The sequence below is a fragment of the Lissotriton helveticus genome, chromosome 10, assembly GCF_964261635.1.
Source record: "Lissotriton helveticus chromosome 10, aLisHel1.1, whole genome shotgun sequence".
Classification (NCBI taxonomy): domain Eukaryota; kingdom Metazoa; phylum Chordata; class Amphibia; order Caudata; family Salamandridae; genus Lissotriton; species Lissotriton helveticus.
This window is the reverse complement of record NC_136071.1, coordinates 572362592-573516024: the sequence shown is the minus strand read 5'-3', so window position 1 is coordinate 573516024 and position 1153433 is coordinate 572362592.

Here is a 1153433-nt window from a genome sequence, read left to right as displayed (position 1 = left end):
CGCGTCCCCCACCCGCACGGAGTCGGCCCCCACCGGAACCGCGCTCGGACACGGAACGTCTACTGGGTGACATACAAGCATCGAGAGAAGATATACAGGCGTCCCGCACAGCACTGGAAGTCAAAATCGGGGAAGTGGGATCAGAAGTCACGTTGCTACGTCAAGACTTTCGTAATCTGACCGAAAGGGTGACCACGGTGGAAAACAGAGTGAGTGAGACTGAGGACTCCCTCTCCACCCTCAAAAGAGACATGACAGACCTGCAAGCCTCCCACCATCAACTGCAATGGAAGGTGGATGATGCTGAGAATAGGGCCCGGCGGAACAATCTACGCTTCGTGGGCTTTAGGGAAGGAATCAAAAAGGACGACATGGTGGCGTTTCTATACTCATGGATAAAAACAACCATCCCGACGGCACGATTTTCAACCTGTTTCCTGATTGAAAGAGCCCACCGCGCACTGCTGGCGAAACCACCGGGGGGGCAAGACCGCGTCCAGTTATTGCAAGATTCTTGAACTTTGCTGACCGAAACTTGCTTCTGAGAGAGGCTAGAAGGCTAGGGGACATACGGCTCGAGAATACACATATAATGGTATTCCCGGACTACAGTCAAGAGGTACAAAAACAGAGGCGCTCGTTTGACCCTGTGAAGGCCAAGCTGTGAGAACTTCATCTTCAATATATGCTGCTCTTCCCGGTGAAACTCAAGGTACTATACAAGGAAAAGGCACATTTTTTTACTCACCCGGACGATGCATGGCAGTGGTTAGAAGAACGCCCTGCGCCCCCGGAGAGCAGAGGGTGAAACGCGTGAGGTGGTTACCTCGCCTCCTGCTGGCGGATCCCAGTGGGGCCAGCCCAAGACTCAAAGGCGGAGAGGCCTGAAACGTGGAAGAAACATACAGTCGACGCCTTACCCTCCTCGGGAAACGACGAGCAGGCAAAAAAAAGACTCGGTATCGATGGATAGAGCAGGTGTCGAGGGGTCCAGATTTCGCTGCTTAGAGAGGACGACGAGATCCGAGGGAGAAGAAGAACTGGAGGGCCAAACCTCTGGGGATGAAGCAACGGATGCTCCATCCCTACATCCCTTGGTAGTAGCAATCCACAAGATGGAGCAGGACAGTGCCCAGCGGCCTGGGAGCACACAGGGTGATACCCAGGACTCCCACTCCTGACCTGGGATAACAACGGTGACGAAGATTCCAGCTCATACTCGGACTGCACGCGAGTTACAAGCAACCTCCGTTTTTCACTGTTAAATTAGGGGGACAGTTGTGTTCTATGCTTCATTCCTAGGTTGTTGAAGAGCTTTATAGGGGGGGTAGTAGCGGGTGGGCGACAGACCTTCCTCCTCCAGGAAGTCCTAGGGGCAGATCGGGTAGCTGATGGAACTGAACAGGGAGGGCGGTGGGGTGGGGGGAAGTTGGGGACCTGATCTCGTTTATTGGGGGGGAGGGGGGATGGGGAAGGGAAGTTTGCTTTCTCATGTCATGTCGAGCATACACGCACACTTCACAGCACCACTCACCATTTCACCACGAGAAATAAGATGCCACCAGATGTTCTCTAGCATGCCAGGATGGGAGTTCACGCGCATCACAAGACGGGCACCAGCACTAGATGCTAGAGGTGCTCCACTTGCATTCCAACACTATGATTATGGGGGACCCTGACAGAAAAATGGTACATAGTGGGGGCATTAAGTTGCTGACCTGGAATGTCAATGGCCTAGGCTGTAAGATTAAACGAGGCTTGGTCAACAATTACATCAAAAGGTCCGGGCGGACGTGATACTCCTTCAGGAAACGCACCTGCAGGGCACTAAATGCACCTTCCTGGCAAGGGGTCAGTATAAAGTCCTAGCTCACGCGGGGTTTACATCGGGCTCCAGAGGGGTTGCGATACTAATTAAAAAACACCCACCCATGAGAGTGGCGCAGGTATGGACTGACCAACAGGGCACCTACGTGGGAGTGCGTGGGTTGTGGGGGAGGAGGGAATACACGTTCATCTCAGCTTACGCCCCACCCAAATTGCAGGCTGGTACACTGCAGGGAGTGTCGGACATCATCCTTAACACATCAGACACGATTCAAATCCTTGGGGGGGATTTTAACGATGTGATGAACCCCACGGTTGACAGGACAGGCGAACGGAATAGACCCCAGGCCATGATCCCACTAGCCAAATCTATGGCTGCACTAGGCCTCCTGGATATATGGAGATGGCTACATCCGGATGCTGAGACATTTTCCTTTTTTTCCGGGACGCACAAGGTCTACTCCTGTCTGGATTATATTTTCATGGCGCGCCAGGCATTACAAATGTTGGATACGGCAGAATACGGTGCCAGGGGTGTGTCTGACCACTCGCCGTTGTTGCTAGAGGTAGGTAGGAAGAGGAGGGAAGGACCCAAAGTCCTTAGACTCTCAGGCTGGGATCTACAAAACCCGGAAATCCTGAAGGGACTACGAGCTGACGTTAGGGTATACCTGGTAGAAAACGTGGAGTCAATGGACTCTAAGGTAGTTCCCTGGGAAGAGCTTAAAGTGGTACTCCGACATAGGGCACACTGTAGACTTGCGGAAGCTAGGAAAAAGGGCCAGGCGGAGATCCAGGCCTTGGAGACACAGATATTACGGCAGGAACATGAACACCTTCGTACCAAAGACCCAGGGACGCAAAGGCGCATCGCTGATATGCAAGCCCAGTATAGACAATTAGTGACGGGGGAGGCGAGGACACAGGCGCTGGCTACTCTACACCGCATCTATGACGTAGGTGACAAATCTGGAAAGCTCTTGGCATGGCTTACCAGGAAAGAGAGAGATGAGAGGTGGGTGGAAAGAGTCAGGGTTGGTCATGATGATTGGGCCTGTACGGACGACAGGATAGCTGACACATTTACCGACTGCTATGAGACTTTTTACAAGGCCCGGGACCTGGGATCCAAAGAGGAGGCGCTGCAATATATGGCGACCATTACTCTCCCGAAACTCAAAGAGGCTGACCGAACGGATCGTCACCGAGGAAGAAGTTAGGGTGGCACTCACCAAACTCCGTGTGGGAAAGGCCCCAGGCCCAAATGGATTCCCCGCGGAGTTCTTCATGAAGATGGCAGATCTTTTGACTCGTCACCTACTAGGCCTCTTCCGGGAATCGGAGGAGGAGGGACAGTTCCCTCTGGACCTCAGACAGGCCATGATTGTTCCAATATACAAGTCAGGGAAGCCGGCGGAGGACTGCGCGTCCTACCGTCCAATCTCTTTACTGAATGTGGAAGCAAAGCTGTACGCAACAATACTGGCTCTCCGTTTGCGGCGGGTCATACCGGGCCTGATTCATATGGACCAGACAGGGTTCATGCCGGAAAGGGCAACTAGGTATAATCTACGAAGGGCACATAACTGGCACCGAGAGGTGGAAAGTAGAACGGAGCCCCATTGGTTCCTGTCCCTAGACGCAGAAAAGGCGTTCGATGCTGTCCACTGGCCCTTCCTGGAGGGAGTCCTAGAACACATGGGATTTGGACCCATGTACAGACGCAAAATTAGTCTACTTTATACTGGCCCTAGTGCGCGAGTTAGAGTTAACGGGGCAATGTCGAGGGCTTTGCCTATACAACGGGGAACCCGACAGGGTTGCCCCCTGTCACTCCTGCTGTTTGCCTTATCCATCGAGGTAATGGCCTGCGCGGTTAGACAAAATGAACGAATAACGGGGTTTCGGGTGGGACAAGCAGAGGTGCAGGAAGAGAAATTGTCCTTATATGCGGATGACGTACTGCTCTATGTAACACAACCCGAAATCACGATACCGGCGCTGTTTTATGAACTGGACCGCTACGGCACCAAGTCAGGGTACCAGATCAACTGGCACAAGTCGACCTTATATGACCCGCGAGGACGGAATGATTGGTCCCAGCTGCCAGAGAGACTACAGACGACTGGAGAGGGATTTCTGTATTTAGGAATTGGAAAGACACGTCATGGCCACACACACCTATCTACACTACCTATACGAGGGGAAGGGACAGCCCAGACTATTGCAGGCTACTAAAATCACACTGGGGGCATGGAAAAGGGCAACGAAAGCTACAGGGTGGGTCCACAGACCTACGAAGCAGACACCGTTATGGGATTGCTCCTGGTTGAAGGAACTCGGCAAGTTGAGAGGGTTTAAGGGTTGGGACGCAAAGGCATCTCTACTTTAGGTGATGTAGCCAAGGGCCGGACACTTAAGCCGTTTCCTTCACTACAGACTGAATTTGTGCTACTCCGCTCCCAGTTTTTTAAATACATACAACTGAGGAATGCATGGCGGGCAGAGGGGGCATTGCACGAGGCACTCCCCGAATACGCCCCGCTGGAGGGTCGATTGCTACAGGAAAGGATCCTCGCAAAGGCCGTATCCCTGACATATAAAACTATTATGAATAATAAGCCAAACGGACTGGAGGGCCTTCGGGCCACATGGCAACAAGACGTAGGGGAGATGGATGACGTAGATTGGGGTGTGGTACTGATGCACCCTAGAGAAGTGGCCATTAAATCCCGTCTTCGTCTCATACAGTTTAAGGTCCTGCACAGGGCATACTTTGATAGAGTGCGGTTCTTTAAAATGGGGAGAGTGCCCGACCCTAGCTGCTTACGCTGCGGACACGACAGCGGAGGCTTCTTGCACATAATATGAACATGCCCACACATTCAGACTTACTGGGGTGAGGTTGTTGTTGAACTTGGTAAGGTACTGGAGATCGACATTCCATCAGACCCGAAACTCATCCTCTTGGGAATGACCAACGATGTGGACCTAGCTCATCCGTTGCTGATATTACTTGTTTTAGCCCTGGTAGTGGCCAAAAGGGACATAGCTAGGAAATGGGGGGCACCAGATGTACCTCAAATAAGGGAATGGAGAAGGGGTATGGACATCTACATGGCGGCCGAAAGGGTCACGTACAAAGCGATAGGGTGCGCGAAGAAGTTCCGTAGAGTGTGGGGTAAGTGGAGACATTATCATGGTCTAGATGGCGGACTCTAAGGATACCCAGACATGGACAGGGTTGCATGCCATGGAAGGGAATGTTGTCTGGGATAGATGGAATGTACCTAAAAGAGTTGGCGAATCACGATGGATGAGCATCTAAACTATGACATTGGGGTACTGGGCTTCGAAGGAATTGGGGGGTATGCGGGGTGGGGGGGTGCGGGGTTATTGCTTGACAGTGACATGCTTGTTACGTGTTTTTTCCTTGCTGCAAAACAATAAAAATGTTTTTAAAAAAACAAAAAAAAACGTTGCGATGTATTCAGGTACGGGTTCCAAGAAAACAATGTATATTTTCATTGACAATACAAAGTTGGAAAGAACACCTACTTATCCATATTTGGGGATTTTAATAGATAATAAGGCCTCATGGAAGCAGGCGATTGAGGCTAGAAAATTACTGATTCTTAGGGCGACAACTGCCCTGATTGCTTTTGCGCAAAGGTTGGGCAAAAGGTCAGCTTCTGAATTGATTAAAATATTTAAAGCCAAATGCATCAGCGTAGCCTTTTATGGAGCAGGGGTTTGGGGGCATGGGACGGTTGATGCTCTCCAGAAAATCGAGAATAGCTTTTTGAGATACTTGTTAGCATTACCGAAGAGCTCCTCGTCCTATTGCTGCCACGTAGAACTGGGCATGGCATATATTTCGGACATCATCAAACTCCAACCGATTCTTTTGTGGCATCGGGTTTGGACTTCCGAAAAAAGCAAACTATCCCGAAACCTTCTCCGTGACTGTCTACTACTAGAAAATAGGCACAAAATCAGCTGGCTTGTTTATATAAACAACTTCTTTCGCGACTTGCGTCTGGAGAAATACTATCTATCTCCATTGACCATTTCTGAAATATCAAAAAGCTCCCTAAAAAAGATCTTTATGTCCCACCTGGTAAGTCTCAGATTAACCACACAGGTCGCAAAAAGCTCAGTGCAGCATATTTTAACTATTCAGACCTCATTTGGCATACAGCCGTACCTCACATTTAAGATGAGCAACTTTGAGAGACTGTTGTTGATTCGTTTTAGGCTCAATATTTTTCACAGAATGGTATCATTTCCTCACGTTAACGACTGGACTAAGAGTCTCTCGTGTGTCCTTGCGATGACGTTTCTTTCCAGTCTATGATACACATTATCTTGTTTTGTAAATTTTATACTGAGCCTAGGAAAATATGGATAATTCCAATTCTAAAAAAGATGGGCTTACACACTTGTCGCCCTTTTTTTTTTTAGCCCTTCAATTCTTGGAAGAGGAGTTATACACAAAAAAGATTGCCTGTTTTCTTAAATTTTGCATTAGGCATAGAGCAAATCTTAGTTAAACTCTATCTCGTCTTTTAAAATTGTTTTAATGAATTCATTCTAAATTTGGGAAAACATAACTGTGGTAATGAATTTTATTGGATTTTTTATAGTATTATACACTGTTTTAGCACACTGTTTTTCTTATTATTTCGATGTCTTTTATCTATTTTGTTACATTTGTATTGATGAAGTTTTATGGTTTTCTGAATCTGAAACCGAATAAAGGACTTTGAACTATTCGCCACCGAAGAGAACGCGCAATGTCATCAGTTCTGCTCGTTGGAATTTCCAAGACTTTGTAACCCAAAGGAGTTAGGTCCTTATTGGACGTGGACAAGGCTGGACCATTTATAATTGCAAAAACACACACAAATGCCTAGACCACTCTTTTGTTAAAAAGAACAAAAACAATTAATGACGGTCAAGAATACTCTTTATTGAATTCTGACCTGGTAGTTATATTTTATACCTTTGACTTCTTTTTTTACTTTCAAAGTTTTTTTTACATATATATTCATTAGCAAAGATAGGACAAACTGTACATATATTTACAATACTATACAAACCAATTCATAAACCAAACATGTCACAATATATCTACACAAACTCAAAAAAACATCATCACAACAAAAACACATTTAAATTGATGTGTACTTGATCTCAATAAATGAGAGACAAAATCAAAAGGAGGAAAAGAAAGGCAGGAAGGAAGGAGAGCATAAGGACTGGAGTCAAATTAATGATACTCTTTCATGATGTTAAAACTAACAAATAGTTCTTGTAAGTAAATTATTCCTTCAAATGTGCCTCCAAGTATGCCTGTGCCTCCAAGTATGCCGACGCGTTTCGATTACAGGAAACCAGTTCCTGGAATCTCATCAGGGCCTTTTTTCTTTTGTCTGTATGATGTAGACAACAAAACAATAAAGTTTTGTGTTTAAAAATCTCATTGTTCATCTCCATTCCAGTTACACAAATAGCCAATGCAATATCTCTGACTTAAGACTACATACCAGATTTTGGCAGTGGACTGTGAAAGATTGTCTTGTTGTACTCGGAAATTTTTCTTTCTTTGAACCCCAACGTTTTAGAAGTGTAAGGAGCGGGGGGCTGTTAAGAAAATGCGCAGTGTAAATTATTCGAACCTGGAGCCTATCTAGCCTCATGTAAAAGCTGTTATGTGGCCTACCTTTGTATTCGTTGTTGGCAGATTCCCTTCTGATTCTTCGCGTTATATGTGGAGTTTACTCAACACATGTACACTTTCAAACACTCCATGTCGTAAAACTACAGAGCTGCAAAACATTAAAAAACATTTCAATGCTGCTGTCCTGCCTCTCAAACAATTCTAACTTATTAGAGGGCTCCATAGGAGCAATCTGGCCCTTACCTGATCATCTAGAGTGATTTAAACGGCATTTTTCTGCCACACATGATCGAGTACTGTAAGAAACAAAAGGGGAACATTGTGACCCCTTTGGGTAGCGCGCTAGTCAAGCTGGTTATGCCAAAATTCTAGCAAAGCGCTTACCTGTTTCTCGAGTAACTCTGGATGTAACACACGTCCCGGTCGATCTCAACAAAGATGGCCGCTCGTTTTGTGGGCGTGCTTTATGTCATGCTCAGACTCGAGGATTGTAGTACTTGTAGTGAAATCTATTTTTTCAATGAAAATCCCCGATAACAGTGTGGGAAATGGATCAAAGGTGTGTGTGGCTGGAGAAATGTCGCAGGCTAGTCGTGTAGTTATTCATAAAGCCCAAGGACATGTTGTGTTTGCGCCTGCCGTGTAGGCCTACCACTTAAATTGCAGTGTGTAAATTGGAGGGAGTCCTGTGCGTGGTGGCTAGTGCCTTAATCCGCGCAGCCCCATGGTCACCGTTATTCATTAAGGAAGAGGGCTCAAACCCAAAAATTGAAAGCTGAAGGTCAGTGGTTACTAACTACCAACTCGGTCCAAATGAAGACGAAATTTCATAGTCTTGCAACTTCAGATAGGTTATTGAACCCTGTCTGAGTGCTATTGAATTTAAGAATAAGGTACGCTTCCCTCTGCAAAAGGACTCTTTCCAAATCAAGACAGCGATTGGTTTGCTTGGCCGTGAACAGAATAGACCATTTGAAGTCATGTTCATCGTGGCCTTTCTCGACAAAGTGCTCTACCATGGTTGCGGTCATGACTTTCTTCTTGATGCGTGAGCGATGTTGGCTGATTCGCATATTTACCTGTTGGCTTGTTTTGCCAATGTAAATCATCATGCAAGGGCACTGTATCACATAGATTACATGCTTAGTTCTGCAATTTGAGAAATCCAGATGTTTCCATTGTATTCCTGAATGGCAAAATTCTTTCCCTTTCGATGGTATTGGGACATGCTACACAATTACCACATTTATGATGGCCCTCGATAGGTTTCATGTTCCACTGAGTTAGCAAGTCATTTTTGGGTTTTGGCACTGTGATATCAGCCCTGATTAATTGTTGCCCTATGCTCTGGGTTTTCTTGTAAGCAAATATTGGTTTCGGAAAGGGACAATCTAGATCTTTCAACAAGTGCCAATTCTTCAATACAGCCTGTCTCATTTTGTGTGTATCTGGACAAAAAGTTGTTACACACACTAATTTGTCAAGTGCTGCTTGCTTTTTTACTTGGAGGAGGCATTCACGGGGCGTAAAGCGTGCTCTTTTAAAAGAATGTTTAAGCAATTTTTTGGGGTAACCGCACTGTTTCATATCCATACAAAGATTTTGGGCATGGACATCAAACTGGCACAAATCTGAGCAATTCCTCCTTATTCGCAACAGTTGGCCATAAGGCAAATTTGCCTTAAGATTTCTAGGATGTGCACTTCTATGGTGTAAGATGGTGTTCCTATCTGTTGACTTTTTGTATAGAGATGTCTGTAATTGTCCCTGGAAACATGTCAGTTCCACATCCAGAAATGTCATTTTAGTGGTGCTGAAATCTATGGAAAATTGTATGTCTGTATGACGAGCATTTAACAACTCATGGAATGCCACTAGATCTGCCTGGCTCCCCTGCCACAGGAGCCAGACATCATCTATATAGCGGTACCACTGTGTGATGTTTTGTTTGTACGGATTGTTAGTTTCTACAAATTTGTCTTCATACTGTGCCATGAAGAGGACTGCCATCTCAGGGGCATAAGGACAACCCATGGCAGTCCCCTTCACTTGCATGAAAAACTCACCATTGAAGGTGAAATAATTATTTCTCAGTGCGATTTCAGCAAGCTTCAAAATAAAACAAGTGGGCACCCTGTGGGGTCTTTCTCTTTTGTCCAAATAGAGTTCCATCACCTCCAACGCTTCTTCATGCGGGATTTGCGTATAGAGGGATGTGACGTCCATCGTTACCATAATCTGTAGCTCGGGGTCAAAGTGAGTACCTTCCACTTTCAATAGGAAGTCAGTAGTGTCTCTAAGGTATGATTTTACCTCACTAAGAAATGGCCTTAGAAAAAAATCAACATATTTTGCAATAGGTTCTAGACAAGAGTCACATCCCGAAACTATCGGGCGGCCTGGGGGATCTTTAAGATTTTTATGTATCTTCGGTAGAAGATATAGGACGGGAGTCCTAGGGAATTTTTTAACAAGGAAATCATATTCCTTGTTTCCCAAAAAGCCTTTCTCTTTGCCAAGTTCTAATATTTGGACAATCTGTCCTTGAATTTGTTTAACCGAATCTTCAGATAGTTTGCGGTACCAAGTAGTATTAGACACTTGTTTTGAACCTTCTGAAAGATACTTCTCGCAAGGCCAGATGACTACGGCCCCGCTCTTGTCTGCCTGCTTTATGACAATCGATGGATCCTCTTTCAAAGATTTTATACAAGCTCGTTGTTTTTGGCTCATGTTCTGATAGGTGTTACTTTTACCTCTCTCTAGTTTGTTGATGGATGATAACAATACCTGCTCAAAAGCCAATACTTGTTTGGGAATATTGTTGAAGGGAACAAAGGTAGATTTATTTCTGAGGCCTGTTTTTTCTGTATTCTCAATTGCTGGTACACTAGCAAAAAATGCGTTCAATCTCACTTTTCTACAAAGTTCGATAGCTTCGAGTTTAAGCTTTGTGAAGTCTGTTTTTTTACTGGGCACAAATTTAAGACCCAGATTCAAAACTGACTCTTCTTCGGCAGATAAAACTCTTGTTGACAGATTAACAACAGTACTTGGACCACCTACGATTTGTAGAACCGGTTCCTCGTCCTCATTTCCCATGGTACCTTGTACCGCGGCTTGGGTTGTTGGCCTTGGTCTAAAAAAGTAACCCCTTTCTTTTTAATATTTCTATTGTCCGATCCAGATGAATCTGATGAGGACGTGTCAGAGAAGGTTGTAAATCTATTTCTAGACCGACCTTGGTAGTTCGTGAGTGCCCTACATGAATCAGGCTGAGTATAATAATCGTCTTTCAAGAACGGGTAGAAGCTTTGATGTCTTTTTTGTATTTTGCACTCTTGTCGTTGATTGTGTTGTCTCTAAAGACCTGGATGTCTTTTTCAATCTTCTCAAGGAGCGACTTGGCGTCGGTGACCACCTGGCTTCTTTCCGGCACAGTCTTTGAGCAGTATCAATCGTATGGACCATAAGGTCACGACTGCATTTGGTGTTGATATAACTAAAGCCTTTTCTGTAGTCACTATCTTCAGTGAAAATCACAGGAACATTCTTCACCTGAAGACTCCAAGGGATTGTGCCTCCCTTTAGATGCTTCAGGAGAAAATGTCCATGTAACTCAAGGCCATGATGAACATGACTTCAAATGGTCTATTCTGTTCACGGCCAAGCAAACCAATCACTGTCTTGATGTGGAAAGAGTCCTTTTACAAAGGGAAGCGTACCTTATTCTTAAATTCAATAGCACTCAGACAGGGTTGAATAACCTATCTGAAGTTGCAAGACTATGAAATTTCGTCTTCATTTGGACCGAGTTGGTAGTTAGTAACCACTGACCTTCAGCTTTCAATTTTTGGGTTTGAGCCCTCTTCCTTAATGAATAACGGTGACCATGGGGCTGCGCGGATTAAGGCATTAGCCACCACGCACAGGACTCCTTCCAATTTACACACTGCAATTTAAGTGGTAGGCCTACACGGCAGGCGCAAACACAACATGTCCTTGGGCTTTGTGAATAACTACACGACTAGCCTGCAACATTTCTCCAGCCACACACACCTTTGATCCATTTCCCACACTGTTATCGGGGATTTTCATTGAAAAAAACAGATTTTACTACAAGTACCACAATCCTCGTGTCTGAGCATGACATAAAGCACACCCACAAAACGAGCGGCCATCTTTGTTGAGATCAACCGGGACGTGTGTTACATCCAGAGTTACTCGAGAAACAGGTAAGCGCTTTGCAAGAATTTTGGCATAACCAGCTTGACTAGCGCGCTACCCAAAGGGGTCACAATGTTCCCCTTTTGTTTCTTACAGTACTTGATCATGTGTGGCAGAAAAATGCCGTTTAAATCACTCTAGAGGATCAGGTAAGGGCCAGATTGCTCCTATGGAGCCCTCTAATAAGTTAGAATTGTTTGAGAGGCAGGACAGCAGCATTGAAACGTTTTAAAATGTTTTCCAGCTCTGTAGTTTTACGACATGGAGGGTTTGAATGTGTACATGTGTTGAGTAAACTCCACATATAACGCGAAGAATCAGAAGGGAATCTGCCAACAACGAATACAAGGGTAGGCCACATAACGGCTTTTACATGAGGCTAGATAGGCTCCAGGTTTGAATAATTTACACTGCGCATTTTCTTAACAGCCCCCCGCTCCTTACACGTCTAAAACGTTGGGGTTCAAAGAAAGAAACATTTCCGAGTACAACAAGACAATCTTTCACAGTCCACCGCCAAAATCTGGTATGTAGTCTTAAGTCAGAGATATTGCATTGGCTATTTGTGTAACTGGAATGGAGATGAACAATGAGATTTTTAAACACAAAACTTTATTGTTTTGTTGTCTACATCATACAGACAAAAGAAAAAAGGCCCTGATGAGATTCCAGGAACTGGTTTCCTGTAATCGAAACGCGTCGGCATACTTGGAGGCACATTTGAAGGAATTATTTACTTACAAGAACTATTTGTTAGCTTTAACATCATGAAAGAGTATCATTAATTTGACTCCAGTCCTTATGCTCTCCTTCCTTCCTGCCTTTCTTTTCCTCCTTTTGATTTTGTCTCTCATTTATTGAGATCAAGTACACATCAATTTAATGTGTTTTTTGTTGTGATGATGTTTTTTTGAGTTTGTGTAGATATATTGTGACATGTTTGGTTTATGAATTGGTTTGTATAGTATTGTAAATATATGTACAGTTTGTCCTATCTTTGCTAATGAATATATATGTAAAAAAAAACGTTGAAAGTAAAAAAAGAAGTCAAAGGTATAAAATATAACTACCAGGTCAGAATTCAATAAAGAGTATTCTTGACCGTCATTAATTGTTTTTGTTCTTTTTAAAAAAAGAGTGGTCTAGGCATTTGTGTGTGTGCACAAATTTAAGACCCAGATTCAAAACTGACTCTTCTTCGGCAGATAAAACTCTTGTTGACAGATTAACAACAGTACTTGGACCACCTACGATTTGTAGAACCGGTTCCTCGTCCTCATTTCCCATGGTACCTTGTACCGCGGCTTGGGTTGTTGGCCTTGGTCTAAAAAAGTAACCCCTTTCTTTTTAATATTTCTATTGTCCGATCCAGATGAATCTGATGAGGACGTGTCAGAGAAGGTTGTAAATCTATTTCTAGACCGACCTTGGTAGTTCGTGAGTGCCCTACATGAATCAGGCTGAGTATAATAATCGTCTTTCAAGAACGGGTAGAAGCTTTGATGTCTTTTTTGTATTTTGCACTCTTGTCGTTGATTGTGTTGTCTCTAAAGACCTGGATGTCTTTTTCAATCTTCTCAAGGAGCGACTTGGCGTCGGTGACCACCTGGCTTCTTTCCGGCACAGTCTTTGAGCAGTATCAATCGTATGGACCATAAGGTCACGACTGCATTTGGTGTTGATATAACTAAAGCCTTTTCTGTAGTCACTATCTTCAGTGAAAATCACAGGAACATTCTTCACCTGAAGACTCCAAGGGATTGTGCCTCCCTTTAGATGCTTCAGGAGAAAATGTCCATGTAACTCAAGGCCATGATGAACATGACTTCAAATGGTCTATTCTGTTCACGGCCAAGCAAACCAATCACTGTCTTGATGTGGAAAGAGTCCTTTTACAAAGGGAAGCGTACCTTATTCTTAAATTCAATAGCACTCAGACAGGGTTGAATAACCTATCTGAAGTTGCAAGACTATGAAATTTCGTCTTCATTTGGACCGAGTTGGTAGTTAGTAACCACTGACCTTCAGCTTTCAATTTTTGGGTTTGAGCCCTCTTCCTTAATGAATAACGGTGACCATGGGGCTGCGCGGATTAAGGCATTAGCCACCACGCACAGGACTCCTTCCAATTTACACACTGCAATTTAAGTGGTAGGCCTACACGGCAGGCGCAAACACAACATGTCCTTGGGCTTTGTGAATAACTACACGACTAGCCTGCAACATTTCTCCAGCCACACACACCTTTGATCCATTTCCCACACTGTTATCGGGGATTTTCATTGAAAAAACCAGATTTTACTACAAGTACCACAATCCTCGTGTCTGAGCATGACATAAAGCACACCCACAAAACGAGCGGCCATCTTTGTTGAGATCAACCGGGACGTGTGTTACATCCAGAGTTACTCGAGAAACAGGTAAGCGCTTTGCAAGAATTTTGGCATAACCAGCTTGACTAGCGCGCTACCCAAAGGGGTCACAATGTTCCCCTTTTGTTTCTTACAGTACTTGATCATGTGTGGCAGAAAAATGCCGTTTAAATCACTCTAGAGGATCAGGTAAGGGCCAGATTGCTCCTATGGAGCCCTCTAATAAGTTAGAATTGTTTGAGAGGCAGGACAGCAGCATTGAAACGTTTTTAAATGTTTTCCAGCTCTGTAGTTTTACGACATGGAGGGTTTGAATGTGTACATGTGTTGAGTAAACTCCACATATAACGCGAAGAATCAGAAGGGAATCTGCCAACAACGAATACAAGGGTAGGCCACATAACGGCTTTTACATGAGGCTAGATAGGCTCCAGGTTTGAATAATTTACACTGCGCATTTTCTTAACAGCCCCCCGCTCCTTACACGTCTAAAACGTTGGGGTTCAAAGAAAGAAACATTTCCGAGTACAACAAGACAATCTTTCACAGTCCACCGCCAAAATCTGGTATGTAGTCTTAAGTCAGAGATATTGCATTGGCTATTTGTGTAACTGGAATGGAGATGAACAATGAGATTTTTAAACACAAAACTTTATTGTTTTGTTGTCTACATCATACAGACAAAAGAAAAAAGGCCCTGATGAGATTCCAGGAACTGGTTTCCTGTAATCGAAACGCGTCGGCATACTTGGAGGCACATTTGAAGGAATTATTTACTTACAAGAACTATTTGTTAGCTTTAACATCATGAAAGAGTATCATTAATTTGACTCCAGTCCTTATGCTCTCCTTCCTTCCTGCCTTTCTTTTCCTCCTTTTGATTTTGTCTCTCATTTATTGAGATCAAGTACACATCAATTTAATGTGTTTTTTGTTGTGATGATGTTTTTTTGAGTTTGTGTAGATATATTGTGACATGTTTGGTTTATGAATTGGTTTGTATAGTATTGTAAATATATGTACAGTTTGTCCTATCTTTGCTAATGAATATATATGTAAAAAAAAACGTTGAAAGTAAAAAAAGAAGTCAAAGGTATAAAATATAACTACCAGGTCAGAATTCAATAAAGAGTATTCTTGACCGTCATTAATTGTTTTTGTTCTTTTTAAAAAAAGAGTGGTCTAGGCATTTGTGTGTTTTTTGGAATTTCCAAGAAGGCACTCTCTCGGAGGCGCTTTTCGTCGTGAGTGGAGCTGTGGTCTGTTGTACGCCTTTCCGCCTATACCACTTCTGCCCAGAGTGCTGATGAAGATCAGGCGCGACCGGGCCCAAGTCATCCTTGTGGCGCCGGACTGGGCACAAAGATACTGGTATCCCGAGCTACCCAGCATGTCAGTCGATCCTCCGATTCGTCTGCCTCTTCAGGAGGACCTTCTGTCGCAGCAGCAGGGGACGGTCCTCCACCCGAACCTGTCCAGCCTCTCCCTCCATGCGTGGAGATTGAGCGGCGGCAGTTGAGGTCATTTGACTTGCCACCTGAAGTATGTGATGCGATTCTGGCAGCCAAGTGTCTCCCAACAAAATCGGTATACGCCTGCAGGTGGAACAAATTTGTGGCATGGAGAACAGCAAAGGCTGTGGATCCTCTCTCTGCCCCCCTTTCAGAGGTTCTCCTCTTCCTTCTTTCTCTTGCCCAGCAGGGCTTTGCTCTGGGCACTCTTAAGGGCTACCTCTCTGCCATTTCTGCCTTCTTGAGACTTCCTGATCAGCCTTCTTTTTTCAAGTCCCCTATTGTTAATAGATTCTTGAAGGGCATCACGCACATGTTCCCTCCTGTTCCTTTCGTGATGCCTCAGTGGGACTTTAACCTTATTCTTACATTTCTGATGTGCGCTCCTTCTGAGCCACTTCACAATTGCCCTCTTCGTCTTCTTATTCTTAAGACTACATTCCTGGTAGCCATCACCTCTGCCAGGAGAGTGAGTGAGCTCCAGGCTCTTTCTTCTAAGCCTCCTTTCCTTTTTGTCCATCCGGACAAAGTTGTGTTAAAAACACGTCCTTCTTTCCAGCCCAAGGTGGTTACAGCCTTTCACATCGGGCGGTCCATCACCTTGCCCACCTTCTTTCCGCATCCTTCCAAGGAGGAAGAGAGGCTCCACCGTCTGGACCCAAAACGTGCCTCTCCTTCTACCTTGATCGCACATGCCAGTTCCGGGTGGACAACCAGCTCTTTGTTGGTTACGTGGGCTTAAAGAAGGGATGGGCGATGCACAAATGGACCATCTTTCCTTGGCTAAAAAGGAGCCCCCTGTTGGGCTGAGGGCCCATTCCACTCGGGCCACGTGGCTACTACTGCCCTGGGTTGGGGAGTCCCCTTGCAGGACATCTGTCAGGCAGCTACGTGGGCCTCGCTGCACACTTTTGCTAGACACTACTGTCTGGACAGCCAAGTCCGGAGAGATGGCTTTTTTGGCCGTTCCGTTCTCCAGGACTTTCTGGTGTGATCTTGGTCTGCAGACCCACCACCGGAGTTGGTATTGCTGGGGTATCTATTCTAAGGTAAGGAATCTAACGCTAACCTGTTTCTTTCAGATGCACAAGTTACTTACCTTCGGTAACAATAGATCTGTAAGAAACAGTAGTTAGTGTTAGATTCCTTACCACCTCACCCATCCTCCCCGTTCTGCGGACCGATATCTAGGGTTAAGGTATTTCGCTTTGAGGGCCCTCATTTTATGGCACCAGTGTCGGTCTCTGGCATGGCTCTGCGTGCGTTCCTGGTGCAGAAAGCTATGTACAAGAGCTGACGTCAGCGCACAAGGGCAGTGTCTAAGTACTTTGACGGCATCATCCCGGCGACCACGACGCCGACGACGGACGCGGAGCCGCAGACGACGCCTATCGACGCGCAGGGTTACTGCTACGCAAAACTTTCCGGATCCAGTCTGACGCCTGGGGATATTCTAAGGTAAGGAATCTAACTAACTACTGTTTCGTACAGATATATCGTTACCGAACGTAAGTAACTTGTGCTTTACCCGGTTAAAGTTAAACAGAGCCTCAGCTTCACACAATGGATGCTGCTGCCACAGACACGAGCCTGACCTCCTGTTGCTGGATGAAACTCTGGCAGGGGAGGCCTGGACAATAGGTTTCCTGTCCAAGGAGGTGCTGGCACCTCCCCAGACAGGTTTTTGTGTATTGGGGCAGGGAGGGTTGCATTCAGTGAATGCTTTCCAGACACTTGCTGGGGCACACTAGGTGCTCCATGCATTTCCCAGTTCAAACCGGTTGCTGGGGCACTCTGCCCCAGCTCTGGCGCGAAACTGGACAAAGGGAAAGGGGTGTAACCACCCCCTTTCCAGGTCCACCCATAGGAGGGACCTTAAGGGTAGTCCAGCCCCTAAACTCAGTATAAGTAAAGGAGCCCAGTCACTAGGACTTTAGATTACCCTGGATGAAACTTTGAAACTTAAATCTTGGAACTTCGACATTCCATTTCGACTGGAAGACGGAAGACATCTCCTGTGTGGTCAAGGAGTGACCACCCTGTTCAAACAGGCACCAACAGCATCTTTGCTGGTCTGCATTTTTGAGGCTCCCGAAGAATCTGCAACACAGGACATCAACTTTCAGACATCTCTGACCCTGACCTTCGCTCACAGCAAAGCTGAGACCCGTGGCAGACACGAGAGACGTGGGACCGGAACTTCTGGACATCCTGCATTTTCCAAGCTGCACTCACTTCACGAGGTAACTTGAAGCTGTGCATTGGAATACTTGTAGCCGCAGACCCGAGCACCATTTGCATTGAAGCTCAGTGGCCCCCACACCACAAGTGACCTGTGGAACCCGCTTTTGCATTTCAGCTCGACGCGTCTTCCCGGTTCCTAGTCCGTTGTCTAGTGAGCCCCTGGAAGACTCCATTTTGAATCTAACTTGCTTTCCTGGTTGCTTCAGGCTTGCTACAACTTTCCTACAAAGGAGAAGTTCCTCAGACCTTGCTGGTCTGCTCCGAAGCCAATCTTGACATCCTGCGTGGGTTGCATTTGCCAAGGTTTGTTGGGTCCAGTCCAGATACCGACACCGCAGTCAACTAGATCCTTTGTGGTACAGCTCGAATCCAGCTCCTGGTCAACATCGACACCTCCTGGTCTTTGTGGCTGAAGAGACAAACTTCACATCCTCACCTGAAATCACCTGACATCTAGTGGCATCTTCCTATCACCGCCCTGGTCACTGGCAAGTGATCCAGACTCTGTCCCTTCTGCTTTCAGGTTCTACAGATCTTCGATCCACCCTTGGATTCACCGGGACACTTTTCCTCTGGTCGCCTGCAGCACTTCTTTGCAGCTCTCTATTGAAAACGATGACAAAACCCGACACGAAAAGACACGTATGCACCCGGCTTCCCTGGGTGAGGTAACACGAGTACTCTGGTGCTCCTGTTGGTCTTGACTCTCGAAGTGTCCTAGTTTAAGAGGGCTCCATCGTATTCCATCTGGAAGTGTCCTTAAATTATATATTTGTAACTTCTTTATTTCCCATAGAAAGCCAATGGTAACCTGCGGCTGTGTTTAGACACTGCACGCGTCTCCCGTGGGCCTCCTACTTCCTAACCTTTGGTTGTTTAGAGTAGCCCCAGCGATTCCACAGGCCCCAGGCCTGCTTTCTAATTCTCTCGTGGTCTCTTTACCACTATTTTATTATATGGTTTGTGAGGCCCCTAGGGCATAATGTATACTGTGCAACTTATCGTATAGTAATTGAGTAACTTGTATTGTACTTTTACCTCTGACCTCATAAAGCGTGCAGAGGGATTGTGTTTAGAATAAATACATATATATTTGATATATACCTTGTGTGGTGTCCTTTCATTTGGTACTCAAGGGATTATAAATGGTAAAACAACTTGCTCTCTGAAGTCTTAGCCTGATGACTGCTGGTCCATGCTACCACTAGGACATCATTTGCCAGGCTAACTTCTCACACTCTGCATGCCTGGGGACGGCGACATCTGGCTCCATGATGACTTCGACTCTGGTCATGTCAGTGGAGCCATATAAGTCTCCTCCAACACGCAAATGTAAATTTTCTCTTTTCTGTTCAAACACAGATCTGGAGAAGCGGTTCCTAGGTTCTATTTTTGACCTACTTCGACACTTTGTGTCAGTGGAAGGGTGTGCCTTGGTCTAATGTCTTCAGGTTTCAAACCTTGTTGGTCTTGTAGCTGACATATGTCGGCGATGGATCTGTATACAATTTGTATGTCGTGTTTAGGCAAGCACCACAATGCTGAGGATTGTGGCTCCTGCCAAAAACTAAAGCCGAAGTCGTTAAAGGAGTGGCGTTTGAAGTTGATGGCACATGTCGCGATCCTCTGATGCTTCCCGGCCTTGGACTTCATTGTCTCGGGAAGAGCATTTGGGGGGTCGATCTAGGAGCCAAAGCCGTTCTGGAGGAGATCATTCTCAAGGGAAGTCAAAAGGTAAGCAGGTGAAGTTGCAGTATTCTTGGACTTCGCCGGGAGGGGACTTCATCTCCAAAGGCTCCTCCTGTTCAATGGTTAAGGAGGCCGTATGCGACTCCGCACTGCGTCTTCCTCAGTTTCCGTGAGCCGGGTCATCGAATGCTCGGATGAGGGAATATTATAATTCCTTGCACCTCATCTTTGGTACCCCATCTCCCCTTGGAGTGCCTTTAGGTCCCAAGGAGGTAAGCGTGGCACCTTCATAGGGTTTGCCCTCGATGAGGGTTGAACCGTTGGAATAGAGCGGTCAGTGCTGGGTGACGTCGGCTGGATCTTCTTTGGAACAGGTCCACAGTTCTATCGGGATCTCAACGTATGACGCTGGACTTTGATCAGCCGACTCCGACACTGACGTCGGCAGCATTTGTCAGAGTTGCTTCTGCTCCTCTGTATAGGTGTTATACGACTTTCAATGCGGAGTAGACTATTCAGACTGAAGGGAATATGCAGGTTTTGATTCTTTCTCAGGGAGAGGTTGTAGAAAGACAGCATTTGTTGATAGAGGCAAGGCCCTTTCAGCCTGTTTTGGACATTAATTCATAGTTTGTCGTAAAACTCCAGTGGATAAGGAGTCTAGGAGTCTTGATGCATGCGGTAAACACATTTTTGCTTTGGAAAGCTCAGCCTTGAGATCCATAAATACATCTTGTGTGCTGAAGCAATATTCCCATGCTTTATGGGAATCTCTACAGAATTTGTTAACATATATTCCGGATAATCTCAGCTCGGAGAGTGATGATTTGATTAAAGATGGTCAGCAGGCTGCTAGGCTTACTATAAGGTGTGGTATGGACACTTTGGACTCTGTAGGTCATGCTATGGCTGTGGCATTAAGGCGACCGGCTTGGTTGGCAACTTCGGGTTTCTCAGAAGCTGTCCAGTCGACTTTGGTCGACTTGCTATTTGATGGTGTCCATCTTTTTGGGTGTCAAGCTGATGCAACGTTAAGACACTTCCGTTAAAGTCCGAGGTCTTCAGAGGGTTGTATGACGTTACAACGCATGCTTTTACCACGCATGCTGTTACAACGCGGTTTTTACAACGCAAACCTTTACAACTCATAGCGCTTTGGGGGGCTGGATAGTGAATAGTTTAATTTACTATTCCAACTCCAGTCCCCGTGGACACTAGGGAAGGTGTTGGATAGTAAATTAAATCTATTCCCTATCCTAGAGCGCCCCCCAGGGCAATGCGTTGTAATGGTTTTCGTTGTAAAATCTGCATTGTAAAAGCACTGTGTTGTAAAAGTTTTGTTGTAAAGGATGTTTCCCCTTCAGAGTCATAGCTTTCCGTGGTTTGTTACTGGTGTAACTTGTCTTTATACGTGAGATGAAGGCTATTTCTTTATATGCGAGTTAGCTTTGTTAGGGCATTTTAGATGTCTGTTGTTGGTTTGATCACTTGGTGTCCTCCGAGAGCACATGTTTTACTCTCAGTACCATTTTTTGCCTGGTATTGATTTAGTTGACCGAGGGAGGTTTCCCTTTGTCCCTTAGCCTCTGAGGATGAGCTTTGTTGGCGTAGATAATGACGTTGTGGTACCGATATAGGCACCACCCAGACGCACGGCCCTCAGTTCTTTTCTGAGTCAGTTAAGTGCCGATCCGGGAAGAGTTACTCCTCTGTCACTTTCTGACAAGCTTTTTGTCAACTTCCAGATTTTTTCCATCTTGTGCCAAAATGTCTATGAGAAACAGGGTTTAAGCCGTGCGAGGCCTGTCCTCGCACGATGTCAGTAACCGCCCCCCACCTTTTCTGCCTCTGGAGTGTTGAGCGCGACCACGATCCAACGTCATGCTCGGACCGTCAGGCCATGGCTCCTAGGACCTTAAGGGAGCTGGCTTTGAAGCTCCTTGCTGCCCGACAGCCGACACTGCCAAGTGAGACTCCACGGAGGTAGCGGGACCCCTCTCGGAGCCCAAATTCCTCTTTGTCCCACTCAGGGTCATAAGGGCACTCGGGAAAGAGGCACAAAAAGAAATAGAGCTCCAAGCAGACTTTATCTTCGCCTGGACTGTAAACCGTCGACGAAGGAGCTTAGGAGCTCTGACGCTCTAGGCACGGTTCTACGGAGCCGGAGCCAGGAACGATTTCACGCCTTCCAACTTTTCCAGGAGCTGGAGCGACTCCCGCCCTGATTCTACAAGGCCATGCGCAGTGTATTTGAGCAGTCTGATCCCTGTGGTGAGCCTTCAGGCCCCACTGGGTCGGAAGAGGCCCCGTCGGATTCAACGTCTTCAGTTCCAGCCACTGTGCCGCTGGGACCTTGGAGATCCGATCTCAGATCTGGGCCGACGCTGGTCGACCACTGCAACCTCCCCCAGCATCAGACCCGAAGTCGCTGCCTTAGGCGCTGCTGGTGCCCATCGGCGGTGCGAGCCCCATCCTTATCCTAAACGACACAGACTTGAAGCGACATCTCTCAACGCTGATTCATATGTCGATTGAACAAAAGGAGTTCTATGTTGTTGCCTGAACACTTTGTGGATGTGTTGGGCTTGGGAGAGATATGGGAGGGGTCTTTGGACCCTCTGGAACACCAGGATGACTCTTCAGAGCAGTTGGACTGGTATGAGGAACGTAGGGAAGCTAGTGGGCTGGATACTTCTCCAGATACTGACATGCTCTCTATCAACTGTGGCTACAGAGGAGGAGGCGGCATCTTATGCCATGGTGGTCAAGAGGGCAGCCGAGGTCCTTGGACTGGAGCTACCCTCAGTGGAGGTCAGGACCAATCTCCTGACTGAGGTGCTTTCAGCCTAGGGCTACGACTTCAGAACTCCTTTTGCCCTTTAATGAAGCACTAACCGATGTCTTTCTTGGCACTTGGTCCAAACCTAGCACTTTGGCTTCTGTGAATAGGACAATTGCACGCTGCCATCGCCCAGCTCCGGTCAGCCCAAAGTTCCTCAGCCAACACCCCACCCCAGAAAGTTTGGTGGTGCAGGCCTCTACATTACAGGGTGCTTTCCCTTTGCCCCTCCGGATAGGGGTCCAAGAGACTGGACTCATTTGGATAGATGTTTTCTTCCCCCAGTCTGGCATTGTGGTCGGTGAATACCACATGCTTATTGGGCCGTTTCTCCCATTCTCTTTGGGAGACTGTTGCGCAGGTGCTGCCACAAGTCCCAGAGGAGGCCCGGGCTGTGCTCTCCCAAGCTGTCCAGGACAGGAGAAAAGCAGCAAAATTCACCATTCGGTGTGTATTTGATACAACCGATTCGCTGGGCAGGTCGATTACAATGACGGTGACCTTGAGGCGCCGCGCCTGACTTCTCCAGGTATGTCCAAGCCAAATTAATGAATGTGCCCTTTAATGGAACCTGCCTTTTTGGGAAAACGCAGACTCTGCCCTTGTCGGGTTCAAGGACTCTTGAGCTACGGCCAGATCCTTTGGCCTCTCCTCCACTCCTCATTGTAAGTCTTCCTTTTGCCCCTTTGTGGCAACAGAAGGGGTTTCCAGCTGTGTCATCCCTATCCTAGCCACCGTCCAGCTCAGACTACCTAAGCCCTGCGTGGATGTGGACGCGGTACATTCTGTCCTCGGAATGGAGGCCGGAAGTCATCTACCACACTGCCCCTAGCTGCCGCAGCCTCCAAGCACTCCTAGGCTGATTTTGCAAGACCACACTACTACAGTGGGTGGGAGAATTGATCATCATCTCCCCCACTGAAGATCTATAACAGACAAGTGGGACCTGCAGATTTTCCAGGAGGACTATTCGCTTCCTTTCCATTCTTTTCCGCCAACTCTGTAACGGCTGGCAGAGGATAATTTAAAGTTGCTCCAAGAGGAAGTTACAGCTCTTTTGGCCAAAGGAGCTATGGAAAGGGTCCCAGCTTCAGAAGTAGGCAGTGGCTGTTATTCCCGCTACAACTGAAAGACAGTTAATTATGGATTCTTCACTTTAGAATTACCCGCAGGCATCAGACTGGATTCTGAGTATTTTTCTTCAACAGTATCCCTGCCCGTCGATAGGTGGCATCGGTCAACTCCGCAATCGTCGTTGGTGGCGTTGTTGCTGGAATGAGGTTGCAGTATCTACTTAGATGCCGCCCTCGCGCACTGATGTCGGTTTTCTTTTTCATCGCCAGCCAGCGCAGATCTGGAGAGAGCGGTACCTAGTCTACTCTATTTTATGTGACTTTTGTCAACACCCCTTTTTTTTTAAGTCGAGCGACTCCTGGAGCAAGGACGGTTGTCACGTCTGACCAGCTTCAAGGCTTGTGGCTCCTGTCAGAAACTGATGTCGGTCACGGACCCACACCTCGTGTGCCTTTGGTGCCAGGACCACGACCCGAAGTTGTGCTGTGACTGCTGGACCATGAATCCAAAGTCTTTGCAGGAGCGTTCCCGAAAGCTTCTCGAGGCCCGTCAGTCCAGTCCAGTCCAGTCCTGTCGAGAGGGAGGTTGCGGGACCAGTCACAGAGCACCACCACCACTCATCATTGAAGTCTTCGGGTAAGTCGAAGCGGAAGAATAAGGCGAAGAAGCATTGTCGCACTTCACGTTCTACCAGTCTGTCGGCCGACGGGATGTGGAAGGGGGTCTGCCGCCTCCGCCCGCGGAGCCTGTTGGGTCGACTCCGACCTTCCCTCCCTTGGGCCCCGTGGACTTGGTTGGGGGCTCTAAGCCTTCGATGTTGGCAGCTCCGGTGCCACAGGGTCCCCAAGTATCCAGGCCTGGATCCGGATCGGAGCCGGTTGACCTCATTACACCTCCTGAACCGAATCCAGTGCCGACCCCCCGCCACCTCTGACACAGGTTGTGATCCCAGCTGACGTCGACCCCGGGCTCCCCTTCGGGACTGGCTCTGACAGGTACTTTTGTACCCTTGTTCTCTCCGGATGTTTCCTACCACACTGAGTGTCTCACAGGAGAGGGTGAGGAGGACTGGGAGGGGTCTGTGGACCCTCTTGCAGACCAGTTGGAGGAACCAGACTGGAGAGAGGAGTTGGGTAAGGCCAGTGGTCTGAACACCTCCCCAGATCTCGGCATCCTATCTCCCCCTACCGTGGCTACATAGGAGGGTGCATCATACGCAGTGGTGTTGTTTAGGGCAGTCAAGGCCCTAAACCTCAAGCTTCCTACGGTGACGGTGAGGACTAACCTCCTGACAGAGGTACTTAAACCGGCAGCGGCCTCCTCGGAGCCCCTACTGCTTTTCAATGAGGCCCTTACGGACATCCTTCTGTGCACCTGGTCCAAGCCCAACAAAGGAGCTCCTGTGGACAGGATGATTGCCCGCAACTACAGCCTGGCCGCGCTTGACCCATTTTCCTCTCTTTTCATCCTACCCCTGAGAGGTTTTTAGTCCAAGCCTCAACGTCAAAATGGGCATTCCCTAACGCTCCTCCTGATAGAGAATCCAAGAAGCTGGAACACCTTGGGAAGATGTTTTCTTCCTCCAGCTTATGGCTGTGGTCGATGCACACTGCATGCCTATTGGACCATTACTCCCACTCTGTGTGGGACATGGTTGCGCAGGTGCTGCCACAGTGTGTGGAGGAGGCCCTGGCCGTGCTCTCCTGTACTGTTGCCTAAGGGAGAGACGCAGCAAATTTGACCATCCGGTGTGGGTTGGACACTGCCGACTCACTGGGCAGGACGATTTCCACATCAGTAGCACTGAGACACTACACCTGGTTGTGGTCAACTGTTTTTTTACTGGATGTCCAAGCAATGCTTTTGGACATGCCCTTTGATGGCCGTCACCTGTGTGACAACAAGGCAGACAGCGCTTAAGGATACCAGGACTACGGCCCATTCCTTGGGCCTCACTTCCACCTCCGCCCGGCGCAGTCTGCTTTTCCCCTTCCTTTCATGGCTACGGAAGAGGTGCCCCACCCGTTCCGTCAGAGCCACAGGCCTGCACAAGCTATCCAACCTCTGCGCGGCCGAGGACGTGGATCCTACCGCCGTGGGTCAGGTGGGCCATCGGGCGGGCCAGTCTACCAGCCCCCTCTGCAGCAGCCTCCAAACTCTCCTTGTCCAACCTTTCAGGCCCATCATTCGCCAGTGAGCGGCAGGATTCACCATTACCTCCCCCACTGGCTCAACATCACATTGGACAGGTTGGTTTTGCAGATAGTCCAAAGGGGCTACTCCCTCCCCTTCAAGACTACCCCTTCATCCATAACACCTCAGTTCCATTGCATGTCTGAGGATCACCTGGCCCTTCTCCAACAGGAAGTTACGGCTCTCTTGGCAAAGGAAGCCATTGAGTGCGTTCATGTCCAAGAAGTAGGTTGTGGTTGTTATTCCCACTACTTTCTAGTGCTAAAGAAGGACAAGGGCCTGCATCCTATCTTGGATCTCCGGTACGTCAACCACTTCCTCCGGAAGGAGAAGTTCAAGATGTTGACTCTGACTCAGGTTCTGTCTGCTCTCGACCCTGGAGACTGGATGGTAGCGTTGGACTTGCAGGACGCCTATTTTCACATCCCTGTCCTGCCGGCCAACTGGCGTTACCTGCGGTTCACGGTAGACCACAAGCACTTTCAGTTTACTGTGCTAACCTTTGGCATTAGCAGCGCCCCTCGGGTGTTCACGAAAGTGATGGCGGTGGTAGCAGCTCATCTGCTCAGATCAGGGTTCCAGTCTTCTCCTATCTCGATGACTGGCTGTTGAAGGCGGGCTCACCCCAGGCAGTCGTCGCCCACCTCCAGACTACTGCGGACCTCCTGCATTGGCTGGGGTTCACTATCAACGTGCCAAAGTCACACCTGACTCCCTCTCAGAAGCTCCTTTTCATCAGAGCCCTTCTGGACACAATGCAGTTTCGGGTTTATCCTCCTGAGCAGGGAGTCTGGGATATTCAGGCCATGATTCAGATATTCAGCCTCTAACCCGGGTTTTGGTCAGAATGACCCTGAGACTGCTGGGCCTCATAGCCTCCTGCATCCTGCTGGTGGATCATGTCAAGTGGCATATGCGGGCTCTGCAGTGGGACCTGAAGTTCCAGTGGGCACAGCATCAGGGGATCTGTTCGATTGCGTCCAGATCTCGGAGGGCACTGCTCAACAATTGCAGCAGTGGCTCACAAACCAGGATTAAGTCAATGGCCGATCCCTCTCCCTTCCCCTACCAGGGTTTACAGTGGTGACGGATGCATTTCTTCTGGGGTGGGGCGGCTACATGGGAGAGGCAGAGATCAGAGGCCTCTGGTCTCTGGCGGAGTCTGGGCTCAACATCAACCTTCTGGACCTTTGGGCGATTTGTCTTGCACTAAAGGCATTCCTTCCCTCTGTCCGGGTAATGTCACCAACATGTGGTACTGCAACAAATAGGGTGGGGTGGGGTCGTGGACCCTATGTCAAGAGTCTCTACTCCTTTGGACATGGCTGGAACATCAGGGCATATCCCTGATGGTTCAACACCTGGCAGGTTCTCTGAATGCCAAAGCGGACAAACTCAGCCGCAGGTGCATGATGTATCACGAATGGCGTCTTCACTCGAAGGTGGTGCAAGGTCTCTTTCAGCAATGGAGAGAGCCTTGGTTAGATCTATTCGCCACTGAAAAGAATGCAATGTCAGCAGTTATGCACGTTGGAATGTCCAAAGCGGCACTCGCTAGGCGACGCTTTTCATCGCAAGTGGAGTTGCGATCTTCTATACGCCTATCTGTCTATACCACTGCTGCCCTCAGTGCTGAAGAAGATCAACGCGACCGGGCCTAAGTCATTCTTGTGGCTCTGGATTGGGCATGAAAAGTCTGGTATCCCAAATTGTTTAACATGGCCATCGATCCTCCAATCAGACTGCCTCTTCGGGAGGATCTTCTGTCGCAGCAGAGGGGACAGTCCTACACACAAACCTGTGCAGCCTCCACCTTCTTGCGTGGAGATTGAGCAGCGGCAGTTGATGTCATTTGACCGGCCTCCCAAAGTCTCCCTGAACTGGTTCCAACTGGAGTATGCCAGAAGGGCACCAAATGTGCTCTTCAAAGCAGTCTGGTCGCACTGGCAAGAGCCCCCACCCCAGCCCAAAACACTAAGGGCCAGATGTAGGTAATTCCGATTTACCTACTCTTAAATACCAAATCATACCGATTCGGTATTTAAGAGTAGGTAAATTGGAAGTAGTCAGATGTAGGTAATTTTTATTTTTCAATGACCGAATCTGTAAGATTCGGTATTTACCGATTCTGTAAATACCGAATCGGTATTTCCCATTGATTCCTATGGGCCTTGAAGCCCATAGGAATCAATGGAAAATACCGATTCGGTATTTAAAGAATCGGTAAATACTGAATCCTGGCAGGGGGAACGGGGTGTCACTTTGACACCCTGTAGCACCCCAATTGCAGGCATGTGTGCCATGTGGCACACATACATGCCCTAAGGGCATGTCTGTGTGTCACATGGCACAGGTGTACATGCACAGATGTGCATGTACACTGGAATTCGGTATTTTACCACCCAATAGGATTGGGTGGTAAAATAAGAAATCCTAAGGGCCTGTAGCACTGCAAACTGTGCCACCTACATATGGATTTACAGAATCGGTATATTTACCGATTTGGAAAAATACCGAAGTGGTAAATTTACCGAATCGGTAAATATACTGATTCTGTAAATTCCGAGCCACCTACATGTCAAAAGCCAAATACCGGTCGGTAACGGCCGAAATCAGCCGTTACCGACCGGTATTTGGCTACCTACATCTGGCCCTATGTCCTGTTAGGGAGGTTGTTACACATCCCTGTGACAGGAAACCTATTGTTCTACCTTCCCCTGATTGAGCCTGGCTCAGCAGCAGGATGGAAGAATCATATTTGTGGTCAGCAGCAGCACTAGCTTGCTGTTAGACCATAAAAGGCTGGTACTGGGAATACAAAAGGGATCCCTAAGGGAGCCCCCTGTACATGGGATCCTACATCCAACACTGGACTCAGTGTTGGGGTAGGATTCCAACATGTTTGATACCAAACATGACCAGTTTCAGTGAGCCAATATATAGTTAGCCATCTTGTAATTTACTTGATATCCACTATATGCCTAAAATGGTTAACCGCACTTACAAAGCTGGGATAATTGACTCCTATGTTTTTAGTAGGTGTCCTGCTCATGCAGGGCACCGTCACACTTATAACCAAGCACTCTGCCTTCAGGACTGAAAGGCCTACGTAAGGGGTGACTTAAAGGTTTTAAGAACAGTAACCTCAGATTTAAGGATACATATTAGTTGTGAGTGATGCTAGGACCAGCTTACACAGTTTGCAACGGCAGGCCTGAAGTCACAATTTGAGTGGCCTCTCATGGGTGGCACAATACATGCTGCAGCCCATGGGAGCCCCTTGGTGTGCCTATGCCCTGGGTACCTTAGTACCATATAGTAGGGACTTAGAAGGGTACACCAGTAGCCAATTAGGAAGGTAGCAAAAGTACTTACCAAGCCCAATTTAGGGAGCAAGCACAGTGACTGCGGTCCTGAATAGTAGGATCCCAGTCAGACTAGTCAAAAAAATGAATGACGCTAGCAAACAGTAGGGGTGGCCATAAAAGTGGATCCTACTTTCCTACACAACCTCCCCCCCTTCAATGTAAGGAGATAAGACTAACCTTGCCCAGCTGATTCTTCATTTTCTAAGTGGAATTACCTGGAGTGTCCATCTCCTTTGGCATGGTTACTCCCAGGCCTGTGTTGCACTGAAAAGTCCATCCCCTGTAGGGATATGGACCACCTCAAAAGTTTGGGATTTTCACCTTTCATTCACTTAAGCCATAAGAGGGGCTTATGGTCTGTCTAAACAAGGAAGTGAGTATTAAACAGGTATGGCCTCAACCCAGACCAAAGCAAAGACCTCCCTTTCTAAAGCTGACCAAAGTTTCTCCCTGGGGGTCAACCCTCTGCTTCTGAAAGCTACTGGTTGGCCCTGGTCCTCTGCATTAACTTGTGATGACACAGCTCCTACCTCTGTCTCACAGAAACATCTGTCTGGACAATGAAGGTTTTGGAGTATGTGAGAAGTTAGCCTAGCATATGATGCCCACTATTCTAGTGGGCACCTTGCACCAGTCTAAACGACCCTTATTGATGGTGGTTGTAAAGTCAACCTTATAGACAAGCTATCCTAGTGGTAGCATGGACCAGCAGTCTTAGGCTAAAACTTCAGAGAGCATGTGAAGCCAGCTGTTTTACCATATATAATCCCTTGCATACCAAATGAAAGGACACCACACAAGGTATATATCAAATATATATGTATTTATTACTAACGCAACCCCTCTGCACTCCCTATGAGGTCAGAGTTCGAGATACGTTACAAGTTACTCATTAAGCATACTATAAGTTGCACCAATACAATTCTGCCCTAGGGGCCTCACGAACCATATACTAAGTAAGTGGTATAAGGACCACTTCAGGAATAGGGAATAGGCCTAGGGAATCGCTGGGGCTACACTACAGAACCAAAGGTTAGGAAGTAGGAGACCCACGGGAGACGCGTACAGTGTGGGAACACAGTCGCGAGTTACCATAGAGTTAAAAGGGGAACGTAAAAGTTACAAAGTAGTTGATTAAGGACACTTCCGGATGGACTACGGTAAAACCCTTCTAAACTAGGACACTTCGAGAGTCAACACCCACGGGAGCATTGGAGTACTCAAGTTACCTCACCCAGGGAAGCCGGGTGCATAGGTGTCTTTCTGTGTCGGGTTTCGTCGCTGTGTCCCATTGAGAGCTGCAAAGAAGTGCTGCAGGCGACCAGGAGAAAAGTGTCCGGGTGAAGCCAAGGGTGGATCGAAGATGAGAAGAACCTGAAAGCAGAGGGGACAGAGTCTGGGTCACTAGCCAGTGACCAGGAAGGGATCAGGCGATGTCTAGTGTTTCAGGTGAAGAAGGTGAAGCTTGTCTCTGCAGCCACGAGGGCCAGGAGGCGTCGAAGATGACCAGGAGTTGGATTCAAGCTGTCCCACAAAGGTGACTGCGGTGTCGGTATCCGGATTGGACCCAACAAGCCCTGGCAAACACAATCCACGCAGGAAGGGAAGATGGGCTTCAGTTCAGACCAGCAAGGTCTGGGGATATTCTCCTTCACAGGGAAGCTGGAGCAAGCCTGGAGCAACCAGGAAAGTGGTGTAGTTTTAAAAGGAAGTATTCGGGGGGCTAACTAGCCAACGGGCTAGCAACCAGGAAGACGTGTCAAGCTGAAATGCAGGAGCAGGCCCTGCGCGGCACTCGTGGAGTGTGGAGGGATGAGCTTCAGTGCAAATGGCGCTCGGGTCTGGGGCTTCTCAAACCTCAATGCACAACTGCGACGGTGCCTTGGTAGTTGCACTTTTAGCAAAGTGCAGGTAGTCCAGGGTGTCCGGTCCCACGTCTCTCGTGTCCGCCACGGGTCTCAGCTTTGCTGTGAATGTGGGTCGGAGTCGGAGAAGTCTGAAAGTCCAGTTCCTGAGTCGCTGAGTCTTCGGGTTCTGGCAGGAGCATCGACAAAGCAAACTGGCAAGTTACTGGTGGTATCGATCACCAGGTAGGGAGGAGGAATAGCTGTCCATTCTGTTCCCCATAGATAATCCAAATAATCAGTAAGAGAATGGACACTTGTAACTGCGTTACAATGGTTCTCTTAGACAACCCTCATAAACGCTATGTTGATCTCGGTTGCGGTTTATATCGTTTCTCTGCCCCACATATGCTTTATGGCATTATCATCTGGATTATACCACTTGAAAATTCTTTTTTATTTTTTTATTTTCAAGTTGTATAATCAGACCAAGTAACTCGATCTGTGTCTATACCCGACTGTTTTACTAATAAACCTCATCCTTCGGCGAATAAAACACTTCCTATGATGTAGGTTTGTTTTTTAGATACTTTTTGTGGGCCTATATATATCTCTGGACACTACTGCGCTACACCAGAGGTTGCCTCAGGCTTGAGGCTGGCATACAGCACAAATTTAGAGAACCCGATGATAATGCCATAACGCATATGTGGGGCGGAGAAACGATATAAACCGCAACCGAGATCAACATAGCGTTTATGAGGGTTGTCTAAGAGAACCATTGTAACGCAGTTACAAGTGTCCACTCTCTTACTGATTATTAAGTTACTGGTGGTGCCTGTTTGCACAGGGTGGTCACTCCTTGACCACAAGGGAGATGCCGTCAGTCTTCTAGTCGGTATAGAACGTCGAAGGTCCAAGAGTTTCATTTCAGAGTTTCCGTCCAGGATAATCTAATGTCTCTAGACACATCTCCTATCTTTATACAGATTTTAGGGGCTGAATTACCTGCTAGGTCCCTCCTATGGGTGGACCCTGAGAAGGGGGTGGTTACACCCCTTTCTCTTTGTCCAGTTTCGCGCCAGAGCGGGGCTGGAGTGCCCCAGCAACTGGTTTGAACCAGGTTATTCATGGAGCACCTTGTGTGCCCCAGGCAGTGTCTGGAAAAGCATCTTTCCATTCAACCCACCCTGCCCCAATACACTAAAGGCTGTCTGGGAAGGTGCTAGCACCTCCCTCGACAGGAAACCTATTGTCCAGGCCTCCCTTGCCGGAGTTTCGTCCAGCTGCAGGAGGTCAGACTTGTGTCTGTGGCAGCAGCATCCATTTTGTGATGCTGAGCCTCTGTTTAACTTTAACTTGGTAAAGCAGGAACTACATGTCTTCTCCCTCTAGAAGGGTGGAATGCTACCCCCGCCGCCAGAACTGGCGGGGGTTAGTATTCCAAAGTGTTTGACACCTTACATGACATGTTTTGATAAAGCCAGACCAAAGTTAGCATTAACCGCGAGGATTATAATGCACTTAAGTGTATATAGTATGGCTATATCATAGAACAGCTATAAGGACATGGTTCCGAAAGCTGCAGAGGGGCTCGCTCATGCTAGGGCACCCTCTCACATAAAACCAAGCACTCTGCCTCCAGGATTGTCGAGGCCTACCATAGGAGTGACTTATAGGTGCATATGTGTCTATATATAAGGTAGATATAGATATACTATATCTAAGAAATGGGTGATTACACCACCTTACCCAAGCTGAGTGATCAGCCTGTGGTGTCAGTTTGGATGGCCAGGCAGGGGTGGCATAATACATGCTGCAGCCCCTGGTAGGCCTTGGATGCACCTATGCCCTGGGTACCTATGGTACACTATACAGGGGCTCACAGAGGTGACCCAATTCGCAATTAGGTATTTACCTAAAGTACATGGGGTCCATTTTATAGGGAGAGCAGATAGCCTGGGGCCCTGAATAGTAGGATCCCAGGCCAACTAAGTCAAAAACCAGCTAAACACTAGGCAAAAAGTTGGGGTAACCATATAGTCAGATATCCACCTTCCTACACCCCCCCCCCAAACAAAAGGAGATAAGGCTATCCTTGACCAGGTATGCCTATATTGCCTAAGTGGCCATATAAGGAAGTATCTGCACTAGCATGGTTACCCCCTGTCTCATGGTCCACTAAGCAATCCCGCACCCTAAGGGTATCAGAGGGTCTCCACCATAGAGGATCTCTACCTGTGGTGTGTTTTGGCAAAGTAAAAGGCTGGTGCTGAGATGGAGTACTGAAGTGAGGCTCCACTAATGTAGGGCTCAGCTTCCTCCAATCACTATCCACCATGTATGCCTTTCTTTCCATGACTGAGTTGCACTGTGCTCTCAGGGTCAACCTCTGGCTACCTACAGCTGGAGGCTGGGTCCTTTTTGTTGGACCCCTGGAGGGACAGGTCAGGTTTGGGGCCACTAGGTCCCAGGTTTGCCTTTGCCCAACAGAGTCCATCTGGAGGAGGTTCCTACCTAAGGGTAAGGGAGATCCCTCAGAAGTTTTAGGAATTTTCACCTGGCTAGGGCTGCTAGACTGGGTGCCCCTAATCTGCTGATGCGGGGGTTCCTTTGGACAGGGGGCCCTTTGGGGTCCACTGGCCTCCCTGACCTCTGCAGCCCTGGGCTGACTGAGGAAGGGTAGAGAGGGGCAGGTTACCTGCTCTAGACTGGGTCCCACCTTGAAAGGGTTCACCGACACCAAGGGTTCTGCCAGGCCTGACTACCTCTGGGACAGTCCCTTCACAAGGGGTTGGGTCAGTTCCTTGAGGAGGCTGACCCTCACCTAATGTCTGGTGGGAGGGAGACTTTTCTTCCTCCCCAATACCCTCGGTCTGAGTGGAGTGATCCATAGTTTCAGGCTTCACAACACAAAAATCTGTTTGAGTTTGGGCTGGGACCATCACAGCACTACCAACCTTTTCAGGAAGGCCTACCGTCTTGGAATGGATTTCTTTTTCTGTCCCAGCCCAGGCTGAGATCTCTAGATCATTGCCCAGTAAGCAATCTACAGGCAAGTTTGTAGACACTGCCACTCTCTTTGGGCCAGTGACACCTCCCCAGCTGAGATTTACTACTGCCACGGCATGATCTTTTTGCACTCCATCAATATTGATCACCTGATATGTGAACCCAGGTAAAAGCTGTTTTGAGGGGACTAGTCTCTCAGTCACCATAGTGATGCTAGCCCATGTGTCCCTATAGGCCTCAGCTTTCTGACCATTGATGAGGGGCTCCTGTCTGTACTTGCACAAGGTATTGGGACACGCAGTGAAGTTGGCAAACCCCATGTCATTCTTACAGACTAGAGTTTCTGTAGTAGGGGACCTGTTTAGGCCAGAGTCCACCTGAGTTCCCCAAGTATACCCAGCCACAGTTTTGGGGGCACTCCCACCACCTGGGGGATTACTAGTAGTAACAGGAGGTTTTGGAGTATTACTTGGAGGAATATTTTCCTTATTGTTGGCTTTTTGGCAGCTGCTGTCAGTTTTCCAATTGCCAGGATGCTTACATATATGACAATAAGGTTTCTTAACATTAGAGGAAGGAGTTTGGGACCCCTCAGAGGAGTTTTGGGGCCCTGTAGTGGATGTGTCCTTAGATTCATCCCCACCTATCTCTTGAGGTTTGGTAGAATCTTTCTTCTGGTCACCACCCTGATTTTTAGGCCTAATCCTGGTTCTGACCCATTTGTCCACCTTCTTACCCAACTCTTGGGGAGAGGTCAGATCAGAGTCCACCAGGTGCTGGTGTAGAAGCTGGTTTTGACAATTATTAAGGATCTGCTCCCTCATAATCAAATTATACAATCCTGTATAGTCATGTACTTTGCTGCCCAGTAACCAGCCCTCTAGAGCCTTAGTAGCACTGTCTACAAAAGCAGTCCAGTCCTGAGTCTGAGTCTTCTGGGTGTCTCTGAACAGCAACCTATACTGCTCAGTGGTTAAGCCAAACCCATCTATTAAAGCACTCTTCAGGACAGTGTAGTTATCAGCATCCTTATCACTAACTGTGAGGAGCTTATCTTTGCCTTTATCTGAAAAGGAAAGCCATCGTATAGCTGCCCACTGACTCTGGGGTACCTGTTGTACTTTGCAAACCCTCTCCAAAGCAGTTATCCACTTGTGGATGCCATCCCCACTCTTGTAGGGAGGGACAATCTTACTTAGGTTTCTATGGTCATATGACCTTTCACTATCTCTAGGAATATTGCTGCCACCAGTGGACTCTAGTCCACACAATTTCTTCTCTCTCTCAAGAGCCAGGGTCTCTTTTGCAAGGGCAATTTCTTGCCTCTTGATTCTAAGCTTGGATACCCTCATCCTAGCTTTATGCTCTCTTCTCTCAGGGGAAGTCATTCTCCCTAGAGCTGAGGCATGGGACCCTATTGAGTCCTCAGAATGGTTGGAACCACTGGAAAGTGATCTTCTCCTTCTGGGCTCAGTGTTAGGCCTACTTAGGTGTCTGGATTGGATCCTTCCTTCTCCAGTCCAAGGTACTCCCAGGTTAACCTGGTTCAGTTCTCCAACTTGCACCTGGTTAGTATCCACTTCAGCATCAGCAGCCCTCTGGTCTTCACCAGTGGAATCATCTGTTGAGGGATGGCCCCCTCTACACTACCTGTTTGATTTGGGTGTGATGCTTTTTCCACATCATATTCCACTAGTATCTCTATCAGGTGCTTACGAGTGGGGTTTGATCCTTCTCTCAGCCTTCTGGCTGTACATAAACTTCTCAGCTCATGAAAAGTTAATGTGTCATATCTAGAAGGTGCCCTGGGAGGGTCAACTTCTGTGGGGAGAGGCACACTAGGCTCTCCTCCTAAGGACATTTTCTAGTGAGGTGTGGTGTGTGCACCTACCTACACTAATTGTTATCTACAAGAACCTCCTTAGGAGTTGTAGTCAGGGTGTGCTAAGCCCTTTGCTCTACAACAACTAAGTTCAGTAAAACTTAAGTATTATAAGAACTTGATTTATATGTACCTTCAAGTACCTTAATGTGATCTTTCAAATGACATCTTAAGATTATATGGTAAAACAACAGCAAGCTCTTATCCCATCCGCTGCACACCAATGTGAGAAGTTAGCCTGGCATATGATGTCCACTATTCTAGTGGGCACCTTGCATCAGTCCAAACGACCCTTATTGATGGTGGTTGTGAGAAGTTGGCCTGGTATATCATGTTGCACCAGTCCAAACAACCCTTATGGTGATGGTTGTAAGTCAACCTTATAGACCAGCTATCCTAGTGGTAGCGTGGACAGAACAGTCTTAGGCTAAAAGACTCTTGATGGTGTGTAAAGCCAGCTGTTTAACCATATGTAACCCCTTGAATATCAAACGAAAGGACACCACACAGGATATATATAATATATATATATATATATATGTATTTATTTACTAACACACTCCTCTGAACTCTTTATGAGGTCAGAGGCAAAAGCACATAACAAGGTACATCCCCTGAAATACTTTAAATAGCACAATTTACAGTTAGGCCCTAGGGGCGCGTAAAACCATATACTAAGTAAGTGGTATAAGAACCACGACTGGAGAAAAGGAAAGGTCTAGGGCCTAGAGAATCGCTGGGGCTACACTATCTGACCCTTAGGTTAGGAGTGGGAGGCCCACAGGCGGCGCGTGCAGTGTCAGTACACTCACGCGAGAGTCAATAGAAAGTCAATAGGAACTTCAAAAGGTAAGTAACGAAGATTTAGGACACTTCCGGTCTAACTAGGAAGATACAACTAGCAAAACTAGACACTAGGATAGTCAATCCCTACAGGAGCACCAAAGTACTCGCGTTACCTCACCCACGGGCTGCGGGTGCGTAGGTGTCAAAGTGTGTCGGGTTTTCTCGTTGATTCCTATGGAGACTTGGAAGAAGATGCTGCAGGCGACCAGGAGGAAGATGTCCGGGTGGATCCAAGGGTGGATCGGAGTTGAAGAGGACCTGAAAGCAGAGGGGACAGAGTCTAGGTCACTAGCCAGTGACCGGGTGGAACCAGGAAGGAACCAGACGTCGTCGAGGAGCAATCAGGTGCTGTCGTGAAGCTTGTCTTTGCAGCCACGCAGACCAGGAGGCGTCGAGGATGACCAGGTGCTGGAGAGGAGCTGTCCCACAAAGGTTCTCGCAGATGGAGGGGTCGACTTCAAGATCGGAGCCAACAAGCCTAAGAAAATGCAACCCACGCAGGATACACAAAAGGCTTCTGGTGCAGACCAGGAGAGTCTGAGGTACTTCACCTTTTCAGGGAAGCAAGTGCCAGTCTGGAGCAACCAGACCAGCGATGGATTTTCAAAAGGATCGTCATCACAGGGCTACTAGCCAATTGGCCAGCAACCGGGACAACGCGTCGAGCAGAACACAAGCAGAAGGGCCCCACGCAGATCTCGTGGAGTGTGGAGGGCTGGTCTTCGGTGCAGGGGGAGCTCGGTGTCGGGGTGTCTCAGTTCCCAGGGCACAGCTTCGAGGATGCTTCAGGAGCTGCGCTGTTAGCAAGTTAAAGACTTTCCAAGTTGCCTGGTTCCACTGGTTCCGACGCCTTCCATGGGGCTCAGCTGTGCTTGAGTCGTGCAGTTGGGTCAGAGAGGTCCAGGAGTCGAAGTCTTGTCAGGCTCTGTGCTCGGGTTCTGGCGGGAACGGGGACAAAGCAAGCCGTCGAGTTGCTGGATGGTGCCTGGTTGCCCAGGGTGGTCACTCCTCGGCCACAAGGGAGATTCTTCAGTCTTCAGCTCAGGTGAATGTCGAAGGGTCCAGAGTTTCGTTTCAAGTCGATTCCAGGATTAATCTAAAGTCCTGGGGTTCAGCTCCTACCTTTATACAACTAAAAGGGGCTGGATTACTTTCTAGGTCCCTCCTATGGGTGGGACCAGGAAGGGGGGTGGTTACACCCCCTTTCCTTTGTCCAGTTTCGCGCCAGAGCTGGGGCTGGAGTGCCCCAGCACCGGTTTGAACTGGACTATGCATGGAGCACCTAGTGTACCCCAGGCAGTGTCTCATTCTATTCAGCCCTCCCTGTCCCAATACACAAAGTCCTGTCTGGGGTGGTGCTCGCACCTCTCCAGGCAGGAAACCTATTGTCCAACCTCCGTGACTGGAAGGACTCCCAGCAGCAGGAGGTCAGACTTGTGTCTGTGGCAGCAGCGTCCATTTTGTGACGCTGGGGCTCTGGTTAACTTTAACTGGGATAGTCAGCAACAACATGTCTTCTCCCTCTAAAAGGGTGGAAGGCTACCCCCGTCGCCAGAATTGGCGAGAGGGTAGTATTCCAAAGCGTATGACACCTTACACGACATGTTTAGATAAAGCCAAACCAAAGTTAGCATTCAACCGCGAGGATTATAATGCACTTAAGAGTATATGGTATGGCGATATCATAGAACAGCTATAAGGACATGGTTCCGAAAGCTGCAGACAGGCCCAGCTCATGCTAGAGCACTATCTTACACATAACGAAGCACTCTGCCTCCAGGATTGTTAAGGCCTGCCATAGGAGTGACTTATAGGTTACTGTGTGTCTATATAAAAGGGTAGATATAGGAATACTATACGTAAGTAAGGGTGATTACACAACCTTGCCCCAGCTGAGTGATCAGCCAGTTGTGTCAGTTTGAGTGGCCAGCCAGGGGTGGCATAATACATGCTGCAGCCCCTGGTAGGCCTTGGTTACCCCTATGCCCTGAGTACCTAGGGTACACTTTTACAGGGGCTGACAAGGTGAACCAATTCCCAATTTGGTATGTTCCTACAGTACATGGAGTCCATTTTACAGAGAGAGCAGATAGCCTGGGGTCCTGAATAGCAGGATCCCAGGCCAACTAAGTCAAAAACCAGCTAAACACTAGGCAAAAAGTTGGGGGTAACCATAGTCAGGTATCCACCTTCCTACAGTGATTGTAAAGTCAACCTTATAGACAAGCTATCCTAGTGGTAGCAATTTTTGATTTAACTCCCATTGGTTTGCAGCGTCGTCTGGATGTTTTGATTAAATATGTGGAGGACCACTGTTTAAAAATCAATATTGTAAGAGCAAAATTTTAGTCTTTCGCAAGAAGGGTTTTCCAATAAAGAAAGGGTATAAGTGGCTGTTGGGGTACGAAGAACTTGAATTGGTCAATACGTATCTGTATCTGGGGAAGGTTTTCTCAAAAAACGGGCGTGACTCAGAGCACATCAAAAGGTGTGTTGGCAAGGCCGCCTCCCAGGCCGGAGCTCTAAATAGATTTTATAAGACCTGTGGGAGACGTCATTTTAATCATGTTCTGACAGTATTTAAGGTTAAAATCCCTCCGACATTAACTTATGCTGCAGAAGTTTTGGATAGGAATTACTGGCTCTCTTTTGATAAGGCTGAAGGCCGGTTTTTCTGTCAAATCTGTAATTTAAATTCCTTGGCTGCCCCACATGTTCTTCGTCTGGAATTCCATTTAGCTTCTTCTTATATTTCGTCTTTGGCAGCGGTTCTGAGGTGGGGGTACTCCCTCTTCTGGGGGGATGAGGACACCCTAAGGGCCGGCCTGAAGTTGGAAATTTTTGCAAAATTAAAAGATAAATCAGCTTTTTTTAGATCTTTTGCCAATGCAAACCATTCATTTGGGCTTAATTTAAACTGTGATTTACCCATGCCAAAGCCTGTATTGAAGTTATTTCTAAAGAAGTCAATAAGCACGATTAGTACGGCAAGAGATATAGCTTTAAGTCACCTTAAAGTCCGTAACGGGGTGATCTGTGCGAGTGCGATGGGGAGCAGACCCCAGCCCTATCTTTCATGCAAAATCCCACACGGAATCAGAAGGCTAATACTACTTTTAAGAACTAACTTGCTGCCCCTGAGAGAAGTAACGGGCATTTGCGAAAATACTCCTAGAGAGGAGAGAATCTGTGAACTTTGTTGTTCCCAAATACAAGATCTTAATCATGTGTTATTTGTATGCCCAGAACTTCTACGGGCAAGGCGAATGTTTTTGAGACCCTTATTTATTAAATGTAATATTCGTTCTGCTCAGGAGGCACGATCTTTTGTGTTGTCCCCTCCAAATGAAATGACTTGTTATAGAATATTTCAATTTTTTAAAACATTCCTGGATATTTATTAGAATTGTATTTGTTACAAAGTATGTCTTTTTTATTGTATTGGTGTATTTTTGTGGACCTCCGTTGGAGTTCCGTAAAAAATAAACTAATTGAATAGTGGTAGCATGGACCAGCAGTCTTAGGCTAAAACTTCAGAGAGCATGTGAAGCCAGCTGTTTTACCATATATAATCCCTTGGATACCAAATGAAAGGCACACAAGGTATATATCAAATATATATGTATTTATTACTAACACAACCCCTCTGCACTCTTTATGAGGTCAAAGTTTGAGATACGTTACAAGTTACTCATTAAGCATACTATAAGTTGCACAAATACAATTCTGCTCTGGGGCCTCACGAACCATATACTAAGTAAGTGATATAAGGACCACTTCAGGTATAGTGAATAGGCCTAGGGCCTAAGGAATTTCTGGGGCTACACTACAGAACCAAAGGTTAGGAAGTAGGAGACCCACGGGAGATGCGTGCATTGTGGGAACACAGTCACGAGTTACCATAGAGTTATAATGAGAACGTAAAAGTTACACAGTAGTTGATTAAGGACACTTCCAGATGGACTATGGTAAAACCCTTTAAACTAGGACACTTCGAGAGTCAACACCCACGGGAGCACCGGAGTACTTGAATTACCTCACCCAGGGAAGCTGGGTGCATAGGTGTCTTTCCGTGTCTGGTTTCGTCGCTGTTTCCTATGGAGAGCTGCAAAGAAGTGCTGCAGGCGACCAGGAGAAAAGTGTCCGGGTGGATCCAAGATCGAAGATGAGAAGCACCTGAAAGCTGAGGGGACAGAGTCTGGGTCACTAGCCAGTGACCAGGAAGGAACCAGGAAGGAACCAGGCGATGTCGAGTGTTTCAGGTGAAGAAGGTGAAGCTTGTCTCTGCACCCACGAGGATCAGGAGGTGTCAACGACAACCAGGAGCTGAATTCTAGCTGTCCCACAAAGGATCTAGTTGACTGCGGTGTCGGTATCCGGATTGGACCCAACAAGCCTTGGCAAACACAATCCACGCTGGAAGGGAAGATGGGCTTCAGTTCAGACCAGCAAGGTCTGGGGAGCTTCTCCTTCACAGGAAAGCTGGAGCAAACCTGGAGCAACCAGGAAAGTGGTGTAGTTTCAAAAGGAAGTCTTTGTAGCCCTAACTAGCCAATGGGCTAACAACCAGTGACCAGGAAGGGATCAGGTGACGTCTAGTGTTTCAGGTGAAGAAGGTGAAGCTTGTCTCTGCAGCCACGAGGGCCAGGAGGCATCAAAGATGACCAGGAGTTGGATTCAAGCTGTCCCACAAAGGTGACTGCGGTGTCGGTATCCGGATTGGACCCAACAAGCCCTGGCAAACACAATCCACGCAGGAAGGGAAGATGGGCTTCAGTTCAGACCAGCAAGGTCTGGGGATATTCTCCTTCACAGGGAAGCTGGAGCAAGCCTGGAGCAACCAGGAAAGTGGTGTAGTTTTAAAAGGAAGTCTTCGGGGGGCTAACTAGCCAACGGGCTAGCAACCAGGAAGACGTGTCAAGCTGAAATGCAGGAGCAGGTCATGCGCGGCACTCGTGGAGTGTGGAGGGATGAGCTTCAGTGCAAATGGCGCTTGGGTCTGGGGCTTCTCAAACCCCAATGCACAACTGCGAGGGTGCCTTGGTAGTTGCACTTTTAGCAAAGTGCAGGTAGTCCAGGGTGTCCGGTCCCACATCTCTCGTGTCCGCCACGGGTCTCAGCTTTGCTGTGGATGTGTGTTGGACTTGGAGAAGTCTGGAAATCCAGTTCCTGAGTTGCTGAGTCTTCGGGTTCCGGCAGGAGCGTCGACAAAGCAAACCGGCAAGTTACTGGTGGTGCCTGTTTGCACAGGGTGGTCACTCCTTGACCACAAGGGAGTTGTCTTCAGTCTTCTAGTCGGTATAGAACATCGAAGGTCCAAGAGTTTCATTTCAGAGTTTCAGTCCAGGATAATCGAATGTCTCTAGACACAGCTCCTATCTTTATACTGATTTTAGGGGCTGGATTACCTGCTAGGTCCCTCCTATGGGTGGACCCTGAGAAGGGGGTGGTTACACCCCTTTCTCTTTGTCCAGTTTTGCGCCAGAGTGGGGCTGGAGTGCCCCAGCAACTGTTTTGAACCAGGCTATTCATGGAGCACCTTGTGTCTGGAAAAGCATCTTTCCATTCAACCCACCTTGCCCCAATACACTACAGGCTGTCTGGGGAGGTGCTAGCACCTCCCTTGACAGGAAACCTATTGTCCAGGCCTCCCTTGCCGGAGTTTCATCCAGCTGCAGGAGGTCAGACTCGTGTCTGTGGCAGCAGCATCCATTTAGTGATGCTGAGGCTCTGTTTAACTTTAACCGGGTAAAGCAGTAACTACATGTCGTCCCCCTCTTGAAGGGTGGAATGCTACCCCGCCGCCAGAACTGGTGGGGAGGTAGTATTCCAAAGTGTTTGACACCTTACACGACATGTTTTGATAAAGCCAGACCAAAGTTAGCATTAACAGCGAGGATTATAATGCACTTAAGAGTATATGGTATGGCTATATCATAGAACAGCTATAAGGACATGATTCCAAAATCTGCAGAGGGGCTCAGCTCATGCTAGGGCACCCTCTCACATAAACCAAGCACTCTGCCTCCAGGATTGTCGAGGCCTACCATAGGAGTGACTTATAGGTGCATATGTGTCTATATATAAGGTAGATATAGATATACTATATCTAAGTAAGGGATGATTACACCACCTTACCCAAGTTGAGTGATCAGCCTGTGGTGTCAGTTTGGATGGCCAGCCAGGGGTGGCATAATACATGTTGTAGCCCCTGGTAGGCCTTGGATGCACATATGCCCTGGGTACCTATGGTACACTATACAGGGGCTCACAGAGGTGACCCAATTACCAATTAGGTATGTACCTAAAGTACATGGAGTCCATTTTATAGGGAGAGCAGATAGCCTGGGGCCCTGAATAGCAGGATCCCAGGCCAACTAAGTCAAAAAACAGCTAAACACTAGGCAAAAAGTTGGGGTAACCATATAGTCAGATATCCACCGTCCTACAGAGTAATCAGGACTTTTCAGAATGGGAGCAGTGCACATGGCCTGCTTCAGGTCATCAAATGCCTTTGACAGCTAACTGTCCACTGACATTTCTTTGGCATTCTTTTGGAGGTGAGATCATTAAGGAGAGTCACAATGACCCATATCCCTTAACAAACCTCCTGTAGTACCCATTCTGATGGATACATCTGCCTGTGGATTCCTCACCTTTTGAATTACCCCATGCGCAGCATTTCACTGAACCTTTTCTCCATAACTCCACATCGACGAGGAAGCCACAATGGAACGGCTCCGCACGTGACTCCGCATGATGCAACCGGGTCCACCAACGCCAATGTTCTTGACACCGGTGCAGTCCCTAAAGGTAAGAGTGCCATTGGACCGATCTCTATGATGCTATCTGGCTCCGGTCCGGGGCTCTCACAACCTTGTCCGGTCTCTTCTACTGTCCAGTGGAGCTTCCATCGACGCCGGTCTCAAAGTCATCGACGCCACATCTGGCACCACCAACGCCGGTCCCAAGCATGAGATTTGGCAGGGTGGGAGGAGGAAAAGAAAGGAAAGGCAGAAAATAGCCCTCCTGAATGATCTGCTAGACCCACTTATCCGATGTTATGCACCTCAAGTGGGAGAGATGAGGATGGATTCTCCCACCAACTGGAGTCAGAGTCAGACTAGGAGTGCTTGCAGGCTGCCGAAGGCAGGGTGGCTGACGACTTCTGGCTTCCATTCCTAAGCTAGAATGAACTGCATCCACATCCCCGCATGGCTTGGGAAGCATGTGCAGGGCGGTGGCTTGGATAGGTCTGATGTGGCTGGAAACCCCTCCCCTTTCCATGAAAGGGGCAAAAGGTAGACTTGCCACATGGAGTAGAAGGGAGGCCCAAGGATTTGACCGTAGCTCGAGAGTCCTTGAACCACACTAGGGCTGAATCTGCCTTTTCCCCAAAAAGGCGGGTTCAATCAAATGGCAAATCAAAGGGTATGTACATCAAATTAGCCTGGACATCACACAAGAAGTCAGTTGTCCTAAGCCAGGCATATCGCCTCGAGGCCACTGTCGCGGAAATCAATCTGATCAGCGAATCTGTTGTATCAAGGCCACACCTAATATTGAATTTTGCTGCATCTCGTCGGTCCTTACCTGCCAGAGAGAGACACTTCTGACTTCCTCCGTGACTTGTGGCAGCACTTGCCCAACCGTTTCACAAAGGGAATGGGAGAAACGGCCCAACAAGCATGCATTAGTCATCAACCACAATGCCAGGCTGGAGGAAGAAAACATTTTCATACCAAATGAATCCAACCTCTTGGATTCCCTATCTGATGGGGAGGAAGGAACGCGCCCTGTGATGTGGAGGCCTGCACCACCAAACTTTCTGGGGTGGGGTGTTGGCCGGAGATGGGCAAAGGAGGCGTGCAATTGTCCTATTTACAGGAGCCCCTGTGCTAGTCTTGGACCACTTGCCTAGACGAACATCGGTAAGTGCATCATAAAAGAGCAAAAGGGGTTCTGAGGTGGAAGCCCCAGGCTGAAGCACTTCAGTCAGGAGATTAGTCTTGACCTCCACGGAGGGCAACTCCAGTCCAAGGACCTCAGCTGCCCTCTTGACCACCATGGCATAAGATGCCCCCTTCTCCATAGCCACAGTTGTCGGAGAGCGCATGCCAGTATCTGGAGAAGTATCCAGTCCACTGTCCTCCCCAAGTTCCCCATACCAGTCCAACTGCTCTGCAGAGTCCTCCTGGTGTCCCAAAGGGTCCATAGACCCCTTCCACTCCTCTCCAGAGTCTAATACATCCTCAAAGTGTTCAGGCTACAACATAGAATCTCTGGGTTCAATCGGCACTTGAATCGACGTCAGTCAACATTGTTCTGACTCCATTTCATCGGGGATAAGGATGGTGCTGATACCGCTGATGGGTGCCTGTGGCACTGAAGGCACCGACTTCTGGTCTGATTCTGGGGAGTTTGTGGTGGCACAACTGGTATCGACCCAGATCCGTGATCGGATCTTTGAGGTCCCACCGGCACAGTGGCCGGAGCTGATGGCGTTGAATCCAATTGGGCCCCTTCCGACCCCGCGGGTCCCGATGGCTCACCACAGGGGTTGGCTCGCTCAAAAAACTGGCGCATGGGCTCGTAGAATTCTTTGGTTTGAGCGTGGGTTGCCCCGGCTCCAGGAAAGAGAGGGAGGCACGAGGTTGACTCTGGCTCCGCTGAACCGTGTCTAGAGCGCTGGTGCTCCTTACCTCCTTCGTTGATGGACGACATTCGATGTAAAGATGAAGTCCGTTTGAACTTCTTGTTCTTCTTGTTCCTCTTGCATAAGTGTCGCAACGTCTTTGAGTGGGACTATAATGACTTTGGGCTCCGGCAGTGGTCCAGCGACCTACTCTTCTTCGATCAGGACCTCTGCAGAGTCTCGGACCATGTTGACTGCCGGGCTGCAAGGAGCTTCAATGCCTGCTCCGGCAAGGTCTTCTGAGACATAGCCAGACAGTCCAAGCACGACTTTAGATCAAAGTCGCAATCAAGACACCAAAGGCAGACAAGGTGTTGATCGGTAACAGACATCATGCAGGGACAAGCCTTGCATGGCTTGAACCCTGTCTTCTTCTAAGACAACCTCGCACTTCATGGCCAAAATTTAGAATTCGACAAAAAGTCAAGAAAAGGCCTGTCAAAAAGCAATAGAGGGGCAGCTCTTCCTAGATAAGTGCGTAAGTGGCACAAAATAAAAAGAACTGACGTCCGCCCGCCTGGGTGGCGCCTATTTAGGTATCGCAGTGTCATTCCCGAAGCTACCAATGCTGCCGACATCACGTGGAGCTCAATAGAGCCACTGGATGGCGTGCCCAAGGGGTATTGCTCAGCAAAAGTTTCCAGATCTAGCCTGACACCTGGGAATTTCAAAGGTAACGAATCTGCAGCTAGAAGTCTCTATCAAATCTTCATTTTGGGCATGGCGATATGAACCTTCTGCTAGACCTAAACCATCCTTTTTGATACTTATAAGTCATTGCTCAGGTAAACCTCAAAAACAGCTGTATGGCAGGGTGTAGGTTTTTAAAAAGTAGGACATGTACATTTAATGTTTTACTTGTACTAGCATTGAAACACCTCCAAATGAATTTTTCACTGGTGCAAGGCTAGCTCTCCTAGAGAACAATACTAGATTACATTATTATCTTTAATAAGTGCTACAAGCAGTTTGGGAATAGCGAGGAAAATGGTGCAAGGGCTCACTTTAATAGTACGTCAAAGTTTCACTTAATGGTCAAGTAAGATATTATGTTCTTATTTCGGAAATTAAACTTTTAGAAAGTTGTCATTTTCCTTTCTAAAAGCAAAAGGCTTTCCTGACAGTCTCCAGCCGCCACCTCACCCCTGATGGCTCCCCTGTGGTGAGATGTATGTTGCTCCCAGAGAGTGACAAGGGATTCTGGGTGTTAGGAGGGGGACTCCTTCCTTGACAGAAAGGCATCTGAGGCTGTGCCCAGCCCCTTCCTGAGCGTCAAATGATTCTTACCTTGTCACTGGTAGATTTTCACACCTAGGCCTGCCTCCCCTTTGTCTCTCTATTCAGGCTGGCACCAAATCCAGTAGAAGTACAGGAACTTACCAGAACCAGGTTAGAGGATGGGCAAAGACTTGCCTGCCACCCACAGGCTGGCACTGGGCATAGAAGTGGACCCCACAAACCTCTCATCAGAGCATTCCTGGACCTGTGAAGAATCAGAAGAAGGACCACCCTGCTGTGTGAAACCTGAAGAAAGACTGGACCTGCTTCCACTCAAACCAGGACCTCAGAAGTGACTCCATGGGTCAAGTTTGCTGACCACTACTATGATCTACAGGGACACTGCAAGCTTCCAGAGGCCTGTTTCCCTGCAATTGCCCATCTGACCAATTCCAGCTGGACCTCCCCAGGACCCTGCTGCTGGCTTCTGTTGAAGTGAGTCCTAATCCCCAATGGTGACTTACACATCCCGTACCCTGGGCTGGTGTTAGAATGTACTCCTCTGGTGCGCAAACTGCAAGGTGTGGGACTCAGAAGTTTTTGCCAACTTTTTGTCTTCAGAAGTGTTGGAGATCAGGGCTGCTGTTGAAGTCACAAGCGTCAACATTGACTCACCGGTCAGCTTCAGCTTGCTGGTTTGCCCTGCTGAAGGAGATCTGAAGTCCAGCACATAAAGTTCTAAGTTTGAACATAAAAGGCTTAATCGAACTGTCTCTGAGCAGCATCCATTCAGCATTGACGCCTTCCCGGGCACGGACTTTGGACTTTGCCTGCTCTGAGCATTACCACATTTGTTGAGGAAGAGGTGTGGCGCCGCGGCCAGGGCGACTGACTCTGGAATCTGGGGATCACGGTTCGATCCCCGGCACCGGCGGCAGATTAGCCCAGCACCATGTGACTCTGGGCAATAGCTTGCTTAATCTTCCTGACGGCCCCCAGTGCCTAGAGACCCTAACCGGTGATTGTGCGCTTTACAAATGTGGATATTATTGATGACCGTACTGGGAGCTGCTCTTTTGCAACCTGTCATCGCCAAGCCCCACTTTGGATCCAGCTTGCAGATTGAACCAATTTTTCTCCATAAAAGTTTCTGAGTTAGAAGGTAAACTTAATACTGGGACAAACCTGATCCCTGCAACTCATCTGTGTTCCATCATAGTCAGGCTTCACTTTTGACTTTACCCTGTCTAGCATGACCAGATAATAATGTTTGGTGCTTGGTGGCACTATAATTAATTCAAACTTTGCAAACTCATACCTTTAGTTCTGCTTGTTGCATTTTGGTGCCATTTTATTATGAAAGTATTCCATATTTTTCTACATTGCTTAGATATTTTTCTTGTGTGGTGTTTTTACTTTGTTACTGTTTGAGTACTGCATCAATACTTTATACGTTGCCTCAGAGTTAAGCTGACTGTTTTGTGCCAAGCTACCATAGAGTTAAGGACAGGCTTATTTAGTGACTTTTGTGGTTCACCTTGAAAAGAATTGTCTAGATGCAGGGTGTCTATGAGTCAGGGGCTAGTGCAACAGGGAGGAGGTTTTCAGAAACAGGGAACAGGAAGAGGTGGTCCCATTAGATCCTAAGACTGGAAATGATATTGCCACTTTGAAACCTACTAACACATGTCATTATAACAACAGGGTGGGGCATTTGGAAGCGAGAATGGCGCTTGAATCCCGCTAATCTGATTGAGACTACTATCCGCAGATTCCTTAACATAGAATTTTCCTCAGGCTTGAGATTGGATCCAGAAAATTTTCTTTGCCACAGTATCTCTGCGCGCCGGGGCGGTACCATGTGATTCCGTCCTGACGTTCGCGGGCGTGATGTCAGCGAGGTCACATAAGCCCCACCCCAGCGTGCCGACATCAGTTTTTTCCTTTTCCGCGGATCCGGCTCATGCTCCGGGCCTGTTTTGGCCTTTCTCTTTCGCTATTGCATGTGTTTGTGGGAACAGTGTGCGGATGCCTTCGGCCTTTAAGACGTGCTCGTCTTGTGGATGCCTGATGTCGGCGACGGACCCTCACCTCATTTGTATGTGGTACTTGGGGGAACATCACGACTCCACTGATTGCGAGGCGTGCCAGCAGTTGAAGCCGAAGTCGCGGTGGGAGCGCCGGATGAAACTCCTCTCGGCTCGCATGTCCAGATCGACTTCCTCACCTCGGTCAAATTCTGTGAAAGGTTTTCGAAGCTGCCGTCTTCGTCCTTGTCCCTATCCTACGCCGCAAGAGCATCGCTCGCCTGTCGGTAAGTATTGCAGTTTGTCCCCGTGGGCTGGTTTCTGGCCTGTTGGAGGCGTGGGTTCTCAGCGGGTGATGCGGCCCCACGTATCGTCTCCCTCTCCACCGTTTTCTGGTGAGGGGGGGTCGAGAGCCCAGATGGAGACATATGCGGCGGCTTTGCAGGCCTCGCTGGCTTCTCCTCCTCCTTCCCATCCTGGGACATCGGCGGATCCCTTGCATTGTGCGGCGCCCTCCGCGGCATCGCCAGCGGCTCCGGCACCGACTGGCTCGGCTCCAGGCATGGAGGATATGGTGCCGTTGGGGTGTGGCCCTTCGGCGGTCTCTCCTTCGGACCACGGCACCCCTGTTTTGCCCCAAACTCCTGCGGGAGTCCCTGTGGTATTGCAGGAGGTTGCCGAGGCTCGGGTCACATCCCCGAGCCCCTCTCGGCCCTATGAACAGGCGGCAATCTTGTCTGAGGCTGAGGTGACACCGCTTCGGCGCCAGCAGCTGCATGGCCCTGGCGGTGCCACAGGGGACGGCGGACCACCCTCGTCCCATCAGGAGTCAAGGCTGGTGGGGGACCCATTGTCCTTCCCCGGGCCACTCTCATCCATCCATGCAGGCGGCTGCCTCATTGAAGGTCGAGTCGGCCTAGGTGGCGCCTAAGGGGTCGGCGGGCCCCTCTCGTCCCCTCATGGGTTGAGGCTGGAGGGGTACTCCTTGTCACTTCCCGGGTCCCTCTCGTCCCTCCACGTAGGCGGCTGCCTCGTCGGAGGTCGAGTTGGCGCTGGTCCCTTAGCTGCTTCGGCTCCGGCCCAGCCCCAGTCTCCTGCGCCGTGTGGTGAGGCGGAGGCCTGTCCGGCGTCTCCTTTGGCGCTGGACAACGATGACGTCCTGCCTCAAGTTGCAGACTCTACGGCACCGGACAGGCATCGGGTCGTGGACTATTCTTCGGATGCCTCCTCTTACCCGGAGGTTGGGCGTCTGCTGGTGTCGTCCTCACCAGAGACGGGCCACCGCGTCGTGGCTTTTGCCCGACGTATTCAAAGGACGGCTCCTCGCCGTTGCCGCAGCCACGGTTTTCGCCAGAGGAGCCACAGGTCCCCCACTCCTCGGCCCCCCTTTATCCTTTCTGGACCTAGCCCTTCCCCACTCCGTTTGGCTTAGTGGATGGCCGCCTTAGCTTGCAGCCGTCGCCTACGGAGGAGCTGCTTTCCCCACCGTGGGGCCCTACAGAGGCGGGTGTGGCCTGTACTCATGCTGTTTCCACGGCTGTGGGGATTTTGCGCATGGGTGATCCAGCTGCGTATTTCCCTGCGGATCATCTTCTGGAAGTTCTCCACCAGGGCTCTGGTAGGAGGGAGCAGCTGTTTCCCTTTGATGGTTCGCTCCATTCTTCTCTGATGGGGGCGCCCCGCCACTGGGGAACCGGTGCCCCAACACCTTCTGCACCAGCTCCTTACAGCACTGCGTGACCCGGTGTGTCTTTCCCTCCACCCCTTTGCCAGAAACCCTCTTTTGCAGACTGCCTTCCCCTCCCTGCCGCTGCTGTTGTCTCCGCCATCAGGGAAGGCCCGCTGGCTTGACTCTTGGGGGCGCAATATGTTCACTTCCACCAGTGCGGCTCTGCGGGCCCTTAACACTTTGTGTGTTGGCTAGGGCCACTTCTTGCGTGTGGGACTCGGCAGGAGTCCCTTGGATCTACCGCTTCTCAGGAGGGTGCTGGGGTTGATTTGCAGCACCATGCGTTAGATGGCCGGGAGCTGGTGGCGATTATTCTTCACTCCGCTCTGGACATCTCGAAGGTGCTTGGTCGTGCCATGGCTTCTTTGGTTGCCGTTCGCCGCCATGCTTGGCTTCGGGACAGTGTGTTCCCGGAAAATGTTCGGGAATGGCTGGTAGATCTTCCCTTTGATGGCACTCTCTTGTTCTACGCCCCGGCAGACTCAGCCATCCAGAGGTTCTTGGCGGGGCATTGGCCTACTCCTCCTCTTCCTTATTTACCCCCTCGGTGACTTGCGAGTTGATCTGGTTTTTGGGAGCTGTTCTTTCGTTGGGGCAGATCGCCCCTGTTGTGTGATCTGTGTGCTTCATGTGGATTCAAGTCCTCTTTGTTGAGACTGTGGTTCTGTTGGCTGCTGGCCAGCCCTTCTGGACTGTGTGTTTTTGTTTTGAGTTATATACACCAGGTTGGCCCTGAGATTAGGCCTTCTGCTTTTTCTTTGGCTGCTTGACAAGCCTTCTGTGTTTTTTTTTCCTGCGAATCTTTCTGTTGTCCTCTGCTGTGGAAGTTTCTTCCTAAGAGGGTTCACATCTCTTGGGACTTAACATACCCTATGTGGGGTAGTGATAGCTATTGTATAGCTTGTTCTGTGCTTGGGAGTTGTGGACGCCTTCGGGCCTCTGCTCTCCCTGGCGTTTAAGTACGTTGCAGGTGCACTTCTCTTCTGGTTTGGAATGCCTTTGGTGGCGCCCTGCGTTATCCTTCTCCGCGGTCAATGCGCTGTTAGCCTGGTCTGACCTGTTGTCTGAGGCCTGGTGTCATGGCTCTGGTTCCATGTCTTTTTGTGTCGTGTGTGTGTGGACCCCTCCCTGAGGTGTGTCCTAACCCTTCTTCGCCTTCCTGCTCTCTGTCCTGGGGGCTGAGATGGATTTCTGTTCCTCCCTCTTTCAGGCGCACCCTGCCTGGTCTTCCTGGGTGCCCCCGGGCTACTCTTGCTGCTTCCGCCTGCTTTATTGCTGTCGGCCTTTTTCTGTCTGGTCTATTGACTTCTGGGTGTGGTAGGTTCAGCTGCCCTCTTCGCGGGGTGTGTTCCCGGTGGAGGGGCTTGCCTTCTTTCGGCCTTGTCTCCTACGTTAATCTTCTTCCTCTTCCTTGCCTTGCCTTGGATGGAGGTTTTGTGGCCTGATATGGGTGTCGCGTTCTTCGGCCTCCTCTTGCCTTGCCCCTGTTTCCTCTGCTGAGTGTGAACGGGCTTTCTCTTCTTTTCTTCTTCCCGCATCCCCCCTGGGGATCGGTGGTGTTCTGACTGTAGGGGTTCCCTTTGCCTGGGGGGGACAGGGCTCCTCGCCCTGTCCATTGGACTCGTCCCCTGTGGGACCCTCTGTTATGTCCAGGCTGGTGGGATCCTCTCACAGACCCTCCTTCCCCGTGGGTATGGCTAGGGTATCTATTCTACGTTAAGGAATCTGCGGCTAGTAGTCTCTATCAGATGTACAAGTTACTTACCTTTGGTAACGATGTATCTGGTAGAGACGATTTTAGCCGCAGATTCCTTCACGACCCGCCCTTCTTCCCCGTTCTGTGAGGACCCTTAGCTTGGTCTTCCGCACTCGCCTGCCTCTGGGTGCTTTGTCTTCTGCGAGTGCCCTCTTTCACTCCTCCCTAGCGGGATGCTTTGTTCGGTGTGTTTGCATCCACTCCTTCCTTTCTGGTACTTGATTGGTAGGTTCATTACTACTCCTGCATCCCTACTGTGAGAAATTGGCCTGGTATATGATGCTCACTATTCTAGTGAACACCTTGCACCAGTCCAAACAACCCTTATGGTGATGGTTGTAAGTCAACCTTATAGACCAGCTATTCTAGTGGTATCTTGGACAGAACAGTCGTAGGCTAAAAGACTCTTGAGGGAGTGTAAAGCCAGCTGTTTTACCATATGTAACCCCTTGAATATCAAATGAAAGGACACCACACAGGATATATATAAAATATATATGTTTGCATTTACTAACACACTCCTCTGAACTCTTTATGAGATCAGAGGCCAACGCACATAACAAGTTACTCAGTCAGAATACGTTAAGTCGCACAATTTACAGTTAGGCCCTAGGGGCAAAGCAAACCATATATTAAGAAAGTCACGAGAAAAGGGAAGGCCTAGGGCCTAGGGAATCGCTGGGGCTACACTATCTGAACCTTAGTTTAGAAGTAGGAGGCCCACAGGCGGCGCGTGCAGTGTCTTTACACACACGCGTGAGTCAATGGGAACTTAGAAGTTAGATTTAGAAGGATTTAGGACACTTCCGGTTTAGCTAGGAGGAAACAACTAAAAACCTAGACACTTGGATAGTCAATACCCTTGGGAGCACCGAAGTACTCACGCAACCTCACCCACGGACGGCGGGTGCATAGGTGTGAAGATGTGTCGGGTTTCGCCGTTGAAGTCTTTGGAGTCTGTGAAGAAAGATGCTGCAGGCGACCAGGAGGAAGATGTCCGGGTGGATCAAGGATGAAGAAGTCCTGAAAGCAGAGGGGACAGAGTCTGGGTCACTAGCCAGTGACCGGGTGGAACCAGGAAGGAACCAGACGACGTAGAGGAGCAATCAGGTGCTGTCTTGAAGCTTTCCTTTACAGCCACGCGGACCAGGAGGTGTCGAGGATGACCAGGTGCTGGAGAGGAGCTGTCCCACAAAGGTTCTCGAAGATGGAGGGGTCGACTGCCGGATTGGAGTTAACAAGCCTTGGCAAAGGCAACCCACGCAGGATTCAAAGAAGGCTTCTGGTGCAGACCAGCAAGGTCTGAGGTGCTTCTCCTTTACAGGGAAACAAGGGCCAGTCTGGATAACCAGACCAGTGATGTAGATCAAAAGGATTGTCGTCACAGAGGCTACTATCCAACGGGCCAGCAACCGGACAACGCGTCGAGCAGAACACAAGCAGAAGGGCCCCACGCAGAACTCGTGGAGTGTGGAGGGCTGATCTTCGGCGCAGGTAGAGCTCGGGTTCGGGGTTTCTCAGTCCCCAGTGCACAGCTTCGAGAATGCCTCAGGGGCTGCACAGTTAGCAAGTTGCAGGCTTTTCAAGGGGTCCGGTCCCACGTGTCTCGTCGCCTCCACGGATCTCAGCTATGCTGCAGTCGTGAAGAGAAGATCAGAGAGGTCTGGAAGTCTGGGTCTTGTCAGGCTCTGTGCTCGGGTCCCGGCGGGAGCGTCGACAAAGCAAGCCATTGATTTGCTGGATTGTGCCTGGTTGCCCAGGGTGGTCAGTCCTTGGCCACAAGGGAGATTCTTCAGTCTTCAGCTTCAGCAGAATGTCGAAGGTCCAGAGTTTTGTGTCAAGTTTCGATTTCAGGATTAATCTAAAGTCTCAGGACTCAGCTCCTACCTTTATACAACTAAAAGGGGCTGGATTATAAACTTAAAGAGAAGTGGGTGGAGGAGATAGGCGACTTAGATGAATCGGAATGGAATGCAGCACTTGCCTCCCCAAAGGAAGTAGGTATTTCGGCAAAATTTAGATTAGTGCAACTTAAAATTCTGCACCGCTCTTACTACACTAGAACACTACTTCACAGGATACAAAGGGCAACACATCCCTTCTGCCTGAGGGGTTGCGGGGAGGAGGGAACGCTATTCCACACACTTTGGGACTGCCCAAAGATCCAAGAATTCTGGAAGCAGGTTATGCGCACTGTCTCCCAAACCCTCAAGATCTCCATCCTACCTGAACCCCGTAAGTGTCTGTTGAATATCTGGGACCCCAATTACCTGGATAGGTACGGATTGATATGGGCCACACTGGCAGTAACAGTGGCTAAGCGAGTCATTGCACAAAAATGGGGGGCTCCGGATTTGCCTACGGCAGCTAGATGGACTAGAAATATGGACCTGCTGATGGTGGTGGAAAGGGCGGTGTATGTACTCAGGGCTTGCCCCCGTAAGTGGAACAAGGTCTGGACCCCTTGGAATGTCTACAGGGGGGAAATCTGCGAACCCTTGCCAGAAGAAGAGGACTTAGATTTCGAAGAGGAAGATGAGTAGGGGATGGGCGGTGGGGTACTGGATGTTGGTCTCCGACAAACTGCTAGGCAGTTCTGGCCTTGCTAAGGCCAGGAAAGCGGCCTTGAAAGGTGCTGTTGGTCAACTATGGACATATGTGACAAACTGGAAAATGATGACATGGGTTAAGTTTATTTCTAATTGTTATTGAATTGTATTATTCGCATATTACTATTTGTGTTAGGAGGGTACGGGGGATATACCTCATATACTGTGAAACAATATACTGAGCTTCAATACTTGTACGAAGACAACTAGTAGGTACCAACCAGGTCTTGATAGGACAACACTCACCTACGTCTGATTGTACATTGAATAAGATGATTTAACATAATGTACTTACATTGGAAAAGTTATTATTTATGAACTGCAATAATGTGTATGCACCTTATGCCTTCATGTTAATAAAGATTTATAATAAAAAAATTTTTTTAAAAAAAGGGGCTGGATTACTTTCTAGGTCCCTCCGATAGGTGGGACCAGGAAAGGGGGGTGGTTACACCCCCTCTCCTTTGTCCAGTTTCGTGCCAGAGCTGGGGCTGGAGTGCCCCAGCAACCGGTTTGAACCGGGGTATGCATGGAGCACCTAGGGTGCTCCAGGCAGTGTCTCAATCTATTCAGCCCTCCCTGTCCCAATACACAAAGTCCTGTCTGGGGTGGTGCTCGCACCTCTCTAGGCAGGAAACCTATTGTCCAAACCTCCGTGACTGGAAGGACTCCCAGCAGCAGGAGGTCAGACTTGTGTCTGTGGCAGCAGCGTCCATTTTGTGACGCTGGGGCTCCGGTTAACTTTAACCGGGATAGTCAGTAATAACATGTTTCCTCCCTCTAGAAGGGTGGAATGCTACCCCCGTCGCCAGAATTGGCAAGGGGGTAGTATTCCAAAGCATATGACACCTTACACAACATGTTTGGATAAAGCCAAACCAAAGTTAGCATTTAACCGCGAGGTTCATAATGCACTTAAGAGTATATGGTATGGCAATATCATAGAACAGCTATGAGGACATGGTTCCGAAAGCTGCAGACAGGCTCAGCTCATGCTAGAGCACCATCTCACACATAACCAAGCACTCTGCCTCCAGGATTGTTAAGGCCTGCCATAGGAGTGACTTATAGGTTACTATGTGTCTATATGTAAGGTAGTTATAGGGATACTATACCTAAGCAAGGGGTAATTACACGACCTTGCCCCAGCTGAGTGATCAGCCAGTTGTGTCAATTTAGGTGGCCAGCCAGGGGTGACATAATATATGCTGCAGCCCCTGGTAGGCCTTAGTTACACCTATGCCCTTGTCAAAACTACTACAGGGGTTGACAAGGTGAACCAATTCCCGATTGTGTATGTACCTAGAGTACAAGGTTAAAATTTAGAGAGAGTGCATCTGGGCTGTGGGTTTGATTAGCCGGCCCACAGCCACATCTAAGTCGAAAACCAGTAAAGCAAAAGCAAAAAGTGGGGATGACCATAGGAAGCAGACCCTACTCTCCTACACCTACATCCTGGTGTTTCCAGTGTGGGGCCTTCTCATACTTCCCCTTTTTCCTTGCTTGGAGTTTCTGACTCATGTGCAGTACCATGAGCTGGGGTCTCTTGGCTGGGCCTCAGCCTTAGCTCCTTTCAGAGGACACGACTCTCCTTGATGGTGTTGTCTTGGGGTTACTCTTCTGTTCTTGACTCTTTGTCCTTCACTGTTAATGGACTCTGGTTGCAGGTTTTTTTCATCTGCGGCACAGTTTTTCACATGTTTTTTTCTGTCTCTAGGGAGAATGTTGTATTGTATGTTGCTTTGCTTGGGCTGTGCTCTGCTCTTCCCTTCTATGAATTTCGGTGCCACAGTACCTGGCACTCCCCGAATGGGTCTGTACCCCTCCATTTGCTTCTTTCCTTTCTGTTTCTCTGCTATTTCGCACACTGTTCCCATATTCTCATAGTTTTTGTTTGTGATGGCTCCTCGTTGTGGCGTAGAAAAGTTCTCTGAGGAAAACTGATGTAGGCGCGCCGGGGTGGGGTTTATGTGACCTCGCTGACATCAAGCCCGCAGACGACGTCAGGACAGAATCACGTGGTACCGCCCACGACGCGCAGAGATGCTGTGGCAAGGAAAATTTTCCGGATCCAGTCTCACGCCTGGGGATAATTCTACGGAATCTGCGGCTAGAATCGTCTCTACATCGTTACTGAAGGTAAGTAACTCGTATATCAGGAACAGAATAGGAGTATAGCCCAGTCTCAGGAAAACGTTGTGCAGTAATGTGCCCAGACCGAGATCTCAACATTTTTCGGGTTCACAAGGTCCTGTGATGCAAGTACTGCAACCTCCGATGCCACAACAAGATGGAGGAAATCATAGATTTAATTCAAACATGGACATGAATGCAAATTAGAACGTGTGTCAGAGTTACCTAGTGTTTGAGACTCCCAACGTTTACGGTTCAGACCAGTCCTTTTAGTGGTGCCTTGGGGGCGGAGGAAGACTGTTCACTTGACGCAGTCTTCGAGTTAGACGAGAGTGGAGCATATGTTGATACTGATGTAGATGGCCACAATGTCACTTTCTTGATAGACACTGGTGCTACCCGCAAAGGTCACAAACCTACCCCTTTTGGGAAAAACTATCCAAGTTGTAGGAGATGCGAATAAGAAATTAGCAAGCCCTCTGTCTGAAGAAGTGCCTGTTAAGGTAGGGACATTTGAAGAAAATCATCAATTTGTAATATGTTTCTCGAATCCTGTGTGCCTTTTAGGACATGACTTTCTCATCTGATAGACTACTAGCCGCAGATTCCTTCACGTAGAATTATCCCCAGGCGTGAGACTGGATCCGTAAAACTTTTTGCCACAGCATCCCTGCGCGCCGGGGGGACGGCATCACGCAACTCCGCCCAAGCGTCATCCGCGTATGTGACGTCAGCGAGGTCACACAAATCCCACCCCGGTGCGCCTACGGCAGTTTTAAACTTTTCCGCGTGCAACGTAGATCCGGCCTCTGTTCGGGCCTGTTTGGTCCCCCTGCTTTTATTTCATCATTGTGTTATATTTTGGTGGAACAGTGTGCGAATGCCTTCGGGCTTCAAAACTTTCACGTCGTGTGGGCGTCTTATGTCGGCGACGGACCCTCACCTCATTTGCATGTGGTGTTTAGGGGAAGATCACAGCACCACTGACTGTGAGGCGTGCCAACAGCTAAAGCCGAAGTCGCGGCTGGAGCGCCGGATGAAACTGCTCGGCGTGTCTTTAAAGGTCGGCTTCATCCCCTCGATCAGCCTCGGCAGGCGGTTTCAGAAGCGGCTGTCGTCGGCGTCTTCATCCCTCTCCAATATCGCGAGAGCGGCGCTCCATGGTGGGTAAGTGTAGCAGCTTGTCCCGGGGGGCTGGTGTTCGGCCTGCCGGGGGTGTGGGCTCTCCGCGGGTGATGCGGGCGTGTCGCCCTCCTATCCACTGTTTCCCAGTGAAAGGGCGTTGAAAGTCCAAATGAAGACATATGCGGTGGCTTTACAGGCGTCGCTGGCATCTCCTCCTCCTCCTTCCCCTCCTGGGGTGTTAGCGGATCCCTTCCATTGCGCGGGGCCCTCCGCAGCGTTGCCGGCGGCTCCAGGCTTGGAGGCTGTGGTGCTGTTGACGTGCGGCCCTTTGGGGGTCCCTCCTTCAGAGCATGGCACCTCTGTCTCTCAGCAAACTCCTGTGGGAGTCCCTGTGGTGTTGTGGGAGGTCGGGGCTGGGGTCACATCCCTGAGCCCTGCTCGGCCCTCTGGACAGGCAGCGGCCTCATCCACGGCCGAGCTGAAGCCGCCACGGCGCCGGCACCTGCTGGACCGGGTGGCACCACAGGGGTCGGTGGACCCTCCTCCTCCCGCTCTGGGTCGAGGCTGGACTGGGACCCCCCATCATCCTCCGGGACTAGCTCGTCCCCCTGCGCAGGCGGCTACCTCGTCGGAGGGCGAGTCGGAGGTTGAATCAGCCCTGGCAGCACTGCATGGGTCGGCGGGTCACCTCCGTCACATTCTGGGCCGAGGCTGGCGCAGGGCTTTGTGTCACTCCCCTGGTCCCTCTCGTTCCTCCAAGCAAGAGGCTTCCTCATCGGAAGTCAAGTCGGCGCGGTTCCGGCACCGCCCCTTTGCCACTTCGGCTCCGCGCCAGTCCCCGGCGCAGTGTGGCTTGAAGGAGCCCTGTCTGGCGTCTCCTTCAGCGTCGGATGGTGATGACGTCCTACCTCGGGCGGCAGACTCTACGGCACCAGACAGGCACCGAGTTGCGGATTCGTATTCGGATGCTCCCTCTTCTCCGGAGGTTGGGTGCCTACTATGTCATCCTCCCCGGAAACAGGCTGCCGCGTGGTGGCCTTTTCACCGGCGTCATCAAAGGGCGGCTCCCCGCCATTCCCGAGGCCAAGGTGTTCGCCGAAGGAGCCATAGGTCCCCCATTCTTCGGTTCCTTCTAACTTCCAGGTCTGGCCTTTGCCTGCCCCGCTCTTCTTCGGGGACGGCTGCCTCAGTTTACAGCCGTCACCCACGGAGGAGCTGCTTTCTCCACCGCAGGGCCCTACGGAGGCGGGTGCAGCCTTCGCTCACGCAGTGTCCACGGTTGTGGGTATTCTGCACATGGGTGACTTGGCTGCTCATTTTCCGACAGACCATCTTTTGGAGGTTCTCCACCAGGGCTCTGGTGGGAGGGAGCTATTGCTTCCCTTTGAGGGTTCGCTCCTTTCTTCCCTGATGAGGGCCTGGAGGCACCCCACCTCCGGGGATCCAGTGCCTCAACACCTTCTGCGCCGGCACCTTTTTGCGCCGCGTGACCCGGCGTGTCTTTCCCTCCACCCCTCTGCCTCCAGTCCACTTTTGCGGACTGCTTTTTCCTCCCTGCTGCCACTGTTGTCCCTACCATCCTGGAAGGCCCGCTGGCTGCACTCTTGGGGGTGCAACATGTTTGCCTCGACCACTTAACACCTTATGTGTGTTGGCTAGGGCCTCCTCTTGTGTGTGGGACTCGACTGAGTCCTTGGGATCCGCCGCTTCATAGGAGACTGTTAAGGTTGACTTACGACATCATGCGCTGGATGGCCGGGAGCTTGCGGCGTTTATTCTCCGCTTTGCTCTGGACATCTCGGAGGTGCTGGGCCGGGCCAACGCTTCCACAGTCGCCCTCTGCCGCCATGCTTGGCTTCGGGACGGCGTGTTCCCTGAAAATGTTTGGGAGCTGCTGATTGATCTTCCATTTGATGGTACCCTGTTATTTTATACACCAGCAGCCTCTGCCATCCAGAGGTTCTCCTTCTTCTTACCATCCTCAATGACTGCTGAGTTGATCTGGTTCTGGAACTTCTTCTGGGCCTGTTGCCCTTGCTCTGGGTGTGTTTTATGGCCACTTGAGTCCTCCTGGCTGGGACTGTGGTGTGGTTGGCTGCTGGACAGCCCTTTGTTGACTGTTTGTTTTTGCTAGAGTTATCTGCACAGACTTTGCACTAAGATAAGGCCTTCTGTTTTTCTCTTGGGCTGCTTGATAAGCCTTCCGTGTTTTTTTTTCCCGTAGTTCTTTGGTTTTTTCCTCTGCTGTGGAAGTTTCTTCTAAAGAGGGTTCCCATGTCTTGGGTCTTAACTTACCCTATGTGGGGTAGTGGTAGCTGTTATATAGCTTGCGCTCTGCTAGGAAGATCTGAAAGAGACACTGTGAGAAGTTGGCCTGGTATATGATGTTCACTATTCTAGTGAACACCTTGCACCAGTCCAAACAACCCTTATGGTGATGGTTGTAAGTCATCCTTATAGACCAGCTATCCTAGTGGTAGCGTGAACAGAACAGTCTTAGGCTAAAAGACTCTTGAGGGCATGTAAAGCCAGCTGTTTTACCATATGTAACCCCTTGAGTACCAAATGAAAGGACACCACACAGGATATATATAAAATATATATATATTTATTTACTAACACACTCCTCTGAACTCTTTATGAGATCAGAGGCAAAAGCACCTAACAAGTTATTCTTAGAAATACTTTAAATAGCACAATTTACAGTCAGGCCCTAGGGGCGCGTAAAACCATATACTAAGTAAGTGGTATAAGAACCACGACTTGAGAAAAGGAAAGGCCTAGGGCCTAGAGAATCGCTGGGGGTACACTATCTGACCCTTAGGTTAGGAGTAGGAGGCCCACAGGCGGCGCATGCAGTGTCTTTACACACACGCGAGAGTCAATGTTAAGTCAATGGGAACTTAGAGTTTAGAAAAAGAAGGATTTAGGACGCTTCCGGTCTAGCTAGAAAGAAACTACTAAAAACCTAGACACTTGGATAGTCAATACCCGTGGGAGCACCGAAGTACTTGCGTTACCTCACCCACAGGAAGCGGGTGCATAGGTGTAAAGATGTGTCGGGTTTCGCTGTTGAAGTCGCCGCCTGGATGGAAGCAAGCCGGCTGAAACTGAACACGGACAAGACGGAGATCCTCATCCTGGGTCCCAACCCCTCGGCGTGGGACAACTCCTGGTGGCCCTCCTCCCTGGAAGCCCCCCGACACCGACCAACCACGCACGCAACCTAGGAATCATCCTCGACTCTACGCTCAGCATGACCAACCAAGTCAATGCCAACTCCTCCTCATACTTCCACACCCTCCATATGCTCCGCAAGATCTACAGATGGATCCCGACAAACACTCGGAAAACAGTCTCCCACACCCTCATCAGCAGCCGACTCGACTACGGAAATGCCCTCTACGTCGGAGCCCCAAACAAACTCATCAACAGACTCCAGAGAATCCAAAACGCCTCCGCTCGCCTGATCCACGACGTCCCCCGCAGAAACCACATCACCCCCCACCTGAGAGATTTACACTGGCTCCCTGTTAACAAAAGAATCACCTTCAAACTCATGATCCACGCACACAAAGCACTACACAAGACCGGCCCCGCCTACCTCAACAGCAGACTATCTTTCTACGTACCCAACAGGAATCTCCGCTCTGCCAACCTGTCCCTGGCCACCGTCCCACGCATCCACACGCATCCACAGAACCACCTCAGGAGGCAGATCCTTCTCCCGCCGCGCCGCCAAGACCTGGAACGCCCTCCCCCTCCACCTACGCCAGACTGCTGGCCTCCCGGCATTCAGAAGACTGCTCAAGACCTGGCTCTTCGACCACTAGCTGTTTCTCTCCCCCCCCCAGTGCCTTGAGACCCTAGCGGGTGTGTAGCGCGCTCTACAAATTTCCTGATTATTGATTGATGGAGCCTGTGAAGAAAGATACTGCAGGCGACCAGGAGGAAGATGTCCGTGTGGATCCAAGGGTGGATCAAGGATGAAGAAGACAATGAGGAGGAGCTACGCTGCGAAGCAAGATGGCCGCATAAGCTCCCGGCTCCACTGACCTCCGCCGTCAGCTCGGATATCCTGCTTTCTATCCTTTCCTCACGCCGGACTCCCGTGCACATGAAGTGCTCCTGACTCCTGCGGTGCAATCCCGGAATTTCCAACTTACCGGGTGACGAAGATATGTCGTGTTTGTCTTCTTGGCCTACTTCAGGGCTGAAGCCGGGGCCTCGATTTCTAACCCATCCGGGATAGAGTTGATCAACATCGGCTGTGAGACCAGGGTTGCGTCCGGTCTTCCGAACTCGGATCATACTTGCATTTACGATTGGCTACTCAGTAACCGGCTTACGCTAAGGACACGGTACAGTGACGCAAGTGCACATCGGTAGCCGCGGTCGGGGGTCCGACGCCCGGAGACCCTGCTGGGGGGCCGGGGTTGACGGGCTTGGGCCCGCGAGCGGCGAAGGTGTCGATATTGCCAGTTTTGAGAGCGCCCACTGTTGTCATCGGCTCCGTGTGTGCCTGGTGCCTCGGAGTTGTTCCTCTCCGGGGTTCGAGTCCTGCTTCGTCGCTTCGCGGGAGTTGATGGAGGGGACGGACGGCACACCAACATTGAGGTCCGTAATGGCCGCCATTGGGGCGCTCCACTCTCAAATCACCGGCATGTACCATCAGTGGTCTGTAACGCTGGGCAACGTCTGTCTGAGACCGGACGACGACACTCCGACATGCTATCAGCAAACTGTGGTTCCCGTGGAGTACTCTGCCTACCATTTTGAGGTCCCCGTGCGGAAGCCTGATTCAGCCCGCTTTGATGACTCTGGCTTCATAGATAGCGCACCTATGATCATCGTCAGTTTTCCCTGCTCGGACCCTGCTCGGCGGAACATCGTTGCTAAAGGTCTTGATCGCCACAAACAGTTCTTCAGTGACTATCGGAGAGGTTTGCCATTCTTCTTCACTCTTCCTTGCCGGTTTTGTGGATGTCGCGAACTTATATCCTGTCTTCGATCCGATTTCATTGACTTGGACTTTTATGAACGCTTCAATTTCCTCATGGTGACTGTGGCCTGGGCGACAAGGGCTCTCATAAAGAACCGTACTGGCCAGGGTTGACTTTGCATTTTAGGGTTTGCTAATTTCCGTGAGATGTGCCGGGATTGTACCTTATAGTGTAACGGGAGTCGGGTGGTTTTGTTGATGTCCTCCCCAGGCTGGGGTTTAATACTTTGCTTCAAACAGTGGACAATACGTCTTGGGGAGGTCGCTGATGGCGGGGGTATGGGAACCCGGGAGTGTGTTTTTTGTTCTTCTCCTCCGCTTTTCTTTTCCTTCCTTTAGGGTGAGTTCTGGGGTGACAGGCACGCTGTTAGTGGGGTAGGCCGTAGCCATTACAGGGGTGCAGGGTGGGGGGATACGGGGGGGTTTTGGTATTTTAGTTTGTTTTGTTCTAGGGTCCCTTTCTTTTCCTTTCTTTCTTCTCAGGGTGGTTGGCTGTTTATCCTTCAGTTACTTCTTACTCTATTGGGCGTCTATACTAGCTTTTACTTTACTGTCTCCTAAGAGTGGGTTTTCTGGATGGTACTCGCACTAGATCGCTCGCTAATAGATTATCCTTACTCCTTGTCTGCCTCTGCTAGGCGTTGCGTTACTACGGCTATATTATTCGTTATCTTCTATTGACTGCAGTGCGAGGTACATCCCCCATCTCTAATTGCTCCTTCTTATATGGTGTGACGCCTCTTATAGTAATGCCACTACTGCTTCTTCAAAAAAGAAAAACAAACCCTCTGTATTATCCTGTTTGTTGATATCGCATTCTACCATATGCTGTGCCTTGCATCACAGCTGGTGCCAGGGCTGTTGACTGATAAGTAAATTCCCTATTTGATTTGCTGAGTTTACGGCCGGCCCCTGTGGTTGTAGGCCTATGCTTGTAATACGTTTGAATGCTTCAATAAAGGTTTAAAAAAAAAAAAAAAAAAGGATGAAGAAGACCTGAAAGCAGAGGGGACAGAGTCTGGGTCACTAGCCACTGACCGGGTAGAACCAGGAAGGAACCAGACGACGTCGAGGAGCAATCAGGTGCTGTCGTGAAGCTTGTCTCTTCAGCCACGCGGACCAGGACGCGTCGAGGACAACCAGATGCTGGAGAGGAGCTGTCCCTCGAAGGTTCTCGCAGATGGAGGGGTTGACTGCCGGATTGGAGTCAACAAGCCTTGGCAAAGGCAACCCACGCAGGATTCAAAGAAGGCTTCTGATGCAGACCAGCAAGGTCTGAGGTGCCTCACCTTTGCAGGAAGGCAAGGGCCAGTCTGAAGCAACCAGACCAGCGAGGTGATTTGAAAGAATTGTCGTCACAGAGGCTACTAGCCAAAGGGCCAGCATCCGGACAACGCGTCGAGTAGAACACAAGCAGAAGGGCCCCACGCAGAACTCGTGGAGTGTGGAGTGCTGATCTTCGGTGCAGGAGGAGCTCGGATTCGGGGCTTCTCAATCCCCAGTGCACAGCTTCGAGGATACCTCAGGAGCTGCACAGTTAGCAAGGAATGGACTTTTCAAGATGTCCGGTCCCACATGTCTCGTCGCCTCCACGGATCTCAGCTATGCTGCAGACATGAAGAGAGGGTCGGAGAGGTCTGGAAGTCTGGGTCTTGTCAGGCTCTGTGCTCGGGTCCCGGTGGGAGCGTCGACAAAGCAAGCTGTTGATTTGCTGGATGGTGCCTGGTTGCCCAGGGTGGTCACTCCTTGGCCACAAGGGAGATTCTTCAGTCTTCAGCTTCAGCAGAATGTCGAAAGTCCAGAGTTTTGTTCAAGTTTCAGTTCAGGATCAAATCTAAAGTCTAAGGACACAGCTCCTACCTTTATACAGCTAAAAGGGGCTGGATTCATTCCTAGGTCCCTCCTATGGGTGGGAACAGGAAGGGGGGTGGTTGGACCCCCCTTTCCTTTGCCCAATTTTGCGCCAGAGCTGGGGCTGGAGTGCCCCAGCAACCGGTTTGAACTGGAGTATGCATGAAGCACCTAGTGTGCCTCAGGCAGTGTATCAATCTACTCAGCCATCCCTGTCCCAATACACAAAGTCCTGTCTGGGGTGGTGCTCGCACCTCTCCAGGCAGGAAACCTATTGTTCAAACCTCCGTGACTGGAAGGACTCCCAGCAGCAGGAGGTCAGACTTGTGTCTGTGGCAGCAGCGTCCATTTTGTGACGCTGGGGCTCTGGTTAACTTTAACCGGGATAGTCAGCAGCAACATGTCTTCTCCCTCTAGAAGGGTGGAATGCTACCCCAGTCGCCAGAATTGGCGAGGGGGTAGTATTCCAAAGCGTATGACACCTTACACGACATGTTTAGATAAAGCCAAACCAAAGTTAGCATTCAACCGCGAGGATTATAATGCACTTAAGAGTATATGGTATGGCGATATCATAGAACAGCTATAAGGACATGGTTCCGCAAGCTGCAGACAGGCTCAGCTCCTGCTAGAGCACCATCTCACACATAACCAAGCACTCTGCCTCCAGGATTGTTAAGGCCTGCCATAGGAGTGACTTATAGGTTACTATGTGTCTATATATAAGTATAGATATAGGAATACTATACCTAAGCAAAGGGTGATTACACGACCTTGCCCCAGCTGAGTGATCAGCCAGTTGTGTCAGTTTGAGTGGCCAGCCAGGGGTGGCATAATACATGCTTCAGCCCCTGGTAGGCCTTGGTTACACCTATGCCCAGAGTAGCTAGGGTACACTTCTACAGGGTCTGACAAGGTGAACCGATTCCCAATTGTGGATGTACCTAGAGTAAATGGTGTGAATTTAGAGAGAGTGCATCTGGGCTGTGGGTCTGATTAGCAGGCCCACAGCCACATCTAAGTCGAAATCCAGTAAAGCAAAAGCAAAAAGTGGGGATGACCATAGGAAGCAGACCCTACCCTCCTACACAACCCCCCAAACTTAGGGACATTAAACTAACCTTGGCCAGTTGAGTCTTCATGTTCTAAGTGGAAATATCTGGAGAGTCCATCTGCATTGGCATGGCCAGTCCCAGGTCTATGTTCCACTGTAAAGTCCATCCCCTCTAGGGAAATGGACCACCTAAGAAGTTTGGGATTTTCACCCTTCATCTGATTTAACCATATGAGGGGCTTGTGGTCTGTCTGAATCTTGAAGTGAGTGATAAACAAGTATGGCCTCAGCTTCTTCAGGGCCCAAACCACAGCAAAAGCCTCCCTCTCTATAGCTGACCAACGTTTCTCTCTAGGGGTCAGCCTTCTGCTTATGAAAGCAATGGGCTGGTCTTGACCATCTATATTCAGTTGTGAAAGTACAGCTCCCACACCCAACTCAGAAGCATCTGTTTGGACTATGAACTCTTTAGAGTAATCTGGACTTTTCAGAATAGGTGCAGTACACATGGCCTGCTTCAGGTCATCAAATGCCTTTTGACAGCTAGCTGTCCACTGAACTTTCTTTGGCATCTTTTTGGAAGTTAAATCATTCAGTGGTGTCACAATGGACCCACAGTTTTTCACAAACTTCCTGTAGTACCCAGACAGGCCCAAGAAAGCTCTGACCTGTGTCTGGGTGATTGGAGGAGTCCAGTCTCTGATGGTCTGGATCTTGCTCTCCAGTGGTTGAACATGACCCCCACCTACCAGGTGGCCCAGGTACACAACCTTGCTCTGACCTATCTGGCACTTTGTAGCCTTGATAGTGAGGCCTGCCTTTTGCAGAGCCTCTAAAACATTCCTCAGGTGGACCAGGTGATCCTCCCAGGTGGAGCTAAAGACAGCATTATCATCTAGATAAGCTGCACAATAGTCATCCAGTCCTGAGAGAACTTGATTCCCCAACCTTTGGAAAGTGGCAGCTGCATTCTTCAAACCAAAGGGCATCACCACAAATTGATAATGTCCTCCTGGGGTCGAAAATGCTGTCTTGGCTTTTGCATGCTCAGCTAATCTGATTTGCCAGTAGCCTGCTGTCAGGTCAAATGTGCTCAAGAACTTGACAGAAGCCAATCTATCAATGAGCTCATCTGCCCTGGGGATGAAGTGGGCATCTGTCCTAGTGACAGCATTGAGACCTCTGTAGTCCACACAAAACCTCATCTCTCTCTTACCATCTTGGGTGTGAAGTTGTGGCACCAGGACTACTGGACTGGCCCAAGGGCTCTCCGAGGGCTCAATAACTCCCAGCTCCAACATCTTTTGGACCTCTGTCCTAATGCAGTCCCTGACATGGTCAGGTTGCCTGTAGATTTTACTCTTGACAAGCAGATTGTCACCAGTGTCCACCTCATGGGTGCACCAGCTTGTCTGACTTGGGGTCAGAGAAAACAGATGTCTGAAGGACTAAGGAACTTGTCTGCAGTCCTGTTGCTGATGTTCAGAGAGGCTATCTGCAAAGACTACACCATCTACTGACCCATCATCACGGTTCTGAGTAAGCAGGTCTGGGAGAGGGCCACTTTCTTCCTCCTGCCCCTCATCTGTAGCCATGAGCAAGCCCATGTCTGCCCTGTCGACAAATGCTTTTAGTCTGTTGACATGAAGCACCCTGTGGGGGCTTCTGGGAGTCCCAAGGTCCACCAAGTAGGTGAAATCTCCCTTCTGTTAAACTATTGTATGGGGTCCAGACCATTTGTCCTGGAGTGCTGCTGGGGCCACTGGCTCCAACACCCACACTTTCTGTCCTGGCTGGTACACAGTCAGCACAGCCTTTTGGTCATGCCAAGCTTTCTGAAGTTCTTGGCTGGCCTCAAGGTTTTTGGAAGCTTTCTCCATATACTCAGCCATCCTGGAGCGGAGACCAAGTACATAGTCCACTATGTCCTGCTTAGACTTTTTGAGAGGTAACTCCCATCCTTCCTTCACAATACATAGGGGTCCCCTTACAGGATGCCCAAACAAAAGCTCAAAAGGGCTGTAGCCAACCCCCTTTTGTGGAACCTCTCTGTAAGCAAACAGAAGGCAGGATAAAATGATGTCCCATCTTCGCCTCAGCTTTTCAGGTAACCCTTTTATCATCCCTTTGAGGGTCTTGTTGAATCTCTCCACAAGCCCATTGCACTGTGGGTGATAGGGGTGGTGAACTTATAGTTGACCCCACACTCCTTCCACATTGCAGTTAAATATCCTGACATGAAGTTGGCACCTCTGTCAGAGACAACCTCCTTTGGAAACCCCACTCTGGAGAAAACTCTAAGTAGGGCCCTAGCCACAACAGGAGCTGTTGTGGGCCTCAGGGGAATAGCTTCTGGATACCTGGTGGCATGATCCACTACCACCAGTATAAATCTGTGCCCAGATGCTGTTTGGGGGTCCATTGGTCCTACGATGTCTATCCCCACTCTTTCAAAGGGTACCCTTACCACAGATAGCGGTATGAGGGCGGCCTTTGTTGTGCTACCTGATTTGCCACTGGCTTGGCAGGTAACACAGGAGTGACAAAACTCCTTTGTATCTTCTGACATATGGGGCCAGTGAAAGTGAGGGACAAGCCTGTCCCAAGTATTGTTCTGGCCCAAGTGTCCTGCTCAGGGAATATCATGGGCCAAGGTAAGAAGGAAGCCCCTAAATTGTAGAGGTATAACAAACCTCCTGGAAGCACCAGGCTTGGGGTCTCTAGCCTCTGAATAAAGGAGCCCATCATCCCAATACACTTTATGGGTACCTTGAGCATTCTCAGCAGCCTCAGCAGCAGCCTGCTGTGTAAGGGTTTCAAGAGAGGAACAATCTAATTGTGCCTGCCTCAGATCTGCCCTTGAGGGTCCCCCTGTCCCAAGAAACTCAACCTGATCAGGCTCAAGCTCTTCTAGGACAGTTCCCTCTGGGATTTCAGGATCATCCTCCTGGGAGGGCTGATCCTCAACCTGAGGTAGGGGGGAAGGCACTGCCTTAACCCTCTTGCTCTTTCTCTTTGGTAGTGTCTGGTCTATTGTTCCAAGATCCAGCACTTGTTCAGGTAAGCACTTTTTGACCTGTGACCTGGTCACAGCAAGGACACGTGCTGAAATTCCCAGCATTTCTGCATGGGTCCTATACTCCACCTCAGACCAAACTGAGGTTTCAAGATCATTACCTAACATACACTCTACTGGAAGGTCTGAACTCACAACAACTCTTTTGAGGCCAGTTACCCCTCCCCAGGAGAAGTTAACAACTGCCATACTATGGGAGGTAGTGGCATTGCTAGCGTTGGTCCCTTGGTAGGTCTCACCTAGTATGATCTATTCAGGGTCCACAACGTTAGGTGTCACCAAGGTGACACTGGCACAAGTGTCCCTGTAGGCCTGAGCCATCTTATTATTAATAAAAGGTGTCTGTCTGTACTTGCTCAGATTACTGGGACTTACAGTAGAGGACATTGCTATGTCCCCATCACAGACAAGAACAGCCTGAGTTGGTACTCTGACTAGGCCAGAGTCCACCTCAGTTCCCAGGGTCGATTCGATTCAAAATCTTTATTCGGATTACAAGAAAATCCATAAAAGCACAATTTAAAATGCAATTCAACAAATTTAAAATTACAGTTACACTAAATGTAATAGATGTTTGTAAAGTGCATATTAGTACAATAACAGTCACATATTTCCATTATCTAGAGTACAAAGGAGGTCAATAATCATAGGGAGTACAAATAGATGAAGGGCATTCCATACTTCTACGAACATTAAAAATAACTTTTAGAAAAGTGCTTGTGCGGAATATAAGTTCGTCGTCCTCTAATTTTAGGAGCATGAGATAGGACTGATTCAGAGAGAGAGGTCTGTGTTTTTTAAAATATGGGGCTAAAAACCATTTATTATATTTCATTTAAAACTTACACATAAAAAAGAAATGTAAATCACTTTGTTTACTAATTCCGTCACAAGGGCACGGAATATTTCCATATGGACTGTGTCCCAATGGAAAACAGAGTGAAAACTTTATCGTTCCTGCTCTCATTCTGAAGAGTAGCGATCTTTCCCAATTACACATTGGTAATATCAAATACAATGGTAGTTGTTGAATTGGTAAGTCATTATTAATATAGGACACAACAGTTTGTTTTCGCATCTCTTCTGACAATCTATTTCCATTATAGATGGTATATAGTTCAGATTGGACTTCCTTTTTATCGGTCCTCTTAATGTGAGATGGATTATCAAAGAGGTCACCTCTATCTATGCTAGACAAACTTTCTTGTATACCCCGGAGCCATGGGATCCTATTCCATTTGTCACATGCTAAACATTCCCTTAGGATGTCCTGTGTTAGGCTAGCATAGTCATTTACCCAAATTGCCAGCCAAAATAGTACGGGTCTGGCAGCAATAAAATCACTAATATAAGGTATATTCAGCTCTGAGTGGCAAATGTACCCTGATGATGAAATGGGAACCCCCAGTAGTTTCCTACAGAGCCGATTCTCTTCTCTTTGTAATATGGGGGTTTTTACTAAACCCCAAATTTCGGCGCCGTAGGTTGCCACTGGTGTACATTGAAGCCTATATATCTTTAAGATGGCTTTAGTTGCTCCAATTTTCCTTGGTCTAGGAAGGGATCAAATTGAATTTATAGCCTTTGAGAACTTGCCTGTGGCGTGGGCAATATGCCCACTCCACAGGCCGTTCGCAGCGAAGACTATACCTAAGTAAGGGAAAATTTTAGTTGAGAGCAACTTATCAGCTCCTATCGTAATAGAGTTTAGTTGCCTAGCACCCGGCCCACAAGACATAATGAATGATTTTTTAAAATTTACTTTAAGATCCAAATTCCCCATATAAAATGAAAAGTCCCTGACTAGTGCACGTAGGGCATTAGGTGTTAATCCCATGAGCACGGCGTCATCCGCATACAAAAGACAAGGTAATGGGCCTCCTTTAATTTTGGGAACATCTGAGGTAACCTTCTTGAGAGAGTTGCTCAGGCCATTTATATAGATAATGAATAACAGGGGCACCCCTGTCTCACACCTCTTTCTACATTAATTGGCCCAGAAACTGTGCCCTCCATGTCAATCCGTACTTGCTCCTTTGTATCTTTGTGCAGGTATGCGAGGAAATGTACCAGAGGGGGGTCCAGGCCGTACGACAAAAGAATCGACCACAATTTTGACCTATTTACTAGGTCAAATGCGGACGATAAATCCATAAATGCAAGATAAATGGGTGATGCCTTAGCTATATTATATTTACTGATTAAAAGATTTAAATTTAGGCATTGTTCAATGGTCCCAACCTTGCATCTAAAACCCATTTGACAACGGTCTAGTACCCCCATTTCCTCAGCCCAGTCATTGACTCTGTTGTACAGTACCCTGCCCAAGATCTTCAGTGTATTGTCCAGGAGTGAAATAGGCCTGTAATTTACAGGATCAGATCTTTCGCCCTTTTTATAAATGGGCACTATTATGCTTGTGGACCAGGATGCAGGTATTGGGACAAACGGTAAACTATTAAAAAGGTTTACAAAATTTTTCCCCCAGAGTTCCTGCTTATACTTGATTATGTCTATTGGGAAGCCATCGGGCCCAGGTGCCTTGTTACCAAGGCTCTGGTTAATGGCCACGGTGACTTCCCCCACGGTGATTTCTAAGGATTCCAGTATTCCTTGAGCATAGTCTTCTGTGTCAGCTCCAGGGCTAGCATATATTTTGGAAAAATGCAATTCCCATTGCTCACTTGCTATGGTACAACTAATTGGGGTTAATTGCTTACCCATATCCCGCATCTTTTTAACAGCAGGCCAGAAAGTCGTACTGCTCCCTAATGCAGCAGCAGTTGTTAGGGCCTCCTATTGCTCAGCTAGTAAACCAGCCTTCCTTAAGCCTATGACTGTTTTATAATTTTGTCTGGCGGCCCTGACAATCCTTATACTTCTGGGTTTGCAGTTTAAAGCTCTACGGAGAGCTTTATTTGCTGCTGAGCAATGGCAATCAAACCACCTTGGCTCGGGGATAGTCAATTTAATAGGGACACTTAGAAGAGATTTTATAGTGTTACAAAGTTTAGAGAAATCTTTTACTATTCTATGGTGGTTCTCATCATCCAAGGAGCAGGATTCAATTAACAGACCATGGTTACTTATAATTGTGTTTGTTAGTTGGCCACTGTCTACCCCTCGCCATTTTAGTCTTAGATTATTAGTTGAGACCACAATATCCCTAGCTCCCAGGAAGCGAACAGAGGCACTAGGGGGACCTAAGCCAATGTTAACCTCCAGGGCATTGTGGTCCCCGAAGGCAGTTTCAAGGACACCAGCCTTCTTGACTCTATCTATTAGGTCAGAAGACATAAAGATATAGTCCACTGTACTAGAGAATTCTCGTCCTCTAAAAGTTGGAATATAGGTAAGTGGCTCATTTTTATTAACATCCATTATGTCTATTAGGATATGTTCGTTAAGGAAGCGTTCTAACTCTTCGCCCCGTTTATAGGCCCTATCTATTTGTACATTATCCGTTTTGGATGTTGTAAACTTTGCATTAAAATCTCCTGCTAGAATTATCCTGGTGCTCACCTGATTATGGGATTTTTCCGCTATTTTAGATAAATCTCCGAAAAGATCTATGTAATTCTTATTCGGAGTTGAACTAAAATCATTGTTATAAAAGTTGATTAAGTAGTATGGAAGCCTACAAGTATACTCAATTATCTGAATATTTGGATTTTTTGAGGGGATCAATTTTATGGACCCCCCTATATTTATCTTAAACCCTATTAATAAACCTCCCATCGGGCGGCCAAAAACAGGCCTTTCGGCCTTAATACAGTAGCAATGGAAACCTTCTATGTGTACAGCTGCTATCGCCCAGGTTTCCTGCAATAATATTATGTCCTTATCTGAAATGACCTTTAGCCATTCCAAATCAGAGACCCTTTGCTTGAGTCCTGCAACATTCCAACTTATAATCTTAAGTTCCTTATTTTGCACCCTTAAATATCCACTACCACTGTTTGACTTAACATCCCGAGTGCTAATATAGCAACCCGGCTCTTGGATCCTCTGTTCCCCCAACTCATAGGGGGTGGCATGTTCTTCCTTTTCTTGACTACAATCATTAAAGGGTAACTGAGGATAATATGGGGCTGAAATATATTCCATGGTAGATCTTAGTAGGTCCTCCCCAGCTATTTTTTAAACCCGTTGGTCCCTGGGCAGGGTTAATGAATCAGTTTGGTCCATAGTACAGCCCCTCCTCGGGTGCCCATCATGGGACTCTTTCATTTTGTATGTCACATTAAGTCATTCATTCTCATCCATTCGGGAGAAAGGATTGAATAAATTAGACAGAGGTATATGCCAAGTATCCTTGGGATCATAAATCTGGGAATGCTCCCTCGGATTGTTGGCAAAGAAGTTGTAATTATAAGCCTGTAGATGGTTTGGATATAACGATGGGGGGCAGAAGTCAGAATTCCTATTATAAAAATCATGGGCCACCGGGTTCATAAAGGAATCTGGCCTATATAGTGCTTTGGGTCTATTGCTCTTAGGAGGGTAGGGAGTGGGCATGGGTTGGGGGAAGGGGGGATCATTTCCATTATGATACCTTTGAGCTTGGTTCACCATTAGAGTAGATCTAAGTGAACCTTCTGGTCTCCAGTTGTTTAGGATACTATGATTTTTATTCCTCCTTGGTGGATTACGATTGGGTGGAGGCTTCATAAGGGCTTCCGGATAGAAATAGCTCAGGTTATGCGTAGCAATTCCCCCCTCCCCATCCCCAGGATACCAGTCACTGATATATGTGACCAGTCTGTGATCTTTAAAATTAACAATAATCACGTCTCCTTCAATGTCCTTTGGTCTAGAACCCACCCACTTACATCGCCTGACCGACACTATGTCACCATTTAGGTGTGATGGTAATGGTCTATTTTTCCTTAGCCAATAAATGACCTTATTTTTCAAACTTAAGTAATGTTCATGACTATCATTTAAGATAGGCGGAACTCCTGTAAGGACGATAACAAAATTTAGGGAATCCGGGGGTAAATCAGCTACATTTCTTGTTCTCATTGTGGTTGCAGGGATCGGGCCATTTAAAGATTCTTTTGTAATGTGACTTCTTTTTTGTGTCCCTGTGTTAGGATGAGAAATGTCCTTATTTATCTTATCGGATGTTGTAGAAGATTTGTTAGATGGTTTAGTACCTATCATTGAATTGGATCTCCCCACAGCAGGCATATTAATTACTGTAGGAGGACCGGTTTGTTGCTTAACTAATTCAGTGGGAGGTAGTTTAGCTGTTTGGTTCCTATTTTTTTGTTCGTCAATTTTACGATAGGGAGCTACCTTTTGCCCATCAAGAATCTGATCCATTTTTTCCACTAGTGTTTTAACCCTTTCGGTGAGTGGGAGTATCAGAGCCTTGATGAGACTGTCAATATCATTAAGTAGGCCTTCATAGCTTGGAACAGGTATCGATTTGACAGACGCGTTCCCTCCTAGGTCAATTTTTTCCACCTCTTTCCGCAGAGGGAACATAAAGGGGCCATTTCCCTTTTTAAGTGCACCCTTCCTTCTTCTCTTTCTCGGGGGTGAGCCCGAGACTCTGTTAAGACCCTTATTACTTTCCTTGATAGAAGATTTCTTTGGTTTTTCGAGATTACAAGGTAAATGGGGAGGCTCGTCTGCTCCCAAGGGTGTGAATAAAGGGGAAGGTACATTTATATCATGGAGAGGGGCTAGACCATTAGATAAGGGAGTGCTTAGATCAATTATCTGAGTGTCAATAGACTCTGAAATAGTAGGATCGGGAATGACTATAATGTCATTTTGCAATGTGAATATCAAGGGCCCCCTGCTTTAGAATAGATAGTTCTTAGGGCAGGGACATAAATTGTGTGAAGATCGCAACCCAATATTGACAACTATAAATGAAAGGGAAAAGTACATTCATGGAAGAAACAACACATTTTGAAGAGATCTGATTCATTTAATAAAAATCGTATTAAAAAGCAGCCATAACCTGTCCTGCTTGCATATACATAAAAATAGTAATTAATGAAAAAAGACAGATAAAACAATTACAATGTACGACATTCATATAAATTGACAAAAAATATAAAAATTAGGTGGCAGTGATTATAATTCGACGCGCGTTTCGGCGTTACAGAAAACGCCTTCTTCAGGAGGCATAATTTCCGTCTAAAAAAATGAAAAATATACAGATAATCAACATTTAATATACTCATAAATTCTTTTAAAAAAACTTATATCACAATACTAACAAATGAACATCAAAACAATTCATTCATAATACAAATTCCTGAAAGTTCTTTCCCTATGTCGTTAAGGCAGTCTAATTATTGCCTGACATGATACAGACTAATATTTATATATTTGAGCAGTTGTGAATCAATTGTATCAAGCCCATCGGACCAATTGGTTCGATGGGCTAGGGCCAATTGATAAATTTCTAAAATTCGCTGGTAAGGCAATAGACACTATTCCATTGTGACCATGCATTACGAGTCGAGTGCCCACTTGAAAGCACTTATGTTTATTTTACTGATTGAATTACTTTCCACTAAGACAACATAATTTGTCCTGAACTCATGGACTTGTCAAAAAAGGCCTCTATAAAGATGTAGACTATTTATTATCTACAGGTCCAGATATACATTGTGTACATCATTAGTTATCCTCCAAATGTAATATGTAAAAAGACACAAATTGCGCTATCATTAAGAATAAACAATAATAATAAAACCTCACTTATTCCTAATTGTCTAGGTCTCAATATATCGATACACGTAAAGGACTATAGGGTTATTCTTACCCGATGGATATTTGTAGGCTGGTTATAACTGCGTTCCGGTGCTTCAATGGCCGGGTTCCAACTACCCTTTGCAGCTAATAATCCATTCAAAGAGATCCTTATTCTATGGCAAGAAATACGTGAGATATGTATTTAAGAATGCTAGAGGTTCTAAATTACTCAAAACATTTCTGCAACTGCCGCCGCACTATTCTTACCGATAAAATAAATGGTACTGCGTCTGTGTTCGGCTAAGCGATGCAGACGATAGCGGCTTACGTCCTACAGTCACTTGGGTAGATACCGCCTGCTCCTGATGCGAGCTAGTTTCTCTATGCGGGACCAAGAGAGTGTAAATTTAGCCTGTAACAATCACTACTGCAGAACTTTCAGTAGTTAAATTATTTACACGTGTTCTACTAAAATACGTCACTTTAATACCTAGTGACACATATTAAACTGTTTTAAAATAAAAGTAATGCGGTTTATTTAAATTTACAACGAGAAGCCCTTTGAATGTTATTAAAGAAGGACAAGGGCCACAAAATATTGATGAAGTTTATATCGCGTTCTTACCCGTTTTAATCGTTAACTTTGTCTGCTGCGGTATTCTAACGGTTCAATGACCGATTCCCAGGTTCCCTTCGTGGTTAAAAAAGCGGAATCCGCTTCGATCGGAATCTGTATGCGGGGCAACAGACATACATACAAGCAATTACCCATATAGTTCAGAGCTGCTTATAATTCCTAACATGGCTCAATGATACAAAGTATCAGGGTTCTATTTACCGATTGATCCAGTCGGGTAATGCGGGAATGTTCATCCGGGTCTACATCTTTATAGAGGCCTTTTTTGACAAGTCCATGAGTTCAGGACAAATTATGTTGTCTTAGTGGAAAGTAATTCAATCAGTAAAATAAACATAAGTGCTTTCAGGTGGGCACTCGACTCGTAATGCATGGTCACAATGGAATAGTGTCTATTGCCTTACCAGCGAATTTTAGAAATTTATCAATTGGCCCTAGCCCATCGAACCAATTGGTCCGATGGGCTTGATACAATTGATACACAACTGCTCAAATATATAAATATTAGTCTGTATCATGTCAGGCAATAATTAGACTGCCTTAACGACATAGGGAAAGAACTTTCAGGAATTTGTATTATGAATGAATTGTTTTGATGTTCATTTGTTAGTATTGTGATATAAGTTTTTTTAAAAGAATTTATGAGTATATTAAATGTTGATTATCTGTATGTTTTTCATTTTTTTAGACGGAAATTGTGGCTCCTGAAGAAGGCGTTTTCTGTAACGCCGAAACGCGCGTCGAATTATAATCACTGCCACCTAATTTTTATATTTTTTGTCAATTTATATGAATGTAGTACATTGTAATTGTTTTATCTGTCTTTTTTCATTAATTACTATTTTTATGTATATGCAAGCAGGACAGGTTATGGCTGCTTTTTAATACGATTTTTATTAAATGAATCAGATCTCTTCAAAATGTGTTGTTTCTTCCATGAATGTACTTTTCCCTTTCATTTATAGTTGTCAATATTGGGTTGCGATCTTCACACAGTTTATGTCCCTACCCTAAGAACTATCTATTCTAAAGCAGGGGGCCCTTGATATTCACATTGTATTTCCCACAGCTTGTCTGTGTAGGGCCTTTCTTCCTTTTACCATTGTGTCTTTTATAACATTGTCAAATATTTGAGCAGTTGAATCTTTAGGTAACCAATTTCTTATTTCTTCTTTATCCTTCCTGTCCAGCTAGCCATGGCCAATATGAAAACATTTGGCTTCTCCGATGAGGAGTTTGCTACTTTGGTTGGCATCTCGGCCACGTCTAGCAATATAAATTCTGACACCAGAGGGAATGACGAAGGTAGGAAACTTATAGAATTAAAGAAAAAACTCATCCGTATGGAAGCCCACGGTGAGTTTGTTATCCTACTTGAAGACAGGCATCATCCCCACCGGATTAAGAGTACGGAATATACCCGGTCTCTTTGTACACCACAGACCATTTTCAGAGAGATGGAACCTGATAGCCAATAGATGCTCCCGCGATCTGATGATCTTGATCGTCGAGACATCTAAGGAGCTAGCAGCAGCCATAAAGAGTGAAATTGATGATTTAGAAGAAAAGCTTAAGCAACTGAATGGGGTGGATGAAGCTCGGAAAAAAATAGAAGAATATAATAAAGAAATAGAATCCTTCAGTAGTTATCTAAATAAACGGAAAACTGATAAACTTAATAAAGATAAGAGATTCTATACCGAAGAAGTAGCTTACCCTTTTTTACATAAAGATTTTTATCAGCAGAATCACTATATAGATGAGTCCAGGAATACCCAACAGAGAGTTAACAACTTTACAGACACATCAGACTCTGAAGGGGAGGGTTCTAATAGTAACTACTATGAATCGGATGGAGGATTTAATTCCTATGCAGGTTCACGAGCACAACGGCGGCCTTTTTTATCCAACAGGGGGCCTCGACGGGGTCGCCCCAGAGTAAGATTCCAAGGCCAGGGGCAGACCAGGGGGAACTTTCTCATGAACCAGCATCAACATCAGGCACAACACCAACAGCATCCACAACAACACCAACAACAAGAACCCCAATTTATACGGGAGACCCGGAACAGACAATATTGGGGTCAAGGAATGTAATTCCTATCTTCAATTTGTCATCTTTTGAATTGGATCATTATAGTGAAGCCCTACTGTCCAAAGGTCTTTCTTTCGTACCACATGCAACTGCTAACACCTTTGAATTATATAAAGACATTATATCATTCTTTAGAAAGATTAGACTTAGAAAGTTCTTCCAGGATAAAGAAAATATAGATCAAGATTCGTTGAGACAGAGAGAGATATCATTACCCTCCACCTTTAGTCCAGGGCTGGATCAACTAGGCCCTGAAGTGGCCGCTTTTGAATTAGTGGTCCTTCAGAAATTGGAAAGAACTTTAGGATTCATCCCCAAACCATTATATAATCTAAATAAGGAAGAGTCACTAGCCCTAAAGAGACTTTCTGAGAATAAAAAATTAACTATAAAAGGATGTGACAAAGGAGGAGGCATTGTTGTCCTCAATTCTAATGATTATGAACGAAATATGATCTCCAAAAATGATAGTTCTACTTACCTTAGGATTAATTCCAACCCTGTTGAGAGTGTTATAAAAAAGATACACCTCTTAACCGATGAAGCCTTGTCAAATGGTGACATTAATACCAAGGAATTTGAATTTTTGAATAGCCACAAGAATAAAACGGCATGTATCTATGGTCTTCCAAAGATACACAAAGATATTAGCAACCCCCCATATAGACCGATTGTGTCTACCATCGGCACACCAACTGAACCTTTATCCAAATTTGTGGACCACTATTTAAGACCTTGTATACCAATGATTAAGTCATATGTGAAGGACACAAGCCATATGATCAACATAGTGGAAAACCTTGAATTTGTACCTGATAGGGATATAATGGTCACAATGGACATTGAGTCCTTATACATTAATATCCCACTTGATGATGCCATTAGGGCTACGGACTGGTTCATTGATAAACATGGGATAGCCTGCCCCAAGAAGTTTCTGATCGATTGCTTGTTCATCGTTTTAACCGAGAAAATTTTTGAATTTGGTGATCTGTTATATCGCCAATTAAAGGGAGTAAGCATGGGGGCTTCTGTTGCCCCCTCGGTTGCAAATATCTACATGTCCTTATTTGAAGAAAAATTCATCGATAATGAAGTGGCTCCCTTTTTCGAATCTATTTCCCATTGGTCCAGATATATAGATGACATCTTCTTTATCTGGACCAATGGGAAAGAGTCCCTTCTGAAATTCCTTGAATGGATCAACCTAACAGATGACAATCTAAATTTTACCGCTCAATATAGTACAGAACAGGTTGAATTTCTAGATTTGTCGATACGAGAAAACAACAATAAATTAGAGGTAGATTTATTCGTGAAACCCACGGCCCGTAATACACTACTGCACTACAGTAGTTTTCATCCGAAAAGTCAGCGTGAGAGTATCCCTTTCTCTCAATTCCTCAGAGTTCGCAGAAACTGTACGAATTTAGCAGATTTCGACAGACAGGCGTCTCTAAAGAGGAAAAAGTTTCTTGAACGTGGATACCCACATAGGCTCATAAGAAATTCCTATAAAAGAGCGCGTTTCTTTGATCGCGACGCTTTATTAATTCCAAAAGAACAAACAATGACAGATCAGCTTGTATGTGTAACGACGCACTCCACAATGAATGAACGTGTAAGACAAATTATCAATGCCAATTGGCATATCCTTAACTGTAATCCAACCTCCAATGTGGCATTGATGAAACCATTGTTTGCACATAGGAGGAACAGAAATCTAAAGGATAAAATTGTACACTCGAGATTTGGTAATAACCAGTCTGGTACATGTCTGAAACAGAGATCCTTATTGGGCAATTGTCCAGTATATGGAACAGTTCCATGCTCGTCATGTAAATCATGCAAAAACATCCTTGGTGGTGTAGAACTGTCCCATAATGGTTTTGTGGCCAAGGCAAATGAGTTGTGGAATTGTAAAACCACAAATGTGGTCTACTTCCTTCAGTGCCCTTGTGGCTTGGGCTATGTCGGTGAAACTTGTAGAGCTATCCAAGTACGACTGACCGAACATAGATCCGCAATAAGAACGAGTAAATTGATAGCGCCCTTAGTTAAACATTTTTTAGAACAAAACCACAAACCTGATGACTTCAGTTGGCGAATCTTGGAGAGAATAAGGACACCCGATAGCAAAGGTGGCCATGCCATCAGGAAGAAAAGAGAAGTGTATTGGGTGTTTGTTCTTAACACTTTTAAAAAAGGATTGAACAACGAAATCCCGTGGGAGAACGCTATTTTATAAATCTCTGTAATATCTTTAGTAAATCTGGATCTGTTCTTGATCTTTCTTCTGAGCCCTTTATATGGGAAATCTTCCAGTGGAAGACCTTTAATTAAACATTGTGAACCTTTTCACAATGGTTGAAATCTGTATCACTATAGACTAGTTAGCAGTACGACATATTAGGTTATGGGTGCTGTTCTTAAAAAATAGTAAAATAATTTTTATTAATTCTTATTTTTTAATTACAATTTTAAATGCTAAATGGGTGTTTGCAACGCACACATGAATGTTATCGCGTTTAGTACACACAAATTGGCATTATAAACTGTCCGTTTTTTCTACCATATAAATAAATACTCAGTCTGAAGAAACGACAAAAGTTTGAAGTACCGCTAATATGCCCTTTAAATCGGTACCCCTTTAAGATCTCAAAGGAACGTAAGACGTGAGTTGGAGAAGTCACGTACACCTCACGTATATAGGCGTATCTGCATTTAGAGCAGGTGATAATATCTTAACCGTCGGCGGGTCGCGAGCAGCCATCTTTTGCAGCACCCGGATGAACATTCCCGCATTACCCGACTGGATCAATCGGTAAATAGAACCCTGCTACTTTGTATCATTGAGCCATGTTAGGAATTATAAGCAGCTCTGAACTATATGGGTAATTGCTTGTATGTATGTCTGTTGCCCCGCATACAGATTCCGATCGAAGCGGATTCCGCTTTTTTAACCACGAAGGGAACCTGGGAATCGGTCATTGAACCGTTAGAATACCGCAGCAGACAAAGTTAACGATTAAAACGGGTAAGAACGCGATATAAACTTCATCAATATTTTGTGGCCCTTGTCCTTCTTTAATAACATTCAAAGGGCTTCTCGTTGTAAATTTAAATAAACCGCATTACTTTTATTTTAAAACAGTTTAATATGTGTCACTAGGTATTAAAGTGACGTATTTTAGTAGAACACGTGTAAATAATTTAACTACTGAAAGTTCTGCAGTAGTGATTGTTACAGGCTAAATTTACACTCTCTTGGTCCCGCATAGAGAAACTAGCTCGCATCAGGAGCAGGCGGTATCTACCCAAGTGACTGTAGGACGTAACCCGCTATCGTCTGCATCGCTTAGCCGAACACAGACGCAGTACCATTTATTTTATCGGTAAGAATAGTGCGGCGGCAGTTGCAGAAATGTTTTGAGTAATTTAGAACCTCTAGCATTCTTAAATACATATCTCACGTATTTCTTGCCATAGAATAAGAATCTCTTTGAATGGATTATTAGCTGCAAAGGGTAGTTGGAACCCGGCCATTGAAGCACCGGAACGCAGTTATAACCAGCCTACAAATATCCATCGGGTAAGAATAACCCTATAGTCCTTTACGTGTATCGATATATTGAGACCTAGACAATTAGGAATAAGTGAGTTTTTTTTATTATTATTGTTTATTCTTAATGATAGCGCAATTTGTGTCTTTTTACATATTACATTTGGAGGATAACTAATGATGTACACAATGTATATCTGGACCTGTAGATAATAAATAGTCTACATCTTTATAGAGGCCTTTTTTGACAAGTCCATGAGTTCAGGACAAATTATGTTGTCTTAGTGGAAAGTAATTCAATCAGTAAAATAAACATAAGTGCTTTCAAGTGAGCACTCGACTCGTAATGCATGGTCACAATGGAATAGTGTCTATTGCCTTACCAGCGAATTTTAGAAATTTATCAATTGGCCCTAGCCCATCGAACCAATTGGTCCGATGGGCTTGATACAATTGATTCACAACTGCTCAAATATATAAATATTAGTCTGTATCATGTCAGGCAATAATTAGACTGCCTTAACGACATAGGGAAAGAACTTTCAGGAATTTGTATTATGAATGAATTGTTTTGATGTTCATTTGTTAGTATTGTGATATAAGTTTTTTAAAAAGAATTTATGAGTATATTAAATGTTGATTATCTGTATATTTTTCATTTTTTTAGACGGAAATTGTGGCTCCTGAAGAAGGCGTTTTCTGTAACGCCGAAACGCGCGTCGAATTATAATCACTGCCACCTAATTTTTATATTTTTTGTCAATTTATATGAATGTAGTACATTGTAATTGTTTTATCTGTCTTTTTTCATTAATTACTATTTTTATGTATATGCAAGCAGGACAGGTTATGGCTGCTTTTTAATACGATTTTTATTAAATGAATCAGATCTCTTCAAAATGTGTTGTTTCTTCCATGAATGTACTTTTCCCTTTCATTTATAGTTGTCAATATTGGGTTGCGATCTTCACACAGTATAATGTCATTTTGGACAGTGTGATTAGTCTGAAATATAAGTGGGATACCCTCTGTACTAAGAGTCTCACTGTCAGAGTCATTACATTTGGTGAAATCTGTAGGGCTAACTGAATAAACATTCTCAGCAAGGAGTGGTCTTAGTTTTAGCAACTCAATGGATAGACGTCGCCCCGCTCGCTTCTCAGCGAGCGTGAGCTCCCTGTCGGTATCACTCTTTATTTTGGCAAAGAATTTATCTAATGGACCCAAGATGAGAGGTCCAGCCGGACCCGACCGTGTGGTCACTTCGGGTGAAGACATATCAAACTTACATCAAAAATCTAACTGACACTATAAACAATATAAACGGAGCCTAAAAATTCTAAGACCAGAAAACTCTACTTAGACACCAAAATATATGTGGCAGTAAGCATAGAATCTATAATCGAAATCGATAGTCAACAGAGAATGTCAATACCATAAGCCTGCTTTCACAGTGTAATGGGGGTGGCCCAACCCGGCCTCCAGCGGCCCCGGACGGCCACAGACGGTCCCGCCCTTGTCCCGGGCTTCTCCCGCGGTGCTCCCGCAACGCTCCCGCGCAGCGGTGGACGTATCCAACTAATAAAGGGGAGGAAACAATAGGCGGGGGGCGGGGCAGGCAGGGAGAGCGGCCCAGGTGTAAGGGCTCAGAGGGACTCCTGGGAAATGGAGTCACTGTACACGCTCGCAGCCCTGCCTCCGCGACTCACTCCTCACCAGGCGAACAAACAGTCCCAGGCACAGCTCCCGCTGGTGTAGCACTGCGGCGAGCTGTCGATAGAGAAGCAGCACACAGTCCCGAGGGAGAAGGCAAAAACGGCAGCAGCACACAATCCCAGGGCAGAGTGACAGCACAGAACTCCCCGTCTAAACGGTCAGTGTCCCAGGGAGGCGATCACAGGTGGCAGCTTTTGCTCCTTCGGCGGGGGGCGGGGCAGGCAGGGAGAGCGGCCCAGGTGTAAGGGCTCACAGGGACTCCTGGGAAATGGAGTCCCTGTACACGCTCGCAGCCCTGCCTCCGCGACTCACTCCTCACCAGGCGAACAAACAGTCCCAGGCACAGCTCCCGCTGGTGTAGCACTGCGGCGAGCTGTCGATAGAGAAGCAGCACACAGTCCCGAGGGAGAAGGCAAAAACGGCAGCAGCACACAATTCCAGGTCAGAGTGACAGCACAGAACTCCCCGTCTAAACGGTCAGTGTCCCAGGGAGGCGATCACAGGTGGCAGCTTTTGCTCCTTCGGCGGGGGGCGGGGCAGGCAGGGAGAGCGGCCCAGGTGTAAGGGCTCACAGGGACTCCTGGGAAATGGAGTCCCTGTACACGCTCGCAGCCCTGCCTCCGCGACTCACTCCTCACCAGGCGAACAAACAGTCCCAGGCACAGCTCCCGCTGGTGTAGCACTGCGGCGAGCTGTCGATAGAGAAGCAGCACACAGTCCCGAGGGAGAAGGCAAAAACGGCAGCGGCACACAATCCCAGGGCAGAGTGACAGCACAGAACTCCCCGTCTAAACGGTCAGTGTTCCCAGGGTCAACCCTACTACACCCTTTTAGCTGGGAACCACCACTAACGACAGGACTAGGGGGAACAGTTGCCTTAGGGGCAATGGTGGTTGGTGCTGTGCCCTTCTTGGTGCACTCACTAAACCAGTGAGAGACTGATTTACAGTATCCACACCAGGGCTTCTTTGGACCTTCTTGTTTCTGTTTGTTCTTTTTGGAGCCACCCTCCCCTGTGCCTTTTGGGGGCCTGGTGAAGACTTCTGGTCTTTTTGTTTCTGCTCATTACCCTTCTGGTCTGCCTTTTTCTGATCACCCCCCTGGTTCTGGTTTCTCGCCTTAATCCTGGTTCTGACCCATTTGTCTGCCTTCTTTCCCAATTCTTGGGGAGAGGTCAGATCAGAGTCAATCAGGAACTGATGCAATAGCTGGTTTTGACAGTTGCTAAGGATTTCCTCTCTCATGATCAAATTATACAATCCTGTATAGTCCCTAACTTGACTTCCCAATAACCAGCCTTCCAGAGCCTTAGTGGCACAATCAACAAAATCAGTCCAGTCCTGAGTCTGTGTCTTCTGGGTATCTCTGAACATCAACCCATACTGTTCAGTGGTTAGGCCAAACCCATCAATCAGAGCACTCTTCAGGACAGAGTAGTTGTTGCATCCCCATCACTAACTGTGAGGAGCTTATCTCTACCTTTTTCAGAAAAGGAGAGCCATAAGATTGCTGCCCAGTGACTTTGTGGTAATGAGTTACAACGGGGTGAACCCTAAGAACTCTCTGACCTGGGTCAGTCAATCAGGTACATATGGAAGTGGTCGGAGTCTATTGCTTTCCTAAGTCACAAATGTCACAGAAATCACACTTCTGGAAGCAGTAATTAGAATCATATATGGTCCATGAATGTCACTTAAAACATAGGCAGTCCATAAATCCAGTGCATATTTTATTTTAACACATCTTAAAAGGAATACTCAGTATCAATTAAACAATTGAGTGTCAGATTTGGACAATCTGAATTGAAAACATCGCAATTACTTCATTGGGAACGAAATTCAATTAGAAGAGGACACATTAAAATGGAACAGATACATTTTGATATATCAACGCGCTCACGGTGCACAGAAATGGAAGTAGTTAGAAGGGATGGGTGTGTTGGGATGGAAGTGGGGACCGGGTAAAGGTGTTGTGACTTTGTTAGAATCACAGTGAGGATCAGATGCAGCCTTTACAGTCTGTTTACAGATCAAAAGTTCCAAAGGACTCTTAAGCACAGGATCTGTAGTAATCCCTTGTTTGCTCCTATGCTTAGAGGAATACAGTGGGCTGGTTGTCAACGTTTCGACCCCCGGATAGAAGGGTAGTTCATAACCTCAAGCTGGGGTCTTCATCAGGACACGGAAATAGAAACTGGAGCGCCTATAAGCAATATAATAACAATGAATGTATCTATCACTGCCGAGCAATATTAGTGCACTGGGACTCAATTAGAAATGAAGTTACATACTTTACGTGGGGCCAGTTGAATGGCCGTGAGATTGGGACCTTCCTGGGTTCCTATGGTATAGAATTTTGCCTGTAATTGTGTAAAAGAATCACGATTACAACGGAATGTCCAAGGAGAAACCTGGTCTCCATTGTGAACAGTCGTAGTATGGGGGGAGCACTTACTGGGAAGTTGAAGCTTTCCAAATGGGTATTGTTGAGGTCTGTGGCCAGCTGAAAGTGCCGGTGCGTGGAAAAATCCGATGGTTTCTAGAATGAGGTAATAAAGCGGGTCAGTCTAGTTACTGGATTTTTTAAGAAAGAAATCAAGTAAATATCGCGCCCATGGCGCAGTGCATGTTCGCGGAGGCAGACTGCTCTAGAATACAATATACGGGTTGTAACAGGTCACCGGATAAGAGCCGTATGCACATTAGTAACTGGCTTAGCCAATAAGTCAAGAGAAAATGAGGATTGTTTTACGTGGGGCACATCTCTTGGGATATAAAATAGGTCCGGACTGCGTATTAGTGCCGGCCGGTTCTAAGACATGAAGAAATAACGCTAAGTAGATCGTACATTAAATGAAGTCGGATACAACGGTAATCGCTATATAGGGAGAGCTCTACGTGGTAAACATTAAGGGCAAGTGACATGGGAAAAGGCATCCATGTCTTACCTAATCTTCATCAGGACGCGCATAAATCATCTCCTTCCTACGGCTGCCGGTGAAAGTCTGGGCCGCCTCGAGGTGCAGACGCTGAGTACTACTCGGGGGCTCGACAGTGCGCAGGCAATCAGTGAAGGGTTGTCTTAGGGAGCATGGTAAAAAGTGTTGTATGTTAGCCCTTGTGCCAGGGGAATGTACAAAACTATAACAAACGCCTAAGAGAATGTTAGTACGTATGACTTAACTCTGCAATCGCGCCTAGACTTATAAGATGAATGAAGGAAATTGTCTCATTGTCACTCCAGTGCAACATTATAAATAACGTCGCGTTCTGGGAGTTGGTGATGACTCTCTGTTTGGGGAGCAAATAAGGTCTCATATTTTACAATCATTGCAAAGGGGTATAAACATGGAAGTGTTCCTATACACATGACAGCTACTGGTTCACTGCGTTGGAATTAGACATTGGTTTAAAACACATGTACAAATCGTCTCAGTGTCATGATTATAGAATCTAATTGTAGACAATGGTACAGGTAAATCATTGAACCTAAGATCGTGTATATACATATATAACAACAGGTGGTCGCCATGCAAGGATGGTATGATCTAAATAAACAGTGACCTGTGTGTCTGGCCTGACAATTTGTTGCTAAAGATTTAGACTTCTGATGCAGAGACTATCGTTATGAGTCACTCTGAATCTACCTGCACCAACACGGCAAGGGTAGCCTACAGTTCATTTAGGCCAGGCTAAGCTATGGATTTGCACTTAGAGTATGATACAAGTCAATCAGGATCTAACAACGCCATCTGGGTAAACGTGGCTTCCAGTTCATTTAAGCCATGCTGAACAGAGTTAAAGGACTGCATCCATTTACATTCCCTTAGATTCAAGATAGAGTTTAGGTTGCCTCCACGTGGGCCTAATGTAATTTTTTCAATGACCACCCACTTCAAAGATTCTGGTGTGTGGGTGTGAGCTAAAAAATGTTCTACCAAGGGGGCCCCTGGTGTTTGGCATCTTATCCTGCTGCAATGTTGCAGCACCCGGTTCTTAATTTTCTGCTTGGTTTGACCTATATAGATGAATCCGCAAGGGCAAAAGATTGCATAAATGACTCCATGACTATTACAGTTCGTAAAGGACTTCAGAGTAACAGTCAAATTGTTATGTGTTATTGTTTTTGTTTCTAAGCACAAAGCACATGCTTTACAGTTGCCGCATTTGTAGTGTCCGAGTGTGATGGGTAGGTTCCACATTGTTTGAATGGTGGGAGCCGCTGGGCTGTCCAGCAAGGAACACACTACATAGTCTCTGACACTCTTTGCTTTTTTAAAGGCGTGCATGGGCAGATGGGGCATTTCGATTGCATCTGACACTACATTCCAGTGTTTATTCACAATCTTGCGTATTTCATTGCTCTTGCTGCAGTACGTGGTGACACAGATCATCCTATCTTCCGAGGGCTGTCGATCTTTTGGTACAAGCAAGGATTCTCTGTTGCTGAACCATGCCCTCTTGCGTGCTCTCTTTACAAGTCTTTTGAGATATCCTCTTTCTAAGAGTCGGGAAATGAGTTCATCTGATTCAAGAAAGTAATCATCCTTCAGGGTACAATTCCTTCGGATCCTGAGGAACTGACCAAAGGGTAAGTTATCCCGTAGAGCCCGTGTGTGATGGCTAGAGTACTGTAGCAGCGTATTTCTTTCGGTTGGTTTTCTGTATAGAGTGGTATATAACAGCCCTTCATTTTCTTTGATGCTGATATCCAGAAAATCGATTGCTTCATTGCTGCAATTGCTGGTGAATTGGATGTCACATGATTGGGTATTGAGCCACTGAGTAAATGCTTCCAGTTCTTGTTTGTGTCCTGTCCATATGATGAGGATATTGTCTATATAGCGACGGTATTCTGAGATGTTGTCAAAGTACGGATTCACAGGAGAGAGAATGCGATGTTGCTTGTACTCATTCATATAAAGGATAGCTAGATCCGGGGCGAAGGCTGCCCCCATAGCTACTCCTTTCATCTGCATGAAGAAGTTATCTTGAAATATGAAAAAGTTCTTCGTCATCGCGATCTCCAGTAGGTCAATTAGAAATTCCGTCGGGACTTCAGCTGGTTGTGGTCGTGATTCCAAGGCTCTTCGTATTGTTACCAGTGCCGGTTCTTGAGGAATACTTGTGTACAGTGACACGATGTCCATGGTTACCAGCAGTTGATTGTCTTTGTCAAACGGACGTTGGTCTACGAGGTTGATCACCTGCATAGTGTCCCTCAGGTAGGTGGGAGTTGCTTCAGCCAGCGGTTTCAAGAAGTCATCAATATACTTGCAAAGGGGCTCCAGAAGGGACCCACAGCCCGATATGATCGGTCGTCTAGGAGGTTTGGTGGGATTCTTGTGAACCTTGGGTAGGACATAAATCGTAGGGGTGCGTGGTTGATTCACATTTAGATATAGGTATTCTTTTTCAGTGAGAAACCCGGCTTCTTTCCCTTTTTCCGTGATTGCAAGAATCTGACGTCTGATCTCATTTGTCGGATTGGTTGCTATCGGCCGATAGCTCACGTTATCTCTCAACTGCGAATTAAGGGCCCGATGTAGGTAAAACGCATTTACCGATTTTAAAATACCGATCCGTACCGAATCGGTATTTCAAAATCGGAAAATGATATGTAGGAAATAATCATCGGAAAAATACCGAATCGGTAGCATTCGGTATCGAGAGTCGATACGTACCGAATCGCCAACTACCGATTCGGTATAGGCCGGGTCGGACAAGTCCGAATCGGAAAAAAAAAAATGCGGAACCAACCGAATCGGTAAACGCCGAATCGGAATAATGAATACGCCTCATGGGCCGAAAGGCCAATAGGAAGACATTATACATTCCGAATCGGTATTTACCGAACACATTCGGAAAATACCGATTCGGAAAATACCGATTCGGAGAATGCCGTTTTGCCGAGCTGGTTGAGTGACACTGAAGACATCAGCCAATGAGCTGTAAGCACCCTCCCCCACAGGGTGTGGCAACCCAGGCAGGTGCAACTCATCAGAACTTTCTGGACAGCTGCCTGAGCTGAGCAAACACAGAGAGAGCAGCATTGTGAGCAGGATCCCTGAGAGACATGGACACCAGCACAGAGAGCCAGAAGGCAGGGCGTAAGCGCAATCCTAAATTCAGCACCATGGAGCTACAAACTTTGGTGGAGGAGGTGGTGAGGGTGCACACCCAGCTATATGGCAGGCAGTCCCTGACTGTCCCGGAGAGCACCAAGAGGAGGCTGTGGATCGACATCGGGGAGAAAGTGAATGCAGTTGGTGTCACCCACAGGAGCCTAGACGACCTCAAGAAGAGGTTTTATGACATCCGTGGCGTGACCAAGCGCAAACTGGCCGACCTGCACAAGCAGGCTGGACTCACTGGAGGAGGAACAAACCGTGCGCCACCCCTCACTCAGCTGGAGGAACTAGTGGGGACCACCATCGAGAGGGCCAGTGTCGTGGGAATTGGGGACCTGGATAGCTCATCCCGAGCTACAGCTACAGGTAAGAAGCATGCGCAACTTGACACACCATACCAGACACCTCCCCTACAGACCCAATGCACAACCAAACCCCAGGCCAGTACTGCTAGCAACAGACATGAGCAATGCATCTAGCTAAATGTACTCAGCAAAAGTTACCAAAAATGCCACAGCAGGAGCATGAGATAAATAACTGTAATACAGCATCAACGTGTTTGTAATGAGACGTGCAATGCTTTAATAGTTGTGACTGGAACACATTAGCACCCACTTGACAAATGCTTCTTTGTACCTAGGGGCACCATCAGGCGGGGGAGCAGCATCAGCTCCAGCACCAGCTCCAGCACCAACAGCCAGTGCGGCGGTGGCAAGCACCAGTGCAGCAGCACAGGAGGAGGAGGACAACAGCTGTGCCCTGGTAAATGAGGAGGACACAGGACATTCCCTCACAACTCCACACTCCCCCCGACTGTCTCAGTCTCAGTCGCCCTCATTGGTATTCTCCCCGGACAACACACCACCACAGAGCCACCCTGCACCTGCCACTTCCCCGGCCCGGAGGAGAATAGTGGCTCCATTAGTCATCATGGAGGGGGCAGCGGGTCAGGCTCCTGCACAAGACCCCGTGACACCAGCGACACCAGAGCACACACAGCAGGGCAGCAGGATTCCACGTAGGCCACGTGCTACCAGCAGCCCAATACCAGCACCGGGAGGCAGCGTCTTCGCAGGGCTGGAGACCAGCATGGTCACAATACAGAGGATGCAGGCGAAATCCATCCTGGCCTGCCATCGCCAGTTGCGCCTGCACAACCTGCAGATGGGTGAGATGACACAGGGCTTCAAGACCTTCGTTGACAGCAACAAGGACATAGCAACATCAATTGGCCGAATGACCACTGCCATCACCCAGCTCTGCACCAGGTTGGATGACCATGAGCTGAGTCGTCGCAGGGATGCAAGAGTCACGAACAGGTCACTCAACCGCCTTGCGGCTGCGACTGCCCAGCTATGCCAACGTGGGGCAAACATGGAGGCCAGCCTCACACAGAACATGTCCGAGGTCACTAGGGGCATGGGCCGTATAACAACAGCCATGGAGACACTACTCATCTCCAACACCGCAGTGAATCCCGTCCTGGGCGAGGCTGGGGACAGCAGCAGCCGCAGCAGCCCGGCCAGCGCTGCGTCAGAGCCGCGCCGGAGCACCAGGCGCTCAGCTGAGGCTGCAGGGCATTCTGAAGAGGGTGAGGTTCATCCCAGTGGGCCTGCTAAGCGCAGCAAAAAATAGGACTGCCACTGCGGGTGAGGCAACCCGGACATTGGACATTCCTACCCCTTGTTGTTTAACTTTTCTTTTGTTGCACATCAGTGCAGTAACGTTGATGCAACATTATTAAATTTAATTTCTGAACACATACATTGACCTGTTTGTGCATCTGTACTCACTCAGAAATAGTTGTCTGTGATCTCCTGACGCCTGTATCTGCCGTCAGATGGTGCAGAGACTCCAGCAGGTAGTGGTAGTGGGACAGCATTGTCATCGTCAGGGTCCTCGTAGTCGGATAACTCTACCTCAGTGCCTTTCCTGACTGCAAGGTTGTGCAACATTGCACAGACAGCAATAATCTTGCAGCAGGTGATGGGGGTATATTGCCTTGCACCTCCGCTCTTGTGCAGACATCTGAACCTGCTCTTCCAGATGCCAAAGGTCCTTTCCACTACGTTCCTCGTGCTTTTGTGTGCACGGTTGTACCTCCTTTGGCTGGGTGTTGAGGGGTTGAGGTAAGGTGTGAGAATGAACGAGCGTAGGGCATATGCACTGTCGCCTGGAAGGAGAAGGGGTAACATTACTCACATGCATACATGTATTTCACACTGCAATTTTGGTAATGGGGGTCTGACACTGTGTCTTACCTAGGAGGTATCCTTCGCCAAATTCCCCTGCCATCAGCCGTGCATAAATCCCGCTACTCTGGAAGATATAGGAGTCATGGGTACTCCCCGGAAACTTTGCAACCAGGTCAGTGATCACACACTTGGCATTGCATATCACTTGCACATTTATGGTGTGCCGTGACTTCCGATTGCGGTATACGTATTCGGTGTCAGCAGGGGGGCAAATCGGTATGTGTGTGCCATCTATGCAGCCAATGATGTGGGGGAATCTTGCCATCTGATAGAATTCAGCTTTTGTCTGTGCCAGTTCTGCATGGGTGGAAGGGAAGGAAATGTAGTGGGCCATCCTCTGGATCATGGCATCAAGGAACTTGTGGAAGAACCTTGACAGGCTGCTCTGGGTCACCCCTCCTGCCACAGCAACTACACTTTGATAGCTGCCAGACGCCAGCAGGTGTAGGCAGCATAGCACCTGCACCTGCACAGGGATTGCATGCGCCCTTGGGGTGGGGTGCTGCAACAGGGGTTGGAGGTCCCTGATGAGGTCTCTGATGGTGTCTGCCTCCAGCCTGTACCTCTGTAGGATCTCTGGATCTGTCAGCATGCACAGGGTCACCCTCTGCCTGTACACCTGCTCCTCTCTCTGCCATTCCCTCTCTCCTTCCTGCTGTAGCCGTAGCCGTCTAGCTATGACATAGAAAGCTGCCATGTTGCAAGTAGAACTGCATTTTGGGTCCTTTTTTATAGGTTGCACCTGGTTACCACCTGATTCCAATCCATGGTAATTTCCGACTCAGAAATACCGATTTTTGAGCAAAATCGGTATTTCTGTGCTTACCTACATCTCAATCTTAGGGTTTTCGCATGGAATCGGATTTTCACCGAATCGGAATATATACCAATTCGGCGATTTTACCGAATCGGAAAGTCACCGAGTCGGTCGGATTCCGAATCGGAAAAATGTAGGAATCGGAAAAATCTCCGAATAGGTAATCTACCGATTCGGAGATTTTTTCCGATTACTACTTTTTTCCGATTCGGAATCCGACCGACTCGGTGACTTTCCGATTCGGTAAAATCGCCGATTTCGCTGGATTTCGGCCTCCTACATCCCGTTGTCTGTATTCCGATCGGTAACGGCCGAAAATACCGATTTTCGGCCGTTACCGACCGACCTACATCGGGCCCATATCTCTTGTTTGTAGTCGTCAGCCTCCATGATTACTATAGCTCCCCCTTTGTCCGCTGGCTTGATGACCAGCGATTTGTTGTTCTTCAAACCATCCAGGGCACCACGTTCATTCTTCGAGATGTTGTGTCTCACATACGGGCGTTTTTTCCACATCGTGTGTACATCGTTCAATACGAGACTCTCATAGGTTAGGATTCGATGGTTGATCATGGCAGTGTATGGTGTGAAGGTGGACGGTGGTCGTAGGCTGGTGAATGCTCTAGACGTGGTGAAGGGTTTATGTAGGAAGTAATTCTTCAGACGGATCTTGCGGAAAAATTTCGCCAATTCGGTTTTGATGTTGAACAAATTGCCATGTGAAGTCGGGACAAACGAGAGGCCCTTACTCAGGACTCCTATCTCATCTGGGGATAGTGTCTGGTTGGATAGATTCATGATAGGGCTTCCTCTGGTTACCAGCGATATGTTTTCCTCCGTGTGCTGATTTCCCCGTGGTTGTCCTGCTGGAATCTCACTTGTTTGCTGTTGTAGCCTTGCTGCCTCGAGTCGTCCCAGTTCTGGGGGTTGTTGTGGCCTCTGGTCGGCCGTTTGTTCCATCCGCCGCCTCTCCCCCGAGGGGGTCTCCATGTGCTGTCCTCTAAAAAAGGCTGTTGTTGTCTGTTTGGAGGGTCCTGTGGAGGTTGGTACCATTGTTCTTGATTTTGGTAATTACTTGGTCCAGCTCCTTCGTTGTCACTACCTCCGCTGTATGAGGAGTCCGAAAAATTCGTGTACCTTCTTCCACCTCGTTGGGCGCCCCTGTATCCCCCTCTGCCTCTGTAGAAAAAACGGCCCTGGTTATCTTGTTTAAAATAGTCCTCAGCCAAATACGGGTAGGTTTTTTTCTTGTTATAATATTGGATATCTTTCGCTAGTTTCTCCAGTTTTTTGTTTTGTGTTTCAACATCAAAGTCTTTTAGTGTTTTGTTTAGACGTTCAAGGGTGTCTTTTGCACTTGCAAAGGCTGAGTGGCTGGCAATTTCCGCCTTCAGTTCCTCTATTTCCTTGCTTAGCTGTTCAACCTGGTCTCGTGCGGTCTTCACCCCAAGGACCATCCAATGACGGGAACAGTTATTTGCCACGAAGCTGAAGCCCTCCTTGAATTTGGGGCTGTCCACGAATATGGCCGGCTCGTTACAGACCTGCAGTCCTGTTGGTATGATGTTGGCCTTGAGATAGCCTGTTAAGAGATGGCCATGTAGTTTAGTGCGTACTAATTTCTTTTCAAGTCGCTCTAATTTGTTGATCTTCTCATTGAGCGAGAAATCAACAGTGGTGATGTTGGTTGAGAGGAAAGCTGTCCCTGTATCTCCCCCAATCAGCTCTCTAATATGATCCTCAGTGTAAGAGAGGGTTTCAGACTGAAACATGATAATGCCCTCAATCAAGTTCTATTGCATAAATGCAGATCTATTGGTGAAAAAAACCCTCGCAAGACAGCTCTTGCACATAGAGTAATGAGTTACAACGGGGTGAACCCTAAGAACTCTCTGACCTGGGTCAGTCAATCAGGTACATATGGAAGTGGTCGGAGTCTATTGCTTTCCTAAGTCACAAATCTCACAGAAATCACACTTCTAGAAGCAGTAATTAGAATCATATATGGTCCATGAATGTCACCTAAAACATAGGCAGTCCATAAATCCAGTGCATATTTTATTTTAACACATCTTAAAAGGAATACTCAGTATCAATTAATCAATTGAGTGTCAGATTTGGACAATCTGAATTGAAAACATCGCAATTACTTCATTGGGAACGAAATTCAATTAGAAGAGGACACATTAAAACGGAACAGATACATTTTGATATATCAACGCGCTCACGGTGCACAGAAATGGAAGTAGTTAGAAGGGATGGGTGTGTTGGGATGAAAGTGGGGACCGGGTAAAGGTGTTGTGACTTTGTTACAATCACCGTGAGGATCAGATGCAGCCTTTACAGTCTGTTTACAGATCAAAAGTTCCAAAGGACTCTTAAGCACAGGATCTGTAGTAATCCCTTGTTTGCTCCTATGCTTAGAGGAATACAGTGGGCTGGTTGTCAACGTTTCGACCCCCGGATAGAAGGGTAGTTCATAACCTCAAGCTGGGGTCTTCATCAGGACACGGAAATAGAAACTGGAGCGCCTATAAGCAATATAATAACAATGAATGTATCTATCACTGCCGAGCAATATTAGTGCACTGGGACTCAATTAGAAATGAAGTTACATACTTTACGTGGGGCCAGTTGAATGGCCGTGAGATTGGGACCTTCCTGGGTTCCTATGGTATAGAATTTTGCCTGTAATTGTGTAAAAGAATCACGATTACAACGGAATGTCCAAGGAGAAACCTGGTCTCCATTGTGAACAGTCGTAGTATGGGGGGAGCACTTACTGGGAAGTTGAAGCTTTCCAAATGGGTATTGTTGAGGTCTGTGGCCAGCTGAAAGTGCCGGTGCGTGGAAAAATCCGATGGTTTCTAGAATGAGGTAATAAAGCGGGTCAGTCTAGTTACTGGATTTTTTAAGAAAGAAATCAAGTAAATATCGCGCCCATGGCGCAGTGCATGTCCGCGGAGGCAGACTGCTCTAGAATACAATATACGGGTTGTAACAGGTCACCGGATAAGACCGGTATGCACATTAGTAACTGGCTTAGCCAATAAGTCAAGAGAAAATGAGGATTGTATTACGTGGGGCACATCTCTTGGGATATAAAATAGGTCCGGACTGCGTATTAGTGCTGGCCGGTTCTAAGACATGAAGAAATAACGCTAAGTAGATCGTACATTAAATGAAGTCGGATACAACGGTAATCGCTATATAGGGAGAGCTCTACGTGGTAAACATTAAGGGCAAGTGACATGGGAAAAGGCATCCATGTCTTACCTAATCTTCATCAGGACGCGCATAAATCATCTCCTTCCTACGGCTGCCGGTGAAAGTCTGGGCCGCCTCGAGGTGCAGACGCTGAGTACTACTCGGGGGCTCGACAGTGCGCAGCCAATCAGTGAAGGGTTGTCTTAGGGAGCATGGTAAAAAGTGTCGTATGTTAGCCCTTGTGCCAGGGGAACGTACAAAACTATAACAAACGCCTAAGAGAATGTTAGTACGTCTGACTTAACTCTGCAATCGCGCCTAGACTTATAAGATGAATGAAGGAAATTGTCTCATTGTCACTCCAGTGCAACATTATAAATAACGTCGCGTTCTGGGAGTTGGTGATGACTCTCTGTATGGGGAGCAAATAAGGTCTCATATTTTACAATCATTGCAAAGGGGTATAAACATGGAAGTGTTCCTATACACATGACAGCTACTGGTTCACTGCGTTGGAATTAGACATTGGTTTAAAACACATGTACAAATCATCTCAGTGTCATGATTATAGAATCTAATTGTAGACAATGGTACAGGTAAATCATTGAACCTAAGATCGTGTATATACATATATAACAACAGGTGGTCGCCATGCAAGGATGGTATGATCTAAATAAACAGTGACCTGTGTGTCTGGCCTGACAATTTGTTGCTAAAGATTTAGACTTCTGATGCAGAGACTATCGTTATGAGTCACTCTGAATCTACCTGCACCAACACGGCAAGGGTAGCCTACAGTTCATTTAGGCCAGGCTAAGCTATGGATTTGCACTTAGAGTATGATACAAGTCAATCAGGATCTAACAACGCCATCTGGGTAAACGTGGCTTCCAGTTCATTTAAGCCATGCTGAACAGAGTTAAAGGACTGCATCCATTTACATTCCCTTAGATTCAAGATAGAGTTTAGGTTGCCTCCACGTGGGCCTAATGTAATTTTTTCAATGACCACCCACTTCAAAGATTCTGGTGTGTGGGTGTGAGCTAAAAAATGTTCTACCAAGGGGGCCCCTGGTGTTTGGCATCTTATCCTGCTGCAATGTTGCAGCACCCGGTTCTTAATTTTCTGCTTGGTTTGACCTATATAGATGAATCCGCAAGGGCAAAAGATTGCATAAATGACTCCATGACTATTACAGTTCGTAAAGGACTTCAGAGTAACAGTCAAATTGTTATGTGTTATTGTTTTTGTTTCTAAGCACAAAGCACATGCTTTACAGTTGCCGCATTTGTAGTGTCCGAGTGTGATGGGTAGGTTCCACATTGTTTGAATGGTGGGAGCCGCTGGGCTGTCCAGCAAGGAACACACTACATAGTCTCTGACACTCTTTGCTTTTTTAAAGGCGTGCATGGGCAGATGGGGCATTTCGATTGCATCTAACACTACATTCCAGTGTTTATTCACAATCTTGCGTATTTCATTGCTCTTGCTGCAGTACGTGGTGACACAGATCATCCTATCTTCCGAGGGCTGTCGATCTTTTGGTACAAGCAAGGATTCTCTGTTGCTGAACCATGCCCTCTTGCGTGCTCTCTTTACAAGTCTTTTGGGATATCCTCTTTCTAAGAGTCGGGAAATGAGTTCATCTGATTCAAGAAAGTAATCATCCTTCAGGGTACAATTCCTTCGGATCCTGAGGAACTGACCAAAGGGTAAGTTATCCCGTAGAGCCCGTGTGTGATGGCTAGAGTACTGTAGCAGCGTATTTCTTTCGGTTGGTTTTCTGTATAGAGTGGTATATAACAGCCCTTCATTTTCTTTGATGCTGATATCCAGAAAATCGATTGCTTCATTGCTGCAATTGCTGGTGAATTGGATGTCACATGATTGGGTATTGAGCCACTGAGTAAATGCTTCCAGTTCTTGTTTGTGTCCTGTCCATATGATGAGAATATCGTCTATATAGCGACGGTATTCTGAGATGTTGTCAAAGTACGGATTCACAGGAGAGAGAATGCGATGTTGCTCGTACTCATTCATATAAAGGATAGCTAGATCCGGGGCGAAGGCTGCCCCCATAGCTACTCCTTTCATCTGCATGAAGAAGTTATCTTGAAATATGAAAAAGTTCTTCGTCATCGCGATCTCCAGTAGGTCAATTAGAAATTCCGTCGGGACTTCAGCTGGTTGTGGTCGTGATTCCAAGGCTCTTCGTATTGTTACCAGTGCCGGTTCTTGAGGAATACTTGTGACCAATGACACGATGTCCATGGTTACCAGCAGTTGATTGTCTTTGTCAAACGGACGTTGGTCTACGAGGTTGATCACCTGCATAGTGTCCCTCAGGTAGGTGGGAGTTGCTTCAGCCAGCGGTTTCAAGAAGACATCAATATACTTGCAAAGGGGCTCCAGAAGGGACCCACAGCCCGATATGATCGGTCGTCCAGGAGGTTTGGTGGGATTCTTGTGAACCTTGGGTAGGACATAAATCGTAGGGGTGCGTGGTTGATTCACATTTAGATATAGGTATTCTTTTTCAGTGAGAAACCCGGCTTCTTTCCCTTTTTCCGTGATTGCAAGAATCTGACGTCTGATCTCATTTGTCGGATTGGTTGCTATCGGCCGATAGCTCACGTTATCTCTCAACTGTGAATATATCTCTTGTTTGTAGTCGTCAGCCTCCATGATTACTATAGCTCCCCCTTTGTCCACTGGCTTGATGACCAGCGATTTGTTGTTCTTCAAACCATCCAGGGCAGCACGTTCATTCTTCGAGATGTTGTGTCTCACATACGGGCGTTTTTTCCACATCTTGTGTACATCGTTCAATACGAGACTCTCATAGGTTAGGATTCGATGGTTGATCATGGCAGTGTATGGTGTGAAGGTGGACTGTGGTCGTAGGCTGGTGAATGCTCTAGACGTGGTGAAGGGTTTATGTAGGAAGTAATTCTTCAGACGGATCTTGCGGAAAAATTTCGCCAATTCGGTTTTGATGTTGAACAAATTGCCATGGGAAGTCGGGACAAACGAGAGGCCCTTACTCAGGACTCCGATCTCATCTGGGGATAGTGTCTGGTTGGATAGATTCATGATAGGGCTTCCTCTGGTTACCAGCGATATGTTTTCCTCCGTGTGCTGATTTCCCCGTGGTTGTCCTGCTGGAATCTCACTTGTTTGCTGTTGTAGCCTTGCTGCCTCGAGTCGTCCCAGTTCTGGGGGTTGTTGTGGCCTCTGGTCGGCCGTCTGTTCCATCCGCCGCCTCTCCCCCGAGGGGGTCTCCATGTGCTGTCCTCTAAAAAAGGCTGTTGTTGTCTGTTTGGAGGGTCCTGTGGAGGTTGGTACCATTGTTCTTGATTTTGGTAATTACTTGGTCCAGCTCCTTCGTTGTCACTACCTCCGCTGTATGAGGAGTCCGAAAAATTCGTGTACCTTCTTCCACCTCGTTGGGCGCCCCTGTATCCCCCTCTGCCTCTGTAGAAAAAACGGCCCTGGTTATCTTGTTTAAAATAGTCCTCAGCCAAATACGGGTAGGTTTTTTTCTCGTTATAATATTGGATATCTTTCGCTAGTTTCTCCAGTTTTTTGTTTTGTGTTTCAACATCAAAGTCTTTTAGTGTTTTGTTTAGACGTTCAAGGGTGTCTTTTGCACTTGCAAAGGCTGAGTGGCTGGCAATTTCCGCCTTCAGTTCCTCTATTTCCTTGCTTAGCTGTTCAACCTGGTCTCGTGCGGTCTCCACCCCAGGGACCATCCAATGACGGGAACAGTTATTTGCCACGAAGCTGAAGCCCTCCTTGAATTTGGGGCTGTCCACGAATATGGCCGGCTCGTTACGGACCTGCAGTCCTGTTGGTATGATGTTGGCCTTGAGATAGTAGCCTGTTAAGAGATGTCCATGTAGTTTAGTGCGTACTAATTTCTTTTCAAGTCGCTCTAATTTGTCGATCTTCTCATTGAGCGAGAAATCAATAGTGGTGATGTTGGTTGAGAGGAAAGCTGTCCCTGTATCTCCCCCAATCAGCTCTCTAATATGATCCTCAGTGTAAGAGAGAGTTTCAGACTGAAACATGATAATGCCCTCAATCAAGTTCTATTGCATAAATGCAGATCTATTGGTGAAAAAAACCCTCGCAAGACAGCTCTTGCACATAGAGTAATGAGTTACAACGGGATGAACCCTAAGAACTCTCTGACCTGGGTCAGTCAATCAGGTACATATGGAAGTGGTCGGAGTCTATTGCTTTCCTAAGTCACAAATGTCACAGAAATCACACTTCTAGAAGCAGTAATTAGAATCATATATGGTCCATGAATGTCACTTAAAACATAGGCAGTCCATAAATCCAGTGCATATTTTATTTTAACACATCTTAAAAGGAATACTCAGTATCAATTAATCAATTGAGTGTCAGATTTGGACAATCTGAATTGAAAACATCGCAATTACTTCATTGGGAACGAAATTCAATTAGAAGAGGACACATTAAAACGGAACAGATACATTTTGATATATCAACGCGCTCACGGTGCACAGAAATGGAAGTAGTTAGAAGGGATGGGTGTGTTGGGATGGAAGTGGGGACCGGGTAAAGGTGTTGAGAGTTTGTTACAATCACAGTGAGGATCAGATGCAGCCTTTACAGTCTGTTTACAGATCAAAAGTTCCAAAGGACTCTTAAGCACAGGATCTGTAGTAATCCCTTGTTTGCTCCTATGCTTAGAGGAATACAGTGGGCTGGTTGTCAACGTTTCGACCCCCGGATAGAAGGGTAGTTCATAACCTCAAGCTGGGGTCTTCATCAGGACACGGAAATAGAAACTGGAGCGCCTATAAGCAATATAATAACAATGAATGTATCTATCACTGCCGAGCAATATTAGTGCACTGGGACTCAATTAGAAATGAAGTTACATACTTTACGTGGGGCCAGTTGAATGGCCGTGAGATTGGGACCTTCCTGGGTTCCTATGGTATAGAATTTTGCCTGTAATTGTGTAAAAGAATCACGATTACAACGGAATGTCCAAGGAGAAACCTGGTCTCCATTGTGAACAGTCGTAGTATGGGGGGAGCACTTACTGGGAAGTTGAAGCTTTCCAAATGGGTATTGTTGAGGTCTGTGGCCAGCTGAAAGTGCCGGTGCGTGGAAAAATCCGATGGTTTCTAGAATGAGGTAATAAAGCGGGTCAGTCTAGTTACTGGATTTTTTAAGAAAGAAATCAAGTAAATATCGCGCCCATGGCGCAGTGCATGTCCGCGGAGGCAGACTGCTCTAGAATACAATATACGGGTTGTAACAGGTCACCGGATAAGACCGGTATGCACATTAGTAACTGGCTTAGCCAATAAGTCAAGAGAAAATGAGGATTGTATTACGTGGGGCACATCTCTTGGGATATAAAATAGGTCCGGACTGCGTATTAGTGCTGGCCGGTTCTAAGACATGAAGAAATAACGCTAAGTAGATCGTACATTAAATGAAGTCGGATACAACGGTAATCGCTATATAGGGAGAGCTCTACGTGGTAAACATTAAGGGCAAGTGACATGGGAAAAGGCATCCATGTCTTACCTAATCTTCATCAGGACGCGCATAAATCATCTCCTTCCTACGGCTGCCGGTGAAAGTCTGGGCCGCCTCGAGGTGCAGACGCTGAGTACTACTCGGGGGCTCGACAGTGCGCAGGCAATCAGTGAAGGGTTGTCTTAGGGAGCATGGTAAAAAGTGTCGTATGTTAGCCCTTGTGCCAGGGGAACGTACAAAACTATAACAAACGCCTAAGAGAATGTTAGTACGTCTGACTTAACTCTGCAATCGCGCCTAGACTTATAAGATGAATGAAGGAAATTGTCTCATTGTCACTCCAGTGCAACATTATAAATAACGTCGCGTTCTGGGAGTTGGTGATGACTCTCTGTATGGGGAGCAAATAAGGTCTCATATTTTACAATCATTGCAAAGGGGTATAAACATGGAAGTGTTCCTATACACATGACAGCTACTGGTTCACTGCGTTGGAATTAGACATTGGTTTAAAACACATGTACAAATCATCTCAGTGTCATGATTATAGAATCTAATTGTAGACAATGGTACAGGTAAATCATTGAACCTAAGATCGTGTATATACATATATAACAACAGGTGGTCGCCATGCAAGGATGGTATGATCTAAATAAACAGTGACCTGTGTGTCTGGCCTGACAATTTGTTGCTAAAGATTTAGACTTCTGATGCAGAGACTATCGTTATGAGTCACTCTGAATCTACCTGCACCAACACGGCAAGGGTAGCCTACAGTTCATTTAGGCCAGGCTAAGCTATGGATTTGCACTTAGAGTATGATACAAGTCAATCAGGATCTAACAACGCCATCTGGGTAAACGTGGCTTCCAGTTCATTTAAGCCATGCTGAACAGAGTTAAAGGACTGCATCCATTTACATTCCCTTAGATTCAAGATAGAGTTTAGGTTGCCTCCACGTGGGCCTAATGTAATTTTTTCAATGACCACCCACTTCAAAGATTCTGGTGTGTGGGTGTGAGCTAAAAAATGTTCTACCAAGGGGGCCCCTGGTGTTTGGCATCTTATCCTGCTGCAATGTTGCAGCACCCGGTTCTTAATTTTCTGCTTGGTTTGACCTATATAGATGAATCCGCAAGGGCAAAAGATTGCATAAATGACTCCATGACTATTACAGTTCGTAAAGGACTTCAGAGTAACAGTCAAATTGTTATGTGTTATTGTTTTTGTTTCTAAGCACAAAGCACATGCTTTACAGTTGCCGCATTTGTAGTGTCCGAGTGTGATGGGTAGGTTCCACATTGTTTGAATGGTGGGAGCCGCTGGGCTGTCCAGCAAGGAACACACTACATAGTCTCTGACACTCTTTGCTTTTTTAAAGGCGTGCATGGGCAGATGGGGCATTTCGATTGCATCTAACACTACATTCCAGTGTTTATTCACAATCTTGCGTATTTCATTGCTCTTGCTGCAGTACGTGGTGACACAGATCATCCTATCTTCCGAGGGCTGTCGATCTTTTGGTACAAGCAAGGATTCTCTGTTGCTGAACCATGCCCTCTTGCGTGCTCTCTTTACAAGTCTTTTGGGATATCCTCTTTCTAAGAGTCGGGAAATGAGTTCATCTGATTCAAGAAAGTAATCATCCTTCAGGGTACAATTCCTTCGGATCCTGAGGAACTGACCAAAGGGTAAGTTATCCCGTAGAGCCCGTGTGTGATGGCTAGAGTACTGTAGCAGCGTATTTCTTTCGGTTGGTTTTCTGTATAGAGTGGTATATAACAGCCCTTCATTTTCTTTGATGCTGATATCCAGAAAATCGATTGCTTCATTGCTGCAATTGCTGGTGAATTGGATGTCACATGATTGGGTATTGAGCCACTGAGTAAATGCTTCCAGTTCTTGTTTGTGTCCTGTCCATATGATGAGAATATCGTCTATATAGCGACGGTATTCTGAGATGTTGTCAAAGTACGGATTCACAGGAGAGAGAATGCGATGTTGCTCGTACTCATTCATATAAAGGATAGCTAGATCCGGGGCGAAGGCTGCCCCCATAGCTACTCCTTTCATCTGCATGAAGAAGTTATCTTGAAATATGAAAAAGTTCTTCGTCATCGCGATCTCCAGTAGGTCAATTAGAAATTCCGTCGGGACTTCAGCTGGTTGTGGTCGTGATTCCAAGGCTCTTCGTATTGTTACCAGTGCCGGTTCTTGAGGAATACTTGTGTACAGTGACACGATGTCCATGGTTACCAGCAGTTGATTGTCTTTGTCAAACGGACGTTGGTCTACGAGGTTGATCACCTGCATAGTGTCCCTCAGGTAGGTGGGAGTTGCTTCAGCCAGCGGTTTCAAGAAGACATCAATATACTTGCAAAGGGGCTCCAGAAGGGACCCACAGCCCGATATGATCGGTCGTCCAGGAGGTTTGGTGGGATTCTTGTGATTACCGTTGTATCCGACTTCATTTAATGTACGATCTACTTAGCGTTATTTCTTCATGTCTTAGAACCGGCCGGCACTAATATGCAGTCCGGACCTATTTTATATCCCAAGAGATGTGCCCCACGTAATACAATCCTCATTTTCTCTTGACTTATTGGCTAAGCCAGTTACTAATGTGCATACCGGTCTTATCCGGTGACCTGTTACAACCCGTATATTGTATTCTAGAGCAGTCTGCCTCCGCGGACATGCACTGCGCCATGGGCGCGATATTTACTTGATTTCTTTCTTAAAAAATCCAGTAACTAGACTGACCCGCTTTATTACCTCATTCTAGAAACCATCGGATTTTTCCACGCACCGGCACTTTCAGCTGGCCACAGACCTCAACAATACCCATTTGGAAAGCTTCAACTTCCCAGTAAGTGCTCCCCCCATACTACGACTGTTCACAATGGAGACCAGGTTTCTCCTTGGACATTCCGTTGTAATCGTGATTCTTTTACACAATTACAGGCAAAATTCTATACCATAGGAACCCAGGAAGGTCCCAATCTCACGGCCATTCAACTGGCCCCACGTAAAGTATGTAACTTCATTTCTAATTGAGTCCCAGTGCACTAATATTGCTCGGCAGTGATAGATACATTCATTGTTATTATATTGCTTATAGGCGCTCCAGTTTCTATTTCCGTGTCCTGATGAAGACCCCAGCTTGAGGTTATGAACTACCCTTCTATCCGGGGGTCGAAATGTTGACAACCAGCCCACTGTATTCCTCTAAGCATAGGAGCAAACAAGGGATTACTACAGATCCTGTGCTTAAGAGTCCTTTGGAACTTTTGATCTGTAAACGGACTGTAAAGGCTGCATCTGATCCTCACTGTGATTGTAACAAAGTCACAACACCTTTACCCGGTCCCCACTTCCATCCCAACACACCCATCCCTTCTAACTACTTCCATTTCTGTGCACCGTGAGCGCGTTGATATATCAAAATGTATCTGTTCCGTTTTAATGTGTCCTCTTCTAATTGAATTTCGTTCCCAATGAAGTAATTGCGATGTTTTCAATTCAGATTGTCCAAATCTGACACTCAATTGATTAATTGATACTGAGTATTCCTTTTAAGATGTGTTAAAATAAAATATGCACTGGATTTATGGACTGGCTATGTTTTAAGTGACATTCATGGACCATATATGATTCTAATTACTGCTTCTAGAAGTGTGATTTCTGTGACATTTGTGACTTAGGAAAGCAATAGACTCCGACCACTTCCATATGTACCTCACTGTCTTTGGGGTACCTGCTGCACTTTGCAGGCCCTCTCCAAAGCAGTAATCCATTTGTGGATGTCATCCCCTTCTTTATAGGGGGGCACAATCTTGCTTAGGTATCTATTTTCATAGGACCTATCTTTATCCTTAGGGATATTGCTGCCACCAGTGGGTTCTAACCCACTCCCTCTATGCTCTCTAGCACAAGCAAGCTTCTCTTTGGCCAGGGCAACCTCAAGTTCCTGCCTCTCAATCATAAGAGCACCTTCTCTCGTCTTTGCCTCGTGCTCCTTTCTCTGAGGGGAAGTCATCCCTCTTTGAGCAAGGCCATGAGAGCTATTTGAAGCTTGAGATAGGAGAGATTCCCTGGAGTGGAATCTTCATCTTCTCTGCCTCTGGTTAACCCCACTTGGGGGTCTGTATGAGGGCTGCCCATAGTGATTCCCATGTATGCTTAAGTTAGCCTGACTAAGTCTTCTGACTAGGACCTGGCTGTTTGTCTCAAGATAAGAATCATCTCCTTCTACCCCCTCTTCTTCTTCCTCTTCTGGTACTGGAGTATCAGCATTATCATCTGAGGAGGGGAGGACTTCATCTGCACTACCTGTGTTACCTGTCTTAGGTGGCTGTTGAGCATCATACTCTTCTAAGAGCTCAACCAGGAACTTGATGGTAGGGTGTGAAACCTGTTTTAGCCTTCTAGAAGTACACAATTGTCTCAATTCTTGGAAGGCTAAGGCTTCATATTTCGAAGCAGTCCTCAAGGGATCTACCTCTGCAGGCAAGGAACCACTGGGGTTCACTGTCTGAGACATGTTTTCTAGTGAGATGTGGTGTTGCACCTACCTACACTATTTGTTTTCCTACAGAACCTTTCTAGGAGTTGTAGTCAGGGTTTGCTAGGCCCAGGCTCTACAACAGCTAAGTTCAGTAGAACTTAAGTATACTAAGACTTGTTTTTATATGTACCTATAGGTACCTATGTGATCTTTCAAACGATATCTCAAGATTACAAGTGGTAAAACAACAGCAAGCTCTAATCCCAACCGCTGCACACCAATGTGAGAAGTTGGCCTAGTATATGATGTTCACTATTCTAGTGAATACCTTGCACCAGCCAAACAACCCTTATGGTGATGGTTGTAAGTCAACCTTATAGACCAGCTATCCTAGTGGTAGCGTGGACAGAACAGTCTTAGGCTAAAAGACTCTTGAGGGTGTGTAAAGCCAGCTGTTTTACCATAAGTAACCCCTTGAATATCAAATGAAAGGACACCACACAGGATATATATAAAATATATATGTATTTATTTACTAACACACTCCTCTGAACTCTTTATGAGATCAGAGGCAACAGCACATAACAAGTTACTTAGCCAGAATACATTAAGTTGCACAAAATACAGTTAGGCCCTAGGGGCGAAGCAAACCATATACTAAGAAAGTACCACGTCACGAGAAAAAGAAAGGCCTAGGGCCTAGAGAATCGCTGGGGCTACACTATCTGACCCTTAGGTTAGGAGTAGGAGGCCCACAGGCGGCGCATGCAGTGTCTTTACACACACGCGAGAGTCAATGTTAAGTCATGGGGAACTTAGAGTTTAGAAAAAGAAGGATTCAGGACACTTTCGGTCTAGCTAGAAGGAAACGACTAAAAACCTAGACACTTGGATAGTCAATACCCTTGGGAGCACCGAAGTACTCGCGTTACTTCACCCACAGGAAGCGGGTGCATAGGTGTGAAGATGTGTCGGGGTTCGCCGTTGAAGTCTTTGGAGCCTGTGAAGAAAGATGCTGCAGGCGACCAGGAGGAAGATGTCCGGGTGGATCCAAGGGTGGATCGAGGATGAAGAAGTCCTGAAAGCAGAGGGGACAGAGTCTGGGTCACTAGCCAGTGACCGGGAGAATCCAGGAAGGAACCAGATGACGTCGAGGAGCACTCAGGTGCTGTCGTGAAGCTTGTCTCTTCAGCCACGCGGACCAGGGGGCGTAGAGGATGACCAGATGCTGGAGAGGAGCTGTCCCACGAAGGTTCTCGCAGATGGAGGGGTCGACTGCCGGATTAGAGTCAACAAGCCTTGGCAAAGGCAGCCCACGCAGGATTCAAAGAAGGCCTCTGATGCAGACCAGCAAGGTCTGAGGTGCCTCACCTTTGCAGCGAGGCAAGGGCCAGTCTGGAGCAACCAGACCAGTGAGTTGTTTCAAAAGGATTGTCGTCACAGAGGCTACTAGCCAACGGGCCAGCAACCGGACAACGCGTCGAGCAGAACACAAGCAGAAGGGCTCCATGCAGAACTCGTGGAGTGTGGGGGGCTGATCTTCGTTGCAGGTGGAGCTCGGATTCGGGGCTTCTCAATCCCCTGTGCACAGCTTCGAGGATTCCTCAGGAGCTGCACAGTTAGCAAGTCGTGGACGTTTCAAGATGTCCGGTCCCACGTGTCTCATCGCCTCCACGGATCTCAGCTATGCTGCAGTTGTGAAGAGAGGGTCAGAGAGGTCTGGAAGTCTGGGTCTTGTCAGGCTCTGTGCTCGGGTCCTGGCGGGAGTGTCGATAAAGCAAGCCGTTGATTTTGCTGGATGGTGCTTGGTTGCCCAGGGTGGTCACTCCTTGGCCACAAGGGAGATTCTTCAGTCTTCAGCTTCAGCAGAACATCGAAGGTCCAGAGTTTCGTTTCAAGTTTCAGTTCAGGATCAAATCTAAAGTCCCGGGGCTCAGCTCCTGCCTTTATACAACTAAAAGGGGCTGGATTACTGTCTAGGTCCCTCCTATGGGTGGGACCAGGAAGGGGGGTGGTTACACCTCCTTTCCTTTGTCCAGTTTCGCGCCAGAGCTGGGGCTGAAGTGCCCCAGCAGCAGGTTTGAACTGGGGTATTCATGGAGCACCTATGGTGCCCCAGGCAGTGTCTCATTCTATTCAGCCCTCCCTGTCCCAATACACAAAGTCCTGTCTGGGGTGGTGGGGCAGGAAACCTATTGTCCAAACCTCCGTGACTGGAAGGACTCCCAGCAGCAGGAGGCCAGACTTGTGTCAGTGGCAGCAGCGTCCATTTTGTGACCCTGGGGCTCTGGTTAACTTTAACCGGGATAGTCAGAACTAACATGTCTTCTCCCTCTAGAAGGGTGGAATTCTACCCCCGTCGCCAGAATTGGCGAGGAGGTAGTATTCGAAAGCTTATGACATCTTACACAACATGTTTAGATAAAGCCAAACCAAAATTAGCATTCAACCGCGAGGATTATAATGCACTTAAGAGTATATGGTATGGCGATATCATAGAACAGCTATAAGGACATGGATCCGCAAGCTGCAGACACGCTCAGCTCATTCTAGAGCACCTTCTCACACATAACCAAGCACTCTGCCTCCAAGATTGTTAAGGCCTGCCATAGGAGTGACTTATAGGTTACTGTGTGTCTATATATAAGGGTAGATATAGGAATACTATACCTAACCAAGGGGTGATTACACGACCCTGCCCCAGCTGAGAGATCAGCCAGTTGTGTCAGTTTGAGTGGCTAGCCAGGGGTGGCATAGTACATGCTGCAGCCCCTGGTAGGCCTTGGTTACACCTATGCCCTGAGTACCTAGGGTACACTTCTACAGGGGCTGACAAGGTGAACCAATTCCCAATTGTGTATGTACCTAGAGTACATGGTTTGAATTTAGAGAGAGTACATCTGGGCTGTGGGTCTGATTAGCAGGCCCACAGCCACATCTAAGTCGAAAACCAGTAAAGCAAAAGCAAAAAGTGGGGGTGAGCATAGGAAGCAGACAACTACTGCCTGGACAGCCAAGTCCGGAGGGATGGCTTCTTTGGCCGTTCCGTCCTCCAGGACTTTCTGGTGTGTTCGCAGACCCACCACCGGGGTTGGTATTGCTGGGGTACCTATTCTAAGGTAAGGAATCTATCACTTACGTGTCTCTTTCAGATGCACAAGTTACTACTTGTGTAATGATATATCTGTAAGAGAAATTAGTTAGTGATAGATTCCTTACCACCCTACTCATCCTCCCCGTTCTGCGAACCGATATCTAGGGTTAAGGTCATCCCCTTTCAGGTCCCTAGTTTCATGGCACCAGTGTTGGTTTTTATCATGGCTCTGCGTTTCTGCCGCGGAAAAGCTATGTATAAGAGCTGACGTCAGCGCGCGAGGGCGGCATCTAAGTACTCCGGCAACGTCATCCCGGCGCCAACGACGCCTACGATGGATGCGGAGCTGCAGACGACACCTACCGACGCGCAAGGGTACTGCTACGCAAAAGTTTCCGGATCCGATGCCTGGGGATATTCTAAGGTAAGGAATCTATCACTAACTAATGTCTCTTACAGATATATCGTTACACAAGTAGTAACTTGTGCTTATGTTCGCCTTCGAGCCCCTGCTCTCCATGGCGTTTATGTATGTTGCCGAAGCTTCTTTAGGGTGTGTGCCCGGACACCTCGTAGTAGTGTGTCCGGGCACTTCGTGCTCCTGTCCTGGAGGCTGGGATGATTTTGTGTTTCTCCCTTTGTCAGGCGTCCACTGCCCGGCCGTCCTGGGCTCCGGGCTGTTCTTCCTGCTTCTGGCGGTTTATTACTGCTGGTGCAGCTCTGTCTGGTCTGTCGCCTTCCGTCTGTGGTTGGCTAGCCTTTTTTCCCCTCGTTTCCTTGGGCCCTCTAGGCTTTTCTTCTTCCTCTTCCTTGTCCTGGCATTGGCTGGAAGCTCTGTTGCCTGGTAGGGGCGTGGGGTGCTTCCGGGCCTCCCTGCCCTTGTCCTTGGTTCCTCTGTTGTGAGTGAATGGGTTTCTTCAAATCCTTTCTTCTTCCCACATCCCTCTTGGGGTCGGTGGTGTTCTGCTTGTGTTTTTTTTCCCCCTTGCCCGGGAGGACGGGGCTCTTCGCCCTGTCCATTGGACTAGTTCCTTGTGGGTCTCCCTGTTATGGTCAGGCTGGTGGGGTCCATATGCAGGCCCTCCTTCCCCGTGGGTATGGCTAGGGTATCTGTTCTACGTGAAGGAATCTGCGGCTAGTAGTCTCTTTCAGATGTACGAGTTACTTACCTCCGGTAACGATGTATCTGGTAGAGACTATTCTTGCTGCAGATTCCTTCACGCCCCGCCCTTCCTACCTGTTCTGCGAGGACCATTTGGCTTGTCCTTCTGCACTCGCCTCCCGGTGAATGACTTGCGTGTGTGTATTATTTCGCTCTTGAAGAGCCATTATCTTGCTTTGTGTTCCTTCCTCTGCTTGGCAGAGTTGAGGCTGGATCTATAGGTACTCCTGGGCTCCTCTGCTCTAGTTGCTCCAGGATTGAGGCTGGCCTTTCTTTATCCCTCCCTTTCCCACCCTATTGTTTCTGAAGGTCCTGGCTCCTCTACTACCCTCTGGGCTTGGGTCATTTGGCTGTGCCCTGCCCTGGCTCCCTTGGGGGGTGGTCACACTCTGTGCTGGGGTTGCCTTGGAGGTCTGTCGTTCCCTGTTTGTCTTGGAGCTGGTTTCCCTTCATCGGTCTTGGTTGGGGTTGTAGTCCCGCTGCATGTTGTCATGACATTTTGCATATGTTCCTTGTCTTAAGGGGGGTACTGTTTTCATGACTGGCAGGGTGGCTGCTCAGAGCTGTGCTCTGTTCTTTCTCCTTTCCCTGCTTGGGTACTGCCGTGTTCGCACTGCTCCTTATGGTGTTCTTCATCACCATTCCTTTTCCTTTTTTGCACACTGTTCCCATGCTTCCACAGTTTCTATGCTGGCTCCGCATTGTGGCGCAGAAGAGTTCTTCGAAGAAAACTGACATTGCCGCGCCGGGGTGGGACTTATGTGACCTCGCTGACGTCACGTATGCGGACAACGCTTGGGCGGGGTCGCGTGATGCCGTCCCCCGGCGCGCAGGGATGCTGTGGCAAAACGTTTTCAGGATCCAGTCGCACGCCTGGGGATAATTCTACGTGAAGGAATCTGCGGCTAGAATCGTCTCTACCAGATTCATCATTACCCGAGATAAGTAACTCGTACTTCAAGTTACATTGTACCATCTATTGTATGCAAAAAGGAATAGAACTCCAGAAAAACGATTATGACATTGCCTTTAAGTCAGCTAACCAGAACTTTAAGCATCTCACTGTTCCCCATGTTGACAGTGGAAGACTTTCCATTGGACCTCAGAGATACGGTGAAAGACCTAATTTGGCATTTTTCTGGAAAGGACATCAGACTAATCTGAGGGATTGAGCCAAGCGGTATCCAAGTTATGTCACATCGCATGCAGAATATCTGAGAACACCACAGTATAATTTGATGCTCGAAACAGTTGCTGGAATTACACCTGTGATTGAAGCAATGATTGAACAAGGCATTTTGAAGGAGATCCTGGGGAGTCCATGTAACTCACCCATTATGGGCTTCCAGAACCAGAGCGGCAAGTACTGCATTTTACAGGATCTTTGAAAAATTACCTGACTGTGATGTGAATAAAGCTTAAGTAAAACATGACTGTCTCGATGTCACCACACCCCGTCCCAACATTTCTGATGAGCAATTACCTGAATTTGATTACACCCTGTTTGTGGATGGCTCTTGTCTCTGGGACAATGATGGAAACCTGAGAGCTTCACATGCTGTCTGTACTGTTACCGGAGTGGTGGAAGCTGCCTGGCTTCAAGGAGTCTTCTCAGCGCAGGTGGCAGAGTTGATTGCCCTTACTAGAGCATGCTGCTTTTCAGATCAGCTAAAAGTGACAATATTCACCAATAGCCAGTATGGGTTCAGTGTGGTTCACGATTACGAACAGTTATGGTCTCAGAGGGGTTTCATGACATCATCAGGGTCTCCCACCTACAATAAAGAAAGCACGAGAGAACTGTTAGAGGCCCTCCAAATGCTTGATAATTTGCTGTTAAGTGTCCTGCTCATTTAAAGGAAATGATTTTTTGACAGTTGGCAATCGCTAAGCCAACAAAGTCACATGTTACAGTGCACTGAATGTCTGTACTTTTAATGGTGAATACACAAATGAGTGAACAGATTAAACTGATTTCAACCTTTTGATGAAAATTGCTGATACATGGGATGAAGTGAAGCGATTGCAAGAGGAGGTTACCGAGGAAGGGCAACAAAGTTGGATAAGAGCATGATGCCATTTGTGTTTTTCAGGAGATGGGAGACCAGTATGGCCTAATAGTTTTCTGTCCCCAATGACTAGTTATCACGATGATGCAGATAGGATTAAACCAAGTCTGCCTAAACAACCTTCCTAAGTTTCGAGCCATGACTGAGGCATTGTGTTACCGGTGTGTAATTTGTCAAATGAATGAGGGAAAACAAACTGCTGTCACACTGAGTCATACAGGGAGATCAGGAGGCCCTTTCAACAGGATGCAATTGGACTTTTTTGAGATGCCAGTGTGAAATGGATTGAGGTACTTTTTAGTGGTGGAGGAAACCTATCTGCCTAGGAGATGTGATAGTCTCACTGTAACTAAGCTGTTATTGAGGGAACTCATTCCAAGATCTAGATTTCCAACCTCTTAAGAATTAGACCCAGGAACTCATTTTAATAATGAGGTCTTGAGAATGCTATGTGCAGCATTGCAACTGGAGGAAAGATTGCATTGCAGTTATCGGCCAGAGGCTTCAGGTATTGTAGAGCCAGTCAATGGCACTTTGAAATCTAGAATTGCTAAAGAATGTGCTTCAACATCTTTGAAGTGGGTGGATGGTTTGCCTCTTGTGCTCATGAGTCTTCCCAGTGTCCCACATCAGAGAATAGGACTCTCACCTCATGAAATCATCATGGGGAGGGCTACGAGACTGCCTGCTGTGCCCAGTAATATGTTAGTAAACATCACAGACGAGGTGGTGCTTGATTACTGTATAGGACTGGCTGACATAGTTTGTTCTGTATCTCATCAAGCTGAAGCAGCTACCGCACCGCCACATAAGGAGCAGTGCTATGACCTTGATCTGGAGACTGAGTCCTGATGAATAAACACGTGAGGAAAAGCTGTCTTGAGCCTTGTTGGCATGGTCCGTACCAGGTGATCTTGGTCACTCCAACACCTATGAAGTATGGTGGTCCTCCAAACTGGGTGCATGCATCCCACACGCATTGAGCGAGAAAAAGCACCACTTCTAGAAGAGACACCAGCAGTAGTCTAAAGACTGCAGGAAGATGCAAGTCAAGCTGTAGGGGACCAGCTAAAGTTGGAAACAGCACATGGACAATTTGAAGGGGGTTTCGACGAGTCTGCAGCTGAGTCTGAATTCTAACCAGTGGATGTTGTGCTGGAGAATGAAAAAGATTCTGACCTCAATGAAGAAGCTAGTGCTGGAGCACCACGAGTGGTGGAAGAAAGCTGGCCAAAAGATAAGGAGAGGAGACGACTGATGTTGTCGTCGGAAAGAGCTCTTTCACCTATATCAAAAGCCTCTGGTGAATTGAAGTGGCGTGAAGATGAAGGTGAAGGGTCAAATCTTTGCTAATCCAAAAGACTGAAGGTGCCTTGTCAGAGGTACGCTTCTCCTGAGTGGACCTATATGGTTACTAATGACAACGAGGGAGAGGAATGAGCATTCCGGACCTGCCGAGGATTCTGGAGACAAGCTTGAACATTTTTCTTACATTTTCCCTTCCGTACCCGACAAAACTGAGTCGTTAGAGACTGCTAATATTAAATGAAATAGGATTTCCTCATCTGAATTCGGAGGAGTTTCCAGAGAAAGTTGCGGAACTGAGAGAAATGTTATTGGAGATGCTCATTAATGAACTTGGTCCGCACATTATCAGAGATGATGAATGAACTTTGTGTTGTTGTCTAAAGAGGAAAACCTAGGTCTGAGTGGAAAAAGAATAAAATTAGGGATTACCTTTAAAAGAACATGGAGTAGGGTTAGGGAAGCGTTATGAAGATTGTACATAGTATGAATAAAGTTGAAATCAAAGAGACTGATCGAAAAATTAAAGAATGTTTTGAAATTTGCACAAGTAGAGACCAACAGAGAACATTATGTTGCTGTTATTACTCTGCCCATTTGGTCTGAATCTAAACAGTATGGAATTGAATAATAATAGTTGTAGACGTAATTACATAAAAGTTGCATTATTATTAACATTAGTGATAGGTCTTATAGCACTAACTGTAGGGATATGCTTGAGTCCAACTAAGGTTAAAGAAGAGACACACACAGTTGTACGGTAGGCAAAACATAAACAAGGTGGAGGGTTGTATTCATTAGAGGGATGACATTTACATCCTGATTCATCGAGAGGAGATAATACTTTAAATGCATAAACTAATTTTCTTTATGAATACATTAAGATTAAGGAAGTCGGAGATTGTGAAGTTGCATGCAGTTGCCTTCTTCAGTGGCTGAGGGCATTACCTATCATCACATACCGTTGATGTAAGGCATTACTTGTAGTCTGTTTTTTGTAGCCAGGGTCATTTCCAGGACTATAATTCAAACTATGATTTGGCCTTTTCAGAAATCCCTCTATTTAAACACTGAACAAACATTCCTATGCTCAGAATGCAGAAACAGTTAGCGGATATTTTTCGCAGATTCAAAACACTAAATACAGCTTATGCACACAGAGATAATTTGACTTGTGTTCTTATTGATATCGAAAAGTAATTCCTGGAAAAAGTAGAAGATAGATATAGAGCAGTAAAGGCAAAGACAGCTATAGAAATTAAGATTGTCTGCTGGTCACAAGAAAAGTGGAACACAAGACAGCAGGAAACACAGGAGCATTGACATTAGATTGGCAACACCAAGAGAAATTGTGTATACATAATGATAAGAATACTTGTGGTACTGTTCCTGTAGAATAAAGTGAATGTGATCATACCTTTGAGGTTAAAGAATCTTGGAAATTATTTTTGGATGGTACAGACCCTGCGATTCCTGAAGTTTATTTTGTTTGTGGAACGATTGCCTTGGTTAAATTGCAGAACAATTGGTATGGCACATGTTATGTAGGAGTAGTTTTTCCAAAGATCTATCACGTAGAGAATTTTGATCATCCTGTGTGGGAGGAAAAGTCTAGATCTAAATGAGGTGCTTTTCCTGGAGAGATACTAGGAGATATTTTGAGAGATATAATTCTAAGTGTAGGTGTGATCTTAAATAGTATCAAGATTAGAACACTTTCCACTGTTGTTGATAGGTTGTCTAGTAACACTGCTGTGTCTTTATTGCTTGTAAATGCTGAGATGGTTGCTATTAGAGCTATGGTTTTGCAAAATTAGGATTGCCTTAGACATATTACTCACAAAAGAAGGCTGAGTCTGCCGATGTTAAAAGTCCAACAGTGTTATGTCCCAGATAAAAGTAAGGATTTGCAGAAGTTTATAAAGATTACGGACATGCATAACAAAGTGAATGGATTGGCAGAAGAGGGTGTTTGGGACAAAGTTGGAAGTAGATTTAGGAAGATGGGTAGCAGGTTTAGGAAGTGGTGTAGTGGGATCCATCTTGAGACCATTGCTGATTATTGCTCTTTGTGCAGTATTCCTGATTATGGGAGTGAAGGTATATAGAAATATAGGAAAATAAAGATGGATTTCTAGGAAAAAAGAGGATTTGAAACCTGAAAGGCAAACAGCATGATTATTATGTTAAAATAAAATGTTTCAAGGAGTTCAAGAAAACAGCAATTGCCACAGTAAGGGTTTAACTTGGTTACTCTGATACGATCAGGAGATAAGAGATTTCATGATGGGTTAATCAATAGGACATAAAAGGAAATCGCGCCAACTAGCTAGGAGAAGAGTTCACCGGGGTGAGGAGAGGAATGATCAAATATGCATCCCACACATTTCTAAAACTGTTTTGTTCTGTGCTGAGAAGTACTGTGAAGAATTAAAGCATTCCTACCCTGTAGCTGCAAAAGAGCCCAAAATGAAGTTGTGCGCGCAAAATGGAGTCAATGGTCACCATTGTACGAACTGTATTACATTCCACCCTTTGACCATAGACTGTCATAACAGACAGGTCTAAAATAGAGTGTTCTAGGTTGAAACATAGATATAAGAGGAGGCACACACTGGGCAAAGCAACACAGTAAAATCCTAAGACATAACTATGATTATCCCACCTAAAATAGAAACAAAGCTTGTCAGGTAACTACCCAAATATCCAAATAAGGAGTGTGGCTGGGTTAGAGTCTGCGCAGACCCATTAAAGCAATTGAAACCCCTAAATTCCTCTGGATGCTCAAAGGATGAAGGGGAAATGGACACCCACGTTCCCAAATATGTCTATGGAATAAGAAGTCCCAAAATCATAAATCACAGTCAATCTTTATCCTGAGAAAATAACAATAATGTCAAAGGGTTAGAAGACTAAAATGGTTCAAGAATCTTCTTCTTTATTTTCAAATGTTCATTCCATATATCTTGTCAGTTAAGTCCAACAGTATAGTCGTTTCACTCTCGTTAGTACAATGGATGTTATAGTCACAACCTGATGATATACGTAGCCGTAGCCAACAAGTTTAGTCATTGGGTCATCACTCTTCAACTTCCTCAGGGCTGTAATATCTAATAACGTCTATAAGGGAGAGTTCCAAAAGCAAAATATTCAATATTCTATTATCCAACCTATATCCTCTAGCGGTCCTTGTAGGAGAGTTATGTAGGAGAGTAGGGTCTGCAATCCTATGGTCACCCCAGATTTTTGCTTTTTGCTTCACTGGTTTACGACTTTCCCTGGCTGTGGGCCTGCTAATCAGACCCACAGCCTAGTTGTTCTCTCTCTAAATTGACACTTATGTACTTTAGGTGCATTTACCAATTGGTATTGGGTCACCTTATCAACCCCTGTACAGTGTACCTTAGGTACCCAGGGCATAGGTGCACCCAAGGCCTACCAGGGGCTGCAGCATGTATTATGCCACCCCTGGTAGGCCATCCAAACAGACACGACTGGCTGATAACACAGCTGGGGCAAGGTGGTGTAATCACCCTTTGCTGTAGATATAGTATACCTATATCTAACCACAAAATGGACACATAGATTCCTATAAGTCACCCCTATGGCAGGCCTTATCAATCCTGAAGGCAGAGTGCTTGGAATTATGTGAGATGGTGCTCTAGCATGAGCTGAGCCTGTCTGCAGCTTTCGGAACCAAGTCCTAATAGCTGTTCCATGATAACGCTATACCATATACTCTTAAGTGCATTATAATCCTCGCGGTTATTGCTAACTTTGGTATAGCATTATCAAAACATGTCGTGTAAGATGTCATACGCTTTGGAATACTACCCCCTCGCCAATTCTGGCGACGGGGGTAGCATTCCACCCTTCTAGAGAGTAAAGACATGTATGTAACTAGAACCCCGGTTAAAGTTAATCCGAGCCTTGGCATCACAAAATGGATGTTGCCACCACAGACACGAGTCTGACCTCCTACTGCTGGGAGTCCTTCCAGCAACGGAGGCCTGGACAAAGGGGTTCCTGCCTGGGGAGGTGCTAGCACCACCCCAGACAGGACTTTGTGTATTCAGATAGACAGGGCTGAAAGGAATGAGACATGCCTGGGGCACACAAGGTGTCCTTGTGCATACCCCGGTTCAAACCAGTTGCCGGGGCACTCCAGTCCCAGCTCTGGCACGAAACCGGACAAAGGATAGGGGGTGTAACCACCTCCTTTCCTGGTCCCACCCATGGGAGGGACCTAGTCACTAGTACAGCCCCCTTTAGTAGAATAAAGGTAGGAGCTGGTCCCATTCCAAATTAGATTATCCTGAACAACTTTACAAGAAGAAACTCTGGACTTCGACGTTCTGCTCCACAGAAGACTGAAGAAATCTCCCTTGTGGCCAAGGAGTGACCACCCTGCAACGGCAGGCCCCATCGAGCGTCCTAGCAGTTCACTTTGTCGTCCTTCCTGCCGGAACCAGACCTCAGAGTTAGACGAGACCCAGACTCCCAGACCTCTTCGACCTCTACCCACATCTGCAGCACAGCTGAGACCCGTGGGTGCGACGAGACACGTGGGACCGGCCATCTTTGAAGAACTGCACTTCGCTTCCAGCACGACCTCTGAGGTACCCTCGAGTGAGTGCTTTGGGGATTGAGGAGCCCCAGCCCCGAGCAGCTCCTGCACCGAAGACCAGCCCTCCAGCCTCCACGAGATCTGCGTGGGGCCCTTCTGCCTGGTTGCTGCTCTACGCGTTGTCTGGTCCCTTGCCGGCTGGCTTGTGGCCTCCTAGATGACGAACCTTGAAATCTACACTGCTGGTCTGGTTGCTCCAGGCGGGCCCTTGCTTTCTTCCAAAAGAGAAGTACCCCGGACCCTCCTGGTCTGCACCAGACGCCATCTTCACTCACCGTGTGGGTTGCCTTTGCCAAGGCCTGTTGACTCCGATCCCAGAACAGACACCGCCGACAGCGAGAGCCTGTGTGGGACAACTCGTGCCTCCATCCTGGTTGTCGAAGACACCTCCTGGTCCGCGTGGCTGCAGAGACAAGCGTCACCTCTTCCCCTGATTGCGACAACAGCATCTGGTTCCTTCCTGGTTCCACACCGGTCACTGGCTAGTGACTTTGAACACTGTCCCCTCTGCTTTCAGGTCGCGATCTTTATCGATCCACCCTTCAATCCCTGCGGACATCTCCTTCCTGGTCGCCTGCAGCATCTTTTCTTCCAGGCTCCATTGACTTCAACGCGGAAACCCGACGCACTTTCACACCTATGCACCCGCAGCCCGTGGGTGAGGTAACGAGAGCATTTCGGTGCTCATAGGTAGATTGACTCTCCTAGTGTCCAGGTATCCTGTAGTTGTAGTCTCAACCAGTCGGAACTGTCCTTACTTGCCTATTTCGTAATTTGTTCATGCCCATTGACTTTGCATTGAAACCCGCGTGTGTGTTCTAACACTGCACACGCGTCCCGTGGGCCTCCTGCTCCTTACCTAAGGTTAGGGTAGTTTTGCCCCAGCGATTCTCCAGCCTCTGGGCATCCTCATTTCTCCTATCGTTCTACTTAACCCATTTACTTAATATATGGTTTGTCGTGCCCCTAGGGCACCATTGTAATTTGTGCGACTTCTTGTATTTTTCTGAAGAGTATTGTTATGTGCTTAGCCCTCTGATCTCATAAAGAGTTCAGAGTTGTTTGTTAGTAATAAATATATTGTTTATTTTCATAACAACCTGTGTGGTGTCCTTTCATCTGGTATTCAAAGGGTTATATGTGGTAAAACAGCTGGCTTTGCATGCCAAAAGAGTTTAGCCTAAGACTGCTCTGTCCATGCTACCATTAGGATAGCTGGTCTATAAGGTTGACTTACAACCAATCACCTTAAGGGTTGTTTGGACTGATACAAGGGGATCACTAGAACTAGTGAGCATCATATATCAGGCCAACTTCTCACATTGGTGTGCAGCTGTTGGGATTTGAGCTTGCTGTTGTTTTTACCAAATATAATCTTGAGATATCATTTGAAAAATCACATAAGGTACCATAGGTACATATAGCAAGCTTAGAAATACTCTGAGTTCTACTGAACCAGCTGTTGTAGTAGAAAGGGCCTAGCACACCCCAACTACAACTCTTAGCAAGGGATCAGTAGGAAAACCCATAGTGTAGGTAGGTGCACACACCACCCCTAAACTAGAAAGCATGTCTATCACAGGAGAGGCCACAGTGACTCCCCTTGTGATTAGTGACCCTCCGAAGGTCCTTTCCAGATATGCAGCACTTAGTTTCCAGGAGATGAGACAATTGTGTACCTCCAGGAAACTAAAACAGGGTTCCAACCCTACCCTTCCTTTTCTGTTAGGACTCTTAGAGAGCTATGATACCAGATGGGCCTCTAATCCAGGCCCCTCAGACCCAGCAGATGGAAGCATACCCCCCTTAGAAGATAACTCAGACTCTAACCTCCCTGAGACAGAAAATGTAGATGGTAGGGAAGATGGAGACTCATCTGATGAAGAGGTAGACAATGGCCAAGCTTTAGTCAGCAGACTTACAAGGGCCAACTTAAGCCTACATGGAGATGGGTCTGGGGGACCCACAGACCTAACCACAAGCAGGCCTAACCTTGGGAATAGAAGAAGTAGATCTCAGTCCAGAGACTCTAACAAATCTATTCACTCCCATGTCTCTAATGTATCTGCTCAGAGGGGGATGACTTCCCCTCAGAGGAGAGAACACGAGGCAAAGATGAAGGAAGTTAATCTGAGAATCCAAAGGGAAGAACTTGCCCTTGCCAAGGAGAAACTTGCTTTTGCCAGAGAGCAGAAATTGAGTGGGGTAGAACCCACTGGTGGCAGAATTATCCCAAGGGATAAAGACAGGAGTTTTGATAATAGACACCTGAGTAAAATAGTGCCCTCCTATAAGACAGGAGATGACATTCACGAATGGATGACTGCTCTGGAGAGGGCCTGCAAAGTACAGCAGGTACCCCAGAGTCAGTGGGCAGCTATCTTGTGGCTCTCCTTTGAAAGTAAAGGTAGAGATAAGCTCCTCACTGTTAGAGATGAGGATGCTAATGACTATCAAGTCCTGAAAAATGCACTGATTGATGGGTTTGGCCTAACGACTGAACAGTACAGGTTGATGTTCAGAGACACCCAGAAAACTCAGGCTCAGGATTGGACTGACTTTGTTTTTTTTTTTTTTTTTTTTATAGAACCTTTATTTCCATTTGCATTAAATTACAAGCCACATACAGGATACAGCAGAGAATAAAAATAATACGTGAGAACAAGGATTAGAAACGGTTCATTTTAAAATAACCAAAAATTAAATCAAAAATCGAATATCGCATTGTCATTCCGGCTCCCAACACAGTCAGTTAAAACACATTATCACTCCGATGAGGAACATAGATTGAGTGGGAAAGGAGAAGAGTACCAAAGTCAGGATAAATGCAATAGTAACGTGCCAAGCACGGCATGCGAGCCCCACCCCTAAAGGGAATGTACTATGGAAGACATGAAGACAACGACATTGAAAAAGGAAAGGGCCATAGAAACAAAAAAGGAGCAGAATACAAACCCATCCCCCAACCCCCCACCCTGCACCCCTGCAAAAGGCTACGGCCTACCCCCCCAGCAGCGTGCCTGTCGACCTAAATAAGAAACCCGAAATATAGAAAAGAAAAGAGAAAAAGAAGAGAAAATGTGAGGAGAAGGGCCTGTGATTCGGTTGCCCAGTCCCTCCCATCCCCGCATACTAAAATCGTATGAATAGAAGCAATGGAAAAGTACAAATATCAGCAGACACAGAAAACGCAATCAATTACAGCCCCACAAAACGTGCCCTTGAATCACCATTAATCAGCAAGAAGTCCCTCCGGGTCCCAAGCGAGATCACCCCTGGCCCCTTCTGTCAATAGTAGCAATGTTAAACAGCCTTGTAGTCGGGAAACAATTCGATGCAAAAGGTTCAATCATTCCAGGCAAACCCAGTAGCGCCGCCGCCCAACATGGCCCTAGCCACCGAGAGACAACTGGCGATGCGTGGCGGAGGCCGGAATGCAACAATACCCAGACCACCAACAGTTCCAAGTCCAAGAACAGGTCTGCCAAGCACGGAAAGGAAATCAGAGGATGTGGAAAGCACCGCAGCACAGTCCGGGCCTCATGTACCATGAATCGATGTAGCTTTTCCACTTGCCGGTCAAAAAAAGGCCCCGATGTGACAACCACTTGCGGAACAGATGGGACGACAATAAGCTCAGGAACCAAATCTATTCGCGCCTCCAAAACTGAAGACTCATCCGGGGAACATGACACTGCGGCAGAGGGAGACGCATCAGCACCGACTCGGAAGCGAACCATTCCGCTACAAAATGGCGGGTCAGCAATGGCGGCGATCCTTCCTTCCAAGTCCCGGGCTCCCCGGAGCAGAGCAGTCCGCAAGGTTGTCTGTGCAGCCATTACGTGGCTACGCGGAAACGTTTCCCCACGTAGCTGAACTCCGGGGGTCTGAAGTTCAGCGGTTTCTCTATCCCTGGGAGGCATGCACTCCGAGTCGCCATCCGCCATTTCAGCCATCTTGGTCTCCTTCACTTCCCCTCCACCTCCGAGTCCGGTCCGACCACTAGAGTCAGTAGGTCCCACGGCTGGACCGCGACAGTCGGCGCTTGCTGCAGAAAGGAGAGTCACCAAAAGGCCGGACGTGCTCCCCGCAGCTCGCCGGGCGCCACCCACTGGTTCCCGGACGGGACTATTAACATGGCCGGGCGTCTCACCCAAGGGGAACCGGGCAACATGGGCTCTCTCCGGCTCGGCAATATCTCTGGTTCACGGGGCAGCCCACAATGGGGAGTGGGTTGGCACCAACTCTCCCGGCTCGCGGCTCTCAGGCTCCCACTGACCGGCTTCTCATCCCGACCAAGGCCGCCAACACTACGATCACTGCCGGGCAACGTCTGCACTCGAGGCCCCGGCTTCAGCGCCACGAAGGCCGGCAAGCAGACGGGGGACAGTTCTTCGGATCTACTGCACGGTGGAGCTCCAGAAACAGACGGTAAGTAGTCGCTTCCCTTCAACAACTTAGATCAGCAAACCTCGGCCAGGATTATCTTCAGGATAGACATGCGGGGAGGAAGGGCCCTCGGAGCCGAGCGTTTATGCGACTGTTCCCATCACCATCTTGGCTCCTCCCCCCCTGGACTGACTTTGTTGATTGTGCCACTAAGGCTTTGGAAGGCTGGTTACTGGGAAGTAAAGTTACTGATTACACAGGATTGTACAATCTTATAATGAGAGAACAAATCTTAAATAATTGTCAGAACCAGTTGTTGCATCAGTACCTGATTGACTCAGATCTGACCTCTCCCCAAGAATTGGGAAAGAAGGCTGACAGATGGGTCAGAACCAGGGTTAAGCAGCAGAACCAGAACCAGGGAGGTGGCCAGAAGAAAGCAGACCAAAAGGGTAGTAATCAGAATCAACAAAATGACCAGAAGTCTTCAACAGGGCCCCAACAATCTAAGGAGGGTGGGTCCCAGAATCCCCCAAAGAAGAAGAATGATGTTGACAAGAAACCATGGTGCCAATACTGTAAAAGTAAGACTCACTGGTTTAGTGAGTGCGCCAAGAAAGGCTCAGCTCCTGCCACTACTGCCCCTAAGGCAACTGCACCCCCTAGTACAGTTAGTAGTGGTAGTGTACCCCCCAAGGCTATAGTTGGGTTAACCCTGGAAACTGAGGTGGGTTCTGACTTAGTCAGAATACCTACCCAGGCTGTTCTTGTTTGTAGTGGGGACATGGATATGACCCCTACTGTCAGTCCCAGTACTCTGGGCAAATACAGGCAAACGCCTTTGATCAATGGAAAAATGGCTCAGGCCTACAGGGACACATGTGCCAGTGTCACTATGGTGACACCAGCCTTTGTGGACCCTGATCAGATCATACTAGGTTCAGACTACCTAGTGACCAATGCTAGCAACGTCACTACGAATCACAGTATGGCAGTTGTTAACTTCTCCTGGGGAGGGGTAACTGGTCTCAAAAGGGTTGTAGTTAGTTCAGACCTCCCAGTGGAATGTCTTTTGGGCAATGATTTGGAGTCCTCCTTATGGTCAGAAGTGGAGTATAGGTCTCATGTGGAAATGTCAGGTTTGTCAGCACATGTCCTTGCTGTGACCAGGTCACAGGCCAGAAAATGCCCAGTTGAACAAGTGCTGGATCCTGGAACAATGGACCAGACACTACCCAATAGGGTTAAGTCAGTGCCTTCCCCCCTGCCTCAAGTTGAGGACCAGCCCTCTCAGGAGGCTGACCCAAAGACCCCAGAAGGAACTGTCCTAGAAGAACTTGAACCTGAACAGGTTGAGTTTCTTGGGACAGGGGGACCTTCCAGGGCAGACTTGAGGCAGGCACAGTTAGACTGTTCCTCCCTTGAACCCCTAAGACAGCAAGCTGCTGCTGAGGCTGCAGGGAGTGCTATAGGTACCCACAAAGTGTACTGGGATGAAGGACTCCTATACTCTGAGGCAAAAGACCCCAAGCCTGGTGCTACCCGGAGGGTGGTCATCCCCTTGTCTCTTAGAGGTTTCCTTCTTACCTTAGCCCACGAGATTCCCCTTGCAGGACACTTAGGCCAGAACAAGACTTGGGACAGGCTTGTCCCTCACTTTCACTGGCCACACATGTCTGAGGACACAAAAGAGTTTTGTCGCTCATGTGTCACCTGTCAAGCCAGTAGCAAATCAGGTGGCACAACAAAGGCCCCCCTTATACCACTACCTGTGGTGGGGGTACCCTTTGAAAGAGTAGTGATTGACATTGTTGCACCAATGGACCTCCAACAGCATCTGGGCACAGATTTATACTGGTGGTAGTGGATCATGCCACCAGGTATCCAGAAGCTATTCCCCTTAGGACCACTACAGCTTCTGTTGTGGCCAGGGCCCTACTTGGAGTTTTCTCCAGAGTGGGGTTTCCTAAGGAGGTTGTCTCTGACAGAGGTGCAAACTTCATGTCAGGATACTTGACTGCAATGTGGAAGGAGTGTGGTGTAAATTATAAATTTACCACCCTATCACCCACAGTGCAATGGGCTTGTGGAGAGATTCAACAACACCCTAAAAGGGATGATAAAAGGGTTACCTGAAAAGCTTAGGCGAAGATGGAACATCCTTTTACCCTGCCTACTGTTTGCTTACAGAGAGGTCCCACAGAAGGGGGTTGGCTACAGCCCTTTTGAGCTTCTGTTTGGGCATCCTGTAAGAGGACCCCTATGTCTTGTAAAGGAAGGATGGGAGTTACCTCTTAAAAAACCTAAGATTTTTATAGTGGACTATGTACTTGGTCTCCGCACCAGGATGGCAGAGTACATGGAGAAGGCAACCAAAAACCTTGAGGCCAGCCAAGAACTTCAAAAAGCTTGGCATGACCAAAAGGCTGTCCTCACTGTTTATCAGCCAGGACAGAAGGTGTGTGTGTTGGAGCCAGTGGCCCCAGCAGCTCTCCAAGACAAATGGTCTGGACCCCACACCATCATTGAGCAAAAGGGAGAGGTCACCTACCTGGTGGACCTTGGAACTCCCAGGAGCCCCCACAGGGTGCTTCATGTTAACAGGCTCAAGGCATATGTTGACAGGGCGGACATGGGCTTGCTCATGGCCACAGATGAGGGACAGGAGGAAGAGAGGGACCCTCTCCCAGACCTGCTCACTCAGAACCCTGATGATGGGTCAGTAGATGGTGTGGTCTTTTCTGACAGCCTCTCTGAACATCAACAGAAGGATTGCAAACAGGTTCTTCAATCCTTCAGACATATGTTCTCACTGACACAGGGTCAGACTGATTTGCATATAGCCATGTCTGAACTGGGGTGGCAGAGTGGGCTAAATGGATCAAACCCAGATATTTTGACTGGGTGTGAGTGTTTGATTGGTTCGGATGCTCCGTCCATCACCACCCCCTTTTGTACCATTCAATACCTAGGGTAGATGAACTCATAGATAAATTGGCTTCTGCCAAATTCTTGAGTACATGTGACCTGACAGCTGGTTATTGGCAAATCAGGTTAGCTGAGGAGGCCAAGGCCAAAACAGCATTTTCGACCCCAGGAGGTCATTACCAATTTGTGGGGATGCCCTTTGGTTTGAAAAATGCACCTGCCACTTTTCAAAGGTTGGTGAACCAAGTTCTCTCTGGGTTGGATGACTTTTGTGCAGCATATCTAGATGATATTGCTGTCTTCAGCTCCACCTGGGAGGATCACCTGATCCACCTGAGGAAAGTTTTGGAGGCCCTGCAGAAGGCAGGCCTCACTATCAAGGCCACCAAGTGCCAGATAGGGCAGAGTCAGGTTGTGTACCTGGGCCGCCTTGTAGGTGGAGGCCAGGTTCAACCATTGGAGAGCAAAATACAGGCCATAAAGGACTGGGCTCCTCCAACCACCCAGACACAAGTCAGAGCTTTCTTGGGCCTGTCTGGGTACTATAGGAAGTTTGTCAAAAATTATGGGTCCATTGTGACACCACTTAATGACTTGACAAGCAAGAAAATGCCAAAGAAAGTTCAGTGGACAGTTAGATGTCAAAAGGCATTCGATGACCTGAAGCAGGCCATGTGTACTGCACCTATTCTCAAGAGTCCTGACTACTCTAAAACCTTCATTGTCCAAACAGATGCTTCTGAGTTGGGTGTGGGAGCTGTTCTATCTCAACTGAATATTGATGGTCATGACCAGCATATTGCTTTTATAAGTGGAAGGCTGACTCCTAGAGAGAAACGTTGGTCAGCTATTGAGAGGGAGGCCTTTGCTGTGGTTTGGGCCCTGAAGAAGTTGAGGCCATACTTGTTTGGAACTCACTTCAAGATTCAGACCGACCATAAGCCCCTCTTGTGGCTAAATCAAATGAAGGGTGAAACCCCCAAACTTCTTAGGTGGTCCATTTCCCTACAGGGGATGGACTTTACAGTGGAACACAGACCTGGTACTGACCATGGCAATGCAGATGGGCTCTCCAGGTATTTCCACTTAGAACAGGAAGACTCACCTGGTCAAGGTTAGTTTAATGTCCCTAAGTTTGGGGGGTTATGTAGGAGAGTAGGGTCTGCAATCCTATGGTCACCCCAGATTTTTGCTTTTTGCTTCACTGGTTTACGACTTTCCCTGGCTGTGGGCCTGCTAATCAGACCCACAGCCTAGCTGTTCTCTCTCTAAATTGACACTCATGTACTTTAGGTGCATTTACCAATTGGTATTGGGTCACCTTATCAGCCCCCCGTACAGTGTACCTTAGGTACCCAGGGCATAGGTGCACCCAAGGCCTACCAGGGGCTGCAACATGTATTATGCCACCCCTGGCTGGCCATCCAAACAGACACAACTGGCTGATAACACAGCTGGGGCAAGGCGGTGTAATCACTCTTTGCTGTAGATATAGTATACCTATATCTAACCAAAAAATGGACACATAGATTCCTATAAGTCACTCCTATGGCAGGCCTTATCAATCCTGAAGGCAGAGTGCTTGACATTATGTGAGATGGTGCTCTAGCATGAGCTGAGCCTGTCTGCAGCTTTCGGAACCAAGTCCTTATAGCTGTTCCATGATAACGCTATACCATATACTCTTAAATGCATTATAATCCTCGCGGTTATTGCTAACTTTGGTATAGCATTATCAAAACATGTCGTGTAAGGTGTCATACGCTTTGGAATGCTACCCCCTCGCCAATTCTGGTAACGGGGGTAGCATTCCACCCTTCTAGAGGGATAAGACATGTATGTAACTAGAACCCCGGTTAAAGTTAACCCGAGCCTAAGCATCACAAAATGGATGCTGCCACCACAGACACGAGTCTGACCTCCTGCTGCTGGGAGTCCTTCCAGCAACGGAGGCCTGGACAAAGGGTTTCCTGCCTGGGGAGGTGCTAGCACCACCTCAGACAGGACTTTGTGTATCCAGATAGGCAGGGCTGAAAGGAATGAGACATGCCTGGGGCACACAAGGTGTCCTTGTGCATACCCCGGTTCAAACCAGTTGCTGGGGCACTCCAGCCCCAGCTCTGGTGCGAAACTGGACAAAGGATAGGGGGTGTAACCACCCCCCTTCCTGGTCCCACCCGTGGGAGGGACCTAGTCACTAGTACAGCCCCCTTTAGCAGAATAAAGGTAGGAGCTGGTCCCATTCCAAATTAGATTATCCTGAACAACTTTACAAGAAGAAACTCTGGACTTCGACGTTCTGCTCCACAGAAGACTGAAGAAATCTCCCTTGTGGCCAAGGAGTGACCACCCTGCAACTGCAGGCACCATTAAGCGTCTTAGCTGTTCACTTTGTCGTCCTTCCTGCCAGAACCAGACCTCAGAGCTCGACGAGACCTGGACTCCCAGACCTCTCCGACCTCTACCCACATCTGCAGCACAGCTGAGACCCGTGGGTGCGACGAGACACATGGGACCGGCCATCTTTGAAGAACTGCACTTCACTTCCAGCACGACCTCTGAGGTACCCTCGAGTGAGTGCTTTGGGGATTAAGAAGCCCCAGGCCCGAGCAGCTCCTGCACCGAAGACCAGCCCTCCAGCCTCCACGAGATCTGCGTGGGGCCCTTCTGCCTGGTTGCTGCTTGACGCGTTGTCTGGTCACTTGCCTCCTGGATTGTGGCCTCCTAGGCGACGAACCTTGAAATCTACACCACTGGTCTGGTTGCTCCAGACTGGCCCTTGCTTCCTTCCAAAAGAAAAGTACCCCTGACCATCCTGGTCCGCACCAGATGCCATCTTCACTCACCGTGTGGGTTGCCTTTGCGAAGGCCTGTTGACTCCAATCCCAGAACAGACACCGCCGACAGCGAGAGCCTGCGAGGGACAGCTCGTGCCTCCATCCTGGTTGTCGAAGACACCTCGTGGTCCGTGTGGCTGCAGAGACAAGCGTCACCTCTTCCCCTGATCGCGACAACAGCATCTGGTTCCTTCCTGGTTCCACACCGGTCACTGGCTAGTGACTTTGAACACTGTCCCCTCTGCTTTCAGGTCGCGATCTTCATCGATCCACCCTTGGATCCCTCCGGACATCTCCCTCCTGGTCGCCTGCAGCATCTTTTCTTCCAGGCTCCATTGACTTCAACGCGGAAACCTGGCGCACTTTCACACCTATGCACCCGCAGCCTGTGGGTGAGGTAACGAGAGCGTTTCGGTGCTCATAGGTAAATTGACTCTCCTAGTGTCCAGGTATCCTGTAGTTTTAGTCTCAACCAGTCGGAACTGTCCTTACTTGCCTATTTCGTAATTTGTTCATGCCCATTGACTTTGCATTGAAACCTGCGTGTGTGTTCTAACACTGCACACGCGTCCCGTGAGCCTCCTGCTCCTTTCCTAAGGTTAGGGTAGTGTAGCCCCAGCGATTCTACAGCCTCTGGGTATCCTCATTTCTCCTATCGTTCTACTTAACACATTTACTTAGTATATGGTTTGTCGTGCCCCTAGGGCACCATTGTAATTTGTGCGACTTATTGTATTTTTCTGAAGAGTATTATTATGTGCTTAGCCCTCTGATCTCATAAAGAGTTCAGAGGTGTTTGTTAGTAATAAATATATTGTTTATTTTCATAACAACCTGTGTGGTGTCCTTTCATCTGGTATTCAAGGGGTTATATGTGGTAAAACAGCTGGCTTCACATGCCAAAAGAGTTTAGCCTAAGACTGCTCTGTCCATGCTACCATTAGGATAGCTGGTCTATAAGGTTGACTTACAACCAATCACCATAAGGGTTGTTTGGACTGATACAAGGTGATCACTAGAACTAGTGAGCATCATATATCAGGCCAACTTCTCACAGTCCTTAGTAAAATATATTTGTATTGTGAATCTTATCGCAGACAACCGCTGGATACTGTTTGGGAGCACGCTCAAATGTCTGCGGAGAGACCAAATCTAATTTCCGCTTTCCACACCCTTGATATGTTTGGTAATATTCTTTTCCATATTTGTTATCCCAACTACGCACGGGTCACCGACTACTGTGCACACACACACACACACCACCATTCTTAGCCAAAATAAAGTCCACTGCATATTGAGTCTGTTCGGAATAAATCTGCATACTTTCTAACTGAGTGGTAATATCACCACAGTTGTGTTGGATAAAATTTGTAACTTATACCCAAAGTATTCTCGAGCCTTTTCACCTCTTGCCATGGCAGTTCGACCTAATGTAAAGATAGAAGACATAATATATCCAAAGGTAATACCATTACTGTAATTATTTATCTCAATATCTGTGACTCCCTCACAAAACTCCTTCATCAACGTTCTTTTCACCTTAGGTCTTGCACTTTTACAGGGCACGCCCAAGGGCAACACCATCCCAAGGGCCACATCTTTTGTCCTGTTATGAACATTAGAGTATGTCCCATTAGACAAGAAGAAAACCCTGGATGTACATAAATGGGGCTATCAGAATCCACTGCAGAATATTGAGTATTTATTCCAGCAGTACTTGGATCATCTGCTCTTACCAAAGGGATTGTCCCTTTATACAGCACTAATCCAGAACAACTTATGTACAACTACGTGTCAGTACTGTTGATAATAGGACAACAAGCAGGATAATGACCAGCTTGCCGGGGTATTGTCAATTTTTGTAATGCCAACCTACTAATGTTATATTTTGTTCTTCCATATATATTATCACAATAGGTGTTATCACAGCCAAGATAACCCTCCCAGATGGTACAAGCATGGTCCTGAATAACCAGATCCAACACTCCTTTTATCTGTACAAAGTCAGGGGGTTCAGTATATGTATAATTCAGTAAAGATAATGGATTTGCAGTCCATAAACTAGTAAAACAATCAGTGGGTTAGCATGCAGTTCCATTACCGAAGAATCTCTTATGCGTCCCCAGGAATATATTACTTGAAGCTTCTCTATTATTTCTTTTTGAAGAAATACCTTTACCTTCACTGTGTTAAGGTACGCTATAAGCATTTTCAAAAACACACAATTCCCTACATAATATTGTAATCAACAAAACTGCAGGCAACACATCAATCAATTTTCTTTTAGGGGTCCACACCCCATTATGTTGAGCAACAAGAACCATCGGCTGCTCTTCCTCGGCAATCAACCTACCAAAAGGATGCATAACGAATGATAGAATGGGGCGATAAAATGCAAAGGAAATATAGAAGTTCCCATTGTCTGTCAGAGCCTCACTGGTATTGGCTCCTATTGTCCATCAATGCGTTGGCACTCTTAAACACCGGTGGTGGAGCTTGCTCTGTCCAAAGCTCGTATCCCAAGTCTATTACGGTGGTACACCTTCATGGTATACTTCGATCTATCCGGTCCAATGTTCAAACAGTGCACATAGCTCCCATCAACCTGAACTAACTCCATTGGTACTATAACAAAGTACATCCTAACTTACACAGTTCATCCCTAACTAATCTTTCTATTGTTTTGGTGCACCGTCTCTAAGCCGAGGGCGCAAGTTGTGCGTGGTTGCCCCGGGCACAGAATGATCAACGAATAATGGCTCCTGGATAGCTCGTATTCTCAGAGGAACAGCTGCATTCAACACGTCATCATGTTCCTTATCTGTTTGTGTACACATCAATCTGAAAGAAACAGGTTAGTATTAGATTCCTTACCTTAGAATATCCCCAGGTGTCAGACTGGATCCGGAAACTTTTGCGTAGCAGTACCCTTGCGCGTCGGTAGGCGTCGTCTGCAGCTCCACGTCCGTCGTCGTTGGCGCCGGGATGACATCACCGGAGTACTTAGACGCCGCCCTCGCCCGCTGACGTCAGTTCCTATTTTTTCCGCGCCAGCAAGCGCCGATCTGGAAAAAGTGGTACCCTTAATCAATTTTTGACTAAACTTTTTCGACTATTTTTATCTTTTTTTTTAAGTCGAACGACTCGGACGGTGCCGGTAGGGATGCCCGGGTTCAAGCCCTGCGTCGACTGCAACCGACTGATGTCGGTTACCGACCCCCATCGCCGGTGTTCATTGCCTGGGGCCCGACCACGATGACAAGTCGTGCCCTGAATGCCAAGCCTTGATGTCGAAGGATAGGTGGGAGCGGTCCCGCAAGCGCCTCGAGCTCCAGCAGTCGGCCCTGCGCCGATCGAGGTCCCGGTCCGGAAGGAGGTTGAGGGATCGGTCGCGAGGCAGGAGTCATCACGGCTCGGAGGATCGTCACCACTCCTCGAGCTCCAAGTCCTCAGGTAAGAGGCACAAGAAGTCGAAGAAGCGACATCGCTCTTCCTACTCCCCCCGACGCTCGTGCGACGCAGCCAGGGGTTCAGGCGACACCACCCACGCGGCTCAGCCGGAGCCGCGGGTGTCTCGTCCTGCTCCATACCTGCCGGTCCCTGAGCAGAACGCAACGCCGGAGGAGATCGACGCCTTCCTCACGGCCATGAGGTCGCTCATTCCTCCGTCAGGTTCTGCGGCGCCTTCGGGCCAAGCAACCCCGACTGGGAGCCCAAGCGGGCCGGGTGCTTCGGCCCCGGCTCCGTCGGCGACTTCATTCCCGGCGCCGCAGGGCCCTGCTGGATCCAGATCCGGGTCGTCGCCGGTCGACCTTACGACCTCGCCGGCGCCGGCCCCTAGGGTGTCGCCTCCGGCACCGTCCACGTACGACGTCATCTCCGGTCCTCCCCTCGACCCGGTTCCGACGCCGGAGTGGCGTCGCTCGATGCCGCATTTGACGCCGATGGGAGATTTTTTCTTCTATGATCCGGCCCCATCATTTGACCCTGAGTACCAGGAGAAAGGTGGCGAGGTGGATTGGGAGGAGTCTGAGGACCCTCTGGCACATGAGTGCCAGTCTTATCAGGACTGGGCAGGTGAGCTAGGGGATGCCAGTGGTTTGGACACTTCGCCAGACACTGGTTTTGTCTCCCCTCCTACCGTGGCTACGGCGGAGGGGGCTGCCTATAGTGTGGTGTTGATGCGGGCGGCCAAGGCCTTATCCCTTGAACTCCCCGTCGCGGCCGTGAGGATTAACCTCCTCACTGAGGTCATTAAACCGCAAGCAAGCTCTTCGGAGCCTCTGTTGCCGTTTAATGAGGCCTTGTCTGACGTTCTTCTGGGCACCTGGTCCAGGCCCGCTACAGGTCCTCCTGTAGATAGGAACGTGGCCAGATGCCACCGCCCGGCTCCAGACGACCCTTGCTTCCTGTCCACCTACCCCACTCCCGAGAGCCTGGTCATACAGGCCTCTAACTCTCAGACCGCATTCCCGACGGCTCCCCCGATCAGGAATCCAATAGGTACGAACAGTATGGCAAAAAGATGTTCTCCTCACTGAGTTTGGGGTTGCGGTTTGTTAACACTGCGTGCCTCTTGGGCCGTTATACCCACTCTCTGTGGGACACGGTCGCAGACGTGCTGCCACAATGTCCGGATGAGGCCCGGACTAAACTCTCCCAGGCCCGTGCGGAGGGTCGAGATGCGGCACGGTACTCCATCCTGTTGTGTCCTGTTGGACACAGTTGAATGCTTTGCTAGCCTCTCCCTCGGGGGCTGGCCCACACAATCACCTACACCCATCCAACACAGGTGCTACCAATTAGGGGCCCTGCTAATAAAGAAGCCCGAGTGCACGTACTCGTGGCCATTGCCAGTAACTACGATCACGGTGTTGGTGTCTGCTCATTTCCTCAGCATGTGGGCCTAGAGCCCACGGATATCACACATCCGATGTGAGCTGGATACAACGGACTCACTGGGTAGAGCAATGGCAACGACGGTGGCAATTCGTCGCCACGCCTGGCTGAGGTCCGCCAACTTTTCGGCTGATGTCCAAAACACCCTTATGGACATGCCGTTTGATGGCCGTTGCCTCTTTGGCGACAAGGCAGACAGTGCGCTTGAGCGCTTTAAGGACTCCAGGGCTACGGTCAAATCTGCTGCCTTTAGCCCCTTTCGTGGCCAAGGAAGGGGCGCCCCACACGTCCTGCCAGCCACGGGCCGCAGACTAACATCTAGCACGGTGGCGGACGTGGTAACCGCCGTGGCGGTGCCCGGTGAATAGGGCGAGGCCAGTCCACATCTACCCTTGCAGCAGCCGTCTCAAAGCCCTCCTAGTCCGAGCTTTCAGGCCCACGTGACGCAAGTGGGGGGCAGGGTTCGCCATCACCTCCTCCACTGGCGTAACATCACATCGGGCAGGGGGGTGCTACAAATCGTCCGAAGTGGCTACTCCCTCCCCTTCGAGGTGACCCCTCCAGCCATGCCACCGCAGTACCACCGCGTGTCGTGAGATCACTTGAATCTTTTGCGAGAGGAAGTTGCAACCCTCTTGGCCAAGGGGGCCATCAAGCGCGTTCCTGGGCCAGAAGTAGGGTGTGGTTGTTATTCCCACTACTTTCTGGTTCCCAAGAAGGGCAAAGTGGCCTACGCCCTATCTTGGACCTGCGGAACGTCAACGGCTTCCTCCGGATGGAGAGGTTCAAGATGCTGACACTGGCTGAGGTCTTAGCTGCCCTGGACCCGGGAGACTGGATGGTAGCGTTGGACTTGCAGGACGCTTATTTCCACATCCCCGTCCTGCCGGCCCACCGGCGCTACCTGCGGTTCACGGTAGGCCACGAGCACTTTCAGTTTACCGTGCTTCCCTTCGGCCTTACCAGCACACCACGGGTGTTCACGAAAGTGATGGCGGTGGTCGCAGCTCATCCTCGCAGGTTAGGGGTTTCAGTCTTCCCCTACCTCGATGACTGGTTGTTGAAGGCGGGCTCGCCCCAGACAGTCGTCAGCCACCTCCAGACTATGGCCGACCTCCTGCACCTGCTGGGGTTCTCCATCAATGTGCCGAAGTCGCACCTGTGTCCCTCTCAGAAGCTCCTCTGCATCGGAGCGGTTCTAGACTCGGCGCAGTTTCGGGTTTATCCTCCCGAACATCGGGTTCAGGATATTCAGGGTCTGATTCTGATCTTTCAGCCTTTATCCCGAGTCTCGGTCAGGTTGACGCTGCGGCTTCAGTGGCTGATGGCCTCCTGCATCCTTCTGGTGCATCACGCCCGGTGGCGGATGCGGGCTCTGCAGTGGGACTTGAAGTTTCAGTGGGCCTAGCATCATGGCAACTTGTCCGACCATGTCTTGATCTCAGAGGGCACTGCAAGACAGTGGCAGTGGTGGCTCACGGACCGGGATTGGGTCAGCGGCAGACCCCTCTCCCTAACACGTAGTTGTGACGGACGCGTCCCTCCAGGGCTGGGGAGGCCACATGGGAGAGGAGGATTTCAGAGGCCTCTGGTCTCCGGCGGAGTCCCAGCTCAACCTTCTGGAGCTGCGGGCGATCCGGCTTGCACTGAAGGTATTCCTCCCCTCTGTCCGGGGGAGTGTAGTGCAGGTGTTCACGGACAACACCACTGCCATGTGGTACTGCAACAAACAGGGCGGGGTGGGGTCGTGGACCCTATGCCAGGAGGCTCTGCACCTCTGGCAGTGGCTGGAACATCAGGGCGTGACCCTGGTGGTTCAACACCTCGCAGGTTCCCTGAACGCCAGGGCGGACAAACTCAGACGTCGGTGCATGATGGATCACGAATGGCGTCTGAACTCGGATGTGGTGCAAGGCCTCTTTCAGCAGTGGGGAGAGCCTTGGTTAGATCTATTTGCCACAGAAGAGAACGTGCAATGTCATCAGTTCAGCACGTTGGAATTTCCAAGGCGGCACTCGCTCGGAGACGCTTTTTGTCACGAGTGGAGTTGCGGTCAGTTGTACGCCTTTCCGCCTATACCACTTCTGCCCAGAGTGCTGAAGAAGATCAGGAGCGACCTGGCCCAAGTCATCCTTGTGGCTCCGGACTGGGCTCAAAGGTTTTGGTATCCCAAGCTACTCAGCATTCTGTCGTAGCAGCAGAGGACGGTCCTCCACCCGAACCTGTCCAGTCTCCACTTACATGCGTGGAGATTGACCGGCGGCAGTTGAGGCCATTTGGCTTGCCTCCTGAAGTCTGTAATGTCATTCTGGCAACCAGGCGTCCCTCCTCAAAATCGGTATAGGCCTGCAGGTGGAACACATTTGTGGCATGGTGCACAGCAAAGGCTGTGGATCCTCTTTCTGCCCCTCTTTCAGAGGTTCTCCTCTTTCTTCTTTCTCTTGCCCAGCAGGGCTCTGCTCTGGGCACTCTGAAGGGCTACCTCTTGGCCATTTCCGCCTTCTTAAGGCTACCTGATCAGCCCTCTTTGTTCAAGTCCCCAGTTGTAAATAGGTTTTTGAAGGGCATCACTCATATGTTTCCTCCAGTTCATCTCGTGATGCCTCAGTGGGACTTGAACCTTGTTCTAACTTTTCTGATGTACGCTCCCTTTGAGCCACTTCATAACTGTCCTCTTCGCCTCCTTACACTGAAGACCGCTTTCCTGGTTGCCATCACCTCTGCCAGGAGAGTGAGTGAGCCCCAGGCCCTTTCTTTTAAGCCTCCTTTCATTTCAGTCCATCCGGACAAAGTTGTGTTGCGGACGCGACCCTCTTTCCTGCCCAAGGTAGTCACCGCCTTCCACATCGGGCAGTCCATCACGTTGCCTACCTTCTTTCCGCCGCCGCATCCCTCGAAAGAGGAAGAGAGGCTCCACCGTCTGGACCCAAAACGTGCGCTCTCATTCTATTTGGATCGCACACGCCAGTTCCGGGTGGATGACCAGCTCTTTGTTGGTTCCGTGGGCGCCAAGAAGGAACGGGTGGTGCACAAACTAACCATTTCTCGATGGGTCGTCTTGTGCATCAAGGCTTGTTACTCTTTGGCTCAAAAGGAGCCTCCTGTGGGGCTTCGTGCCCATTCCACACGAGCCACGGCAGCTACTGCTGCCCTGGGCCGGGGAGTCCCCTTACAGGACATCTGTCAGGCGGCTACGTGGCCCTCGCTGCACATGCTTGCAAGACACTACTGCCTGGACAGCCACGTCCGGAGAGAAAGCTTTTTCGGCCATTCCGTTCTCCAGGACTTTCTGGTGTAATCATTGGTTCGCAGACCCACCACCGGGGTTGGTATTGCTGGGGTATCTATTCTAAGGTAAGGAATCTAATACTAACCTGTTTCTTTCAGATGCACAAGTTACTTACCTTCGGTAACAGTATATCTGTAAGAAACAGTAGTTAGTATTGGATTCCTTACAGCCCCACCTATCCTCCCCGTTCTACGAACCGATATCTAGGGTTAAGGTCATCCCCTTTCAGGGCCCTAGTTTCATGGCACCAGTGTTGGTTTTTATCATGGCTCTGCGTTTCTGGCACGGAAAAGCTGTGTTTAAGAACTGACGTCAGCGCGCGAGGGCGGCGTCTAAGTACGCCGATGACGGATGCAGAGCCGCAGACGATGCCTACCGACACGCAAGGGTACTGCTACGCAAACGTTTCCGGATCCACTCTGACACCTGGGGATATTCTAAGGTAAGGAATCTAATACTAACTACTGTTTCTTACAGATATATCGTTACCGAAGGTAAGTAACTTGTGCGTTGGGCATCGCTGAACGGGACAAACCGAGGCACCGTCTCGCACTCGGAGTCCCCAATGCCGTCTTTTACTCACTGGTCTTAAGGCAAAGGCAGAGTGACCCGGCGAAAATGGGTTGCATGATCCAGTTCTTACGGCCAGCGACTTTCACTGTGGTGCGCATTACTTAAAGCACTTGCTCTGGCCCCTTCCACTGCGGCTCCAAACTCTTCCCGCGCGGAAAATTCTTAATCGATATGAAGTCTCCAGGCAGAATATCATGGCTGGGTCCCTCTGGGGTGGAAGGCAGGGAATCCCTGACCTGTTGGTGAATAATATGTAACCTTTCTTTTACCTGGCCAAGATAATCCAACAACACAGGGTACTCAATATCAGAGAACCAACGAGGTCGCAGGACGTCCCAGACATTTACTGGGCGTCCAAACATGACCTCATACAGTGACAATCCTGTTCTAAAATGAGCTGTTCTTGTTGACAAAAGTGCTAACGGTAAAGCATTTGGCCATTGTAACCCTGTCGTCTCCTGAATTCTTGCCAATTTGAGCTTAAGAGTGCTATTCTACTGCTCAACCAAACCCGCCTACTGTGGATGATTGGCAGCATGAAATGTTTGCTTTATGTGCAGACCTCCACAAATCAATTGAATCACTTTTGCATGAAAATGACTTCCGCTATCACTCGGGGCAAGCCAAAATGAGGAAAAAACTTCTTCAGGAGCACTTTTGAAGTCGTAATGGCCATAATTTTTTGGTGGGGTAACCCTCGACCCATTTACTGAATGCACATACAATCACCAAAACATACTTCAAATTATTGCATCGCTCCAATACTATATAGTCCATTTGAAGGACCTCAAAAGGAAAAGCGGGTGCTGCAAAGTTACCAGGTGGCGTAGGGATACCTTTCCCAGGATTATGCATCATGCATACCATGCAGTACTTCACTAAGTGTGCAGCTGTCTTAGAGATATTGTCATTCTGTCATACGGTATCTAACAATTTACAAATGCCTTTAGCACTAATATGGGCTGGACCATGGGCCATATTAACCACAGGAAGAACATATGCATCTGGCAACATCCATCTCTGTTTCCCTGATTTATCAATCCAAAATCCTTCATCATTCAATTGTGCTTTACTTTCCTGTCACACCGCTTATTCTTCTATTGTGGCTTCACTTTGTATCTCCTTTACACTTTCAAAAGTTTCTTCAAATATAACAACCTCAGGAACCCACCTAGCTGGACCTGCTACAAACATTCCTTTCATTTTTGTCTGGGACGTGTCCTTAGCTGTCTGATCAGCAAAAGCACTTCCCCTCCATTCACCATTGGTGATCTTCCTGTGAGCACTACATTTTACTATTGCCAATTTCTTAGGGAGTGTCAAAGCAGACAAAAGCCTCAATATAAGGTGTCCATGTTGGATTTTTGTGCCAAGGGAAGTAAGAAACCCTCTCGCAGCCCAGAGTTGCACAAAATTATGCACGACCCTAAAGGCATACTGGCTGTCAGTATAAATATTGACAACCAGTCCCTGACTCAATTCACATGCTTGAATGAGGCCAGCAAGCTCAGCAGCTTGAGCCGACTGATAAGGGACCTGTGATGTCTCAACTACTGTACTCAGGGGCCGATTAGGATGGCAACGGACTTGCGTCCGTCGCCACCCCAGAGGTGGAGGGACTGTCCGCAGGGGCAGCGGCGGTCCCTCCGTGCTAATTAGGATGTGACCGCCACCCTGGCGGTCACATCCTGTATGTTTTAACGTTGCGGCGGGTGCTGCTTGAAGCAGCACCCGCCGCAATGTTAAAACTGCATGTGTTACATTTACATGCACAAAGCGGCAGGCACCGCGCGGTGCCTGCCGCTTTGTGCATGTAAATGTTGGGGGGAACCATAGGTACCCCCATGTGCACCCCCCACCCCCGACACCCTGGGGGCCCGCAATGGGCCCCCAAAAGCCAAATTCCCCATGCTTTTCCACGGCGGAAAAGCATGTGTTCGTGCAAATCCTAATTTGGCTGACGGTGTCTTGCAGACACCGTCACCAAATTGCCCTCCTCACACCGCGGATCAGCGGCGGACGGACCTGCCATCTGCCGCTGGTCCAACCGCACTCCCACCGCCATCCTGATCTGGCAGTGGGTCTTCTATTGCACTGCGGCGGATAATCCGCATACTCCGGGCCGGCGGTGGCTTCCGCCGGCCCGGAGTATGCGGATTATCTGCAATCATAATGAGGCCCTCAGTGTGGTAATAGCATAAGCTGCAGTTGTGGTGCCATATGGCAATTTAAAACAAGACTCATCGATATATAGTTCCCCCTTGTGGGTCAGATAAGGGAACATTAGTCAGGTCCTTTCGTCTCTTCTTCAGTCCGGAAGATACAGTCATGTTTATTGACTTCCTCACTCTCTGAAGGGAGGGGTAGCAATGTGGCTGGATTCAGAGTATGGGTTTAATCAATCAAAAGGGGGGGGAGGAATGACTGTCCATCCAGTTCCCTGTTGCAAGGTACCAAAAAATCAAAAAAGTGGGATGGACACTGGTAACCGCGTTACCTTGGTTTCTTACTTAAAAAACCCTCCTAAACACGGTGAGATCGATCTTATGGGCGGTATATCTTTTTCTCCGCCCTACACTCGTGTTACGGCATAGTCATAGGGTTTGATAAGTTGTAATGTATGCCCACTTCAAACCTGAGGTAACCTCTGGTCCAGCGCGGTAGCGTCCAGAGATAAATTCGGTGCCCACAAAAAACAAAAATTAAAAATTAAAAAACAAGCTTGCATCTGTAAAGAACTTTAATAAATCAGATGGTGCCTGTCACTAAAAAGAGTCGGGTATAACACAGGAACCGTGCTACTGTATCCTGTTATATCTCTTTAATAAATGTCAACATGTTTCTGCTCTCCTTCGCCCAGTCGGGTCTGTAGAGCATTCATCAGGACGTTTAAAATAAAGCAATAGTTACACTATTTGTGTAGTATTTTTCTGTGGGTATTTTGTTCACCACAGATTCATTTGTTGAGGTTACGCTTGTACCTGTAACACAAAAACATATGCATGTAGGCAATATGGACATACACTCATTCATTATAATATGAACAAAAAATTATTATTCCCTCATTTTAGGGAGCTATCATCTTAAAAAATTGCGTCACTGCGCCATAACTAGACTGGTTAGGTGGGGGCATGGTGAACTCATTAGGTCTATGCTAGGTGGAAAAACGATTTCTAATATTGTAATATCTTATCTATTGTGTGGGGAGGCAATGAGGGTAATTGCACTCCAGACACAGTTCATTTCCAATTTCAAGTACATGGCGCCTCCACTGAGGCAGGGGTAAGTCTCTCAATGCTGACTATTCATTTGTCCAAAAGTCTGTTACGGGAAGACCGGGTATAGCTGCATGTATCAAATTGACGTGCTTAAGAAAACGAATGGAGTTTATACCCATTACAGTGCGGTACACATTTTTTTAAAAACACCCCTTCCCGGCGTAACTGCTCTTATCTTGCTAATGTAACAAAGGGTACAATTACCTCTTTTTACTTTGATGAGGTATCAACGGGTCACAGGCTGTAAAGATAAAGTATGTGCAGCGTTGAGAATAAAGCCAAAGAACGCTAAAATCTAGACATGTGTTACGAAGTTTAAAGTATACTCACCCGCGTTCGGACTTGCTCCATCGTTAGTGCTGGCTCTGCCCCCGGAAACGGAAACTCCGTTCCGAAGGGCCTTTTAACTATTCTTGTCAGCAAAGATAGAGATAGAGAGAGGAAACTCTCAGCGCTCTATCGTAACTACCACTAACTTTATAGGTCTCACATCTTTGTAACACTGCTTTTAGAGACACTGCACTTCATTTCACATGATACTATCCTATCGGATGTCTCAAAAAATAAAGTATAGTAAGCTGCAAAGGTTTACTGTCGTGTTATTCATATTTCTATGTGTGAGTAATTTTTCAATGAATTGCACCTTCGTGCCTCTGGCAGTCTTAAGTAGTATGTTAATGGAGATAAAAGTACTTTACCACCAACTCACTTCTCTAGGGCCAGATATTATGCCAACAAAGTCTAATTTTCACAGTCATATGGTATTATCTTGCTACATTTGGGTATGTGGTTATGTAAATTCTAGTCCAAGCATACATGTCTCCATTACTGGAAACCCTCATCAGTAGTTCCTTAATTGAGAGAAGTACGTTAAGTTCTTATATTTACATGCACAATTATTATCATTGTTCACATTATTGTATGTTCACACAAGTGTTCACACTGCATCATTGTTCAGGTTCCCCATACTTCATCATTATGCTAACTAAACTGGTGCCACGGTACATTATCGTTCAGTCCATTTATACACGTACCCAGACGGTCAACCCATCTTTGTTCTCTCTCAAAGAGGATGGCATCAGAGTTGTGCCCTTTATTCGTGAGCATCTCAATCACTGTCCATCGGAGATCCTCAGGGTCATGATTCTGTTCCAGGAAATGGGAGCATAATTTAGTTGTATTTTTCTTTGCTCTTATGTTGCTCTTATGTTCCCCAATCCGAATCTTAACTTTTCTCGTCGTCATACCGATATATTGTTTTTCACACGGACATGTCACTAAATATATCACGTGTGTCGAATTGCAGTTAGTGTGTTGTCTTTGTGTCCACTTACACGTCTCACTCAGTTGTAACGTTTTGCTAGCTTTCGTTAGTTTGCAAACCAGACACATACCGCACGGATAGTGGCCAGATACTGGCATCATATCCAGGTTCCTTTTTGTAGTTGCCGTCCGGCGTTGTTGAGGTCGAGTATGTACCAGCATATCTCTTATGTTGCTAGTTCTTCTGTTAGCAAACCGAGGTCTTGGCCAATCAAATTTTCCAGTCGTCAAGATGCGGCAGTTCTTTTTTATGATTTTTTGGACTGTGTATGTTACTGGACTGAACATTGTAACACACGTCATTAAATCTGGATTGATGTCTTTTCTTGTGGTTTCCAATAAACAGTCCCTCGGTTGATTTTTTGCCCTCTTACTGCATTTTGAAATTGTCTTTCTAGGGTAGTTTCTCTTCAACAGCTTCATACTTAGTTCTTTTGCTTGGGCGATGTAGGTGTTATTTTGACTACAATTACGTCTTAGTCTCAGGAACTGACTGTATGGCAAATTGTCACGCAGTGGTTTAGGATGAAAGCTTTGGTATGATAAAAGACTATTCTTAGATGTTGGTTTGGAATAGGTTTTCGTTTCAAGCTTCCCTTTATCCACAAAGATGGTGATGTCTAGAAAATCTAGAGATTTGTCACTTGCAGTGAAGGTGAACTTGAGACATTGATCTTGTCGATTGAGCCAATGAATAAATAAATTCAGGTCCTGATCGTTCCTCCACAACATTATGACATCATCTATGTAACGCCTCTAGAACAATATGTTCGAGGCGAAAGGGTTAGTGTTGTTCAAGACGTATTTAGACTCAAATTCACTCACATAAAGCCCTGCCACTGAAGTTCCATGGCACTGAATAAATAGTGTTCAGTTGTATTCAAAATAATTTTCTGTGAGTTCAAGCCGACAGCAATTGAGTACAAAATGTCTTGGTGTATGGTAATTCCAGTCAGTCATAAATAGGATATTCTCTAATGTTTGGAGAGTTTCTTTTTGTGGCAAGCTGGTATAAAGGGATTCCACATCAAGTCCCACCAGTAATGTGGTACCTTCTTCAAAGTCCAATCCTTTTAAGCAGTTAAGTAAATCGCGAGTATCCTTTAAGTACGTTGGGGTCTTTTGAACTATTGGCTTCAGGAATTGATCAGCGAATCTCGACAGGGGTTCTAATACAGAACCTATGCCCGAAACAATTGGGCGTCCAGGTGGTGGGAATCTGTTCTTATGGGTTTTGGGTAATGAATAGAAGAAGGGGGTTCGTGGTTCCTTAGCCATGAGGAAATCTGTTTCCTTTTGTGATATCCAAGAATTGGTTTCTGCTTCATGGATCATCATCTTGATTGTATTTTGTAATCGTGATGTTGGATCAGTTAATATCTTCCTGTAGAATTTTTTGTCATTTAGAAGGGAGAGACATTGTTGATCGTAACCATCTTTCTCGAGGATAACGATCCCTCCCCCCTTGTCCGCAGGTTTGATTATTATGTGGCCACCGAATTTATCTCTGGACGCTACCGCCCTGGACCAGAGGTTACCTCAGGTTTGAGGTGGGCATACATTACAACTTATCAAACCCTATGACTATGCCGTAACACGAGTGTAGGGCGGAGAAAAAGATATACCGCCCATAAGATCGAACTCACCGTGTTTAGGAGGGTTTTTTAAGTAAGAAACCAAGGTAACGCGGTTACCAGTGTCCATCCCACTTTTGATTTTTTGGTACCTTGCAACGGGGAACTGGATAGACAGTCATTCCTCCCCCCCTTTCTATTGATTAAACCTATTATTAAGCAGCGTGCAGCTGCGGGGGATAACCTTTTAAGGTTCAAACCCAATGTGGTTTTGAACCTATCTATACAACTAACGACTGGTGAACTAAGGGCATGGAGGACAATTGTGGACTGAGCTTCACGGAGAACGATATTAATGAAATTCTACAGGCACAACCATTGATACAAAATTCGGAATTAACGCAAGTTCTTGCACATACAGATAATTGGGAGGACGTAACAGAGAAAAAAAGAGAACAAATTTGGACAGTTATCCATAGGATCATGATGACGGAGTACTTACGCTCAAAATCGTCTCCAAGGCGTCTATGGGTGAACAACGCTCCTCGGATCTTCCTACATGATCTTGTATTTAGACGAGATTGGTCTTCCATCTCGTGGGAATGCACTTTAGGTTACTTAGTCCTGATAGTAAAAACGGCAAAACGACTCTCAGATGAACTACTAGTACAGATACAAGTCTGTGAAAATGATCTTAAGAAATCTGTTCATATTTCATCCTTCAAAAAGAAACTGGAGGAAATCAACAAAGAGATTAACGAGTCACAGGACTAATGCAGAACAAATTGCAAAAATTAGGTAAAGATCTGAAACGTTTTTGCCAGGAACGTATGCATCCTTACACTAAGGAACACTATTCAGCACCGGAACAAAACTCCGACAATGAATCAAATGGATGGAACTCATCGGAAAGCTCAGACGGGGGTCAGGATGATCAACCCTCAAGAAGAGCTAGGGGATTCTATAGATACCAACGGCCCCGCCGAGGCAATAGATGGCCCAGGACAAACTACATGGGACATCAGGTACCATATTTTCAGCCCTTCATGCAACAATTCCCTGGATGGATGAATCCATACAATACGGGGATGGCACCGATGCCCCATATGATGGGACAACACATGATAGGACCTGAAAATTCTCCTCAACAACAACCTTTTTTAGAGAGAGGCTGTTCCCAACAGAGAGGACAAAGAAAAAACCTTGCATGGCAGAATCAACAACGAAATGTCCAGACCAGGAGTATGTCAACCGAGAAGCCGAACACCAGCAAGGCGACTCATCAGTTGTGAACCTGACAAACCTGACACTTACTGAGTATCAAGAAAACGCCTTGAATAGAGGCTTGGGATTTGTCCCAACACCGACATTAGACACTTTCAAGTTAAAGAGTGAACTTGCGGAGTTCTGCAGAACCTTAAAATTGAAAGCTTTTTTCATGGGGAAAGAACCAAAAGAGAATGATGGTGATACCAATCTAAGGAATAAATCAACATTCAATCCACCGAACAGTATGATACCTGTGGAAATATAAACTTTCGAACAGGCACTCCTGAAAGGGGTGGATGACTTGAAACATCAGACAATGACTACGTTCCCAAACTTACCTAAGAAAGAGAAGAAGGCCCTTGAGGAATTACGATCTAATGATCAAATAATAATCAAACCTGCGGACAAGGGGGGAGGGATTGTTATCCTCGAGAAAGATGGTTACGATCAACAATGTCTCTCCCTTCTAAATGACAAAAAATTCTACAGGAAGATATTAACTGATCCAACATCACGATTACAAAATACAATCAAGATGATGATCGATGAAGCAGAAACCAATTCTTGGATATCACAAAAGGAAGCAGATTTCCTCATGGCTAAGTAACCATGAACCCCCTTCTTCTATTCATTACCCAAAACCCATAAGAACAGATTCCCACCACCTGGACGCCCAATTGTTTCGGGCATAGGTTCTGTATTAGAACCCGTGTCGAGATTCGCTGATCAATTCCTGAAGCCAATAGTTCAAAAGACCCCAACGTACTTAAAGGATACTCGTGATTTACTTAACTGCTTAAAAGGATTGGACTTTGAAGAAGGTACCACATTACTGGTGGGACTTGATGTGGAATCCCTTTATACCAGCTTGCCACAAAAAGAAACTCTCCAAACATTAGAGAATATCCTATTTATGACTGACTGGAATTACCATACACCAAGACATTTTGTACTCAATTGCTGTCGGCTTGAACTCACAGAAAATTATTTTGAATACAACTGAACACTATTTATTCAGTGCCATGGAACTTCAGTGGCAGGGCTTTATGTGAGTGAATTTGAGTCTAAATACGTCTTGAACAACACTAACCCTTTCGCCTCGAACATATTGTTCTAGAGGCGTTACATAGATGATGTCATAATGTTGTGGAGGAACGATCAGGACCTGAATTTATTTATTCATTGGCTCAATCGACAAGATCAATGTCTCAAGTTCACCTTCACTGCAAGTGACAAATCTCTAGATTTTCTAGACATCACCATCTTTGTGGATAAAGGGAAGCTCGAAACGAAAACCTATTCCAAACCAACATCTCAGAATAGTCTTTTATCATACCAAAGCTTTCATCCTAAACCACTGCGTGACAATTTGCTATACAGTCAGTTCCTGAGACTAAGACGTAATTGTAGTCAAAATAACACCTACATCGACCAAGCAAAAGAACTAAGTATGAAGCTGTTGAAGAGAAACTACCCTAGAAAGACAATTTCAAAATGCAGTAAGAGGGCAAAAAATCAACCGAGGGACTGTTTATTGGAAACCACAAGAAAAGACATCAATCCAGATTTAATGATGTGTGTTACAACGTTCAGTCCAGTAACATATACAGTCCAAAAAATCGTAAAAAAGAACTGGCGCATCTTGACGACTGGAAAATTTGATTGGCCAAGACCTTGGTTTGCTAACAGAAGAACTAGCAACATAAGAGATATGCTGGTACGTACTCGACCTCAACAACGCCGGACGGCAACTACAAAAAGGAACCTGGATATGATGCCAGTATCTGGCCACTATCCGTGCGGTATGTGTCTGGTTTGCAAACTAACGAAAGCTAGCAAAACGTTACAACTGAGTGAGACGTGTAAGTGGACACAAGACTACACACTAACTGCAATTCGACACACGTGATATATTTAGTGACATGTCCGTGTGAAAAACAATATATCGGTATGAAGACGAGAAAAGTTAAGATTTGGATTGGGGAACATAAGAGCAACATAAGAACAAAGAAAAATACAACTAAATTATGCTCATATTTCCTGGAACAGAATCATGACCCTGAGGATCTCCGATGGACAGTGATTGAGATGCTCACAAATAAAGGGCACAACTCTGATGCCATCCTCTTTGAGAGAGAACAAAGATGGGTTGACCATCTGGGTACGTGTATAAATGGACTGAATGATAATCTACCTTGGCACCAGTTTAGTTAGCATAATGATGAAGTATGGGGAAACTGAACAATGATGCAGTGTGAACACTTGTGTGGACATACAATAATATGAACAATGATAATAATTGTGCATGTAAATATAAGAACTTAACGTACTTCTCTCAACTAAGGAACTACTGATGAGGGTTTCCAGTAATGGAGACATGTATGCTTGGACTAGAATGTACATAACCATATACCCAAATGTAGCAAGCTAATACCATATGACTGTGAAAGTTATACTTTGTTGGCATAATATCTGGCCCTAGAGAAGTGAGTTGGTGGTAAAGTACTTTTATCTCCATTAACATACTACTTAAGACTGCCAGAGGCACGAAGGTGCAATTCATTGAAAAATTACTCACACATAGAAATATGAATAACACGACAGTAAACCTTTGCAGCTTACTATACTTTATTTTTTGAGACATCCGATAGGATAGTATCATGTGAAATGAAGTGCAGTGTCTCTAAAAGCAGTGTTACAAAGATGCGAGACCTATAAAGTTAGTTGTAGTTACGATAGAGCGCAGAGAGTTTCCTCTCTCTATCTCTATCTTTGCTGACAAGAATAGTTAAAAGGCCCTCCGGAACGGAGTTTCCGTTTCCGGGGGCAGAGCCAGCACTAACGCTGGAGCAAGTCCGGACGCGGGTGAGTTTATTTTAAACTTCGTAACACATGTCTAGATTTTAGCGTTCTTTGGCTTTATTCTCAACGCTGCACATACTTTATCTTTACAGCCTGTGACCCGTTGATACCTCATCAAAGTAAAAAGAGGTAATTGTACCCTTTGTTACATTAACAAGATAAGAGCAGTTACGCCGGGAAGGGGTGTTTTAAAAAAAATGTGTACCGCATTTTTAAAAAATATGTGTACCGCACTGTAATGGGTATAAACTCCATTCAGTTTCTTAAACACGTCAATTTGATACATGCAGCTATACCCGGTCTTCATGTAACAGACTTTTGGACAAATGAATAGTCAGCATTGAGAGACTTACCCCTGCCTCAGTGGAGGCGTCATGTACTTGAAATTGGAAATGAACTGTGTCCGGAGTGCAATTACCCTTGTTGCCTCCCCACACAACAGATAAGATATTACAATATTAGAAATCGTTTTTCCACCTAGCATAGACCTAATGAGTTTACCATGCCCCCACCTAACCAGTCTAGTTATGGCGCAGTGACGCAATTTTTTAAGATGATAGCTCCCTAAAATGAGGGAATAGTAATTTTTTGTTAATATTATAATGAATGAGTGTATGTCCATATTGCCTACATGCATATGTTTTTGTGTTACAGGTACAAGCGTAACCTCAACAAATGAATCTGTGGTGAACAAAATACCCAAAGAAATATACTACATGTTAGACTTGGGCCTTAGGGCAGGTTCACCCCTAATCTTTTTGCCTTTATTTGTGACCCTGTGTAGTGATTTTTGGGTCTTGGCGCACTTTTTCCCTGTGTCCCAGAGTGAAAGTGCGTGCGTGTAGTATGGCTGGCCTGCTCTCCCATAGGAATGCATGGGGAATGTGTGTGCCCTGTTAGTTCCTGATGTGTGGGGAGTGCAGGCTCGAGTTTAGTATGTATGAACTCGTGAGAATGAATGCTGCGCAATGGTATGTGCGGCTTGTATGTGTCTAGAAGGGAAGTGCTACTTCTGGACATTGATGTATGTGTGCAGTGAGGATACTGGAGCGTGATTGGCTGGAGCTGTCTGGCATGCCAGGCTCCAGGAAGTCTGGATGGGTCTGCCCGGTGGTGAGTGAGAGATCAGCATGAGTGATGTGTGGGAGGAGTAGATCTGTGTCCTGGATGGGCTGGGTTTTTCCCCACACAATGCTGGCTCCGCCCCCCTGTGGTTTGTCTAATGACCCTAGCCTCCCCAGTGAATGAAAGGGGTGGTTGGGCCATCAAGGGTACTCCCAAGCCAGCTGCAACTGGTTTCCCCCCACCCTGCACCTCCTAACAAAGGAATTCTCTGTATAAATATGGGGCTGTGTCCCCACAGAAATTGTTCTACTTGTGGATCCTTGCCAGAGGGGGCTGTTGCTGCTGCTGGGGCCAGGAGGACCGCCACTTGGCTTGTCTCCCTGCCTGGAGACCCAGTGTGCTGGCTCTGGCCCTGCCTTGCCCCCCTGTCTGCCTCCAGACCTTGCTGGAGCTTTGCTGTGCTGGGGGAGCGCTCTCCCTTGTCCCCAGCGCGGGGAGCGCTTCGTTTTGCTTTTAGCGCTGAGAGCGCTTTATTTTCCCCCTAAGCGCTGGGTGCGCTTTATTTTGCTTCTAGCGCTTTGGAGCGCTTTGCCAGGACCGAGCGAGTGCCTACCTCGCTTTACCTTTATTTTCGGAGAGCCGGTGCCACCCGGCATTGCCCCGTTATATTTATTTTGAAGAGCGGCTGCCCACGCCGCATTGCCCCGTGATCACCGCCGCAGTCCCGGGCCGAGCAGAAGCAGCCGCCAGCGTCATAGCCCGGCCGCGCTGGGATTGGCCCAGGCGGTCGAGCCTCCCGCCGCGTCATCGGGGGAGGAGAGCGGAAGCAGGAAGCGGCTGGCGCGTCGTCCCGAGGCTCCCGATCGAGAAGAGAGCCCCGGAGTGGCAGAGGAGCCCCGAGCCGCCCAGCGACCCAGCCGGTGAGTGAGGCGGGAGAGTAGAGGAAGGGAGGAGGGCGTCGGGGCACGTTGTCGGTGCCCGCCCCTCCCCTTCTGTGTGCGGGCCGAGTGAGGCCCTAGCTGTCGAGTGAGCCCCGAGGCTCTTGGGGGGCATTTGTGTGGTTCTCGAGTCCCCCGTGAGGGACTCCAACGTGGTCAATCGTGAGATTGGAGCCCCGAGGCTCCTGGGTGCCATTTGTTAATTGAGAGCCCGGCGAGGCTCATTGCCACAGTTAAGCCACGAGCCCAGCGAGGCTCATCGCCCACATCGTAGTTAGAGCCCTGAGAGAGGCTCTGGGGGCATTTTATTGATTTAGAGCGCTGAAGCTCTACCTTGCCTATTTTTACTTTGCGAGCCACAGAGGCTCTAGGGGGACACAGGCAGCTAGTTGGCTGCAGCCCCGAGGCTCCCAGGCTGTGTCTCCCCACCATTGTTCTTGAGCCCACCTGGCTCCAACGTCTGCCTACCTGCTATTCACAACTGTCCAGCACTTAGTGGACAGTTGCTACGTTTAGGCTTTTGTGTCTGTGCTGCCTGCGCAGACCTCCCTGACACAGAGACTAGGGTGGCGTAGGAGGTGATAGGTTTTCCTTTCATAGGTTTCCTTCTCCCTGCGTGATTTCCCTACAGAGACTAGGGTGGCGTAGTAGGTGATAGGTTTTCCTTCCATAGGTCCTAGCTCCCTGCGTGATTTCCCTACAGAGACTAGGGTGGCGTAGGAGGTATTTTCTCTTTACCAGTAGTTACTGGTTGTATGCTACATTTTCTATTTCTGTGTTACAGTCATTATATGTTGATGTGCTAAAGTGTTATACCTACAAGTATTATTTCTAACAAGTGCATACCCCTGACAGTGGTCCAGGTGGCCCTGTCCTGTACATAATCCCTTGTAAATCTTGCCCGTGCCTGTTGGCACATTGTAAAGTGTGTGTGTTATCTAATGTGTTTTTATTATTATAATACAAAGGCTATTTTTGATATAACCTTGTGTGGAGTTTCCTTTGTGGTGGGCCTTTGGTTGTTGTCGCTGGGGTGCGCGCGCAAACGCTTTACACATCGCCTCTGAGATTAGCCTTGCTGCTCGCGCCACGTTACCTAGAGGGTGAGCGGGGGTTATCTTGGTGTGTGACTCCCTAGCCCTGACCTTGGAAATGGTGATCCCTGACTGACCTCGACGCGAGTCTTGGCCGGCCAGAGGTCCCGTTTCTAACATTGGTGGCTAGCGGTGCGGATTGGACTTGCGTTTGCGTTGTACCACAGTGGCGACAGGCCACACTTCAAAGCTCTGCAATTTTAGATAACCACATTTTGGGATTATTGTTTTTTAGGGAAGTTCAGTTTTGCTTCTCCTGAAAGGTGTCATTTGTATTTTGTCCAGTACCTTGTTCCCCGCCCTGCTCCCAGAGTTTGGTACCTGTGTCGCTAGTGGTCAGGTTGAGATAATCAGGGGTGGTAGAAACTGCCTTACCAGTCCGAGGGGAGGGTTGTGTGTGAATGAGTGTGTGTTACGCTGGACAGTGGAGTGCAAGTTCTGAGATTGGAATCTTGCTGAATTGTGTAATTGTGTACTCCTGTGTAAGCTCAGACCCCCAGGTTCCCTGTGTCAAACTCTTCTTGAGAACGTCCGCCAAAATGGAGCCTGTTTTTGATCTCTGTTGTCTTTTTAGGTACAGTAGATCAGAGCTGGTCAGATTCTGTGAAGAGGGAGGCATGGAGGTGAGTGTGTTGGATACTCAGTCCCAGCTTAGGGACAGCCTGATCCAATGGCAAAAGGGTCAGTGGGATCTTGAGTACAGTGAGAGAGAGAGGGCCCGGGCCGCACGTCATGAGGATGGTGAGTCTGTTGGGAGCCCTGAAGATTCTGATGAAGAATGTGAGTTGTATGAGGATGACAGTGGATGGATGTCAGCAGATGGTGAGGACCCCATAGGTAGGGAGTCCCTTGCTGGGTCCAGTGTCAGCGCCCCATCCCTTGCCCTGTCCCCAGAGGAGTGGTTGGATAGGAAGGAAGAGAGGGCCTTGTTCAGGGAGAGTAGGTTATCCCCTGAGTGTAATTGTAATTGTCTGGATTCCCCAGGGAGGGTGGAGTCCAGTGGTGGCAGCTTTTTAAATATTTGTGTAGACAGTCCCACTCCCCCGAGTATGGTACCTGTTTCCCTAGAAGAGGAGTATAGGTTGCAGTTCAGGGACAGTAGGAAACTGTCTCACCAGTCTTGGGAGGAGTTTACAGAGGACTGTCAGTGTGCACTGATTGAGTGGTTAGAGGTTCCCACGGAACATGATTTTGACAAACTGTTTTGTCTTATACTCAAGGAAAAGGTGCTCAGTTGTTGTGTGCCAGAGTTGCGCCAGCACCTGTTGAAGTTTGGATCGTTTATTGCATGTGAGCTTGCAGCGGAAGCAGACCGTTGGGACAGTGCGAAAGGTTCTTTTGAGTCACTAGTGAGTGATTCCAACAATAGTGGGTCAGGTGTCTTCCAGCCCAGTGGGGTGGAGGAGGGTGAGAGGAGCCCAGCTAGGTCCTTGGTTAGTGAGAAGGGTGTAGGGGCTGACTGCCTGTCTCAGTGGAGCGGGAGTGAGTGTGTGACCGAGAGTCCCCAGATGCCCGAAGCCCTGTCACAGAGCCTGGATGGTTTCTTTAGGGAACACCAGGAAAGGAACCTAGACTTGCCTGTTAGTTCACTTGAGGGAGATCTCCTAGTGTGTAGAGAACCTGGAGCATCTGTAAGCGGAGCTTCTATGGTCCTAGAAGCTGGCAGTACCGCTCCAGGAGGGAGAGTACAGAAGTCCAGTGAAAGGAGTGATTGGGGGATAGGATGTGAGTCCCCAGAAGTCCTGGAGTGCCAGGCATTGGTTCCACCAAAGGTTGTAGACCGGAGGTTGGAAGGCCAGGTTCAGGATCAGCCTGACCTGAAGGGTGGGACTACTGTAATCAGTGTCCTAACCAGTTCTTTCTCCAGAGGTACCGCCCCGGTTGGGAGGGAGCAGGACTCTGGAAGGGGGTGCAGAGGGTGGGAGAGCCCACCTCTGACCCCGGTACCACCTGAGGGGTTAAACCCTAGGTTGGGAGAATGTTGTTTAGAGGGGACCCCTCGCAGGAGGAGGAGGAACCCTAGGAGAAGAGGTAAGGGGAGGAGAGCCTTCCCTGAGACTCCTTGTCCGCCTGAGGTTGTAGACCCTAGGCTGGAGAACCAGTGGCAGTCTAGCCCTGTCTTGCAGACAGGAAGAGTGGAGAGTGGCTGTTATGTGCCAGGGGTTACTACCCCCCACTTTGTGAGTAGGCAGGATCCAGTGGTACCTGGATGGCCTAGGGCCTGGTCCTGGCCGAGGGCAGCTGGAGAGTATCAGTGGGGTACCCCAGTTAGTCCCTACAGTAGTTTTAGAAGGAACCCTAGGGGTTCACCGTGGCGTAAAACAGGAGGGTGCCCCTGCAGTTGTGGGCCCGCGTCCTTGTTTTATCGCCCCAAGCAGGGAAGCCCATCACGGTGGTGATCGGTCTGCCCTGCGTTTTGGCTGGAAGGGGGTCGTGTTAGACTTGGGCCTTAGGGCAGGTTCACCCCTAATCTTTTTGCCTTTATTTGTGACCCTGTGTAGTGATTTTTGGGTCTTGGCGCACTTTTTCCCTGTGTCCCAGAGTGAAAGTGCGTGCGTGTAGTATGGCTGGCCTGCTCTCCCATAGGAATGCATGGGGAATGTGTGTGCCCTGTTAGTTCCTGATGTGTGGGGAGTGCAGGCTCGAGTTTAGTATGTATGAACTCGTGAGAATGAATGCTGCGCAATGGTATGTGCGGCTTGTATGTGTCTAGAAGGGAAGTGCTACTTCTGGACATTGATGTATGTGTGCAGTGAGGATACTGGAGCGTGATTGGCTGGAGCTGTCTGGCATGCCAGGCTCCAGGAAGTCTGGATGGGTCTGCCCGGTGGTGAGTGAGAGATCAGCATGAGTGATGTGTGGGAGGAGTAGATCTGTGTCCTGGATGGGCTGGGTTTTTCCCCACACAATGCTGGCTCCGCCCCCCTGTGGTTTGTCTAATGACCCTAGCCTCCCCAGTGAATGAAAGGGGTGGTTGGGCCATCAAGGGTACTCCCAAGCCAGCTGCAACTGGTTTCCCCCCACCCTGCACCTCCTAACAAAGGAATTCTCTGTATAAATATGGGGCTGTGTCCCCACAGAAATTGTTCTACTTGTGGATCCTTGCCAGAGGGGGCTGTTGCTGCTGCTGGGGCCAGGAGGACCGCCACTTGGCTTGTCTCCCTGCCTGGAGACCCAGTGTGCTGGCTCTGGCCCTGCCTTGCCCGCCTGTCTGCCTCCAGACCTTGCTGGAGCTTTGCTGTGCTGGGGGAGCGCTCTCCCTTGTCCCCAGCGCGGGGAGCGCTTCGTTTTGCTTTTAGCGCTGAGAGCGCTTTATTTTCCCCCTAAGCGCTGGGTGCGCTTTATTTTGCTTCTAGCGCTTTGGAGCGCTTTGCCAGGACCGAGCGAGTGCCTACCTCGCTTTACCTTTATTTTCGGAGAGCCGGTGCCACCCGGCATTGCCCCGTTATATTTATTTTGAAGAGCGGCTGCCCACGCCGCATTGCCCCGTGATCACCGCCGCAGTCCCGGGCCGAGCAGAAGCAGCCGCCAGCGGCATAGCCCGGCCGCGCTGGGATTGGCCCAGGCGGTCGAGCCTCCCGCCGCGTCATTGGGGGAGGAGAGCGGAAGCAGGAAGCGGCCGGCGCGTCGTCCCGAGGCTCCCGATCGAGAAGAGAGCCCCGGAGTGGCAGAGGAGCCCCGAGCCGCCCAGCGACCCAGCCGGTGAGTGAGGCGGGAGAGTAGAGGAAGGGAGGAGGGCGTCGGGGCACGTTGTCGGTGCCCGCCCCTCCCCTTCTGTGTGCGGGCCGAGTGAGGCCCTAGCTGTCGAGTGAGCCCCGAGGCTCTTGGGGGGCATTTGTGTGGTTCTCGAGTCCCCCGTGAGGGACTCCAACGTGGTCAATCGTGAGATTGGAGCCCCGAGGCTCCTGGGTGCCATTTGTTCATTGAGAGCCCGGCGAGGCTCATTGCCACAGTTAAGCCACGAGCCCAGCGAGGCTCATCGCCCACATCGTAGTTAGAGCCCTGAGAGAGGCTCTGGGGGCATTTTATTGATTTAGAGCGCTGAAGCTCTACCTTGCCTATTTTTACTTTGCGAGCCACAGAGGCTCTAGGGGGACACAGGCAGCTAGTTGGCTGCAGCCCCGAGGCTCCCAGGCTGTGTCTCCCCACCATTGTTCTTGAGCCCACCTGGCTCCAACGTCTGCCTACCTGCTATTCACAACTGTCCAGCACTTAGTGGACAGTTGCTACGTTTAGGCTTTTGTGTCTGTGCTGCCTGCGCAGACCTCCCTGACACAGAGACTAGGGTGGCGTAGGAGGTGATAGGTTTTCCTTCCATAGGTTTCCTTCTCCCTGCGTGATTTCCCTACAGAGACTAGGGTGGCGTAGTAGGTGATAGGTTTTCCTTCCATAGGTCCTAGCTCCCTGCGTGATTTCCCTACAGAGACTAGGGTGGCGTAGGAGGTATTTTCTCTTTACCAGTAGTTACTGGTTGTATGCTACATTTTCTATTTCTGTGTTACAGTCATTATATGTTGATGTGCTAAAGTGTTATACCTACAAGTATTATTTCTAACAAGTGCATACCCCTGACAGTGGTCCAGGTGGCCCTGTCCTGTACATAATCCCTTGTAAATCTTGCCCGTGCCTGTTGGCACATTGTAAAGTGTGTGTGTTATCTAATGTGTTTTTATTATTATAATACAAAGGCTATTTTTGATATAACCTTGTGTGGAGTTTCCTTTGTGGTGGGCCTTTGGTTGTTGTCGCTGGGGTGCGCGCGCAAACGCTTTACACATCGCCTCTGAGATTAGCCTTGCTGCTCGCGCCACGTTACCTAGAGGGTGAGCGGGGGTTATCTTGGTGTGTGACTCCCTAGCCCTGACCTTGGAAATGGTGATCCCTGACTGACCTCGACGCGAGTCTTGGCCGGCCAGAGGTCCCGTTTCTAACACTACACAAATGGTGTAAGTATTGCTTTATTTTAAACGTCTTGATGAATGCTCTACAGACCCGGCTGGGCGAAGGAGAGCAGAAACATGTTGACATTTATTAAAGAGATATAACAGGATCCAGTAGCACGGTCCGTGTGTTATACCCGACTCTTTTTAGTGACAGGCACCATCTGATTTATTAAAGTTCTTTACAGATGCAAGCTTGTTGTTTAATTTTTAATTTTTGTTTTTTGTGGGCACCGAATTTAACTCTGGACGCTACCGCGCTGGACCAGAGGTTACCTCAGGTTTGAGGTGGGCATACATTACAACTTATCAAACCCTATGACTATGCCGTAACACAAGTGTAGGGCGGAGAAAAAGATATACCGCCCATAAGATCGAACTCACCGTGTTTAGGAGGGTTTTTTAAGTAAGAAACCAAGGTAACGCGGTTACCAGTGTCCATCCCACTTTTTAGATTTTTTGGATTCAGAGTATCACATCTTTTAATCATATGTTTAGCAAAAAATGTCAATTCATAGCCAGTAAGACTTGCACTGGTAAGGTGCTGTGTCTTTGTCTTATTCAAAAGTGTATCCACAGCATGGTGTACCATGACTGTGAGATCAATATCCGGTACTGGTCCAGCCGGTTGTCTGATCAAAGTGGCCATGGCCGCAACCACTCTTAGACAACTTGGAAGGGCTCTCACAACTGAATCAAGGACATCTGAGAAATAAGCACACACTTGTTGCTTATCCCTCAATTTTTGTGTTAGAACAGAAAGCGCACCACCAGCCATATCATGGACATACAACACAAACAATTTGCCATAATTAGGTGTGCCGGTTACTGGAGTCGAACAAAGTGCAGTTTTCAATTTCTCAAAATACTGCTGACATTCAGGCGTCCAAGGCAAAGGCTCATGCACTTCTTTTGTTGTTAGTGCACGCAAAGGCTTAATTAGCAAAGAATAGTTAGGTATCCATTGGCCACAGTAAGAAGTGATACCTATTAAAGCGCGTACATCTTTTAGTTTGTGGAATGGGCATTTTAACAATGGTACTGATGAGCTCAGGGGTCAACCTCTTACCCTCCTTCGACAGTAGGTGACCTAAATATGTGACCTCCTGTAGACAATACTGAAATTTAGAAAGTGAAACCTTGGGGGGTGTGACCGAGCCGGCGACCAAGATGGCCGCCTGGCTCTGGAGCCGATGCCCGTACAAATCGGCCCACCGCACTTCCAGAGGTGACTGAGGAGCTCAAAAATGCAGGAGGTGACTGGTGCCCACTCGAAGTCTCTAATACTCTAATACCCACAAGTGACTGTACATGTTAAAGAGGGCACATATGGCTGGGGGTGCCTGGAGACTCAAATAGATTGGAACTGGGCTGCAACACACCCTTGCTAGCAAGAGGCCATGTCTGGTCCTCAGCAGTGTCCGCTTGTTCCAATGCGGGAGGAAGGGCATCACGATGACTGCAGCAACAAGCACATATATCACGCACACTGAGAGCCCCCGGTGCATTCCTTCTTTTAAATACCCGACGATATTAATAGGCCCCTCTGCACTGAGCAGCTAAGTGACATATCTATGACGTGTGCTACCCCCCTGGGCGAGTAGACGGTGGTGCGCACCCTGGAAGAGGCTGATCTGTTGGTACACACAGTGATTGCACCAACAAAATATACAAACACACTTTACTATGAAGCACTCTCGGCTCTCTATTCAACACGCCCGGCTACGTGGGCCATACACAATGAGGCGAACGGACCCCAAGCAGCACATGCTGAATTTTGAGGCTGAGAAGTCTCTCAGATGAAAGGAGACCGAGGGCATTGCTTGCTCCATTTTCTGGCCAAGGAGGTGGTGACAGATGAAGAGGGCAGGTATGTTTTAGTGTCTGGCACGCTGGGTAGAGAACCACTCCTATTAATTAATATATATGCATCAAACTTTTACAGCAGACTTCTCCCCTAAGATTGCAATATACATCGCACAATTAAACCACAACAAAATACTTATGGGGGGGCTTTATTCTTACTCTACATCCCATGACAGATACAACAGGACCAGGACATATCCTGAAGCCACATGCAATGCAGGGCCTCACCTCGCTACTAAACTCCGCACTGTTGACAGATCCCTGGCTTGCACGAAACCCAACTGACCGAAACTACTCCTTCTATTCAGGGTCACATGGGTCCTGGTCGCAAATAGGCCATTGGTACCGTACACCTCGATTCCTACTGGAGGGCCAGACAAATTTTTTATTTACCTCGCACACTATCAGACCACCCTCCGGTTCGTCTCACGATGGAATTGTCCACAATACTGCAACCAACATAAACTGTGGAGGTTCCCGCTGAAGCCCTGCCCAACTTGGTTTTTCATGCTGAAGTAAGGGAGGCCATTAGGGAATTCTTTCAGTTACATGAGAGTACAGTGACTCTATAGTCCACACTGTGGGACGTCTTTAAGGCTTATATAAGGGGGTTGTGTATATCCAAACATGCCGAGAGGCTACATTTCATACAAAGGGACTTAGAGGTTGTGGAAGGGAAGATTAGAGATATAGATACAACTGTGCAGGTGGCCGTTTCCCCCGTACACTACATGACCGAGCGACATTGCTGACCGAGTTCACTGATCTAGCGACCAACAAAGTAAAATATTTGGGCAGATACGCTAGGGCTCAAATATATGGTAAGGGGGAAAGACCCGGCAGAGCACTCGCTAGTTTATATTGCCCTCAATATCAATTGGCATATATCACTCACCAAGTAATGGACAACGACATCACGTTGACACAGGGGAACAAAATCACTGCTGCCTATCTCTCTTACTACACTCTCTTACATACAACGTGTGATCCCTCTGTGGGACAGGCTCTTGTAGATTATCTACAGAAAGTGGCCATGGTATGGATAGAGAAGGGGCAACACAACTGTTTGGCTGCCCCAATAGATGAGGACAAAATCAAACAAGCGATCAAAGACCTAGCCAGAAATCGTGCCCCAGGCTCTGATGGCCTAACAGGAGAATTTTACAAAGCCTATCAACATTACTAGCCCCCCATTTGCTGGAAGTATATGATGAGGCCCTGCAGAGGGGATCCCTCTCCCCCATGATGCGGGAAGCCATAGTAACACTCCTGCTCAAGCCTGGTAAAAAACCCGCAGCTGCACATCGTACGAACCACTCTCCCTACATAACCATGATTACAAACTCTTGGCCAAGATTCTAGCTACCCGCCCATCATTATTAATTGACATAATCATATGCCCCTTTCAGTTGAGCTTTGTCCCCAGCCGCTCCACTACAGTCAATCTACGTGCCATATTTGCTGCTATGAATCATCCAGAGCCCACCCTTCCAGCAGCAGCGGTCCTACTCAATGCTAAGAGAGTATATGACTCTTTGGAATGGCCTTTTCTATAAGCTGTATTACAGAAGCTGGGAATTCCAGTTGGGTTTCTCAATTTGATTCGACTTCTATATGCAGCTACAGTTGCCTGTCTGAAACTGAATGGTGAGATAACCTCTCAGTTTCCCCTGACACATGGCACCAGACAGAGGTGCCCCCTCTCGCCCCCTAATATTTAATATAGCTATGGAACCCTAGCAAGACATATCCAGGAAAGGTATCTCCGTCGTGGACTACAGCTCCATAGGGCCCTCTTGTGGCCTCACTCTATGCGAATGACGTGATGCTGTTTGCGGGAGCCAGCCACTAACCGGTCCCCATTGCTACGCGAGCTAGTCCGCTTCAGAGTATACTCAGGACTAGTTATCAACTGGGCCAAATCAGAGGTCTTCCCACTGACTCAGGCCATCACCCTAGTTGATGTTGAATTCCCGCTAAAATGGTGCATTGACTCCCTAAAATGTCTTTGTATTTTTCTGCACTGTAGCGCACCGGAGATGATTTGCCTCAATTATGAGTTGGCGATTGACAATCTAACATTGCAAGATGAACAGTGGATTAAACTCCCTTTCTCCATGGCAGATAGAAACGTCATCATGAAAATTGTGTTACTTCCATGTTTTTTATATCTTTTTTTAAACGTTCCCATTGCACTCACCACAACATTTTTCGATACACTACGTACTTTACTTATTCGACTTAAATAGCGTGCAAACAGCCACATATAGGCTGGGATACCCACATCATGCCAAATGAGTGAGGGGGATTTGGAGTCCCCGATTTCTATTTATATTATCTAGTCTCGCAAATCCACTTCACATATTATTGGTGTCACCCAGATGCCCGGCTCCGGTATTTTAAACCAGAACGTTCCCTGATATACCCAAATCTATTATCGGCCAAATTGCCACAGGGCCTAGCTCGATGCCCCACTGAAATTCAGTCATTATCCACAGTGTACTTGGCATGGTCAAAACTACAACGAAATCTACAAGCAGAGGTCCTGTATTCTTCACATATACCACTGGCTGATAACCCATGGCTACCCCCCACAACGGAAACCCTTACTAAGCACACGCTGGGCAGAGTCGAGTTACAAGAAGTGGGAGATTTATTTAAGGATTCGAGACTGCGCACTACGGGGGAACTCACCCCCATGGAGATATATCCTAAATGGACATACTCCTCCTGCACATGGTCCGCTGCTCCCTGGTAGGGGCACTTCCAGATGCGGCGATGGAACCAGTGGATGTTCCACAACTTACATTAGACATAACTGCACCGGATGAGGAATATTTGGTATCCCGATTATATCATTAATCTCTGGCTCCTTGTCCTGCAGTCAGAGCAAAAGCACTTATACTCACAAAACATAATGGAATCCGTAGAACTTAAAAAAGCTACTAAGAATCTACCTCTAGAGCCAAGTGTAGAGGTACTAGCAACTCACTGTGATGTTAAATATACGGTAGAGCAAGAAAAGCAAAGAAAGAACAGTGAGATTATACTCTGAACCAACCAAGGATAATAGGTATCCCATCAATACACAATCATGTACCCAGTGTCATCTTCTGGGGTCCCAACCAACCCTCTCCTGACCCTCTTGCTTATCAGAGGAAAAAGGGAGAAAGAGTTGTATCCTTCTGTGAAATTCTTACAAAAGGAGAAAATCAGATGGGATTTACTTATAGAGTAGGTGATTGAAATAATCTCTAATGTGCAGTGCAAACAAAACTGTGAAAAAATGTGACTAAAAAGGATAAACCACTGAGATGGTATACTACCCTTTCTGATGCTAATGCTAACAATCTCTCATGTGTTTTCCTATTTAAAATCAGTGTGGAAGTGAGAAAAGGTACGAAACACTTGGAAATTAATCACTGTTTCAGCGGTCAACATATTTCAGCCACTAGGATTACTCTCCCTGGCTTTCTTCAGGACCTATAACAACCTTTGTCACTGCAATCACAAAAAAAGAAGTCATACATACAGTATTAATGCTGTTGTATTCGTATTCTAATCCTTGATGTAAGCATGATGTCTGGACTGCATCTAGGACAAATAATAAATAAACATAACATCTCTCTGTGTATCATCGCTTTCCAATGTCATCATACCTCAATTTAACTTTTATTTAAAAGTTTCTTCGAAAACTTTATTGACAAAGGCTTACCATTACTTCTCAAGGGGTAAGCCTCACCTCTCTCTGCACCAGTTCAAGTTGTGTTAGAGGCCCCGCTCTAAAAAGAAGAATCCAACAACACTAGTTTGTGGAAACAGCATTGATATACCTGATTATCACTGTGTATTTATATATCCATAACAAAACCGGGCAAACTGTTAAAAAGTACTCGCTACCTTCACGAACAAAGTGAGGACCTAGCTATCATGTATCTGATACCTAATGGAGGAGTTTTGTCCCAAATTAGTTTTTCAATTATGGTTCTATTCAGCCTATCCTGGATAGAAAAGGAACAACCAGAACCCTTGATGTGTCTTTTTATATGGGAATTTTGACAGATAAATGTGTCATTATCTGCAATGTTGAATAGTATTAGCCTGTAAAAGTAATAGCCTATGAAAGTAAGCCTGCTATTCATTTGTATAGGATTAGTACAGAATAAGAAAAATAAATAAACACACTGTTCATGTAATGAACATCGTGTATAAGTCACACGGCGAAAAACAGAGAACATTAATCTTTCCGTTGTGCATACAGAAATATACATTCCCGGAAGGCAAACTTCCAATTAGGGTGTGGTTTGAAGTTCGCATGTGCTGTTCGCAATGCTAAAACATTATTAGTCCGTAGTCAGTAAAAACGGACACCATATCAACAAGAGGCCAAATTAAGAAAAATGACAAAACAGAATGACTTTCTGTCTTGCTGAAAACATTCCGAAAGCCGGTAGCAATGTGTTTTAAACCGGGAAGCTGTATTCAACTGGGGCCTCAAACAGAACCTTCCTGGCGATAAAAGCCAATACGGTCCATTCAAAATCATCTGGCTTGTGATTTAAAAAAAAAAAAGAAAAAGTCTACTAGACAATCCAAGTCAGTTGACATAGGAAGTGCGAAACCTTGGGAACAGAGGTTCTTCATAAATTGCAACAGTGAAAACCTTGTTTATTTAATTACGTGCCCATGTAACAACAAATATGTAGGCATGACTACAAGAAAAGTGAAGCTCCGGATGATGGAACATAAGAGCACCTTTAGGTGCAAGAAAACAGTGACCAAACTTACTAGACATTTTTTTGAAAAAAGTCACAAGCCAAATGATTTTGAATTGACCATATTGGAGAAACTCTTCATTCCACCACATATTAGTGATGTCTCAAATTTGCTATTCCAATGTGAACAACGGTGGGTCTTTAAACTGACTGACAGAACCTAAAGCACCTACCAGCTAGGGTGAGCTCAAACAAGTATCTACTATCTGGATGAATCGGAATACTGAAGAACGCGTTTTTAAAATCAATGACAGAAAATAATTGAGTGGTCGAAGGAATCATTGTCAAAAGTGTGGTAATATCTGAAACCACTGGAAACTGGGGAACCACTAGTTTATTAACTTCGGGCAATTCAATCACAAAATGGTAAACATTCCCGTGATCATCAGAGGAACCTGAGGGTGTCCGTTTAAGAATAGGAAGAATGGGACAATTACAAATATTGGCAGACGTCTCTTTAACTACTCTTTTGCATATCAAATCCTGAATAATTTGTTGACGGGCCTGTTCTCCGCCTGGGATATTTTATATTTAGGAATACGAGGCTAAGCAGCATTATCTTTAACCTGAATCAAAACCGGTGGTATATGCAGCAGCCACACATCCGTATCACCCGTCGCGTGGATTGTATATCAGCAAATTCAACAGGAAGAGGATGAGACAGACACTGTTTAGTACTCAAATTTGGGCCCATTGTCATATAAACACCTTCAGGAGAACAATAAATAGTAGCATGCAATTTCTTCAACAAGTCCAAACCCATCAAATTCTCACCACAATTGGATGTCAATAAAAGTGGAGCATCCACAGTAAGAGGACCAATAGTCAATGCAAGGGGTCGTGAAATGGGGCTTACAACCGATACACCTGAAAAGCCTATCAAAACATTATTATGGACAGACAGAGCTGCCCCAGGGACCAAATAACAAGAAACAGAGCTCTTCATTGCAATTGTATCCACCGGAAATGTCTTAGTTGAGTCATGCAAATCTGTGGTGACATAAGGACCACGTTAATTTACAGATATCGGCACTAGTCCCTCACTCTGTCCTTGGCTGTCCTAGCTGTAAGATATCCCTGTCAACTGATCCGTATTGCAATCATCATGATAATACTATCCATCACGAGGGTCATCAAAGTAATTGGTATCAGAACGACTCTGCCAAACCGCAGCACAATGAGCTCTATCAGTCCAACGACCTTTTCCACGAGGACCTCGTCCTCTAGTGACTGCCACCTTTTGCAAAAGAACTGGACACTCACTACCCCAATGGCCCTCCTCCTTACAATATGAACACTGATTCGGCCCCAAAGGTGTCCTGGTGGGCTGCTTACTAGTGCGAGGAAGCTGTCTAGCAAGACCACCTCATCTTCTACCATTTCTTCTAAATGCTTGCTGCAACAGCACCTTTGTCCTTATTCATTTTATCTATCTGTTCTTATTCTTCCTGATCACAATGCTCATAATATTGGACCATATTCAAAATAGCAGAGGGGGACGAGGATGTCCAGGTACTCTCAGATGCCTTCAAACGAGTCACAATTTCATAAGTAAGTTAGAAACAAACCTGTAGACAAACAAACGAACACCCCCCTAAATAGACATATTCTGTCCACTATAATCAACTTGTCCCAGCTTACTTTCTTCGGCAGAATAACAGAATGCATGTATGTAATAATACGGCCTGGCAAAGCAAGTATCTCGGCTCAGGGCTTATCACCTGGCATTCTTTCCTGATCCCAACCTTTGATCACATCCCATGTATCAACCAGCCCCGCAACATGGTATGAACCTGTCTCCAAATGTCAACCAGAACAAGAAGACCAAAGAAGAGTTCAATGTCAGCAAGAGTCATTACAGTAGAAGTGGCAGCTTCAGTCAGTTCTTTATAATAAGCAGTCAGTTTTTCCTAGGGTCGGGCAAATGAGCTTAAAAGGATAAAACCCACTCCTCTTCCACAGAGTATATACCCATTGGTCCCGAAAACGGGCTGCTACACCCGATCTGGTAACATTTCTGTTTAGGTCTGTTAACTGTGTATTTCTAGGTGATATATTGGATGAACCTCTCGCATCGGAAACTGAGATACCGGGGTGGGATTCTTCTCATGCAACCTACCCCTATTAGCAATTAACATCGTGATATTACCAAAAACTTGACCAGGCTTCATACCTCTAGCATATACGCGATCTCTAATATCAAATAGAATTTGTGGTACATCACCCCCAAAATGTTGCTGCCAGAGATTAATTAACATAGCAGACTTATGCTTAAGGGTGTGCTGCTGTAGAAAGGGCTCATAATCTTTCATCACACTCCAAACGTCATCCACACTGTAAAGGGGATAACAACCCCATTGCACAGCCTGATTGGCTACTACTTTCTTCTCTTCATCCCCCACCTCAGATCGAAAAAATTGAGCCATATGCTCCTTAAATTTGTCAAATCTCTAGCCTGAATTCCACAAACTGGCGTTTCACTACTGAAAGATGTCGGGGAGTGGTAAACCAGTGAAGGAGAAGTGACATAAGTAACAGTTACAATCGTCGCTGGCGCTTGTACCGGAGGGGGGAGAGCAGAAGAGGACACATCGTTTGTTTGCTGCCAAGCGCCCTGCTGGACTTGCGCTCACCTCTTGTTTCCTGCTCTGCAGCTCGCCGCACCCGCTCCGCGGGTGCCGCTTCGTCGAGGGTCAGTGTGCTGGTGCTGACTCTGCCTGCTTCCAGTGGGGGTAATTCTGTTGAACTCAGGGACTTCAGGGCTGCGAGCGTGCAGGGACTACCTGATCCAGGTGTCCTTGCGAGACCGTGGTCAGCTTCCGGTCCGCTCTCCCTGGAGCTCCGCCCCCGCCCCTTCTAATCACTATAAACTCTGTCTGCTCTCCCGCAGCGCGGGACGCAGCTCGGGGCAAAGACCGGGCTAAGAGCGGGCCGTTTGAGGCCGTTCGAGGTCGGAGAGGTCTGGGCTGGGCCATATCCCTTGGGTTTCTATATAAACTTGTTTTTATTGGCGTTAATCTCCTTGTGCTCTGTTCCCTGTTGTTTTCATAATGTGTTCACGGGGCAGTCGTAGTAAAACTGCCATGGGCCTTAAAAAACCCAGTGGGACCCTGGATGACTTCCTCACGAAGACCAATTTGGCTATTGATGCAGAAATTAATAAAATGCAGCACAGGGTTTCCCTAGAACTAGACGCTGCGCGTAAATTGTCTCTAGATATTGTTTCTTCCAAGAAATCATCCTTAGGAAAGTTGGCCTTAGCGCTAACCCCCGAGCGTACATCTGGTCCTTGTCCCTTGCTTGCAGTGGCTGATATACACCACCCGCCACCTACATTTCCTCCCAAGCATGCTAAGGAATCTATCCTAACCCCTATGGAGGAGCCCGCACCACCTCCTTATGTGGCTGGGATAAGCTCTCCAGTAAAAATTGTCATGCCCAAAATTGCAGTTAACGCTAGAAAGGTTGCCCTACAGCGGAAAAAAAGTCTGGCTAGGTCTATCCTTGCTCGTAAAAAGGCAAAAATTGCGCGATCCCAGTTTTTTAACAGTCGACGACCATTGGGCATACCTGGGTTCGGGGAAGCAAAAGATAAAACCACCACAGCTTTACTAGGCAGTGACATCAGCCTTGTTACAAGTGGTGTTGAGTTTGATCCTTCAGTGGCAAATTCCCAAGACAAGAATAATGAAGGGTCAAATGAGGGTAGATTGAGTGTGGTAGAGGGGGATAGGAGGGGGGACGAGGAATTCTTACAAACTGTTTGGGACACACTTAAAAAGTTACTTGCCCCCCTGGAACTTAGACTTTCCCGAATGGAAAACCATTTGCTTGAAATGGACAGGACTATAGTTACACTGGCTAGCTTTAGTCTCAAGCAAATGGAAGCTAGGCTTTCACAGGATGAGGGTTCTATTTCCCAGCCATTAGAGCCAGATCTCCCGGCCCCCCTACCCCCAAGATCCAAACCTGTACCAAAACCTCGCACAATAGTTGGGGATAGCGCTATTATTATTACTTCTAATCCTAGTGTCTGTCTCCCACCCCAGGATCCAATACCACCCAAACCCAGACAACAAGCTTGCCCAGCCATAAGTACAACACTATCTAATGCTAGGGCTCAAATTAGCTCTCAACAAAACGTAGCACGTTCTAAACCCAGGCCACAACCTGTTGTACAACAGCCTAACCAATTGACTAATAAGAACTTGCCATCCCTAGAATCTAGCCGACCTAATTTTCGTGGTGGTTATATCGATCTACCACCAGAGGCCAGTCCATACGTCATCGTCCTAGCTGGTGTACCCACTCTTGACCCCCAAACAAAAGAGAACCTCTGGTCTCTTAAAAATAAGGTCATTCATTGGCTTAACAAGAATAGACAGCTACCTAGTCACCTAAGAAGTCAGGTCCTAATGGTGCGAAGAGTACCATGGGTTGGACCCACTCACAAATCCATTACTGGTGACTGTATAGTGGTGTCATTTGCTGACCCCCATACAGCACAGCATCTTTGTTCATGGGCTCCTTATGAAGACGACCTTTCAGTCGTTGTTAGACCTCTCACTTTTTTCTATCCTCCTCGTCGGCAGCTTGGAATGGGAGGGTCTTGGACGACAATCCAAAAGCCCAGGCACAGAGGATTTGGGAATGGTGGGCCTACCCAGAGAACTAGGTGGCAAGGCGTTTCTACATCAAATATGTTTGGCTGCTTGGATGAGGTCGATTGACTTGGGGGGGTGGATGCTTTAAAACACCCAGTAGATCTCTTTCCGCCCCCCCAGGCACTACCCGGTTTGGTTTGTTCCATGTCGCCTTTAGGCCCACGAGTAACACTGGATATTGCTCACGATTCAATTTCGGCTGAGTTAGGAGTTCAGGGTCAATCTGAGTCTCCTAGCCCTAGTAATCCAGTTAATAAAATTAAAATGGCCTCTTGGAACATAGCAGGTTTAAGGGGTCGCCTGGATAACGATGATTGGGTTGATTACATCACTACTCATGATATCATCGCTTTCCAGGAAACCTGGTCAGTCGATCCCCTGTATAGAGTAGGCTTCTTAAATTTTTATAAACCTGCATTGCAGGGCCCCAGGGGTAGGGCTTCGGGTGGTTTAACCATATGGATAAAAAACTTACTTGGTTTCAACGTTAGGGAAATCCTGGTGAAGAACCCTGATCTCCTTTGTTTATCCTTAAGCAAGGAGAATTGTAAGGATATTGTTCTAATTAATATCTATGCCCGAGGTTGTCAGGGTGGTAAAAAGCAACCCATCCTCAACGACTTGGAAGTCCTTCTAAATGAGCACAAAAGAGACCAGCTCGTTTTAGTGGCCGGCGACCTGAACTGTTCATTCGAACCCATCCTGAATTTTGTTGAGGACGTAGGGATGGATGATGATATTGTCTGGAATATTCCCCCGCTGGCAATAACCAAGGGAGTCAGGGGTACGGAGGCTGCTCTCCACTGGCTTGGACTCTGCCTGGAATGGGGGTTCCGGGTGGTGAACGGCCGTAGCCTATCTGACAAGGCGGGTAAACCTACGTTTAATAATGGGTCTAGTGCGAGTCGCATTGACTACATATTGGTCAATATTGACTCCTGGGATACTGTAGTGGATATGTCAATAGAAACAAGGCCAGAGAGCGACCATAACCCACTTTCACTTATACTTAAGGTCCCGGGTCTAGGGCTCCCCTTGGCAGAAACAGCCTGTATTACATCAGACCTAGTCTTGAGTGACAACAGAAGACGGGTCAAATGGTCAAGGGTCATAGCTGATCAGGAGCTTGTCTGTCAAATAGAAGAATTGGTCCTTGAAACCAGAGATAAGATGAGTGCATTATCACCTAACGACAGGGCAAAGCCCATTATTGTTGATCTCCATGAGGCATGTTTTGTGGCTATTAAAGAATTGCTCACTAGGCCATGTAGAAAACTGAAAGTGAAGCAACCCAAAGGTTGGTATAACAAAAACTGTAGAGAAGCCCACAGCATCTTAATTGCTACTGTTAAATCTAGAAACACTGCAGACATTAGGATAGCGAGACAGGCATACAAACATATCATTTGGGAAGCTAAAAGGGAATGGGATGATTCGTACTGGCTTGAACTCCTTAAAGCCTGTGAGTCGTCCAACCAAATAAAGTTTTGGGAATTAGTCAGATGGGGCAGGGGCTCTGATTCACTCACACCTGAAAATCATGTTTCAGCCGCTGATTGGGTGGAATTTTTTTCCACTCAATTTAAAGATCCTAATATCATTCAACTGGCAGGTGAGCCCGTAGTGGGGAGTATACCTGTAATCTATGGGGATAGGCTTACCTTTTGTACTTCGGATACCGAACATGCCTTAGGCTTAATCCAGTCTGGGAAAGCCCCAGGTATAGATGCAGTACCAGCAGACCTTTTTAAATTGAATTTAGAACTGTGGGTCCCTTGCATAACAACTTTAGCAAATTCTATTGCAGCTGGGGCAAGGGTACCACAATCCTGGAAAGGGGCTGAAATACTTCCTGTCCACAAGAAAGGGGATCGATCTTCACCGAAAAACTATCGCCCCATTAGCCTGATTGATACCATTCAGAAAGTGGTATCAAGAATGGCCCTAGCTAGAATACAGGGGTGGATTGAGCAGAACAATATACTCTCCCCCATGCAAGCAGGGTTCAGATCAGGCACCAGCACCCTAGATCAGGTGTTTCGTCTAACCATGCTGTATTGGAAGGTGGTCTTTTTGGGCGGCGGTGTCATCTACGCCGCCTTTGTCGATCTCAGGTCGGCTTTTGACTTGGTTCCCAGGGCCAAACTTTGGGATGCCCTTAGACTCATGGGCCTTCCACCTGAACTATTAGAGTTGGTTAGGCGCCTACATGAGGACAACTTTGCCCGGGTAAGATGGGGGAAACAGGGTCAGGTGACCGCTAGCTTCCCTGTCGAACGCGGGGTCCGGCAGGGTTGCGTGCTGGCCCCCACCCTGTTTCTCCTGTTTATTAATCGGGTGGTTGCATTCTTTAGTGAAACACAAACAGATGCTCCCGCCCTGGGGGGATCAAAGTACCCCATGTTAATATTCGCCGATGATACCCTGCTCCTCTCCAAGACTCGGAGTGGCTTACAAGCAGCTCTAAATAGATTTGCAGAATTTTGCACAGAAAATGACCTTCAGATTAACACTGAAAAAACTAAATTTATGGTTTTTAACAAAAATAAACAAATCAAAAGTTCATTTTTATTAGGAGGTGTCCCAATTGAACAGGTCAAAGTCATGACCTATTTGGGCGTGACCCTTGACCATCAACTTACTTGGAAACCCCAGTTGGAGGTTTTAATTCTGAAATTTGTTCGCCTCACAGGATGCTTGCTGAAGGAACAGAAAAAAACCTTGACCAAACGCATTACACCTGCGTTAAAAATCTACGAGGCCAAGGTTAATGCAGCTACCTTGTATGGCGCGGACATATGGGGCTACAAAGGCTTGTCAGCACTAACCATAGCACAGAACAGGTTCTTCCGGAATTTAGTGGGGCTTCCCCAATCGACACCTATAAAACCATTGCTCTTGGACTTAGGCTGCAGACCCCTGGATGAGATGGCACAGTATCGTCTTGCTGCTCTTTGGCGACGCCTTTGGACGACCCAAGAGCTTAGTCTTTTTGCTCACGAATTGGGTGAAATTAGATCATTGTGGGGTGCCCAGAAAATTCCTTGGTTGCGGGAGGTCAAACAAATTTTGCACTCAATGGGCCTCCCCGAATTATGGCTACATCCCGAATGTTCTAGGTTCCCTTCTAAAGCGGAATTTAAAGAGTTATTTTGGGCTGCAAAGAAATCTGCACTGGTCTCCCTTTCATCAGAAAATAGCTTAACGGGACAGTTTTTAACACACAAGATAATACCGTCCCTTGAGCCCTATTGGGATTTGATATGCAAAACCCTCGACCGTAAGCTGTATCATCAGTTTCGGGTGGGCACTTTGCCGATCAATTCCTTTACTGCAAAGTGGGTTAAGAACTCAAGTACAAAATGCCCTTTTTGTCCTGACCAGGTTGAAAGTATTGGTCATCTGTTTTTTGCTTGTCCAGCATATCGATTGCCCCGACTAAAATGGCTTAAACCAATTTGTAAAACCTTAAATTGTGAGGGGAATCGTACAGCCCTGTTGAAATTACGTGACATGCGTACTGAAAAATTTGTGATCTGTGTTGCTAAATTTTTGGGGTGGATGTGGCTGATCCGCGCAAAGAACTTGTAACCCTGTTTTGATTAACTTGCTTTTTTAATGTTTGTATGTTGCCTGATGGCAAATTCTTTTTAAACCTGGGGTTCCATTGTAAAATGTAAAAATGTTGATACTTTGAAAATGTTTTTATTTCTGTGGTCTTTTATGAATTTTATTCGAAATAAAGACTAAATGAACTGAACTGAGTCGAAATAGCAGGTGGGCTAACAACCACAGTTGTTTAAGATGGCGAAGACAAAGAAGAAGTGGAAGGTGCTGTGGCCAAAGCCATTGAAGCGACAACTGTAGATACAGGAACAGTTTGAACAGATGTGGCAGGCTGTGGTGACTGTGAGGGAACAGCGGGATATATTCTCTATGGGGCAAACAGAGGTGGGGGTTGAGTATCTAGCAATTCTTCCACAAAAGTATTATTTTCTTCTTGGGACAAATAAGATCTGTCAATTTGCAACTGACATCTCCTATCTGCACATTCAACCCTGTCTCCTGTTTTTCTTTATCATATGCTACAGCTTTCTGAATCAATGTCTGCATCCTCCCTTTCCGTTCATTTGTTTCCATCTTCAACTGCCTCTGTCTAGCTACTTTCTGCCATGTTCTGAGGGAATCAAACATAGACTGTCTACTTCGTCTTTTAAATAACTGTTCCTGTAAGAACCCAATCTTTTGTTCATCAAAAGTGCCCGTCAGCGGCCACTGTAACTCTGCATTGTCCCTCGTATATTTGTGCCACAATGTACTAAACATATTAGGGCCAAGGCCATGCTTCACATACATATAAAAATTTGGAGTGCCTCTCAAGGCGCTGGCTGTGCTTTTTGTAATCAAGCATCTGTAGAACAACAGCGACAACACAACGAGAAAATCTTACTAATGCCAGGCATTTTCAAAAGGAAAACAAGTGCACTATTTATGCCTGACAAAGCAATTGCAAATGATTTCCCCCAAAATGGTCTTCAGACCATACCAAATTCAAACAACAATGGTCCATATCCACAAAGAACCAAAACAAACTCATCTGATATGAGTAGATCAAACAAACCAATTCTCCACTGCCAACTCTCCAGACCAAATAATCAGATCCAAGGGTTTTGCTGTTCAGGACTCCAGTCGGGATGACCACTGGGTGAGGAACACTCCGGTGGCACAGAAGGGGCAGCTGCGAGTATCAGTAACTTTTTGTGCAGGGATCCCTGATCCGTCAGTCCGACACGACGATAGCCTCAACCTCTCCCCCTGTCCGGGGGAAGGAGATGGGTCACTCACCCGAAGGAGTGCCTGTTCGGGCGCCAACTGAAGGAAGTGGCTCGATTAGGGTCTGTAGAGGTGGGCCTCAGCCAGGCCTACCAATGCTAGGGGTTCGCCCTTCTCTGCACGCAAGTCCTCTGACAAGTAAATAGAAGTTGGCACGGAAACTGAAAGGTTAAAGGAAAGATTTATTAAACCTCATGAGGTGGAACTACATTCACACAGCACCCTTCGGTAGTGTATGAAGTAACACAAGGAGTAGAAGAACCATGGGTCTTTTATACCCACACAGGAGCTCAAAGGAAGGCGGTACAAACATACATAGGAGAGTTACATATATAAATAGTCATACAGAAATGCACGGTCAACAGTAAGGGAGGAGCTAGCAGTTGCTGACTCTGGTAAAATCACCCTGACAGTTACAGACTAAAGCATGTGTATGACTATGAATAGTTACAGATTCCTCTGCGCATGTGCAGAGTGGCAGAGTCTAAGTATAGCTATTCCTCTAAGCAGAGCACAGGGGTAAACGACAGGGAAGAAGGAAAAAGCACATTCCGAGCACATGGCAGACAAAATGGCTGTTGAAAACAAGATGGCTTCAGCTAAATGCTAACACTGATCGCTGCCAATTTTCTAAAGACAACCCTTTTAGCATTAGCTGAAGAAATTTATGATCTAAGACAGTCCTTGTATACATCTTGTATATCAATTTGCATTAAATTATTAATTTCTTTATCTAATATTTTCTGGGCATTCATTTGTGCAACATTTCGTTTAGCAGGATTACAGGCAGTAATACAAGCAGAGCAAAGCATTGGACAACATTGTATACAGAAGCAACATGTCAGTAGAAGAGAGAATAATATTCATAAGATAGTAACTACTTTCCAACCCCAAGTTACAATTAACCCCTAAAACCAGCTGGCAAAAGTCCATATGCCAGTATCAGGGTGGATTTCAGAAGCAATCTTATGTAGTTTAGAGATTGCATCAAAAACTGAGGGGGCATTGTCAGGTATATAGACGCAACAGCTACTGCCAATGATACGGCATGCACCACCTCGGTCAGCCATGACTACATCTAGGACCATACGGTTTTGGAGCGCAACAATCCTTGCAATTTGCAGTTCCTCTGTAATGTTCCCAAGTGCCATAGCTGTCTGGTTGGTCACCGCTTCCACTACACAAGTCAAACGTCTGATCTTGCTACTGTTTAAGGCAGCACCAACAAAGAAGAATAGCCCCAGATTGAAATCAACATATTGCTGTAGTGCAGTGTCAGTCTGGTCCACCTCATCATTACTTATTGTCCTCTTGTATCTGTTCTTAGTGATATCATTAAACAATCGATAGTCCTTATGATATGATGCAGGTGCTAGAAACACAGGTGGTAACAAAAAGGACACACAGCAGATTCCGGACCATCCTACAGGTAGATGGTAGTATCCCTTGTTACCGCAGACAAAGTAGGTGTTATGCGGAGACATGAAACTACTATTATTGACACCTTCAATGGTCAAAACTAGAGTACATTCGCTTCTTCCTACTGGGATTCTCCCAATACTGCTTATAAACAAGTCTGCTCGGGCTCTAGTAACAGATATTACAAATGGTCCATTACCCTTGGCAGTTCGCATATTTGGGAAAACATTAGGCGTCAAAATATTTCCAGGTCGGTACTCCTCTCACTCTCATTTAGTTCCTTCAGCCTGTGGATTGCCATCTTATTCTGGATAACACACTTTATTGAGATGATAGTTTATTCCCCCTACAGCCATACCAGTAATGTTAGCTCTTTCAGAAGCGATTAGAAGTGCAAACCAGGCTTGACAAGAACCATTATGGGAGCAGGGAAGGGGAATGTAAGGTGTTCCTCCCTTCTTCTGGTGAGCAGGTATCATCCCACATACTCAACAGTCAGTAGTGTTCATAGCATTGGGAATATGGTGTAACATCTGGATGAACGTGTTGTTCAAATAAGATTGTCTATGCTTTTGCTCATGGTATGGGAGAGTAAAATAGTGGTGCTTAATTTGTACTGGAGTAGTGGCAGTCAGCAATTGTCAAGCAGGAGCCACTTCCTCTACATCCCAAGTTATCACTGCCATAGCAACCACAGTGACAACAAATCCAGTAATGCACATAGTTTTCCTGTCACAAATTCTTGCAGCATTTGACATTCTCTCCTTCGGCATATCCATCCTGCTGGTTGAAATAACAAAAATCGTTGGAGCTCTAAAGTCCTAGGCAGCTGTTGGTTTCTTTGCTGAGGGTCAAGACGGGTGTCACTATGCAGAACCTATCCCCCTTGCCACAGCAGCTCCTTTACACTAACCCAGGACGGTAGCTCAACCAGTCTTTTTCAACAATGAAGGTTCTTTCCGGGGTCTCAGTTGATATCGGGATACACCAGAGATCGTGTGGTTCGGGAAGACTTCTGCAGGTTCTCCAGGTAATACAACTTGGCCTTTCTCCGTATCCAAAATCTCTCGACGGTCGATCAGGGCAGCAAGTTCCACCAGGGTAGATGGCACACGATTACAATGCGTTGAGTGAATCCAGTTCTTCTTGTTCATCACTCGAACTGCAGTTCAAGTCGCGAGGAGCACCTGCTCCGGTCCTTGCCACCTGGGCTCCAAGCTGCTCGACCTCTGAAATACTCTGACCATCACATAATCACTGGGCCGGAGTCCATGGGCCTCATCTGTGGACCTGTCAGGAAGAGCTTCTCGAACCTGTCCATGATTAGAAATCAAACTGTCAGTCAACTGTGATAGGTAGTCACTCATCAATACACATGGTACATCATGTATGAGACGTGGCTTAGAAATTCCCCAAATATTCATAGGCCTTCCAAATACCACCTCATATGGCGTAAGTCTAGATCAGGAGTGTGACACTGATCTGATGGACAACAATGCCAAAGGTAGTGCATCTGGCCATTTCAAGGATGTAGAAGCCTGTATTTTCGCTAGCTTCAATTTTAAAGTAGCATTATATCTCTCCACTAGCCCTGATGATTATGAATGAATAACTACATGAAACTACTGCTTGATCCCTAATCCTTTCAGGACATATTCAACAACTTGCCCAACAAAATGGGGTCCGTTATCACTCCACAAAAGTTTGTAAACACCGAATCTGGGGAAGATTTCTTTCAGAAGCACCATTGCTGTGGTCAGAGCTGTATTATCTTTTGTATGGTACGCCTCTATCCACTTACTGAAGGCACGTACCACTACTAAGACATATTTTAGATTATTGCAGCGTTCAAGCGGAATATAATCCATTTGAAAAACTTCAAAAGGTGCAGTTGGTATAGCAAACCCTCCTGTAGGAGTTTGTGTCCCTTTACCATAATTATACTGGAGATTAATCAAGCAGGACTGTACTGTCTTTTTAGCTGTATCGTCAATCTTTGAATGCTCCCATACTTGTATAAGCAATTTTGTTATTGAGGAAGCACCTACATGTGCCGGCCCATGTGCCATGTGAATCATAGGTTGTAATTAGGCTGTGGGCAGTTTCCACTTGGTCATCTCTTTATTCCTCCAGCAGCCCTCATCATTCAATGTTCCTTCCTTAGACCATTGCTCTAGTTCTTCAGCGGAAGCAGATCTCTGCATCTCTAGCACTTCTTGCCATCATGCCATTGTTCGGCCTGTGACTTTACTACATACATAGATGTAGTACTTCGCTGCATTGCAGTCTCATGAGCTGTGTGATCCGCAAAGGCATTGCCTTGTCCCATTTTATCAGTCACTTTCTTGTGTGCACTATATTTAACAATTGCTATTCTCTTTGGGTATGTCAAGGCAATCAAAACATTATGCATCAATTCTCTATGCATTATTTGCATAACGTGGGATGTAAGAAATCCTCTTTTCTTCCAGAGTAACCCAAATTCATGAACCACTCCAAAAGCATAGCGGCTATCTGTATAAATGTTCACAGACATGTCAGTACTGAGTTCACATGCTCGTGTCAAAGCTATTAACTCAGCTGCCTAAGCTGACTTCTGTGGGATACAAGTTGTCTCAACAACCATCTGAAGTATTGTAATCGCATATGCTGCTGATGTCGTGCCATCTTATATCTTCTAACAAAACCCATCAACCCACAATTCCCCATCAAGATTTGAGAGGGGCGTGTCTTGCAAATTGACACAACCCTTTGTCTGTTCCTCAGTAAGAAATATACAATCATGAGACTCCTGTGACTGAGACCGAGTCGCTGGATATGGCAACAAAGTAGCTGGATTCAGGGTTGAACATCTTTTCAAGGTGATATTGGGAGCCAAAAGTGTCTATTCATATCCTGTCAAACGAGTACTAGTTAAGTGCTGCGTTTTAGTTTTGGTTCAGAAGGGCATCATCTGCATGGGGTACTAACACCAATAATATGTGTGACAAAACTATCCCTTCACTCTGACGTATAGACACAGCTGCCGCTGTAACAGAGCGGAAGCACACAGGCAATGCATGGGCAACTGGATCAAGCACAGCTGAAAAATATGCACAAAGACGTTGCTTGTCACCATGTGTCTGTACTAAAACTGACAATGCACACCCATCTCTCTCATGTAAATAGAGTGTAAAAGTCTTAGTGTAATCTGGAGTGCCTAATACTGGTGCAGAACAAAGAGCTTGACGCAATTGATGAAAAGTATTCTGACATTCAGTCGTCCATGGAAGGGGCATTGGAGTGTCTTTAGTCAGAAGAGCCAACAAGGGTTTAACAATGTATGAAAAGCCTAAAATTCATTGCCCACAAAAAGAGGTAAGACCAATGAATGCACGGACATCTTTCTGAGTACGGGGCACTGGTGTGTCTAAAATAGCTTGAATGCGATCTGGTGTAAGTGCACGTCCCTCCTTAGACAGAAGGTGACCCAAATAAGTCACCTTCACTCTACAATACTGCAATTTCTTTCGTGAAACTTTGTGACAGTGAGATGGAATGAATGAAAGCAAAGACAGTGAACCTTTTTCACACTGTTCGGGCGTATCAGCTGCCAACAAAATGTCATCGACATATTTTATGAGAGCCACCCCCATAGGTAAAGGGAAACAATCAAGCTGTCTTTTCAGTGCTTGGCTGTAAATACTAGGACTCTCTGTATACCCCTGAGGAACTCTACAGAATCTATAGGATCGATTATTCAAAGTGAAGCCAAACAAATACTGGCTGTCATGATGAATAGGAATTGAAAAGAAGGCATTCTTCAAATCAATTACGGTAAAGGTAGTAGCCGTCGGCGGAACCAAAGTAAGAAGTGTGGTGATGTCAGAAACTACTGGGTATTGTGGTACTACAATCTTGTTAACCTCACGCAAATCAATGATAAACCTGCAGATTTTAGTATCAGTGTCTTTCTTCAAATTAGGCAGAATAGGGCTATTGCAAACATTATAAGGGACTTCTTCCACAACCCCCACTTCAATCAGAACATGAACAATGCAGACGAGTGCCTCTTCACCTTCTCGAGAAATTTTGTATTGAGGCAATCGTGTCAATGAAGCTCCCTCCTTGACACTTATATGCACTGGTGGAATAACCATTTGCCCTACATCACTGTCTGAAGTGGCCCACAAAATACTAGGGAGAGGAGCCAATGCAATATGTTCCCTAAGAAGACAGGACTTCTCAACCACTGGATAGTTATCATTCAAAATAACACGTACACCTTCCGGGGAATAACATATCGTAGCCCTGAAATACTTAAGCATATCAAGACCCACAATATTGTCAGGTGTGGTAGGGGAATGCAGAAATGGGCACGGAGCAGTACATTTATCAACATTGAATGCAAGTGGTTGTGACAGTGGGCTAAGGAAAGGTGTCCCAACGAAACCTACCGATGTAATGGTTAAGCCAGACAGGGAAGCCCTTGGAACCAATTGTTTAGACAAGGCGCTACGAATAGCTCCTGTATCAACCAGAAACCGATCAGTAGAACCCAAAACACGTGCTTGGACATAGTGACCCTTCTGATCGACTGGAACTTCAACTGATTCCTTACCCCATCCTAGGCATTCCTATGCATTAGCAGAGACTGTCAAATCCGAAGTCAAATAGTCATATATTTGATTTTGATTACGCCTATCAAACGTATTCGAAGAATTTGGAGGATGCCCCAAAGTCTCAGATCTAGCACGATCATCTATACCTCCCCTATGCGCTGGGGTCCCTGGGCGACCTCTCATTTGTCCCTGACCACGCTGGTACTGCAGAGGGCGCAAACGAGGACATTCATAAGCCCAATGTCCGATCTCCCTGCAGTAAGCGCACTAATAATTAGACAAAGTAGCTCAGGAAAAAGAGGGCGCACCAGAACGATACATTGCACGTCCACCTTGACTATTATTTCCATAAGAGGGACCGTAAACCTGAGCAATCATGACCTTTGTTTTCAACTCCTTATTCTTCTTATCCTCATTTCCCTTAGCTTCTAATTCCTGTCGTTCATAATACTGAAGAACAAGAGAAACAGAAGGACCGCTGCACTCCGTGGTAATCAAAATTAAACAAATGGTGGTATGGGGTAAACAGGTATGGGAATGATCTTAACTTTACACTGCGTAAGGTTTTCTATTGGTTCATAATACTGAGCCGTAGTCAAAAGAGAGACTGGGGAAGACGTAGTCCATGAATTCTCGCTGGCCTTTAGGCAATTAGCTTTTCCTGGCAACATGTTTGTGACAAATTTATCGACAAACAGAGGCCTGCCTGTGTCATCTTTCAATGACTGGCCACTAACGTTGTGGAATGCTTCCTGAAAACGTATAAAGAAATCTAAAACGGATTCATCTGAAAGAAACAGGTTAGTATTAGATTCCTTACCTTAGAATATCCCCAGGCGTCAGACTGGATCTGGAAACTTTTGCGTAGCAGTACCCTTGCGCGTCGGTAGGCGTCATCTGCGGCTCCACGTCCGTCGTCGGCGTCGTTGGCGCCGGGATGATGTCGCAAAAGTACTTAGACGCCGCCCTCGCACGCTGACGTCAGTTCCTATTTTTTTCGCCCCAGCAAGCGCCGATCTGGAAAAAGTGGTACCAATATTTGACTAAACTTTTTCGATCATTTTTGATCTTTCTTCGAAGTCGAACTACTCCGACAGTGCCGGTAGGGATGCCCGGGTTCAAGCCCTGTGTCGACTGCAACCGACTGATGTTGGTTACCGGCCCCCATCGCTGGTGTCTTCATTGCCTGGGGCCCGACCACGATGATAAGTCGTGCCCCGACTACCGGGCCTTGATGTCGAAGGCTAGGCGGGAGCGGTCCTGCAAGCGCTTCGAGCTCCGGCAGTCGGCCCCGCGCCGTTCGAGGCCCGGTCCGGAAGGAGGTCGAGGGACCGGTCGCGGGGCCGGAGTCATCATGGCTCGGAGGATCGTCACCACTCCTCGAGCTCCAAGTCCTCAGGTAAGAGGCACAAGAAGTTGAAGAAGCGACATCGCTCTTCCAACTCCCCCCGACGCTCACGTGACACGGCCGGGGGTTCGGGCGTTGCGGCCTGCTCCATACCCACTGGTCCCTGGGCAGAACGCGATGCCGGAGGAGATCGACGCCTTCCTCACGGCCATGAGGTCGCTCACTCCTCCGTCGGGTTCCGCGGCGCCTTCGGGCCAAGCGGCCCAACTGGGAGCCCAAGCGGGGCGGGTGCTTCGGCCCCGGCGCCGTCGGCAACTTCGGTCCCGGCACCGCAGGGCCCCACTGGATCCGGTTCCGGATCCGGGTTGTCGCCGGTCGACCTCACGGCCCCGCCGGCACCGGCCCCTAGGGTGTCGCCTACATCCCCAGTCCCCCCCTCGGTCCGGTTTCGCATTCGACGCCGATGGGAGATTTTTTCTTCTATGATCCGGCCCCATCATTTGACCCTGAGTACTAGGAGCTGGATAGCGAGGTGGATTGGGAAGGATCTGAGGACCCTCTGGCACGTGACTGCCAGTCTTATCAGGACTGGGCAGGTGAGCTAGGGGATGCCAGTGGTTTGGATACTTCGCCAGACACTGGTTTTGTCTCCCCTGCTACCGTGGCTTCGGAGGAGGGGGCTGCCTATAGTGTGGTGGTGACGTGGGCAGCCAAGGCCTTATCCCTTGAACTCCCCGTCACGGCCGTGAGGACTAACCTCCTCACTGCGGTCCTTAAACCGCAAGCAAGCTCTTCGAAGCCTCTGTTGCCGTTTAATGAGGTCTTGTCTGACGTTCTTCTGGGCACCTGGTCCAGGCCCGCTACAGGTCACCCTGTAGATAGGAACGTGGCCAGATGCCACTGCCCTGCTCCGGGCGACCCTTGCTTGCTGTCCACCCACCCCACTCCCGAGAGCCTGGTCATACAGGCCTCTAACTCCCAGACCGCATTCCCGACGGCTCCCCCGATCGGGAATCCAAGAGGTATGAACAGTATAGCAAAAAGATGTTCTCCTCACTGTGTTTTGGGTTGCGGTCCGTTAACACAGCGTACCTCTTGGTCCGTTATACCCACTCTCTGTGGGACACGGTCGCGGACGTGCTGCCACAATGTCCGGAGGAGGCCCGGACTAAACTTGCCCAAGCCCTAGCGGAGGGTCGAGATGCTGCACAGTACTCCATCCGATGTGGGCTGGATACAACGGACTCGTTGGGTAGAGCGTTGGCAACGACGGTGGCGATTCATCGCCAGGCCTGGCTGAGGTCCGCCAACTTTTCGGCTGATGTCCAAAACACCCTTATGGACATGCCGTTTGATGGCCGTTGCCTCTTTGGCGACAAGGCAGACAGTGCGCTTGAGCACTTTAAGGACTCCAGAGCTACGGCCAAGTCCTTGGGCCTTTCGGCCCCGCGTCAGCAATCTGCTGCCTTTCGCCCCTTTCGTGGCCAAGGAAGGGGCGCCCCCACACGTCCTGCCAGCCACGGGCCGCAGACTAACATCCAGCGCGGTGGCGGACGTGGTAACCGCCGTGGCGGTGCCCGGGGACAAAGGCAAGGCCTGTCCGCATCTACCCCTGCAGCATCTGCCTCAAAGGCCACCTAGTCCGAGCTTTCAGGCCCACGTGACGCCAGTGGGGGGCAGGGTTCGCCATCACCTCCTCCACTTTCGCAACATCACATCGGACAGGTGGGTGCTGCAAATCGTCATAAGGGGCTACACCCTCCCCTTCGAGGCGACCCCTCCAGCCATGCCACCGCAGTACCACCGCGTGTCGGGGATCACTTGAATCTTCTACGAGAGGAAGTTGCGGCCCTCTTGGCCAAAGGGGTCATCAAGCGCGTTCCTGGGCCAGAAGTAGGGTGTGGTTGTTACTCCCACTACTTTCTGGTTTCCAAGAAGGGCAAAGGGGACCTACGCCCTATCTTGGACCTGCGGAACGTCAACAGCTTCTTCCGGAAGGAGAGGTTCAAGATGTTGACACTGGCTCAGGTCTTAGCTGTCCTGGACCCGGGGGACTGGATGGTAGCGTTGGACTTGCAGGTCGCCTATTTCCACTTTCCCGTTCACGGTAGGCCACGAGCACTTTCAGTTTACCGTGCTCCCCTTCGGCCTTACCAGCGCCCCACGGGTGTTCACAAAAGTGATGGCAGTGGTCGCAGCTCATCTGCGCAGGTTAGGGGTTTCAGTCTTCCCCTACCTCGACGACTGGTTGTTGAAGGCGGGCTCGCCCCAGACAGTCGTCAGCCACCTCCAGACTACAGCCGACCTCCTGCACCTGATGGGGTTCTCCATCAATGTGCCGAAGTCACACCTGTGTCCCTCTCAGAAGCTCCTCTTCATCGGAGCGGTTCTAGACTCGGCGCTGTTTCGGGTTTATCCTCCCCAACAGCGGGTTCGGGATATTCAGGCTCTGATTCCGATCTTTCAGCCTTTATCCCGAGTCTCGGTCAGGTTGACGCTGCGGCTTCTGGGGCTGATGGCCTCCTGCATCCTTCTGGTGCATCACGCCCGGTGGCGGATGCGGGCTCTGCAATGGGACCTGAAGTTTCAGGGGGCCCAGCATCAGGGCAACTTGTCCGACCATGTATTGATCTAGGAGGGCACTGCAAGACAGTTGCAGTGGTGGCTCACGGACCGCGATTGGGTCAGTGGCAGATCCCTCTCCCTACCCCAACCGGAGCATGTAGTTGTGACGGACTCGTCCCTCCAGGGCTGGGGAGGCCATATGGGAGAGGCGGAGATCAGAGGCCTCTTGTCTCCGGCGGAGTCCCAGCTCCATATCAACCTTCTGGAGCTGCGGGCGTTCCGGCTTGCACTGAAGGCATTCCTCCCCTCTGCACTTGCTCGGTGACGCTTTTCATCGCGAGTGGAGTTGCGGTCTGTTGTACGCCTTTCCGCCTATTCCACTTCTGCCCAGAGTGCTGAAGAAGACCAGGCGCGAACGGGCCCAGGTCATCCTTGTGGCTCCGGACTGGGCACGGAGGTTCTGGTATCACGAGCTACTCAGCATGTCTGTCGATCCCCCGATTCGTCTGCCCCTTCAGGAGGACCTTCTGTCGCAGCAGCAGGGGACGGTCCTCCACCCGAACCTGTCCAGTCTCCACTTTCATGCGTGGAGATTGAGCGGCGGCAGTTGAGGCCATATGACTTGCCTCCTGAAGTCTGTAATGTCATTCTGGCAGCCAAGTGTCCCTCCACAAAATAGGTATACGCCTGCAGGTGGAACAAATTTGTGGCATGGTGCACAGCAAAGGCTGTGGATCCCCTTTCTGCCCCTCTTTCAGAGGTTCTCCTCTTTCTTCTTTCTCTTGCCCAGCAGGGCTCTGCTTTGGGCACTCTGAAGGGCTACCTCTCGGCCATTTCTGCCTTCTTAAGACTACCTGATCAGCCCTCTTTGTTCAAGTTTCCGGTTGTAAATAGGTTTTTGAAGGGCATCACTCATATGTTTCCTCCAGTTCCTTTCGTGATGCCTCAGTGAGACTTGAACCTTGTTCTAACTTTTCTGATGTGCGCTCACTTTGAGCCACTTCATAACTGTCCTCTTCGCCTCCTTACTCTGAAGACCGCTTTACTGGTTGCCATCACCTCTGCCAGGAGAGTGAGTGAGCTCCAGGCCCTTTCTTCTAAGCCTCCTTTCCTTTCAGTCCATCCGGACAAAGTTGTGTTGCGGACGCGACCCTCTTTCCTACCTAAGGTAGTCACAGCCTTCCACATCGGGCAGTCCATTACTTTGCCCACCTTCTTTCCGCCTCCGCATCTCTCAAAAGAGGAAGAGAGGCTCCACCGTCTGGACCCAAAACGTGCACTCTCATTCTATTTGGATCGCACACGCCAGTTCCGGGTGGATGACCAACTCTTTGTTGGTTACGTGGGCGCTAAGAAGGGACGGGTGGTGCGCAAATGAACCATTTCTCGATGGGTCGTCTTGTGCATCAAGGCTTGTTAATCTTTGGCTCAAAAGGAGCCTCCTGTGGGGCTTCTTGCCCATTCCACACGGGCCACGGCGGCTACTACTGCCCTGGGCCGGGGAGTCCCCTTGCAGGACATCTGTCAGGCGGCTACATGGGCCTCGCTGCACACGTTTGCAAGACACTACTGCCTGGACAGCCAAATCCGGAGAGATGGCTTTTTTTCGGCCGTTCCGTTCTCCAGGATTTTCTGGTGTGATCATTGGTTCGCAGACCCACCACTGGGGTTGGTATTGCTGGGGTATCCATTCTAAGGTAAGGAATCTAATACTAACCTGTTTCTTTCAGATGCACAAGTTAGTTACCCTTGGTAATGATATATCTGTAAGAAACATTAGTTAGTATTAGATTCCTTACCGCCCCACCCATCCTCCCGTTCTGCGAACCGATATCTAGGGTTAAGGTCATCCCCTTTCAGGGCACTAGTTTCATGGCACCAGTAGTGTTGGTTTTTATCATGGCTCTGCGTTTTTGGCGCGGAAAAGCTGTGTATAAGAACTGATGTCAGCGCGCGTGGGTGGCGTCTAAGTACTCCGGCGACGTCATCCCGACGCCAACGACGCCGACGATGGATGCGGAGCCGCAGACGACGCCTACCGAAGCGCAAGGGTACTGCTACGCAAACGTTTCCGGATCCAGTCTGACGCCTGGGGATATTCTAAGGTAAGGAATCTAATACTAACTACTGTTTCTTACAGATATATCTTTACCGAAGGTAAGTAACTTGTGCATCAGGCGGTACAAACATGCATAGGAGAGTTACATACATAAATGGTCATATAGAAATGCACAGTCAACAGTAAGGGAGGAGCTAGCAGTTGCTGACTCCAGTAAAATCACCCTGACAGTTACAGACTAAAGCATGTGTATGAACAGTTACAGATTCCTCTGCGCATGTGCAGAGTGGCAGAGTCTAAGTATAGCTAGTCCTCTAAGCAGCGCATAAGGGTAAACAACAGAGAAGAAGGAAAAAGCACATGGTGATCACATGGCGGACAAAATGGCTGCTGAAAACAAGATGGCTTCAGCTAAATGCTGATCGCTGTCAATTTTCTACAGGGTCACCCGGGTCACTATGAACACCTCTTAGCCTTTTATACCAAATGAAGAGTCGGTCAGACAGTAGAAAATACAAACCAATATCTGTTTATTCAGGTACAGTCAGAGTGGAGCCCAGTCTGCCCAGTCGCTAAGAGTGCTGCAGAGGAACTGACAACAACAAGCATAGAGATACATTATGTAAATTTCAGGACCAATGTTGGGTATCTGGTAATCTGCGTTTGTTTTCCTAGAAACAGCTTCCCCTTTAACATCGTATCCTGCTGACTATGCCAAAAGTGTGTTACTTTAGACTTAAAACAATAGGACACACGTAGAAAAAGGAACTCAGCACTCCCAAAATGAGAAAAATGTATTTATCAACACACTTTCTAAATGAAGCATATACCTTTACTACTGCAGCAGTTTTAAGTGAAAGACAAAATATATATTTATTACTGCACTTTCTCAGATGTCAAATGAAAATAAACAAACGTAGCACCACCAGCTTGCACCACAAATAACAATGTGCAGTGCGGACTCTGGTGTTAAAATAAGCTATTGAGCAATAAAGAAAAATAAGCACCAAAGAACGAACTTGGATGATCTAATTTGGTGCATTCTGGGACCTGGAGCAGGTTGCTGCAGGTCATGTGACCACTTGGATTTAAATACACTGGATTTAAATACACTCACCAGTGATCAAGGCATCAATACCGAAACACATAAGGACTGAAGGGGTGAATCTGCTGCCACTGACATGATGTACAAATAAATGGCACGATGTAAGTCGTAATCGGGCCTCTACATTTTCTTTTTGCAGTGCATGCTTTCAACAGGATTCTCAGTTCCTGATAACAGAGGCCGCTCTGCAGGGTTGGTGGCCCCCAGTAAAATGGAGCTCTTGTTTGTGAATATTATTGAGGGGGTATGACCTGCTTGCTCACATACCAGACATTGGATTTCCGTGTTATTCTGGTTTTGCGAGTGAGATAGAGAGATGAGGGAGATGTTTCTCTCTGGAGATTCTGCATTCAGTGTGAGTAAGTTGAGTGGCAGCAACAATATGCACTTGTCAATTTTAAATAACAACTTGCAAAACAAACAACAACGTGCAATTCAGACTCTGGTGTTAAAATAAGCTATTGAGTAATAAAGAAAAATAAGCCCCACAGAACGAACTTGGATGATCTAATTTGGTGCATTCTGGGACCTGGAGTAGGTTGCTGATGGTTATGTAACCACTTGGATTTAAATACACTCACCTGTGATCAAGGCATCAATGCTGAAATGCGTAAGGACTGAAGGGGTGAATCTGCTGCCATTCACTCGATGTAAACATAAATGGTACGATGTTAGTTGGAATTGGGTCTCTGCAATCTCTTTTTGCAGTGGATGCTTTCAACGGGATTGTCCTTTCCTGATGGTAGAGGCCGCTCTGCAGGGTTGGTGGTCCCCAGTAAAATGAAGCTCTTGTTTGTGGATATTATTGAGGGGGCATGACCAGCTTGCTGGCATACCAGACATTGGACATCTGTTGTATTCTGGTTTGAGTGAGATAGAGAGATGAGGGGGTGTTTCTCTCTTTGGAGATTCCACATTCAGTGCAAGTACTCATTCCGGCACTACAAGAACCAGAAGGCCAGGGGAATGGCCACGCCCACTGGGGGAGGTACTTGGAACTATAAGTGCGCTGAAATGCTGCCCGACAGTAGCAAGATATGCCATTGAGAAAGGGAATGGTTTCCCGAAAAGCTTCTGGCCTGGCTGATCGAAGCTGATGACTGTTTCCATGACGGTGCCTGTTTGCAAGCTGCCATCACTCAATAAATGAAATATTATCAACCTGACGCCTTCTTCCATTGGGGCTACCCTTTGTTTGGATTTTGAGCGGCTGAGCCCGCCCGTGATGGCGCCAGGTGGCGTAATTTGAGTAACGATGGGAGGCAGTGTTCAGATGACAGTAGGGTGACCAACTGGCATTGGTGCAAATTCAGGACGGTGAGTGTAAAAATTCAGGACATAGGGTCAAAATTCAGGACACAAATTCAGGACAGGAGGTCAAAATTCAGGACAAAACTTCAGGACAATTGGATAAGTTTTACAGACACATGAGAGGTCGCGCAATAGTATATAAGTAAGCCCAGCCATATCCAAACATATTCAACCATTTGCAAACCTATCCATCAAGTATCCTTCCATCTATCATTTCACTCATCCATCCCTTCATTCATCCTTTCACTCATCCATCCATTATCCATCCAACCCCCCTTTAACCCTATCCATCTGTACACTCATCCATCCACTCTTCTACCCATCCATCCATTCATTCACTCATCCATTCAGCCATTTACCCTTTCACCCATTCAGCCATCCTTTCACTTACTATCCATCCACCCAGTCACTCATCCTTCCACCCTTTCAGTCATCCATCCTCCCTTTCTCTCTCCATTAACCCTTTCACTTAGCAATCCTTCCTTCCATCCATGCACCCACCCACCCATCTACTCATCCACTCATGAATCCATCCATTGTCCCTATCACTCATCCATCCTTTCTCTAATCCATTTATCCTTTCACTCCTTCACTCATCTATTCATCCTTTTGGCCATCTACCTTCCTTTTCACTCACTCACTCATCCATCCTTACATACACCCTTTCGCTCATCTGTCCATCCATTCACCCTTGCACTTATCAGTTCATTAATCCATCCATCATTTCACTCGTGCATCCACCCACTCACTCATTCATCATCCACCGTTTCACTCATCCATCCACCCGTTTATCCATCCAGCTACCCTTCCACCCATACATCCAGCTATTTACCTTTTCTCTCTCTCTTCCTTCCTTCCACTCACTCATCTATCCTCTCATTATCCATGTATTCAATCTTTCATTCATCCATTCACCCTTTCACTAATACATCCAGCCATCCAGCCATCCCTTCACTTGCTCACTCGTCCACCTTTTCATATTAATTTTGAGCTGAGCCTTTTTGAGAAGAGGCCCATCAAGAACTTCACCCTCGCTGCAGGAGCCATTCCAGGACTGGGACAGAAGCCACCCAGGGAAGAGACAGGATCCAACACATGGGGGGACAGGAGCCATCACAGGCCGGGGGTGGGGATAGGAGCCACCACTGGGGGGGCAGGAGCATCACAGGATGGGGAACAGAATCCACCAGTGTGGGCACAGGGGTGGGCATGCAGTATTCTAGTATCATCTTGGTCTCTTCCAGGGTGGGGTATGGCTCCTCACCCCCTCCTGGACAAGACAACGAGAAGACAGGCTCTCTATCCAAAATGTTAGTTTTGCTGCCCCCCCCCCACACTGATGTACAGTACTTAAAGGAGATACTCCAAGAGAACTGTTTTAACTGAATTTCCTCCATACTTTGTTAATCAGTGTGGGTGCGATTGTCCAATTTCTTTATTTTCTTACATTATAGACTGCATGTTTGTAGAACCGAGGTTTGCTTACAATCTAGTGACAGTAATTACGCTCTGTGAAGAGAATCACGTGCTGCCTCGGTGTAATCAGGGCCGGTTCTAGGATGTTTGGGGCCCTGGGCAGAAATGGAATGTGTGAAGCCCCTCTAAATTGCGGAGACATGGCGCATTCAGGGCTGTTTGCATCTGAATAGATGCCCCTGCTCCTGAAGCTGCCGCCCCCCCTCAGTCACCTTCAAGCAAGCACCTCTTAATACTTCATCAAGGGCTGGAGGTGTGAGGGTTGCCACCCCGCTGTGCCTCTCCAATTCTGCTGGGTATGTGAGCTTTTGTACTGCCTCGGAGTCTGTTACACCCGACCTCAGCATCGGAGTCGAGAAGGGAGGTGGGTGGAAGCTGCGCCGGCTTCAGGGAGTTGCGACCGATGCCACCAGTTAAAATTATGGAGAAATGGCATCCGTTAAAACAGAGGTCTTCAAACTTTTTGATGCCGAGACCCCCTTGTAAAACCTTTTTAGGCGTAAGGACCCCCTCACGACAAAAGATTCTAGAAACTGGTACTCCTCATCATCAACAACTATCGACAACCATAAATGCGCCTGTTAGACCTCATCACATCCATCCATCCATCATTCATCCACCCACACATTCACACATCCATCCATCCTTCATCCATCCACCCTTTCATCCTTCCATCCATACGTCCATCCTTTACCTATCCACCCATCTATTCATCCACCCACCTTTTCACACATCCATCCATCATTCATCCATGCAACCTTTTACCCATCCATCCATACATCCATCCTTCATCCATCCACCCTTTCATCCTTCATCCATACATCCATCCACCATTTCACCTATCCATCCTTCATCCATCCACCCTTTCATTATTCCATCCATACATCCATCCACCCTTTCATCCATACATCCATCCTTCATCCACCCACCCTTTCATCCATCCATCCACCCATCATTCATCCCCCCACCTTTTCACACATCCATCCATGCATCCATCATTCATCCATGCAACCTTTTATCCACCCATACATCCATCCTTCATCCATCTACCTTTTTGTCCTTCCATCCATACATACATCCTTCATCCATCCACCCTTTCATCCATCCATCCTTCATCCATCCATCCACCTACCCTTTCATCCATCCACCCATGATTCATCCCCCACCTTTTCACACATCCATCCATACATCCATCCTTCATCCAGCCACCCTTTCATCCACCCACCTTTTCACACATCCATCATTCATCCATACAACCTTTTTATCCATCCATACATCCATCCTTCATCCATCTACCTTTTTGTCCTTCCATCCATACATACATCCTTCATCCATCCACCCTTTCATCCATCCATCCTTCATCCATCCACCCACCCTTTCATCCATCCATCCATCCATCATTCATCCATGCAACCTTGTATCCATCCATACATCCATCCTTCATCCATCTACCCATTTGTCCATCCATCCATACATACATCCTTCATCCATCCACCCTTTCATCCATCCATCCACCCACCTTTTCACACATCCATCCATCCTTCATCCATCCATCCACCCTTTCATCTTTACATCCATCCACTCATCATTCATCCACCCACCTTTTCACACATCCATCCATTCATCCTTCATCCATCCATCCACACTTTCATCTTTACATCCATCCACTCATCATTCATCCACCCACCTGTTCACACATCCATCTATTCATCCTTACATCCACCCATCCATCCTTCATCCTTCCTTCCATCCATCCATCCACCCACCCTTCATCCTTCCATCCACACATACATTCATCCTTCATCCACCCACCTTTTCTGTGCCTCTCTCATGGGGGTGGGGTCAGTATCTCTCAGCGTCTTCTTCCTTCTTCTTCCTCTCTCATGGGAGGGCATCTCTGTGCTTCCCTGCTTGGGGGTGGGGGGGGAGCAGACAGGCTGTATAAACACCTCACCGTGAAGAACAGTCTCAGGCACATTTCTCCTGCACAGGCGCCAGGTATGAGGGCTCGTGGGACTTGAACCAATGACTGTAATGTCCTTCTGCTGTTTACTATGTGTGTTTGAAAAGCGCTCTGATACCTACGGGTTAAGCTAGCGCTATATAAAACGTTAAAAAAACAAATAAACCCCACAGTTAAGTCCATTGATTGAACTCAAAGGGCTACAGCCTCCTCCCCCAGACAACCCCCCCCCCCCACTCCCCAGCACGTGTAAGTGAGCCCGGCTGAAACAGCTTCGGGACACACAGAAAGGCACACCCGAGTACTTCACAGGTCTTCAGAAGACCTTTACTTGTTAATGAGGCGTGAATTAGGCCTCCGCCGTGATCACCCGGCCTCAATCAGCCTGACGCCAGGAACTGCTGCACGCTCCAACAGAATCTGCGACCCCCTTCCCTGGACTCCACGACCCCCCTGGGGGTCGCGACCCACAGATTGAAGACCTCTGCGTTAAAAGATCCTTCACGGACAATGGACAGATGACCGAAATTACGGACTGTCCGTGAAATTTACGGACGGTTGGTCACCCTAGATGACAGCTGGAAAGCGGTGCAGGCACTCGTATTGGGACAGAGCATCAACCCACATGTAACAACAACTATGCCATTTACTGCTGCCACTGTTGTTTTTAGACGGACTCACTCGAGATTACTCATTCCGGCACTACAAGAACCATAAGACCAGGGGAGTGGCCATGCCCACTGGGGCAGGTACTTGGAACTATAAGTGCGCGAAAATGCTGCCCGACAGTAGCAAGATATGCCATTGAGAAAGGGAATGGTTTCCCGAAACGCGTCTGGCTGGCTGACCAAAGCTGATGACTGTTTCCATGCCGGTGTCTGTTTGCAAGCTGCCATCACTCCATTAATGAAATATTATCATCCTGATCACTTCTTCCATTGGGGCTACCCTTTGTTTGGAGATATATGCACCACCCCGGTACCCTGGGGGTCAGTAAAGTGAAGCAGCAGTCGTACTTGGAATCGAGGACGGGCCCACTTGTGGAGTCCATCAAATGCGGAACGGGTACCTGCCCTATGGATTTGGACAGAAAGGCCTAGGAGAGGTCCAATGTATTAATATAGAAACACCTAAGCCCAGGCAAATTACACCACAAATACAGATTTATTCGTTTTATATCAAAATTTATTTTTCATGAGTAAATTTATTTTAAAGACTGCCTTTCATTGCAGATACATAAATATGATTTATGGGTTGACCTGCACCATAATAAATAGACACAAATGATAAAAATAAATATAAACAGTGGTTCAGATTCCGCTCTAACATATCATCTACATTCATACAACATTCATTCTCAAATCATACAACACCAAGCGATGATGGTTGTGAATAACAGAGGGACCGATGGTTCGGGGTCCGGGTTGGTTCTGAGGGTTCCTGGGTGGGAACAAGCGCCTACGCGCGTTTCGGTGTATAGCCCCGTCCGGGGCTACACCTTCATCAGGGCACAGTGAGAGAACGGAAGGGGAACCACAATCAGGTAGAGTTTCTGGTTTATCACAGGAGGTGCCGTCTATCTTGAGGGGGCACAGTTACTATCAGCTTGCATTAGGAATATGTAGAAATTCACCGGGATGTTTCTGATAGGCAGGGCAAAGGGACTGCCCCCGGGGGCATGCACGGGCAAGGCAAGGCTGATAGGGTCCTAGGACAGGTTCAAGGCACGGTGACCCAGTGATAGCAGGTGATGCTCTCCTCAATGGATTCTCGGGGAAGGGGGGGCGCGCCGCCGACCGGTACAGGATTAAATAGGCACCCGAATGGTGTCAAAAAGTGTGAAGCGACCCATCTGCTGTTAGGCAATTTAAGTCCGTCCTGGCATTTTCCTGGCTACGGAGATCAGCAACGACGTTAAGGTTGGATCAAGTCGTGTGTTCCGGTCGGCGGTCTCCACGGGTGATGAAAAGGCTGGTCAAGGAGCCCATACAGGACTTGATTGTGTGCTTCCCGGACCACACTTCCCAGAATGCACAGTCTCATTTGAGCCTCCCATCGGTGGGTGTGCTATATATAAAATGGGGAAGTGGGTCAGCGGTTGTGCACACCGCTTCCGTTAAAGCCCCTGAAGAGAAGCATATGGAGCTTCGAAACGCGTCGGGGAGATCCCGTACGGAGCGGCGTCTACGAGTGCATCCCCGTCCTCACCTATACATAAACCGAGCTGCTGTTCGCGTGCTACTCAAAAACGTGGACACCTTCGAGCATTGATTTATACGCGGCCGTCCAGCCGCGGAGTATGCACCACCCGGTACCCTGGGGGTCACTAAAGTGAAGCAGCAGTAGTACTTGGAATCGAGGACGGGCCCACTTGTGGAGTCCATACAGGACTTGATTGTGTGCTTCCCGGACCACACTTCCCAGAATGCACAGTCTCATTTGAGCCTCCCATCGATGGGTGTGCTATATACAAAATGGGGAAGTGGGTCAGCGGTTGTGCACACCGCTACCAGTAAAGCCCCTGAAGAGAAGCATATGGAGCTTCGAAACGCGTCGGGCAGATCCCGTACGGAGCGGCGTCTACGAGTGGATCCCCGTCCTCACCTATACATAAACCAAGCTGCTGTTCGCGTGCTACTCAAAAAGGTGGACACCTTCGAGCATTGATTTATACGCGGCCATCCAGCCGCGGAGTATGCACCACCCCGGTACCCTGGGGGTCACTAAAGTGAAGCAGCAGTCGTACTTGGAATCGAGGACGGGCCCACTTGTGGAGTCCATACAGGACTTGATTGTGTGCTTCCCGGACCACACTTCCCAGAATGCACAGTCTCATTTGAGCCTCCCATCGGTGGGTGTGCTATATATAAAATGGGGAAGTGGGTCTGCGGTTGTGCACACCGCTTCCGTTAAAGCCCCTGAAGAGAAGCATATGGAGCTTTGAAACGCGTCGGGCAGATCCCGTACGGAGCGGCATCTACGAGTGGATCCCCGTCCTCACCTATACATAAACCAAGCTGCTGTTCGCGTGCTACTCAAAAAGGTGGACACCTTCGAGCATTGATTTATACGCGGCCGTCCAGCTGCGGAGTATGCACCACCCCGGTACCCTGGGGGTCACTAAAGTGAAGCAGCAGTCGTACTTGGAATCGAGGACGGGCCCATTTGTGGAGTCCATACAGGACTTGATTGTGTGCTTCCCGGACCACACTTCCCAGAATGCACAGTCTCATTTGAGCCTCCCAACGGTGGGTGTGCTATATATAAAATGGGGAAGTGGGTCAGCGGTTGTGCACACCGCTTCCTTTAAAGCCCCTGAAGAGAAGCATATGGAGCTTCGAAACGCGTCGGGCAGATCCCGTACGGAGCGGCGTCTACGAGTGGATCCCCGTCCTCACCTATACATAAACCAAGCTGCTGTTCGCGTGCTACTCAAAAAGGTGGACACCTTCGAGCATTGATTTATACGCGGCCGTCCAGCCGCGGAGTATGCACCACCCCGGTACCCTGGGGGTCAGTAAAGTGAAGCAGCAGTCGTACTTGGAATCGAGGACGGGCCCACTTGTGGAGTCCATACAGGACTTGATTGTGTGCTTCCCGGACCACACTTCCCAGAATGCACAGTCTCATTTGAGCCTCCCATCGGTGGGTGTGCTATATATAAAATGGGGAAGTGGGTCAGCGGTTGTGCACACCGCTTCCGTTAAAGCCCCTGAAGAGAAGCATATGGAGCTTCGAAACGCGTCGGGCAGATCCCGTACGGAGCGGCGTCTACGAGTGGATCCCCGTTCTCACCTATACATAAACCAAGCTGCTGTTCGCGTGCTACTCAAAAAGGTGGACACCTTCGAGCATTGATATATATATATATATATATATATATATATATATATATATATATATATATATATATATATGTATTTCCTCTCAAATGCCCTGAGCTTTACAGAGGTCACACGATGCAGCTCCTACCATCCGGTCTGAAAGCTCGAGGCTGCTTGCAGTTTTTTGCATCCATTTCATTAAGGATTCCCTTCTCTGTTCCCGACGTGTTTCGAGGCCATCGCCTCTTCTTCATGGGGTGCTACACAGGGGAAATGACTGACTCACCAGTGTTGTCTCTTTAGTTGCTTTATTGAGAACGCCACCCACTTTGGGCGTTACACACAAGAGTTGCACAATAGCATGCTGGTTCATGTAGTCTCTAAGGTGAGTCGAAAAGTTCATTGTCTCTGTGTAATTATTAAAGGCTTGTTTTAGTCCTTGAGTAGGTTTGGTTGCCAAACTGCAGGCTTCGTTTTGCCAAGGGGCTGCATGCTTACACGGAGAGAAAAAGTTCCTTTCCAAGCCTTCCCTTTCAATTGTAGGAAATGGTGCTCCTCTGCCACGGCCAAGGCTGCCGTGTATTTAACATTTCCTCTCAAATGCCCTGAGCTTTACAGAGGTCACACGATGCAGCTCCTGCCATCCGGTCTGAAAGCTCGAGGCTGCTTGCAGTTTTTTGCATCCATTTCATTAAGGATTCCCTTCTCTGTTCCCGACGCGTTTCGAGGCCATTGCCTCTTCTTCATGGGGTGCTACACAGGAGAAATGACTGACTCACCAGTGTTGTCTCTTTAGTTGCTTTATTGAGAACACCACCCACTTTGGGCGTTACACACAAGAGTTGCACAATAGCATGCTGCTTCATGTAGTCTCTAAGGTGAGTCGAAAAGTTCATTGTCTCTGTGTAATTATTAAAGGCTTGTTTTAGTCCTTGAGTAGGTTTGGTTGCCAAACTGCAGGCTTCGTTTTGCCAAGGGGCTGCATGCTTACACGGAGAGAAAAAGTTCCTTTCCAAGCCTTCCCTTTCAATTGTAGGAAATGGTGCTCCTCTGCCACGGCCAAGGCTGCCGTGTATTTAACATTTCCTCTCAAATGACCTGAGCTTTACAGAGGTCACACGATGCAGCTCCTACCATCCGGTCTGAAAGCTCGAGGCTGCTTGCAGTTTTTTGCATCCATTTCATTAAGGTTTCCCTTCTCTGTTCCCGACGCGTTTCGAGGCCATCCCCTCTTCTACATGGGGGTCTACACAGGGGAAATGACTGACTCACCAGTGTTGTCTCTTTAGTTGCTTTATTGAGAACACCACCCACTTTGGGCGTTACACACAAGAGTTGCACAATAGCATGCTGGTTCATGTAGTCTCTAAGGAGAGTCGAAAAGTTCATTGTCTCTGTGTAATTATTAAAGGCTTGTTTTAGTCCTTGAGTAGGTTTGGTTGCCAAACTGCAGGCTTCGTTTTGCCAAGGGGCTGCATGCTTACACGGAGAGAAAAAGTTCATTTCCAAGCCTTCCCTTTCAATTGTAGGAAATGGTGCTCCTCTGCCACGGCCATGGCTGCCGTGTATTTAACATTTCCTCTCAAATGCCCTGAGCTTTACAGAGGTCACACAATGCAGCTCCTACCATCCGGTCTGAAAGCTCGAGGCTGCTTGCAGTTTTTTGCATCCATTTCATTAAGGATTCCCTTCTCTGTTCCTGACGCGTTTCGAGGCCATCGCCTCTTCTTCATGGGGCAGCCTCAGCGTTCAGACCGGATGGTAGGAGCTGCATCGTGTGACCTCTGTAAAGCTCAGGGCATTTGAGAGGAAATATATATATATTACCTACTGGCGGTCGCCAGTAGGTATATATAGTTAGGATTTTTTCTCTATGGGTTTTTTGAAAATTCTATGTCTAATAACTTTGGCGTTTGTGGACGGAATTGGCTGAAATTTTCAGGAAAATGGCACATTTTGTTTCTGAGCAGCTCCTGAAAATTTTGGGGGGGTTCGTCAAGGGGGGGCCGAGAAAAAAGGGGGGTCCCAAAACACGTTTTTCCCATGTTAATTTCCATAGGGCGGTTGGCCTCACTTTTAGCCCGAACGGCTGAATGGATTTGCACGAAACTTGGCAAAATTGTAGGGACTGGTAGCCCGATGTGCCTTTTGTAGGTCTCAATATATGTGCTGCAGTGGATTTTGAGAAATTAACGTTTAAAAAAGATATATATCTGTAACAGCGGACTGGGCAGCGGCCCAGGACGCGGACTTTTCGCGCAACGGAGCTTTGTGAAGCGAAGCTGATTGGTTCTCCGGCGTCTGTCAACATTCCAAACAGTCCGTAGCGGCCGCCATCTTGTCTCTCGGTAGGATCGAGAGACAAGAGGAGGTCAAAACAAAGGGGGAAATAACTATAAGGGGGCATAGTAGATCCTCGCTGACCCCCTAGGTTTGATGTGGAGGTTTTAAAAGGGCCCCGCGGGGCAAAAAAAAATAATAATAATAATAATCGAACGGCTGAATGGATTTGCACGAAACTTGGCAAAATATTAGGGACTGGTAGCCCGATGTGCCTTTGCTAGGTCTCAATATATGTGCTCCAGTGGATTTTGAGAAATTAACGTTCAAAAAAAGATATATATCTGTAACAGCGCTCCGCTTCGCGTAACGGAGGTTTGCGAAGCTGATTGGTCATTCTGTCACTGGGCTATAGTTGGGCTACATCTGGCTGATATTTGGGCTACATTTGTTTTTTTGTGTGTCTGGCGGCCATCTTTGGGCTACATTGGGCTACATTGGGCTTCATTGGGCTACATTCGGCTACATTCGGCTAATTAGCAAATAGCTCATCGCAAACTAGGAATGGTAAAGAATCGCTATTTATTCCTTAAAGTTCGCTATTTAGGAAATGCAAAAAACTTTGATGATACATATGGCGGTTCATCTCTAACAAGATAAGAAGCATAGGGATACATTTATGATGACTGGCGCATCACCAGGGATGTGTTAGTCATTCTGTGCCGCTGTTCCGTCACCTATGGTGTGCTGCATTTACAATGCGGCGCATCATGGGGCAAAAACAGCACAGATGCGTGATGTATCTGTGCCGTAAAGGTGGCGCATTGCTGGAGTTGTATCGCAAGTGTGATGAAGCTCCAGCAAGGGTCGGGGGTGCCCCTGTCGCAGGGTTTCTGTTCTCACACAGAACTGTGGGCAGAGGATTGGAACCTCGGCGAATGCATTGCTGGAGTTGTATCGCAAGTGTGATGAAGCTCCAGCAAGGGTCGGGGGTGCCCCTGTCGCAGGGTTTCTGTTCTCACACAGAACTGTGGACAGAGGATTGGAACCTCGGCGAATTAGGGTGTCCCAAAACTCACGTTAGTAATCAAAAACTCCTTAGCAAGCTAGGTACAGTGTCACATTGGATATAACAAACTCTCAATGTTTAGACAATCCAGAATATGAACTTATAGTACCTCAGGATACGTGGAACTCATGAACAGTCGGTCGTTATAGATTTCTTAGAAACCAGAACATGGAGTTAAGAAGAACAGATGTGTATTTGAAATGTTTATTTACTAATGCCGTCTTCTCAGGCGTAGTACCTTAGATAATAAAAGTACACATATTATCAGTAGCAAAATTACCAGCATAGTTACTAGTACATAAAAAGTGAATGGTGATAGTATGTTAACATGCTGTAAATGAATAAGAGTTAGCAACACTTATAAGCAGCCGCGGGCCGTGGAGGGAGTTACGGTGAGGCAGGGAGGCGGGGAGGGGGAGAAGCAGGGTGGAGAATACAAGTACACATATTATCAGTAGCAAAATTACCAGCATAGTTACTAGTACATAAAAAGCGAATGGTGACAGTATGTTAACATGCTGTAAATGAATAAGAGTTAGCAACACTTATAAGCAGCCGCGGGCCGTGGAGGGAGTTACGGTGGGGCAGGGAGGCGGGGAGGCGGGGAGGGGGAGGGGGAGGGGCAAGGTAGAGAGGGCTCCACCCTGCTTCTCCCCCTCCCCGCCTCCCTGCCCCATCGTAACTCCCTCCACGGCCCGCGGCTGCTTATATCTCACCCTCCCTAATACACATATTATATTATTTGCTAAGAAGGTCTCTTTGTGTTGGTTTAGGGCGTGCCCATACTTTAGTGTCTTAGATTTGAAGGAATCACATCAGCATACACCAGCTCTCTCTTCATGTGAACCGCATCAACTGTTGTGTATGTGTGTTCGGCAAAGCAATATAAAACCCGCCTCATGCCCAGAATTGGCAGAAGTTGCACTTATGTTATGAGTATGAAGTCGTGGAGATCAGACCTCATAACAATTCTGTATCGTGTTGTTCTTGAAACTTTAGCACTCGCTGTACAGATATAGTTTAACAAGTAAAGCAGATAGTAGACCAATAACATATTATTCTCATGTAAACCACGATGAACTACTAGGTGGAAAGCTAAAGCAACAACTAAGTGTCTTGTGCAGAAGTTGCAAAAAAGGAAAAATGGCGTTTAAACCGGTAATGAGCCCATGCTAACTTAACACGGTGTAAAGATATCCAGGACCTAGATGACACCTCCCCATGATCCGGAAACGAACTGAATAAGATAATAGAAGTGCCATCTCATGAGAGCAGATTGCAAGTTTATATGTGGACGGTCCGCAAGGTAAAGCATTAAAAACTAGGAAAATTTAATGCTAAAGAAAAATAAAACAGCCAAGTACTTTATCGAGTCTTAAGCCAATAGGCAAGGTAAATAATAAAAACTTGACAAATAAGTCAATGAATTGTCAATGAAATGCTAGTACTCAGCATATCAAACATGAAAAAGGTCTATGACATAACTGTGTATGCAAAATAAGCTGCAACAGCCTCCAATAGGAAGTCACCGTCTTCATCCGAAAACAGTTCAGCCATCCAATTTAAAAGCGGAAAAGAACATACGTGCTCTCCCAGCACCGGATCCTCTATCACCATCAGAGGACAGCTCGGTGGGTTTTCAAGAAAGCTCTGTTCCAAGAAAGACTGTGCTGCCGCCAGTAAATTCCAGGGACCAAGTAGTCCATGCATCAATGCCACAGCCATAATCCTTTCGCCAGGACAAACCAACTCGTGAGTAATGATAGGAGTCATCAGCTGATTAAAGTCGACGTCAGGAGAAACCGGTCCGCAGAGACACAAATCAATGGCCCAATCGAAATCACAGGTCAGGCAGTGAAATACAGGCTGGACACAGGTGAAGTAGGAGAATCGAAAAGATAATCCATATGCCGTGCTTAATATCGCCAACGGCATTGTGCCATAATATTCTAGCATGCGATTGCGGAACAGTGTCAGCAGCTGCAGGGTGTGAGGTTGCATAGGAGGGACATCCATATTTAAAAATGTAAAAAAGCACAAGAGCGTCCGCTGGTAATGCAAGTAAAAATGCCAATCCACGAACCAGAGTGGAGAAAATGGAATGAAAGGAAGCAGGGATGACTCCAAAGATTTTCTCAAATGAAGTCACGAGACCACTGGTAACAACTTTAAAAAAGTGCGCCAGGGACTTTGTGGAGGATGCGTTAAAGATAGTCGGAAACATGTTGCTGAAATTGAAAGGCAAATCTTAATTTAAAAGGGTGTGCACCTCTGTACGGGTGTTCGCTATGTGAAGTACGAAAGTTTCACGGGCCGAACTCAAGGCCACCTCTCTCTGAGACAAAAGAGCTCTTATTCTTGCCATGCCGTTGAAACGTGTCCCACGGTTGGTATTTGTGGCCAGATTGAAAACTCCCTATGTTCATGTGTGGGAGGAAATAGAACATTTCTGCAGCAAATAACCCGTTCACTTACTGTTACGATAAAAGGAATACTTTTAATTAACTCAGAACAATCTTCATTATTGAGCATCAAATAACTACCATTTTCCAACAACTTGAACGTGGGGATGATAGCAGGAACTGGCGTGCCTTGCAACACGCAAGCCATATTTGGTCGGTGTTTGTTGCATGAACCGTGTAACTGTATGTGCCTACACATTAGTGAATGATCTGGCGTCTCAGTGCATTCCTCTCCATTCAGATAAACTTCTTGATCATCTTTGAAACATCTGTATGTGTATGGAAGCGACCAGACCTCATGAAGAAAAGCACTACCTAAAGAATACATTTTACAGCTACAGATATTAGCTGTTAAAAAACCAATGAAATTCACAGAAAAAACCATAGGTTATAGACCATATATAGTTAGGAATTAGCATTTACAAAACCTTGAAAATTCACTGAAAAAACCATAGGTTATAGACCATATATAGTTAGGAATTAGCATTTAGAAAACCTTATTTTACTCACACAAAACCATTGAAATTCCATATATAGTTAGTTGCACTAACTATATATCGCGCACCCGCAATCCACTGCTGATGATGTCACATATTACATCATTCATGACATGGTCAGTGACATCACTGATGACATCACTGATGACATCTCAAATGACATCACTGATGACATCATCTAGTGTCTGTGTGTTTTTGTAAAGTTTAAATACGTTTTACATATTGAAGAATGAGTGGATGTATGGAAGACTGAGTGTGTGTGTGGCTGGCTGGGAGGTGTGTGACTCTGTGCATATCAATGTGTACTTGTATCAGTGATTGTATAAGAGAGTAAGTATGTGTTAGTATATGTGTGAAAAGTATGGTGTTCTGTGTTTAACTATAGATGAGGAAATCGAAGTGTGATTGATTCTTCACAGGACTGACTAGGTGTATGAGTGCATATGATAGTGTTCTAATAATAACTGACTGTATGTATGAGTAATTGTATGGGTGAATGAGTGAATGTGTGTGTAGACGTACGAATCAGTGAGTGCGTATGTAGTAACTGGTATTGGTGTGTCATGATGTCATCAGTGATGTCATTTGAGATGTCATCAGTGATGTCATTTGAGATGTCATCAGTGATGTCATCAGTGATGTCACTGAAGTATGGTGTTCTGTGTTTAACTGTATAGATGAAGAAATGGAATTGTGATTGATTCTTTACAGGACTGACTTGGTGTGTGAGTAACTCCATGGATGAGTGGCAGTGTGTGACTGTCTGCATAGGTGTATGATTGCATATGATAGTGTTGTAATAATGAGTGACTGTATGTATGAGTGATTGTATGGGTGAATGAGTGAATGTGTGTGTAGACGTAGGAATCAGTGAGTGCGTATGTAGTAACTGGTATTGGTGTGTCATGATGTCATCAGTGATGTCATTTGAGATGTCATCAGTGATGTCATCAGTGATGTCACTGACCATGTCATGAATGATGTAATATGTGACATCATCAGCAGTGGATTGCGGGTGCGCGATATATAGTTAGTGCAACTAACTATATATGGAATTTCAATGGTTTTGTGTGAGTAAAATAAGGTTTTCTAAATGCTAATTCCTAACTATATATGGTCTATAACCTATGGTTTTTTCAGTGAATTTTCAAGGTTTTGTAAATGCTAATTCCTAACTATATATGGTCTATAACCTATGGTTTTTTCTGTGAATATATATATATATATATATATATATTCACTGAAAAAACCATAGGTTATAGACCATATATAGTTAGGAATTAGCATTTACAAAACCTTGAAAATTCACTGAAAAAACCATAGGTTATAGACCATATATAGTTAGGAATTAGCATTTATAAAACCTTATTTTACTCACACAAAACCATTGAAATTTGCATATATAGTTAGTTGCACTAACTATATATTTCGCGCACCCGCAATCCACTGCTGATGATGTCACATATTACATCATTCATGACATGGTCAGTGACATCACTGATGACATCACTGATGACATCTCAAATGACATCACTGATGACATAGCTGATAACAACATCCAGTGTCTGTATGTTTCTGTAAACTTTAAATATGTCTTACATATTGAAGAATGAGTGGATGTATAAGTGTCTGGATGAAGGATTTAGTAGGTGCATGACTGACTGTATGAGTGAGTGATTAAGTGTGTCTCACTGAGTGCATGGGTTAGTGACTAAACTGTCTTAATTTGTGCATCATTATGTCTATTGTTCTGTAAACTGCTGCATGTATTGATCAGTAGCTAAATGAGTAACTATATGGGTTATTGATTGGTTGCCCAAGTATTTGTATGGGAGACTGAGTGTGTGTGTTGGTGGTTGAGAGGTGTATGACTCTGTGCATAGATGTGTGAGCAGTTGATTCACTAGAAGTATGGGTTCAAAAGTGCATGTGGAAACAGCTGTATGGGTGGTTGACTGTGTTAATGAGTGTATTGGTGAGTGAATGGATATCTCAGTGCTACATGTCAAAGTAAAGACATATGTAAAACACAGTATATGTGAGTGTTGACATATATAAATAACTGTGCATAAGAGCCAGTGAATGTGTGAGTGGCTGTATGGATCATTATGAAATTGTATCAGGGATTGTATAAGAGAGTAAATATGTGTTAGTATCTGTTTGAATAAGTAAGGTGTGTATAACTGTATAGTTGAGGAAATGGAGGTGTGATTGATTCTTTGCATGACTGACTAGGTGTGTGAGTAACTCCATGGATGAGTGACAGTCTGTGAGTGTCTGTTTACACTGAGTGTATATAAGGTTATATTAGAGTCTGAAGAAGTTCATCGTATTATCACATGAATGATGTCATCAGTCATGTCAAATGAGATGTCATCCGGGATGTCATCAGTGATGTCATTTGAGATGTCATCAGTGATGTCATCAGTGATGTCACTGACCATGTCATGAATGATGTAATATGTGACATCATCAGCAGTGGATTGCGGGTGCGCGAAATATATAGTTAGTGCAGTAAAATAAGGTTTTATAAATGCTAATTCCTAACTATATATGGTCTATAACCTATGGTTTTTTCAGTCAATTTTCAAGGTTTTGTAAATGCTAATTCCTAACTATATATGGTCTATAACCTATGGTTTTTTCAGTGAATTTCAATGGTTTTTTAATAGCAAATATTAAAAGCTGTTAAATGTATTCTTCTTTTAAAGGTAAAATATATTTTATATGTATTTAATATAATTTTTTTAATGTATATATATATATATATTTTTTTTAGTTTTGCTACCGGTCCGCGCACCGGGTAGCTTCCCGTTAGCTCATTTTTATGCCGCGACCTGGTCCGCGTACCGGGAAACATACCGTTTGCACAACTGCCGCGTTCGAAAACAACATCGTGACGCGTCGCGTAAGCGCGACGTATCGCGTTGCCGCGTAATGCGTCTTATGACGCGCGCGTTCGCGCACTCGGAAGTGCTCCGGTGCGCAAACGAGGCGCGAAGCGCAGCACACCAGAAGCGCTCTGGGCGCGGAGCGGGACGCGTAACGTAAGCGTAACAGGTCATGTGACCTGTAAATAACACTTTTCATTGGTTTAGAACTTTTTTTTTCCCAAATGATGAAAACCCCTCCTTCTTTCCTCACTCTGACTTTCATCTTTGTGAGAGGAAGACCTTAGTTATGGCATCTGTAGTAGCTGCAGCTGGTGGACCCCCACCACCACCACAACCACCTAGGAAGGAAGGACCACCTCCACAGTTCCTTCCCAACCCAGAAGAAGAGGAAGAAGACGTAGAGCCGAGGCAGTTCTTACGTGAAGAGCCCCGGAAATCCCACCACAAAGACAGTTTTATTTGGCAATTTTATTCATACCCTCAAGGCCAAAAAAAGGTCAATGCCCGACATGTGACATGCCTCATTTGTAAATCTGTTTTGTCTAGAGGTACAGACAAAAAGTATAGTTATGGTAACTATACTATACACCACCATATGCAGAGGTGGCATCCACTCAATTACAGCGTTGCAGAGATGCGTCACCTCCAAGATAACCCACCAACTCCTGTGGCCAGTACATTGGCACAGGTAACTCTATCGGGACCAGAGGCGAGGGAGACGGTCCCAAATATCCAACAGAATTTTGTGCACATGAAGATAGTGTGCCTTTATTGTGGTGACCTAATTTCATGTGCGAATATGAGTATCATTTTGATTAATAGAGCATTTGAAAACCACAAGTGCTCAAAACGCCCCAAGAAATAAAAAAATTTTTTTGCTCCTGTTGAGCCCTTTCTAATGCCTGTTTTTCGTTGTTCCCCCCCAAAAAACCCCCAAAAACATAAAATTGTTCAAAAATACAAAAAAAAATGTTCAGAAAAATACAAAAAACATATAAAACAACAAAAACATTAAAAAAAAGTTCTTTTCAGAACTACCTCCCATTTAAAAAAAATTACTAAAATGTTTAGCACTCTTGACTTCATTTTTCTCATGGGAGCGCTTCCCGGTACGCGCACCGGTGCGCGTACCGTCAGCGCATTAAAAAAAAAACAAGAAAAAAAAACAAGAGAAGGAGAGCATAAGAGAAAGAGAAAGAGAGAGTAATGTTAAGAGACAGACAGCAAGAGAGAGCAACACAGATGTACTGTGTAATACATAGTAAAACAGTGTAAAAGATATAACAAAGTGTAAGAGAGAAAATGAAAAAAATATAAGGCTGTGAAACAAAGAAAGAGAGAAGAAGAATACTAAAGCAGAGGCACATGAAGAATGTGAGTGGCTGTAAAGAGTAAAAGGAAACAGAAAAAATGATGTACAAATAAAAGGTAATAACGGAACCAGATTTAAATAACACTGGTAAGGGAGAGAGAGAAAAAAGTAGTGTGCATAACTAAAGAGGGATGAAATAAGATGGATAACATCGAATAAAGTTAAAACATGTGGATTGACAGAGAGAAAAAACTATAAGAAGAAAAGAAGAAGTAACAGAAAGGGAATAATTGAAGCAGCAAAGAAATGTAAATAACATAGTGTGCTTGAACTTCAGGGAGAAAGCATAATGAACAAGTAGTGAAAGAGTGAAGAGACAGAGACAATTACAGTAAGATAGACGGACTGAGTGAACGGGAATGAAGAACTGTGAGAACAGAGGTACTGAGAAAAGGAGTGGAAGGAGTGCAGTAAGTAAATCACCCACACAACACAACAGCTACCCTACCTCAAAGCACTCTAAAATATTATTTTACTGTTTCTCTTTGTTTTCCCCTTGTTACACTCCCCGGTGCGCTACCCATAGTAAAAGTCAAGAGGGGTGATAGAGGGAGAAATATTGAATTAGGATAACACATGGTGAGTGACAAAGAGAGAGGACAAAGAGAGTAAAGGAAACAGTACCTGAATGCGCTTGAGTACAACAGAAAAAAAAGATAAGTAATGCAGTGTGTGTGACTTACAGGGAGTTAGTGGGTGTAGGTCGGAGTGTGGGTGTGTAAGGTGTGTCTGTGGGTGTGGTTGTGTGGAGTGTTTTGGTGTGGGTAGAGATGAGGGTGTGTGAAATATGTGTGAGAAGTGTATGAGTGTGGGGTGTATATGTGTTCGATGTATGTGTGTGTATGGAATGTGTGTGTGTTTTTGAAGAGTGTGTGTGGGAGTTTGTTTTTTGTGTGTATGAGGTGTAGGTGTGGTGTGTGTGTGGGGTGTATGTTACGGGTGTGTGTATGTGTTGGGAGGGGGATGAGGTATATGTGTAGGAGTAAGGTAAATAATTAAGAAAAAGAGAATGAGTAAAGAAGCAAAGGAAGGGAACAGAGGGTAAGTGAAGTAAAGAATAGGGATCAAAAGAAGTTGAATATGAGAGGGTAAATAATGAAAGGGGAGTAAACATGGAGAATAAGAATAAGTGAGAGAAGCAGAGTAAAAACACAGGAGTGAGGTAGATTGAGAAAATGTTAGTGACCTTAAAGCAAAGGATAATAACAAACTACATTTTTTTAGTCATACTTACCATATAATAAATGTAACTATAATTTTTTTTACTACAGTTGGTATCTGTGAAAGAGAGAAAAAAAATAAGTTATAATTAGTAAAATATGTATTTTAAATTAAAAGATACAAATGAAGAGCTAAAAACATCATAACACTCTATTTAGAAATAAAGTTAGATTGAAGAACACAGAAAGGGAAATAAACTAAGGTAGAAGGACAAAAAGAAGGAAAAAGAAATAGAAGGAGAACAAATTACAAAGAGTAAGGCATATAGATTCACTAAGAAAAAGAGAGAGAAGAACAGAGAAATGAACTGAAGGTAAGAAAGATATTAAAACAATGTGAGTTAGCAAAACTAAATCAGGAAACACAAGTAAGTAAAAAGATAATGACTGAGACAGAAACAGTCTAATTAATGATGCATTTAGAAGAATGAGGAATAGAAGATAACTGAGAGTAAGTGAAGAACAGTCATAGAGTGAAAGGATGAAGGGAGACAGAATAATATACACCAATTGAAGGAAATGGACTGAGGAAGTTATAAGGTAGACACACTAAGAGAAAAACGGAGTGAGGTGGAGTACAATGAGTGAGAAAAGAAAAAAAGTAAGTGAGCAAAAAAAGGAAAGAGAGGAGAACACGACTAAAACAGTGCTACTGAGAAAAAATAATTTGGTGATGAAAGTAAAGAGAAGGACATTGAAAGAAAGGAAATGATGGATAGTAACGGAACCAGAGTAAAAGAAATGGGATGAAGAACGACGAGACAGGAGCAGTGAAGTTGTTGTAAAAGAAGTGATAGAAGGTAGATAAACACAAGTGAAAATAACACAAGTAGAGTGAGGCACTGAGCACAGAGAAGTAGTGAACGAAAAATAGAGAGAAGAGGTCAAAAGTAAGAAGCAAACAAAGATAAGCGAGGGAGAGTGGATGTCAGAGAATGGGAGTACAATTTAATTTACACAATCCAAAGTATAGAATAATTTCTACAACATGTTACATAGTTTATTTTTGCGGTTCTCAGAATATATTGAATTTCACTTAAAGCAGTGAGTTCAAATTATTCATCATATGACAGCGGGAAAAAAAAACACAATCTAAAAGATTGTGTTTTAAAAAAACCCTTACATACTAAATGACAAATGTACGCTAATCTTTGATTGACTTACTTTTCCTTGAGGCCAAATAGTATATCATGGAGGTCCTTTTCTCGTTACATAGTATTTTGCTGTTCACTTAGAAATCCATTTCATCGACTTTCTACAAGAAAAGCTCCAAGAACATCTGAAATATTTTCAAAATTTTAATATACTCCTTTTTTTCAGTCATGACTCTTTACTCATTCTTGCACCTTTCCATTTGGCCAAATAGTGTCAGATGTATGAGTATATATGAGTCCTCCTCCCGTCTTCATAGGCCAATTAACTTTACCTAAATTTTGGCTGTAAAAACACTAGATATGAATTTATAAAGCCAAAAGACAAACGTTGTTTGAAAGTCAATTGATTGTTGTTACATTGGGTCCAACCTTTAGAAGTTTTTAAATAGCATGTGTAATGCCCTGATGTTGTAGAAGGACCTTCATGAAAAATAATAGCTACAGTTGCAAAGGTTCTTCCTGATATCGATAACTGAGAAGCCACGAAATTTTTAATAGAAGTTGTCAATTTAGTTCCATCAGGTCTACATCGTTGGAACATTAAAATAACATAGTGACCATAATTTTGTAGAAATAATGTGGACAGCATTGCAGACTTACATTGGGTAAACACCATATTGTGATCCGCTGCTTTAACTAGATTATTGAAAGACACTGATTTGCAGTCTGGTAAAGTTAAATATATAAATCTTTCAGGGTCTATTCTAGTAGTACTTGATGAAGCACAGTTATCACAGTCATGTTGCCATTGATAAGAAAGGCCAAATAGATTTTTTATATCTACTCCTTCATCTTGTAATACATCAAACATATACATTAAAAATTCCTGACAATCCTGCTGAATATTCTGTGAAAATTGATTTTGACCTGAACATATATCTAGAAGATTTCTAATTTCTGAAACACTTTCTATTTTAGCTCTATCACTACTACATTTGTCTAACACAGAATTCAATAAACAGCACAATGTTTGTTCCCGATTTTCAACAATCTGTCTTTGTAAATTTTGAAGAAAAAAAACAACATTAACTACTACATTATCATAGCAGTTGACACCAGAACTGTTTTCAAACTGAAATCCAACAACATCTTCAACAGAATCCTTTTTGTTTCTCTTTACAATTACACTTTTATCTACTTTATGCCTTTTTGCTGATACCTCACTGCAATTACTCCCATTTCTTCTTTTTCGGCCTACCACATGTTTTTCAATCAGAGGATATTGAGGCAAATGTGGAGCATACTCTCTTCTTAACCTATTGTATTCTTTTACACAATCTAAATCTGCACAAATCTTTGTTTCATCACACTCAATCAAGTACAATCCTGCTAAAGTTCTGACTCGTGATAATGCCACATATGCCATACCCTCTTTAAACACAGAACTTACAATGTTCACCAAAGCGATATCTACACTTAAACCTTGAGACTTATGAATTGTCACCGCAAATGCCAAACAAATAGGAAACTGTTTTCGGCGAACATATAAGTCTTTCACGAGCAAAAATCTAGCTGAACAACGAGAAATTTGTTCTATTTCATCAATGTCATCAAATTAAATTTTTAAAATTTCAATTCCATCTCTATTTTTGTAATTCACAAAACCAACAACATAACCCATTGCTCCATTTACCAGACCTCTTTCAACATTTAAATTCCTTCTTAAAATGACACGACAATTCAAACACACATTCAGAGTCTTTTCAAAACCAGCAGTTTTAGATATAGTCTTCTCTAATGAATCCAATTTTGATTTCAAATTTTCAGACAAAATAATTGTTGCTCCCATATGCTCTATTTTATCAATAGCTTCCAGTTTCACTATCTCTTCATTTTCTAACTGTAACATTTTGTTGTTGAACATGGAACATTCTTTCAGAGTTGGCAACAAACATATGCCAGATTTCTTCTCGTTTATTTTCTTAAATATGTTCTCTGGAAGAATGTTTTCATTTGGGTACAAATTTGAAATTAATCGTGCATGTAAAGCTTCTTTCCCTTGCTGACTTACTTTTCCGATCCTTACATCTTGTAGAATATTTTTATAATCTTTATCCTTTGCCTGCCGCATATTTTGAAGCAGTTCTGCATATTTAAAGTTTAACCATATATTAACGTTTCCGATGCTCCCTAAGCACTTCCTGGTATCTTCATGAGTGAGTATTTTGAACACAGGTTGTCCTTTTACTGGAGTCAACTGCAGAAGATCTCCAAAAACAATAATATGTTTTCCTCCAAATAAGACATCATAGTCTGTTCTAAGAATTTCTTGCATCCTCAAATGCACAAAAGCAAGCATTATATTTGACACCATGCTTACTTCATCAATGATAAGAGGTTTCATTTTCTTCAGGACTCTCGAAACTTCGGAACACGCATCTCCTGATAGCTTGTGATACTCCAATTTGTTATCATGCTCCACTGGTAGCATCAGTAAACGATGTAAAGTAATCCCTTTAATGTTATGTGCTGCCAGCCCAGTTGGAGCAGTAACAACACAAGACAGCGGTGATTCAGTCCTTTTCTGCAGATAAGTTGCAATGGCTTTAATCAGAAAACTTTTTCCAGTCCCGCTTCTCCACTCACGTACAGTTGGACAGGCTTAAATGATGTACATGAGCACTCTTTTTTCTCATGACTGAATCCATGTTCAATCTGTTCTGTGACTTCGTCATATATCTGTTTCTGCTCAAGGTTTAGTTGTTTCACCAAATCTTCTAAGTTAACTTCATCATATTGACCTTGTTCCATAGCTCTTTCCACCTCATCCATGGCAGTAGCAGCTTCATTTTGGATAATTGGTTCTCCTAGTGGATCCTGACTCAATGAAGCAGAACTCTGACTGCCTTGAGAACTGTCTCTCACAATCTCTGCAGCAATAGTGGCTTCTTGCTCTATTTCTTCATTCAACATTTGCAGATAATTTGAAAAAACAGGACATTCTATGGTATCCTTCGTTGCATTAAAGGAGTCTTCATAACAGAGAAAATCTCCAAGAAGTTCCTCTTCTTCACGCCATGGTTTAAACAGTTGCAAAAGAGCCAAATAATAAAATTCTCTTTTATCTGGATTATCACAACTCAATTTGCGATGAGTAATCAAATGACCTTTTTTCTGTTTCACTAGACATCCTTCACATCCAATGACTCCATATATTCCATTATTGATATCTTCTCTGATGTTCCTCTTATAAATATATCTCTGCAGAACTTCATAGAGACAAGCGTTCTCAAGGTGATGACTTCTATTTGGATAGTATGTATCCAACATGTTTGTCTTCAAAATATCTGTACTTTCTGGTTCTTTCTCCGCCAAATACTCTATCTCTTGTACAGATTTCAAAACTCGATTTCGTGTTGCAGCAAGACCTAGACTCACCCAAATGATGGTTCTAGATTTGGCATAGAGACTTGCTGACGACAATCGATCAGAACATTCATACGCTCCAATTTCTCGATGCGACAACATCTTCAGACTGTAACTGTATAATTTCTTGCTTAGACTCTTTTCATGTGAAATGTCCTCCCACATTTCCTTTAGTTCTGTCTTTTCTTTTTTTGTGATGTAAGACGTCACATATCGAGCCACAGCAATAGAGTTGTCAGCAACGAATTGAATATCCATGTTAGCATTCCACATGGACAAATTCACTGGGTTGTAGTCGTTGATGTACTTGGACTCTTCGTCTCTTTTTAAATTGTATGTATTTTTGGGTGATTTCCTCGTCACAGTATGTCGCAGAGAAGACATCACATTATTTACTCTTCCTTTAGAAATCACTGGTCGTGGAAAGCTGAAACGACATTTTGTGTAGAACTTGTCCTTGTTTCCGAATTTTCGACGACAGTACTTTCCACAACGATGGGATTGAAAGCGTAAAACTTGTTGCCTTAAACTGTTTTCTTCCGTAGTTTTCGGAACAGCACATGTTGAATACTCTTCAATGAAACTCATCACTGTCTCATCCGAATCTGTTCCAAATTTGGGTGCATCTTTAATCCACAACAACATATGTATGTGAGGAGCACCTCTCGCTTGATACTCCTTTCTCCAAAAGAAATCCAAAACCTCTCCAAGGGGAGGATTTTTTTGTTGGTAATAAAAGACATCATAGCTTCAAATCTATGATTAAAATATCTGCATACATTCACTGGATCCAAAGAACACAGTTCTCCAGGTGTTTTGAATTCTATATTTTGTATATTAGCATTGGCCTCTCGTAGAAATTGAAGTAAGTCCTCCCATGCATACTCGGCACAGCTAAGAGTGGGGAACCATGTAGGAGTTTCTAAGTTTCTTAGCATACATTTCAATTCCCCATGGCGACGGTACCAATACTCATTTGTACCACGCTGACATGCCATGAGATTGATTAGATGAGATTCTAAAATATTATCTTGCAGATTCACTTTCTCCATAAAGTCCCTCGCTGAAACATTTTGTAGATGTGCTCCACTTTTCCGAATATGGTTTACTGCATAAGAAAGCCCAGACAAGTCACTTTCATACAGTAGATGAAACAAATAGGGAATGCATTGACGAAACCTTGCATCTTCAGCATATAATCTTACAGTTCGATATTCAGATGCAGGAATTTGAAGTGGTCGATCGTCATATCGTCCACCTCGACCTGTTGGAAATAGCTGTGGAAAACAACGAGCTTCCAAACTTTCTTCCCATACACTAATGGGACTTCCTTTTGCTGTTTTCATTTGAAACAATTCAATTGCATTCCCCATTACTTCTTTGGAATGCAAAGGATGAACAGTATAATGTTCATATATTTCTTCACTTCTAGACACATCAACTTTTTCAATTTGGCCGCCTGAACAATCACTGTCTTCATCTGTAGCTGTTTCCTCTGCTGCAACACATACATCTTTGTAGTACTCATTGTTTTTGACTAAATACAACGTTGCCTTTTTGACTTTCCTAACATCCACTACATCTTGCCAGATTTGTTTACTCTTTGTTGGAACCCCATTAACTAGAATAACTAAAGGTTCCTCTTCTACTTTTTCTATACCAATTGTATCAATATTTTTTTCAAATCTATGGGCAAATAAACAACTCTTCCCTTTAATCCTCTCTGCAAATCTGTAGGAGGCAATTTCCCTATCTTAGGCTCCATGCGAACAATTGCCTGAAAAGGATGGACACATTGAATCAAAATAGACTCATATGTATTTAAATCCATCAATTCACGGGGAATGTCTATCAACTCCAGATTATTATGAACAGCTCTAGCAGGCATTCTGTTTTGATTTAATTTGTCATAACAATATTTACAAATACGCTGATCAGAACTCAAATCAAAAGAATTCTCCACCCACAAATAAGTTGCTAAATCTTTCCACTCATAATTATCCATCTTTTCACTTTTTGCATATAAATCAACTAACCTAGTCTGAATCTTATAATGAGTCCGTTGACAACAAACACAAGTAAAATTCGGCCTTTCGCTTGATTTCACCTTAAACCTGGTAATTTCCTTCTCAAACTTTTCTGTATTTAAAATCTGTACATTGTCTTCCACATTACCTTGAATTGCTGTCTCAATTTCTACACTGTCCTCTTGCTCACGAAAATAACAAATCTCAATTTCTTCACAAATCTTCTTCTCATCTAATTCTGTTCCATGCAAAAGAGCACTGTTTAATTGTTTAAGCTTAAGTGCTGGACTTTTTGCATAATACAACATTCTCACTAATTTCCTCATTTTGGTATGATGCACTGCTAACATCCTAAAATGAGGAAAAACACTCTGACAAACTTTTCTAGAAAGACAAGCCAGTGAATGGCATTGCAAACCTGTGATTCCTCTCACTCTGCAAGGATCTAAGTCTTGCAACAACTTCACTTTCTGCTTTATACTTTTTTTACTATATGTACGTAAGAAATTACAAAACAAATCAATTGATTCCTGTCGCACACTACAAATACTACTACACTTCCAAGTGTACACTGGACCCTTAGTACGTCTCCCTAAAACTCCATCAGATAACACCTCTTCTGGTTCTCTAGGCACAAGTTTCTCTTTTTCAATCGGACAACCGTCTTTCACTTCATACGCTCGACCACTGGTGTCAACTGCATGCACTAAATCATTCTCCTGGAAGTAACTCTCCTCATTAAAAAATGGCTCACAACTTGAACTGTGCATCCATTCTCCAGAAAAAACTTTACAAAAATTAGTCCGATTAATTACTCTTTTCCATCTACTGTTTGATTTGAAAACATCAATTGTCTTGTTAAGTGTCCTAATTCTATTGATTATTAAAATAAATAATTTTTTCTTAACTTCAAAAGCCGGATCAACAATCTTCTCTACACTTTTCTTTTTCTTATAAAAAGCAGCTCTCTGTTTACCTTTCCTAATGTTTTTTAACAAATTTAAAACCACTCTATTGCGAAACATTCGTCTACGAATGTCTCTAAAATGATTCTGCCTTCTATTCCTATACATATTATTCTCTCCTGCTCCAGTTTTAGGATTCTTTGAAGTTCTCTCCTTCCTTTTCAATTTTACTCTCTCATTTTCTTTTTCTACATGGTGTCCATCATTTTTTCTGGATGTACATATGTTGCGTAAAAAAGACTTAGTTGTCTTACCAGGAGCTTTGTTCCTGTTTTTTGAAGTATCTGTTGTGGAAGAATGCTGTAATTCCGTTGCTGGTTTTGATTTTTCCTGGTTACGTTGTTTCTTTGTCCTTTCCTTTTTGGGCATCCTTGCTTTTTCTTCAAATAACGATTTCAATCTGTGTTAAAGAAAAACAGTAGCACATTATAGACCACTATTACCAAACAACAAAGCAATGACAAAAAGCAAACAATCAATACAGGGTTTCAGATCAGGTGAGGATTCTCCAGTGGTGCACAAAAGGTGAGGCCTGTATTGAAAAATATAGTGGAAGACAGCTCTGTCCACAACTACAAAGAAGATCAGACCTATGTCTAACTCCACTGCACTCTTATACACAGGCTTCACCACCTATGCTTCCCAAGAAAATATGGAGTTACATAGTTATATAGAATTGTATTTTATAAAATTGTGAAGCTCCATGAGAAAGCGTTTGCCTCAGTCTTATTCCTGTTGTGAGGCAGGTGCAAGATTTTACCTCAGTCTTATCCCTGCTGTGAGGCAGGTGATTGTAAATAGGATCTGTGCTGTGTTTCCTAAATGTGATGTCAAAAACGATTTTGGAGAAAATGATTGGTTTTTACATTTTTGACTATAATGTGGCGCAGAGGTTTAAAAAGTGACGCATCTACCTACATGCATCATTTTTTAAATATGGAGCAAAAAGGTACTTGTTTGGGTTTTCCTGGGGAGCATAGTTGGTGAAGCTTGTGTCTAAGAGTGCAGTGGACTAGGCTTCATGAAGCATATACCTGTCTGCATTTTTAGACGCAGATGTCAATTTGACTCTTTACAATGATGTTAGCTGTGTTTTAAATCAGTGTAGGAAGCATATTGAGTTTGTTTGCATAGAGGAATTGTAATTTGTAAAATTGTGAAACTTCATGTGAAAGCTTTTGCCTTAGTCTTATCCCTGCTGTGAGGCAGATGGTTGTACATAGGATCTGTGCTGTGTTTCCTAAATGTAATGTCAAAAACGATTTTGGGGAAATTAAATGGTTTTTACATTTTTGAGTATAATGTGGCGCAAAGGTTTAAAAAGTGACGCATACATGCGTCACTTTTTAAATATGGGGAAAAAAGTACATGTTTGGGCTTTCCTGGGGAGCCTAGGTGGTGTATCTAAGTGTGCAGTGGACTAGGCTTCATGAAGCATATCCCTGTCTGCATTCTTAGACACAGGTGTCAATTTGACTCTTTACAATGATGTTAGCTGTGTTTTAAATCAGTGTAGGAAGCATATTGAGTTTGTTTGCATAGAGGAATTGTATTTTGTAAAATTGTGAAGCTCCATGAGACTCCATGTACACTTAGATACAATCCTAACCACCAGGAAAGCCCACACATGTACCTTTTTTCCCCATATTTAAAAATTGACGCATGTATGCGTCATTTTTTAAACCTTTGCGCCACATTATACTCAAAAATGTAAAATCCATTTATTTTCCCCAAAATCGTTTTTGACATCACATTTAGGAAACACAGCACAGATCATATTTACAACCATCTGCCTCACAGCAGGGATAAGACTGAGGCAAAATCTTGCACATGAAGCTTCACAATTTTACAAAATACAATTCCTCTATGCAAACAAACTCAATATGTTTCCTACACTGAGTTAACACAGCTAACATCATTGTAAAGAGTCAAATGTATTTCTATTAAACATGCAAACATTCTTTATTCCTTTTAAAAAATGTAAAAACTATTTTTATGCTTCATGAAGCCTAGTCCACTGCACACTTAGATACAATCCTCACCACCTAGGCTCCCCAGGAAAGCCCAAACATGTACCTTTTTTCCCCATATTTAAAAAGTGACGCATGTATGCGTCATTTTTTAAACCTTTGCGCCACATTATACTCAAATATGTAAAATCCATTTTTTTCCCCAAAATCGTTTTTGACATCACATTTAGGAAACACAGCACAGATCATATTTACAACCATCTGCCTCACAGCAGGGATAATACTGAGGCAAAATCTTGCACATGAAGCTTCACAATTTTACAAAATACAATTCCTCTATGCAAACAAACTCAATATGCTTCCTACACTGAGTTAACACAGGTAACATCATTGTAAAGAGTCAAATGTATTTCTATTAAACATGCACACATTCTTTATTCCTTTTAAAAAATGTAAAAACTATTTTTTCCCCCAAAATCGTTTTTTACATCACATTTACAAAACACAGCACAGGTCCTACGTAGAAGCATTCCATGTCACGACTAACAATTCACAATTTTACAAAATACAATTACTCTATGCAGTAAAAACTTTTTACCAAGCATTATCAAAAAGCATGACACAAAGCAACATGTAAAGACCACAATTTCCTTCCAAATCTTCTCCATAGAGTATACAAGTCTCTATGTATATTAAATGAACCATAACTCACCTTTACAAATATTTTAGGAGATTCAGAACAGTGTCAGATACACACACCAATATTTCTTTAGCAGAGCAAAAGATATGTTCTCCAGACACTGCAAACCATAAAGGCACAGAAAACCTCTAATTCTACACAGATATCCCTTTTTGTTAACCAATCAAATCTCTTCCCTCTCTATTTTCAAACCAACACCCTTCCCCCCCTCAGCCCTTTCTACCTGTTACCATAGCAACTCCCTCCTCACTGAGCTCCCAGGGTTAAAAGTTTATTTTACAATGTTGCAAATCACCTCAGCAAGGATGTTTGACCTGCGAATATACCAGCTTATCTGGTTCAATGTTTCTTTAAATGACTTTTTTTTAACCATTCAAATTACTTTTTACACAGAACACAACCATGCACCCTTACTTTCAGTTTTCAACTATCTCATTCTACCAATCATTGCTTGTGATTCAATAGCACTGAAACTCCACAGGTTTTGTTTTGCAAACTTCTATTGTTCAAACTGCCATTTCTTTTCCACACTTCATCTAACTGCACCAGAATCTCCTCTGACCATGTATTCTGTCTGGATTATTGGACATAGCTATATCCACTGGGCTCAAAGGTATGCAGCTACCAGAAATTTACAAAACCTTGATTTATCAAACGTGAACATAAAATGGATTGGCCACAGAGGATTAAAATGTCACCAATTGATTCCATTGGTGAAAACCTTTTTGCATTTGCCACACCCTGACCTGTTAATTGTGCACTGTGGAGGAAATGACTTGGGCACTTTGACTGGGGTAGGTCTGGAAATGCTTTTAAAGGACACCTTTGATCATTTGATGGGACTTTTTCCACAAACTGCCTTGGTATATTCCAATATATGCCGAAGACAGAAATGGAAGTGGTCCAATCAATTTTGTCCACAATTTGAGAAAGCACGGAAACATGTGAATAAATCTGTTTCTGCTTACATGAGAGACTATGGAATGGGTTCAATATACAATAATAAATTACGTTACATCATGGAACATATCTACAGGGGAGATGGTGTGCACTTTTCTGATGAGGGGAATAGAATATTCCTCCTGAATTTAAGACTGTGCATTGGTACCTACTTGTAGGTACCTAAATCAGCCACAGAACCCAAAAGCCCTTTTCAGGGCTACCCTATCTCTGATCACTCCAAATGATTATCCTTTTTTCATTATTTTTCACCATAGTACGCTCCCCGGTACGCTCCCCTCGCGAAAATCGTAAAAAATAATAATTTTGTTTTGTCCCACGGGACCCTTTTATGGCCCCCACATCAAACCTAGGGGGTCAGGGGGTGTCTACCGTGCCCCCTTATACCCATTCCCAACGTTTTTTATCCTCCATCTTGTGTCTGAATTCTACCAAAACACAAAATGGAGGACTCCCGTTGCGCTTCCGGTACGCGTACCGGGACGCGCACCGGGAAGCGCTCCCCAAAAAATTTAAAACTTAATTTACATAAAAACCTCTGTAGAGAAGTTCACCAAATAGAGAATAGGCAATACTACATACCAGTCCCTACCATTTTCCCAAGTTTGGTGGAATTCCATTGAGCCATTTGGCCTGTAGCCCTGTCTAAATATCCTGAGGGAAATTACATAACAAAAACACATCTGAAGTGTTAGAATTGACAACCAATTAAAATGTTATTTTCATTTTCTATTTTTTTTCCTGACATTTGATTGGTTATGTACATGAATATAAATGAAAAATGAGAGGGAAACACGGCCATTTTGACTACAACTACCTGAGGTACATCTTGGAGGGATTTTCGCATTTTGTCTTCTTCACCTCTCTCTAAAGTAAGTTGATAATTTGTAAGGGGCACTTGAAGTTATTTTTTGAAAACATTTTCTGATAGTTATTTACTGTCCCTCTGCTATAGTTATAGATAGAGATAGGCTCCTCTGTTATATTTATAGATTGACTTAGGCTTCTCTGCTATAATTATGAATTTACTTACGCTTCTTCACAGGCACTTTTTAATATTTCTACTTCCTGCCTGTTACCATACATTGCCCAAAGTTAACTTCACTATTAAAAAATCAAAACTACCTGTCTGAACTTAAACCCAACAGTGCCATATTTCTACTGATTTTTTTTAATGCAAATTTCAGCACAAAAATGGAAGGACAACAGAACGTTTCCTTTGAAATTATCCTAGAGATGAACAATGAGGAAATCATTGAACCCATTGACTTGGAATTCATGGATGAATCACGGGACCATGAACTTCTACAATGTGTAGAATCTGTGGATTTGTTAATTCAATATGAGAACGTTTCTGACAGTCAAATGTTGGAAGTTATGTTCAGTCAAAAAGAGGACGTTTCTGACAGTCAAATGATAGACATTATGTTTAATTTAGAAAAAGAATCTGAAAAATAAATTTATATTTAATAATCAAAAATTGTTCGAGACATTATTCATTATTATATGTAATTCATAAACTATTACCAAAATGATTATAATATAAAGTCAGACTTATAGTATACTGTGCAACGTATTTCTGTTACATAATAATTTTGCTCATAGTTACTTCCTTTCTCCCACTATATTATCTCCAATGTGTATTTGACATCTCTTTTTCATCTCCTGCCTCCATGTTGTTTCTGCTTCCCTGACAGACTATGGTATAGATTCCATATACCACAATAACTTCTGTAACAACATGCAAATTATCTACAGAGGAGATGGTGTACATTGACTTTAAGACTCAGCATTGGTACCTACATGTTGGTACTTAAAACACCCAAACAACACAACAACTCTATTCAGAGATACCCTACCTCTAAGCACTTTAAATTATTATTTTAGTGTTTCACTTAGTTTTCCCCATGTGTAGATGTGGGGGAGGTGTGTGTGGGGGATGTGCGGGGGTGTCTGTGAGGTGTGTATGTGTGTGTGTGTGTGTCTAGGGGGATGAGGTGTAAAGGTGTGTGGGGTATATGGATGTGGGTGGGGATATGGGTATGTAAGTTGTGTGTGTGGGTGTGAGTGTGTGGGGTGTTTGATTGTAGGTGGGAGTGTGGGTGTGTGAGGTGTGTGTGGGGTGTGTGTGGGTGTGGGAGGTATGTGTGTAGGATGTGTATGTATGTGTGAGATGTGTGGATGTGTCTGTGAGTTGTCTGTGTGTGTGTGGGGGGGAGATGTGTGTGTGGGATGTGTGGGGTGTGTCTGTGAGATATTTGTGTGTATGTGCATGTGTGTGTGGTGGAAGGGGGGTGAGGTGTGTGTTTGAGTGTGGGTGTGTGGGATGTGGGTGTGGATGTGTAAGTTGTCGATGTGGGGGTGTGGGGTGTTTGAGTGTGGGTGGAAGTGTGCGTGTGTGGAGTGTGTGTGGGTGTGTGGGTGTGGGGTTGTGTGCATGTGGGTGTGTATGGGACACACTTGTAGGTACCTAAAACAGCCACAGAACCCAAAAGCTCTTTTCAGAGCTACCCTGCCTGTAATCACTCAAAATGATTATTTTACACTATTATTTTCACTATTTTTCACCTAAGTACGCTCCCTGGTACGCTCCCCGGTGCGCGTACCGGGCGCTCCCCCCGCGAAAATTGAAATTTTTTTTTTGTCCCACGGGACCCTTTTATGGCCCCCACATCAAACCTAGGGGGTCAGGGAGGGTGTACCCTGCCCTCTTTTGCTCATTTTCCCCTTTGATTTTTGCCACCTCTTGTATCTCAATCCTACCGAGACACAAGATGGCGGCCGCTGCTGACTGTTTTGAATGTTTACAGACACCCGAGAACCAATCAGCTTGCCGTGCACAAGTCGCGTGGCGTGCCCGGATTTCTCCCCGGTACGCGTACCGGGGCGCGGTTCTAGATATATACATTTTTTTTAACCTAAATTACTCAAAATACTCTGGAGCACATATCTTGAGACATAGCAAAGGGACATCGGGCTACCAGTCCCTACAATTTTGCCAAGTTTGGTGAAAATCCATTCAGCCGTTCGAGCTAAAAGTGCGACCGACCGCCCTATGGAAATTAACATGGGGAAAACATGTTTTGGGACCCCCCTTTTATCTCGGCCCCCGCTTGACGAATCCCCCCCAAACTTTCCGGGAAGGAGCGGAGAGCCGCGAGGCAAAGTTGCTGAAAAATTCAGGCTGATTCCTCAACCGGCGCCAAAGTTATTCCAAATAGAATGTTGGGATTTCCCTATGGAAATCGATCCTAACTATATATACCTACTGGCGACTGCCAGTAGGTAATATATATATATATATATATATTCACTGAAAAAACCATAGGTTATAGACCATATATAGTTAGGAACTAGCATTTAAAAAACCTTATTTTACTCACACAAAACCATTGAAATTCCATATATAGTTAGTTGCACTAACTATATATCGCGCACCCGCAATCCACTGCTGATCATGTCACATATTACATCATTCATGACATGGTCAGTGACATCACTGATGACATCACTGATGACATCTCAAATGACATCACTGATGAGATCACTGATGACATCATCCAGTGACTGTGTGTTTCTGTAAAGTTTAAATATGTTTTACATATTGAAGAATGAGTAGATGTATAAGTGTCTGGACGAAGGATTTAGTAGGTGCATGACTGAATGTATGAGTGAGTGATTAAATGTGTCTCACTGAGTGCATGGGTTAGTGACTAAACTGTCTTAATTTGTGCATCATTATGTCTGTTGTTCTGTAAACTGCTGCATGTGTTGATCAGTAGCTATATGATTAACTATATGGGTTATTGATTGATTGTCCAAGTATTTGTATAGGAGACTGAGTGTGTGTGTGGCTGGCTGGGAGGTGTGTGACTCTGTGCAGATCAATGTGTACTTGTATCAATGATTGTATAAGAAAGTAAGTATGTGTTAGTATATGTTTGAAAATGTAAGGTGCTCTATGTTTAACTGTATAGACAAGAAAATGGAAGTGTGATTGATTCTTTACAGGACTGACTAGGTGTGTGAGTAACTCCATGGATGAGTGGCAGAGTGTAAGTGTCTGTATAGGTGTATGAGTGCATATGATAGTGTTGTAAAGATGAGTGATTGTATGTATGAATGATTGTATGGGTGAATGAGTGAATGTGTGTGTAGACGTAGGAATCAGTGAGTACGTATGTAGTAACTAGTATTGGTGTGTCAATGGTTTCAAAAATTATACTCTGTATTTAACACTGGGTGAAACAGAGGTTATATTAAAACGTGAGGAGATGCATTGTATTGTCACATGAATGATATCATCAGTGATGTGGTCATTGATGTCAAATGAGATGTCATCAGTGATGTCATCAGTGATGTCACTGACCATGTCATGAATGATGTAATATGTGACATGATCAGCAGTGGATTGCGGGTGCGCGATATATAGTTAGTGCAACTAACTATATATGGAATTTCAATGGTTTTGTGTGAGTAAAATAAGGTTTTTTAAATGCTAGTTCCTAACTATATATGGTCTATAACCTATGGTTTTTTCAGTGAATTTTCAAGGTTTTGTAAATGCTAATTCCTAACTATATATGGTCTATAACCTATGGTTTTTTCAGTGAATTTCATTGGTTTTTTAACAGCTAATATCTGTAGCTGTAAAATGTATTCTTCTTTAAATCCAAAAATATATTTTATATGTTTATGAATAATTTTTTTTTTAAATATTTTTTTTTCTTCGTTCCCGCTTCGCGAATCGGGAAGCTTCCCGTTAGCTGACCTTGATGCCGCGAAATAGACCGCGAGCCGGTAAACGTTTCTTTACCGCAACTGCCGCGTTAGAAAACAACATCGTGACGCCTCCCGTCCGCATGACGTTTCGCGTTGTCGCGTGATACGTCATATGACGTGCTACGTTAGCGAACTCGTACGCTTACCGAGTCGCAAAGCACAGGTTTCTGGAAGCAAACCGGGAGGCCCTGCAAAGCGCGTAACGTAAACACAGCAGGTCATGTGACTTGGTAATAACACTTTTCATTGGTTCATTTCACTTTCGGTTTCCTAATGATGTAAGACTAGGTCATATGATCTAAAATGAACACTTTTCATTGGTTGAGAACTATTTTTTTTCCCAAATGGTGAAAATCCCTCCTTCTTTCCTCACTCTGACTTTCATCATTGTGAGAGAAAGACCCTTTGTTACCAGTGAGCAATGGCTTCTTTACTAGCTTCAGCTGGTGCTTCCCCACCACCTCCACCACATCCAAGGAAGAGTGGACCACCTGCTAAAGTTATAATTCAGCAAGAAGAGGAAGAAGAGGAACAGGACGACCTAGATAATCTCCCTATTATGGCCAGAAGATCTGTTGTACCGGAAGTAACGGGACCAGAGGGCAGGGAGATGGTGCCAAATATACAAACGAGATTTCGTGAAGTAAAACAAGTCTGCGTACATTGCAGTGGAATCATTTGCTACGCAGAAAGTAGCATCACTCTGATCAACAGAGCTATTAACAATCATGCTCATGTTTGTCCGAAACTCCCCAAACAATAAATTCTTTTTTTTGTTTTCTTCCTCCTGTTGAGCCCTTTACAATGAATCGTTTTCGTTGCCCCCTCCGAAAAAAAAACAAAAAAAATATAAAACTGTTCAGAAAAATTCAAAAAAAGTAAAAAAATGTTCAGAAAAATAATAAAAAAAATATAAAACAACAAAAACAATTTAAAAAAAAGTTCTTTTCAGAACTACCTCCCCGTTATAAAAAAATTGGTACAATATTTGCAACTGTGCCAACCTCTATTTCTCTTAGTTCGCTTCCCAGTTCGCTCCCCGGTACGCGAACCGGAAGCGAACCCAAAATTTTTTTTTTTTTAAAAAGAACAGTAAGTATAAGGGAAGGAAACAGACAGTTATGTTAAAAGAAAGACAGCTATAGGGGAGTAAACTAGAGATACTATTACCCGTAATCCACTGCTGATGATGTCACATATTACATCATTCATGACATGCTCAGTGACATCATCAGCAGAGGATTGCGGGTAACAGTATCCCTAGTTTATTCCCTATAGCTGTGTTTCTTTTAACATAACTGTCTGTTTCCTTCCCTTATACTTACTGTTCTTTTAAAAAAAATTTTTTTAGATCTGTCAGAAACAGTGAAAGTAATGAAATATAAAAGACTACGTAGAATATGAGTACTGTATGCAACAACTTTGACACTGACAGAAGCCTCACCTTCTCCATGCCTCCTACACAGTTCTACATGTACATCATAAATGCAAACAGAACAGAATTAATTATACATGTTAAATGGTTTATTTTTGCTGTTCTCAGAATGTATCAAATTTCACTAAAACAGTGACTTGAAGGTATTCATCATATAACAGCGGGGAAAAAAAAACACAATCAAAATGATTGTGTTTAAAAAACCCATACATTACAAATCAGAATTCAGAACTCCTTAAAGTTAACTTACTTTCCATGACGGCCAAGGATGTCCTATGAACAGCTTACACTCTGTTGTGCTGTTATTACTTTCAACCCGCCACTTTCTGAAAGAAAACCTCCATCGTTTTCAAAAACATGTTACATACAATAAATGACTTCTCGCTCTCTACCACACGATTCCACAAGGCCAAATCGTGTCAGAGCCATGTATAACTCTTGGATTTCTTGTAAGCCAATCCCGTCTTTTCGCATTTCCGCAACTTTCAGAATTAAAATGTTGAAGATCATTTACACAATCCTGGACTAGTAATATCTTCCCCTTCTTGCTCAATCATGTTCTACATTTCCTATCACACTGATACTGCTTACTATGAAGCAGACTTACACTACCTTTATGACTAGTACAATTATTTAATTCTCTACATCACTTTTAATCACAAAGCAATGTAAAACAGTAGACAGCATTGCAGACTTACATTCCCTCTACTCCATGTTTTGATTCGCTGCTTCAATTAGCTTATAAAAAGAAATAGTTTTTCTGAACTCATTCAAAGTGCACGTATTTCTCAATAACGTCCAGTGTTATGGTAAAAAGTTATGTCTCTGTACTACACTTATCGTCAAGGCCAAATAGTGTAGGAGCCATGAGAACTTCTTGAAATTCCTCAGAGCACATCCCGAGATTCTTTCCCTAAAATTTTGGTTTTAAAAACACCAGGTAAGAGTTTTTAAGGTCATATGGCAATTTTTTTTTGAAAATTAAAACAGAATCATTGCAGAATGACCAGCCATTTCTACACTTTAAATAAGCTGTATAATGTCCTGATGTTATTGAAGGACCATCATGATATATAATTGCTACAGTTACAAAAGTCCTTCCTGATATTGACAACTGTGAAGCCACAAACTTTTTAATTAAAGTTGTCAATTTTGTTCCATCAGGCCTACATCGTTGGAACATTAAAATGACATACTGGCCATATGTTCGTATAAATAATGTGGACATCATTTCAGATTTACATTGGCTACACTCCATGTTGTGATCAGCTGCTTTTACTAGCTTATTAAAAGAGACTGATTTACTGTCTGGCAAAGTTAAATATATAAATCTTTCTGAGTCTACACTAGTAGTAGCTGATACCCTACAGTTCTCGCAGTCATGCTGCCATTGATAAGAAAGCCCAAACAGGTGATCTACATCTACACCTTCATCATGCAATACATCAAGCATATACATTAAAAACTCCTGACAATCTTGCTGACTATTTTGAGAGAATTGTGTTTGGCCTGAACATCTGTCTAACAGATTTCGAATTTCAGACACACTTTCTATGTTTGTTCTATCAGTGCTACATTTCTCTAACACAGAATTTAACAAACTGCAAAATCTTTGATCCGAATTGACCACAATCTGTTCTTTTAAAGTTTCTAGAGAAAAGACAACATTAACCACTACATTAGCATAGCAGTTGACACCAGAACTGTTTTCAAATTGAAAACCAACAACATCTTCAACAGAATCCTTTTTGTTTCTGCTTATAATTTCAGGTTCATCAACTTTTCGTCTTTTTGCTACAACCTCCCCAGTATTGGTCACATTTCTTCGTTTCCGGCCTACCACACGTTTCTCAAACAAAGGATACTGAGGCAAATGTGGCGCATACTCTCTTCTCAACCTATTGTATTCCTTAACACAATCTAGATCCGCACAAATGTTTGTGACATCACACTCAATCAAGTACAATCCCGATAAAGTCCTAACTCGTGACAATGCCACATATGCCATACCCTCCTTGAACACAGAACTGCCAATATTCACCAATGCACAGTCTACACTTAAACCTTGCGATTTATGGATTGTCACCGCATATGCCAAGCAAACAGGAAACTGCTTACGACGAACATATAAGTCTTTTACAAGCAAAAATCTAGCAGAACAACGAGCAATTAGCTGTACTTCCTCAATGCCATCAAATTTAATTTTTAAAAATTCAATTCCATCTCTATTTCTGTATTTCACAAAATCAACAACATTACCCATTGATCCATTTACCAGACCTCTTTCAACATGTAAATTCCTTCTTAAAATTATACGGCAGTTCAAGCACACATTCAGAGTCTTTTCAAAACCCGCAGTTTTAGATATACTCTTCTCTAATGAATCCAATTTTGTTTTCAGATTCTCAGACAAAATAATTGTTGATCCCATATGCTCTACTCTGTCAATAGCTTCCAATTTCACAATCTCTTGCTTTTCTAAATGCAACATTTTGTTGTTGAATTTGGCACATTCTGCAAGAGTTGGCATCAAACATATTCCAGATTTTTTCTCAGTAACTTTCTGAAAAATATTCTCAGGCACAACATCTTCGTCTGGATATAAATTTGTCAGTAATCGTGCATGTAAAGCTTCTTTCCCATGCTCGGTCACTTTTCCAATTCTAACATCTTGTAGAATAGTCTTGTAAACTTCATCCTTTGCCTGACGCATATTTTCATGCAGTTCAGCATAATTGAAGTTTAACCATATATTGACGTTGCCAATACTCCCTAAGCACTTCCTGGTATCTTCATGCGTGAGCATTTTGAACACAGGTTGCCCTTTCACTGGTGTCAGCTGCAGAAGATCTCCAAAAACAATGATGTGTTTGCCACCAAATAACACATCATACTCTGTTTTGAGAACTTCTTGCATTCTCAAATGCACAAAGGCAAGCATGACATTGGAAACCATGCTTACTTCGTCAATGATAAGAAGTTTCATTTTCCTCAAGACTCTTGAAACTTCAAAACAAGCATCTCCAGATAGCTTGTGATATTCTAATTTGTTGTCATGCTCCACTGGCAGCATCAGTAAACGATGTAAAGTAATCCCTTTAATGTTATGTGCTGCCAGTCCAGTTGGAGCGGTGACAACACAAGACAGCGATGACTCTGTCCTTTCCTGCAAATAACATGAAATTGCTTTAATAAGGAAACTTTTTCCAGTTCCCGCTTCTCCACTCACGTACAGTCGGACAGGCTTCAACGACGTACATGAGCACTCTTTCTTGTCATGACTTAATCCATGATCAATTTGCATGGTAAGTTCGTCATATATTTTCCTCTGCTCAACGTTGAGTTGTCTTTCCAACTCTTCTAAGTTAACCGCATCCTCCTGAGCATGTGCCATGGCTCTTTCCACTTCATTCATAGCAGTGGCAGCTTCATTTTCGATAAGAGGTCCTCCTAGTGGATCCTGACTCAATGAAGCAGAACTCTGACTGTCCTGAGAACTGTCTCTGGCAATCTCGGCTGCAATCGTTGCTTCCTGCTCAATTTCCACATTCAACATTTCTACATATTTGGGAAAAGCAGGACATTCTATGGTCTCCTTGGCAGCATTGAAAGAGTCTTCGTAATAGAGGAAATCTCCAAGCAGTTCCTCTTCTGCACGCCAAGGCTTAAAAAGTTGCAAAAGTGCTAAATAGAAAAACTCCTTTTTTTCAGGAGATTCGCCACTCAATTTTCGATGGTTTATCAAGTGGCATTTTCTTTGCTTGACCAGACATCCCTCACTTCCTATTACAGCATACACTCCTTTCTCAGTATCTTCTTTGATGTTCCTCTTGAATATGTAATTTTGCAGAACCTCATACAGACAAACATTCTCGAGGTGACTGCTTCGATTTGGATAATATGTATCCAACATGTTGCTCTTCAAAATGTCGGTACTGTTTGGCTCCTTTTCCGCCAAATACTCAATTTCCCGCACAGGTTTCAGAACTCGATTACGCGTTGCAGCAAGACCAACACTCGCCCAAACGATACTCCTGGACTTGGCATAGAGACTTGCTGAAGACAACCGGTCAGAACATTCGTAAGCTCCGATTTCTCGATGCGACAACATCTTCAGACTGAAACTGTACAACTTCTTGCTGAGGCTCTTTTCATGGGAAATGTCCTCCCACATATCCTTCAATTCTGTCTTCTCTTTTTTGGTGATGTAAGATGTCACATACCTAGCCACAGCCATACAGTTATCAGCCACAAACTGTATATCCATGTTAGCATTCCACATGGACAAAATCACCGGGTTGTAGTCGTTGATGTACTTAGACTCTTCGTTCCTCTTCAAATTGTATGTGTTTTTAGGTGATTTCTTTATCACATTATGTCGCAGCGAAGACATCAAACTGTTCACTCTTCCTTTAGAAATCACCGATCGTGGAAAGCCGAAACGACATTTGGTGTAGAACTTGTCTTTGTTCCGGAATTTACGACGACAGTACTTTCCACATCGATGGCTTTGGAAACGTAGAACTTTTTCTCTTAGGCTTTTTTTCTCCTTTGCGTTTGGAACAGCACACGTAGAATACTGTTCTATGAAACTCATCACTGAGTCGTCTGCATCCGTTCCAAATTTAGGTGCATCCTTGATCCACAGCAACATATGTATATGAGGAGCACCTCTTGCTTGGTACTCCTTCCTCCAGAAGAAATCCAACACCTCTCCAAGAGGTGGATTCTTCTTATTCATGATGAAAGACATCATACCTTCAAATCTATGATTGAAGTACCTACATACATTGACTGGATCCAAAGAGCACAGTTCTCCGGGTGTCTTGAATTCGATGTTTTCTACGTTAGCATTTGCCTCTCGTAGAAATTCAAGTAAGTCTTCCCAGCCATACTCAGCACAGCTCAAAGTGAGGAACCATGTGGGAGTTCCTAAGTTCCTCAGCATACATTTTAAATCACCATGACGACGGTACCAGTACTCATTAGTACCACGCTGACACGCCATGAGATTAATCAGGTGAGAATCCAAAATACTGTCTTGGACATTGACTTTATCCATAAAGTCACTTGCCGAGATGTTTTGCATGTGTATACCACTTTTCAAGATGTGGTTCACTGCATATGACAGTCCAGACAGGTCGCTTTCAAACAGGAGATGAAACAAATAAGGAATGCATTGTCGAAACCTAGGATCTCCTGCATACAATCGCAAAGTCCGGTATTCAGAAGCAGGAATTTGATGAGGTCGCTCATCATATCTTCCTCCCTGACCTGTTGGAAAAAGCTGTGGGAAACACCGAGCTTCCAAACTTTCCTCCCAAACACTAATGGGACTCCCTTTCGCTTGTTTCATTTGAAACAACTCAATAGCATTCCCCATGACTTCCTTGGAATGCAAAGGATGAACACTATAATGTTCATATATTTCTTCACTAGTAGAGGGTTCTACTTTCTCAATTTGACCACCACACAAATCGCTATCCTCTTCCTCACTTACTTCCTCTTCTGCAACATATACATTTTTATAGTATTTATTATATTTTTTCAAATACAATGTTGCCCTTTTGACTTTCCTAACATCTACTAAATCTTGCCATATTTTCTTATTCTTTGTCGGAACCCCATTAACTAAGATAACCAGAGGTTCCTCTTCCACTTTTTCTACTCCAATTGTGTTAATGTTTTTCTTCAAATCTAGAGGCAAATAAACAACTCTTCCCTTTAATCCTCTCTGTAAATCTGATGGAGGCAATTTCCCTGTCTTTGGCTCCATTCTTACAATAGCCTGAAAGGGATGGATACTTTGAATCAAAATAGATTCATAAGTATTTAAATCCTTCAATTCAGAAGGAATTTCAACCAATTCCAGATTATTATGAACTGCTCTAGCAGGCATTCTGTTTTGATTTAATTTGTCATAACAATATTTACAAATACGCTGATCAGAACTCAAATCAAAAGAATTCTCCACCCACAAATAAGTTGCTAAATCTTTCCACTCATAATTATCCATCTTTTCACTTTTTGCATATAAATCAACTAACCTAGTCTGATTCTTATAATAAGTGCGTCGACAACACACACAAGTGAAATTTGGCCTCTCACTTGATTTCACCTCAAACGTCGCAATTTCCCTCTGGAAATTATCTGTACTGGAAACCTGTACACTATCTTCCACATTACTCTCTTCTTCTTGGTCAATTTCAACATTCTCCTCTTTACTTCCAAAGTAACAAAACTCAATTTCTTCACATATATTCTTCACATCTATTTCAGAACCATGCAAAAGAGCAGCGCATAATTGTTTAAGCATAATTGCTGGACTCTTAGCATAATACAACATTCTAACTAATTTCCTCACTTTATTATGATGCACTGCTAGCATCCTGAAATGATGAAAAACACTCTGGCATACTCTCCTGGAAAGACAAGCCAGTGAATGACCATGCAAACCTATCACTTCTCTCACTCTGCAAGGATCTAATTCTTGCAACAACTTCATTTTCTGCTTCAAACTTTTCTTACTAAATGACCGTATAAAATCACAAAGCAAATTGATGGAATCCTGTCGTACACTGCAAATACTACTACACTTCCAGGTGTACACAGGACCCTTAGGACGTCTCCCTAAAACCTCATTACCTAACACCTCTTCTATCTCTGTTCTCACAAGTTTTTCTTTTTCAACTGGACAACCATCTTTCACTTCATAAGCTCGACCACTGGTGTCAACTGCATGCACCAAATCATTATCCTGGAAATAACTCTCCTCATTAAAAAATGCCTCAGAGCTTGAACTATGCATCCATTCTCCAGAAAAAACTTCACAAAAATTACTACGATTAACTATTCTCTTCCATCTACTATTTCTTTTGAAATCATAAATTACCTTGTTTAGCTTCCTAATTCTATTGATTGTCAAAATAAATAACTTACGTTTAATTTCAAATGCCTGATCAATAACTTTCTCAACTATTTTTTTCTCTTATAAAAAACCACTTTCTGCTGACCTTTCTTAATATTTTTTAACAAATTCCCAATTATCCTGTTGCGGAACATTCGTTTACGAATATCCCTAAACTGTTGTTTCCTTCTACTTTCATGCATAGAGTTATCTCTTACTCTAGCAGTAACATTTCTCATTGGCCTTTCCTTACCATTTGAATTCATTCTCCTTTTCTGGAGTGAAACATTTTCTGTAGTAATATTTTTTTTACTACACATATTTCTTATGACTGTTTTTCGACTCTTACCCGGTGCTTTCTTGGTGACTTGACAAATCTTTTTGTTAGAGGACTGCTGCAATATTCCATGCTCCTGCTGTCTTTGACGTTTTCCAGCCTTTCTTACTCTTTCTTTGCTAGGCATCCTAAAATCTTGAAATAATCTGCAGTTGAATCTGTGGTAAAATATAATAAAAAATGTTATTAACCACTATTACCCAACAGTAAATTAATAACAGTCATCAAAAACTTAACACACTACTTAAGTATATAATATACTGAAGCCTATCTCCAATTTTTCACTGAACAGGACTCATCTCTTCTTAACCTTGGATAAACCTCACCTACTCTGTGTCCCCTGCACATAATTAAATGTAAAGGGGCAGATTTATATTAACTAGCACATCCCCAGGGATGCACCAGTTAACGTGCACCGCTGCTCTGCCACCCACGGTGTGCCGCATTTACAATCAGATAGGACAAAGCTACATCAAAACCCTGCGCCTGCTTGAAGCAGGCATAGATCTTGACGCAGGTAGGCTGAAAGCTAAAGCAACAACTAAGTGTCGTGTGCAGAAGTTACAAAAAAGGAAAAATGGCGTTTAAACCAGTAATGAGACCATGCTAACGTAATACAGAGTAAAAATATCCAGGATCTACATCAGTTTGGGGTTCACGAACCTGGCAGGTACAAGGCACTGAGGCTTTCCACCGTGCATGTCTCATCCCAAAACATATGTTGTTTGTGAATGAAACAATTTCCCAGACCAAATGCTTTGGATTGGCTTCTTCTAAAAAATTAAACACCCCTACTATCCCGGAGTTAGAGGAATACGATGGTTGGAGTAATTTTACTCGTTGTCTATTAAAGATTTACAGGCCCTACTCCGTAATTCTTCCTTTAACATTTCCAGTATAAATCCAAAAGGTTGACTGCTTTGGCAACGTGCCTTATCCACGGTTTAATAACGCTGCCTTTTGCTTTATATAAGTTTTCAAATTGTATGAAATATATACCAATAGGTCGTTATTAACCTTTAGGTAGTGGTTTTCTTCATCAAGTCTGGTCGCTTCCATACACATACAGATTTTCAAAGATGATCAAGAACTTTATCTGAATGGAGAGGAATGCACTGAGACGCCAGATCATTCACTAATGTGTAGGCACATACAGTTACACGGTTCATGCAACAAACACCGACCAAATATGGCTTGCGTGTTGCAAGGCACACCAGTTCCTGCTATCATCCCCACGTTCAAGTTCTTGGAAAATGGTAGTTATTTGATGCTCAATAATGAAGATTGTTCTGGGTTAATTAAAAGTATTCATTTTATCGTAACAGTAAATGAACGGGTTATTTGCTGCAGAAATGTTCTATTTCCTCCCACACATGAACATAGGGAGTTTTCAATCTGGCCACAAATACCAACCTTGGCAGCACATTTCAACGGCATGGCAAGAATAAGAGCTATTTTGTCTCAGAGAGAGGTGGCCTTGAGTTCGGCCCGTGAAACTTTCGTCCTTCACACAGCGAACACCCGTACAGAGCTGCAGACCCTTTTAAATACAAATTCGCCTTTCCATTTCAGCAAGATGGTTCGGACTATCTCTAACGCATCCTCCACAAAGAGCCTGGCGCACTTTTTTAAAGTTGTTACCAGTGGTCTCGTGACTTCATTTGAGAAAATCTTTGGAGTCATCCCTGCTTTCTTACATTCTATTTTTTCCACTCTGCTTCGTGGATTCCCATTTTTACTTGCATTACCAGCGGACGCTCTTGTGCTTTTTTACATTTTTAAATATGGATGTCCCTCCTGTGCAAGCTCCCGCCCTGCAGCTGCTGACACTGTTCCGCAATCGCATGCTAGAATATTATGGCACAATGCCGTTGGCGATATTAAGCACGGCATATGGATTATCTTTTCTATGCTGATGTGATTCCTTCAAATCTAAGACACTAAAGTATCGGCACGCCCTAAACCAACACAAAGAGACCTTCTTAGCAAATAATATATTATGTGTATTAGGGAGGGTGAGATATAAGCAGCCGCGGGCCGTGGAGGGAGTTACGGTGGGGCAGGGAGGCGGGGAGGGGGAGGGGCAGGGTGAAGCCCTCTCCACCCTGCCCCTCCCCCTCCCCGCCTCCCTGCCCACCGTAACTCCCTCCACGGCCCGCGGCTGCTTATAAGTGTTGCTAACTCTTATTCATTTACAGCATGTTAACATACTGTCACCATTCGCTTTTTATGTACTATTAACTATGCTGGTAATTTTGCTACTGATAATATGTGTACTTGTATAATCTAAGATACTACGCCTGAGAAGACGGCATTAGTAAATAAACATTTCAAATACACATGTGTTCTTCTTAACTCCATGTTCTCGTTTCTAAGAAATATATAACGACCGACTGTTCATGAGTTCCACGTATCCTGAGGTACTATAAGTTCATATTCTGGATTGTCTAAACATTGAGAGTTTGTTATATCCAATGTGTCACTGTACCTAGCTTGCTAAGGGGTTTTGATTACTAAGGTGAGTTTTGGGACACCCTAATTCGCCGAGGTTCCAATCCTCTGTCCACAGTTCTGTGTCAGAACAGAAACCCTGCGACAGGGGCACCCCTCAACCTTACTGGAGCTTCATCACACTTGCGATACAACTCCAGCAATGCGCCAACTTTACGGCACAAATACGTCACGCATCTGTGCTGTTTTTGCCCCATGATGCGCCGCATTGTAAATGCAGCACACCATAGGTGACGGAACAGCGGCACAGAATGACTAACACATCCCTAATGATGCGCCAGTCATCATAAATCTATCCCTATGCTTCTTATCTTGTTAGAGATAAACCGCCATATGTATCATCAAAGTTTTTTGCATTTCCTAAATAGCGAACTTTAAGAAATAAATAGCGATTCTTTACCATTCCTAGTTTGCGATGACCTATTTGCTAATTACAAATTACCCATTCATTTCCATGCAGCAGGAGGCCCATAGGAATGAAGGTACAATTTGCGATTAGCAATTACCTCATCGCAAATTACGAATTTTTCCGACGGTGCAGGGGTGTCTCAAGAACACCCTGCTGCACCCCTGAAAAAGAAATTTGGGGTCATATGGCGCACATAAATTTTGAAAACATTCCTTTACCTCAAAAACGATTTTCAACTCATAATTTGAAAACACTGCACATGGGGAAATGACTTAAAATGTCCTTAAAACACATAAAAGCATTTTTTGATTGCCTTTGCAGCATTTTCCGTCACCTTTAACATGTAACGGAAACATTCAAAATCTAAATTTGCCATGCACAGGTGGGAGCATATTTACAAGCAATTTGCTCCACAGACAAACTTCTTACATTGAAATGGGAAAAATAACATCACAGACTCTCAATTACCTTATAAAGAAGCAGACACCATTATGTCCTTCTCATCAATATTAAAACCATTGCTTTTTCTCAAAAACGATTTACAAGTCATAATTTGAAAACACTCCACAGCTCCTATGCACATAAAAGCCCTGTCAGTACTAATACTTCACATTTTCTCCAATTACAATTTCTCAAAGAAACAAAATCTATTTGTGAAACACTTGAGACAAAGCAACATTTGAAAAACACAACTTTCTTCATAATTTTCTCCTTAAAGCACACTATTTTCTATCTAAATTAAAGAAATCTTTTCTCACCTTAGCAAATACTTTGAGTTTCAAAACAGTCTCAGAAACACACCAATTTGTCTTCAGCAGAGCAAAAGGTATTCACTCCAGAGTCTGCAGCTATCAAAAGCACAGAAATGCTGTAATTCCTCACACATATCTCTCATGTCACCCAATCAAAACTCTTCCCTCACTTTTTTTCAAAGCAAAACCCTTCCCCCCTCTGCCCCCTCTCTGCTTTTTCTGCATAGCAACCACCTCTTGCAAGACCTCTCACACAACAATGTTGCAATTGAACTCTGAACTCTCAGTGCACCTGCATATCCAGAGCATTCTTTCATTTAATGATTTTTTCTTCGCCACTCAAAATACATCTTTCAACGAACTCATCCATTCACACTAACTTTCTGTTTTCAGCAATCAAAATCCACCAATCACTCTTACTGCTTCATTAACACAGAAACTCCTCAGTTTTTTTCATTTTACACTCTCATTTTTTCAACTGCCATTTCATTGCCACACTTCATCTGACTGCAGCAGCACCTTCTCTCGCCATGTTTTCTGTCTGGATTGTTGGACATAGTTACATATATTGGGCTCAAAGGTACGCTGAAAACAGGAATTTACCTAACCTCAATTTACAAGATGTGGAAATTAAGTGGTTTGGCCACAGAGGATTAAAATGTCACCAATTGATACCATTGGTGAAAACCTTTATGCATTTGCCCAAACCTGACCTGTTAATTGTGCACTGTGGAGGTAATGATTTGGGCACTTTGACTGGGGTAGGTCTGGAAATGCTTTTAAAGGACACCTTTGAGCAATTGATGGCACTTTTTCCTCAGACTGCCTTGGTATATTCAAATATATGCCAAAGACAGAAATGGAGGTGGTCAAACCAATTTTGTCCACAAATTGAGAAGTCGAGGAAGCATGTAAACAAATCTGTTTCAGCTTACATGAGAGACCATGGAATGGGCTCCCTCTACAACAATAACTTGCGTTACTACATGCAAGATATCTACAGAGGAGATGGAGTTCACTTCTCAGATGAGGGCAACAGAGTTTTCACTCTGAATTTAAGAATGTGCATTGGTACCTACTTATAAGTACCTAAATGTACCATAAACCCAAAAGCTCTTCTCAGAGCTACCCTACATCTGATCACTCACAATTATTATTGTACTCTAACTTTTTTCACTAATTTTCAAGAAAGTACGCTCCCCAGAACGCTTCCCGGTTCGCGAACCGAGCGCACTCCACGCAAAAAAACTAAAAAAACGGTATATATTTTTTTGCCCTGCGAGAACCTTTCAAAGCCTCCACATCAAACCTAGGGGGTCAGGGACGATCTACTATGCCCCCTTATGGTCATTTGCCCCTTCGCTTTGGCCTCCTCTTGTCTCTCGATCCTACCGAGAGACAAGATGGCGGCCGCTACGGACTGTTTGGAATGTTTACAGACGCCGAAAAACCAATCAGCTTCGCAAACCTCCGTAACGCGAAAAGTACGCGAAGCGGAGCGCTGTTACAGATATATATCTTTTTTTGAACGTTAATTTCTCAAAATCCACTGGAGCACATATATTGAGACCTAGCAAAGGCACATCGGGCTACCAGTTCCTACAATTTTGCCAAGTTTCGTGCAAATCCATTCAGCCGTTCGATTATTATTATTATTTTTTTTTTTGCCCCGCGGGGCCCTTTTAAAACCTCCACATCAAACCTAGGGGGTCAGCGAGGATCTACTATTCCCCCTTATGGTCATTTGCCCCTTCGCTTTCGCCTCCTCTTGTCTCTCGATCCTACCGAGAGACAAGATGGCGGCCGCTACGGACTGTTTGGAATGTTGACAGACGCCGGAGAACCAATCAGCTTCGCTTCACAAAGCTCCGTTGCGCGAAAAGTACGCGTCCTGGGCCGCTGCCCGGTCCGCTGTTACAGATATATATCTTTTTTTAAACGTTAATTTCTCAAAATCCACTGGAGCACATATATTGAGACCTACAAAAGGCACATCGGGCTACCAGTCCCTACAATTTTGCCAAGTTTCGTGCAAATCCATTCAGCCGTTCGGGCTAAAAGTGAGGCCAACCGCCCTATGGAAATTAACATGGGAAAAACGCGTTTTGGGACCCCCCTTTTTTCTCGGCCCCCCCTTGACGAACCCCCCCCAAATTTTCAGAGGCTGCTCAGAAACAAAATGTGCCATTTTCCTGAAAATTTCAGCCAATTCCGTCCACAAACGGCAAAGTTATTAGACATAGAATTTTCAAAAAACCCATAGAGAAAAAATCCTAACTATATATACCTACTGGCGACCGCCAGTAGGTAATATATATATATATATATATATATATATATATATATATATATATATATATATCTGTCCACTTGTCCAGTGAGTTTACATTAGTATTGTATTGACAACAGCACCAAGTCTTCAGACACCTTGAGGAGTAGAGAGGAGGCGGCCCTAGACTTGTTTGATGATTCCCCGGCCGGGGGGTCTACAACAAACATACAAACAGTGACTGCACCCGATGGGAGTCCTAACCTACGTGACATGTTTAAGCGGCTGGAGAAATTAATGAAAGCCGAACAGGCTAAATGGTGGGAGCATCGGTGCCTGAGTAGATACCTGGAGGTGGGGCGCATCCCTCATGGACTTAGGATCATGCTGGCGCCCAGCTACGAGCAACCAGAACCCAACATGCTCAATGAATGGGCCGAGTGTAATTTAGAGTCTTCATGCAAGCTGGTAACTATTTTAGTGAAATATGCAGAAAGCGACCGCGCTGCCCTGCAGGAGAAGATTGACAAACTTATTAGAGAGATTAATGCCATGGAAACCCATGTGGATTGTGCCAAGTGCAGAGATGAAATGCACATTAGATTACGCAGGATCTAATAATATATTATCTAATATGAGGACATCATAACAAAGAGGAAGGCATACAAATTTCAGTGAGACCAGACAAACTATCAACAGGGCCGCATCTTTAGTTTCGCGAAGAAATTTGATGCCAGTAAAGCCTCTAAATATTCCACTGTGCAATCCTCTACTGAAGCCAGCACTAGCGCTACCCAAATTCCCCAACCAGCGTCCTCAATATCCGACCTCAGCTCGATACCTGATAGTGAGCCTGACACTGAGCATAACACAAATTGTCACAAGATTAGGGGTTTACCAAATATTCCCTAGCGCAACAGGTGGACTGCTTGCGACAGGATAGTCGAGAAACGCTATGACCCAGTAGGCCAAATCTGAGCAGCACAAAAGAAACAACCAAAAGCGCAGACAACGCCGAAAAGCAGGTTTCAAATGGCAAACCCAAAAGAAAAAACAACACCAACAGAAGATGGAACAGAAAATGTATGTGTTCCAAAATGACAAAGACCAAACTGGATCTGGTTCATCAGTTCTCAATCTCACCAACATCCATATGAGTCAAGCAGAGTTAAAAGTCCTTTCTCTTGGTCTCACCTATAGCCCAGCTAGCAATTTGAATTATGCGCGGACCCGGATTGATCTCTATAAGTACACATGCAAACTCAAACTCCAGAAGTATTTCATGTCTAAGAAGACAAACCCTAAGCCAAATTTGACACAACCACAGAGATGACACAAGGATTGTGGGCTAATGACTTAGATTTGCTTCAAGATCTACAGCAGTTACACAATGAAGTTTCCAGCTCTGGCACTACGGAAGAACATCTGGTCTTAAACACCCCTGGCAACACTAAATTCAAACCAAAATCTACTTTTACTCCTTTAATGTTGCACGATAACATTTACATCTTCCACAAACTATCTATCTCAGGAATTAAAAAACTATATTCTGCGACATTGCGTGAAAGGCACAAGTACACAGCACATAACAGCTGCTACACCCAGCTTATCAAGAAATTACAGGCCAACAACAACATCATAGTCTGCCAATCGGACAAAGGGGGAAACGTGGTGTTGTGGCCCCGATCACTCTATTTGGATGAAGCCTACAACCAGTTGAATGATCCTCACTGCTACAAACGCTGTAATGTAGTCATCGTGAAAAAAGCACAAACGGAATTCTACTCTCAACTGTTGGCTTGGAGAAGTTCAGGATTACTTAGTCATGACAAACTTAAATTCTTCAAAAATGAGCACCCAGTAATTCCTGTAATTTACTTAATTCCCAAAGTCCATAAATGTGCTGATAAGCCGCCGGGCAGACCCTTCATTTCGGCGCTCAATGGCCTACTAGAAAACACGTCTGTGTACATTGATGCTTTTTTGCAGGAACATATCAAGGCTTTGCCTTCCTATGTACAAGACACAGGTGATTTTTTGAGGAAGCTTGATGGATTGTCATGGTACCGTGAGTACTGGTTGATAACATTGGATGTTACATCCCTCTGCACCAGTACTCACCACCTTGATGGTTTGAAAGTGGTGCAACATTATCTGGGGAGGAGGCCTATTCAGATGTTTGACCACAACAAAATGTTGCTTGTCATGATCTCCATCTGTTTGAACAACAACTTTTTCATGTTCTTTATTCAGTATTTTCAGCAGGTTAGGGGTGTTGCTACGGGGGCCTGTTTTTCTCTCAGCTATACCTGTTTGCATATGGGCTGCTGGGAGGAGCAGGTCCTCTATGGCGAACACCACGACACCTTCACTGAACATGTAATTCAATGGTATTGGTATATCAATGATATATTTTTGGTATGGCATGGTACTAGACAACAGGCACTGGATTTCATTGATTTGATCAATGTTAACACACAACCTCAATTTCACGTCTAATATAAGTCAGGATCATGTTTTTTCCTTAGACGTAGAGGTTGTTGTCAGTAACAACAAGTTGAAGACACGGCTCTTCAGAAAGCCCACTGCAGGCAGTACTGTGTTGCACGCCATGAGTCACCATTCGGCGCACCTGATACGCAGCATCCCTTATGGGGAAATGCTGCGCATCAGGTGCATATGCAGCGCCGATTCCGAGTGTTATTTGGCACAGGAAGCCAGCAAAGCAAGATTTCATCTAGGGGGTATGCTACTCCCGTGATTGACAGGGTGATCACTAAGGCAAATCAGATTCCTAGGAATGAGGTCTTACTGTACAAAACATCGAAAGTAGCAACAGAAAAAAACAAACAGCCAGTCAGACTAATTTTTACTTACAATCGCCAGCACCAAGCACTCCAGAGAATTTTAAATAAAAATTGGAGCTTGGTACGCAATGACCCTGTCATTGGGGACCTAATGGCAGTCAGTCCTGAAATCACTTTCAGGAAGCTCGATCTATGAGCGATTCACTAGTCAAATCCAGTCCAGAAATTGGTACCAGTAAATCATGGCTGCAAGCTAGTAAAGGTTTCAGGAAGTGTTACAATTGCAAAGCTTGCAGGCAAGGTGTCAGTAAGACCGAGTTCAGAATTCCCTTCTGTGATACCCCATGGCCCATGACTAGACAGCTCACCTGAAAGACCGATTTCGCCGTGTATGTGCTGGAGTGTCCGTGTGTCCTGCAATATGTTGTTAGTACCAAGTTGCAGGTCCACAAACGGATACTCCAGCATATCAGGGCAATCAATGTCAGTGATGCCTCCTATCCAGTCGCACGCCACTTTAAAGAACGGCATGACAATAAGAGCAAGCTCCTTAAGTATTTTGTCATTGACTCGGTTCTCCCCTCAGATGAGGAGGAAACCGGGAGGCACTCTTACGTGCCCTGGAAATCAAATACATCATGGAGCTTGTTACGAAGACTCCGCAGGGCTTGAACTCCAGCAAAGATTTCTACACATGCCTATAGGTTGGTCCCCATATATTTTACCATCATGTATTTTACACATTCACTCTTTTGGCCAAACCTCCTGAATTCATTGTATTTTAATATTTTTGCACAATTTTTTTATCACTTTTTGCACTTTTGCATGCTATTTTTGCACTGACAATTCTAGTTGGACACAGACTCATAGATGTCCCTTTGGACTGTTGATTAATAGCTGGACAGGCTGTCTAAGTGAATCATCACCCACTGGGGTTATATTCTCATTTTGCTCAGCTTGCACAACTGCGTATATCTTGCACATGCATGGGATGAATTGAAATGTCTATATTATTTTCAATTCTCCTTTTTATTTAGCTCATACATTTAATAAGCAGTAACTACACTTATAATGTGTTTTTATATTCTTAAAGTATTTAAAGCTATTCATAATGTTGCTGGTTATGTTCCGGATTTTATTGCCATGTGGTTTTAAAATTTTTTTTTTTTTTTATTAAAAGATTTTCCCAAGTGATACAACACAGCACAATACATATCATAACAAAAGATAATACCAAGAAGAATCTCAAATCAAAACTATAGTTGCTTAAGGGCAATTCTTTTGCACATATAAAAATAAAGTCAGATCAGAAGCTATATATTATTATTGCATATATCCAGCCCTCCGACATACCCTCCTTCCATCTCTGAACTGGTTCCCAGATTTTCTTTCTGAGCAGCCTCGCCCTTCTGCCCTTCCTAGCGTAGATGCCCTTTTCTAAATTATAAACAGCCAAAAGGTTTGCAAGCCATTGTTGTATTGTAGGAGGTGTTTTATCCAGCCAGGCCCTGGCTATGGAAAGTCTCAAAACTGCCATGGCCACGAATAAAAACTCCCCATGAGTGCCGTCCAAACCTGGCATAACCCCGAGCAGAATCAAGGATTGGGTGAGAGTGCTAACAATCCCCAATGACCGGGCAAGAAAAAGTTCGATATCTCTAATAAGTGTATGCAGTTGCGGACAGGTGGCGAATATGTGAATTATATCTGCCTCTGGTACATCACAGTATGAACAAGTGGTCCCTGAGGTACCTCCCCACTGAGCTAGCTATTCTTGCCGGGTGAAGTAGAGGGAGTATAGTGTCTTGTAATGCTGGGCCTGGAGTGCAGCTGAACATAGTATCGAGCGACCTAAGTCTAATGAAACTTGAAAATAGCTTATCTCGATACCCAATTTCCCAGCCCATTTGGTTCCATGCTTCTCCAGATCATCTGGTTTGGCCACCGCAAGAACTGCATAGAAGCTGCGGATTGTACAATCCCGCCCCTTTCTACACTATCCAAAATCCCATTGTTGTTAAACCCTGCAGCCCCTCCATGTTTATTACTCAAAAAACTCCGGACCTGTAAGTATTTGAAGAAGCTTTTCCTATCTATGTGAAATTTAGTCTCTAAATCCTTGAACTGCAAAACCCCGCCTGGTCCAACCACATCACCTATCTTCACAATCCCTTTTTCTGCCCAATCTGCCATTACCGAGTCTGCAAAGATCGTCGCTGGTAATGACCTATTTTTAAACAAACAAGTATATCTATTGAACTGTCCCATCCCAAATTTTTTCAGGAAGGCAGCCCAAATTTTGTGGGCGGCCCAAACTGTCTTAAACCTTGTTCTTTTATAGTAAGAAGAATCAGTACAGTTAAGGAAACAATTCTCCGTCTCTGCCCCCAAGATAGTTGCATAAACATCAGTGGAAGTGGAAGTGATTTTAGGATCCAACCCTCCACCCCCAATCAGCCCTTGCATATACTGCAGGGCCGCGGCCCAATAGTACATCCTGAAATCCGGGGCCCCCATCCTCCTCTAGCCCTAGGGAGGGTAATAAACCTGTATGCCCTCCTTGTTTTGCCATGGGCCCAAATAAACCTGTTCAGGACTGACTCTAATCCAGAAAACAATTTAGCTTAAAAAAATAACGGTATTGCCCTATAAAAATACAAAATTTAGGTAGAATTATCATTTTGATAACATTTGTGCGGCCTACTAAGGATAAATGGAGATTGTGCATTCTCTCTAGATCTGATCTTACTTTAGCCATTAGGGGTACCATGTTCCGTTCCACTACCCCGTCCAGATCTGCAGAGATCTCGACCCCTAGATAAACTGCCGAACTTACTACCAGATTATCATTGCAGACTGTGTGGGTGCTTTTAACTATCTGGGTCTTGGCCTTGTTAAGCCTATAGCCTGAAACCTGACCAAATTGCTGAGCTTCCAGTTCAACCTCGCCAATTGCAAGGGCAGAATTCGGTGTGACAATAGCCACATCATCCGCGTAGGCCAGCGCCTTAAATTTCTTTGCCGTTTATCCTTAAAGAGGGAATCCTTTTGTTTGCTTCTTAGCCTACGCAGTAGAGGATCCAAATATAACGCGAACAACAGTGGTGAGGAAGGGCAACCCTGCCTAGTCCCCCTATTTATCTGCACCGAGGCAGTATATCCTCTGTTAATACTAATACGGGCTGTGGGTTCTTCATACAGCACCTGGATGGCCCGGATATAGCCTTCCTCTAGGCCATACCATCTCATTACCAACCACAAGTAATCCCAAGAGACCCTATCGAACGCCTTTTCCGCGTCTAGAAATAAAGCTGCAATAGGGTCCCGCGAAACTCCCGTGGCATAAAACAGAGTAATTACCTGTCTAACGTGTTGAGTAGTGCCTTTCCCTGGTATGAACCCATGCTGTGAAGGGCTAACCATACCCTCAATTACCCTAGCTAGTCTTTTAGCAAGTATTTTAGAGAAGATCTTGGCATCGGAATTCATCAAAGTGACAGGCGTATAAGACCCCGGTGCTACAGGTGATGTTCCTTTCTTTAAAATTACTATAACATCAGCCCCCCCCAGAACTTTGGAATTGACTTGCCTTGCTGAGCCTGTAGTACAGTGTTTAGAATATCGGGGATGAGCGCTTTTTGAAAGACTTTATAAATTTCGACCGGGATAGGATCCGGGACGGCTGCCTTTCCCGGGGGAAGATTCTCCAGTGCTGAGGCAATCTCCTCTAAATTGATCGGGGATTCTAAGGCTATCTTCTCCTCTTCCGGAAGGGTCGGGCTGGATTATGTTCAAGGTATTCCTGTATATCTGCAACCCCACCGCCAGCTTCTACCCCATATAGATCTGTGTAAAATTGCCGGAAGATTTCCCTTACCCCCTCAGGCTCGGACACAATATTGCCTTGGCTATCTGAAATCTCCTTAATTTCTCCTGCTGATACTTTCTGCCTGGTGCGTATTGCTAGTATTTGTCCAACCCTTTCACTCAACTCATACGATCTTTCTTTCTTGGCTAGGTAGTTATCTGCAGTTTTACTAGTGATGCCCTCTACTGCTTCAGCATTAATCAAGATAATTTTAAGTAGTTGTGGCTCCTAAGGCATTTTTCACTGAATTACCAAGTTCAGTTCCTCCTCTGCCTTGGCTAGTTTTTGAACTATTTTTTCCACTCTGGCCTTCTCACATTTCTGTTTGTGTTTCGTATAGCTCAACGTCTCCCCCGGGCTCCTGCTTTGAATGCATACCATACTATGCCTGAAGATGCACTCCCTCTATTAATCTCCCAAAATCCCCTTATCCAGTTATTCATGTAGTTAATGTATCCGTCGTCCTTAAGTAGGGCTCTCTCAAACGTCCAGGTGTTTTCCCTGCTGTCTACCCTATCTAATTTAATAGTTGTAATCAATGAATTATGGTCCGATACTATTTGGGGGTGTTTTTCTATTTAGGACCTGCTGAGTAGGGAGTTAGATATCCAGAAATAATCCACTCTTACCTGGATTTTATGGGGCACTGAGAAAAATGTACTGCCATCATTTTGGGGGTGCAATCTAGCCCAGAGATCAATTAGTGAGTTATGATGTGCCATAGCGGCTATTGCTCGATACGTTTTTTTCTTTCGGCCAGTATATCCCCGTCCTGCTTGTGTATCACGACCGTTAATGTTAAAATCCCCGCAGCATATAATGGGTTCAGACCAACGGGCTAATTCCGAGTCTAAGATTTAGAAAATATCAGGGTCGACTTCCGTAGAGCCACATACTGAGACCAGTGTGAACTTTTCCGCCATAACCCATCTACCCCACTGGTCCTCTTTTTTTTAAAATTACCGAGGTGTCCCTCCCTTTGCCCAAAATAGCCACGCCTCTGGTCTTGGAACCTTGCTTTGTGTGAGCTAGCAATGAAAACCCCAGCTGCTCCAACAAAAACCCCTTTGCCCCCTCAATGTGAGTTTACTGCAGACAATCAAGATCCAACCGCATTTTTTTAAGAAGTGCAGAAACACGCATCCTTTTATGAACATCGTTCAGCCCACAGACATTAATTGAGGCAATTCGACAAGTCATTAGAATACATCAAAAAGTTGTTTTGCCTTATCTACTGTTTTTTTGTTGAAACAGAGCCCAATGTGCTGTGTTGTATGTGCGGAGTGTGCCCCCCCTTCCCCTCCCCTCCCCCTCCCGGGGAAGGTTGTTGGTGGGGGTCGGGAGGGGGAGGGGAAGGGGGGCACAATCCACACATACAACACAGCCATGCCGATTTTAAAGAGATTCTTAAACTAAGATGTATTTTGTCTATGTCTACAAATCTCTTTGTCATGCAACCAATCGTGTAACAGGTTAGTTTGCACCTTGCACTTTAAATGCGGCATTGTTACTCACAAGGCGTCATGTGATCAAGGCCTCTGGTAGACTGAAACGCGTCATGCAGGCAGGCATGCTGTGATTTAAATAAAATTACTCACCTGCACCTTCAACTGGGTCTGTTCCTGTGTGGTTCTGGATGATTGGGGGATTGCAGGAGTTCCCCTGGCAAAATTCCCGACATATATATATATATATATATATATATACTAGCAGCCCGCCCCAACGTTGTTCGGGGGCAATAAGGCTTCAGGGCCCCCGCCCGACTCGCCGTTGTCCGTGTGTCCCCCGGAGCCTTCCTCCATATATTGCAGTATTATACCTCTATGTTTACTTTCTACGCTTTTGTAACCTGCACACGTAACTTTTTCCTCCTGTAATGCACCGTGTGGCTCACTTTTTTAATGCTCCGTTTGCTTCCTCTTGCTACCTGCACACGTCACTTTTTCCTCCTATACCTCTATGTTTACTTTCTACGCTTTTGTAACCTGCACACGTAACCTTTTCCTCCAGTAATGCACCGTTTGGCTCATGCTCCGTTTGTTTCCTCTATGTTTACTTTCTACGCTTTTGTAACCTGCACACGTAACTTTTTCCTCCAGTAATGCACCGTTTGGCTCATGCTCAGTTTGTTTCCTATTGCACACGATTTTCATTTTTGCTTCATTTTTCCGCCGCTCACCGCTCCTAAATAAATAAATAAATAACCTACCTCATCCGCCGCTCACTGCTCCTCCCCGCCTGTCCGCCGCTCCTCACCGCCTGTCCGCCGCTCCTCACCGTTCATCCCCGTGCCATGTCCGCCGCTTCTTCCCGCACTCCTCACGTCGGGCACGTACGTCGCGGCCGGCGCTTCTTACAAGGGACTACTTTTTTTCGGTAAATTTTTTTAATAACGTATATTTATTACGTTTATATAGCCTATGTCCATCTGCACACCCTGACGATTACAACGATGTATCGGGTGTGTGGATTGGCGCTGTGGTTTCCGAGTTTACCCGCCTCAAAGGTTCAAAGTTCTTCCTTTATAATAGTAGTATAGATATATATATATCTTTTTTGTTGTTGAAAAAACACAGGTTTCAGGGACATTATAGTTATGCTGACATTTCACTCACACAAAAACAGAGAAATTCGTCCGTTATAGTTAGCTGAGCTAACTATAACTCGCACCACGCAATGCACTGCTGATGATGTCACATAATACATCACTCATGACATTGTCTGTGACATCACTGATGACATCTCAAATGACATCTCAAATGACATCACTGATGACATCATCCAGTGACGGAGTGCTTTTAAAAAGTTTACGAATTTTATATATATATCTACACCTAGGTGTATTGAGAATGAGTGGGTGTATGAGTGGCTTAATGGATTATTTAGGGGGTGAGTGACTGGCTGTATAAGTGAGTGATTAAACGTGCCTTAGTAATTGCATGGGTAAATGACTAAACTGTGTGAATGTCTGTATCAGTCTGTCAGTAGGTATGTAAGTGGCTGCCTGAGTTGGTGAGTAGCTACATGAGTGTCTATAAGGGATAATGATTGGTTGTCTGAGTACCTGTATGCGTGCCTGACTGCCTGGGTGAGTTACTGGATGTATGGGTTCATGAGTGCATCTGCAAGATGCTGTATCGGTGAGTGAGTATGCGTATGGCTGTGTTGGTGAGTGAATGGGTGTCTCAGTTGTATATGTGTAAGTAACTACATATGTGAAAGGCAGTATATGTGAGTGTAAGAGTATATGAGTGACTATATGTGAGAGTGAATGATTGTGAGAGTGTCTGTATGGATGACTGTGTACTTATGTCAGTGATTGTAGAAGAGAGTAAGTATGTGTTACTATCTGTATGAATAAGTAAGGTGGTATGTGTGTATAACTGTATAGGTGAGTAAATGGCAGTGTGATTAATTCTTTGGATGACTGACTGTTTGAGTAACTCTGTGGGTGAGGGGCGGTGTGTGAGGGTCTGTATGGATGTATGAGTGCATATATCAGTGGCTGTATTGATGAGTGACTGCATGTATGAGTGACTGTGAGTTAGTGAGTAGATGTGTGTGTATACCTATGAATCAGTGAGCAGGTATGTACTAAAGGTAGTATTAGTGTGTCTATGGTTTCGAGAATGATAGTCTGTATTTTAGAGTGGGTGTATCAAAGGTTACATTAGGGTGTGAGGAAGTACATCAGATATTAAGTGGATGATGTCATCCGTGATGTCATCAGTGATGTCACTGACCATGCCATGAATGATGTAATATGTGATGTCATCAGCAGTGCATTGCGGGGGAGCAAGTTATAGTTAGCTCAGCTAACTATAACAGAAGAATTTCTCTGTTTTTGTATGAGTGAAATACCAGACTAACTATAACGTCCCTGAAACCTGTGGTTTTTTCAATGAATTTCTAAGATTTTTTAAATGCTAATCCCTAACGATAACATCTCTGAAACTGCTGTTTTTTTCTGTGAATTTCTAAGGTGTTTTAAATGCTAATCCCTAACTATAACGTCCCTGAAACGTGTGTTTTTTTCAGTGAATTTCTAAGGTTTTTTAAATGCATATTCTAACCATGCCTACATAGGTAGAACATGTACAGAAAGAGGAAACAAGGCAAAGATAGAAGCAAGAGAAGTGCAGAAAGAGGAAAAAGAGATGCAGAAAGAGGAAAAGGGTGTAGAAAGAAGCAAAAAAATGCAGAAAGAGGCAACAGAAGTCCATAAAGAGGAAGAAAGGTAGAGAAAGAAGCAAGAGAAGTGCAGAAAGAAGCAACAGAGGTGCAGAAAGAGGCCTACTTTGACTACTTTTCCACAGACTCAAACAAAGTAGCCTAATCACTAATCCTTTTTACAAGCTGTCTTAAAACTCACTTTTCTCTTGAAGGTTCACTATTCATCGACTTCTCAGAATGTTAGTGTTTTTAGAGCTTGACGACCCCACCGCGATTGAAATAACTTTTCAGGAAGTTGAAGATGCTGTTAATCAAAGTCTGAGTAATAAAGCCCCAGGTCCTGATGGGCTGCCTATTGATCTGATTAAATTTAAACCTGAGTTCTGGGCGCCCCATTTATTAAACGATTTTAATAATCTAATCAATGCCCCACTCCCAAGTACCTGGTTGACAAGCATTATTGTGCCTGTTTTTAAAAAGGGTGATTGATCGCAACCCAACTGTTACAGGCCAATCTTCCTAATAGACAATACAATGAAAAATGTATAGAGTATTCTGTAAAAAAGAATAAGGACTTGGGCTGTGGATGATTATATTTTACAATCGTGCCAACTGGGATTTTGAAGCAAAGTAGGGACTATCGAACAATGTTTGAATCTCAAATTAATCATTGGGAAATATACTGTAGCCAAACAAACTCCTCTATATCTGGCTTTTATGGACCTCACCTCGTCCTTTGATTTTGTTAATAGGTCCCGTAAATGGGCTATCCTTTTGGAGAATGGCTTAGATGAGGTTTTAGTCAGTTTTTTAGCATAATTGCATAGAGACCTACGCGCTCGTGTAAGGATCAACACTAGTGGGGAAGTTTCAGGGGACATCAGAATTGATAGAGGTGTAAGGCAGGGGTATAATTTGGCCCCCCTGCTTTTTATTTTATATATTAACAACTTGCACAAATCCCTTATTGTACTTTCTGATGAAAATTAACAGCAACTTAGTACCCACCTTATTGTATGCCGACGATGCTGTTTTAATGGGACGGATACCGAATGCCTTACGAATTTTAGTTTGGGTTTTTGTAGATTTTATGGGTAGTTTAGATTTGTGTACTAATTTAAAAAAATCATTTATTATGTCTTGTGGCCCAAAAAAGCATCTTTTACATTCTATTACTGTAGATGACCAAACACTTTATTGCACTAGCACTTTCCCTTACCTTGGGTTTGTCTTCTCTGCCAATGGTTTATGGATTGACCATGTGGCACATAGCAGGAAGTTTTCAAAAGTTAGTAACCCAATCATTAGTCTACCGCAGCCTAAAAAGACAGGGATAATACTAGCACTTTTGAAAGTTTACAAAACACAGTGCATTCCAACTGCGACATTTGGCGCAGAGATATGGGGACACACAAAAGGCAATAGTATTCAACTTGAAGAAAATAGATTTTGTAGGAAAATACTGGGAGCTCCGATTTCTACCTCACAGTTTATTTGCCATGCAGAACTAAAATTACACTATGTTGAAGACCTTGTAAAGGCCCGACCCGTTCTCTTTTGGCTTGCGATTTGGAAGAATCCTACAACGTCTCTGACTAGAGAGATCATTAGAGATTCCCTCAAATGTGATAAGGGGAAAGATATACCATGGCTCTGCTTTTTCTGAATCAACATGTAGATGCTTGTTTAGGCCCCATATGAATTTGATGGAATCGGTTTTTATAAAGATAATGAGTTTAGAATATTAATTGATTCATGAGATTTTCTGTATATATTTGTTTTATGTTAAATCAATGTTAATACTGATCTTGTTTGTATCGGGTTCTTGATAATGGACTGCTATATTTACCCTTTTATTATGATTGATCTGTGCTTTTATGGATAAAATATATCCGAATAAAGATTTTGAAATGAAATGAATGAAATGTTAGGGGCACCAAATTCAAAACAGCAATCCTAACCATATCACTGTTGTAAGTCTCACCAAGTTTGTGAAGGTATGAATGCATGTGTGCTTTTACCTAGTGAAATGTAACAAAAAATTTGAATTCCTGTGTTTCAGACCACATACTTTGTAAATTTGTGTAACAAAAGGAGTATGTATTTTTTTCTGCTCATAATACAGGGTACATGGGAGTTTGATATTCTATTTGAGGGGCTCTATAAAACCCATATACATAAAACATGTCTGCCTGTGCAATCGAATGATAGAGCAGAACTAAGAAGATTCAACCATTTATAAGAGAAGCTACCCGCTTTTCAAGCTACCGTCTTCAGATGCATAACGTGAGAATACATGTACAAGTAGACATAAAGCTGAGTCACCAGAGCACGCAGACATTTAAACTTGATAGCCTGTTCTTCCCATTTGAATATAGAAACAGACAAGATAAGTACAGAAAGAAGCAAGAGAATTGCAGAAACAAACAAGGGAGGTGCTGAAAGAGTAAGAAATGTGCAGAAAGAGGCAAGAGAAGTGTAGAAAGAGGCAAGAGAAGTGCGGCAAGAGAGGTAAAGCGAGAGGCAAGGTGTAGAAAGATGGAAGAGGGGTGCAGAAAGAAGCAAGAGAGACAGAAAGAAGCAAGAGAAGTACAAAATAAAGCAACAGGGGTACTGAAAGAGGCAAGAGGGGTACAGAAAGAGGCAAGAGTAGTTCAGAAAGAAGCAACAGAGGTGAAGAAGGAGGCAAGAGAGATGCATAAAAAGACAAGAAAGTTGCAGAAATAGGCAAATGAGGTGCCGGAAGATGGATATAGAAAGAGGCAAGAGGGGTGTAGAAATTTGCAAGAGAGGTGCAGAAAGAAGCATGAGCATTGCAGAAAGAACCAGCAGAGGTACAGAAAGAGGCAAGAGGGGTGCAGAAACAGGCAAGAACCTTGCAGAAAGAAGCATAAGAGGTGCAGAAAAAGGCAAGTGAACTGCAGAAAGAGGCAAGAGAGGTATACAAAGTGGGAAGAAGGGTACAGAAAGAGGCAAGGGAGGTGCAGAAAGAGGCAAGAGGGGTACAGAAAGTGCCAAGAGTAGTGCAGAAAGAAGCAAGAGTAGTGAAGAAAGAAGCAACAGAGGTGAAGAAGGAGGCAAGAGAGCTGCAGAAAGAGACAAGAAAATTGCAGAAACAGGCAAATGAGGTGCAGGAAGCGGGTTATAGAAAGGGGCAAGAGGGGTGTAGAAATTTACAAGAGAGGTACAGAAAGAAGCAAGAGGGGTAGAGAAAGAGCTAAGAGACGTGCAGAAAGAAGCAAAAGAGGGAGGTGCAGAAAGAGACAAGAGAACTGCTTAATGAGGCAAGAGAAGTGCAGAAAGAGGCACGAGAGGTACACAAAGAGGGGAAAAGGGTGCAGAAGGGGCAAGAGGGGTACAGGAAGAAGAAAGAGAGTAGCAGTAAGAAGCAAAGGAAGTGCAGAAAGAAGCAACAGAGGTGCATAAAGAGGCAAGAGAGGTGCCGAAACTGTCAGGAGAGGTGCAGAAAGAGGGAAAGGGATGCAGAAAGAGGCAAGAGAGGTACAGAAAGAGGGATGAGAATGCAGAAAGAGTCAAGAGGGGTACAGAAAGATGCAAGAGAGGTAAAGAAAGAAGCAAGAGAAGTACAGAAAGAAGCAATAGAGGTATAGAAAGAGGCAGGAGAAGTGCAGAAAGTGCCCATAGAGGTGCAGAAAGTGGGAACAGGGGTACAGAAAGAGGCAAGATAGGTGCAGAAAGAGGAACCAGGGGTGCAGAAAGAAGCAAAAGATGTACAGAAAGAAACAAGAGAGGTACAGAAAGAGGCAAGAGAAGTGCAGAAACTGTCAGGAGAGGTACAGAAATAGGCAAGAGAGGTACAGAAGGAGGGACGAGAATGCAGAAAGAGTCAAGAGGGATGCAGAAAGATGAAAGAAAGGTACAGAAAGAAGCAAGAGAAGTACAGAAAGAAGCAATAGAGGTACAGAAAGAGGCAGGATAAGTGCAGAAAGAGGCGACAGAGGTGCAGAAACAGGCAGTACTGGTGCAGAAAGTGGGAACAGGGGTACAGAAAGAGGCAAAAGAGGTGCAGAAAGAGGAATCAGGGGTGCAGAAAGAGGCAAGAGAAGTGCAGAAAGAGGGAACTGGTGCAGAAAGAAGCAAAAGATGTACAGAAAGAAACAAGAGAGGTACAGAAAGAGGCAAGAGAAGTGCAGAAACTGTCAGGAGAGGTGCAGAAAGAGGGAACAGGGGTTCTGAAAGAGGCAATAGAGGTACAGAAGGAGGGACGAGAATGCAGAAAGAGTCAAGAGGGATGCAGAAAGATGAAAGAGAGGTACAGAAAGAAGCAAGAGAAGTACAGAAAGAAGCAATAGAGGTACAGAAAGAGTCAGGAGAAGTGCAGAAAGAGGCAACATAAGTGCAGAAACAGGCAGTAGTGGTGCAGAAAGTGGGAACAGGGGTACAGAAAGAGGCAAAAGAGGTACAGAAAGAGGAATCAGGGGTGCAGAAAGAGTCAAGAGTAGTGCAGAAAGAGGGAACTGGTGCAGAAAGAGGCAGGAGGGGTGCAGAAAGAAGCAAGAGATGTACAGAAAGAAGCAATAGAGGTACATAAAGAGGCAAGAGAACTGCAGAAACTGTCAAGAGAGGTGCAGAAAGAGGGAACAGGGGTTCTGAAAGAGGCAATAGAGGTACAGAAGGAGGGACGAGAATGCAGACAGAGTCAAGAGGGATGCAGAAAGATGAAAGAGAGGTACAGAAAGAAGCAAGAGAAGTACAGAAAGAAGCAATAGAGGTACAGAAAGAGTCAGGAGAAGTGCAGAAAGAGGCAACATAGGTGCAGAAACAGGCAGTAGTGGTGCAGAAAGTGGGAACAGGGGTACAGAAAGAGGCAAAAGAGGTACAGAAAGAGGAATCAGGGGTGCAGAAAGAGTCAAGAGAAGTGCAGAAAGAGGGAACTGGTGCAGAAAGAGGCAGGAGGGGTGCAGAAAGAAGCAAGAGATGTACAGAAAGAAGCAAGAGAGGTACATAAAGAGGCAAGAGAAGTGCAGAAAGAAGCAAGATAAGTACAGAAAGAGGTAAGGGAGGTACCGAAAGAGGGAACACGGGTACAGAAAGAGGCAAGAAAGGTACATAAAGAGGAAAGAGGGGTACCGAAAGAAGCAAGTGAGGTGCAGAAAGATGCAAGTACGGTGCAGGAAGGGGCAAAAGAAGTGCAGAAAGAAGCAACAGAGGTGCAGAAGGAGCCAGGAAAACTGCAGAAAGAGGCAAGAGAGTTGCAGAAACTGGCAAGAGAGGTGCAGAAAGTGGGAAGAGGGGTGCAGAAAGAGGCAAGAGGGGTGCAGAAGAGGCAAGATAAGTACAGAAAGAGGCAAGAGAGGTACATAAACAGGCAACAGAGGTACATAAATAGTGCAGAAAGAGGGAAGTTGGTGTAGAAAGAAGCAAGAGAAGTGCAAAAAGAAGCAACAGAGGTGGAGAAAGAGGCAAAAGAAGCAGCAGAAGAGCATAAAGAAGCATTTGACCTGCTGAAACAGGCAAGAGATGTGCAGAAAGAGACAAAATGGGTGCAGAAAGAGGCAAGAGAGGTTTGTGCACCATTAGTACCAATGAAACACCCACATTTAGCAATAATTACCAGGTGACCATTTCAGCTTTGCAAAGGGCCTTCGACCAAGCTGTAATTATGGTCTCTGCATTTTTGGTAACGTTTGAACCGTTTGAGCTGGAAACAACTTTTTTTTGTTCATATCTGCAGAATATGCGGCGGATAATGGATTACGTGGCAAATGCGGAAAATGTATATCACATAATTACTCTCCATAACCCATAATCCCACTCTACATAATCTCTATACACTAAATACCGCATACTTTCCATCCACATAATTTCACTGCACAACATACCACATAATTCCACTACACGCAACTTACTTCCACTCCACTCCAAAAAACATTAGTACAAAACATTTACAATGCCAATAGCCCTAACTTCCACAAATGTGAGACCTATTACATTGCAAATGCTTCTTTAACTAGTATTCGCGTTTGCAGAGTGGTGGAGAAAGAGGGCTGGGCCTCCAACCAGCGCTCAGGAATTCCACTGAGTTGGACTTACAGGAGGAACTAGGAGGAATTCTTGGCCCCCAAAGTCCCTCAGGAGTAAAGTGGACCTCATCCCCCAACCCGTAGTTTGTTAGGAGTTGTGTTTGCAGGGTGGTGAAAAAAGGGGATGTGGCCTCCAAAGACCTCTTAGCAGTCCCACTGTGTGGGACTTACTGGAGGTTAAAACAGGGCACTTGGCCCCCAAGGAAATCCATTGGGACAACTACCCCTCCTATTACCTCCACTAAGTCTCACACAGCAGGATTTCTATGTTCTGATAGCAGGCCACGCCCCCTTTGCCCACCACTCTGAAAATGCACTCCCTGGCACGCTCTGGGTTGGGGGGTGAAGTTCACTTGCCTCTTGAGGGTCCCTGGGGGCCAACTAGCCCTCCGTTACCTCCAGTGAGCCCCACTCAGTGGGATTTCTCAGAGGTGGTCACAGGCCATGCCCCCTTTCTCTACCACAGTACAAACACACTTCCTGGTGCACTCTTGGTTGAGTGAGGAAATCCCCTTGCCTCCTGAGGGGGATGTGTGCCACCCTTCTCCTAATATTTTTTGGGCCCTGGGGACCCCCAGTGACTGAGCCATTTTTACAATAATTTTTTTATAAAAGACAGGAAGGGTGCCACGCGGCCCACCTTCCGAGGCTGATTTCGGCCCAGGGACCCCATCCCCTGGGGCTTTGCCTCTTTTTTCCTTTTTTTTAAGTTCATGGGAGGGGGCAGCGTGGCCCCCTTGCCATGGCCACTTTTGGCCCCAGGGACCCTATCCTCCGGGGCCTGGTCTCACTGTGGGGACCGCGGGGGAGCTTCAATGCCCCTACGATCACTGCTGGCTCCCCACCTCCTGCAGGAGCCGGCACTGCTTTTGGACAAAGGGACCTGCAAACATGCAGCTCCTTTTGCCCAAAAGCAAATCTGCTTCGCTTCATGAAAGCAAGAGCAGTTTTTCTGCTCTCGCTTCCATGAAGCTCCTGTTCTGCCATTGCAAACTGCAATGTCCCGGGGGTGGGCACCCCGGGACATTGCTGGAACCAGCCCTGGGGGGGGGTGGCAGTCTCCAGGGCCAAGGAGGGCTCCTGGAGGGGGGCCCAACTTGCACAGAGCCCCGGGGAAGTGGTGGTTCCAGAGGCCGGTGGGTTGCAACCGACCCCATATTAGAATAAAGTGAGCCCCGGGGAGGTGGTGGTCCCCAGGGCAGTATGGGGGCTTGAGCCCCCCCACACATAATTTTTAAGTCCAGCCCAGAGGTGGTGGCAGTTCCAGGGGCTGCAGGGGGTGAGGCCCTACTGCACTTAAACACTGAAGCATTGAAGCCCTGGGGAGGTGGTAGTCCGTAGGGCCTGGGGGGCCCACGAGGCCCCCCACCCATTTTCTTGCAATGCCCCAGGGAGGTGTTGGTCCCCAGGGCAGCTTGGGGGGCAGGAGCCCCGCTCACGCTTTCTAGAATAAAAATGCCCTGGGGCGGTAGCCATCCCTGGAGCTGCAGGGGCCCGCACGACCCTGCATATATTTTCCACCTTGCCCCCGGAACCTGGCCCACCCGGGGGCTTATTAAAATGAAGCGCGGGACACCGCGCTTCATTTATTCTTTTTTTCGGCAGGATTTGCATAGGGTAAGCGAATCCCGCCCCCCCCAAACAAAATATATGCTTTTTTGGGACCCCCTGAGCAGGCCTAGGGGGTCAGGGTGTTTCTACCCTGCTCCTTTTTATCCATTTATAACCTTTTTTCTTGTAACTAGGTTCAACGGAGTCACAACTGTCCAACACTTTCTGGTTTGAAGTGTTGGCAGACAATCATAGTTAAGCTTGTGATCGGGAGGGTTCGCGGATCCACAGCAGTCACCAGCTATTGATATTTTTTATTTTTTTTATTTCTCAGGAACTACTGAATGTATTTACACCATTTAAAAAAAAAGGACGCTTTCTGAACAAAGAGCTAAGGTTTTGCCAAATTTGGTGTAATTCCGTTCAGCAGTTTGGGCAGTAGTATTGTCCAAAGTTTCCTACGGAAATTAACATGAAGAGAGCAGGTTTTGGGACCCCCTTTTTCCTTGGCTCCCAATTGGCAAATCACCCAGAAACTTTAAGACAGTAGCTGACCAGAGAGCCCCATTTGTTTTGAAAATTTCACAAAGATTCATCAAACGGTGCCAAAGATATTGACAAATCCATAAAATACACTTCATATATATATATACTAATACTACATCATAGATTGTGTACCCTTTAATAAAAGAGGTGGAGACAGAGAGGGTGCCCTGAGAAATCTGGAAACCAGATATATTTTAGAACTTGATTCAAAACATCCAAATGGCCTCAACATTACAGAGGATCTATATACATGTTTATAAATCTTAAAAAAAAGATATTAGAATCAATGAATCCATTGAGGTCAGCTAAGGTTAGAGCTTCGTATTTAAGGACAATCGGGCATTAGAAAAATTTGAAACATGAGTTAAAAGATTTTCAGAAAATATGTCCATAGGCGGGGCATTAAGTGTTGTTGTTTTTAATTGGATGATTTTATGGATTTAATTCACATTTATTAAATTCTTTTTTCACATATTGCACTTTATAGAGGACGGAGGCTTCTGTTGCTCTAAAAAAAAGGAAAATATTTTATATGCATGAATGGTGGACCATGAGTATAGTAGAAGTAGAATACCTATGATATATATAGCCAGGATTTAAATTAAGTTAAAGAGATGTAAATGGTTATATTTTGGATAGTATTTTATGGAAAGGCTTTTTAAGAAATATATTGGTATTTATCTATTTATTGGCTAATTTATCCCTATATTTATATATTAAGATAGTTATTTATTTATATATATATATGTGTATGTCTATTTTTGCATCTGTGTATATATATATATATATGAAATTACATCATACTGCATATAGCACTTTACAAAATAAGGGTGTTAAATTGCACAAATGGATTTGATGGAATCATAAAAGTTGAACGAATATGGTAGTCATACCGCGATCTTCGAAAAAATACTCAGGTGAAAAGTGAAAGACAATTGTAAATACACTGTTCATGCAACTTCACGGAACTTATTGTGTGCACTGTCACTTTAATGGGTGTGATTACAAAGCAAGAAAATGCGTACAAAAGCAGTCAGGTGATGCATGTCCGTGTCATGTGATCAAGACAATTTTGGTGTTGAAACGCGTAATGGCCGACTGAGCGCAATCTAATAAAGGATTCTGTGCACTTAATGGTGGTCCGTGCTCCTGTTTCTTGTGGAATTGCAAACGCCGGCTGGCAGAGGAGTTTGTTGCAATATATATATATATATATATATATATATATATATTTATATACACAAACACACACACACATACACACGCACACACACACACACACACACACACAAATCAAGAAATCAAAACTCACTATACCTCACCGATGGAGTGTCCTGAACATTCTGGCCAGCACAACGGAGGAGCCCTCACAGTCAGGCAGAAGTCTCGATCAGGATTGGAAAAAGTCCCTGGGCAACGAGTCCGTTCCACAGGCAAGCTCCAGTCTGAGAGCCAAAAGTTCCAGTTTTTTATACCTTTACTCAACTCAAGGAGAGATTTCTAGAAACCTTCCCTCCTTCCTTTTGTTATGCAATCAAGGTTGGCAGGTCGTACCAGTTTGAGGTGTGGCCCCTCACAGGAGCTGGCCAGGCTCTAGTATTTGCTCCAAAGCAGAGCAGTACATTCCTCTCTCACTCTTGTGAACGGTATGAAATACATATCCCACACTACATGTTTCAGAAACTGTTTTGCTCTGTGGTGAGAAGTGCTGTGAAGAATGAAAACATTCCCACCCTGCAGCTGCAAGAAAACACGGAATGAACTAGTGCATACAAAATTGAGTCAATGGTCACCACTATTCTAATTTCATTACATATTTGAATACATATTGGCATAACATTCGTAAAAAAGGTGTTTAATTCCCTCTGCCTTTTCCATACACTGCCTGATGTGAGTGTCCCTCATAATGGTGATCAAATGATGATACACCATCACTGTGTTCCTCCAAGCTAAGAAACGATCTATCAACTACGCATCTTTGTAGAGTTGTTATAGAAAGGTGTGATTATTGACCAATGCTTTTGATAGGAAAAAATCTCTTATTTTTTCTTTTCCAATTATCCACCTATCGAATGCAATGTGTTGCCCTAGAGCTTGATAAGCTGTATCAACTTCTGTCTGCAGGAAGGCTAGTTCTTCCCTCTTTTTCTTTACGGTGAATGCTTATATTGATATAAGGGTATGGTAAAAGCCTCCCAAATCGTAGATAAATCTGTTGAAACCTTGTTGATCATAAAGAAGCTAATGATCTGTAATATTATCAGATCTATCAACTCCTCCTCCAAAATAATAGTTTTATCCATCAACCACCTCTTAACATGGCTTGGCACATGGTTAGTACATTTCAGAAAGAGCGTAGGTCGACGTTTCGGTCTCTATAAATAAAATGCCGAGACCATCTTCAGGACAGAAAGGATATACAAGAAGACCCCTGTACAGTATGTAGCGGTTGGTTGTCCAAATAATGAGACAGGTGTCTAACAGGTCAGGCAAGAAAAGCATTCATAACGGTTACAATGAAGTTGTTTGATGTCTAATATATGCACTTCTTGTATTCCTGTTGATATACTTTCAGTACCCTATTTATGATTTACAATACGTATAAAATACAACTTTTTCCATACAGCCGTGTTCTTCTTTTTCTATTTTCTATGTTTGGATCACATAGTGTGACTATTTCAAATTAATTCATTAACAAAAACTGTTGAATTTATTTACAGACTGCCATTTATGTGGGTCTTAGATTAAAATCATCAAAAATATCTAAACTCTATAATCAGAATCCTTGAAGGTATTTCTACCCTTTTATCTCCTTGCCCAAACCCTCATGGGTATATTGGGTTGCTCATTGTGTTAGATATATAAGAAAGGCAACAGAAATGATCCTGTATGCTATCGGCCTATATCCCTAATTGATTAAACATGTAAAGTGCTGGGAGGGTAATATTTGCCCGTCTGGAAACCTGGGCTAATGACTCTGGTCTTATATCTCAATCACAATATGATTTCCGGAAGGGAATGGGAACGAATGAACAATGTCTCAACCTGTCCCTAGTTATGGGTAAGTACATGAAGGCCAATCCACTTGGCCTTCTTGGACTTATCTAGTGCCTTCAACACAGTCAATAGAGGGAAGTTGTGGACATTAATGGAAAGAATGGACTTTGAGGAAGCAATCATTACTTTGTTGCATAGATTGCATTCAACAACCTCTGTCTCTATACGCTATGTACCAGGGGGCGAAAAAACTAGGCCTATTGCGTCTACTGAGGGTGTCAGACAGGGATGCATATTGGCCCCCTTTTTATTCCTTTTATATACAAAAGGGGTGGAGAAATTTTTATTAGATCAGCAGTTGCTTGGGAAGTATTTGGAGAAGGGGCAAGATGGCGGACGTAGCAGCGTCCGAGTGAGCAGCATTGAGACTGGTCTCGCGGAGCTCACGTTTCTTTCTGATATCTGGCGGAAAAGCACCCTGAGAAATGCCGAAATTGCAGAAGATTAAAGGAGAGATTTCTTTGTCCTACCTGGAATGAGGCTTGACCTTTGGTGGAGCTTTCGCCGGTCCTTGCAGCTGGCGTGGCGGTACACGCCGGCATCTAACACACCAGGCTTGCATTAGAAGGCGGAGCGGCGACTCACAGTAGATCGGAAAGACGCAGACCGGACCGACTCGGCAAATCCAGCAGTGCCTCACTGCTTGGTTACCAGGAGCGGGCGCTCCCAATCTTGGTCCCGAAGGAAGAGAAACTATCTAGGCGGGATGGCTCCAAAAAATCCGGCTTCTGGTATGGTACCGAAGACACAGAAGCCGAAAACCAGAGCGGTAACGGCAGCAGCACAGGACTCACCGCAGGACTCGGGCCAGAACGGAGGTAGTGTTAATTCCTTGACAACTGATGTTCTGATCACTCAAATTGGTCGAGAAGGTATGTCGCTGCCTGAATCGCAAGGAATTTCTGTATCGGTTGACTCTGCTGGTTCTGGTCCTGCTCAGGCATTACAGGAGGATTCTGGGACTTGTAGGCTTGGTGCTATACCTAAAATCCCAGGCATGTTTTCAAAAAAGGTTCCAAACTATGATAAAATTGTAAAGCCTTCCAGCAATAACCCTACTACCGGTGATAATACAAAGGTACCACAAACTGTTGTAGATACTCAGCCCTCTCCGCGGCATGTATTGAGAGCTGGTGTGGGGAAAACTCCGGTCATTGCAAAGGACAGATCGAAAATTGCCTTTGGGAAAACCACTCTAGAGCCGGCCATTGCTTTAACTTCTCGAAAATCTCCATCTCCAATTATGCAAATGCACTCAGAGTCGCTAAACTCTGCAGCTAATCTGCAAGAGGTAGTGTAGATACCTATATCATTGGAAGATACAGAGTCAATTGACTCTGCTGGGAACTTTTACTCCATGTCGGATCTTTCCAATGCTTTAGACTTAGAAAGCCTTGATGGAGAATGGAGAGACGACTTAAGCGGCATAAGTCTAACTAACTCAGCACAAGGTTCTGCGGGTGAAGAAGAGGGTGAGGAGGAGGAAGGGTCACCGAGTAGACCAGACTGGGGGGCTGAGGAGAATACAGTTCTCACTATACAAGGGGATACTGCCGGTGTCTCCCCAACTGCCCCCACACTTAGCCTAGACGAGCCTGAGACTCCTGAGGTTACGCTGGATACACTATATAAGGTCATGATTCAACATCGGGAAGAAACAAGGGTAGAAAATCTTTGTACACAAGGCGCAGTCCATAGGCTGCAAAACAATCTAAGGCGAGTGATTAAATCCTGCAATGAGACGTCCACCAGAGTTACAGAGGCCGAAGGAAGAATTTCGACGATTGAAGATGTTATGGCCCAGCAACAATCACAACTATCCGCAATGGGAGGACTAAAAGAGGAGGTTAACTGGAAACTTGTGGACCTGGAAAATAGATCACGACAAAATAACTTACGTATTCTGGGCATTCCCGAGGAGAATGTTAGGCAATTTGTCATTGATCTCTTTTCGGAAGCCTTTCCTGATCTTATCCAGTGGAAATGGGATATGGAATTACAGAGGGCCCATAGATTTCCGTTTAAAAAAAATGTCAGACAAGACTCAAATATTAAACCAAGAGCAATTTTGATTAGCTTAAATAATTTTTTGGCTAGGGAGGCCCTTTATGATTTGGCTAGGCCGGATCGGAAACGTCGGGGGAAAGGCTTGGAGTTTTTTGTGCGCCCTGACTATTGCCATACTACAGTACAACAGCGCTGGCAATTTCGCCAGCTAATTCCATCCTTCCAGGCCAAGGGCACCCAGGCTTTTCTACTTAACCCTGCAAAACTGAAAGTAATATTCAAGGAGAGATCATACTTTCTAACCTCTGAAGGGGCGGCAAAAGAGTTATTAGCCTCATTCTGAGCATTATGGGTATTTGAGTATATTTACATATTTTGAATTTTTTTTTTCCCTTTCTTTTTTTTTAGGATTTCTGATAGGTTAGTAGTGCTGCTTTGATGTTTTTCCTTCAAATTAGAATTTCTTCTCTGGGAATGTATTACACCTTTTCGTGTGCTGGTTTACTTTTGCTTGTAATTATAGTTTTTGTATGGTGGTCTATGACAAGAGGGCGACACGGTCAGAAGTGAGCCACGAGATACAAATGTTTCTCACACCATCAATGTTAGGGACTATTAAGTCCCTTCGCCCCATGTGGGTTTGGGTCAAGGGGAAAGAGGGGGGTGGTAATCGGGGGGGGGTCAGGGTGGCTGGGGAGGGGAAAGGGGGTACAAACAAGGTCAGAGAATACGGAAATGAGAGTGAATCATATTTTAATTTGACTGCTAAACTGAACGTAATTCTGTCTAGGAAACAGTATATGAATAGAACATTTTCTTTTTGTTCTTTTTTTAAAGGGAGAGGACACTTAATTATGGATTGGATTAGGAGGAGCTTAGATGCTATGATTGAATAAATGATTAAGATAGGCAAACTACGAATTTGCTCGTGGAACATATGTGGGATTAATAATAGAAAAAAAAAGGGGCGTTAGTGCACAAATTGTTCAGAGTATGAACTTAGATATATTGTGTCTTCAGGAGACGCATCTCACTTGGAGTGACAGGCATTTATTTAAAGATCTGGGTATGAATTTATTGGGATGCACACGTCAAGGTACTACTACGAAGGGAGTGGCAATTTTCATGAGAAGAGGATTGGGATGTCTTAAACGTAGTAAAGTTGATCAGTACGGGAGATGGGTGATTATTGAGATTAATATTGATAACAAACTCTGGACAATTTGCTCAATCTATGCCCCAAATTTGGACGACCCGAATGTTTTGAACTATTTAAATGTTGAATTAGCCGATTGGCCTTCCCATCTAATTATACGTGGACATTTAAATATTCATTTAGAAGCTGGAGTGGATATACGCAGTGACTCACCATATATTGGCCTTAAAAAAAAGACATACAGGGCATTAAGAAGTATAGTACTCGATTTTGGACTGTGTGATGTAGGATATGTTAAGAATCCTTTATCACCTGGGTATACCTTTTTCTCTGCCCCGCATCAGAAGTTTGTGCGATTTGACTATTTCTTAGTAAACGTGGGGCTTATAAACCATACTGGATATGAGATACTTCCCCGAATAATCTCAGATCACAACCCGGTACTGATAGAAATTAAAAGTGAATCTGGCCGCACAACACAAGCAAGATCTTGGTCATTTGATCGAAAATTATTGGCAGACCCCACATATATAGAATTTATGGGGAAATGGATTAGGGAATTCTTCGAATTTAATAGAGGAAGTGCCTCCACTCCAGTTGTTTGGGATGCTTTCAAAGCGGGGGTACGTGGGGAGACATTAGCCTACTCGATTAAGAAACAAAAAATTATCCTGAATAAAATGGATTTAAACTGCAAAGTGGTACGGGAATGGGAAGAGAAATTGGTTATGGCTATTGCTCTCTCTCAAGAGACAGAACATATTAAAACAAACTTAGCAATATACAAGGCAAGGCTCTACGAAATATTTGCGATCAAACTGGCAAAGCAGTTGGCAACCTTCAAAGCACAGATATATGAAATGGGGGAAAACTCCGGTAGGATTCTTGCAAAAAAAGTTAGGCAAAAAGAAATCCTGAACACTATTAATTCAATACAGGATGAAGCAGGACAGATTCATAATAACCCTGAAGCAATTCTTGAGGTTTTCCGCTAGTTTTACTCCAAACTATATGAGCAGGATATTAAGGTTTATTCTACTGATTTGGTTCTGAATGTTACCCCTATGGATAATACTCCTAAATTATCTATCACTCAGGCACAGATGCTGGATAATGATATTACTTGGGAAGAAATCGAGACAGCCATGCTTTCCCTGGCAGTAGGCAAAGCTATGGGCCCGACGGTATTCCCCTGGAGTTTTTCAGGTTATTTAGGAATGCATTAAAACAAGACCTCTTGAATACTTTTCTGGAGGCACAGAGAGGGGCACCACCGCCCTCATGGAGTCAATCTACAATTATGGCATTTCTTAAGAAAGACAAATCCCCTCTTAATCCGGCATCATACAGGCCGATATCGTTATTTAACGCTGATAGTAAGGTTTTTTCAAAAATACTAGCCTCTCGAATTTCCGGCGTAATTTCTTCTATAGTTTCACGGTGGCAGCATGGGTTTATTCCCAGCAGGGATACTGCGGATCATGTCCGGAGGGTTATTGCCCTGATGGACTGCTCACAAAGCACTAATATACCTATAGGGGTCACCCTGTTAGATTCCGAGAAGGCATTTGACGTGGTGGCCTGGCCATATCTTTGGGATCTTTTGGCCTTGAAAGAGTTTGGATCACGGATGATTGTGGCAACTACCGTCGTCTTGCGTCAAATTTGGGGCTAATAAATCTACCTAGTTTTTCATTTATCGCGGTACTAGACAAGGATGCCCGTCTTCTCCGCTCCTCTTCGCTATATACATAGACATCTTTCTTAACGAACTGAATCGAGCGGAGGATATAATACCAGTGGATGTTGCGGGCACCAAGTATAGAGCATTGGCCTACGCAGACGATGTGGTAGTGGTCACTACTGACATTGCCAGGGCATTTCCAAAGATTGAGTAGCTCGCCACTCTTTTTGGTGCCTTTTCAGGGTATAAATTGAATCTATCTAAGACCCAAACATTATATGTCGGTCAGAATCCTCCGGCGTATCTCAATATAGTATCTGTTGCAACATATCTGGGAATCAAGATTACAACTCCAGTATCTGACATTCCTAGACTTAACTTTAATCTAATTTTGAGGAAGGCTAATTCTACACTGGAACGTATGGATCATTTACACTTATCTTTATTTGGAAGAAATAATGTACTAAAAATTTTAATTTTGCCCAGATTCTTATATTTATTTAGAACCGTCCCTCTTGAATTTCCTTTAGACTTTTTCAAACAACTTGAAAGAATGGCCAGAAGATTCTTATGGGGTTTTAAACGCCAGCGCAGAGCCTTTAAAAAAATGTCCTTACCGAAAGCTAGAGGGGGATGGGGCATACCACATTTTTTGTATTATTATTTGGCATCGGTATTACAGTTTATCTCTCCTCTAATAATAGGTGCTAAAGCTCCGATGTTAGAAGCACACTCCCCCTCCATATACGAATTTGCTTTAGGGGTTGACGCTCGTGGATGTCTGTTAAAAAACGTAGAACCCAGCTACTATAAAAAAACGAAATTTAAGATTCTGATTGCAGCATATCGGGCATGGAACATAATTAAGCGGCATGTTGGGATTTCAAAAATTTTGAGATATACTTCTCTAACGTCTCAAAAAATCTTTCCTTCTATTTTTAGAGACTACACTATGACAAAGTGGCGTAATCATGGTATTAACTATCTTGGTGATTTATGGCAGGACAATGATGTGGTCTCTTTTTCGGAGCTTCAAATCAAGTTTAATCTTACAACTCAGGATTACTTTAAATATCTTCAATTGCATAGCTTTTTAAGAACATTAATACCTTATAACCGCTCGGGTCTTCAGAAGATCCATTTGATTGACAGCCTGTATAGCAAAAGAAGGATAGGCTTTTTTTACAATTTATTGATATCAATGTATTCAGATGATTTATTATCTGTCGAAGAAAAATGGGCTGAGAAGCTGGGTGTTGAAAATGTTCTAATTGAGGATTCTATAGCTTTTGCCAATTCTATCTTGTTAACGGGCAGATCTCGTACGCAGCACTACATGGCTCTTTTCGATCTTTATTACACCCCCGCAAACGTCTCTAAATGGGGAGCAACAGCGGGCACAATGTATAATAGATGTACACTGACTGCGGCGGACGCAGCTCACATGTTTTTCTTATGCCCACAGCTAACTCCATTACTTTCTGGAATTCAAACCTTTTTTTCAATATCATTGGGATTTCAGCAACTTTAACGGTGGAGTTAGTACTGATAGGAGTCTCTTCTGATACAGTGGAAGATGAAAAGAGCAAGTTGATATTTATTGCCATGTCAGTGCTGCGTGCTTGCATTACTCAAGAGTGGATTAGTCCAAACCCACCATCATTCTCTATGCGGAGAGCTCGGTTGCTAGCTATGTATAATTTAGAGTGTGCCATTTATGCAACAAAAGGCCGGAAAAAGAGACAGTTGGGAGAAAAAATATGGACCCCTGTTCGGCAGTGGATTCAGGGGGAACTGGGGTAGTTTCATTCTTTATATTTTGTTTCCTATGTTTAAATTGATTCTGTGATCATAATTATGCTACGAATTGTATGATTTCCTGATTTATACTGAATGTATGAGAAGTGTATTCAATCTGACCTGCTTGTAATAAAACAATAAAATATAAAAAATAAAAAAAGGATCAGCAGTTGGACTATCTGAGCATTGGAGGAAAGCGGGTTCCCCTTTTGTCACATGCGGATGATACAGTACTGATGAGTTTAACTGCTAATAGCCTACAAAAAGCTTTAATGTCTTTTACTGACTTTATGATGGCATTGGATCTTAAAGTAAGTTTTAGTAAGTCTTTTATTATGGTGTGTGGCCCAAAACAAACAAAAGCGAGGTAATTTGTGGTAAAGGAATATACTGTAGACAAAGCACCTAACTTCACATATCTGGGGAATGTCTTCAATAATAAACTGAATTGGGATCATCTGATCACAGTGAGGGCTCAACATACTAGTAGAATCATAGAGGGCGTGTTCCGCTTTGCATGTTAGTTGGGTCATAAGCTGGTCGCGGAAATACTTACCTTATATAAATCAAAATGCCGGTCAGTTACAACATATGGGGCAGGATATGGGGCTATCAAAAATGGAGTGAAGGGAAGAGAGATGACCCCACTAGTTCCAGGGAACAGGGTACTAAGACATATAAAGCCAGAAAGGGAAATCCCTCGAAACCTACTGTATCTATTCTCACATCACCCTCTCATTCTTTCATACCACACTCTTGTAAAGCCAACTTCTGTCCCCAATATATTTTCAGACTGAAATGTAGCGCTTACTGTGTTTTTTTATTACAAAAACTTCTTTCTCTGCTTATTTAAAATTTCGGAGATATTTCTGAAAACATACACATAAACAATAAGTTAAAACAAATTTTCTAAATACAGTTTATACATTACATGTCATCATAAAAAATACTTCTAAAAGAAAACAATACATAGCACATAATCATAGGTCACTCTAGTTACCCCTCTCACTAAGCAAATCTAATGCTCTTCCTAAACTTTAATCTGATCCAATAGCCCTCTATATTTTGCGTAGGGCACTCAGTACCGGAGTTCCCATATATCTGAGGCTTCCCAGGCTTTATTTGGATTCTTTGTCAAAAATAGGCGTTGACGCGTTTCGGTGGTTTGGACCATTAGATGTGGGACCACCTTCTTTAGGACGGTGTTTCTTGTGGGGTCACTTCTCTGAACTGTTTTGATTATTTCTGTATGTGCAAAAGATGAAATAAACATTGGATTGAAAGAGCAGTCAGCTGAATGACATTTTGCATCTTAATATCCCTCCAATTCTACTTTGGTATTTAAAAAGTCAATCGACCGTTTCATTAAAAAACAGCATTTTTTTAATATTATGCTATATAGAACCCTATCATGTGCTTAATGGTCTTATATTGATATTGGCCGCCTTATAGCGCACCTTCTATGAGTGCCCTCGTTATCTATGGTACCTGCTTTTCGAGAAACCATTGCATGCAATCCACATCAACAGAGCACCGTTTTGCAAATTATTGGTTACCCTCATTTCCATATAACATATCCCAGAAAACAACCTTTCATTGAGTTTCAAGTACATGCTTTACATTGCGCATTTCCCATGTAGAAAACATCAGTAAGACACCAGTTTGCTAGTTATTAATTCCAGTGAATAACATCTGATTGAGTTTCAAGCATAGGCTTTACATTGCGCATTTCACTAGAGGGTACGGTATGGTTCCCTTGTTCGTATTGCACCAAGCCACCCCTGAGTGAATTTTAACATATGCTTTACAATATGCGTCTCATTTTAGTCTCGAAACACGGTAGATGCTGATGTTTCATCTCATTCATACCTCACACTTTCATACTTCCTTCTCATTTTGGTACTAACCTATAGAATGTAAAAGGTTTTCTTTCACGGTGTGAAGTTCTATTAGGATCTTGTATTCGGGACGATATTCCACAAATACATTTTATATACCTAGTACGGAGGAGACATGATATTTCCCGTTATCATCCTTCTCATAATTTACGCATATCTATTTGTATTTTATTTCTTTTTTTACTTTTCTCAAAAGAAGACGATGGTGCCTTTATACTTTCTTCCTTCAAAGGAGTGGCTGTTTACCGCGGAGTGGAGTATTTTATCCCCATCCACCCACCTCTATGCAGGAGATATAATCAGGGATATTTGCGTAAATCACTATCCCCACATCTTAACCCATTTAGTATATCTTGCTCTCGCTTACCTCTTGTTATTATACATATATTTTCAAAATTTAATATTGCGGAGCAGGGGGTCGCTGTGATGTCTTGTGGATTTAACTGTTTCGTTTTTCTTTGCCCAGTTGTTCCAGTCATTTTTTTAATTCTGTGGGTAGATTTAAAAGCGGGATTCAGTGTTTTCTTCTGTTGATCTATCTCTCTGTCTCCATATTACCCGACTATTCTTTGCAATTATTGGCATTTCTGATCCCTTCCTTATAAATGCTAGCTTTGACAAATATATCTTGCCCCCTCCCTCTCTTTTTTTGGGTAGGTGACGACTTCTCATTAAAATCCAGGGTACCCCTTAATGCCTACCCCAGGTTATATTTCTCACCTTCATGTGATCGACTGCCTCGCTCTGCTCCTCGTTTTTCTGTGTGTGAGAGCGGTTTCTGGAGCGTCCGATTTATACTCTGGCTAATTGATCTTAATTAGTTCCTCGTTTTGGCTAATGATACATGGTTTACTCCTAGCTCGACTCGTAACTAAGCTGCGCATGACTGGGGCCATATTGGAGAAGGTCTTTGTTCGTGAACTATGAAGTTCAGTTCATTCTGCGTTCCCAAATCTTTTGCTTCACTTTCAAGCTCTAAACTTTTAAGGTCTATTTAGTACTATCCCCTTAGGAGCAATATAATTGGTGTATATTATTTTTCCTTCATCGTTATGTGAGCATTCTATTTATGTGCATGTCTGGTGGCCATATTGGATCGGATTGCTCTATATTTGTATGGCGGCCATGTATATCGAGCTATTAAAGTTTATTTCGATATGTAAATAGATGTTAAATTCAATCTTGCTCCTCCGAGTTATGTATCAATGTTACCATATAGCTAAGGATAATACACAACATAAGTTTGCATATTATATTACTGTATATCCTCACTTCATCTTTTGTTTGAAGGGTAATTACACTTTTTCTGTTTCCACCTACTCTGCGGCCCAATATAAAATATTAGTCGCATTCTTCCTGTAAGTAAGTCACCTTAGCTTGCTTAGAATGTATATTTGATCCCTTTATGACCCCCACTGGGGATATATATATGATTACATGCGATTAAAAGATTTTTCTTAATATTGACAGTTTAAAATAAGGTTTCCCAATCCTCCCTCGAATTTAATCCACTTCTAATTGTGTTGAATTTTACCATGAACCACTGTTCTTGTTGCTTTCTTCGTTTGGTACTATTACCCATTCTCTTTTGTATCTTGATTTTTTCCAAAATCACCCATTCAATCTCTTTTACGTTATGTTTTTTTTCCCTCCAATGGTTCACAAGTGGGGCATTCTCTTTGTTTGTATTAATGGCTGATTTATGTTTGCATATTCTATGTCTCAGTTCACTCCCCGTCTCCCCAATATATCCCTGTCCACAAGGACATATGATGAGGTAGACGACGTTTTTACTTCTGCAGTTGTTTAGGGTGGTAATTACATGTTTAGCAGAATTTAACACAACCTCTTTGGTGACTAAACAGAGGTCACGTATGCTACAAGTTCCACATTTGTGGTTCACCACCGCTTTGTTGCCTGTTATGGTTTTTTGTGTCTCTGTTGAATCATCTCTATAAGTATGGACTAAACTCGAGCAGAGGTTCTTATTCTTTCTATAAGCGTGCATTGGTCTTGGAAGACATATTTGTGCTCCATCATTTAAAATTTTCCAGCTATGATTTATTATGTTTTTGACTTTGTTGGCTACACTTGAGAACTGACTGACCATTACTATTTTGTCTATAGAAGATTTTCTCTCTCAAGGAGGCTGTCCCTATCGTAATATCTGGCTCTTTTCAAAGAGTGATTAATCAATTTTTTGGGGTATCCTCTATCTCTGAATTTCATTTTGGTTTCTTCTGCGTGTTTATAGAAATCATCTATAGAGGTACAATTTCTTCTTAAACGAAGATATTCCCCAAATGGTATGCTGTCTTTCTGACTTTTGGGGTGGAAACTATTATAGTGTAGAAGGGTATTGCGGTCTGCTTCTTTTTTGAAAAGTTCCACCTCTAAATGCTCCTCCTCACTTTTAATACTAATATCTAAAAAATCAACCTTTTTGTTGCTATATGTTGCTGTGAACTTTAGATTTTCATTCCCTAGATAATACAATCAAGGAATTCTCGTAATTCATCTTCCAGCCCTGTCCATATGAAAAAATATCATCTATAAATCGCACCCATTTGCGAATGTTTTCATAGAAAGGACTGACTTCATTATATATATGTTTTTCCTCAAACATGTGAACATATATGCACGCCAGACTCGGCGCACATGTAGCGCCCATACTGGTGCCCTTACGTTGAATATATAGATCTTGTTTAAATAAAAAGATATTGTTAAGGAGCACCATAGAGACACATTTTAGTATGAACTCCTTATTCGCGCCCACTATCTCAGTTGTCTCTAAAAGAGTCCTGTTCACTTCTATTGTGTCTGTTTGCGGTATATTTCTATATAGTGACTCTACATCTGAATCACCATATATTCCCTATCACTATCAAAGGTTGTTCCCTCAATCTTTGATATCATGTTTGAGGTGTCCTTAATATAGGATTTTTGTTTTTGTACTATGGGTTTTAAAAATGTATCTGCATACTTACTTTATGGTTCTAACGGTGAATCGGTGGAGGCCACTATTGGTCTAAGTGTTTTTTTTAAGTCTTTGTGGACTTTAGGTAGTCCATAAAATGCAGGGGTTTTTGGGTTGCTTGTATGCAAAAATGTATATTCTTCCTCACTTATTTCTTCATTCTCTTTTGCTCTCTGAAGTATCACTTCCACTTTTCTTTTTAAAGCATCTAATCTTGTTTGTGGCACCCTCATGTAATGAAGTTCATTGGCTAAAAGTGCCAATGCTCTATGTTCATAGTCTTCAGAGTCAAACACTACTACCCCTCCCCCCTTGTCTGCCGGCTTTATAGTAATGGAGGTGTTTTTTGACAGAGAGTCAATGGCGTCTCTCTGTGCCTTAGCTGTATTATATGTCTGATACTGTCTTTCATTTAACAGGTCTCCTATTTCCATTTTTACCACCGTTTCAAATGTATCACCATTTTTATTTAACATACCTAAACTTGGGGTAAAAGTTGATTTTGCTCTAAGTCCTGAGTCCCTTGGGGCCTCCCTCTCGGGTCTATTTTCGAAAAAACGGAGTAGCCGTATTTTCCTGAAAAATGCTCTAAGATCTTTCTCCATTTGGAATTTATTAATCCCTGTAGTGGGAACAAAGTTAAAACCCATCCCTAGCACTTCCTCTTCTACTTTGGTTAGTTGTCTATTTGAGAGGTTTATTATGGGGTTTTTCTTTATCTCACGTATTTTTTGTTCCTCGTTCTTATGTTTTCCTGAGGTGTCTGGTTCCTTTGGTATCCTGTTCCAGTTCCCTCCCACCTTGTTGTCTCGTATAGGACCCCCTTTCCCTGTTTGAGAATCCCCTTTGGGGTCTTTGATGGCGTTGTCCTAAAAAATCCTCATATTCTCTATTGGGGTTTTGATGAGGTCCTTCCTCTCTTATCGTGTTTTCCTCCTCCCCACTACTTTCAGATGTATCTTAGAACTTCATGTGTTTAGGTCGTCTTGGTTGGAATCTCACTCTGGGAGTCCTTTCCCATGTTTGCTCTGGTTTCTCTGTATAATAATCCTTCTTTAAAAAAGGATATACTATCTCCTGGCTAAATCTATTAATATCTTTTCTGAGCTTCTGAGTTTTTCTATTGGTTAAGTATTCACCTTACCCAAACATGTCCTGATTAATCTCATCTATTTTCTTTTTTGCGTCCTCTAGGGCGTTATTTTCACTAAGCAATTTCTCTAACTCCTCAATCTCTCTCTTTTCTATGAGGATAGTCTCTTGCGCTGTTTCAATGATGAGAAGCATCCAATCTCTGCAACAGCGATTAGAAATGAACGTCCAGGTCTCTAAGTACTTGGTGTTATTTACAAAGAGGCCTGGTTCGTTCCCTATTTGTAAGCCTATAGGTATAGTGCCTGCTCTCACATATTGCGTCATAAAGTCCGCATGTAATTCCGAGCAAATTATTTTCTTTTTTAGGTTGATTAATTGATTCCATTTTTCTCCCCCATTTGGGATTACTGTTATACTATTTCCATTTTTATTGGAGCTCAATATTTTATTAAGTTGCTCCTCACTGAAGCCAAAGGTCCTCAATGCATCCATTCTATGATTGGATGAAGTCCACCAGTTTTTCAGGGAAAACTTGTTGGAAAAACCTGTCTTTCCAGCCAAAAGGCTGTACAATCAAGTAAATGTAAGAGAGATGACCCCACTAGTTCTAGGGAACAGGGTACTCCAGACATATAAAGCCAGAAAGGGAAATCCCTGGAAACCAACTGTATCTATTCTCACATCACCCTCTCATTCTTTCATACCACATTCTTGTAAGCCAACTTCTGTCCTCAATATATTTTCAGACTGAAATGTAGCGCTTACTGTGTTTTTTTATTAAAAAACTTCTTTATCTGGTTATTTAAAATTTCGGAGATATTTCCGAAAATATACACATAAACAATGTTTTCTAAATACAGTTTATACATTACATGTCATCATAAAAAATACTTCTAAAAGAAAACAATACATAGCACATAATCATAGGTCACTCTAGTTACCCCCCTCACTAAGCAAATCTAATGCTCTTCCTAAACCTTAATCTGATCCAATAGCCCTCTATATTTTGTGCGGGGCACTCAGTACATAGGTACCCATATATCTAAGGCTTCCCAGGCTTTATTTGGATTCTTTGTCAAAAATAGGCGTTGACGCGTTTCGGTGGTTTGGACCATTAGATGTGGGACCGCCTTCTTCAGATGATAACGGGAAATATCATGTCTCCTCCGTACTAGGTATATAAAATGTATTCGTGGAATATCGTCCCGAATACAATATCCTAATAGAACTTCACACCGTGAAAGAAAACCTTTTACATTCTATAGGTTAGTACTAAAATGAGAAGGAAGTATGAAAGTGTGAGGTATGAATGAGATGAGACATCAGCATCTACTGTGTTTCAAGACTAAAATGAGACGCATATTGTAAAGCATATGTTAAAATTCACTCACGGGTGGCTTGTTGTAATACGAACAAGGGAACCATACCGTACCCTCTAGTGAAATGCGCAATATAAAGCCTATGCTTGAAACTCAATCAGATGTTATTCACTGGAATTAATAACTTGCAAACTGGTGTCTTACTGATGTTTTCTACATGGGAAATGCGCAATGTAAAGTCTGCACTTGAAACTCAATGAAATGTTGTTTTCTGGGATATGTTATATGGAAATGATGGTAACCAATAATTTGCAAAATTGATCGCCATTCGTGAAACCGCGGCGCTGGAGGCTTGGAGTACGTTGAAGGATCGGTGGGCGTTTCTCTGGAGGCAGGCCATCCGACACACCTGGAGCGCGGTATCCCGCGCTGCACAGAGTCACAGCGGCGTACGAGACGCTCCACCGCGGCGGCAACAGAATACAGCGTTTTGGAGGATGTGGCCGAAGGGGCGAAGAGGCCGTGCGCAGGGAGCCACCGCCGAAACAACTGAAGGATTGGATGGCTCGAAGGAGACACCCTCGGCAAGTAAGGCGACCGAGCATGGGACAGAGAAGGTTGCTGCAGTGCGGCCCAAAGAGGGTGAGGCTGTCAGGAAGAAAATACCGGAGATGTTCTCTGTTATTAAAACTAAAGAAGTTGATAAACTGCAGTATATTAGGCAGACTGAGACTCTTCCAATGACTTCTGGAGCTCAGGAGGTAGGGGTGGAGGGCATACAGAAGACTGTTTCTATCCCCGCTGTCACTGCTGTAACACCCCCTGCACCCGTATTTGAAATGAATGGCGATAGTGTGAACGCTGGGGAGAGTCTGAGTAATCCAAGCATCGCCCCTTCGCAGGTCTTGACACCTTCTGGGTTAGATACTAACGCCTTATTGACAACCTTGGAGGAAAGCAAATTGCCAACTGAAGGTAACTTGGTTACAATAGTGAATTTGCCAAACAATTATGGAACAATGCCAGCTGTTAGTGGCGATACGGATTCAGACGATTTTTACTCTTTATCTGACCGATCAATGTCATCTTCTGAGGATTTAGCTGAATTATATGCTAATCGTATGAGTATGGAGGATGGATGAAGGTAGTGATCATAGCAGCATGAACACTGACTTATTGGAGATAGAGGGCCCAGAGCCTGGTACTGTACGCAAGCTACGATTGGGTGCAAAAGATAAGGATAACGGTGCTCAAGATGAAATTGAAGGCTCCAATGGTGCAGCAGATGCTCTTGACTCAGAGTGGGAGGATATATCATTGGGTCTGATTTATCAGACAATGATGCAACATAGAGATGAGACACGAGAGGATAGTTTGAGAGTACAGAACTCATGTAAGAAGTTACACAATTCTGTAAGACGCTTGGTGAAGTCACACTCTGAGTTTTTGGCGAGGGCAACGGAGGCAGAATCGCGTATTTCATCTCTAGAAGATGAGGTAGCTCAACAAAAAAAGACTATTGACTTGCATATGGCCACTAAGGAGGACATTAATTGGAAACTTGTGGACATAGAGAATCGCTCTCTCAGAAACAATTTGAGATTTTTGCAGATCCCTGAAGGGAAAGAGGAGTCCGATACACGAGGGTTTATTGTCACGCTTTTAAAAAAAGCAATGCCAGATGCTATCAAATGGGATTGGGATCGGGAGGTGGAGCGGGCCCATAGATTCCCATTTAAAGTTAACCAGCGTGATCAAAAGCCAAGAGCCATTCTAGTGGCTTTTAACAGTTTTCAAGCCCATGAGGAGATATTCATGAAGGCTCGACCGGATAAAAAATGTTGTGCTTTAGACTGTGACTTTTTTGTGAGACCTGATCTGTGTAAACAATCTGTTGAAACACGATGGCAGCTCCGGCAGCTAATACCACAATTTCAAGTTAAAGGGGTACAGGTGTATTTGATGTTCTCAGCTAAATTGAAGGTTATTCATAAAGAACGCACGAGATTTTTCACAACTGCCAGTGCTGCCAAAGAATTTTTGGGGTCATTGTAAGTTGCGAGAGTTATTGTAACTTGCGAGAGTTATAACTAGTGAATGTCAATAGAATGTTGATAGCAAAGAGTCAGCAGTATCTGTATATTACTTTCTGTTACTTTTTAGTTTTGGGTCATCACCGGGGAGCAGTGGGACTGAGCATGGTGTAAGATTTGATGGATGACACTCCGAGGGGGACGACAGGGGGATGGGGGCAAGCTCACATCACAGGACTATAAATCCTAAAGCCTCTGTAAAGGGAAGGGAATGGAGGGGGGGGAAGGGGGAGGGTGATTGGGGGGTCAGGGGGTTGTTGGTGGAGGGGGGCACTGGGGTTAAAGGGGAAAAAATCCACATTGGGGTCAAATGACTATATAGAACTGACAAAAAGTCACAGATTTATTATCAGAGTACTAGTCGGGGGTAGGATGGGATATACCAAAGTAATAATAAATCATGTCAGTGGAGAAGGCAAAGATGGTGGGAAACAACTGTGATGGCTAGGAATATTAAAATTTGTTCTTTCAACGTTTCGGGTCTCAATAATATAAATAAAAGGAAGAGGATTGCCTTTGAAATTCGTTATTTGAAACCGGATATTTTGTGTCTGCAGGAGACTCATCTCCCTTGGGAGAAAAGGGGATTAGCTGCTGATTTAGGGTATACAGTGTTGGCAGCATCTCAGCAAACTAGCTTGATTAGAGGGGTAATGATTTTGATCAGACCGCGTTTAGGTACGCTTGTACGCAGTCTAACGGATAGATGGGGTAGATGGGTGATAGTGACATTAAATATAGGAGGTACACACATAACGATATGTTCAATTTATGGATCTAATTCGGACGAGGGGGAAGTATTTGAGTATTTAAACTCTGAGTTGGCTAATTGGAGTTCTCCCCTGATTGTGGGTGGTGACCTGAACATTAATTTGGCGGCTGGTGAGTTAGATGCTGGAGCAGAGAATTATAAAGGGCGAAAACCTCGTGTTTTAAACAAATTATATAACTTAGTTAAGGACTACGCGTTGGTTGATATCTGGTGTAAAAACTATCCAACATTATCAGGGTATACTTACTATTCCTCACCACACAGGAAATTGTCCGCCTGGATTATTTTTTTACGTCAACTAGCATTCAATTTAATACAAAGATTCAGCTATACCCTAGGGTAACATCGGACCATTCCCCACTGATAATTGAGATTGCCCATGTCGGAGAAAAGAAACAAAGTCAGAGTTTTTCGTTAGATCGGAAACTTAGCTTGGATGAACAATATAGAGAAAATATGGGTAAATAGATTGTAGAATTTATACAGAACAATATGAACTCCGCTAATATTGAAATAATATGGGATACTTGGAAAGCTTGTTTTAGAGGGGAAGCGGTGAGTTATGGACTTTATAATCAAAGTCAGCAACGGGAAAAAATGCGGGATTTGAATGACCAGAGGGTAAAGCTGAAGAATATCTGATTAAAGAAATAGAGAAGGGGGATAATGCGACTAAAACCCAGGAGTGCGAGGAGTTAATTGCTAAATGCCGTGCTAATATCACAGGAGTTTGGTGTGAGGAGATAGCTCGGAAATATTTAACGAATAGAAGGTATATTCATGAGTATGGGGAGGCTATAGGAAGGGCTCTGGCCCTAAAATTAAGAATGAAGGAGTCTGCTCGCCAAATTACGAAAATGCAAGATAAAAATGGGGTTATGTTTGAAGATCCAGAGAAAATATTAGAAATATTCTACCAGTTTTACACTGAGTTATATACCCATCAATCTAACTTATCTCCCTGTGCTTTTTTGCATGAGGTCATTTTTAGCAAACTAACAGCTCTTGAGAAAGAGGCATTAGATCAGCCTTTTTTAATGGAAGAACTGGAAAGAGCAGTCAAAACTATTCCGAATGGGAAGGCAGCCGGCCCTGATTTTATTCCAGGGGAGGTGTACAAATGCTTTTTTGAACCTTTAAAAACTCTTATGTTGGAGACTTTTAGAATGGCACGATTGGGGAGAGCTCCACAGTCATGGGATGATGCATCAATTGTTGTTTTTGCTAAAAAAGGGAAACCCCCAGAGCAGCCTGCCTCATATAGGCCCATATCTTTACTAAATTGCGATAGCAAGATTTATTCAAAGATGCTTGCAAACCGCATGGCTAAGGTTTTAACACCTTTAGTTTCACTGATGCAGCATGGGTTTATCCCAAATAGAGGAACCGTGGCACATGTTAATAAGGTGATCACCTTGATAGATATAGCATAAATCGAGAGAAGAGACTTGGCATTGATATTGCTCGACGCTGAGAAAGCGTTCGATCGCGTAGAGTGGGCATATCTGTGGACAGTAATGAACAGAATGGGATTTGGTAAAAACTTCCTGAGAGCTATTAAGGTATTGTATAGCTCTCCTAACGCGAGAGTAGTAGTTATGGGCCGAAAGTCGGAAAGGATAGTTATCACAAGAGGTACACGCCAGGGGTGTCCCTGCTCCCCACTTCTCTTCGCGTTATTTATTAATCCATTTTTAACTAAACTGCTAGAGTCACCACATATTAAACCATTCATTGCTTCAAGCATACCTCATTCAGTATTCGCATATGCGGATGACATAGCTATCATCAACACTGATCCTGGGCTGGCAATGACAGAGATTGAACGCTTGGCCACTGATTTTGGAAATAGCTCTGGCTATAAGTAAGCATGGGCGGATTTTGCGAATTGGCAATCTGCGAAATTGCGTATTTACGGATTTGCAATCCGCAAAATCCGTGAACTCTCGCGAATTTTGCGGATTCCTTTTTTTTTGTGTTCGCAAGTGTTTCTGCCATTTCGCGAGGGTTTTTTACCAGTTCGCAAACGCGAACTTACTTGTCGGGTAGCAACGGTCGCGACCATGTTGTTTCTACGACTGGTTCATCACAGCACCCTCTGTTTCACCACTGCCACCCTCTGTTTCACCACTTCCACCCTCTGGCTCACCCATACCACCCTCTGGCTCACCCATGCCACCCTCTAGTTCATCACTGTAGATTATGGGGGGAAAAGCACACCTGCCCTGCCTCAACTGACATGAATGAATTAGGGGCTGATTAATGTGTCACTGAATTTGAACTTCCAGGCTGGCAGGTGCTTCCTTATTTGTAATTGCTTTCTGTTGCAGTGTAATTTTTTTTAACAGGACCTTTGTTGTATACTTGTAGCTATTCTCTGAGCCTGCTGTGAGGGTCAGAGCAGGGTCATAGAATAGTTGCAAGTAGGCAACTGAACTCTGAAGGGGCCCCTCAGGAAGCACTACAGGGAATGGTTACTAATGATAAGATTGAACTTTTGCACCTGCTGAGTGCTTTCAGTTTTGCAAAAATCCAAATATCCAGCAGCATCCACAAAAAGTAATCCTTCCAGGTCAAGATCCACATCAAAGTGACCAGCAAAGAAAGCACTGGGAGGAGCCTGCTGGACAGGAACAGGAAGTTGGAGACTGTGGGGCACTTCCTTCCTCCCACCCCCCCCCCAAATGGACTCCTTGCAAAAGAAAGTGCAGGCAAATGTCAACCTGAGGAGTTATTCTGATAAAAATCATAATTTTCAAGGTTTCTGCTGCCTGCTGGTGGATTTCTTGTGCGAAATTGCAAATTTTGCAATCTCGCAATTGCGAGATTGTCGCTGCCCGCCACATCTATGTGTTCGCGAGTGTTTACTCCCGCGAAATTGTATAGTATTCTAGTTGGCAAGTGCGACCAAGCAAAAAATCCGCTTCGCACGGATTTACGAATTTTCGGTAGTTCGCGAGAGTTCGCGGATTGCGAATTTGCCGAAAATCCGCAAAATCCGCGAGCGGAACAGATTTTACGCCCATGCTTAGCTATAAGCTAAATGCCGCAAAAACGCAGGTGCTACGTACAGACAGTGTTCAATTTAACGATTATAGGGTTACTCCCGAAGTGACATATTTAGGAATTATAATCAAATCTCATCACAGCTCAAACGACATTCCTGGTGTGAGTGTACTCCGCTCGTTAACGCTGTGGGGACGTGTGTCTCAGGGAGAAAATCCTGACGTGTTGTATTGCGATTGTTCTCCCCTTGGAGATGTGTATTTTGTTCATGGTCTGTTTTTAACAACGCTGATTTTTTACCAACTGCACTTTGTTTTTAATAAATATTGCACAGCGGTGACTACGACCGCTCACTGTCTCACCTCTCTTTGGGTGCCTCTGCTGTGTCCCCGGTCCGCCGCGGCTTGTGCCGATTGAGCGGAGGGAAAGGAAGCAGCAGAGCACCAGAAAACGTCAGCATAGTGGCCCCGCCCTCCTGTCTACTTAATTCCACCCCCAGCGCAGACGCGCGCAGCTCAAACGACATTCCTGGTGTGAGTGTACTCCGCTCGCTGACGCTGTGGGGACGTGTGTCTCAGGGAGAAAATCCTGACGTGTTGTATTGCGATTGTTCTCCCCTTGGAGATGTGTATTTTGTTCATAATCTGTTTTTACCAACACCGATTTTTTACCAACTGCACTTTGTTTTTAATAAATATTGCACAGCGGTGACTATGACCGCTCACTGTCTCACCTCTCTTTGGGTGCCTCTGCTGTGTCCCCAGTCCGCCACGGCTTGTGCCGATTGAGCGGAGGGACAGGAAGCAGCAGAGCACCAGAAAACGTCAGCATAGTGGCCCCGCCCTCCTGTCTACTTAATTCCACCCCCAGCGCGGACGCGCGCAGCGGTGCGCCAAAGGCAAGCCCGTCTGCGCCCGTCCGCGCCAGGACGCCGCCCGCCGCCCAAACCCCAGGACGAATCTCGGCCGCAAACGGTGAGTGGATCACTACAGTTGTAGAAATGATTCGCTATTCCAGGCAGGAACTTATATCTCTTAAGCCAAAGAGTGCAACTATTATTATTCATCCCCAACTCTTGCCTTGCACCCGTGTTAATAACTCCGATACTATTGCCGTTTCACTAGCATCTGTGCCCACCTTTGCGACCTCCACATCTGTTAGAAACCCAGGAAAAATAATCAGATCCACCATCAACGAAGGCTCTAAATCTTTCTCTGCCCTTTATATTAATACTAGGTCCATCCCCAAGCATGCTTTGGAATTATGGAGTCTACTTGACAATGACCGGCCTGATATATGTTTCCTTACTGAAACATGGCTTCACAGTCAAGCATCGCCTGATGTGGCCACTGCGTTTCCATCTGAATACCATGTTATCAGACAAGACAGAGAGGGGAGGAGAGGAGGCGGAGTTGCAGTGGCAGCAAAGGCCCCGCTTGGTATCTCCTTGTTGGAATCTTTTTCTAACCCCCTGTTTGAAATTTTAATAATTAATCTTTTGTATTTTAAAACGACGATAGGAAGAGTTGCATTGGTCTATAGGCGTCCTGGCGATAAATCCAAATTTGTTAATGCTCTCCTGGATACTATCGCCTCACATGTATTAGCCACGGATCACTTTATTTTAATAGGAGATTTTAATTATCACATGGAACTTATTCTTGACACCGATTCCTGTCATTTAAAGACCAGTATGGAAACCTTATCATTAACACAAAGGGTTCTAGGACCTACTCATCAGGCAGGGCACACTCTGAATCTAATTTTCACTAATATGTCCAGCTTTAACTGCGAACCCCCTCTGCCCATGACCTGGATGGACCATTTTATAGTGAAATTTAGTTTTCCTAGTCCCAATAAGCACAGGATCTCTAAGTGCGCAGACTCAATGCTCATACGGCCCTGGCATAAACTTACACTGGAGGCCTTTGAGATTCACTTCAATCCTCCCGGTGACATACCTAACAACATTGACCTCATGGCCAACCAGCTGGAAGAGTGTGTGAAGACTGCACTGGACAAGGTCATTCCTGAAATGAGAGTTAAAGTAAAATCTATTGCCTCCCCTTGGTTCACAGAGGAACTGAAAATAGAGAAAACTGCTAGTAGAGTAGCAGAAAGGTTGTGGAGAAAAACAAAAACTAGTGAAGATCGTAAAAACTATAAACTGATTCATTTTATTTACTTGGAAAAAATAAAGGAAGCTAAATCTAGCTATCTTACACAAAGTATTAATAAAGCCTCTCACTCCTCCAAATAATTATTTAAAATATTAAATGAGTTCACCGCTCCCCAGGTGGAACAATCGTCTTTCACCCCCACCTTGGAGTGGGTTAATGCATTGGCCGTGCATTTCCATGATAAAATCAAGTCCCTCTACTCCACGTTTACAACCCCCGGATCTAATGACACCTTGACTGGTGAGGTATCATCCTGTAACTCCTTGACTCCTCACCATACAGAGGGCTCTTTGCTAATGGAATTTGAGTCCACCACGGCTGCAGAAGTGTTAGTTGCACTGGAGAAAGTGAAATTGGGTTCTCCCACTGATTCGCAACCCCCTCGTAAGTGCAATGAAATATTTCCACGCTTGGCCTGCTCTCTTTCTAAAATCTATAATACCTCCTTTGAGCTGGCATCTATGCCTAGCAGCTGGAAGGTGGCCCAGGTAAAACCTATTCTTAAAAAGCCCACTAGCGACCCCACCATTGCCTCTAATTACAGGCCCATATCTTTATTACCCTATTTTGGAAAGGTACAGGAACATCTTGTTAACAAACGTGTCTCCAGTTTTGTAGAAACACATTCACTTTTAGATCTGTCGCAATCAGGCTTCCGTGCTGCCCATGGCACTGAAACGGCAGTGATGGAAGTGGTGGATAACATTCGTCTCACACTGGACAAAGGTGATTCCGCATTTTTGATCTTATTAGAGCTCTCAGTAGCCTTTGACACCATCTCCCACAGCATCCTTCATCAACGGCTGTGGGAGATTGGTGTCAGAGGCAAGGCTCTGGCCTGGTTCAAGAGTTTCCTTGCCGACCGGCATACTTACATCAGGATTAACTCTTTGGAGTCCAGTAGGACGCCTCTTTCTGTGGGGGTACCTCAAGGGTCCATTTTGAGCCCTATGTTATTTAACATTTATCTCACTCCTCTAGCCAGAATCATAAAATCTTACGGTTTCACCACAGTGTCCTACGCGGACGATACGCAGATTCTTATTACCTGTAGTCCGGACGTTTTTGACACCTGCACCAGATTTAAGAGATGTATGATCCATATCAGCGAATGGATGAATGATAATAAACTCCAGCTTAATTTCAGTAAAACTGAAATTATGCTATTTGGCAGGGCGAAGACACAGTGGTCACATGACTGGTGGTCTACAGAATTGGGACCATGTCCGGAGCCCAAAGAGGCGGTTCGTGACCTGGGAATAATGCTTGAATGTGCCCTTTCTATGAAGGCTCAGATTACCCAAGTATCTGGTATCTGTTATGGTATACTACGAAAATTGCGGAAGATTTTCAGGTGGCTACCCATCGAATCCAGGAAACCTTTGGTCCAAGGATTGGTTGTTAGCCGCCTGGATTATGGTAACACAATGTATACCTCCATCAATGAGGGCCTGTTAACTAAGCTACAAACCCTTCAAAATGCTGCTGCACGCTTGGTGCTAGGTCTGCCCCCCAGGTCCCCCTCCTTGCCCTGTCTTAGACAATTGCACTGGCTCCCAGTGCGACAAAGAAGCCAGTTTAAGATCCTCAGTCTCACGCATAAACTTTTACATGGGACAGGACCTTCTTATCTTGTCGAGAAAGTGGCCAGGTATAAACCCTCCAGAGCCTTAAGGTCAAGTACTAAAATCCTTCTGGTACAGCCTAGGGCTAGAACGTCGAGAATGGGCTGTAGAGCCTTTTCTTACCTAGCCCCTCAATTATGGAATAAACTACCCACACATCTGCAGTCTCTTTCCAATCATCAGGCTTTTCGTAAGGGCTTAAAAACCTGGCTCTTTCCCATTTAATCTCCTTTCCTCTGCCCCCTTTTATACTTGGTTGTCGTTTGTTGCTAAGCGCCTTGAGACTTTTGTGAAATGTGCGCTATACAAGAGACTATGACTATGACTATGACTACACAAGAAATAATGGACGTTAATTGGGGTAAGACAATGCAACAATTCAAGCAATCTTTAGATAGATGGGGAGACTCCAACTGTCCATAATTGGGAGAGGCAACATTATCAAGATGAATGTACTAACCAAGATATTATATTTATATCGTAGTATTCCCTTAGAGATACCCTTAAATCATATTCATCAGCTGCAAACCTTATGTATAAGATTTTTTTGGGCACCCGGAAAAACTAGACGAGCATGAGAATTTTGTTGACCGGAGAACAAATTGAGGATCTGGCAGAATCCCCGTCGATATTTTACCTATTATTGGGTGAGCATGCAAAGGGATGTTTGTTAAAAGAGTTAGAGGGGAACTACTACAAACACATCCGTTTTAAGGTGGTAGAGGCGGCATATAAAGTTTGGAGAAAGGTTGCGAGGATCATGAAGCTAGAGAGAATTTCGTATTACACTCCTCTATCAGCGGAGAAAATACTTCCATCGATATTTTGGGACAATGTAGCGAAGGAATGGAGCAAGAAAGGGGTGGTCAGAATTGGAGATTTATATGAGGCGGACGGAATATTCAGATCTTTTTTAAATATGGGTAGTAAATATCAGTTATCTCATTGTTTCTTTTTTAAATATCTTCAAGTCAGAGATTTTTGTTTTAAGAAACTAACTAGACCCACTCCTAATAAACTAATAGAGGCAATACAATAATAAAAAAGGATTGGTATGATATATCAGTTGTTGATGGAATATAAATCTGACGATTTGAATAAATATAATGTATACTGGCAGAACCAGCTGGAGGAAACCGATATAAATATTGTAGATACTATTTTGATGGCAATGGATATGTGTTTGTCAGCCAATCTGAAAACCCAGGTATATAAGACTATATTTAGATTATATTATACTCCCAAATGAATGGCAACATGGGGGCCCATGTATGATGGAAAATGTTTTCGGTGTGGAGGGGAAGATGCAGATATTGTTCATGTCTTTTACAACTGCCCCAAACTATCGTCTTTCATCTCTAATATAGAAAGGTTTATATCTTTAGTCATTCATTATCCGATTAAAATATCCCCTGCACTTATGTTAATAGGGGTGGGGCAAAGTGTCAATGAAAATGTGAATTTGTGTAAATGCAAGAATTTATTATTTGTGGCAATGACCATAGCCCGGTAATGCATAGCCACAGAATGGCTACAACCTGAAGCACCGATGTTTGAATTTTGGAGAAGGAAATTGTTTAATGTATATGAATTAGAATGGAATCTCTATGCTTTAAAGGGTGCTAGGAAAAACGTATAGGTATATCGATTTGGGGGGTACTTAAAGAGTATTTAGAGGAATAGTTTATGGATTTTGTATTTTATATATGAATTTGGTAATCTTGTCCTCCCCGTCCGTACCAGACAATCTTGTAAAAAAAGATCGTGGATATATATATTTTGATGCTGTAAATGTATTATTCTTCAAATGACCCAACTGTGGCAATAATTTTTTTTTTTTTTAAAACATAGAAGGTGCGCTATAAGGCGGCCAATATCAATATAAGACCATTAAGCACATGATAGGGTCCTATATAGCATAATATAAAAAAAATGCTGTTTTTTAATGAAATGGTCGATTGATTTTTCAAATCACAAAGTAGAATTGGAGGGATATTAAGATGCAAAATGTCATTCAGCTGACTGCTTGTTGGACAGGCCCCATGAAGGGCTCGCTCCCTCCCCGCATGACAGAGCCCTGGTACCGGCCTTCCAGGCACTACCCGCAGAAGCAACCCCCAACCCGTCCCCCATGAGACGTCTACTCCTGGGAATCCCTGTGTCCCTGGCCTGGGCCACCGTCAGCACCCTTGCCCGGGCCAGCCGCCATCTTGGACACTGCGCCACGAGGCCGCGTGGCCTCAGCTCGACCCCAACCCCGGGCCTGGCCAGGTCCCGACATCCCGGCACCACCATCCACCCAGGAGGTGAACGGACCACTTGGCAGGTCAATGGGAGTAGGAGGGTCGATGGCTCTCTCCCGCCAGGTGCCGATCACCCCCAGCCTCCCCGGGCGCTAGCTCCACCCCCCTGCTGGGTGTCTGGACTCCCTCATCCCGGACCTCCCGACCTCCAAGAGCGAGGGTCCGGACATCAAAGAGCGCCAGACCTATAACTAAGGCAGCCCCAGAACAGGAAGGCAGTTGTATCCTGGAGTCGAGAGACACCGCGACGAACTCATCCTTGACGGACTGCTGGCGCTGCCGCAGCCCTGCCTTGTGAACTATTGTCCTGCCTGCTGGCGCTGCCGCGGCCTTCTGCAACCTTCATCTTCGTGGGACCTGCTGGCGCTGCCGCGGCCCGTTGTACCTTTCATCTTCGTGGGACCTGCTGGCGCTGCCGCGGCCCGTTGTAACTTCCATCTTCGTGGGACCTGCTGGCGCTGCCGCGGCCCGTTGTAACTTCCATCTTCGTGGGACCTGCTGGCGCTGCCGCGGCCCGTTGTAACATTCATCCTCGTTGGGACCTGCTGGCGCTGCCGCGGCCCGTTGCCACCTACGACCTCTTCGGGACCTGCTGGCGCTGCCGCGGTCCGACCCGTCCGAACACCGAGCTCGAGGATTGTGAGCTATCACCGTTCCACCGCCGTACCTACGGGTACCAAGACTGTCCCGCTACCCCCTTTTTCCTACTAGAGACTAGAGCTGAGAGGACCACCGTGTCCTGATCTCCTTGTATCATACTGCCTCATTTCAAGAACTGCCCATAAAAGGTATTAATCTGATCTTCGTGTGGTGTCCATCTGTGGGGGGGAAGTTACCTGTCTGTGCGATCGCTGGAGACGGTCCTCACTGGAGGCCTCTCCCCTTGTGCTCGGCCGACCCTCCAGGTCCCCGTCTAACATTGGTGGCCAGCGGCGCGATCCGAACCAACGCGTACCATACAGACAGTAACTCACCCTACGACTAAAACCACAATGACGACCAAAGAGAACGGATCTGCAGAGAAGTTCCAGATGGAAAAGCTGGAAGAATACAACCACCGAGAGCTCAAACAATTTTGCATGGACTTAGGCATTGCTACCACCGGGCTAAGCACGAAAGAAGACTTCAAAAACGCCCTAGAGGCCTGGACAGAGACGAATACCGCCACCCCCCGGGACCCCGAAGCCCCGGAAGTCAACACCACCCTGACGGAAGAACGGAGAACAGGCCCCTCCCGAGAAGAGATCCAGGAGCGGAAAAAAAATAGACTACACGAGTTAGACTTGGCACGGCTCAAATTAGACGGAGAATTGAAGCTGGCGGAACAAAAAATAAACTTAGAACACTTACGGCTCAGAGAAGAGCGAGAGGAAAAACAGAGACAGAGGGATCTCGAAGAAAAAAGACTGGCGTACGAACACGAGTGCAAACTAGCAGAGATAGAAATACGCGAACTGAACAAAAACCTAGGGGTGCCCGAGTCACCGCGCTCCCCGGGTACTACCGAGCAGAAGGTCCACATCCCCAAGGATGTGGTCCGAGAATACCACCGAAACGACGACATAAAGCAGTGGTTCAAGGCCTATGAGATCGCCATGACTGCCCACCGGGTCGCTCGAAGTGACTGGGGAGCCGGGTTATGGGGGAGATTCGTCAATGAGGGCCGTGATGCCCTGCTGCAGCTTCCGGACCATCAAATGACGTCCTATGACCACATGAAGGCCGCCCTCCTCAGTCGATATGGGCTTACGCCCGAAATGTACCGCCAGAGGTTCCGCAACTGCACCCGGATCCCAGGCACAACTTGGTTGGAATACGTGAACTATTTCAGCCGGGCCTTCGAGGGATGGATCAAGGGTAACAACGTAAGCACTTACGAACAACTCTTCAATCTCATTGTGTGGGAGCACCTCTCCAACCACTGTTTCGTCGAGCTCAGGCAGCACCTCCTCGACAGTAAATTGACTGAACCACGGCAGCTCGCCACCGAGGCGGATCGGTGGGAGAGCACCCGAGTGGCCCGGAGTGGGCCGAACGAGCAGAACAGAACCAACCAAGGTCATCACCGTCCCCGGGGAGGAGGAGGAGGACAGGGCCGGGGCAGAGACGCTGTCCCAGTCGCTCCCGCTAACACCACCCCGCCCCCAGCAGGCCGGGGAAACCCCCCGATGCGCCCGGGGTTCCGAGCCAACGTTACGTGTCATCGATGCCAGCGAGTCGGCCACTATGCCAGTGACCCGACCTGCCCGAAGAACCAGGTTCCCGGGCCCCGCAAGGTGGCGGCCGCTGCCCTAGGAGAAGAACAGGTCTCCGAAGACTCTGAAGCATACGAGTCGGAGCAGTTCGAGTGGGAACCCGCCGCCATGACCCTGGCCTGCCTAGGAGGAAGAGACATGGTCCCGCGGACTCCCCTGCCCGCCAACACTCGGAAGTACAGCCAATGGGTGAGCATAAATGGGCGCAAGGCCGAGGCACTGCGTGACACCGGGGCCAGTGTGACGGCCGTCCGTTGTCACCTGGTGACCCCAGAACAAATCCTGCCAAACGTGCTTTGCCCCGTCCGATCGGCAGACAACTCGGAGAGCCTGTGTCGGATGGCCTGCGTCCCCTTCAAATGGGGAGGAGTGTCCGGCATGCTGAAAGTAACTGTCCGCGACGATGCCCCCGTGGACTGCCTCCTGGGGAACGATCTCGAGAGCTCCCCGTGGGCAGCTGTTGAAAGAAGAGAGCATCTGGGGATGTTGGGTCTCCCGGACTGGGCGTGCGTGACCACCCGGTCCATGGCCACCCGCACCATCCCGAGACCAGAAGAACCGGAATGGTCAGCACCTCCGCCCTCGATCGCTCCAGAAGAAGACTTCATCCATACCGACCACCCGGAACCCACCACAGAGGGGTCCGCACAGCCCCCCGAACTTCCCGACCTGGCTCAGTGGCGTCAAGAAGGGGGGCCCACCCAAGAACAATTCCGGCAGGAGCAAAAGACCTGTCCCTCCCTCGAGGGACTGCGACAGCAAGCGCTCGCCCAGGGCCAAGGCGACACCACCGGGGCCCACTGGGTTTATTGGGACAATGATCTCTTGTACAGCGAGCAGAGAATCGCAGAGCTGGGGGCCGGTCGAGTGCTGGTGGTGCCCCTCCCCTTCAGAGACTTCCTGTTGAACTTGGCCCATGATGTCCCCCTGGCTGGGCACCTGGGGCAAGACAAGACCTACCACCGCCTGGTGACTCACTTTTTTTGGCCCAAAATGAGAAATGACGTCTCCAACCACTGCCGGTCCTGCCCGACCTGCCAGGCCAGCGGGAAGAGCGGCCGCAAACTCAAGGCACCCCTACAACCATTCCCCGTGGTGACCACCCCGTTTGAGAGGGTGGGAATAGACATTGTGGGGCCCCTGGACCCCCGAACAGCACAAGGGCATCGCTTCATCCTGGTCCTGGTGGACCACGCCACCCGCTATCCTGAGGCGGTCCCCCTTCGTACTATAACAGCCCCAGTAGTGGGTCGAGCCTTAATGGGGATCTTCTCTCGAGTGGGCTTCCCCCGGGAAGTCGTCAGCGACAGGGGTACGAACTTTATTTCAAAGTATATGAAATCCCTCTGGCAGCAGTGCGGGGTCACTTACCGATTCACAACGCCCTATCACCCCCAGGGAAACGGACTGGTCGAGCGGTTCAACCGCACTCTCAAGGGGATGATCTTGGGGCTAGAAGAACCCCTACGCCGCCAGTGGGACGTGCTACTACCGTGCCTCCTCTTCGCCTACCGAGAAGTCCCCCAGAAGTCCTTCGGCTTCAGCCCCTTCGAACTCCTGTACGGACACCCCGTTCGCGGGCCTCTCAGCCTAGTGAAGGAGGAATGGGAAATGGCCCCCCTAAAAACCCCTCCAGACGTCTACAAGTACCTCCTGACCCTCCGCAATCAGACCCAGAAGTTCAGGGAGATCGCCAAAGCCAATCTTGAGGCCAGCCAAGAGGACATGAAGAAGTGGTACGATCAACATGCCTCCTCCATAGAGTTCGAACCGGGTCAGCAGGTATGGGTGATGTCCCCCATCGAACCGTGTGCCTTGCAGGACAAATGGACGGGGCCCTTCAAGGTGATCGAGCGCAAGAGTCCCGTCACCTATCTCATCGACCTGGAGTCCCCCCGGAACCCCCTCCGGGTTCTCCACGCCAACAGACTCAAACCCCACTTCGTGCGCTCAGAGCTCAGCCTGCTGATGGCTACCGACAGTGGCGCAGAAGGAGACTCCGAGCCCCTCCCTGACCTACTGAGGACCCGTGAAAGAGATGGTTCGGTGGACGGGGTCCGACTCTCCGAGGCCCTGACCCCAGAGCAGCGTCAAGATTGTCGGGCACTCCTGCTGCCATTCGCAGACCTGTTCTCCCTCGCACCCGGAGTCACCTCCTGGTGCCTGCACGACGTGGACACTGGGGACAGTCCTCCTGTCCGACACCGGGCGTACCGAGTACCGGATCGGGTACGTACATGCATCCAAGAAGAAGTCTCCAAGATGCTCGCCCTCGGGGTCATCGAACCTTCGGACAGTCCCTGGGCCAGCCCGGTCGTCCTGGTCCCCAAGGCCGCGGCCCCGGGCACCACACCGGAGCTCCGATTCTGCATCGACTATCGGGGTCTGAACGCGGTCACCCGAACCGACGCTCACCCTATCCCCCGAGCAGATGAACTAGTCGACCGCATGGGGGCAGCCCGCTACCTAAGCATCTTCGACCTGACAGCGGGCTACTGGCAGATCGGCCTCACCCCCAGGGCCCAAGAACGTTCCGCTTTCTCCACCCCGGATGGGCACTACCATTTCAGAGTGATGCCCTTCGGCATGAAGAACGCTCCAGCCACTTTTCAAAGACTGGTGAACCAGGTATTGGCGGGCCTCGAGGAATTCAGCGCCGCCTACCTGGACGACATCGCGGTATACAGCCGCCACTGGACAGACCACCTCCACCACCTCCGAGAGGTCCTGCAGGCCCTCCAACAGGCCGGCCTCACCATAAAGGCCAGCAAGTGCCAAATCGGCCAGGGGTCCGTGACCTACCTCGGACACCAAGTGGGGAGCGGTCTGGTGGCCCCCCTCCAACTCAAGGTAGCTGCCATTCAGTCCTGGCAACCCCCCGAAACACAAACCGAGGTCCGAGCCTTCCTGGGGCTCACCGGATACTACCGGCGGTTCGTGAAGGGCTATGGCAGCATTGTGGGGCCCCTCACGGAACTCACGTCGAAGAACCACCCAAAAAGAGTCAACTGGACTCCCGACTGTCAAGAGGCCTTCGAGAAGCTGAAGGCCGCCATGTGCACCGCCCCTGTACTCCAGGCCCCCGACTACAGCCGCGAGTTCATCGTGCAGACCGATGCCTCTGACCATGGTATTGGGGCCGTCCTCTCCCAACTGAACCCCGAAGGAGTCGACCAACCAGTGGCCTTCTCGGGGCGCCTACTGCCCCGAGAACAGCGCTGGAGCACCATTGAGCGAGAGGCCTTCGCAGTAGTATGGGCCCTCAAGAAGCTCCGGCCTTACCTCTTCGGAACCCACTTCCGGGTACAAACAGATCATCGGCCCCTGCAATGGCTCATGCAAATGCGGGGGGAGAACCCCAAACTATTGCGATGGTCCATCTCCCTGCAGGGGATGGACTTCACCGTAGAGCATCGCCCTGGTCAAGACCACGCCAACGCGGACGGCCTGTCCCGCTTTTTCCGCCTCGACGAGGAAAATCCCCAAGAGGATGGGTGACTCTCCCCGCCTTCAGCTGGGGGGACGCATGTTGGACAGGCCCCATGAAGGGCTCGCTCCCTCCCCGCATGACAGGGCCCTGGTACCGGCCTTCCAGGCACTACCCGCAGAAGCAACCCCCAACCCGTCCCCCATGAGACGTCTACTCCTGGGAATCCCTGTGTCCCTGGCCTGGGCCACCGTCAGCACCCTTGCCCGGGCCAGCCACCATCTTGGACACTGCGCCACGAGGCCGCGTGGCCTCAGCTCGACCCCAACCCCGGGCCTGGCCAGGTCCCGACATCCCGGCACCACCATCCACCCAGGAGGTGAACGGACCACTTGGCAGGTCAATGGGAGTAGGAGGGTCGATGGCTCTCTCCCGCCAGGTGCCGATCACCCCCAGCCTCCCCGGGCGCTGGCTCCACCCCCCTGCTGGGTGTCTGGACTCCCTCATCCCGGACCTCCCGACCTCCAAGAGCGAGGGTCCGGACATCAAAGAGCGCCAGACCTATAACTAAGGCAGCCCCAGAACAGGAAGGCAGTTGTATCCTGGAGTCGAGAGACACCGCGACGAACTCATCCTTGACGGACTGCTGGCGCTGCCGCAGCCCTGCCTTGTGAACTATTGTCCTGCCTGCTGGCGCTGCCGCGGCCTTCTGCAACCTTCATCTTCGTGGGACCTGCTGGCGCTGCCGCGGCCCGTTGTAACTTTCATCTTCGTGGGACCTGCTGGCGCTGCCGCGGCCCGTTGTAACTTCCATCTTCGTGGGACCTGCTGGCGCTGCCGCGGCCCGTTGTAACTTCCATCTTCGTGGGACCTGCTGGCGCTGCCGCGGCCCGTTGTAACATTCATCCTCGTTGGGACCTGCTGGCGCTGCCGCGGCCCGTTGCCACCTACGACCTCTTCGGGACCTGCTGGCGCTGCCGCGGTCCGACCCGTCCGAACACCGAGCTCGAGGATTGTGAGCTATCACCGTTCCACCGCCGTACCTACGGGTACCAAGACTGTCCCGCTACCCCCTTTTTCCTACTAGAGACTAGAGCTGAGAGGACCACCGTGTCCTGATCTCCTTGTATCATACTGCCTCATTTCAAGAACTGCCCATAAAAGGTATTAATCTGATCTTCGTGTGGTGTCCATCTGTGGGGGGGAAGTTACCTGTCTGTGCGATCGCTGGAGACGGTCCTCACTGGAGGCCTCTCCCCTTGTGCTCGGCCGACCCTCCAGGTCCCCGTCTAACACTGCTCTTTCAATCCAATGTTTATTTCATCTTTTGCACATACAGAAATAATCAAAACAGTTCAGAGAAGTGACTCCACAAGAAACACTGTCCTGAAGAAGGTGGTCCCACATCTAATGGTCCAAACCACCGAAACGCGTCGACGCCTATTTTTGACAAATAATCCAAATAAACCCTGGGAAGTCTCAGATATATGGGAACTCCTGTACTGAGTGCCCCGCACAAAATATAGAGGGCTATTGGATCAGATTAAGGTATAGGAAGACCATTAGATTTGCTTAGTGAGGGGGGTAAATAGAGTGACCTATGATTATGTGCTATGTATTGTTTTCTTTTAGAAGTATTTGTATGATGACATGTAATGTATAAACTGTATTTAGAAAATGTGTTTTAACTTATTGTTTATGTGTATGTTTTCGGAAATATCTCTGAAATTTTAAATAAGCAGATAAAGAAGTTTTTTTAATAAAAAACACAGTAAGCGCTACATTTCAGTCTGAAAATATATTGGGGACAGAAGTTGGCTTTACAAGAGTGTGGTATGAAAGAATGAGAGGGTGATGTGAGAATAGATACAGTCGTTTATCCAGGGATTTCCCTTTCTGGCTTTATGTAGCTATCAAAAATGGAGCATGATACAAATTCTGGAAAACAATTTTTTAAAATGACTATTGATTGTCCCTATTAGTTCTCCTACACAATTCTGTCACTCCAAATTGGGAGTGGATTATGTTGAAGACCGAATCAAAATTGCCCCATTAATTTTATGGGGGGAAAGTGTGGTCATTTACTAGAGAGATCATTAAGGGATGTATGAGCCTGGAAAAGGTATTGTCAATCCTTGGCTCCGTTATGTCAAAAATGCATTCAATAAGATTGGTCTGGGAAATTATTATGACAATCCCGGAAAAACACACCAGCTAATATAAAACCAATCATAAAAAATGCTTATTACAAAGAATTAGGAATGCTTGACTCGGTTGAAGAGCTTTTAGTTTATATGCATTTTGTCTATTTTTTAGCACATATACACAATCACGCTTCCTCTGACTAGGTTTCGTTTCTGCACAGTGCACTTTCTTCTGGTTTTTCCCAACCTGGTGAGCTGGTGTGAGAGACTGACTCCCTATCCTTGTAATAATTTAGCTCAACAAAGCACAATGCACTTTATGTTGTTTTGCACATTATATAAGGATATAAGGGCCTGTTTTATTAGGCCACTTTTGAAGGAAATTTGTCCTTGTACGCATCAAGAGGGTTTTAATTATTTATTATCTTTGTCAGTTCAGTTCAAGAAGTCTTTATTCGATTAGTTCATCATAAAAGACATAAAATACAATATATACATATAAAACAGTTAAAACAGATATTAAATCATTGACAAGCTAATCAGCTTCTTGTACAAATATACAGAACTTTACAGAGGGACTCGTGTACAACCATAGGTCAACAGATTACAGGATACTAGGCAGTCACCATTTGGTTATTTTTGATGAGCCTGCTTCTAAGCACCCAGGCCCACCCAAAGAATTTAGCAACCCCCACAACAATAAGGGGATCCAGATTGGTTTTTAACAATCTAGTTGCTTCCACAGCCGATCTGGTGCCTAGATGTCTACATACCGGTCTTAGCCATTTGGCTCTGGGGGCAGAGTATAGTGGGCACACATACAAAAAGTGATTCAGGCTTTCCCCAATGCCTTGACACTTAGGACAAAACCCCGACCTTTCTGTTCCCCACTTTTTAGTGAACTCCCCAATGGGAACTGAACCGCATCTAAATTGGAAAAATAGTTTGCGGTCCAAGGGTTTAGTTATAGTATCCCAGTACCCTTCTAACTTGGGCGTGTCCTTATGTACAATGAACAGTCCAGTGAGACTGCTCGAACTCGTTTTCAAATACATGTTGTGAGTCACCCAATCCCAATAACATTTTTTAAGTTCCTTTTTAGAGGGGAAATTGGCTGACTCAGGCGAGGACCACAGGTCGCCATAACCCAAAACTAATAAGGTTGCCTTAAGGTCTCTAAACCATCTAATATTTGTGGCACCAGGACTATTTTTAACCTCCAAGCAGGCTTCTGCATAATGATGGAGTTCTGGCGTTGTCCACAGACGGCGCCAGAATGTTAATGGACGGAGTCTTGCTTGGTCCTCCACCGAGTGGCACCCTAAGTCGTAAAGAAGGGGGGTTAGTGGAGTCGACTGTGGCAGACCTGTGGTCATTCTTAAGAATTTATTTTGGGCATGTTTTAGCGGATCCAAATTACTACCACCCCATAGTTCCGCACCATACAGGACTGCTGATAGAACCTTACCACCGTAGATCTTAATAAGCGGGGACATTGGCCTCGTAAGTGACCCTTTATGTTCCTTGATCAGTGCCCCGCCCAGCTGTTGGTGTTTCATGGTCATAAGCTCGATCTGATGGGTCCAACTCAAAGTATCACTGAAGGTAACTCCCAGGTAGGTGAAATGCTTTGTTTGCTCCAGGGGGGTGTCCCCCATGGAAACCCTGGCGTTTATTTGTTTGTGCCCCCTTAAAACCATAAATTTGGTTTTGGACACGTTCACCTCCAGCTCATGTTCGCTACAGAAACTCTCGAACCTTGACAGTGCGTTCTGCAGACCCTGTCTGGTTCGTGAAATCAGGAGAGTATCGTCAGCGAACATGAGCAGGGGGATTCTCATACCAGCCAAACTTGGAGCATCCGTGGAAAAGTTGTCATAGTACTTAGTAACTCTATTGATATATAGAGAAAACAAGGTAGGTGCCAAAACACAACCTTGCCTGACACCCTTAGCCACTGGAAAATTCTCCGTCACTTCACCCGGTTTACCCCATCGTACAAAATGCAAATGTCTGTGCATGAAGGTTCACTATAAGACTTACCAAAATGGGAGGCATGCCCATGTCTAATAGGCAATTCCAAAGCCCGGCCCTCGGGACAAGGTCAAATGCAGACCGTAAGTTCACGAAGGCCGCATATAGGTTGCCTTTGCCCATGGTAACCGTCTTCCAATGCAGAAGCATGAAACGAAATGCCTGATCCAGGGTGCTCACATGAGGTCTGAACCCAGCTTGGAGAGGAGTAAGAATGTTATATTCCTCTATCCAAGTCTGAACCCTTGACAAAACAAGACGGGTTATGATCTTCTGGACTGCGTCAATTAAGCTGATCGGCCGGTAGTTCGATGGAACCGACCGGTCACCCTTCTTAAAGATAGGCAATATTTCAGCGCCTGCCCAAGAGTCAGGAACCCTGGCACCCATAGCCAGCGCATTAACCAGTCGCACTAGGTACGGTACCCATAGATCTTGGTCCTGTCGAAATATGTCCGCTGGGATACAATCCGGACCGGGCGCTTTACCCCTAGGGATGGCATTCAGGACTGTTTCAACTTCTTTGGCCGAGAACACAAGTGTATCAAAAGTTATTGGCCAACTAATGGGATCTTGCGTGGTGCTATGGCATCTAAATTGTTCCTCGAAGTGGGACACCCATTTCTGTTGTTCAACGGATGCGGGGCTTGGGCGGTTGTCCTGTGACTGACCCCACCTAAGAAGGTGCCAGAACTGCTGTAGGTTCCTGGAGCCACAGGCCTCGGCTAATGAGCTCCAGCGCTCGTCATCCCATGCGGCTTTAGCCCGACGTTTGGCTTCATTATACGCCTTCCTACTAGTTTTAATTAGGGCTGGGTTCTTTAATTTTAAAGCCTTAAACAAAAACGAATGGGACTCTCGACATGCTTCGTTGTACCAGTTTGCGGGTTTCTTAACCTTCCCCCTACCCTTGTTGGCAACAAATTTAACAAACATTGATTTTAAGGACAGAAACAGGCTAGCATGAATATCTGTGATATTTGAGATCGTCATTTCCTGGTTTTCACACTTATCAATTTCCATTAAGGAATTTGAAACCAGGGTTCTGATCTTTACACATGCTTCCACATCTACATAAACCTTTGGCCAGCGCACTCTCCTCATATCATTTGTTAGTACCACGGCCTCCTGTACAGGGTTAGGCTGTCGTTCAATCGGCCCTGCAAAGCTAAAGTCCTTCAGTTCCGCTATGAGTGGTTCATGGTCGCTTTCTGGTCGTGGCTTAACTATCATCTCCAAAACTATAGGCCACATTTTGATGTCAACTAGGATGTAATCAATGCGACTGCTATGTCTGCCATTGAAAAATGTGTAATTACCCATCCTATCAGAGCTTACGCGTCCGTTTAGGGCACGCAACCCCCAGTTCAGGCAGAGACCTTTGATGAATGTGGCTGCTTGGGACCACTTAGTGATCGGGGGTAACTCAAGTTGTGGAATCCCCCAGGTCAGATCCTCTGCCTCAGTTAATAACCCATCCTCTTTGCTTAAGGGTTCAAAACAGGTATTAAGATCACCCATAACAACCACATGACCTGTTAAATGAGTAGAACCCAAGAAATCATCCAAGCAAGTGAGGGTGGTTGAAACTCGGCCACCCGCAATACCTCTAGCGTATACATTAATCAGCAGTATGTTCAGCCCACTATTTGTTTTCATACTAATTATCAAAATATCGGGGCAGTCAATAAAAATTTCCTTAACAGATACACCTGCAACCTTGACGAACCCAAATAGTGAGGCCACCCTTGGCCCTACCTCTTTGGCCTCTAACTGCTAGTTTATTAAAATTCAAGAAGCCTGGAAAGTACACTGATTGGGTTGCCCAGGTCTCTTGAAAAGACCAAACATCACCTTGTCGAATGAAATCAGCCCAATCAGGAATGCATATACAGGATTCAATTCCTGCGACGTTCCAACATCCCATGGTAGTGCCCTTTTCACATACTTGGTCACACATTTTTGTTACGGCTATTGGGTAGGGTTTGTCGGACTGGATAGAGGATTCTACAAGCCCAAATACATCTGAAGCCAAACCTTCCATTGACAAACACATTGACCCAGCCTGGGTAGTTGACCCAGGGTTTGCGCCTACACTGATAGCATCATTGGGAAACATGGAGGTGGGTACAAAAGCTGGTATATCTGGCTCTCCTGAATAAACAATACAACCCTCCACAATTTGATGAGGTTGGTCTTCAAGACTATCAAAAATACTTGATAGGATACTCAGGTCATCTCCCACACTCAAACACTCAGAGTTAGGTTCATCAACCCTTGTCGAAAGTGCTGGTCAATCATTAGTCGACAGCCATGATAGTGGGTCATATAGGTTTCTCAGTGGAATATTCCAAGACTCTTTAGGCTGGGTAAACCTATTGGAATAAAGGTGTGCTGGGTAGAGACTTGGGGGCTGTTGTATCTGTGTAAAGGCAGGTGTTGTGGGAACCATTGGATACAGGGACTTATTGGGGAATGGCAGATCCAATAAGACCGGAGGACCTCTGGGCTGGGTATTGATCTTAGCCCAACCCGGCGTTTGTACGGGACAATTGTAGCTCGATTGAATATAGGAGCGATACTGCGCCTCAGGGTTAAATTGGGGTCCATGAAAACTAGGTGTAAAATTGGACCATTTGAGGAGGCTTTTGGTGTTTTTATTGTTATTAGCAGGAGGTTGATCTGTTGGATTGATCAGGGTCTCGGGATAAAAATAACTAAGGTTCCTCGTAGAGATCCCTCCCTCATTACTTCCCACATACCAATCGGTGAGATGGGATACTACTCTATGGTCCCTAAAATTAATAATCACTATATCCCCCTCTATATCCTTAGGGCGAACCCCTACCCACTGACATCTTCTGACCGTAACAATATCCCCATTAAGATGAGAAGGAAGGGGTCTACTGACATCTTCTGACCGTAACAATATCCCCATTAAGATGAGAAGGAAGGGGTCTTCAGTTGCTATTTGTAGTGTTGTGCTTAACTTTATCAGAACTGCATTATCAATTAGGACACGTTATGAATTGTGTTAGGAAAACCGGAAAATACGAATGAAGGGTTTAAATCCATCCTGTTATTTTCCGATAGTGATAGAATACGCTGAAAGATTAAGATCATGTTTAAAATTTTATATTGTGAAATCTATATATTTATCCACCCCAAATGTTGTATTTGAAAATGTTAAAGATGTTTTATGTCTGATGCTTACTTTTATGATTCAATGAATCGAATAAAGTTTATTTGATGATGATGAAATATTCAATCTTCGCACTCATATTCCCCAGCTCAATCTCTATATGCTGAGTCATCTGTGGCTGATTAGTAAGTACATCCTCCAAACTTGATACTCTCCTCTCTACGTCTGTCTGGTGAACATTCAAATCCAAACTTTTAGTCTCTATTGCCTTCAATTTTTTCTACTTTATTGACCATGGCAGATTGTGCTGCTTTGATTTTTTGAACATCTATTAGGAGGAGCTGAAAGAGGGATATAATTTTCCCCCATACTGCCCATGTCCTACACTGTGGTATTTGATGCAGTAGGTGTGTATTGTTCTGTAGAATGTCCTACCAACGTTTTTACTTGCGCTATAGTAGTCTCTAAGTAAATTGGCAAAATGTTAGTAAGATCCCCACCCTCCACCTCCCAGGAGCTGGGTTGGTCACCGAAACATTGTTGGGGAGGGGGCATATGGATCTGCTGCCCAATGCGATGTTGTAGTGTGGAGGACGCCTACACTATGTGTAGTGTACAATCTACACTACACATACACTACAACACTACCCTAACTACACTGCCCCACTTACCTCTCTCTCCTCGTGGTCCCTCTCTTCACCTTCAACCATAAATAATTTTACATCTTTAACATTATTTTAAAAAAAACGAAAAACGAAGTAAAATAACGCGTAGTAAACAAAATTTCGAAGTAAGGCATGCTAATTAAAAGCATGCGAAGTAAAAGATGCGAAGTAAAGATTGCTTCCCGGTCTCCCTTCCCTAGGAGGATTCCCTCCAGGCGAATGACAAGTGGCAGGTAGCTTAGCACATCTACCACTCTTTTAATTAGATAGAATTTTTTCACTCATTGTTTTCTAGCACAGTCTTGAAGAATCGCCACTGTTCCAATTCGGACAATCATTAGGCGAGAAACATGTCAACCATCTTGGAGTAGAGTATTAATTCTGCCACATAGTTAACAGAACTTATTACCCCTCCCACAGTATTTTATTTAGGTAAGGTACCCAACAGAATAAAGTCTTCCAGAGGAATCCTTAACCTATTTTACATCACACCATACTCATCTACATCTGGCTAGGCCCCCCACCCGCACTGCACCCTTATGGCGAGGAACAGAAGATCTCCGACAAAGAGGCCCTTTAAGGGTGCCCGTTGGGCATTGCAGCGCCGGCCCAACGAGGAGCAGGCTCAAATGATGAAGCATGACACTTAGCTTGCTGGGTGTGTGAGAGCCCTAGTTCCGAGAGGAGGAATTCTCCTCCTCCTCTACTTTTTTTTTACCCCTGTTTTGTTACATTTTATTTACCTAGCCAGATATCCCAGTCTTGGCCCCATGGGGTGAATAATATTTCACCTAGGAACTGCGTACTTTCTTTGTTTAACTGAAAAGCTTGTATGCCCATTAATCTTCATCCAAAACTCCCTCTAGGACCTGCTGTTCGCTATGTTGTGGTGTATCCTAGTTCAAGACCATCCCCGGGGATGATCTTGGACGCCGCAGAGACTTGGTAGCGGTGAAAGGGCCCTTTGGCAGTCACTAAGCGGGTACGCGATCAGCTGATGCATGGCTTTCGCTTTTTAAGGTTGCAGGTATGCAGTCTAGATACAACCAAACGGTTTGATGTGAACCTCCCATGGAATTCTAAATTGGAACCCCACTAGCCCTGAAGAAGTTGCTTTAAATTTGTTATAGCAATGAAACATGTTGGCTAATAATGATTGACTATGGCTCTATAAGAGCCATTTTTAATTTGGAAGACCTTATAGCACTGAATAAAAGTTATCATAAGCAAGTAAGCTTTACCAATTTTTAATGGTGAGGATTATCTGTGTGTATTCTCACGGGGTCCATAAGTTATGCATTTTTATAGCATGCGTAGGAAGTATATTCGCATTTAGGTTTCCTCTATTTTTGTTTGATTTCATTGGGTTCAGGTTTACTTTATAAGAGCACACACATTTCTTTTCTGGAAAGAAAGCAACCTATGATGATAAGCGGGCTTGCTGTTGAGTACCAGTCAGCATCCCCCTTGGTGTTGTAACCGTGAGGTGCTTTCTCTCCTTCCCACACTTTTTTCAGTTTATGGGTGGGTCTTTGATGGTAGTTGATTTGATTATATTTGAACTAGGATACACCACAGCATAGCGACCTGCAGGTCCTAGAGGGAGTTTTGGATGAAGTTATGATACCCCCCTCATGCTGGAATTAGGATTCCTGGTGCATCTATCCAGTGACAGTCCTTTTGATTGATTTTGAGTACAGTGAGTGGGGGGCGGGCTGTCCTTTTGTTCCCCCTTCAGCTCCTATTGCATTGATGCCCATTAATCTTGACAGGATGGGGTTTTGACTTTCAATGTACGACAAACAGGAGGATGCTCAGGTCTTGCTATGGGGGTTCACTTGGGGTTTTAGACTGAAGTACCAGAGTCCAAGGGTGAGACGATGGGTGGACAATTTGAAATGTGTACACAAGCACAGACAGGTAGTGAGGCACAAGCTGGAGAAAGAGATCAAGGAGGGTAGGATGGCAGGCCCATTTGACGAATGGCCGATGGAAGCTTTGACCGTCTCCCCCATTGGGGTGGTTCCTAAAAAGGATCCTGGGCAATTTTGCCTAATTCAGCATCTATCATGCCCGGAGGGCCAGTCAGTTAACAACTTCATTACTGAGGAGCAAGTGTCAGTTACGTATTCATCGGTTGACATTTCCTTAGCACTGGTGATAAGAGTGAGATTGAGGCGCTGATGGTGAAGAGTGACATTAAGTTGGCCTTTCGTTTGTTGCTGTGACACCCCACTAACTTTCAATTGTTGGGCATACAGATTGAAGGAAAATGGTACGTGGATAAAGCACTACCCATGAGCTGCTCTATATCATGCACCCAGTTTGAATGCTCCAGCACCTTCCTGCAATGGCTGTTTACCAAAGCTACTGGCAATGCCAATGTAACTCATTACCTAGACAACTTCTTTTTTGTTGGGAGTCCCACGGGCGCGACCTGTCAGCAACCGCTGACAAGGTTCCAGGTGCTCATTGGGGACCTGGGTGTGCCATTGGCACATGACAAAATGTTGGGGCCCAAAACAGTGATATCATTTCTGGGGATTGAAATTGACTCTGTGGCGATAGAAGCCAGGCTGCCAGAGGATAAGAAACGGGCCATGCAGCAACTGCTAGGCTCGATGCTGGATAAAAGGAAAGTGACAGTTAAGGAGGTGTTGTTGGCTCATTTGAATTTCGGTTGCAGGGTGGTAAGAACAGGGAGTACTTTTTGTAGGAGGTTGAGCCTGGCCCTTTCAGGGTTACCATTGCCACATTATCACGTACGTCTAGCAGAAGGGGTGAAAAAAGACCATAGGATGTGGGAACTTTTTCTGCACTCTTTTAATGGGATTCCCTTGGCGTCTTTGACAGACTTTGAATGGGACGCACACGTTTTCTCTGACTCGTCAGGAGGCATTGGGTTTGGCCTTTATTGGTAGGACATTGGTACACGGAGGAATGACCACAGGCATGGAAACAGGGTGGGTGCAGTATTGCCTTTTTGGAACTATCTCAACTGCTGGTGGCATTGGAACTCCGGCGACGACCAGTTTCAGCACAAGAAAGTGCTGTTCCGAGTGGATAAAAGGTCAGTGGTGTATGTCATTACCAGGCAGTGTGCAAGGGACATGCAGGTGTTGAAGTTGCTGCGGGTATTTGTGTTGAAGTGCTTACATCTTGATGTGATATCTACAGCAAGACATGTGCCAGGAGTGAACAATGACATTGAAGATGCTTTGTCTCTTTCATAGTGCAGGAGATTCAATGGACTGGCCACGGGCGCTGACAGGATCAGGACAAGAATGCCGCAGTACTTATGGTCTGTAGAAGAAACAGGATGCTTCAATTGGCAGCAGGGTCGCTAGCTTTGTCTACAAGGGCACAATATTCACACGGGTGGGGTGATTGCTTAGCAGGAGGGGCGAGGCGAAGATTTGAGGAATGGCCTGGGGTAGAGGATGCAGTACAATTCATAATGAGATTGATAGGAAAAAGCCAGTCCAGGGTGACAATGCCGGGTAAATTAGGGGCCATTGCATTTATAAGCAAGCTATATTGAGGGCATGTGCCATCAGCAGGCGAGCTAGGGAGTTGGATTCTGGAAGGTTGGTCAAGGGAGCAGGATCGGTTGGGGAGTAAGAGAAAACCTCTTATGCTGGATATATTGGTCAAAGTCTTGGCAGAGTTGTTGGGCATTTGCAGCTCAATTGATGAGACAATACTGTTTTCCACTCTAATGTCATGGATGTTTTTGGCGCATATCGTGTCTCTGAGATTCTGGGAGGGAGGGAGAGACAAGGGATACTTTGGGTGAAGTGTCTGCAGTTGGAGTGGGGTTAAGGGTGTGGCTGTACAAGACCAAGATAAATCACAGAGGTCGAGGCAAGAGTGTTCTTTTACCAGCTTATCCTGAGGCAGAATTTTGCCTTGTGCGCTGGGGTATAATGCTGAAGTGGCAGTCCATCCCTGTGGGTGGGTTAGTGTCTCTGCATCGGGGTGGGAAACCAGTTTCTGCTTTTTAGCTGTTGGCAATCTTGCGCAAAGCGTTGGCGCGGGTGGGACTGGACTCACAGGGCTTTGGAACCCACTCCTTTAGAATCGGGTTAGCTATAGAAACGAGCAGACAAGGGTGGAGCAGTGACAGAATCATGGGCTTGGGGTGCTGGTCAACCAACTGATTCCATCGATATGTGTGCGAGGCATGTACAGGTTGTCATGTTGTGTTTTTGTTTCTCAGTTTCGGTTCTTGGGCTGTTTTAGATCCATTTTCATATGTGAATTGTGGGACACTCTTTCATTAATTGGGCAGAGCAGCAGGCCAAGTCTGGCACGCAAGGGTAAACTTGAGGTTCAAAGATGGAATGCATTCAATCTTTTGGCATGGGAAAGAGGGAATGCGTTGGAGCGAGTTGTTGCCTTGTTTGAACAGGTTATTAATGGGTTGAAAGTGCTCAGATATATTGCTCATCCATTTAGGTGAAAATGACCTGGTGGTGAAGAAAGGGCTGGCTTTAGTGAAAGATATGAAAGAGGAATTGAAGGAGGTGGGCAGGCGTTGGTGAGGGTGTCATGTGCTTTGGGACGGAGTTCATCTGAGGAGGATTTGGTGAGGGGCCCTTCACCCAGGGCCGATAGATAAAGCAAGGAAGGGGATCAATAAGGAGATGCATGCATTTTGTAAGGAAGCAGGCATCAGCAGGGTGGTGGATTCAGATTTACGATGTGAGGAAAGGAGTTTTGCAGAAAGGACGAGGTTCACTTGTCTTTTATGGGCATAGAATTGAATCTTGTGCAGTTGAAATTGGTGTTAGCCAAGGTTTTGAACATACGCTATGCAGGGGGGTGAGAAACAGGTGGTGGGGTCAATTGCCCCCCACTGTTTTATTTGGGTGGCAGTTGGCAGAGAAGTTGCCATCATTTAACAAAGTGTATTCTTGTTTACAGCGCCAATTCAGGCTTAAAGGGAAGGCCTAGATTAGTTCACGCCTGGATGTCACAGGAAGTTCAAGGTTATGTAGAAAGTGTACTTGAGTAGAGGTTAATAGTTGTAGTAAAGGGTTGGGGAGTTTAAAGTTACAGTTATACAGATCTGGAGCGGGTACATTATAACTGTATTAAGTTGTTGTGGGGAGAGAGAATTTGAGATGAGGGGGGAAGCTTAATATATGTGAGATAATTGCATAGTGAGGTTTTAGTTTTGTGAGGCAAAGGTCTAGGTTGTCTTGTGAGCTGCACCTGTTGCAATAATGAAGCCTTTTTCACACAATCCTGGTGTCAGTGGTCCCTGCTGCTCCCCACTTCCCCAATCCGGACTTTAAAAAGAAAGAGTCTTGTCTGGGGGACATCTAGAAGTTGAGGCATTCACTGGGCTATGGCCTAAGCATGTAGCTGAATTTGAAAGCGTGGGAGTGAGTATATGGCAGCAGTGAGTTCAAGGTTTCAATGGTAAAACGAAACCCCACCATCAATTAGCTGCCCCTGTACACGCTGGGTGGAACTCCACTACCTCCGACGGGGTTCAGTCCATCTAAATAAAGCAGTGGTGGCACTAGAACAACCCCCACCGTCCTCCTACTTCATTCAGTTCTGAGGCTCATTGGTCAATCCCGCTTCTCCGTCTCTGCTGCTCACCCGGACTCTCAGCTTGAGCACCAGACTGCACCTCCACCAGCTGCCAGGAAGACTCTCCCGTCATCTCAGCAGTGGCCTTACTGATGGCAAAACATCATGTGGCTATGGGATGGGGCCCAATACCTGTCAGGGACAACTGGAAAAGTGACCTTGAATATTGTTATGGGCAACTGAAACACTATGCAAAATGTTTACCCAGTGCCTCACAACTGAAAGTCATTTGGCAACAATTTATCTTAAACCGCGAAGAGATCCTGAAATATACTGCAATGTCCCAGGGAAGCCAGGACTAGTCCAATACACAAACTAGCTTTGTTCAAACTCCACTCACACACCAACAAAGACGCATACAAGAAGGGGCCAGCCTGCCTCAACAACCGCATCACATTCCACAAACCCACCAGACATCTCTACTCTGTCAGACTCCTATTCATACACATTCCATATGTATGTGGAACCAAAGCCGTTGGTCAGGCTTTCTCTTATATTGCTCCCAAAGCCTGGAAACAACTGTCTGTGCATCAGAGCCATCTCTACAGTGTCTGACTTCCACAGGAAGCTGAAAATGAGGCCTTTCTAGTAGGGCTCAATACCTAGCACTCAGCCAGGCCAGACTGCTCTTACTTTCAGCTCCAGTATTCTCCACCCCCGACCTCCCTCTTAACGGGTGATAATTTGCTTTACCTATACACATAATTTAACGTAACTGATTTTAGAAGATTTTAGAAGATGGAAGTTGTCATCCAACCACCTTGCTACTGCATAAGTGCATGCCATAGGCTACATGTGATATTGATGTATGAGACATGAGAGAAGTTATAATTTCTTAATACAATGGACGTATGATAGTGATGCCACTGACGATACTGCCTTTGTGGTATGCTTCTTTGTGTGTTTTTTGCGTTTGTGTTTATAATAAAATAACACAAAAACACCAGGAGAAAGTTGTGAGATGGGACCAAGGGGTGACAAAAGAGCCAAACATGGTTGTAGACAGAAAGAGAAAAGATGAAATTTTCAGCAAAAATGTGAGAGGCAAATGGAGTGAAAGTGTGAAAGAAGGGGAAAATGAATGAAAAGAATGAAAGATGGAAAGAAAAGAGAAAGCAGGAGAGAAAGAAGGTTGTAAGGTCAGTCAGTCAGAGGTAAGTTTATTTTGACCATTTGGCCTTTAAACTATAAAAAACATTTTATCACAGAATAAAAAATACAATTATTAAAATTCATAGAAGCCTAAAAACCAAGTTCATAATATTCTCATAACATATGTTTGTAATAACACATTCTAAATCACGGTAAAATACATTAAAAAATTGCAATATAAAAGGATTTTTAAAAAAAACAATTCTATCAATTTGTCACCCCTTGGACCACCCAATTTTAAATCATTGTTCCAACAGATATCTTTTGGCTGCTTGTAAAAATTTTGCCAAGGCGATTGCACTCTCTAAGGTCTGAATATCCGTAAGTAGCTCAACTGCTTGCAGCCTTGTTCTTATTCTATATTTTAAAAAGAGTGGTCTTAATATCAAGCACCATGCTGATATCAATTTTGGACAATCCATTACGAAATGAAGACTAGTACATTTTAAATTTAAGCCACAAGTACAATTACCAAAGTTGTCCATTAGCATGTTTTTTACTTTCTCAATTTTACGGGCGGGATTGATGCTTATTCTCACTTTTAATAATTCGAATCTCATCCTGTGGTCCGGGACAGTATCTAAGTATGGATATGAATTGTCAACCAGGTTTTTTTTTTTTTTTTTTTTTTTTTTTTTTAAAAACCTTTATTTGAGTATGCAGTGAAATACAAGGATGGGCCTACAACCACACGGGCCAGCCGCTAAAGAGGAGAAAATACACAATACACACTTTCGTAGCGGTAGCGATCAATCGTCAATGCAATACTCCATATAATATACAGGACAAAAACAGATTTTGTTTTATAAAAAAGAACAGACACACAAAAGGCGAAAGTGTATTACTGAAGGTCAGCCCAAAGGACGGGAGGGGACAGCAACAAAAATGGAATCAAAACTATAAGCTCCAAAGAGCCCGGATGGGGGGGGGGACGGGGCACGAAGGAGAAAAAGAAGGGGGGGGGAGCCGGAAAACCAGCATACCCCCTATATGCAAGGTTCCAAGAACGCTCGCCTAAGGAGACCGGGAAAGCTCAATATCAACCAAAAGGGGAGGAGTACAGATGGTACCACGATATTCATTCCATTGACCCCACACCTTAGTCCATGCCCTGGGTCTGCCCCTAGCCGCGTAGACAGTCTTCTCACGGAACATAGACCAATCCATGTTATCTTCCCATTTCGACAGTTCAGGGGGCTTGGAGGCCCCCCAAAGTTGAGCAATATCTCGCTTCGCAACCATATAACCCAGGGTGGCCCACCTAGTCTGGGCCACCGAGCAGTCAGTGGGCTCCCAAACATTCAAAAGACAACGACGAGGTTCCGGACACAAGGACACCCCTGTCACCTCAGCCATAACCTCAAGCACAGCCGTCCAGTAAGCAACCACCATCGGGCATTCCCAAAGAATATGCAGGAAAGTCGCACTCAAACCACATCCACGCTTACACAACCCATCGGAAGAAAAACCCATCACAAGCAAACGAGGTCCTGTAACATACACCCGATGAAGTATCTTCAATTGGACCAAACGGAGACGAGCCGGGATAGCCACCTCTTTAGGAGAAGAGAGGGCCGACTGCCAATCCTCGTCATCAAGCTCCAAACCATCACGAACCCACGCCTCCCGGAGTCGGACCAACAGATCAGTCCGATTATTAATCAGTTTCTTATAGATCAGGGAGATAGTGCTGTCAGGAAGATGTCCGTCAAGGACACGGTCCTCAAGGGGGGAAGAATCAGGCGGAATCTCACCAGGAGTAAAGACAGCGGTCAAGGCGTGCCTAACCTGTAGATAACGAAAGAATTCCAGACCACTCAAGCCATATTCAGCCTGGAGGGCCTGAAATGTGCGCACAGAGCCCTTAGAATACACATCTCCCACTTTAGAAATTCCAATCATGTCCCAGCGATCGAAACCCTTGGTAGACCAAAGACCGCCCAGACGTTCGGAAGCATAAAGCGGCGTGGCTAACGTCAAGCGCTCCTCCCAGCCCAGGCTCCGAGTCGCGGCCCGCCACACCGCCAAAGCAATCGACGTAGGACCCACAAGATGGCGCCCAGCAGGGCGAGAGTAAAGCACTCTGTTAAAGTCACCTCCCGGAAGCTGAAGTCTATCCATCTCAAACGCCGGATTACTACCCGGCGAGAACATGATGTGGTTGATAGCGGACAGGTGTGAGGCCCAATAATACCTCTTAATATCGGGGAGTGCAATGCCACCGTCATACCAAGGAATGGAAAGCTTAGCAAGAGCAATACGCGGGCGTCCATCCCAGACAAGTTGTCTCTGAAGGGTCTCAATCTCCCGAAAATAGGACTGAGGGACAGGACCATAATAATTCTGGAGAGCGTAAAGAAACCTCGGTAACGACATCATTTTAAACAGGGCTGCCCGACCAAGGGGAGACAAGGGAAGCCTGCGCCAACGAGCAACGTCCAAACGCAGGCGAAGCAACGGAGGAAGGAGATTACGATCAAAGCGAAGCGACGAGTCCAGAGTAATGAAAACTCCCAAGTATTTGAAACCATCCCGGGCCACCTGAAGAGGGAGCCTGCTCGGTAACGGAGGCAAGACACCAGACAAAACATACACACAGGATTTGGTCCAATTGATCACGAGGCCCGAGTTAGCACCAAAGGACACAAGAACGTCAAATAGAACGGATAAAGACTTACGAGGGGAGGTAAGATATAAGAGGATATCGTCCGCATAGAGCGAGACTCGGTCCTCGAAGTCCGGGGCCCAGTGGATCCCCTTCAGGGACGGTTCCCAGCGGAGCCAGGCCGCCAACGGCTCAAGGGCGAGCGCAAACAGTAGCGGGGACAAGGGGCAACCCTGGCGGGTGCCCCTGCCCAGGGGGAAGGGAGCTGACACCCTACCATTCACAACCACCTGCGCCAAAGGGTCCGCATACAATAACTTAATCCAGCCAATAAACTCGCACCCGAAACCAAATTTCTCAAGAGCCGCCCATAAATAAGGCCACTCCACAGTATCAAAGGCCATGGAGGCATCCAAGGACGCCAAAATGGCCGGTTCAGTCAGTAGCCCCGCCCTCGCTATCACGCCGTGAAGACGACGTAGATTCAAAGCAGTGTTGCGATGCGGGATAAAACCAGATTGATCCGGATGAACTAAGTCCCCAAGAACCGAGAGGAGCCGGGTCGCCAAAAGTTTCGCCAGAACCTTGGGTTCAACATTTAACAGGGAGATGGGTCTATATGAGGAACAAAGGTCGCGAGGTTTACCGTCCTTAGGGATGACGACTATCGTAGCCAAACGCTGATCGTAGGGAAGGAGGTTACGTTCACGTGATTCCAAAAACATATCGCGGAGATATGGCGCCATTTTATCGGGTCGCAACTTGTACAACTCAATAGGCAAACCATTTGGACCCAACGCCTTGCCCGAACGGAGCGAACGGATGGCAGTATCTATTTCATCAACCGTAAAGGGGGAGTCCAAAGCGATACGGTCCAAATCAGAGACACAGGGTAATGCAATATCACGCAAAAGGAGGCGAGAGTCAGCCACATCCCTCACAGACACAGGAGCATACACAACACGGAAATGTTCCGCAAAACGATCCACAATGGCGATCGGATCAATCACATTCTCACCACTCGCAGACTGAATCACAGGCACCACACGATTAGCTCTTTCTTTCTTGTCCAACCACGCTAGGAGTTTACCCGCCTTATCACCAACATCATACACTCTGCCTTGTTGCTCACGAAACATCACTTTTGCAGCGTCAGTAACTAGGGATTTATATGCAAACTGTTTCAGACCCAGGGCATGAAGCTTCTCAGGCGTGACACCAGATCCCAATTCGGTCTCCAAGGCAGAAATCTCACCCTCGAGGTCCACTACCTCCCTCTTCCCGGCTTTCTTAGCTTCAACAATCAAAGAAAGGGCCTGTCCACGAATCACAGTTTTGAAGGCTTCCCAAAGGGACACCGCCGAAGGGACCGACCCCTCGTTTTCCAGGAAATAAGCATCTATGGACTTGACCAAGAGGGCACGAGTCTCAGGGGAGGAGAGATACCACGGGTTAATGGGAGCCACTCGGCCCACTGCCTCTATCCCAACCTCAAAACGAAGCCAGAGCGGCGAGTGGTCAGAGATGCCCCTTGGCAAATGTAGAATCTCACGGACCGCCGACGACTGGGCAGCGGGCATCAGGAAATAATCTAGCCGAGATAGGCTACCATGGGCACCAGAGTGAAAAGTGTATTGGAGCTGAGTAGGATGTAACAATCGCCAGCAGTCCACCAGGCCAAAAGTATCCAAAAACCCACCCAACCAACGCTGGGCATGCGGGGTATCCCTGGGGGGATGGCGATCGTGAAGGCCAGAAAGCACTGAATTAAAGTCACCGGCAAGAAAGAGTACACTATCAGGAAGGTCCAACAAGACACGGCCTAAATCAGTAAAAGTAGCAGTTTGCAAGCCTGGGGGGACATAAGCATTAAAGAGGGACAGGGTACGGCCCTCATATCTACCCACCAGAACAATATATCTCCCACGATCATCCCGAATCACCTCATCTATCGCCAGAGGGAGGGAGTTACGAACAAGGATACCCACACCCCTGGATCCTGAAGTAAACCCCGAGTGTGCCACAAGGCTATAGCCCCATCTATTCATTGCATTACATACATTCCCAATCAAATGGGTCTCTTGCAGGAAAACAATGTCCGGTGACAAACGTCTTATATATTTCAACACCACACTGCGCTTGATGCGATCTCCCAGGCCATTAACGTTCCAGGAAATAAATTTCAACCCCCTACCCCCCATCCCACCCACCCGAGCCAGGACCCCTAATCCAAGAGCTAGACATCAGAAACAGCAGTAAAGACAGAAGCAATTCGCCTTGAAAACCACACACAAAAAAATAAGAACTTCCCATCCCCCCTCCCCCAAGCTGAAAGGAAACACCCCCCACCCTGCACCCCTGCAAAAAGCTAAAGAGCCACCCCAACCTGCAGTGTGCCTGTCGCCCCATAACCCCTAGTCTACACAAAGACCCCGGAGGAGGAAAGGTCTCTGGTCCACCCGCCCCCAAACTACAGTAAGAGCAAGAAACAACACACTAAAATAGATAATCACATTGCAGAGGTACGCCGGCCACCACTCCTGGGAACATATTCAAAACGTGACATCAGAGTCAAACAATCAGATCTCCACACCACCTTCGGCACCGCCAGGGTGAGCGGCAGACTCAGTATCAGGAGGACGGTCAGGCAAGGAGTCCAGCCAGTCATTAACAACATCCGGTCTATCAAAGAACAGAGTACGCTCATTATACTCGACACGAAGTCTGGTGGGGAAAAGCATAGCATAGCGTAGACCCCGATCTCGAAGACGTTTCTTAGCACCACGAAACTCCATCCGTTGTCTTTGAACCTGTTGGGAGAAGTCCGGGTAGAAGTTCACTGTGGCATTCTCGAAGGCCACCGGGCCCTTCACCCGTGAGGCCTGCAGGATAGCGTCCCGATCCCTATAATGAAACAGTTTAGCCACAATAGGCCTTGGCGGAGCACCCGGCTTAACTTTGCCCCCCGGGACACGATGTGCGCGTTCAACCGTGAAAAATTTTGTAAGCCCGGAGGGGGCAAGATGGTTTAAAATCAGACCCTCAACCAGGAGATCAACAGAGTGGGGTTCAGGGTTTTCCGGTACACCAACCAGGCGAACATTGCAGCGACGTGCCCTGTTTTCAAAATCCTCCAGGCGTCGGGTCATGAAGTCGTTCACCCGACGAAGATTCCCAACCTCTGTCTGGAGCTCCGAGACGTCCTTCGTGAGGCTAGATGATTTAATATCCAATGACTGGACCCTCTCATTCGTCTTGCCGAGATCAGCACGAATCAGGTTCACCTCAATGGCCACGGTGTCAAGTTTGTGGGCCAAGGCCTCGTATTGAAGGCCGGTGGATTCCCTCACTCCCGAGATGGCGCCCATGATATCCTGTAGGGAAGGCTCCGCCGACTCTTCCAAAATTCGTTCAGACGCCGTACTGTGGCCAGGTAGGGCAGCTCCGGGGGACCCCTTAGATTGAGTATAACGGTCCATGACGTTCGTCTGAACCGGCGCTCCGCGCAGAGGTGTTTTCGTCTTGCGCGTTTCTCTGTCCCCTCTGCCCGCCATTTTGAAGATGCGTCACGGGACAAGCCACCAGGGTCGACGGGCCAAACACCCAAAACTCAGGATCAAAAGTACCCCAAAAAAGGGGTTCAACTCGGGAGGAGGCCACCAAACCAGCAAATAGACAAGAGGAAAGTCCCGTGTCCGAATCGTCTCCAAGTCTCAGCCAAGCGCGATACGCACACTCGTGGCACAGGTCGAGACAGAATCGAAACCGAAACTCAGGAAGGGGGTCTCACAAGGCCAGATCTCCTGCCGTTGTTGTTCAATTCCAGGACGGCTACAGACCTGCTCCCCGTCCCGGGCGCACCCCAAGGGCGGAGCCCAAAAGTTCAGACCACCGTAGCTCAGGAGTACAATATCCAAATCAAATTCCGGAAAGTGCCAGGGTAATCAGCCAAACGACCTCTACTTGAATTCTTACAAGAAATCAGGATCTAGTCAGGATAAATCGCCGGGAGCGGCGAGGGTCCGGAGAGCGCTGTGCTCAAGCGGCCATCACGGATGCCCGCCAAGCTCCTCCTGTCAACCAGGTTTTGATCATATATTGCACAGACTTTTTTTGCTTCAGATACTCCATATCGATCTGTCTGGATTTTTCATTTCCCAGGTTTTTTAAGGCACTCTTCCCTTCATCAATGCACAATGATTCTTGGTCAATTTTTGCTTCCAGGGTTTCACAAATGGAGTATAGTTTATTTCTAGGAGCTATTGCCCACTTCAATTCACTTTGTTGGATCTCCCTCCGACACCAGCTCAACACTTTCTCCTCTTCTCCTGCTCCCATCCTTTTCCAAAATCTGCACAGATTTACCTGTGCTTGTATATTCCATGCTGGCCAGTCCAGTTCTAGTCTAATGGCCTGTATCATTGAGGAGCAAGGCAATGAGAGAAGAGATTTTAAACACTTTCCTTCCTCATTCTCCCAGGCAAATTTCCCCCCAAGCACAGAATTTCCGCCCCATACTGTACCTGCAGGGGATCATGGCCTTAACTGCCTTCAACACGGGTCTATGAGATATATCACCATAGATACCGTTACATTTTGTCAACCCACAAGTACCAGCAAAACCTTTTGTTTTTTGGGCCTGAAGGTGCGTATTCCAATTTAATGCTCCGTCGAACCATACACCTACGTATTTGTATTCATTTACAACTTCTAATTTTGTATGGCCCAAAGCCCAGTTGTAACCTTTGTGTTTCTTTCTAAAGGACAGTATTTTAGTTTTATCCATATTTACCTTTAAATTTTTGGATACGCAATAGTTCTCAAAGACATTTAATTTTCTTTGCAACCCTATTTCCGTTTGATCTAGAATAACTAAATCGTCTGCATATAGCAGGCAGGTCAGATGCTTTCCATCTACCTTAGGGCTTGCAGATCTTTCAGTTATTAAAAAGTTTCGGCAGATCAGCGAGAAAGATAGAAAACAAAAGTGGAGCCAAGACACATCCCTGTCTTAGCCCATTTTTTATTTCTGTCTCTTGGGTTGTGGGATTTAATGAAAAATGCACCACAGAGGGCATCTTGGAGATGCCCCCTGAAACCTAACCACAATCCACTTCTGGACTGAGAGTCTGCCTAGGCTGCCTAACAGCAGACATGTTGCTGGACCCCCAGGTGGAGAGTCCCCTCCTCTCCTGGGCCTGCAACAATGCACATCCTGGGCGAGGTGCTAGGTCTCCTCCCCCAGGATGGGCAGGGGGAAGCTTCAAAGGCCTGTCGCCTCTGTGAGCTTCTCCAGACCATTTACTGTACCCAGCATCTGGCCCCCACCAGTCCTGACCCCCACTCTGACGGGAAGACTGGCGGGAAAAACTACATCAGGAAGGGGGGGTGCCAGCCTGTGCCAACCCTACCCCTCGAGTGGGGGAGACGAGGTGAAGCAAGACCCCGGGCTCTGGCCATCTTGAAGATGGGGAGCCTTGCCCAATCACAGCTAGGCTCCTGCCCCCCTCCCACAGGAGAGGAGCAGGCTAGGGAGTTACCCACCCCAGGACAGGGACCTGTTGGTCCCTGCCCTTGCCCTACCTGTAACGCCCCTAAATTCAGTATTTAGGGGCTCCCCGAGCCTTCCTTCCTCAGACCCCGGTAAGAAAAGAAGAAAGAAGATCATGAAGAAGAAGACCCGCCGTGCAGCTGCTAACCATAGGACGACACCAACTGACTTGGCTCCAGCCCTACCACCCTGGCGATCCTGGAACCTGCCCCTGCCTAATCCCGGCGACTCCTACGGACATCATCCTTGGGACATCCGGAGGACCTGCCTGCCTTGACCCTCTTAAAGACTGGGACTCCCTTAAGCAGAGGGTCTGCTCAACAATTATACCCCTGGTGACAGCCAGGAAGCTCCTGACCAACCCACTCTGCACCCACCGAGCCCGGCTCGTGCCCGAGTGATCCAAGACCACAAGGACGTACCCCCGGCAACTGGGACCCAAAGTCCAGTGCCCAAAGACTTTCCTCGACAACCCCGACGACACCTGCAGCCTCAGGGCAAAGGACCCCTCCGACCACGACCAGCAGGGGGTAAGATTTCCCAACCTCAAAAGACACCCCTGCACTCGGCTCCCCACGGCCCCCTGTGCCCAACTCCTGGGTGCCTACCTATGCTCCAAGATCCCAACTTACCCCTCGAAGTGTTGATCGCTCCAGATGGTCCTCCATCCTTGAGCCTGCAGGCTTTGTTCCCTTTTCAAGATCGTCATTGAATAACATTGAGCGCCCGACGGCTCAAGAAGCACCCTGCACCCAGCCGCCTGAGTGACCCTGGCAGTGCAACATGTACCCTATCATACTTCCTCATTTACCCTGAGCAAGTGACCAGGAGCCCAGCTCCCACAGCTGTGTGGCCTGCTAGCCAGCAGCCACCAACCGAAGGCCCCCTGCCTCTCATTGGATGACATTGGGCCTAACTACCTCTGCACCCAGCCTCCCCTGTGCCGCTGCGTGTGTACCAACTGCACCTACCTGACCCTGGGGGACCCCTGAGTCCCCCAGGGTCTATAGGTGATAGTAAAGATCTGTAACCAGTGTCTTCTCAAAATCAGTACTTATGTGGTATCTGACAATCAACAATTGTGATCAGTCTATCTGAAATGGACATAATTGTTTTGTCTAATGCAACATCACTTAGATATATTGTATTAGATCAACTGTGACTGCTTTTGTTTACTAGCTGAAGACATTTGTACCTCAAAGGTATACCATACCTTATGATAACTTGTGGTTTAAATGTATACAGAGAAAGATTTAGGATGTGCATTTTAGGGAAATGATCATTGATTACATGTATGTATGTTTTTTATAATATTTGAAATAATTTATAAGAAGAAAAAAAGAAGTAAAATAAAAAAGATATATTTTTGTATCATAGTAGTATTGGTTGCATAATTTGATCAAAGATCTATGGTCTAACTGCTACACAGTTTATTATTGTGCACTATGCCCGGTGCAAATTTGTTTTCCAAATAAGTTGTTTCCTTGTTAGGGTATTATCCTTTTCACAGGGGGTCCGTGTGTTTTTTCAAAGTCAGAACCTTAACTTCACCAGTCGAGTACTCACCTGAAAACCGATAACTCACTTTCCTACCATAGGATAACATTGACTGGTTTGACTCGAAAAATCTTCTAAGTGTGAAGTTTTGAAACTCTAAAATATTCCTGTAAAATCAGCCAAGTAACGAATTTTGAAATACTCACCTGGAATCAGGGGAGGAGCCAGTACTGTACCTCTCAGCCCAGTACTGACCCGCAAAAGTAATTTTAACCGGATTTACCCATAACTGAATTTTCTTCCATAGGAAACCATTGACTGTTTTGCTCTGAAAATTCTTCTGTCTACTTTTGAAAGTTAGAAATATTCCTTAAAAATCGTACCAACTACTGAAACGTAATTGCTTACCTGTCTTAGATAGAGTTCCCAGTGCTGGACCTAGGAGCCCAGTACTGGATTACAAAAGTAACGAGAACGTACTTTACCTGTGACTTGAATTTCCTGCCATAGGATAACATTGCCAGTTTTTCATTGAAAAGTTTCCAAGTGTCAACTTTTAAAATACATTTGTATTCCTTAAAAATCATTGAAATAACCAGAACAATTGTAATAAACTGTTTTCAGCTTAGATCCCATGACTGAGTCTAGGATCCAGTCCTGGGATTACAAAAGTAATCTATACAGTAATCAACTGCATTTATGTAGAAAAACCCATTGAGCTCAATGTTAAATTGTGTTTAGAACTGTGTTGCCTACTGCAACCCCTATACCTATTGTGTTTCCAAAGTCTATTGCCTTTCTGCAAGGTATTCATCTGAGATCACTCATATTGAGAAAAGTATATTTTGATACCTGTTGGTTCTAAAAATAAAACAACTATATCTTTTGATATAAAAACAATTGGCCTGGAGTTCAGTCCTTGAGTGTTTGAAACCTTTTGCTGACTGAGTGTGCACAACAAATGCTTTACAGTGTCCTCTGGTACTGCATTACCGCTCGACCAAGCTTCCACTTTAGAGGGTAAGGTCACACCGGGCTTTAACCTCTGTTATACCTCTGGGGTTTGTGGACTCTATATACACTGTACCTTATTCTGGTCCACTATATATAGAGCCACTTTCTTACACATGTCCTAGGCTACATGTGATATTGATATATGAGACATGAGAGAAGTTATAATTTGTTAACACAATGGAGGTATGATAGTGATGCCACTAATGATCCTGCCTTTGTGGTATGCTTCTTTGTGTGTTTTTTGCGTTTGTGTTTATAATAAAATAACACAAAAATACCAGGAGAAAGTTGTGAGATGGGACCAAGAGGTGACAAAAGAGCCAAACATGGTTATAGACAGAAAGAGGAAATGTGAAATTTGCAACAAAAATGTGAGAGGCAAATGGAGTGAAAGTGTGAAAGAAGGGGAAAATGAATGCAAAGAATGAAAGATGGAAAGAAAAGAGAAAGCAGGAGAGAAAGAAGGTTGTAAGGAAAAAACAAAAATTAAAGGAGGAAATAAAAATGAAAAGGGAAGGCAATAAGGAAGAAAGGAAACTTTCATTGGGGAAGCAATTCCTAAGCATCTTCTTTGAAAGGGTTGCATCGGAAGGTTTCGTTAACTCGCCATGTAATTCAAAGTGTATGATGTTTATTTTTGTGTGCAGAGTTTCATAACTATTTTTGGTGTACATTTATCATGTGTGGAAGATCATTTACTATTTGCAAATCTCCTGTCTGCACCCCAATAGGGTATATAACACTGGCACAAAGCTCGAAGGCAAATAGCACCAATCTGAGTTAGGGCACCTTGGAATGGGGAAATGGGAGATATTGAAAAAGAAATTTGGGGAATGTATTTCCCCCATTGACTTCTATTGAAGGAGAGACAATTTTAGGTTGGAGACACCTAAAAAGAAAGGTGTTTTTTTGCTTCAGAAATCTGGAGTCTCCTTCCTGAGTTTGGTCCTTTGCCATGTAAGCACACCTGCTTAAAGGTGTGCCGTGGCGCAAAAAGGTACAGTGAGTCCATTATATAATAAGTGCCCCAGTAAAAATATAAAACTTACAATTTTTGTATTTACTGAGTACACAGTTCATACTAGGACATTAAATGAGGGCCCTAGTTGATCTTTTATATAGGAATGAGAGTGAACCACCTCACATCCCCCTACCCCCCATTTTAGCTTGGTAATGACTGGAAATTGCCACATTGGACATTTGCCATCACACCATTAACATTTTGTAAGTTGATTTCTAAAGAAAGGCTGCACTTCCCGGAACCACATCTATGACTGTCGTTCTACTTTGACATGGTGGGCCAGCTGCCATGAGTACAACTTCAGGCAGCTGCCACCATGTATGTGGGGATCTCTTTGGGGGGATAAAATACCAGTTGCTTTGGCAACCCTCGCTGAATCTGGTGGCCTGGTGGCAGCGGTGTGGGAGACAGGCTACCAAATGATGCCCTAAGTGCCTTATACAGAGTTGAGTGGTAATAGAAATTCTGATGATTTTTGCGATGAAGAGGTAAATCCATACGGAAATACCTGGTGGAATTCCATTACCGTAGGGATGGTATGCTGTGGGACATTTCAACCACAAAATCGACTCTTGGTGAAGGAGAAAAACCCTATCTAAATAACCACATTTTCCAGTTTTTCCAAACACCACCTCCGTCTTTGCCTGTCCAAGTTATGGAAGTGAATTGAATAGCTTGGATGCTAGAAAACTAAAGGAACTGCCCCCAATGCGTACTTTCTTTACAGTGGTGACATGAACCAGCAAGGCTCTGGAAGACCTGAGATGCCTCACAGGGGAGGATGGCTTTATAATGCTCTTGAGTGATCCCAAGATCCCAAAGCATTTACCTGCCAAGGCCGTAATCTGGCTATTGAAAGAAGGTTTCCATCAAACCAAATGCCTAGGTTTTTGATCTTTGGCTTTGGCAAAGGAGACTTGAACGAGTCTGGCCCCCAGGCAGAAGACCAAATTGAAGGTTGTTGGCCCAGGATTAGGACCTCAGTTCTTAACTGGATTTAGTTTCAGGCAGCTGAGGTCCATCCATTGGACAACCTCCGACAAGCAGGCCCTCAGAGAAACTAGCTGAATTCTGTGACAGTGTGACAATCAGCTGAGTATCATCAGCATACAATATGATCTTAAAACTGTAGGCATGCCCTGCTGTAATGGAAGTACCTGGGATTTAAAGGGTTTCTGCAGCACCTGAAAGGTGCTACCCTGTACAAAGGAGGCCAACCATTTCAAGGCCTTACATCTGACACCGCCCCTCCACAGCTTCTCTAATAAGAGGCTGTGGGATACGGTGTTGAAGGCCGCACTCAGGTCCAACATCAGCAGTGCAGTGGTATTGTCCCCGTCCAGAATGCGCCAGATGGACTCCTAGGTAAGCAGCAGAGCTGATTCTGTGCTATAATGTGGCTATAAGCTCGACTGCATCCAATGAATATGTTCCTTGGCTTCAGAAAATATTGAAAGCTGGAGGTTGACGTATTTTTCGTCAAATTTAGATGAAAACGGGAGCAATGGTATTGGCCTGTTATTCTCAGGTTTAGTTGGATCAAGTGATTGCTGTTTCAAAAGGGAACTACTGATGTGTGCTTCCAACTCAGAGGCATCTGCGCTGTTGCAAGAGAACTATTGATCAGTACCCCAAGAACAGTTACGATCACTTCCGCTCCAGAATTGCCGGAGAAGCAGAGTAGAGTTTAGAACCAGATTTAACAAATGACATACGAAGGCGTTAACTTATCTTGTTCAGTCAGTTGGAACTAAAGTAGCTTTGAAGGATCTGAAGAGGGTTCAAACCAAACATTAAATGGAGAGCATTTTTTACATCCTCTGGAAAAGATAAGTAAACGGATGCTACCTTTTCGGCTTAGACCTTCGCCAGCTTGTTACAACTATCCTGTGCGGATGGAGTGAGGGATGAAACTGGTCTAGCACGGATAAAGATTTGACAACCCAGACCATTTCTTGAGATGAATTTTGCACCACCTCAATTTTACCGACATAGAAGTTGCAGCGAACATGCCTGATGAGACTATGATATACCTTCAGAGCTGACTGATAGATGGCCTTGGTATGCGTGTCAAATGTTCTACACCAGGTACGTTCTAAACACTTACACTTTTTTTTAGATTGAGTAATTACTCATTAAAGCATTTGGCCGCAGGTTTAGTTCTACTTACCAGTCTGTCTGCCAGTGGTGCAATCTGTTCCAGTGCCCCAGATAGCCAGTTATCTACCTGCATATTTGCTGAATTAACATGGCCGTCAAGACTGGGGCGACTGACGGTCAAGGCCCGAATCAAACTGGCAGAGGTTACCTTGGTGCATTTCTGTGTCCTGGCCACCTGTCTGGAGACTGGCGCAGGTGAAGATTTGAAAAACTCAAAAAGGAACGGCCTGATGATCATACCATGGAAGTGATGACAGAGAGTCAACCATTACATTAGTTACATTGGAAACAAGCATTTGAAATGCAATCAATCTCGCCTTTGGGACCTTATATGTATTAAGCTATGCAGCACATTAGCCTGGGTGCTGAAACATCTACTGTTCTTTAACATGGAGAGATAGTAAGCACCAAACTGCGTATCACGCCAAGTGTGAGAAAACATGGAGAGAAATATTGCCTTTCAGCGGAAAATGGTATAGTCCAAAACTCTGTTTTTAATATAAAATCAGGGCCTTGAGTGGTGATATCACTGAAAATCCAAGATTTGAAAAAAAGATTATTGTCTACGGGTGCTTGTGGAAGACAATTTCTATGTACCGGAATCTAGAGAAGGTTAAAGTTATTCTGGTATTTTACTTAACTCTGCTGGTCGTTTTCTATCAAGAAAGTTAAATAGAGGCAGTTGCCAGAAAAATTAAAAAAAATAAGTTCCTCAGCAGAAAACAATTCTGGTATTTTACTGACCTCTACTGGACGTTTTCTATCAAGACAGTTAAAAAGAGGCAGTTGAACAGAAAAAAAAGTCCCTAAGCGGAAGCAGAAAAGTCCTAGGGTTGACCTCCAGAGCCCACAAAGTACATACACATATAAGTATATACTAAAGTATATACAAGAGGTCTCAAATGCTCGACCCAAAAATGGGATCAAGCATATGTCCACATCTGTGAGTAGGAGCGGAAACTAATTGAGGCAGCTGAAGAGCTTCCAAATCCACAATTAAAGCAGCTGCCATGGGGCACTTGGTGTCCTCAAAATGCATGTTGAAGTCTCCAATGACTGTGAAATTGGAATAACGCAGAACAAGTGGACACGAAACATCGGCTAGTGATGTAATAAAGCTAATAGCCAGGCCCAGAGGGCAATAAATTATTATTCCAGACATAGAGAAGTTACTTGACAAAACAAGCTAGGAAAAGGCTGCCTAACACACCCTATGATAGTTGGCAGCATAAACGCCCCCTTTTTGAGCCTGTCTGTCCAAATTTGCTATTGCATACGATTTGGTGACCGCCGAAAGAATATTCTGCGCAGCATTTTTAGTAAACCACGTTTCCGTGACAAACACCACTCTTGGGGCATGATCAGTAAGAAAATCAAACATTTCAAGCTTATACTTGATTAACGAGCGGCAATTTAAACATGGACGCCATTTAGGAGTCGTTGCTGCGGCCCCTGGCATGCTCCTTGTGACCCCTGGCACTGCCTTTGTGACACCTAGCATCAGTAGCAGTAAAATCAGTGGCAGGAACAGAAACAGCTCGTCCTTATGGACGTTGGTGGGAGCTTCACTCATCTCGTTTTTGTAAAAAAAAAAATATTATACTAATACTGAATAATATTACATTATTCGATATTAGTTTCATAAAAAAAATAGAGTACAAATAGCTGGATTATGACTTTCCCTGGCTGCTGAGGTATGGAAAATAAATGTTTTTAAATTAATGCATGCTGTGTGTGTGTGTGTGTTTGCAGTTTTGAGCGTGTCTATGTAAGAGTGTGTATGTGCGTTCATGTGCAGGCAGAGAGTGTGTGTGTGTGTGTCTGTGTGTGAATGTTGTATATGTGTGAATGCTATGTATGTATAAGCATATGTATGTGCGAGTGAAAGTGAATGTCAAGGGGCATGTGAAATTACTCCTGCTACCGCTGGCATTTTAGTGAATTGACGTCCATGAATTTAAAGAGTAAAACAGGGCCATGTACAGGACCTGTGAAAGCCCCCTCACCTTCACGGTGGACGTCAGTGCGGTCAAAGGCATTTACATAGTCAGTGGTTATTCTGAAAATCTTGCATGAATTCAGCCCTGGTGGACAACCATTGGTCACGATGGTTCATGGACTCGCGTTAGCCTGGGAAAGGAGCTGAGTGGATGGACGGGATTGGTTCATATTTTCCTTTAATATGTCCGTATCACATTCTTGCCCTAAATCAGGCAATGTGTAGATGTAAACAGTGCTTTAAATGGGCCGGTACTCACAGGTACTGAGTACCGGCACTTCTTATTTATTTACTTATTTATTTTTTACTGTTTTTATTGTTTTTTGACAAATGAAACATACAATTGAAAAAAGGCACTTCTTATTTTTAACCCTCTGAGTACCGGCACTTCTCTACTGCTGTGGAGAGTTTTGGTACTCATGAAAGGGTAGGCTCATTGGCCTCTAGTGGTGGTAGCCTGTCTGTCTCTTTGACAGCCAAAGCACTTCTGTAGCTGAACCCCCCTGAACTATTCAGCCTGGGCTCATTTGCATGATATCCGGGTGTTCACCATCATGCTGTGTTGCAAGGAATTGAGGTAGCCCAGTGAGAGCGCAATGAAGAAAGCCATGGGACATAAGCAGGTTCAAACGGCTTTAATCCCACCTGATTCTTTTGTGTGGGTATCTGCTTAAGTTTGTCTATTTGCCTGCATGAGTTTTTGTGTGAGAAAAAAGCAAGAGAAATATTACAAAACAAGGAAATGTTATAATATCACTGATTCTTATTCGTTTTGTATAACGAGTTAACCTGTTTTGTCTATAGAAACACATTTCTCATGTGTTGTGGTCTGTGCTGCAACTAGTATAGAAGTCAATAAGCACCGGCCTGTCTTTCCTTTAGCCCCGCCCCTAGACCCGCCCACTCGCTACATTTAAATGAGTACCTGCACTATTTGTTTCCCATTTAAAGCACTGGATGTTAAGGACTTTTGGATTGAATGGGCAGCTCTCGTGCCATTCCACTGGTGCCAATTTACAAATAAGATGCTCTCTAGTTTTTCACTCTGTGGCATACTTTCACTTAACTAAAAATCGTTTGCTTCAATGTGTGTTAAAGTAAAAACGCCTCACTTCTGTACCTACATTATCTTTTTTTAGAATTATGTTTAGGCATTGTAGATGTGCTCGTATTCAATACTGTATGGGCTTTGCTCTTTTCAGCACGTTTGAACAGTCTTCCTGAATTAGTACACCTGGTCTATGGGAGCATTATTTTGTGGAGTGCCTCATGCCATCTAAGCAGTATTTACTATTTGCCCCTTGACTATTTCACACAAATCATAGAAATAACTTTAAAACGCGTACTGCAGACAATCGTCGAATTCTCATCGAAACCAAAAGGGGGCAGTAATGTTCCACCAACGTGGGATTTTTAAAACATTTTTTTTTTTTGCTATGTTGTCATTGCCGACTGAGTAATATCCAGCGGAGGCTTTGTGTGAATCTAAAAAGCAGTACCGGTGCAGATCAAAAAGATGAACGAGTGTTAAATTCCTTCATAAGCAACCCGAGGAATCATTGGATTCCTGTACTCGCTTCCCGAAGCTAATAGCGCAATATCCATCAACCTTCCGGGGTGTCAGCAGGCCACACAAAGGGTCAGGGCTCTCATTTTGAATGCTTTCTCGTACAGCGAGATTTTCGGAAAGGGTCGCGGTTATCAGAGCTTTAGCAATCTGCTTGAGGTGTCTGCATTGGACATCTGAAGATGGGTTTTCAAAATGGTTCTTCTCATTGAATCGAGGGATCGCGTCCGCTCCGCTCGCCGTCGGCCGGCTGTGCTGATTTATAACATGGCTGCAGCTCCGATAATCCGTCACCGTCACAGCTGTCGAGCGGCCTCCTCTCGAGTGAAGCTTGCTCGTCGGAATGCGGGTGTCACGTGTTTTATCTGTGGCTGAGAACCATCTACAAATTGCTACTCACCAAACCTGGACGAATCCCCTCTGGCAGAGACCGTACTATTTGATTCACACATTTTAAATCCTGTTCAACTTAATATCGGAATCTGCGCCTTAGAATACTCTGCATATGCTCCGTGCCAAGAGACACACTTCTTGTAGGTTGTATTACAACATTTTAATCACAGAAATATCGCTGCAAAAATACTGAACACAAAAAAAACTCAATAGTTACATTATAAAGTACACAAACACAGTAGTCATCGCACAATAATCCACGACCCACAACTTCTTTATTTAGCTAAAAAGGCCACTTTATTAAGACAGGTGCATAATATCTTATTTTCTCAAAACATCTTACAGGTAAATCATGAATCAATCCCCAAACTTATTTTGACATATCTTCAAATCATAACCCCCAAAATTGATGACCCAAGCCAACCCAGAACTGACTCCTGTTGAGAGATCCCACTCATTTCATTTTCCTTCCTCCGTGAACTGTATACCCCACCTCCCTCCTTTGAGGATGGACAATCCAGCTCAAGACTGCCCACCCCCCCAGAAAAATTCTGCCTAAAAGCCTAACTGACTAAAGTGAGCCTGTCTTAACGTGGCAAAAAGGGAGGGGGTGAGTTTGGACGTCTTGGCATTAACTAAGGCTGAAAACTGAAAAAACCTGGAAAAAACAAAATCATAAAGGGAAGGGTGAGTGGGACAAACAAACTTGCCTCTCCTGCCGCCACCCTAAGGCACAGAGAATTCCCGCCCGCCTCACTTCTATATATAGATTTCCCTGCGCGCCCACTGACTCCTGATTGCCCCTTACTGCACCTGGGTGGCCGTTCCCATTGTGCTTACCAGCCCAGGGGGATACCGGCTCGTGCCCAGCTCCCCCTGGGTCCCCCTTGCACAATAATCCACGACCCACAACTTCTTTATTTAGCAAAAAAGGCCACTTTATTAAGACAGGTGCATAATATCTTATTTTCTCAAAACATCTTACAGGTAAATCATGAATCAATCCCCAAACTTATTTTGACATATCTTCAAATCATAACCCCCAAAATTGATGACCCAAGCCAACCCAGAACAACTGACTGCTGTTGAGAGATCCCCCTCATTTCATTTTCCTTGCCCCGTGAACTGTATACCCCACCTCCCCCCTTTGAGGATGGACAATCCCGCTAAAGACTGCCCACCCCCCCAGAAAAATTCAGCCATCCAGGAAAAACCGTAAAGTGTTTTCCTGCCCCACCCCAAAAAGAAAATCATGACACTCTGCTGGAGCACCAGATATATTCCTTCCATAGTTGTGCGAGCAAGTCCCGTAACTCCAGTAAATAAAATGCTTGGCCCATCTGAGACAAATGCACCGCATCCTCATGAAACAGATGCCCCTCAGTACTTTTTATGTTACTGTGAGATAGAACCGTTATTCCTTTTTCCCCACTGAACAATCGCATGGCTTTATTAAGTTTACGTCGTGCCTTCTCCAATGCCGCATGGCATCTTGCTCCTCTCCAATGCAGCCGTGTTATGAATTCGGTCCAAATCACCATGGTGTCCCCCCAATTATGCTTTATAACTGCCAGATTCAGTGGCTTTCATTTTGTTAAAGTTAGGCCCGATAAGTCCACCAGGTCATTTTCCCCTAAGTGAATAACAAGTAAATCAGGAGGGCCCCCCCCAGGACACATCAAAGACAATGTGGGAAACAAACTCCCCCAACGCATTCCCCCTTTCCCTTGCCAAACCACTTTGTGACTAATACTGGTAAGTCCAAGCGATCTCCCGTAAATCTGTTGCTCAGCATAAACAGCAGCCCTCCTTATGAAAAAGTGTCCCACTATCCAAGTTGTCTATTTCACATTGACAAGCACTCAAATATTACCTAGGTTGAAAAACAAACATTAACCAGAGAAAAAGAGGCTGCATTAAGTCAATTCCTAATGTATTTTTCACAACATTTGGACTTCCACCTCCCAATCCTACGAATGTCTGCCCAAGACCACCCCAATCTCACAGCCTCTTCTGCTGCCCCAATCCGGAAGGAGTGTGTGCCAAAAAGTAAAGAATCCTCACCTAACGCAATGAGCACCTTCCTCATTACTGCTAACAGCTGGGCAATAGAAATAGGACGTCGTAGTACATGGCAAAATATGTTTCCTGGTGTAAAAAATGTTGAAGCTTTGAAAAACTCCCATTCCCTTACAGGACAGCAACCCCTCACCCCACTCCTATTCAAGAAAACCCATTTTCCCCTACCCAATTGATCCGTCTTGGAAGCCCTCAACCAAATTCTCAACCTCTGTTGTTCTACAAAAACTTACTTGCTGCGTAAACCTGTCCTATTACGCAAACCTAGTAACTCAGATGACCGAAATGCCCCAAAAACAACCAAACAAAACATAAACGAAATTTGCAGCTCTCAAAGTCATCATAACAACAAGAGGGCAGCTGCATTAACATCCTCTGCAACAATTCAAGTGTCACTGGCTGGCGTAACGTCTTGGTACCCGCCTGATCCCTACCTAAACCTCTCAGAACCTTTTTAACCAAAAAACCTGCCACCGGATCCCTCCCCCACCTTACTGCCCATAAAAAGAAATTCCTGTCATTTTGCCAGAAATAGTAGCATGTGAAAAACCTCTATCAATCAAATGTAAAACAAAACCTAATACCAACTGCTCATCAGTAACCATCCTCCCCTGAGTAGGAAACTTGTTACTATAACTTAAGAACTTGGTCCATGCCTGACGATAGCTTCTTCTCGTAGAGGCTGCCACAGATTTCTCTACCAGTTCGACAATTCTCATTCCCCCCAGCCCCAGACACTCTGCGGGATCTGAGTCTTGTCTCATAAGGCCCCAGGAGCCAAACTGCGAAATTTCGTCCACTTAAAAGGAGACAGAGCGTCTGCTATACAATTATTGACTCCTGGAATATGTCTCGCTTTAAAAACAATGTTAAGCTGGAGACACTTAAGCATGATTGCACGTAACAACTTCAGGACTCTTAAATCCTTGGCCTTTTGCTTAATAATCAACTCTACCACAGCTAAATTGTCTACATTGAAAAGGACTGGTCTATTCTGTAATTCCTCGCCCCATACATAAAATGCTACAAGTAAAGGGAATAACTCCAAAAATGGCGATACTGCAACCTTGTTGCAGCCAATGGACCGGCCAGCTCTCTGAACACCAACCCCCCTCCCAGAATATACCAAAGCCTTTACCACCGGACGCATCTGAACAAATCTGAATGTGCCAAATCATATCTTCGTCTGAAAAAAACAAAGATACACCATTAAAGTCTGCCAGAAAAGTCAACCAAATGTACAGATCAGCCCTAATGGCTGCTGACATACGCACTCTGTGGTGAGGAAGATAGGCCCCTGACATGGACATTCCCAGCCTCCTACAGAATGTTCTCCCAGCCCTGACCACTCTGCACGCAAAGTTCAGATAGCCCAACAATTTCTGCACCTTCCGCAGTTCAAGTTTACATTCCTCAATCACAGATCGCAAAAAGGTAGAGATCTTCTGCACCTTCTCCGCTGGCAGCCTAGCTACCATGGCCATGGTGTCAATTTCTATTCCCAAAAATGTTAATACAGTACGTGGGCCTTCCGTTTTGTCTGGTGCCAACGGCACACCAAGTTCCAGGGCTATAACCTGAAAAGTGTCTAAAGCTTTCTGGCATTGTCCCGTGTTCCTAGTACCAATGAAAAGAAAATCGTCCAAGCAGTGACAAATGAGATCGTGGCCAGTAACATAACGCCACTGTAAAAAAGTGCTGAAGGTTTCAAATAGCGCCCATGACACCGAACACCCCATGGGAAGCACTTTGTCAACGTAGAATGCCCCTTGAAAATGCATACCCAAAAGTTCAAAGTCAGAAGGGTGTGTGGGTAATAGCAGAAAAGACGACTGTGTCACTCTTTGCCAGTTGTGCAGCCCTCCCAGCCGACCTGACCAACCTCAGAGCATCATCCACCAAAGCGTAAGACATGCTAGAATCCACCTGAGATATGAAGTCATTGACAGAGGAGCCCTCGGGCCATGACAGGTGATGTATTAAGCGGAACTCTCCAGCTTTCATTTTAGGTACCACCCCCAAGAGTGAAACAATCAAATTGGGCAGTGGGCAACTTTCAAAAGGACCAGCAACCCGTCCTGCCTCTACCTCAGCCCATAACTTCCGCTGAAAAACCTGAGGAAACTACTTTGCTGATATTAAATTATCAGACCACCGACTCGGACGAGGACCCTGGTAACCTATCTTAAACCCTTCTGCGAAGCCCCAAAACAATCTGGATGCAGCATTCGTGTCAGGAGGATAGGCCACCAGTCACGTAGCCAAAATATCCAGCTTAATTGGAGTATGCGCCTTTTGGTACAACAGGGAATGCCTGGCCTCTTCCCCTCTGCTCCCTTCCTTGATCACCAAATCTCTGTCCAGCAAAACATTGCGTGAGGGGATGTTTGCCCCCACATTGCGAACACTCATGTTTGTACCTGCAGAATTGCCTATTGCAGAAACATCTGTTGAAATTTCAACAGGCACCGAAAACCGTTGGCTGACCCCTGCCACTAAACCCCGCCCCAGCTTGGGCGTCGGGACGCTACTGAAAGGGCCAATATGAGACTGGCAAACCACTTGCAGTATATGTGGTAGCAGGAGACTGAGAAGACGCCATCCACTGTAACCACAACTCAGAGTCCACATCACCCCAGGGACTGTCATTAAAAACACTCATGCGAACCCTAAACTCCTCATCATATGACAGAAAAGCATATCCACCAAAGTAAATCTGCGCCTTCCTTATGATATCCATATACTTGAACATCGCCACTACTCTATCCTGATGTTTCTCACAGTAGATACTGGCATAGATAAGAAAAGCAGATGTCCAGTTCTCAATTGTTTTGGGGATCCTAGGTCTTCGTGCCAATTCCCATTCCTCCTCCTTTGATCCTTCTCTGGCCTGAATAGCTAGATGTAACAACTTAAAAACATCTACAAATTCATGACCCCAAATCCTGCTTTTGGTCTTTTCAGATAAATGGGAACCTAATGGCATACCAATCCACATGTAAGGAAGTTTTTTGTGAAAGTTCTTATCTTCCTCTAACGTATCTTTAACATCCTCCGCCACATCCTTGGCCCCTTGAACTCACTTGGCAGAGACATCTCCCACCAATACCTCCTCCTGTAAAGCACCAGAATGCCCAGTCCCAGGAAGAACTCTTCCCGAAACGCCTCCTCCCACTCCAATGGATCTGGTTGTTTTCTGTGACTGTCCCCCTTGTTGCTAAACTGTCCACCAGTCCGCCTTACCTCTGGGTAACTGTGACACACGCTTGCGAAAATCCTGAGGGTCATCATGACGTTGACCGGTGCTCACAGCTCCTTCTCCGCTTGCTCGATCCGCACTTGACGTCTGCAAAGGACTAAGAACACTGGTCTGCCCCGATACACCCCTCTTTTTCCCCATGGAATTTTTCAACATCATCCCACTGTGTCCACAATTCCCTTCTCTCAGTTCCCCTTCTTCGAGATCACTGTCAGCATCAAATTACAAAGTGTCTTCACAACCACCAAAATGTTGCACACTGCCCCTGGCATCTCGCCATCACCAACCCCTCTATCATAACACTTCCAATTCAATTTTCCCCCCACTTTTGATGTGTCAGTGTAAGAAGGAAAAAACTCTCCAGAATTTCCTCTCTCTGAAAGCCACATTGACTGAGCCCCAGCGTGCTCTGTCCGCAAACTCCTCTTGCCAGCCGCATTTCCCAATGCTGAGACTGGCACCTTGCCCTTCAAGCTGCTCTGACCTGACTGTTCCTGAACCTTGGATGTGCCCTCCATGCCTACCGAAGGGACACCTTGTACATCTCCTGTCGTGCCATCGCTATCTACCCACACCCACACCCACCGCCCACCCCGACTCATGAGCATCCTCTGCCGCGGCCGCCCTGCAGTCAAGCCCTGTTGCCCCAACAAAAGGGGGAGCTGTCTATCTGTCGTGCCTCTCCCTAGGGAACCAGTACTCCGGAGCCTTCAATTCTCTGTGATCCATTTGGAAGCCGCAATGACTCTGAACCAACCAGCATACCAGGCTGCGGCAGAACATCCCCACCCGAAGCCTGCTGTGGAAAAACCCCAGTTTGAAAAGCATAACAAACCTCCTGGGGCACACCCCCCACTGGGCCTGCAGAGTGAACATTCCTATGCCCAAACTGTGTATAAGCACATGAAAGAGAGGGGGCCGGGCTGAGTAAATAAGGCTGCCCGTGTAAATTCACAAAAGTAGCTCCCCCGGGTAATGGCAGGTCATAGTGGGCTGTGGGGAAAGGGTTAACTGGCTCCTGAACACAACACCGGCTATCTGCTGCTGCTGCAGCACTTTTAGCCCGCTTCCCTTTAAGGCAGAGGTCTTCAAACCTTTGGATGCCGAGACCCCCCTGTCAACGTTTACAGGCGTAAGGGCCCCCTCCTGACAAAAATTTCTAAACCTCTAGGCAGGGCTACTGGAATTATGAGGCAGGTGAGGACCAAATTACGCGACAGGCTTGACTAAATTGTGTGAGTAGGAAATTTAAATAATTTTCTGTGATGCTGGGTATTTTGGGATAGCATTGCTTTATTATTTTGAAAATTTCTATACACAGTAACACTGACGAAAAATTTCACCCCATCAGTACCAGTTTATAACCAGAATACAGCAATTAACATCAGAAATATGTCTAGTCAACCTTTGTGAAGGGCCTCCCACTCCGCAGGAATAAGCGCTGCCACATTAGAAGCTCACCTGGCCATGGCCGGGAGCAGCAAGGGTCCCTTCAAACCCTGGCGGTCTTGTGCAGAGTTAAGCAGTTTACCCATGCCCCTTTCCTCTCACCCCTTCCTTCCATCCCTCTCTTCTCTCCTCTCCCAACCCCGGATCCATCTCTCACATTGCAGGCACATGGTTATTAGCCCTAGGACACGTTTTGGTAACAGTAGCGCACTACACATGTAAATAATAATAGGCAGAAGCAGGGGATCTACTAGAGCCGAACTTCGCGGGGGTTTAACACTCCCAGCCAGAGCACTGGTCGCACACGGTGCAACAGTCTTTCCACCTTCTCCATGAATTCCTTCACTACCACTCACCAACAATAGACCTCATCTCTCTATTGCACCTGTCTGAAAAAATACTCATAGTTTACTCACACTCAGTTCTGTGATGTGAATGGTACATCTTCTTTGTACCAGGTACTTTAACCTTCTGCACTGTGTGGGTGAAAGAGTGCCCATGTGACTGCACGGTAAGCAATGCAACTGAGTGAGAGTAGGGTTAAAGGAGTGACTACAGGGTGAGTGAAGTGACCATATGAATTTGGATTTGGCTGTAAGTGCAGAGTGGGACGAATTAGTGCATGGTTAGTGATGGCCCTAGCACTGGTCGCACACGGTGCAACAGTCTTTCCACCTTTTCCATGAATTCCCTCACTACCACTCACCAACAATACACCTCATCTATCTATAGCACCTGTCTGACAAAATACTCATAGTTTACTCACACTCAGTTCTGTGATGTGAATGGTACATCTTCTGTGTACCAGGTACTTTAACCTTCTGCACTGTGTGGGTGACAAGAGTGCCCATGTGACTGCACTGAGAGCAATGCAACAGTATGAGAGTAGGGTAAAAGGAGTGACTACAGGTTGAGTGAGGTGACCATATGAATTTGGGTTCGGCTGTAAGTGCAGAGTGGGACGAATTAGTGCATGGTTAGTGATGGCCTTGTTTGAGTGAGCTACAGATTGAGCAGTGAAGGGGGGGACAGGTGAGTGAAGTGTCACATGAGTGCAGGATGAGAACCGTGCCCGTGTGACTGCAGGGTGAGGTACAGAGTGAACAATGCAAGCACATTTTTAGTGCAGAGTGATCACTGTGAGAGCAGGGTGAGCGGGTGAATGTTGTGAGTGCATGGTGATCAGTGTTAGTGCATTGTGATCCGTCTGAGTGCATTGTGATCACTGTGAGTGGCGGGTGAATGGTGTGAGTGCATTGTGATCAGTGTGAGTGCATTGTGATCGCTGTGAGTGCAGGGTGAGCGGGTGAATGTTGGGAGTGCATTGTGATCAGTGTGAGTGCATTGTGATCACTGTAAGTGCAGGGTGAGCGGGTGAATGGTGTGAGTGCATGGTGATTGGTGTGAGTGCATGGTGATCGGTGTGAGTGCATGGTGATCGGTGTGAGTGCATGGTGATCGGTGTGAGTGCATTGTGATCGGTGTGAGTGCATTGTGATCACGGTGAGTGCATGGCGATCGCTGTGAGTGCATGGTGATCAGTGTGAGTGCATTGTGATCGCTGCGAGTGCAGGGTGAGCGTGAAAGTGAAGGCGAGAATGAGAAGTGAGTTGTCTGAAAGCAGGGTGCATTCCCAGAAACTTGAAGTGTAGGGTTTCAGATATAAGTTAAACTAATGGCATTAATCAGGGATTGAGGGTGGAGGAAATACATAATGTGCTGATCCTGCAACAAACTTCCAGTCTTATGATTAGGGTTACCAGCTCATTATTTTGATGGCCCAGAAATACGCAGTCACCTAAAGCTGTATTTTTAGCACTTATCTGTGAATACTTAGAACAGCAAATATAAATAGAAAACACTTTTAATTGTGTCACTTTTAATTGTGTTCTAGGGCTGCCTCAATGATCCATGACTGAAAATTAAAGAGAACAAAGACAGAAAAGTCACATAACTAATTAATATATACTTTTTTATTTATAACTCTATTTAGTGTCAAGAACAGGCATTTTTCTTTTAGCAACCCAACTTTATATTCCTTTTCATTAAATGCATTCTCACACTACAGCAGTAAGTGTAAAAATACAAATTTAAGGAATAGGCAGAGTGGGGGCCCTGGGGGTACTGGAACCATAAAAAACATTAAGCCTTTGTAACCAGTTTACAAAGGCATGTAAATATGCTATTGGTCTTTAAAGACCTGTGAAAAACTCGGGCGTGCCGGAGATAAGACCCCAGACACTGCTCATCTGAGCCCCCAGCAGCTAGAGTTTCACTGCAGCAGCCCCAGCTGAGACACAGGACAGGTGAAGAGGGGGGTTGAAGTCCTGGAGGCCAGGGCAGAAGTGTGACTGTGAATGCGCAACACCCTTCACACTACTCCACGGCCCCCCTGGGGGTCGGGTCCCACAGTTTGAAGACCCCTGCTTTAAGGGTTAATTGTCCCTTGGAAGCGAGTCTGCCTGCGGCGCCTCCCCTTAACCTCCCAGCCCTCCCCACAGATTGCCCCCGTCTCCCGCCCACCGCCGCGCGCACAACAAGGGAGGCACACGCTGAGGGACATAGCAGGGGCCAATACCGGGGACGCCGCCGGGGAAATGAGCGGCTCCTCCTACGCCAAAGCCTCGTCCTCCATCACAACCGGGGGCTGGTCTTCAGCAGTCACGTCGACCTGCACAACAGGTGGTGATATACAGGCCGCTACATCGCTGGAGACCCCAAGCGCCGCCTTCCTCCGAGAAAAAGCAAGCCCGACCCACGCCTCACTCGGGACCCCGGGCTGCAATAAATCTTCCCTGCCTGCTGTGCAAAGCACCCGGATGGCTGCCCGCACCTCCTCAGAGTTGGCCATCGCAGCAGGGGACTCCTACATGGTGAGTGACGCAGCTAATGACAGCGAAAATCCACAAACAGACTTGCCTCTCCTCCCGCCACCCTAAGGCACAGAGAATTCCCGCCCAAACCTCATATCTATATGTAGATTTCCGAGCGGGCCCACTGATTCCTGATTGCCCCTTACCGCACCTGGGTGGCCGTTCCCATTGAGCGAACCAGCCCAGGGGGAGACCTGCTCGCGCCCAGCTCCCCCTGGGTCCCCCCAAAATATTGTGAGCCAAAATGTCCACATTACAAGGCCAGTAACCCCTTGCTGTACACTTTCAAAGCCCACGCACTGCGGGGAGTTGGCCACATGCATCAGGGAAGGGCTGGACGCATTCGTCAGGTAGGCAGGCCACAAGCAGGAGAGGTGTTGGTTGCAGGACTGTGCACAGCACGTGGTTGGCTGTCCCCAGGTGATGACCACTTAATGACTATGTGACCCCATCTGCGCTATGGGCCCATTTACTCTTACCTCCTGGGCCCCCACAAGGTATTTCTCTACCACTGCTAATCCACCAGAACTGTACTGCTTTTTAGTCCCCTGTTACTACAGCCCCCCCTACATTCCCTCTATTCCTCTATTGGAGACTTGCTCCTTCTGTGTTTGACTATGCAACTGTAACGATTGTAACCTTGTTTTTCCCTGACCGCCAAGACCTGAGCAACATGGCCGATGCCCGGTGGAGCTGCTAGACAGCTATAGAGAAGATCCACCGTGGCTCACACCTCGGCTGTCACCTACCCAGCTGGACATTGGGCACTGTTCTCCTCATCTCGTCGATGCAGCCGTAACCAATGTAACCTAGTTTTCCCTGACCGCTGAGACCTGAGCTACATGGCCGATGCCCGGTGGAGCTGCTAGACAGCTATAGAGGAGATCTACCCTGGCTCACCATTTTGGCCGTCACCTACCCAGCCGGACATTGAGCACTGCTCTCCCCGTCTCCCTGCCCTGTCTCCTTCCTCCCCTCCCTTCGCCGAATTACTGTAACATTGTTGTTTTGCCTATGTTTCACTATGCTCTGGTAACGGATGTCATTTGTAACTTGTAATGCTACGATTCCTCATGTAAAGCGCTCTGATACCTCCGGGTCTAGCTAGCAGTGTATACAACTCTTCAAATAAACAAATAAATAAATAAAGCTGTGGTTGGGCGCAGGGCTTGATGGAAATTAGAACTGGAGGCAGGCTAATAACCAGCGCTTACTTCCTTGCCTAGGAAACTGGTGTACAGTAATGGTGGTGAGGGTTCATTGTTGTGAACATTCTCTGCCATTTGCCATGCGCTTTTCAATTAAAGTAGAATTGCAATGTAAAGGTGTGTTCAACTAGATAATGATTGTTTAATTTGGAAAATAAAAGGAAGGTTATGGAATGAGTGAAAAAAGTTTGTGAAAATGTAACAACAGTGTGAGGAAGAGAACAGACTGAAACACAACAAGCATTTACAATGCAATAGGTCCCCCATTTACACGAGTCTGAGCTATTGGCATTGTAACTGACAATGCCTTTTATTTATGTTTTGGTTTTTGAAGCATAAATAAAATGCATTGTCATTTACGTCAATATAGCTTAAACTCGCGTCAGTGCGAGACCTTATTGCATTGCTAATGCTTGCTTGTTTTTTTCTACAAATTTAACTCTGCAAACTCCACTAAATTTTGAACCAGTTAAAGGGTTATCATGGAACAGATATTCCTTGTAGTAAGAGTTGATGCCAAGCTCTGTGGTTTTACAGTGCATTGCGTCGATCAAGCTGGACTGTCCATTATGCTCTATGATGTGATAAACCATGCAAACAACATTTGTACATACCTGAGTAGGCTCCATTAGCACATTAAAGCCAGACCCACTGGGCTTGTTGAATTAATATGTGTCAAAATGTAAAAATAGCTAGATATTAATCTGCTGTGTGTTCTGCCTATACTCTCACAATATAGTTTAAGGGACCTTTGGTTTTGCGCATAATTTAGTCAACACTGCTGCATGATTTTATCTCCACTGACCTCATGATACTCATGCCCTGAGTATTTTATTTCGTCCATCTCCTTGGAGAATCACAGTCTCGAAGTGTCCGGCCGGAAGACGCTCCCTCAGTACAGCAAAGAGCCAGATATGCAGTTTAAAATTTTCGAAGCTTTCTAAGAGTCCTGATAATAGCTGCCTAGTTGTGACCTCTGCCCTCTCGCGTGTTCCTATCGGTGCACAGACATAATATCGACTCCAAAATATCGTCTGGACAGAATATCGAGTTTTAAATATCGTTTGGAGAAAATATCGACTAGACAGAATATCGACAGCCAAAATATCGTTTTTAAGGTAAGTGAAGTAATATCGACTGTAAATAATATAGACAGTGAAAATATCCAAGTATATAATCTAGATAGTAAAAAATATAGTTTTTTAAATAATATTTAATTATTTATAGTGTGTTTATGTTATAATATGTGTGAAAAGTGTCAATTTATTTTATTATTTTTTTTAATTAATTATTTTTTTAATTATTGTGTAATTTAATTCTGTAGCGGGTTGTGGGTTTATAGGGGAATAGGGTGGGAAGTAATTTAATTATAATTAATTAAATATGTAAATTTATTAATTGGTAGTAATAATTAATTAATTGGTAATTAAATAATATATGTTAATTATTTAAAATTTAATTGGTAATTAATTTTATTTAATTGATTAATTGCTAATTATGTCAATTAAAATAATTTATTTTCTCTAGCGGGTTGTGGGTTTATAGGGGAATAGGGTGGGAAGTAATTTAATTATAATTAATTAAATATGTACATTTATTAATTGGTAGTAATAATTAATTAATTGGTAATTAAATAATATATGTTAATTATTTAAAATTTAATTGGTAATTAATTTTATTTAATTGATTAATTGCTAATTATGTCAATTAAAATAATGTATTTTCTCTAGCGGGTTGTGGGTTTATAGGGGAATAGGGTGGGAAGTAATTTAATTATAATTAATTAAATATGTTAATTTAATAATTGGTAGTAATATTTAATTAATTGTTAATTAAAAAATGTTTGTTAATTAATTAAAATGTAATTGGTAATTAATTTTATTTAATTGATTAATTGCTAAATATGTTAAATGAAAGGGGTATTTTTAGGGTTCAGGGTCAGTTTTTAGTTTTTGGGTAAAGGGGTATTTTTAGGGTTCAGGGTCAGTTTTCAGTTTTTGGGTAAAGGGGTATTTTTAGGGTTCAGGGTCAGTTTTCAGTTTTTGGGTAAAGGGGTATTTTTAGGGTTCAGGGTCAGTTTTTAGTTTTTGGGTAAAGGGGTATTTTTAGGGTTCAGGGTCAGTTTTCAGTTTTTGGGTAAAGGGGTATTTTTAGGGTTCAGGGTCAGTTTTCAGTTTTTGGGTAAAGGGGTATTTTTTGGGTTCAGGGTCAGTTTTTAGTTTTTGGGTAAAGGGGTATTTTTAGGGTTCAGGGTCAGTTTTCAGTTTTTGGGTAAAGGGGTATTTTTAGGGTTCAGGGTCAGTTTTCAGTTTTTGGGTAAAGGGGTATTTTTAGGGTTCAGGGTCAGTTTTCAGTTTTTGGGTCAAGGGGTATTTTTAGGGTTCAGGGTCAGTTTTCAGTTTTTGGGTAAAGGGGTATTTTTAGGGTTCAGGGTCAGTTTTCAGTTTTTGGGTAAAGGGGTATTTTTAGGGTTCAGGGTCAGTTTTCAGTTTTTGGGTAAAGGGGTATTTTTAGGGTTCAGGGTCAGTTTTCAGTTTTTGGGTAAAGGGTTATTTTTAGGGTTCAGGGTCAGTTTTTAGTTTTTGGGTAAAGGGGTATTTTTAGGGTTCAGGGTCAGTTTTGGGTTTTTGGGGTACATATACAATATTGCCTATTATTTAATTAAATGTTGTTACTATATATATATGTTTTAAGAAATATGATTAAAAATATATATTTTTTTTACTTTCATTAAATATTTAATTATTAAAAGTTATTTTAAGTATTGTTAATTATATTTTAGTAATTAATTTTTTATATTAATGTAATTAAACATTGTTTTTAGTAAAGTCGATATTTTTTACAACGATATTTTTGTAAACGATATTTTGTAGTCGATATTTTTGTACTTACCTGTTTGTACATACAAACTCGATATTTTTGTAGTAGATATTTTCACCTCGATATTTTGGGTACTCGATATTGTGGTAGTCGATATTCTTTCAGTGATCCGTTCCTATCCACTGGGGTTCCATGTGCATGACTCAGGCACTCCGGGGGAGTGAGCGACAGCGAAGATGGATGGGCCCCAAAGCAAAACGGTTTATGTGCGCATGAGGGGTGGACAGTGGGCCTCAATTACTGGTACAGACCCTCGCAGAGTAAATCACAACCTCAGGGGGGACCAGATGTTGCGCTTTTTGCAAAGTCCAGGAAGGAATCTCACATAAACGTGTTTACATTAGCGGGGAGAAGCGGCACCTAAAATACTATCCAGAAACTAAAGCATGTGTTTACTTCTTTCATCGCCGGGACCAGATAGATAATTGTGCAAGTAAAAAAGTACACAGGATTTTGTACATTCCTTCTAAATGAAATCCCACCAGCATCAAGGTAACAGGTATCAGATGACGAACACACCTGCACCGACAATAATTAATGTAATGTTGCCCTTGCCACGCTGAAACGTTCATTTAGCGACTGGCTTCGAGGAACTTTTTAAACAAGTGGTCGCACACGCACGTCACACCGAGACATTTGTTTCCTATTATCACGCACGCCTATGTGCACGATAATTACAAACAGATGTCGGGCCTGCTGGTAACCAACACCGGCCAATTGCGTGCTGTCTTTGTTAAAAAGAGTCACACAAAGGCCAATAGTGGGGCCAAAACAAAAAGCACACGCACGGGCCTGTGCGATTCTTAGGTTAGTTTTTAAACCCCCTACTTGAAGTCTTCACCAAAACAGCGCATGCGCGCTGTTACAGGCTCATCCTAAAAAGCACACATACATAGTGAGGTGCAGGGAACCACAAGAGGGTATATATGGTGTTATATTGTTCTATTTGTTGATAGGACAAAAAAGTGCAACACAAGTGTTTTTTAACGATGTTGTACTGGTTCAATGTAGATGGGTAGATGTGGGATAGTGGAGTGTTATGTGGTGTGGGGGTACACCTCACCATGCAATACTATCACAATACCCCAAAGATGCTCCTTTGATTCACACTAATAAATCCTTAGCTCAGTCCTGGTAGTGTGGCAAAGAGCAGTCAGGCTTTACGAGAGGAATGTGTTATGCATTTCAGAGTACCAACAGGGATGATAAGTAATTGACACGACTCAAGAAAAATCCGAGACCACTTTATAAAAATAGAGTCCATTTTATCTTAATTTAGACACCAAAATGAACAGAATAGCATACATATACCCAAAGTTAAAGTTTTGTGAAGCAATTTTAAGGCAGTGTAAAATAATACATGAAAAAGAACACATTGCGGTCAATGGGAAAAACTACTAGTGACAATAGGTCACTTGCAGGTTGAGTTATGTGGAATGCTTACAGGGTTAAGGTCATGCAGAACCCTGGGCTAGGCCACGACAGTCAGATCAGTTTTTCCTAGCCTGTGGAGTTTAGGTGCAGGTGTCCTGGTTGTTCTTGGTGCTGAATGTGAGCCGCAGGGATGCTGGGTTTACACAGTGCTGCAAGAAACAGAATACAAAAATACAACAGATACACAGCGGCTGATGTTGTATGAAGGTTGTGCGGTGTTTCCTGTAGAAGCAGAATCGAGTGCGAGGGTTAATTGCGGGATTGGCAACCAACAAGCCTTGGCAGCGGTAACCACAGCAAAAAGGTACTGAAACTTCACTTTGTCCCTGGTAGTAAGGTAGCGGCCTGAAAGTTTGTGGCAGGCGAGACTATAACTCTAGCAATGCACCTGTTTTAGACTGGGCCTTTTGGCTTGGTTTCTTCTGACTGTTTGCCTCTACCTCTGTATTTTTTATGCTGCGCTGGATTTCGTTTTTGCTGTCCTAGATGCTTTGGGCACTTTTCCACTGCTGGTCACGAAGCCACAACAAGTGGAAGATTTCCTCAAACAGCTCAAAAAATCGAACAGAACAGGGGGGAGAAGAAGAGGGCCTTCCAGACTCCCCGCGTGCGGCAGCAGATGAAGAGGAGGAATGAACATTCCCGGCAATATTGACATTGCCAATCTGGTGGCTTTCCTCGTGAGTATTGATGTATATGATTGGGGGAAATGACCTTTCCTGGACAGTGACTAAACATGTCCCCCCCGAAGTGCCTGATACTAGATCGCTGGGCACCCCTCTTCCCACACCTACAGGGGTTGCTGCCTTGATGGTTTTGGCTCGGGGTGTGAGGGGTTGATGTGCCGCCACTTAGACATGGCCCCCAGCGGGAAATACCCTCGGGCTCTTTGCCCTTTCCTCAGGATCGGGGCAATAGCAAATCCCTGGTTGGGGAATTGTTCAGGGGGGGTGGGGTGGGAGTTTGATACTGGCAGGTTGGGGTTGCTTCAGTGGGGGGGAGGGAAGTGCAGGGATGTTTGGGGATTGAATGTTTTGACCTTGGTAGGCATATGCGGCCATGTGGCAGGAAAATGCACATTACTAGTGGGAGTTGTAGTAATATTGGTTGCACAGCGATTCGAGGTAAACATGACATGCACTGTGATGGTATGGCGAAAAGCGATGAAATTGGTATTTCTTTTCTTTTTTCTGTGGCGACCGAATGGCTCGAGATCATAGGACACAGCTGAATATTATCACGTGGAATGTTAGGGGGTTAGGAGATCCTCGGAAGAAGCGCCAGGTGCTCGCATATTTAGATAGACACAACACGCACATGGCAATGTTGCAAGAAACCCATTTTCTACCCCAACAGTCTAATATATTTGCTTCCAGATAGGCTACACACAGAGTATTCCCCTCCTATTCCAGCTACGCTAGGGGCACTGCCATATTGATTAAAAAACAAGTACCCTTTTCTCTGGTGGGCTCAATGAGTGATGATATGGGCAGATATTGCATAGTATGGGGGCGCTTAGGCATGGAATCAGTTACACTGGTGTGTTGCTATGGACCCAATGTGGACGACCCGGACTTTTACTTCTCCTTATGGGAAGCGGTGAGAACTATTGGGTCGAATCACATAGTCTGGGGTGGAGATTTCAACGTTACTTATGCCCCGTCTATTGATAGATTGCATCCCGCTCCACATCATCACACCAAGGCGGGTGCACTGCTCAGAGATATCATTGCAGAACACCACCTTCGTGACGCATGGAGGCACATACATCCCTCGAAACGTGAAGGCACACATTTTACAGCTCACTCAGCCACTTGGGCGAGGCTAGATTATTGGTTAGTTTCTTGAGGACTGGGGCCTGCCATCTGCACAGCACAGCACTTAGCCCGAACATACTCTGATCATGCACCTGTCAGATTAGCACTGTCCTCGGCGGATTTCAGCCCGCCGCGCAGTGCGTGGCGATTGAACCCCAAAATGTTGATGGAGACTGTCTTCCAGGAGGAACTGCGCAAAGAGATACTGGATTTCTTTGAATGAAACAAAGGCTCGGTGCAGAACGTAGAGACCATTTGGGAGGCCTTTAAGGTTACACTGAGGGGATATTGCATCTCCAAAGGGGCGGGGGTATTCCGAGATAATACTAACACACTAGGCAAGATAGAGTGAGACCTAAAGAGTTTGGAAGAAACATTACAGCATACTCCAGATCAAGAAACGCTGGAGAAATTCAGGGCCAAACTCACAGAATACACAGAAGAGGCGCAGAGGGAGGTGCATTTCAGGGGCAAACACTGGCAGGCTCGCAGATACTGAGAGGGGGAGCGACCGGGCAAAACACTGGCGGATATCGTCCGTATACCACGTTACTCCAACTATGTTGTGGAACTGGAAAAAACTGATAGGACGCGCTGCTGCGATACGGCTAGTATACTAACAGAGTTTACCAGTCACTACGAAGGATTATATACCACCTCAGGGACCCCGAGTGTGCAGCTGGATGATTACTTAGGAGATGTAGCTCTTGGTTGGCTCAGTGATGTGCATCACAAATTTTTGTGCGCACCGTTTGAACTGGACGAAGTGCGTGAGGCCATAATGGAATTACAATCCGGTAGGGCCACAGGGATGGATGGTATCCCTGTCGAATTTTATAAAACTTACATTGACATAATGGCCCCTGTCCTTCGAGAAGTCTATGAAGAGTCCTTGGAAGTGGGTTATCTCCCCCCGTCAATGAGATATGCCCTCATCATATCCCTGCTAAAACCAGACAAACCAGCCCACCTAAGCGGGTCTTACCGGCCGCTATCTTTGCTCAACTGTGATGCAAAAATTCTGGCGAAATTGAAGCTAAACGATTGACTTTGCTGTTGGAACATCTTATTCTCCCGGATCAATCCGGGTTTGTCCCCGGAAGAGCCACTTCCCATAACTTGCGGACTCTTTTTACTATCATGAATAACGTTGCCTCTGAATTGCCATGGCAGCGATTTTCTTTGACGCGACAAAAGCCTTCGACCCTACTTGGTTTGGACTCACTTCCGGCTTCAGATACACCACATGCCCCTGAGATTGTTGATGCAAATGAGGGGTGAGAATCCAAAACTGTTGAGGTGGTTCATCTCCCTACAGGGAATGGACTTTACGTTGGAACACTGTACTGGTACAGAACACACCAATGCGGATGGTGTGTCTAGATTCTTTCACCTTAGTGATGAGAACTCCCAAGAGGGTGGGTAGTTCTCCTCACCTTTCAGCTGGAGGTGACATGTGTTAGACTTGGCATCTTTGGCGTGGTTTCCCCAGTATTTTTGCCTCTACCTTCTGTATTTTTGATGCTGTGCTGGATTTCGTTTTAGCTGGCTTAGATGCTTTGGACACTTTGCCACTGCTGATCAGTGTCAAAGTGTAAGTGCTCCCTGGGTAAATTGTGATTACACTTGGTTCTCCCTGATTGGCATATTTCACTTACTGGTATGTCCCTAGTAAAGTGTACTGAGTGTGCCAGGGCCTATAAATCGAATGCCACTAGTGGTCCTACAGCACTTATTGTGCCACCCACAGGAGTAGCCCTGAAAAGGTATCTCAGACCTGCCACTGCAGATTCTGCGCAGTTTAAAAATGCCATGTCAACCTGGCAAGTGTAAGACTTTATGGGTTGGACTATGACTAGTTTTGTCAGTTGGCACCTTGTTGGTGTGTTCATGAAGCCCTCACCCACCCACCTGGTTGGTGGCATGCTTCATCATCGGGCCCACCCAGTAACACCTAATGTGTCTTGGGTGTGCTACAACGCCTGATTACAGCGGAGCTGGTATATTACTGAGAGTGCAGTGTTGGGGTTTAGTGACGTGACAATTAAAACGGCTTGGCAGGGGTCCCAGTACCCGAGGGTAAATGAAATTTTAATAACTGGGCCACCGTCAGCAGTTAAAAATAAGGCAAGAGGATGTTTGGTGGTGAGTTACGACCTCCTACATCCATTATCGGTCGACATGTTTCAGCCAGTGCCTTAGGATTAATCTGGCTTTCCTCAGGACCTAAAAAAAGTGCTGGTGCAAGTTAAAAAGGGTGGTTGGTGTAATACAGACTATGTGTTACACTCACTAAGGTGTTTTTCTAGGTGTGAGAGGGGGATTCCCTTCTCATGCATACCTTCACATACAACAAATAAGACATAGACAAAACTTATAGGTAAAAAGAGTCACTTGGCAAGTTGCTTAAAGTCATACACACGAAAAATGGCCGAAACCAAAGTGCAAGGTGGGTAGACTAAAGTCGACCAAAGTGTAACGGTGCTGGTGGTACCGTTAGGGTGATTATCGCCATCTAATTAGGCGTAGTGAAACTAGAACAAGGGAATCACACACAAAGATATACAGTGTGATATGCAAGGCGTAAGGTAACTGTTCTTACGCTGAGAATTAGCAGCCAATACTTCCTGGAGTGAAGCGACAAGGGGATGACCCTGTGGGGAGAAATAGTTGGCCACTGGGGGTTAGGAGACCTGTAGGGAGGAAAAGTGCCTACCCAAGGTTTCTGTCCAGGGATCGTCAGACTCACAGTCTTTATGATCAGAGCCTGCCGTGTACCTGTGGCGCCGTCTTTACACTCCGGTGATCTGGGCGTTGGTTGTCTGCCTGTTTATATTGGCGCGTTAATGATTGTCACCTGGATGGGGGAGTAAGGGTAGAAAGACTTCCCCGGGCGTGGAACGCGTAGTAGGCGCATGCACGGTAGCAGACGCTATGGATTCTGTTTAGCGCATGCGCGGTTGGAGTATACTCGCGCATGTGCTAAGAGGTTGTCTGTGCATGCGTGACAGGCGCATGCGCGGTTGGAGATATAATGAACACCAATGAGCGCAGATCGCACATGTGCATGGGGGTTGGGGTCCACGAGGGGTAACTAAAGTCGGGGGAATTACGCATTCAAGCATTATTAGCCTGTGATGGAGTTCCAAGAAATTGCATCGTTTAACCCTTCATTTTGTCCACCGCATTTTCCGGCAACTGCTCAATTGCAGTCCAAGTTAGATCATTTGGGGTGTGATGGTGAGTGATGAAGTGATTGGTCAGTTTGCTAATATTCTTTTTGCACCTGATGGTGCTTCTGTGTTCCGTTACTCTAGTGCATATTTTGCGTGTGGTCATGCCTATGTAGCGGAGACCACAGGTTCATGTGAGGAGATATACCACTTTACGTGAATTGCAGTTAGCGTGACTGCGTTGGGTCCAGACTTTGTTGGGTTCAAGTTCTAAGGTTTTAGTGTGTTTAGTGAGATAACACACACTGCAGTCATAGCACGGATAGTGGCCGGTGACTTTAGGGAGACCCCAAGTGCTCAGAATAGTGTTGGGTTCTGGTCTGATCTGTGTTCTCGGGCGGGTGGACACTAGTTGGTCCTTTAGGTTGTGGGACCGTTCGTAGGCAAACCTCGGGGAGTCCCACTGTCTTTGGCCTGAGTTTATGATCTTCCAGGTTTTGCGGATCAGCTTGGCCACCTCGTTAGAAGCTGTATTGTGCGTTGTTACACAGGTGATTGGCTGTTCCTGGCGTTCCTTTTCTGTGGTTTCAAGGAGGGCATCTCTATTCTGGTTCCGAGCTCTTTTCTTGGTTTTGGAAATGATGGCTTTTGGGTAGCCGCGTTCCTCGAGTTTTTTGGCCAGGTCGGAGGATTGTTTTTTTTAGTCTGCGTTATGGCTACAGTTTCTGCGTATACGCAAAAAGTGTCCGTAGGGGAGGTTTTCCCTGAGTGGGCGGGGATGGAAACTCGTGAAGTGGAGTACAGAGTTCCTGGCAGTTGGTTTATAGTACGTGGTGGTGACGAACGCTCCTTCTTTGACCGTAATGTCTAGGTCTAGAAAGGCGAGTTGGTTAGCGCTAGAGGTGCTTGTGAATTTCAGGTAAGGGTCCCTGCTGTTCAGCCATGTGAGGAATTTCTCCAGGGTTGATTGAGACCCCTGCCAGATCATGAGGATGCCGTCTATATATCAACGCCATTTGAGGATGTGGTTCGCAAAGGGGTTGGTGTTGGCTGCAATATGTGTTTGTTCAAAATGATGGACGTACAACCCCGCAACGCTGGGGGCAAAAGCGCTGCCCATGGATGTTCCATTGGTCTGGAGGTAGAAAGCTCCTTCGTATTCGAAATAATTCTCTTTAAGTGCGAGCGTTGCACATTGTAGAACAAATACCTGGGAGTGTGATATGGCCAGGATGTCTGCGTAAGGATGTCCCCGAGTACCTGCAGAGTTGTGTCCGGGGGGAGACTGGTATATAAGCTTTCAATGTCTAATCCAACCAATAGTTGGGTGTTGAGGTCAAACGGTGTGTTGTTGATCACACGAAGAAGGTGCTTGGTATCCTTAATGTAGGTGGGAGTTTGTTGCACTAAAGGATTGAGGAAGTAGTCGCAGTATCGTGAAAGGGGCTCAAGAAGGGAATTGATGCCAGACACTATGGGTCTGCCAGGTGGGGGGGGGTTATGCCTTTGTGTACCTTGGGTACCGTGTAGAAGTATGGGATTTTTACCTTTTGTGGGCACAGGTATTCTGCTTCCTGTTTGGAGATGTGTTCTGCTTCACTACCTCTCTTTACCTGTGCTTGGATGGTTGTTTGTAGTGTATTGGTGGGGTCCTGTTCCAGTCTTTTGTAATTTCTTGTATCGCTCAGCAATCTGCGACATTGCGTGTCGTAATCTTTCTTGTCCATGAGTACAATGCCTCCCCCCTTGTCAGCACTGGGCCTATAATTGACATCCAGGCTACTGAGAGCCACTTCAATACGACAATAACCGCATACAAAAAGAAACTTGAAGACCAAAACAAGGAGATGAATGAATATAAAGAGTACCTCACACAAGCCAAGATCAAAAATTTGATAAGGACTTGAAAATATTTAGCTATTCAAAAATATACCCCTACTCCGAGGATGATTACACGCCACAACCCAAGACCTCCAACACCACTGACTCATCAGCTGATGACAGCTCTGCCTCGAGTGACTCCAGCACCGGTTCCTACAAACGAGGCGGCAGAGGTTGGCGCCGCCAACGATGGCCCAACACATGGCAGGGACCCCAACACGGGCACCAGACGGAAAAACAACAAATCGTGTATCCACAAGCACTCGAATAAATAAATAGAATTAAAACACCATTCATCCGATCGCCATGAAACTTGGGGAAGTTGTTGAGTACACTCCCGCAAAGGTTTCTGGCATAAAAATGTTTTAAATATCGCCCCCCCAGGACCCTCATAATCTTTCGAATACTGATGTACGCACAAGACGGAAAAACAAAAAATCGTGTATCCACAAGCACTCGAATAAATAAATAGAATTAAAACAGCATTCATCCGATCGCCAGGAAACTTTGGAAAGTTGATGAGTACACTCCCGTGAAGGTTTCTGGCATAAAAGTTTTTTAAATATCGGCCCCCCAGGGCCCTCATAATCTTTCGAATACTGATGTACGCACCAGACGAAAAAACAAAAAATCGTGTATCTACAAGCACTCGAATAAATAAATAGAATTAAAACGACACTTTGAAATGTTTTCCATATTAAAATGAATACGTTTCAATAAAAATGACACAATGTAAATTGAACGTCATCATAACGAGTTTCCTTGAATTTCCTTTCTTCGGAGATCGCAGCAACGCATGACGGGTAAGCTAGTAATATATATTCACTGAAAAAACCATAAGTTTCAGCCACGTTATAGTTAGGAATTAGCATTTAAAAAACCTTAGAAATTCACTGAAAAAAACATAGGTTTCACACATGTTATATATATATATATATATAAAATATATAAAATCTATCATGTTTTTAGATTTAGAACTTTTTATCTGTGACAACAAGATACAGTCTAAAACATATAGAAAACCTACGTCAGGAAACACCATACTGCACGCTAACAGCTTCCACCCCACCAGCCTCATCAATAGCATCCCTTACGCGGAATGCTTAAGAATGAAGCGTAACTGCAGTACACAAAACAGCTTTGCAGAATCAAAACAGGAATTATTCAAAAGACTGCGCACTAGGGGTTACAAACAGCAGACTCTCATCAAGGCTGAGCAGAAATGTGAAACAAAGAGCCGGGAAAGCCTTATTTTTAAAACCCCAGACAATCCACCACCATCAAAATCACCAGGTACACCAAGACTAATCACAGGGTACAATGCATACCTCAACCAGCTGCGCAAAATCCTTTACAAACATTGGCCACTTGTAAGAACTGATCCAACAATTGGGACATTCTGTGCCAAACGTCCTCAACTAACCTTCAGAAGGGTGAAATCCATGAAGGAATAGTTAGTACACAACATACCACAAAAAAAGAAAGACACAATTTGGCTAAAAAGTGCGAAAGGCTTCTATAAGTGCACAAAGTGCAAAGCCTGTAGATACGGTGTGAACACAAGCAAAGTTGAGCTCCCTCTAAGAAAAACACTACTAGAGATACGGAACAACTACACATGCAAAACAGACTTTGCGATATATGTTTTACAGTGCACCTGCCGCAAGAGATACGTAGGCAGCAAAATACATCCTGTCCATCTAAGGATACTCCAACACCTACGGGCAATCAATAATGATGATCCGGCCTACCCTGTAGCAAGGCACATCAACACACACCACAAAGACAGAGCTGAGGATCTACAATATTTTGTGATCGATAATGTTCCAAAAAATACTAGAGGAGGAAACAGATTACTCGCACTCAGGAGATTAGAGTCAAGATATATCATCCTACTTGAATCTAAGACCCCTAACGGTCTGAACTCAGATGAAGCCATGAGTGTCCACCTTTGAAGTGAATTCCCCTAACATGTCAATGCGAACTTCCCACATTCCTGACCCAAGTCCTCATGTTACATTTTGAACACATTAGTAGGACAAACTTATATCACAGTAACCCACACAATCACAAATAAACAAAGGCTTAGTGGCACATAAGCACTTAGTAATCATCATCCTTACTTTAATATTTTCTTGCCCTCCATATCTAGTCCAGGTGTCACCACAAACATGCACTTGCTGAGCCGACCACCCCATCAAGATTGGTCCCAGACCCAAGGAACGGATAATGTTAGCCCACAGGGGCTGAACCAATCTACTGCACAATGGGCACTGGCCCACTATGCAACCAGAACCACACCAGATCATGAGTTACACAAACAAACTTTACGACCCTAAGGGAGACATAATGATTAAATAGCGATATTATTTCCAATCAAGGGCAGGAATACAATAAAGTATAAATAGCACTTTTTGTAAATAACTCACACACTGCACAACTGTAAATATTGTAATTGCCAGAATGTCTGAACTTCCCCAAACTTCATTTGTACCAGTGGTATTATTATTATTTTTATTTTACTTTTTATAAGTTTCCTTGATCCTTTACATATGCCAATTTTGCAATTGTAATGTGGAAATGAATCTATACCATAAAACGCATTTAGAGTGTTTTTTGTAAAAATGGGAAAAAAAAGAAAGACTTAAGGATCATGATTTGACATTTTGTTATGTAGCATACCTTTTTCATGACTGTTAAGTAGGGACGTTTCCATGGCAACACACTCACGCCACAGGCAAGCCAATCACCTAAGCACACAAGTATAAATCACTTACTCACTCAGTGTCAAAATGTTGTGAGCAAGGCGGTTCGAAATGCGTCAAGCTGATCGTTTTGAAATAAAAGCAACTTTTCTTTGATCGTGATCCCATGGTGTCAGCGCCTTATTCCGTACGGAAGGAACCAGGATTGGAAATTATATATATATAAATATATATATATATATATTCACAGAAAAAACCATAGGTTATAGACCATATATAGTTAGGAATTAGCATTTACAAAACCTTGAAAATTCACTGAAAAAACCATAGGTTATAGACCATATATAGTTAGGAATTAGCATTTAAAAAACCTTATTTTACTCACACAAAACCATTGAAATTCCATATATAGTTAGTTGCACTAACTATATATCGCGCACCCGCAATCCACTGCTGATGATGTCACATATTACATCATTCATGACATGGTCAGTGACATCACTGATGACATCACTGATGACATCTCAAATGACATCACTGATGACATCACTGATGACATCTCATTTGACATCATTCTTGTGCTAATACGATAAACCTCTTCAGACTCTAATATAACCTTAGATACACTCAGTGTATACAGACACTCACACACTGTCACTCATCCATGGAGTTACTCACACACCTAGTCAGTCATGCAAAGAAACAATCTCACCTCCATTTCCTCAACTATACAGTTATACACACCTTACTTATTCAAACATATACTAACATATTTACTCTCTTATACAATCCCTGATACAAGTTCCCAATGATCCATACAGCCACTCACACATTCAGTGGCTCTCATGCACAGTTATTTATATATGCCAACTCTCACATGTACTGTGTTTTACATATGTACTTACTATGACATGTAGCATTGAGATATCCTTTCACTCATCAATACACTCATGCACACAGTCAACTGCCCATGTAGCTGTTTCCACATGCACTCTTGAACTCATACACCTAGTGAATCAACTGCTCACACATCTATGCACAGAGTCACACAACTCCCAGCCACCCCCACACAAACTCAATCTCCCATACAAATACTTGGGCAACCAATCAATAACACATATAGCCTCTCGTATAGCTAATGATCAACACATGCAGCAGTTTACATCACAACAGACATACTGATGCACACATTCAGACAGTTTAGTCACTAACCCATGCATTTAGTACGACACATTTATTCACTCACTCATACAGTCAGTCACGCACCTACTAAATCCTTCATCCAGACACTTATACATCCACTCATTCTTCAATATATCAAACATATTTAAACTTTACAGAAACACACAGTCACTGGATGATGTCATCAGTGATGTCATCAGTGATGTCATTTGAGATGTCATCAGTGATGTCATCAGTGATGTCACTGACCATGTCATGAATGATGTAATATGTGACATCATCAGCAGTGGATTGCGGGTGCGCGATATATAGTTAGTGCAACTAACTATATATGGAATTTCAATGGTTTTGTGTGAGTAAAATAAGGTTTTTTAAATGCTAATTCCTAACTATATATGGTCTATAACCTATGGTTTTTTCAGTGAATTTTCAAGGTTTTGTAAATGCTAATTCCTAACTATATATGGTCTATAACCTATGGTTTTTTCTGTGAATTTCATTGGTTTTTTAACAGCTAATATCTGTAGCTGTAAAATGTATTCTTCTTTAAATCCAAAAATATATTTTATATGTTTATGAATAATTTTTTTTAAAAATATTTTTTTTTCTTCGTTCCCGCTTCGCGAATCGGGAAGCTTCCCGTTAGCTGACCTTGATGCCGCGAAATAGACCGCGAGCCGGTAAACGTTTCTTTACCGCAAGTGCCGCGTTAGAAAACAACATCGTGACGCCTCCCGTCCGCATGACGTTCCACGTTGTCGCTTGATACGTCATATGACGTGCTACGTTAGCAAACTGGTACGCGAAGCGAGTGCCAAAGCGCAGGTTTCTGGAAGCAAACCGGGAGGCCCTGCAAAGCGCTTAACGTAAACACAGCAAGTCATGTGACTTGGTAATAACACTTTTCATTGGTTCATTTCACTTTTGGTTTCCTAATGATGTAAGACTAGGTCATATAATCTAAAATGAACACTTTTGATTGGTTGAGAACTCTTGTTTTTCCCAAATGATGAAAATCCCTCCTTCTTTCCTCACTCTGACTTTCATCATTGTGAGAGAAAGACCCTTTGTGATCACTGAGCAATGGCTTCTTTAGTAGCTTCAGCTGGTGCTTCCCCACCACCTCCACCACATCCAAGGAAGAGTGGACCACCTGCTCAAGTTGTAATTCAACAAGAAGAAGAAGAAGAGGAACAGGAGGACGAGCACGAAGAGAGGCAGTTTTTGCCTGAGCAGCCCAAGACGTCTCACCGGAAAGAAAACTTCATTTGGCAATTTTTTAAAATTCCCAAAGGTCAGAAAAAAGTAAATGCAAGATACGTAACTTGCCTTATATGTCAAGATAGACTGTCCAGAGGGACCGACAAAAAATACAGTTTCGGAAACTACACAATGCATCGCCATATGACTAGGTGGCATCCTAACAACTACAGTGCTGCACAGTTTCGGAACGACCTAGATAATCTCCCTATTATGGCCAGAAGATCTGTTGTACCGGAAGTAACAGGACCAGAGGGCAGGGAGATGGTGCCAAATATACAAATGAGATTTGGTGAAGTAAAACACACCTGCGTATTTTGCGATGGATTCATTTCCTACGGAGAAAGAAGCATCACTCTGATCAACAGAGCTATTGACTATCATATGCAAGTTTGTCCGAAACGCCCAAAATAATAAATACTTCTTTTTTTTGTTTTGTTGCTCCTGTTGAGCCCTTTACAATGAATCGTTTTCATTGCCCCCTCCAAGAAAAACCCAAAAAAATATAAAACTGTTCCGAAAAATTCAAAAACAGTAAAAAAATGTTCAGAAAAATAAAAAAAAAAGTTCTTTTCAGAACTACCTCCCCGTTATTAAAAAATTGGTACAATATTTGGAACTGTGCCAACCTCTATTTCTCTTAGTTCGCTTCCTAGTTCGCTCGCTGGTACGCGAACTGGAAGCGAACCAAAAACAGTAAGTATAAGGGAAGGAAACACACACTTATGTTAAAAGAAAGACAGCTATAGGGGAGTAAACTAGAGATACTATTACCCATAATCCACTACTGATGATGTCACATATTACATCATTCATGACATGCTCAGTGACATCATCAGCAGAGGATTGCGGGTTTTTTGGCAACATGCCTTATCCACGGTTTAATAACGCTGCCTTTTGCTTTATATAAGTTTTCAAATTGTATGAAATATATACCAATAGGTCTTTATGAACCTTTAGGTAGTGCTTTTGTTCATGAGGTCTGGTCGCTTCCATACACATACAGATGTTTCAAAGATGATCAAGAAGTTTATCTGAATGGAGAGGAATGCACTGAGACGCCAGATCATTCACTAATGTGTAGGCACATACAGTTACACGATTCATGCAACAAACACCGACCAAATATGGCTTGCGTGTTGCAAGGCACGCCAGTTCCTGCTATCATCCCCACGTTCAAGTTGTTGGAAAATGGTAGTTATTTGATGCTCAATAATGAAGATTGTTCTGAGTTAATTAAAAAGTATTCCTTTTATCGTAACAGTAAGTGAACGGGTTATTTGCTGCAGAAATGTTCTATTTCCTCCCACACATGAACATAGGGAGTTTTCAATCTGGCCACAAATACCAACCTTGGGACACGTTTCAACGGCATGACAAGAATAAGAGCTCTTTTGTCTCAGAGAGAGGTGGCCTTGAGTTCGGCCCGTGAAACTTTCGTACTTCACATAGCGAACACCCGTACACAGGTTTGCCTTTCAATTTCAGCAACATGTTTCCGACTATCTTTAACGCATCCTACACAAAATCCCTGGCACACTTTTTTAAAGTTGTTACCAGTGGTCTCGTGACTTCATTTGAGAAAATCTTTGGAGTCATCCCTGCTCCCTTTCATTCCATTTTCTCCACTCTGCTTCGTGGATTGCATTTTTACTTGCATTACCAGCGGACGCTCTTGTGCTTTTTTACATTTTTAAATATGGATGTCCCTCCTATGCAACCTCCGACCCTGCAGCTGCTGACACTGTTCCGCAATCGCATGCTAGAATATTATGGCACAATGCCGTTGGCGATATTAAGCACGGCATATGGATTATCTTTTCGGTTCTCCTACTTCACCTGTGTCCAGCCTGTATTTCACTGCCTGACCTGTGATTTCGATTGGGCCATTGATTTGTGTCTCTGCGGACCGGTTTCTCCTGACGTCGACTTTAATCAGCTGATGACTCCTATCATTACTCACGAGTTGATTTGTCCTGGCGAAAGGATTATGGCTGTGGCATTGATGCATGGACTACTTGGTCCCTGGAATTTACTGGCGGCAGCACAGTCTTTCTTGGAACACAGCTTTCTTGAAAACCCACCGAGCTGTCCTCTGATGGTGATAGAGGATCCGGTGCTGGGAGAGCACGTATGTTCTTTTCCGCTTTTAAATTGGATGGCTGAACTGTTTTCGGATGAAGACGGTGACTTCCTATTGGAGGCTGTTGCAGCTTATTTTGCATACACAGTTATGTCATAGACCTTTTTCATGTTTGATATGCTGAGTACTAGCATTTCATTGACAATTCATTGACCTATTTGTCAATTTTTTATTATTTACCTTGCCTATTGGCTTAAGACTCGATAAAGTACTTGGCTGTTTTATTTTTCTTTAGCATTGAATTTTCCTAGTTTTTAATGCTTTACCTTGCGGACCGTCCACATATAAACTTGCAATCTGCTCTCATGAGATGGCACTTCTATTATCTTATTCAGTTCGTTTCCGGATCATGAGGAGGTGTCATCTAGGTCCTGGATATCTTTACACCGTGTTAAGTTAGCATGGGCTTTAAACGCCATTTTTCCTTTTTTGCAACTTCTGCACACGACACTTAGTTGTTGCTTTAGCTTTCCACCTAGTAGTTCATCGTGGTTTACATGAGAATAATATGTTATTGGTCTACTATCTGCTTTACTTGTTAAACTATATCTGTACAGCGAGTGCTAAAGTTTCAAGAACAACACGATACAGAATTGTTATGAGGTCTGATCTCCACGACTTCATACTCATAACATAAGTGCAACTTCTGCCAATTCTGGGCATGAGGCGGGTTTTATATTGCTTTGCCGAACACACATACACAACAGTTGATGCGGTTCACATGAAGAGAGAGCTGGTGTATGCTGATGTGATTCCTTCAAATGTAAGACACTAAAGTATGGGCACGCCCTAAACCAACACAAAGAGACCTTCTTAGCAAATAATATAATATGTGTATTAGGGAGGGTGAGATATAAGCAGCCGCGGGCCGTGGAGGGAGTTACGATGGGGCAGGGAGGCGGGGAGGGGGAGAAGCAGGGTGGAGCCCTCTCTACCTTGCCCCTCCCCCTCCCCGCCTCCCTGCCCCACCGTAACTCCCTCCACGGCCCGCGGCTGCTTATAAGTGTTGCTAACTCTTATTCATTTACAGCATGTTAACATACTGTCACCATTCGCTTTTTATGTACTAGTAACTATGCTGGTAATTTTGCTACTGATAATATGTGTACTTGTATTCTCCACCCTGCTTCTCCCCCTCCCCGCCTCCCTGCCTCACCGTAACTCCCTCCACGGCCCGCGGCTGCTTATAAGTGTTGCTAACTCTTATTCATTTACAGCATGTTAACATACTATCACCATTCACTTTTTATGTACTAGTAACTATGCTGGTAATTTTGCTACTGATAATATGTGTACTTTTATTATCTAAGGTACTACGCCTGAGAAGACGGCATTAGTAAATAAACATTTCAAATACACATGTGTTCTTCTTAACTCCATGTTCTGGTTTCTAAGAAATATATAACGACCGACTGTTCATGAGTTCCACGTATCCTGAGGTACTATAAGTTCATATTCTGGATTGTCTAAACATTGAGAGTTTGTTATATCCAATGTGACACTGTACCTAGCTTGCTAAATAGTTTTTGATTACTAACGTGAGTTTTGGGACACCCTAATTCGCCGAGGTTCCAATCCTCTGTCCACAGTTCTGTGTGAGAACAGAAACCCTGCGACAGGGGCACCCCCGACCCTTGCTGGAGCTTCATCACACTTGCGATACAACTCCAGCAATGCGCCACCTTTACGGCACAGATACATCACGCATCTGTGCTGTTTTTGCCCCATGATGCGCCGCATTGTAAATGCAGCACACCATAGGTGACGGAACAGCGGCACAGAATGACTAACACATCCCTGGTGATGCGCCAGTCATCATAAATCTATCCCTATGCTTCTTATCTTGTTAGAGATGAACCGCCATATGTATCATAAAAGTTATTTGCATTTCCTAAATAGCGAACTTTAAGGAATAAATAGCGATTCTTTACCATTCCTAGTTTGCGATGAGCTATTTGCTAATTAGCCGAATGTAGCCCAATGAAGCCCAATGTAGCCCAATGTAGCCCAAAGATGGCCGCCAGACACACAAAAAAACAAATGTAGCCCAAATATCAGCCAGATGTAGCCCAACTATAGCCCAGTGACAGAATGACCAATCAGCTTCGCAAACCTCCGTTACGCGAAGCGGAGCGCTGTTACAGATATATATCTTTTTTTGAACGTTAATTTCTCAAAATCCACTGGAGCACATATATTGAGACCTAGCAAAGGCACATCGGGCTACCAGTCCCTAATATTTTGCCAAGTTTCGTGCAAATCCATTCAGCCGTTCAATTATTATTTTTATTATTTTTTTTTGCCCCGCGGGGCCCTTTTAAAACCTCCACATCAAACCTAGGGGGTCAGCGAGGATCTACTATGCCCCCTTATAGTTATTTCCCCCTTTGTTTTGACCTCCTCTTGTCTCTCGATCCTACCGAGAGACAAGATGGCGGCCGCTACGGACTGTTTGGAATGTTGACAGACGCCGGAGAACCAATCAGCTTCGCTTCACAAAGCTCCGTTGCGCGAAAAGTCCGCGAACCAGAGCGCTAACCGGTCCGCTGTTACAGATATATATCTTTTTTTAAACGTTAATTTCTCAAAATCCACTGGAGCACATATATTGAGACCTACAAAAGGCACATCGGGCTACCAGTCCCTACAATTTTGCCAAGTTTCGTGCAAATCCATTCAGCCGTTCGGGCTAAAAGTGAGGCCAACCGCCCTATGGAAAACTCAATGTTAAAAACACGTTTTGGGACCCCCCTTTTTTCTCGGCCCCCACTGGACGAACCCCCCCCAAATTTTCAAGGGCTGCTCAGAAACAAAATGTGCCATTTTCCTGAAAATTTCAGCCGATTCCGTCCACAAACGCCAAAGTTATTAGACATAGAATTTTCAAAAAACCCATAGAGAAAAAATCCTAACTATATATACCTACTGGCGACCGCCAGTAGGTAATATATATATATATATATATATATATATATATATATATATATATATTCCTCCCAAGAGCCCCTGAGCTCAGAGACGCCACTCCACAGAGGAACAGGAAACTCCTTTTATTAATTGCAACCGGCTCACTTTCCAAATAATTCATTTGTCCCTTACGCATTTCAATGCACCTGCATCTTAATCATAGGGCGGGGAAAGTCACAAACACGGAAAACGGACTACAAGAGGGCTCTTGGGAGGAATATATTTATATATATAAACGAATGTATGTCTGTCTGTCTGTCTGTCTGTCTGTTTGTCCTTTATGCATTACTACACCATTCATCCGATCACCATGAAACTTTGGGAAGTTGTTGAGTACACGCCCGCGAAGGTTTCTGGCATAATTAAAAAAAAAAATATTGGCCCCCCAGGGCCCACATAATCTTCCGAATATTGAACATTTCCATTTATTTATTTTCAGCAAATTTGAAACGCGTCAAGGTGATCGTTTTGAAATAAAAGCAACTTTTCTTTGATCGTGATCCCATGGTGTCAGCGCCTTGTTCCGTACGGAAGGAACCAGCATTGGAAATCACATATATATGTATATATATATATATATATATATATATATATATGTATATATATATATATATATATATATATATATATATATATATAAAAAAAATGAATGTCTGTCTGTCTGTCTGTCTGTTTGTCCTTTATGCATTACTACACCATTCATCCGATCACCATGAAACTTTGGGAAGTTGTTGAGTACACGCCCGCGAAGGTTTCTGGCATAATTTCTTTTTAAAATATTGGCCCCCCAGGGCCCACATAATCTTCCGAATAATGAACATTTCCATTTATTTATTTTCAGCAAATTTGCGAGCTTCGTCAACAGTTATGCCCCCAAAAGGAAATCGATTGGTCGATCTACATCTGAAGCACGAAAGAAAAAGGCATTACGAGCTTCAGAAACAGATGAGCAACGGCAAGCAAGATTAGAAGCTCAATCAATCAATCAATCAATACATTTGTAGAGCGCGCTACTCACCCGTGAGGGTCTCAAGGCTCTGTAGGGAGAGGGGGGTGCCGCTATTGCTCGAATAACCACGTCTTGAGGTGTTTCCTGAAGGTGAGATGTTCCTGGGTCAGTCGTAGGTGTGCGGGGAGGGAGTTCCATGTCTTGGCTACCAGGTAGGAGAACGATCTTCCTCCGGTGGTGTTTCTGCAAATCCGTGGGATGGTGGTGAGGGCGATGCTGGTGGAGCAGAGCTGGCGGGTGGAGGTGTAGAACAAGAGGCGGTTGTTGAGGTATTCGGGCCCATGTTGTGGAGCGCTTTGTGTGAGTGGTTGAGCAGGCTGAACGTGATGCTCTTGCTGACGGAGAGCCAGTGCAGGTTTCTTAGGTGGGCGGATATGTGGCTGTGGTGAGGGAAGGCGAGGATGTGTCATGCGGGGGCGTTCTGTATGCGCTGAAGGCGTTTCTGAAGTTTAGCTGTGGTTCCTGCGTATAGGGCGGTTCCGTAGTCCAGTCGTCTGGTGACGAGGGCCTGGGTGACCGTCTTTCTGGTTTTGGTGGGGATCCACCGGAAGATCTTTCGAAGCATGCGCAAGGTGTTGAAACATGAGGACAAGACTGGGTTGACTTGCTTGGTCATCGTGAGGGAGGAGTCCAGGATGAATCCCAGGTTGCGTGCGTGGTCCGTGGGTGTCGGTGCGGGGCCCAGCGTCGTGGGCCACCAGGAGTCGTCCCAGGCGGATGGGGATTGTCCGAGGATGAGAACCTCCGTCTTGTCCGAGTTGAGCTTCAGACGGCTGTGCTTCATCCATTCTGAGACCTCTTTCATTCCGTCCTCGAAGTTGGTTTTGGCGGTGCATGGGTCTTTGGTGAGGGAGAGTATCAGTTGGGTGTTGTCGGCGTAGGAGATGATGTTTATGTTGTGTTTGCGTGCGATGGTGGCGAGGGGGCTCATGTAGATATTGAAGAGGGTTGGGCTGAGTGAGGAGCCTTGGGGTAGGCCGCAGATAATCTTGGTGGCCTCGGAGCGGAAGGGAGGGAGGCGTACTCTCTGGGTTCTGTCGGAGAGGAACGATGTGATCCAGTCCAGGGCCTTTCCTTGGATCCCAGTGTTGTAGAGGCGGGTTGTTAGGGTGCGGTGACAGACGGTATCAAAGGCTGCCGAGAGGTCCAGGAGGATGAGAGCGGCCGTCTCTCCGTTGTCCATCAGGGTCCTGATGTCATCGGTGGCTGCGATGAGGGCGGTCTCGGTGCTGTGGTTGGCTCCAAATCCAGACTGGGATGGGTCGAGCGGGTTGTTTGCTTCAAGGAAAGCAGTCAGCTGTTTATTGACGGTCTTCTTGATGACTTTAGCCGGGAAGGGGAGAAGAGAGATGGGGCGGACGTTCTTGAGGTCTTTAGGGTCCGCTGTTGGTTTCTTTAGGAGGGCGTTGATTTCTGCGTGTTTCCAGCTTTCAGGGAAGGTGGCTGACGTGAAGGAGCTGTTGATGACGTTCCGGAGGTTGGGTGCGATGATGGTGTCGGCTTTGTTGAAGATATGATGAGGGCAGGGGTCGGAGGAGGAGCCAGAGTGGATGGTGTTCATGATGTGGGTGGTGTCTTCAGTGCTGATGGGGGTCCATGCGCTGAGGCTGGTGGTGGGGGTCGTTGGTTTGGTGGCTGGAGGCGGAGTCTGGGGTCCGAAGCTGTCGTGTATATCTGTGATCTTGCGGTGGAAGAAGCTGTTCGAATACAAACCGCTCAAGCCCGTTCTTCTCAAACGAACGAGCAACGAGAATCAAGATTGGAAGCCAATCGAATACGCACTGCTCAAGCCCGTTCTTCTCAAACGAATGAGCAACGAGAATCAAGATTGGAAAGACATCGATTACGCTCTGCTCAAGCCCGCTCGAATGAAACAGGAGAGCAACGAGAATCAAGATTGGAAACCGATCGATTACGCACTGCTCCAGCCCGCTCGAATGAAACAGGAGAGCAATGAGAATCAACAAAGCACAAGGACAATCGCTGCAAGTGTGTGGACTCCATTTGGAGAATCTGTGCTTCTCACATGTACAAATGTATGTGGCCAGCTCACACGTCGGAAAACCTTCTGATTTATTCGTGTACGCACCAGACGGAAAAACAAAAAATATCGTGTATCCACAAGCACTCGAATAAATAAATAGAATTCAAACGACACTTTGAAATGTTTTCCATATTAAAATGAATACGTTTCAATAAAGATGACAAAAAGTAAATTGAATGTTAACATAACAAGTTTCCTTGAATATCCTTTCTTATGAGATCGCAGCAACGCGCGACGGGTAAGCTAATATATATATATATATATATATAGAAAACGCTCCAACTTGCCTAACAAGACGGGATGCACTCGGCAGCAGTGTACATCCGAAATCCATCCATCACATCTCGAGCTGCCTGATGCGTTTCGGATAAATTTTCCTTTTTCAAAGGCTCAGTAACACAGAGATCACAGCGTTATATGCAATTGCGCCTTTATTCGATGAAATGGCTCCTGATAGGCTACTCTAATGAGTCTCTGGCATTCTGGGATACGAAGTCCCCAATGGGTGCTGTAGTCTCTGGGTGCCCTTTCAAACCCTCCATTGGGCCCCAAGATGTGGCTGATGTTAATACACAGTGCTGTTGCCCCATAATGAACTGGACAAGATTCCCAGCTCCATGGCCCGCTGTAATTCAAAGCGGTGGTGCATTCCCCACGGCTAGGCTGCCATGTGATACATGATGCTCCAACTTGCCTACAAGATGGGATGCACTTGGGCAGCAGTGTACATCCGAAAGCCATCCGTCACATCTCAAGCTGCATGACACGTTTCGGATAAATCTTCCTTTTTCAAAGGCTCAGTAACACAGAGATCACAGCTTTATATGCAATTGCGCCTTTATTCAATGGAATGCCTCCTGATAGGCTGCTCTAATGAGTCTCTGGAATTCTTGGATATGAAGTCCCCAATGGGTGCTTTGGTCTCTTGGTACCCTTTCAAACACTCAGCCTATCAGGAAGTATTTAATTGAATAAAGGCGCAATTGCATATAATGCTATGATCTCTGTGTTACTGAGCCTTGAAAAAATATGTCTACCTGGGTCCGCATTGTTTAGTGGCTCCCCTCCCTGAGCCATTAAAGGTCCGAGGAGGCCACCTCCGGAGCCCAATACCATAGGGGGAGGGTAAGTGGGGCTTGCATCCCCCCTCACTGAACCTCACAGCCCCCTCCCCGACCATTTGAAAGGCCCTTGGGACTCCAATCCCCAGGGCCACTGCTATTAAGAAAAAAACAAATGTTAAAGTAGTATTATAGTTAGGTTTAATTAACATTTGTGTTTTTGATTAAACGAAAACTTAAAAATTCACTGAAAAAAGGTTAAAGTAACATTATAGTTAGATTAATTTCTCAGTGCTCTGATTGGCTACCATCAACATGAGCAAAATGCTGCTAGCAGCCATTACAGGACTCAGGACTTAGTCACCTGTCCTGAAGATATATATATATATATAAAAAAAGATATATGTGGGCAGGGTGATAATACCCCGACCCCCTAGGCCCCATGAGAGCAAAAAAGCTTTGCCGTTCCATCTCTGCAGTTTGAGTCGTAAGGTCCTCCTCCCATTTTTCACGCAGTTCAACAAGGGGCCAGATAATATCAGCCCTCAACACCTGAAATAGGCATGTAACTGCCTTGATAAGGCCAGACAAGGTGCAGACAATTTTGCAGCATTGGTGAACTGGGGGCTCAGCCGTGCCAGTACTCCAGTGAATGCGTATTGTCACCACCACTGCTCGATGCAGCAGAAAGTATCCCCTGAACATCTCAAAGGTCTATGAGAAGTCATCAAATGTCAATAGTTCCCCATCCCTGTAGAGGTCACCAACATGGGTCACCCCATATGTTGACCACTTCACCAGGCCCCTTAATGCCCCGCCTCTGGCTACAGGCTCCAACCCCAATAATGGAAGAGCTTGTGAGTAAGGCAGGTGGATGCAGGTATGCAGGAGGCAATGCTGCTAGCAACAACGAATAACTTACAAGTCCAGAGAACCCTCGCAAAGTGGCAGCCTGGGGTTCAGTAATATCTGAAACAGTTTCCTGAGGCTCGGAACCAAACCATAGGTGCCCCCCACTTTCGAGAGAAAGTCCACTAATTGAAACACTGGAGTTGTCCATTACAGGGCATTGTAATTTGGACACTGCTAACCTGCATCTGCCTGTCCCCCTAATAGGTTCTATCATGAATTAAATCAGGTCCTGGAATATTCAGCGGGGAATAAACATTGGCAGTGTGGAAAGTGAATACAGTAGTCGAGGGAGTGCCACCAATCCATCAATCAATCAAATGATCAGGGTTCTTATATAGCATGACTACTCACCCGTTAGGGTCTCAAGGCACTGGGGAGGGGGATTCTGCAGTTCAGTCATAGAGCCAAGTCTTAAGGTCCTCCCTTAATTGAGGCAGTGATGGTGACTGCCTGATGTGCAGAGGTAGGGAGTTCCAGGTCTTCACAGCGAGGTAGGAGAAGGATATTCCTCCAACCGAGGTCTTGTGGATCTGTGGGATAGTAGCCAGCACCAAATGGGCAGTGCGGAGATGTCTGGTCGGTGTGTAGAAGGAGAGGCAGTTGTGGAGGTATTCGGTTCCAGTGTTGTGGAGGGCTTTGCAGGCATGCTTGAGGAGCTTGAAGGTGATTCTTTTGTTCATTGGGAGCCAGTGGAGGTCTCTTAGGTGACCAGAGATGTGGCTTCGGCGGGGAATGTCCAGGATAAGGCTAGAAGAGGCGTTCTGGACGCGCTGCAATTTCTTTAGGAGTTTTTGGTCGTGCCGGCATAGAGTGCAATGCCGTAGTCAAGCTTGCTGCAGACGAGCACCTCGGTGACCGTTCTTCTGGACTCAGTGGGGATTCATTTGAAGATCTTTCTGAGCAGGCGGAGTGTGTGGAAGCAGGAGGATGATACGGCATTGATTTGCTGTTTGATAGAGAGTGAGGAGACAAGGATGATGCTGAGGTTGCATGTGTGGTCCGTGGGTGTGGGGGGTTTCTGAGTGCTGCTGGCCACCATGAACCTCCCAAGCAGAAAAGTGGAGACCAGGATGAGGACTTCAGTTTTGTTGGAGTTGAGTGTAAGGCAGCTTTCCTTCATCCAGGTGGCTACTGCCTTCATCCCATCATTGAAGTTGCTCTTAGTGGCTGTAGGTTCAACGAACGACGAGGGAGAGAATCAGCTGTGTGTCATTGGAGTAGGAGTCTGTGGTGTCTGATTATGGCTCCAAGCCATCTTCACCACTTCGATCCATCCTGCTACAGAGAGGGGCAGCAACTTTCGAAAGTCCACCCTGTCCTACAGCGCTCTGATGTCTGCGACAATGTTACCTTCTAGTCGATCGTGAGGGTCGTTGTATATCTTAGCATCTAGGTATTTCAGGAAGGTGCCTTCCCAGGCAAGTTCACGCAAATCTCGAGGTTGAGGCACGTTGCTACAGAGCAGGAATAAGTGAGATTTCTGCCAATTGATGTAAAGGCCAGACGCATTACCAAATCGCTCCAGGAGCGAGATCGCCTTTGGCAGGTCCTCAACTATATCATGCTGCTGGACTTGAGTGCCGCCTTTGATACCGTGAACAACAACATCCTAATCTCCCGCTTAATAAATCTGGGAGTGACAGGAAATGCCATCACGTGGCTAAGGTCCTCCACGAAGGACCGCACATTTCAGGTAGTGGAGGGGGTCACACACTCTAAAATCTGGCCCCTCAATCAGGGCGTGCCCCAGGGTTCCTCCTTGAGCCCCACATTATTTAATGTGTACATGGAACCCCTGGCAGGAATTGTGCGCCCGTTTGGGTTTGAAATCATAACTTATGCCGACGACACCCAATTAGTGGTAGCCCTGAATCAGCCAGGCAGTACTCCCCACAATCTGAGTTGCTGTCTAGAAGCGATAACAAAATTGATGGCCTTGTCCCACCTGAAGTTAAATGGGGACAAAACAGAGCTAATGTTTCTGGGGAATACAACAGTACCAAGACCTACCATCGACTGGCCGATCTGCATGGGTATTCCACCAGAACCAAAAGATCGGGTTAAAAGTCTAGGTGTATGGCTAGATGACACCTTAAGTTTCAATCAACAGCCACAATACTCTCCGCCACATGCTTTGGCCTGTTGAGGATGCTGAGGAAAGTCCTGCCTTTCCTCCCTTTTCAAGCCCGAAGAATAATGGTCCAGGCCATTGTTCTGTCCCGTCTTGATTATGGGAATGCCCTCTACTTGGGCGCACCGTCCAGCACAATAAAAAGACTCCAAGTAACCCAGAATGCGGCAGCCCGCCTTCTTCTTGGACTGCCCCGAAGACATTCGGGAGCCACCGCCTTGAGGAAACTACACTGGCTGCCTATTCAGGCCAGAGGAAAATAAAAGACGATGTGCATAATGCACAAAGCCATGTGGAATAAAGCCCCCGCAATGATCTGCTCCCTAGCTACTCCCTACCATCCGCCGAGATCACTATGCTCAAGCACAGCTTTTTTGGCCTCAACTAAGAAAATCAAACGGGCTAGGTGGGGCGGGCGCTCCTTCTCATGGAACGCGGCCTCAGTCTGGAATTCCCTGCCACCCACACTGCGCAGCGAACCTGATCTACAAAAGTTTAGGAAAAGCCTGAAAACCCTTCTCTTCCATTAAAGTCAGATAGCAGCCTCCCAACCCTACAGTCCCACAGAGCTACGAGGCCTCCGGGTAGTAACGCGCTTTACAAAACCCAATTTCATTTCATTTCATTTCATATCTTGCAAAAACAAGAGCGTGTTGTCCATATATATAGTTGTGTAGTGCAAAATGCTCTGTAGGTCTATCCCCGATCGAACTCACCAGAGATGAGCTACTAGCCCAGGGTTCGACTACTATGGCAAACAGTAACAGAGAGAGCAGACACACTTGTCTCAACCCTCGCCCCGTGATCTAGGAGCCAGAAATAGACATGCTGGTCTGAACTTGAGCGTTAGTCACCAAGTGAGGTAGCTTAGTCCATTGAATGAAACCAGGCCCCAACAACATCTTCGACATCACCCAATAGGGGAAATTCCAGCCTAAGTGTTAATGACGTTTTCAATGTCAATTGATACTATGGCTGTTCTGTGCTTATTCAAGATGTCAGCTTCTAGGATCAAGAGGAGCCTACGTATATTGAGCATTGTGTAGGGCCCCAGAATTAACCTAGCTGAGTCAGCATAGATTAGCGTAGGCATGGGAGGTAAGAGGCGAGTGGTCAACATCCTGCTAAGGATCTTATAATCCATACTAACATCGATAATGGGCAATATGTTCTAACATCCTCAGCAGGTTTAAGAAGTGGGACTACTAACACTTCACTGGTAGAGACTGGCAGGCGACCTACTGCCCGGGCCTCAGCATAAAAGGCAACCAATCTTGGTGCTAAGTCATCGACATACTTTGCATAAAACTCTATTGGCAGGCCATCTGTTCCTGGGACTTTGCCCCATGCCATAGCTTTGATTGCGATTTTCGTCGGCCCGGCTTGCTTGAATCCTGATGGTGCAATGAGCAAGGGACTCACGTCTGAGCATACCCTCCCACACAGGTTCTGAACTGGGATGGTGCAGTGAGCTAAAAAACGGTGATGGATCAAGCCCTGATCTGTTGACTGGGTAGGAGTGTTCTGATTAACTCAGATACTCTGTCCATCACCACCCCCTTTTTGAAATTATTTTGGCCACCACAAGTGTGGAAGGGTATGCTCAGACGTGAGTCCCTTGCTCACTGCACCATCAGGATTCAAGCAAGCCGGGCCGAAGACGGCTGTAATGCCAGAAACCGGTCCCCGGAAGCTTGTTTCCTTTCCAGTGAAGAATTGGCTTGGTAGTTTGGTCTGCCCTGTTCCCATGATGCACTGGGCCAGGGACAGACTAATTTGCATATAGCCAGGTTCTGAACTGGGATGGTGCAGTGAGCTAAAAAACGGTGATGGATCAAGCCCTGATCTGTTGACTGGGTAGGATTGTTCTGAATAACTCAGATACTCTGTCCATCACCACCCCCTTTTTGAAATTATTTTGGCCACAACAAGTGTGGAAGGGTATGCTCAGACGTGAGTCCCTTGCTCACTGCACCATCAGGATTCAAGCAAGCCGGGCCGAAGACGGCTGTAATGCCAGAAACCGGTCCCCGGAAGCTTGTTTCCTTTCCAGTGAAGAATTGGCTTGGTAGTTTGGTCTGCCCTGTTCCCATGATGCACTGGGCCAGGGACAGACTAATTTGCATATAGCCAGGTTCTGAACTGGGATGGTGCAGTGAGCTAAAAAACAGTGATGGATCAAGCCCTGATCTGTTGACTGGGTAGGAGTGTTCTGATTAACTCAGATACTCTGTCCATCACCACCCCCTTTTTGAAATTATAGCTTTGATTGCAGCTTCCACTTCTTGGAAAGTGATAGCGCCACCTAGATGATCCACTTCGACTCACCCGAGCATTGGGAGTTCTACCTGAACCAAAAAACCATCAAGATCCTGGTGGGTACAACTGGAGGAGGGGCATGTAAAGTTGTATTGTACTGCACAAATCTTTTGTTTACACTCTCTTGGTGGTATAGGCGCTCACCTTCCTCCGATTCCACCTCCAAGATTGAGGAACCCCTGGACGTAGGGTTAATGAGCCACACAAGCAGCGACCCTGCTTCATTGTGCTCTGCATAAACACAAACCATGTGTGGTAATTGAGGTAGCGGAGGTTCTCAGTATAAGCTGACAGTAGTTCCTCAGCGTTCAAGAGCTGCTGCTTTCAGATCTGAGCTCTGTGGCCCGGCGACTTCTAGGTCTTTTACAGCTCTCTCCTGGGTCTCAACCTCCCCCGCAAGGGTGCACAATACGCCTGCCATCTCAGTGATTCATCGCCCCCTAATGACATTTTTGAAGGCTTCCCACTCAACTAGGGGTAAAGTGGCAGTAGCTGCATTGTCTGCAAAGTAGTTCCAAATGACTTCACCAGCAGATTGGCGAAACACAGGGTCCTCTAATGTTTCTACCTGCAGGTGTCAGTCTTGTATGCAAGGATGCCTCATATGCCAATCTAGGGAGAGCAGCACCGGGTTGTAGTCAGAGACTGTTCAACAGAAATATTTGACGTTGCGGACTGCCCCATGCACCCCAGGTGAGCAGAGAACAGCATTGAGACACACTTGTAGTTCGTGCATACTTAAGAAGAAGGAGTCATCCCTGACCCCAGGATGCAGGGTCTATGAAGAATATAGTAAGCCCACTGCTATTGCCAGTCACAAAACACCAGCGCAAGACGAAAAACTGGGAAATTACTCAACAGTGGGTGGGATCGGTCAAGGATCGGATGAACAATACTGGGATAGCCTCCACCCAACAGAATACTCTGAGTCTGATATGGCGAAGGACTCTGAACATTTCTGCAAAGAATCCACCCTGATCCATGTTAGGGGTATAAATCCCAACTATAGCCAGGTTTCGGCTGGCAGGCGATCCAATACCACCACATATCACCCATTAGCATCTAGTAGTTCGCTAGTTTATTTGAAAGGGCACCCGGTCGGATCCACAGCAGTACTCCCCTGGAGATGTCTGAATGTGATGTGGCATATATCTGTCCCTGCCACCCATGGAGCACTCATGGAACTACTTCCCAGGGTAGAGTAATGCAACACAACGATTTGTGCCGCGCAGTGTTACTCAAGATTTTTGGAGCCAAGCAAAGTGGCTTTGCGTGGCTTCAAAAATCAAATCTGACTTAGAGGTGTGCTTCATTTGCATTGCCGGTTGCAAACGTGAGGTAACCCTCTCATAAATATGCCCACAAGTGTCTGTTTAAGGATTTTGCAGAACATCTGCGAAATTTCTGGAGTACAGGAGACACCAACTTTGTTGGATCAGCTGCAGCTAGATTGCCAAATTGAGATTTGCAAGATACACTCTCGGCAGCCTTTTGTCCGTCTCCATGTCAAGGCCACTTTAACAAAAAAGAAAGTGATGGCCAGTCCACCATGCCATAGTGAGACATGGTGGATTGATCAGCACTTTTTGCATTTTATGAAGATCCCCCGAAAGCATCTGCTTTCGGAAAGTCTGAAACTAATAATCTTGTTGCACTAGAAATTGTGTGCCAGTTCAAGGCGGCCATGTTTTACAATATCCCGTCTTTTACTGCCATGATGTACCGTACAGGAAAAAAAACTGATGGACAAGGTGTGCGAAGGCATGAGATAAATAGTAAGGGCCTATGAAACCTGGCTGCTGGTGTTTGCTCCACCAAGAGTTTTTTTTCCTGCTGACTGCTGTTGGGAAAACTGCAGTCAGAAGGTGGCCGCCAATTTTTGGCAGGTGTCCCATTACTGCCCAATTCCAAATGACACAATAATCATAGCAACAAATATTAAAGAACTATCTTAAATGCCAAGACACAACCGTCATATGCAGGGTCAGAGCCATCATTTGCCCAGGCAATTCCAAATGCTTAACACATCCTGAGGTAAACACTCATATTCCAAGGCACAGCCTAAAATGACTCTATTTCATGTTTCAGTTCTGAACTGAGGGTGCATAGAATTACAAGCACATAGTCCTATGTTTTAGATGTAAATGTAGAGGTGCAAATGGGTGTGGCTGGAAAATGGGGAACACTTACTACAAAGTGAGAGGAAGAAAGGGAAATTTAAGGATGGGTAATGGGAAAAACATGCAAATTCAAAAACACACCTACAAATAGATAAGTCAGTTGCACGTCACAAAAGTTACACCCACATCTCCTCAAATAGTACTACAGCCAACCAGGCTCAATATTATCCAGTCAAGCCTTTTATAAATCCCACACCACACGTGGCTATACATAGGTGCTTGAAAGAAATCACATAGGAATCAAAGGAAGCAGGGACTCCTACTATCAGCACAAAGACCAACACAACAAGCATTTCCAATGCAAATGTCTCGCCTTTGCAAATGTTAGAGCTATTGGCATTGCAAATGACAAACTTTTTATTTATGTGCTGGTTTCGAAAACAGATAAATAAATGGCATTGTCATTTACAATGCCAATAGCTTAATTTCTCGCAAATGCGAGACCTATTGTATTTGCACACACACACACACACAGACAGCCACACACACACATGCACACAGAGCCACACACACAGAGCCACACACACAGCCACACACACAGAGCCACACACACAGCCACACAAAAGAGCCACACACGCACACACACAGCCACACACACAGCCACACATACACACACCCAATGTGTTTGTGCCCAGAGGCTCAAAGCACGTCGTGCCTGCCCCAGCCATCAATTCACCCAGCAGCAGAGTCAGATCACCCACGCAGCCATGTTTGCCTGGTGTATCATGGCGGTGATTCACAACCAAGCAGGGTTATGCCGCTCTGCAACGCTATATATGCTCCAGCGCAGGCCGCTAGTTAATACCTTCTAAACAGCCCGCACCAGCAGCCACCATGTGAGGCGGGCAATGGCTAATCACGTGCATTGAGATGGAAGCACAATCTATCCCTGCTTCACGTGCCACACAGCGCCAGGCACAGCATTAGGCTCTATGGTGAGGGTTAGCCCGGAACACTCAAAGTCGGCGAGATGTTTCCAGTGATGCTCGTTGTGGCCCCAGTGTAGTGCCCGTTTAGTATCCGATAAGGATAAGGGTGCTGCAGATGTGTGTTCTCATGCCAGCGGTATCTATGGTCCAGCACCGCTGCACTCTGCAGCAGACTATAAAGTCCTTACAGGGCGCCACAGGATAGCATCATTCTGCCCAGTGCTGCTAGAGCTGTCCTCCTCAGCCAGCACACGTTCAGCCGCCCGCCACTCTCCCAACTCACAGTTGCGGGCCGCTCACAGCACCCACTACCAGAGCGTGGTGCTTCTGTCCCCCAGGGGTCGCAGCAGCGCTGACTCGAGTAGGATGGCCGCCACAGCCTTGCCTCCGCAGGCGGGCAGATCGTCTGTTAATGTAGATAGCACAGGCCGCTAGCCCCTCTGGCGCTGCTCATACCTGGACTTCCACACGTGCTCACTAAGCAGATGTTCCGCTCCGGCGCCATCAGGGAGAGGCAGCCCAGTCCGCAGCGGCTCCGCCAGGCACACCCGGACAGTCGAAACGCCGGCTGGACCGTACCCACTGCAACGCCAGGTGCCCGCCGGCTTCAGATGTGTCCCCACCGCTGCCGATGATGTCCCCATGGCACACATGAGTCTCAGGAGCACGAGAGGGCTTTGTTGGGTGCTGTACAGCAGGTTGCACTCCGAGCGCGCGCGACAGACACTCGCCAGCTTCCCCTGTAGGGCTCCGTCTCGGCCTCAGCATGGATGATCCGCCATGTTGCGTCCGCCGCGAACCTTGCGGAAACCGGTGATAACACGCACCAAAGCCCTCGCTGGTTATACAAATGAAATCCACGTGTGCTGGTGAATCGAATATGTAGCAGTTTTCCGCTGGATGGAGAGCAAGAAAAGACAAGCGCAGCTAGGGAACACGCGACCGATCAGACAACGCCATGCACACCACCATGTTTCTCCAAGGCGAAGCAGAAATGCCTCGGAGAAACGCAGTCTCATTTTGGGATTCGGGGGCGTGTTTTTCTTTCTCTCCTTTACCCATTGGCTTGAAGGTAAAATTCCAGCCAATGGGAAGAGGAGAGGAAGAAAAGAGAAAGAAAGTAAAAAACACACCCCCGAATCCCAAAAAGACGGGGCTTGAACGGAGTGACACCACTCTCCTCCAATGGCTGGTCTCCGTTTAGGAAGCCAGCCAATGGAGAAGAGGGGCGGGTTCAAACCCACACTGTCAACATAAGATCTCTCCCTGTGAGACTGCGCAAGCGCAGCCTACGCAGGTCTCGACATAAAAACCTACAGAGTAAATTAAAGAAAAAAATGATCTTTTAACTTTAGGCATTGTAGACATCCACTCAAATCACATTGTAGAAATGTTCAACAAATTACAAAATAACAAAATGGTTGTAGAACTTTAGGCTAGATGCCCTTATTCCAATGGCAGTTCCAAGGTATCAGAACTAATGCATGAAATCTACAAACAGTATCTTTTAAAAACTTTATGAAATTACAGAAACCCACAGAAATCAAATTTTAGAAAATTAAAAGAAAAACAGAATGTAAAAAGAAATTTAAAAAATGGTGCGATAACTTGACTGATTAAAATCCATGGATGTCATTTAGGGATAGGGTTGCAGCTGCAACCCCCGGCTTGCCCTTTCTGACCCCTGGCACTGCCTTTGCAGCCCCTGACCTCAGAGTGACAAAATCAGTGCTAAGAACACAGGAGCAACTCTGTATTCTTTATTTTCTGTCAGTTTTTCATTATACTAATAGAGAACAACATGATGTTACTCACTATTAGTGTAATAAACAAATAAGGCACAAGCATATGAAACAGAACCTTTACTGGAAGCAATTGTGAGTAAAAAAGGTTTTAAATGTATGTTATATGTATGCTTGCGGGGAGAGTATGTTTAAGTGAGAGACTGTGTGAGCAAGTGTGTCTGCATGTGCACGCATGTGTGTGTGAGTGAAAGTGAGTGAGAGACAGTGTCAGGTAGGTGAGTGAGATTGTATGAGACTGAGGCCCATATTTACTATTTTTTGACACAAAGCAGTCCCGCGCAGTTGCTGTGCTGCCTTGCTTTAAAATACGAAAAACAGTGTGCCATATCTAATATGATATGGTGCATTTTTCCTTTCCCCATGTGCTTGTGCACCTTTTTGCCTGACTCACCAACACACACATCATTGTGTAATAGTGCAAGGTGTGTGCATTCTCTGCAGCATAGGTTTTGTACTGGAAGTGGTCCTTCCTTCACAAAAACTATACTTTAAGGCTTTTCCTGCTTTGTTTGAGTGCTGTACAATGCAACACACCTGCACAGCTGGAAAACTGGGAGAAATGAAAACAGTTCTACTCGTTATGCCTGCTTCGAAGATACGTAAGATTTTGGAGCAAAATCCTGTCTACCAATGTTTGTAGACAGGGATTTGCAGGAAAACCCATGGGTGGTTGCATGTGAAGGCCCATGCACTACCCATGGAGTGTCACTCTGACACAAAATAATGCAAAACAGCAGGTAGCACAACTTTTTGTTACTTTGTATTACTATCCAACTCAAATCCTAATTTGTATTCGATTGTAAATCCCACCCTAACACTTTGCGCTTTGTTTGCGTCACAAAAGTGAAGCAAACCCAGTGCAAAGCATTAGTAAACCTGGGCCTGAGTGTCAGTAAGTATGAGTGAATGAGAATAAGTGGATGAAGAGTATGTGAAAGTGCATGCAAGTGAGTGAGTGAGAATGAATAAGACTGAGTTTAATGGGTGTAACAGAATATGAGTGAGAACGGATGAGTGAGAGAATGTAAGTGTAAGCATGAATGTGATGTGGCAAAATACTCGCACTGGCACACTAGGGGTAATTTTTGGCATACAGGGTATCAATGTTAAAATACTGGTACTGGCATACTAGAGGTCATTCATGGCAAATAGGGCACCCTTTGGAAAATTCTGCTATACTTGAGGAAATTCTTGGCACGTGGACACCAGTGGCAGAATGTTGGTACTAGCACAATGGAGATAATTCTTGGTATAAGGGTAGACAACCTGGCATATGAGATGGTGTCAACCATGACAATTTGCTGGCTCTGACACGCTAAGGTATTTTTTGATATAATAGTCCCTATGGTATAGGTACGTCATAAATTGCAAAATTCTGGCACTGGGATATTTTGTGTTATTTCTTTATCTAAATTGGCACCCATAGAATATAGGAACACTCACAGCAATATTCTGGCCTTGATACAATGGAGTTAATATTTTACATATAGGTGCACCCATATCACATTTTGAAAAAAATTTGGTCAAGTCCTGGGGGCGTCTGATTTCATTGGCTTGGCACACCATGAAAAGATTTGAAGATGTAATGAGTGCCCTTTCCACGCAGTGCGAACAGCAAAACCCCATGAGACTGACTTGCATATGGCCATGTCTGAACTGGGGTGGCAGAGTGAGCTAAAGAATGATGATGGATTAAACCCAGATCAGTTGACTGGGGGTGAGTGGTTGCAATGTTCAACTCTCCGTCCATCATCCCCTTTGGTTTTGCTTTCCACGCCCATGGCATTTTACTAAGTTTTGGTGAAAAATGTCTTTTAAAATGTACGATTTACCACCATTTGTTTCACTTTTTTCTTGGGGGTGATAAACCCCCTAGAAGAGGTCCTGCTTACTCACTTTGCTCGCTCACTACAATTCAGGTCAAGTATTATGCTCTAGAACTTTAAAAAGATCAAGTCAGCACCATAATATAGGTGATATCTAAAAAAGGCATTTGTCAGTTATTGTGATGATATGGTCATGTGACATGCCTTCCTGGAAAAAAACCAGGGTCAATGGACTTATTATGTCCCATTCCTGCTCTGTCATTAAGGTTAAAGGGTATGTGATGTCACTTCCACTACCCACAACATTTTTGTGAATCAAAGTAAAAAACTGTAAGCAAAACAAATGTTTCTGAGCACTAGTCAAATGTCCAATCCAGGGGTCGTATATTATCTGCCCACTTTAATCCGATCTATCAATTCAAGCCATAGGAAAACTTGCTGTACATCCAATTCATACAGCAGTGATACACTATAAACAGCCAGCCAACATGTGTTTCGTCATATGGCTAATTTGTCTTGACTTCTTCAGGGCTGTAAACAGTAAATAAATCAAAAATACAGTCACCAAATATTTCTAAATACAGTCACCGAGTTGGAAACCCCTGCACCCAGTGTGTTTCCAGTTCGTCTTCGAAGGTTCTAAGCTTCTAAGCAGCTAGAGCAGTGCAATTTACACTCCACCCTTAAACATCACAGGAATGCAATTATATTCTCACATTTTAAATTATATCCATTGTGTGCCTTGATTTCATTAATGTGTGTGAAACATTTAAAAGTGTTAATGAAATGTATTCACTTTAGAGACGAGAGATCTATATATACGTGTGCACTAATGTTCAGTGTAAACAGGTAAGCATGTATTCCTTATTTACGTTTTACACATACACTTCAAGCTATATTTGCATATGTAATCCTGTTTTCTATTACTCACCTTTTGCATTTATTCTTCAAGGTATACATGCCCATGTATTCGAAATGCATATTAAATGCTTAATTTAACTTAGCCTGACTACAGGCCTCAGTTGAAATGCATTTTTGTTTTACCAGCATGTTCTTTCTTTTCTTTGTAGGGGAATTCTCATGATTTTTGTAAGTTAGAGAAAGGCTTATTGTTTGTATTAGAATGCTGATAGAGAGGCCAGAGGGAAAACTTGGCAGTGAACATCGTATATGAATGTTCATCATGTACCAGGATGGCAAGATGTTCAAGGTTGAGAGCCACAGTCTCAGTTCGATGCACTGGGAGAATGAGCTATGCTGCAGATGCACTTGAGCAATGTTTTGATTGGTTCATGGTGATGTGAAAGAAGATAAAGATGTTTCTGAATCTCCTGTTACTTTTAAAATGGTGTTTCCCCAGGTAAAGTAAGCAGAGATTCCCGTTAGACTTCGAGAGGCAAAGACCTCTCTGATTTGCCTTATTTTTAGAAATGTGAAGCTTTACGCTAAACACTTATTTTCTTTTCAATGAATTCTACTGAAGTCTGATCATGCTGACATCTTCTATGTTCCAAAATTAGAGACCTTTAACAGATGACCCTATCCTGAACTATGTTTTAAACAGAGAAGGGAAATTTCTTTATGGAACACCTTTTTGCTTTAATCTGTTTCTTTATTGTTGTGACTATCACACTCCTGTATCTCATACTGCTGTGTCTCCGCATACTGAGTACTTCCAGTTTACCTATTGCAATTATATACTTATTGAACTTACTTTTAACTTGCATATATATGAGATTGATTGGTAATCCAAATAAACCCCTTTAACCATGTTCAGTGATTATTTGTTCTTATTGTGGTTACATTGGCTTCGCATTATTGAAATATCTTGTTGCTGTCTTCTTCCTTTCAATACTTCGAGTCAACTTTCAAAGGTCCATATGACCAATGGGAAGAAATCTTTAACAACTTGACTAAGAGATTACGTTGTAAGTTCCAGTACTCTTTCACAGCCGATGTTCACTAAGGGGTGTGAAAACACCCCAGGACATTAGAGGCAGCCTCAGCAAGCTTTCTTTTTAAGTAGAGCCTGGGCAGCGCATGCGCTGTTCTGCGAGGCATGCTGTATTTGAGTATGGACTTGAAGCCCTGCCCCCTCTCCACCCATATTTGTTATTGGCTTGTGTCATTGTCCTTCGTAAATGCTGGCTTCTGATTCGTTAATAGGCTTGTTAGTCCCTCCTTAGTACTGCCTTGTCTTCATTTGTAACCTCCCATGAGGACTGGCCCTTTTACTTCAGTTGTTACACTGTATGTCTCATTCAGTCTGTAAGCACTATTTTCATTAATGAGTTTCTCCTACTACAGGCACGACATGCTTTCCTGAAACGTTCAGCGCCCCATGCGCGGTTTCACTTTCCGAGCAGCCCGGGACAATAGCGGCCGCTTCTATGAAATATAATAGGTCTCGCATTTACAAGAGCTTGAACTATTGGCATTTTAATTGACACTGCCTTTTATTTATGTGTTAATTATTAAAACAGAGAAATAAAAGACATTGTCATTTACAATGCCAACAACTTTAACGTGCGCAAATGCGAGACCTATTGCATTGCAAATGCTTGTTTTTTTTTCTTTGGAAGGGACATGTTGGTAGGGGCAGAAGCAGAAGCGCCTCTCAGAAGTTCTGTGCATGAAGCCCCGCCCCCTCCAAAGCTCTCGCCTCTTAACACATTGAAACAGTTTTGGAAGTTGGAAGGTTTGTGAATTCATTGAAAGGGCATGTCGCGTCATTGGTGGATGGCTGGGTATATTTCATGAAGAGAACCAAGCAAGGAAGGAATGTTAGTTTTGATTGTGAGCAAACAGCCCATCTGTTCTTCTCAACACATCGAAAATTACCCTGTATCTGAAGTCAGACGGGGCGGAACCGAACACAGCCCGGGCCAAGCAGATAAGAAAAGAGTCATGTCTCAGCTGTGTAAACATGAAAGAACTGGCCTCATCATAATTGCACACAGCAAAGGCTGTTTGTTTTTCGTCCAATAAGGCCTGGCAGAGACTGCAGTGCTGTCACCCTGACTATCGATTATTTGTCAGGAGGGCAGGAGAGACCATTCGTGAGGATAGAATGTGTGTGACAAGCAGGCCCAGCTGGGAGACGAGCGCGTGCAGCTTTGATTGCGATGATTAGAACAGAACGGGGCCTTTAGCTGGATGTAATGTTCAGTACTGAGTACTGCACTGACAGCGCAGACACGACTAAGCATGGCATTGTATATTTCATCCCGTGTGATGCTTAACGCGCATATCATTAAAACATTAATTTCATGAATGGCTACAACATGGGCCTCTACTGATTTCAACGCTTTTTTATAGGGGGGACCCAGGGAGAGCCAGGCGCGAGCCGGTCTCTCCCTGGGCAGGTTCGCGCGAGGAACATCAACAGGTGGGGGCTGATTAGCAGAGGGATGAAAAGGGGAAGTCAGGCGGGGATTAGTAACTGCGTGGCGGGAGGCGTGAAGGGAGGTTGTTTTGCGGCGTGTATTGGTCGTACCTTGGTTTTCTCTGACCACATGGAGGACGTGGAGGAGGTCAGGAGGGCCGTGCGGTTCATCTGCGATGCCGGGCGCGAGGACCTGCTGCGGCCGGGTGTCCCAGCGGAGGCGTGGGTCGGACTGGCCCGCCCACCTCGCAAGGCTTCCGAGGGCGTTTCCAGGGCCGTGGACGCTTGTTTAACCCCGGGCCCGGAGGAGGAGGAGGACGGCGAGGCGGCCATGCCTGCGGACGGGCACATGCTAGTTTTGCCGGTCGCTGCAGTGGAGCCCCCGCCGGGTGACCCGGGCGCCCCCCAGCAGGTATGTGAATTCCAGTTCCTTGGTGCTGGTTCCCGCGGGGCGCCCGGGGGGAGGCGGGGGCGTTCTGCGGGCCGTCAAGCTCCGCGTTCAGGCGGCTTGGTCTCGGGGAAGACGGGGAGGCTGCAGGCGGGCCCCAAACCGAAGCGGGGGCGGAGCCTGGACTCCCTTGGGCACGCGCCGACCCCTCCCCCTGCCGGTATGCCTGTAGTCCCTGCCATTACGGTGCCCCCTTCTCCGGGGGGGGTTTCCCCACTCCTGTGGCTTAATGGCCAGTGCTTTATGCTCTCTCCTGCCATGCTGGGGCCTGGCCCTGCCCCCCCCCCGCGATGTTGGCTCCCCGCACACGGGTGACGCCGGTGCTGGGCCACTCACTGCTGCATTGCCGGCTCCAACCCCTCCTGTGGTCCCCACTCCTGCCCCTGCTGTGGTGCCAATGGGCACTGTCTCTAGATTGCTGCCCCCCCCGGCCACTGAGGCTGTGGCAGCCGGTTTGACTGGCCCTCGGGCTGCCATCCCCACGCCCCCGGCTCCTGGTGAGAGGGGTTTGTTCAACAAGGGGGCGCCCCAGTACCCGGGGCAAGCCTTGTTCCCGGTCCCCAGGGGGCGGCCAAGTGGCCACATGGGGGGTCAATCGACTGGGTCGGGAGGTGTCCATGGTCTGGCGTCGGTGGGCCGTCCCTTGGGGGGAAATTGCGGTTCAGCTTTCAGGGACCATGTTGTCGCGCACCCTTCATCGTCTGGCTTGAGCGGCCGCAGTTTTCAATCTGCGCCTTCGGCTGGGCGGCTGTTGGCAGTTTCTACGGGCCCGGGAATTGTCCCCACGGCTGTTTCCAGTGGTGGGCTTTCAGGGGGGTTATCTGGAGCGGATAACTCTTCTACAGTTTTCTGTCCACAAAGCTTTCAGACCATTGATTGGCAGTTTTATGATGGGGGTATTGGTGATGGGGCTATGCCCAGTGGAAGTAATCAAGTTGAATTTTCTGATGCAGCTTTCGGTGGGAGTTTTCATGATGATGAGTTGGAAGAGGGGGAATTGAGAGACAAAGATGTTGGGCTTTTGGCAGCACGGGTCCAGGGGGGTGGGTTGGGGCAACCCACTGTTTCTCGTGTTTTGCAGGAGTCTCGAGCGGACCATGCAGGTGTACGAGGGGCAGTATGGTCTGGACCTTCTCAGCGGGATCGTGGGGCCGTCGCCCAGCAGTCGGAGCAGTTACCAAGAGGTAAGGATGGGTGGTGGTCAGTGTGGCAACCTAGGGAGAGTCTCCCGGTTAAGAGTACAAGATCTGTTGGTACGGGTGATGGGGTTGTGGTTGAGCGAGTCGCTCTGGCACCGAGGCTTGAGCGGCCCGTACTTTCAAATGTGCAACCTAGGGAGAGTCTCCCGGTTAAGAGTACAAGATCCTGTGGTACGGGTGATGGGGTTGTGGTTGAGCGAGTCGCTCTGGCACCGAGGCTTGAGCGGCCCGTAATTTCAAATGTTTCTACTGTGCAAGTTGCAAAAGAAGTTTCTATATCGGGGGATGGCGGGGTGGATGCCACTCGGGTAACGGAGGATAGTATCCTACCGAAAAAGTTGCCTTATTCTGGGGTGGGGATGCCCTTGGGGTCCCATTTATCTGAAAAAACAAAGAATCTGATCTGGTCTGGGGCTTTTGTAGATGTTTTTCGACTTCTCCACAGGGATGTCCAGGCAAAAGAAGGGTCGAAAGAGGAGGAATTGGAATTGGCTCGGAGGCCTCGTGTTCCGAAGTCCATAGAGAATTGGACTTCGGCCTTTCTCATTTATGCCAGCGTTTATTGTCAACGTCATCCTGAGAAAGCGATAGACATGTTTAAATATGCAGATGTCATCCGCAAGGCTCACAGTTATTTTGGAGGCTTTGCTTGGTTGTCCTACGATGACGAATTTAGGGCGCGCATGGCCGCTTTTCCTGAGCGTTCGTGGGGTGCGGTTGACTCTGAGTTATGGTTGCAATGGATGGCATCGGCAAACCCTCCTGCTACGACCCACACAGCTAGCGGGCAACCTGTTTTTTATCGGCCCTTTTCAGCTCGCCCCGCTCAGTCTGGGGCGGGGGTTTGGGGCAGAGGTCAATCAGCCGCTTCTGGCACTTGCTGGCATTTTAACAGAGGTTCCTGTAACAGACCCGCTTGCAGGTATAAACATGAGTGTTCACAGTGTGGAGGGAAGCACGCCCTCACCCAGTGTTTTCCCGGCCAGAGATGGGGTGATCAGGGACGGGGTTCTGGGGGCAGGGGGCAGCACCATCAGTCTGTTTACAAGGGCCCCTACTCCTATTAGGCAGGAGGTTCTTGATCTCTGGCTGGTGGATTATCCGGATTTTGAGGCCGCTAAGATTTTGTCTTGGGGTTTCAAAATTGGGTTTCGGATTGGGTATCAGGGACCCAGGGTGGGCAGGTGGTCGGATAATTTGAAGTCTGCGAAGGAGAGTCCACATGTGGTGCGGAAGAAACTGGATGCAGAGCTTGCGGCTGGTAGGATTGCTGGTCCTTTTGTGCATTGTCCCCTGCCTGACTTGATTGTATCACCCCTGGGTGTGGTGCCCAAGAAGGCGGAAGGGGAGTTTCGTCTTATCCATCACCTGTCCTGGCCCGAGGGTTCCTCAATCAATGACTTTATTGATCCAGCTGACTCAACTGTCACTTATGCTTCGGTGGACGATGCCTTACGGCTCGTGCGCACGGCTGGTGTTGGGGCTTTGCTGGCGAAGAGCGACATTCAGTCGGCTTTCCGGCTATTGCCCATTCATCCTTGGGATTTCAGTCTGTTGGGAATGCATTTTGATGGTAGTTTCTACGTGGATCGGGTGTTGCCCATGGGCTGTTCAGTGTCATGCTCCCTGTTTGAAACCTTCAGTACCTTCCTGCAGTGGCGATTCACTTTTGTCAGTGGCCACGCATTGGTCTGTCATTACCTTGATGATTTTCTTTTCATTGGGGAGGGTTGCTCTGGGCAGTGTCAGTCGGCTTTGAACATCTTTCAGGCTCTAGCGGAGGAATTGGGTGTCCCCTTGGCGCCGGACAAGACAGAGGGTCCCTGTACGTCCCTGACTTTTTTGGGGATCGAAATTGATACTCTGTCTATGGTGGCGAGACTGCCTGTGGCTAAAGTGAAGGAAATGTCTGCTTTCATACATCTGGTGTTGGGGGAGCGGAAAGTGGTTTTGAAAACTGTTCAGAAGTTGTTGGGTTATCTCAATTTTGCTTGCCGGGTTGTTCGGGCGGGCAGGACGTTCTGCAGACGTCTGGGTCTGTCCATGTCCGGAGCAAGCCTTCCCCATCATAGGGTGCGCATTACCACCGCTGTGCGTGCTGATTTGACTGTCTGGCTTCGTTTTCTGCAAGACTTTAATGGCGTGTCCTTGTTTTTTGCGGATGAGGACATGGTGTGGCAAGTACAGTTGTTCACTGATGCGTCAGGGGCTCACGGATTCGGAATATTTTGGGAAGGTCGATGGTGCGCGGCCGGCTGGCCGGCGCACTGGAAGGATCAGGGTCGCAGCATTGCGTTTCTGGAGCTCTTCCCGCTGCTGGTTGCTTTGCACCTATGGGGGGATGAGTTTCAGAATCGTTCCGTCTTGTTTCACGTGGACAATTTGGCTGTAGTACACCTTGTCAATCACCAAAAGGCTCGCGATTTGCGGGTTTTGCGGCTCCTGCGCGCATTCATGCTGCGGTGTCTGCAACTGAATATTGTCTTTAAAGCGCGGCATGTTCCTGGTACTTCTAATTGCATCGCTGACTCTTTGTCTCGCTTTCAGTGGTCCGAGTTCCGCAAGTTAGCTCCTGGGGCGGACCTGGCACCAACACCGATCCCACAGTACGTATGGGACCTGGGGGATTGAGGGTTCACCACTTGGTGGAAAATTCTGTGGCTGAATCCACCAGGCGGGGTTATGTGAAAGCCTGGTCTGAGTTTCTGCAGTTTTGCAAGGTTTCGATGGGGCCGTTCAGGGCTGGTTGGTCTGATGAACAATGCATCTTGCAGTTTGTTTTACATCTGGCGGACAAAGGCCTGTCGCCCACTACCATTTCGGGTAAATTGGCTGGGGTTTCTTTTTATGGACAGCTTTGGTGGGGGAGGGATCCGGTTGGGGGGGTGTTGGTTCGTAAATTGTTGAAAGGTTTGGCCAGGCTCCGGGCTGGGGGTCAGCAGCTCCGGCAGCCCGTGACGTTTGAATTGCTCCAGTTGATGTTGCCGGAACTGGAGGTGTGTTGTCATGATGCTTTTGAGTGTGCCAAATTTCGTTTGTGTTTTGTGTGGTTGTTCTTTGGGGCATTTCGGGCATCAGAGTTGATGGGGTTGCGGGGCAGGGTAGGTATGACCAGCGGTGAGGTGGTGTTGGAAAGTGACAGAGTGCGACTTTGGCTGCGGGCATCCAAAACCGACCAGATGGGGAGGGGTAAGTGGGTGTTCCTTGGTAGGAGTGGGGTCTCTGCATGTTGCCCGGTTGGGGAATGGGAAGGGTTTGTGTCCTCTCCGCATTTTCTCCAGGGGTCCATATTTTGTCATGCGGATGGTAGTCCCATAGTTGCATCTCAATTGTTGGCTGTATTACGCAAGGTCTTGTTGCGTTTGGGGAAGGACCCTGTTCAGTTTGGTACCCATTCCTTCAGAATTGGTGCGGCAACGGAGGCCGCCCGCCTGGGGTGGGACTGGTCCCAGATCCGACGCATTGGTCGTTGGCGTTCCAAGTGTTGTGAAAAGTATGTGAGGAAATAGTGCATTTTTGGCTGGTCTAACATTTCTTTCTCTCCTAGGTCCCTGGCTATCAGTCGCCGGATGCAAAAGAAGGGTGTGGATACTGGGGCACTCTTTTATTAAACGAGCAGCTTTAGCCGCTGCCAGCCAGCTTTGTGGGAGATCACTTGGCCTGAACAGTATGACACATGAAGTCTCATGGCATGGAACAGGGGGAATGCGCTGGGGTGGGCTTTTTCCCGCCTTGGCTGCTTTGGTTTCGCAGTGTTTGGGGGGCCCTCCGGATCTCCTGGTGCTACATTTGGGAGAGAATGACTTGGTTTCTCTCTCTGGGCTGACCTTGTTAAAATTAATGAAGCAGGACCTGGAAATCATCCGAACCACATGGGAGAGCACCCTGCTCATATGGACTGAGTTTGTGCCCCGTTTGCACTGGCGTGGGGCACGGACCCATTCTGCCCTGGAAAAGGCTAGACGGAAAGTGAACAGGACAATGCGCCTTTTTTGTCAACATTGGGGGATATACAGTTTGAACCATTATCATTTACAAGTATCTGAACATCATTTATTTTGTGAGGACGGTGTGCATCTCTCAGCTTTGGGCCTCTCTTTTTACCTCCTTGAACTCAGGGACTTGATTAGCAAGGTTCTTCAAGTACAGTTGTGGTGTGCTCCTTCCTTTCCTTTAGGTGGGGCAGGAAAACGCTAAAGGTTTTCCTGGGTGGCGGGTTTTTGTTAGTGGGGGTGGGCAGCCTGGAGCGGGTTGGCCATCCTGAAGGGTAGCGTTGGGTAGGCTAGGGTTAGTAGGCAGGAGTTTGCTCAGGGTTTTGGGATTTAGGTTTCGTAGGCTCACTGTAGAGTTGAATTATGTAAATAATAAATAAATAATGAATATGTTTATGATATTGATGATGCACCTGTCCTAAAATAAAAGTGGCCTTTCTTGCTCCTAAAAGAAGGTGTGGACAATGTTTTCTTGCGCGAGGGGGGACCCAGGGAGAGCCAGGCGCGAGCCGGTCTCTCCCTGGGCAGGTTCGCGCGAGGAACATCAACAGGTGGGGGCTGATTAGCAGAGGGATGAAAAGGGGAAGTCAGGCGGGGATTAGTAACTGCGTGGCGGGAGGCGTGAAGGGAGGTTGTTTTGCCCCACCCACCCTCCCTCTTTTTTCTTTTTCTTTCTTTATTTCTGGGTTTGTTATTTGCGGTGCTCTAGGCACTGTTTAGTTTAGGTAGGTTTGCCACTGTTAGGATGGGTGCCTTTGTTCTTTTGTAGGCGGGTTTTTGTTAGTGGGGGTGGGCAGCCTGGAGCGGGTTGGCCATCCTGAAGGGTAGCGTTGGGTAGGCTAGGGTTAGTAGGCAGGAGTTTGTTCAGGGTTTTGGGATTTAGGTTTCGTAGGCTCACTGTAGAGTTGAATTATGTAAATAATAAATAAATAATGAATTTGTTTATGATATTGATGATGCACCTGTCCTAAAATAAAAGTGGCCTTTCTTGCTCCTAAAAGAAGGTGTGGACAATGTTTTCTTGCGCGATAGATATTGGCTCAATGGCGTTGGAGATGTTTACACAACCACCAGACTACATTACACAAGGTCGATGGTTCGGAGCTAGGACACTTTCCGGAGTATTTGTTGCGCTTTAGAAATCTTATAACATAACAAAACATTACAACATAACATGTTGAGCTGACGCCTGGATTCAACCTCCTTGCCAAGTGAGCAATGTTGGCACCTCTGACTGTTAGGCCACATATCTTTTTCCCTTTTATAACGCAATGGTGGCCCAGGCTTTTAGACATAGAGGGCTAGATTCACAAACATTTTACACTGGGTTTGCATCACAAAAGTGATGCAAATCAACACAAAGTGTTTTTTTAAAAATTTACTTTCCAGCGCAGTGGAAAGTAGAGTAAAAGTAATGCAAAGCAGCATGAAGCTCTGCTTTTTGTTACTTAGCATCAAGGGGGCGTTACATCGGTCTTACATGGGATTTCCTAGGCAACCACCCATGCTTTTTGGCGCAAAACTCTATCAACTGGCAATAGTAGACAGGGTTTGGCGCCAAAAATTAACGCCATTTGAAAGGAGGCGTTAAAAGGAGAATTTTTAAATTTCTAATTTATTTTCCAACTTTGCATGTGTACTGCAATGTACAGCACACATACAAAGCAGGAAAAACTTTAAATTAAGCCTGAGCATAGTATTTTGTACTGGAAGAGAACCCTTCCAGTACAACACATATGCTAGACTCACGCGCACGCCATTACACTATGGCGCAAACTTGTGTGCGTGGCACTTAGCAGCAAAATTTGGTGCCAGCGCTAGGGAGAGGGGTTGAGAGTGCCATATCCCTATAGATTTCTCTCCCTGTAACGCAACGTAGCACAGCATTTTTTAGCTGCTGTGCTGCGTGACAGGTTTATAAATCTGGGCCAGAGGCTATGGCATCAAATAAGAGAACATTAGAGAAGATTCACAAAAGCTTTCATGTCTATGGGAAATAGTACTATGGGAACACACTTTTAAATACTCTAACATGCCTTTGTGAAAGGGCCTCAAAATGTCCAACTCCCTATTACTAAAAGTGCAAAGAGGGCACAGTCCTTTCTATTTGTACTAATTCTGTATGACTGTGACAGAGTATTCCCATTTTAATTCTATTTTAGATGTTCTGGGAACGAATCACAAAGGCATGCAAGAGTACTCCTGTGGTTGGTACAGGTCAGGGTCGTGGAGATTCCAGACTCATTGCAGACGGGTGATGCATGGGATAAAGAAGGACTAAAAACGGCAGAGGAAATGCGTTCGGATATAGACTACTAATTCGTTGTGGCACTTTTACTCAATAGTTAGAAATCTGAATTCAAATATTTGTTTAGGCAAGTAAAATAGATACATTTTTCCTGAGGAGAAGCAGTTTAACAAAATTATCGAGGCACAAAAAACATGATTAAGAATTCCATTGGGCGATGATGAAATAGACAAATCATGCATATAATTGCAATATAATATGTTTTGTTTGTTTAGTATTCGTAAAGTAGTAGCACTGACTGTGAAATCTGAACACCACGATGAAGGAAGTGACCCACCTGGGGCCACCCAGGTCTCTAATGACCACCACTCAGCCTTCTGTACCGAATGAAGAGTCGGTGAGACAGTAGAGAATACAAACCAATAACTGTTTATTCATAATGCACTTAGAGTGGAGCCCCAAATGTACAGTCGCTAGGAGTGCTACAGAGGGAACTGAAATCAACAAGCATAGAGATACATTATGTATGTTTCATAGCCGGGCAAAAACACGCCCACAGTGGAATTTTCCAAGCAAATGCGGGTGGGCAGTGAAATAAAAAAAAAAAGGTTTCAGCGCTCGTACCTTACACAAACTTGCATACTCCAAGGTACTTCCATCCTGGGCCCACTACCAGACAAGTAGGAGAGGACCTCTATCTAGTGAGAAAGCTATGAGCTGATATGAACAGTATACTTATTACTGAAACAAAACCTAATGTTGCAAAAACGAAACTCAGGAGAGGGCATTTCTCAGAATTGAACAAAATCAGTTTCAAACAGCCTAAAATGGCGCCTGAAAAGAAAATGGTGCAGCTTACTTACATAGGGCACTGCGTGAGCGCAAACGGGTCCATTCTAACTACCCTCCTTTTAGCATGAGCCAAACATTTTCTACTGTAGCAAAGGAAAACAAACTGCAAGCAATAAGAAAATAACACATTAGGGTACAGTTATGAGCACTCCATACTTTCAGCATCAGAAAGTGAAACAGCAAGGAGGGATGAATACTCAAATATGCTCTCATCAATATTCATCAAATCATCAACATCCTTATTAAGCATTATAGCAGCATTGGTATCATAGATTGATATCTTCTTTTTGGGTGTGAGACTACTGGTACAATAGGAGCTGCAAAAAGGAATGCACTGGACAAGAACACAGCAAAGCACCAATACCACAATCAAATAAATTGCTTTCTCAAGAATCCAGCCCCAGCTACCAAAAAGGGACCAACTCCAATTCCCACTTTCATACCTTTGACATTTTCAAGAATATCTAAAATGTGTTTGGTGATATTCTTTTCCATATTTTAATCCTGACTACACACTGATCGCCAACTACTGAGCATACACCACCACTCTTAGCTAGAATAAAATCCACTGCATATCTAGTCTGTTAGGAATATATCCGCATACTTTCCAACTAAGTGGTGATGTCGCGCAAATCTGCTTCTGTAGTAGTAGAGAGGATTTGCAGCTTGCAGCCAAAATGTTCTCTAGCTTTCTCACCCCTGGTCATGGAAGTACCACCCAATGTGAAAATAGATGAAAGAATGTATCCACAAGTGATACCATTACTGTAGTGATTGACTTCTATATCAGTCACTCCCTAACAGAATTCTTTCGTTCGTTTCCTTTTAATCTATCATATGTTAGGCCTGGCATATTTACAGGGCACACCCAAAGGCAATACTATTCCAAGAGCTACGTCGTCTGTACCATTATGCACATTAGAATATGTCCCATTAAACATGAAGAAAAAACCTGGGTGTGCATAAATCAGCCCCTCATAATCCACTGTTGCATACCTAGAGTTAATTCTGAGAGTACTTGGATCCATTTCATTCACTAAGGGAATCGTATTTTTGTACAACACTATTCCTGAGCAATTGATATACAATGAAGTATCAGTGCTATTCACAATGGAGCAACAAGCAGGGTAATAACCGACCTCTTGGGGGACTATCAATTCCTTATAACGCCAACCCACCAATGTGACATAGAAATTGTCACAATATGTACTGTTCTCACTCCCTGGATAACCCACCCCCACCGGCTTTCTATAGACTGGCCCCGGATGACCAAAACCAAACACTCCTTTCACTTCTGTAAACTGAGGTGGTTGAGTATAAGTATAATTTACAAGTGACAGTGGATATGCAGTCCACAAACTAGTGACAAATTGGGTGGGTTAACAAGCAGTCGCCTTTCCTACGAACCTCTTATGTATTTCCAAAAATACATTACTCAGGGCTGTTCTTTTATTTCGTCTCGGAAAAAAAACCTTACCCTTGCTGTGTAAAGGCACACTTTGATCATTTTCCAAAACCCATGGCACCTCACACAGTATGATTATCACCAGAATCAAAAGAACAACACATATTAATTTCCTTTTCTGTGTCCACGTCATATTATGCTGTGCAACAAGAACCATTGGCTACTCCACCTCTACAACCTTTCTGCCAAAAGGATGCATAGTGAATTCAAAGAAAGAAAATGCAAGAAAATATACCAGTTCCCAGTGTCCGTCAGAGCCTCACTGGTACAGGCTCCTATTGTCCATCAATAGGTTGGCGCTTGTTGTACTTGGCCCTCTTGGCAGGGTCATCCCTGAACTTTTTGCCTTCCTCCAATATTTTCTCTGACCTGTTTTTGTTGGTTTAATGACTCTGGGCACTTTACCACTGCTGACCAGTGCTAAAGTGCATATGCTCTCCCTGTGCAAAGTGTACCTATAAGTGATGTCCATGATTGGTTCATTGGATTTACTATCAGTCCCCAGTAAAGTGCACCAGGAGTGCCAGGGCTAGTGAATGCCAATACTGCTAGTAGGCCTGCAACGCTGGTTGCGCCACCCACGGAAGCAGCCTTTTAAAATGTGTCTAGGTCTGCCATTGCAGAACCTGCGTGCAGTCAGGGACTGTCATGCTGGCTGGGCAAGTGCACACACTTGCCAGCCTCCAAACCTTCCCTTGACTTCATGTGAGTCACCCCTATGGTAGGCCCTAGGGCAGGGTGCATTGTAAGTATAAGGTAGGACAAGCCCATTGTGTGTGGCATGTCCTAATGGTGAATTACAGCCATTTTCGTTTTTCACTATTGTAAGGCTACCTGTTCTCATAGGCCAGAATGGGCTGTTGGAATTATTACACTCTATAATCCCAGCAGGCTCAGGGAACATGGTAGAAAAATAAGTTTAGTATGCCTGATCTCAGAATAATAAAATACTTTTTTTAGTAAAGTTTATTTTAATATCCTGTATTTGCAAACACTACTTATTAAAAGTTAGTGTTTGCTTGCCTAACCATTTCAGTCCGCCTCTGCTGTGTGTGTGTATCTGCTGTCTGGGTTGTGTGATTGACAGGACTGGGGATGACAGGTGGTGAATGGAGGGATTACACCAGAATGGGTGGTGGGAGTGCCCCTTGACTCTGAATAGGGCTGTGCTCTGCCACCACAATGCTGGCTCTGCCCCCTGGGGAGCGACTGATGACTCAGCCCGACACCTGGCCCAGGAAAGGGGGAAGCCTGTCAACAAAGTACTTCTGGCTGCCCCTGTCCACACAATGCTGGCTCCACCTCCTGCGGAGCGTCTGATGTCCCTGCCCCTCACACTGAAAAGCAAAGCCAGGAACAGCACAACAGAGTGCTTCAAAACTTTAATGGATTATGCAGAGGCCCCCCTGGCAAGAAAAGACAAAAGAAACTGAGTATAAATATAGGAGACCTGCTCCTAACAAACTAGATCTGCTTGAAGCCAAAAAGAAGCTCTGCCTGAGGAGGAGGCACCGGGAAAGCTGTAAGGAGGAAGACTGTCCCTCTCCTGGGGACTGGCCTGCAGTGGTGACCTTGCTGCCAAAGGAGAGCAGCGAGGAACCTTTAAAAAGACTTGCTGCATTTTTTATCTGCAAAGAACTTGTGCTTATCAACTATCTCCAAGGGCCTGGAAGAAGAGCTTGCCCCCTGACCTGAGCCACAGGACCATCTGGCTCAACCTGCTCCCTGCTCGTCTGCAGGTAACTGTGAGGATTTCTGCCCCGCCGGTGCTGTGACCCTGGTGCCCCCCAGCCCCTCCTTGAGGCCGTGACGGCTGCTGTTTGGCCGTTCCCACCGAGGAAGAGCCCCGCTCCGCTGAGCCGCTCTTCCCCCGCTGTGTCAGGCCGCCCTGTCACCTCGCCACTGGAGGCTCGCTGGTGTGCCCCCCACGCTCCCGCTTGAAGCCCCCACCGGACCCAAAGATCCAGAGAGCAGACCCCACCAAGATCGGACGCCCCGGACGCCGGCCTCGCCCTGCCTCGAGCCGCCGTGCGCCCCGCATCCGCCTTCGCTGGGATCATCTAGAGAAAACAAGGTACAGTGCGCACCGGACTCGGGGTCCGCAACGTCTGCCTTCCCCGTACTTCAGCATGTAAATCACTGCCTGTGCGCTTCGTGAAAACTGAAGGTACCTGTGCACCGCGTACCTCTGGTTAAAGGGAATGGGACTGGCCGCATTCAGAAGTCCGCCGCGCACCCCTGATAAAGAATTGAACGGTGCGCTTAATATTGCTTTTGGAACTGTGTGCATCGTAGGGCCTGGTGAACTGTTTGCGTCGCACTCTGCCTTTGAACTGTACGCTTCGCCCATTCAAGAAGTGAACTGTAATGTATGCTTCCCATCTTTAGAATTGAACTGTACTTCGCACCGCTGTGCGCATCGTATTGCCTGAGCTAGCCTGTACGCTTTGTTCTCCATTGCAAAGCTGTACGCCGCGTACACGGCTCACGCGTGATGCGTGAGCATTGGTAGGGTTTGGGGCTTTCTCCTGTTCAGAGCGCACAGAAGCGCGACCAACCGCCCAGCTGGTCCAAGACTTGCCTGAAGTCACCAAAAACCCTAGAAGAAGCATTTTATAAGGACCAAGACCACTGCTACGAGACTGAACCTGTTTGAACTGCGCTAAAGAACTCTTTATTATTTTATAAGTATTGTGGCCCACTTGAACAACGTTACTTGGTCTTGTGATAAGTCTGCTTGAGAATATATATATATATAAATACTATTTTTATATACAAACCTGGTTGGTGTCCCTTTGTGGTGCAGTTGATGTGTTTACTGTGTGTATCTACAAATGCTTAACCTATGACGCCTGAAGTTTAGCCTTGTCTGCTCGCGCCACGCACCTAGAGGGTGAGCAGGGGTAATTCTAAAGGGGTCATCCTTCGTCCTGACTTGGAAGAGAGGGTCCCTGCTTGTCGCAAGTGAATACTTGCGCCAACCAGAGACCCCCAATTCTAACAGCGCTCTTGAGCACCCGCCCTGGAGCTTGCTCTGTCCTAAGCTCTTCTAATCTATCCCACACCGATACAGGTGGTATACCTTCAAAGTATACCTTCGTTTTCCCTAACTAATGTCCAAACAACAAAGGCAAAGTAAGCACATCATTTCCACTCATTTCAATTATTGCGTTGGTACTGTCACTCAGTACTACCTGTCTTGTACAGTCCATCCCTAATCTTTCTTCTCCTTGGACTCAACAGCCCCCAGCTGAGGGTGTAAATTGTACCTGGCAGCCTCAGGCACTGTGTGATCAATGAACAGAGGCTCCTGGATAGCTTGTATTTCTGGAGGAACAGCCTCGTTCAAAACATTGTTGTTCTCCTTCACTGTCTATGTCCAGGTCAACTTGGCATCACTAAAGGGAACAAACCTGGGAACTTGCTCACATTCGGTGTCACCAACACTGTCTTTGACCAACTGGTTGTACAGCAACAGTAAAGGAATCCTCTGGCAGTGAGTGGTATGCACCCAGTTCTTTCGACCAGCAACCTTTACTGCTGTCCGTGTCACCAACAGAACCTGCTCAGTACCCATCCAGCGCGGCTCCAGACTTTTCTTCCTCTGGAAATTCCGCACCAGGAGAAATTCCCCAGGCTGAATATCATGGCCGGGCCCCTCTGGTATGGAAGGTAGGGACTTCTGCACCTGTTGGTGAATAGAAAGTAAACTTTCTGGCAAAGATAATCAAGCAACACATGAGATTCAATATCGGAATATTTACGACGACGGGGGACGCCCCAGACATTTGCCAGGCGTCCAAAGACGACCTCAGAAGGTGACAATCCTGTTCTAGAATGGGCTGTAGTTCTTGTTGACAAGAGAGCTCAAGGTAGAGCATCTGGCCATTTCAACCATGTTGTCTCATGAATTTTGCCAGTTTCAGCTTGAGAGTACCATTGTACTTCTCAACCAAACCCGCTGACTGTAGATGATTGGCAGTACCTAGAAACAGAGGTCCCAGTAAACAGATATTTGCACGTAAAAACTAAATTATATACAGTTAGGCAAAAGATGAGAGAACCATAACATTCTTGAATCGCACTGAACAACCAGTAATTTATAGCATTTGTTAACACATTTTCAAATCCGTGCCCTACGAGGAAAGGGTGAGGGTATGGTGAATGAAGTGAGGTTAAGGAAGTGAGTGAAAATAACGTACAATTCGCCAGATAAATTGTTTTAGAACACAAAGAAAAAGGGCTCGTACATAGAGCCAAGTTATTCACATTAGATCCAAACATTAGATAGCCATAGTTTAAAACAGGAACACAGTGATAAATCACTGTTGGTCAAACTGGCTAGTGTGATGGATGGTGACATTTTGACCCCTTGAGAATAGTAGGTAAGTTAGTCCCCCCTCGACGGACCAAGACGTTTCACCTGTTAGCGGCCCAGCGGCCTCCTCCTGGGCGCCGCCTCTGTTGTCTTTTCTCCTTCGCCCACCAGCGATCCTGCATGAGAGGCGACGAGAGCCGGTGCTGGAGATGGAGCTCCTGATGCGGGTCTGCTTTTTTGCCTGCACCTGTGGGGGAGCCCTGCGGCCGCTCCCGGCTCCCCTGTGGCCCTCCTGCTATTTCAGCCATCATTTCGGGCGGTGTGGGCCGGAAAGTGCCGGCGGCCGGATCTTGGTTGACCTAGGGTGGCCTGTGAGCCCGGGGACTCGCGCCTGGAGGGCCTGCGAGCTGGTGAGTCCCGACGGCGGAGGGGGCCTGTGTCGGCTGAGGAGGGGTTCCCTTGCACACGTGGGCGGTCAGCTGGGGAGTGGGACTGGGCCCTGTAGCCCTTGGACTGGCCTCCTGGGCCCTGGCACAGTGGCATACTGGGGACAGAGGCTGTCACTCTCCGCACGCCGAGGGGAGCCGCTGACAATCTCATGGCAGTGGAGTGGTGAGGAGCAGATTGAGTACATCCCGGCGGCAGCGGGCCCTCCCATGACCCAGCCCCCTCAGGTGGAGCGGCCGCGGGACCGGCTATCATATCGGGCTGCAGGGGCAGAGGATACAGACTGTGGGTTCCAGTGTGCTTTGGGTGCCTGAAAGCCCTGAGATCGAGGTGTAGTGAGCGGCGGAGCGGAGGAGTCCTGGCGATGGTGGGGGTCCAGGGACAGTTGTTTGGGGAGCCCCTATGCATGTGGGAGACCGGCTGCAGTGGAAGCCCATCCCTGAGTGGCCCTGTTCGCCATCCGGCCCGGCCGGATCTCCCCTCCTCCTACTGGGTCACACACTGCCTGAGCTGGCTCCCCCTGAGCCCTGTGGATGCCTTAAGAAGGTGCTGCGGGTCGCGTGGCAGTCCCTGGGCTGGGACTAGCCCTGTGCTGATCCTCGGCTGCATAAATCGAGCAGCAGGAGACCCGTGCCTGAGCCCCTTCCCTGCCGTCTTGGCCACCGGGCGGCCACCCTTGGCCTGGTGTCTGCGCTGGATTGAAACAAAGGAGGGCTAAACCTGTTGGTGCTTCACATCCTAGCTCCCCTCTGCTCACATCAATAACTGAGGATCCGCTGCTGGGGGCTTTCGGCCACGCGCATCGAGCGGTTCCTGCCTGCGTGTGAGGGCCTCCACTGGGGGCCCGCCCTGAGGCACCATTGTCCCCGAGTTCCTCACGTTGGGCTGTGGTTCTGGAGAGCCCAGCCCCACCTGTGACACTGCGCTCTGGAGTTGCGGTCTCCGGGGTGAGGTTGCCTGCTGCCTCTCCTACTGCCGCCTGGGCTGTGTGCTTCGTGGCTCTGGCGGATGGGGCCTACCCGCGGCCTAGACTTTGGACTCTCTCCTTCCCTACCCCTCTCTCCATCCTTCCCTCGCTCCTGAAGGACCGTTTTGTCTGGGGTGACGGAGTCGGCTGCGCATATCAGGCGGCGGCGTATTGACCTGGGCCACATTCTTGTGCTGGCTGCTTCTCCTGTCCGTCTTTAACCTACCCATAGGGGTCTGTTGATCCTCCACTGTGAGGTCCGTCTGGTGGGGGTCCGGGCTCTGCGGCTCCTCTGGGTGCCATCATGGGCAGAACGGACAAATCGGCAAAGACTCCCGCCACTGAAACCAAAATGGACCGTTTCACCACCTCTGAGGTGGGCGCGACCGAGGTTGCCGCGGAGCAGGAGCCGTCGCCATCTGCAGACTTGTCTGCTATCTTGCAAGCCATCCATGCCTCACAGACCTCGGTGGAAGACAAGATCGCGGAGGTGCGAGTGGACTTGACTCTCATCTGACAGGACCTCCAAAATGCCATGGCCCGGATCAAGGAGGCTGAAACCCGAATCTCCACCTTGGAGAATGACATACAACAACTTAAAGGACAGGTGGCCCGTCTCCAGTTGCATATCCAGGAGCTGCACCGCCAGGCCGAGGATGCAGAAAACAGGTCCCGGCGCAACAAACTCCGCCTGGTGGGCTTCCCGGAGGGGGCGACACAGGGCAGCATGGTGGACGTTCTGGAAAAAAGGCTATGATCCTGGGTCCCCAAGGGCTCTCTCTCTCCGTGGTTCGCAATTGAGCGGGCCCACCGGTCCTTGGCCCACAAGCCGCTGCCAGGCGTGGCCCACTGACCAGTCATAATGCGGGTCCTCAACTTCAAGGACTGGGACGCCATCCTGACTGAAGCCCGCAAACAGCAGCGGCTCCACTCCGAAAACCGCACAATCATGATTTTCCCGGATTACACCCGCGAGGTCCAGAGTCAATGTCGCTCATTTGGTGAAGTTAAACAAAAACTGAGGGCGCTCAACATCCAATACAGGCTCCTTTTCCCGGCGCGCCTGCGAGTGGTGTTCACTAACAAGACTCTGTTCTTTGACACTCCTTCAGAGGCCTAGACTTGGGCGACGGAGGAGCATCCCCTGTGTATTGATGTCCGAACTTCATTCCCGGAGGGGGTGGAGGGTGGACCCGTTCGCCTCACATCTTTCGCTCCCCAGCCTCAGCGCAACCACTCCCGCAGGCGCCGCGTTCCCGACAGCCAAGACTGCTCTCTGATGAACCCTCTGCCCGGAGGCGCTCAGGCTCAACCGACCACCTCTTTGCATTATTTCCCAGACACAGACCTCTCATGCAGCCCGGTGCTTCTGAAAGACCCTGCCTGAACTTGTCTCTGCCTGCCGGGCTTGGCTACGCGGCCAGAGGCCGTGCTTGGTCTCATAGTTTTTCCTTTTTCCTCCCGATGGACTTGTTAGTCCCTGCTTCAACTGGTCTCTGCCCGCCGGGCCCTGGCTCCGCGGCCAGAGACTGTGCCTTAGCTCAAAACATTTCTTTCCTTCCCGATGGACTCAAACACACATCCAGACATGAGGAGGGGTCCTCCACACTTCCCAGTTCCCAAGCGTTTTACTTTAGTTGTTTACTAATTGGTTCATTATTAGGGCGACAGATGCTTCTGTGTAGAGTGGAGGGTGGGAGAGGAGTTGGGGGGTGGGACCGTTGTCCCGTGTTTCGAATTTATTTTTGGTTGTTCTAATTTCTAGTTTCACTGCACCAGCTTTCACACGACACCCTTGTTTGCATCTCGAGAGACACGCAGATCTCCCTTTAGACACCTTGATGATCCTGCCGATATCCAGCTGGGGTGCGGGACCCACGATCACAATGTCGTATTTACCAATATGCCTGACACATCCCGCAGGGCACTTCTCTGCATTCTAACAATATCCATATCGTGCCCGACTCTCCTTTGGAGGATACACCACACCCTCACAAGCCCCCTTTTGATATAGGGCCCGCTTCTGGGACCCAACCGTCATGCCATTCCACCATGTCGCCATGCCAGATATACCCCTAATTAGGCACTTCTCTAAGCATCCTGTCTTGGAACGTTATTGGCCTCCTGGACTGATTCAAGGGATGGCTGTCCTGCGCTACGCACACCGCTTTGGGGTGGACATATTACTGTTCCAGGAGACGCATTTGCTGGGTAAACACTGCTCCTTCCTAGCGCGCTATGGAAATGATAGGGCGTTGCACTCAGGGTTCACTCGGGGATCCCGAGGGGTGGCGATTCTGGTGATGCGCTCTCTTCCCTGGTCATTGCGCAGACAACCCTCGACGCTCAGGGTACATTTGTGGCCATTAGCGGTAAATTACATGTGAACCCCATTAACCTTGTATCGCTCTATTCTTCTCCTTCAATGCTGGAGATGACATTAGCTAAATCTACGGATCTCATGCCATCCTTGCCACTGGGCCCCACTTATCTCGGGGGGATTTTAACGCGGTCTCCTCACCTGACCTTGATATGACCGGTCCCCCTTCCTCCAGTAGAATTGCACAGGCAAAGCAACTGAGGGCCTGGTCCGAGTCCCTGGGCCTATGTGATGCTTGGCGTACATGGCACCTGCATTCTAAGAAGTTCACACACACCTCTTCAGTGCACCACACGCAAGCACGTATTGACGCCATTTTCGTTCCATCAACAGATTGTATCACGGTCCAAGACGTTGCCATCCTCCCATATGGTATCTCGGACCACTCACCAGTGGTGATTCGCATGGGCCCTCGTTCCGCATTCATGTGGCAGACATGGAGACTTAATGCCTGGTTTCTCCAAGACAGGGAGTTCCGGAAGGTGGTGGGTAAGGACCTCAAACAATATTTCCTCTCCAATGACAGATCCGTCTCCTTCCCGGGCATTCTGTGGGAGCCAGGAAAGGACACGATTAGGGGGTTTGCTAAAGGCCAGCTCGAATGTCAGCGACAGGCTCAGGCAGAACAAATTACCAGTCGTGAGGCGCAAGGCTTGCGCCTTGAGCGGGTCGCTACTCAGTCTCCAGACGCCTCTGATGCCAGACTCCTTGCCCTGCTCCAGTCAGAAATCAAGCAGTTGTCGCTGGAGGCGGCCAAACTCCTTTGGCGTTCATCCGTGGCCAGGTTAGATGGCTGGGGCGACAAGAACAGTTTGCTCCTCCATCGCCTTGCCACATACCCTTGGGCAAATCGCATAATTCCCGAGGTCATGGCGCAAGATGGCTCACTGTGCCGCTCCCCAGATGGGATGGCCGTGCCTTTGCTTCCTATTATCAGCAACTAAACAAAGCCAGATCCCCATCCCTTTCACTCGCTGGTATGTTGGAGGTCGTGGGTGGCCCCCTGCCAAGCCTGGACCCCATTCGCCAGAAAGACCTTGACCGCCCCATCATGCGTGAGGAGATAGAGGGGGCGATTGCCGTTGCTTCCTCCGGCAAGACACCGGGCCCAGATGGCTTCCTTTGGCGGGGGTGTTTTGGGAGGCTGTTGAAAAGGGCTCCTTTCCACAGGAGACGGATCTGGCCACCAAAGTGTTTCTTCCCAAGTCTCAACCACCCTCACCACGGTGTGCTGACTACCGTCCCATCTCCCTCATTAACACTGAGATTAAACTGTTCGCCACAAACCTTGTCCAACGGCTTAAACCCCACTTATCCATGTTGATCCATCCTGACCAATGCAGATTTATGCCCTCATGTGGCACTAGACATTGTCTTCGTAGACTGCAAGTCTCCCTGGCTCACCGTCATCTTCTTACTCCCTAACTCACGATTCTTCTGGTGGACTTTGAAAAGGCCTTCGATTCGGTGGACTGGGAGCTTCTTAGAGGATGTCCTTGTTATGATGGGTCTCAGTCCCCGTTTTTGGGCCATGTTTAAAATTCTTTACGCCTCCCCTGCGCGGGCGCCTTGGTGAACGGGGTTTTGTTGGAGCCCTTCCCGCTTCATAGAGGAACGAGACAGGATTGTCCCCTATCCCCCCTGCTTTTCGCCTTGGTGATGGAGCCCCTGGCATCCATGATGCAGACGTGCGAGCGTGTGCAGGGATGGGAGTGGTCCAACATCGAACCAGACAAAATTGCACTCTATGCAGATGATGACCTCATTTATTTGGCAGATCCCGCCAGATGAGGCCCCCATTGCCTCTGCATTCTGCACCTCTATGAACGGGCTTCGGGCCTAAGGCTTAACCCGGATAAGTCGGCCCTGGTTCCCCTACACCTGTCCTGCGAATGTTTCGACTAGCAATCCAACATTCCTCTTCGCCGTCAATCCTTCAACTATTTGGGGATATGGATGACCTTGCTCCCTGAGCTCAGCTGGGCCCTCAACGTGGCCCCACTGGTGAAAGCGGGTTAAGGCAGACCTCCAAAAGTGGCAGGCATTGCCCCTGAATCCCATGGGGAGGGTTGCCCTATTTAAAATGATGGTATTCCCCCATTTCCTCTATATATTACAAAATACCCCCATTGGCTTCCCCAAAGCTTGGTTCCGTGAACTCGATAGTATAGCTGGTAAGTTTTAATGTGGAAAAGGTAGGGCCCAGTTGGCACTGAACGTGTGTAGGATCCCCTCATTCGATGGGGGATTGGGGAGGACCCACCTCTATTTATATTATTTGGCTGCGCTGCTCCTATCCATACATGATTGGTTCAATGGGGGTTGGTCAGACCCCACAGACTCGAAGTTGGAGAATTGGGTTTCGCCAAGATCCAGGCTATGTTTTATGGGGCCCCTATTCCCTCCTGTTTGCCAGAGGTGACACGCTCTGTGTTGCTGGCCTGGCGGGGTGCACTGCAACATACCAAATGGATGCACACATTATCCAATGAACACCCTAGTGGCAAGGGACCTGGATCAAAGAAGTCAACACACTACAGGGGTTTAGAACCTGGGACCTGATAGGCATTTCGCAGCTATGCGATGTGTGGGTGCGGGATCACATGCAGACCTTCGGTGACCTTCAAAGCAGGTATTCCTTACACCAGTCACAATTTTATAGGTATTTGCAGTTGCGCCATGCCTTTCCCACCCACCTAGCGACTGGCACGCGCCTTCCTGACCACAGTCCGCCTGAGGTCCAGATAATGTTTGGTGACCTGGGGAGGGGCAGCATCTCTCGCATCTACCGTACACTGATCAACAATGCCGCCACTTCCCTCGACCGACTACGGGCTCAATGGGAGTGTTGGGTAGGCACATTAGACAAGAAGGACTGGCGCGATGCCTTTATGGCATCTAGGATGGTCATGGCCTCTGCTAGATTGCGCTTAGTGCAATTATACTATTTACACGCTACATATCTCACCCCGATGCGACTTCACCGGGCAGGACTTAACCCAACCTCTGCTTGTGCCAGGTGCGGTCATGACCCGCCGATTTTTTCCATATGATATGGGTATGTCTCCCCTTGGAGCGGTTCTGGGGGAGATTGAGGGGGTACTCACTGAGGTCTTGGGGTGGGAGGTCCCCCATGACCCAAAGCATGTGCTCCTGGGTATTACTGATGGGCTGGATGGGTCACGGAACGAAAAATTGTTTTACACTACGGCAATGGTGGTTGCAAAAAGATATATTGAGGCCTGCTGGAAGCTCTCTGAACCTCTGTGCGTTGGACGCTGGAGGACTGGGGTGGATTGGTGTGCCACACAGGAGAAAGTTATGTACAGAGCCTGTGGATGTCCTAAGAAGTACCGTAGGGTTTGGGGGAAATGGTTGGGGGAGGTGGGGTAGTCATAAAGGGATCATCCAATTTTCTTTGTCTGTAAATTTGGTGGTGCAGCTTTCCTTTTCTAAGTCCTGGATTTTCATGGTGCTGAACTGTAAGGCTGGTGTTTCTTTCTTTTCTTTGTCAATCATTAAAAAAAAATGTGTTTATCGAAAAAAAAACATACTTAAGATTATTGCATCTCTCTAATTCAATGGAGTCCATTTGAAGGACTTCAAAAGGAAAAGTAGGTGGTTCAAATTTACCAGGTGGTGTAGGGATACCCTTCCCTGGATTAAGTATCTTACTGACCATACAATGTTTCACCAAATATGCAGCTGTCTTGGAGATGTTATCATTATGTCATACAGGGGCTAACAATTTACAAATGCCTTTCGCACTGATATGAGCTGGACCATGAGCCATACTAACTACAGGAAGTACACATGCATCAGGCAACATCCATTTCTGTTGTCCAGATTTATCAATCCAACACACTTCCTCATTCAACTGTGCTGTACTCTCCTGCCATGTCGCTAATTTCTCTATCTTGGCTTTACTTTGTATCTCCTTCACACTTTCAACAGTGTTTTCAAACATAACGTTCCTCAGGAACCCACCTAGCTGGACCTGCGACAAACATGATTTCATTTTACTTTGGGCCATCTCCTTAACTACCTGATCTGAAAAGGCATTTCCTCTACCCACATTTTCAGTAGCCCTATTATGAGCACTGCACTTAATTATTGCTAATCTATTGGGGAGCGTTAAAGCAGACATAAGCTGCAGTGGCCATACTGGATCTTGCTACCGTGAGAGGTAAGAATCCCTCTCTCTGCCCAGAGTCGCCCAAATTTATGCGTGGCCCAAAATGCGTACTGGCTGTCAGTATAAATATTGACAACCAATCCTTCACTTAATTCACAAGCTCGGATAAGGGCAGCAAGCTCAGCAGCTTGAGCTGACTGATAGGGGACCGGTGATGTCTCTACCACCGTACGCAACGTAGTGATAGCATAAGCTGCAGTGGTGGTGCCATCTGGTCATTTAAAACAGGATCCATCGACATATAGTTCCCCTTGAGGGTCAGATAAGGGAACATCAGTCAGGTCTACCCATCCCTTCATCTCCTCTTCCGTCTGGAAAATACAATCATGTTTGTCAACTGCAGCATTCTCAGAAGGGAGGGGTAGTAACATGGCTGGGATCAGAGTGGCACATCTTTTAATCGTAATATGCTTAGCAAACAATGTCAATTCATAATTAGTAAGACGTGCACTGGTGAGGTGCTGTGTTTTTGTCTTATTCAAAACCATATCCACAGCATGGGGTACCATAACTGTGAGGTCCGTATTAAGTACGAGTCCAGCCGATTGTCTGATTGAAGTGGCTACGGCCGCGACTTCTCTCAGACAGCTTGGGAGGGCACTTGCGACAGGGTCAAGTACAGCAGAAAAATAAGCGCAAGACGTTTGTTTATCCCAAAACTTTTGTGTTAAGACAGAAAGTGCGCAACCAGCCATCTCATGAACGTAGAGCACAAACGGTTTGTTATAGTTAGGTGTGCCAAGCCCTGGACCCAAACAAAGCGCAGTTTTTAATTGCTCAAAAGTCTGCTGACATTCGGGCATCCACGGCAAAGGCTCATACACTGCTTTCATTGTTAATGCAAGCAAAGGTTTGATTAGCATAAACAATTGACAACAATTTCTTGGAGCGCACAGCAAATTAAGGACAGTTTTTGACAAACAAAGTAAGTTCGGTGCTCCAGGTAGGTGTGAGCCTGTTGCCTTGACTCCAAACAAAACCACAAAGTGATCCGACAAGTCACAAAATAATCCACCGAGCACTCTAAAATCAAATTCAGTCCACAGAAAGTATTTTCCTTCTTCAGTCTTTTCTTTATTCAAAAGCTCTTCTTCATCCAAATTAAATTTCAGCAGACAGCCTACACGTGTTTCGTCTTAGTCCGTCTCGGACAAGAGACTTCTTCAGGGCTGTAGGATTACAATATTTACAACTTAGGTATGATCATTTTCATATACAGAAATAGGTTGTTCTCATTTTAAAGAGAAAACCACCGAGTTAGTGTATAGTATAGTAAAGACATCTCATATAGACCCTAATGCCAAGCATAAAACAAAAGTCACCAAGTGCAAAAGTAGAAAAAGTCAGTATAAACTAAGGATGACCAGTAGAAAAATCCTAAAGAATTTTATAAAAACAAGCTTATGATGTGTTATCATTATTACACATACCAGTTCAGATCCAAATTATCAATGAGAGATCTATCCACCAGTTCGGTCTAGCGTTAAGGCTGTAACAACATATAAACAACAGTTTTCCTGTCACGAGCCACATCCCATGTCTTTAGTATCATCTTGTGACCTTATGATTGTCACCATAGTTCCTAAAGCTCACCTCATTAAGCTCACCTCGTATTCAGAAGTAGTAATTCTGTAGCACGATATCATAAATGTATGTAGGTTTCCCTTTTCCCTTTTCAGTATTCGTTCTGCTACAATAGTAATTAATGATGACAGTATAAGTAACCATTTAATTGTTATTGTTTGCACAGTACACAATCTCTCGTTATTAAACAGTAGGGAGCCCCTATTTAGTAATTAGGTCAATGGCTCACCTCATTAAGCTCTCCTCGTATTTGGAAGTAGTAAATCTGTAGCATGTAGGTTTCCCTTTTCCTTTTTCAGTATTCAATCTGCTACAATAGTAATTTATGATAACAGTATAAGTATCCTTTAAATTTATATAGTTTGCACAGTACAATACCTCATTATTAAACAGTTAAGTACCTCTATGTAGTACTTTGGTCAATAGCGGTAAAAGGGTATAGTTATTAATGCGCTATCATACTAAATTATTTTTATCACGAATCTCAGTAGCAATCAATTAATATCTACAACAGAATGTATATATGATGAGATTAGTGATACAGCCCATACCGTAAAGCTGTAAGTATGCCGCTACGTTATCAGCATCCTCATCCTCGTTCTTGTAATCGATTATCCCAGTCTTTACTTCTACAAAATAAATTCAATCTGGCTTAGTATCCCTGATCATTAATGCTAAAAGATTAATCGACATGCTGCCCATTGCACTCACCGTAACTACTTCTGTCATCTCCGTATTTTCTCGCGTGCTACGCGAGCGCCATCTTGTAGTGGCCTTTTATAGGTACAAGTACAGATCAAGTACAGGCGCCATCTTTGCCTAGTCATTTTCGTTATTAAATCTTATATTATAAAATTCTTACATTTATTTTTATCAAATCGAAGTTATTTATTTAGCGTAATGTAAGCTAGACATATTATTATGTCCAGAAAGTATTTGAATAGTCATGTTTTTGCGAGCCGATTGCAGGCGCCATCTTTGCCTAGTCTCAGTTACTCTTGGATCTCGTTTCTATAGTTTGCAAAGATGTCCATATTATTATACTTCTAATTTTACAGGGCAGCTTATACCTCTATATATTTGTGAGCTAGTATCTCATTAGCGAGCACAACCGATTATATAGCTGTCATTATTATTAAAACGGGGATTAAGGTACAAGCACGGTCTAAGTCTAGTATATAGTCTACTAAATCACTGAAAGTTGCCAAGAAACTTTAGTTTAGGTGTATAGACATATCATAGTTGATCATTATCAACAGTCATCCTACTATCATAATTTATTTTAAACTCTACATTCACTATTGTTTGGTGTATATATATTTTTTACTCAGGGATATATCGAGACCAGATTGAGCTATTTTTATCGTGACAATTACCCCTATACCTCATTCTTATCTCGTGTACCTCTACCATCATGGGATTGCAGTTCGTGACATGATCATGTGTTCTGAGTTCTAAATTACATAGATTACAGTAAAAAGGCAGATAGATTCAGGTAAAAAATGAGAAATAACATTGTAGTCTAGGATTCATAAGTTCTAGTTATCATAGAATACCGTAGTTAGGAAGATAGGTTCAGGCAGTATGAATAGGGAATAATATTGCATAGTTAAAATACAATCTTAGTAATGCACGATTTCAACATATATAAAGGGGTATACTTCAATCTTGGCCTAAATAATATTCAAATTCATTATCTATATTTAGGCCGAGTTCTACCGCTTTAAGTTTCATTAGCCACATAACTTCTCTGCGTCGTAGTTGAATCGTTCTGTTGCCACCTCTAGGGTCTCTTTTAACATGATCAATACCATGGTAGCTAAATGTATGTTTCTCTTTGTCACCATGGTTTCTAACCATATGCGAAGCTACCGGGTAACGTGTATCTCCTGTTTTTAGTGCCCTGAAATGCTCCACCATTCTTTCCTTCAGTTTTCTAATCGTGCTACCCACATAAATCTTTTTGCAGGTGCACGCAATTACATATACAACAAATGTTGTATCACAGTTGATAAAGTGATCAATGATATATTCACCAGTATCATTATAGTTGAATGACTTAACTTTCTTCATGGCCCATCTACAAGAGCTACATTTTCCACATTTGTGAAATCCTTTTCTGCTGGTAGTCAGCCAGTCAGGTTCTGATGTACTTATAGGGTAGCTCGGACTTACATAATTAGAGATTGTACGTCCTTTTCTAAATGTTACTCCTGGCGTCTCTCCTACATATTGGAGAAGGTCTTTATCCAGGCTCAGTAAGTGCCAGTGTCTCTTCAGTATACTAAACAGGTGTGCACTCTCAGAGCTGTAATTTGTAATCATTCTTACTCTAGTTTGTTTCGGGGTTTCATTACTGGATTTTATACCAAGTGTTTTATTCCTTGTCAGTTTCCTAGCCCTCTCGATAGATTTTGTTATAACTTTATTCTGATAACCTCGTTTCAAAAATCTATTTGAGAGGTCTACCAGATTATCCTCAAAACCAATTTCATTTGTACAATTTCGCCTTGCTCTTACCATCTCCCCGTAAGGGATAGCATTCTTTTGACTATTGGGGTGGCAGCTTTTGGCATGCAGTACAGCATTGCAGCTAGTTGGCTTCCTGAACATACGACTGCATAATTTTCCATTACTTGTGAACAGCTCTATATCTAAAAATGTTATATTATTAACACTATAGTTAGTTGTAAATTCAAGATTCAAGCCGTTGTCATTAATATACTCAAAGAATTCTTTCAATTTATTTTCAGAGCCTGTCCATATTAACAGACAATCGTCTATATACCTCCCCCAGTAATGGATGTACTGTATCCATTTTTCACCAGATGGGCCCCAGATTACTACATAGAGGTACTTAACTGTTTAATAATGAGGTATTGTACTGTGCAAACTATATAAAATTTAAAGGATACTTATACTGTTATCATAAATTACTATTGTAGCAGATTGAATACTGAAAAAGGAAAAGGGAAACCTACATGCTACAGATTTACTACTTCCAAATACGAGGAGAGCTTAATGAGGTGAGCCATTGACCTAATTACTAAATAGGGGCTCCCTACTGTTTAATAACGAGAGATTGTGTACTGTGCAAACAATAACAATTAAATGGTTACTTATACTGTCATCATTAATTACTATTGTAGCAGAACGAATACTGAAAAGGGAAAAGGGAAACCTACATACATTTATGATATCGTGCTACAGAATTACTACTTCTGAATACGAGATGAGCTTAATGAGGTGAGCTTTAGGAACTATGGTGACAATCATAAGGTCACAAGATGATACTAAAGACATGGGATGTGGCTCGTGACAGGAAAACTGTTGTTTATATGTTGTTACAGCCTTAACGCTAGACCGAACTGGTGGATAGATCTCTGATTGATAATTTGGATCTGAACTGGTAAAGGTTTGATTAGTAACAAATAATTTGGATCCACTGTCGACAGTAGGAAGTAATACCTATAAAAGCGAGTACATCTTTTTGAGTTTGCGGAATAGGCATTTTATTAATGGTACTGATGCGCTCGGGTGTCAACCTACTACCCTCCTTCGACAGTAGGTACCCTAAATAGGTGACCTCCTGTTGACAATACCGAAATTTCAAAAGAGAGACCTTATGTCCATGATGTGCCAAATGCAACAGCAATTTTACTGTACTGTCTTTACAACCTTGTTTGGTATCAGAAGCAATTAATAAATCATCGACATACTGCACCAATACATTACCTAGAGAAAGTGAAAGTGAATCCAAATGACCTTTAAATGCCTGACTATAGATAGTAGGACTCTCTGTATAGCCTTGAGGAGCGCGACAGAGTCTAAAAATTCTGCCAGCCAGTGTAAACCCAAACAAATACCTACTGTCCAGGTGTATGGGAATACTGAAGAATGCATTTTTCAGATCAATGACAGAAAAGAACGCGGCAGTCAATGGGTCCATAGTTAAAAGCGTAGTAATATCAGGACCCACCGGAAATTACGGAACCACTATTTTATTAACCTCACGCAAATCAATCACAAAGCAATAAACATCATCAAGGGCCTCAGAGGAACCCGAGGGTGTCCTCTTAAGGAGCGGAAGAAAAGGACTATTAAAAATATTAGCAGACATTTCTTCTACCACTCCCTTTCGTATCAAATCCTGAATAATCTGAAGAAGGGCCAGTTCTCCTGCCTGCAGTATTTGATATTGGGGAATACGGGGCAGAATAGCATTATCTTTAACCTGTACGGAAAATGGTGGTATATGCAACAAACCAACTTCTGTATCTCCTCTGGGCCATAGTGTGAGTGGCACCTCAGCGAATTTAGCTGCGAGGGACACATCCTGAGACAAACATTGTCTAGTATTCACATCCAGACCCATAATAATGTAAACACCAGCAGGGGAGCAATAAATAGTAGCATGTAACTTCTTAAATAAGCCCAAACCCATCCAATTTTCACCACAATTACATGTTAACATAAAATGGAGGGAAAGGACGAACAGTTAATGCAAGGGGGAGTGAAATGGAGCTTACAACAGGTACACCTGAAAATCCTACCAAAACATTATTTTAGCCAGACAGAGCCGCCCCAAGGACCATATGTCGAGAAACAGAGCTCTTTGTCGCACCTGTGTCGACCAAAAAGTCGTTAGTCGAACCCTGCAAATCCGCTGTGACAGAAGGACCACTCTGATCAACAGGTATCTGACTGGTCCCTCACCCTGCCCCTGGCTGTCCTAGCTGTAAGACATGCATGTCACATCATCAATCTCATAATCATCTTGATAAGACTGTCCATCTCTGGGGTCAAAATAATTATTAGCAGAATGGCCTCCAGGAGCTGCAGCATTCTGATTTTGATCAGTCCCTCTCCCTCTACCACCAGAACCCCATCCTCTAGGGGACGAAACCTTCTGTAAAAGCACAGGGCACTGGCTACGCCAATGTCCTTCCTCCTTACAATACGCATACTGATTCTGCCACAGAGATGTTGTTGACTGCTGCCTAGTATGTGGGGGTGGTCTAGAAGGACCTCCCCGTCCTCTAGTGTTACCCCGAAATGCCTGCTGCAATACCTCTGTCTTTAAATCCTTATGTTTTTTGTCAGTTTTATCCTTCTCCTCCTGATTACGATGCTTATAATATCTGGCTATATTCAAGATAATAGAGGGAGAAGACGGGGACCAAGTACTTTCAAATGCCTGCAAACATTATTTCAGGAAGAAGATTAGTAACAAACCTATCAACAAACGGACTCCCCACTCAGTGGACATATCCTGCTCACTATAATCCAAAAATGTGTCTTCAAACCGAGTAAAGAAATCGGACACACTCTCATCCTTCTTCTGTTGACAGGCCATTAATCGGTCCCAACTTACCTTCATAGGTAGAATAAGTGTGTGCATATATGTAATGATACGACCTGGAAAAGCTAGTATCTCCGCACAGGGCTTGCCTCCTGGCTTCCTTTCCTGATCCCATCAATAATCACATCCCATGTACCGCCCAACTCTGCGACATGATCTTGAGTATGGACCTGCCATCAAAAATCAACCGGAACAAGAAGACCAAAAAACATTTCAATGTCAGCAAGAGTCATTACTGTAGAAGAGGCAGCCTCTGTTAGTTCCTTATAATAGGCAGTGGGATTTTCCCCAGGATCAGGCAACGTAGCCTTAAGGGCCAAAACGTAACTTCTTTTCCATGAAGTATAAACTCATTGCTACTGGAAGCAAGCAGCTACGGCTTGTCTAGTGACTGCTCCATTCCGATCCGTCAACTCAGGTATTTCTGAATGATAAATTGGGTGAACTTCACGCATAGGGAACAGAGTAATTTTAGTGGGACTCATCATACAATTAACCTCTATAAGAGACTATAGTGGCAATATTTGTGAGCACCTGTCCTGACGCTAAATCAGCTACATAGACATGATCTCTAATATCAAATAACACTTGTGGGACCTCTATTTTGATATGCATACGCCAAAGGTCTATCAATGTGGCAGACATATACCTGCTGCTGTAGAAGAGCCTCGAACTCACACACAGCCTGGCAAATATTCTCAGTGCTATAAACCAGATGGCTAGCCCACTTCAAAGCCAGTCTTGCTAGTACTTCATTCTCATCCTCACCTACACCGGACCGTACCATTGGGCCCACTCGTTCCCTAAATCTAGCCAAATCCCTGTCTTCAAACCCTCGGACAGGCATTTCATCATCCAAGGATATCAGAGTACGGTAAACATAGGAGGAGGCGTAATAGGAGTAGTGGGTGCGGCTTTAGTCAATGTTAACACCTAAGGAGAAAGAATAGAGGACACAGGGGTTAGAACAGTAGATGTACCAGAAGTCACAGTTGTCAAAGATGGCAAGGAAAAAGAAAGAATGGGGGTGCTGTAGTCAGGGCTGTTGAAATAACAGCTGTAGATACGGGAGCTACTGGAGCAGATGAAACAGCCTGCTGGAACTGTAAAGGAACAGTGGGATATATTCTCTGCTTGGAGTAAGGAGGCCGGGGTTGGGTATCTAACAACTCCTCTACAAAAGTGTCATTTCCTCTTTTGACAGATAGGCCTTGTTAATATGCAACAGAAATCTCCTATCCTCACATTCGATTCCTGTCTCCTGTTTTTCTCTATCATATGCTACAGCTTTCTGCCTCAATGTCTGCGTTCTCCCTTTCCGTGCCTCTTTCTCCATTTTTAACCGCCTTTGCTTAGTTTCCTTCTGCCATGTTCAGAGAGAATCAAACATCAACTGTCTAATTCGTCTCTTAAACAATTGTTCCTGTAAAAACACAATCTTCTGTTCATCATAGATGCCCATCAAAAGCCACTGCAAATCGGCATTGTCCCTGGTATATTTGTGCCAAAATATACTAAACATAATAGGTAAAGAATTGGGTAGAGATCATTGCCAAGAAAAGACAGAATAGAAGAAATACGCGACTCAACTGAAGAAACATCAACTTCACAGGTTGAATTAAGAGAAGAAGTGAATTTATTACATTATAACAGTTTTCCTCAGCTTTCATTGAAAAAAACGTCTTTCATAGAAAAGTATACCCGGGGCTAACACTACCCACTTTGGGCATTTTTAAGATGGCAAAGGTCTTCGACCCTACTAAACTTGCTATCTGAGGGCAGGAGCTGTGTGTGTGTGGGGGAGGGTGTAGTGTCCTATCACATTTAACACTAAAATCAAGGTTGGGGCAGTCACAGTACCCATGATAAACTCAGAGAACAAAGTCTGGGAGAACGGGGTTTTCCAGCAATTAAACTGTGAATACACAAGAATTGTTTTGTGATCTTGTTTCCCTTCCTTATAAGTGCACCCCCAGTGCTATATGTAAACACAACAGACCTGCCATGCAGGATTTGACATTCAAGAAGAGTTTGACACTGTAATGTCAAAAATGATGACCACAGCCATACCCTGGATATTCTGTCAGGTTTAGCGAAGTCGTCTCTACCCAGTCAGGTCTGCCTATTGTCTTTTCCTGGCAGGTATATTGCACTGTTTTAATACCTGTTTAGATGCTAATTACTGGCTGGCAGAAGTGGGATAACAAATGTAAATTCTGTCTTCAGGAACTACAGGCAGTAAAATGTAACTTTCTAAAAGTTAGTATTCCTTAATATTTATTAAAAATCCTACTTCACTGTCAACAGGATTTGTATTAACTATCAAAAATGTTTGTTTCTTTATTTTTCTGGTGGGCCTCATTCCTGAAATACAGTAGTACGAATTGTAAACTGTACTCTGGGTTTCTGCACGGCACAGCTAAGCCTGCCACAGGGAAAAATAGCTTTTGGGTTATAGTCACTGTTAGAACATATTAACATTACATTTCGACCTGCCATTTGGGCGACAAGGCTTACATAAGGGTGACTTATTAGTATCTAAAAGAGAGGTTTTGATATGTCAAAAGGATTTAATTTGAGAGGTTGAATTGTCGTTTTTACTTTTTACACTACTACAGTCAGGCTGCACTGGTAGGCCTGGAGCCAGGTTTTCACTGCCACTTTAGTGGATGGCATAAGAGGTGCTCCAGTCCATTGATTACATTTCTGAAGATCTTCTGTCAAAACCTGTGAAGTTCTGGCACCGGTTATGGACTACTGAGGAACTGCATCATTACAGACAGGACATTATTCATGTAATGAGCCTGAATGGTAACAATAAAATTCCCTGGCTGGCTTTTATCAAGACGGAATTGCTCAGTATGAACTTGCCAGACTTATGGGATGATCCAGCTCAGGGCTGCCAAAGGATTACACGTAAAACTCTGGTCCAGTTGTATAAGAACAAAAACTTGTCTTACTTGGAAAATGCTTATAATAGTGGCACCCTGACGGCACGTTTTATGGAATCTAAAAATTCTTATGTTTTCGAACCTTTTATGGATTTTATCTTTCCGGTCCTGGCGAGGAAACTGTTTGTGCAATGGAGGTTCGGTACACTCCCCACCAAAGTATTTACCTGCAAATGGTCCACAGGGGGTGACAAACTTTGCCCATGCTGCAAAGCCCAGGACGAAGATGACCTACATATAATGTTTGTATGCCATGCTCACCAGAGACCCAGGAAGCGCTGGATTGCACCGCTCTGCCGGAACCTGGGCTTCAGGAACTACTTACAGGCTTACAGGGTCATGAAAACTAATACTCTGGGCCATATTGTGTTTGCTGTTTCAAAATTTTTAATGGCAGCGTGGATAATTAGGAAGAAAATGTCCCCCTGAACTGATACTACCTTGCACCCCCTATTCCCCGCTGGTCCAGTAGAGATTTTTTATATGTAAAAATACTGTGTTTTAAATGTATGTACTGTATTTTACTGTATCTTTTATGGCCTATATGGCCGAAATAAAGAATTTTTGGATTTGGATTTGGATTACATTTAACCTTCAGTCCCTGGATATATTTTTTACCATATACTGCAGACTACAGGTAAGTTAAATATAACAATTTGGAGTACTCCAATTCAACCATCTGAAAAGGGGAAACACGGGTACTTTACTAATGGTTAGCAGGTGTAAAGTGTGGAGAGTTCTAAAGCCAACATAAATAAAGGGTTCTGCAAAAGGTGACACACCTGGGGTGACCATACAGAAAAGGTGGATTTCCTACACAGGCAGTCCCCAGCCAAAACTTTGGGTAGACTAATCAATCCCTGAATAGGCTTCCCTGCGCAGGAGATAGAATGTGCACAATTTGCCTCCTCTGCAGTGGCACTTGTCTGTTTATGCCCCTCTGAACCTACCTGTACCCCTCTATCAAGATCTGCCCTAGCCACAAACCCTATCCAAGGGGAACCCTTCTCCTCTCCTACAGACCCCACCTGTGAAGCTACTAACCTTGGCTTGCTCCCAGATGCATCCTAGTAGGCAGACAGTACCAGCGTGGCCAACAAGGATATGTGGCCAGTTCTGCTCCCTAAGTCAGATGTCTGCCCCACCCCATGCCAGGATCTGACCAAAAAACTAACAACCAATTTAGGAAAGTGACAGCTGTCAGTGTCAGGAACCAGGCTCATGGCCATCCACTGCCAGGTGGCGGTTTCAATCTGGGGCCTTGGGTGGGTCTTACTTTCAGCTGTGGGGTTGATGAGGAGTCTCCCACTTACTCCTGTGGTCGTCCAACCTCTTAGGGTTCTCAGAGTGGGGGGCTGCACCCTCAGGTGACAAAGACCCTCTCTTCCCTCTTTTTTCTGCCATCTTAGAGGAGACACCCTGAGACTGGCCTTTCAGTTGAGAGTCTGAACCCTGAGACTGATCATGTGTCTGGCAGTCCGAGACTTCCTGAGAAGACACACAGTCCCCTTCAAGGGTGACATGCTCCGTGTCTGCCTGGGGCAAGTTTCCTTCCTCTGCCTGTGTGACAGGGCAGGCAGCACCTCCAGGTCAGGAGTGGTCTCACCAGGATCATTCTTGGAGTACTCTCCTCTCTGAGCAGGTAGCACCTTACTCACTGGTCCTCTCATTGTGGATGGTATCCACCTCCTACCCTTACTCGTCGCCTGGGCCACTGCACGAGGGCCAGACAGTCACAGCACTGACAGGCACATGCACCTACTGCACATGTGCAATGTTGCAGGTTTTTCTGCCTTGTCTTGTTTTATCCCTAATTTCTGTGGCCCGCACAAGTGTGAGACCACTCCTCCCATATGATTTGTCCCACTCTCACTGACTGGCTGCATCTTGAAACTTCAAACTGCAGTCTGTACTTCCTAAGACAGTGGGCCGATCAGCGAGGGTTCACCTGTCCCAACTTGTCACAGTGTTGGGTGGATCAGCAAGCCTCACTGACACCACCCCACTCTGTGAAGGGATGGGAATGGACGGCAGGATTAGAGGCAGAAGGTCTGAGATTTTGTGGGCAAAGTGGGGGAGCACTGAGGATGGGGAGAGAATGATATTTGCTGAATGAGTGACACACATAGTGCCCAGTAACTCTTTTTTGTAGGTTTTGACCAAGTCTGTCCAACAAGTTTGTCTCCAGTTCTTTGTGCAACATGCGCACTCTCAAAAAAAAGGTTTTAGTCATCTGGGAATCGTATTGGGTCCAGCATGGCTAGGAATTTGTTTTGGAGGTAGCTAAAGGGGGAGGAGTACCTGTTTATGCTTGGCGGCTGTCAGTGAAAATCGAGTTGGAAGTGGGAACATTTATTTTAAATGCCTGATTCAAGTTAGAGTCGTGTTTTCAAAGCAGCAGCATGATGTGAACTATAGAATTGCATCAAACCACAAGAGCCATGGACAATCTCCACAGTGGGGAACCAGAGGCTTAGGGCCTCAAGGGTTAGCTTGCCTACAATAAAATTCTATTTCACACACAAAGCCGCCCAAGTGAGATTGAATTATTTTACAACATATTATTATTTCATCAATACAAGTCTGTTGCTAGACACACACAAAACGTTTGACGGGATGTCCTCACACAGCCAGGAACCCCTCTAGTCACACTCTTAGTGGAAAAGGAAAGGATGGTCAACCATGGTTGTAAATGAGGGGTCTCTAACATTCTCTGTTATGAGAGTTGGTTATGATCAACAAAAATTGTCCCGAGCTACAAATAAAATGTGTATTGTAATAGTGATTAGATCAGAAAAAAATTGTTAGTGGCCACCCTAGGTAAAATTAACCGTAGTGATCACCTCTACATCAGGCAGGGTAGCCAGCAGTAATGTGAAAAAAAGGCTTTATCAATTTGAAATGTGAAGATGGCAGTGGTATTAACAGAGTGCTAGCACATCCACTAAACAAATTATGGTATGTGAATAGAATAACAGTCAACACGTGTGCTGCAATGGATAAAACACGACACCATCCCAGTAGTGTAAATAAATATGAAGTAGAAGGACTACTATATATTTGTGCATTAAACAATTAATCCAGAGCACAACACAAATATTATGTTTTTGGTCTGACAATGTGGCAGATCCAACTTTCAATTTTGCACAAGCATCTCGAAATCTGTTCGCACGCAGGTCTGTATCCGCTGACCGCAATCAGCCGACACGTGTTTCGTCGAAAAAAATACTTTTACAAGGCTTAATAAGCAAACTGTAGAACAATGCTGTACTCTCCAGGATCAATGATACATAGTACCTCAAATTAGAGGATCCTTGGAGCCCCAAGGACATCAATTGGGCAAAACAAATATACCTTTCTATACAAGTGATCTCACAGTAGGGATATACTCAAATTGTGTAGCAGATTACATGCAGGTGCAGTAAAATGAAAAGTAGAGACAAGGGCTATAGTCTGCCCAATAAAGCTGGTATGCCTGTACCGGCTAATGTGGCTGCTAGTACGCCAGTATGTCGGCTGATTGTGGTCATCGGATACTGAACTGCGTCTCAACAGATTTTGAGATGCTTGTGCAAAATTGAAAGTTGGATCGGCCACGGTGTAAGACCAAAAACATAATATTTGTGTAGTGCTCTAGATTTCATGTATCAATTTGGAATGTGTTTACATGGGTAATACATAACAGCCAAACCTTAAATGCCCCTGGCACCAAGGTAATAATATTAGAAATATACCTCCCCATCGCCACGATTTATTACTCAAATATCAGCTTTTAATGTATTTTGGAAATGCAACCATCTTCTTATCAGTTCCAAAGATACACACATTCTCGTTTTGAAAACAATTTTTTTTAATTTTGGTATACATATAATAATTTGGTCAAGCAAAAGCTTCTAATTTAGTAGGGTGGACTTGACACAAAGGGGGACATTTTAGGCAGCTGAAGAGCTACCAGTCACTCAGGTGCTACTCTTTGGAGAAGCCTGTTGTAAATACTGCTGTTCAGTGAAGTAGCACAGTCCCCCACAGCCCCCGTGGTGTGGGTGGCCTGAGCCCCAGGGGGGCACCTCAGCACTGTACCCTGACCTGAGAGCTCCTGGTTAAGTCCGGAGGGGGGCCCTCCATGGACCTTGCTGGGGGAGGTCCTCAAGTTTCTTTATGCCACTGCTGCTGTTTTAGGTTGCTCTACCCGCCATTAACTACTTACTACACCAAGGAGCGTTCCTTGCCGCCACCCGCTGGGACTGGCTCTTTCTCCCAACGATATTGGGAGTCACTGTGTGTATCCATTAAATTCTCAAATAGCGTCATGCCTGTTCTTAACTACTTCCACCCATTCATGTATTTGTGGCAGCTGCCTATTGAGTGATGGTTGATTGTACAATCCTGGCAGCTGTTGTTTACCATGTGGTGCATATGTAGTATTTAAAGGTGGCCGCCTTGATGTTAATGATTATTCAAAGAGAAACAGCTGCACAGGGAAAAATATCCCTGTAGGGAATGCGTGTCAATCAAGAACACACGCGTCAATAGCACCTTCCGAAGTCCTGAAGGTTGTAGTTCTGCGGTCGCACCCTCTCTGAGTGTGGCATGGTCCACTGGAAGGGTAGCCCGTCATCAGCGCATGCCCAGAGCACGGTTCTAGGAAATGGAGTTCGGCACTTGGGCTGTCAACTACTACGTCAGGCTTTTGCATAGAACCCTTCTGGTGTTGTATAATTGTATAAATCAGAAGCCATCAGCATACGAGCAGAGCAGGGAAATGTAGTTCTGCTCGTCCGCCCTGTTTTATGAAGGCACAATTTGGTTCTAAAACCCTTATGGAGTTGTCTTATCATCTTGCTTAAAAGCTCTCAGCCCAAACATGGAGCAGGTGGACGCCCACCATTATTCCACCCTACTGGGTGTGTTAATTCACATAGTTTGATTAGGTAAATGCCCCATCTAAGAATGGTAGACAATACACATTATGTGTCTATACAATAACACCATAATAGTTACATATTTCCAAAATCCAGTTTAGTGGGGGCTGAGGGAGAGAGTCCCCTTCCCCAGAGTTGCAGCCACGGTATTTCATCATTAAGACCCTCCTCCAATATTCTAAAACTGTATACCATTCTCTGTTGAACATTTTCTTGGCCACGTCTTGTACATTTGTGCCCATTTTTTTTCCAAAACAACCCATGATAATTCTTTGTCTGTGTGGTTGAGCTCCAAGTTATGACGTGTCAATTTGGTGGTACTCTTTCTGCATTGTATTGCACTATGATGTTCATTAGTTCTAACCTTTTTTTTTTTGGTAGTCATTTCCATTTATAACAAGTTACATGGGCAAGTGATTAGTTATGTCACATTTTTGCTGTTACAATTGGTCAATGATTTCAATCTCCAGGGTCCCCCAGTTTTAATATCCACCTCCTTGGTTTGTGTGGTAAATATGCATGCCATGCAGTTACCGCCGGGAAATGTCTAACTAGGGCTTGATTTCACAGAGTGTATTTAGTTGCGGTACCGGTGTGTTTTGGACCTTGGTGTGAACTAGCATAGCAAATATGCTAGTATGGTGTTTGTAAGCAGAAAGAGGGAAGGGACTTTGTTTGTTGCCACTGTTCGATATCCTCCAGTTTTTTAAAAACTTTATATAGGGTTAGGGGTATATGTAGTAACACATGCATTCTATCCATGTTCGTTTTTGAATTTGTCTCTAGAGTGCATCCCTGTTATTGTTCTTCGCCCGTTTACGGACTCTTTGTGCCTTTTTCCTAGGATAGTTATGTGTAACCAGTATTTCTTCCAGGATTGTTGCTTGTGCTACAAAAGTCTCAGGAAGTGCAGCAATTACATTTAACTCTCTGGAATTGACCCACCAGAAGATTTTCGTGTAGGGCCTTCGGGTGGAAGCTATTCTTGTTCAATTGCCCACGCATCAATTCCACGCCATATTATCAAGGAGTTGTCGATATAACAATGACCGAGTTTTATGCTGTCTTTATATAGGTTGTTTGGAAAAAATATATGGTTAACCTCAAATTGGTGTTAATAGAGTCAGGCCACACTCTGGGTGAAGGGGCTACCCATCGATGTTCCCCATATCTGATAGTAAAGTACATTCTCAAATTCTAAGATATTCTCAGTTAGGGCTAATTCCGCACCTTGCAGCACAAACCGTCTTGGGGTCATGAAGTCCCACACTATGTGTTGCTGGATCCCTTTAATCACCTCAATGGTACCTCTTTGTGGGATGCTTTTTTAAAGGGCTTGACTCCATGTCCATGGTTATAATCGAGATGGCTTCAACATTGGCAATTCTACCTTGGAGTCACCTTCATTTGAACACTTTACACTGTAGTGTAGTTCCTATATTCACAATAGACTCTGCGCATTGGATTAATATATCCTATAGATATGACATAGGACTTAGGTCAGTAGGTCTCTATCGGATATACAAAACTTAATTGTGAGTGCCAGCTAGCTCAGAGGTCACTAGAAAATTTCTAGCATTCACAAAAAGGGATTAGTTTCTGACAACTGCATAAAGATGACAACTTTGTTTCCCTAGGACTGGAATAACTATCTTCAGAGTCGTGGAAACAATAGATAAGTATTACACTCAGTCAATCGCGCATGCTTCGTTTCTACAGAGTTTGCAGAGAAACAGTGAGACGTGCGTTTTCAATAAAATGTTTATTGAACAGCCTTCTTTCTCATGCAAGAGAGGTGAACTGCTACAATCATTAGACAGAATGCAAAGTATAATGCGTACAGCTAGAATAGTATTATAAAATAATCCTGTAATAGCATTGTATGGTTTTTAAGCGATATAAAAATACATACATAAATAACACAGGCTAAAATAATAAACTGGTTCTTCTAAAATACGACTACTCCAATGTACCTAACCTAGGTCTAGTATGAGGGAAGAAGTAAGTATGGTCTTTAGCATAGGTTTAGTTTTTGCCAAGAATCTACCAAAGGTTTCTCTATGTTCTAATCAGCTCCATACCTTAGAATGAAGGAGGTCTGGTATCTCTGTCTCTGGACTCGATTTCCCAACACCCTGCAAGGGGAGTCAGAAACACTGGAGCTGGATTTCTCAGCAGAGGAGGACAGCTTCCTGATCAGTGCTTCAGCTGGAGAGTCGGCTTCCTTCGGCACTTGCTGTAACGAGCTGCGTCAGGCAAGTAGGTTGCCAAACTGCTCCGAACCACCATGCTTTGCCATAGCAAGTGAAGGTATGTTTATACCTTGAAGGTGTTTAGGAATACCATGTTTATCGTAAAGTCAGGCATATAACGTCATGAATGAACCCCTAAGGAATAGATGTTCATTGTAAAACTAACTGAGTTCTTGGAGAAATCAATATTCAAGTAAGGGGAAGTCTCTTATGGCTTAAGCTGGTTTTCCAAGAAATCGTTGTGACGTTTGCTGAACGGATGGAAGTACCCATGTCTGTATTTGGGTTGCATGGGCTATGCCTAAATAAGGGCTTGATTTCTATGCCTATATAAGGGCAACATGGATTGTACCTATATAAGGGCATGAATTGGGAAAATCCATTTGAAATCTAACATGCCATACAACACCCACTCCACTTTCTTATGTACGACATTACTAAGTTCTAAACACATTAAACATATCTAAACATGATGTGTCAAAACCCACCCGAAACACATAAAAATGCAATGGTACTGGTTGTACACAAAAGCGCATTGGTGCTGTCTGCATTTAAAGCAATGTTTCATTCTAAGCATGAAGTTGACATCTGTAAATGCTGTCTGAATGAAATACGAAAATACATTTATGAAATAGCTCGTAAATATAGAAGAAAAAGGTGCCAAAACCATTTCATGTCATATTACATATAACTGTTGGTTTGAGGACAAGGTCAAATATTGTCTCTTGAAGTTTTTCAAAGAATTCTAGTTCTCTATGAATAGTTCTACTTTAAGCAGATTACTTTGTGCCAAAAAATGAAAAATACAAATTTGGAAAAATTTATAATCATTGTTTTGAAAAAATGAAGGTCGAATTCAGAGTCTCTCGGAACACAGTGTGCCAAATCAAAAGCTAGTGTTATTGTTTGGAGAAAACATCACATCTTCTAAGTCTGTAAAGAATTTGTTTACCATTGTAGGTGAAAGTTGGATTACCTCGTTAAGAAGATCAACCGTACATAGATGTGAAGCATCGCCTTCAGCATTGGTCGCATTAGCAATGTTCGTAATGGATGGTACCTGTGTGCCTGGTTCCTCTCGTACCTCACATCAGCATTTTGTGTCTGTGAGATCTCAATGAATGCCGTCATCAGAATTGGTAGCCACTGGGGACAACACAGTGTATGGGGCGTTACTGGTTCAAGCAAAGTATCAACATCCGTTGGCATGACTGATGGGAGTGTGAGACATGTGTCTAGCACACATTCTTCTCCGCATAGCAGGCAGCGTAGAACAGGTACGATGCAATCTTGCCAAATTGGTCTGAATGATAAAATGTGGTATTTAATTATCTTAAACGAGTTAATCCCAAAATTTGAACAATGCGCTCACAACACTTCATTGCCAGTAGAGTTGTCTCCATGGTGAACTGGGTGTCGCTTGTGGATTGACTTGCCATATCGCAGCAGTAGGAGCAAAAATAGTATCCCTGCAGCGAGTCCCAAAATGAGAGGCAATCCGCCAAACACAGAGTGCACGAAGTTTGGAAATATTTCTAGGACTGCTTGAAAAGGTGCTAACAGTCCAGAAAATACTGTCTTAAATACATGTATAATACCACTCGTATCAGACATGTTTAAGATACGACTTAACATTTCCGAGCAATGTATAGGGCAATTTGTAGTTAAGAGGGCATGTATCTCCGCAGAAGTCCTTGCGACTTGCAGATCATAGGTTTCTTTGGCCGAGGTCAGTGGCACCGTTTTCTGTAAAATAATGGCTTTCATTCTGCTTAAAGTATCAATTCGTATAGAAGAGATGTTCAGTGAAGGCCATAACGGCGACTCCCGGTCTGTCTTGGTCTTTGGAAACAATACAGCAAGCGACCCTGGCTGACACAGTAGCTGTGATCGTTCAACATAATGTAACTTCCATTTGAAAGTTGTCCAAAAAGTGGATCTATCACCGCAGCCGGAGAACCTTGCAGGTGGCAGTTTAAGTTGTTAGAGGAACCATCGCACGCCCCGTGTAAACAAATACCCTGACAAAGTAGAGAACCGCTTAGTGCGTTTTCACAATTTTTACCACTAAGAAACACTTCTCTTCCCCCACTCTTGCCTCTGTGTGTGTATGGTAATTCCCAGGATGTCTTGATGTATTCTTTACCCAACCTTTCATATGTGCCTGCTGGTATATGTTTTAGGCAATACTGAAAATGGAAAATTGTAACTGGCAGAGTGATTGTTCCATGTATAATCCATTCCGTGGCTGGCTTTTCAGCAACAGTAAATGGCAATCTTTCCAGTTTTTCAATGCTCAGCACTGTATAGTCTGCTCCCCTCTGTGCCAGTTTGATCTGTTTATCAGTGATATTGAATTCTGAAAACAGTGACGTAGTATTGATTAAACGCCAAGGCACATAGCCTGAACGAAGGTTTCGAAACGTCCAGCCTAATAGCATGATAGAACGTAATTGCAACTGACCATGTTGCAACATGACCAAGTCCTGTTCCATGATGTCTATGGCAGAGGATACTATGCTGTCCAAAGAATATATCCTGGATGACAGAGTCGTTAACCCATTGTCAACTACAGAGAGAGTTTTCTCTAAATTAATACGATCAATTTCACGTATTCTTTCTGCAGTCTCTGCTTGCGTAATCTTCCATGCCTCATTATAAGCAGCATAGATACCGGCATATATAAAACGTTTATGGCACAGTGTTCTTGGTCCTAGCAAGAATTCCCTAAGATCGGCGCCATCTTTAAGTAAAGATAAGTGTTGTTGTACATCCTTGAGTGTAGATCTATGGAACCATTTTTGGAAAAGGGGGGTGGTGATGGACAGAGTTTCTGAATGATGCAGAATACTCTTACCAAGTCAAGAGATCATGGTTTTAATCCATCACCGTTTTTTAGCTCAATGCACCATCCCAGCTCAGAACCTGGCTATATGCAAATTAGTCTGTTCCTGTCCCAGTGTATGATGGGAACAGGGCAAACCAAACTACCAAGCCAATTATTATACTGGTAAGGAAACAAGCTTCCGGGGACCGGTTTCTGGCATCACAGCCTTCTTCGGCCCGGCTTGCTTGAATCCTGATGGTGCAATGAGCAAGGGACTCACGTCTGAGCATAACCTCCCACACATAGTGTGGATAAACCGATTTTGGAAAAGGGGGGTGGTGATGGACAGAGTTTCTGAATGATGCAGAATACTCTTACCAAGTCAAGAGATCATGGTTTTAATCCATCACCGTTTTTTAGCTCAATGCACCATCCCAGCTCAGAACCTGGCTATATGCAAATTAGTCTGTTCCTGTCCCAGTGCATGATGGGAACAGGGCAAACCAAACTACCAAGCCAATTCTTATACTGGTAAGGAAACAAGCTTCCGGGGACCGGTTTCTGGCATCACAGCCTTCTTCGGCCCGGCTTGCTTGAATCCTGATGGTGCAATGAGCAAGGGACTCACGTCTGAGCATACCCTCCCACACATAGTGTGGATAAACCGATTTTGGAAAAGGGGGGTGGTGATGGACAGAGTTTCTGAATGATGCAGAATACTCTTACCAAGTCAAGAGATCATGGTTTTAATCCATCACCGTTTTTTAGCTCAATGCACCATCCCAGCTCAGAACCTGGCTATATGCAAATTAGTCTGTTCCTGTCCCAGTGCATGATGGGAACAGGGCAAACCAAACTACCAAGCCAATTCTTATACTGGTAAGGAAACAAGCTTCCGAGGACCGTTTTCTGGCATCACAGCCTTCTTCGGCCCGGCTTGCTTGAATCCTGATGGTGCAATGAGCAAGGGACTCACGTCTGAGCATACCCTCCCACACATAGTGTGGATAAACCGATTTTGGAAAAGGGGGGCTAAAAATGCATTGGTGCATTTGCATAAACAAAGCGTCAGGCACCGCGCAGTGCCTGCCGCTTTGTTTATGCAAATGAAGGGGTATACCACAGGTACTCCCCCGTGTGCACCCCCCACCTCTCCTTCACTCTGGGGGCCCGCAGGGGGCCCCCAGAGTGAAGACCGCATGCCCTTCCATGGCGGCATCGCCGCCGCGGAAAGGCACCTACAGACGCCCATCATAATATGGCTGGCTGTGTCTGATAGACACCGCCACCATATTATTCCTTTTCCGCCCCGGCCGCAAGGTGACCGGGGCGGAAAAGCGGTGGACGGTCTTTCCGTCCGCCGAGGGAAAACGAGTGTGGATGTCGGGCGGATTGCCCCCGCCAGGCTGGCGGTGGCTACCGCCAGCCTGGCGGGGGCAATCCACCCGACATCACAATGGGCCGCTAAATTTGGTTGGTATTTGTCAACATACTTTTCATTCTGTCTTATTCACATTTTTAAAGTAAAATCATTCTGGATTGGAAATATTAAAACCTGAAAAGTACGGAAATTTTCCCCAAACTTTTTTTGAGCTACCCTTTGGTGGAGTAGGACACTGTTCCCATTGGTTATACATCAATACATTTCTAGGGTTTGCATATTTATGCAAGAAATGATGATCATAGTGATTATAACAATACATTTGTTCATAATCTGGCGAACCTTCTAAGTATTCATGATTTGTAAATACAGCAGACGTTTCGAAGTCTGACATCATATTATTAACAGTTTCGAAGTCCCAATCCTCAGAAAAGGTATTAGATGAAACAAAGTCATACGAGGAAATCTTGAACTGGTGTGGAATCTTCAACAGCTCCGCAGGGCCAAAAATGTCATAATCAGTTCTGTCCCAAGCTATACCCCTTGTATAGGAACGGCTGTGATGTTCACTGATGACAAGTCTCTTTGTTCACGATGAGATGATTTGTGTGGCTTGAGTAGTAAGTTGATGTTCTTACTTGCTGTGTCCTTTTTAACATATCTTCCATTCATCAGCATTCCCAAAGTTATCACCAGAGTCAACCAAAGTAGAAGGAAAAGCACACTCAACACAATCCAAAGTTCAATACATGGTGAAACCAGATAAGTCTTTTCCAAGTGATGAAAAAGGTCTGTCGCTTGTTCTTTCAAAGTTCTTTCAGCTGGCGTCGTTTCAGGTTCACTTGGCTCCTCGGAAAACGTATCAAAGTTAATGAAATAGCCAGAGGCAGTTCTGTAATTGTTGGGATTGCATCAGGATTCGTTGAAATTGCTGGAACCACTTGATCACTTGCTATATTCGTGTAGTCTGATGCTACTTCGTTGTAGACAGGTGTTTCTTGACGAACTGTTATTTGGGTTTCGAGAGGTACAAGTTCCATAGTTCTTCTTTTCGCACTGCAGATTCTTCAAAAGTGATAAATCTCTCAGTTTGAACCCCTTGGATAGTAGCCAGATTAGGGTGTCTGCTACATTAGCGGAGTCCACTTGGCCTACTGCTTATGATCGGCCACATGATGTGGTTTTATCAGGTCGATAGACACAAACCTGTTCTCCTGTTTACCAGCAAGGGGCGGCAGTAATACTGTTCTTGATCCATGGATTGCTAGGACAGGCTAGGCTAAGAAGGCCCAAATTCCTTCTTGTCCGCGATCTTTTCTCTGACTAGATCCCCAAGCTTAGGAATCCAGACAGGCCTTGCTGGGACGGTCGGTTTCTCTTCAGTGGTGGTTGGCTTCAGGAACACGTTACTTTGTTTCGTTCTTATTTCATTTAAGTTCTGTAAAACAGCAAAACGGTCTTTGATATCAAAGGGTTTTTTGTCTACCACTGAAGTCTGACATTTGAGGTCTGATACTAACATTCTCGTCCCAAAAAGGACTTCATATGGAGTGATACCCCCAGAGAACTTCTTGGCAGATTGTTAAGACAACGTTGGACACTTATTAGATGTTTGACCCACCCGTTACCCGAGCCTAATACCCTAGCTGTCATAGATTGCTTTATGTCCCGATTTTTTCTCTCCACTACTAAATTTCTCAAAGGATGAAATGGACTAGAGTACCGCAATGCAACGCCCAATTTGGCCATGGCCTCCTTGTAAGCTCGAGAGCTAAACGCAGGACCCTCGTCAGAATGTAGCGTGCCGACAGCGTATGTGCCGATAAAGACTTGAAAATCTTTTATAACAGTTCGAGCATCAGGCGAGCGCTGAGGCCACATCCAAATGAACCTTGTCTTAATATTTGTGGGACCGCATTTGTCCACAGGGATGTCTGCGTGTAGAAAGTCTAATGCTGTCTAACAATGGTGTCTGTACTGGGCTGGCTATGCTATACTCAGGAATCTCTTGGCATTCTATGCTGCGATTTCTATTGCAGTCATTGCAGTTAGTTACAAATGTGTGAATGTGTGCATTCATTCCTGGCCACATGTACATCTCTTTTAATTCTAGTATAGTCTTAGAGATCCCCTGATGCATCAGGCCCTCTCCCAAATGTGCTTCGTATATCAAAGCTACTCTACGTCTCCTTTTTGGAATTACCCTATCCCCCACTCCAGGGATTCGAGCAAAAGGAACAGAGTTTGCACCAATTATATATGAGTATTTGAGTGGAAACTTATAAGGTAATGTTTTACCACTGTCTTTGCTTGAAGCATTGACAGCTTGCATTATTTTGCTGTCTATTTTCATTTTTGAACAAGTGATTGCAGCTACGGAAGCCGTTTGCACAGCTGCCTTCGCGGCTTCATCAGCCAATGAATTCCCTGCAAGGTGAACTCCATCACGTGGATGACTCAGCGTATGTATCACGTGAATGTTTTGTAGTCCCTGTCGTAACTGAACTACTTGTTCCCAAAGCAGTTTATGCTTGATTGTTCCACCTTTTGCATCTTTGTAACCGTTTTGAATCCAGTTCTGCAAGTATTCAATGTAAGATTGAACACAATAATAACGAATTGCACACTATGAGTTTGGGGAATTCGCGATCCGTATTTTCAAGTGCCATCTTGAATGCTTGTAGTTCAGCTAGCTGAGCGGTACAATCTTCTAGAGAATGAGTTTTAGTGACCATTGGTCGGAATGCCATTGCGCCTACAACCTTTAACGATCGCGCACACCGCACTATCGACTTGTTTACCCCCTGTAGCGGGTTGAGCTGATCCGTCAGTATAAATTATACATTCATACTGATCTAGAGGTAGAATTTCAGTAGGCAGAGGACATTCTTGTTCTTATTGTAGAAATGCTTGTGTTTTCAAATATGGATCAAAAATGTATTCAACGAATATTACAGAAAGAGAATTAACCCACTGTATCCATCTTGGATGTAAAGCTTTTGCATTTAGAATGCTCGCTTTTGTTACTGCCTCTAAGGCAGGTACAGGTGTAACAACCATAATTCATTTACCCTGTGTGAGGGCTCTCTCTTTTGCTACTGCAGTTTGAATCGCTGTCAGAATTTTTTCTGTTGAAGTGAATTTCATTTCTGCTTGTGTGTTTTTTACGCACAATGTTATTTATTAATGCTGCACTGTGTGCATTTTGTACTGGAAAAGTTTTGCAACAAGAGTTTAAATGTCTGTAATCCAAAACTAAATGATATGTATTGTCTGGTTTGGAGACAGGAAACAAAGTATTTTCATGGACGAGGTGCATGTTTCAATCACCCCTTGGTATTCAAGTTGATCTAATATCTCCTTGACCTGTTTTTTAGCTTCTTGCTTAACTGGGTACTGCCTTTGTGCAGTTGGCTGATTTTTAAGTTGGATTTTATGGTGAGGCGAGTCCTCATCCCATCCTACATGACTTTTGTATAATGCAGGAGCTCGGGCAACTGCCCATTTCCTGGCATAAGTATATTTTAAATGAATTGGAATGTGGTTGGAGAAGGCTGGCATAATGATGTCTTCATGTGGTCACTCCCTGACAAATTCTGGTGGCCAGTCTTTTTTAGCTAGAAGAATGTCATAACCTTTAGAAAGTCGCTCCCAAAAGAGTGCTCTCACTTTTCGTGGTATGTCTCCCTCCATCCGGAGTGTTATTTCATATAACCTATGTGGAAAACTAACCCAGGTAACTGCAGTTTCAACCTGAATTAATTCGTTCAAGTCCACTGTCTCCAGATGATCCTTCAAGTTCTTGCGAGCTATGGTGACATTTGCTGCGCTGTCCAACATTGTCTGAGCCCATTCCCCGTTCTTGAGTTGTGTCCTCAAGATCCTCTGCATGTCTGATTTTTAGACCTACCTTCCTTTTGGTGAATTGAGGTTTCTTGTTTTTCTGAACGTGTTGTTCCTTGTGTTCTGACCGTCCTCTTCTTTCGGATTTCTGTGACGAAGTCCGAAAGGTACGAGAGGAATGTGTATTAGTATCTTGATATCTATCAGGTTTTCTCAAATTATCCCTGTTCCTGAGGTTATACCTCCTTTCAAAGGGCTGGTTTTGAAGAGACCTACCTCTGGATTGAGAACGCTTCTCTTTAGAAGTTTGTTTAGTGTTTTCCCACTAAAACCGGCCATGTTGCTCCTGGTCTACCTACTGAACCAAGCCTAGTAATGTGATTTATATATTTTAGGGCGCCTTTAACCAGAGCTCATGCTCCTGGTATGTGAGTGGAATTTCTATATCTTCAAAAGGAATATACTCATCCGGTGGTTCATCTTCTTTGTAGAAGTGAAACACATTGAGAACCCAGATTGAGAACGCTTCTCTTTAGAAGTTTGTTTAGTGTTTTCCCACTTCTTTTTAATAGGAGTAAGAGTGTTTTTAGTAAAGACCTTTTCAGGACTTTCAGCCAGTTGGGATTTAACTGGTTTCCCACCCAAGCTGTCTCTGCCTAATTCTTCATAGGATTTTTCAATTATTCTGGCCAGTTCTTGTGGTTGCTTAGTTACATCAAATTCCCTTAACTTTTGGCGGATCGCCATGGATGCTGCTTCACCTTTAATATTAGCTAATATTATTGTTGAGACCTGTTTGAAATCTTTCAGTAATTTCATATCTAGATTTAAAGCAGGCTCTGCCCAGTATTCATTTTGAATTTGTTTCAGGACTTCTGGTATTACCGCCATAGACGGAACACCATGTGTTTTAGTGTAAATTGCAGCAAAAACTGTACCCCAAGTGTCGCAGTCCTCCAGATGTGGTGCGATCCCCTTTGGTAAACAGATTGTTAAAATTCTGTGTTTCTCATGAGGGGTAGTATTCGGAAATACTGCCTCGATTTGAATAATGAATAATTTTTTGAGCTATCCAGAATGGAATTTGTTCCCGTTTTTCTGGTAATTTACCAACGACCAAATGTAGAGTCTGTGGTGTAATTCCCTGGTGGGGGGGGGGGGGGGGGGGGGGGAATGCTGTGAACTTATTATTGCTGGTTGGACTGTAAGGGTCCGCATGACATATTGAACCAATTGTCTAAAGATTTTGATTAGCTCTTTGAGTTGAGCTCGTAGTTCCACATCTGTCATTTCATTAATTTCAGGATGTAGAGTATAGCTGGCTAAAAACGGCCATGATGCTCCTGGTCTACCTAGTGGACCGAGCCTGGTAATGTGATTTATATGTTTTAGGGCGCCTTTAAACCAGAGCTCATGCTCCTGGCATGTGAGTGGAATTTCTATATCCTCAAAAGGAATATACTCATCCGGTGGTTCATCTTCTTAGTAGAAGTGAAACACACGTGTTACTGGATTTGCTTCAGGGAAGATTATCCATGAATAGAATACCTCTGTCTGATGATATTCATGTGCCTCTATCACAAAAACTACCCTACCACCTCTTGCTGATAGGCCATTTTTAATAAGTTTTATAGTGATGGCTTTCCTTAAATTTGGAGGAATGATTATAGCATCATCGTCGGTTTCATTAAAACCTGTTGTGTTAAAAGCTCCTGGATCAGCCGCAGCTCCACCGTTCTCGGTGTTGGCGACGTTAGTCGACATTATTTAATGAAAATTGCAGAGCAAGTTTCAAGGAGACAAAGATAAGGTGCACAATATTTTGGAACACTGTATCCTTCAACGTTGAACAAACAAAAAACTAATAGATAGGATTTTCGTCCTATTCAGCTATGGCGGATATTATCCCTTTACCCACTCCAGATGTCTATTGGAGTATTGCGGACAAAGGAGTCTCTGAGAAAAGCATGACTGAGTTACTTTAGTATCTAGCATTAAATTAGTGCCTTATCAAACGTTGGGCGCCATGTAGTGTAGTTCCTATATTCCCAATAGGCTCTGAGCATTGGAATAATATATCCTATAGATATGACGTAGGACTCAGGTCAGTAGGTCTCTATCGGATATACTAAACTTAATTGTAAGTGCCAGCTATCTCAGAGGTCACTAGAAACTTTCTCTAATTCACAAGAAGGGATTAGTTTCTGACAATTGCATAAACATGACAACTTTGTTTCCCAAGGACTGGAATAACTATCTTCAGAGTCGTGGAAACAATAGATAAGTATTTCACTCAGTTAATAGTGCATGCTTTGTTTCTACAGAGTTTGCAGAGAAATAGTGAGACCGGCGTTTTCAATAAAAGGTTTATTGAACAGTCTTCTTTCTCATGCAAGAGAGGTGAACTGTTACAATCGTTAGACAGAATGCAAAGTATAATGCGTACAGCGAGAATAGTATTATAAAATAATACTGTAATAGCATTGTATTATTTCTAAGCCATATAAAAATACAAACATGAATAACACAGGCTAAAATATTCAACTGGTGCTTCTAAAATATGCCTTTGCCAATGTACCTAACCTAGGTCTAGTACGAGGGAAGAAGTAAGTATGGTCCTTAGCATAGGTTTAGTTTTTGCCAAGAATCTACCAAAGGTTTCTATAGGTTCTAATCAGCTCCATACCTTAGAACGAAGGAGGTCTGGTATCTCTGTGTCGGGACTCGATTTCCCAACACCCCGCAAGGGAAGTCAGAAACACTGGAGTTGGATCTCTCAGCAGAGGAGGGTAGCTTCCTGATCAGTGCGTCAGCTGGAGAGTCGGCTTCCTTCGGCACTTGCTGTAGCGAGCTGCGTCGGGCAAGTAGGTTGTACAATTGCTCCGAACCACCGTGCTTTGCCATAGCAAGTGAAGGTATATTTATACCTTGAAGGTGTTTAGGAATGCCACGTTTGACGTAAAGTCGGGCATATGAACGTCATGAATGAACCCCTAAGGAATAGATGTTCATTGTAAAACTAACTGAATTATTGGAGATATCAATATACAAGCAAGGGGACATCCCTAACGGCTTAAGCTGGTTTTCCAAGAAATCGTGGTGACGTTTGGTGAACCGATGGAAGTAGCCTTGCCTGTATTTGGGTTGCATGGGCGATGCCTAAATAAGTGCTTGATTTCTATGCCTATATAAGGGCAACGTGGATTGTACCTATATAAGGGCATTAATCTGGAAAATCCATTCAGAATCTAAAACGCCATACAACATACACCTCCATATCTTTCATCACTGAAACCCCATGTATCAGGCGATGATTACCGTAACTTCAGAAATCGACCTGAAGTGGTGGCGGTTGCCATTAAATCTAAACAAGGGACATCAGTTAGTTTCTCCTCAGACAACAATGTTAATGAAAGATGCCAGCTGCATTGAATACGGATTGGTATAGGAGGGTCCAAAGGCTCAAGGGAAATGGAACATAGGATTTAATCACAGAAATGTAAAGAACTGGCTGCAGTTTAGAAGGCGCTTCGTTGGTTTTCTCCCATGTTCTGTATGTGTGCAGACAGAATATCAGATCATGAGAGCATATGTCAAACTGTCAGGGGAGCATACAAACATCTATTTATCTCCTTTCCCAGAAGATAGGTCTTTGCATTGAAAGGAATCTCCTCTCTCACTCCACAGCTCATGTTCCAGGATGGAAAAATGGGCCTGCAGACTCCCTCAGCAAAACATTCCCCTCCTCGGTAGCCCTCTGCCTCATCCCCATTCTGTTTTAGCAGATTGTTCTCAGATTTGGATGCCCATGGCTGGATCTTTCAACCATGGAGGAGAATGCTTTACTCCCTTGTTCCTGCATTCTGGGATGATCCAAGGAAGCTTGGATGATAGATGAACTAGCCATTCCATGATCTTGGGGCCTACTGCATGGGTCCTCTCCTTTTATTCTGATTCCCAGAGTCCTTAAAAAAACCCAGGTAGATCATGTAAAAGTTCTCCTTATACTTCAGAAGTGGGTCAGAGGACCTTGGTTTCCCCTTCTTTTGTAAATGGAGCAGTGCCCTCACTGGCAGTTTCCCATTTATCCCTCGCCATTGAAGCTTTCTCTCTTGAAACTGGAAACCCAAAGCCATATGAGGCTGAATGTATGATGTTCGAGAGGTTTAATTTTGTGTCACAGGGCTGCTCTGTCAAAGTTGCTGAATGTATTTAGCTATCACGAAAGCCTTCCTCCCTCAAGTCGTATAGTTGTCACTGGAGAAAGTTTGAGACCTGGTTAAGATAAGGGCATTTCCCATAGTTCTTGTGAACCTATTAAGTGTCTTGTTTTCCTGAGGGACAGATGTATGTTGTGATTGCAAGTTTCCACTATCAGAGGCCCATAGGAACCTATTCAGGCTTTTAGGGGTCCAACAATGGTTGCAACCCCCCGCCCCCCAAGTCATGCACTTTCCAGCCCCTTCCTAGGACCTTCCCTTAGTATTCCATTCGTTAAGGAATCCTCTCTTTGAGCTCTTACATTCTGCAGAACTGAAATTCCTGTCTGCTAAAATTATTTTTTTTGTTGCCATCTTCTCGGGTTGAAGGATTAGTGAAACAGGTGCATTTCTTTATTCTTCCCATTTCTCAGACTTTGTGAGGATAAGGTCATTCTTTGACCAAGCTCTCTTTTCCTCCCTAAGGTCCCATCTAAATTTCCCTTCGGGGAGGATATTGCACTTCTAGCTTTCTACCCTGATCCCTTTTACCCGGAAGAGGAAAAACTCCCTACAATGAATGTCCTTACCCCAATTTCCATATACCGGGACTGAATGAGTTCTTTCTGTAAGGTTGAATTTCATTTTTAATTACTGCCTTCCCGGGCATCCACTTTGGATGATTAAATTGGCGATCATTTAATCTAGAGTCAATCTTCGCTCCACTGTCGAAGGCAAATCCACTAGAGGTATGGCCGGCTCTTGGTCTTGGGTAATGTTTAAGGGAGCGTCCTTGAGGGATATTTGTATTGCTGCTACATGGGCTTCACCGCACACATTTGTATCTCATTATTGGAGTTTGATGCTCATGTTTCACCTTCGGTTCATGGCATTTGATTTATGAAACCTTTTTGAAGCATTCATTAAATTCATGGGTGCAGCATTAAAGCTGGTTTGTGCGGCATTACATTGTTATTAAGTCTATGCTCAGAACTGATCACCTTTTCCTTGGGTATTGGCTCACTTCAGAAAGACTGGGATAAGAAGACAGATGAGGAGGTAATGACCCAGTTACTTACCAGTAATCTTCATTTTTCCGAGTGCAGATCTTCCTGTCACAGCCCTTAGCCCCTCCTTTTTGCCCATTTTGAAGGGATTGCTTCCAATTTACTATGCTTCTTTACACTTTATATATCAGGAAGTGTTTACCCCCAAATTCCTCCCTTTCTGCATTCTGGGATACTTCAGCCATCTTGGGGGATCTTTTTGACTTTACTAGGTAATATGTTTCTATGGCACAAAGGGACTGCTCACTTCATAAGGACTGGGACAGACAGACTTGAACTCAGAGTAATGAAGATTACTGGTTGGAAAATAGGTCATTCCAATCCAACACACGCTGACCACTTTCTTTGTTTAAGCCCTCAGTCGGAAATCTGTCAATAGGAGGCAGATCTGATTGAAGAACCTTTTTTATCGAATGTGCCTGCTGTAACCGTTACCTGAACGAAGATCTTTAGGCCTGGATTTGTAGTGGAATATTCAAAGTTGCACACATTTTCCCTTCCCCCCCAAAATCTATTTCAAATAGTTGGAGTTTAGCCTCTTAAATATATTATTGAACATACTTGGTTCTTCACATTTGTGTGCTTTAATACAGTAAGTGCAAGGTAACTATTGTTTGCTTTATGAAACCCAATTTCTTTGATGATGGGCAAAATATATAAAATGCTTTAATTTAAGTATGGCTAAGCATGCGACTGATGGTCTTGTACTGTAGAAATGCAATATAACCCAATGTCTCAAAGGGTTTTGCGCTCGATTACCGACACATTTAACAATGTAATGATTTTGGAGGGTTGTCATTGTGCACGTTTATGGATCCAACTGAACTGTGCGTCTGTCTCTCACAATTCTTCATTCACCACAATGCCGAGAAAATCATCTGATAACCAGATGACCGCACCTCAGTGGTCCCCAAGCACACTGAAACGAATTCCGCACAGGATCAAAATAAAGACAACACTCTTTCAACCACTCACCCTACACAGTATAATGTACCACCCATGTAGGCAAGGGCACAGGGGTAGTAAGCGCTATATAAAGTTTGCAATGCAATCAGTATGTATGTGACAGGTGTTGTGAGTCACATGCTGTAAACAGATACAGTTTTCAGTTTTACAGAAGCATGCACAATGTATCAGTAGCATCTACGTTTAATTCTGAAATGTGCTCACTTGAGCTTTATTACTTGTGTTTAGCCTGATGGACTGACCTGGAAAGGCAGGTGAAGCAGAGGGTGCAGGCAGACTGTCGGAGCAGTGTAATTGTTCTCATCCCTAAAGTTAGCCAAAGACTCGATAGAGCAGTGTCTGCTGTGCTTGACCTGCAGCAACCCTGCCCTTGAGGATGAATCAAGTTCAAAGCAAGTGCAAACTGTGTCTGAATATGTGTCACATGTAATGTTTGCATCAATACATCTTACAGAAGAGAGGCAACTGCAGTGAACACACTGGTAATCCCAACTCAGCCTGTTTCAATAATGCAAGCTTGGCATGCATGTTTATTTTTTATTGTTTTGCATTAGGCGGTCATTGCAAGACACTGTTTTCTGCTGCTCTCCTTCCCCGGAGCTCCAGGTCCTAGAGCTCATCATGGACAAGGAGCATCATGGTGAGAAAAGCATGAGGATTGGGGTAAGGTGTGGGACAACTGGAGCGAAACAATTAGATAACAAAATATGGGAGGGAAGAGAAAATAGTGGAAATAAGGTGAGACTGGAGCTAGAGAAATAACTGAATGGAAGATTGCAACATATGAGATAGAGAGGTAAAACTGTACCCAGTCACTTGTTCAAGTGATTTGTTTGTTTTTTCTTTGCATTCTGGAGTTTTGCTTTTAAATTTCAATGATTAGAATACAAAGGAAAGGGGGAGTGGCTACGTTGCCACCAAAAAATGGGTGCCTAAACCGGGGGCTCTACCGCACGTTTGAACCTTTGTCGCATTTTCGTGACCCTCACCATGCTTTGTGGTGGCAAACCAAACTCCCATAACGTCGGAATACCAGAAGCATGCATTTTATTGAGTGGACAGCCAAGTGGAGCCCTTTCTAACTTTTTCTGTGTGCTGTTGCTGCTGAGGCGCTGGCAGCGCCATTTTGAATCGCTGCTCATCACCTGCCACACGCTGCGCGCTGATACTGTGGAGCGCATTTTATTTTTTCCAGTCATAGTGATATTCACTCTCCCCTTCTGGTAACATGCTTGCAGAGAGTAATTTAACTTTTACTTTCCTGTCATGCTCCTAAAGTACCAGGGTTGGATTGGGATTAAAAATCGGCCCAGGCACGCTAAAAAAGTGGCCCACATTTGCATATTGCCTTTCCACAAAACACTGCTTCAGCGAAATATGAAAAAAGAAAAAGGGGGGGGGGGGGTAAAAAAAATGCCCAGATTAGTTTACACTGGTGAAACATACCTGAAAACATGTGAGGCCACTTTTGCTCTGGCCCCCTGCCCCCGCTCAATCTGCATATTTTAATGGACCGGCCCAGCGACAGAAAGGAAGTGACACCTCTGCCTGATGATAAAAGGAAGGTCATCGACGCCCATCTACTCCCAAAAAGTCCACCCAGGCACCCACTGGGCCTCTGGCGGCATCCGAACAATGCAGAAACCGCCCAAATCGGCCCCCATGCTGCTAAGAAAAGGAGCCCACAGCTGGAATTCGGAGGCCCTCGGGCATTGCCCGAGCGCCAGCATTACCAATCCAACCCTGTAAAGTACAGTGAACTCAACCTGCATTCTGCTCGCATGGAATCCCTCCTAAAGGGCTCTTCATTTAAGGAGCATCAGGTATTTAGCCCTTTTTCCACCATGATGTTTTCATCAATAAAATGCTGTTATTAGTGCTACCTCTAATCTATGAACGATCCTCACATTCTTCACTACACGTTATGAATGTGCTTCAATAATTAACTATTTTTTTATACTTTTTGAAAATCCTAACGCTTCCAAATCCAAAAAGTAAATCATGTGGTCAGGCAGGAAGAATTTCGTTTCACAGGTTGTCTCCAATGCTACGGCCAACAGAGGGAAATACTTTTTTTACAATTCTTTTTATTGACATATAACAAACAAAAATCAGCACTTAAAGCAAAAGGTACAGGAATATATATATGTTTTTTAATTAAAATGTTATTGTAAACAACAGAGATCTGCACGTACAAGTTATCATCTGCAAAACAATTCATTACAATTATTCAATACATTTAGGAACGTATGACTTCGCATTTTCCCTCTCCACAATTACACATCATCATCTGAGTCACTCTCCTCCTCCGGGGGGGGGGGTCCATATATCTCACCTATACATATTCCATTTTCCCAATATTCTACTCCATTTATTTGGACATTTTCCGCTACCAGAACAACGTCCATATCATTATTCCATTGCATTGAAGATGGTACATTTTTGACCCCCCACTTCTGCGCAATGGTCCTCTTGGCTATCATCGTGCCTGTCATTGCCCATTGTCGTTCGGCGTGTGTAAGATCCGTAGGTCCCCACACATTCAAAAGACAGCATTTAGGCTCCAGCGGTACTTGTTTCCCTGTTACCTCTGCAATGATCCTCACCACTGTCTCCCAGTCTGGTCCCAGTTTCATGCAGCCCCACAATGTGTGGTAGAAGGTACCCACTTCCCCACACTGCCATAGACAACTCGGGTCAGGGGACCTTCCCATCTTGTGTAGAACTACCCTGGTGTAGTAAGTCCTATGTAATATTTTGAACTGTACCAGCCGTAGTCTGGAGGTGATTGCAACCCCCTTGGGCGACGCTATGGCATCTCGCCAGTCAGGGTCATCCATGTCTCCCACCTCTAACTGCCATGCTTCCCTGAGTCTGTCAAGCGAATCTGCATGGTTATTGATGATATTTATATATGTTAACGAAGTTGCTCGCTTATACAAGTGGTCTGTGAGCAAGCGGTCCTCATGGGGTGACTATTCCAGGAGGGTCTCGGCAGCAGGGAGGACCGCCTCTATGGCATGTTTCATTTGCATATACCTAAACTGTTCCCTCTGGGCCATTTTGTACTGATCTTGCAGATAGGCACAACTAACCACCTCTCCATTGCGCCAAAGGCCCCCAGCTGGGAGATACCGATCAGGTCCCAGTTTCAAAACCCTTTGCTGTTGCCTAATGTTCCCAGTTGGCCTGTGTCCCATAGGGACGTGTGTTGTGTAAATCTGCCCGTCCACCCCAGGTGTCTGTTAACCGTATGCCATATGCCAACAGTATGCCTCGCTGGGCACATGAGGTTTCTGGTTCTTCGTTGGGCGTAAAGTGCTCTATTAACCTCTCCAACCCCCAGGGTCATTCTGTCTAGGTGATATGTGGGGTTTGTATCTGGTACGTGGAGCCATTGATTAATTACTGTGAGTTGTTAGGCCCAATAGTACACCTTTATATCGGGCAGGGCTATCCCACCATCGTACCAACTACGCGTCAATTTGTGTGCAGCTATTCTGGCCGGTTTGCCGTCCCATAGAAGGGCCGCAAACTCTGAGTTCACTGCCTTAAAGTATGTGTCGGGGACTGGATACAGCATATTATTCAGGACGTAAAGGAATCTAGGCAGGGCCATAATTTTAAAGAGGGCTGCTCTACCTAGTTTGATTTCCCGTTTCAGTCTTTGCAAGGGGGGCTGTAGGTTGAGGGCAAAAAAAGAATCTTGATTTGAGGTAATATGGATGCCCAGGTACTTAAAACTATTCATGACTATCTGGACCTTACAGTCTCTGCAACCGTGGGGGTGCTCCATGTAGGACGTACAGTACCGATTTGTCCCAGTTAATGGCAAATCCTGATTCTGAGCCAAACACAGCACAGATATTAAGTATTGCATGAATTGATAGTGTAGGCGAGGTAATATATAGCGATACATCATCGGCATAGAGGGATATACGGTCCTCCCATTCCTCCCTCTACTTTAGACCTCGTATCATGGGGTCCCACCTTTTCCAGGTCACCAATGGTTCTAGGGCTAATGCAAACAGTAGGGGCAATAATGGAAAGCCCTGTCTCGGCCCTCTACTCGGGTTGATTTCCTTTAATATATGACCATTCACCACTACACCACCACCACTACTATGGGGTTGGTGTAAAGTAAGTGTAACCATCAGTAAAATTTTGGTCCAAATCCTAAGTCCTGGAGTACCGTGAATAGGAAGGCCCATTCCACTGAATCGAAGGCCATCTTTGCATCCAGGGATAGGACTGCAGGGTCTTCCAGTATGGTGTGTTGTCTGCCCAATACGCCGTGTAGGCATCTTAGATTTAGTGCAGTGCTTCTACCGGGCATAAAACCGGACTGGTCTGGATGAATCAGTTTGGTGAGATAGGGTGCAAGTCGAAGCGCCAGTGTTTTTGCTAATATTCTCCCTTCCACATTAATTAATGAGATCGGACGATATGATGAGCATTCCTCCACTGGTTTGCCCGGCTTATGTATGGCTACAATAATGTTTTATACATATGTAACAAGTATGGGGCTATCTTGTCTGCTGTGCACTTATATAATTCTATTGGAATACCATTTCGACCGGTGGCCTTCCCAGATTGTATTTTAGTGATAGCTACTTTGAGTTTGTCCACTGTCATGTTAGCTTCTATTCTGTCGACTTCTTGGGGTGTGAGTTGAGGCATATGAATATCTTTAAGGAAAGCGAGTGCTTCCTGTGTGGTGGTGATATTCGTAGAAGTGTAGACTCGCTCATAGTGGCGTGCCAGCGAATCCACTCTGAGTTGTGGATCAGATGTAGTTTTGCCCTTATCTGTTTTTATCTGTGCGATCCATCTATGTGATTTTTCCCTTTTGTCAAGCCATGCCAGGAGCTTACCCGCTTTATCTCCGGATTCGTAGATCCGGTGTTGGGTGGCTGTCATGCGGGACACGACAGCATTCTGCAGATATTCACGATATTCCTGTCTTTTTATGCGCAGAGTGTGATTGTTCCCATCTATAGAGTTCACCGCTGCCGGGAATCCAATCGCTCTAACTCATGCTCCATAGTTTCTACATCCTGTTTTATCCCCTTCTTATGTCCTCAATTTGCGATATAGCATGGCCTCTGATCACTGGCTTGTATGCTTCCCACAACGTAACTGGGGAGGGGACTGGCGCTTCATTATCTTGAAAGTAGTGTGTAGTTGCCCTGATTAAGGCTTTTCTGATCTTAGAGTTCAGGAGGAACCCCGGGTATATAGGATACCTACGACTTTGAGTAGTGTGATGTGTCAATAGTTCTGCCATAACCGGTGAGTGATCTGAGATTCCTCTGGGCAAATGTGCGGCTCTGCTGAGCTTACCCAAACTGTCTATTGCCACAAGTATGTAATCAATACAGGAAAGGCTTTTATGAGCACCTGAGTGGAATGTATATTGCTTCTCATTTGGGTTTTGAAACCTCCACACATCTAACAGGCCATGTGCATCTAAGAAGTCGGCCAAAGGTGAGCCAACACTATGCTGTGGGCGAGTCGGTGTGCGATCAAGTGTGTCATGCGCGGTCATATTAAAATCTCCTCCTATTACTAAGTCTCCGTCTGGTAACGTTAAGAGAAATTTGCCCAGTTCTTGTAGGGTGGGAGCCTGCAGCGCAGGTGGTATGTAGACAGATACAAAATTGCTGCAAATTGGCCCTGGTCATCTTTAAAAGTACGATGGATAATGAGGGGGAACTGTTTTTGTATCACAATCTCCACCCCCCGGGATCCGCTGGTGAACTTGGAGAGGGACACTAATTGCAACCCCCATCTATCAAGGGCCCTACATGTGGAGCTCGTTAGGTGCGTCTCCTGTAGCAGTGTAACGGCCGGAGACATGCGCTTCAGGTATTGTAGTACCAATCCTCATTTTATCTTATCCCGCAGGCCATTGACGTTCCAGGAGCGGAAGGACAGTTGTGGCTTTGTGGTACACTGTGCCGTTAGGTCATGTGATGCCATTAGGTATGTTTGTCTTTGCAACATATTGAGGTGTGAAAATCATTATGTGCATGTTTTCAAAGTGAATATACAGTGACAATTGCAGATCTATAACCATTAGAACTATAACATGATGAATATTTCTACCGAGGAGATATACAGGTAGTGGTAATGTCTTTCCTATTCCTTCCCCCTAAACCAATCCCCCCTCCCTGCATCCCTGCCTAGTAGGTTCAAAACTACCCACTTTCCCAATAGCAGAGTGCCTATGATCCCCAACAATGAATAAATCATAAACGTAGGGCTGCGCGGTGTGGCGCCTGATAGTCTCTCCCTCCCAGGCCTGCAGCAATCCCAAATTACATTATATTCCCCTAATGGTTCAGAGAAGTGTCTCTAGTCCCCAACTGAAACATTTCACCCCAAGTTCATTCATGGGCGCCACTGAGGTGTTCAACTCACAACCTTTCTACCTACCATTATAAACAGGACAGTAAGTAAGATATCTACCAACCATTGTCATTGTTGCAGTCCTTCATTTCCCGGAGCGTGCGGTGTCGCTGCCAGGACTCCCAGATTTGGAACTTCTGGATCTTGGCGGGGAGTGTCCCCTGTCTTCAAGTCTGCTATCAGAGTCTTTGGAGTATGAAGTGGCGTTTCTATTGACGGTTTCTTCTCTGTCGTGTTGGGACGTAGCCGGTCCCCCTTCAAGCCATCGATGAGCGTCGTCCGGTGTCGTGAAGAACCAAGATTTTTCTCCATCCAGTACCTTCAGTTTAGCTGGAAAGAACATCATATATTTTAGACCTTTGTCCCTGAGTGCCCGTTTGATGCCTTCAAAGGAGCAACGGTCTCTCTGCACTTTCAGGGTAAAATCAGGGAAAAATCTGATTGTCGCGTTATCACAGGGGAGATCTCTTTTCGCCCTAGTTGCTTGTAGGATTGCATCTCGGTCTCGAAAGTTCAAGATACGGGCAATAATAGTGCGGGTGGTGCACCAGGCCGTGGCCTCAGGATTGGAGCCCTGTGCGCACTTTTGATAGAAAATAGCGTGGAGAGTCTCTTGGGTTTGAGGTGATCGAGGATAAGGTCTTCCAGGAAGAGGTCCACGCTGGGCCTCTTCGCCCCTTCCGGCCTCCCCACCACTCGTATGTTGTTGCGACAGGCTGGTCCTTCCTGATCATCCAGGTGCAGTGCCATTTCCTTATGCTGGGGAACCAGTTTTTGCCAATTATCAAAAATGAAGGGAGGTCTCCTTTGAAATCCGATCTGGGACAAGGAGCTATAACTAGAAATGGAAGAAAGTCCCTAGTTTTTCAAAAGTGGAAGAAGCATGAAAAGTATGAACTCACAAACCCATAATTGCCATAACCACAATACTAATAAATTACAATAAGAAAAAAAGGATAAAACATGAAATCAAAACAATTTAGGAAAATAGTACAATTTAATGAATATAAAACAATCAAGAACAGTTAAAAATACAAAGTTGTCGACGCAGCGTTTCGGTTTTCTAATAACACCTTCATCAGGACAGTGTTCTAGTTAGAGAGAAACATACAATTAGGTACATTTAATATGGTCTTCTTTTTCACAGTACATTATTTAGTTCACTGACAATTTTATTACTAGACATTTGGTTAATACAGGGACTAAAAGTACATGGCACTTTGTTTTATTATTACTTTATTAGACATGTGGTTATCTGGGTTTTGGGGAGACGTTTATAGTGACATTGGAGGTTCATACTCATCTAATCTTTTAGATAAAAATAATACGGTATTGAAAGACTTTATTACGCATTCCTTCTAAAAAGATGAAATAATATTCCTGCCTCAGTATTCAACTTGAGGTTGTCTTCATGTGTCTTTCATATTGGGACACCTTCTTATGAATAAGTACCACTTGTTGGATATCAAAGCACGTGGCATTCGTGCATAGTCCTTTACTGGGGAATATATGATATCACGAATTAGATTATATTACTTAACCAATAATATCATACTAAAAAAATTTAGTAGACTTTGTTTACCTTAAGATATGTTTTCGGTCTGTCTACTATAAGAGGTCAAGGGAGCCACCGTTTTTAATTGATGGGGAGCTGATGCCCTAATGAAAACAAAATTAAAGGTTTCTGAATATTTGTTATTGAATATTCATGTAGATGTGAAATACTCTGGGAGAAGGATTCCCGACTCACCCTATTATATGGGGCTCTTGAGAATCAGGCAATGCGTGGCTGGATGCGTTGATAATTTACTCGTTGCCTGGGCGCGTTTGTGAATATTCGCGTCCACCTTCTAGCTCGTCTTTAGAGAACCACTTTTATAAAATGCCCGGCTCTAAAAGGAGAGAATTCGTAATTTTAGCGTTGATTCTATCCGCTTGTAGTTGTAGCTATATAGCGGTACACTTGTGTCTACTCTTTATCAACTCATTTGTCTATCTCTATCCTTCGCTGTTAGGGGAGGAATTGCTAAATCCCAAAAAAACATATTATTTTCTTTGTTACATCTTTATTGCTAAACAGGTTTGCCGTTATGTACTACAGCCTACTGCCACGTATGGACTATTTATATATTGGCACTATTGTTAGTTTATTAGGTCTTTATTCCTAGACTAGTTTGTCATTGTGCACTGAGGCCTCCTTCCCTGTATACACAATTTATATATTAGCACTGTCGTCTCTGTCCCATATCTTTATCTGTATCTTAGACTTTATTTGCACCATTGGGAGATTCCAGATTTCTATCCGTTATTTATTGGGCTGATAATGATAGCTATCTACGTCCCGGAGTAGGGGGCCGTACTGTCTTTATCTCATCACTAGACTTATTAAAGTCCGATGGCATCTTCTCTTTATCCAAACACTAGGTTTTCTCAAACCCCGTAGGTTACTTACAGAATACTCAAAGTTTCCCGTTCAGTTAAAAGGGGTAGTTGTAAGCATTAAGGGCTATGGGGCCGTCCTTACTTCGACTAATCGCTAGATTTCTTCGACCCATTAGGTACTTATACAAAAAAGCGGCCGTTGTTAATGAGTGCCCGCTTACTTATCTTGAATCGAGCGGCCTCCCTGCTCCACTTGTGCCTCTTTTCTTTTTCTGGTATCCATGAATGCCTGATTTGCTCGATGCTTGTCTGGCTAAATGGGGTTTACGGGGTAGGCCCATTCCCGGACATAATAACGTCACTTCCTGTGCGACCAGACTATGGTTAAATCTACCCACGTAGTTTGATGTCATCTTTTGATAAAAATAATTAATTATCAATGCGGAATTGCCGCTCTCAATTACAAAGAAACCCGCATGGAGCACATAGGTTGTTTAAGGGCTTAGGCTGCTCAATTAGCTTTTTTGTGAATGCTACGTTTTCACAATCTATAAGAGTAAAGATCGAAATAACTACTCGCTACTCTTTGGTGGGTGCTCTCCAAACAAACCGCTGTTATTAATTGGTGCCCGCTTACCTGTCTTGACTTGAGCGGCCTCCCTGCTCCGTTTGTACCTCTTCCCTTTTCTGGAATGATTAAGTGCCTAATTTACTCGGTGTTTATATGCTGTGACGGGGTTTGCGGGATAGGCCGATTCATGGAAATACTTACGTCACTTCCTGAGCGACAGGGTGGTGTTGAAAACTACCCACGTAGTTTGTTGTCACCTTGTGAAAAAATAATTAATTATCGATACAGAATTACCGCTATCAATCGCAAGTGAACCCGCATAGGGCACATAGGTTTATTTAAAAAACTTAGGCTGCTCGAGTAGTTATTAATGTGGTCTCTAAGTTCTCGCAATCTGTGTTGATCAAAGACGGATTGCATCGGAGAATTAGACATATCTATTGTACCACCTGCACCAAATTATTATTTTGCCACTTCGGTTAGCAACATGAACTGTGTATAAGATTATTCTGATAGTTATTAATTGTTAACCCCCACGTAATTTAAAAGGCTGAAGCTGTACTCCTCATCTTGATCCTGTGCACTTTTCATAGTTACCCTTTATTTTCTATGCTGATATTTAATCAAACAAAAGGCCGAATTGAGGGCGTTAATGCTGGGATGGGCGGATCCGAAACGTTATCTTCGGATTCTCTGGTTACAGAATGCGTTCCCAGTCATCTTTAGTATTTAATCCTTTCTTTACTGTATTAAAGCGAGACATAAAAAATTGTTCTCGTTTTCTTCTTTTTAGATCCATATCGCCACCTCTGGCTTTCATACAAATCATTTCTACCCCACACCATGTCAGATCTTCAACTGTGTGATGAGCTTCTCTCCAATGGTCTGTTAATGGTGCACCTTTTCTATTTGTGTGAATTGCTGATTTATGTTCGTTTATTTGCACGCAAACTTCGCGGGAGGTTTCACCTATGTATGCCATGTTGCATGGGCATCTGATGAAATATATTATATTTTTGGACCTACAGTTAATGAAAGATTTAACTTTATGTTTGATATTATTGTGGTCAATAACGTCTCCTTTAATGGCCTGTGAGCAGTTTTGGCAATTGCCACATGGAAACGTGCCTGTAGGTAATGGGGCATTATTTATGCTTGATTGTGTGCTAGGTTCAACTTCTCTTTACGTATGCACCAGGCTATTTCGTATTGTCTGATTTCGCCTGAAAGCAAATATTGGTTTCAGGAGTTTCTCCTTATTTTTGTTGGTGATTAAGTTCCAATTTCTATTTATGATATTTTTGATCTTAGTACTGATCGAGCTATAATTGTTTACAAAAATTAAGGGTTTCTTTTTTTGTGTTTCAATCAGTTTTTTCTGGAAGAGGTTATCCCTGTTAAAGTATTTCGCTCTTTTATAAGCATGTTTTACCATGCGTTTCGGGTAGCCTCTATTGATGAATTCTTTCAGTTAATGTTTTCGCATGTTTGTCAAAATCTTTGCTCTGTGTACAGTTGCGCTTAAGTCTTAAAAACTGTCCGAAGGGGATGTTATCCCTCTGACATGGTGGGTGGTAACTACTATAATGCAACATGGTGTTGCGATCCGTTTTTTTGTGAAAAGCTCCACCTGCAGTTTCCCATTGTCTTGTTTAATTATTATGTCGAGGAATTCACAGAAGTTTTTATTATAGTTCGACGTGAATCTGAGATTAGCATCTCCAAGGTTTAGCCACGATATAAATTCATTTAATAGGTCTACTGGTCCAGTCCAGATGAAAAAAATATCATCTATATATCGTGACCATTCCGATATGTTTTCGAAGAAAGGGGCCATGGGATTAAATATGTGGATCTCTTCGAATTTTGCTATGTATAAGCAGGCTAGACTAGGAGCACAGGTTGCTCCCATGCTCGTACCTTTTACTTGTTTAAAATACTCTTTATTAAACATAAAAATGTTGTTCTTTAAAACTAGAGTGACACAATCAATAATGAAAGTTTCTTGTGAGTTGAAATCTCTGTCATTACTGTGTAGAAGGGATTCTATCATTTCTATTGTGCTGTACTGTGGTATGTTCGTATAAAGCGCCTCGATATCGAGGGTTACTAGAAATTGAGTATCACTATTAAAAGGTAGGCCTTCTACTTTTTGGATTATGGCGGCAGTATCTTTTATATATGCCTTCTGGGTTATTACATGTGGTTGCAGAAAAATGTCCGCATACTTATAAGCGGCTCTGTGAGCGAGCCGATGCTGGAAACTATAGGCCTCATGGGCGGATTTGTGGGATCTTTATGCAATTTAGGGAGTCCATATAATGCGGGTACTATGGGGTCATCGTTCTGAAGGAATTTGTATTCATCATTACATATCACCTCGTATTCCTTGGCTAGGTCTAATATTCTTTTGACCGTGTCTTTCAGTTGTAGCCAGTCATTTCTTTTGACCTTTGATAGTGGTCCTCATTTGATAATAATAGGTTCATTTTATGATTGTATTGTGTAGTGGACATAATGACTATACTGCCCCCCTTGTCCGCAGGCTTTATGGTTAATGTGTGGCAGTTCTGTACATTTTTGAGGGCCACTTTTTCTTCTACCTTTAAATTAAAATTGATCCAGTTTTTCTGGTCCAGGAGGTCAGAGATACCTTTTTCAACCAGTCTCGAAGGCTTCAATGTCTTTATTTATTGTGGCTAATTTGTGGAGTCCATGTAGATTTGGGTTTGAAGCCTGATTTGTTTATTGAGGGTATCCTGTCTTTATCTTCGAAAAAAGTTTGTAATCTCACTTTCCGGAAAAACGCTTGGAAGTCTCTTTCTAAATTAAATATGTCTATTGGGGATGCAATGGCAAACCCAGACCTTTTTCTAAGAGTCTGATCTCTATTTCAGAAAGGGTTGTACCTGACAGATTAATCACTGGGGCCTTATCTACATGTCCCAGGTTTTCTGGCTCCTGGTGTAGGGCCTGTGATTGAACAGAGGTTGAGGGGTATAGTTGCCTCTCCCCCTGTTCCTCCCTCGTGGTTGTGTAAAATGTTGTCGTTGTTCTAAAAAAGATAGACACTTCTTATACTAGTTCCGATTCAGATGCAGAAATGACAGGAGAGTGCCACAATCAGAAAGAGAAAGAGACCATGGGCATGTCCGAATAGAGATTCACCCCATTTTTTAGGACAACGACAAACTTTTACACAACCACGAGAGAGGAACAGGGGGAGAGGCAACTATACCCCTCAACCTCAGTTCAATCACAGGCCCTACACCAGGAGCCAGAAAACCTGGGACCTAAGGCCCCAGTGATTAATCTGTCAGGAACAACCCTTTCTGAAATAGAGATCATACTCTTAGAAAAAGGTCTGGGTTTTGCCATTGCATCCCCAATAGACAGATTTAATTTAGAAAGAGACCTCCAAGCATTTTTCCGGAAAGTGAGATTACAAACTTTTTTTGAAGATAAAGACAGGATACCCTCAATAAACAAATCAGGCCTCAAACCCAAATCTACATGACTCCACAAATTAGCCAGATAAATAAAGACATTGAAGCCTTCGAGACAGTGGTTGAAAAATGTATCTCTGACCTCCTGGACCAGAAAAACTGGATCAATTTTAATTTAAAGGTAGAAGAAAGAGTGGCCCTTAAAAATGTACAGAACTGCCACACATTAACCATAAAGCCTGCGGACAAGGGGGGCAGTATAGTCATTATGTCCACTACACAATACAATGATAAAATTAACCTATTATTATCAAATGAGGACCACTATCAAAAGGTCAAAAGAAATGACTGGCTACAACTGAAAGACACGGTCAAAAGAATGTTAGACCTAGCCAAGGAAGACGAGGTGATATGTAATGATGAATACAAATTCCTTCAGAACGATAACCCCATAGTACCCGCATTATATGGACTCCCTAAAGTGCATAAAGATCCCACAAATCCTCCCATGAGGCCTATAGTTTCCAGCATCGGCTCGCTCACAGAGCCGCTTAGTAAGTATGCGGACATTTTTCTGCAACCACATGTAATAACCCAGAAGGCATATATAAAAGATACTGCCGCCACAATCCAAAAAGTAGAAGGCCTACCTTTTAATAGTGATACTCAATTTCTAGTAATCCTCGATATCGAGGCGCTTTATACGAACATACCACAGGACAGCACAATAGAAATGATAGAATCCCTTCTACACAGTAATGACAGAGATTTCAACTCACAAGAAACTTTCATTATTGATTGTGTCACTCTAGTTTTAAAGAACAACATGTTTATGTTTAATAAAGAGTATTTTAAACAAGTAAAAGGTCCCAGCATGGGAGCAACCTGTGCTCCTAGTCCAGCCTGCTTATACGTAGCAAAATTCAAAGAGATCCACATATTTAATCCCATGGCCCCTTTCTTCGAAAACATATCGGAATGGTCACGATATATAGATGATATGTTTTTTCATCTGGACTGGACCAGTAGACCTATTAAATGAATGTATATCGTGGCTAAACCTTGGAGATGCTAATCTCAGATTTACGTTGAACTATAATAAAAACTTCTGTGAATTCCTCGACATAATAATTAAACAAGACAATGGGAAACTGCAGGTGGAGCTTTTCACTAAAAAAACGGATCGCAACACCATGTTGCATTATAGTAGTTACCACCCACCATGTCAGAGGGACAACATCCCCTTCGGATAGTTTTTAAGACTTAAGCGCAACTGTACACAGAGCAAAGATTTTGACAAACATGCGAAAACATGAACTGAAAAATTCATCAATAGAGGCTACCCGAAACGCAGGGTAAAACATGCTTATAAAGGAGCGAAATACTTTAACAGGGATAACCTCTTCCAGAAAAAAACAGATTGAAACACAAAAAAAGAAACCATTAATTTTTGTAACCAATTATAGCTCGATCAGTACTAAGATCAAACATATCATAAATAGAAATTGGAACTTAATCACCAACAAAAATAAGGATAAACTCCTGAAACCAATATTTGCTTTCAGGCGAAATCAGACAATACGAAATAGCCTGGTGCATACGTATAGAGAAGTTGAACCTAGCACACAATCAAGCATAAATAATGCCCCATTACCTACAGGCACGTTTCCATGTGGCAATTGCCAAAACTGCTCACAGGCCATTAAAGGAGATGTTATTGACCACAATAATATCAAACATAAAGTTAAATCTTTCATTAACTGTAGGTACAAAAATATCATATATTTCATCAGATGCCCATGCAACATGGCATACATAGGTGAAACCTCCCACGAAGTTCGTATGCGAATAAACTAACATAAATCAGCAATTTGCACAAATAGAAAAGGTGCACCATTAACAGACCATTGGAGAGAAGCTCATCACACAGTTGAAGACCTGACACGGTGTGGGCTAGAAATGATTTGTATGAACGCCAGAGGTGGCGATATGGATCTAAAAAGAAGAAAACGAGAAAAAATGTTTATGTCTCGCTTTAATGCAGTAAAGAAAGGATTAAATACTAAAGAAGAATGGGACCGCATTCTGTAACCAGAGAATCCGAAGATAACGTTTCGGATCCGCCCATCCCAGCATTAACGCCCTCAATTCGGCCTTTTGTTTAATTAAATATCAGCATAGAAAATAAAGGGTAACTATGAAAAGTGCACAGGATCAAGGTGTAGAGTACAGCTTCAGCCTTTTTCATTACGTGGGAGTTAACAATTAATAATTAGCAGAATAATCTTATACACAGTTCATGTTACTAACCGAAGTGGCAAAATAATAATTTGGTGCAGGTGGTACAATAGATATGTCTAATCCTCCGATGCAATCCGTCTTTGATCAACACAGATTGCGAGAACTTAGAGACCACATTAATAACAACTCGAGCAGCCTAAGTTTTTTAAATAAACCTATGTGCCCTATGCAGGTTCACTTGCGATTGATAGCGGTAATTCCGTATCGATAATTAATTATTTTTTCACAAGGTGACAACAAACTACGTGGGTAGTTTTCAACACCACCCTGTCGCTCAGGAAGTGACGTAAGTATTTCCATGAATCGGCCTATCCCGCAAACCCCGTCACAGCATATAAACACCGAGTAAATTAGGCACTTAATCATTCCAGAAAAGAGAAGAGGTACAAGCGGAGCAGGGAGGCCGCTCAAGTGAAGACAGGTAAGCGGGCACCAATTAATAACGGCGGTTTGTTTGGGGAGCACCCACCAAAGCTTAGCGAGTAGTTATTTCGATCTTTACTCTTATAGATTGTGAAAACGTAGTATTCACAAAAAAACTAATTGAGCAGCCTAAGCTCTTAAACAATCTATGTGCTCCATGCGGGTTTCTTTGTAATTGAGAGCGGCAATTTTGCATTGATAATTAATTATTTTTATCAAAAGATGACATCAAACTACGTGGGTAGATTTAACCATAGTCCGGTCGCACAGGAAGTGACGTTATTATTTCCGGGAATGGGCCTATCCCGTAAACCCCATTTAGCCAGACAAGCATCGAGCAAATCAGGCATTCATGGATACCAGAAAAAGAAAAGAGGCACAAGTGGAGCAGGGAGGCCGCTTGATTCAAGATAAGTAAGCGGGCACTCATTAACAACGGCCGCTTTTTTGTATAAGTACCTAACGGGTCGAAAAAATCTAGCGATTAGTCGAAGTAAGGACGGCCCCATAGCCCTTAATGCTTACAACTACCCCTTTTAACTGAACAGGAAACTTTGAGTATTCTGTAAGTAACCTACGGGGTTTGAGAAAACCTAGTGTTTGGATAAAGAGAAGATGGCCATCGGACTTTAATAAGTCTAGAGATAAGATAAAGACAGTACGGCCCCCTAGTCCGGGACGTACATAGCTATCATTATCAGCCCAATAGATAACGGCTAGAACTCTGGAATCTCCTAATGGTGCAAATAAAGTCTAAGATACAGATAAAGATATGGGACAGAGACGACAGTGCTAATATGTAAATTGGGTATACAGGGAAGGAGGCCTCAGGGCACAATGACAAACTAGTCTAGGAATAAAGACCTAATAAACTAACAATAGTGCCAATATATAAATAGTCCATACGTGGCAGTAGGCTGTAGTACATAACGGCAAACCTGTTTAGCAATAAAGATGTAACAAAGAAAATTATACGTTTTTTTGGGATTTAGCAATTCCTCCCCTAACAGCGAAGGATAGAGATAGACAAATGAGTTGATAAAGAGTAGACACAAGTGTACCGCTATATAGCTACAACTACAAGCGGATAGAATCAACGCTAAAATTACATATTCTCTCTTTTAAGAGCCGGGCATTTTATAAAAGTGGTTCTCTAAAGACGAGCTAGAAGGTGGACGCGAATATTCACAAACGCGCCCAGGCAACGAGTAAATTATCAACGCATCCAGCCACGCATTGCCTGATTCTCAAGAGCCCCATATAATAGGGTGAGTCGGGAACCCTTCTCCCAGAGTATTTCACATCTACATGAATGTTCAATAACAAATATTCAGAAACCTTTAATTTTGTTTTCATTAGGGCATCAGCTCCCCATCAATTAAAAACGGTGGCTCCCTTGACCTCTTATAGTAGACAGAGCTTAAACATATCTTAAGGTAAACAAAGTCTACTAAATCTTTTAGTATGATATTATTGGTTAGGTAATATAATCTAATTCGTGATATCATATATTCCCCAGTAAAGGACTATGCACGAATGCCACGTGCTTTGATAGCCAACAAGTGGTACTTATTCATAAGAAGGTGTCCCAATATGAAAGACACATGAAGAGAACCTCAAATTGAATACTGAGGCAGGAATATTATTCCATCTTTTTAGAAGGTATGCGTAATAAAGTCTTTCCATACCGTATTATTTTTTGTAAAAGATTAGATGAGTATGAACCTCCAATGTCACTATAAATGTCTCCCCAAAACCCAGATAACCACATGTCTAATAAAGTAATAATAAAACAAAGTGCCATGTACTTTTAGTCCCTGTATTAACCGAATGTCTAGTAATAAAATTGTCAGTAAACTAAATAATGTACTGTGAAAAAGAAGACCATATTAAATGTACCTAATTGTACGTTTCTCTCTAACTAGAACACTGTCCTGATGAAGGTGTTATTGGAAAACCGAAACGCTGCGTCGACAACTTTGTATTTTTAACTGTTCTTGATTGTTTTATATTCATTAAATTGTACTATTTTCCTAAATTGTTTTGATTTCATGTTTTATCCTTTTTATCTTATTGTGATTTATTAGTATTGTGGTCATGGCAATTATGGGTTTGTGCGTTCATACTATTCATGCTTCTTCCACTTTTGGAAAACTAGGGACTTTCTTCGATTTCTAGAACCAGTTTTTGCACCTTTTTCTCCAATTCACGTGCGACGTCCTGTAGTTCACTTACATTTTCTTCTGTGACCGTGACTCTTTCAGACGTCTTTCGCATATCTGCCCGCATAAGGTTCATTTTGATCGTGACCTTGTCTATTTTGGTCTCTAGGTTAGTCCCGACTGCCTGCAACGCTGCCATTATTGAGCCTAGTGAAGGCTCTTCCGCTGGTGTGGCCTCCTCATTTACCCCGGAGTCGGTCATGAGCTGTCGTGGCACTGCGTATTTATCCATCTTGTTAACCTGAATGGCGGTATTCCCACTCTTCGGCTTCGTCATGTTGATACGGAGGAGTCGCTTGGACCGCTGCCGCGTTTCCGCTATTCAGTCGTCTTACACCAGGGTGGCCACGCGACTCAGGGCAACGATATTCCGGCGTGGAGGTTGTCATGTTCCGGGTGTTCTGTCCGCAGCTCAGAGACAGCCACAGGCGGGGGGGCCGGATGCAGAATTTGAGCGGTCCGCTCTTATTAGTGGCTCTCCGGATTGCGGTCTTGTTCCCCCACCCCTAAATTTTCTACCGGTGGTATCCCGCACCTATTGCTTCTTGGTGATTGCTTCTCCGCAGCTCTCTCCAGAGGTGTTTCATTGACATATCTTTTTTATATACATAAAACATTGGTTTTTGATTGGGCATTCATGTAGCGAATAAAACATTTATATACTATCCCTTGGCAATTACAATAGTTTGTATATGAGTGAAGTGTGAGAGAGACTTGAGTGTCCTAGTATGCTATTGAGGAGTCCCAAAGGGACTTTTCTTTGACTTGGAGTCATTATTGTGTTCTGTCCCTTTGGTGGGGAGGATCACTCCCCATTATTTTGGTACATTTTATGGTGAGGACAAGTCATCAATACTAGTGCTACGCGGTGGGCTACAGATCTCCCCATGGTATGTGTTCCAGGCCCCCCAAATTAATGACCATTTCTTCGGGCACCCCCTTGCAACATAAACCATTTTTTCCTGGAACATGCAGCAATCCATGCTTTTCTTTTATTCCGCGAGTTTAGGGGGTTGGTGGTTCTCCATTGTTGTGCTATGTTCCTTTTAGCCACCCTAAGTCCCAGTGTTACCCAAGTCCTGCCCATTCCCCCAGGTCTGTGGGTTTCCATACATTTAACAGGCATCTTTTCGCCTCAAGGTGGATATCAAGACCCAATACTTCACCTAGTTCTGTGTGGATTTGATGCCAGTATCTCTGAATGAGGTCACACTCCCATAATATATGCATAAATATTCCTTCAGAGCCACATTGCCGTCTGTATTCACCCCTATCAGCCCTCCCCGTTTGGACCAGACAGGGCGCAGTGACGTATATCCTATGCAGGATTTTGTGCTGGACTAGCCATAACTTTGCCGATATAGTCACCTCGCGTGGGGAGGATAATGCCTCCTGCCATTTCTCATCGACTAGTTCGAGGCCATCTCCTTCCCATTTTGCCCTGAAGGGGTTAAACTGCGTTATTAAAAATGTTCTTGTAAGTGAGCGAGATCGTTTTTCCGTCAAGCAGTCTGTCCTCAAGAGGTGTGTAGTCTGGGAGAGAGGTGCCATTGGGTATGTGTGTCTGCAGTGCTTGGCGGACCTGGAGTTAACGGAAGTGTTCTGGTTGGTGTGAGGAAGTCACCCCCAGTCCCGGGACTTCCAACATGGCGGCGGCCCTCGACCAAACCGGAAGTAAGGGCAGCGTGCTATTTGTTGACGCACGCCCCAACGAGGACGCGACTGGCGAGTGGGAGAGAAAAGGAACACCAGAAAGAGTCTCGGGAGTTCAGCGCGCAGAGTCGGGTAACGGAGGAGAATGGTAGTGGGAGAAAACGAGCCAGGACAAAGACGGCGGAAGCAGCGAGGCGGAGAACAGCGGCATCGGGGAGCATTCTGTCCCAGGAGAGAGGGAGGAGGAGGAATTGACCAGCTATCTGGAAGAACGCTCCCAGAAAACTACGATTGAGACCAGTACTCCAAAGGCGAGTGAGGAGGCTGGATCTCCCTTCACCACGGCCTGGAGGCTTGTGGTTACAGGCAAGTGCCATTAGCACATTTCTTTTCTCTTAAGGGGCTGGTGGACAGGACTAAAAGCAGCACCTAAACAGTCACTTGGTTCACTCACCTAGGCACCCCACAGGCAGGTCACAGATGAAGGCTTGCACAAACCCCCCCCTTTTTTTTTAAACATTACAGGCCATTGGCCTAATCTTTGTTCTATTGTGTTTTTCCTTTTTGCTCATTGTTTTGACCTATCCTTTGATGCCTCAACATCCCACCGGGAAAGCGAACACCCCCCCCCCCCCAAGGAAGACTCAGAGAGGACAGACCTGGATGAAGTGGGACATTGGCACTACAGTTCTTAAGTCTGACGAACTGTGTATCCCCTGTAACCTTTATCTGTAATAAAGTGTGTTATAGCAACAACCTAGCCTATGGCTCCCTCATTGGGAGGTTTCTAAGGGACGCCAACACCCTCCATAGGCTTACAGTGGTGTCAGAAGTGGGATTTCTGGTCTAGCTGTGATGACCAACCTGTCACAATGGAGGCTATCATAACTCAGTTGGCAGAAGGCCAACAACACCTTCAGCTGGTTATGGAACAACAGACTGAGCAGGCAAACAAAGAATGGAAGGCACTACATGCAGCTATTAAAGAACAGTCCTTCCTCTTAACTACAAACCAGCAGGTACAGGATACTGCAGTATTGCGTCTAACCAATGCCATTGCCAGTACAAGAATACATCCTAATGTGCCTTGCTCGGTCCTTCAGAAGTTTCAGACAGGTGACGACCCGGACTACTTCTTTGTAAATTTCGAAAGAGTAGCCTCCACTGCCTCTTGGCCACCAGAAAGGTGGGGACAATATATAGCGCCTCTGCTTTCAGGTGAGCTACAAGCTGCCTACTAACTAGCCAATCCAGCAGGCAGGACCAGTTACTCAGAGATAAAGAAAGCCATCCTGGAACGCCTAGGGTGTGATCAGGAGTACTATAGAAGTCGCTTTGGGGAAGAGTAGTGGACAGCCGGGGACAACCCTCAAGTCTTATATTTCCGCATAAGGGACTTGGGGACACGTTGGTTGCAACCCTCTTCCTCCTACATGGATGAGGTGACTGAAAATATTTTTCTTGAACAGTACCTGGAAGCCCTTCCCTTTAACACGAGATCCTGGATTAAGCAGCATCCTAACTTAACAGTCACAATGGCAGTTGATCTGGCCTGTGCTTATCATAGATCTCCAGAGTTTAAAACACCAACACAGCGAGCCCCGATAGGACTACACAAACCACCAAACATGCCAACTCCTATTCCAGTAGAGAACAAACCTTCTATCTTCCAAAAACCCTAACCCCAACCTACCCTTAGTGCTAGTCCCATATCAACCCTACAGTGTTGTTATTGTGCGGAGTGGGGACATATAGCCTGCAACTGTCCCGCCAGGACTCCGCCCCCAGAACCTATGGAAGTTGGTTACTCTTGTGGAATGGTGCTGGTGACGGGAGACCACTCCAAGGCATATAGAAAGAAGGTACATGTGAATGGAAAACAGGTGACATCCTTACTGGACACTGGCTATCACCATACAGTTGTTACCCAGGACCTGGTATTAAAGTCCCAGATCATTGAAGGCGACTACATCCAGGTCATGTGTGTACATGGGGAAAGAAAGCTTTATCCCTTAGCCGAGGTATTGCTAGAAATTGACGGAGAACCCCAACTAAGAAAAGTGGGGGTCATCCCCTCACTTCACGAGACAGTCCTCCTATGAACTGATCTTCCTAGATTCCGCGACTATAAAGAGTCCCTAAAGCCAGCGTCCTCCCTGACAAGTTGGTTAGAAACTGCTCCCTTCCTTACAGAGAACCTAGAGGAACCTAGCAGCACAAAAATAAAAACACGTAGAGAAAAACGTGCAGAGAGGAAATCCTTTAACTTAGCGTATCGCACTGTACATTCTCCTATCCTTCTTTCTTCAGATGAGATTCAAGAGCCCCCACTGACTTTTCGTGCGACCCAGAATGACGACTTCACTCTACAACATGCTTGGGAACAGATCCAAGAACATGATCCTGACTTGGTAGGCCCCTATTTTTGTTTAAAAAACAACCTTCTCTATAGGGTATCCAGAGAAAACAACAAAGCTAAAGAAGAGTTGTTGGTTCCCAAAGCATTCCAGGGACAAGTTTTATGGCTTGCACATAGTCAGGCTGGGGCGGGACATTATGGGAAGGAACATACCCTGAAATATTTACTAGATGGCTTCTATTGGCCAGGGGTGTATCAAGAAGTTGCTAGATACTGCACTTCTTGTACTAGATGCCAATTTATCAATAACCTAGTTCTTTCACCAGCCCCCCTTCAACCCTTCCCTATAATAGATATTCCCTTTAGAAGATAAGGGATGGATTTAGTAGGACCCCTGATCCCTTCCGCTTAAGGCCATCAATATATACTGGTATTAGTAGATTATGTCACTAGATATCCAGAGGCATTCCTGTTGACATCAGCCAATACCACTGCAGTAGCCCAAGCCATGATCACTTCTTTTTCTCGGGTAGGGTTTCCCCATGAGTTACCCACTGATCAGGTTACACCCTTACTGTCTAAACTAATTAAACAGGTATATGCGTTACTAGGGGTAAAACAAATACGCACTTCTGTATACCACCCTCAGACAGATGGGATGGTCGAAAGGTATAACAAAACCATAAAAACAATACTGAAGAAAAGTGTAAACAAGACCGGTAGAGACTGGGACCGTCAATTACCCCTAGTATTGTTCCCCATTAGAACACATGAGCAAAAATCCACTGGTTTCTCCCCCTTTGAATTACTATTTGGGCGGAAACCCCCTACCCTCCTGGACATGGCTGTAGAGCAGTGGACTAGGGAAGAAGATGAAGGAAAGCCCCTTTTGCAATATAGTAACTCCCTCAAAGAGACCCTGTCAACACTTTAGGAAGAAGTCCATTCCAATATGGAAAACTCCCAAGCCGACCAAAAGCATTTGTATGATCGAGGTACTAAGCTAAGAGAATTCACAGTGTGGGACCGAGTGTTGATTCTGTTACCCACAACCGAGAAAAAGTTATTGGCCACCTGGCAGGGACCTTATTTCATGGTAGAGAAGGTCCCTCCAGTCACGTATCAAGTAGCCGTGCCCCACAAAAACAGACTACGACAAATATGCCACATAAATGTATTAAAAGCCTGGAATGAACCGGTCCCAGTGTCCCTATCCAGGACGTTGCCCATACACCTTGTGGCGATGGATAAACCCTTAGATATATCCCTGGTTCCAGACACTCCCATAGAGAAAACCTCCCTGCAGCTGGGAAAACAAATAAAACAAGAGCAAAAAGCAGAACTACTAACCCTATGTTCCTCTTTATCTGATGTGATATGTAGAGTAACAGGTAGAACCAGTCTGGTCGAGCACGATATTATTACTACAGTCAACAAACCGATCGAACTAAGGCCTTATTGTATCCCAGCTGCTAGAAGGCAGGCAGTAGAACAGAAAATTAAAGCAATCTTGGAGGCAGACATCATAGATCCGTCAGGAGGTGCATGGTCCTCTCCAGTAGTCCTAGTGCCTAAGCCCGATGGAAGCATTAGGTTCTGCAAAGTTTCCGCCAGTTGAATGCTATATCAAAATTTGACGCCTATCCCTTGCCACGGGTAGATGAACTTATAGAACATCTTGGGGATGCCAGGGTCATGACCACTATTGATCTCACAAAAGGGTATTGGCAGATTCCACTGTCTTCCGCTGCCCGAGAGAAAACCGCCTTCTGAACCCCCTTTGGACTATTACACTTCAAGGTACTCCCCTTTGGTCTCCATGGCACCCCGGCCACCTTTCAGAGATTGATGGATGTTATTCTCTCCTCCCACCAGTCAAATGCTGTTGCCTACTTAGATGACATTGTCATACACAGTCCAAATTGGGAAACCCACATGCTTCACCTAGAAAAAGTCCTTCAATCCCTACGACAAGCAGGCCTCACTCTCAACCCGAAGAAAATGACGTTTGGTACGGATCACATAGAGTATCTGGGGTATGACATACAGGGAGGAAAGATAAGACCCCAAATCAACAAACTAGAAGCGATCACGAAAATCCCTCGTCCCAAGACCCGTAAGCACATCCGTCCTTTCCTAGGCCTAATAGGATACTATCGCCGATTCATACCCAACTTCTCCACCATAGCGAGTCCTCTCACTGATCTTCTCACCAAAACATACACAAACAGACACTTTAACTGGACAGAGTCCCAATACCAGAGCTTTCAGACATTAAAGGAGTCTCTGCGTAACGCACCTCTGTTATCGTGTCCCGATTTTTGGAAGACCTTTGTCTTACAAACAGATGCCTCGGGGAGGTGTCTAGGGGCTGTCTTATCACAACCAGATGACTCCGGGGATCTAAGATCTAAGACCCATTATTTTTCTCAGTAGGAAATTATTCCCTAGGGAAACCAAGTATGACACAATTGAGAAAGAATGTTTGGCCATTAAATGGGCTGTAGAGGCTCTTCAATACTATCTCTTAGGCCGACATTTTTTCCTGCTTACGGACCACGCGCCCCTTACTTGGCTCTCTATCCATAAGAACTCCAACCCTAAAGTCCTTCGTTGGTTTCTTGCCTTGCAGCCTTTTACTTTCAGTACCCTGCACGTCCCAGGGTAGTTGCAAACCAACATGGACTTTCTGTCCCGATTCCCGGTCTCAGAATGGCACGACCGTCCATTCACAGAGGGAAGGCAATGTGAGTAAGTCACCGCCAGTCCCGGGACTTTCAACATGGTGGCGGCCCTTAACCAAACTGGAAGTAAGGGCAGCGTGCTAGTCGTTGACGCACGCCCTGTCGAGGACGCAACTGGCGAGTGGGAGAGAAATGGAACGCCGGAAAGAGTCTCGGGAGTTCAACGAGCAGAGTCAGTAGACGGAGGAGAATCGTGGTGGGAGAAAACGAGCCAGGACAAAGACAGAGGAAGCAGCGAGGCGGAGAACAGCAGCATAGGGGAGTAATCCGTCCCAGGAGAGCGAGAGGAGGAGGAAGCTATCCGGAAGAACGCTCCCAGATCACTACAAATGAGACCAGTACTCCAGAGGCGAGTGAGGAGGCTGGATCTCCCTTCACCACGGCCCCGGAGGGTCGTGGTTACAGGCAAGTGCCATTAGCACATTTCTTTTCCCTTAAGGGCTGGTGGACAGGACTAATAGCAGCACCTAAACAGTCACTTGGTTCCCTCACCTAGGCACCCCACAGTCAGGTCAGGGGTGAAGGCCTGCACAACCCCCACCTTTTTTTAAACATTACAGGCCATCGGCCTAATCTTTGTTCTCTTGTGCTTTTCCTTTTTGCTCATCGTTTTGACCTATCCTTTGATGCCTCAACACCCCACCGGGAAAGCGAACCCCCCCCCCCGCGTCCCCCCAGTAAGACTCAGTGGTGCTACAATTCTTAAGTCTGATGAACTGCGTATCCCACGTAACCTTTATCTGTAATAAAGTGAGTTATATCAACAACCTAGCCTATGGCTGGCTCAATGGGAGGGTTCTAAGGGAAACCCACACCCTCCATAGGCTTACAGTTCGCGAGTTCATACTTCTGCTGTAGATAGGCAAAGGTCACCACCGCTCCTCCTGCCTATAAATCCCAGATGGTCGAGATCCATATGAGATGCCACTTGTCAAAGCCCTGTGACTTCCAAAGACATCCTAGAATCTCAGAGTTCCAGAGTGGCATGGCTAACGGCCCAGGCTCCTGTTGGCTGTGTGCCAGACATGTACCAAGTGTTTCATCGGTCTAGTCAGGGGGAAGCTTTTTTGGTCTAGAGTAGAGCGCTCTGTAGTAATTCCCACCTTGGAGAAGCCACCGGTCCATAGCATAGCCCGGGTCATCTATACTGCGATAGGTGCCCGATTTGTTGGCTGCAAGACGTGCCGCCCAGTAATATTTCTTAAGGTTTGGGAGGCTGATTCCACCATCATACCAATTAAGAGGGAGATTGTGAAGCGCTATTCCAGGATTCCCTCCCCGCAGTAATTCCCTCTGTATACTCTCGATTTCTTTAAAGTAACTCGTGGGCACTGGGTCTGGGAAATTTTGTAGCACATATAGGAAGCAAGGCAAGGACATCAACTTGAAGAGTGCCGCCCTGCCCAGCAGTGAGAGAGGGAGGGCCTTCCATGCAGTTCTGTCCCGCTTCAGCCTTTGTAGTGGCGGGAGGAGGTTACGGCTATAGCAGAGCTGGGGGTCGGACGTCACTTATATTCCCAAGTATTTAAAGCCCTCAGTGGTGATTTGGATGGGACAGTTCTTAGGGAAAGCAGGGTGGCCCCCATGTAAAATGTAAATGAGAGACTTGCCCCAGTTAATGGAGTATCTGGAGAACCTACCCAAAATTAAAAGGATATCAAAAACCGTGATCAGCGATTTTGTGGGAGCCACTTGTCTGCTTATAGTGAGATGCGGTCCTCCCACAATGGAGCCCACTTCAATCCATGTATAACAGGGTCACTCCGGATCCATGCGGCTGGGGCTTCCAGTGCCAGGGCAAACAGGAGGGGAGAGAGTGGGCAGCCCTGCCGGGTACCCCGTCCCAGTGAAAAGAGTGCAGATATTTTGTTGTTCACCACCACCTGTGTCAATGGTTTGGAGTATGGGAGACGAACCCACTGGACAAACCCCTCCTGAATCCCATCTTCATGAGTACAGCAAAGAGGTAGGCCTATTCTATAGTGTTGAATGTCATTGTGGCATCTAACAAAACTATAATTGCTGGTTCTTATATTGTGCTCAGTTGTCCCATCACGCCATGCACTCTCCGTAGGTTCAGGGCTATGTTGCAGTGTGGCATGAAGCCCGACTGGTCTGGGTGTACCAGGCGCCCTATTACATTAACAAGGCGATTGGCCAGTAATTTAGCAAGAATTGTGGGCTCAGCGTTTAGGAGGGAGATTGGTCTATACAACGTACAGTCCAACCTAGATTTGCTGTCCTTATGGATTGTGACGATCGTGGCTATTCGCTGGTCATGCAGTAGAGCCCGCCCGTTCCCTACTTTTGATGAACATGGACCACAAATGAGGGCCCAGTTTGTCAGGCGCCAATTTGTACAGCTCAATTGGAAGTGCGTTGGGGCCCAGAGCCATGCCTACCTGAAGGCATCTAATTGCCGTTGCGATCTCATCATTTGTGAAGTCACTGTCTAAGAGTGCTCACTCATCAGTTTGCAGGATAGGAAGGGCAATGTTTCTGAGCATGGATTGGGAGTCCTCTTCCTAGTAGCTTGTAAGTGTATGATATACACCGCTATAATGTGCTGCAAACATGTTAGCGATGGCATGCGGGTCTGTGAGAAATAAGCCATCACTATCTCCGCCACCATTCGAGACGCCATCTTTTTTTGTCCAGCCGTGTTAGTAACTTCCCAGCTTTGTCTCCGAGAGCATACCCTCTACCCTCGGTTTCCCTTGCAAAGGAGTTTGCCCTCTCCGTAGCTATCGCCTTGTATTCGTCTTGCTTGAGCTATAAGGCATGTATCTTTTCCTGCGTTAATCCCCCTTCTAGTTCCTTTTCTAGTCCGAGGATTTCACTCGCTACTGCTACCAAGTCCTTTATCCTATATTTACATGCACCAGCAATTAGGGAAAGCGCCTGCCCTCGGATCACTGTTTTAATTGCCTTCCATAACGTCTGGGAGGAGTCAACGGTGCCCTCGTTTTCCTGGAAGTATTGGTCCATAGCCTGTAGCAGAGCTTTGCATATCCCAGGGTCTCGGAGATGCCACCGGTTGATGGGGGCTCTCCTGCCCCCCACCCAGTCCCAGCGCCTTACTAGCCCATACCGGGGAATGGTCGGATATGCCTCTCGCCAGATGTCTAATTTCTCAAATAAATGTTAGTTTGTTTGCTGGGACGATAACATAATCAAGACGGGAAAAGCTATTGTGTGCACCTGAGTAGAACGTGTGCTGGACACTGTCGGAGTGGAATGTTCTCCATGTATCGGTTAGCCCGAGGGTCTCTAGGAAATCAGGCAATCTTTTGGCTGCTGTGCCAATGATTTGCTGGGATGTCTACCAGCGTACCCGAGACCACAGAGTTAAAGTCCCCTCCCATCAACAAGAGGCCCTCTGGTAGGGAGAGCAGCACCACCCCCAGGTCTTTGAACATGCAAGATTGCAGTCCGGGTGGGACATAGACAGACATACAAGTGACCGTGCTCCCCTCCCACTGTCCCGTGACACCAATGTAGCGCCCTAGGCCATCCGCCCATGTGGATTGGACAATGAAGGGAAGGGAGCCTCGCATTAGTATAACCACACCTCAGGAGCCGGTGGTAAAGCCTGCGTGTGCCACTCACTTGTAGCCCCATCTGTTTAGTGCCTTGCAAGTATTGCCCACTAGGTGGGTCTCCTGGAGGAGGACTACGTCTGGGGCATGTCTCCTAATGTATTGAAGCACAACACATCTCTTGATCTTGTCCCGTAACCCGTTCACATTCCAGCTCAAGAATTTAATATTGCAGTCCCCGTGCATGTGTACGTGAGTGATTTGAAGTCGTCAGTTCCTCCCATATAGTCTAGCCTTCCAGTGCTGATTCAAGACAAATAAAACAAACAACATTGCCCCAACCCCAACTACCCCCCTCCCTGCCCCCTGCACTCTGGGCCTGAAACTATCCATGATTCCAACTTGCAGAGTGACCTGTGACCCAACTAGGAAACTAAAAGTAGAAATGTGGGGGTGAAAGAGTCGCTACATCCCTCCCAAAACGATCATTGTCTCTTCCACTCCTCAAGAGGAACAAGTCATTAGAATCATTCACCGTCAGGTGTTATCAAGCCCCGTGAGACAGTGACAGCCCCCATGAATCGATACTTGAGGCCCCCGCCGATGCAGGGGACCATACAGTTGCATAGTAAGTTCCGATGTGCCCCTGGCATGTGGTCTCTCATTGTTCAGGCAAGGCCGCTAGTCTCCCTGGCCAGGATTATGGTACTGGACCCCTATCAAAGAACCAGGCCTTACTACCGGATTCCACCCGGAGGCGTGCAGGGAACAGCATAGCGTACTTTAGCTCCTTGTCTCGGAGTGTCTTCTTCTCCGCCAGGTGGGAGCGGCGTTGCTTCTGGGCCTCCTGCGTGAAGTCCGGGAAAAAGGTGATCGTAGCGTTGTCGTACGTGAGCGGCGGACCAGCTCTGGCATTTTGAAGAATGACGTCTCGGTCGCAGTAGTTCAGCACTCGTGCTAGCATCGGGTGTGGGGGAGCCCCAGGCTTTGGCCGTCACCCTGGGACCCTGAGCGCCCTTTCAATCATGAAGAATTTTGACAGACCTTTAGATTGGAGGTGGGTAAGTATAAGTTCTTCAATGAAGAGGTCTGGTGCCTGCCCCTCCGCCCGTTTTGGCACTCCCAGAATGCGTACATTATTGCGTTGGGTGCATCCTTCATAATCGTCGTGCTTACCCTCAGCAAACTTCTGAAAGGACTGCAATTCACGCACCTCAGTCTGCAGGTGGGAAGTGTCGTCTACCAGGCTAGTGGCGGTGATCTCCAGTTGTTTGGCCTTTACTTTTATCTTCTCCGGGTCTGCCCGTATCAACGTGACGTCTGTGGAGAGTCCGTCCATTTGTTATTCCATAGATGACCGCACCCCAGAAATAGCTTCCATGACATCTTTTAGCGTAAGTTCGAGGGTTGTTCCTCTGTTCCACCACCCGCCTTAACTTTGGCCTCCTGGTCTTGGGGTGAGGCCTTTGGTAGTGTATAGCGGTCCAGCGTATTCTATTGGCTCATTCTCGACACCTTCGAGCCCGACATCTTGGGATGCTCAGGCTTTGCTCCCTGCTTCCTTACTAGCTGCACCACTCGTGGCTCGTAGAGCTCCCCGGTGTTGATTCATCAGGCGGGGGACGTAACTGGTGCCTGTATTACCAGTGCCCTCATTTGGGTGGGGGCAGCAGGATCCAATAGTAACAGGTCTGCACCCACGGCCCTTCAGGGTAGTCCACCAGTGTGCCCCGGGCCCCTAGCATACCCAACCCTGGGATCTAGGCTGCAGCCATCCGCGAGGGAAGAGCAGCTCCAGCCGCGTCAGCAAAGTCCCAGCCCTCAGTCACGCTCCAGTCCTCCGGCGCCATCTCAGTTACTCCCTATCACTTGTCCACTGTGGCACCAGGCTGACATGAGCAGATTCAGTTGTGTTCTTGCGGGCTTTTGCCGCTACAACCCTCCAGGATGGAGTATGCCGGTATCGCGGGCGGAGCACAGCTACAGGATGTTAATGCAACAGAAGCTTGTCCGGGCCAGCCACTATTAGGAGGACATCCTCGGCTGAGGTAGTGAAAGTCTCAGGGATGTGGGGCCCATTAGCTGGTAGGAAACGCTCCACCCGCGTAGTGCAGTATGAGCGTACGCTCCCACTGTAAGAAGAGGTCCCAGGGGGAAATTCGCCTTTCCGGCTGGGCCGTCAGCTGGCGTACGACCGGCCCCGCTGTGTGTCGTTACGTTGTCGACTACAGCGTGTATGCCACTGCCCGGTTGCCGCTCTTGTGGAGGCCACAAACGCAGATCGTCAGATCTCCGGATATTGGGGGCGCACCGCCACAATCGCGGTGTTGGTAGAGTCAGCGGGGACTCCGATTACATGTCCGAGGCTCAGAGAGCGTATAAATGTGCCAGATGTGCCAGATAATCGAGGAGAAGAGCTTTAGGATGGAGCTTTCTATTCAACAGCCGCCACGCTACACTGCTTGGCCACGCCTCCGGGAAATACTTACCTAATCTACATCCTGCATTGTACAATTTGTTTTTTAAATAAATTTTGCTCTTAAGACCATATATTTCAGAAATCACATATGCATGTACATCATTCGGTTGCTTTGTCACATTAATGTCTCTTAGGAGAAGTTTAAAACATATCACCTCCCGGGATTTAGAGGGAACAGAGTCAATAAAAGACACCTCATCCAGAACTGCTTTTTTTTTGTCAAAGTTATTTTATTGAGTTGAAAACAACAAGAAAACAGAGAAACCCAATCAAACACAGCGACAAAGCTCAAAGACCCCTAGGGGGACTCCGTGGGCTGCCACCCATCGAGGCTCAGGAATGCGTGAAGGATAATCCGCTCAATTACTGCCAAGTCAGTGTCCACTCGCAACAGCGGTTTAAATCAGTTCTCCTTCAGGTGCAGAAAGCGCGAAGTCAAGCCTCCATCGAGGCACATCTCAGCGCCGGAGTCCTCCATAGTCCAATACTAACTGCTAAATGTCGCAGAAACAAATAAATTCAACCGTCCCCAAACCAACCCCCACCTCCCCCCCACCCTCCACCCGTGGTGGCAGCTCAACACTCATTCATACTGGGAAGCACACATCTCCGCATTCAAATCTGGAACAGGTGTAGCGCTCGCAGAGCCGACGGGCATACTGCTGACGGAAGACCCCGGGATAGAAACCTGACCAAGGGGCCCCATGTAAACATGAAATTCTTAAAATTGCCCAGAAAGATATCGGGTACCCTCTCCAAACTCAGCAGCCGCCACAGCCGCGCATGCCACAGTGAGGTCGCCGGCGCCGTAGGCTTCTTCCACGCCGCCGCCAGTGTCAATTTAGCCGCACCCAAGCACAGCCATATAATCCGTTTGTCAGCTCTAGTCTGGTGCGTCAGCATCGGATCACGAAGCCCCAGTAGGACATAATCCATGGTCTCCGGGATCGGATATCCAATCGCCTCTTTAATATGCGCCAGTATCTCTGACCAGAAAGGCTTGATGGTCGGGCAATCCCACCATATGTGGCGGAAATCCCCCAGCAGGCCGCACCCCCTCCAGCACCTGTCAGAGGTCGACGGGAAAATGCGGTGCAGCTTGGATGGGTAAAGGTACCAGTCGTACATAAGTTTCAAATGAGCTTCCCTGAGGCCAATCGAATGGTTGTGGGCCTTGATATCTCTCCACAACCCCTTCCATTCGACTTCCGAAATGTCCCTCCCAAGACAGTTCTCCCAGTGCTCCTTATAGCGGGGCCTCGGGAATATCACAGTGTCCAGGAGCAGTCTGTATATGAAGGAAATTGTCCCCTTCATACAGGAAGTGCGGACGATGAACCCCTCGAAGGCCATCAACGGGCGCGTGGCCGCATCCCTCACCCCGGGTGAAGTAGCCCAGTGTAGTAGCTGAGTATGACGGAACCGTTCGGTGGGCGGGACCCCGTAGTCCCTCATGCAATTGTGGAAGGTAAGCGGGTCAGCCCCATGGAACAGGTGAGTAAGCGCCCTGCAGCCACCCTCACTCCACTGCGTAAACGGACCATCGCGTTCCGCCGGCGGAAAGGACGGATTCCTGTGTATAGGGGTAAACGGTGACGGAAAGGTGGTCCAACGGTCATCCCCTGTTACCGTGTCCCACACCTTCAGGACCGTACCAGTAGGAGTGCATATATAGGCATTCACGGGTCGGTCTGCCTTGGGCTTCCAGGCTAAATCCCAGATGGACCTCCCAGCCACACTACGCTCCATATGTAACCAATGCTTCTCCGACATGGGTTGTGACCATTCCACCAGCACTCTCAGTTGCGCTGCCTTGTAATATAAATGCATGTCAGGGAACCCCACTCCCCCCTCCCCCCGCGGCCGACGTAGTACTGCAAACGGAAGCCGAGCCCGGCCCCCCTGCCACACAAATTTCAGCACCAGGGTCTTCAAGCGCCGGAAGAAGTCCAAGGCCACAGGTATGGGAAGGGCCTGGAAAAGGTACAAGAATTTGGGCAGCAGCACCATCTTGATCGCATGAATGCGACCGAGCCAAGAAATGAACTTTGGCTTCCATTTCTCTAGCTCCCCCCGGATCGCCGCCAAAGCTGGGGGGAAATTAGCTGCAAACAACCCACCTAAGGAGGGAGTTAATTTAATACCCAAATAAAGCAAGGAAGTGGAGGACCACGAAAGAGGCGTAAGTGTCCGCACCTGTTCCACCACATCAGAGGGCAATGTTAAATTCAAGATGTAGGATTTGTCCATGTTGACTTTAAAACCCGCCACCCTCTCAAACTCAGAAAGAACCTCATGTACATGGGGCAGTGAGCGAGCTGGGTCTCCTAATGATAAGAGGACGTCATCTGCGAACAGGGAGATCTTATGTTGTTCACCAGTGAAGGGAATACCTGCAATCTGTTCCCTTTCCCGTATGGCAAGCGCCAGCGGCTCTATACTGAGCGCGAAGAGCAGCGGGGAAAGCGGGCACCCCTGCCGCGTACCGCGGGTATGGGAGAAGCAGGCAGACCGGTGCCCGTTAACCAACACCCTGGACGCAGGCCGGTCATAATTAGCCCGGATCATTCGTATAAAGTGGGGAGAGAACCCAAAGGCTTCCAGTGTCAAATTTAAAAATCCCCAGTCAACACGGTCAAACGCCTTCTCCGCGTCCAGTCCCACCAACACTGCAGGTAAGCGAAATCGGTCGGCCTTTTCGATCAAATGCGCCACGCGCCGCAGATTGTCATGCGTTTGTCGACCTTTGATAAATCCAGACTGGTCAGGGTGGATAATAGCCGGCATCAGATCTTATAGCCGCTTTGCTAAAATCCCGGAGTACAGTTTGGCGTCCAAGTTGAGGAGCGCTATCGGGCGGTATGAGGCGCAGTGGGTGGGGGTCTTTCCCAGGCTTGGGGAGAATGGTGACTAAAGCCTCCGCCATCGAGCCCGAGGTTCGACCTTCCGAAGCCATGGAGTTGAAGAGGGTGACTAAAAAGTCGCATAGTTCTCCCGCGAACGTCTTATAAAACGAGGCCGTGTACCCGTCCGGCCCAGGCGCCTTGTGCAGCTTAAGAGCCTTTATAGCGTCAAGCACTTCTTCCCTCATAATAGGTGCCGATAGGAGCTCATTCCACTCCCTGGAGACTTGGGGTATAGGGAGGCCAGCCAGGAAGGCGGACTGCGCCGTCCGATCCAGATCCTCTCCCCTATATAGGGCCGCATAAAAGCGGCTAAAGATAGCAGCTTTGTCCCCATCCCTGTGGTGGTCCCTCCCCGTCTCATCTTTGATTCCCCCAATATACTCCCGCTCCCGTTTATCCCGAAGCTGTCTCGCCAGGTGCCTCCCCACCTTGTTCCCCATCGAGTAGGAAGTCCGTCGCAGCCGTAATAGAGTAATTTCGGCTCTGTTATTATAGTGAGCCCGGAGTTTCCCCCGCACCGCAGTCAACGGTCGTAGGGTCACCCGAGACGGATTGGCTTTATGCGCCTGCTCCAGTGTCGCTAATTCGGCTTCAAGAGCCTCACGCTCCTTCCTCCTCTGCCTATTTAGATTAGCATTGAGACCAAGGCAGGTGCCACGCAGAGAGGCCTTGCATGCATCCCAAGTATTGTACACCGAGGTATCCGAAGGCGGGTTCAGTTCCAGAAAATCCCGAATGGCCCTTCTCAGCTCCTTACATGCAACATCATCCCGAGTCAATGCCTCGGGGAAGTACCACTTCCTCCATCCGTCTCCCCCCATCGACCACCGCAACCCGAGCACCACTAAGCTGTGATCCGATACCGAGAGTGGAAAGATACCGAACATCTGGACATCCCCCCTCAATGCCTGACTCATGAAGATATGATCAATTCGGGAATAGGACAAATGTACATGGGAAAAATAGGTGTAGTCCCTGGATTGGGGGTAAAGGAAACGCCAACTGTCGACCAGCCCTAGATCCTCCACCCGCCTCTGAGTTTCAGCAGTAAATACTCCCGCCCCTGACCTCTGTGAGCATGAGCTATCTAGGACCTTATCCCACACCATATTGAAGTCCCCCAGTAGGAACAACTGGCCCTCCACAAACTCCCCCACTCTACCCAACAAATTTTGCAAAAAACCATTCTGCGAAGCATTAGGCCCATACATCACCACGAAAGTACACCTACGTCCATACAGCAACCCCTTCACCATCAGCCACCTTCCCTCCTTATCCCCGCACACCCCCTCCTGTTGGAAGTGGAGGGACGCTCGAAACATTAAGGCAACCCCCCTGTGTTTAGTGGATGCAGACGCCCTGTATATAAGTGGGAACTGCCGATGGCGGAGCCGGAGCTCATCCTTCCTTGCCAAATGAGTTTCTTGTAGCCCAACCACATCCAGGTGGTGGTCCGTCAGGTACTTCCACACCTTCTGCCGCTTCTGCGGGGAGTTAAGTCCCTTCACGTTCCAGGAGCCTATACTAATAGTCATAGTAAATCAAGATACGCCCCCGTGCCATGTTACACACTGTCAGTGAGGAGTAAGACACCCCCCTCCATCCCTCCACCCTCTCCTTGTCCTTCTCCATCCGCCCCATGATCCTGACCCCCCCCACCAACCCGCCCTCCACCGTGAAATGCAAATCAAGCATGAGTCCAAAAAACTGACCACACATCCACCCCCACACGCACCATCCCACACACACAGCCTACAGCCGCCACCACCGGCTGTGCCAGGAGGAAGAGCGTCGTCGCCTCCGGAATGGCGAGCCATTGGCCTCCCGGGAAGGTTCCGCGTCCTCGATGCCCAGGAGATCCTTCGCCTCCCGCAGGGAATTGATCTGCCTCAGCCTGTTCTCCCACCGAAAAATAATCCGGAAGGGATGGCCCCAGGAGTAGGATACCCCGCGCTCCCGGAGTAAAGCGGTCACAGGCCGAAAGTCCCTGCGCTTCTGCAAGGTTGTCGCTGCCAGGTCTTGGTAAAGCTGGGGGCGGTGGCCTCTAAATTGCAACGAGGTGATGGTTCTAGCCTTCCTCAATATACTTTCCTTTACCTGAAAGTCATGTACACAGACGAGGATATCCGGCGGTGGGCCCCCGCCCCTTCTAGGCAGCCCCACTCTATGAACTCTGTCCATCTGGATGTCACTCATCTCTTCATCCTCTAGGATCTGAAGAAACAAGGCCAGGACGTATCCACGCAGGTCCCCCGATTCACCGTCCCACGGCACCGCCTTGATACGAATGTTATTTCTCCTGGAGCGGTTCTCCAAGTCTTCTGCGTGTGTTTGCAAATCCAGATTCTGCTCCGTGAGGCGTATGATGTCCTGTTGGAGCTGGTGCACATCATTCGCCATGCCAAGGTCATGGTCCTCCAGCGTCGCCACCCTGTCGCCAATCCCATCCACGTCCCTCCGCACTTCCCTGAGGTCTGACGCCAACTGTGTGCGAAGTTCGGAGATGTCCTCCTTAATGGTCGCGAAGAGCTCCTTCATGAACGCTTTTGTCGCTGGCGCCTCGTCGTCTGATTGTCTTGTGGACCCGCTGGCTCCCGGCGACGCTGGTTGCTGCGATGACTTGGAGGTCCCCTCCTTCACCGTTTTCCCCCCCTTGCGCTGCGAGTTGGACATGGCTGTGGGTAGCCGCTGCACTCCTACCACCAGGCTCCAGGCAGCCGCAGCCGGGAGGGCAAGTCTCAGGACGGCGACCGTCCGTCTCAGGACGTCCCGATAGCAGTGCCGCCGCACTTCCCCTGAGCGTCCGCTAATCCGCCAGTGCCGCAAGTACCGGGAGCTCCCTCCAATCCAGGAGGCAAGGAACGAGTGGCAAGGTCCTCTCCTCAGTGTTGGCGCCCAGTCTCAGAGCTCGCGGGACCCCTCCGTCAGCGCCCCCGCAAAAGCCAGATCTAGGGATCCGCAGGATCGGTCCTCCAAAGGCAGCAATGCAAGACCCCACCAAAATGGCGTTCCGTGTGTCAGCGCAATAGGAGTCCGCTACTCGGGCGTATGATCGCCTCTGCTCCCCTCAAGCCGGTCCTCTTGCTCTCTAGCTGCAGCCTCCCCGCCTCTCCTGCCAGGCAGTACGCAGATCAATGAGCTTACTCACGCTTCGGCCACCTCCTGAGCCCAGCTGGGCAGGCCCCCTCAGATCCTTCTTCAGGCCCCTTCACAGGCCCGCCGGCAGGACCAGCGTCCCCCTATGTCACCTAGGGCACTGAGGTCGCCTGCTAGCCAACTCTGTCCATCCCGCGCTCCGCGCGTGCGGGCACAGCTCCTCTCCGGTCCACGTGGCGCAGCCCACCGTCCGGCCTAGCCCACTGCCACTCCGAGATCAGGCCTCCACTACAGGAGAGGCGGCCCCCTGCCAATTCCGCCTCGCTCTCTGCCCTTCCGTGGACCAAGCAGGCTGACCCGCTCCTCCAGAGACGCCGGGCCTCTCCGCGCCTCCCCCACAGTCGCTGCTCAAGCTGGCCGGCCCGGGATCCTGACTGCCGCCTCCACACGCGTCTCCGCCCGGCTCCTTACGTCCTCTCCTCGGCAGCTTCCGGCCCCCTGCAGGCACAGACGCTCCTCCCGCCGAGCCTCCTCCTCTGAGTGCCACTCCGCTGGCCAGTCTAGGCCTCCGCTCTCCCCATGCAGCGCGGGAAGACCCGCGCCCGGAGTCTCGGCCGAGTCGGAGCCGGCCAGTCCCCCGGCGGGCCCCAAAGTACGCGAGGCCGCCGCCTCACAGGCCGCAACTGGTCAGCACTCCGCCGGCCCCAGGAGGCGCCGAGACACTCAGTTGACGGCACCGGAGCACACCGCCGTGGATCGGCAGCCCCCACCGATCATTTGGCGCTGGTCAGCGCTCCTTGGGACCCCGCTGTAAGCTGCTATGGAGGTCTGGCGTCGGAGAGGCTCGAGAAAGCGTCCTACTCCGACGCCATCTTGGCCACGCCCCCCAGAACTGCTTTTAAACATATGTTACTATCCAGCTTACCTTCCCTATTGAATGAGGTTAGTGAATAGGTCCCGCATCCCCACATTCATTCTGTATTTGCTCCATGGTTTCCATATTTTCTCCCATTTCTTGACATGCACCCTACTTTTATATACCATCTCCTCAGCTGGTTGACACCAGTCTAGGTCTCTTTCCCATTCCTTCAAAGACGGTGATTGGGGCGCCGCCCTTCTTCTTGCAATGTTTCTCTTTGCAATCCCTGCCTTTAGGGCCAGCCAGAGACTGACGTAATTGAGATGGTCTATCTCTCCCTTAATCATTAGAAGGAGCCATCTAGCGTCCACTCCGGACACTTGGACATTACTGCTGTGATTCTTTGCCAGAACCGGGCGACCCCTAGTATTCCCATATGATGTGAAAAAAAGACACCTTCCCCTTCGCATCCCTTTGTGTAAAGCGCTGTTTGTGCCCTACCTCATTTATGTAAGAGTGTGAGGGGATAGAAGGAGCAATCTAGTATCTTGAGCTGCACCAGCCTGAATCGTGTCCAGATTGCAATTTCTCTGGGGCTCTTTATTGCTTCCAGCCACTCTTCGTCTCTGATATTCCCAAGGTCATCGACCCATGCAGCTCATAGGGCCGTCAAGGGGTCTGGTACATTATTTATTAATTTGCAGTATATCGTGGAGGTCGCCTTTCCAGGTATGGGATCGATTAACAGTCTATTTTCCAAAGGGGAGTGGTCGGGGATGGGTGTGCCTCGTTGCATGTGTCCCTGTAATGCGTGCATCAGTCTCAGATAGTGCTATCTTTGCTTCGGTATCAAGCTATATTCCAGTTGTAAGTCTTCGAAGGGAAGGGGAGCCTTGCTCCTCCACCCATCTCCCACTCATTCAATGCCTATCGTCTGCCAGCCTCTGAAGCCTTTTAATGAGTCTACCTCCCAACCCATAGAGGTGTCTGACTGGTTAGTTTCAACTGCCATCCCAGGAATCTATTTGCCTCACGCCAGCACACCACCACTGCCACAGTATGTGAAGGCCACTCCGGGCATGCCATTCTGGAGTACAGGAGTGGCTAACAGTCGCCTCTCGGCATTGCGGCTTTATCCACCATATACGCGGCTCATTGCTGTCTACATAGACCCAATCATTTATGACCAGAAGCTGTGAGGCCCAATAATATAACTTAATATCTGGGACCCTCAGGCCACCCTCATACACTCCTTTTTGTAGTTTGTGGAGCGCTATTCTGGGTGAACCTCCCTGCCACAACAGCGCCCAGACTTCTTGGACCACGTGCTTAAAGACTGTTGGGGGGACTGGACATGGGGTATTCTGCAGGATGTACAATAGGCGTGGCAATGCCATCATTTTAAACAGGGCAGCACTGCCCATGAGGGACAGCGACAGGGTGCGCCAATGGAGTGCATCCGCACTGAGCCGGTCCAGTTGGGTGTTAGATTTCTCTTCAGGAACATCTGGTGGTCGCGGGTGACATAAATGCCCAAATACTTAATCCCCTATATCGCAACTGGGACTACACAGCTCGCCGGCTGTCCCGGCGAGGAGCCACATAGCAGGAAAACCACTGACTTAGACCAATTAATGGTATATCTGAGGTAGCTCCCAAACAGTTAAAAATTGTGAAGTGCCCTTGCCATGGAGTAGTACGGTCTCGCCAGATATATAAGTATATTGTCCGCATAAAGCGAAATTTGCTCCTCCCAACTCCCTGGTGCCTCTATTCTATTTCAGTGTGCCAATGGCTCCAGTGCTAGGGCAAACAACAGTGACAACAGGGGACAGCCCTGTCCGGTGCCCCTTCGCAACTGGACAGTGCCCTTTTGACTCTTACTTGGGCTTGTGGGTCCTGGTAGAGCAGTCTCACCCAGCTACAAAAGTTGGGGCTGAAGTCCAGCCTGTTGAGTACCATAAACAAAAAAGGCCACTCTATACTGCCAAAGGCCATTGATGCGTCCAGCGCCATCAATGCAGTTGGCTGGGTTGAGGAATCACTAGTCTAGTGGAGCACCCTGTATAATCTCTGCAGGTTGTGGTGATTGCTCCTGTTTGCCATGAAGCCAGATTGGTCGACATGGTCCACAGCAGTGATGACAGATGTAAATCTATTGCCTAAGGCCTTTGCCAACACCTTTGCCTCCACATTGAGCAAGGAGATTGGCCGATATGAGCCACACTGGTCCGGAGGCCTACCCGCCTTGTGTATGACCACGATGGTGGCTGCCCACTGATCGACCACTGATCGACCCTTCTCTCGAGCTTCCGGTAGAATATTTAGTAATGGTGGTATTATTATGGAAGCCTGACTTTTGTGCAACTCGATTGGGAATCCATTCAGACACACTGCCTTCCCTGATTTGAGGGATCCCAGGGCTCCTGCCAGTTCTTCTGCCATAAGGTCAGCGTTTAGGGCCTTCCGCGCTTTCTCAGTTACTGTGGGCATCAAGAAATTCCTCAATAGTTCCTCACAGTCGCTTTTAGATCTTGTGCTAATGGATGCGTATTCTGCATTGCCCAATTTGTGTGCTCGCTTTGGTCTTTTTCAAAGTCACCTATCAGAATAAGGCTACGTCGATGAGGATCCGGCTTAACTAAGAACATTTTTAATCTCTCAGGGTGCTATGGATACAGTTGGACCCTCTTCATGATAATGTCTTCTCAAATATTTTGACAGCTCTTCATCTTGTGCTTTTAGATAAACTGTTAATCCTGGTAATGTTATTGTTATGTTAACGTTATCTTTCCCTTTTCCTTACAAATTCACGGTAATTGTTTGCCTTGCTCATTTCCTTCCTACTTATATACCCCTCCGCTGTGGTCATAACCCCCATGTCAGATGTGTCATTATCATCTGTGTTGTCACCACCCCATTCTTCCCTTTGTCGAATAATATGTGTTTTCAGTTGTCAGTTCTTGACATGTACTATCAAATTCAAATTCAAAAACTTTATTCGATCATTGATTAATGATCATAAAAGTACATACATACATAAGTGATAAAACATGAGGATATAGCAAATTTTAAGTTAATCACATATCAAAAAGGGTGCTTTTCCTCAAACAAATCGATTTTAAAATAAATACAGCAGTAAAAAAACAGATGTCCTGTGAATCAAGTCCAAATAAAAGCCCCATGGCCGATACAATAGTGGATACATTATATTTTTTGAAAAGCGGTTTCAGATATATTTTTCGGAGGTGAAGATAAAGAGGGCATAACAATAAAAAGTGCTCCGTACTTTGTTTTGTGGTCCCATCACACGGACAGGGGGCAGTAGTATAGGTCTTCATTACAGGATAAGCGACAAGCAAATGAACAATCCCCATCCGTAATCTTGTCAATACATATTGGTGGGATCGGATAGTGACCAATTTAAAATATCCTGAAAGCCCCATTTCTTCCTTAGTGTATCTGTCGTAAAAAACATGTGTAGAGAACTGGGCAATAGCTGCGTTACGCTTCTCCATGCTAACCCTCAAAAATTCATGTTTAAGCTCACTCTTCGGTATATCTAAAACACAAAAAGGGTTATCACGCACAGTAAGATTAAAAACATCACTAAATGTTCGAATAATATAGTTAAGCCAAGGGATGCGGGAACATTTGTCCATATGAAGACAGTCTAAAATAATTTTTCTTGTGAAACCAGTCTGTTCCTTAATCCATATAGATCTCCATACTAACAGGGGTCTTAATCTGATCAAGTCAGATAGATGTTCTAGACCAACCTCCTGATGGATCAGCTTTGTTGAGGCAGAAGATGGTAAACACAGGAGTTTTTTTACAAATTTGTTTTCCTCCACCTGGAGCATGTTGTTATTACAATGGCCCCACACTCCTGAGCCATATAGGGCCAGAGCAACACATTTATGGCGGTATAAGTACAACATGTCTGGTATCCGTCTTGAGCCTAACTTGGATGCGAACTTAAATATGCCAAAAGAACACTTGGCCATTTTGGCTCTTACATTAATCATTTCAGGTGTCCACATCCCCCCTCTGGTAAAGGTGATACCTAAATAACAAAATTTGTCCACCACTTTTATAGTTTGGTCCATAACTGTAAAGGGCCTTAAGTTTTTAATTTTCTTCCCACAGGGCATTATAAAAGTTTTTGAATTATTAATTTTTAATTTTCTCCCATTAATAAAATCTGCAAATTTATTCATAAGTTTTTGCAACCCAAGAGGTGTTTGTGAGAGCAGAACCGCGTCATCCGCGTAAAGCAATATTGGGATGGAAAGGCCATCAGCAGTCGGTGCGTCTGCACTGATGGTCCGTAGTTCCGACTCAATTGCGTTTATAAAAAGGGAGAAAAGAAGAGGTGCAAGGACACATCCCTGCCTAATTCCAGAACCTACTTTGATACTGGGTGTACACTCCCCCGATTGCCCGTAGCGTATCTTAGCCATCAGATTCCTATAAAGTTGGGCCAAAAAATAGATAATATCCTTTGGAGCACCCATGTCCAACAAGGTTGACCACAGAAGACCATGATCAACCAGGTCGAAGGCACTGGTCAGGTCGGCAAAACAAAGAAACAACGAGCCTTGTTTAGCCCTTGTATATTTGCATATAATAAGATCTAAATTAACGCATTGTTCTATGGTGCCTAACCCCTTGCGGAATCCATACTGAGAATCCGCAAGGATCCCTTTATCTTCTACCCATTCCTCCAAACGACTCAGTAATACCCTACTCATAATTTTTAGGGAAGCAGTGAGGTGATTGCTCCTGTTTGCCATGAAGCCAGATTGGTCGACATGGTCCACAGCAGTGATGACAGATGTACATCTATTGCCTAAGGCCTTTGCCAACACCTTTGCCTCCACATTGAGCAAGGAGATTGGCCGATATGAGCCACACTGGTCCGGAGGCCTACTCGCCTTGTGTATGACCACGATGGTGGCTGCCCACTGATCGACCGGCAGTAGTCCCTTCTCTCGAGCTTCCGGTAGAATATTTAGTAATGGTGGTATTATTATGGAAGCCTGACTTTTGTGCAACTCGATTGGGAATCCATTCAGACACACTGCCTTCCCTGATTTGAGGGATCCCAGGGCTCCTGCCAGTTCTTCTGCCATAAGGTCAGCGTTTAGGGCCTTCCGCGCTTTCTCAGTTACTGTGGGCATCAAGAAATTCCTCAATAGTTCCTCACAGTCGCTTTTAGATCTTGTGCTAATGGATGCGTATACTGCATTGCCCAATTTGTGTGCTCGCTTTGGTCTTTTTCAAAGTCACCTATCAGAATAAGGCTACGTCGATGAGGATCCGGCTTAACTAAGAACATTTTTAATCTCTCAGGGTGCTATGGATACAAGTGGACCCTCTTCATGATAATGTCTTCTCAAATATTTTGACAGCTCTTCATCTTGTGCTTTTAGATAAACTGTTAATCCTGGTAATGTTATTGTTATGTTAACGTTATCTTTCCCTTTTCCTTACAAATTCACGGTAATTGTTTGCCTTGCTCATTTCCTTCCTACTTATATACCCCTCCGCTGTGGTCATAACCCCCATGTCAGATGTGTCATTATCATCTGTGTTGTCACCACCCCATTCTTCCCTTTGTCGAATAATATGTGTTTTCAGTTGTCAGTTCTTGACATGTACTATCACTTTTTGCTATCTTTTCTTCCCCTTATTTTCCTTTCCCTTTCCTTTATTCTTGTTTCACCAATTCCTCCTGTATCATCATATATCACCTTCCATATTTTCCAATTTCTATATATTGTTTTATATGCTCATTACAGAGTTTATAGATATTTGATAGTCCTCAACGTTTATTTAATTTGTCTTTAGTCTAGAATTGAGAGTTATGACATGGAAAATAAAGGGATGTATTAATCCTGCCAAATGACAGAGAGTATTATCACACTTGGCAAATTCTGCTCCAGATTTAGACTTGCTTCAAGAAACACACCATACTAACCTAGGGCCCAGATGTAGGTAAAATAGATTTACCGATTTTTAATTACCGAATTTTACCGATTCGGTAATTAAAAATCGGTAAATCTAAGGGGTGGATATGTAGGTATTCCAGATGTGCTGGAATACCGATTCTGAAGAATTCGGTATTTGCTTTGAAGCCCATAGGAATGAATGGGCATTACCGATTCGGTAAATACCGATTTGCACAAGGGTGCAGGGGGTGTCACTTTGACACCCTCTGGCACCCCCAAAACAGGCTTGGGTGCCATGTGGCAGGCATACATGCACTAAGGGCAGGTCTGCCTGTCACATGGCATAGGTGTGCATGCACACATGTGCATGCACACCGGAATCGGTATTTTACCATCAAATTGGATTTGATGGTAAAATACCGATTCTGTAAGGCCTCTGGGACTCTGAAGAGTCCCACCTACATCTCGGTGCCTCAGAATCGGTAAATTTACCGATTCTTTATTTTACCGAATCGGTAAAATTACCGATCGGTAATTTTACCGATTCGTTAAAATAATGCCCCCTACATACCTGTCACCCATATACCGGTCGGTAACGGCCAAAAATACCGATTTTCGGCCGTTACCGACCGACCTACATCTGGCCCCTAGAGCCTTAAAACTCAAGCGTGGTTGGGTTGGCTCTGTGTTTGTGTCTTCCACCTCCAATAAAAAGAATGGTGTTATTGTTCTATGTAGGAAATACTTAACTCTTGTTGTAGTATCACAAGAAGAAGATGACATGGGCAGATTGAGTATTATTCAGCTTTATATTTTTGTTCACTGTTGGCCTGGTTCCTATCATTGTGTGAACACTCGTTCCTGAAGACCTAACCATGTGAGCGTGACTGAAATTTTTAGGCTTGCCTACGAATCCTGAGGACAACTCTGGGAGCTTATCGACTGGGCTCCCTTGTCTTTAGGTTTTGTAACTGTTAGTGATTTTAACTTTTTTACTTGTTTTCTCCCTCTTTTGGGTTTGGAACCCCTCTTTTGGGAGTGGAACATGGAACTTGCTTGCTTTGAGGCTTCACTGAGGGAGAGTTCACCCTTTTTAAAGTAAGTTTTTTTAGTGCAGCAGTGGGAGGGGTGTGTCATGGGAAAGCGAAAGGCACTAGACAAATCAGCCGGGGCAGAAGGTGTACGTGAGGCACCTAGACACCCTGCAGAAAACTGCACCCTGAGCGAAACAGATGATTTGATAGAGGAGGTGGAAGGCCTGCAGGCTACCAAGGACTCAAGTAATTTGATTGATAAAATAGGGAATAGTGGGTAGGGGTGACCTCAAAGGAGCATTGGTTTAATACTTTGGGAAAGCCCAATTGTCTGTAGACCAGGGAGATAAGCAAAAAAACGAGTGGCATCCCAACCTCGCCTATGGAGTTGCCAAGTGATTACCAATGCCCGGCCACCAACCCAGGCAACCCCCATGAGTCAAGTGAAGAGTGTGTTAACATCGGTGGTGAATGTTGACTGCTCGAACAGATTTGCTGTTCTGGTGGATCTGTAAATGGTGCCATACCCTGGCCATCCATGTCCCCACCCCTCGCTGTTGAATGATAAAAACGAAGCAGTGTCTCCAACCCAAATCCACTCACTAAGGGGAGAAATTGATATTCTAAAGGGGATGGTGTAAAACTGTCTAAGGTTCCACTTGAGAAAATGGATAAATGATCAGACATAGTCATCAATTTAACTAATTCTGCTACTGTAATTAAAATGGATCCAGTCCAGACGTTAACTAAGCAACAGGCCCCCATAGTACAATGAATGTAAATGTAATTTGTACTTGTAAATCACACTAATACCCCAACTGGGGTGTCCTGGCGCTGTAATGCATACCGCTGTGGAACCCTTCCTGGCTTTTCCCTGTGAAATGTCCACTCCTGAGCACCCCCAAGGTGAAGCCAGGCACCCCAGCGCTGTTGGGGCCGTTGTGGAGATTAAGCAAGCTATGGCCCAGAGTTGCAGAGTGGGACCCATGATTATAATAGGCACTGAGGCGAGAATTATCAGGTCCGAGGAAATTGAGCCCAAGACTAGCCGAGGAGGGAATTGAACCCTGGTCCCGGGCCAGACCTCTGCATCAGGGGCTGCTGCTCTAACCATTGAGCCACACTTCTCCACTGAATTGAAAAGACACACTAGACACTCATCCTAAGATCCCACACTTGAGGACACAAAATCTACCAGGTAATCAAAGGGAGACTAGGGACTACTATAGTGACAGCCCCAGATCTAATCGGAATGGCCTATTTGATAAACATTCACTCTCAGGCCCATTTGATAAACATTCAATCTCAGGCCCTATGTACAATGTCCCACATAACCCTCCAACGAAAGAACTTTGATTAACACAATTCCTACTGTTACTAAGCTGTGTAATATCTATCTATCAAATGTGTCCAAACTCCTGAAAAGTGTGTATGAATCATCCGATTCAAGAACTAATAAAGTGATCCACTGGTTGAGACATTAGAGAGGCTGTAAATAGAAAATTAGAAAAGACATTCTTCAGGCCACACACATCAGCTCGGTACAGAGAACGTCTGACAGTATAGGTCTCATACTGAAGTTCAGTACTTTAGCTGATGAATTGATATCATATAAGCTAAGGTTTATGCCGCAGATTAACTCACTAATATTTCTTTAATATAATATATCCCATTGTCAAGCAGTGCTCCCACTTTCAATGCCCTGTTACAGATCAGAGAACCCCCATTCCTTACTATCTACAATTGTGTCCTCTAATCTATCACAGATAGATTGACACTAATTACACCACCGGGGCGTGTCCAGAGAATGGTGGACTCGGGTAGCCCTTGTAGTCCTAGTCACATTGCCAGGTCCAAAAGGACGGAGAGCCCCAGCAGAGAGGAGGTGAGGCCTATGGGTCGGTTTACAGGTGTATCTGAATAACCATTGGGCACCTTTCTGTAACAGGGCCAACCGGAGAGGGCCATGACGAAAGGGAGGTATCTATTATTTTTTTTAAATCTTGGAACATTGCAGGTATTGTAGCCAAACTTTGTGACCCCAAATGGGGAGCATTTATAGACCAGCACCATGCTGTTTTCCTACAGGAGACCTGCGCAGGGGACCCAGTACCCAGGAGTGGGTTTTGTTCTTACTCTGCAAATGCGGTCCCATCTCTTTCTGGTAGAGCTTCAGGGGGGTTTGTTAATCTGACACAGGCTGGACCTCTTTCCAACAACCAAACGGATTCCATGTAATAGCAAGGATATTTTAGGTTAGAAAATAATAATAAAAACACAGTAGACCTGCTCAAGAACAATCTGTCCCAATACAACCAAGGTATCTTAAAAGTATTTGCAGGTGATTGTAATACTAGACTTTCTTGGAATGGGCTGAATATGGCAAGATTTATAGAGCCAGAGGATATAGTCGCTCCAGAGGGAGTCGAGGTTTAGGTAGTACTTAAGCAGATGGCTGTTGCCTTGAAAAGTGAAGATCTGGCTTTTGAATTCAGCCTGATAATTGTCAATGGTAACACATGTTTTGACTTCCCCCTCACCCAACTTTTAAAAGAGATACCTAAACTAGTCATATTGACTATTTTTGTTGATCAAGCTCTTTGGCCTGTGTTAGTGGACATGGTCATCATTCCGAGGCTGGATAATGACCACAAGGCGCTATGTGTCAGCTTCAACCAGGCCTTATTTATGAGTGAAAACCTGAACCCATAACTTTCTCCAGTGCTCTCGCGACATCTAATAACAGGCATAATGTAAAGTGGGCGGAAATATCATCAAATGTTGTATTTCTAAGGCAAATTTATGAGGTTCTTATCTACATATTTTCGGACTATGAAGCACCTAGTACTGCTCTTGCCCAGTGTGATTTTGTCATCTTGCATTGCCTATTTCTGGATTATATAAAGCCCCTTTTTCTTAAGGCAAGAACCAGAGGAAATTCAACAGATCTCTTATGTGAAGATTATTGGACTATACCTCCTTTGGCCCAAACAGATGAATCGGATTAAAGTGGGCTTGATGTCATTTACTGTTGGATTGAATATTGACTCTTTCTTACAATTTGAGTGCTTGGATTAGTCCTTTGATACAGTTCGTCCCTCCCTTTTTCTTTGAGGGTCATATTAGGGTTGTTTGGTAACCGACCCTTTTTTTCTTTGAACACCATTTAAGATACTTGTGTTGTTCTACTTTCCCCAGACGCAGTGCAGAGCACCTACTGCTGTTTTCTGACCTGGTTACCAAAGAACCAGGGGAAGCATCACAAAGAAACGACCCAGCTGGTTTGACAAAGTCTGTAAGTGGAGGAAGAGGGCCCTTCTAGATACCATAAAAAAGGCAGCAAACTAGAGATTTCTAGGGCCAGGAAGAACTTGAAGTCTACGCTGCTAGCAGCAAAAAGGAGGTGGGAGTGGGGAAAATCAGCAGTCCTGACCCAGGCACTTGACATCAAAAACCTTAGGTCATTTTAGTATTAAATATTTTTATTGAAAAAAGCAGCTCATACAAGAACAAAGATGCGTTGCGGATCAAGGATATGCAATAAAACGATAAAGGCATTAAAATGCTATGACCGCTACCATAATACAACCCCAACGCACCTCAGTGCTCTCCCATATCCGGAAGTACTATAAGGCCGAGTCTGCAACAATGGAGGAAAAACAATACCCTGTCCCCACCCCCCTCCCCCACCCCCCAACCATCCCTCAACCTACCGGCCCCCCCACCCCGTTCCAGGTCCATGATCCCCATACATACAAACATTACAAAACAGCCTTCCACACCAAAGCCCCTCAAGATTGAACATGTGACAGACGAAGCAAACGCAAATACCGGGGGCAAGTCACCTCTCTGAATTCAGTGGCCAGCAGGGCCAGGAAGGGCTGCCACAAGTCTGCATATTTGGAAACTTCCCCAGCTTTGATTAAGGACAGTTTTTCCATGCCGAGCACCGCCCAGAGGCGAAACAACCAGCCTTGGAAGGTGGGGGTATGTGTGGTGCACCATAAAGAGAGAACATTCTGGACTGCAGAGCCTAGGGCGATAGCAATCAGCCTCCCCCTACGTGACTTCAAAGGATAGGTCAGAGCATTCGGTAGACCCAACAAGACATAGGCAGGGAACCTTGGGATCTTGGTATCAAAGTGTGTGTCTACCTCGTCTAGCACCAATTTCCAGTAACCCTGGATCTGGGTGCAGTCCCACAACAGATGCACCAACATGCCCCTTTCACCACAGCCCCACCAACAGGTATCCTCCCTCGCTGGGTCAATTTCGTGCAGCCTCTCTGGTGTGTAATACCAATACGTCACTAGTTTGGTAAAGGTGTCCGTCAAACCCATGTGGTATGCTGAGTGCCGTGCCCGGTAGTAAATGTCCTCCCACTCTTTATTGGTGAGCGCCCTTCCCAGCTCCCTCTCCCAGCGGGCCCTACTTGGATTATATACCAGGGCATACCTTGCCAGCAGCATGTGGTACAGGTCCGAGATGAGACGTTTATCCGTCTTCCGTGTGATTAACCAGTATTCATAAGTGCTAAGCTTCCGATCCGCCTCAGTTCGCACCTGGGCGTTAAGTGCCCAGTGCCGCACCTGCAAATAGCGTAGCCGCTCTGTCTCTGGCAGGCCGTATTCCCGCCGTAAATGTTCAAAGGATGCGATCCCTTCTCTCGTGTATAAATGGCACAGAGATCTGCACCCTGCTGGACGCCACTTGGCCTGTGCATCGCATCCTGGCCCAAAATCAGGGTTGTCTGTCAATGGCGTGAGCGGGGAAGGAAATGTGGTCAAATCATGTCTTACGTTGGTCTGGTCCCATACTTCCATGGGTACCCGCGTGATGAGTGAAGCATATAGATTAGGGGGACGGTGCGCCTTGCGGAAGAAGGGGACTTCCTGTAGTGTCCGGCCCGCTACAGCCTGGTCCTGGAAGAGGCAGTGCTTCTCTGACTCCCACCTGCTCCATTCCACCAAGGTCCGGAGCTGTACCGCCTGGTAGTAGAGCCGCAGATCCGGGAGTCCCAGGCCTCCCTGTTCCGGCGGTAACATGGCCAATCTGAGCTCCATTCTCGGGCGTTTGCCATTCCAAATGAATTGGGCAAGTTTTGACTTTGTCTGCCTGATCCAGCCCTCCGGGGGACGGAGCGGAAGAGCCCGAAAGACATAGAGGATCTGTGGCAGAATGGTCATTTTAACGGCAGCCATCTTACCGAGCCAAGATAGAGGGAGATGCCTCCATTTGCCGAGTTCCGCCCGTATCGTCTGCCGTAACCTGGCATAGTTGATTCGTACCGTGCCAGGCAGTAAGGGATTGCCTCCGAAGCCCACCGAAAGGGGAAGCAGGTTTGCAAGTGGGCCCGCATCTGCCCATCTAAGGAGAGGTCCAGTGCCATGTTAATCTTGAAACCCGTTGCCTCAGCAAAGGACTCCAAGATCTCCACACACGCCGGCATTGAGGTTCTGGGGGAACCCAGTAATAGCAGGATGTCATCCGCATATAAGCTTACCGTGTGCGTGAATGCGCCAAACTTAATTCCCTGTACCCTCGGATCAAGCCGCAATGCCTGAGCTAGCGGCTCCATGTATAACGCAAACAGCAGAGGTGACAGCGGACACCCCTGCCGCGTCCCTCGTTCAATGGGGAAGCGCGGGGATGAGCATCCGTTGACCCTCACCACCGCCGTGGGGAAGGTATAACAATTCAGGACCCAGGTCCTGAATTTCACTCCGAACCCCGCCTTTATCAGTACACTCTCCAGGTACGGCCAGTGGACCCGGTCAAAGGCTTTCTCTGCATCGATTCCGACCAGCATATATTCCCCGCAGGTACGCGTCGCATTTTCAATCAGATGGAGAGCTCTCTTAGTATTGTCAATCGTTTGGCGTTCTGGGATAAAACCCGACTGGTCCGGGTCTATCAACCCCTGCAGAAGCGGGGCCAGCCGTGCGGCCAATATGCCCGTGTAAATTTTAAGATCAACATTAAGGAGAGATATGGGGCGATACGCCCCACATTGTGCGTGATCCTTCCCGATGCTTGGGGAATGCCGAAATGGTGGCGTCCAGCAGGTCGCGCGGGATCGCACCCGGCTCCTCGAAGGAATCGAATAACGCAGTCAGCAGTGGCGCCACCTGGGGCAGAACGTTTTGTAAAAAAGGTCTGTAAACCCGTCCGGGCCCGGAGCCTTGGCCAACTTAAGGCGTGAGATCGCCGAGATTACTTCTTCGGGTCGAATGTTACTGTCTAACTGTTCTGTCTGGTCCTTTGACAAGGCCGGGAGGGGAACAGACTCCAGAAATGTAGTTCTGAAAATTCTGGACTCGGGAATAAAACTTCGTCGTAGTATGACGATTTTGGTATCAAAAGACCGAGAAGGACTAGTACACTATGTACGAGCATTTTCGTCATATTCGAGCGTCGATTTCACCTCGAAATCGCCATTTTCGTCCTGAACCCTTGGCTTCCATTTTGTGTACGGCAGCCATTTTGTGAGTTGCCCTCACATAGGCAGATGATTAAGCCAAATTCGATTCCCAAGGACACGTACACCTTAATTGACTTCTCTCTGACCTGGGCAAGCTGGAACCATTGCCCCAGGCCAAACCTGGTCAGTTCCTCTCCCAGTGGCCGAACGAGATAGCATCAAGGCACAACATGCCATAAACCCTTTTCATCGCACACACACACCCTGCCTAATCTTGCTCACACCTGTCCCTGCTCTTTTCTCTCTCTCTTGCTTTATGATGAGGAGGTGCCCGTTTTTATTGGGGGTCCACCGATATCTGATGAAAACGTTGGGCCTTGCCGGGTAATTTGTTGTGGGCTGGACGAACTGTAATGTGGGCTTGTCATCATGACTCTGCTTTTCCTTTTGTAGTGAAAACATGTGAATGGTATACTAAAATGTGAAGAATGTTTGCCTAAAGCACAATATTTTGTATAAAAAGAGAAGCCTGGCTTTGTAAGATTGAGCAGTCTCCTAAGAATATACATCCCGTGTTGTTGTACTTCTAGGACGCCTGTTACTTGGTTGCAGCCAATAAAATCGATCCGACCTTGACTTCACCTAGAAGACTCTGAGTTTCTGTGGTCTAAATCAGGAAAGTACTCGAGGTCTTTGGGTGTGTACCCTGACACCACTGGGTTACCGGTTCGGTACCGGTTCTGAAAAACCCAGTACCTCAGTTGGCGCCCAACGTGGGGCGATACCAGCGGTACCGGTCCAGCCAGAGGTTCGTGAGGAGCTTCGTGTGAACATTCTGGAGGAAGGCCAACCACTGCTTAAGCAGTGTTAGATCTGGCTCACCACGCGACCCTATACCTGCAAAATTTCTTAAACTTTTGGATCTTGAACCTCGGCGGGTTCTCATGAGACTTTTAAACGCCTTATTAAGAGAATCTCATGTGCTACAGGATTGGAAACACGCAATGGTTGTTCCTCTCCTAAAAAAAGCAGGAGCCGATGTATCTAATCTCGCCAATTTCAGACCAATATCCCTGTTGCCTGTTCTCTCTAAAGTGCTGGAAAGGCATGTTAACTCTCAATGAAATCATCTGGTGGAAAGTTCGGGATTTCTACATTCTTCCCAATCTGGCTTTCGAGCGCATTATTCTACAGAGACCGCCCTACTCGGGGTGACGGAGAGTTTACGTCATGGTATCGACCGCGGGAAAACATCGGCACTCATCCTTTTAGATTTGAGTGCGGCGTTCGATACCGTGTCTCATTCCATCCTTCTAAACTCTCTTCGATCCCTGGGAGTAGACGGTCCTGCCTTGGCCTGGATTGCCTCCTTTTTAAGTGAGCGCACTTTCCAGGTCTTTTCCTCGAAAGCCACATCCGCCACTTGTCCATCGGCGCATGGCGTCCCGCAGGGGTCCATACTCAGCCCTCTATTGTTCAACATCTATGTGAGACCCCTAGCCACCATCGCGGTGGACGCTGGGCTGACTATTTTTTCATACGCCGATGACACCCAAATTGTTTTCTCCCTTTCCAGCAGCGAGCACAATGGTGTATCGGCTCTGAAAACCGGATTGTCACGTATAGCTGAGTGGATGCAGAGCCATCTCCTCAAACTAAACGGTGACAAAACCGAGATCCTTATTTCAGGGAAGAACAAAGATCTATGGGGCCCCCAACACTGGCCCAGTGACATGGGATCTCTTCCTCAGCCAACTTCAGTAGTCCGCAACCTCGGATTTCTCATAGACGACAAACTCTCCATGAGACAGCAGGCCACAAGGGTGGCTGCCACCTGCTTTACCATCCTGCGATGGCTCCAGAAGATTCTGTGGATGCTGCCTCTTGTCACCAGGAGAACTGTCGTCCAGGCGCTAGTAACATCTCGCCTGGACTACGGAAATGTCCTTTATCTCGGGGGCGACGTGGCTACCATCAACAAACTTCAGGTTGTCCAAAATTCGTCGGCCCGACTTCTTTGTAATATCCCGAGGAGAACATCGGCCTCCCAGGCCCTGCGCGACCTACATTGGCTTAGGATCCCCGACCACAGTAAATTCAAAGCTCTATGCTATCTTTTTAAAATCAAGCAGGGCTCAGCCCCAAAATACTTGCAGAATCTGGTCCAACCCTATAAGCCTAGCCGTACATTAAGATCTTCGGCTGATTGCGACTTTGTTGTCACACGATTCAAGCTTGCAAGAATGGGGGGCCGGGCCTTTTCCCATTTAGTCCCCAAATATTGGAATGCGCTTCCTACTTCTTTGAAATCTGAAACTAACCTGTACTGTTTCAGGAAAAAATTGAAAACCATACTTTTTCACTGATCTTTATGCCGCTTTTGCTGAGTTGGGTGTTGTTGAGAGTTATGTTTTCCTCTTCTTCAGTCTATCCCTTGCGCCGGGAAACCCATTGCGGGTAGCTGCGCGCATTATAAATTCAAATAATAAATAAATAAAAGTAAACCACTTCATCGACCCCTGCATGTCGACGTGGTCCGAAAGTCTTTGCTGCGAGGTTCCCCGCTTCCCGACGGCTACAAAGGACTGCTGCCCTGGCTATCGCCCAGATTTGGACCCTTGAAGTTTGGTAGAGCGAAACGATAGACGAGTCTTCTTGTGATGACATCGATATCTCAGTTAAGTATAAGTGGAGCGTCTCCCAGTCCTTAGTTGGTTCTTAGTTTTGGGTATCCCTCGGGATCACTTTGTTTGGAACTTGCAAGTGCCAAAGCCGAAGGACTCGTGTATTTACGAGAATATCGTAATCGATAATCCTTTGAAGTTTGAAGCTAGACTAGAGAGCGAAGATGCCTGGTCGGTCTTAGCAGACTTGGAAATTTGTTTTGTCTTGGTTGTAATAATAGGGATTCCCGATTGGAGGACTCGTGTCCGGTTCCTCCGATTGGAACTCCAACGTATGAATTGTATGTGAAACATGGAGTAGGCCCCATCACATACAATGAAGTGTGGATCAAATACACCAGAAAAGATGGTGTTTTAAAATGGCCCCAATATGGTAGCTTTGACACGGAAATCCTAGATAACCTCGAAGTTAAACTTTTCAAGAAGAAAGCCCGGCCGGCAATGTTTGACTCTTTCCGCCTATGGCGTAAGGAAGCCAAACAGAAGGAAATTAAATTAGCGAAGAAAAATAAGAGAGAAAGGGGTATTTCGATAATGCAAGCTGCTATGCAGTATAAAGACAATGAAGAAGAACAGATGAGTGAGCAGTTGCACAGCAACGTAAAATGGTGATAGATAAATGCTATCCAGTTTTGCCGCCTCTTCAGCAAGATGCAGCAAAAGAGCTTGAAAAAGATCCGTTAATGGCGCATTTGTTAAGTTCGCCACCCCCCTATGCGCAAAATGCTACGGCACCCCGCAACCTTTAATTGCGCAACCTGTGATTGCATTGCCTCCTGCTCCTCCACAGCACCCACCAGCTACTCTTCAGCTGGCTCCTGCTCCTCCGGTGCAGCCTCCTCAAGGGCCACCGGCTTTTACATCTGCTCTTCCTATACTTCCTACAACTTTGACTACTATATCGACTACCACTCCTGGTACTTCTCCTGACACTGCCTCTGCATCTGCCTCGTCTCACCCTGCTTTCCCTCTTGTCTTTTCATCAACTTCTCCTTCTGTTCGTCAGAGAGTGGCTAGTACTGTCGCTAGTTTTTTGCATCCTCTCTTTGGTGGAACGAGTGTAACTCCTGACACAGAGCGCAAGCAGTTACGTAGTCAACTGCCTGATTCTAGGGAGAAGGAAACGTTGAATTGGTTGGCACATAAATGGGTTGCTGACCCGGAAAAATATGATTTAGAATGTGTTATGGATTTCTTCAACCAGTGGGAAACATCGAAGCAGAGATACGTTTTTGAGAAAATGTGTGTTTTTCTATGTGAAGATTTAGAGGAAAATGATTTGGACTCTAATCCTCCCGAGTTGAGCCATGTACGGTTCGAATTTTCAAAAGGCGCAATTGTGGGTTCAGATGTTAGGAAAGCAGTTGCGACGTTGTTGTCACTTAGGACTCAAGGTGTTTCTAAGACGTTGTTTGAGTCTGATTCTTCTGTTAAAAAGAAGGGAAGACAATATCCCATGAGAGAAGTTCCCCCACAATGGAGGGAAGGGGACCTAGCAGCTAACCCACCTATTCATCCTCATTTTCAGCGTGTGTGGGTAGATGTTCCATGGAAGCGAGCTGAAGTTTTGGCCCTTAAACAGACATTGCCTGATCCCCGTAAGAATCCTGCAGGGTATTACAAGGAATTGTCACAGACTGCAGGGTCATGCATCATGAATTTAGCGGATATAGACATGTTGTTTGGGAACGTTGTTCCACAGCCTTTATGGGGAAAGATTCGTCATACAGATCATGATCAGGAATTAGGTGATTCATGGGCTAATATTGCTGCTGCAGATGCCCTACAAATTGGTGCTGCTAAACCTGAACCTTTAGTAGCAGATCTCCCTGGTAGGATCAATGATTATATGAAAACTATAATGCCTGCGATGCGAGTAAACTGGGATAAATTGTCTGCGTGTAAGCAGAAGAAAGATGACACGGTGTCAGATTTCTTCACCAGGTTTGAAGAGACTTTTGTCGACCACAGTGGTCAAGATATGAGCACAGAAGGTGGTCAGCGACTGTTCGTCGATAAATTCGTGCACTATCTGCTTCCCGAGTTGTGTAAAAAGTCGAAAGATTCAGAGAGTTCTTGGGCAGTTTCCTCTTCAGCACAGATATTGGCTACTGCACAGTATTATGAAAATCGAGACAAAGATGATAGAGCAGAGAAGAAAACTAAAGAGTTGAAAACAAAGGTTTTGTTACAGCAAGCGTACCCGCCGTGTTGTGGTGGTCAAAATAGTGGTGGTCAGAGTAACTATCAAAATAATTATCTGCAGCCTCAACAGTATCAGAGGAACTCGCAAAGAATCGAGTATACTCAACCACGTGTCCCCGTAGGTCCCAATCAGTGTTCATATTGCAAGGAAGAGGGTCCTTTTAAGTATAGTTGCCTTGTTTTGTTACAGCGCGCAAATGGTGTTTCTGGCTCAAGAGGTCGAGGTGTTCAACAAGCACCTAGAGGTAGAGGACGTGGAAATTTCCCCCAGAACGCTCGTTCCCTTCCGCCTCAAAATTCAATGAAGAGTTTTGATCAGCAGAATAACGCGTCTGGTAGGACGGCTCAGTACTATGCTGATGATTACTATGCAGAAGATGAGAATATGGACGGTAATGATTGCTAGGACAGCCATAGACAAAGAGAGGGAGTTGTTTCAGTTCCAGTAGATCAGAGTGGGCCTTACGTTGAGGTGATTACATCAGGTGTGTCAGAGCCTTTTCTGTTGGATACTGGTGCTACAAAGAGTTCTATTATGCACTCAAAACTCCCTGGCGCACCTTTGTCTGGCGAAACAAATGTATCAGTAGGTTTTTCTGGCGCCCCAGTTAAAAATCCGATTTCTGACCCTTTGTCCCTTTCTGTTGGTCCTTGTGAATTCGAAGCACCCCTTATTCTGACAACAGGTTGTGGTGAAAACTTGCTAGGATTAGATTTGCTGAAAAGATTGTATGCGACTTTGTACTGTTCTCCTTCTGGAGTGGAGTACAACTTACACTGGGCAAGAAAGTGGTTTCTCCAATGTATTTGTCAAGGGATAAACTTCCGACAGAATTGTCGTTTCTTCCTGATATTCTTTGGGCTACTGGTCCTAATGATGTAGGTCTTTTGGAAATACCACCATATGTTGTGACATTAAAATGCCACGCATTCCCCAATATAACATTTCTAGTGAAGGTGAAAAAGCTTTACTAGCGATCATTTATGATCTGATTGAAAAAGATGTAATTGAAGAGACAAGAGGCAACGTTTGCAATAGTCCTGTTCTGCCTGTTTTGAAACGAACTGACCCTTCCCAGCCACCTGTTTAAAGATTTGTGATTGATCTTAGAGAGGTCAATAAAATAGTTGTGCCACAATTATCCAGTTGTTCCTGACATTACTGCCCTATTGACTATGATTCCAGCTTCTGCCACCTGGTTTTCGGTGATTGACTTGAAGAATGCTTTCTTCAGCATCCCGATTGCTGAGGAGAGCAGGGATATTTTTGGCTTCAGTTTAGGAGGTCGAAGCTTCCGCTTTAAACGCGCTCCCCAGGGCTACTGTGAAAGTCCATCAATATATAGTCAAGCCCTAAAAACACAGCTTGATACGATTGTTTTACCTGATGGCGCTACCCTCATTCAGTATGTTGATGATTTGCTTATTGCTGCAGATACTGAGGAAATCTGTAAAGAAGCCACGTTGTCTTTGTTGCGCCATTTGTGTGACTTGCATCACAAAGTGTCTCTCTCGAAATTGCAATATTGTCGGCAAGAAGTGACCTACTTAGGTCATCTCTTATCGAAGGAGGGAAGGAAACTGACCCCAGAAAGAATTCAGGCAATAGCGAAATTGAGTGTGCCAAGAACACAGAGAGAAGTGCGTGCTTTCTTGGGTATTACATCGTACTGTAGACAGTGGATACCAAATTTTTCGTTATTAGCCAAACCTTTGGTGGCATTAACGTGTAAAGATACACCCAATCCCGTTCCTTGGTCTGAAGAGTGTCAGAAAAGTGTTTCTGAATTGCGCACAGCATTATGTTCGGCTCCTGTGTTGGGTACCCCCAACTACAGTAAGCCCTTTACATTGTATGTCCATGAGAAAGAAGGTTGTGCATTGTCAGTGTTGATACAGTTGTTTGGAGACAAGCAGCGTCCATGTGCATATTTTTCATCGACTTTGGATCCGGTAGCTAAAGCATTGCCGAGTTGTTTAAGGGCAACAGCAGCTGTTTCTATTCGACAGTCTGCCGGTCTAGTGATGAATAACATGTTAGTTGTGATGGTTCCACATGCAGTGGACACGTTGTTAAACAGAACCAAGACACAGCACTTAACTAGTGCTTGATTGTCAGGTTACGAGTTGACATTGTTAGCGAGTCATGTGCACATAAAAAGATGCAACACTCTCAACCCATCTACGTTGTTGCCAATTGTAGAGGAACTAGATGCTTCTGAACAGCATGATTGTTTTCTTAGAACAGAAGAAGAAACGAAAGGTAGAGTAGATCTCCAAGATACTCCTCTTGCTGAATGTGATGGTATCTTATGGGTGGATGGTTCATGCTTCAAGCTTCCGAATGGTGATACGACTGCAGCATATGCTGTCACGACTTTGCATACAATTGTTGAAGCTGCACGTATTCCACATAATTCAGCTCAAGCAGCAGAATTGATTGCACTCACGAGAGCATGTGTGTTGTCGAAAGGAATGAAAGTGAATATCTATACCGACAGTCAGTATGCATTTGGAGTGGCTCACAGTTTTTGACGATTGTGGAAAGAACGTGGGTTCCTGACTTCGCATGGAGCTAAGATTCAGCATGGTCAGTTGGTGAATGAGCTTCTTGAATCACTGACCTTGCCTCTACAAGTTGCGATTGTGAAATGTAGTGCTCACAAGAAGGTGACTGATGATGTTGGTCGTGGAAATGCATTTGCTGACGAAATCGCGAAAGAAACTGCAAGGAATGTGATGAGCCGAATGTATGTTGCAGGCCCTGCAAGATGGGTTGGTGATGTTGGAATGTGTGAAGACACGATATAGAGTGTGAAGTCTATTCAAGCTGAAGCTACAGAGAAAGAGTTGAACATGTGGAGAGAAAGTACGGGTAGAATGGATGCAAATGGTTGTTGAGTTGAATTGTCAGAGCATCAGAGATGGTTGCTACCCGATGCGTACGTGCTTGCAGTGGTTACAATGGCTCATGGAATGGCTCATATCAGCGTGAAAGGGATTTGCAAATTGTTGGCTCCAGTATGGCAAAATTCAGGAATTCCTAAGTGTGCAGAAAATGTGGTCAAGAATTGCATAGTGTGTCTGCAACACAATCCTGGTAGGGGAACCCCAACTCCAGCTGGTCATTTTGCACCTCCTACGTATCCGTTCGAGGTTTTGCAGCTAGATTTCATCCACATGGAGAGGTGCAACAACTTAAAATACATACTCGTTGTTGTTTGTGCCTTCTCAAGATGGGTAGAAGCATATCCCCTAAAGGACAATACTGCCTTGTCCACAGCGAAAGCCCTTGTGAAAGAATTCTTCCCCAGATTTGGAATGCCTAGAATGGTCTGGAGCGACATTGGGAGTGAATTTGTGGGTCGTGTGATGAAGAAAGTATGTGAAGGGCTAGGCATTCATCAGAAGTTTCACGCTGCAAATCACCCCCAATCAGCTGGACTAGTAGAATGTTATAATGGCACACTTAAGTTAAAACTAGCCAAAATTCAAGCGAGCACTGGTCTTAAATGGCCTGATGCTCTACCCTTAGCACTCCTATCCACCAGAATGACTGTGCATTCGCGAGTAGGTCTTAGTCCATATGAAATAGTTTTCGGCCGCCCGGCCAACATATGGGGAGTGCCAAGGCCCACAAAGTTCAGTGAAATCGAACACCCTGTTTTGCTTGACTATTTGTACGAATTGACGGCTAAATTGCGTGTTTTACATCAACAGGTCCATGACACCCTGCCTCCGGTCTCTGAAACTCCAGGTCATCCCATCGACCCTGGATCCTGGGTTCTCGTGAAGAACTTCCAGCGAACCAAGAACGACCAGCCCAGGTGGACCGGACCGCACCTCGTCCTTCTTTCCACAAGATCAGCTGTTCGAGTGGAAGGGAAGAAGCACTGGATCCACGGGGTCCATTGTAAAAGGGTACCTTTACCTCTGCCTTATGACCAGTGGGTCCAGAAGGGTGTCGCCAACTCAGAGACTGAAACTGTGCCACGTTTTCTGCCTTTCAGTGATGCACGTGTAAAAGGAACAATTACTGAAAAAGAGAGTGACAATATTTTGCAACCAGCTGTATCACCGTCAGTTCGATTGGACACTACAGAACCTGAACTCCTTTTCCAAGACCAAACAGTACCTGGGAGAAAACGTTATAATTTGAGGCCGAGACCTATGGACAAATAAATAAAAAACATTTTTTTTGCTATTTTTGAAAGTGCAGCTCTCCCATCCGAGAAACTTGCTTATTTTTGTTTTTTGAACCGCCATCCGGGTTCCGCTGCTAGGGCCGTTATTGCCCAAAGTCTTTGGGGTGCAGCTGACGACGTTAGGTCGACAGTTCTGGTTGGTCTAAGGGAGTTGCCCTAGACTGACAGAAGCATTCCTTAGCAGAAACAACCTCCCATCGCGGGCAGCACTTTAGAGAGGATGGAGTTTTTCGAGATGGAGAGACCTGCCAAAACAATGAACTTTAAAACCAGGATATGGAAAATGATGACAAAGAAAAGTTTTTGATATTGTGCATTTTCATGTTATTCAGTATGATAATGTTTTTAATAGGATATGTTTTATTCTCTTTTCGAGTAACATTTGCACCCACTACATAGCCCATACCTCCTCCTACTGTTTCCTCACACTCTTTTCAACCTCTTCCCGAACACGAATCAGCTAGGAGATTAGAGTTCATTAATAACTCCTTTGTTCAGCTTTTGCACCAACACCAACTGGTAATGAACACGACTAACTGTTGGGTGTGTGGTCTTATGCCTCACACCACGGATAAAGGTATCCCTTATCTGGTCCTGCCTTTCAGCCATAATGGTTCTGTGTGGGCATACAGAACGATGTTCATCTATGCTCGTGAAGTCCACCCCCCACGTTCTGTAAAAGACAATCCTAAGAATAGTGCTCTAGTTAAGGGTATAGTCGACATGATTAAGGAAGATATTTCGTATGAAACTACCCCCGAAGATGAGACTCTTGCCTATATAGGATGGAACGTGACCGGATATGGAACTACTCTGAGTGAGAAACAGCAAGCTAAGAGATCCTCCCCGATTTGGATTGTACCCCATCAGGGTCACCTGTGTCTGCAAGATACTGGCAAGAATCCCACAGCTCAGTTAGGGAAGAGTATCTGTACTGAAACGTATGTTTTTGGGTCTCAGACTTCCCCTGCGTTTTTAGCAGCTAAGGGTACCTATTTTATCTGCCATGATAGAGCCTATACATGGTTGCCCCCTGACTTCTCGGGCACATGTTTTGTTTCGTTCCTGTTGCCTCCCACCTACACAGCAGCGGCAGATTACCACAAGACAAGGATAGTTAGAGGTGTCTTGAGTAAAGAAGACACCGCAGGACAAGAATTTGGGGACTTTGTAAAGGGTTTTCTGCCGTTCTGGGGACCCATGGTTAACAGCAGGAACATAAGGCAATTGACAAGGGTGGTTGAGTCCACCGTAATTGAAACTGCTGGTGCCCTTAGTAACTTGACTGCTGAGCTCTAGTCGGATCGTCTTATGACCCTTCAGAACAGGGTCGCATTAGATGTCATACTTGCAGACCGAGGTGGGGTATGTAAATTGATCCAATCGAGTTGCTGTGCTTTCATTCCAGATAACGCTCCAACAGTGTTCCAGGCCATCTCCAAACTTCATAAGATTTCCGAATCTATTCATGTGGATAAAGGAGATTTGTCGTTAATGGGATGGTTCTGGGAACTGATATCCGGCTGGGGATGGAAAATCCTGATGGTCATTGGGATGGTCTTAGCCATTCTTTTCCTGTTCTGTCTGTGCATGCAGTGTGCTCCTGCAATATGTGGCCTCTGTGCTACATCATGTGTAAGGAAACCTGTATCAAGAGACGAACTAAGTACTAGAATGATGTTACAGCAGCATCTCAATGACTTTAGGAATATAGACCTGGACTCAGATTAGCATGAGATTAGGTTAAATTGCCTATGTAAGGGCAAAAGGAGGGTTTGTAGTTCTGAAAATTCTGGACTTAGGTCTCAGCGTTCAGGTGCTGGCAGCTCATTATAGTCTACTGCGCTGCGCGGTGAGGCAGTTTTGTTTTAAAACTCCCATTTTTATTTTTGTTCGTTTTTGTTCTCTTGACCCTGTTTTTAAATAGAGGTATTTACTGGGCTCTCCCCTCACCTGCACACTAATTGTGAAGCACCGCTGCTCGAGCGGACCCGGTTCTGGGGTGGTTGGGGGTCTCCCGAGTTTGTTTAACGGCCGCCATTTTGGGAAGGGCATTGACGCTTTTTGAGCGCCATCTTGAGTGTCCTGGTGGTGCGCTTTGCCCCTCACCTGGAGGCACTATTTAAGGCGGTCCTTCTAGTGTCAGACCTTGATAGGTCTCAGCGTTCAGGTGCTGGCAGCTCATTATAGTCTACTGCGCTGCGCGGTGAGGCTGTTTTGTTTTAAAACTCCCGTTTTTTATTTTTGTTCGTTTTTGTTCTCTTGACCCTGTTTTTAAATAGAGGTATTTACTGGGCTCTCCCCTCACCTGCACACTAATTGTGAAGCACCGCTGCTCGAGCGGACCCGGTTCTGGGGTGGTTGGGGGTCTCCCGGGTTTGTTTAACGGCCGCCATTTTGGGAAGGGCATTGACGCTTTTTGAGCGCCATCTTGAGTATCCTGGTGGTGCGCTTTGCCCCTCACCTGGAGGCACTATTTAAGGCGGTCCTTCTAGTGTCAGACCTTGATAGGTCTCAGCGTTCAGGTGCTGGCAGCTCATTATAGTCTACTGCGCTGCGCGGTGAGGCTGTTTGGTTTTAAAACTCCTGTTTTTTATTTTTGTTCGTTTTTGTTCTCTTGACCCTGTTTTTAAATAGAGGTATTTACTGGGCTCTCCCCTCACCTGCACACTAATTGTGAAGCACCGCTGCTCGAGCGGACCCGGTTCTGGGGTGGTTGGGGGGTCTCCCGAGTTTGTTTAACGGCCGCCATTTTGGGAAGGGCATTGACGCTTTTTGAGCGCCATATTGAGTGTCCTGGTGGTGCGCTTTGCCCCTCACCTGGAGGCACTATTTAAGGCGGTCCTTCTAGTGTCAGACCTTGATAGGTCTCAGCGTTCAGGTGCTGGCAGCTCATTATAGTCTACTGCGCTGCGCGGTGAGGCTGTTTTGTTTTAAAACTCCCGTTTTTTATTTTTGTTCGTTTTTGTTCTCTTGACCCTGTTTTTAAATAGAGGTATTTACTGGGCTCTCCCCTCACCTGCAGACTAATTGTGAAGCACCGCTGCTCGAGCGGACCCGGTTTTGGGGTGGTTGGGGGTCTCCCGAGTTTGTTTAACGGCCGCCATTTTGGGAAGGGCATTGACGCTTTTTGAGCGCCATCTTTAGTGTCCTGGTGGTGCGCTTTGCCCCTCACCTGGAGGCACTATTTAAGGCGGTCCTTCTAGTGTCAGACCTTGATAGGTCTCAGCGTTCAGGTGCTGGCAGCTCATTATAGTCTACTGCGCTGCGCGGTGAGGCTGTTTTGTTTTAAAACTCCAGTTTTTTATTTTTGTTCGTTTTTGTTCTCTTGACCCTGTTTTTAAATAGAGGTATTTACTGGGATCTCCCCTCACCTGTACACTAATTGTGAAGCACCGCTGCTCGAGCGGACCCGGTTCTGGGGTGGTTGGGGGTCTCCCGAGTTTGTTTAACGGCCGCCATTTTGGGAAGGGCATTGACGCTTTTTGAGCGCCATCTTGAGTGTCCTGGTGGTGCGCTTTGCCCCTCACCTGGAGGCACTATTTAAGGCGGTCCTTCTAGTGTCAGACCTTGATAGGTCTCAGCGTTCAGGTGCTGGCAGCTCATTATAGTCTACTGCGCTGCGCGGTGAGGCTATTTTGTTTTAAAACTCCCGTTTTTTATTTTTGTTCTCTTGACCCTGTTTTTAAATAGAGGTATTTACTGGGCTCTCCCCTCACCTGCACACTAATTGTGAAGCACCGCTGCTCGAGCAGACCCGGTTCTGGGGTGGTTGGGGGTCTCCCGAGTTTGTTTAACGGCCGCCATTTTGGGAAGGGAATTGACGCTTTTTGAGCGCCATCTTGAGTGTCCTGGTGGTGCGCTTTGCCCCTCACCTGGAGGCACTATTTAAACCAGTCCCCAGAGCGTAGCGGGATCGCGTAGCGGGTCGGCCTTCGCTTTGCCTGAGTCTTGCCAGAGTCCTGCCCGTCTGCGCCCGTCAGCGTCCCGGAGGCGGCAGAGCGGCGGTAGGTTCTGGTGGTATACTGTTCTTGGGCAAGATGATTTGTTATTCTGCTAGGGAACTTCGCGCATTGCAAAAACGTCCCTGTGCATGCCGATCCGTGTTCCCGGGCCGTTATAGGGGTAAGCGGCTTTGTCCGGGTTGCGGTTGGGTGCCTAATTATGCCCCCGTCTCCTCACAAGGGAGAGGTGAGGATCGAGTGAGACATCTTTTCCTACTGCTCAATACTAGATCGGTAGGCAAGCATGCTCTGGAGATCTTTGATCTCCTTGTGAGAGAAAAGCCACTCTGCCTGTTGCTGACCGAAACCTGGTTGGGGGAGCTGTCCAATCCGGACATCATGGCAGCGATTCCCCCGGATTATAATATCTTCCGGCAAGATAGAGCCAAAGGCAGGGGGGGTGGGGTAGCGGTGGTAGTGAATAAAGCAGTTTACTGCTCTATTCTCCCTCTTAACACCATCGCAGGATCCGGATCTCTTGCTGTTACCATCAGACTGTCCCCGCAACAAGCCCTGAAAGGGCTGCTGGTGTATAGATCCCCTGGCCCAGTTGGATCCTTTTTCGACGACCTCCAGGCTGCCACTGCTGGGCTGGTTTTGAGTGCGCAGCACTGTCTTCTGGCAGGAGACTTTAACTTCCATATGGATGTCGCCGGTGATTCGGATGCCAATAAACTGCAGGATATCACGGCTTCTCTGGGCCTTGTCCCTTTTCTCACAGGTCCCACTCATGATAAAGGACACACCTTGGACCAGGTCTGCTCTTCAATCCGTCTCTTTGATATCGAGCTCCTTCCGGTGCTTTGGCTGATATTAGCCAGCAAGAAACCCCCTTGTAGTGTGCCGAGACAGCATGGCACGGCGCGGAGGGCTCTGCATAGAGTCACGCCTGAGATGTTAAATCAGGCGGCTGTGGACCATCCGTGCTCTCTATCAGGCAACTTGGAGCAGGACGTTGAGTCCCTACAGGGGTGGTTGACGGAGAGGCTGAATGATCTGGCCCCCGTTATGGCCCCGAGAAATAAGATCAAGAGGGTTTCGGCCCCCTGGTTCACCGAGGCACTGTTGGCCACTCGCCGCCAATGTAAGGTGGCAGAAAGGGCGTGGCGCCTCCACTATGATCTGGAGGCCAGAGTGGCTTATAGGTCAATGGTTAAAGCCTACCCTTGCGACATTCTCCGTGAAAAAAAGGTTTTCTTGGCCAGGAGGATTGAGGCCGCCTCAAACTCATGTAAGGAGATCTTTGCTGTAGTTAGGGAGTTTATGGACCCCAGATCCAACTTGCCCCAAGGGGTTCCATCTGAGTTGTGGGTCTGTGACCTGGCCAAATTTTTCACCGATAAGATTAAGTCCATTCAGGACTCTTTCGCAGTGGGCTCAGCCGAGGTGCATGCCAGTGTGGTGGCGGGACCGGTGTGGCGGCCTTTGCAGGCTGTGGTCCTCACAGAGTTCCCACCTATTGCCATCGATGCTTCCTTGGCGCTTCTGGCCAATCTTAAGTCGGGTTCGCCATTAGATCCCTGCCCGGCTAAATTTTTGGCTAAGATGGCGACTGTGGTCAACCCTGTGGTCAATCCACTTGTGAATTTGTCTCTGAGGGAGGGGCAGGTTCCATCGCCCTGGAAAAGGGCGATGGTGATCCCCCTCCTCAAGAAGCCTGGGCTGGATCCGGAGGTTTTGGCCAATTATAGGCCGATCTCCCTCCTCCCGGCGTTGGCCAAGATCACGGAGAAGCATGTGCACGGCGTTCTTTCCAGCTTTCTTGAGTCCAGTGATCTGCTACACCCTTCACAGTCCGGTTTCCGCCCTAATTTAAGTACGGAGACGGCACTGTTGGAGGTGTCAGTGATCATTAGGGAGACACTGGACTCTGGAGGTCGCGCTATGCTTGTCATGCTCGATCTGTCGGCGGCCTTTGACACCGTCCCCCACGAGATGCTTCTCGCCAGACTTTATGCCATCGGTCTGAGGGGGACGGTGTTGGATTGGTTTTCATCCTTCCTGGAGGGCCGCCGACAAACGTTCTGGGCCTCTCCGAGCTCCGCCGAGATGCTGCCATTGGGAGTCGGTGTTCCGCAGGGATCTGTGTTGAGCCCGACTCTCTTCAACATCTTTATGACACCTTTGGCGGCACTGGTGGAGTCTTCTGGGGCCCGGATCGTTTCCTACGCCGATGACACGCAGTTGCTTTTCACGTGTGGGAAAGATCAGGCTTTCGATGGGGAGAACATTCGGGGCTGCTTGGAGTCGGTCTTCAGCTGGTTCCAGTCGTACGGCCTCAAGGCCAATTCAGATAAATCGGAGGTGTTGTTCTTCGGCTGCTCCCTCGACCCCGATTGGCGGGCCTGGTGGCCCACAAATATGTGTCCCCCTGCCCTGGCATCGCTGGTGGCAAAGAATCTGGGTGTAAAGATGGACAACAGCCTGACATTGGTGCCACATGTTCGTGGCCTAACGGGCACTTGTTTTGGGCTACTCAAGATGCTCCGGAAGTTTTTGCCGCTGCTCTCAGAAGAGCATAGAAAGATCACTGTGCAGGCCTTGGTTGGTTCCAGATTGGACTACGCTAATGTCCTGTACAGTGGTCTGCCGGACTATCTTGTTCAGCGGCTGCAGGTTGTGCAGAACGCTACAGCTCGCGCTATTTTCGGCCTCCATAGGCGAGTAGGAGCCTCCGGTTTGTTGCAGTCGCCTCATTGGCTGCCCATCCGGAAGCGGATCATGTTTAAAGTTTTGACGCTGGCGCATAAAGCGCTGTTTGGCGTGGGCGCGAAGTACCTTCAACGCAGGCTCGCCTTTTACCGCCCGGCTAGATCTTTGCGATCCGAATCTTTGTTCTTGGCTGTGGTTCCTCGAATCAGGAAGGCACGCACTGGGGGGCGCTCCTTTAGTCTGAGGGCCCCTCAGTTGTGGAACACCCTGCCTTTGGCCCAACGGTCCTCTTCTAATTTGCTTCACTTTAGGAAGAGCCTGAAGACCTGGCTTTTTAACCTTTAGTATCTCTGCTGTTTTTTCTTTGTTTCAGTTGTTCGCTGTATGGTGTTATGTTTTTTATTTTGAGCTGCCTCGATAAAGCGCCGGGACACTCCTTTGGAGTAGCCGTGCGCTATAAAAATAAATGTATAACTTAACATAACATAACATAACTCGTGAATAAAACTTCGTCGTAGTATGACGATTTTGGTATCAAAAGACCGAGAATGACTAGTACACTATGTACAAGCATTTTCGTCATATTCGAGTGATGATTTCACCTCGAAATCGCCATTTTCGTCCTGAATTTTTGGCTTCCATTTTGTGTACGGCAGCCATTTTGTGAGTTGCCCTCACATAGGCAGATGATTAAGCCAAATTTGATTCCCAAGGACACGTACACCTTAAATGACTTCTCTCTGACCTGGGCAAGCTGGAACTATTGCCCCAGGCCAAACCTGTTTGGTCAGTTCCTCTCCCAGTGGCCGAACGAGATAGCATCAAGGCACAACATTATTATTATTATTATTAAAATTTTATATATATAGCGCACAGCTACCCTGAGGCATCCCGGCGCTTTGAACAGTGCATCAACAGTAAAACCATGAGATAGTTGGGTCAACTCACGCAGGAAACGGATGTGTTTTCAGGCCCTTTCGAAAGCGCAAGATGCAGGTCTCAGCACGAAGTTTTAGGGGCAGAGAGTTCCAAAGCGTTGCTGCGTGCACAGAAAAACGTCTCCCGCCCGTGCGCGATCTTTTTACTCTCGGGACATGGAGCAAGCATTTCTGATCGGACCTCAGCGCTCTGTTCGCTTTGTAAGGCACTGCCAAATTTTTCAGGATAGATGGTCCGTTACCCTGAAGAATTTTGTGGGCGATGCAGAGTGCCTTGAACTTTACTCTCTCCCGCACCGGTAACCAGTGCAGGGCCTTAAGGGCGGGTCTAGCAGATTCTGTTCTAGGGATGCCCATGACTAGTCTAGCCGCCGCGTTTTGCACCTGCTGTAGTTTGTTAAGAGTAGATTCAGGGGCGCCCAGAAAAAGACCATTACTATAGTCAAGGCGAGATGTTATCAAACCCTGAATCAACAGCTTCCTCGATGGAAGAGGAAGGAGCGGGAAGATTTTACGAGCGGCCCGCAGCAGGGCAAAACACACTCCCGCGTTTTTTTTGGCGTGAGTTCTGAAAGAGAGATCTTGCTCCAGCCAGACTCCCAGGCTCTTAATCTCCTCTTTCATGGTGGAGAGATCACCCATACAGCTTGGCCAGCATGTTAAAGGCAATGGGGGAGCTTTGTTTCCAAGCAGCATAATCTCTGTTTTAGAGCCGTTCAGCTTTAGAGCTGAGCTGCTCATCCAGGTGTAGACGTCCACCAGGCATGAGTGCAACAAGTCAGGGTTCTCCACCAGTTGAGGAAGGGCGACCACCAGCTGAGTATCATCAGCGTAGCTGATGATCTTGATGTTATAAGGGGCCACCACATCCTCCAGGGGGGCCATGTAGACATTAAATAATGTCGGGCTCAAGGAAGAGCCCTGCGGCACCCCCCACTGGAGAGAGATGGATGTAGTCTTGTTGCTGCCTTCCCAGTCCTGGTAAGACCGGTCTTCGAGAAATGAGCAAAGCCATTTCAAAGCGGCCCCTGCCACACCGACCTCTGACAGTCGTTGAGTCAACACCCGATGGTTCACGGTGTCGAACGCAGCACTCAGATCCAGGAGGATCACTGCCACTGATCCTCCCGAATCCAAGATGCATCTGGATTCTTCAACGACTGCCAGGAGGGCCGTGTCAGTACCTTGACCGGGACGAAAACCGGTCTGCGAGTCTCGGAGCAGACCATTCGACTCTAAAAAGTTGGACAGTCGATGATTTGCAAGCTTCTCAGCAATTTTGCTGAGGCCTGGCAACAGAGAGATAGGCCTATAATTGGCCAGCTCCGCCGTGTCAAGATTAGATTTTTTTAACAATGCCTTAACCACAGCTGTTTTCCAGCTGGGTGGCACCAGACCCTGGGAAAAAGAGGCATTTATCAGGTCCGTAAACCCTTTTCATCGCACACACACACCCTGCCTAATCTTGCTCACACCTGTCCCTGCTCTTTTCTCTCTCACTTGCTTTATGATGAGGAGGTGCCCGTTTTTATTGGGGGTCCACCGATATCTGATGAAAATGTTGGTCCTTGCCGGGTAATTTGTTGTGGGCTGGACGAACTGTAATGTGGGCTTGTCATCATGACTCTGCTTTTCCTTTTGTAGTGAAAACATGTGAATGGTATACTAAAATGTGAAGAATGTTTGCCTAAAGCACAATATTTTGTATAAAAAGAGAAGCCTGGCTTTGTAAGATTGAGCAGTCTCCTGAGAATATACATCCCGTGTTGTTGTACTTCTAGGACGCCTGTTACTTGGTTGCAGCCAATAAAATCGATCCTTGACTTCACCTAGAAGACTCTGAGTTTCTGTGGTCTAAATCAGGAAAGTACTCGAGGTCTTTGGGTGTGTACCCTGACACCACTGGGTTACCGGTTCGGTACCGGTTCTGAAAAACCCAGTACCTCAGAAAGGCCTCACTGATCGCGGGATCGAGCCTCGCCCCCGCATAGAGGGAGGCATAAAAGTTGCTGAACGCCTTCGCGATGACGCCGTCCTCAGTGACGCGCCTACTGCCTACCGTCCTGTGTGGCAATTTCCTGCACCGTGTGCCGCTGCTGAATTTCCCGAAGCGCACTACCTAACAGACGCCCGCACCTGTCCCCCCGGCGTAATATGAGTGCTGTGTCCTCAATGCGGCAAACTCTGCCCTGTCTTGGTCTAAGGCCGCCAGTTGTTGTCGTACTTGAAGGAGTTGCCTCCATACCCGAGGTGCTCCCGTCCGCTGGTGCATCTGCTCCAGTTCCCTTGTCCGTAGCGACAACTCCTTGCGTTTACGCACTCTCTCAGAATTTTCTGCCGCTGAGATCGCTATAAACTCCACGCGGAGAACCGCCTTGAGCACCGCCCAGTGTGTAGCCAGAGATGTGTCCGTGGTATGATTATGTGACATAAAATCTTTAATAGCCCCAGTGATCTTCTTCACGTTATCTGTGCGGTGTAGCAATGTATCGCTCAGTCTCCAGCAGCATGCGACTCTAGGCACCGGTGGAAAGGAGAACACCACCGATAACGGTGCATGATCAGAGAGTGCCGCAGCCCCATATTCTATCTCTGTCGCCAGCGCTGTGAGTGATCTAGAAGATAGAAAGTAGTCTAACCTTGCGTAAGTTTTGTGGGCATTAGAATAGTAGGAGTAGTCTCGGGCTCCTGGGTGAAAGCTACGCCAAAGATCAACCAACCCCACCTCCTCCAGCCTGGTCAGTCCCTCCCGTGAGAGAGCGCCCGCCTGTGTGGTGCGTTGCTCCGATCTGTCTAAATGGGTGTCAAACACAAGGTTCAGGTCCCCCCCCGATTAGAACATGCCTGTCAGGTGCCGCCGCTGCCTCAGTGAGTGTCTGGTGGAAGAACTTCTCCTGGCCTTCATTAGGTGCGTAAACTGAACAAATGGTGAAGGAGGAATCCCCTAGAGAGAAGCTGTAGGAGAGCAACCTGCCTCGTATTTCCGCCACTTTCCTCCCAACCTTCCCTCTAAAATGCTGGGCCACCAGGATTGCCACTCCTGCAGACTTACTGGGCCCCGAGGAGAAGTACTGAAGCGGAAAGCATCGCGACTTTAGTCTGGCGCAGTCCTTGGCTAAAAGATGCATTTCCTGAAGAAGACAAATGTCTGCCTTCGAATTCTCCAAGACCGCCCGCCTCTTCACCGGGTTGTTTAAGCCCCAGACATTCAAGGTAAGCAGGCGCAATTCAGTTGGAGGCATAGTCAATCATAAGCCCCAGACTCTGTGTACCTCTATGTCGGGAAGCGTCTGTACCCCAGCCCTCACTCGCCCCGCACCACAGCTCACCAATCATACAGACATTCATTTGTGGACCTGGAACCACCCACCCCCCTACCCCAACTACCCAACCCCAGATCACCCACCTTTGAAAAGGAAACCCCCCCAACAAAAAGGATATAGTCAACAATATTGTCCATCATCCAAGGATGTATAGTACAGAAAACAGTGATGCACAGGAACAATCAGAATTGGGGGAATGTGGCTGAATCCATCGCCTCCCCTCCCGCCGCCAACCCATCTTGCCCCTACCTAGCCCCCCTCGGTAATGCCACAGAGTATCAAGATCAGTGTTCAACCGCTGTCAGGGTTTGTCAGTTCCATCACCGCCGTCTCCACTGCCGCCCGTTGACCTTCCTTGATCTTCACCGCAGGAGGACGTTTCGGCCTGCGCCTCCTTCGTTGCTGTTGCCACTGTCAGGAGTTGTCCACCCTAGTCGCCCCCCGGGCAGACGACCCCTCCTCCTCCTTCGGCTCCTCGATGGCCAAAAGACGGCATGCTTCCCCGAAGGACCGCAGCTGGCAAACTTTATTGTCCTACTTAAACACCAAACGGAAGGGGTGGCCCCAACTGTATGAGATGTTGCGCCGTCTCAGCTCAGCGGTGACCGGTCTGAAGGACCTACGTTTTTCGAGGGTGATGGCCGCCAAATCCTGGTGTAAAGACGGCGAGTGATTTCCAAAGGAGATACGGAAGTCCTGTACGCAGACTAAAATATCAGCCGGCAGGGCTGAAGCGGCCCTGGGCAGGCCCACCCGGTGCGCCCTGTCGAGGCGGAGAGCCGAGTCCGCTGGCCTTCCCAGAATGTGGTTAAAGAGGCCTTGCGTAAAGTGGAAGAGATCCTCCATGTCAGGAGTCTCTTTCACCCCCCGAATCCTGGTGTTATGCCGCCGGGAGCGGTTCTCTAAGTCCTCCGCGTGGGATTGAAGGTCCACCTGTTGGTCATGTATACGGATGATTTCCTGCTGCAGACGCTCTATTTCAATGTCGCGCCCCTCGCCTTTGGTCCCCAGATCCGCCACCCTTTCTCCTATGGCATCTGTGTCGCGGCGAACGTCTCTAATCTCCTCCTGCAATTCCTTCTTCAGAGCGTTAATGTCCTCCCGCAGACCACTGAAGAGGGATTCTAGAAAAGCCTTGGTGATGGGCGCCTCGGTACTCGCTGTTCCAGAGGTAGGGGTGCCGGCGGCCATTTTGTCTTTACTGGCCCGCTGTCCCGACGTAGTGGGGTCTGCCCGCTTCCCCGTCGTGTTAGGGGTGAAGAGGTCCTTTATGGTCCTGTCTTTCCGGCCTCTGACGGTGGACATATCCCACGGGGCCCACAACTGGGCCACAACTGGTGCTATGCGAAGGGACGGGTCTGGGCTTCAAACACGTGGGAGGGCCCGGTACCCCACCTACAAGCGTAGGGGCCACCGATTGCACAAAGAGCCCCTTCGTGAGGCCCACTGGGGTTCCTCCGGGCACCACTTGTGCAGCAGGAAGGCGTCCACCCCACCTCCACGCAATCCGCGAAGCCCTCACCGCGCTGTCCGGACACGCGCCACAGCCACCCGATCAGTGCTCCAGCCACCAGTCCTGATGTAGGCCGCACCTTCCCGGGGAACGCACCCCCGCCGGTCTCTGCTTACTATGCCGGGGTTCAAACACGTTCCCTCGGGGTGCCACACGAAGGACGGCTTTTTGCTCTGCTACGTGCCCGACTGGCTGTCCAAAATGGCGGCCACCAACACACAGTCACCCTGGCCGCCTCCGACCCCTCATCCAGGCCCCGGCACCCGTGGCAGACCCCCCTCTACCTTAGACGGACCTCCCGTCCGGCCAAGACCTTCAATGTCCAGCGGAGGGGGCCAGCGTCACGCCACGGTGCCTTGCCGGCTCTCCAGGCCATGCGTCCGTCCGAACTCTCGCGGGGTGATCCTCACGTCCTCGCTCCGCTCCTCACCTCAGGCCGCACCACATCAGCCACCAGCCAGCACCAGCAGCGGCCACGTCCGCAGCGGCCAATCCCAAATGGCGGCGGCAGGTCCGCAGTAGCCTCCGGGCGATGCCACTTCGGGGGCCTCACGCGGAGACCGCGTGGGCCGGACCCACCGGCTCTCGCGTAGCAAAGCTCTCGCGTAGCAAAGCCCCAGCCGAGGCACTCACAGGTCGGGCGCGCTCGCCGGCGGCGTCGGCCACGCCTCCCCGCCTGCACACTCCGCTAGGCCGAGCCGGGCCGCACCTCTCTCCGCGGCTCCAGGGGCCCCAAACGTTCCGCAATGGTCCTCACTGGCACCAGGACCGTTAGGACGGTAGGCGCTCTCCGGAGGGGCCCAGACACGGGGGAGAAGGTGCTATAAACAGCGCTGTGCTAGCGGCGGGAGCTCCAGGAAGCTCGTCCGCTTACACCGCCATCTAGGCCACGCCCCGCCCTTAGGTCATTTTAGAAGCTACCGGCTGAAGGTACAAGTAATGTTGATGATTATTTGGAGGGTGTTGTTCAGTCCGATAAATGGGTAACCCACTTCATGTCACTGTATAAGAAGGAGGAACAAGGAGGTCAGACTGAGGGGTCCCATTACCCTGTAGCTAATCCAACTCCCACTGAATTCTCTACCTATCTAACAAGTGAAGCCTACCCATCTAGGGACTCTCCCTGCTTCACCATAAGTGAAACAGAGAATGCCATCAGGCTTGCAAAGAAAGGTAAAGCTCATGGACTGGATGGTGTCCCAGGTGATTTGTTCCTATAAAAACCTGAGGCTTGGGCCCCCTACCTTAACCAACTAGGTAACGCCATTATGGGCGGTAGCAAAATACCACCTTCATAGCAGGGCACTACAATCCTTTCGATTTATAAAAAGAGGGTATGGATAAACCATCAAACTACAGGCTGATTAGCTTATTGGATGCCATCAGGAAAATATTCTGTAAACAGATATTGATCAGGATGCAAACATGGCTTGCTGACAATCATGTCCTCGAAGACACCCAGGCAGGGTTCAGGAATAAAATAAGCACTATAGATCAGGCTTTCCGTTTCAGTGTTTTGTGTTGGGAGTTTGTTACTCTAAAGAAGGAACATTTATATGTTGCCTCCATTAATCTTTGGTAAGCCTTTGATCTAGTCCCAAGGGATAAGCTATGGAGGGTACTGGGTAACTACGGGGTTCCGGAGTACTTACTGTTGGGGAACAGCCATGACAACGCGGGGATTACCCCACACTGCCATTACAAAGCAGGGATTACAACAAAAGTCGTTACAACGACTTTCACTGGAGGGCGCTGTTGGATAGAGAATAGTTTAATTTTCTATCCAACACCTTCCCTACTGTCAATGTGGGCTGGAGTTGGAATAGAAAATTAAACCGTTCCACTATCCAGCACCCTCCAACGAAAGTCGTTGTAACGACTTACGTTGTAATCCCCGAGTTGTAATGGCATGTGGGATAAAAGCCTGCGTTGTAATGGCATACAACCCTTACTGTTGATTCTCAGAGTATTGCAAACTGACACCTATGCACAAGTAAGGTGGAACATCACTGGTGACCTCACAGACAAGATCCTTATTAGCAGGGGCGTCAAACAGGGCTGTGAATTTGCCCCAACCTCATTTAGTCAGTATATCAATGAGGCAGTGAACTGGGTATCCGCAATTGAACATGATGCCCCAAAACTTGCTGGTATTCCGGTCTCGAGCTTAATGTTCGCTGATGACACCTTACTTATTGTAAATTTGCAATATAGTAGACCAACGGTATAGTCTAGACAAACTGAGGGATACTTCGACTCCCTAACAGCCTCGATCCGAATAGGAAGTTCAGATTCTTCTGCTTCCTTTGCTTCAATATGTCCCACAGATTAATTTTTATTATTTGTGCTGGGAGATCTCAGAACACCTATGGATTTTGGCCATTCTACCTCTATTGGATTTCAGATAAAAGGAACAAGATACAGCATCCTCTCCTGAGGACATTCATCGGTGGCTCGTTTTATATGGGCAACAACTATTATGTCAGTGTCTTCATCTACTGATACTCCTGAAAAGAGTGGAGGCGATCCTTGTCGGGGCCTGCACTTCCATTTCTTCTCTCCCCCTCAAATATCGAGTTAAGAAATATTACATCTAAGCACCCTTAAGAAGGTTCGGCCATCCCCTTGGCCTATACCAAAACGTGCATCGGCACAGGATTGAACAGAAATATTAGGATCATTATTCTGGATGATGACTTTTTATATTTTATCTTGAAAAAAATCAATGTACACAACTGAATGCTCTTGACTAGATCTATGTTATACATCAAAAAATGTATTGAAATGTTTTTTAGCGTACCAAGCTGACTGAAACTCTCTAAATGAAGAATTATATGAGATTGATCCTTTTAACATTTGGTTCATTCCTGTTGTGTTTACGAACATCTGTACATTTATATATTGTGTATGTTAATGGAAATAGTTCATATGCAGTATATGTGATAGCTGTGTAGGCGATATTGAGTAGACTGAGTGAATAAGGGGTGACAGAAGAAAGAAAAATGTGTACTACTTGTAATATATTATTAAATAGTTTTATAAGTTTTGATAATATATGTATATAAGCTGCTGATACCTATTTTGATTTATTTTGTATTGAATAGTATAAAATCTCTGAAATCAAAGTAAGGATGTGGCAGGTTACTGTTTAAAATGTAGGCTTGATCCGCAGGCAGGTTTCTCCTTTTTTGTTTTCATTTAGACACCTTACCGCCAATGTGACTCCAGAAGGAACTAGACCCGTTTGCAGCCTTTTATAAGACAGAGGCCTAGAAATAATTTCCAATAACCCGCATAGGTCCTTCAGAGGTAAAATGAGAATTGATGGCACACTGATGGAGCAGACAGCTCAATTTCATTATCTGGTTATAAGGATATCTGACTCTTTAAGATGGGGGAAGCAAATAGTTAAAAGTAAAGACAGACTACATCAGCATGCACCCCTAATTAATAGGAAACACAAGTCTAATGTTGGAGGGGCCGTGTCACCGGCCCTAAAAATATATCAAGACACTGCAGTGCTGGCCGCCCTTTACGGGCCAGAGATTTGGTGCTTTACAAGCACATCTACTCTAAGCACTGAGGAGAACAAATTCATGAAAGGTCTTCTCAATTTGCCGCAAAGTGCTCCATTGGTGCTGCTGTGATTTGATTTAGCACTCAATCCCATCCACTTGGTATCTCACCTGAAATCACTGTTATACTGGGTAAAGGTATGGTCTACCCCGGAATTATCCATCTACAGAGAGGCTCTTCGGGATCTCATTAATTGTGGTAATATCATTAGTACCCCTTGGAGTAAAAAAAATGTTGAAAAGCAGTTTGAACTGCTTTACTTGGGAAATATGTGGGCCATCCCTGAAGAAGTCACCAAAGGCGATAAGTTGCTATTAAACCGAAACTGTTGGGAGCTAGATCTGATCAAAATCTGGGCTGAATATAGGGAGGGCTCCCTAACAGGGCAGTTTTTTCTTCATAAACATTCACCAAGGTTGTAACCCTATATGGATATGAAATATCCTGCAGGGGCTAAACAAGTGTATATCCAGTTTAGACTTGGTACCTTACCCCTAAGTTCCCTTACCTGGAGATGGAACAACATGGAATGTAACCTCAAGGGTTGCCCCTTCTGCCCGTCGCTAAGAGAAACAAAGGGCCACTTTCTGCTCTTTAGTCCTAGATACTCTATCTTATGAAACAAATTGGATCATCGCATGTTGTAAACTTAAGGGTGTAAGACAATATTGGGAGACAATGCGTCTATTGAAAACCGACACAAATGAGCTGTTAGTATTTGTAGTATCACACTTTTTATGGGGGTCTTGGTCAATACGTACCAAAAGCTTAACACGTGAGAGCTTGTAACCATTTTTACTGCTATGCATGTATAAGCTATGTGTCACACAAGCATAGTAGTATTAGCCAAACTGTTTCTATGAATTGATCTTAATTGTGTTCTTTATCATGTGTTCTTTTTTAACTGTTTTATTAGCAGATCAGGGTATTCAGTAAGAATGAACCTTATGAACAGGACAATTCCTTTAGACAGGGAAGGCTGATATAAACTATTAATAACACGATTATTCTTTTTGGTCTGTAGTAGCACACAAATCTATGTAATGTAGTGACACATACTTTATTCTAGGCAGAGATTGTAACCAAATTATGGATCTGTTTTTAGACAATCCCCGGACTCATTTTTTCCTCATAAAATACATAAACAATTTTATACCACTGCATCTCATAGTGCTTTAGTTGATTCTTGGAGGCTACACTTTTTATTCTTCTACATATGGTACCCATACAAAATTAGACCACATTTTTGTTTGTAAACCTCTATAACAACATATAGTACAATCTTCAATTAGTCCCATAGTACTCTCAGGTCATGCCATGACTATCATAGATTTGGACTACGTTCCATCCCAACCTGATTCTCAAAGCTGGACATTTAACATCTCTGGTTTGAAGAAACCGCTATTCTCCACCTCCTTTATCTCATTCACTTCTGAATTCTTCCTGATTAAGGACTCCCACTCCTTCCTCCTTTAAATTTGGGACACATTTGAAGCAACTACACACGGTTTTATCATTGACTATCTATCCAAGATAAAGAAAGTTTGAAACAAAGAATATACATTGTTACCATCCTCCATTAAGTTCTTAGAGCAAAAGTATTTAATATTGATCTTCATAATTTACCTAAAGCCAAATTAAACTTTAATACTTTATCCACCAATGATGCTTCCTCCATTTTGTTAAGAAGTAATGCTCCATATTATGGTGGGAGAACCATAGTTGGCTAAATACTAGCTAATTATCTGAAAATGAAAAAACAGAGACTTCAGATAGATTTATTAATTGACTCGCAGGGAGTTTCACTGACTAAACACATGATATCCTAAATGAATTTGTCAATTTTCATTAAACCTTGTATACTACCAAAAATAGCATACAACATTCTCACATTAAGGGATATATACAATGGATGCCTAACTATGTTCCTTCTCATTTAGATTTGGCTTCTTTAGAGATGGAATTAACTCTAAAGGAGATTTCCAGAGCATTGAATGCTCTAAAAAAAAGTGAAAACTCCAGGACCGGATGGCTTTCCTGTGGAATTTTTTCTACATTCCTCCAATATTATCCTACCTTATCTATCACATTTGTTCAGTCACTTCATTGATTCTGGTTCTACTCCCAGCACCTTTCGAGAAGTCACGATCTGTTTGATACATAAAGATGAGAAGGATCAAACTTTATGTAAAAATCATATAATTTTCACAAAAAACTCTTAGCTATCCGTAAAGAATCATTTATTCCTAATAATATTGGAAAGGAGCAGATTAGCATTGATTTGAATTAACTTTAAGGAACTATTTACTAAAATTGAAATCATGCTTTCTGCTTGAAATCACTTATTTTTGTCTTGGTGGAGACATCTAGGCTCCATTAAAATGATGATTTCTCCTCTTGTACTCTATCTTATTTCTATGATGCCGGTCTCTATTCCCAAAGCTACCATTAAGAACATAAACTTTAAGCTTTCAAAATGTTTGTGGAATCACAAGAAAGCAAGAGTGTCTCTAGCTCTCCAAAACAAACTGAAACTTGTAGGAGTAAATTTTCCAGGTTTTAAATACTATCATAAAGCTTTTGGTCTATGTCTGGCCTCCTTTTGGATTTCCGGCTCAACTTCACCCTTCTCTCCGTTATGGGATGAGGTGAAGAAAGCTCTTCTTCATCCTTATTCTCCAAAGGAGGTTCTCTCTTTTTCTTCTAAAACTTCTCTTGTTATATCCTCTCTTTTGAACCATACTACTTCCTTGATAAGATCTATGTTTGATCCTGTTATGCTAACACCTTCTATTTTCTTCAACATGTCTATATTTTTTTTAACTTTTATTGTGGTAAGTGATATTTCCCTTCCTTCCTTATTTTTCTCTCTTACCGCCCTGCTCCTTTTCTCTCCTCAAAATCATAAAGACTTTCGTTGTTTTATTGGAAATTCAAAATGTACAGTGGAAGGCAGTTAGTGGGTTGGAAACTAAGTGAAGAGGCAGCAACAGGAGAAGAGGGAGAGTGACAGAGGTATAGTAGGACACAGAGAAATGATGAAGAATAAAGTGAGATGTCAAAAAAGGAGAAATAGATATGTAGAGGGAAGTAAGACACAGAAAAACACAGTGGGAATAGGTGGAGGAAATACACTGACAAATGGAAGAGTTACAATTCTCACCAGAAACCTGAAATTTTAAAGGAAAGAGGATGGAAGGGACGAGGGAGAACATGGAAAACATCAGGAGGACATGCTAAAGCCCACTGGTGGCACTTAATGTACAAGCACTGGGTACACTTTGAACTATATATTAGGGACCTCTAGGCTAGTTAAATATACCAATTAGGAGTATTCCGGTTGCTAAAAGGGGGAGCACATGCACTTTACTACTGGTTAGGCAGGGTAAAGTCCACAGAGTTCTAAAGCCAGAAAAACAGAGTCAATCAAAAGATGACAAAACCTAGGTGACCACATAGTAATAGCAGATTTCCTACATATTAGAACTAGCAAACCAAAGAGCAGTGAAACACACAAGTAATAGTCTTCTATTGGGTTCTGATAAACAAGAAAACGAAAGGAGAACAGTATTTGTGCTCCAGTAGACATCTTGGCGAATTCTAAGCAGGACACTCTGGGCAATCTGTCATCTGTGCTGGCTGAGTTCCCTCTGCTACATCCTGATTTACTTGCTACTTTAATGACGCAGGTAAAATCAGGCTCCCCCAGTGATCCTGCTCCTCCGAGCTCTCTGATGGCCGTCGGCCACACTATTCTTCCTGTTATGCTGGAGGTACTTAATGCCTCAATCTCTACTAACACGGTCCCACCAGCATGGAAAGAGGCTAGGGTGAGGGCACTCGTGAAGAAACCCAACATGGACATCAATAACTTTAGTAATTACCGTCCCATTTCCTTGCTCCCTTGGGTCAGCAAGATATTAGAGAAATACATCAATAGTCTCTTGACTAACTTTCTAGAAAACAATCAGTTGCTTGACCCTTCACAAACTGGCTTCCGCCCCAAACATGGGACGGAATCTGCTCTGCTGGCAGTTATGGAGGAAACTAGAGGAATCTTAGATCAGGGAGGATCGGTGGCAGTCATCCTCCTCGATCTAAGTGCCGCTTTTGACACGGTAAATCATAAAATCCTATTGCAGCGTCTCTATGACATTGGGATTCAGGGAGGAGCGCTGGAATGGCTTAGGTCATTCCTGAGTGATAGAACCTTTCAGGTTTTTGAGGGAAATACCATCTCAACCAGCAGACCTCTGGTCTGTGGGGTCCCGCAGGGCTCTTCGCTCAGCCCGACGTGGTTTAACATTTATATGAGGCCGTTGGCTGGGATTTTCCGTCCATATGGTATTAAGATCGTTACCTATGTGGACGATACCCAGCTGGTGGTCTTTCTGACGCGGGGCGAGGGCTCTACGGCCATGGTAGATCTGGCGGGTTGCCTGAGTGAAGTGAGAAGCCGGATGACCCTGTCTTGTCTCAAACTTAATGGGGACAAGACAGAGGTCATGCTGCTAGGACGATCGGCTCCAGCCTCAGTTGGCTCGGTCTGGCCCACCTTTCTGGGTCCCCCTCCAGCTCCCAAGACTGCCATTAAGAGCCTGGGCATTTGGCTGGATAGGTCCCTAACGTTAGATTATCAGGCCGTCAAGCTATCTGCCACCTGTTTTGGCCTTCTCAGAATTTTAAGGAGGATGCTCCCTCTGCTACCATTCAAGGCCAAACAAACTGTAGTACAGGGATTGATCCATTCTAGGCTGGATTTTGGAAACACACTTTATCTTGGAGCCCCTGACTCCACATTGCGGAAACTGCAAGTTATTCAAAACTGCGCGGCCCGCACCCTACTGCAAATTCCCCGCAGGTTCTCTGCCAAACCTGGAATAATAAGCTTGCACTGGCTCCCTGTTAGGGACAGGATCAGCTTCAAGTCCCTCTGCATTGCCCATCAGTCATTCTGGGAAACTGGTCCAGCAATTAATCTTCCTTTAATTACCCCTTACCTCCCCAGCAGACAGCTGCGTTCAGCTAACGCATTTCTTGCTGTCGTGCCCAAGGTTAAAAGAACTAGAGTGGGAGGCCGTTCCTTCACCCTAAATGTGGCCAGGCCGTGGAACACTCTCCCCCTCCACTTAAGGTCCAATCCAGACCTAACTTCCTTCAGGAAACAACTGAAAACTTTTCTGTTTAATAAGTAGGCCCCCTTCAACCACCGTGCCATCTGCCTTACTGTAAGAACACCTTTTAGTCATAGCGCTTGGACGCCTCCGGGCAACTATAAGGACCTCTTCACCCCTAACACGGCGGGGAAGCGGGCAGACCCCACACAAATCTATGTAATGTAGTGACACATACTTTATTCTAGGCAGAGATTGTAACCAAATTATGGATCTGTTTTTAGACAATCCCCGGACTCATTTTTTCCTCATAAAATACATAAACAATTTTATACCACTGCATCTCATAGTGCTTTAGTTGATTCTTGGAGGCTACACTTTTTATTCTTCTACATATGGTACCCATACAAAATTAGATCACATTTTTGTTTGTAAACCTCTATAACAACATATAGTACAATCTTCAATTAGTCCCATAGTACTCTCAGGTCATGCCATGACTATCATAGATTTGGACTACGTTCCATCCCAACCTGATTCTCAAAGCTGGACATTTAACATCTCTGGTTTGAAGAAACCGCTATTCTCCACCTCCTTTATCTCATTCACTTCTGAATTCTTCCTGATTAAGGACTCCCACTCCTTCCTCCTTTAAATTTGGGACACATTTGAAGCAACTACACACGGTTTTATCATTGACTATCTATCCAAGATAAAGAAAGTTTGAAACAAAGAATATACATTGTTACCATCCTCCATTAAGTTCTTAGAGCAAAAGTATTTAATATTGATCTTCATAATTTACCTAACGCCAAATTAAACTTTAATACTTTATCCACCAATGATGCTTCCTCCATTTTGTTAAGAAGTAATGCTCCATATTATGGTGGGAGAACCATAGTTGGCTAAATACTAGCTAATTATCTGAAAATGAAAAAACAGAGACTTCAGATAGATTTATTAATTGACTCGCAGGGAGTTTCACTGACTAAACACATGATATCCTAAATGAATTTGTCAATTTTCATTAAACCTTGTATACTACCAAAAATAGCATACAACATTCTCACATTAAGGGATATATACAATGGATGCCTAACTATGTTCCTTCTCATTTAGATTTTGCTTCTTTAGAGATGGAATTAACTCTAAAGGAGATTTCCAGAGCATTGAATGCTCTAAAAAAAAGTGAAAACTCCAGGACCGGATGGCTTTCCTGTGGAATTTTTTCTACATTCCTCCAATATTATCCTACCTTATCTATCACATTTGTTCAGTCACTTCATTGATTCTGGTTCTACTCCCAGCACCTTTCGAGAAGTCACAATCTGTTTGATACATAAAGATGAGAAGGATCAAACTTTATGTAAAAATCATATAATTTTCACAAAAAACTCTTAGCTATCCGTAAAGAATCATTTATTCCTAATAATATTGGAAAGGAGCAGATTAGCATTGATTTGAATTAACTTTAAGGAACTATTTACTAAAATTGAAATCATGCTTTCTGCTTGAAATCACTTATTTTTGTCTTGGTGGAGACATCTAGGCTCCATTAAAATGATGATTTCTCCTCTTGTACTCTATCTTATTTCTATGATGCCGGTCTCTATTCCCAAAGCTACCATTAAGAACATAAACTTTAAGCTTTCAAAATGTTTGTGGAATCACAAGAAAGCAAGAGTGTCTCTAGCTCTCCAAAACAAACTGAAACTTGTAGGAGTCAATTTTCCAGGTTTTAAATACTATCATAAAGCTTTTGGTCTATGTCTGGCCTCCTTTTGGATTTCCGGCTCAACTTCACCCTTCTCTCCGTTATGGGATGAGGTGAAGAAAGCTCTTCTTCATCCTTATTCTCCAAAGGAGGTTCTCTCTTTTTCTTCTAAAACTTCTCTTGTTATATCCTCTCTTTTGAACCATACTACTTCCTTGATAAGATCTATGTTTGATCCTGTTATGCTAACACCTTCTATTTTCTTCAACATGTCTATATTTTTTTTAACTTTTATTGTGGTAAGTGATATTTCCCTTCCTTCCTTATTTTTCTCTCTTACCGCCCTGCTCCTTTTCTCTCCTCAAAATCATAAAGACTTTCGTTGTTTTATTGGAAATTCAAAATGTACAGTGGAAGGCAGTTAGTGGGTTGGAAACTAAGTGAAGAGGCAGCAACAGGAGAAGAGGGAGAGTGACAGAGGTATAGCAGGACACAGAGAAATGATGAAGAATAAAGTGAGATGTCAAAAAAGGAGAAATAGATATGTAGAGGGAAGTAAGACACAGAAAAACACAGTGGGAATAGGTGGAGGAAATACACTGACAAATGGAAGAGTTACAATTCTCACCAGAAACCTGAAATTTTAAAGGAAAGAGGATGGAAGGGACGAGGGAGAACATGGAAAACATCAGGAGGACATGCTAAAGCCCACTGGTGGCACTTAATGTACAAGCACTGGGTACACTTTGAACTATATATTAGGGACCTCTAGGCTAGTTAAATATACCAATTAGGAGTATTCCGGTTGCTAAAAGGGGGAGCACATGCACTTTACTACTGGTTAGGCAGGGTAAAGTCCACAGAGTTCTAAAGCCAGAAAAACAGAGTCAATCAAAAGATGACAAAACCTAGGTGACCACATAGTAATAGCAGATTTCCTACATATTAGAACTAGCAAACCAAAGAGCAGTGAAACACACAAGTAATAGTCTTCTATTTGGTTCTGATAAACAAGAAAACGAAAGGAGAATAGTATTTGTGCTCCAGTAGACATCTTGGCGAATTCTAAGCAGGACACTCTGGGCAATCTGTCATCTGTGCTGGCTGAGTTCCCTCTGCTACATCCTGATTTACTTGCTACTTTAATGACGCAGGTAAAATCAGGCTCCCCCAGTGATCCTGCTCCTCCGAGCTCTCTGATGGCCGTCGGCCACACTATTCTTCCTGTTATGCTGGAGGTACTTAATGCCTCAATCTCTACTAATACGGTCCCACCAGCATGGAAAGAGGCTAGGGTGAGGGCACTCGTGAAGAAACCCAACATGGACATCAATAACTTTAGTAATTACCGTCCCATTTCCTTGCTCCCTTGGGTCAGCAAGATATTAGAGAAATACATCAATAGTCTCTTGACTAACTTTCTAGAAAACAATCAGTTGCTTTTGCTTGACCCTTCACAAACTGGCTTCCGCCCCAAACATGGGACAGAATCTGCTCTGCTGGCAGTTATGGAGGAAACTAGAGGAATCTTAGATCAGGGAGGATCGGTGGCAGTCATCCTCCTCGATCTAAGTGCCGCTTTTGACACGGTAAATCATAAAATCCTATTGCAGCGTCTCTATGACATTGGGATTCAGGGAGGAGCGCTGGAATGGCTTAGGTCATTCCTGAGTGATAGAACCTTTCAGGTTTTTGAGGGAAATACCATCTCAACCAGCATACCTCTAGGCTGTGGGGTCCCGCAGGGCTCTTCACTCAGCCCGACGTGGTTTAACATTTATATGAGGCCGTTGGCTGGGATTTTCCGTCCATATGGTATTAAGATCGTTACCTATGTGGACGATACCCAGCTGGTGGTCTTTCTGACGCGGGGCGAGGGCTCTACGGCCATGGTAGATCTGGCGGGTTGCCTGAGTGAAGTGAGAAGCCGGATGACCCTGTCTTGCCTCAAACTTAATGGGGACAAGACAGAGGTCATGCTGCTAGGACGGTCGGCTCCAGCCTCAGTTGGCTCGGTCTGGCCCACCTGTCTGGGTCCCCCTCCAGCTCCCAAGACTGCCATTAAGAGCCTGGGCATTTGGCTGGATAGGTCCCTAACGTTAGATTATCAGGCCGTCAAGCTATCTGCCACCTGTTTTGGCCTTCTCAGAATTTTAAGGAGGATGCTCCCTCTGCTACCATTCAAAGCCAAACAAACTGTAGTACAGGGATTGATCCATTCTAGGCTGGATTTTGGAAACACACTTTATCTTGGAGCCCCTGACTCCACATTGCGGAAACTGCAAGTTATTCAAAACTGCGCGGCCCGCACCCTACTGCAAATTCCCCGCAGGTTCTCTGCCAAACCTGGAATAATAAGCTTGCACTGGCTCCCTGTTAGGGACAGGATCAGCTTCAAGTCCCTCTGCATTGCCCATCAGTCATTCTGGGAAACTGGTCCAGCAATTAATCTTCCTTTAATTACCCCTTACCTCCCCAGCAGACAGCTGCGTTCAGCTAACGCATTTCTTGCTGTCGTGCCCAAGGTTAAAAGAACTAGAGTGGGAGGCCGTTCCTTCACCCTAAATGTGGCCAGGCCGTGGAACACTCTCCCCCTCCACTTAAGGTCCAATCCAGACCTAACTTCCTTCAGGAAACAACTGAAAACTTTTCTGTTTAATAAGTAGGCCCCCTTCAACCACCGTGCCATCTGCCTTACTGTAAGAACACCTTTTAGTCATAGCGCTTGGACGCCTCCGGGCAACTATTTGCGCGTTACAAAATGCATTTTCATTTCATTTCATACTCTACATCAAGTCAGCAAATCATAACTATTCTATTACAACATTGAAGAGACTTGCAAACAGAACCGGATTTCAAAGAAATATATATTGCACAACCATTGTTGCACAGCAAAGAACCCAGAAAATATAGGATAAAAGCCATGGGCAGAAAAGAAAAGAAATGCCATATATTTGATATTATAGCAATGTTGTGTTATGTTATGTTGCGGATTGATCTATGTCAGGAAACTGTGAAAAAAATAAAGATGCTTTCAAATAAACAAAAAACAACATACACAGCGTGAAAGTCCATAGGTCGCACTCTACTCCACCCACATACACAGCATGGCCAACCATCATGGCTGCGCAGACGTGTTCCAAGTAGGCTCTGTGCACTGCAATCAAGGGCCACACAGCTCGCCAATGAAGCCAGAAAGGCCCCAGAGGATGGTGAGTGGCATGTAGAATTTAGCAGACACCTTGTCTCTGGCTACGACCGCTCACAGGGACGGTACTCCTGAAATGACCCGGGCTGGAGAAGCAGTGCAGCGGAGTCAATAAGATTTTGGCCGCACCTCCTATGCAGTGATCTATCCCGGAGGTCCGGGCTGTGCCTGCCTGGAACAGCTGGAGGGGGCCGGCCACCTGGGTTGCAGCATTGCCTGGATCTGCAAAGGGAGTGGAGTGGAAGTGGGCTGGCCTGGGGTCATAAATGGCTACATGTTGAGCTGCTGAGTGGGCGGGTCAGACTCTGGCAGGTGCAACAGAAAGAGGACAACAAGCTTCGTCACAACCCAGTGGGAGCAAGCACTAGAGCCAGGGGGAGAAAGGAAACCCGGGGCCCCCCTGCTGGACTGTCCCTGACCTGGACGAGCAACAATTAGGGGACAAATGCAGGCGGGCAGACCCTAACATGGCTCCCAGAGGGCCCGCATCACACTACACTGTCTCTCGCTCTGACTGACTCGGAGAGGGAGAGCGACTTGGTCTGCTAGGACCCTGCAGGGGCACCCTAGCAAGATATTGCTTTGAAAGGGATGCAGTCACCTCATAGTGGCTGGCAGGGGAGCACAGTGAGGGAGCCCTGGAAGATTTCACATTAGCCACGCCGAGGGGAGGCTGAGCCTGTGGTGTCAAAAGGCTCCTCAGTGGGTCACGTATGGTTGCGGCTCCCCTTCTGCAGACTGTGTCACCCCAGTTGAGTGCTTGTACTGTCCAGGAGCGGCAGCAGGAACTGAGGCGTTCACCCATTTGCCTCAAAAAAGGCTGAAACCAACCGAATTTCAAGTTATTGTGCTCCAGCGGAACCTCGAGTAGAAAAGGGGTGGCGGCCCAAGCCGAAGGCAGCATGGCACTCACCAGGGAGGACCTTCTGGAGATGCTGTGGTAGTTCAAGAAGGAACTCAGAGAAGACTTCAAGGTGGACATTAGCGCTAGATTTGAGTCATTTAGATCAGAGGTGGGGTCCAAGCTGATCGTGATACTGGCGGGTGTGGATTCCGTGGGAACCCGCACCCTGGATCTGGAAACGAATATCAGGAGCTCAAGGCACGATTGATGCCTTGGAGGAGGGATCCTCCAACCTGAACGAACAACTACACGCCGCCCTCCTAAAATGTGAATATTTGGAGAATCGCTCCTGTAGAGTGAGGAACGTGGAGGAGGGCAGTGAGGGACCGGATCTGAAGGCATTTATGGTGGGCCTTTTTTCCAGTGTCCTTGGAGACGATAGCCTGGAGGTCAGGTTGGAACGAGTACACAGAGTGGGCCAGGGTCTGGCGGGTGAGGGCAAGCACCCAAGAGATGTTCTGGCCGAATTCAGCTCCTTCAAAACCAAGGAACTTGTTCTACGAAAAGCTAGAAACAATGATTCCATCTCCTTCCGGGGGTCACATGCTCGCTCTGCCAAGATGTAGCTCAAGCCACATTGGCCCGCCGGCAACAGTTTTGACCGATCACCGCAGTGTTGAGGGAACTCCAGATCAAATACAGATTGATATTTCCCTTTGACAACGCCTTTTCATTTGGCAACAAGCAATGGCACTTCACCAAGATGAAAGGGGCAGCCGAGCTACTCAGCTTAGAAACAACAACAACGCAGAAGACCTTGTCGCAGGCGAGTGCAGAGCAGTCGTGGGAGTATCGCCAACCGACACCCTGGCAAACGTCCAAGAAGGGGGGCAAAGCGGTGAAATGGCAACAGGTGCTTGATCCCTGACACAAGTCTTTTTACCTTTATGGTGTACCGCCCTTTGAACTTTAGGCTTCCAGGGATCTTGCGCCTGTGAAAACGCTATGTTGCAGCTAGAACTCCAGCGCTTCTAAACCTGGACGCTATGCTCTACTCTAAGATACTTGCCAGCAGGCTAGAAGAGATCCTTCCAGACCTGATCTATCTGGACCAGTCCGGCTTTATAAAGGGACGCCAGACACATGACAACCTACATAGGATAGTGCATTTAATCGATAAAGTCCAGAAAAAACGCGCCCAGTGGCCTTGCTATCATTAGACGCAGAGAAGGTCTTCGACCAGGGTGATTGGTGCTTCCTGAGGTGTACCTTGTGATGTTTTGGGTTTGGTGAAGCTTTCCTGGGCATGTTGTAGGCGAATTATCACTGTCCCAAGTCCCGAGTTCTTGTCAATGGGGTGGCCTCAGATTCTTTTAATCTATCATGGGCTACGCTACGAGGCTGCCCTCTGTCGCCCATGCTTTTTGCGCTATGCATAGAACCACTCGCTGCACATATCAGGGCTAACCCACAGATCCAAAGGCTCAAGTTTGGGCCAGACAGACATAAAATCTCTTAATTTGCTGATGATGTCCTACTACTCATTACAGAACCTCGTACCTTGCCCCTGGTGATTCAAGCCCAGCTCAATATCTTTGAGAAAGTGGCTGATTTCAAGGTTAACTACTCAAAATCTTTCTTACTTAATCTATCAGTGCCCCAGGTGGAGATGGCTGCCATTGCAACACCCTCTCCATTCAAGTGTGTCCACAAAGAAATCACTTATCTGGGCATCAAAATTACACCTAGTCCATCAGATCTGTATACATCTAATTTCCCTCCTTTGTTACGACAACTTAAAACAGACTTCAAGAAGTGGGGCTCCACATACATTACTGGGATTGGTTGGATGAATGCGATTAAGATGAATGTATTGCCTCAGTTACTTTAACTTTTCCAGGGCCTGCCGATTACTTTAGATAGGAAGCTGTTTGTCGAGTTAAAGACAATAATGATAAAGTTCATCTGGCAGGTCAAAGCGCCCGTTTAGCACAACGAATACTGAGGTGCCGGGTTTTTAGGAACACGGTGGTGCCAGGGGGTAACACCCGAAGACCTCTGAGTTCTCCCTTGTTCCGGACCACAGAAACTATGAGTCTTCTAGTCGCAGTCAGAGATCAAGTTTTATTGGTAGCTACCAAGTAACACGTGTCCTAGAAGCACGACAAACACGGGTCATGTATTCTCAGGAGACTGTACGTGTTCGTTTTTACAGAACCAGCCTTCTCCTTTTATATAGAAATAATGGCTTCGAGCAAGAATTCTTGAGTTTATGATATGGGTATAAACATATTTCTGCAATAATACAAAGTGCGAAGTCATGTAAGCAAGCCCACATTTTAGATGTCCAGTTCGTGACAGATTACCCAGCAAGATCCGGGACTCCCATCAGATATCGATGAAACACCAATAAGGGTAGGTACCACCCAGTCATAAAACTGGCCATAAAGAAGAAGTATGGCCAGGTGCATGTTTGTAGAAAGCATGTTCTGTATGGGGTGAATGGTTTGTGGAATGTTATGTGTCGATGTTATCGTATTCGGCCACTGGGCGGGGAGCCGCCCAAACAGGTTTGGCTTAAGGCAATGGAGTCAGTTTGGACAGGTCAGGGGGAAGTCAGGGAAGGTGGACGTATCCTTTTGGATCAAGCTCGACCTTTAATTGACTTAACATGAGGGCAAGACGTAAGATGGATGCCGTTCACAAAATGGAGTCTAAGGGAGTGGGATGGAAACTACGATTTAGGGGTGTTGGCAACCCTCGGTTGTCACGAAAATACATAGGAATGATGTCCTAATCATTATCGGTTCTTAGACACTAAATTCGTCATGGTACGTTGATATTTTGTGACACGGGTATTGGACCTCGATATTGGGATAACAATAGGGTCCAGATTTCCAGAACCACAGACCCTCCTTTTGCCCTTATGTAAGGCAATAACTCATGTTAATCTGAGTCTAAATCTGTATGAAGGAATTCGTGGAGATGCTGCTGTAACATCATTCTGTTGCTCAGTTCGTCCCTTGACGCAGGCTTCCGTACACATGAAGTAGCACAGAGGCCACAGAGTGCAGGAGCGCACTGGACACATAGGCAGAACATAAACAGAAGTGTTAAGATCATCCCAATGAAGATTAGCGTTTTCCATCCCCAGGCAGCGATCAGTCCCCAGAACCACCCTAGCAAGGACCAATCCCCTTTCTCAACGTGAAGGGAACCAGATATTTCATGTAGTTTAGCGATGGCCTGGTATATTGTCGGTGCATTATCAGGGATGAATATGCAACAACTGGATTGGATGACTCTACACACACCACCACGATCGGCGAGTATGATATCAAGGGCAATTCGGTTCTGAAGGGTCATAAGTCGATCCGACTGAAGCTCGGTTGTCAAATTGCCAAGTGCTCCGGCCTTTGTAGTCACGGCGGATTCAACTATCCTTGCTAACTGGCGAATATTCCTGCTGTTCACCATAGGCCCCCAAAATGGCAGAAAACCTTTTGCGAAGTCAGCGAATTCCTGACCCGCGGTGTCGTCTTTACTCACGACACCTCTAGCTATCCTTGTCCGATGGTAATCTGCTCGGGCCGTGCAGGTAGGAGGCAGCAGAAATGAGATGAAACACGTGCCTGAGAAGTCTGGGGGTAACCATGTATAGGCTTGGTCGTGGCAGACGAAATACGTGCCTTTGGCTGCTAAGAGTATAGGGGAAGTTCGGGAGGCGAGCACATAAGTTTCCGTGCAAATGCTCTTTCCTAACTGTGCTGTAGGATCCCTACCAATACCTTGTAAACATAGGTGACCTCGGTGGGGCACTATCCAAACTGGGCGGGATTTCTTTGCTGCTTGGCTCTTGATCAGGTAAACGCCATGTTTAGTTACGTTCCAACGAGTGTATGGGGTCAGTTCATCTTTGGGGATAGTCAGATATGTGTCGATATCCCTACTCATATTTCTTATCCCTGCTATTAGTGCCTTGTTACTGAAATCGCTTTCAGTGGAACGGGTCGGGTATGGTTATAGGGCGAATAGGAACATGGTCTGAAAAGCCCACAGAGAACCATAATAACTGAAGGGCAGGATGAAGTACGGGATAGCCTTATCAGTCGTGTGAGGCATGAGTCCGCATATCCAACAGTTTGATGTGTTAATTATAGACTGGTGTTGGTGCAGGAGTTGGATGAAAGAGTTATTTACAAATTCGAGCCTTCTGGCAGACTCGAGCTCAGGTAGAGGGTGAAAAGAGTGCGGGGAGAGAGAAGGAGGAGGCGTTGGCAGAGTGTCATTTGAGAATAGGGAAACTCGAAATGCGAATAGAGCAGAACCAATCAAAAGCATCACAGCGCTAAACAGCATTAGAACACATATTATTAAAAACTTTCTCTTGGACAGTATAGTACACAATTGTTTTTCAAAGTTCGTAAGTTTGACAGGTCTCTCTACCCTTGGAAACTCCATCCTCTACTTGCTGCCCGCGGTGGTAGGTTGATTCTGCCAGGGAGCGCGCTCCGTTCGGTCCGGGGTGACTCCCTCGGACCAACCAGAACCGTGGACCTAAAACTTCCTTGGTTGCACTCCCTCCACTTCAACCGCGACCCTAGCAGCGGAACCGGATGGCGGTTCGAAAATCAAAAATGAGCTAGTTCCCTGGGACGAGAGAGCTGGAAGATAAAAATAGTTCTTGGGGAAAAAAGGAAATCACATTAGATCAAGCTTTTATTAGTCTCTGGGGCTGGATCTCAGATCGTATCGTCGCTTCTCAGGTACGGTGTGGTCTTTAAACAATGTCTCAGGTTCGGTAGTGTCCAATTGCATAGATGGTGACACACGTCCTTGCAGAATACGATCACTCTCCTTTTCGGTACCAGTCTCTTTTAAACGTGCATCGCTGAAAGGGATGAAACGAGGTACGGATTCAGTCTTAGAGTCGGCAAATCCTTTATCGACCCACTGGTCGTGTGGAAGGGGCAGAGGGACCCGTTTGCAATGGGTCCCATGCACCCAGTTCTTTTTGCCGTCCACCCGAACGGCTGACCTCGTAGAAAGAAGCACCAAGTAAGGTCCGGTCCACCTCGGCTGTCCGTTGCTGGTGCGCTGGAAGTTTCGCACCAGGACCCACGTGCCGGGTTTGATGAGGTGGCCTGGATCGTCAGAGGCTGGAGTAGAGGAACTGTGAACCTGTTGGTGTAAAACACGTAATTTAGCTGTCAATTCGCACAAATAATCAAGCAGTACGGGGTGTTCTATTTCACGGAGTTTCTTTGGTCTTGGCACGCCCCAGACGTTGGCTGGGCGGCCGAACACTATCTCATGGGGGCTAAGACCTAATCTGGAATGGACAGTCATCCTAGTTGACAAGAGTGCTAGGGGCAAGGCGTCAGGCCATTTAAGACCTGTACTGGCTTGGATCTTGGCTAGCTTGAGTTTCAAAGTGCCATTGTAGCACTCTACTAATCCAGCTGATTGGGGGTGATTTGCAGCGTGGAATTTTTGGTGTATGCCTAGACACTCACACACTCTCTTCATCACGCGTCCTATGAATTCACTTCCATTATCACTCCAGACAATTCTAGGCATACCGAATCTCGGGAAGAACTCTTTGACAAGAGCTTTGGCAGTTGTCAAAGCAGTATTGTCTTTGAGGGGGTAAGCTTCCACCCACCTTGAAAAGGCGCAGACAACAACGAGTACATATTTTAGATTGTTGCACCTTTCCATGTGAATGAAATCGAGCTGCAAAACCTCGAACGGATACGTAGGAGGCGCAAAATGACCAGCTGGAGTTGGAGTTCCTTTACCGGGATTGTGTTTTAGGCATATCATACAGTTTCTGACCACATTTTCTGCATATTTTGGGATATTGCTATTCTGCCATACTGGGGCCAATAGTTTACATATTCCTTTCGAACTGATGTGTGCCATGCCGTGAGCCATGGTTACTACTGCAAGTACGTATGCATTAGGTAGTAGCCATCGCTGGTGTTCCGATAATTCGACCCAACATCCATTCGCATCCAATCTACCCTTACTTTTTCTCCACTCATTCAACTCATCCTCAGTTGCCTCGGCTTGTATACATTTCACGCTTTCAATGGTGTCCTCACACATTCCCACATCAGCAATACATTTTGCGGGACCTGCAACATACATTCGACTCATCGTGTCCCTTGCGGTCTCTTTCGCAACCTCGTCTGCAAATGCATTCCCGCGGCCAATATCGTCTTGAATTTTCTTGTGTGCACTGCATTTCATAATGGCAACTTGTAGTGGCATGGTCAGTGACTCAAGGAGCTCATTAACTAGCTGACCATGTTGTATCTTTGCACCATGTGAGGTAAGGAAACCACGTTCATAATCTCCCAAAACTGTGAGCCACGCCAAAGGCGTATTGGCTGTCCGTGTACACATTCACTGGCTTTCCTTTTGCTAACACGCATGCTCTGGTAAGGGCAATAATTTCCGCAGCTTGTGCAGAGTTGTGGGAAATACGTGCGGTCTCTATAATGGTGTGTAATGTTGTTACGGCATACGCTGCAGTCGTGTCACCATTCGGTAGCTTGAAACATGAACCATCAACCCATAAAGTATCATTGCATTCAGGAAGGGGAGTGTCCTGTAAGTCTACTCTCCCTTTTGTCTCTTCTTCTGTCCTAAAGCAGCAGTCATGTTTATCGATCTTGTCTGTTCCTGTCGAAATGGGTAATAACGTTGCGGGGTTCAGTGTATCACACCTCTTTATGTGGATGTGGCTTGCTAGCAACGTAAGTTCGTAACTGGATAGTCGAGCGCTAGTAAGGTGTTGTGTCTTTGTCCTGTTTAGTAAAATGTCTACTACATGTGGAACCATAACGATCAGAGTATTATTCATGACTAATCCAGCGGACTGTCGGATGCAGACAGCTGCTGCGGCGGTGGCTCCCAGACAACTTGGTAGTGCCTTAGCCACGGGATCGAGAGTTGCCGAAAAATACGCGCATGGGCGTTGTCTGTTCCCAAAATGCTGTGTTAAGACTGATAATGCACAGCCTTCCTTCTCATGAACATATAATGTGAAAGGCTTACTGTAGTTGGGGTTTCCCAACACAGGGGCTGAACACAATGCATCACGCAACTTGTGAAAACTTGTCTGACAATCTTCAGACCAGGGCATAGGATTGGGCGTATCTTTACGGAGTAGTGCCAGCAAGGGTTTAGCTAGTAGTGAGAAATTCGGTATCCATTGTCTACAGTACGATGTAATGCCCAAAAAAGCTCGAACTTCTCTCTGTGTCCTTGGGGCACTTAGTTCTGCAATTGCCTGTATTCTTTCTGGTGTCAGTCTCCTTCCCTCCTTCGACAAGACGTGACCTAAGTAGGTTACTTCTTGTCGGCAAAATTGTAGTTTGGAAAGGGAGACTTTGTGCTTCATATCACATAAGTGATGCAATAATGATAACGTAGCTTTCTTGCAGATTTCTTCAGTGTCTGCGGCGATCAGCAGATCGTCGACATACTGAATCAGAGTTGAACCACTTGGTAGAATGATCGTGTCTAGTTGTGTTTTCAGGGCCTGACTGAATATTGATGGGCTTTCGCAGTAGCCTTGAGGAGCGCACTTGAAGCGGAAGCTTCGTCCTCCTAAATTAAATCCGAAAATATCTCTACTTTCCTCGGCAATCGGGATACTGAAGAAAGCGTTCTTCAGGTCAATCACCGAGAACCAATTTGCTGAAACTGGAACCATTGTTAATAAAGCAGTAATGTCGGGGACGACTGGAAACTGTGGGATAACTATCTTGTTTACTTCTCTCAGGTCGATCACGAACCTATACATAGGGGGTTGTGAAAGATCAGTACGTTTTAAGACGGGCAAAACCGGACTGTTACAGATATTTCCTGTCGTTTCTTCGATGACGTCTTTATCAATCAAGTCATGAACAATTTTCAACAACGCTTTCTCGCATTCGCTAGATATTTTGTATTGGGGAATACGCGGTAACCTAACGTCAGCTTTCAACGTTATGACATATGGTGCTATCTCCAAACGACCTACATCATTAGAACCATCTGCCCAGAGTATATCAGGAAGTGACAATAATTCAGTTGGAATATTTTCCTTTGATAAATACATTGAAGAAATTACCTTCTTGCCTAAAGTAAGTTGTACTCCCGAGGGAGAACAGTACAAGGTCGCATATAATCTTTTTAGTAAATCCAAACCTAACAAATTTTCACCACAACCTGTTGTCAAAATGAGGGGTGCTTCTAATTCGCATGGGCCAACAGAAAGGGATATAGGACTAGAGATCGGGTTTCTAACAGGGGCGCCAGAGAAACCTACTGAGACATTCATTTCGCCAGACAAAGGTGCGCCAGGAAGTTTCGAGTGCATGATAGAACTTTTTGTAGCACCAGTATCCAGCAGAAATGGCTCTGACACTCCTGAGGTAATCACCTCGACATAAGGTCCATTCTGATCTACCGGAACTGAGACAACTCCCTCTCTTTGTCCATGGCTGTCCTAGCAATCGTTACCCTCATTTTCGTGTTCAGCGTAATAGTCGTCAGCATAGTACTGAGCTGACTTAGACGATGAATTATTCTGTTGGTCAAAGCTATTCATGGACTTCTGAGGCGGAAAAGGAGTTGTATTCTGAGTGAAATTTCCACGGCCTCTACCTCTAGGGGCCTGTTGAACACCTCTTCCCCTTACACCTTGACCACCGTTTAAACGTCGCGCAAGAGCCGGACAATTATCCTTAAAATGACCCTCTTCCTTGCAATACGCACATTGATTCGGACCATATGTAGGACGCTGATGGCAAAACTCGTTACCCTGCGCGTTCCTCGAATACTGCTGTCGTGGTTGATAGTCGGGCTGACTAGCCGTGCGAGGCGGATAGGCCTGCTGGAGGAGAACCTTAGTTTTCAAATCTTTCGTCTTTTTATCTGCCTTGTCTAGCTCGTCTTTACGCCTATTTTCATAGTACTGGGCTGTAGCTAAAATCTGTGCTGACGTAGAGACAGCCCAAGCACTCTCAGAGTCTTTTAGTTTATTACATAGTTCAGGGAGCAAATTATGTACGAACTTGTCCACAAACAATCTTTGGCCACCCTCGGTAGCCATATCTTGACCACTGTGGTCGGTGAATGTTTCCTCAAATCTTGTGAAAAAGTCAGACACATTCTCATCTTTCTTTTGTTTACATGCTGATAGCTTGTCCCAATTTACGCGTACTTCAGGCATTATTGTCTTCATGTATGCTATAATTCTACCGGGAAGTTCAGCTATTAACGGCTCAGGTTTAAAACCACCGACTTGTCTAGCATCTGTAGTCGCAATGTTCGCCCATGAGTCACCTAGTTCCTGATCGTGATCCGTATGACGTATCTTGCTCCATAAAGGATGTGGAACAACGTTCCCAAATAACATGTCTACATCTGCTAAATTCATTATACATGAGCTTGCAGTTTGCGATAACTCCTTATAATACCCAGTTGGGTTTTTACGAGGGTCAGGTAGTGACTGCTTGAGTGCTAATACTTCCGATCTTTTCCATGGGACATGTACCCATACACGCTGGAAATGGGGCAGAATTGGTGGATTAGCATTCGCATCACCTTCCCTCCAAACAGGAGGAACCTCTCTCATGGGGTACTGTCTCGCTCTTTTCCTACTAGACGTACCACATTCAGACGATGACCCAGAGTTACCACCTGTGCTTCGATATGATAATAACACCTCAACTGCTTTGTCGACATCGGGACCTACAATCATGCCTTCCCCAAATTTAAATCGTACATTACGCAATTCTCGAGCGTTGCTCTCTTGACCATTATCTTCCAAGTCCTCAACCAGAAAAACACACATCTGTTCAAAAACATATCTTTGCGTCGGTTCATCCCATTGACGGAAAACGTTCATGACGGACTCTACATCATATCTGGCTGTATCCAGAGCCCAATTCCGTGCTAACTTATTCAGGCATTCCCTCTCTCGATAATCAGGCATTTGGCTTCGTAACTGTCTTAGTCCCGTATTAGGGGTCGTTTTAGGCGACCGAAAAAGTGGTGAAGGAATGTTAGTAACAATGCTGGCCGTTTTATGCCAGACGAAAGGTGAAAGCGGAGGAATAGCTGGTGTCAGAACAGAGTCACGCAAAGCAGAAACAGAAGCGTTCGCAGAGCTAGTATCGGAAGAAATGGAAGCAATAGAAGGTGCGCTAGGCAAAATTGTAGAAGGAATAGTAGGAGAAGTAGATGTGATTGGTGAGCCTTGAGGAGGCTGCACTAGAGAAATAGAAGCCAGCTGAAGAGTAGCTGGTGAGTGCTGTAGAGGAGCTAGTATAACAGCTACCAGAGGTGCAACCAAAGGTTGCGGAGGTGCTGTGGCATTTTGTGCATAGGGCGGTGGCGAACTCAGCAAATGCGCCATTAATGGATCTTTCTCACGCTCTTTTACTGTCTCTTGCTGAAGAGATGGTAAGACAGGATAGCATTTATCTATTGCCATTTTACGTTGCCTGCGCAACTGCTCACCTATTTGATCTTCTTCATTGTCTTTAAATTTTATCGCGGCTTGTATTACTGAAATACCCCTTTCCCTCTTATTCTACTTTTCTAATTTTATTTCCTTTTGTTTGGCCTCTTTACGCCATAAGCGGAAAGAGTCAAACATCGCCGGTCGGGCTTTCTTTTTGAACAGTTTCACCTCTAGGTTATCTAGAATTTCTGAGTCGAAACTACCATATTGGGGCCATTTTAAAACACCATCCTTACGGGTGTATTTTATCCACACTTCATTATATGTGATAGGACCTACGCCATGCTTTACATAGAGCTCATACGTTGGAGTTCCAATTGGAGGAACCGGACAGGAATCCTCCAATCGGGAGTCCTTATTATAACCAAGACAAAACAAGTTTCCAAGTCTGCTAAAACCAGGCATCTTTGCTCACTAGTCTAGCTTCAAACTTCAAAGGATTATCTATTACGATATTTCTCGTGAAAACACGAGTCCTTCGGCTTTGGGGCTTGCAAGTGCCAAATCAAGTCGTATCTCAAGGATACCAAAAACTAAGGACAAACTAAGGACTGGGAGACGCTCCACTTATACTTAACTGAAGTATTTGAAGATCGGTGACGTCGCTAGAAGACTCGTCTATCGTTTCGCTCTACCAAGGATCACTGGGTCCAAAACAAGGCGATAGTCAGGGCAGTAGTCCTTCGTAGCCGTCGGGACGCGGGGAACCTCGCAGCAAAGACCTTCGGAACCACGTCGACATACAGGGGTCGCTGAAGTGGCTGGCCGTCCTCCGGAATTTTCACACGAAGCTCCTCACGAACATCTGGCTTGGACCGTCGCCGCTTGATATCGCCCCGAGTTGGGCGCCAACTGAGGTGCCGGGTTTTTAGGAACCCGGTGGTGCCAGGGGGTAACACCCGAAGACCTCTGAGTTCTCCCTTGTTCCGGACCACAGAAACTATGAGTCTTCTAGTCGCAGTCAGAGATCAAGTTTTATTGGTAGCTACCAAGTAACACATGTCCTAGAAGCACGACAAACACGGGTCATGTATTCTCAGGAGACTGTACGTGTTCGTTTTTACAGAACCAGCCTTCTCCTTTTATACAGAAATAATGGCTTCGAGCAAGAATTCTTGAGTTTATGATATCGCTATAAACATATTTCTGCAATAATACAAAGTGGGGAGTCATGTAAGCAAGCCCACATTTTAGATGTCCAGTTCGTGACAGATTACCCAGCAAGATCCGGGACTCCCATCAGATATCGATGAAACACCAATAAGGGCAGGTACCACCCAGTCATAAAACTGGCCATAAAGAAGAAGTATGGCCAGGTGCATGTTTGTAGAAAGCATGTTCTGTATGGGGTGAATGGTTTGTGGAATGTTATGTGTCGATGTTATCGTATTCGGCCACTGGGCGGGGAGCCGCCCAAACAGGTTTGGCTTAAGGCAATGGAGTCAGTTTGGACAGGTCAGGGGGAAGTCAGGGAAGGTGGACGTGTCCTTTTGGATCAAGCTCGACCTTTAATTGACTTAATATGAGGGCAAGACGTAAGATGGATGCCGTTCACAAAATGGAGTCTAAGGGAGTGGGATGGAAACTACGATTTAGGGGTGTTGGCAACCCTCGGTTGTCACGAAAATACATAGGAATGATGTCCTAATCATTATCGGTTCTTAGACACTAAATTCGTCATGGTACGTTGATATTTTGTGACACGGGTATTGGACCTCGATATTGGGATAACAATAGGGTCCAGATTTCCAGAACCACAATACTGTCCAGCCTGCACTTTCAGGTGGGATGTCCCTCCCAGTGAGGTTCTGTGAATTCTGAACCCGTGGGTTTCCATTTTGTGTGTTACAGCCATTTTGTGGTTGCCCTCACATAGGCCGATGACTGTGGCTGAACTAGTCTTTTAGGACATGTACACCTTAGCTCGAGTTCGTGCTGACTCCTGTTTGATCTGAGTGAACTGACCCTGTTGCCTGAAGCTGACCTTGTTAAATCAGTTTCTGCCCTTTAGCTGATCAAGATTGAGGATCAAAGCACAGGACATTGTAGAGTTTGGTATGCACACACACACCCCTTATCCTGCTTCTTATCTGTTTTCTGTTCCTTCTTTTATGGTCTATTTATGATATGGGTTGTGGTCCTTTTATTATGGGTTTGTCCGGCTTGTGTAAGAAGGAATGTTGGGCTTTTCTGTATAATTAATTGTGGGCCGGACAACTGAAAAGTGGGTTTGTCGTCATGCGATACCTTGCGTAATAATACCTATGATTGGACAATTGTAAATAGTGGGTGTTTGTCCTATTGGCTAATGTTTGGCAGACCTTGCATGTCCATGTTAGGCATTTTGCATGCTTGCAAAAGCAAGGACTGCCCCTTACTTTTATGCTGAGTTTTGTAACCCTGAGCATATATAAGGCCTCTGTTCTCTGTACTCCTCAGACCGCCTCATTCAGTTGCTACGGCTTCTGTGTGACGTGGCCTCACTTATAAGTGTAATAAAGATGTCTTTTCATATTTCAGCTTCTGTGCCAAGTTCTTCTTTCTATTAGTAAGTATTCCCTGAGAATGAAGATTACAGTTCTTCAAATGGCGCGGCCAACGTAGGCTTCATCAGAGAAGTGACTATCTGTGGGGGTGATCTTGTCAGAGGACTGAAATCTACTGAGGAGGACAGAACAGGATTCTACTAAGGAGGTACTCTGTGCACAGGGATTCTGGAGATTCTTTGTTTCTGCAGCCCAGTATATTTCTGATCTTCCTGATTTTGATCCTCCACATGATGTCACTCCTGACTGAGAACCTTTTTGGCGTGAGTATTCTAAGTACAAGTGAGTCGCTCCCACGACTTTGTTTGGTTTCTTGGTTTTGATTTGGTTATTGCAATTACCAAAGCCGAGGGGTTGGTTTCTTGGTTTTGATTTGGTTATTGCAATTACCAAAGCCGAGGGGCTCGTATATTTGCGAGTATATCGTTTTTGATAACCCCTTGAAGTTTGAAGCTAGATTAGTGAGCTATAAGATGCCTGGTCTTAGCAAATTTAGGACTGTAACTTTGGAATTTTGGAATTTGTGTTGGCCAACTTTTGGATTTGTATAGGTTTGTATATGCAAATTGCAATTTGTGTAGGCAGGTAATGAGGAGATATTTCTCCATTTGGTTTAGTTGAACGGTGCGCGTACGAAAAGTACCTTAAGCACCACTTTGATTATGATACTTGCGTATTCCGCAGTATTTTTGGCATGCCTGTTCTCAAGCTCACATGGAAAAATGTGTTGCTTTTTTGGAAGGTACCATAGTGTGATGTGAAGTAAATTAGCCGGCCCCCCTAGCGGGAAATATCTAAATAGGTTTAGATTTACAAACATATTTCTTCCTTGGTGATTTTGTATCCCCAGGGAATTAAAATATGGACATAATACATACAAGGATCCTTTGTTCTGTGCAATTTTATGAATGAAGATATGCAGAGCGATTTTTGGTTTTCTGCTAGCCAAAGCTAGTGAATTGAGTGTATTTTCGCTTCTTGGACATACATCAGTCTGTGGGCTGTTTTTGCAGTCTTTTGAAACACAAATGAGAAGCGTTTCTTGTAAATATGACTTACAACTAGTATTTACAAATAGTTTGGTTTAAGTACAGTCTGTGGGCTGTCCTTTGTTTTTGTTCTGGTTTGTGGGTTAAATATGTGTTTAAATGTCTATGTGGTTTTCTCATTAGTGCAATTTCTGTAAGTGAATAGCGATGGCGCTATTCACGAAATAAATGGCTAAAACGCGCCGTATTGTGTGTCCTGAGTGTTTCACCCCTTTCTGTTTATGCCTGAAATGAGCTCAATGTTTGTTCGTGGGTTTCTTTATGTTTTCAGTCTATTAAGCAAACTGTCTAAATGCTTAAAAAAAAAAAAATTTAAATTATGAAAAATAATAATTAAAAATAATTGCTACAAAATTCATTTTTTACTGAAGCTTAATGCTCATACTGTGACCTCCTAGCATTATAATTTAATTTGAGTTGTGTTGCACTGCATAATGAGGACATTAGCATATGACATCTCACTTAGCGCAGGCGTAAAAAACTCATTTTTCTAAAGATTTACATGAGATATGTCTAATGTCTAATATCTGTAATGTGTAAAGAACATTCTGAGGATGATTAATATGTAACATACTTATAGGATATTTATTGTTAAGTGCCCCAAATATCAAAGTCGAATTTGGGTATTTTTGCCATTTATAATAGCTTTAAAGTGCTTTAGGCTTCAGTGAATGCATACATTTAGGTATAATACAAATTTGCAGGTTGTCCTCATTTGGGGTTTGGTTTTAAATGGCCCACTGAGATTCATTTAAGGTTGATGAAATAAGTACCATTGCAACAAGCATTTGTTCTAAAAACTGATATGTGTGTTATTAGGTTCTGTGAATTATTACCAGTAAATGTTGTTTAATAATCTGGAAACAGAGATAATTTTTTAGCGACTAAAAAGGAGACATTATTTTTCAAAATAGAGTGAATTATTGCAGGTTAGGAGGAATTAGGAAGGCCTTTTGCCTTTGTCAGCCTCAGAATGAGCAGAGGGTGGGGGCTAGTAGAGCTGCAGAGGCTGCTCAAGTCGCGCTGAGGTGTTATCTTTAGTTTCCCTGTAAACAATGGAAGGAGGCTGTCATGTTGACATTTGTGACCTTTTAAATTAGGGCCTTGTCTCTGTGAAATGCAGAATGACTTTGCTAAACCGGCCTCTAAAAGGAAGGGTTTCTGGTTTCTCCACAAAATTAAAGAACTTAATTCCAAAGGGAAAATATGAAAAAGGTTTCTTTGAAAGTCCCAACACATGCTAAATGCTCTGCAGAAATGATATATTTGTATCTCTGCCTCTAAAAAAATAATGTCTGCTAGTTGCTTTTATTTGACTGAAAATGAAGCATTGCATTAAGTCTTAGACAGAAAATAAGACGAAGCTTTATATTGAAATTTTGAAGGCTACATGCCTAAGTGAGAACGATTTGCCAATTAAGAATTATTTTTTACAGTGGAAATTGTGGCCCAAAAATAACATGGAGTGTCAGTGAAAGAATTTTACTTTAGAAAAGTTAAAATAATTTAATGTTGCAAGCTGACTGACAAGATGGTAACAGTTAAGTAATGGAAATTTATTTTTGTGTATGTTAATGTGTATAATGTTTTGTCTTCTGTTTAAAAGTTATATAGGATATTTGTTTGTTATGAGAAATGTCTCTCTTTTGTGTGTTGTGTATTTCTTTTGCTTCTGCCCACAGATCATTCATGGATTGTTCTGGGTGATTATAAGGCTGACAAGACACGTGAGTTTGGTTGGTTAAGAAGGGAAGTGTTTTTGTGTAGCTCTTTTGGGAAGGAATGTTCAGGTGGTTTTCATGTTTGTGTATTTGGTTCTATCATGAATTGTTCTTGATGGTCCTGTATGTCAGAAGTGACACAGTAGATTGTGTTGCCAGCCGATCACGATTGACTAGTGATCAGCTGTCAAAAGGAGGGTAAGGAAAGTACAAGTAAGTGTGAGGAAAGTAAGAGAAAGTGTGGAAAAGAAAGTGTATTTTAATTTTAATCCTGACAAATTAAGAAGGCCTGAATAGTGGGTTTTGGGCTGCAGGTTCACAGTGCATAAAGTACAGGACTTGAAGTGTGTGCGTCACCGCTCATTCACATATGCTATTGTTTGTCTATATTTTTTGTGCTTGATATACAGCAAGTATATCTGATGGCTTGACATGTGCGTTTTGTGCGTTTTTTGTGCATGTTTTTTGTTTTATGTTGCTACTTTTGATACTATTACAAGTTTACCTGTGTTGTGAAGGGATATACATGACGATGTGTATCCTGCACAACAGTTGGGTAGATTTGCTCTGACACTAAATTTCACAGATAGACAGACAACACTTCATCAGTGTAGTCAAATTTGGCTTTAATGGTATTTGAAGGAAAATAAAAAAGAGATATACAGGATCAAAGTGTGTCACATGCTGTTAGTCACGTACTGGCGCTCCCCTTAAGGAACAGGCAGCCCTACATTTATGTATCCTGATTGGACGTAAGGATACAATTATAGATCTGTGACTCTTGTACATGGTGACCTAATTTCTATATTACATTAGTGTATGGCTTTGTACCATAAAGGTTTCATTTTTCCCCGAAGAAGGAACTGGAACATTAGCTGAGATTATCGTATATGGTGTAGCGGCCAGCGGTAGAGCTAACATTTCTGAACTATTTTTGATTTTTGTTCACCGAAGTAATTTCTTGTTCTTCCTATAGATTTTTCTTTTTCTCCCCTGACCGATGTCGCATAGTGCCTAGCGTTTGGGGATTTTAGCTGTGACCTAGTCCCATTTCCCTTTTCCATATTCCTTTCACCAGTCAGCCCTTTTATTATTGTAGGTGTATTGTTTAGGTTCACACTTCCAGATTGCAGTAATGTACTAGGAACCCCTATATTATGTATAATTCCCTTTTGTATGACTAGACTGGTTTTTTAAGAATTTTCTTTAGGCCTAGCTCAATGTTTTCCAGTCTAACCGTCATGGTAGTGATGGACTGGTTAACTGAATCAATGCTATTATAAGACAAGTTTCCACATTTTGATTATTAGCCTGTGTATTGCGTAGTGCACTTGATGCACAGTTATTAAAAGGGAGGTATCTACATGTCCCTGATAATCTGTATTATGCAATTTTTCTTTTGAGATGTTATAGATAAGGAATTTAGGAATACCTAGACTTAATCATGTCACTATCTACCCTTAGATGGTGGAGGATATGCTCTCACACGGAAACCCAATTGAAGAGCCTAGAGGCACTGTTTTGCCTACTGCCTTTGTCTTTGTATTGCCTTTGAGAAATTACAGTGTATTCTAGACCAGAATTGTCCCATGGCATATGGCCACTCCTTTGAAGATTGCAGGCCACATGCTTGCAGTCCCCTTGTTATACAACGAACTGTTTAAAGCATCGCACTTGCTCCATCAGACGGCATTGGACATCACAGAACAATAATTTCAGTGCAAAGAGCGAAAGAGAAGGATTCTTGTTGTTTGAGGCTTCAGTTTCCCACCAACCTGTCATGTGCTGGTAACCTCTGACAGTGTGCAGTCCCTTGAGCCCTTTGGCCTGAGTTTTAGCCACACACCCCCTTTTCCTTTGCTCCAACGGAAGTGCAGTGCACCGGAGGATTCGAGTTTGGCAAAAGGCACTACATTCTGGTGCCCATGAAAGAGCAGCCTGAGCGTTCTCTGACACTGAGTAACGAGTGTTGGAAAACAAAATGGAAGGTGCACACAAATGAAGTCAGTGGAGATGATATTTTAAAGTGTCTTCTTCTTTATTCAAAAATATTCATGGAACATAGGCACAGCCAACGCGTTTCGTTCCTTTTGCCTTTTAGGAACTTCGTCAGGGCTGTAAAAATCTACAAACATATATATACATAAATATACATATAAGAAAAACACATGTAAAAATAGATCACAATAGACTAAATATGACTAACCCAAACACACAATGACTGACAAGACTTCCTATCTACAATAGACCAATGACAAGTGTTTAAAATACAACAACTACACCAATTACATTGAGTTAATATAAAAATTGTTGTAATACATATTGAAAAACTTTGTACAATATTTACAAAAGTTTACAACTTTCAGAGGACTGAGATAGATGGTTCCAAATACAATATGTTGCACATTCATAAAGAAAAAGTCTAAGGAAAAAAGTTTTGAGGAGAGGAGCGAGCTTCATTGGCGGGGTTGTTACTTAGAGGTAAGCCTGGACATATAAATATCATTTAAAAAAGAGTAACAAGGTCAAAGGAGGGTTTTGAGGAGAGGACCAAGCTTCATTGGCGGGATTGTTACTTTGAGGTAAGCCTGGACGTATAAGTATCATTTATAACTTGCAAATCCACAATATAGTGGTTATGGACACAAAAATCCCTAGTAGTAAGGGGTAGTATGATGTAGTTCAGACGCAAGTGCCCAGATGAATGAAACTACGAAAGATTGGAGCATTGACATATTCAGTAAGTTGCATATGCTTACCCAATTGTTTGTACAAGCAGAGCTGGAATTACAGAGGTCAAGTAAGTATTACTCAGTGGTGGCGATAGGTCAGTGGATCAGAGCAAAGTGACCTGAAGTGGAACAAAGAAGTCATTTTAGATTTTGAAGAAATATAATAATGAAAAGAGTCACATCGTACGAAGGAACAACAAACACTGGTCATTCAGGGCATCGATGATAGTCGTGTCCTGCGGGGTATATGTTGAGAGATGTGTCACTTAAGATAAGAGAACCAGGGGGTTGAAAATGCATAAGCCAGAATACAACAGAATGATAGCAGCGTGAAACAACCTATATAGACCCTAATTACTATCTTAGTTTACATTGCCTGCTGCATATATAACTATACCGTAAAATTTGTAAAGGTGAAGCCCACAAGGGGTGATCCCAAGTAGGTCCAGTCGATGTTCTATAGTTGTGTAGAGGTTTGAAACACTGTTAAGAGAATAAAAAGGCAGAACAAAGATCCAGGGTGAGTGGAAAAGAAGGCCATGGTGCGCATGATTGCAGGCAGAGCCAGGCTAGTGAGAACATTAGGTTTATACGATATTAAAAAATCGAAAAGGTCTCTCCATGAAATTGTAATCCCATTCTATCTGTTCATTTCATTAATTTCCACAAACTATGCTAGTAATACAGGCACGAGGACCATCTTATAGGTCCCAGGTATATGCAGAGTGATACAAGTTTTCCATCCTTACCTAGATGATCTGTGCCCTTGATCAATGAAGAGCACACTATCTGTAGTGCCTGCCGCAGAGAAGAGAAATTGGTGCACTGCCTTGAGACATTGAGACTTTCAAATGAGCTGTGAGTGTTTGCCAGGAGGGCACTCCAACGGATACTGAAAAAACACTATTTTTCTTGGGAGGCCTGAATCAAGAGGCCCATACAACAATGGGAGAAGATTTGATGGACGATAGAAGCCTGCCAGAGAGGCTTGAACGGACTCTGGGCATAATTGTTGCACAAAGTGGTTTCCGTGTGATTGCATAAAATGGGTTTTAGGAAACTGATTCTTATTGTTTTGTTGGCATTGTGTTAAAGTAGTATTCTGTTTAGTAAAAGCAGAATAAAAACCATTCTCTGTGGAAGAGTACCCCCTTTTCACCCCAGAGCATTGATGAGGATCACCACTGTTTCACCTGAACATATAATAAGTTACTGAAATGCATAGGAGTCATAAAAACTGTTACTAGATAATTTTAGGATATGTTTTCTGCTTAGAGTTGTGAAAAATGATAATTTTGGTTGTAATAGTGGTCATTACTTTCTCTTGTTGTCTATATGTTCTTAATAACGTGTTTTCTAGTATTTTAAAGCATGACGTTGTCTTTTGTGGGTTGGATTATTTTTGCTACCCAATTGACATCTGTACCCACCTCCCAACCTATGTCTCTTCCTACTACTACTTCTTTGCATTCTTTCCATACTTTACCTGAACATGAACTGGTTAGGAGGTCAGAGTTTACTAATAATTCCTTTGTACAGCTTCTGCATCAACACCAGTTAGTAATGAACACCACTAATTGTTGGGTGTGTGGTCTTATGCCACATACTACAGATAGAGATATTCCCTATTTGGTTCTGCCATTTAGTTACAATGGGTCTGTATGGGCATATCAGACGATGTTTATTTATGCCAACAAAGTCTATCCCTTGCGTTCCATGAAAGATAACTCGAGTAATAATGCCTTAGTGAATGGAATAACGGATAATATTGATATAGATTCAGACACAGACTGAGTGATTGCCTATGTAAGGGCAAAAGGAGGGTCTGAGGTTTTGTGAATTCTGAACCCGTGGGTTCCGTTTTGTGTATGGCAGCCATTTTGTGGTTGCCCTCACATAGGCCGATGACTATGGCTGAACTAGTCTTTTAAGGACATGTACACCTTAGCTCGAGTTCGTGCTGACTCCTGTTTGACCTGAGTGAACTGACCCTGTTGCCTGAAGCTGACCTTGTTAAACCAGTTCCTGCCCTTTAGCTGATCAAGATTGAGGATCAAAGCACAGGACATTGTAGAGTTTGGTATGCACACACACACCCCTTATCCTGCTTCTTATCTGTTTTCTGTTCCTTCTTTTATGGTCTGTTTATGATATGGGTTGTGGTCCTTTTATTATGGGTTTGTCCAGCTTGTGTAAGAAGGAAGTTTGGGCTTTTCTGTATAATTAATGGTGGGCCGGACAACTGAAAAGTGGGTTTGTCGTCATGCGATACCTTGCGTAATAATACCTATTATTGGACAATTGTAAATAGTGGGTGTTTGTCCTATTGGCTAATGTTTGGCAGACCTTGCATGTCCATGTTAGGCATTTTGCATGCTTGCAAAAGCAAGGACTGCGCCTTACTTTTATGCTGAGTTTTGTAACCCTGAGCATATACAAGGCCTCTATTCTCTGTACTCCTCAGACCGCCTCATTCAGTTGCTACGGCTTCTGTGTGACGTGGCCTCACTTATAAGTGTAATAAAGATGTATTTTCATATTTCAGCTTCTGTGCCAAGTTCTTCTTTCTATTAGTAAGTATTCCCTGAGAATGAAGATTACAGTTCTTCACGAGATGTCCTCCTCTATTATAGAGCTGCCTAACTCCGCGTTATGACTGAATGGTCCCTTAGGGCCTCGGACAGACATTGGTCCTTATGAATAGGCTGGTGGTGGGCAGAACCATATGGGACCTTCTTTGGAAACCAAAGCAGGACAGACCAAAAAATATTAAGCTTACCACTCCTACAGCGACCATTCTTACAACATAGGATGTAGTCACCAAGACTTGCGGGTCTTATATCTCTTTCAAACTTAGGAAACCCTGGCCCCACTGCGATCTCTCTGGGCTTCGGCGTTTACGTTCCCCACCGCCTATGCAGTTTCCCCGTTCGCCTGGGAATGGTGGGCATCCAGCTCTGCCCCACCCCCTCATTGGCCTCTGTCCATCCTACGACCTCCTCTTTTCTTCAGGCTAACTATGATACAAATGAAGAAATGTTTTGTTTACTTATTTAGTATTTCCTGATTAGGTTGTGGGCTCAGGATTATATGGAACAGGTGTATTGAGAAATATGTTGATGGTTTACAGATGTAAATTAATAAAGGGGACAGTTGTACCTGAATATGTGATGGAACATGCCGAGTACTTGTGGGGAAGATGTGTTTTATCTATAGCTACCTATTGCTCTTGGTTTATGGTAAAGCCATATTGAGCCTCATAAGTTGTTAATCTTTGAAAATGAAATTTTGACAAAAAAATAAAAAATACACACAGACAATTTGAAATCCACTGTGGCAAGACATAGCATTCGCCAAATGAAATATCACATGTTAGAGACCATTTGTCAAAAACCAGGGATGGATGCAAAGGAAGCACAATTGATTAAAAAAGTTGGACAGTCAACAACCCAGACGAATCAATGACAGAATGGGATTATCATGCTTCTTGTACTCACCCCTGTGGGCAAGTTGTCCTTCTTCCCTTGCTGTACTTCTGGGCCTGTGGCCAAGACATCTCCATAATCTTCCTCATCTTCCATTCCACCCTCCCCATCATCATCATCCACTTGCCTCCATGATTCCAATTTCCACATATGCTCGGAGGCTTATCTGATAGTCCACTTTCTTCAATGTTAGCCCCCTCTCCTTGCCGAGCTTCTTCAATTCTGCCATCTTAAAGCTCTCAGTGAGATTCATTTCCATGCTCACAAAATACAACAGGTGCAAAAATAAGAAGCAGGAATTAAAATTGGAAAATGGGAAAAATTGGGAAATTATAAGTCAAGGAGAATTTAAAAATGTTTTATTCTGATGTCAGATTATAACAAGGGGTTTTGGTTTTACACAAATCAGTGAGTGGCACTGCACAAATAAAAGCACTGAATCCCAACGTTAAACACCAATGTAAAAAAGTGGGTGATTAGTTGAGATTGGTGAGAAACCCACTCAAGCAATAAACACAACCCATGTCTGGGTGAACCACAATAGTCACTAAATAAACGTGTGCTTAACCAACTGGGAGCTTTGAACAGAAGTAATTCAGGCTAAATGTAGAGACAATATGTACAGTATTTGTAAAAAAGTACTCAAATAGCTATAGGATAAACACACACCACAAGAAAAATCCCAAACCAATTTAGAAAAAATAGAGTACATTTTCATAAAGTAAAATGACACTAAAGTGACAAAAAACAATAAATTGAACCAGAGTTATCAACTTTTAGTTTCAGGTGCCAAAAACCACAAAGCACAAGTTTCAAATGAGGTTATCTGGTCACTCTAGACCAGGTCAAGAGTTCAGGCCAACTACCATGGAGTGTAGGTTGGGGATAGGGGCGAAGTTCATCTCAGTGGAGAGTTTACCTGCTCACACAGTCTAGTTCCACATGAGGAGCTTCAGCCGGAGCTTCACGTTGATGGGGCCGCAAAGAGATTGTTTTCAACGCGAAGAGTAAGTCGCTGTCAGAGCTCTGCATTGGTGAGCGACTCAGGCGGTCATTGCTGACGCAAAGAGAAGGTTGCTGCTGGAGAATTGTATTACCAGGGCTTCATGCAGTTATTTCTGATGTTAAGAGTACAGAACCTCTGTATTTTCATCTGGAGTCCAGTTCTCGTAGTTTGCAGGTTGGAGGAGTACATAGGATTCATGACCGGGGGAGGCATCTCTTAGGGGTCAGGACTCACTCCAGCAGACGCCAGCAGCAGGGCTCAAGCAGGTCCATTTAATACTGGGCATTTGCATGAAAGGCCTCTGGAAGGTCGCTGTGTCCTTGTAGCTAAAACGTGAGTTCAGATAACTTCTGGGATCCTGAGATCAAAGCAAGCAGGTCCAGTCTTCCTTCACCAGACATTAGGCTAGTCCTTCTTTTGAATCCTTACAGGCTCAACAGTGTTCTGATGAAAGGTTCTGAGGGTGCACTTTTATACCCAGTGCAAGTCTGTGAGTGGGGTCCCTCTCTTAGTTTACCAATTGTCTGGTTCAAGTCAATTCTCCCATTTGCCCCGGGGCTCCAAACTGTCTAGGATAACAAAGGGCAGGCAGGGCCAAGCATGGACTGCATTCACCAGTGACAGGGCCAGCAGTTTCAGAAGTCTGGAAGTGGGTTAGCAAAGCTCTCAGGCTATCCTTTGAAGCTCAGGAAGGCCTGAGTATAACCCGCAGGTTATCTTAATCAGAAGAGGGATACCCTCTCCTTTTGTCCCTTGTTTGGAAGGAATTCACATCACACCACAGGAGAGCCATTAACAGTTATGTGACCCTGGGCACCGGCAGAAAGGCGCATTTGCTTTAGGCAGGAAAATGTCAATTTTCTAAAGTGCAACAACAGCAAGTTGATGGATGGGATGCTTGCACTATTCTCAGCCACTGGCATTTGCTTGGCTCCCTCATTTTTTACTCACCATGCCACCTCAGTTTGTACTCAGCCATCTGCAAATCAGGCTTGACCCTGCTTCAATGAGAGCAGCCCAACCAGAACTGCCAGCCCAGGTCCTCCCTGAACCAGAACAGAAGCAACCTAGGACCAGTTTTGACCTGATGAGGATGCATCAGCCAGGTATAGCTTGATTCCAGTGGCACAGGGAGCACGGTACCCACTCTGGGCAGACTTGTTGAGCTTAGGGTGTCAACAGCATCAACAGCAAGGTGATGGATAGAATGCTTGAATCCATTGTTTTTCACCTCCCATGACGAATGTTTGGACCCAGTTGTATGCAAATCAGTCCTGACCCCACTCCAATGGGAACAGTCTAGCCCAAACTGCGAGGCCTGGTCCTCCCTGAACCGGAACACAAGCAACCTAGGACCTGTTTCACCTTGATTAGGGCTCATCAGACAGGTATAGATTGATTCCAGGTGAAATTAACATTTTAATTAGGTGACAATGTCAGTGAAAACATACCATTGTAACCAAACAAAACCATTGAAATTCACCACTTATAGTTCTCTCATGTAACTATAACATGTGCTCTTAAATAACTATAACTCACACCCCCTACATGCACAGCGTGAATGATGTAATTTCAGAGGTTGCAGTGGCATTTAACCCCTGGGGCCTTTGGAAGGTAGGAACACACATTTTTGTCCCTGCCCTGGCTCTTGCAGACAGGTAAATAGTGTCCCACGTAGGGGGCCTTGGACATACCAATAGAGCTGGCCCTATAGTAGGTATTGGGAGGGTTCTGTGCGTCCCCTTCCTTGTGGAGAAGTGTGGCTCACTGCTTAGAGCGGCAGTCCCTGGTGTAGAGGCCTGGCCCGGGACCAGGGTTCAAATCCCGCCTCGGCTGATCTCGGCGGTTCTTGGGCTCATAAATCCTCGGACCTGATTTCTCGCCTCGGTGCCTACTCTGAGCACGAGTCCCATGCTGCAACTCTGGGCAATAGCTTGCTTAGTCTCCACAACGGCCCCCTACAGCGCTGGGGATGCCTGTTTGCACCCCGGGGATGCCCAGGAGTGGACATTTCATGGGGAAAAGCCAGGATGGGTTCCCTAGCGGTATGAGTACAGCGCCAGGACACTCCTGAGTATCAGTGCGCTTTATAAATACGCCTACATTTATAAATACGCCTACTTTAGTTCAATAATGGCCCCAGGATATGGGGTTCCAGGGCCTTTGGAAGCTTGGGTGGGGGCTGCACAAAAATATATATACATACCACTACTTAGCCAAGAGTTTAGAAAGGCCTTTGGGCATTGCAAGTGGTGAGATAGTGCATACAAATACCAGTACCATGTGATCAATAGAAATATGTCAGTTGTCCCTAAATTCTTATTCCACACGGTGCTCTATATTAAACACACTTATTTTCCTAAATTAGAATCAGCTATTAGTCAGCTATTAATCGCTTTATTTGGAATAAGGAATAGATCCCAACCCAATCCAACCCATAAGCAACACCCTAAATCTCATTATAACATACTTTCCACCGGTCCATGCAAGAACTGAATATTCCTGGACTGGACTAATCCTCCTTCTCTCTCCTTCGAACCTCACCAATACATGAAGTCTGATCCAAACAAGAAAAATGCATACTGCTCTTTCAAGTTGTGGAACTCCAAATTCCTGCAGCCTCCTCCTACAGAAAACAGCCTTGAAATATGATATGGACAAAACCACACCTTTGAAAAACAATCATCCAATTCCAAATTCTCCGAACTATGGTACACCGAAGAACTCAGCAAGTACAAGTGTGCTGTTTTGAAATTGGGTTGTTGGTTGATGACGGCATGCACACTACTCAAGCAACAGCCACAGTCTCCATCAGGGGAAAACACTTAAGACACTAAATTAAGCTGTGCTTAATCCTCTTGTAGCTTTTCACAAAAGCGGTCAAGCTTAACTTAAAGGTAATGTGTAAAATATTTATGCGGTACAAAAGGGGGTGGTGATGGACTGGGCATCTGAATCAATCAAACACTCACACCCAGTCAAAAGATCTGGGTTTAATCCATCACCATTCTTTAGCCCACTCTGCCACCCCAGTTCAGACATGGCTATATGCAAATCAGTCTGACCCTGTGCCTCAAGGGAACAGTCCAGCCCGAACTGCCAAGCCATGTCTTCCCTGGACCGGAAACAAGCTTCCGAGGACCGGTTTCTGGCATGGATCAAACCCAGATCTTTTGACTGGGTGTGAGTGTTTGATTGGTTCAGATGCTCCGTCCATCACCACCCCCTTTTGTACCCCCTTTGGCCGCCATAAGTGTGGCAGGGTATTCTCAGACGTGAGTCCCTTGCTCACTTTGCCACTGGATTCAAGCAAGCCGGGCTGAAGACGGCTGTAATGCCAGAAACCGGTCCTCGGAAGCTTGTTTCCGGTCCAGGGAAGGCATGGCTTGGCAGTTCGGGCTGGACTGTTCCCATGAGGCACAGGGTCAGACTGATTTGCATATAGCCATGTCTGAACTGGGGTGGCAGAGTGGGCTAAAGAACGGTGATGGATCAAACCCAGATCTTTTGACTGGGTGTGAGTGTTTGATTGGTTCAGATGCTCCGTCCATCACCACCCCCTTTTGTACCGCTTTTGGCCACCATAAGTGTGGCAGGGTATGCTCAGACGTGAGTCCCTTGCTCACTTTGCCACTGGATTCAAGCAAGTCGGGCTGAAGACGGCTGTAATGCCAGAAACCGGTCCTCGGAAGCTTGTTTCCGGTCCAGGGAAGGCATGGCTTGGCAGTTCGGGCTGGACTGTTCCCATGAGGCACAGGGTCAGACTGATTTGCATATAGCCATGTCTGAACTGCGGTGGCAGAGTGGACTAAGGAACGGTGATGGATCAAACCCAGATCTTTTGACTGGGTGTGAGTGTTTGATTGGTTCAGATGCTCCGTCCATCACCACCCCCTTTTGTAACGCTTTTGGCCGCCATAAGTGTGGCAGGGTATGCTCAGACGTGAGTCCCTTGCCCACTTTGCCACTGGATTCAAGCAAGCCGGGCTGAAGACGGCTGTAATGCCAGAAACCGGTCCTCGGAAGCTTGTTTCCGGTCCAGGGAAGGCAAGGCTTGGCAGTTCGGGCTGGACTGTTCCCATGAGGCACAGGGTCAGACTGATTTGCATATAGCCATGTCTGAACTGGGGTGGCAGAGTGGGCTAAAGAACGGTGATGGATCAAACCCAGATCTTTTGACTGGGTGTGAGTGTTTGATTGGTTCAGGTGCTCCGTCCATCACCACCCCCTTTTGTACCGCTTTTGGCCGCGATAAGTGTGGCAGGGTATGCTCAGACGTGAGTCCCTTGCTCACTTTGCCACTGGATTCAAGCAAGCCGGGCTGAAGACGGCTGTAATGCCAGAAACCGGTCCTCGGAAGCTTGTTTCCGGTCCAGGGAAGGCATGGCTTGACAGTTCGGGCTGGACTGTTCCCTGAGGCACAGGGTCAGACTGATTTGCATATAGCCATGTCTGAACTGGGGTGGCAGAGTGGGCTAAAGAACGGTGATGGATCAAACCCAGATCTTTTGACTGGGTGTGAGTGTTTGATTGGTTCAGATGCTCCGTCCATCACCACCCCCTTTTGTACCGCTTTTGGCCGCCATAAGTGTGGAAGGGTATGCTCAGATGTGAGTCCCTTGCTCACTTTGCTACTGGATTCAAGCAAGCCAGGCTGAAGACGGCTGTAATGCCAGAAACCGGTCCTCGGAAGCTTGTTTCCGGTCCAGGGAAGGCATGGCTTGACAGTTCCGGCTGGACCGTTCCCATGAGGCACAGGGTCAGACTGATTTGCATATAGCCATGTCTGAACTGGGGTGGCAGAGTGGGCTAAAGAACGGTGATGGATCAAACCCAGATCTTTTGACTGGGTGTGAGTGTTTGATTGGTTCAGATGCTCCGTCCATCACCACCCCCTTTTGTACCGCTTTTGGCCGTCATAAGTGTGGCAGGGTATGCTCAGACGTGAGTCCCTTGCTCACTTTGCCACTGGATTCAAGCAAGCCGGGCTGAAGACGGCTGTAATGCCAGAAACCGGTCCTCGGAAGCTTGTTTCCGGTCCAGGGAAGGCATGGCTTGGCAGTTCGGGCTGGACTGCTCCCATGAGGCACAGGGTCAGACTGATTTGCATATAGCCATGTCTGAACTGGGGTGGCAGAGTGGGCTAAAGAACGGTGATGGATCAAACCCAGATCTTTTGACTGGGTGTGAGTGTTTGATTGGTTCAGATGCTCCGTCCATCACCACCCCCTTTTGTACCGCTTTTGGCCGCCATAGTGTAGCAGGGTATGCTCAGACGTGAGTCCCATGCTCACTTTGCCACTGGATTTAAGCAAGCCGGGCTGAAGACAGCTGTAATGCCAGAAACCGGTCCTCGGAAGCTTGTTTCCGGTCCAGGGAAGGCATGGCTTGGCAGTTCGGGCTGGACTGTTCCCATGAGGCACAGGGTCAGACTGATTTGCATATAGCCATGTCTGAACTGGGGTGGCAGAGTAGGCTAAAGAACGGTGATGGATTAAACCCAGATCTTTTGACTGGGTGTGAGTGTTTGATTGGTTCAGATGCTCCGTCCATCGCCACCCCCTTGTGGTACCGCTTTTGGCCGACATAAGTGTGGCAGGGTATGCTCAGACGTGAGTCCCTTGCTCACTTTGCCACTGGATTCAAGCAAGCCGGGCTGAAGACGGCTGTAATGCCAGAAACCGGTCCTCGGAAGCTTGTTTCCGGTCCAGGGAAGGCGTGGCTTGACAGTTCGGGCTGGACTGTTCCCATGAGGCACAGGGTCAGACTGATTTGCATATAGCCATGTCTGAACTGGGGTGTCAGAGTGGGCTAAAGAACGGTGATGTATCAAACCCAGATCTTTTGACTGGGTGTGAGTGTTTGATTGGTTCAGATGCTCTGTCCATCACCACCCCCTTTTGTACCGCTTTTGGCCGCCATAAGTGTGGAAGGGTATGCTCAGACGTGAGTCCCTTGCTCACTTTGCCACTGGATTCAAGCAAGCCGGGCTGAAGACGGCTGTAATGCCAGAAACCGGTCCTCGGAAGCTTGTTTCCGGTCCAGGGACGGCATGGCTTGGCAGTTCGGGCTGGACTGTTCCCATGAGGCACAGGGTCAGACTGATTTGCATATAGCCATGTCTGAACTGGGGTGGCAGAGTGGGCTAAAGAACGGTGATGGATCAAACCCAGATCTTTTGACTGGGTGTGAGTGTTTGATTGGTTCAGATGCTCCGTCCATCTCCACCCCCTTTTGTACCGCTTTTGGCCGCCATAAGTGTGGCAGGGTATGCTCAGACGTGAGTCCCTTGCTCACTTTGCCACTGGATTCAAGCAAGCCGGGCTGAAGACGGCTGTAATGCCAGAAACCGGTCCTCGGAAGCCTGTTTCCGGTCCAGGGAAGGCATGGCTTGGCAGTTCGGGCTGGACTGTTCCCATGAGGCATAGGGTCAGACTGATTTGCATATAGCCATGTCTGAACTGGGGTGGCAGAGTGGGCTAAAGAACGGTGATGGATCAAACCCAGATCTTTTGACTGGGTGTGAGTGTTTGATTGGTTCAGATGCTCCGTCCATCACCACCCCCTTTTGTACCGCTTTTGGCCGCCATAAGTGTGGCAGGGTATGCTCAGACGTGAGTCCCTTGCTCACTTTGCCACTGGATTCAAGCAAGCCAGGCTGAAGACGGCTGTAATGCCAGAAATCGCTCCTCGGAAGCTTGTTTCCGGTCCAGGGAAGACATGGCTTGACAGTTTGGGCTGGACTGTTCCCATGAGGCACAGGGTCAGACTGATTTGCATATAGCCATGTCTGAACTGGGGTGGCAGAGTGGGCTAAAGAACGGTGATGGATCAAACCCAGATCTTTTGACTGGGTGTGAGTGTTTGATTGGTTCAGATGCTCCGTCCATCACCACCCCCTTTTGTACTGCTTTTGGCCGCCATAAGTGTGGAAGGGTATGCTCAGACGTGAGTCCCTTGCTCACTTTGCCACTGGATTCAAGCAAGCCGGGCTGAAGACGGCTGTAATTCTGAAACCGGTCCTCGGAAGCTTGTTTTCGGTCCAGGGAAGGCATGGCTTGGCAGTTCGGGCTGGACTGTTCCCATGAGGCACAGGGTCAGACTGATTTGCATATAGCCATGTCTGAACTGGGGTGGCAGAGTGGGCTAAAGAACGGTAATGGATCAAACCCAGATCTTTTGACTGGGTGTGAGTGTTTGATTGATTCAGATGCTCCGTCCATCACCACCCCCTTTTGTACCGTAAAATATTTATGCAGCACACAAACAGTGATGAAGTGAAAATGCAACACAAGAAAAATCCTGCACCAATTTTGAAAAATAGAGTAAACTTTACTAAATTCTTTCACACCAAATAGACAAGAATCCAAAAGCAGAGCTTGGGAAAGCAATTTCAAATATTTAAGGTAAGTATAGCACCTAAAAGCACAAAGCTCCACTCGCGGTTATCTGATCGTGCGGAACCGGGTGAAAGTCACAGAATCAGGCCAGCTGCGATGGAGTGCGGGCCGAATACAGGGACCAGGTTAGTCCTGCTGAAAAAGTTACATTCTAAAGTCTAGCACGAAGAGTTCAGTTCACAGGGAATGAGGCCACACGGAGCAGGGAGAGTGTCATGGATGGTCGTCGCTGTTGCACGAAAATCCCGTCGGGCATCACTGACGATCATTGCTGGAATTTTGCATTGACACTCACTGTGGGCTGTCGAGACTGTAGCAGGAAGTGCAGATCTTTTGTAGCTCATATACACTGTGGAGTGTCAGGTTGGTGGTCGTCATGAGCAGAAAGATCTTTGCACAAATGATTGTGATGACCTCATAACTTCAGGATTTCTCCTTTTCTTCAAGGGGGAGTTCAACTGCTGGCACACCAAAGGTCCAGGCACTGGGAGGCACCTCTTGGGGATCAATAACTCACTACAGCAGAGGCCAGCAGGGCTCAAGCAGGTCCAGTTGCAGGTCCAAGTAGCAGGTCAGCAGGGCAGCTGTAGGGACTCCTATGGAGCTTGTAATGTCCCTGTAGGTCTAACAGGAGGCCCTTGGAATCATTTCAGCCTGGGATAGATTGTGCTGGTCCAATCTTCCTTCTCAGCAAGCAGGGTAGGCCACACACAGCAGAGAAGCAGGGTGTCCTTCTTTTGTAGTATCCACAGGTCCAGAAGTGTACTGAAGCGATGGATCTGAGGGTCCAATATTTATACCTGGGGTCCACTTGAAGTGGGAAAAGCTTCTGGAGTTTCCCCCTAAAGAGGTGTCTGGAATTTTCTACCTCCCTGCCCTGCCTGGCTTCAACCCTGCAACAGGCAGAAAAGGCTAGTGTGAAGTTATTTCTGTGTGAGCAGGGCCGCCCAATATGTTGATGTGTAAGTGGGGCGGTGCACAGCTCCACCCCAATCCTGCCTGCTGTGCCAATTCAGGCACACCTAGTTCCTCTAGGTTATATTGGAGGAATATACAAAGGCCAACTGTCACTGATACCTAGTCATGTGACACAGAAACAGACTGAAGGCACCAAATGGTTAGGACAAGAAAATACCAACTTTCTAATGGTGGCATTTTTTAATTGTGACTTAAAATCCAGCTTTACAATTAAAGACGATTTTAAATCACAATACCTCAGATACCAACCATACCTGCTCCCAATCAAAAGTATGTGTCCAACTTTTTAACTGCAATGCAGTCTGCCCATTAGGCTGTTTAGGGCCTAGCTTTTGGGTGACGTATATGTAATAAAAGAGGGGTGTTAGGCTTGGCAAGCCGACTTGGCAGTTTAAAACTGCATACTGGCTGCAATGGCATACCTGGGATATGTTTTAAGGGGCTACTTAAGTAGTTGGCATAATAAGTGCTTCAAGCCTGCTAGTTACTAGAGGGAGGCTTGGGTCCTTGCGTAAGCTAGATTACACCACTTCTAATGAATATACTAACAAATGATCTAGCTTCCGTGTTTCTCAATATTTTTAAAAGTAAAAGAACCAATGTCCATAATTAATTAGCCCTTGTGATTTATTTCATTTTTCTTTATCTTTTTCAGAAAAATGTTTGTTGCATTTAGAACATGTCAACATGAAGGGCAACACTTAATTTGTTGAAACACTTAGTACAAACATACATAGATCACAGTTGGGTTTACATAAATAACATGTACAAACTTACTGACATTTTTTTAACATGACATTTTTTACCAGTCCTTTACTGACACATAAAACACTTGGCGTAAGATTTTTTTTGAAAGCATATCATATATCATGCCATTGTGTATAGCCCTGGGAACGCTAGCTTGAGTTGTTGTCATATGAGGAGTTGTTACAATTCTAAATCTCTCCCAGACACTAATGCTGCGAATGTCCTTTCCCAGGTGCATGGATCAACGCGTTTCAAACCCCAAACTTTTCAAGGGTTTTCCTCAGGACCTGGACCTGGTCATATCTGTTGAAAATAAAAGGAACCGATATTTGTATAATGATTGGAGTGTTCAGTTCTCCCTATTCTACTATATGCACACTCATTAGTTTGGCAGCATACCTCAAATTGTGTTGAAAGTTTCATTGTCAGCTCATGCCACTTTGTGTGTTTAGGGAAGTCGGATTCCTGCAGGTAAAATGTGAGCATTGTGTAAAGACATCTACGTTTACTGTAATAAACAGATTAAACGCAATCACTAATTCAAAAAAGGAGAAACGCCTTTTGATTAGGGGCGCACTGTTAATCTTTTCTGAAGCTTGGAGGGTGAAAAAAAACGACTAGAGTAGGCTGTTCGCTCGCAATAGTATTTCCAAAGACGCGGCGTGTGCTCAGCTTCTAAATATGCAGCATGTAAAATACATTGTATCTATTGCTCTCTGTAATATACAGTGTATCTACTGCACTCTGTAATCTGCTGCTCGACAACGGCGGCCTTGTGCTCTGAGGCCCCGTTCATTGTAACGTTTCACTTGCCTTCAATCCTTCAAAGAGTTCTGTCCATTTCTCGACTGCTTGCTTGACTCGTGCTGCTCATTGCGAGGCGACCCGCTGTCCTGTTGTTTTAAGGAACTGCAATCAGTTTGAGATTCATGCGGCCAGCATGGATTCTTTTCCCTGTTGCAGTCGAATTGCATGATGAACTTTGAAGTTTAAAAATCATGATTGTTCAATACTTTTGAATGCTTGTATTGTAGTTTGCAATCAAATGCTGTGATTCAAACGCCCAGCATGGATTCTTTATGCCATTGACGTCGAATTGCATGCTGGGCTATGACGTTTAAAATTCATCATTATTCACTACTTTTGAGCGCTTGTATTATAGTTTGGCGATTTCAGTCATTTCGTTTCACCCTCTCATGACCGTGTTAAATTTCATGATGAGGTAAGCCTCCTTTCTCAGTAACAGAATTTCTGGGTCACCTCCTCTAGGATTTGGAGTGATGGCACAAAGTATGGTCCACTTGAAGTCTTTTTCTGTATGGTAATTGTCCACAAAATGGTTGACCACGGGCGCTGTGAGGATTAGGGGCCACATGCATCAAAGTAAGGAATTATGATTCCTAAATTGCGATTTTTATGGAATGGCAATTTAGGAATCGCAATTCCTTATGCATGTAGGAATCGCAAAAAGAAATTAGATTCCTGCACATTCCGTAATTGTGACTCGCAAATTGCGATTCACAATTAAGGAATGGCTTCCCATTCATTCCTCGCAAATTGCGATTCGCAATTAAGGAATGGCTTCCCATTCATTCCTATGGGCTGAGAGGCCCATAGGAATGAATGGGATTGCATGCGCAATTTGCGAGTACCAAATAGATGCACTCCACAAAAAAGGTAGGTATGCACTTGTGGTGCACGCACATGCCCTAAGGGCATGTGTGTGCACCACAATGCACTTTGAAAAATGCATTTATTTGCATTTTTCAAAGGAATTGCAAATTTCCACCAACTTGAAGTTGCTGGCAATTTGTGATTCTGAATTCGAAAATGCAATTTGCGATTGCATAATGCATCGCATTTAGGGGATCGAAATTTGCGATTCCATAACTGCCTTTGCAATTAAGGGATTTGCAAAAAATTGCGATTTCCTTAATTGTGAATTGCAAAAAAGGTACATGTATCTCAAAAGGCCATTTTGTGATCGCAAACGGACAAATGTTGCGCACTGTTTGCGATCGCAAAATGGTTTGATACATGTGCCCCTTTATTTTTTTGTCTCAAACGGGGTTGCACAATCCTTTGTTTGACTTCCTGGTTTGTTTTACCAATGTAAACTTTATGGCATCGGCACATTATGACATACACCACATTTTTGGTTTTACAGTTAGTGAACTCGGTGTGTCTCCATTCTATTTGGCCATCCACGAAGGTGGACCCCTCGATAGTTTAGTTGCAAACAGAGCAGTTACCGCACTTGTGGTGTCTTCAAATGGAACATGGTACGTAGGGTGTCTTTTTACTTGGACTTTGCTAGCACAAGTTATTTGTTAGCCAATGTTCCGATTATTTTTTAATACAAACAATGGTGGCCCTATGTTTTGCATAGATCCTTCAATCAGATGCCAGTTGCTACACACAATTTTTTTGAATAAGTCTGAGTGTGGCCCGAATGTTGTTACACACCCTAGACGTTCTGTTGGTTATTTACACTTTTTTGTTAGTAGATGTTCTCTGGGTGTGAACCATGCCCTCTTCATAGAGTGCTTAATCAATTTATGTGGGTAGCCTCTCTCCTTCAATTTGCAAATTAATGTCTGGGCATGTAGTTCGTTATCTTCTTTACGTGTACAATTTTGCCTAATATGCAAAAATTGGGCATATGGCAAATTCTGATTACAATTTTTGGGATGATGACTGTTATAATGTAAAGCATTATTCGTATCTGTTGCCTTGGTGTGTAGCGTAGAGATAACACCATTCTGTGATGTTCTCACGCCCACATCAAGAAATGCAAGATTTTTTGTATTGTGGGACAGACTCAACTTGATGTCTGGGCTTTGATTGTTCAACCATGCAAGGAATTCAATCAAGGATGACTCATTCCCTTAAAAAATGCACCAGATGTCATCTATGTATCGATACCATTGCGGTAAATGTTCAAAAAAAGGGTTATTGTTGTAAATGTATATATGTTCGTATCTGGCCATGCATAGTACTGCCATTTCTGGGGCAAACCCATTGCAGTCCCCTTTACGTGTAGAAAGAATTCATCTTCAAATTTGAAAACATTCTTGAGCAAAGACAGCGCGGCCAAACTTAGAATGAACTGAGCAGGTACTTGGTGTGGTCTTGGTCTTTGCTTCAAATAATATTCCATTGCTTCCATGGCATCCTCCTGAGGAATTTGTGTATCTAAAGACACAAAGTCCAATGTTGCCAGGATGATCGGTGTGGGGTCAAGGTTGTAACCCTCTACTTTATTGATAAATTCCATTGTATCACGTAGATTTGAGGGGACTTGTGGTAGAAAAGGTTTTTAAAACGTGTCCACATACTTTGAAAGTGGCTCTAGAATGGATTGACATACGTAGACTATCAGTCTTACAGGATGGGGCAAGTCGTCCTTGTGGACCTTCGGTAAGAAGTACATTACCGGAGTTCTTGGATGTTTATTTATTAGATACTCAAACTCTTTGGGGCCCAAAATCCCCATGTCCAATCCTTCATTAACAATCTTCGCTATGTATTTTGAATGGCTTTTGTGGGATCTTGAGTGATGCGTCAGTACCACAGCGGGTTCAATACATGGCTCCTTCCTTCCGTTAGGTATGCTTCTTTTGACCAGATGACAATGGCACCACCTCTGCCGGCCGGTCTAATGATGATTGACTTCTCCTCTTTTAATGATTGAATGGCCAACCTGTGTTCATTTGATATGTTGTTTTTCACGAAGACTTTTTTATTCTCAAATGTGTTGAGAGAAGAAAGTAGTGCTTGTTCAAATGCTACCACTTCCTTGGGGATACTATAAATTGGAGGTCAGAAGTTTGATTTATTGCGAAGGCCAGATGCTTTATTTCTTCTTTGTCTTTGAACAAAGCTCATAGTCATATTTTTCCAAAGAGTTCCATGGCTTCCATTTTTAATTTGATCAAATCCAAATGTACCCAGGGTAAAAATGTTAACCCTAGTCTTAAGACTGAGGTCTGTTCCTTGGTAAAAACAATATTGGACAAATTTATGATGGATGATTTGTTTATGTTTTGTAATATTTTTGTCTTGTTCTCATTTCCCTAGGTTGTGGTTTGTAACGTTCTCGGTTCTTTTGTTGGCCTCGATTAAAAAAGACGACTTTCCCTGTTGGTTTTGGTTAGACGGCCCTTCTCCTAGGTCCGATTCTCCTGTTGATTCTGATGAAGATGTCTCAGAGAATGTTAAAAATCTTTTTGGGGACGTCCTTGATATTCCGACAGGAATCTTCTGGAATCCGGTTTGGTATAGCAGTCCTCTTTCAAATATGGGTATACTGTTTCAATGTTGAATGATTTTTCTATCCTTCTCAGATTTATTTGATTTGAAATTTTTGGTATTGTCCTTAAAGGATGAAATCTCTTTTTCAATCTTTTCTAGTAGAGTTTCTGCTTCTGAAACCATGTGGTTATCCTTTATAGCTTGCATCTACTCTTCAATTTCTTCTACCTCTTTTTTACAAATCCTCTGGGCTGCCTCGATGGAATGGACCATTAAGCCATGGCTACATTTTGTACTAATATAGCTGAATCCCTTTTTATATTCTGGATTGTGCCGGCTTTCAGATGTTCAACCAGGAAGTGACTGTGTAGTTCAGTTCTTATGTGTTTTTTCTGTAACCTTATCAATTTATCTGAAACATTCTGTTGTTCAACACTCTGTTTTCTACTATCACCCTTAGCACTTCACTGGTCTTCTTCTCGTCCTTTTTCCAAATCAAGTGAGTATTCGTAGACGGGAGCAGGGTAGCCCACCCTAGAGTTGTAACTACCAGTAGGCTACATGCCCACTTGAAAAACGGTTTGGAGACAGGGTTCCCTCCCTGTCTCCTAATTGTCTGAAGGAACAAAAGGCATCCTGATCAGGGATGTTGTCGCAAACTGCACTTCAAAGGCAGCTTCACCTTTGAAGCCTGCCTTTTGGGCTAACACCCTGAGTGGCAATTCTGGGAGAGGAGGTGACACCTCGCTCTGTGAAATGGCCAAAGTAATGAATGAATGTATTGACTGTTCGATAAATTAAAATCATTACAGTAAAAAAAAAGATAGAAAACATTAATAAAACGGATTCCTCCTACCCCCTGCCCCCTCCCCTTCCCTTCATATCTTTGTCCTTATAATCAGCCTTTGACCCTGAGCTCATTTGTGAAGGTTCTCAAAGTTACTTTAATTGCATATAAAATAAAACGGATAAAACAAATAAATACTGGGACTTTAAAGTCTGGTTTGGTTATTTAAACTTTAAGTTTTGAATAAAAAGTTGGACTCCCTTAGTACCTGGCAGGGACTATTCTTCTGACTTCAACATGCTATAGAATGTAGCATGCCAATAACAAGAAGTGGTCAGTTAGTTTCTTGCAGAAGTGGTATCGCCTTGCAACGCCTCATTTATGGCAATTCTGAAAGAGTGCGTGGATTTCCCCAGTCTTGCTAGGTTTCTTGTTGTTGATTCAGTGAAGCACAGGGCCGAAGCCTCTCTACAGGTCCTTACTCCATTTACCATAAGTATCGGATGAAGAAGGTGCTGATGCTCGTTATTCACTTTGGGGCAACATCACTGGAGGTGCAGCCGGAACATAGCCTGCACTCTATGTTTTCCCCCTTGTGTGCCCTTGCTGGGTTGAAATCTGTGATGTGCTAAGTAATGAGTCTCATGTAAAAAAAAATCCTGCAGACTTGTATTGTTAATGCCTCACGTAGATAGAGTTCAGCTTTTCCTGAAATGTATGATTTATCTAATGGCTCTGTAATTGAACTAGGGAGGAGAGGTTCGATGTCTTGAACTAACGATATTTCCAAAACCTGTTTCTTCACCACTTTCTTCCAGGCCAAAAAAGGAATTTCTGGTAGTTGTAAACGTGCTTCCTCTATTCTCAGGGTGTTTATGGTCTGGCCCAGGCTGGCATGCCAGGCTGAAACTTCCACCTCAAAAACTGACCTCAGCAGGTATCTGAATGAGTGTGCTGGTGCCCTCAGGATCCTGAGGTATAGTTTTATCAGGCGCCCCTCGCATGACAGGGACAGGCTCCTGTGGCCGAGCTCCAGTCTCAGCCTTGAATTCCTTGCTGACCATAGGATGAGAAGCACAGATTTGTATGCTTTGGCTTGGGTTGTATTTAAGAACTTTCCCAGTGCTCCAGGAAAAGCCAGATAACCATAACAAATGACAGGTAGCAATTTTGCTTTTAGGACAGACAGTACCGGCTCGGCTGATGGACTTAGCATATGCTGGCTCAGTTGTCTTAATAGGTGGATGACATTGTTGGCCTTGGTGTTAAGATGTTTTCGGTGTATATTTGAGTTGGCCCTTTCTGACAGCCAGACCCCAAGGTAATTGTAGGCTTTTACTGTTCCAATTTGCAGTTTGCCCTAAAGCCAGTTGGCTTGCCTTTTGTCTTGAGGTTTCCCAAATACTACTACCTTAGCCTTCCCCTGATTTACCAGTAGATAGTTGTCCTGGTTGAAGTGATCCAGCACAAGCAGGGCTCTCTGAAGGCCCACTCTAGTATGGTCCATTATTACTGTGTCATCTGCGTACTGTAGTACCAGCAGCCTTGCCTTGCCCAGCCTTGGGAATACTGGGATGGCGCCTTGCAGAGCGGCCCCCAGCTCTGTGGTGTAAAGGTTAAACAGGAGGGGGGCCAGCACACACTCCTGTTTGAGCCTGTTATTTGTATGAATTTTTTTGGTCACTGTGTTGGCGCTTGTTTTAACCTGAACCCAGGTATGTTCATAAAGCAACGTTATTGCTTTTAACAACTAGGGTGGGATCCCCCAACTATTTACTTTCCACCATAACCTGCGGTCCACTTTATCAAAAGCTGTGCTGTAATCGATGAAGCAACAGAACAACGGGAGACAATTTTTCTTCACCGCCTGTGTTGATAAGTGCGCTAACGTTATGATGTTGTCCATGGTTGAGAAGCGTGACCTGAAGCCTGATTGGTAGAAGGGAATTATGTATTTTTCTTGTGCCTATGACTCCAGATCTTTGAGGAGAAGTCACGCATAGGCCTTTGCTTCAAGGTTGAACAGGGTAACAAACCTAATGGTTTGATGACTTAGAGCCGTCGCCATTCTTTAAGATGGGAAAAAGTATGGATCCCCTCCAGGAGTCCGGCATCCTTGCTGTTTAAAAGATGGTGTTGAAAAGCTGGGTTAAAATTGCTGTCCAGAAGATCGGTAGTTCAAAAAACTGGTGCTGGTAGCCCATTTGTCGTAATTTGGCAGCAACCGAGTTAGCATTTAGCTCAGCTACACAAACTTTCACCGTTAAATTGACCAAATGAGCGGAGGCCATTTTGTATTCCCTGGCTCCCATTTTGTATGAACATGCGGCCTCGTGGTCAGCGTGCCCTTTCGTCCTTCCTCCATGCCAATGACCATTTACCTTGCCCAGCAACAGGCTATTTTTAGTACTGGTCAAGCTCACGCATGCGTACTCGAACATTTGGATTAATGAGCGGTCACCTCTCAGGAATGTTCTCCAAACTGACCAGTGGTACTAAACTCCTCCCACATGTTGGCTGTGTTCCAAAAATGCCCTTATATGTACCTAAACTGTGAAAAGAGTATACCGCCTACCTTTTTATTACTGTTAAAATTGTATAAAAGAGGTCGCACACCGATGTTCGGTGTGATACTTCTTGCATTGCCGAAGGGTGCTGTAGGAATGTACCACCACCCCATGTGGTCCTAATAAACTTGTCTTTTGCATTTTCCAGTTTCTGTGCCAACTTCTATTTTATGGTGTTCGAGAGTTTTTGCAGAGTATGTAAACCTGACGAAACCCAATACCACAAATTGGCGACCACGAAGGGACTCATCGGCGACTCGGATGCCCGAAGGAGAGGTCGCGACGAAGGCTTGGAAACTCGCCATGGACGCGTACGCTGCCACTGAGTGACCCGAGTCTTGGCATCCACGGTGTTTCTTCCTTTCCTTCTGACTCGACCTTCCAGGTGACGCAGGTCCTTGACTGAGATCCTGATCGGTTGGGTTGTCGTGCAGTGCCTGTTTGGCTGATTCGATTACGGAACTTGGCAGTTGGAACCTGGACGTTTGAAAATATTTGGTAAGCTTGTGATTGGTAAGGTAGTCTACTGACACTTACTGTGGCTTTTTGTATTTGTTTGAGTTAGCTAACGTTTGGACCTATGATTTGAGTTATATGTGGAGTGCACCTCACATAGACAGGCACGTAGAGATATTTCTCTGACTTTGTATTTGTTTGAACGGCACACCGTGTGTAAAACATATTTAAGTGCCATTTTATGTAATATCGCATTTTCGTGATATTTTGACATGCCTGTTATAAGCACACTTCGAGGAATGTGCTGTTTTGGAAATGGTACCAGTTATCAATTAAATGAATCTCAGCCGGCTCCCCCAGAGGGGACACCTAACCGTGAAATGTACATAAAATTTGGCCTTCACCCATTATGTATAGTATATTATGGCATAAATATACAAAAACTGATCGTGAATTGCAATGGCCACTACATGGGTCGTTTGATCTGCGAAAGGTTCAGTATGTGGAGCAATGTTTGTTTCAGCGTAGGTCTAGACAGGATATGTTTGATTGTGTGCGTATGTGGGAGAAAGCGGTGCGTGAACGAATGAAGCGTGAACAAGCCTTGGCGGACAAAGAGCAGCAAAAGGTTGCTCGTGATAAAGCTTTACAGTTACAGGAAAAAGAATTGCAGGAACAGAAAGAGAGGGAGATTCGAGAACGTAATTTGCAGGTTAATGGTCAGTTTCCTATTCAACGTCCTCTTTATCCTGTCCTTACTAATGAATCAGATGATTTTTCATTATTAGACCATTGCCCGCCTCCGTATGTTCCGCCTACGGCCCCGGATGAGGACTCGAGCGAGGAGGATCAGGATAATCAGCGTACCAGGTTAACTGCGGAGCGAACCACGGAATTACGCTCGGTTGCTCGTAAACTTAATATAAATTCTATAACTGTTTTAGAGGTTAATGGTCTTATGAGTACGTGGTCTGATAAGGAACAATTGTATTTTTTAGATCATTTTGCAGATGAAGTTGTTGACCGGTTTAGGAAGCATTCACCTGAGTTGGAACCTAAAGTTATATCAGTTGGTCGTGAGAATTTCCGTAAAGGTCTTTTTGTTCTTACAGATGCGGATGAGTTTTTCCAGCGTTTGGTTAAGCTACGGGATGAGGCAACACGGCTGCGAGCGGCGAAAAAGGCATCGGGTTCGCCAGCATCTGGATCAACGGAAGTATCCAACGAGTGCCCTATCTTTGACACAGATAAGAGCGCTGCAATTAATGTTATGCCTATGCGAGAAGCTGCGCCTTTGTATGTCCCTCCTAAAGGGCAAGGCACAGATGACGATAAGAGGTCTAAAGATGCGAAGGGTTATTTTGTGTATAATTGGGTTTATACGCCATGGAATAGAACGGACGTTATGGCGCTTAAGAATGCTTTACCTGACCCCCGTAAAAATCCAGCAGCTTTCTATGAAGGTGTGGAAGGTGCTATTTCTTCGTGTGTCATGACATTAGTTGATATTGATCTTTTCTTTGGGTTGATATTGCCTCCTGATATGTGGAGGGCGATTCGTAAGTTTGATGATCGAGCGATTTTAGGTGCAGAGTGGAAGGAAATAGCTCGAGCTGATTTAGATAGAGAACCTGCATGTAAGCCATGTCAATTGATTCTATATCTTCCAGTGGCTATTTTGAATAAATTAAAAACGCTTGTTCCTCCTAAGAAAATTGACTGGACGATGCTGGCATCTTGCAAACAGAAGCCGGATGAATCGGTCTCTGATTTCTTTTCACGTTTTGAGGAAGCATTCCATGATTACAGTGGGCAATCATTAACATAGGATACAGGCAGGCATTTGTTCGTTGATAAGTACGTGGCTAATCTCCTACCGGAGATTGCTAAACGTTTAAAAACTAGTGAAAGTTCATGGACCATGGCAACCCCTGCTTCTTTACTAACTATGGCTCAGTATTATTAACGACAGGAATTGGAGGCTAAAGAAAGTAGTGATAAGAAAGTGAAGGATTTAAAGACGAAGGTGATGTTGGCTCAGGTTTATGCGACACAGTCGAGAGGGAACGATAGTGGTAGACGAGGATCGTATGGTACGTCTTCTACTCGTACTGATATTTCTGAGGATCAGTGTGCATACTGTAAACAGTTTGGACATTGGGCTTCGGATTGTCCGGTGCTTCGTGAACAGCGTGCTCAGCGTGGACGAGGGAGTGGAAGGTCACGGAATAGTTATACAGGACGGAGAGGTGGAGCGAATGATCGCGGTAGGTTTGAAGCGAGGGGTCGTGGTCAGGCTGATCATAATACTTTTGATCGATGGAATCAGTATCCAATAGCTGAAGGGGAGTTTACCGAGTCTCAGAATAATAATTATGCATAGGATTGCGTAGGATGGGGTGTGGAATCGGTTGAAGTACCAGTCGATCAAAGGGGTCCATATATATCAGCACATGTTTTGGGTTCTACTGATCAGTTTCTGGTCGATACAGGAGCTACTCGTAGCGCTCTGTCCAAACACTTGGTTCCAAGGGCTCCCCTGTCTGGCGAAATGATTACATCAATAGGGTTCGATGGAACACCTTCTCTTAGCCCATTGTCTCAACCCCTCCCAATTCACATCGACAAATTCACTGCCCCATGCCCGTTGTTGTTATCCCCAAACACACCAGATAATATTGTGGGACTTGACATGCTAAAATATTTTCGAGCAACGATATGCTGTGCCCCTGAAGGGGTGAGGGTTATCCTGAATGAGAACTACCCAGAGGTTGAGAGATCGTGCCTCATGCAGGAGGCCGATGCATTAGCTTCTCTTCCAAGCACTTTATGGGCCACTTCTGATACCGATGTGGGTCAAATGACTATTCCTCCTGTGCGTATTACTGTGAAGGAGGGAGTGTCTTTGCCCCGTGTACCTCAATACAAAATCTCCAGAGAGGGTGAAGTGGCTTTGACACACATTGTGAATGACTTGATTATGGCAGGGGTGGTGGAGGAAGTTCCCTATAATGTTTGTAACAGCCCGATACTTCCGATCCTAAAGAAAGACACAGACACTAAGATTTATCGTTTCATTATTGATTTGAGGGAAATTAATAAGATAGTTGTACCCCAGTATCCAGTGGTGTCTGACATTACCACCTTACTCACTTTGATTCCACCCACAGCCACTACCTTTACGGTAATCGATTTGAAAAATGCTTTCTTTTCGATTCCTATTCATCCTGATAGTCGATATTTGTTTGGCTTCACATTAAATGACAAATCATTTAGATTTTGTCGAGTTCCTCAAGGTTACACCAAAAGCCCTAGTATTTATAGTCAGGCTTTGAAAAGACAGCTCGATTCTTTCAATTTACGGTCTGGGGTGGTTCTTATTCAATATGTTGACGATATTTTGCTTGCAGCAGATACGCAGGATCAATGTGAGGAGAGTACTCTCTCCCTACTTTCTTTTCTTGCTAAAAATCATCACATGGTCTCACGGAAGAAGTTGCAATATTGTAGACCAAAGGTGACCTACCTCGGTCATCTTTTGTCTAAGGAGGGGCGTGCATTTACATCAGACCGAATTCAAGCAATTTTAGATACGCCAGTCCCTTGCACTCAGAAAGATGTTCGTGCCTTCATAGGTTTGACGTCCTTTTGTAGGCAATGGATACTAGGATTTTCGCACATTGTAAAACCCTTGTTAGCGTTGTTGTCCAAAACTACACCAATTCCCCTTGAATGGACAGATGAATGTCAGAATGCTTTTGAACAATTGAGACAAGCTCTTTGTTCCGTACCAGTGTTAGGTACACCAGATTATACGAAGCTCTTTACATTGTATGTACACGAGAAGGATGGGTGTGCATTGTCAGTCTTAGTGCAGACACACGGAGATAAACAGAGACCTTGCGCATACTTTTCAGCAGTACTCGATCCTGTGGCTTGAGGATTGCCTGGATGTTTCTGAGCAGTTGTAGCAACAGCTGTGGCCATACGACAGAGTGAGGGAATAGTTTTGTCACATAAACTGTTGGTGTTAGTTCCCCATGCGGTAGATGCTTGAATCAAACAAAGACACAGCATCTAACTAGCGCCCGTTTAACAGGATACGAGTTGACACTGTTGGCACCACATATTACACTGAAGAGGTGTGCCACTTTGAACCCTGCTACTTTATTGCCCTATCCTGTTGCTGAGACCCAGAAGGAAGAACATCATGATTGTGTTTTTCTGACCGAAGAACAAACAAAGGGTCGTATTGATTTACAGGATACGCCCCTTCCAGATGTAGATGGGGAACTGTGGGTTGATGGATCGTGTTTAAAGCTGCCAGATGGTACGACTTCCGCAGCCTATGCGATCACGACACTTAAGACAGTGGTAGAAACGGCACGAATACCGCAAAAATCGTCCCAAGCAGCTGAATTGGTAGCCTTAACGAAAGCATGCGAGTTAAGTGCTGGATTATGTGTGAATATCTACACTGATAGTCGTTACGCTTTTGGAGTAGTGCACGATTTTGGCCTACTCTGGAAGGAACGAGGGTTTCTGACCTCGCATGGAGTGCATATCATGCATGGAGAACTGGTACGGGACCTCCTGAATGCAGTGTTATGTCCAAAGAAAGTAGCGATAATCAAATGTAGTGCACACAAGAAGGTGACAGACAAAATAGGACAAGGGAATGCTTTTGCAGATCGCATAGCGAGAGAGACTGCCATGTTACAAAACACCTCTCCCATGTATGTGGTGAGATCACAAGCTGAGCGATGGCATGATGCTAGAGAGGAAATTTTAGACATACAAAAATCAGCATCTGAAGCAGAACTTGCAACCTGGGCAGCAGAGGGAGTGCTGGATGATGAGGGTTGTTGGCGTAGTAAAGACATGGAGAGATGGAAATTGCCTGCCGTTTACTTGCAAGCAATGGTTCAAATGAAACATGGGTTGGCACATGTTGGAGCTCTTGCAATCACTAAATTGCTCACTCGAGTTTGAGAACATCCTGAGATTGCTAGCACGGCTAAGAGAGTTGTGCAGACCTGTCTGATATGCCTACAGTAAAATCCTGCTAAAGGGACTTATACTCCTAAAGGAGGGTTCGTTCCACCTACTGCACCATTCGAAGTACTGCAAATGGATTACATCCAGCTTGAGCACTGTAATAACCTCAAATATGTCCTAGTGGTGGTGTGTGCCTTCAGCAAATGGATTGAGGCTTACCCCACGAAGGATAATACAGCATTGACAACAGCTAAGGTGTTACTCAAAGAGTACTTCCCACGCTATGGTGGTTGTAAATTTTTGTGGAATGATAATGGTCCTCATTTTGTTGGGAAAGTAATGGAGCATGTCCTGAAAGGATTGGGAATTAAACAGAGGTTCCACGCTGAATTTCACCCGCAGTCAGCAGGTCTAGTAGAACGGTATAATACGACTCTGAAGCTGAAGCTAGCAAAGATCATGGCATCCACGTCTTTGAAATGGCCGGACGCTTTGCCTTTGGCATTACTGTCTATTAGATCAGTGCCACATTCCCGATCTGGCCTCACACCCTATGAAGTGGTGTTCGGAAGGCCCATGAATATTTGGGGAGTTCCAAAGCCTCGTTTGATACATGATGTGCCTTGTATAATGATGAACGATTATTTGGCACGATTAACAAATGATTTACTTTCTATTCATCAACAGGTTCGAGAAGCGCTCCCCGACAATTCTATTGGAGAGGCTCATGATCTTCGTCCTGGGGACCACGTGATGGTCCGCGCGTTCGAGAGAGCCAGCAGTTTGGAGCCGAGGTGGCGTGGCCCTGAACAGGTATTGCTGGCAACTCAGACAGCTGTGCGAGTCACGAACAAGAAGCGGTGGATACATTCAACTCACTGCCGTCGTGTTTCTCCGGATCTGGTGAATCCTGCGGTGCTGTCTGATTATCGAGACATCTTGGATGCAGAGAAGAGCCCAGCTGTTATGCCTCACGAGTCGGAGGGAGCCTTCCCGGACCACGCAGTTTCTGGTGGAGCGAAGTATAATCTACGGCCAAGGAAATAGAGTTTTTTTTTCATTTTTCAAGACTGGTTGGTTACCGTTCTGAGGTTTGTGAAACGGAAGCCGAGAATATCAAGGGGGGGGGATCAGTTCTGGCTAGTGTAGCGACACCCGTCTTGAATCTCGGAGAAAAAACCAGCGGCTACCTCGGATCTTAGCACTAAATTTTTATTTTTTAGTTTGGTTTTTGAAACTTTGTTCTTTGTACTATGGCACCTACGACAATGAGAAGCAGAAGAATTCTGGGTGCAGTTCTTTTCCTTACGACTATAGTGGCGATAGCAGTAATAGCTTGGACTATAGAACGATTGCTTCCTGCTCGAGAATATTTACTGCCTACCACTCCAATTCCATCTGAACATTTCCATTTTACTCTGCCTTATCATGAAGAGAGACATAGACAGACTTACTTGAATAATAGTTTCATACAAATTCTGCATCATACCCACAACATGACGAACACTTCGAACTGTTGGGTATGTGGAATGTTGCCTGGACATCAAAAGAAAGGAGGAACTCCACTCATTCCTCTTCCGTTCTCACATAATGGTTCTTGTAATGCTTGGTACACTCTTCTTTTTACCCTGAGATGGCCAACAAAAGGTGGACTACTTTTTCGATTGAATAAAGTCTGTTACAATGATAGAGATGGTTATCCACAAGCAGAAGGAACTAAATTTGAGTGGGAAGAATATCGACCGGACAATGTATCTACACCTCGTATTTTCACTAATCAAAGATTTATAAATATGTCCAGTTTACATGTGATTACAGTTATTGATACTAAGGCTGATCTTTGTGTAAGAAACAAGGGAACAATTCCGGTAGGAAGAAGTGAATGTAATACTACTCTCACATTTGACACACCAAGTGGTATTGCTTTTGTAGCTTCACGTAACACCTACTTTATCTGTGGTAATAAAGGATATCATCGTCTTCCCCTTGGATGGTTAGGAACTTGCTATATATCTTTTGTACTACCCCCTGTATTTATTGCTCCTCCTATGTATCATAATGATTTTGTATTGTATCATGATTTTATATTAAATAGGGTTAAGAGAACAATAGAGATTGAAGATGTGGACCAAACTGACCTGACACCTCCTTACAACAATATGTAGATTTTAATTTAGGCCTGTTCTCCTTTGTTGGTGCTGCCTTAAACAGCAGGAAAATAAGACTGCTAATACGTGTTGTGGAAGCTGTTGCTAATGAAACTGCTATACAAAGGGGAGAGGGGGGGACCGAGGAGCTATTAAAGGTCCAGTGTCCATGCTCCTTATTTCATAATGCTTTCCAAAAAGAGGACACTGTTCCTAGTGTAAGGTGCAAAAGTCACCAATGCATGAGGGTGCAAAAAGTCACCCATATATGAAAGAAGAAACTAAAAGGGAGAAAAACAGAATCCCTAGGTAAGGAGACACACAGAAAACAGGGAAACCATTTTGTGTCCTCTGTTGCCCTCACACACCTCGAAAGGTGTCATGCTTCATCATCGGGCAGTTGCTCCTCGTAGGGCCGGCGCTGCAATTCCCTACAGGTCCCCCGAAGGGTCTCTTTGTCGGAGATCTTTTGTAGGACTGCCGGATGGTGCATGCGGGTGTGCGGGGTGGTGGGTCAAAAAAAAGGGTTAATTAGTGCGTGCAAGTGTAGTGTAAAATTCATAATGGGTAACCATGCAGCGATTATTTTAATAGTATACCCTAAGCAGACATATCTGCTAAATAAAATCTAGCCCCAGTGGCATACTATGCCCGGGTATAGAAAGACATAGGTCAACATGTTTCGCGCCTGCGTCGCCATAAGGGTCGTTGGCGCTTCGTCAGGACCAGAATTATAAAATGTAAAGTGCACGTGAAAGACAAATTTAAAATACCCTCATAATCGAACAGGGCGGGCAGTAACCTGTATAACCAACATCTGGCTACAGCTGTATGTTGTAACCGCTCCTGATCAGTACCTAGAGAAGAAGACAAAACACAATAGAATACAAATTATAGCACCAGGAACACCTTGATGCCACATAATGTGCCACCGCAGTGTGCACATCCAAAACATGTAAGGGTTAAAAATAGCAGGTGCATGAGACACAAGTTCATACCAGATAATTAAAGGTACCCAGCAAAGCATGGGTTATAGCATGTGGGTGGGCCCTACAGAATTTATTTAGACCACTCGCATCCATTTAATAAAATGCGGCGGTGAAGAGGGACCCAATTGCACCCATATATACTAAGTGAAAAGGGGGTCTCAACCACTCTATAAAAAGATACTCAGAAAAGTCGCGTCAGAGGTCAGTGCCTGAAGGAATGTTATCTCTTGATGCGTGCTCACCTCGCTATACTGAGGAAAACCATCCGCTGACAACAGGCAATGGACTCACCCGCTCTACCAGGCTGTAAAAGTAACAGATCAAAAGGAATTTACCAATATACACGGGACGCCATGTTAAGAGTGCTCAATGGTTGCAATGCCCGTGTTCCGTCAAAAGGTTTACTCACATCTTAAGTCGGGTGCTGCCTCCTCCACACCTACCCCCTCATTGCGTTGCCAGGAAATGACGTGGCAGTACCCGGCGACTTTTAAATATGTCACCAGGGTCAGGTGTGTTGGGCGCTTGCCTATCCAGGACAACCGTGTTGAGTAATGGAGGGTAATGCGCATGCTTAGGTAATCAAACGTACCGCGCATGTGCACAAATTCGGGTAAACTAATCCCCGCACATGCGCAATACACACGCTCCAAATGTTTATGTAAACTTGCGCAAATAATTCTACAGGCAGTGCGCTCTTGAATGATATAAAGGCTCAACACGGTAATAAACCATTTAAATTTTACTCGTGCTAGTGAACCAAAATTAGAGTCGTAAAAACTACTCAAATGGGTGCACGTCCCGTTTAGCTGTACGTGGTCCCTGTAGATATGGTGGGAGTCCCACATATCAATGCCTGCCCAAGGGATTTCGACAAATAAATAAACTACATATTGTCACAAAACAGAGAGTATAGAGGGCTCAGATGAATTGTCACTCAAGGTGCAAATATCTTCATGAATCCTGCCTCACCCATCTGGTTGAGAAGCCAAACTAATCAAGTTACAATGTGATAAGTGGGAACACCCGCCCAAAAGTTGCTACAGTAGTTATACACGTGCGGGATCCAATTGGTAATTCCCACTGGCAGAAAAATGTTGTCCCATGCGCCTGTGAAAAGGAAGAAACAAGGAAAAGGGGATAGATTGGTCCCTCGGCTGGAACGCCGTGCTTAAAATACTATACAAAGGGGAGAGGGGGGGACCGAGGAGCTATTAAAGGTCCAGTGTCCATGCTCCTTATTTCATAATGCTTTCCAAAAAGAGGACACTGTTCCTAGTGTAAGGTGCAAAAGTCACCAATGCATGAGGGTGCAAAAAGTCACCCATATATGAAAGAAGAAACTAAAAGGGAGAAAAACAGAATCCCTAGGTAAGGAGACACACAGAAAACAGGGAAACCATTTTGTGTCCTCTGTTGCCCTCACACACCTCGAAAGGTGTCATGCTTCATCATCGGGCAGTTGCTCCTCGTAGGGCCGGCGCTGCAATTCCCTACGGGTCCCCCGAAGGGTCTCTTTGTCGGAGATCTTTTGTAGGACTGCCGGATGGTGCATGCGGGTGTGCGGGGTGGTGGGTCAAAAAAAAAGGGTTAATTAGTGCGTGCAAGTGTAGTGTAAAATTCATAATGGGTAACCATGCAGCGATTATTTTAATAGTATACCCTAAGCAGACATATCTGCTAAATAAAATCTAGCCCCAGTGGCATACTATGCCCGGGTATAGAAAGACATAGGTCAACATGTTTCGCGCCTGCGTCGCCATAAGGGTCGTTGGCGCTTCGTCAGGACCAGAATTATAAAATGTAAAGTGCACGTGAAAGACAAATTTAAAATACCCTCATAATCGAACAGGGCGGGCAGTAACCTGTATAACCAACATCTGGCTACAGCTGTATGTTGTAACCGCTCCTGATCAGTACCTAGAGAAGAAGACAAAACACAATAGAATACAAATTATAGCACCAGGAACACCTTGATGCCACATAATGTGCCACCGCAGTGTGCACATCCAAAACATGTAAGGGTTAAAAATAGCAGGCGCATGAGACACAAGTTCATACCAGATAATCAAAGGTACCCAGCAAAGCATGGGTTATAGCATGTGGGTGGGCCCTACAGAATTTATTTAGACCACTCGCATCCATTTAATAAAATGCGGCGGTGAAGAGGGACCCAATTGCACCCATATATACTAAGTGAAAAGGGGGTCTCAACCACTCTATAAAAAGATACTCAGAAAAGTCGCGTCAGAGGTCAGTGCCTGAAGGAATGTTATCTCTTGATGCGTGCTCACCTCGCTATACTGAGGAAAACCATCCGCTGACAACAGGGAATGGACTCACCCGCTCTACCAGGCTGTAAAAGTAACAGATCAAAAGGAATTTACCAATATACACGGGACGCCATGTTAAGAGTGCTCAATGGTTGCAATGCCCGTGTTCCGTCAAAAGGTTTACTCACATCTTAAGTCGGGTGCTGCCTCCTCCACACCTACCCCCTCATTGCGTTGCCAGGAAATGACGTGGCAGTCCCCGGCGACTTTTAAATATGTCACCAGGGTCAGGTGTGTTGGGCGCTTGCCTATCCAGGACAACCGTGTTGAGTAATGGAGGGTAATGCGCATGCTTAGGTAATCAAACGTACCGCGCATGTGCACAAATTCGGGTAAACTAATCCCCCGCACATGCGCAATACACACGCTCCAAATGTTTATGTAAACTTGCGCAAATAATTCTACAGGCAGTGCGCTCTTGAATGATATAAAGGCTCAACACGGTAATAAACCATTTAAATTTTACTCGTGCTAGTGAACCAAAATTAGAGTCGTAAAAACTACTCAAATGGGTGCACGTCCCGTTTAGCTGTACGTGGTCCCTGTAGATATGGTGGGAGTCCCACATATCAATGCCTGCCCAAGGGATTTCGACAAATAAATAAACTACATATTGTCACAAAACAGAGAGTATAGAGGGCTCAGATGAATTGTCACTCAAGGTGCAAATATCTTCATGACTCCTGCCTCACCCATCTGGTTGAGAAGCCAAACTAATCAAGTTACAATGTGATAAGTGGGAACACCCGCCCAAAAGTTGCTACAGTAGTTATACACGTGCGGGATCCAATTGGTAATTCCCACTGGCAGAAAAATGTTGTCCCATGCGCCTGTGAAAAGGAAGAAACAAGGAAAAGGGGATAGATTGGTCCCTCGGCTGGAACGCCGTGCTTAAAATACTATACAAAGGGGAGAGGGGGGGACCGAGGAGCTATTAAAGGTCCAGTGTCCATGCTCCTTATTTCATAATGCTTTCCAAAAAGAGGACACTGTTCCTAGTGTAAGGTGCAAAAGTCACCAATGCATGAGGGTGCAAAAAGTCACCCATATATGAAAGAAGAAACTAAAAGGGAGAAAAACAGAATCCCTAGGTAAGGAGACACACAGAAAACAGGGAAACCATTTTGTGTCCTCTGTTGCCCTCACACACCTCGAAAGGTGTCATGCTTCATCATCGGGCAGTTGCTCCTCGTAGGGCCGGCGCTGCAATTCCCTACGGGTCCCCCGAAGGGTCTCTTTGTCGGAGATCTTTTGTAGGACTGCCGGATGGTGCATGCGGGTGTGCGGGGTGGTGGGTCAAAAAAAAGGGTTAATTAGTGCGTGCAAGTGTAGTGTAAAATTCATAATGGGTAACCATGCAGCGATTATTTTAATAGTATACCCTAAGCAGACATATCTGCTAAATAAAATCTAGCCCCAGTGGCATACTATGCCCGGGTATAGAAAGACATAGGTCAACATGTTTCGCGCCTGCATCGCCATAAGGGTCGTTGGCGCTTCGTCAGGACCAGAATTATAAAATGTAAAGTGCACGTGCAAGACAAATTTAAAATACCCTCATAATCGAACAGGGCGGGCAGTAACCTGTATAACCAACATCTGGCTACAGCTGTATGTTGTAACCGCTCCTGATCAGTACCTAGAGAAGAAGACAAAACACAATAGAATACAAATTATAGCACCAGGAACACCTTGATGCCACATAATGTGCCACCGCAGTGTGCACATCCAAAACATGTAAGGGTTAAAAATAGCAGGCGCATGAGACACAAGTTCATACCAGATAATCAAAGGTACCCAGCAAAGCATGGGTTATAGCATGTGGGTGGGCCCTACAGAATTTATTTAGACCACTCGCATCCATTTAATAAAATGCGGCGGTGAAGAGGGACCCAATTGCACCCATATATACTAAGTGAAAAGGGGGTCTCAACCACTCTATAAAAAGATACTCAGAAAAGTCGCGTCAGAGGTCAGTGCCTGAAGGAATGTTATCTCTTGATGCGTGCTCACCTCGCTATACTGAGGAAAACCATCCGCTGACAACAGGCAATGGACTCACCCGCTCTACCAGGCTGTAAAAGTAACAGATCAAAAGGAATTTACCAATATACACGGGACGCCATGTTAAGAGTGCTCAATGGTTGCAATGCCCGTGTTCCGTCAAAAGGTTTACTCACATCTTAAGTCGGGTGCTGCCTCCTCCACACCTACCCCCTCATTGCGTTGCCAGGAAATGACGTGGCAGTACCCGGCGACTTTTAAATATGTCACCAGGGTCAGGTGTGTTGGGCGCTTGCCTATCCAGGACAACCGTGTTGAGTAATGGAGGGTAATGCGCATGCTTAGGTAATCAAACGTACCGCGCATGTGCACAAATTCGGGTAAACTAATCCCCCGCACATGCGCAATACACACGCTCCAAATGTTTATGTAAACTTGCGCAAATAATTCTACAGGCAGTGCGCTCTTGAATGATATAAAGGCTCAACACGGTAATAAACCATTTAAATTTTACTCGTGCTAGTGAACCAAAATTAGAGTCGTAAAAACTACTCAAATGGGTGCACGTCCCGTTTAGCTGTACGTGGTCCCTGTAGATATGGTGGGAGTCCCACATATCAATGCCTGCCCAAGGGATTTCGACAAATAAATAAACTACATATTGTCACAAAACAGAGAGTATAGAGGGCTCAGATGAATTGTCACTCAAGGTGCAAATATCTTCATGAATCCTGCCTCACCCATCTGGTTGAGAAGCCAAACTAATCAAGTTACAATGTGATAAGTGGGAACACCCGCCCAAAAGTTGCTACAGTAGTTATACACGTGCGGGATCCAATTGGTAATTCCCACTGGCAGAAAAATGTTGTCCCATGCGCCTGTGAAAAGGAAGAAACAAGGAAAAGGGGATAGATTGGTCCCTCGGCTGGAACGCCGTGCTTAAAATACTATACAAAGGGGAGAGGGGGGGACCGAGGAGCTATTAAAGGTCCAGTGTCCATGCTCCTTATTTCATAATGCTTTCCAAAAAGAGGACACTGTTCCTAGTGTAAGGTGCAAAAGTCACCAATGCATGAGGGTGCAAAAAGTCACCCATATATGAAAGAAGAAACTAAAAGGGAGAAAAACAGAATCCCTAGGTAAGGAGACACACAGAAAACAGGGAAACCATTTTGTGTCCTCTGTTGCCCTCACACACCTCGAAAGGTGTCATGCTTCATCATCGGGCAGTTGCTCCTCGTAGGGCCGGCGCTGCAATTCCCTACGGGTCCCCCGAAGGGTCTCTTTGTCGGAGATCTTTTGTAGGACTGCCGGATGGTGCATGCGGGTGTGCGGGGTGGTGGGTCAAAAAAAAAGGGTTAATTAGTGCGTGCAAGTGTAGTGTAAAATTCATAATGGGTAACCATGCAGCGATTATTTTAATAGTATACCCTAAGCAGACATATCTGCTAAATAAAATCTAGCCCCAGTGGCATACTATGCCCGGGTATAGAAAGACATAGGTCAACATGTTTCGCGCCTGCGTCGCCATAAGGGTCGTTGGCGCTTCGTCAGGACCAGAATTATAAAATGTAAAGTGCACGTGAAAGACAAATTTAAAATACCCTCATAATCGAACAGGGCGGGCAGTAACCTGTATAACCAACATCTGGCTACAGCTGTATGTTGTAACCGCTCCTGATCAGTACCTAGAGAAGAAGACAAAACACAATAGAATACAAATTATAGCACCAGGAACACCTTGATGCCACATAATGTGCCACCGCAGTGTGCACATCCAAAACATGTAAGGGTTAAAAATAGCAGGCGCATGAGACACAAGTTCATACCAGATAATCAAAGGTACCCAGCAAAGCATGGGTTATAGCATGTGGGTGGGCCCTACAGAATTTATTTAGACCACTCGCATCCATTTAATAAAATGCGGCGGTGAAGAGGGACCCAATTGCACCCATATATACTAAGTGAAAAGGGGGTCTCAACCACTCTATAAAAAGATACTCAGAAAAGTCGCGTCAGAGGTCAGTGCCTGAAGGAATGTTATCTCTTGATGCGTGCTCACCTCGCTATACTGAGGAAAACCATCCGCTGACAACAGGGAATGGACTCACCCGCTCTACCAGGCTGTAAAAGTAACAGATCAAAAGGAATTTACCAATATACACGGGACGCCATGTTAAGAGTGCTCAATGGTTGCAATGCCCGTGTTCCGTCAAAAGGTTTACTCACATCTTAAGTCGGGTGCTGCCTCCTCCACACCTACCCCCTCATTGCGTTGCCAGGAAATGACGTGGCAGTCCCCGGCGACTTTTAAATATGTCACCAGGGTCAGGTGTGTTGGGCGCTTGCCTATCCAGGACAACCGTGTTGAGTAATGGAGGGTAATGCGCATGCTTAGGTAATCAAACGTACCGCGCATGTGCACAAATTCGGGTAAACTAATCCCCCGCACATGCGCAATACACACGCTCCAAATGTTTATGTAAACTTGCGCAAATAATTCTACAGGCAGTGCGCTCTTGAATGATATAAAGGCTCAACACGGTAATAAACCATTTAAATTTTACTCGTGCTAGTGAACCAAAATTAGAGTCGTAAAAACTACTCAAATGGGTGCACGTCCCGTTTAGCTGTACGTGGTCCCTGTAGATATGGTGGGAGTCCCACATATCAATGCCTGCCCAAGGGATTTCGACAAATAAATAAACTACATATTGTCACAAAACAGAGAGTATAGAGGGCTCAGATGAATTGTCACTCAAGGTGCAAATATCTTCATGACTCCTGCCTCACCCATCTGGTTGAGAAGCCAAACTAATCAAGTTACAATGTGATAAGTGGGAACACCCGCCCAAAAGTTGCTACAGTAGTTATACACGTGCGGGATCCAATTGGTAATTCCCACTGGCAGAAAAATGTTGTCCCATGCGCCTGTGAAAAGGAAGAAACAAGGAAAAGGGGATAGATTGGTCCCTCGGCTGGAACGCCGTGCTTAAAATACTATACAAAGGGGAGAGGGGGGGACCGAGGAGCTATTAAAGGTCCAGTGTCCATGCTCCTTATTTCATAATGCTTTCCAAAAAGAGGACACTGTTCCTAGTGTAAGGTGCAAAAGTCACCAATGCATGAGGGTGCAAAAAGTCACCCATATATGAAAGAAGAAACTAAAAGGGAGAAAAACAGAATCCCTAGGTAAGGAGACACACAGAAAACAGGGAAACCATTTTGTGTCCTCTGTTGCCCTCACACACCTCGAAAGGTGTCATGCTTCATCATCGGGCAGTTGCTCCTCGTAGGGCCGGCGCTGCAATTCCCTACGGGTCCCCCGAAGGGTCTCTTTGTCGGAGATCTTTTGTAGGACTGCCGGATGGTGCATGCGGGTGTGCGGGGTGGTGGGTCAAAAAAAAGGGTTAATTAGTGCGTGCAAGTGTAGTGTAAAATTCATAATGGGTAACCATGCAGCGATTATTTTAATAGTATACCCTAAGCAGACATATCTGCTAAATAAAATCTAGCCCCAGTGGCATACTATGCCCGGGTATAGAAAGACATAGGTCAACATGTTTCGCGCCTGCATCGCCATAAGGGTCGTTGGCGCTTCGTCAGGACCAGAATTATAAAATGTAAAGTGCACGTGCAAGACAAATTTAAAATACCCTCATAATCGAACAGGGCGGGCAGTAACCTGTATAACCAACATCTGGCTACAGCTGTATGTTGTAACCGCTCCTGATCAGTACCTAGAGAAGAAGACAAAACACAATAGAATACAAATTATAGCACCAGGAACACCTTGATGCCACATAATGTGCCACCGCAGTGTGCACATCCAAAACATGTAAGGGTTAAAAATAGCAGGCGCATGAGACACAAGTTCATACCAGATAATCAAAGGTACCCAGCAAAGCATGGGTTATAGCATGTGGGTGGGCCCTACAGAATTTATTTAGACCACTCGCATCCATTTAATAAAATGCGGCGGTGAAGAGGGACCCAATTGCACCCATATATACTAAGTGAAAAGGGGGTCTCAACCACTCTATAAAAAGATACTCAGAAAAGTCGCGTCAGAGGTCAGTGCCTGAAGGAATGTTATCTCTTGATGCGTGCTCACCTCGCTATACTGAGGAAAACCATCCGCTGACAACAGGCAATGGACTCACCCGCTCTACCAGGCTGTAAAAGTAACAGATCAAAAGGAATTTACCAATATACACGGGACGCCATGTTAAGAGTGCTCAATGGTTGCAATGCCCGTGTTCCGTCAAAAGGTTTACTCACATCTTAAGTCGGGTGCTGCCTCCTCCACACCTACCCCCTCATTGCGTTGCCAGGAAATGACGTGGCAGTCCCCGGCGACTTTTAAATATGTCACCAGGGTCAGGTGTGTTGGGCGCTTGCCTATCCAGGACAACCGTGTTGAGTAATGGAGGGTAATGCGCATGCTTAGGTAATCAAACGTACCGCGCATGTGCACAAATTCGGGTAAACTAATCCCCCGCACATGCGCAATACACACGCTCCAAATGTTTATGTAAACTTGCGCAAATAATTCTACAGGCAGTGCGCTCTTGAATGATATAAAGGCTCAACACGGTAATAAACCATTTAAATTTTACTCGTGCTAGTGAACCAAAATTAGAGTCGTAAAAACTACTCAAATGGGTGCACGTCCCGTTTAGCTGTACGTGGTCCCTGTAGATATGGTGGGAGTCCCACATATCAATGCCTGCCCAAGGGATTTCGACAAATAAATAAACTACATATTGTCACAAAACAGAGAGTATAGAGGGCTCAGATGAATTGTCACTCAAGGTGCAAATATCTTCATGACTCCTGCCTCACCCATCTGGTTGAGAAGCCAAACTAATCAAGTTACAATGTGATAAGTGGGAACACCCACCCAAAAGTTGCTACAGTAGTTATACACGTGCGGGATCCAATTGGTAATTCCCACTGGCAGAAAAATGTTGTCCCATGCGCCTGTGAAAAGGAAGAAACAAGGAAAAGGGGATAGATTGGTCCCTCGGCTGGAACGCCGTGCTTAAAATACTATACAAAGGGGAGAGGGGGGGACCGAGGAGCTATTAAAGGTCCAGTGTCCATGCTCCTTATTTCATAATGCTTTCCAAAAAGAGGACACTGTTCCTAGTGTAAGGTGCAAAAGTCACCAATGCATGAGGGTGCAAAAAGTCACCCATATATGAAAGAAGAAACTAAAAGGGAGAAAAACAGAATCCCTAGGTAAGGAGACACACAGAAAACAGGGAAACCATTTTGTGTCCTCTGTTGCCCTCACACACCTCGAAAGGTGTCATGCTTCATCATCGGGCAGTTGCTCCTCGTAGGGCCGGCGCTGCAATTCCCTACGGGTCCCCCGAAGGGTCTCTTTGTCGGAGATCTTTTGTAGGACTGCCGGATGGTGCATGCGGGTGTGCGGGGTGGTGGGTCAAAAAAAAGGGTTAATTAGTGCGTGCAAGTGTAGTGTAAAATTCATAATGGGTAACCATGCAGCGATTATTTTAATAGTATACCCTAAGCAGACATATCTGCTAAATAAAATCTAGCCCCAGTGGCATACTATGCCCGGGTATAGAAAGACATAGGTCAACATGTTTCGCGCCTCCGTCGCCATAAGGGTCGTTGGCGCTTCGTCAGGACCAGAATTATAAAATGTAAAGTGCACGTGAAAGACAAATTTAAAATACCCTCATAATCGAACAGGGCGGGCAGTAACCTGTATAACCAACATCTGGCTACAGCTGTATGTTGTAACCGCTCCTGATCAGTACCTAGAGAAGAAGACAAAACACAATAGAATACAAATTATAGCACCAGGAACACCTTAATGCCACATAATGTGCCACCGCAGTGTGCACATCCAAAACATGTAAGGGTTAAAAATAGCAGGCGCATGAGACACAAGTTCATACCAGATAATCAAAGGTACCCAGCAAAGCATGGGTTATAGCATGTGGGTGGGCCCTACAGAATTTATTTAGACCACTCGCATCCATTTAATAAAATGCGGCGGTGAAGAGGGACCCAATTGCACCCATATATACTAAGTGAAAAGGGGGTCTCAACCACTCTATAAAAAGATACTCAGAAAAGTCGCGTCAGAGGTCAGTGCCTGAAGGAATGTTATCTCTTGATGCGTGCTCACCTCGCTATACTGAGGAAAACCATCCGCTGACAACAGGCAATGGACTCACCCGCTCTACCGGGCTGTAAAAGTAACTGATCAAAAGGAATTTACCAATATACACGGGACGCCATGTTAAGAGTGCTCAATGGTTGCAATGCCCGTGTTCCGTCAAAAGGTTTACTCACATCTTAAGTCGGGTGCTGCCTCCTCCACACCTACCCCCTCATTGCGTTGCCAGGAAATGACGTGGCAGTCCCCGGCGACTTTTAAATATGTCACCAGGGTCAGGTGTGTTGGGCGCTTGCCTATCCAGGACAACCGTGTTGAGTAATGGAGGGTAATGCGCATGCTTAGGTAATCAAACGTACCGCGCATGTGCACAAATTCGGGTAAACTAATCCCCCGCACATGCGCAATACACACGCTCCAAATGTTTATGTAAACTTGCGCAAATAATTCTACAGGCAGTGCGCTCTTGAATGATATAAAGGCTCAACACGGTAATAAACCATTTAAATTTTACTCGTGCTAGTGAACCAAAATTAGAGTCGTAAAAACTACTCAAATGGGTGCACGTCCCGTTTAGCTGTACGTGGTCCCTGTAGATATGGTGGGAGTCCCACATATCAATGCCTGCCCAAGGGATTTCGACAAATAAATAAACTACATATTGTCACAAAACAGAGAGTATAGAGGGCTCAGATGAATTGTCACTCAAGGTGCAAATATCTTCATGACTCCTGCCTCACCCATCTGGTTGAGAAGCCAAACTAATCAAGTTACAATGTGATAAGTGGGAACACCCGCCCAAAAGTTGCTACAGTAGTTATACACGTGCGGGATCCAATTGGTAATTCCCACTGGCAGAAAAATGTTGTCCCATGCGCCTGTGAAAAGGAAGAAACAAGGAAAAGGGGATAGATTGGTCCCTCGGCTGGAACGCCGTGCTTAAAATACTATACAAAGGGGAGAGGGGGGGACCGAGGAGCTATTAAAGGTCCAGTGTCCATGCTCCTTATTTCATAATGCTTTCCAAAAAGAGGACACTGTTCCTAGTGTAAGGTGCAAAAGTCACCAATGCATGAGGGTGCAAAAAGTCACCCATATATGAAAGAAGAAACTAAAAGGGAGAAAAACAGAATCCCTAGGTAAGGAGACACACAGAAAACAGGGAAACCATTTTGTGTCCTCTGTTGCCCTCACACACCTCGAAAGGTGTCATGCTTCATCATCGGGCAGTTGCTCCTCGTAGGGCCGGCGCTGCAATTCCCTACGGGTCCCCCGAAGGGTCTCTTTGTCGGAGATCTTTTGTAGGACTGCCGGATGGTGCATGCGGGTGTGCGGGGTGGTGGGTCAAAAAAAAGGGTTAATTAGTGCGTGCAAGTGTAGTGTAAAATTCATAATGGGTAACCATGCAGCGATTATTTTAATAGTATACCCTAAGCAGACATATCTGCTAAATAAAATCTAGCCCCAGTGGCATACTATGCCCGGGTATAGAAAGACATAGGTCAACATGTTTCGCGCCTGCGTCGCCATAAGGGTCGTTGGCGCTTCGTCAGGACCAGAATTATAAAATGTAAAGTGCACGTGAAAGACAAATTTAAAATACCCTCATAATCGAACAGGGCGGGCAGTAACCTGTATAACCAACATCTGGCTACAGCTGTATGTTGTAACCGCTCCTGATCAGTACCTAGAGAAGAAGACAAAACACAATAGAATACAAATTATAGCACCAGGAACACATTGATGCCACATAATGTGCCACCGCAGTGTGCACATTCAAAACATGTAAGGGTTAAAAATAGCAGGCGCATGAGACACAAGTTCATACCAGATAATCAAAGGTACCCAGCAAAGCATGGGTTATAGCATGTGGGTGGGCCCTATAGAATTTATTTAGACCACTCGCATCCATTTAATAAAATGCGGCGGTGAAGAGGGACCCAATTGCACCCATATATACTAAGTGAAAAGGGGGTCTCAACCACTCTATAAAAAGATACTCAGAAAAGTCGCGTCAGAGGTCAGTGCCTGAAGGAATGTTATCTCTTGATGCGTGCTCACCTCGCTATACTGAGGAAAACCATCCGCTGACAACAGGCAATGGACTCACCCGCTCTACCAGGCTGTAAAAGTAACAGATCAAAAGGAATTTACCAATATACACGGGACGCCATGTTAAGAGTGCTCAATGGTTGCAATGCCCGTGTTCCGTCAAAAGGTTTACTCACATCTTAAGTCGGGTGCTGCCTCCTCCACACCTACCCCCTCATTGCGTTGCCAGGAAATGACGTGGCAGTCCCCGGCGACTTTTAAATATGTCACCAGGGTCAGGTGTGTTGGGCGCTTGCCTATCCAGGACAACCGTGTTGAGTAATGGAGGGTAATGCGCATGCTTAGGTAATCAAACGTACCGCGCATGTGCACAAATTCGGGTAAACTAATCCCCCGCACATGAAACTGCCTCTGCTTTGGGGAACTTAACTGAGGAGCTCCAAATTACCAGAATTGTAACGCTTCAGAACCAAATGGTTCTTGATGTAGTACTGGCTGATCGTGGGGGTGCATGCCGCATTATCTGAAGTATTTGTTGTGTTTACGTTCCAGACAATTCACCTTCTGTATATGATGCCATTTCCAAATTGCACAAAATTGCTGCTGAAATCCACCCCGAAAATGGTACATGGACATTTTCAAATTGGTTCTGGACTTTGCTTAGTACCTGGGGTTGGAAATTACTGACTATCCTATGTATGATTATTGGAATACTCTTTTTCCTTTGCCTATGTATCCAATGTGGTCCTACCCTATGCTCTGTATGTATTACGGCTTGTATCCCATCCAGACGAGCTATTGCCAAAACTGAGCAAATGAGTAATGCAGAAGTGATGAAAATAATGATGATAAATATTGATGACGAACATCCTGACTACTTCCATTATGAGGTAGCTTCAGCTAAATGCTAAAAGGGTCGTCTGTCGTAATTTGGCAGCAACCGAGTTAGCATTTAGCTCAGCTACACAAACTTTCACCGTTAAATTGACCAAATGAGCGGAGGCCATTTTGTATTCCCTGGCTCCCATTTTGTATGAACATGCGGCCTCGTGGTCAGCGTTACCTTTCGTCCTTCCTCCATGCCAATGACCATTTACCTTGCCCAGCAACAGGCTATTTTTAGTACTGGTCAAGCTCACGCATGCGTACTCGAACATTTGGATTAATGAGCGGTCACCTCTCAGGAATGTTCTCCAAACTGACCAGTGGTACTAAACTACTCCCACATGTTGGCTGTGTTCCAAAAATGCCCTTATATGTACCTAAACTGTGAAAAGAGAAGACCGCCTACCTTTTTATTACTGTTAAAGTTGTATAAAAGAGTTCGCACACCGATGTTCGGTGTGATACTTCTTGCATTGCCGAAGGGTGCTGTAGGAATGTACCACCACCCCATGGGGTCTTAATAAACTTGTCTTTTGCATTTTCCAGTTTCCGTGCAAACTTCTATTTTATGATGTTCGAGAGTTTTTGCAGAGTATGTAGACCTGACGAAACCCAATACCACACATTTGGCCCTGGTGCGCCATCATTTCTCATTTTCATTATGGCCCTGATAACCGCATCAACTTTTATTGGTGTGCCTGGTGACCTGCGGTGTTCCTCTGCCCGTCTATTCAGTTCTGGGGGACCTTTATCAGGAGGGATTGTCATGTACTGAAGTTTTGCGCTATTTATCCCACGATGTCCCACTCCCTGATTGATCACTTCGGTAGGGCCTTTGTCAGAAGAGACATTCAAGTATAGTTGTGCTACATGGTCTGACCAATCAGACTCTGCCACCTCTTTCACTCTTGACTCTCCTGATTGCTCAGCTGATTAATGTGCCTCTACAGCCCTGTGTGGTTCTTTTCTTTCAGCAGGGAGAATACTTTGAGCCGTTCTTTCTCAGTGTGTTCCCTCTTATGCTCCCAAACTTTCTTTTTGTAGCTGACATCAAGACTTTGATGGAAAGGCACTCAGTTGGTGTGCCCCTTTTTTCTTGGCTCCCAAGGCCTTTCTTAGGGCACGTTTGTATTTAAGTATGTCCTTCGAAGTACGCACAGTACCAGAAGTCGGTGGGGCTTACTGCTCGAGCACTGTTGTCGTACGTTTCTCAGATTTTGTTGGAGATTCCCTACGATGTTCTCCCATTCTTTTATTGATGATGCTTGGATTAGTGGAGTAGTGCCTTTCTCCTTCAATTCTATCCATGCTCGCAGTTTGTCTACAATTTTTGCGGATCATTTTATCCTCTGGATCACCTTATGCATTTCTACTCCTCTCATCTCTCCGATTGGATGAAAGGTGGTTGCTGTCAGTACTCCAAGTTGAATGATTGCCCTGAGGGACCTGTGATCACTTTCGGCCCTGTCTTCGACTTTGAATTCTGTCAGTCTGGCTGCAATAGTTTCACTGACTAAAATGTACTCAATTGTTGCGACATTCCTGAAAGTTGGATTTGGACACCGGGATGTGGAGCATGCTTCTTTTAGTGTGTGGGTTGAGCATAGCTTGTGATTGTTGAAGAGATTGAAAAGGGGTTCTGCCCATCCCCTGCACCTTAAAGGGGGTTTCATTTTGTCAAAGTCACTCAGATTAAAATCCCCCGATATAATTACCTGATGGAAATTATATTTGGTTAGGAGGTCATCTAATAAAAGTGTCTGAGCACCCATTAAGTCTTTCATGAATATCTGTTCTGGGTTAATATAGCAGTTAATTAGCAGGAGGCAAAGCGATTGAGAATTTATGTTCAGGCCTTTGATCAATAGGGATTGAGTCTCTAGTGTTTTTGTGCAAATTTCTGTAGCCACAAGTCTGCAGGCATGCTTTAGGAAAATGCCTTGCTCTGTGGGAATTGCCTTTGTTCCTGGGCCTACGAGTCATTCACACATCTCCCCAGGTGGTCAGTAACCCGTCTATGTATCAGGGCCTTTGTGAGACTACTGGACTAGCTGGAGTGCAGAGTGGCAAGTTTCCAAAAGCAGCTTAACTTTAATAATGACTCAATCTGGCCTGGGCATCAGGTCCGACTTTATGTCCCAATTAATTTGATACATTACTTGGCCCCATATTAAAAATTATATGTCTTACTTACGTGTATATAGCTCTCTACCATAGGGCTTCATAGGCTTTCCTTAGGGCAGACTTACATATATCCTTAAAGGAGAGGGTGGACTTGTCACTAGGTGTAATGGCAAAGTCAAACTACCAGTGTCACACATTGCCTAACAGTCTGCAAAGACAAGCTGGTGCCCATTTTGTCTTTGTCACCTGCAGGGCGGCACAAACATTGATGCAGCCCTGGGTGAACACTCTGTCTTACATGTCCTTGGAACCTTGGGTACCATATAATAGGGACTTATAAGTAAGCCAGTCCTTGCCAATTGGGTGTATCCAATTAAACATACCTTTATTAATGGGTCAAAACACGGGCTCTGAGGTCTGGACAGAAGGCCTCAGTGCACTTTCAAAGTTAAAACAAACCAACCAGCTACTAGTCCAAATGGGGCAGAAGGTGTGGGGGGGGGGGCTGCACAGAAGCCTGTTTCTTTACAGCTTCAAACTGAACTTTAATATTAGATGTAGGAGAACACTGGTAATTTCCATAGTACCACTCTCATACAAACCACAGCTCTCAAAGCCCAAATTTAGTGTGGCTGAAGACTTTGGCCACCTTCCCAAAGCCTTGGCACGTGGCATGTGGGGGCTGTTTGCTGTAAGGCAAACAGGTACTGCTGGGAGTGGGTAGGGTTGCCCCAGAAACATTTGCATCATTGGTCAGGGAAGTCAGGAGTCACTCTCCCCCATTAGCTGGTACCAGGCATAAATGTGTCACCAAAAGGGGTCATCCTTAGAACACTGTCTGAACTTGTGGAAGAACAGACGAAGGAATGCACCTGATATTGGTGACCTATCAGGGGACATGAAGTGCTGGACCTACTCCCACTTGTATCCAGAACAAAGAAGTAGACTCCGAAGGTCAGTTGGCTGGCCTCCTGTATGACTATCTGGACACAACACACTGCAAGAGGCCTTTTTCCCGAAGTGCCCTGCCGACTTGTAGCAATAGGACCTGGACAGGACCCTGCTGGTGGCCTAGACCTGACACTCTGAGAGTCTCTAAGTTCACCCCCTGAGAACCTAGAGCCATATATGTGTACTCCTATTGTTGTTTGGTAACCAGGAGGAAGTTTGGAAACTTTTCCTCCAGAGTTCCAGCGCTTCAGTGAGACCTGCTGTAAAAAATATCCCACCAGCAGTTCCACAGTGTCAGATGGAATTTAATCTTCATCCAGCTAAAGAGTCCCATCGCCTACGAAAAAACTGCTAAGTCCCATTTTGTGTTGGGCCTTAAAACATTTTCATTAAAAAATATCCAATGTACCTGAGCTCCAATGAGACCAACCTATTTTAGGGATCTAACCTTCCACAGCTGTGGCTACATTTTCAGATGCAGCCTGCACTGGGAAAATGTTTCTACATAAAAAGTGACAAAGTCACATTCTGCAGTGGGGCTTGGAAGACATTTTGACATTCTCCTTCAAAAAAGTGGCAAAGGCCCTTTGTGAAGTCAAATTCGGAAACTTTTAAAACTGTTTGACTTCCAGACATTCACTGGGAAAAATCCACTTGGTGTATCCGTACCCGGCTTCATTGTAGTCAGCCTCAAATTGCACCTTGGTACGGGTATACTTATATCATTTACTTACATTGGGAGCTTTATTTTTATTGGGGCCTTTTCCCCTCAAACCTTTACCAATTCATATGTCTGGTTCCTATTATTGGATTTGTGTTGTATTGGTATTGTTTTCTTGTCACATTTTTCTCTATTATTATAAATTGGAGTGCGGTTTGTAATGTGTTGTGCCTTCGACTTTTGAACTGTTTGGCACATATAAATGCTTCACACATTTTCTTTAAGTTAAGCCTATCTGTTGTAGGCCATGGCTACCTAAGGTTGAGCTCAGGCTTAAATTACTTAAACTTTTGACTGGGCCTAACAGGTTAGTGAGTTTATTTCTTGTGGTAGACTAACACCCAGCCTGGTTCACTGATACAATATCAATGCCCAAAATATCCCCATACACAAATATCGAGTCATAAATATAGATGTCAAAAATATCGACATCCTCTATTTATAATGGTAAGTATAAACATATCGAGAAAAAAAGATATCAATATAAAAAACTATTGATGTACAAAATATCGATTTTTTTATACATGTAAAAAATAATGTTAAATATATTAAATAATAAAATTAACTTTCAAAAAATTATTTGGATTTAACATACATTTTAACAAATATAAGAAATACATGTATTTAAAAGAATTGAAACATACATATATAAGATGTAATATATATATATATATATATATATATTTACTTAAAAACAAACAATAAACTATTCATTTTAATTTATTTTTAAATTGTATACATATATAAAAATTTACAAATAAATATATATACATACACCTATAACATAACATTTTATTAAAAAAAACATTATACTATAAATTAATACATTGAAATATTTAATAGTCTTTAAATTCCAGTGAATGCAACAGTAGGGAAAGTGTTAGATAGCAGAGGGGTAAAAATTACTATTCCCGCTCCAGTTAGTGCAACAGTAGGGAAAGTGTTGGATAGCGGAGGGGTAAAAATAACTATTCCCACTCCAATCAACGCAACAGTAGGGAAAATGTTAGATAGCGAAGGGGTAAAAAATACTATTCCCACTCCAGTGAGTGCAACAGTAGGGAAAGTGTTGGATAGCGAAGGGGTAAAACATACTATTCCCACCCCAGTAAGTGCAACAGTAGGAAAAGTGTTGGATAGGGGAGGGGTACAAATTATTATTCCCACTCCAGTGAGGGCAACAGTACAGAAAGTGTTGGATAGCGACGGGGTAAAAATTACTATTCCCACTCCAGTGAGTGCATCAGTAGGGAAAGTGTTGGATAGCGAAGGGGTAAACATTACTATTCCCACTCCAGTGAGTGCAACAGTAGGGAAAATGTTGGATAGTGGAGGGTTAAAAATTACTATTCCCACTCCAGTCAGTGCAACAATAGGGAATGTGTTGGATAGCAGAGGGTTATAATTTAATATTCCCACTCCAGAGAGTGCAACAGTAGGGAAAATGTTGGAAAGCGGAGGGGTATAAATTACTATTCCCACACCAGTGATTGCAACAGTAGGGAAAGTGTTGGATAGTGGAGAGGCTAAACTGACTATTCCCACTCCAGTGAGTACAAAAGTAGGGACAGTGTTGGCTAGCAGAGGAGTAAAAATTACTATTTACACTCCTGTGTGGGTAAAACTTAATATTTCCACTCCAGAGAGTACAACAGTAGGGAAAATGTGGGATAGCTGAGGGGTAAAAATTACTATTCCCACTCCAGTGAGTGCAACAGTAAGGAAAGTGTTGGATAGAGGAGAGGTAAAATGTACTATTCCCACTCCAGTGAGTGCAAGCGTGGGGAAAGTGCTGGATAGCAGAGGGGTTAAAGTCACTATTCCAACTCCGGTGAGTGCAACAGTAGGGAAAGTGTTGGATAGCAGAGAGGTAAAATGTACTGTTCCAACTGCAGTGAGTGCAAAAGTAGGGAAAGTGTTGGATAGCGGAAGGGTTAAAATTACTATTCCCACTCCGGTTAGTTTAACAGCTGGGAAAGTGGGGGATGGCAGAGGGGTAAAAATGATTATTCCCACTCCAGTGAGTGCAACAGTAGGGAAAGTGTTGAATAGCGGAGGGGTACAAATTGCTATTCCCACTTCAGTGAGTGCAATAGTAGGGAAAGTGTTGGATGGTGGAGAGGTAACACGTACTATTCCCAATCCAGTGAGTACAACAGTAGGGACAGTGTTGGATAGCGGAGGGGTAACAATTACTATTCCCACTCCAATGAGTGCAACAGTAGGGAAAGTGTTGTATAGCAGAGGGGTAACACTTACTATTCCAACTCCAGTGAGTGCAACAGAAGGGGAAATGTTGGATAGCGGAGGGGAAAATATGACTATTCCCACTCCAGTCAGTGCAACAAAAGGGAAAGTGTTGGATAGTGGAGGGGTGAAACTTATTATTCCCACTCCAGTAGTGCAACAGTAGGGAACGTGTTGGATAGTGGAGAGGCTAAACTGACTATTCCCACTCCAGTCAGTACAAAAGTAGGGACAGTGTTGGCTAGCGGAGGAGTAAAAATTGCTATTCACACTCCTGTGTGGGTAAAACTTAATATTTCCACTCCAGAGAGTACACCAGTAGGGAAAATGTTGGATAGCTGAGGGGTAAAAATTACTATTCCCACTCCAGTGAGTGCAACAGTAAGGAAAGTGTTGGATAGAGGAGAGGTAAAACTTACTATTCCCACTCCAGTGAGTGCAAGCGTAAGGAAAGTGTTGGATAGCAGAGGGGTTAAAATCACTATTCCAACTCCGAGGAGTGCAACAGTAGGGAAAGTGTTGGATAGCTGAGAGGTAAAACTTACTGTTCCAACTCCAGTGAGTGGAAAGTAGGGAAAGTGTTGGATAGCGGAAGGGTTAAAATTACTATTGATACTCCGGTTAGTGTAACAGCAGGGAGAGTGGTGGATGGCAGAGGGGTAAAAATTACTATTCCCACTCCAGTGAGTGCAACAGTAGGGACAGTGTTGGATAGCGGAGGGGTAACAATTACTATTCCCACTCCAGTGAGTGCAACAGTAGGGAAAGTGTTGGATAGCAGAGGGGTAACACTATTCCAACTCCAGTGAGTGCAACAGTAGGGAAAATGTTGGATAGCGGAGGGGAACAAATGACTATTCCCACTCCAGTCAGTGCAACAGTAGGGAAAGTGTTGGATAGTGGAGGGGTAAAACTTATTATTCCCACTCCTGTGGGTGCAACAGTAGGGAAAGAGTTGGATAGTGGAGAGGTACAACTTAACATTCCCACTCCAGGGAGTACAACAGTAGGGAAAATGTTGGATATCTGAGGGGAAAAAATGACTATTCCCACTCCAGTCAGTACAACAGTAGGGAAAGTGTTGGATAGTGGAGGGGTAAAACTTATTATTCCCTCTTCAGTGGGTGCAACAGTAGGGAAAGAGTTGGATAGTGGAGAGGTACAACTTAACATTCCCACTCCAGGGAGTACAACAGTAGGGAAAATGTTGGATATCTGAGGGGAAAAAATTACTATTCCCACTCCAGTCAGTGCAACAGTAGGGAAAGTGTTGGATAGTGGAGGGGTAAAACTTATTATTCCCACTCCAGTGGGTGCAACAGTAGGGAAAGAGTTGGATAGTGGAGAGGTACAACTTAACATTCCCACTCCAGGGAGTACAACAGTAGGGAAAATGTTGGATAGCTGAGGGGTAAAAATGACTATTCCCTCTCCAGTGAGTGCAACTGTAAGGAAAGTGTTGGATAGAGGAGAGGTAAAACTTACCATTCCCACTCCAGTGAGTGCAACAGTAAGGAAAGAGTTGGATAGCAGAGGGGTAAAACTTAATATTCCCACTCCAGGGAGTGCAATAGTAGGGAAAGTGTTGGACAGTGGAGAGGTAAAACTTACCATTCCAACTCCAGTGAGTGCAACAGTAGGGAAAATGTTGGATAGCGGAGGCGTAAAAATGACTATTCCTACTCCAGTGAGTGCAACAGTAGGGAAAGTGTTAGATAGCAGAGGGGTAACAATTAATATTCCCATTGGAGTCAGTTCAAAATTAAAAATAAACAACATTTCAACTACAACACAGAAGATTTTAAAAAAGAGAAAAAGAAAACATATCTAAAAATATTACAAATTTACAAAAGATAAAACCATAATATATTATTAAAAAGAACTAACGAATACCTGGAAACATTTTTTTTGCTAAATGTAAAAATAATTTACAAACAAATAACTTTTTAGTAGAAATTATTATGATCAAAAACATTAATGTTTACATAATTGTAATCTTTTTTATTTCCTACCCTATAACACCACACAATTCACAACACACATCTACATTTTAACAAAATGTACCTCCATAATTAACATATTTAATTATCAATTAAAGAAATTTATAAAGCAAATTAAAACAGATAAAGATTAATTTACTCCCCAAACATTACCCCTATAAACCTGAAACCCATACACATATTTATGAATTGGTTACTTAATATTAATATTCAACTAATTATTGATTGAGTAAACATGAATAACGTTCCACCCTCTACCCCAATAAACACCACATTACACACCTAAAAATCACTACACAATTTCCATAACTAATTTAACATTAATACATTAATATCAATTAACAACAACATATTAATTAATTTGAAAGATATTACTTCCCACCCTTTACCATTGTAAACCCCACAACTCACATCTAAAATTAATTACACAATTGCAATATTTAAATGTTAATGAATTAATTAGCATTAATTAACAAATAATTATTAATTATTTGTAAATAAATTACTTCCCATCCTATCACCCTATAAACCCCACCACCCGCTCCTAAAAAAATAACAACATTAACCTAATTAATTACCAATTAAATAATTATTAATAATTAACAAGCAATTAATAAATAATTGATAATAAATTAATTCCCGCAATTAACACTATAAAATATAAATTAAATATATTTTAATAAATATTTTTTTTAAATGTATTATCATTAAATTACGTCCCACCCTATTCCCCTATAAACCCACAACCCGCTACAGTACTAAAAAACGCAAAATGTACTTAAAATAAAATTAACAACCACTAAAAATGTAACACATATATTAAAAAACAAAAGCAATACTTATACAAAAAAATTGTTCACATACTTTTAAAATACATACTAAAATATGTTACACTAACTAAAACATCGATATTTTAAACAACTATATTTTTGCAAACAATATTGATGACTTCGATATTTTCAAAAACAAAAGTTCTTACCTTCAAGTCAATATTCTTGACAACGGTATTTCTGCAGCACAATATTTCCAACTCGATATTTGTGAATGTCGACATTTAAAACTCGATATTCTGTCTATGCACCATCCATCCCAATTAATAATTCACTTTCTTATACTACTACTGCACCATGTTCTGCATGGTGTAGTTATTCACAGGTATTTCTCCCCCAGTAAATTTCAGAAATTTTGACGTGACATTTTTGAATTGGGGAAAATTGAGGGCACCTACCAGTTACTCCATATGAGGAGCTGTACAACCCCTGAATGTGCAGGAAATTGTCATTTTGAGGCTCATTTAAAGCTTGGTGTACAGGGTACTGTATGCCATTGCAGAGCCTACTCCAACAGGCCAACGGAATAGGCTTTGTTGGAGGAACGACATCGGGTTGTCTACCCTATTTAGAGAACAAACATGGTGGTACTGGTAAAAAAAAAGTTTTTTTAAATGACCCACCACCCCAGGGTGTTATTAGTTTTTGTTTTTTTACTAACAAACTCCCACTTTGGAAATTCTTTTTTATAAACAAAAAGGTTTGGTTCATGCGTGCCTGAAAGATGGCTGCTCTACGGCAAACTTGCAGTGCCTTCAGAATAACTGTTGTGACTGTGGTTTCTTTGAATGGATAGACATCACTGCTGGGCTGTCAGTGATATGGCAGGTAGGTGGCATCCCTTCATTAAAAACACCTGTCAAACTAGAAACATTTCTTCGCTTTTCAGTCTACACAGCAAGCAAGAATACCTTAATTCTTTAAGGGGAACAAGAGAGAATGTAAAAAATGTGACACAATCAAGGTAAATGATAGAAAATGTCCAACCCTACTCGACTATTTGATGAGGTTTGAGATTCTAATGTAGTAGGAGAAATCACTTTGCTCAATGGCAACCTTACCCTGTTTGTTGTTCCAATAGCGATAGTGGGTTGTGTAACTCAGTAAAACGCAATTTATTTGCATGATAACAACAGGAGAAATCACTTGAATCCAAACCACTTCAGTAAGGTAAAAGAGGCTAGAAATTCCACATGCCACACAAAATAATTATACTAGCATTGCTCCTTTAAGCGTGAATCATGAGCGGTATAATTACTTGTCTGGAATGTCCAAAATGAGTACTACTTTAGTATTCTGGCTCACCTATTTAACAAATCCGAGCAGATCACCTTTATCGATCATTGTAAGAAATTCAAGTATTATTTGAGGATGGTGAGAATCTCAAATAATAATCACTGTGCTTGTCAGGGGAAACCACAAAAGTCACTAAATAAACCCATGCTCTTCCCCCTAGCAGCTTGTTATAGAGCAGTCAGGCTTAATTTAGAGGCAACGGCAAAAGTATTTATGCAGTGCTCAAACAGTAATACATTAAAAACATCTATCATGAAAATTCCCATAATTTATTTAGAAAAATAGGGAATATTTTAATAAATAAAAGGACACCAAAACTACAAAAATCCAATAAGTAGGACAAGGGATATGAATTTTTAAAGTTTTAATTTAAAAGCACCAATCGCAGGTATATGATTGCGTTAGATTGGGTCAGAGCCAAAACTTAAGGCTGACCAAGATGGATTCTGGTTGGATACGGGGACCAGGTTTTTTGCGGTGAAAAATGTGCTTTCTGACTTAGAAATTTTTATGGTGAAAAAGTGGTCGCCGACCAGTCGTTTGCAGGGCAAGCTGGATCAAAAGGGCAGCTCGATGGCAGCAGGCTGCTGAAAAGTGGCCACCCAGAGCATTTATTGATGAAGGTAAGAAAGGGTTGGGCTGAAGAAGTCCAAGCTCAGAAAGGCCTCAACATTGATCGGAGTTGGTCGGTGTAGGTCTCGGTGAAGCCCTCTACGTTCGGACTTGGAATTTTTTGGGAAAGTTGGACCTGCTTCAGTAGGCAAGTTCAATCCAAATGTTGATTCAAAGTTGACAGCTTCAACTTGACAGCTGTCCATGTCTTGTGCTGATTCCTTGTTAAAAAGGGTGCAAAGGGTTTCTAAGTTCCAGCTCTTTCAGTTTGGACAGGAGGAGTTCACTATAAAACCAGCCAGGTTTTCTGAACCTGGGGTCACTACTTAGTGGTTAGAACTCACTCCAACAGAGGCCATCAACAGCAGAGTCCAGGGCAAATCCATTTGAAACTAGTCAGCTGCACAGTTGCAGGTAGAAAGGCCTCTTGAAGCTAATGTGTCCCTGTAGCTCAAACAGGTTGGTCAGCCAACTGACCCCTGGAGTCACTTCTGGTGTCTTGGGTTAAAGGGAAGCAGGCCCATCCTGTTTCAGGTTCTTCAGACAGCAGGGCATTCCTTCTGATTCTTCACAGGTCAAGGAGGGTTCTGAGGGGTCCACTTTTCTGCCCAATGCCAGCCTTTGGTTGGAAGCCAACCATATGTCCACCCCCTTAACCAGTTCTGGTAATTTCTTCCCCTCTTTGGAGCCAGCGTGACTAGAGAGACAAAAGTGAAGCAGGCCTAGGCGTAAACTTCACCTGCCAGTGACAGTGTAGGCATCTTTTGAAGCTGATGGAGGGACTACCCTCAGACTATTTTGTCAAGGAAGGAGTCCCTCTTGCCACACACAGAGCCCTTTGTCCAGTGTCTGGGAGCAATACACATCTCAGCATAGAGAAGCCAGCAGGGATCAGATGGCAGCTGGACACTAGCAGGAAAGCAATTTGTTTAAGGCAGGAAAATGAAAGCTTTATAGAAGTGTCATAGTCAAAATAGTAATATAAAATCCAACTTTACCACCAAGTTAGATTTTAAATTACTATTATAATGAGTCCTTGAAGTATTTCTCCAGCTAGTCCCAAACTGAATTAAGCCCATTTTAAGTGAAATAGTGTAAACCAGGGTTAACAAATGGGAGAGCCAGCATTGCAACTGTGAAAAATGATTTTGGGGGTTTTGTACTGCAAGGACATGTAAAACACTAAATATACATGTATTAATTTTAAATGACATGCACCCTTTCCTATGAGTTTTTGTAAAAATCTTTTTATTAACAAAACAACAAAGAAAAACCACAGGTGACATAGCAGCTCTTACCCTTGTCAATGTTACATTTCCATACAGAATAATGAATACAAAATAACAATAATGGATCACAGGGACTCATGCGCCTCCACTTCCTCCAAACGTATCGGAGGCATACAAATATCTCCACAGTATCTTTTCCAGGCCTCCCATACCTTCCCTCACTTCTCGGGACAACCTCTGGCTATATAGACCGACCTCTCCCTGAACGTGCACCAATCCAAGTCTTCTGCCCACTTCACAACCCGGGGTGGCTGACTGGCTCCCCACAGCTGTGAAATGTTACGCTTAGCAACCATACATGCCAATGTTACCCATTGTTTCCCATACACACTCAAATCCGTGGGTTCCCAAACATTTAATATGCACCTGCGGGCCTCCGGCCGTATCTCCACCCGCAGGACATCTTGCAGTGTGTCATGGACCTTCGCCCAGTACTCTTGCACCTCCGTACAGCGCTACAATATGTGCATGAAGGTTCCAAGCTCTCCGTACCCCCTCCGGCATTCCCCACTCTCCACACGACCCATACGAACCAGACGAGGCCCCGTTACGTACCACCTATGCAACATCTTCAGTTGCATCAATCTGAGCCTCATCTGTATCGCTACCACCTTCGGAGAGGAAACCGCCTCTCGCCAATCTTCTTTGTCTAGCTCCAACCCATCAGCACTCCAGTGCATCCTGATAAGCCACGGCGGGTCCTCCATATTGTTTATGAGCTTTTTGTATATTAAAGAGATAGTCTTCTCTGGGAGGTGTCCGTCCAACACTCGATCTTCTAAAGGGGAAGCATCGGGAAGAGTCGTGCCCCATGGGATATGTGTAAGCAGAGTGTGCCTAATCTGAAGGTAACAGTAATGCTCCCTATCATGAAGGTGGTACTGTTGCTTGAGGGAATCGAACGTATGGACCGTATCCTCCCCCAAACATCTTTTATCTGCGTGATCCCACTTGTCAAATCCCTTGGGCTTCCATAAACTGCCCAGCTTCTCCGAGCTCCATAACGGGGTGGCAAGCGTGAGCTTCCACTCCCACTTGAGATGCCTATTGGCCGCATGCCACACCTGCACGGCGTGCGCCGTTGGTCCCACGAGGGGAAACCGGCGAGGTCTGGCATATAGCACCCTGGTGAAATCGCTCCCAGGCACCTGCCAGCGGTCCATAGCATACCTTGGGTCCCCGAGGGGCCGGTACATGGCATGATTCACTGCCGCCAGCTGGGAGGCCCAATAGTATTTCCGTAGGTCCGGCAATCCTATCCCCCCGTCATACCAGGGGAGAGTAAGCTTAGAGAATGCTATTCGGGGCCTACCGTCCCAGAGAAGCTGTATCTGGAGGGCCTCTATTTCCCTGACATAAGAAGCCGGCACTGGATCCATTGTGTTCTGGAGTGCGTACAAGAATCGGGGAAGTGCCATCATCTTGAAAAGCACTGCTCTACCCAGAAGAGAGAGTGGGATCGCCTTCCAGCGCGTCACGTCTCCCTTAAATCGAGCCAAAGGGGGGCCCAGATTGTTGGCATACCTTAACTTCGGGTCAAGCGTGACATACATACCGAGGTGCCGAAACCCTATCTGTTCCGCTCGCCAACCTGCAGGAGTGAAGAACTTCCCAGTCCACTACCCCCACCGCTGCCACCCCACACCGACTAAAATAATCAGGGTGATGGGAGAAGTTGATGTAGGGAGAAGGTGGGTAAACAAAACAGGGAGCGAAGACTTCTCAGGTAAAGCAGTGTAAGTCCATTTCAATCACCCTACAGCACTATGACAGACCACAGCCGTGACCTTAAAAAGAAGGGACAATGAATTAGTAATCAGGACTCACATACCAGCAATTGAAACAGAACTAAGTGCACACAAGAACCCACTGACACCCCTGCTTACCCATTTCTGTGGATATAGAGGCTCCTGATAGGCAGAGGAGTGAATTTCTCTTGATAGTTGACTCCACTTGTCCTGAGTGTGTGTCAAGCAGCACACAATAATATAAAACAGAAATGAAGGAGTTGGGAGGGAGGGGAAAAGGAAACCGTGATACTAGAATCTTGTCTTTTACAGTAAAAAATACCTTCTCCCAATATCGACGTACGGAAGGGGAAAAAGAGTCTCTGAAGAGTTCTCAAGAGCACCAAAAAAAACCCCTATCTCAAAAACAACGAAGGAGCACAGAAAAACGGCCGCAATTCAGCTCCTTCGTGATTCCGCCCAAATAAACATAATGAGGCGGACAGGCTACACAAATCCAGGAAGTCCAAGATTAGAAAATGAAGAGACTCGCAGCCGCGTATCTCCGATATAGCTTCTCCGAATGTCCAGGCACAAATACGACTCCTACAGAGCCAAGGATCAGGAAGGAAATAACCCAATCGGCCAGTAAGCAAAAACGAGCCCTACAAATGAGGACTAAAAAGCAAGGCATCCAGACCGTGAAAGAAACAAAGCACAGGTTTCCAGGAGGTAGGTTCTTTTATGGGAGCCTAAGGACCTATCTGCAAGTTCCAATGTGCACTCAGTTAAGCGAACAGATCATACAGGGGATATCAGAAAGGAATGAGCAGAAGGCACCCATGCCCTAATTCCCAACACTATCGGCTCAACCTGTATTGGGCAGGTCTGCAGAATTATCGGCGGGTCGCCTCTGAGGACGAAGAGCACTGATTTTTACCAGTTAATTGCAAAACCAGAGTATCTCCCGTTGATAGCAAGCACTTCCAGGAAACAAATCAGGGATCCCCTGGGATTGGTGAGGTAAAGTTGGATATCATCAGCGTATAACAAAATGTTGTCCTCCCATTCCAACGTCCACCGCAAACCTCAAATCGATCTGTTCCACCGAACCCACGCCGCCAAGGGCTCTAATGCCAGAGCAAACAGGAGCGGGGACAAGGGACATCCCTGTCTCGTGCTCCTGCCAAGGGGAAAGTCGGCGGATCTGCGATTATCTACAACCACTCTGGCTAGGGGATTTGCATACAATAGATGCACCCAGTTAATAAACTCCGGTCCGAAGCTTATCTTCCCCAAGACAGCAAACTGATAGGGCCTCTTGACCCTATCAAATGCCATGGTGGCGTCCAAAGACACCAGCACTGCTGGCTCCTGGATCGTTGGGATCTTGCCCAGTATTCCATGCAGCCAGCGCAGATTGAGGGCCGTATTCTGGCGCGGCATGAAGCCAGATTGGTCCCGGTGTATCTATGTGGTAATTACTTTGGCTAATATCGTCGCAAGCAGCTTCGCCAGGATTTTAGGCTCAAAGTTAAGCAGCGAGATAGGTCTATAGGAAGAACAGAGCGTCTTGGGTTTACCCGCTTTGTGGATGACCACGATGTTCGCCACTTGCTGATCTTATGGGAGCTGACCCTTCTCTCTACTCTCTACTCACATGAACCGAAGAAATGAAGCGAGTTTATTAGCACTCAATCCGTACATCTCTATGGGAATTCCGTTCAGGCCCGGGGCCTTTCCCGAGTGCACTCCTCTAATGGCCTGCACCACCTCATCGTTTGTGAGGGAGGAATCTATGTACTCCTGGTTATCATCTGATAGCATAGGCATCTGGATGTCCCGTATCATCGCGCTGTTATCCGCCTCTGTATATCCCTGGTCGAGGTATACACTCCACCGTAATAATCTGAGAATTCATCTGCTACTGCTTGTGGGTCAGTGACTATGGTGGAATTTGCTCCCTGAAGTTCTGGTACCAGCCGGGTCGCCCACTCTCTCTTCTCAAGCCACGCTATTAGTTTACCTGCTTTATCCCCATGCTCGTACATCCTGCTTTGAGTATCATCATTCCGCGCTCTAGCCTAACGAGGCCTCTATATTCATCCTGTCGCAGCTTTAGCCGGTGTATACCCTCCGGGGTTTCTGCCCTAGATACCTCCACTACCAATCTCGTCACCTCCACCTCTGCCTTCTCTATGTCTGCCTGATGGTTCTTCTTTTTCCCTGCCACCAAAGAGAAAACCTCCCCCCCGGATAAAGGTCTTATATGCCTCCCACAGGGTCTGTGTCGAGTCCATTGTACCACTATTTTCTTGGAAATATCTCTCAGTGATCCCGACAATCTCCCTCTTGGTGCCGGGTCCCTCAGGTGCCATGCGCTAATGGGGGCTACTCTACCCGCATCAAATTGGCCAATGTCGAGCTGGAGCCAAATGGGGGAGTGATCAGAGATTCCCCTCCCCAGGTGTCGCGCCTCACGAATCGCGGCAGCCTGGGCCGCCGGTACCAATACATAGTCTATTCTAGACAGGCTGTGGTGTGAGGAGGACACGTGTGTATAGTGTGTCTCAGTCGGATTACGTATCCTCCAGCCGTCCACAAGCCCCGTGGTTTCTAGAAAACCGGAAAGCCACCGCTGTGCCGGTCTCAGTGCTCAGGCCGGGTGTCTGTCTATCTCCCCGTCTACCACCGCATTAAAGTCTCACCCCATCACTAGGAGGCCGAAAGGCAAAGTGAGGAAGACAGCTCCCAGGTCACGGAAAGTGTAGGACTGAAGGCCGGGCGGAACATAAATGGACATAAAAGTAACTGTCTTCCCTTCCCACTGCCCGCATACTCCAATATATCGACCTCTCTGGTCAGACCATGTGGCCTGGATACTTAGGGGAAAATAATTTTTCACCAAAACTCCAACCCCCCTAGACCCCGTGGTAAACCCAGCGTGTGCCACCAACTTATAACCCCCTTTGTGTATTGTCGTGCAACGATTTCCAATGAGGTGATTCTCCTGTAGCAGCACTACGTCCGGGGAGTGTCGTCTAATCAACTGGTTGACCATTCCCCGCTTACTTCTGTCCCCAGAACCGTTCACATTCCAGCTAAGCACATTTATCCCCGATCCTTGTCTAACATTTGACATTTAACCGATACGGACACAATACAATCATAGCGTTGTCACCTGATGCAAAAAGGAAAAATAGATGGAAAAATTCTAATCCAAAACTTAAGACAACACCTACCCCCCACCCACCCACCATGCACCCCTGCACACAGCAAAAGCCCATCCCCAACTAGCAGAGTGCCTGTCGCCCTGAACACAAACTTCTAAGCTACTAAATGTAGTAAAAAGGGGGGATGGTGGCATCCCATACCCTCCGCCATGACCCCACATTCAATAAACACAATTGCCTATTTGAGCTCGAGAGGCTTAGGTACAGTTCCGAGTTCCCCGGAAAGTTCTTACCAGGCCGTCGGCCGAGTGCCGACCCAGTACCTGACAGTCTGCAGAACGCTCACGTGGTTAGGCCCAGACTCAGTCTTGATCTGCGGCCGCTTCCTCCCCATCTCGACCCCGAGACTCAGGGCCGTCTGGGGGACGGCTATCAATCCAGTCGCATACAACATCCGGGTTATCAAAGAACCATGCCCTTCCCTCGGCCTCCACCCTTAGACATGCCGGGAACATCATGGCATACTTGTACCCCCTGTCTCGCAGTTTTTTCTTGACCGCCAGAAAATTCCGGCGTTGCTTCTGCACCAGTTGAGTAAAGTCGGGGAAGAAGGAGAGAATAGCATTTTCATACCGTAGGGGTCCTCCCTGACGGGCAGCCTGGAGGATAGCGTCTCTGTCTGTGAAATTCAGCACCCTGGCGATCATAGGGCGCAGGGGCACTCCAGGCCTCGGTCTTCCGCCTGGAACCCTGTGTGCACGCTCGATGGTGAAGAATTTTCAGATTCCCTTGGGCTTGAGATGCTGGAGGATTAACTCTTCAACAAACAGGTCAGGGGCCGGGCCTTCAGCTTTCTCAGGCACTCCTAAGATGCGGACATTGTTGTGCCGAACCCTCCCTTCATATTCATCAAGCTTGCGCTCCACCAGATCGTGGGACGATTTGAGGGCACTCACTTGCTGCTGTAGCTGTTCCACGTCATCCACCAAACAAGTAGTTTTGATGTCCAGAGATTTGACTTTATCATCAACTTTAGTAAGGTCCTGTCACAAAGCAAGGCTGAGTGACTAACCTTAAGAATCAGGTACAGCAGGAGCGATGTAGTTGCTGGTTTCACACCTCCCTAGGAGCGGCACCTCAAGTGAGTCTTACACAGAAACACTCCCCTATGAGGACCTCACCCAGGGAAGGGGAAAAGTGGAGAAATAAAACATAAAGGGCTGGCAGCCAGAAACCATCTACAATGCGTGGCAACAGGAGGGGTACCATACGCTAGGTCTGCATTCAGGTTCCTGCATAAAGATACAAGGGACACACATAAATACACCCCCCTATGATTACATGCATCTGATAAAATATGTGTGTGTGTGCGAATTCACTTACTTAATAAAGCTGCCACAATCATCCAGTAGAAAAGGTCACAAAAAAAGGAAAAAATAAAGTAAATGTCAAAGAAAACACAAGCTACCCATGAACCACGGTTCTGGAGTGCGGAAGTCTTAGTCATATAAAGAAGAAGCTACTTAGCTCACTAAATGACGTCTCTTCCTGCTCTGCTATGTGATTCACAAGTTCTGGGTAATCATATGGAAAGAATGCATCTTGCCTCCTATGCGATTTCCAATGTACACAATCCGAGCCACTCAACGGCTCTAGGTTTGATTCAATTATCCAGTAATCACTGAGTTCAAAAAGAAACAAAAAACTAACAAAAAGAGAAGAGACCAAAATACTCTTCTGTTAGTTATCACTAAGAATACCAGTTACTTCTGCAAAGAATCGTGGAGTAGAAATCCCTGGTCAATGTTTTTGAGACATAACTGCGTTAGCTGAGAGCGTCTCTCTCGGTTAATCAGCCCGGCTCCCCAGCGCGGCTCCAAAGGTCAAAGTGCAAAGTATTACCGCGTTAGCTGAGAGCGTCTCTCTCTGCTATTCAGCGCGGCTCCCCAGCGCGGCTCCCCAGCGCGGCTCCCCAGCGCGGCTCCAAAGGTCAAGAATCCTCGATGACTCACAAGCGAAGAACCAACCTGTTCCGAATTGACAGGAATCTCCGATCCAAAACAGCACAGGATAAGGCAGACACACAGGTGACAAGCACCAAGAGCTTCCTGAGAGGGGCGGATATAGGAAACAGGAGCAGAATGATGAGTGGAGACAGACGACAGACTAGAGAGCAGGCATTCTGAGAGATGTAGTTGTGTGGCTAAGGCACCTAAAACGTGACAGGTCCACGCGAATGAGGTTGACTTCTATCGAGACAGTGTAGAGCTTAGTGTCCAATGTCACTCTTTGTTGCCCAAGAGAAGATTTAATTCCTTCTATTGCCACCATGACATCCGACAACGTCAAGTCCGTCCCCGGGCCCGCCGAATCTCCTCTGCCCGCTGCGTTGTGTCTCGATTCTGATGGGGAACCCTTTGGCAGCGTGTAGCGGTCGAGTTTGTTCGTCTGCACCAGCTTCAGCCCCTTCGACACCCTGGACGAGTGTCTCTCGCCGTCCGTTTAGTCGCCATATTTTGAGCTCCACCCGCCACCCGACAGTCGCTGTCCAGGAAGCAGCTGCAGATTATATACTTTCAACCCCGCTTGGGGCCCGTGTGCAGGACCACTGGGTCCCTGAGGATTAGCCCTGCAAGAGTCACCAGAGGAGGAAGGGGGGGCCCAGGACAATCTGCAGCTTACCGGATCACTGCAATATGGTGCTCCCTCGATGCAATGTTTCTCCAGCTGGGCTCTCCTGAGCCGTCCAGTGGCCCCACCCTGGGCCCCATTTACTTCCAGCACGGGCCAACTCCTGACTTCTTCACTCCTCACACTTTGGCAGTGGGGGGGCATTGCTCCCACTCACCCCCTGTCCTCACAATGTGCAGTGCCCAGGCTCTCCCCAAGTTTTTCTATTTCCACGGCGTCTCCCATGGGCTCCAATCACTCTCCCGGGCACCTCCAGTCAGCAGCGCGAGGGGGAGGCCCTCCCAGCGCCATCCGCACTGCACACCCCCGCTGCTCACCTCCTCCGCCTCCCTGCGACGCTCTTCACCACGGGTGGACCCGATCGGCGACTTCCGGCCCGGGCCCCCGCTGTTGTTTCACTGCGTGGCGGCCTCCTTTCAACTCCGGTCCCTGACTTCAGGCACGGAGCAGGCCCGGAATTGCTTCGCTCGTAGCTCCGGTTTGCGGTGTCTCCGGGAAGTCGGACTCGGCTCCTGGTGCACCGCAATACTTCTTCAAGCAATTGCCAAGCTCAGTTGGCGAGATATATGTCAGGATGGTGAGCCTGGGGGGCAGTCTCAGAGGAGCCTAGAGCTCACTCGGCCATCTTGATCAGGCACGGAGCTCCTTCCCCGCCCTATGAGTTTTTAAGCCTACCTTAGTGGTGACCTTTAAGTATCAGGAAAAGGCAGACTTTTGGCCTAGCAAAAGTTTTATTTTGTGCTGCAGGCCACTATTTGTATTTAATCTACCGACCCTGGGTACAGGTAGTACTATATACTAGGGCATTTTAAGTGCATTAAATGTTCCAATTAGGTGTGTGCCAATTTGGCCATGTTTTAAAAACACAAGCACTTTACCACTGGTTATCAGGGTGTAAATGGCAAACAAATAAAGGTTCAGGATCAGAAGGCAAAAATCTGGGGGTGTACCATACAAAAGGTGGTCATTTCCAACAACCAATGTAACACAGATTGAAATATAGGAAATACAGCATAAATTATCTTTTAATACTGATCTCATCTGGATGCAATTAACTGTACAAGCCAAGCTTAGTAATAGTAAAGCACACTTGCTTTTGGGTTAATGGTGGTAATTAGGGCTATACTTGGTAACTAGGTACACTAATTACAATCCTCAAACCATTGGAATAATTGTGTATATAAGGGAACAAATGGTTTATGATTCTGCCATGCCTAGTATACCACAACATAGGAGAAGGACTTCCCTTTTTTTTCCGATTCCTTAGCCAACGTGCCCAGTCTTCCTACGTCGTGTTTGGGGGGGTCACTCCAACCCAGGAAAAATATATATTGTTTGCATATTAAGATTTTACAAATCCCCTACTCATGCTATAGCTACATGTATTTCTTAGATTCGTTTACCTGAACCCAAAATGATTGGGGTGTTTGGATACAACATTGTGTCAGAACTCTGCGGCTAGCTTTTGGCATAGTTTTGTTTCTCTTTTGGTTACAATTTTCAATTTTAAGAGCAGATATTCTTGGGTATTTGGTCTGTGATAGTTCTATTTGGGTAGGAAGTGGGCACATTCTGTATACCTTCCAAATCACATTTTCAATAATATAAGTAACTTTACATCTGTCTGGCGTAGTCCCCTTTGAGGAACTATATTGTATATTTCAAAGCATGTGAGAGTCGACATGTGTTTTTATCAACCTTGATTATTCTTGGTGTTTTGATCATATGATACACCACCATAATGGTTTATGTTTTCCTTCTAGATGTTGTGATGTACTAAAGAATTTGTGACAAAAAATAAATTCCAGGCTTTTTGATAGGAAGTTACCTGGGCTTCAATGTCAACCTACCTGGTGGTATTATCAATAACTAAGAATTAAAGTTGTTGTACATTGTTAAGGGCGGACATATACATTTGGATATGGGTCTGCTTCTTAATATTGTGGCTTCATCTCAGGACATCTGAATAGATATTTTGTTTATGCAATACTCCTTTTGTGTTTCTGTTCAGATCATTGCTTACGTTGGATTTGGTCCTTGGATTTTTAATCTTTATATGGGATACTCATGTTGCATACCCCAAGGGTATATAATATTTTGTACCTCCTGGGACAGAATGTTTTTCTGTCCATGATCTTATTTCTGGTAGCTGGGTCTATTTTACCATCATTTTTCTCCTTGAACCTCTTTATGGCTGATTGCGAGCTGGTGATATTGGTTTTGAATTCACTGCCTAATTGGGTCCTTGCCACATTTTTTGCATTTTTTTGTTTCTTGCTTTTCCTGACACATTTATAACACTGAAATAGTTTTTTGCAGGTATAGTTCTTTGCACTCTATCTTTATTCTTTCCTTCTTTGTGCTATGTAATTTATACAATATGAATATGGTCCATTTGCCCCATGTACAATTATGTTCTTACAGCCCTGAAAAAGTCTAGTAAGACGAAGCACGTTTTGGATGTGCTGACCGCTCAGACAATAGATTTCATTTCTCTGTGTTTTACACACTGTCTGATCTTTTGCCATCTTTGTGAACATCATAATACGTTGTATCTTTGGACTGATTAAATATTGGATATTGTCTAGGGGGGCAGCATGGAGTCCAGCCGGTGCTGGAGGGCCCGGGGAGAGAATGCACTCTCAGGCAGGACCCGTAGTTGCAACCAGACTGCGGGGGCCTGTAACCGCACATGGAGGACCCCTGCAGGGGATATAATTACGCCCTGCTGCAGTGTAGAGGCCTGGTGACCACTTTGCCCCCAAGGTACATCCTGCACCGTAAAGGGTCTACAGAAGGTGGGCTGGGCTGGAGCACAAGTGCTGCTGCTGGCTTCCCATGGAGCTCGGAGGGTTGCACTGGGATACAACTCGGGCCGGTAGGCATTGATTTCTGAGGCCTGAACTCCTGGCTTTGTGGTCGGGCCCAGGGGCGGTCCGTGCAGGTAACAGCGGTGAGGTGGTGGGGACGGGTAAGGGGGATTTCGAGGGACGATACCTGAGGGAAATTAATTAATTAATTAATTATTCCTCTGCATCGTCCCTCGAAATCCCCCCTTACCCGGCCCACCGCTGTTACCTGCCCGGACCGCGGCTGCGGGCGGCCCGGGCCTGCTTGAGGACATGACTCCCGGTTATAGTAGACTGCTGCCATAGGCAGGGGCTGTGGACCTTGTTTCAAGCAGTTTAGTAGCTTTCATCGGTGTTTACCAGCCACACTTGGTGCTTCTTTACGATGGGGTGGAACTTCGTCCCCCAGCTCTAGTATGCTCTGTGAGTGGGAGGGACTTCAGTCTACAATTCGCCTCAAGAGCAGGCTCGTCTGTGCCTGTCAGTGGTGGGCCGGGCCCCCCCTCTTGATACTCTGCTACGAAGGTCCCTGTATTTTTGGCAGATTTAGGCACTCTCGGGAAGGTGAGAAGCTCTATCAAAGCTCCTTGCGCTATGGGGAAGCGCAAGGCTAATGGGGGAACTGTTGCCGCTCGTGCATCTGTGTCAATTAATAGTATGTTAAAATGGGTGGTTGGTGTTGTTAGGAATGAGATTGAATAAACAGAGAGAAGATGATTGTTAGATCTTGGGGCGGTAACTGGCCCGCCTGTAAATGGCACCATCTCAGAGAAGAGTTCTGCACTTAGCGACCTCACGCCTCTGAATAGAGATGTTTCAACTTGCGTCCACCCGCCTGGACAATCACGCTGCCCTGGGCGCTAACAACGAGCTGGTGTATGAGCACGGCAGTCCTGCGGAAGCGCAGCCCAACATCCCCCCATATACCAAGCTCAAATAAAGAGACTTGTGTTGCTCTGCTGTTGCGAAGGTAAACCCCCTTGCGTACTCCTTCCAATAATAAGAAATTATTCTCTTGGATCCACCCCACAGCAGCATCGCAATCCCAATTGGAATCCCACATGGCAGTGCCTAAACAATCTAGTGTTACACAAACTGAAGATTCTCTCGATTTTTCTTTATCTCAAATTTTAAGTGCCAAACTCAAAGACATTCTCAGTACTATTCTTGATGAGAAACTCAAGCCTTTGCTTGAGCATTTGGTCCAGCTAGAGGGTATTCTTGGAAGAATCTCTCATCATGTCTCTTATAAAGCTACCTGTGATAGTGCCCATAATCCATTAGGTATGGACTTACATTCTGTGAGTGATTCCGCTACTTCTTCTTTCCAGAGTGTTTTTTTATAATCAAGTTTATTGATTTTAAATGAGTACATACACAGCAATGAGAACACAGCCAACTTTTGCACAGCGAGCAGTACACAAGAGCAACAAATAAAACAGGGGGAGTAAGGCCCCACACACATAAGTCCGATTAGGAATAACAAGCAACAAGGTCCACAAGCACGTCTATAAAGAAGCTTCAAGAAGTTCAGTCTTCCTTCACCCCAACCCATTTACCCCACACCCTTCGAAACTTTTTAGGGCAACCACGGGCAGCATACATGGGGCGTTCCTGTGCTGCACAACAATCTACCCCTCTGTGCCACTGTGTCATGGAAGGGACCAACGGATCCAGCCAAAGGGCTGCAATATCTTGTTTAGCTACCATCAGAGCCGTGGTGAGACAAAGCTTCTCTGCCCTGTTCCCGTCCAGACGATCCATAACTCCCAAGAGTATGTTCATTGGGTTCATCAGGACCTTCCCGCCCAGGACCTCAGTAAGATCAGCGGTCAATAGCCCCCAGTACGGCAATGTTGGGACAGAGCCATAACATGTAATAAAAATCTGCTCAGGGCCAGTGACAGCGGACAAAGGAAGCATCAAGTCGGAGCCCAGAGTGATGAAGGCGCGACGGCGTAAGTTAGGCAGTGTGCAAATAGTATACTTGAACCAATTGGAGCTGCACAGAAGCTGTAACTATTTTAGGGGCCATCAGCGCATCCCTCCAATCAGCATCATCTAAAGGATCATTCCAACCCTCCCATTTATACTGGAGAGAGGAAAGGCAGTTAGAGGTGTATATTGTAAATGAACGATAAATTTGGGAAAACCCCCCCTTCCCCAAATCACCAGTCATAAACTGTGCTTCAGGTGGGCTATATTCGGGCAAGGAGGTTCCCTCCGAGATGTGTGTATGGAGTGCATGGCACAACTGAAGATAGCGGTAGAACCGAGAGGCATTGAGGGAGAACTGGGTCTGTAACGCTGAGAATTCGCGAATGTGGCTCCCATGCCAGACATCTCCCAGCTGGAAAATTCCAATAAGGTCCCAGGCTCTAAACCCAGAGAGAGTGGCGACGTCTTTGAGCTGTGTTCCGCACCCCAAGGGAGTATATTGGATCAATCTGCCTGACCAGCGGGTGTGACGCATGCCAAAAACACCCCACTAGTAACTTCCGGCAGAGTGTGGGGATGGCAGTGCCGTAGAGCATCCCTTGAATACCAGAGAAACCCAGCGCATGCAGTTCCAGGCAGTAAGCGGGATCCGCCCAACCACCATTGAACCAGTCATGTACAGTAAGAAGCCTGGTCGCCAGATAATAGAGATGTAGGTTTGTCATTCATAACCTACAATCAAAGGGTGGATTCTTGCATTGATTGAGGGCCAATCTCGGCCTTCGACCCCCCACAGGAACTTAGTGTACAAGCCATCCATCTCACGGAACCAGGACCGTGAGAAGACGAGGGGCATGTTTTGGAGCATATAGAGGAAACGGGGCAGGACCATCAACTTGAAAAGAGCGATCCTGCCCATGAGATTCAGTGGCAAGGTATGCCATCGAAGGAGATTAGCGTGAACCCGCTTCACCAGAGGGCTGACGTTGAGAGACCATGCGAGCTCAGGGAGGAGCATCAGCCAGATCCCCAAGTACTGTAACAATTGCTGCTGGAGAGGGATCGAGGACTGCCAATCGAAAAACTCTCTCGACAGATGAGACCAAAGACCCGCTCGAAGAGGTTGAGGGCTCAGAGACATCGGGGCCCTGAGCAAGCTGGGTCCGACAGAAAGATCAGGACGTCGTCAGCATAGAGGGCAATCTTATCTTCCCCCAGACCAGGCCATTGCCACCCTGTGAGGAGCGGGTCAGCGCGGATGAGAGAAGCAAAGGGCTCCATCGCTAAAGCGAAAAGGAGGGTCGAGTGGGGGAAACCTTGCCTCGTGCCTCTCCCAATGGAGAAGGGGCACGAAAGGGCTCCATTAACCATCACCTGGGCCCGTGGCTTGCGAAAGGGGGGCCCAAAGCCCATTCCCATGGGAACACCCATCAGGCCCCCATGGAGGTGGCCCAATGTTTTGCTTCATACTATGCTTCTTTGTACTCTGCCCACTCCAGACCTCGCTGTCTCGGAGCTCCTCTGGAGTGAAAGATTCCCTCTCCCACGGCTCATTGATGCTGAAGCAGAAAGCGTTGATCTCCCGATTACAACAGAAGAAATCAATGATGCTATCTCCCGCATGGCGGCGGGCAATCCTTCTTACCCAACCACGCTTCAGACTGGCCACAGTGGGTGGCCGTGCCTTCTCCAATACCCTCCCAGCAGTTTGGAATAATCTGCCGACGGATCTGCGGAAGGAGTCCAATTTGATGTCCTTCCGGAAGAAGCTGAAAACTGTTCTTTTTCAGAAGGCCTGGGTTGGGCTATAACTCCTGGTAGGGCTCTTTAGGAATTTGTTGTGCTACCTGACAAAGCACTTAGAGACCCCAGGGTTATAATGCGCTATATAAATCGAATAAAATAAATAAATAAATAAATCCATCACCTCAGGAATAATACGGTTAGCCATTGGATAAGTGGCTAAGGGGTGGAGGAGCTTCCCATTTTTATCTCCCCACCCATACACTCGCGCCACGGAGTACCTCCATAACAGCTTTGTGGACTCCATGGAGGCCTGTCTGAGCTCATCCCTTAGAAATGCGAGCCTCCTATCCTGAGCCTCCATTCGTTCCAGGCGGAATGGCCTCCAGCCGGGCAGCTTGGACTTTCAGGAGCGTGAGCCGGGCCTGTTCCGCACGTTGAATTTTAAGTTGGCCTATGGCAAACCCGTGTATAGTTGCCTTGGCGGCTTCCCACAAGGTACCAGGGGACAAAACCAAGCCTTGGTTAGCGGCGCAGTAGTGACGCAGTTCGAGCCCTACGTGCTTCCGGAAGTCTTTGTCCTGGAGAAACCAGGCGTTAAGCTGTTAGACCGGGCGTGAAGTAGCCGGGAGACTACCCAGGCACATCAAAACTGGGGAGTGATCCGATATGCCTCTGGGAAGGATAGTGATTTCCTGGATCGACCGACAGTCCAGGGCTGGAAGAAACAGATAATCTAACCTGGCGTGTGTGTGGTGGGCGACCGATGTGTGAGTGAACATACGAGTAGCCGGATGCCAGAGTCGCCAGGCGTCTCCCAAACCCAGAGTCGCGGCCCAGTTCGAAAGGAGTGTGGAGTGGGAAACCCGTGAGTTGGAAGGGACCATAGCAGAATCAAGGTCCGGGTTCATAACCGCATTAAAGTCCCCCCCAACTACAGTGGTCCCCGGGGGCAGGACGGCTACTAGTGGAGCATGGCGCCGGAGCGTGGATGCCAGGGGAGATTACACGCCTATCAGGTTCAAGGGTTGGGTCCCAATGTTCCCCCCCAGAATAACAAATCAGCCTCCCGGATCATGCAATACTCTACGCTCAACAAATGGAAGCGCACGGCGCAGCAGGACCGCCACCCCGAGAGATCTCCGGGTAAACCCAGAGTGCCAAACCCCCTATATCCATAGCAGGCCAGAAGGGGCAACTCTTGCCTACCAGGTGGGTCTCCTGAAGCAGCAAAATGTCCACATTGTGTCGCTGGGCGTACTGCAGGAGTGCAGTACGCTTAACCTTATCTAGGAGTCCGTTAACATTCCATGACATAATATGAAGTGTGGTGAGACATGGAGAGGCTGGGGTGATGGCCGGCCACCCAGCACACGCAGAGAGCATAGTGGTGCAAGCGCGTGGGGTGCAAGACATAGACGGACAATGTCGGTCGCTGTGTGGATGTCGCTGAATGAGGCAATAGTGCTGGCATAAGAAGAACAAAAACCAAACAATAAAACTTGGGACAACGGTCCCCCCACCCGAACCCAGCCTCCACCCCCACCCTATACTTCAGGAACGGAAGCATCTGTCGACCTAACAGTCGAAACTAGCAAAAACCAAACTAAAACGCTCAGGACTGGGAAACGTGGAGGACCCCCTCCTCTTTGCAGGATGTGCATAGTTAAGTCCGTCTGGAGTTGGAGCAATGATGAGACGAGCCACCTTCTCTGGACGTGGAGCCAAGCCCAGCAGGCAGAGACAGGCTCATGCTGGGTTCCTGATGAGCATCGGGCTGCGCGAAAGGTCAGTGTCGGGGAGGTCCAGCAGTGAAGGCCGGGGGGAGGTGTTCCCAGGATCCAGGCAGACCGCTGCACCCCGGAAGGTTCTCCAGGAAGCAGAGCCAGCTGCTGAGAGAAACCCCTCGGGGAGTCTAAGCAGGCCCACCGCTGGCCACGGCGTCGTTGTGAGCGGTTGCGTTGGGGCCGGGGGCCAGGAGCCCCCTGGATGCCAGACCAACCAAGCATTCCGCCAGATGATGTGTGCCGGTCTTCAGCCCGCAGTGGACGTTCCTCCCTGGCCCAAGTCCAAGCCTCCTCAGGGGTATTGAAGAATAGGGTCTTGTTGGAGAACACCACTCTTAGGCATGCTGGAAAAAGGGGCCTGTACTGCATATTAGGGCATGCAGCTTTTGTTTAACTTCCCCAAACGAGCTGCGCAGACCCTGGACCTCCCTAGTATAGTCAGGGAAGACCATGACGTTATTATTTTCATAACAAAGACACTGGTAATTGTGGGCCTTGGTCAAGATGGAACCCCGGTCTTGGAATTTTAAGAATTCGCATGATGAAGGGCCTGGGGGCTCCCCCGCGAGGAGGCCTAGGGGCAAGGGAGCGGTGTGCTCCCTCGACCATGAACCATGGGGAGAGGGAGCCCTCGGTGACCCACGAGTGAAGCCACCTTTCCAAGAAGTCCGCTGGGTGACCCTGCTCCACCCCCTCCAGGAACCCCACCAGGCGGAGGTTGTTGCGGCAGGACCTATTTACCGCGTCTTCCGCCCTCCGATGCAATTCTCGTGTGTGAGGCTGAAGCCGGGTGACTTGCTCCTTAAGCTGGTGAACATCATCCTCCATAGTGGATATGCGCAACTCGGTCTCTGGATCTTGCTGGATGAGGGTGATGTCAACTCGAACCTCTACAATCTTGCCTTCCACAGAGGTCTGCGAGGCATGCATTGTCTGAAGAATGGTAGTCAGATCCGCAGCCGGTGGGGCTTCCCTGTCCACCGTTCCCCCAACTGCCCCGGCATCTGTCGTGGTAAGGCAGTCCATTTTGGTCTGAGTGGCCGGGGTCTTGGCCGCCCTGTCACGACCCATGATCGTCATCCAATGAAGTCTGAAACCTACCGTTCCCTCTGTCTCCGTGGCGGGGGCCACCAATCAAGAGCAAAGGATGCAGTCAAGATGTATATCAGCTCAGCCACTCCCAAGGGGGGCCCAATGCAGGAGCGAGGTCTCCGCACCTCAGGCCCCGGACCGTGCCAGGCTCCCTCAGGGCAAAGCAAGACAGTGGGGTGGCGGAGGGAATGCCCAGGTAGTCCTCACGCTGCGCAATGGGTGCAGGCAACGGCTCTCCTCTGGGTCATGGTTGCAGCACGGGGCAGCGCAGTGGAGGACTTGCCCAGATCCGGTAGCCAGGACCACCGAGTGGAAGGATCTACAGACCCCAGCAGGTGCCCCAAGACAGATCAGGAGGAGCCAAAGGGGGCCACCCTACAGGGCCTCATACCGCCCGATGCGTGCGGTCAAACACCCACCACCTCCATGCCGCAGCTCCTCAGATAACAAAGAGAAGTGCCAATACTGATAACATTTATTCAATGGTAGAACTCATCATCCACATCAAGAAAATTGATTCGAGATAGGGTATTGCTACTTAGTCGCAATTTTATTTTATAGAAATTCAACAGTTTATTACAAAATTTATTTTTCCATAAAAAAGAGAAGCATTAGAGAAATTAGAACAATTGAGGACACATTAAACTACATTCAGTAGAAACTTATAACATCCCAAAACCTCAATCATGTCACAGTCAAAAAACATTCGCCGCATTCATACCTGAATCAAACATACCACATACTGCTGCTACAATGGAAAGAAAATACAAGCTGGATCTGCACAAGTTATACGATAATTTAGTGCAATTATTTGAAAATAGTACATTCCAATAGATTTTTGAATTTTACACCATTCATTAAAGATTAATACAATGATAGGTAATGTACAAAAAATAGTAAGGAGTCTGGGATTAGTAATGACTCCTAGGTGCTCAAGCAGACCAGTAGAAGAATGGCCTACGCGTTTCAAATCCTCTTCTAATCGTCAGGGATTCTCATCAGGGCCTCAAACACACCCAATGGACTGTACGTAGATCCTATGGGGGTAGGAACAGAATCGGCTTCTCTGAGATGACAAAGCCACTTAGTGGCTGGAAGTGAACAAAGGTTGGTCAAGATTTATGGTGTACGATGAAACATTCATTGACCTCGTTTGGGTTGAATCCAACCGCCGAATATGCAAGGAGATATGACATCGGCGTGTTGAACGGGAATAGTCTCCGTCGCCGTCAGACGGGGTAACAACAGCGCATACCCGCTAAATCGAGGGTTGCAAGTGCTGCGAAATATTTCTTTAGAAACGGTAGAACGTGGAAAGCTATTTCGGAATTTGTCTCCGTGGCGTAGTGGGGAGGGGCAGCATCAGCACATACCCGTTTAATCGCGTGTGCGGTGGGCTTGAATCCAACGGTGTCTCACTTCGCACTGGAGTCTGTCGGCGTCTAACTTCACACTAGTCTCTCGCGCAGGAGCGTTCAAGTGTGAAGTTAGACGCCGACAGACTCCAGTGCGAAGTGAGACACTGTTGGATTCAAGCCAAACGAGGTCAATGAATGTTTCATCGTACACCATAAATCTTGACCAACCTTTGTTCACTTCCAGCCACTAAACTGTTGAATTTCTATAAAATAAAATTGCGACTAAGTAGCCATACCCTATCTCGAATCAATTTTCTTGATGTGGATGATGAGTTCTACCAATGAATAAATGTTATCAGTATTGGCACTTCTCTTTGTTATTTGATATATAGGCTCAGCCTTGCTGATTAGAGCCAACCCTATTTCTGTTTTCGCAGCTCCTCAGAGGCGGGGCAGTGATAGCCGGTGCGCAAGTCGCAAGGGGAAACCAGGATACAACAGGCCCAAGGACTGCACCCAGAAGACAGGGCAACCGGGGACAAGGGAAGTGGAGAGCCCGCTCCAGGAGCCCCGCAGGAGACGCAGGCAGCATCTCCTTACCGGTCCGAAGTAGTGATGCAGTCTCAGCAGGTCGGTAGGCAAAGTACCAGGGCCCGGGAGGTCGAACCGCAGCAGAGGCGGGAGGAGCGACAGGCCAAACCATTTGTAGCACTTCTCAGTGCTCAGAACACACGAGCAGGCCAGGCGCACAGGGGTCACTCACAGCAGTCCCAGAACCCCCCCCCCCACGGTTGCCAGGGCTCACCGCTTCTCAAGTCCTCCAATTGCTAGGCCTGTGCCTCTTCTAGGCTGCCACCCAGCATCCAGGGCCTCTCTCCACCACCAGCCCCAGCCCCCGCTGCCCGCTGCAGCAGCTGGTACCACGGCAACGTCGCAGGGGAGCCAGAGTGCAACTGTAGGTATCACCGCCGGAGGGGGCCACAGACCAAACAGGGCCCTCCCACGGCCACTCCCCAATCTCCAAATCCCAAGCACCGCCATGCCCCAACCCTCGGACAAGGCTCCCGCCATCCGAAGTGATGGCCAATATTATGGGAGCGTCACAGGGGGTTCACAAATGTCCCGCCAAAGAGGTCGCAGATGCGAGCAGGGGTCAGAGGGCAGCCTGCTGGTATCTCGTCCCCAGGAGGGCTGTATGAGCACACAAGTGTCCCAGCCACAAATGTCCCGCCACAAATACCTCAGCTGTGGGCGGGGGTCAGAAGGGGGCCCGCAGGTTGTGTCATCAAAGGGGGACAGCAGGAGCAGCACTGCATCATGGGTGTATCAAGGTCAACGGCAGAGAGTCAACCTCCACCACAGGCAACAGCGAGGAGGGAGCAGACTGAGTCAAGGCCCTCCCATAGGCCACTGCCTTACCTCCAAGGCTCAAGTGCCGCCGCACCTCGATCCCAGGACTACGCCCCTGCCGTCCGAGGTGACGGCCGACATGATAGGAGTACAGCAGGTGTATCGCCAAATTGTCCGCCACAATTATCACAGCCGCGGGCGGGGGTCAGGAGGCAGCCGATAGGCAGTGCCGTCAGTGGGGGGTTTAATGCATTTTTATAAAGCGCGGACTTTACCCGAAGGTGTCAGAGCACTGTACAATAGAACCAGTTACGTTACATGAGAGAACTGTTGCAGGAATAGAACAAACAAAAATAGCATGAACAGACTGTACAAGCAAAAGTAAGAATAAATATGACAAATTTTACAATGACTAAAGAACTTCCTGGGGGGCCGCAGGAGCAGCGCCGTCACTGGGGAGCCACAGGAGCAGCACTGCACTGCAGGTGTGCCACGCTCCGCGGCAGGGAGCCGACCTTCACCGCAGCAAGGAAGGAGGAGGGGGCAGACCGAGTCAAAGCCTTTCCTCAGGCCACGGCCCTATTCCAAACACTAGCGGCATCGCACCCCGCCATCCGAAGTGACGGCCGATAGGATGGCAGTGCCGCAGGGGAGCCACCACAAACGTTTCAGCCTTGGGCGGAGGGCAGATGGCAGCCTCACGCCTGTGATCACCACCACATCAGGGGGGCCGCAGAAGCCGGCCTCTGCCCAGGGACCTCTCAGGCCGGTGCAGAGATCACAGCCAGAACCCAGGCAGCTCAATCCATGGTGGGAGGTCGCGAGTGGGAAGAAGGGACGGCCACCATCTTAGAAGCGAGAGTCGACTGGAGCTTCAGGCGATCTCAAGAAAGTGATGGTGCCCAGAGTCTCAACAGCCAGGATGTTGTAGTCAGAGTCCGACACCATATAAGATGATTTAAGTATTTATTAGCACTAAATATAAGGCCCACAAGGAACCGGCATAAGCATAGGCGAGCAGCAGGTCGGAACAGCTGAATTTCACAATGGAATGTGTGACGTCACATAAATACCCTCGGAACATTCCAGGATGGAATTATGTGACGTGACACAGTAAACATGGTAGAGGTATGAAGGTAACAGTGGAGGAAAAGAAGTACGATTACAACATCTCCCTTCCTCAATATGAACAAAATACATTAATTACAATACATAACTGTTGTACACTGGAACCAGAATATTCATTCCAATACATAACTGTCGTAAAGTTTGGGAATATATATTTCTCTTCCAGACCTAGTATGAGTGCATATGTCAACATGTCTGTTGTCCACTACATTTCCATTCCTTTTGCACCCCTCTCTTTCCTTACGTCCCTTAAGGACACATGACCTTTCCTCTAAACTCTTGTGTTCCCTATCCATACTTGTATTTCTCTCTTCCTCCTGCTTGTGAGCACAGACGCTGTCATTGCTTATTGGATCACTGTGTTGTACTGGTGTATCATCCCATTCCAGAATGCTGTCATCAAGTTGGCTTTCCTCATCCTCTATTCCTTTCATTATGATCATTTCCTGACCCTTTTTCAGTCTTACTACATCATCCTTGCTGCGCCATCCTTTGCCATCTACATACACTGCCCCTTTGGATGTACTGCTCACTTGTTCCGGTCTACTGAACACAGGTTCTCCTTTGTTCACTCTGAATGGTTTCTTCACCAGAATCCAGTCTCCCTTTTCCACCTCTTTGCTCTTGACTTTGTTGACTTCATCTGAATATTTTTTAGTTTTCATTTGTTTATTTACAATGTTCTCCCTCACTTTGAGTGTTTTGTCATCTATGCATTCAGTACACACTTCATCTTTGTACCACTTTTCAAATTTGGGAGTCAGTTAATTTTTGCACTTTCTTCCTCTCATCAAGTAAAATGGGGTGAATTTTGTAGTTTCGTTAGGTGTGATATTATACGTGTTCACTTTATCTCTCACAAAACTTTTCACGTTCAATTTAGAAGCAATTGCCAATTGGATGCCTTCCTTTATAAATTTGTTCATACGTTCAACTTGACCATTACTTTTCGGGCTGTATAGTGGCGTCTTTTCTTGTCTCACACCAATATTTTCCCAAAACTCCGTCATTTGCTTTGACACAAGTTGAGTTCCATTATCTGACACTAGGACTTTTGGTTGACCATCTATAGCAAAAATTTTCTTGAGAAATTTTGTTACAAGTCTGTTTTATTTTGGAACAAAAACCCCTGACTGGGCACATAGACACAGCGTTAAGCCTACAACCTCTATCTGAGGCCGGACGCGGAGAATATGCAATAAGGTCATACATTGTGCATAGACAAACTAGTTAACACAGCGCCTTGCCTACAACCCCAAGGGGGCCGGCCGCTTGGCTTAGGAAAAGCTGGTAGAGGTATTCAGCGCTTATAGAGCCCCAATGCCAGATCAGTGAGAGTAGGCGGGCAGGCAAGAAGCCCAACACTTAGAAGCAACCCAACAGAGGTCAGGAAACACAGGAGAGAGCAATGGAAAAAAGGAAGAAAGGGAAAGAGAAAGGGAGAAAGAAGTCGGAGACAAGAGATAAGAGGGATAGCGCGCTGGCAGGGTGGATGTGTTGGTCCGTGGGCGAGGGGCGGTACCAGGCAGCAAAGGGCAGGCTCTAGAACCCACATGTCATGAAAGAGGTCTACGGGAGCAATCTAGCGGGGTCTGCAGGGACAACAGCATCCTCAAAGAGACGTAGGGTCTGGAGTCTAGTGGGCATGTATCGCGCATGTTCCATTGAGCAAAGGTAGCGCACCAAGGGCTTCCAGACTGTGTCAAAGCGGGTATTACGCAGCTGAAGCAGCGCAGTGAGAAGCTCCATTGCCAAGACGTGCCACAGCCGCACAAACCAGGAGGCAATGGGAGGTGCTTCAGTCTTCTTCCAATACAAGGCTATGAGCTGCTTGGCCGCACCTAGCATTTGCAGTGTTACAATGCAGTCATTACGGGTGAGGGCCTTGAGGCCTAGAGGCCTAACACCCAGCAGGATCGTGGCTATGGCTTCAGGCAAGGGGAACCCCAACACCCCCCTAATGTGGCTAAGGACCTCCTTCCAGAAGACAGTTAGGAGCGGGCACGCCCACCATATGTGCACGAAGTCCCCCGTTGCAGCCCGACACCCCCAGCACAGCGGCGAAACATTGGGGAACATCTTATGGAGCCGCACTGGAGTGTAGTACCATTGAGTTAGAAGATTATAAGCGTTTTCTCTCTGCGGGATACTCCGGTACACCTTGGGGATGTCACTCCACACTGCGTCCCACTGCGAGGGTTCAATGGCCGCATTGACCGCTGTCTGCCATTGGCGCTGATATGGGTGGATGGGTATAAGTGATGGGTGCTGCAGAATGTGATAAATCTGGGAGACCAACCGCTTGGAGCCCCCAAGGGAGCGTGCCAGTCTTTCAAAAGGGGTGAAGGCACGCGTGGCAGCCTGATACACATCCCCATCAGAGACCCAGTGTCGTAGTTGGGCATACTGCAGCCGTGCCGCAGGTTGCACACGGAACTCCTCGCGACATTGGTCGAACGATTTAAATGAGCCCCCATCAAAAAGGTCGCAAATCACCCTGCAGTCCCCCTGTACCCAGGTCTCAAACGCCCAATTTTTATAGGCCGGCGGGAAGTGAGGGTTTGCCGCTATGGGAGTATGGGGAGACGGAAACGTAGTGAGCCCCCTGGATACAGCAGTGGCATCCCAGATGTCCAGCACCGTTTTCGTGGGTACTGCAAGGTATGCACTCCTGGAACGGGCCGTCCGGTGGATCCACGGTAGGTCCCAAATGGTATGTCCTGTCACCGCCCTGTCCATATGCAGCCATCCTTTATCACTCTCTCTCACCCTTCACTCTATCACAAATCGGAGGTGCGCAGCCCAATAGTAGTGGACCAAGTTAGGGCAAGCCAGGCATCCTCTGTCTCGCGGAGCCATAAGAATTTTTTGGGAAAAACGTGAACGCTTACCGACACAGACAAAGGATGTAAGTTTGCGTTGTAAGCTTCGTATGCAGTGGAGCGGGATCAGAGTAGGGAGGCATTGGAACACGTAAAGGATTTTGGGGAAGATCGACATTTTGACAGCATTGAGGCGGCCTAACCATGACAGCATCAGGGGTTTCCACCGCCGCAGATCTTCCAAGACCTCCTTTCGGCAGTCACGCCAATTGACAGACGTCCAGTCATCCAGGGAGGGAGTCAAGGTGAGATCCAGATATCTGATATGACGCTCAGCCCACTGGTAGGGCACAATCCCTTTCAAAGTGGAAAGATCCTCTGTTGGGATATTGAGATTAAGAGCCCAGGACTTATCATGATTAATCTTGAGGCCGGAGGCTCTCTCGAAAAGGCAGAGCACCCTATGAACAGCCGGTAAAGAGTCCCGCGGGCCCGTGAGAGTAAGTATCAGATCATCCGCGAACAGTGCCACCTTGTTGTTCCGGCCACCGTGCGCTATCCCGTGGATGTCCAAGTCACGCCGTATCAGCTCTGCGAGAGGTTCCACTGCGAGGGCAAATAGAAGGGGCGATAGGGGGCACCCCTGTCGAGTGCTCCTATGTATTGTTAGTGGCAGCGTTAAGTCACCCTTGACCCGAATTCTAGCCTGGGGCCCTATATATGGAGCCATAACCCTAGCAATCATCTTCCGACCCAGCCCAATTTTACGATCCACCCGATCAAATGCCTTCTCCGCGTCCAGGGAGAGAAGGCAGGCCGGGGTTTGCCAATGATTTACTTTCCCCACAAGGTGCGCAAGTTTGCGAACATTATCTGCCCCCTGACGATCACGAATAAATCCGACCTGGTCAGGGTCCACAAGCCATTGCATAAACGGGTCTAAGCGTTTGGCGAGGAGCTTGGTGTATATTTTGAGATCCGTATTGAGCAAGGCGATAGGGCGGTAGGACGCACACAATGTGGGGTCCTTCCCAGGCTTCGGTATTAACGCTATCTCTGCCATGCCCATGTCAGGGGATGGTCCCACATCCTCGGAGAAAGAGTTGAACAGTCGAAGGAGGTAAGGCCTAAGCTGGGACTGAAATGTGCGATAGAAAGATAATGGCAGGCCATTCGGGCCCGGCGTTTTCCCCAAAGGGAGGTCGTTAATCGCCGCCGTGATCTCTTCCTCTGTAATGGAGACTTCCAGCTCCATCGTGCTCCCAGCAGATAGTGTCGGCCCCTCATATCCATCCAGGACAGCCACCATCGCATCCACCAAGACAGGTTCCCTCCCGTACAGAGAGGTATAGTAGTCCACAAATGCAGCCTGCTTGGATTTCTCCGAGACTACTTTCGACCCATCCTGCAGTCTAATACTAGTGATGTGAGCCTTGGTGGCGCGCACTCGCAGCTTTCCCGCCAGCAGTCAGCCTACCTTGTCGCCGCCTTCAAAGTACCTTTGCTTCAAGGCCAGCAGGGAACATTCTGCCTTGTTGGTGCGTAGGAGCCGAAGTTGCCCTCTGAGATTGGCCAATATCCTTCTAGTGTCTCACGACGACCGCTCCCGATCTTGCACCTCTTAATGTCCGCAGCCAGATCAGCCTCCAGTTTGCAGGCAGCGCGCCTCCGTGCAATCGCCAGAGAGGTGATGTGTCCCTGAATCGTGGCTTTGAAGGCGTCCCAAACCACCGGGAAAGGCATGTCCGGGGTATCATTAGAAGCAAAATAGGCGTCTATGGCCTCCCGGATGCTATCCACATCATCAGCATCTCGAAGGATGCTCGGCGGGAAAGACCAACGGGCGGCACGCATGGGGCGCATTACTGGGTCCTGGAGGAGCATTTCCACATGGGCATGATCCGACAGAGAAATGTCTGAGACGGAGGCTCCGAGTGCGTCTCGGAGCAGCTCCAGCGACGCAAAAAGGAAATCGATACGGGAGTAGGATCTATGGGCGTGTGAATAGAATGAATAATCTCTAAGATCCGGGTTGTGAAAACACCATGCATCTAATAGCCCTAAGTCTGCAATCTGTTTGCGCAGCGCAGAGGACATCACCCCAGAGGCGTTGGAAGCAGCACCACAGCGATCTATGTCAGGGTCCCACACTAAGTTAAAGTCCCCTACTAGTATTACGTGCAGGTCTCCACATGGAATCTGATCCCTCAGGAGCGACTGAAGATATCGGTCCTGCAACTGATTGGGTGCATACACGTTGCACAAAGTGAATCTGCGCCGCCCCGCATATACTGTGACTTATAGGGTCCGGAGTCTCCCCGCCTGAAGCCAGCTCAGCATAGTATGGCCACCCCCGCAGTTTTAGTGTCCGCAGCTACCCAGAACTGGAGGGGGTACTTGGGGTGGGCCATGCGGTGTTTGTCCCCCTGTAGTAGGTGGGTTTCCTGGAGAAAAATAATGTTAGGTTGCTGTTGGAGGAGATAGCGCCAAACCTGCTTGCGCTTGTTAGGGGAGTTCAGGCCCTTAACGTTGAGTGTCAAAACCTTCAGGGTCCTAGGTACAGGCACAGCCATGGCATGTAGCGAGTAGGATCCATGCTCCCCGCTCCCTCCAGTGCAGGGAAAGGTGACCAAGAGAGCCCCCCTCCCGCCCACCCCCCCCAGGCAACAGCTGCCACCCCATCCCTGTCCCACCACCCACCGAACCAGAGGAAAGGAAAGAGAAGAGTTCCGAAGGAAGAAAAGCGAGAAGGAGGAGAGGAAAAGAGGGAGAAAGAGACCAATAAGAGACCAACCAGGTCTCGTAGTTACCAAGGACAACAAAGGCCAACAGGGCCGTTTTGGACTATCCCAGTCACCGGGTATCCTCTACCCAAGGGTTTGGACGCACTCAGGAATGTCACTCCCCATGGGGCAGTACAGGGGGTACCCACGTGTAGCGTAGAAGGCCTCGACCCCACTGGCCCCGCTGCTCGAACCGGAGTCAGGGGCACCATACAGCTGGACGGAGCAGTCAGGCATGTCAACGGCCAGCGTTCAGCCCCCAATGCAAACCAGGCACTGCATTCCAGGCGGGTCTCCTAGAGTTTCAGACCCACCACTTGAATGACGCCAGTAGGGGGCCGTCTGCGGAAGCCGGTGGCAGTGCAACCCCAAGCACAGAGGAAGCCAAGACGACCCGGGAAGGCAGGTCATCCGTGCTACAGGGAGATCAGTGCCTCTCTCGGCGACAGCAGCTGAGGGTAGGAGTCCGGGCGCCGCGAGGGGCGCCAGCGCAGCCAGCGGGCCAATACAGCGTCGTAGGTCAGTGAACATGAGGACGCCCCACATTAGCGGCAAGAGTCACAGAAGAAAATGTTACGTCGAGTTCCAGGTCACGGGGTAGACGGATGTGAGGACTGGCCCTCCCTGTCGCCCTCGAGGGAACGGATGTGCGCTATGATGTCCTGCTTGGCCTGCGATGAGGATTTCTCATCCACCGGAGGGGAGCGGCGATGTCGTCGAACCTTGGTCCAGTCCGGGCGAGCAGGGACCCTCTCCTGTTGTCGTGATCTGGAAGGGCTGTGGGCCGGCAATTACGGCATCTTGAGGAGTTGGGCCGCCTCTTGGTAGGATCGGATGACCCTGCGTTTGTCCTCTCAGAGGAAGATGAGTGCGAAGGGGTGGCCCCACTGATAGGCGATGTTGAGAGCCCTCAACTTCTCCGTCACCGACCGGAAAGCCCTCCACCGACGCAGGGTGTTAGGCGCCAGATCCTGGAAAATTTGTATTTTGTGGCCTCCGTAGGTGAGATTGGGCTTGTCTCGTGCCGCTTTCAGGATGGCTTCTTTTTCCGTGAAGTAGTGCACCCGCGTTAAGATGTCCGGGAGGAGGCCCGCTCTGCCCGCCGGCCCGAACACCCGGTGGGCACGATCCAAAGTCGGGGGGGGAAGCGTCCTCATCCCCCCATACCTCATGTAGGAGCTGTGCCACGTAGGTCAGGATGTCCTTCCCCTCCTCATCAAGCGGAACACCTCGGATTCGGAGGTTATTGCGGCGGCTTCTGTTCTCGAGGTCCTCCTGCTTAACCTGCAGTTCAATGTTCTGGTCTTCCAGGGCCGCCACCCTCTGCCACAGCTGCTCTTGGTCTTCTGTGCGCGCGTCAACGAGCTTCCCCAAGCCATCCACTCTGTCTCCCAGCTCGGTGACCTCCTTGCGGAGCTCCTTGACGCATGATTGCACTTCCGAGCGTAAGGAGCCTATCTCTGTCTTAAGCTCAGACATGAAGGAGGCCATAAAGGCCTGAGTCATTGGCGGCGAGTCTGTAGCCGTCTGCGAGGGGCCGTCAGCCGACGCCGCCGCTCCAGTCTTGCCCCACATAGCCATCACCGACGCGTCCTTAGCCGTCGCCGCCGAGTCCGGTTTGCCTCCCTTGGATCTCATCATCACCAAATCTGTAGGTGGCAGCTAGCAGCACGTGCCACTAGGTACAAGCAGGCCGCAGTCCAGCGGGCTCAGGGGGGTATTTAGTGGGAGGATGTTCCACGCTGGGCTGCGTCACCACTAGTCTCTTCACCCCCCTATCGATACAGCAAGGGCCCAGACCCCCCAGGCGGCAGCAGCCCAGGGACCAGCGGCCCGGACCCCCCGTTCACCACCGGACCAGGGTGGAGGGTACGCCGGGGGCTCACATTAACAGCACAGGCAGAGGACAGGGCCCGGCAGCGTAAAGGGATGGTTGAACCACCGTGGTCAGGGGCAGAGAGGCAACAGGTAGAACGCACACAATGTGTAGAGGCAAATCCCCGGGGAAGCCTCCAACACCTCGGCAATGCACCATGGACCGCTCGAGCAGGCCAGGTGTGGGCCACCTCCACCGCAAGGGCCCAGGTCTGGCAGCGTCCTAGGTCCCCCCGGTCAGCTCTGCCGCCCAGACAAGCCAAGGCCCGTGCCACCGCTCAAAGTGTAGGGTCCCCAAGTTGCAGTGTGAAGGGCAGCTCCCAACGGCAGACAGCACCTCCGTCCACCCGCAATCAGCCCCCAGTGACAGGTCTAAAAGTCTGCAGGGACTCAGCACCCCCCTGCCAATTCCACGCTGTCAGCCAGGAGGTAAGGGCACAGTTAGGCAAGGCCCAGACGAGCTCGATGGTGCGCTGTAGCTTACAGCAGGGTAAGGCCCGTCAGGCAGGGACCATCACAGGCCCCAGGGGCCCCAGTCTGAGCTGCCCGTCCCCCGAGGAGGGCTTACAGTACCCCACCGCTCCTCACCTTGCAGGCCAAATCTCGGGGCAGTTCGCCGGGGTTTCGCGCCGCCAAGGCACACAAGGGGGGCGGCCAGCGGGCAGTCGAAGATGCAGCTCCATACCGTGTTCCCCGCTCCGGAGGGTCGCCGGGTCCCAGCACTCCCACGCCGATCACTGCTTGTAGGCCAGGCTCAAGCACGTAGGGGGGGAGGGGCGGAGGGCCGCAGGAGTACAGGCCGCAGCCTGACAAAATTGAGCCGCCACAGATACCAGGGCCAAGGGGGTGCCCCCCACGCCCAGCTCCAACCGCCGCAGCCCCCGGCAGGTACAGCTCACCTCTGCCTTCGCGCCGTTCACCCAGGGCTCCGTGATCAGGCGGCGCCGCCACCACTCGCGTCCTCCGCGCCGGATGGGTGCCCAAGATGGCGGCTGGTATGGCGCTTCGAGCCCGTCTCTCTCTCCCAGCGCCGCGACCCCCAGGCAGGCCAACACCAAGGGTCCCCGCTCTCTCGGGCCTACCCACCTCTCACAGGGGAGCCCGTCTCCTGAGTCGATGCTCGCCACAAGGACCGATGTTCGGTCCGACTTCGGGGCGCCGAGGTCTTCACCGGTCTGGACCGCTGCAGAGCCCACCAGGCTCCGGTGTCGCAGGCTAACAGCAGCGCTCGCACCAGGGCCGCCTTTAGATGTCCGCCAGCTGCTGCTCGGGAGCCGCCCGGGCCTGGGGGAAGAGTCCGCCGCCAGCCGCACAACCAAGATGGCGGGCACGACTGCTCGCTGGGATTCCACCGTCACTGCACAGCTCTCCAAATAGCGCCCGGGATCTCCTCCGTCGCCCTCGCAGCACCCCGGTCTGTCAGGGGTCTCTCCAAGCCTCGGAGTTGGTAAGCAGCCCCCAAACTCCGCTAAAGATAGCTTGAATAGGCAGCGGCGCACCGGAGCTCGTCGGAGACACAACCTACTCCATTGCCGCCGAAGCCACGCCCCTCTTGAGAAATTTTATCACAGTTTCAGTGGTCACATTTTTCACAAATTTGAAATAAACCCATTTTGAATAATAGTCTGTCAGAACTATCATGTATCTGTTGGATTCTGGTAGTAAGTTAAATGGCCCAGCAAAGTCTATCGCTATTTTCGACCAAGGTTCATCTGGTATGTCCACCATCTGCAACTCTCCTTTACTAGTCTTCCAGTGCTTATCTGCTTTCAAACACTTGACACATTTGTCAATGAAACTGCACACCTCACTGTCCATTCCCGGCCACCAGTAGTGCATTCTTAAAAGATTCTTCGTTGCGCTACTTCCAGGATGACCCTTGTGAGCTAATGTTATTAACTTAGATCTAATATTTGCAGGTGGTATAAACAGGTCACACCTTTTCAGGAATCCACTTTCAATAGTTAACTCCTCGCTAACTTGTTGGAAACTTCTTAACTCTTTATGAAGACTTCTGACAGGTGGCCAACTTGTTCTCACATGACTTATTACTTTTTCCATTATTTTATCTTCTTTCTGGCATTTCATCCACTCTTCCTCTGTTATAGACCCACTACACATTTCTGTGGCATCAATCCATGCTACAATACACTCTGTTTCGTCTAGTGTGGTTTCGGAAGGACCATTCATTGGCAATCGTGATAAGCAGTCAGCCCTGCAGTTCATTCCACCCTTTATATGATGTATGGTGAATGTATACTCCTGCAATTTTGACAATAATCTTATCAACCTAGAACTTGCTTTGCCATTGCCACGCCCTTCTCCATCCATCATGTAAATCAATGGTTTGTGGTCTGTGATCATTTCAAAACTTTTCCCCCATAGAAAACTTTTGAGTTTTTGCACCGCCCAAACACATGCAAGTCTTTCCCGCTCAATGGTACTGTAGTTTGTTTCTGCCTCGCTTAACCTCCTGGAAATAAACACTATCGTGTTTTCCTTCTTTCCTTGTTTTTGATTGAAAACTGCGCCTATGCCTTTGGCACTGGCATCAACTGTGATAACATTTTCCAATTCCGGATCCTAAGGTTTTAAGGCTGGTGCTTTGGCAATGTCATTCTTGATTTCATTGAAAGATGTATCTTGATCTTCCGTCCATTGGTAACTCACGTTTTTCCTGAGAAGTTTTCTCTGTGGCTCAACTTTGGTGGCATAGGCTTGTATAAACTTTGAATAGTATTCGCTTAGTCCTAGGAAGGACTTTAATGTTTCCTTATCTTTAGGCTGAGGTGCCTCTCTAATTGCTTCCACCAGATCATCTTTTGACGTTATTCCGTTTGAGGTTAACACATGTCCCAAATATTCAATTTTGCCCTCCATAAATTTGCACTTGTCTTTGGACACAGTCATACCCCTTTCATTCAGGTTTTTCAGCACCCGGTCCACTCATTTAAGATGCTCAGTCTCTGTTTTTGAATGGATTAAAATGTAGTCCTGGAACGCCTCGACCCCATTTACTTCTCCAAAAAGACTATCCATTAGTTTTTTAAATACCCAGATAATGAGGCAAGACCAAATGGCAGTCTGATGTATCTGTACGCTCCAAAAGGAGTCACAAATGTGGTCAGTTTCCTTGACTCTTCTGTCAAACATACTTGATGGTATGCTGCTTTTAGGTCAATTAATGTAAAGTACCTTGACCCTGCTATGGATTGTAGTATTTCCTGTATCATAGGTAGTGGATGACAATTAACCAGAATATTTCGGTTTAGTGATCTCAGATCCACACATAGCCTTATCTCCCCTGTTTTCTTTTTCTTGGAAACAACGATCACAGATACCCACTCAGAGGCATCTGTTTCTTCTATCACTCCTTCTTCTTTCAACTTTTCTAGTACATCTTTAACTCTTTTTCTATTGACAAGGGTACAGACCTCACTCTATGCTTTGTTGGCATTGCACCATCCTTCAGCTTTATTGCATGCGTGAACCCTTTAACTCACCCTTTCTCATTTCTGAATACATTTTCATATTTCTTCAGTAACCCTTCTATGCCATTTACTTTAGCTTCAAGTCTTATGCTGTTTATAAAATCCTCCCTCAGTATTATGGGATTTTCAGAACCTGGTTGCAGAATCACTCCTATCTTAGCTAAATCCTTCCACCGTACTAGTATTCTACCTCTCTTGGCTACGTACACTTTGGTCTCAAGTGTTCTCCCCTTAAAAGTCACAGTGTCATTGAAGTAGCCCACCATGTCTATATCCTGTTCCCCAAATGCTTTTGGGTTTATGTCAGTTTCCTGTAGTTCAACATCATGCCATTTTTCATCAAAAATGTTGTCTGCATTTGACAAAAAAAAAAAACATTTGACAAACAAATGTTGGCTGATATTATCGCTATAGGTGAACCAGAATCTGCAGTAAATTGTAGTTCTAAGTTCCCTATTTTACCTTCCCCTATAGGTTCTTTTATTTTGCCATCTACCATTTCCACATATAGTACTATGTTTCCACACATTTCTTCGTCAAAATCTCCTACAGCATTTACGTTTATATTTCCTGTAACTTTCCTGGTTTTGCATAACGAAGTATAATGACCGTATTTTTTACACTTCATACATTTTTTTCCTATAGCAGGTCATGAGTTACAATCAGCTAGGTGTTCTTGAGATCCACATCTATAACAACACACATTTCTTCCTCCTACCTTTTTATCACCCCATGTCCTCTCATTACCTTTCCCTTCATTTTTCCTCTTGTCCTGTAAGTAAAAAACATTAGAATTACCACTAGTACAGGACAATTCTTTAGTTGATATTAATGATCTTTCTATCCCTTTGGCAATGTCCACTACTTCCTGCAAAGTTGGTTTCCTACACGCTAAAAGTCTCTCCTGCACCTTTTTAGAGTAGCAGTAAAACACCACTTGGTCTCTTATATATGTATCAGTCAAGTCTTCATATTCACAATCCCTTGCTAGTACTCTTAGGCAAGCTATATACTCCTCTACAGTCTCTCCTTCCTCCTGCTTCCTCAAAGCGAATTTGTGCCTTCCCACCATTATGTTGCTTTCTTCATCATATTGTTTTTCAAGCCTTTTTATAGCCTCCTGATATTCATTCATCGGTATAAACACACCAGGTGGATATTCAAATTCTGGCAGGCTGTCAAATACCTCCTGACCAACTTTCCCTAAAAGGCCAAATAATAGTGACTTCTTCCTTTCAGCATCATAACTCTTGCCATCTATAGACACTATGTAATTTTCGAATGCCCTTAACCAACTCTTCCACTTCATGGCTGGCTTCCCTGGTTCTTCTAAGAAAAGTGGTGGCACACATATATTATTACTTTGCGCCATTTGCTTTACCCTTTTTCAGGTGGATGGCTGTAATTTTTTCTTTTAGTTTACACTCAATTCGCTTGTTTAAATTTCCTTCACAGTACTCCTCACTTTTATATACTGCTTTTATTTTCCTCACTTTACTTTTACTGGACAATGTTCTTTAATATCAATTTGAGTTGTCATTCATTTCCAATGAAATGCGCTTTGTTTAGTGATGCGCTTATTATTTCATTACATTAACTTCCTCGCTGTCTTTCCTTTCAATTACGCTGTTCGCCACCTCAGATGTGAAATTGACACGATCAAAGCGGCCGCACAAATGCTGAAATGATGACGTGTAGAGCTGTATAACCAATGGTAGTGGTTTACACGCTCGCGTCACTCCCAGAATGCTTCACGCGTTTCTCCTGACAGAAATCCTGCTTACGCGTTTACTACGCTTGATATCCCTTGCGCATTGCTTCAGATCAGCTGTGCTTGCACGCGCAGTTACTTCACTTACTTTAATGTTCTCTGCTCATTACCAGTAAGTAATTTTGTTCGATAACCGTTGCGGGTGACTTCCTTTCAACCCGATCCAATTTCTCCTTTTTGAGCCTTTCACCGCTTTGACTTCGGTACGTTTCCCTCGTCGCCACTTGTTGTAGTCAGAGTCCGACACCATATAAGATGATTTAAGTATTTATTAGCACTAAATATAAGGCCCACAAGGAACCGGCATAAGCATAGTCGAACAGCAGGTCGGAACAGCTGAATGTCACAATGGAATGTGTGACATCACATAAATACCCTCGGAATATTCCAGGATGGAATTATGTGACGTGACACAGTAAACATGGTAGAGGTACGAAGGTAACAGTGGAGGAAAAGAGTACGATTACAACACAGGACCACAGCCAGGTAGGTGGCCGTAGTGAGGGCGCCAAATTTCAAGGCCAGAAGGCAACTAGGATGGGCTAATTGCGGGCGGATAGCGTAGGGGTCCAGGAGCACACTCAAGGTGCAACCGCCATCTTAGCCTGCCAGGCCACGCTATCGAGAAACCTGTTGTGTCTATTGTGAGCACAAATGGACCTCTCTTGAACCTCCTAGGTGGGGGGCGGATAGGGAACAAGCCTTCCACATCTATCCAACGACTGCTGGATCGTAACATCTGCCAACCCTCTGATACATCTCTGGTTCCTGCTGAAGGTTCCCTTGCTGCCCCCAGCCAAGTGACTGTGAGTCTCTTCCCCTATCGTCATGCCCTTATGAGTTAATCTTGGCAGGGGTTCCATCTTTAATTAAGGTCAACAGGAATCTTGGACACAATTAAGGAACAAGGTGGCGCATTGGTTATTTGCACACAAGCAATTTAATGCCTGGGGCCCAAATGAGATAATCACGGATTGGAGGGTGGGCAGGCGTGGACATTCAGTCTAAAGCATTACTGGGGACTGTATTGTTGTAAACTTTCATTGTGCTTCTTTTATACACCACCAATGCCTTTTTTGGACCCCCCCCACATGAAGCTGCTGACCACCTATGACACCCTTTGCAACATCCCATGTACAAATATGTTTCCTGCCCTTAGAGGTCTGGAGAAGGTAGTTTGATTCAATAAGAGTGACTCGTTAACTGAACAGGCACCAACTAGGACAGCTGGGCCTAGGGAGTACCTTTTTAACACCAGTATGCCCCCAGCGGCCTCAGTGGCCAATAATAGGGTGCTGAAACACCTCATACTAGATGCTTGTCATTGCGGACGATATTAGCTCTTTACCCGAGACCAACTCAGGGGTCACTGACAGTGTTAGTCGCAAAAATGTCACAGATAGGAGTACTTTGGCACTTAAAATATTAAGCTGAAATGTGGACAGCTTTAGATCGTAGGTTGCCCTCACGGACTGGCTCAATTTCAATAGGGGATATGATATTGTCTTATTCTAAGAAACATGGGGCAAACTGCCTACGTCTGTGGATGGTTTCCACTGTTTTGGTACCCCTGCTATTCATTCATGTAGTGATCGTTCATCAGGGGAGCTTGCAATTTTGGTGAGCATTGGATTAGGCAGGAATACTAAAACCACAGAGCACAACAATAGCAGGTTCCAAATTATAGTAATTAAATTACCTCCGACTTTCCACATTGTACATTTTTATAATAATGATCTCAGAGGAATAGCCAAAACTAAATTCCCTCAAATTCAATTCTGAAAAAGGTGATGATTTGGTTTGTACTGGGCAAACAATGCATCTGTGCTTGGTTGGTGCTTTTAATGTGCGATTGCCTATGAGGATATTTATTCCAAACCTCTCCTTATTGGCAGTATCGACCCTCGGAGCAAAGAATCAGTTTCTTTTCGTGCCCCATTACATTGATAAACATAATGGCTATTTCTGGTTTTCCTACCTGCGAAGTTCCCACTTTTAATGGTCACTGTAGCTCATCTACAATAGATTACATATTTGTCACCCTCAATCTAGAAGATCTGTTTCTACATGGCACGTTTATTCCATCGTGTTATAGTGACCACAACCCCATTTAGTCCATTTTCACATTGTGCCCTAAGGGAAGATCAGGTAGGACACTGGAGCTTGTAATTTGCAACCCAGTACGGATAATTTGAAACTTGTCTGGAGATTGCACAACCCCTTTCAATTTCTAAAGGAAATAATTACAGCTACTCTGGAGTTGTTTAATCTGTGTTTGACAGTGGATATGCTTGGTCCTGGGGTGGTGAAAGCTTTTACTAACCTCTGTTCCCTGATCAGAAGGGCTCTCTCAAAAAACCGGTTACGCCCATGCTCCAAACCCCTAGATGGTGTGACTTTGGATGCTCTGCAGCAAACAGGGCACTTCGAATAGCTTTGTTTTCCAACCCTAGGGATGTTACCTTAGTGGCTCTTCTGTGCACACAATACAAACAAATTACCACTAAAGGATACTAGGAGGTTGTCAAGGGTCAATGGGAAACGCTAGATCAGGCCTTAGAGCTGGGCAATATCAAGTCATGTTGGACATCCATGACCTCTCTAAAGAGCAACAACAGACCATCTAGCACTCACTATTTTCTGTTACATTGTCGCCAGCTGGGAAGAGCACTTCAGTATAATCTATGCTCCACCCTCATCCTCTACCCCATTCATCATATACCACTTCTTAGTGTCATGTTTTCGGACAACCTTAAAAGAAATTGAGAGTGCTGTTAATGAAAGTGTGGGCGGGAAAGCACCAGTCCCGATGGGGTTCCTATTGATCTCATCAAAAGTAACATCGCCATATGGGTTCCGCTGATCACAAATGTTTTTATTATTCTCGCACACTCCTCCTTCCCTGACACCTGGGGTACCTCTATAATAGTTCCCATTTTTAAAAAAAGGGCATCGTTCAATTTTTCTTTATCGATAAACCTGTTAAGATTTTAGGAAGAATCATTTATAAAAGGATCATGGTGTGAGTGATAGAGGAGTCTATCGTACGTACATCCCTGTCAATACAGGTTTAGGCGTGAAATTGGGGCCATTAAGAAATGCCTTCACCTACATTTGGTTTTAGGAAAATATATGGTTGCAAAACATTCCCCGTTATGTTTGGCTTTTATGGACCTTTCATCAGCATTCAACTGTATGAACCTGGACAAATTGTGGCATTTGCTTGCTGCTAGAGGGTTGGATATAGGTTTGGTGCGTTTCTTGCTTATTTGCACAAGGTTATGAGGGCTAAGGTCTGCATCAGTACACAGGGTGCAGTGTCTCGGGATATTGGAATTCAGGGATACAGGGTTGTGTGCTGGCTCCACTCTTATTTATTTTTTATATTAATGAGCTACTTACCCATTTAATTTGTGCCACTTCGGATGTACCAATTAGAAAATGATGATCCCTTCCTTTGCTACTTTATGCAGATGACGCAGTGCTTATGGCTTGCAACCCCAGAGCTCTACGCTTGCTTAAGCTCGCTATTGTTAGTTTTTTGTCTTCCTGTGATCTCCCGGCGAACTTCTCTAAATCTCATATTATGTCCTGTGGCCCTAAGTGTGATATCTTATCAAATATGTTATTCGGTTAACACTGCCTTAGCAGGGTAAACATCTTTCCATATTTGGGAGTTACCTTTTCTTCCCAACGATCTTGGTCTTCCAACATTGCTCTTTGCACTACCAAGTTCTCTATGGCTAATGGGTCATTACTTAGTCTTCCACAACCTAAAGGGGGGGCTCTCTCAATCCTATGCTGAAAATATATAACTCACAAAGCATACCCATGGCCATGTATGGGGCAGAGATATGGGAAACTTCGAATATCATGACCATTCAGCGCGCAGAAAACAGGTTTTGCAGATCACTTTTATCTGTCCCCATTTCAGCCTCTCACTTCATCTGTCACAAGGAACTGTGTATACCTTACATGGCAGATTAAATCAGGGCTCGGCCAGTTCTGTTATAGGTTTCTATTTGGTGAAATTCTAGGGATGCCCTAACTAAGGAGATAATAAGGGATTGCCTCTCCTTAGACAATGGATAATTAATCCCTTGGCTCACATTCGTAAAGACTGAATTGAGTAAAATCGGGATGCAGTCAATCTTTATCGATCCACTTATGTGTGAAGATCTCAGTAAGAAGGCTGTTGCCAATGCAATTTATGATAATGAAGAAGTAAGGTGTTTAAGGGATATGGAGGACAAGACCAGTGTGGGACAATATCTTTATTTGTGTGAATCAGATTTTTCCACTGGTTACATCAGTTTGGCCTGCACCCACTGGGAACGATCTTGCTGTTTTATTTTAGATCCGAAACTGTGAAATACCTGCTCTGCTTCCCATTAGGTTATGTATCTAATCTTGAATCCAAGCCTTATCCAGGCGATATATCAACTGGCCAATCTTTGCTTCATTTTATGTTTTTTTGTAAATTTTATACGAAGTAAACCAGATTGTTTCTGATCCCACTTAAAAAAAATTGTTTTAATATTACTCAACGTAGACCTGCTGTAAGATTGTTATTGTTGCTTTTAAATAAGGAAGCTGTTTTGTAAGTAGCTTAATTTTTAAAACATGCTCTTCGTGCACGCAGGTCCCTCCTATTTTAAACCCGAGGAGATTATGGACGGAGTACTGACGTTTTTCAGACACTCACCTCCTGTCACAGATATGGGTTGAATCCATCATCGTTCTTTAGCTCACTACACCACCCCAGTTTGGACCCAGCCATATGCAAATCAGTCTTGACCCTGCGCCTCATGGGAACTGTCCAGCCCGAACTGCCAGGCCAGGTCCCCCATGGACCGTAAACAAGCATCGTGGGACCGGCTAGCTGAATCCAGTGGCAAAGTGAGCAAAGGAACCACGTTTGGGCATACCCTGCCAACTTAAGCCAAATAAAACAAATGTAAGGAGATGATCGACGGAGTACTGGAACCATGTGCATTGCCTATTAATATGTTAGGGTGCTTTCGTGCTGTTTTATTGTGTATACTTTTATGGATATTAGAATGCATCAAATAAAGTTTTATTGATTGATATTGGATATTGTATGACAGGATTATTATATGTTTAATTGTATATTTTGTGATACTCATTTATACACTACATGGGGCATATTCTCAAGGATTTATCGCGAGGTTATCGGCACTTTATCGCAGCCAAAGGGGTGATAAATTTATCGCCCCATTCACAAGCTGGTGCTAACAGCCAATATCACCAGTTTACCTGCAATAGCAGCCGCAAAAAACATCGCCACAGAGGACCCCGGCAACTATTGCTAATGAGATGCAGAGTAGGCGTTCCCGTGCAAAAAGCCGTGACAACACCAGGCCGCAACATTCTCAATGAACAGCCAGTTTGGCGATAAGATCCCAAAACAGGGGATAAGGTGTGTAAGCAGCAGGAATTTAACACCTGCTCTAACCTGGTGTAAAGTTGGATGACAACCTGCACCAGAAAAGGGAGCCCAGCCCAGAGCCGCACCTGAAGAACAACAGATGCCATGGAGCTCCCGAACATATAGCCTGGAGCCCCAAGAGGGCCACAACACCCACCGCCACAACCCCCAGGCACCCCCCCCCCCACAGGACAAAGATATGTTACATCAACTTCACGAAATCATACACAAAACAATTCGCCTGACGTCCCACAATAACAACAATCAACATGCATGTGTGTTCAGGAAAAGGAGAATCACTCATTCATCTTTGAATTACCAAACAAAACTTTTTATTCAAAAAAACTCAAAACAACTATTTTGAAGAGTCATGGCAGGTCCTCTCAGGACAATCTGTAGGTCACAGCCTGCAAGACAAAATTCTAGATAAGAATGTGTCTCCTGCGCTCATCAAAGTACAGAGAGAGTGAGTGAAAGAGAGAGCTAAATAGAGAGAGAGAGAAAGAGGGAGAGCAAGAGAGAGGGAAAGAGGGAGAGAGAGAAAAAGAAAGAGAGGGAGAGAGAAAGATAGAGACAGAGAGAAAAAGAGGGAGAGAGAGAGAGAAAGAGGGAAAGAGAGAAAGAGAGAGAGAAAGAGAGGTAGAGAGAGAGAGAAAGAGAGAAAGAGAGGGAGAGAGAGAGAAAGAAAGGGAGAGAGAGACACAGTGAAAAGAAGAGAGGAAGAGAGAGACACAGTGAAAAGAAGAGCGGGAGAGGGAGAGAGAGTGCCGACACTGCGGACCCAGGCCTCACTGCTCACCTGCTGCCACCGGTGTGTCTCCAACCACATGCCGGTATGTACTGCAGTTCACCAGGTCCGTTATCTGAAACAAAGTTCAGATTCATGAATGACAGAGTCCATACAATTGCAAATGCCATCATCACTTGCCCGCCCCTGCGCACACAGGCTGCTGCACATCAGCCCCTCCCGCCACCCAGCGGTGATTGCCCGCCTGTAGGAAGGTGGCTACCTGACTATGGTTACCCCAGATTTTTTGCCTTGTGTTTAGCTGGTTTTTGACTTAGTTGACCTGGTTCCCTGCTAATCAGGGCCCCAGGCCATCTGCTCTCTCTGTAAAATGGATTCCATGTACCCTAGGTACATACCACAATTAGAAATGGACTCCTTGTCAGCCCCTGTATAATGCACTATAGGTGCCCAGGGCATAGGGGCCACCAAGGCCTACCAGGGGCTGCAGCATATCTTTTGCCACCCCTGGCTGGTTCTTAAATTGACACAACTGGCTGATCACTCAGCTGGGGTAAGGTGGTGTAGTCCTTGCTTAGATATAGTATACCTATATCTAAACCTATATCTGGACACATATAAACCTGTGAGCCACTCCTATGGAAGGCCTCATCAATCCTGGAGGCAGAGTGCGTGGTTTAATGTGAGATGGAGCTCTAGCATGAGCTGAGCCTGTCTGCAGCTGTCGGGAACAACTCCCTAAGCTGTTTCAGGATAATGCCATACCATATACTCTTAAGTGCATTATAATCCTCGCGGTTATATAGCAACTTTGGTTTGGCTTTATCAAAACATGTCGTGTAAGGTGTCATACGATTTGGAATACTATCCCCTCGCCAGTTCTGGCGACGGGGATAGCATTCCACCCCTCTAGAGGGGTAAGACATGTTACTTTACTTAAATGCGGTTAATTTCTAAAAGGACCTTGGATCCACAAAATGGATGCCTCTGCCACAGACACGAGTCTGACCCCCTGAAGCTTACCGAAACTCAGCCAAATGGGGCCTGGACAAAGGGTTTCCTGTCGCAGGGAGGTGTTACACCCCCCCAGACAGGAGATAGTGGATTGTAGCAGGGAGGTTTGAAAGAAACCAGACACTGCATGGGGAGCACAAGGCTGCCCCTTGCATAATCCGGCCAAACCGGTTCTGGGGCACTCCAGCCCTCGTGCCAGGGCGGCCTGGATCAAAGAAAAGGGGTGTATCCACCCCCTTCCTGGGTCCCACCCATAGGAGGGGACCTAGCAGGTAATCCAGCCCCCCAGATTCGAATAAGAGTGGGAGCGGTGCCAATGCACTTCAGATTATCCTGATGAAACATAAGAAATGAAACTCTGGACCCTTCGACATCCTACTCGACGTAGAATCCCGAAGAATCTCCCTTGTGGTCAAGGAGTGACCACCCTGTGCAAACAGGCACCATCCAGCCATCGACGTCTGCTTTGTTGCAGTTCCCGCCGGAACTCGAGCGACAGAGATCAACGAAATCAAGCTTGCCTGCCCTCCAACAGCCCGATCCACAGTCCCTGCAGAGCTGAGACCCGTGGAGGCGACCGGAAGCGTGGGGCACGCCATCTTGGAAAGACCACAGGACGCTGACCGTGCAGCCCACGAGTGACCCTCGAAGCTGTACACCGGGGTTTGAGAAGCCCCAACCCTGAGCCACACTTGCACTGAAGTTCAGCCCTCCACACTCGACGAGTGCTGCGTGGGGCCCTTCTGCTTCTTTTGGCTCAACGCATTGGCCCGGTCACTTGCCAGCCGGCTTGTGGCCCCTGTGCCGACGAAACGTGAAATTCGACCTGCGAATCTGGTTGCTCCAGATCTGCACCAGCTCCCCTGAAAAGAAGCCCCCGCTCTGACCCTCCTGGTTCGAGTGAGAAGCAATCTCCCGGTTCCGCGTGGATTGCTTTTGCCAAGTGTTGTTTGCTCCAATCTTGAAGCCGACAGCGCCGACGGCGAGAACCTGCGTGGGACAGATCGTGTCCTGCTCCTGGATGTCGTAGATGCCCCAGAGCCCACGTGACAGCGGAGAGAAGCTCCTCGACGACGACCTGATTGCGCCCGACATTGCCTGGTTCCGTCCTGGTTCCACCCTGGTCACTGCTGAGTGACCCAGACTCTGTCCCCTCTGCTTTCAGGTACTTTTCGACTTGAGTCCACCCTTGGACTCCACCGGACACTTCTCTTTCACCCCGCCTGCAGCCCTTTCAGCTTCAAGCACCAAGAGCCTGCGTGACGAAACCCGACTCAACTTCGACCCTGTGCACCCGCTTCCTGTGGGTGAGGTAACTTTGCTCCGCCGGTGTTCCCACACTAGTACACATCTCTAGGGTCTGTGTCTTAAGTTTTGTTCCTCTAGGTTCAGCGGAAGTGTCCTTAAACTTTAACTTTACAACTTTTACGCACTATTGGTTAACATTGGTGCATGCGTGCGCTTTCCGCACTGCACCCGAATCCCGTGGGCCTTTCCCGACTTCAGCATTGCTTGTCCCGACTGCTCCCAGCGATTCCCTAGGCCCTAGGCCTAACCACTGTTCGATTGGTATCTCTTATACCACTTGTTTAGTATATGGTCTGAGTGGCCCCCCGCCCTCATCCATATTTGTGCAACTTTGTATGCTACACTGTGCTTTTGATTCAACGCTTGTGCCCCTTTATTCATAAAGAGTACTGGGGATTGTTTTTAGTAATAAACACATATATTTTTATAATATATACTTGTGTGGTTTCGTTTCATTTGAGATTACAGGATTGTATGTGGTAAAACAGCTCGCTTAACACAACCTCTTAAGTTAAGCCTTTAGGCTGCTTAGTCCATGCTACCCCTAGGATAGCTTGTCTAATAAGGTTGACTTACAACCAGACACCATAAGGGATTGTTTGGTCTGATAACCGGTGGTTCCAGAATTGGAAACATCACCTATCAGGCCAACTTCTCACACCCCCCCAGCGCACCCAGGCCTCACTGCTCAACTTCTGCCACTGGCGTGTCTCCAAGAGAGCCCACCTCGTGCCGGTGCAAGCCCCAAGCCCGGGTCCCACGAACATGGCACCTTTCACATCATGCATCCCCATTCCGTGGGCCACCAGGTCACACACTTGATTCTGGATCTTGATTTCGCTATGGCAGAGATCATATCAGTGCACACGGCATCATCGCAGGCTGCACACCTGCTCAGCCCTTTAGCTGCCAATAACTCTGTGACCCATGAGGCAACGCCACATGGCGGTAGGTCAGCACTTCCCGCTGGCTCAGGCTTACACTGTGGTCCAGTAGTGCTCACCCAAATGCTCACCAGTCCGGACCGCCAGGATGAGGCATCATCGCAGGCTGCACACCCCCTCAGCACCTAAGGTGCCCCACCTCAGTGCACCAAAAGTCCCTGTGGCGGTATGCCTGTGCCGGCCCCAGTGTATCCTGTACCACCAAGTCTGTGCCCCGCAAATCATGGACCCTTTATGATTGAGTCTTGTGGTGCAGACGCCATCATGTCACCTCCGGCACTGGGAATGTGAAGTGAGAGGGCCCTAGGACCTCATGCATAAATATTAACTACACGGATACACCCAGATAGAGAGTGGAAATGGGGTCCAGCACGTGCGCCCGGCCGTTTTTATTGGCAGGGTCACATGTCCTGTGACCCGTGTGCTGGATGGGTGTGGTGTGGGTGCAAACCAGCCATGAGGGAGTGGCTGTGGCATGCTGAAAAATAAACCTGTGATCAGCAGATCACCAAAGGGAAGACCTGGGACATGTAGCATTGGTGTCCTCCCATGTAAACATACATGGAGTGGGCTGGCCTGACCCATGCCAGTCCAGCGTAAGGGTGTGAACAATAGCCCCGGGGCTCTGGGCGTGGTTCCGTCCTGGGCTGGAAAAGGAAGTAACTAATGCGTGTGTCCCTTTTGTAGTTCTGGCGCCACCCAGACCACAATCGGCATTGTGTCACCCTGTGACACAAGTCCCACAACATGAGCAACATGGATGTAAGGGGTAATCACAGAGCCTACATTCATCCATACTTCCACACTTGAAACATCATAGACATGACACATCTGTGTGAATATGAATGTTTAATGCACATTCAGTGGAGTGTTGTAGCTGGAGCAGTACAGGGCCATGTACATTGTTGGCCCGTGGAGGGCCAGACATAGTCCTTCAGGGAATGACAAGTTCAACGGAAGGGGAAGAGCTCAGTCCGCAGTCTGATTGCTGTGTCATTGGTGACCAAACAGAATATGGCAGTCCATGTTGAGGTCCAAGGTGAGTGTCGCAGAGTGTATCGGGGGACAGTGGAAGGTGATGATGCAGAGGGCAGAACCAAGCAGAAACCAGCCATATGGCAGAGATGAATGCTACTGCGTCCTTCACTCCACGAAGGCAGATTCATCCAGGTCTTCATCCTCTGCTGTTTCATGTGCCTCATGTGTGGGTGAAGGTCTTCTGTCTCCAGTACTGTGTGGCCGTGACCTCAGGGGCCGGAGGTGGAATGTCTGCTGCACTGTGTGGCACTGACACTTCAGGGGTCGGAGACGTGGATGTAGTGGTAGCAGCAGCATGCATCAGCGCCAGGCCTTGTGGCAGCAATGCCATGAGTAGGCTCTTTAGGGTGTTGAGGAACCCAGCTACCTCTCGCTGGTGTGCAGCCATGGCAGACGCTCTTTCCGCCTGCATCCGCTCCATGTTCTCCATGATCCTCCGCAGGTGTCCCAACTCCTGGTTGACATTGCTAGAGCCACTCTGACTAGACAATTGTTCCTGTCTCTGAGTCAGGATTCCAGCGATGTCAGCCATGGTTCGTTGGAGAGCATGGAGCGGACTGTGGGTGTCCGTTAGGGACTGCGAGTGGTCCCGGATGGGACTTAGACACCCATGAAAGCAGCCCTGGCAAATGTCTGCAGACCAGCCCCGTCCGGTTCGGGTGCGAGCAAGGGCAGCGAGCAAGCCTGACGGCCACTAGGGGGGTTTTGGAGGGTTCTTCCCCCAAGAAAATTTTGGAAAACGACGGACCAAAATGGTGAATTTAACAGCATATTTTTCATTACATATTCAACTTTCAACTCACAGTAAATAGTAGATGATGTCCTTAAAGAGCACCAGGTTATCCACCCAATCAAATGTACCCATAGACATTCTTTCAGAGAGCACTAAAAATAGATACAAGTAGTGAATCAGAGACAACAAAGTAAAAGTGAGACCAGCCCCCCACAGGGTGTGTAGCGAGCAAGTGTAGTGAGCAACCACTTCTAGGAGGAGTTTGGGCGGTTGAACTTGTCCCCCCAAGAACATTTGAGAGACAGAAAGGGCAAAACAAAGCATTTTCCACAATTTCTTTATTACATATTAGATTGTATTAACTTTTAAAGCAAACTAAATTGTCACTCATATTATCACAGATTAAGCACTGACATGTGATGTCACACATGAGCACACAGGCCAATGACTGAGGCCAGAATACTGTAGAAATGTCACACATTAGCACCTAGGCACTGACCCAGGCCTGGTCACACCACCAGGCCAGTAAGCATGCAAACATCACACATAAGCACCCATGCCAGTAAGCATGGAAATGTCACACATGAGCCTCCAGCTCCAAGTCACTGAGGCCAGAAACTATCGAAATAGCACACATAATTAAGCACCCAGGCCAGAAAGCATGGAAACGTCACACATAAGCACCCAGGCTGACAGAAGGAATGGAATTGTCTCAAATGGCACCCTGGCCAGAAAGCATGAAAAATTAACACAAAGGTCACACATGAGCCTCCAGCTCCAAGTCACTGAGGCCAGAAACTATGGAAATAGCACACATAATTAAGCACCCAGGCCAGAAAGCATGGAAACATCACACATAAGCACCCAGGCTGACAGAAGGAATGGAATTGTCTCAAATGGCACCCTGGCCAGAAAGCATGAAAAATTAACACAAAGGCCCTGGCCTTGACATGACACATCTTTAAATAGCCTACTTAAGTGGGTAGCACAATACGTGTTGCAGGCCCACTAGCAGCATTTAATGCACAGCCCCTGGGTACATGTAGAACCACATTTCTAGGGACTTACAAGTAAATTAAAATTGCCAATTCGGTGTAAGCCAATTTTACCATGTTTGAAAGGAAAGAGCGCAAGCACTTTAGCACTGGTTAGTGGTGGTAAAGTGCACTGAGCCCTAAGCCAACAAAAATGGCCTATTTTGATGTAATTAAGCAGATGAAACCGGATTTTAATTTGGAGGAATCTGTGGCCAACAGGGACTTATATAACCTTGTCTCAGCAGTCAGTATGAAAACTATGTATCTAAATAACATTTTACGTGTGCTAATGGCGCTGGGACTTTTCCGGGAGCTAGACCATAAACAAAATGCTTTACTTGTGCAGGGACTATCAGGTACTCGCTACCTGCACTTTAATTATGAAGGAATAGTACAGACACTTTTCAGCACTGCCCTCATTTCTTTTAATGGGAGAGTACCAGCACATCTCAGCAGCAAACAGGAAGTCTGAGATGAGGAGTACCTACGATTCTATATTTCCATTTTGAGCACTAGTAAAAACTCTCCCTTTGGTGCCAGCTACTTTGGATGTTGCAACATTTTAAGGCCTTCCCTTCAACCAACCTCACCTAATCTCACTAAGGGTGTGGGTTTGCTTGTACACTGATTTACTGGAGAAACTTCTCACCACATGATGCATGGAAGGGACCTCAATTACTAAAGACGGACGATAACCACTCACTTTCAACAGCGTATCCCTCCTTGTTTCTTTGCAGTTTAGAACACTCCTTACCAAATGATCTTTCCTCATTTCTTATCCACGATATCTAACACCTGCGCTCTGTAGAGCTACGTTCCTCTTCAAACCAGAAAGTATAGCGTTACCTACGTCATGTTACGCAAACTTACTAGCACATTCACAGGGAAGCCACATGGTGTGGGGTTGTTCCTCTTAGCAGTAGCAACTCATTGGTCCTGTGGGGGTTGAAGCCGGCAGTCTGATGGTGGGGAGCTTGCTCATGGTGGTTCTGCAACAGAGCAATCCCACACAACAGCAGAACACAGCTTGGACTGGGCTAACTGTAGGGCAAAAGTGCACCATTGGCCGAGGGGCGTGACTTTCCACTACCATGCCATCTACTGACAGAACGCACATTTGCTTTAGGTCCAGGTGTGGCGTACATGCGCCAATGACTCTTCTCATTACTTATGTAAGATTGACCGCATCGATATCAGTGACACAAAAACTGGACTATAAGGCCACCACCCCCTTTAGACTGAGATTGTTGAAAGAGCAGAAGGACACAGACGCTAGTACCATGAGCTCGTAATGGCCATACACAAGCTCAGACTTCCAGACTGCACTGTGGTCCTTTGAGTACTTGGTGTATGGTATAGTAAGTCAGGTCAGTCGATCCCTAGGAGACAGGTGTAGGTTGAAAGTTGGCTAATTTATTGTCCAGTATCCATTTTCTGTACCCAGTGTTTCTTTGTGACTATTTGTAGGGATCTTCCTCGGTGTGGGACAGTGCAAGTCAGTGGATTGCATTTATTTATTTATTTTTGCATTTCAACCCTCAGGAACAACTTTCATGGATCTCCTTGAACACCGTAGACTAAAAGCAGAGGGCTGCCTGTGAAGATCAGCGAGGAGCTAAGGATTTACACACTCGAAAGAAACATCGTTCAGTTGGAAGGCTATGATACAGGTCGTGTGAAAAGAATCACAAGTAGTGGTACCCAGTGGTACAAAATACATTTGCCAATGTTAGAATCTTACCTATAGGTGTAAAAAGGACCCTACAGGCTTCTGGAGAGGAACAGACAGGTAGAACATTACACAACGGTGCTAAATGGCTGATGTAATGATTTAGCAGTTGAAGTCAAACATCTGGCGTCCCTTGTTAATTGCTGGTACCACAGTCTGTGGGGCACATGTGAGGCACTGGGAGGATTAAGTCATACCGTACAATAAGCAGAGTGAATCTGCTTGCGTGCAGGGCCAGCAGTAGTCTCTGGTGAGGTCTCAAGCTAATCGTAGCGTGTCCAGATGGCGAGGGTGCCAGGATTCTGAAGGCAATTGTTGGTGCCAGAATGAGACGCCCTGGCTAGACGAGGCCTAAGATTTGCTGCAGAGGCATGAGACCGGGGCACAAGGGTCAGTTCGGGCCCAGGCTCATACAAAGTAGTGCGTGTGAGGTGCAGGGATATCCACACGCCTGAGCTCGGAGTCTGAACCGGGGGCAGTTGCGGTATGCGGGGCAATGCTCCAACTGGCATGAAAGACTAGAGGGCAGCCCAGAGCAGCTTGACCTGTCAGTCAGGCAGTAAGTAATGCTCTAAATTGAATATATAACAGATGCAGACATGTCCTGTATTAGTTATATTTACCACGCACCAGGCTGTGAAACTATGTGTTACAATCAGTGGAGGCTGGAGCAAAAACAGATGCAGGGCTCGGCTGAACCACCGAGCCCAGGCCCAAAACTAAAATAATGTTGTTGCCGCCTATTTGAGATACCGGCATTTGTAACAGATGGAGCGCGCACACTGGCTACTTAAATGCACAGCTGCTTGGTGTGAGGCACCCTGCAGGAGTCACAGTCAATTAATCCACGCATCACTGCGTCTGACCAGGCAGCCTCTGTCCACGTGGGACCGACTAAGAAGGCTGAGAGGTACCAGCGCAGACCTCAGTTGCTGCCTTTTAACCAATATTTAACTAACATTTCCGCGGCACCAGCTGAGAGCACAGCTGAGAGTTACAGAATCAGGCTGACTGTAAAAGGAAGCATTTACAACAATACAATCAGAATTCACACACACCTGTTAGCGCGGCCGGACTGTGCTTACATGACTTCAGCATCACGATGGGAAGCATTAGAATCTGTAGGGACTACTGATATTTCATGAAGAAAAAACACACAGAAGTTGTAACTGTTGATTATCTTAACCTTTGCAGAAGCGGGCTGTGCCTATCAACCCTTCAAATTTCAGATAACCTAAAAACCTTCAGCATGGTCACCTGTTTAAAAAGTAAATGCTTACTGTAAAAAAACAAATAATAATGACTTCACTATTGTTGAATGGTGCACAACAGCAGCATAAACTTTGCACCCTTTTCACTCTATGCCCGTGCTATAATGAGAAATGAGTTGTATGCATAGTCTGATGTCAGCCCAGGATTTGACTCAAGATTGTTTACGGTGAGGCAGGTAATATGTAGATGCCTATCGTGATACTAAATATATCGACTTTGAAACAAAAACAAGATTAGTTGGAACTGCCAGGATGTGAGACTGAGACCTACAGGTTAAACACAGGTCTCTGCTGTGAGCACCTAACCTGCTGTGCTACCTCACTAGCTTCCAGGACTGCTCATCCAACAGAGAGCCAAGGCTCATATCAGCATCCAACCAATCCCAGCAATGGAGCTATAAAACAGAACCCAAAGCAAACAGAGATCAGGCCTGTGCTTATAGTTGAACATGTTTCTATCACTATAAATTTCCTAAAGAAATGTTGGCCAAAGCCTGGACATTTGAAGTACCCAGGCAGTGTATCAATTCTGAACTAGGTTTCTATAATCTGAGCGGCAAGAAATTCAACCACCCAACAGTAAAGCATTAGATTTTGAATTTTTAACCTCTGTGAGTATTGCTTTTATGCACTTCTCTTGCCTATTTCCGATGTATATAATAGTGGTTCATAATAATAAGCCCATTAGTCTTTGCAGAGAAAATCAATATTTAATTTATTACAAGCAGTAGGCGGCTGTAACAGAGAGAAAGTTAAAATAAACTATTCAATAAAGGTAAATAAACAAAAATGAAAATTATTTTAAAAAATAATCCTGGCTACACCCTTTTAATGTGTGCACTTAAATTGTTGCAGTAGAGGACGCCATAGAGCCGGTGAAGATAATGGGGTTAGAAGAACTTCATTGGCGACGATGCATAAGTACTCAATTTAATTGAATAAATCATCGCCCTGGGTATGTTTTCCAACAGACCAACAAGCATTTGCCTGCAGGACCCAACCGACTCCTGCGGAGTTAGAAATTTATTAAACAGAGCTGGGACAGCAGGTCTGAGCACAGATCATTTCCACAACTATGAAACTGGTGTTATTCTCACAGAGGCAGCAGCCCCAAAACACAGAACAAAGACCCAATCTAGGGGACAGCAGGATCTGGCTCAGGCGAAATACTTGCCTTTTATCTTTCAAGCACATGAAAAACACAGGTTAGTGTTGGATTAAGGGTTTCAGTGTTTTTCTGATGGCAGTAGTTCCAATTGTAGCTGGCATTTTAGGATACAGTAATCTCCTGTGTGTTAGTAAATTTCGTACCTGTTCCATTAACATAACATTTATGATTTTGACAAAATGTAGCAATATTTCCTGTGAGTGTTAACGATGAATCTAACATAGAAGGCCACAATCACTTTCTTCAAAAGCTCGTTAAAACATTACTTTTTAAATGCTTAAGAAGGATGATTCCATATCACTGGAATTCCATTTAACCCTGGATTTTCATTTTACACACTGGTGCCTCTACGAGTCATGCTATTAATAACAACAAAGGGCTAGCTCTAATCAGTAAGGCTGAGCCTCTCAAACAGCCTAACAAAGAAATATGCCAATACTGATATAATCCTTTAGCACACCTAATGGCATCCAAAGAAGAAATGGAATTCAAAACTGGGGATTGCTATTTAATAGCTGTTTATTTTAATCAATTATATTTGAAAATACCGAACGTGGTACTTAGTACATTGTAAATTGAAAAGTTGCAAGCGCAAAGATGAAAAATAGGACACAATAAGATAAAATCACAATCACCACTTCAATAGTCACACATATCACAGTCATCCCACTCACATTCTCATTCAAACATTCAAAACAGAAAATACAAAAGTACTTCCCAGTAGGGGAAGTATGACCAGTCTGCTATAATTTCAACAAAAGTTACAAAAGTAATTTCGATGGAGTAACCCACTCAAATGGTTTTTTGACAGTCAATTCTATTTAAACCACAATTGCCTTGCCACGCTTGCCTTTATCAGTCCTGCCACCAATGTTAGGATTTGGTCATACAAACCAATTTCGTTTTGCCCCCAGATTCCGCATTTACTAGCAGACATCACCCTTCCAGCAGCTGTTGACACTGCATTGGATTTCAGGTAAAATAACGTTCATTCGTCCCTTGAGAAGATCTCTTTTAGGCAGGTTATATATATTTTTTTATAAACTTACCCTCTCCACTGACATTGGGTATGTTTCTTTTCTGTCTTTTCTCTCCTTAACCCCTGCAGGAGTCTTCAGCTTTGCACCTATTGATGAGGGTAAGCGTTGTGAAGCTGTGGTGTAGTAGTGCTCTCTAGCGTTCTTGCATTCTTGTTAAATAACTTACACATAGATTTTGTTTCTTTTTTGTTTTCCAGAACACTCTCTGGCCCTGAGGAGAATCCCCTTTTGATTTATAGGGATTGGAAACACGTAGGCCTTTCTTCTTCGGTCTGCTTCTGTTTTTCTTGTGCCAATTTGTATCGCACTTGAACTTTTGTATACCATCTTTACAAAAAAAAGTGGTTTAAATAGAATTGACTGTCAAAAAACCATTTGAGTGGGTTTCTCCATCGAAATTACTTTTGTAACTTTTGTTGAAATTATAGCAGACTGGTCATACTTCCCCTACTGGTAAGTAATTTTGTATTTTCTGTTTTGAATGTTGGAATGCGAATGTGAGTGGGATGACTGTGATATGTGTGACTATTGAAGTGGTGATTGTGATTTTATCTTATTGTGTCCTATTTTTCATCTTTGCGCTTGCAACTTTTCAATTTACAATGTACTAAGTACCACGTTTGGCATTTTCAAATATAATTGATTAAAATAAACAGCTATTAAATAGCAATCCCCAGTTTTGAATTCCATTTCTTCTTTGGATGCCATTAGGTGTGCTAAAGGATTATATCAGTATTGGCATATTTCTTTGTTAGGTTGTTCTACGAGTCCTGCAGCATGCACCAGAGGCAGTCAAATCCTATTGTAATGTTTACCTGATCCTGCCTCTGTGGTCTGTGTAACTTATTTCAACGTCCAGTGAACTCCGGTGGCGGTGCCCATGAACGACGAGGCACCAATATCATTTTTGCGGCAATGCGTGGTGGGCAGCGCAAACTAAAGCAACATAACTGCCGCTCACTCAGCGAGAGTAATAGATACACTGTTAGTTGCATTCACATGACCCCACCACGTCACGTGAATGCCGTGCCGGATGGCCCGCAGCAGCAGGTCTAATAATGAATGCTCATTGCTACAGCCAGCGCAGCAATGAGCAGTGACTACAGTACTTAGTGCAGTACAAAAAATCGGCCCCGCCCCACCCAGCAACAAAACTGTCCCCCGGCCCAAAAACCGGCCCCCACCCCCTGGCAGCCTGCCGGGGTTTTGCCCGGTGGCCGGCATTGCCAGTCTGGCCCTGGTGTCCAGTCCCTCAAGTCCTGCCACCGTCTCCCCACTGATGACTGTGGACACTATTTCCTCCATATCGTCCAGCTCCTCCAGTGGCGTGGACTCCCACCTCCAGTTTGCATTGCTGCCTTACGGTTGTTGGCTAGTTTCTGCTTGGTTTTGCGCTTCACATCATTCCAGTGACTCTTGACCTCTTCCATTGTCCTCTTCAGCACTCCGACTGCATTCACCTTGTCCACAATGGACTGCCATATTCCATTTTTTGTTGCTAATGACACAGTGGAGGTGACGAACAGTAGTTGATGGTGTTCTACCACCTCCGATATCAGGATCCTGTTTTCCTGTGGACCGAACTGCTTCTTCCTACTCTTCTTGTCCTTGCCCTTCCCTGACCCTGACGTCCCAGGCTGGTCCTCCGGGGGGGCTTGTGGGGTTCTGGTTGTCCTCTGTACTTGCTCCGGCTACCTCCATTGTGCTTCGCAGTTGTTCGGCTTTTGCTTTTTGTTTTTTTCTACTTTTATAGTGATTTTTCCCACCTGACGTATGTGAATAGCAGGCCAGGGGAAGATTATTGCAGATTTGTTTTATCGCGGGTGGGCCCATCACAACTTTTTTCACGTTAGGGTTTACTTTTTTATCGACTTTCTGGTGAATTTATCGCAAACGTTTGATGCGTTATCGTGAGACTATTGCATGGTACCGCCATGTTGAGAATACAATGTTAACACAGCGTTATTTTCCCACGATAGACTACGATGTGAATAGTTGTGTTAAGCTAATTTTGCAACAATTATCACATGTTCTTGAGAATATCCCACTATATATTTTGTAATAAATGGAAATAAAGAACTTTTTTCCATATTGATGTGATTTATGTGTAGTATAGTGCTCTGGACTACTACAGAACATTAGGTTCGACATCGTCTTTGACAATTCACACATATACACTGTCTTGCAGCAGAAGTGTTGTCTGATATAGCACCTTTCGTCATTTCTGACTGACCACATTCATGGAATGTTTGTGCAGGTTTTTCATTCCACTTCTGCAATTTGTAATGGTCAACACAGGAGAATGACTTTCATTTTTTGTCTTTCTTATTCCTCAGCTAACGTGCCCAGTCTTTCCCTGTGGTGTTTGGGGGAATCACTCCACCCCAAGAAAATGTGTAAAGCAAAAACAGCACCAATCCGTATATTTTATTGCGTATTCCCCCCTCCCCCAAAAAATAGATGCAAGCTATAGTTGTATATGCAATTTAGATCGACATCCTTTAATTTTTCTAAATGCATAAAGTACCTTCCTTCACCTTTACCTTATGCTTCAATTAATGTTCCCATTATGAGCCCTCTAAAAGATTGTCTGTTCAATGCTCTTGGCCTCTTTTAATGACTCATCTTCAGACCTCCAATTTGTTGTGAAGTAAATGCCTCAGCCATGCCAGATTTGGATAAGAATAATGTGCACTTTTAAACCCAAACGTTGGGTAGATTATATGTACAGGGTATGTGATCACAAACATTTACAGCCTTTCAATCAAACCAGCCAAACAAGGGCTATTTCTCAATATCAATTCAATTTAATTTTATTGTGTGATTAATAAAAATCATTACAATCTTCAAACGGATTAAAAATACAAATTACATGCTATAAAAATATGCGTTCTCTGTTAAAAAAAACTTTTTTATTACCCTCTGTACAGTACTTTATTAAGATCAAGTTTGTAGGCGAGGTTTTGATTGTTTCGTTTATCCTTAATAGTCTTCAAACCCCAGTCCGATCCTTGTGCTCGACTTTGAGTGCCTTTTTTCTGTTAGTTTTCTTGTAGCCGTTTTGTTACCTCAGTCATAAATTTAAGTCCACGACATGCCAAGGTAGAAGAGGTGCCTCCCAGCCAGCTTATTACTGCTTGCCGGCATGTCTTGATGTTTAAAGTGATAAAGATGTCCCGTAGGTACCGTCTTCTTAAAACCATAAGTGCCGGGCATGCACATAACAAGTGCATTAGGGTTTCATTGTGGTATCCGCACAGTCTGCAGTGGGGACTTTCTTTTTGGTGTTTCCAAGATGGTCTTAAGTCCTTAGAGTGGTACTGACCCATTCGATAGGCAATAACATTTTTTTTTAGATGTTGACTGAAGTGGATAGCTAAGTATTCCTGTGTTTTTTGGTGGGTGTAAGAGGAGATTACCGTCCATGCGTGGCGCCGTTTAGTTAGAGATATTTTGTCCTCTAACAGTGACTTCCTTTTTACTACACCATTGTCAACTTTACAGAAGTGTGGCTGGTCTGTTTTTTTTCTCCATTCTTCTAATAGATCCAATTTGGACAAGCTGGTGCTAAGATAACTTCCCCATTAATTGGTGCAAGGCTGGTTTTCCTGATGTTTCATTTCTTTCCAGCAGATGTTGTCCATTGACTCACTTGGGGCAGAGTGAAGTTTGTGGCATAATTTAACGAAGTTGGACATTGACCGAACTTTTTGGTTTTGCAAGCCAAATTCAAGGCGGACTTGTGCAGGAGACGCTGATTGTGGCAGTTTTAACACTGCTTTGTAAATTTTATTTTGTAGATCGTTTAGGACTTTTGCCTCCCTTCCAAGCCACGTGGTTAAACCATATGACAATGTTTGTAAGATTTGTGCAGCCATTACTTTTAGAAGATGGATATAGTTCGGGCGGCCATTTTTTGTTGTAGTTGCCTGTACGCATAGATTAGTGTTTGCGCCTTCGCTTTTAATGCCAGGGTGTGCTCCTTGTTTGAATGGCCTTGTCCAAGAGTTACGCCGAGGTACTTGTAAGAGTCCTGTTCTTCTAACACTGAGTCATAGATTGTCCATTTGAACTTCAGTTTCTTGCCCTCCACTAACCGGAGCACTTTTGTTTTTTCTTTGTTCAGTTCCAAGTTTTCTTGAACTAAATAAGATAATAGCATTTTTATTAGGCGTTGCAAGGCTATAGGTGTTTTGCTTAGTAATACTATATCGTCTGCATACTGCAGAATTGAAACTGAGACGTTGCCAAGTTTCGGGCGTGGCTCTCGATTTTTTTGCTGCCTATGTCTGCCAGGTATAAGTTAAATAGACTGGGAGCTAAAACGCAGCCTTGTTTTAATCCGTCCTGGGTTTCAATTTTAGTTGTTAAGCTGGACCCTTGTCCTTGTTTTACCATTGCCCATGTGTCGCTATACAAACCAATTATTCCGTTTAGTAGACTTTGGGGCAGCCCATGTTCTTTTAACTTTCCCTATAGTCTAGACCTGCTTACTCGGTCGAAGGCTGCTTTTATGTCAACAAAGCACACGTATAGACGGTGGTTCTTTTTTTGGGCGTTCTCCGTTAATAATGCCAGGATGGTCAGATTTGTTAACTTCCCCATCCCATGTCTGAATCCAATTTGGAAGCTAGGAATTATGTTGTTGTGTTTTGTCCATTCTTGCAGCTGCTCCAAGAGACATGGGGCGTAGAGCTTAGCTTCAACGTCTATTAAGGAGATCAACCTGTAATTCCCCGGATTTCTTCGGTCTCCTTTCTTGTAAATCAGGTGGATGATGTTTCCTTTCCAAGAAGCAGGCATATTTCCTTTTACGAAAATTTGGTTAAATAGCACTGTTAGATGTTCGGCCCAGAACTCGTCATTGCACTTAAATACTGCAGTTGGAAGACCATTTGGTCCAGGAGCCCCCTCTGCTTTGAGTTTTTGAATTCGTTTTTTTAAATGTGTGCTGGTGGTCAGGGTGGATTGTTGGAAAACCTCTTTTTCGCCTTCCATGTCTTTAGGCGTTTTTTCACTAACGTGGATAGCTTTTAGGTTACCTTGTTCCGTGTTAATTGATGGTCCTTGATTCTTGACATTACTGTGTGGGTCCTTTTTTATTAGAGATTCCTCACATAGTCTCCCCAAAATCTGTCCCCAATTCCTGGGTCCTGTTGCAGTGCTTCGCCTTTGTTTAGATTGTTAATGATACTCCAAAAGTCCAGAGAATTTGTTTTTTTACTAGTGAATAAGAGTTTTTCCCAAATCGATTCCTTGTATAGAGCCTTCGCTGTCCACAGCTTTTTCCGGTAGTTTTTCATCAAACTTCTAATGATGTTACAGTTTGGTTTGATTCACTGTTTTTCCGTTCTCCGTTGGGTCTGTAATGCCCGGGCTATTTTTCTCTTTTCAAGTCTTAAGTCGGTGTTGTACCAGGGTGCGGTCTGTACTTTTGTAGTTCTTTGTGTCCCTCGTGGAGCAGAGTGCTTTTCCTTCCAGTTCTCTACCAGGTTTTCCCAGTTTTTTACCGGGTCTCCTTGTTCTAAGTTCCCGAGTTTTGTCATGAAGTTACTGGCAGTGGTCTGGATGTTCTTCGTTTCTCCTCCCCTCCAATTTATTTTCCGGAGGTTAAATTTCTCAGGTTGTTGCAATAACGAGGACAATTTTTCGGCCCTAGGAACTGCGACGATCATCCGTATGATTTGGGGGAGATGGTCGCTTTCAATGCGCTGACCTATGGTGTAGTCCTCAATGGCATTTTTTAGAGTGACGCTTACTATTGTAAAGTCTATAGTAGACTTAACCTTGCCACTCATGTAGGTGGGTACCGGCGAAGAGTAACCGTTATTTTTACTGTTTAGGATTGTTAGGCCCATTGATTTTAATTTACGCAGTGAGGCTAGTTTGTACCCCTTTCTTGCACCTTTCTCCTGATTGAGTCTTCCCTTGTCCAAGCTCATTAGGTTACAATTGAAGTCCCCTGATATTATCAGTGAGCAGTGTTTGTTAGATTTTTGTAGGACTTTAATTAGTTTAGTAAGCTTTGCCATCTTTTCAGTTTTTTCTTCTCGGTCATGGTGTATGTAAACATTTAAAAGTAGCAGCTGCAGCTGAGGCGTTATTGTGATTTTTGTAACTTGGACCCAGCTTAGCCCTACGTTCTGTTCCTCTGTTTGCCAATTAAATTTTTGCAACACGTACGTTGATAGGTCTCCTCATGGGTGCCTGTATTTGGATAGCCTCTCTGCTAATATGTGGTATTCAATGAATCCCGGAATTGCGGGATGAGTCGTGTTCCAAGTCTCTTGTAAGAGAATTATGTCTTGTTCACGGAAGAAAGATTGAGTTTCATGGTCCTGGTCCATGCTGCTGAATCCGTGTACGTTTCATGAACATATTTTGATCTTTGCCAGCTTTCTTTCTTCCGTATGGTGGTCCTGTTTTTGTTCTCTTGGTGGTAACTTTACATCGTTTCTAGGAACTCTTTTGGCATAATGCCGTTGAGATCCATGACCAATCTTGATCGCCCCAAAGGGGCCCTCCTTTGTATGTCTGGGTATTTTGATTGTATGTTGTTCCTAAATTTTTTTCCTGGGACGAAGCCCGGGCTCTACAGAGGCACGTTTTTAGCTTGGGACTTTGTGGTTCCTCCCCCTTTGAATGGAATAAGGGGGTAGGGGTATCTTGGGCGCTTATGTTGCTGCAGGGTTATCCCCCAGTTCTCGAATGTTGTTTGTTGGCAAAGATCTTGGCTGCTAGCTCCTTGGATTTCCAGGTGATAACCGAGTTTTCTATGTCGGGGTTGTCTTTGTTTTGTTGAAACTCCACTGCTACGATATCTTGGGAGACTATTACACTTAGTACTGGAAGTACCTTGATTAATTTTAACATGTTTCCTCTGTTTAGAATGTCTTGCCTACCCATTGTTGCGTATTCCGGTATGAATGACAGTATTGGTTTAATATAATCCAAATCGTTTTTTTTTTTTACTTCCTTGGTGGTCCGGTTGGAGATATTCTATGTCTGGGGTCTGTGTATTTATTATTTTAACTTTTTCCTGACCCTTAGTTGACTCTTTCCTCTTTTCCGTTATCTTTACATTTCCCTGTTGGAAGCGTTGCAGAGTTTGCTCATGTTCGCAAATATTTCTTTGTATGATACATCTCCCATCCCGTCCGTTTATGAGGATCTTAAATGGGGTCTGCTCTGTTCCTAACTGCACGGGTTTATTTTCCAAGTTTTGCTTGCTTGTATTATTGTCCGAGTGCCCGTGGGCAGACTTTCGTGCTCTCGTATTTCGCGGATGTTTTGTGGTCGAACCGACCACTGTATTTGAACTTGTATCGCGTAAAGCTGAGGCTTTTTCGGGTTCTTTTTTCCGGGGCCCTTCCGCCAGTGTTCTCGGAAATGGTGTTTGTTTGATTGCCCTTTTAAGGCTAACAGTGCCTGTGGTTTGTTGTGGACTCAGGTTCGGTTCCTCAGATATTATGAATTCAAGATCATGGGGAGATTCTACCAATATCGACTTCTCAAACGAGTAACTTACCCGTTCCGAGTATGATAGTTCCAATCTACTGGTGGAGACGTTCGGGGAGTCATTTTTCCTTCCAAGGTCTCGACTTGCGTTCTTTGTGAATATAGAGAAAAAATGTTCGGTGGCCGAGGTTTGTTTGTTTTTTTGTTTGGGCCTTGCCTTCCTCGCTCGCTTCCTTTGTCTTTTTGTTAGTTTGTCTTGATGCTGCAGGTAAGGGATTGCCTGTTGTTCTTTTATTTGTACGTCATGGCTTTCTGTTTCAGCCACTTCTACCTCTTTAAGTTCAGGTGGCTTGAGGTTACCGTCCACCTCGTTGTTGTACTTCTGTTTTGTTTGGTGAGAAGGGTCATTTGACGTTTCTATGTTAAGTTTTTTTTCTGAGCATTTCCGGTTTCCCTTTTGCTTGCTCGCAGACTTTACTGCTCCAAGAATGTCTTTTAAAATGTCTGGGAGGGACGCAAGTTTCTCAATTGTACTCCTGCACTCACAGTTGCTTTGTTTGTCTTTGTTTGGGAGTTGGTTCATGTTTCCTATGTTGTGTATGTCTGTATTTGGAACTTGGTCCGTGTTTCCCTTGTTAGCCAGTAAAGACATTATTGAGTCTGTCTTGGAGCTTATGTTTGCTATGTGCTCTGCAATGATATTAATTAGGTCTATTTGGACCTCCATTTTGTCGGATTGATAGTTGAGTGCTCTTATGGCCTGATCCAGTGAGCTTATTAGAGCATTCCCCCAGTGTGTGTTGAGCTGTTGACTACCTCCGTTCCCTAGTGGTTCGTCCAGATGTTCGATCATGCTTGCTGATGAGATTGAAATTGGTGCCGATTGATGGTCTTTACTTGCTCTTCTATCGTTGCTGTTAGTGTTGTCAATCAGTATTCTTTGAGAACCACTGCTGGCCGTTGGTTTTCGCTTGGTTGATGCCACTGGGCTCGACCCATACTCCTTTACGGTTGGGTGTTGTGTTGTAGTGTGCCCTAGTAGGGGGGTACTTTTTGTTGTTAATTTAATTGCTTCCGTCAAGATTGAGACATTTGGTGCTAAAAAGGAGTTTGACCAAGCTTCCTCCCCTTCTGGTCTCTGTTTTATCGGTTCACTTGGTTCTCCGACTTTACACTCTTTAAATGGCTCCTCGTGGTATTTGTGATTCTTATTGTTTGTATGACCCGAGTTGATAAAGATGTTTTCCAGCGACTCCTTTCCCGATGATGTCAATAAAAACGGTGAGGTTTGGTGCTCACCCTTCGTGTCATGATTTCTTATTGGGGTTTTAATCTCCGTCACCCTGATGGGTCCCGTGTTATTAAGTGCCCCGATTGCTTTATGGACTTGGACCAGTAAGATTTCCGTATTTTTCCCTGGGTGGTGTTTTTTCCCTGGGTTGACGCTTAAGGCGGTAGGTGTTGTTATGACATTGTGGGGAGATAGGTCCATTGGCTGGTTGTCCTGATTTGGAGTTTCAGGGAAAGCTGGTGTTTTTATCTTGTTAGGCTGGATTGGGCTCGGGAGATTTAGAGCCTCCTTTGTTGATGCAAAAATTGCAGACACTGGGTCCTTTAGAAAGAAGAATTTGTTGATCTTTTGCTGCTGGTTTCCTGAGGTTGCGCCGGTATTAACTGGTGTTTGGACCAAGCCTGCCCTTTCTCTCTCTCCCTGATCCACAGGCTCCCCCTTTTGTGTTGGAGAGGAATCCTCTTGGGCAGACTTTCCAGATTTCGATTTTCTTAGTTTCTTACTTGGAGTGGTTTGTCGGTTCGTTCCCGATCTCATTCTTTTGTTTTTGTTGTTTTATTCAAAGTAGCCGAACTTATGGGCTCCTTTTGCTCAGTAGATAGACCTTGGTCTCCAAGGTTTTGATGTTCAGGCACGTGCTCTCTTTCCTCCCAGGTTTGCCTGTCTCTCGAATTCGGGTTTTTTCCGACTGATAAGCTTTTTTTAAAAAACTTTTTTTATTTATGTTTTTCAACACAACTTGGTACACATGTGGTCACACATCGGACATTCAAATGCACATCTTGTACAATACTTGGCATTGATTCACAGCATAGCGATATAAATTCGCACAACTATGTATCAGGTAGTGGTGACAGGTCACACAATATTGAGGAGAAGAAAAGGAAATACATTAGTGATGGAGGTCAACATCACTGCAACACATTCGAAACGGCAAATCATCTTGGATACATATACAGATCAGCGTAACAAGGGGGTCATACCGGGTGCTTGTTAAACCTCCAGTGTTACATCATATGTCCACCCCCCACGTCTTTCAACCATTATCATTTCAAACCATGTACACTCAGTAAAGAAATAGCCATGGGATTAATAAGATACTACTCTACAGGGTCAGATTCCGTCACCATATGGGAGCTAATCGTCAACAAGTAGCACTTTAAGGGGGCCCATATATCACCTGGCCTGGATGCCACAGGTAATAGCTCAGCATAAGTTGCTAGCTGTTCTTGACAATAAATCAGGTCAGTTATCCAAACCTTGAACTTAGGCGCTCTTCCTCTGCCCCATTTACATGCCACTCTTCTCTTGGACAACAAAAGCGCCAAAGCAACAAATTTGCGGTGTGCGGCCTGTAGTGGTGCCACGTACCCCAAAAGAGCCAGGACCGGGGAAGGTTCCAAATAAGCTTTTATCATGTTGGACAGAGCCTCAAAAACTTGTTTCCAATATACTTGTATTGCAGCACATCCCCATGCCAGGTGTAAGAAATCCGCCCCCGGGGCGCGGCATCGATCACAAGTGTCTGACTCTCGTAACCTGTATCTGTGTAGGCGAGCAGGTGTGTAATATACTCTGTGTAGAAATTTATAATGAATCATACTGAGTCTGCTGCTGGCCGAAATCCGCTCAGTCTGTTGTGAGCAGAATTCCCACTGGTTATCCGTCAGGGCCACGCCTAGCTCTTGGTCCCATCTTGCTCTTGCAGGAGCCACCGGCCACCCCCTCTGCGTGTGCACTATCTTGTATATCCTCAATACCAGTTTTTTAGCTGTTTCACCTTGCAGTATCAGCTGTAAGGGTGCAAGGGGAATGGGTTCGTTTGGAAACTCCGGGGTTATAGAGCGAAGCCCCTGCCGAAGACGGATATATAGAAAGGTGTCTAAGGGCGTCTGCTGCACCCCTTGAAACATGTGCTCCAATGTGCGGAATTGCCCTGCATGATATAAATCGCCCCAATGCTTAATTTGTATGCGTTCTATAAATTTACGGAAAACGCCCTCTTGAAGGAGGGGCATGTCCAGGTGATATACCAACGGAAGAAGCAGAGAGTAGCGCATCGGGATATCCAGCATCTTACAGAGTTGAAACCAGGCATTGATCGTGCTCGACACTGTCGTTGGTGCTTCATTTCTGCCAGGCGGCGGGACATAGAACGCACCGGCAATAGGAATCGGGAGGGCTAGCCAGTGCTCCGCTGCCACTTGAGACGTATACCTTGGTGGATACACCCAAAAGAAGGCGTACTGTGCTTGTGCGCTATAATAATATAATTCAAAATCGGGGATGCCAAACCTCCCCTGCGCGTATGTCCTAGTGAGCACATTCCATTGCGGCCTCGGGTTCTTACCGCCCCACACTAGACGCGACAATTCAGACCGCAGCCGCTTAAAAAAATAGGTGCCTGGATAAAAGAGAATATTCGTAAACAAATATAGTATCCGACTGCTAAGTTTGTTGGCAGTTCGCGGTTTTGAGTTTATCCCAACTGCTGGGCCCAGTAATGGTTCACACTTTTGATGGAGACAATCTGTAAGAACGGGTTTTTTTTTTTTTTAGGTTAACTCCTTGGTCGAGCTTCACCTCCCGTTGTTTTGGCCCCTTTGTACACTAACTGAGTTGTTAGTTTTAGCAATATGGCTGGTTGTACAATAAGTAGAGCCGTGTGGTAGAGCTCCTGCTCCCACCTCCTGGCTCCTGCCTCCTAAAGTAGCAAAAGGAATAGCGAGTACTTCAGGGGGCTGTCAAGTGTTGTCTCCGGCTGATTGCCAGTTGCCAATGATTGCCGAAAATGCAGATAATGCCAATACTGTTGTTATAGCTATGTTGTAGCAGCTCCAAGTGTTTGGGTCCCTGGGCTAGGTTAGGCGGCTGTGGTGAGACAGTGGGGAAGGCTTGGTGTGGGTTTAGTGTGGGTTTGGTAGGGGCTCGCTTCTGTCCCACTACTACCCCGAGGGATACTGCGAGCGGAGCTCACGGGAGGGACCGCGGCTAGAAGACCTAGTCAGACAGCCGGCTTGGTCACGCCCTGGGCTCTTACTTCACGGCCGCCTCTAACAGCAGCAGCGCTCGCGTTGCGTCCTTGCCTTCGCCCCTCACAGCCCCTCACCTCACAGTGCCTCCCGTCATCACTTTCCCGGGGTCCCGGGGGTCATCCTGGAGGCACACCACGGCACACCACGGCTCCGTCCGGACCTTTCCTGGCCTCCAGCCCTTCTCCCCGTTGTAAAAGACGATGAAAACTCTGAAAACGCTGAAAACGTTATTTTGGCGCCGAAGACGCGGGAGTCGCTGCCTCCGCTACCTCTGCTCCGAGCTCCACTTGCTGCTCGCTGCTCTCGGAGCTCCTCCTCCAACCACTTGGTGGCGCTGATACCAGAGTTGTCTCAATATCATGCACATTCATGTTTCTACATCATCATTATTCTCTACTAATGGCTTTTTGTTACATTAGTTAGTGACAGGTCAGAAAGTCTAGATTTTCTGTATCCTGAACTTTACATATATGTATCTATGTAGTACATATATCTACAAGGTACGTAGATGTGGTGGAATTGTAAATAAATACTTCCCTATGTGCACTTACCCTTTGAAATTTTGCCCCTAAATATTCTGTCCACGATATTAGTATTAGTATGCCAGAATATTGTTAGTGTTGATATTCATGAGTACAATCTTGAGTTTTGAGTGCTAGATCAATCATTTCCTTCACTGGTTCTGGATGCTCTTTCTTCTTCGTCGGGATCTAAATATCACAGTGAACCAGCTTTGTTTATTTTTGCAGCACCTGTGGACAGTATATGATTTTATAACAATTTTTAACACATATGTGAGCATCATCCTACTTCGGATTTAGTAAACCACAATCAAATTGGGATCTTTCCCTTCTACCACTGAAAGGCCAGAACACTTAGGTGATGCCTAATTACAGAATCTTGAAGATTTTCTGCCCTAGAGGCAAGGGGCTTCCTCTCTTTCAGAGTGTTCACCTTGCTGAATTGTGCATACATATTGTGACCTGGTGTAAGACCTCCCCTAGTTATCTCTTTCAGCTTCCCCTCTGTTTGAGCCTACTTTTCTTCAAGGGAAACCACCTTACATTAATTCTGTCTAATTTATTCTCTGTTCACGTCACACAACACTTAGGGCCAGATGTAGGTAAATCTATTTTACCGACTCATAAATACCGAATTTTACCGATTCGGTATTTATGAATCGGTAAAATAGAAGTACCGAGATGTAGGTAAATCCAGATGTGGATTTACCGAATCTTTAAAAGTCGGTATTTACCGATTCGGTAAATACCGACCGGTAATGCTCCATTCATTCCTATGGGCTTTGAAGCCCATAGGAATGAATGGGGCATTACCGGTCGGTATTTACCGAATCGGTAAATACCGACTTTGACAAGGGTGCAGGGGGTGTCACTTTGACACCCTCTAGCACCCCCAAAAAAGGTACGGGGGCCATGTGGCAGGCATACCTGCTCTAAGGGCAGGTCTGCCTGTCATATGGCTCAGGTGTGCATGCACACATGTGCATGCACACCTCAATCGGTATTTCACCATCAAATTGAATTTGATGGTAAAATACCGATTTCTTAGGCCTTGTGGGACTCAGAAGAGTCCCACCTACATATCAATTTTACCGATTCTGTAGAAATACCGGTCGGTAAATTTACCGACCGGTATATTTACAGAATCGGTAAAATTACCGATTTGCCCCGTTTCTGTCCTCCTACATCTCGGTAGGCAAATACCGGTCGGTAACGGCCGAATTCGGCCGTTACCGACCGGTATTTGGCTACCTACATCTGGCCCTAGGTCCTGTTAGGGGCCTCTAATTCCCGAGTCTCGTGTGGCTGAAGCAGGTTTAAACACCCCACATTCCTCTACTTTGGGTGTATTTTTCTGTGCCATGATTGGCAAAAAAAACCTTATTTTCTTTTTCATTTGCTTGATCTTGTCAAAACCCCGGTTACCCTTTTCTCAATGTGTATGTCAAAATGCTTCTAGCTTCGAGGTAGAATCCTCTAAGTAGCCTTTCATTTTTAGACATTCAAGTTGCGGTGGAGTGAGTGCCTCTTACTCGTCTTCCCCCATTAGTTTCTGCTTGCAATTTGATGCCTGACCTGAAAACAACCTTTAGCAGATCAACCAATTGTGTAGTCCTTTCTTGACGTACTTATCTTTTGATAATACTCTTCCAGATGAGACCAGAGATGTGCCTGCTAGACTGCTCAATACTGTTACCCTTCCAGAACTGGGATGGTGTCTTCTCTATTTACTAATTCCGTTGACCTCAATGGGAGGCATAAGTAAGAGGTAGGACATTTTGAGGGGTAGAGACAATGGTTCATACCAGGTGGTGGGACGGGTCGGAGGGTTCATGGCTGCACCCACTGATCTGTGCCTTTGAGCTCTATTCCATGTTTCTAGGAGACAGCACTATGTTGCCCTCCACACCCATTCTTTAGCCAGTGAGTTGGTTCTTCTTTCCTAGAGGTGATATCTGCTGGCATGGTAGGAGTCACCTCATGGGATAAAGGCAGTAACAGCAAATCCATTATTCAGACAAGCATGGTGGAATCTCATCACAAAAGTGGGCACTCAAATGCAGCCAAACTGAAACTGCATATTCAGCATCCACATTAAAATGTGCCTGCCATGCTTTGAGTTTTGTTCCAGCATGTCATCTTGAGGCATTTATGAGTAAAGCAGCAAAGAGAGAGTGTTATGATGCAGGTGTTAGCATTTGATGCAGCAAGATCAACCGAAATTAACTGCGCAAAAAAGCTGCCTAGCACCAGTGCAGGTACCCTACCGCCATGTTGCAAGGATGCCTTTGCTGCAGGGGCGATTGTTTATGTGCAGGAAGGGAAACCTTCAAGCACATAAACAATCAATAATGGCGATTCGCTCTTTCTATGTGTGCTGTCTGCAGCACACATAGAAAGAGCAAAAAACTGGAGAAATTATTAATTTCTCCTCCTATCACCATGCTAAGACCCGGTATTCCCTGGCCTTAAGTTTTTGGCGCTGCCTAAGCCTTGTAAATGTGGGACAGCGTCAAAAAACAATTGGTGTTGAGGTGGAACGCCCACAGCAACACTTTTTACTTGACCCTTTGCCGCAGAGGACTGCGGCGGAAAGGGGCATATTTACAAGGTGGCGTTAAGCCATGTTAAGTGGCATAGCGCCACCGTGTACATATGGAATATGGTGCTACGCCACCCAAGAATCAAAAAAAGTGATCACCCGGTGGCGAATGGGGTTTGTAAATATGCCCCATATTCTTGTAAATAGTTACTAGGCATTTTCCGTGGATATCTGTTGGCATGTATGAACTGCTGATATCTATCAAAAAAAACTAATTATTCCGATATTTACGGGTATTAGGAGCTAAACAAGTCTCTCGCAATGAGAGTCTCCGGCTCCACTGAGAAATGGGGAATCAACTGGAGAATTGGCAAGTTGGATCACCTCTTAAGTCCCAAATTTTCACGTAAGTGTCTTCTGGCCAGCTGTTTCGACCAGCTAAAAGCTACCGGGGAAATTAGGGAAGTCTGAAATGTCCTGCCCCACCCCTCCCCCACTACGGGCCTCACAATGTTAGATAGGGCTGATAACATGGATCGAAAATTCTAGTGCATGTGGCATCGAGGCCCATTCCGTATTTTGTATCATGTTAATAATTGACAACGCGTTTTACTTATTTATTTTCTGCTTGGTCGAACGAAACATTTTATAAATTGCTCTGGTAGATACCACAGTGAGGTTTACACCTTATTAAATTGTTTATAGATAAATGAATAAATGAAAAAAGATATTGTAGCAGCCGCCAGTAACGATTAATACATTATCTAACGATTCATGCGTGCATGGTAGCAATTTTAACAAGAAGGCACTGACGCTCTGTAGAACTGTATTAGATACGCTCAAGACTAGGCATTTTTTAATTAGCACGAAAGTTAAAAGTATGAAGGTTAAACCAACATTCAAATTATACCTCTAAATTGTCATGGTAAATCTTTTTGCAATGAAATATTTTCTGTAGTTAATTGGTAAAAAGCTGAATGCAAATCAAAAGCGACAACGCATTTAAAATGCATTATAGTCCGTCTGGCAAAGTCATAACAAATGTGCCTTGTGGCTTTATATCTGTTTGCTGTGTGTAATCAGATCGGAGCAGGGAAATTGCTGTTACTGAAATGTTTCTAATAGTAGTCAGGAAAGGAAGTAAAAGTTGTATTGACTTTATATGATGCTATGTTTCTTTTGTTTTTCATAAAACGAATTAACAGTAATAAAAGCAGCTGATATATAAGAACTTGGCAGTTTTAAAATTATTCTAACTGTACAAAATGACCTTTTGTAAAAAGTGCTTGTACTTTTATTTGGTCATTTCCGTGGTCTTGCTACAGGCAGCCACAGTTGTCTGTCGCAGACAGCCCTGTGTACATTACTACAGGGAGGCGGAGGGGGGGGGGTGGTTTGGATTAGCCCTTAATCACAGTTGGACGACTTTCTTCTTTATCTTATTCCCTGGCTCTTTAGTGGATGGTTTTTCTCCTGCAGCAGCGTAATTTAGACTCCACCCTCTGCATATGCTCTATTTATGTTACAGCATATAACCCATACATTCAAAGTCTGCCTCAACTCCTTCACGTATGTGTCTCACATTTATGAATTGTTATATATAATTCTGTTGTGCACATTTGGAAATCACACAATGAAGAGTAGTGGAGTAAATAAATAACACATTTATTTATACTGATTGAATATTCACATTATAACGATAGCTTGTTTTCTTACGGTAAATACTGTTATAACATGCTTTCATTTTGATTCTCGAGCTAATTTAACATGGGACTAGGTTTTAAGCCCAGTACCACACATTTTGAGACTGTTAGTATACTGCATATTTCTTTATTTGCAGGTGCATTTTCAAGTCCCTTGTTAGCTGGAGAAAGGCCCATTATCTTGTACTAAAATGATAGTGAGGCCTAGGAGGAAAAAGCTGGCAACAGACATGGAGCCTCCTGTACCTATTGTAGTAGGGAGATACAACACTCAAAGATTAGCAGATATGTACCTACTTGGGTCAGAGTGTGAAATTGAGGAGTCTACTAGTTCTTATCAAATGATTGATTCTGAATCGTGAGAGAGAGATATGGATGTTCTGGGATTTTCGATTGTGTTTCTGTTAAAACTGGCTATTTCTAGTAGGCTAAGGCTGACGCCAAAGCCAGGCAGAAACCACCATTCTAGTCAGGGCAAGGGAGTCACACGCCAAGATAACCCCTGCTCACCCCCTTGGTAGCTTGGCACGAGCAGTAAGGCTAAACTCGGAGTCAATGTGTAAAGCATTTGCGCCAGCACACAACAGCAACAACATCCTAGGCACACCACTAAAGGGACTCCACACAAGGTTATGTAAAAATAACTTCTGTATTGTCAAAACATATCAGGTAGAATCACACATGTACATTGTGCCAGCTGGCACGGGCAATATTCATAAGGGATTATTTACACCAAGACAGGGCCACATGGGCCACTGTCAGAATCAACACTTTTAGAAATAGCACTTCTAGAAATTAGAATAAGTATAGCACAGAATAACAGTTATAAATCACATCCAGTAACTACTGGGAACAGGTAAGTACCACCTACGCAACCCTAAACACCTTAGGAGAATGTCACGCAGGGGACCAGGACCTCACTAGGACCACCTGTATTAGAAAGAACAACCACCTAAGAATAAAATACATTTAGGGGTATAAACAAGAACACATTACCCATGATGCATGAAACACATTCAGAGGAGTAGTAAAGGGAAACACATGATGCATAAAACATTCAGAGGTGTAAAATCAAGGCAGACACAAGACGCATTAAAAACATTCAGAGGTGCCAGGAAAGAAAACACAACTCAATAGCGCAAAGACACATGATGCCTAAACATTCAGAGGTGCAAGGAAAAACCACACAATTGCACAAAAACTCACATAAGCCACCACCTGTGGCAGTCCCTAGGCCAACTGGCCTTGTTGGGGCTAGGACGCCCTGTGTCTCAATGTCAGGGGCCTAAACGGTGCAGGTGCCCACTACTTGCTGGGCACCTGGGAACAGTCACAAGACCTAAACGCTGCAGCTGGCACTAAGTGCTGCGCAGCTGTGACTGGCCGGGCACCTCTGTGCCATCGCTGTCCCTCTCAGGGACTCACTCTCCATCTTGCGCCTAAACGGTGCAGCTGCCCACTAATTGCTGGGCAGCTGGAGACAAACTGCGACAGGGCCCTCACTGGCCCGTGGACACATCTGTGCCATCGGTTGGAGCCACACAGGCTCTGGAACTATGCGCCCGTTGGAGCCAAGCAGGCTCTGAAATAAAATATGTCCCTAGGAGCACTCCAGCTCCTGAATTAATTGTGCGCCCAGTCAGAGCCACACAGGCTCTCTAAACAAATACAAAGTGCCCCCCAAAACTGGAGCTCTCTGGCTCTAAGAATAAACAGACAGGCAACCTGTGGGAGCCACCCAGGCTCTATAAATAAACATGCCCATCGTTGGAGCCCTCTGGCTCTAGAAAACAATTGCCCCCATAGGCTGGAGCGGCCCCCTGCCATCGGGACTGCTCTGTAGATGGGCGCCGCACAAGTATGGGCACAGGGGGGAGCGGGCACCGACAACGTGCCCCGACACCATCCTACCCTAAATAACAAAGCGTGGGCCCCTCTAGGCCCGAGCACCCATCCTCCTCGTTGGAGCGGCCCACTGCCACACGGGGCCGCTCTTGACACAGTGCCTCCACCGGCACCACAAAAATCCATCTGCTCCCTCGCGGAGCAGCAACAGAACTGCCCCGCCTCCCCCGGCCCAGCCCAGACTCACCAGACCTCGGCGGCGCTTCTCTGGGCAGGCGGCGCGGGACTTCTCTCCCTCCCCGGGGCTCTCCCTTCACTCAGGAGCCCCGGGACGGACACGGCAGGCGGCTTCCTCTCCTCTCGCTGCAGGGCTCCCGCGGCACACGGGAGCCCTGTTCACCGGCCGCCATGCTTCTTCTTCGGTCTTCGACGTGCGGTGGGGGCGGGCACCGGCAATGTGCCCCGTGCCCCCTCCGCTACTCCTCAGCTCCTCCGGGGCTCCCTCAGCAATGGGAGCCCTGCACCGGCCGCCATCTCCCGGGCGCCTTCTTCTTCTCTTCCCGGGCTGCGGGGCGGGACTTCCGGCCGGTCGCGCCAGGATAGGCCGGCTGGCCAACCACTTCCGGGTCGCTGCGGGCAGCGCAGCGGCCCCGCTTAGGCAGGCAGGCGGGGAATCACTTTACCGAGGGGTGGGCTCCCTCGATAATAAATATAAAAAGCTCTATTAAGCGCTTGGGGCAAAGTACAGCGCTCCTAGCGCTGTAAGTACAAATGAAGCGCTCTCAAGCGCTTGGGGGAAATAAAGCGCTCCAAAGCACTAGAAAACAGGCAGAGCGCTCCCAGGCGCTCAGGGGGAAGCATAGCGCTTCCAGGCGCTAGAAATACAAATCAAGCGCTCTCTGCAGGAAAATGCAGCTTCTCCATGCTGCAAAGGTCCCAGAGATTCCCAGGGAGCAAAGCAAAGTCCCCCCCATCAGCCCAGGCAAGGCAGAGGGGTCCCCCAGAAGTCCTCCAGGCATCCAGGAAAGTCCATCAGAGGTCCAGGGGCTGGGCAGGGCCCAGGGATTCCCCTGGGCCCAAGCAGCTGTACGCCCCTGGCAAGATTCAAATCCAAAAACAAGAACATTTTGGAAGGGGACACAGCCCCTTCTTATACAGAGAAAAGTCTTTGAAGTCTTTGTGCAGGCAGTGTGAGAACCAGCTAGAACTGGTTATAGGGAAGTCCCTTCAGTATCAGGGACAGAGGTGACAGTCGCCCAGCGGGGAGGTGGAGCCAGCATTGTGGCAGGCAGGCACAGCCTCATTAACTCCCAGGTGCTATCTCCTCCCATTTCCCTGACAGCAGATGCAGCCTTTCATCCACGGGCTGACTCAGACAACCTCCTGGGGGCTCCCCAGCCCCTGTCATCCTCAAACCAGACAGTCAATCCATAAGCAGGCCCAGGCACTCCTGGGCCAGGCTCACCAGCCAATCACACGCCAGCCACAGACTACACAAATATGCCAACTTCTAAAAGTGGCACTTCTAGACGCACAATCATGCCGCATACACCATTACGCAGCATTCAATCTCACGAGTTCGCACATATCAAACTCGACCCTGCACTCCCCACACATCAGGAACTGCCATGGGCATACATATTCCCCATTCATTCCTATGGGAGGGCAGGTCACTCACCGCACATACACAGAGAGCTCACGCACTTTACACTGTACCACAGTGAAAAAGTGCGCAAAGGCCTAAAATCATCAACACTAGGTTCCAGAAACAGGCTAGGAAAAAGCAAAAAGTTTCGGGGTGAACCTGCCAAAAGGGCCAGGTCCAACACAACCCCCTTCCAGCCAAAACGCAGGGTAGACCAATCACTCCACTGATGGGCTTCCTTGCTTTGGGCGACAAAACACGGACACGGGCCCGCACGGCAGGGACACCCTCCTGTTTTTCGCCACTCTGAACCCACATAGATTTCCCTCAACAAGAACTCTCTGACCCAACTAGGATACCCCACTGGTACTCTCTAGTCCTCCACAGTCAAGACCAGGCCCTAGGCCATCCAAATGTCACAGGTCCTAACCACTTCACAGAGTGTGGGGCAGTAACCCCTGGCACACAATAGCCAGTCTCCACTCTCCCTCTCAGTGTAGCTACAACTACCACTGAACCTTCAACCTAGGGACCACACTCTCAGGCTGACCAGAGGCCACGGCCTAGAATGCCCTACCCTACCTCTACTTCTGGGTTCCCGCACCCTCACAGGGAAGCACTCACCAGAACACAATTCTCCTACCAGATCAGGACCTCACTCCTTCACTGGTCTACCACCTGGAAACTAATTCCCTTCTGAGGTACAAAGCACACAGCACAATTCCTCTTCAAGCAGGTGGGGGGACACATCACACAGCAAAGCCCCCTTTCCTCTACCTTAGCAGAAACAACAAACTGCAGGTGAGCCCCAGATCACACAGCAAGGGCAGCCCCCTCAGTCTCTTCAGCTGATCTACTGTGGTAGAGATTCCTCTTGACCTGGAAGTTTCCTAATCTCCCAACCTAGGATCTAAACCCTTAGGTTGCACCGGGGTCAAAAGTACACCGTCCCTCTGCACCCCCTTCCAGAGTTCAGCACCCTCCCACCTTGGAGCGGTACCCCTGAAAGCCAAACACAAGGACCGCCGGAGTTCTGGTTACAGACACTCCCCGTCCTCTAGACACAGGAAGATCCTCTTCAAATGACCTGTAAGTACAACCTAGGCCCCTGACCTGGCGCTCCCTTAGGGAACCCTCCAGGCCCTGAGACAGGGTTTCGGGCCAACGTGGGACACACCGTCCCACACTCACTCCGCCTCCACTGAGACAGGACGTGAGCCCCTACACCCCTACCATCCTACTGGGACCTAGCTGGGCTACACATGAACCTCTTCCCCTACACAGGATCATCAGATACACAAGCCAATACTTTTAGAATCACTCCCTAATGCCTCTGTAAGACATCTAGCACACCGCCAGACATCCACCTTCTTGTCCAGTGCCTCTGCAGGACCTCCTGCACACCACCAGAGGTACACCTCCCATGCAAGCTCCTTAAAAAAACCTCACACCAACTCCTCCAGTTCAACACACCACTCATCCACACACTCCCCCTCCAGACTGGTGAGACAGTTCCTCACTGCCCCTGACTCTCAACCTGTACCCCTCTTACTGAGCACCAGGCACCATACTCTGGGAACTGGGAATGGGACTTCACGCACTGGACACATTTAAGCTGCCACCACTGGATCCTACCATACTGGGGAATCCAGACACACACACACACTACACTCAGGGGACAACTACCCTCCTGAGCTAGCCATTTCTCCTCCACACCCCCTCTCTTCCATCTACCCACACAGGGACAGGAACAGGGATTGGCCACTGGACCCAGCAAGGGATTCCTAATCTATGGGAACCTCCCCCTCTACTGGCGTCCCGCCCTGTCATTTTCTCTCATCTGCCACTTAACATAAAGCGCAGGAACACCATCTGAAAATAACACTCTTGAGGAAAAACAAAATCAAAAACAATAATCCCGAACATGTGACTATCTGAAAAATGCAGAGTTTTGTAATGTAGCCAGTTGTCGCTGTGGCACTGCGCAAACACAAGTCCAAATCCGCACCGCTGACCAACAATGTTAGAACTGGCTATTTCTGGTAGGCTAAGGCTGACGCCAAAGTCAGGCAGAAACCACCATTCTAGTCAGGGCAAGGGAGTCACACGCCAAGATAACCCCTGCTCACCCCCTTGGTAGTTTGGCACGAGCAGTAAGGCTAAACTCTGAGGCAATGTGTAAAGCATTTGCGCCAGCACACAACAGCAACAACATCCTAGGCACACCACAAAAGGGACTCCACACAAGGTTATGCAAAAATAACTTCTGTATTGTCAAAACATATCAGGTAGAATCACACATGTACATTGTGCCAGCTGGCACGGGCAATATTCATAAGGGATTATTTACACCAGGACAGGGCCACATGGGCCACCGTCAGAATCAACACTTTTAGAAATAGCACTTCTAGAACTTAGAATAAGTGTAGCACAGAATAACAGTTATAAATCATATCCAGTAACTACTGGGAACAGGTAAGTACCACCTACGCAACCCTAAACACCTTAGGAGAATGTCACGCAGGGGACCAGGACCTCACTAGGACCACCTGTATTAGAAAGAACAACCACCTAAGAATAAAATACATTTAGGGGTATAAACAAGAACACATTACCCATGATGCATGAAACACATTCAGAGGAGTAGTAAAGGGAAACACATGATGCATAAAACATTCAGAGGCGTAAAATCAAGGAAGACACATGACGCATTAAAAACATTCAGCGGCGCCAGGAAAGAAAACATAACTCAATAGCGCAAAGACACATGATGCCTAAACATTCAGAGGTGCAAGGAAAAACCACACAATTGCACAAAAACTCACATAAGCCACCACCTGTGGCAGTCCCTAGGCCAACTGGCCTTGTTGGGGCTAGGACGCCCTGTGTCTCAATGTCAGGGGCCTAAACGGTGCAGGTGCCCACTACTTGCTGGGCACCTGGGAACAGTCACAAGACCTAAATGCTGCAGCTGGCACTAAGTGCTGCGCAGCTGTGACTGGCCGGGCACCTCTGTGCCATCGCTGTCCCTCTCAGGGACTCACTCTCCATCTTGCGCCTAAACGGTGCAGCTGCCCACTAATTGCTGGGCAGCTGGAGACAAACTGCGACAGGGCCCTCACTGGCCCGTGGACACATCTGTGCCATCGGTTGGAGCCACACAGGCTCTGGAACTATGCGCCCGTTGGAGCCACGCAGGCTCTGAAATAAAATATGTCACTAGGAGCACTCCAGCTCCTGAATTAATTGTGCGCCCAGTCAGAGCCACACAGGCTCTCTAAACAAATACAAAGTGCCCACCAAAACTGGAGCTCTCTGGCTCTAAGAATAAACAGACAGGCAACCTGTGGGAGCCACCTAGGCTCTATAAATAAACATGCCCATCGTTGGAGCCCTCTGGCTCTAGAAAACAATTGCCCCCATAGGCTGGAGCGGCCCCCTGCCATCGGGACCGCTCTGTAGATGGGCGCCGCACAAGTATGGGCACAGGGGGGGAGCGGGCACCGACAACGTGCCCCGACACCATCCTCCCCTAAATAACAAAGCGTGGGCTCCTCTAGGCCCGAGCACCCATCCTCCTCGTTGGAGCAGCCCACTGCCACACGGGGCCGCTCTTGACACAGTGCCTCCACCGGCACCACAAAAATCCATCTGCTCCCTCGCGGAGCAGCAACAGAACTGCCCCCACCTCACCCGGCCCAGCCCAGACTCACCAGACCTCGGCGGCGCTTCTCTGGGCAGGCGGCGTGGGACTTCTCTCCCTCCCCGGGGCTCTCCCTTCACTCAGGAGCCCCGGGACGGACATGGCAGGCGGCTTCCTCTCCTCTCGCTGCAGGGCTCCCTCGGCACACGGGAGCCCTGTTCACCGGCCGCCATGCTTCTTCTTCGGTCTTCGACGTGCGGTGGGGGCGGGCACCGGCAATGTGCCCCGTGCCCCGTGCCCCCTCCGCTACTCCTCAGCTCCTCCGGGGCTCCCTCAGCAACGGGAGCCCTGCACCGGCCGCCATCTCCCGGGCGCCTTCTTCTTCTCTTCCCGGGCTGCGGGGTGGGACATCCGGCCGGTCGTGCCAGGATTGGCCGGCCGGCCAACCACTTCCGGGTCGTTACGGGCAGCGCAGTGGCCCCGCTTAGGCAGGCAGGCGGGGAATCACTTTACCGAGAGGTGTGCTCCCTCGATAATAAATATAAAAAGCGCTATTAAGCGCTTGGGGCAAAGTACAGCGCTCCTAGCGCTGTAAGTACAAATGAAGCGCTCTCAAGCGCTTGGGGGAAATAAAGCACTCCAAAGCGCTAGAAAACAGGCAGAGCGCTCCCAGGCGCTCAGGGGGAAGCACAGCGCTTCCAGGCGCTAGAAATACAAATCAAGCGCTCTCCGCGGGAAAATGCAGCTTCTCCATGCTGCAAAGGTCCCAGAGATTCCCAGGGGGCAAAGCAAAGTCCCCCCCATCAGCCCAGGCAAGGCAGAGGGGTCCCCCAGAAGTCCTCCAGGCATCCAGGAAAGTCCATCAGAGGTCCAGGGGCTGGGCAGGGCCCAGGGATTCCCCTGGGCCCAAGCAGCAGCACGCCCCTGGCAAGATTCAAGTCCAAAAACAAGAACATTTTGGAAGGGGACACAGCCTCTTCTTATACAGAGAAAAGTCTTTGAAGTCTTTGTGCAGGCAGTGTGAGAACCAGCTAGAACTGGTTATAGGGAAGTCCCTTCAGTATCAGGGACAGAGGTGACAGTCGCCCAGCGGGGAGGTGGAGCCAGCATTGTGGCAGGCAGGCACAGCCTCATTAACTCCCAGGTGCTATCTCCTCCCACTTCCCTGACAGCAGATGCAGCCTTTCATCCACGGGCTGACTCAGACAACCTCCTAGGGGCTCCCCAGCCCCTGTCATCCTCAAACCAGACAGTCAATCCACAAGCAGGCCCAGGCACTCCTGGGCCAGGCTCACCAGCCAATCACACGCCAGCCACAGACTACACAAATATGCCAACTTCTAAAAGTGGCACTTCTAGACTAGACACAATCATGCCGCATTCACCATTACGCAGCATTCAATCTCACGAGTTCGCACATATCAAACTCGACCCTGCACTCCCCACACATCAGGAACTACCATGGGCATACATATTCCCCATTCATTCCTATGGGAGGGCAGGTCACTCACCACACATACACAGAGAGCTCACACACTTTACACTGTACCACAGTGAAAAAGTGCGCAAAGGCCTAAAATCATCAACACTAGGTTCCAGAAACAGACTAGGAAAAAGCAAAAAGTTTTGGGGTGAACCTGCCAAAAGGGCCAGGTCCAACAGTTTCTAATTAGTGTTCCTTTACAGTTAAGGGGAGTCCCCATCCCGGACTTCAAACAGGTCAGATCTCTCTACTTTCCTGATTTCTGTGAGTGTGAGGCTTCATGCTAAACACTCTTTCCCCTAGATGAATTTCTACTGAGGTTCACATGATGCTGACACCTTTCTCATCTCCAATTTAGAAAAGCCTCTTCACACTTTCATTTCCCAATTTAGCTAGAATTAGTTTCTTTATGGAACACTCAATCTGGATAATTTGCATTCTTTACATACTGATTATTTGCATTCTGTACTTTATATCTCGATTTAGCGTGCATGAGCACCTTATCTGTTTGCCTTTATTGATATCTTTGAATAATCCTTGATAGGTTTGATGAATGTAATGAACCAATAAATTGAAAATAAACATTTATGGTTGCAAACCATCCTCTCTGTAATTATTATAGAATTGTAATGTTTTATTAAATGCAAAAGGCTTCTAAATGCTATCTCTTCCTCAACACTTCAAGTTGACTATCAAAAGCCCATGCGACCAATGGGGGATTCTGTTTCATGGCCACACCAAGAGATTGAGATTAAGGGCCAGATGTACGACCCTTTTTTGCACTCGCAAACGGGAGTTCGGCCCGTTTGCGACCGCAAAAAAGGGTAATGGCATGTACAAACTCTATTTTGCGAGTCACTGACTCGCAAAATAGCATTTGTGATTCTCGCTATTAGGAAAAAGTGTCCCTTCCTAATAGAGAGACTCACTGCCATGTACTATTGTTTTGCAACCTCATTTGTTGCCACAAAACACTCGCAGTTTACCACCTACTTCAAGTAGGTGTTAAACCACTCGCAAACGGGAAGTTCCGAGTGTGTGAGAAAATAGTTTTTTAAGCGCAGGCAGTGGTTCCAGGGACCACTCCCTGCCCTTAAAAAATGGAACTGAAAAGTTTCATTTTTCTTTTTTAAATGCATCCCATTTTCCTTTAAGGAAAATGCACTGCATTTGAAAAAAAAACTGCTCTATTTAAAAAGCCGCCCCAGACATGGTGGTCTGCTGACCCCAGCAGGCCACCATCACTGGGAGTGCTAGCCATTCCCAATTTGGTCGCAAATTGCGCTTGCCTCATGAATATTGATAAGGCATGCAATTTGCGACCCCATTGGGAATCGTTAACAGTGTCTGTGACACTGTTGTTCATTGCATTTTGCGAGTTGCAAATTGCAAGTCGCAAAGCAATGCAATTTGTGAGTCACAAAATGTAAGGGTTGTACATTTGGCCCTTAGAGACCCCCCACTCCATCAACCCCTATACTTGTGTTGGTCTTGAACCTGGAGCAAATCTTTTTTTACTCTCACTTTCATTGGCTAAGTTTTATTCTTCCACTGCAAACGTTATGAAACTATTTTTTGGTTTTAGTTTATCATTTTGCACCCCACGGGACAGCATGTCCTACTCCTCCCTCTGCTTCTTTTCCATATAGAGTACACCCATGATCTTTCTTTTTCTCCCCATACTGTCCCACTTCGTTGCTCTTCTCCCATCCTCTCTCAGAGTACAGCGCTCTTTATCTGCCTTCCTCTGTCTTTTTCCCTCTTGCTCTCCTCATCTCTCATTAGCCTCCCCTGATAGAGAACGGGAATATGCTTAATCCTTCTGCGGCATGACACACCAGTTGTCAGGCTTAGTAATGCCCTGAATGCTGTCTCACTGTAGTTTCCTGTGCCTCTTGGCATCCCCTTTCCTGAGACTGCTCAACCTTCCTCGCCCTTCTCTTCCCACCCCTATCCCACTACACACTAGTGACTACTATTTATTTGGCAGTGCTGGATGCTTTTGAAATGCACAAGCTTTGGCAAAGCTAATAGCAGAGATGAGCTGTCTTCAAAAACTATTATGGATATTTTAAAGATGGTGGCCACATTAAGTGATGCAATGTTGTGGCCATATTGAAAGTATCAACAATATTTTCCTACTTTGCCACATTGTGTGATGTATGTGATGTGATGTAAAGTGGTGGCCATTTTGAAAGCATGGAAACATTTTCTATACTTTCAAGCGCCTTGCTGCCCTCGGATGACTGCTGCGCTATATTAATATCAAAAATCAAATTGTGTTTCATTGTGTCACGAACATGGCGGGAATGTAGAAAGCATGAAAACATTATTTTATACTTTCAAAATGACCGCTGCATTGCTTCACGTCAAGTTGCATCACTCAACATTGCAATTGTCTTGAAAGTATAAGAAATAGAATTTCAATATTGTCAGTCGATGCATTGGAAATGCAAATAGCGAGTACCACAAGGCATTGAAAAAGCAATACTGAATGGCGTTGGTATTGCTTGCTCAATATTGAGATGTTGGGCATTACTGGACTTGATCCACAAAGCATTTTGTGTGCATAAATGTAATCTAGATGTGTGCAAAATAAGCATTTTGCAGGCCTAAAATCATAATCAGATTGGGCGGGATTTGATGTTTTTAAGGTGCACTTCCTTTTTGTAAAATTATTTTTATAATGGTTGGGATACAGCTTAAATATCTTTCATTTTGAAAATTTCATAACATTTTTAGAATTCAAAACATCATTATAATACATAGACAATAACAGAAATGTAGCTAACTATTCAAAAATAAAACTGCCACCACATTGACATTAAAGAGCTGGTGCATGCAAGTTTACAACAAGCATTTGCAATGCAATAGGTCTCGCTTTGGCCAGAGTTTAAGCTATTGGTATTGTAAATGAAAATGCCTTTTATTTATCTGTTTTTATAATTAAACACATAAATAAAAGGCATTGTCATTTACAATGCCAATAGCTGGAACTCTTGTAAATACGAGACCTATATCATTTTAAAGAAGCGGTCGCCATTGACCTCAACTGCTTGGAAAGCGCGCACGGAATGCTAAATATTGCAAGAAAGCATGTTGTGCCTGCAGTAGGAGAAACTAATTAAAGAAAATATTGCTTACAGACTAAATAAGACATACGGTGTAACAACAGAAGTAAAAGGGCCAGTCCTCATGGGAGGTTACAAATGAAGATAGACTAACAAGCCTATAAACTAATCAGAAGCCAGCATTTACAAAGGACAATGACACAAGCCAATGAAAAATATGGGAGGCGCTTCAATTTTATACTCAAATACAGCATGCCTTACAGAGCAGCGCATGCGCTGCCCAGGCTCGGCCTAAAAAAGGACTAATGCATATATAAGGACTTAATGTACATTTCTACAACTATCAGGTTGTGTGCCTATCTCTGGAGTATAAGGAAAACTGAAATGTGCCTACAAGTAGAGTTTAGTCAGGAGCAGAGAAAATACTGAGTCCGACCTACTGAATACTATATGGTTGGTTCTTCAAGCCCCTACCTGAATACAGCTTGCCTCGCAGAGCAGCGCATGCACCGCCCAGGTTCGACCTAAAAATATGGGGAAATGGTGTTCATACCAGGGCCGGACTGGCTACCGGGTGTTTTGGAATGCTGCTGAGCTGGGGGCTGATTTAGTTGATGGGGACCTGCATGTGCTGAACGAAATTCGATTTGCTTTGTTTGTTTCAAAGCACACGCAGGTCTCCATCAACAAAATCTGCCCCCATTGCAGTGAAATCAACCCCCAGTTCGGCAGCATTCCAAAATACCCAGTAGTCAAAGGGATTTGGAGCACCCTGCTGACACGTCACAGCTGAATTACCTCTGAGGTAATTCAGCTGTGACGTGTCAGCAGGGTGCTCCAAATCCCCTTGACAAAATACCCGGTAGTCAGTCCGGCCCTGGTTCATACTATGAGCTAGGCACTGCAGGTGTTGGAGGTCCACGAGGAGGGAAGTGGGGTCTATGAGAATTCTGTCATTTTCAGCATCCCCCGTGAGGGCCTGCAAAGTACCGATTTTGTTGTGCATCTACTAAAACTGATAAAGTGTTGTTGTAAAAAAAAGAAATAATACATCTTTACTGGCAACTTACTAAATTAGTTCCCTTTTCAACAATTCTGGAAGCCTGTTGAACTAAGTCATCCTAAAGGTTCCCACAAGTTATTTTTAGGTGTTGCTTCTCCGTCAAGGGCCTCTACTTAATTGTTGGCATTGCCAATAGGCCTGGCTTAAATGTGCCAGCACATGCAATCAGCATTTGAGCATGCACATTAATTCCACACCTATTGCCACATCTCTTACAGCGCACTCACACAGGCACCCCGCTCACCCAGCACTGAGGCTGGCACACTGGTCGCCCTGCACTGATGTAAGCATACAGCTCGCCCTGCAGTCAAACACGCACACAGTTTGCCCTACACTCAAGAAGCCACACAGCTCACCCTGCACTAGGGCATACACACCACTTATCCTACACTCACACAGGCACACCATTTGCCCTAGACTCAGGCAGCTACAACTCGAGCCCTGCTCTCAGGTATGCCCAATAATTGCCCTACAGTCACACAGGCACACCTTGCACCCGGCATTCAATTGGGCACATTGTTTCCCCTGCATTCACAGAAGACTTACAGCACACCCCAGATTTCGAAAGTTACTCCGTTCGGCCTGCACTTCGGCAGGCACACTGCTTACCCTGTAATCAAAGAAGGACCAAGCTTGCACTGGACTCAGACAAGCACACGTCACTCCAGTGTGTTAATAACAGAAGAAGAGGGCATGCATAGCACAATGTATGCAACGTAGCTAGAGTAAGTAGGACTGTGTTCTTTACAATCTTATGCAGGCGGGTTCTTACCCGCTCTGTATATCCATTGTAGGAAAAGATAGTTAAACAGCGTTCGGGAACATAGAAGGGGCTCTATGTAACAAAGGGATTAAGGGAGAGAGAAACTGAGGTAGAAGAAAGAGTGAGTGCAGCAAGAGGCCATCAAAGCTGTGGCATTTTAATGGTTTTCAAGAAGTCAAACTTACATTTAAGAAGACCCACAATTGCCCATTTGCATCTCATCAGGCCCCTTCTCTGCCTTAAACGTCAAATCACAGTTTCTGCATAGCCGAAGCTAACTACTAATGTCCATTCGAAAGAAGTATCCAACAGTGGGCCGTGAGGTGATAGTCTTCTTTGATAGGCGATGCGTAGATCTTTATATAACAATACCCGCCAACTATCCCCCCTCCCACCCCCCTTACCCCAACTCCCCCTCCCGCCCTCCCCAGAACCGGTGTGCCACTGCGCCTTATGAGAATGGAGATGAGTCATTTCCTAAGAGGTATCTGTAGACTTCGGAGCATCAGTGAGTCTAAGTAAGCAGAGGTATTTGTGGCATGTGACTTCATTAAATTCGAGCGCAAGCAACGAAAGGATGGGGCGCCAGATAGTGTGGAAAGCGGCTGATGAGTGTGTGAGGTTAGCGTGTATTCGTTCCATACCAATAATGCACCACAGTTTGTGTAACCACACTGTGTGCGTTGGGAGAGTCTGTGTGCCCCATGAAGATAAGATGTGGTGTACTGCTGCACCCATTGCTAGTCCCATTTGTTTCCCTCGTATGGATTTCAGTGGGAAAGTAAGCGCGTTGGGCAGCCCTTGAAGAGTATATGCAGGAAAGCGGGGTATTTCAGTTTCAAAGTGGGTATCTATGTCGTTAAGTACCGCTGTCCAGAACCCTGTCACCTCCCTGCATTCCAGGGAGTATGTGCGTCAAAGTGGCTTCCTCGTCGCAGCCTCTCCAGCAGGTGGGGCTACGATCTGGATTGGTTTTGTGTAATCGAGCTGGGGTCAGGTACCAGTAAATGGATTGACTAGTGAGAGTGGTGTGTTTGTATGTCCTGAGGCGGAAGCCGGGACCGATGTTCGTGACATTGCGACTTGCTGGTATAGTTGCGCTTATCTTTTTTTTAAAAATCGCTACATATCTGTTGTCTCTTTTAAAAATCTTATTGCTCATTTGCACATTGTTGTAAACATTACCGAACAGGAGACAACTCCCCGGTGGGTCCCGCCATCTTGGGTGAGGAGCCGGCCGAGCAGACTAGTGCTCCGCCCCTCCTGCCCCTTCTCACATAAAAACCCTGCTTTCTAACGCGCCCCACTGATTGACTAGTGAGAGTGGTGGGTTTGTATGTCCTGAGATGGAAGCCGGGACCGATGTTCGTGACATTGCGACTTGCTGCTATTGTTGCGCTTATCTTTTTTTAAAACTCGCTACATATCTGTTGTCTCTTTTAAAAATCTTATTGCTCATTTGCACATTGTTTTAAACATTACCGAACCGGAGACAACTCCCGCCCGTGGGTCCAGCCATCTTGGGTGAGGAGCCGGCCGAGCAGACTAGTGCTCCGCCCCTCCCGCCCCTTCTCACATAAAAACCCTGCTTTCTAACGCGCCCCACTGATTGACTAGTGAGAGTGGTGTGTTTGTATGTCCTGAGGCGGAAGCCGGGACCGATGTTCGTGACATTGCGACTTGCTGCTATTGTGGCGCTTATCTTTTTTTAAAAATCACTACATATCTGTTGTCTCTTTTAAAAATCGTATTGCTCATTTGCACATTGTTTTAAACATTACCGAACCGAAGACAACTCCCCTCGTGGGTCCCGCCATCTTGGGTGAGGAGCTGGCCGAGCAGACTAGTGCTCCGCCCCTCCCGCCCCTTCTCACATAAAATGGCACCCTTTCCTAGGAGGCGCAGCGGGCGCGCCGGCGGCGCGCTGAAGGCTCGCCAAAGGCAAGCCCGTCTGCGCCCGTCCGGGCCGGACCCGCGCCTAGGGCCAGAACCCCTGATTGGATGCTATCCGATCCAACCTCGCGGTTTATCTACAACAGTGATACCCTGTGGGCTTTAAGGGGCAGTATCAACCTGACAGGCTGCACTACTCTGGAAATGGGGGATGAAGTACTGAGGAATCCTCACCAGTGCGCTAACTGCCTACAGGACTGCCCAAACTGTGCTGGAAACCTATTGTGCCCCCCAAGGCCTTTGAGAAAATACCAGTGAGGAAAGAACTCCCCTCTGTTAAATGTCTATTCCTTAACGCTAGATCACTGGTTAAACACAGTACAGAGGTAGCGGACCTAATTCTGGATGGGAGAGTAATGATAGCATTCATCACTGAATCCTGGAACGATGCTGCCTCAGGTCCAGACATAGTTAACGCCACCCCTCCGGAGTATGTCTGTCACACTCAAAATAGAGAAAAGAGGAAAGGCGGAGGTCTGGCTATTATCTACCACAACTCAATTAGAGGGTCCTTTCAACCTGGAGCTATTGGTCTAGACGAGGCTCTTTTGTTTAATTTCACCTTATCTGATCATCAAACGTTCAGAGGTGTACTAGTCTATAGGCCCCCAGGGACCAAAGCCCCATTTGTTACAGCTTTGAGTAATCTACTTGAAGTAGCAGTTTGTGCCCAATCCTTTACTCTACTAGGGGATTTTAACTTTCACCTCGAATGCGGTTCGGATCCAGATACGCGTGATCTGATTGACCTACTGCAGGGAGTGGATTTGAAGCAATGGGTCAAAGGCCCGACCCATAAGGCAGGACATATCCTAGATGGTATTTTCTCCAACCATCCTAATCTAGATATACTGACAGTGCAGCCGGTCTCCTGGTCTGACCATGCAGCAGTCTATTTTAAATTCACTCTAGTTCCCCCCATGAGACCTTGTAAAGCTAAAAATGCTCCAAGACAGGTTAGGAAATGGAATAATATAAACGGTGAAACTCTGGAGGGCGTACTGAAAACATCTCTGGCGCCCCTCTCAGGGAATGTGGAGGAAGCCGCCACAGCCTACACTAACTGGCTCGAGTCAGCATGTCTGCAACTGGCACCCACCAAAATTTTCCATTCCACGCGTACAAACCCCTCCGCCCCCTGGTTTTCGGATCAGATTAGGGACCACAAAATCCTCTGTAAAAAACTGGAAAGAGCCTGGCGGTTAAATTACAGAGAGGCGGACAAAAGACTACTCAACATAGAGCAGAGAGTCTATAAAGAGATGATACGACTGGCTAAACGTGCATATTTCACGAAACGGATCAAAGAAGCCAACAATGTTCCGAAGGAACTATTTCGGACGGTGTCATCCCTGGTACTCCCCAAGACCATAGAGATACCCCCCAGCCTCCAACTTTGTGAGAATCTGGCCAGCTTTTTCTTGGAGAAAGTGGAAAAGATTTTCACTACTCTAGACAATCAAATTAGGACTCCCACCCCAATTACTGACTCAGAGAGGGAAAGCAACTCTGAAAAACTCCTTCATTTTACCTAAATTGGGGAGGAGGAGGTAGTGAAAAAGGATAAAGTCGGGCTCTCCTCATGACCCCTGCCCTGCCACAATTGCTAACTTAACCCCGGCCACCATTGCAGCGGGTCTCAACCCCCCTGTTCAACCTCATGCTAGATAGTGGGGAATTCCCCTCCAGATGAAAGCAAGCATCCATCTTACCCCTCCTTAAAAAATCCAACCTGGATATAACCGGGATGAACAACTATCGGCCAATTGCCAGACTGCCCCTCCCAGCTAAAATCATGGAGGGCATTCTTAACACTCAGCTGAGCACCTTCTTGAGGTTAGGAGAACATCTATATCCATCTCAGCACGGATTTCGGGAAGAGCACAGTACGGAATCGGCTCTTATTAAGTCTGTGGAAGACATAAGAAGAGTGATGGACGCAGGAGGCAGATCTGCTCTGATCCTGCTGGATCTTTCCGCGGCCTTCGACGCGGTCCATCACAAGTTGTTGATGGACCGGTTGGGGGCTTGCGGAATTCAAGGAAAGGCATTGAAGATCTTGCAAGCCTTCCTTTCCAGCAGGACTCAGACGGTGGCCCTGGGGGACTTTGAATCACGTCCATTTGTGCTTCCTTGTGGAGTCCAGCAGGGGTCTTCCCTGAGTCCGACTCTTTTTAATGTGTATGTCTCCTCCCTAGCGCCTGTGATTCGGTCCTTTGGCTTTAATCTTACAGCATATGCAGACGACACGCAGATTGTTGTGTCGCTGCTCCCGGGCGAAACAGACAGTACAGCAGATAGGTTTAGAGGCTGTATGCGAGAGGTTGGTAACTGGATGGCACAAAACTGTCTTAAGCTCAACTCTACAAAGACGGAAGTGCTGCTTTTCGGTTCCAAGGACAACTTCTGGTCCCCAAGGTGGTGGCCAGAAGAAATGGGGACCCTTCCCTCCCCAGTGGCGAAGGTTAAAAACCTGGGCATACTTATGGATGAATCCCTGTCCTTCAAACCACAGATCAATGCATTATCATCAACAATGCATTACCTGCTTAAAACGATTCGGAAAGTTCTACCATTACTGGCGGTAGAACATAGGAAAACAGTGGTAACAGGACTGGTGCTCTCACGCCTAGATTACTGTAACGGCCTCATGCTGAATGCCCAACAGGGTTTACTAAATAAACTCCAGATCCTGCAGAATGCAGCCGCTCGTCTGATTACGGATACCCCTAAGTTTGCGTCGGTAGCACAGGATCTGGTGAAGCTACACTGGCTGCCAGTTCGCAAAAGAATAATCTTCAAAGCACTCTGCGTGGTCTTCAAAGCATTGCATGACCTCAGCCCTCTATGTATGAAGTTGCTTTTCCATTGGTACAAGCCTGCAAGATCCCTGAGGTCTGGTGAGCAGGAGCTTTTCCCTGGGCGCAGCAGTAGCTTGGAATAGACTGCCACTACACCTCAGACAGTCGTCGGATCTTCTATCTTTCAGAAGAGCGCTAAAGACCTGGCTCTTTACACACTAAAGCTCCCATGCCCTATGGTCAATCAGTTAGCGCCAGGACACCTCCGGGTAACAGAGCGCTCTAAAAATGTGAAAAATAAATAAATAAATAAATTAACCGCTGCTTCTCGGCTTGCTGTGTTCCTGGTAGTATGATTCGCCCTATAATAGATCTGTTGCCATTCTTTTAGAGAAAGGCTCCTGCCTAATTCTGCCTCCCACCGTTGCCGCCCGGCTGAACGCTCTGTGGGTACCAGCGGACGCAACAGGAGATATAGTTCAGAGATTAACTTGCGGTCTGAGTGTTTGGATAAGAGCCACTTCTCGTAGGCCGTGAGTTGTCTGCTGATGCAAAGCTGTTTTTAAACAAACAATAAATCGATCAGTCAATCTACTATCGAGTCTTCTAGATAAAGATGAGCTCAGAAAAAAGTATCATTCCTGGTCAGTTACCAACTCATTTATTAAATTAGAACCTCAATCATACTTGATGACCCACTTAAAATCATTCTTAAGGAACAAATGTATGTTATTGCGGTTTGGGAGATATCCTACTAAGGACGGAATACCTAAATGGGAAAATAAATGATCCACTAAACTTTGTAGGTTATGTGGCTCCTATGAGGAAACTTTAATACATATTGTAACTACATGCCCCCCCTTTTGTACCGCTTTTGGCCGCCATAAGTGTGGCAGGCTATGCTCAGACGTGAGTCCCTTGCTCACTTTGCTACTGGATTCAAGCAAGCCGGGCTGAAGACGGCTGGAATGCCAGAAACCGGTCCTCGGAAGCATGTTTCCGGTCCAGGGAAGACATGGCTTGGCAGTTCGGGCTGGACTGTTCCCATGAGGCACAGGGTCAGACTGATTTGCATATAGCCATATCTGAACTGGGGTGGCAGAGTGGGCTAAAGAACGGTGATGGATTAAACCCAGATCTTTTGACTGGGTGTGAGTGTTTGATTGATTCAGATGCTCCGTCCATCACCACCCCCTTTTGTACCGCTTTTGGCCACCATAAGTGTGGCAGGGTATGCTCAGACGTGAGTCCCTTGCTCACTTTGCCACTGGATTCAAGCAAGCCGGGCTGAAGACGGCTGGAATGCCAGAAACCAGTCCTCGGAAGCTTGTTTCCGGTCCAGGGAAGACATGGCTTGGCAGTTCGGGCTGGACTGTTCCCATGAGGCACAGGGTCAGACTGATTTGCATATAGCCATGTCTGAACTGGGGTGGCAGAGTTAGCTAAAGAACGGTGATGGATTAAACCCAGATCTTTTGACTGGGTGTGAGTGTTTGATTGATTCAGATGCTCCGTCCATCACCACCCCCTTTTGTACCGCTTTTGGCCGCCATAAGTGTGGCAGGGTATGCTCAGACGTGAGTCCCTTGCTCACTTTGCCACTGTATTCAAGCAAGCCGGGCTGAAGACAGCTGGAATGCCAGAAACCGGTCCTCAGAAGCTTGTTTTCGGTCCAGATAAGACATGGCTTGGCAGTTCGGGCTGGACTGTTCCCATGAGGCACAGGGTCAGACTGATTTGCATATAGCCATGTCTGAACTGGGGTGGCAGAGTGGGCTAAAGAACGGTGATGGATTAAACCCAGATATTTTGACTGGGTGTGAGTGTTTGATTGATTCAAATGCTCCGTCCATCACCACCCCCTTTTGTACCGCCCAACTTCTAGAAGAGCAGAAGACTCTGTTAAGACTATATTAGGGGTGAGAACATGTTGACACACCATCTTTACCTGTCTCACTGGGTCTATGCCCCACTTGATCTCTCAATTTGTAAAGTTTATTTTTATTGCTGAAAAAAACTATTAACCAAAACTGATTCTGATTGTTAATACAATAACATGTCTGACTTTAATGCAAAAATGAAAATGAAAATGAAAAATCTGCTTTCAAAATCTGCTCTTAACACTTCTGCATATAACTTTACATCATAGTTACTAAATATTTTAATCTGTTACAGGATTGGTTAATCAAATTTAAGACCAAATACAAATCGTTTAAAAATTTTAATGATAGTGTTTGGATATTGTGCTCTAGCCATTTGCACAAACACTCTTTATTCATTGCTGCTCTCTATTATTGCTGCTAAAGTTTTCAATGTAAAGCTGGATAAATATTTTATGGGCAACATTTTTTTTTCTAACCTATTGTGTTTTATCTCTGATTGTAACGATTTGTATTAATCAACAAATAAAGTAATTACTACTACAAGTGGAAGGGGTAGGGGGAGTGCGGCCGAGAGCAGGGACATGCGCGCGCTCAAAGTAAACAAGTTTGACGGGAGGAGGCAGCAGGGGGAGGGGAGAGAGGAGGGGGCCTGCACCTGTTTCTCTTGCGGGTGCGAGCAGGAACCATCTGTTAATTGCAAACAGATGGTTTGAAATGCAATGCGTGGATGTTTTTGACTGCAACCCTGAATCGATTCCTAAAGGTCTTAGGCGAGACCTAAAAAACAGAGACGTTTCATTGCACTTAATCAACACTGCACAGTATCCTTACTCTTATGATGCCTAAATTGTGCAGTCTTTTATAATCAACTCATTATTCCATTAACAAAATATAATTCCAAAGCATTGTGTATATGTTAACCCAACAACTGACTCAATAAAGTGACTGTATAAGTTCAGTGCTCAAAATACCATCATATTTCCCAGCTAACTAACTCAGTAAAGTGACAGTGCGGATAAAGTGCTAACTTTCCTTTATATCCAAAGGAGATCTAAAAATGCCTGTTATTAACTCGACAGCTGACTCAATAAAATGACTGTGCAATACTTATGTAACCAGCATATTTGAACACTAACTAACTCAGTAAAGTGACAGTGTGGATAAAGTGCTTAGGGGCATATTATCAAGACAGGCAATAAAATGATTGTCGCTTTAGCGGCAGAAAACTGCCGCTAAAATGGCAATAATGGGCTTGATAATTTGCTCTATGGAATTCCAATGGAAGCCCATGTTAGATGTCCTTCACATCTAACATGGGCTTCAATTGGATTTTCATAGAGCATATTATCAAGCCCATTATCGCCATTTTAGCGTCAGTTTTCTGCCGCTAAAGCAACAATAATTTTATTGCCTGTCTTGATAAATTGCCCCTAAATTCCCTCTATATCAAATTGAGATTGGAAAGTTCCTCTGCATTACTAATAAAGTGCCAAACAACTCATCTCTCCTACAAGGATTCTTCTACAGCGAGAGCTCCCATGATCTCCTTATACTGCTGTATTTTATGCAGCTGGACATAGCATCAGTATTCCCTTATGTTGACTTTCCTCGTCTTGCATAACCATTCCTCAAATGTGGGATTCACTGATGATTTCCAATAGCACGTGAACCATCTATGCAGAAATATAAATAAATTGTGTGCACCTTCTCCCAAACTGTGTCTGGATAGCGAGACCTAACAAAGTGATACCAGATGATGGTTTAACCCCTCCTTTTCTCATCAGGTGCTCCTACTGATCTAGTTTGCAGGTAAACATGTCGGTAAGGCATAAATATAAAAAAGTGTCAACAAAGCAGAGAAATGGTATGAGGATAAAAGGAATAAGAGAGGAAACCCATTTTTCTTAAAGAGTCTTGATGTAGAATTATTTAATTCACAAAAAGTGCTTGCAAATTACACACATGCTTTTGCGGATCAAATACTTTTTTGCAAACCGATATATGTAATGTTGGGTCAGTTAACAAAATACTGAATTGCAGGCAGTTGCAGAAAAACCTACTTAATTAATATTTATTAGGCAGGTGCTAATATGCCACCCTCTGCGATTGGCTGCAATCAAAAGATGGTGGCACACCATTATCTCTATGATTGCATTCCTAATTGGATTTTTTTTCCAAAGCAGCCTGCGTTCTTTAAATGAACCATTGCTGGTTTAAAAAAATAAGTTTTCAGTTTTGGAAAACTTCTCCACTCTCAGGCTGCCAACACAATTCCCAATGAGGAAGGGGCCCTTAGGCGAGCCATTTCTCCATTGCAAATTAGTTACTACTCCAACTCGAGGGTCGCTAGCTCATCAATGGTTTGCAGCAGCAGTCAAGCTGCCAATAAATTCCTTTTCAATTGCAAACGAGAGGGAAGAAATCCCTTTCATGAACAGTCCTATTTGCAATTCAGAAACAATTGTGAAAGTCCTTTGACATGTTGAAATAATTTTCTAACTCATCTAAAAGGGGTTTGTACATAATGATAAGCACTTTTGTGGTCACAAAACCCGTGATTTTTCGACATGACAACCTTAGTTCTAAATCTGACTAAGATGCAAGGACTAACTTATAGTTTGGTCTGGGTGAAACTGTAACTATGCAGGAGTAATCGGAGTAATTTTGCAAATTCTGTATTACTCTTGCAATGCAAAACTACAGAAAATTATGTGATTATGCCTGCTGAGTAAATAAGAGAAATTTGAGACAAGAATCCTACCACATGAGCACAGGAACAATGAACTTCGCGAGTGCGAGCGGCTGCTGACTGCTGCTGCTCCCGTTCTGTTGCATTTAACAATATTTTCTTTGCACAAAATACATCCTCGTATCCATTTTGGATACAAGGGTGCCTTTTGCATTCAGAAAGTAGCACTAAATGCTGGGTTTTTCTCCTTGCATTATATTGAGTAATTTTGCTGCTATTTTGTGTAGCTACGCTACAGCAAATTACACAAATTATGCCTACTTCTACTTATAGATCTGAAGGTCCCAAATGTTTGAATGTTTCCAAGTTATTTTGAGAGACATGCCACAGAATGCTAGCCCATGGACATGGCCAAGGCACAGCTACTTGGGAGGCCCTTTATGGACCGGTCTCGTGCTCCACACATGCTTCTATTCCTTTATGTTTACCTGCAAACATGGCTAAAGATATAGATGATTATAACCTTTCCAAGCCTAGCTGAAGCTGTTTACTCTTCAAAGGCTGTGTACTCGCTCCTACTCACATCGCCCCGGGAATGTAGCAGGGCAAGATATGAGATCACCAAAAGGCTCCTTGTTGTCAGAACACCTCATTTTCTGTTGCAAGTAGGTTCATTTTGGAATTATTCATTCTGGTTCAGTTCAATTAAACAAATCAGAATGAAAACAACGGTCAAAAATTGAAATGTTGCATCACAGTGTCATAGGGCCATCTGATATTTAAGATGATCTTATGAAAATAGAACAAAGGCATAGGGCCCCTTATGAAGTCACCAGCACAGTATAATTGAAAGCATTCATTACAATCTCATGACAGAAGGAAGAAAAACTATGGGTCTGATTTATAGTATAGTGGACGGAGTTACCTCTTTCAGGATGATGGAGGACAATACCTCTGACATCCAGTGGAACCTATGCCAGCCAAATTTAGGGCCCGATTTAAATATCGGCGAATGGGTTACTCCATCACATCGGCAATGGATATCCCATCTACTGAAATCTAAATCCCATGGATATATTTGGAATTAGATTCTAGTAGACAGTATATCCGTCCCCGTTGTGGCGGAGTAACCCGTCAGCCGATATCTAAATCAGGCCCTTAAAGTTGTACCCCGATCCTGTGGACAACTCGCAACTGCTGTAAATGTTTTTTTTGTTTATGTAGGAAAAGTTTGATGGGCAATACCATCAAACATGATGGCCTGCAAACCTGCAAATTTCTAGCAAAAATTTGTTTTTCAAAGGCAAACTCCCAAAGCTGGAATTTGCTTTTGAAAAACTAAAAAATCTAATAGCCCCCACAAACAGGGAGTTATCTTCCAGGGTGTTGGTGTCATTATTGTTTCCTGTCCTTTACACCCAGATGTTTATCCTAAATAGGGTGGACATTGTTAAGTTCGTCCTCTGAAGACCACTACTCTGCCATGCTGCTACAGGAAGTATTCCATCGAGGAGCCACAAGCAAAGGAATGGGACTATAATTGATTGAACTGAATGTCACTGGATATGAATAAATATTCCTGGTAGATCAGTGTAGGAAAGATAAGCATCAAAGACACAGAAACAAAGAAACTCAAGAGATATTTTATTCATTGACTTAATTACAAATATTGTAAGAAATAAGACACTGAATAAATAGACACATTTTGTTACCAATCATTTCACAGTTAAAGTAAAGTAAAGTCCACATTTGTAAAGCGCACAATCACCCGTAAGGGTCTCTAGGCGCTGGGGGCCGTCGGGAAGATTAAGCGAGCTATTGCCCAGAGTCACATGGTGCTGGGCTAACCTGCCGCCGGAGCCGGGGATCGAACCGTGGTCCCCAGATTCCAGCGTCAGTCGCCCTGGCCGCGGCGCCACACCTCTCCCCTACAGTTCCACTTTTATACTCATTTTCTAGACAGGGGATGGGGATCCACTGTTGAGGTTTAAGAACTGATTTGGGGGTGACTCTCTTTCAAATGTAGTATTATAGCTGTAGCTCAAACACAGCCTTTGTGCTAGGTGATGGCTCTCACAGCAGTAACAGTAGTGTTGGCTCAAAGCAAGTGTATCCAAAACCGGACACAATTAAGCATGGGATTTCAGCACCTGACTTTCTTCAGCCTTCCTGCGGAGTCATCAGACACTTACTTAAAGGCAGCCCTGCATAGATACTTTGTCACCTTTAACAAGAGAAACCCCTTGACCTACCCCTCACTAGTAGCATCTACTCAAAGGTCTAAGAGCCACAAAGCTTATTCTATTAGTCTTGATGCTAGTTGCCCCTTTGCTGGCCTTCCAAATTCTTCTGCCCAATATGTATCTCCACTGCCCTTCATCTAGCCCACACATCTGGTGCTGAAGCTATCAGTGCTGACCTTGGTTTCGAGTGCTATTACTGATGTGTTTTTATTTCCTTTGCATGCTCTGATTTGTCAGCAAATACGGACCAACTCTATATGTGGGCTAAAACAGGTGTAGGTTTCTGGAAGTTTAATAGCTTAAGAAGTATGAATAAGAACCATTTGCAAAAGGGATATCCTAGTACACACATAGGTGTCCTCCTGCTCCAGCTCTTTTTATGCCTTCTAGTGTTGGTTGTCCTCATGGTCCTGTTCCAAGTCTTTCTTTTCTGGGTTGCTTTGGTCCTCCTGAAACGTGTTTCCTGGATCTGACACTCCTGGTTGTAATCCCTCCTGACCCTTGGTTTCCTTGCCCTTCCTTGTGTTATCCATTTCAGGGCCTCTTGATGCTGGTGCTACTGATTCTCACTTTGATCCTGCTAGGCCTTTCTCCACCCAACCCTGTGCCCTGGTTCTCCTAGATCTGGCACTCCTTGTCTTCCTGGTTTGGGCCATCATGATTTTCTGTGCCCTGGTCCCTGTTTTGTGTGGTCCACCTGGTACTGCCTCCACTGGTTCTGGCGCTCCTTATTAGGTCTTCTTTGATTGGGCCTGTTCATTTTGGGCCTGGTATGGCAACATTGGGGTTTTTGGCACAGGTTGTTCTGCTTCCCCCAAGTCACATCACCCTGGACCAGATTCCCTAGTTTCTGGTCCTCCTGCTCCACTTGGTACTTCAGTTTAGGCTCCCTTGGTTGTGACTCTGATCCTTCTAGCCCTCTTGCTGGTTCTGCTTATTCTGATCCTTCTAGTCCATCTAATCCACTCCAATCTGGTTGCTGGGCTTAATGCCCCTAAACCACCAGCCCCTGCCCTGACTAGTTCTACTGGTCCTCCTCTAACTTAACATGATACTCTTGGCCCTAGTCCTACTTCTTGTTATCCTGATTGTACACTAACATATCCACTTAGTCCTGATCTTCCTTGTTCAGGTCATCCTATTCTTAGCCACCCTGCTTGGCTGTCCTGACTCCTATCATCCTGGTCCTTCTTGTCCTGGTCCTTCTTGCCCTGGTATGCCAGGTCCTGGTATTCCTGGGCCTCTGTGACTTGAGCTTCATTCTCCCTTTGGTTGTGGTCCCACTGGTGCTCTTAGCTCTTGTCCTGCTGTCTCTAGTTGCCTGGTCATCACATTCTGATTCTCCAGGCTGTGTTCTGCTAGTCTTCCTCACCATCAGTTCGGTTTGCCTAGCACTTCTCTTCTCATTCCTGGCCCTCAGAGTCTGTGTTCTCTTCAGTTTTCTGCCCACTAGACTTGATCTTTTTGTTTCTTGTCCTTCTTGCTTGGGTCTTTGTATGCTTAATCCTCTTGGTTCTAGTCTTCCTTGCTTTCCTGGTCCTTCTAGGCCCCTTTCTACAAGGTCTACCTCTTCCTTCCTGATCCTCTTGACCCTCATCCCCTTGATCTGATCATTCGGATGCTTATCATACTGCTCATTCAATTCCTACTGCATCAATTCTTGCTGGCTCCCTTGTTCTACCTGGCCTCTCGTGTTCTGGTCCTCTTAGGCCTTGCCCTATTAGACCTTATCGTTGTGGCTTGGATCAGCCTTGTCCTCCTGTCTATGACCTTGCCCTCATGGGACTTCTGGCACTGCACCCAATGGTCTGGGCCCTTTGGTTCTTTTTCTTTTTGCCTGGGTCCTTCTGAGCCTAGTCATTTTGGTCCTGGCCCTCCTGGACATCCAGGTCCAGACCCCATAGTCTTCTAGGCACTGTCTCTTCTGGTCTTTCTAATCTTTCTCACCCAGGTCCTACTACTACCAGGTCCTGTTCTTTATGCTCCATGTGGTACTCTGCGCCATGGTCCTAAGGTGATGGCCCCCACATATACCTGGGCCTGCTACTGGTTCTCCTAGTGCTGATTCTTTCAATTCTCTTGGTCCTCGAAGGTCAGGTTTTTCCAGTAACTTTGGTACTGGCCCCCTCATCTTCTTTGCTTAGTTTGGTCCCCTGGTTCTATTGACCACAGCCGCCATGCTCGTAATCTTCCTAGTCTTCCTGAATCTGGTCCTGATCCTCCTGCTCTTTGTTTTTGTTCTTGTTCACCAACTGATCATGGTTCTCCTTACTCTGGTCGTTCTTGTTCTTTATAGTCCTTGTTATTCTTGAGATTATGTGCCCATTGGCTCTGATCCTCTTGGTCCTGGTCCATATATTTAGTTTCTCCTAGGCCTATTTCTCTTGGATCTGGTTCACCAATCATCCTAGACTTGGTCCTGGTTGTCCTGGTTCTTCTTGTCCTATTGTGCTTGTTATCATAAACATTGCCTGGTGCCTATCCCGGCCATTATTAGTTCCCCCAGACTTGATCCGTCTGCTCTGTTGCTTTCTAGTCTGCCCTGACCCTGGTCACCTGATCTAGGTTCTCCTCACACTCAGCCCTGAAGCCCTGGTATCAAAGGTCCTGGTCCATCTGGACTCCCTTGTCCTGTCTGTCTTAGTTTTTGTTTTCCTGGTTCGGGTTGTCCTGTTCTCCCTGGACCAGTTGTTTGGTCTCTTTATACTACTGATACTGTAGCCATTGATCCTCTCGCTCTTGACACAGATTTTTCTTGTTAGAGTCCTCCTGAGCCTGGAATTTCTGGTCCTGGTCCTTCTGGCCACCACTGTCCTGTTCCCTTAGTCGTCCAGATTCTGATTGGCATACTTACATCTGATCCTTCTCACCCTGGTACTGATACTTCTAATGATTGCTCTGCCACACTAGCTCCTGATACTCATGATCCTCTTAGCTTTGTTTCTGGTCCTCCAGGTCATGATCCTTTTAGTTTACAGAATCTTCTTGCTCTGGTCTTCTTGATGTCCTTAGTCCTGCCCCTGTGGGTCTCCCTAATTCCTTTCCTGCATATCCTAGTATCCTGGACATAAGGCCCATTGCCCTCCAGGTCCTGATCTTCCTATTACTCTTCAATCTGGTCCTGATCCTCCTGGCCCTTCTCATCCTGCCCCTTGCCTTCAGGGTTCTGCAATAACCTGTGTGAGATTATCCTAACCTATCCTAGTTCTGATGCTTTTTGACCTCCGTGTTCATACTAATCTAAGAAATTCATGGTCATGGTCTGTCTAGTTGTCATTCCTATATACTTCTGTCCCTAGTCCATAGGATCCCAGATCTCCTGTTTCACAGGTTTAAGGAGTGCTTATGTACTTCTGAGGTGTTATCACTGGTATGCGTCAATGTGCCTAGCACACTCAAAAAATACTGCTGCCAAGCAATCTGACTTTAGTATGCCTGGGGCATTAGGGCACTGATACATACAGTGCTTGAGCCATGGATGGCTCCATATGCACTTTTTAGCAAGGCAGCATGCCTAGAAGAAAATGTAACATGCTTGTGTCTCACAGTGTGAAGTTTGGCTAAACCTCATGAGACACGGGTCTTTATTTGGATGTAGCCAGCTATGTAAACCACACCAACCACACTCACACGCCTACTATTCATTGAGCTTACCTCAGTTTGGACCTTGTTTGTGGTCGTTGGTGACTGCCGTGTTTTGGCACCCTTGAGCCTGCAACGTTGCCATCTGGTATCTGTGGAGAGAAAAGATGAGAGAAAAGAAGATGACAAGCAGATTGGCATCTTTAAAGGTAGTAATGCACGACAGCTAAAAACTAGGAAATTACCCTGATTCCTGCGTAGGCACCTTCCAAGGCAACAGCTGCACCTACAAAGAAACATATGTGTTAAGACTCTGAACTATAGCATTTTGTTACTAATGACTTGTATAATTCATTTGTTATTGCCTTTGCTGAGAAATCAATGATGTTGATAATCGTGAATGATATTTGGTGAAAAAATTCATGAACAATGATATTGTACTATGCTATTGTATTTGAACTACTGAGTACCTCTTGTTCCTGAGGTAAGGAGCTCAGAAAATGTTATGAGAAATCCCATAATAATGTAATACTCCCTAGGTAAGGGATTGGGAGTTAGCTACGGACACAAAAAGGGAACACAGAACTCCAACATTCCATTTGATCACAAAAGAATATAAAGTGCAATTGAGTAGGTGGGTAAAGACAAGAACTGATATTATTTGAGAGAATAACTGCATACACAATGCAAAACCTGAACTGATCTAATTCTTGCCCATATTAGAGTGCATCAAAACATATCACAGTACAGAAGTTGAGAGAGCGCCTATTCTTCAGGATAGTGTGGAAGGGGAATCGAAGGTGAGGAATAAATACTGTGACAAGGGAAGTAAAGAGTGAAGTTAACATTTAATGGTGAAGGGTAACTCATTTCCTGTGTTGTGTTTAAAGTTAGTAATGGTTACATCTAACCCGTCGCCCTTCCCTGAAATTGGAAACCACCAACCCTAGGATAGGACATAGACATTGGAACTGACATGATCGGGAGCGACAAGCTATCATCGAGGCATTCTTCATTTCTTTCTCTCTCAGCCCATTACACCTTTCTCTTATTGACCCCAAGGGCCCACAGCATCATTCTTCTTCTCTGGGGGCACAGGAGTTTGGTGACGCAATCAGGATCCAGCATCTCGGAGAACAATCTTCCCATGACGCGGAGGGAGACAAGGCGGGTGACAGGAGAGACAAATATTGATGCCTTTTTAGAGAGTGCGCCCCTCCCGAAGCTAGAGGAGGAGCAAGTGAAGCATTTGGGCAGAGATATCTCAATTGAAGAAGTTAGGAGTGCAATTAAACATATGGCTCGCAATAAGACTCCGGGTTTAGACGGATTGCCGATGGAATTTTACTCGCAGTATGTAGATTTGCTGGTCCCGAGGCTGATAGAGGTCTATAGAGAAGCACGAGGACTGGGCCAACTCCCTATGACGATGAGAGAGGCATTCATTATCCCATTGCTAAAACCAGGGCTGGAGGGTACAGGCACGGCAGCATATCGCCCATTGTCAATGTTGTCAACTGATTATAAGATCCTAAGTCGGATCTTGACGTCCTGTCTCCTACAGCATATGACCAGTCTGGTTCATGGGGATCAGGCTGGGTTTATCCCAACTAGAAACACAGCTACAAACGTACAGAGATTGTTGAGGGTTTTGGGGGTGGGCTGACTTGGCTTGCCTCTGGCCACGATAATTTCAGTGGACATAGAGAAGGCCTTTGATAGTTTAGAATGGCCGTACCTGTATAAAACAATGGGGTGTTTCAGTTTGGGAGACGCATTCGTAGGCTGGACAAAAGTGTTGTATACCTCTGCAGTGGCTAGAGTAAAGGTAGGGGCGTTAATTTCCCCCGATACAGAGTGTCCCGCGGGACAAGGCAGGGCTGCCCGCTCTCTCCACTATTATTTGCTTTGGCAATAGAACCTCTGGCAGCGCGAGCTAGGTTGGGACAGTGGTATGAAGGTCTGGCGTTCAGAGGGGAACAGCGGATGATTTTTTGATGTATCTGGCGGACGCGGAGGGAGCACTGAAGGGAGCGGCAGACTTGTTGTCGGAATTTGGTGACATTTCAGGATTGAGGTTTAATTGGGCTGAGACATGTTTGTTTCCAGTGAAGCCCGGGAGGACGGCGCCTACAATACCACGGAATATTCGCTGGTAGCAGACTTGTTTAGCATACCTTGGGGTGCATATCTGTCACGAGGCCAATGATATTCTAGAAGGGAACGTTGGCAGATGTGTGCGGGCACTGAAAGGTAGCATGGCATTTTAGAGTACACTTCCGTTGTCAGTGATGGGACGGGTTGCCTTATTAAAGATGGTGGCACTTCCTAGGCTGCTGTATTTTTATAGAACACTGCCCATATGGATACCGGGCTACATGTTTACATTTTTTAAGTCCATGATAGTGGGATTCCTCAGGGGGTCCGGGAGGCGCAGAGTGGCCCAAAAAACACTGGTGAGGCCGAAAGCAGAGGACGGGCTAGCGGTTCCTGACCTGGAACTTTATTATTTGGCAGCTCAACTGCAGGTATTGACGCAGGCAGTTGCAATAGAATTTAGGGGCCCAGAGAACTTGAGAGGTAGAGGAATACCGAGACACATCCTATCCTTTATAATATTGCAGCAGAGCCTTGACCTTAGAGGTCTTCTCTGGAAGAGAAAACACTGAGATTATGCTGGAATCGGAGCCAGCAAAAAGCGAGCGTGCTGTATCCATATGCTCCTGAAATTCCATTGGGGATGGTTACAGCATTGCCCCATGGTGGAGACTGGACGTCCTTGCTGGAGTGGGAACAGGCAGGGGTCCAAGTACTCGTGGATCTATATGAGGATGGTGAATTAATGACTTATCAGGCGTTGCAGGAACGATACAACCTCCCAAGGGGGGGATTCCTGGTGCACGTTGCTCTGGTGCATGCACTTCAGAAACATTAGAGGGAGGGATTGGTAGAGCCCAAAACAACGATGGCATGTCAGTATGTAGTGATGGCGGCAGGGACATTTAAAGCAGTTACATGCCTCTACTCGAGAATGTTGAACGAGGGATTAGCACCACTCGATACATTACGACTAAAATGGGAGACAGGCATTGGGAAGCCCATACCGGAGACTGCTGCATGGGGACATATTCTACGCAGGGCTTGGAAAAGCACCAGGAATGCAAGATTCCAGCTGGTGCACTTTTTTATACTACACAGAGCATAATTGACACCTGGTAAGATTCAGAAGTATTTTAAGGTTGATAATGCTGTATGCCCAAGGTGCACAAGAGAGGGGGTGGAACTAGAGCATAAGCTGAGGGAGTGCCCAAACCCGGGGAATTACTGGGCTGAAGTGGGAGAACTATTGAACTCAGTTACAGAGCGCCAGTTAGATTTTGACATGGCAACGTGTATATTACATTGGTTCCCTCATACCTCCAAGATAAATATGACATGTACATTTGTAGATATGGGGCTGGTGCTGGCAAAAATAGAAATAACAATGCACTGGAAGTCGAAGGAGGGTCCCAGCAGTAGGAGGTGGAGAGCTGAGCTAATTAAATGGGCTAGCAGTGAGAGTGTTATTCGGTTTCAACAAGCGCGACGCTTGAACAACAAAAAAACGCTGGAGTCAGCAAGAGCATGGGAGGCACTGGTGCACTCTCTGTCCGACCAACAGTCAGAGGAAGGATCATTATAAGATGGCATAGCTCTGGGAGGCCAACTACACACCTGTTATGGGAGGACCTGGCTTTAGTTAGAATGAGACGCAAGCTGTAACTGTTGTAAATACATGATATACACCGGTGAGGGAGGGAGGGGGTGGGACTTTTTTGGTTTAGGGGTAGTTCATTAGTGGGGATGCTTAGGTTCTTCTCCAGGTGAGAGGTATATTATAGTCAGTATGCAGAATGATTAGTCCTGCTTATATTGCGAACAGTGGTGCAGCGTTCTATAGCATGTAGGCTTGTATTGCAATGTGGGACAATCGGATAGTTTAGAGGGCTTTGCTAATGTAAATGTTGACTGTACAGTAAACTACACTGTCATAATGATAGAAAACAATAAAATATGTTTTGAAAAAAAAATCATTCTTTAGCTCACTCCGCCACCCCAGTTCAGACAAGGAATGGTGGCCTGCTGGTGTCAGCAGACAACCATGTCTGTCACTTTTAAAAAGAAAGCAACCTTTTTTTGCTGCACCCCAGGTCCTTAAAGGAAAGCAAGATGCATTTTTTTTGTTTTTATAAAAAGGAAAGCTTTCAATAATGGATTTGTTTTGAGAGTCAGTGGTCCACCCAAAAATGTTTTCTTAACATTAAGAATTGGGAGGACCCCTTTTCATTTTTGAGCGGGTTACTACTACCTTTCAGTATTTGGCAAAATACTAATGTTTTCCAAGCAGATTTCGGTTGCAAAACATTAATACATACCACAAGGAATCACTGTTTGGATGGGGTGCCCTAAATGCTTCCTAAGTGATTCATATTAGTTTCCTAAACCCATTGGGCACACCACTAAATCGATTTCAACTTATCTCCCCCTCAGTAAAACCATTAACGTGGACAGATCATGCGGCAGTTATGTTCAAACTTTTAATTAAAAAACAAAAAAACGTACACATTACAAATCGCTCCTATGTTCAATTACGTGATTGGAAGAATATAGACGGTGTAACCCTACAGTCTACCTTAGCCTCTACCCAACCAAGGGATACAACAGATCCACAAATAGCCTCCGAGAACTATAATATCTGGCTTAACAATGCTTTTACCACTTTAGCTCCCTCGAAAAAAAGGCTGCCCAATCGTAACTCACCGTCTGCACCCTGGTTCTCAGAAACCCTTAGACTAGAAAGGCAACGGTGTAGAAATTTAGAAAGACGTTGGCGCAGAGACTATGATAACAATAATAAAGATTTATACAAAAAAGCACTAGCCATATACAGAAAGCTCCTAAATACAGAGAAAAATAATTTTTATCTTGAACAAATAGAATCAGCTAAAAATTCTACCAAACAACTTTATCAAGTTGTCACGAAGCTCTCTACTCCACCATTATGTACGACTACAGAACATCACAAAAGCTGTGTAACGACTTGGCGGATTTTTTTAAGTCTAAGGTTAATGATATTTATTCCAACTTCACCGCTAAGGTGAGTACTGACTCTACAAGCCCTAATAATAGTGTTCCCAATAGTAGCGACCCCTCCATGTCAACACTTTTTAGTAAATTTGACTAAATTTCTCAAATGCAGATAGTTGATCTTATTACAACCATCAAATCAGGGTCACCGTTTGATCCATGTCCACCGCTGATTCTAAAATCGGTAACCAACTTGATTGCTCCACAAATATTTGTAATGCCATGTTTCTTTCGGGCTCTTATCCATCGATCTGGAAAAAAGTACTTATAAAACCCTTGCTGAAAAAAACAAATCTCGATCCCTTAGAGCCCAAAAGCTATCGACCGATTGCATCACTCCCCTTCCCATCAAAAATATTCGAAAAAATTATAAATTGTCAGCTATCAGACTATATCGACCAGAACAATCTCCTTGACGATACCCAATTTGGGTTTAGGAAGGGGCATGGAACAGAAACAGCACTTGTTAAGGCAGCAGATGAAGTCAGATTCATTATGGATCAAGGAGGTGCAGTAGTTCTGATATTATTGGACTTGTCTGCGGCCTTTGACACGGTCGATCACAACATCTTGATCGACCGTGTAGCCCATATTGGCATTCAGGGTAAAGTCAAATCTCTTTTGGCTTCCTTTTTGTCAGGCCATAAACAGTCTGTCAAACTGGGTGGCTTTTATTCTCCTATTTTTACCTTACCATGTGGTGTCCCCCAAGGATCCTCGTTAAGTCCGACACTTTTTAACATCTATGTGTCGGACTTGGCGAGGGTTATTAAATCATTCGGAATTGGGTTGACATCATACGGTGACGATACTCAGCTGGTACTGGCCATCCATAATAACGGAGGAGCAGTTGCGACCAACTTTCAGGAAGGCATGATGGCTATCAGCTCCTGGATGGACCACAACTGCTTAAAATTAAATTCTGACAAGACGGAGGTCATGATCTTCGGTAAATTGACCCTGTCTTGGTCCCCAGCATGGTGGCCCTCGGACCTAGGAGCCCCTCCAATTCCGGTTACTAAAGTTAGGAACTTAGGAGTACTATTCGACAATAAATTGTCATTTCTTAGCCATGCTAAGGCAGTGGTCTCAGCATCCTTTTATACTTTGAGGATGGTTAAGAAATTACTGCCATTCCTTCCTTCTACAGCAGGCAAAACCTTAATGTGCACTTTAGTTCTTTCGAAAATCGATTATTAGAGAGTTTTTTTATATAGCGCGAACTTGAACCGAACCAAATCAGCTATCAGAGCGCTTTACATAGCACCAGTTACGTTACATGAGGACACACTTTCATTTTTTTTTAGGCACGGGAGATTAAGTGATTTGCCCAGAATCACAGGGGGTTTCTGGCGTTGTTACCGAGACTCGAACCAAGTTCCCCAGGTCCGAGGTCGAGCGCCTTAGCCGTTAGGCCAACCCCTCTCCCCGCTATGTTATTGTAATGCTCTGTTGTTAAACGCCCAGGAACAAGTTCTTAATAAGATGCAACTAATTCAAAACGCGGCTGCTAGAATTTTGGCTTATACTTCAAAATGTACTTCTATCACCCCGATTGTTCGCCAACTTCGCTGGCTCCCGGTCAGGAGTCGTACTAAATTTAAGGCGTTGTGTATCACTTATAAGGCCGTCAACAATATAGGCCCAGACTATTTAAAAAAAGCTTTACAGATATACATCCCCAAAAGAGCCTTACGCTCCTCCTCAGCCCATTTGCTCCCAGTTCCTCGAACAAAGAAAGTGAACTGGGGAGACAGACGATTTATAGTGTCGGTCTCTAAACTGTGGAACTCTCTCCCCCAATATATAAAAACCAGCCCTTCCTTGATGACTTTTCGAAAAAACTAAAAACCTGGCTATTTAACCAACAATAAGTCAAAACCCCCTCGCAGCATATATTCTACCTAGCGCCGAGACACCCCAGGGTATTTGTGCGCTGTATAAATCGTATAAATAAATAAATAAATAAATAAATTTACTACATTTGAAAAACACATTTTCTTATGCCAACCCTGCCATTTAACAAACTGCGTGGTCTGTGACCACAAAATGTGTTCATACATCCGGCCCTTAATTTCCTACATGCAAAGGCCTTTCTTAAAATAAATGCAAGCAGCAGTACTAAAAAAGGCTGCTCTTTGACCACGTAGTTGATACATAACCAAACAAAAACATGAATGCACAACAGTTTTACAACTTTCACTTGCGTTGCTAGGCTACGCTTCATACAGTTTGTTAAATCTCATCTTCCTAAAGCCAGTCACATATGACAGTTTTAATAAAGTATTCTGCTAATGTGCTGTTTATCTGGAAAAAATGTGGGCGTTCAGTTTAAATGGAAGACGCTCACATTTTTTCCCCAAAACACTACAGCAGCGTAAAAAATATAATAGGATTTAATAAAGCAGTATATAAAGAAACACACTTCCGGCATGGCTAGCAACAGATTTATTCTTGGGAAAGATAACTTTTTAAAGTTAGACTGGTTCTTCAAGGGACTCTTGTGCAAGGAATTCGAAGTTTATGGAGAAAATCTCCCCTCATGACTGTTTAGGAGCATAGGGCCATATGTATCAAGCAAAATTGCGATCGCAAACGTCGAAATTCACCGAATTTTGGCGTTTGCGATCTCAATTTTGCTAAGTGGTATGTATGAAGGCAAATCTGCGTGCAAAATAAGGAATCGCAAAATATGCGATTTCTTATTTTGCGATTGCTTTTAAGGAATCGCAAATTTAGCGATTCCTTAAATGCAATGTAAGAAGCACCACAAAAGTGCAATTTGGCCTTAAGGAATCGCAAGGTGGTAATTTGCGATTTCATTTAAAAATTCACTTTTTTGCATTTTTCAAAGTGCAATGTGAAGCACATATGTGCGCCACATGTGCACCTATGTTCTTTCCGGGGTGCAACAGGGTGTCCTTTTGACACCCTTGAAATTGCATTCTCAATTTGCAATTCTCTAACTGCTAATCACAAATTGAGAATGTCTTCCCATTCATTCCTATGGGCTTCTAGGCCCATAGGAATGAATGGGAAGGTATTCCTTAATTGCGAATCGTAATTTGAGATTCGCAATTAAGGAATATGGAGGATTCGCAAAATTTATTGCAAATCATACATACATAGCATTTTGCGATTCTCAAATAGCGATTCGCAAAAAATCTCTATTTGAGAATTGCAAAAGAGGTTTTTGATACATATGGCCCATAATCTTTCTAGTGTAGTATGTGCGTTGCAGAAAACTAATTGACAATGATCCATGTCTTCAGATGATATATATTTTGGATGCATTTATGCTTTTTATTTGTAATGTCTCGATTACCTACCAATAGTCTTTCTTACTCAGCTCCAATGTATTCTTGTCATGGTCCTTACTTCATGAGATTTGTCTTCTCCCTGAGATAGACAAGCCACTTGCCACATTTGAAATATACACTCATACACACACATTATATAATAAAAACAAAAGTTAATTTATGTCAGCTTCTTCTTAAAATGTTTTGCACCATTCTTTCAAGTGGGCGTGAAGAAACAAAGAGGGGGCATTGATTTCCCATGTTGATTCCCATAGGAAACATTGCTCTGTGACAAAATGGCTGAACAGAATTATACCACATTTGGGAAAAGTTAGAACTTTACTCAGAAAGTGCGCTTTTTGTGATTTGGTGTAAATCCATTTAGCCATTTTTGAGAAATTCACATTTGGTTGGGCTTGAAGGGATTAACTAGTTATTTAAATCTGGATAGTTGGTCCTGCAGGAGTCTCATGGTACAAAGCCTTTTTAAAATAGGGTTCTTTAATTGGCCAAATGAGTTTTTTTCCCATCAATCATTTTGGTACGTGGGGCTGTGTGGTTCTGAAAATCTGGACCCTGTTGTTATCCCGGTATCGAGGTCCAATACCCGTGTCACAAAACATCAACATACCATGACGAATTTAGTATCGACGAACCGATAATGACTAGGACATCATCCCTATGCATTTGCGTCATGATCGGAGGTTGCCAACACCCCTAAATCATAGTTTCCGTTCTGACCCTTTAAACTCCATTTTGTAAGCAGCATCCATCTTGTACCTTGCCCTCATGATAAGTCAATTAAAGGTCGAGCTTGATCCAAAAGGACACGTCCACCTTCCCTGACTTCCCCCTGACCTGTCCCAACTGACTCCACTGCCTTCAGCCAGACCTGTTTGGGCAGCTCCTCGCCCAGTGGCCGAATACGATAGCATCAATGCATAACATTCCACAAACCATTCACTACATACAGACCATGCTTTCTGCAAACATGCACCTGTCCACGTTCCTTGTTTATGGCCAGTTTTATGACTAGGAGGTGCCCTTCTTTATTGAGGTTTCATCGATATCTGATGGGAGTTCCGGGCCTAACTGGGTAATCTATCAACGAACTGGACATCTAAAATGTGGGCTTGCTTACATGACTTCACTCTTTGTATTATTGTAGAAATATGTGTATAGCCATATCATAAACTCAAGAATTCTTGCTCGAAGCTATTATTTTTGTATACAAGGAGAAGGCTGGTTCTGTAAAAACGAACAGTCTCCCGAGAACCTACTATCCGTGCGGTGTACTTCTGGGACACGTGTTACTTGGTAGCTACCAATAAAACTTGATCTTTGACTGCGACTAGAAGACTCCGTGTTTCTGTGGTCCGGAACAAGGGAGAACTCAGAGGTCTTCGGGTGTTATCCCCTGGCACCAACGGGTTCCTAAAAACCCGTTACCTCAGCTGGGACCTGTCCCATAGTAGTTTGCAGTCTGATTTGATGGCCACAACCATCGTCAACCCTCCCACACCCACGGACCATGACCGCAACCTCAGTATCATACTCGACTCCTCCCTCACCTTGAGGTCAACGCAGTATCGTCCGCTTGTTTCAACACCCTTCGCATCCTCCGCAAGACCTTCAAGTGGACCCCCCCCGAATCCAGGAAGACCGTCACCCACGCACACATAATCAGCAGACTGGACTACGGGAATGCCCTCTAAGCCGGAACCAACAAATCTCTACTCCACAAACTCCAGATCGTCCAAAACACCGCAGCCAGACTCATCCTCAGCATCTCACGACAAGGTCACATCACCCAGCACCTACAAGACCTCCAGCGGCTCCCCGTGAAAAAGAGAGTGGCCTTCAAGCTGCCCACTCATGCCTACTGATCCCTCAACAACACAGGACCCCAATACCTCAATGAAAGAATCTCCTTCCACGCCCCCAAGAGAAACCTTCGCTCTGCTGACCTTGTCCTGCCCAAAATGCCTCACATCCGGAGAGCAGAACGGGAGGAAGAGCCTTCTCCTACATCGCGGCCAAGACCTGGAACAAACTCCCCCTCAGCATCAGATGAACCCCCACACTGCAAGCATTCAGGAAGAGCCTCAACACCTGGCTTTTCGGATAACTCAGAGCTGCCCGATATCCCACCCCCCCAGCTTCTTGAGACCCTCATAGGTGAGTAGTGCACTTCACAATTCCCTGATTGACTGATTACAGGTCTCTGTGTACTGAAAAAGCTTTTTAAATAAGGTATGAGTTGGCAGGGTAGGGACACCATGACTCTAAGGCACTTCTTAGGGCGATCCAGAGCTACCCTCCATGCAAAGGGCAAATTTTATTTTTGTGGCGTGGTTACGACAATCTTCCTCGGTGGAGCTTGCATGGTACCACAGTACCATTGCATGAAGCTTGAGCGGTGGGTGCTCCAGGAGATCTGTGGTACCTGAAAAAAATGTGCGTGTTAGATATGATAATAAGATCTTAGATTACACTAAAAGAAACTATTGAAATTCACTAAAAAAGCAAATGTTAAAGTGACCTCGTGGGTGTTGTAATAAGGTAAATACAAATGTTTAAAAAAACAAAAAACACTGAATTTCCCGTTATTCTTACTGATATTCTATAAGTTGCGCCCGCCATGCACTGCATATAAGCTCGCATATTACATGACTCTTGACATGTTAAGTGACGCAATTGATGACATATTACCTACTGGCGGTCGCCAGTAGGTATATATAGTTAGGATTTTTTCTCTATGGGATGTTTGAAAATTCTATGTCTAATAACTTTGGCGTTTGTGGACGGAATTGGCTGAAATTTTCAGGAAAATGGCACATTTTGTTTCTGAGCAGCCCCTGAAAATTTTGGGGGGGTTCGTCAAGGGGGGGCCGAGAAAAAAGGGGGGTCCCAAAACGCGTTTTTCCCATGTTAATTTCCATAGGGCGGTTGGCCTCACTTTTAGCCCGAACGGCTGAATGGATTTGCACGAAACTTGGCAAAATTGTAGGGACTGGTAGCCCGATGTGCCTTTTGTAGGTCTCAATATATGTGCTCCAGTGGATTTTGAGAAATTAACGTTTAAAAAAAGATATATATCTGTAACAGCGGACCGGGCAGCGGCCCAGGACGCGTACTTTTCGCGCAACGGAGCTTTGTGAAGCGAAGCTGATTGGTTCTCTGGCGTCTGTCAACATTCCAAACAGTCCGTAGCGGCCGCCATCTTGTCTCTCGGTAGGATCGAGAGACAAGAGGAGGCCAAAGCGAAGGGGCAAATGACCATAAGGGGGAATAGTAGATCCTCGCTGACCCCCTAGGTTTGATGTGGAGGTTTTAAAAGGGCCCCGCGGGGCAAAAAAAAATAATAATAATAATAATCGAACGGCTGAATGGATTTGCACGAAACTTGGCAAAATTGTAGGGACTGGTAGCCCGATGTGCCTTTGCTAGGTCTCAATATATGTGCTTCAGTGGATTTTGAGAAATTAACGTTCAAAAAAAGATATATATCTGTAACAGCGCACCGCTTCGCGTACTTTTCGCGTTACGGAGCTTTGCGAAGCGAAGCTGATTGGCTCTCCGGTGTCTGTAAACATTCCAAACAGTACGTAGCGGCCGCCATCTTGTCTCTCGGTAGGATCGAGAGACAAGAGGAGGCCAAAGCGAAGGGGCAAATGACCATAAGGGGGCATAGTAGATCCTCGCTGACCCCCTAGGTTTGATGTGGAGGTTTTAAAAGGGCCCCGCGGGGCAAAAAAAAAATAATAATAATAATCGAACGGCTGAATGGATTTGCACGAAACTTGGTAAAATATTAGGGACTGGTAGCCCGATGTGCCTTTGCTATGTCTCAATATATGTGCTTCAGTGCATTTTGAGAAATTAACGTTCAAAAACAAGATATATATCTGTAACAGCGCTCCGCTTCGCGGAGATAAAATTATATCTGTATTACCTAGCTGTTGCTAACACCAGTTAGCGACGGCTAGTAGGAGATAGCGACCATCTTGGGTCCCACTTTGCATGTGAGTGATATTTATCACTAATGACATGCAAAGTGGGCATGCCAAGATGTTAGCGACTGGAAACAGTCGCTAACATCGCTATCTCCTAGGGACTGGTAGCCCGATGTGCCTTTGCTATGTCTCAATATATGTGCTTCAGTGCATTTTGAGAAATTAACGTTCAAAAACAAGATATATATCTGTAACAGCGCTCCGCTTCGCGGAGATAAAATTATATCTGTATTACCTAGCTGTTGCTAACACCAGTTAGCGACGGCTAGTAGGAGATAGCGACCATCTTGGGTCCCACTTTGCATGTGAGTGATATTTATCACTAATGACATGCAAAGTGGGCATGCCAAGATGTTAGCGACTGGAAACAGTCGCTAACATCGCTATCTCCTATTATCAACTTTTGGAAATATTCGAGATAAGCGCGAATATCTCCAAAAAGTAACAGCTGCCCTGAGCAGTTCTTAGCCATGTTATCCAATGGGAGGTGGATAACATGGCTAAGAGCATTAGCTCGGTAATGCATGAATATCGCTGAGTTTTCAGCGATATTAATGCATTGCGGTCGTTTTTTATCGTATTTGCGATAAACCTTGATAATAGCAAGGTTTATCTGCGATAATTTCTGACGGTAAAAAAATCTTTGCAATGCATCGTTAGGGATAAATATCGCTTAACTTTGGTAATATGCCCCAACGTCTGTTAACGTTCGATTCGAAGGAAATCAGGAATTGTTGAAAAACATTGTGTGCGCCATCTTGTCTTTTTTCAAATGCCACACTTTTGTCGTGCACGGCAGCCATTTTAGATGCCTTGACCAGACCCACTCTGTGCACACTGTCGATCCTTAGCATGGCTCCCCACCCTCGCAAGCATCTCACCCAGGCAGTGGTCACCCCCGCTCTCTGTCTTATGCATGGGTAATAAACCTCCCCCCATCTGCGCTGCTCTTCCCTGAGAATCACACCCTGTGCCCGCCCGACACCTCCCTTTCGCCCTATTCACTACCGCACCCTCTGACACTCCTTTTCCTCTGTGTCCGATTGTCCAGGCCGGTCCTAGGCTATCAGCTAGCCCTGCAGATGTAGTTTATGGCCACAGCTGTAAAGAATCACCCCTCTTCAAAGGAGTTATAGTAGATCAAGGCCCACACTCGATGAGATCCGTCACAGCAGAAGCGTTGCTATTATCTGAAAACCATCCTGTATTGTGATTGGGGAGGGGACCGAGCGTGAAGCGGAAGATTCCAGGGATGACTCTTTGTACATCAAAGTTTTTACAATTATGTGTCACATTAAAAATATATAGCACTCCGACAAAGTAGTAAGATTATAAAACTTTAATAATTTATAAATATATACAAGAAAACAAAAATAGTAATAACATATAAACATTTTTAGGGAAAAACAACGAAGTAGCGGTCGGCTGTGCGAATAGTCCCAACGCAGCACAACGTCCAGATTTCCGGCGTGGGGCATCGCGGGGGGTGGGTCATCAGTAGCAAACTGTTGTGCGAATAGTTCCAAGGCAGCAGAACGCGCCGAAATCTAGATGACACGAAAGTGATGTCTAGTAAGTTGCCACCCAGCAAATAACGGCGTGGGGCGTCGCGGGGGGTGGGTCATCAGTAGCAAACTGTTGTGCGAATAGTTCCAAGGCAGCAGAACGATGGCACCAAGGTGATGTCCAGTAAGTTGCCGCACTGGTTTTGGTATCCTACAATGCTGCTCCGAATAACGGCGTGGGGCGCCCCGGGGGAGGCGGCGTGAACGGGCCTCTCCAGGTGGAGTCTCATCTGTTTTAGTGGGGCGCCCCTTTACCGTTTCAGTTGCCATTCCGTCCGCTTTTGGTCCACTGTGTCAAAATCCGCCATTCAGCTGAGTTGCGCCCACTCTTGCGGTGCAGCGATAGGCGGCTGCCACAGGACTGTCAAAATGGCGGCAGGCTCTTTCCTTTTTGGGCGTGGTCCACTGAAATGGCCCTGGGACACCTTGGAAATCGGACGCTTGTCTGCTAGGTCTTGGACCCCATTCTCGAAAGCGTCCCCTCCGCCTTGAGAATTCATGAAAAGTTTTGGGGGCCCGACTCCTGCAGGCTTCTGGTGGGGAGCGGCTGCCATGATTGCTCGCGGAATGACCACGACGGAGCTACGAGATGGTGGTGCTCTCATGCTGACGCCAGTTTAGTCTGAAACATCCAGAAACAAGGTGGGGCTTTCATCGTTTGGGGGAAAAAAAAAGTTTTCATCCAATGAAAAGTGTTGTTTTTAGGTCATATGATCAAGCCTTCCATCATTAGGAAACCAAAAGTAAAATGAACCAATGAAAAGTTTTATAAACAAGTCACATGACCTGTTATGCGGCATAGGGTATAAAATGCGGAGAAAATACGTTGGCACGTGAGGCGGCGTCAGTAGCGGACCGATGTGCGAATAGGCCGAAGGCAATACAACGCGCCAAGATCCGGATGGCACCGAGGTGGTGTCCGGCAAGTTGCAGCACTGGTGTGGCCATCCTACAATGCTGAAAGTCGGCGTGGGGCGCCCCGTTGGCCTGTGAGTTTGCGTCAGTAGCGGACCGATGTGCGAATAGGCCGAAGGCAGCACAACGCGCCAAGATCCGGATGGCACCGAGGTGGTGTCTAGTAAGTTGTCGCACTTCTGTGGCCATCCTACAATGTTGAAAGTCGGCATGGGGCGCCCCGTTGGCCTGTGAGATGGCGTCAGTAGCGGACCGATGTGCGAATGGGGCCAAAGGCAGCGCAACAATATTTTCTGACTGACACCACAAGGCGCTGAGATGCCAAGATCCGGATGGCACCGAGGTGATGTCTAAGTTGCGGACTGATGTGCGAATGGGGCCAAAGGCAGCGTAACAATATTTTTTGTATGGAAGATACCACTAGGCGTTGAGATGCCAAGATTCGGATGGCACTGAGGTGATGTCTAGCAAGTTGCTGTACTGGTGTGGTCATCCTACAATGCTGAAACTCGGCGTGGGTCGCCCCATTAGCCTGTGAGATGGCGTCAGTAGCGGACCGATGTGCGAATAGGCCGAAGGCAGCACAACGCGCCAAGATCCGGATGTCACCGTGGTGGTTTCATAGTTGAGAGGCACTTCATCTGCAGTGGGGCGCCGAGATCCGGATGGCACCGAGGTGATGTCTAGCAAGTTGCTGTACTGGTGTGGTCATCCTACAATGCTGAAACTCGGCGTGGGTCGCCCCATTAGCCTGTGAGATGGTGTCAGTAGCGGACCGATGTGCGAATAGGCCGAAGGCAGCACAACGCGCCAAGATCCGGATGTCACCGTGGTGGTTTCATAGTTGAGAGGCACTTCATCTGCAGTGGGGCGCCGAGATCCGGATGGCACCGAGGTGATGTCTAGCAAGTTGCTGTACTGGTGTGGTTATTCTACAATGCTGAAACTCGGCGTGGGGCGCCCCATTAGCCTGTGAGATGGCGTCAGTAGCGGACCGATGTGCGAATGGGGCCAAAGGCAGCGCAACAATATTTTCTGAAGAGAAGACACCAATAGGTGCTGACATTCCAAGATCCGGATGGCACCGAGGTGGTGTCTAGCAAGCTATGCAGTTGAGTTGTGTGCGCACTTGCGGCGAATAGGTCGAAGGCAGCATAACAATGTTTTCTGAATAGGAGACACCACAAGGCGTTGAGATTCGGTTACCACCGAGGTGATGTCTAGCAAGTTGCCGCACTGGTGTGGCCATCCTACAATACTGCTCCGAATAACGGCGTGGGGTGCCCGAAGGGGGGGGGAGCCGGCGTGAATGGGCCTTCCTAGGTGGAGGCTCGTCTGCTGTAGTGGGGCGCCCCTTTACCGTTTCAGTTGCCATTCAGCTGAGTTTCGGCTGCTCTTGATGCTACAGCGACAGGCGGCTGCAAGAGGACTCTCAAAATGGCGGCCTGTTCTTTGGATTTGGGCCTGGTCCACTAAAATGGCCCTGGGACACCTTAGAACTCGGACGCTCGATTTTTTTTTCCTTTCCTGTACATGCAAAAAAAGGTAAATGCCCGGTACGTTACACGCTTCATCTGCCACGATGAACTCTCCAGAGGAACCGAAAAAAAATATAGTTGTGGTAACTATACCATGCATCGTCATATGGAGAGGTGGCACCAATTAATTATAGTGCTGCATAAAAGAGAGATTTGGAGGAGAACCCCTGACCTGCTAGTACATTCATCAAAGAAGTGGCACTGAGAGCTTCAGAGGCAAGGGAAACGGTCCCAAATATTTAGAAGAACTTTGGAAAGATTAAAATGACATGTTTAGATTGTGGCAAATTAATTTCATGTGGACAGATGAGTGTTACTCTAATAAATACAGCATATGAACATCATCATAGTCGATGGTTGGTAGAGACATTTTGACTATATCCTGGACCTGCCCGTCCTCGCCCAAAATGGCGCCGGAATAAATGGGACTCGTAACTCCTTGTTGTGTACTGGTTGCAGAACCTTGAAATCACGAGATACGTATGCAGTTTTGAAGCACATGGCGGGCGGGGACGAGAATTGATTGAATATTTCGACATCCCTATTGATATTAAGTTCTGATGTGTTATTGATTACTGTACTGTTGAAAGTTCGAATTAACGTCGCCCATGGTACTTGCCCGCCAATGTATATCTAGATAATTTTATTGTAACTGGCCCTGTCGTATTTTAATTATAAAATGTACGTCCACCGATTCCGTAACTGTTAGACACCTTAGTTCTTGCAACCTAATGGCCCGCCCGTTACGTTCCTCTACAGTGTAAATGTCTATTCATCATATACGATTACAGTTTGCTCTGTGGCAGGCCCACGTGGTTATAGGCTCGTATTTGTATAATGAAATTTTCACAATAAAGGTTTTTAAAAGAAAACATGGTAGTAGTATATACATTGGTAAAGTTTTTAATAATAGTGACTGTTTTAGAATCATTAAAAGGCAAGTGAAATAAAGCAGACCAATTACATGAAGGGTAAAAGGTATAATACGAAGGAACGCAGTAAAGATAAATGGTCAAGGGCTGTTGTGTTTTCTATTCCTGCAACATAAAGTGATCGATAAGAATCTCATATTCAGGCGTATCGGCGACTAAGACAGCAGGTCGACCCTCTTTTGCTCAACGGCTCCGTCATGGGACGAAGAAACGCTCTTTTTCTCGAAAAAAGAATATATTTTACTTGCAGGACAGTTGTAAAATTTCCGGGAAAGTACATTAGCCTGGAACATTATAACATATATTTAAGAAAAAATAATGTTCGGAAGTAATGAAAAGCGTAATTTTTAGGTCATATGACCAAGCCTTTCATCATTACAATAAGAAAAGTAAAATGAACCAATGAAAAGTTTTATTAACAAGTCACATGACTTGTTATGCTTACGTTACGCGCTGCGCGCCCCGGATGACTTCCGGATGCGCTAACGCGGCGCGTCATATGACGCATTACGCGACAACGCAGGTACAGAATATAGTCAAAATGTCTCCACCAACCAGCGGTCGGAACACAACCCCTTTCAGCAGGCTAAATAGTTCTGTTAAATGACAACAGAAGGGACAGGCAACAAGAACCATCAGTCAAAGAGGGGAGGGCTAGTTCTTCTCTACCGGGTTACATTGGGGCGCTACCGGAACTGATCGAATTGGTAGTCTACAGTGTTTCTGGATGTTTCAGACTGAAGCTGGGGTTAGCATGAGAGCAGCACCATTTCGTAGCTCCGTCGTGGTCATTCCGCAACCAATCATGGCAGCCGTTCTTTATCGTTATTTTGGGCGGGGTGGGTGGCGGAGCCGAGCTGTTTTGCAGCCATCATTGTGTGGAGTTCAGTTCATCTCACTAGTTTTGTATTTGTCATGAGGGGTTGTTCCTAATGTTTCTATTTTAGCGAGGTCAAAAAGAGATCCCATTAGTGGCCTACTGATTTTGCTCGATTCCTTTTCTTTTTTTTTTTACACGATTTTTCGTTATCTGCAAAGACTAAACAGAGTATTGCGACTCTGTGTTTGTTTGTAAATAGAGAATGAACCAAAGAGAACTAATTCTAAAACAGTAAATACTTGGATAACAATCAATCAAATGGAGAGAGAAGCAGGCACGACGGATTACAATGGGGGCAAAGGCCTGCGTTAACTACCTTTCACTATCTGCAAAGAGAGAGTACTCCTAATAGAAATGAGGGGGGGGGCACCATTCAAAGCAGATCAGTGTGCATAAACACGAAAATGTTTTCACTTACCACGTACTTGACATTCGACAGCTTATGATATTTGCTATTAAAAAACCATTGAAATTCACTGAAAAAACCATAGGTTATAGACCATATATAGTTAGGAATTAGCATTTACAAAACCTTGAAAATTCACTGAAAAAACCATAGGTTATAGACCATATATAGTTAGGAATTAGCATTTAAAAAACCTTATTTTACTCACACAAAACCATTGAAATTCCATATATAGTTAGTTGCACTAACTATATATCGCGCACCCGCAATCCACTGCTGATCATGTCACATATTACATCATTCATGACATGGTCAGTGACATCACTGATGACATCACTGATGACATCTCAAATGACATCACTGATGACATCACTGATGACATCTCATTTGACATCATTCTTGTGCTAATACGATAAACCTCTTCAGACTCTAATATAACCTTAGATACACTCAGTGTATACAGACACTCACACACTGCCACTCATCCATGGAGTTACTCACACACCCAGTCAGTCATGCAAAGAAACAATCTCACCTCCATTTCTTCAACTATACAGTTAAACACACCTTACTTATTGAAACATATACTAACACATATTTACTCTCTTATACAATCCCTGATACAAGTTCACAATGATCGATACAACTACTCACTCATTCAGTGGCTCTCATGCACAGTTATTTATATATGCCAACTCTCACATGTACTGTGTTTTACATATGTACTTACTATGACATGTAGCATTGAGATATCCATTCACTCATCAATACACTCATGCACACAGTCAACTGCCCATGTAGCTGTTTCCACATGCACTCTTGAACTCATACACCTAGTGAATAAACTGCTCACACATCTATGCATAGAGTCACACACCTTCCAGCCACCCCTACACAAACTCAATCTCCCATAGAAATACTTGGGCAACCAATTAATAACACATATAGCCTCTCGTATAGCTAATGATCAACACATGCAGCAGTTTACAGAACAACAGACATAATGATGCACAAATTAAGACAGTTTAGTCACTAACCCATGCATTCAGTGAGACACATTTAATCACTCACTCATACAGTCAGTCACGCACCTACTAAATCCTTCATCCAGACACTTATACATCCACTCATTCTTCAATATGTAAAACATATTTAAACTTTACAAAAACACACAGACACTAGATGATGTCATCAGTGATGTCATTTGAGATGTCATCAGTGATGTCATTTGAGATGTCATCAGTGATGTCATCAGTGATGTCACTGACCATGTCATGAATGATGTAATATGTGACATGATCAGCAGTGGATTGCGGGTGCGCGATATATAGTTAGTGCAACTAACTATATATGGAATTTCAATGGTTTTGTGTGAGTAAAATAAGGTTTTTTAAATGCTAATTCCTAACTATATATGGTCTATAACCTATGGTTTTTTCAGTGAATATATATATATATGAATATATGCAGTTCCACTTCCTTCACGAAAAATGCCGGGACACCAAGACAACGGTGCAAAGCCAGGGGCGAAGGTTACCCTGTCTAGAATGCAGGTTCACAGCGTGTAGCCACAACAGCTACGCAGATGCACTCTCCTTGACAACAACGAAAGGGTAATCAGTCCCAATCTTGTGTGTGCATTTCAAAAGTATTTATTCTTTTAGTTGCAGCATCGTGAAAATAAACACGGAAAAAACCCAACGCGTTTCAGCGACAACTTCGCCTTGGTCACGGGTAATTGCAATGTCAATCTTCCAAACAATAAATAAAGTTTCACGTGAAAATGTGCCCAAAATAAACAAAGGACTCAAGACCCTAATATCGCGGCCATCTTAGAGTGTAGTATTAACATCATTGTACCCCACGCATCCGCTTATACAATCCAAAAACTTAATAACTAAAGACAATCCAGTCATATAAATCAGGTATTAAGATAAACATTTCATGAAGGAATATTATTTGTGATATTTATCAAGTGAAAAATGTGGCTTGTAACGACATACATAAACTGTCACCACAATAAACATAAATTTATGTTCACAGAATTAGCAGACTCAAGTGAGCTAATCTATACAAATGTATGGTCATTTTCTTAGTCTATAAATAGTGTCCCCCCATATAGGAAATTAAGGTCTTCAATCCACACATGTGTGCTTATTTGTGCAGTTCATTGTTTGAAAAAATCTCAAGTGAGAAATTATAGTCACAAGGCCAATCAGAGCTCTTATCTCTCATATATCATCATATAGGTCCTATCAGGGTTATGGGTCCTGATAGGACCTATATGATGATATATGAGAGATAAGAGCTCTGATTGGCCCACTTCTTTACATTTCAGGTATGGAAGCTGAATGAAAAGAAATGAAACCTCACTGGGGTGTTGAGCACTGAAGATCATGTGGACTTGTGACTATCATTTCTCACTTGAGATTTTTTCAAACAATGAACTGCACAAATAAGCACACATGTGTGGATTGAAGACCTTAATTTCCTATATGGGAGGACACTATTTATAGACTAAGAAAATGACCATACATTTGTATAGATTAGCTCACTTGAGTCTGCTAATTCTGTGAACATAAATTTATGTTTATTGTGGTGACAGTTTATGTATGTCGTTACAAGCCACATTTTTCACTTGATAAATATCACAAATAATATTCCTTCATGAAATGTTTATCTTAATACCTGATTTATATGACTGGATTGTCTTTAGTTATTAAGTTTTTGGATTGTATAAGCGGATGCGTGGGGTACAATGATGTTAATACTACACTCTAAGATGGCCGCGATATTAGGGTCTTGAGTCCTTTGTTTATTTTGGGCACATTTTCACGTGAAACTTTATTTATTGTTTGGAAGATTGACATTGCAATTACCCGTGACCAAGGCGAAGTTGTCGCTGAAACGCGTTGGGTTTTTTCCGTGTTTATTTTCACGATGCTGCAACTAAAAGAATAAATACTTTTGAAATGCACACACAGGATTGGGACTGATTACCCTTTCGTTGTTGTCAAGGAGAGTGCATCTGCGTAGCTGTTGTGGCTACACGCTGTGAACCTGCATTCTAGACAGGGTAACCTTCGCCCCTGGCTTTGCACCGTTGTCTTGGTGTCCCGGCATTTTTCGTGAAGGAAGTGGAACTGCATATGGAGTATTGCCGGTTGACCGCGTTAGATTGAGCCAGATTTTGGTGAGCGAGCACATTATTTCTGAAAAGCGCCTTTGCCGAACGAGTGTCGGAAACGGGACCGCCCTTCTGTCTTGGAAGCTAAGGAACCGCATATGGATGCTTGCATTCTGGTAGCGGTCGAAGCAACGTGAAGGGTGAGTCTTGAATCATTTGTTTGTTGTCCGATACTGATGTGCAAGAGCGCTACGCCATACCTTGAAAAAATGATGCATATACGCCGATGTTGAACTTGTACAAGGCGGCTGTGGCTCACCAGAATATTAAATCTGAACGATCTGATTTTGGCATCAAAAAAATCACGCGACTCTCCCGCGCCCCATTTTCAGTAGAGGTACATGCTGATTGTGGTGACGTGGGTCCTTGACATTTTCCCAAATTAAATTCAAACACGCTGTGCTATTTGCAAAGTGGTTGAGTGTTGCTTGCAGGAGGGGGGAACCCCACGTGAATATTAACAATGGATGATGATGCAGAAGCACGAAGGAGATTAAGGGCACAATCGATGTTTGTGCAAACCGTCAATGGAGCAGCCAATATTGACTCTGCTTTTCCTGTGAAAGTAACCGTGAACAAATACCAGAGATTGGAGAAATTAATACGCAAAGAAATCTCACGGTGGTGGGAGGCAATTACTCTGGAAAAATACCAAGAAGAAAAGAGGATTCCCAGAGGTTTAAGGATTTTAATTGCCCCTTCACACGAGGAACCTGATATAGAGCTGGCGGAAGAGTGGGCAGCCAATCTGATGGATTGCTCCAACCGTATGTTATCTATTCTGATTAAACGCGCATGGAGAGATAGAATGGCGCTGTTAAAAATTATCTCTGAGCTCAAGGAAGAGCTAACTAAAGAAGATACGAATGAGAACTTCACAAAGAAAATGGAAGAAATAAACAAAAAAATGACCAAACATGAGGATGATATTGTTGCTAAAAAAGAAAGAAAGTTTCTTAGAGACAAAATTGACTACCAAGAAGGCCGGATTTTCACTTTCAGCCGCAAATATGATAACATAAAAAGAAAAGGTGTGCAAGCGAGTATTGACACAGTGAGTGCGGCGGCAGCAATATCGGAGGAAGAAGCAATAGAAAGTGATGTATCTGAGATGGCCAGGTTTTGGCAACAAGAAATGTAACCAAAAATCTGAGCAAAGTTCCAAATTTTTGGGAGGAATTCCAGATGATGAATCAGACGAATCAACCACAAAGTTGGCAAATAGACAGAGGACGGGGACAAGTAAGAGGAAACAGAGGAAGAGGCAAAGGAAGAGGAAATCGTGGAGGAAGTACACCGCAAGCAAACAGCCAATCAGGAGGGGTGGCTGGAACAAGTGGAAACACAACAACCCCAGTGGGAGTGGAAACACGGGGTTCAAAGAAAACAAAAGGAAAATGAATCGACGCAATGTGGTAAACTTATCCTCTCATATACTATCGGAAATAGAGAATGATGTTTTGCAATATGGTCTCTCCTTCTGTCCCTCAGCTAACTTTAATTACTCCCAGGAACGGATAGATCTTTTTAAATTTACTAGAAAGCTTAGGTTACAGAAATGGAACAAACTCAAGGTTAAAAATACTGCCATAAATGTGTCAAATATTGAACCTGCATGTGAGACTATTGATGAGGTGGCTACTCTAATTGCTATGCGAGATTTGGAGATGGGGACACCAGCGAATACACCAAATGATGCCATAGCCATGGGCTACAAAATAGATCTGAATTGCCCAAATCCTTTCAAGCCCAAGTCCACATTCAATCCCACACTGCCTGCATGTGGTATTGATACCTTTGAAACCCTTGTCATTAATGATTTCAAAAACTTGGCCAAGAAGAAACAGTGGTCCAATGACAATTTAATCAAACAAGAGAGGCTTGCTGTTAAATCATTGGAATGTGATTCTTAATTGTCATTCGCCAATCGGACAAGGGGGGAATGTTGTTTTAATGATTGTGGAAGACTATATCGAAGAGGGTATGAAACAACTAAACATGAAAGATTGCTATGAAGTATCCTCGCTCCAGTTAATTGAAAAGAGCAATAGCAGTTACCATGAGATGTTAAACAATTGGCGGTCAGATGGCATTATTGAGTGGGATGAATACTCTTTTTTGTTAAATCGTCATCCTAAAATAGCAATTTTATATTTACTGCCCAAATTGCACAAGAACCCCATCAAGCCCCCTGGCAGGCCAATAGTATCTTCGATTGGTTCTCTCTTAGAGAACACGTCAAGATACATCGATTTCTTTTTGAGACCCTTTGTTGAGAGTGTTCCTTCTTATCTTAAAGATAGTAGGGATTTCATTAGCAAACTGACAAACTTTGCATGGCATGATGATTACATCCTCATTTCACTTGACGTATGTAGTCTCTACACGTCGATTAGACATGAGGACGGCATGGAGGCGTGTCGGAAATTCCTGAGCTCGAGATCAATTTCATATTTCTGTCATACGGAAATGATCATGCAGATGATAAAGTTTTGTTTGGAAAACAACTTTTTTGTTTTCAACGAGAAGCATTACCGACAAAGACAAGGTACGGCGATGGGAACTTGTTTTGCTCCCAGCTTTGCCAATCTTTTCATGGCAGGTTGGGAGCAGCAAGTAGAAAGGACACATCCGATGTATCGTGGCCATGTCAAATTATGGCTGCGATATATCGATGATTTGTTCAGTATCTGGGAAGGGTCGCAGAGGCAGGCTGAGAGTTTCATTGAGGATTTGAACAAAAATGATTTGAATATCGTTTTGGATGGTCAGATCCATGCAGAAACTATGGTGTATCTGGATTTACTGGTGAAGGTACGGGAGGGTAAACTATCAACCAGTCTATACCGCAAAGAAACTGCCGGCAATACTCTTCTGCACGCAGAGAGTGCACACCCTAAAGCCCTAATAAAGAGTATTCCGTTTGGTGAGTTCCTCCGGGCTCGGAGGAACTGTAGTACAGATGACGATTTCAAGATGGAAAGTGACTGTATGAAGGAACGTTTCTTTGAAAGGGGATACCAATCCTCAGTCATAGAGACAGCACTGAATAAAGCGAGTAGTATCAGTCACTCCTCTTTGTTGATTGCCAAAGAAATTCCGAAATCCATTGTGAAAAATGAGGTGATTAGATTCATATCTACTTACCATACAAGATCTTGGCAGATACAAAGGAGTCTTAAACGTCACTGGAATGTCCTGAAAACTGAGCCTACTCTAACTGATGTTTTGGGTGATAATCCGAACATGACGTATAGGAAGGCTCATTCGCTGAAAGATAAACTGAGCAGGAATGACGTGAATACTATTCCAGTGAAAAGCACGGATATTCAGGGTTTTTATACCTGTATGAAGTGCAAGGCGTGCAGGTACAGCAAGAATATAAAGAAAGTCTTTTTCCCAGTAGAAGCTGTAGAGAAAACTATCAATAAACATCTTACTTGTCTGTCAGAGTATTGTGTGTACGTACTAATGTGTCCTTGCTCCAGGAAATATGTGGGTAGCACAATGTTCCCAGCGAAGAAACGTGTCCTGGAGCATATGAGATCAATTGACAATAAAGATCAAACCTCCCCAGTTGCTCGTCATTTCGAGGAGCTCCATAAGAGCAACAGAAACCTATTGAGGTTTTTAGGGATTGACAAACTTCCAGCTATGAAAAGAGGGGGGGATAAAATTCGCAAACTCAGACAGATGGAGAATAGATACATACTCGAATTAGACACCCTGATGCCGAGAGGATTGAATTTGGAAAAAGAGATGAAATGGCATCTGGGGGAGTAATAATGTCGAGGGTGTGAATATGATGTAAGACCTGCCTATGTAACGTAATGCAAATTAACATTGGATTATCTTATGCATTTGATGGTACCTGAAATCGACTAAGTGCTTTTCTGCTGATTTTAATTTTAATTACTATTAACTGTTTCACTATTATATACACTAATTTTGAAGACCCATAACCCTGATAGGACCTATATGATGATATATGAGAGATAAGAGCTCTGATTGGCCCACTTCTTACATTTCAGGTATGGAAGCTGAATGAAAAGAAATGAAACCTCACTGGGGTGTTGAGCACTGAAGATCATGTGGACTTGTGACTATAATTTCTCACTTGAGATTTTTTCAAACAATGAACTGCACAAATAAGCACACATGTGTGGATTGAAGATCTTAATTTCCTATATGGGAGGACACTATTTATAGACTAAGAAAATGACCATACATTTGTATAGATTAGCTCACTTGAGTCTGCTAATTCTGTGAACATAAATTTATGTTTATTGTGGTGACAGTTTATGTATGTCGTTACAAGCCACATTTTTCACTTGATAAATATCACAAATAATATTCCTTCATGAAATGTTTATCTTAATACCTGATTTATATGACTGGATTGTCTTTAGTTATTAAGTTTTTGGATTGTATAAGCGGATGCGTGGGGTACAATGATGTTAATACTACACTCTAAGATGGCCGCGATATTAGGGTCTTGAGTCCTTTGTTTATTTTGGGCACATTTTCACGTGAAACTTTATTTATTGTTTGGAAGATTGACATTGCAATTACCCGTGACCAAGGCGAAGTTGTCGCTGAAACGCGTTGGGTTTTTTCCGTGTTTATTTTCACGATGCTGCAACTAAAAGAATAAATACTTTTGAAATGCACACACAAGATTGGGACTGATTACCCTTTCGTTGTTGTCAAGGAGAGTGCATCTGCGTAGCTGTTGTGGCTACACGCTGTGAACCTGCATATATGAATATATATATATATATATATATATATATATATATATAAATATTTAAATATATAAATACCAAGATATACATATATATTAACTGAAAAAAACAAATGTTATAGGGAGCTTATGTTTCACTCGTACAAAACAAGAGAAATTCAGCAGTTACTTACAGCCCCATAATGCACTGCCTATGATCTCATATATAACATCACTCATGACATGGGCAGTGATGTCACTCATTAATGACATCTCAAATTACATCAATGATGACATCCCTGTTGACATCTGAAATTACATCACTGATGACATTATCCAGTGATTGTGAGGGTTTTCTAAAAGTTATTGAGTGTTAAACATATATTCTAAGGGAAGTAGCTGTGGGAGGGTAAACATTGTTTATCCGAAACTGGAACACTGCATGCCATAACAACGCAGTCGTTACAATGACCGTGTTGTTACAATGCATGCCATTACTCCACAAGTCGGAACAATGACTTGCTCTAGAGGTCAGAGGGTGTTAGATTTAAAATCCAACACCTTCCCAACTGTTGCACAGACTGGAGTTGGAATAGTAAATGAAACTATTCCAACATCCAGAGCAAGTCATTGTTCCGACTTGCAGAGTAAGGGCATACGTTGTTACAACGCGGTAGTTGTAATGATCATGTTGTAGTGGCATGCATAAAAAAGCATGCGGGAAAACAAGGCATATTCCTGTGGGAGTGCCTGTAGGGGTGAGTGAGTGTGTAAGTGGTGTATAGAAGAGGGAATGGGTATGTGAAAGACTGTATACATGAAGGAGTGGGTGTGGGAGTTTTTGTATGGGTGGGTGAGTGGGTATGCCAGTGGATATATCAGTAAGTGAGTAGCTATGTCAGTATCTGTATGGGTGACTGAGTGGGTATGAAGTGGTTGCAATGGTGAATGAGTGGCTGTATGCGTGTGTGTGGGCATGTCAGTGGCTGTGAATGGGTGAATGAGAGCGAGTATGAGTGGCTGAATTGATGACTCACCAGGTACATAAGTGTCAATATGGGTGTATTAATGCATGTGTAAGTGGGTATATGGGTGAGTGAGAGGGAGTGTGAGTGGTTTGATTGGTTAGGAAATGAGTGTGTGAGTGGCTAGTGTAATATATACCATAGTCTGTCAGGAAAGCAGAAACAACATGGAGGCAGGAGATGAAAAAGAGATGTCAAATACACATTGGAGATAATATAGTGGGAGAAAGGAAGTAACTATGAGCAAAATTACTATGTAACACAAAAAAGTTGCACAGTATACTATAAGTCTTACTTTATATTATAATCATTTTGGTACGATTTCATGAATTACATATAAAAATGAATAATGTCTCAAACAATTTTTAATTATTAAATAAAAATGTATTGTTGTGATTTTTCTAAATTTAAAAGAACTTCCAACATTACATCATCAGGAATGTCCTCATTTGGATTCCATGATTCTATTTCTTCCACACAATTAAGTAACTTTTGGTCCAGAGACTGATCCAAAAAGTCTAAGTCATCAATCTCTTCCTGAGGATTGTTCTCCACAACATTTTTGAAAGAAATATTACATTTGTTTTGTTCTCCTTCCATTTTCTTGCTGTAAATTGCATAAAAAAATATATCAGTAGAGTTAGGGCACTGTTGGGTTTAAGTTCAGACAGGTACTTCTGAGTTTTTAACAGTGAAGTTATCTTTGGGCAGTGTATGGTATCAGGTAGGAAGTAGAAATATAAAAAAGTGCATGTAAAGAAGCCTAAGTAAATTCATAATTGTACCAGAGAAGCCTAACTCAATCTATAACTATAACAGAGAAGCCTATCTCAATCTATAACTATAACAGAGGGACAGTAAATAACTATCTGAAAACGTTTTTACAAATTAACTTAAAGTGCCCCTTACAAATTAACAACTTACCTTATAGAAAGGTGATGAAGATAAATGAGAAAATCCTTTAAAGATGTACCTCAGGTAGTTGTAGTCAAAATGGCCGTGTTTGCCTCTCATTTTTCATTTATATTCATGTACATAACCAATCAAATGTCAGGAAAAAAAAGTAGAAAATGAAAGTAACATTTTAATTGGTTGTAAATTCTAACACTTCATATGTGTTTTTGTCATGTAATTTACCTCAGGATATTTAGACAGGGCTACAGCCCAAATGACTCAATGGAATTCCACCAAATTTGGGAAAATGGTAGGGACTGGTATGTAGTAGGGCCTATTCTATATTTGGTGAAAGTCTCTCCAGTGGTTTTTATGTAAATTAACTTTTAAAAAATTTTGGGAGCACTTACCGGTGCGCGCCCCGGTACGCGTACCGGCAGCGCTACGGGAGTCCTCCATCTTGTGTTTCGGTAGATTTGAGACACAAGATGAAGGACAAACAACAATGAGAATGGGTAAAAGGGGGCACGTTAGACACCCCCTGAGCCCCTAGGGTTTCTGCGGGGGGCTTAGGAGGTCCATATAGGCCCAAAAAAATGTACAATTTTTCGCGGGTGGAGCACCCGGTACGCGTACCGAGGAGCATACCGGGGAGCGTACTTTGGTGAAAAACAGTAAAAAAAGTTAGAGTAAAAGAATCATTTTGAGTGATCAGAGGTAGGGTAGCCCTGAAAAGAGCTTTTGGGTTCTGTGGCTGATTTAGGTACCTACAAGTAGGTTCCCATGCACAGTCTTAAATTGAGGAGGAATATTCTATTCCCCTCATCTGAGAAGTGCACACCATCTCCTCTGTAGATATCTTGCATGTTGTAACGCAAGTTATTGTTGTATATTGAACCCATTCCATAGTCTCTCATGTAAGCAGAAACAGATTTATTCACATGTTTCCGTGCTTTCTCAAATTGTGGACAAAATTGGTTGGACCACTTCCATTTCTGTCTTTGGCATATATTGGAAAATACCAAGGCAGTTTGAGGAAAAAGTGCCATCAATTGCTCAAAGGTGTCCTTTAAAAGCATTTCCAGACCTACCCCAGTCAAAGTGCCTAAGTCATTTCCACCACAGTGCAGAATTATGAGGTGAGGGTGTGGCAGATGCAAAAAGGTTTTCACCAATGGTATTAATTGATGACATCTCAATCCTCTTTGGCCAATCAACTTGATGTCTACATTTGGTAAATCAATGTTGTGAAAATTTCTGGTAGCTGCATACCTTTGAGCCCAGTGGATGTAGCTATGTCCAATAATCCAGACAGAATACATGGTAAGAGGAGGTTCTGGTGCAGTCAGATGAAGTGTGGGAATGAAATGGCAGTTGGAACAGTAGGAGTTTGTAAAAAAAAAACTGTGGAGTTTCAGTGCTCTTGAACCACAAGCAATGATTGGTGGATTCAGATAGTTGAAAAATGAAAGTTAGGGTGCATGGTTCTGTTCTTTGAAAGAAGTAATTTGAATGGTTAAGAAAAAGTCATTTAAAGAAACATTGCACCGGATAAGCTGGTGTATTGAGAGGTCAAACATCCTTGCTGAGTTCATTTGCAACGTTGTAGAATAAACTTTTAAACCTGAGAGCTCAGTGAGGAGGGAGTTGCTATGGTAACAGGTAGAAAGGGCTGAGGGGGGAAGGGTGTTGGTTTGAAAATAGAGAGGGAAGAGTTTTAATTGGTTAACATGAGGGATATGTGTGTAGAATTAGAGGTTTTCTGTGCCATTCATGGTTGCAGTGCCTGGAGTACATACCTTTTGCTCTGCTAAAGAAATATTGGTATGTGTATCTGACACTGTTCTCAATCTAACAAAGCATTTGTAAAGGTGAGTAATGATTCATTTAATATAGATAGAGATTTGTATACTCTATAGAGAAGATTTGGAAGCAAATTGTGGTTTTTTAATGTTGCTTTGTGTCATGTTTTTTGAAAATGCTTGCTAAAAAGAGCAATTGTATTTTGTAAAATTGTGAAGTTTCAGTAGTGACATGGAATGCTTGTACATAGGACCTGTGCTGTGTTTTTTCAATGTGATGTGAAAACAGATTTTGGGGAAAATGAATGGCTTTTACATTTTTGAGAAGGAATAAATAGTGTCTGCATGATTAAATAAATATATTTGAACTTTTCACAATGATGTCACCTGTGTTACCTCAGATTAGGAAGCACATTGAGCTTCTTTGCTGTTGGTTTGTGTCATGTTTTTTGATAATGCTTGCTATCAACATTTGCAAGATAGAGGATTTGTATTTTGTGAAATAGTGAGGTTTCAGTAGTAAAATTGAATGCTTGTACATAGGACCTGCGATCTGTTTCAAAAATGTTATTTAAAAAACGATTTTGGGGCAAATCAATGGCTTTTACATTTTTGAGAAGGAATAAATAGTGTCTGCATGATTAAATAAATATATTTGAACCTTTCACAATGATGTCACCTGTGTTACCTCAGATTAGGGAGCAGATTGAAATTCTTTGCTGTTGGTTTGTGTCATGTTTTTTGATAATGTTTGGTATTAACATTTGCAAGATAGAGGATTTGTATTTTGTGAAATACTGAGGTTTCAGTAGTAAAATTGAATGCTTGTACATAGGACCTGCGCTCTGTTTCTAAAATGTTATTTAAAAAACGATTTTGGGGCAAATCAATGGCTTTTTAATTTTTGAGAAGGAATAAATAGTGTCTGCATGATTAAAAAATATATATTTGAACCTTTCACAATGATTTCACCTGTGTTACCTCAGATTAGGAAGCACATTGAGCTTCTTTTCTGTTGGTTTGTGTCATGTTTTTTGATAATGCTTGGTATCAACATTTGCAAGATAGAGGATTTGTATTTTGTGAAATAGTGAGGTTTTAGTAGTAAACTTGAATGCTTGTACATAGGACCTGCGCTCTGTTTCTAAAATGTTATTTAAAAAACGATTTTGGGGCAAATCAATGGCTTTTACATTTTTGAGAAGGAATAAATAGTGTCTGCATGATTAAATAAATATATTTGAACCTTTCACAATGATGTCACCTGTGTTACCTTAGATTAGGAAGCAGATTGAAATTCTTTCTTGTTGGTTTGTGTCATGTTTTTTGATAATGCTTGGTATCAACATTTGCAAGATAGAGGAATTGTATTTTGTAAAATAGTGAAGTTTCAGTAGTGACATGGAATGCTTGTACATAGGACCTGTGTCGTGTTTCTTAAATGTGATGTGAAAAACGATTTTGGGGAAAATCAATGGCTTTTACATTTTTGAGAAGGAATAAATAGTGTCTGCATGATTAAAGAAATAAATTTGTACCTTTCACAATGATGTCACCTGTGTTACCTCAGATTAGGAAGCACATTGAGCTTCTTTGCTGTTGGTTTGTGTCATGTTTTTTGATAATGCTTGGTATCAACATTTGCAAGATAGAGGATTTGTATTTTGTGAAATAGTGAGGTTTCAGTAGTGAAATTGAATGCTTGTACATAGGACCTGCGCTCTGTTTCTAAAATGTTATTCAAAAAACGATTTTGGGGCAAATCAATGGCTTTTACATTTTTGAGAAGAAATAAATCGTGTCTGCATGATTAAATAAATATATTTGAACCTTTCACAATGATGGCACCTGTGTTACCTCCGATTAGGAAGTAGATTGTGCAGATGAGGTGAGGCATGTCCAGAGGTACAGAGGAGGTGAGGCCTGTGTTCAAGACTGTAGTGGGAGAGAGGCCTTTCCTGGGGAGCATAGGTGGTGAGGCCTGTGTCTAAGAGTGCAGTGGACTAGATTTCATGAAGCCTATCCCCCACTGCACTCTTAGACACAGGCCTCACCTCCTTTGTACCCCTGGACAGACCTCTCTTCCACTACACTCTTCAACACAGGCCTCACCTCCTCTGCACCCCAGGATAATCCTCACCTCATCTGCAACCCTGAATAGACCTCAACTCATCTGCATCCCTAGACAGGCCTCAGCTTATCTACACCCCTGGACACACCTCACCTCATCTGCACCCAGTTACCATCAATTATACCCAATACATTGAGGCCTGTCCAGAGGACACAGATGAGGTAAGGCTTGTCCAAGGGTCAGAGGAGGTCAGTCCTCTCCACTGCACTCATGGACACAGGCCTCACCTCCTTTGCACCCCTGGACAGGCCTCACCTCATCTGCACAATCTGCTTACTAATCTGAGGAAACACAGGTGACATGATTGTGAAATGTGCTAATATATTTTGTTAATCATGCAGATACTATCTAATCCTTGTCAATAATGTAAAAACCAATTCATGTGCCCGAAATCTTTTTTAAATAACATTTACAAAACAGAGCATAGGTCATATGTATAAGCATTTGATTACACTACTGAAAACCTCACTCATTTAGAAAATACAATTCTTTTATGTACTAACATTTCTTTACCAAGGATTATCAACAATGTATTAGTCTCTATTATATTCTCTTCCTGACTTACTCTATTTTTACACCTGTCCCCTTCTAACACCCTCTCTCTGACATATTCCTTTTTACATCCTGACTCTGTGTTACACTCTGTTACACTCTTTCTTTGACTTACTTTCTCTTACACCCTGTCTCTAATTTATTCCCTCTCTCTCTTTTTTACAGCAATTTGTAAGTCATACTTTCTCTCACATCCTCTTCCTGATTTACTACGTCTTACAACCTTTCTCTTTGTAACATTCTCTCCCAGAGTTACTCCCTATTACATCATTTGTCTGTTTTACACCCTCTCTCCCTGACTTTTTTATTCTCTTCCTCTGTTAGAGTTACACCCTCTGTCTGACATACTCCTTGTTACATCCTCTCTCTGATTTACTTGTAAATGTAAATGTACATGTTTTTATATAGCGCAAATCACCGACACGGTATATAAGCGCTTGCTTAGGGAACCCGTCCTGGTATTCCCCTGTGAGATACCCCGGCAGGATATCCACAAGGTGAAAGCCAGGCATCCCGCCATGAGGGGCCGCAGTGGAGATTAAGCAAGCTATTGCCCAGAGCAGAGTGTGACCCCGTGAGTCGAGTAGGCACCGGAGCGAGAATTGTCGAGTCCATGGAATTTTGAGCCCGAGCCCCGCCGAGGCGGGGAATCGAACCCTGGTCCTTGGCCGATCTCAGCTTCCGGGTCTGCCGCCTCTAACCACTGAGCCACGCTTCTCCACTTCCTCTTGCACCCTCTCTCAAACTTACTCTTACTCCTACTTACTTACTTACTTACTTACTTACTCTTTCTCTCTCCCTTTTACAGCCTCTCTCTGTTTTAGTCTCTTTTACATCCTCTCACCTTCTAACACCCTCTCTCTGTCTTACATCCTCTTACACCCTCTCTCTGTCTTCCACCCTGTTACACCCTTTTTCTGACTTACTCCCTTTATCCCTTTCTTTGACTTACTCCCTCTCCCTATTACATTCTTTCTCTGTCTTACAACATATTATACACTCTCTCTGTCTTACTCCTTCTCTATGTTTTACTCCCTTAACCTGTTTCTTTGTCTGACTCTCTCTGTCTTTTTGTGTTAGTTCCTCTAGCTCTTTTTCTCTGTCTTACTCCTAGTTACATAGTTGCTGTGATATAAACTTAGATATATTGTAAACTAGTGTTTATATCGTTTGCTTATTGTCATTGCTTTGTTGTTTGGTAATAGTGGTCTATAATGTGTTATTTTTTTCTTTACCACAGATTGAAATCAAGATTTCAATAGTAAGAAAATATGCCCTCAAGGCAGAGGAGAAGAAAAGATGCCAAGCGGAAAAAATCAAAAACAGCAACGGAATTACAGCACACCTCTACAACAAATACTTCAAAAAACAGGAAAAAAGCTCCTGGTAAGACAACTAAGTCTTTCTTACGGAACATATGTAGATAAAAAAAAATGTTGATGTGAATGTGAATAAAGAGAAGGAGAGAGCAAATTTGAAAAGGAAGGAGAGGCCCCCCAAAAATGTTACTACTGGAGCAGGAGAGAATAATATGTATAGGAATAGAAGGCAGAATCAATTTAGGGACATTCGTAAACGAATGTTTCGCAATAGGGTGGTTTTAAATTTGTTAAAAAACATTAGGAAAGGTAAACAGAGAGCTGCTTTTTATAAGAAAAAGAAAAGTGTAGAGAAGATTGTTGATCAGGCTTTTGAAGTTAAAAAAAAATTATTTATTTTAATAATCAATAGAATTAGGACACTTAACAACACAATTGATGTTTTCAAATCAAACAGTAGATGCAAAAGAGTAATTAATCGGACTCATTTTTGTAAAGTTTTTTCTGGAGAATGGATGCATAGTTCAAGTTGTGAGCCATTTTTTAATGAGGAGAGTTACTTCCAGGAGAATGATTTAGTGCATGCAGTTGACACCAGTGGTCGAGCATATGAGGTGAAAGACGGTTGTCCGATTGAAAAAGAGAAACTTGTGCCTAGAGATGCAGAAGAGGTGTTAACTGATGAAGTTTTAGGGAGACGTACTAAGGGTCCAGTGTACACTTGGAAGTGTAGTAGTATTTGTAGTGTGCGACAGGATTCAATCGATTTGTTTAGTAATTTGTTATGTACATATAGTAAGAAAAGTCTAAAATAGAAAATGAAGATGTTGCAAGACTTAGATCCTTGCAGAGTGAGAGAAAACACAGGTTTGCAAGGGCATTCACTGGCTTGTCTTTCTAGAAAAGTCTGTCAGAGTGTTTTTCATCATTTTAGGATGTTAGCAGTGCATCATAACAAAATTAGGAAATTAGTGAGAAGGTTGTATTATGCAAAAAGTCCAGCACTTAAGCTTAAACAATTAAACAGTGCTCTTTTGCATGGAACTGAATTAGATGTGAAGAAGATTTGTGAAGAAATTGAGATTTGTTATTTTGGTGAAAAAGAGGACAGTGTAGAAATTGACACAGAAATTCAAGGTAATGTGGAAGACAATGTACAGATTTCAAGTACAGAAAAGTTTGACGAGGAAATTACCAGGTTTAATGTGAAATCAAGTGAAAGGCCTAATTTTACTTGTGTGTGTTGTCGACAAACTCATTATAAGCATCAAACTAGATTAGTTGATTTATACGTAAAAAGTGAAAAGATAAATAATTATGAGTGGAAGGATTTTGCAACTTATTTGTTGGTGGAGAATTCTTTTGATTTGAGTTCTGATCAGCGTATTTGTAAATATTGTTATAATGAATTAAATGAAAACAGAATGCCTGCTAGAGCTGTTCATAATAATCTTGAGTTGGTAGACATTCCTCCTGAATTGATGGATTTAAATACATATGAGTCTATTTTGATTCAATGTGCCCATCCTTTTCAGGCAATTGTTCGCATGGAGCCTAGGATAGGGAAATTGCCTCCTTCAGATTTACAGAGAGGATTAAAGGGAAGAGTTGTTTATTTGCCTCTAGATTTGAAGAAAAATATTGATACAATTGGTGTACAGAAAGTGAAAGAGGAACCTCTGGTTATTCTAGTTAATGGGGTTCCGACAAAGAGTAAGAAAATCCGGCAAGATTTAGTGGATGTTAGGAAAGTCAAAAAGGCAACGTTGTATTTGGTCAAAAACAATGAGTACTACAAACATGTATGTGTTGGAGCAGAGGAAACAGCTGCAGATGAAGACAGTGATTGTTCAGCTGGCCAAATTGAAAAAGTTGATGTGTCTAGAAGTGAAAAATGATATGAACATTATACTGTTCATCCTTTGCATTCCAAAGAAGTAATGGGGAATGCAATTGACTTGTTTCAAATGAAAGCAGCAAAAGGAAGTCCCATTAGTGTATGGGAAGAAAGTTTGGAAGCTCGTTGTTTTCCACATTTATTTCCAACAGGTCAAGGTAGACGATATGACGATCGACCACTTCAAATTCCTGCATCTGAATATCGAACTTTAAGATTATATGCTGAAGATCCAAGGTTTCGTCAAGATATTTGTTTCATCTACTGTATGAAAGTGACTTGTCTGGGCTTTCTTATGCAAGTAAACCATATACTGAAAAGTGGAGCACATCTGCAAAATGTTTCGGCGAGGGACTTTATGGAGAAAGTCAATCTGCAAGATATTTTGGAATCTCATCTAATCAATCTCATGGCATGTCAGCGTGGTACAAACGAGTATTGGTACCGTCGTCATGGGGAATTGAAATGTATGCTTAGAAACTTAGGAACTCCTACATGGTTCCTCACTCTTAGCTGTGCTGAGTATGCATGAGACGACTTACTTCAATTTCTACGAGAGGCAAATGCAAATATACAAAATATAGAATTCAAAACTCCTGGAGAACTGTGTTCTTTGGATCCAGTGAATGTATGCAGATATTTCAATCATAGATTTGAAGCTATGATGTCTTTTATTACCAACAAAAAAAATCCTCCCCTTGGAGAGGTTTTGGATTTCTTTTGGAGAAAGGAGTATCAAGCGAGAGGTGCTCCTCACATACATATGTTGTTGTGGATTAAAGATGCACCCAAATTTGGAACAGATTCGGATGAGACAGTGATGAGCTTCATTGAAGAGTATTCAACATGTGCTGTTCCGAAAACTACCGAAGAAAACAGTTTAAGGCAACAAGTTTTACGCTTTAAATCCCATCGTTGTGGAAAGTACTGTCGTCGAAAATTCAGAAACAAGGACAAGTTCTGCACAAAATGTCGTTTCGGGTTTCCACGACCAGGGATTTCTAAAGGAAGAGTAAATAATTTGATGTCTTCTCTGCGACATACTGTGACGAGGAAATCACCAAAAAATACATACAATTTAAAAAGAAACGAAGAGTCCAAGTACATCAACGACTACAACCCAGTGATTTTGTCCATGTGGAATGCTAACATGGATATTCAGTTCGTTGCTGACAACTCTATTACTGTGGCTCGATATGTGACGTCTTACATCACAAAAAAAGAAAAGACATAACTGAAGGAAATGTGGGAGGACATTTCACATGAAAAGAGTATAAGTAAAAAATTATACAGTTTCAGTCTGAAGATGTTGTCGCATCGAGAAATTGGAGCATATGAATGTTCTGATCGGTTATCATCAGCAAGTCTAGAACAAATATTTGGGCAAGTCTAGGTCTTGCTACAACAAGTTTTGATATCTGTACAAGAAATTGAGTATTTGGCGGAGAAAGAACCAAACAGTACAGATATTTTGAAGACAAACATGTTGGATACATACTATCAAAATAGAAGTAGTCATCTTGAGAACAGTTGTTTGTATGAAGTTCTGCAAAACTATATTTATAAGCAGAACATCAGAGAAGATATCAATAATGGAATATATGCTGTCATTGGGTGTGAAGGATGTCTAGTGAAGCAGAGAAAAGGCCATTTGATTAATCATCGAAAATTGAGTTGCGAAAATCCAGAGAAAAGGGAATTTTATTATTTAGCTCTTTTGCAACTCTTTAAGCCATGGCGTACAGAAGAGGAACTACTTGGAGATTTTCTCTGTTACGAAGATTCTTTTAATGCAACCAAGGATACCATAGAATGTCCTGTTTTTCCAAATTATCTGCAAATGTTGAACGAAGAAATAGAGCAAGAAGCCACAATTGCTGTAGAGATTGCTAGAGACAGTTCTCAAGACAGTCAGAGTTCTACTTCATTGAGTCAGGATCCACTAGGAGGACCAATTATCCAAAATGAAGCTTCCACTGCAATGGATGAGGTGGGTGAGGTGGAAAGAGCTATGGAAGAGCTATGGAACAAGCTTAAGATGATGTAGTTAACTTAGAAGATTTGGTGAAACAACTAAACCTTGAGCAGAAACAGATATATGACGAAGTCACAGAACAGATTGAACATGGATTCAGTCATGAGAAAAAAGAGTGCTCATGTACATCATTTAAGCCCGTCCAACTGTACGTGAGTGGAGAAGCGGGAACTGGAAAAAGTTTTCTGATAAAAGCAATTGCAACTTATCTGCAGAAAAGGACGGAATCACCGCTATCTTGTGTTGTTATCGCTCCAACTGGGCTGGCAGCACATAATATTAAAGGGATTACTTTACATCGTTTACTGATGCTACCAGTTGAGCTTGATAACAAATTGCAATACCACAAGCTATCTGGAGATGCGTGTTCTGAAGTTTCCAGAGTCCTGAAGAAAATGAAACTTCTTATCATTGATGAAGTAAGCATGGTCTCAAATCTAATGCTTGCTTTTGTGCATTTGAGAATGCAAGAAATTCTTAGAACAGAGTATGATGTGTTATTTGGATTGAAACACATTATTGTTTTTGGAGATCTACTGCAGTTGACTCCAGTGAAAGGACAACTAGTGTTTAAAATGGTCACGCATGAAGATACCAGGAAGTGCCTAGGAAGCATTGGAAACGTTAATATATGGTTAAATTTCAAATATGCAGAACTACTCCAAAATATGCGACAGGCAAAGGATGAAGATTATAAAAATATTCTACAAGATGTAAGAATCGGAAAAGTAAGTGAGCATGGGAAAGAAGCTTTACATGCATGATTAATTTCAAATTTGTACCCAAATGAAAACATTCTTCCAGAGAATATTTTTAAGAAAATTAATGAGAGACCGAACCACATTGGTAATAAATCACATCCCAAGATGGCGGATTGACACCGCCGTGCGGAGGAACGCTGCTCGAGAGCGGAGCAGAGCTGATTGAAAGGCGCCGTGTCTAACTCCCGCGAAAACGAATGGGAAAAATGGGAAAGTGGATGATTTAGCTATTTGAGAGAGCCAAACCCAAAATCTTTTACCGTGGTTAAGTTTTGCACGATACGGCAGCGTGTGGGCTGACAGCGCAGATCAGCTGGAGCCGAGGACGGCGAAGGAGAGGCTTGCTGTACCGGTCAAGCGGAGATCTGCTGGCTACGACCTCGAAAATACAGGTCAGCTGGAACCTGAGGGCGGTGCACGGCGTGCTGCTTGAGCGGTGGTGTCTGGGAACCAGAAGCTGCGGACTAAACGAAACGGATGCTGAGATTACAGCTGATTGAGACCAGGCTGAAGGGGTTCCTTCGTCTCACACAGTTGCAGCGGCGCTTTCTCCCGGTGGCAGCGAGGGGTCGGCGTGCAATTGACTGGCTTAGCTCCAGAGTTACCTGGCGTTCTGTTTTGCTATTTTCTTCGGAGGCAGCAGCGGAGTGCAGGGAAATGGCACCAAAACCACCGGGGCGGAGTACTCGTCTAACTACAGCTACAGCTACTAAGGTGACAGCGACTATCAGCGGTGCTATTCCTGTTCATGTTGGGGTTCTACCAGGAAACACATCAGGAAAATCTGGTAGGCAGGAGAGAATGGAGAAATATGATGCGACTGAGATAATTGATAAACTAACCTCTCATATGTCTGACATTGCTAACATTAATGCTAATGCTAAAAGTGACCCTGCCTCTGCATCAGCTCCAGATTCATCGCTTTCAGGGATACAAAGTAGTCGTTTGACTCCACAACTAAACAGCTGCCCTGAAAATGGCTGTAATATTATAAATAATCAAGAAATACAGCATGGTGATGGCAATGATATAAATACTTCCACTCCTGCTTTTGTAAGAATTACTACCCCTGATGAGACCTCTTTACAAACTGTGACTGAGAATGACTTGAGCACGAGTATTACACAGGTTACATCAATTACACAGTCTAGCACTACTCTGACATCAAGAGAGGAAGTGGTATTAAGCTCTGACCTAGGGGGTTGTAAGGGGAGTATAGGAGCAGAGCATTTTGAACGTCTGGAGCAGTTGGAACATATGGATGGAGTAGAAACTGATGAGGAGTATTATGATATCTGTGACATGGGAAATAACAAAACATCACCTTCTATCAAAGATAAAATTACCAGCGTTAAGAAAGGGAGAGATAAAATTAAGAACAAATTTAAAAAGGTAACAAATAAATCTAAAACCGTTACCATGAAATCAATTGTGGAAAATAGCCCGATAAGACAATGGGTACAGTCTAAGGGTGGAGTGAAATCAATGGCACTACGTTTATCTGGAAACAGCCCAGCTGAGCTAAACAACAGTGTAGCTGATACTGATGATTCCAATACTATGATGGATTTGACTATTAATAAGGATTCAGCAGTAGAGATAGCAGTAGAGATAACGGATGGGGATACTCAAAGTCAGATGTTACAAATCATATCAACTACTCCTTCCTGTGCCTCTACTGTTGCTTTGGAAAGGAATATTGAGTTAAATCCACTAAGGGAAACTTCATTCCCTCTTTCTTCTATTTCTATTGAAAAGATTTCAGAGAATCCTAATGTACCTGCCTCAAAAACAGCAGTATTATTTGAGACAGCGTCCAGCACAGCATCTAGTATAGGATTACCAAATGAAGCAATAAGTACTGAAGCTAATGATTCACAGAGTAACAATGACCGACACTCAACTAATGAGCCTCATAATAATGCATCCTCAACAGACTGGATACCCCAAGGGGAGGTGTCCTCTTCATTTCAGATGATACTGAAACTACTAAGTGAGCAAAAACAAGAGGCTCAATCTCACTATCAACAGATGAGGGAAGATAGTATTAGGACTCAATCCTCCCTACAGGAAATGTCACGCAAACTTGACACGATTTCTCAAGAGATGGAAGAGCTACAGCAAAGAGTTGTGCTGACGGAAGAAAAATCAACCCGTTCTGAAATAGCGGTAAATAGACATGAGTCTCAGCTATACCAAATGCAGGCCAAACTTGAAGATTTGGAAAATCGTCAACGTCGACAGAATTTACGCATATTTGGAATTGTGGAAGGGGCTGAGGGAGCTGATGCTAGGGCATACATTGTCCATTTGCTTCAGAAAGCTTTTCCTGAATTATCTGATTGGGATTGGGATTCACAAATTCAGCGTGCCCATCGACTCCCTCTCTTTCAAAGAAATAAAAATAGTAAATATCCTCGCCCAATTTTGATATACATTGGTAACTTTCTACTACGCCAGGCTATTTCACTAAAAGCAAGACCAAATACTCCAGTCACTATTGATTCAACTACTTTTTTTGTAAGATCAGATTTAAGTAAACTTTCTATGGAGCGAAGAAATTGAAGCAATATATAGACCCTATCAAGGAGCTAGGTGGCCAGGCCTATTTACAAGAACCAGCCAAATTGAAAGTGCTTAAAAATGGTCGAACATATTATTTCATGGAAGAAAATGAAATAGAAAGAGCATTGGCGGAGTGGAAAATGGAAAAGAAAGCAGTTACTGAATAACTTTTCTATATTTCTTAATTTCTCTTTTTATCTAGGCAAAAGTAGACATGGTGTTTAAAAAAGCTCTATTGATTATTTGAATGCTCAGGCCTCGAGGCGGCTAGCTTGGCACTAAAGCTGCCAACAGAACGGCAGCAGATCAACTGGGGGGACCTGTAAGTAGGGGGGGGGCTGGGTTGGGACAGGCTGCGGCCTGGTAAGGTTTGGGTGGGGGGGATCATTTTGGGGGAAAAATTGCATCATGGGGTTAAAAGACTATATTACTTGGAGGTACAACAAGATGGATATGATTTTTTTTGCATGTGTTAAGAATAGAGATATATATTTTTTTCAATGCATATATTAAAATGTTTAGTATGGAATGTGGGGGGCCTAAATAGTAGAAATAAAAGAAATCTAGTATATGAAGAGCTTAGGATGTATAACCCGCAGATTGTGGTTATTACGGAAACTCAGATAGCCTATAAAGATAGAAAACTACTAAAACAACTTGGTTATGACACTATGGTCAATACGGAATTTAATGCTACTATTCGGGGGGTGGCAATATTAAAGCATAGACACTTTAAAGTTGAGATAAATAAGACATTAACTGATAGGGCTGGTAGGTGGGCAATAGTACAAATAACATGGGAAGGTCACAAATTTACTATATGTGGGGTGTATGCATCAAATCAAGACGAGCCATATGTTATAGATCAGATGAACCTAGAATTACTGTCATGGGATGGGGAATATATTGTACTTGGTGATTTTAATTGTATTATGAACTATAATTTAGACACAACGAGAAAAAATTCATCTCAGAGAATGAAAAAAACTAGGGCGGCAATTCGAGATCTAGCTGCAATTCATTTACTTAAGGATGCGTGGAGATGCTTACATCCTAGGGTGCCGGGCTATATGTACTACTCTGCAGCACATAAACTATGCTCAAGGATAGATATGATATGGGTTACAGACTCTATTTTGGAAACCAGCACTATCACTATATGTCCAAGAGTCACCTCGGACCATAATCCAATTATTTTGACTTTTAAAATGGCTACAGAGCGACCACCACCCCGCTCTTTTTCTTTTCCTAGATACTTATGTACAAACGCTAATTTTATTAAGCAAGTAAAGGATCAAATAAAGGAGTTTATAGATATAAATATTTGTTCAGCTTCGCCCTCAATAGTCTGGGATGCATGCAAGGCTAGCATACGTGGATTTACACAGCAATATATCTGGCGACAAAATAAAGAACTTCAATCTCGAAATGAGCAATTGGTTGCCGAAATACTTAATCTTGAACAACAACTCTCTGAAACCTTACTAACAGGGGCAGAAAATTTAGAGACTTTAAATTTTAAATTAATCGAACTAAAGGCAGTGATGAAAAATAACTTTAGGGAAAAAAGCATTATTAAATTAAAAAAATACCAACTTAACCAATATGAAAACAGGGAAAAAATTGGCAAAATATTAGCTTATAGAGTGGCTGAAGATCGTGCTCAAAATGCTATTAAAGAGATTAAAGGGGATAATAATCAGATTTTTCAGGATCCTAAGGTAATATTACAGCAATTTGCATCTTACTATCAAGAGCTTTATACACCAGAAGCTGTAGTTAAGGAAGACAATATTAAAAATTATATAATAAATAAAGTTAAATCACTGGAGACGGAACAATCTGATCAGCTAGGGATGGATATTACAGCAATAGAAATTAGAAACGCAATTAACTCACTTGCAAATGGCAAAGCTGTAGGGGAGGATTGTATCCCTAAGAAGCGATATAAAAACTGTATGGAAGAGCTAATTCCATTGCTAATTAAAGTTATTCATGCAATCGGTAATGGAGAGCAAGCCCCAAAGTCCTGGAACCTCACCCAAATTATCTTTTTTCTGAAGAAGGGTAAACCACCTCAGGAAAGAGGTTCCTATCGCCCAATTTCGCTTATTAATAGCGATGCAAAAATATATGCAAAAATATTGGCGACTCGACTGGCACCATTAATGTCCTATATGGTTTCACCTCAACAGCACGGGTTTATACCCAAAAGAGATACTACGGCGCATATCAATATGGCCATCTCTGCATTTGACTTGGCAAAGACTGAATCCGCCCCACTCGGTATGAATTTACTAGATGCTGAAAAAGCATTTGATCGAGTGGGGTGGGATTTTATTTGGGCAGTGTTACAAGCATTTGGCATAAAGGGTCAATTTTTGAAATGGATCCAATCACTATATGATTTGCCGCTGGGAAAAGTTTCTTATATGGGCAAATATTCTGCTACTTTTATGATTGGAAGAGGGACACGACAGGGATGTCCTCTCTCACCCTTACTATTTGCTTTAGGTATGGAACCTTTTTTAATTGCTCTTCAAAAACAAGCTTTGATTAAGCCTTTTGTAAATGGTTTGAACTCTTTAGATATAACAGTATATGCGGATTACATTGCTGTTTTTTCTACGAATATACCTGAAACTATGACAGGCATCTTGGTGGAAGCGGGGAAATATGGCTTAGTATCCGGGTATCGCTTGAATACTAGTAAGACTCAAGTTATCCTGAATCATCAATTACCATCACCGATGATAGGTATATGTGCGGTAGCAACTTACCTAGGGGTAAACATTTCGTCAAATATAGATGAAATTGTGGCAATAAATTATGAACCACTATTGAAGGAAACTGCTGTAGTATTTAAGAAATGGCATATGCTCCCACTTAGTAGTATTGGCCGGATTAATTTAGTTAAAATGAAAATATTACCTAAATACCTTTATCTTTTTCGTTCTATTCCCTTAAGGGTAAATAATTCTTATTTTAGTAGATTAGAGGGTATTATTAGTAGTTTTATTTGGGGCTATAAAAAAGCACGACGAGCTATTTCTCTCCTTAAAGCTCCTTATGATCAAGGTGGATTGGGCCTTCCAGATATTAAATATTATTATTGGTCCTCCTTTATAATTCGTTTTCGTAGCCTGTTGATCCCTGATAAATGTTTGTATTTTCATAATTTTCTGTTGGGAACAGATGCAACTATGTTTTTTTATAGACTGAACGACCCCAATTATTTCAAACGTGTTAAGTTCAAGACGGTACGGGATACCACTTATATCTGGCGCTCCATTCTTACCAAGAGCAAGATATCTATGTTTCATGATAAAACTCCATTATGGTCTAACCCTGGTCTTCCAGAAATATTTCAAGATATGATTGGCGGTGTATTTTCTAATTCTGGCATTAATTTACTTGGAGATTTGTATGATCATAGGGGATTACTTTCGTTTGAAAGATTGAAAGTTTGCTATGAATTACAAGAAGGGGCAAGATTTAAATACTATCAAATTAGGGATTATCTTCTGAAGAAGATAGAACTTACTTGTCTGGCAGAATCTGAAGTATGGAACTGTATATATAAGGAAGAGGATAAAGCAATGATTAGTAGAGGGTATAAATTATTTTCTGGATATAATATCAATGATATACATAAACTGGCTGAAAAATTGACTAATAAGCTTACAACGGAAATAACACCAGATTTTATTACTTCTTCTTTAAACAGTTTCAATCTTGCGGTTCAATCCTTAAATCTTAAGTTACAGCTATTTAAAACCATATGTCATCTATATCACACACCAGATCGGATTCTTAAATGGGCATCGAATAACAATAATTTCAGCGATCGTACAAACTGTCCTAAATGTGACTTGCAAGGAGCTGATATTATCCATATGTTTTTTGGGTGCCCAAATCTTGGCGAATTTTGGAATGAAGTAACTAAAATCATCTCTACTAAACTTGGTATTCCTATTACGTTCTCACTAAGAGATGTATTTATAGGTACCTCAGGGGCAAATACTGTACTTTGTGATTTATTGAATATTTTAGTTGCCTGTGCTCGATTGACTATTGCTAGAGCATGGATTCAACAAAATCCACCAAAGGTTTTTGAGTGGTGGAGCCTTGTTAAAGAAATATATAACATGGAATATGCTCTGGCAAATACTAGGGGTGTACAGGCTAAGCAAAAAGTGGACAGAATATGGGGTCTAATTTATTGTCTATATCTTGTTGTATAATGTGTTTAATTTACTCAGTCGATGCAAAACAATAAAAAACAGTTAAAAAAAAAAAAGAAAATTAATGAGAACAAATCTGAGATATGTTTGATGCCAACTCTGCAAGAATGTTCCATCTTCAACAACAAAATGTTAAAGTAAGAAAATGAAGAGATAGTGAAACTGGAAGCTATAGATAAAATAGAGCATATGGGAGCAACAATTATTTTGTCTGAAAATTTTAAATAAAAATTGGATTCATTAGAGAAGACTATATCTAAAACTGCTGGTTTTGAAAAGACTCTGAATATGTGTTTAAATTGTCGTATCATTTTGAGAAGGAATTTAAATGTTGAAAGAGGTCTGGTAAATGGAGCAATGGGTCATGTTGTTGATTTTGTGAATTACAAAAATAGAGATGGAATTGAAATTTTAAAAATTAAATTTGATGGCATTGACGAAATAGAACACATTTTTCGTTGTTCAGCTAGATTTTTGCTTGTGAAAGACTTATATGTTCGCCGAAAACAGTTTCCTGTTTGTTTGGCATATGCGGTGACAAGTCATAAATCTCAAGGTTTAAGTGTAGATAGCGCTCTGGTGAACATTGGAAGTTCTGTGTTTAAAGAGGGTATGGCATATGTGGCATTATCACGAGTCAGAACTTTATCAGGATTGTACTTGATTGAGTGTGATGAAACAAAGATTTGTGCAGATCTAGATTGTGTTAAAGAATACAATAGGTTAAGAAGAGAGTATGCTCCACATTTGCCTCAATATCCTCTGTTTGAAAAACGTGTGGTAGGCCGAAAAAGAAGAAATGAGAATAATTGCAGTGAGGTAGTAGCAAAAAGACAAAAAGTAGATGAAACTGTAATTGTAAGCAGAAAGAAAAAGGATTCTGTTGAAGATGTTGTTGGATTTCAGTTTGAAAACAGTTCTGGTGTCAACTGCTATGCTAATGTAGTGGTTAATGTTGGTTTTTTTCTTCAAAGTTTACAAGAACAGATTGTTGAAAATCGGGATCAAAGATTCTGTTGTTGAATTCTGTGTTTGAGAAATGTAGCAGTGATAGAGCAAAAATAGAAAGTGTTTCAGAAATTCGAAATCTTTTAGACATATGTTCTGGTCAAAAACAATTTTCCCAGAATATTCAGCAAGATTGTCAGGAATTTTTAATGTATATGTTTGATGTATTGGAAGATGAAGGTGTAGATATAAGAAATCTTTTTAGCCTTTCTTATCAATGGCAGCATGACTGCGACAAATATAGTTTATCAAGTACTACCACAATAGACACCGAAAGATTTATATATTTGACTTTACCGGACTGCAAATCAGTGCCTTTTAATAATCTAGTTAAAGCAGCTGATCACAATATGGTGTGTACCCAATGTAAGTCTACAATGCTGTCCACATTATTTATACAAAATTATGGTCAGTATGTCATTTTAATGTTCCAACGATGTAGACCTGATGGAACTAAATTGACAACTTCTATTAAAAATGTTGTGGCTTCTCAGTTATCAATTTCAGGAAGAACTTTTGCAACTGTAGCTATTATTTATCATGACGGTCCTTCAACAACATCAGGGCATTATACAATTTATTTAAAATGTCGAAAAGGTTGGACTACCTGTAATGATACTCATTTGACTTTCAAACAACGTTTGCCTTTTGACTTAAAAAATTCATACCTAGTGTTTTTAGAACCAAAATTTAAATAAAGGTAATTGGCCTATGAAGACAGGAGCAGTTTATAAAAGTTAGTCTGCTGTTTAAAATTATATGGTGAGTAAAAGTGTAAAAAAATTCTAGTTGTCATATAGGTACTGTAAATGGATCTCATAGTAAGTGATATCAGTATTATAGGAAAATGTTGAATAACAGTGAGCCAGAGATGGAAATATGCATATTTAAACATTGTGAAAATGTTGTAGGAGCTTTTCTTTCAGAACGTTGGGAAAACGGTAATTTCCAACTTTGTTTTCAGTTATTTGAAAACATACTGATACATCTGACACTATTTGGCCTTATGGAAAAGTGAAGGAATAAGCAAAGAGTCATGACTGAACACAAGAAGGAAATGAAAACATTGAAAAATATTTCACATGTTCTTGGAGCTTTTCTTATAGAAAGTCGATGAAATGGAGTGTTTAGAGAACAGTAGAGTATTTGCCAACGAAAAGGACCTTCATAATGTACTATTTGACTTAAAAGAAAAGTAAGTGAATCAAAGATTAGTGTACATATGTGATTTGAAAGTTTATATGTTTTTTTTTAAACACAATCATTTGGATTGTGTTTTTTTCCCCGCTGTCATATGATGAGTAGTTTAAAGTCACTATTTTTAGTGAAATTCAATATATTCTGACAACAGCAAAAATAAACTATGTAACATGTTGTACAAGTTATTCTATAGTATGTATTGTGCAATTTAAATTCTCATTCTCTCTGTTCTGCTGCTTTAGTCCGCTTCCCCTCTCTTTCCTTCTTTTGCTCCCTTACTCATTTTCCTTTCCTCACTCATTGTACTCCACTTCACTTAGTCCTTCCCTTAGTCCCTCTGTCTACTAACGTCCTCACTCCTTTCCCCTCAATCCTTCTATATTATCCTCTCTCCCTTCATCCCTTCACTCTGTGACTCCCTTTCACTCACTCTCAGTCATCTTCCATTCCTCATTCTTGTAAATGCATCATCAATCAGACTCCTTTCCCTCTCAGTCATTCCCTTTTTACTTACTCCTGTTTTCTGATTTAGTTTTGCTAACTCACATTCCTTAGTATCTTTCTTACCTTCAGTTTATTTCTCTCTTCTTCTCTTCCTCTCTGTCACTGAATGTATCTGCCTTACTCTTAGTAATTTGCTCTCCTTCTATTTCTTTTTCCCTCTTTTTGTCCTTCTACATTACTTTATTTACCTTTCTGTGTCCTTCACTCTTACTTTATTTCTTAGTACACTTTTATGATTTTTAACCTCTTGACTTGTCTCTTCTATTTTAAAATATATATTTCAAAGCAATCTGTCACAATATCTGAATCCAATGTGAATACGTCCTACCCTCAGAAGGAGATACCACCTAAGAAAACAGTACAGCAAACAGTGCCAACAGACACAACCATAGCGAGCACTCCATGCCCAGCAGCAAATATAGACTCTAGTAGAACTTGTCCAGAGAAATCTGAACCCCACACATCAAAGCCCCTGCCTCCCCAAAATATACCCAAAAACACACCAAAAAAATCCCTTACAGTTAGACGTCCTGCCCACCTGCCCCCGGAAGCCACTCCACATACAATAATACTAACAGGAGTACCCGAGTTAACAGACGATATATCGGAAACTGCATGGTCACTTAAAAATAAAATCATGCAGTGGCTTAGTATTAACAGACCCCTTGAATCGCATCTCTCGGGAGGGATCACCGCAGCCCGAAGGGTAGCCTGGGTAGGCAAAACGAAAAAAAAACATACGCGGTGACTGCATCATCGTGACCTGCAGAGATCCCGCTACTGTAGATTACATTTGTGCTTGGCCTCAACTTGATAAGAAAGGGGAATAGACGCCCGCCATCTTTCCTACTTCTACCCCCCAGTGAAGCAACATCGCAACCCCCCTCCGTGGGTATGGCACCACCAACCCAAAGATCCCCGAAATCAGGATCCATGGTATCAAGAACCGTGGAACCAGATGGAATACCCGTATGATTATCCAGTTAGGGGTGGACCGAGAGAAAGGTACGTAGAACGCCAAATTTCTTACCATCAAGGTAGATCATACCAACCATATGAGGGATGGCAGGGCTTCCCTACTCAAAACCGTTTCGACTGCCTCGAAACGGTCGACTGACCATTTCTGAATAGATCTAGTCACCATAAAGCTGATACCATACAATATTCCCTGCCAGACAAACAACACGTAGTACAAACAGAGATGACCCCTATAACTGAGACTCCATTCTTTCATCTAACTGACCCTCGGATTGGTACTCCCTCAGCAGAAGCTGATATCAGTCAAAGATCAAACACTGAGTTAGTTATAGCCAGGGAAGTCAATACTAACAACTCAACAACAGTCAACAATGTGAACGACAAAGAACTCATGAGCGTAGACATAGCCTATTGGAATATTGCGGGCCTAACCGCAAAAATAACATGCCCCATATGGCTGAACACCGCTAGGTCTTATCAAATCTTATGCCTCCAAGAGACCTGGCGTATAACCCCTCTCCATCTAGTAGGCTATAAGACTTTCTTTACCAAAGCAATGCCTAGCGCCATGGGAAGACCAAAAGGCGGTCTTATAATTTACGTCTCTAACACTGTCCCACTCGCAGTGAAATTATTAAAGGAAACACCTTTCTTCCAAATCATTCAAATTACCCAACTGGTGGCAGAAACGAAAGAAACGGAAAATTCACTTATACTTATAAACTATTATAACAATGCAGGCACCTTAGAACGCTGCTCTCACTTAGACGGAATGATGGAATTTATACTATCATTTCAAAGCGCAAATCCCAACATAACGTTTAACCTCATATGGGGAGGTGACTTCAATCAAACACTATGTCCAAACTACGAAAGTGGGATCTGTGGCCTACAGAACGAATTTGAAACACCCGTTCCCCACTTTGCTCACACTCCTGGCGGAAGTAAGCTCAACGAAATTCTCTTCACGTTGGACCTAGATTTTGTCAATAAACTAGTCGACCCGGAACAAGAATTTCTACCTACCTTCCACGGGCGAGGCTGTTCGACAACCATTGATTTTATCCTAACATCAAACACCTGTAAAGGCTCGCTAAGAAACTACAAAGTAGGATCCAGTCCAATTAGTGACCACTATCCCCTGAGTGTGGAACTCCTCATGGGAAAAGTGGGTTTATATTCAGCAAAAGCCTCTTCTCTTGACCAACAATCATTAGTCATAAAGAAGAAGAATGGTTACACCATTAAATGGTCAAAGATCGATCCTGAAGAGACCACTCAAAAGATATTCGCAAAAACGCAGATATGGCTAACGGACTGCCTGTCCGCAGAAGCATCTCCTGAATCAATTATTACTTCTTTTAACAACATCCAAGGAGTAATAAGGGAAGAGCTACACAAAAACACATCAAATAAATTAAAACCCCCAACGACGAGATGGTTTGATTCCAATTGTCGAAAGGCCCTTACATCTCTCAAAGCAGCTCTTCGCCAAAAGCCCAAAGATGTCCAACTCATCTCACACCGGCGGAAACAGTACAACAACGCTCGGAATAAACGTAGGCGACAGATAAAGCAAGACCTATGGCGCCAATTACACGAGAGTGCATTAAAAAAAGATAGCATTTCTTTCTGGCAGACAGTAAGATCACCTTTTCTGGATAACCGCACCGACCCCCACCACTTAGATGTGGCAATAACTGAGAATGACTGGGTCAGCCACTTTAAAAAAATCTTTGGCTCAATAACGGACTCGCCACAATTAGAATGCCAGAAACAAGTAACAAATAACGTCTATCCCATCAACCTACGTTTTACAGTCACTGAGATAAGTAAAGCCATAAAAGCCTCAAAAACCGGTAAGGCCCCGGGCCCAGACGGGGTACCCATGGATTTGTTTCTACACAAAAGTGACTATTGGTCATTAATAATAACCCGGGTAATGTCCGCAGTCACCGAAATTGGACTCCTCCCATCATGGTCAACATCTACCCTTCTGCCAATATTTAAGAAAGGGGACCGCAACGACCCCGCGTGCTACCGACCAATTTCCCTTCTGGATTCCACGGGCAAGATTGCAGGTCGACTACTCCTGGACCGACTACAATCTTGGGCCCAGGAAAACAGTATCATCACAGACCTGCAATACGGCTTCCAGAAGGGGTTGGGGACGGTGGAACAGGCCCTAAATTTAATCCTCTTGGCCGGGAAATATACACGCGCGAAGGGAGGTAACATCTACTTGGTCTATGTAGACCTGAGCGCGGCTTTCGACTGCGTTCAGCACGCAAAGTTGTGGCAGACCATGGCAGGCCTTGGAGTGGATCCATCGATACTAGCCTTCCTTAGGGAACTATACACCAACGCGGAGGGCCGAGTTCGTTATGGCACTGGTGGCGAACTATCACGCCCTTTCAAAATATCACAAGGAGTGCGGCAAGGGTGTGTGCTGGCTCCCTTCCTGTTCAATCTATATACCAACGGGATTGAACAGGCTATGCTGGAAGGGAGCCAGGACCTTCCACAGATCGCACACCGCCCGATACCCATTCTTTTATACGCCGATGACTCGGTCATCCTGGCTCGGACACCCAACCAACTCCAACGACAGCTGAGCAAATACGTGGCATACATGGACTCTTTAGGCCTAAAAGTGAATATCAAAAAAACCTTCACAATGACCGTTGGTCCAAAACGGGGAGCATTAAAATCCATATTTATCAACAATAACAGACTGGATAAAACTTCGGTATACCCATATCTGGGTATACTTGTGGATGAGAAAATGGCCTGGCACAAAGCAATCGAAGCCAGGAACCTCAACTTCCGTCGAGCAGTATCAGCACTAAGTGCTTTTTCCAGGAAACTTGGTAAACCCGCACCAGCGGAATTGCTGACGATCTATTACGCAAAATGCCATAGTGTGGCCACGTACGGAGCAGGCATTTGGGGCCATAGCCACATTGATCAACTTCAGGTAACGGAGAACGCTTTTATCAAATATATTCTAGCCCTTCCTCAAAGCTCCCCGACTCTATCTACACATCGGGAGCTGGGCATGGAATATATAACAGACACCATACGATGCCAGCCACTCATACTATGGCACCGGATATGGTGTAACCCTGCAAGCCACATAACACGTTCCCTTATCACCGAATGCCTTGGCCTAGCACACTGGGAAAAAATACCATGGCTCAACTATATCCATAAATTTTTCAAAGATCTAGATCGAGAGCAATATTTCCTCGAACCACCCTCAATAGAAGACATCTCAAAGAAACAACTTAAAGAACTCTGCATGGGACATTCAAGAGAGCTTCGAAATCAAGCCGAGATCGTTAAAATACAAAATGAAAAAATCCGCATATTGCAGCCAGAGAAACTGATGCAGCCCTATTTGAGGTTTTTTCTTTCAAACTACGAAAAATTCCTATTGACAAGATTACGGTTCGACCTTTTCTTTCGCATAGTTTCATTCCCTGAATTGAACAACTGGTCACGGAACATGACATGTTGTCCCTGTGACGGACTCTCTAAACAATCAACGGTCCATGTCATTTTGTTCTGCAAATACTATAGCCCAGCAAGGAAAAAATGGATTTTGCCCCTTCTCCGACTAAATGGATTCAGATATACATATCCAGCACTCGCTTATCTCCAGACACCGAAAACCCCTCACGAGGCAAAAATGATGGCGAACTTTTTAAAATCAGTAATAATAACTCGTCGTGAAATTGTTTCTTAAACATATAAATGTCTATGTAAATGACCCTTTTCTTTTTTTAATTGTGCAAACCTGTGTTTTTTATATATAAATGTACTTTTTATGATTATACAAATTATAATCGAATAAAAGTTTATGAAACTGAAATATATATTTTACTAATTATAACTTATTTTTTTTTCTCTCTTTCACAGATACAAAGTGTAGTAAAAACATGTAATTAAATTTACATTAATTATAGGGTAAGTGTGACAAAAAAAATGTAGTTTATCATCACCCTTTGCTTTAACCTCACTACTATTCTCTCACCCTACCTCACTCCTGTTTCCTTACTCTACTTCCCTCACTTATTCTTATCCTCCATGTTTACTCCTCTTTCCCTTACTCTCCTACCGCATTCAACTTCTTTCAGTCCCCCTGCTTTACTTCCCCTACCCTCTGCTCCCTTCCCTCGCTCCCTCACTCATTCCCTTACTCATTTACTTCACTCCTCTCACTCCTTCTCTCAGTCTGTCTGTCCTCACAATTCCTCACTTCCGTTCCCTCACTCTGTCTCTCTTACTGTCACTGTCTCTGTCCCCTCACTCTGTCACTACTCTTTCGTCATGCTCACTCCCTACAACTCACCCACACTCCCTTACTTACCTTTCTTTGCTGCTTCACTCAGACCCTTTCAGTCACTCCTTCCTTTACTCTCTCTGTCTTTTCTCTCTGTCACTCCCCATGTCTTACCCTTATTCACTTTTATCCACCCTCTTTCACCCCTCTTTACTTACACTCACTGCTCTTTTCTCACCCGCCCTCACCGTTGTTCCTTTACTCCGGTTCTGTCACTACCCCTCATTCCCCATCCTTTACTGTCCTTCCTTTTACTTTCAACACCCACTCACATTCTCCCAGTACCTCTGCTATAGTCTTCTTCCTCTCTCTTCCCTTCTTTCGCTCCCTTATTCATATTCCTTTTGTCACTTACACCCTATTACACCTTCTCTCTGTCTTACTATGTAATAAACAGTCCCTCTGTGTTGCTCCCTCTAGCTCTCTTTCTCTTAACATCACTCTCTCTGTGTCTTTCCCTCATGCTTACTCCTTTATTCTTTTTTTTTTTTTTTGGGTGCGCGCCCCGGTACGCGTACCGGTGCGCGTACCCTGAAAAAAAAAAGAATGACAGAGTTTTTTTAAAATGTAGTTTTTTTTATAAATTGGAGGTAGTTCTAAAAAGAACAGTTTTTTTTATTGTTTTTGTTGTTTAATATATTTTTTATTGGTTTTCTGAACTTTTTTTACTTTTTTTGGCTTTTGTGGACACTTTTATATTTTTTTGTATTTTTTATGGGGAGAAACAAAAAACAGGGAATTGTAAAGGGCTCAACTGGAGCAAAAAAAAATCAGGAAAAAATTAAGGGTGCTTTGGGCACTGGTGGTTATCCCCAGCAACGTTGATGAGATTTATACTTTACACACCATAGCTAATTGTTTTACCACAATATATACAAACAATTGTGTATCTACCAAACTTGGTTTGAATGTTTGGTATCATCTATCTTGCCTCTGGACCCGATGGAGTGGGTTCTGTGCTTGTTGAGGCTCTGGAAGATGTTGGGGGAAGGTTTCTGCACAATTCTCTCACCTCTGCTGCAGAATAGTTATTGGGGTGCAATCGTTGCATGTGGCGAATCATTGTGTGATTGCCAAATGAATATTTTTTGGCAGGGTTCCCCCTGGATAGTACAGCGCCACCAATCAGACAGGTCACCTTTGCAGCGTTTACCTTCTTTGCACCCCTTGGCATTTTAAAAAACTCCCATATAAAGTGCTCCTTTGGTTTATGTAGGGGATTGTCTTCAGGCAGGAACTGCCTTCTCTCATTCTCCTCCTCCTCGTCCTCCTCTTCTTGTTCACCACCAATGTGATGTTGTGGTGGCCCTTGTGGTGGTGGTGGTGCAGATGCTCCAGCTGCTGCTGCTAATGTAGCCATTTCTCTATCAATAGGAGCAGGTCTTCCTCACTCAAAGAACAAAGTGAGAATGAAGAAAAAAGGTGGGGGCTTTCATCATTTGGAAAACAAAACTGTTCTGAACCAATGAAAAGTGTTATTTTCAGGTCACATGACCCGGGCTTTCATCATTTGGAAACCAAAAGTGTTCTGAGCCAATGAAAAGTGTTATTTTCAGGTCACATGACCCGACGCGCTGACGCTACGCGCCCTGGTGCGCGCCCGGCGGCGCTTACGTTGCGCGATCGTATGCGCTCGGGCACTTCCGGGTGCGCTGACGCCGTGCGTCATAAGACGCATCACGCGCCTACGCGATACGTCACGATGATGTTTTCGTTCGCTGCAATGGCGCTAACGGGACGCTCACTGGTACGCGCACCGGGGAGCGCCATAACACTGCGCTTACCCGTGCGTTCACCGGTACGCGCACCGGGAGCGCACCAAGGAAAAAAAATATTCATAAAAAAAATAGTATTACTTAAATATAGGATTTATTATAAAAAATATTATATTTCATAGCTATAGAAATTAGCTATTAAAAAACCTATGAAATTCACTGAAAAAAACATAGGTTTGAGGCCCTATATATAGTTAGGAATTAGCATTTACAAAACCTATGAAATTCACTGAAAAACCATAGGTTTCACACCAGTTATAGTTAGGAATTACCATTTAAAAAACCTATGAAATTCACTGAAAAAACCATAGGTTTCACACCAGTTATAGTTAGGAATTAGCATTTAAAAACCTATTAAATTTACTGAAAAAAACATAGGTTTCACACCAGTTATAGTTAGCTGGAAATTTAACTCGTATAAAACCATTGAAATTCCCACGTTATAGTTAGTTGGACTCACTATAACTTGCGCATGCAATGCACTGCTGATGACGTCACATATTACATCACTCATGACATGGTCAGTGACATCACTCATGACATCACTGATGACACCATCCTTGTGACAGAGTGACAGACCTCCTTTCACTGTAATGTAACCCTTTAAACACATATTCAAAAATAAAAACTAACATTTTCAAAAAATTGTAGATACCCATACCAGTCACAACAACCAATTCAATAATTTCACCATCTATATACACATCCACTCATTCACCAACAGTTCTATATAGTCACTCATACATATACTCACTCATCATATGTAGTGATACACCTATACATCCTCTTACACACCAACAGTCATCCAATAGATACTCTCACACATACTCACACATGTAAATAAACTATTGAACATCCATTTATTTGCATATACAGCTATACACACGCTACCTACCACTTTACTTGTAAGGAAACTTACACATACTTACTCTCTTAAACAATCACTTATAGAAACACATACTAATTTAAACAGGAACTCTTACAATCCCTCACTCTCACATATACTCACTTATATACATCAATATTCACATATACTACATTAAAACATATGTAGTTACTGATAAATACACTAGTGAGACAGTCATTCACTCACTAACACACACATATACACACTCATCCACCCATACAGTCCTGCACATATGCTGTCTTCAAAACACATTCAAAGAGAGAGTCAGTCATTCATGCATGTATGTATGTGCTAAGTAATACCCCCACCAAACCATACAAACACTCATACTGATACTAAGAAAACATCTAATAACCCATATACATACACATGTAGCTATTCACCAACCCATGCAGCCACTTATACACAAAGTGAAACACTAATACATATATTTGAATATTTAAACATTACTCTCTAATATATGTATTCACTAGGATACACTTAATAAACCAGTTAACCAATCAATATGTTTTTAAAAAAACACCCATGTAAACACTTATTTAAACATTTATTCTTCCATCAACTTTTACATATACATATATAACACATATTTATTTTTCAGAAAGACACACATTCACTGGATGGTGTCATCAGTGATGTCATGAGTGATGTCACTGACCATGTCATGAGTGATGTAATATGTGACGTCATCAGCAGTGCATTGCACGCGCAAGTTATAGTGAGTCCAACTAACTATACCGTGGGAATTTCAATGGTTTTATACGAGTAAAATTTCCAGCTAACTATAACTGGTGTGCAACCTATGGTTTTTTCAGTGAATATATATATATATATATATATATATATATATATATATATATATATTCACTGAAAAAACCATAGGTTATAGACCATATATAGTTAGGAATTAGCATTTACAAAACCTTGAAAATTCACTGAAAAAAACATAGGTTATAGACCATATATAGTTAGGAATTAGCATTTAAAAAACCTTATTTTACTCACACAAAACCATTGAAATTCCATATATAGTTAGTTGCACTAACTATATATCGCGCACCCGCAATCCACTGCTGATGATGTCACATATTACATCATTCATGACATGGTCAGTGACATCACTGATGACATCACTGATGACATCTCAAATGACATCACTGATGACATCATCCAGTGACTGTGTGTTTCTGAAAAGTTTAAATATGTTTTACATATTGAAGAATGAGTAGATGTAGAAGTGTCTGGATGAAGGATTTAGTAGGTGCGTGACTGACTGTATGAGTGAGTGATTAAATGTGTCTCACTGAGTGCATGGGTTAGTGACTAAACTGTCTTAATTTGTGCATCATTATGTCTGTTGTTCTGTAAACTGCTGCATGTGTTGGTCAGTAGCTATATGAGTAACTATATGGGTTATTGATTGATTGCCCAAGTATTTGTATGGGAGACTGAGTGTGTGTGTGGCTGGCTGGGAGGTGTGTGACTCTGTGCAGATCAATGTGTACTTGTATCAATGATTGTATAAGAGAGTAAGTATGTGTTAGTATATGTTTCAAAATGTAAGGTGCTCTATGTTTAACTGTATAGATTAGAAAATGGAAGTGTGATTGATTATTTACAGGACTGACTAGGTGTGTGAGTAACTCCATGGATGAGTGACAGAGTGTGAGAGTCTGTATAGGTGTATGAGTGCATATGATAGTGTTGTAAAGATGAGTGATTGTATGTATGAATGATTGTATGGGTAAATGAGTGAATGTGTGTGTAAACATAGGAATCACTGAGTGCGTATGTAGTAACTAGTATTGGTGTGTCAATGGTTTCAAAAATTATACTCTGTATTTAACACTGGGTGTAACAGAGGTTATATTAAAGTGTGAGGAGATGCATTGTATTGTCACATGAATGATATCATCAGTGATGTGGTCATTGATGTCAAATGAGATGTCATCAGTGATGTCATCAGTGATGTCATTTGAGATGTCATCAGTGATGTCATTTGAGATGTTATCAGTGATGTCATTTGAGATGTCATCAGTGATGTCATCAGTGATGTCATTTGAGATGTCATCAGTGATGTCATCAGTGATGTCACTGACCATGTCATGAATGATGTAATATGTGACATCATCAGCAGTGGATTGCGGGTGCGCGATATATAGTTAGTGCAACTAACTATATATGGAATTTCAATGGTTTTGTGTGAGTAAAATAAGGTTTTTTAAATGCTAATTCCTAACTATATATGGTCTATAACCTATGTTTTTTTCAGTGAATTTTCAAGGTTTTGTAAATGCTAATTCCTAACTATATATGGTCTATAACCTATGGTTTTTTCAGTGAATTTCAATGGTTTTTTAATAGCAAATATCATAAGCTGTCGAATGTCAAGTACGTGGTAAGTGAAAACATTTTCGTGTTTATGCACACTGATCTGCTTTGAATGGTGCCCCCCCCCCTCATTTCTATTAGGAGTACTCTCTCTTTGCACATAGTGAAGGGTAGTTAACGCAGGCCTTTGCCCCCGTTGTAATACGTCGTGCCTGCTTCTCTCTCCATTTGATTGATTGTTATCCAAGTATTTACTGTTTTAGAATTGGTTCTCTTTGGTTCATTCTCTATTTACAAACAAACACAGAGTCGCAATACTCTGTTTAGTCTTTGCAGATAACGAAAAATCGTGTAAAAAAAAAAGAAAAGGAATCGAGCAAAATCAGTAGGCCACTAATGGGATCTCTTTTTGACCTCGCTAAAATAGAAACATTAGGAACAACCCCTCATGACAAATACAAAACTAGTGAGATGAACTGAACTCCACACAATGATGGCTGCAAAACAGCTCGGCTCCGCCACCCACCCCGCCCAAAATAACGATAAAGAGCGGCTGCCATGATTGGTTGCGGAATGGCCACGACGGAGCTACGAAATGGTGCTGCTCTCATGCTAACCCCAGCTTCAGTCTGAAACATCCAGAAACACTGTAGACTACCAATTCGATCAGTTCCGGTAGCGCCCCAATGTAAGCCGGTAGAGAAGAACTAGCCCTCCCCTCTTTGACTGATGGTTCTTGTTGCCTGTCCCTTCTGTTGTCATTTAACAGAACTATTTAGCCTGCTGAAAGGGGTTGTGTTCCGACCGCTGGTTGGTGGAGACATTTTGACTATATTCTGGACCTGCGTTGTCGCGTAATGCGTCATATGACGCGCCGCGTTAGCGCATCCGGAAGTCATCCGGGGCGCGCAGCGCGTAACGTAAGCATAACAAGTCATGTGACTTGTTAATAAAACTTTTCATTGGTTAATTTTACTTTTCTTATTCTAATGATGAAAGGCTTGGTCATATGACCTAAAAATTACGCTTTTTATTACTTCCGAACATTATTTTTTCTTAAATATATGTTATAATGTTCCAGGCTAATGTACTTTCCCGGAAAATTTACAACTGTCCTGCAAGTAAAATATATTCTTTTTTCGAGAAAAAGAGCGTTTCTTCGTCCCATGACGGAGCCGTTGAGCAAAAGAGGGTCGACCTGCTGTCTTAGTCGCCGATACGCCTGAATATGAGATTCTTATCGATCACTTTATGTTGCAGGAGTAGAAAACACAACAGCCCTTGACCATTTATCTTTACTGCGTTCCTTCGTATTATACCTTTTACCCTTCATGTAATTGGTCTGCTTTATTTCACTTGCCTTTTAATGATTCTAAAACAGTGACTATTATTAAAAACTTTACCAATGTATATACTACTACCATGTTTTCTTTTAAAAACCTTTATTGTGAAAATTTCATTATACAAATACGAGCCTATAACCACGTGGGCCGGCCACGGAGCAAACTGTAATCGTATATGATGAGTAGACATTTACACTGTAGAGGAACGTAACGGGCGGGCCATTAGGTTGCAAGAACTAAGGTGTCTAACAGTTACGGAATCGGTGGACGTACATTTTATAATTAAAATACGACAGGGCCAGTTACAATAAAATTATCTAGATATACATTTGCGGGCAAGTACCATGGGTGACGTTAATTCGAACTTTCAATAGTACAGTAATCAATAACACATCAGAACTTAATATCAATAGGGATGTCGAAATATTCAATCAATTCTCGTCCCCGCCCGCCATGTGCTTCAAAACTGCATACGTATCTCGTGATTTCAAGGTTCTGCAACCAGTACACAACAAGGAGTTACGAGTCCCATTTATTCCGGCGCCATTTTGGGCGAGGACGGGCAGGTCCAGGATATAGTCAAAATGTCTCTACCAACCATCGACTATGATGATGTTCATATGCTGTATTTATTAGAGTAACACTCATCTGTCCACATGAAATTAATTTGCCACAATCTAAACATGTCATTTTAATCTTTCCAAAGTTCTTCTAAATATTTGGGACCGTTTCCCTTGCCTCTGATGCTGTCAGTGCCACTTCTTTGATGAATGTACTAGCAGGTCAGGGGTTCTCCTCCAAATCTCTCTTTTATGCAGCACTATAATTAATTGGTGCCACCTCTCCATATGACGATGCATGGTATAGTTACCATAACTATATTTTTTTTCGGTTCCTCTGGAGAGTTCATCGTGGCAGATGAAGCGTGTACCTTTTTTTGCATGTACAGGAAAGGAAAAAAAAATCGAGCGTCCGAGTTCTAAGGTGTCCCAGGGCCATTTTAGTGGACCAGGCCCAAATCCAAAGAACAGGCCGCCATTTTGAGAGTCCTGTTGCAGCCGCCTGTCGCTGTACCATCAAGAGCAGCCGAAACTCAGCTGAATGGCAACTGAAACGGTAAAGGGGCGCCCCACTACAGCAGACGAGCCTCCACCTAGGAAGGCCCGTTCACGCCGCCTCCCCCCCCCCCTTCGGGCACCCCACGCCGTTATTCGGAGCAGTATTGTAGGATGGCCACACCAGTGCGGCAACTTGCTAGACATCACCTCGGTGGTAACCGAATCTCAGCGCCTTGTGGTGTCTTCTATTCAGAAAACATTGTTGTGCTGCCTTCGACCTATTCGCCGCAAGTGCGCACGCAACTCAGCTGCATAGCTTGCTAGACACCACCTCGGTGCTAACCGAATCTCAGCGCCTTGTGGTCTCTTCTATTCCAAAAATATTGTTGCGCTGCCTTTGGCCCCATTCGCACATCGGTCCGCTACTGCCGCCATCTCACAGGCCAACGGGGCGCCCCACGCCGACTTTCAGCATTGTAGGATGGCCACACCAGTGCACCTTACTAGACACCACCTCGGTGCCATCCGGATCTTGGCATCTCAGCGCCTTGTGGTGTCTTCTATTCAGAAAATATTGTTGCGCTGCCTTTGGCCCCATTCGCACATCGGTCCGCTACTGACGCCATCTCACAGGCTAATGGAGCGCCCCACGCCGAGTTTCAGCATTGTAGGATGGCCACACCAGTACAGCAACTTGCTAGACATCACCTCGGTGCCATCCGGATCTTGGCATCTCAGCGCCTTGTGGTGTCTTCTAGTCAGAAAATATTGTTGCGCTGCCTTTGGCCCCATTCGCACATCGGTCCGCTACTGACACCATCTCACAGGCCAACAGGGCGCCCCACGCCGACTTTTACCATTGTAGGATGGCCACACCAGTGCCACAACTTGCTAGACACCACCTCGGTGCCATCCGGATCTTGGCATCTCAGCGCCTTGTGGTGTCTTCTAGTCAGAAAATATTCTTGCGCTACCTTTGCCCCATTCACACATCGGTCCGCTACTGACGCCATCTCGCAGGCTAATGGGGCGCCCCACGCCGAGTTTCAGCATTGTAGGATGACCACACCAGTACAGCAACTTGCTAGACATCACCTCGGTGCCATCCGGATCTCGGCGCCCCACTGCAGATGAAGTGCCTCTCAACTATGAAACCACCACGGTGACATCCGGATCTTGGCGCCTTGTGCTGGTTCCGGCCTATTCACACATCGGTCCGCTACTGACGCCATCTCACAGGCTAATGGGGCGCCCCACGCCGAGTTTCAGCATTGTAGGATGACCACACCAGTACAGCAACTTGCTAGACATCACCTCGGTGCCATCCGGATCTTGGCATCTCAACGCCTAGTGGTATCTTCCATACAGAAAATATTGTTGCGCTGCCTTTGGCCCCATTCGCACATCGGTCCGCTACTGACACCATCTCACAGGCCAACGGGGCGCCCCACGCCGACTTTTACCATTGTAGGATGGCCACACCAGTACCACAACTTGCTAGACACCACCTCTGTGCCATCCGAATCTTGGCATCTCAGCGCCTTGTGGTGTCTTCTAGTCAGAAAATATTGTTGCGCTGCCTTTGGCCCCATTCGCACATCGGTCCGCTACTGACGCCATCTCACAGGCCAACGGGGCGCCCCACGCCGACTTTCAACATTGTAGGATGGCCACACCAGTGCGGCAACTTACTAGACACCACCTCAGTGCCATCCGGATCTTGGCGCGTTGTGCTGCCTTCGGCCTATTCGCACATCGGTCCGCTACTGACGCAAACTCACAGGCCAACGGGGCGCCCCACGCCGACTTTCAGCATTGTAGGATGGCCACACCAGTGCTGCAACTTGCTGGACACCACCTCGGTGCCATCCGGATCTTGGTGCGTTGTGTTGCCTTCGGCCTATTCGCACATCGGTCCGCTACTGACGCCGCCTCACGTGCCAACGTATTTTCTCCGCATTTTATACCCTATGCCGCATAACAGGTCATGTGACTTGTTTATAAAACTTTTCATTGGTTCATTTTACTTTTGGTTTCCTAATGATGGAAGGCTTGATCATATGACCTAAAAACAACACTTTTCATTGGATGAAAACTTTTTTTTTTCCCAAACGATGAAAGCCCCACCTTGTTTCTGGATGTTTCAGACTGAAGCTGGCGTCAGCATGAGAGCACCACCATCTCGTAGCTCCGTCGTGGTCATTCCGCGAGCAATCATGGCAGCCGCTCCCCACCAGAAGCCTTCAGGAGTCGGGGGCCCCCAAAACTTTTGATGAATCCTCAAGGCGGAGGGGACGCTTTCGAGAATGGGGTCCAAGACCTAGCAGACAAGCGTCCGATTTCCAAGGTGTCCCAGGGCCATTTCAGTGGACCAGGCCCAAAAAGGAAACAGCCTGCCGCCATTTTTTGAGAGTCCTGTGACAGCCGCCTATCGCTGCACCGCAAGAGTGGGCGCAACTCAGCTGAATTGCGGCTTTTGACACAGTGGACCAAAAGCGGACGGAATGGCAACTGAAACGGTAAAGGGGCGCCCCACTACAACAGACGAGACTCCACCTGGAGAGGCCCGTTCACGCCGCCTCCCCCGGGGCGCCCCACGCCGTTATTCGGAGCAGCATTGTAGGATACCAAAACCAGTGCGGCAACTTACTGGACATCACCTTGGTGCCATCGTTCTGCTGCCTTGGAACTATTCGCACAACAGTTTGCTACTGATGACCCACCCCCCGCGACGCCCCACGCCAGAAATCTGGACGTTGTGCTGCGTTGGGACTATTCGCACAGCCGACCGCTACTTCGTTGTTTTTCCCTAAAAATGTTTATATGTTATTACTGTTTTTGTTTTCTTGTATATATTTATAAGTTATTAAAGTTTTATAATCTTACTACTTTGTTGGAGTGCTATATATTTTTAATGTGACACATAATTGTAAAAACTTTGATGTACAAAGAGTCATCGCTGGAATCTTCCGCTTCAGGCTCGGTCCCCTCCCCAATCACAATACAGGATGGTTTTCAGATAATAGGAACGCGTCTGCTGTGACGGATCTCATCGAGTGTGGGCCTTGATCTACTATAACTCCTTTGAAGAGGGGTGATTCTTTACAGCTGGGGCCATAAACTACATCTGCAGGGCTAGCTGATACCCTAGGACCGGCCTGGACAATCGGACACAGAGGAAAAAGAGTGTCAGAGGGTGCGGTAGTGAATAGGGCGAAAGGGAGGTGTCGGGCGGGCACAGGGTGTGATTCTCAGGGAAGAGCAGCGCAGATGGGGGGTGGTTTATTACCCATGCATAAGACAGAGAGCGGGGGTGACCACTGCCTGGGGGAGATGCTTGCGAGGGTGGGGAGCCATGCTAAGGATCGACAGCGTGCACAGAGTGGGTCTGGTCAAGGCATCTAAAATGACTGCCGTGCACGACAAAAGTGTGGCATTTGAAAAAAGGCAAGATGGCGCAGACAATGTTTTTCAACACTTCCTGATTTCCTTCGAATCGAACGTTAACAGACGTTGGGGCATATTACCAAAGTTAAGCGATATTTATCCCTAACGATGCTTAGCAACGATTTTTTTACCGCTAAGCATCGTCAGAAATTATCGCAGATAAACCTTGCTATTATCAAGGTTTATCGCAAATACGATAAAAAACGACCGCAATGCATTAATATCGCTGAAAACTCAGCGATATTCATGCATTACCGAGCTAATGCTCTTAGCCATGTTATCCACCTCCCATTGGATAACATGGCTAAGAACTGCTCAGGGCAGGTGCTAGCTTTTGGAGATATTCGCGCTTATCGCGAATATTTCCAAAAGTTGATAATAGGAGATAGCGATGTTAGCGACTGTTTCCAGTCGCTAACATCTTGGCATGCCCACTTTGCATGTCATTAGTGATAAATATCACTCACATGCAAAGTGGGGCCCAAGATGGTCGCTATCTCCTACTAGCCGTCGCTAACTGGTGTTAGCAACAGCTAGGTAATACAGATATAATTTTATCTCCCCGAAGCGGAGCGCTGTTACAGATATATATCTTGTTTTTGAACGTTAATTTCTCAAAATCCACTAATACAGATATAATTTTATCTCCGCGAAGCGGAGCGCTGTTACAGATATATATCTTGTTTTTGAACGTTAATTTCTCAAAATCCACTGAAGCACATATATTGAGACCTAGCAAAGGCACATCGAGCTACCAGTCCCTACAATTTTGCCAAGTTTCGTGCAAATCCATTCAGCCGTTCGATTATTATTATTATTTTTTTTTTTGCCCCGCGGGGCCCTTTTAAAACCTCCACATCAAACCTAAGAGGTCAAGGAGGATCTACTATGCCCCCTTATGGTCATTTGCCCCTTCGCTTTGGCCTCCTCTTGTCTCTCGATCCTACCGAGAGACAAGATGGCGGCCGCTACGGACTGTTTGCAATGTTTACAGACGCCGGAGAACCAATCAGCTTCGCAAACCTCCGTTACGCGAAGCGGAGCGCTGTTACAGATATATATCTTTTTTTGAACGTTAATTTCTCAAAATCCACTGGAGCACATATATTGAGACCTAGCAAAGGCACATCGGGCTACCAGTCCCTAATATTTTACCAAGTTTCGTGCAAATCCATTCAGCCGTTCGATTATTATTATTATTTTTTTTTTTTGCCCCGCGGGGCCCTTTTAAAACCTCCACATCAAACCTAGGGGGTCAGCGAGGATCTACTATGCCCCCTTATGGTCATTTGCCCCTTCGCTTTGGCCTCCTCTTGTCTCTCGATCCTACCGAGAGACAAGATGGCGGCCGCTACGGACTGTTTGGAATGTTCACAGACGCCGGAGAACCAATCAGCTTCGCTTCACAAAGCTCCGTACCGCGAAAAGTCCGCGAACCGGAGCGCTGCCCGGTCCGCTGTTACAGATATATATCTTTTTTTGAACGTTCATTTCTCAAAATCCACTGGAGCACATATATTGAGACCTAGCAAAGGCACATCGGGCTACCAGTCCCTACAATTTTGCCAAGTTTCGTGCAAATCCATTCAGCCGTTCGGGCTAAAAGTGAGGCCAACCGCCCTATGGAAAACTCAATGTTAAAAACACGTTTTGGGACCCCCCTTTTTTCTCGGCCCCCCCTTGACGAACCCCCCCCAAATTTTTAAGGGCTGCTCAGAAACAAAATGTGCCATTTTCCTGAAAATTTCAGCCAATTCCGTACACAAACGCCAAAGTTATTAGACATAGAATTTTCAAAAATCCCATAGAGAAAAAATCCTAACTATATATACCTACTGGCGACCGCCAGTAGGTAATATATATATATATATATATATATATTACCTACTGGCGGTCGCCAGTAGGTATATATAGTTAGGATTTTTTCTCTATGGGTTTTTTGAAAATTCTATGTCTAATAACTTTGGCGTTTGTGGACGGAATTGGCTGAAATTTTCAGGAAAATGGCACATTTTGTTTCTGAGCAGCCCTTGAAAATTTGGGGGGGGTTCGTCAAGGGGGGGCCGAGAAAAAAGGGGGGTCCCAAAACGTGTTTTTAACATTGAGTTTTCCATAGGGCGGTTGACCTCACTTTTAGCCCGAACGGCTGAATGGATTTGCACGAAACTTGGCAAAATTGTAGGGACTGGTAGCCCGATGTGCCTTTTGTAGGTCTCAATATATGTGCTCCAGTGGATTTTGAGAAATTAACGTTTAAAAAAAGATATATATCTGTAACAGCGGACCTGGCAGCGTCCCAGGACGCGTACTTTACGCGCAACGGAGCTTTGTGAAGCGAAGCTGATTGGTTCTCCGGCGTCTGTCAACATTCCAAACAGTCCGTAGCGGCCGCCATCTTGTCTCTCGGTAGGATCGAGAGACAAGAGGAGGCCAAAGCGAAGGGGCAAATGACCATAAGGGGGCATAGTACATTGTCGCTCACCCCCTAGGTTTGATGTGGAGGTTTTAAAAGGGCCCCGCGGGGCAAAAAAAAATAAAAATAATAATAATCGAACAGCTGAATGGATTTGCACGAAACTTGGCAAAATTGTAGGGACTGGTAGCCCGATGTGCCTTTGCTAGATCTCAATATATGTGCTCCAGTGGATTTTGAGAAATTAACGTTCAAAAAAAGATATATATCTGTAACAGCGCACCGCTTCGCGTACTTTTCGCGTTACGGAGCTTTGCGAAGTGAAGCTGATTGGCTCTCCGGTGTCTGTAAACATTCCAAACAGTCCGTAGCGGCCGCCATCTTGTCTCTCGGTAGGATCGAACAGCTGAATGGATTTGCACGAAACTTGGCAAAATTGTAGGGACTGGTAGCCCGATGTGCCTTTGCTAGGTCTCAATATATGTGCTTCAGTGCATTTTGAGAAATTAACGTTCAGAAACAAGATATATATCTGTAACAGCGCTCCGCTTCGCGGAGATAAAATTATATGTGTATTACCTAGCTGTTGCTAACACCAGTTAGCGACGGCTAGTAGAATATAGCGACCATCTTGGGCCCCACTTTGCATGTGAGTGATATTTATCACTAATGACATGCAAAGTGGGCATGCCAAGATGTTAGCGACTGGAAACAGTCGCTAACATCGCTATCTCCTATTATCAACTTTTGGAAACATTCGAGATAAGCACGAATATCTCCAAAAGCTACCACCTGCCCTGAGCAGTTCTTAGCCATGTTATCCAATGGGAGGTGGATAACATGGCTAAGAGCATTAGCTCGGTAATGCATGAATATCGCTGAGTTTTCAGCGATATTAATGCATTGCGGTCGTTTTTTATCGTATTTCCGATAAACCTTGATAATTGCAAGGTTTATCTGCGATAATTTCTGACGGTAAAAAAATCGTTGCTAAGCATCGTTAGGGATAAATATCGCTTAACTTTGGTAATATGCCCCAACGTCTGTTAACGTTCGATTCGAAGGAAATCAGGAAGTGTTGAAAAACATTGTCTGCGCCATCTTGTCTTTTTTCAAATGCCACACTTTTGTCGTGCACGGCAGCCATTTTAGATGCCTTGACCAGACCCACTCTGTGCACGCTGTCGATCCTTAGCATGGCTCCCCACCCTCGCAAGCATCTCCCCCAGGCAGTGGTCACCCCCGCTCTCTGTCTTATGCATGGGTAATAAACCTCCCCCCATCTGCGCTGCTCTTCCCTGAGAATCACACCCTGTGCCCGCCCGACACCTCCCTTTCGCCCTATTCACTACCGCACCCTCTGACACTCCTTTTCCTCTGTGTCCGATTGTCCAGGCTGGTCCTAGGGTATCAGCTAGCCCTGCAGATGTAGTTTATGGCCACAGCTGTAAAGAATCACCCCTCTTCAAAGGAGTTATAGTAGATCAAGGCCCACACTCGATGAGATCCGTCACAGCAGAAGCGTTGCTATTATCTGAAAACCATCCTGTATTGTGATTGGGGAGGGGACCGAGCCTGAAGCGGAAGATTCCAGGGATGACTCTTTGTACATCAAAGTTTTTACAATTATGTGTCACATTAAAAATATATAGCACTCCGACAAAGTAGTAAGATTATAAAACTTTAATAATTTATAAATATATACAAGAAAACAAAAATAGTAATAACATATAAACATTTTTAGGGAAAAACAACGAAGTAGCGGTCGGCTGTGCGAATAGTCCCAACGCAGCACAACGTCCAGATTTCCGGCGTGGGGCGTCGCGGGGGGTGGGTCATCAGTAGCAAACTGTTGTGCGAATAGTTCCAAGGCAGCAGAACGCGCTGAAATCTAGATGACACTAAAGTGATGTCTAGTAAGTTGCCACCCAGAAAATAACGGCATGGGGCGTCGCGGGGGGTGGGTCATCAGTAGCAAACTGTTGCGCGAATAGTTCCAAGGCAGCAGAACGATGGCACCAAGGTGATGTCCAGTAAGTTGCCGCACTGGTTTTGGTATCCTACAATGCTGCTCCGAATAACGGCACGGGGCGCCCCGGGGGAGGCGGTGAACGGGCCTCTCCAGGTGGAGTGTCATCTGTTGTAGTGGGGCGCCCCTTTACCGTTTCAGTTGCCATTCCGTCCGTTTTTGGTCCACTATGTCAAAAGCCGCAATTCAGCTGAGTTGCGCCCACTCTTGCGGTGCAGCGATAGGCGGCTGTCACAGGACTCTCAAAATGGCGGCAGGCTGTTTCCTTTTTGGGCCTGGTCCACTGAAATGGCCCTGGGACACCTTGGAAATCGGACGCTTGTCTGCTAGGTCTTGGACCCCATTCTCGAAAGCGTCCCCTCCGCCTTGAGAATTCATCAAAAGTTTTGGGGGCTCCGACTCCTGCAGGCTTCTGGTGGGGAGCGGCTGCCATGATTGCTCGCGGAATGACCACGACTGAGCTACGAGATGGTGGTGCTCTCATGCTGACGCCAGCTTCAGTCTAAAACATCCAGAAACAAGGTGGGGCTTTCATCGTTTGGGAAAAAAAAAAAGTTTTCATCCAATGAAAAGTGTTGTTTTTAGGTCACATGATCAAGCCTTCCATCATTAGGAAACCAAAAGTAAAATGAACCAATGAAAAGTTTTATAAACAAGTCACATGACCTGTTATGCGGCATAGGGTGTAAAATGCGGAGAAAATACGTTGGCACGTGAGGCGGCGTCAGTAGCGGACCGATGTGCGAATAGGCCGAAGGCAACACAACGCGCCAAGATCCGGATGGCACCGAGGTGGTGTCCAGCAAGTTGCAGCACTGGTGTGGCCATCCTACAATGCTGAAAGTCGGCGTGGGGCGCCCCGTTGGCACGTGAGGCGGCGTCAGTAGCGGACCGATGTGCGAATAGGCCGAAGGCAACACAACGCGCCAAGATCCGGATGGCACCGAGGTGGTGTCCAGCAAGTTGCAGCACTGGTGTGGCCATCCTACAATGCTGAAAGTGTACGTGGGGCACCCCGTTGGCACGTGAGGCGGCGTCAGTAGCGGACCGATGTGCGAATAGGCCGAAGGCAACACAATGCGCCAAGATCCGGATGGCACCGAGGTGGTGTCCAGCAAGTTGCAGCACTGGTGTGGCCATCCTACAATGCTGAAAGTCGGCGTGGGGCGCCCCTTTGGCCTGTGAGTTTGCGTCAGTAGCGGACCGATGTGCGAATAGGCCGAAGGCAGCACAACGCGCCAAGATCCGGATGGCACCGAGGTGGTGTCTAGTAAGTTGCCGCACTGGTGTGGCCATCCAACAATGCTGAAAGTCGGCGTGGGGCGCCCCGTTGGCCTGTGAGTTTGCGTCAGTAGCGGACCGATGTGCGAATAGGCCGAAGGCAGCACAACGCGCCAAGATCCGGATGGCACCGAGGTGGTGTCTAGTAAGTTGCCGCACTGGTGTGGCCATCCAACAATGCTGAAAGTCGGCGTGGGGCGCCCCGTTGGCCTGTGAGTTTGCGTCAGTAGCGGACCGATGTGCGAATAGGCCGAAGGCAGCACAACGCGCCAAGATCCGGATGGCACCGAGGTGGTGTCTAGTAAGTTGCCGCACTGGTGTGGCCATCCTACAATGCTGAAAGTCGGCGTGGGGCGCCCCGTTGGACTGTGAGATGGTGTCAGTAGCGGATCGATGTGTGAATGGGGCCGAAGGCAGCGCAACAATATTTTCGGAATAGAAGACACCACTAGGCGCTGAGATTCCAAGATCCGGATGGCACCGAGGTGGTGTGTAGCAAGTTGCCGCACTGGTGTGGCCATCCTACAATGCTGAAAGTCGGCGTGGGGCGCCCCGTTGGCCTGTGAGTTTGCGTCAGTAGCGGACCGGTGTGCGAATAGGCCGAAGGCAGCACAACGCGCCAAGATCCGGATGGCACCGAGGTGGTGTCTAGTAAGTTGTCGCACTTCTGTGGCCATCCTACAATGTTGAAAGTCGGCGTGGGGCGCCCCGTTGGCCTGTGAGATGGCGTCAGTAGCGGACCGATGTGCAAATGGGGCCAAAGGCAGCGCAACAATATTTTCTGATTTGAAGACACCACAAGGCGCTGAGATGCCAAGATCCGGATGGCACCGAGGTGGTGTCTAGCAAGTTGTGGCACTGGTGTGGCCATCGTACAATGGTAAAAGTCGGCGTGGGGCGCCCTGTTGGCCTGTGAGATGGTGTCAGTAGCGGACTGATGTGTGAATGGGGCCAAAGGCAGCGCAACAATATTTTCTACAATATTTTCGGAGTAGAAGACACCACAAGGCGCTGAGATGCCAAGATCCGGATGGCACCGAGGTGATGTCTAAGTTGCGGACCGATGTGCGAATGGGGCCAAAGGTAGCGTAACAAGATTTTCTGTATGGAAGATACCACTAGGCGTTGAGATGCCAAGATTCGGATGGCACCGAGGTGATGTCTAGCAAGTTGTGCCACTGGTGTGGCCATCGTACAATGGTAAAAGTCGGCGTGGGGCGCCCTATTGGCCTGTGAGATGGTGTCAGTAGCGGACTGATGTGCGAATGGGGCCAAAGGCAGCGCAACAATATTTTCTGACTGACACCACAAGGCGCTGAGATGCCAAGATCCGGATGGCACCGAGGTGATGTCTAAGTTGCGGACTGATGTGCGAATGGGGCCAAAGGCAGCGTAACAATATTTTCTGTATGGAAGATACCACTAGGCGTTGAGATGCCAAGATTCGGATGGCACCGAGGTGATGTCTAGCAAGTTGGTGTGGTCATCCTACAATGCTGAAACTCGGCGTGGGTCACCCCATTAGCCTGTGAGATGGCGTCAGTAGCGGACCAATGTGCGAATAGGCCGAAGGCAGCACAACGCGCCAAGATCCGGATGTCACCGTGGTGGTTTCATAGTTGAGAGGCTCTTCATCTGCAGTGGGGCGCCGAGATCCGGATGGCACCGAGGTGATGTCTAGCAAGTTGCTGTACTGGTGTGGTCATCCTACAATGCTGAAATGTAGTGGGGCGCCCATTTACCGTTTCAGTTGCCATTCAGCTGAGTTTCGGCTGCTCTTGATGCTACAGCGACAGGCGGCTGCAAGAGGACTCTCAAAATGGCGGCCTGTTCTTTGGATTTGGGCCTGGTCCACTAAAATGGCCCTGGGACACCTTAGAACTTGGACGCTCGATTTTTTTTTCCTTTCCTGTACATGCAAAAAAAGGTAAATGCCCGGTACGTTACACGCTTCATCTGCCACGATGAACTCTCCAGAGGAACCGAAAAAAAATATAGTTGTGGTAACTATACCATGCATCGTCATATGGAGAGGTGGCACCAATTAATTATAGTGCTGCATAAAAGAGAGATTTGGAGGAGAACCCCTGACCTGCTAGTACATTCATCAAAGAAGTGGCACTGAGAGCTTCAGAGGCAAGGGAAACGGTCCCAAATATTTAGAAGAACTTTGGAAAGATTAAAATGACATGTTTAGATTGTGGTAAATTAATTTCATGTGGACAGATGAGTGTTACTCTAATAAATACAGCATATGAACATCATCATAGTCGATGGTTGGTAGAGACATTTTGACTATATCCTGGACCTGCCCGTCCTCGCCCAAAATGGCGCCGGAATAAATGGGACTCGTAACTCCTTGTTGTGTACTGGTTGCAGAACCTTGAAATCACGAGATACGTATGCAGTTTTGAAGCACATGGCGGGCGGGGACGAGAATTGATTGAATATTTCGACATCCCTATTGATATTAAGTTCTGATGTGTTATTGATTACTGTACTGTTGAAAGTTCGAATTAACGTCACCCATGGTACTTGCCCGCAAATGTATATCTAGATAATTTTATTGTAACTGGCCCTGTCGTATTTTAATTATAAAATGTACGTCCACCGATTCCGTAACTGTTAGACACCTTAGTTCTTGCAACCTAATGGCCCGCCCGTTACGTTCCTCTACAGTGTAAATGTCTATTCATCATATACGATTACAGTTTGCTCCGTGGCAGGCCCACGTGGTTATAGGCTCGTATTTGTATAATGAAATTTTCACAATAAAGGTTTTTAAAAGAAAACATGGTAGTAGTATATACATTGGTAAAGTTTTTAATAATAGTCACTGTTTTAGAATCATTAAAAGGCAAGTGAAATAAAGCAGACCAATTACATGAAGGGTAAAAGGTATAATACGAAGGAACGCAGTAAAGATAAATGGTCAAGGGCTGTTGTGTTTTCTATTCCTGCAACATAAAGTGATCGATGAGAATCTCATATTCAGGCGTATCGGCGACTAAGACAGCAGGTCGACCCTCTTTTGCTCAACGGCTCCGTCATGGGACGAAGAAACGCTCTTTTTCTCGAAAAAAGAATATATTTTACTTGCAGGACAGTTGTAAAATTTCCGGGAAAGTACATTAGCCTGGAACATTATAACATATATTTAAGAAAAAATAATGTTCGGAAGTAATTAAAAGCGTAATTTTTAGGTGATATGACCAAGGCTTTCATCATTAGAATAAGAAAAGTAAAATGAACCAATGAAAAGTTTTATTAACAAGTCACATGACTTGTTATGCTTACGTTACGCGCTGCGCGCCCCGGATGACTTCCGGATGCGCTAACGCGGCGCGTCATATGACGCATTACGCGACAACGCAGGTCCAGAATATAGTCAAAATGTCTCCACCAACCAGCGGTCGAAACACAACCCCTTTCAGCAGGCTAAATAGTTCTGTTAAATGACAACAGAAGGGACAGGCAACAAGAACCATCAGTCAAAGAGGGGAGGGCTAGTTCTTCTCTACCGGGTTACATTGGGGCGCTACCGGAACTGATCGAATTGGTAGTCTACAGTGTTTCTGGATGTTTCAGACTGAAGCTGGGGTTAGCATGAGAGCAGCACCATTTCGTAGCTCCGTCGTGGTCATTCCGCAACCAATCATGGCAGCCGTTCTTTATCGTTATTTTGGGCGGGGTGGGTGGCAGAGCCGAGCTGTTTTGCAGCCATCATTGTGTGGAGTTCAGTTCATCTCACTAGTTTTGTATTTGTCATGAGGGGTTGTTCCTAATGTTTCTATTTTAGCGAGGTCAAAAAGAGATCCCATTAGTGGCCTACTGATTTTGCTCGATTCCTTTTCTTCATTTGAGATGTCATCAGTGATGTCATCAGTGATGTCACTGACCATGTCATGAATGATGTAATATGTGACATGATCAGCAGTGGATTGCGGGTGCGCGATATATAGTTAGTGCAACTAACTATATATGGAATTTCAATGGTTTTGTGTGAGTAAAATAAGGTTTTTTAAATGCTAATTCCTAACTATATATGGTCTATAACCTATGGTTTTTTCAGTGAATTTTCAAGGTTTTGTAAATGCTAATTCCTAACTATATATGGTCTATAACCTATGGTTTTTTCAGTGAATATATATATATATATATATATATATATATATCCCCGTACACCTCCTTTGCAAGAAAAGAGTAGAAGCCACAAATGGGGGGAACATCAAGGAGGCCACTTTATTTCAGTAGAATACACATAGCAGGCAAATGCATTTCGGCTGTTGAGCCTTCTACGGTGCCCGTTAAGTATAGCAGGAGGAATGCCCAGTCCCGAGGAATTATGTCCTGCTCTTTGCTGATTGGTTGAGACCATATCACTCCCCCTCCAAGTGGAAACACCACCCTTACTGCTGCCCATTGTGTAGTAACGGACTGCAAATCCCAGAATGCCCTATTCAGGTGCTGGGCGATGCTGGGGCAGGCGAGTCAGGGAGATGGACACGGCCAATATCCTGATGTGTCCAACGGAGCAAAAGTACCCCCTCGAGTCCCCTCACCCCACCAACCTTCGGTCCGAGAGTCAATTAGGCGAGGGCCCCAATGTCAGTGCATCAGGCCCAGTGTGAGGCAGAATAGCCTCAACATCGCTTCTCTTCTCCCTGGAATATGAAGGTGGGCTCTGGACGATCAGATCCCTCGGAAAACACCACAGGAGCAGCCATTGCCGCCCACACCAATGAACACCAGAGCCGACTTACGATGCGGGGGCTTCAAAAGCGTGTCACTGGCCAACACACTCAAAATATCCACAAACACCTCCTTTGCAAGAAAAGAGTGGAAGCCACAGCAGGGGAACATTAAGGAGGCCACTTTATTTCAGTAGAATACACATAGCAGGCAAATGCATTTCGGCTGTTGAGCCTTTTTCAGTGCCCGGTAAGTATAGCAGGAGGCGTGCCCAGTCCCCAAGGAAGTATGTCCCGCTCTTTGCTGATTGGTTGAGACCATTTCACTCCCCCTCCAAGAGGAAACACCAACCTTACTGCTGCCCATTGTGTAGTAACGGACTGCAAATCCCAGAATGCACTATTCCGGTGCTGGGCGATGCTGGGGCAGGCGAGTCAGGGAGATGGACACAGCCAATATCCTGATGTGTCCAACGGAGCAAAAGTAACCCCTCGAGTCCCCTCACCAACCCACCCTTCGGTCCGAGAGTCAATTAGGCGAGGGCCCCAATGTCAGTGCATCAGGCCCAGTGTGAGGCAGAATGGCCTCAACATCGCTTCTCTTCTCCCCGGAATATGAAGGTAGGCTCTGGACGATCCGATCCCTCGGTAAACACTACGGGCGCAGCCGTAGCCACCCACACCAATGAACACCAGAGCCGACTTACGATGCGGGGGCTTCCAAAAGCATGTCACTGGCCAACACGCTGAAAATATCCACAAACACCTCCTTTGCAAAAAAAGAGTGGAAGCCACAGCGGGGGAACAACAAAGAGGCCACTTTATTTTAGTAGGATACACATAGCAGGCAAATGCATTTCGGCTGTTAAGTATAGCAGGTGGAATGCCCAGTCCCCGAGGAATTATGTCCCGCTCTTTGCTGATTGGTTGAGACCATATCACTCCCCCTCCAAGTGGAAACACCACCCTTACTGCTGCCCATTGTGTAGTAACGGACTGCAAATCCCAGAATGCACTATTCCGGTGCTGGGCGATGCTGGGGCAGGCGAGTCAGGGAGATGGACACGGCCAATATCCTGATGTGTCCAACGGAGCAAAAGTACCCCCTCGAGTCCCCTCACCCCACCAACCTTCGGTCCGAGAGTCAATTAGGCGAGGTCCCCAATGTCAGTGCATCAGGCCCAGTGTGAGGCAGAATAGCCTCAACATCGCTTCTCTTCTCCCTGGAATATGAAGGTGGTCTCTGGACGATCCGATCCCTCGGAAAACACCACAGGAGCAGCCATTGCCGCCCACACCAATGAACACCAGAGCCGACTTACGGTGCGGGAGCTTCCAAAAGTGTGTCACTGGCCAACACGCTGAAAATATCCACGAACACCTCCTTTGCAAGAAAAGAGTGGAAGCCACAGCAGGGGAACATCAAGGAGGCCACTTTATTTCAGTAGAATACACATAGCAGGCAAATGCATTTCGACTGTTTAGCCTTTTTCTGTGCCCGGTAAGTATAGCAGGAGGCGTGCCCATTCCCCAAGGAAGTATGACCCGCTCTTTGCTGATTGGTTGAGACCATATCACTCCCCCTCCAAGTGGAAACACCACCCTTACTGCTGCCCATTGTGTAGTAATGGACTGCAAATCCCAGAATGCACTATTCCGGTGCTGGGCGATGCTGGGGCAGGCGAGTCAGGGAGATGAACACCGCCAATATCCTGATGTGTCCAACGGAGCAAAAGTACCCCCTCGAGTCCCCTCACCAACCCAACCTTTGGTCCGAGAGTCAATTAGGCGAGGGCCCCAATATCAGTGCATCAGGCCCAGTGTGAGGCAGAATGGCCTCAACATCGCTTCTCTTCTCCCCGGAATATGAAGGTAGGCTCTGGACAATCCGATCCCTCGGATAACACCACGGGAGCAGCCGTAGCCACCCACACCAAGAACACCAGAGCCGACTTAGGATGCGGGGGCTTCCAAAAGCATGTCACTGGCCAACATGCTGAAAATATCCACGAACACCTCCTTTGCAAGAAAAGAGTGGAAGCCACAGCGGGGGAACATCAAGGAGGCCACTCTATTTTAGTAGAATACACATAGCAGGCAAATGCATTTCGGCTGTTGAGCCTTCTACAGTGCCCGTTAAGTATAGCAGGAGGAATGCCCAGTCCCCGAGGAATTATGTCCTGCTCTTTGCTGATTGGTTGAGACCATATCACTCCCCCTCCAAGTGAAAACACCACCCTTATTGCTGCCCATTGTGTAGTAACGGACTGCAAATTCCAGAATTCACTATTCCGGTGCTGGGCGATGCTGGGGCAGGCGAGTCAGGGAGATGGACATGGCCAATATCCTGATGTGTCCAACGGAGCAAAAGCACCCCCTCGAGTCCCCTCACCGCACCAACCTTCGGTCCGAGAGTCAATTAGGCGAGGGCCCCAATGTCAGTGCATCAGGCCCAGTGTGAGGCAGAATGGCTTCAACATCGCTTCTCTTCTCCCCGGAGTATGAAGGTGGGCTCTGGACGATCCGATCCCTCGGAAAACACCACAGGAGCAGCCATAGCCGCCCACACCAATGAACACCAGAGCTGACTTATGATGCGGGGCTTCCAAAAGCGCGTCACTGGCCAACACGCTGAAAATATCCACGAACACCTCCTTTGCAATATATATATTACCTACTGGCAGTCCCCAGTAGGTAGTTATAGTTTGGACCTTGTTTCTATTCAAAAAGCATTTACTCTTTTCCCAATAACTTTGGTGCCGGTTGACGAATCTTGTGGTGATTTGGCAAGTGGGGACCGAGAAAAAGGGGGGTCCCAGAACGTGTTTTCTGCATGTTAATTCCCATAGGAAACTTTAGCCACGGCTATAGCCCGAACAGCTGGAGGGAATGACACCATATTTGGCAAAAAGGTAGCCCTTGGTTCAGAAAGAGGCCTTTCTTTTAAATTGTGTAAATCTGTTCGGTAGTTCCTGAGCAATTCCAAAAATAGAGGACAGAAAATCAATTTCCCATAGGAAACTTTAGACATGGTTAAAACCGAAACTGCTGAACGGAATTACACCAGATTTAGCACAAAGTAGCCCTTGGCTCAGAAAGAGACCTTTTTTTAAATGGTGTAAATCAGTTCAGTAGTTGCTTAGAAAATAAAAAAATTTAAGTTTCAATATTTAGAGGCACGGAGGATTTGCGGACCCTCCCAACCACAAGCTTTATGCTAATTGGCTGTCAACACTTCAAACCAGGAAGTGTTGGCAGCCATCTTGTGCCTCAGTAACCGAGGCACAAGAAAACAGGGAAACAAATGCAAAAAAACAAGAAAAGGGGGCAGGGTAGAAACACCCTGACCCCCTGGACCTGCTCAGGGGGTCCCACAAGGACCCCTGAGGCCCAAAAAACAAAAAAGCATAAAAAAAAAATAGGCCGAATTTGCGCTGGGTGCGCAAATGAGGCCAAAAATGTAAAAAAGCAAAGTGCGGGCTCCCGCGATTCCTTTAATTAAGCTCCCAGGTGGGCCAGGTCCCGGAGGCATGCAGAATTAAAAATGCGGGGTCCAGGGAGACCCCAGCAGCCCTGGGGACCACCACCCCCGGGCCTTTGATAAAATATTTGTGGGGGCTCAAGTCCCCTCGCAGCCCCGGGGACTGCCACCCCCTGGGGCTTTTTTCTTAACGGTCTGGGGGCCTCCAAGGCCACCCAAGCCCCCCCAGGGCTGTCATTAATTATTTGCAGGAGGCACACTGCCCCCCACAGCCCCAGGGACCACCACCCTCGGTGCTTCTTTATTTTAAAAATATGTACCTGCGTGGGGGGGCTAGAGACCCCCACACTCCCTGGGGACTGCCACCTCCCTGGGGCACTATAATGCAAATATGGGGATCCGTTATGGAGCCCCGGGGACCACTACCTCCCCGGGGCTGTGCATTGGTTGAGAGGGGGGCCGCCCCCCCCCCTTCTGGAGCCCTTCATGGCCCTGGGGACCGCCACCCCCCCAGGGCCAGCTCCTGCTGTGTCCCGGGGTGTCCGCACCCGGGACACTGCAGTTTGCTATGGCAGGGCGGGAGCCTCGTGGCTGCCGCCCTGCCATATCAAACTGTGGTTTGGATTTTGGAAGAGAGAGCAGGAAACCTTATCTCTCTTCCAAAAGCCAAACCAGATTGCTTTTACACACCGGGAGCTGCATGTTAGCAGCTCCCCATGTGGAAAAGCAATGCCGGCTCCGCAGAAGGCGGGGAGCCGGCAGGGACCGTGGGGGCATTGGGGCTCCCTCCTTGGTCCCCAACTAAGTGGCCAGGCCCCGGGGGATGGGGTCCCTGGGGCCAGAAGTGGCCTGAGGAGGGGGGCCATGCAACCCCCTCCAAATAAATAATAAAAAAAAAACACTGGCCATGCCCCGGGGATGGGGTCCCTGGGCCCGAATATGGCCTCGGGAGGGAGGCCACGCGTCCCACTTCCATAAAAAAAAAAAATAGGGGTCAGGCCCAGGGCTCATAAAATAGGTAAGAAAGGGGGGCCACACAGCCCCCCTTCTAAAAAAAAAAAAAAAAAAACCAAACACAATTGTGCCGGAGGCTCCACCCACTCCCAGCAACACTCTGCAAACGCACTCTGTGGCGCGTTTTAAGTTGGGGAATTCATTCCCCTTCAATGCTGGGGTCCCTGGGGCCAACTAGCCCATCAGGTACCTCCAGTAAGCGCCACAGGGCTGCGTTGCAGAGAGGTCGTGCAGGCCACGCCCCCTTTTACACCTCTCTGCAACGCAACTCTGTTGCGCTTACTGGAGGTACCTGGTAGGCTAGTTGGACCCCAGGGACCCTTAAGATTCAAGGGGATTTTATCCCCTAACTTAAAATGCGTCGAGGGGTGCGTTTGCACAGTGGTGAAGGGAAGGTGTGGAGCCTGAGGTGACATGTGTGAAAACACGCCCTGTGGTGCATTTTAAGTTGGGGAAATAATTCCCCTTCAATCCTGAGGGCCCCTGGGGGCAAACTAGCCCACCAGGTACCTCCAGTAAGCGCCACAGGCCTGCGTTGCATAGAGGTGGTCCAGGCCATGCCCCTTTTCACACCTCTCTGCAACGCAGCTCTGTGGCGCGTTTTAAGTTGGGGGATTAAGTCCCCTTGAATCCCGAGGGTCCCTGGGGGCCAACTAGCCCACCAGGTACCTCTAGTAAGAGCCACTGTGCTGCGTTGCAGGGAGATGGGCCAGGCCATACCCCTTTTTACACCTCTCTGCAATGCAGCTCTGTGGCGCTTACTAGAGGTACCTGGTGGGATAGTTGGACCCTAGGGACCCTCAGGATTCAAGGGTACTTAATCCCCCAACTTACAACATGCCAGGGGGCGCGTTTGCAGAGTGGTGGAGTAAGGGGGCATGACCTTTGTCTACCTCTCACAAATCCCACTGTGTGGGGATTACTGGAGGTAAAAGGTAGGCTAGTTGGCCCTTAAAGGACCCCCAGCAGTGAAGGGGGCTTCAATCCCCATCCAAGAGCGTGCCAGGGAGCGCGTTTGTAGAGTGGTGGGCAAAGTGGGCATGGCCTTGTACGAGTACTTACCAGTGCTGCTGTGTGGGATTGACTGGAGGTAATAGTTTGGGAAGTTGGCCCCCAAGGATGTCCTTGGGGGCTACCCACCCCTCTTGTTTCTTTCAGGAAGTCCCACACAGTGTGATTGCTAAGACGTCTTCGGAGGCCATGACCCCCTTTCTCTACTACTCTGCAAACATGCCTCGTGGCAAACTACGGGATGGGGGATGAAGTCCAATTTAGTTCTGATAGAGTTTTGAGGCCGAGAATACCTTCTGGTACTGCCTGTAAGTCCTACACAGCAGAATTCTTGAGCGTTGGTTGGATGCCCAGCACCCTTTCCCCACCACTCTGCAAACACGACTACTAGTTAAAGTAGCATATTTCTGAACCTCTGAGTTAGAGGTAGTTTGCATCCCCCTGCCCTATTATGTACTAGGGCCTTACAGAGGAGGTCATGCTAATCACAAGGGTTCTTCAACGCATAGTGTTCCCTGGTGTATGTAGGTGTTTTCACTGTATTCTAAGTGTCTTTTAGCATAGCACTGGCTCTAGGCCTGGGTAGTCAGAGTTAGTTACCACCACTACCCGTCTGAAAAACATGTGGGCACAGGATGATTTTGCAACAAGGCCTCTCTCTGCTCCTCTGTTGGTTCTTTCTGCACGTCTTGCTTCTTCCTGCAATTTTCATTGTCTTTGTGGACTTCTGTTGCCTCTTTCTGCATTTCTTTTGCTTCTTCCTGTGCGTTTTTTCTTCTTTCTTCACATGTCCTACCTCTGTAGGCACAGTAAGAAACGAGCATTTAAAAAACCTTTGAAATTCACTTTAGAAACCATAGGTTTCAGGCATGTTATAGTTAGAAATTAGCATTTAAAACACCTTTGACATTCACTGAAAAAAACATAGGTTTCAGGCACGTTATAGTTAGAAATTAGCATTTAAAGTTTCAAGGGAAATGGGGGAAAGTGAAGACGAAAGGGAGGCAGCTAGACTAGCAGCTCAACTCCTAGCGGATGACACAAGTCTCCAAGAAAATTACCCGAATGTTATACTCATTCCGGCAAATATAAGAAGAACTATAACTATTAAACTTATAGAAAATGGACTGACATCACGAGGTGGTACAGTCATATTCGTGGTAGAGGCCCATGAATATCGGCAGACAGAGGTATTCTACTTATGGATACACTTTCCAGCAGCAAATGCTGTGACACACGACTTCCACTATTACAAAATTACTTTTTAATCTGTACACAGCGGACATGGGGCAAGCCCTGAAAGATGCGTACCTAGCACCCCCTAGATTAGGGAAGCTGGTCCTGGGAACGCTGCAGTATGCAGACGATACAGTAATCATGGACCACACCAGGATAGGGCTTCAAAGAGCCTTAAATAGTCTTGCCACCTACAACAAGGACAACGAGCTATGTATCAACGTGTCAGGAATGGTCATGTCACAGTTTTAAACCCGCTTAAAACCCCTCATTAGCTGATTCCTACAGACACTAAGTTTCATGGTCACTCTACAAGCTGGACGCAGTTGGTGGCTAAGTTCAGACACAAGATGGAGGAAGCCTTCCCTGGTGCCACGGTTTGCTAAGACTGTCAGCGTTCTAGTTGTGCTGCCTGACGCGTGAATGCAGGCAATTTGATGCGCGAGCAATTTTGCCGCTGCGCACTTCAACCGTTATTCCCTGAGAGACGGTAGCCTTCCGTGCTCTCTCTGTCTGAGAACCGCTTCTCGCGGTAAATATCTGAAGGTTATAATAACAACCCCTTGAATTCCAGTCACCCCTTTTCCTGATAAAAATCCTGTGACAGCGCTTCATTTTTATAGGAGCAATTCGGACTTCGTCAGCTGGTTCAGCCGTCACGGAGTATTTCCCATTGAAACGCTATCCAGTGAAGTCAGCGTTTTCAGTTCCAGTCGAGTCCTTTCTGCAGTAGCCTTTTCCCGGTAAGAATTTTCCTTGTTGTACCGGTTTGCTACGGAGGTTGTCAACCTGTGAGAATTCCTGCAAGTTCAACCCAGCGATATATTATTCATTTAGTGAGAAGTCTCTGGACGCATTGGTCTCCAAATAAAGACTGTGAATGATTACCAAGTTCTTGTAGACATTCAGACTTTAAGAACTGCGCCTGAAGGTTCCAGTATTTCACTTGAGCGCAATCTTCAGGGTTAAACTTCATTTTCCCTATTTCCTCAAGTCTCAGTGGAATTTGACAGCAGTTTGGAATATTCGACATGCAGGTTCCGGAAAGTAGATAGAAATATATATATATATTTTTGCTTACCAACTTTATTCTTCAGCAGCATAGTATTTATCAGCTTGCGGCTTTTAGCCTTGAGACTTAAGTTCAAAGCTTGCAATCCAGCTCCTAAGACTTTTCATTTAGCTCAACTTCAGCTCAAAAGACTTTATTATCAAGTAAGAAGAAAATCAGCTATAAGCCTATCCTGCCTTTTGAGTCTTTTCAGAGAGAGGCTAATGCTCACACTTAGTCAGGTAACAGGAGAGTTAGAGTAAAAGTATATTTAGTTTAATTCAGATGTTGTGAGAATGTAGTAATGGTTTGGTACTTTTGCAGGTGATCTATCCTTTTCTGAAGAAGAAGTGAAGTCACCAGTGTGTCAGTCTCTCTGTTTGTCATCCACTTCCCCTTTCCCCGTCACCCCTGGGGTCAGAGAAATCTGGTTCAGAGGTGAAAGGGAGTTGGGAAATTAGCATCACATCTTCAGCCAGGCGTTCCTACGGAAATCTGGAATTCCAGGTACTGACCCTTGACAGATTGAAGTGCCCGCAGTTGCCTTCCGTCTGGGCGTCATGGCTGAAGGTTTAGATTTGAAGGCCCTGGGTTCCATTTTGGAAGGACTACAAAAACAGTTGAGTGAGACTAGAGAGGAGGTTAAAAAATCTAATCAGGAGACTAGTTATCTTCGTCAGCGGCTTAATGAACTTACAATTAGCCCCAGTCCAAATTTTGGGGGTCAGAGGTCTCAAACATTTAGTCCTTCTCCCTCGTCCTCAGAACTTACAACTCAGGTAGTGCATGCTATGTCCCCGACAATTCCATTAGCTCCTCCTGAAAGGTTTCTGGGAGACCCAAACAAGGCACAGGTATTTGTTACTCAATGCTCATTGCATTATCTGTGCAAACCAATAATTTTTAAAGAAGACCAATCAAAAGTGGCGTTCATGCTGTCTTACCTGAGTGGCGATGCTGCGGCGTGGTCCATGCCTTTAGTGTCCACCAATGATCCAGTGTTATATAATTTTGAAAATTTCAAAACGGAATTTTTGCGAATTTTTGATAGACGAACAATTTCTCAGTCAACTGACAACAAGCTTTTGGATTTGAAGCAAGGAAACAGAGAGTTGGTGGCGTATCTTGCGCAGTATAATAAACTCATTGTGGAAACGAAATGGCCAGAGGCCAAAAGAGCAGCCATATTCTATCGAGGTCTGAGGGACGAATTAAAGGATGGGTTGGCTCAGATTCCGAAAAGACCTACAGATGTGTCGGAATTGATAGATTTGGTTCTTCAAATTGATCAGAGACAATCAGAAAGACGTTCAGAACGAAGAAAAGAAACTCGACCAATTCCTCCAAGGTTTGACCGAATGCGCTCCGAAGTTGGAAAGACTAAAGAGGAAGTAACTACTGAAGAACCGATGCAAATTGGCACCGTTCGAGGACCGCTGAGTAAAGAAGAAAGAGAGAAGAGACGAGTTGGGAAACTGTGTATGTATTGCGGAGGTTCAGGTCATTTTTTGAGAGAGTGTCCAAGACGACCCAAGACTGCGTCATGGGTAAAAGACAAGCTCCACCAGTAGAAGGAGTTGCTCTGGTGGAAGCAGATTCTAAGACAACTCCCAATCTGCAAAGTTTGGCTAATACCTTGCAATTTTCTGCTCCTCATCTTATTCTCTCATGTCAAATCTCATTTGGCAAATCTGGACTGGCCACTGTGGCAATCATGATTGACTCAGGAGCCACGGGAAATTTCTGTGATCTTGTTTTCGCCAGGAGTTTGGGCATCCAGTTTGTGAAGAAATCCAAACCAGAACCAGTGCGCGCTGTTGATGGAACCCCTCTATCCTCAGGTCCAATATCCTTTGATACAGAAATAATCACAATCTTGGGTCCAGGAGAACATAGTAGCTACCTCAGTTTCAATCTAATAGACGCCCCGCAATTTCAGTTGATTTTGGGGTTACCCTGGCTAACGGAACACAATCCCAAAATTGACTGGGCTAAGCGAACTGTTGTATTAAGTTCTGACTACTGCCTACAGCATTGTTTTCATCCAATTCCTAATGAGAGTGAGCCGACAATCTCTTATTGTCTAGCTAATCAACCTCAGATGATTTGCACAGTGGAAATTCCTGAAATCCCAAAAGAATATCAAGATTTAAAGTCAGTTTTTGATGAAAAGGAAGCTCTAAAACTCCCTCCCCATCGGGAATATGATTGTAAGATTGAGTTAGAGCCCGGAGCGTCTTTGCCGTGTAGTCGGATCTATGCTCTTTCTGAATCGGAGAATCTGCATTTAAAAGAGTACCTTGATCAGAATTTGGCCAATGGCTTTATCAGACCCTCACAGTCTCCAGTCTCCTCTCCTCTGTTCTTTATTCCAAAGAAGGACAAGAGTTTGAGGACTTGCATTGACTATAGGGCATTAAACCTGGTTACAAAAAAAAATCGTTACCCGTTACCACTCATTTCTGAGCTTCTGGATCAGGTGAAAGATGCCCATATTTACACCAAATTGGATCTAAGAGGGGCTTACCACTTGGTGCGGATGGCGGAAGGAGATGAGTGGAAAACGGCATTTCGAACTAGGTTTGGTTTATTTGAATACCAGGTTATGCCTTTTGGATTGTGCAATGCACCCGCTGCCTTCCAGCATTTTGTGAATGATATTCTCCGGGAGTTTTTGGATAGGTTTGCGGTAGTCTACATCGACGATATCCTAATTTTTTCTAAGGATATGGAAGAACATGTTCTTCATGTACGAGCCATCCTGAAATGTTTATTGGAGAATCAACTTTTTGTCAAATTGGAGAAATGTGTTTTTCATTCATCACGAGTCGAATTTTTGGGCTTTATTCTTTCTCCTCAAGGAGTTTACATGGATGATTCAAAATTAAAGGCAATTCAAGATTGGCCCACTCCGAAATCTGTAAAAGAAATCCAAAGTTTTTTGGGGTTTGCTAATTTCTACCGACGTTTCATCCAAAACTTCTCGGAAAAGGTGAGTCCTATCACACAATTGCTCAGGAAGAATGAAAAGTTTGTGTGGGGATCCGCTACTGAGGAAGCCTTCCAGTTCTTAAAAAAATCTTTTATTTCTGCACCTATTCTACAGCATCCACACTCATCAGAACAATTTTTTGTAGAAGCGGATGCCTCAAATTGGGCGATTGGAGGAGTGTTATCACAGCGACACCGGAAGACTGGACAGCTCCATCCGGTAGCTTACCATTCTCGGAAGTTATCTCCGGCTGAGATTAATTATTCCATTGCTGATAGAGAATTATTGGCTGTGAAAGAAGCATTTCAAGAATGGCGTCATTATCTATTGGGAGCACGACATGTGGTCACAGTATTTACTGATCATCGGAATTTGCAGTTCCTGAAATCAGCTCGAACTTTGACCCCCCGACAACTCCGGTGGTCTCTTTTCTTCGCAGATTTTGACTTTGTTCTAACTTACAAACCTGGGGCTGAAAATGGAAAGGCAGATGCACTTTCTCGTTTGAATCCAGAAGATGATCCAGCTGAAAAGCCAGAGATTAAGTCGGAAGAGTTTCTCATTCCTAAAGAAAGAATTGTGGCAGTTTCGGTGATCCATGACTTGGAAGAACAGATCAAAGAAGAATTTCAGAAAAAAGAATATGAGAACTGGGCGCTTGAGGGTCCTAATCGATTAGTAATGGATGGAAAACCATTAATTCAAGGAAAAACATTTGTTCCAGGAGCTGAATTACAAGAAAAGACTGTTGGTTTGTTTCATGATCAGCAATTGGCTGGACACAAAGGAGTAACTAAGACTTTGGAGCTTTTGAAGCGAAATTTTGATTGGCCAGGCATGGAAGCTCAGGTGAGACAATATGTTGCCACTTGTGAACAATGTTTAAAAGGGAAGAGTCTGAGACAATCTCCACAGGGTCTTCTCATGCCTTTGCCCGTTCCCCCTTATCCTTGGCACACTGTGTCGATGGATTTCATTGTCGAGTTGCCATCCAGCCAGGGTAATTCAGTCATTTGGGTAGTGGTTGACCAATTTTCCAAGATGAGTCACTTTGTCCCTCTGAAGAGTCTTCCAACTGCCACTCAATTAGCTACTCTGTTTGTTCAACATGTGGTAAAACTGCATGGAATTCCAAGGGTGGTCATTTCAGATCGAGGGTCACAGTTCGTGTCTCGTTTCTGGAGATCCTTTCTGAAAGGTTTGGGAGTGGACTCTCGTCTGTCCACCAGTTACCACCCAGAAACGGATGGACAGACGGAGAGGGTTAATCAAGACCTTGAACAGTATCTTCGAATTTATTTGATGGAACAAGCTGGGGAGTGGCCGTCTTTACTTAGTACAGCAGAGTTTGCGTATAATAACTCAGTACACTCTGCTACCGGGTTCTCCCCTTTCTTTTTAAATTATGGCAGACATCCCAACATGTTGGCGGGTCAAGTAGAAGTTGAGGTTCCGGCAGCTGGTGATTTAGTTCAGAAATTGCAACAGGCCTATCAGTTAGCTTCAGCAAATTTGATTAAGTCAAAGGCTGATTACAAGAAGCAGGCTGATAAGAGTCGTAAGGAGGGACCAGTCTTTGCACCTGGGGATCAAGTTTGGGTCTCCACTCGCCATATGCGATTGAGAGGTAACCGAAAATTTCAGCCAAAGTTTGTGGGTCCTTATCCAGTGGTGCGAATGATAAATCCAGTGAGTGTCAGGGTAGACCTGCCTAAAACCTTTAAAATTCACCCGACCTTCCATGTTTCATTAATCCGCAAAAATCCACCTAATTTGCGCAAGGTCCTTCCTCCAGCTCCAATCCAGGTACAATCGGCAGAGGAATTTGAAGTTAAAAGGATTCTGGACTCAAAGATTAAAAGAGGTCAGGTATTTTATTTGGTAGATTGGAAAGGCTATGGTCCAGAGGAAAGGTCCTGGGAACCCAGTTCTAACATTCATGCCCCTAGATTGGTGAGAGAGTTCCATAAAGTTCACCCACAGAAGCCTAGGGAGGGGGTTTTGGTGGGGGGTACTGTCAGGAATGGTCATGTCACAGTTTTAAACCCACTTAAAACCCCTCATCAGCTTTTTCCTACAGACACTAAGTTTCATGGTCACTCTACAAGCTGGACGCAGTTGGTGGCTAAGTTCAGACACAAGATGGAGGAAGCCTTCCCTGGTGCCACGGTTTGCTAAGACTGTCAGCGTTCTAGTTGTTCTGCCTGACGCGTGAATGCAGGCAATTTGATGCGCGAGCAATTTTGCAGCTGCGCACTTCAACCGTTATTCCCTGAGAGACGGTAGCCTTCCGTGCTCTCTCTGTCTGAGAACCGCTTCTCGCGGTAAATATCTGAAGGTTATAATAACAACCCCTTGAATTCCAGTCACCCCTTTTCCTGATAAAAATCCTGTGACAGTGCTTCATTTTTATAGGAGCAATTCGGACTTCGTCAGCTGGTTCAGCCGTCACGGAGTATTTCCCATTGAAACGCTATCCAGTGAAGTCAGCATTTTCAGTTCCAGTCGAGTCCTTTCTGCAGTAGCCTTTTCCCGGTAAGAATTTTCCTTGTTGTACCGGTTTGCTACGGAGGTTGTCAACCTGTGAGAATTCCTGCAAGTTCAACCCAGCGATATATTATTCATTTAGTGAGAAGTCTCTGGACGCATTGGTCTCCAAATAAAGACTGTGAATGATTACCAAGTTCTTGTAGACATTCAAACTTTAAGAACTGCGCCTGAAGGTTCCAGTATTTCACTTGAGCGCAATCTTCAGGGTTAAACTTCATTTTCCCTATTTCCTCAAGTCTCAGTGGAATTTGACAGCAGTTTGGAATATTCGACATGCAGGTTCCGGAAAGTAGATAGAAATATATATATATATTTTTGCTTACCAACTTTATTCTTCAGCGGCATAGTATTTATCAGCTTGCGGCTTTTAGCCTTGAGACTTAAGTTCAAAGCTTGCAATCCAGCTCCTAAGACTTTTCATTTAGCTCAACTTCAGCTCAAAAGACTTTATTATCAAGTAAGAAGAAAATCAGCTATAAGCCTATCCTGCCTTTTGAGTCTTTTCAGAGAGAGGCTAATGCTCACACTTAGTCAGGTAACAGGAGAGTTAGAGTAAAAGTATATTTAGTTTAATTCAGATGTTGTGAGAATGTTGTAATGGTTTGTTAACTTTTGCAGGTGATCTATCCTTTTCTGAAGAAGAAGAAGTGAAGTCACCAGTGTGTCAGTCTCTCTGTTTGTCATCCACTTCCCCTTTCCCCCTCACCCCTGGGGTCAGAGAAATCTGGTTCAGAGGTGAAAGGGAGTTGGAAAATTAGCACAACATCTTCAGCCAGGCGTTCCTACGGAAATCTGGAATTCCAGGTACTGACCCTTGACACAACGTGAGCAAGACCAAGATAGTAATCTTTGGCAAATACCATCTCAAAACAAAAACTTCATGGTCACTGGGGGAGCACCCAATCACCACGACTCCATCTTACAACTATCTGGGCACATGGGTATCTGAGAGGGCCACTGCAGTTAAACATCTGAAGGAGCTCAAACCAAAAATAAACAAAATATTAGCGTCTTTAAGACGCTTAAGCCATGGCCTGGCCAGTCCTTCTGCAGACCCGATGTTGACAGTACTCAGGGCTAAACTGATTCCCGCCATTACGTACGGACATATAGCCTACCCAGGGGCGTTTGAGAAAGTGGTCCAAGCAGCCCAGGTGAAAGCATACAAGATGGTAATTGGGGCCACCAGACAGGCACGGAACAACAGGCTTAGACTAGAAATAGGCCTGAAACGACCAGAGCTGGTACTACTGGGGGACTTGCTAAAATACTACATAAGAGTATTGAAATCGCCCGATAACACCCTAAAGCACTCCCTAAAAATCATCTCCCCATGGCATTCCAAGGTGGAACTAGCCATTAAAGTTCTGAAAATTGAGGGAAGGAGCCTGCATCTTCACGAAATTCCATTTACCGCCTGGGCCCAAGCCGTTAAGCGCCAAGTTCAGTCCATTTCTTTTGAACTAGATCTTTCTTCGCTCCGGCACAACCCACTAACTCGGGCCCTGGACAAGTCCTATATCTCTGGCAAACCCCAACCATATCTGCATGTTTCATTAACAACCCAGGCAAGACAGAAAATTCTGTTAATGCGCCAGTTGGCCCTCAGGATCGCGGACTTTAATCCAACTTGGGCACGCACGGACGGTGCCATTGCTTGCCGTCTTTGCAACTATCGCAGGGAATCCTGGCTACACCTGCTATGTTGCTGTACAAAGTTGGCCAGCAACCGACAGCGACTGATCCGCCCGGCTTTACGGAATCTGGGCCACAGAACCTGCACAGAGGCCTCGGACTGGTGTTTTTCAGAAACTACGACCTGCTTATTAGCTAGGGTCGGCAAGTTTATCCACCAAGTTAAAACGGCACTCGATTCCCAACTACAGGCTACAGTTCCGATGTGCCCTGACAGTGGGCTTAGTGCTCCCCCCGCCGCCCCAAAGTTGTCAGCCTATAGTTAACCCAGGGAGTCGTCGACAAGTAATCGGAACCATCGGACTTAGGCACTTAATCTTGGTCGGCTAAGGGTCTGATGCAGAATCCAACAGTTGTCATCTTGCTCCGCAGCGTGAGTGTGGATGTCGAACTTCTATACGTCTCTCAGACTTTAGTAGGTGTGGTCTCATGGTGAAATCATAATTCTCATTCTTTTAAAAGAACCCTGATTGGACAATAGTAGTGAATAAGGTCAGTCTTGGAACTATATAGTTGCACTAATGGTTTTACTTGGTTTTGGCCGAGAAGGGGGGGGGGGCATTTTACTGCATTTTTTTGTAATTCATTGTATTTTACACTGTAAAGATTTTAAGTAATCGCACAGTTTATCAATAAACAAATATAAATAACTATTACGAGATAGAGGAACCTCCGGATGAATACACTCCTTTCGAGGAGGTTGAAATCCCATTAAATTACCAAGAGCACCTGCTCTGGTTTAAAGGCGCCCTAAAACATAAAAATCACATCACCAGGCTCGGTCCACTAGGTAGACCAGGAGCAACGTGGCCAGTTCTAGCCAGCTACACACCACATCCAGACATTGACAAAATGTCAGGCCAGGAACTTTTAGCTCAGCTAAAACTACTAATTAAAATACATAGGCAATTGGTCCAATATGTAATGCGGACTTCAACAGTCCAACCAGCAATTAACATTCCACAGCTGACCCCTCATCAGGGGAACACAAACAAAATTACACCACAGAACATACAATCATGTCTTGGTAAAACCCCCGAAAAACGGGAACAAATTCCATTCTTGTTAGCACAAAAATCACTCAAATAGAGGCAGTATTTCCTGCTACTACACCTACTGATAAACACAGAATTCTGACTATCTGTCTTCCAATGGGGATCGCACCACATGTGGAGGACTGTGACACTTGGGGCACAGTCTTTGCTTCCATTTACACAAAAACACATGGTGTTCCATCTATGGCGGTAATACCAGATGTGCTAAGACAGATTCAAAATGAATACGGTCCAGAACCTGCTTTAACTCTTGGTATGAAATTACTGAAAGACTTCAAGCAGGTCTCGGCTATATTATTAGCCAACATGAAAGGAGAAGCAGCATCTGTGGCGATCGGCCAGAAACTGAAAGAAAGATATAGCAGAACAACCATTTGAACTTGCCAGAATCATAGAAAAATCCTATGAAGAACTAGGGAGAGATAGTTTGGGTGGGAAACCAGTAAAACCCCAACTAACTGGAAATCCTGAAAAATTCATTTATTAAAAATATTCTAAATACTCCAAAAAAGAGTTGGGATGGTAATAAACAATCCACTCCCAAGGAAAAAAGATTCCAGTCCAGAGGAAGGTCTCCTCAACGAAGAGAAAGATCTCCTGACCGAGGAAACAAGTCTCCCCAGAGGGAGCCCTCTGAGAAACGATACAACCTTAGAGATAGGGATAAATTAAGAAAACCTGATAGATATCAAGATATTGATACACGTCCCTCTCGATCTTTTCAGACTTCCTCGCAGAAATCGGAAAGAAGAGGACGGTCAGAACACAGGAAAGAGCACGTCAAGTCCAAAGACAAGGAACCTGCTCATCAAAGTAAAAAGTTACAATTTCCAAGAAAGAAGGTAGCCAGTATTAAAATAATTAAACATGCCGAGGATACTGAGGACACAACTAAAAAACGGAGAGTGGGCCCAGACAATGCTAGACAGCGCAGCAGAAGTGACCATAGCTCGCAAGATCCTGATGAATCTTCTGGAGACAGTGGACACGAATGAATACATTCAGGTGGAAACTGCAGATACCAGAGTTAGCAAACCTCATAAAATATACGAAATAACATTGCGTATAGAGGGAGATAAGACTAGGAAAGTAAGGGGTCTCTTTTGGGATAACCTTTCGAAAGGCTATGACATCCTTTTAGCTGAGAAAGACTGGCCACCAGAGTTTGTCAGGGAATGCCCTCATGGCGAAGAAATGATTATGCCTGCCTTCTCAAATCATATTTCAATTCATAAAAAAGCCTTATATGCAAGAAAATGGGCAGTGGCCCAAGCTCCTGCATTATATAAAAATCATGTAGGCTGGGATGAGGACTCACCTTCTCACAAAATCCAGTTAAAATGTCAACCCACTGCACAAAGTCAGTACCCAGTTGAACAAGAAGCTAAAAAGCAAGTCAGGGAGATCTTAGATCAACTTGAATATCAGGGGGTGATTGAAACATGCACCTCACAAATGAACAATCCTTTGTTTCCTGTCTCCAAGCCAGACGATTCATATCGTCTAGTTTTGGACTAGAGACACTTAAACTCATGTTGCAAAACATTTGCAGTACAAAACTCACACAGTGCAGCACTAATAAATAACATTGTGCGCAAAAAATACAAAACGACATTAGACATCTCAGGATTATTCTCAGTAAGAGTAACAGAGTTACTACAAATATATGATGATGATGAAGGATTATCTTATGTAGACGACATCTATCTCACAGATGATGACCTGGAGACTCACTTGAAAAGAGTGAACACCATAATACTTGGGTTCGCAGCAGAGGGTTACAAATTCAACTTTAAAAAGTCACGAATTGCCCATCTAACTGTCCTGTTTTTAGGATATGAATTATCAAGTGAAGGTAAAAGCCTAGCAGACAACTTCTTAGAGAAGTGTGCTGTACTCCAAGCACCTAAAATGCTGAAGAACTTACAATCAATACTCGGTTTCCTGAATTTCGGAAGAACATACATTTTAAATAATGCAGAGAGGGTTAAACCTCTCTATGAATTAATAAAACCTGATTTCAAACCAATAAATTGGACTCAGAAACATACAGAAATTTTAAGATCATTGCAAACAGACATGTTAGCTAAAACAAAATTACAAACTCGCGAAAACGTACGCAACCTTGTAATCCGAGTCTTCCCATGAAGATGCGGATTCACGTACCTAACCTCTAATGAGGGAGACACTGTACCAATAGCTCACAAATCACACTTGTACACACAAGCTGAAATGAAATTCATTTCTACTGAAAAAACTCTAATAGCGGTTCAAACTGCTGTAGCAAAAGAAAGAGCCCAAGGCAGAAGGATCACTATTTTAACAGCAGAATCAGCCCTTGAGGCATTAACAAGCCCACGCAATTTGACTACCATGGCATTAGATCCAAAATGGATACAATGGGAAAATTCTCTTGCTGCAGAAGACGTGAAATACTATTAAGACCCGAAAATGAAAAAACTAAAAAATCTAAAATATGAAGAAGAATATCCTCTGCCAATCGAAATTCTGCCTCTGGAACATTACGCCTGTATAATATATACAGACGGATCAGCACAACCCGCAGTTGGGGGTAAGCAAGCTTACAGTGCTGCGTGCGCGGTTGTTAAATGTCGGTGGCACAAAGGAAAATTGAGACTACTGGTCACTATCACTCAATCTGTAAAAGATAGTTCGCTCAACGAACTGAACTACTAGCATTTAAGATGGCGCTTGATATTGCCAATCGCGAATTCCCCACACTAATAGTGTGCGATTCGCATTACTGCGTCAACTCTAACAATAATGACATGCAGACCTGGATTCAAAAAGATTACAAAGATGACACAGGTGCCACAATAAAGCATAAAAAGCTTTGGGAACAAGTAGTTCTTTTACAGAAAGAACTACAAAAGACTCACCTGATACATACACTGAGTCATCAACGTGATGGTGTTCACGTTGCAGGGAATTCATTGGCTCACAGAGCCACAGCGGAAGCAGATCAAATGGCTTCCGTAGCCACAAAAAAGCGTTCAGAAAAATACATAGACGGAGAAACAATGCCAGCGGTAAAAACGTCTTTTCAAGGCGACTGTGCAGCATTACCTGTGAACTATCCACTCAATTATACATATATAATTGATGCAAACTCCGTTCCTTTTGCTCAAATCCCTGGAGTGGGGGATAGAGTAATTCCAAACACGAACAGGAGAGTCTTTTTAATACCAGACACACACATGGGATTGGGTCTAAGGCACCGAGAGATCAAGGAATCTTTGAAAGAATTACAATCAGAATACTGGTGGCCAGGGATGAGCCTGCAACATTACAAATTTGCAATGGGCTGTCCAAGCTGCAACAGAGATCGCAGTAGCGAACCGACCGGAGTAATGCCAGGACCGTTCTTTTAGACAGCATAAGGCTATCTATACACAAAATACATCCCATTAATGTTTAAGACTAGATTTACTTAAAATGTAGACATCAGCGCTCGGCTGACGCCAGAACTGTTATAAAAGATTTGCGAGTCTATATCGGCACATACGCAATTGGCATGCTACATTCTGACCAGGGTCCTGCGTTTAGCTCTAGGGCTTACAAGGAGGCCATGGCCAGCATCGGCATTGCATTGCGGTACTCTTGTCCCTTCCATCCTAAGGGAAATGTGATAGTGGAAAGAAAAAACCGGGACATAAAGCAATCTATAACGGCGAGGGTATTAGGTTCCGGTGATGGGTGGGTCCAACATTTAACAAGTGTCCAACGTAGTCTTAATAATCTGCCAAGAAATTCTCTAAAAGGTCTCAGTCCGTACGAACTATTGTTCGGTACTAGAATGCATATTCAGGACCTTGATAGTCACACTTCAGTGGTAGAAGAAAAATGCTTTGATATCAAAGACGGTTTGGATGTTTTGCAGGACTTAAATGAAACAAGACGAAACCTGAGCAACATAAAGTTAAAACAACAGCCAACAGCCACTGAAGAAAAACCACCTGTCCCAGCAAGACCTGTCTGGATTCCAAAGATTGGGGATCTGGTCAGAGAGAAGATCGCGGTGAAGAAGGAATTTGGGCCTTCTTACAGAAAAGCAGTACCTGTCTTAGCTGTCAGCGGAACAAGATCAGTTGTACTACCGCCCCTTGCTGGTAAAAAGGAGAACCGAGTTGTATCCATCGACCTGGTAAAACCACAATCATGTGGCCAATAATAAGTAGTAGGCCCAGTGGACTCCCAAGAAATAGCAGAGTACCAAAATTTGCTACAATTCAAGAGGTTCAAACTGAGAGACTAATCACATTTGATAAACCTGCAGTGAATAAAAAAGGACTATGCAACAATGCCATGGAACTTGTGCCTCTTGAAACCCAAATTGCAACAGTTCGTCAAGAAACACCAGTCTACAACGATGTAGCCTCAGACTATGCTAATGAAACAAAGAAAATCCCAAAGCAAATGAAAATCCGGAAAAAATTCCAACAATTGACAGAACTGCATCTGGCTACTTCATCAATTTCGATGACTTTTCCGATGATCCAAGTGAACATGAAGAAACGCCAGCAACAAAAACTTTCATAGAAAAAGTAACAGAACTCTTTCATCAACTCAAAGAAACCTATCTGATTTCTCCATGGATTGAATTTTGGATTGTGTTAGGTGTACTTTTCCTCCTGCTTTGGCTCATCATGGTTCTTTGTTTGGGAAAATGTATTGAAGGAAAATACAGTACAATGGACACAGCAAGTCAGAACATCAACTTGGTCCTAAAACCTCACAAGTCATCTCACATCGAGAAAAGAGAACTAACATCAGTGAACGTCACAGCCAATCTAATACCCGGCGGGGTAGCATGGGACAGAACTGATTTTGAAATCTATGGCCCGATTGAGCTCTTGAAATATCCACACAAGTTTAAGGTTTCATTAAGTGACTTTGTAAAACCAAGTACTTTCTCTGATGATTGGGACTTTGAAAATATCAATAATATGATGTCAGATTTAGTAATGTCAGCAACATTTACAGAACATGATTACTTACAGGGTTCATCAAATTATGAAGAATTGTACTGTTATAATCACTTTGGGCATCACTATTTGCATAAATCTGCTCAACCTAGAAATGTTTTTAATTACAACCAATGGGAACATTGTGCAACTCCGCCTAAAAGCAGCTCGAAAACATTTTATGAGAAATTCCCATACTTCTCAGGGTTTAATACAAGTGATGCAGAAACATTTTATTTTAAAACGTTAAATAAGACAGGAATGAAAACAATGTTGACAAATACTAAATTGATTTATTCTGAAACATTTTATGAAAAAATGATTACATTTGGTTTTGAATTTTGGAAAAACAACATTGAAACAAAAACCATCTGGGGTACAAAAGAATGGCAGGTCCAAGGTTTAGAAGCATTGTTTAGAGCCTGCATGATCCCAGAACAAATATTATTTTTGAATGACACCATTCAACAGACTACCTGTCTTGGCATAGCCAAAATTAAGGACTTAAACAAACCGTCTATTCCAAAGCCCATACCTGATAGTAATAGCACTACTGATATGGAGATAGACGTATCCCATATTTTATACCAAAACAGAACACATCCTGATTGGAAAAATGGTTGATCTGGCCCACAGACACAAATAACTGTCAAGATAGATTCCTGAACAAAATACAGGGGTTCAAAATGACCAGGCCAGACCCTAGATACTCCCAGAGACAACATCAAGGGATAGTTACAACGTACAGTGTAGGGAAACTATGTCTCGAATGGCTACAGAAATCCACACTGGCTGAAATTAAGCAACACTTGACTTTACTTAAAGACAGTGCTGACTTGCGTGATTTCATACTGGGACCACGCAAACAGCGTCAAAAACGTTTCACAGTGGCCGGTATATACGCTGCGTACAACGAAGCTTGGAAAGTAATGCAAATTGAAACAGCAGAAAAAATAAGAGAAATTGATCGTATTAATTTGGAAAAATCACTTTCTGTTGTGGACAATGGGTTAACGACTCTGTCCTCCAGAATATATTCACTGGACAGTATTGTATCATCTGCTATTGATATCATAGAGCAGGACTTACAAATGTTACAACATGGTCAGTCCCAATTACGTTCTATTGTATGGCTTGGACGTTGCAAAATCTGCATTCAGGCTATGTGCCATGGCGGCACGCATAGCGGAGGATACCCTGCAGACGACCGACACTCGAACAAAATTGATGGTGATGTGATATATTGACATCGTCCACCCTCACAACAAGAACAGGAAGGAGAGTCTTACCCTGCCTTACTCTGGGGTACTAAAAACGAATACCAGGTAAAATCATCTGAAGCACTTATACTAAGTTGGAACCTTTGGGAGGAGCTGGCCCACGCACAATATCTAGAAACTAAGATAAAGAAAGGACGTATTTCCCAAACAGATGCAGTCAATACATGGATAAACAGAGTCCTTTCTCATATCTACACAGCAGGGGAGTGTGTATCCATCGCTATTATCAAATATAGAAATAGAAGAACCCCCTGATTTTAGTTGTTGGTGTATGTTTTTCTTGTCTAGTTGTTTTTCCTTTTGTTGGCCCTGAAGAAGGTGATTTAAATATCAGCAGTCACCGAAACGTACGTAGGCCGTACGCATCAAAGACCCTCATATGTACTATTAACTTGCCACATATACGGAGAAAGAAGCACCCTGTTGTAAATAATGTTCAAATCATAAAGTGACTCATTTTCAGGACTTCTCCCTCATAACTCATAGAGGTCTTTCCAGAACTATTGTGTGTCAGTTTAATGTGTTCATTGTTCATTATGTTCAAATTTGTATTTTAGATTGGGGAGTGAGTGTAGTAGTATGCATGATGGAATGAATGATAACAAGATAAGATGATTTGCTTGGGGTTCTTTTGCTTAAATTGAATTATGTTTTGTTTAATTGGATTCAGATAATGTGTCACTTAAACTTCTTTTGTATGTTAACAAAGTAATTTGTATTTATGATAAATATATAAACCGTAAGGCAAAAAGAGAAAAATAATAAAAATAATGTTTTGAATAAATCACATTTCTTCTTTTTTCACAATAGCATCCTTTCTTAAAATTATTTGTGAAGGTCATCACAGAAAAAGCAATATAGGTCTTGTCAGAGGTACTTCCTTAGTTTTGGCTATTTTTCCTCCCTCCTCTGAACCTCAAACTATACTGGGAGAACTCTTCCTTGGAAATTCTAAATATACCGACGTTGCCTTAAGCAAACACACGGTGGTTTGGAGCAGAGCGGCTATCTACTTGCCCGAGAGCCCAGCTGATGCGAGAGCCCACGGACGCCGCCCCTCCTTTTTGACGCACTGAGAGAGACGCTGTCTTTTATCCTGCCGAGAAATCCAGCTCCGGTGTTCTCAGCCGCCCTCGCGGGTTGCTGGGATATCGAGTCCTGAGAGAGAGATACCAGACCTCCTGCTTTCTATTACCCAGGTACGGAGCTGACTAAACCCTTAAAGAGAATTCTTGATTCAGATTCTTGGCAAAAACCAACTTAACTTAAACTGCTACTTACTTACTCCTTCCCACGTATTAGGCTTAGGTCAGGTACACCGGGGTAGGCGTATTTAGAAGCACCAGTTGAGTACGTTAGTCAATGTATATATGTATGTATATATTTTATCCATTTTAAAGTATCATATGGCTAAGAAACCATATCAATGCTTTTACAGTATTATTTCATAATACTCCTTTTACTGTACGCACTTTACTTTACTATAAGTTTTGCAATTGTGGCAATTCATTTCTCTTGCATGAGAAAGAAGACTGCTCAATAAAATAACACCTTTTATTGAAAACGCCCGTCTCTCTATTTCTCTGCACTCTGGTGAAACTAAGTATGCACGATTGACTGAGTGAAATAGCTGTCTATTGTTTTCACACGACTCTAGAGATACACTCTTATTCTGAGGGAGCAAAGTTGTCATGTTTTATGGTTGTCAGAAACGAATCTCTTCTTGTCTAATCAGGAAAGGTAACTCCTTCTTGAACATTCGAGAAAGTTTCTAGTGACCTCTGAGCTAGCTGGCAAAACTAATTAAGTCTAATATAGTCAGTAGAGACCTAGTCGACCTCAGTCCTACGTCTACACTGCTGTTTATATTATTCCAATGCGCAGAGCCTATTGGGAATATAGGAACTACACTACAAAACCAGTCAATGTTAGCCTATTGAAGGAAATTCAAGTTACTGTAAGTATGGACAGAATTACTTTTCAGGCTCAGTAGTGAGCTGAAAGATGCAGCACTGAAGTCTCTCCTGATAACAGGTGAGTAAATCGGAATTCGTAGTTCGACTGATTTTACGGGAATTTTTTAAAGTTCCAAAACTCCACACTTAGAAGAATTTCCAAGTGAAACCAGTCAATGTTAGCCTATAGAAGGAAATTCAAGTTATTGTAAGTATGGTTAGAATTGCTTTTCAGGATCAGTAGTGGGCTGAAAGATGCAGCACGGAGGTCTCTCCTGATAACAGGTGAGTAAATAGGAATTCGTAGTTCGACTGATTTTAGAGGAATATTTTAACGTTTCAAAAATAGAAACTTTTCTGGTGAAAACCACACAATAGATTCCTATGGAAGGAAATACAAGTTACTGGTAAGTACGCTTAGATTTACTTTTCAGGGTCCGTGCTGGGCTCCAAGATGCAGCACTGACGTCTCTCGTGATAACAGATAAGTAAATCGGAATTCGTAGTTTGGCTGATTTTAGAGGAATATTTTGCTCAATAGTGAAGGAAGTGGGTGGGGCCGGAGGTGACATGTGTGCACACACACCCTGTGGCGCGTTTTAGGTTAGGAAATTAATTCCCCTTCAATCCTGAGGTCCCCTGTGAGCCAACTAGCCCACCAGGTACCTCCAGTATGCGCTATGGAGCTGCGTTGCAGAGAGGTGTTCAGAGGTGAAGCTAATATATTTTATACTAGCATCCTTATGAACCTTACATGAGCGGTAAAAAACGTGAAAGATCTGAACTGCATTGGGTAACAGGAAGTACTAATAAACCCCAAATACATTTTTCACCCCATGAACATATCCATTTAGTGAGTCACTTAGAAATATATAATGGGTTGGGTGTGTTATAATCAAGACATTCAGAATATAAAATCCCTTACATTTCAACTAGCGGACACCAGGCATTGGATGCACACTTAATATAACTATATGATCTCCAACGTTAGGTCAGCCCGGGGAGACCGTTCCAAGATGGCCGCCCTATTTAACAGAACGCTCTCAGTATACCGCGAATGACTATGATCGTTAGTATCAGGCTTGCACTTCCCGCTCTATACAGAAAACGTGACAATTGTTGTTTTAAAATTAAACAGTATGGGATATGTAAATATTGGTGAAAAGCCCGTACTCGATTGTCACTCAAGCCATGTGACTGCTTGGGCCAATCAGAGCTGAGTTAGGCATGTGATCGCTTGGGCCAATCAGAGCTGAGTTAGGCTGACGCACGGAAAGTAAATAGAACGCACATCACTCGCTCGGCGTTCCGGTGCCGAGAAGACGCCGAACGAATTCTCTCCACTGGTAAACGCTGCTAACGCGGGGAATAGAACACAGATACGGTGAGACTAGAATGACTGCCTCTAATGTACGCCCGTGTGGCGTTCCCTCCTCTCTTTTTTTCACTTGTCTTCGCTAGATAATAATAGAAGGGAGGAAAGACCATACTCACCGATCGGGAGTGGGTCCATGATTTTAGATAGCCGTATTGGTAACGGTATGAAAGCAAAAGTTGCCTTCCAGGTAATTATTATCTACTACACGGTGTAATGCAATAAGTTAAGGCTGTGTTAACTACACAGTAAAACTACAGGCAGCCCTTCATATATATATGTCCATCTTGATTTACAGCACGCAAAGCACAGTATTGCTGGCAGTGGCACCCCAAATCTCGTTTGCCCTGAAGAAATTGCCTGATAAATACCTAAGGCAATGAAACATGTCGGCTGTGAGCTGAGTGCGAATCGATAGGTAGTATTCGTATCTCTTCTTTTTATGTATATATGTTTACTGTTGGCAACAAGAAAATACGAGTAAAAGGTTTCTGTGTCTTGTTGCACAGTAGTATTTGTGTTATATGTTGAACGTTGTTAGTCCTTGTCACATATAAGTTTTTGCGTACACTGCACCATTCACTGTCTCCTTTTCCTTTGGGTTTCGGACACGTTTACGTTAAGCTAGTTGACACCGATGATGAGAACAGGGCCATCCTGGTGAGTACCAACCAGGGGTCCCATTGGTGGTGCGCCCGTGAGGTGTCATCTAGCTATTCACACATTTTTTCAAATGTTGTCCTTCTAGTGGATGTTTGTACTCTGTTGTCTAGTTACATGTTTATCAAAGACTGGCTATCTTTTATTTTGGCAATAGACTGGAACATGGTAATAATCTCTATAATCAGAGGTGTGATTGGAATGATCTCTTGACAATCCATAGATGTTCACAGTTCCATAATGATTATTTGCCTTTAGGACCAGGTCTTTTTGTGATTATTGTAGGAAATTAATTCCCCTTCAATCCTGAGGTCCCCTGTGAGCCAACTAGCCCACCAGGTACCTCCAGTATGCGCTATGGAGCTGCGTTGCAGAGAGGTGTTCAGAGGGCACGCCCCCTTTTTACAACACTATGCAACGCAGCTCTGTGGCGCTTACTGGAGGTACCTGTTGGACTAGTTGGCCCCTAGGGCAGTGGTTCCCAAACTTTTCACTCCTGAAGACCCCCATTGAGTCATATTGGAAGCCGAGGACCCCCAAGCAATTTGTACGATTTAACTGTCGAACATTAACACTGTAATTAAAAAAAAATAAAGACACACGTGTGCACATCAAACAAAAACTAGACTTGAATGACTAAATATTTTTGTATTTTTACTTTAAAAACATTTTCAAAAATTGAAAAATCTTAATGAGCAGGTTGATGCTGCATCTTGCGACTAACTTTTCATTGTTTGGTTTTATTTTCCTGCCCAAGGCTGCTCCTCCTGCCAAGGATGGACTGGATTCCTAAAGCTGCTCTGGCAAATGTTGTCAGACCAATTCCTGTACAGTGCACAGTAAGTGCAACAAGTGAGTTTCTGGGGACTCTTCCTCAAGAAAATTGGGGGAAATGATGCATTTTACAACACATTTGCCATTATATTTTGAATTGTATAGCATTTAAAGCATAGTAAATAATGACCTTACTATGAACCAGGATACAACAATCTTTTGTCAATGTTCAATGATTGACAATCTTCAATGATCCCCTTACTACTACCCTCAAACAGTGCCTCTCATCTCTCCATAGCCCCACTGTCACATGTATTCAATTTATTTTATAACACCTCTCATACCACTGTAGTGTGTTAGAGTACTTCACATCACACACATACATAGACATTGAATCATACATGTGTGGATCAGTGAATTGAAAATGTTACATAAGGCAAAGGGGACTACAAGGTGTAGTATTCACATGTCATCCATACTGGTAGGCATTTTTTAAGAGTGCTTGGTCTGGAGAAGCACAAACTCAGGATTCAAAACACAACACAGGGGTTAGCGTTGACTTTAATAATAATAAGGATTAATTTCTACCCAAACAAACCTTTTTAGCAGCATCGGGATAAAGCATAACTTACTAACTTGTACCATGCACTTTGCATGCAGCCCTTTGATGACAGTTCCTAGCTCACTGTGCCAGATTATGATTGGAACTTGTGAACTGCACAATAACAAAATAATCTCTGTGGCAAAAGCAGGAACCAACTGACCTATGCCCAAATCAAAATTCATTTTCATTTAAAATGCATGGTAGACATTCTTTGCAGCAGGCATATTAACCATCTGTGCTTCCTTAGATGAGTCAAAGCTGCCACTGGACAAAACCCCCATCTCTCTCCAGCATGTACATTAATCACCGGAGTTATCTTGACACTTTTATTGCTGCCCAAAAACTGCTGATTATAAAAGGAACTTTGCAGTGCTTTTAAAACTGCTGCCCACGGACCCCTGGGAAGGTGTCACGGACCCCTGGGGGTCCGCGGACCCCAATTTGGGAATCACTGCCCTAGGAAGAGGAATTAATTCCCCAACTTAAAACGCGCCACAGGGCATGTTTGCACACATATCACCTCAAGCCCCGCCCCCTATCTTCACCATGGGCAAATGCGCCCCGTAGCGCGTTCTAAGTTGGGGGATTAATTCTCCTTGCATACTGGGGGTCCATGGGGGCCAACTAGCCCACCAGGAGCCTCCAGTATGGGCCAGGGGGCTGCATGGCAGAGAGGTATAAAAAGGGGCGTGGCCTCATTACACCTCTCTGTAACGAAGCCCCCTGGCCCGTTTGCAGAGGGGGTCTAATTCCCCTTACATACTGGGGGTCCCTGGGGTCCAAATAACCCACCAGGAACCTCCAGTATGCACCAGGGGGCTGCACTGCAGAGAAGTGTAATGAGGTCACGCCCCGTTTTACACCTCTCTGCAACGCAGCCCCCTGGCACGTTTGCAGAGGGGGGACTAATTCCCCTTGCATACTGGGGGTCCCTGGGGGCCAACTAGCCCACCAGGAACCTCCAGTATACGCCAGGGGGTTGTGTTGCAGAGAGGTGTAATGAGGCCACGCCCCTTTTTACACCTCTCTGCAATGCAGCCCCCTGGCCCATACTGGAGGCTCCTGGTGGGCTAGTTGGCCCCCAGAGTCCCCCAGTTTGCAAGGGGAATTAGTGCCCCTCTGCAAACGCACCACGGGGTGCGTTTACAGAGAGGTGCAGGGAGGGGGCATGGCCTCCTCCCGATCCCGTTTTAAAAAAAATGTATTTTTAAGCAGGGGGCTGTGTAGCCCCTCTTCTTTTTCTTTTTTTTTGGCCCTGGGGACCCCATCCCCCAGGGCCTGCCCCCAATTTTTAATAGAAAAAAAAGCAGGAAGGGGGCCGCGTAGCTCCCCTCTCAAGGCCATACTCTGGCCCGGGGACCGGGGCATGGGTCTTTTTTTATTTTTATTTTTAATTAGGAGGGAGGCTGCTTTGCCCCCCTCCTGTGGTCACTTTTGGCCCCCGGGACCCCATTCCCCGGGGTCGGCCATTTTTTTATTTTTTGGGGGAGGGGGGCTGCGTGGCCCCCCTCCCGGGCCACTTCTGGCCCCGGGGACCCCATCCCCCGGGGCCTTACCCTCCTCGTTGGGAGCCGTGGGGGGTCCCCAAGCCCCCCAGTGTCCTTGCATGCTCCCCGCATTCATGTGGGAGCCGGCATTGCTTTTCTGCTTGGGGAGCAGCTAACATGCTGCCCCCCATGCAGAAAAGCAATCGGCTTTGGTTTTTGAAAGAGAGAGCAGGTTTCCTGCTGTCTCCTTAAAAAACCAAAGCAGTTTGCTATGGTAGGGCGGCGGGAGCCGCGAGGCTCCCCCCTACAATAGCAAACAGCAGTGCCCCGGGAGTAGGCACCCCGGGACCCTGCAGGAGCCGGCCCTGGGGGGTGGCGGTCCCCAGGGCCATCAAGGGCTCCAGGAGGGGGCCGCACCCCCCCCTCCCAACAGTTAAAAGCCCTGGGGGGGTGGTGGTCCCCGGGGCTGGAGGGTCAGTAACGGACCTCCCTATTTTTGAATATTAGTGCCCCGGGGAGGTGGCGGTCCCCAGGGCATGTGGTGGGGCTTGAGCCCCCCACACAGGTTAAAAAAAAAGACGCCCTGGGGTGGGGGTCCCCTGCTCACGCCCCCCCGGCATAATTTTCATGGAAGCACCGGGGCTCCCCATTATTATAAATAAAAAAGCCCCGGGGGTGGCGGTCCCTGGGGCTGGGGGGGCCTCAGAGCCCCCCCACCCTATTAAAATAAGCCCAGGGGGTGGCGGTCCCTGGGGTTGGGGGCCCTCTCGGCCCCCCTTTAGAAAGAGTCAATTGCCCCCAGGATTTGGCTCCTCGGGGCTAAAAAATAAAATAAATGGATTTTTTTTATCAGCAGGGTACGCGTATCTACGCATATCCTGCGATTTCCCACCCCCACAAAATTTTGTTTGGGCCTTGGGGGTCCTTGTTGGACCCCCTAAGCAGGCCTAGGGGTCAGGGTGTTTCTACCCTGCCCCCTTTTCGCGTTTTTTGCGTTTCTTTTTCTGTTTTCTTGTGCCTCGGTTCTACTGAGGCACAAGATGGCTACCAACACTTTCTGGTTTGGAGGGTTGACAGACAATTTACAGTCAATTAGCATACAGCTCATACTCGTAATGTTACGCGTATAATCCTCGGAGGGTACGCGTACGGTACAACGTTGCAAATATATCTAATAAATATATCTAGGAGTTCCCTTTTGATTTTCTCAGGAACTCCTGCACGGATTTACACCATTTAACAAAAAGCGTCATCTGCGAACCAAACTCTACCTTTTTGCCAAATTTGGTGTTATTCCGTTCAGCAGTCTTACAGGTCCCTATGTAAAATTGAATGGGGAAAACACATTTTGGGACCCCCCCTTTTTTCTCAGCCCCCGCTTCACGAATCACTCCGAAACGTTCAGGGAAGGAGCGGAGAGGAGTGCCCCATCGTCTTTGAGAATTTCACGAAGATTCATCGACCTGCGCCAAAGTTATTTCAAATAGAATGTTGCGGATTTCCTATGGACACTAGGTCCTAACTCGCCAGTATATATATATATATATATATATATATATATATATATATATATATATATATATATATATATATATATATAAACGCTCCACTTACACCTGCCTGTCGCACTCCTAGGCTGGTGCCTGCTCGCCGGGGGTGCACCCGACCATCATATCAGCTCAACAGTCCCTCCCCGTCAATTCCGGGAATCAGGTAGCAGCACTCAGGGGTAAATACACAGTTAGGTTTTTATTCGTTCACAACGCGCTTTCGGCACTCGGCCTTCGTCAGTGTTCAAACACTGACGAAGGCCGAGTGCCGAAAGCGCGTTTTGACGGGGAGGGACTGTTGAGCTGATATATATATATATGTATATATATAATGCATGCATTATCAGCAGGTCCGGGTGAAATAGAATTAACTCATACAGCGGTGAATAACGCAATATTATTGTAAAACAGTGAGAATTAATTATGATTGATTTTCTGTATTTTGCCCTATAAGAAGCATGGGAGACAATACTGTTTTGTTAAGAAATAATGTTTCTTAAGGGGAATAAAGTCACTATAAGATGGCGGTGATGGCTGCGCTAGCTGATGAAGCAGTCAGTTTTCTATTTCTGTGAATGTTTAGCGTAATGGGACACACGCATTTGTAAATATAAAATATAAACATGGCAAAGCTGCTGATGGATTCTTAGTCGAAAGGGCGCAAGCCGAAACGCGTCCTGTTTTTTTGTGACCCACTCATATGAGTGCTCTTCACTTTGTGGAGTTTGAAGCCAGTAGGTATATATAGTTAGGATTTTTTCTCAATGGGATTTTTGAAAATTCTATGTCTAATAACTTTGGCGTTTGTGGACGGAATTGGCTGAAATTTTCAGGAAAATGGAACATTTTGTTTCTGAGCAGCCACTGAAAATTTGGGGGGGTTTGTCAAGGGGGGTCCCAAAACGCGTTTTTCCCATGTTAATTTCCATAGGGCGGTTGGCCTCACTTTTAGCCCGAACGGCTGAATGGATTTGCACGAAACTTGGCAAAATTGTAGGGACTGTTAGCCCAATGTGCCTTTGCTAGGTCTCAAGATATGTGCTCCAGTGGATTTTGAGAAATTAACGTTCAAAAAAATATATATATCTGTAACAGCGCTCCGGGCAGCGCCCCGGTTCGCGTACTTGACGCGTAACAGAACTTCGCGAAGCGAAGCTGATTGGCTCTCCGGTGTCTGTCAACATTCTAAACAGTCCGGAGCGGCCGCCATCTTGTCTCTCGGTAGGATCGAGAGACAAGAGGAGGCCAAAACAAAGGGGGAAATGACCATAAGGGGGCATAGTAGATCCTCCCTGACCCCCTAGGTTTGATGTGGAGGTTTTAAAAGGGCCCCGCGGGGCAACAAAAAAAAAAAAAAAATTGTTTTTTTTTGCGTGGGGAGCGCCCGGTTCGCGCACCGGGAAGCGGTACGGGGAGCGTACTATAAGGAAAAAAGAATGATAGACTATGATATTTTGAAATATTGTATGTTCATTGATTGTTCTTTTTGTTGTTTTTTTTTTATTTAAGTAGCAGTATTAATGATTATTAAATATAAATGTATTTTTGGAATTGTGCACAGTATACTATAAGTCTGACTTTACATTATAATCAATTTGGTACTAGTTTATGAATTACATATAAAAATGATTAAAGACTCAAACAATTTTTTAATATTAAATATAATTTTATTTTTCTGATTCTTTTTCAAAATTTAATAGAACGTCTAACATTTGACTGTCCGATATGTCCTCTTGTTGAGTGAACATAACTTCCCACATTTGACCGTCATCATAATGAAGTAAATAATCCACAGATTCTACACATTGTAGAAGTTCATGGTCTCGTGATTCATCCATGAATTCCAAGTCAATGGGTTCAATTATTTCCTCATTATTCATGTCTAGGACAATTTCAAAGGAAACGTTCTGTTCTCCTTGCATTTTTGTGCTGAAATTTGAATAAAAAATAAATATATCAGTAGAGATAGGGCACTGTCGGGTTTAAGTTCAGACAGGTACTTTTGAGGCATGAAGTAGTACTATTAAAAAGTGCCTGTGAGAAAGCCTATGTAAATTCATAATTATACCACAGAAACCTAAATCAATCCATAATTATAATAAACAAGCCTTTCTCAATGTCTAACTCTTCCAGAGGGATAGTATATAACTATCTGAAAAAGTTTTCAAATTTATGAAATAATATCTTACCTTTTAAAAACAAGTTTAAGTTGTGAGTGAAAATGATCTTGCAATGTAGTTCAGGAAGTAGTAGTCAAAATGGCTGTGTTTCTCTCTCTTTTTTTTATATATATTCAGGTACATAACCAATCAAATGTCAGGTAAAAAAAGTAGAAAATGAAAGTAACATTTTAATTGGTTGTCAATTCCAACACTTCAGATGTGTTTTGTGAAGTAATTTACCTCAGGGTATTTAGAGAGGTCTACAGGCTAAATGGCTAAATGGAATTCCAACCAAATTTGTGAAAATGGTAGGGATTGGTATGTAGTATGAGCAAATCTATATTTGGTGAAAGTGTCTCCAGGGTTTCTTCTGTAAATTACTTTCCCACCTTTTTTAATGGAGCGCTTCCCGGTGAGCGCCCCGGTACGCGAACCTGCAGCGTTACGGGAGTCCACCATTTTGTGTTTCGGTCGAATTAAGATACAAGATGGAGGGCAAATAATGTTCAGAATGGGTAGAAGGGGACACGGTAGACGTATTTTGACCCCCTAGGTTTTCTGAGGATGGCTGAGGAGGCCCATATGTGCGAAAAAAACCCATTTTTAAAAAAAAATTCGCGCGGTTAGCTTCCGGTTCGTGTACCGGGTAGCTCTCCGGGGAGCGTACTTTGTTGAAAATTAGTGAAAAAAGTTAGAGTAAAATAATAATTGTGAGTGATCAGATGTAGGGTAGCTCTGAGAAGAGCTTTTGGGTTTATGGTACATTTAGGTACTTATAAGTAGGTACCAATGCACAGTCTTAAATTCAGAATGAAAACTCTGTTCCCTTCATCTGAGAAGTGAACTCCATCTCCTCTGTAGATATCTTGCATGTAGTAACGCAAGTTATTGTTGTACATGGAGCCCTTTCCATGGTCTCTCATGTAAGCTGAAACAGATTTGTTTACATGCTTCCTCGATTTCTCAATTTGTGGACAAAATTGGTTTGACCACCTCCATTTCTGTCTTTGGCATATATTTGAATATACCAAGGCAGTTTGAGGAAAAAGTGCCATCAATTGCTCAAAGGTGTCCTTTAAAAGCATTTCCAGACCTACCCCAGTCAAAGTGCCCAAGTCATTACCTCCACAGTGCAAAATTAACAGGTCAGGTTTAGGCAAATGCATAAAGGTTTTCACCAATGGTATCACTTGGTGACATTTTAATCCTCTGTTGCCAATCCACTTAATTTCCACATTTTGTAAATTGAGGTTAGGTAAATTTCTGTTATCAGCATACCTCTGAGCCCAGTAGATGTAACTATGTCCAACAATCCAGACAGAAAACATGGCGAGAGAAGGTTCTGCTGCAGTCAGATGAAGTGTGGCAATGAAATGGCAGTTGAAAAAAAAAAGAGTTTAAAATGAAAAAAACTGTGGAGTTTCTGTGTTAAGGAAGCAGTAGCAGTGATTGGTGGATTTTGATTGCTGAAAACAGAACGTTAGGGTGCATGCATGAGTTCTTTGAAAGATGTAATTTGAATGGTCAAGAAAAAATCATTTTATGAAAGATTGCACTGGATATGCAGGTGCACTGAGAGTTCAGAGTTCAATCGAAACATTGTTGTGTGAACTTGCAAACATCAGAGGTCTTTCAGGAGGTGGTTGCTATGCAAAAAAGGCAGAAAGGGCAGAGGGGGGAAGGGTTTTGATTTGAAAAAAGTGAGGGAAGAGTTTTGATTGGGTGACATGAGGGATATGTGTGATGAATTACAGCATTTCTGTGCTTTTTATGGCTGCAGACTCTGGAGTGCATACCTTTTGCTCTGCTAAAGACAAATTGGTGTGTTTCTGAGACTGTTTTGAAACTCATAAAGTATTTGCTAAGGTGAGAAAAGATTCATTTAATTTAGATAGAGAATAGTATGCTTTAGGGAGAAAATTATGAAGAAAGTTGTGTATTTAAAATGTTGCTTTGTGTCAAGTGTTTTACAAATAGATTTTGTTTCTTTGTGTTACATAGCCATGGTAAAAGTGACGCAAAAATAGTGCAATGGTCTTACAAAAATGCTTTCATGTGTCTTAGGGTATTTTAACTCACTTCCCCATGAATGTATGATTATAATTTGTTTACAAGATGTGTTTAAAAACGTTTTTTGAAATCAATTAGGTTTCTTGATATGTACTGCTAGAGTTTCATAGGTTGCTTGGGGCATATTTTCAAGGCTTTTGAGTTCCTTTGATGTTATTTTTCCCATTTTAATTTAAGACCTTTCCCCGTGGTGCAAGCTCCTTGTAAATATGCCCCCATTTGTGCTTGGCAAATTTAGATTTTAATTCTTTGACTAACAGCCATGTTAAAAGTGACCCAAAAATGTTGCAAGGGCCTTAAAAAAAACGCTTTCATGTGTCTTAGGCCATTTTAAGTCATTTCCCCTTGAATGTAGGTATATAATTGATTTACATGATGTGTTTAAAAACGATTTATGAAAACAATTAGGTGTCTTGATATGTACTGCTAGAGCTTCATAGGTTGCTTGGGGCATATTTATAAGGCCTTTGAGTCTCTCTGATGTTATTTTTACCATTTTAATTTAAGACCTTTCCCTGTGGTGCAAGGTCCTTGTAAATACGCCCCCATCTGTGCTTGGCAAATTTAGATCTTGAATATTTGACTTACATAGCCATGTTAAAAGTGATCTAAAAATGGAGCAAGGGTTTAAAAAAAACGCTTTCATGTGTCTTAGGGCATTTTAAGTCACTTCCTGATGAATGTAGGTATATAATTGATTTAGATGATGTGTTTTAAAACGTTTTTGGACATCAATTAGGTTTCTGGATATGTAGTGCTAGAGTTTCATAGGTTGCTTGGGGCATATTTATAAGGCATTTGAGTCTCTCTGATGTTATTTTTCCCATTTTAATTTAAGACCTTTCCCCGTGGTGCAAGGTCCTTGTAAATATGCCCCCATCTGTGCTTGGCAAATTTAGATTTTAATTCTTTGACTAACATAGCCATGTTAAAAGCGACCCAAAAATGGTGCAAGGGCCTTAAAAAACGCTTTCATGTGTCTTAGGCCATTTTAAGTCATTTCCCCTTGGATGTAGGTATATAATTGATTTAGATGATGTGTTTAAAAACGATTTTTGAAATCAATTAGGTTTCTTGATATGTAGTGCTACAGTTTCATAGGTTGCTTGGGGTATATTTAAAAGGCATTTGAGTCCCTTTGATGTTATTTTTCTCATTTTAATTAAAGACATTTCCTCGTGGTGGAAGGTCCTTGTAAATACACCCCCATGTGTGCTTGGCAAATTTAGATTTTGATTATTTGACTTACATAGCCATGTTCCATACAGTTCTCACCTTCTGCGTAGTCTTTGATATGCTAGACTCCATCTGCACTATGAGATACCTAAGCAAAGGAAACACAGGTGATGTGATTGTGAAATGAGGAAAAGAAACTCCACATTTTTCAATTACATCACCTGTGTTTCCTAAGTTTACGAATGACATTGTGCAGATGAGGTTTAGGTCTGTCCACGGACACAGAAGAGGTCTGGCCTTTGTTCAAGAGTGAAGTGGATATGACTTACTTAATTGGTAGGCCTTCACATATATTATCTCCTCTGTACTCTTCAACAAGCGTAAATTTCATCTGCAACCCTGAGTAGGCCTCACCTTAAACAAACCTCTGGATAGGCCACACCTTATTGTCATCCTGAATCAATCATTTAAAATGTTAGGGACAGATTTATGATAGGTGTATGCCTGTTTTGCGTCTCTGTGCGTCATTTTTGTGACGCAGCGGCGGTAGAAAAGATTTGCTATGTGGCGACATATTTACAACTTGATGCATCTAGGCAGATGTGTCATGCTGTAAAGTCCCGTGCCACATGAAACCGATGCAGCAGTGATGGAAAAGATGCACCATGTTGCAAGACAGGCCTCAGTTCATCTCCAACAAGATAAGAAGCTGAATCTTCTGTAAATGTCAAAATTGTTGTATACACTGCTGGACTTCTGTGTACTCTTTGATATGCTAGACTCCATCTGCACTATGAGATACCTAAGCAAAGGAAACACAGGTGATGTGATTGTGAAATGAGGAAAAGAAACTCCACATTTTTCAATTACATCACCTGTGTTTCCTAAGTTTACGAATGACATTGTGCAGATGAGGTTTAGGTCTGTCCACGGACACAGAAGAGGTCTGGCCTTTGTTCAAGAGTGAAGTGGATATGACTTACTTCATTGGTAGGCCTTCACATATATTATCTCCTCTGTACTCTTCAACAAGCGTAAATTTCATCTGCAACCCTGAGTAGGCCTCACCTTAAACAAACCTCTGGATAGGCCACACCTTATTGTCATCCTGAATCAATCATTTAAAATGTTAGGGACAGATTTATGATAGGTGTATGCCTGTTTTGCGTCTCTGTGCGTCATTTTTGTGACGCAGCGGCGGTGGAAAAGATTTGCTATGTGGCGACATATTTACAACTTGATGCATCTAGGCAGATGTGTCATGCTGTAAAGTCCCGTGCCACATGAAACCGATGCAGCAGTGATGGAAAAGATGCACCATGTTGCAAGACAGGCCTCAGTTCATCTCCAACAAGATAAGAAGCTGAATCTTCTGTAAATGTCAAAATTGTTGTATACACTGCTGGACTTCTGTGTACTCTTTGATATGCTAGACTCCATCTGCACTATGAGATACCTAAGCAAAGGAAACACAGGTGATGTGATTGTGAAATGAGGAAAAGAAACTCCACATTTTTCAATTACATCACCTGTGTTTCCTAAGTTTACGAATGACATTGTGCAGATGAGGTTTAGGTCTGTCCACGGACACAGAAGAGGTCTGGCCTTTGTTCAAGAGTGAAGTGGATATGACTTACTTCATTGGTAGGCCTTCACATATATTATCTCCTCTGTACTCTTCAACAAGCGTAAATTTCATCTGCAACCCTGAGTAGGCCTCACCTTAAACAAACCTCTGGATAGGCCACACCTTATTGTCATCCTGAATCAATCATTTAAAATGTTAGGGACAGATTTATGATAGGTGTATGCCTGTTTTGCGTCTCTGTGCATCATTTTTGTGACGCAGCGGCGGTGGAAAAGATTTGCTATGTGGCGACATATTTACAACTTGATGCATCTAGGCAGATGTCTCATGCTGTAAAGTCCCGTGCCACATGAAACCGATGCAGCAGTGATGCAAAAGATGCACCATGTTGCAAGACAGGCCTCACTTCATCTCCAACAAGATAAGAAGCTGAATTTTCTGTAAATGTCAAAATTGTTGTATACACTGCTGAACTTCTGTGTACTCTTTGATATGCTAGACTCCATCTGCACTATGAGATACCTAAGCAAAGGAAACACAGGTGATGTGATTGTGAAATGAGGAAAAGAAACTCCACATTTTTCAATTACATCACCTGTGTTTCCTAAGTTTACGAATGACATTGTGCAGATGAGGTTTAGGACTGTCCACGGACACAGAAGAGGTCTGGCCTTTGTTCAAGAGTGAAGTGGACGTGACTTACTTCATTGGTAGGCCTTCACATGTATTATCTCCTCTGTACTCTTCAACAAGCATAAATTTCATCTGCAACCCTGAGTAGGCCTCACCTCAAACAAACCTCTGGATAGGCGACACCTTATCGTCATCCTGAATCAATCATTTAAAATGTTAGGAACAGATTTATGATAGGTGTGTGCCTCTTTTGCGCCGCTGTGCGTCACTTTTGTGATGCAGCGGCGGTGCAAAAGATTTGCTATGTTGTGACATATTTACAACTTGATGCATCTAAGCAGATGTGTCATGCTGTAAAGTCCCGTGCCACATGAAACCGATGCAGCAGTGATGCAAAAGATGCACCATGTTGCAAGACAGGCCTCACTTCATCTCCAACAAGATAAGAAGCTGAATTTTCTGTAAATGTCAAAATTGTTGTATACACTGCTGAACTTCTGTGTACTCTTTGATATGCTAGACTCCATCTGCACTACGAGATACCTAAGCAAAGGAAACACAGGTGATGTGATTGTGAAATGAGGAAAAGAAACTCCACATTTTTCAATTACATCACCTGTGTTTCCTAAGTTTACGAATTACATTGTGCAGATGAGGTTTAGGTCTGTCCACGGACACAGAAGAGGTCTGGCCTTTGTTCAAGAGTGAAGTGGATATGACTCACTTCATTGGTAGGCCTGCACATGTATTATCTCTTCTGTATTCTTCAACAACCGTAAATTTCATCAGCAACCCTGAGTTGGCCTCACCTCAAACAAACCTCTGGATAGGCTACACCTTATCGTCATCCTGAATCAATCATTTAAAATGTTAGGGACAGATTTATGATAGGTGTGTGCCTCTTTTGTGCCGCTGTGTGTCACTTTTGTGATGCAGCGGCGGTGCAAAACATTTGCTATGTTGTGACATATTTACAACTTGATGCATCTAGGCAGATGTGTTATGCTGTAAAGTCCTGTGCCACATGAAACCTGCGTCAGGTTTCATATAGGTGTTTTGTTGCAGGGTGGGCATTCATTTGCATGAAAGCCCTGTAAAACGAACACAGTGAAATTTAGAAGATTTCACTGAGTCAGCTTTATAGCATTGCTGAATCAAATCCTTATGCCTGTTTGAAATAGCCTAAGGAGTGATGCACCATGCAATGTGTGGCTTCCTCCTGTGCATTGCAGTAGACATGTCGTGCTTATGACGTGATTCCTGCAATGTGCTGCTTTTGCGGCACAGATGCGTGACGCATCTGTGCTGTTTTTACTCAATGGTGCTCCACATTGTAAATGCGGCACACCATGGGTGGCAGAGCAGCGGTGCACGTTAACTGGTGCATCCCTGGGGATGTGCCAGTTAACATAAATCTGCCCCTTTACATTTAAGTATGTGCAGGGGACACAGAGTCGGTGAGGCTTATCCAAGGTTAAGAAGAGATGAGTCCTGTTCACTGAAAACTTGGACATAGGCCTCACCTCCTCAGCATCGCTGGACATGGCTAAATAATAGCTGCAAAATGTTACTCTTGTTAAACAATTTTACTATTATAGTCTCTGAGATTTGTGTCTTACTCTGCAACATCTCATTGTTGTTCTCTTTTTTTAAAGATAACAACAACATCAAGCATGAGTGATAATGAGCAATCAGTTGATCTCGATCTTATCGTTGAACTTGTCATTGAAACGTCAGTGGAAGTAGATCCCTTAGATGATTTAAATCCTGAGGATGATGAAGAACATGATGAGGATGCCGATTTGTCAGAATTGTATGACATAGCGTGGGAAGCTGACCTGCTTGAGCCTATGGAACTATAAACATTTATTTTTAAAATTTAACGGAAATAAAAAGTAAAAATGTAAACCGTTTCATTTAAAATTAAACACAACTTCAAAAACAGGTTATGTGTAGTGTCTTTAATAAAATAGTATAATATGCTCATAAAATTAGATCGGATTCACATATAAAACAGCACAGGTAAAATGTAGAAGCATTCCATTTCTTTGCTACTATTTGTGAATACTAAATTTGCCTATGCACTAAAAATTATTCTAAGTGAAAATGACAAGTAGTGTGTTAAGTTTTTGACGACTGTTATTGATTTACTGTTTGGTAATAGTGGTTAATAACATTTTTTATTATATTTTACCACAGATTCAACTGCAGATCATTTCAAAAGTAGAGAATGCCGACTAAGGATAGAATCAGAAAGGCTACAAAACGTCAAAGACAGCAGGTTCATCAATTATTGCAGCAGTCCTCTACAATAAAAAATCGTCAAGTCACCAAGAAAGCACCGGGTAAGATAACTAAATCATTCATAAGAAACATTTGTAGAAAAAAAGAGTATTACTACAGAAAATGTTTCAGTCCAGAAAAAGAGAAGCATTTTAAACGGAAAGGAAAGGCCAATCAAAAATGTTACTGCTAGAGCAAGAGATAACTCTGCGCATGATAGTAGAAGGAAACAACAGTTTAGGGACATTCGTAAACGAATGTTCCGCAACAGGATAATTGGCAATTTGTTAAAAAATATTAAGAAAGGTCAACAGAAAGTGGTTTTTTATAAGAGAAAAAAAAAGTTGAGAAAGTTATTGATCAGGCATTTGAAATTAAACGAAAGTTATTTATTTTGATAATCAATAGAATTAGGAAGCTAAACAAGGCAATTTATGATTTCAAAAGAAATAGTAGATGGAAGAGAATAGTTAATCGTAGTAATTTTTGTGAAGTTTTTTCCGGAGAATGGATGCATAGTTCAAGTTGTGAGGCATTTTTTAATGAGGAGAGTTATTTCCAGGATAATGATTTGGTGCATGCAGTTGACACCAGTGGTCGAGCTTATGAGGTGAAAGATGGTTGTCCAGTTGAAAAAGAAAAACTTGTGACAACAGAGACAGAAGAGGTGTTAGGTAATGAGGTTTTAGGAAGACGTCCTAAGGGTCCTGTGTACAACTGGAAGTGTAGTAGTATTTGCAGTGTACGACAGGATTCCATCAATTTGCTTTGTGATTTTGTACGGACATTTAATAAGAAAAGTTTGAAGCAGAAAATGATGTTGTTGCAAGAATTAGATCCTTGCAGAGTGAGAGAAGTGACAGGTTTGCATGGTCATTCACTGGCTTGTCTTTCCAGGAGAGTATGCCAGAGTGTTTTTCATCATTTCAGGATGCTAGCAGTGCATCATAATAAAGTGAGGAAATTAGTTAGAATGTTGTATTATGCTAAGAGTCCAGCAATTATGCTTAAACAATTATGCGCTGCTCTTTTGCGTGGTTCTGAAATAGATGTGAAGAATATTTGTGAAGAAATTGATTTTTGTTACTTTGGAAGTAAAGAGGAGAATGTTGAAATCGACCCAGAAGAAGAGGGTAATGTGGAAGACAGTGTACAGGTTTCCAGTACAGATAATGTTCAGAAGGAAATTGCCACGTTTCAGGTGAAATCAAGTGAGAGGCCTAATTTCACTTGTGTGTGTTGTCGACGCACTTATTATAAGAATCAGACTAAGTTAGTGGATTTATATGCAAAAAGTGAAAGGGAAAATAATAGTGAATGGAAGGATTTTGCAACATACTTGATGGTAGAAAATTGTTTTGATTTGGGATCAGATCAACGTGTGTGTACTTATTGTTGTAACAAATTAAATCAAAACCAGATGCCTGCTAGAGCGGTTCATAATAATCTGGAATTGGTTGAGATTCCTTCTGAATTGAAGGATTTAAATACTTATGAATCTATTTTGATTCAAAGTATCCATCCCTTTCAGGCTATTGTAAGAATGGAGCCAAAGACAGGGAAATTGCCTCCATCAGATTTACAGAGAGGATTAAAGGGAAGAGTTGTTTATTTGCCTCTAGATTTGAAGAAAAACATTAATACAATTGGAGTAGAAAAAGTGGAAGAGGAACCTCTGGTTATCTTAGTTAATGGGGTTCCGACAAAGAGTAAGAAAATATGGCAAGATTTAGTGGATGTTAGGAAAGTCAAAAAGGCAACATTGTATTTGAAAAAAAATAATAAGTACTATAAGAATGTATATATTGCAGAAGAGGAAGTAAGTGAAGAAGAGGATAGCAATTTGTATGCTGGTCAAATTGAGAAAGTAGAACCCTCTAAAAGTGAAGAAATATATGAACATTATAGTGTTCATCCTTTGCATTCCAAGGAAGTCATGGGGAATGCTATTGACTTGTTTCAAATGAAACAAGCCAAAGGGAGTCCCATTAGTGTTTGGGAGGAAAGTTTGGAAGCTCGGTGTTTCCCACAGCTATTTCCAACAGGTCAAGGAGGAAGATATGATGAGCGACCTCATCAAATTCCTGCTTCTGAATACCGGACTTTACGATTGTATGCAGAAGATGCTAGGTTTCGACAATGCATTCCCTATTTGTTTCATCTCCTGTTTGAAAGCGATCTGTCTGGACTGTCATATGCAGTGAACCACATCTTGAAAAGTGGTATACAGATGCAAAACATCTCTGCAAGTGACTTTATGGATAAAGTCAATGTGCAAGACAGTATTTTGGATTGTCACCTGATTAATCTCATGGCGTGTCAGCGTGGTACTAATGAGTACTGGTACCGTCGTCATGGTGATTCAAAATGTATGCTGAGGAACTTAGGAACTCCCACATGGTTCCTCACTCTGAGCTGTGCCGAGTATGGCTGGGAAGACTTACTTGAATTTCTACGAGAGGCAAATGGAAACATTGAAAATATCGAATTCAAGACACCCGGAGAACTGTGCTCTTTGGATCCAGTGAATGTATGCAGGTACTTCAATCATAGATTTGAAGCTATGATGTCTTTCATCATGAATAAGAAGAATCCACCTCTTGGAGAGGTGTTGGATTTCTTCTGGAGAAAGCAGTACCAAGCAAGAGGTGCTCCTCATATACATATGCTGCTGTGGATCAAGGATGCACCTAAATTTGGAACAGATCCAGAAGACTTAGTGATGAGTTTCATACAACAGTATTCTACGTGTGCTGTTCCAAACGCAAAGGAGAAGAAAAGCCTAAGAGAACAAGTTCTACGTTTCCAAAGCCATCGTTGTGGAAAGTACTGTCGTCGTAAATTCAGAAACAAGGACAAGTTCTACACCAAATGTCGTTTCGGCTTTCCACGACCGGTGATTTCTAAAGGAAGAGTAAACAGTTTGATGTCTTCGCTGCGACATAATGTGATGAAGAAATCACCTAAAAACACATACAATTTGAAAAGGAATGAAGAGTCCAAGTACATCAACGACTACAACCCAGTGATTTTGTCCATGTGGAATGCTAACATGGATATACAGTTTGTGGCTGATAACTGTATGGCTGTGGCTCGGTATGTGACATCTTACATCACCAAAAAAGAAAAGACATAATTGAAGGATATGTGGGAGGACATTTCCCATGAAAAGAGCCTCAGCAAGAAGTTGTACAGTTTCAGTCTGAAGATGTTGTCACATCGAGAAATTGGAGCTTACGAATGTTCTGACCGGTTGTCTTCAGCAAGTCTCTATGCCAAATCCAGGAGTATCGTTTGGGCGAGTCTTGGTCTTGCTGCAACGCGTAATCGAGTTCTGAAACCTGTGTGGGAAATTGAGTATTTGGCGGAAAAGGAGCCAAACAGTACCGATATTTTGAAGACCAATATGTTGGATACATATTATCCAAATCGAAGCAGTCACCTCGAGAATGTTTGTCTGTATGAGGTTCTACAAAATTACATATTCAAGAGGAACATCAAAGAAGATATTAAGAAAGGAGTGTATGCTGTAATTGGAAGTGAGGGATGTCTGGTCAAGCAAAGAAAATGCCACTTGGTAAACCATCGAAAATTGAGTGGCGAATCTCCTGAAAAAAAGGAGTTTTTCTATTTAGCACTTTTGCAACTTTTCAAGCCTTGGCGTGCAGAAGAGGAACTGCTTGGAGATTTCCACTGTTACGAAGACTCTTTCACTGCCGCCAAGGAGACCATAGAATGTCCTGCTTTTCCCAAATATCTAGAAATGTTGAATGCGGAAATCGAGCAGGAAGCAACGATTGCAGCCGAGATTGCCAGAGACAGTTCTCAGGACAGTCAGAGTTCTGTTTCATTGAGTCAGGATCCACTAGGAGGACCTGTTATCGAAAATGAAGCTGCCACTGCCATGAATGAAGTGGAAAGAGCCATGGCACATGCTCAGGAGGATGCGGTTAACTTAGAAGACTTGGAAAGACAACTCAACATTGAGCAGAGGAAAATATATGACAAAGTTACCAAGCAAATTGATCATGGATTAAGTCATGAGAAGAAAGAGTGCTCATGTACGTCGTTGAAGCCTGTCCGACTGTACGTGAGTGGAGAAGCGGGAACTGGAAAAAGTTTCCTCATTAAAGCAATTTCATGTTATTTGCAGGAAAGGACTGAGTCATCGCTGTCTTGTGTTGTCACCGCTCCAACTGGACTGGCAGCACATAACATTAAAGGTATTACTTTGCATCGTCTACTGATGCTGCCAGTGGAGCATGACAACAAATTACAATACCACAAGTTATCTGGAGATGCTTGTTGTGAAGTTTCAAGAGTCTTGAGGAAAATGAAACTTCTTATCATTTTTTTTTTTTTTTTTTATTTGTTTATTGAGGTAAGAGGTTCGATGCACTTCATGTTGCTTACAGACAGAAAAAAAGGGAAAACATATACAGTGCATATGCCTACATCCATAAATGGCCGGCTACCCGCACTCAAAATCAAAATCATTGGCATTAGTTTTACACGGCCCATCAGCCGACATCCAGCGGACCGGCGGCGTAATGTCTGATAGCACCCACATGTACATCAGTGCTGTATTCGCCCACTTATAAATCAGTAATCTTACATTTTCAACGTTTTTTTATTTTTTGTACCTTAACTGAAACAAACCAAACAGTGTAGTCCCCAACTTTTAGTTCTCCTTCTGCTATAATCCCTCTGCGTCACAGCATCCTCCCTCCTCAGTGCCATTATTACGGAACTTGTTCGCTCCGAGTTGTCATTGTCGTACCTGCAGGTCACTCTATCTCCGTCTCCGATCCAGAACCACCATGTGCCAGTAAATACACCCGTAAGTACCCCCAATAATCCTTGGGCCTAGAGCCACCTGGCAGCTCTTCCTCATACGTTGCGAGTGTGTCTCGACAATACACCATATCCTTCATCCAGTTCTTTACCTCAGGGGCCCTTCTGCCATTCCAGTGCATAGACACCCTTCTCTTAGCCAGTAAAAGCGCTATAGCACAAAATTTGCGTTTCAATGCTCTAAGTTGCGGGATAATGCCCAACAAACAGATTTTCGCATCACACAGCATAGAGGTCCCTAGCATCTCGTTCAAGACCTGCACGACGCATTCCCAAAACCCCGCCACTTTGCGGCAGTGCCACGCTAGATGCATGAAGTCCGCATCTTCTTGTTTACACCTACAACATTGTGAATCGTCCCGCAAACCATATTTATGTAATCTCTGAGGCGTGTGGTATACCTGATGCAAATACTTGTAGTGTATTATTTTCAAGTTCCCGTTAGGGGTCAACATACCAGTGAGCGCACAGGAGGAATCCCATTCCAAGTCAGTGAGAGGTTCTGCTAGTCCAGCGCTCCATCTGTCCCTAGCCTTGTGTGTATTCGCCCCCACCGCCTCTTGTACATTTGCATACAGTTTGGATACTAGATGAGACGCCGTCGGTGTAGTTAGGAGTAGTTGAAGGGGCGCGAGTGTGGGAGGTTCCTCCGGATGTGTCGGGTAGTGTTCCCTAAGCGCTCTTTGTAGTCTATAGTAGTTGAAACTAAACAATGGAGTCGGGTTTGTGATGTATTGTAGCTTGTCCAGTGTTAGGAAGACCCCACCATCGTATAGGTCCCCAAGAGTGTTCAGTCCCGCCCGCTTGAACAGATCCATGCCGACCTGCTCCTGCGTTACCGAAAGAGCTGGGTGATGTGCCAGAGGAAGTGTCGGTGCATATAGTGGTAAGCTGTTTGTTGCCTTGCCTATCAGCCGCCATGCCTCAGCAGTGGTATTAACCGGATTAATGTCACGTTCATGTAGTTTAGTGCGTTTATGTGTCAGTATATTTGCTAGTGGGATAGGGTCAGTGTCACCCGCCTCTACGGCCACATGTGTCAAGAAGGGCACCTCGTGGAACCAGAAATGCGCGTATTGCGCTTGCGCGCATAAATAATATAAGTAGAAGTCCGGCACCCAGATGGCAGCGTCATGGTACGTAATTCCATCCTCGCTTGTTTCCCCGCCCACAACAAATTGAGGACCAGTGTGTTAATATTACGGAATACGACTGCAGGCGGTTTGATTGGGATATTATTAAATAAGTACAGGAACTTCGGTAGAAGCACCATTTTTACATTTGCCGCCCTGTCTGCCAATGATAGGGGAAGTCTGTTCCATCGCTTAACTTTGTCCTCTAGCGACGATATGGTCCGCCCGTAATTCGTCCTTATCACCAATTCCGGGTCTCTGTGGAACCATATACCTAAATATTTCGTGGGTTCCTCCTGCCATGTTAAAGGATAGTCTAGTTTGGTCGGGCAGGTGCTGTCTGTTAAGGATAGAACAAGGGATTTATCCCAGTTAATCTGCAACCCGGATTGTAGGCCAAACTTAATGTACTCTCTCAGGAGTGGATTAAGGTGTTGTTCAGGATTCTTAACATAGAGCACCATGTCGTCTGCGTACAGCGAGATATGTATGGGTCTGGAGGGCATTTGAATCGCTGAATAGTGGTGATGCTGCCGGATCTTACATGCCAGCGGCTCCAGCACCAACGCGAATAGCATCGGCGAGAGCGGGCACCCTTGTCGAGTACCTCTGCATATTGGAATGGGTTCTGATATGTACCTGTTCACTCTGATGCGTGCTGTTAAGTTTGAATATAACATCGCTATCCAACCCAGAAAGATCTGCGGAAACCCCATACGCACCAGTACTGCGTGGATAAAGGGCCAGCCGATTGTGTCAAATGCTTTAGCTGCGTCCAGTAACACAGCCACCGCCTTCGTTTCCGGTGTTAGATAATGGGCCAATGCGAACAATGTACGAGTGTTATGTGTAGTCGCCCTGTCGGGGATAAAACCAGATTGGTCTGGCCTGATTAGCAAAGGCATAAGGGGCTTTAACCTGTCCGCTAGCAGACTAGCTATGATTTTAGTGTCCACATTCAATAAAGAAAGAGGGCGGTATGAGTCGCATTTATCTACCTCTTTACCTGGTTTCAACAACGCCACGAGCAGTGCTTCCCTCATAGACGCTGGTAGCGTCTGAGCTTCATGTGCCGCCCCGTACAGCCGCACCAAGTATGGTGCAAGTGTATCAGCGTACTTTTTATAAAATTCCGTGGCAAAGCCGTCCGGCCCAGGTGCTTTGTTATTTGGTAATCTCCTAATGGTATCAGCCACTTCCTCCACTGTAACCGGGCGTTCTAGATATTTCCTGTGCCCGTCAGCGAGCCATGCCAGCTCTATATCTTCCATGTAGTGTAGTAAATCATCCTGTGTTGGTGATGGACGCGCTGTGTAAAGTGTCTCGTAAGTATTCATAAATTCTGTTAATATCCCTTTGGTGTCTGTGATCACCTCCCCTGTGTCTGTGCTAATGGACGTTATGTTTTGTGGGGCTCTACCCGCGCATATCTTTGCGGCCAATTCCCTTCCAGGCCTACCTCCTTCCCCATATCTCCTTGCTGTCGCTCGCTTTGACACATACTTCAGTTCGTCCGTTGCGAACTCATCGTATTCAGTTAGTAGCGCTTTAATTTCCCCCAAAACAGCAGCGTCGCCCGTCTGGGTATATGTTTGCTCCAAGGTTTGTATAGCCTTTTCCCGTGTGTGCAGTTGTCGTCTTATATCTTTGAGGATGCCTGAGGTGTTGCTGATATAGATCCCCCGTATCGTGGCCTTAAAGGCCTCCCATAGCAGACCAGGGTCCTCAGTAGTCGGGGCGTTGAGATCGAAGTAATCTACTATTGCCTTGTGAATGGTATCAACATATATGGGGTCTTGCAGTGCAGCCGCGTTGAAACGCCAAGTAAAAGGTGGTGGGTCGTAATATGGTATAGCGATGTCTAATAGTACTGGACCATGATCCGAAAGTGTTCGTGGTAGGTGAGTTATGTCCCTAACCCATGAAAGTACCTCCTGCGTGCCCAGCCAGTAGTCGAGCCTAGACCAACTATTGTTTGCTGCATTTATATGTGTCGCTATAGTCGTTACTGGGTTGCGTGTCCTCCATAAATCTACCATGTGTAGGTCTTCCATGGCGTCTCGCAGCATCAACCGCGCTTTGCCGTGCTGTTCCAGCGTATGTGTTGCCCTATCCAGAGTATCCTGCAGGGTGACATTGAAATCCCCACCCCATATTACGTGAGTTGTCTGCATGTCAACGATAGTGTGCCACACCTGTCTGAAAAATTCCGGGTCATCCACATTAGGCCCGTACGTGTTTACTAATAGTATCTTCTGCCGCCTTACCACTCCAGCTATTATAACGCTCCTCCCTTCTGTGTCTCTGTGTATGCTTGTGATCTCAAAACCCGTTCCCTTTCTGATCAATATGCTCACCCCTCTAGAGTATGACGAGAAGCTCGAGTTGGTGACAGACTCAGCCCATTTAGCGCCTAGTGTGGAAGTACCGTCTCGTGCTAAGTGCGTTTCCTGTAAAAACACAATGCTAACTTGTACCCTGTCAAAGTAAGCAAAGAGTCGCCTGATCTTTTTCGGGTCGCCTAGTCCCCTTACATTCCACGTTAGAAATTTGAGCGTGTTAGTACCTGCCATGGGTGTGTACTTGGATATCAATGGTGTGCACCTTGCATTTATATCGCTGCCTGTACAGTGCGTACTGATGGAAACATTTTACAGTGACCGATATCGATGGTGGTATGCGCTGTACATAGACATCTCTCACATCATAATACACAACTAAGGAGTTCGCCATGCGTCTCAGACACAGAAATTGCAGTTTGAAATATTCAGAAATTCCCGCCCTCCCCCCACCCACTTTAGCCCCCGAACTTTGCCAAAGCCATCCCTTAACAACCTTTAACTGTAATGTCAAACTCTTAGTGGGGTACACCCACTCGGGGGTGTCACCAGGTTCACACGTCACCATCCACATAGTGGACGTGGACGGTCGCAAGTCCACGCTGTAATGTAATATACGTGCTCTAGTTCCCCCAACCCCTCACCTCCTCCAGCATAAGCAGGGCCGCCGAAGTGGTATGATGTCAGTTCGCCAATTTCCCCACTATTAGTTACATCTGTGTAGCCACTAGACTGAGCCATGGTATGGACAATGTGTCTCCTGTCAGTTGAGCTATGCAAGCCATACTTTTTGCCAGGGTGTCAGGCACTAGGCCGTGACCACGCATTCTTCATAGCTGAGTAACAAAAAAAACCCTATGCCCTCTTCTCCATTGATACTCACAGTCATGTTGACTCTGCCGCGGCACATCCCCATCAAGGTCCATACTTACAGTGAGTTCGTAAGTGCCACGCCAGGTCATCATCCGCTACAGTCACAAATGCCGAGGCGTGCTTGAGTGTTCGCCCACGGTTGCAGTGTCCGTCGCCTGCGCCGCACAGGTGGGCACCGAAATTCAGTACCGTACGCCCACAGTTTGGGTCAGTCATTCCACATCGCTCGTGGCTTCACTCCGATCTTGCTGCTTGCGCCGTTTCAGTTGTTGCCGAACGTATTCCTGCGCCGCCTGTACCGTTGGTAGTATGACCGGTTTCCCGCCAGTGAAGATTTTGAGTTTCGCCGGGTATAACATTGCATATTCTTGACCGAGTTCTCTCAGCTTCTTTTTAACTGGAGCGAATTCCTTCCGAGCCAGTTGCACCGCCATGGTATGATCTGGATAGAACTCCAGCGTGTTACCTTGATGAGTGACCTTGCCCATTTCTCTGGCCAGCCTAAGTATCGTGTCGCGGTCCCGGTAGTTGAGTAAGCGGGCTATGACCATGCGTGGGGTGGCTCCAGATTTTGGCACAGGCGCAAGTGAACGGTGTGCCCGTTCAACCAGGAACACGGAAGACAGTTTCTCAGAACCAAATACCTCTTTCACCAATGATTCTATATATGTCTCCATCTTCCCTGTGTTTGTGGATTCCGGCAAGCCCGAAATCCGGACGTTGTTGCGCCTGGACCTGGCTTCCTGGTCCTCCACCTTGGCGCGCAGACTTTCCACTGTCTTTTCTAGGCCTCCGCAGGACCTGGACATGGCCTGATGATCATTCTCCACCTGCGAGATTCGTTGTTCGGCTTCTGTTATACGCCCGTCGTGCTGTTCAATTTTCGCCGTCATGTTGTCCACTCTTTGCACCACGTTGTCCAGTTTTCCATTCATTTCCTGCAGGCTCTTCTGGATCGCCCTTAGCACCGATTCCATGCCCGTGGCGCCCGATTGTTCCTGGCCCCCTTCCGCCTCGGGGTCTGTTGTGGCTATTTTATCCTGCTTCCGCGCTTCAAATTGGAGCTTAGTTTGTTGTCTGTCTGGTTTCCCCATGTCAATTTGCTGCTTTGGCGTAGTTTGTGCCGATGACGATCTGGGGCTGCTAGCCGTTGTCCCGCTGGCCGCGGAGTTGACGCGGTGTGTATTCGCTGCAGCCCCCCACCGAGCTTTACGTGCAGTCATTAGCCGGCCACGTGTGTTGTAAATATGGCCGATCGTCTACGTGCAGGGCCGTCTTCTCAGGGCTCCACGCGGCGCTGTTATAGTGGCCTCAATGCGTTGGGGAGCCTCCCCTCAGAGCAGGTGTGCAGACTTGACGTGCGTGGCAGATTTATGGGGTCCGTTCCTCATATGTGCATGCTCCATGTATACCCCTCACCTCCTGAGCATTGTGCAGTCTGCCTTATGACTCTCGCTGGGGCACTGGTATTATGTCGCATTCACTCAGTGCGGCACTCGGCGCTATGAGCAGCTGCGTCTGAGAGCCTCTCCTCTCCTCCAACTCACCACGCCGCAGTCGTTCGCCAGCGCAGCACGGAGACCTCCGTTCCTTTCGGCGGTGACTCGCAAGCGTTGTCCCCTGTCAGTCCTTTGCGTTCCACCGGCGCCGCCATCTTGCTGTCAGTGGAACGCACCGCCGCACTCTCCAGTCACCGGTCCAGTGCCACTCTTGAACACCACATTGCCCCTGATGCTGGTCTGCTTACTCGGGTCTTGCGATGTCGGGGGTGATCTTCGTCCGAATCCGCCAGGCTACTACACAATCGCCGGGTTACCGGTCACCGTGGGCGGCCATTTTGTGGTGTGGACGATCGGCATTCGCTAATTCGACCTGGCCAGGCTCGTCCTGCCCATATTCCGCTTCAGTAACATGGGACAATGACGGCGGTCATTTCCGATGTCCAGAACGCTGTCCGTCGCCATTGGAGCTGGGGATCCAAGGGGTTAAAGGCCGCCAAACACGCGACCGTCCGGCGGAGCTGACTCGCTAGCCAGCCATTCCGCAGTGCGCCCTCTAGCGCCCCCCCCAACTTCTTATCATTGACGAAGTAAGCATGGTTTCCAATGTCATGCTTGCCTTTGTGCATTTGAGAATGCAAGAAGTTCTTAAAACAGAGTATGATGTGTTATTTGGTGGCAAACACATCATTGTTTTCGGAGATCTTCTGCAGCTGACACCAGTGAAAGGACAACCTGTGTTCAAAATGCTCACGCATGAAGATACCAGGAAGTGCCTAGGGAGCATTGGCAACGTCAATATATGGTTAAACTTCAATTATGCTGAACTGCATGAAAATATGCGTCAGGCGAAGGATGAAGATTACAAGAATATTCTACAAGATGTTAGAATTGGAAAAGTGACCGAGCATGGGAAAGAAGCTTTACATGCACGATTACTGTCAAATTTATATCCAGAACAAGACGTTGTGCCTGAGAATATTTTTCAGAAAATTACTGAGAAGAAATCTGGAATATGTTTGATGCCAACTCTTGCAGAATGTGCCATCTTCAACAACAAAATGTTGCATTTAGAAAACCAAGAGATTGTGAAACTGGAAGCTATTGACAGAGTAGAGCATATGGGATCAACAATTATTTTGTCTGAGAATTTGAAAACAAAATTGGATTCATTAGAGAAGACTATATCTAAAACTGCAGGTTTTGAAAAGACTCTGAATGTGTGCTTAAACTGCCGTATAATTTTAAGAAGGAATTTACATGTTGAAAGAGGTCTGGTAAATGGATCAATGGGTAATGTTGTTGATTTTGTGAAATACAGAAATAGAGATGGAATTGAATTTTTAAAAATTAAATTTGATGGCATTGAGGAAGTACAGCTAATTTGTTGTTGTTCTGCTAGATTTTTGCTTGTAAAAGACTTATATGTTCGCCGTAAGCAGTTTCCTGTTTGCTTGGCATATGCGGTGACAATCCATAAATCGCAAGGTTTAAGTGTAGACAGTGCATTGGTGAATATTGGCAGTTCTGTGTTCAAGGAGGGTATGGCATATGTGGCATTGTCACGAGTTAGAACTTTATCGGGATTGTACTTGATTGAGTGTGATGTCACAAACATTTGTGCGGATCTAGATTGTGTTAAGGAATACAATAGGTTAAGAAGAGAGTATGCGCCACATTTGCCTCAATATCCTTTGTTTGAGAAACGTGTGGTAGGCCGGAAACGAAGAAATGTGACCAATACTAGGGAGGTTGTAGCAAAAAGACGAAAAGTCGATGAACCTGAAATTATAAGCAGAAAGAAAAAGGATTCTGTTGAAGATGTTGTTAGTTTTCAATTTGAAAACAGTTCTGGTGTCAACTGCTATGCTAATCTAGTGGTTAATGTTTTGTTTTCTCTAGAAAATGTAAAAGAAGAGATTGTGGTCAATTCTGATCAAAGATTTTGCAGTTTGTTAAATTCTGTGTTAGAGAAATATAGCACTGATAGAACAAAAATAGAAAGTGTGTCTGAAATTGTTAGACAGATGTTCAGGTCAAACACAATTCTCTCAAAATATTCAGCAAGATTGTCAGGAGTTTTTAATGTATATGCTTGATGTATTGCATGCTGAAGGTGTAGATGTAGATCACCTGTTTGGGCTTTCTTATCAATGGCAGCATGACTGCGAGAACTGTAGGGTATCAAGTACTACTAGTGTAGACTCAGAAAGATTTATATATTTAACTTTGCCAGACAGTAAATCAGTCTCCTTTAATAAGCTAGTAAAAGCAGCTGATCACAACATGGAGTGTAGCCAATGTAAATCTGAAATGATGTCAACATTATTTATACGAACATATGGCCAGTATGTCATTTTAATGTTCCAACGATGTAGGCCTGATGGAACAAAATTGACAACTTTAATTAAAAATGTTGTGGCTTCGCAGTTGTCAATATCAGGAAGGACTTTTGTAACTGCAGCAATTATATATCATGATGGTCCTTCAATAACATCAGGACATTACACAGCTTATTTAAAGTCTAGAAATGGCTGGTCATTCTGCAACGATTCTGTTTTAATTTTCAAAAAGAAATTGCCTTTTGACCTTAAAAATTCTTACCTGGTGTTTTTAAAACCAACATTTTAGAGAAGGAATCTCGGGATTTGCTCTGAGGAATTTCAAGAGGTTCTAATGGCTCCTACACGATTTGGCCTCGAGGATAAGTGTAGTACAGAGTCAAAAGTTATTTTTGAGTTTTAAATAGTTCCTGGAAAAAAAGAAGATTACAGAAAGTGGTGGGCAGAGATTAGTTGAAGGACAACAGAGTATTTCCCAAAGCAAACGGTGTTCTTACCATAACACTTGACGTCATGGAAAAATAACTGCACTTTGAATGAGTTCAGAAAAACTGTTTCTTTTTATAAGCTAATTCAAGCAGCCAATCAAAACATGGAGTAGAGGGAATGTAAGTCTGCAATGCTGTCTAGATTATTGGTCCAAACTTTTGATTATAATGTCATTTTAAAAATCCAACTATATAAACCTGATGAAAGTAAGTCTTCAACTTTAATTACAAATGTTGTGGCTACACAGTCGTTGATTTTAGGAAGAACATTTGTAACTGCAGCTATTATATGGCATGATGGTCATTTGACAAGATCCGCTTATTACACAGCTTATTGAAAATGTAAAAAAATGTGCTGTTTCGGAAATTATTCCCATTTGACTACGATACAATGTTGCCTTTTTACTTAAAAATATTCTTACTTTCTGTTTTCAGAAAAGAGAATTTAGGGTAGGTAACTGGCGTATAATGATTCTAGGGGTTGATATAATTTGATCTACTGTTTTATATTGCTTTGTGATTAAAAGTGATGTAGAGAATTAAATAATTGTAGTAGTCATAGAGGTAGTGTAAGTCTGCTTCATAGTAAGCAGTATCAGTGTCATAGGAAATGTAGAACATGAGTGAGCAAGAAGGGTAAGATATTACTAGTCCAGGATTGTGAAAGTGATCTTGAACGTTTTCTTTCTGAAAGTTGCGGAAATAGAAAATGACGGGATTTGCTTACAAGAATTCCAAGAGTTATAAATGGCTCTTACATGATTTGGCCTTGTGGAAACGTGTGGTAGAGAGCGAGAAGTCATTTATTGTATGTAACATATTTTTCAAAACGATGGAGGTTTTCTTTCAGAAAGTGGCGGGCTGAAAATAAAAACAGCACAACCGAGTGTAAGCTGTTCATAGGACATCCTTCGACGTCATGGAAAGTAAGTTACTTTTGAGGAGTTCTGATTTCTGATTGGTTATGTTATATGGGTTTTTTAAACACAATCATTTTGATTGTGTTTTTTTCCCCCGCTGTTATATGATGAATACCTTCAAGTCACTGTTTTTAGTGAAATTTGATACATTCTGAGAACAGCAAAAATAAACCATTTAACATGTATAATTAATTCTGTACTGTTTGTATTTATGATGTACATTTAGAACTGTGTAGGAGGCATGGAGAAGGTGAGGCTTCTGTAAGTGTCAAAGTTGTTGCATACAGTGCTCACATTCTACGTAGTCTTTCATATGATAGACTACATTTCCACAATGAGATACCTAAGCAAAGGAAACACAGGTGATGTGATTGTGGAATGAGCAAAAAAAATTGCACGTTTTTCAATTATATCACCTGTGTTTCCTAACATTACACATCACATTGTGTAGATGAGGTTTAGGCCTGTTCCAGGAGACAGAGGAGGTCTGACATTTGTTCAAGAGTGCAGTGGACATGACTCACTTCGTTGGTAGGCCTGCACATGTATTATCTCCTCTATACTCTTCAACAAGCCTAAATTTCATCTGCAAACCTGAGTAGGACTTACCTGAAACAAATCTGTGGATAGGTTACACCTTATCAGCATCTAGAAACAATCATTTAAAATGTAAAGGGCAGTTTTATGAAGGCTGTGTGCCTCTTTTACGCCGCTGTTCCGTCACTTTTGTGTAAAAGATGCACCATGTTGCAAGATAGGCCTCAGTTCATTTCCAGCAAGATACCGTCAGTTTAAAATGTATATAATTAGGATTGTGTAGGGGGTATGGAGAAGCTGAGGCTTCAGTAAGTGTCAAAGTTGTTGCATGCAGTGCGTACTCTTTCATATGCTGGACTACATCTGCACAATGAGATACCTAACCAAAGGAAACACAAGTGATGTGATTGTCAAATGAGCAAAAGAAATTGCACGTTTTTCAAATACATTACCTGTGTTTCCTAACATTACGAATCACATTGTTCAGATGAAGTTTAGGCCTGTCCAGGGAAACAGAGGAAGTCTGAACTTTATTGGTTGGCCTGCACATGTATTATCTCCTCTGTACTCTTCAACAAGCCTAAATTTGATCTGCAACCCTGAGTAGGCCTCACCTGAAACAAACGTCTGGCTAGGACACACCTTATTGCCATCCTGAAACAATCATTTAAAATGTTAGGAACAGTTTTATGATGATTGTGCACCTCTTTTGCGCTGCCATTGCGTCACTTTTGTGAGACAACAGCAGTGCAAAAGATGCACCATGTTCCAAGATAGGCCTCACTTCATCTGCATCAAGATACTGTTAGTTTAAAATGTATATCTTTAGGACTGTGTAGGGGGCTTGGAGAAGCAGAAGCTTCTGTAAGTGTCAAAGTTGTTGAAAAACTGTTTGTCCTTCAATCTTTTCCCTTGTCTTTTCTAATTTTTAAATACATGTTTTAATATTTTTCAAATGTTTGTTCTCTCTTTCACAGATTGAAAGTATAAAAATAACAAGTGACTAAGTTAACGACAATTATAAGGTAAATGTTTTGTACTCTTTTCATTACATTTCTATCACATTTAACTACTATTAGTTCCACTGCTTCATTTCTTTAACCCTCACTTTCCTGCCTTTGCTACTTCCCTCATTCCTTTCTCTATTACTTACTTACTCTACTCCTTCCACTCCTTTTCTCAGTCCCTCTCTTCTCATAGTTCCTCACTCTTGTTCACTCACTCCGTCTCTATTACTCTTAGTGTCTTTGACTGATCACTCTTTCACTACTTGTTCATTATGCTTTCTCTGTGTAGTTGAAGCACACTAAGGGGCATATTATGAACACAGCCAATAAAATTATTGCTGTTTTTATCGGCAGAAAACTGCTGCAAAAGTGGTTTTAGCGGCAGTTTTCTGCCGCAAAAGCGGCTTTAGCGACACAGTTCTGCTGATAAAAGCTGCAAAACTTGTATTGCCTATGTTGATAATATGCCCCTATGTTATTTAGATTTCTTTGCTGTTTCAATTATTCTTTTTCTGTTACTTCTTCTTTTCTGCTTTCTGTTTTTTCTCTCTGTTATTCCACATGTTGTAATCTTATTTTGAACATTCACTCATATTCTCTAAGAAACTCTTCTTTGTTATTCTTCTACTCTCCTTTTTTTCTTTCACTTCCTTATCTATTTTGTTTTTCACAATTATACCCTCTTCCATCTTTTCTTCGGTAAATAAATCTATTAAACAGTATCTCTGGTTTAGTCCCTATAGCTGTCTTTCTTTTAACATTACTCTCTGTTTACTTCCCTTATACTTACTCTTCTTTTTAAAAAAAAAATTTTGGTTCGCTCCCGGTTCGCGTACCGGGGAGCGAACCGGGAAGCGAACCAAAAGAAATAGAGGTTGCCAGAGTGCTAAACATTGTTGCAATTTTTTTATAAAGGGGAGGTAGTTCTGAAAATAACTTTTTTTAAAATGTTTTTGTTGTTTTATATATTTTTTTATTTTTCTGAACATTTTTAGTTTTTTTTGTATTTTTTGAACAATTTTATGTTTTTTTTGGTTTTTTTGGGGGGAAACAACGAAAAACAGGCATTACAAAGGGCTCAACAGGAGCAATTTTTTTTTATTTTTTGGGGCGGTTAGAGCACTTGTGGTTTTCATATGCTCTGTTTATCAAATTAATACTCATATTGGCACATTTGAGTAGGTTACCGCAATATATACACACTATCTTCATGTGCACAAAGTTTTCTTGAATGTTTGGCACTGTTTCCCGTGCCTCTTGCCCCGACAGAGTTACCTGTGCCGATGTCCTTGCCACAGGAGTTGGTGGGTTGTCTTGGAGGTCACGCATCTCTGCCCTGCTGTAATTTAGTGGATGCCACCTCTGCATATGACGATGCATAGTATAGTTGCCGTAACTATACTTCTTATCTGTGCCTCTTGATAAATCTTCTTTGCATATTAGGCAAGTCACATAGCGAGCATTCACTTTTTTTTGTCCTTCAGGAAAAGAAAAAAACTGCCAAATAAAACTATTTTTGTGGTGAGATATCCGGGGCTCCTCACGTAAAAACTGTGTTGGCTGTACTTCCTCTTCCTGTTCTTCATCCTCTTCCTCCTCTGTGTTGGGAAGGAACTGTGGAGGTGGTCCTCTCTTACTTGGTGGTGGTGGTGGTGGTGGGGGTGCACCAGCTGCAGCTACTACTGAAGCCATTTTCTACTCAGCAAAATAGGTCTTCCTTTCTCAAAGTTGAAAGTCAGAGTGAGAAAAAAGTTGGGGGCTTTCATCATTTTGGAAAAAAAATAGTTCTAAACCAATGAAAAGTGTTATTTTTAGGTCACATGACCTAGCCTTACATCATTAGGAAACCAAAAGTGAAATGAACCAATGAAAAGTTTTATTAACAAGTCACATGACCTGTTACGCTTACGTTACGCGCTGCGCGCAGCGCCCCGGATCGCTTCCGGGGAGCTGCGCTTCGCGCCTCGGTTCGCGCTCCGGAGCACTTCCGGTTGCGCTAACGCGGCGCGTCATAAGACGCATTACGCGGCAACGCGATACATCGCGCTTACGCGACGCGCCCCGGATCGCTTCCGGGGAGCTGCGCTTCGCGCCTCGGTTCGCGTAACGGAGCACTTCCGGGTGCGCTAACGCGGCGCGTCATAAGATGCATTACGCGAAAACGCGATACGTCGCGCTTCCGCGACGCGTCACGATGTTGATTTCTAACGCGGCAGTTGCGCAAACGGAACGTTTACCGGTTCGCGTACCGAGTCGCGGCACCAAATAGAGCTAACGGGAAGCTACCCGGTTCGCGAACCGGGAGCGAACCAAAACATAATAATACAAAAATTATTAATAAACATATGAAATATATTTTTTGATTTAAAGAAGAATACATTTTACAGCTATAGATATTAGCTTTTAAAAAACCAATGAAATTCACTGAAAAAACCATAGATTATAGACCATATATAGTTAGGAATTAGCATTTACAAAACCTTGAAAATTCACAGAAAAAACCATAGGTTATAGACCATATATAGTTAGGAATTAGCATTTAAAAAACCTTTTTTTACTCACACAAAACCATTGAAATTCCATATATAGTTAGTTGCACTAACTATATATCGCGCACCCGCAATCCACTGCTGATGATGTCACATATTACATCATTCATGACACGGTCAGTGACATCACTGATGACATCACTGATGACATCTCAAATGACATCACTGATGACATCACTGATGACATCTGAAATGACATTACTGATGACATCACTGATGACTACATCCAGTGACTGTATGTTTCTGTAAAGTTAAAATATGTCTTACATATTGAAGAATGAGTGGATTTATAAGTGTTTGGATGAAGGATTTAGTAGGTGCATGACTGACTGTATGAGTGAGTGATTAAATGTGTCTCACTGAGTGCATGGGTTAGTGACTAAACTGTCTTAATTTGTGCATCATTATGTCTGTTGTTCTGTAAACTGCTGCATGTGTTGATCAGTAGCTATATGAGTAACTATATGGGTTATTGATTGATTGCTCAATTATTTGTATGGGAGACTGAGTGTGTGTGTGGCTGGCTGGGAGGTGTGTGACTCTGTGCAGATCAATGTGTACTTGTATCAATGATTGTATAAGAGAGTAAGTATGTGTTAGTATATGTTTGAAAATGTAAGGTGCTCTATGTTTAACTGTATAGATTAGAAAATGGAAGTGTGATTGATTCTTTACAGGACTGACTAGGTGTGTGAGTAACTCCATGGATGAGTGGCAGAGTGTGAGTATCTGTATAGGTGTATGAGTGCATATGATAGTGTTGTAAAGATGAGTGATTGTATGTATGAATGATTGTATGGGTGAATAAGTGAATGTGTGTGTAGACGTAGGAATCAGTGAGTGCGTATGTAGTAACTAGTATTGGTGTGTGAATGGTTTCAAAAATTATACTCTGTATTTAACACTGGGTGTAACAAAGGTTATATTAAAATGTGAGGAGATGTACTGTATTGTCACATGAATGATATCATCAGTGATGTGGTCATTACTGTCAAATGAGATGTCATCAGTGATGTCATTTGAGATGTCATCAGTGATGTCATCAGTGATGTCACTGACCGTGTCATGAATGATGTAATATGTGACATCATCAGCAGTGGATTGCGGGTGCGCGATATATAGTTAGTGCAACTAACTATATATGGAATTTCAATGGTTTTGTGTGAGTAAAAAAAGGTTTTTTAAATGCTAATTCCTAACTATATATGGACTATAACCTATGGTTTTTTCTGTGAATTTTCAAGGTTTTGTAAATGCTAATTCCTAACTATATATGGTCTATAACCTATGGTTTTTTCAGTGAATATATATATGTGTGTATATATGAAATTTTGGTAATAGGGACTCTATAGGAATTATCAATGTGTGGTGGAAGTTTGTATTTTACATCCATTTGTACAGATTTTTATTGACATTATTTTAATATGTGCAATATTGTGCAAATTACTAGCATTTAGGCTGTAATTTTGAAAGACATGTGCGAGTTTACTTATAACATCATAGTAACTCTTCTATTTTCGTATCATGTGATGGCTATTATGCACTTTAAAAGGGTGGCCAGCCCTCGTGACGTTGTCATGTGAACAAGGCTACGGGTTAGCCGAAACGCGTCGTGGCGGACTGGTGCTGGGTTTAAAACAATAAAATAACTTTGCACCGCAATTTGGGTCTCGTTGGTTCCTGTTCGTTTGTGTGGCGGACTGCAGCGCTTGTGGACGAAGGAGCTTGACATACCTCGTATTTGGCATCCGGGACTGCTTCCCCGGACTTTACGAGACCCCTCCACGTTTTGGGCAACGGCGGCAAGAAGCAACGTTCTTTTGGGACCTTAACCAAAGCTCCGTGTAGGAGACGTCGCCAACGCCCCAGGGAAAGCGGAACTGACTGCGGCGGCGGGTCAGAGGAAAACCGGAAGGAGTTCGGGATTCTGGGTCGGCGGAAGCGGATTGAGAACCTCTGGACTCCCCGTGTGTGTACCTGGGACGCTGTGCGGACAGACCGCAAGATACCCTGTGTGGAGTAGCAGGATCGGCTCGGCGGCATTTCAACCGGTAGGAGCATCGACTGCTGTGTGCACTTTTGTATTTCACCCATTTCCACGCACCATGTCGGCGGACACGTTAAGGGGGCGTGTTGAGGCGTCTAGGGGCATGTTCACGGATTCCCCGGCGGGGGGATCCGGGTCTAACACTAACACTAATTCGAATGTGGTTGCGGTTAGCGGCACGAGAAATGAGGCTAAAGAACTATTCAAATGCTTGGAGAAGTGTAGTAAGAGAGAACTATCTAAATGGTGGGAATTTACCTCTTTGACCGGCTATTTGGACGTGGGGCGAGTACCGCGGGGCTTGCGTATCATGCTAGCTCCGTCCTATGAACAGCCTGACCCACTTATGCTACAAGCCTGGGCGCTTTGCAACTTAGAAAATTCCAAACGATTGATGGCCATACTAGTTCAGTTCGCTGAGAGCGATAGATTGAAGCTCTTAGATGAAATCAACTTGATTGAAGCTGATATACTCAAATTGCCTCCTACTCCGGAAATTGATAAATATAGAACGGACATGAATGCGCGACTAGCACGTGAGGAGGATATCATCAAGAAGAGAAAAGCCTTCAAGTTCATACGAGATAGACTAGACTATGAAAACGGCCAAATCTTTACTTTTGCAAGAAAGTACGACAACATCAAACAAAGTAAAAATTTATCGGCCGTTGCAGCTACAAATGTTACAGATACCACTGTACCGCCACAACAGGTAGAATTGTCCTCAATTTCGGGGGATAGCTCACAACCCGAAAGTGAGTCGGACTCAGAGATAAGGCGACAACAACGGTCGGGGTTTCGAAAATTTACCCCAGGGCAGGAGTTGGAGTTGGTCCAGCGGGATCGCAAATTAACTTTGCGCTCAGCAAATCAACTTACCGGAGGCAGCAAGCCAACCGGAAACGCTCAGAGAGGCGCAAAAGCAACAAACGCCGCAAGCGTAAAGGGAACGCCAAGGAGACAGCGTCCTCGCTGGCAGCGCAACAAAGCACAGCCAGCACCGTCACAGGATTGAACGCCAACACAGTAGTGGATGAGAATGGACACTCTGTTATCAACCTGACTGAAATCGATCTAACCCCCAAAGAAACCAGCATTCTGGCGTTAGGCTTAACGTACAGTCCAAGGGGAGATTTTGATTACACGACCACGAAGATCGATGTATTTAAATTCGTGCGCAAACTCAAGTTGAGGAAATACCACAATGCGCACAAAACAACTGAGAGTGTGGCTGTTAGTAGTGATCAACCTGTAGACCCTAGCCTTGGCACCCCTGCAATCAGTAATGTTGAAACATCTATGGGATCAGCCCTAACACAAGAACTCTTTGAGCTCCAAGAGGAGGAATCCTCTTTAGGATCTTACAACTCAACGACACTTGGGGGTGAACCTGCCACTGCCTTATGTACAACACCTTTTAAACCAAAGTTGAAATTTTGTCCACTCATGATAAAAGATAATGTGGATATATTTCATGACAAAGTGGCAATACAGTTAAAGGAGCTACAGATTAAGAATGCCCACAGAAAGAAACGCTTCAACTACAGGGACAGTGAATATCATCAGTTAATCAAAAAGTTGAGTGCAAACAAAAATGTGGTAATACGTCAATCAGACAAAGGGGGTAACGTGGTCTTATGGCCACGTAAGATGTACCTAGAAGAAGCCCTGAAACAATTGAATGACAGGGACTGTTACAAACGTATTACGCCACAGGTTGCTCTACAGGCGAGGAACACAATATATTCAACATTGATAGCCTGGAGGAGCAAGGGCCTCCTTACCATGGATGAACTTAAATTCTTGAGGAATGATTTTCCGGTTACACCAGTCATTTATTTCATTCCAAAAGTTCATAAGTGCTATCTACAACCTCCAGGCAGGCCCATAATTTCGGCTTGCAATAGCCTGTTGGAGAACATGAGTAAATACATTGATTTCTTTTTGCAAGATTTTGTGAGAAACCTGCCATCTTTTATTTTGGACACTAGTGACTTATTAAGGAAACTAGCCAAGTTCCAATGGAACACGAACTATATACTGGTATCTATGGATGTCACCTCTTTGTATACCAGTATATTTCATCAAGATGGTATGAGAGCGGTACAGCATTTTCTTGGGAAAAGACCAACTTGTTTCCAAGATCACTCTAAGATGCTGATAGACATGATTGCAATCTGCTTAGAGAACAATATGTTTTTGTTTGCCAACCAACTTTTTCTTCAAACCAGGGGAGTGGCTATGGGGGCCTGCTTCTCTCCCAGTTATGCCTGTTTGCACATGGGGTACTGGGAGGAGCAGGTCCTGTGGCAAGAACATTTGGCCATTATGAATACAAAGGTAAAACTTTGGTCAAGGTATATTGATGATTTGATTTTTATTTGGGAGGGCACTGAGACGGAGGTGATAGATTTCATTGAGAAACTGAATGATAATGATCTTAACATCCGTTTTACCAGCAATATCAGTGCAACCTCTATAGTGTTCCTTGATGTTGAGATTTACGTCCAGGCAGGCAGCCTTCAAACTAGGTTGCATCGAAAGCCCACTGCAGGCAATACTTTGCTGCATGCTGGGAGTCATCATCCAGCGCACCTGATACGGAGCATACCCTACGGGGAGATGCTCCGTGTCAGGAGGATCTGCAGCAGTGAGGAGGAGTGCCGGACGGCTCAACTCCACTGTAAATCTCGTTTCCTTCTTAGAGGCTATAAATCAGAGGCCATTGATGTGGCAATTCTTAAGGCCAATAGAACGGACAGATTGTCACTCCTGGGCTCAGGAGTGACTAATTCAAAAACCCAGATTAAGGACTCACAAGGGGTAACAAGGATGATTATGGGTTATAGTAACCAGCATAATAGCATCTACAAAATCATTAAGGAGAATTGGTCCTTACTGTCTGAGGATCCTATTTTGGGTCCAGTTATTCCAAAATTCCCCAGTATAGCATACCGTAAAGCTAGGACGATGAAGGATAGCTTGGTGTTTAGCAGCCCAGAGGTTGTGATGGGAACTTGGCTTAACGAGAGTAAGGGCTTTTTGAGGTGTTCGAGTTGTAAGGCTTGTAAGAATGGCGTTAGTAAAACGGAAGTGAAAACACCATTGTCGCCATTCCCAATCAAGATTAAACACAAGCTCAACTGCAAGACAGAGTTTGCAGTTTATGTTTTGGAGTGCCCTTGTGGGCTAAGATACGTGGGCAGTACGAGGCCTCAGGTCCACAAGCGCATTCTCCAACATCTGCGAGCAATTAGTAACCTGGACACCTCATATCCAGTTGCCCGGCACTTTGATAAGTGCCATGGCAAAGATGCTTCCCTCTTGTCTTATTTTGTGATAGATTGTGTTCCTCCCCAGAGGAGAGGAGGTGATAGAGAGTCCCTGTTGCGCAAATTAGAAACGCGCTACATTATTCTTCTAGATACCAAGGTACCACAGGGCCTGAACACTGGGGAGGACTGCCACACCTATCTATAATGAATTCTGTCTGTTGTTATATGTAACCTATGATTACATTGCCTTTCTGTATCTGTATCTGACCTACAATTTTATCGTGTACCCTAGACGCCTCGTATTTGATCATTATGTAACTGATTTTAATCACATTGAATGCAGTATCACTATTTTTCACTTTATGGTAGCACTTTTTTTAGCCATCTGTATATATATCAACTTAGATACATTTTGCACAAACTTTGCTATTTTGCACATTAGTCAACTGTACTGTATACGCTAGACATTGATTTAGTTGCTAATAAGGACAACTATATACAAACCTAGTAATGAGTTCCACCATCAGGACATGGTTTTAAATGTTAATATTTATGTTTTTAACTTTTATATGTCCCTTTTGAGCTTTTATCAATTTTTGAGTAAACCATTGTGATTTGATGTGTATATATGAAATTTTGGTAATAGGGACTCTATAGGAATTATCAATGTGTGGTGGAAGTTTGTATTTTACATCCATTTGTACAGATTTTTATTGACATTATTTTAATATGTGCAATATTGTGCAAATTACTAGCATTTAGGCTGTAATTTTGAAAGACATGTGCGAGTTTACTTATAACATCATAGTAACTCTTCTATTTTCGTATCATGTGATGGCTATTATGCACTTTAAAAGGGTGGCCAGCCCTCGTGACGTTGTCATGTGAACAAGGCTACGGGTTAGCCGAAACGCGTCGTGGCGGACTGGTGCTGGGTTTAAAACAATAAAATAACTTTGCACCGCAATTTGGGTCTCGTTGGTTCCTGTTCGTTTGTGTGGCGGACTGCAGCGCTTGTGGACGAAGGAGCTTGACATACCTCATATATATATATATATGTACACACATATTCTTCCAGACGAAAGAAAAACAGCGACCCAGGAGGAAACGGTGGAAACACTGGTTTTAATGGCACAGATGCGAATGCATTTCGGCAGCAATTCTGCCTTCCTCAGCGCCCAAAGCGTCCAACCAGCGAGATGTCATGCTGCAGGTGAGTCCCTCCTTTAAACGCCTGCTAATGCAAGCCAGCTCCGCCCCTAGGGTTAAGTCCCCACACCTGTGTAGTCCCGCATGTAGTGCAAGACTACAGAACCCAGGATGCAACTCAGTGGTGCCTGGAGCCTAGGTGCAGGAATGTTACCGTTAATGGTGAAATGTCAAAGGCGGAGGGGCAGGGAACAGCGTGAGCTTCTGGATTTTGCTATGATGGAAATACCGCTTTGGTGTGCCAGTCATCCGGTGCTTCCTCCGGTCCCCCAATACCGTCACAGCCACGAACACTAAAGAGTCATTAAAGCAGGGGCTGAACCGCAATGTGTTCTACCCAGCATGAAATTGTCCATTCCAAAACTGCTCGCTTTTCTCCTCGGCTGCACTGGCGGGCTTCCAGCCAATCCAACAAACGCTGGCAAAATAGACCGGACTGCAAGAGTCCGAAAGTTCCAGTGTCGCTGGTCGCCCTTTAAAACGTAACGGGGGTCATCTGCGGAAGCGCCTCTGGAAAGCGCTGTAATTTGTACACACATATTCTTCCAGACGAAAGAAAAACAGCGACCCAGGAGGAAACGGTGGAAACACTGGTTTTAATGGCACAGATGCGAATGCATTTCGGCAGCAATTCTGCCTTCCTCAGCGCCCAAAGCGTCCAACCAGCGAGATGTCATGCTGCAGGTGAGTCCCTCCTTTAAACGCCTGCTAATGCAAGCCAGCTCCGCCCCTAGGGTTAAGTCCCCACACCTGTGTAGTCCCGCATGTAGTGCAAGACTACAGAACCCAGGATGCAACTCAGTGGTGCCTGGAGCCTAGGTGCAGGAATGTTACCGTTAATGGTGAAATGTCAAAGGCGGAGGGGCAGGGAACAGCGTGAGCTTCTGGATTTTGCTATGATGGAAATACCGCTTTGGTGTGCCAGTCATCCGGTGCTTCCTCCGGTCCCCCAATACCGTCACAGCCACGAACACTAAAGAGTCATTAAAGCAGGGGCTGAACCGCAATGTGTTCTACCCAGCATGAAATTGTCCATTCCAAAACTGCTCGCTTTTCTCCTCGGCTGCACTGGCGGGCTTCCAGCCAATCCAACAAACGCTGGCAAAATAGACCGGACTGCAAGAGTCCGAAAGTTCCAGTGTCGCTGGTCGCCCTTTAAAACGTAACGGGGGTCATCTGCGGAAGCGCCTCTGGAAAGCGCTGTAATTTGTACACACATATTCTTCCAGACGAAAGAAAAACAGCGACCCAGGAGGAAACGGTGGAAACACTGGTTTTAATGGCACAGATGCGAATGCATTTCGGCAGCAATTCTGCCTTCCTCAGCGCCCAAAGCGTCCAACCAGCGAGATGTCATGCTGCAGGTGAGTCCCTCCTTTAAACGCCTGCTAATGCAAGCCAGCTCCGCCCCTAGGGTTAAGTCCCCACACCTGTGTAGTCCCGCATGTAGTGCAAGACTACAGAACCCAGGATGCAACTCAGTGGTGCCTGGAGCCTAGGTGCAGGAATGTTACCGTTAATGGTGAAATGTCAAAGGCGGAGGGGCAGGGAACAGCGTGAGCTTCTGGATTTTGCTATGATGGAAATACCGCTTTGGTGTGCCAGTCATCCGGTGCTTCCTCCGGTCCCCCAATACCGTCACAGCCACGAACACTAAAGAGTCATTAAAGCAGGGGCTGAACCGCAATGTGTTCTACCCAGCATGAAATTGTCCATTCCAAAACTGCTCGCTTTTCTCCTCGGCTGCACTGGCGGGCTTCCAGCCAATCCAACAAACGCTGGCAAAATAGACCGGACTGCAAGAGTCCGAAAGTTCCAGTGTCGCTGGTCGCCCTTTAAAACGTAACGGGGGTCATCTGCGGAAGCGCCTCTGGAAAGCGCTGTAATTTGTACACACATATTCTTCCAGACGAAAGAAAAACAGCGACCCAGGAGGAAACGGTGGAAACACTGGTTTTAATGGCACAGATGCGAATGCATTTCGGCAGCAATTCTGCCTTCCTCAGCGCCCAAAGCGTCCAACCAGCGAGATGTCATGCTGCAGGTGAGTCCCTCCTTTAAACGCCTGCTAATGCAAGCCAGCTCCGCCCCTAGGGTTAAGTCCCCACACCTGTGTAGTCCCGCATGTAGTGCAAGACTACAGAACCCAGGATGCAACTCAGTGGTGCCTGGAGCCTAGGTGCAGGAATGTTACCGTTAATGGTGAAATGTCAAAGGCGGAGGGGCAGGGAACAGCGTGAGCTTCTGGATTTTGCTATGATGGAAATACCGCTTTGGTGTGCCAGTCATCCGGTGCTTCCTCCGGTCCCCCAATACCGTCACAACCACGAACACTAAAGAGTCATTAAAGCAGGGGCTGAACCGCAATGTGTTCTACCCAGCATGAAATTGTCCATTCCAAAACTGCTCGCTTTTCTCCTCGGCTGCACTGGCGGGCTTCCAGCCAATCCAACAAACGCTGGCAAAATAGACCAGACTGCAAGAGTCCGAAAGTTCCAGTGTCGCTGGTCGCCCTTTAAAACGTAACGGGGGTCATCTGCGGAAGCGCCTCTGGAAAGCGCTGTAATTTGTACACACATATTCTTCCAGACGAAAGAAAAACAGCGACCCAGGAGGAAACGGTGGAAACACTGGTTTTAATGGCACAGATGCGAATGCATTTCGGCAGCAATTCTGCCTTCCTCAGCGCCCAAAGCGTCCAACCAGCGAGATGTCATGCTGCAGGTGAGTCCCTCCTTTAAACGCCTGCTATATATATATACAAGCTCCACAACACCAAATACGTGAGTCACTCTCAGGGCGGGTGCCGAATAACGCGATGGTGTTCGCGTAAAGTATGCAGGCTCCAGTTTCCAAAAATACCCAGCCGGGTTTACAGGAAAGACACCACTCACACGGGCAGCAGCAGTATATTTAGCAGATCGTTTTATTCAGAAAAGCAGACGCGTTTCGGGAATAGAATCCCTTCGTCAGTGTTATCATCAGAGCGCCAAAAGTTACACCCTTATCTATGCTCATGCCAAGTACCAACACAAGCAAAGGACTGATACATTTAGGTATATGTGGCGCGCCATCTTTGAACGCCTACGATACATACATTTCATCAGCATAAGATATTAAAATTCACAGTATTTAAATTGTGTTCAAAACATCAATAAAGACGTTAGTGCATTAACACCTCAAACAATCTCGCCGTGTATCGGCAAAAGTTATAGTGGACACTAAAGTCACGAAAACAGACACGTACCTGAGAAACAAGGCATTACAAAGAATGCATAATTAAAGCGAAAATCGCTACATTTAAGAACAAACGCTAGACTAAGCAAAATCTTGCCGTGGATCGGCAATTGCAACCTAATATCAGGTTGCTAAGTTCTCAGGTCAGTGGCAAGAAAAGATAAACACACAAAAAATATATCCCATTTTGACGATAAAACTTACTTTCACTATATACATCTTCAGAATTACACCCAGTCAGATAATCAAAAATATTGCAAATAGTTTCATACAGTTACTCATGTATTGTAAAACATGTTCTTAGCCCAAGTGAGTAGCAAGTTCCTCCCCCATATTCAGTCCCTTCGGAGCCTTGGTCTCAAGATCTATAATAAATCTAGATTCTAATCTTCTCAGGACCTGTAATCGATTGCCTCCTCTTCGGTTTTCAGTCACTTGATCTAGACAGAAATATCTTAACAGAGTCCTATCACTCTTGTGTTTGATGGCAAAATGCCGTGCTACTGGATAGCTGAAATCTTTATTAGCAATTGCCCGCATATGTTCTAGTATCCGGAGTTTAACAGGGTTGATGGTACTCCCCACATACCTCAACGAACAAGGACAGACCAAACAGTAAACTGCGTGGTCGGTGTGACAAGACATAAATTTTGTAATTTTCTTGCCACCTTGGCAACCTGGCACCTCATATGCCAACGTTATTTTACTTGCCGAGCAGGCTTTGCATTTCCCGCACGGGAAAAAACCTTTTGCGTCTTTCAATGTTCCTAACTGTTTCTTCTCCACTGGAAGATAACTGTGAACCATTTCATCTCGCAGCGATCTTTCCCTCCTAAAGGTGATGGAAGGCACAGCTGGAATATCTGGACCTACGATTGGGTCGGATTTAAGAATGTGCCAATGTTTGGACAAGATTGATCTTAGTCTGAATGAATTCGCGGCAAACGGTGTGATCATGCGGAATTGAACCTCTTCAGAATGGGTGATCTTTTTCTTTTCAAACAATTGGCTGCGAGGTATCTTTCTGACTTTTTTTAACGTTTCTTGAAGCTGGTTAAAATTGTAGCCTCTATTGCGGAACCTCTCTATACTATCAGTAGCAGCTTGTTCAAAATCATCATTATGGGTGCAATTACGTTTTAATCGTAACAATTCCCCGTAAGGGATGTTAGAAATAAGCTTACGGGAATGGCTGCTTGAAGCGTGTAAAACGCTATTGCCCGCAGTCGGTTTACGATAAAGTTGGGTGCTGATTTTACCATCCCTCACACTCACTTGTAAATCAAGGTAATTAACCTTATCTTTACTGATTTCCCCTGTGAATTTAAGGTTGCACTCATTGTTATTTAGCACTGAAATATACTCATTAGCCTCTTCTATAGACCCATTCCACACTAGGAACAGGTCATCAATGTACCTGCTCCAAGCCACTATTTTGTTATTCCAAGCGGCATTTCCAGGGGCCCAGGCTACCTGCTCCTCCCACCAGCCCACGAATAAATTTGCATAGCTGGGGGCGAAGCAGGAGCCCATCGCTGTCCCAGAGCACTGTTGATATATAGTGTCCTGAAAGAGAAAAATGTTGTTATAGAGACAGAATCTAATAAATTCCAACAACATCTTGTTGTGTAATGCAAATCTCAGTTCTCTTTGATTCAGGAAGAATTCAACAGCGGTGAGTCCTTGTTCGTGGTCTATACAAGTATAGAGACTTGTTATGTCCAGCGTAATCAGTATATATGAGGGTTGCCAGGTAATAGACTCTATTTTTTCAATGAAATCTGTGGAATCTCTTATATATGATTTCAAAGACAGTACAAAGCCAAAAAGAAAATGGTCTAGGAATTTAGATAGGTTCTCAGTAAGACCTCCTATGGAGGAAATGATAGGTCTTCCAGGGGGATTGTGGATGCTCTTATGAACCTTAGGCAGGTGGTAGAAGCAGGGTAAAATAGGGTTCATAGTTTTCAGGAAGAGATATTCATCAAGTTCGATCATCTGTCGGTCATGCCACTTTTTAAGCAATTGATACAATTCCTCAATGCTGGTCAGATAATCCCTCTTCGTAATGACACTGTAGCATGTTTGATCATCAAGCTGTCGTTTCGCTTCTGTAACATATTGTAATCTAGACATGATGACTATGTTGCCTCCTTTGTCGGAGGGTTTACAGACAATCTTTTGATCCTCCATCAGGCACCTCACCGCCTGTTGTTGTTCCTTGGTGATGTTGTGGTGCTTTTTCTGGGGGTTAGATTCCATCCTCATGGCAGCCAGATCCCTGGTTACCACCTCTGCAAAGACATCAATTGCATCCGCTGCGGTCTGGGGGACAAATCTTGAGGCAAGTTTAAAGATACTCTTCGGTGCTTCTTGCTCTATGTTAACATTGTCCAATCTTTGTGTTAACGTGTTACTTGCTGCGTTTGTCTCCATGTCACCATCTCGTCTAAGATTTTGCAAAACTTCACAAGCCGTGAGGTCATTAACAGTTAGAAGATCGGTATCTTTGTTGTTTCTCAGATATTTTGATTCTTGCTTGGTTGGCTTGATCTTAAAAAACTTATGCAGCTTGATCTTCCGAGTGAACTTATAAAGATCTATGCGTGTCTGTGTGTATTCCATGTTTTTGTTTGGGCAAAAGGTTAGTCCCAATTTCAAGACGGACTCTTCCATTGGTGTTAGAGATCTTTCGGACAGATTTACGATGGTGAGTTGGTCTGAAGTATTCACCATCTGCCTCTCCTTTGGCTCCTGGATACTCGTGTTGTTGTTCTTGTTTGTCCTCTGCCTTTTGCCTTTCCAACCTCCTCGCCTTGTTTGCCTGCGTCTTCTGGGGGCTTGTTCTTGCCGCCCGCAGCCAGCTCTCTTGTATGACTTTGAACTCCTGTTGAAAAGGAGTTTTAGTGGTCATTGTCGCAGGCATTGTAGTTTGGCCAGATGTTTCATCTCCCGAGTTTTCACTTAGATTGACATCAGAGTCTGAGGTCTCAACTCTTGTTTCCATTGATGTGCTCGGCATCAGATTTTTTCTGGCCACCTCCTTGCGCGGTTGGTCATATTTTCTATGGAAGATCAAAACCCTTCCCATTGCATAGTCCCGCTCGTCTCGGTCAAATTTTTCTTGTTTCCTGAGTTTGATTTTAGTCTCATATTTCTGAAGTCTCTTTTTTATATTGGCCCTTAGTTGTTCCTGTTCCTCTTTGTTCACATTCTTCGTGATCAGTTCTTCCAACTCTTCTATCTCTTTAACGACCTTGTCGCGGTCGCTCCATGCGAATTGAATCAGGATCTCCAACATACCTTTGCAGGAGTTGGCTATATGTGACTCCCATGTTTCTAATAGTTGGGGGTCTGGGTTCTCATACGCGGGTACTGTAAAGATCCGAAGACCTCGAGGCACTCTCTGTACCTCTACGTATCCCTGTAATGATATTCCCTCCCACCATTTGCGCAATTCCCGTTCATACAGTTTCTCAAGTTTTTGGAACTGCATAGATAGAGTGTTGGAGACAGTCACGTTTGTAACTGGTGGTGGTTTTGAAATGTCTGGGTTTTTATTCTTGAAGATGTCTCCAGCCGCATCACGGCGCTCTGACATGTTAAACATGTTTCCTTATTGCCACAGTCTTTGGTCTCCCGGTCCCGGGAGCCAAAACCTGAATCCGTCCGCTTGCTGCTGCCTGCCCCTTCGCCCAACCGTCGATAATGCAAAGTAACACGGAAAAAGTGCTTAAACGAGCAGGCTTACCGTGTTTCAAGTCCGCCTGCTCTTGCACTTTCCGTTCAGCTCCGGACACTCGTTACTTCCAAAGATAAGGCAGTAAGGTTCTCCTTCTTCCAACAGTCCGTCGACGGTGGTGCACTCACTCCAAATTAATACAAGCTCCACAACACCAAATACGTGAGTCACTCTCAGGGCGGGTGCCGAATAACGCGATGGTGTTCGCGTAAAGTATGCAGGCTCCAGTTTCCAAAAATACCCAGCCGGGTTTACAGGAAAGACAGCACTCACACGGGCAGCAGCAGTATATTTAGCAGATCGTTTTATTCAGAAAAGCAGACGCGTTTCGGGAATAGAATCCCTTCGTCAGTGTTATCATCAGAGCGCCAAAAGTTACACCCTTATCTATGCTCATGCCAAGTACCAACACAAACAAAGGACTGATACATTTAGGTATATGTGGCGCGCCATCTTTGAACGCCTACGATACATACATTTCGTCAGCATAAGATATTAAAATTCACAGTATTTAAATTGAGTTCAAATCATCAATAAAGACGTTAGTGCGTTAACACCTCACCTTTGAAAAGAAAAAGATCACCCATTCTGAAGAGGTTAAATTCCGCATGATCACACCGTTTGCCGCGAATTCATTCAGACTAAGATCAATCTTGTCCAAACATTGGCACATTCTTAAATCCGACCCAATCGTAGGTCCAGATATTACAGCTGTGCCTTCCATCACCTTTAGGAGGGCAAGATCGCTGCGAGATGAAATCGTTCACAGTTATCTTCCAGTGGAGAAGAAACAGTTAGGAACATTGAAAGACGCAAAAGGTTTTTTCCCGTGCGGGAAATGCAAAGCCTGCTCGGCAAGTAAAAGAACGTTGGCATATGAGGTGCCAGGTTGCCAAGGTGGCAAGAAAATTACAAAATTTATGTCTTGTCACACCAACCACGCAGTTTACTGTTTGGTCTGTCCTTGTTCGTTGAGGTATGTGGGGAGTACCATCAACCCTGTTAAACTCCGGATACTAGAACATATGCGGGCAATTGCTAATAAAGATTTCAGCTATCCAGTAGCACGGCATTTTGCCATCAAACACAAGAGTGATAGGACTCTGTTAAGATATTTCTGTCTAGATCAAGTGACTGAAAACCCCAGAGGAGGCAATCGATTACAGGTCCTGAGAAGATTAGAATCTAGATTTATTATAGATCTTGAGACCAAGGCTCCGAAGGGACTGAATATGGGGGAGGAACTTTCTACTCACTTGGGCTAAGAACATGTTTTACAATACATGAGTAACTGTATGAAACTATTTGCAATATTTTTGATTATCTGACTGGGTGTAATTCTGAAGATGTATATAGTGAAAGTAAGTTTTATCGTCAAAATGGGATATATTTTTTGTGTGTTTATCTTTTCTTGCCACTGACCTGAGAACTTAGCAGCCTGATATTAGGTTGCAATTGCCGATCCACGGCAAGATTTTGCTTAGTCTAGCGTTTGTTCTTAAATGTAGCGATTTTCGCTTTAATTATGCATTCTTTGTAATGCCTTGTTTCTCAGGTACGTGTCTGTTTTCGTGACTTTAGTGTCCACTATAACTTTTGCCGATACACGGCGAGATTGTTTGAGGTGTTAACGCACTAACGTCTTTATTGATGTTTTGAACACAATTTAAATACTGTGAATTTTAATATCTTATGCTGACGAAATGTATGTATCGTAGGCGTTCAAAGATGGCGCGCCACATATACCTAAATTTATCAGTCCTTTGTTTGTGTTGGTACTTGGCATGAGCATAGATAAGGGTGTAACTTTTGGCGCTCTGATGATAACACCGACGAAGGGATTCTATTCCCGAAACGCGTCTGCTTTTCTGAATAAAACGATCTGCTAAATATACTGCTGCTGCCCGTGTGAGTGCTGTCTTTCCTGTAAACCCGGCTGGGTATTTTTGGAAACTGGAGCCTGCATACTTTACGCGAACACCATCGCGTTATTCGGCACCCGCCCTGAGAGTGACTCACGTATTTGGTGTTGTGGAGCTTGTATTAATTTGGAGTGAGTGCACCACCGTCGACGGACTGTTGGAAGAAGGAGAACCTTACTGCCTTATCTTTGGAAGTAACGAGTGTCCGGAGCTGAACGGAAAGTGCAAGAGCAGGCGGACTTGAAACACGGTAAGCCTGCTCGTTTAAGCACTTTTTCCGTGTTACTTTGCATTATCGACGGTTGGGCGAAGGGGCAGGCAGCAGCAAGCGGACGGATTCAGGTTTTGGCTCCCGGGACCGGGAGACCAAAGACTGTGGCAATAAGGAAACATGTTTAACATGTCAGAGCGCCGTGATGCGGCTGGAGACATCTTCAAGAATAAAAACCCAGACATTTCAAAACCACCACCAGTTACAAACGTGACTGTCTCCAACACTCTATCTATGCAGTTCCAAAAACTTGAGAAACTGTATGAACGGGAATTGCGCAAATGGTGGGAGGGAATATCATTACAGGGATACGTAGAGGTACAGAGAGTGCCTCGAGGTCTTCGGATCTTTACAGTACCCGCGTATGAGAACCCAGACCCCCAACTATTAGAAACATGGGCGTCACATATAGCCAACTCCTGCAAAGGTATGTTGGAGATCCTGATTCAATTCGCATGGAGCGACCGCGACAAGGTCGTTAAAGAGATAGAAGAGTTGGAAGAACTGATCACGAAGAATGTGAACAAAGAGGAACAGGAACAACTAAGGGCCAATATGAAAAAGAGACTTCAGAAATATGAGACTAAAATCAAACTCAGGAAACAAGAAAAATTTGACCGAGACGAGCGGGACTATGCAATGGGAAGGGTTTTGATCTTCCATAGAAAATATGACCAACCGCGCAAGGAGGTGGCCAGAAAAAATCTGATGCCGAGCACATCAATGGAAACAAGAGTTGAGACCTCAGACTCTGATGTCAATCTAAGTGAAAACTCGGGAGATGAAACATCTGGCCAAACTACAATGCCTGCGACAATGACCACTAAAACTCCTTTTCAACAGGAGTTCAAAGTCATACAAGAGAGCTGGCTGCGGGCGGCAAGAACAAGCCCCCAGAAGACGCAGGCAAACAAGGCGAGGAGGTTGGAAAGGCAAAAGGCAGAGGACAAACAAGAACAACAACACGAGTATCCAGGAGCCAAAGGAGAGGCAGATGGTGAATACTTCAGACCAACTCACCATCGTAAATCTGTCCGAAAGATCTCTAACACCAATGGAAGAGTCCGTCTTGAAATTGGGACTAACCTTTTGCCCAAACAAAAACATGGAATACACACAGACACGCATAGATCTTTATAAGTTCACTCGGAAGATCAAGCTGCATAAGTTTTTTAAGATCAAGCCAACCAAGCAAGAATCAAAATATCTGAGAAACAACAAAGATACCGATCTTCTAACGGTTAATGACCTCACGGCTTGTGAAGTTTTGCAAAGTCTTAGACGAGATGGTGACATGGAGACAAACGCAGCAAGTAACACGTTAACACAAAGATTGGACAATGTTAACATAGAGCAAGAAGCACCGAAGAGTATCTTTAAACTTGCCTCAAGATTTGTCCCCCAGACCGCAGCGGATGCAATTGATGTCTTTGCAGAGGTGGTAACCAGGGATCTGGCTGCCATGAGGATGGAATCTAACCCCCAGAAAAAGCACCACAACATCACCAAGGAACAACAACAGGCGGTGAGGTGCCTGATGGAGGATCAAAAGATTGTCTGTAAACCCTCCGACAAAGGAGGCAACATAGTCATCATGTCTAGATTACAATATGTTACAGAAGCGAAACGACAGCTTGATGATCAAACATGCTACAGTGTCATTACGAAGAGGGATTATCTGACCAGCATTGAGGAATTGTATCAATTGCTTAAAAAGTGGCATGACCGACAGATGATCGAACTTGATGAATATCTCTTCCTGAAAACTATGAACCCTATTTTACCCTGCTTCTACCACCTGCCTAAGGTTCATAAGAGCATCCACAATCCCCCTGGAAGACCTATCATTTCCTCCATAGGAGGTCTTACTGAGAACCTATCTAAATTCCTAGACCATTTTCTTTTTGGCTTTGTACTGTCTTTGAAATCATATATAAGAGATTCCACAGATTTCATTGAAAAAATAGAGTCTATTACCTGGCAACCCTCATATATACTGATTACGCTGGACATAACAAGTCTCTATACTTGTATAGACCACGAACAAGGACTCACCGCTGTTGAATTCTTCCTGAATCAAAGAGAACTGAGATTTGCATTACACAACAAGATGTTGTTGGAACTTATTAGATTCTGTCTCTATAACAACATTTTTCTCTTTCAGGACTCTATATATCAACAGTGCTCTGGGACAGCGATGGGCTCCTGCTTCGCCCCCAGCTACGCGAATTTATTCGTGGGCTGGTGGGAGGAGCAGGTAGCCTGGGCCCCTGGAAATGCCGCTTGGAATAACAAAATAGTGGCTTGGAGCAGGTACATTGATGACCTGTTCCTAGTGTGGAATGGGTCTATAGAAGAGGCTAATGAGTATATTTCAGTGCTAAATAACAATGAGTGCAACCTTAAATTCACAGGGGAAATCAGTAAAGATAAGGTTAATTACCTTGATTTACAAGTGAGTGTGAGGGATGGTAAAATCAGCACCCAACTTTATCGTAAACTGACTGCGGGCAATAGCGTTTTACACGCTTCAAGCAGCCATTCCCGTAAGCTTATTTCTAACATCCCTTACGGGGAATTGTTAAGATTAAAACGTAATTGCACCCATAATGATGATTTTGAACAAGCTGCTACTGATAGTATAGAGAGGTTCCGCAATAGAGGCTACAATTTTAACCAGCTTCAAGAAACGTTAAAAAAAGTCAGAAAGATACCTCGCAGCCAATTGTTTGAAAAGAAAAAGATCACCCATTCTGAAGAGGTTCAATTCCGCATGATCACACCGTTTGCCGCGAATTCATTCAGACTAAGATCAATCTTGTCCAAACATTGGCACATTCTTAAATCCGACCCAATCGTAGGTCCAGATATTCCAGCTGTGCCTTCCATCACCTTTAGGAGGGCAAGATCGCTGCGAGATGAAATGGTTCACAGTTATCTTCCAGTGGAGAAGAAACAGTTAGGAACATTGAAAGACGCAAAAGGTTTTTTCCCGTGCGGGAAATGCAAAGCCTGCTCGGCAAGTAAAAGATCGTTGGCATATGAGGTGCCAGGTTGCCAAGGTGGCAAGAAAATTACAAAATGTATGTCTTGTCACACCGACCAGGCAGTTTACTGTTTGGTCTGTCCTTGTTCGTTGAGGTATGTGGGGAGTACCATCAACCCTGTTAAACTCCGGATACTAGAACATATGCGGGCAATTGCTAATAAAGATTTCAGCTATCCAGTAGCACGGCATTTTGCCATCAAACACAAGAGTGATAGGACTCTGTTAAGATATTTCTGTCTAGATCAAGTGACTGAAAACCCCAGAGGAGGCAATCGATTACAGGTCCTGAGAAGATTAGAATCTAGATTTATTATAGATCTTGAGACCAAGGCTCCGAAGGGACTGAATATGGGGGAGGAACTTGCTACTCACTTGGGCTAAGAACATGTTTTACAATACATGAATAACTGTATGAAACTATTTGCAATATTTTTGATTATCTGACTGGGTGTAATTCTGAAGATATATATAGTGAAAGTAAGTTTTATCGTCAAAATGGGATATATTTTTTGTGTGTTTATCTTTTCTTGCCACTGACCTGTGAACTTAGCAACCTGATATTAGGTTGCAATTGCCGATCCACGGCAAGATTTTGCTTAGTATAGCGTTTGTTCTTAAATGTAGCGATTTTCGCTTTAATTATGCATTCTTTGTAATGCTTTGTTTCTCAGGTACGTGTCTGTTTTCGTGACTTTAGTGTCCACTATAACTTTTGCCGATACACGGCGAGATTGTTTGAGGTGTTAACGCACTAACGTCTTTATTGATGTTTTGAACACAATTTAAATACTGTGAATTTTAATATCTTATGCTGACGAAATGTATGTATCGTAGGCGTTCAAAGATGGCGCGCCACATATACCTAAATGTATCAGTCCTTTGTTTGTGTTGGTACTTGGCATGAGCATAGATAAGGGTGTAACTTTTGGCGCTCTGATGATAACACTGACAAAGGGATTCTATTCCCGAAACGCGTCTGCTTTTCTGAATAAAACGATCTGCTAAATATACTGCTGCTGCCCGTGTGAGTGCTGTCTTTCCTGTAAACCCGGCTGGGTATTTTTGGAAACTGGAGCCTGCATATATATATATATATATTACCTACTGGCGGTCGCCAGTAGGTATATATAGTTAGGATTTTTTCCCTATGGGATTTTTGAAAATTCTATGTCTAATAACTTTGGCGTTTGTGGACGGAATTGGCTGAAATTTTCAGGAAAATGGCACATTTTGTTTCTGAGCAGCCCTTGAAAATTTGGGGGGGGTTTGTCAAGGGGGGGCCGAGAAAAAAGGGGGGTCCCAAAACGTGTTTTTAACATTGAGTTTTCCATAGGGCGGTTGGCCTCACTTTTAGCCCGAATGGCTGAATGGATTTGCACGAAACTTGGCAAAATTGTAGGGACTGGTAGCCCGATGTGCCTTTTGTAGGTCTCAATATATGTGCTCCAGTGGATTTTGAGAAATTAACGTTTAAAAAAAGATATATATCTGTAACAGCGGACCGGGCAGCGCCCCGGTTCGCGGACCTTAAGCGTAACGGAACTTCGCGTAGCGAAGCTGATTGGTTCTCCGGTGTCTGTCAACATTCTAAACAGTCCGGAGCGGCCGCCATCTTGTCTCTCGGTAGGATTGAGAGACAAAAGGAGGCCAAAACAAAGGGGGAAATAACCATAAGGGGGCATAGTAGAACATCCCTGACCCCCTAGGTTTAATGTGGAGGTTTTAAAAGGGCCCCGCGGGGAAAAAAAGAAAAAAAAAAATGTTTGTTTTTTTTGCGTGGGTAGCGCCCGGTCCGCGAACCGGGAAGCGTTCTGGGCAGCGTACTGCAATGAAAAATGAATGATAGACTTTTTCAAATACTGTATGTTAATTGATTGTTGGTTTTGTTGATTATTTTTTAATTTTTTTATTTTTTAAGCAATTATTTATTATTGTGATTGTGTTTCAAAATTTAATAGCATTTCTAACATTTCACTGTCTGAAATGTCGTCATTTTCATTGAACATAGCTTGTAATCTATGAGGGTGTAAAATGTCCTCATTTTGAAGGAGGTCATCCACTGCTTGCACACATTGCAGTAGTTCTTGGTCCCAAGTTTCATCCATAAATTCTATATAATTTGGATCAATTAATTCTTGGCTGCTCTCTTGCAGGACAATTTGAAATAAAACTTTCTGTTCGCCTTCCATGTTGCCTGAAATTTGGATAAAAAAAATATATATTAGTAGAGATAGGGCACTGTTGGGATTAATTTTAGATAGGCATTTTTTATCAGTGAATTTATCTTTGGGCAGTGTATAGTATCAGAGTGGAAGTAGGAATATAAAAAAGTGTATGTGATTTAACGTAAGTAAATTCATAATTATAAAAGAGAAGCCTAACTCCATCCATAACTATAACAGAGAAGTCTATCTAAATCTATAACTACTACAGAGGGATAGTATATAACTATCAGAAAAAGTTTACCATATTAACTGATAGTGCACAATATAGTTCAGTTTTTAAAATAACAACTTACCTTTAGAAAGAAGTTGAAGTGATTAGTGAAAATCCAATTGAAATGTACACCAGGAAGTAGTAGTCAAAATGGCTGTGTTTCATTCTCTTCTTTTATATATATTCAGGTACATAACCAATCAAATGTCAGGTAAAAAAAGTAGAAAATGAAAGTAACATTTTAATTGGTTGTCAATTCCAACACTTCAGATGTGTTTTGAGAAGTAATTTACCTCAGGGTATTAAGAGAGGTCTACAGGCTAAATGGCTAAATGGAATTCCAATCAAATTTGTGAAAATGGTAGGGATTGGTATGTAGTATGAGCTAATCTATATTTGGTGAAATTGTCTCCAGTGGTTTTTCTGTAAACTACTTTCCCACCTTTTTTGATGGTGCCCTTCCCAGGGAGCGACCCGGTACGTGAACTGTTGAGCGCCCCGGTTCGCGAACCTTAAGCGTTACGGGAGTCCACCATTTTGTGTTTCGGTCGAATTAAGATACAAAATGGAGGGCAAATAATGTTCAGAATGGGTAGAAGGGGGCACTGTAGACTTATCTTGACCCCCTAGGTTTTGTGAGGGTGGCTGAGGAGGCTTATATGTGCGAAAAAAAAACATTTTTAAAAAAAATTTCGCGATGTTAGCTCCCGGTTCGCGTACCGGGTAGCGCCCCGGGGAGCGTACTTTGTTGAAAATTAGTGAAAAAAGTTAGAGTAAAATAATAATTGTGAGTGATCAGATGTAGGGTAGCTCTGAGAAGAGCTTTTGGGTTTATGGTACATTTAGGTACTTATAAGTAGGTACCAATGCACAGTCTTAAATTCAGAGTGAAAATTCTGTTGCCCTCATCTGAGAAGTGAACTCCATCTCCTCTGTAGATATCTTGCATGTAGTAACGCAAGTTATTGTTGTACATGGAGCCCATTCCATGGTCTCTCATGTAAGCTGAAACAGATTTGTTTACATGCTTCCTCGACTTCTGAATTTGTGGACAAAATTGGTTTGACCACCTCCATTTCTGTCTTTGGCATATATTTGAATATACCAAGGCAGTCTGAGGAAAAAGTGCCATCAATTGCTCAAAGGTGTCCTTTAAAAGCATTTCCAGACCTACCCCAGTCAAAGTGCCCAAATCATTACCTCCACAGTGCACAATTAACAGGTCAGGTTTGGGCAAATGCATAAAGGTTTTCACCAATGGTATCAATTGGTGACATTTTAATCCTCTGTGGCCAAACCACTTAATTTCCACATCTTGTAAATTGAGGTTAGGTAAATTTCTGTTCTCAGCATACCTGTGAGCCCAGTGGATATAACTATGTCCAACAATCCAGACAGAAAACATGGTGAGAGAAGGTTCTGCTGCAGTCAGATGAAGTGTGACAATGAAATGGCAGTTGAAAAAATGAGAGTTTAAAATGAAAAAAACTGTGGAGTTTCTGTGTTAATGAAGCAGTAACAGTGATTGGTGGATTTTGATTGCTGAAAACAGAAAGTTAGGGTGCATGGATGAGTTCTTTGAAAGATGTATTTTGAGTGGTAAAGAAATAATCATTAAATGAAAGATTGCAGTGGATACGCAGGTGCACTGAGAGTTCAGAGTTCAATTGCAACATTGTTGTGTGAACTTGCAAACACCAGAGGTCTTCCAAGAGGTGGTTGCTATGCAGAAAAGGCATGAAATGGCAGAGGGGGGAAGGGTTTTCATGTGAAAAAAAGTGAGGGAAGAGTTTTGATTGGGTGACATGAGAGATATGTGTGAAGAATTACAGCATTTCTGTGCTTTTGATAGCTGCAGACTCTGGAGTGCATCCCTTTTGCTCTGCTGAAGACAAATTGGTGTGTTTCTGAGACTGTTTTCAAACTCAAAGTATTTGCTAAGGTGAGAAAATATTTCTTTAATTTAGATAGAGAATAGTGTGCTTTAAGGAGAAAATTATGAAGAAAGTTGTGTTTTTCAAATGTTGCTTTGTCTCAAGTGTTTTACAAATAGATTTTGTTTCTTTGAGAAAATGTAATTGGAGAAAATGTGAAGTATTAGTACTGACAGGGTGTTTTTCTGCATAGGAGCTGTGGAGTCTTTTCAAATTATGACTTGAGAATCGTTTTTGAGGAAAATGAATGGTTATAATATTTCTGACAAGGACATAATGGTGTATGCTTCTTTATAATGCAATTGAATGTCTCTGATGTTATTTTTCCCATTTTAATGTAAGACCTTTCTCTGTGGCGCAAATTGCTTGTAAATATGCTCCCACCTGTGCATGGTAAATTTAGATTTTGAATGTTTGTGTTACATAGCCATGTTAAAAGTGATACAAACATGCTGCAAAGGCAATCAAAAAACGCTTTTATGTGTCTTAAGGACATTTTAAGTAATTTTCCCATGTGCAGTGTTTTGAAATTATGATTTGAAAATCGTTTTTGGGGAAAAGGAATTGTTTTTAATTTTATGACAAAGACATAATGGTGTATGCTTTTTTATAAGGCAATTGACTGTCTCTGATGTTATTTTTCCCATTTTAATGTAAGACATTTCTCTGTGGCGCAAATTGCTTGTAAATATGCTCCCACCTGTGCATGGCAAATTTAGATTTTGAATGTTTGTGTTAAATAGCCATGTTAAAAGTGACCCAACCATGCTGGAAAGGCAATCAAAAAACACTTTCATGTGTCTTAAGGACATTTTAAGTCATTTCCTCATGTGCAGTGTTTTCAAATTATGATTTGAAAATCGTTTTTGGGGAAAAGGAATGGTTTGCAAATTTATGACAAGGATATAATGGTGTATGCTTCTTTATAAGGCATTTCTGTGTCTCTGATGTCATTTTTCCCATATTATATTAAAAGACCTTTCTCCGTGGGGCACATTCATTGTAAATATGGTCACACTTGTGCATGTTAATTTTGGTTTTTACTGTTTGAGTTACATAACCATGTTAAAAGTGACCCAAAAAAATTGCAAAAGCTTTCAAAAAACACTTTCATGTGTCTCATGTGGCACAAACGAGAGAGAAGCATACTGCTCGTTACGTGCGGGCATTACAGGGTCCTTTTGAGAAATTAGGCAGTCGCTCAGCTGTGCTTACCGTCATGAAGTCGGTCGTCGTCTTTCGATGGGATTCCGCCGGCTGCCTCGGTCGGCCAAATACGCGATACAGGACACTTGCCTATGCGCCCTTTGATGACGTTTAAATAGGTATTTTTTTGCGCTTTCCTAAACTCTCCTCAGCCGTGTCTCACATTTAGAGAACACAGAGAAGGGACTTCTAGCTATGGGGAAACAGTCGCCGCCATCTTGGTTAAACTACCAGATAATGGCCGAGTTGTTGCTAAAGCTACTCCTCATTTACAGGGAAACAGGTTCCGCCATCTTATGTAAGCCAGTAATTCTAATATATAATAGAGGACGATTCTATTATCACTGGATAGCGAAGCCTCGCTATACCTTTTTTTACAAATATGGTGTGAAGTAAAGGCGATGATAGCGCCAAGACCAAAAACATTCTATTACTCACATATAAGTATAGGGGGTCTGATTGCGTAGGTTATATCAAGTTCGTTTCTATATAATCACACCAGGTATTCAAATTATACCTTATGTTCAGTCGGACTGCCCTACATTTCATCTGTATTAACCTTTAGTTTACCAGCATATTTCTACAGAATTGCTTGGTGCCAAGGGCATTCTTCATTTAGCCCTTTTTCCACCGCATTCAGATAAAAAATCCAAAATACCTCGCGTTTTTTTCGGAGGTTTGTGGTGTTAGTTCCTGGACAGGTTTTTATTTTTTCTAAGATGAACCATCGGAGTTCTAGCTCTGTGTGATTTTTCTCCACCCAGTGGGCTACCAATGGGGCTGCTTGCTTTTGGCCTTTGGCCTGCCTATATCATCAAAACCCTACGGGGAGCCACCCCTTTGGCCTGCCTATATCATCAAAACCCTACGGGGAGCCCCCTTCTTTTGCTTTGCATCACCAGGGATGTGCCAGTCATCCTGCGCCGCTGTTCCGCCACCCATGGTGTGCTGCATTTACAATGCGGCGCAGCATGGGGCAAAAATGGCACAGATGCGTGACGTATCTGTGCTGTAAAGGTGGCGCATTGCTGGAGTTGTATCGCAAGTGCGATGCAGCTCAAGCAAGGCTCAGGGGTGCCCCATCTCCACAATGTTGCGTCAAGACCTATGCCTGCTTAAAGCAGGCGCAGGGTTTTGACGCAGCTTTCTCCTATCTGATTGTAAATACGGCACACCATGGGTGGCAGAGCAGCGGTGCACGTTAACTGGTGCATGCCTGGGGATGTGCCATTTAACATAAATCTGCCCCTTTACATTTAAGTACGTGCAGGGGACACAGAGTTGGTGAGGCTTATCCAAGGTTAAGAAGAGATGAGTCCTGTTCACTGAAAAATTAGACATAGGCTTCACCTGCTCAGCATCGCTGGACATGGCTAAATAATAGCTGCAAAATGTTACTCTTGTTAAACAATTTTACTATTATAATCTCTGAGATTTGTCTCTTACTCTGCAACATCTCATTGTTGTTATCTTTCTTTAAAGATAAAGACAACATCAACATGAGCGACAATCTGCAATCAGTTGATTTTGACCTCATCATTGAACTTGTAATTGAAACATCAGTGGATGTTGATCCCTTGGATAATTTAAATCCTGAGGATGAAGAAGAGCGTGATGAGGATGCAGATTTGTCCAAATTATATGACATAGGGTGGGAAGCTGACCTGCTTCAGCCTATGGAACTATAAACATTTATTTTTAAAATTTATAATAAATAAAAAGTAAAAGTGTAAACCGTTTAATTTAAAAATAAAGACACCTTCAAAAACAGGTTATGTGTAGTGTCTTCAATAAAATATTAAAATATGCTCATAAAATTAGATCAGATTCACATATAAAATAGCACAGGTAACATGAATATAAATTCCATTTCTTTTCTGCTATTTCTGTATTGTAAATTTGCCAAGGACTAAAAAATCTTCTATTTAAAATGTCAAGTAGTGTGTTAAGTTTTTGATCACTGTTATTGATTTACTGTTTGGTAATAGTGGTTAATAACATTTTTTAATATATTTTACCACAGATTCAACTGCAGATCATTTCAACATTTCACCATGCCAACGAAAGAAAGAGAGAGAAAGGCTGCAAAACGTCAAAGACAGCAGGCCAATCAAAAGAAGCAGCAGTCCTCTAACAAAAAGATTTGTCAAGTCACGAAGAAAGCACCGGGTAAGAGTACAAAAACATTCATAAGAAATATGTGTAGTAAAAAAAATATTACTACAGAAAATATTTCAGTCCATAAAAAGAGAAGCAATTCAAATGGAAAGGAAAGGCCAATCAAAAATGTTACTGCTAGAGCAAGAGATAACTCTGTGCATGATAGTAGAAGGAAACAACAGTTTAGGGACATTCGTAAACGAATGTTCCGCAACAGGATAATTGGCAATTTGTTAAAAAATATTAAGAAAGGTCAACAGAAAGTGGTTTTTTATAAGAGAAAAAAAAAAGTTGAGAAAGTTATTGATCAGGCATTTGAAATTAAACGTAAGTTATTTATTTTGATAATCAATAGAATTAGGAAGCTAAACAAGGCAATTTATGATTTCAAAAGAAATAGTAGATGGAAGAGAATAGTTAATCGTAGTAATTTTTGTGAAGTTTTTTCTGGAGAATGGATGCATAGTTCAAGCTGTGAGGCATTTTTTAAGGAGGAGAGTTATTTCCAGGATAATGATTTGGTGCATGCAGTTGACACCAGTGGTCGTGCTTATGAAGTGAAAGATGGTTGTCCAGTTGAAAAAGAAAAACTTGTGACAACAGAGGCAGAAGAGGTGTTAGGTAATGAGGTTTTAGGAAGACGTGCTAAGGGTCCTGTGTACACCTGGAAGTGTAGTAGTATTTGTAGTGTGCGACAGGATTCCATCAATTTGTTTTGTGATTTTGTACGGTCATTTAATAAGAAAAGTTTGAAGCAGAAAATAAGGTTGTTGCAAGAATTAGATCCTTGCAGAGTGAGAGAAGTGACAGGTTTGCATGGTCATTCACTGGCTTGTCTTTCCAGGAGAGTATGCCAGAGTGTTTTTCATCATTTCAGGATGCTAGCAGTGCATCATAATAAAGTGAGGAAATTAGTTAGAATGTTGTATTATGCTAAGAGTCCAGCAATTATGCTTAAACAATTATGTGCTGCTCTTTTGCATGGTTCTGAAATAGATGTGAAGAATATATGTGAAGAAATTGAGTTTTCTTACTTTGGAAGTAAAGAGGAGAATGTTGAAATTGACGAAGAAGAAGCGGGTAATGTGGAAGATAGTGTACAGGTTTCCAGTACAGATAATTTCCAGAGGGAAATTGTCACATTTCAGGTCAAATCAAGTGAGAGGCCAAATTTCACTTGTGTGTGTTGTCGACGCACTTATTATAAGAATCAGACTAAGTTAGTGGATGTATATGAAAAAAGTGAAAGGGAAAATAATAGTGAATGGAAGGATTTCGCAACATACTTGATGGTAGAAAATTGTTTTGATTTGGGATTGGATCAACGTGTGTGTACTTATTGTTGTTGCAAATTAAATCAAAACCAGATGCCTGCTAGAGCAGTTCATAATAATCTGGAATTGGTTGAGATTCCTTCTGAATTGAAGGATTTAAATACTTATGAATCTATTTTGATTCAAAGTATCCATCCCTTTCAGGCTATTGTAAGAATGGAGCCAAAGACAGGGAAATTGCCTCCATCAGATTTACAGAGAGGATTAAAGGGAAGAGTTGTTTATTTGCCTCTAGATTTGAAGAAAAACATTAACACAATTGGAGTAGAAAAAGTGGAAAAGGAACCTCTGGTTATCTTAGTTAATGGGGTTCCGACAAAGAATAAGAAAATATGGCAAGATTTAGTAGATGTTAGGAAAGTTAAAAAGGCAACATTGTATTTGAAAAAAAATAATAAATACTATAAGAATGTATATGTTGCAGAAGAGGAAGTAAGTGAGGAAGAGGATAGCGATTTGTGTGCTGGTCAAATTGAGAAAGTAGAACCCTCTACTAGTGAAGAAATATATGAACATTATAGTGTTCATCCTTTGCATTCCAAGGAAGTCATGGGGAATGCTATTGAGTTGTTTCAAATGAAACAAGCCAAAGGGAGTCCCATTAGTGTTTGGGAGGAAAGTTTGGAAGCTCGGTGTTTCCCACAGCTTTTTCCAACAGGTCAGGGAGGAAGATATGATGAGCGACCTCATCAAATTCCTGCTTCTGAATACCGGACTTTGCGATTGTATGCAGGAGATGCTAGGTTTCGACAATGCATTCCTTATTTGTTTCATCTCCTGTTTGAAAGCGATCTGTCTGGACTGTCATATGCAGTGAACCACATCTTGAAAAGTGGTATACACATGCAAAACATCTCGGCAAGTGACTTTATGGATAAAGTCAATGTCCAAGACAGTATTTTGGATTCTCACCTGATTAATCTCATGGCGTGTCAGCGTGGTACTAATGAGTACTGGTACCGTCGTCATGGCGATTTAAAATATATGCTGAGGAACTTAGGTACTCCCACATGGTTCCTCACTCTGAGCTGTGCCGAGTATGGCTGGGAAGACTTACTTGAATTTCTACGAGAGGCAAATGCTAACGTAGATAACATCGAATTCAAGACACCCGGAGAACTGTGCTCTTTGGATCCAGTCAATGTATGTAGGTACTTCAATCATAGATTTGAAGCTATGATGTCTTTCATCATGAATAAGAAGAATCCACCTCTTGGAGAGGTGTTGGATTTCTTCTGGAGAAAGGAGTACCAAGCAAGAGGTGCTCCTCATATACATATGTTGCTGTGGATCAAGGATGCACCTAAATTTGGAACGGATCTAGAAGACTCAGTGATGAGTTTCATCCAACAGTATTCTACGTGTGCTGTTCCAAACGCAAAGGAGAAGAAAAGCCTAGGAGAAAAAGTTCTGCGTTTCCAAAGCCATCGATGTGGAAAGTACTGCCGTCGTAAATTCCGAAACAAGGACAAGTTCTACACCAAATGTCGTTTCGGCTTTCCACGACCGGTGATTTCTAAAGGAAGAGTAAACAGTTTGATGTCTTCGCTGCGACATAATGTGATGAAGAAATCACCTAAAAACACATACAATTTGAAGAGGAACGAAGAGTCTAAGTACATCAACGACTACAACCCGGTGATTTTGTCCATGTGGAATGCTAACATGGATATACAGTTTGTGGCTGATAACTGTATGGCTGTGGCTCGGTATGTGACATCTTACATCACCAAAAAAGAGAAGACAGAATTGAAGGATATGTGGGAGGACATTTCCCATGAAAAGAGCCTCAGCAAGAAGTTGTACAGTTTCAGTCTGAAGATGTTGTCGCATCGAGAAATCGGAGCGTACGAATGCTCTGACCGGTTGTCTTCAGCAAGTCTCTATGCCAAGTCCAGGAGTATCGTTTGGGCGAGTCTTGGTCTTGCTGCAACGCGTAATCGAGTTCTGAAACCTGTGCGGGAAATTGAGTATTTGGCGGAAAAGGAGCCAAACAGTACCGACATTTTGAAGACCAACATGTTGGATACATATTATCCAAATAGAAGCAGTCACCTCGACAATGTTTGTCTGTATGAGGTTCTTCAAAATTACATATTCAAGAGGAACATCAAAGAAGATACTGAGAAAGGAGTGTATGCTGCAATAGGAAGTGAGGGATGTCTGGTCAAGCAAAGAAAATGCCACTTGGTAAACCATCGAAAATTGAGTGGCGAATCTCCTGAAAAAAAGGAGTTTTTCTATTTAGCACTTTTGCAACTTTTCAAGCCTTGGCGTGCAGAAGAGGAACTGCTTGGAGATTTCCTCTGTTACGAAGACTCTTTCAATGCTGCCAAGGAGACCATAGAATGTCCTGCTTTTCCCAAATATGTAGAAATGTTGAATGCGGAAATTGAGCAGGAAGCAACGATTGCAGCCGAGATTGCCAGAGACAGTTCTCAGGACAGTCAGAGTTCTGCTTCATTGAGTCAGGATCCACTAGGAGGACCTGTTATCGAAAATGAAGCTGCCACTGCTATGAATGAAGTGGAAAGAGCCATGGCACATGCTCAGGAGGATGCGGTTAACTTAGAAGAGTTGGAAAGACAACTCAACGTTGAGCAGAGGAAAATATATGACGAAGTTACCATGCAAATTGATCATGGATTAAGTCATGACAAGAAAGAGTGCTCATGTACGTCGTTGAAGCCTGTCCGACTGTACGTGAGTGGAGAAGCGGGAACTGGAAAAAGTTTCCTCATTAAAGCAATTTCATGCTATTTGCAGGAAAGGACAGAGTCATCGCTGTCTTGTGTTGTCACCGCTCCAACTGGACTGGCAGCACATAACATTAAAGGGATTACTTTACATCGTTTACTGATGCTGCCAGTGGAGCATGACAACAAATTACAATATCACAAGCTATCTGGAGATGCTTGTTTTGAAGTTTCAAGAATCTTGAGGAAAATGAAACTTCTTATCATTGACGAAGTAAGCATGGTTTCCAATGTCATGCTTGCCTTTGTGCATTTGAGAATGCAAGAAGTTCTCAAAACAGAGTATGATGTGTTATTTGGTGGCAAACACATCATTGTTTTCGGAGATCTTTTGCAGCTGACACCAGTGAAAGGGCAACCTGTGTTCAAAATGCTCACGCATGAAGATACCAGGAAGTGCCTAGGCAGCATTGGCAACGTCAATATATGGTTAAATTTCAATTATGCTGAACTGCATGAAAATATGCGTCAGGCGAAGGATGAAGTTTACAAGACTATTCTACAAGATGTTAGAATTGGAAAAGTGACCGAGCATGGGAAAGAAGCTTTACATGCACGATTACTGTCAAATTTATATCCAGAACAAGATGTTGTGCCTGAGAATATTTTTCAGAAAATTACTGATAAGAAATCTGGAATATGTTTGATGCCAACTCTTGCAGAATGTGCCAAATTCAACAACAAAATGTTGCATTTAGAAAAGCAAGAGATTGTGAAACTGGAAGCTATTGACAGAGTAGAGCATATGGGATCAACAATTATTTTGTCTGAGAATCTGAAAACAAAATTGGATTCATTAGAGAAGAGTATATCTAAAACTGCAGGTTTTGAAAAGACTCTGAATGTGTGCTTGAACTGCCGTATAATTTTAAGAAGGAATTTACATGTTGAAAGAGGTCTGGTAAATGGATCAATGGGTAATGTTGTTGATTTTGTAAAATACAGAAATAGAGATGGAATTGAATTTTTAAAAATTAAATTTGATGGCATTGAGGAAGTACAGCTAATTGGTCGTTGCTCTGCTAGATTTTTGCTTGTAAAAGACTTATATGTTCGCCGTAAGCAGTTTCCTGTTTGCTTGGCATATGCGGTGACAATCCATAAATCGCAAGGTTTAAGTGTAGACTGTGCATTAGAGAATATTGGCAGTTCTGTGTTCAAGGAGGGTATGGCATATGTGGCATTGTCACGAGTTAGAACTTTATCGGGATTGTACTTGATTGAGTGTGATGTCACAAACATTTGTGCGGATCTAGATTGTGTTAAGGAATACAATAGGTTAAGAAGAGAGTATGCGCCACATTTGCCTCAGTATCCTTTGTTTGAGAAACGTGTGGTAGGCCGGAAACGAAGAAATGTGACCAATACTGGGGAGGTTGTAGCAAAAAGACGAAAAGTCGATGAACCTAAAATTACAAGCAGAAACAAAAAGGATTCTGTTGAAGATGTTGTTGGTTTTCAATTTGAAAACAGTTCTGGTGTCAACTGCTATGCTAATGTAGTGGTTAATGTTTTGTTTTCTCTAGAAAATGTAAAAGAAGAGATTGTGGTCAATTCTGATGAAAGATTTTGCAGTTTGTTAAATTCTGTGTTAGAGAAATGTAGCACTGATAGAACAAACATAGAAAGTGTGTCTGAAATTCGAAATCTGTTAGACAGATGTTCAGGCCAAACACAATTCTCTCAAAATATTCAGCAAGATTGTCAGGAGTTTTTAATGTATATGCTTGATGTATTGCATGCTGAAGGTGTAGATGTAGATCAGCTGTTTGGGCTTTCTTATCAATGGCAGCATGACTGCGAGAACTGTATGGTATCAAGTACTACTAGTGTAGACTCAGAAAGATTTATATATTTAACTTTCCCAGACAGTAAATCAGTCTCCTTTAATAAGCTAGTAAAAGCAGCTGATCACAACATGGAGTGTAGCCAATGTAAGTCTGAAATGATTTCCACATTATTTATACGAACATATGGCCAGTATGTCATTTTAATGTTCCAACGATGTAGGCCTGATGGAACAAAATTGACAACTTTAATTAAAAATTTTGTAGCTTCGCAGTTGTCAATATCAGGAAGGACTTTTGTAACTGCAGCAATTATATATCATGACGGCCCTTCAATAACATCAGGACATTACACAGCTTATTTAAAGTCTAGAAATGGCTGGTCATTCTGCAATGATTCTGTTTTAATTTTTTTAAAAAAATTGCCGTATGACCTTAAAAACTCTTACCTGGTGTTTTTAAAACCAAAATTTTAGGGAAATAATCTCGGGATGTGCTCTGTGGAATTTCAAGAAGTTCTAATGGCTCCTACACAATTTGGCCTTGAGGATAAGTGTAGTTCAGAGACATAACTTCTAACCATAAGACTGGACGTCATGGAGAAGTAAGTGCACTTTGAATGAGTTCAGAAAAACTATTTCTTTTTATAAGCTAATTGAAGCAGCCAATCAAAACATAGAGTAGAGGGAATGTAAGTCTGCAATGCTGTCTACTGTTTTACATTGCTTTGTGATTAAAAGTGATGTAGAGAATTAAATAATTGTAGTACTCATAGAGGTAGTGTAAGTCTGCTTCATAGTAAGCAGTATCAGTGTCATAGGAAATGTAGAACATGACTGAGCAAGAAGGGGAAGATATTACTATTCCAGGATTGTGAAAATGATCTTCAACATTTTAATTCTGAAAGTTGCAGAAATGCCCAATGACGGGATTGGCTTACAAGAAATCCAAGAGTTATAAATGGCTCTGACAAGATTTGGCCTTGTGGAAACTTGTGGTAGAGAGCAAGAAGTCATTTATTGCATGTAACATGTTTTTAAAAACGATGGAGATTTTCTTTCAGAAAGTGGCGGGCTGAAAGTAATAACAGCACAACAGAGTATAAGCTGTTCATAGGACATCCTTTGACGTCATGGAAAGTAAGTTAACTTTAAGGAGTTCTGAATTCTGATTTGTTATGTTGTATGGGTTTTTTAAACACAATCATTTTGATTGTGTTTTTTTTTCCCCGCTGTTATATGATGAATACCTTCAAGTCACTGTTTTTAGTGAATTTTGATACATTCTGAGAACAGCAAAAATAAACCATTTAACATGTATAATTAATTCTGTACTGTTTGCATTTATGATGTATATGTAGAACTGTGTAGGAGGCATGGAGAAGGTGAGGCTTCTGTAAGTGTCAAAGTTGTTGCATGCAGTGCTGCACTTCTGCGTATTCTTTCATATGCTGGACTACATCTGCACAATGAGATACCTAAGCAAAGGAAACACAAGTGATGTGATTGTGAAATGAGTAAAATAAATTTCACATATTTCATTTACATCACCTGTGTTTCCTATCATTATGAATCACATTGTGCAGATCAAGTTTAGGTCTGTCCAGGGAAACATAGGAGGTTTGGACTTTGTTCAAGAGTGCAGTGGACATGACTCACTTCATTGGTAGACCTTCACATGTATTATGTCCTCTATTCTCTTCAACAACTCGAAATTTCATCTGCAACCCTGAGTAGGCCTCACCTCAAACAAACCTCTGGATAGGACACATCTTATTGGCATCCTGAAGCAATTATTTAAATTTTTAGTGTCTTGCGACACTTTTCTGAGACAACAGCAATGCAAAAGATGCACCATGTTTTAAGATAGGCCTCACTTCATCTGCATCAAGATACTGTTAGTTTAAAATGTATATCTTTAGGACTGTGTAGGGGGCCTGGAGAAGCAGAAGCTTCTGTAAGTGTCAAAGTTGTTGAAAAACTGTTTGTCCTTCAATTTTTTCTCTTGTCTTTTGTAATTTTTAAATACATGTTTTAATATTTTTCAAATGTTTGTTCTCTCTTTCACAGATTGAAAGTATAAAAACAAAAAGTGAGTAATTTAACGACAATTATAAGGTAAATGTTTTGTACTCTTTTCGTTACATTTCTATCACATTTAACTTCTATTAGTTCCACTGCTTCATTTCTTTAACCCTCAGTTTCCTGCCTTTGCTACTTCCCTCATTCCTTTCTCTATTACCTACTTACTCAACTCCTTCCACTCTTTTTCTCAGTCCCTCTCTTCTCATAGTTCCTCACTCTTGTTCACTCACTCCGTCTCTATTACTCTTAGTGACTATGACTGATCACTGTATCACTATTTGTTCATAATGCTTTCTCTGTGTAGTTGAAGCACACTAAGGGGCATATTATGAACACAGCCAATAAAATTATTGCTCTTTTTATTGGCAGAAAACTGGTGCAAAAGTGGTTTTAGCGGCAGTTTTCTGCCGCAAAAGCAGCTTTAGCTACACATTTCTGCCAATAAAAGCTGCAAAACTTTTATTGCCTATGTTGATGATATGGCTCTATGTTACTTACATTTCTTTGCTGTTTCAATTAATCTTTTTCTGTTATTTTTTGTTTTCTGTTTTCTATTTTTTCTCTCTGTTATTCCTCATGTTTTAATCTTATTTTGAACATTCACTCACATTCTCCAAGAAACTCTTCTTTGTTAATGTTATACTCTCTTTTTTTTCTTTCACTTCGTTATCTATTTTGTTTTTCACAATTATACCCTCTTCCGTCTTTTCTTCGGTAAATAGATCAATTAAACAGTATCTCTTCTTTACTCCCTATAGCTGTCTTTCTTTTAACATCACTGTCTGTTTACTTTCCTTATACTTACTCTTTTTAAAAAAAAAAAAAATTTTGGTTAGCTCCCGGTCCGCGTACCGGGAAGCTAACCGGGAAGCGAACCAAAAGAAATAGAGCTTGCCAGAGTGCTAAACATTCTAGCAATTTTTTTTGAAAGGGAAGGTAGTTCTGAAAAGAACTTTTTTAAAAAATATTTTTGTTGTTTTATATTATTTTTTTTTTTTTTGAACATTTTTTGTTTTTTTTGTATTTTTTGAACGATTTTATATTTTTTTTGGTTTTTTTGGGGGGGGGAAACAACAAAAAACAGGCATTGAAAAGGGCTCAACAGGAGCAAAAAAAAAATTACTGGGGGCGGTTAGGGCAATTATGATGTTCATAAGCCAGGTTGATAGCATTTATACTCATATTGCCACATGCTATCAACGCACCACAGTGCATACAAGTGTGTTTCATGTGGCCAAAATTCTCTTGTATGTTTAGCACAGTTTCCCGTGCCTCTGCTGGTGTCAATGAAATTGTTGATCTTGATCTGGCCACAGGAGTTGATGTTGGATTTTCCTGCAAATCCCGTATTTCCGCCCGGCTGTAATTGATTGGATGCTTCCTGGTCATATGCCTATGCATAGTATAGTTCCCATAACTATATTTCTTATCCGTCCCTCTGGATAATTTTTCTTTACAGATGAGGCAGGTGACATACCTCGCATTCACTTTTTTTTGGCCAGGAGGGATTGAATAAAACTGCCAGATGAAACTGGCTTTCTTATGGGAAACCCGGGGCACCTCTTCCAAGAACTGTGGTTCTTCTCCCTCCTCTTCCTCCATTTCTTCCTCTTCCTCCTCTGTGTTGGTCATGACCTGGGGAGGTGGTCCTCTCTTCCCATGAGGAGGTGGAGGTGGTGGTGGGGGTGCACCAGCTGAAGCAACTACTGAAGCCATTTCTGAAGTAGTAGTAATAAAGGTCTTCCTCTCACAATGATGAAAGTCAGAGTGAGGAAAGAAGGAGGGGTTTTCATCATTTGGGAAAAACAATAGTTCTCAACCAATGAAAAGTGTTATTTTTAGGTCACCTGACCTAGCCTTACATCATTATGAAACCAAAAGTGAAATGAACCAATGAAAAGTTTTATTAACAAGTCACATGACCTCTCACGCTCATGTTACGCGCTGCGGAACGCGCCCCGGTTAGCTTCCGGGTCGCTGCGCTTCGCGCCTCGGTCCGCGCCCCGGGGCACTTCCGGGTGCGCTAACGCGGTACGTCACAAGACGCATTACGCGGCAACGCGATACGTCGCGCTTTCGCGACGCGTCGCGGATCGCTTCCGGGGAGCTTCGTTTCACGCCTCGGTCCGCGCCCCGGAGCACTTCCGGGTGCGCTAACGCGGTACGTCATAAGACGCATTACGCGGCAACGCGATACCGTCACGATGTTGATTTCTTACCGGTTCGCGGACCGGGTCGCGGCATCAATTTGAGCTAACGGAAAGCTTTCCGGTTCGCGGACCGGGAGCGAAACAAAAAAAATATTTAAAAAAATTATTAATAAACATATAAAATATATTTTTGGATTTAAAGAAGAATACATTTTACAGCTATAGATATTAGCTTTTAAAAAACCAATGAAATTCACTGAAAAAACCATAGGTTATAGACCATATATAGTTAGGAATTAGCATTTACAAAACCTTGAAAATTCACTGAAAAAACCATAGGTTATAGACCATATATAGTTAGGAATTAGCATTTAAAAAACCTTATTTTACTCACACAAAACCAATGAAATTCCATATATAGTTAGTTGTACTAACTATATATCGCGCACCCGCAATCCACTGCTGATCATGTCACATATTACATCATTCATGACATGGTCAGTGACATCACTGATGACATCACTGATGACATCTCAAATGACATCACTGATGACATCACTGATGACATCTCAGCGTGACGTATCGCGTTGTCGCGTGATACGTCATTTGACGCGCCGCGTTAGCGTACCCGGAAGTGAACCGGTACGCGAAGCGAGGCGCGAAGCGCAGCTTCCCGGAAGCGATCCGGGACGCGGCGCGAAGCGCGTAACGTAAACACAACAGGTCATGTGACTTGTTAATAACACTTTTCATTGGTTCATTTCACTTTTGGTTTCCTAATGATGTAAGACTAGGTCATGTGACCTAAAAGTAACACTTTTCATTGGTTTAGAACTATTGTTTTTCCCAAATGATGAAAACCCCTCCTTGTTTCCTCACTCTGACTTTCATCTTTGTGAGAGGAAGACCTTTTGTCATCACTGAGCAATGGCTTCATTAGTAGCTTCAGCTGGTGCTTCCCCACCACCAACACCACCTCCAAGGAAGAGAGGACCCCCTGCTGAAGTTATCATTCAGCAAGAGGAGGAAGAAGAGGAAGAAGAGGAAGAGCAGGAAGAGAGGCATTTTTTGCCTGAGGAGCCCAGGAGGTCTCATGTCAAAGAAAACTTTATTTGGCAATTTTTTAAATATCCCCGGGGCCAAAAAAATGTCAATGCCCGGTACGTAACGTGCCTTATCTGTAAGAAAGATTTGTACAGAGGGACAGATAAAAAATAAAGTTACGGCAATTATACAATGCATCGCCATATGGATAGGTGGCATCCTAACAACTACAGTGCTGCGCAGGTACGTGACCTGCAAGATAATCCCCTTTCTGTGGCCAGAAGATCAGTTGTAGAGGAAGTGACGGGACCAGAGGCGAGGGAGATGGTCCCAAATATACAGATGAGGTTCGGGGCAGTCAAACAAGTGTGCGTGCGTTGCGGTCAGTTGATTTGCTACAGAGAAAGTAGCATCACTTTAATCAACTTAGCAATTGATAATCATGTTTGTACAAAACGATTCAGAAAATAAATTATCTTTTTTTTTTGTTGCTCCTGTTGAGCCCTTTACAATGAATCGTTTTCGTTTTACCCCCCCCCCCAAAAAACAAAAAAATATAAAACCGTTTAAAAAATACAAAAAAAGTAAAAAAAATATAAAACAACAAAAATAATAAAAAGAAAGTTATTTTCAGAACTACCTCCCCTTTATAAAAAAATTGCTAGAATGTTTAGCACTCTGGCAACCTCTATTTCTTTTGGTTTGCTTCCCGGTTCGCTCGCCGGTACGCGAACCGGGAGCGAACCAAAAAAATAAAAAAAAAAAAAAAAGAAGAGTAAGTATAGGGAAAGTAAACAGAGAGTAATGTTAAAAGAAAGACAGCTATAGGGACTAAACCAGAGATACTGTTTAATAGATATATTTACCGAAGAAAAGATGGAAGAGGGTATAATTGTGAAAAACAAAATAGATAAGGAAGTGAAAGAAAAAAAGGAGAGTAGAAGAATAACAAAGAAGAGTTTCTTAGAGAATATGAGTGAATGTTCAAAATAAGATTACAACATGTGGAATAACAGAGAGAAAAAACAGAAAGCAGAAAAGAAGAAGTAACAGAAAAAGAATAATTGAAACAGCAAAGAAATCTAAATAACATAGGGGCATATTATCAACATAGGCAATACAAGTTTTGCAGCTTTTATCAGCAGAAATGTGTCGCTAAAGCCGCTTTTGCGGCAGAAAACTGCCGCTAAAACCGCTTTTGCAGCAGTTTTCTGCCGATAAAAACAGCAATAATTTTATTGGCTGTGTTCATAATATGCCCCTTAGTGTGCTTCAACTACACAGAGAAAGCATAATGAACAAGTAGTGAAAGAGTGATCAGTCAAAGACACTAAGAGTAATAGAGACGGAGTGAGTGAACAAGAGTGAGGAACTATGAGAAGAGAGGGACTGAGAAAAGGAGTGGAAGGAGTAGAGTAAGTAAGTAATAGAGAAAGGAATGAGGGAAGTAGCAAAGGCAGGAAAGTGAGGGTTAAAGAAATGAAGCAGTGGAACTAATAGTAGTTAAATGTGATAGAAATGTAATGAAAAGAGTACAAAACATTTACCTTATAATTGTCGTTAACTTAGTCACTTGTTATTTTTATACTTTCAATCTGTGAAAGAGAGAACAAACATTTGAAAAATATTAAAACATGTATTTAAAAATTAGAAAAGACAAGGGAAAAGATTGAAGGATAAACAGTTTTTCAACAACTTTGACACTTACAGAAGCCTCTGCTTCTCCATGCCCCCTACACAGTCCTAAAAACATACATTTTAAACTAACAGTATCTTGATGCAGAAGAAGTGAGGCCTATTTTGCAACATGGTGCATCTTTTGCACTGCTGCTGTCTCACAAAAGTGACGCAATGGCAGCTCAAAAGAGGTGCGCAGCCATCATAAAACAGTCCCTAACATTTTAAATGATTGTTTCTAGATGCTGATAAGGTGTGGCCTATGCACAGATTTCTTTCAGGTGAGTCCTACTCAGGGTTGCAGATGAAATTTAGGCTTGTTGAAGAGTACAGAGGAGATAATACATGTGCAGGCCTACCAACGAAGTGAGTCATGCCCACTGCACTCTTGAACAAATGTCAGACCTCCTCTGTCTCCTGGAACAGGCTTAAACCTCATCTACACAATGTGATGTGTAATGTTAGGAAACACAGGTAATGTAATTGAAAAACGTGCAATTTTTTTTGCTCATTCCACAATCACATCACCCGTGTTTCCTTTGCTTAGGTATCTCATTGTGCAGATGTAGTCTATCATATGAAAGACTACGTAGAATGTGAGCACTGTATGCAACAACTTTGACACTTACAGAAGCCTCAGCTTCTCCATGCCCCCTACACAGTCCTAAAAATATACATTTTAAACTAACAGTATCTTGATGCAGATGAAGTGAGGCCTATCTTGCAACATGGTGCATCTTTTGCACTGCTGCTGTCTCACAAAAGTGACGCAATGGCAGCGCAAAAGAGGTGCACAGCCATCATAAAACTGTCCCTAACATTTTAAATGATTGTTTCAGGATGCCAATAAGGTGTGTCCTATCCAGAGGTTTGTTTGAGGTGAGGCCTACTCAGGGTTGCAGATGAAATTTAGGCTTGTTGAAGAGTACAGAGGAGATAATACATGTCCATGCCTACCAATGAAGTGAGTCATGTCCACTTCACTCTTGAACAAAGGCCAGACATCCTCTGTTTCCCTGGTAATGTAATTGAAAAACGTGCAATTTCTTTTGCTCATTTCACAATCACATCACTTGTGTTTCCTTTGCTTAGGTATCTCATTGTGCAGATGTAGTCCAGCATATGAAACAGTACGCAGAAGTGCAGCACTGCATGCAACAACTTTGACACTTACTGAAGCCTCAGCTTCTGCATGCCCCCTACACAGTCCTAATTATATACATTTTAAACTGACGGTATCTTGCTGGAGATGAACTGAGGCCTATCTTGCAACATGGTGCATCTTTTACACTGCTGCTGCGTCACAAAAGTGACGGAACAGCGGCGCAAAAGATGTGCACAGCCATCATAAAACTGTCCCTAACATTTTAAATGATTGTTTCTAGATGCTGATAAGGTGTGGCCTATGCACAGATTTCTTTCAGGTGAGTCCTACTCAGGGTTGCAGATGAAATTTAGGCTTGTTGACGAGTACAGAGGAGATAATACATGTGCAGGCCTACCAACGAAGTGAGTTATGTCCACTGCACTCTTGAACAAATGTCAGACCTCCTCTGTCTCCTGGAACAGGCCTAAACCTCATCTACACAATGTGATGTGTAATGTTAGGAAACACAGGTAATGTAATTGAAAAACGTGCAATTTTTTTTGCTGATTCCACAATCACATCACCTGTGTTTCCTTTGCTTAGGTATCTCATTGTGCAGATGTCGTCTATCATATGAAAGACTACGTAGAATGTGAGCACTGTATGCAACAACTTTGACACTTACAGAAGCCTCAGCTTCTCCATGCCTACTACACAGTTCTAAATGTATATCATAAATACAAAAAGTACAGAATTAATTATACATGTTAAATGGTTTATTTTTGCTGTTCTCAGAATTTATCAAATTTCACTAAAACAGTGACTTGAAGGTATTCATCATATAACAGCGGGGAAAAAAAACACAATCAAAATGATTGTGTATAAAAAACCCATATAACATAACCAATTAAAAATCAGAACTCGTAAAAATTAACTTACTTTCCATGACGTCGAAGGATATCCTATGAACAGCTTACACTCTGTTGTGCTGTTATTATTTTCAGCCCGCCACTTTCTGAAAGAAAACCTCCATCGTTTTGACAAATATGTTACATACAATAAATGACTTCTCGCTCTCTACCACACTTTTCCACAAGGCCAAATCGTTTAAGAGCCATTTATAACTCTTGGAATTCTTCTAAGCAAATCCCGTCATTTTGTATTTCCGCAACTTTCAGAAAGAAAACGTTCAAGATCACTTTCACAATCCTGTACTAGTAATATCTTACCCTTTTTGCTCACTCATGTTCTACATTTCATATGACACTGATACTGCTTACTATGAAGCAGACTTACACTAATTCTATGACTACTACAATTATTTAATTCTCTACATCACTTTTAATCACAAAGCAATTTAAAACAGTAGATAAAATTATATCAACCCCTAGAATCATTATAGGCCAGTTACCTACCCTAAATTCTCTTTTCTGAAAACAGAAAGTAAGAATATTTTTAAGTAAAAAGGCAACATTGTATCGTAGTCAAATGGGAATCATTTCCGAAACACCAGCTTTTTTTACATTTTCAATAAGCTGTGTAATAAGCGGATCTTGTCAAAGGACCATCATGTCATATAATAGCTGCAGTTACAAATGTTCTTCCTAAAATCAACGACTGTGTAGCCACAACATTTGTAATTAAAGTTGAAGACTTACTTTCATCAGGTTTATATAGTTGGAATTTTAAAATGACATTATAACCAAAAGTTTGGACAAATAATGTAGACAGCATTGCAGACTTACATTACCTCTACTCCATGTTTTGATTGGCTGCTTGAATTAGCTTATAAAAAGAAACCGTTTTTCTGAACTCATTCAAAGTGCAGTTATTTTTCCATGACGTCAAGTGTTATGGTAAGAACACCGTTTGCTTTGGGAAATACTCTGTTGTCCTTTAACTAATCCGTGCCCACCACTTTCTGTAAGAAAACCTTCTTTTTTTCCAGGAACTATTTAAAACTCAAAAATAACTTTTGACTCTATACTACACTTATCCTCAAGGCCAAATAGTGTAGGAGCCATTAGAACCTCTTAAAATTCCTCAGAGCAAATCCCGAGATTCCTTCCCTAAAATTTTGGTTTTAAAAACATCAGGTAAGAATTTTTAAGGTCAAAAGGCAAATTTTTTTTTAAAGTTAAAACAGAATCATTGCAGAATGACCAGCCGTTTCTAGACTTTAAATAAGCTGTGTAATGTCCTGATGTTGTTGAAGGACCGTCATGATATATAATTGCTGCAGTTACAAAAGTCCTTCCTGATATTGACAACTGCGAAGCCACAACATTTTTCATTAAAGTTGTCAATTTTGTTCCATCAGGCCTACATCGTTGGAACATTAAAATGACATACTGGCCATATGTTCGTATAAATAATGTGGACAACATTTCAGATTTACATTGGCTACACTCCATGTTGTGATCAGCTGCTTTTACTAGCTTATTAAAGACACTGATTTACTGTCTGGCAAAGTTAAATATATACATTTTTCTGAGTCTACACTAGTAGTACTTGATACCCTACAGTTCTCGCAGTCATGCTGCCATTGATAAGAAAGCCCAAACAGGTGATCTACATCTATACCTTCATCATGCAATACATCAAGCATATACATTAAAAACTCCTGACAATCTTGCTGAATATTTTGAGAGAATTGTGTTTGACCTGAACATCTGTCTAACAGATTTCGAATTTCAGACACACTTTCTATTTTTGTACTATCAGTGCTACATTTCTCTAACACAGAATTCAACAAACTGCAAAATCTTTGATCCGAATTGACCACAATCTCTTCTTTTACATTTTCTAGAGAAAACAAAACATTTACCACTACATTAGCATAGCAGTTGACACCAGAACTGTTTTCAAATTGAAAACCAACAACATCTTCAAGAGAATCCTTTTTCTTTCTGCTTATAATTTCTGGTTCATCGACTTTTCGTCTTTTTGCTACAACCTCTCTACTATTGGTCACATTTCTTCGTTTCCGGCCTACCACACGTTTCTCAAACAAAGGATATTGAGGCAAATGTGGCGCATACTCTCTTCTTAACCTATTGTATTCCTTAACACAATCTAGATCCGCACAAATGTTTGTGACATCACACTCAATCAAGTACAATCCCGATAAACTTCTAACACGTGACAATGCCACATATGCCATACCCTCCTTGAACACAGAACTGCCAATATTCACCAATGAACTGTCTACACTTAAACCTTGTGATTTATGGATTGTCACCGCATATGCCAAGCAAACAGGAAACTGCTTACGGCGAACATATAAGTCTTTTACAAGCAAAAACCTAGCAGAGCAACGACCAATTAGCTGTACTTCCTCAATGCCATCAAATTTAATTTTTAAAAATTCAATTCCATCTCTATTTCTGTATTTCTCAAAATCAACAACATTACCCATTGATCCATTTACCAGACCTCTTTCAACATGTAAATTCCTTCTTAAAATTATACGGCAATTTAAGCACACATTCAGAGTCTTTTCAAAACCTGCAGTTTTAGATATAGTCTTCTTTAATGAATCCAATTTTGATTTCAAATTCTCAGACAAAATAATTGTTGATCCCATATGCTCTACTCTGTCAATAGCTTCCAGTTTCACAATCTCTTGGGTTTCTAAATGCAACATTTTGTTGTTGAAGATGGCACATTCTGCAAGAGTTGGCATCAAACATATTCCAGATTTCTTCTCAGTAATTTTCCGAAAAATATTCTCAGGCACAACGTCTTCTTCTGGATACAAATTTGACAATAATCGTGCATGTAAAGCTTCTTTCCCATGCTCGGTCACTTTTCCGATTCTAACATCTTGTAGAATATTCTTGTAATCTTCATCCTTCGCTTGACGCATATTTTCACGCAGTTCAGCATAATTGAAGTTTAACCATATATTGACGTTGCCAATGCTCCCTAGGCACTTCCTGGTATCTTCATGCGTGAGCATTTTGAACACAGGTTGTCCTTTCACTGGTGTCAGCTGCAGAAGATCACCGAAAACAATGATGTGTTTGCCACCAAATAACACATCATACTCTGTTTTGAGAACTTCTTGCATTCTCAAATGCACAAAGGCAAGCATGACATTGGAAACCATGCTTACTTCGTCAATGATAAGAAGTTTCATTTTCCTCAAGACTCTTGAAACTTCACAACAAGCATCTCCAGATAACTTGTGGTATTGTAATTTGTTATCATGCTCCACTGGCAGCATCAGTAGACGATGCAAAGTAATACCTTTAATGTTATGTGCTGCCAGTCCAGTTGGAGCGGTGACAACACAAGACAGCGATGACTCAGTCCTTTTCTGCAAATAACATGAAATTGCTTTAATGAGGAAACTTTTTCCAGTTCCCGCTTCTCCACTCACGTACAGTCGGACAGGCTTCAACGACGTACATGAGCACTCTTTCTTCTCATGACTTAATCCATGATCAATTTGGTTGGTAACTTCATCATATATTTTCCTCTGCTCAACGTTGAGTTGTCTTTCCAAATCTTCTAAGTTAACCGCATCCTCCTGAGCATGTGCCATGGCTCTTTCCACTTCAATCATGGCAGTGGCAGCTTCATTTTCGATAACTGGTCCTCCTAGTGGATCCTGACTCAATGAAACAGAACTCTGACTGTCCTGAGAACTGTCTCTAGCAATCTCGGCTGCAATCGTTGCTTCCTGCTCGATTTCCGCATTCAACATTTCTAGATATTTGGGAAAAACAGGACATTCTATGGTCTCCTTGGCGGCATTGAAAGAGTCTTCGTAACAGAGGAAATCTCCAAGCAGTTCCTCTTCTGCACGCCAAGGCTTGAAAAGTTGCAAAAGTGCTAAATAGAAAAACTCTTTTTTTTCAGGAGATTCGCCACTCAATTTTCGATGGTTTACCAAGTGGCATTTTCTTTGCTTGACCAGACATCCCTCACTTCCAATTACAGCATACACTCCTTTATCAATATCTTCTTTGATGTTCCTCTTGAATATGTAATTTTGTAGAACCTCATACAGACAAACATTCTCGAGGTGACTGCTTCTATTTGGATAATATGTATCCAACATGTTGGTCTTCAAAATATCGGTACTGTTTGGCTCCTTTTCCGCCAAATACTCAATTTCCCGCACAGGTTTCAGAACTCGATTACGCGTTGCAGCAAGACCAAGACTCGCCCAAACGATACTCCTGGATTTGGCATAGAGACTTGCTGAAGACAACCGGTCAGAACATTCGTAAGCTCCGATTTCTCGATGTGACAACATCTTCAGACTGAAACTGTACAACTTCTTGCTGAGGCTCTTTTCATGGGAAATGTCCTCCCACATATCCTTCAATTCTGTCTTTTCTTTTTTGGTGATGTAAGATGTCACATACCGAGCCACAGCCATACAGTTATCAGCCACAAACTGTATATCCATGTTAGCATTCCACATGGACAAAATCACTGGGTTGTAGTCGTTGATGTACTTGGACTCTTCGTTCCTTTTCAAATTGTATGTGTTTTTAGGTGATTTCTTCATCACATTATGTCGCAGCGAAGACATCAAACTGTTCACTCTTCCTTTAGAAATCACCGGTCGTGGAAAGGCGAAACGACATTTGGTGTAGAACTTGTCCTTGTTTCTGAATTTACGACGACAGTACTTTCCACAACGATGGCTTTGGAAGCGTAAAACTTGTTCTCTTAGGCTTTTGTCTTCCATTGCGTTTGGAACAGCACATGTAGAATACTGTTCTATGAAAATCATCACTAAGTCTTCTGGATCTGTTCCAAATGTAGGTGCATCCTTGATCCACAGCAGCATATGTATATGAGGAGCACCTCTTGCTTGGTACTCCCTTCTCCAGAAGAAATCCAACACCTCTCCAAGAGGTGGATTTTCCTTGTTCATGATGAAAGACATCATAGCTTCAAATCTATGATTGAAGTACCTGCATACATTCACTGGATCCAAAGAGCACAGTTCTCCGGGTGTCTTGAATTCGATATGTTCAATGTTTCCATTTGCCTCTCGTAGAAATTCAAGTAAGTCTTCCCAGCCATACTCGGCACAGCTGAGAGTGAGGAACCATGTGGGAGTTCCTAAGTTCCTCAGCATACATTTTAAATCACCATGACGACGGTACCAATACTCATTAGTACCACGCTGACACGCCATGAGATTAATCAGGTGAGAATCCAAAATACTGTCTTGCACATTAACTTTATCCATAAAGTCACTTGCCGAGATGTTTTGTATCTGTATACCATTTTTCAAGATGTGGTTCACTGCATATGACAGTCCAGACAGATCGCTTTCAAACAGGAGATGAAACAATTAGGGAATGCATTGTCGAAACCCAGCATCTTCTGCATACAATCGTAAAGTCCGGTATTCAGAAGCAGGAATTTGATGAGGTCGCTCATCATATCTTCCTCCTTCACCTGTTGGAAATAGCTGTGGGAAACACCGAGCTTCCAAACTTTCCTCCCAAACACTAATGGGACTCCCTTTGGCTTGTTTCATTTGAAACAACTCAATAGCATTCCCCATGACTTCCTTGGAATGCAAAGGATGAACACTATAATGTTCATATATTTCTTCACTTTTAGAGGGTTCTACTTTCTCAATTTAATCAGCACACAAATCGCTATCCTCTTCTTCACTTACTTCCTCTTCTGCAACATATACATTCTTATAGTACTTATTGTTTTTTTTCAAAAACAATGTTGCCTTTTTGACTTTCCTAACATCCACTAAATCTTGCCATATTTTCTTACTCTTTGTCGGAACCCCATTAACTAAGATAACCAGAGGTTCCTCTTCCACTTTTTCTACTCCAATTGTATTAATGTTTTTCTTCAAATCTAGAGGCAAATAAACAACTCTTCCCTTTAATCCTCTCTGTAAATCTGATGGAGGCAATTTCCCTGTCTTTGGCTCCATTCTTACAATAGCCTGAAAGGGATGGATACTTTGAATCAAAATAGATTCATAAGTATTTAAATCCTTCAATTCAGAAGGAATCTCAACCAATTCCAGATTATTATGAACGGCTCTAGCAGGCATCCGGTTTTGATTTAATTTGTTACAACAATAAGTACACACACGTTGATCCAATCCCAAATCAAAACAATTTTCTACCATCAAGTATGTTGCGAAATCCTTCCATTCACAATTATTTTCCCTTTCACTTTTCGCATATAAATCCACTAACTTAGTCTGATTCTTATAATAAGTGCGTCGACAACACACACAAGTGAAATTAGGCCTCTCACTTGATTCCACCTGAAACGTGGCAATTTCCTTCTGAAAATTATCTGTACTGGAAACCTGTACACTATCTTCCACATTACCCTCTTCTTCTGGGTCAATTTCAACATTCTCCTCTTCACTTGCAAAGTAACAAAACTCAATTTCTGCACAAATATTCTTCACATCTACTTCTGAACCATGCAAAAGAGCAGTGCATAATTGTTTAAGCATAATTCCTGGACTCTTAGCATAATACAACATTCTAACTAATTTCCTCACTTTATTATGATAATGATCCTTCGCTTGACGCATATTTTCACGCAGTTCAGCATAATTGAAGTTTAACCATATATTGACGTTGCCAATGCTCCCTAGGCACTTCCTGGTATCTTCATGCGTGAGCATTTTGAACACAGGTTGTCCTTTCACTGGTGTCAGCTGCAGAAGATCACCGAAAACAATGATGTGTTTGCCACCAAATAACACATCATACTCTGTTTTGAGAACTTCTTGCATTCTCAAATGCACAAAGGCAAGCATGACATTGGAAACCATGCTTACTTCGTCAATGATAAGAAGTTTCATTTTCCTCAAGACTCTTGAAACTTCACAACAAGCATCTCCAGATAACTTGTGGTATTGTAATTTGTTATCATGCTCCACTGGCAGCATCAGTAGACGATGCAAAGTAATACCTTTAATGTTATGTGCTGCCAGTCCAGTTGGAGCGGTGACAACACAAGACAGCGATGACTCAGTCCTTTTCTGCAAATAACATGAAATTGCTTTAATGAGGAAACTTTTTCCAGTTCCCGCTTCTCCACTCACGTACAGTCGGACAGGCTTCAACGACGTACATGAGCACTCTTTCTTCTCATGACTTAATCCATGATCAATTTGGTTGGTAACTTCATCATATATTTTCCTCTGCTCAACGTTGAGTTGTCTTTCCAAATCTTCTAAGTTAACCGCATCCTCCTGAGCATGTGCCATGGCTCTTTCCACTTCAATCATGGCAGTGGCAGCTTCATTTTCGATAACTGGTCCTCCTAGTGGATCCTGACTCAATGAAACAGAACTCTGACTGTCCTGAGAACTGTCTCTAGCAATCTCGGCTGCAATCGTTGCTTCCTGCTCGATTTCCGCATTCAACATTTCTAGATATTTGGGAAAAACAGGACATTCTATGGTCTCCTTGGCGGCATTGAAAGAGTCTTCGTAACAGAGGAAATCTCCAAGCAGTTCCTCTTCTGCACGCCAAGGCTTGAAAAGTTGCAAAAGTGCTAAATAGAAAAACTCTTTTTTTTCAGGAGATTCGCCACTCAATTTTCGATGGTTTACCAAGTGGCATTTTCTTTGCTTGACCAGACATCCCTCACTTCCAATTACAGCATACACTCCTTTATCAATATCTTCTTTGATGTTCCTCTTGAATATGTAATTTTGTAGAACCTCATACAGACAAACATTCTCGAGGTGACTGCTTCTATTTGGATAATATGTATCCAACATGTTGGTCTTCAAAATATCGGTACTGTTTGGCTCCTTTTCCGCCAAATACTCAATTTCCCGCACAGGTTTCAGAACTCGATTACGCGTTGCAGCAAGACCAAGACTCGCCCAAACGATACTCCTGGATTTGGCATAGAGACTTGCTGAAGACAACCGGTCAGAACATTCGTAAGCTCCGATTTCTCGATGTGACAACATCTTCAGACTGAAACTGTACAACTTCTTGCTGAGGCTCTTTTCATGGGAAATGTCCTCCCACATATCCTTCAATTCTGTCTTTTCTTTTTTGGTGATGTAAGATGTCACATACCGAGCCACAGCCATACAGTTATCAGCCACAAACTGTATATCCATGTTAGCATTCCACATGGACAAAATCACTGGGTTGTAGTCGTTGATGTACTTGGACTCTTCGTTCCTTTTCAAATTGTATGTGTTTTTAGGTGATTTCTTCATCACATTATGTCGCAGCGAAGACATCAAACTGTTCACTCTTCCTTTAGAAATCACCGGTCGTGGAAAGGCGAAACGACATTTGGTGTAGAACTTGTCCTTGTTTCTGAATTTACGACGACAGTACTTTCCACAACGATGGCTTTGGAAGCGTAAAACTTGTTCTCTTAGGCTTTTGTCTTCCATTGCGTTTGGAACAGCACATGTAGAATACTGTTCTATGAAAATCATCACTAAGTCTTCTGGATCTGTTCCAAATGTAGGTGCATCCTTGATCCACAGCAGCATATGTATATGAGGAGCACCTCTTGCTTGGTACTCCCTTCTCCAGAAGAAATCCAACACCTCTCCAAGAGGTGGATTTTCCTTGTTCATGATGAAAGACATCATAGCTTCAAATCTATGATTGAAGTACCTGCATACATTCACTGGATCCAAAGAGCACAGTTCTCCGGGTGTCTTGAATTCGATATGTTCAATGTTTCCATTTGCCTCTCGTAGAAATTCAAGTAAGTCTTCCCAGCCATACTCGGCACAGCTGAGAGTGAGGAACCATGTGGGAGTTCCTAAGTTCCTCAGCATACATTTTAAATCACCATGACGACGGTACCAATACTCATTAGTACCACGCTGACACGCCATGAGATTAATCAGGTGAGAATCCAAAATACTGTCTTGCACATTAACTTTATCCATAAAGTCACTTGCCGAGATGTTTTGTATCTGTATACCATTTTTCAAGATGTGGTTCACTGCATATGACAGTCCAGACAGATCGCTTTCAAACAGGAGATGAAACAATTAGGGAATGCATTGTCGAAACCCAGCATCTTCTGCATACAATCGTAAAGTCCGGTATTCAGAAGCAGGAATTTGATGAGGTCGCTCATCATATCTTCCTCCTTCACCTGTTGGAAATAGCTGTGGGAAACACCGAGCTTCCAAACTTTCCTCCCAAACACTAATGGGACTCCCTTTGGCTTGTTTCATTTGAAACAACTCAATAGCATTCCCCATGACTTCCTTGGAATGCAAAGGATGAACACTATAATGTTCATATATTTCTTCACTTTTAGAGGGTTCTACTTTCTCAATTTAATCAGCACACAAATCGCTATCCTCTTCTTCACTTACTTCCTCTTCTGCAACATATACATTCTTATAGTACTTATTGTTTTTTTTCAAAAACAATGTTGCCTTTTTGACTTTCCTAACATCCACTAAATCTTGCCATATTTTCTTACTCTTTGTCGGAACCCCATTAACTAAGATAACCAGAGGTTCCTCTTCCACTTTTTCTACTCCAATTGTATTAATGTTTTTCTTCAAATCTAGAGGCAAATAAACAACTCTTCCCTTTAATCCTCTCTGTAAATCTGATGGAGGCAATTTCCCTGTCTTTGGCTCCATTCTTACAATAGCCTGAAAGGGATGGATACTTTGAATCAAAATAGATTCATAAGTATTTAAATCCTTCAATTCAGAAGGAATCTCAACCAATTCCAGATTATTATGAACGGCTCTAGCAGGCATCCGGTTTTGATTTAATTTGTTACAACAATAAGTACACACACGTTGATCCAATCCCAAATCAAAACAATTTTCTACCATCAAGTATGTTGCGAAATCCTTCCATTCACAATTATTTTCCCTTTCACTTTTCGCATATAAATCCACTAACTTAGTCTGATTCTTATAATAAGTGCGTCGACAACACACACAAGTGAAATTAGGCCTCTCACTTGATTCCACCTGAAACGTGGCAATTTCCTTCTGAAAATTATCTGTACTGGAAACCTGTACACTATCTTCCACATTACCCTCTTCTTCTGGGTCAATTTCAACATTCTCCTCTTCACTTGCAAAGTAACAAAACTCAATTTCTGCACAAATATTCTTCACATCTACTTCTGAACCATGCAAAAGAGCAGTGCATAATTGTTTAAGCATAATTCCTGGACTCTTAGCATAATACAACATTCTAACTAATTTCCTCACTTTATTATGATGCACTGCTAGCATCCTGAAATGATGAAAAACACTCTGGCATACTCTCCTGGAAAGACAAGCCAGTGAATGACCATGCAAACCTGTCACTTCTCTCACTCTGCAAGGATCTAATTCTTGCAACAACATCATTTTCTGCTTCAAACTTTTCTTATTAAATGTCCGTACAAAATCACAAAGCAAATTGATGGAATCCTGTCGCACACTGCAAATACTACTACACTTCCAGGTCCCTTAGGACGTCTTCCTAAAACCTCTTCTGCCTCTGTTGTCACAAGTTTTTCTTTTTCAACTGGACAACCATCTTTCACCTCATAAGCTCGACCACTGGTGTCAACTGCATGCACCAAATCATTATCCTGGAAATAACTCTCCTCATTAAAAAATGCCTCACAACTTGAACTATGCATCCATTCTCCTGAAAAAACGTCACAAAAATTACTACGATTAACTATTCTCTTCCATCTACTATTTCTTTTGAAATCATAAATTGCCTTGTTTAGCTTCCTAATTCTATTGATTATCAAAATAAATAACTTTCGCTTAATTTCAAATGCCTGATCAATAACTTTCCCTTTTTTTTCTCTTATAAAAAAACCACTTGACCTTTCTTAAAATTTTTTAACAAATTGCCAATTATCCTGTTGCGGAACATTCGTCTACGAATGTCCCTAAACTGTTGTGTCCTACTACTATCATGCACAGAGTTATCTCCTGCTCTAGCAGTAACATTTTTGATTGGCCTTTCCTTTCCGTTTAAATCGCTTCTCTTTTTCTGGACTAAAACATTTTCTGTAGTACTACTTTTTTTTCTACAAATGTTTCTTATGAATGATTTCATTGTCTTACCCAGAGCTTTCTTGGTGACTTGATGAGTTTTTATTGTAGAGGACTGCTGCAACAATTTATTAAGCTGCTGTCTTTGACGTTTTGTAGCCTTTCGGATTCTATCCTTAGACGGCATTCTCTAATTTCGAAATGATCTGCAGTTGAATCTGTGGTAAAATATAATAAAAATGTTATTAACCACTATTACCAAACAGTAAATCAATAACAGTCGTCAAAAATTTAACACACTACTTGTCATTTTTACATTGAATAATTTTTAGTGCATTGGCAAATTTAGTATTCACAAATAGTAGCAAAGAAATGGAATGCTTCTACATTTTACCTGTGCTGTTTTATATGTGAATCTGATCTAATTTTATGAGCATATTTGACTATTTTATTAAAGACACTACACATAACCTGTTTTTGAAGTTGTGTTTAATTTTAAATGAAACGGTTTACATTTTTACTTTTCATTTCCAGTAAATTTTAAAAAAAAATGTTTATAGTTCCATAGGCTCAAGCAGGTCAGCTTCCCACCCTATGTCATACAATTCTGACAAATCGGCATCCTCATCATGTTCTTCATCATCCTCAGGATTTAAATCATCCAAGGGATCTACTTCCACTGACGTTTCAATGACAAGTTCAATGATAAGATCGAGATCAACTGATTGCTCATTATCACTCATGGTTGATGTTGTCGTTATCTTTAAAGAAAGAGAACAACAATGAGATGTTGCAGTGTAAGAGACAAATCTCAGAGACTATAATAGTAAAATTGTTTAACAAGAGTAACATTTTGCAGCTATTATTTAGCCATGTCCAGCGATGCTGAGGAGGTGAGGCCTATGTCCAAGTTTTCAGTGAACAGGACTCATCTCTTCTTAACCTTGGATAAGCCTCACCGACTCTGTGTCCCCTGCTCATACTTAAATGTAAAGGGGCAGATTTATGTTAACTGGCGCATCCCCAGGGATGCACCAGTTAATGTGCACCGCTGCTCTGCCACCCATGGTGTGCCGCATTTACAATGTGGAGCACCATTGAGTTAAAACAGCACAGATGCGTCACGCATCTGTGCCGCAAAAGCAGCACATTGCAGGAATCACGTCGTAAGCGCGACATGTCTACTGCAATGCACAGGAGCAAGCCACACATTGCATGGTGCATCACTCCTTATGCCTGTTTCAAACAGGCGTAAGGATTTGATTCAGCAATGCTATAAAGCTGACTCAGTGAAATCTTCTAAATTTCACTGTGTTAGTTTTACAGGGCTTTCATGCAAATGAATGCCCACCCTGCAACAAAACGCCTATATGAAACCTGACGCAGGTTTCATGTGGCACAGGACTTTACAGCATTACACATCTGCCTAGATGCATCAAGTTGTAAATATGTCGCAACATAGCGCATCTTTTGCACCGCCGCTACATCACAAAAGTGACGCACAGCGGCGCAAAAGAGGCACACGGCTATCATAAATCTGTCCCTAACATTTTAAATGATTGATTCAGGATGACGATAAGGTGTGGCCTATCCAGAGGTTTGTTTGAGGTGAGGCCTACTCAGGGTTGCAGGTGAAATTTAGGCTTGTTGAAGAATACAGAGGAGATAATACATGTGCAGGCCTACCAATGAAGTGAGTCATGTCCACTGCACTCTTGAACAAAGGTCAGACCTCTTCTGTGTCCGTGAACAGGCCTAAACCTCATCTGCACAATGTGATTCGTAAAGTTAGGAAACACAGGTGATGTAATTGAAAAATGTGGAATTTCTTTTCCTCATTTCACAATCACATCACCTGTGTTTCCTTTGCTTAGTTATCTCATTGTGCTGATGGAGTCTAGCATATCAAAGAGTACACAGAAGTTGAGCACTGTATACAACAATTTTGACATTTACAGAAGATTCAGCTTCTCCATGCCCCCTACACAGTCCTAAATGTTTACAGTTTAAACTGACGGTATCTTGTTGGAGATGAAGTGAGGCCTGCCTTGCAACATGGTGCATCTTTTGCATCACTGCTGCATCGGTTTCATGTGGCACAGGACTTTACAGCATGACACATCTGCCTAGATGCATCAAGTTGTAAATATGTCGCCACATAGCAAATCTTTTGCACCGCCGCTGCGTCACAAAAGTGACGCACAGTGACGCAAAAGAGGCACACGGCTATCATAAATCTGTCCCTAACATTTTAAATGATTGATTCAGGATGACGATAAGGTGTGGCCTATTCAGAGGTTTGTTTGAGGTGAGGCCTACTCAGGGTTGCAGATGAAATTTAAGCTTGTTGAAGAGTACAGAGGAGATAATACATGTGCAGGCCTACCATTGAAGCAAGTCATGTCCACTTCACTCTTGAACAAAGGCCAGACCTCTTCTGTGTCCGTGGACAGGCCTAAACCTCATCTGCACAATGTGATTCGTAAAGTTAGGAAACACAGGTGATGTAATTGAAAAATGTGGAATTTCTTTTCCTCATTTCACAATCACATCACCTGTGTTTCCTTTGCTTAGGTATCTCATTGTGCAGATGCAGTCTAGCATATCAAAGAGTACACAGAAGGTGAGCACTGTATACAACAATTTTGACATTTACAGAAGATTCAGCTTCTCCATGCCCCCTACACAGTCCTAAATGTTTACAGTTTAAACTGACGGTATCTTGTTGGAGATGAAGTGAGGCCTGTCTTGCAACATGGTGCATCTTTTGCATCACTGCTGCATCGGTTTCATGTGGCACAGGACTTTACAGCATGACACATCTGCCTAGATACATCAAGTTGTAAATATGTCGCCACATAGCAAATCTTTTGCACCACTGCTGCGTCACAAAAGTGATGCACAGTGGCGCAAAAGAGGCACACACCTATCATAAATTTGTCCCTAACATTTTAAATGATTGATTCAGTACATCGATAAGGTGTGGCCTATTCAGAGATTTGTTTGAGGTGAGGCCTACTCAGGGTTGCAGATGAAATTTAAGCTTGTTGAAGAGTACAGAGGAGATAATACATGTGCAGGCCTACCAATGAAGCGAGTCATGTCCACTTCACTCTTGAACAAAGGCCAGACCTCTTCTGTGTCTGTGTACAGGCCTAAACCTCATCTGCACAATGTCATTCGTAAAGTTAGGAAACACAGATGATGTAATTGAAAAATGTGGAATTTCTTTTGCTCATTTCACAATCACATCACCTGTGTTTCCTTTGCTTAGATATCTCATTGTGCAGATGGAGTCTAGCATATCAAAGACTACGCAGAAGGTGAGCACTGTATGGAACATGGCTATATAACTCAAAGAATCAAAATCTAAATTTGCCAAGCACACATGGGGGTGTATTTACAAGGACCTTCCACCACGGGGAAATGTCTTTAATTAAAATGGGAAAAATAACATCAAAGGGACTCAAATGCTTTTTAAATATACCCCAAGCAACCTATGAAACTCTAGCACTACATATCAAGAAACCTAATTGATTTCAAAAAATGTTTTTGAACACATCATCTAAATCAATTATATACCTACATTCATCGGGAAATGACTTAAAATGCCCTAAGACACATGAAAGCATTTTTTTAAGGCCCTTGCACCATTTTTGGGTCACTTTTAACATGGCTATGTAACTGAAAGAATCAAAATCTAAATTTGCCAAGCACAGATGGGGGCGTATTTACAAGGACCTTGCACCACGGGGAAAGGTCTTAAATTAAAATGGGAAAAATAACATCAGAGAGACTCAAAGGCCTTATAAATATGCCCCAAGCAACCTATGAAACTCTAGCACTACATATCCAGAAACCTAATTGATTTCAAAAAACGTTTTTAAACACATCATCTAAATCAATTATATACCTACATTCATCGGGAAATGACTTAAAATGCCCTTAGACACATGAAAGCGTTTTTTAAGGCCCTTGCACCATTTTTGGGTCACTTTTAACATGGTTTTGTAACTCAAAGAATCAAAATCTAAATTTGCCAAGCACAGATGGGGGCGTATTTACAAGGACCTTGCACCACGGGGAAAGGTCTTAAATTAAAATGGGAAAAATAACATCAGAGAGACTCAAAGGCCTTATAAATATGCCCCAAGCAACCTATGAAACTCTAGCACTACATATCCAGAAACCTAATTGATTTCAAAAAACGTTTTTAAACACATCATCTAAATCAATTATATACCTACATTCATCGGGAAATGACTTAAAATGCCCTTAGACACATGAAAGCGTTTTTTAAGGCCCTTGCACCATTTTTGGGTCACTTTTAACATGGTTTTGTAACTCAAAGAATCAAAATCTAAATTTGCCAAGCACAGATGGGGGCGTATTTACAAGGACCTTGCACCACGGGGAAAGGTCTTAAATTAAAATGGGAAAAATAACATCAGAGAGACTCAAAGGCCTTATAAATATGCCCCAAGCAACCTATGAAACTCTAGCAGTACATATCAAGAAACCTAATTGATTTCAAAAAACGTTTTTAAACACATCTTGTAAAGCAATTATATTCCTACATTCATGGGGAAGTGAGTTAAAATGCCCTAAGACACATGAAATCGTTTTTTTAAGGCCCTTGCATCATTTTTGCGTTACTTTTAACATGGCTATGTAACTCAAAGAATCAAAATCTAAATTTGCCAAGCACACATGGGGGCGTATTTACAAGGACCTTGCACCACAAGGAAATGTCTTAAAATAAAATGGGAAAAATTACATCAAAGGAACTCAAAAGCCTTGTAAATATGCCCCAAGCAACCTATGAAACTCTAGCAGTACATATCAAGAAACCTAATTGATTTCAAAAAACGTTTTTAAAAACATCTTGTAAAGCAATTATATTCCTACATTCATGGGGAAGTGAGTTAAAATGCCCTAAGACACATGAAAGCATTTTTGTAAGACCCTTGCACTATTTTTGCGTCACTTTTAACATGGCTATGTAACTCAAAGAAACAAAATCTATTTGTAAAACACTTGACACAAAGCAACATTTTAAATACACAACTTTCTTCATAATTTTCTCCCTAAAGCATACTATTCTCTATCTAAATTAAATGAATCTTTTCTCACCTTAGCAAATACTTTATGAGTTTCAAAACAGTCTCAGACACACACCAATTTGTCTTTAGCAGAGCAAAAGGTATGCACTCCAGAGGCTGCAGCCATAAAAAGCACATAAATGCTGTAATTCATCACACATATCTCTCATGTCACCCAATCAAAACTCTTCCCTCACTTTTTTCAAATCAACACCCTTCCCCCCTCTGCCCTTTCTGCCTTTTTTGCATAGCAACCACCTCCTGAAAGACCTCTGATGTTTGCAAGTTCACACAACAATGTTTCAATTGAACTCTGAACTCTCAGTACACCTGCATATCCAGTGCAATCTTTCATTAAATGATTTTTTCTTGACCATTCAAATTACATCTTTCAAAGAACTCATCCATGCACCCTAACTTTCTGTTTTCAGCAATCAAAATCCACCAATCACTGCTACTGCTTCATTAACACAGAAACTCCACAGTTTTTTTCATTTTAAACTCTTATATTTTTAACTGCCATTTCATTGCCACACTTCATCTGACTGCAGCACAACCTTCTCTCACCATGTTTTCTGTCTGGATTGTTGGACATAGTTACATCTACTGGGCTCAAAGGTATGCTAATAACAGAAATTTACCTAACCTCAATTTACAAAATGTGGAAATTAAGTGGATTGGCCACAGAGGATTAAAATGTCACCAATTGATACCATTGGTGAAAACCTTTTTGCATTTGCCAAAACCTGACCTGTTAATTGTGCACTGTGGAGGAAATGACTTGGGCACTTTGACTGGGGTAGGTCTGGAAATGCTTTTAAAGGACACCTTTGACCAATTGATGGCACTTTTTCCTCAAACTGCCTTGGTATATTCAAATATATGCCAAAGACAGAAATGGAGGTGGTCGAACCAATTTTGTCCACAAATTGAGAAATCGAGGAAGCATGTAAATAAGTCTGTTTCAGCTTACATGAAAGACCATGGAATGGGCTCCATGTACAACAATAACTTGCGTTACTACATGCAAGATATCTACAGAGGAGACGGAGTTCACTTCTCAGATGAGGGATACAGAATTTTCATTCTGAATTTAAGACTGTGCATTGGTACCTACTTATAAGTACCTAAATCTACCATAAACCCAAAAGCTCTTCTCAGAGCTACCCTAACTATGATCACCATAAACAAATTTTAAATGTAAATTTTTTTTAACTAATTTTCACAATTTACGCTTTCCGGAGCGCTACCCGGTACGCGCACCGGACGCTAACCGCGCGAAAATTAAAAACAAAATGTTTTTTTTCCGCACATATGGACCTCCTCAGCCACCCTCAGAAAACCTAGGGGGTCAGGATACGTCTACCGTGCCCCCTTCTACCCATTCTGAAAAATTTTTGCCCTCCATCTTGTATCTCAATTCTACCGAAACACAAAATGGGGGACTCCCGTAACGCTGCCGGTTCGCGTACCGGGGCGCGCACCGGGAAGCGCTCGCTGAAAAAAGGTGGGAAAGTAATTTACAGAAAAACCACTGGAGACACTTTCACCAAATATAGATTAGCTCATACTACATACCAATCCCTACCATTTTCACAAATTTGATTGAAAATCCATTTAGCCATTTAGCCTGTAGACCTCTTTAATACCCTGAGGTAAATTACTTCACAAAACACATCTGAAGTGTTGGAATTGACAACCAATTAAAATGTTACTTTCATTTTCTACTTTTTTTTTACCTGACATTTGATTGGTTATGTACCTGAATATATATAAAGAAAGAGAGAGAAACACAGCCATTTTGACTACTACTTCCTGAAGTACATTGCAAGATCATTTTCACTGACAACTTAAACTTGTTTTTAAAAGGTAAGATGTTATTTTGTAAATTTGAAAGGAGAACTATGTCATGCACTTTAAATTAATTTGGGAAAACATTTTCAGATAGTTATATACTGTCCCTCTGTAAGAGTTAGACATTGAGAAAGGCTTGTTTATTATAATAATGGATTGATTTAGGTTTCTGTGGTATAATTATGAATTTACTTAGGCTTCTTCACAGGCACTTTTTAATAGTACTACTTCACGCCTGAAACCATACAGTACCCATAGATTACTTCTCTGTTATAAACTCACAAATACCTGTCTGAACTTAAACCCAACAGTGCCCTATCTCTACTGATATATTTATTTTTTATGCAAATTACAGCAAGAAAATGGAAGGAGAGCAGATTATTTCCTTTAAAATTGTTCTGGAGAACAACACAGAAAATGTTATTGAGGACAATGATGACTCAGATTTCACAGATGAATCACGGGACCATGAATTAGTTCAATGTGTAGATGCAGTAGATTCGCTGATTGAAAATGAGGACATTTCCGACAATGTGTTGTTAAATGTTCTGTTAAATTTGGAAAAAGAATCACAAAAATAAATTTATATTTAATTAAAAAAAGCAAAAAAAAACAACAAAATGAACAATCAATAATTATACAATATTTCAAAATATCATTGTCTATCATTCTTTTTTCCTTATAGTACGCTCCCCAGACCGCTTCCCGGTGCGCGTACCGTTTGCGTAACTACCTCGTTAGAAAACAACATCGTGACGCGTCGCGTAATGCGTCATATGACGCGCCGCGTTAGCGCACCCGGAAGTGCTCCGGTCCGCGAAGCGCAGCTTCCCGGAAGCGATCCGGGGCGCGGCGCGGAGTGCGTAACGTAAGAATAACAGGTCATGTGACTTGTCATGTGACTTGTTAATAACACTTTTCATTGGTTCATTTCACTTTTGGTTTCCTAATGTTGTTAGGCTAGGTCATGTGACCTAAAAATAACACTTTTCATTGGTTTAGAACTATTTTTTTTCCCAAATGATGAAAACCCCTCCTTGTTTTTACCTCATTCTTACTTTCTACTTCCAGAGAGCAAGACCTATTTTTCACAATGGCTTCTGTAATAGCTGCAGCTGGTGCTTTTCAGCAACCACCACCACCAAAAGGACCACCTCCAACACTGGACTTTGGTAGAGAGGAAGATAATGAGGACGAAGAGGAGGAGGAGGAGGAAGAGCAAGTAAGGCAGTTCCTGCCAGAAACACCAAGGCAGAGCCATATTAAAGAGCACTACATATGGCAATTTTTTAAAATTCCACCTGGACAAAAGAAGGTCAATGCACCCCAGGTGTCTTGTTTATATGTAAAAATATACTTTCTCGTGGCAACCCCAACAAGAAATACAGCTTTGGCAATCATACAATGATTCGCCACATGGAGCGATGGCATCCTAATAATCTTTCCCAAGCACAAGTAAGGGATCTTGCTGCCAACCCCCCAAATGTCATCCCCAGCACCTCCAGTGGACAAAGCTCATTCGCCGGACCAGAAGGCCGAGAACTAATCCACAATATTCAAGCTCCTTTTGAACACTACAAAATAGTTTGTATATATTGTGGAGGAACTATTTGTTATGGAGAGAAGAGTATTACTTTGATTAAACGAGCTGGAGAAAATCATAAATGCAACAAGATGAGAAAACAATGAATCCTTTTTATTTTTTTTTGCTCCTGTTGAGACATGTTCAAACCCTGCTTTTTTGTTATTTCCCCTAAAAAAACACAAAAAAACCACAAAATAGTTTTCAAAAATCAAAAAAAAAATCTGTTCAGAAAATTAATAAAAGAAAGAAAAAAAAGAAAAAGAATAAAAAAACAGTTCTTGGAGGAGCTTGGCGGGCATCCGAGATGGCCGCGTGAGCACAGCGCTCCCCGGACCCCCGCCGCTCCCGGCTTGATATCCTGATTTAATCCTGAATTTTTGCGAGGATTCATATAGAGGACGTTGGGCTGATCTACCTGGACTTTTCGTAAACGGATTTGGACATCGGGTGCCTGAATTATGTTCACTTGAACTTTTGGGCTCCGCCCTCGAAGTGCGCCCGGGACTGGGTGAGGTTTGGTGGCCGTCTTGGAGTTGAACAACAACGGCAGGGGGATTGGTCTTTTGAGTCCCCCTCTTAAGTTTCGGTTTCGTTTCTGCCTCAGACTGGGACATTGGTTAGAGGGCTGGGCCAGAGCTGCGGCCGTGATACACGTAGGTTGTCTGGCCCTTGGCTGCACTGTTTCTGGAGTGGGCTGCCTCTATCCTGGTGCTACACCTCTTGTAGTCCTTTTATCCAGGGGCCTCCATTTCTGGTGCCCGGTCTGTCGACCCTGGTGACATTGCTCGTGACGCATCTTCAAAATGGCAGGCAGAGGGGACCGAGAGACGCGCAAGACGAAGACACCTCTGCGCGGGGGTCCGGTTCAATCGAATGTCATGGATCGTTATACCCACTCTAAGGGGTCCCCGGGAGCGGCCCTGCCCGGTCCCACTGCGTCGGACCAAGTACTGGATGCGTCGTCGGAGCCCTCCTTGCAGGACATCATGGGCGCCATTTCTGGCATGAGGGAATCCATAGGCCACCAATATGAAACTTTGGCCCACAAACTTGACACTGTGGCGATTGAGGTGAATTTGATTCGAGCCGATCTCTCCAAGACGAACGAAAAGGTGAAGTCGTTGGATATCAAATCTTCCAGCCTCACGACGGACGTCTCTGATATTCAGACGGAGATTGGCAATCTCCGCAGGGTGAACGATTTCATGACCCGGCGCTTGGAGGATTTTGAGAACAGGGCACGTCGCTGTAATGTTCGCGTGGTTGGTGTGCCGGAGAATCCAGAACCCCACTCGGTTGATCTCCTGGTTGAAGATCTTATCCAGAATCACCTTTCACCGTCTGGCCTTAGTAAATTTTTCACAGTGGAGCGCGCACATCGTGTTCCGGGGGGCAAGGGCAAGCCAGGCGCCCCGCCGAGACCTATTGTTGCCAAGCTTTTCCACTACAGAGATCGGGACGCTATCCTGCAGGCCTCGCGGGTGAAGGGCCCAGTAGCCTTTGAAAATGCCACTGTGAACTTTTATCCGGACTTTTCCCAACAGGTCCAGAAGCAGCGGATGGGATTTCGTGGTGCCAAGAAACGTCTTAGGGACTTGGGGATGCGCTACGCAATGCTCTTTCCGACCAGGCTGCGGGTGGAGTATGATGATCGAACTTTCTTTTTTGATCGGCCAGAGGCTGTGAATGACTGGCTGGACTCCCTGCCTAATCGGCCTCCTGAGACTGAGTCCGAAGCCCACCCGGGCGGTGCTGAAGGTGGTGTTGAGAGCTGAACGTTTCGTTTTTGACTGATGCCTTGTTTTGTCTGACTTTTCCAGGGATGTAAGCCTATGTTCCTCTACCTCATATGTATTTTGATGTATGGTCTTATTCTCGTTACTTGTTGATCGGGGGGCGGGTGGAACGGAGCCTTTCCTCCTCCGGGGTCTTCGTGTAGAATAGGGGTTCTTGGGCGACAGGCACACTGCAGGTTGGGGTGGCTTTTTAGCTTTTTGCAGGGGTGCAGGGTGGGGGGTGTTTTCTTGTTATTTGGGGGGTGGGTGGTTGGGAAGTTCGTTGTTTGTCTGTTCTGTGTTCAAGGCGACTTTATTCTGTATTTGAATTGCTTTTTGTGGTCGTGCTCATTGATGGGGGGTTTGGGCTTTGTCGGGTGGGATGGGGGGTAGCGGGTTGAGATTTGTTTCGTGGAACGTTAATGGTCTGGGTGATCGTATCAAACGCAGTGTGGTGTTGAAATGTATACGACGTTTATCTCCTGACATTGTTTTCCTGCAGGAGACTCATTTGATAGGCAATGTCTGTCATGCAATGAACAGGTGGGGCTATCGCCTCGTAGCACATTCGGGGTTTACCTCGGGTTCCAGGGGTGTGGGTATTCTCATTCGGGCTTCCCTCCCCCTGGCTATTGACGATGTTATACAGGATGACCGGGGGCGGTATGCTGTCCTTGTGGGTCGGTATGAAGGCCGTACCCTCTCCTTATTAACTGTTTATGTGCCCCCCGGCTTGCAGACTTCCACCTTTTCAGATTTGGGCCGTGTCTTGTTGGACCTTCCTGATAGTACTCTCTTTCTGGCTGGTGACTTTAATTCGGTAGTCTCTGGCCTTCATGATCGCCACCCCCCTAGGGATACCCCGGCGGCTCAGCAGTGGTTGGGTGGCTTTTTGGATACCTTCGGCCTAGTGGACTGCTGGAGGCTTTTGCATCCTACGCAGCGGCAGTACACCTTTCACTCCGGGGCCCATGGGAGTTTGTCTCGGCTGGATTATTTCCTGATGCCTGCGTCACAGTCCCCGGCTGTGCGTGAGATTGTGCACATGCCCAGGGGTATCTCTGACCACTCTCCGCTCTGGCTTCGTTTTGAGGCTGGGGTGGAAGCAGTGGGCAGGGTTGCTCCCATTAATCCGTGGTACCTTACCTCCCCTGAGACCCGCACCCTTTTACTTAAGTCCCTCGACTCGTATTTTCTGGATAACGAGGGGTCGGTTTCATCTGCTGTGTCCCTGTGGGAGGCCTTTAAGACTGTGATTCGTGGGCAGGCCCTCTCCCTTATTGTTGAGGCTAAGAGAGCGAGGAATAGAGAAGTGGTTGATCTTGAGGGGGAAATTTCTGTACTGGAGGAGGGCTTGGAATCTGGTGTCACGCCTGAGAAGCTCCATGCCCTGGGTCTGAAACAATTTGCTTATAAGTCCTTGGTCACGGATGCAGCCAAAGTGATGTTTCGGGAGCAACAGGGACGTTTGTATGATGTGGGTGACAAAGCGGGTAAATTGCTGGCGTGGCTGGATAAGAAGGAGAGAGCTAATCGTGTGGTACCCGTGATTCAGTCTGCATGTGGTGTGAGTGTAACGGACCCGATTGGGATAGTTGACCGGTTTGCCGAGTACTTCCGTGTGGTGTATACCCCTGTGTCTGTGAGGGATGTGGTTGACTCTCGCCTTCTGTTGCGTGATATAGCCCTGCCCATTGTTTCTGATTCGGACCGTGTGGCGTTAGACTCCCCCTTTACGGTTGATGAGATAGCCACTGCCATCCGTTCCCTCCGTTCTGGCAAAGCATTGGGCCCGAACGGGTTGCCAATCGAATTGTACAAGTTGCGTCCGGATAGGATTGCTCCGTATCTCCGTGCCATGTTTCTGGAGTCCCGGGAGCGGGGTGTTCTCCCTTATGATCAGAGACTGGCCACGATAGTTGTCATCCCCAAGGAGGGCAAACCACGTGATCTTTGTTCCTCCTATAGGCCCATATCCCTACTGAATGTTGAACCCAAGGTGTTGGCGAAACTCCTGGCCACCCGTCTCTTGACGGTCATAAGTGATTTGGTCCATCCGGATCAATCTGGATTTATCCCACATCGCAACACGGCTCTGAACTTACGTCGTCTTCATGGCGCGATCGCGAGGGCGGGGCTTCTGACGGAGCCGGCCATTTTGGCATCGTTGGATGCGTCCCTGGCCTTCGACACGGTGGAGTGGCCCTATCTTTGGGCGGCTCTTGAGAAATTTGGTTTTGGGCCTGACTTTATTGGTTGGGTCCAGTTGCTTTACGCGGCACCTCTGGCGCAAGTAGTGGTAAATGGTAGGGTCTCGGCTCCTTTCACCCTCGGCAGGGGTACCCGTCAGGGATGCCCCTTGTCACCATTACTGTTTGCTCTCGCCTTGGAACCGTTGGCTGCCTGGCTCCGGTGGGAACCGTCTCTCAAGGGGATTCGCTGGTCTCCGGACTTTGAGGACCGCGTTTCGCTTTACGCGGACGATATCCTTTTATACCTCACCTCCCCGCGTAAATCTCTGTCTGTTCTGTTTGATGTTCTTGCTTCTTTTGGAGCCAACTCGGGCCTCGTTATTAACTGGACCAAGTCCTGTGTGTATGTTCTCTCGGGGGTTTTGCCCCCCTTGCCGAGTAGACTTCCTATTCAGGTGGTCCGGTCGGGCTTCAAGTACTTAGGGATTTTTATTACGTTGGACCCGACGCTCCGCTTTGAGCGTAATCTCCTACCACCGTTGCTTAGACTGCGCTTGGATGTGGCCCGTTGGCGCAAGCTTCCCTTATCTCCGCTGGGCAGGGCGGCCCTGTTTAAAATGATGTCCTTGCCGCGATTCCTTTACGCGCTTCACAACTCATATGACGCTATCCCTAAGACCTATTTCCAAGAAATTGAGAGTCTTCAACGGCAGTTGATATGGGATGGGCGACCCCGTATCGCACTCGCAAAGCTCACCATCCCCTGGTATGACGGGGGCATGGCGCTCCCCGATATCAAGCGATATTATTGGGCTTCCCAGTTGTCTGCCATTAATCATGTGATGTTTTCCCCGGGTCGTAATCCTGCATTCGAGATGGACAGACTCCGGCTTCCGGGTGGGGACTTTACTAGAGCGCTTTATTCCCGATCGGCCGGGCGCCATCTTGTGGGCCCATCCAGGATTGCAGTAACGGTGTGGCGGGCTGCGAGTGTGAGTTTGGGGTGGGAGGATCGATTGACGTTGGCGACGCCACTTTATGCATCCGAACGTTTGGGCGGGCTCTGGTCTACCAAGGGTTTCGACCGCTGGGATGTGATTGGGATCTGTAAGGTGGGTGACGTGTACTCGAACGGTTGTGTGAAGTCGTTCCAGGCCCTCCAGGCGGAATATGGTTTGAGTGGTAGGGAATTTTTTCGCTACCTGCAGGTCCGGCATGCCCTCGCCTCAGTCTTGGTTCCTGATGAGGCCCTGCCTGAATCTTCCCCCCTCGAGGACCGTGTCCTTGATGGGCATCTTCCCGATAGCACTCTTTCTCTTATTTACAAGAAATTGATTAATAATCGGGCGGACTTACTGGTGCGACTTCGGGAGGCTTGGGTTTGCGATGGGTTGGAACTGGACGACGAAGATTGGCAATCGGCGCTCTCTTCTCCCAAGGAGGTGGCCATTCCTGCCCGTCTCCGCTTGGTTCAGCTTAAGATTCTTCATCGAGTCTATGTCACTGGTCCGCGTCTGGTTGCGATGGGCTTTTCTTCGGATGGGCTATGCAAGCGTGGATGTGGCTTGAGTGCGACCTTTTTGCATATCCTTTGGGAGTGCCCGGTTGTAGCTGCTTATTGGACTGCTGTGCTTGAGGTGATGGATGCTGTTACAGGTGTGGCCCTGCGGCCGGAGCCTCGCAGATGTCTGTTGAATGTGTGGGAGCCCACTGACTACTCGGTGGCCCAGACCAGATGGGCTACCCTTGGTTACATGATTGCGAAGCGGGATGTCGCTCAACTCTGGGGCGCTTCCAGGCCCCCTGAGGTCTCAAAGTGGGAAGACAATATGGACTGGTCCATGTTTCGTGAGAAGACGGTTTATGTGGCCAGGGGCAGGCCCAGGGCGTGGACGAAGGTTTGGGGCCAGTGGAATGATTATCGTGGGGATATTTGCACCCCTCCCCTTGACAACACAGCTGAGATTGTCCTTTCTCCCTAGACTAGAGTTCCCGGAACCCTTCCGTAAGGTTTTTTATACTTCCGGTTCTCCCCGCTGCTCCCCTCCCCCCCCCTCCCCGACTTGATTGGAGCCTCTGGGCTCTGGGTGTGTTCTCCTGATCGTGGAACCGTCCCCTCCGCTCTTTGGGCTGACCTTAAGTATCATTCATTCGCCTTTTAGTGTTTGTGTTTCTTTTTGTAAAAAATAAAAATACAAATTGTTCTGTGATGTCTATAGAGTAATGCTTTGTACTTGAGCTGTACCTATCCACGGGTGTACATTTTCTTGCATGCACTGTGCCTTGTTATTAGCGGCCAGCCCGTGAGGTTGTAGGCCCATTCTTGTACTTTTCTATGCTTACTCCAATAAAGGTTTTGGAAAAAAAAAAAAAAAAAAAAAAAAAAACAGTTCTTTTCAGAACTACCTTCCATTTATAACAAAATTGCCAAAATTTTTATACCCTTGCTTTCTTTTTTCCTCATAGTACGCTCCTCGGACCGCTTCCCGGTGCGCGCAAAAAACAAAGAAAAAATATATATTTTTTTTTTGCCCCGCGAGGCCCTTTTAAAGCCTCCACATCAAACCTAGGGGGTCAGGGAGGATCTACTATGCCCCCTTATGGTCATTTCCCCCTTTGTTTTGGCCTCCTCTTGTCTCTCGATCCTACCGAGAGACAAGATGGCGGCCGCTCCGGACTGTTTAGAATGTTGACAGACACCGGAGAGCCAATCAGCTTCGCTTCGCGAAGTTCCGTTACGCGTCAGGTACGCGAACCGGGGCGCTACCCTGAGCGCGCTTACAGATATATATATTTTTTTGAACGTTAATTTCTCAAAATCCACTGGAGCACATATATTGAGACCTAGCAAAGGCACATCGGGCTACCAGTCCCTACAATTTTGCCAAGTTTCGTGCAAATCCATTCAGCCGTTCGGGCTAAAAGTGAGGCCAACCGCCCTATGGAAAAATGAATGGGAAAAACGCGTTTTGAGACCCCCCTTTTTTCTCGGCCCCCCCTTGACGAACCCCCCCCAAATTTTCAGGGGCTGCTCAGAAACAAAATGTTCCATTTCCCTGAAAATTTCAGCCAATTGCGTCCACAAACGCCAAAGTTATTAGACATAGAATTTTCAAAAATCCCATAGAGAAAAAATCCTAACTATATATACCTACTGGTGACCGCCAGTAGGTAATATATATATATATATATATATGCCAGCTCCAATTTCCCAAAATACCCAGCCGGGTTTGTAGAAATAACAGCACTCACACAGGCAGCGGCAATCTTTTAGCAGGGCGGTTTATTTACAAAAGGCAAACAAACGCGTTTCGGGACTAAAAATCCCTTCGTCAGTGTTATCATTTGGGCGCCAAACTTTTTTCTTTTTAAACACTGTTCATGCCTGCTATTGACATAAACAAAGGACTGATGCATTGCGTCTATAGGGCGCGCCATCTTTAAACGCCTTACATTTTACACATTTCGTCTTCATGGCTACATATAAAGCAGTACTTCTGTTGTGTACAAAAAACGTCACTGACGTTATTAGTGTGTTTAACACTTAAAACATATTGCCGTGTATCGGCAAGTTTCAATTCATACTTCGAATCATTTCATTCCCAAAGGTGGCCAAATACCTGCGAAACAACGCATTACTAAAAATGCACAATTAAAGCCAAACATCGCTATATTTATAAACAACGCTATTTTAAGCAAATCTTGCCGTGGATCGGCATTTGCAACCTAAAATCAGGTTGCATAATTCTCAGGACACCGGCCATGGGATCAACACAACAGCATAACTCATTAAGACGACAAAAAATTATTACTTACATTATATACATTTTCGAAAAAACAACCCTGATACATACTTTAAAGCATTCCAAAAACATTACAGACCAATATCATCTAATTTAGACACATTCCTCATGATATTTAGCCCAAGTGAGAGGCAAGTTCCTCCCCCATATTCAGTCCCTTCGGAGCCTTGGTCTCAAGGTCAATGATAAATCTAGACTCTAATCGTCTCAAGACCTGCAGCCGGTTACCTCCTCTTGGGATCTCAGCTGCTTGATCTAAGCAGAAATATCTTAGTAAAGTCCTATCACTTTTATGCTTTATGGCAAAATGCCTTGCTACCGGGTAGCTGAAGTCCTTATTGGCAATAGCCCGCATGTGTTCAAGTATCCGAAGTTTAACGGGATTGATGGTACTGCCCACATACCTCAATGAACACGGACAGATCAGGCAGTAAACTGCGTGATCTGTGTGACAAGACATGAACTTAGTGATTTTTCTAGCTTGACGGCCAGGCACCTCGTATGTTAACGTTCTCTTGCTTGCTGAGCAAGCTTTACATTTCCCGCACGGGAAAAACCCCTTGGCCTCTTTTAGAGTTCCCAGTTGTTTCCTTTCAATTGGCAGATAGCTATGAACTAACTCATCTCGCAGTGACCTTGCCCTCCTAAAAGTGATGGCTGGCACAGCTGGAATATCAGGGCCCACAATTGGATCCGATTTCAATATGTGCCAATGTTTGGACAAGATTGATCTCAATCTGAAAGAGTTTGCAGCGTATGGTGTAATCATTCTGAACTGTACCTTTTCAGATTGAGTCAATGCCTTCTTTTTAAACAGTTGACTGCGAGGGATTTTTCTTACTTTCTTTAAGGTTTCATATAGCTTGTTGGTATTGTAGCCTCTGTTTTTGAACCTGGTTATACTGTCACTGGCTGCTCTTTCAAAGTCTTCATTATGGGTGCAATTTCGTTTTAATCGTAACAATTCCCCATAGGGGATGTTGGAGATTAATTTGCGGGAGTGACTGCTTGAAGCGTGTAAAACGCTATTCCCTGCAGTTGGCTTACGATAGAGCTGGGTACTTATTTTTCCATTCCTCACACTTACTTCTAAGTCAAGGTAGTTGACCCTTTCTCTGCTAATATCCCCAGTAAATACCAAATTGCACTCATTGTTATTGAGCACTGCAATGTACTCTACAGCCTCCTCCATAGACCCGTTCCATACCAGGAGCAGGTCATCAATGTACCTGCTCCATGCTACTATCTTGTCGTTCCATACGGCATTATTGGGGGACCAGGCTACCTGCTCCTCCCACCAGCCCACGAATAAATTCGCGTAGCTGGGGGCGAAGCAGGAACCCATCGCCGTACCGGAACACTGTTGATATATAGTCTCCTGAAAAAGAAAGATGTTATTGTAGAGACAAAATCTTATAAGTTCTAACAGTATTTTGTTGTGTAATGCAAATTTTAGTTCTCTTCGACTCAGGAAAAACTCAACCTGCCTGGTCCCCCAATAATGCCGTATGGAACGACAAGATAGTAGCATGGAGCAGGTACATTGATGACCTGCTCCTGGTATGGAACGGGTCTATGGAGGAGGCTGTAGAGTACATTGCAGTGCTCAATAACAATGAGTGCAATTTGGTATTTACTGGGGATATTAGCAGAGAAAGGGTCAACTACCTTGACTTAGAAGTAAGTGTGAGGAATGGAAAAATAAGTACCCAGCTCTATCGTAAGCCAACTGCAGGGAATAGCGTTTTACACGCTTCAAGCAGTCACTCCCGCAAATTAATCTCCAACATCCCCTATGGGGAATTGTTACGATTAAAACGAAATTGCACCCATAATGAAGACTTTGAAAGAGCAGCCAGTGACAGTATAACCAGGTTCAAAAACAGAGGCTACAATACCAACAAGCTATATGAAACCTTAAAGAAAGTAAGAAAAATCCCTCGCAGTCAACTGTTTAAAAAGAAGGCATTGACTCAATCTGAAAAGGTACAGTTCAGAATGATTACACCATACGCTGCAAACTCTTTCAGATTGAGATCAATCTTGTCCAAACATTGGCACATATTGAAATCGGATCCAATTGTGGGCCCTGATTTCCAGCTGTGCCAGCCATCACTTTTAGGAGGGCAAGGTCACTGCGAGATGAGTTAGTTCATAGCTATCTGCCAATTGAAAGGAAACAACTGGGAACTCTAAAAGAGGCCAAGGGGTTTTTCCCGTGCGGGAAATGTAAAGCTTGCTCAGCAAGCAAGAGAACGTTAACATACGAGGTGCCTGGCCGTCAAGCTAGAAAAATCACTAAGTTCATGTCTTGTCACACAGATCACGCAGTTTACTGCCTGATCTGTCCGTGTTCATTGAGGTATGTGGGCAGTACCATCAATCCCGTTAAACTTCGGATACTTGAACACATGCGGGCTATTGCCAATAAGGACTTCAGCTACCCGGTAGCAAGGCATTTTGCCATAAAGCATAAAAGTGATAGGACTTTACTAAGATATTTCTGCTTAGATCAAGCAGCTGAGATCCCAAGAGGAGGTAACCGGCTGCAGGTCTTGAGACGATTAGAGTCTAGATTTATCATTGACCTTGAGACCAAGGCTCCGAAGGGACTGAATATGGGGGAGGAACTTGCCTCTCACTTGGGCTAAATATCATGAGGAATGTGTCTAAATTAGATGATATTGGTCTGTAATGTTTTTGGAATGCTTTAAAGTATGTATCAGGGTTGTTTTTTCGAAAATGTATATAATGTAAGTAATAATTTTTTGTCGTCTTAATGAGTTATGCTGTTGTGTTGATCCCATGGCCGGTGTCCTGAGAATTATGCAACCTGATTTTAGGTTGCAAATGCCGATCCACGGCAAGATTTGCTTAAAATAGCGTTGTTTATAAATATAGCGATGTTTGGCTTTAATTGTGCATTCTTAGTAATGCGTTGTTTCGCAGGTATTTGGCCACCTTTGGGAATGAAATGATTCGAAGTATGAATTGAAACTTGCCGATACACGGCGATATGTTTTAAGTGTTAAACACACTAATAACGTCAGTGACGTTTTTTGTACACAACAGAAGTACTGCTTTATATGTAGCCATGAAGACGAAATGTGTAAAATGTAAGGCGTTTAAAGATGGCGCGCCCTATAGACGCAATGCATCAGTCCTTTGTTTATGTCAATAGCAGGCATGAACAGTGTTTAAAAAGAAAAAAGTTTGGCGCCCAAATGATAACACTGACGAAGGGATTTTTAGTCCCGAAACGCGTTTGTTTGCCTTTTGTAAATAAACCGCCCTGCTAAAAGATTGCCGCTGCCTGTGTGAGTGCTGTTATTTCTACAAACCCGGCTGGGTATTTTGGGAAATTGGAGCTGGCATATGGGACGCGAACACCATCGCGCTACGCGGCACCCGCCCTGTGAGTGACTCACGTTATGGTGTGTTGGAGCTTACATATATATATATATATATATATATTACCTACTGGCGGTCGCCAGTAGGTATATATAGTTAGGATTTTTTCTCTATGGGATTTTTGAAAATTCTATGTCTAATAACTTTGGCGTTTGTGGACGGAATTGGCTGAAATTTTCTGGAAAATGGAACATTTTGTTTCTGAGCAGCCCTTGAAAATTTGGGGGGGGGTTCGTCAAGGGGGGGCCGAGAAAAAAGGGGGGTCCCAAAACATGTTTTTAACATTGAGTTTTCCATAGGGCGGTTGGCCTCACTTTTAGCCCGAACGGCTGAATGAATTTGCACGAAACTTGGCAAAATTGTAGGGCCTGGTAGCCCGATGTGCCTTTTGTAGGTCTCAATATATGTGCTCCAGTGGATTTTGAGAAATTAACGTTTAAAAAAAGATATATATCTGTAAGCGCGCTCCGGTCCGCGCCCCGGTTCGCGGACCGGGGCGCGTACCGGAACTTCGCGTAGCGAAGCTGATTGGCTCTCCGGTGTCTGTCAACATTCTAAACAGTCCGTAGCGGCCGCCATCTTGTCTCTCGGTAGGATTGAGAGACAAGAGGAGGCCAAAACAAAGGGGGAAATGACCATAAGGGGGCATAGTAGATCCTCCCTGACCCCATAGGTTTAATGTGGAGGCTTTAAAAGGGCCCCGCGGGGCAAAAAAAATAAAAAAAAAATTGTTTTTTTTGCGTGGGTAGCGCCCCGTACGCGAACCGGGAAGCGTTCTGGGCAGCGTACTACAATGAAAAAAGAATGAGAGACTTTTCAAATGCAGTATGTTAATTGATTGTTGGTTTTGTTGATTATTTTTTATTGTCTTTATTTTTTAAGCATTTTTTTTTATTGTGATTGTGTTTCATAATTTATTAAACTTTCTAACATTTCATTGTCAGAAATTTCATAATTATCATGGAATATACATTGTAGTCTCTGAGGGTGTAAAATGTCCTCATTTGCAAGGAGGTTATCTACTGCTTGTACACATTGCAGTAGTTCATTGTCCCAAGTTTCATCGAAAAATTCAATGTCAATTTGATCAATTGTATCAATCAATTCTTGGCTGCTCTCTTGCAGGTCCATTTCAAAAGAAACTTGGTTTTCGCCTTCCATTTTGCCTGAAATTTGGATTAAAAAAATATATATTAGTAGAGATAGGGCAATGTTGGGAATAATTTTAGATAGGCATTTTTTATCAGTGAATTTATCTTTGGGCAGTGTATAGTATCAGAGTGGAAGTAGGAATTTTAAAAAGTGTATGTGATTTAACGTAAGTAAATTCATAATTATACAAGAGAAGCCTAACTCCATCCATAACTATAACAGAGAAGTCTCTCTAAATATATAACTACTACAGAGGGATAGTATATATCTATCAGAAAAAGTTTACCATATTAACTTATAGTGCACAATATACTTCAGTTTTAAAAATAAAAAATTACCTTTAGAAAGAAGTTGAAGGAATTAGTGAAAATACTATTGAAATGTACAGCAAGAAGTAGTAGTCAAAATGGCTGTGTTTTCTTCTCTTCCTTTATATATATTCAGGTATATAACCAATGAAATGTCAGGTAAAAAAAGTAGAAAATGAAAGTAACATTTTCATTGGTTGTCAATTCCAACACTTCAGATGTATTTTGTGAAGTAATTTACCTCAGGGTATTTAGAGAGGTCTACAGGCTAAATGACTAAATGGAATTCCAGTCAAATTTGTGAAAATGGTAGGGATTGGTATGTAGTATGAGCTAATCTATATTTGGTGAAATTGTCTCCAGTGGCTTTTCTGTGAACTACTTTCCCACCTTTTTTGATGGTGCGCTTCCCAGGGAGCGACCCGGTACGCGAACCGGTGAGCGCCCCGGTACGCGAACCTTAAGCGTTATGGGAGTCCACCATTTTGTGTTTCGGTCGAATTAAGATACAAAATGGAGGGCAAATAATGTTCAGAATGGGTAGAAGGGGGCACGGTAGACTTATCTTGACACCCTAGGTTTTGTGAGGGTGGCTGAGGAGGCTTATATGTGCGGAAAAAAACCATTTTTTTAAAAAATTTCGCGAGGTTAGCTCCCGGTTCGCGTACCGGGTAGCGCCCCGGGGAGCGTACTTTGTTGAAAATTAGTGAAAAATGTTAGAGTAAAATAATAATTGTGAGTGATTAGATGTAGGGTAGCTCTGAGAAGAGCTTTTGGGTTTATGGTACATTTAGGTACTTATAAGTAGGTACCAATGCACATTCTTAAATTCAGAGTGAAAACTCTGTTGCCCTCATCTGAGAAGTGAACTCCATCGCCTCTGTAGATATCTTGCATGTAGTAACGCAAGTTATTGTTGTACAGGGAGCCCATTCCATGGTCTCTCATGTAAGCTGAAACAGATTTGTTTACATGCTTCCTCGATTTCTCAATTTGTGGACAAAATTGGTTTGACCACCTCCATTTCTGTCTTTGGCATATATTTGAATATACCAAGGCAGTCTGAGGAAAAAGTGCCATCAATTGCTCAAAGGTGTCCTTTAAAAGCATTTCCAGACCTACCCCAGTCAAAGTGCCCAAGTCATTACCTCCACAGTGCACAATTAACAGGTCAGGTTTGGGCAAATGCATAAAGGTTTTCACCAATGGTATCAATTGGTGACATTTTAATCCTCTGTGGCCAAACCACTTAATTTCCACATCTTGTAAATTGAGGTTAGGTAAATTCCTGTTTTCAACGTACTTTTGAGCCCAGTGAATATAACTATGTCCAACAATCCAGACAGAAAACATGGTGAGAGAAGGTTCTCCTGCAGTCAGATGAAGTGTGGCAATGAAATGGCAGTTGAAAAAATGAGAGTTTAAAATGAAAAAAACTGTGGAGTTTCTGTGTTCATGAAGCAGTAACAGTGATTGGTGGATTTTGATTGCTGAAAACAGAAAGTTAGGGTGCACGGATGTGTTCTTTGAAAGATGTATTTTGAATGGTCAATAAAAAATCATTAAATGAAAGAATGCACTGGATATGCAGGTGCACTGAGAGTTCAGAGTTCAATTGCAACAAAGTTGTGTGAACTTGCAAACACCAGAAGTCTTCCAATGAGGTGGTTGCCATGCAGAAAAGGCATGAAATGGCAGAGGGGGGAAGGGTTTTCATTTGAAAAAAAGTGAGGGAAGAGTTTTGATTGGGTGACATGAGAGATATGTGTGAAGATTTACAGCATTTCTGTGCTTTTGATAGCTGCAGACTCTGGAGTGCATACCTTTTGCTCTGCTGAAGACAAATTGGTGTGTTTCTGAGACTGTTTTCAAACTCAAAGTATTTGCTAAGGTGAGAAAATATTTCTTTAATTTAGATAGAGAATAGTGTGCTTTAAGGAGAAAATTATGAATTATGTGGCGCAAATTGCTTGTAAATATGATCCCACATGTGCATGGAAAATTTAGATTTTGAATGTTTGTGTTACATAGCCATGTTAAAAGTGATACAAACATGCTGCAAAGGCAATCAAAAAACGCTTTTATGTGTCTTAAGGACATTTTAAGTAATTTTCCCATGTGCAGTGTTCTGAAATTATGATTTGAAAATCGTTTTTGGGGAAAAGGAATTGTTTTTAAATTTATGACAAGGACATAATGGTGTATGCTTCTTTATACGGCAATTGACTGTCCCTGATGTTATTTTTCCCATTTTAATGTAAGACTTTTCTCTGTGGCGCAAGTTGCTTGTAAATATGCTCCGACCTGTGCATGGGAAATTTAGATTTTAAATGTTTGTGTTACATAGCCATGTTAAAAGTGACCCAACCATGCTGGAAAGGCAATAAAAAAACACTTTCATGTGTCTTAAGGACATTTTAAGTAATTTCCCTGTGGGCAGTGTTTTCAAATTATGAATTGAAAATCGTTTTTGAGGTAAAGGAATGTTGTTAAAATTTATGTGCGCCATATGCCCACAAATTTCGTTTTCAGGGGTGCAGCAGGGTGTTCTTGAGACACCCCTGCACCTTTGGAAAAATTCCTAATTTGCGATGAGCTAGTTGCTAATCGCAAATTGCACCTTCATTCCTATGGGCCTCCTGCTCCATGGAAATGAATGGGTAATTTGCAATTAGCAATTTGCTCATCGCAAATTAGGAATGGTAAAGAATCGCTATTTATTCCTTAAAATTCGCTATTTTGGAAATGCAAAATAGTTATATGATACATATGGCGGTTAATGTCTAACAAGATAAGAAGCTTAGGGATACATTTATGATGACTGGCGCAATGAAGTGGACATCACTTACTTCATTGGTAGAGCTTTACATGTATTATGTCCTCTGTATTCTTCATCAAGCGTAACTTTAATCTGCAATCCTGAGTAGGCCTCACCTTAAACAAACCTCTGGATAGGCCACACCTTATCGTCATCCTGAATTAATCATTTAAAATGCTAGGGACAGATTTATGATAGGTGTATGCCTCTTTTGTGCCACTTACAAAACACTGTCCACGGGGAAATGACTTAAAATGTCCTTAAGACACATGAATGTGTTTTTTTAAAGCGTTTGCAATTTTTTGGGGTGACTTTTAACATGGCTATGTGACTCAAACAGTCAAAATCTAAATTCACCATGCACAGGTGGGAGCATATTTACAAGGAATGTGCTCTATGGGGAAAGGTCTTATAATGTAATATGGGAAAAATTACATCAGAGACACTGAAATGCCTTATAGAGAAGCATACACCATTATGTCCTTGTCATAAATTTTTAACCATTACTTTTCCCCAAAAACGATTTTCAAATCATAATTTGAAAACACTGCACATGTGGAAATTACTTAAAATGTCCTTAATTCAAAATTTGCTATTCCTTATTTTGCGATTGCACTGAAGGATTTGCAAATTTTGCGATTCCTTAAATGCAATGTATCAAACAAAAAATATGTAAAAAATGATATTAAGGATTTGGAAACTACCACCAACTTCTAGTTTGTGGTAATTTGCGAATTCTTTTCAAAAAGCATTTTTTTCCAAAAAACAAAAGGTGCCATATGACGCCTATACATGTCCTTAGGGCATGTATGTGTGCCATATGCCCCCAAATTTCTTTTTCAGGGGTGTAGCAGGGTGTTCTTGAGATACCCCTGCACGCTTGAAAAATTTCCTATTTTGTGATGAGCTAATTGCTAATCGCAAATTGCAACCTTCATTCCTATGAGCCTCCTAGCCCATGGAAATGAATGGGTAACTTGCAATTAGCAATTTGCTCATTGCAAATTAGGAATGGTAAAGAATTGCTATTTATTCCTTAAAATTTGCTATTTAGGAAATGCAAAATAGTTTGATGGTACATATGGTGGTTCATCTGTAACAAGATAAGAAGCTTAGGGATACATTTATGATGACTGGCGCAATAAAGTGGACATTACTTACTTCATTGGTAGGCCTTTACATGTATTATCTCCTCTGTATTCTTCATCAAGCGTAACTTTAATCTGCAATCCTGAGTAGGCCTCACCTTAAACAAACTTCTGGATAGGCCACACCTTATCGTCATCCTGGATTAATCATTTAAAATGCTAGGGACAGATTTATGATAGGTGTATGCATCTTTTGTGCCACTGTGCGTCACTTTTATGATGCAGCGGCGGTGCTAATTTGCAATTAGCAATTTGCTCATTGCAAATTAGGAATGGTAAAGAATTGCTATTTATTCCTTAAAATTTGCTATTTAGGAAATGCAAAATAGTTTGATGGTACATATGGTGGTTCATCTGTAACAAGATAAGAAGCTTAGGGATACATTTATGATGACTGGCGCAATGAAGTGGACATCACTTACTTCATTGGTAGAGCTTTACATGTATTATGTCCTCTGTATTCTTCATCAAGCGTAACTTTAATCTGCAATCCTGAGTAGGCCTCACCTTAAACAAACCTCTGGATAGGCCACACCTTATCGTCATCCTGAATTCATCATTTAAAATGGTAGAGACAGATTTATGATAGGTGTATGCCTCTTTTGCGCCACTGTGCGTCACTTTTATGATGCAGCGGCGGTGCAAAAGATTTGCTATGAGGCGACAACATTACAAATTGATGCATTTAGGCAGATATGTCATGGTGTAAAAAAAACGTACCACATGAAACCGATGCAGCAGTGATGCAAAAGATGCACCATGTCGCAAGACAGGCCTCACTTGGGGCCATATGTATCAAGCTAATTAGCATTCGCAAAGATCAAAATTCTACGAATTTCGGCCTTTGCGAATGTTAATTAGACAAATGGTATGTATCAAACAAGTTTGATGCAAAATAAGGAGTAGCAAAATTTGCTATTCCTTATTTTGCAATTGCACTGAAGGATTTGCAAATTTTGTGACTACTTAAATGCAATGTATCAAACAAAAAATATGTAAAAAATGACATTAAGGATTTGGAAACTATTGTGGTAAATTGGTGGTAATTTGTGAATTCTTTTCAAAAAGCTTTTTTTCAAAAAAACAAAAGGTGCCATATGACGCCAACACATGCCCTTAGGGCATGTATGTGTGCCATATGCCCCCAAATTTCTTTTTCAGGGGTGCAGCAGGGTGTTCTTGAGACACCCCTGCACCCTTGGAAAAATTCCTAATTTGTGATGAGCAAATTGCTAATCGCAAATTAAACCTTCATTCCTATGAGCCTCCTAGCCCATGGAAATGAATGGGTAACTTGCAATTAGCAATTTGCTCATTGCAAATTAGGAATGGTAAAGAATTGCTATTTATTCCTTAAAATTCGCTATTTAGGAAATGCAAAATAGTTTCATGCTACATATGGCGGTTCATCTGTAACAAGATAAGAAGCTTAGGGATAGATTTATGATGACTGGTGCATCACCAGGGATGTGTCAGTCATCCTGCGCCGCTGTTCCGCCACCCATGGTGTGCTGCATTTAGAATGCGGGGCATCATGGGGCAAAAATGGCACAGATGCGTGACGTATCTGTGCTGTAAAGGTAGTGATTGCTGGAGTTGTATCGCAAGTGCGATGCAGCTCAAGCAAGGCTCAGGGGTGCCCCATCTCCACAATGTTGCGTCAAGACCTATGCCTGCTTAAAGCAGGCGCAGGGTTTTGACGAAGCTTTCTCCTATCTGATTGTAAATACGGCACACCATGGGTGGCAGAGTAGTGGTGCACGTTAACTGGTGCATGCCTGGGGATGTGCCATTTAACATAAATCTGCCCCTTTACATTTAAGTATGTGCAGGACACACAGAGTCGGTGAGGCTTATCCAAGGTTAAGAAGAGATGAGTCCTGTTCACTGAAAATTTAGACATAGTCTTCACCTGCTCAGCATTGATGGACATGGCTAAATAATAGCTGCAAAATATTACTCTTGTTAAACAATTTTACTATTATAATCTCTGAGATTTGTCTCTTACTCTGCAACATCTCATTGTTGTTATCTTTCTTTAAAGATAAAGACAACCTCAACATGAGCGACAATCTGCAATCAGTTGATTTTGACCTCATCATTGAACTTGTAATTGAAACATCAGTGGATGTTGATCCCTTGGATGATTTAAATCCTGAGGATGAAGAAGAGCGTGATGAGGATGCAGATTTGTCCGAATTATATGACATAGGATGGGAAGCTGACCTGCTTGAGCCTATGGAAATATAAACATTTATTTTTAAAATTTATAATTAATAAAAAGTAAAAAGGTAAACCGTTTAATTTAAAAATAAAGACACCTTCAAAAGCAGGTTATGTTTAGTGTCTTCAATAAAATATTAAAATATGCTCATAAAATTAGATCAGATTCACATATAAAATAGCACAGGTAACATAAATATAAATGTCATTTCTTTTCTGCTATTTCTGTATTGTAAATTTGCAAGGACTAAAAAATCTTCTATTTAAAATGTCAAGTAGTGTGTTAAGTTTTTGATCACTGTTATTGTTTTACTGTTTGGTAATAATGGTTAATAACATTTTTTATTATATTTTACCACAGATTCAACTGCAGATCATTTCAAGATTTCACCATGCCAACAATAGAAAGACAGAGAAAGGCTGCAAAACGTCAAAGACAGCAGGTGAAAGAAAAGAAGCAGCAGTCCTCTAACAAAAAAATTTGTCAAGTCACGAAGAAAGCACCGGGTAAGAGCACAAAATATTTCATAAGAAATATGTGTAGTAAAAAAAATATTACTACAGAAAATGTTTCAGTCCATAAAACGAGAAGGAATTCAAATGGAAAGGAAAGGCCAATGAAAAATGTTACTGCTAGAGCAAGAGATAACTCTGTGCATGATAGTAGAAGGAAACAACAGTTTAGGGAGATTCGTAAACGAATGTTCCGCAACAGGATAATTGGCAATTTGTTAAAAAATATTAAGAAAGGTCAACAGAAACTGGTTTTTTATAAGAGAAAAAAAAAAGTTGAGAAAGTTATTGATCAGGCATTTGAAATTAAACGTAAGTTATTTATTTTGATAATCAATAGAATTAGGAAGCTAAACAAGGCAATTTATGATTTCAAAAGAAATAGTAGATGGAAGAGAATAGTTAATCGTAGTAATTTTTGTGAAGTTTTTTCTGGAGAATGGATGCATAGTTCAAGCTGTGAGGCATTTTTTAATGAGGAGAGTTATTTCCAGGATAATGATTTGGTGCATGCAGTTGACACCAGTGGTCGTGCTTATGAAGTGAAAGATGGTTGTCCAGTTGAAAAAGAAAAACTTGTGACAACAGAGGCAGAAGAGGTGTTAGGTAATGAGGTTTTAGGAAGACGTGCTAAGGGTCCTGTGTACACCTGGGAGTGTAGTAGTATTTGCAGTGTGCGACAGGATTCCATCAATTTGCTTTGTGATTTTGTACGGTCATTTAATAAGAAAAGTTTGAAGCAGAAAATAAGGTTGTTGCAAGAATTAGATCCTTGCAGAGTAAGAGAAGTGACAGGTTTGCATGGTCATTCACTGGCTTGTCTTTCCAGGAGAGTATGCCAGAGTGTTTTTCATCATTTCAGGATGCTAGCAGTGCATCATAATAAAGTGAGGAAATTAGTTAGAATGTTGTATTATGCTAAGAGTCCAGCAATTATGCTTAAACAATTATGCGCTGCTCTTTTGCATGGTTCTGAAATAGATGTGAAGAATATATGTGAAGAAATTGAGTTTTGTTACTTTGGAAGTAAAGAGGAGAATGTTGAAATTGAGCAAGAAGAAGAGGGTCATGTGGAAGATAGTGTACAGGTTTCCAGTACAGATAATTTCCAGAGGGAAATTGCGACGTTTGAGGTGAAATCAAGTGAGAGGCCTAATTTCACTTGTGTGTGGTGTTGTCGACGCACTTATTATAAGAATCAGACTAAGTTAGTGGATTTATATGCAAAAAGTGAAAGGGAAAATAATAGTGAATGGAAGGATTTCGCAACATACTTGATGGTAGAAAATTGTTTTGATTTGGGATTGGATCAACGTGTGTGTAGTTATTGTTGTTGCAAATTAAATCAAAACCAGATGCCTGCTAGAGCAGTTCATAATAATCTGGAATTGGTTGAGATTCCTTCTGAATTGAAGGATTTAAATACTTATGAATCTATTTTGATTCAAAGTATCCATCCCTTTCAGGCTATTGTAAGAATGGAGCCAAAGACAGGGAAATTGCCTCCATCAGATTTACAGAGAGGATTAAAGGGAAGAGTTGTTTATTTGCCTCTAGATTTGAAGAAAAACATTAACACAATTGGAGTAGAAAAAGTGGAAGAGGAACCTCTGGTTATCTTAGTTAATGGGGTTCCGACAAAGAATAAGAAAATATGGCAAGATTTAGTAGATGTTAGGAAAGTTAAAAAGGCAACATTGTATTTGAAAAAAAATAATAAATACTATAAGAATGTATATGTTGCAGAAGAGGAAGTAAGTGAGGAAGAGGATAGCGATTTGTGTGCTGGTCAAATTGAGAAAGTAGAACCCTCTACTAGTGAAGAAATATATGAACATTATAGTGTTCATCCTTTGCATTCCAAGGAAGTCATGGGGAATGCTATTGAGTTGTTTCAAATGAAACAAGCCAAAGGGAGTCCCATTAGTGTTTGGGAGGAAAGTTTGGAAGCTCGGTGTTTCCCACAGCTTTTTCCAACAGGTCAGGGAGGAAGATATGATGAGCGACCTCATCAAATTCCTGCTTCTGAATACCGGACTTTGCGATTGTATGCAGGAGATGCTAGGTTTCGACAATGCATTCCTTATTTGTTTCATCTCCTGTTTGAAAGCGATCTGTCTGGACTGTCATATGCAGTGAACCACATCTTGAAAAGTGGTATACACATGCAAAACATCTCGGCAAGTGACTTTATGGATAAAGTCAATGTCCAAGACAGTATTTTGGATTCTCACCTGATTAATCTCATGGCGTGTCAGCGTGGTACTAATGAGTACTGGTACCGTCGTCATGGTGATTTAAAATGTATGTTGAGGAACTTAGGTACTCCCACATGGTTCCTCACTCTGAGCTGTGCCGAGTATGGCTGGGAAGACTTACTTGAATTTCTACGAGAGGCAAATGCTAACGTAGATAACATCGAATTCAAGACACCCGGAGAACTGTGCTCTTTGGATCCAGTCAATGTATGTAGGTACTTCAATCATAGATTTGAAGCTATGATGTCTTTCATCATGAATAAGAAGAATCCACCTCTTGGAGAGGTGTTGGATTTCTTCTGGAGAAAGGAGTACCAAGCAAGAGGTGCTCCTCATATACATATGTTGCTGTGGATCAAGGATGCACCTAAATTTGGAACGGATCCAGAAGACTCAGTGATGAGTTTCATCCAACAGTATTCTACGTGTGCTGTTCCAAACGCAAAGGAGAAGAAAAGCCTAAGAGAAAAAGTTCTGCGTTTCCAAAGCCATCGATGTGGAAAGTACTGCCGTCGTAAATTCCGAAACAAGGACAAGTTCTAAACTAAATGTCGTTTCGGCTTTCCACGACCGGTGATTTCTAAAGGAAGAGTAAACAGTTTGATGTCTTCGCTGCGACACAATGTCATGAAGAAATCACCTAAAAACACTTACAATTTGAAGAGGAACGAAGAGTCCAAGTACATCAACGACTACAACCCGGTGATTTTGTCCATGTGGAATGCTAACATGGATATACAGTTTGTGGCTGATAACTGTATTGCTGTGGCTCCGTATGTGACGTCTTACATCACCAAAGAAGAGAAGACAGAATTGAAGGATATGTGGGAGGACATTTCCCATGAAAAGAGCCTCAGCAAGAAGTTGTACAGTTTCAGTCTGAAGATGTTGTCGCATCGAGAAATCGGAGCGTACGAATGTTCTGACCGGTTGTCTTCAGCAAGTCTCTATGCCAAGTCCAGGAGTATCGTTTGGGCGAGTCTTGGTCTTGCAGCAACGCGTAATCGAGTTCTCAAACCTGTGCGGGAAATTGAGTATTTGGCGGAAAAGGAGCCAAACAGTACCGACATTTTGAAGACAAACATGTTGGATACATATTATCCAAATCGAAGCAGTCACCTCGAGAATGTTTGTCTGTATGAGGTTCTGCAAAATTACATATTCAAGAGGAACATCAAAGAAGATACTGAGAAAGGAGTGTATGCTGTAATAGGAAGTGAGGGATGTCTGGTCAAGCAAAGAAAATGCCACTTGGTAAACCATCGAAAATTGAGTGGCGAATCTCCTGAAAAAAAGGAGTTTTTCTATTTAGCACTTTTGCAACTTTTCAAGCCTTGGCGTGCAGAAGAGGAACTGCTTGGAGATTTCCTCTGTTACGAAGACTCTTTCAATGTCGCCAAGGAGACCATAGAATGTCCTGCTTTTCCCAAATATGTAGAAATGTTGAATGCGGAAATTGAGCAGGAAGCAACGATTGCAGCCGAGATTGCCAGAGACAGTTCTCAGGACAGTCAGAGTTCTGCTTCATTGAGTCAGGATCCACTAGGAGGACCTGTTATCGAAAATGAAGCTGCCACTGCCATGAATGAAGTGGAAAGAGCCATGGCACATGCTCACGAGGATGCGTTTAACTTAGAAGAGTTGGAAAGACAACTCAACGTTGAGCAGAGGAAAATATATGACGAAGTTACCATGCAAATTGATCATGGATTAAGTCATGATAAGAAAGAGTGCTCATGTACGTCGTTGAAGCCTGTCCGACTGTACGTGAGTGGAGAAGCGGGAACTGGAAAAAGTTTCCTCATTAAAGCAATTTCATGCTATTTGCAGGAAAGGACAGAGTCATCGCTGTCTTGTGTTGTCACTGCTCCAACTGGACTGGCAGCACATAATATTAAAGGGATTACTTTACATCGTTTACTGATGCTGCCAGTGGAGCATGACAACAAATTACAATATCACAAGCTATCTGGAGATGCTTGTTTTGAAGTTTCAAGAATCTTGAGGAAAATGAAACTTCTTATCATTGACGAAGTAAGCATGGTTTCCAATGTCATGCTTGCCTTTGTGCATTTGAGGATGCAAGAAGTTCTCAAAACAGAGTATGATGTGTTATTTGGTGGCAAACACATCATTGTTTTCGGAGATCTTCTGCAGCTGACACCAGTGAAAGGGCAACCTGTGTTCAAAATGCTCACGCATGAAGATACCAGGAAGTGCCTAGGCAGCATTGGCAACGTCAATATATGGTTAAACTTCAATTATGCTGAACTGCATGAAAATATGCGTCAGGCGAAGGATGAAGTTTACAAGACTATTCTACAAGATGTTAGAATTGGAAAAGTGACCGAGCGTGGGAAAGAAGCTTTACATGCACGATTACTGTCAAATTTATATCCAGAACAAGATGTTGTGCCTGAGAATATTTTTCAGAAAATTACTGAGAAGAAATCTGGAATATGTTTGATGCCAACTCTTGCAGAATGTGCCAAATTTAACAACAAAATGTTGCATTTAGAAAAGCAAGAGATTGTGAAACTGGAAGCTATTGATAGAGTAGAGCATATGGGATCAACAATTATTTTGTCTGAGAATCTGAAAACAAAATTGGATTAATTAGAGAAGAGTATATCTAAAACTGCAGGTTTTGAAAAGACTCTGAATGTGTGCTTGAACTGCCGTATAATTTTAAGAAGGAATTTACATGTTGAAAGAGGTCTGGTAAATGGATCAATGGGTAATGTTGTTGATTTTGTGAAATACAGAAATAGAGATGGAATTGAATTTTTAAAAATTAAATTTGATGGCATTGAGGAAGTACAGCTAATTGCTCGTTGTTCTGCTAGATTTTTGCTTGATTGAGTGTGATGTCACAAACATTTGTGCGGATCTAGATTGTGTTAAGGAATACAATAGGTTAAGAAGAGAGTATGCGCCACATTTGCCTCAATATCCTTTGTTTGAGAAACGTGTGGTAGGCCGGAAACGAAGAAATGTGACCAATAGTAGAGAGGTTGTAGCAAAAAGACAAAAAGTCAATGAACCTAAAATTACAAGCAGGAACAAAAAGGATTCTGTTGAAGATGTTGTTGGTTTTCAGTTTGAAAACAGTTCTGGTGTCAACTGCTATGCTAATGTAGTGGTTAATGTTTTGTTTTCTCTAAAAAATGTAAAAGAAGAGATTGTGGTCAATTCTGATCAAAGATTTTGCAGTTTGTTAAATTCTGTGTTAGAGAAATGTAGCACTGATAGAAGAAACATAGAAAGTGTGTCTGAAATTCGAAATCTGTTAGACAGATGTTCAGGCCAAACACAATTCTCTCAAAATATTCAGCAAGATTGTCAGGAGTTTTTAATGTATATGCTTGATGTATTACATGCTGAAGGTGTAGATGTAGATCAGCTGTTTGGGCTTTCTTATCAATGGCAGCATGACTGCGAGAACTGTATGGTATCAAGTACTACTAGTGTAGACTCAGAAAGATTTATATATTTAACTTTGCCAGACAGTAAATCAGTCTCCTTTAATAAGCTAGTAAAAGCAGCTGATCACAACATGGAGTGTAGCCAATGTAAATCTGAAATGATGTCCACATTATTTATACGAACATATGGCCAGTATGTCATTTTAATGTTCCAACGATGTAGGCCTGATGGAACAAAATTGACAACTTTAATTAAAATTTTTGTAGCTTCGCAGTTGTCAATATCAGGAAGGACTTTTGTAACTGCAGCAATTATATATCATGACGGCCCTTCAATAACATCAGGACATTACACAGCTTATTTAAAGTCTAGAAATGGCTGGTCATTCTGCAATGATTCTGTTTTAATTTTCAAAAAAAAATTGCCGTATGACCTTAAAAACTCTTACCTGGTGTTTTTAAAACCAACATTTTAGGGAAATAATCTCGGGATGTGCTCTGTGGAATTTCAAGAAGTTCTAATGGCTCCTACACAATTTGGCCTTGAGGATAAGTGTAGTTCAGAGACATAACTTCTAACCATAGGACTGGACGTCATGGAGAAATACGTGCACTTTCAATGAGTTCAGAAAAACTGTTTCTTTTTATAAGCTAATTGAAGCAGCCAATCAAAACATGGAGTAGAGGGAATGTAAGTCTGCAATGCTGTCTACTGTTTTACATTGCTTTGTGATTAAAAGTGATGTAGAGAATTAAATAATTGTAGTAGTCATAGAGGTAGTGTAAGTCTGCTTCATAGTAAGCAGTATCAGTGTCATAGGAAATGTAGAACATGACTGAGCAAGAAGGGGAAGATATTACTATTCCAGGATTGTGAAAATGATCTTCAACATTTTAATTCTGAAAGTTGCGGAAATGCCAAATGACGGGATTGGCTTACAAGAAATCCAAGAGTTATAAATGGCTCTGACCAGATTTGGCCTTGTGGAAAATTGTGGTAGAGAGCAAGAAGTCATTTATTGCATGTAACGTGTTTTTAAAAACGATGGAGATTTTCTTTCAGAAAGTGGCGGGCTGAAAGTAATAACAGCACAAAAGAGTGTAAGCTGTTCATAGGACATCCTTGGACGTCATGGAAAGTAAGTTAACTTTAAGGAGTTCTGAATTTTGATTTCTGATGTTGTATGGGTTTTTTAAACACAATCATTTTGATTGTGTTTTTTTTCCCCCGCTGTTACATGATGAATACCTTCAAGTCACTGTTTTTAGTGAAATTTGATACATTCTGAGAACAGCAAAAATAAACCATTTAACATGTATAATTAATGTTCTACTTTTTGTACTTATGATATACATTTAGAAATGTGAGGTAGATATGGAGAAACTGAGGCTTCTGTAAGTGTCAAAGTTAATGCTTACAGTGCTGCACTTCTGGGTACTGTTTTTTTTTTTAAACTGAATAGGCCTCACCTTAAAGAAACCTCTTGGAAGGACACATCTTATTTGTATCCTGAAAGAATCATTTAAAATGTTAGACACAATTTTATGATGGCTTTACATCTTTTTTGCGCTGCTATTGCATCACTATTGTGAGACATCAGCAGTGCAAAAGATGCACCATGTTCCAAAATAGGCCTCACTTCATCAGCATCAAGATACTGTTTGTTTAAAATATATATCTTTAGGATTGTGTAGGGGACGTATAGCAGCAGAGGCTTCTGTAAATCTCAAAGTTTTTGAAAAACTGTTTCTTCTTGAACCTTTTCCCTTGTCTTTTCAAATTTTTAAATACATGTTTTAATATTTTTGAAATGTTTCTTCTCTCTTTTACAGATTGAAAGTATGAAAAAATATTTGAAAAAGTTAACAAGAATTATAAGGTAAATGTTTTCTACTCTTTTAACCCGCAATCCACTGCTGATGATGTCATTGACTATGTCATGAATGATGTAATAAGTGGACATGACTTACTTCATTGGTAGGCCTTCACATGTATTAATGCATACACTGCTGCACTTCTGCGTACTGTTTCATATGCTGAACTACATTTGCACTATGAGATACCTAAGCAAAGGCAACACAGGTGATGTGATTTTGAAATGAGCAAAAGAAACTCCACGTTTTTCAATTACATTACTTGTGTTTTCTAAGTTTACGGATGACATTGTGCAGATGAACTTTAGGTCTGTCTATGGACACAGAAGAGGTCTGGCCGTTGTTCAAGAGTGAAGTGGACATGTTTTACTTCAATGGTAGGCCTTCACATGTATTATCTCCTCTGTATTCTTCAACAAGCATAAATTTGATATGCAACCCTAAGTAGGCCTCATCTTAAACAAAATTTTGGAGAGGACACACCTTATCGTCATCCTGAATCAATCATTTAATCTATCACATTTAACATCTATTAGTTCTACTGCTTCATTTCTTTAATCCTTACTTTCCTGCGTTTGCTACTTCTCTCATTCCTTTCTCTATTACTTAATTATTCTACTCCTTCCAGTATTTTTCTCAGTCCCTCTCTTCTCATACTTCTTCATTATTATTCACTCATTCTGTCTCTATTAATGTTACTGTTTCTGAATGATCTCAAAATTTTTTTAAAACAAGAACAGTAAGTATAAGGATAGGAAACAGACATTTTATGTTACAAGAAAGACAGCTATAGGAAGTAAACAAAAGATACTGTTACTCGCAATCCACTGCTGATGATGTCACTGACCATGTCAAGAATGATATAATATGTGACATGATCAGAAGTGGATTGCGGGTAACAGTATGTTTTCTTTACTCCCTGTAGCTGTCTTTCTTTTAACATAACTGTCTGTTTCCTTCCCTTATACTTACTGTTCTTTTTAAAAAAAAATTTTTTGGGTTCGCTCCTGGTTCGCGTACCGGAGTGCGAACTGGAAGCGAACTAAAAGAAATAGAGATTGGCAGAGTTTCAAAAATTCTACCAATTTTTTTTATAATGGGGAGGTAGTTCTGAAAAGAACTTTTTTTTTGGTTTTTGTTGTTTTAAATTGTTTTTATTATTTTTATGAACATTTTTTATATTTTTTTTGTTTTTTCTGAACATTTTGTAATTTTTTTGTTTTTTGGGGGGGGAGGGGGGAAACAAAAATGATTCATTGAGAAGGGCTCAACAGGAGCAACGAAAAAAAGAAGAATTTATTTTTTGGGGCGTTTCGGGCAAACATGATTTTTGATAGCTCTCATTATAAGAGTAATGCTACTTTCTCGGTAGCAAAGTGTTTGGCTGCACCACACGCACACTTGCTTTACTTCCCCCATGTCCATTTGAATGTTCGGGATCACCTCCCTCGCCTCTGGTCCCGATACTTCTTTGACAGCAGATGTTCTCACCATTGCCAGGGGATTTTGCTGTTCATCACGAAGCTGGGCAGCACTATAATTATTTGGGTGCCACCTACTCATATGCCTGTGCATCGTATAATTGCCGAAGCTGTATTTCTTGTCAGTGCCCCTTGACAGTCGATCGTTGCAAATACGGCAAAACACATATCTGGCATTGACTTTTTTTTGCCCTGCTGGAAATTTAAAAAATTGCCAGATGTAGTTTTCTTTTCTATTGTACCTCCTGGGCTCCTCTGGCAAAAACTCAGGCTCTTCCTCCTCTTCTTGATCTTCCTCTTCTTCAAACATTGGTTGAGCAGGTGGTCCTTTCTTCCCTTGAGGAGGTGGGGGTGGTGGTGGGGGAACACTAGCTGAAGCAACAATGGAAGCCATTTCTCTATAAAGTAAAAGGGTCTTTCTCTCACCAAGATGAAAGTCAGAGTGAGGAAAGAAGGAGGGGTTTTCATCATTTGGGAAAAACAATACTTCTCAACCAATGAAAAGTGTTATTTTTAGGTCACCTGACCTAGCCTTACATCATTATGAAACCAAAATTGAAATGAACCAATGAAAAGTTTTATTAACAAGTCACATGACCTCTCACGCTCATGTTACGCGCTGCGGAACGCGCCCCGGTTAGCTTCCGGGTCGCTAAGCTTCGCGCCCCGGTCCGCGCCCCGGGACACTTCCGGGTGCGCTAACGCGGTACGTCACAAGACGCATTACGCGGCAACGCGATACGTCGCGCTTTCGCGACGCGCCCCGGTTAGCTTCCGGGTCGCTGAGCTTCGCGCCTTGGTCCGCGCCCCGGGGCACTTCCGGGTGCGCTAACGCAGTACGTCATAAGACGCATTACGCGGCAACGCGATACCGTCACTAAGTTGATTTTTTACCGGTTCGCGGACCGGGTCGCGGCATCAAATTGAGCTAACGGGAAGCTTCCCGGTTCGCGTACCGGGAGCGAAACAAAAAAAATATTTAAAAAAAATTATTAATAAACATATAAAATATATTTTTGGATTTAAATAAGAATACATTTTATAGCTATAGATATTTGCTATTAAAAAACCATTGAAATTCACTGAAAAAACCATAGGTTATAAACCATATATAGTTAGGAATTAGCATTTAAAAAACCTTGAAAATTCACTGAAAATACCATAGGTTATAGACCATATATAGTTAGGAATTAGCATTTAAAAAACCTTATTTTACTCACACAAAACCAATGAAATTCCATATATAGTTAGTTGTACTAACTATATATCACGCACCCGCAATCCACTGCTGATGATGTCACATATTACATCATTCATGACATGGTCAGTGACATCACTGATGACATCACTGATGACATCTCAAATGACATCACTGATGACATCACTGATGACATCTCAAATGACATCACTGATGACATCATTGATGACATCATACAGTGACTGTATTTTTCTGTAAAGTTAAAATATGTCTTACATATTTAAGAATGAGTGGATGTATAAGTGTCTGGATGAAGGATTTAGTAGGTGCATGACTGACTGTATGAGTGAGTGGTTAAATGTGTCTCACTGAGTGCATGGGTTAGTGACTAAACTGTCTTAATTTGTGCATCATTATGTCTGTTGTTCTGTAAACTGCTGCATGTGTTGATCAGTAGCTATATGAGTAACTATATGGGTTATTGATTGGTTGCCCAAGCATTTGTATGGGAGACTGAGTGTGTGTGTGGGTGGCTGGGAGGTGTATGACTCTGTGCATAGATGTATGGGTTCAAAAGTGCATGTGGAAACAGCTGTATGGGTGGTTGACTGTGTGCATGACTGTATTGGTGAGTGAATGGATATCTCAGTGCTACATGTCAAAGTAAGTACATATGTAAAATACAGTACATGTGAGAGTTGACATATATAAATAACTGTGCATAAGAGCCAGTGAATGTGTGAGTGGCTGTATGGATCATTGTGCTCTTGTATCCAGGATTGTATAAGTGAGTAAATATGTTTTAGTATATGTTTGAATAAGTAAGATGTGTATAACTGTATAGTTGTGAAAATGGAGGTGTGATTGATTCTTTGCATGACTGACTAGGTGTGTAAGTAACTCCATGGATGAGTGACAGTCTGTGAGTGTCTGTTTACACTGAGTGTATCTAAGGTTATATTAGAGTCTGAAGAGGTTCATCGTATTATCACATGAGTGATGTCATCAGTGATGTGATCAGTAATGTCAAATGAGATGTCATCAGTGATGTCATTTGAGATGTCATCAGTGATGTCATCAGTGATGTCATTTGAGATGTCATCAGTGATGTCATCAGTGATGTCATTTGAGATGTCATCAGTGATGTCATCAGTGATGTCATTTGAGATGTCATCAGTGATGTCATCAGTGATGTCACTGACCATGTCATGAATGATGTAATATGTGACATCATCAGCAGTGGATTGCGGGTGCGTGATATATAGTTAGTACAACTAACTATATATGGAATTTCATTGGTTTTGTGTGAGTAAAATTAGGTTTTTTAAATGCTAATTCCTAACTATATATGGTCTATAACCTATGGTTTTTTCAGTGAATATATATATATATGAACTCCAACGTATGCAAGGTACAGCACACACGGGCAATCCGGGAAAGTTTCAAAACACCTTTATTTCGCAGACGCGTTTCAGCAGTGGGCTTTCATCAGTGCTCAAGGTGTTCAAGGTATCGATCGTTCATACACAGTGCTCCGTTATTTTAAAGAGAAGGAAATCTCTCTTGATTGGTCAGTTCTCAATGTGTGGCAGTTGAAACAGGACTACGCCGTACTTGGAAGGTGATGTTTTCAAGTTTAAATAAAGTTCATTAATTTGCAGCACAATTCCATGATGTTTTTAATGCTGTTTGTGGCGTTTAGAATTATGTCCGCTACAATGTCAATTGCCCCAAACGCTGTGTACGCTTTTCCTCGCCAAGCCTCTTGTAACAGGTCGGAACCGCAGGCAACAATATATATATGTATATATACAACTTTCAGTGAAAATGACAGGAACAATGTAGCATTTTTAACTAAAAATAAATTCAACAATTATTATGAAATAGGTCGAAGTCAAGCTGGCTATAAAAACTAGCGCAGGGAGACGGGCACCTGGTCCAGATGGGGTGCCTGTCCATGTATCTAAATTTGCACCCGACCTTTCGGGCCTATCCTGGCCAGGGTCTTAAATGCAGCATCGACAGAGAACATCCCGCCTTCTTGGGTGACATTGACCATTATACCTATGTACAAAAAGGAGGAAAAGGTAGGCCCCAAAAACTATCGCCCAATTTCACTCCAAGACTCCTCATTAAAAGTCATGAGTAGAGTACTATTGGTAAGGCTGGAAAAATAGGTACAAGGAAATCTGATCCTGTCCCGGCTCAGTATGGCTTCAAAAAGGAAATTGGTACGGTCAAACAATGCACTAATCTGGAACTTTTAATTGGTAAATACACAAGGGCTAGGACAGGGAAATCTATATTAATGTTTTGCTGATTTTAGCAGTGCCTTTGATTTCGTCGCCCATAATCTATTGTGGATAATGTTGATTTCCCTAGGTGCACCAAGATCGATTGTGGGGTTTCTCTCATGTCTCTATGAAAAGCTAGGGAGTCAAGTAGGTTTTGGCCCCAAAGGAGAATATACACCACAATTCGAAGTAGGCCATGTCACCTATCAGGGATGTGTTGTGGCTCCATTACTTTGTTCACTTTTTATTAATGGGGTGGATAGTCATCTTAAGTCGTTGCAGACCGATGCCTCTAAGGCTGGAGGACTCTCAATACCAGTACTGCTTTATGCAGATGATGCTGTACTCCTAGCTAGAACACCAGTAGGACTACAGAAACTGATGAATGCATTTGGTGAATTCATGACTTCAAGGAAAATGGTTATTAATAAAACCACAACATTTACTATGGTGTGTGGTCATATACGTAAACCATGTAGATTTTTCTTTTTATTGATAGTACCCCAATTACTACAGTCAAATCATTCTGTTATCTGGGGATATTGTTTGGGGGTAACAGCTCGTAGACCCAACATGTATTAACCCCTTCGACGCTAATGACGAGCTCAGCTCGTCATGAGGTACGCCTCTCGTACGCTCATGAGGAGCTGAGCTCGTCATGAACCGCGGGTTTTTAAAAAAGTCAGCGCACAGCGGGAAAATGCGCCGCACGCATGGAGTTAAACACCAGAGCCAAAATTGGCATGGTCTTCCAGTGAATCTTCAAGTTTGCTTTGTATTGTTTATGATAAATGTATTCAGGAGATTTGGACTAATCTTGGTATTTCAGTATTTTTATATGATCATGTTGAGATTGCTCTATATTGATTTGTTTCTACATTTATATTTAAACCCTACTAAACTCCGATTAGGCTGTCGAGAGGGTTATTGTGTGACCACATTGGTTACACTGTAATGAGATGTTGACAAGTGATAATGTTCTCCCCTTGCCTCGCATGCAGCTGTAACGATTATCGATCTGGAGATGTTTGAGTAGGCCTGAGCTCCATCATCCTTGGTATTTGTATAGTGCTTACTTCCTCTGACGAGGTTCTCCCTTAAGCATTATTAATGCCAGCATATACCCCACATTGACTATAGCACAACACCTGGGGGCCAACCACATACAGTCTGATAACAACAATAAACACAAGATGTCTTCAATGGGAGAAGAAAAACCAAGGAGCATGAAGAAACACAGGACGAAAACAGCCTGGCCTGCAACCACTCTGAGAGAACAGGCCCTGTGTGACCTGTCGCCAGCGGAGGGAGATGATTTCAGAATGCCTGGCGAGCCCTGTTGGTTTTTAGAACCAGAAGGGGGGAATTAAAAAAAATAATATATCTGCATACACATGAGAACATTTTTCTGGGGCAAATGGGTTGCCTGTCTGAAGGGGGAAGATAAATCTCAGTGGTCAGACATTTCAAAACGATTTAGTGTGAGATGATCAGCAATTGTTTCATATTGTAATTACATTTTTTTACTGTGCTAAGACTAAACACGTATGAACACGAAAAGTGTTATGTTTCAAGGGTTGGATGCCACCTATTTTACAATGAGTATGTTTATTCCTGACAGACTGCAAATGTTTTCCCTATGCTTCCCATTTGAAAGTTGTTTTACCTACCCTTGTGCGGGGAGCGGGACGATGCCAGTTGACTAAATGTATAGTGCGAGGGGAGATATCCAGAGGTACTGACGCTGAGTATATGCAGGTAATATGTTAATATTAAGACACATACAAAGTAGTTTGGGGGTGTCAGAACGTAATTAGAAAATATGTGTACGTTTTGCACATATCATTACAGCATTACATTTTGTATGGTATGAATTACTTCTAATCATATATTATATGAATTTAGAAAATTACTTAGGAATTCCATGAATGTGTCGTATAGCGGCACAAGGCCACTGGGACCACTGCCGGCGCTTAAAAAATATTTTGCATGCATTTTCAAAGGGGAAGGTCTCTCCTGGGGTCCCCCTACTTGAAGAAGGTGGCAATTGCGATTGCGGTAGCAAAACATTAGTATATTGATTTGAGACTCGCTATTTGGAAGGGAACACCCCTTCCAAATAGCGATTCGCAAAACCTTGCAAAAAATTGCGACTCGCTAAATAGGCTATGTACATGGCCCAATATGTTTTTGCATGCACAAACGGGTTCCCAGACCCGTTTGCGCATGCAAAAACGGGTCGTATTTCTGGCCCCAAAACATTAGTCTATACATACACATCCTGTTTAATCAACTTCACAATGAGACACATCCAAATATTAACTTCTCCTAAAATATTAATATGTAAATATCACAAATACGTGTATTAGTCACGTTTCTATGCAGAGAGTTATAAGTCTAATTAATTTTCATGGGCGGTACTTTAAATATGCAGTACTCCATCTTTTCTTAGTAACATTAACCACACAGAATATATTTGAGTGCCTACAATGCATGATTATGATGTACTCTAGCAGTATCTCAGGATGGGATCAAAATGACACTGCTCCAAGATAGAGCCATCTTCAAAGGTTTCTGATACGCTTGTCACTGCCAAGGGGGATTTCCTTGGAGCATATGCCATTTAATGTGAAGCGACAAGGAATGCCGGCTTCAGCATTTGGGGCAATTGCCTGAATGGGTGGGATACAGAGCCAGCCCCATACAAAATGCCCTCCTCTAGAGATATCAGGTGGGACAAATCGGGAAATGCACACAAACATGATGGTTAGGCACTATGGTAGACTCTTTCCCTATGTCTGATATGGTGCAGGGAAATGGAATAGTCCACTTTGACGAAATATGGAGAATCAGACATTTCCTTTCCCCACCCACAGATGACAGCCCTCTAATCCTGTTACTCCATTCTGAACCAAGTACAAGGGGATGATCAATAGTGGTAGGAGGCAGGAACTAGGGCAAGGGTCTAAGAAAGTAGAATTACTGCTTCGGTCTCCTTTTCCCTCAGTCAGGTTGAAGAGCTGGGACTGGATGGAAGGGTTCTGACACCTCCCTCATAGATTCCCTCAGACAAGTTCAACGTCCAATTAGTGGGAGGTCTGTATTGGGGAGGAAAAACTTGGACTGACTTGAGTGAATCTGAAACCTCCCCATCTTTTTTCCTGAGGGCTACGGTAAAAAACAATGGCTTCATAGGGAAATCACCTGTTAAGGAGAGCCCTTATTTATCTCCCAGATTTGTTGGTTGTACATGGCCCATTAAAAGGAGAATATTTACTAAAGACAGAAAAAGGGGCAGGCAGCCCTGGACGGTTGAAAGATGAACAGATGGGCATACCCTGAAGATATTTTGAGTTATATCCTGAAAGACATGAAGGATTCCTGAAAGTTATCCTGAAAGTTATGAAGGCTTGTACCTATGTCTTTTTGGGTACCTTTGTAATAAAAAATGGAAGAACGACCTGTAAGATGTGAATGTTTCATCTCAACAACCAACATTCAGCATGTCTCATCAACAGGTGTAATGGATGAAGTTACAGGTCTATTTGTGTCCTCAAAAACACATCCTTAATTTTTACTACTTCATTGATAATTATATGTATATGTCTACTGTCATCCCCTCAATCTGCCTTTTCCCCATTGTAGCCATACAGTGTCCTTTGCCACACTACTGAACAATCTTTGATGTTATGTCAATGTCTGCCTCTGATACCATTTTCCAGTAGTATTCTTTCAGGACAAGACTATGGATAATTTAGGGAAGATTTATCAATCTTTCCCGCAGCAAAACGCAGCAAGCCTCCATGGGCTGTGTAAAAAGAAAAGGGCTGGAATGCACTGTACTAAATATTATTTGTTGAATTCCTATCCTTTCCCAGCGCTGGTACACTTTTGGCTGCTTAGTGCCAAAACTGTATCTTTGCATCATGGTGCAATGGTGCCTATGTTGTAGGCAGGACTGTTTATGTGCAGGAAGGAACTCCTTCTTGCACAAAAATCAATCTTTAGAGACATTTTAGCCTTTCTATGAGTATTGCAGAATGCAATCAATGTAGAAAGAGGAAAAAACGAGGAGGAATAAAGATATTTCTCCTCGTTACGCCTCATCTGGGGAGGCGTAGCATTTTTTCGCATTTCCAGATCTACCAGTAATTATAAATATGGCAACGGACACAAATCCATGGGTGAATACCTGAGAACACCCATGCTCCACCCACGGAATGCATCTCTGGGGCAGAGTAACACAACGCAGTCATTTGCGCTGCATTGTGTGACTCTACATTTATCAAGCCACGCAAGGCCACAAAATGTCTTTATTATAACCAAGTAGGCGCATTTCAGCAAGATTGCCTTTTTCAATACTAACCAGTAAGATTGATATTAGTTGCAAGCTTTTTTAATTGAGTCTATTCTCATTCCCATTGATTAATGCCTCGAGGCTCAAGACACATATCAGTCTTCGGCTGAACAGATATGTGCACCCTCCCTCGCCACAGTGCCTTGAGACCCTCACGGGTGAGTAGCGCGCTTACAATTTCCCTGATTGATTGATTGATGGCTAGCAAAAGTGGACTGACGTTTTTGAAGTTGATAATATTAACATCCGCCATCACAGTGTGTTTACTTTCATATTTGTTCATTCTATATATGTATTTGATAGGTGCACATACACACACACACACACACATATGTTTCTAATGATGGTCACCAGTAGGTAGTTATAGTTAGGTCCTAGTTTCCACAGGAAAAGCATTTTTAGATTTGCCTCTAACTTTGGCATCGTTTGACCAATCTTCATGACATTTTCTAAACAAAGTGGCTTTTTTACAATCCCCTTGCGCCACTGGTGCTTCACTTTTTGTGACACATCACTGGGGCAAACACCTACCCTATATTTACAAGGACATGTAAAGCCACCCTTGCATGGTTTTTCCTGTACTTTTAAATATGGCCCCTTCTTACACAACACTTTGCGTGAAAAGGGAGTGACATGGGTGTAGCTGTAGGTGTTCCCACGCAACACCCATGTATTCTGCTGCATTTCCAGATTTACAAGAATTACATTTCTCCTCGTTTATTCCTCTTTCTAGGGGTGCTGCATTCTGCAGCACACATAAGAATAGGAAATCACCTCTTTTTATTTTTTATGTTATTGTTTTTGTGTAGGAAGGTACCCCTTCCTGCACAGAAACAATCTCCCCACAACGTAGGCACCCATGCACCATGGTGCAAGGATGCCTGCGTGTTGCACGGCAGCCGATTGTGCGCCAGCACAGGAGATCCCACATGGATGCGTCATATTGTTGTAAATATGACATATCCCTGTGTTTTGAAAGTGCTGCAGCATGGCGCAGGCAAGGGCTTGTGGTGCAACGCTGCGGCACTTTCTTGTAAATAAGCCCCAAAGTGTCAAAGTAGGTTCTGTGTGTCGTGGCAAGTTTGGGGGTGATCCGTGCACTGGGGACTAGGGGCGAAAAAAAAGTGTGCATTTGTAATGTTAATTTCCATCGGAACGTGCTGTTGAACCCACAGCCCGAACCGCTGGGTGAATTTACACCAAATTTGGCAGAAAGGTAGATGTTGCTGCGCAGATTTGGTGCAAATCCGTCCAGTAGTTTTTGAGAAATGTAAGCCAAAAATTACAGATATATCTCAGGCCGTGGACATTTCACAGTGGTTTCGTGATGAATCGTGAATGTGCACATAAGCGAGAATGCTCTGATTGGCTGGAAGCAACCTGAACAGAAAGCTGCCATTTTTTCATCCGAGAACAGTTTCCGGAGCTGAAAATTTGTGTGAAAGCTAACATAAGGGGTCAGGGTGGAGATACTCTGATCCCATGTTTGAGAAATTGGTATGTTAGTGACCCAAGTTATGTGTCCAAAATAGATTTTTTCAATCGTGCACATTATTCGCGATGATGCCATGAATACCAGAGTGGCCCCTGTGTACCATCGCCGGGACGTCGCAACTATCCCAAAGTCATCACGACTATTGGTGGAAATGTAAAAATGAATATCTATATATTTGTACACACTCGCTGGTCACTGTCACAGAATTATGTATCTACTCACATAACCATTCAGACACTTATACACCGACCCATACACTTATACATCCAGACACATACCCACTCAGATACTCATGCGCCCACTCAAATACCCATTCAGGTACTTATGCACCCACTTACAGACTCACTCAGTGAGTGCTGCACCCATGTACAAGCCCACTCAGACACTCATGCACCTATCTAGAGTCTCAGTCATAGACTCATGCGTACACTCTCATACCCACTTAGAGACTCTTACACCTACTAACCGACCCACCTGGGCACTCATACACCCACTCACAGACCCACTCAGATACTCATGCTCCCACTTACAGACTCACTCAGAGAGTCACACACCCATGTACAGACCCATTTAGAGACTCATGCACCCACTCACACACTCGTGTATGTACTCACAGACCCACTGAGACACTCATATACCCACTCACAGATCCACTGAGATACTTATCCACCCACTCACACACCCATACAGTCACAGATCCTCTCAGAAACTTATTAACTCAGTCAGACCCTCATATACTCAGACCCTCACCCCCCACTCGCAAACCCTCAGATATACACACACCCACTCACTCATCCAGTCAAAGCTCATGCATCTACTCCCAGACCCACCCAGACACTTGCCCTCCCAGTCACAGCCCCAATGATACACTTATGGATGCACCCATTCACTCACCGACTCAGAGACTTATGCTCTCACTCACAGACTCATTGAGATAATCATACACTCACTCACAGATCCACTCGGACATCCACTCCTGGACCCACTCAGATATTCACACACCCATACAGTCACTCACACATCTATTCATAGACCCACTCAGACACCTATGCTCCCAGTCAGTTATACAATCAGAGACTCCTGTACCCACTCACAGTCACACACATCAACCCATGCACCCACGGACAGAACCACTCAGGCACTCATGCTGCCAGTCATAGACCCACTGAGAGACTCACTCACAGATCCACTGGGATACTAATGCACCCATCCACTCACCAACTCAGACACCCACTTAGACACCCATATATCTACTCATAGATCCAGTCAGACAGTCATATACTTACTTACAAATGGACAAAGGCACTCATGCACCTACTCACAGATTCAGTGAGAGGCGTACGCAACTAATCACTGACCAATTGTGAAACTGATGCACCTACTGATAGATGTACTGAGGCATACGTGCATTTTGTTGAAGAAGTATTGATAGACTGATACACCGTCTAACAGATCCTCCCAAATACTTATACAGTGAATGAGATACTTAGTGATACAGTGATGCATGCAGTTATAGATGACACTGAAAAAGTTATGCACTGTGTTATAGAGATATTAAGGGAGTTGTACATGCTATTATACAGTCATTTAGATAGTAACGTGTTAGTTTTATAATCCATTTTGCAGTTATAAGTTTTAAATGTGGAAGTGACGATTGAATGTCTGCATTTGTTTTGTCATTTCTCAACGTATTCGTGGTGATCGCAGCTGTCAATATTATCATGACACCTGGCCTCACTGCAAAAAAAAAAAAATCTGTTTAAATGGTTGTTTTTTTAAAAACTCCCTACAAAAATGAGTTTCAAAAGTGCAGTAATAAACCCTAGTGTCTAAAATACTGTAAAATATGTGCAAATATGTGTTTTGCACCCCCTAAAAAAGGTGCAATCTTCTTGGTTACCGGAGTAATTGCAATTCTAGGTATAATTGCGAAAACGGGAAGTAGGGTTTAAACAGTCTCTTAAAAACCATACTTGAAAAATATGTGTACAAATATGTTTTTGAAGCAGTGATGTAGTTAGTAATATGTGTATTGTAATAGTTAGAAAGATTTTTTGAAGTAAAATTTTTGAATGTGGTTGTGGTCGTTGAATGTCTGTTTTTGTTTTGTGATTTTGCGACTACCGACATCGTCGCGATGCCCGGCGTCACTGCAAAAACTGAAAAAAGTCTTTGTAGGCGATTTTTCGGGAAACACACTACAAAAATATGAGTTTGAAAAATACACTAATAAAGTTCTACTATTAAATATACTGTAAAATGTGTCTATGTCTATGTTTTACACTTTATACAAACCATGCGTTCTTCGTGACTACTGACGGCACAGGCAATGACACTGGTGGTCTTGAATATAGCTTTTTTTTTGTAAATGGTGATATTCTCCTACATTGATCCCAGAAATAAAAGTTAAAACAATATCTTTTTTTGATTTTATTTATTTTATTGAGTTAAAAAAAACTGACAACAAGACTCCATGCTACATCATCACATTATACATTACATTCATATTCAGCATATAACCATCAGCATCATTCATTGAAGTTACCGAATGAACCACTTTAAACACATAGGACCCATTAGCTGGCATAATCATTTTAGGTGGCTGGACAATGACTCAGCACATTATGATAAGCAACCACTTAAAAACAAGAGCAGCCGTTTCAACGAAATAAGTGAGGGTGTCCATACAATCAAACCTCATGCTTGTGAGGATGAGCCATTAATGCCACCAGCAGATGTGTACTGGTAAATGTTGTACAATTCCCAGGCATTTTTGGGTCTGTTATGTGGAGGAAGTAGCTCGCTAAAGATCTATGTCTGCGTGGAGCAGTATGTCATGTCGTTCTTCCATTGTGCGAGTGTAGGGAGAGGGCCGCGAAACCAGTTAACAGCAACCCTACCCTTGGCCATCAGCATTCTCATGTCCACCAGCCTACGAACCCCCTTTGGGATTAGCTTGGAGTAACCCACCAGAGCCAGCACCGGGTCCGGATCAAGGGACAGCTTTGTGATCAGGTCCACTTCATTGAAGACTAACACGCAGAAGGCTGCGATTCCAGGACACGTCCAAGCCAGATGGAGGAAGTCCGCCAACCCGCTCTACAGCGATCGCAAGATGCACTCTCCCATCAACCGTAACTGTGTAGCCTCTCTGGTGTGTAGTATACCCTATTTAGGTATTTAAAGTGTACCAGGCGGTGTCTGCCATTAAGTGATATTCTCTTTGTGCTCGAGCAACGATAGGACCACATACTATCCGCTATCCCTTTGCCATTCTAAGCGTGCTTTGGTGTAATGATTAGCTCTATAGGACATGGATGAGTTGTAAATGGTCGTAACTATGCGCTTCAGGGATTTTTCCTTTACAGTGAGCGTCAAGGCTACTAGTTCAGGTGGTTCTAAGTAGTCGTCCCCTAATAGCTCTTTCAGTGTGTGTCGTGTCCTCCCATTTTTTAGCAACACTGCTGTCAAACAACTCCCCCACCTCCCGTATACCCAATGCATGAAGAGCTTGTGTAACCCCTTTCTCTTTGCAGGGGGCAACCATATACACCAGTCTAATAAAGCTGATGGAGAATATAGTATTGCGCCAGCTTGTAATTGCAATAAATGGTGCCAGGCATGCGTCGTGGCATTTACAGAATCTAAAATACAAATCTTAAGATCTGCAGCCTGGAACAACAGAGCAGGGAGTGGGAGCGGGTACGCCACCGCCGACTGTATGCGAAGGTGTGGTATATCTAGGGAGCCATGCATCCAATAGTATGCATGTGAACACTGTGCAACCGTGTAATATAAATCAAAATCCGGCGCGCCAAGAAGGGACAGCGGCAGCTTTATCTACTTCTCAACATCACCTTCCAGCTTACTGAAGGTTGTTCCATAATTTTCTTTAAATACCATGTCAAAGTCTGCATGTATTTTAATTCCCAAATATCTGACTGCGTCTGTAGTCCATTGCAGAGGATAGTCAGGCTCAAAATGAGGGGTATTTGGTGTGAGAGGAAAGATGATAGACTTTGACCAATTGATGTGCAATCCCGAAAGCCCACCAAATCACACCACCACCAGAAGAACAGCTGCTAGCTTAGATTACGGGTGCCTGATGTATAGGAGTGTATCATCAGCATACGTGGATACTAAAATTCTGTAGCGTGGGAAACTTATACCGCGATTTTGATGGTATTCCATCAACGCGCAGGCCAAGGGTTCTGCCACTAATGCATAAAGCAATGGGGATAATGGACAGCCCTGCCTCATCCCTCGGGTTATGCAAATGGAGTCCGCCACTATATTACCTATTTTTATGCGGGCAATGGGTTTGCTGTAAAGTGTACCGACCAGTTGTGAAAAGACTGGGCTCACACCCATCCTAGTTAAAACGTGCTTCATTAACGGCCACTCCACAGAATCAAATGCCTTCTCTATATCTAAGAAGACCGCCACAGCGGGCGTTTCCGGCTTGATATGTTGCAAGGCACCAAATACCGTGCGCAGGTTGTAAGTTAAATTTCTGCAAGGGACAAACCCCTCTTGTTCCGGTGCCACTAAGATTGGGACCAGGGGGGTCAGCCTGTTTGTAAGGATCTTTGCAAATATCTTCGTGTCCACATTAAGCAGAGACAAAGGATGAAACGATGCACAGTCCTCCGAGGATTTTCCTGGCTTAAGGGGTGCAACTATTACTGGCTCGGACATGGACGGTGGCATGTGTCCCGCAACGCACATATCATCATAGAGCGTGGTCAGCTGCTGGAGCAATAAATCTATGAACGCCCTGTAGAATGTGACCGTGAAGCCATCTGATCCTGGAGCGCTATCTGCCCTCATGTTAGATAATGTGAGAAGGATTTCATCCGTCTCTATGGGCCCCATAAGAAATTCCCTGTGTGTGTTAGTGAGCCATGGGAGTCGTATGTCTGACAGGTATTCAATGATCTCCTCGTCTGTCGCAGTGTTCCTAGAGGCATATAACTCTGAATAAGATTGCCGAAATCTATCAGCCACATCCGTGACTTTAGTTAAAAGCTCGCCCTCAGTGGACCTAACCCACACTGTATTTAACGTTTCTCTATGTTTCCTAAGTAGTTGCGCTAAAACCGACCCAGGTCACTCGCTCTCGCCATACGCCCTGGCAGTAGCATATTTACCCAGCTGCTTAATCTCATCGTCCGCAGCCGTGTTGTATTCACCTAATAACTCCGCCAGCTCCCCCCAACTGAGCCATCTACGTCAGCCTGCAACCGTCATTCAAGAACCTTAAGTTTCTTCTCCAAGTCAGTCAGGCAATTTCGTATGGAGCGGAAGACCCCCGAGTGTTTTGAGATACTGTTCCCCCTGATATAAACTTTGAATGACTCCCAGACAACTTGGTAATCACCCACAGAACCTACATTCTTTTCAAACTAGGTCTCAATAGCCACAGCTAGGTTCTCCTTAAAAACTGCGTCTAAAAGAGAATAGGGAGAAAAACGCCACATGAATGGGGGTATGCGTCTGCTAGTTGTGTTCAATACAAACAAAATCGGCGAATGATCAGAGAGTGTACGTGGAAGTACCTGGCAAGATCGGACCCTGTCACAAAGTGACCTGGCTGCGAGCCAATAGTCGATTCGGGTATGCAAGTTATGGTAAGCAGAATAGTGTTTATAGCCACCAGCGTTCGGGAACTTCAAACGCCATACGCCGGCCAAACCAAATCTAATCAGCACACCTTCAAGCTGGTTGGCTGCAGCAGTAATATTCCTCTCCGCCCCCCCTGACCTGACCAATGCAGGACTCCAAACTAGATTGAAATCACCCCCCACAGTTGGTGGCCCTCACCATAGCTGCCCACAGTGTCCGCTAGCGATGTAAAAAATTCTGGGTTATCAAAATTTGGGCCATATATATTAACAAGTAAATCCATACCCTTCCCACAGAACCTAGAGAGTACGTATCTACCATCTGTATCAGTAAACAAGGGGCTGATGGTGAGTGCAGACCTAGGGTTGATCCAAGTAATCACCCCACGCACATGTGTGGTGAAGCCAGTAGACATCGCGCTACCCACACAACTCGAGTAGTGTATCGAGGAAGACAAACAAAACCGGATTACCCATGTTTGGGCATAGCCTTACCTTCCGGTTCCAAACAGGCAATTAACTCCTAATTGATGCAATACAGCAGTATAAAAACGCGAACCCCGCCCAAGTCCTCAGTTCCAGCAGAGCCGCGTCGGGGGCAGCAAGGCAGAATTTCTTCCTCGTAATCGTGAGTAACAGACCAGGTAGCAAAGCAAAATAGACTCCAAACTTTGTAAGGAAGCATATCTGAGCCACACTTTATTTTACAGGATGCATATTGATTCAATTGGTCCCCCACGTTAGGAGGATCATGAGGTACATCGTACAATGAGAATGAGTATGTACCGAATAACAAACCTTAATGATCCACATTATCCTCCCATGAGTACCTGATCACCGGAACCACACAGGCTATAGTTAATAGAAGCGTGTGTTTTATGTTATGTGTTATGTATGTCATGTCTTTGTCCCCTTTCTTTACAGGGCGCACCATCACTGATAGCATGACAAGATTAGTAGCTGCTGCCCACACCTTTTTTTAGGTCACTCAACCTGGAGTAATATAGTTACCCATGACCATTGTGATTGAAATATATTGTTTCTTTCCGTGTTTCTTTCTAGGTTCGCTAATTGCAGAAACCTCCATAAAAGAAGGGAATTAGGTACAATATAGCCGTAATTTACAATTTTCTCTTTTCTGTAGAATACATATTTTTTGTAGTATACGTGAGTAAGGTGGGGATTTGCGCACCACGTCCTGAAGAAGGAGTTTCACTCCGAAACATGTTGACGCACACATGAGGTGATGTATATTGTAATTCATAAGAACCTCACAACACACAATTTTAACAGTGCCAGCCCGGGGGCAAATTAAAAGGTTTTTTGAGCATACCCCATGAGTCAGGTACTTTCTAAAAATCACTAAATAACACTTCCAACCCCACCACTCACTGATCATCACAAACCACCTAACACACACCACACATAGTCTGTGTATAAGTGCTCCCACGTAGACGTAGGTAGTAGCACGCCGCACCCCGTAGAAGGGTGCAAAGACCCCCATGATGAAGCATGACACCAAGGGTCCTTTTGGTGTGTGAGGGGTATTTTAAAAACACTTTGTGCTCCCCACCATTGTAGGGACCACACCCACCAACCTAACAGGCCTCTACACCGCAGCATAGGGGAATTAAGCGGGAGTTTAATTTCTTGTAGAAGTGCCACATCGATATTGTGTCTCGTCAGATACAAGAGAACTTTACAGACTTTTCTATGATCGAACGTTCCACGTGAGTGCTCTAAGTGTGTCTGCTGGGAGAACTCTACCATCCTCGCCACATATGTACTAAGGTCAATCATCGTAGCCATACTTGAGTAACGTGTGGTGCCACAATATAATGCAACAAGTGAATTTGTTTAATATCATGTGTACTGCAGCGCCAGAGTCTCAACAACCCTCCTCCCCCTTCCACATCAAGATCCCCCCAACCAGGACCTGACGAAACAATACCCTTAGTTAAGAAACAAAACATACATTGCAATGCTGTGGACCAAAAAGAAAGGGGAACTGTCCCACCCGCCAAGAAACAACAATGACAAAAAACCCAAGTGTGTGTAACCCGCGTAGGCGGAAGTTGCCAACTGTGTCTCGTCATCCAAAACGGGCAACAATCTCCGACCCTCCACATTCCCCAAAAAACATACTTTGAAGCATTAACCAAAGGCTCACACACCCCGCCTATGTAATATCCATGTAACACAGTGCACAGCACGCTGAGTCCCTCTATCAAATACTAAAAGGGCAGGCCGGAGCAAACGCAATACGTTAAAGGAAAAAAACATACTCATGCAACGTGAAGGAGTGCCACAAAAACAATCCTGCCCCACAATAAGGATGTTAACATCAATAGACTGATTGCGCAAGTTGCTTCCCCCATTGTGCAAATCGTATCTGTGCATCAAACGAAAAAAAACAGTCCTGTTCCTCCAATGAGCCGCCAACCGCTCCAGACAAGGCCTCCCTCTCAGGGGTACAACTCTGCTCCTTTGCTCAGTCCTTTATGGCTTTTTGCAGCATCTTAGGGTCCGTGAAGATATGTGACCTGCTCTGGCGAGTGATACGCAGGTGAGCCGGATACAGCATTCCGTAATCTATGTTTGGATCTCTTGCCTGTTTCATAAGTGACACAAACTGGCGACGTGCTTCCTGCACCTTCATGGTAAAGTTTGGAAAGATAGTAAGTGTAGATCCCTCGTAGTGTAAAGTCTGTTTCTCCCTTGCGATTCTTAATGCTGCGTCTCTATCTCGATTATTGAGTAGCTTTGCTATTATGGGCATCGGAGGAGCTCCAGGTGCTGGGCACGGGCCCAATGAGTGGTGTGCTTGTTCAACCACAAACATGGGCGAGAAGACGTCCGAGCCGAGCAGCGTGATCAGTAGTTTCTCGAGGAACTGCTCCATGTTGCCAGTTGAGGTCGATTCCGGCAGGCCAATGATTCGCAGGTTACTTCTCAGAGACCTCGCCTCCAAGTCCTCCGTCTTGTCCAGCAACACCTGTAGTGCTCGATCCATAAGTTTGTGGCCGGAGTCCATATCAGTCTGTGTCTCCTCAATCTCCATGATGCGCCATTCCGCCATGTCAAGGTGTTCAGCCTGCTTTTACATCCTTTCAGACATCCGGTCCATGCGGTAAGAAAGGGAGCCAATCTTCGTCCCCAATACCGTAAGCAAGTTTTGCAGTCCTTTTTCCATTGAGCCCAGTGTGGACTGAAGATCACCTTCATGTAACTCACATTCTCGCTCGTCTTCCCCGGTCATCCGGGAACGATGTCTGGGTTTGCGTTGTTCAAAAGACAGCTTCTGTTGTGTTTTGTCAGTCCTGCCCATTGCAGCACACCACAATAGGACCTTTCAGGACCGGAAGGAGCAGCACCTCAACAACTAGGAATTAAGCACTGCGGATCAGAGTTAGGCCAAGCAAAGTGGGGCAGCAAGTGATCACAGTTCATCGTGTCCCATGCCAGGGCAGCAGTCCAGCACACCAAACAGAGCAAAGGGCACACAGCTGTCAAGAGCAGGCGTCTCTGCAGCCCTAAGCTCTACCATTCACTCTGCAGAGGGGCTCGTGTAACTCGGCGTATCACCTGTAGATGAAAGGGGGAGCTCCCAGTCAACCAGGGCAGAGCGCACCTAACCCCAAAACCCCCAAAGTGTAGCATGTGTGCCAAATAAGCAATTGTGGCTTCCGCAGAAGAAGGGGGGAAGGGGCGGGGGCCCGTTGCGGCCGCAGGACCAGCGACCAGCGCTATCAGCAGTCAGCAGCAGGTGGTGATAAATCCAGGCTGCGCTGTGCAGGTCATGTCCCAGTGAGCAAGGTGGAGGGAAATATTAATGTTGAAGAGCTCCCCCCTGTCAGCAGTACTTTACAGGACACAGCAACAAAGATAAAGCAAACAGGTTCTCACCGCCGGAGCACCAAAGCCTTGGGTGCGCTCAAGGGCAGGCTCATCTCGTCGCGAGCGCCTCTCCTGCAGTCCGAATTCCCCCATGGGCCCCCACTGCAGAGTGCAAATCCTCAGCAGAGTTTAGCAGAACGAGCACTCCACCAGCCCTCCGATGCACACAGCAAGCTGGGGCTGGGTGTCCCACACTGCTGGTGTCCTCACTCGTGCAGCGGCAGCTTCTAATGGAGCAATTTGTGTTCAGGGGGCTCTGGTCGCGACGAGCAGGCACAGCTGCCCGGCTCGAAAGCGCTTTCGGTCAGCCTGCAGCTGATATTTAATCTGGGGATCAGCGGCCTAATGCGCTCACCACTCGAGCTCGCACAGCACTCCTCGGCCACCGTTTCTCTGCGCTGCCGGATTATACCATCGGAAAGAGGCGCCTCTCAAATGTGTAAGTATTCGGTTTGCTGGGACGTGGCCCCGGACAAATGAAAGGATTTTAGCCAGATAGCTTATTTGAAATGCAAAGCTACTTGATCAGGCAGCAATCTTCGGCGCCAGCAAGCTCCGCCCCCCAGGTAAAACAATATCTTACTAAATATTTAGACTTAAACTTTATTTAAAAAATGTCTTAACTGTATTTTTCAGTATGTGAAATACATTTACTGATCACAGATTCTGCACAGTAAATGCGACATTGTTGTGCCGACTCAAAAAATTATTAAAAATAAAAACAGTTATTAATGTACTTTCTGATAAACACATACCAAATAAAAAAATGAGTTGTATATAATATAAATATAATATACAATATACAATTCTATATAGAAAATACGAAAATCTTAGAGGCTCACTTCTAAAAAATGGACATTACAATTACGAAATAGAATTTTAATAAACCTTAGAAATTCACAGAAAAAAACAAAGGTTACAGAGACATTATAGTTAGGAATTAGCATTTAAAAAACCTTAGATATTCACTGAAAAAAACAAAGGTTACAGGGGCGTTATAGTTAGGAAATAGAATTAAAAAACCCCAGAAATTCACTGAAAAACAAAAGTTACAGGGACGTTATAGTTAGGCAGACATTTAAACTGTAGAAAACCAGAGAAATTCAGCAGTTAACTCATGCCCCCAAAATGCCCTGCTTATGACCTCACATATTACAGCACTCATGACATGGTCAGTGACATCACTGAAGACATCTCAAATGACATCTCTGATGACATCACCCACAAAATCTCTGACTCACCCACTCACACCCCAATATACCCCTTCATACACCCACTCCAACTTTCACACTAACATTCTCAAAAGCGTTGGCACACCCATGCCAGTACTTACACACCTGCTCACTGATTCATGGATCTACATACACATCAACTCAGTTACCCATACAGCCACTCATATACTAACTCATTCACTCATACAGCTACTGATATATCCACTCATATACCCCTACAGCCACTCTTACACTGTCAGTCCCTCATAGAGCTACTCACACACCTACTCACTCACCTTTAGAGTCAAACACACAGTGATTTACTCACCTATACAGTTATACACACACACACTCACTTATTCATACAGATACTAAGACATACTCACTCATCCATACAGCCCCTCACACACACACTCACTAACCCATACAACCACTCTCACAGTCCCTCACTCACACATACAGGCACTCATATAGTCCAACAGTTAGCTATACTGCCTTTCACATATCCAGTTACTCATCCATAGAACACTGAGACATCCATTCACTCACTGACATAGCCATACATATACTCAGTCACTTATACAACCCTTCACTTGCACACTCACTAACCCATGCAGCCACAGATTTACCACTCACTCATCTATGCAGGCAGTCACACCCTACTCACCCACCCACAGAGACAATCATTCACCCATACAGGTACTCAGACAACCAATCAATCACCCATACAGCCACTCATGTACTCACTCACTAACCCATACAGCCACTTAAACACTATCTGACAGACCGATACAGACATCCAGACAACCTAATCAGTGACTCATACATTCACTGAGACACCTAATCACTTACTTATGAAGTCAGTCACGCACCCACTGAATCATCGATACAGGCACTCATACACCCACTGATATATCAATACTCCTCTGTATATATATCTAACACTCATAAACTTTTTTAATACACTCTCAGTCACTGGATGATGTCATCAGTGATGTCACTGACCATGTCATGAGTGATGTAATATGTGAGATCATAACCAGTGCATTGTGGGGCATGAGTTATAGTTAGCTCAGCTTGGTTTTATACAAGTGAATTGTCAGCCTAACTATAATGTGCCTGTAATCTTTGTTTTTTTTCAGTGAATATACATATCTATATATTCAAACTAGTAGCGGTCACCACTAGCTAGTAGGTAGTTACAGTTAGGATTGCTTTTCCATAGATTTCTTTAGGATGAGCTGTAGCAAAAAACTGCTGAACGGAATTACACCATAGATAGTAGGAAGATAGATCGTGGTTCACAGATTGTGTTTTATGTAATTTGGTGTAAATCCTTTCAGTAGTTTTGAACTAATTAAAGGTAAAAAATAATTGTTTATCTGGACAGCTGAGTCCACAAGAGGTTTGAGAATCTCTAGCGGGAGCAGCAATTTCAATTTCACAGAACATTCTGATTGGCCCATGCAGCTTTATTTTAATAAGACCATCTCTTTGCCATGGGAGTCAGACTGCCGCGGGAGAGAGCACTCTGATTGGCTGCCAGCAACATGTGAACATTTTTGCTGTCAGCCTTTACATAACTCAAGGACTTAGTCCTCTGTCCTGAAGTAAAAAAAAAATTGTATAGGGGAGTAGGGTGGGGATTCACTGAGCCCCATGGGGGGAAGTACCCAGAGGGATCCCCTGGGCCAAATCCAAAAAATAAAAATATAAAATGTCACAATCCAGCAGGACTCCTGTGGGCTTGAGAAAACAAATGGTGGCCGGGATGCTTTTATTAAGGTTATGCCCCTGAGAGTGAAATTAAGTTATATGGGGTGGAAGGCAGCTTGGCCCACCTTCCTGAGCCGCCAAAGGCCCTGGGGTATCCCACACCAGGGGGGCAAAATTAGTTTGGACACTCTTCCTGCGGAAAAGGCCCTGTGGAGCCCAGTCCCGGGAGCTAAATCTAGCTTATATGGGGAGGATGGTCCTTCCTGAGCCTCTAAAGGCCTTGGGGAGCCTCACCCAGGGCCAATTACTTCAAGGGAGGGGGACACATGGCCCTCTTCTATGAACCATTAATGGCCGAAGGGACACCATCCTTCTGGGCTGGTTCACATGCAAAGTTCTGGGTACCCACTCCTGTGAAATATTGGTTTCCATGCATGCACCAGCACAGGCAGGGAAATCTGTGTTTGCTCCAGCTTGGCAGGAGCATTTTTTGAATCTCCCACCAAGCAAGAGCAAACACCAAGTCTGCTCCCGATCGATGGGAGCAGATTTTTGATCTGTTTCCAGCCTTCACTGGAGCTGGCATGGAAACAGATTAAAATATTGCTCCCACCCAGAAGGAAGCAGCATTAGTAGCTGCCACCTGTGGGTGGGAGCAATACCGACTCTGCTGCATGAGGGAAGCCAGCTGGGGCTGTGGGTGCCTTGGGACTCCCCACAGCCCCCAAGTAGTATTTTATTTATTTATTTATTTATTTATTAAGTTTATATAGCGCGACAGCTACCCGTAAGGGTTTCCCGGCGCTGAAAGACAAAAGGAAACGTGTGGTCCTAGAGGATTATTGGACAAAGAGCCAGGTCTTCACGGCTTTGCGGAAGCGAAAGTGACAAGACTCCATTCGCACTACCAAAGGAAGGGAATTCCAAAGTTTAGGTCCCAAAGTTGCAAAAGATCTACCGCCCATTCTCGAAAGTCTGAACTTGGGGATGCAGAACAAGTGTTGAGAGGAGGAACGAAGTGAACGGGCAGGAATACAGGGTGTGACAAGGGACTGAAGATAAGAAGGGGCCGCTCCAATCTTGATCTTGTGCATAATGCATAATGCCTTGAATTTTACCCGGCTGTTGAGATTGAGCCAGTGGAGTTCCCTCATGCGCTTGGTGATATGGTCCTTTTTTCGGCAACCACAGAGAAGCCGTGCAGCAGCATTTTGGACTAATTGGAGGCGGCGTATGACCGCCTTGGTAGACCCCAGATAGAGTACGTTACCGTAGTATATTGTGGGTACCCTGGGGGGAGCACCAGGGCACTCACCTTTTATAAATGCGGGCTTGGGGGGATGGGGTCCCCGGGCCGATAACAGCTCAGGGGCACTCGTGTGTGTCTCTCTCCACAATTGCAATGACAGCCCAGGTGTCCACAACATGGGCAGACTATAAGACCACATCTGAGGCACTTGAGCAATGGTGGTTCTATTGGACTCATCAGCAGTGTTCAATACTGTGTCTCACCCAATTTCGATACATAGATTGCGTGAGTTGGGAATTCAAGGACAGGCATTTGCTAGGTGAAATCGTACTTTGAGGACAGAACTCAGGCAGTTCACCTCCCTCCTTGTAGGTCAACTTCCAAAGTGCTCCTTTTAGGAGTTCCTCAAGGATCTGTATTGAGCCCCACATAATTTAACATCTATCTGAAACCATTGGTCAAACTGGTTGAGTCCTGAGGTTTGAAAGTGATCTTTTATGCATGTGATACCCAACTGTTTCTATCATTTTAGGAAGACCGTTTTAACAGCGTGACAATCTTTAAAGAGTGCCTAAGAGATGTATCTAAGTGGGTGGCCATGAATTGTCAAACTAAATTCAAACAAGAATGAAATTCTATTATTTGGAAAAAAAAGACATAATCTATCTACAAGAAACTTGGCAGTTGCCTGCCACAACTTGTCAGGACCACTTTGAATTTTCAACAGCACCTGAATCCTCGATTAAAGGGGGACAGTCTTCTGGTGGAGGCTCCATACTGATACACAAATACTTGGAGCTTGAGGCAAAAGTGCTCGCAAGTGAGATGGGGTGAATATCTTTGTGAAAGTAACAGCTACAAACAAAGTGCATGGTAGGAAGGCACTTCCAATCATCACTGGATGTATCTACATAAATCCTAAACTGCCCAAGAAGAAAATATTCACCAGAGCAATCTAAAAAAACATTAAAATGTTAATGCAACAATACCACACAGACATGTGGGTATCAGCGAGAGACTTCAACTTGTTATTGCTAGGAACAGCAGAGCCCTCCATATAGCAGGAAGAAGAAGATATTGCTTGGCATATTCCTGAAATAGTTTTGGGGAAAACAAAGAAGGACAAGGCTGCAGCATAATGTGTCCCCACTCTTTACTTACAGGGCATCAGAACACAAAATGGAAGAGGCATCTTGGATCAACCTCCATCCTACACATATACCACAAGCTTGAGCGCCTTATTAATTGATTACATCCGAGTATTCACACTGAACTTTCCACAGGCAAGTAACTTTCGTATCCAGCACAGACTGACCAGCGACCATGCACGGTTAATTTTTACTCTCTCTAGGGTAACTACCAGACTCCCCAAATCCAAACAATTGGCAGAAGGGAGGGTGTCAGTGGGCTTTGAAGCATAAAACAGTCGACAATATCTGCAGACGTAAAAATGGAAGAAATGATGGAAACCCTAAACTAGAGGCCAGGGAGCAATCATGGTAACCTGCAAATTGGAACCAGTTCTTGGGAAAGTTACTCAAAAAGTTCACCGACAGTGAGAGTGCTGCAGGTAGCAGGCAAACAAGTAACCACACTCAGGCGCTGAGAGATCTTAAACAAAAATTGAACGAGCTTCTGAGAACAGCTTGTAAGAACAGACCCTCCCCAAGAATGGATGAGACTCAGAATGTTAGGAAGACCTACAGAGAAAAAGCATGGGAAATTGCCCAGCACAGCGATGAAGATCTGTGGATTGAACTCCAGGAGATCTTGAAAACAAAAAACCCTGCAAATGTTTGGAGATTAGTCCAGATAAAACCAAATGAAAAGGTTACTCCCTCAATTTCTGCCTCCAGGTGGACGGAATATGTCTCCAATCTGTACAACACTGTGGACGAAGGGTCTGGCCTTGATCGCCCGCTGGCTGACAAGGTTGACCTTCTTCATGAAAACCATGAGAAATGGGGCAATCATACATATACTGGCTTCTTTTTGATCAGCAGAAGCCCCAGGACCAAACAGTCTTTCAACCAGACTATTCAAATCAGCGAAACAACCCTCTTTGCTAAGCCCTCTCTTCAAGAACTGCATTTTGTTGAATGGGGTGCTGGACAGTTGGAGAGGCCCTAAATTATTGCAAAGTCATTCAAAAAAAGGTGGAAGCGATCAACCATCCAATTTTAGGCTCATTACCCTCCTCGACATTGAGGGTAAATGTTTTGCAAAAGTCTTGAACAACAAGCTAGAGGAATTGCCTAACACAAAGGCTGTAATCCCCATTACTCAATCTGGCTTTAGGTGCAGCCACGACACTGAGGACAATCTGATCATTTGTTCCTCCCTGATCAAGGCCACCAGCATCAAAGATACCCCTCCTCCGTATGTAGCATCTATCGATTTTACCACTGCATTTGATAAAGTGGACAGATCAAGACTTTGGCAGAAGTTGTCCAACTGGGGCATTCCGGGAAACCTACTGAGAACTATCAGGAGTCTTTACAGCAGGACTTGCGTAAAAGTGAAAATATTGGCTGACAGAGTCACAACCCATAAGGTCAGGACCAATAATGGTGTATAACAAGGATGTATCTTAACCCCACTTTTGCTTAACCTTTATCTGGTGGACCTAAATGACATGCTAGCTTCAGTCTGTGCCTTCTCTCCCAAATTTGAGGGCACACACATTCATTGCCTCCATCATAAAGATTACACATTATTATTTGATCACTCTGCAGTAGGGCTTAAATGATCCTTGGAAGTGCAAGAAAAACAATTTAGCAGTGAATCGTTGAAAAACTTAAATCATGGTATGTGGAATTAGAAACAACAATACTGCCAGCAAATTCAAATTTTCCATGAATAATGTGGACTTGGAGCAAGTATCGACCTGAAATTATTTGGGCATTTACTTCAACCAGCATGGTTCCCTCTTAACACAGCTAACCAGCCTAAAAAAGACTGCTTTGTCCATGACTATGAGCTACAAAGAATTGCCAAAAAAGAAGATTGGACCTGACCATACTGCCATTTGCAAAGTAATTGTTGCAACGTTTATGCCAACTCTAACTTACAGCCTGTTGATATTTAAGGACAAAATCACCCCATAGCTGAACAAAGCCCAAACTCCATGCTACAAACATTCAATCTTCCTGAAGCCACTACGTCATCTCAAACACAGCTGGAATTTGGACTCTGCAAACAATCAGTTATGCTGAAAGCCCGGTTTTTGTGGTACAACGCGAAGCTCAAGGTGGCCCCCACAGGATCCCTCAAAGAACTGATACAGGAATGCATCGGGGATAACAAACTCCAATGGGAACCCAATGTGAGGAATTCAATAGAACCTTTGGGAGCCCAGACTATCCTTGATTAAATTCTCCACCCAAATTTAACCTCCAAACGCTAGCCAAAATCACAAAAATAAAACCCAGAGATGAAGACAGGCAAGAGCCAGTGCAAAAGGCCCATGCAGAACTTTGAGTGACTTTTTACCAAGACCAGGGAAAAGCCTTATACCTATTCAGCCCTATGAAACTTGCCTTCAAAAATAGAACTCATGAGGCTGAGATGCAGACTAATTCCTTTAAAAGTCTATACATTTGGGTGCTTAAGAGGCTCTTCCGACCATAACAGTCGATTGTGAAATATTAGGCTGGAATCATTGATGCATGTTGCCTGCATTTGCAACTGTTAAAAAAGTTTAACATGCTACTTGTTAAAGCCAATATTTCAACACTTGGGCATAACACAATGTAACAACGCCATTATTTCATGTCTGAGTGAAGCTGACACACAGCTTTCAGTTAGGTATGCGAAATTCCTCACGGAAGCGCTTAAGTTACTGAACTCAAGCCCCGCGGACAGTTAAAAAAAAGGTAGTCTGCCTGCTTTACCTTACGCCTAAATACTGCTGCCCAATGTGATCCCACTACACACTCCTACCCACGACATGCAGCCCTGCCGCTACAGCGAGCTAAGACCAGAGAGGACTAGGCACAGGTGGCCCATTGCATCATCATCATCATTAACAGTGTCTTCATTGTTGCAAGGAAAACTATAAAAGTCAAGTAAAAAAATTAAAGTACACTATCTGAGTACAGTGTAACTATTATAGGCCTGTAAATACATAGTTAAAATGCAAACTCTAAGTCAAGAACAAAGAGGTCCAAAATATAAAAAGACATCATCAAAGCACCATAAAATACAAAATTAGTAGCAAGGATTATATCAATGGCAATATAACCGTTCATCACAACCCCATAAAATGCAGAATTGTAAACATGGACCATGTTAAAGCTAAATTCATGTTAACGCAGTGACAGATAAATGACCATTAAGGTTAATCGCAGCAGGACCTAAGCCTAATAGCAGCCCTTCAAAAGCTGATAACGTACAATACTGAATGGCTTGAAAGCAGTTGCAAAAAGATACAAAAGCAGGTCTCATCTGCCTAAAACTTGCTTTTTAAGAATAGGGATGATAAAAGACTTTCTGGGTACCTCGTAAAAGCTACAGAACATTAAAAAGTGCATCATATCCAGTGGATACTTTCCATTGCAGCCACAGGTTGGGAGGCACTACCCTCTATATGCGCCACAAGGATGGGCCAGAAGATAAGGAAAGAGCTTCAATCGAAATCTGGTCTTTGAAAATGGTCATGGATACTTTTAAACCATAAAAGATAAGGTTCAGTGATGACACAGTTTTTAATAAGAGCTACCTAAGCACACTAGACCTCCTCAGCTCCACTTCTTCTCTAGCCAACGTACGCATATTAAAAAAGTTCTCCTTCACCCATGTCACCAAGTCATGTCCCTATTACAGATGTCCTCCGGGTTCACAAATAGATCTGTCCTTCCCAGACTGGTAAAGCATTCTCTAACATACTTAAGCCAGCAAACATTGTCAGTGTGGTCAAGGGAAAGACAGTACCTTAAAATGTCCTTGCTAAGAGCATTTTCCTTCTTATTCCAAATTTTCATCCACAAAGATAAAGGTCGAAAGGCCAACACATCTGAGAGGAAGGCCATTCCTAATTCTTCGTGCACTACAAAAGAAGGGATGCACTGTGGGAAGCTGAGTATCCATTTCAGAAAAGTGTTTGACAATTTGCAAGGCATCCAGCTCAGTATAATCCAAGATCTCACTTCCATGGGTGACCTTCGAGATACGTTTAGCTTTATAGACCTGCAGGAGTGACCCAATCAGTCTGCTTCCTAGTCTGGAAGCAAAGTTAAAAACAGCAGCAATTGCCCTGGCCAGATCCCCTTTCTTTCGGCTTATCAAGGGGCGCCAATTCAGGGCCTCATCAAACACTAACCCCTGGTAGAAAAATACATCAGTGTTGGGGATCGGCATATCCACTACCGTAAATGTATAGGACTTAGCTAGACGAAGACCCACCTGACTTATAAACGATTTGCTATGATTGACCATCAGGTCCAGGTCCTCCATGAATTGTACAAAGCAGTTCAACAAGAGTTGTGGACCCCTCGCTGTCCTCGCCATGGTGACATTATCATCAGCATATAGGATCACCAGCAAATTTCACTTGCCCACCTGAGGACAGTCAGTTTTAAGATTCAAGACCTGCTCCAAGTTGTTGATGTACGAATTAAAAAGAAAAGGGGACAAGATGAACCCTTGACGCACCCCTCCCAGGTTGGAAAACTCGCGGGTCACTTTGAGATTGTTAGAGTAGCGAACTATGGCTTTAGTATTTCTGTGGAGATCCCTTAGAAACAGGACAATGTCTTTGTCAATACCAATAGAAAGCATAATCGCCGGAGCTTGGATCTGTTGACGTGATCAAACACGGAAGACAGGTCCATAAAAGCTAAGATGGTGCCAGTGCGGGCAATGTATACTTGTTCAAGACCATGTATAAGTACAGACACTGGTTCACCTTTGAGCAACCAGGGCAAAAAGCATATTGGACCTCTGCCAGGATGTTGTTATCATCGGCCCAACTCACAAGCTCATCTAATACCATACGACCCACCACCATTACCACAGAATCTAAAAGGGAGATGGGCCTGTAGAAGTGAGTGCTGTCCCGAACTCCCTTTTTGAAAACAGGGACAATGGTCGATAGAGTCCAGGTGTCTGGGCGGCCAGTCTTTACCGCTGTGTTAACGATTGAGGTGAGTACAGGTACCCAGATGTCCAGGTTCAAAATGTAGCGGTCTGGAGGAATCCTGTCTGGTCCAGGTGCCTTGTGTTATATTTGCATATTACTCAGGTTGTGCCTTGCACTTTAATTGCTATGTTCCATATAGATTCTTTGTTGTGATAGTGTTCCACGTTTGTGTATTCTGGTGACAGTTACCTGCTAGTCTTTATGGGAACACCACCAATCTCTGTTGCTCGCAATAAATATTAATGATTGATTAACAAATCATTGCTAGCCATATTCTTCCCCTACAACAGATGGCGGCGATTGGCTAGCAGCGTGTTGAGGCACAGAGTGAGAAAGAAACTCGGTTGGTGGAAAAGAACCATGTGTGGATAGGAAAATATTTGAAAGAAGGAAGTGGATCGAACAAGCAAAAGTAAGGATTTTGGCATTGTTTGTTTGGAGTGCACAAAAGTAATTAAACAAAAGAAAGGAAGATTTGTCTTTTGGAGTGCATATATATATATATATAAGACCAGAAGAAAAGACGATAACGTTAATTGTAACGAGTGAGAGAAGCATCATTTTCGTTCAAAAGTATCGTAACTGGTCGGAAGTAGACTGTATGAAAATTTTACATTTGTTACAGTTTTGCTGTGGAGTAAAGCGGAAGCGTTATTATTTGAAAAGATTTGAAGAATGCTAACCGTGAATTCCAGTTGATGGAATCGACGTTTTTCTGCGCGCGTTGACACTCGAGTCGACGTGTGTGTTGGAGGATTAGCGGAGGCGTGTCAACAGTGACGTAAGAACGTGAGGAGCGCAGCGCAGCGTGCACAGTGACGGAGTACGTGGCGAGGTGTGCGCAGGGACGGCGTACGGAGCGGCCATTTTGAGAACAACAAAAGGTTGCTTAACAACGCGGAGGAGCATAACAGCAAGTAAAAGACGTGACAGAAGAAAGATCGAAAAACGGAACTGTGTTACACGAAGGAAAAGAGGTGAAGGAGTAACTTTTCGGTGTTTTCGAAAAAATAATAAATGGAGTGGAAGCGTGTTTAAAAGGAAGTTGGTCACAGCAGTGTACAGCAAGAAAGGATTGTGTATTACAAGGGTTACTTTTGAAGGAAAACTACACATTGTACATTGACTTTAAAAAAAATTCAAGATACAGAAAGATCACATTGTAATTGTTTGGTACAGGGTTTGTACATATTAATTAACACTATCATCGGTATGGAGAATCAAAATGTTATAACGCCTCCTTTATTTTTACAAGAGTGGGGATCCACCTATAGAATGGGATGAATGGATCGAAATTTTTGATAACTATATTGAGGCGTTGGATGGGAAAGACTTCAGTGCTGCGAGGAAGAAGGCATTATTGTTAAGTACATTAGGTAAAGAAGGACAGCATGCATTCAAATTTTTACCCACAGATACTAATGCGGAAGGTAGAGCAATTTCAAATGTGTATCTTGAGGCAAAAGCTAGGTTAAATAAACAATATTCAAAAGAAGTGAATATTGTTATGGCTAGACACAATTTTAGACGTAACCACAAAGACAGGACGAGAGTGTTGATCAATTCGTAACACGTTTACCTGAGTTGTCGATAAAATGTAATTTTGGGACAATTAGAGACGAGATGATAAGAGATCAGCTTATTGTCCAATGCAAGAATAAGAAAATGCAGGAGAAATTGTGGGCAGCGAAGAATCCTTTTCTACAAAATGCTATAGATATAGCGAAACTAGTTGAGGAGTCAAATGCATGTATGAGAGAAATGGAAAGAAAGGAAAATTTGAAGGAGAACGGAAGTGCAATGGGAGTATCTTGTGTAGAACAGGAAGAAGAGGTAGCAGCGATAACTGGTAGGAAGAGAAGTGAAAAAAGTGATAGAAGTATTAAGAAATATAATGGGAATGTTTCTAACAACTCAGATCAGTATAGGAATCAGGAAAAAATGTGTACAAGGTGTGGTAGCACATATCACACAGCAGAATATAAAAATTGTTTTGCACTGGATAAGGAGTGTAAATAATGTGGGAAGAAGGGAATAAGATGTGTAAGTCTAGTAATAGAGTGAAGGTATCTGTTGTACAAAAAGAGAGCGTGTGTGTCACCTCGGGAAGTAAGGTTGAAGGTGCAAACAAGATATTGTGCATAAGTGATGAGGAGTCAGATATGAAACCTGGGAGAAAGATGAGACCAAAGGCAATGTTTGTTATAGAGAGGAATTAAACAGAATTAATGGTGGACTCTGGTTCATTTTGGACTATTATTCCAGAATGTTTGTTTAAGCAAAATTGGCCTGATGTCATTTTGAAACCTAAGGATATAAATCCAAGTGGGTATCAGGGTGAAAGGATTGATATAATTGGGTACATGTTAACTGATATCATATTTCAAAGCAGAGGTGTGAAGGGTAAAGTATATATAGCTCAATCCGGACCGCCAATTTTGGGGTGGGGACACCAGTATGACCTACATATTATAATAAATACGAGAGCGACACATCATGTCATGGTTGTGAATGAAATTACAATGGAGTAAATTGTGGAAGGGATGTCTAACTTATTTAAAGAAGATATTGGTGTATTGAAGGATCATGCTCAAGCCTAATGCTGTTCCTATGCAGCATAAAGTCAGGAAAGTACCTATTATAGCTAGAGATGAAGTAAAGAAAATGTTGTGTGAGATGCTGGAGCAAGGAGTAATTGAGCAAATAGAAACGTCAAGTTGGATTTCGCCAGTGGTTATCTCGACCAAATCGGATGGAAAATACAGATTCTGTGTTGACTTACGCACTTTAAACCAAAATATAATTGTGGATAATTTTCCCTTACCAAACATCAATGAATTAATTTGTTATTGAAAGGGGGAAAAATGTTCACAAAATTGGATTTACGCAGTGCGTATCACCAAATTAAATTGCATGATGAATCAAAGCCATTAACAGCGTTTATCAATTCTGAGGGATTCTTCCAATTTACACGTATGACTTTTGGGCTGGTGTCTGCCACTGGAGTTTTTCAGCGAATGATGGGTTCAGTTTTGCAAGGGATAAAAAATGTTGTTTATTTTCAAGATGATGTTTTGTTATTTGGTGAAACAATAGAACAACACAATATGATCCTGAATGAGGTTTTAAACAAATTGGAGAGTGCAGGCTCAACTTTAAAGAAAGAAAAGTGCAAATTTGCTGTTGAGGAGGTTGAGTACTTGGGATATACTCTATCTGCTGAAGGTGTAAAACCGAAACGAGATCTACTAGAATCAATAGGAAAGGCGCCTGCACCTGTTGATAAAGACAAATTAAGATTGTTTTTAGGTCTTATAGAGTATTACGTAAAATTTGTACACAATTTTGCAGATAAAACAGAGAAAATAAGGGAGTTACTCGGGAAAGGATGTACATTTGTATGGGCTGATGAACAAGAGAAGGCTTTCATTAATATAAAAAGAGAAATTTGTGAGGCAAAAATCCTTACTCCTTTTGACACTAAATTGAAGTCTGTTTTAACGGTTGATGCGAGTGCTGTCGGTATAGGTGCAGTCCTAGCACAAGAACATTCGTCAGGTACTAAAACAGTAGCATTTGCTTCAAGATCCCTTACTAGTTCAGAGAGGAACTTTTCAATAATTGAGAGGGAAGCATTGGCTGCTGCATGGGGCTGTGAGTATTTTAGAATGTATTTATGGGGATTTCAATTTAGATTGCAGACGGATCACAAACCTTTGATAAGGATTTTGTCACCGGGTGGTGCAGGGAAGGGTTCGGCTTTGTTGGCGAGATTGGCAGCTCAAATGCAGGAATTATTGTACAAGATAGATTATATTCCTGGATGGAAGAACAATCAGGCGGATGGTTTGTCGAGACTTCCCTTACAATGGCATGAAGTAGATAAATCTGGTGTGGAATCATTTCAGTGTGAAGGTTCGGTAGCGGCTATAGATGAAATTGTGGGAATGTGTACTGGTGCTATTGGAAGAACACAGTGGAATGAAAGTATGGCTAAGGATGAGGTGTTGCGCAGTGTAAAAGATTTAATTGTTGAAGGCACAAGACGCGAAAGTACACTTGCTATTGCTGTTAGACCATATTTAAAAGTTTTGAATGAATTGTCTATTTATGATAAAGAAGAAAACATAGTGATGAAGGATGCTAAGTTTATTCCACCACATGAATTAAGATTTTTGTTGTTCAAGTTGGCGCATGAAGGACACCTGGGCCAGTCTCTTACCAAGAAAAGATTGAGAGAATATTTTTGGTGGCCCGCAATGGATCAGCAAATATCTGAATGGGTTGAGAGGTGTGCGGAATGTTTTGAGAGTGAAAAGAGACTGAAGGTGGGCAGTCAAGTGTATCATGGAAAAATCGAAGATCCAGAATCACCGTGGCATACGGTGTGTATGGATTTTATTGGGCCATTTAGTGGTTTTGGGTTGGATTTAAAATTTGCTCTGGTGATGATTGATGTCACATCAAAATGGTTGATTGTGAAGTTTTGTAGGGAAATAACCACAAAGAGTAACATTAGATTAATGTCGGAGATTTTCAGAGAAGAGGGCTTTCCAGTAAAATTAATTACTGATAACGGAACTCAATTGACTTCGGATGAAATGGTGACGTTTTTGAATTCTTGTGGAATCATACATAATAGAAATTTTTTATATAACCCACAAGGAAATGGTATTGTGGAGAGGGCGAATCGCATGGTGAAAGGTGCTATTCAAATGGCTGTATAAACTGGTGGTATTGTCAAAGATATGGTTGATGATCTGGTGTGGGCGTATCGTACCACTGAGAACAATATTTCAGGGAAAGTTCCTTTCAGCATGATAAGGGGGCGTTCAGCAGGTACAAAACTTATTCCAGCATGGAGGAAAGATTGCATTGGTTTGGCTAATTTGAGTAATGAAAAATCAAATAAAAATGATATTCTGGTAGAAAATACAAATATTTAGTGAAGGTTAAACCTGGATGTATTGGTAGCGGTTTAACAAAATTCAGAGGCCCATTTAAAGTAAAATCTGTTCATAACAGGTTTGTAACGTTGTATAATGGTGAACATTAGAACCTAAAAAGGGTGGCATTGTACAAGAAAAGTAAAAGAAATGAGAGTGGAGAAACATGTATGAGAGGTGAGGAAAATGTAAGTTCTGATTTTGAAAATAGTACTAATGACAGTACCATGGTGTCTTTAGAAAACAGACAGGAAAATGTAAATGGCAGAGTTTCAATTCAGAGATACAGACGTCCTCCTAGATATTTACAAGACTGTTTCTGTGATGATGCTTGAAGTTTAGTTGTATCATTCAGTTATTATCTTTAGTTTTTGTAGTATTGGTTATTTGTATGTTATTATGTTAGATTGTTGTTTTTATTTGAACAAAAAGGATATGTTGTATATGCATATTACTCAGGTTGTGCCTTGCACTTTAAATGCTATGTTCCATATAGATTATTTGTTGTGTTAGTGTTCCATGTTTGTGTATTTTGGTGACAGTTACCTGCTAGCCTTTATGGGAACACCAACTACTCTCTGTTGCTCGCAATAAATATTAATGATTGATTAACAAATCATTGCTAGCAGTATTCTTCCCCTACAACACCTTGTTTTTGGAAAACCCCGTAATGCCTGCTCTTACTTCCTGTGCTGTAAATATGACCTCAAATTTACTCACCACAGTTTCCTGGGCTTCCCTCGAGATAGAATCAGGCTGAAACATGACCTCATAGTGGCTTACCCAATCATCTTCATGATATGGGCATCCAGTAAGTTGGCACAGTCTCCTGCCAAGAAGGGGCTATTGAAGATGCTCCAGAACTTCTAACTGTTACCCAGGTTGCTGGCCTCAAACAACTCAGACCAGGCCTTCTCTTTCAAAGTGGACTTGCGCTTTGCCAGAGCAGCCTTGTATTGTCTTGACGGCCGAGGGGTCTCTTGGTGTAACACTCAAAACCTCCTTCAGTATCTTGGAGGCGCGGGAGCACTCGAAGTCAAACCATCTCAGGCCTATATGAAGTGAACGCTTACCCGGGCCCCCAATAGGTTAGCTATATCTCCAGACATGCTTCCAAAAGCCTCCAAGATGTCTGTTTGTTGTGCCGCACTGTCTAGGCAGGTGACAAACTCCCTGTTACACTGATTAAACAGGGACTCAGAATTGATCCGGAATAATCTGACCCCACTTAAGTCTCCTCCCCTTTCCACAGCTTTCAAGGACCCCCTTGCTCCGTCATTGATTGACTTTCGTACCCGGGGCCATTCGGCCAAAACACGCACCAAGTTATGATCACTATTCACACTCTCCTTAAGGCTGAAATCCAAAACGTAGGAGAAAAAAGGTGTAGAGACAAAAATAAAATCAATAAAGGACACACACCCTCTCCCAGTTAAGGTGGGAGAGACATCTGTCTTGCCCGTGGGCAACTTATTCATAGTAAACATTTGGTCAAACTCATACAGAATACCATTAAGTATGGGGCTGAGATGGGTGTGTTCCATTTGCAGGCCAGTATGATGTGCACATCCCATATCTGTAACCCCTCAAGCCTAGGGTCCCTGCACATATGGAAGTTAAAATCTCCTGCAATGAGGACATTAGAATAGTTATGCTTCCTCTGAGTCATATTTCTTAAAAAAGAGCACAACCATGTAATATTGGATACTTCCGGAGAGCAGGCTACCGCATTGAAAACATTTAAAAGCAAAAGCTTGCTCGTCCTACTGGATAATAGCAACACCTGTAAGATAGGAGAGTTATAGGGCAACATAACAGAGGTGCTTGGACTGCTTGAGAGAAAAAACTGACCAAAACCCCCTTGGATCTTCCTGTGATAGAGGGAGTAGCTGGCACAAAGAAGGTTTTATAGCCTTCCAAATGAAATCTATTTTCAATGGCCTAGGTCTCCTGGAGGCAGATCACGTCAAATCCTCTTAAAAAAGCACCCATTCTGGGTCATCAAACTTTATCGCCAGCCTTGCAATATTCCAAGAGATAAAATTAGACTCCTTGCAATCTGGATGACCAGGACCCGATGGCACTCCCGAACACTGTATTAAAGGGCCATCTGGCTCGAGGGGAACTACACTCAGTCAATCACAACATTCTAATGAATTCAGAGGTGGAAACCTGTTAGATGTAACTATGCCTGGGATTTCCTTCTGCTGGCTTCTCTGGCCCACATCTAACGACTGCCGCTGGATTCTTCCGAATGAGGACAATGGGTGGATCAAAGGCCTATACAAATAATAAAGTGGGAGAGCCACAATGGCCAAGTTATGACCCCTAGAGTTAAGTTGGGATGCCATGCTTAAGATGCTGTTTACTACATGGGTGTTTCAAGAACAGTGGTCACTAAGGAGGAAACAATTAACATAACACATTTTCATACAGAGATACAATGAAATCTATATCTATGTTTACTACATGGGGCTGTTAAAGTTAAAAATGATACAGTCCCCATTCCAGTTTTTCTTAACTCTGCCCACCCATGATGTTCTACGCAACATGATAATATGACTTTCTACCCGCCATCCAGAGACAATGTTAGAGTTTAACCAATATACAACTCTATGCTTCAGTTGGTCAAAGTCTTCTTTGCACCCGGAGCAAGTAGAGGGACATTAGCTAGAACCACTATGAGTGGAGTTGACTTTGGTGGCAGATGTAAGGTGCAGAGTCTCTGGTTAGAGTAACTGTGTGCCCCTGAATGGGCCCCACCAAACCTTCCATCAGGCATCATATTAGGCCCACCTGCAATGGTTCCTGGATTCTGGTGCTGCTTGGAGTTTAAAGGGGCCGCATCATTTGAAATAACTGCCAGTGATGACGTACTGTTCAATATTGGGACCCATGCTGAAGGCACTAGATGACACATGCTCTATATTGCACCCTCAGTCACTGGCTTAGATACCGTCTTTGAGACAGGCTCCTGCGCATTACAGCAATTACTGGAAGGTAGAACCATTTGAACCGGGGGACAAGTGGGCAGTACTGTGGAATCACCTTGCAGCAGCGAGGACAGCTTATTAAGATCGTACTAAATTGTTGATAAACAGTGCAGAATATGGGTATAATTTGAGATCCAAGACTGATAACAAAGATACCTTAAAAGCATCAAGCAAGATCATCATATCCCGGCTGGACGCTGCTATGGGATCTGAGGGGCTAGGGTGTGAACCGATGCTTAGCAGGACTTGTTAGTTCACTGGTCATTATCATCCGACTTTTCTTATCCGATAAGATTGCACTGTGCGCTTCACTCATTGGTCTGTGACTCTCAATGCCCCTGATGGAATCCCCCCTTGTCCCTGTCAGCTTAAGAATCTATAAGTAGCACGTCACCAACTGGTTACGCACAAGCTCCTTTAGCCTGAGAGACTGTACCATGCCGTTTAATAACTAGCCCTTAGCCTTTCTGCTGCACGTTGGCCCAGTCTTTTGGGGACTAGGTATGGCAGGACTCTTTTACCACCAATAAAGCACTTTAAGAACTTGAGGGAAATCATGTTGGCTCTGTAAGCCCAATTAAATTGCTGGCATAGGTCACTAATGAGTTTATGATTCCGTTCCCTAAGGCTGGCCAGGATTAGCACACTTCGATTTTACTGGTCATCTAACAGCGCAACACTCAACTCACAAAACCAGACTAGCACTACAAGCCTAAAGAAATTGCACAATGCACATTATTCCTCTGCTTCCCATCACCATTCTCCTTACGACCAATGAGATTGCTCGTTGTACTTTATTTACCAGCCTGCAGCCTATTACTACATCTGAGTTAGGTTTAGTGGGGACACCCTCCAGCCCTACATTCCTGGCTGTTGGGATTAACCGGTAGTAGTACTTGCAGGATTCGACATTTACAGAATAGCTTGCAATCTCGTCCTGAGTGACCACTTATGCGATTTCACAGCATAACCTACCATGATGGCATATCTTACTGCTAGTAACGTCAGCCCTTACTACAATGAGCCTACCAAAGGAACCCACGTACACACGGCTCCACGGTGCTACCTACTAAACCTCCCAAACGTCTAATGTAGCAATCCTGTGAAATGTGTACTGCTATTTTAAAGTATATGGAATGGGCTTAATAGAGCCCAATTTTATTGGTAGTCTACTTTATATATTAGAATTTTATAATTGACTTGAAAGATGTAAAGTATGTGCATTTTTACGATGTACTAAATTGATAGGTGTATGCACAAACTGATTAATTTAGACATTATCTGACTGTGCTTTGTCTGAACTGTCTTTATACGTTTTTGCTATATTGTTATGCTTTTAAATACCTAACAACAATAAAAACGTACCTACCTACCTATTATTCAGAACAAAGAGTTCTCCTGAAGCCACTAAATGGTGCCCTGATGAATTAGGGCCTGGACCAACACCCTGTTCTTTTGCAAGAAAATTGGGAATTAAAATTGATATTAATTTATCATTTGTACCCCAAATTCAAATGTTATCATTTGTCTGTTTTATGGAACTCAAATCACTATAGGATTCACCTAGTTCTGGATTATAGTCAGAAGGCAATTGTCCACTCTGTAGTCACACTGAGGTTAAGCTATGCCAGCATTCTTTATCTGGGACTTCCGGTTTACTAGATTTATAGGATCCAGATTACTCAAAATACTGCAGTTAGACTGATTTTTAGAAATCCTTTTCATCGATCAGATACTACTCACTTGAAACAGCTGTAATGGCTCCCGATATCTATAAGTATTGAATTCAAGGTATTAGTCACTGCTTACAGACCTTTTTATCAAATTGGTCATGTTCATATTAGGGATGAACTTAAGCCCTACCATCTGTCTAAATCGCTCAGATCTAATAATCATCTGCTCCTACAAGTCCCAAATAAACGTAAAGTCAGGAAGTGTGGAAGATCTTTTGCTTTTTTTAGCATCAAAACTGTGGCATTGCCTCCTTCTAACCTTGCAGGAGGCTCTTAGAACATGTGTTCAGAAATAAATGTAAAACCTTTCTTTTTCCTGCAGCTACTCACCAATCCTCTGCCCCCAAGTTATGAACTTGCTTAGCGCCAGGGCGCTTCTCGAAAGCAGTTGTGCGCTTTACAAGTGGTTCATAATTATTTGACATCGACACAAGTTGTCAGATGTATCATGGTCGTCCTCAGCCACACTGTCAGATTTGTGAAAATCTTCATTACTCTTTTATGCAACTGCTACATCAAAGGACATTTGTACACAGCCACCTTCAGGGATTGCTTGCAAACAGCTGCCATTAAAGAATCAAGCTACACAGTGAACATCTGTGGTACTGCCAGGTAAAACAATATTCTAGCTTATGTTTATGGGCACATACCAAGCATCAGATATGTTGCAGTGTTATGTCTCACCTATCTCTATTGAACAGTCACTTGTACCTTAAAATGCAGTACAGAGTTCTTGTAATTTGAGATAGTATGCCTCTAAACCCCCTCAATCGTCAAAGTTAAACTGCAATTATAAACTCATAATAAACTTATTTTAACACATAGCAAACTTCTTTTTAAAGTTATTGTATTTACATTAATTAAATACATCTTTTTAAAATAATTCTACTGAACATTTTACTAAATCATTTAATACACATTTATTTTGAAGAATTAATGTGCTGAGGTAAATTTAAATCACACTAGCCTAATGTAACGAGGCGCTTTATAAATTTAGTTATTATTAGTATTCTTCTTAGATTGAAATATGTTTAAATATTTTTTTTTAAAAATCATAATAAATGTTATTACATTTTCCTATACTTTCCCATTCGAAGCTCTCAACCCTGGTGGTGGAGGTCTCCATCAACAGGTGACAAGTTACTTGTAGTAATTTTACACTCATAAAATTTGATGTAGCAGGTCACACCTCCTGTTTAAGCCGGTAAACACAAGTTTACACCTACATGTAATACTCAATGGGAAATGGTCAATAGAAAAAAAGTGGAGCGTTAAACCAAACTGTAGGATTAGCTATAAACGAGGTGACTAAGGGCCTAATTACGAGTTTGGCGGATGGAATACTCCGTCACAAATGTGATGGATATCCCATCCACCGTATTACAAGTTCCATAGGATATAATGGAATTGTAATACGGCGGACGGGATATCTGTCATGTTTGTGATGGAGTAACCCGGTCCGCCAAACTCATAATCAGGCCCTATATGTACAAGTGTATTTGCCTTTGTGAATTGGGCCCATTATCCAGAGCTGTTGTGGCTGAGATTACATTAAAAATCATTCAATCGCTTTTTGTTCATCTCAGGGATTGCGTAATATGATTCCGGGATAGGAAACTTAGGGGCAGATTTACAAGCCCCTTGCGCCAGTTTTGCGTAATCTTTAACATGGGAAAAATGACGCAAAAGTGGGACAAGGGGCTTGTAAATCTGCCCCTAGTTTGCATTGCATGGGCAATTACTTTTCATCTACTCTTTATGCATCGAAGAATGGCTTGTACAAAGTCGGTGGTCCCTTCTCTAATACAAATGTGCCTAGAGAGCGCTCGAAATGAGTTCAAAGTAAGCTCCGGGGGCAGTCATCATCATGGGCTAGATTACTGTCTGGATCCCTTGTTTGCATCTTTGAGCACAGCTCTGATGACACCCAGTAAAAACCAAGTCCATGCTCTTCATCAACAAAGAATGAACATTGTCTTTATGATATTGTTATCTTAGAGAATGAATGCATGAGCTGCAGACAACACAACAAGGAAAAACAGAGCAGCAGTTCTTCTGGTCGTCTGTTTTTTTGTTCAGGTGGCCACTTCGACTGAGATCTGAATATCCTATAAGAGTTTATGCTTCTTTGTCAGACTGCAGGGTACCCCCACACAGTTACAGACAGGACATTCCCTGGCAAACTGTCAGTCTCTCTACAGGTCTAGCTTGTAGGGCGGACACAGTAAACACATCAATTCACAAGCTTTTGGGCATCCCTCTTTGTATTGTGACACAGACACACGTGAAACGTCACTCCCTCATTTGCATTTGGTCAGGCAATGTGCAAAAGAGATGAGAACTCCAACTTTTCATTGCACTGGTGGTCACTGAGCAATACATCCTGCAAAATGCGATGTACATATACCTGCCACCCCTTTTGTAATATCAAAGTGCAAATGTGAAGCTAAAATGGGGAATAATGCTTGTTGTGCTCTTGGGTAGTTCTTGATTTTATAGGCATCACACTGAACTTCGGACTTGTAGTTAGCAGTATACAAGTGTGAACATATAAGTGCTGAATGATATATCCACTTGTGTTTTAGGTGTGGTTGATAGTACACTAGTCGGCAGACTTTGTTTGATTAATATAAAAAGAGCTTTAAAAACCACTACTGAGAGAGAGGCTTCCTCTCAGCCAACTGTTAATTATCTTGAGTACAGGTTTGCATTGGGCAGATTGTGTGCTTCCACTGAAAAAGTGTAATTATATTTCACTTTTTAGTTTGTGGGAAACCCTATATTCAACACAGCAGGACTGATTTGGTTAACTTGGCAATCCATTGATCAAAGCAATAAGCTTGTTCTGTGTTTAAAAAAAGTTTCAACAAAGGCAGTAGGCCTGCGTTATTTATTGTAAAACACATATGTTAAAGCACATAGACCTTTAAGGGCAGATTATCAATACACTATTTTAAATCTAGCAGACCTGTATTTTGTTTCAGGAAATTTCATAGACCACACTAGTAAGCAAGGGTTTTGGTCTTGGGTAATCCTTGTGGCAATCCTTATGGGTAGAAGCTTTGCACTTTGACAATCCTTGTTTTATGAAGAGTTGTACATGGTTTATCAACTGTAATGTTGTACATAATTGTAAATGTATTACTGTATACTGATAGTTGCCTTGTGGAAAACTGTATGAGACTACAGTAGGCCTGGGTTGGTTATAGCGACAAGCCATCTACAAAGACTGTAGGCTTGATTGGTTCATTGGAAAATGTCATGTCAGAAGCCATGGGTGTAATTTGTTTATTATGAACTTTTCCTACTCATTTATTGTGAAAATAATTTGACAACGGCAATAGACCCTACAGGGTGGATTGACATTACATTGTGTTAAATCATTTAGACAGGTAATGTATTGCTTAGATTCTCACAGGTTTCTTTAGTAGGCAAGGGTGTTGGTTTCCTTCTCTGACTAACCCTCCTAGTAAAACATTTACACTATCATAATCCTTGTTGACTGTTAGACCTGGCACCATTGGCGTGGGTCTCCCTTCCATTTTTTGTTGTTGCCTCCTGTGTTTTTGCTATATGTTTTGCTGGTCTTGATGCTTTGGGCACTGTGTCACTGCTATTCACTAGAACAGTGCAAGTGCTCTCTATGTTAAATTGATGTAATGGATTTGTGACTCCATGATTGTCTTAGTTGGTTTACTTGTCAGACCCTAGTACAGTGCACTGTGTGTGCCCAGGGCTTGTAAATCAAATGCTGCTGGTGGGCTTGCAGCACGGATTGTGCCACCCACCAGAGCAGCTTGTAACCTATGGCTCAGGCCTGCCATTGCAGAGCCTGTGTACAGCCTGGGGCTGCCATGTTGACATGGTGAGTGCACCCACTTGCCAGTCCCCAAACCTTCCATTTTCTACATATTAGTCACCCCTGAGGTAGGTCCATGGGCAGGGCGCATTGTATGTAAAAGGTAGGACATGCCCTGATGTGTGTGGCATGTTCTGAAAGTGAATTACGCCAATTTCGTTTTTCACTACTGCAAGGCTACCTGTTCCCATAGCCAGAATGGGCAGTTTGATTATAACATCTTATAATCCTAACTGACTCAGGGAACTAGGTAGAAATTAGAGTTTAGTATGCCTGAACTCAGAATGATAAAATATATTTTTTAGTTAAGTTGGTTTTAACATTCTGTGTTTGAAAATATTACTTTTAGAAAGTAGGTATTTTCTTGCCTAACCATCCAAGCCTGTCTCTGCTAGATTGTGCATTCCATGTCTGGTTTGTGAGTGACAGGGGCTGGGGTGGCTCCAGGAGACAGGGTGAGTCAGCAAAAGGCTGAATAGACCTATCTGCATGGGGAGTGGTGGGAGAAGTAGCACCTGGGCCTGAATAGGGCTGTGCCTGCCTTCCACAATGCTGGCTCCACCTCCTGTGATGTGTCTGATGACCCTGGCCCACACTGACAAAGGAAGAAGTTGTGCACTGGCAGAATGCACCCAGAACTGGTTTGGACTAGGTACAGACACTCGCTGCCTTCAGAGACAAAGGATTCATGAGTATAAAAAGGCACCCCAGAACTTTAGATCCCTTCTGGGAATCAAGACACCACTTTCCTGAGGAGAAGAACCAGAGAAGCTGAAGGAGGAGACTACCCCTGTGCTGTGTGTTTGGGGGTTGGCCTGCAGTGGTTGCTTCATTGCCAAAGAAAGGGGAAAAAGGCTGAGTGTGCTTTCATCATCTTGAAGAAGAATCTCCAAAGGCTTGAACTCTGCTTGCCTCCTGCTTGAAGTCTCAGGGATACAAGATCCAATGCAACAAGTTTCAGCACTATGTACAATGATATTAGCATATCATATCAGAATTCAAGAACAGTAACGCATAACAAAAACGTCCAAATCCAAAATGTATGTTTTCTTGAAGAAGTTTTCCTCTTTATTTTTTACAAGCAGATTTTCTCTTTAACACTCCACATATCATAGCCTCATAGCCAACGCGTTACATCTCCAACGAGACTTATTCAGGGCTTCAACGTATGGCATACAATGTGTTCCTTAAATAATCGTGAGATTTCAGATCCAATGGTCATGGAATATCTATAAGTGTCAAAAAGCTCGACAGCGACATTGAGGAGTCGGTGTCATATGCCCACATGAAGGGAGCCCTAATGTACAGATATGGTTTGACCCCAGAGTTGAACAGACAAAGGTTTAGGAAGTGCAGGAAAGTGGAGTCTACCACATGGATGGAATATGTGTCTTTCTTTTGCAGAGCATTAGATGGTTGGGTGAAGGGTAGCAAAGAGGATAATTTTGAGGTGCTCTATGATTTGTTTGCATGGGAGCACTTGTCCAATAATTGTTTTCCAGAGCTTCGCCAGCACCTGGTTGATAGTAAGCTGAGTAACCCTAGGAAGCTTGCTGATAAGGCAGACCGCTGGGTGAGCACCCGGGTCCACAAAGGTCATGTGGGAGATTTTGCCAAAGGAGGGCAGGGTCCCCAGCAGAGGAATGGGAGGACAAGGGTAAACAGAGGGTGCTCCAGAAAGGGACCCAAAGTAATCCCCAAGGGAACCAAGGTAAGGGTTCCCAGCCTCCCCTGAGAAGAAGGCAGGGCCCGGCAGATAAGCCTGTTCACATGGGGCCCAAGACCTGTTTTAAGTGTGGTCAAGTGGGCCACTGTTCTTATGATGCTAGATGTCCCCCGTAAGGGAAAACTGCTCCCATGAGTTTTTTTTATTGAAAAATATCACTGACAAGCGCAGCGGAACCCTTACAACCCTGAGGCCGGCTGCTAGTATCCATTAAGCACAATTAACAACAACGCTGCCCACATCCCGGAGGCCGGGCAGCGCTGTACATAGGAGTTGATGTACCAGTCAATGTACAACGCATATCCGCTGTGTTACTGTTATGTTAGATGAATCTCAAAAATACTTTTTCCAACAAACAAACCAAAAAGAAGTCAGTACAGCCATCCTCCGTCAGAACACTAATCCTCGTATACCCACACTGCCCCCAGGCCCTGATATGGTCGCCTACCCTCCTCAACTCCCCCTGCTCTCGTCCTGTCCCTTCACTAATTCCCGCACTCTAGTCCAGCCCCTCCTTGCCCCCATCCATGTCCTCCCCAAGTTGTTGACGTAGTGCAACATGCACTCTGTGGAATTGGAAATGCAGCAAGAGAGTGGCTGCTTCTATCTTGGTCGTGACCTCGTCCCATGTTTTGGCAACATCATCCGAAAACAGGTCTCCCACTTTACGAATGCCCAGCGCTCGGAACACACTTACGACACCTTTATCATGGCAGGGCGTCAACCAGGCATTTTGAGTGAATATAACAGTGCCCCCGCCTGCTGATGTAGTAACCACTGCCAGGCATGCTGTGTCGAGTTCAGGGGATTGAGGATCCCAGTTCTGTGATCCATCATCTTGAAGATGACGGCCGGGAGGGGCATAGGGTCTCAAGTTTGAGATATGGGATATTATCTGCGCCATGAATCCAGCTATGCGCCTGCATACTCTGCGCTGCCCTATAATAGAGCTCTAGGTCAGAAGCACCCAGTCCCCCCTGGTGGTATGACAAAGTGAGGACCCGCCATTAAACTCTCACCTGCTTGCCCGCCCAAGCCAGCCTCACCAGTGACTTATTAAGTCTTTCGAAGAAGGAGCGAGGTAGCAATATCAGTATATTGGCAAACAGGAAGAGGAATCTGAGCAGCACCACCATCTTCATTATAGACACTCTCCCGATTAGAGATAGCGGTAGACCAATCCAGGTTTCGACATCGTCCTCTAGTTTATCTACAGCGGTTCCATAATTTTTGCGGAAAACTATTTTCGAATCAGTGTATAACCTAATGCCAAGATACCGAACCTCGGACCACAGTAATCGGTATTCCATATCAAACGGAGAAGTGGCCGGAGTCAGCGGAAAGGCTATGGATTTAGACCAGTTGACCTTTAACCCAGAGAGTGCTCCATAGTGTTCCACCTCTCGCAGAACCGGAGAAAGATTGTGTTCAGGGTCCCTAACGTAAAGCAGGGCATCATCTGCATACGTTGATACCACAATTTCGTAGGTGGGAAAACGGCCACTTCTATGGCCATGATATTCTCTAAGCGCACACGCCACGGGCTCTGCAATTAATGCATACAGTGTCGGCGACAAAGGGCAGCCCTGACAAGTTCCCCTGGCAATGGAGATGACACCTGTGACCAGGTTCCCCAGGCGTATGCGTGCTGTGGGAGCATTGTATAACACCCCAATCATTTGCAAAAAAACAGGGCAGAGTCCCATTCTAGTCAACACGTGTCTCATAAAGGGCCACTTCACCGAATCAAAAGCCTTCTCCATAGCCAAGAATACAGCAATAGGTGTCATGTCTTGTCGGACATGTTATATTGTCCCAAAGACAGTGCGAATATTATAAGTGAGATTTCTATCCAGGACTAACCCCGCCTGTTCCGGAGCGACCAGTTCCGGGGTCAAAAGGGCCAGTCGGTTAGCCAAGATTTTCGCAAATAACTTAGTGTCAACATTTAGCAAGGAAAGCGGTCGGTAGGACCCACATTCCTCCGAGGGTTTACCTGGTTTGGGGACGGCCACTAAAATGGCTCCCCTCATCGTTTGAGGCATCTGTCCAGATACACACATATCATCAAATAATTCTGCTATGTGCAGGAGTAGGAGATCTATGAAGGTCTTATAAAAGTTCACTGTGAGTCCATCTGTTCCCGGAGCACTATTCGTCCTCATTCCCGACAGGGCTTCAAGAATCTCATCTCTTTCCATGGGGAGAGATAGAAATGCTCTATGTGTGTTTGACAGGAAGGGTAACTGAATGTGGCCCAGATAATCTTGTATTTCCCCGTCCATGTCCGACAGGCGTGAAGGATAAAGGTCCGAATTGTACTGTTTAAATCTATTAGCAATATCCTCTTCCTCCTTTAGCTGGGCGCCCTCCTCCGATCGGATCATAGTGATCATAGTCCTACCCCGCCTTGCTTTCAGCATATTGGCCAACACTGATCCTGGCCTATCTCCCTCCCCGTCCGTACGAGCCATGGCATATTTCCCTAAATGTTGCACCTCACTGTCCGCGGTATCGTGGTACTCCTCTAGTAGTGCATACAATAATAATAACTGTGGGTCTCAGAAAACTCAAAGCTCTACATTCAAAGCATGTCCAGTCCACTACATGAAACGTTAGGACCCATCACTACGTGGTATGGATACCCATCAGTTACGTTTTCTGGATCGCCCTGTTGGTCATCATTTGGGCCAATCTCACCAAGTGGTACGTCCACAACGTGCCATCAGTGCACACAAAAACCAGTAACTGAGTAAGCAGTGCACAAAGAATAATACGTGATAGTGAGTAATAAAAATTGGATAGTGGGTGCAAAAATTACTTTAATCAGACGCAGTCCACTTCCAAGATTAAAAAGAACTAGAGTGCAAAATATCAGTAGTTTAAACAAATATCTACTGGATGTATAGTAAGGTCGACATGTTTCTGCAGTTACTGATACTATTTGTATCACCTGCTTCTTCAGGACCAAAGTTGTATTTTGCTACTGCTTAAAAAACGTGCGTGTGTGCATAATAAACATAATCATTCGATATCACCTGAAAAGGTATTCTCATTGCTCCTGATTAGTAGAAGCTGATGGATACAGGCAAGAAGAATCATATATAGACGAAACATGTAAAGAAAACAGAGAGCAGGGAAAACACATTAGTTAGGGTTACCCATCATGAGTTTCAACAATTGGTATCTTTCATGTACTTGTATGTTCCAAATACAGAGCCCAACCCCTTTTGATTTGAATAAGTCTCCCACTCACCTAGAGTGTGAGAAACCGGCGCCACACCTCGCCTGGCCACAGCTCAGGAAAAATGGGGGCACCGCTCTATTAGAAAAAAATATTAATGAATAAATAAACCACAAAGAACCAGTCGGATAAGCCGCAAAACGACCACCAAATCCCATTTAGTCGACCAAACAGATAATATAATGGTCAACAACAGTACCCATAGCATATTACTTCAATAGTTTGGCAAAAATGCTTAATGGGTGTTGTGCCTTCAAACGAAATTAACACGGAACAAAAAGCAGTCCATTCAAAAGGTATGCCTTATTGATGTCAGTCAGAACATCAACAATCGTTTTAGCGCGATCACTATATTACTAGTAGAGACAAACGAGTTCAGTTACATCACCATCTGAAGGTCAGTTAGAAAACATACTTCCTTCCGCGGTTAATACACAGCCTAATGTGCATAAAGAATGACTGGGAACCTACCTATCCGTCGATACCCCAAGTCTGGCATCTGCGCTGTACGGGGAGGCACCGCAACTTGTTTGTTAGTTCTATTTCAAGATGCGGAAGTGCCGTCTACCTGATCGCTGTGCCATTGCGCATGCGCCGTCACGCGATTCCCTCGAACTACAAGCTTCATGGGAATTGTAGTATTAAGGCTCGTGAGCGGTGAAATCAGTTTAGGCTTTTATTGAATATAGATTACACCCGCATATTGGTCAGGGTTGTTTTACAGGTGGTAATAACTCGAATTTATCCGTAATCGAGGCTATTTTAGATGTGAACAGAAAACTACCATTCCCTGTGTGAAACCGGGTCTTGGCCTCGATATAAATCAAAAACGACAAGCCTAACGTCACATACCATATCGTTCATGTCTGGGACCAATAATTGTTACGACGCTCAATTTCTAATAATTTCAACGTTCGAATTTCAATTAAGAGCTTACACGAAATCGGTGTAGTGCACAGTGAGGTGGCACTTTCTTATTCGAACTCTAGCCACTTACTATTCGGGGATAACATGCAGTATTACAGGCATAAGATGATCTGAAGAAGTTGTGTAATATTTGCCAGTATGGGATAAGGTGTATAGACAAATGTGACATTACGTGTAAGTGTCCAGATATTGCCTGGGTGTAAATTATGGGCAATACGTCTGGAACTAGTGTCTCAATCGATCTGAGATCGAGACACGGTTTGTACAGTCTGTGCTCTTTGTAAATATAGTCAGTGGTTACTTGCAACACGCAACGTGTTCTACAGCACTCGGACTAGCATGAATAAATCCAAAGACATTTGTCCCTGATTCACTGTTTAGCAAGTATTATACGAGCAGTCAGATGGTGTCTACAGACCCTGTACTTCTCAAGGCCCGCAAGCAATGTCTCATTACTCCTAGGGGTTGTGAGTAAGTTGGAGTACAAGTGCGGTCCACGGCACCAAGGATATTCACAAACTATCAGCTCAAAGTGAAGACGAGGTACTGGAGGTCAAATAGTGAACACACTACAGTGTCGTCCAGGGAATGTCCTCGTTGAGGCCATTTTTGTCTGTATTCAGACGATACACCCATTTTTGTTCCAGTTTGAAAAGGTGTTTCGTGATATCCGTGATATGCGGGGGAATCCATGGCTTTTCCAACACTGTCCAGGAAAAGTCCGTGGGTGCATGTCCTACCTCTAAGAAATGGTTTGTGAGGCAGGTGGATTGTTTTTTGCACCGGATCGTGCTTTTGTGCTCCGATATCCTGACTTTTATTTTTCTTGTCGTCATGCCAACATATTGTAAGGAACAAGGACATCTGATGAGGTAGATCAGATTGGAACTATTACAATTAGTAAACTGCTTCTGTTCCCAGCGTCTCGAAGTCCCTATGTCGATACTTGTGGAGTGGATTGTTTGAGTACAGGCAGCGCAATTCCCACAGGGGTGGTGACCCTCAACAGGTGGCAAATCCCATAAGGTACCCACTTGATGAGTTTTCTTCGGTCCTGGTCTAGTATGCAGTAGACGGTCTTTCAAGCTTGGTCCTCTCTTGTATGCAAACAATGGTATGGGAAGATTGTCCGGACCAGTGTTGAGGATCTTCCAGTGCTGTTTCACTATTTTCTTGATTGTGTTAGATCTTGTATTAAAGGTGTTTACAAACGCTATCCTCTCATTCTTTGGTTTAGGGCAGGCCACCTCTAATAGTGATTCGCGGTTGTTATTCGATGCTCTCTTTTTGGAGTCTCGAATCAGCTTTCTTGGATACTTCTTGTCACGAAGACACTGCTCAAGTTCTCTTGCATGTTTATGAAACCCCTCTTTGGTACTGCAGTTACGTTGAATACGCAAAAACTGACCAAAGGGCAAATTGTCCCGAAGCGCCTTTGGAAGGCAGCTGTCGTATCGGAGCAATGAATTCCGTGCCATCGGTTTTTTATACAGTTCGGACGCCAAACCCCCTGGTATGGCCGTGATCCGGAGATCCAGAAATGCCAAGGTCGTTTCTGAGAATTCAATAGTGAACCGTAGGAACCTATTCTGGTCATTCAGCCATAAGTGAAAGGCCTTCAATTCACTCTGTGTCCCTCGCCATACTACCAGAATGTCATCTATGTAGCGTTTCCAAGCCCTTATCGATGACAAATAGGGATTGGTAGGTGATAATACACACTCTTGTTCGAACCTGTGAACATAGAGATTAGCTAGGGACAGGGCAAAAACGCTGCCCATGCTGGTCCCTGAGGTCTGGAGGTAGACCGTCTCCTCAAACCGGAAGTAATTTTCTTTCATTGCCATGGTGGCAAGTTCCATTACAAAGGATACTGGAGTGATTGAGTCCCAACTCTGTTCCCGCAGTAATGTCTCAATAACCACAAGTGTCTCATTCTGTGGTATTGAGGTGTAGAGGGACTCTACATCAAAGGATACCAAACTATCCAGGTTAGTATCAAACTCAATACTCGGTAGAATTCTTAACAGATCCTTCGTGTCTTGGATGTAAGTTGGCATTAATTATACCAATGGTCGGAGAAAAATATCGACAAAAGTCGATAACGGTTCCAATAGGGAGCCAATACCGGAGATTATTGGACGTCCTGGTGGTGGGCGTTGTTGTTTGTGGATCTTTGGGAGCACATAAAAATATGGCATCACCGGATTTGAAGTGCAGAGGAAAGAGGCCTCATTCGCCGTGATCCACCCTTCTGACAGTGCCTCCTCTGTGAGATGTTTAATATTGAGTGAAAGTCTCTTAGTTGGATCTTCAGGTAAAGGACTATACGAGTTGGTGTCACCAAGTTGCCTAAGACATTCCTGCCTGTAGGTGCTCATATCCATGAGCACAGTGGCACCACCTTTGTCCGCAGGCTTGATGATAACTGTTTCGTCTTTTGCCAGTCCCGATAGGGCCTGCTGTTCTTGTTTTGATAGGTTCATAAATGGGTTATTGGGCCTTGCAAACATAGCCTGGACATCATGTCTCACTGCCTCCTCAAAGGTTAGGACTTTGGTTGGAATGGTGTGAGATAGAGGTGTAAAATTAGAGGCTTTTTTCAGACCTGTATTCGATTCAGTAGGTAAGTTCTCTGAATTCAGGAAGAAAAAATGTAACCTAACCTTCCTAAAAAGCTGAGCAATCTCTACGTTGGTTTGAAAAGGATCTCCAGTCGTTGTCTGGACGAAACCTAGTCCTCGATTCAGCACCTGAATTTCAGTAGAGGAGAGCTCTCTGGAACTTAAGTTGATGATCAAACTGTCTCTGCACTCATCCCCACTTGTTCTTGGGGTACCTGTTTGCCACTCCGTAGACCCATTGTTTGTGGGGGGACAGTCCACTGTACTGTTCCTCGTGAGGATCGTCTTCTGCCTCTGGCCCTTCCTTGGCCAAAACCTAAAAAAGGCTGCATATTCTGATTCTGAGGAAAAGGCATCGGACCAAACGGACCCATCTGTTGTGGTGGAAAGGGGCCGCCAGTCATCCATGGATTAGGTGACCACCACGGGTTAAATTGGTTGGGGCCATAGTTCTGGCCTCTCCAGTTTCTTCTGCTTCCTCTGCCTCGTTGTTGATTGGTAGAGTTCCCTTGGTTGCTTGAGTCTGAATCACTCGAGTTGTCACCAGATGATGAAGTGCCATAAGTTGATCCCCCCTTGCGTCCATTCCTGTTGTATGTAGGCGGTACGTAGGTGGCACTAGTATAAGGATAAACCTTATCCATAGCAAATTTTGCAAGATCTTTTTTGCATTTTTCAAGCTTTGCAAACAGGATAGAGTCTTTAAATTCTTTGGTAGTTTTGTTATTTTCATCTTGCTGTTTGCTAAATAGCTTCCCTGTGATTTTGGTCCTAATTTCACCCTCCAGTACCTGGATCTCCACAAGCATTTTGTCAGAAACTCGTTTTGCAGTTTTTATTATCAAGACGAGCCAGTCCCGTGTACATTTCCACGCTATTAGAGCCCAATCACGTAGGAAGTCTTTGTCTTCTAGAAAAAGTCTAGGTGCATTAGTGACAATCAGTCCAGAGGGCGCACCATTGCCCCTGAGATACTCGGCCATGGCTATCCCATGTACACAAGTGCGGGAATAGCTCTTCTTAGAGATAAGTATCTGTTGCCATCCATCTTCATTGCTTATTGGTGGAACTGGCATAGACTCCAACATACTAGGATTGTCATTTAGAATGGATTGAATTTCATCCTCATCAAAGGCCAGACCTAAACTGGTCGCCACTCCTCTAGTAGTGCCTTCATGATATTGGCAGAGTCCTTAGACGTACCAGACTGCTGGGTGTCCTCCAACTCCCCTAGTTTGCGCTTCAAAGTCGACAGCCTCTGCCTAATATCCCACAGCACCCCGAGTGCTTGGATATGGCCACCCCCTAATGGCCACTTTAAAAGATTCCCATACCATCTAGAAGCTGTCCACTGACCCTATATTGGTGGTAAAGAATGTTTCTATTGCCTCTGTCATAGCTTCTCTGAAAAGGGGGTCCAGCAGTGAGTAAGGTGGGAAGCGCCATGTAAATGGTGGAATTGTCTTCTTAGGGGTGGACATGACCAGCAAGATGGGAGAGTGGTCTGAGAGAGTACGCGGCAATACCTGGCAAGAGCGGATCCAGGATATGAGAGGGGCAGACACAAGCCACTAATCAATATGCGTGTGCAGATTATAATACGCCAAGTGGTGTGTGAAACCGCTGTCCGTTGGGTGAAGTTCTCTCCACACATCCATAAGATCCATGCTAATCATGGCCCTTTGTAAGGCTCTAGCCGCAGTCGCGGTCTCCTTAATGGGCCTCCTGATCTATCTAAGCTAGGGTTCCGCACCAGGTTGAAGTCTCCACCCCAGAGTATTTGTGTCGCCTCGTACCCACTCACAGTGTGTGCTAATGTGGCAAAAAACTCTGGACAGTCGTAATTAGGACCATATACATTCACAAGAAGCAGGTCCAGCCCCCTGCCCTGACATCTAGAGAGTACAAACCTGCCTCCCAGATCTGCCATGAGCCGACACAACTTATATTCTGATCTAGGGTTAACCCATGTCAACACACCCCTTGCGTGAGTAGTAAAGCCTGCAGCATTAACATTCCCCGCTAGTCCCCTGGAACGCATTATAGGGCTCTGCAGCGGGAGGTGCGTCTCCTGTAGGAGAGCGACATCTACATTGTGTCTAGAAAAATAGTTCAGCACCTTACGGAGTTTGCAATGGTCGTTGTGAGGGCATCTATAGGTCTCTGGCCAGTGGTCTCCCTAGTCATTACCATCTTGTCTCTTGTGGTAGTATAGTGTTCTGAGTCTGGTAGACCATACATGTAGCGCATAAAACAAAACAAATTGGCTTGTCTCTCTGACTTCCTTAACCAAAATAACACCCTCCCCCTCCCTCCCCTCCCCCCCACAGCTTACCTCCCACAACTCGGTCGCGCACCATTCCTAACAAGGACCTCCCACACCTCCCCCCTTCCACCCCCAACTCAATTAACAGTAGTGGTGTTTGTTACTCGCAGGCGGAGGTCGCTCTTATGCTACTACCCACTGATCTCTAGTTCTCTCCTGTCTCGACCTCCATCCACCGACTTCTAGTATCATACCCTCCACCAAACCACAGCCCGCTACAAAGCATTTAAGTATGACACCCCGCTATCTGATGTTGTGAACCAACTGACATTGGGATCCTATTAGTGAGCTTCTAAGACTAATGCTTAGGCCATGAGAAGACCTCCAGATTGCTTTTAAACTTCCTCATAACTGATCATAGCGGTTGTTCCTGGAGTAAATGTACGAAACAGGGTGTCAATTGATGTCTGCCCCAGCATTTCGATATGTTCATTCCTACTGCACTCCCCTCCCCCCGAAAGCCCCCAAACCACATAATACTTATTAAGTACTTGCAGCCAGTCGGATCTCAGTCCTGTTCTTCAAGTGATCAGCCAGCAGCCTCATCCAGGAGCTGTCGCTCTGGCCTCTGTCGATGGTCGCTTGTCCAGTCTTTGAGCACCTTCTGTAGAGCCTTCAGGTCCGTAAAGATGTGGGAGCGGCTTTTCTTGTTCACTCGCAGCTTGTCTGGGTACAGTATTGCATAGTCCAAACCCAGCTCCCGAAGTTGTTTCTTCATGGGGGCAAACTGCCGACATGCCTCCTGCACTCGAGCTGTAAAATTCGGGTAGAGCAAAATGTTTGACCCCTCATATGGAAGCGTCTGCTTGTCCCTTGCTTTGCACAGTGCAGCATCTCTGTCCCAATAGTTTAGCAGTAATTGGGTGTGGCGGGGCCCCCGGCTTGGGTCTGGGCCCCAGAGAGCGGTTCACCCTCTCCACCACGAACATGTTCGAAAATACATCTGCGCCTAGTAGGTCGATCAGCAGCTTCTCTATGAAACGCACCATGTTGCCAGTTTGCGTCGTTTCCGGCAGGCCCGTGATTCGTAAATTGCATCTTCTAGAGCGGGCTTCCAAGTCCTCTGTCTTGTCCTGCAGCACCTGCATGATTCTCCCTAGCTTTTTATGATCTGTATCCAGTGTTGTCTGTGCTTCTTTGACTTCTGTAAGCCGACGCTCGGACATTTCAAGTCTCTCCGCATGCTTGTCCAGCCGTTCCCCCATTCTGTTCATCCGGTAGGAGAGAGCGTCAATTTTTATGCCTAGAGAAGAGATGCCGTTCTGCATCCCCTTTTCCATTGATTACAGCAAACTTCGTATGTCCGGTTCATCTTCAGCAGGGGGAATGGGTCTATTCGCCTCCTCCGCCGCGGAGTCATGTGACTTAGAGCGTTTTTGCGCAAAGGACAGCTTGGACTGAGACTTGTCCGTTCTTCCCATCTCTTCTTCTTGAGTAGGGCAGGTATGCCAGTGCATTCATGTGGTAGCCCTCTATTAAGCAGCAGCTAGATGCCAGACCGTGTGGCCCCCGCGGACGGCAGCGCTACGAGTACCGGGTCAATAACCAATGTGGTGCAACTTCACCCTCAGCTGGCACCCTGAGCAAGGGGGCTATATCCACAGTCGCCGCTGAATTTCGCCGCGCCCGGTTCTTACTCCACCCCAAGAGTGTAGCCTGTTAGTGTTGCGCTTGCTGGGCATGTCGCTTTCCGTGGGCAATGACTGGGAGCCCCTCCTCGACCTTTGCTGTTGGTCAGCTCTCTCCGTACCTTCAGGCTCCTTCTACTAAGGGCCTTCGCCCCAAGGGGCACTCCTCTCCACGCAGTGCCCCCCAGTCCAGCAGCGTGAGCGCCAATTCACACCACACCCGACAGGATCGTCAGCTCCACAATTGATACCGCTCCTGGGCCCAGCCAGCGCCCTAATACTGACCGGGCAGGCACAGTGCAGTAGCCTCACCCGGCACAGATCTCCATGCTTATCTCCTGCGCAGCGGCACCCGCAGGGGCAGCCCTACAGCCGCAGGACCCCCCTTCCCACCGGGTACCACTGCCCCGCCGTGCACTCTATACCTGTCCACTCTGCCACTGGTCTATTATCTCAGGGTACACACCCCACACAGCAGCCCCTCCTGTGGCATCACTGCCAGAGTGGTCCAGCAAAAAGTTCAGCCGGCCTGCCAGCTGCGCACCCAGCAGCAGTTCCCTCCGGAGCCTGCACACCAATTCTTCCTGGCCACTTTTGTAAATTGGCGGCGGCACTCTGTCTCCAGATAAAATGTCCCACGTGGCTCAAGTATTGCTCAGCAGACCTTTTCCCTTCTAATTTTCTCTTGCTGGGATCTCAAGCATTATCCCTTCACTGCCGCACGCCTCTGAGTCTTCCGCAGCGGCAGCACTCCCACCAGGGAAAGTGGGAGGGAGGGGGGTCTCTCACCGCCAGCACTGTCAGTTCACACAACGGACGCACCCGCGGCACAGCCACAGGCGTGGGTGCCTCCCCCGCAGCAGCAGCTGCTCCGCACCTAGCCTCCGCAGCCCTCACCAGTAGTTGCTCGGTCCTGGCTCTCGAAGTACAGGGGGCCGGTCCGATTGAATAGCCTCACATCCAGTGACGCAGCTCCGCCTCGCACTCAACTCGAGCCAAGGGGTCAGCGGCCTCCAGTCTCGCCACACCTCCAGCGCTGAGTCTCCGGATCGGAAGGGTCCCGGAGGGTCGGGATTGGATCAGCGGTTTGCCTTTACATACCGATGTCCAGGCAGCAGTCCGCGGACAGCACTAAAGTGCCGGGTAAGCAGGACATTTTCAGGAAGGCTGGTCGGTGTTCCCGAGCTCAAGGCTCAGGCGGCCATTACCGTCCTGAGCCAAGCTCCGCACCCGTGAGTGCACCACCCAGGCAGATGGCTAGTGTTGCCCTGGGGGAGGAGATGAGTGCCCAAGGTGGGTGGGGTCCCGCAGAGATGTCCCTTGTCTCTTTAGGACACTGGGAGGTGGTCCACAGGACCCAGCTGCCTGATAACACAAAAAAATACAGGCAGTGGGTGACCATCAATGGCCATAGAGTGGAGGCTCTTACAGACACCGGAGCCAGTGTGACAGCTGTCAGTTGTTGGCTGGTGTCTGAAGGGCAGGTGGTCCCCGATGCATTTTACCCAGTTTTTGATGCTGACAACACAGGTAGCCACTGCAAGATGGCTCTGGCTCCCTTTGATTGGGGGTCTCTGGTACTCTTCAAGTAGCTGTGAGGCCTGCCATGCCTGTTGACTGTCTGTTGGGTAATGATTTGGAGAGCTCCCCTTGGGCAAAGGTGGAGCGAAGTGCTCATTTGGAGATGTTGGGCCTGCCTGTGTGGGCGTGTGTGACCACACGGTCCATGGCATCCAGTAAGGGTGATCAAGAGGACCTGGAGCCTGAAAGAGTGACCCAGGTACCTGCCTTGAAGAGAAGAGGTAGGGGGCAGGGGAAACCGGCCCCTGAAGTTCCCATGGTCCAGGAGGAGGCAGACCTTGAGGGGGATGCCCTGGGACCTACTGGGGAGCAGATTGCTGAACTGGGAGACCTGCCTGAGCTGACCCATTGGCAGCCAGAAGGAGGTCATTCCAGGGAAGAGTTCTGTGAGGAGCAGAGAAAGTGCCTTTCTCTTGTGGGTTTGCGGCAAAAGGCCACAAACCAGGCAGCAGGTGATCAGTCTGGATCACATTGGATCTACTGGGAGAATGGTCTCCTGTATAGTGAGCCTAAGGTTGCTGAGCCTGGGCCAGCCCATGTGCTGGTGGTACCCCAGCGCTTCAGAGCCTTCCGACAGGGGCTGGCTCATGATGTGCCTTTAGCAGGACATTTGGGGCAGGACAAGACCTTTGAAAGGCTTGTCACCCACTTTTGTTGGCCCCAAATGTGCAAGAGTTCAGACACGTATTGCAGGACCTGCCAGACTTGCCAGGCAAGTGGAAAGAGTGGGAGGAAGCACAATGCTCCTCTCCAGCCATTCCTTGTGGTCAGCACCCCCTTTGAAATGGTGGGCATTGACATTGTGGGGCCTCTGGATCCCAAGACAGCCATGGGCAACAGGTACATCCTGGTCTTGGTGGACCATGCCACCCGGTACCCGGATGCCATCCCTCTACGGTCAGTGATGGCCCCTGTGGTGGGTCGTGCGTTGATGGGGTTTTCTCCCGCATTGGGTTCCCCAGAGAGGTGGTGTCAGACAGTGATACAAACTTCATTTCCAAGTATATGAAGTCCCTGTGGCAGAAGTGTGGTGTAACATACAAGTTCACCATTCCTTACCACACCCAAGGTAATGGGCTGGTTGAGAGATTAAAGCCAGACCCTTAAAGGCATAATTATGTGTCTTGAGGAACCCATGAGGTGTAAGTGGGACGTCCTCTTACCATGCCTTCTCTTTGCTTACTGGGAGGTGCCACAGAAGTCCCTAGGGTTCAGCCCCTTTGAACTTTTCTATGGACACCCAGTGAGGGGACCTCTGAGTTTGGTAAAGGAAGACTGGGAGGAAGCTCCCAGGAAACCTCCCCAGGATGTATATATCTACGTGCTGGCTTTCAGAAACCAAACCCGGCGTTTCAGGCAACTCGCTCAGGCGAATCTGGAAGCTAGGTGGAGGAGATGAAGCGGTGGTACAATCAGAATGCCACTCTGATTGAGCTTCAGCCTGGTCAGAAAGTGTGGATCATGGCCCCAGTGGAGCCCTGTGCGCTCCAAGATAAGTGGACAGGACCCTTTGAGGTGGTGGAGCGCAAGAGTGTGGGTCATGGCCCCAGTGGAGCCCTGTGCGCTCCAAGATAAGTGAACAGGACCCTTTGAGGTGGTGGAGCGCAAGAGTGATGTCACCTACTTGGTGGACTTGCAGTCTCCCAGGAACCCTTTCCGGTACCTGCATGTCAACCGCCTGAAGCCCCACTTGGAGAGGTTGAATTGATTGAAGTGGGCATGCTCCTAGCTACAGATGCTGGGATGGAAAAGGAGACTGAGCTTCTTCCTCACCTCCTGTGTGTCAAGGAGCAAGATGGGTCAGTGGAGGGTGTAAACCTCTCTAACTCCCTGACCCCTGAGGAGCAGGAGGATTGTCGCCAACTGTTGGGACAATTGCCTAACCTGTTCTACCAGACCCCTAATGTCACTGACTGGTGTATCCATGATGTGAACACTGGGGACAGTCCTCCTGTTAAGAACAAAACTTACAGAGTGACTGAGAGCTTGCATCAAGGAGGAGGTCTCAAAGATGTTTGCATTGGGGGTGATTGAGTCCTCTAACAGTCCTTAGGCCAACTCAGTGGTCTTGGTTCCAAAGGCTGCTGTGCCTGGTGCCACGCCCGAACTCTAGTTCTTTGTGGACTACCGAGGACTCAATTCAGTCACCAGGACTGACGTGCACCCCATCTCCAGAGCTGATAAACTCATTGATTGGTTAGGGGCTGCCCGGTACGTCAGCACGTTTGGTTTGAAGTCTGGGTACTGGCAGATTGCCTTGACTAATGGAGCATAGGAAAGGTCAGCATTCTCCACACCAGATGCGCACTACCAATTCCGGGTTATCCCCTTTGGAATGAAGAATGCCCCTGCCACCTTTCAGACGTTGGTCAACCAGGTGTTGGCTGGACTGGAAGATTTCAGTGCCGCCTACCTGGATGACATTGCAGTGTTCAGCGCCAGTTGGGAAGAACATATGCACCACCTCTGGGAAGTGTTGATGGCACTGCGGAGAGCAGGCCTTACGATCAAGTAAGTGCCAGATTGGGCAGGGTTCCAGGGTGTAATTGGGACACCAGGTTGGGAATGGCCAGGTGGTGCCCCTACAGCCCAAGATTGAGAGCATTCTGGCTTGGGAACGCCCCAAGACCCATTCAGAAGAGAGAACCTTTTTAGGACTCACAGGGTACTACAGGAGGTTTTTCAAGGCGTTTGGCAGCATTGTTGCACCATTGACAGAGCTGACTTCCAGTAAGCAGCCCAAGAAAGTGAGCTGGACTGACAACCGTCAAAAAACTTTTGATGCCCTGAAGACTGCCATGTGCATTGCACTCCTGGCACCCAACTTCTCAAAAGAGTTTATTGTCCAAACGGATCCTTCAGAGCATGGTGTAGGGGCTGTTCTTTCACAGATAAATGAGGAGGGCCTATACCAACCTGTGGCCTTCATCAGTAGGAGGTTACTTCAACGGGAACAGAGGTGGAGTGCGATTGAGCGTGAGGTATTTGCTGTGGTCTGGGCATGAAGAAGTTGAGACCATACATGTTTGGGACTCACTTCTGGGTTCAGACAGACCACAGGCCCCTCAGATGGTTGATGCAGATGAGGGGTGAGAATCCAAAGCTGTTGAGGTGGGCCATTCTCTACAGGGGAAGCACTTCACGGTGGAACACTGCCCTGGTACAGAGCACTCCAATGCTGATGGTCTGTCCAGATTTTTCCGCCTTAGTGATGAGAACTCCCAAGAGGTAGAGTGGTACTCTCCACATTTCAGCTGGAGGGGACATGTGTTAGACCTAGCACCGTTGGCGTTGGTCTCCCTTACATTTTTTGCTGTTGCCTCCTGTGTTTTTGCTATATGTTTTGCTGGTCTAGATGCTATTCAGTGCCACAGTGCAAGTGCTCCCTAATTAATTTGATGTAATGAATTAGTGACTCCATGATTTATTTTATTTGTTTTACTTGTCAGACCCTAGTACAGTGCACTGTGTGTGCCCAGGGCTTGTAAATCAAATGCTGCTGGTAGGCTTACAGCACAGATTGTGCCACCCAACGGAGCAGATTGTAACCTATGGCTCAGGCCTGCCATTGCAGAGCCTTTGTGCAGCTTGGGGAAACCATGTTGACTTGGTGAGTGGCCCCACTTGCCAGTCCCCAATCCTTCCCTTTTCTACATATTAGTCACCCCTAAGGTAGGCCCAAGGGCAGGGTGCATTGTTTGTAAAAGGTAGGACATGCCCTAATGTGTGTGGCCTGTCCAGATAGTGAATTACAGTCAATTTAGTTTTTCACTATTGCAAGGCTGCCTGTTCCCATAGGCCAGAATGGGCAGTTTGATTCTGACATCTTATAATCCTAACGGACTCAGGGAAGTATTTAGAAATTTGTGTTTAGTATGCCTGAACTCAGAATGATAAAACACATCTTTTAGTGAAGTTGGTTTTAACATTCTGTGTTTGAAAATACCACTCTTACACAGTAGGTATTTTCTTGCCTAACCATCTAAGCCTGCCTCTGCCAGGGGCTGGGGTGGCTCCAGGAGACAGGGTGAGTCAGCACAAGGCTGAATAGACCTATCTGCACGAGGAGTGGTGGGAGGAGTAGCACCTGGGCCTGAATAGGGCTGTGTCTGCCTTCCACAATGCTGGCTCCACATTCTGTGGTGTGTCTGATGATCCTGGCCCACACTGACAAAGGAAGAAGTTGTGCACTGGCAGAATGCACCCAGAACTGGTTTGGACTAGGTACAGACACTCTCTGCCTTCAAAGACAAAGGATTTATGAGTATAAAAAGGGGGACCCAGACCCCAGAATGTTAAATCACTTCTGGGAATCAAGACAACACTTTGCTGAGGAGAAGAACCAAAGAAGCTGAAGGAGGAGACTACCCCTGTGCTGTGTGTTTGGGGGTTGGCCTGCAGTGGTTGCTTCATTGCCAAAGAAAGGAGAACAAAATGAGTGTGCTTTCATCATCTTGAAGAAGAATCTCCAAGGGCTTGAACTGTGCTTGCCTCCTGCTTGAAGTCTCAGGGATACAAGACTTCACCCCCAGCTCCCCCTGAATTCCCTTGCTGGGAATTGAAGTGCCTGCTGTCGTGCTGGGCCTTCTGAGAGACTGCGTGTCGCTGGGAGCTGGAAGGGCGACTCAATGACGAGAAGCGTGTCGCCGCCGCAGCAGTTGATATCGCAATGCCGAAGAAGCGTGCCGCTGCTGCCGCTGTCACCATCACATCACCAGAGCGTGTTTCATCACTGGAGAAGCATGCCGCCGCCACAGGGGTCGCCATCGCATATCCGGAGAAGCGTGTTGCAGGGCCTGTCGCGCCTCAGAAGTTCATTGAGTTGACGCACGGTGGTCGGGCGTGCATGCATCGCATCTACATTGTCGCACCGTAACCAAGATGCCATTTTGTCGCATCACACTGGAGCGTCATCACATTGGATCGCAGTAAAAAACCGATGCATCACCTCCCCAAACAGTAAGGAAGCAAGCATCAACTCCCCTGCGCAGAAATAAGGAACCAACGCATCCACTCCCCTGAGTGTAAGGAACCGACTCATCACCTTCCCTGTGACCCTTTTATTTGTTTTGCGTTACGCATCCCAGGTACTGTGAGAGTAAAGTGTCGCATTTACAATCTATTTTGTTTTTTTACATTTTTTTATTAGTTTTTTTTAGACAATTTTGTTCACCCTAAACCGGGGGTAAAGGAGCACAATATTACATACAACCAATCAGAATTTCTACAGAAAAGCAAGAGAAAAAATACAAAAAAAAAGATGGTAAAAGCGAGGGGTTAGGAAGACATCAGGAATAAAACAGACCTAAAGTATAAAAAAACCATATCACTAAACAATCCATCTCCCTATACAATCATATTATCCTAAATCTCCTCCTTCCAAATAGTTATTGGCTCCCATATTTTCAATCCCAACTTCCTCCCCCTCTTCTCTTTTCTGGCATAAATTGCTTTTTCCAAATTATATATATTAAGAATCCTGGCTAGCCACTGTTGATATGTCGGTGGTACTGGGTCGAGCCATGCTGAAGCGATACACAATCTAAATACAGCCATTGCTACAAAAATAAAATAGCATCCTTCCCCCTGAGTACCATTCACACCCAACAAAATTAACGAGAGGGTTAAGTTGACTGGTATTCTTAATGCTCTTTGTACAAAAATCTCAATTTCTTTCAATATTATGGATAAGTGTGGACAGGTTGCAAATACATGTACTATATTGGCATGTAAACTTCCACATCTTGGGCAGTTTATGCCCGTTACAGCCCCCCATTGCGCAAGTTTTGCCGGAGTATAGTATAGCTGGTAAAGTGTCTTACAGAACACAAAACATTCTGGCCCAGCTCTGATGATAATTTAAAACACTCCGCTTGTACCTCCAGCTTACTTGCCCAGCTGTCCCCCCACTTCTCCATATCATCCTGTTTTGTTTCTATTAATTCATAATAAAACCTCTTAATAGTGCAGCTAACTCCTTCCTGTACCACCTCCAATATAGCATTTTTTTCAAATCCAGCGGGCCCCCCCTTTTATTTGCCAGGAAACTTCTTACTTGAAGATACTTAAAAAAATCCCTTGTTTCTATGCCATACTTTGCCTGAATCTCAGAAAACTGCATCAAACCCTTGGAGCCCATCAGATCACCAACCCTCGTAATTCCCTTTCTCACCCATACCGTAAAAACTGCATCAGAGAAGATATCATAAGGGAAAGCTGGAATATTCCTCATTCTTGTATATCTATTGATTTTGCCCAAGCCGTATCTCTTACTAAAGGCCTTCCAAATATTGTATGCTGCCATGATAGTCTTAAATCGAGTCCTCTTAAAATAGGCTGAGTCAAAATGTCTAAGGAGAGCATTATTTGCCTCATCACCCAGCAAGAGACCATATATTGCTAAGGTTCCTAATTCGTCCTCCCCCTCCGCCTCCGCTCCAACTATTAAACCCACCATATATTGTAAGGCAGCAGCCCAATAATAGAGTTTCAAATCTGGTAATGCCCAGCCTCCTCATTCTCTTGGGAGTGCCATGAATCGTAGAGCTCTCCTGGTTTTTCCTTTGGACCAGATAAACTTATTAATCATAAGTTCTAACTTCTTAAACCAGGAGTTATCAAACATCAGCGAAATTGCCCTAAATATATATAGGAATTTTGGTAGGACAAGCATCTTGATGATATTTGTTCTACCAACTATCGACAAATGGAGATTGTGGAGCCTATCTAAATCCCTTCCAACCTTAGCTATAATAGGAGCTATATTTAATTCCACTACCTTATCTAGTTCTGAAGTAATTGTAATTCCAAGGTATACACCTGTCTGCACCACCCGCTGGTCCTGGTATACTACATTATCATTCTTAACTATTTGCGTCTTATTGGTATTTAAAGAATAACCTGATACCCTTCCAAAACTTTTTGCCTCCAGTTCCACATATCTAATGGCCTCCGTGGGTGTTGATGTAAGAACTGCCACATCATCAGCATATGCGAGTATCTTGCAGTCCCCCCTGTGCGTGGTCAGTGGAACAATATTCTCATTCGTTTCCATCTTCCGAATCAGGGGGTTCAAGTACATGGCAAACAACAGTGGGGAGCACGGGCACCCCTGCCTTGTTCCCCTCTTAATTTGAACCGGTCTAGTTAGTCCTGAATTTACCCTGACAGCTGCTACCGGGACCCTGTAAAGTGCTTTTATTGCCCTAACAAAACTCTCCCCAAATCCTGCCCTAATTAAAACACACCATAGATAGTCCCAGGAGACCCGATCGAATGCCTTCTCGGCGTCTAAAAACAATGCCGCCATCGGGCCCCCTGTGACTTCCATGGTGTCAAATAAAGTAATAAGTTTCCGGGTATGATGGGTAGTTCCACGCCCTGGTATGAATCCATGCTGGTTGCTAGTGACTAATGTTGTTATGACACTCGCAAATCTTATTGCTAATGCCTTTGAGTAGATCTTTGTGTCGGCATTCATAAGAGTTATTGGTCTATAAGAACCGGGTCCTTAGGTGATTTTCCTTTCTTTGATATAACAACAATTTCTGCACCAGACCATGAGCCTGGTACAGACGCGCCCATCCGCGCCTGTTGCATAGTCTTCACCATATCCTTCCCCAATACTTTCCAGAATACCTTAAAAAACTCTAATGGTATCTGATCTGGTCCTGATGCCTTTCCAGAAGAGAGACTCATGAGAGCCATTTCAATCTCTTGTAAATCTAATGGAGTATCCAGTCTCTGTCGTTCTTGGACTTCTAACTCCACCCTTGGAATATTCCTTAGGTAAAGTGCTATTTCCCCTAAATCCTTCCCTTACTGCTCTTCATATAGTTTCATATAAAACTGTCTAAAGACTTCTCTGATCTCCTGCGTGTCCGTCACCACTTTCCCAGAGCTGTCCTTAATCGCCCTTACCTCTCCTATCGCTGTTTTTTGCCTTGCCGGTTCTGCTAACGGTCACCCTACCGTTTCGCTAACCTCATGGCATTTCTCTCTATTTGCCACATACATTTTTGCTGCCCTGTTTGCTATATCTTCCTCTGCCTCCATTCTTATCTTTGCTAATTTAGTAAGTGCAGACTCCAATAGGCTACCAGTTGCTGCACATTCGCTCAACTCTTCCTCAGCTAGAAGTATCTCTCTTCTTAATGTTTGGTTTCTCTGTAGCTCCTGCTTTCGTTTATTTGCACTATAGCTCAAGGTCTCCCCCCGCACCCCGCCTTAAAACTATCCCAGACCATACCCTCTGTTGTACTGCCCCTATTTATTGCCAAGTATCCCTCAATCCAATGCGTCATATGTTGGATACATTTCTCGTCCTCCAGAAGCGCTCTTTCGAATGTCTACACTGTACCCCCCCTAGGAATCGATGATGCAGCTAGACTTAAAATTAGAGGATTGTGATCAGACAGTAGGCGTGGCAGCCTCTCAATCTGGAGATTAGATACACAAGTGCTAGGGGCCAGAACATAATCTAGCCTTACACTCACCCTGTGAGGTGCAGAGTAATACGAATATCCCTTCTCTTCTGGCTTTAAGGTATCCCAAAGATCTATTAAACCGTTATTCCTAGCCAAAGAGCAAACCACGAAATACTCTTCTCTTCCTCCCTTGATACAATACACGGGGTCCTACCCCTAATCCCAGCCCCCCTTGCTCCATTAATATTAACATCCCCTCCAAGAACAATACAGGGTGCCCAGGTAGCCAACTCCACATCTAAGAACTCAAAAATTTCCGGGTCGTCCCCTGTAGATCCATAGATAGAGCCCAAAGTTATCCATTCCTCCCCAACCAGGCACTCTACCAGAGTCCACCTCCCCCAAGCAACTTCCAGTTTCTTCCTAATGGTAATACCCCTCCGTCTTGATAATTTTGCCACCCCCCTATTCCTAGCACCCTGTCTTGAGAAAGCTAGAACTAAGAATCCCAGCTGCTCCAAAAGATGTACTTCAGATGCCATAATGTGTGTTTCTTGTAAGAGTAAAAAGTCAACTCTCATATTTTTTAGCAAGCTAGAAACCTTCTGCCTCTTCTGCCTATCATTCAGGCCACATACATTCCATGACATTATCCGTGTAGCCATTAAAAAACGTCAGGTAGCTGACCAAGCCATTTCATCCACTTCACCTCAGACATTCCATTCAACAAATATAAACTCCAAAGTTGCTTGTCGCTTATCGCCTTTTGGTTTCTTTGTGTTTTTCTGTAGTGATCCCTTATGTTGTGCCCCTTACCCCCCCACCGTCCCCACCCCCTCCCCTGAAAACCCACCCTGACGATCCCACCCCCCTACTGGCAAATAGGTCCATAAGACCTATATGTGGCAGCTGTGACCCCCTGGGATTGCCGCGCCCTCCCCCCTACCCCTATGCCTACCTTCAAACCAAACCCCCGAGTACAAACACACCACTCTCCCTTATTTTCTCTGTTTCCCCCCCTCACCTACTTCTTTCCCCCCTTAAATCCTTAGCTAAGGTATTTTTTTTTAGACATCTGTTACTATGTCTTACTATGTCTTTCGACTTCCATGTGAGACCAAAGCCACCGTGCCATCCTTAGCAGTCTGGGCTCTATTTTCTTTCAACCACACCAAATATTCTTGGGCCTTAATCTCAGAATAGAAAGGTTTGGCTGACATATTACCCTTACTCTGTGTAAACGGAAATCTATGCACACGCTGTATTTCAGCTTCCCAGTTCCAGCCTGTTATCTCTGGCAGTGCACCTCTGAGTAACTCGATTACATATGCCCACACATCCTCCCCCTCCTTCCCCTCTGCCACACCCAGAAGTCTTATATTGTTCCTTTGTTGTCTATTCTCAAAATCTTCAAGTTTCCATAAGACGTCTGATGTAGTCCTCTCTTGATCCTGCTTAAAGTCCTGCCATTTGCTGACTTCATCCTCCAGATTACCAGTTCTCTCCTCCACCTCTGTAACTCTTCCCACTAAGTCTGCATATAGCTTATTCACCTTCCGGAGAGACCCTTGTATCTTCTTACTTTCTTGGCTCGCTCTACGACTCTCCACTCTGGCTTCCACCTGAATATGCTTCAGCATTGAATACATCGTATCGAATCCCAGGGGCACCTGACCTTGACTCTGCCTCTGTGGCTGATCTTGCAACGGGGCGGCACCTGCCCCCTCTTGATACAGCTGCGAAGTCGCAGAATAGTCCCATTCCAGCCTTTTTACCACCTCTGTTTGTAGAGGGCTTGCGCCACTTTTTGATCTGTGCCGTCGCTTTTTCATTAAACTTTTTGATTTACGTCGAGAGGGCGGTTTCTGAACTGTATCCCACCCTACCTCTGAGGTGTCTGATGTGTCTGAGTCTAATCCAGAAGCGAGTAACTCACTTTCCACATCTGAGAGCCTTGAAGCTGATTCAGAGCCTGTTTCAGTCCCCCCCGTAGCCCCTTCATCCTCCTCCTCACCCTCATTAAGGGAATAAAAGCAGTCATCACTGGGTGAGCCAAGATTTAAGCAAGACAATAAGATGGAATCTCCAGGTTGCGGTTCAGATTCTAACACAGTCTCACTACTCTGAGGCACCATTAACAGGGGCAATGTGTTCCCACCTCCATCCTGATCCTCTATGCCCCCAAGCCTCCAGAGCATATACCGAATCATCCGCACTACCTTGCAACATCCGTCCTGACTCCTTCTGCTTATCAACTCTCATCTGTGGACATTCTTCACGTGGTTGCCTCACTGCGGTTATTTTCACTGCTGTATCGATCCGCTCTACAGCCTCACAGCTGAGCTGCTCCTGCCCCAGCTCCTGCATTACCTGTACTGTCTGTAGTGTCGCGGGAGTCTGTAGGGTCTGGGAATCCACAATATTAATGTCAGGGCCCTGAGTTTCTCCCCCTGGCTGTGTATGCACTCTACCTGCCGCTGTGAGCTCTATATCATTATGCTCGGGGTACATCGGATCCTGCCCTGGCCACTGTTCCATCTCTGATTCCGCCCCCTGTACACCCGCAGCTCTCGTACCTGAAAACGCAGCCGCCAAAGTTCCAAGTTTAATTCCTTCGTTCGTTCTCTGCAATTCCACTGGGGAGACAGACCCTGAAGCTGAGAGGAGCGGAGGCTGCACGATCGCCTTAGCAGTCACTTTAGCGCTCGCCATTGCTTTAGCGTTCGCCGCCATCGCAGGGGAAAACACCTCAAACACCGTAGACTGTCTTAGTCCTGCCTGGTCAGAAGTCTTAGCACCAATGTTATTCCTCCTGTTTGAATTGGTTTTTTCCTTTAATTTCTCTTTCTTTTCTCTTTGGTTTACTGCTCCAGCGCCATCAACGGCTTTACCCAGATCTGTATCTCGCCGAATCACTCGCTCCTCCAACTTGCGTAGAGCTGTTTTCGTCTGAAGATTTGCCGCTGGAGCATCAGGGTCGCTCCAGACTGCTTTCTCCTTATCTTCCTTTAGCTCCCTTGTATTTTTCTGTGGTTTCGGAGCCATTGCATACCACGACCTCCTCACCCTGCACCAGTAGTACCGGCTCCTGCCAGCAATTCCTGCTAGGAGCCGCAGAGAGCGAGTCAGACTCTGTTCGATGCTTTCTTTGATGGTGAGAGCCAGCCACGCTGTTACGGGAGGAAAGCCTTCATCAAAAACGAGAGGCGAGTTCGCTGTTAATTTAGTCACTCCAAATATGTAAGTCATACTTCTTCACGGAAGCAGGGGTTCTATGGGTTTTCGCCATCTAGAAGATTAGTGTGCCGCATCCAGTCCATTTTCCTCTTAGCAAGGGGAGAGGGGAGAGAGGAGAAAGCACGACCTCTCCCTACGGCCTGTCAGCGGCCATCTTGCCCCCTCAGGTACTGCCGCATTTACAATCTAAAGTGAACTAAGCTATTTCTACCATTTTAAAGACTTATTTGGATTACAGTATTGTGGGTTTTCGTCAATTGGTCTTGTGTTAAGTCTAGTAAAGAGTACCTATTTTTCTAAACCCCTGTGGTGTCCATCTGTAGTGTTCCCACTGTATTACTGTATGCGTTCACAAATTCTTTACACACTGCCTCTGAGATAAGCCTGTCTGCTCGTGTCAAGCTCCCAAGTGGGTGAGCAAGGGTTATTTTATGAGGGTAGCCTCTTACCCTGACTAGCAGCAAGGTTCCCTATTTGGTCAAAGGTACCTACCTCTGTCAACTAGAGACCCCCAATTCTAACATTTACCCTTTTAGGAGGGGCTGAGTATTGTTTTGCCAGCTATATTTTTGTGTATACTTATAATCTGCTGAATGTATGCTTGAGGGTTGCCTTGTGAGCAGGGCCAGACTGGGAACCGAAACCGGTGCCGGCAAACTGCTCAGCCGCCCGCAACCTGTTGGGCAGGGGGGTGAGGCCGAGCTGTTTGTTAGGGACGGTTTCGGTCAATTTTGTTACAGGGGGCCGATATTGCCAGCCCCCGGTAGGTAACAAAAATGTCCCCAAGGGGCCCAAAACCGGCCCCCACCCTGGTGGCCCACTGGGGAAACGCCCGGTGCCCGCTACGGCCTGTCCAGCCCTGCTTGTGAGAAAGCTTATAGAGTGTTCAGTAAGCCTTATTTGTTTATGGTAATAACCCAGTGATAAAGGCTGTAGACATAAATGTTTTTTTGGGGGTAATTATGTCATATGCCATGGGTCTGATATGTTTAGTATGACAAGTTATGAGAAAGGTAGTAAGCCTGACATATTTATTGTGGAATGCATATTTTGAAGCCAATAAGGGTTTATGGATTGATTAATATTATACCGTGTTGAAGACCGTAAACTCTGGTTTGCTAAATGGAATTGAACAGATTACTGTAGTAGGCAGAGATTTGGAGTTAGTTACCCCCTTGAAAAACATGTGGAGTTGATGATTTGCAGTGTGATAATCCTTGTTAGGTCCTTGTCAGAGGACATTATAATGTTTTGCCAAAGGTTGTTTTGAAAATATTTGTAATTTTATGACTGAGTGCCTTCTACTTGCTTGCTTGTGTGCCTCAGGAGGCCTCAGTTGATTATGCCGACATGCTGATGATTAAGGATATAGATCTGATTGGTTCACCGAGAAAAGTTATGTCAGATATCATAGATCTGATCTGTTTATTGTGAAAGGTTATGACAAAAACAGTAGGCCTAAACTACAATTGATGGACAGAATGCAGAACAATGTCATACATTCACCCCAGTACAGAGATCTGGGCCTAAATCCATCGTTTTTTTGCACTCCACACCACCCCAGTTCAGACATGGCCATATGCAAATCAGCCTTGACCCTGTGCCTCATGGGAACAGTCCAGCCTGAACTGCCAAGCCATGTCTTTCCTGGACCGGAATCAAGCATCCTAGGACCGGTTTCTGGCTATCAGCCGTCTTCAGCCAGGATAGCTTGACTCCAGTGGTGTGGAGAGCATGGGACAGTCACCCACGCTCTGGTCACGAGCCGACTGGACTACGGTAACACCCTCTACGCAGGTACCACCGCCAAACTCCAGAAGAAACTCCAACGAATCCAAAACGCCTCAGCCAGGCTCATATTAGACATTCCACGCAACGAACACATTTCTGGTCACCTTAAAGACCTCCACTGGCTACCCGTCAATAAAAGGATCACTTTCCGACTGCTTACCCACGCACACAAATCACTCTACGACATCGGACCAGATTGCCTCAACTCTCGACTATCCTTCTACACCCCCCCCGCCAACTACGCTCTTCCAGCCAAGCCCTCGCCACTGTACCTCGCATCAACAAGACCACCATGGGAGGCAGATCCTTTTCTTACCTGGCCGCTAAAACATGGAACTCACTCCCCGCTTACCTTCGCCTCACCCAGAACCACCTAGCGTTCAGAAAGCAGCTTAAAACATGGATATTTGACAAATAATCTTCCTCCCCTTCCTAAGCGCCTTGAAACCCTCTGGGTATGTAGTGCGCTATACAAATTTCATGACTTGACTTGACTTGACTTGGGACTCACGTCTGAGCATACCCATCCCACTCGGGGTGACAAATGCAAAAACAACAATTGATGGACAGAATGCAGAACAATGTCATACATTCACCCCAGTACAGAGATCTGGGCCTAAATCCATCGTTTTTTTGCACTCCACACCACCCCAGTTCAGACATGGCCATATGCAAATCAGCCTTGACCCTGTACCTCATGGGAACAGTCCAGCCTGAACTGCCAAGCCATGTCTTTCCAGGACCGGAATCAATCATCCTAGGACCAGTTTCTGGCTATGAGCCGTCTTCAGCCAGGATAGCTTGACTCCAGTGGTGTGGAGAGCATGGGACTCATGTCTGAGCATACCCGTCCCACTCGGGGTGACAAATGCAAAAACAATTGATGGACAGAATGCAGAACAATGTCATACATTCACCCCAGTACAGTGATCTGGGCCTAAATCCATCGTTTTTTTGCACTACACAACACCCCAGTTCAGACATGGCCATATGCAAATCAGGCTTGACCCTGTGCCTAATGGGAACAATCCAGCCCGAACTGCCAAGCCATGTCTTTCCTGGACCGGAATCAAGCATCCTAGGACCGGTTTCTGGCTATCACTACAAAACAGTAGGCCTGTCTTATTTATTGTGAAAATTATGTTTCAATGCAAATGTGCGTCGAAGGGTGGACTGGTATTACTCTGTGTTAAAGCATGCAGACAGGTATTGTGTTACATGATTTCTCTTATATTACTACATTAAGCATGGGTTCTGGTGCTCTTTGCCTCCGGAAAAAAGATGGGAGTATACACATTTGGATTGTGAGAATCATTATAAGGCTCTAATAGGAAGGGTTGTACACCATTTTGTCAACTCCTATTTTGAACATATTTATAATATTATGACTGTATACTTGATGGTTACCTGTGGGAAAGATTTGCTGAATGTAGTAGACCTGTGTTGGTTGTGGTGATGAGCCGATTATAACACACATAGCACTGATTTGTTCAGTAGGAAAAGTAATTTCAGATGCTGTAGCTCTACAACTTTTATTAAGAATGATTACAACAAAGGCAATAGGCTTGATTCATTTATCATGGAAATCATGCTCCACAATAAACCTTTAAGAACGGATCAATACCACTCTGTGTTCATGCATGTAAACAGCTTTTTAATACATAAAATCTGATAAATTACGATACTTGGCAATGATTTTTATATTCGTTTATTCTTTTGATAAATTCTGTGGTTAGCTCTGCACTGTGATAATCCTTGCTATACCTAAACAAAGTAGGCTGCCAAACCCTTATAATAAAAAAATTAAAAAGCTCCATGAGCATATAATATATAGAGGACCTTGGATTGGATAATCTTGTGTCTGTTTACATGTTATTCACATTCAGCTACTCTCCATTTCAGCATACTGTGGGAGGCACATGGTTAGCACAGTTTTGCCACTTTTTCTCTCTTAAAAACAAAAGACTTAATTATTTAAGCCCAAATTGGCTTTAGTTTAGCTGCCTACTACATAAAGTTGCCCCCAATTCAATATATGTCAATGGGGAAAATAAGTTCCTTTTTTTCAAAATCCCCTGCTTCCCTTTTCAAAATGTTGGCATGCATGCTCTATTGTGCTGTGAGTAATGTAAATTTTCCTGGTCATGTTCACATTCACCTTAAAATAAGCAGGACTCAATGTCTGTACTGGTTAAGGTTCCTTTGGTTTTCCATATTTTACTCTTGTAGGTCCTCTTGTTTCTTTCTATTCGCCATTTTTTACCATCTTTCTGCTCCCCAGACAGTCTTGCTGGCATTGTCTATAGTGTATCATTGTTTTACCATTCCAAGATGGCACCCATGTTTAGAAGCATTGTGTTGGCCATCTTGGAGCAGTGTCACATTATTCACTTTAGCATTCGCAGTTGAGAGCCCAGTGTGATATCTTTGTGTAATTGCTAGTTTTGTGCCCTCGGCAGTGCACTTGGGGCAACCCTTTCCCCAAAGTAAAATTATTACTTTTCAACCATTTCATAAAATACTTGTAGAATTTTTAACTTTTCCCAAAATATTACAGGAGTGGATTTACAATAGTGAATAAGCCTCTTGGACTATTTTGGGGAGAGCTGTACATTTCCTAAGTATTCGACGACTGGAATTAGAACAATACATTTAACCTTCCAGTGTCTGCCACACCCACTGCTGCCCAGAGAGTGCAATTCAAGGCAAGAAATACAAATGTGCTCTATTTATTGAGAGGCCATTTTGGCATGGTATTGTGCATATTGTATCATTATTTTTATCATTCCATGGTTACCCGAACAATGTTTCTAAATGCTGCAGCTATAATAGACCTTTAAAAAAATGATACACTATCTTCAAGAACATTGCAAGACGGGAGCCCGCTGCTATGTTACATTTTATATTGCAAGCATATGCAAGTATAGGGAGAAGTATGTGTTTTTTTCAACTTCTATTCTTTTATCTGTCATATGCTTATTGAGTTTGTGCGTCTATTTTTATTGAGGATGGGTAACTGAGAGAATGCAAGAATTAGTCAGTTGGTGGATAAATGCATGTACGAGCATAAGAATGAGTGAAAGAGAGCTTGTCTGAAGACATATTGAGTTCCTTAACTCATTAGTGATGGAACAAGCACTTCCAGTTAAAGCCTGACCTATTTGCATTTTCAAAGCTTGTTTGGTATTTGGTCTCAATTTCATTTTGGGTTTCTATTTGTACACTTTTCTTGCATTAGAGGTTATATTTCTTCATATTTTTTAATTTCTTTTTTAGGTATAAGCTTTTACTGAAGGAAAGCTGATACTGGTAGTTTATGTTTTTCGAGTTCACACAAGTGCGCATGAATGTGTCTATCAATGCTGCAGCTATCGTAGTGGCATTAGTGCTAAGGGGTGTGAGAGGCCGACTGCACCTCAATTAAAGTTATTTTTTTCCTACCAAACTAAGTAATGTGGGTCATTTTCCTTGCTATTTTAGGTTCCATGCACCCTTGCTATATTTCTGCACCTATGCAGCCCTGCCATGTACCTGCATCAGGAGTTAGATTAATGCACTTTAGTGGTGGTGTCTGCATTATTGCACTAAAATGCATTAAACACCCAGTACAAGGTGCTCAAGAAGGCTGGCTGTGTTTCACAAAAGCAGCAAGTGCACTTTTGGCTTGCTCTAGTGCATGCTGTGCTGTGCGACTTTGCAGGCGAGACTCTAACAAACTCTGACATAGATTTGAGCTGGCTCATCTTGGAGGGAGGGTGCCAGTGTAATTCATGTTTTGCTCTACAGTAAGGCCAAGGTAGTACCTGCTATCAATCAAGCCCACTGCCAGGCCATCTCACAGGCTTTCTAGACATAGCATTGCTACCCTTGCCCCTTTGAGGATGTGAGAGCCCTTGAAATCACAATACAATGCATGCAACAAAATAAATGACAATGGCACTCTTTGTGGATAAAATATGTTGCAGGTTCATTGATTACACAGGCTAGGTTATCTTACAGGTGATACAGGTGTAGACGGTGAGTCCTTGAACAGCCCACACCAATCCTGAGAAAACTAGAGCTGTCCTGTTGATGTTTTCAGCACCAGCAAACTTTAATTATTTACAGCTTGTTTATTTAAAGTCGGTTGCCACCCTACTCTTTACTTTTGTGTCATGTTCCTGACAAGCCAGAGCGACACCTTTGCCAGTCTCCACAGTTGCTCAGGATTTCAACTGTCCTTTGAGGGATTAAGGAGCGCCGTTGTGACATTCCAGGCCCTACAGTAATGACTCCCAGTGATCTGAGGAATTGCTCTTGGCTCCAATAGCCACTATCTGAAGGCCTTTGTAGTTGTTTAAAGCTTTAGGATTGCCCTGTAACTAAACTTTGCGATGATGAATGGAACTTCTAGAAAAACATTATATAAAGCACACACACACACACACACACACACACACACGTTAATGATTGATTTTTATTTTACTTTTTTTTGGGGTGGAAGTCACTGGAAGGGTGGGTGGTTAACGCTGATTGCCAAAGAGGCCCGGCCCTGGAAAATGACCCCTTATACGACCTCTTGGTCTTACTCGTCCTCTCCTGACGCCCAGGGCAATAAAACAGAGTGGTGACTGACACTCTCCATGAGCTCGGCTAGTATCCTTGCAGGGAAGCAACTGAAGGATCCGAAGTAAAAAAGGAAGATCATCCTGGAGTCATTTTGAAGTCATCCGATGGCTTCAGATGGGCTATTCCTGTAATTATCTGGGGAAGTCATCTCAAATCATCTTAAGTATGCCTATAACGCGAAATATTTAAAGGAGATGACTGCAGAGTCATCACAGTAACTACTTCATGATGGTATTGTGATTACTTCCTTGGAAAACGTGTGATTATCTTTGACTACTACAGGATGACTGTAAAGGAAGCTCTCCCGCCTAGGGAGAGAACAACCCAACGCACTACTTTCAGCAGACCAGCGGTCTGATTCACTACTCCAATTGTAAAACAACTTGTAGTCCAAATGAAAGCATATTCAAATGTATGGTTTATTCATATCCATATCCGGATTTTGATGTAGATAATACACATCAGTTTTAAGTACTCCACAAGTATGTTCAGGTGTGTTATCACATCAAACTACCCAATGCATTTCGGGCATGGCCCGTCGTCAGGGGTATTACTCTACAAATGAAAACACACAAGGACCAAATGTAATATACATGTAAAAATATCAGCAAAGACCAAACTTATATATAATCACAGTGAATGTATATTTAAAAACGAAAAAGTGCTCGACATAGTGAACGGGAAAAGGAACGAGTGTGTGTGACACTGTGAAGAAAGATACAGTCAGTAACCCAAAAGTCGCAACTCCCGGTGCCATAGAAACCAAACAATAAACGGTAGTCGGACCCGATCGTTCGTGACTAGTTTAATCAAACAGGTGCAATAAGTCGGGTAAATCCTCAGTAAGCCAGTATCCGCCACCAATCATGCAGTAATGAAACGAGTCCCCCGTCGTGGGTACTTACTAGTGTGGATGTAACAGCGGGACTCCGGAGAGTTCCATGAGGTGAACGCGCAGTGAAAGTACAGGAAGTCAAGATATACAAAAAGGTAAAGATAGTGATAGGACTGAAACACCGAGTGGTGAATGACATGTGAGCGCCATCTTGGAACGTGCAAACCAGTAAAACAAAACAAAAATGAAAAAAAGTAAAGTGAACAAATATATGGTTGTTCAACATGCAGGATTACAGATAAATCACAAATAGTACAAAAATTCAATGCGGTCATTAAGACCCAACGGGGCCATCGTGGAAAGGTAACGGATCCAAAGACACGACGGATTTTATCTTGAAACTGGAACCAGTCATGAATACCCTTAAAGATGACCATCTAATCATGTGCACTGTGGACGTCAGTTCCCTTTATACTTCAATCCCCCACGACGGGGGAATTGATGCCATTGAAAGTACTTTGGCCCAATCTGACATTGACCATGACTTGAAAATATTTCTCATGGAACTGACCTTGTTTACGCTATATCATAGCTACTTCACCGTCTCTGACAAATGGTTCTTACAGCTTAACGGTACGGCCATGGGAAATTCGGCTGCTCCTTGCTACGCCAATATCTTCATGCGAATCTTCGAAGAAAATCACATTCTCTCTCAAGATCTTTGGCAAGAAAATGGTCGATTATACCTGAGGTACATCGACGACATATTCTTACTTTGGGCAGGTTCCAATGAGACTCTTACTACCTTCCTTAACACCTGGAATCAAGTCACACAGCGAATTCAATTCACTTGGGAACACAGCACATCTTGCGTCCATTTTTTGGACGTAAAAATACTGAGAGAATTGGGAGACTGGTCCACTACTGTCTTCCGTAAGCCCACTGACAGAAACTCTACCCTACATTATCACAGCTTCCATCGGATGGGACTTAAAAACAACTTACCATACGCTCAGATATTGAGGGTGAAAAGAATCGTTTCCAGACCTGACGAGAGCAGAACACAGATCAAAACTGTTCTTGATCGTTTACGAGCACGAGGATACCCCACTCCTATTCTGGATTTGGCGATCCAGAGAAGTGAGAAACATAGTAGAGCTTCCTTGCTACAACCGAAACGCAAGACCCCCACCGAACGTTTGGTGGTAGTCTCCAAGTTTTCGAGAGCTTCTTCACAATTTCAAAGGATCATTCGTAAACACTGGTCTATCTTGAAACAGGAGTCTGATTTTAATGGTTTATTTTCAGAACCCCCCATCTTTGCCTTCACCAGGGGCAAAAATTTGAAAGAGATTCTGAGCAACACCAGCAGTGCCAAATCCGCACTAAAGTACAGTGGCTTCAAACCATGCTACAATTGCAGCAATTGCCATAACAGTATTCAAGGCAATACAATGAACCACCCGATGAAAGGTTTCCCTATCAAATTGAATGTAAACGCAACATGCAACAGCAAGAATGTGATCTACGTTTTAAAATGCCCATGTGGCAAATGCTATGTGGGCCACACTGAGAGAATGATTCGCACGAGAATCTTGGAACACAAGAGTAACATTCGCACTGAAAATCAGAAATCTAGTGTGGCTACCCACTTTTTGGAGAACAGACATACAGTGGCTCAGCTTAAATTCCAAATATTGGAACAAGTTCCCATTACAAACAATAATAAGAACCATTTACTGAAGAGAGAGAACTTTTGGATCCGTTACCTTTCCACGATGGCCCCGTTGGGTCTTAATGACCGCATTGAATTTTTGTGCTATTTGTGATTTATCTGTAATCCTGCATGTTGAACAACCATATATTTGTTCACTTTACTTTTTTTCATTTTTGTTTTGTTTTACTGGTTTGCACGTTCCAAGATGGCGCTCACATGTCATTCACCACTCGGTGTTTCAGTCCTATCACTATCTTTACCTTTTTGTATATCTTGACTTCCTGTACTTTCACTGCGCGTTCACCTCATGGAACTCTCCGGAGTCCCGCTGTTACATCCACACTAGTAAGTACCCACGACGGGGGACTCGTTTCATTACTGCATGATTGGTGGCGGATACTGGCTTACTGAGGATTTACCCGACTTATTGCACCTGTTTGATTAAACTAGTCACGAACGATCGGGTCCGACTACCGTTTATTGTTTGGTTTCTATGGCACCGGGAGTTGCGACTTTTGGGTTACTGACTGTATCTTTCTTCACAGTGTCACACACACTCGTTCCTTTTCCCGTTCACTATGTCGAGCACTTTTTGCGTTTTTAAATATACATTCACTGTGATTATATATAAGTTTGGTCTTTGCTGATATTTTTACATGTATATTACATTTGGTCCTTGTGTGTTTTCATTTGTAGAGTAATACCCCTGACGACGGGCCATGCCCGAAATGCATTGGGTAGTGTGATGTGATAACACACCTGAACATACTTGTGGAGTACTTAAAACTGATGTGTATTATCTACATCAAAATCCGGATATGGATATGAATAAACCATACATTTGAATATGCTTTCATTTGGACTACAAGTTGTTTTACAATTGGAGTAGTGAATCAGACCGCTGGTCTGCTGAAAGTAGTGCGTTGGGTTGTTCTCTCCCTAGGCGGGAGAGCTTCCTTTACAATGTTCATTGATACACTGCAAGGCTAGACAGTGTTTTCCACCCTTCTGCACACGAAAACCCGTTACAATTCTTTACTATTAGGATTACCCCAGCTGTGCGAGATCCACCCTCTTCTACTACAGGATGACTCCATGACAACTAGCGGATAAAAGCTGATTACTTCATGATGACTCCATGACAACTAGGTGATGAGAGCAGATTACTTCATGATGACTCCATGACAACTAGGGGCTGAAAGCAGACTACTTCATGATGACACCGTGACAACTAGGGGATGAGAGCAGATTACTTCATGATGACTCCATGACAACAAGCGGATAGGACTAGATTGCTCCATAAGGACTTCATGATTACTTCAGCGTGTGTTTGTATTACTTCACAATGACTTTATGACCACTTCTGGATGTTATCTTATTTATTTACTATAGCGCCGTGAGCGCTTCTCAATAGATTACTACAGCATGATTCCTTCACCGTTACTTTCTGTGATTGATAGGTCTCCCTCCCATGGTAGTTGCTTTAGACTTTAATAGCACTGGAGTGTACTATTAAGCAAAAAGAGGCCATCAATTAGTGTACATCAAGGTTCCTTTTAAGCTATTGCTTCTAACGGTATACATCCTTTACAACACAACTTTTACCACGCAGTGCCTTTACGACGCAACTTTTACAACGCAAACCATTACAACGCATTGCACTGGGGGGCGCTCTAGGATAGGGAATAGGTTTAATGTACTATCCAACACCTTCCCTACTATCCACGGGGACTGGAGTTGGAATAGTAAATTAAACTATTCACCAGCCAGCGCCCAAAATCACTATGCGTTGTAATGGTATGCGTTGTAAAACTTGCGATGTAAAGGTAGGCGATGTAAAAGTATGCGTTGTAACATCATACATCCCTTCTAACGCTAGCAATTCTTTAGATTTATGCAAGAAACATCCAGTGCTAATTTAAATTACAGCATAGACTGACATCTAGACTGCTGCTGTACGCAAATGAATAAGGCAGGTGAAAATATTGTAGTAATGTGTTCCCATGTAAAGAGTTTGTTAAAAATATTTTCTGTCGTTTTAAATTTGAAATAAGAAAACAGCATTATACACTGTTGAAATGTAATGTAAAATCACCCTGCTGAGTGGGCAGAATGCTAGGAAAATAAATCTGCACACAAATATATAAAAAAAAAAGGAGCGCAAGATTTAATAAACAAAAGATGAACCAGAAGCAGCACCTAGTTGATGGGGATGCAGGGCAGGCATTATTAGCAGCTACACAAAGGAACCATTTGGTTAATGCACCTGCAGCATAGATCTGTGTCTTCTTATATGCAGATGGCAGCTTCTAGTTGTGAAATAACTGGCTCAACCCTCGTCCTTTTCAGGTCAATAAAATACCAATCTTTGATTTGTGTACTACTCAAACCTGTGGCTACCAACAATACAACTGGCCAACACTGTGCTAATAAATACTTCATAGCACAGCCCTGGCAAGTTTCATAGGTCAATGTGTGACTGGCTGCTCCAGCCCAGGCTTTTGTTTCGCATTCTGGGACTTGTAGTCTTATTTGACCCAGTATGAAACCAAGACTGCAAGCTTCAGAATTCTAAGAAAAAGACAGGACTGGATTAACGTTCCATTCATGGGCCTGGTAAACTTGGCAGCTTTGGGTTACAGATCTCTACATTATACCCACCACTCACTGACGTTTTGTTAATGGAACTGAGTGTGAGCAGCATCATATGCACAGCTATTCTTATGAATTGAAACTGGTTGAATGGATGGACTGCAGCCAGATTTCATCATCAGACACATCAATTAATCAGGGTGTGTTGCCTAGACAGGAATATATGGTCTGCAACAGAGGCTCAACCAAATGAGATATTGTAACAACATTGAAACAAACCTGTTCCATTCAATTACCTCACTGCAATTTGCATTGACTCCTTTACCTGTAATTAGAACCTGCAACTTTCCAGGTTATTCACAAATTGCTAAATCAGTAACGTAACCCAATGAGCTGTTTAACTGGTATCTGAACATGACCAGGAGCTCACACACCATTGTATGCAACAGATGCAGTTACTCATTCATCAGTCTTTCAGCAAATGGAGTATGTGAATGCAGGCTACACATAGGTATGCATTTGGCTTTCAGCTTACTGAGCCATCTAGCAGGGAAAAATCTGTGAACTGCATGTTACATACAGTTGTCTGAAGATGATTGTCCTCTTCTCCCAACTAAACTATACTTTAAGATGAGAACCTGTGACATGCACGCTCACAGTGTTTTCTAATGCACATTTAATTTTTCTAAACAACACAAAAACTTACAAATATCAAAATGATGTTTATTGTGAAGTAATCAGCAGGGTATGCTAAAACCACCCAACACAATTTCTAGTTTGCGAAGAAAAGCTGAACCAAAATGGTGGCTGTGCTTCTGAAGTAATCGGTAACTAATTTTTTTCTAATCAGGTAACATTTTAACTGAAGACAAAATGTTAGGGCTTGTGAAGTAATCAGCAGCTCATTTTAAAGCATCCTCGAGTCATCAGAAACAATCATATTGTGTGGAGTCCTCAGATACTCATTTTTAAGTCATCCTCAAGTCATCAGGCTCTAGTTTTTAAACTCTGCTGATGACTACAGGAGCTTGATGATGTCTGATGATGTGAAAATCCAACTTCTAATGTAGTTGGATGATCATCGAATGAGTCTGGCATGACTTCTAAAGTCATCCTGTTTGACTAGGGATGCTGTCCCCTCTATGTTGCTCTGCGTGCGATATGTACAGCTGTGGACCACTTAGTCAGCTACATGTGGTCAGGTGAATGAGAAAAATACTGATGATCATTACGCGGATGGAGCACTGTCTGCAGCCCTCACATGGATATGGTTGAGGCCTGCCTTCTGTTGTTTTAAATTCAAGCAAGGCACCCAAAACAGTGGTTAGCAAGTAGAGCAGGGGGTCATTCCAGCAAGGCAGCTTTGTTTTTCTTTACTCAATTGCGGTGGTACCAGCCAGAGAACTTAAGTAATGCTGGCAGGATGTTGTTTCGCGGCTGCCTCACAATGCTGAAGTGCTATTCATCAGGCAGCAGAAGCCCCCAGACATACGTTCAGTCCCAGACAATGCTGGAATTATCAGCAACAGCATTTGAATAGTGAACAGGACTCAGAAAACAGACAATTGTGCACCGAGGTTAGTCTACTCTGCAGCAAAACCAGCAGGCCCGACAAAGTGGCCGTCAAGAAGTTAAAGTTCCCAATGAGTACTGAAGGATTTCTTGAAGAATGAGAGTAACCTCTGATGTAGCAAGGACTAATGAAAAAGAGACTCGCTTTGAAGCAATCTTCTCATGAACCTCCAACCCCGTATTAAGCTTGTATTGTGGAAATACCATGCATTACACAAAATGTATAAGTGAGAACGAAGCTTGCCTATGTATCTTATTAACCAGTAACTCAAGTGTGATTCTAAAATGGCCGCTAACTGAAATTCTTTAGTGTGCATGCATCTACAGCATCTACGTTGTATGAAGTATCTTTTGCTTGGAGGGAACTTTCTACACTTGCACAGTAGCTAACAAAATGGCCCCTTGAAACTCACATGCTTTCCACCTGCTAGCTGGAAAACTAAACTCAGCTATTTTACAAATGCTAACACGGGGAGAGTAATAATAAGTAAATGGGATTAGAGTAGAGATAGGTGGTATACAGTGAAACCATTTATTTTTTATTTTAACATTTGTCTTTTTGACTCTTTCAATAGTGCTTCTTATGGGCCCAAAATCGTGAGCCACAGTCTATTCCCTCTCGTTCTGCCGCACATGCGAAGTGCAACCTAGCTGGAAGATGCCATGTCAACTTGAACTTCGTCCAAGGCTTCCAGTGGATACTTTCCTGAGAACCGTAATGACAGTCCACCGAAATGCATGAGAACCTGCAGAATGTTTTATAATTTGTGACAATTACATTGTCAATGCGGGTGGAAAATAAAGTTTGAATAATGAATTAAGGGGATGGGTTTATTAACAAAGGGCTAACTGAAAAGAGTAATATGTAAGCGATTGTGTGATGAACACCTCCCCTGGCCAGTCCAATCAGAGTTAGTATTTCCATAAGTTTGAAATATTAATGGGTGATACCAGCATACAGAAAGGTATAATTGAGGTAGCATTAGTTAGTTAGTCTGCGCACGGAGAGGCTGAAGCATGAGACCGGGATGCTGTCGGAGTAACGAGTGATGCTGAAGAAGAATCTAATTGCTGAACCAATTATCTTAAGCAAATTAATTTAGAAGAAGATCGCGGAAGAATCTCGAGGAGGATGAGAGTGTCAGAGAGGGGTGCTACACAAGCGTCGGTGATAGAGAGGTCATCTGTCCTGTCCTAATTCCTGTCCTAATTCCTGTCCTAAAGCCTTTTGTTCACCAGATCTTTCCTGGGGAACCTTTACCAATTCCTAGGTCTGGGAGTTGGTTTTCACACCATTCTAGGTAATTATAAATATATGTAATGTAATGTGAAATACACTTATATAGCGCAAAACTATCACCCTACGGGTATCCTGGCGCTTTTAGAATTGGTGATGGTCAGCACGTTACCAGCCCATAATAGGCAGTGAAAGAACTAGTTTTCCATCCTAGGAAACAACCAGGTTTTCAGATTCTTTCTGAAACAGGCCCACGAATTGGCCTGTCTGATGGTCTGGGGCAGGTTATTCCATAGTCGTGCAGCAACCACCCCAAAGGCTCTGCCCCCCATTCGGTTTTCCTAAACCTAGAGATCTTGATCAGGTTTGCATTCGAGGAGCGAAGCTGTCTTTTTGGATTGTGCCATGTGAACCTCTCCTGCAGTGGAATAGGTCCCTCCTCATGTGCCACTTTATACACAATGCAGAGAGATTTGAAGCAAATTCTCTCATTAATGGGCAACCAGTGTAGGTCTCTTAAGGCTAGACTTGTAGAAGATCTTCGTTGCCTATTTAGCGCCAACTTAGCTGCAATAGACTGGACTCTCTGCAAGCTCTGTAAGATGTATTGTGGAGCTCCCAAGTACAGAGCTTTGCAGTAGTCCAGTCTGCTAAGTATTACGCTCCTCACTACAAGTGAACGGGTTTCTATAGGCAGGAAAGGAAGCAGACGCTGACAGTTTTATTGGCCTGAGATTCCATTTGGAGACTCCCATCCACTAATACCCCCAAGTTACGCACCGTTTTAGCGGGGACAAGGGGATCCTCTTCTGGAGTAAGCCTAAACTCTGGTATCAATCGTAGCTGTAGGCTAGAGGGAGTAGGACAGAATATCACCTCTGTCTTCCCCTCATTAAATTGTAGAGAGTTTTGTTTGAGCCAGCTTACTGTCTGGCACATGCACTCCTGGAACTTATCCATGGACACTGCCTGTTTCCCTTCTAGGGAAAACACCAATTGGGTGTCGTCCGCGTAATTGGTCAATTCAATTCCAAAGGACTTGACAAGGGTGAGCAGAGGGCGCAGGTAGATGTTGAACAAGATGGGGCTTATCGCAGATCCCTGCGGCACCCCATGGTGTACTGGGGACTTATTAGACTCAAACAGCGGCATTGTCACCTCCTGTTGTCTCCCTTATAGATAGGATTGCAGCCACTGCAGGGCTCGTCCTTTGACTCCTAGGCCATTCAGTCTTTCTACCAGTATGGCATGGTTCACCGTGTCAAATGCAGATGACACATCTAGTAGTACCAGCACTGACCGGTCTCCATTGTCAGTCCGTATCCTTAAATTGTCCATAACGGACATATCTGTGTATGCTCTTATGTGCTTTTCTCTCTATCCTCTCCCTTTCATGCAGTGTCATTGCAAATTATAAATAAATGCATTTTGATTGATTATTTGAAATCTTCCTTCCTGTGAGAAACTGAGTTTTGTACTGTGTAAGTGATTCACATGATTTAATCTGAAATTAAAATTTAAAATACATCCAGACTCTGTGATCATTTCCAAGGTGTAAGTATATTTGAAAACTTATGTCATTTCGTCATCAACTAGTTCAACTAATGGTCCATTGACCATAGGAAAGAACTCTTTGATCAGTGAAAGATTAGTTAGGGACTAGAAATAACTAATCTAGAAAATTATAAGAACATGACAGGAAAATTCGAGGTTTTGTGGGTTATTGTTTTATTTCATTGAGTATCCAAAATGCATGAAGGAGAAAAGTGTCATTTATAAAGAATTTTTTGTTGTCCTCATTCACCTCAGAAAAAGAGAAAAATGTCCATTTTTTTCTGCCCTTATCGTTTATGAGGGTATTCATAAAGAAGAGTAAAAACCTCTTCAAGAAGGTTAAACCCATTTTGACTAGAGACGGAATTCCTATTCCTCCACCCAAAACGCCTGCTTCATTTATGATGATGGAGAGAGGTTATCATACATGTGTATGAATGGAGAATTGATGGAATACACAAAGGATGATGGTGTTTTGGCTTTTCCAGAGCATGGTACCTTTATTGGAAGAAGTTTACAGAATTTGAGGATGTGAATGTATGAATTAGTACCAAAACCTAGATTAACTCAGTATGAGGCATTAGAAGAAAGGGAGACTGAATCATTTGAGAGAGAGAAGAGTCAAAGAGGAAACATTTTCAGGAATTTATACCAGAGGTATGAAAGAAACGCATGAAGAACAGATGAAACAGTCTAGAAGAGCAATGGTATCAGAAGGATTGTATCCCGTGTTAATGGCTGATGAACAAAAAGGGAGTAAGTGTAAAGAAAAATCAAAACACTTGAAAGCAACAGGGTATGGAGAATCAGATGATGAATTATTAGAAGACATTTTGAATAAAAACCCACCACCGTATCAAAAAGGCCCAAGTAAAGTTATCACAAGTGCTCAAATGTTAGGACCACCATTAATTCCACAGGTTATACATCAACAGACAGTTAATAGAGTACTATATGATAAAGAAATAGAAGCATTAAATAAAAATAGAGAATAACTGATACAGAAAATAACTCTGCTAATTGTAAATCCTGAAGCATTGACAATACCCGTAACTATAGGCCCTGTTGTTCCGTTGTATGGAGACAAGGTAATATGTCTTAAACCACAAACTGAAGCAATTCCTTTGAATTATCCCAGAAAAGAAATTATAATAACAGATGACCAAGCCAGTGAATGTGATTCAGTAATTTCATTAATGGATCTACCGATAAGAGACAATGTGAGCGAAACCCCAAAGAGAGTTATACCCAGTAGTTCAAAGGAAGGAAGGGCAGTAACATCCTCGGGGTTCAGGAGTACCACATCAATATCACCAGAAGATTTAGAGAGATGGGCACAAGGGATTGAAAAACAGAGTTCACCTAGGTGGGGGAGTGTGGCTCAATGATAAGAGCGGCAGACCCTGATGCAGAGTTCTGGCCAGGGACCAGGGTTCGATTCCTGCCTCGGCAGGGTCTCGGGCTCAATTTCCTCGGACCTGTTAATTCTCGCCTCGGTGCCTATTCTAATCACGGGCCCCACGCTGCAACTCTGGGCAATAGCTTGCTTAGCCTCCACACCGGCCCCAACAGCGCTAAGGATGCCTGGCTACACCCCGAGGGTGCCCAGGAGTGGACACTTCACAGGGAAAGCCAGGAGGGGTTCCACAGCGGTATGAGTATCAGCTCCAGGAAGCCGCATAGGCGACACCGCAAGGTGACCGCCTGGTGACAGTGCGCTCTATAAGTACCATGACATTTACATTTACATTTACCTCCTAAAATATTGATATTTACACATTGAAAGTAGAATTGAAAGAACTGATTGCTGGAAATGTGGGAATAGATAGATTGAACACTTATGATGAAGAAGAATTGTTATTTGTATGCAGGAGTATAACTAGAAATGCTAGACTGTTTCATGAAAAATTGACAGGATTATCCTCTGAGATGGGAATAGACATAGGGAGATCAAAGGAATCACAGAAACCTTACCGAGTGGATTTTACTGGCAAGGATTTGGAAAATATGAATGTGTCAGGAAGAAAATTGCAAATGAAAGAGTTACTGTGTATTTTGTAGAAAAGGGGAGATCTTGAGAAATGGAGAGTAAGGTGGCAAACAAAAGAGGAAGAAGCACAGGCTAAGGAAACGTCTAATGCATATTTGATGAAAGAAACAGGGAAAGTAGAAAGATAGTGTCCCATGAGGGAGGTACCTGGTGGTGGATACATGCATATTCCATGGAGTCGACAGGAGATTTTGTCTTTTACAAACGAGTTCCCAAAATTGAGAGAGAAGCCAGTTGTATGGGATAGGCAGGTTGAAAGGTTTGTGAAGGTAAGAAAGTTTTGTTGAATGATTTAGATGGTCAGTTTGATATAGTGGTGCCTGCAGACTTCTGGACGGAATGTAAAATCACAGTAGATTGGCCTAGTGAAGAATATCTGAGAGATTAAAAAACAGGAGCACTCTCAGATGACGTAATGAAGAAACACCACCAAGTAATTACGTTCTTGAAAGGATCGATACCTCCAAAAGAAACAGATTGGGTAAAAATAGATCGAACTACCCCAGAGCCAAATGAATCTGTTCATGCCTCCAATGAAAGGGTACTGCAAGTATTCAAGCAGTATAGTAGATTTGAAAGCATTGGAAATAAAGATATGGGACATTTTGTATATTGATTTGTTACTGGATTAAAACCTGAGATTAGTCAAATGATTCAATAACATAAGATTTGTTGGCAAAGTAAGACCATAGATGAGATATTAACCCGTTTCCTGCGGCCGCGATTTTCCCGCAGTGCGGCACTTCCACAAAACGGGCGCGGCCGCGTCGACGGCAGCACTGGGGAGGTAGTGCTGCCATCGGCCAATGGCCGACAGCAGCAAGGAAGGGGTTAAAGTATGCTAAATATTGTGGAGATGAAATTGAGGTAGGCATAAGAAATTAAAGGAAAAGATGATGTGCGCACAAGTGAAGTTGGCAAAACATCAGGTAATAAAATTAGATGGTCAAACAGATGGATAGACAAAAGAGCAGGGTCAGAGTGCTAATGTGGCCAATAGTGGTAAACAAAAGGGACGAATGAGGAGAGAGGATGCGAAGAAAAGGTTTCCTTGTCATGGATGCAGAAAGCTTAGACATTGGAAAAACAAGTGTAAAAATATTCAGAATTATAATGGCTCAAATCAAAACTTAAATCCATAGACGCAGAATGAGGGATTAACGAATCAGCCACAGCAGGTAGTTAATCAGAAGTATCAGTTGCCACCTGCTCCTATGCCAAATTTTGTGAATCAGGCACAGTACAGTGCGGACACCGGATTTCCAGGAAGCGGTAAGAAAAATTCTGTAGTTTCACAATATTTTTTGCAGAACAAAAATGAAGAGGATATGTTGTTGCAATGATGTTGCCTGAGGGGGGAGGAAGAGGAATGTGTACTTGGCGCATCCTTACAGGTAGATCAGTCAGGTCCGTTCTTTGGTGGGAAAGTGGAAGGTAATGACATCACTTTTCTATTGAACACTGGTGCTACCCGTTCTACTGTGAGAACAGCAGACATCCCAAACCTACCCCTCTCGGGAGACTCTATCCAAGTGGTTGGAGTAGCTAACCAGCAGATCAGAACCCCAATTACAGAATTTATGGAGGTACAAATCGGGACATTCAAAGATGTGCATACATTTGTAGTCTGTGATTCAAGTCCAGTGAATTTATCAGGCAGAGAACTTTTGTGTAAAATGAATTGTACAATCTATTGCACACCGGATGGTGTTGCTCTTCAAACCCCTGACAAAGACATGGGCTATAAAAAAATGCTAGCTAAGCAAGGTACCAAAGTAGAGGAAATTAATTCATTAATGACAGAGAATGATTTACGAGAAGAGCTAAAAACTACAGTAAATCCAGAAGTGTGGGATTTCACTGGAAAGGAAATTGGTCTAATGGCAAAGGTGGACCCAGTAAACTGACTGTGAAAGAAGGTGTAGTTTATCTGAACACCCAACAATACAAAATGAGTCCAGAAGTTAAAGCAGAAGCAGCTTCTGAAATTGATCGAATGATTAAACAAGGCATTCTAAAGGAAATAATGAGCAGTCCTTGTAACTCACCTATAATGGGTCTCAATAAGCCTAGTGGGAAGTACAGGATAGTGCAAGATTTAAGGAAAATCAATACAATTGTACCGTGTTGTCCAGTGGTGCCAAATCCAGCAGTGATTTTGTATCAGATACCCTGGAATGCTGTATGTTTTACTGTAATTGATTTGTGCCAAGCTTTTTTCTCGATTCCATTACACCCTGATAGCCAGTATATTTTTTCTTTTACATTTTAGGATCGTATTTTAACATGGAATCGAGTTCCTCAAGGGTATACAGAGAGTTTTGAAAAAGTGTCTAGAAAAGTTAATTAAGCCCCGAAAATCAGTCCTAGTGCAATATATTGATGATTTCTTGTGGCATCAAAGTGCAGAGATGATTGTGTCACTAATTCAATTGCACTATTATATCATTTGGCTGATGGAGGACGCAAGGCACCTCTAAAAAAAGTAAAATTTTACAAAACAGGAGTAAAATATTTGGGTTACCAGATAGAAAGAGGAGTGAGGAAAGTGACCACAGAAAGAATCAGAATAATAACACAAATGCAATTGCCCCAAACGCAGAGAGAAATCGGAATGTTTCTTGGAGTTGTGGGCTACTGCAGACAGTGGATTGTTGGATTCTCCTTATTGGCAAAGCCTTTAATCCAGATGCCACGAAAAAGAGCAAAAGATCCAATAGTTTGGGATGATAAAAGTGTAGAAGCCTTTGTGAAATTACGAAGCTGTTTATGTGAGGCCCCAGCCCTAGGAATGCCTGACTATACAAAAGAGTTTGCAATGTTCTGTTGTGAGCAGGAAGGTTGTGCACTCTCAGTTTTAACCCAGAGACATGGATTAAGCCGACATCCAGTAGCCTATTTTTCAGCTACTTTGGATCCTCTGGCTTCAGCATTACCTGGCTGCTTAAAAGCAGTTGCTGCTACTTGTCTGAGCATAGAACAAAGTGAATCAATTGTGATGGGACATCAAATGAAGGTATATGTTCCACATTCAGTCGAGATTTTATAAACAAGAAATCGAACACAGCATTTTACCCCTAGTCGGATGACTAAGTATGAAAGAGTAATTGTAGGAGCAAAAAATGTGACAGTAATCAGATGTACTATGATGAATCCAGCAACACTGATTGCCAGATCCAAAATGTGAAGAAGTGAAAGATGAGGCAGAACATGACTGTTTAGATGTTACAGAGATGTGCACTAAGCTACGCCCTGACATACAAGAGGAACCACTGAAAGAGCCAGAACATGAGTTATTCATTGACGGCTCTTGTTTAAGACTTGAGGAAGGCGGACTGAGTGCAGCTTATGCTGTATGCAAATTGACTGGGGTTGTTGAAGCTTCCTGTTTACCTGGAGTGAAATCTGCACAAGTAACCGAATTGATCAGGGAAGTAGGAAAGGTGAAAAGATAGAAGCCACATCTAAGGGTAAGAAAACGCCCCCTGAATCTAAAAAGACAAATATGATAGAAAAAGGAAAGAATGTGCACACCCTTGGACAGAAAACAAAGAGGTTAGAAGCTAAGGGTATCCCTAAGAATATTAAAACTAAATCTAGGGAATGCCGGGGCGAAGACAAACCGGGTGAAGCGGGAAGAATCCCAGGCATGCCTATAGGTATAGGACCTAGCAACTCCAACCCTAACCTTAATAAGAACCCTAGGAGGAGAGACAGCGAGGAGGAACTTAGTAGAAAAAATGAGTCTATATAAGATGAGGCCATACCAAGACTTCAACAAGATGGATATCAGGACCTATGGCTTTTCCTCCAGCCAACAGAACAGAGAAAAGGTGGGGAAAAAGCAAGGAAACTGAACCCCCTAAATCATTCCCAACTCCTCTATTTATTTAAAAAATGTGCAAGTCTAAGATATGTTAGATCAGAAGACCTCAAGGAAGAAGGGTTTATGCCAAATCATAAAGGGGGCGAAACAACCAAGGTCCTCCTTTATTCAGCATTAGTCAAAGCAGCACTGGAAAAAGCAGAACATGAGCTGCTAAATGAAGGCATTAGCCTAATAAAAAGAGACAAAATGATGTTCGAAAAGCAGGGGAAGACATTTCTTAGAAATAATGCTGGGTTGGGAACACGACAAATAATAGTGATTAACTCCTGCTGGGGTAAAAAGGAAGGGCTGGAAATCACAATTTCCCCTAAGTAAATAAGAAACGTTGATGTAGACGTGTTAGATGGGAATAGATATAGAGCTCTAGCATATGCGGAACACGAGGAAGAGGGGTGCCTGAGTGAAATCGATTAGAAATTTGGGATCTCGCACAGCCTAGCTTTACTAACCTGGAACATAAATGGATACAGAAAAATAATGTCCCAAGAGAGTTTTAATAATATCCTTAAGAGCACGGACATCGTATGTTTACAGGAAACTTGGCTGTGCGACAAAACCCTAGTCACAGAGGGGTTTGCCCACCACATGAAAACAGCAAGGAAAAACCAATTTGGTAGACCCTCGGGAGGTCAACTGATGCTGATATCCACAAAAATTGCTAGAAATATAGAATATCTTGAACTAAAATGCCAGTGGGCGTTAGGTAGTAGAGTGTTGTTACAGAACGTTGATCCTTGTTTTGAAGGAATATGTATTTTTAATGTATATAACCAGAAGGGAAAGGAAGAAGTTTTAAAGGTGGAGCTGGAAAATCTAAAACAGGACATGGGGATTATATGTGATACCTACCCAAAGGACGTGTTTCTGATGATGGGCGACTTTAATCATAGATTAGACCCCCGAAGATCTGATTTATGGTGTTGTGACTTATTAGGAGCCTATAATATAGAGACCGCAAAGTTCCCCCACAGTGACATTTCATCCCAAGACGTGGCTCTTGGTCATTTGCTGGGCTCCATGGGCTTGTTATGTGTGAATAGTAGAATGGAAGCCGACCGGCCGGCCAAGCGAACATTTATTTTAGGGCAGCAACTGTGCCCGATAGACTACGTGTTTACACACGCTTGGAGCTTTGAATTAATCTAGCATTTTGAAGTATTAAATGTGGACGGTAGTGATCAGTACCCCCTGTTGACTAAACTTAAAGTAAAAAAGGGAAGCCAGAGGGAGACAGTCCTTTAAGTACATGTAGACTACCCAAAGCGACTTACAACCCGTATTTCAGATGAGCATATTAAAAAATTAAGTGCTGTTCAGCAAAACCTCCCATTTGAAAAAACGACATCTGAGGATGATAACACATGGTATAAAAATATCATAAGTCAACTAGTAGAATCCCTATGGGTAAAAATTAGAGGTGGTAAACCCTGGGCAAAAATTAATAAAAGGTCGCACACCAAAAATAGACCATGGTTTGATGAGAAATGTCGCAAAGCAAAAGCTAACATCAGGCAAAAGGAAAGAAAACTTAAAGGTAGGTTTAATGGAGGACTATTTACAAACCTTGTGAAATTAAGGATAAAATATAAAACAATCATCAGGAATAAGAAAAGAACTTATAAAGACAGATGCTGGGTATCCTTACTAGAGGCCATTGAAGATAAAAATGTGAAAGGCTTCTGGCGCCTGGTACAAGAAAGCACGGGTATAGTGACAGGGTCTCTGCAGTGCTCGGTTCCCGAGGATAAATGGGCGGACTACCTGGAGGAAATTTATGGGAAGTGGCCAACAATAGATAAAGTAAGTCCAACGCCATGGCCAGGTGGGAGGGAAGAGCTAAAAGAACATTTTACCCCAAGCCATATTAGGAAGATAATTTCTAGATTAAACTTGACCCATGCAGCTGGCCCAGACAATTTACTTGCAGTTATTATAAAAACTAAGCGAGAATGGTGGTCAGAGTTCTTTGCGAATATGTTCCAGGGTATTCTGGAGACAGGAAATGTGTCAGATAGTTGGAAAGGAGCTATTGTTAGACCTATCCACAAAAAGGGAAATGTAAACGTCCCAAAAAATTACAGACTAATAAACCTACTAGATATAGGCGAAAAAGTATTTGCTAAAATAATCCTGGGATTACTCAAAGATTGGGTGGAAGAAAAACAGATTGTGCCCCCCGAACAGGGAGGGGTTAAAGAGGGACACTCAGCGGTAGACCATTGCTTCGCCCTCTGAGCAATTGCGCGGAAGTCACTCGAGCAGAGTGGCAGTTTGTTTTGCTTCTTCGTGGACTTCCGCGCAGCATTTGACCTGGTGGATAGGGAGCAGCTATGGTTGACCTTGATAGGGTACAATATCCCGGGGGATCTACTGAGTTTGATTCGAGCCCTGCATACGGAAAATTGGGCGCAAATTATTTTAGATGTAGAGAAGAGTTTAAGGCACAAAATCCAAATTAGTAATGGGTTAAGGCAGGGGTGGGTACTGGCCCCCCTGCTCTTTTCCCTGTTTATCGCGGACTTACCCCTAATCTTAGGAAATGCAAAAGGGGTCAGCCCAAAACAAGGTGGGAAACATATTTCGTGCTTACTCTATGCGGATGACCTGGTAATCATGGACCAGACGGAAATTGGTTTACAGAGGAAATTAAACATGTTTAAAGAATACTGCCAGGTCAAGAGACTAGTGGTTAATATGGAAAAGACTAAGATTTTATGCTTCGGTAGAAGGAAAACAAGGTTTTCTTGGTATTTGGGGACCGAAAAGTTGGAAAAAGTAACAGAATATAGATACCTGGGGATGTGGTTTGAAAGAAGCCTACAATGGTGTACCCATCTCGACGCACTAAAACTGAGAACAGCTACCTCAGTGAAGGGTTTAAAAAGATTTAACAGAGGAGGAGCTACGCGCGCATCCGAGATGGCCGCGTGAGCACAGGGCTCCCGAGTCCCTCGCTGCCCTCCGCATATATCCTGAAATATATCCTGACTTTGACCACGGGTTCTTGAAGATGAACCTCAGCTGACACCTTAGCTGTTTTCAAAATTTCATTTGGACTTCGGGAACCGCAGATACGCCAATCGGAGTTTTGGAGGCCCGCCCTACGGCGGCACCGGGAGCTGGCACACCAAGACGCCGGGGAGTAGTTGAACAACAACGGCCTGAGGGGCTAACCCTGTTGCCCTGAATAGACTTTCGGTTTCGTTTCTGGGCCTCTGCCTCCTCTGATTGCGTGATTGCCTCGCGCCCCCATCGGGGTCCAGCCTAACTCTGCTTCCTGATTATACGCCAACTGTTGTGAGGGTTTGGGTGTTGGGCTGAGCTGTTGCTTTTGCCCTTTCTGCCCACTTTCGTGATTTTCAGTGGTCTGGTGGTGAGCGGCCATTTTCACCAGGTCTCGCGGGCCCCTTCGGGGCTCACCATTCAAAATGACTACCAGGCCTGACAACGAGAAGCGGAAGACTAAAACGCCTCTACGTGGGGGACCGATTCAAACCAACGTCATGGATCGCTATACCCAACTCAAGGGGTCCCCCGGTGGCGCCAGTCGAGCTTTGGAGGGCCCCAATGACGACCCGACTGCGTTGACCGAATTGACTTTGCAGGATGTCATGGGCGCCATTGCCAAATGAAAGCTTCCATCGGTCAGCAATATGAGGCTCTCGCTCTCAAAATTTACACTGTAGCAGTTGATGTTACTTTGATCAGAGCTGATTTGTCAAAGACCAATGAAAGGGTCAAGTCTCTAGACCTGAAGACTTCTAGCCTCACGACCGATGTATCTGATCTGCAGACGGAAGTTGGACGCTTGCGCTCCTCCAATGATCTCATGGCCCATCGACTGGAGGATTTTGAAAACAGGGCCCGGCGCAACAACATACGCCTTATTGTGGTCGCTGAGACTTCTGGTGCTTTGGCAACTGATCTCCTTGTGGAAGACATCGTCTTGAATCACCTGGCCCCTACAGGCCTGAGTAAATTCTTTGCCGTGGAGCGTGCCCATCGAGTGCCGGGCGGAAAACCGAAGTCGGGCGCCTCACCGAGACCTATCATCGCCAGGATCTTCAATTTTAGGGACAGAGACACTATCCTACAGGCCTCGAGAGTGAGTGGCCCCGTAAAATTCGAGAACACGCCGGTGAGTTTCTACCCGGACTTCACGCAGCTTGTTCAGAGACAAAGGATGGGGTTTCAGGGAGTGAAGCGAAGGCTGAGAGACTTGGGCCTGAAATATGCAATGCTATTTCCAACCAGGCTGCGTGTCGAATACGAAGACCGGACTTTCTTCTTCGATCGTCCTGACCGAGTTAGTGACTGGCTGGATACCCTTCCCAAACAGACTGACTCAACCGGGCATCCGGGTGGAGCCGAGGGCGGCGTATCGGAACAAGAGTGACATTATGTTTCCTGATTTCTGAACATTCACATGTTATTCGGCTGGGTTCGATACTTCTTCTATTACTGTGTTCTATTGCTATATACCCGAGGGTGGTGGGGGGAGTGGAACTCTTTCCTCCTCAGGGGTTTCTTTTTGTAGACTAGTTTAATGATAGGGCGACAGGCACACTGCAAGTTGGGGTGGCTTTTGAGTCTAACGCAGGGGTGCAGGGTGGGGGGTGTTGTACGGGTTCTATTTGGGAGATGGTGGGGGGTTCTTGGGTGTTTGTGGGTTTCTTTCAAGGCAACGTATCGTATTTCTTCTTGATCAGGTCATTGTGTTCGTTATGGGGTGGATTCTGCACTTCTTTCTGGGATGGGGGTTAGTGGGTTGAAACTAATGTGTTGGAATGACAATGGGTTGGGGGATAGGATAAAACGGGGTGTGGTGTTACAGTTATTGCGGCGCCTCTCCCCCGATATTGTGTTGTTGCAGGAAACGGATCTGGTTGGGAACACGTGCCATGCCATGAATCGGCGAGGGTGTCGTCTTGTGGCACACTCTGGCTTCACCTCTGGTTCTAGGGGTGTGGGTATCCTCGTCAGGTCCTCCCTCCCTTTGGCAATCGATGATGTGATTCTTGACGACAGGGGGCGCTATGCTGCTCTCACTGGTAGATGGGAGGGGAGGACTTTCTCATTTGTTACTGTCTATATCCCGCCAGGTCTACAGACCTCGACTTTTGCGGATCTTGGGCGTGTAGTACTGGGGCTCCCCGAGGGCATCTTGGTGATGGGCGGGGACTTCAATTCGGTTGTCTCCGGTAACATAGATCGCTACCCCCCCAGGGATCTTCCCAAGTCGCAATCCTGGTTGAGTGGGTTCTTGGAGACACTGGGTCTGGTAGACTGTTGGAGGTTGCTGCACCCGGATCAGGTGCAATACACCTTTCACTCAGGAGCCCATGGCAGTCTGTCCAGACTAGACTATGTTCTGGTGCCGGCGGCGTTGTCCTCCTCCATTGGGGAGGCGAGGCACCTCGCCCGGGGCATATCCGACCACTCCCCAGTCTGGCTTAGCATGGATACTACTATGAGTATTGAGGGACGGGTCGCCCCTATAAACCCCTGGTTTCTTCGCAATCCCAAGACCCGTACCGAGTTGAGGAAATCCCTCGATCATTATTTTGTAGAAAATGTGGGGTCTCTGTGACATCTGCTGTATCTTTGTGGGAGGCGTTTAAGACTGTGATACGTGGGCAGGCTTTATCTCTGATCGCTAACGCCAAGAAAAGTAAGCATGAAGAGGTGTTCCGTCTGGAGGCGGAGATAGCCGCGCTGGAGAGTGACTTGGAGCGCGGAGTGTCCCGTGCCAAACTTCATTCCCTCAGCCTCAAATAATTAGATTATAGGACCCTGGTTACTGATGCTGCGAAGGTCATGAGCAGGGAACAGCAGGGCAAACTGTATGATGTTGGGGATAAAGCGGGTAAATTGATTGCGTGGCTGGACAAGAAAGAAAGGGCGAGTCGTGTAGTTCCTGTGATTGAGAACCTTGACGGAGTGTGCGTGACTGACCCGGCTGCAATTGTTGAATGCTTTGCGGAGCACTTCCGAATTGTGTATGCTCCGGTCTCTGACAGGCCGGAGGCCGACTCTCATTTGTTGCTCCACGATATTACTTTGCCCTGCCTGTCTGCGGCTGACAGAGACCTGATGGACGCGGTGCTGTCGGCTGATGAGGTGGCTACCGCCATTCGTTCAGTGCGCTCCGGCAAGGCCATGGGTCCTAATGGTCTGCCCATTGAACTGTATAAATTGTGTCCAGACAAACTGGCTCCATATCTTCGTGATATGTTTCTAGAGTCCCGCGACTCTGGCTCCCTTCCACGTGACCAGCGTCTTGCTAATATCGTAGTGATTTACAAGGAGGGGAAGCCACGGGATCGCTGTTCATCTTATAGACCAAGCTCGCTTCTAAACGCTGAACCGAAAATTCTGGCTAAGATATTAGCTAACCGCCTGACGAACGTTATCAGCGACCTGGTCCATCCGGATCAGTCCGGTTTTATCCCGCACCGTAACACGGCGCTCAACCTGCGGCGCTTGCACGGTGTTCTCGCGAGGGCGGCGTCTTTTCATGAGCCGGCCATCTTGGCTTCCTTGGATGCTACGATGGCCTTCGATACTCTTGAGTGGCCTTATCTCTGGGCCGCTCTTGTGAAATTCGGATTCGGCCCCGGGTTCATCGGCTGGGTGAAACTTTTGTATGCGGAGCCACTGGCGCAGGTGGTTGTGAATGGTCGAGTCTCTGCGTCTTTTGTCCTCGGGAGGGGCACGCGACAGGGCTGCCCGTTGTCCCCACTGCTTTTCGCGCTTGCCCTTGAGCCGCTGGCTGCCTGGTTGCGCTGGGAGCCCTCGCTTAAGGGGATCCAGTTGTCCCCGGACTTTGAGGATCGCGTCTCGCTCTATGCGGATGATATCCTATTGTACCTTACATCCCCTCGAAAATCTCTGAATGTTTTGTTCGATGTGTTTACTTTGTTTGGGAAGAATTCGGCCTTGTGATCAACTGGGCTAAATCCTGTGTATACGTGCTCTCTGGCGGTCCCCCTCCCTTGCCTCGCAGATGCCCCATTCGGGTCTCTCCGACGGGCTTCAGGTACTTGGGTATTTTTATATCTTTGGACCCTGTGGCTCGCTACGAACGTAATCTGCTCCCTCCCCTTCAAAGATTGAGACTTGATGTTGTGCGCTGGCGCGGGTTGCCTCTATCACCGCTCGGGCGCGCAGCCCTTTTTAAAATGATGGCCCTGCCGCGTTTTTTGTACGCGCTTCAGAATACGTTCGATATTATTCCGGTGAGCTACTTTCGAGAGGTTGAGAGCCTGCAGAGACGGTTAATCTGGGATGGATGTTCGCGTATTGCCCTCGCTAAACTCACTCTTCCCTGGTATGACGGGGGTATAGCGCTGCCGGATATTAGGCGTTACTATTGGGCCTCGCAGCTGAGTGCGATCAATCATGCGACATACGCTCCTGCTCCTAACCCGGCGTTCGAGATGGATAAATATTTGCTACCGGGCGGGGACTACAGAAGGGCGCTCTACTCCAAGGCGGCGGGCAATGATTTATCTGGACCTACCAAGATTGCTGTACGTGTGTGGCATGCTGCGAATGCGTCTGTGGGATGGAGAGATCGATTGACTCGTGCGACCCCGTTGTATGCTTCTGAAAGGTTGGGATGTCTCTGGAAAACGAAAGGGTTTGAAAAATGGGATATGATTGGTATTAGCTGCGTGGGCGATCTTTGGGTCAAGGGCAAAATCAAGACCTTTGCAGCACTAAAGACAGAATATGAATTGAGTGACAGGGAATTCTTCCGATATGCACAGATTCACCATGCCTTAAGTTCGGTTCTCCCTGTGGGTACTGTCATCCCCGAGTCCTCCCCCCTTGAAGATAGGGTCCTTGACGGCCACGTCCCCGACAGTACCATCTCCCTGATATATAAGAAGTTGATCAACACCCAGGTGGATCTGCTGGTGCGTCTTAGGGAGGTTTGGACCGGTGATGGTTTGGAGCTGGACGACGAGGATTGGCAAGCTGCATTATCCTCGCCTAAAGAAGTTGCGATTCCTGCCCGTCTCCGACTCGTTCAGCTCAAAATCTTACATCGTGTATATATCACTGGTCCGCAGTTGATTCGTATGGGTTATTCCTCAGACGGGTTATGTAAACGTGGTTGTGGGATGCTTGGAACTTTCCTCCATATACTTTGGGAGTGTCCGGAGCTGGTGCCGTTCTGGAATAATGTGCATGCCGTGATGGGTAGGGTCACGGGAGTGGTGTTGCTGCCCGAGGCCAGACGATGCCTGTTGAATGTGTGGGAGCCGAATGATTATAGTGTGGCCCAGACGCAGTGGGCGACCCTTGGGAACATGATTGCCAAAAGGGATGTTGCGCAGTTGTGGGGTTCCCAGAGGCCGCCCACGGTATCGGTATGGAAGGAGAATATGGACTGGTGTATGTTCAGAGAGAGGACTGTGTATGTGGCACGGGGCAAACCTAGAAAATGGAATAGCATCTGGAGCCAATGGAACGCATACCGTGGAATTATATGTTCGCCTCCTTTCGTGGAAAACCCCGAAGTCCCCCTGTCCCCCTGATCCGACATTCCATATATTGTGTGCTTTATGTTATTCTTATTCTGTTTCCCCGCTGGCCCCCTTCCCACAACATGTGCCATTGATCTATTGTATAACATCGTGCCTAAGTGTCCTCCTCTGTGAACACATGTCCATGTACACTGTTTCCTTTTTTGCCTTGCATGTTTTTTTTTCATCTTTTAATAAAAAATTTAATTAAAAAAAAAAAAAGATTTAACTATGTGTATGGTGAAATGTCTGACCGACCGGTCCTAAAAGCCTACTCTGCAATGGTTCCACCTCAATTCTTGTATAGGGCAGAAGTCCTTTACTTGAGTGGTAAAAATCAGTGGGACTTAGAAGAGGGAAATAGCTTGAAAAATCTATTCTCTCTGCCTAAATCATTAATGGTACAGGCAGCGAGGCTAGAACTGGGAATTACCTCATAGGGTTTAACAGCTTGCATGGCATTACTACGATATTGGCAACGTTTGGGTTTGGGTGAAGAACACAAAATCTCACAATGGTGTAGGAATGGAATTCTAAATAGTGAGCTAAAGTGGGCAAAAGAGACCAGAGATATTGTCAAGAAAGCATGTCATATTTTAAAGCTTAAGCTGTGCCCCCAGTCCCTTCAACTTAAGATAGATAAGAGGGAACTTAGGATCTTGGGCAAAGAAATATCTCGAGTACAGGACCAAGATTACCTCTTGAGGAAAAGCTCAGTCCTCCATATGGCCACAGCGTGGCAAAAGGAATTACACTACCCCTATATTGATAGGCTACCTAGTTGCCCATTAAGGAGAGAGGTGTTCAGGCAGAGAATTGGAGTAATTCCATGTCACGTGAACAAAGGGGTAAAAAGTTCCATGATAGATAAAAAAGGAAATTGTACTTGCACCTTAGGAACAAAATGTGATACTCTACATATTTTGTTAGATTGTCAGAAGTTTTTAGAAATTCGAAAAAAGTTTTTATGACCGATTTTTTTAAAAGTATGATATTAAAAATAGGATACATGCAGTAAACCTTTTAGTGGAAATGGTTAATTTAGACATAGCTTGTGCCATGGGAAAATATATACAAAAAGTTAAAGAGGTCCTTAAATGCACTGAGAATTGAGATGATCAGGTGTATAGGTACGAGGAGAATGAGTCACAAAAGGGTAAAAGCCATGTGAATAGAAACACACTACCTTGAGGAGATCAAAATGAATTTGTGAATTTTAGAAATTGATTTTAAAACTTTATATATCTATTTTATTGAAGGCATTGTTAACAATTGTATACTTTTATGGTTGTAAAAATCCGAATAAAGTTTTATTGAATTGAAATTGTGATGGGACATCCAATGAAGGTATATGTTCCACATTCAGTCGAGATTTTATAAACAAGAAATCGAACACAGCATCTTACCCCTAGTCGGATGACTAAGTATGATAGAGTAATTGTAGGAGCAGAAAATGTGACAGTAATCAGATGTACTATGATGAATCCAGCAACACTGATTGCCAGATCTAAAATGTGAAGAAGTGAAAGATGAGGCAGAACATGACTGTTTAGATGTTACAGAGATGTGCACTAAGCTACGTCCTGACATACAAGAGGAACCACTGAAAGAGCCAGAACATGAGTTATTCATTGATGGCTCTTGTTTAAGACTTGAGGAAGGCGGACTGAGTGCAGCTTATGCTGTATGCAAATTGACTGGGGTTGTTGAAGCTTCCTGTTTACCTGGAGTGAAATCTGCACAAGTTACCGAATTGATCGCCTTAATTAAAGCATGCAAAATTGGGATAAATTGGAGAGTGACCATATTTACTTATAGACAATATGGTTACGGGGTTGTTCATGATTTTGGCCAGTTGTGGTCACAAAGGGGATACATGACTTCTTCAGGAAGGAAAGGTAGCGAGGAACTCAGAAGACGAAGAAAATCAAGTTGTGCCACAACGTAACGAAAACAAAAGGGCTCTTGAAATGTGACAATTGGCCAGGTGGGGTCAAAAGGTTAAAATATCATTTACAAACATTAAACGAAGATCCAGAACAAGTAAATGAAGTTACAAGTCAAACTCAGGCTGCACAGGCAAATACTAAAAACATCAGTAGAAGTTCAAGATTAACGGTATTAAACAATAATTCAAAGGACCTGAATGGACCCATGTGATCCTTGAAGAATTTGAAAATCTAGATATAAATGAAGAATCTGAAGTAGAAGTAAACATAGAACAGATTGACGAGGGGAAAGTGAGACCTCCTGGAAAGCACTCAGAAAATCTGATTCCAAATTAAAAGAAAGAAGAGAAATCTTCTTGAATCGAAATGGCTGAGACTAGAGTTCCAGAAAGACCAAAAGGAAATTGTATAAAAAGATGTTGTAGAATTTGTATATGTAGTTCGTTATTAGTGATACTAATTTGGCTATTTTTAACGATAGCAGTTCCTTCTCATACAATAACAGATAAAAACAATGACACTAACATTAATGAAAAGACAGCTAACATGAAAGGAGATAGAGTAAAATTATAGGCATCAGATGAGATAGATTTACATCACACAGTAACTGACAACGATACCTCTTTAAACTTATTCACAAAGTTATTATTTCAGTATGTAGACACCATAGAGATTAGTGATTGTTATGTCTGTATGAAATTACCTACTTCAGTAGCTGAGGGAGTGACATGTCACCATTTACCTTTAACATGTGGTATTTCTTGTAGTGTACTTTCAAGTTTATTTTATAGAACAGGGAAATTACAAGATTATTATTCTAATATAGATGGAGTGTTTACAGAAATTCCTATTCAAAAGAATATGAATCCAGTAAGAAGTAGTTTAGATGCACAGTTTAGGGGCGAATTTTTATTAACAATGAAATCACTAGATATAGGAACACATGTTCATTGTGTGAAGAAGAGAAAGTGTTTTTGAATCTAGTTGAGGAAAGGGGGCAGGATTTCCAAAGAAAAACTGCTGAACAGAAACATCACATGTCATCATGGGCAGAAAAGAAGGAATTTATACAACTGGCAAAGAACATGCTGCGACGGTCTAGATTTTGTAAAGACAGGGAAAATATGCCTCCATAGAATAAAGACAGTTTATAATAACTAATGTATTGGTTCCAGTGAATGTGAAGATAACTTCCTAATTTTGGGAGGTTGGGGACTAAAAGGGGGAACTGATCAAGTATTTCTGGAGTTTACTACGTGTGTGGGAATAAAGCTTTTTTCTAAGCTGCCTGCCAGGTGGTAAGGGAGTTGCTATTTCGGAATAGCTTTTCTGAAGATATATCTTGTAAAAAGAATCACTGCAAGCAATGAAAAAGCTAATGAACTAAGACGTAGAAGGAGAGCTAGTTTTTCAGAAATAGTAGGTGACATAGTCAGTGCATTGATACCTTTAGTAGGAATCGTACTAAATTCACATAGAATATGTCAATTGTCAACAGTAGTTGATCGTCTTTCGACTGATACTGCTGGATGTTTCTTGATGATTAATACAGAAATGGTTGCAATTAGGTCTATGGTTTTGCAAAATCGACTTGCGCTTGACATACTATTAGCTAAAGAGGGTAAAGTCTGTAAAATGTTGAAGGGGCAACATTGTTGCACTTATATATCCGACAAAAGCACAGAAATTAAGGGATAAATAAAGAATATTACAAACATGCAAGACGAATTGAAACCACTTGAAGTTGATAATGTATGGGAAAGACTAACAAAAAGTATTTCTTCAGTAGGGAATTGGTTTTCCAATATAGGGAAAAGTTTCCTAGGACAAGTAGTTTTTCCTATATTAGGTGTAGCAATAATAGTGTTAGCAATAATAATATGGTGTAAGTGTTGCACTAATAAACTGAGAAGAAGGAGATATGAGTTAAATTGAAAGGGAAACAAAAGAAATTATGAAGAGATTCAGTTGGAAGAAATGAAAGGCAAGTTATATGAGCAAATGAAAGGATTAAAGAGCAAAGATGAGAACAAGAACAGAAAGGGGAAAGAAATTGAGAAATGCTAAAGTTCGCATCTGATGAGGGATGGGTAATTTTATAATGGCTTTAAATTGCCATCAGAGAGGGAATTGATGGAGCCAGGACTCGTGAAAAAGAGACTTGTTTGTTTGTTTTGAGATATTTATATAGCGCTGGCTAGAGAGCTTTACATAAGGTTCCACAGAAATTAAAAAATTACATAATTTACACGTTACATAAGTTACAAGAAAAACATTGTAAGAGAGTAGAAGACGAAATAAATGGAGCTTAGCAGAGTAAGGGGGTATAGAAAAATATATGCAACACATTAAAGAGCGAGCAGGGGGAGACAAATAGAGCGGATGGGGAGAGGGGGAGTTAGAAGGGAGAGGAAGTGGGGGTAGACGGTATGAGAGACGAAGAGAAAATCTGCCCAATGACCGACTGGGTAGGTGACGGCCGAGGAAGGAATACACAGCCAGTCTCCCCTTTAGCTCTCAAGGTAGCTCCATCGGGCAGCGGTCAGATAGCTAGGTCTCTAGGTTACATCAGTTACAGGTTACATTGGTTTCTCAAAACATTTAAATAGCTTATAAGACAAGATTAATGGCGCGAGGAAGGATAAGGGGGTATGGGTAAAAGAGAAACGAGGAGGGAGGTACGGCGGGGAGATGAAGGAAAATGTAGGCCCAATGTCTGGCTGGGTATGTGACGGCTGAGGGGGAAGTCCACAGCCCATCTCCTCTGTAGCTATCAAGGTAGCTCCACCGGGCATCAGACAAAGTGCTAGGTCTCCGCTGTCGGTGGAAAGTTCACAGATTCAATGTCCAGAAGGATGAGCTGGATAGAGGTGGAGGGTGGGGGAAATGCATGAGGTCTGGTTGATGAACACTCCATGTGCTGTCGTATTTATACCCTCTGTGTGGCATGGCCGTCGACCACCACTACTCATCTCTCCTGCTGACCTGAACCTGATGTCTCCCCCTTGGGGAACAGGCTCGTCGATTTTCTGGGGTTCAATTAATTCAGCATTAGGTGCCAGCTTAGGGTCAGGCAGGCTTGAGCACTCCCTACGGCCTAAACAGCAGTGAGAAGCCAGCTTCCAAAGGCTTGGCTCAAGTTCTGTGGTTCTTTTACACAGTTGTGATTTTGATCCGGGTAAAACATCGGTACCCTCTTGACTTATGGGACATCTTCACTCTCCAGTGGAATAACCTAGGCCGGCGCCATTTTGGGGTCAGGCTTGAGGGATCCAGAGAAGTATTGGCAAAGTTTATTGTAGGGATTTATTTGGGCGCTAGCAAGTCCTTTAAACCTCCATTGGGATCGCTGATGGATGTTTTCCGCTCCCACACTCATCGCCTCTGAAGAGCATCCGCTGTTTAACTCAGGGGGACGTTGCAGGTCGTGCTCGAGTGTCTCACCCTTTCCAGCCGCAGCCGCAACCACACCATAAATGAGCAGTGTGGCGAAAACACCCCTTTGGGGTCAGCCGGCTTAAAGAGGTGAGGGCCGAGGATTCGGGACGTTGGATTGCAGATTGGAACAGGACAGTGGATCACGGAGCATTACGTTCGGCATTACATTAGGCACCGGGAGCGTGTTCATAGCTCACCGGGCACCATCTTAAGGTGCTCCATGGATGGGACGTCACAGCGGATATTTCGGTAATGCTCCATCGTAGAAAGGCAAGATTGAAATCCAGGTGAGCCGCCTAGAATTCGGTTGCATGATCTTAGTTTAGAATGAAAAAGCAATGGGGAGAAAACGTCATTCTGGAGGCAGGCAAGAGGGTTCGCAACAGAGCATCAACTCCGAGCGGCCATAATGGGAGCTGGCTCCTCCTCCTCAAGCTTGCTTGGAAGCAATCTTCTCATGTAACCACTAACCCCGTACTAAACTTGAATTGCGGAAATAACATGCATTACACATTTATAAGTGACGACAAAGCTTGCCTATGTGTCTTATTAACCAGTAACTCGAGTGTGATTCTAAAATGGCCACTAACTGAAATTCTTTAGTGCGCATGCGTCTACTGCATTTACGTAGTATGACGTATCTTTTACTTGGAGGGAACTTTATGCACTTGCGCAGTAGCTAACAAAATAGCCACTTGAAACTCACATGCTTGCCACCTGCTAGCTGGAAAACTAAACTCAGCTATTTTACTAATGCTACTGCGGGAGAGTAGTAATAAGTACATGGGATTAGAGTAGAGATAGGTTTTATAGCGTGCAACCATTTATTTTTGATTTTAACATTTGTCTTTTTGAGTCTTTCAATAGTGCTTATTATGGGCCCAAAATCGTGAGCCAAAGTCTATTCCCTCTTGTTCTGCCGCACATCCGTAGTGCAACTTAACTGGAAGACGCCATGTCAACTTGAACTTCGTCCAAGGCTTCCAATCGATACTTTCCTGAGAACCGGAATGACAGTCCACCGAAATGCATGGGAACCTGAAGAATGTTTTATAATTTGTGACAATTACATTATGAATGCGGGTGGTAAATAAAGTTTGAATAATGAATTAAGGGGATGGGTTTATTAACAAAGGGCTAACTGAGAAGAGAAATATGTAAGCATGGTGTGATGATCACCTTCCCTGGCCTGTCCAATCAGAGTTAGTATTTCCATAAGTTTGAAACATTAGTGGGTGGTACCAGCATACAGCAAGGTATAATTGAGGTAGCATTAATTAGTTAGTTAGACTGCACACGGAGATGCTGAAGCATGAGACCGGTATGCTGTTGGAGTAACGAGTGATGCTGAAGAAGAATTGAATTGCTGAACCAATTATCCTAAACAAATTAATTTAGAAGAAGATCGCGGAAGAATCTCGAGGAGGAAGAGAGTGTCAGAGAGGGGTGCTACGCAAGCGTCGGTGATAGAGAGGTCGTCTGTCCTGTGCTAATTCCTGTCCTAATTCCTGTCCTGAAGCCTTTTGTTCACCAGATCTTTCCTGGGGAACCCTTACCAATTCCTATGCCTCAGAGTTGGTTTTCACTCCATTCTAGGTAATTATTAATATATCTGTGTATGCGCTTATGTGCTTTTCTCTCTATCCTCTCCCTTTCATGCAGTGTCATTGCAAAGAATATATGAATGCATTTTGATTGATTACTTGAAATCTTCCTTCCTGTGAGAAACAGAGTTTGTTCTGTATTGTGTAAGTGGTTCACATGAATTAATCTGAGAAAAAATTAAAAATTCATCCCGACTCTGTGATCATTTCCAAGGTGTAAGTATATTTGAAAATGTATGTCATTTCACCATCAACTAGTTCAACTAATGGTCCATTAACCAGAGGAAAGAACTCTTTGATCAGTGAAACATTAGTTAGGGACTAGAAATAACTAATCTAGAGAATTATAAAAACATGACCCCAGAGGTTATTGCCAGTGTGTTGTGAATGAACTTATGGGTCAACAATAGGCCTGATCACCAGACACAACACCCAACACTGTATATCCAGCAATAGAGGGGTCACCATAAATGTTATCACTTCCTCACGGACTTAACTAAGTCCCTAAGCTGTGGTGTGTCCAAGTTCTAAAATATTTATACCATCATGATCCACCCAATGTGCAGGAAAAAAGTGTGGAAAGGAAAGGAGTCACCTCACGGTCGTAACACCAAGGGGACTGCTAGCTGGTACTCGTCAGCAAGTCCACTTCTCATCATCGGTTACCACCTTTCCTGTTTAAAGAAACGTGTGTGTATGCGTTATTTAACAGAAACCTTAGGTCATGAAATCAGGAAAAACTCAAAACCGAAGTGTCATAACATTCTACTAACATGTTCGCCCAATGAACCCCATGAGGATATAGGCAGGGAATCCTCACAACTAAAACTTGGTGAAGCTACCTAGCTGAAACTACCTTTATTTGGTGCTGCTAGCTTCCCAAACTAAAAATGGTTCCAATCAAACCATAATCAATTGCACCGACATGTTTCGTTGCCCATGAAGAATTTCAGGCAACTTCTTCAGGGCTGCTTGGGTTCCAAATTAAAATCTCATGGTAGGCTCACATCTAACCTATGATGGTATAAAAACAAGAGGAGACGCCATCTGTGAACACGCTCTACTTAACACTGATCTAATGTGTTATCACTCTTAAAATCATCTATTACCCACCATACGGTTGGGTCCATCATATATACCTGCAACCATGCATGGCCGGGACAGGAAATCTGATATGCGTCAATAGATCGCGTTTCCCCATAGTGAATGCCCAAAGGTCCTATCACCTAAAAATAATTTTTGGAAAAAACAATCATATTGTTGCAGTCTATACAGCCAACTAACATTATGCAGTCAATGAAGTCCTCATCCCATGAATAGATGAAGGACACAATAGGAAAGTGGCCCCACTGTTATGATGTGCATATACATATTATTCCCCTATTTTCAATGGCAAATGTGCATTCTTTTGCGAGTTGTCAAGGCCCTGTCCTCACCCAGAGGCCAACATAATGTAAACGGCCCCTTTATATTTTTCAACCAAACAGCATCCCAAACTATTGCTGTCAGAACATCTCCTTACAACACACAGGCAAGTTATTTAGCCGGTAGTTCACAATGGGAGCATATCGCGTTTACAGTCAATTAACATGAGCGCAGCATGGGCAGAGTCCTGATTACTCATAACTCGTAGTACTCTCCTTAAAACCTACAGCCGAGTTATTTTAACCAATAGATCACACGGGGAGCATGACGCGTTTTAAGTTAATTCAACTGAACGCGGCGCAGGCTAAGTCCTGCTTTCTCACAGCTCGTAGCCCCCAAACAGTTCCTATTTACAGCGCACTTTCCGCTACCGGTTGTATCCGGGCCGTTATTCAGTGCCACACAGGGACGCCGTTCAGGCGTGTCTAAATCCCTGCTTCTTCGCCCTGCAAGTCACACCCAGCGCGTGATTTTCGCCACTATCCACCAATCTGGTGGCCATCTTAGAACAGCTTAAGGTGTTCTCATATGCCGTCGGCCATCTTAGTATGGTCAACTATTGCTATTTCCAAAGAAACTGTATATCACCCTCACTTTATGGTTCATATTTAGGCAATTCTTATAAAAACCTATTCACAGTGTGCACAAAGCATGAGGTTATTTATAGTTTGCCAGTCAGTAATTGAATTATAACCATGCTAGTAATTACATCACCCTCCACCATTATGTATATACAAGGGTATTTTGCAATAATCTTTATAGTGGCCAAAATCGCCGGCTGGCTCGTGTGGTGCTCAAAATACCAGGATTCTCGCCCCTGCGTGGCCTGCTGAATTCCAGTACATAGAAATGTATCAATCCGGGGTACATGAACTGCACTCACTTCTTCCCCCTCTAGCTCCTATTGTTTGGATGAATGAATTAATGGGCCCAGGTAAGTATGTGGTGTTAGATTATCTGTAGCTGCTAACCTGCTGGATCACCTCTCTAAAGGTAATTCATATCACCAATGCAGCCCCTGTTTACATTTCACGTGTTTTACTGCATTTTTCATTCCCAAAGACTATTTGCTTTTAACAAATGGTCTGTTTCTGTGTTTTTTTTAAGTTAAAAAAAGAATTTTATTTGATAAAAGGAGAAAAGAACAAGGTGTCAATATATGATTCAAAAAAGAGTATAAAATACGAATACATCAGTAAACAATGAGCATAATAAAAAGTGAAAACAAGAATAACATCCAATCATGAGCATCAAAAACTAAATACAGTGGAAACAGTAATTACAGTAATATGATTATACAAAAGGAAATCCACATAACTGTCGTGTATTTCTATAGGTTCTGAATCAGTCCCCCTATTCCTGACCCTATTCTGGTTAAACTAACTATCAAGTTAACTAACAGTCAGCCCATGAGGCAAGAAAACCCCCATGATGCAGATACCGTTATCTGACGCAGTCACACTACGGCACAGGAACGTGTTATCTGATTAGGTCATAACGTTTGAGATCTAATTAGACAAGCGACATTCCTCCAGCCCCTGATAAGGCATACGACGTTCTCATAACAAATCAAACCTTTGACAACCTGGATAATCCGTGCGGCCATTGTTTTGATTTCACAGAGAACTTTAGTAAAGAATGTGCTAACGAGCAAGTCGTATGACATCTTTATTGACGTACCTATGTCCATCCTTACGTCAATCTCGGCACCTTTAAGGTATAAATATTGCCGACCTTGCCCTATGCAAACACACGCGTGGTGACAAGACGGAGCAGCCATACTTGCCGAAGCCGAGAGCAGAAGCAGACCCCGCTGGCGCAGCCCCGCCTTCCTGACGCGCTGAGAGACGCGCTGCTATCTCAAGCCGAGAGACCCAGCACCGGCGCTTTCGGGCAGCCCTCGCAGGCAGCCTGGAATATCGAGAGCAGAGAAAGAGATACCATTCCTCATCCATCCTAAACTTCCAGGTACAGAACTGAATAACCCCTCACAGAGAATTCTTTAGTTATTCACTTGGCAAAAACAAACTTAACTTAAACTGTAACTTTCTATTCCCGCCCACGCATTAGACTTAGGTCAGGTACACGGGGTAGGCGTATTTAGAAACACCAGTTGAGTACGTTTAGTCAAATGTATATGTGTATGTAAATATATTTTAATCATTTTAAACATCATATGGCTCAGAAACCATATCAATGTGTTTACAGTATTATTTTATACTATTGCTTTTAATGTATGCACTTTACTTAACTATAAGTATTGCAATAATATCGATCCATTTCTCTTGTACGAGAAAAGAGACTGATCAATAAATAACATCTTTTATTGAACACGCCCGTCTCTTCCTTTTCTCTACAATCTGATGAGACTAAGAATGCACGTACTGACTGAGTAAAATAATTGCCTTGTGCTCACACGACTCTTGAGATTGACTCTTGATTAGGGGAGAGCAAAGTTGTCATGTTCTATGGTTGTCAGAAACTAAATCCCTTCTTGTCTAATCAGGGGAGTTAATTCCTTCCTTGAACATTCGAGAAAGTTTCTAGCGAACTCTGAGCTTAGCTGGCAAACCCAAAAATTAAGTCTAGTATCGACAGTAGTAGACCTAGTTAACGTCTGGCCTAGGCCTTTACTGCTGTAGGTACTATTCCAATGCGCAGAGCCTATTGGGAAAATAGGAACTACACTACATGGCGCCCAACGCGTTTGGAAAGGGCGACAAAACTAACGTAAGACATTTAGAGTAACTCAGTCGTGCTTTCTCACTCAGACCCCTTTTCCCAAATACTCCAAAGACGTCTGGAGTGGGTGAAAGGTTATATCCTCCAAAACCTCGCAGGAGGGATCTCCTATGTATGGTTCTTGGTCAAGTCAACGTTGAAGGATAAACAGTTCCAAAATATTGTGCATCTAATCTCTGTTTCCATAAAGAAACCTGATCTGCAAACAAACATAATACCATCCTGTCTGTAAAATGGCAGAGAGTGATGATGAAAGAGAGGCAGTTAGATTAGCAACTGAACTCGCAGATGCTGATGCTACCATGCAAGCAGCAGACGCGGAAATAATACTCATTCCGGTCATCAAAAGGAGATCTATAACTCTAAAACTTATAGAAAATGGACTGACACCTAGAGGTGGCACAGTCATATTCGTAATCGAGGCACACGAATATCGGCAGACAGAGGTATACTATTCATGGATACATTTTCCAGCAGCAAATGCTGTAACAAAGTACTTCCACTATTACAAAGTAGAGGAACCTCCTGAAACGTACACTCCTTTCGAGGAGGTGGAAGTACCACTCAAATTCCAAGAGCATTTGCTCTTATTTGATGGCGCCCTAAAACATAATAATCACATTACAAGGCTCGGTCCTTTAGGTAGACCAGGAGCAACGTGGCCGGTCTTAGCCGGATACACACCACATCCAGACATCGAAAGAATGCCTGCAGCAGAGCTGTTAATACAGCTAAAACAACTACTAAAAATTCATAGACAATTAGTTCAGTATGTAATGCGGACTTCAACAATTCAGCCAGCGATTAAACTTCCACAGCTGACCCCTCACCAGGGGAACACAAATAAAATTACACCACAGAACATCCAATCCTGCCTGGGTAAAGTTCCAGCTAAACGGGAACAAATACCATTCTGGTTGGCACAGAAAATCACCCAAATAGAGGCGGTGTTTCCTGACACCACCCCATTAGAAAAACACAGGATTCTGACTATATGTCTCCCAATGGGAATCGCACCACACATTGAGGACTGTGACACTTGGGGTACAGTCTTTGCCTCAATCTGCACAAAAACGCACGGTGTTCCATCCATTTCGGTAATACCAGATGTGCTAAAACAAATTCAAGATGAATACGGTCCAGAACCTGCTTTAACTCTTGGTATGAAATTACTAAAAGACTTCAAGCAGGTCTCGGCTATATTATTAGCCAACATAAAAGGTGAAGCAGCAAACGTGGCGATCCGCCAGAGGTTAAAAGAGACAGATATAGCAGACCAACCAGCTGAAATTGCCAGAATCATAGAAAAATCCTATGAAGAACTAGGCAGAGATAGTCTAGGTGGAATACCAGTAAAACCGCAACTGACTACAAGTCCAGAAAAAATATTTTTTAATAATAATAATTCACCAAAAAAGAACTGGGATGGAAACAAACAATCCAATCCTAAAGAAAAGAAATTCCAGTCCCGAGGAAGGTCTCCTAGGCGAAGAGAGAAATCTCCAAACCAAAGACAAAGGTCACCGCAGAGTGACCCCTCGGGGAATAGATATAACCTTAGAAATAGGGATAATATTAAAAAACCTGATAGATATCAAGACATTGATACACGTCCCTCTTAATCTTTTCAGACTTCCTCGCAGAAATCGGAAAGAAGAGGACGATCAGAAGAGCACGCCAAGTCCAAAGACAAGGAACCTGCTCAGCTAAAAAAGAAATTACAATTTCCAAAAAAGAAGGTAGCCAGTATCAAGGTAGTTAAAAATGCCGAGAATACTGAGGACACAACTGAAAAACGGAGAGTGGGCTCAGACAATGCTAGACAGCGCAGCAGAGGTGAGCATAGCTCGCAAAGTCCTTATGAATCATCTGGAGACAGTGGACACGAATGAATACCTTCAAGTGGAAACTGCAGACAACAGAGTTAGCAAGCCCCACAAGATATACGAGATAACATTACGTATAGAGGGAGATAAGACTAGGAAAATAAAGGGACTATTTTGGGATAACCTCTCCAAAGGCTATGACATCCTTCTAGCTGAAAAAGACTGGCCACCAGAGTTTGTCAGGGAGTGCCCTCATGGCGAAGAAGTAATTATGCCTGCCTTCTCGAATCAAATCCCGATTCATAAAAAATATACACTTGCTAGAAAGTGGGCAGTGGCCTTAGCACCTGCTTTATATAAAAATCATGTAGGATGGGATGAGGATTCTCCTCCTCACAAAATCCAGTTAAAATCACAACCTACTGCACAAAGGCAGTACCCAATTAAGCAAGAAGCTAAAAAACAAGTAAATGAAATACTAGATCAGCTAGAATACCAGGGGGTGATTGAAACTTGCACCTCACAAATGAACAATCCTTTGTTTCCGGTCGCCAAACCAGACAATTCATATCGTCTAGTTTTGGATTACCGACACCTTAACACATGTTGCAAAACCTTTGCAGTGCAAAACTCACACAGTGCTGCACTAATGAATAACATAGTGCGCAAAAAATACAAAACAACCTTGGACATCTCCAATGGATTCTTTTGTCAAAACATAGCACCAGAGAGCAGATATTTAACTGCATTCTCAGTAAATGGCACTCAAAAGCAATTCTGTCGGTTAGCCCAGGGGTACAAGAACAGCCCGGGGGTATTCTCAGCGAGAGTAACAGAATTACTACAACTATATGATGATGAAGCATTATCTTATGTAGATGACATTTACTTAACAGATGATGACTTGGAGACTCACTTGAAAAGAGTGAACACCATAATACTTGGGTTCGCTGCAGAGGGTTACAAATTCAACTTTAAAAAATCCAGAATTGCCCATTTAACGGTCTTATATGTAGGATATGAATTATCAAGTATAGCCTGGTTGACAATTTTCTAAAGAACTAGAAGAATTAAAAAATCTAAAATATGAAAAGACGTATCCTCTGCCAATCGACATTCTGCCTCTACGACATTACGCCTGTGTAATCTATACAGACGGACATGCTCAACCCTCCGTTTGGGGAGAACATGCATACAATCCCACATGTGAGATTACAAAAGAAGTGTGGCGCGGAGGTAAACTAAGACCTCTATTAACAAAATCACACTCAGTAGAAACTAATTCAGAACTACAAACTGAAATAATAGCTTTGAAAATGGCGCTAGATAATGCGGATCGCGAATTCCCGACACTTATAGTGTCAGATTCATATTACTGCGTCAAAGCATATAACAAGGATTTGCAGACATGGATTCAGAACGGTTACAAAGATGACACAGATGCACCAATAAAGCAGAAACTGCTCTGGGAACAAGTAGCTCTTTTGAAAAAAGAACTACCAAAGACTCACGTGACTCACTCACTGAGTCATCAACGTGATGGTGTTCATGTTGTGGGGAATTCATTGGCTGAAGCAGCCGCAGCGGCAGCCACTAAACCGGCTCCCGTAGATCGAAAAAAGCGTACATTAAAATACATTGACGGTGAAACATTGCTGGCGGTGAAAACGTCATCAAACGGCGACTGCTCAGCACTACCGATCAACTATCCACTCAATTATACATACATAATTGATGCAAACTCCGTCCCTTTTGCTCGAATCCCTGGAGTGGGGGATAGAGTGATTCCAAACATGGACAGGAGAAACTTGTTAATCGCAGACGCACACATGGGCGAGGGTCTCAGACACCTTAAATTAAAAGATTCTCTGGAAGAATTACAATCACGGTACTGGTGGCCAGGCATGAGCCTGCACTACACCATGTTTGTAAAAAACTGCCCAAACTGCAACAGAGATCGCAGTGGGGAGAGAAGCAGTTTAGTACCTCGTCGTATCAAGGCAGATAATATTACCAGCAAAAAGAATGGCTTGCGATTAACATATACAGGCTAGTTTCCACTTATAATGTAGATCACCAGCACTCGGCTGACGTCCGGACTATTATACAAGATTTGCGAGTCTAAATGGCATATACGCTAAGAGCATGCTACGTTCGACCATTGTTTTCACTCAGGCAATCCAGCCTGGGGGGGAAACATGGCCGAATGAGCACAGCCCAGCGGGAATCTTCTCACTTCCTTCCTGAGGGTACGGGATGGTGTAAAGAAAAAACCAAGGCAGAAAGCAATCTATAATAAAAAGGATATTAGGTTCGGGAGCTGGGTGGGTCAAACATCTAATAAGTGTCCAACGTAGTCTAAATAACTTGCCAAGAAATTCTCTGAAGGGATTCAGTCCGTACGAATTATTATTCGGAACTAGGATGTTGATCTCTGACCTTGATAGTCAGACTTCAGTGGTAATAGAAAAAACCTTTGATGTCAAAGACCGTTTGGCTATTTTGCAGGACTTAAACAAAACAAGAAAAGACCTGAGCAACATACAGTTGAAACAACAGCCAACAACCACTGAAGAATCACCACCTGTCCCAGCAAGACCTGTCTGGATTCCAAAAGTCGGGGATCTAGTCAGGGAGAAGATCGCGGTAAAGAAGGAATTTGGGCCTTCTTACAGAAAAGCAGTTCCTGTCTTGTCTGTCAACGGGACAAGATCAGTTGTACTACCGCCACTTGCTGGAAAAAAGGAGAACAGAGTTGTATCCATCGACCTGGTAAAACCACAACATGTGGCCGATAACAAACAGTAGGCCAAGTGGACTCCCAATAAGTAGCAGAACACCTAGGTTTGCTACCAGTACAGAGGTCCTATCAAAAAGGCTCATCACATTCGAAACGCCTACAGAAGAACAAGAAGGACTATGCAACAATGCAATAGAACTCAGACCTCTGAAAACCCAAATAAAGACATTTAGCAGAGACACACCAATCTATACTGAAGTACCAAGTGAAAATGCAAAAAACAGAAATCCTGAACCAATTGGAACAATTGACAGAACTGCATCCGGTTACTTCATCAACTTCGATGATTCCTCTGACGGCTTCAGTGAATCAAAGACACAGCCATCATCAAAATCCTTTAAAGACAAAGCGAAGGAACTTTTGAAACAACTGAAAGAAACATATCTGGTTTCTCCATGGATTGAATTTTGGGTGGGTTTTGGTGCATTTATCCTCATACTTTGGCTCATCATGGTATTTACTTTGGGACGCTTCATTGAGGGAAAATATGCTAAAATGGACACAGCAAGTCAGAACATCAACTTGATCCTCAAACCTCACACATCTTCACACGTCGAGAAAAGAGAACTCTCTTCAGAACTTTCTTCAGCCAACTTCACAGCCAATCCTATACCTGGTGGGGTAGCCTGGGACAACACTGACTATGAAATTTATGGTCCGGTCCAGATCCTGAAATATCCACACCAAATCAAGATCTCCTTGAGTGATTTTGCAAAACCAAACTCATTTGCTGATGATTGGGACTTCGAAAGCATCAACAATATGATGTCGGACTTAGTAATGTCTGCTAAATTTACAAAACATGATTATTTGCAAGGTTCTACAAATTATGATAGTATGTATTGCTATAACCATTATGGTAACCATTTTTTACATAAATCTGCACAACCTAGAAATGTTTTAAGTTATAATCAATGGGAACATTGTGCTACACCTCCAAAAGGAAGCTCTAGAACCGTGTATGACAAATATTCATATTTTTCAGGTTTTAACATAAGTAATGCTGAAACATTTTATTTTAAATTGTCAAACAAGACAGGGATGAAAACCATGATAACCAACACAAAATTGATATATTCAGATTCTTTCTTCGAAAAAATGAATACATTTGGATTTGATTATTGGGACAAAAATGTTGATTTGAAAAGTGTTTGGGGTACAAAAGAATGGCAAGTACAGGGTATAGAAGCTTTGTTTAAAGCCTGCATGATCCCAGAACAAATGATATTTTTAAATGACACTGTTCAACAAACCACCTGTCTTGGCTTAGCCAAAATCAAAGATTTAATTAAACCGTCTATTCCAAAGCCAACAATGTTCAGCAATAGCTCTGATACAGATGAAGAGATAGACGTAAACCATATATTAAACCAAAACAGAACACATCCTGATTGGAAACAAGGGTTGATCTGGCCCACAGATACAAATTACTGTCAAGATAGATTCCTGAATAAAACACAGGGTTTCAAAATGACCAGGCCAGACCCTAGATATCCCCAAAGACATCACCCAGGGATAATAACAACCTACAGTGTGGGCAAATTATGCCTTCAATGGCTACAGACTTCCACACTGCCTGAAATTAAGCAACACCTAACTTTACTTACTGATGGTGCTGACTTGCGTGATTTCATAATGGGACCACGCAAACAGCGTCAAAAGCGTTTCATAGCAGCCTCTGTATATGCAGCATACAATGAGGCCTGGAAGGTTACTCAAATTGAGACAGCAGAAAGAATACGGGAAATTGACCGTATTAATTTGGAAAAATCACTTTCTGTAGTGGACAATGGGTTAATGACTCTGTCCTCCAGAATTTTTTCATTGGACAGCATTGTGTCTTCAGCAATCGATATATTATCGCAAGACTTACTGTTATTACAACATGGTCAGTCACAATTGCGTTCCATTGTACAGCTTGGCTGGACGTTACAAAATCTGCGTTCAGGCTATGTGCCTTGGCGTTTAATCAACACAACGTCACTATTCCAAATCTTTAACCTTACTGATAGACAAATCGGTATGGCGCAAAAGGGTGCTGATTATACAATCTTGAGCATTGAAAAACTAGAAAGATTACCAATGACAATGTCAGAACGACCTGTCAGTGAATGGATAATACACGGAATCATAAATATTCCAATCTCAACCTTCAGGTTTCAATACTGCCAAAAATATATACAGGCTGGCATGTACGAGAAATTGGGAAAGAGGTACCTTAAAACAACTTGGAACCTGCCCTATTCACATGCATGTGTCAGTAATAAAGGACAGAAAGTGTTTCTTAGTGGCAACAATTGTGCTATGTCACTAAGCGGCACGCTTCTGTGTAACGGTATTAGTTTGCACGGAGCCTGTGAAGGGAATTCATACAACCTTTCATGTCACCAGCAAGGCGCACCTGCAACTGAAATAGAACCATTCTTTCAAAGACTCTATAATGGGAGTTACATTCTTATTGTAGACCGCAGATGTTGTAGTCTTATGCCCGGGACTCCTTATCTAGTCACTACAACGGCGAAGGTCAAGTGCTGTGGACGTTCTTTATTCCCCAGCTCCTTTTCAGACAGGGAGGCAAGGGCATGGCCCAGTTTGAAAATTACTTCTATTCGAATAGATACTTTAAGCAGAATGAAAACAGTGCTTCTTCAGACGCCTACAAGGCTCACGTCATCAAAAGAAACGTATGATCTACAAGTCGCAAGGACGACTGCAGAGATACATACATTATTATCAACTAATTCCCCCGTACATTTCGCGGAAATCCTAAGCGAAATCTTAAATATTTCTGATCCCACTGGGGTCTCAAAGGTATTTAAGACAGTATTTTCGATGGCATTAACACCATTCAAAGCCATACTGGGTATTTTTCCAGATTTCGTCCATTCGATTTTTGGCGGACTTCCCCTGATCCTGGGACTAATTGCAGGAATCCTATTCCTAGTCCTTATTTTTCGTTATGGCAACCCATGTCACAGATCAAACTCTCGCGACAATGGAAGACACGATCCTAGCCATTGGATACCGGGACCGGATATCAAAAATCCTGGGACTCTCCCGGCTTAGAGACCTAAACATGACTTGGTTTCTATCATTTCGACCAATGTGGCAAAGGTGTGTTTTACCTGTACTAAGGTGTCTGCTATGCGCAGAAGAATGCGTGTTAGACACCTGTCTGACGCTACAATCGGATGCGCCAGTGGATGCAGATACACTGTTGGTTCCTACCAAGGTTCACGCTTTGTGCTGCCCTCAAAGGCTGCCAATCCTGATGACGGCATTCCTGGAATCTTCACCACTACGATTGAAGAGTAGTGAAGTTCAAGATGAAAGCAACATCGAACAGGTACGACCTTCTGTCAGCAATACAAATCAGAATGTCAATGGAGACAATCATGCGCACGAATGCATGGTTACCCCTATTTCCGACTTAGTGGAACTTTCCCATGAAGCTGTTGACAGTTTTTTCGAAAGCCTGAATGATATGATGTTCTCTCCGGAACAGAAATAGAGACTTTTGAGTAAACTCGCACACGGCGTTCCCTGAATTCGGCCTTCAACTTAAAAAATAAAGTCACATGAACAATTTCACTCCAGTTCACGGACAGCAATTTTTTTCAGCAAGCCCCTTAAAATATTTTTCTACATATTTTTTCCCGGGACACTGATCTTCTGCTTAAAGTAAGAAACTATTCCTAGAGAACTAAAATTTCTATTTTTAGATACTTTATAGACTTTAGCTGCCCGCTGGGATGTTCACAAATATTTTATTATGTGATGAAATGGTCTCGAACTTCCTTTCTGTATAGCCATATTATTAAGAGCCATTTCATGTGTATTTCTCATATACCAATAAGCAATAATGCATAAAAATGTGTGTTTACTTTTGCATTTAATTCATAGCTTATGTGCATACAATATATATGACTGCAATTTTTCAGTATATTTGAAAATTTCGAAATGCATTTATGTATTTTGGGGTGGTAAGGTATACACTATACTCTATAGTATGTTGTACTATGTTATACTATGCATAGATTAGTAGATATGACCATAGTTAGCGTGGAGTGGGTGTCGTGTATTTCTATAGGTTCTGAATCAGTCCCCCTATTCCTGACCCTATTCTGGTTAAACTAACTATCAAGTTAACTAACAGTCAGCCCATGAGGCAAGAAAACCCCCATGATGCAGATACCGTTATCTGACGCAGTCACACTACGGCACAGGAACGTGTTATCTGATTAGGTCATAACGCTTGAGATCTAATTAGACAAGCGACATTCCTCCAGCCCCTGATAAGGCATACGACGTTCTCATAACAAATCAAACCTTTGACAACCTGGATAATCCGTGCGGCCATTGTTTTGATTTCACAGAGAACTTTAGTAAAGAATGTGCTAACGAGCAAGTCGTATGACATCTTTATTGACGTACCTATGTCCATCCTTACGTCAATCTCGGCACCTTTAAGGTATAAATATTGCCGACCTTGCCCTATGCAAACACACGCGTGGTGACAAGACGGAGCAGCCATACTTGCCGAAGCCGAGAGCAGAAGCAGACCCCGCTGGCGCAGCCCCGCCTTCCTGACGCGCTGAGAGACGCGCTGCTATCTCAAGCCGAGAGACCCAGCACCGGCGCTTTCGGGCAGCCCTCGCAGGCAGCCTGGAATATCGAGAGCAGAGAAAGAGATACCATTCCTCATCCATCCTAAACTTCCAGGTACAGAACTGAATAACCCCTCACAGAGAATTCTTTAGTTATTCACTTGGCAAAAACAAACTTAACTTAAACTGTAACTTTCTATTCCCGCCCACGCATTAGACTTAGGTCAGGTACACGGGGTAGGCGTATTTAGAAACACCAGTTGAGTACGTTTAGTCAAATGTATATGTGTATGTAAATATATTTTAATCATTTTAAACATCATATGGCTCAGAAACCATATCAATGTTTTTACAGTATTATTTTATACTATTGCTTTTAATGTATGCACTTTACTTAACTATAAGTATTGCAATAATATCGATCCATTTCTCTTGTACGAGAAAAGAGACTGATCAATAAATAACATCTTTTATTGAACACGCCCGTCTCTTCCTTTTCTCTACAATCTGATGAGACTAAGAATGCACGTACTGACTGAGTAAAATAATTGCCTTGTGCTCACACGACTCTTGAGATTGACTCTTGATTAGGGGAGAGCAAAGTTGTCATGTTCTATGGTTGTCAGAAACTAAATCCCTTCTTGTCTAATCAGGGGAGTTAATTCCTTCCTTGAACATTCGAGAAAGTTTCTAGCGAACTCTGAGCTTAGCTGGCAAACCCAAAAATTAAGTCTAGTATCGACAGTAGTAGACCTAGTTAACGTCTGGCCTAGGCCTTTACTGCTGTAGGTACTATTCCAATGCGCAGAGCCTATTGGGAAAATAGGAACTACACTACACTGTCCTGTGCTAATTCCTGTCCTAATTCCTGTCCTGAAGCCTTTTGTTCACCAGATCTTTCCTGGGGAACCCTTACCAATTCCTATGCCTCAGAGTTGGTTTTCACTCCATTCTAGGTAATTATTAATATATCTGTGTATGCGCTTATGTGCTTTTCTCTCTATCCTCTCCCTTTCATGCAGTGTCATTGCAAATAATATATGAATGCATTTTGATTGATTACTTGAAATCTTCCTTCCTGTGAGAAACAGAGTTTGTTCTGTATTGTGTAAGTGGTTCACATGAATTAATCTGAGAAAAAATTAAAAATTCATCCCGACTCTGTGATCATTTCCAAGGTGTAAGTATATTTGAAAATGTATGTCATTTCACCATCAACTAGTTCAACTAATGGTCCATTAACCAGAGGAAAGAACTCTTTGATCAGTGAAACATTAGTTAGGGACTAGAAATAACTAATCTAGAGAATTATAAAAACATGACCCCAGAGGTTATTGCCAGTGTGTTGTGAATGAACTTATGGGTCAACAATAGGCCTGATCACCAGACACAACACCCAACACTGTATATCCAGCAATAGAGGGGTCACCATAAATGTTATTACTTCCTCACGGACTTAACTAAGTCCCTAAGCTGTGGTGTGTCCAAGTTCTAAAATATTTATACCATCATGATCCACCCAATGTGCAGGAAAAAAGTGTGGAAAGGAAAGGAGTCACCTCACGGTCGTAACACCAAGGGGACTGCTAGCTGGTACTCGTCAGCAAGTCCACTTCTCATCATCGGTTACCACCTTTCCTGTTTAAAGAAACGTGTGTGTATGCGTTATTTAACAGAAACCTTAGGTCATGAAATCAGGAAAAACTCAAAACCGAAGTGTCATAACATTCTACTAACATGTTCGCCCAATGAACCCCATGAGGATATAGGCAGAGAATCCTCACAACTAAAACTTGGTGAAGCTACCTAGCTGAAACTACCTTTATTTGGTGCTGCTAGCTTCCCAAACTAAAAATGGTTCCAATCAAACCATAATCAATTGCGCCGACATGTTTCGTTGCCCATGAAGAATTTCAGGCAACTTCTTCAGGGCTGCTTGGGTTCCAAATTAAAATCTCATGGTAGGCTCACATCTAACCTATGATGGTATAAAAACAAGAGGAGACGCCATCTGTGAACACGCTCTACTTAACACTGATCTAATGTGTTATCACTCTTAAAATCATCTATTACCCACCATACGGTTGGGTCCATCATATATACCTGCAACCATGCATGGCCGGGACAGGAAATCTGATATGCGTCAATAGATCGCGTTTCCCCATAGTGAATGCCCAAAGGTCCTATCACCTAAAAATAATTTTTGGAAAAAACAATCATATTGTTGCAGTCTATACAGCCAACTAACATTATGCAGTCAATGAAGTCCTCATCCCATGAATAGATGAAGGACACAATAGGAAAGTGGCCCCACTGTTATGATGTGCATATACATATTATTCCCCTATTTTCAATGGCAAATGTGCATTCTTTTGCGAGTTGTCAAGGCCCTGTCCTCACCCAGAGGCCAACATAATGTAAACGGCCCCTTTATATTTTTCAACCAAACAGCATCCCAAACTATTGCTGTCAGAACATCTCCTTACAACACACAGGCAAGTTATTTAGCCGGTAGTTCACAATGGGAGCATATCGCGTTTACAGTCAATTAACATGAGCGCAGCATGGGCAGAGTCCTGATTACTCATAACTCGTAGTACTCTCCTTAAAACCTACAGCCGAGTTATTTTAACCAATAGATCACACGGGGAGCATGACGCGTTTTAAGTTAATTCAACTGAACGCGGCGCAGGCTAAGTCCTGCTTTCTCACAGCTCGTAGCCCCCAAACAGTTCCTATTTACAGCGCACTTTCCGCTACCGGTTGTATCCGGGCCGTTATTCAGTGCCACACAGGGACGCCGTTCAGGCGTGTCTAAATCCCTGCTTCTTCGCCCTGCAAGTCACGCCCAGCGCGTGATTTTCGCCACTATCCACCAATCTGGTGGCCATCTTAGAACAGCTTAAGGTGTTCTCATATGCCGTCGGCCACCTTAGTATGGTCAACTATTGCTATTTCCAAAGAAACTGTATATCACCCTCACTTTATGGTTCATATTTAGGCAATTCTTATAAAAACCTATTCACAGTGTGCACAAAGCATGAGGTTATTTATAGTTTGCCAGTCAGTAATTGAATTATAACCATGCTAGTAATTACATCACCCTCCACCATTATGTATATACAAGGGTATTTTGCAATAATCTTTATAGTGGCCAAAATCGCCGGCTGGCTCGTGTGGTGCTCAAAATACCAGGATTCTCGCCCCTGCGTGGCCTGCTGAATTCCAGTACATAGAAATGTATCAATCAGGGGTACATGAACTGCACTCACTTCTTCCCCCTCTAGCTCCTATTGTTTGGATGAATGAATTAATGGGCCCAGGTAAGTATGTGGTGTTAGATTATCTGTAGCTGCTAACCTGCTGGATCACCTCTCTAAAGGTAATTCATATCACCAATGCAGCCCCTGTTTACATTTCACGTGTTTTACTGCATTTTGCATTCCCAAAGACTATTTGCTTTTAACAAATGGTCTGTTTCTGTGTTTTTTTTAAGTTAAAAAAAGAATTTTATTTGATAAAAGGAGAAAAGAACAAGGTGTCAATATATGATTCAAAAAAGAGTATAAAATACGAATACATCAGTAAACAATGAGCATAATAAAAAGTGAAAACAAGAATAACATCCAATCATGAGCATCAAAAACTAAATACAGTGGAAACAGTAATTACAGTAATATGATTATACAAAAGGAAATCCACATAACTGATAATGAAGAAAAAATGGAATGAGGAGGACATTTAAGGAGGTTTTAAGACTTCTTGCTGTGCGGGACACGGGTGAAATGAACGTTTAGCACATGCATTAAGATAAAATGTAATAGGAAGCCATAAATCCATATGTTTTGCTGCCATATGAGCAGGAAAAACAAAAGCAGTGTCCAATCTATGATTATGGCAAACATTATACCACCATGCTTTAAAGGAAATATTAAAAAAGTTCTTCCAGTTGACTGTAATCTGCTGAAAAGCAACGGCTAACAATAAATCAATAATCTTAGTATTAAGATCAATATTCTCCCAACAAGGAGATAGACTACCTAGAAAAATGTTAGTGTATGAAAAGAAAGTGTGTGTATGGAAAATAACATTAATTTGGGCCCAAACTTGCAACCAAAAGTCATGAACAGGTTTGCATAGGAACAGCATATGAAATAAAGTTGCTTGCGGGGAGGAGCACGACCAGCAGATGTGCGGAGTAGTTGGAAAGCGCTTATGGAGTTCAAATGGCGTAAAAAGAAGTCTGTTGTAAATGAAGAACAAGGATTGTGTCAAGGTCGCTGCTCTAGAAGATTTGCGGATTTTATTCCAAATCTTATCCCAAAAAGGAATGGGCCAGGAAGTAACAAAATCATGTTCCCAGCATTCTTCCACTTTAGATTTGGGTCTGAGGATATCTGTAATATGAAGATGTTTGTAAATGGAGGAGGCTTTAGGAGTATTGCGCAAAAAAGAATGAAGTAATGAAGTGGGAGTGGGTAAAGGAGGAGAAGAGAGAGGGGTCAGCAGGAGACGATTGTAGGTGGCCATTACTGCTGTTTTCAGAAGGAGGTATTTATGGACAAAAGAGGCAGGCATACCATAGTCAGTACGAAGTTAGAGAAGGGAATGAAAGAAGAATGTGAAAATAACTGGGAGACTCATATTAAACCTTTAGTCCGCCACGACTTCCAGTAAAAGGGTTTGTTGCGAATTAAAAGGGAGGTGTTATGCCAGATGGTAGAGGTGAGGAAGTCAGCAGTGGTTACAGGGGGGGGGGGGCAGGAGAAGAAGATAGAAGTAATTTAGCGGTGAATTTGTGAATGGGAGTGGGAATAGAAGAGGGTTTGCATGAGAATGAAAGATATTCAGTAAGGAAAAAGAGTGAAAGAAAGAGGCGTTCGAGCTTAGCCCAGAGGGGGCAGTGAGAGATCGAATCTTGCAACCAAAAGGAAGCCTGTCGCAACAAAAACGCCTTGTGGTATGCTGGGAAATCCGGGAAGTTAACTCCACCTTCTGACTAGGGGCGTATAAGCCTAGCTAAAGACATCCTGGTTTTTTTTTTACTCCAAAGAAAAGATATAAGAATTGAGTTGATCTTCCTGAAAAACTTAGAAGGAATTGAGACAGGAATGTTAGAGATAGTGTAAAGGACTATAGGAGATAACATCATTTTGATTGTATCTAGGCGACCCCACCATGACAGATAGAGAGGAGGCCACCTAGATGTTGAGTCCGTTAATTTTTTAATACATTTACTTAAACAGAGGGAGACCGTGCCTGAAATAGAGGGAGTAATGTGAAGGCCAAGGTATTTAATATGTGAAGAGCTCCATGTAAAATTGGAAGTGCTAAAATCGGGTTTAAAGGTGTACTTCGTCAAGGGTAAGATCTCACACTTATCATTATTGAGTTTATACCCAGAAATCTGGGAATAATCTTTGACTTCGGCAAGGAATGCAGGGATAGATTCAGCGGGGTTGGAAATAAAAAGTAAAATATCGTCAGCCTATGCGGCGAGCTTAATTTGAGAATCCAAAGCTTGAAAGCCATGAATATTGGGATTTTGGCTAAGTTTGGACAAGAAAGGTTCTAAAGCCAAATTGAAAAGAAAAGGGGACAAAGAACAACCCTGACGCACACCTCTCCCTAAGTCAAAGAAGGAAGAGACTAGGCCATTGGCGCAAACTGCCGCTCGGGGATTAGAGTACAGTAAGGAAATCAAAGAAATAAATTTGGGACCAAAACCGAACCATTTAAGGGTATAAAAAAGATAGGTCCACTCAACCCTGTCAAATGCTTTCTCAGCATCTAGAGCAATTGCTGCAAGGGGATAGGGCAGATGATGGGATTTTGATAGTACATTAAACAACAATCTTGTATTATCAGTGATAAATCGACCCTTGACGAAGCCTGATTGTTCCTGTCCTAAGAGATCTGGGAGTAAAAGGTCAAGATGCATTGCAAGTGACTTAGCAAATATCTTATAGTCAATGTTGACCAAAGAAATGGGTCTGTAGTTTTTACAATAATGAGCATCCTTTCCTTCCTTGGGTATAAGGCAGATGTGTGCATGGGAGAAAGAACCTGAGGAAGCGCCCAAGGTAACAAAAGTGTCTATGAGAGAATGCAATTTTGGGATGAGGAGCTTTGAGAAATGAAGGAAAAATTGAACAGTGAGGCAGTCTGGTCCAGGAGCTTTGTCTTTTTTGAGAGTTTGGAGTGCTGTAAGTAATTCCTGTTGAGAAATGTTAAGTTCTAGGTGAGAGAGATCGAGGGGGAAATGGTCAGGTTTATGTATGGCATAGAAGAAATGATCAAGAGATTGGGAGGAGGGTTGGGTTTCAGAGGAGTATAAAGTTTCATAGAAAGTGGAGAATTCAGTGAGAATATCAGCGTCTTTGTGCTTGAGGATAGACTGAGTGTCATAAATGGATTCAAAGTTCAATTTGTTATGCTTAACTTTCAAATAATTGGCTAAGATTTTGCCGGCTTTATTCCTACCTCCATAAAACTTTGCACTAGATTTCAATAAATATAAGGAAGCATCCTCTGTAGATTTTGTGTTAAATTTCATTTTGGCCTTGACCAGGGCTGTTAAACTGTCTTGTGAAAGGGATGTAAAGTAAGCGTGCTCCAATTTCTTGATATGGTGAAGAAGATCTGTAGTAAATTTGCGGGCAATTTTTCGTTTCTTTGCCACATACCCAATTATAAAATCTCTAGCCGCCGCTTTAAAAGCGTCCCATACGGTGTGTTTGGGAATGGATGGAGTATCGTTAAACAAACAAAATTCGTCAAAAGATGCAGTAAAGGAATCAGTGAATTTGGGATCCAACAAAGGGGTATTATTAAAGCGCCACCTTTTAGGGCCAACAGGCTTAGGGTAGGGAGTATATCAAGATACACTAAAGTTGGGGCATGATCTGAGAGAAGAATCTGGCCAATTTCGGCATTAATAAGAGTCTGGGCAATATTGTGGGTAACAAAAATATAATCAATACGAGATTGGGAATGATGGCAAGGGGAATAAAAAGTAAATTCTCTTGTCGATGGATTGCACAAGCGCCAGGTGTCAATAAGTTTGTGTTGAGAAATGGCTTGAGCAAAGAGTTTATGGGATTTATTTGGGAAATAGGGAGTTTTAGAGTTCCTGTCAAGGAAAGGATCAAGAGGTTGGTTACAATCACCTGCTAAGATGAAATTATCTTTCTTAATCAGAAGGGGGAAAGGATCACTTGTCCTGCTTAAACCTTGGGTTCACAGGTCGAGGAACTGGTATCTCCCAACAAATATGACCCTCATACACTTGTATGTTGGTAACTTCTCTTAAGCGGTATATACTGTGTCCTCATGGAAAGTGGGGGGTCTAGTGGTGGTGTCGTGTCCCCCTTCTGATTAAGAGAGTAAACTACGGAGACTGAAAGGATTCTCACTCTGCCTCCCCCATCCCTATGATTATACAAGATGAAATTATCATCAACAAATCTGGTGATATGGTGAGAAAAGTCATGCCAAAAAGCAGGGTCGCCACCAGTAGGGGCATATACGTTTAGAGGAGAAATGGGAACACCTTTAAGAGACAGTTTAACATGTATCCACCGGCCTTCATCATCTGATTCCTGAGAAATTAGGAGATGGGAGAGAGTTTTCCGACACAAAATAGCTACTCCGTTTCATTTGCCATCACCCTGGGAGTAGTAAACTTCACCCACCCAACCTCTTTTAAGTTTAACGGATTCAGCATCAGATAAATGAGTTTCTTGTAAAAATGCAATATCCACATTCAATCTAGCTAAATGAGATAAGATTCTTTGTCGTTTGATTGGAGAATTCATGCCCTTAACATTCCACGTAATAATTTTCAATGACATAACATACAAAATAAAAGAAAATGATAACGAGAAATAAATGCAAAAGAGAAGCTCATGAGAATAGCAGAGGGAAACAAAAAGAAATGATCATAAGTACTGTAAATGAAGGAGAGAAAGAAGAAGAGAGGAGAGAAAAGTGTAAGAGAAAAAATGAGGGAAGGAGAATAGAGAAAGGAAGGAAAGGTAGTAGAAAAAAGTAAGTAAAGGGATGTGCTAGGATAGTTTGAGCAAAGAGAAAATATAATTATGGACAATAAGAAAAGAGAAGAGGGAAAATATAGAAGTACGGGCAGAGAAAAATAGAGAGAAATAGGGAAAGTGAAAAAAAAAGAAAATGAGTGAAAGCAAGAGACAAAGATGAGGAAGACTATAATAAAATGTATCCAAATAGATAAACAAATAGAGAAAACCCAATCAGAGAATAAGGAAATGTACAAAGAGAGTGAGTAATAGAAATGGTGAAGAGAACAAAAGAAAGGTGACACCTGCGATCCGAAGGTAAGTAGGGAGAAAAACAAGGAGAGGGAGAGAAAGGGAAAGGCAAGCATGGTAGGTAAAGAGAAGAAAGTACTTACAAGGAAGGGAGGCGAGGGAGGACAATCAGAAGGGAATACGGACGAAAGGTTGGGGGTAGAGCCAACCGGAGAAGGCAGAACGTCCAATGTCAGCGGGCCGTCAAGCCGGGGGAACGTCACGGAACAAAAGACAAATTCTTCTGTGGAGACATGAGGAAAAACATTAGGAAACTACATAATAAGGAGTAATACATAATGAGAATGGTACATGAGAAAACATCATGCACAAATATAAGGAAGGGATAAACAAAGGGAATTACGAAAAAAACTGAACTGGTATGACAAAACTAGCATGAACCAACGGAACTGGAGGAGAATAACAGCAACTTAAGTAAGTCATGGAGGAAAAGCGGAGGAAGAGCCAGAGGTGTCCATGTCTGCTGCATTGCAGGAATTCGGGAAGCTCGGAAGTCGCACAGGATCTTCATAGGTCGTTGTCTTATTATTGTGAGTCACTCTGAAGAAACAGGGGTGAAAGAGACCATATCTGGCGCCGATGGAACGCAATTCTGGCCTCATATCCAAAAAAGCTTTGCGGCGGCTAGCTGTAGATTTAGCATAATCCTGCGCAAAAAATGAAGTGGATCCTGACCATGTAAGGCGAGGGGAAGATCTGGCAGCTGAAAGGACTTTAAGGAGGTCAGCATATTCAAGGAAATACATGATGACGCCTCTGGGTCTTGAAGACGTGGAAGTAGGTGAAGGAGCGCGGCCAAGCCTATGGGCACGCTGTTGTTGAGCGAAGTGTCCTCTGGTAAATGCAGAAGCTTAGGAAGAAAGGTCTTGAAGAAGGCAATAGGATCACTCCCCTCACAGCCCTCCGCCAGGCCGTAGATGCGTAGGTTATTACGCCTATTCCGGTTTTCAAGCTCCTCAACCTGTTTCTGGAGAAAGGAGATCTGCGAGTGCATATGAGCGACCTTGGAGGATGATTCCTGGAGAGAGGAGACACTGCGCTCCAGCATCGTAACTCTGGCGTCCATCTGCGACCAATTATCCATTAGAACTTGCAGCTTGGCGTTGGTTTCTTCTATAAAAGGACGAAGGGCTCGTATCTCCTCCAATAATAATTCCATGGATACGGTTGAGGAGGAATTAGACAGTGAAGGAGGGTCTTTTTTTAGCCTTTTTGTGGTGGCTTTCCCTGAGGGCTGCACAGGATGATCCGCCCTGGACTGGGACATGTTGAGAACAGATGCTTGAGAGGCTTCCAAATGAGCTAGTTCAGAAAATACTTTTGAGTTCTTGATAAAGGTACGTCGCGGAGTCTTGTTAGCACGACCCGTTGCACCTCTATCCATAAGTGAAAGATCCCCACAAGAGAGAAAAATTAGCAGTTGGAATTCTGGAATCGTGAGGATATCAGCAAGTAGCGAGAAAAGTCAATAAAGACTGCCCAAGTACTGAATATAGGAGAAAAAAAAAAGCATCATGCGGAGGAGCGCCAGAGGTAAATATGATGGTCATCCCAACTTGAGAAAAGCAAATCTGGCTGCAAAATATGGGCGTGAGGCGAAAGTCATAAAAAGCAAATGAGAGTCAGCTTTATGTGAAGACAGGGAGGCTCGGCAACAATTACAGCTGGTCACAACATTGATGCTTCCGAAGGCAAAATGAAATACAAAATGGCTCCTGAATCGAAAAACACCTCAAAACAGCGTGTTGGAGAAGTGGAGGTGGTAAAAGTACATTAGAGTTATTGCTGAAAGAAAAGAAGGCCAACCTTATTCGAGGCAAGAGGAGACATGCAGCCACAGTCGTTGTTATGAAGAAAGCGCCGCTCGCGAAACACTCCTCAGATGTCCAAAATGGCGGTCGCGGCCGTCATGACGCCGCGACCGAAAGTAATTGCCGAACAAAGAGAGGGATGTCAGCAAAGGCGACGAAATGGGCGTCAAGGCATTCCTGGAGTCCTCCGAAGGTTCTTTACGTCGTCTCCGGCAGGAATTAGGTCCGCGAAACGTTCGCTAGCCCCAGCGACCACGGAGCGCCTAAACAAACGCCGCCATCTCCGACGGGCGCTAAGCCACGCCCCCCCCCTGTTTCTGTGTTTTGTTAAAGCAGCAAACACTGCATTCTGTGAACTAAGTTGCCTCTGGGTGTTTGAGAGGGTTCAGTTTGAGGGTGGGTGTTAATGAAGCAGTATTTTTGTGAGCTATGGGCAGTACAAGTTTCTCACCTTGCTAACCCAAGGGCTATAATGGTGTTCAGCCAATTCTTTGTTTCACTGCGGACCGTACCAAGTGATTATCACAGATGGTAAGTGGAATTACCATTTTACAGTAGCGGCTCCTCGAGGGAGTGCTGCGGGCAGTGGGGGGAGGGGCAGGTTGGGGGGTAGAAACCTCCGGCATATGTACGAACCGAGGTAAGTAAAGAAATAAATAAAACAAATTACAATGCGCGCTGCATCGCCATTTGGTGAAGCAGCACGTGCAATGTAATTTGTCTTATTTATTTATTTCTTTACTTATCTCCATTCAGCCGTATGCCGGAGTTTACTACCCCCCACCCTGCCCCTCCCCTGCCCCGCAGCACTCCCTCGAGGAGCCGCTACTGCCATTTTATATGGAAGTGTTTGTTGGCAATAGTAAGTTGTTGAAATATTGACAGTTCCAAAGGAAAAGAAAATGTGTCTGAATTGGAGAACGTGATCAAGTCAAGCACTCTGGAGGCCAGTTCTCGTCAACAGACCTTAGTAACGTGTAAGTCGCAGGTCTGACTTGTTTTGGGGTTTGTTGATTATTGTGTTGTATGTCTGGATACAATAATAGAAAACTCACAGACACTCAAATACAAGTCATTGCTATGATGTACACATAAGGAAGTGTCACTCGAAGTGCACACATTTCGCAGTAGAAGGGGGGACCCAGGGGGAGCTGGGCGCGAGCCGGTCTCCCCCTGGGTTGATTCGCACAATGGAGAGGCCACCAGGTGCGAAGTGCAGTAATTAGGGAACCAGCAGGCGCGTGGGGGAGAGGTTATTCAGCAGGGCTGGCGGGACGGGAAAATCACTGTACCCTCGGGAGGTGGGATAAGAGGTTTTTCATTTTGTCCCACCCACCCTTCCCTCTTTTTTGCATTGGTTACAATTCATCCCGACTCTGTGATCATTTCCAAGGTGTAAGTATATTTGAAAATGTATGTCATTTCACCATCAACTAGTTCAACTAATGGTCCATTAACCAGAGGAAAGAACTCTTTGATCAGTGAAACATTAGTTAGGGACTAGAAATAACTAATCTAGAGAATTATAAAAACATGACCCCAGAGGTTATTGCCAGTGTGTTGTGAATGAACTTATGGGTCAACAATAGGCCTGATCACCAGACACAACACCCAACACTGTATATCCAGCAATAGAGGGGTCACCATAAATGTTATCACTTCCTCACGGACTTAACTAAGTCCCTAAGCTGTGGTGTGTCCAAGTTCTAAAATATTTATACCATCATGATCCACCCAATGTGCAGGAAAAAAGTGTGGAAAGGAAAGGAGTCACCTCACGGTCGTAACACCAAGGGGACTGCTAGCTGGTACTCGTCAGCAAGTCCACTTCTCATCATCGGTTACCACCTTTCCTGTTTAAAGAAACGTGTGTGTATGCGTTATTTAACAGAAACCTTAGGTCATGAAATCAGGAAAAACTCAAAACCGAAGTGTTATAACATTCTACTAACATGTTCGCCCAATGAACCCCATGAGGATATAGGCAGAGAATCCTCACAACTAAAACTTGGTGAAGCTACCTAGCTGAAACTACCTTTATTTGGTGCTGCTAGCTTCCCAAACTAAAAATGGTTCCAATCAAACCATAATCAATTGCGCCGACATGTTTCGTTGCCCATGAAGAATTTCAGGCAACTTCTTCAGGGCTGCTTGGGTTCCAAATTAAAATCTCATGGTAGGCTCACATCTAACCTATGATGGTATAAAAACAAGAGGAGACGCCATATGTGAACACGCTCTACTTAACACTGATCTAATGTGTTATCACTCTTAAAATCATCTATTACCCACCATACGGTTGGGTCCATCATATATACCTGCAACCATGCATGGCCGGGACAGGAAATCTGATATGCGTCAATAGATCGCGTTTCCCCATAGTGAATGCCCAAAGGTCCTATCACCTAAAAATAATTTTTGGAAAAAACAATCATATTGTTGCAGTCTATACAGCCAACTAACATTATGCAGTCAATGAAGTCCTCATCCCATGAATAGATGAAGGACACAATAGGAAAGTGGCCCCACTGTTATGATGTGCATATACATATTATTCCCCTATTTTCAATGGCAAATGTGCATTCTTTTGCGAGTTGTCAAGGCCCTGTCCTCACCCAGAGGCCAACATAATGTAAACGGCCCCTTTATATTTTTCAACCAAACAGCATCCCAAACTATTGCTGTCAGAACATCTCCTTACAACACACAGGCAAGTTATTTAGCCGGTAGTTCACAATGGGAGCATATCGCGTTTACAGTCAATTAACATGAGCGCAGCATGGGCAGAGTCCTGATTACTCATAACTCGTAGTACTCTCCTTAAAACCTACAGCCGAGTTATTTTAACCAATAGCTCACACGGGGAGCATGACGCGTTTTAAGTTAATTCAACTGAACGCGGCGCAAGCTAAGTCCTGCTTTCTCACAGCTCGTAGCCCCCAAACAGTTCCTATTTACAGCGCACTTTCCGCTACCGGTTGTATCCGGGCCGTTATTCAGTGCCACACAGGGACGCCGTTCAGGCGTGTCTAAATCCCTGCTTCTTCGCCCTGCAAGTCACGCCCAGCGCGTGATTTTCGCCACTATCCACCAATCTGGTGGCCATCTTAGAACAGCTTAAGGTGTTCTCATATGCCGTCGGCCATCTTAGTATGGTCAACTATTGCTATTTCCAAAGAAACTGTATATCACCCTCACTTTATGGTTCATATTTAGGCAATTCTTATAAAAACCTATTCACAGTGTGCACAAAGCATGAGGTTATTTATAGTTTGCCAGTCAGTAATTGAATTATAACCATGCTAGTAATTACATCACCCTCCACCATTATGTATATACAAGGGTATTTTGCAATAATCTTTATAGTGGCCAAAATCGCCGGCTGGCTCGTGTGGTGCTCAAAATACCAGGATTCTCGCCCCTGCGTGGCCTGCTGAATTCCAGTACATAGAAATGTATCAATCCGGGGTACATGAACTGCACTCACTTCTTCCCCCTCTAGCTCCTATTGTTTGGATGAATGAATTAATGGGCCCAGGTAAGTATGTGGTGTTAGATTATCTGTAGCTGCTAACCTGCTGGATCACCTCTCTAAAGGTAATTCATATCACCAATGCAGCCCCTGTTTACATTTCACGTGTTTTACTGCATTTTGCATTCCCAAAGACTATTTGCTTTTAACAAATGGTCTGTTTCTGTGTTTTTTTTAAGTTAAAAAAAGAATTTTATTTGATAAAAGGAGAAAAGAACAAGGTGTCAATATATGATTCAAAAAAGAGTATAAAATACGAATACATCAGTAAACAATGAGCATAATAAAAAGTGAAAACAAGAATAACATCCAATCATGAGCATCAAAAACTAAATACAGTGGAAACAGTAATTACAGTAATATGATTATACAAAAGGAAATCCACATAACTGATAATGAAGAAAAAATGGAATGAGGAGGACATTTAAGGAGGTTTTAAGACTTCTTGCTGTGCGGGACGCGGGTGAAATGAACGTTTAGCACATGCATTAAGATAAAGTGTAATAGGAAGCCATAAATCCATACGTTTTGCTGCCATATGAGCAGGAAAAACAAAAGCAGTGTCCAATCTATGATTATGGCAAACATTATACCACCATGCTTTAAAGGAAATATTAAAAAAGTTCTTCCAGTTGACTGTAATCTGCTGAAAAGCAACGGCTAACAATAAATCAATAATCTTAGTATTAAGATCAATATTCTCCCAACAAGGAGATAGACTACCTAGAAAAATGTTAGTGTATGAAAAGAAAGTGTGTGTATGGAAAATAACATTAATTTGGGCCCAAACTTGCAACCAAAAGTCATGAACAGGTTTGCATAGGAACAGCATATGAAATAAAGTTGCTTGCGGGGAGGAGCACGACCAGCAGATGTGCGGAGTAGTTGGAAAGCGCTTATGGAGTTCAAATGGCGTAAAAAGAAGTCTGTTGTAAATGAAGACCAAGGATTGTGTCAAGGTCGCTGCTCTAGAAGATTTGCGGATTTTATTCCAAATCTTATCCCAAAAAGGAATGGGCCAGGAAGTAACAAAATCATGTTCCCAGCATTCTTCCACTTTAGATTTGGGTCTGAGGATATCTGTAATATGAAGATGTTTGTAAATGGAGGAGGCTTTAGGAGTATTGCGCAAAAAGGAATGAAGTAATGAAGTGGGAGTGGGTAAAGGAGGAGAAGAGAGAGGGGTCAGCAGGAGACGATTGTAGGTGGCCATTACTGCTGTTTTCAGAAGGAGGTATTTATGGACAAAAGAGGCAGGCATACCATAGTCAGTACGAAGTTAGAGAAGGGAATGAAAGAAGAATGTGAAAATAACTGGGAGACTCATATTAATCCTTTAGTCCGCCACGACTTCCAGTAAAAGGGTTTGTTGCGAATTAAAAGGGAGGTGTTATGCCAGATGGTAGAGGTGAGGAAGTCAGCAGTGGTTACAGGGGGGGGGGGCAGGAGAAGAATATAGAAGTAATTTAGCGGTGAATTTGTGAATGGGAGTGGGAATGGAAGAGGGTTTGCGTGAGAATGAAAGATATTCAGTAAGGAAAAAGAGTGAAAGAAAGAGGCGTTCGAGCTTAGCCCAGAGGGGGCAGTGAGAGATCGAATCTTGCAACCAAAAGGAAGCCTGTCGCAACAAAAACGCCTTGTGGTATGCTGGGAAATCCGGGAAGTTAACTCCACCTTCTGACTAGGGGCGTATAAGCCTAGCTAAAGACATCCTGGTTTTTTTTTTACTCCAAAGAAAAGATATAAGAATTGAGTTGATCTTCCTGAAAAACTTAGAAGGAATTGAGACAGGAATGTTAGAGATAGTGTAAAGGACTATAGGAGATAACATCATTTTGATTGTATCTAGGCGACCCCACCATGACAGATAGAGAGGAGGCCACCTAGATGTTGAGTCCGTTAATTTTTTAATACATTTACTTAAACAGAGGGAGACCGTGCCTGAAATAGAGGGAGTAATGTGAAGGCCAAGGTATTTAATATGTGAAGAGCTCCATGTAAAATTGGAAGTGCTAAAATCGTGTTTAAAGGTGTACTTCGTCAAGGGTAAGATCTCACACTTATCATTATTGAGTTTATACCCAGAAATCTGGGAATAATCTTTGACTTCGGCAAGGAATGCAGGGATAGATTCAGCGGGGTTGGAAATAAAAAGTAAAATATCGTCAGCCTATGCGGCGAGCTTAATTTGAGAATCCAAAGCTTGAAAGCCATGAATATTGGGATTTTGGCTAAGTTTGGACAAGAAAGGTTCTAAAGCCAAATTGAAAAGAAAAGGGGACAAAGAACAACCCTGACGCACACCTCTCCCTAAGTCAAAGAAGGAAGAGACTAGGCCATTGGCGCAAACTGCCGCTCGGGGATTAGAGTACAGTAAGGAAATCAAAGAAATAAATTTGGGACCAAAACCAAACCATTTAAGGGTATAAAAAAGATAGGTCCACTCAACCCTGTCAAATGCTTTCTCAGCATCTAGAGCAATTGCTGCAAGGGGATAGGGCAGATGATGGGATTTTGATAGTACATTAAACAACAATCTTGTATTATCAGTGATAAATCGACCCTTGACGAAGCCTGATTGTTCCTGTCCTAAGAGATCTGGGAGTAAAAGGTCAAGATGCATTGCAAGTGACTTAGCAAATATCTTATAGTCAATGTTGACCAAAGAAATGGGTCTGTAGTTTTTACAATAATGAGCATCCTTTCCTTCCTTGGGTATAAGGCAGATGTGTGCATTGGAGAAAGAACCTGAGGAAGCGCCCAAGGTAACAAAAGTGTCTATGAGAGAATGTAATTTTGGGATGAGGAGCTTTGAGAAATGAAGGAAAAATTGAACAGTGAGGCAGTCTGGTCCAGGAGCTTTGTCTTTTTTGAGAGTTTGGAGTGCTGTAAGTAATTCCTGTTGAGAAATGTTAAGTTCTAGGTGAGAGAGATCGAGGGGGAAATGGTCAGGTTTATGTATGGCATAGAAGAAATGATCAAGAGATTGGGAGGAGGGTTGGGTTTCAGAGGAGTATAAAGTTTCATAGAAAGTGGAGAATTCAGTGAGAATATCAGCGTCTTTGTGCTTGAGGATAGACTGAGTGTCATAAATGGATTCAAAGTTCAATTTGTTATGCTTAACTTTCAAATAATTGGCTAAGATTTTGCCGGCTTTATTCCTACCTCCATAAAACTTTGCACTAGATTTCAATAAATATAAGGAAGCATCCTCTGTAGATTTTGTGTTAAATTTCATTTTGGCCTTGACCAGGGCTGTTAAACTGTCTTGTGAAAGGGATGTAAAGTAAGCGTGCTCCAATTTCTTGATATGGTGAAGAAGATCTGTAGTAAATTTGCGGGCAATTTTTCGTTTCTTTGCCACATACCCAATTATAAAATCTCTAGCCGCCGCTTTAAAAGCGTCCCATACGGTGTGTTTGGGAATGGATGGAGTATCGTTAAACAAACAAAATTCGTCAAAAGATGCAGTAAAGGAATCAGTGAATTTGGGATCTAACAAAGGGGTATTATTAAAGCGCCACCTTTTAGGGCCAACAGGCTTAGGGTAGGGAGTATATCAAGATACACTAAAGTTGGGGCATGATCTGAGAGAAGAATCTGGCCAATTTCGGCATTAGTAAGAGTCTGGGCAATATTGTGGGTAACAAAAATATAATCAATACGAGATTGGGAATGATGGCAAGGGGAATAAAAAGTAAATTCTCTTGTCGATGGATTGCACAAGCGCCAGGTGTCAATAAGTTTGTGTTGAGAAATGGCTTGAGCAAAGAGTTTATGGGATTTATTTGGGAAATAGGGAGTTTTAGAGTTCCTGTCAAGGAAAGGATCAAGAGGTTGGTTACAGTCACCTGCTAAGATGAAATTATCTTTCTTAATCAGAAGGGGGAAAGGATCACTTGTCCTGCTTAAACCTTGGGTTCACAGGTCGAGGAACTGGTATCTCCCAACAAATATGACCCTCATACACGTGTATGTTGGTAACTTCTCTTAAGCGGTATATACTGTGTCCTCATGGAAAGTGGGGGGTCTAGTGGTGGTGTCGTGTCCCCCTTCTGATTAAGAGAGTAAACTACGGAGACTGAAAGGATTCTCACTCTGCCTCCCCCATCCCTATGATTATACAAGATGAAATTATCATCAACAAATCTGGTGATATGGTGAGAAAAGGCATGCCAAAAAGCAGGGTCGCCACCAGTAGGGGCATATACGTTTAGAGGAGAAATGGGAACACCTTTAAGAGACAGTTTAACATAACCGGCCTTCATCATCTGATTCCTGAGAAATTAGGAGATGGGAGAGAGTTTTCCGACACAAAATAGCTACTCCGTTTCATTTGCCATCACCCTGGGAGTAGTAAACTTCACCCACCCAACCTCTTTTAAGTTTAACGGATTCAGCATCAGATAAATGAGTTTCTTGTAAAAATGCAATATCCACATTCAATCTAGCTAAATGAGATAAGATTCTTTGTCGTTTGATTGGAGAATTCATGCCCTTAACATTCCACGTAATAATTTTCAATGACATAACATACAAAATAAAAGAAAATGATAACGAGAAATAAATGCAAAAGAGAAGCTCATGAGAATAGCAGAGGGAAACAAAAAGAAATGATCATAAGTACTGTAAATGAAGGAGAGAAGGAAGAAGAGAGGAGAGAAAAGTGTAAGAGAAAAAATGAGGGAAGGAGAATAGAGAAAGGAAGGAAAGGTAGTAGAAAAAAGTAAGTAAAGGGATGTGCTAGGATAGTCTGAGCAAAGAGAAAATATAATTATGGACAATAAGAAAAGAGAAGAGGGAAAATATAGAAGTGCGGGCAGAGAAAAATAGAGAGAAATAGGGAAAGTGAAAAAAAAAGAAAATGAGTGAAAGCAAGAGACAAAGATGAGGAAGACTATAATAAAATGTATCCAAATAGATAAACAAATAGAGAAAACCCAATCAGAGAATAAGGAAATGTACAAAGAGAGTGAGTAATAGAAATGGTGAAGAGAACAAAAGAAAGGTGACACCTGCGATCCGAAGGTAAGTAGGGAGAAAAACAAGGAGAGGGAGAGAAAGGGAAAGGCAAGCATGGTAGGTAAAGAGAAGAAAGTACTTACAAGGGAGGGAGGCGAGGGAGGACAATCAGAAGGGAATACGGACGAAAGGTTGGGGGGTAGAGCCAACCGGAGAAGGCAGAACGTCCAATGTCAGCGGGCCGTCAAGCCGGGGGAACGTCACGGAACAAAAGACAAATTCTTCTGTGGAGACATGAGGAAAAACATTAGGAAACTACATAATAAGGAGTAATACATAATGAGAATGGTACATGAGAAAACATCATGCACAAATATAAGGAAGGGATAAACAAAGGGAATTACGGAAAAAACTGAACTGGTATGACAAAACTAGCATGAACCAACGGAACTGGAGGAGAATAACAGCAACTTAAGTAAGTCATGGAGGAAAAGCGGAGGAAGAGCCAGAGGTGTCCATGTCTGCTGCATTGCAGGAATTCAGGAAGCTCGGAAGTCGCACAGGATCTTCATAGGTTGTTGTCTTATTATTGTGAGTCACTCTGAAGAAACAGGGGTGAAAGAGACCATATCTGGCGCCGATGGAACGCAATTCTGGCCTCATATCCAAAAAAGCTTTGCGGCGGCTAGCTGTAGATTTAGCATAATCCTGCGCAAAAAATAAAGTGGATCCTGACCATGTAAGGCGAGGGGAAGCTCTGGCAGCTGAAAGGACTTTAAGGAGGTCAGCATATTCAAGGAAATACATGATGACGCCTCTGGATCTTGAAGACGTGGAAGTAGGTGAAGGAGCGCGGCCAAGCCTATGGGCACGCTGTTGTTGAGCGAAGTGTCCTCTGGTAAATGCAGAAGCTTAGGAAGAAAGGTCTTGAAGAAGGCAATAGGATCACTCCCCTCACAGCCCTCCGCCAGGCCGTAGATGCGTAGGTTATTACGCCTATTCCGGTTTTCAAGCTCCTCAACCTGTTTCTGGAGAAAGGAGATCTGCGAGTGCATATGAGCGACCTTGGAGGATGATTCCTGGAGAGAGGAGACACTGCGCTCCAGCATCGTAACTCTGGCGTCCATCTGCGACCAATTATCCATTAGAACTTGCAGCTTGGCGTTGGTTTCTTCCATAAAAGGACGAAGGGCTCGTATCTCCTCCAATAATAATTCCATGGATACGGTTGAGGAGGAATTAGACAGTGAAGGAGGGTCTTTTTTTAGCCTTTTTGTGGTGGCTTTCCCTGAGGGCTGCACAGGAAGATCCGCCCTGGACTGGGACATGTTGAGAACAGATGCTTGAGAGGCTTCCAAATGAGCTAGTTCAGAAAATACTTTTGAGTTCTTGATAAAGGTACGTCGCGGAGTCTTGTTAGCACGACCCGTTGCACCTCTATCCATAAGTGAAAGATCCCCACAAGAGAGAAAAATTAGCAGTTGGAATTCTGGAATCGTGAGGATATCAGCAAGTAGCGAGAAAAGTCAATAAAGACTGCCCAAGTACTGAATATAGGAGAAAAAAAAAAGCATCATGCGGAGGAGCGCCAGAGGTAAATATGATGGTCATCCCAACTTGAGAAAAGCAAATCTGGCTGCAAAATATGGGCGTGAGGCGAAAGTCATAAAAAACAAATGAGAGTCAGCTTTATGTGAAGACAGGGAGGCTCGGCAACAATTACAGCTGGTCACAACATTGATGCTTCCGAAGGCAAAATGCAATACAAAATGGCTCCTGAATCGAAAAACACCTCAAAACAGCGTGTTGGAGAAGTGGAGGTGGTAAAAGTACATTAGAGTTATTGCTGAAAGAAAAGAAGGCCAACCTTATTCGAGGCAAGAGGAGACATGCAGCCACAGTCGTTGTTATGAAGAAAGCGCCGCTCGCGAAACACTCCTCAGATGTCCAAAATGGCGGTCGCGGCCGTCATGACGCCGCGACCGAAAGTAACTGCCGAACAAAGAGAGGGAAGTCAGCAAAGGCGACGAAATGGGCGTCAAGGCATTCCTGGAGTCCTCCGAAGGTTCTTTACGTCGTCTCCGGCAGGAATTAGGTCCGCGAAACGTTCGCTAGCCCCAGCGACCACGGAGCGCCTAAACAAACGCCGCCATCTCCGACGGGCGCTAAGCCACGCCCCCCCCCTGTTTCTGTGTTTTGTTAAAGCAGCAAACACTGCATTCTGTGAACTAAGTTGCCTCTGGGTGTTTGAGAGGGTTCAGTTTGAGGGTGGGTGTTAATGAAGCAGTATTTTTGTGAGCTCTGGGCAGTACAAGTTTCTCACCTTGCTAACCCAAGGGCTATAATGGTGTTCAGCCAATTCTTTGTTTCACTGCGGACCGTACCAAGTGATTATCACAGATGGTAAGTGGAATTACCATTTTACAGTAGCGGCTCCTCGAGGGAGTGCTGCGGGCAGTGGGGGGAGGGGCAGGTTGGGGGGTAGAAACCTCCGGCATATGTACGAACCGAGGTAAGTAAAGAAATAAATAAAACAAATTACAATGCGCGCTGCATCGCCATTTGGTGAAGCAGCACGTGCAATGTAATTTGTCTTATTTATTTATTTCTTTACTTATCTCCGTTCAGCCGTATGCCGGAGTTTACTACCCCCCACCCTGCCCCTCCCCTGCCCCGCAGCACTCCCTCGAGGAGCCGCTACTGCCATTTTATATGGAAGTGTTTGTTGGCAATAGTAAGTTGTTGAAATATTGACAGTTCCAAAGGAAAAGAAAATGTGTCTGAATTGGAGAACGTGATCAAGTCAAGCACTCTGGAGGCCAGTTCTCGTCAACAGACCTTAGTAACGTGTAAGTCGCAGGTCTGACTTGTTTTGGGGTTTGTTGATTATTGTGTTGTATGTCTGGATACAATAATAGAAAACTCACAGACACTCAAATACAAGTCATTGCTATGATGTACACATAAGGAAGTGTCACTCGAAGTGCACACATTTCGCAGTAGAAGGGGGGACCCAGGGGGAGCTGGGCGCGAGCCGGTCTCCCCCTGGGTTGATTCGCACAATGGAGAGGCCACCAGGTGCGAAATGCAGTAATTAGGGAACCAGCAGGCGCGTGGGGGAGAGGTTATTCAGCAGGGCTGGCGGGACGGGAAAATCACTGTACCCTCGGGAGGTGGGATGAGAGGTTTTTCATTTTGTCCCACCCACCCTTCCCTCTTTTTTGCATGGGTTACATTTTAGTCCAGTGTTTCATTTTCCCCTCGCCTTGGCTACTGCCAGAGGTGTCAGACTTTTGGGCCACGATAAGACAGGTTTTCGTTTGCCATTTTTGTATTGGTAGACAGAATTTTTCTGTGGGGGTGGTCAGCCTTGAGTGGGTTTGTCCATCCTCAAAAGGCGGGAGGTGGGGTACACAGTCACGTGGAAGGGAAATGAGAATGAGGGGGATTTTTTCTCAACAGGAGTCAGTTCTTCTGGGTTTGCTGGGGGTCAACATTAGGGGTTAGGTTTTTATAGATAGGGTAAGATAAGGTTGGGGATTTGCTTATCATACAATGGCAAAATGTGTTTTGAGAAATGTACATGGCACCTGTCTTAATAAAGTGGCTTTTTTTGCTAAACTGAGAAGTTGTGGTCGTGAGTTATTGTGCGATGTCACTCATTCACATACTGAAAAAATGTCACACATTAGCAATCCAAAAACTTGACAGTGAACGAGCGCGCAAACTCGAGCGCGCACACACATCACACACATGAGCGCACACGCGGTCTTGGCGCGCTCAAGATTGGATTTCCTGCACATTTCATAGGCAGAGAGCGAATACGGTTCAGCAAAAGAAAGCCGGTTGGACTAGTGCAGATAACCTCTTGAGAATATTAGACGAGTTGCACAGTGGAATAAGACCTGCTTCAGAAACCAAATACTGACTCACGGCACCAACATGCCTCTCCTACCCCGTCACCTCAGGCATGAAGGAGGACAATCAAACCCTAATGACACTGAGAGAGTTGTTAAACATTTGCCATCGTCTTCCGTACTTTCCATATTTTGCGTTGCCTCTTGGAAAGTATTTCCTCGCTCTCAATCGGATTCCATTACCTTTGCTGACTTAAGCTGAAAACGCAAGTGGTGGGAGGCGGCTCCTGTTCGTCCGGCGCCTCGGATCGAACTCTCTAATGATGCCGAAAGTCTTGAAGGGAGATCAATGCGCGCCCTTGGTACAGTGGAATCTTTTCCCAAGGTGCTACTGGAACAATGTTAAGTAACAGCTTCAGATGACAATGTGTCTGGTGGAATTATCCGGCAGCGCACTAATTATTTCACGTGCGCGGTAACCCCAGCTCGAGACGCCCACAGCACGGTTTGCTGAGATTGGAAGCCACTGAAAATTGATCGAGGCCCTGAGCTCGGCTTAAGCGCCTCGTTGAAAGATATCGAAGAACAATCACAACAGAAATGAAACGAAGATTTAATTTAATGCGCGCCTCAAAGGTGACTACAGCAGCACACAATTAATTTGCCAATTACTTTCCTGGCTGTATACGAACTAAACGGAAAAATATATATATATATATTACGGTGAGGCGGGGGCTGAGGGGAATTGCTGATGTTTGTGGTACATCTACAGGCCTACATTCTCGTGGCTAATATTTAATGTTCCAGTCTTCATCATTATGTCATCTCGATGCAGCCTCCCTAATTAATTATCGTTCGTAGGAGGCAACTTCTAAACACTACAACATCTGGACTCGAATTAAAAATATATATATAGAGCTCTGCATGGAAATCTGCAGCACTGTATAGTGCAATTATGTTATTGTCTGTCTTAGTACAAATCCCCCCTCTTTTAGCGTAAAGCAAAGTGTTGCACGCACTATGATCCAAAAAGAGAGCGGGATGCCACGTTTGGATCAATAAAGCATCACAATGTATATGTCTCCCCCTTAACTATTCAACTATATATCCTAGCAGGGCCACATAATAATAAGGTGAGAGGTGGGTTATCCATAAGGCTTTCTGCTGCAGATGCCTAGTGCACTGCTTCCAAATTTCACGTCATTTCCTTTCTCTGACAAAGGAGTCAAGAATATTCTACAATCCTACACACTGAATAGCATATGTGTGCAGATTTGGAAAGCGCTACTTATCACCCCAGGAGAATCCAGGCGCTGGGGGTCGTTGGGGAGATTAAATGAGCTATTGCTCAAAGTCACATGATGCTGAGCTGACCTGCAGTCGGGGATTGAATTGAGAGCCCCGTGCTCCAGACTGCGCCTCTGGCTGCTGCGCCACACCTTTAACCCTGCACCAGGACATAATCCCCATTTTCAGTTTTTGGAGAAGGGCAGAGAAATTTTCCATGGCACACAGCTGCAGGTTGGGCATCAACTATGATTTCCAGGTAATGGACACCCACGGTGATGAAAATATGTGCATGTCTGTAAACGAGCAGCCACATTCTCACCACCGGAGTCAAGCTACTCAGGCACAGTTAACTGGATATTACAGATCGCCACTTCCTGCAATCTATCCAGTTTCATCACCAGTTCTCTCAAAGAGCAATCCAGTTCAACTGAGACAACCACGTCATTAACAAAGGCCGTACCTTGAAGGTTTCCTGGGTTATACCTGGTATTGCACCCATCGGTCGAAGTGCATTAGACAAAGTATGGGAAGTGTAATGTGGCACGCAATGGGGGTGGGGTGAGTGAGCATGGTGTTGGGTCAAAGGCGTGGCTAAAAAAACAAAATATTCTTGAATTTTTTCCAGTCCTGCCCCTTCCCGTAACTGCATATAAAATAACATAGCTTAAATGAAAAATAAATGCTTGTTAAGTTAATCAGTGGGGAATTAATCCTGGTTGTCCAGTGGAAAATAGTGGCTTGTGTATGTTTAGTGCTACCAGGTCCCAGTCTGTGACAGAAAGCACCATGAATATGTAAGTCATTATTTGAAACTTGCATTGCACACAGTATAAAGTAGGCTGCTACAAAAGGCACAACAAGATTTTTGTTAAACAAGTGCTTCCAAAATATAGATTTTAGTTACAACGTCATCCACTCATTGAAACAACTGAGCAACCACCTACGAAGCCCATCCACCGAGCCAATTCTGAGAGTCCTAAATGCAAAACTGTACTCAGCCATCAGCTACAGATATTTGGCCTTCCCAGGAGCACTAGATAGGTTCCAAATTACAAACCAGGTCGAGGCATATAAGTCAGTGCTGTCGTACCGAAGCACGCCAGAAAAGCAAGGCTGAGACTGGAGCTCGGCTTTCGGAGGCTGGACTTGGCTTTCCAGGGGAACCTAATAAAGCTTTACATCAGGATATTGAGAGCACCAGCAGATTCACTTAAACATCAATTGAGGTTTGTTTTTGAGGAGGAAGGCTGCGCCTGGCTTCGCTATCTCAGCCAGGCCATTGACACCCTGAGGATTGATGCAGATAGCCTACAACTACCTGACATTCCTCTTTCTGCCTGTTAAAATGCAGTGAACGAGCAGGTAGTGGTAACATCGTTTGAAAAAGACACTGCAACCCTTGGCCCAAGCTTCATCACAGAATCACTGGATAAAACAAACATTTTTCATTTCATTTTGGGCATTTGTAAAGCGCCTGAATGTACGCCCACCGGCGTGTCCCCGCGCTATGATAAGTGAGAGCTAACAGTCCACCCACCCTCCCAGACGCCTACCTGCTGAATAAAAGAGTTTTACGTTTTTTCCTAAAAATGGTTTCAGATGGTTCCAATCGCAAATATAGGGGTAAAGCGTTCCAGTACTTGGCAGCCAGGTATCTGAAAGACCTCCCTCCCATACGTGCTTTCCTTACTCTTGGCACCATCAGAAGACCCGTGCATGAGGAGCGAAGGTTACGCGTGAGCTCATACCAAGTCACCAAGCTCCTAAGCAAGGCAGGAGCTTTGCCATTCAGGATACGATGGCATGTGGAAAGGGTTTTAAATTCCACCCTGCTAGCAACAGGAAGCCAGTGAAGTGTCTGGAGCGCTGTTTTGGAAGGAGATCTCCTAGGGAGCCTCAATACCAAACGAGCGGCTGCTTTCTGCAGGACCTGGAGGCGTTTCATAACCTTTCCCGTGGCACCCAGATATAACAGATTTCCATAATCAAGGCGAGATGTCACCAGGGCATGCACCAACGTTCTGCGAGCTGTAAGAGGGAGAAGATCTAACACCTTTTTTAAAATTTTCAGAACGCCGAAGCATACCCCAGCCACTCGGCCGACCTGGGTGTCAAAGGTCAGGCCAGCATCCAGCCACACCCCAAGATTCCTAGCCTCCTGACAAGGAACTGGAGTCTCCCCCAAACAAGGAGGCCACCAAGCCGACGACCAAGCAGCCGGCGTCCCTCCCACAATCAACACCTCGGTCTTGCTACCGTTGAGTTTTAAGCAGTTGGCGGACATCCAGGTTGCCACATCTTTCATGCAATCTCTGAAATTGTCCGCCGCAAGACCTGGGGTACGTGAGAGGGAAATAGCCAGCTGTGTGTCGTCTGCATAGGACACTAAGCGCAAACCGTATTTCTCAACGATTGCTGCCAGAGGGGAGACATAGAGATTGAACAAGGTTGGGCTCAGGGACGAGCCCTGGGGCACGCCCTGGCCCAGCCCAATCTCCCTCGAATAGCAATCACCCAGACGAACCTGGAAGCGCCTGTCAGTTAGGAAAGATCTTATCCACCCAAGCGCTGCTCCCGAGACTCCTCCTTCATTCAGAAACTGTAGCAAGATGGAGTGTGCCACAGTGTCGAATGCTGCGCTAAGGTCCAAAAGGATCAAGGCCATAGTCTGGCCTTCATCCACACCCTGTCGCAGAGCCTCTACCGCCATAAGGAGAGCTGACTCCGTCGAATGCCGGGGGCGGAAGCCAAACTGAGAGTCGTGGAGCATAGAGGTATCATCCACGAATTTCATCAGCTGGAGATTCGCTATTTTTTCCGCTACCTTCGCCATATATGGGAGGAGGGAGATCGGGCGCAAGTTCTCAAGTTTATCAAAACTGACATTAGCTTTCTTTTGCAGCGGGAGAACAATGGCTTGTTTCCACGCAGCGGGAACAGTCTGTGTCTCGTAAGAGGTGTTAAGTAGATGGCGTATGTATGGTTCGAGAACGTCTAGACTTCCCATTAGTCGTCTGGGCGTAGTGGGGTCCCTAGGTGAGCCAGATTGTATAGATCCGCAGATGCGGATGAGGTCCTCAGTCGGGGGGGGTGGTAAAACTGGACAACCGCTGTTTCCCTATTACCTTAGTTGTTTCAAAAGGCTTAAAAATCTGATTTGGCTGCTGAGGAAAGGCGGCGTAGATTGTTGCTACCTTATTAGCAAAGAACTCTGCTATTCGGTCGCAACCCTCCACCGTGCAAAGTTCTTCAGGCACCACTGCAGGCTTCCCTACCGAGAGTGTTTTGTAGATTAGGAACAATTCTTTGGTGGAATTTTCAGCTTCCTTAATCCTAGTGCCAAAATATTAAGTTTTGGCTTTTCTAATCAGTCTATGATAATTGTGCCTTTTAGCTGTGTACTCTACTTTCGCATGTGCAGTGAGGGCTTTCCTCCATTGTCGTTCTGCGTGCTTACATACTACTTTAGCTGCTCGCACCTCATCATCATACCATGGTGCCGTGCTCTGCATCCGGCCACCCACTCTTGTTATACCAAGTGGAGCCACCTGGTCCAGGGCCTCCGTGATAAGCTGATCGAAGTTTGTGTTTATGGCTTCCACTCCCACTCCCCCTGGATGACCTTTCTCAGTGAGGACCTGATTAAATTTAGTTTGTGAGAAGTTCATCCATCTCCGTCTAGGATGTTTAGCGGCAGACGGTACCACCGGCCGAGCTCCCTGGGTGTGAATCAGAAAGGGTATCATGTGGTGATCCGTCCAGGGGATGGGAACAGGGTCAGAGACTTCTACCTGTTCCCAATTAGCGAAAAAGGGATCCAATATGTGACCCAGTTGGTGGGTGGGTTTTAGAACTTTCTGCTCAAAGTGAAGTGCTTTCATGTCTTGATGGAATTCCCTAGCTGCTTTATCTGCGGGATCGTCGAGGTGTAGATTAAGATCACCTAATACCAGATATTTATCAGCTCGCACTGCAGCCTCAGTAATTCCCTCAAGTAGGCTCTCACTGAATCTTGCTGCAGTGCCAGGTGGCCTGTAGATCAATAGGCCCTTCAGAGTGCAGTAGCCATTGACCGAAATGGAGAAGGCACCGACTTCACCACCCACGATCTTGGCCTGCTCCAGTTGACATTGGAGACCCTGTCTAGCTATAATAGCTATCCCGCCACCTCTTCCTATCTCCCTATCTAACTTAAATAGGGAGTAGCCCTCAGGAATAGCATCGATGACCTCAGGCGTGGAATCCTGGTCTAGCCACGTTTCCGTGATAAAGACCAGGTCCCATTGTTTTTTGCTGAGGAGATCGTGCATGTCAAGACAATGCCTGCGCAGGGAGCGGACATTCAATAGGCCGCAGACCAGAGCATGTTGGCCCTTGGTTGTCACGCATCCCCGATAGAAGGCAAAGTCGCAGTAGTTACAGGCCACAGTATCTTCAGCCTTCATATTATGCAGGCAAGGGCCGGAATGTGTGCCCCGAAGGGCCACTAAGTCCTCACGACTCCAGAACAAATGCCTAGGCGAAGAGACAGGGGGTGTGGCCCTGGCCCGCGCCCGGCCGCGGACGGGCGCAGATGGGCTTAACTTAGGCGCAACTTCGGCGCTCCTTCGTCGTGCCCGCTGCGCTCGTCCGCTGCGCTGCCTAGGGCACATCCGCCTTATATCCCCCCCAGCGTCCCAACAACTAGAGCGCTGCAGATGGATACAGGAAGTAGCTGGCTCGGACCCTCCACGCCTGGGAAAGGCTTAACCCTACTTATACGATGCTTTGACAACACTGGTCAAGAGGAAAATACTCTATTTGAAACTTACTATTCTATGTATTACAGTTTTTATTCCAGGCTGGGCACGCAAGGGGAAACACGCTTTTTGCAGGCTATGCTTCTACTTTAAAGAATCTTGGCTCCACCGTCTGTGCTGGGGAAACATCCATTACAACGCACTACCTTTACAACGCAGCTGTAACAATGCAACTGCCTTTACATAGCATGCCATTACAACGCATGCCATTACAACGCATCTCACTATAGCGCATGCCATTACAACTTATACCATTACAACGCATGCCATTACAATGCATTATAAGGTAATTAATGGGGATTTTTTAGTTTTAGGGTGGTTATGGGTTTTGGGGTACATGGGAATAGTCATTTGTACCCCTACACTATCCAATGCTTTCCTTACTGTTGCACTCACTGGAGTGGGAGTGGTAATTGTTACCCCTACACTATCCAGTACTTACCCTACTGTTGCACTCACTGGAGTGGGAATAGTATTTTTTACCCCTACACTAGTCAACACTTACCCTACTCTTGCCCTAAAAGTATTATGCATTGTAATGGTATGCGTTGTAATGGAATGCGTTGTAATGGTAGTTTAAAAAAATGTGTTGTAATGGCATGCTTTGTAAAATCATGCGATGTAATGGTAGTTTCGGTGTAAAAACTGCGTTGTAAAAGCATGCGTTGTAATTGTTCGCGTTGTAACGTCATATATTCTCTGTGCTGCTGCCCCAACCAGAACGACGAGCGTAGGTGCCTACTTCACCCAATACTCAACGCTAAGGAAACAAGGACTTGCAAGGGGGCTTTGGACATGTGTTTCACCAAATCCACAGCAAGCAATCTAGCCAGACTGGGGAAGTTTATGGATCAAATCAGTATTGCCATTAAAGAGGCACTGCAAACAGAAACTACTCCTCTGATAGGCTAACAATCATACATTTTTACTAGCACAGAGCACTTTACTCCCAGTACAGGAGGAACAGGGTGGGTCTCTGATAGGTTTTAAGGGGGAGCTGCTCCAAGGCCTCCATCTTCCTTTATCTATTATTCAACTTATTTAACTTGACTTTTATGTTTTTAGCACCCATCCGTCTGCCTTTTGAGAGATGGCACGGAACCCTCAACAGGCGACACAAAGGTAAAATACAGTTTTTCTTTTTAAACACCAGCACTATTTGCACTTTATACTCCCCCCAACAATCCTGCACAGTATATCTCTTTCTGGAGCAGATGTGATGATTAACAAGGTCCACCATGTTGCCCTCATTTTACTTCACATGGTTCGGGAACTATCAGCACCCCACAAATCACTAGAACGAGGAAAGCTCCATGCAGGGATGCGTGGTACAGGCCTAACCCGAGGAATATCCATTCTTACTAATTAATGCCACACTTAATTCTCCCTTTCCACAAGTAAGCACAATTAATTTAGAGTACTAGCACATGTGAGTCAGGGGACTATTGCTGTTCCAAGGACTAAGACATTGGTGAACCTGGGGATGGGGGTAGGGAGGAACTGTTTTGAACATTTTCTTACGATAATTATTTTAATTAATTGAACAGTCAGTATATATAATAATACCCAGACTGTAAGTAGTGCAATTGTTTTTATAACAGCTCAGCTAGTAACACCCTTGCAATACCACTGAAACATAATCTGGGTCATCAGGAAGCTTCAAGTGATTCCATCAATTAATGCCAATGCCGGATTCCAAGCACCTTTTACATTTGAAGATTGGGCACTTTTTCTGGTCTTCTTAACTTCTTCAATCTTGCGAGTTCTCTAAGTTCTGGTTCATTGCATTAGGTAACTGATTTGTTTATTTATACCCCAAATATTTTTTTTGCATTTATTGCAGTATGTTGAAAACATCTGCAGCCTTTGGTCTTTTTACTCTGCAGCATCTAGTATGTCTGGTGGAAACACTTCCCCTTCCTCTTCATTGTGCTAGTGGTTCACAACCTCCTCTCTGAGCATCACATAGTGACCTGCAAGGACTATTTATAAACTTTTTGTCTTTGTTGATGGCCAATGAAGAGGCACCATCAACTTTAAAAAAATGTTGGGGAACTGAAGGGAGTTCTGCAGCCCCCAAGCAACATAAAACATTATATAAAACAGCAAAGCCCAGATTACGAGTCGGACCACCAGACTGGCACCCGCAGTACGACCACCCCATTATGAGTTGGGCAGTTGGACCACCCTAGGACTGCCACCAAGGAACCACAGTTTCCAGGTGGTGGAGCAGTGGTCAGACGCTGCAATATGCTTGTCGGGACTGCCGCAGTCCCACCATATATATTACGACTTTACCCTCAGCTGGCGGTGTCATGAAGGTTTTCACTCCATGTACACCGTGGTGGAGGAAACAAAGGGACCCCTTGAGCCTCCTCCACATGTGGATGTACACAGGGGAGCATAACATGTGCCCCCCTGTGTGCATGCACACCTTTTCCTGCATGGCATAGACTTTCGAGTCAATGACGTGCAGGAACCTTGTTGTGCAGTCCCATTGCGCCTGTCTCCTCACCACCAAAAGTCGTATAAACAGCTAAACCTTTAAAACAGATCGTTTTAGCTTTAAGTGTCAGAATCTATTGCTCCGTTTTAAAGATTTTAATGAGATGTAATTTTAAATTATTTTGACATTTTACTGGTTTTGTTCTATGCATGCACGTAATCCATAAATGTATACTTTTATGCCATTTTTAAGTGTCAAATAAAGATTTTGGACATTTTAACCATTGTTTTTCCAATTAATATATATATATATATATATATATATATATTACCTACTGGCGGTTGCCAGTAGGTAGTTATAGCTAGGACCAAGTTTCCATAGGAAAAGCATTTTTGGAGATGTGCTTATAACTTTGGCGTTGTTTGACAAATCTTTACGAAATTTTCCAAAACGTTTCTCTTTGTAGACCAGCTCCTATCTTGAAAGTTTAGGGGTGATTCTTCAAGGGGGGCTGAGAAAAAAGGGGGTCCCAAAACGTGTTTTCTCCATGCAATTTCCATAGGAAACTTTAGACAGGGCTACAGGTCAAACTGTTGAATGGAATTACGCCAAATTTGGGAAGGAGAAAGGTCTTGGTCCAGAAAGCACGATTTTGTTTAAATGGGTAAATCCTTTCAACCGTTTTTGAGAAATATCACATATTGATATTTGAGAATTCTGACATCTGATTGGCTGAGGCGTAACAAACTCGAGCTTGCGGCTCCTTGGCTATGAGCGGTTGAAACTAAGGAGTGTTGGCAGTCATTTTGTGACTCAGTTGAAAGGAGTAGGGGAAAAAAAAGAGAAACATTGTATAAGAGTGCATAGTAGGAACACTGTGGACTTAGTTTAAGCAGTCTGTACGGTGCAGAGGCAGGGAGTTTGAATGTTGCGTGGCCCGTGGAAATCACGTCCCCAGAACAATGGTGCGCGGTATTGCGGCAAGATTGCGTAGGCTTTGGAAAGCCCGTCCGGGAAAACACTGCACCGTATTGCGACAAACAGTGTGTAGGGTGCACACACAGGTAGTGTGAATGTTGGGTAGGCCGTGGAAATTATGTCCACTAAAAAAACGATGAACCATGCGCCGTATTGCGACAAGCAGTGTGTAGGGTGCACACACAGGGAGTGTGAATGTTGTGTAGGCCGTGGAAATTACGTCTACAAAAGAACGATGCGCGGTATTGCGGCAATGTTTAGTAGGCTGTGGAAATCATATCGGGAAAACAACAATGCGCCGTATTGGGGCCTTCCTTTAATATAATGCAGAGTAATGTTTACTTATATTGCATTGTTCTCTTCTATCACGGATAGTGTCACTTTGTTAGAGGAAATTTAATATTATGTGGGAGGTCGAGTTCTCTCCCTGTGCAAGGAACAAAATTAACGTTTAATTAGCTGAGGTGTTCCAACAACGAGCCTAATGTTCATTGCCTGCGAACCATTGAAAGGAGAAGTGTTGCTAGCCATTTCCTTCCCCTTCGTGGAGTAGCAAGGACATCTGATTGGCTCACATGTTCCAAGCAGGACCTTCCAGAGCTTAATGTTCATTGGCTGCGAACCATTAAAAGTAGAAGTGTTGCCAGCCATTCCCTTCCCCTCGCGGAGTAGCAGGGACATCTGATTGGCTGACGTGTTCCAAGGAGGACCTTTCCAAGCTTAATGTTCATTGGCTGTAAACCATTGAAAGTAGAAGTGTTGTCAGCAATTCCCTCCCCCTCTGCGGAGTATAAGGGACATCTGATTGGGTAATGTGTTCCAAGCAGAACCTTCCCAAGCTTAATGTTCATTGGCTATGAAGCATTAAAAGTAGAAGTGTTGGCAGCCATTCCCTCCCCTTCTGCGGAACACCATGGACATTTTATTGACTAAAGTGTTCTGAGTACAAGTTTGCTCCTTATTGGGTGGGAACGGTCACTGTTGTCAGACATTTTGTGACGCACTTCAAAGGAGTACAGGAAAAAAAAGTAGTTGAGGGGAGGGTAGGAACACTATTAACTCTGTACAGTGGTCACAAGGTGGTGGACAGGGACTGTGCAGGTAAAAATAGTTTTGATATATTTTAAGGGACATTTATGTAATTTGCGTGGGGGCCTACAAATCACGACGGGAAAATACCAGACTGTGTTGCGGTCTTCTATTTATTAAGTCAGCATGTGGCATACTTCGCAGGAGCAGTATTTACTTATAATGTGGGGTTTACTTTTCTGACGGGGAGTGCTACATCTTTGGAGCAAATATAATATGGAGGAGCGGATTGCAAAAAGAAATCGCGCTGTTGCGCTCTTCATTTAAATAAGGTTCTGTGTAGGCTACGTTTCGGGAGCAATGTTTACTTATAATGTATAGTTACTGTGTGGTGCTTACTTCTGTCGGGGGTAGTGCTACTTCATTGCAGCAAAATAGTGTGAGAAGTTAGCCTGGCATATGTTGTCCACTATTCTAGTGGGCACCTTGCACCAGTCTAAACGATCCTTATGGTGATGGTTGTAAAGTCAACCTTATAGACCAGCTATCCTAGTGGTAGCATGGACAAGCAGTCTTAGGCTAAAACTTCAGAGAGCATGTGAAGCCAGCTGTTTTACCATATATAATCCCTTGAATACCAAATGAAAGGACACCACACAAGGTATATATCAAATATATATGTATTTATTACTAACACAACCCCTCTGCACTCTTTATGAGGTCAGAGTTTGAGATACTTTACAAGTTACACATTAAACATACTATAAGTTGCACAAATACAATTCTGCCCTAGGGGCCTCACGAACCATATACTAAGTAAGTGGTAGAAGGACCACTTCAGGAAAGGTGAATAGGCCTAGGGCCTAGGGAATCGCTGGGGCTACACTACAGGAACAAAGGTTTGGAAGTAGGAGACCCACGGGAGACGCGTGCAGTGTGGGAACACAGACGCAAGCTACCATTGACTTACAATGGAGAACGAAGAAGTCACAAAGTTACTGATTAGGGACACTTCTGGGTGGACTACGGTGAAACCCCTTTAAACTAGGACACTTGGATAGTCAATACCCATGGGAGCACCGGAGTACTCGAGTTACCTCACTCAGGGAAGCCGGGTGCATAGATGTCTTTTCATGTCGGGTTTCGTCGATGCTTTCAATGGAGACCTGCAAAAGAAGTGCTGCAGGCGGCCGAAGGAAGAGTGTCCGGGTGGATCCAAGGGTGGACCAAGGAGCTGAAGAACCTGAAAGCAGAGGGGACAGAGTCTGGGTCACTAGCCAGTGACCAGGATGGAACCAGGTGGTGTCGCGATGCAAACAGGTGAAGAGGTGAAGCTTGTCTCTGCAGCCACGAGGACCAGAAGGCGTCGACAACAACCAGGAGCTGGAGGCGAGCTGTCCCACGAAGGCTCTAGTTGACTGCAGTGTTGGTATCCGGATTGGACCCAACAAGCCTTGGTAACTGCAACCCATGCAGGAAGTGAAGATTCGCTTCAGTTCAGACCAGCAAGGTCTGAGGAGCTTCTCTTTTGGAAGGAAGCTGGAGCAAGCCCAGAGCAACCAGGCAAGCATTGAAAATTAAAATGATCATCTTCAGGGGGCTCACTAGCCAACGGGCTAGCAACTGGTAAGACGCGTCGGGCTGAAATGCAGGAGCGGGCCCCACACAGCACTCGTGGAGTGTGGAGGGATGAACTCTGGTGCAGAAGTTGCTCGGGTCTGGGGATTTTCATGCCCCAATGCACAACTGCGAGTTACCTCAGGAGTTGATGCAGTTAGCAATTTGCAGGATGTCCAGGGAGTCTGGTCCCACGTCTCTCGTGTCCGCCACCGGTCTCAGCTCTGCTGTGGATGTGGGTCGGAGTCCAAGAGGTCTGAAAGTCCAGTCCTGAGTGGCTGAGTCGTCGGGTTCCGTTGGGAGCGTCGACAAAGCAAACTGGCAAGTTACTGGTGGTGCCTGTTTGAACAGGGTGGTCACTCCTTGACCACAAGGGAGATCTTCAGTCTTTTACTCAGCATAGAATGTTGAAGTCCAAGAGTTTCATGTCGTAGTTTCTTTCCAGGGTAATCTGATGTCTCTAGATACAGCCCCTTACTGTATACCAAACTAAGGGGCTGGATTACCTGTGAGGTCCCTCCTATGAGTGGACCCTGAGAAGGGGGTGGTTACACCCCTTACTCTTTGTCCAGTTTCGTGCCAGAGCTGGGGCTGGAGTGCCCCAGCAACTGCTTTGAACCAAGCTATGCATGGAGCACCTTGTGTGCCCCAGGCAGTGTCTCATTTTGCAGCCCTCCCTGCCCCAATACACTAAAAGCCTGTCTGGGGAGGTGCTAACACATCCCAAGGCAGGAAACCTATTGTCCAGGCCTCCCCTGCCGGAGTTTGATCCAGCCGCAGGAGGTCAGACTCGTGTCTGTGGCAGCAGCATCCATTTTGTGATGCTGAGGCTCTGTTTAACTTTAACCGGGTAAAGCAGTAACCAACATGTCTTCACCCTCTAGAAGTGTAGAATGCTACCCCCGCCGCCAGAATTGGTGGGGGGGGATAGTATTCCAAAGTGTTTGACACCTTACACAACATGTTTTGATAAAGCCAAACCAAAGTTAGCATTTAACCGCGAGGTTTATAATGCACTTAAGAGTATATGGTATGGCTATATCACAGAACAGCTATAAGGACATGGTTCCGAAAGCTGCAGAGGGGCTCAGCTCATGCTAGGGCACCCTCTTACATAAAACCAAGCACTCTGCCTCCAGGATTGTTAAGGCCTGCCATAGGAGTGACGTATAGGTACATATGTGTCTATATATAAGGGTAGATATAGGTATACTATATCTAAGCAAGGGCTGATTACACCACCTTGCCCAAGCTGATTGATCAGCCTGTGGTGTCAGTTTGGATGGCCAGCCAGGGGTGGCATAATACATGCTGCAGCCCCTGGTAGGCCTTGGATGGACCTATACCCTGGACCCCTATGGTACACTATACAGGGGCCACAAAGGTGACCCAATACCCAATCAGGTATGTACCTAAAGTACATGGTATCAATTTAGAGAGAGAACAGCTGGGCTGTGGGTCTGATTAGCAGGCCCACAGCCACACTAAAGTCAAAAAATCAGAAAATCACAGCAAAAAGTGGGGGTGACCATAGGAAGCAGACCCTACTCTCCTACAAATAGTAGGTGTGGTTGCGCTGCAAAAATTTAAGTCTAGGTTTGAGTTTTTATTAGGCAATCACAAATATACTTTCTTAGGAAAGTGTAGCTGTATATATCAGAGGAGTGACAAATAAAAACGCAATTTATAAAATATCCCTTAAGCGTGGCCACATTCTCCTTTTTTTGTCACCTATAGTTTGTAAAAGTGTTGCTCCATATTCTTGTTAATATAAGAGGGCATCAGTTACTTTTAGATAAAGTAGAAAAGAAGTGATACAGGAAACACTCCCGCACTTCATCTCAGGCCACAACAACAATAACAAGTAAAAACAGTTAAACACAAATGATGTAATATTACCTAGAAATGTACGCTTCATCAAAACATTAAATGAAGCACTATGTATACAATTATTTTTTAGTGACTACTATTTTATGAAATATCAGCAGTGTTACAAACTGTGAGGTAGTAAGTTATCAATGGAAATAACTGTAGTTAATGTCTCGCACAGATAGATCTCCAACTCCTTTGAAGTACGATAAATTCACAGTATTAAAATGTACAGGGTGAGTTTATAGTATTCCACAGGAGGATAAGAATAAGGAGCACAACAAAAAAACTAAATGTTTAAAATGTCTATTCTGTAGAAGTCTGGAAAGTTTTGTTGTAGTGCTTAGAGGTCGCTCACTGCTCTACTAACAGATCACATACTCTTTTAAGAACATATAGGAAAGTAGTAATATATACACAACTATTCCTATATGTTCTATAGGGACAATGAGAATAGGAACCACAACAGAGAAAAAGAGAAAGACCAAAATATCAATTAAGAAATATAGGGTTTATCAAAGGCATTCAGTAAAAAAGTGTCTATACAAACAATCTTTTTTTAAACTGCAATTTCAAAAAATATTCTCACTGTAAAAATATCTGATCAAGTAAGTTATAAAGGTCAGTAAGCTGTATTTCAGATGGTTTACTCCTGGCGGCGACAAATCTCCAATTCCTCTTGTGTGAAAATATGACACTCTACTACAATATAGAGTGTCACTGATGCCACACAAAAAGGGAAAATAAAGTCATAAACACAAAACAAGATGAATAACGAAATATTTTCCAGCGGTGAATATGTTCAATGCTTTTTTTCTCCGGAAATTAGAAATCTTTCGTCTTCGCGCCGACGGCTCATAAACTCCTCTGACATCATAATGACTGTGAATATTATAATATACATATTCACAGTATATGATCAAAGGGGAAAACAGAGTAAGAAGCAAAAGCTGGTTGACGTTACATATAAATCTTTAGTCTTCAAGCTGACGGGTAACCAACACCTCTGAGGTCTAGTATAGTGTCAATATTATAATATACAAAATCACACTAGATGAGCTCACAGGAGCCAGAAAAGGAACAGTGTTTTATCTATTCTGTCTGTTTCTCACTACAAGCTGCTGATGTAACATATAAATTGCAAAACAACCAATAACGCTTTTTCTTAATACAAATCTTTAAATATTCACAAATAGCTATGTATTTTAAATATCTACTATGCCATATTCAAACAACTTACAACTCCGTAATATGTTTTGTTGTCGCAAAAGAAGAATCCAACGCTAGAAAAGGGGACCTGCATCATAGAATGGACATGCCTAAGTTACTCGCAAAAACGAAACTAATCGAAAAACGGGTGTGGTTTATATACTTTTTGGTTATTGAGTAGTCTATGGAAGGAAGATGCGGCTCCCCCCATTTAGTTGTCATGTTTTACAGTTGACACATGCTCCAGTTTTCACTGCTTCACTTGTGCACATGCTGGGAAAAGTTACAAAATGTAAAGAGGTAAAGGTTTCGATTTCGATCCTCACAAGTATAAGTTCCTTAAAATGTACATACATTGGAGAGCTTAAAAACTTACCCAGCAAACCGTGTCATTTCCTTCCTCATGACTAAAAACATCTATTAATTTCCGTAATTCTGGATAGAAGATATAAAAAAATACTGTTCAGAATAGAAGAAAAAAAAAGTATGTGCTAACATTTCTCATCACTATGGTTTTAAAACAAAAAAAATGCCAGCATTTGTAAAGCGTACAGCTACCTCCTGAGAGGTGTCCTGGCGCTCGGGGGCGTCAGAAAGATTAAGCAAGGTGTTGCCCACAGTGACATAGTGGTGGGCTAACTTGTAGCTGGAGCCGAGAATCGAACTGTGAACGCTGTTGTTCGAAGTCAGGTATCATAGCTGCTGCATCACACTTTTTCCACACTTATATGTTAATTAGTGTTAATTACTATTTAAACATTGTCAAATTCTAACTCATAACAGACTACTGTTACTGTTAGTTTTTCACTACACAAAGTATGCACGTCTTTTTAAAATGTACTTAAAACAATATAGGTTTCAGGAACATTGTAGTTAAAAATTAGCATTTTAAAAAACCTTTGAAATGCACTAAAAAAACATAAGTTTTACAGACGTTATAGTTACAAATTAGCATTTAAACAACCACAGAAATTCACTGAAAAAAACATAGGTTTAAAGAACGTTATAGTTGGACATTTCACTCGTACAAAACCATAGAAATTCCACTGTTATAGTTAGTTCAGCTAACTATAACCCGCTCCCCTGCAATGCACTGCTGATGATGTCACATTACATCGTTTATGACATAGTCAATGACATCACTGATGACATCTCAAATGACATCACTGATGACATCACAGACGACATCATCCACGTGAAAATCTGATGCACCTCCTCACACTCCAGTGGCAGCTGGTGACATTTGAAAGTAGTGAGACGTATAATTTTAGTGAAAGTGCACAGTGCGAGCGAGCGTAGCGAGGGAGCCCTAACAACCTAAGGGGGAGTTTGGGGGAGTTCTCCCTGAGAAATGTTTGAAAAAAGAGTGGGCAAATGGTGCATTTTCAAGCCAATTTTAGAAAGCAAAGTTATACTCTGTGCCCTTCCTGCCAGTATGAATGTCTATGCATTCGGGGCAAACATTGAAGTGAGCACAAATCGAGTTCTCCTACTTCCATTTTTATTGTTAATTTACTGCTCTTTCAGACCATTTTTACCACTCCTGTGTCCCCACTCACCCAATGTTTTATACACCCGAAGGACATATCTAGTCTAGTAAAACATATAAAGAGAAATAGCGGCCATTAGCATAGTTTTATGAAAACAAGTTCTGTTTCAAAAAGTTGCTCTTACGAAACATATAGCTTGTCCACTTTCACATAACCTCTTTAATACTGTCTCACAGAAAAAACTGAAAGGAACATGCATCAGAGTTGCTTTTCAGCAGTGATGACTGAAGACGAGGGCATTCCCTTTTCGTTAATGCCTTGGTGGCCGTTGGACCTGCCTGGGTATTAACAAATGATAAATTCCTGACCATGAGCACTGGTATTCATCCTGCACCCATATGAAAATGAGCATGATCAAAAGTGTTTTTCTGATACTTCATCTTTAAATGACCAAGTGACAGTGTAATTTTGTATTCAGAGCTATGGCTCAGAATAGGGTTGTTGCCATTAGCCCCAGTAAATGCCAATTCAAAAAACAAAATGCTGTACTGAAATGGAATGTATGAGTCAAATACTGTTTCATTTCAGAAGAAGCCACAGAATATCATTGCAAAGCTTCCTATAAGTGGTAGGGCAGAAACCTTTACGTTGAATATCAAGTGCAAGCAAAGCGAAAATGAATTATATATGGGTGGGCAGTGTAGGGAAGGTATTTCTTCCCCCACAAGAAAAGTTCAGAAAAAATGGGTGGGAATGATGCATTTTCAGCATATCTTTCAAGAAAATCTGCTACAATTTCTTTTTTTTAAAGATGCAAATGGGTTCACAAAGAGACATGTGTCTCCCTGCACTCACTCAGATACATCACTCAACCTGCACTCACACAAACTCGTTGTTCCTCTCACCTTGCACTCCCAGACTCACACTGCTTTACTCACCCAGAACTCACCAAGCATACCACTCATCCGCCACTCACAAGGGCACATCACTCATTCAGTGCATTCAAACCGTTCACGCCACACTCATGACAGCACATCACTCATCCAGTGTACTCATACAGTCACACAACTTCCTCTGGGCTCACACAGGCACACCATTCATAACCCTCACAAAGGCACACCCTTCACTCTACACTCAGTCTTACCATTACTCACCCTACATTAATACATGCACACCACTCACCTGCACTCACACAGTTAAACAACTGTCCGTACATTCATACAGGCACGTCACTCACTAGCCACCCTGTAACCCACATTCAGATCCCATGTTGCAGCAGTGCTAAGCTCTACCTGGCTCCCACCTATCGAGCAGAGTTCAGTACGTTGTGGAGGAGGTGTTGTCTCGACCAGTACAAAAGTTAGGAAAATTATCGAAAGCTGGCTTTTTTTCCTCCACTACAGGATCACAAACTTCAATTGAATGTATAATTCATTACATATGTAGGTCTTTCTGTGACCCCCATGCAACATTTTGAGATGTGAACTTTTACTCCGTAGCCCACATCACAAAAGCCACATGCTTTCATAATTCAGATGCGGCTGCTCACTGTGCCAGCATTGTGAGCATGTTTTATGTGAAGAGTTTAATGAAAGGGACATCAATAACCCCAGAAACACTCGTAAACACAAATGCAGTGACCAACTATGTCTAGCAGCAGTGAAGATTTAAAAAGCACACTTTTTTTTAATGCAATGAGCACAGCACATAAAATGGATAATAAAAATACAACATTGTTTCAAAATGAATTGAACATTTTAAATGTAAGGTCTTTTTGTCTGGATCGCACGGCTTTCCACAGCTGGGACTCAGCTGTTTCCCAGTAACAAATAGCAGGGTTGGTACCGCCATCTCTTGTTTACAGCAACATGAAGGGGTGATTACAGGGCACTGTATGAGTTTTGTTTTCATGCTGTACTGTAGTGTTTTACAGCTTTTTCACTTCAAAGTGTGAGCCCGTCCATGCTTCAATAATAGTGATATTGCAGGTGTTGTAAATGGTTGTATACGAAGTAACGTAAATTCATAAAGCATGCATGGTGGGTGCAAAGACTACATTTCTACTATAAAATAGCGAACTGCGGGTATTTTCAGGTTTTGTATTCAAGATAATGCAATATTAATTTGTACAGTTTAACTTACGCTTTTTAGGACTCTCCTTGACTAGGTCCTTGCTATACAACCACCACAAAGAAATAGGTAACAAAAACGCTAAGGGCCCCATTATGACTGCGGGTGGATCACCACCGCCCATATGGCGGTGGTGATCCACCCGCAGAAACCTCTGCCCCACTGTAATATCCCTCCGCCACATTACCATGGCGGGGGGGGGGAGGGGGAGCGGAGACCAGCAGACAGAAAGAGCGTCCGCCGTTTTTCCGCCCGGTCGGAGAGTCGACCATGCGGAAAAGCTGCTAACATGGTGGCGGTACCTCCCAGACAACGCCATCCATATTAGCATAATGGCGGGGAAAGGCAGGCGGAAATCACTTGCGGGGCCGGTTGCGGGCCCCCCAGGGATTCTGGGGGGGTGGGGGTGCACATGGGGCCCCTGCATTTCAAATTACAACGTGGCAGGCACCGCGCGGTGCCTGTCACGTTGGGCATTGAAATGCATGATGTGCATTTTTAGCATTGCGGGATGCGCCCACCAGTGTAGCGGGCGCATTCTAATGGCCCCCACGGGACCCCTGCCCTTATGGTGGGCGGTCCCGTATTGCATTGGGATGGCTGGCAATGTGCCCCTAAGTTATCAAAAAGATCAGTTATGTACGTTTGATAATGAAACAACAGGCTAACATACAACCTAACGAAGTCTGGAAAGCGTTCAAGACACCTTAACTTATAGGTTATTTATTTTTGCTGGTACATTTAGAACATACATTTTAAAACTTACACTGGAAAGCTTGTTGGCGGAGATTAACGTATGCAGAAACTACAACGTTTTTGTGTGTTTTACGAGGTCCAAAGAGGTGTACACTGGTTACTGAATGTGAAAGGTTCATACTACATGAAAAGGTGGCCTCTAGAAGTTTGACAACTTCAGGCCGGCCCAAACAACGCAAGCACAGGCGCCCATGTTTTAGTACGTACTTTCAAAGGCACAGACATTGAAGGAATGCACTGCTTTACACGCACCGACAATGTATTCCACTTCAGTGAAAAATAGATCAAAAAGTGATCAATTTATATGCATGCCTATCCCCTTTCCAGAACTGAGCCAGGACACTTTTTTCCAAGGAGGCTTCTGATCTCTGCAGGATTTGCTCTTCTAAGAATGAAGCAACCCTGCACACTGTGTGCACTTGTAAAGCCCTTCTAGAATTCTGGTTAGCCAGATTTTTCTGCAGCAAGCTTTTTTTCTCCTGTGATAATACTGGATATTTATGTAAAATTGTAATTTTTTTATTGTAACCCTTAGGAGGGTGCCAATAACAGTTTTATATTGCAGTAGGAATTTCTTCGAGCCTACGCTGACCGTTATGAATTTTATCTGTTTTATCTGCATATTGCATGTAATATGTAATGGATTTATTTTTGGAATTTTTATGTATTGTTTGATCTTTGATTAATTGCCATGGAATGAACTAACTAATGCACTGAAGGCATCGGTTTGATACCCGTTCGATGTATGCTAGAAAAACAGGGGAGAAAATATTTTTCACAAAATGTGTGTCTTAGGCTAGTGAATTTGCCCTGAAAGCATCCTTCGCAGGAAATGGTGGTCATCGCCAACAGCGTTGGGAGTGTCTCCAAGTCGTTATCGGATGTTGGCACCCGGCCTCCTTGGGTGTAAAAAGGGTTGGGTTTGATAGTGACGCTTCTGCCTTCCTTCCCTAAAAAGGAAGGGATTCAGTCCACAGGTGGAGACCGCCAGGGGCCCCGTGTCCAACACTATGGACTCCATTGCCATCATACTGGTGGGGTCCCAGGCGCAGGGTGAAACGCACCCTCTCGATCACTATGGCCTTAAGCTCCATGTAAAAGCTGTAAGTAGCCATCAAGAACAATGGGGCAAACTCTTACCCCATTTCTGGATGCACAGCGGTAATGGAAGCATATCAATTATGCAACATTTCAAACCAAGTTAGTTCCAAAGTTTATTCAAAAGGTTCATCCAAATTATTCACATTATGCAGGATTCCTCCAATGACACGTGCGAGGCATTTTACTAGCATAACTGTAACCTCATACGCTACAAACATGCCGCAGCCTTAATCGGTAGCTAGGAGTATATGCCGGTAGTCTTCATAGAAATGTGTTTTATAGAATTCAAATACATACCATTTTGGTACTGAAATGTTGTTCTTTAATTTTTAATTGTAGAAATACCTCTAACGAAGGGCCTTGGGCCCGAAATGCATTGGGTTATCGTGATGAAATCTATGAAGACTACCGGCATATGCTCCTTCGTGTCGTTGGAGGAATCCTGCATAATGTGAATAATTTGGATGAACTTTTTGAATAAACTTTGGAACTAACTTGGTTTGAAATGTTGCATAATTGATATGCTTCCATTACCGCTGTGCATCCAGAAATGGGGTAAGAGTTTGCCCCATTGTTCTTGATGGTTATTCATAATTTCGTGGCTTCGGGCAGACCACGACTCTGGGTCAGCACGCGAATAAACACAAAATGGACAAAACACGGAAAAAACAGGTGTGCACTTCGTCATTCTCTTTGAAAGCTGTAAGTAGAACATCAAAATGATAGAATTGGGCGCGTGTGCAGAAGAGGGTGAAAGTTGTGAGGTGCCTGTGACGTATACGTCGTTACAAGTATGTTATAGTTTACAGTCGTAAATTTCAGCATATGAGGCGCTAGGGACCAGAGCTGAAAATCAGAGCATCAGTGCAGGCATGAGGGCATGCGGGACCACTGACGTTTTGTGTAACTGTGGGTGTTTGGCATGGTGCACCGTGCACCGTGCCCATCGCTCGACGTGCCTGTTAGGTGTTGTCTGTTGGTTTTGATAGTTACTCCTGCTTCCCATCACTCACCGCCGCCCCACTCTTGCATTTTTATGGATTGCTCTCCCAGGGAGTATTATTCCTTCAGCCCTGATTTCTTTATTCTGTCCAATGTTGCTCTCTTCCCTGGCCTTTTTCTCTCCCGCTCTCCTCACTTATTTCTCTGATACAACGTACCTTCCTGATCCCGATCCCGGTCCCGCGCCACCTCTGCGTCCAGTTCCTGGGCCGGTCCGGACTCCGCAGCAGGAACAGGTTTGGGCCGGTCCGGAGCAAGAACACCTTCAGAGTGACTGGGGGCTGTGAAGGCCTCTCGAGTTCCCCCCTCCCTCGTTCTCCTGAAGCCGGTATAGTAGTGACTGACAGTGCGCATGTACAGGCTGGTCATAAAAATGACCAATCCAAACCCGAACATGCGCACTACGTGCCGCTGTCAGTGACAGTCTGACTGTCACTCAAACCATGTTGAGTGCTGCCGCAGCCCCACGCCCTTCAGCGGCCGATTGCCATGTGTGCGTGTCACAGCAGTGCAACAGCGGAGGAGTTGAGAGAATTGCTTCATTTGCGTTCTATAACAAATTTAGGCGTGATGTGGCTAGTGGGGCATCGCCCTAGCGCCCCCAATGGATGCACCGCCACTGTCATTTCTAATATAACCTTTGATACACCCACTGTACAATACTACCATTTTTTAAATCATTGACACACCAATACCAGTTACTACATACAAACTTACCGATTGCTAGGTCTACACACACATCCACTCATTCATCCATACAATCCCTCATAAATGCAGTCACCCATCAATACAACACTATCATATGCACTCATACACCTATACAGACAATCAAACACAGGCACTCATCCATGCAGTTACTCACACACCTTGTCAGTCATGCTAAGAATCAATCACACTCCCATTTACTCACCTATACAATTATACACACCCCACATTACTTATTCATACAGATACTAACACATACTTACTCAGTTATATAATCAGTGATACAAGTACACACTCATCCATACAGCCAGTATCACAATCACTGACTTTCATGGATAGTCATTTATATACTTCAACTCTCACATACACTAACTTTTACCTATGTAGTTACTTGGACATGTACCACTGAGACACCCATTCACTTACCAACACACCCATATACACACTCACGCACTCATACTATGGTTTCCACATGCACTCTTGAACCCATACACCCAGTGAATCAACCACTCACACAGCAATGCACAGTCACACACCTCCCACTCACCCACACACACATTCAGAGTCCCAAAAAAATACTCAGACAACCAATCAATAACCTACATAGACACTCATGTAGCTACTGACCAACCCATGCATCAGCTTGCACAACAACAAACAGACTGATACAGACATTCACACAGTTTAGTCACTAACGCATTCATTCAGTGAGACACATTTAATTACTCATATAGTCAGTCACGCACCTAGTAAATCCTTCATCCAGACACTTATACACCTACTCATTCTTAAATACACCTTGGAATATATATAGAACATATTTCAACTTTACAGAAACACACAGTCACTGGATGATGTAATCAGTGATGTCATCAGTGATGTCATTCGAGATGTCATTAGGGATGTCACTGACCATGTCATGAATGATGTAATGTGTGACGTCATCAGCAGTGCATTGCGGGGGCGGGAGTTATAGTTAGCTGAACTAACTATAGCGGTGGGATTTCTATGGTTTTGTACGAGTGAAATGCCCAACTAACTATAACGTTCCTGAAACCTATTGGTTTTTTCAGTGAATTTCTATGGTTTTTTAAATGCTAATTTCTAACTATAACTCTGTAAAACCTATGTTTGTTTCAGCCCTATGACAATTAAGAAATACTGGATGTTATGTCAAAGTTGAGATGAATGATATTGTCAAACTGCAGGAAGAGTGTCATACAAAAGTGCTGGGTTGGCAAGACACACACCTCTTAATGTGGGATGAATTACACTTTCTGAAGACCACCACTCTGACTGTACCCACCCTCTACCTGCTGCCTAAAGTTCATAAATGTCTAACCAATCCTCTGGGAAGACTTATTTCTCCTCAAAGAGCAGTTTATTTGAAAATTCCAACATTTTCTATTGACCACTTCCTCTTTCTCTTTCCATTTGTACAAAACCTCAATTCATATGTCAGAGACACCAAAGATTTTTTTACAAAAAGATCCAGAATGTATTCCGGTGCAAGGAATGCTGGCTAGTTCGACTGGATGTTGAAAGCAAATATATAAGCATTAGACATAATGATGATGGTTTAAGAGTATGTAAATACTACTAACGTACTAGGAACATCAGCATGTTAAAAACACACACAAACACATGCTATTACGAATGATTGATTTATGCCTACATGAAAATGTCTTTCTTTTCTAAAGAGTTTTGTACAAACAGACACAAGGGACTGCAATGGGCACCTGTTTCGCCCCCAGTTACGCTAACTTGGCGTTGGGCTGGTAGGAGGAACAGGTGCTCTAGGGCAGTGACCTGGCAGAATAGACTGGGAAGACTAATATATGACTACAGTATGTCAATGATGTTTTCTTTGTATGGGAGAAGAATGAAAGAGATGTATTTGTTTTTGTACAGATTTGAACATCGATGATGTAAACTTGAAGTTTACTAAGTATCACAGTCAGGAAACAATTTAATTTCTAGACACAAGAATAAGCATTACAGATGGCAACCTGCAAACTGAACTATTTAGAAAATCTACTGCAGGAAACTCTGTCCTGCACTATGCTAGCTGCCCCTACCCCCTTATTTTCGATGGAGTGTTCCATAGAGTGAGGTCCTGCGAGCCAGGAGAAATTGTAGCTCAAACCAGAGCTACATGTGAAGAATAACAGAGATGATCGAAACATTTTGAGCAAGGGACTATCCTCATAATGAACTTGATTTGGCTAAAAAGAAAGCTGATAACACCCCCAGAACGCATGCCTTATTTTGCACCACAACAGAAAGAGATTTAGAAAATAGTGAGGGAATACGTATTATTACACAATACACCAAACAAGCAGGCAAACTGAGAGGTATCCTCAAGAAAAGATGGGGCATTTTATCTCAGGACCCAGTGTTGAAGAACAAAATAGGGACAACACCGAATATAACATATGAAATAAATATGTCCTTTAGAGACATGTTAGTCCAAAGCCATTTGAGACCTAAAATACTAATTGGCTTGAGGGGATTAAAGGTTTAAAATGCTGTGGGACCTCCAAAGCATGCAGATTAAGCAGCAATACATCAGATATCAGACTCGAAAGAGTAGATTAGAACTGGAAAATCCCCAAACTGAACATATGTAAGACTGATTTTGGGGCCTATGTAATAACACTAAATTATTCCTCTACGCTATCCAACACTTTCCCTACTGTTTCACTTACTGGAGTCGGAATAGTAATTTTTATTCTCCCGCTATCCAACACTTTCCCTACTGTTCTACTCCTAGGAGTGGGAATAGTAATTTTTACCCACCCGCTATTCAACACTTTTCCTACTGTTTCACTCACTGGAGTGGAAATAGTAATTTGTATCTTCCCGCTATCCAACACTTTCCCTACTGTTCCACTCACTGGCGTGGGAATAGTAATTTTTACCCACCAGCTAGACAACACTTTCTCTAATGTTACATTCACTGGAGTGGGAATAGTAATTTCTATTTGTCCGATATCCAACACTTTCCCTACTGTTTCACTCACTGGACTGGGAATAGTAATTTGTACCCTCCCACTATCCAACACTTTCCCTACTGTTCCACTCATTGGAGTGGGAATAGTAATTTGTATCCACCGGCTATCCAAAATATTCTATACTTTTGCACTTGTTGTATTGTGAATACTATTTTTATTATTGTTCCATTTAATGTAGTGTAAAATATTAATTTGCATAAAAATATTAATATTATTTAAAATGGTGTATATTATTTATCTTTTAATTTATATAATATGTTTATTTATATATGTAATTATATTTTTAATAATGTTTTAAATATTTTATCATTAAGAATAATAATTATTTTTTAATAATATTAAGTTAATATATATATATGTTAAAACAATTAGTTTTTTTAACATTACATTTATTATTTTTAGATTTTAAGCTTTTTTATATTATTTTAACTTTGTTTTACCTAATTATGTTTACTATTTAATTACTTTCAGATTAGTTTTAATACATTTCAAATCAATATTTTAGTTATCTATATTTTTAACAATATTTTGTACTCGGTATTTTAGTACTTACCTGTTTGTAGATAGGGACTCGATATTATGTCCCTCAATATTTTGGCTTCAATATTATGGACACTCGATATTGTGTCCCTCGATATTTAGTCACTGATCTCTCCGTGTGTAACATAGTCATTTACGTGCTCCAGTGCTGGGATGAATGCTACAACTGGCGACGAGTAGGGGATATGTGCCCAGAAGAAACAAGTCTGCTCTCCCTGAGAGTTTGCCAAGGTTCAGCAAATTGCTCATGTGTGCCATGTATACCCCAAGAAGCAAGCTACAGTTGGCATATGTGAAGTCAAAGTACTGCTCTTGCTCATACAGGCCCTCGAAAGAGGTGAAGGCCCTACAGAGGAGCACTGTCAGGAAGCCCGCCAGAAGCCCACTGGCAAGGCTGAAATAAGAGAAACTGCACCACAAAGTAACACAGAGCCTTTATCAATTCAAAAGAAACACTTAAGGTTGGAAAATATCCTTTACCCCTCAGGTAGAACCATTACAATGACTTGCTTTAGGGGGCGCGTTGTTGGACTGATGTTGGATTTTAAGTCCAACACCTACCCTACTGATACACTGACTAGTGTTGGAATAGTAATTTATACTATTCCAAAGTCCAGCGCCACCTAACACAAGTAGTTGTAATGACTTGCGTGGTAAAGGAACGTGTGGTAATATCGGAGTCGGGGTAGTGACTGCAGAGTAAAGAAATGCATGGGAAATGCATGTGGGGTTCTGTCATATATCCCTAAAGGCAGGGACAGCCAGGTGCAAGGAAGCTCTGAAGGCTGCAACAGCCTGGTGCAAGGAAGCTCTGAAGGCAGTGAGAACCAGGTATGAAGAAGCGCTTAAGGCAGAAGCAACCAGGTATGAGAAAGCACTAAAGGCAATGACAACCTGGTACATAAAGTACAAACATACTTTTATTTATTTTGAAGGTTTTGTATAGCACGAACAAGACCCTTGCGGGTATCAGAGCGCTTTACAGGCAGATGTGAGTAATAAAAACACGCATAGAGGGGGAAAAAAATAATAATTTAGACTAATACAATAATAGTAGCTAAAATAGATTGGCATAAGCAAGGGAAGTGGCCCACAACTTCGAATCGAGCATGACGACCGAGCCTTTCTGGACCGCCGATGTGTGCAAAGTGGCAAGTAGCACATATTACACTGAAAGGTCTTCAGAATTGTGAAATATTTCAATGGCTGTTCAAAAGAGCACCAAATATGTTGCAGCTGCGTTCCTGAAACCAGCACCACCATTCGATACCGCTAAAAAGCTTGGATCGAAATGTTTGATGGCAAAAAGATCCTCAAATATCTAAAAAACCTTGCAGTTGATGGTGTTAAAATAGTGATAAAGAAGATGTTACAAGATGATGAAATATTTTACCGTAAATCAAAGAAACGTTGGAAGCCAAGTTCAATCCAATGCGAAATGTCGACTATGAAACATACATTTTAACCAGGCAAGACAGCAAGCGGGTGAAACAATGGATGAGTTCGTTGGGCGACTTGATACCCTCATAAACCATTGCAGATTCAAAGAATTCAATTACGAAGAAGCTATGCTTCTTAAAGTCATTTATGGGTGCCTCTCTGATTCATTCAGATGATGCATGCCAAGAGAGACTGCTGACATGAAAGCTGGAACGACCCAGAATGAATCAGCATTAATCAAGAAGAGTAAGTAGAAACACAAAGTGGAAGCCCAGAATATGATGTCTCCAAATTAAAATAAGTTGTGTTTCTGATAGGGATTCTTGTTTTCACATGAAGGTAAATACCCGGCCATTGGATAGATATGCGAAGGCTGTGAGAAATAAAACCTTTTTGTAAATGTCTGGAAAGCAAAGGAGAAACTTAGGGGGTCATTAGGATGGCAGGCGGACTTTGTCCGCCTGCCATCTTTTCGTGGAATGGGACCGCCCGCCATTGGTGCGGGGGTCCCGTTGGTGACATTAGGATGCCCCCACCACACTGGCGGGCGCATCCTGTATTCTTGACATTGCAGCGGGCGGTGCTCTCAGCACCGCTCGCTGCAATGCCGAGAAGGCATGTCGTGCACTTCCATGCGCAACGTGGAAGGCACCGCGCGATGCCTGCCACGTTGTGCATGGAACTGCAGGGGGGTACCATAGGTACCCACCATGTGCACCCCCCACTCCCAAGAATCCCTGGAGGCCAACTACGGGCCCCTAATTGCATGAACCTCCTGCCTTTTGGTTCTGCCACAGAAAGGCATGTCCCCGCAGACATGCTAATATGCATGGCATTGTCTCCCAGACACCGCCACCATGTTAGCAGCTTTTCCGCCCGGTCGACTCTTGGACCAGGCGGAAAACCGGCGGACGGTCTTTCCATCTGCCGGTGTCCCCCCCGCCATGATAATGTGGTGGGGGGAAATTTCAGTGCGGGCGGTAGTTTTTGGCAGGCGGATCGCCACCGCCATACGGGAGGTGGCGATCCACCCACCATCCTAATGACCCCCTAAGTGCGTCATGACGAGATGAGAAAATGGACACTAGAACGTTCCAGAATCATTCTATCCACGCCCACAAGACAAACAACAGCATCAATCGAGGCAAGTAGAGGCCAAACAAAGTCGATTGTCATTAAAGTCATCTTCTAAAAGTTCTTCCGCATCATCACATAGTGACAGTGAAGGCGATGAATGTGCAATGGTGTTGTTGACCACAGAAAAGCATGCGCATATAGTATTGGCTGCTTGCAAAGAACACAAGACAAAGAGAGATAACCACATGAAGCAACCTAATGCTTTTGGCCGATGCCCCAAGATCATGCTAAAGGTGAATGGCTGCCCTACTCCTTTCATTATTGACAGTGGTGCATTGATCAATATCATGTCGGTAGAAAAATATAACAAACTCTCTCCAATACCACGTTTGACACCATCGAAAACAAAGGTGTACAAGTGGGTTGCTTCTACGTCATTGAAAAATGATTTGTAACGACCATGAAGCATAAGAAAACAAAAACACAAGCACCAATTCATGTTCTCTAGGGTACTTCATCGATTGCATGTCCACTCAGTTTCATAACTGCTGCTGACATGGAACTTATATCCATCAACTACAACCTCAATGCACATTCTGAAATAGTAAGTCAATACCCTGTGTTATTTCATGGACTACGGAAACTCAAGACAAGAATGAATGACATTAATGAGGGCATTCAACCTGCTGCTCAGAAACACCATTGGAATGCTCTTCATTTACAGGAGGCTGTTTAGAGAGAACTGGAACCATTGTTAAAGCATGACATCATCAAACGCTCTACAGGTCTGACATTATGGGTTTCACCCCTAGTGGGACTGCCAAAAAAGGAGAGTGGAGGTGCAGTGTGTATTTGTGTTGATATGCGCCAGGCCAACAAGTCAAATCAGAGAGAAAGATTTCCTATTCTCAGCCAGAAGCAGAGAGTATGGCTGTAGTATGGAACTGTAAACATTTTCATGAGTTTTTGTACGAGAAGCATTTTACCCTTGTTGCTGACCACCAGACATTGCTCACCATTTTTGGAAATCAAAAAGCCAAGATGCCCCCTCACATCAAGAGGTGGGGGCTGAGATTGCAAGAGTTTGATCACACTATTGTACATAGGGCGGGGATGGATCAAAACCCCACAGATTATTTCTCACAAGTGCCATTGCCGTGTCACGGTGCAACGTCTAAAGTGGCTAAAGCATACATTAATTTCTTAGTAAATCCAGCACTCGTGCAGCTCTATCCATTGAGCAGATCCTTGCTACTACCAATATACCAATATAGACCAAGACATGCTCACACCCAAGGATAATATTGCAGCACAATCATGGAGAAAACATACTCGAACTTTCTGTCACTCAAGAAGGTATCATACTAAGTGGTTTGAGAATTATCATCCCTACAAGCTTGAGACAACAAGTTATTGAAATGGCACATGAGGGACACTGTAGCATTTTAGCCGCCAAGAGGGCCTTCAGGGACAAAGTGTGGTTTTCTTGCCTTGATGGATGAGTCGAGAAGGAACTGAAAGTATGTCACCTGTGTAACCTCTTGTCTCCCATGACAACACATCATCTGCTAAATATGTTTGATCTTTCTAAATGCCAGAAAAGCCCCAGAAAAGCATGCCTTTCTGGCCACAGGCAAATGGCATTGGTGTATGATTTATGGACACCCTAAATAAAGTGGTTCAGCGTGCTGCGCTTGAAGGAATCAATCTCAAGATAGCATGATGTCCAGCCCTTTGAGCTTATCTGTTAACTCCCGATTCTACAACTGGTGAAAGCCCTGGCACCTTGCTGTCTAGGAAAGCCCTTGGGACAAAGTTACCACAATGGACCTCAAGCATAGTGATAGACACTAATGAGATCCGTCTCATGGATGCTTCTCGCAAACGAAAAATGAAGGCCTGTTCAGAAAAGTGCACATGTGCTAGTGACACAGTTTTCGAAGAACGAAACCGAGCCGTAATCAAGCAAAAATAGAAACACAAGACTGACACTCCATTTGATGCTGATCCATTGAGAGTCTAGACAAGTAAAGGACATATGGTGACAGGTCCATGTCTCCGAAAGTTCATTATATGAGAATTGTACCATTTCAAACAACTACCTCATTGTTCATTGGATCCAGACGCCACAAGTGAAACAAGTTCCCCTGAGTGCCCAAGTCAAACATCTGAATCTACAGCTACAATGCCAGATGACAGTGCAACTCCTTCACTTTCTACAACTCAATCTGGAAGATTGGTGCGAGCACCTCGACGACTCATTGAGGAAGTTTAACATATATATGTTGTTTGTATTATTTTTAACAAAGAAGGAGATGTAGTGTTGTGTGATCATGTGCAGTCAGACCCCTGGGGTCCTAGGTGGACTCCTTACAAAGTGACGTAATCAGTTGGGAGTTATTTGGGTGTGTCTGGGTGTGGTCTATAAAGTCTACGACGCAGTATGTTCAGTTAATGGTTGCATGCGGAAGAATAAAGATTTGCATTACAGAGCTCCTTGTGTGGCATAGTCATACACGTGCGCCAGAGATAGGGTGGATGCTACAGTAATACCTGATTTAGAGTTTCAAAACAAGGTACTCCACATAACAGGTGGCAGAGTACCATGCCCACCAAACTGGGTAGTCATGATTTAACTGTGGTGCCTCCTCCAGCTCCACAGTGGAACATTTTACATTGAAGCCTGATAGAGTTTCAGCAGTTGGAGTAGGTGCATCAGATTGACTGCCTTATTTACTGCGGATAGTTTGGTGCATTTATTTTCATTTTGGGACTGCCAGAGAAACTTGACCCCCACACACAGACAAAAATCCTAACCCAAATGTCAGGATTTCATAAGCAGCTGCCCGAAACATGGGGACTGTTCACCAAACTTTCAGTGTCTTCAGAGAAGCAGCTGTGTTGGCAGCTCCTCTGAAAGCACAGAGCTCTTGGCAAGGCCAGCTGGGACCTATTACTATGGTGGCCTGTTCTCCAGCTAGCGCGTGGGAGGATAGACCTCTGCCACTCTGACGGATGGCGATGTGCTGCGAAAGTATAAATCAGACCCGAAGTTTACACTGCACCCCTTTTGCCAGGGACTTTATGTGTGCTTGCTGGTTGAGATTTGTATGCAATGAAGAGCTATAGATATAGAGCACCCAATAATGAACAAATGGATTTCTGTCAGTCTTCCTCCAAGAGTGCATCAATGTGGAGAGTTTGGTGGGAGAAAGCAGCAGTAATTTTTTTTAGAGCGTTTAATGATGGTTACACATGTGTAATTTTGATTATAGTGTTTAACATTAGGAGGGGCCAACTTAGCCTTGCATCCTTTTTTAGGTAGATAAATTACCATTGGGTTAGGTAATAGTAACACATTTATTTACAGATATTAAAAATAGACAGGCCATAGTATGGGCAGGTGCCCTAGGCTGGGTGGCTGCTTGAATGCCCTTGCTCTGCCTAACATGCATTCTTTTAACCTGATATTTCTCCAAGTTAGTGCATGAGTTTAGACTGCAAAGCTTAGACACATAGAGAGGCATACCCTGATCATGGTTTCTGTGGCACATCTTCGTAAAATCATGCTCTAACCAAGGTCTATGCCAGTTTAAATAAATGTGCCTTAGACAGTGCAGGTGGATAAAAACAGGATTTCAACTTGGCCCTGATTCAGAAGCACAGTAACATTTATCTATTACTCCCTCACACTGAGGTTAAGGCCGCCCTAATAGTTTCAACCATATCAGGGTGGACGACTCGGCATATGATGAATCATGCCACAAAGGTATAAGTGTGGCTTTCTTGTTCATTATATATAATAGCATTAGTTTAATGACCCTATATTTCTAGAAAGGTCAGTTTATCAGCTACATTATCACATTCTTTGTAACTAGGACGTGTGATAGTGATAAAAAACCTTTGACCTCTCTAATTGAGGTACACTTTTTTTACAATGACGGCCTGGTATAAGTTAAATATTTATTACAAAGGAAGCCTGACACCAGCTCTCTCTTCTAAAGGATTTCGAGCCATTTGTCACAAAAAGCAACATCAGAACTGCTGTTAAATCCCTTGTGCTCTCGCAGTTGGGTAGTGGTAATGTTCATGGCCTCCCAGACGGTGGTTACACAAAATATTGAGTTTTAAATACTATGGGATATACATATCATTAAAAATATTGCTACTACCCAAATACTGTAAAATAGATTATCCTTGGCAATAATATTGTTTTTTTGGGATATGATATCGTTTTCAAGAATATTGTTATTTTCAATATCGTTTTCTTTAATATAGCTTAAAAATATCGTTTTTTAATTAATTAATTTTAGTTAATTTTAGTTGATATATTAATTGTAGGTGGTATAGTATAGTAGTAGGTTGTTGGGTTTGTAATAGAATATGGTGGGAAGTTAATTCAATCATACATATTTTACATGTATTAGTAATTCATTTGATTGCAAATTAATTGTTTAATTGATTATTAATTATATATATTGTTTAATTGTTATGTTGTATTTTTTATCATAGTTTACATGTAATGTATATTTTAATTTAATTATCATTTACAGTAAAAGTCAATGCTAACTCGTGTATTTTAATTACATATTATAACTGAATAATTATGTAAATGTAAACCAAACACTTTCAACCTTTTTTTTCTTTCAATGTGTATTTAAATTTTTGTATGTTTATTATGCATATATTTTTTCAATAGGGGAATAGAGTGGCACGAAATAAAGTTATAATATTATTTACATTATTTGTTATTTTTATGGAATTGATGAATGTATAATTAAGTATGTATAATTTTACAGTTGTTAAGTATTTGTTTTATTTGAATTCCTAATGAATTGCATGTTTGTAAAGCTTTGTCTGTTGAAATATTTTTCTTTCTAAATGCTGTTGAAAGTGGAAAGTGATGTCATCAATGCTGCTATTAGAGATGTCATTAGTGATGTCATAAATGATGCTATAAAGCATATCATGAGGGATGTAATATAAACATAAGCAGTGCATAGGTTCTGCTAACTATAACTAGTGAATGTCAGTTTTTTTTATCGTTCAAAACGTTAACGTTATTACTGACATACTCACCTAACTATAATGGGCCTCATTACGAAGCCGGTCGGACGAACGTCTCACTGGCATTGTGTCCGGAACAGGACCACCTGACAAGGAGCCAGCGGTCCCGCTTCCCAAATAATTATGTGACCACCTTCACAGAAAGGGTATATTGCCTATTGTGGCTTGTGCTGCGAGCTGTAGCACGAGCCACAATAGAAAATATACACTTTTTAAACATCCCTGCACCATGTGCCAGGCACCATTTCTAGGCGGCAGGGGGACGGGAGCCCTGCTAGGGGCTCCCAAAGTCCGTTTCTGACAGCCTTCCTATTTTGGTCAGACTGCCATAGAGAGGCTGTTGGAAATGTGCATCGTAATGCCCATTGTGGCACCTGAGCAGGCACCGCCTCCATTCTGGAGATTACGATCCGCCCGATGGGCCGATGGGATCTTTCAGCCTGTCGGAGGTGAAGCAGATTCCCCCTGCCGGCATCAGTTGGACCTCCCGCATTATAATTCGGCAATCGGACTGACGCCTCAGATGTCTAGCGGTATGCCACCAATGAGCTGTTGGTTGACCGCCTGTCCGACATCGTAATGGGGTCCAATGTTACTTTAACCTTTGTTTTTTTCAGTGGATATATATATCTATATGTATATATATATATATATATATTCACTGAAAAAACCATAGGTTATAGACCATATATAGTTAGGAATTAGCATTTACAAAACCTTATTTTACTCACACAAAACCATTGAAATTCCATATATAGTTAGTTGCACTAACTATATATCGCGCACCCGCAATCCACTGCTGATCATGTCACATATTACATCATTCATGACATGGTCAGTGACATCACTGATGACATCTCAAATGACATCACTGATGACATCACTGATGACATCTCAAATGACATCACTGATGACATCACTGATGACAACAACCAGTGACTGTGTATTTCTGTAAAGTTAAAATATGTCTTACATATTGAAGAATGAGTGGATGTATAAGTGTCTGGATGAAGGATTTAGTATGTGCATGACTGACTGTATGAGTGAGTGATTAAATGTGTCTCACTGAGTGCATGGGTGGAGTGACTAAAGTGTCTTAATTTGTGCATCATTATGTCTGTTGTTCTGTAAACTGCTGCATGTGTTGATCAGTAGCTATATGAGTAACTATATGGGTTATTGATTGGTTGCCCAAGTATTTGTATGGGAGACTGAGTGTGTGTGTAGGTGGCTGGGAGGTGTATGGCTCTGTGCATAGATGTGTGAGCAGTTGATTCACTAGATGTATGGGTTCAAAGGTGCATGTGGAAACAGCTGTATGGGCGGTTGACTGTGTGCATGAGTGTATTGGTGAGTGAATGGATATCTCAGTGCTACATGTCAAAGTAAGTACATATGTAAAACACAGTACATGTGAGAGTTGACATATATAAATAACTGTGCATAAGAGCTAGTGAATGTGTGAGTGGCTGTATGGATCATTGTGAACTTGTATCAGGGATTGTATAACAGAGTAAATATGTGTTAGTATATGTTTGAATAAGTAAGGTGTGTATAACTGTATAGTTGAGAAAATGGAGGTGTGATTGATTCTTTGCATGACTGAGTAGGTGTGTGAGTAACTCCATGGATGAGGGACAGTCTGTGAGTGTCTGTTTACACTGAGTTTATCTATGGTTATATTAGAGTCTGAAGAGGTTCATCGTATTATCACATGAATGATGTCATCAGTGATGTGATCAGTAATGTCAATTGAGATGTCATCAGTGATGTCATCAGTGATGTCATTTGAGATGTCATCAGTGATGTCATCAGTGATGTCATTTGAGATGTCATCAGTGATGTCATCAGTGATGTCACTGACCATGTCATGAATGATGTAATATGTGACATGATCAGCAGTGGATTGCGGGTGCGCGATATAGAGTTAGTGCAACTAACTATATATGGAATTTCAATGGTTTTGTGTGAGTAAAATAAGGTTTTGTAAATGCTAATTCCTAACTATATATGGTCTATAACCTATGTTTTTTCAGTGAATTTCAATGGTTTTGTAAATGCTAATTCCCAACTATATATGGTCTATAACCTATGGTTTTTTCAGTGAATTTTCAAGGTTTTGTAAATGCTAATTCCTAACTATATATGGTCTATAACCTATGGTTTTTTCAGTGAATTTCATAGGTTTTTTAATAGCAAATATCTATATGTATGAAAGTAATACTTTTTATTAGAAATTTAAAAATGTGTAAATATTTTTTTTTTTATTATGTGCCCCGGTACGCGCCCCGGGGCGCTCCCGGGGCATGTACCGGTGAACGTACCGGGGAGCGTTCCGTGAGCGCTGCTCCCGCGAACGAAAACAACATGATGACTTTTCGCGTAGTCGCGTGATGCGCCGCGTAAACATGACGCATCGCGTAACCGCGTGATGCATTTCTTCGGCGCGCTCCGTAAACGTACCCGGAAGCGCTCCGTGGCGCGACCTGGAGCGCGAAACGTAAGCGCGCCGGGGCGCGTAGCGTAAGCGCGTCGGGACATGTGACCTGAAACTTTTTTTTCTACAAATGATGAAAGCCCCCTGCTCTTTTCCTCATTCTTACTTTTTTCTTTGAGAAAGCAAGAGCTATCTGTGAGACATGGCTTCAATAGTAGCTGCAGCAAGTGCACCCCCACCACCACCACCACCACCCAGAAAGGAAGGCCCACCACCACAGATCCTTCCAGGAGTTGAAGAAGAGGAGGTAGAAGATGATGAGGACCAACAAACCATAACATACTTGCCTGAAGAACCAAGACAAAGCCATGTCAAAGTTCATTATATATGGCAGTATTTTTTCATTCCTGCTGGGCAAAAAAAGTGAATGCCCCGAAGGTGACATGCTTAATTTGCAAAGAGGTCATGTCCAGGGGCAACCCAAATAAAAAATATTCATTTGGGAACTACACAATGATCCGCCACATGCAGAGGTGGCACCCTAACAATCTGGCACAAGCTGAGGTACGGGATCTGGCTCAGAAAAAAAGAGACCATCAGGCCAGCACCTCATCAGGTGAATCTTCATTTGCAGCACCAGAAGGGCGCGAAACAGTACCAAATATACAAGAAAAATTTGGTGTAATAAAAATGGTCTGCATTTTTTGCGGAAAGACCCTCTGCTACGGGGAACTAAGCATTCACCTTATTAATGCTTCCATCGACAACCACAACTGCAGCAAGAGAAGAAAGCAGTAGTTTTTATTTTTTATTTTTTCTCCTCTCAAGCCACTGTTAATTCCCAGTTTTTTGTTTCTTGTTTTTTGTTGAGCCCTTTATAATGGCTGTTTTTCGTTGTTTCCCCCCAAAAAAACCCCAAAAAACATACAATTGTTCAAAAAATACAAAAAAAACAAAAAATGTTCAGAAAAATAAAAAAAATATATAAAACAACAAAAACATTAAAAAAAGTTCTTTTCAGAACTACCTCCCATTTTTAAAAAATTACTAAAATTTTAAGCACTCTTGACTTCATTTTTCTCATTGGTGCGCTTCCCGGTGCGCGCACCGGAGAGCGCCCCGTTAGCGCAATAAAAAATTAAAAAATAAAAAAAAACAAGAGAAGGAGATCAAAATAAGAAGAAAAATAGTAAAGGATGTGGAATGAGAGGTAGGGATAGAACCGGACTAAAAGAACAATCCCGAGGGAAAGTGTTAAGAAAACAGTGAGCAAAAGTAAATAGGAATAAAACAAGATGTATGATAGTGACTAAGGTTAAAACATGTGGAATAACAGAGAGAAAAAACAGAAAGCAGAAAAGAAGAAGTGACAGAAAAGGAATGATTGAAACAGCAAAGAAATGTAAATAACATAGGGGCATATTATCAACACAGACGATAAAATTTTCGCTGCTTTTATCGGCAGAAAACTGCCGCTAAAGCCGCTTTTGCGGCTGAAAACTGCCGCTAAAGCCGCTTTTGCAGTAGTTTTCTGCCAATAAAAGCAGCGACAATTTTATTGCCTGTGTTGATAATATGCCCCTTAGTGTGCTTGAACTACAGGGAGAAAGCATAATGAACAAGTAGTGAAAGAGTGATCAGTCAGAGACAGTGAGAGTAAGAGAACAGGAGTGAGGAACTATGAGAACAGAGGGACTGAGAAAAGGAGTAGAAGGAGTAGAGTAAGTAAGTAATAGAGAAAGGAATGAGGGAAATAGCAAAGGCAGGAAACTGAGGGTTAAAGAAATGAAGCAATGGAACTAATTGAAGTTAAATGTGATAGAAATGTAACGAAAAGAGTACAAAACATTTACCTTATAATTGTCGTTAACTTAGTCACTTGTTATTTTTATACTTTCAATCTGTGAAAGAAAGAACAAAAATTTGAAAAATATTAAAACATGTATTTAAAAATTAGAAAAGACAAGGGAAAAGATTGAAGGACAAACAGTTTTTCAACAACTTTGACACTTACAGAAGCCTCTGCTTCTCCATGCCCCCTACACAGTCCTAAATATATACATTTTAAACTAACAGTATCTTGTTGCAGATGAAGTGAGGCCTATCTTGCAACATGGTGCATCTTTTGCATCACTGCTGCATCACATAAGTGACGCAACAGCGGCACAAAAGAGGCGCACGGCCATCATAAATCTGCCCCTAACATTTTAAATGATTGATTCAGGATGCCGATAAGGTGTGGCCTATCCAGGGGTTTGTTCGAGGTGAGGCCTACTCAGGGTTACAGATGAAATTTAGGCTTGTTGAAGAGTACAGAGGAGATAATACATGTGCAGGCCTACCAATGAAGTGAGTCATGTCCACTGCACTCTTGAACAAAGGCCAGACCTCTTCTGTGTCCCTGGACAGGCCTAAACCTCATCTGCACAATGTGATTCATAATGTTAGGAAACACAGGTGATGTAATTGAAAAATGTGGAATTCTTTTCCTCATTTCACAATCACATCACCTGTGTTTCCTTTGCTTAGGTATCTCATTGTGCAGATGGAGTCTAGCATATCAAAGACTACACAGAAGGTGAGCACTGTATGGAACAATTTTGACATTTACAGAAGATTCAGCTTCTCCATGCCCCCTACACAGTCCTAAATGTTTACAGTTTAAACTGACGGTATCTTGTTGGAGATAAAGTGAGGCCTATCTTGCAACATGGTGCATCTTTTGCATCACTGCTGCATCACAAAAGTGACGCAACAGCGGCACAAAAGAGGCGCACGGCCATCATAAATCTGCCCCTAACATTTTAAATGATTGATTCAGGATGACGATAAGGTGTGGACTATCCAGAGGTTTGTTTGAGGTGAGGCCTACTCAGGGTTGCAGATGAAATTTAGGCTTGTTGAAGAGTACACAGGAGATAATACATGTGCTGGCCTACCAATGAAGTGAGTCATGTCCACTGCACTCTTGAACAAAGGCCAGACCTCTTCTGTGTCCCTGGACAAGCCTAAACCTCATCTGCACAATGTGATTCGTAATGTTAGGAAACACAGGTAATGTAATTGAAAAACGTGCAATTTTTTTTGCTCATTCCACAATCACATCATCTGTATTCCCTCAGCTTAGGTATCTCATTGTGCAGATGTAATCTAGCATATCCAAGAGTACGGAGAAGGTGAGGACTGTATGCAACAGAGCAATGTACATTACTCACCTCTCTTGACACTTACAGAAGCCTCAGTTTCTCCATGCCTCCTGCACAGTTCTCAATGTATATCACAAATACAAAAAGTACAGAATTAATTATACATGTTAAATGGTTTATTTTTGCTGTTCTCAGAATGTATCAAATTTCACTAAAAACAGTGAGTTGAAGGTATTCATCATATAACAGCGGGGAAAAAAACACAATCAAAATGATTGTGTTTAAAAAACCCATATAACATAATCAATCAGAAATCAGAACTCCTTAAAAGTAACTTACTTTCCATGACGTCAAAGGATGTCCTATGAACAGCTTATACTCTGTTGTGCTGCTATTATTTTCAGCCCGCCACTTTCTGAAAGAAAAGCTCCATCGTTTTGACAAATATGTTACATACAATAAATGAGTTCTCGCTCTCTACCGCACATTTCCTCAAGGCCAAATCGTGTAAGAGCCATTTATAACTCTTGGAATTCTTCTAAGCAAATCCCGTCATTTTCTTTTTCCGCAACTTTTAGAAAGAAAACGTTCAAGATCACTTTCATAATCCTGTACTAGTAATATCTCATCCTTCTTGCTCACTCATGTTCCACATTTCCACATTTAACTTTTTACTCTGTACTACACTTATCCTCAAGGCCAAATAGTGTAGGAGCCATTAGAACCTCTTGATATTCCTCAGAGCAGATCCCGAGATTCTTTCCCTAAAATTTTGGTTTTAAAAACACCAGGTAAGAATTTTTAAGGTCAAAAGGCAATTTTTTTTTTGAAAGTTAAAACAGAATCATTGCAGAATGACCAGCCGTTTCTAGACTTCAAATAAGCTGTGTAATGTCCTGATGTTGTTGAAGGACCGTCACGATATATAATTGCTGCAGTTACAAAAGTCCTTCCTGATATTGACAACTGCGAAGCCACAAAACTTTTAATTAAAGTTGTCAATTTTGTTCCATCAGGCCTACATCGTTGGAACATTAAAATGACATACTGGCCATATGATCGTATAAATAATGTGGACAACATTTCAGACTTACCTTGGCTACACTCCATGTTGTGATCAGCTGCTTTTACTAGCTTATTAAAGGACACTGATTTACTGTCTGGCAAAGTTAAATATATACATTTTTCTGAGTCTACACTAGTAGTACTTGATACCCTACAGTTCTCGCAGTCATGTTGCCATTGATAAGAAAGGCCAAACAGGTGATCTACATCTACACCTTCATCTTGCAATACATCAAGCATATACATTAAAAACTCCTGACAATCTTGCTGAATATTTTGAGAGAATTGCGTTTGACCTGAACATTTGTCTAATAGATTTCGAATTTCAGACACACTTTCTATTTTTGTTCTATCAGTGCTACATTTCTCTAACACAGAATTCAACAAACTGCAAAATCTTTGATCCGAATTGACCACAATCTCTTCTTTTAAATTTTCTAGAGAAAACAAAACATTAACCACTACATTAGCATAGCAGTTGACACCAGAACTGTTTTCAAATTGAAAACCAACAACATCTTCAACAAAATCCTTTTTCTTTCTGCTTATAATTTCTGGTTCATCGACTTTTCGTCTTTTTGCTACAACCTCTCTACTATTGGTCACATTTCTTTGTTTCCGGCCTACCACACGTTTCTCAAACAAAGGATATTGAGGCAAATGTGGCGCATACTCTCTTCTTAACCTATTGTATTCCTTAACACAATCTAGATCCGCACAAATGTTTGTGACATCACACTCAATCAAGTACAATCCCGATAAAGTTCTGACTCGTGACAATGCCACATATGCCATACCCTCCTTGAACACAGAACTGCCAATATTCACCAATGCACTGTCTACACTTAAACCTTGCGATTTATGGATTGTCACCGCATATGCCAAGCAAACAGGAAACTGCTTACGGCGAACATATAACTCTTTTACAAGCAAAAACCTAGCAGAGCAACGACCAATTAGCTGTACTTCCTCAATGCCATCAAATTAAATTTTTAAAAATTCAATTCCATCTCTATTTCTGTATTTCTCAAAATCAACAACATTACCCATTGATCCATTTACCAGACCTCTTTCAACATGTAAATTCCTTCTTAAAATTATACGGCAATTTAAGCACACATTCAGAGTCTTTTCAAAACCAGCAGTTTTAGATATAGTCTTCTCTAATGAATCCAATTTTGATTTCAAATTCTCAGACAAAATAATTGTTGCTCCCATATGCTCTACTCTGTCAATAGCTTCCAGTTTCACAATCTCTTGGTTTTCTAAATGCAACATTTTGTTGTTGAAGATGGCACATTCTGCAAGAGTTGGCATCAAACATATTCCAGATTTCTTCTCAGTAATTTTCTGAAAAATATTCTCAGGCACAACGTCTTCTTCTGGATACAAATTTGACAGTAATCGTGCATGTAAAGCTTCTTTCCCATGCTCGGTCACTTTTCCGATTCTAACATCTTGTAGAATATTCTTATAATCTTCATCCTTAGCTTGACGCATATTTTCACGCAATTCAGCATAATTGAAGTTTAACCATATATTGACGTTGCCAATACTCCCTAGGCACTTCCTGGTATCTTCATGCGTGAGCATTTTGAACACTGGTTGTCCTTTCACTGGTGTCAGCTGCAGAAGATCACCGAAAACAATGATGTGTTTGCCACCAAATAACACATCATACTCTGTTTTGAGAACTTCTTGCATTCTCAAATGCACAAAGGCAAGCATGACATTGGAAACCATGCTTACTTCGTCAATGATAAGAAGTTTCATTTTCCTCAAGACTCTTGAAACTTCACAACAAGCATCTCCAGATAACTTGTGGTATTGTAATTTGTTATCATGCTCCACTGGCAGCATCAGTAGGCGATGCAAAGTAATACCTTTAATGTTATGTGCTGCCAGTCCAGTTGGAGCGGTGACAACACAAGACAGCGATGACTCAGTCCTTTTCTGCAAATAACATGAAATTGCTTTAATGAGGAAACTTTTTCCAGTTCCCGCTTCTCCACTCACGTACAGTCGGACAGGCTTCAACGACGTACATGAGCACTCTTTCTTCTCATGACTTAATCCATGATCTATATGGTTGGTAACTTCGTCATATATTTTCCTCTGCTCAACGTTGAGTTGTCTTTCCAAGTCTTCTAAGTTAACTGCATCCTCCTGAGCATGTGCCATGGCTCTTTCCACTTCAATCATGGCAGTGGCAGCTTCATTTTCAATAACTGGTCCTCCTAGTGGATCCTGACTCAATTAAACAGAACTCTGACTGTCCTGAGAACTGTCTCTAGCAATCTCGGCTGCAATCGTTGCTTCCTGCTCGATTTCCGCATTCAACATTTCTAGATATTTGGGAAAAACAGGACATTCTATGGTCTCCTTGGCGGCATTGAAAGAGTCTTCGTAACAGAGGAAATCTCCAAGCAGTTCCTCTTCTGCACGCCAAGGCTTGAAAAGTTGCAAAAGTGCTAAATAGAAAAACTCTTTTCTTTCAGGAGATTCGCCACTCAATTTTCGATGGTTTACCAAGTGGCATTTTCTTTGCTTGACCAGACATCCCTCACTTCCAATTACAGCATACACTCCTTTATCAATATCTTCTTTGATGTTCCTCTTGAATATGTAATTTTGTAGAACCTCATACAGACAAACATTCTCGAGGTGACTGCTTCTATTTGGATAATATGTATCCAACATGTTGGTCTTCAAAATATCTGTACTGTTTGGCTCCTTTTCCGTCAAATACTCAATTTCCCGCACAGGTTTCAGAACTCGATTACGCGTTGCAGCAAGACCAAGACTCGCCCAAATGATACTCCTGGATTTGGCATAGAGACTTGCTGAAGACAACCGGTCAGAACATTCGTAAGCTCCGATTTCTCGATGCGACAACATCTTCAGACTGAAACTGTACAACTTCTTACTGAGGCTCTTTTCATGGGAAATGTCCTCCCACATATCCTTCAATTCTGTCTTTTCTTTTTTGGTGATGTAAGATGTCACATACCGAGCCACAGCCATACAGTTATCAGCCACAAACTGTATATCCATGTTAGCATTCCACATGGACAAAATCACTGGGTTGTAGTCGTTGATGTACTTGGACTCTTCGTTCCTTTTCAAATTGTACGTATTTTTGGGTGATTTCTTCATCACATTATGTCGCAGTGAAGACATCGAACTGTTCACTCTTCCTTTAGAAATCACCGGTCGTGGAAAGGCGAAACAACATTTTGTGTAGAACTTGTCCTTGTTTCTGAATTTACGACGACAGTACTTTCCACAACGATGGCTTTGGAAGCGTAAAACTTGTTCTCTTAGGCTTTTGTCTTCCTTTGCCTTTGGAACAGCACATGTAGAATACTGTTCTATGAAACTCATCACTAAGTCATCCGGATCTGTTCCAAAATTGGGTGCATCTTTGATCCACAGCAGCATATGTATATGAGGAGCACCTCTTGCTTGGTACTCCTTTCTCCAGAAGAAGTCCAACACCTCTCCAAGAGGTGGATTTTTCTTGTTCATGATGAAAGACATCATAGCTTCAAATCTATGATTGAAGTACCTGCATACATTCACTGGATCCAAGGAGCACAGTTCTCCGGGTGTCTTGAATTCGATATTTTCAATGTTTCCATTTGCCTCTCGTAGAAATTCAAGTAAATCTTCCCAGCCATACTCGGCACAACTGAGAGTGAGGAACCATGTGGGAGTTCCTAAGTTCCTCAGCATACATTTTAAATCACCATGACGACGGTACCAGTACTCATTAGTACCACGCTGACACGCCATGAGATTAATCAGGTGAGAATCCAAAATACTGTCTTGCACATTGACTTTATCCATAAAGTCACTTGCCGAGATATTTTGCATCTGTACACCACTTTTCAAGATGTGGTTCACTGCATATGACAGTCCAGACAGATCGCTTTCAAACAGTAGATGAAACAAATAGGGAATGCATTGACGAAACCTAGGATCTTCTGCATACAATCGTAAAGTCCGGTATTCAGAAGCAGGAATTTGATCAGGTCGCTCATCATATCTTCCTCCTTGACCTGTTGGAAATAGCTGTGGGAAACACCGAGCTTCCAAACTTTCCTCCCAAACACTAATGGGACTTCCTTTGGCTTGTTTCATTTGAAACAACTCAATAGCATTCCCCATCACTTCCTTGGAATGCAAAGGATGAACACTATAATGTTCATATATTTCTTCATTTTTAGAGGCTTCTACTTTCTCAATTTGACCAGCACACAAATCGCTATCCTCTTCTTCACTTACTTCCTCTTCTGCAACATATACATTCTTGTAGTACTTATTGTTTTTCTTCAAATACAATGTTGCCTTTTTGACTTTCCTAACATCCACTAAATCTTGCCCGATTTTCTTACTCTTTGTCGGAACCCCATTAACTAAGATAACCAGAGGTTCCTCTTCCACTTTCTCTACTCCAATTGTATTAATGTTTTTCTTCAAATCTAGAGGCAAATAAACAACTCTTCCCTTTAATCCTCTCTGTAAATCTGATGGAGGCAATTTCCCTGTCTTTGGCTCCTTTCGTACAATAGCCTGAAAGGGATGGATACTTTGAATCAAAATAGATTCATAAGTATTTAAATCCTTCAATTCAGAAGGAATCTCAACCAATTCCAGATTATTATGAACCGCTCTAGCAGGCATCTGGTTTTGATTTAATTTGTTACAACAATAAGTACACACACGTTGATCCAATCCCAAATCAAAACAATTTTCTACCATCAAGTATGTTGCAAAATCCTTCCATTCACTATTATTTTCACTTTCACTTTTCGCATATAAATCCACTAACTTAGTCTGATTCTTATAATAAGTGCGTCGACAACACACACAAGTAAAATTAGGCCTCTCACTTGATTTCACCTGAAACGTGGCAATTTCTTTCTGAAAATTATCTGTACTGGAAACCTGTACACTATCTTCCACATTACCTTCTTCTTCTGGGTCAATTTCAACATTCTCCTCTTTACTTGCAAAGTAACAAAACTCAATTTCTTCACAAATATTCTTCACATCTACTTCAGAACCATGCAAAAGAGCAGTGCATAATTGTTTAAGCATAATTGCTGGACTCTTAGCATAATACAACATTCTAACTAATTTCCTCACTTTATTATGATGCACTGCTTGCATCCTGAAATGATGAAAAACACTCTGGCATACTCTCCTGGAAAGACCAGCCAATGAATGACCATGCAAACCTGTCACTTCTCTCACTCTGCAAGGATCTAAGTCTTGCAACATTTTCATTTTCTGTTTTAAACTTTTCTTATTAAATGTCCGTACAAAATCACAAAGGAAATTGATGGAATCCTGTCGCACGCTGCAAATACTACTACACTTCCAGGTATACACTGGTCTCTTAGGACGTCTTCCTAAAACCTCATTACCTAACACCTCTTCTGCCTCTGTTGTCACAAGTTTTTCTTTTTCAACTGGACAACCATCTTTCACCTCATAAGCTCGACCACTGGTGTCAACTGCATGCACCAAATCATTATCCTGGAAATAACTCTCCTCATTAAAAAATGCCTCACAACTTGAACTATGCATCCATTCTCCTGAAAAAACTTCACAAAAATTACTACGATTAACTGTTCTCTTCCATCTACTATTTGTTTTGAAATCATAAATTGCCTTGTTTAGTTTCCTAATTCTATTGATTATCAAAATAAATAACTTTCGCTTAATTTCGAATGCCTCATCAATAATTTTCTCAACAATTTTTTTTCTCTTATAAAAAACTACTTTCTGTTGACCTTTCTTAATATTTTTTAACAAATTGCCAATTATCCTGTTGCGGAACATTCGTCTACGAATGTCCCTAAACTGATCTTTCCTTCTACTACCATGCACAGAGTTATCGCCTGCTCTAGCAGTAACATTTTTGATTGGCCTTTCCTTTCTGTTTAAATTGGCTCTCTTTTTCTGTACTAAAACATGTTCTGTACTAATACTTTTTTTTTACAAATGTTTCTTAGGAATGATTTTGTTCTCTTACCCGGAGCTTTCTTGGTGACTTGACGAGTTTTTATTGTAGATGACTGCTGCAAACATTTAGTAATCTGCTGTCTTTGACGTTTTGTAGCCTTTCTTGTTCTCTCTTTAGAAGGCATCTTCTACTTTTGAAATGATCTGCAGTTGAATCTGTGGTAAAATATAATTAAAAATGTTATTAACCACTATTACCAAACAGTAAATCAATAACAGTCGTCAAAAATTTAACACACTACTTGTCATTTTTACATACAATAATTTTTAGTGCATTGGCAAATTTAGTAGTCACAAATAGTAGCAAAGAAATGGAATGCTTCTACATTTGACCTGTGCTGTTTGATATGTGAATCTGAACTAATTTTATGAGCATATTTGACTATTTTATTAAAGACACTACACCCAACCTGTTTTTGAAGTTGTGTTTAATTTCAAATGAAACGGTTTACATGTTTACTTTTCATTTCCAGTAACTTTTAAAAATAAATGTTTATAGTTCCATAGGCTCAAGCAGGTCAGCTTCCCACCCTATGTCATACAATTCTGACAAATCGGCATCCTCATCATGTTCTTCATCATCCTCAGGATTTAAATCATCCAAGGGATCTACTTCCACTGATGTTTCAATCACAATTTCAATGATAATATCGAAATCAACAGATTGCTCATTATCACTCATGCTTGATGTTGTCGTTATCTTTAAAGAAAGAGAACAACAATGAGATGTTGCAGAGTAAGAGACAAATCTCAGAGACTATAATTGTAATTTTTTTTACCAAGAGTAACATTTTGCAGATATTATTTAACCATGTCCAGCAATGCTGTTTCAAACAGGCGTAAGAATTTGATTCAGCAATGCCATAAATGTGACTCAGTGAAATCTTCTTAATTTTACTGTGTTAGTTTTACAGGGCTTTCATGCAAATGACTGGCCACCCTACAACAAAACGCTAACATGAAATCTGACGCAGGTTTCATGTGGCACAGGACTTTACAGGATGACACATCTGCCTAGATGCATCAAGTTGTAAATATGTCGCAACATAGCAAATCTTTTGCACCGCCGCTGCGTCACAAAAGTGACGCACAGCGGCGCAAAAGAGGCACACAGCTATCATAAATCTGTCCCTAACATTTTAAGTGATTGATTCAGGATGACGATAAGGTGTGGCCTATCCAGAGGTTTGTTTGAGGTGAGGCCTACTCAGGGTTGCAGATGAAATTTAGGCTTGTTGAAGAGTACAGAGGAGATAATACATGTGCAGGCCTACCAATGAAGTGAGTCATGTCCACTTCACTCTTGAACAAAGGCCATACCTCTTCTGTGTCCGTGGACAGGCCTAAACCTCATCTGCACAATGTCATTCGTAAAGTTAGGAAACACAGGTGATGTAATTGAAAAATGTGGAATTTCTTTTCCTCGTTTCACAATCACATCACCTGTGTTTCCTTTGCTTAGGTATCTCATTGTGCAGATGGAGTCTAGCATATCAAAGAGTACACAGAAGTTGAGCACTGTATACAACAATTTTGACATTTACAGAAGATTCAGCTTCTCCATGCCCCCGACACAGTCCTAAATGTTTACATTTTAAACTGACGGTATCTTGTTGGAGATGAAGTGAGGCCTGTCTTGCAACATGGTGCATCTTTTGCATCACTGCTGCATTGGTTTCATGTGGCACAGGACTTTACAGCATGACACATCTGCCTAGATGCATCAAGTTGTAAATATGTCGCAACATAGCAAATGTTTTGCACCACCACTGCGTCACAAAAGTGACGCACAGCGGCGCAAAAGAGGCACACGGCTATCATAAATCTGTCCCTAACATTTTAAATGATTGATTCAGGATGACGATAAGGTGTGGCCTAACCAGAGGTTTGTTTGAGGTGAGGCCTACTCAGGGTTCCAGATGAAATTTAGGCTTGTTGAAGAGTACAGAGGAGATAATACATGTGCAGGCCTACCAATGAAGTGAGTCATGTCCACTTCACTCTTGAACAAAGGCCAGACCTCTTCTGTGTCCGTGGACAGGCCTAAACCTCATCTGCACAATGTGATTCGTAAAGTTAGGAAACACAGGTGATGTAATTGAAAAATGTGGAATTTCTTTTCCTGATTTCACAATCACATCACCTGTGTTTCCTTTGCTTAGGTATCTCATTGTGCAGATGGAGTCTAGCATATCAAAGAGTACACAGAAGTTGAGCACTGTATATAACAATTTTGACATTTACAGAAGATTCAGCTTCTCCATGCCCCCTACACAGTCCTAAATGTTTACAGTTTAAACTGGCGGTATCTTGTTGGAGATGAAGTGAGGCCTGTCTTGCAACGAGTTCGCATCTTTTGCATCACTGCTGCATCGGTTTCATGTGGCACAGGACTTTACAGCATGACACATCTGCCTAGATGCATCAAGTTGTAAATATGTCGCAACATAGCAAATCTTTTGCACTGCCACTGCGTCACAAAAGTGACGCACAGTGGCGCAAAAGAGGCACACGGCTATCATAAATCTGTCCCTAACATTTTAAATGATTGATTCAGGATGACGATAAGGTGTGGCCTATCCAGAGGTTTGTTTGAGGTGAGGCCTACTCAGGGTTGCAGATGAAATGTAGGCTTGTTGAAGAGTACAGAGGAGATAATACATGTGCAGGCCTACCAATGAAGTGAGTCATGTCCACTTCACTCTTGAACAAAGGCCAGACCTCTTCTGTGTCCGTGGACAGGCCTAAACCTCATCTGCACAATGTGATTCGTAAAGTTAGGAAACACAGGTGATGTAATTGAAAAATGTGGAATTTCTTTTCCTCATTTCACAATCACATCACCTGTGTTTCCATTGCTTAGGTATCTCATTGTGCAGATGGAGTCTAGCATATCAAAGAGTACACAGAAGTTGAGCACTGTATACAACAATTTTGACATTTACAGAAGATTCAGCTTCTCCATGCCCCCTACACAGTCCTAAATGTTTACAGTTTAAACTGACGGTATCTTGTTGGAGATGAAGTGAGGCCTGTCTTGTAACATGGTGCATCTTTTGCATCACTGCTGCATCACAAAAGTGACGCAACAGCGGCGCAAAAGAGGCGCACAGCCATCATAAATCTGCCCCTAACATCTTAAATGATTGATTCAGGATGACGATAAGGTGAGGCCTATCCAGAGATTTGTTTGAGGTGAGGCCCACTCAGGGTTGCAGATGAAATTTAGGCTTATTGAAGAGTACAGAGGAGATAATACATGTGCAGGCCTACCAATGAAGTGAGTCATGTCCACTGCACTCTTGAACAAAGGCCAGACCTCTTCTGTGTCCCTGGACAGGCCTAAACCTCATCTGCACAATGTGATTTGTAATGTTAGAAAACACAGGTGATGTAATTGAAAAATGTGGAATTTCTTTTGCTCATTTCACAATCACATCACCTGTGTTTCCTTTGCTTAGATATCTCATTGTGCAGATGGAGTCTAGCATATCAAAGACTACGCAGAAGGTGAGCACTGTATGGAACATGGCTATGTAACTCAAAGAATCAAAATCTAAATTTGCCAAGCACACATGGGGGCGTATTTACAAGGACCTTGCACCACGGAGAAATGTCTTAAACTAAAATGGGAAAAATAACATCAAAGGGACTCAAAGGCCTTGTAAATATGCCCCAAGCAACCTATGAAACTCTAGCAGTACATATCAAGAAACCTAATTGATTTCAAAAAACGTTTTTAAAAACATCATGTAAAGCAATTATATACCTACATTCATGGGGAAGTGACTTAAAATGCTCTAAGACACATGAAAGCGTTTTTTTAAGGCCCTTGCACCATTTTTGCGTCACTTTTAACATGGCTATGTAACTCAAAGAATCAAAATCTAAATTTGCCAAGCACACATGGGGGCGTATTTACAAGGACCTTGCACCACGGGGAAATGTCTTAAATTAAAATGGGAAAAATAACATCAGAGAGACTGAAAGGCCTTGTAAATATGCCCCAAGCAACCTATGAAACTCTAGCAGTACATATCAAGAAACCTAATTGATTTTAAAAAACGTTTTTAAACACATCATGTAAAGCAATTATATACCTACATTCATGGGGAAGTGACTTAAAATGCCCTAAGACAAATGAAAGCGTTTTTTTAAGGCCCTTGCACCATTTTTGCGTCACTTTTAACATGGCTATGTAACTCAAAGAATCAAAATCTAAATTTGCCAAGCACACATGGGGGCGTATTTACAAGGACCTTGCACCACAAGGAAATGTCTTAAATTAAAATGGGAAAAATAACATCAAAGGAACTCAAAGGCCTTGTAAATATGCCCCAAGCAACCTATGAAACTCTAGCAGTACATATCAAGAAACCTAATTGATTTCAAAAAACATTTTTAAACACATCATGTAAAGTAATTATATACCTACATTCATGGGGAAGTGACTTAAAATGCCCTAAGACACATGAAAGCATTTTTTTAAGGCCCTTGCACCATTTTGCGTCACTTTTAACATGCCTATGTAACATGGCTATGTAACTCAAAGAAACAAAATCTATTTGTAAAACACTTGACACAAAGCAACATTTTAAATACACAACTTTCTTCATAATTTTCTCCTTAAAGCATACTATTCTCTATTTAAATTAAATGAATCTTTTCTCACCTTAGCAAATACTTTTTGAGTTTCAAAACAGTCTCACACACACCAATTTTTCTTTAGCAGAGCAAAAGGTATGCACTCCAGAAGCTGCAACCAACAATGGCACAGAAATGCTGTAATTCATCACACATATCCCTCATGTCACCCAATCAAAACTCTTCCCTCACTTTTTTCAAATCAACACCCTTCCCCCCTCTGCCCTTTCTGCCTTTTTTCCATAGCAACCACCTCCTGAAAGACCTCTCATGTTTGCAAGTTCACACAACAATGTTTCAATTGAACTCTGAACTCTCAGTACACCTGCGTATCCAGTGCAATCTTTCATAAAATGATTTTTTCTTGACCATTCAAATTACATCTTTCAAAGAACTCTTCCATGCACCCTAACTTTCTGTTTTCAGCAATCAAAATCCACCAATCGCTGCTACTGAATCATTAGCACAGAAACTCCACAGTTTTTTTCATTATAAACTCTTAATTTTTCAACTGCCATTTCATACCCACACTTCATCTGACTGCAGCAGAACCTCCTCTCACCATGTTTTCTGTCTGGATTGTTGGACATAGTTACATCCACTGGGCTCAAAGGTATGCTGATAACAGAAATTTACACAACCTCAATTTACAAAATGTGGAAATCAAGTGGATTGGCCACAGAGGATTAAGATGTCACCAATTGATACCATTGGTGAAAACCTTTTTGCATTTGCCAAAACCTGACCTGTTAATTGTGCACTGTGGAGGAAATGACTTGGGCACTTTGACTGGGGTAGGTCTGGAAATGCTTTTAAAGGACACCTTTGAGCAATTGATGGCACTATTTCCTCAAACTGCCTTGGTATATTCAAATATATGCCAAAGACAGAAATGGAGGTGGTCAAACAATTTTGTCCACAAATTGAGAAATCGAGGAAGCATGTAAATAAGTCTGTTTCAGCTTACATGAGAGACCATGGAATGGGCTCCATCTACAACAATAACTTGCGTTCCTACATGCAAGATATCTACAGAGCAGATGGAGTTCACTTCTCAGATGAGGGGAACAGAATTTTCATCCTCAATTTAAGACTGTGCATTGGTACCTACTTGTAGGTACCTACATCAGCCACAGGACCCAAAAGCTCTTTTCAGAGCTACCCTACATCTGATCACTCACAATTATTATTTTACTCTAACTTTTTTCACTAATTTTCACCATAGTACGCTCCCCGGAGCGCTACCCGGTACGCGCACCGGACGCTAACCGCGCGAAAATTTGAAAAAAAAAGTTTTTTTCTCGCACATATGGGCCTCCTCAGCCACCCTCAGAAAACCTAGGGGGTCAGGATACGTCTACCGTGCCCCCTTCTACCCATTCTCAACATTATTTGCCCTCCATCTTGTATCTCAATTCTACCGAAACACAAAATGGAGGACTCCCGTAACGCTGCCGGTTCGCGTACCGGGGCGCGCACCGGGAAGCGCTCGCTCAAAAAATGTGGGAAAGTAATTCACAGAAAAACCACTGGAGACACTTTCACCAAATATAGATTAGCTCATACTACATACCAATCCCTACCATTTTCACAAATTTGATTGAAATTCCATTTAGCCATTTAGCCTGTAGACCTCTCTAAATACCCTGAGGTAAATTACTTCACAAAACACATCTGAAGTGTTGGAATTGACAACCAATTAAAATTTTACTTTCATTTTCTACTTTTTTTACATGACATTTGATTGGTTATGTACCTGAATATATATAAAGAAAGAGAGAGAAACACAGCCATTTTGACTACTACTTCCTGAACTACATTGCAAGATCATTTTCACTCACAACTTAAACTTGTTTTTAAAAGGTAAGATGTTATTTTATAAATTTGAAAACATTTTCAGATAGTTATATACTATCCCTCTGTAAGAGTTAGACATTGAGAAAGGCTTGTTTATTATAATTATGGATTGATTTAGGTTTCTGTGGTATAATTATGAATTTACTTAGGCTTTTTCACAGGCACTTTTTAATAGTACTACTTCACGCCTCAAAAGTACCTGTCTGAACTTAAACCCAACAGTGCCCTATCGCTACTGATATATTTATTTTTTATGCAAATTTCAGCACAAAAATGGAAGGAGAACAGAACGTTTCCTTTGAAATTGTCCTAGACATGAACAATGAGGAAATCATTGAACCCATTGACTTGGAATTCATGGATGAATCACGAGACCATGAACGTCTACAATGTGTAGAATCTGTGGATTTCTTACTTCAATATGAGGACGGTCAAATGTGGGAAGTTATGTTCAGTCAAAAAGAAGACATATCAGACATTCAAATGTTAGACGTTATATTAAATTTTGAAAAAGAATCAGAAAAATAAAATTATATTTAATAATAAAAAATTGTTTGAGTCTTTAATCATTTTTATATGTAATTCATAAACTAGTACCAAATTGATTATAATGTAAAGTCAGACTTATAGTATACTGTGCACAATCACAAAAATAAATTTATATTTAATAATCATAAATACTGCTACTTAAATAAAAAAAAACAAAAAAAAACAACAAAAAGAACAATCAATAAACATACAATATTTCAAAATATCATAGTCTATCATTCTTTTTTCCTTATAGTACGCTCCCCAGACCGCTTCCCGGTGCGCGTACCGGGCGCTCCCCACGCAAAAAAAAACAAATTTTATTTTTTATTTTTTTTGCCCCGCGGGGCCCTTTTAAAGCCTCCACATCAAACCTAGGGGGTCAGGGAGGATCTACTATGCCCCCTTATGGTCATTTCCCCCTTTGTTTTGGCCTCCTCTTGTCTCTCGATTCTACCGAGAGACAAGATGGCGGCCGCTCCGGACTGTTTAGAATGTTGACAGACACCGGAGAGCCAATCAGCTTCGCTTCGCGAAGTTCCGTTACGCGTCAGGTACGCGAACCGGGGCGCTGCCCGGAGCGCGCTTACAGGTATATATATTTTTTTGAACGTTAATTTCTCAAAATCCACTCGAGCACATATATTGAGACCTAGCAAAGGCACATCGGGCTACCAGTCCCTACAATTTTGCCAAGTTTCTTGAAAATCCATTCAGCCGTTCGAGCTAAAAGTGAGGCCAACCGCCCTATGGAAAATTGCATGGGAAAAACAAGTTTTGGGACCCCCCTTTTTTCTTGGCCCCCCCTTGACGAAACCCCCCCAAATTTTTAGGGGCTGCTCAGAAACAAAATGTGCCATTTTCCTGAAAATTTCAGCCAATTCCGTCCTCAAACGCCAAAGTTATTCGACATAGGATTTTTTCTCTATGGGATTTTTGAAAATTCTAACTATATGTACCTACTGGCGACCGCCAGTAGGTAATATATATATATATATATATATATATATATATATATATATATATTCACTGAAAAAACCATAGGTTATAGACCATATATAGTTAGGAATTAGCATTTACAAAACCTTGAAAATTCACTGAAAAAACCATAGGTTATAGACCATATATAGTTAGGAATTAGCATTTAAAAAACCTTATTTTACTCACACAAAACCATTGAAATTCCATATATAGTTAGTTGCACTAACTATATATCGCGCACCCGCAATCCACTGCTGATCATGTCACATATTACATCATTCATGACATGGTCAGTGACATCACTGATGACATCACTGATGACATCTCAAATGACATCACTGATGAGATCACTGATGACATCATCCAGTGACTGTGTGTTTCTGTAAAGTTTAAATATGTTTTACATATTGAAGAATGAGTAGATGTATAAGTGTCTGGACGAAGGATTTAGTAGGTGCATGACTGAATGTATGAGTGAGTGATTAAATGTGTCTCACTGAGTGCATGGGTTAGTGACTAAACTGTCTTAATTTGTGCATCATTATGTCTGTTGTTCTGTAAACTGCTGCATGTGTTGATCAGTAGCTATATGATTAACTATATGGGTTATTGATTGATTGTCCAAGTATTTGTATGGGAGACTGAGTGTGTGTGTGGCTGGCTGGGAGGTGTGTGACTCTGTGCAGATCAATGTGTACTTGTATCAATGATTGTATAAGAAAGTAAGTATGTGTTAGTATATGTTTGAAAATGTAAGGTGCTCTATGTTTAACTGTATAGACAAGAAAATGGAAGTGTGATTGATTCTTTACAGGACTGACTAGGTGTGTGAGTAACTCCATGGATGAGTGGCAGAGTGTGAGTGTCTGTATAGGTGTATGAGTGCATATGATAGTGTTGTAAAGATGAGTGATTGTATGTATGAATGATTGTATGGGTGAATGAGTGAATGTGTGTGTAGACGTAAGAATCAGTGAGTACGTATGTAGTAACTAGTATTGGTGTGTCAATGGTTTCAAAAATTATACTCTGTATTTAACACTGGGTGAAACAGAGGTTATATTAAAATGTGAGGAGATGCATTGTATTGTCACATGAATGATATCATCAGTGATGTGGTCATTGATGTCAAATGAGATGTCATCAGTGATCTCATCAGTGATGTCATTTGAGATGTCATCAGTGATGTCATCAGTGATGTCACTGACCATGTCATGAATGATGTAATATGTGACATGATCAGCAGTGGATTGCGGGTGCGCGATATATAGTTAGTGCAACTAACTATATATGGAATTTCAATGGTTTTATGTGAGTAAAATAAGGTTTTTTAAATGCTAATTCCTAACTATATATGGTCTATAACCTATGGTTTTTTCAGTGAATTTTCAAGGTTTTGTAAATGCTAATTCCTAACTATATATGGTCTATAACCTATGGTTTTTTCAGTGAATTTCATTGGTTTTTTAACAGCTAATATCTGTAGCTGTAAAATGTATTCTTCTTTAAATCCAAAAATATATTTTATATGTTTATGAATAATTTTTTTTTTTTATATATTTTTTTCTTCGTTCCCGCTTTGCGAATCGGGAACCTTCCCGTTAGCTGACCTTGATGCCGCGAAATAGACCGCGAGCCGGTAAACGTTTCTTTACCGCAAGTGCCGCGTTAGAAAACAACATCGTGACGCCTCCCGTCCGCATGACGTTTCACGTTGTCGCGTGATACGTCATATGACGTGCTACGTTAGCGAACTGGTACGCGAAGCGAGTCGCAAAGCGCAGGTTTCTGGAAGCAAACCGGGAGGCCCTGCAAAGCGCTTAACGTAAACACAGCAGGTCATGTGACTTGGTAATAACACTTTTCATTGGTTCATTTCACTTTTGGTTTCCTAATGATGTAAGACTAGGTCATATAATCTAAAATGAACACTTTTCATTGGTTGAGAACTCTTGTTTTTCCCAAATGATGAAAATCCCTCCTTCTTTCCTCACTCTGACTTTCATCATTGTGAGAGAAAGACCCTTTGTGATCACTGAGCAATGGCTTCTTTAGTAGCTTCAGCTGGTGCTTCCCCACCACCTCCACCACATCCAAGGAAGAGTGGACCACCTGCTCAAGTTATAATTCAGCAAGAAGAGGAAGAAGAGGAAGACGAGGAAGAGCAGGAAGAGAGGCAGTTTTTGCCTGAGGAACCCAGGACGTCTCACCGGAAAGAAAACTTCATTTGGCAATTTTTTAAAATTCCCAAAGGTCAGAAAAAAGTAAATGCAAGATACGTAACTTGCCTTATATGTCAAGATAGACTGTCCAGAGGAACCGAGAAAAAATACAGTTTCGGAAACTACACAATGCATCGCCATATGACTAGGTGGCATCCTAACAACTACAGTGCTGCACAGTTTCGGAACGACCTAGATAATCTCCCTATTATGGCCAGAAGATCTGTTGTACCGGAAGTAACGGGACCAGAGGGCAGGGAGATGGTGCCAAATATACAAATGAGATTTGGTGAAGTAAAACACATCTGCGTATTTTGCGATGGATTCATTTGCTACGGAGAAAGAAGCATCACTCTGATCAACAGAGCTATTGACTATCATATGCAAGTTTGTACGAAACGCCCAAAATAATAAATACTTTTTTTTTGTTTTGTTGCTCCTGTTGAGCCCTTTACAATGAATCGTTTTCATTGCCCCCTCCAAGAAAAACCCCAAAAAATATAAAACTGTTCAGAAAAATTCAAAAAAAGTAAAAAAATATTCCGAAAAATAATAAAAAAAATATAAAACAACAAAAACAATAAAAAAAAAAGTTCTTTTCAGAACTACCTCCCCGTTATTAAAAAATTGGTACAATATTTGGAACTGTGCCAACCTCTATTTCTCTTAGTTCGCTTCCCAGTTCGCTCGCCGGTACGCTAACCGGAAGCGAACTAAAAACAGTAAGTATAAGGGAAGGAAACAGAGACTTATGTTAAAAGAAAGACAGCTATAGGGGAGTAAACTAGAGATACTATTACCCGTAATCCACTGCTGATGATGTCACATATTACATCATTCATGACATGCTCAGTGACATCATCAGCAGAGGATTGCGGGTTTTTTGACAACGTGCCTTATCCACGGTTTAATAACGCTGCCTTTTGCTTTATATAAGTTTTCAAATTGTATGAAATATATACCAATAGGTCGTTATGAACCTTTAGGTAGTGCTTTTCTTCATGAGGTCTGGTCGCTTCCATACACATACAGATGTTTCAAAGATGATCAAGAAGTTTATCTGAATGGAGAGGAATGCACTGAGACGCCAGATCATTCACTAATGTGTAGGCACATACAGTTACACGGTTCATGCAACAAACACCGACCAAATATTGCTTGCGTGTTGCAAGGCACGCCAGTTCCTGCTATCATCCCCACGTTCAAGTTGTTGGAAAATGGTAGTTATTTGATGCTCAATAATGAAGATTGTTCTGGGTTAATTAAAAGTATTCCTTTTATCGTAACAGTAAGTGAACGGGTTATTTGCTGCAGAAATGTTCTATTTCCTCCCACACATGAACATAGGGAGTTTTCAATCTGGCCACAAATACCAACCTTGGGAGCAGATTTCAACGGCATGGCAAGAATAAGAGCTCTTTTGTCTCAGAGAGAGGTGGCCTTGAGTTCGGCCCGTGAAACTTTCGTGCTTCACATAGCGAACACCCGTACAGAGGTGCAGACCCTTTTCAATTCAGATTTGCCTTTCAATTTCAGCAAGATGGTTCGGACTATCTTTAACGCATCCTCCACAAAGGCCCTGGCGCACTTTTTTAAAGTTGTTACCAGTGGTCTCGTGACTTCATTTGAGAAAATCTTTGGATTCATCCCTGCTTTCTTTCATTCTATTTTCTCCACTCTGCTTCGTGGATTGCCATTTTTACTTGCATTACCAGCGGACGCTCTTGTGCTTTTTTACATTTTTAAATATGGATGTCCCTCCTATGCAACCTCCCGCCCTGCAGCTGCTGACACTGTTCCGCAATCGCATGCTAGAATATTATGGCACAATGCCGTTGGCGATATTAAGCACGGCATATGGATTATCTTTTCGATTCTCCTACTTCACCTGTGTCCAGCCTGTATTTCACTGCCTGACCTGTGATTTCGATTGGGCCATTGATTTGTGTCTCTGCGGACCGGTTTCTCCTGACGTCGACTTTAATCAGCTGATGACTCCTATCATTACTCACGAGTTGGTTTGTCCTGGCGAAAGGATTATGGCTGTGGCATTGATGCATGGACTAATTGGTCCCTGGAATTTACTGGCGGCAGCACAGTCTTTCTTGGAACAGAGCTTTCTTGAAAACCCACCGAGCTGTCCTCTGATGGTGATAGAGGATCCGGTGCTGGGAGAGCACGTATGTTCTTTTCCGCTTTTTAATTGGATGGCTGAACTGTTTTCGGATGAAGACGGTGACTTCCTATTGGAGGCTGTTGCAGCTTATTTTGCATACACAGTTATGTCATAGACCTTTTTCATGTTTGATATGCTGAGTACTAGCATTTCATTGACAATTCATTGACTTATTTGTCAAGTTTTTATTATTTACCTTGCCTATTGGCTTAAGACTCGATAAAGTACTTGGCTGTTTTATTTTTCTTTAGCATTAAATTTTCCTAGTTTTTAATGCTTTACCTTGCGGACCGTCCACATATAAACTTGCAATCTGCTCTCATGAGATGGCACTTCTATTATCTTATTCAGTTCGTTTCCGGATCATGGGGAGGTGTCATCTAGGTCCTGGATATCTTTACACCGTGTTAAGTTAGCATGGGCTCATTACCGGTTTAAACGCCATTTTTCCTTTTTTGCAACTTCTGCACACGACACTTAGTTGTTGCTTTAGCTTTCAACCTAGTAGTTCATCGTGGTTTACATGAGAATAATATGTTATTGCTCTACTATCTGCTTTGCTTGTTAAACTATATCTGTACAGCGAGTGCTAAAGTTTCAAGAACAACACGATACAGAATTGTTATGAGGTCTGATCTCCACGACTTCATACTCATAACATAAGTGCAACTTCTGGCAATTCTGGGCATGAGGCGGGTTTTATATTGCTTTGCCGAACACACATACACAACACTTGATGCGGTTCACATGAAGAGAGAGCTGGTGTATGCTGATGTGATTCCTTCAAATCTAAGACACTAAAGTATGGGCACGCCCTAAACCAACACAAAGAGACCTTCTTAGCAAATAATATAATATGTGTATTAGGGAGGGTGAGATATAAGCAGCCGCGGGCCGTGGAGGGAGTTACGGTGAGGCAGGGAGGCGGGGAGGGGGAGAAGCAGGGTGGAGCCCTCTCCACCCTGCCCCTCCCCTTCCCCGCCTCCCTGCCCCACCGTATCTCCCTCCACGGCCCGCGGCTGCTTATAAGTGTTGCTAACTCTTATTCATTTACAGCATGTTAACATACTATCACCATTCGCTTTTTATGTACTAGTAACTATGCTGGTAATTTTGCTACTGATAATATGTGTACTTGTATTCTCCACCCTGCTTCTCCCCCTCCCCGCCTCCCTGCCTCACCGTAACTCCCTCCACGGCCCGCGGCTGCTTATAAGTGTTGCTAACTCTTATTCATTTACAGCATGTTAACATACTATCACCATTCGCTTTTTATGTACTAGTAACTATGCTGGTAATTTTGCTACTGATAATATGTGTACTTGTATTATCTAAGATACTACGCCTGAGAAGACGGCATTAGTAAATAAACATTTCAAATACACATGTGTTCTTCTTAACTCCATGTTCTGGTTTCTAAGAAATATATAACGACCGACTGTTCATGAGTTCCACGTATCCTGAGGTACTATAAGTTCATATTCTGGATTGTCTAAACATTGAGAGTTTGTTATATCCAATGTGACACTGTACCTAGCTTGCTAAGGGGTTTTTGATTACTAACGTGAGTTTTGGGACACCCTAATTCGCCGAGGTTCCAATCCTCTGTCCACAGTTCTGTGTGAGAACAGAAACCCTGCGACAGGGGCACCCCCGACCCTTGCTGGAGCTTCATCACACTTGCGATACAACTCCAGCAATGCGCCACCTTTACGGCACAGATACATCACGCATCTGTGCTGTTTTTGCCCCATGATGCGCCGCATTGTAAATGCAGCACACCATAGGTGACGGAACAGCGGCACAGAATGACTAACACATCCCTGGTGATGCGCCAGTCATCATAAATCTATCCCTATGCTTCTTATCTTGTTAGAGATGAACCGCCATATGTATCATCAAAGTTTTTTGCATTTCCTAAATAGCGAACTTTAAGGAATAAATAGCGATTCTTTACCATTCCTAGTTTGCGATTAGCTATTTGCTAATTACAAATTACCCATTCATTTCCTTCATTTCCATAGGGCGGTTGGACTCACTTTTAGCTCGAACGGCTGAATGGATTTCCACGAAACTTGGCAAAATTGTAGGGACTGGTAGCCCGATGTGCCTTTGCTATGTCTCAAGATATATGCTCCAGTGGTTTTTACGAAAATTAACTTTGAAAAATATATATTGGGCTACATTGGCCTATATATATGTTGGAGCCCAAATGTAGCCCAATGTAGCCCAATGAAGCCCAATGTAGCCCAATGTAGCCCAAAGATGGCCGCCAGACACAAAAAACAAATGTAGCCCAAATATCAGCCAGATGTAGCCCAACTATAGCCCAGTGACAGAATGACCAATCAGCTTCGCAAACCTCCGTTACGCGAAGCGGAGCGCTGTTACAGATATATATCTTTTTTTGAACGTTAATTTCTCAAAATCCACTGGAGCACATATATTGAGACCTAGCAAAGGCACATCGGGCTACCAGTCCCTAATATTTTGCCAAGTTTCGTGCAAATCCATTCAGCCGTTCGATTATTATTATTATTATTTTTTTTTGCCCCGCGGGGCCCTTTTAAAACCTCCACATCAAACCTAGGGGGTCAGCGAGGATCTACTATGCCCCCTTATGGTTATTTCCTCCTTTGTTTTGGCCTCCTCTTGTCTCTCGATCCTACCGAGAGACAAGATGGCGGCCGCTACGGACTTTTTGGAATGTTGACAGACGCCAGAGAACCAATCAGCTTCGCTTCACAAAGCTCCGTTGCGCGAAAAGTACGCGTCCTGGGACGCTGCCCGGTCCGCTGTTACAGATATATATCTTTTTTTAAACGTTAATTTCTCAAAATCCACTGAAGCACATATATTGAGACCTACAAAAGGCACATCGGGCTACCAGTCCCTACAATTTTGCCAAGTTTCGTGCAAATCCATTCAGCCGTTCGGGCTAAAAGTGAGGCCAACCGCCCTATGGAAAACTCAATGTTAAAAACACGTTTTGGGACCCCCCTTTTTTCTCGGCCCCCCTTGACGAACCCCCCCAAATTTTCAAGGGCTGCTCAGAAACAAAATGTGCCATTTTCCTGAAAATTTCAGCCAATTCCGTCCACAAACGCCAAAGTTATTAGACATAGAATTTTCAAAAATCCCATAGAGAAAAAATCCTAACTATATATACCTACTGGCGACCGTCAGTAGGTAATATATATTACCTACTGGCAGTCGCCAGTAGGTAGTTATAGTTAGGACCTACTTTCCATGGGAAATCCACAACATTCTATTTGGAATAACTTTGGCGCCGGTGGACGAATCTTTGCAAATTTCTCCAAGAAAATGGCCTGCACGGTTCCGGTCCTTGGGGGTGATTCGTCAAGTGAGGGACGAGAAAAAAGGGGGGTCCCAAAACGTGTTTTCCCCATGCAATTTTCCATAGGGACCTTTAGCCAGGGCTACAGCCTGAACGGCTGAACGGAATTACACCAAATTTGGCAGAGAGGTAGAGTTCGGTTCGCAGATTGTGCTTTTTGTTAAATGGTGTATATCCGTTCAGTAGTTTCTGAGAAAATCACAAGTAAAATCACAGCGATATCTACAGACAGAGTTCTACATGCTGACAGAGATCCATTCAATTACGAGCGCGAGCTGCATGCTGATTGGCTGTCAACAGTCTGTCAACACTCAAAACCGAGTCACAAGAAAACAGTTAAGCAAAGAGAAATAAGGAAAGGGGGCAGGATAGAAACATTTTGACCCTATAGGCTTGCTCAGGGGGTTGTACATGGAATTTTAGTGTCAATTTTTATTTTTTTTAAATAAAAAATCGCGGCGTACGCGTATGGTACGCGTACGCGGTGGAAAAGGGAAAAAAAACTAGAAGTCCATTTTATTCATTAGGTCTCGGGGGGCAAATTCCGGGGGCAATTTTGAGAGCTATATTACTATGACAGTATGTAAAACTTTCCGTTTTTTTTCCTGCATCAGTTGTACTCTCTACGCATGCGCAGCCTTGTTTGCAAGTGCACTTTTTTTTCTTTTTCTTCAAGTTCGCCAAGCAAATCTCTCCTGATTTTAGGTATTAAATTTGCCGCTTTTTTTCCTGGGTCGTGTGTGTCATCCGTTCCTATACTTTTGTAATATATTAATAAACATATTGTATGTATATTTATTTGAAATGTAGTGTTGAGGCGCCAAACGTTGATTGCATACTCCGTTCAACCGCCATTTTAGTAGTTTTCCTCCATTATTTTTATTATACCTGTTATTTTCATTTTACCCTGCACATATTTTCTCTGTGATCGATGAGCCACAGACACCACGGTGTTTGTCCTTGGCCTCCGATCTTATTAGACTTGGTGACAAGTATACCTAGAAACTAATTTGAAGGACGTAAGCCACAGCCATTAGAACGCGTGTTCGTCAAGAAAAAAATATTATTAAGATTCTGCGTTTAATATGTGTGGTAAATGCATAGTAGTTGTAAAAGCATGTGTGGTAAAGCGATATGCGTGCTAATGGTTTTGTGGTGACGATCACGCGTGCTTATGAATCGGGTCTGGGCGTGGTGGAGTCCAGGGCAGCAGGCGGAGGGCCACACAGCTCAACTCATACAATATAGAAGTAATAGAGGATTTTTTAAAGTTTTAAAAAAATGATTTCATAATTATGCTAGATTAAGTCTTTTGTTAGTATGTTCATTAAAAACATGAATATATGTTTTTAAACAATTAAATCATTTGCATGTTTCGCGTACGGGGCGCCGTACATGATGTCACACGGAAGCATTGATGCAACGCGTAACGTCAAAGCGTATTCGTAGAGTATTTAGATACTGTTTTCTATCAAAGAGCGAATAACTTCTTTTGGGAAATGTGAACTTGACTCTGCTTTTTAGGCTTGGACTGTGCGTTCCTAATTCGCCCACGTTTATATCACGTGCTTCGATCAAGGAAGGGTGCCGTGGGGCTGAGCCTTGCAGTCACACCCTGTTAAGTTAGCATGTGTTTATTAGAAGCTTAAATGCTATTTTTGCTTTCCTGCTCTGCTTTGCACTGTAGTGTAGTTTCTATATTCCCAATAGGCTGTGCGCATTGAAATAACACAAACAATAGTTTAGACGTAGGACTGAGGTCATCTAGGTCTCTACTGAATATGTTAGACTTAATTAGGTATGCCAGCTAGCTCAGAGGTCACTAGAAACTTTCTCGAATGAACAGGAAGGAGTTAACTTTCCTGATTAGACAAGAAGGGATTAGTTTCTGACAACCGCATAAACATGACAACTTTGCTCCCTCCAGAACAAGAAGTATATCTCCAGAGTCGTGTGAAAACAATAGACAGTTATTTCACTCAGTCAATCGTGCAGGAGTGCAGAGAAATAGAGAGACGGGCGTTTTCAATAAAAGTTGTTATTAATTGAGCAGTCCTCTTTCTCATGCAAGAGAAGTGAATTGCCACAATTGCAATACTTATCATGAAGTAAAGTGCGTACAATAAAAGTAGTATTATGAAATAATACTGTAAAAGCATTGATGTGGTTTCTGTGCCATATGATACTTAAAATGGATAAAATATATACATACATAAAGTCATTGACTAAACGTACTCAACTGGTGCTTCCAAGATACGCCTACCCCAGTGTACCTGACCTAAGCCTAATACGTGGGAAGGAGTAAGTAAGTTGCAGTTAAAGTTAAGTTAGGTTTTTGCCAAGAATCTGCATCAAGAATTCTCTAAGGATCTAATCAGCTCCGTACCTTGGTTATAGAATGAAGGAGGTCTTGTATCTCTTTCTCAGGACTCGATTTCCCAGCAACCCGCAAGGGTGACTGGAAACACCGGAGCTGGATTTCTCGGCAGGAGAAAAGACAGTGTCTCTCTCAGTGCGTCAACTGGGAGGGTCGGCTTCCTTCGGCACTCGAATCAGCTGGGCGTCGGGCAAGTAGATACCCGCTCTGCTCCAAACCACCGTGTGTTTGCTTAAGGCAACATTGGTATATTTATACCTGGAAGGTGCCGGGTTTGACGTAAGGTTGGACATAAGACGTCACTAAGAACTTACAGTTCTTTCTGGTCTCCAGGAGTTCTTGTGCAAATCAAAACAAAAGCAGGGGGAATTCCGGGGCTGCTGGAGGCTTGGTTTGTTTAAAGAACGCGTTGTACTTTCTAGGAGTCTATGGGAGTAGCCTTGCCGTATTTAGACTGCATTGGCTATGACTAAATATGGACATGATTCTTATGCCTTTATAAGGATATGTTTTGTTATAACCACATACGGGCATGAATCGGGAATATTTAATTAGGGTCCTAGATACATTCACAACACCCACTCCACGTATAATGTCCATCATTACTAATACTAAGCAATACTAAACATATAACGATGCATGTGTTTTCCAACCCACCCCAAAATACATAAATTGCATTTGAAATGGTATATGGTATATACACGAAAATGAGTATTTATACTGTACGTTTTTCAAGCAGTGGTATTGTTCAGAAAATGCATATATGAATATTGGCTGAATGAATTGCGAAAATTACATTTATGAAATGGCTCTTAATACAGAAAAGAAGGTCGAAACCATTTCATCACATATTTATACAATACTGTACATGGCCTATAGGCTGAGGTAAAATATTGTCTCTAGTGTCTTCTAAAAATAGAAGGTCTGTTCTCTTAGAATAGTTCTACTTTAAGCAGAGTACCATGTGCCAAAAAAAAAGGTAAATATTTTGGAAGTGGAAAAAATAATTTTGCTTTCAGGGGAAAAAATAGTTCCGATTGTTTTCAGTAGTGTTGTTTATCAAAAACTGAAGGCCGAATTCAGAGTTCAGGGAACGCTGTGTGCTCATTGTTTTAAAAGTTATTCTCATTGTTAGGAGAGAACATCATATCAGACAGGCTTGAGAAAAATTGGTCTACAACAGTAGGTGAAAGTTCGACCAAGTTCGAAAAAGCTGCAATAGTGCATATGTGAGAATCATTGCCATTATCGATGTCGGAATCAGCAATGCTCACAGAAGGTTGTACCTGTGTGGTGCTGCTTTCATCTCGTACTTCACCGCCACCTAATCGTAATGGTGAAGTCTCAATGAATGCCGTCATCAGAATAGGTAGCCGCTGGGGACAACACGTTGCATGAGCCGTTACCGAATCAAGCAAAGTATCGATATCCGTTGGTACTGCTGATGGTAGTGTAAGACAGACGTCCAACACACATTCTTCTCCGCATAGCAGACATCGAAGCACAGGTAAGATGCAATCTTGCCACATTGGTCTGAATGAAAGAAACCAAGTTGTATTCAGATCTCTTAGCCGGGCTAATCCGAGGACTCTAGTGATTCGGTCTCGGTAGCGTATTGCTAGGATCGTTTCTTCCATCATAGCTGGAGTTTTGTTTGTGGCTTGGCTTGCCATATCGGAGCAGAAGGATCAAAAATAAAATTCCTGCTACGAGTCCCAAAAGAAGAGGCAGGCCGCCGAATAAAGAATGCACAAAATTTGGGAAAATGCCCAGAACTGTTTCAAAGGGTGCTACCAGTCCAGAAAAAAGTGTCTTAAATACATGTGTGATGCCACTGGTATCAGATATGTTTATCCATTGAATGACAGGTCTCTCTGACATTGTCAATGGTAATCTCTTACGTTTTTCAATGCTCAGAATCGTATAGTCTCCTCCTTTTTGTGCCAAACTGATTTGTTTATCAGTAAGGTTAAAATTAGAAAATAATGACGTTGTGTTGATTAGACGCCATGGCACGTAGCCTGAACGCAGGTTTTGCAACATCCAGCCAAGTTGTACAATAGAACGCAATTGGGACTGACCATGTTGTAACATTAGCAAGTCCTGCTCTAATATATCAATAGCAGATGATACAATGCTGTCTAGTGAATAAATTCTGGAGGACAGAGTCGTTAACCCATTGTCCACTACAGAAAGTGATTTTTCCAAATTTATATGATCAATTTCTCGTATTTTTTCAGCAGTTTCAATTTGCATTACTTTCCAAGCCTCGTTGTAAGCAGTGTATATGAAACATTTTTGACGCTGTTTGCGAGGTCCCAGTATGAAATCTCGCAAGTCAGCACCGTCTTTAAGTAAAGTCAAGTGTTGCTTTATTTCAGCCAGTGTGGATTTTTGTAGCCACTCAAGGCATAGTTTCCCTACACTGTATGTTGTAACTATCCCTGGATGTTGTCTCTGGGAATATCTTGGGTCTGGCCTAGTATGTCTGAACCCCTGTGTTTTGTTCAGTAATGTATCTTGACAGTTATTTGTGTCTGGGGGCCAGATCAACCATTTTTTCCAATCAGGATTTGTTCTGTTTTGGTGTAAAATATGGGATACGTCTATCTCCACATCTGTAGTGCTATAACTATCAGGTATGGGCTTTGGAATAGACAGTTTGTTCAAGTCTTTTATCTTGGCTAAACCAAGACAGGTTGTTTGTTGAATGGTGTCATTCAGGATATTATCTGTTCTGGGATCATGCAGGCTCTAAATAATGATTCTAAACCTTGTACCTGCCAGTCTTTTGTACCCCAGATGGTTTTTGTTTCAATGTTGTTTTTCCAGAATTCAAAACCAAATGTAGACATTTTATCATAACATTTTTCAGAATAAATCAATTTAGTATTTGTCAACATTGTTTTCATTCCTATCTTATTTAACATTTTAAAATAAAACGTTTCTGGATCACTGTTGTTAAACCCTGAGAAGTATGGGAATTTCTCATAAAATGTTTTCGAGCTGCCTTTTGGCGGTGTTGGACAATGTTCCCATTGGTTATAAGTAAAAACATTTCTAGGTTGAGCAGATTTATGCAAATAGTGATGACCAGAATGATTATAACAGTACATTTCTTCATAGTTTGATGAACCCTGCAAATAATCATGTTCTGTGAATTTTGCTGACATTACTAATTCTGACATCATAATATTAATATTTTCAAAGTCCCAATCATCAGAGAAAGTACTTGGTGTCATAAAGTCACTTAAGGAAACCTTGAATTGATGTGGATATTTCAAGAACTCAATCGGGCCATAGATTTCATAATCCGTTTTGTCCCATGCTACCCCACCGGGTATAGGAATGGCTTTGATGTTCTCTTTTCTCGATGTGAGATGATTTGTGTGGCTTTAGGACCAAGTTGATGTTCTGACTTGCTGTGTCCATTGTACTATATTTTCTATCAATAAATCTACCCAAACATAAAGTCATGATTAGCCAAAGCAGGAGGAAAAGTACACCTAACACAATCCATAATTCAATCCATGGTGAAATCAGATAGGTTTCTTTGAGTTGATGAAAGAGTACAGTTACTTTTTCTTTGAAAGTTTTTGTTGCTGGCGTTTCTTCATGTTCACTTGGATCATCAGAAAAGTCATCGAAATTGATGAAGTAGCTAGATGCAGTTCTGTCAATTGTTGGAATTGCTTCCGTATTTTCTTTAGTCTTTGGATCTTTCTTTGGTACATTAGCATAGTCCGATGCTACATCATTGTAGACAGGTGTTTCTTGACGAACTGTTGCAATTTGGGTTTCAAGAGGCACAAGTTCCATGGCTTTGTTGCATAGTCCTTTTTTATTTACTGTAGGTTTATCAAAAGTGATTAGTCTCTCAGTTTGAACCTCTTGGATTGTAGCAAGGTTTGGTCTTCTGCTACTTCTTGGGAGTCCACAGGGCCTACTACTTATTATTGGCCACATGATTGTGGTTTTACCAGGTCGATTGATACAACTCTGTTCTCCTTTTTACCAGCAAGGGGCGGTAGTACTACTGATCTTGTGCCGCTGATAGCTAAGACAGGTACTGCTTTTCTGTACGAAGGCCCAAATTCCTTCTTCACCGCGATCTTCTCTCTGACTAGATCCCCAGTCTTTGGAATCCAGACAGGTCTTGCTGGGACAGGTGGTTTTTCTTCAGTGGCCGTTGGCTTTAGCTTTTTGTTACTTAGACTTCTTGTTTCATTTAAGTCCTGTAAAACAGCCAAAGATCTTTGATATCAAAGGATTTTTCTTTCACCACTGAAGTCTGACAATCTAAGTCCTGGATTATCATTCTAGTACCGAACAATAGTTCGTATGGAGTGATACCTCTTAGAGAATTTCTTGGCAGATTGTTAAGACTACGTTGGACACTTGTTAGATGTTTGACCCACCCATCACCCGAACCTAATACCCTCACCGTTACAGATTGCTTTATGTCACGTTTTTTTCTTTCCACTACCGCATTACCCTCAGGATGGAAGGGGAAAGAGTACCGCAATGCAATGCCCATGCTGGCCATGGCCTCCTTGTAAGCTCGAGAGCTAAACGCAGGACCCTGGTCAGAATGTAGCATGCCAATTGCGTATGTGCCGATAAAGACTCGCAAACCTTTTATACCAGTTCTGGCGTCAGCCGAGCGCTGGGGCCACATCCAAATGAATCTCGTGCAGGAATCCACTGCGACCATGATATATTTATAGTTGCCATCCCTTTGTAAGGGACCACAGTGGTCCAGGTAAATATATGCTAATGGTTTATCTGAGATTAGAAGGGGCGTCTGTGCTGGTCGTTTCACTGTTGATACTTTCATTCTTTGGCATATTTCACATTCTAGAACATAGTTTTTAGTCTGTTTTCTCATGCGTGGCCACCAATATCTCTGTTTCAATAATGATACTGTGGCGGAAACACCAGCATGTGCAGAAGCGAGCCCTTCATGTGCCGCCAAAATTAGTCCTAACCTGTGTTCCATGTTTGGAATTGCTATATCCCCCACTCCAGGGATTACAGCAAAAGGAACATTATTCGCATCAGTTTTGTATGAGTACTTTACTAAAAAGCCTTTCAGAGTGTCTTCCCACTGTCTTTTACTGAAGCACTGACAGCCTGCATTATATCGCTGTCTATTTTTGTTTTTGACCGGGTGATGGCAGCTACGGAAGCCGTTTGTACAGCTGCCTTTGCGGCCTCATCAGCCAATGAATTGCCTGCAACGTGAACGCCATCACGTTGATGACTCAGTGTATGTATCACGTGAGTCTTTTGTAGTTCTTTCTGTAAAATAACTACTTGTTCCCAGAGCATTTTATGCTTGATTGTGCCACCTTTTGCATCTTTGAAGCCGTTTTGAACCCAGTTCTGCAAGTATTCATTGTAAGACTGAACGCAGTAATATGAACGCACATTATTAGTGTGGGGAATTCGCGATCAGTATTTTCAAGCGCCATCTTAAAAGCCAGTAGTTCAGCTCGCTGAGCTGTACAATCTCCTAGAGATTGAGTTTTAGTGACTAGTGGTCTAAATTTTCCTTCGTGCCAACGACCTTTAACAATCGGGCACGCAGCACTATATGCTTGTTTACCCCCAACTGCGGGCTGTGCTGAACCGTCTGTATATATTATACAGCCGTAATGTTTCAGAGGCAGGATTTCGGTCGGCAGAGGACATTCATATTCATATTGGAGAAATTCTTGTGTTTTTTAATTAGGATCAAATTTGTATATTACGTCTGATGCAGCAAGAGAATTAACCCATTGTATCCATCTCGGATGTAGAGCTTTAGCATTTGGAATGCTTGCTCTTGTTACTGCTTCTAGGGCAGGTACCGGTGTAATGATTATTATTCGTTTACCTTGTGCGAGGGCTCTTTCTTTTGCTACAGCAGTTTGAACCGCAGTTAGAATTTTTTCAATAGAACTGAATTTCATTTCAGCTTGTGTGTACAAGTGTGATTTAAAAGCTATTGGTACCGTTTCTCCCTCATTAGAGGTCAGGTAATTGCATCCGCATCTTCCTGGGATGATTCGGATTACAAGGTTACGTACGTTTACGCGTGTTTACAGTTTTGTTTTAGTTAACATGTCTGTTTGTAACGATCTTAAAATTTTTGTGTGTTTCTGAGTCCAATTAGTTGGTTTGAAATCAGGTTTTATTAATTCATATAGAGGTTTAACCCTCTCTGCATAATTTAGAATGTATGTTCTTCCGAAATTCAGGAAGCCTAGTATTGATTGTAAGTTCTTCAGCGTTTTTGGTGCTTGGAGTACTGCACACTTCTCTAAGAAGTTGTCTGCTAGGCTTTTGCCTTCACTTGATAATTCATATCCTAAAAACAGGACAGTTAGATGGGCAATTCGTGACTTTTTAAAGTTGAATTTGTACCCTTCAGCTGCGTACCGAAGTATTATGGTGTTCACTCTTTTCAAGTGTGTCTCCAGGTCGTCGTCTGTAAGATAGATGTCATCGAGATAAGATATTGCCTCATCATCATACATTTGTAGTAACTCTGTTACCCTTGCTGAGAATAATCTTGGGCTATTCTTGAATCCCTGTGGGAGACGACAGAATTGTTTTTGCGCTCCCATTGTTGAGAAAGCGGTCAAATACCTGCTTTCGGGTGCAATGTTTTGACAAAAGAAACCATTTGAGATATCTAATGTTGTTTTATATTTTTTGCGCACAATGTTATTCATTAGTGCTGCACTGTGTGAGTTTTGTACTGCAAATATTTTGCAGCAGGAGTTTAGGTGTCTGTAGTCCAAAACTAGACGATATGAATCGTCTGGCTTGGAGACAGGAAACAAAGGATTGTTCATTTGTGAGGTGCATGTTTCAATCACCCCCTGATATTCAAGTTGATCTAAGATCCCCCTGACTTGTTTTTTAGCTTCTTGCTTCACAGGATACTGCCTTTGTGCAGTTGGTTAATTTTTTAACTGAATTTTGTGGTGAGGAGAATCCTCATCCCATCATACATGATTTTTATATAATGCAGGGGCTTGGGTCACTGCCCATTTTCTGGCAAATGTGTATTTTTTATGAATTAGAATGCGATTTGAGAAGGTAGGCATAATCATTTCTTCGCCATGAGGGCACTCCCTGACAAACTCTGGTGGCCAGTCTTTCTCAGCTAGAAGGATATTATAGCCTTTCGAAAGGTTATCCCAAAAGAGACCCTTTATTTTCCTAGTTTTGTCCCCCTCTAAACGTAATGTTATTCCATATAATTTATGGGGTTTGCTAACTCTGGTGTCTGCAGTTTCCACTTGAATGTATTCATTCGTGTCCACTGTCTCCAGAAGATTCATCAGGATCTTGTGAGCTATGGTCACTTCTGCTGCGCTGTCTAGCATTGTCTGGGCCCACTCTCCATTTTTCAGTTGTGTCCTCAGAATCCTCGGCATGTTTTATTTTAATACTAGCTACCTTCTTTTTTGTAAATTGTAATTTTTTACTTTGATGAGCAGGTTCCTTGTCTTTGGACTTGACGTGCTCTTCATTGTGTTCTGACCGTCCTCTTCTTTCCGATTTCTGTGAGGAAGTCTGAAAAGATCGAGAGGGACGTGTATCAATATCTTGATATCTGTCAGGTTTTCTCATTTTTATCCCTATCTCTAAGGTTGTATCTTTTCTCAGAGGGCTCCCTCTGGGGAGACTTGCCTCCTCTTTCTGGAGATCTATCTCTCCTTTGAGGAGACCTTCCTCTGGACTGAACCAGTTTTTCTCTGGGAGTGGATTGTTTATTACCCTCCCAACTCTTTTTTGGAGTGTTGAGATTATTCTTAAAAAAAGTTTTTTCATGATTTTCAGTTAGTTGTGGTTTTAGTGGTTTCCCACCCAAACTATCTCTACCTAGTTCTTCATAGGATTTTTCTATGATTCCGGCAAGTTCAAAAGGTTGTTCTGCTATATCTGTTTCTTTCAATTTCTGGCGGATCGGCACAGATGCTGCTTCTCCTTTTATGTTGGCTAGTAATATAGCTGAGACTTGCTTAAAGTCTTTTAGTAATTTCATACCTAGAGTTAAAGCAGGTTCTGGACCGTATTCATTTTGAATCTGTCTTTGTACGTCTGGTATAACCGCCATGGACGGAACACCATGTGTTTTTGTGTATATTGAAGCAAAGACTGTGCCCCAAGTGTCACAGTCCTCCACATGTGGTGCGATCCCCATTGGAAGGCAGATGGTCAGAATTCTGTGTTTCTCATGAGGTGTAGTATCAGGAAATACTGCCTCTATTTGAGTGATTTTTTGAGCTAACCAGAATGGAATTTGTTCCTGTTTTGCGGGTATTTTGCCAATGGCTGATTGTATATTCTGTGGTGTTATTTTATTTGTGTTCCCCTGGTGAGGGGTGTGCTGTGTAATATTTATAGCTGGTTGGACTGTTGAAGTCCGCATGACATATTGGACCAATTGTCTATGTATTTTAATTAGTTGTTTTAGCTGAGCTAAAAGTTCCCGGTCTGACATTTTTTCAATGTCTGGATGTGGTGTGTAGCTGGCTAGAACCGGCCATGTGGCTCCTGGTCTACCTAGTGGACCGAGCCTGGTGATATGATTTTTATGTTTTAGGGCACCATTAAACCAGAGCAGGTGCTCTTGGTATGTTAGTGGAATTTCAACGTCCTCGAAAGGGGCGTATTCATCCGGAGGTTCCTCTATTTTGTAATAGTGGAAATCTTGTGTTACAGCGTGTGCTGCTGGAAAATGTATCCATGAATAGAATACCTCTGTCTGCCGATATTCATGGGCCTCTACCACAAATATGACTGTACCAACTCTCGATGATAGTCCATTTTCTATAGGTTTAAGAGTTATAGTTCTTCTTACATTTACCGGAATGATTATAACATTCGGGTTTTCATCTTGGAGACTTGTGTCATCCGCTATAAGTTGAGCTGCCAAAGCATCTCTTTCTTCATCACCTTCCGGCATTTTACTGACAGAAAGTTTTTTTGTTGCAGATCAAGTTTCAAGGAAACAAAGATGAGGTGCACAATATTTTGGAACACTGTATCTTTCAACGTTGACTAAACCAAAAACTAATACATAGGAATCTCTTCCTACTAAGTTCTGGTGGATATTAACCTGTTACCCACTCCAGACGTCTATTGGAGTTTTTACGGGAAAAAGGGTCTGTGTGAAAAGCACGACTGAGTTACTCTAGCATCTAGCGTTAGATTATCGCCTTACCAAACGTTGGGCGCCATGTAGTGTAGTTCCTATATTCCCAATAGGCTCTGCGCATTGGAATAACACAAACAATAGTTTAGACGTAGGACTGAGGTCATCTAGGTCTCTACTGAATATGTTAGACTTAATTAGGTATGCCAGCTAGCTCAGAGGTCACTAGAAACTTTCTCGAATGAACAGGAAGGAGTTAACTTTCCTGATTAGACAAGAAGGGATTAGTTTCTGACAACCGCATAAACATGACAACTTTGCCCCCTCCAGAACAAGGAGTATATCTCCAGAGTCGTGTGAAAACAATAGACAGTTATTTCACTCAGTCAATCGTGCATACTTAGTTTCACCAGGAGTGGCGAGAAATAGAGAGACGGGCGTTTTCAATAAAAGTTGTTATTTATTGAGCAGTCCCCTTTCTCATGCAAGAGTAGTGAATTGCCACAATTGCAATACTTATCATGAAGTAAAGTGCGTACAGTAAAAGTAGTATTATGAAATAATACTGTAAAAGCATTGATATGGTTTCTGAGCCATATGATACTTAAAATGGATAAAATATATACATACATAAAATCATTGACTAAACGTACTCAACTGGTGCTTCTAAGATACGCCTACCCCGGTGTACCTGACCTAAGCCTAATACGTGGGAAGGGGTAAGTAAGTTTTAGTTTAAGTTAAGTTAGGTTTTTGCCAAGAATCTGCATCAAGAATTCTCTAAGGATCTAACAAGCTCCGTACCTTGGTTATAGAATGAAAGAGGTCTTGTATCTCTTTCTCAGGACTCGATTTCCCAGCAACCCGCAAGGGTGACTGGAAACACTGGAGCTGGATTTCTCGGCAGGAGAAAAGACAGCGTCTCTCTCAGTGCGTCAAATGGGAGTGTCGGCTTCCTTCGGCACTCGCATCAGCTGGGCGTCGGGCAAGTAGATAGCCACTCTGCTCCAAACCACCGTGTGTTTGCTTAAGGCAACGTTGGTATATTTATACCTGGAAGGTGCCGGGTTTGACGTAAGGTTGGACATAAGACGTCACTAAGAACTTACAGTTCTTTCTGGACTCCAGGAGTTCTTGTGCAAATCAAAACAAAAGCAGGGGGAATTCCCGGGCTGCTGGAGGCTTGGTTTGTTTAAAAAACGCGTTGTACTTTCTAGGAGTCTATGGGAGTAGCCTTGCCGTATTTGGACTGCATTGGCTATGACTAAATATGGACATGATTCTTAAGCCTTTATAAGGATATGTTTTGTTATAACCACATAAGGGCATGAATCGGGAATATTTAATTAGGGTCCTAGATACATTCACAACAGCACACGACACGTACTTGTGATATTGTTTAGAGAACGCTAAGTATTTTGGTTTATATGAGAATAATTTGGTATGCTAGATTTGTAAACTGCCTCGCTAGTTTTGTGTGTATAGTGAGAGCATGGAACATCAAGGTTATCTTGAATACTGTGTCTTTTACTCAGAATGATCTTCGCACGTTCGAGCCATACCACGTTTGCAGCTGTGGCCACCTCTGATACTTGCGCATTTCATAATGCATTGTGGAGGCAAAGTTACACACAGTTGGAGATCATTGGTATCTTGACAGTTTGTGGAGCACTGAATGTGATGCACTACTGCTGACTACCAGAGGTATGGGTCTGCCCATGTAATCCTACGAGACTTTGTGTAGTTATAAACTAATTTGTTAGGTAGGAAGGGTAAAATGTAGGTATATTTTACATTTGTTTACCTTTAAGATTATAGGATGCTTTTCCCGTTTGAATTTGATAGAATAGTAACAATGCTTACAACCTTGTTTCTGATAATATGTTTGGTTGTATTATGTAAGGTAGAAATAAACATTTCAAAGTTGCACGTGTCTTTATTTACATCTTGTTTTGGACTGGTGTAAGAGTATAATGAAAGAGTGCTCTTGTTATCCAGTTTACTTCATGTAATTTAAGTCGCATGTTCTGGGTTGACTAGTCATTGGTGTTTCTGCTCTATCGTGAAGAACCAATGAGTGATTGATTGCTAGTCTGGTAGGGGGTTTGTGTACTAAGGTGAGTTTTGATACACCGTAATTCACTGAGGTCCTAAGTCTTTATGCATAGTTCTGTGTATGAGCAGAATTCCTGGAACAGTAGTTACAACAAAAAGGCTCAATAAAGGGCTTGCACTTTGAATATGAATATAAAATAGAAGAATAGTTGATAATCACAGCTAAGGATTGCAGCAATTAGATGTGTGCATGTGTGGATGATGTGTAGATTGAGTGGGAGATGAAAAACGTGAAAAATAAGAAAGGCTGGAGAGATGCAAACTACCTACTGCATTGTCAGTGAAGTGGATCTTTGAATTTGCAGGTCATTACACAGGTAGGGTGTTGGATTCTGCAGTGGGAGCGAGAGAGACTAGTACTACATCTAAGGAAGAAAGCTAGTGTATAAAGTACACACAGTTCGCAGATTTACAAGCTCGTGGGAAAAATGATGCAAAAGTGGCGCAATGGGCTTGTAATCCTGCCCCAGTGTGGTAGAACAGACACAAGAAAGGACGGAAGTGTGAAATTATCCACTGCTATTCATGGGTAGTAGTTACCAAGAAGGCTGAATAAAGGGCCTGCACTTTGAATTTGAATTAAAGAAGAATATTTGATAAGCTCAGTCAAGAACGGTAGCAAGTAGGTGTGTGTATTTGTGGTTGTTGTGTTGATTGAGTGGAAGATGACTAAGGTGAAAAATTAGAGAGGTTGCAGAGATGCAAATTTTCCATTTCTTTGTAAAGGAAGTGGGTGTTTAGTTTTCCAGTGCATATATATATTCACTGAAAAAAACATAGATTACAGCCATGTTATAGTTAGGAATTAGCATCTAATATACCTTGCAAATTCACTGAAAAAACCATAGGTTTGACACACGTTATAGTTAGGAATTAGCATTTAAAAAAACCTTAGAAATTCACTGAAAAAAATATAGGTTTCACACATGTTATAGTTAGCTGGACATTTCAGTTATACAAAACCATTGAAATTTCCCTGTTATAGTTAGTTCAGCTAACTATAACTTGCACGCCCGCAATGCACTGCTGATGACGTCACATATGACATGGTCAGTGACATCACTCATGACATCACTGATGACATCTCAAATGACATCACTGATGACATCATCCTTGTGATAGAGTGGCAGGCCTCCGCTCACCCTAATATAACCTTTGATATACACACTCAAAAATAGAAACTAACATTTTAAAAAGAATGGAGATACCAATACCAGTTACAACACACCTATTCAGTAATTCCAAGATCTACACACATACACTCATTCACCAACATATCTATACAGTCACTAATACATGTACTCACTCATCATATGTACTCATACACCTACACATCCTGTTACACACTGACACTCATCCATAGAGTTACTCAAACATATAGTCACACAGGCAAACAAAGTATCAAACATCCATTTACATATATACAGTTATACACACACCACCACACTTACTTCTGCAGACACTTACACATACTTACTTACTTAAAGAATCTCTTATAGAAACACATACTTATTTATCCAGGAACTCTTCCAATCTCTCACTCTCACATACACCAATACTCACATATACTAGTTTAAAACATATGTAGTCACTCATAAATACACTATTGAGACAGTCAATCACTCTCTAACACACCCATACAAACACTCATCCACCCATACAGTCCTGCATACATGCTGTCTTCAACACATACAAATAGTGAGTCACTCATTCATGCATATATGCACTAAGTAATACTGCCCACCGTACCATACAGACACTCAGACACTCATACTGATACTAAAAAAAAAAAAACTAATAACCCATATAGACACTCATGTAGCTACTCACCAACGCATGCAGCCACTTATACACAAAGTGAGAGACTGATACAGATATTTACATATTTAAACATTACTCACTAACCCATGTATTCACTAAGGTACACTTAATCAGTGAGTTATACAAAAAAATCATCCATTTAGACACTTATATACTCATTTATTCTCCCATCAACCTTGAGATGTACATGTATAAAACATATTTATTTTTCAGAAAAACACACATTCACTGGATGATGTCATCAGTGATGTCATTTGAGATGTCATCAGTGATGTCATGAGTGATGTCACTGACCATGTCATGAGTGATGTAATATGTGACGTCATCAGCAGTGCATTGCGGACACGCAAGTTATAGTTAGCTGAACTAACTATAACAGGGGAATTTCAATGGTTTTGTATGACTGAAATGTCCAGCTAACTATAACATGTGTGAAACCTATGGTTTTTTCAGTGAATTTCTAAGGTTTTTTAAATGCAAATTCCTAACTATAACGTATGTCAAACCTATGGTTTTTTCAGTGAATATTTATATATATATCGCCAGTAGGTAGTTATAGTTAGGACCTAGTTTCCATTGGAAATCTGCAACATTCTATTGGGAATAACTTGGATGCCGGTTGATGAATCTTCGCGAATTTCCTCAAAGAAGATGGCCCGCTCCGCTCTGCTCTTCCCTGAAAGTTTTGGGGGGATTTGTCAAGTGGGGGCTGAGAAAAAAGTGATGTCATTTGAGATGTCATCAGTGATGTCATCAGTGATGTCACTGACCATGTCATGAATGATGTAATATGTGACATCATCAGCAGTGGATTGCGGGTGCGCGAGTTATAGTGAGTACAACTAACTATAATGGGGGAATTTCAATGGTTTTGTATGAGTAAAATGTTCAGCTAACTAAAACTGGTGTGAAACCTATGGTTTTTTCACTGAATATATATATATATATATATATATATATATATATTTACATACACATCTATACATATACATACATATATCTACATACACAGCTATACATATACATACATATATATATTTATACCTATACATTTTATTTTATTTTTAATTTGTATCTTTCATTTAAAATTTTAAATAACACTTTTATATGTTTATGTAAAAACTAACTTTTGACAATATTTTTTGTTAGTTGTATGTATGGTTATTTTTTTTTAACACATAATATTTTTAATTGTATTAATTTGAAACATTGTATAGTATCTGTTCTTTTGTTTTTTAAACTATGTTAAAGTTTTGCATGGATTTATTTATTATATGTTTATGTGTCTGTGTGTGTACATATATATATATATATAGTAAAAAATCTATTTGACATTATATACATTTTATTATTTTATATTTTTTTAAATGTGTTACTTTAAAGAGTATATCTATAAAAAACAATATTTTTAACTGCTTTAGGAACATGATAGTGTGGTAAGCAATATTTTTGACACAATATTTTTTTCAATTATATTTATGTCCAAGATACTGTGCCAGGGAATCCTCCCAGTTGCCACACTGACAACCCACTGGGGTTTCCTCCCCGCAACAGCACATCTCATCCAGGGCCTTAAATATATGATCACATTACGCCCGTTCTAAAGGAACTCCATTGGCTTCCCTTGCCAGACTGCACCATCTTCAAAACCAGCTGCATGATTTACAAAGCCATCATGGACAGCAGCCCGCTTATGCAGACAAGCTCAACATCTCTGGGATTTCTCATCACAATCTCAGCCAGGACACCATCAGATTGCAGACGAAGAAGTTTAAAAAAGAAAGAAACACCAGACATCAGGCCTTTTACATCTATGCACTTGGAATCTGGACTGCACCAATGCTTCTACCTTTTAGGAAAGATTTGAAGACTCACCTCTTTAAAGAACCCTTTATCACACTGCATTAACTGTCCACAGCCTAGCTTCCTCTCCTATTATCATTGACTTTGACCATGCACAGCGCTCGGCTACCCTTTGACTAGGTTGTCCCTATAGAAATACCATTTAAATACATACATACAAAAAACATACATACAGTGGATGTGCTAACTGAAGTAAACGTGTTAGTTTCTACTGGTCATGAATGATTTAAGCAGAAAGATAAGCAGAACAGAGCATTTTGATGCCAAACCACTCAGGTACCTTAGCATGGGTTCAAATGGAGACTTGCCTGAAATAAACTTGAATTCAGAACATGAAGCAAGTGCACCAATCCTTGTAAATCCGTATTTGTAATGCGCAAAATACTAACCTGTTAAGAAGGACGTTGCAAAATATAAAGTTCAGTTGAGCTTTATTCAATACATTCCTCTGGAGTACCAGCCTGGCGCTCCTCAGCTGATCCCTCAGCTTCAATCCGTCAACATTCTAAGGTGCACTCCTAGAGTGCTAAAGGGCCATACCATTGTAAGGGGTGGGGCGGAAGATACCAAAGAGGGAAATACAAGAAGATTATAACACACCTCCTGCCCTCAGGGTGAAAGGAAAAAAACAAAAAGGGGGGGGGAGAAAAGGAAAAAGGCAGTGGGAGAGGTAACAATGGAAGGTGACCCCTAGGACAAACGTATACATCAAAATATATATATATATGGTTGATGATAAAAGTTACACAACAATATATATCCTGACAGTGAAAAAAAGGAAGAAAAAAAAAATTCCTCCTGGAATGATACAGTAAAAACATAGGATAAGGGAGGAACCCTATTTCATGACATAGTCTTTGTGCCACCTGGGTGGTCTCAGCACTCTATCATTCCGTTTGGGCAGAGAAGAGATGCTCTGATTTTCAGACTTGTTCTCTGCTCCATTGTCACCTTTTGGTTCTGTATAGGGAGTTAATCTATCCATACTCCACATCCTGCCATCTGATATTATCACTACATTTTTCCTGACTTCCCTTATTCTAAATGGGCCACTGAATTTGTCAAAACAGTTCATGCTACTTTGTGGTCTTTTGATAAGAACCTTCTGGCCTACTTCCCAAAGGTGATTTTTGGTTCCCCATCTGCGGTCATACGCTTGTTTGTATTTATTCTGGTGATTCTCGATCTTCCATTTTATTATGGTGTCATTTCTTCCAACTGAGTTGTCTTTAAATAACCAATTCAGTGTAAGTTTGGTACCTGGTTTCCGTACTCTAAGATGAGCGAAAGGAGACATGCCTGTCACACTGTTGGGTGTGGTGTGATATGACCAGATGGTGTCCCTGATTGCTTGGATTAAGGGTTTGCCCGCACTGATGGCTAACTGCAAAGACTCTTTGATCATGCGATTGCAACGTTCTACTAATCCATTTGCACATGGACAATAGAGGGGGGTGCAAATGTGCTTTATGGCCAGACTGTTTAGAAATTCCTTCATATCCTCAGAAACTAACTGTACAGCATTATCGGTAATGAGTGTGTGTGGGATGCCTTCACTCATGAAAACCTCTGTCAAAAAACAAACTATAGCCTTTGTGTCAACTTTATTGACAAATTTGACATTGATCCACTTGGAGAAATAGTCCACCAACACAATGATGAACTTTTCATGTAATCCACATATTTGGAGGGGACCGATAATATCCATGCCTATTTTCTCCCAGGCCTTTATGGGTACTTGAACTGGTTCTAATGGCACCTTCCTGGTATGTTTGGTTTTGTCGTTGAGACTACATGCATGGCAGTTCTTGACCAGTTCTTCTATAGCATTGTCCATACCAGGGAACCAATATCCTGATCTGAGTTTGCTTTTGGTTAGGCTTCTGCCTAAATGACCTTCCTGGGCCATTTCACATATGCGGATCCTCAGATTTTCTGGAGGGATTATTTTTCCTGCTTTGGTTATAATGTTACCTTCCAGGGATATTTCTTCCCTTACATTCCAGAATGGTTGGATTTCTACGGGAAGCTCATTACATCTCTTGGGCCATCCTTTACTTACATAGTCTTTAACCTTTTCTATGGTATGATCGCTACTCATCAAAGAGTACCATTCTTCTTCCAAGATAGCTTGGATTCTCACATGTAGAACTTCCAAATCTTCCACTTGTTCCTCCATATGTTTGTTCAATGGTAGCCATGAAAGGCAATCCGCAATACAATTTCTGTTGCCTGGTACATGTTCTAGGTTGAAATTGAAATTTTGCAGAGACATGATCCATTTTCCGATGCGTGGCGTGGCTTTCTCTATGTCTTTGGAGGTGAATAGGGATACCAAAGGCTTGGGATCCATCTTTAGTATGAATGGTATACCCCATACATTTTTTTTAAAATGGTTCGTAGCCCAGAAACACGATAACGCTTCCTTCTCTTTGGTGGAATAGTTTATTTACGTATTTTTTTGCGTTCTTGAAGCAAAAGCTATGATTTATTATTTCCCTTCATGTATCTGTGATAGGGTGGCACCAATTCCCTTGTTGCTAGCATCTGTTGTCAATATGGTGTCTTTATAACTGTCAAAATTCCCAATACAGGGCGCTTCGGCCATCGCCTCTTTGAGTTTCTTGAATGCTCTGTCTTGGTTGAGACCCCATTCAAATCTTACTTCCTTTTTTAGTAAGTCTCTTATAGGCTGGACACATTGGGCAAAGTTTTTTATGAATTTTGACATATACTCGGCCAGACCTAAGAATGATTTTATTTCTTCTTTATTGTTAGGAACAGGAGCATCTAAAACCGCCTCCAGAAGGTCTACTTTGGGTTTCATGCCTTCACAGGATAGAGTGTGCTCCAGGAACTCCTCCGATGCTATACCAATTTTACATTTTTCTCTCTTAATGGTAAACCCTGCTTCCTTGAGTTTGCAACAGACTTCTTTTAAGTTGTGGTTGTGTTCTTCTTCATTTGATCCATACACCAGTATATCATCTTGGAAACATATGGATTTGTTGGTACCTTCCAGTATATGCCGCATTATCCTTTGGAATGCCGCAGCCGCGGACGCTAATATAAAGGGCATCCTTAGGAATTTGTAGGTTCCGAATGGTGAAGTAAATGCAGTGAGAATTTGTGATTCTGGATGTAGTGTCACTTGATGGTATGCCGAAGCAAGATCAAGTACAGAGAAATACTTTGCGTTGTTCATTACTGACAAAATCTCGTTAATATTCGGTAGTGGGTATCTATCTATGCAGATGTTGGCGTTTAGACTCCTGAGGTCCACACACAATCTTGTGGCATTAGTTTCCTTTTTTGACGTGACAACAATGGGAGGCAACCATTCAGAGGTCTCTACAGCTTGTATTATGCCTAACTTTTCTAACTTTTCTAGTTCTTTTTTTAATGGTTCCTGCATTACCAGAGTTATGGACCTTGTCTTATGAGAAACTGGCATAGCATCCTTTTTTAATTTGATCTTATGCACATAGCCTTTCAACAATCCTAAATCTTCAGAGAAGACTTCCGAAAACTCATTGCAAATCTCTTTTCCCGTTAGGTACCTGTCAACCAGCAATACTTGTTCTGCATTGCTAGGATCCAGCCGAATACCTAATTCTTTCTGGTGTTTCCATCCTAAAAGATTGCTCCCCTTTTTAGTAATGTAGACTTTACCGTAGGTATCTCTGTCCTTGAATGTGATCCTCATTTTCACCATTCCTACTAGAGGGATGGGGTCTTTGTGGTACCCCCCCGGGTGTACATCCGGGTTTTCTATAACATACTCCCCTTCTCTGAATAGTCTGGTGAAAGATTCCTCTTCTATGAGAGTCTATGGGGAACAAGAATCAGCAAATGCTTTGACATTTTTCCCATTTAATTTGATTTCACATTCTGGGTCATTGATTATATCCTCTCTGTTATGTACTTGAAAAACAAATATATTATCTTCAACCTCTGTGGTTTGTTCATGTACAACATGTACTTTTTTACCCTCCATTTTAGTATTACAAATCTTCGAAAAGTGACCAATTCTGCAACACTTCCTGCATTGGACACCTCTGGCTGGACATCTGGGAGAATTTGCCAGGTGATTGGCATTGGCACATCTATAACATCTAAAACTCTCTTTTTTTTCCTTAGGTTTAACTCCCACTGACTTCTGTTCTAGTTTTAATACGTTATCATCCTCTTTGATTTCGTGGATGTGTTTCTCATCAAAAGTTGTTTTTTGCTATTCTTCATTTCTTTTACGCAAAAAGCTGTGTGCTCAATACTTTTGGCTATAGCTATTGCCTCATCTAGTTCTGGGCTGAGGGTTAGTAATCTTTCTTGGACTATGTGGTTGTTGGTACAATCTAATTAGGGAATCCGTAAGAGCACCAAACTCACAAGTGGCAGAGAGTCCCCTCAAAGTGGCTATGTAGGATGTTACTTTTTCATTTTTCCCTTGCACCCTTTGAAAGAATTTGTGACATTCCAACACTACATTCACCTTATCTTTGAAGTGGCTTCCAAGTTTCCTTAATGTAGTGGTGAACACATTGGGTTGGGTTGGGGGACGGGAGGGGGACGGAGTGTTCATTTATTCATGGTTGTCGTTTTGATGTGTATAATCTGTAAGCTGATAGATACCGATTTCTACACTGGGCTCAGAAATGGGGACAACACGCAGAGAGAAAGTACTCATGTTCAATTGGTATTAACTGACAAATATCCACTACTGTTAATCTACTGTATTGTGTGCTACACCATGTTATGTGATGGGGACTGATAGAGACCGAGTACTATCTGTCTTATCCTGGAACGTAACCGGGATGGACAATAAATTATTATTGTTTTTTTAAATAAAAAAAATATATATCAAGTCTGGAGGCCAATAGACAGTAAGACTTGCAAGGGTCGGGCGGTGGCTGTCCACCATATTATAAGTTTGGCGGATGGACCATCATTTGGCCACTGCAACAGCCAGGGAACCGCGTTCCCTGGTGGTGGTGCAGCGGTCAGGGACTCAGAATATGCTGGTGGTACTGCTGCGGCACCGGCATGCATATTTTGAGTTTCCTGGCTGCCAGCCATCCATGGCAGGCAGCACCACCATGTAAAAGCTGGTGGTGCGAAAACAAAAGGGGCCCTACAGAGCCCCTTTTGTCCCAAGAAGGTAGGTGCATACAGGGGGGCACATGTTGTGCCACCCTGTGTGCAACGATCCCCCCAGTTCCAGCACGGCATGGACTTTACAGTCATTGTCATGCTAGAATGCTCTGTGGCGGGACAGTATTGAAGGCTCATTTAGCCTTTTTACCGCACCGCCGCAGGACCGCCATGCTGCCTATCCGACAGACAACGATTTGTATCGTAATCTGGCAGGCGGGTACCATTCGGGTTAGGCGGTATGCAATATGCCAAGAAATATGATCTACACTATTATGGCATATACTAAAACAAATTATATAGTGCCCAATTTGTATTCCAGAACTGATTTTTGCATAGTTTTAAAAAATGCTCACTGGGGCTTTATTCCAAAATTATATGTTTTATTATGATAATAGGAAATGTCTATTATGCTTCAATAATTCATTTATACTAGTAGCAAATATGATGTGTAAATATTTAGGATGGGCACATTATTACAAATATGTAATATGTGCATGTGTATACATATGTGTTGCTACAGTGAAAAGTGTCAAGAGACACGTGATCAGGTAGACAAAAATGGAACTACCATTAATTTATATGTTTTAAAATGAACTATAATGTACATGAAAATAATGTGGAATGTTACCACAAGTGTTTTGAAAAATAAAATATTGAAACATTTAAATTTAAAAAATATCAGAAGTGAGAGGACCGACAAGTGTCATTGATGCAAATGATTTTTGCTATGGTGATATTGTTGATTCAAACATTCCAAAATGGCCACCCGCTTTTCTTTAAAATACACTTAGGTTGAATGAAATGTATAAAAATATTAGATCCAATATGGCACATTATTGTGACCAAGTTTGATTTTCCTTCTTTCTGAATAAACTTGTGAATTCTTAAAAAGCTGCCGGGAGTACCATGTCTGTGTTTCTGCAACAAACTGTGCCACACTTTACTGTGTCATACAGACATGTACCAAGGCAATGTATTTGTAGTACCAGCCTTCCCATTTAGTAATGTCCTTTGTCGGCGAATATGCGCTACTTCTACGGTTGCGGCGGTTCTTGCAGTCACAATTTACACAGTCCCAAATGCCACATCAACTGCCGAACACTTTAAACGGGTGCCTCCGTATGTGCTTGTGGCCACATGTCAATAATTTGCCACCAAAGTTCCAAGAAGGAAAAGGGAGCATTCTGTGGGTACCACTTCATTCAATTTATTCACCAAAGTAGCAAATGCGTTTCCGCAACAAATTTTGCCTTTCTCAATGCTGGTTTCTGATCTTGCGCATAACATCACATGATTGATTTAAATACATTTTGGAACACTCCCTTTCGGTAATCTGTCATAGTAAAAAAAAAAACAGAATGTCACTCCCTGTAATGCTGCATAGCCTGCATGCAACCATCATAAAGTATGTATTTCATGAATCCCAATGACAGTATCAATGTGCTAACTTGAGTAGTTGCATTCACTCAGTGGACTGTTTAACCCCTTTGCCGCGTGGCAAATTCTGCCGCGGTGCGATGGGGCGGGGCTGGGCGTGGCACTCAGGTACCCAGGACGGCTCCCGGCCATCATAAATCACGTTGGGCATGTGCTCATGATGGGCGGGAGCCATCCAAACTCCGCCCACCAATTAATTTGCCCGCACAGGCGGGGAATTAACCGCGCGTGGGCAGAGCAGCAATGGACGGATGGCTCCCAGCCGCCATGAGCACACGTCTACTGTGACTCATAACGGCCGGGAGCCGTCCTGAGCATCGATGAGCCTAACGCTCATCACACTTTATTTTTGTTTTTGTCATGTTGGCATGGCTATATTCCCAAGGGAGTGAACTTACTTCCAGAATTCCATGGGTGTAGAGCCCTTAGTTACAGTACTTTACTGTGCCATACAGGCATGCACGAAGACAAGGTCTTTGCAGTACCAGCATTCCCATTTAGTAATGTCCCTTGTCAACGAACACACCATACTTCTACCGTTGCGGCGGTTCTGACACTTACAGTTACAATTTACACATTCCCAAATCCCACATCAACTGATGAACACTTTAAACGGGTGCCTCCGTACATGCTTGTGTCCACACGTCAATAATTCTCCACCAAAGGTCTAAGAAGGAAAACTGAGCATTCTGCAGTTACTATTTCATTCAATGTATTCACCAAAGTAGCAGACGCGTTTTGGCAACAAACTTTGCCTTTCTCAATGCTGGTTTTTGGTTTTATGCATTGCATCACATGATTGATATATATACATTTCGGAACACTCCCATTGGGTAATCAGTCATAGGTAGAGAAACAAACGGTTCACTCTATACTGCTGCTTAACCTGCACGCTGCTATCATAAAGTATGTCTTCAATTAATCCCAATGAGAGCAACAATGTGCTAACTTGAGTAGTTGTATTCACTCAGTGGATTGTTTAATGCACAGCACACTTTATTTTTGTTTTTGACATGTTGGCTCGGCTATAATCCCCAAGGAAGTGAACTTCCAGAATTCCATGAATGTAGAGCCCCTCGTTGCCGCACTTTACCGTGTCATACAAACATGCATGAAGGTGAGGTCTTTGTAGTACTCACCTTTCCATTTAGTAATGTCCCTTGTTGGTACACATGACACATTTACTGTTGTGGCGGTTCTGGCAGTTACCATTTACACAGTGCCAAATGCCACATCAACTGCTGGACACCTTAAACGGGTGCCTCCGTATATGCTTGTGGCCTCATGTCAATATTTCTCTACCAAAGTTCCAAGAAGGAAAACTGACCACACTGTGAGTACCATTTCATTCAATGTATTCACCAAAGTGGCAGACTCGTTTCTGCAAACGTTGCCTTTCTCAATGCTGGTTTCTGGTCTTACGCATAACATTATATGATTGATTTAAATACGTTTCGGAACACTCCCATTGGGTAATCAGTCATAGATAGAAAAAACAGAATGTTCACTCTCTATATGGTCGGGTACTCCCTATGACCCCTCCACAGCTCAACAACCCCCTGGTGCCTAGTAGCTCCCGTCCCGGTCTCCCCCTGCCCCAGGGATTTGGACAACCAGACTGGGTGTTTTGGTAAGATATTTGGATTAGGGGGGAGTGACCCCCCCCGGCCGTATTTATTAATATTATAAACAATATTCAACATTTCAAATTACAGAAAAACTTTAAACGCAGAAAGTACAGTTTACATTGATCGACACATGTTGTTGCGAGGTCTAACCTTAACACATTCTAATACAGAAGGCACTCCTACCGTAAATCTAACAATGCACGATACGACTTTCTGCGTGTCCCTTTTTGAGCCTGACGGCAAAGTCAACGTCTGGCAGGCTTCTCTCCCCTCCCTCTTCTAGTCCCAGGATACTGCCACTATTACTCCTGGAGCAAGATTGCGCAGGGGGTCCAGCTTATCGGACGGATCTTTTTCCCCCGGGCCCCCCCTACGCCCAGGTCTTGATCTCCATAACAGGGGGCCGCAGACTGCTGCGCACGCGCGTACAGGGGTGGCCCCAGGCCAACTGGGAAGGATGCCTCCCCGGTCCCCATACCCCAACAGCCTACTTACCGGCTGTCACTACCCCCGGAGTTACATGGTGCTGACCGCTAAGACCGCAGACTATGCTTACCAGTGTTGACCTTACCGCCTGACAAAGGACACCTAAATACGACACTAGTGAAAAACATGCAAAATACCATTCACTTTTATTTACATTAAATCACGTCTGTGGAAAATGAAAATGGTCACTCAAATCAACATTAAATGACACCTGTGGAAAATGAAAATGGTCACTCAAGTTACAACACAAATATCCAATATCTGGAAAAACCTAAAAATTCTGCTTTAGGGGATGGTGGGTGGGCAAAAGATTAAAGGGACGGGTGGAGGGGCCAGCCGGCCCGTGTGTGGTTGCGATATGGAGGCAACCACGGGAACCAAGAGGCTGCCTCACCTGCGGGCTCCCCCTTTTAAGGGTTGCCGAGCCCAGGCGAGACTTCTGGGATGTTTCTGAACCGGAAGCGCTGAAGCGCTTCAAGTTCACTGCTCTAAAATGCGGCGCCCATTGGCTGCCACTCACTAAGGGGGTGGTCCGCGTCACTGGTGACCCGTCCTCCCCCCTCCTCCCCTCTTATGATTTTCGGGGCTAGGGAGACCGCCATAATGGCGGCCCGTCCCAAGCTGGTTCCTGGCTCTGACAATATGGTCGGGTACTCCCTATGACCCCTCCACAGCTCAACAACCCCCTGGTGCCTAGTAGCTCCCGTCCCGGTCTCCACCTGCCCCAGGGATTTGGACAACCAGACTGGGTGTTTTGGTAAGATATTTGGATTAGGGGGAGTAACCCCCCCGGCCGTATTAATTAATATTATAAACAATATTCAACATTTCAAATTACAGAAAAACTTTAAACGCAGAAAGTACAGTTTACATTGATAGACACATGTTGTTGCGAGGTCTAACCTTAACACATTCTAATACAGAAGGCACTCCTACCGTAAATCTAACAATGCACAATACGACTTTCTGCGTGTCCCTTTTTGAGCCTGACGGCAAAGTCAACGTCTGGCAGGCTTCTCTCCCCTCCCTCTTCTAGTCCCAGGGTACTGCCACTATTACTCCTGGAGCAAGATTGCGCAGGGGGTCCAGCTTATCGGACGGATCTTTTTCCCCCGGGCCCCCCCTACGCCCAGGTCTTGATCTCCAGAACAGGGGCCGCAGACTGCTGCCCACGCGCGTACAGGGGTGGCCTAGGCCAACTGGGAAGGATGACTCCCCGGCCCCCATACCCCGACAGCCTACTTACCGGCTGTCACTACCCCCGGAGTTACATGGTGCTGACCGCTAAGACCGCAGACTATGCTTACCAGTGTTGACCTTACCGCCACAGGGCAGCATAGTTGACCGACTACCTGCCCCCCCCTCCTGCCCTAGAAAGGTCATGAACTCTGTTTCAAATCCCTGAGCCAGGCTATGATATCATCCATAAAAGCATGATTACCTTTATATGAAAGGTGCACCCCATCCTGAAGACAAAACTGCTCTCCTCTGATGTACCTGTGTGTTATCGTCCTTAACCTAGGGGTCCTAAACAATTTGTCGAATTTGTTGTTGAGCTGCTTTACCGCGTGATTCAATGCCCTGACTGATTCGCCCCCTCCACTGAAACCTCGGTATCATATGGGACCATGCTATTATGGACTGTGGACACTGCTTCGCAGCCACCCTACCTCTTTGAGTAATTCTTCGGTCAAGGTCCTCCTACCCAGTTTTGCCAAATCATTACCCCCCAAGTGCAGGATCCAGATTGCAGGTGGTCCCGAGCTAGTGCATAAAGCGTGGTTCACCAGCTCTCTGAATTGTCCCATGCACAGTCCCCCCCTTCCAAAAAATAACATTTTTGACCCTAAACTTGTCACCCTGTCTTTGATGGCTCCTGTAAAGAAAGCATTCAAACGGCGAACGTATGAGTGTCCTACCACCCAAATTTCTTGGTTCTTCTGGTGCGAAGAGTAAACTTGCATCACCTCTTTAAATGTTTTGCTGCGAACAGCCGCCTGTTGATCCGACGCATGTTTCTCCCCTGAGTCACAGGATGAAGAAACTGCAAGTAACATAGAAAAGAGAAAAGGGGGTCAGTGCACTGCCACACCGGCATGTCATCCAAATATACAACGAAACATCTCGTCCACAACCAACCTCCCTACTTCTTGAGTCACAAGAATAGAGTATGGGGCAACCGTTTTGAAACGAAAATTGATACTACAGTAAGTGCAGCCGCACAAATCATTTATAGCAATTGGAAGACCACCTGCCAATCTTTTTAACACGTTCCTGCCCTAGGCCTTTTGCCGCCGCTTCCGAGGCTGCGCCTATCCTAAAAGAGTGGGTCCCAAAATTGGTTGGATCCAAACGAGCCTCCTCGAGTGCCTTGATCATCACCCTCCTAAACTGGAACACTGTGAGGGGTGTTCCATCGGTGTGTATAAACAGAGGACCTCCTAATATCAGAGCCCTCTGAGCCATGAAAGCCTTTAACCTGGCGACCGGGCAGCATGCCACATTCCCTGCCCTGTTCAGGACAACGGACTCTCCCTTACCCTCCTGATCAGTCTTAGATTGAGGAATGGTAATCATCACCGAGCCTTCGCCCAGTTTTACGTGCCCTGCTTGGATCCCTCCCAGCCTATCCTGCTTATTCCTTGCGACAAGCTCACCTACCCTTAAAGCACCATAAAACGCTAAGCAGAATGCAGCTTGAAAAAGGACGGTCTCGCTAAGTGAGGTACAGACCCGTGGTAAGACCACCACCAGCTTCCCCGTTATCTCTAGGCTAACAGGCCTCCGCACATCGGGTTCCGCCTTTCTCAAGCGCTGCCACTCCTTCAAAACCTGTTGTACCACAAAGCGTTTAGTGGGATCACCTTTCCCGTGTAACTTCGCAAAATAAGAAATTGCTGCGATGTGTCTCCTCGCGGCTGCCACCGTGCGACCCTGTTCCCACATGAACGCAAGGTAAGCTACTACTGACTCATGCTCTAGCCATCTGCCACCCCACTGGTCCCCTAGGAAAAGACAAAATTCACCAAACGCCCCTTCATAAGCACTCCTTGTCCTAGGCGCTAGGCTCGCAGCCACGAGGTGCGGTACTCTGGGGCACCAAGTTGCCATAAACGTTCTGGGAAAGGTGTCGGGTGGGGCGCTGCCTCTGGGATGTGTGTCCTGAACTCCTGCATTTTAAAACGAGACAATGCGCCAGCTGCGTGTTTCAACACTCCTGGAACATGCTTTGCTCGAAAAAGAACATTTAACCTCATGCACTGTAACAGTATTTCTTTTAACAGGCGTAGCAGCATTCCACATTTTGTCGACTGATTGTTTATGCATTCCACCACTCCCATGTTGTCAGACAAAAATATCACCGACTGGTCTCTCAATGCATCTGCCCAAACGACTAAAGCTACCAGAACCGGGAAGAGCTCTAGGAAAGTGATGTTGCTGGTGAGCCCTGAACGCTTCCACCATACCGGTCAATGTTCTGCCACCCAAACGTGCCCCAGAATTGCTCCAAACCCCTCGCTGCCTGCCGCGTCGGTCATTAAACCTAGTTCGGGGCTGGACATGGGTGGGATAGGCCACACCACCTTGCCATTAAAATCCTGCAGGAAAGTCTTCCATATCTGTATGTCCTGCCTGACTTCTTTGGACAATCTGGTGTGGTGGTGCTTCTCCTTGAGACCAGACATGGCGTGAGCAATAGTGCGAGAGAAAGGACGCGCCTTAGGAATGATGCGCAATGCAAAATTTAGCTGGCCCACCACCTGCTGTAGCTGGTGTAGCGTAACCTTCTCTCTGCTAATGCAGCATTCCAACGCGCGCCCAAACTCCCTAACCTTGTCACGTGGCAATCTGGACACCCCCTGGACAGAATCTAACTCAATCCCTAGAAATTCAAGGAGAGTTGTTGGGCCCACTGTTTTATCGGGTGCCAGTGGCACACCGAACTCCTGCATGAGGTCGCAAAATTGCTGAAGGCTGCCCTGCATTCCCCAGAGCCTGGGGCCCCTAGAAAAAGAAAATCATCCAGTTAATGGAGGACCCCCTGATGCCCGGATTTTTCCCTGAATGACCATCCTAAGAAGGAGCTGAATTTCTCAAAATAAGCGCAGGAGACTGAGCATCCCATTGGCATGCACTTGTCCACATAGTACTTGCCTTCAAACTGAAACCCTAGAAGATGACAATCAGCGGGGTGAACAGGTAGCAAGCGGAAAGCCGATTCAATGTCGGATTTCGCTAGCAGGGCCCCCTGACCTAAGGTTCTCAACATGGCCACCGCCTGATCAAAAGATGTGTACTTGACACTACATAGCACATCCGCAATGGCATCATTCACTGAGCTCCCCCTAGGTGCGGATAGGTTGTGGATTAATCTGAATTCGCCCCGTGTCTTCTTCGGTACCACCCCTAGGGGTGAGCACGTAAAATCCGCCATCGGGACGTCCTCAAATGGTCCAGCCACCCTCCCTAGGTTCAACTCCTTGTACATTTTTGCCCTTGCTATGCTCATGTTGGATCGTACCGACACCTGGTTCTTACAGTATGTCACCCCGCTGTGGCCCTGCGCAGGTATCCTGAAACCCTCGACAAAACCTTCCCTGATGACCCTCGCTGAGTCAGTGCAAGAGTACCGTTCCAACCTAAGGTATCATAGCGCCAATGTTCACTGGAGATCTGGCCTTTCCTAACAAGATATCATTATTCTTGCTTTTTGCCCCCTTTTTCTCTAGCTTTTTTGTTGCACTTGGACTCAGGGTGGGAGGTGTTACCACAGTATCCGCAGGCGTGCCTGAATTTACACGTGCCTGCGACCCTGGAACAGGTACGCTTTTTAAAGTCAAAGCAAACCCCTCTTTTTCTATTGCCCCCTGATCTGGCTGCACTACCCCCCGCGTTCCCAGCGGGGCTTGCCCTAAAGGGCGGGAAACGGCCCGTGTCTGGGACTGGGGTCCGTGCGGCCTCCTGTGACGCCACCACCAAGTATTTCAGGTGGAGGAACATATCGGTGTGATCCCACCTCAGGGAGGAGTCCTCGGCCTTCGCCCGCCTAAACGCCTTGTCATAATCTTTCCACCCAGCACCACCCTTTTCTGCGTGAGCGAGGGTGATCCTATTCTGGCAGATTGCCATTTCTGACCCCACCTCCGGGAAGCGTTCAAGCATTACAGACATGTACATGGAGAAACCCTGTATCCAGTTTGCCAAATTCTCCTCCCCACTGTACTTTAGTAAGATGGTAGACCATTCACTAGGATGAGTCCATTCCTTATTTTTCCTAGCCTCTTCCCTCTCCGCTTCATCAATTAAAAGGAAAAACATATTCACGTATTCCCCCCTCCAAATCCTTTCTTTCATGTCTTTGGACAGATGCCGACCCAAACGCTCCCTCTCATAACGCATTTCCCCCACTCCCAGAGGCGCGAAATGCTATGTACCTGCTGATGCTGCTACATCAGCCTTCTTTGCTGGCTCCGCCTTCTTCCCGCCGTTGTTTGTTCCCGGCAGACTGCTGCTACTGGTGCCTGACACCTGTTCCCGTGACCCCACGGTTGCCTCATTGGGGATTGGGCCAGCAGTTACCTGCTGTGGGCTCCCTGCCGATAATGTCGGCCCCTCCTTTGTTTTGCCAACTCCGAGTTCCGAGAGCAACTTTTTTGCACGCTCCATCGCGTCGCCCCCGCCAGTTGATGCCCCTGCAGCATGTGACCAGTTGCCTATGGAATCCAGCCATGGCAGCACCGCCGCTAAACTGGCCGTCATGTCGGGCTGGCCAGGTACTTCTAAGACACCCCCTAAAGTATTCTGAGCTCCTGGCGTGGCCAACTGTACTTCTGGCTGCCCCGTACCCCCACCTCCCACAGGGGGGTCGGGCTCTGTGACTGCCACCGGACCCACGGGATCAATTGAGCCCTCCCCTCTCCTTTTCCCACTTTGTTTTGTCTTATTCCGCTTCGGTGGAGGGGGGGTGTAATTTCTTGGGGGCACAATAGGCCGTCTAGGCCTTGTTATGTTATGTTATGTTATTTTTGTGCTTCTATAGCGCACGGCCACTCCACGGAGTATCCCGGCGCTTTATCGAAGGTGCCCATCAAAAGAAGGGGGAACATAACACTGAAGGGACATGCAAAAAGCAGGAGCGCAACATCAATTTAAGGAAAAATCCATGTTTTAAGGGCCTTTCGGAAGGACAGAAGGCTGGAAGCCTGCCTTAGAGAGATTGGGAGGTCATTCCAAACATGGGGAGCTAAATAGCAAAAAGACCGTCCTCCTGCTCTCGCGCGCTTAATGATGGGGACATTCATTTTGGAAAGGGACGAAGATCTAAGAGATCTAGAGGGCTGATACCAGGACAGTCGTTTAGAAATATATTTAGGGCCTATACCATGTAAGGCCTTAAAGGTCGTGGTCAGCGTTTTAAAAAGAATCCTTTTGGCAATAGGTAGCCAATGTAAGGTTGACAGAAGATCAGTGGCTCTGGCTCTTCTTGGAAGGCCAAAAATGGCTCGGGCCGCAGAATTCTGGGCGATTTGTAAACGCCTAACCAGATATTTAGGATGACCCAGAAACAGAATGTTCGCATAGTCCAGCCTAGAGCCGACCAGTGCCTGGACAATGATTTTCCTGTGCTGGATGGACACCAAAGGGAGAAACTCCCACTACTGCTTCCGGGCCTTCCACCTTGTCCTGCAGCCTATTGAGGGTCTGACCCATGGCCTGTACCTGCTGTACCAACGCTTCTAGCATGACCTCCGTGTGAGAACGCTTCTCGGGCCTCCGTGCCTTAGGGACCATAGCGATCGGGCGCCCTTCCTACTTATGACCACCCGGGGGATTCTCTAACACGTGACAGGTCCCCACCCAGAGATAATGTCCCCTCTCACCAGTTTGTTGTAGCGACACCGACCAACCTGCGCAGTCACGCAACCAGAGCCAAGACTTACTGGCTAACCCAGTAAGCTCAGGCGAGCCGCCCGCTCAAGCCCTCTATGGCTCCCAGCGATGTACTGCTGGTTAGCCGAATGCCGCCTCCGCTGCTTCCCCTGCTCGCCAACCGACTGCTGCCCCGCAGGTGAGTGCTTGTCCACTCCGCGATGATAGCCGGTGCTGCTGAGAAAAAAATGGACAAATTGCGTTTTACGCTGCGCTGCGCCTGAGAAGGCTGTCCCAATGAGCACCCCTAGCTGCAGCTGTGCAATGAGGAAAAAAGGACAATCCCGCAAAAAGCGCCTCACATTGGTCCCAGTTTTGCCGCCGCTGACCAAACAACCCCTGAACCCTGTCGTGTTCCTGAGCTAAGGGGCCAAAGACACTACTCTCGCCCTAGGACAGAAGAGACGCCGTACAAAAATTCAGCCCTGGCATCAGAGCACTCTACACCTCAGCCCTAGCTCAATTGGCAAAATGTGTTAGTCCTTATGAGCGCGGCACCCGCTAAAGATGCCCCCAGCACCCCAGTACCAGACACTGCCTTGTGACCTGTTGTCCCTGTGCTGTACCGGCCAGATTGCCCCCACAACCTAGTCGCTCCTAGAACGTGCGCAGGTACTGGTACCGATTTGCCCCAATCACAGGAAGTTTAGGACATTACTGAGACTCAAACTGGGTTTCCCAGGTCCGAGGTTGAGCGCTCTAGCCATTACCCCACCGGGCTCTCCGTCTAACTAAAGGAGTTGCCCGGAAAATACCAAGCGCCGCTGATCCTGAGATGCTCTCGGCTGCACGGACGCCTCCGATGACGATCTCCATCCGCAGTCCGTAGTCGCCGATCACCCGATGCTGCTCCTACGCCAAAACCACGACGGAACCTGAAAAATAAACAAAAGATTAAAGGGACGGGTGGAGGGGCCAGCCGGCCCGTGTGTGGTTGCGATATGGAGGCAGCCGCGGGAACCAAGAGGCTGCCTCACCTGCGGGCTCCCCCTTTTAAGGGTTGCCAAGCCCAGGCGAGACTTCCGGGATGTTTCTGAACTGGAAGCACTGAAGCGCTTCCGGTTCACTGCTCTAAAATGCGGCGCCCATTGGCTGCCGCTCACTAAGGGGGGGGTCCGCGTCACTGGTGACCCGCCCCCCCCTCCTCCCCTCCTATGATTTTCGGGGCTAGGGAGACCGCTATAATGGCGGCCCGTCCCATGCTGGTTACTGGCTCTGACAATATTGCTGCATAGCCTGCACACCGCCATCATAAAATATGTCTTTAATTATTCGCATTGACAGTATCAATGTGCTAACTTGAGTAGTTGCATTCACTCAGTGGATTGTTTAAAGCACAGCACACTTTATTTTTGTTTTTGACATGTATGTTCGGCTATAATCCCCAAGGGAGTTAACTTGCTTCCAGAATTCCATGAATGTAGAGCCCCTCGTTGTCATACTTTTCCGTGTCATACAGACATGCACAAAGACGAGGTCTTTGTAGTACTCACCTTTCCATTTAGTAATGTCCCTTGTCGGCAAGCATGCCATACTTCTAAGGTTGTGGCGGTTCTTGAAGTTACAATTTAGACAGTCCCAAATACCACATAAACTGCTGAACACTTTAAACGGGTGTCTCCCTATGTGCTCGTGACCACTTGTCAATATATATATTTGACCGTGTGCAAGATCTCAGTGGGAGATCGAAACGCGTAGGTGTTTGGATGTTTGGAATCCTGTGCGAATAAAATATTTGCTATCCTGAAAACGTTTGCTGGAGTGCGACCCAAATTCTTTCTGCCGAAGAAAGGGAGTGTGTTATATAGATATGTATATATATATATATATATATATATATATATATATATATATATATATATATATATACATATATATATATATTTATGTTTGTTTCTGTTTACATAAGTGGTCAATCAGGGCCTTCTTAAAACTCATAAAGCCCTTATTTTTGTTCTGATTCTCCTTGCACGTAGGGAGCTGTGTGTAAAGTGGATCCTCCCTTGTCCCCCCACTGAGACCGAATGGATTCACTCTATTGAAAAAAATCATATCTTGACCAGACAAATAAACTCGTCAAGAGAACAAAATTCTGGAAACTCTGGGACGATCGGTTTTAGCTTTATGTTTCCAGTCTATCACATTGAGCACTGTCTTTTTTTAAAATCTTTTATCTATCTTTCAGCATCTTCCACTCTCTTTGGTTCCCTTTTGTCTTCCTTTTTCCCCCAAATTTTGTCTAGCTCCCTTTTTTGGTCTTAGCACAAAGCATGTTTACATTTATTCTGAAACTTCATGGTCCAATGATTAACTATATGCTACACAGGCTGCTTTGGTGCTGGAGGTCACCTTTTCTTTTCAGCACCTGTTTCAGAGAAGCCAGCGGTATTTACCAGCCAAGAGGTATCTGTGCAAACCCGGGATGCTTCCATCCTTCCTCCCTACTGGAGAGACCAGGCGCCTCTTTACCTCCTTCTGGTATGGCCAGGTTTGGTTTTCCTAAATTTAGAGCATATTTAATAAATGAGGAGAAAAAAAGTATATATATTTATATAGTAATAAATATTGGTAGTATATATTATTGAAATTAAGTTATATTAAATTTATATAGTAAAATATTTAACATTTGCTACTTTAAATCATGTTGAAAAATCAATATTTGTAACTTTTTGTGGACAAAAATAGTGTAGATGGATTTTTTCCCTGCTATTGTAGTACTTCCATCATAAGTATATAAACACAATATTTTGGTAAATTATATTTTTCCCACAATTTTATTTCAACATTTTTTTTACCTCAATATTGTGTCGGTGAAATGTCCCTTTCTATTCCATTTATCTATTCACCCATCAATATCTCCCTTCCTTTGCTTTTTTCTCTCTGAATTAAGCCCTCTCCTGTCTATTCTTCCTCTTGAGGGTGTGCATGGAAGTGGATGTCAGTCTTCCTCTGATGGATCCTTTTAGCTGCCTGAGAGGGAAAGGGAGTTAGCATGAGAGAGAATCATGATATATAAGTTCTGTACATACATAGCTGTGTTTCAGATTCTAAATAAGTTACAGTGTCATGCATAGTGAAGGATATGGATATAGCCGTTAGCATTGCTAAATGAAACCAGTGTCTGCAAGAACAGTCTTACTTAATATAGAATAATAACATTAATCTCCTCCCGGTCCTCCCCTCCCCTCCAGCGGTAGCACCTATTACTGCCCATCGAGTGAAAGAGTGGTCCTGTTGGTGCTTGCTCTTATTGTATGATGGATGTACTTTCTGCCAATCCCCACTTTTCCACTTCTTGTCTTCAGGCCAATAGGGTAGGTGGGGTTGCCACCTCCCACCTCCTAGTAATGAGGCGTTTCGCGAATATGAGCGCTAAGTATGCAAATTTCCCCTGTACTTTGTAACCTTTTGGGCGAGGGTACATACAGAGGAGACAGCTCTCCCCCATATTCCATGTGTGTCCACCCACCACCTCCTGTAATACGGAGAGGGCGGGGCAGGCCCACAACATATGCAATAGGTCAGCGTCCTGCTCGGGGCTTTATGGCATGTTGCTACTGTTGCAGGAAATATAGCACATAGCCTTTGTGGTGTGAGATACGCCCATTGTATTATCATGCACTGAACAAATTTGAGTTGTGAGTTACGTGGAAGAAGTTTTGGGTATGTGAAGGGCACCAAAATGGGGAGCGAAGTCCAGAAGGTAATGTGGGATCATAAAGAGTTAATTGCCCGCTTGAGGTTTCCGCCCAGGAGATCCCACTGGGTTCTGTACACTTGAATTTCAAGATACCTAAATGTGTCAGAGGCTACAGGCATCTCAGCCGTCCAAAAGGGGATCATGAGCTGATGAATTCCCTCCCTGAAGGAGAAGGCATGTGATTTATTAAAGTTGATGGCAAGGCCTGAAAGAGACTCGAATTGTGAGAAGATATGTGCAGCGGCTAATAAGTTCTTCTGGAGATCCTTTGTGTACAGTATAATATCATCCGCATTCAGCAAAAGCCCTTGAATCGAATGTCCTACCGGAACCCCGCAGGGTATCCCTGTGGGGTTCGGCTCCCCGAGGAGTATCCCTTGTCAAAACCACTGGAACAGAACCCCTTTGCACCGTGTCAACTTGCTGATGCAAAGGCTTGTTGACTGTCTCTTCCAGAGATCTTCGGGCTCCAAGAAGCTCCAACCTCAAGCAACTCCTGCAGCCAAGATCTTTGCCCTCACCTCTTCCTCTGCACCGTGGGCCTTCTACATTTGTGAGCTGCTTGAGGTCATCTTGCGACTCCTGTATCTTCCTCAGCGTCTTCTGGACTGTGCAGCTACAACTTGAAGGGCACCATCAAACTCTCATGCGTCTCCAACATCGGTGGGCATTCGTCTTCTATGTCTTCTGGTCACTCCTGACTAGCATAGACTCTGTCTCCTCTGTTTGCAGGTTCTTCGCACCTTGATTCCACCTTTGGGTTCCACCGGACTCCTTCGTCTTCTTCTCCACTAGCACCTTTCCTGAAGTCCTCTAATGTGGTCTACGGCGGTTTTAGACATCATTTGACACCTATGCACCCAGCTTCTTCTGGTGTAGGTATCCTGGTTCCTGGGGTATCCACGGGTGGAGTGACTCTTCAACCTTCCATCTTCCACAGGGTATCTTTAGGGTCCGCTGGAAAAGGTCCTTTAAAAAAAAAAATGCAACTGTGGCTTACCCAATGACTAACATTGAGTACGCTTAAAGTATGTTCTCACACTGCACACGACCTCCGTGGGGTTCATAGGTACTCACATTGGGTGGTTCCTTTTGTCCCTGGCTCTTCTACTCCTTCTGGGTCCACTCCCATCCAGAGTCGTGGTCGCATTCCACTATTTTAATATATGGTTTAGTCTCCCCCATGAGACCATTGTGTATTTGTGTTACCTAAGTGCTCTCTTTAATAAGTATTGTGTGTATAGTGTTTATATTTCCGGGAAGGAGATAATACATTGTGTTAGTGAGTGTTTGTAATAAAATAACTATTTTTATAACTATGCTGTGTGATTCTTTTTCACTTAACTTGTAACATAAGATTAGGTACTAGTAAAACAAGCTGCTTTGCACTTCTTCTGGACTAAGCCTGAAGGCTGCTCTCCACAGCGACCACTTAGAGAGCTTCCCAAGGTTGTCTAAGACCACTAAAATCACCATGAGGGTTATCTGGATTAGTGCAGAGTTCTACACTTAAACAAGTGAGCACCATATACTAAGCCAGCCTCTCACACTGATGCACTTACAACCCAGGAAAATGGACTACAAAGGTTGTAGGGGTGCCCCGCTTATTAGAATCGAGCACCCTGCCTTCAGGATTGAAAGGCCTGCCTTAGGGGTGTCTTATACATTTTAAGAATAGTGATATCAGATATAAGGAAAGCTTTATAGGTTGTAAGTGGTGCTAGCACCAGCTTACACAAGCTGCAATGGCAGACCTGGAGTCACAATTTGAGTGTTGTCTCGTGGGTGGCATAATACTTCCTTCAGTCCATGGGAGACCCCTGGTGTACCTATGCCCTGGGTACCTTAGTACCATATACTAGGGACTTATCAGAGTACACCAGTAGCCATTCTGGAGTGCACCTAAGTACTCACCATGTCCCATTTAGAGGAGAAGCACAGAGACTGGGGTCCTGATTAGCAGAATCTCAGTCAGACTAGTCAGACAAACATAATAACACCAGAAAAAGTGGGGGTGAACATGAAAAGAGAATCCTACTTTCCTACACTCTGTACACAATGTACATTTTATATTTGTAATTTCATGAGCCCTTGTCCTGTTTCTTATGTTGAACGATTTCTGTAGGCCTGAATTGTATATTTCCTCTGGAAACTCTAGCATTAGATTTGCTAGTGAATTTCATGTGCATGTTGGATTTGTTCTTTCTCACATTTCTGTTGCAGGTGGAGAATTCATCCTTGTTAGTTAGAATCAATCAATCAATCATGAACATTTGTATAGCGCGCTACTTACCCGGAAGGGTCTCAAGGCGCTGGGGGAGAGGGGTACATTACTGCACAAACAGCCAGGTCTTGAGTTGCTTCCTGAAGGAAAGATGGTCCTGGGTCAGCCGAAGGTGGATGGGGAGGGAGTTCCAAGTCTTGGCTGCCAGGTAGTAGAAGGATCTTCCTTCGGCGGTGGCTCTGCGGATGCGTGGTACGGCGGCGAGGGCAAGGCCGGTCGACCGTAGCTGGCAGATGGGCGTGTAGAAGGTTAGGCGGTCGTTGAGGTACTTGGGGCCCAGGTCGTGGAGCCTGAACGTGATCCTCTTGCTGACGGGGAGCCAGTGCAGGTCTCTCAGGTGGCCGGAGATGTGGCTGTGTCGGGGGATGTCCAGGACGAGTCGTGCGGAGGCGTTCTGGATGTGTTGGAGTCTTTTCTGCAGTTTGGCTGTGGTTCTGGCGTAGATGGTGTTCCTGTAGTCCAGTCGGCTGGTGACGAGTGCCTGGGTGATGGTCTTCCGGGTCTCGGTGGGGATCCATCGGAAGACCTTACGGAGCATACGCAGGGTGTTGAAGCACGATGAGAAGACGGCGTTGACTTATCTGGTCATTGAGAGGGAGGAGTCCAGGATGAAGCCCAGGTTGCGTGCATGGTCCGTTGGCTTGGGAGTGGTGCCCAGGGCAGGGGGCCACCAGGAGTCGTCCCAGGCGGAGGGCGATGATCCCAGGATGAGGACTTCCGTCTTGTCTGAGTTCAGTTTCAGGCGGCTGTTCTTCATCCACTCGGCGATGTCTTTCATCCCTTCGTGTAGGCTGGTTCTGGCGGTGGCGGGGTCGTTGGTGAGGTAGAGGATCAGCTGGGTATCGTCGGCATAGGAGATGATGTTGAGGTTGTGTTGGCGTGCAATGGTTGCGAGGGGGCTCATGTAGACGTTGAAGAGGGCTGGGCTGAGTGATGATCCTTGTGGTACGCCGCAAATGACCTCGGTGGCCTCGGATCTGAACGGGGGGAGGCGGACCCTCTGCGTTCTTCCGGCGAGGAACGAGATGATCCACTCCAGTGCCTTCTCTTGGATTCCGATGTTGCTGAGGCGCTGTGCTAGGGTCCGGTGGCAGACAGTGTCGAACGCTGTGGAAAGGTCCAGGAGGATGAGGGCTGCTGTTTCCCCGTTGTCGAGCAGGGATCTGATGTCATCGGTGGCTGCGATCAGGGCGGTCTCGGTGCTGTGGTTGGCTCAGAAACCGGACTGCGAGGGGTCGAGGGATACATTCGTCTCGAGGACGGCGGCGAGCTATCTGTTGACGGTCTTCTCGATGACTTTGGCGGGAAAAGGGAGGAGCGAGATGGGGGGGAAGTCCTTGAGGTCGGTGGGGTCCGCTGTTGGTTTCTTCAAGAGGGCGCTGATCTCGGCGTGCTTCCAGCTCTCCGGAAAGGTGGCGGTGTGGAAGGAGGTGTTGATGATGTCCCGCAGTTGGGGTGCGATGATGGAGTCGGCCTTGTTGAAGACGTGGTGGGGGCAGGGGTCGGTTGGTGATCCGGAGTGGATGGTGTTCATCGTGTGGGTGGTGTCTTCGTTGCTGACCGGGGTCCAGTTGCAGAGGGTGGTGGTAGGGGGCGTTGGTTCGGCGGTTGGGTGCGCGGTTGGTGCGCCGAAGCTGTTGTGTATGTCGGCGATCTTGCGGTGGAAGAACGAGGCGAGTGAATCGCAAAGGTCTTGCGAGGGTGTGATGTCGTTGTTTCCGGCGCTGGGGTTGGAGAGCTCTTTGACGATGCTGAAGAGTTCCTCGCTGTCGTGGGCGTTGTTGTCCAGTCGTTCTTTGAATGCTGTCTTCTTGGTGGTGCGGATCAGCTGGTGGTGCTTGCGGGTGGCGTGCTTGAGGGCGATCATGTTGTCTGAGGTCTGGTCGTGGCACCAGGCTTTCTCGAGGGTACGGCAGTTCTTCTTGGAGTCCTTGAGTTCGTTGGTGAACCAGGGGGCTTTCTTGCTTCTGGGCCTGCTGGGAGGGTTCTTTAGTGGTGCAAGGTCATCGGGGCAGGCGGTGAGCCACTGTGTGAGGTTGCTGGCTGCTTCGTTGGGGTCCATAGTGCTGGCGGGAGGGTTCTGTCGGAGGGAGGCGGTGAGCTGCTCTGCGGTGATCTTGCTCCAGCTCCGGCGAGGAACCAGTTGTGGGTGGTGGTGGGTCGTGTTTCTCCTGAAGCTGAAGTGGACGCAGCTGTGATCAGTCCAGTGAAGTCCGGTGGAGTGGCTGAAGGAGATGTGCTTGCTGGAGGAGAAGACGGGGTCAAGCGTGTGGCCGGCGTAGTGGGTGGGGGTGTTCATCAGTTGCTTGAGTCCGAGGCTGGCGAGGTTGTCCAGCAGGGTGGTGGTGTTGCTGTCCTAGTTGTTCTCCAGGTGGAAATTGAGGTCCCCTGGGAGGATGTAGTCAGAGGAGGCGAGGGCGTGCGGGCTGATGAAGTCTGCGATGTCTTCGCTGAATTGTGTGCGTGCTCCCGGGGGTCTGTAGATGAGGGTGCCT